This window comes from Delphinapterus leucas, chromosome 14 (assembly GCF_059928025.1).
Source record: "Delphinapterus leucas isolate spDelLeu-1000000601 "Yukka" chromosome 14, BTC_Dleu_Yukka2, whole genome shotgun sequence".
NCBI classification, from domain to species: Eukaryota; Metazoa; Chordata; class Mammalia; order Artiodactyla; family Monodontidae; genus Delphinapterus; species Delphinapterus leucas.
Genome location: NC_143142.1, coordinates 12193118 through 13346550, shown reverse-complemented (window position 1 = coordinate 13346550; position 1153433 = coordinate 12193118). Strand labels below are relative to the sequence as shown.

At 43.7% G+C, this 1153433-nt stretch overlaps 4 protein-coding genes, 1 long non-coding RNA gene, 2 other non-coding genes and 1 pseudogene across 37 annotated transcripts; 4 read left to right on the top strand and 4 right to left on the bottom strand.

The window, feature by feature from the left end:
- Nucleotides 1-352761: 352761 nt before the first annotated feature.
- LOC111162819 (PRELI domain-containing protein 2 pseudogene) lies at nucleotides 352762-353798 on the top strand (annotated as a pseudogene).
- Nucleotides 353799-406871: 53073 nt separating this feature from the next.
- Nucleotides 406872-704165, bottom strand: MED13L (mediator complex subunit 13L). 10 transcript variants are annotated; one of them, XM_089894207.1, is made up of 32 exons: nucleotides 704058-704165; nucleotides 661369-661606; nucleotides 543242-543326; nucleotides 531650-531733; nucleotides 472047-472192; nucleotides 468955-469149; nucleotides 468400-468588; nucleotides 463902-464067; nucleotides 461878-461982; nucleotides 457047-457778; nucleotides 456126-456272; nucleotides 455778-456003; nucleotides 454689-454791; nucleotides 454272-454396; nucleotides 451383-451482; nucleotides 446740-446960; nucleotides 446242-446447; nucleotides 441014-441951; nucleotides 436647-436826; nucleotides 435803-436026; nucleotides 433730-433922; nucleotides 432619-433045; nucleotides 431809-432028; nucleotides 430345-430533; nucleotides 426756-426979; nucleotides 426423-426565; nucleotides 422895-423053; nucleotides 421420-421596; nucleotides 419665-419822; nucleotides 416836-416997; nucleotides 414431-414543; nucleotides 406872-413364 (listed from the first exon to the last, which is right to left on the bottom strand). In XM_089894207.1, exons 1-32 carry the CDS (start codon nucleotides 704127-704129, stop codon nucleotides 413232-413234), a joined length of 6780 nt encoding a protein of 2259 aa, XP_089750333.1. In that variant the 5' UTR covers nucleotides 704130-704165; the 3' UTR covers nucleotides 406872-413231. The 10 variants fall into 10 exon arrangements, with proteins under 10 accessions (XP_089750333.1, XP_089750336.1, XP_089750337.1 ...); XM_089894210.1 differs by lacking the exon at nucleotides 704058-704165 and adding an exon at nucleotides 544342-544931 and having other exon boundaries at nucleotides 661369-661459; XM_089894211.1 differs by lacking the exon at nucleotides 704058-704165 and adding an exon at nucleotides 544342-544507 and having other exon boundaries at nucleotides 661369-661456.
- Nucleotides 445501-445610, top strand: LOC115804122 (U6 spliceosomal RNA). The gene has a single exon (XR_004024974.2). It is a non-coding gene; the product is annotated as a U6 spliceosomal RNA (small nuclear RNA).
- A 12090-nt stretch (nucleotides 704166-716255) lies between the features above and the next one.
- On the bottom strand, nucleotides 716256-1049715 carry SPRING1 (SREBF pathway regulator in golgi 1). 21 transcript variants are annotated; one of them, XR_016387433.1, is made up of 8 exons: nucleotides 1049457-1049700; nucleotides 1039624-1039780; nucleotides 1035569-1035720; nucleotides 1035067-1035180; nucleotides 829836-829897; nucleotides 789827-789941; nucleotides 723606-737945; nucleotides 716256-719336 (listed from the first exon to the last, which is right to left on the bottom strand). XR_016387433.1 is itself a non-coding variant. In XM_022597984.2 (7 exons), the coding sequence occupies exons 1-7, from the start codon at nucleotides 1049565-1049567 to the stop codon at nucleotides 737889-737891; spliced, it is 768 nt and encodes a 255-aa protein (XP_022453692.1). In that variant the 5' UTR covers nucleotides 1049568-1049700; the 3' UTR covers nucleotides 716256-737888. The 21 variants fall into 21 exon arrangements, 19 of the variants coding, with proteins under 19 accessions (XP_022453692.1, XP_089750342.1, XP_089750340.1 ...); XR_016387434.1 differs by having other exon boundaries at nucleotides 716256-723706; nucleotides 734233-737945; XM_022597984.2 differs by having other exon boundaries at nucleotides 716256-737945.
- On the top strand, nucleotides 786830-814681 carry LOC149747557 (uncharacterized). Of its 2 annotated transcripts, none has more exons than XR_016387435.1 (4): nucleotides 786830-788278; nucleotides 789839-794078; nucleotides 807775-807900; nucleotides 813628-814681. It is a non-coding gene; the product is annotated as an uncharacterized LOC149747557 (long non-coding RNA). The 2 variants fall into 2 exon arrangements; XR_016387436.1 differs by having other exon boundaries at nucleotides 789487-794078; nucleotides 813628-814680.
- On the bottom strand, nucleotides 902279-902384 carry LOC115804124 (U6 spliceosomal RNA). Its single transcript, XR_004024976.1, has one exon. It is a non-coding gene; the product is annotated as a U6 spliceosomal RNA (small nuclear RNA).
- A 110-nt stretch (nucleotides 1049716-1049825) lies between the features above and the next one.
- On the top strand, nucleotides 1049826-1113771 carry RNFT2 (ring finger protein, transmembrane 2). The gene is made up of 11 exons (XM_022597978.2): nucleotides 1049826-1050013; nucleotides 1051655-1051825; nucleotides 1052339-1052397; nucleotides 1057494-1057972; nucleotides 1060003-1060079; nucleotides 1063469-1063569; nucleotides 1066672-1066825; nucleotides 1101278-1101427; nucleotides 1102738-1102803; nucleotides 1102940-1103041; nucleotides 1109060-1113771. The coding sequence occupies exons 3-11, from the start codon at nucleotides 1052351-1052353 to the stop codon at nucleotides 1109192-1109194; spliced, it is 1311 nt and encodes a 436-aa protein (XP_022453686.2). The 5' UTR covers nucleotides 1049826-1050013; nucleotides 1051655-1051825; nucleotides 1052339-1052350; the 3' UTR covers nucleotides 1109195-1113771.
- Nucleotides 1113772-1133768: 19997 nt separating this feature from the next.
- HRK (harakiri, BCL2 interacting protein) lies at nucleotides 1133769-1134732 on the bottom strand. The gene has a single exon (XM_022598162.2). The coding sequence runs from the start codon at nucleotides 1134616-1134618 to the stop codon at nucleotides 1134343-1134345; it is 276 nt and encodes a 91-aa protein (XP_022453870.1). The 5' UTR covers nucleotides 1134619-1134732; the 3' UTR covers nucleotides 1133769-1134342.
- Between the last annotated feature and the right edge of the window lie 18701 nt (nucleotides 1134733-1153433).

The window sequence follows — 1153433 nt, the reverse complement described above, 5'->3', positions numbered from 1 at the left end:
GCTGCCATTTTCCGGTAGGTCCAACTGAAGAGGCTACCAGTGACTCTGGCTTAAAGAAAAGGTGGAGAGTGTGTTCACATTTTTGTCTGCTGTGAAACAAGAACCCACAGATAATAATCTCATAGTTGAGGCAGTCCCACCCTTGGTACCAAAATTACTGGACTCAGACAAGACCCATTTGTTGTTTTAAAAGTGGCTGGAGAATTTTCCTTCGGAGCAACAAAGCTCTCTCTATCCACTGTTTTCTTGTTGGGCAGCCTATACTTATTCGTTCTTTCATTCACCAAATATTTATTGAGCCTCTACTCTGTGCCAGGCACCCTGCTAGTAGCTAGGATCTTGCCACAAATAACGCAGTATGGGCTTGTCCTTATAGTTTTATATATAACGATAATACATGCACATATTATATATAATGTATAAATAAGAGAGCTTATAATCCTCTGTTTAATATATTTTTAACATATTACTAATATATATTATATTACATATATATATATGAGCTTATAATCCAGTAGGGAGACAGACATTATTAAAACAGCTTTTATTCTAGTGGAGAAATAAAGGAAACAGCCCATTTGAAACAGACCAGGCCTTCTGCAAAATATTTTTTGCTCTGTGTAGAGAATCAGATTTTTTTCACTTCAATCAAGTTTAGCAAACATTGATTGAGCATCTATTATGTTTAAGGCCCTGTGCTAGGTACTCTGAGGATACACTGACAAAAGAGAAGCTGCCCTCAGGAAGCTTGCCCTCTGGCATGATTAACGTTCATTCTCAAAGTGCTCATCTCTATTACAGGGAGTGGGATGGCTGAGGGAGTGGGGCCTGGGACCTGATCTCAGGTCCCCTGAGTCCTAGCTGCCTGCAGCGGGCACTGCCTACCTATGACCTTGGACAAGTGACCTTGTCTGAGTCTCAGTTGTGCATCAAAGTAGCTCCTACCTCATGAGTTTGCTGTGCAAATTCAATGGAGTGCTATGTCAAGGGCCAGCAAGGAGCATGGTAAACACTCTCAAAAGATAGCTATTAGTATTGCGATCATTTTAGTGCATCGCGGTGGAGTAGAAGGATATCACTTTAAAAGCCCTTTTTTGAATTAAGAAAGTGCTGGATTTAATAAAGAAGACTGTTGGATTGTTTTTCCTGCTGTTTTTAGAAGTCAGAACAGACCTTGTTACCTTCGACTGCAATTTTCTGTTACGCGGGTTGTTTTTGAGGGCCTCTTGCCTTTAGATAAGGCTTACCTGTCAATCTCTATTTAGGGTGACCAGCTGCCCTGGGTTGCCAGAGCCTGGAGGATTTCCCAGACTGTGGGACTCTCGGTGCTAAAACCAGGACAGTCTCCCACAAACCGGAATAGCTGGTCTGTGTGCTGGGCCTTCACGTACAGTAGATCACACGCTTGCACGTGTAAAGACTCTGCGTGTGCTGCCGTGCGAGCCTCAGAAAACGAAAGCGACACCTGGACAACACCCAGCTGGGTCTGGCACACAGAGGACAAGGTCTGTGTGACACAGCAGGGTCATGAGACCTGCTGCCATCCACCTTGGCGGTTCCTAAACCACATGCAGCCTCTCAGTGACTCATGAGGCTTCCAAGCAGGAAGCTGGGAAGATTTTTAAGTGATCTGGTCCTCAGCTTCCAATTACTCAGGGCAGCCCTGGCCCCTGACAGTAGGTGTGACCCCTTCTGAGTCACTCTGGAAGCCTTCGGGATGTTGATAGATATGAAGGGTTAGAGGGTCCATGCGGGGTGGCAGAGTGATTGCCTTTGCTTTTTTCTGAGAGTTGATCCTGGATTCAAATGTTGGCCCTGCTACCTTCTAGTGATGACTTTGGGCAAACTACACACCCCCTATGAGCATCAGTCTCCTCTCTGGAGGACTCGATGAAATAATATATACTTCTCACTTAGTGTAGGAAGGGCATATAGACAGGACTTCATAAACAGTAGCCATGACGGATTATCGTCGCTGTTGGATCAACATTATTACGAATAGTATTGGTATTATCAGATATTGTGAACATAGCTATTTCCTACTCTTCATCCTTCGAGTAAGCCATTTGAAATAGCTGCAGAATCTCAGATGAACACTTCCAGGGACAATAGCAATAATTTAGAAGTGGTGGTGAGCCTATTTACAAGTTTTAAAAGATGATATTCAGGTAGGATACATTTAAAACACAGATTTTAAAAAGATTTAAATCTTTTCTTTTTTTTTCCGGCCTTGGAGAAGACAATTTTCTCAAATTCTCTTGGTCTAAATCAGTCTCTCCCAGGGAAAGTATGTGTTATTTTATGAAATCACACCAAAAGAGGAGGGATTCAAGTGTTAAACAGGTTTGGACAGATGAATGGATAAAGAAGATGTGGCACACGTATACAATGGAATATTACTCAGCCATAGAAAAGAAGGAAATGATGTCATGTGCAGCAACATGGAGGGACCTAGAGATGATCATACTCAGTGAAGTAAGTCAGAGAAAGACAAATGCCATATGATATCACTTATATGTGAAATCTAAACTATGACACAGATGAACTTATCTACAAAACAGAAACAGACTCACAGACATTGGAAACATACTTATGGTTACCAAAGGGGAAAGGGGGTGTGGGAGGGGTAAATTAGGACTTAGGGATTAGCAAATACAAACTACTATATATAAAATAGATAAACGACAAGGTCCTACTGTACAGCATGAGGAACTATATTCAATATCCTGTCATAAACCATAATGGAAAAGAATATGAAAAAGTTTATATAATTATATACATGTATAACTGAATCACTTTGCTGTACACCAGAAACTATGCAACGTTGTAAATCAACTATACTTCAGTTAAAAAAAAAATAAAAATAAAGTGTTGGGGACTTCCCTGGTGGAGCAGCAGTTAAGAAGCCACCTGCCAATGCAACGGACACGGGTTTGAGCCCTGGTCCGGGAAGATCCCACACGCCATGGAGTAACAAAGCCCATGCACCACAACTACTGAGCCTGCGCTCTAGAGCCCGTGAGCCACAACTACTGAGCCCACGTGCCACAACTACTGAAGCCCACGCGACTAGAGCCCGTGCTTTGCAACAAGAGAAGCCACCGCAATGAGAAGCCCGCGCACCGCAACGAAGAGTAGCCCCCGCTTGCCGCAACTAGAGAAAGCCCGCGTGCAGCAACAAAGACCCAACGCAGCCAAAAATAAATAAATAAAACAAATTTATAAAAAATAAAAATAAATAAAGTGTTAAATAGGTTTGGAAAGTATTGAGTTAAACCAAATTCAATCCGTTTCTTTACTGAAGGACTTCTACAAACTTTGTGTCTCTCCAAGAGGGAGGTAGAGTGTGCTGCAGTCTCTCCTCTTACTTGGCCACCGTACCCTTTGTTGATGGAGTGTGAATCAGTGGACTGGTGTTGGGTAGAACAGAATGGGAAACTCCTGATCTAGATATTTCTGTGCAGGTCCTAGTTCCCACTACATCTCAGCCCACACCACAAGGCCTGGCTTCCTTGGAAATCGGTGCTTGATTCCTGGTCTCTGAGTTCTTGCATTTGGCCACACAAGAGCTCTCCTTCCTGCACTTCGCCTTTACCCTGGGGTGATTCTGGGTCCTCCCCACTGACCTCCCAGGGAGTGTGGCAGCAGAGTCTGAACAACCATAGAACTCTCTGTGTATGTCTCACGGCTCCTTTCTGGGACACTGAGTACCTTTTTGATCCACCAAGATGTTTCATTTCTCCTAGGAGAGGCTCGCCATTTGATGACAATGATGAACACATTGCTGACCATCGTGATGATAAAACAATTAATAGCGTATCTTTACAGAGCACTTACCATGTACAGTGCCGTGCTTCACCCCTGGGAAGTGAATACTATTAGTATCCCATTTTCCAGATGAGGAAACTGAAGTTCAGGGAGGTTCTATGACTTTCCCACAATCACCCAGCAAGTAAGTCTGAGGATCTGTATTTGTATGGACTACCATGAAATCGACTTAATCCAGAACCCATGTTCCTAAAGTACATGATGCGGATTCACTCAAAAATACAAGGAATTGGAGATCTTAAGTGAACTCACACTGGCCGAACTACATCCAAATGATCACACACAGGGGCCCTGAAAAACCCTCAGCTCCAAAAACCAACCTAAAATGCCTCAAAACATAACACAAGCAACCCAAGCCCCACAAAATATGGCGGCCAATGACCTGAGTCTTGGATAACGACCTCATCTTCAACTTCACTGCGGCACGCAGCCCCATGAAACATGCTAATGTGATTCACAGATGCTTTGGCTTTACTCTGTCTCTGCATCGGCCATGTTTTGCTTTTTTCTCATCTATACAGTGGGGTAACTCAACACTAAGGGAAATTGCCCCTCCTCGCCCCGTGACTAAAAGATACTTCCCTCACCTGGGTTTCTTCCGGAGTTGATCCTTCCATGAATTAACAACAGGCCGAGAATCACCTCCGCCCACCCCCACACCCCAGCCAGAGGAGATAAGGCACCACCTTACTTCCTGCATCAGACTGTCTCCTCGTCACGGCGCCACTGAGGTGACTGGTGCCTGCCGCTGCCTCCCATCCCATTGGGTAGCAGCTTATCATCTGGGGGTGAAGGGAAGTGCTGCGTGTGTCCTCACAGGGGCCGACTGTAGAGAGGCTTGTAAAAGGTGCTGTATAAATCAATTATTAATACTAATCAGAGCATAATAGCACCCTGAGCCAGAGACGGGAGGCCTGGAGACAGTACCCCCTTTGACACCGTACCAGGGGCCAGGTATCTCACGAATTATGAAGAGCTCTGAGGAGAGATGACCCGAGAGCAGTAAGAATTAACCCCTTCTCCGCAAATCCCGCCTGGTCTTTCAAAAGCCTCTGCCTGACAGCACTGCCTGAGGTAGAGAAGGTTCCAGAACTTTGGAACCGTAGCACCTTGAGAGCAACGTTTTAGGGCCACCACTTACTTCTAAGCTCTTCGTCGAATTCCGTCAGGACGGCCGTTTGCCCCGCTGGACTCTGGAGAAAACGGTGCCCACCAAGACGTACTTCTCACAAGCCAGCTTGCCACTGCTGGGCGTGGGGAGGGCGCCATCCACAGGACCAGTGAGCTGGGTTTATTTTCTCAAGCCACTTCCTGTTCCCTCCTGGGATCCACCTTGTGGGCTGGGGACAAAAGGAACAATTTGTTCAGGTAATGGATGAGATGAATTGATTCCGTATTTATTCTCTGACGTTCTAAGACCTTGGTCTAGTTTGGTGACCCTCCTGAGAGTATTCAGATGTCTCTGTGGGTGGTGTAGAAGTCACACAAACTAAATTTCCCTGAGAAAAATTCATATGGGTTCTTTCAGAAATAAATATTATGTATCCATCCCATGGCACTTTTAGAATCTACTGGTGACAAGATGGCACGTCAAAAATGGACAGTGGTTAACACTAACATCCTAAAGGATGGCTATCCCTGCCCCAAGAAAAAAATGTGACAATAAAAATGAATATCTGTGCAGTGTGAACTGCCTGAGAATCTAGGGTACCGAAAAAAGGTGGTATAGGAAGGATGATGGAATCTTGGAGGAAATGAAATGGAGGAGACTCAGAGAGAAGTGGTACAGAGAGGGAGGCCTGAGGATGGCTGAGTGATGGTGGATCCAGACGGCAGGCAACAGCTCCAAGAACACCTCAAATCATCCTTTTTTTTTTCAGCCAGTGAAGGTGGCATGGTAGGCAGAACAATGGTCCCCTGCAAAGACGTCCACATCCTAATCCCCAGAACCTACGAATATGTCACCGTGCATGGCAAAAGGGACTTTGCAGATGTGGTTAACTTTAGGATCCTGAGATGGGGAGATTATCTTGGATTATCTGGGTGGGACCAATGGAATCACCAGATCCTTAGAAGAGGGAGGCAGGAGGGTCAGAGTCAGAGAAGGGGATATGATGACAAGCAGGGTCAGAGTGATGCAATTGTTGGCTTTGAAGAATGGAAGGGAGCCACGAGCCAAGATGTGAGCAGCTTCTAGAAGCTGGAAAGGGCAGGATTCTCAGTAGAGCCTGCAGAAGGAATGCAGCCCTAGGGATACCTCGATTTCCGAAGCTCTGATCTTCGAAACTGTAAGATCGTAGACTTGCATTGTTTGAAGCCACTGTATCTGTGGTCATTTGTTACAGCAGCAATCGCAGACTCATACTCTCAGTAAGGTTGGGCCATTCTCCAATCTCAGCCCTATAAGGAATGTGTGCTCACTTCACAGAAACATGTTAAAGAAAGGTGGTCAATGTGGAGTATCATACATGATTAATTTCTAATAATCATTCAGTTGCTGAAGTTTGGGGATCATTTACTTAAAAAATTAAAAGAGCCTTGTACATTTATTCATTCATCCAACAAATATTTACTGAACAGCCTCTGTGTGCCAGGCTCTCTTCCCAGTCTTGGGGATGCAGATAGGAATGGTCCAGACGTGGAAATGACAGCCTCGTGGAGAGACACATAGTGACGAGGTAAACAACTAAATGACTTCCATCATTGCAGACAGCGATGAGGGCCATGAAGATAATGAAGAGTAGGTCCATGAAGGCTTCTGAGGAGGTGACATTCGAACTAAGATGAGCCCGTGAAGCCCTGGGGGAGACCCCATGGAAAGCCCTAAGGTAGGAACTGGCTTGGTAGGTCCGAGGAATAGCAAGGCAACCAGTAAGACTAAAATTGAGAGAGCCCAGAGAGCCTGGTGGAAAATGAGGTCAATGAGGGACTAGAGACATGCCATAAAAGGTCTTACTGACCACAGTGAAGAATAGGATTTTAGTGTAAATGAATGGGAAGCCATTGGAGGGTTTTCTACAGAGCTGAGTGATCCGTTATATAATGTTCTAAAAAGACCTTTGGTTATCATCTCATCACTCATATCACATCACCCTCAATTGCATTGCAGGATGCTTCCCTGAGGGTAAGAGAAACAAAGCAGAATTAGACCAGGAACTGATCCTAACCCTACCGACGCCCACAACAGAGTGTGTTCTGCAGGTCAGCATCTCCGGTCAGGCATGCCAAAGAAAGAAACAGGGCCCTGGCTCAGTGACTCTCAAACTGTGTAATCCATGGACCCTTGGCATCAGAATCCATGGGTGGTTATTCAATATGCAGGGTCCTAAGGCTTCCCCAGACCAGTGAAATGAACATCTGTGAGTTGGGTCCTGAATCTTCCTACTTGAGAAGCATTTCGTGACATTCTAGGCCAAGGAGGGTTTGATCCCCACTGCCCACCTTAGGGAAGACATTGCAGGTAGAGGCAGAATCCTGAGGGGTCAAAGAAACGAGGGGCCAAAACTGTGTCAGGGTTACTTCCTATAGGTATCTCACAGCTTCCTCCCAAGCCAGTTACCTCAAGGTTATACAAGGACCAAACTGGGTTAGGTTTACATGGGCTCTACCTAGTTGTTATTTTAATTATGCCATTGAAAGGATAATTTGCACATACAGACAAACATTTCTCAAATCCCAATGGGCACACAGATCCCCTGGGACTTTGTCATAATGAGACTGATTCAGCAGGTCTGGGGCAGGGCCTGAGAATCTGAATTTCTAAGCAGTTCCCAGGCGATGTCAGTGCTGTTGGTCCACGGACCATCTGCTTTGGACTAGCAAAGGTAGAGACATCCAAACCTGCCAACAGCCCTCAAATGGGTAAATCTCCAAGGGTGGATGGGTGATAATTACCCTCTTGTACACCTGAGTGGTTTCCCACACAAGAGCTCGAGTGTAAATTTCCATTCTGACACTAGTTGTGGCTTTGGGGATAAGTTACTTAATGACCACGCCCCCAGTTTCTCCATCAGAAAATGGGATAATAATGGTATCTATCTCAGAGAGCTGTTATGAGGATTCAATGAGCAAAGAAAAGAAAAGCATGGCATGTCGTAAGTGTGAACACAGTATGTGAGAGCTATCGGTCTTAACATTTCCCTCCCTCTTTAGACGTAGCCTCACAAAGCATCTAATATTTTTCTTCCATACCCTTTTGCCAAGCCTGGATTCTGGCATCTAGTAAGTACTCAATATGTCTGAGGAATGAATGAATGAATGAATGAATGAATATAAGCACACCAAATCTATTTACCTTCCGAGACACAGTCAAAGGAAAGAATAAGGAAAAGGGGAATTCACATTTGGTGGACACCAATTCTGTGTTGAGCAGGATGCCAGTTGCTTTACATACATTATTATGGTTCATTCTCCCAAGAGAACCTAAGATGTAGGACATGGAAAATCGGCAGGTTGAGGCTTAAAGAGGTAAAGACACCTGCCCAAGATCCCGTGGCCATTAAGTGACAGAGGCAGGGGTCGAAGCCGTTTCTAGCCAGGGCGACTTTCCCTCACCAGCCCCATGACTCCAAACCTTCTCTGACCCACAGAATTTCCCACTGAGAGAATTAGTCACAACTGGCTTTGATCAGCTGGGCGGCCAATGCAGTCCTAGTTCAGGGCATTTCTCTGGGGCCCTTATCTTTATTAACTGTGAATTTATCTCCCTGCAGAGATAGGGCTCTGGGTGAAGGGTCCCCCTGTCCACACCTGGGTGAGTCTTACCCGCTTCAAACAGGTCAGCAGGCAACTGGGAGCCTTGTAATTGCCTTCTTCCTCACCTCGCCCCGTCCCTCAAGTTCAAACCAGCACTGTAAACACGGCCTCCAAGACCAAAGGTATGGGAGGTGAGGCATCAGGGTATTAACATGTAAGCCCTTGATAAGACGAGCGAATTTCACAGCACCATAAATTAATTCCTGTCCTCCAGAGCCCGCGAGGAGTGCAGAAGGTGAAGAGCAAATGGAGAAACAGAGAGAGGCCAACAACTGCACAGGTAGAGCAGAGCAATGCTATCAGAGTAGCAGGAAGTCCCGTCGACCGCCCCTCCTAGCAGGTGAAGGGTTTGGTCTGGACCATCCCGCATGGTCTGTGACATTCTGTGAGTTCATGGCAGGCTTCACGGAGAAGAAAAAAGAAAACACTCTGAGAAGGGGCACGAGAGGGCTTGACCCACCTGTTCTCGATGGTATCACACCGTTCATCTTACGGCCCATGAGAAAGAAGTACGTGGCTTTCAGTTTTTCAACAAGGCGGAGATTCCCCCCCAAATCAGGCTGAAATCCCCCCTCTCCGAGTGAGCCTAGAATGAGTGGATAGTGACCTAAAAGCATGCTTGAACTCATGCCAGCCTCATCGGTCAAAAGGTTGTCATCCTGATCTCAGGAGCCACCTCAGTGAGAGCCCTTAAGATTCTAAAAGGTCCACCCATATGAAGCTTGAAAAATGGTTCAAAAACCTTCCAGTCTACAATGATCCCTAATGAACACAGTCATTTCCCAAGTACTTATTTGCAAAATTGTCTATAGCTACTTTTCTCACTTGTTTGCTTCCTTTTAACAAATTTTCGGAATGCCCACCAAATGCCAATTATTGTAAGGCCCTGGGGATACTACAGTATCCCAGATGTAAATCCATGGCTTCCCGAAATTCCTGATCTAGTGGAGGATAAAGACAAGTCTACAGGAAACTATAATATACTGTGACAAATTATGTTATGGGAGCCAAGTCCTGGTGGGGTTTTGAACAAACCCCCATATGGGCTTGTTTTTGCTACCCAGCAAATCTCTCTCTGATCCTTCACCCATTTGGAGTCAGCATACACGTGGAAAATGCAAAATCATTTCATTATTAGCTAAAACCAATTTACAAGGTAAAATTGCTGTTCTAATAACACATTCCACAGGCAATCATCAAATATATTTAGACTTTCTGCTTCTTAGGATGGTCTGCAGCTCTCTTCCAATATAGATGGTATGAGATTGCCCGCACTCCAAAGGCTTTAAAAATATCATTTGAGCTGTAGAAAATAAAATGAAAATCTATTTAGCCATAGAAAAGAAGACGAGCCTTTAAGAGTCCAGCTTCGAGGAACTGTTTCAGGATCGAGATATGGTTAAATTCAAAGACTCATCTGGACCTGGCAACTATCTTTACCTCCCTAAGACAAGAAAGAAAGAAACAGTGAGAGAGAGAAAGAAAGAGAGAGAGAGAAAGAAAGAAGAAAGGAATGGAAGAAAGGAAAAGAAGGAAGGGAAGGGAGGGAGAGAGGAAGAAAGAAAGAAAGGGACTCAAAACCACAACCTGATTTTCAAAATCAGTTCACATAAACATGTGCGGACTTCAAATGAGTTGAAATCATTTTTGAATCAGAAGTCAATAGGAGCCAATGTCTCAGACAGGTCTCCCCAGATTGGTAAAAGAAAAACATGGTAATGCAGCCATCTATCCTAGGGTCTATTTCCAGGAAGCTGGGTCTCGACTGCTGAAGCTGATGGGGACCACAGATGTGACCTGAGCGAGGTGGAGGGTAGAAAGTGGGTAGGAAGAACAGGACCCTTTAATGCCTTTGCTTCAGAAAAAAGACTGAAATGGGTTATCAAGACAACAACAATAACAATACATATTAGTAATGAGCCAAAGGAAACAGCTAGAAATAAATCTTTTCAAAATCATCTATTTAAAGAAAAATATGTAACAGATGTTAAATAGGAATGTTGGCTTAAATACATTGATGAGGGTGGAAAGAGAGAGAGAGAATTTGATCATGTGGTCTTAACTCCTATAGAAAACCTAGTCAAGGGAATCTGGGACCAAATTGCACACAGGTGCCTGGAAGAACAATGAAAACCTCTGAGAACCCAGTCAAGGAAACGATGGCAATGGTCACAGACTCTAATGTGCTGAATATTCTGGAATTGACTCTTTTACTTCAAAACTGTAACTTATCCATTCTTCTGTTTATCCATGCATTCATTCACTGCTCAGATGTCCATTATCTACACCCCAAGTACAGCAATGACACAAATACCAGTAGCAGCAGATAACATCTTATTTATCCCTCACCATGCTGCAAATATGGTTTTAAGTCCTTTACTTGTCATTAATCTATTTCATTCTCATAGCAACCCTACAGGGGGTACTGATATCCTCATTGTGCACCAGAGGAAACTGAGGTACAGGGAATTAAGTGACTTGTCCAGGATCACACAGCTGGGAAGAGGGAGAATGTCGGCTCTAAACCCCTATCCCTTAAACACTGTGTTCTCTGTCTTTAGGTCCCTGGCATATATTTGGCATCAGTAATGTTCTACCCCGACTCCATCCCTCCCACACTTACCCTAAGTAGATATTGCTAATTGAGTGCTACACTCTTTCCACAGTTCTTGCATGAATCCTCTGAATCTTTCTTAACACACCACTCCATATAGTCACTACCAATCAATTGGCATTGGCATGGGTGATAAAGCCAGTTTGACTGAACCATTTAGGACTATTTGATTGCAAGCAACAGAAGCCGACTGTGGGTATCATAAGCTTAAAAGGATATGGGGGAACTCAAGATGATTGATGGGTGTGTTCAGGAACCAGGAACTTCCTGGAGACTTGAGAACAAGTATGCATATGACAGGTTTGTCTGGACACCTCCACTAAAATTAATGTGTTATAAGCATATCTTTTTCCCTGTCCTTGAGTCCTTCTGATCAAGATATAAATTCCCAGAATGTCTACTGGTTTATTGGTGTAGCTCAATAAACTGTCTCAATAAACTGTAACTGTCCACTGAAACAACAAGAGCAAAGATGAGTGAAGTGCCCACAAAGGTAACGAAGGGGCTATATTAAGGGGGGAAAATTCTGGGAAGCCCAAAACCACATCGCCAGCACCACCACCAACTGTCCACTGCAACAGATTTGATCTACACCCAATTAACCTGGTCCAAGAATTCTAACAGGGCCATGCACTGCTGAATGGGTTATCTGGTTGGACTGCAAGTCGTCACTAAAACAGTTCTGCTGACGATTATAAATCGAGCCTGGGTGACTTCAGGTGGAGAACTAACTCATCAACCAGAGAAAGAATTGGCCACATCCAGGATGGGCCTTTGAAAGCCTCTGATGAAATCAGCCCGTTGATTAAGGCAATTAGCACCATTAGGAAAGGAAGTTGTTAACCTAAATCAGTTATCCACAGACATCTATCACACTAAAGCATTCCTCTTTGTCTTGAGCGTATTGTATTGTTGGTGTTTCAGTGGTGATGGCCACTAAAAATAAAGGATTATTGTTGATTTTCTATTGATATAGCTGTTAATGTATTGGTGCCTGTGTGTATAGGCCGCTTACATGTAGTGTACGGAAAATAGATGTACTAACAATAGGAAGTGAGTATTGACTCCCATTTGTCAATTCAGGAGGTAAATATTGACCAAAAAAAGTGCTACTAGCTTTCGACGAGCTAAAAGGCAAAACGTTCATATCAGCTCAATTTTTCTTGAATTCTTTGTATCATTTATCTTCTGCAGTGCAAAGGTTCAGATGCATGGATGTAATTCTTCATCTCTGCCTCAGTATCTAATTCAGCCTCGTTAATCGTGATTCTAATGCTCTTTGTGCCAGTGGGTTTCCATCTATATGAAAACTCCTCTGAACATTTCCACCACTTTACACTAGCAAATTTAAGTCTTCTGTACCAATCTTCCATACTAACCATGATATCATTTTCTTAAATCCAGCCTCAAATGCACAGAACAATTGTCTATGACAATGACAATTCACATTTATTGAACTTTGGCCACCCAGCCCTTTGCATAGATCTCTGGTGATTATATCCATCTTACAGAATAATAATAAGATAATAATAGTTATTGTTTATGTGCCAGGTATGAATTAATTCAAGTATGAATTAATTCAAACTCTCAACTAGCTCTGAAGGTAACATTATTATGGCCAATTTACTGATGAGGAAACACAGGTATATAGGAAAGGTAAGTCCTAATATATACCTGGTAAATAAACCCAGTTATTCTGAATATAATCCCCCCACCCCCACTCCCACTTGTCCATGCTTCTCTGTATGTACTTACTGAAAGTTTTGTAGCAGGTGTCAAGTTTCAGGAATATATTTTTGCTCTCATAGAAGCCTGTCCTGGTGTGTAGCATGCTCACGTTTGTGTGTGTATGTGTGTGTGTGTTTGCCCCGATTTCACCCCCAGATAAAAGGAACTGGAATTTATCAGTTCAGGAAATTTGCTAAGGTTATACACCCAACAAGTGAAGCAAGAGATTCAAACCAACCTCTGCCCCCAAACTTTCCTCTTTAGGGCAAGATAGAGTCTGGAAAAGTGTGATCTTTTAAGAGAAACATAGTTTTTAAGCGTTTTGTTTTTGGAATGAACCACTGAATTTCTGCATCACAGCAGTGCCTAGAATTAGCACTACAGGAATAGAGACGACGTATAATGCCTATAACGTTTTATGTTCTGATTGGGGCCTGGAATATGATTGCAACATCTAGAAATATCTGCCTGATCCATTGGAGTGACTAGATTCAACAGATCAAGTAAGCCTAGGCTGGGGAGGGAAGGAAGGTTGCTGAGGGCAACCAGGGAGCATTAATATGAAGAAAATCACATGAGGGAGAAGGGCCAATTGTTCCAAGCACCCTGGCTGACGGTGCCCGAGAAGGTCAGACTTTCACAGAGTCATCAAAAGGAAGTTTAAACACAGCAAACCAGAAAGGCAAGCTGGGCTTTCCCTTGGGAGTTGAATTGCCAAGAACTTATTTCAAAATATCTTAGACTTTCTGCCAAGACAACACTTCTTCAGCTGGTTAATTAAAACTGGGTGTCAGCAGTGCTTCAAAGTCTCGAGGATAGGTGTCAGTTTCAGGGCATGCTTGGGAAACCTCACAGGTTTTGATCTCAGGAAGGAGTTGCTTAAGGGCTCTGGGTACCTCTTGGTAAAACAAGCTGGGGAAGAGGGGTGGGAGGGAGGGAGGAGAATGGAAAGGGAGGAGGCCACTGAGACAGGGACTCAGGATCGATTTATTCCTTCAAGTCACTTAGAATCACACCCCAATTTCTCTGGAAAGATTGAGCTTCCAAAGTGAAAGTTCCATCTCACTTTTGGTTATTGTTCCTATTAAAAGTTCTTTAAAGACAATTACTACCTGAAAATCCCAGATCACCATGTATTGCTTTGCCCTCAGAAATAACTTAATTAGCTAGGTGGTTGGTTGGATGGTGAGGGAAGTAGAATTATCCCCCTCCCCCGAGAGATCTACTTCCTAATCCCCGGAATCCCAGGGACCTGTGAATATGTTAGTTTATGTGGTAGAAGATTTTGCAAGAGTGATAAATTAGAGATTTTGAGATGAGATTATTCTTGATTATCCAGATGAGCCCTAAATGTAATCATAAATGTCCTTCTAAAAAGGAGGCAGGAGAGTCAGAGAGGAGATATGATGATGGAAGCAGAGGTCGGAGTGACATGGGGCTACAAGCTGGGGTATTCAGGCATCCCCTGGGAGCTGAAAAAGGCAAGAAACAGATTCTCCCTTGAGCCTCCAGAACATGTACAACTCTGCTGACACCTTGATTTGAACCTCATAGGACCCATTTTGGACTTCTGACTTCCAGAAGTGTAAGATAGTAGATTTGTACTATTTTGATCTACTAAGTTTGTGGTGATTTGTTACAGCAGCAAAAAGAAACTAATACAGACGTTGACCTCATTTTTTTCCTTTAGGAATGACTTAAGCTCACTTCCGGTGACACATAAAATGCAACAAAAATAACCAAAGGTATAGTTGGTTTAGGAGATTTTTTCCTGAAAAACAGACAAGACTATCGAGTTTGAGGGATAAAACATCAGAGAAAGAAGTAGCTCCGCGGTGACCCATCCATCTGCTAGGTACTTGTCCGGCTCTCAGCTTCCTGGCAGCCAACATGAAAACGACGAATCAGAAAGTTGTGTGATTCTCAAGCCTGCACAAAACCAAGCCAATTGCTCAGAAGAACAGCTATTCTTCATATTAAGACCAGGAAACCACCTTTTCTTGGGGTCCCCATCAACATCTTCATTGTGTGATGAAATGGAACAGAAGTTACCTGACCACGCATTCCCTCCCCACCGACGCTTGGGACATCGCTATGGTCTGGAAGCTGAGACACAGAGCTGAAAGGTAGTCCCGGGGACAAAGTGCCTATAGCCTGAGGGGAAAAGCGAAATAATAAATATGATGCAGTTAAATGGGGATGATCGAACTGGGGAGGATGAGAGAAGCCCAGAAGAGACACCTACCCCAGCCTGGGTACAGTGAGGAGAAATTGCTTCCAATGGTATCCAGGTTGAGTCTTGAAGGCTGGAGAGGGGTAACCAAGGTAACCAAGCAGAGAATGGGGGTATGTGTGTGTGGATGGGAGGAGGTATGGGGGAGGTTGAAGACACTGTAGGAAAAAAATGGAATAAATAAAGATACATGGGAACGAGGGGTGCCCAGCAACTGTGCTGAATTATGTAGATCACCCCCGCCAAGATTCCAGGTGAAGGGGCAGAGGGTGGAGGGTGCAGGCCTTGGGAGGTAGGGAAGGGTCAGATGCTGTCTAAAGAGCTCCTACTTCTTTTTTTTTTCTTTTTTTTGCGGTACGCGGGCCTCTCACTGTTGTGGCCTCTCCCGTTGCGGAGCACAGGCTCCGGACGCGCAGGCTCGGCGGCCATGGCTCACGGGCCCAGCCGCTCCGCGGCATGTGGGATCTTCCTGGACCGGGGCACGAACCCGTGTCCCCTGCATCGGCAGGTGGACTCTCAACCACTGCGCCACCAGGGAAGCCCAAGAGCTCCTACTTCTAATACGCTTCCCTACAGAAGAGAATCACAGCATTAGCGAGCCACAGGTGCTACTTAAAACAATCCCTCATAGCATCTTCCACTAGAACATTCTAGGGAAGAACTTGAGTATAAAAACTGACTATTGCTTATTGAGCAGAGACTACGTGGCCTTCATTCAGTAGATACCATCATTTCTCTCATTTGACAGAGAAAGGAGTCCAAATGGACTTTCTCAGCAACACACAGCAACAAAGGGGCCCAGGAGAAGTTGAACTGGGTCTGTCCCCTTCCTAAGTAGGAAGACCCATCAGATATCAGGAGATTAGGGCTTAAAGAAATGTCAAGGTAGAGTTCCCCCTCACCCCCTAACCTTGAAATGACCACCATGGATAAGAGAGAATTTCTACAATGAACATTCATTCATTCATCCATTCATTTATTCAGTAAATATTTATTCAGGGCTTACTACGTACCGGGCACTCTAGATAAAATAAAGAACCAGGGCTTCCCTGGTGGTGCAGTGGTTGAGAGTCCGCCTGCCGACGCAGAGGACACGGGTTCGTGCCCCGGTCCGGGAGGATCCCACATGCCGCGGAGCGGCTGGGCCCGTGAGCCATGGCCGCTGAGCCTGCGCGTCCGGAGCCTGTGCTCCGCAACGGGAGAGGACACAGCAGTGAGAGGCCCGTGTACCGCAAAAAAAAAAAAAAAAAAGAAAGAAAGAACCAAACAGGCAACATCCTTGAGCTTTTTGGAGCTTAGATTTTTGGGGGAAAAGATAGCAAATGCACAAACAAATAGAAGTATAATAGGTTGGGCAGTGATAAATGCTATACAATACATAAATCTGGGCAAAGGGTGAAAATCCACCGTAGTGATTATGCTGTGGTAGAATGGGGGTCAGGGAGGAATATGGGATTGGGGCAGAGAGCAGAGGCAGCTCCACGAGAAGTAGCTGTGTTTTAGCTCTTCAGTGGTGGGTTCACGGGGGTTTATTTTATAATCAGGCTTTCATAATTATATAAATGCTACGTATATCGTTTTGGGCGTGTCAAATATTAAGTGACAAACATTTTAGAGGTTTAGGGGACACTATTTTACATTGGTGGTCAGGAAAGCCTCCAGGTTGAGTTGGCATCTGAGCAGAGATGTAAAGGAAATGAGAACTTGTGCCATATCTGTGGGAATAGCATCCAGGTAGTGGAAACAGCAGGTGGGAAGACCCTATGTGCTTGAAATTTTGCACAATCAATGGTAGGAACAAACCTTGGAAGCACAGAGCTTCCCAGGATATCCTCCTGATAAATAAAGATGTTCTCTGTATTTTATACTCTTCCTCATTATTCCAAGGTCTTCAAAGGAGATAAGAAAAAGCCATTAATCCGTGCATTCATTTATTCACTAGACATTCATTAAACACCTGCTGCGTGATTATCACTGGTGACAAAAACAGTGAAAACATGGACCATGCCTTTAAAGCGTTTATAGGAATCGAGGGGAGAAAATTGGGGAAGATGGAGGCGAGACTAGATGTTCATCTTGCCCCTTCCTAGGACTCTCACACATGAACTTGATTTGAGTTCTTCTAACCTCAGCTAATACGATAGGGTACCAAGCCTTGGCTGAGAAAGCTCTCCCAGGTCAGGCAATTACTCATGACTCAACCATCAGAGACTTTCACGTTCCCTGCAGGTGGCTTTCGCACCTTGTAAGGAGCCATGCACGATAACGTTTCCAGCCAGCGACGGCCCAGAAAGTGCCAGGGTGCACATAAGTTATCTGCACCCAAGATTTGCTCAAGCACCTGCTTGTATAGTGACAGAGAGCATCATGTTTAGGACATTCCACCAGAACTACAGATTCCCAGGAGAATTAGCACAAGCTTCCCAGCTCTCTACCCACTACCAACTGCTAGAGAAATCACAGGAGAACGAGGTAAAGAAAGTGGTTTGTACAAAATGGAAAATTCTGTAAACCTAGTGTAAAGATTTTCCTAGGACCTATGGCGTCAAAGAAGGTTGCATTAACAATAACCACCCCAACTTTTGGGGCTACTCTCCCCACTTGCTCAAGCGAGAGCTTAGCTGTGTGTATACTGAGCTATCCTTGCCCCCAAGTTTCTTGAAGAGTCCACAGGAGTAACTCACCCATGGATAAAAATAGGTCAACTGATGGCTCAAAAAGTTAAACATAGAATTATCATAGGACCGGCATTTCCACCTGTAAGGATATACCCCCCCCCGCAAAGAAACTGAAAACAGATACTCAGATAAATGCTTGTACATGAATGTCCATAGCAGCATTATTCACAATCGCCAAAAGGTGAAGGAAACTCACATGTCCATTAATCGATGAGTGGATAAACAAAATGTGGTATTTTCATACAATGGGACATTATTCATAAAAATTAATGAAATTCTGATACATGGTACAACATGGATGAATCTGGAAAATAGGATGGTAAGTGATACATGTCAGATACAAAAGGTCACATATAGTATAATTCCATTTATATGAAATTTCCAGAATAGATAAATCCTTAGAGACAGGAAGTGGAAATGGGGAGTGACTGCTTGACGGATACAGGCTTTTCTTTTGGGATGATGACATACCTTTGAACTAGGTAGAGGTTGTGGTAGCACAACACCGTGAATGTACTAAATGTTGCTGAATTGTATACTTTTCAATGATTAATTTTGTGGTATGTGAATTTCACCTCAGTTGAAAACAAATGGTCAGCTTATTGGCTGCTACGATGTTCTCACTGTGCTGTGGACACCCATTGGCCACTGCCAGGTAACCACTGGGTTTCACCACGTTTGTTAGCTACAACTCGCTTTTGCCAGCAACGGTTGGGTGCCACTACCTCCTGTCGGGTAACCTGCACAGCTGAAGACCTGGAGTTCTAGAAGGACCAAAGTGTCCAATCCCTTTATTCTATACACTTCACTTGGATTTGATTTTGAGCAAAATGCAGGCAGGAGTCACTTAGAAACAGAAGGATATGCAAAGCAAATGGTAGATGTTTGGGTCTCACACTAAACCTACACCAGAGTCCTTTCAACTTAGAACCTGCTAAAAGGATTAGCCCTTTGCCATCTGCAAGGCTGCATGAAAGCCAGTCTGTCTGTTGAAAGACTCTTGTAGGCACACCCCAGCTCAAGCGTCGAGCTCTCCCTGTCCTTTGATAAAGCCAGATCTGCTTATACGGATGTGCGGCAGGGGAATAACGGACACCTGCTAAGAGAATAAGAGAACTTTGCTGGGGGGAGGGGGAGCGACGCTAGATACAAGCACTTTGCACTGTACATCATCTGTACGGATGGTAGAGAATGAATTATTTCTTCCCAATTCGGCGCCATCATCCATCACAGTCAATTTGCAGCCCATCTGGAAGGTTTCAAAAACCCAAGAATGGGATCAGAGTCACAAAACAGTCACAGCAACAAGCCTTTCTAAATGGATTATAATAAATACAAACATAAAAAGAGTTCCCTGTTTAGAGGAATTTACCCTGTGCTCTGCCTTACACTCGAGTTCCCTCATTGAATCCTCTCAACAAACTTATGAGGGGGGAACTATAATCATTCCCATTTTGCAGATGAGAAAACCAGGGCTCAGAGATCAATGGAATTCCTGTGGTCACACAGGTAGAAAGTGGCGGATTTAAGATGTGGAGGTAGATGGCATTGACTTGATACTGCATCTCGGTCGTGATGCAAGTGTTATGAGCTCAATAAATCCTACACTCCTCTGTCTACACTCTTTCCACTCAAAGTTCACCTTGCTTCTTTGTAGTGAAGTAAAACTGCATCAGAAAAAGAAACCCCTCCCTTTAGACCCTTCTGTCTTTTCTCATCTTTCTTGGATATTTTCTCATAGCCAAACATAGAGGTGACTTACAAGACCCATGACATAGATTTGGAGACAAAGGAAAATGTGTTTTGTGTGTATTGAATTTGGCTTTCCCCAGTGGGGTTGGTTCATCCTGATAGCCCCAGTATTTGCAGGCAAAAGGAACCCACCAGAGAGAGAAAATATGAGTGTGGGAGGCTGACTCTTTCCCTGCATTAACGGACTGGGACCTGCTGCAGGGGCTCAGAGAAGAAATACTTGCTCATTCTATAGTCATCAGTGCCTCCTCTAGCCTAGCCATCTGCCACATGCTAGGGAGTAGCAACAAATAGGAAAGACACAGTCCCTGCTTTCATGGAGTTGCATCCTTTTGGAAGCATAGGTTAAATAATAACAATTGTAAAATAAATAATGCAATCAGACTGTGATGAGTGTTATGAAAGGGACATAGAGGAAGTCATAAGAACATATAAAAGAATCTGAATCAGAGCACATAAAGGGGAAAGAAGGCTGCAACTGACAGAAAAACCAACATGAAGTGGCTTAAACAAGGTAGAAGTTTGTATCTCTAGCATCTAACAGAAGTTGAGAGAGAGCAGTTCAAGGCTGATATGGCAGGGGAGTGGTGACATCAGGGACCCAAGACTCAACTTTTTGTACTACTTTCTAGTATGTGATCGAGTCTCATAATTACTTCATGGTTCAAAATGGCTGCTGAAGCTCCAGCCATCACAGTCAAGTTGTAGCCACAAAGAAGGAGGAAAGAAGGCAGAGAGCTAAATAGGCTTCTCCCACTTGGGTCACCTCCCTTTAAGCAGTCTTCCTATAAGTCCCACACATCAGTTCTGTTTTTATTTCATTGGTCAGAGCATTTTAGATCACTGGTTGCAAGTGATGCTGGACAATGTACAATAGTTGTCTATGATAGGCAGCCACGTGCTCAGTTAAAAAGTGGGGTTCCTGGGCTTCCCTGGTGGTGCAGTGGTTGAGAGTCCGCCTGCCGATGCAGGGGACACGGGTTCGTGCCTCAGTCCGGGAGGATCCCACATGCCACGGAGCGGCTGGGCCCGTGAGCCATGTCCGCTGAGCCTGCGCGTCTGGAGCCTGTGCTCCACAATGGGAGAGGCCACAACAGTGAGAGGCCCGCATACCACAAAAAAAATAAAAAAATAAAAAGTGGGGTTCCTGCCACATGAAGTCCAGACTATTAGAAAGTGTTTTTATTGAGATGAAGAAGATTTCTGTTCAAGCCTCATTTTCGTCACTTACCTGCTGTGTGAGCTAGGACAGTTCACTTAACCTCTCTGAGCTGCAGTTCGCACCAACAGCACTTATTTCACAGTGGTGCTAGAGTCTTAACTGAAGAATGTAACTTGAATGTAATTGCTTTGCAGAATCAAAAGCTGAGTATGCCTGAAAAGACCCATTATACTTCATAAAACATTTTCCCTTCTTCCTTTTTATTCCTCAAGATCTGGCAAAGCTGGAATACTTCCTTGGGGCAACTGTTTCCAAATTTCTCTTCCGAAGACCTTGACAATGACCTTTCTGCTTAAGGGGCTGATCTCAGAGATGGAATACAGGAACTTTCAACACAGGTTCTGAATCATGACAGTGGCACAGGGGTCATGCAAAGACACCTTACAGGAACAAGGAACAAGGCACGCTAATGAGGGCTTTCAGAGGCTGTAATCAACACCCCCAATTGCTGTCAGAAGGAAACCTCTTTAAAGTAAGAGGGGGCTGGCTGGTCTGCTTTGCAGGCTAGGAAAATGTTCATGGTGCTTGGTTGCTAGATGGAACTTCAGGGAGATGGTTGCCCCTGGAGCTGTAAGAAATCAAAATAAGCCTGGGTAGCTGGGGAAGTGGTACTTTTGACTATAGCAAGAGCAGTGACAGCTAACTGTGAGCCTACAGTGTACCAGGCACTGTGCTCTACCCTTAACACGTAATGCTTTATTGACTCCTGGATATAGCCCTCTAAGTATGTCATCTTATGATCCCTTTTTTACAGATGTAAAGTTTGATGCAAGAGGCAAAGTACCTTGCTCAAGCTTGTGCCACTAGCAAGAAGAACAGGTAGGACAAAGTTACAACAGATGGAGCAGAAGTGGGAAAGGCACTCCATGCACCAGGGACCTGATGAGCAAAGGCTGGGGGGCCGGAAGGGCATGGCATGATGGGGCAGTGAGGAAACAAGACTGGATGGAGCAGGTGGTTCACAGATGGACAGAGGATAAGACAAAGTAGGTCCAAACCACATCATGGAAAGCCTTGAATTCTGGGTAAGATACTTAGACTTTACTCCCAAGGTAGCAAGGAGCCATTGAAGGTTATTGAGCAGAATAGTGACACAATGGAGGAAGATTTAGGGAAAGCTTTGTCTGATCAAAATAGAGCCTCCAAGTTATTATTGGTCCCTGAACTCAGGCCATATGGTTGCCCTGCTACATGGTGGGCAATGGTATTTCCAAGGTAAACAGTCACGAGTTAAGTGGAAATTTCATTAAATCCTTGGCGTGGGAAACTCTGCAGGTTACAATGTCAGGCTGAAGGACCATCAAGAAGAAGCCATGGTCCCAGGAGCAGTTTTGCAGGTTAAGTTCTGAGAGCAGCTTTCCCCAACCGGCCTGCATTGGCCCCAAGAAGTACCCCTCAGTGATCCCTGAACTTCCATACCTCTCATCCCTGCAGAATGAGGGGAGCAGAGAGATAACCCCAACTGCCACCCTGGAAAAGTGGGGCTATGGAAACCCAGAGGCCAGTATTTCTAACAGATAATTGCTCTAGCATTTAAACAATAGTTACTGAAGTAGCTCATTAAAGTGACAAAGGCAGTAATTACCCAGATTTTTATCTGAGGAATCTAAGAGAAATAGCAGGGGTTACATTTCTGCGTAACCTAAGAGCCTGAGAATCACAGCAAAGCAGAATCACGAGGACCCAGACCAGTTTGGCAGAAATCTTTGCTCCCCTCTTAGGGGTTCACTGTACTTGGGAATGACCCCCGATGTGGCCAAAGTTCCTGTGCATTTCATGCTCACCAGGAATTATGCTCAGTGTACACTTGTTGTGTCTTTGAGGTTGCACAACAGCCCTAGGGTGAAGGCACAATTAAAAGCCCCATTTTACAGATGAGGAAACCGAGGCTCAGAAAGGGGATGCCACTTGTCCAAAGTCGTTAGGCTTGTAGGTAGTGGTGCTGGGACTTAAGTACAGGTGGTTTGCCCCATTCTGCTCACAATTCAAGGTCTTCAGGTATCGAGATCTCTGCCTCAAAGCCCAGCCAAGGGAACCCTTAACAAACCCTCAGAGATCGGTGATCTCAGCCTGCAGGGATCCAGGGCTAGTCTCCTGACCCCCTGGGAATGCCCAGAGGTCTTTGTGCTAGCCCAGTCGCCCCTGACACATGACTTTCTCAAGCCAGGTGGAGGCCACAGGAGGGAGGCCAGTTTGACCTGTATAGACTGAGGGTCTGGACACTATGACCCATGGCCCAAATCCAGCCCACCACCTGTTTTTGTATGGCCCATGAGCTAAGAATGGTTTTCACCTTTTTAAATGGTTGGAAACAATGAAAAGAAGACTATTCTCTCACATCTGAAAATTACATGAAATTCATATTTTAGCGTCCACAAATTCAGTTTCAGTAGAGCACACTCATATTCATTCGTTTATGTATTATATGAGGTTGCTGAAACTTTACAAAGCAGAGGTGAGGAGTTGTGACAGCGACCACACAGCTTGCAAAGCCTAAAATACTTACTGTCTGACACTTTAAGGAAAAGTTTGCCAACCTCTGACCTAGATCATGAAGGTTTCACCTGTGGGCATCATCTTGACTAGTTCAAGGATGTGCGACGGTAGAAAAACCCTAGTTTCTTGGGAGAGGAGTGCAGGGAGAAATACACACACCACTGGGGGTTTACACACAAAGGATCACACCTTTTAGGGTCATGGAGGAGAACCCAGACAACCAGGTATAAATCCATAGAGAAATGCAAACATCCAAGGGAACAGGCAGAAACACAGAGACACAGGGAAATATCCAAGTGTACACACTCAGAATCTTCAAGCCATCCAGGTGTACACAGACACTAAAGCACATAGGTGAACACACACAGGAAAGCCATACCTCCACACGTACAGACACACACAGACTCCCAGGGACCCAAAGAGAACATGCCAGCTACCAGGTGTACAAATATATATCATGCTACATAAACAAGGAGATGTACCCAGAGCCATGCAGGTAGATACACACACAAAGGGAACCCCTTACTGTCCGGGTATCATACACTCTCAGGTAAAGAAAGAAATGTCTTATTATACACAGTTACACATTCAGAGAGAGAGAGAAGGAAGGGCAGAGAGAAGGGTAATGAGAGACAGAGAGAGAGAGGGAGAGCTATTGAGAAAGAGGGAGGGGGAGGGAGAAGGAAGAGGGGGTGGGGAGAAGAGAAGAGAGGAAAGGGGAGCAGGAGACCCCAGGTTCTGTCCCTCTCACCACGTGCTCAGCCCCTCCTGGAAGGTCACTAATCTAGGAGGATAGAGATTTCTTCCCTCATTAGCAGTTGACACAGGAGAAGGAAAGCTGTGTGCCCATGGCCAGAACAGCCCCTTCCCTTTACTTGTCGGTGCCGGGGACTCCGCTGGCAGTATGGTGATGCCTCGGACTCCACTCCCAGAATAACATTTCTAAATTATGAAAGGAGACGAGGATTCCACTGAAAGAGAGGACTCAATCCCTAGAACCCGGGCACAAGGACAATCACGCCCGAAGATGCTAACCTGTCCCTTCCTTCTAAGGGCAACTTGCACCTCGTGACTCCATCCTTCTTCTTGCCACTCTTAAGAATTCCTTTCTGGGGCTTCCCCGGTGGCACAGTGGATAAGAATCCGCCTGCCAATGCAGGGGACACGGGTTTGAGCCCTGGTCCGGGAAGATCCCACATGCTGCAGAGAAACTAAGCCCGTGCACCACAACTACTGAGCCTGTGCTCTAGAGCCCATGAGCCACAACTACTGAGCCTGCGCTCCACAGCCCGTGAGCCACAACTACTGAGCCCATGTGCTGCATCTACTGAAGCCCACACTCTCTAGAGCCCATGCTCCGCAACAAGAGAAGCCACCTCAATGAGAAGCCCGTGCACTGCAATGAAGAGTAGCCCCTGCTCGCCACAGCTAGAAAAAGCCCGCGTGCCCCAACGAAGACACAACACAGCCAAAAATAATAAATAAATAAAAATAAATAAATTTATTTTTAAAAAAGGAATTCCTTTCTGGAGGCATTTATGGAGCACCTACTGGGGTCCAGGTGCTGGGGAGACAGAGGTGAATGGAACGGGGTCCCTGCTCACAAGGAGCTCGCACTTGAGTGGGGATGAAGGACGGGTACCCAACGGTGATGCGAATCATAATCTTTTTGCAATCGTCACGTCAAAGATCAATGATCACAGATCCATCGCAAATATAATAGTAATGAAAAAGTTTAAAATATTGCAAGAATTACCCAAATGTGACACAGAGACAGGAAATGAGCAAATGCTGTTAGAAAAATGGCGTTGATAGATTTTGCTTGACTCAGGGTTGCCACCAACCTTCAATTTGTAAAACACAAAATATCTGTGCAACGAAAGGAGGGATGCCTGTATTTGGTTTGAGACTTCTAGAGTCAGAAGGGAGGTTTTGTTTGTCTTTGTTGGTTTGTTTCTCTTTTACAGAAATTCTCTCCCTGGGGAGAAGGAGAGAAAGCCAACAGGATGGTATTCCTAAGAGTCAGCACTCAGCCGCCCCCCGTCCACAAGCAACAGAGGAGACCCCTCTGCCTGCCCGCTTCCCCTGTCCCTGGGGATCTCTGGGAATCTGGCTGAATGACAGTGCCAGCTGAGATGTCCTGGGGGTTCGAGGTAGCAGTTGCTTCCTGCCCAGTGGGAGCCCAAAACACAGAGGAATGTTGGAAGGAAACCTCCCAGGCGGGTGGGCGGCTCCTCAAGGAGCCAGGGAGGGCTGAGAAGGGAAGCTATTCCTCCCTCTGCAGGAATATACGTATCCCTGGCCTCAGACATCTCGGCCTCTCATCTCTGCTTCATCAATGCCCAGGATCTCTGACTTGGCTTCATTTCCTTGGTGAGCTGGGCTGCACACTGGGGATGCAGAACAGAGCAGAGGTTGGGGGTCAAGGTGGTCCAAAGCTTCCCATCAGAAGGCATCTGGCCTCAGACCCTTCCGAGGCAGGACAGGTGGCACGTGGGCTGACCAGGCATCCCAGGGCTTGTTTGTCTACCTGCTCAGGCCATGCCCCCAGAGCCGGGAGGCCTGTCAGATCTGGAAGTGACAGAAGAGTGAGCTAGAAGTAGAGATGGGCCCGGGTCCTCCCTGTACCGCCAGACAGCATGGAGGGGAAGGAAGCCGGCGTGCAAGGCCCAGGCACTGAGCACCTGTTCTGTTGCCACAGAGATGGGTCCTTGCTACCTCCCATCGTACAAAAGCAAACTGAGGCCTGGAGAGGTTCAAGCACCTGACTGAGGGCACACCGGGAATAAGAAACAGAGTTGGGCTCCCATTTGATCTAGTGAGGACTGAACGAACAAGTAGATGGATAGATGAATGCATGACTTCAGACCTAGAAACCACGCAAGGCTAGCTCTCAAACCTGCATGATCAGTGCACCCATGTTCACAGCAGCATTTTTCACAATAGCTAAAACATGGAAGCAAATGAACGGATAAGCCAACTGTGGGTTATCCATACAATGGAATACAATTCAGCCTTAAAAAGGAAGGGGATTCTGACACAGGCTACAACATGGATAAACCTTAAGGACATTATACTTAGTGAAAGAAGCCAGTCACCAAAAGACAAATACTATATGAGGCACTTAGAGAAGTCAAAGTTATAAAGACAAAAAGTAGAATGATGGTTGCCAGGGGCTTGGTGGGGGGGGAGGATGGCGAGTTATTATTTAACAGGTAAGAGTTTCAGATTTACAAGATGGAAGGCACAGTGAGTCTGGACGGTGGTGACAGGTGCACAACAATGTGAATTTATTTAATAAATATTTATTTATTTAATTGAACGATGCACTTAAAAGCGGTTAAGATGGTAAATTTTATGTTTTGTGGTTTTTTTTTTTTTTTTTTTTTTTTTTTTTGCTGTACGCGGGCCTCTCACTGTTGTGGCCTCTCCCGTTGCGGAGCAACAGGCTCCAGACGCGCAGGCTCAGCGGCCGTGGCTCACGGGCCCAGCCACTCCGCGGCATGTGGGATCTTCCCGGACCGGGGCACGAACCCGCGTCCCCTGCATCGGCAGGCGGACTCTCAACCACTGCGCCACCAGGGAAGCCCTGTTTTGTGTATTTTAACACAACCAAAAAAAAAAAAAGAAAATAAATGAATGATCAACAGCACTAGCCTTGTATTGGTTAGCTGTTGCTGTGCAACAGATTGTCACAAGGTCTGTGGACCAGCAATCCAGTCCCGGTTTCGCTGAGTCATCTGTTTCAGGCTGCAATCAAAATGCCAGGCAGAGCTGAGGTCTCATCTGAAACTCACCTGGGGAAAGACAGACTCCTGGTTGATGCGGTCGCTGGAAGAATTCAGTTTCTTGCGTCCTGTTGGAGCAAGAGCTTCAGTTTTCTGCTGGGTGTCAATCAAACGCAGCTTTCCCAGCATGGCTTCTGGCTTCCTCAAAGCAAACAAGGGAGAGCGTCTAGTCACTGAATGAAGTTACAATCCAATCGCCGGCAATGTCATCATGGAAGTGACATCCTATCCCGCTGCTTTATTCTACTTGTTTAGAAGGAAGTCACAGGTTCTGCTTATCCTCATGAAGAGAGGTTTATACAAGGGTGTGAACAATGAGAGATGGGGACCATGGGGGCCACCTTGGGGTCTGTCCTCCATAATTATCATAACCAAATTATCATCTTTGTTTCAGACACTGGGACGTTATAAAATCTCACTCCCTTACTCACAGAGATGAGCTTAGAGAGGTGGGCAGAGGTCACCTGGATCTCGCAGGCCTTGGCAAGATAAAGATAAAAATAAAGATTTGGGCTTCCCTGGTGGCGCAGTGGTTGAGAGTCCGCCTGCCGATGCAGGGGACGCGGGTTCGTGCCCCGGTCCGGGAAGATCCCACATGCCGCGGAGCGGCTGGGCCCGTGAGCCATGGCCGCTGAGCCTGCGCGTCCGGAGCCTGTGCTCCGCAACGGGAGAGGCCACAACAGTGAGAGGCCTGCGTACTGCAAAAATAACTAAATAAATAAATAATAAAGACTTTTATGCCAATCTTAAAGCAATGGGCGTCATAGATGAATTTTAAGCAGCCAGTTGACGTAGTCAGATCTGTGAGCGGCGTTTTAAATTATTATTTGTAACTGCAATAAAATACATGTAACAAAATCTACCATCTTAACCACTCTTAAGTATACAGTTCAGTGGCATTAGGTATATTTGCATTGTTGTGCAACCATCACCACTATCTATCTCTAGAACTTTTCACCTTGCAAAACTGAAACTCCATATTCCATTAAAACAACAACTCCTCGTTGCCTCCCCTCCCCAGCCCCCGGCAACCACCATGCTTCCTTCTGTCTCTGTGAATTTGACTCCTCTAGCTTCCCCATGTAAGTAGAATCATACAGTATTTATCTTTTTGTGACAGGCTTATTTCATGGAGTATAATGTCCTCAAGGTTCATCCATGTTGTAGCATGTGTCGGAATTCCCTTCCTTTTAAGGCTGAATGCTATTCCACTGTATGGATAGACCATATTTTGTTTGTCCGTTCATCTGTCCATGGATACTTGGGTTGTTTCCACCTTTTGGCTACTCTGAACACGGGGGTGTAAATATTAGCTCGACATCCTGCTTTGAATTCTTTGGGGTAGATACCCGGAAGTGGAATTGCTGGATCATATGGTTATTCTATTTTTAATTTTCTGAGGCACTCCCCAGATCTGTGTTTTTGCAAAGGACACTCTGGTGGCTCTGTGCAGAATGGACCAATAGGAGGCAATAAGAGACCCATCAAGAAGCTACTATGGGGCTTCCCTGGTGGCGCAGTGGTTGAGAGTCAGCCCGCCGACGCAGGGGATGTGGGTTCGTGCCCCGGTCCGGGAAGATCCCACATGCTGCGGAGCGGCTGGGCCCATGAGCCATGGCCGCTGAGCCTGCACGTCCGGAGCCTGTGCTCCACAACAGGAGAGGTCACAGCAGTGAGAGGCCCGCGTACGCAAAAAAACAAACAAACAAACAAAAAAAGAAGCTACTATGGTTGTCCATTAGGGGAAGAAAGATGGGGGCTCCGTCTAGATGGGGGCTGCTGACAGAGAAGGTGAACATGCCTGGAATGCAAATCACGGCTTTCCTAGGAGGTGTGGGACTCCTACTCACGGAAAAGCTTTTTAGAGAAGGGCAAGGAGATTGCTGAGATGAACCGGATGTTTTCTACCTTCAGAGAGTGGCCTTTCTCAGTGGTGAATCACACGGGCTTTGAGGCCAAACTACCTGGGTTGAAATCCTAACTCTTGCCTCTTCTCCCTGAGCCTCAGTTTCCTCATTTGTGGAAAGGATATAATAATACCCATTTCTTGGAGATTGTGAGAATTAAATGTGATCATTCGAGGGGGAAGTGCCTGATTAAAGTAAATGCTCAGTAAAATCTAGATGAATATGAAACCCCTACCAAATCTAGAATGATGTCGGATACCTAGCCTGTCTTCACACAGCCCTCAGCCAGGAAGGTTGGGGTGGTAGTGCCGCGTGTCCCAAGCTCCCTGTGGCATCAGCACTGTTACTCGGGTGGTCCAGGGAGTCAGGACTACAGGGCGCCCTTTTTGTATGTTTTCAGACACCTTCTGCATCGCCCCCATCCATCACCAGACCTCTTGCCTTGGTCCCCTCCAGTGACTGACAGGCCCCTGAATTATAAAAAAGGGTGAGAGATATTTATACCTCCTCTTGAGCCTCACACTCACCCGCCAGAGGAGTGGGAAGGTCTTTCCGTGCAGGGGAAATCTATAAAGTCCTAGAAAGAACGATTTTTCTGCCATTCTCAGCAACCTCCGTTAGCTCTGTTCCCCCTCAGAGGACAGCTGCCTCACGCTGTCTGTCCAGGTGGAGGGGGGCGGGAAGGGAAGGGGGAGGGGGGAGAGAGTGGGGGAGGGGAAGTGCCACCTGCCAGTCTCCATCAACTCTGCACCCTCCTCTTGCTGCCTCCTCAGAGCAAGCACTTTCCTCCTTTCATTTGTGTGTCAAAGAAGAGCCAACCCTTCAGATGTCCGTCATCTGCCTCTCCGTCTCCTCCTGCAATACCCTGAATCATCCTCTTCTAGTCAACTCAAAGCAAGCACACGCTACTCGGACCTGGTTCTGAGCACCCAGGTTCACCGATGCCTTCAGTGTCATGGTTCTGTATATGAGCTATGAAATACGACTGTCCGGGGTTCAAATCCTGGCTCTACCACTTACTAGCTGTGTTCATTTTGGACAAAATACCTTATGACAAGGTGCCTATTTCCTCTTGTTACGAGTTGAATGATGTCCCCCCCACCCCAAATTTCATAGGTTGAAGTCCTGACCCCTCAGTACCTCAGCCTGTGACCTTATTTGGAAATAGGGGCATTGCTGATATAATCAGTTGAGATGAGGCCATGCTGGAGCAGTAGCTGGGCCTCTAATCCAACATGACTGGCATCCTTATCAGGAGAAGTCTGGACACAGGCGTGCACGTAGGGACGACACGATGTGAAGATCAGAGTTGTGCTGCCACAAGCTAAGAAACTACTAGATGCTAAGAGAGAGGCCAGAAACACATCCTTCCCTAGTGCTTTCAGAAGGAGCACAGCCCTGCAGATGCCTTGATCTTCAGCTTCTAACCCCCTGAACTGTGAGAGAATACATTTCTGTTGTTCAAGCAAACCAGTTGGTAACATCATTATACCCATTTTACAGATGGAGAAACTGAGGCAAGGAGGAAGCTGAGCAGATGTTACCTGTCCCAAATCATACAGCTAGAAAGTGGCAGAGCTGGGATTTTTTTTTTTAAATAAATTTATTTATTTATTTTTGGCTGCGTTGGGTCTTCGTTGCGGTGTGTGGGCTTCTCGTTGTGGTGGCTTCTCTTGTTGCGGAGCATGGGCTCTAGGCGCGTGGCCTTCAGTAGTTGTGGCACGCAGGCTCAGTAGTTGTGGCTCGTGGGCTCTAGAGCGCAGGCTCAGTAGTTGTGGCACCTGGGCTTAGTTGCTCCACGGCATGTGGAATCTTCCTGGCCCGGGGCTCAAACCCATGTCCCCACCAGGGAAGCCCCAGAGCTGGGATTTTGAACCCACCCAGTAAGGCTCCCACCTACCATGATAAGAGGTCTGGCTCACTGGGGTATCCACAGGTCAGGGGGAAAAATCTTTCAACTCAACTACGCAAAGACACTCTCTGAATCCGGTCCCTCCTACGCACATCTAGTGGTTTCCACTGAAAGCATTTCCCTGAGGCCTTCAGAGCAGCTCCTTGGCTCTCCAAAAGTCCCCAGCTGGGGCCTTCCTTCCTGTTTTAAGAAGTGAAAGCACAGGGACACCAGGCCGGGCCCAATATAGTTCCAGATCTAAATTTAACAACAATAACAGGGCTCCAGCCTGACCCTGCAGAGAAGAAAGGGGAGAAGGGAAGGAGAAAAAAAATAGTAACAACTAATTCTTCACAAATTAGGACAATAATAAAAGTTCCTTTCAAGTGTCAGGGCATATTCTTAGCCATAACGTAACACCTAAATCAAATCCAGGTTGCAAAAATGGCATAATAGCAGGAAGCCAGGCTACAGGCCTAACTTCCTCCGGGGAGACAGGGGATCTAGGGGGTGTCGTAGGCTGGGCGGGCAGGGATGGAGCCAGGCAGGGCCTGACTCACTGGGAGGCGCACACCTCTGTCTGGCCTCCCACCAAGGTCCATCTGGGTCGCCCGCTCAGCCCCTCCTGCTTGGGCCTTTGGAGCCAGAGCTCTCAGCGGTCATCAGCGTGTCTCTCGCCCACCTTCCCAGCCGGTCTTCTTGGCATAGCCCAAGTGCAAGTCGAAAATGCAGGTTGGAGAGGGTAACATGAGAATGCATCTCTAGACCAACAACTGCGGGAGCACGGTGAACTGAGGGCCCCTGCTGCTGGGCTCTGAAAGCCACCCTGCATTTGCTGGGAGGCCACAGTTCCCACGGGCCGTGGCTCCTGTGGGCCACGTTTAAGCCAATGTCTAAAATTGACAAGGATGCTAAGGCAGGTCTGTTCCAGGGAGACATGGAGTTCCTCTGACAGCTCTAGGCCTCCCTACGGCTTTCCTGAATCTTCCTCAGTCTGCGTGGCAGCCAGGGGTGCTGCCATCCGGCCTCTTCTCCCTGTCTCCTCACTCAGAATCAGACCTGCACTGAAGTTCAACAGCTCTCCCTGCCTGTTCTGGCTATCTCTACTTGCTCTCAAACAGGCACTTCCCCTAGTTAAATCCCTGCACATTTAATCCCATCTCGGTATGTGCTTCTTGCAAAGGTCCAGACGAATACATAGAATCATATCCCTTCCCAGCATAACATGCTTCCAGGAGCTTATTGTCTCACTGGAAGAAAATCCAAATTCCTTACTCTGGCCTCCATGGCCCCTGCCACCTCTCTGACCTTGACTTCTAATCTCACTCCCTGTCTCAATAGTCTTCTTGGTGTTCCTTGAACATCCAAAGTTGTTTTTGCTTCAGGGCCTTTGCACCTGCTATTCCTGCTGCCTGGACCTCTATTCCTCAGGCCCGGAGGCTTCCCACTCATCCTCCAGGTCTCAGCTCAAGTGTCACCTCCTCAGAGAGGCCTTCCTTGACCCACTTGATTGAAACAGCCTTCCTGTCTCTGCTCCCTAATCAATATCTACTTCTTAGACTGAGAAAACACATCACTCTGTTCTTAGATGATTTGTCTGACAGCCCTTCTTGAAAGTAAGCATCTAGAAATATCCTAAGAGCCAGCATTTACTGAGGACTGACCAGTGGCCAGACATTCTTCTAAGAGCTTCCCATGTTTAACTCATTCAATCCTTCCCAAGCCCCTGTGAGATGTAGGTACTGCTCATATTACAGATGAGGAAACTGAGGCACAAGGCATTTAAATGAATTCCCTGGGATCATACAACTAGTAAACAGGAGAGCAGGATTTGGATCAAAGCCGTCTGGCTCCAGAATCCACACCCTCTTCCAGGACACAGTTTTGCTTCCCGTGAAGTGAGAATACTTTTGAGTGCTAACAAGGACCACCATGCCTCATCCTGTAACAAAACTGAACGGATTTGTTGCATGCCTCCTACAGAACAGGTGTTGACACGAGTCACCTTATTGCCTTTTCATGAGGACCTTGGAAGGTGGGACTTGCTTACTCTCCATTTGTCCTCTCCCCCTATCCTTCACCCTTCTCTGTCCTGCTCTGTGCCCCAGAAACTGACCTCTATCCCTATGGACTACATTTCCCAGTGTCGCATGTGCTCTGGTTTCCGGCTGGGATCATCCAATGGGAGGCAGTGCCCAAAGGTCAAGGGGTAAAAGGAAAGAGGCTGGGGTATCTCTTCCCTGTTTTCTCTCTAATTCGGGATCACATCACTGGCAGGGGTTATGCCCCTCCCCACTGCAGCTCCTGCCAGATGGCTCATCCACCACCACCCCAGCCCTCTTTGGGCTCCTGAAACCTCATTTCCTTACACCTTGCCCCTTCAACCTACAGAGGGGACAGCTCCCCACTGTTGCCAGACTCTGGGAGTCTTAGCATCCCTCGTTTGTTCACTTCTGCCCACCCCTCTCTAAGTCACCCCTTGATGAAACTCTCACAGTTTGAACTATCCAGGGTAGATTCTATTTCTTGCAGAGACTCTGACTGGTATGCAAGCATTAGGACTCCCCATTTTACAGGTGAGGAAGGAGGCTCAGCAATTAGAGGCCACCAGCCCAAGGTTGCAGGGATGGCTAAAAGCAGAACCCAAGTGTGCCTGCTCTCAATGTCCCTGCTCCGTTCTTTCTTACAAAGGCCCACTTGAACCTAGTGGTTAAGCGCACGGGCTCTGGAGACACTTAGACCTCGGTTCAAGGCCCAGCTCAGTGACCTTGGGCAAGTTATTTACTCCCCAGATTCTCCTTTGTCCTCCTCTAAAAATATGCATAATAATAATTGCTTTACCTTACAGGGTGGTTGTTAGAATTAAATGCTACTGTATACGCAATACTTAGAGTGCCTGGAACACAGTAAGTGAACGATAAATATAGCGAGCATCCTTACCATCACCATCATCACTGTTACTATTGTTGTTGTCACTGAAATCCCCTGTTCACCAATATCATTTCCAGACTCGCCACTCCCCAGAAGATAACACGAGAACAATTCACACAAGACTTGATGAGCTAATAACCCCAAAGCTATTCAGAGAGTTTATTCCCACCAACACAGGATGACAGCGGACCCCAGAGTGACTTAACTGGGTCAAAGTTACACCTGACCCCTCCTTTCCTGCTCTCCCCTCCCCAGCTCTGGTACAGGAATTATCACAGCGTTCATCGCCTCTGAAGGCCATCCCTGCTGCGAGGCTTTGATAGGGAAAGTGTGAAGAACAAAGGCCATTGTTCACAGAGGCGGCTGGTGCCTCTCAGGCCCCAGGCCAGCTTCCCAGGGGTGAGGTCTGGCTCCGAAGACACAAAGACGAAAGTCATTAGGACTAGGGACAAACAATGATGGAATCACGTCTATTTACCTGAACCGGAGGGGGCTGCCAAGTGGGGAACAAAGAAGTTAGGACATTCTCCCTCTGCCCTCCCCTTACTGCGTTTCTCTCAAAATAATGGGAGAGTGAGCGGTGTAGGAGTCTCAGACCGGCTTCAGGTTCTATTTCTGAAAAGGTGTTATAGAACAGTGCTTGAAAGAACAGGCTGTGACATCCAACTGCCTGGATGCAAACCTCGACTCCATCATAATTGGCTATGTAACTTGGGTAAAGTGACTTCATTCTGTAAGCCTCAGTTTCCTCACCTGTAAAATGGGGATAAGAATCGCTCCACCCTTTCCTAAAATGTATGTAATTGTGACCTACAGGAGGGCTCCCTACAGGATTTCAATTATCATCACCGTCCTCCTCCTCTCTGTAGACTTTGTCAAGTTCCCTGCGCCCTGATGAACTTTAGTTTCCACATCTGTCCAACGAGAATAAACAACCAGTTCAAAAAAATCAGGCGAGGACCAAAGGAGAAGAGGAAAGCCTTTTGGAATCTGCAACGCGGTGCCAATTTGGAAGCAAGATCTCATTAAGACTAGTCCCGGCTCACCTCCACAGAGCAGCCCATGTGAAATTGGCCATGCCCTTCCTGCCCAGGCTAGTTTCTGCATATATATATAAAATGGGGATAGCCATAGCATCTTCTTCATAGAGTAAGTGCCCTGAGAATTCAGGGAAGTATTTGATGTTGGCGAAGTGCTTACCACGTTTCCTAATGTATACCGAGTGCCTAACACCTTAGCTATCTTCTTACTGTTAGGAGACTGAAGGTCAGGAGCAGATATAGACAAGTAATTAGTAGAAATTAACATGCTGCTCAACCAGGATGGCTGCACTGCACAGGCATACCCATTTTGTGGAAAGAAAAACTGAGGTCTGGAGGACAATGTGGGTGTGGGGTAGGAGATACACCTTCTAATGTTTAGTGGTATCTGGTGAGTTCAGGTCATTTTTACCAGTGTCCTAACCAGGCAGTGTCAAAAAACCTAGGGCTTCCCTGGTGGCGCAGTGGTTGAGAGTCCGCCTACCGATGCAGGGGACGTGGGTTCGTGCCCCGGTCCGGGAAGATCCCACATGCCGCGGAGTGGCTGGGCCCGTGAGCCATGGCCGCCGAGCCTGCGCGTCTGGAGCCTGTGCTCCGCAACGGGAGAGGCCACAACAGTGAGAGGCCCGTGTACCACAAAAAAAAAAACCAAAACCTAGAATGAGCCCTTGTCACTCGCTTTCCCAGCATCCTCACTCTCCTGTCCTCACCCCGTGAGGTGCTGATGGGGGTGTGGGAACAGACAGATACTGCCTAGTCCAGACAGAAACCAACTCAGATTGGCTTAAACCAGTCCCTCTCCACCTCTCAGGTCTGCTTGTATTGGCTTCATTTGTAGGCAGGCCCATCTCTCATGGTGGCAAGGTGCCCACCAGAAGCTCCCAACAGATGTCTTACCAGCTCAGCAACTCCAATGAAAAAGAGAGCTCTTCTTTCCCAGTACTCAGGCCAGAATCCAAGGAGTGTTGGTTCCCATTGGACTGTCTTGAGTCACATGACCATCCCTGAACCTATCACTGGGGTCCAGGGAATGGAATGTGCTGACTGGCCAAATCTGGAACAGGAAGTAGGTCCATTCTTCTTGGATGATGAAAGTGTGGGGAGAGATAGTATCTGGAGGGAAAATCGGGGTGCTGTTACCAGAAGAAGGCAGGGTGGGTGCTGGGCGGGCATGAAGAACAGATGTCACCCCACCACCACACACCGTTGCACCGGCTGCTACCCGGGACAGGCTCCTCCCTGGCCACTGCTCAGGGTACCCCTCTGATGTCTTCCTATATGTGTTCAGGAAGGTTCAGAAGAAGGAAGGAGACCACATACTGACAGGCTGAGTTAAGTGACCTGACTGACTCCCTGAAATTCCTGGACGTCCATTCCTTCCTCTGCCATGTGAGGCAAAAATGTCTGCCCTCAGGACATCAGTGAGCAAAATGACACAAAAGCCCTTTGCAACGACTTTTTAAGGGCAAGGTCTCACTGGATTGGACTGATATCTTTTTCTTTGGAGGCAACAATCTCAACTTCAGTTTTTTGTGGGTTTTGTTTTTGTTTTTGCGGTACGCGGGCCTCTCACTGTTGTGGCTTCTCCCGTTGCGGAGCACAGGCTCCGGACGCGCAGGCTCAGCGGCCATGGCTCACGGGCCCAGCCGCTCCGCGGCATGTGGGATCTTCCCGGACCGGGGCACGAACCCGCGTCCCCTGCATCGGCAGGCGGACTCTCAACCACTGCGCCACCAGGGAAGCCCCTCAACTTCAGTTTTATTTGTAACTCACCTGATCACTCAGCTCTCACTCACCTGGTACCCAGTTAAAACAGCTTTCCCTGATTAATCCGCACACAGTGAGGCATGGGCTTAGTTATTCCCTCAACCCCCACACGAAAACCATAAGCAACAGACACCATTCTAATGCCAACTTTACAAATGAGGAACCTAAGTAAGGAGGCCTTTAATCACTTACCCAAGACAACAAAGGTGTGAAATAGCAGAGCTGAGATACAAGAGCTGCTCTGCCCGGATCGGGCCACACGCACGTGTGTGGCGGTCTGTGAGGCAACTGCATCCCACTTTCTGGAGACTGTGCCCAGACCATGCACAGACATGCTTTTTTGGTTTATATTCAGCTAACAATTATTGAGTACCTATTGCATGCCAGATACAGAGATGAATCTAACCTCGTTCAAGCCCTCAAGGAGCCCCACTCTCTCAGTCAGTACCTCTCACCTGGGGGTGATTTTGCCCCCCTCCCCAGGGACATTTGGCAATATCTGGAGACGGTTTTGTCACTACTGCGGGTGGGGGTGTGACAGGAACCTAGTGATAAGAGGCCAGGAATGCTGCTGAACACCTCCAGTCCCCACCACAAAGAATTACCAAGCGCCAAATGTGGAGAGGGATGAGGTGAAGAAACCCTGACTCAGGTGAAGGAAAAATACAAATTCCATTTGGTGATCAAACTTCTTGTGTTCATCCAGGTATTTCTAAATACAATCTAGATTGTAATAGACAAAATATTCAAACGGGAATTGAAACAAACACCAGGTGAGGAGACACAGAAACTGTTAGAATGGCACGCTTAGCCCTCCAGTTGATGATGGCTTTTGAGGTGACCCCCTAGGAAAGTCAGCCACACCCCCAAGCCTCATTTTCCCCATCTGTAAAGTGGACATGCCCTCCCCTGTACAAGTGGAGCAGGAAAAAGCCAGATCTGTCCCCCAGACACGTGTTGCTTGCCAACATAATGTTATTCTTCGTTTAAACTTTTAAACGAAAGGAAACATGCAAACAGTAAAGTGAATGCGTTTAAGCATTGAAACAGCTCAGTTTTGACAAAAATCAACATACCCCTGTCACCACCATCAAGATGGAAGCATAGAATACTGCAAGTGTCCCCACAGCCTCACTCAGTCCCACCCTCCTGGTCATTATCCCTTCCCAAAGGTGGCCCCTATTCTGACTACTTACGTTTGAACTTTAAATAAACGGAATCATAGAGCTTTATTCTTCTGTGTCTGGATAGTTCTTCTCTATATTATGTGTGTGTGATTTATCCAAGTTGATGTAGCTGCATTTCATTTTCACTGCTATCTAGTATTCCCCTGGGATGTGATACCACTATTAATCTATCCACTGTGCTGTTGGTGGGTATTTAAGTTGATTCAAGTCATTTGCAGCTAAAAGCATCCTAGGGTGTGTCCGTTGGTACACGTATGACCCCATTTCTGTTGGGCTGGGTTGTGAGCTCGTCATGGACTTACAGTTCCTTTTTAAAATTCCATATCCTTTCTACTACATTGTGGTAAATTCTGAATCAAAACTGTAGCATTAAGTCCTGCCTAAAAGTTTCCAGCCTGTAAGTCTGGGCTTGCTAGTGCCCACAACTGTGTGAGCCACTGCCTTAAAATAAATCTTTCAATACACACACACACACACACACACACACACACACACACACACAAACATATACACCCCCTATTGGTTTATTTCACTAGAGAAACTTGGCTGATACAGACTGAAAAGGCGCCGACTGAATTCAACACCTCACTCTAACAGAACATGCCCCAGCATGGTTGACAACTTGAGTGAGATTTGACAAGGAAAAAAATGATGGTGACATAAGAAAACTGAGAAGGGCAATGAAGAGAAACTCAAAGAAAAGCCAAAGTCTTGTTTCCCAAACTGCACATATCTAACCCTTGCAGGAAATACCAAATGAGCCCTTACTTTGTGCCACTTTTATGCCCGTTATACAGATGAGGGAAATTGAGGCTCAGAAAGAGGAAGAGGGTTCCCCCAAAGTTGTACAACTATTAATAAACAAGGGTTAGATCTATTTGTCATCAAGACTTATGCTCTTCACCAATAAGCTTTGCTTCCACCTCCTTTGGAAGCTGCAGTTTGTAAGACCTTCCTCAAGGTTACTTTCACCTTTGAAGTCGGTCTCTCCTCCGTGGGCCTCTAGGCGGAAATGCCCAGGCTCACACGCACATGTGCACACAAAACCATATCACTCACCAGAGAGACTGAGTAGCAGATTTATCCTCAAGCCCCCTCTAATCCCAGATGACCAGTAAACCACCCAGCAGTGGTCGCATATTTTTATGTGCAATGGCAAGAGCTGAAACTCAGTTATCCCAAGTCTCAGCCATACAACCTTTCCCCGGAGTCTGGGATGCTGTCTCGAGACTCATCTCTCTAGTCTAACCCTTCCAGGCTGTCCTCTACTCAGGGGCTAGAGCGCAATTTGCCAAAACCCATATCCGATCACATCACTTCCCTGCTCACAATCCTTCAATGGCTCCCTATCACCTTCAGAACGAACTTCACAATTTGGTCTAAAAGGCCCTTCTTGATCTGACCCTGTTTGTTGTACTGGACTCCTCTCCCATCGTTGCCTGAACTTCCTTCCCCAGCAGTCCTGAGTTATTGGTAGTTGCCACAAACGGCACTCTCTCAAGCCCCCATGCCTTTCCATTGCTGTTCCCTCTTCCTGGAATGCCCTTCTCTCATCCTGTCTACCTGGCAGCTCCTCTTCACCCTTCAAAACCCAGCTTAAGCACCATTCCCTCCTCTGTCTTTGAAACCTGACTTCCTCTCTGGGGTCAATCCTGACTTCTGCCTACTTTATTATTGCCCAACTTTCACTGCCCCCGCCCCCCGCCCCCGTGCTTCTGCTGTGAGCACCCGTGTCCTCTGTGCTTTCCCCGTCAGAGCCCTTAACACACATCATCATGTGGCTCACCTAATGTTCTGTCTTCCCAGCTACGCCTCAGCCTCTGCGAAGGCAGAACCAGCCTGCCATGTTCACCGTCATAGCCCATTGCCCAGAGCCTGGCACGTCAATAAATATTGTTGTAGAAAAGGAAGAAGGGAAAGAGAGAATAAAGGAATCAAGTGTCCTGACTACCCCATTAGATGGTGAACTTTCTCATTGATCTCTATATTGACAGACCCAGATCCAGGTCCAGAAACACACTAGGCCATCCATCGAGGCTAAATCAAACAGCAGCTATGGAGACACCACTGCGAAATCTAGCATGACTCCCCTACTTTGGTCCAGTAGCCCTATATCTTCATTCCCCATTAGTCACAGCTCAAGAGCACCCCTAAGTCTTCCTCCCCAAGGCCTTCCAACTCAAAGAGCCTTTGTTTTCCAACTCCAGGCGCCTTCAGTGGTTTTGTTTCTCATGGAAAAGCAGGGTGAGTTCATTACATTGTGTTCCTGACTTGGAGATCATTGTCATTCATCTGACTTCAAAGTCCGAACCGTGATCAGCTCACTTAACGCTCGCTTGTCCCACCCATATTTTCTTACAACCAGGAAATGGGGAATTTCCTTCATTTTTTTAAACCATTCCAGCGAGTCTCTGTCACATAGCTCCCTTTACAAACTTTTCTTGAAACACAAAGATGGAATGAGGCCTGCCCCCGACTGCAGTGGCCATTAGGGGTCCCGGCCTTCCTCTGATCTCTATCAAACACTCATCCAGCACATTGGAATGACAGTATTTTTTGTTTATACAACACCTTTCATTGGGGGCCAGGGTTGGGCTGAAATTGGGTGGGAGCCAGATTAAAGCCTTATATAGATGTTGCTTCATTTATCCTGCAGAGCTGGAAATAATAGTCTTTAATGGAAAAAGATACAAAGCTTAGAGAGTGGGGTGGTTTGCCTCCAGAACGAAGGAATGTGTCAAGACTGGGACCAGCTACCTGACCTTTTGATGGCTTTGTTCCACGTTGATTGTTACTCATTTGTCCTGATTCTTAAATCTCTAGATTTAACATTCACCTAATAGCCATCAACCCAAGCCCATTTCTGTTACCCACCTTCCTGCTGGGCTCCCAATCTTTCTTCCATCAGCATCCATGGCATCACTATCTCCTGGATGTCCTCTGACCTCCTGCCGTCCGCCTCCTTTGGAGAATCTCTCCTCCTCCTTTGGTCATATCCTAAAATTGCCTAATCCTGAGCATTCAGGGCCCTTTCTCATCTCACTATCTTGGTGATCTCAGGTTCTCTCACAGCTCTGATTGATGATAACTCCTAAGTCTGTAACTCTAGCCCAGACCTATTTGAACTCCAGGTGTGAATGGTGTATCAGGGTAGGTGAAGCTGTTGTAACAAATAACCCCCAGATCTCTGTGGCTTAACGCAGCGAAGGTTTATTTCTCATTCACGTCACAGTCCAATGAGGATCAGCAGGGTGAGCTCTGCCCCACACAGTCATTCAGGGACCCCGACAGCTTGTGCCTTATCTTCTAGGACAGTGGTTCTCACACAGGGACATTTGGCAGCATCTAGATATGGTTTTGGTTGCTGAAACTAGAGGCAGGGAAATCTGGCATCTCATTGGTAGAAGCCAGGGATGCTCGTACATACCCTACAGTATATGGGACAGTCCTCCGCATCAAAGTATTATCTGGTCCTCGATATCATTGTTCAGAAAACATGTTCTCGGGCATCAGAGTCCTCTACTGGACCTTGAGCATCTGGCTCCTAGGTGCTCAAGGGAAGCAAAGGTGAGCAAAGGGAAGGCATGGAAGATTATGTGGGAAGTTTTAGAGGCCTGGCCTGGAAGGGACCCAGGTCATTCTTGCCCGTATCCCACTGGACAAAACTCGTCACCCGATCCCACTTAACTACAAGGGAGATTGGGGAATGTAGTCTAGCTGTACGTCCAGGAGAAAAACACACTAGGGCGAGATGAACACGTAGTGTGTCTCTGTGATAGGTGGCATAAACTAGGTATGTCCAACCCTGAGTGTATCACCTTCCCTGTCTCCTAAACCTCCCCATCCCTCTCTACATATTCACCTCAGTTCCCATTACTTCCAGTCTGTCCCCCATTCGGTCCCATGTTCTTCCACACACAGTAACTTTGTCTCAAAGGAACTTCTTCCTGGAATACCCTCCCAGGCCCCAGATCACCCTAGACCAGCTAAGGACTCTCTAAATAGCCCTTAGCGCTCACTATCACATTGCCTTTTTCTTTTCCTTCATAGCACTTAGCACTATTTAGATAGATAGATAATATTATTTATTATATAATAATATATTATTACATATAATATATATAACATCATGTAATAATATAATAAATATTATATGTATTTATTTATAGAAATAAATATATATATTATATATAATTAGATTGTATATAATATTGTCTCCTACACTAGACTGAACTCCAGAAGGAGAGGGTGCTTGTTTGTCTTGTTCACTGCTATTCCTAATACCTAGCAAGAATGCCTGACATATGGTAGCACTCAGTGTATACTTTTTGAATAAATAAGTGAAGCTTTTCTATACTAAACAGCCATATTGGTCTTTGTAAATACAGATCTGGATATAGCCCTTCCCTATTCTAATCCCCTAATATAATTAGATCCAAACTCTTTAGCTCGCTGTTTAAGGCCATTCACCATCTGGCCCTATCATACCCTCTCTCCCTCTTCTCATACACTCCCAACCATGTACCCTACACTTTGAGCACCCTACACTTCAGCTCACAAGTCTCTGACTATAACACGTTTACCATGTCTTATTTACTTATTTATTTTATTCTCAGCTTTATACTTTTGCATGTGCTATTTCCATTGCTTGGAATATTTTATCTTCTTCCACCTGGCAAACTCCTACTCATCCCTCAGTACCCTGTTCCATGTCACTTCCTCTGAGAAGCCTTTTCTGATGACTTAGGCAGTCACTCACTCCCTCCTCTTCATTCCTGATGTGCTTTGAGAAATAAATCGTAATTATTTTCTCTGTGGCTGCTTCCTCCCCCATCAGGCTATGTGTTCTTCCAAAAAAGGAGGAATGTTTTACTTGATTATGTGGCTGCCTCCCACGCCAGTGCCAGGCAGAGTTCTGGGCCCTGAACAGGTGTTCAGGACACGTGTAAGGAAATAGAAGATGGAGAGATGGGTCAATCTCCCCAGATTCTCCAGGCATTTTCTTAAAAGAGCCCAAAATCAGCATGATGATGATATCCCTCTTGGAGTCACAGCCACTCTATCTGTAGAGCCAACAGGTGCTCAGAAATGTTTGCGGTTGGATCCAAATCTCCCAGATTGAGTGCAAATGGCAATCAATCGCTGGAAGTAAAATGAGCACCAGTGCCAGGAAACAGGGAGGGCAGGGGGCAGCCCAACCCTGCCCTGCCAACTGATGCTACTAAGGTAATCAGCAAAGGGGCTGGCCCCTGCCGCCCGGCTTGGGAGTACCAGAAACTTCCCAGATGCCTAACTCCTGTTTACCCTCCAGATCTCAGCCTTTCCAGACCTCCAAGACTGTATTAGAGTCCCCAGGGCTCTGTAATGCCCCTTCTTGGAGGAGTCGCCCTGTGAGTCTGTCTGCCCCATCAGAGTGTGGGTCCTCATGGGGCAGACCCATATCTGCATCATTCTTTACCGCATCCCCTGTCTTTCTATAGACCCCGGCTCAGAGTCCAGGCATCAGTCAGGGTCCAATTGTGGGAACAGAAGGTACTCTGGGTATTTGAAATCAAGAGATTTTAACGCAGAGAATCGGTTACCCAGAGAATGGAAAATCTGAGAAACCAAAGGGGATGGTGAGGAAAGCAGAGATTACTAACAGCAGGGGGTTACCGACACCCCTAGGCTAGAGGACAGAAAGAAGAGGTGATATGACTGCAACCCAGGCTTGGGGTCTCCTGGTGGAAGGTGGAGGCACGGCGAGCCTCGTAGAGGGAGCTAACGACAAAGAGAAGATGTAGTTTCTGCTGGAGTTGCTGCCTGACTGAAAAATGAAGGGAAAGAAATATCTTGGCCTCTCCCTTTCTCCCACCCTCTGATATGTCATGAGTCCCACCAGTGGAAACAAAAATGATAGGAAAACTGCAAACTACAGCTTGCAGGGCCAAGCCCCTGAGACACAGAGCAGAGCAAGGGAAGAGGAAGGAATGGCTCTGACAGCAGATGGGTCCTGGTCCAGCCTTGAAGGAGACCTGAATCACCTTCTGTCTTGGACTCTGTATTAGTCAGGGTGAGCTAGGTTATGCCACAGCAACAAAAATGCCTCTCATCTCAGTGGCCTAAAACAACAAAAAGCTGAGCACCGGTAATTAAATGCTTCCACTTGGAAGCCACATCTGTCACTTTCTCACATTTCACTGGAGGGGGGAGGGAAGGGAGTCAAGGGACGGACATCTTGTCATTTTTCTCTTTGAATAAATGTCACTTTTTGAGGCAAAAAAAAAAAAAAAGCAAGTCATAGGCTCATAATTAATTTCAGGTGGATGGCAAATTGTAACCCCCTCATATGCTCTAAAGAAGAGACCTGGAGATATAGGTGGGCAGCAATAATGTCTACCACTGCCATCTTACCTGGCCCCTACTCAATTCTGGAGTGTCTGCCAGTTCAGGTAACCACCAAAATCACCCTCCACACACTCACACACAAACACGCATTTCCAACTGCCCCCCTAGGGACCTACTAATAAGATGCTATAAAATAATATTTGTTTACAGTCAAAGATGATCATAATACACCAATTCAGAAAACAGAAAACAAGTCATAGATACCTTAGCAGCTTCACACAGTAACAGTTTATTATCTCACAGCTTCTGGGAGTCAGGAATCAGAGTGGCTCAGCTGGTCAGTTCTGGTGCAGAATGTGTCATGAAGTCACAGTCAGATATTGTGGGGATTGCAGTGGCATCGGAAGCCTTCACTGGGACTGGAGCATCTGCTCCAAGGTGACTCAGTCACGTGGCTGATAAGTTGGTATATAGACTACAATGCCATTTTTTGGTAAAAAGAAAAAGGGTGTGGATATTGTACGATGTTATATATTTTTATAATGGTAGCCAACCACCAACATGGCCCCTAATATCCTTGCCTCATCACCCTTGAGTAGTTTTCTCTCACGTTGCATCAGGGTTGGTCTGTATGACCCATAGAACATGGCAGAAGTGATAAAGTATGACTTTGGGACTACGTCAAAAATGTCATTCCCACTTCTGCTTGGCTCCTCCTTGGATCACTCACTTTGGGGAGAAGCCAGCTGCCATATTGTGAGGACATTCAAGCAGCCTATGAAAACAAATTTCACCTGGTCTCCCGCCAACAACTGGCACCAGGTTGCCACCCATGTGAGTGCACCATCTTGGTAGCAGATCATCCAGCCCCAGTCAAGCCTTCAGATGAGACTTGCAGCTCTAGCCAACAACCGGCTGCAACTTCACGAGAGATCCTGACCCACAACTTCCCACACAAGCTGTTCTCAAATTCTTGACCCACAGAAACTGTGAGATGATAGATTTGTGTTGCTTAAGCTGCAAGGATTTTGGATAATTTTGGGGATTCTTATTTAGTCATATATGGGAACACATGTGTATATCTATTTAGAGAAAATTTTTAGAAGGATAGGATTATAGGATGGGGTATTTATTTTCTCCTGCGTGCTTATCCAGTTTCTCATTTTTCTACGGTGAACACATTACTTGGAATAGAAGAGAAGACAAGAAGGAAGAAGAAGGGGAGAAGGAGAAACAGCTGCAGCTGTTGGGTGATGGGGGGACTGTTATAGCTGCTGCAAACACGGCAATAAGTCTAGACTGTGCTAGAGAGTTAGCATAGCAGCTGCCAGTGTAGATAACTCGTTAAGGAAGATGGCTGAGCCAAAGGAAGAACCGCCAGTGTCCATCCTGGGCTTTTCCATCCAGTTAGCTCTGCTCTGAGCTGCTCAGAGGATGTGTTTAGAAGGAACATGGCTGGAGACTGGCCGCCGGGAAGGGGCGGGGGTGTTGCATTTGGAAAACCTCAAGGTTTCTGAGCTGGCAAGATATGTCAGCAAAAAGCCCTCGCCTGTCTAGACAAAAGTTTGATTTTGAATCAAAAAAGGGAACGTTTGCAAGTCAGAAAGCAGTTTAAGCATTTTTTTCTCCTTTGAAAATAACCATGAATTTTTAACCATCAACCCTAAAGAGAGACAGTGAGACTCCAACTGTGACACCAGGGATTTTAGTATTGCCCACTCCCCTGGATGGATTGTGAGATGGGGCCATTTCTGAGACTGGACATTGACTCCTGGAGCTGAAGAGAGAGGTTTAACAAGGCCCCAGGGCATCGAGGAGAAGAGACAGTTTTCCACTGTGAACATCTGAGGCTCGGGAATCAGCGTTTCTCAGGCAGCCTGAGAAAATGATCAATTTGGCTGCTGACAAGAGGGAAATCAGTGTGCTAGGTTTTGCTGACCTTGGGGGAAGAAATCCACATTGGTTCACCCGGCCCAATAGTAAGGGCTCCTGTGGGCTGCTGTCTGAAACCACAGTTCAAGCTGAGTCTGAGGGTTACAGAGAAGGTCTGCTCGGAAGGGATTCCTCCTGAACATTCCTTTGCCCCATAGACTTGACTCAGCTTTGGGCAGAGAAGTTGGGCATTTGAGGCCAAGCCAGGGGGTTGTAAGTGACAGAAATCGGATGGAGGTTTTTTTTTAGGCAGCGTATATTATAAAGGACTAAGGAAGTCTTAAGGAACTTTAAGATTGGAATGCAGCTGAACTTGTGGAAGGGGTAGAACAGGAAAAGAGGCCCTCAGGGACCCAGGGGCCCCTTTTCTTTACTCCTTGTCTCCCTCTCTCTCTACAGGCTGGCTTCATTCCTCTCCCTTTAACTGGAAACACAGTCCAGATGCTTCTACTGCATCTTGGGCCACACCACAGCACTCAGGGGAGCATGTCACTGGTTCAGCTACTAGAAGAGAATGAGGCAATATGCATGTGAGTGTGTGTGTGTGTGTGTGTGTGTGTGTGTGTGTGTGTGTGCCTTTTAGTTCCTCTCTCTCAACTCCAAATTATCAGGAAAGGAGCTCTGATTGGCACATCTCGGGTAAGGTAACCACCTTGGTCTAAACAGGATGGCCAATGAGTACAGACTTACCATAAATACCCTACAGGCATAAAAAAACCCCACCAGGGCCCTTAGCTAGGAGGGTGGGAATCATGGGAAGCTGGGAATACATTCCACAAGGATTCAGCTACTCTATAAAAGGGACTCATGCCCCAGAATGGAGGGCTCTGAATGATCATTCTCACTCCAAATATTTGAGAATCTGAATCTACGTGCCTTTCTTTGATGCCTCTCCCTAGTATTTCTCATGGCACAAGCTCCAGCACTAAGATTTATTTTTATTTTCTGTATATCTTTTATTCCTAAGCCTTATTCTGAGCAATAATAGCAACGAAATCACAAGTTTAATGTGATAAGAGGCAAAATTAGGCAGCGGTCTAGAGTCAGACAGACTGGGTTTGAATCCCTGCTCTGCCACATTCTAGCTGTGTGACTTTGGGCAAGTTGTTTAACCTCTCTGTACCTATGTTTCTTTAATTGTCTAATAGTCTAACTGGCGTAATAGTAGTAGTTGTGTTATAGAGATGCTTCAAGAATTAAACTCAGATATACTTACTACAGTGCCTGGCACAAGATAACTCTTAGCTACTAAGAGCTAGCGTTGTAATCGTTATCATTGTGTGTTTACTATATACTTTATCATATAAATAAAATAAATGTAAGCACTCAGAAAATTTACAAATGACCATCTACGTGGTACACCTGGTTAGAAAATGATTCCTAACATAAATTCTCCCTAGTAGTGTTCCCCAGTGCTTAACAATAAAACTTTGTATAAAGCAAAGGATCAAGGTCTATAAATGAGGACATGATGGAACAAAAGGATAAGAACTAGATGGCGTAACAGAAGGGCATTGCGTGGTCAGATGGGAAGGCAGTAAGGGTCATATCAAGGGCACAGGCTTATGAATAAGGCCAACTTAAAATCAACAAATGCTGGAGAGGGTGTGGAGAAAAGGCCACCCTTGTGCACCGTTGGTGGGAATGTAAACTGGTGCAGCCACTGTGGACAACAGTATGGAGGTTCCTCAAAAAACTACAAATAGAGCTAACATATGACCCAGCAATCCCACTCCTGAGTATATATCCGAAAAAAACAAAAACACTAATTCAAAAACATACATGCACCCCAATGTTCATAGTAGCATTATTTACAATTGCCAAGATATAGAAGCAAACTAAGTGTCCATCAACAGATGAATGGATAAAAAAGTTGTGGTATATATGTTACCATCCAGGGTTTTTGTCCTCCTTAATCAATAGAAATTGATCAGAGGCCAGACAAGAAATTCAGGCAAGGCTTTATTGGGGCCCCTGCTGTAGCAGGGGGGAGCGAGAACAAATGACATGTTCCCTTGCTTCCCCGCTCCCTGAGGCGGGGTGAGCTTGTTTCTTTTTTTTTCTTTTAAATAAATTTATCTATTTTATTTATTTATTTTTGGCTGCGTTGGGCCTTCATTGCAGCTTTGCGGTGCGCAGGCTTCTCATTGCAGTGGCTTCACTTGTTGTGGAGCACGGGTTCTAGGCGCTTGGGCTTCAGTAGTTGTAGCTCTCAAGTTTCCAGAGTGCAGGCTCAGTAGCTGTGGCGCACGGGCTCAGTTGCTCCGCGGCGTGTGGGATCTTCCCGGGCCGGGGCTCGAACTCCTGTCCCCTGAATTGGCAGGTGGATTCTTAACCACTGCGCCACCAGAGAATTCCCGAGCTTGTTCCTTATATGGGGTGAGGGTAGAGGTGTGTCCAGGGGTCGGGACGGAGGGCTGGCTTAGGTGTTTTGCCCACCCCTTAGGTGGTGCTGTGTGCAGGGGGCATGCTCAGCACCCTGCTTTCGTTCCTGACTCCCTGCTTTTGCTCCAGACTCTTCAAAAGTGGCAGTTGGGTTTTGTGGTCTCTGTGCATCTTTTGTCCAGAATTTGCCCCAACTGCATATGCATGCAGTTATTTTTGGTCCCGTACAGTTTCTTTGTATTTTGTTGCTCAAGGAGAGGTTTGTCCAGGTGCAAGAACTGCCACAGAGGGGCCCAGGTCCCAGCCTGTCTCATATATACAGACAGTGGAATACTACTCGGCCGTAAGAAAGTAAGAAAATGGTGCCACGTGCAGCAACATGGATGGACTTGGAGGGCTTTATGCCGAGTGAAATAAGTCAGAGAAGGAAAAACACCGTACGATATCACTTATATGTGGAATCTGAAAAATACTACAAACTAGTGAATATAACAAAAAAGAAGCAGACTCACAGATATAGAGAACAACTCATGGTTCCAGTGGGGAGGGAGGGGAGAGAGAATGTAGATGGGGGAGTGGGAGGTATGAACTATTGGGTGTAAGGTAGGCTGCAAGGATGTATTGTACAATACCAGGAATATAGCCAATATTTTGTAATAACTGTGAATGAACTGTAACCTTTAAAAATTGTATAAATTTTTTTAAAAAAATACATACAATGAAGGCAAAATTAGTTAATTAATAAAATCAAATAAAGCAAAATCACACGTCCATAAAATCATTTTGAACAAGTAATTCAGCCCTTCTATATTGTAGTTTTCTCAGCTGTAAAGTGGGGATTTTTATAATACTTCTCTGTTGTCAATACCCACTCACCCTTCTGAAAAGCAGTACTCTGAATTTTGTTGGGAAACATCCCTTTCCCATTCTCACCCACGTGGTTTGGGTGGGGTGGGCCTTCTCCACACCTTGGCTACAAGAATAGGCCCTGATTAGACTAAACTGACTGTCACAGTGATCGAGTTGGTGACGACACATCGCCTCCTCTCTGAGAGACAATGACATATATTGAGACTTTTGCTGATGCTTCTGGGAAAGACTCTTGCTTTGCCTCTCTGGGGTTCAAAGCTGGGAGGAAGTAAAGATTGGAGTGGTTACAGCCATCTTGTGACCTTGAAAGAGACCCTGTATGAGAAAAGTGCCAACACGGGGGAGGTGGAATCAGCGAGGCCCGACAAGTGGGTCCTGGACCCAGTCATTCCTGAAGCTGGTTACCCCAGGACTATTCAATTCCAGAAGCCAATAATAATTATCATTTGCAACTACGCCTTTTTGGCCCAAGGCAACCACAGTTGGGTTCTCCAGCCTTGCGAGCAGAACAGTCCTAACTGCTGCTCTGATCTACAGGATTAAATGAGATGGTAAGGCTCAGAAAGTACTTAACACAGAGTAAGGCTCCTACACACAGAGTTATTATATCTTCAATGTGACTCGGGGGAAATCTTTCATGGAGTACCATACAAAATGGTACGCCAGCCAGATCGTACAGCCTCCCCTCCCTTCTAAACCCAGCATTTCTCAGCCTGCCTGAGAGTCACACAGACATCAGCACACCAGCCGGGTGACGTGCTAAGCTAATTCGCCCAGTGATACAGGCGTTACGTGGACTTGCCGGAGATGATGGTTTGCAAATTTGGGGCGAAATATTTAATTAATCAAAGCTGCTCAGCCGGTTGTCACACCGAGTCAGTGTGCGCTTGGGCGAGGGCTGGGCCTCCGTGGAAGGATGCCAGGGCGGACTTCTCCTCAGCCTTCCATGGCCTTCACCGCGGAAACCAGTTGAACGGCATCAGCCACGCTGGTGAATTTAGAGCACTTGCTCCTGGCACCTGACATTTCACAGCTCCAGGGTGTCTGTCTAGGGTGTCCAGTGGCAGGTCGCCATGTGTCCCCGGTGTTTCTACAGCACCGTGCCAGAGCAGTCGAGATTACATGGTTTGAGGAGTAGACATTCCCACTGGGGGACCAGGTCAGGGGAGAGGGGACCAGTGTTTCATGGATGTGAGTATGCATGCGTGCGTGTGTGTGTGTTTGGTAGTTTACCCATAAAATGTTTCAGGAGAGACACTCATCGCCTCCAAGGAGAAAACTAGGGGCAGAGAATCCCGAAATACCTTTTTTTCTATTTCCAACATATTAAGTGACAGAGCCAGTTACAAAAATGCATGTCAAATACTTTGATTAAAGTGTATATCAAAGATAACAATATAATATTTTACATAAAATTACACACATGCCATACATATTTTTAACCATAATAATGTATATTTTTAAATGTAGTTTATTTTTGATATTACTCATTTTTAAGTAGGTAAGATACTTGCATGTTCCAACATTTTTAAAAATAATAAAAATAATTACAACTACAGCTATACAGCTTAATGTGTTTTTACACACATACGCATTTTTTCAGTCCTCACAACAACCCTATGAGCTACATACTATTATCCCATCCATTTTACTGATGAAGGAACAGAGACACAGAGAGGTTAAGTTATGTGCCCACAGTCACGCGGCCAGTGAGCAGCAAACTAGGACTCAAACTGAAGCAATATGCCTTGGAATCTGAGCACTTAAGCTCTAGGCGGGGCTGCGTCTCACTGCCTCTGTGTCCTGTTTCAGTTTTCAGATTATAAAAGTAATATGCTCACTGGGGAGAAAAACTCAGAAAATACAAAAGAAAGGAAAAGGGATCACCTGAAATTGTACCACCTTAAGGTATTTTGTTATATATTTCTCCAGCCCCATTCTGTATGTATTTATGATTTTACATAAAAAATGGGATAGTATTTGACATACATTTTTGTAACCTGCTTTGTTACTTACTGGAAATATACTAGAAATATAAAAAAGTATTCAGGTATATACATATTGAATACTACCTAACTAACACACACACGCACTCTATATGTATTTTTTTCCGGATTTACAATCTATGCCTTGTCTTTTATTTTTCTTTTCTTTTCTTTTCTTCCTTCCTTCCTCCTTCCTTTCTTCCTTCCTTCCTTCCTTCCTTCCTTCCTTCCTTCCTTCCTTCCTTCCTTTCTTTCTTTCTTTCTTTCTTTCTTTCTTTCTTTCCTCTCTCTCTCTCTCTCTCTCTTTGTTTTACTTATTTTTTCTGCAGCTCACTCCTTATTCATATGGGCAGAGCTTCTCATTCTTTTATAAAACAGCATTGTGTTCCATTGTTTGTTTGTACTCTAATTTATTTTACTAGTCCATACTGGTAACTATTTTTTTTTTTTAAACATCTTTATTGGGGTATAATTGCTTTACAATGGTGTGTTAGTTTCTGCTTTATAACAAAGTGAATCAGTTATACATATACATATGTTCCCATATGTCTTCCCTCTTGCGTCTCCCTCCCTCCCACTCTCCCTATCCCACCCCTCCAGGCTGTCACAAAGCACCGAGCTAATATCCCTGTGCCTTGCGGCTGCTTCCCCCTAGCTATCTACCTTACTACGTTTGTTAGTGTGTATATGTCCATGACTCTCTCTCGCCCTGTCAAAGCTCACCCCTCCCCCTCCCCATATCCTCAGGTCCGTTCTCCAGTAGGTCTGCGTCTTTATTCCTGTCTTACCCCTAGGTTCTTCATGACATTTTTTTTCCCCTTAAATTCCGTATATATGTGTTAGCATACGGTATTTGTCTTTTTCTTTCTCACTTACTTCACTCTGTATGACAGACTCTAGGTCTATCCATCTCATTACAAATAGCTCAATTTCATTTCTTTTTAAGGCTGAGTAATATTCCATTGTATATATGTGCCACATTTTCTTTATCCATTCATCCGATGATGGGCGCTTAGGTTGTTTCCATCTCCGGGCTATTGTAAATAGAGCTGCAATGAACATTTTGGTACATGACTCTTTTTGAATTTTGGTTTTCTCAGGGTATATGCCCAGTAGTGGGATTGCTGGGTCATATGGTAATTCTATTTGTAGTTTTTTAAGGAACCTCCATACTGTTCTCCATAGTGGCTGAACCAATTCACATTCCCACCAGCAGTGCAAGAGTGTTCCCTTTTCTCCACACCCTCTCCAGCATTTATTGTTTCTAGATTTTTTGATGATGGCCATTCTGACTGGTGTGAGATGATATCTCATTGTAGTTTTGATTTGCATTTCTCTAGTGATTAATGATGTTGAGCATTCTTTTATGTGTTTGTTGGCATTCTGTATATCTTCTTTGGAGAAATGTCTATTTAGGTCTTCTGCCCATTTTTGGATTGGGTTGTTTGTTTTTTTGTTATTGAGCTGCATGAGCTGCTTGTAAATTTTGGAGATTAATCCTTTGTCATTTGCTTCATTTGCAAATATTTTCTCCCATTCTGAGGGTTGTCTTTTGGTCTTGATTATGGTTTCCTTTGCTGTGCAAAAGCTTTGAAGTTTCATTAGGTCCCATTTGTTTATTTTTGTTTTTATTTCCATTACTCTAGGAGGTGGGTCAGAAAGGATCTTGCTGTGATTTATGTCATAGAGTGTTCTGCCTATGTTTTCCTCTAAGAGTTTGATAGTTTCTGGCCTTACATTTAGGTCTTTAATCCATTTTGAGCTTATTTTTGTGTATGGTGTTAGGGAGTGATCTAATCTCATACTTTTACATGTACCTGTCCAGTTTTCCCAGCACCATTTATTGACGAGGCTGTCCTTTCTCCACTGTACATTCCTGCCACCTTTATCAAAGATAAGGTGTCCATATGTGCGTGGGTTTATCTCTGGGCTTTCTATCCTGTTCCATTGATCTATCTTGCTGTTTTTGTGCCAGTACCATACTGTCTTGATTACTGTAGCTTTGTAGTATAGTCTGAAGTCAGGGAGCCTGATTCCTCCAGCTCCTTTTCTTGTTCTCAAGATTGCTTTGGCTATTTGGGGTCTTTTGTGTTTCCATACAAATTGCGAAATTTTTTGTTCTAGTTCTGTGAAAAATGCCAGTGGTAGTTTGATAGGGATTGCATTGAATCTGTAGATTGCTTTGGGTAGTAGAGTCATTTTCACAATGTTGATTCTTCCCATCCAAGAACATGGTATATCTCTCCATCTATTTGTATCATCTTTAATTTCTTTCATCAGTGTCTTATAATTTTCTGCATACAGGTCTTTCGTCTCCTTAGGTAGGTTTATTCCTAGATATTTTATTCTTTTTGTTGCAATGGTAAATGGGAGTGTTTTCTTGATTTCACTTTCAGATTTTTCATCATTAGTATATAGGAATGCCAGAGATTTCTGTGCATTAACTTTGTATCCTGCTACTTTACCAAATTCATTGATTAGCTCTAGTAGTTTTCTGGTAGTATCTTTAGGATTCTCTATGTATAGTATCATGTCATCTGCAAACAGTGACAGCTCATACTGGTAACTATTAAGGTTAAATCAAATCTTCACAGAGGAGGTGACATTTGAACTGAGACCTAAAATAAGGCAGAGAGGTGAAGGTCAGGAGAGGAGGGAAAGAAAACAGAGTAAAGATGTAGGAAATAGCACATGCAAAGGTCCTGAGGCCAATGAAGTAGACAGAAGTTGTGCATGGCAGCGGCCCAGAACAAAGTAGGGACACCGGACAGTGTCTGAGGCGGGTAGCAGAGAACAGACCCCGCTGGGCATTGCTAGTTCTGGTGAAAAGTCCCATCTCCATCTTAAGAGCAATGGACATCACTGACAGGCATGCATTTCTGGGAGCTAAATAGAAAAGTCCCACTTCCCCTCCTCTAAGAAGCCCCACCCAGGCCTGAGCTCCCCCACCCCCAATGGTGTGGATTGAATCGGGCAGGAGTCTTGACCCCACGCTCTGTCCCAGGTGGCCTGTCCACTTTCTTCCAGTTAGCCAGAGTCAGAACTCAAGGAACTTCCTCCATCCTGCCCAGGCCCCCTCATTCCACCCCAGGGCAAGGGTTCTCTGCGGTGCATTGGGAAGTTTTGTCATCTCCCACCCAGGAGTGGGTATATAGAGATACAGGAGAGGAGGTGCTAAGCCTTCGGCAGTTATCACCTCTGCGGTGGGAGGAGGGAGTCCAGATGGGGTCAAGTGGAGAGTGAGTTTATTTCCCTCCAAATCGCCCTGAATTCCATGTTCTCTTTAAGTCCTAAGGCCTAGGCTCAGGGATGTGTGTATATATCCCTCCATCAGAAGCAAGGGGAATTCGTGCCATTGCTGCCTGGTTTCTCAAACAGAGGGGTCCCTGTGGAACCCACAGAAGCAAGTCCGCTTGGGCTAGAATTAGGCCGGGTATGATGGCAATCTCCTCACAGTCTAACGACAATTTTCATTTGATTGGACCAGAAAGCCTCCCACCACCACCACTTTTCTGTAAATCAAGGATGCTTTCTCCCAAGCCTCACTTCCAGAATGAGGCATGTTCGTGTGTTGATTACGATGTTCCCATTTTATGAGCCTCAGAGTCCCCCTGAAATGCCAAAAAAGGGCTGAGAGAGAGAGACAGAAGTGGATCCCAGATTTCAGAAGTGTTCTAAGGCCTCATGAATCCTATGGGGTCAGAAGGAATTGATATTCTGAACCCAAGCCACATCTCTGAAAAATCTTCTCTTCTAGTCCTTGAATCTCTTTTGCTAAGATGCCAGCAACAAACGTTTAACTGGTCTACCCACCATCCTCCTGGCATTTCCAACTGACTCCATACCTTTGCCAGGGTGATGGGGTTTTTTTCATATAGTTATAATTATCATTGTTGCTGTATGTTTTAGGTTCTTTAAGTGTATCAATTTATTCAATTCTCTCAATAGTTCTATGAAGTAAACCCTATTGTTATTTCCATTTTACAGATGAGAAAATAGACTGATGGAAGAAATTGGGCAGGTTAAACAGCTAATTAGTGGTAGTGCTGGAATTTGAACCTAGGTGGTCTCACCCTACAGCTGCTCTGTCTTATATGGCAGCCACGAGCCACATGTGGCTACTACACGTTTGAAATACAGCAAGTCCTCGTGGAGATGTGCCATGAGTAAAATACACACTGGATTTTGAAGGTTCAGTATGAAAAAGAGAATGTAAAATGTCTCATTCATTTTTTTATGTTGCTTGCATGTTAACATGAGAATACTTTGGACATACTGGGTTCCATAAAAATATATCATCAACATGAATTCATCCTGTTTCTTTTTTTTTTTTAATGTGGCTATTAGAAATTTTAAAATCACACGCACGACTCATACTTTATTTCTACTAGACTCTACTAGAGTCTAGTCTACTAGACTCTAGCGCTGGGCTAGAGTCTTAACCATCAAGCTATATTGTCTCTCAGTGCAAAACAGGGCTCAACCGTTTCTTTTCCCCTAAAACCAGATGATGACTTGGCCTTCACACCATCTCATTCTCTAGTTCCTGCCTCTCTCCATCTACACCTCCCACTGCTCTTCTCACTGGAGAGGTGTCCCCACCACAGACCCACCAACCTTGCACTCACTGCCCTGAGCCACTGACCAGGGAGGCAAATGTGCCTCGTTCTCTCTTTCTGCTCTTCTTGTCCATGCTGTTCCTTGACCCAGAACACTGTTCCCCACCTTCCTTGATTAACTCTCACTTACTCCATTTCTTCAGGGATGCTTCCTCTGACCCCCAAGTTTCCCCATAAATGCTCTCACGGCATCCTGAGCCTTTCCTTCATAGCACAACCACCGTTTATGATTACATATATGTGGGATTTTATGATTACTTGCTTTATCTGTTAGAATTCAATCAGGAGTCAAAAATCACACCAGTTATTTTAACAGAGAGAATTTAATATAAAGAATTGCCAACCGGGTAACTGGAAAGATGGACACTAACTTATCTCGGGGGCACCAACTGCAAGGAGATGCTACTACCTCCAGGATTGGCAAATAAAGGGAAAATGTTGGAATTATTAAAATTTAGAAGCTTAGAAGAGACACCCCATGGAACTGACACTTGGCTGGTGACTCTAAGCTCAGAGAAGGGTCCCTGTGGGGCTGGATCCCTGACCTCTGAGGAAGCGCACTGTCGGCTGGTGTTTTTAAGAGGGATGTGATGAAGCTGGGTCTGCATCCACTGGAAAAAGTGCAAACGGGATTCAGCTGTTGTTACAAGAAGGCATCATCCCTGCGGGGGAGGCGCAGTACTGGGTGATGTGCACTGGAGCTGCCAGTGGACAGGAGGGAGCAAGTCCCCTCGCCTCCTCCAGATTCCCTCTGTTGCTCCCCACTGGCAGAGCCCAGGAGAGGGCCAGGCAAGGCAGAAATGAGGTTTGCAGAGTCCCAGCCTCAGCATCCCAGCACAGGGTATAGAAGGGGGGTGTGGAGCTGGGAGGTAGGAATAACTGGAAGGATGGCTGACTTCCTCACCAGCTTGTAACCTCCATGAGAGCAGGGACTGGGCTGAACCATTCTTCTCCCTGCGTCTAGAACACAGCGAGTGAAACGTGGGAATCAGGAATGAAGACCTTCGCCTTGGAACTGGGGGCATACAGGAAGTCACTTCCTAGTCCCAAGGCCCATCAAGGGCTTGCTTTGGGGATAGTTTAAGGATGGCTGAAGAAGAACAAGGAGTTATAGATTTTGTCATTGGCTTGAACATCATAGCCCACGGCTTTCTCATCTATGGTGATGTACATGCCCAGCTACATTGACTTGTGTTCCCTAAACCTCGGCTAGGGTCATTGGTCTGACTGAGAAGAGGACAGACTACTTTAAATCAGGACTTGATCAGGAATGTGGAGAAGCGTGGGTGCCAGGGCTCATGGTCAATCTTGTCCAATGACATGCACATCCTAGGTGGCCAATAAATATTTGTTGAATAATAAATAGATGGAGGAATGGTTGAATCTATGTGCAGGAATGGATCCATCTAGAGACACTCCAGCCTACTCACAAAACAACAGGACTCCACGTGTAGAGAAAATCTTGGACTGGGTTGAAAGAAATAATGGAGCTCAGCTTCAATGACTCGTGGTAACAGTTTACAGATCGGGAAACTGATCCTCAAATTCCTGGTATTTGTTGGGAAATTCAGCAAGTGGGAGCTCTCATCTGTAGTATCAATATTATTATTTTTCAAATAAACTCTTCACGCCTATTAAGACTATAAAAGTGAGACTTTTAATAACGTAAATATTTAATTCACTGTTGCCCAGTTCAATAACTAATGTAAGAATCATTTATTTTTAACTTCAAATGTTAAAAATTATGCTCATTGATTTTTAACTCGCTCTTTGCTTGTTTTTAAAAATAGATTATGTGTTAGAGATGCTGATATAGATATAAGTGCACATATAGATATACTTTTGCCATAAGCTGCTCATAAGTGACAGTTAAGAGATTACGAATAAAAAAAAAAAAGAAATTACGAATAATCAAGGCTGGTCCTGGAGATGCTATTATTAATCCCAGGAATTTGGGGGTTAGTTTTACTTCTCTTCTCACTGGCTCTCTCATGTGGGTGAACCACAGTTAGATTCATCCTGGCAACTCAGAATGTTTGTTATGTGTCCCTAGCACGTTGGTGACCTTGGACAAACCATGTAACCCCTCAAAGCCTCAGTTTCCCAATTTGTAAACTATTAGCCATCTCCAATGTTTCTTCCAGCCACAAACAACCATTCGAATAATCAGTACCCTCTGCCCCTGATTTATATCAGTTAATGGAATCTCACTGTATCCCAGAGGTCTTTCTTACTCCTAATGGTGGGGACAACGTGATTTCAGGGGCTCAGAAGTAAGATGTGGGCAGACTACGTGCGCTAATAACAATAGAATTGGACTCACACACAAAGGAAATGAGATTCCCAAGAAATGCCCCCATTTATGAAAGGGCAGAAAGAAAAAAGGGAGAAAGTTTTCATACTGCTGAGGTTTAAACACTTGAGAACATTACCCAGGCATCGGATATCTCGGGAACCAAGGGAGCTGGCGTCCCACTAGGTTAAAACACATATGGAAAATGTTAAACAGGGAGGCGAGGGAAGTAAGAGTCTACATGAGTTCAGGAGACACCTCGATTTGTTTCTGGGAAAGGAGGAAATTGTCGTACACGGCAAACAAGTCGAAAGGTTGAATTAAGCTAAATCCCAATAGAGGAAATCGGCACAGAGTGGGGGTGGGTCAGAGTATAATTTTTTCTTTCTTTCTTTCCGTGTGCGTGTGTGCGTGTGTGTGTGTGTGTGTGTGTGTGTGTGTGTGGTGTTGGGGGAGGGGGAGTATTGTTCTCATTCCTTTTCCTCATATTCTTCTATTAGCAAAACTTCTCTGCTCAAGATTCTTAACCAACACACCGTAGAAATTAAAGTGTTCTGAGTTCTAATCCTAATGTCACCACCAGCTTGTTGAGTGACTTGCACCAAATTTCTTAACCCAATATGGACCTCAATTGCTCCTAATGGCATCTGGTGGTGAATTTGCTTATATAGACCTCCTTGGGTGGAGAGCAGGTAGATGGGATTCAAGACCCATGGTATTCATTGGAGGAGACCTGAGTTACGCATATTTCCATCTGCACATCCCAAAGTTCACTTAATCCCTTGAAGAGAAAGATGCAGCTGGAGCAGCCCTTCCTCCGCTGTCCACGGGTAAGGATGGCTCTGGATTTCGGATAAAGACAAAGCTGTAGGAGCCTTTCGGATGTGTACCTGAATCTTTTTTTTTCATTTAGAAGGTACAGAATAAATTTTATCACAGCATTGTCCATAATAGCCAAAGAAATGGAAACAACCTCCACTGCAAATCAAAAAGCATCATGAACGTGTATATACGAGAACATTGAACAGCTGGTAAAATTCAGGTTTTCATAGATCTGGTCGTATGGAAAAGTTCTTTTATACACAAGCATAATGAGCAGGACTCAGAACTGTACATAAACTTAGAGTCTAAATTTATAATATATATGCCCACGTATGCAGCAATTAGGCACAGATTTCGGGATTGGTAAACTACCCTGGAGGTAATATCCAGTTCAGTGTCTCCCTATTTTTTGCCTGTGAGCTAAGAATGCTTTTTAAAAAAAAAAAAAAATTTTTTTTAATGATTAAGGGGAAGAAAATCAAAAGAAGAATAATGTTTCAGAGCACATGAAAGTTGTGTGAAATTCAAATTTCAGTGTTCAAAAATCGTTTGACTGGAATATGGCCACGCTCATTCTTTTATGTGTTATCAATGGCTTTCACACTACAATGGCACAGCTGAGCAATGCAACAGAGAACGGATGGTGCTAAAGCAGAAAACACTGCTATCTGGTTCTTTACAGAAAAAGTTTGCTGACCCATGCACTAAAGGACAGCTAGGAAGAGTACATACCCAAGAGTTCATTGTGGGATGGCTGGATTGTACAGGCTTTTTGTTTTATTCTTAAAAGTTTCTGCCAATTTCTACTTTTTCCAAACAATGTCTGTTTGATGACTTTGATCCTAAACAAAACACGTCCATTTATTAAAACTCTGGCAAATAGTGAAGACCTAAATAGACATTTCTCCAAAGAAGACATACAGAAAAGATGCTCAACATCGCTAATTACTAGAGAAATGCAAATCAAAACTACAATGAGGTATCACCTCACACTGGTCAGAATGGCCATCATCAAAACAGTCTACAAATAACAAATGTTGGAGAGGATGTGGAGAAAAGGGAACCAACCCTCTTACACTGTTGCTGGGAATGTAAATTGGTACAGCCACTATGGAGAACAGTATGGAGGTTCCTCAAAAAACTAACAATAGAGCTACCATATGATCCTGCAATCCCACTCCTGGGCATATATCTGGACAAAACTATAATTCAAAAAGATACTTGCACCCCTGTGTTCATAGCAACCACTATTCACAATGGCCAAGACATGGAAGCAACCTAAAAGTCCATCGACAGATGAAGTGGATAAAGAAGATGTGAGATATCTATATCTATAGATATACAGATCTATCTATATATATAATGGAATATCACTCGGCCGTAACAAAGAATGAAATGCCATTTGCAGCAACATGGATGGTGGAAGTAGAACACGGAGGCTGCATATTTGACTCAGACCCTTCTTCCCCCAGATGGCAAGATGGACGGCACTTTGCAGAAGTGGAGGACAAGTTAAGGATCCCTCCTGGTACCCTTGCCAGGGTGTCCAAGAAGGTCATGCCTCCGTTTATCACAGCTGTGTGTGCTGTCCTCTCATTTGCCTTTTAAAACTCTATTTAACCATCAGATCACTTTTCCATGTAAGAAGGGGAAAACCCCAGCCACGAATTGCAAGCCATGAGCTGCTGACCAGATGCGCCAGTCTTAGAGTACATGAGCTGCCGGCTTATAATAGTTAACATGGGCTCCCCTAGAAAAGCCTGTAGTTAATAATATCCCCTTCTCCGCTCCCCAGGGACCCCCTGCTTCCTCCACTCCTGTCTCCAACACCCCCTAGGCATGCTAAGCACAGAGAACCCAGAAAACAAAATGGGCAAAGGCCCACAAGGATGCATGCTCTATTTGGCATCCACACTGAGGTCAAAGGTAGTCGACGTGGCTCGAGCAGCAGCAGGAGGGTTTTGGGGCAGATGAGACAGAGGATTGCCAAAAGGGGGCTCAAGGCTGTAATGAGAGTTGGAGACAAAGGAGCAACATTCTTTAGGGAGGCGGTATCCGGTGGAGTTGACGTGCTCTGGACCAAGTATCAGACACACCTGGAGCTATTCCCAGCCCTGCTGTTTACAAGTCCTGGGACCACGGGTAAGTCCCTTAATCTCTCAAAACCTCAGTTTCCTCATTTAAAATAATAATATGGATTGCCACTTCCTTGGGCTGTTATAAGAATTAAATCAGAGAATGCAAGGAAAGAGCTTAGCATGGACTTTGGAACATACTAAGCACACAACAAATAACAGCCATGTTATTATCATTCATATTTTTGTCATTATTATTATTATTATTGTGGCATTAGGCTTATTGGTTTGGAGGTGGTTTCAGTGTTTAAGGTTCCCTGTGATTCAAGCGACCAGATGAAAGAGAGAAACTCTGGAAGCTTCTGCAGTCCTAGGAGGACGTACGGGCGGTGGAGTAACTGTGGGCTTTCATATCATAAACCCTGGTGATCAGAATCCCAGCTCTACCCTGAGCTAGTCCGTCTCACCTTTCTGAATCTGAGTTTCATCACCTGCAAGATGGTGATCATGGAATTTTCCTCATTGTAGAGATCGCAAAACAAAGAATAAAATTAAAACATCTCTACAAATCAGTTACTTTCTTGTGACTCTGCATGATGTGATTTGTTAAAAAGGTGAATGAGCGAGCTGCATTGCCTGTCGCCCCACCAGTCCCCAGACCTCACTACTTCTCTCATCCGATTCCCACCCTCACCATCACCTCATGCCCACCGCTGCCAAGGTCTTTATGATCTGAAATCATCTTTCACATTCTATCCTGTCTCATCTCTGAAAGGGCTCCATTGTGCTGGAAGGGGCTTACTCTGAGTAGATTTCCTTGCAAAAGTTGCCTGGCCCTGTGAGTGCCTGCTGGCAGCAAGGGAAGGTGTCGAGGTGCAAATGGGAACCAGATTTCTCTCCTTTAGAAGCTTCCCAAGGTTGCAAACTACCGGGTTGGTCTGCCTTTATGTTCCGAATTATTGGGCCCAGCTTTGGCCAACAAAACAATATTCTTCAACATTAGAGTGAGGGCATGGAGAGAAAGGAACTTGACTGGGTGTTGGGGTTAGACAGTATGTTCTCCCCTGGAAGAGAGCATCACTGAGCATTCTTTGGGATGCAAGGAAAAGAATATTAAGGTGGCTTCAATGGGAGATTACTTTTCTCGTGTAGCAAGAAACCTGACCGAGGCAGTTCCAGGATTGTTACTGGAATTGATGATGGCAGGGATGGGGGCAAGATACATGATTCTCTTGGCCATCCCCTCATGGTCATGAAATGGCTGCAGCCACTGTTGACATCAAGCCCTCACGAGATAAAACCCAAAGTGGATAGAAAGGGGGCTGGTGAGAAAGGATTCTCTCCTGGCAAATCTCTTTTTCTTAGGCAAGAAAATATTTTCTGGAGGCCTTTGTCAGAGCACCCCCTTACATCTTATTGGCCAGATTTGAGTCACTTGTCCGCTCTAGACAATCATGGATCCACGGAAAGGGGTTGGCTGATACTGACACAGCTCAATTGTGATCATTCCCTGGGGCGTGGCTCATTGTCATCTTGAAGGAAACTGGGGTTTTGTTAGCAAAGAAAAAGAAAAAAAATGGCAAGGAGGTCAACTATCTCAGAGAGATGCTCCCTGGGGACCATGTGTGATCATCCTCTTGTCCTGCCTCATCTGGCACAAAGTCAGGGCTCCATAAATCTCTGTTAAAAGAATGAATGAATGTATCCAACCTGGCACTTACCATAACACCTAGTACTTAGTATGTGCTCAGCAAACATTTGTTGAACATACGAATATGTCTGTCCCAGTGCCTTGAAGAGCACTGAGGACGCTCGGTAATAAATTGCTGAATCAGCTATAATACCCAATTCTCAGATTCCTTATTTTGTAAAGAAACTCAAGGACAGCAAGGGCAGGGAAGATGCTATTTATCGAAACACGATTCAGAGAACCAGATAAATTGGTTTAGACCACCTACTGGCAAACTTTTCCTACAAAGGGCGAGATAGTGAATATTCTAGGCTTTGCAGGCCAGATGGTCTCTATGGAGACCATTCTACCCTGCCATTGTAGCACGGAAACAGCCAAAGACAACACATCCATGAAAGGTCCTGGCTGTGTGTGAATAAAATGTTATTTGCAAAAAGAAGCAGCAAGCCAGATCTGACCTGAGGGCAATAGTTGGCCACCTCCTGCCCTTGACCACAAAAGTAGGATCCCAACCTGGAACATAGCCATCAAGCTCTGGGGTGGCAGCAGAAGCCAAGGATGCTTTGGCTGCTCTGTTAGGAACCTCTGAAAAGTAGACCCCCAAACAGGCTTTGATGTGCAAATGATTTATATAGGGGAAATACCTGTGAAGGATTAAGGGGAAGAGACAGGAGAGGGTGGGGAGAGCCTTTATACTGGGATGCAGGTCTGACACCTTTGAAGGAGAGGGGGAAGGAAGGCGGCCTGAGCAGGAAAAGCCTTTGATCACAGTGCAGGTCTGAGGCGGATGGGGAGGCCTTAGGTCAATGTCACCTGTTAGAAGAATCCTGCAGCCTGCAAGCGTGGGCCTGAGGGACTCAGCCCATCCGGTCCAGTCACTGGCAGGAAGCAGCCTAAGAGAAACATGGTCTCATTATCAACACAGTGAAAGATCCAGAAATGTGGTCACTGAGGTTTTTCAGTCAACTATGCTCCCCAGAGCAGAGATCTCATTTCCACCACAACCTCTCCAAGGGCCACTGCTCAGAGAACTCATCAGGAATTACATCCATAGACAGCAAGACACATGGCAAATACTGGCTGGTGTCATCCTTTTCTGCTTGGGACCAGGGGATCCAATGCATAAAGTCCTAGGCATAGTTCTTGGCGCATAGAAAGTGCCCCATATTTGATTGCTGTTACTATTATTGTTGTTTTAAGAACCTTAACATAGCTTTGGGGTGTCACAGAGTGGATGAAATCCATCTTCATTCTACAAGACCCTAGAAGAGCGAGAGTCGGATGCTTTCCCTGGGGAGGCCTGATCTCCTTGACATCTAGATGGAGCCTTGTTTCCCAAACTGTTCTGTGGAACCCTGGTCCACGGGAGGGTAAGGCAGTAGATATAATGCTAGGCCAAAGGGTTCCGTGATCAACTAAGTTTGAGAAATGTTTCTTTAAATTCAAACAAGTTCCCTTCCTGCAAACCTTCTCAGAGACTTTGGTCCAAGATGCTGAGAACTGCCCAAGTCTCACTTACGATGGGGCTCTTTTTATCATTCAGCAACTCATGGATCTAACAGAATGGGCAATCCAGCACAAAAATTACAGGCCCACTGTGAGCCTGTGTGTATAATCCTGGTTGTCTCACTTTGATGAGTTTTCCACACTCTAAATGAATATTCAGATAATAAGAATGGCTGTGGATGCTTGAGAGTCTTCTAGAAAAGCAGTATTACATCATGGTTTAGAGCATGGGCTGGGGACCTGCCTTGGTTTCCTCATCTGTAGAATGGGGATAACAATCGTTCCTACCTCCTGAGGTGACTATAAGCATAAAAGGGACTGTTATTGCATAAAAACATTTGAAACAGACACTTAGAAAGTTGCATTGAAGTGTTACCTACAGCTCCATGGTAGGCATTTTATAAATGTCACCTGTATTCCCCCAAGAGCTCTTAGAAATTGGCTCAAAATGCTAAACGAAACCAGATTTAACGTGTGTGACTTTGAAAGGGTTTCGGTGAAATCTGGTACCTGAGTTGCGGCAAGATGATTTCCTGGAGGAAAGATTACATGTCACAAAACCACCAGAGTATGTGTTTGCGGCAGGGCTTGACAAATCTCTCCTCAGCCCAGATGCATCGGAAACTGCAGGGAAACGTGGAGAGGCCAGAACCCAAGCCACACTCGGTGACATTCCCCAGAATCTTTTCAAAGTGTCAAAGGATATTGGAACCATGCTAGGGAGCACCGCGTAGTTTTAAACATTGTGAAAATTGGCCACTTTGGAAACAATTTAGCTCTACTCTGCGTATTAAATCATTTCCCCATTTTATGAGTTTTATAGAAAAATAATAATAAATTATTTCTCCCCAAGGTCCTAGGAGAAATTGTGTTGCAGTATTAGGTTATGATCTCTTGTACGATTTAATAGATATTCAAGGCTGTTTTGTTTTAATACACAAATATAGAGATTTAGTGAAAGGTGTGATGGGACATACATGTTCCTGGATCATTGAGGATTAAGCATTGGGGTCCCTTCCAACTAACTCCACAAGCAAAATTATATTTCACTTACAGGAGTCCTTGGGGGACCACTGTACCAGGTGAGTAAATTACTCTGTGGGCACAAGTTGAATATTTAGGGAAGTTCACTGATTGTGGCAGGGGGTATTTTAGTGAATTACAGTCCCAGGAACCTGACGATTGGGGGAGTATCTTTTTCATAATCAACTCTTGCTTTACTCTTTTAATCGAAGAAGCAACAGCAATGGGAATCCCACAGAACGCTGTGACCCCAAAGTTGATTCTGACGGAATCAGGGAAGTATGTTTCATAAAAAGATACTGGTTTCTACACTGAATTTGCCCTGTAAAATGGAATGGGAAAATGAGACAAGACAGAGCAATGGAATGGAAGCAATGCTGGGAGTACCTACAAGGTGCCAGGTGCCAAGGATTCAAAACACAGTAGTAGACAAAACCTAATGTCTGCCTTCATAGAAGCTGGCAGGCGAGATGTGGGCGTGACCTTCAACACAACTGGCAACCCGTGGCTGGTAGACTTCTAGGACAGCCCCACGCTGAGCGCCACCTCCCCGGTATTCACGACCTTGCACAGTCCCCTCCCTTTAAGTAAAATGTTTCTAACTAACGGACTAGAGCATCATCGGATACTAAAATAGTGTGAACTTCTGACTATTTATACACATTTGGGATTCGGAGAGAAGGATGGTGATTCTGAGCTGTAAATAAACTTGTAGATAAATAATTGCAGATGAAACAGCTCTCATGAAAAAGCCACCCTTCTCCGAGGTTCTCACTTCTTAAACTCACTTCCTTTACTCACATACACACAGGATCTTGGCTCCCAGGACCCAGCAAGAGAAGGAAGTTCATAACGGTTTACCTCTCTCGGATCCTGTCTTTATAGCCCGATCAGAAAGTTACTGACCATGAGTATGTCACGTTTTAGTGAGTACAAACTCAACCATGCTTTGGCCATTGAAAAACCTTTTCCTCTCCTCAAAGGCTGCACCTCCTTCAGCCGCAAGGCAGAGAGAGGCCGGTCTGGACCTTGGCTGCCTCAAACCACCTAGCAATGCGTGAGCTGATTTCAGACACCGATACCGAGAACCTGGTACCCAGGGAGTCTGGGAGTCACCAGCCGTCCCAGCACAATGACCTCCAAAAGGTCATCTGGTGGGAAAAGAAGGATAAAGTTAGAAGGAAAAAGAGGAAGGACCTGACTGGGAGAGGGGGAGGGCAGAACCAGAATCTGGACTAAGAGAGAAAGCAGAGCTAGATGGCAAGGAACTTTCCTCGTTGGCCTCAAAACGTCATCACTGGTGTGGCTTTGGAGTGTGGATAACTAGAAGAATACTGAACACACTATTCTGGAGACTTCCCAGGAGCACAGGAGATGTTGAGACGGTAGAGTTAAGTGGTTGTGAGCATGAGGTCTGAGCTGGAAAGACTGGGATAAAATTCTGGACCACTACGTACTGGCTGTGGAATCTTGGATGCGTTCTCTGAAGTTTGCAAAGCTTAAGTTTCTTTATTTGTAAAATGAGGCTTATGAGAAAACCCACCCCAGAGAGGTTGTGTGGATGGACGGAGATGGTGTGTTTAAACAGCGCAAAGCAGGTGTGGAGTTAGCATTGTTAGTGATTGCCATGGGCGCGGGTTGGGGGGGAGGTTAATACGAAAGTGAAAGGGATCAAACAGATCCATCAGTCTCTCCCCACCAACTCTGGATTGCTTTGGAAAGTATGGTATCCATCGGTAGGGCCTCTTTGGAAATCCTGAGATGCTCTGGGCTCGACTGAAGGTGTCTGAGGCGCTTTTTTACCACATTTGGAAAGGCAGCATGGTGCAGGCAGCACGGAGAGCTGTGGAAGAGGAAGTGTTTCACTCCTTATGGCCTCTCCTGGGCTGGAGTTCAGAGACACACAGTTGGCCTCCTTGCCAACAACAGAAGGCTGTGGGATGACCTTAAGCCAAAAACTGTGCAGAAAAATCCAGGTCAAAATAGGGAAGATCCAATTGGTGTTGGAACCCAGGTACAAAGTCAGGGATTGAAACCGAGAGTTGGCCGAGGTAAGAGGAGACTGAGGAAGAAGAGGGGGAGTGGGTCGATCACGTCATCAGGGACCCAGGTTCTTTCTGTCTTTCTGCTCTGCCTTTCTCCCAGGGTGGGTTTGTCCTCTTAGGCTGCCCAGCCTGGCTCCGAAAGGTCGCTCAGATCCAGGCATCACGGAAAACAACTTCCAGATGTAGAAAACGGTACATCCGTTTCTTGTATCTCTTTTCAAGAGTGAGATAAAAAACATCTCAGAAACTGCTCAGCAGATTTCCCCCTGAATTTTTATTGGTCACAGGCACATCATATGACCTCACCTAAACCAACTGAGACAGGCTGGGACCTGGGACCTGGGCTGGGCCCCTTTGCTGCAGTGCTTGCACCTGGACAAACGCCTCCTCCAGCAACGAAATACAAAGAAACTATAAGCGGCTAAAAATAACTGTGTGCATGCACAGTTGGGGCAAATTCTGGACAAGATACAAACAGACCAAAAACTCAACTGTCACTTCTAAAGAAGCAGGAACAAAAGCAGGGGGTCAGGAGCAAAATCAGGGTATTGCACATGCCCCCTGCACACAAACCACCAAAGGGGTGGGCAAAACACCTAAGCCACGCCTCCAGCCCTACCCCTGGACCCTGCCCTACCCTCACCCCAGATAAGGAATCAGCTCGCCCCCACTCGGGGAGCAAACAAACCTGTTACCTGTTTTCACTCCCCCTGCAGAGCCCCAGGAAAGCCTTGCCTGAATTTCTTGTCTGGCCTCTAATCAATTTCTACTGACTGAGGAAGGCCAAGAGCAATGGTTGGTAACATAATCACTGGAAAGCAGGAAGGAGCAACCATGACTGGCATAGACCAGACATGATTCAGGGGACCAGCTTCTTGTGGGATAGGAGCTGGGGAGCTTTACATCTTCTTGTGAGGCGCACGGCTGACCAAGTGATTCATGAAAAACATTAGAGCTCTATTTCCAAGGCAGAATAGACAGTGGCTGTCAAGTAGACAGCCAAGAGCATCTTATAACTCCACCCTTATGGTCCCTTCCCTCCTTGCACTCTGTTCTCTAACATTTATTGAAAGCTTGGGTACCAGGCACCAATGCTAAGCATTCCAAGACGTTACCTTGCTTAATCTTCACGTCAATTTTAAGAGGTAGGTACCATTTTTAGTCTCATTTACTGATGAGGAAACGGTGGTTCAAAATGGTGAAGCAACCTTCCTAAGGTCACGCAGTAATAAAGTAGGAGACGCAGGACTCTTGAAATTGACGTACAGCCACAGCAGTCACTAGCCACGCGTGCCTCTTCAATTTTGAAGCACTCCGAATTAAAAATCCAAAAGAATGTCTGTATGCGTATAACGGAGTCACTTTGCTGTATAGCAGAGATTGGCACAGCATTGGAGGTCAACTGTACTTCAATTAAAAAAAATAAAATAAATGAAAAATCCAGTCCCTCAGTTGCACTAGCCACATTTCAAGCGCTCGTTCAGTAGTGACATGCCGGCTAGTGGCTGCCATAATATGGTAGCTATAGAACCTTGTCATCATCACAGAAACTTCTGTTGGACAGTGTTGTTCCAGAACCCAAGATCTTAACCACTTCACCAAAACGGTTCCATGAGACTCCCATCGTGGACTGGGAGTCTTTGTGGAGGTTTCCAAAACAACGACATCCAAGACAGGAAGATTCCCATCTCTTTCCACACACACCCCCTTCAAGAAAACTTCTCTGCCGCAATGTAAGACTCTTAATTCTTTTCTGAGAAATTTCTAAACGACCAACCTAATAGTGGAAGGGAGGGAAACATTGAAAGGCATTTCTCATACCCTGGGAGGGACTTGGAGGAGGAAGAACTAGAAAAACAACAATTCAGTAGTGCTCTTTGAACTTGGAGGCACTCAACGTTGCACTGTGGTTACCCTGTCCCTCCACACCCAGATCCAGCAAAACCCCTGCCAGGTCCACATTCCCGAGCTCGCCCCAGCTCTCACCCAAACTGCCAATCCATAGCAAATGTGTTTCCCAATTCGTGACAAGAAAACCCTGTGTCAATACAGGGTGACAGTGTGGTATGAGGCCCAACACCTGATGGAAACCCCAAACACTCACTTTGTTCCACCCTCGCAAAAATTCCTCAAGGGCCAGAGCTCATGAGTCAGTTTGTGGTGGTTCGTCTGATTTTGAAACACTGGTGAGTTAGAGGACTGGGCACGGTTCTTCCCCAAAGGTGTTGTAACAGCCGTGGAGATATTTATGAAAGCACACGAGCCTCTACCTTTGTCACCTCCCTGCGTGCTCAGCTGGCTGACACCTTGGTGTTGCCAGGACTAAACTGTCCTCAAGAAGATGGATAGTGTCCAGGAAGGAATATGTATTTAGGAGACCCAGACCTGGGCTGGATCTCTCCTCTGTCATTCACCTACCCTCCAGAAAAGAAAGGTCACTCATCTTTTAGATCCCATCTCTACAAAAAGGGGCCAACCGTTTAGGGTTATTGTGAGGGTCAGAGGAGGGGACGGTTTTAAAGTATCCGGCACGTAGTAAGACTTCTAATAAATGTTGCTTCCCTCTTCCCTCTTCCCTCCTCCCTCTTCCCTCTTCCCTCCAATTACTGGATATTTGCATTAAGAATTTGGATAGAGTTGGGGGTAAATGTAAACAGTACTCTGGACAGGAAACCAGAAATATTACAAATCCTGACAGTTGCCCTTTTCTAAAGGGGTTTCATCAAAGAACAACGCCAGACAAATGGAAAGCAAAACAGCATTGTGTTATTAACTGGGGCCTTGGTGCCAAATCCCCAGGCATGAGAGTCACCTGGGCTGGGTCACGCCACATGAAAGGCTTCTTTTCTAAGGCTGCTGCAGTCTCAACAGCCTCTGGCCAAAGTCAACCACGACACTAGCTCTCCTTCACCCCATACTGCCTCCCCTGCAAACTGACACCGCACATTTAGGGGCGGGGAGCAGTCTTTAAGAGAAGAGGCTGTAGGTCTGTGTTAACCAATCAGAAAGCCAGAAAAGAGAGGAGAGAAAAAGACAGACAGACACAGAGCCACTATGTTCCTGCCCTGGAAACTCCAGCCCTAGAAAATGGAACCTAATCAATATCCCCAAATATCACTGATCAGATCCCAGATTACTCCTGGTGATGTGGGTAGCGTTTCTGGCCACTGATTTCGATTAGGATCATGGAGGTAAGGAGAAGCCCTGACCTGCACTTAGAAGACCCTAACTGGATAATCCTCCTGGCAGGGAGATACCTAAAGATTCACCTTGTAATGATTCTAGGCTGGCTTTACAAAGTCTCTGGGGAGGGAGGTGGTGAAAGTACAGATTCCTGGGTCCAGGCCTGGAGACTGTGGTCTAGATTTTGCAGGTTGATGTATCATCAGGTGGGAAAGACTCTTGTGACTGTTGGTTTTTTCCTCTAGTGTTGGATCGATCTCCTGGTGACTGGTCTACTTCTCAGGCTGTTTCCATTTTCATCTCCCTCTTTCCTTAGTGAATTCTGCTTCTTCCTTGGATCCAAAGCCCCAGCCTCCTCTGAAGAAATCTTTCCCCTCCAACCCACTTGACCTTCAAAGCCACCATTGTGGTCAAAGTGGATTTTAGTTAGGAATGTGTTTTTCCGAGCGACTTTTATTGCTGCCTACATGTCTTTGAGAAGGCCTCGCAAAAGTCTGGTAAGAATTTATCATGGAAAAATCTGCATCTTCAAAGCTCAAAAGTAAGTTGAAGGATCAAAGAATCACAGGTCAAATATGTAGATTCACACACACACACACACACACACACACAGACAAAAATACAACCAAATGTGGAATATTCTGGGCACACATACAAGACCCGTAGGGACCATAGAAAAGTCAATACATACATTGACCTACATTCCTCTGGACAAGCAGTCCATCCTCCCCCCGCCCGCCCAATGCATCTAGTTCCCTTCCTCCGGGACAGGATAAAACAACAGGCAATCGACATGCAAAGGCCACCCACATAATTTGTCTTAATCCCCATACCTTACTCTCACCCAGCCGTGATCCATCAGCCAATCCTGGCCTTTCATTCTAAATTCCATCTTTAACTACTCTGTCCCTGACCACTTCCTCATTCTACTCCCCACCTCCGCAGCCACCTTGATCCTCGTCCAGAGGTGGAGGCCGATTATTAAGTGAATCTCAGGGATGGCATGAGAACATCTACACATCATTCAACTGAAGTCATCTTCAAGGATAGATCTAGGTATAGAAACAGATCATAGGAAACACACACACACCACAGGAACTTCAACCCCCAGTGGGGAACACCATTGGTTTCCCACCAACAGAGACTCACTAAAGTCTCTTTGTAATGTGAGAAGGAATCTGATTGGCCCACCTTTTTTCCTGAGCTTATGCCTGATCCAATCAGCTGCAGCCAGGGAGGGTCATGTGACATCAACATGGCTGCTAAGGATCATCCAGTGGGTGAGAGGGGTTTCCCCAGAAATAAAGATTTATGGGATGGGTGGTCACTCCTAAAGATAGCTGTTACTGCACTTGGGCTATTTTCATTTTTAAAACTCTTCTATAGCACTTTTTAGGTGCCAGGCGCTGTTCTGTTTCCTTCACTCATATCAACCCTTTGAGACAGACTCTATTATCAGCCCATTCTATTGATAAGGAAACTGGGGGACAAAAACGTTAAGCAATTTTTCCAAGGTCATACAGCTGATAAATGGCAAAGTTGGGATTGGAAGCCGCAATTGGACTCCAGGATTCATGCTTTTAACCCCTATGTCTACTATCTCTCAAGTTTAAGTAGAAGGAAACAATGGTCTCCATCCCTCAGCTCCTTAAACCCTTCAGAGATCAAAGTGAAGGAGTTCTCCAAAGCCTTAAAAAGTTGTGTGTTGAGCCCAGAGTAAACCACAGGCCTTAAATGGCAAAGGAACCTGTCCCCCCAAACCCATCCCATCTCTTCCCATTCCCCTGTCTTCTAGCAACAGGTTTGGAGAACAGAAATGAAAGTGAGAGACCAAGAAAAATAGAATTCTCAGGCTTCATCTGCAAATTATCAGTAATGGTATCATTCAGAAAACAAAGCACCGCAACAAACTACAAATGTAAGAAAATGCTCGAGAGCCATGGAGTTTAATGGTTGACTTCTAACAAGAAGCCGGTCTATAGAGCAACTTGGCATCATGTCCCACCTGCTCCTATTCCAGGGCCCCGAGCCTACACAGGGTACCTCAGGCCTGTCCTCTTCGAGGCAAACCAGCCTTCTCCTTGGGAGACCTCATCCAGTCCTGTGGGTTCAATTACTTACCAGATGTTGGTGACTCTCCAATCTACCCAGCCCAGATCTCTCTCCTGCCCTGCCCTGAAGACCAATGAGCCAACTGCCCACTGGCCATCTCCACTTGGATATGACACAGGCCCTTCAAGTACAGCATGCCCCAAACCAACTCTGACTTCTCCTTGCCCAGATCCACCCCTTCTCAATTGGTCCCCACCTCAGGGGGACTGGTACCACCATGTATCCAACAACACAAGTCAGAATCCTAGGAATCATCCTTGACCCCTTCTTCTCCCTCATTTATTCTTCTCACATCCATTCATCAAGTCCTGCTTATTTGGCTTCCTAAATATCCCTGGAATCCTTCTACTTCTCTCTATTGTCTTCACCACTTCCCCACTTCAGGCCACCATCGTGCTTGCTTGGATGACCGCTGTGTTCTTCTAGCAACAACAAATGCCTCCCTCCAATCTATATCCCAAGCTGCATTCTTCTAAAATTAAAATCAGATCGTATTTCATCTTTCCTGAAATCTCTTCAAATTTTCCCCATTACTCTTGGAAAAGAAATCTCAAATCCTTAACATGGCCAATAAAGCCTCTAAGGTGCCCACCTGCCTCTCCAGACTTATCTTACACTACCCTTCCTTCCACAAGCTATACTCCATGTGGACTGAATTCTCAATCCTTGAATATGCTCCCGGTAGGCAGCCTCTAAAATGACCCCAATGACCCTTCCTCCAGTGTTCAAGCACATGTATAATCCCTCTCCCTTGAGTATAAGCTGGACCCAGTGACTCACTTCTAATGAAAAGAATATGACAAAAGTGATAGGACATCACTTCCAAGATTAGGTTACAAAAAGATTCTGACATCCATTATATCCTTTCTCTCTCTCTCTCCCTCTCTCTCTCTCTTTCTTTCTCTCTCTCTCTTTCTCTCTCTCTCTCTCTCTCTCTCTCTCTCTCTCTCTCTCTCTCCAAGCTATTGTAAGTAGCTCTATGGAAAGCCTCAAGTGGCAAGAAATTGATACCTCCGCTCAACAGTCAGTGGGAACCTCTGGTACGGCAAAGCCATACCAGATTCCTAAGCCAGAGATACTGACATAATAAATGCTTGTTGTTTTGAGCCATTATATTTTGGAGTAATCTGTTATTCAGCAATGGGTGACTAATAAACCTCTAGAGACTCTCTTATTTCTGAACAACCGCACATGCTGTTCCCAACTGCTGGCTTGCTCCTCCCGGTGCAGACCCATTTCACCTAAATCCAATTCATTCTCAGGCCTCAGGTGAGATGACACTTCCTCCAGGAAGGCTTCTCTGACTTCCCTCATTATAGCATTGATCACACCAGACAGAAAGCTCTAGGAGGACAGGCACCATGGCTGTCACATGATTCACTTTGGATCCCCTGTATCCAAAAAAGGACTGGCCATAGAAGATGGGTTGTAAATATCTCCTGAATGAATGAAGGGCCTAGAAAGTCCTCCCCTCTCCATGCTGAGCTGAGTCTTCTCCTTGTGCCCAGCATATGACTCTATATCACATAGACATTGACTACGCCCTGGGTTTCTAGAAGCCACGCTTTTAATTTACACGGTTATAATATTGAACACAAATCTGATGTTTCCACTGAGTTTTAACATTTCCTCTTCTCATTCATTCTCTTCTTTCACCTTCACAATAACCATGAGGGGCATCACTATCCTCATTTTACACATAGGAGAAATGAGACGGAAGGACCTGAGTAAGTTTCCTGGACAACCAAGTGCAAAACTTAAGCCTCGAGGGGCTTCCCTGGTGGCGCAGTGGTTGAGAGTCCGCCTGCCGATGCAGGGGACGCGGGTTCGTGCCCCGGTCCGGGAAGATCTCACGTGCCGCGGAGCAGCTGTGCCAGTGAGCCATGTCCGCTGAGCCTGCGCGTCCGGAGCAACGGGAGAGGCCACACCAGTGAGAGGCCCGCGTACCGCAAAAAAGAAACAAACAAAAAAAACTACAATATGAAATGCTCGGTCTCGAAGGGCAAAAGACTGCAGAATCAAGGAAATAAAGCAAAATCTAACGAAATCAGATCTGGAAAAAGGGAATTTATGAAAAAAAATCCGTAACAAGCAGAACATTTGGAAAGAAATCCGTTTCGATGCCTTCAGACACATACTGGTAAGCTTATCAATTGTCAGAAAAAAAAAAATAAAGTAGGTATAAGCAAACTAGGCTAATGCAAAAAGGAACCATTCACAGCAGGCTACTTTACAGATCAACACATCAAATACGAGATTCCAGGCTGGGCTTTACGTCTCTAAGTAGTCACGAGGCACTCATTTTCTGTTTTGGGTGGTTGTTTTTTTTTTTTTTTAACTCCATAAGGATCCTATTTACCATGTGTGAGTAACATTTCTAAAACTACAAAGTTCTGCATTAAAAACAATTCAATGGAAAAAATCCCAATAAAAGCAGTTGCAGTCTGCACAGTGGAGAAAATGCTTTAGAATCTATGACTTTTTCTTCTTCAGTAATTAAACGCCTATGGGTAGCTCGGACACACCCAGCATATGCTGAACTCCACTTTACTGTAGAGAAGATTCTAGAAAAGTCTGCAAAGAGTGAGCCTGGTTGGCCCTCACCATAGCTTTTAATTAGTTATTAATTTTTAATTATTAGAGAGTTGACATAAATTACAGATATCCAGCATCCGGCCTCACATCCTCACACGGCAAATATCGGCCGGAACTCGGTAAGGGTTTGCCTCTTATCCAGGGCATGTGGTCTTCGTATCTTTAGTCTTCATCACCCCCTGTTTCTTCTACGACCAGCCCACTTCTGGCATTTACAGTATTTTCCTGGCCCCTAGAAGCATGGTGTTGAGATCCCTATGCTTAAAAAAAAATGATGGCTGGAATTTCTTAAAATTCCACTGGTTAAAACAGAGATTTAGGCAAGTGACCTCTGGGAAAAGGGAATTTTTTGAAGGAAAAAAAAAAGCATTACCAGGAGCCCATCAGGCAGCTTTTCTTCTTTCCCTCTCTTCCTAGCCTCTCAGTCATGGCACCTCTGCTTCTCTCCGTGTCTCTGCCATTTTTCTCGTGTACTGAGGTCACTTTCTTCATAACATCAGTTGTAAATGATCTAAAAGAGCCAGCCTGGTCTGGTATCTATTTCGTGGTCTTTCAACTCAGCTTTCCCAGCTCCCCTGGCCCAGTGTCTCATTTTCTCAAATCCAATTTGCCCAAACAGGAATCAAATTGGTGGAGTTATCTATTCAAGTCAGACCAATCAATTACTGGTCACAGTTGTCAGTCACTCTATGAAATCAGGGTGCCCGGGACCCTGCCCTGATAGCAAGCACTAAATATGGCTTCCCAGAGCATCAAGGATTCTAGGCGATACACCCTTCCTTAAAGGGCAGGCAGGCTGTGACCCCCCACCATCACTACAGCCACCACTTCCCCAAACACAATCCGAAGTCTGAAGCAATTTGCCTCTCCGTTCCCATGAGCTGTGGCCCGGCCAGGGCCTGGCTTCCAGAGGGCAGAGTTATGCCCAAAGGGATAACGCGCTTCCCTTGACGGCCGAGCCCTCAGCCACATGCACAAGTGGAAGCAGTTAGTTGCTGTAATGAATTTGTAACGCTCCTCCGCTTGTTTCCTCTCGGTGCCGGTTGGCCCTTCGCAGCGGTGTGAATCCACCGGAGGACAGTAATTGGGCTGCTTCTAGCCAATGTGGGCGGTCATGCTCGCTGCATGCCCCACCCAGACAAACCACTGCACCTCCTCTGAAGCGGCCGTAACAAATTCGCCCTTAGCGGCCCGACATTGGGAACTCCACGTTACTTGCCTCTGAGACAGAACAAAGAGAGTCTCTGTTTTCTCTGGCTCCTCCCCGCCCCGAGGTAGCCAAGCACAGAGCATGATTCTCAGGCTTCAGTTCAGCCTGCAGAAACAAGGAAATCCTAGCAGCATGAGAGGCAGAAGGGCAGGGTGGCTAAGTACACAGGACCTGGCTCTCATCCCAGCTCTGCCAGGAAAGTGCTATGTGATCTCCCGCAAGTTGCTTCACCTCTCTGAACCTCATGTTCTCCATTTGTTACAGATAATAACACCTCCCTGGTCTGTGGAGAAGACAAAGTGAAAAATGTTAGCAAACCCCAGGGCTTGGGTCAACAGACAGTAAATAGCATTTCGCTTCCTCTCCTCTCAAATCCCCTCTTCTGGTATTTGAAAGTGGCCGTCAGGAGTTGGGCGTCTTCTCCTGCAAATGTGTGCCATGCCATGAGAGATTCAATCCCGCCCCTCCCGCTGGCCCATTAGGCTGTGTCCAGTTTCTGCTCTAACACACGATGCTTCACGCACGTCTCACTTTTCCTCCACGTGTATTTTTGTTGGATAAATTTCTAGTAGTGCCATCGCTGGGTCCAAGGATTTTCGCTCCTACCTGCCAGACGTCACCGGGCTCATTTTAACCCTTTTGGCAGGTGGAGGCCTCCCCCTGGCTCCAGCAGTCATCCTCAGAGGGGGGCAGAGGGAAGCCCTGGCTGGCTTCAGGCAGCTGTCACACTTCCTGTCTTTCTGCAGCTGGCAGAAGGTACTTGATGCTTCCACCAGAGACTGGGCCCAAGTGGAGTTCCCATTTTCAGAAGAGAAGAAGACGTAAAGTTGGACAACCTCAGTTCAAATCCTTTTTGTGCTTCTTGCTGGCTGTGTGACCCTGGGTGAGTTGCTCAACATCTCTGAGTTTTTGTTTCCCCGTTATATAAACAGAGCATCAAAATGTGTACGTGCAGACTTGTTGAAAGGCTTGGAAATAATGAGTATAAAGGCCTGAATGCAGTGCCCGACACCCAGGCTATTATCATTTTATGTCTGGTGCCCAGTACTTACTTGAGAAGGCTATATTTCTCCCCACAGGCTTCTCTGCTGCTTTCTTTGACATTTGACCAAGAATGCTGAAACAGAGCACTGAGACATGCAAGGCCTGGTCCTGCCTTCCAGCTGCAAGCCTCAGGGTCCATTCAAAACCCTTTCAAATAAGACCTTCCACTTGAGATTCAATAGCTGAGAAGGTTAACTCACTGAGAATCAGAGACAAAGGGGACATTTGTTTGGTTTGGCCTCAGCACAGCTGTCAGGGAGTTTGAGGGCTCTTTTTCTAAAAGCAGGCCTGTTATTGTTACTGTTGTTGTTGTTGTTGTTGTTTTGATAGTTGTGATGGCACGGGGGAACCATCCCCACTCACACAGATAAGGGCACAGGGGACCCAGTCTCAACTCAGAAGACCAGTGTCCCCTCTGAGGCACTACCATCAGATTGGAACCTGCAGTAGAAATCTGCATCTGACAGTCAGTCCACACTGTCAGCCGCTATTTAGTGAGCACCTACTATGGGCCAGGTCTTATACAAGGTTCTAAGCATGCAGTGAGCAAAACAGGCAAGACCCTCCCCTGGTGGAGCTTAGAGTCTGGTGTGGGAGCCAGATACTACATCAGGGGTGGGTTTGGTTTTGATTTTAGGCACATAATGGCAAATTGTGATTCCTACTATGAAGAGAACAGACTGTAGCGCTTGAGACCAATAAGAGATGGAGATAGAAAGATCTGGGGGTGCCCAAGGGACTGAAGGAGGTCTTAGAAAGCTGTGTGGCACTGGGCTAAGCCCTCACCCCTCTGAGCCTGTTCCCAGCGATTTAAACAAGGGGATACCTTACCTGTCCCTGAGTTGCTGGGGCATGAAATGTGATCTCCCATGGAAGGGGCCCAGCACAGGTCCCGCCCCACAGTAGCCTCTAAGTGGGGCTAGTTCCTCTGCATTGGTTGATCCCAGGCATAAGCCTCCAGACTATTTAGCCCTTGGAACATTCCAGTCCATGCTGGACACCTGGGAATAGCAAAAGGAGCCCCAGTTGCCGGCAAGTTCAGGAAGAGGAATTTAGGAACTTCCCAAGTAACCTTTCCAGGGCACACCCTGATTTTGGGAAGAGATGCTATCTGCCTCTTCTTCCTAAAATGTTACATCCTAGTGACACGAACATAGCAGCCCTGTCTTCATTATTGTATTGTCATTGTCGAGTTTATTGTTGCTATTACTACTACTAATGATAATAACGATGGTAGTGTTTATATTGCAGCCTGTCTGCCCAGTCAGTCTGTTAAGGGCTTCCATGATTTTCTCTACACGCCCAATATCCACCCAATTATCTCTCAGAAAGAAAGGGGTTGTCTAAAATCTAATGCAAGAGTCAGCAAGCGCTTTATGGAAAGGGCCAGAGTGTAAATGTTTTTAGGCTTTGTGGATCTCTGTCGTGACTGTGTGAAAGCAGCCATTAGAAAATATGTAAACAAGTAGATAGGGCTGTGTTCCAATAAAACTTTATTTATAAAAATCAGCAGTGGGGGCTGGAGTGAGTTGATGTGCAGGCCATCGTTTGTACCCTCCAGGCCTTAAAAAGTTTCTCATATTACATGCAGGATGTGTAGAGGGTGACGCACTCACAATTACCTTATTTTGAACAACATATTAGTCTGAAATGGCTTAAATCAGTGTTGTTGCGGAAACTTTCATGTCGCTCGTTGGACTCATTTAACAATCTTTGTAGTTGGCGGGTTTCATTCTTTGTTACTACGTATTTTCCAAGTTACCTTAAGATGTTTATAGATTTAACTTCTTTTTTTTTTTTTTTTTTTTATTTAACTTCTTAACTAAAGATATGTCTGTCTTTCTGAAGGGGTGGTTGTAGAACCGTAGCAAACCATACGGGGACTATGGTGCAACCCATAATGAAAATGAATATTTATTCAATAGTAAACCTACATAGATTTAGTAGATATTCACAAAAATATGATCTCCCAATTACAAGTGTTAGAAATTCTTAATAAACCTTTGTAGATCAGACATAGTAAAGGCAAATCTATAGGACAAATGAAAATCGATCGTCATGGGAAGTAAATGAGTGGGTGGGTACATATGGCTTAGAATAAAATTTCCAGTGATTACATGAGGTCAGCATTTGGAAAAAGGCTGTGTCTCAAACAACATAGATGAAAATGAAGGTGATCTGCTCTGAGCCTCCCTTGTGATACCTGAAAAAGTATCTCGAGTGAATAGAAAGACACAGGTGGGATGCATGGGAAGGGTTTGAAGAAAACAGTTTTTTAAATGGGAAGGTTGGGGAGGAAAAGCATCAATTTCTAAATTAATGTATTATTTTAACATAGGAAGTGATTTAAAATGTTGTTTCTATAACTAAATTAATACAGCAAATGGTAGGAGACATTTGATTATTTCATCTCCATGTCCTTGAAAGCCAGTACATCTGAGCTGTTTAAAAAATGCTAATTTCTCCTTGGGAAAATAGGAGTATGCATTATGGGCAGGCAGAACTGGTACCATCTGCTTTGTTTCCAGAGCCCCTCTGCAGGGCTGGGCTTGGCACACAGTGGGTAGTAATGAATAAAATGAATAAATGAGAGAGTGAGTGAATGAATGAACAAATCATTTGAGCACTTCCTGTTAAGCACACCACCTCAGAAAGACTCAAACTCCAGCCATTGAGGAGGTCCACAGCCGTTCAGCCAGCTATGGGAAATTCACTTAATCCCCACCTATGATTGTTCCCCTCTCCCAGAATTTAGCATCTTCATCTCTTTCTCTGGCCAGGAGAAAGCCAGAGGGTTCCCTCAGCCTTAGAGCTCCTGGATCTCAACTCCCCCAAAGCAGGACAAACCAAGCCAGACACAACCCTGCCTCAAAACAGGGGGGCAGGGCACGGGCTAGGCAGGAGCAAAAATGGTAGAGGTGGGATTCTGGAAACACTTTCTCCCTGGGAGAAAGAAATCATTGCAACTCAAGGCTTGGACTGTCCTTTCTGCTGCCCGTGGTAACTCTGCAGGGAGGCCTGAGAATCTTGTAGGTAAAGAATGATGGGGCAAAGTGAGAGATGGGAGGGGAGGACAAAGGGAGATCTTTGATGGGAAGGCAGCTGGTCCTGGTCAAAGCTACCACTATTGATTGAAGGCCCGCCTGTGCCAGGCATAGTGCCTGGGCTTTTACCTGCCTCACCTCACCTGCATCATTAGCCCCATCTGATGGCAGAGGCAAGCTACTGGGCAACACTGCTCAAGACCACGGGGCCAGCCCCTCAGGGAGGAGCAGTAGTGCAGCTTCTCTGTCCATCTGCAAAGACTGAGCTTTTAACCACAGAGGCCAAACTGCCTCTACATTCTTGAACTGGTAACCATGACAACAATGAGAAAATCAATAAAAATAACTAACACGTAGACTCCCTATAAGCCAGGTTTTACGCACAGTACGAGTCACCATCATTATGCCCATTTTATAGATGAGGAGACTGAGGTACAGAGAGGTTAAGTAACTTGCCCAAGTTAGCTAGGGAGTGGCAGAGTCAAGAGCTGGGTGACCAGCTGTCCTGGTTTGCTCGGGACTTATTCCCATTTTAGTATTGAAAGCTGTGTGTCCTAGAAAATCCCTCTGACCAGGGCAAACCCGGTCAGTTGGTCACCCTAACCAGGGACAGGCAGCAAAGGACATGTGCTTAACCAGCTCCTGACCCTGCTCTGGGGAGCAGCATCGTATAACTGTTACAGGCATGAGCTTAGAAGTCAGGACTAAGATCCAGGTTCAAGTCCAGCCTTTGCTTAGTATAAGCCACAGGGTCTGTACAGCTTAGTTTTCCTTATCTGTGAAATGGGAATCATAGAATCTGCTTCATTTTCTGGTTTCGAAGCCCAGGGCTGCACACAGGATGAATGCCCAGCCGTGGTTCGATTGTATGGTCACCCCCATCGCTGTAAGACAGTAATAGGTTAGTCCAGAGGGAGTGAGGTGGGAACTGCTCAGGCAGGAAGGTGTGTTAAGAAAGGATTAAACCAAGCACCTGCTGAGACCGGGTGAGGGGAGCCCGCATCACCCTCGGGTCACACCAGCTGCTGTCATCTCCTGTCCCAGGCGCCCAGATATCCTGGTGGTGTGAGGAGGCATCTGTGCTGCCCACTCAATCCTGTCTCAGCTTCAGAGTCCAGGGAGAGCTCCTCTGGCTTCCTCCCTCCTCCCTTGGCTATTTGTGGCCTTTGTTCCTTGACAGGGGACGGGGAGGTGATGCTGGTCTCTTCCGTGCCACGTTCTATTCCAGAACAGTGGGAATCAGGATGTTCAGCCCATCAAGCCCCCTCTCACCACCCTCTCCGAATCGCAGACTGAAAGCCCTGCCTGGCCTCGGCGCTGCATGAATAACTAGGCCAGGGCTGAACGATGAAAGATGTGTTTCTCCGCCTCCCATGCTAATTCGGATTCCAGACCCAATGAAGGTCATCATTCAGTCATTCAACAAACACTGAGGGAGGCCCAGTACTCCAGTGAGCCTGTGCTCTGGAGCCACACTGCTCAAGGTTTGACTGCAGCTCACCAGCTGCCTGACCTGGTTGTCAAGTTCGTTAGCCTCTCTGTAACCCAGGGTCCACATCCGGAAATGGGTTCATAATAATCCTCACCACATAGTGTTTTGTCAAACCCTTAAACAACGTCTGGCAAATGGTAGGTGGTCAATAAATATGACTTACCATTATTCACAGTATTATTAATGTTAACATTAATATGTCTTACACTTTCATTATATCCTTATTTCTGGGCCATTTTGAAAGTACAGTTGACCCTTGAACAACATAGGGGTTAGGGGCACCAAACCCCGGGGCAGTCGAAAATTCATGTATAACTTTGATGCCCCCCGAACTTAACTACTAATAACCGACTACTGAACAGAAGCCTTACTGATAACATAAACAATGGACTAACACATATTTTGTATGTTATATGTATTATATACTGTATTCTTACAATAAAGTAAGCTAGAGAAAAGAAAGTATTATTAAGAAAATCATAAGGAAGAGAAAATATATTTACAGTAGTGTACTGTATTAATATTCTAAGTTTACATCATCTATTTACAAGATGACTCATTTGTCCATACCTACCTACATCAATATTGTCTTATATGATACAAAACACTGCAGGTACCGTATGTATTACTAACACTAGACATCAAAAAATGAAAAGATAATGTGAAAAATAAATTTATATTTACTTACAGGTATAACGATTCACACACTGATAACAAAGCAGCATCGGTATGATTGCTTTACGGTCACCTAGTGTAAGTCTGTGTTTGTGTGCCTAAGTTTTGATAAATTTTGACTTCATAATAGATTTGTATTTTATGGTAGTAAATGATATTAAAATAGACTGGTATCTGCATATATTTTATGTATTCATGACATACCTAATGTTTTCTGAATTTTTCGTTATTTCTAGGCTATGCAGTTCACCTGCGAGTTTTTTCAAATTGTCACAAATCTCCAAAGTTTTTTCCAATATATTTATGGAAAAAAATTTATGTATAAGCGGACGCGCACTGCTCAAACCTGTGTTGTTCGAGGGTCAACTGTACAGAGCAGAACCTGAAGAGAAAAGTCTTACAAGGGCCTGAACACTAAGAAACCCAACTTTTTCTTGTTAATGTCATGCACCGAGGGCCAGCTTCATGGGCGTGTGGGCAGTGCAGCCGTACAAGGTCCCACACTGAGAAGGACCCCATGCTTGAGTTTCACTGTTCTGTGGTCTGTGTTGAACTGAGTGGTGTACGTGAACTTCAGGAGACAGTGGTGCATGTGCTGAGTTGAATCCTGGGCTCCTGGGCCCCCCACCTGCCGCCATCTCCTGCTACAAATTATGCAGCTCGTACCGCACGCCCACCTCCGACTGAGTCACTTTGATGTGCAATTTTGCTAACAGAACCTCTGTCTCTTTTCTCTATCTTCACAAATACTCCCTTCCATGTAGGAGCAAAGTGGGGAGAGAAAAGAAAAATAAGAGAAAGCAATGAGGAAGGAAGGAAGGAAATCTCACCCTGCCACCCACCTCATCCCACAGCAGCCAAGGTTGGGAAACTGACTCCAACATGGGGGCACCTCACTTTGCCTCTCTGAGGCTCAGTTTCCTCATCTGTAAAGTGGGTATAATGGGAAAGTCTCCCTTCTGGGCTCCTCAAAGGATTAAGTGAGACAGTGCTGGACTTGATTCTGTGCCTGGCATTGAGGGAGTACTCAATAAATGGTGTTTCTATAGTAGTAGTAGTAGCAGTAACGAGGAAGAGGAGGAGAATGGTAGTTAGGTGGTAACTAGACCTATCGTGGTGAGATCATTTTGAAATGTACAGACATACGGAATCACTGTACTGTGTACGTCGATTACAAACATGCAAAAACAAACACACAAAAGAACTCATAGAAAAAGAGATGGGATCAGTGGTTACCAGAGGCAGGGGTAGTGGGGGCAGGAATTGGATGAACGCAGTCAAAACGTACGAACTTCCTAGTGTAAGATAAATAAGTACTAGGGATGTCATGGACAACGTGATTACTGTAAGTGACACTTCTGTATGGTACATGTGAAAGCTGTTAAAGGGAGTCAGTCCTAAGAGTTTTCATCACAATGAAAAAACATTTTTTTTTAATTTCTTTCCTTTCATATCTATATGAGATGATGGAGGTTTACTAAACTTTCTGCGATCATCACTTCGTGCTACGTGTAAGTCAAATCATTATGCTGCACACCTGAAACTTACACAGTGCTGTATGTCACTTACATCTCAGTAAAACCAGATAGAAAGAAGGAGGCGGGGGGGAGAAGGCGGAAGAGTGGGGAAAGGAGAAGAGTCAGCAGCAGCAAATCTGGTCTCACCAACTGCAGAGACAAGTACTAGGACCGGATCAAAATTGTCCTCTCTCCAGGCTCCACTTGCAAATTGGTTCTTCTGCCCACGAAGACAAAAGACAACCTTTTTTTGTTGTGATTCTCTAGGTCACTTCCTCTCCTGGGCAGCAGGTCCTGACCCAGAACTTCCTGCCCCAGTTAGTCTGCGCACTTCCATCCCAAGCTATGCCAATCAAATCCTGGCTTATCATAACACAGACATTCACCAAACCTACATTTGCATCAAATGCCCAGATTGGCTGGTGGCTGTGTTTCACAGTATTGTTTTAATTACTATAAGCAAAAAAGATAATGAAAATATACCTGAACATATGAATTAAGGAAGGAGATAGCCACCCAAGTCAGGCATTGATCTTTTGTTTACGTAAGAGATTCACTCAGCAAATCCTTTTTATGGCTGTAGTAAAAGAGGGAAGCTGTACCTCAGCTTCAATGACAGTAAATTCTCAACTAGGAATAAATTTTCACGATCAGTTGACATTTGTCTGGTCAGAGGACCAGAGATCTTTCTCCCCTCTCCTATTCTTCTTCTTCCCTCCACAACTCAGAATGAGCTACACTCATATAACCAATTAAAAAAAAAAATACATCACTTCTCACTGGAGTGTAAATTGGTTCAACTTTTGGGGAGAGGAATTTGGTAGAGTCATTCCTGTGAGCGCCAACAATGTCTAAACTCCTCGATCCAATAAATCTGCCTGCAAAGACCTCACCTAAACAAATAATCTGAAATGGGGGCAAAAGTGACTAATTTCACAACATTTATTGTAGTTTTGAGTGTAAAAGGAAACAATGGGATCATTACCAACAAGGTCTTGTTCAGTCAATGTTCTGATTATCTCCTGTTATGTAACCCAAAGCGTGGTGACAACCACAGTTCTTTATTTTGCTGATGGATCTGGCACGTGGGCAGGGCTGGATGGGGACGCCTCCCTTCTGTTCTATTTGCCTGTTCTAAGCGGGGTTGACTGAAAAGTGAAGGGCTGGACGGTGTCTCTTGACAAGGAATTTCCAATATGGTAAACTCATCTCAAATGATGGCTCAGGACTCCAAGGGACGGAAGGTGGAAACTGCTAGTTTCTTAAGGTTTGGGCCAGGAACTAGGCACAGCACGACTTCTCTTCTATGTTCTCTTCTATGGACCGAAGTCACAGAGCACCATGCCTCTATTCAGGGCATGGGCCACAGACCCACCTCTTCACGGGAGGTGCGTCTAAGAACCTGCAGCCATCTTTCAGCTCCCCAAATCAGTTATGCTACAGTCACACATGCTGCAATGGTACTGGCGTCACTAAAAATGATGTTAAGGAAGAAAGTTAAATGTTTGTGCTAGATTAAGGTTTAAAAAAAAACCTGGACAAAAAACTTTATAGACAACTTGATCCAAACACCAGAATGCTATATCTGGTGGCTAGAAAGCTGAGTTGTTTTCTTCTTTACATTTTTTCTGTTTTCTAAGATTTTCACAGGCCGGGCCCAGCCCATAGAGCTGCTCTGTCTGGCTCTCACAGTGATTGTAAGCTTAAGAAAATTCATGTTCAAATCTGCATTCTTCAGCTCCAATGAGGAATTCTAGCCATCTGCAGCCCCAGCTGGCTGGTGGGTTCCTGATGACCCCTTAGGCGGGGTGTAGATTTCCCGGTTTACCACCTCCCCTCACTGGCCTGCTTCCTGATCTTATGATTTCTGCCCGCCTTCTCTGGGCATTTGAGTCTGCAATCCCCCAAACCATGTTTCTAACTGAAAATCAACAATAAGAGCTTCATGAAACAAATCTAAGGCAAAGCACGTTGAGATGATTTGTCTGGAGAGAGGAGAATGGTGCCTGGGATGCAAAACACCCATGATTTCCCTACACCTTGTACAAACTGGTCCTTATTCCAGTCCTCCTGGACAGGAGCTTCCCTCACGGCTCCCACGTCACGCTTGCTCCCCAAGGGCACATCGTAGGTAAGGCGTGGTGGTCCACCGGCCACTGAGTGTCTTCAGCAATGAGGTGAAGCCTCAAGAAAGGAGTGGGTAGGAGAGTCTGGGCAGCTGAGGGGAGGGCTAGAAACGTGAGATCAAGAGCAGTGTAGACACCCGCATCGGCACTGGAGTAGGTGCCTTGGGTTTGGGAAGAAAGAGACAAAGAACGAAGTCGGTGGTAAAAGAAAAGAGCGTGAAATGGCCATTTCATGCTTCCTAGCAAACAAGATAGAGGGCAGCAAACCCTGGCCGCCCCGACTGCTCCCACAATTGCTAGCAAATTGTCCCTCGGACAGCTGGAAGGAAACTACCCCTCTTTACGAATTACAATCACGTGAGTGTCAACTTCATGACTTTTGCTATATGTGTAAATCACCTGGGCCATTATTCATTTAATATTTTTCTTTAAATTGACCTAAATGGAATCTTTTTTTAAAACAAAAGAAAACTCAGTTTTATCTTTTGCAATTCCCTCTGAGATATCATGGGAATCATGGGTGATGCGCCACACACACACAATGGTGTGCTACAGCTGGCCCGGAAGGTTCACGGAAACCAGTGTTCAATTTTCAGGGGTTTTGCGAGCCAGCCATGAAACACAGCCATGGTGAAAAATTAAATTATATAAGCTTGCAGTTCAATTCTTTTCAAGATAAGGGTTACAAGTACTCAGAACTCATCCCTTCCTAATTTTTTTTTACTACATTTTACTGTGATCTCCGTTCTTGGGGTTATTTTCACCTGTTGCATCTGTGTGATGGAAAATACTGTATTCATTGTATATTCTTGTACATCTTTTTTCCAACTCTGTGTTCAGTGACACAGTGGCAGCTTGACGGTAGGAGTATTTACACCGTGGAAACTAGCAAATACTCCAGATCAGGGCTCTCTTCCCCTGCAGAGCTGATGGCTAAAGATTCACCGACATACCGCACCTTTGTGTAATTATTCAATACATATTACGTGTCTAGTGTAATATGGGATGTAAATATTTCCCCTAATGCACACTGAATCAAACTCAGCTGTAAATTTAGAAGCATATAGATTCCTAGACTTCCTCAAAGGTCTTGGTGTCCCTCAGTGAGGACGTGAAGTATTTTGACACTCACTAGCCCAACCCAACAGTCATCCATTAGGTAAACTGAGGCCGTCATTGAGTTTGCTGAGACTACACAGTGAGTTCAAGGCCAACTCCAGCTTCTGCACCCCGCCCCCCACCAGTGCCCAGTCTCTCTGTTCCATGCGCGGCCTCCCTCCATGGATAGCACCAGGTCACATCCCCGGAGTACATTCAGAAGCAGCTAGAACAAGAGGGGGCAGCCCGAATGAAGGCGGAAGGGAGGGAGCTGGGGGGCTAAAAGTGTCATTAGAAATTCACACAATTAATTAGACAATGCTGGGGATGCAGCCATCTCTAACCCATTGATAAGGACAGCAGGGGGCCTATTCCCCACGGGCCCCTTGCGGGTTACCGCAAGCAAAGCTCAATGGTCCCCCTCCCCCTCAATCCACCCCCTCCCCAAATCCGCTTAAATATTTGATGCAAAATTAAAGCCCGTTCCAACTTCTATGAGCAGCGTAGCAGTGTCGGCTGCCGCTGGGTGCTCACCGCTCCCACCATTTCCCAAGGAGCCCCCCACCCCCCATCCTGGGCGGGCTCGTCCTCCATCAAGCCAAGTGCATTAGGACAATTAGCACCAGCCCACTGGCGCCAATTAGCAACCAATAGTGTCTATATTATGGAAAGGGAGCAGCGGGGGCGCCTGTGTCTCCAGCCGGCCTTCACACTCAATTACATTAAGTGGAGGCTCCGAGCTGCGGTCGGTGGGATGGACAGTTGCTGGAGTAATTGTGTCTCCTCTGTGCTGCAGGTGATCTTCTCCCAGCTCCCTGATCCGGAACTGACTCCTCTTCCTGTCCACTTACATCAATAGCCACTCCTTCAAAAGGCAGGAGTAGGGGCAGGCACGCAGTAGAGGCTGCAGTGTCCAGAGACGCAGGGCATGGAGCTAAATCATAATACGGCACATTCATTCATTCATTCCACAAATATTCACGGAGGGTCTGCTGTGCACCTGGCGTGCTTCTACAGCTAGGACCAGCTACAGAATTGACATTGCTCAACGCAAAATGAGAACATGAGATTCACTGTTCAAAACATTATTAGGAACTTTACAGTGATGGCACAGGGCATTAAACCAACTGCGGGGTCCTTCCGAGCAGGAGACCTGAGCGCAGGGGCTGTATGCAGTAGCACAGTTGTGCATTGTGGAGCCAGCCCGATCTGGGTTTGGGGTTATGGTAGTGAACGCACCTGAACAAAAAATGCCTGCCTGCAGGGGACCTCACATTTTGATGGAGGGAGGCAGTCCTTAAATGGTAAACGAAATGGATTAGTAAATTGGCTAGTTCGTAAGAAGGGAATGAGCGAAGTAGGAAAAAGGGAGGAAAAAAAGTAGAGCAGCGTAACAGCGGTCACGAGGGCTAAGAGGAGTGGGCAGGGTGCGGGATTAAATGAACACTGGAAGAGGTCTCGCGATGGTGAGATTCAAGCAGAGTCGAAGGAGGTGAGAGAGTGAGCCCTCCGGGTGAGGAAACAGCCAGTATAAAGGCCCTGTGGCAGAGGTGTATTTGTCATTTTCAAATAGAAGCAAAGAGGTCAGGGTGGCTAGAGTGAAGCCAAGGGGGAGAGGAGGAGATGAAAGCCCAAGAATTAAGAGGGAAGAAGGGCCGTTCGTTGGGTGAATCAGGTAGGGCCTTGTTGGCCATTATGAAGACCATGGATTTTACTCAGTGTCTCAGGGAGCCACACTAAAAGGCTATGAGCAGAGGAGAGAATGCATTAAAAGGATCACTCAGAAAGCTGTGTTGGGACTAGACAGTAGGGAGGAAAACATGGATGCAGGGAGGCCCATGAAGAGTCTACCCCTAGGCTCTGTGGGCTCTGTGGTCTCTGTCACATCTACCCAACTCTGCTGCTACAGCACAAAATCAGCCTTATTTGATGCAGAAACAAATGAGCCTGGCTGTGTTCCAATAAAACTTTATGGACACTGAAATTTGAGTCTCTTATAATCCTTACACGTCATGAAATATTTTTCTTTTGCTTTCTTCCACAACCATTGCAAAATGTAAAAACCAACCTTAGTTTACAGCGTACGAAAAAAAAAAAAAATGCAGCAGGCCAGATTTGGCCCAGGGACTGTAGTTTATCAACCCCAGATTTCTGAAGTAATCCAGGGGGGACCAGAGTGGGAAGGCAACATGAGGGCACTGGGGAGATTCTGGATATATTTCACGGTACAGCCAATAGAAATTCCTAGAGGTCAACTGCAGGGTGTAAGAAAGAGAGGAAAACCAAAGATGACTCCAAGGTTTGGGGCCTGAGCAACAAGAAGGATAAGATTCAAGATGCACCTAAATGGAGAAGACCCTGGAAGGTGATGGTCTGAGAGGGGGGCGGGAGAGGATGGTAATCCTCATAATGCTATTTATTAGTTATTTAATCGGGTGTGTAATATGTGCTCAGCTCTTTCAGAACACCACTTCACTCCATCCTTCCATTATTCAGTGAATTTGACTCCAGTTATCTCAACCCATTTCACAGATGTGGAAACTGAGTCTCGGAGGAGTGAAAAGTCTTTCTCTAAGATAACCAGCAGGTAAGTTGCAGACACAGGTCTTTCCCACTCAGGAGCCTGCATTCAGAATTATAACGTGACTCTGCCCATCCTGCTTCTGAAATCTTATTTGAAGCAAGAAACTTTAAAACAGAAAGGGTGATGATAGAGCTTCCCAGGGTTGTGGGAAGCTTCCCAACTTCCCAAGCCCACGTGTTGGTTTAAGCTTTAACTTGTTATTGGTTTAGAGGTGTATGTTTCAACAAGCATCTCCCCATCTGTGGGCCTCAATCTCCCCTATCTTTTCATGAAGCTCCAGCACCAGAGACTTTCCCAGGTTCCTTTCTAATATTTGCTGACACCCTGATTACTCAGATTCTGAGCAAAGCAACCTGGGCAGGGATGGTCCAACAGCCTAAGGAAAGAATTAATTCCCTGTGAAATTACTGGGTATTATTTACGTCTTTACATGGTGTTTTATATCTGTGTTTTCTGATCACTTAGAAGCTAATCCCAGGTGGAGGCTAGAGGGCTACGGGAAAGCCTTTGTCAAGTTGAAGCTGGAATCCAAAGGAGCTGGCGGATCTGGGGCAGGGGATGACGTCTGCTGCAAATGCAGTCCTCCCCCTGGCCCGCCTCCAGCAGGCTCCCTCTCCCAAGAACTGCCACTGGGTCACCCCCCCCACCCCCCGCCGGTGAGCACCTGATCAGGTGGAAAGATGGGTGAATATGAGCAAAACAGCCCCTGCCCTTGGGAAGCGTGCAGTCTGACTAGGACACGTGATTTACATGCAAGGCCCGAAGCAGCCTCTGGGAGCTTATCGATGGCCCAGTGCATAAGGCTGTCACTGAGTCATTCAGTGTGTGACACCCGCTCTGTGCCAGGCACTGCAGAGCCCGTGGTGGCCAGACCCAAGGTTCCTGCTGGCATGAAACTTTCCACCTAGTAAACTTTCCACCTAGTGCAGTGGGCCGGGGAAGGACACCGGCCTTTCTAACCCCGCCTCCAGCCTGGAAGACTTTGTCCTGGACATGTTTTTTTGGACTGTACCCCGTTTGCTGACAGTGAATTTTCTGTGCAATTATTGAAGACTCGAGTGGTGAAGATTTGGGCCTCTGGTCTCCTCCTGCCTGAGTTGGTACATGAGCTGTGTCACTTCATCTCTCTGTGCCTCAGTTTCTTCATCTGTCAAATGAGGATAATAATAGCATCTACCTCATAGGGCTGCGGTGAGGGTTAAATGCGATCATGGGAAGTGCAGAGAACCAATGCCTTGTAATATACAATGTAAATAACCAGGAGCTCTGAGCTTCTAAAACTGGTTGCTGTTCTACACTAAGAGATGGGACTCCTGGAAGATCACAGAGACTAAGTGAATACCGTGAAGTCAAAAAGGCAGTGAGGGAGGAAACCTGGATAGGAATTTCAGGCTGGAGCCCACGCACACTTGTGCTTCTCAGAGTGTGGCTCCAGATGGGTCCTGGGGGCATGCGTGCTACCCTGCTGATGCCCACTATACTCTCTCCTGCCCGGGTCCTCTACATTCTCCAACTATGGGATCTGGTCTCAGAGCCCTGGACCAACCAGGGACAGGGCAGGCTGAACAGGCACCTCTTCTTCCTTGGAAAACAGCCCCAGATGCCTCTGCCTTTGGCCCAACCCAGGGTGGGAACTTCTCAGCACCTGCCCCAGCCAGAGCCCCAGAGGCTGCAGGCTCATCCCGGCTCCCACCTTCCTATTAATTCTTGGTCGAATTTATCTCCTCTGCACTATATTTTAATTATTCCAAGTCCAGGCTTTTTGTCTGCCTTTCTCTCCTTCCCTTAATGCTCAGCCTGATCTCTCTCCTCCAGTCCTCTCCTCCCTCAGCTGAGCTTCCTGTCCAAATGCAGACCTTTCACTCTGTCTTCAAGTTGAACTCCCGCCTTCATTCAGCACACGACAAGCACACACAGACATCCCATGTGTGTATCTTCTCTGCACCCATGGGTTTTGCTTGGTCACATGTCTAACTCCCCACAACCCTGGGAAGCTCTATCATCACCCATTTTACACAAGAGAAAACTGTCACTATAGATTTAGCAACTGAACATATATTCAAACCCAGGTCTTTCCAACTAATTGTGTTGTAATAATTATGAGAAGAAGGAGGAAGAGAATCCCTGTTTTTATTTATGCTTATTAGGTTCCAGGCACTGTTGTACATAGATGCTTTAAAATCATGTCTCAGTTGAATTTCAGAGCAAGCCAATGTGGAGGAGAAAACTGAGGCTCAGAGAAGTTAAGTAACTTGGCCAAGGTCACATTTCCACTTCTGGACAAGTGGTCAGGCACTATCCCCAAGGGCCTCCCACAAAAGGCTATTGGGCCAAGTTGCCCCAGTTGGACAAGGTCTTGGCTAAATATCCATCCCCAAGGGCCCAGGAGAAGGAGCTGAGGGGCAGAGGTGTCCCAATTCAATCCAGTTGAACTTCCATCCTGCCTTCGCAAGGACTCAAGGCTCTAGGGCAAAACGCTGGCCAACTCCTAAAGCCCGGCAAGGACAAAAGAGAACTAATTAAGAATGAAAGCAAGACAGGGTCCCCGAGCACTGCCCAATAGCGCTACACTCCACTTGTTTCTTTGCAGACATCCCCGGTGGCATCTTCAAGAGACCTGGATGCACCAAAGTAAGACCTTCTTGTCTGCACTGAAGAGGGACCCACCCCGAGGAGGAGCTTATTCAATAGGAATGAACAAATGCACATATTAAAATCAAACATCACCCAACGCTCATCTTCTCAGTTGCTAATGCCCAGTGATCTTAGTTGCTCTGGGATTATTTTCGTGGGCATCAGGCAGACACATTACTGTGGCAAACTGCTGAGCTGAGAAGATGGACTGTGGGCTCGTTCAGTCACCAAATGGCTCATTCATTCATCCTCAAGATAACTGCCAATTCCTTCCTTCTTTCATCCATTCTCAAGACCTATCTTCAAGCCCCCATTCCATTGGGATGTCTGTACAAGTCTAATTTTGTTTTTTAAAAAAAAAGAAGACATTTTATTTCCCAGTCTTCCCTGTTCTGGCCAATGAGTGGGTGTGGCTGGTTGAGGCTTTTTTGTCCCTTCATTCTCCAGTCAGCTTAGAAAGCAGATGTAATGTCTGGAGGCACAGTAGCTATTTTGTGATCATGAGGTATTAAGCATGAAGAGAATCAAGCTAAGAATATCACAGATATTGGAGCTACTAAACTAATTCCAGCATCCATCTCTCTCTGGACTTCTTGTTATGCAAGGAAAATAAGCGATTGTTTGTTTAAGTCACAGAAGAGTTGAGTTTTCTCATAATTGTAGCCAAATATATTGCTGATATAAGTGCCAACTATGAGCAAGATGGGCACACCCCTCAGGGAGCTCCTAATCTAGTAAGATGGGATAAGAAAGAAAATAAGAAAGTAACGGTAAAAGAGGGTGCCGCGTACCTACAGTTCTGCTGTCACCATCCAGAGAAACAGAGGCAAGGACATTTCCTACCCAAATGCTGCTCCTAAGATTCTTCTCATTTCCTTATGCAAAAGCCCCTGCCTCTAATGGAGCTCCCTGCAGCTGAAGCCACACACTGTCCCTGGTCTCATGTACACAGGCACGCCTCTCCTATAGGTACAAACCCCAGAGTTTAGACCACATGCCAGGAAACAATTTCTAGATTATCACCCATCTTAGGTGGGCTCACACTTTCGATCCATAAGTGCACTTCTCCCGTCACCAGTCCCAATCTAGCCATTTTTTCCCTCCTCTAATGTAATGCCAGAGCAATTTCTCCCATCTATAGTGGCCAGCAAGGAGAAGACTTCTTTCCATCTGAACCCCAGGTCTATCCCTCAGTTCCAAGGTGCAGTGACCCTCCTTAAAGTCACAGAAAGGAAAAATAATCCCTGTTGCTGATTTGGTACCTAATAATGAGAAGGAAAATGGTGGGGACTATTTCTGTTCCTAAAAACAGTAACTACAAACATTCATTGATCATTGATCACGTGACTCAGTCCAGAAGAGCCCTCACACTCCTGATCTCCTCACATTCAGGGAGCCTGGAAGCTCCTGACACGGAGGGACGATGCTTTTTCCCTCCATACTGTGGACCCAGTGGCTGGCACATACTAAGTACTCAGTAAATATTTATCGAGGGAGTAAATCCTCACCACAACCTAATGAGGTAAGTATGATGTCAATCCCATGTGACGGTGAGGAAACCGAGGCTCAGAGAGGGAAAGGGACTTGCCTAACTAAGGTCACACAGCTGACAGTGGCAGGGCTAAGATTTAAACTGAGATGGCCTGTGCTCTAAATACCACCTCCAGGACTCAGGGCTGTGTTTTGGTCTATTTAGAGGCACTTGGACACGTCCAGTGAAATTTAGGTATGAAAAAGTACAAGGACGGTGACATTAGTTAAGGGCTTTTCTTTTCACTCTGTTGAAACAAAAAAGGCTCATTGCTGATTCTCTGCTGCTTTTCTTAAGACAACATCCCAAGCTGCATAGGGAGGGAGCGTGCCACAAAGAAACAGGGATGCTGAAAAAATCGCTTTTTCAGAGCATGCATTGAAAGCAATTATTCAGATTATCAAACCACCCTTCACAATGGATTCTAAGCAGGCTTCCTTTAAACAGCAGCCCCCCATCCCTTTGACGTATAAATGCATTCACTGATTCATTCATTCAACAAACACTTATCAAGCCTCTACGTATGCCAGGAACTCTTATATAGACACTGAAGCCATAACTTTGAACAAAACAGACAAAATTCCTGCCTTCATGGGGCTTATCTCCTTCAAGGGGGAAGACTGATAATGTGATAACCTGGGAAATAAGCCCCCGCCAAAGAGATCCACCTCTTAATCCCTGGAAACTGCAACCTTACCTGATATAGAAATGGGGGAGGGGTTTTACAGATATAATTAAGTTAAGACTCTTGAGATGGGGAGACTTTCCTGGACTGTCTAGGTGGGCTCTGAACACATCAGTTACAAGAGGAAGGCGCAGGGATACTTTACACACAGAGATGAGAAAGTGATGTGAAGACAGAGAAGAGAGCTTTGAAAGTGCTGGTCTTGAAGGTTGAGAGCGATGCCGACACAAGCCAAGGAACATCTCAGAACCTCAAGAGGCAAGGAACAAAATCTTCCCTCGATCCTCCAGAGGATGCCCTGCTGACATCTGGATTTTGACCGAGTGGTACTGATTTCACATTTCTGACCTCCAGAGCCGTGAAAGAATAAATACCTGCTGTTTTAAGCCCCCAGGTTAATGGTAATCTGTTCCAGCAGTTGTAGGAAGCTAATACAGATAATTTTTAAAAATCGGATAGATTAACAGTACAGGGGCAGTTGCTGTTCAAAGAGGATTCAAAGCACACACACATCTTTCCAGAAGAATCCGCCACATACAGCGTAGCCTCCTGTGATGGAAAGTCCAGGGGCAGCTTCTCAGCCCTAAGGAAAGCCTGGACTTCCTGACTCCACTTTCCTTTGCTCCCTGTCAGCATAATCCCAAGGCCACGGCGGAGCCTGGATGGGGCCTTCTGCCTGCATCCTGTTTAAGCCGAGCGACTTCCCTCGCCAATTAGAGGTTTCCCCTTCAGCTGGCCCTGCTTTCCCCACACCTGCCGAGGGAAGCACGTGTCGGCCATCAGACGCCATTTCTGCCACTGTCTCATGTCACCTCATTGTTCCCGAGTTGGCAGCCACTCTCCAGAAATCACCCCTTTTGGGAATGTTTGGGAGACACTGAGCGAAAGATCTACACAGCCCTCTTCTGGGGAAAAAAAATAGCGGTGATCATAGATAGCTACCGTTTATCAGGTGCCAATTTCCTACCCTCGCCGCTCCGGGCATGCTCCAGGTATCCACAGCGTCCACACCCTCTGTCCCCGCTCAGACCTGCCCATTCAAGACCTGTATTTTAACAAGATTCCCAGGTGATTCATATGCTGGGCAGAGTAAGAGCTTACCCAAACCTCTGCTGGAAATAAGGCCAGAGACGGGGGGCGCGCCGCCCTGGTTTCATTGCTCTAGGCGATCGGTAGTTCCCATTTGTCTGGCTGTGGGGAACCAAGGCCGAGGATGTCTGCGTGTAGCTCATGCTCAATGTCCTCGATCACTGGGGGTCTCTGAGGACCCTCCAGGATCCACTTCCCACTTTTTCCAGTAACGGCCCCTTATTTGAGGATCAACGCAGGTCTGCCTGTGACACTTGGGGTCTCGGGGTGAAGAGGTTACCAAAGGGGGAAGGGGGGGATAAATTAGGAGTTTGGGATTAACATACACACACTACTATATATAAAATAGCTAAACAACAAGGATCTACTGTACAGCACAGGGAACTACATTCAATACCTTGTGATAACCTGTAATGGAAAAGAATCTGAAAAAGAGTACATATATCTGAATCACTTTGCCGTACACCTGAAACATTGTAAATCAACGATACTTCAATTAAAACAGATTTTTTTAATTAAAAAAAAAAAAAAGAATGCGTCTTGAAGGCCTCTCATCACAAGGAATGGGGTCCCAGCGCTGCGCTCTGACGCCATCTCTGCGTTTGCTTGGAGGTCACATTTCCCAGGGGCTGCTCCCCACCAATGACTGGAAGTGGGTGGGACACTAAGGCAGGTTCATTCTGGAAGCCATGGGACTCCACTGATGGCTCGCTGACTTTGGCTGAGGACTTTCCCGTGGCCTTGTCAAACATCCTTAGACTGCGCAGTGGTCCAGGACTCCTCCAACCAGCCTTCCTTCCCCCCACACACACCCCCCACGGCCTCAAGTGCACACACGTGGACTTCCTAGTCTATACATCATACTCCATGCCTACCCTCCCCACCCCCTGAACAGCTGCCCCTTGGGTCTACACCAGAAGCGTCAGCATCCTCTGGGAAAACGGACGCAGGAGGAAATCTACACAGACCCTGGAAGACCTGGAACGATTACAGCATGAAATTTAGTTTCTGGAACAAAGGCTTCCCCTTGGCCTCATGGACCTTCTCCCCTATGGGAAGGGGCACAACCCAAAGAGGGACAGAGCAGAGCCCTCTAAAGCATGACGGGGCCCCCATGCCCATTGACATGGGTGTCTCCCACCTTCAGTGCACGAAGCCAGCGTGGGCCTCCATCTCCAGCCCTAGGGGTGGGCGTGGAACCTAGGTATTAGCCAATCAGTCTCCATGTCCACCCCCTGGCCACAGTGATTGGCTCTTAGTGACCAAATACCTAATCAGCTACAGAAACTCCTGGCTGGGAAAGCTGGGAGAGAAGTCAGTGTTCCTTCCCGCAGGGCTTGGGCTTCCTGGGGCAATGACGCCATCTTTCTTCAATGAGAAGAGGTCCTGGAGCTGCCAGGGGGGCCTCGTGGAGAATGAAACCAACACAGAGATGGAAAGAAACGGAAGCAACAGGAGCCAGTGCCGACCTGGACCCTTCAGTTATGCAGCTTCATCAATCTCTCAAAGCAGAGTGATTCCAAACGCACATCAATGGACATGGAGGACACAGAAGTAGGTGGCTGTTTTCACTCCTTAAAGCAAAAAAAACCAAAGCTCCCCAGAGAAGAGAGACGTTTGCCAAAGAAGCACATGAAAAGATGCTCATCATTACTATTCCTGGGGAAAGTCAAGTTAAAACCCCAGCGAAATGCCATTGCACACCTACCAGAAAGACCAAATTAGAAAAAAAAGGGAGAAGCTGATAATATCCAGCCACGGTGAGGATGTGGGACAGTTGGAATTCTCCTACACCGGTGATCAGAATGCAAAATGACACAGCCACTTGGGAAAACAACTGGGCAGTATCTTAGGCAGTTACACATACTTTTATCATGCAACCTAGTAATGTAACTCTTAGGTACTAACTGAGGAGAAATAAAACAGACGTCCACACAAAGGCCACAAACGCGTGTACGTGAATGTTCATAGCAGCATCCTTCATAATCACCCAAAACCGGAAGCAGCCCAAATGTCCCCCAACCGATGAATGAATACACAAAAAGTGGAATTTCTATATAATGGAATATTACTCAACCGTAAACAGGAAAAAATGCCTGATACACACAACAACATGGGTAAACCTCAAAAGCCTCATGGAAAGTGAAAGAAACAGGGAACAAAAGGCTACATGCTGAATAATTTCCTTTCTACGGCATTCTGGAAGAGGTGAAACTATAGAGACAGAAATCAGATCCGTGATTGTCAGGGGCTTGGAGCCTGAGGTGGAGGTAGAAGCACAAAGGAACTTTGGGGGTGATGGATGTTTTCTATATCTTGACTGCGGTGGTTACATGATCATAAATATTTGTTAGGACTCATCAAACTTATCAGTGAACTTATGGATGAAAAGGTGTATTTTACTGGATGTAAATTAAACCTCAATAAGCCTGACTTTAAAAAAAAAAAAAGATAGGGCTTCCCTGGTGGCGCAGTGGTTGAGAGTCCGCCTGCCGACGCAGGGGACACGGGTTCGTGCCCCGGTCCGGGAAGATCCCACATGCCGCGGAGCAGCTGGGCCCGTGAGCCATGGCCGCTGAGCCTGCGCATCCGGAGCCTGTGCTCCGCAACGGGAGAGGCCACAACAGTGAGAGGCCCGCATGCCGCAAAAAAAAAAAAAAAAAAAAAGAATCCACCTGCCAATGCAGGGGACGCGGGTTCGATCCCTGGTCTGGGAAGATCCCACATGCATCATGTGTTCTAAGCCCTTTTCCAGGACTAACTCTTTGAACCCTCATAAGAACCTTATAAGGCATGTAACTAGTATTATCACCATTTTACAGATGAAGAAAATGAGACACAGAGAGGTTGAGTAACCTGGCCAAAGTCCCCCAGTGAGTAACTGGCAGGCCTGGAACTCAATCCCAAGAAGTACAGACTCAAGATCATGCTCTTAACCACTGTGCCATCTTTGTAAATGGGGGACATGGATGCCAAATCATTTGCCACGTGCACAGGGAAGGCTGGGGGATGGGGGGGAAATGAGCATAAAATGGGATAAGACCTTGTTCCAGCCCCAAAGATGATTTCCCCACAGTTGCTGCTCCAATTCTTCTGGCTCATTCCTCAAGGCCAACCAACTCCCTCTGGGCCCCTAACTAGAAAGCCAGCATGATTCTGTGAGAGAAAATGACTCCTTCCTAAAAGCACTCGGTGGATTTCCCCCGACACATCTTGTCGGCACTCAGAACGCCCGTGACAGCTTCTCCTAAAATACTTCCCAGGTGAACTCGCTGGCTGCCCCAGCCAGCCGGGCCACTGATGACCCCCCTTCCCACACAGTGGAAATACCTGTTGACAAGGCTTTCACTCTTCCAAGGCTCAGAAGCAACCTTTCCCCACCTCGTGAGATCAAATGCAGAAGGTGCTTACGGAAGGTCATTGTATGGTGTTAAAAGCCCATTTCTCCTCCTCTTACCAATGTGAGTTGCAAGGTGGCGACTGGAGGGGAAACATGAAGAGCGATGTTCTCCCAGGTGCTGTCTCCATTTGGTGGGCCAGAAGCAGAGGGCGTTCCAAACAGCAAGGAAAAGTCACGGGGTGCTGCCCACCCAGGCTCTGGGCCTGATGCGTGGGAGCAGGGAATATATCATCCGGGTCTGGCTTCCAGCTCTGGAGCTTTGTGAAGGGTTGCAAATGTCTGCGCTGAAATGTTCCTCCCAGCTCAGCTGGAAAGACATGCCACACTCCTCACAAAGTCTCCCCCAGGAAGCAGCTGGGACCCAGCTTCCAGGGGCCCTAGAATGACAAGAGTGAGGATACCTGCTGAAACAGGGAAAATGCTGGACCGCTTGGCAAGGAGATTTGTCGACTCTGCCCTGGGTTTTGTCTATTGTAAGTCTGTTAAAGCAGGATTTGAGCCCAGGGGTACGGAGGATTTGGGACTCATAGTCTTAATGCCATTTTGGACTTTGTTCACAAACTTTGTTTTTATCCTTCCTTTGTTTTCACTCTTTTCTTACTATCATAGCAAACGGGTTTCATGTTGAGGGCCACATCTAAGTGGTTGGTTGTGACTGCTTTATGTTAAGAAAGATTCTGGGCTAGTCATGGACTCAGTGAAGAAAAACAGTATTGTGATCCATTAGTGATGTCTACCATGGGTGAGGCAAGGGGGAATACTGCAGGCACGCCACATATCTTCCATCCCTGTTATATACAAGAAGGACACAGCAATAGGAGGGAGACTCCAGGGGAAAAAATGTCAAAGATAAATGCAATTTGGTTCACTGGAAACCACCAGTTATCTTTTAGAAACTGCACATGAGAAGCAGAGCTGCAGCTACTGTCTTTAGCTCAAGCCCAGAGAGTTCAGGGAACACAGTTTTCTTCTGAGATGGACACAGTTTCTTCTGCAGAAAGATATCATTATTGTGCTCCGTGGTCCTGCTACCCTGGCCACCACTGATTCATCGAAGGCGCCAGGTTTTGTAAATAAAATTTTATCGAAACACAATGGGACTCATTTGTTGATGTGGTGTCTCTGAATGCTTTTGCACTCCAACAATGGAGCGGAACAGCTGTGACAGAGACTGCGTGTCCCACAAAGCTTAAAATATTTACTATCTTGTCCTTTACAGAAAGTCTGCTGGCCCCTGGATTAAAGAATTGCCATTCAAGCCAAAAGCAACTGAGAAAAGTCTGTTCCTAATAGGAGTCTGCCGTTTTTAAGTTATCTTTGAGACAGATTCTGCCCTATAAAGGTGCGCCATATTGGTTGATGACAGTTATCCCAATTGGATTCTCTCTGTATCTGTCTCTCTCTTCCCCTTTCTGTCTCTCTCTCTCTCTCTCTCTCTCTCTCTCACACACACACACACACACACACACACACACACACATGCATACATACAGTATGAATGGGAGGTGCAGAGGAAATAGAGGTTACTGGGACTACTGCTAGATCCAGAATGGAAATGAATCATTGGTTGAGTTCTCCAGGAGGCCTACTCCCTATCCTGGTCTTAGAAGTACTGAGCTACCAGTGTGCTCATGGCTACTCAATTCTCTGTGTTTTCGCACTTATCTGCATTTCTCTAAAATAAACCCTCATCACCTAAGGGGAGGAAGCTCATGAGATTTCACCTTGTACCACCTCTGGTAGCATCTGACTAATTCATTGTCTTAAGAAACTGGACTCTGAAGGAAAGAGTAGCATGATAGATTAGTGATGTCTGCCACGGCAATGGAAGGAGAGATAACAACGTGCGTTATGTACTTGACAACTAGGGCTTCAGTTTCTTCATATCAAAGAAGGATATGTTTCTTCTTTGCCACCAGTCGACCCACCTTCTCACCACCTTCTCTCATCTTCTTTGGAAGTTACAGTTCGTAACACATCGTTCCTTTTTTTTTTTTTTTTAACATCTTTATTGGAGTATAATTGCTTTACAATGGTGTGTTACTTTCTGCTTTATAACAAAGTGAATCAACTATACGTATACATATATCCCCATATCTCCTCCCTCTTGTGTCTCGCTCCCACCCTCCCTATCCCACCGCTCTAGGTGGTCACAAAGCACCGAGCTGATCTCCCTGTGCTATGTGTAACACATCATTCTGTTCTTGATTATACACTCTTGTGCAATTCTCTCCCAGTCATTTCAGGTGCCGTTTTTATTTCCTCCACCAAATGACACACAGCTCAAAAACATGCTATTCCTCTTATTTTAAAAAGACCCTTAGCAGCAGGCACCCTACTAGGCATGTAGAACTCACTTCATGGCTCCATGGAGCCTAGAATTTGGGGACTGGGGTCCCGCCCTTCCACTTAGAAGTCTAATCCTCCACATACTCATATCAACTTAGAGGAAGACTTTCCTTCTAGCTGGTCTGTTTCCTTTAACTCCTCAAGCCCCTTTTCTCGCTCAGCCTACCGTGGAGATGCAATGGAGGATCTCTGCCCCATGAGTCCAGCTGGCTTGGCTGGGGGCCACATGACTGCAGAGTCCCTGTTTTTACAGGGCCCAGTGACCATCCACGAGAAGCTGAAATTACACTTTGTTTCCAAGTTCTAATCCAGATGTGTGTCTGCTTCCTTCCTGGCCTCTCCTCACCTCTAAGCTTACCTCACTAGCCAGCCCTTCCCCCACCCGGTCAGTGACCCTTCCCTCTGAAACGCAACTTGCAGGGGACCCCGTAGAACAAAGGAGGGCCATACTGGCTGGTGAAAAGAACTCCAAGGCCCCTCATACCTCTTGCTCTCCGGATCCTAATAAGGTTACGTTAACTTAAACACCCACATGTTTCTGGCTCACAGCCCCTACCTGTGAGATTGCTGACCCTCAGAATCAGCCCCCAAGCCACTGTCTTCTCCAGTTACTGCTCCGAGACCCCAGGAGGAGGCCTCATCTGCCAAGTTGATTCACCATCTTCTCTGTCCTTGCCCTTTGTCGCCTGGGCCCCAGAGCAGAAAGTCTGAGTCCCCAGCATCACCGAAATCTTCTCCGCCTTTAGATTTTGCTTCCAAACTCCCTCTCCACAGAGCACAGGCATTAACTTCTCTGAGGAAGGAATGTTTAAGGGAAGGATTTCGAGCCACCCAGAGCTGGATTTCAATCCAGACTGTACTCTCCACCAGCTGCTTAGACATGTGAATGAAACTCTCTGAACTTCAGTTTTCACGTGTTCAAAGTGGGGTATTAATATGGGAATAACTAATAGAGTGTGTAGAGGTACTAGTTTCCTAGGGCTATTGCAACAAATTGCCACAAAGGTAGTGGCTTCAAGCAACAGGAATTTATCCTCTCACAGTTCTGGAGGCCAGACGTCAAGGTGTCGGCAGGGGTGGTTCCTTCTGAGGGCTGTGAGGGATGGATGAGTCTCTCCTACATTCTGGTGGCTGCCAGCAATCCTTGGCATTCCTTGGCCTGTATACACGTCACTCCAATCTTTACCTCCACCACCTTCTCTCCTGTGTGTGTCTCTCCTCTCTGTGTCCCTTATAAGGGCACCTGTCATTCATCGGATTTGGGACCCATCCACATAAAACAATACGGTCTCATCTCCAGATCCGCAGCCTAATTGTATCTGCAAAGACCCTTTTCCAATTAAGATCACATTTACAGGTTCCAGAGGTTAGAAAGTGGACATATCTTTTGGGGGGGCGCAATCTTACCCACTGTGGTAGGATTAAAAGAGATGATGCATGTATTATGCTTAGCACGCATGGAAAATGGTTTTACTATCATCATTCTTCAAGGGATCAGAGCTCGACCCTAGATCAGGAGACCAATAATCCTGGTCCTTCATTTCCCATGTCTCTCTGTCTTAATTTGGAACCCACCAGAAGCTGAGCCTGAGACAAGGACGTGGAAACAGGTAGTTTTATTGGCAGCGGGGGTGGGATGGGAACTAAGCGGTGGTGGAGGAGGCCAAGGTGATCCCAGGACTCAGGTGCAAAGGAGTGGGAAGAATAAGACAAGGAAGAAGAAAGAGTCAAGACAAAGTGTATCACTGAGGTCACTGCTGTAGGCAAGGGGATTTCAGAGGCAGTGGAACCTCTGAGAAGTGTATACCCTGCATCCCGGAGATGTCCCTCCAGAGGTCAAGGTAGGACATTTATCCCTAGCCCCCACTGAACCCTCCCATTGGCTGAGGGTCACCCTCAGGGTCATTCACTCTCCTTTGCTTTTGGGCTCCTCCCGGCCTAAGCAGCACCTGCAGTTTCACAGACGGCGCTCGGGAGGGATGATGGCAATTTGAGCCTGAGCTTGCGGGGAACTGTCCCTGGCCGCTCTGGCTGAATTCAGAGGCAGGCCACTGGGATGTAAAGCGGATCGGCTTAAAGCGGCTTCACTCTTTAAGCAGGAGCCAATACCTACACCCCTTCCATGATGGACTTATTCCTTCCATGCTTTTATGGGTTGAATTGTGTCCTCCCCAAAAACACAGTCCTAAGGCCCGTGAATATGGCCTGATTTAGAAACAAGGTCTTTGCAGATGTTATCAACTTAAGATGAGGTCATTAGGGTGGGCCCCTAATCTAATATGACTGGTGTCCTTTTAAGAAGAGGAGAAAAAGACACAGAGACAGACTTCCACGGAGGGAAGATAACTGAAGATACATAGGGAGAAGGCCATGTGGTAAAAGAGGCAGGGATTGGACTGAAGCTTCTACAAGCCAAGGGACGCCAAGGATTGGTGGCAACCAGCAAACACTAAGGGAAAGGCTTGGAACAGAGTTTCCCCTAAGGCTCTGCAGAGAGACCATGGCCCTGCTGACACCCTGATTTGGGACTTTGACCCTCCAGAACTGTAAGAGAATAAACTTCTGTTGCTTTAAGCCACCCAGTTTGTGGTACTTTGCTACCGCAGCCCTAGGACACTGATATACGTGCTCATTATTCCACCTCTACGATGCCTGAGTGTTTCACGAGATGGAAACTGTTCACAAGTTATTTACGTAAACCAGTCTCTGGGTCCCACTTTGGTTCAAATAGAACCGCACTGCCGTTAGGAGTGGTAAAGGGGGGGCCGGGTTGGAGACACCGGTATGCAGCTCACCCAAGCCTTCCACCGGTATTCTCCTCTCCCCGTCCCTGTTCCTGAGACAGTTCTGCTCCCAGCATCAGTCTCAGAGAGAGACACCTGGATCAACTCAGGCAAGAACGATCCGCCTTGTGGAAGAGTGAGGACTTCACCGACCAGGTGCCATGCACACCCATTTCCACTTCTTCAACTCACGTGCTAATCGGCTTCCCCTCCTGTCCTCTCAGTGGACTGGGCACCGAACCCTCCAATTCGATGTCCATCCCGTTGTAATGACGGATTGTTGAGCCCATGGACCCTTGGCATTACCGAAGCCCATCCTTCCCACCTTCCTCTTGGAGAAAGGGCATTATTACCACATCATCTACCACCCCAGACCTACTCTTCTTCCTCCCATTCTACCTCCTGCTCATCTCTCCATTCTGACCTCGGTCACATTCTCTTTTTCTGGAGGCTGAGCCCCTGGGGTCTTCATACCATCCCTTCAGCTTGCGGCTGGATTCTAGACTTAAAGATTTTATCCAACGTAAGCAAGAGGTTCCACCAATGCCGACGGCTAATGGAAGCCATCGTACTTGTGAGAAGCAGGGGATCAACACCTCGAGCTGGGGATTATAAGCCTGCTTCAGTTCTTTCCCACAGTTCCTCCTACTGTGCTGGGTGTCCCAAAGACAGCTGATGCCTTACCCCAAACTCCGCGGAGAAACGCATGGAAGCATGAGAACGTGAAATTGGAGATAAGGACAGAGCGAATGGGGGGAGGATATGGGAGTAGAGGAGGAAAGAAATCTTTAAGAACTACACTACTTTGTATAAAATAGATAACTTATGAGAACCTACTGTATAGCACAGGGAACTCTTCTCAATGCTCTGTGGTGACCTAAATGGGAAGGAAATGTAAAAAAATGAGTGGCTATATGTACACATATGATTGATTCACTTTGCTGTACAGCAAGAAACTAACACAACATTGTAAAGCGACTCCAATAATACTTAATAATAAAAAGTATTTATACCCCAATAAAAATTAATAATAAAAAGAAAAGAACGCATAGAAAACTCCATGTATCTGTCAGTTCAATTCTAGGCTTTGAAATGTAAAGAATTGCCTGTTCCTATAGTTTTTTTACAGACCCATCGTCTACAGTGTTCTAGACAAGCACAGCAGACACCTAATTTCACTGTTACATCCTGATTTGGTTATTGATGCTGGTGACATTAACGGATACCCTCAACAGTGAAATCCACAGATAATCCCCAAAGCCTCCAATTGCTTTGGCTTGGTCCTTCCTCTAAAATGTATGATCGCTCTGCGACACAACCAGAAACAGTCATTTCACCTCCTTTTAATGATTCTTCCCACTCTTCTCAAATAGCAAAGTGTTCCCAAAGCCAGAAGGGATAAATCTTAGATTATATCCCATCCCCACCCACCCCCGCATGGTGCATGCCTGGGCCATTTTTACAGGTGGTAGGTTGAGGGATACCCGGTATTTGAAGGGTTAACAGTACCGTCTTTCCCTTCCTACTAAAGTTAGGAAAGTCATAGGGTGGATGGAGAATGGACCAGGTTATGAATCAGCGGGACTGGGTTCCAGTTCCCCTCACTCTTCCAGCTGTTTCCAGTGTAACCTGGACCAAGTCTCATCCCCTCTCTATGCCTCAGTTTCCCTATCTGTAAAATGGGGGAAATAATGCCTACCTCATAGGGTTGCTGTGAGAATTCAATGACATGTCCATAAAGTGCTTAATCACAGTGACTGGTTCCCGACAAGCACTTAGATGCTGGCTAGACATCATCGACCTCATCCTTATTATTACTGATCAATATTGTCAACTTCATGAACTCTTCTCTCTGTGGAACCCCTGTTCCCCAAACGCTCCAGCCATTAGAGAAGAACCCAGAGCTGGCTCCAGGAAGGACTCCCCCCCCACTCCCCTGCTGTTTGTGGGGAGTTTGTTGAGCCTCTCTGGCGTGCAAGACAAGCCACAAGGCCAAGAGAGGAACAGCAGCCTTTAGCAGTACTGGAGACAGGCGGCCGGCGGAGGCTGCATGTTTCTCGCCCACAAACAAAAGTTGCCTTTCATCCGATCCACTGCTCCCAAAGAGGACTCACTTCCTCCTGCCTGGGCGTTGATGAAAGCTGACAGCAGAGGCGAGAAAACAGCCAGCGCTCTCCGCGCGTGATAAAACCATTACAATCAATTTAGGCAGCTCGCAGGCGCGCAGACAGACTCTGTGTCGACTGGATTCTGTTACGAGGAGTGGGGTGAGGGAGTCTGGGGATGGGGCTGGGGCAGGTGGGGGGGCGGGAGGGGGGCCCTTCTGGGAGGCTGGCGCATTTGGCCTTGCTCGGATGGGCCCCATTACGGCTGCAGGCTGGCGCCACTGCTGCGGGAGCTCGCTACCAAATGAAACTGTCACCCCACTGCTCTCGGGGAGGAAGGGAAGATGGGGAGGGGAGACCGGTGTTAGCTTAACTCCTGTGGTCTCGCAGACTAATTGCTCACTGTGGAAACACGCCTCAAAGTGCTTTGGGCTCGTCAGTAATAGGGTATTAGATGCCACCCATTCCGCAGCGCATCGATCTGTTTCCTCCCCAGGCCTGCTCGTGGCTCCGCTCCCTGACATCCTGATGACTCTTATTCTTTTTTTTTTTTTTAAGTGTTTTCTAAGCGTGTGTTTAGCAGGAGCGGTGCCTAAGTGCTAATTGTTACATCACAGATTGATTGGCGACGAGATGGCTTGCCAAGTTCCTCCATCTCCCGGGGGAGGGGGCAGGGGAGGGGGGAGGAAGGACACGGGGGTCCAGGGGGCGGGGAGTGGTTGTTGCGGGAGGAGGGAGAGGAGAGGGGGGAATCCTTGATGCTTCTGAGTTGGAAACCGTGCCCGCAGCTGCGGAGGCAGCGGGGCAAATCTCTACTGATATTTTAGCGTCACGTTCTGCCTTGGAAGAGTGGCAAAGATTTAGCCACAAGTGCTGACCCTGGACCAGGTTCCAGCTGATGGAGAGCAGCAAGGGGGGTAAGTGGGAGGAACAAACATCCCATAGCCCTGGGCGGGGAGAGCATTGCTTATCCATGAGACCCTCTCAGCAGCCCCACCCTGGGTCTAGGTTAGGGATCCCCAGTCTGTGTTCTAGAGCAGGGGTCCCCAACCCCCGGGGGCCGCAGACCGGTACCGGGCCGTGGCCTGTTAGGAACCGGCCACACAGCAGGAGGTGAGTGGCGGGCAGGTGAGCGAAGCTTCATCTGCTGCCCCCCCCATCGCTCGCATTACCGCCTGGACACCCCCCATGCCCCCCTCCATCCGTGGAAGAATTGTCTTCCACGGAGCCGGTCCCTGGTGCCAAAAGGTTGGGGACCGCTGGTCTACAGGACCTTGTACTTACTCCACTGCCTTTTATCACAGTTATTTCTTTAATTACCTGGCTCTTTTCACGGGCCACTGTGTCCCTTGATGGTCAGAACCATCACTGGGCCAACCATGGCTGGATCAACAGAACTTAACACAAAACCTGACACATTCCTCCAAAAGCACTTGGGTTTGATGTGTCTGGAAGACCTGGTTAGCTGAGAACTTCAAGATTCCCAAAAGACACACACAACGGGTGCCCCCTTGGGCCCCCAAAATTCCTTTGAAAGATAATACTGAGTGCTTCCTTACAAGAAGTAGAATCTTAGTCTTGGCAACTAATGCCCCCAGACATTCCCACCTGACAGATGAGCCTGAAGATTCTGAGTGAGCATCCGCTTAAAGTGAGACACTACGGAGACTATTACTGCAATGGTGGAACCCAACCAGTTTAAGAGAGCAGCTTCGGACCCACTTCCAAACTCCATCTTCCAGGTGAAGGGGAGGGGGGAATAGGAGACGTATGTGGTGAGGGGCATTTTGAAGTTACACAGCCTGGGTCCCACCTCTCATTAGCTCACTGCCACTGGCAAGACACTTGCCTTCCCGATGCCTCAGCTTCCTCATGTGTAAAACAGGAATGATAACAACACCTGCGCCTGTGTGAGCCTGTTTCCTCATCATGAAATGTGGGGGAATGATATCTATTTTATGGAGCATGGTGAGGATAAAGAGATGTAATGCATGTGAAAGAAGTTGGCTGGGCCATAGCAACCCCTTACAAAATGCTACCTTTTCTAATTTTATCCTCTCTCCAGCTGCTGTGATTGAGCCGTACTTGGAAGTATTTGCCTCATTTTACAGGCAAGGAAATGATGCTCGGAGAAGTTGGAGAGTTTGTCCAAGTCTCCTCTCTCTCTCATACACACACTCTTCTCAATCAGGGAAGCAAGGATAAAAACCCCACCGTTTCTGCTTCCAGATCATCCCTGCAAGGAACAGCACCAAGACTCCAACCCAGTTCCAAACTTCAGCTCTGAAATTTTGTGCATCTAACTACAGCGATGTCGGTCAGCACTAGGGGGACTCTCATAAGGCATTTTAAGACCTATGAACAGGGCTTCCCTGGTGGCGCAGTGGTTGGGAGTCCGCCTGCCGATGCAGAGAACAGGGGTTCGTGCCCCGGTCCGGGAAGATCCCACGTGCCGCGGAGCGGCTGGGCCCGTGAGCCATGGCCGCTGAGCCTCTGCGCGTCCGGAGCCTGTGCTCCGCAACGGGAGGGGCCACAACAGTGAGAGGCCCGCGTAGGAAAAAAAAAAAAAGACCTATCCACAAATTGTGGAAAAATAATCTTTGTCGGGGACTGTTGATCACCTTCTTTCTGCAACCCAAGCTAAGGATTCTTACACAGTTTTTCTTAGGTCTTTGTTTTACAAGCTCTTCCTTCAGCCTCAGTGCTGTCTGTCACGTAGACTCTCGTATGGAGCCACAGACAAGGATGATGATGACGGCGTTGATGGTGATGGTGATGACGGCAGCTAATTTGTGTGTGTGTGTGCGGTACGCGGGCCTCTCACTGCCGTGGCCTCTCCCGTTGCGGAGCACAGGCTCCGGACGCGCAGGCTCAGCGGCCATGGCTCACGGGCCCAGCCGCTCCGCGGCATGTGGGATCCTCCCGGACCGGGGCACGAACCCGTGTCCCCTGCATCGGCAGGCGGACTCCCAACCACTGCGCCACCAAGGAAGCCCGGTAGCTAATATTTTTTAGTGGTCCCTATATGCTGGCAACTCTACCTAACATTCTAGATGCACTTTCCTCTTTAACTCTCAGGATAACCTCATGCCTTAGGTGTTTCCCTCTTACAGATGAGGAAGCAGAGTCTCCAAGAAGGGAAGTCGCTTCCACAGGGCCATGCAATCAGTGTCTGGTCAGGCCTGGATGTGAAGCCAGATCTGTTTAACCTCCAAGTTGAAATGGTGACCTCTGATCATGTCCAGTGGAAGCCTCAGAAAAATCTCAGGGAATCCTTGGGCTCTGGGGGACTCCACTTGAAAAGCACTAGCCTCAGTTTCTTCTAAATCCAAGAATCTGTAACGTTAGGTTGTTGGATGTTTGAGCTCCATAATCCCCTCTGCTGCTCACTGTAAAAATCTGAAGGAGGAAATAAAGAACTGACCGAGGGAGAGACCAGAACACAAGCCTGGTTGGTATTTCTTCTCCGATAGCCCTTTGGCCACCACTTGCCAGGTAAGTAGCCTCCTACTGCAGGCAGGGTGCATTTTGGTGATAATTCCTGGGTTCAGATCTGAGCTCCACTGCTCCAATTGCTGTGTGACCTTGGGCAAGTGCCTTGATGTCTCTGAGCCTCAGCTTATGTACTTATTATGAAGATAATAATAGTACTAACCCCATAGAGCTGTTATTGGATTAAATGAAATCCTCCATTTAATTGTTAGCACACTGCCTGGCTTACGATACGAACTCCACAAAATCTGTATGTGTAGCTATACAAGGGCTTTAAAAAGCTGTGCTTAGCAGCTAAACACTGTTTTTTCTTAAACACTTTAAATTCAATCTTAAACAGAGACCAACATAAAAGGCAGATAAGATGGGGAGCTGCTCTATTTGAAGTGGCAGCGCCTCCATCAGAAACCCCATTGGCACAAGCACAGAATCTTTGGAAGCCAGTTTCAAAACCACTGAGCTACCCAGCTACATGTGTTCTGTCCTTGAGGTCAAAGTCCCTTTCCTCCTCCCCACCTGCTCCATGAGAGACTAAAAGGAAGAACCTTATGGCTCCAAAATCATGTTGTTGCTGTTGTTTTTATTTCTTCCTTCTACTTCTCGGGCTATCAAATAGAATTTTATGATAAGGCATGATTTAGGCCATTATGACTTACTATGCAACCATTCTGAATAAGTGAATGAATGGATGGGTGGGTGGATGGATGATGCATGGATACATGAGTGGAAGGGTGGATGACTGATGGATGAGTATATGGATGGATGGATGGATGAAAAATGGCTCAGGAGGAGGCTGGTACTAACAAGTAACCTGTCCCCGTGATCAGTGATGATCAGTGATGAAACTCTCTGGCTAGAGAGGGAGTAAGTGGCAGGAGAGAGACCAAGTAACAGCCACCAGGCTCTATGGCAGGCGATTATCTCTCATCATCTTGTTTAATCCTCACTACTGCCCTTGGAGGAAGAACTCTTATCCCCATTCTGCAGAGGAGGAAAGGGAATATTAGAGAACTTCAGTTGCCCAAAAGGCAACACAGCTATTAAGTGGCAGGCCCAGGTCCTTGTCATCATGTCACCATGCTTTCTGCACAGAGGTTTTCCACCTACAGTGAATCTTCCAGAAATGTAATAGAAAGGTATTAAAAGAAACTCAGCTAAGAGAAGAAAAGTAACAAAAGAGAGGAAAAGAAGAAGGCTTAAGGATGTGGTAAAACTAACATTTATTGGGCACCCACTGTATACCAGACCCTGGATTTTACGTGTATTTTCAGGTTAACTCTCAACAATAAGCTGTAAAGCTGCGATTATTAACTTTTTTTTGGTAATGAAGAAACGGAGGCTCAGAGAGGTTAAAGAATTCTCCCAGAATCACGGTCTTACTTGTCCAGGTCAAGAGCTCCTATCGTAAACTGATCGGAAGTCTAATTCCATGAGACAGAATTTTCAAAAATAAAGGAAGAATATATGCAGACACCCAAATAAGGGAGACAAGAAGGAAAAGCCAGATGAGAACTGGAAGGAGGAAGGCTGAGGAAGCACACTTGAGACCAAAAGAAAAGAAAGGGAAGATAAAGAAGGGAAGACAAAGGGCCCTATTCTGGATCTGTTCCTGTCCAGAGAAACCACAGCACAAATTGCAACGGACGGTTTCCCCTCACACAAAGGGCCTTTTAGCTCGCACGCCTCCCTTGGAGGGCCGGGCTAGAGACGGCTGGCGACGGCTACAACGCATCTGAGGGCGCTGGCAGGAAACTCCCAAGGAAAGCTCAGTGTCCGGGGTCATCTGGTTAAAGGAATCAGTGAGGCTGCAAATGGAGGGGACAGGGGGGAGGGGAGAGGAGGGAGTGGCCAGGGGCGCGGCTGACCCCCATGACCTCTTGCCTGCTCTAACCCGATATCACAAATAGTCCTGGAAAACAAAATAGTATTAACCCTTCCAGTCAGGTCAACCTCTTCTGCGTTTGCCTGGGACTGTGGGACTCTGCCTGTCAGAGGGTTTACCTCTTTCTTGGGACCCTCCGATCCCCACTTTTCAGCCCTCTTCTCAAATGCCTCTGGATTCAACAGATTAGATGCCCGTGGGAGGGGCAGAGGCTGCGGCATATAGTCAGGCAGACAGAAAGTACCTGCTGCCCATCAAAAACTGAACAAGGGCTTCTAGAGTGAAAAATGACCTCTAGATTCTTGATCAAGTCTGAGATTGTATTCTGTAGAGTCATATTTGCTATTTCCCCTCCCTAACTTGGTACACAAAGCATGGTGGTCCAGGGGCTGGCAATCTCAGCATCCCCTGGAGACTTGTTAGAAACGCAGAATCTTAGGTCCCACCCCAGACCTGCTGTACCTGAATCTGCATTTTAACAAGACCCCTCTAGATAAGTGGTGGGCACGTAAGACTTGCAGAAGCCATCACCCAGCTTAAGAAATCATTTTCCACAGGAAAAAAAAAGTTGTAACTATATATGGCGATGACCGATGTTACCTAGATAGGGTAGTGATTATTTTGCAATATATACAAATATCAGATCATTCTATGGTATCCCTGAAACTCATATAATGCTATATGTCAATTATATCTCAGTAAAAAAAGAAAGAAAAGAAAGAATTTTGCCATTTAGGACATCTGTCTTAAGCAGAGATGGAACGTATACACACTTCAAACACAACAATGACATTTTAACCCAATCAAATCATCAGGGCTTTTGATGTTTCAGAGATGGTCAAAGTAATCATGTTCCCTGGCCAAGTACTACTACTAGAGTGAGTGTTAAGCATGGTGGTTTCAGGAAGACTAGAGAGTTTTTTCAACAGTTTAGCTTCAGTCCAGCGTCCCTTCCCCGCTTACTGGGGCAAAAATGCCCCATTTCTTGGGGGCTACTCCTGTTCACTCAGTCCAAGTGGTTCTGATGGCGCTGCCACCCTGGCCAGGGATTGGAAGATGATGCAAGTCAGGCCAGTGAGGCTCCTTCCCTGGTATTCTGCATGCCCTTTGGCCAGGTAGCCTGGGACTGCCTGCAGCCATTCTCCACTCCTCTTGGCTACATGGATGGGCAGAATGCCCATCTTCTGATGGAGAGACTAGGGCAAACACAGAAAAAGCCAAGCCCGGAGACAGGGAGAGGGTGAGAATGCATGTCATCATTTAAACTTCTGAGGTCAGCCCCACCTCTGGACTCTCAGATACTTGTGTCAATAAATCCCCATTGGCACCCTGGCCAATTTGAGGGGATGTGTGTCTTTTGCATCGAAATTAGTCCAGGCACTCACTGAGCCATTAGCTCACTCTGTGACCTTGAATTTCTTGGGAACTATGGCACATCACCCACATACTTTCATATGTGCCATGATGCTCTCTTGCCCTGAATCATAAAGCACTTCCCTGGAGGAAGCTGAGCTTGGTACATAGACTTTCCTCCAAATGCCAGAGCCTGGATCTTCCACATCTCCTCCCCTAGAAGACTTTCCCTGACCCCCAACCTTCAGATCCCCTGATGGCCACTCCCATAACGTCACCATTTACGACACTCATAAGAACTCCTGTGGATTATCTCTTTAACCGGCAAAGCAACCTTATGAAGGAGTACCATGTATCCATTCACCAACAGCTATTTATTAGATGTCCACCATGTGACAGACATTGGGCTAAGAGCTAGTAACATGCTGGTGAATGAGTTATCTACGGGTGCACAACAGATAACCCCAAGTGGTTTAAAACAGTAATAGCCATTTATTATCATACAATTTCTGTGGACCAGGAACCCAGGAGTGAATTAGCTGGAGAGTTCTGGCTTAGGATCTTTCATGACGTTGCAGTTAAGATGTCAGCTGGGGCTACAATCATCAGAGGGTTTGACTGGAGCTGAAGGATTGGCTTGTAACCCATGCCCCTGGTTGGCAGCTTGGTCCTGGCTGACGGCATGAGGCCTCAGCACCTCACAGGTTGACGTCTCCATAGGCCTGCTTGAGTGTCCTCACAATGTGGCAGCCAACTCCCCCACCCCCCCCCCCGATATTGGAGCAAACGATCCAAGAGAGGGCAAGGTAGAATCCACAGTGTTTTTCATGACCCAGCCTCAGCCACCAACATCATTTCCACAATACCCCTTTGGCGATCCAGGTCAGCCCTATTCTGTATGGGAGGGAACTACACAAGGACACAAATGCCAAAGATGGGGTCAATGAAGAACATCTCGGAGGTTGGCCACCACGGTTGGTGAATACAAAGGTATGACAACTATATGTATGATGCTTACTATCTATTAGAGCATTATGCCATTTTAAAGTTAGGGAAAATGAAGGCCACAGAGAGTAAGGAATCGGTTCAAGGTCCACGTTTAGGAGTGCAAGAGTGGAGAAGTGAAACTGCTACCACCTCATACCCCAGCGGGCTTCTTCCATCTTTCCTACCGCTGGGCAGCCAGGATTCCAGGGTGGATCAAGCCACTAAGATTTCAGCTTGGCAAGAACCAGCACCCCAGCCTTGGCCAACCTCCAGCAACCTCACCCCTCCTGCCCTCTCCATGGATCATTTCTTCCAAGAGCCCAGCTATAAATATCCACTTACTGCAATGCCTTCCTCCTCAGGCACCCTCTCCCCCCGCCCTCTGGCTGCCTGTACTTGGCTCAGGCAATGCCAGCTTGCAATCGGTCTACCATCTGAGTCCACTCTGCACACCCAGCACCAACGGGCTGCCTAAGCTAGTCTGCGGGACTGCACTGGCAAGTCCCCAAGATTGCCGTTGTAAGTTAATGGCACAGCAATTTTTGTTAAAAACACTAATGAACGTTAAATAGGTAATGTTATCCCCATAATGGACAGGTTTCCCCAATTCTTTCTTTTCTTCTTCCTTTTCCTTCTTCCCTATTTTTTAATGCTTGAGAGCTTCCCCCGATGTCCAGAGTCACCTGGCCACAAGGCAACACCTTAGGGCCAGAGGACAAGCACACACAAACGGTCACTGGCTCCCATCGGCAACCCAGAGAGAGAACGGTCTGGCAAGACTGAGGCTGGACCCTGCTTTCTCCTTTGGTGCCTCCTTAAGAAAGACTTTCCAACTTGAAGAATCAGGAGATTCTGAGAGGGTCAGGGATGCGAAAGATGGGAGTTCTCTCCTCTCGATGCAGTTTGGGAAATTTGCTTTCGACACGCAAGACATCATTGGAAAGAAACCCTGGCACTTCTTTAGCACTGAGGGCAGTTTAGAGTCATTTTTTCCTTTTTATGCTCCCTCTGGTCAATGGCTAATAATAATAAAATTCATTGCCGGCTAAGAGTCATAAAAGTACTCATGTATAATTATTGAACATAAACGACGGAGACCAGACCCTGAGCTAAGCCCTTACGTTCATTATCCCAGGGAATCTTCACTACCCACTGCAACCAGGAAACTCAGGATCAGAGAGGGGATGTTAGCTGCCCAAGGACACACAGAACCAAAGGAGTCTAGAGCAGAGATTTGCATGCAGGCAGATTTGCAATGGCCTTGGACTGAGAGGCAGCCAGCTCTGACTGTTGAAGCCAAGACCTGCTCCTCAAGGAAGATGGGTCCTCTTCTCTCCAGGCCTGTCTTTTTTTTTGGTCCCAGGTTCATGGGTACGGGTGTGTGGCATCCACTGTGCCATTGCCAGAAGCTAGGCTGGTTTATGGAGGTGGCAGGCTTTAAGGGACATTAAAACAAACCCAGGTGGAGTTTGGGAGGAAAAACCCAGATATCTGTTTCCCTGCACTCAGCCCACAGAGCACCTATACATTCCAGGCTTGAGCAAAACTCACAAAGGGCAGAATTAATATGAGAGCAGAGGGTCAGAATCCTCAAAAAAGCACCAGTGGTGCCCACACCCTGGCATTATGTGCTTATGCTCTGCCAGGCAGCCTCTCCAAGGCTCCCCCAAAAATCCTGCAAGGGAGTCTATATCTTACCCATTTCTAGGTGAGAAAGTTGAACCTCAGAAATTCTTTCCTCTCTAGATCTGTGGTTTCAAATTGCCACTGAAGGCTAGGAGTGGGCATGGAAGTGGGGAAGGGGGCAGTCTCAGGCCACCAGGTCCCCTATCTGCCCTTCAGCCTGAGCGACTCTACTGACCTTTATGGCTGAAATTTAAAAATTAGAACACTCACTTAATCTGACTATAAACCAGCACCTACACCCCAGAGCAGACAGCACGTGCCTCAATCAACTTGAGTTGCTAATGCTCACCAAATAATAAATATTCATTGAGTGACGAGCCACTTACAGATGCCAGACGCTTCGTATGTATTGTTTCACCTGCCAGTGATCCGGTTAGCAGAGGAAGATGAACCTCAGAGAAATGAAGCTATTAAATTAAGGACCTTGAGATGGGGAGATTATCCTGGATTATCCTGATATAATCACAAGGGTCCTTAAGAGTCAGAGAAGCAGGTGTGAGTATGTAAGCAGAGTCAGAGAGAGATTACAGATGCTATGCTGCTGGCCTTGAGGGTGGAGCAAGGTGCCACCAGCCGAGGAACGCAGGCAGCCTCTCGAAGCAGGACAAATCAAGGAAGGGATTCTCGCCCGGAGTCTCCAAAAGGAACACAGCCCAGCCGACACCGTGATGTTAGTCCAGTGAAATCCATTTTGGACTTCTATTCCTCCAGAACTAGAATAAATATGTGTTTTTTTAAGCCACCAAGTTTGGAGTCATTGTAACAGCCGCAATAGGAAATTATTACACCAAGTCACACCCTTAACCACCAAACTGTGATGCCTCTGCTTGCTCTTAATTGTTGCTGGATCATTTTTAAGTCTTGCTAGAGTGAGGCTCTGGAAGGCATTCTGAATACCAGCCATCTCTGTTAAAGAGAAGTGGGCTTAAGTGGCCTGAGCAGCTCTGGATGTAGGAACAGCTGGGTAAGACGGGCGAGAAATCCCCATTGCAGCCTGGCCAGTAGAACTGTTCCCACCCACAGCCTCGTCATCCAAGGAGCGGACGGAAGGGAGAATTCCACAGTGTCGCAGTCAGCTCTAGGGGTCAGTCTGCGGGTATCTGGGGTCTTCACCCACCCTTTAGGGACCCCAGGATGACAGGCGCCTCACCAGCCTGTCGTCTGGGCCCCTGGCGGAGGGAGCTTGGCGTCAGGCTTTAATGGGGTGATGAGCCGTAGACGTCAGAAACACTGAGTGCAGCCGTTAGGAGGACGACTGGGCCGGCACCGCGAGGACAGAGGGGGCCACAGCTGGAGACGGGGAAATGGGTCCTCGGGGGCCTGGTGGAGCCTCTGCAGGCCCCAAAGGGGCTGGGTGACCAGGCTGCCACTGGTCCCTGTGCCTCTTAAAGCCCATTACTTGCTGCCTTTGCCTCGGGAGCTAGGAACAGAGCGTTTCATCCATGCAGATTGGGCCCAGCGGATCAATGGCTCGGCTATGGCCTCTTCCTCCCCCGCCCCTCCGCCTGCCCCCCTTCCTTAACTAGATGTGGGCGCCAGACCCACAACAGGTCCTCGGCAGCTGTCAGTTGAGGCCATGAAATATTCATCTCGTTTAATCTTCTTCAGGGACCAGCCCAGAGCCCTGGTGGGGGCAGGACAGTCTTCATCAACTTGTAAAGGCTGGATGGAGGGGAGGGGAGAGCAGGGGGCCAAGGGCAATACTGCAGGAGACAGCAGAAAAGCAGCCAGAGACCCTTGGCTGGCGCCTTCTCCAAAGACATCCATCCACTGGCATTTAGCACCCACTGTGCACCCAAAGCTGCTGGACACGTTTGCATCCGCTTTCTGGGGGCTTCCCAAACCTCAGCTGGCTGTGGACCCATCTTCCCATCTTCACAATATTTATGTACCACCCGGATTATTAATCATATCATTTTTTTTCTTAATCTCACTTTAAGCAATGGTTTCTGGGAAATCACAATGCTAGTTTTACTTTTATGTTTTTTCCAAAAAATACACTAGCATAAATACATATATATATATATCAGTATAAATATATTTGTATAAATTTTTATTACTGTATATATAGTAATAAAGCTAAACACACACACACACACACACACACACACACATATATATATATATATATATATATATGTTTTAAATCGCCTAATGTTCCATTCTTTGGAGATTCCTGGGACATACATCTTAATTACTTCTCACTCCACTTCCGGGAAGAAGGCATTATTGCCTCCAATTACAGATGAGGAAACTGAGGCTCAGAGAGGTGACGTGAGTTGTCTAAGGTCACACAGCAAGTAGGGGACAAATCCTGTTTTCAATCCCAGGCATGTGAATTACAAATGTAATACAAAAAATAGCTTCTTTTAATCACTAGTTTTCAAGATATTTTGGGAAAACTCGTTGACTAGGACTTTCACCTGCTTTGCCCTCTTTAGTAAATTGAGACTCTTTCTTAATTTCTATGTAAAACTATGTAACATTTGAAAAGAAACATCCTTTCTATCTCATCATCCCAAAGAGTCCCAGAAATAGTAGGAGTCAGTGGTTGTTTCTTGGATGAAAACACAAGCAGCTGAGAAACCCAGGCTACCCGAATTCCTTGTTTTTCCTCGCCTTCCCCATGTTGGATCTATGACCAGGTCCTGCACAGTGTAATTCCTACACAGCACTCACTCTGCTTGCTTTGCTTCATCTCACCTCACTTTCCCCAGCCAAAAGCAATGTCCTATCTCACCTGGATGCCTACAGCAGCCTCCTGACACTGACTTGCTTCCTTAACTAGACATGGGTACCAGACCCACCCATAACAGACCCTGCATTCTCTCTGTGCACGCTCCCCACAATGGCCAGAGTGACTCTGCCTCCACCTGCTCATCTGTAAAATGGGGAGAGGAGGGATGTCCGAGTCTTGAATGAGATTACCACGAGCACTTAGCATCATTCCCGGCATCAGTGTGCCACTGATAAACATGCTCCATCAGGAGGGATGGAGAACCGTGAGGACCAGCCCCAGGTGTCCAGGTGGACTGCAGATGCCCAGTTACCTTCCCCACCCAAATAACAGGCAGCTACAGGGACCCTGAATCCTCTCCTCCAACTGCACAGACTGGAGTTCCTAGCAAGTAGAGATTTCCCAACTGCTAGAGCAATTCCTTCCCCAGAACTCCAAGAAAACAAGGTCTGGCCTGGCCCACACGTGGCATGTCTGCCCCTGAGGGTGGGCCGAGAGGTCAGACTGACCCCCATGTGATTGCTCCCTGGCACTTCCTCCCTGTTGCCCGGCCCCCCACCCACTAACCCTTTGCAGATCCCTGGAATAAGTGGGGCTCTGTTAGGCCAGGACCTTCAGGTGCCACCACCCCAGCTGCTGAGCCTGCCAGCCCTCCAGGCAGGTGGGCCTGAGTGCCGGAAAGCTCCAGCACTTCCTCCAGCCCTGATGGGGTCAAGGATGGCAGCTAATTGGAGGATGCTGGGCTGATGCCTGTCTCCGGCTTCCTGCCGCCTTGCTTGGGGAGGTCACTGTGGGGAGCGATAGCCTTCCTCCACCCAACCCCAGCCTCTGCAATGCCAACAGAATTCATTCCCAATTGCAGGTGTTTTACTCACCAATTGCAAATGCAGCAATGTCCCCAGTACATCGTTCCATCATTGCCTAGTCCCTCAACACTCCCCCAAAACTCCTAGGCTAAACCCTTGAGAAAGGATGGAAGAGCTATGATAACAGGATCCAATTTTTTAGTGCCAGGTCTATGTCAATTACTATAAAAACAATATTAATCAGGGCAGGCCAGCTGCTGCAACAAGCAATCCCCAAAACTCGGTGGTTTAACTGTGGGCCAGCAGGGCTATGCTCTGCTTCATCAGGGCCCCAGGCTTTTTCCCACTTGTGTCTTTGCCATCTTCTAGGGCAGAGGTCCTCAAATGTGAGTGTGCATCAGAATCCCCCGGAGGGCTTTTAAAAACACAGATCACTGTGTTCAGCTCCAAAGTATCTGATTCAATAGGTCTGGAGGGGGACCCCAAAATATGCATTTCCAGGAGATGTTGATGCTGCTGGTCCAGGGTTCCAGGTCATCAGAATCCCTTGATTTTTGCATCTAGCTGACAGTTGAGGGAAGAAAGGGTGTGGAGGACTATGTCGTTTTTTTAAGAGGCTAAGCCCAACTTCCATTGGCCAGAACTCTATCACATGACCCCCTTCTAACTGCAAGGGAGGCTGGGAAATGTAGTCCAGATGTGTGTCCTATCATTGTGCGCACTAAAGCATTCTCTGTCACAGACACTGTCTGTGATAATCCTCATGACACCTAATAAGAGAAGTGGCATTTTACCCACATTTGAAAGAGGAGAAAACAAGTTCAGAAAGATTATATTGCTTGCCCAAAACCACAGAGCTAGTAGAAAACACAGGTGGGGTTCAAATCTAGGTCTGTTTGACGGTGCCTGCATCTGGGTACGAGTCTCTGCTCTGAGCCAGGGACGATGCTTGCTCCATGCTTTTGCATCTGTTTCCAGCTTTTACACAAACCCCCTGAGCAAAGCACTGTTATGCACACTTTGCAGATGGGCAAACAGAGCTCTGGACATGGTCACACAGCCAGCCAGTATATGGCAGAGCCAGGATCCACATCCCTAATTAGAGAGATGCTCAGTCGGTAGGGCCTGTCCATGGGGAGAGTGGAACTGCATGGTGGAGGAATTGGGGGACTCTGGGACTTGACATTCAGGAGGTGATGGGTGATAGCATAGTTACCAGGGAATATGGGAGTCTTTCCCCACCTGGGGCCTGTGAGCCAGAGGCAGATGGGCCTTAGGTAGGACACAGAGTAAGGCTGTCCATGACCCTGAGGGGCCAGGACTGGGGCTCATGAGGAAGGGAAAAGTCAGTCTTAGGAGACAGAGGACCAGAATGTGGCTTTGAGGAAGGTGGCTGGTTTTAGCAGATTGAGTCAAAGTGGAAATTTGTGAATTAGGTGTGATGATCATGTTTTGGATGGGGAATCTGAGGGTTAGCAAAGCAAGTACGTGGCCAAGGTCACACAGCTGTGAGCCGCAGCATTTGACTGTGGCCCCGGCTCTCAGCCGCTTCATCCCAGCTGGATGGGCTTCCACTTTCCACCGCTTCCAGCAGGCAGGCCAGGATGACAGTGTGGGGTGAATAGCGTATTCCAGCCAAGGAGACAGGCAACTGTCAGACAGACCTGAGTCCACATGCCGCTCTGCCACCTCCTCACTCTGCAGATTTGGACACAAGACTCTAATGTATCTGAGCCTCAGTTTCCTCAACTGTAAAATGGGAGTTAATAATAGTGCCCACCTCCGTCCTACACTGTTAGTGGGAAGGTAAACTGGTGCAGCCACTGTGGAAAACAGTATGGAGATTTTTAAAAAACTAAAAATAGAGATACCATATGATCCAGCAATCCCACTCCTGGGCATATACCCAGAAAAGATGAAAACTCTAATTCAAAAAGATACATACACCCCAATGTTCATAGTGGCACTATTTACAATAGCCAGGACATGGAAGCAATCTAAATGTCCATCAATGGATGAATGGATAAAGAAGATGTGGTACATATATACGATGGAATATTACTCAGCCATAAAAAAGAATAAAATATTGACATTTGCAGCAACATGGATGGACACTGAATTGAGCACAGGTGAGCCACAACCTTCTGACACAAAGGGGAGGGACCACGGATGGTAGATGGTGGCAACCAGAAGGAATGCAAAAGAGCCCTGTGGTGTAGGCTTCAGAGGGATGAGATTTCAGGAGGAGGCAGGGACAATGGGCATCCAGTCCGTTCCAGGCTCAGTAATAAGCAGGGAGGGGAGAGAGAAAGCCCGCATCATTTGAAAGCCCTAGGAGCGGGGGCAGCAAGACTCAAAGGAGAGAAACAGACTTCAGCTAAAGCAAGAGAGCAAAGGAGAATTTACTGATGACAGATCAGGTGTCGGGGTGAGGGGGATGGGTATTAGGAATTGGGAAGGTGTGATATTGGATCCTACCAGAGGAAGGACAGAGCCATGAGTGGCCGGGCCATCAAAGACAGGCCTGGGATTCCCACACTTCTCATGAATGGAGATGTAGCACGATGCCTGGAATGTAGTAGTTGCTTGATAAAGGGTGTCTAACTGCCAGGTGCCCCGTTTCCCAAGCAGGCAGTATAGCAAGGGTATTAGTGCAGGCGTTGGGTCTGGCTTAAAGCTTCCTCCTGCCGCTTGGGGGCGAGTCTCCCCACCTCTCTGACCTTCAGTCCTTTAGCCTGTAATGTGCAGCCAGCCCATCATCTTATGCACTCCCAGAACTGCTGGGAGATTCACGCAGCCCCTGGCTCCTAGTAGGTCCTTCACTGGCTGGTCTTCTCTTATCTCTGCCTACCAGGGACCCCTGACCTCTGAGAAGACACAGCAAGCACTTTGTGCCACCTGCCTTGCTGTGTGACCTCAGACAAGCTACTTGAGCTCTCTGGGCCTCAGTTTCTCCTTTCTGTGAAATGGGAAGATGGCCAAGCCTTACACGACAATAGACGGAAACCACGTTATCTGAGGCAGAGAGGTGCAGTATGGGGGCCACTAGCTCACGTGGCTATTAAGTGCTTGGAATGTGCTATCCAGATTGAGATGTGCTGGAATTGTAAAATACACACCAGACTTGGCAAAAAAAAAGCAAAAGGAAAATATCTCATTAATCCTTCTATATTGATTACATATTAAAACGAGTATTTTGTATATACTAGGTGAAATAAAATATACTATAAAGATAATTTCATCCGTTTTTTTTTTTTGCTTTGTTTTAAATGTGGATGCTAGAAATTTTTCAATTGCCCAGGTGGCTCACATTATATATCTAAGCAATAGTGCTGTCCCAGAACTGCTGGCAAACTGTGGCCCTCGGGCCAAACCTGGTACATTGCCTATTTTTATATGAGCTGTGAGTTAAGAATGATTTTGATGTTTTAAATGGTCGAGAAGCAAATTAAAAAAGAAAAATATTTCATGACGTGAAAATGATACAAAATTTAAAATTCAGCATCCATAAATAGTTTTATTGAAATACAGCCTGGCCCATCCAATAGCATATGGTCTGTGGCTGCTTTCTCATTGGAACAGCAGAGTGAGAAGTTGGGAGCTGGTGACCAGCAAAGCTGAAAATATTGACTCTCTGGACTTTTAGAGAAAACGTGTGCTGACTTCTCTTCAAGAGCATTCTTTTTCCACCTTTATTGTGCACCCAGTCCAGCCATAGAACCTATACATGCAGATTCCTTGGCTCTAGTCACAATTCTGCAGATATGGAACTGAGCCCAGGAATCTGCATTTTAACCATCAGCTGTTAGCATTGGTGAGGCTCTTACTCTGCCAGGCGAGAAGCTAAACCCTTTATGTGCATCATTTCATTTCATGCTGGCGGGTCAGATACTGGAAACATCCCCATTGTATGGAGGAGGAAACTGAGGCTCAGAGAGGTGAGAGGTTTGACCTGCACGCAACACAGGAGGTACTCGTGATCCCCTTTGTTGTTGAGCAGAGGAATGTGCCCACCCGTCCAGCCGCTGACGCCCAGGCCTTTGTGCTGGCCCGGAATGCCTTCCTGTCTTTCTCTGCTTGTGTTTTCCCCGGATGCGGTGGGCTGAGCTGAGTTGCATCCCAGGGGGCCACCTCACACTGGGCTGTGTGTGTGATGTCCGGGGGGAGGAGGGGGGCAGAGCCGGCTCCAGGCAGAGCTGTGATTTAATAACCAGACACTTAGAGCCCTGATGGAGGGCCCAGCCCAAGCGGGACAGCCCTCTCCGCTAATTGTCCATTGGCTGCCGCCCGCCGTCCTGCCGGCGTCTCCGGGCTGATTAGGAAAGGGAAAGGGGGAGGGTCTGGGAAGAGCCTCCTGCAGCTCCAGAGGCTTCCAAGATTTTTATCACACTGGACAGCACAATTACAGTCACTCTTCTGAAGGAGGATCAAAACAAGGCCAGCTCTGTCCTGGGCGTGGCCCTCCAGGCTTGGCTTAGAAAAGACAAAGGATCTGGGTTCAAATCCAGACTCTGGCTGTGAGATCACGAGCAAGAAATTCAAACTCTCTGGGTTTCAGCTTCCCCGTCTGCAAAATGGCAATGACGCAATGTCTCCCCTTCAGAAGCAGTATAAGGTTGTGGGGGAAAGCATGGTCTCTGGAGCTGGGTAGCCTGGGTTCAAATCCCAGCTCCACCACTGAGGAGCTGTGTGACTTGAGCAAGTGATCACACCTCTCTGTGCCTCGGTCTTCTCATCTCTATAACGCAGGTAATAATACTACCCCCTAACAGAGGCGCTGCGAGGTCTAAGTAAGTTACTAGAATGACCTTAACCAGCACCATATGCATTTATTTGCTCCTGTTACTGTCTCCAAATGTTCTAAAACTAGAATAAGGCAGAACGTGGAAAAGCGCTTCGATAACAGTTGTTTTTAGTTATTGCCATTTCTTTTGGGAGGTGGTTAAAACATGCAGCTGAGAGTGGCTGGCTGATCTCCTCCTCCCGGGATCCCCACTAGAGCACATTTCCCAGCCTCCTTTGCAGTTAGGTTGGACCACGTGATTGAATTCTGGCCCAAGAGCCGGAGCAGCTGTGTGGCACGCCACTTCTACGCCTGGCTGCCCTCATCCAAACCTCTCTGTCATGACCCTCACACTCTTCCCCCATGTCCCCTTTGCCTTCTGGGTGGACAGGAAGCTAAGGCATAGAAGGAGGTGGGGTCCAAGATGGAAGGCCCCTGGGGCCCTGAACGATGGCCTGGAGCGGGGTCCTCCCCACCCACCGCTACCTCCAGTGGCACTGAAATGAGCAAGAAACAAATTTGTTTTGAGTCAAGCCATGTTGGGGTGCTGGTTGTTGCTTTAGCAACTAGTCTACCATGACTAATACAGAGGACAAAAATGTCCCGGGCTGGGAGGAAAGACAACTGGTTAGTCTCTCTGGACAGCTGTCGTCATATTCTAAGAAGAGCATCAGGCCACACAGCACAAATGGCAGATGCTTTAGAGTCAGTTAACTTATCTCCTGTGTGACCCTGACCAAGTGGCATAAGCTCTCTGAGCTGCTATTTCTTCCCGTGGAAAGGGAAGAAAGTAGTTACAAGGATTACCCAGGGTGTGCATTTGTGACAGTGCCTAGAACACCTGAGACACAGTTAGCGCTGTGGGCTAGCTAGTCCATCCTTACCCACAGATGGAGCAGCTCTTCACTCCTCCACGGCAGCTTCCACCCTCAGAGTGCCTCATGGTCCAACCACAAACTGGCTTCTCCATCAAAGATTTCACCCTCGATTGTGGGATATGTCCCCTTGGCCCCAATGCCAGGTCGGGTGATGAGGTGTAGGAAGGACCATCTCAGGTCAGCCTCAGAGACTCCTCTGAGCTTTCAGCTTCTCCTAGGGATCCTCTGCGACCTGTTGGGCCAGATGGGAGGCTGCAGAGTCTGGATTTAAGGAAACATGTGGTTCGTTCTTCCTAGAACGCTTTTCCTGCCACTCTTCAACTATTGGTTCCTTGTTGTCCTGCAGGCATCAGAGTAATTGTCACTACCTCCAGGAAGCCCTCCCGGACCTCCTAGCTACAGTAGATCTGCTGGTTAGTTAGCCTCTCTTAAGACTTGGTCCTTTTCTTTCACAATAGCACTTGTTGCAATTTGTAATGTTATATTTATTTCTTTGATGACTTATTTATTACTTGTCCCTCCAGACTGTAAGTGGTTGAAGAGCAGAAATAATATTTATATAAAGTAGCTTATCTGCTGCAGTGTTTCACTATTGTATCTATAATACCCAGAACTGTGACTGACTGTTGGTTGAATATTTGAATAGTTTGACATTTGCTAGCTGAATGTCTTGAGTAATAAGTTATTTATCTTTGTGAGTTTGCTTTATAAAACAAAGATAAAAATATCTTATTATTGTGAAAAATAAAGGTGTTTTTTTTTTAAATGGTTTATTCAGTGCCCGGCACATAGTAAGCACTCAATAAGTAGTAGTTTCTGTTGTTACTATTGCTGTTGGTGGTTGGTGCTGTTAGCTGTCTTGGGTTAGGCTTCCCCAGAGAAAACCCTGAGATAAGGTTAGTTTATCTGGGAGGTGATTCCAGGAAGCACCAGTAGAGAAGTGTAGAAGTGACAGCAAAGGGAAAGAAATCAATTTAAGGAGCATGTAATGAAACCTAATCCTCTTCCCCTTGAGACTGGGCAGGATGTAGTGACTTGCTTCTAATGAAGAGAATTAAGTGAAAGTGACTGTGGGTCACTTCTGAGATGAGTTCATCAAAGGCTCCTCAGCTTCCATCTTGGTCTCTGTCCCTCTTGGATCACTCACTCTAGGGGACTCCAGCCACCACTTCAGGAGACACTCAAGCTGTCCTATGGGAAGGCCCAAGTGGTGAGCAACTGAGGCCCCCTGCCCATAGCCATGGCAGTAAGCTTGGAAGCAGACCCACCAGCTCCAGTCAAGCTAGAGATGACTGCAGCCCTGGCCCACATCTTGATTGCATCCTCCTAAGAGAACCTAATCCAAATCCATCCAACTAAGCACCTCTGACATCTTGCCCCACAGAAACAATGAAAGAATAGACATTTGTTTCTTTAAGCCACTAAGATTGGGGATAACTTGTTATGCAGCAATGGATAACTGATACACTGCACTATGGAGAGATCCTTATGGGGCCCAACTGGGAACTAAGTCCTATGAGGAGGTCTGGGAGACTATACAGAGAGTTCTTCAGAGTTATGCCCCCTGAGAGGTGCAGCTGGGGTATTTCTTCAACACCCACCTGTCATTGGTAGAAGCCTACTCCTGGGGCGTTAATTCCCCAAGATTTCTAAACTGATCCTCACTGGGTGCTTGAAGTTGGCACTATAGGAATGTTCTAGAATAGTGAATGTTAAGCGTATATTAGTGGGGTACTGATAGGGTCTGTTATGGTGGTATATGTCCTAGATTTTTCATAGGTTCTCAAATCCCCAAATTTCTTCTCTTTCTATGAAATGCAGCCATCGAAAGTGTTTAAAGCGGCTTCATTTGTATACCTTTGAAGATGCTTCATAAAAACAAATCCGCAAATCAGAAGAATTTGTGGCTGGGGAAACTGGAAGGTATTTTTGTCTGTGTGTTTGCTTCTTTAATAACCTTACTGATTACTGGCGTAACGGCCAAATACAACATAGCGCCTTATTCTGACATTGAATGTAATACAGCACAATTAGGCAATGGGGGTCTTAGAAAATGGCATTTTTATATTGCCTCATAAAATATCTAATACCGGACTTTGTAAATTACTCAATGCCTCTGAACAAACATCGAGTTCTTTTTAATAAATAAAATGTTCAAAACGATTTCCTGGAAGTGCATTTTAGACATTAATAACTGGCTTCAAATGAAATTCCGTTTCATAGCGATAAGCAAATGTAATTGCTGCAAACTGAAACAGTGTGCAAAGTTTACCTGCTCCAGAAAGGAGAGGAAACATTGAGCTAATGTAGCCATCAAGATATATAACCTGCTACTTCTTGAATAAACCAAATTCCATCCCTAAACACAGAGAGCTCAGAAACTCAGACCCAAGGACATAAATATAACGTATTTCCTGGAATTAGTTTCATATGTTTTATACATTGCAGTTATCAATTGATCTGACACAACATCTTAGCCAGTTTTAAAATTACATGTCGTGCATCAGAGAAATAGATAATTCCACGGCATCTGGTACTCTGCATTATCAAAAGCATTGTTATTTAAGTAAAAAAAAAAATCAAGATTTCCACATCATTAAAAATAATAGTAATTCCAAAAGTATAAATCTCCATTTTATTCCTGGGTCGACGGACTCAGCCCAACCCACCACTGACTTTCATATAGCCCACTAGCTGAGAATGGTTTTCTATTTTAAATGGTCGAAGAAACATCAGAAGAACAATTTGTGACACATGAAAACTATATGAAATTCAAATTTCAGTGTTCGTAGATAAAATCAGATTGGAACTCATTCACACCCATCATGACATGCTGTCTATGGCTGCTTTCATGCTATAACAAAGCCAAATAGTTATGACAGAGACCTTATGACCTGCAAAATCGAAAATATTTACTGTCTGGCTCTTTACAGAAAGTGTTTTCTGATCCCCGCTCTTCACCATCCTCCTGTCCACTCTAAGGAGTTAAAAAGGAGTTATTGTAGGACTCGGAATACTTGAAAGGCTTTATCCACCTACTATTCCAGAGTATCCTTGAATCCTAAACCTGCCTAGTGAACACAGGAGAGGCCGTGAGGTGAACAAGATCCATGGAAACCTCCAACCTGAGTCATTTATGGTCAGGTGTGTTTTTCTCTTCCCCACCAAGAGTGCATTTGTCTGAGTGAGTGAACTACATAAACTGTCTTCGCTCTCTACTTCATTTTAACTTCTGAGGACACATATACGAGCAAGCAGGAAGAACAAACATTGGGTTAGTAGGAGGATGGGAAGCTAGTAAAATGCAAATCCTTTGGCCTTCAGTGTCTATTATGATCACTTTTCTAAGCTTGGTAGATCTAGTTTGGCCCTCGTCCATGGGAGGTCACTTTGAAAAAGGATTCTTTGGTTTGAACTTTCTTTTTGAAAACTTTATTTTGAAAATTACAAAACCTATATGAGTTTCTTATAGAAAAAGTATAAAACAATGCAAATAGACTAAAATTACACACTTTCTAAATTGGTGCAGCCACTATGAGAACAGTATGGAGGTTCCTTGAAAAACTAAAAAATAGAGCTACTATATGATCCAGGATCCCACTCCTAGGAGTACATCCAGAAAAGACCAAAACTCTAATTTGAAAAGATACATGCACCCCAATGTTCATAGCAGCACTATTTACAATAACCAACACATGGAAGCAACCTAAAAGTCCATTGACAGATGAATGGATAAAGAAGATGTGGGGTGTGTGTATGTGTGTGTGTATATATGTAAAATGGAATATTACTCGGCCATAAAAAAGAATTAAATAATGCCATTTGCAGCAGCATGGATGGACCTAGAGATTATCATACTAAGTGAAGTAAGTCTGAAAGAGAAAGACAAATACCATATGATATCACTTATATGTGGAATCTAACAAAAGATACAAATGAACTTATTTATAAGACAGAAATAGACCCACAGACATAGAAAACAGACTTATGGTTACCAAAGGGGCAGCGGTGGCAGAGTGATAAATCAGGAGTTTGGGATTAGCAGATACAAACCATTATATATAAAACAGATAAACAACAAGGCCCTACTGTGTAGCACAGGGAACTATATTCACTATCCTGTAATAAACCATAATGGACAAGAGTATGAAAAAGAATATATATATACACACACACACACATATATATATATAACTAAATCACTTTGCTCTACACCATAAACTAACACAACACTGTAAATCAACTATACTTCAATTTTTTAAAATTACACACATTCCCCAAGACAGGTTACTGTTGATATTCGATTGCCTTGTCTTCTAGGTATCTTTCTATGCCTTTGTGTACTTTTTAATGCGCCCAGGACATTCTTTGTCAATCAGCAGACTTCTACAGCATCGCATTAATGGCTCCATATAGAATCCTTTACTGTATTTAACCATTCTCCAATTGCTGGACATTTCAGTTGTTTTCTAATTCTTTTTTGTCTATTTTTTTTTACCATTGTAAACAATGCATGAACATCTTTAGAGCTAAATTGTTAGACACTCTATGAGAATTTTCTTTGAATATATTTGAAAAACTAGTATTGTGTCCCCACGTGGATACACATTGTAAAAATTTTTATACATATTATAAAACTGCACTTGGGAAAGGTCATTTCCTCCAGTATTGTGTAATAGTGACTGTTACACACACACATGCACACACACACACACACACAGAGACACGTCCAATTCAACATTTTTTAAGGGCCAACTATATGCCAAACACTTTTGAGGTGCTGGAACTGTAAGCAAAGGAATGTGGCAAAGAACAAAAAGCATGGGGCTTCCCTGGTGGCGCAGTGGTTGAGAGTCCGCCTGCCGATGCAGGGGACACGGGTTCGTGCCCCGGTCCGGGAGGATCCCACGTGCCGCGGAGCGGCTGGGCCCGTGAGCCATGGCCGCCGGGCCTGCGCATCCAGAGCCTGTGCTCCGCAACGGGAGAGGCCACAACAGTGAGAGGCCCGCATGCAGCAAAAAAAAAAAAAAGAACAAAAATCCCATTTATATACCTTTGAAGATGTTCACCCATTGATCCATCCTCCATCCATCTATCATCCATCCATTCACCCAGTAACTCCTGCCCTCACAGAGCTTATATTCTAGTTGAGGAGAGAGACAGTAAACAAAATATGTAGTATGTTAGATGGCAATAAGTGTTAATGGGAAAATAAAGAGGATAAGGAAGGGACATGAAATATTGGGGTCAGAAAGGGGTGACAATATTAAATAGGGCAATCAGAGAAGCTCTCCCTGAGAAGGGGACTTCTGAGCAAAGACCTGAAGGGAGTGAGGAATCTCTAAGTACATCTGACAGGAGAGCATTCCAGACAAAGGAAGAGCAAGTGCGAAGTCCTTGAGGCATGAGTGTGCCTGGAAGGTTCGAGGAGCAACAAGGAGGCCAGTGTGGCTGGAACAGAGAGAGAAGAATGAGATGAGGTCTGAGGTATAAGGCATTGGGTCCTAATAAAAGCTTGACATTTACTGTGGGTGAGATGGGAACCACTGGAAGGTTTGGGGCAGAAACTGACATGATTTTATGTTTTAACAGAACAAATCTAGCCTCCATATTGAGAATAGAACTGAAGGGGAACACAGATGCAAGCACAAAGGTCTTTGTGGAGGCCACTGAAATAATCCAGGGGGAAAATGGTGGTGACTTAACGCAGGTGATAGCAGTGAAAGGGGTAAGTTGTATATTTTGGACATATATCAGCTAGATAGATATGCAGATGCATAGATAGGTGGATGGGTGGCTGGATAGATGGATGGATGATGGTTGGATGATTGATGGATGGATGGATGGATTGATGGATGATAGATGGATGATGGATGAATGGAGAATGGATGGATGGATGGATAGAGTAAAATAGGATAAGATAGGATAATATATCCATAATATATATTAACATATGAAAACCTGAGGGAGGACCAATGAGATTCTTAGCTTAACCTAGAGAAGGTAGACAGAGCACATTCCCTTTTCTCATCAAATTCAGCATTCTAGAGTGACCAGTTCTCTCACCTCAGCAATCCTGGAGGTAGATATTATTATCCCCAACTTATAGAGGAGGAAACTGAGATTCAGAGAAGTTGCTGCTGGCGTGAAGTCAAACAGCTAGCGAGTGGCAGCGCTAGCATTCCTAAGTTCTATTGTATTCCAAATCTTTAGCACAAATACTGTAACCTGAGAATAGGGAAGAATATTTGCCAATCCCAAAGAAAATATAGGGAAGAGGAAGTAAATATTAACTGTAAAGGAGGGCTGAAAAAGAAAGAGAAAGAGGGAGGGAGAGGGAAAGAAAGAAAGAAAGAAAGAGAGAGAGAGAGAGGGAAAGAAAGAAAGAAAGAGAGAGAGAGAAAGAAAGAAAGAAAAAAGAAAGGGAGGGAGGAAGGAAGGAAGGAAGGAAGAAAAAAAAACTAGCCAGTCTCTTTGTAAGTAAAAGAAATGGACATAGGGGAAAGGAGTTAATAAGTCACTTGAAAGGAGACAAATAAAGGTCTTTCCACGTAAGATGACTCGAAATGCCGCAGTGGAGGCTGTGCGTCCACAGGCGTCCTGCCCTTTCTCCAAGGCTGCCGTTATTTACCAGCCTGAGATCGTTTGTTCCCTTGCTTTAAAGTGAAGTATGCAAACACTCTCACTTCAAAGGGAAAAATTCTCATAAATGTCATTTTACTGCCGGCCCAGATGATTAGTATCAATAGACCCTGAAAGTAGGGTGGGGTGTAGGGACCCCAGGCATGTCTGGTGACTAAGGGAAAACTGTCACTGGCTGCTTCTTATAGAAAGGAGGCCAACCTCGAATGAACCCAGCTGAGCACATGCTTGTAGCAGCTAAGAGCATGGCATTGCCTACATTCAAATCCCAAATATGTCTCTTTTTATTTAGACAAAGTTCAACAACTCCAAGCCTTTGTTTCTGCATCTGTACAATGGAAGTGACTTAATAGTGACCACTGCAAGCGGTCACTGTAAGGATTTTTTAAATGAACAAATAGAAGGTGCCTAGCACTGTGCCTGGTACATGAGTCCTTAGCAGACATGAGGGTATCTCTTGTACAGATGGAGCTGGGGCTTACTGTCATGCTACTGCCTGTGATCAAAAGTGGGAAGGTGTCTTCTCACATATGTGGACATTCCAGATGTAAGTTATCAGATGAGATGCAGGGCCCCAGATAAGAAATGGGGATATGCAAGGTGGGCTGTAGAAAGTGAGCTGACACTGTTGATTGGAGACCCAAGAGTTACTGCCACTCCCTCGCTCCCTCCCACTATAGAGGTTGAAAAGCTATACATACACATTGTCAGCCTCCCTTGCAGCTACGGGACTAGTCCTGTTCAGAAGCACAAATAAAAAGTCTGCTGGGGCAGAATTTCGGAAACCGTATAGTTTAGTAAGAAGAGATGGCTGTACCTAGTGAAGCCTTTCCCCAAGCACCCTTTCTTCTTACCCTTCTGGGAATGCCGGAAGTGACCATGAGATCCACTGCAGCTCCCAAAAGAACTGGCTTATTGAATCAATGCCAACAACAACCTACTAACAGACTTCTTATGATTCAGTGGGGGTGATTCAAGCCGCTGTTGTCAGCGTTTTATGATTTGCAGTCATTTACGTTCCTACAAATACCAACTCATAGGAACATGAATGCAAGAGAGAGAAGTCCCTCCTCTCCTTGGGTCCAGCTCCCTGGAACCTCAACTTCAAACAGCCTGGAGGGATTTGAGAGGACGTCCAGCTTGTGGGGAAATGCTAGTCTCTGCTAGCAACAGCCAGAAAATAGGCAGAAAGTCATCCTAAAAATGCTTAAACCAAGATGAACAGAACAGAGATGGGGCGACTCACCTATCTGCCCCCTGCACCCTCTCAGTTTATCTCACTCCTGTCATCCCAGAGACATTAGTGAAGTGGTTTTTTGTTTTTTTGCGGTACATGGGCCTCTCACTGCTGTGGCCTCTCCCGTTGCGGAGCACAGGCTCCGGATGTGCAGGCTCAGCGGCCGTGGCTCACGGGCCCAGCCGCTCCGCGGCATGTGGGATCCTCCCAGACCGGGGCATGAACCCGTGTCCCTTGCATCGGCGGCGGACTCTTAACCACTGCACCACCAGGGAAGCCCAGTGAAGTGGTTTTTAATGGCCTGGTCTGGTCCCAGACTTGCTACAGGTGAATTAGAAGAAGAGCCGTGAATCTGCTTAGACAAGATCATTGAATGGATAGTGTGGACTGGCCAAGGGAAATTGGCATCTTGGGGAAAGGAAATCATGGCTTCAAGACCTTCTCCATTCCCTGACACCATGGTGAAGTAGAGATTGATTTTATTCAAGGGCCTGGCAAGACCCCAACAGCATCAGCAAACTTTTCTAAACTATTTCCTTCCTCAACTGGCTCGGCTGTAACAGAATGTCCACAGATCTCTGGGTACCTCAACCTCATTTACATTGCTTGTTAAACCCTGTCCAATTTTCTCGAAAGCTAAAGGGCACGTCTGTTTCAGATGAGTTTCTTTATACACATCCTATAGAGAAAAATGCGTTCTGCCATTACTGTTTTTAATTGTTCACTCATGCACGCATGGGTTGACTGATTAACTGAGTCCATTCACATTTATTGAGCATCTACTATAAGCCAGATTCTGCATGGAATGGAATTTCAAGAATGACAAATGACATGTTCCTGCCTCAGTAAGGACCCAGTATTCTGGACCCCATCCATTTTCTACACAAAACCTTCCTCAAAACTCATCTGGGGAAACTTCCTCCCAAACTTCTCATTCCACAATTTATCACTTGGTGGAGATTTTTATTGCTTTTTCTCCAAGAGAGCCTGGTTGCAGTTGCTCAGTTTTGCTAAGTCACTCTGCAAATGCATTTTTAAAAATATCTTGGCAAGTATACAAAATTCACTGGAGAATTCTACATGACTTCATTATGTTTTTTCAGAGAGCAGGAGTGTATGGAATGGGATATATCACAAAATCTTTATAGTAGCTTTGGAAGATGGGGGACAAATTGCCTTGCTTAGGACATATGACCACACTACCACCTGGTGGTAATGTTGCACCTGAAGCCATGGAAAAAAGATGGCTGAGTTACCCCAAATCTAATTTTTTGGTGAAACCTATGAATTAGAATAAGATCCTTCATGGATGAATCTTAAAGTGCCAAAGAGTCCGTGTAGACGATATCTCAGGGAGCCAATAAAGATTCAGATTAATCTGTACTCTCCAGTGATGATCTCTGACTGCCATATTTATGGTGAATAATAACTCTTCACACTTGTGAAGTGCTTTTCATATGCCTGACTCGGGATAGGCATTACTATTGCCTCCATTTTGCAGCTGAGAAAACTGAGGTTCAAAGAGGGTATGGAATGGCCCAGGTATAGAATTAGCCATGTAGGGAAACCAGGATTCAAATTCATATTTTCTAAAGCTTACACACATACTTTCTACCTTTAGGAAGGTCATCATTCTAGTTGTGGGTGCCACATAAAGTCAGAAATCAGTGGCCTGGCTCAACGTTATATCAGAGCACACTGGTCTCAAGGCAAGTAAATAGAATAAAGAAACAAATAAGTGTCATGTCACCATCACTGTGAACACATAGACTCCATGTTAGTTGAATGTAGGTAGGACAAGGTGGCCTCACCTTAGGTCAGCTCAGATTCCTCAGAAGCAGAGCCTGAGACAAGGATTCAGGAGCAAGTGATTTATCAAGTGTGCTCTCCAGAGAAATCTGTTACCAGTGTTGGAGAAGCAAGACAGGGAAGTGGAGAAAGCCAAGCAAGGATATGGTTTCAGATGAAGTCTAGCTTCAGCCTGCTCCCGCAGGGGGCTCTTAAGTGTTAACTGAATTGCAGAGTTGTTCCACCTTAAGACAAGGAGGCTTGGTTTTCATACCTCAGGACAAACCAGTCACTGGCTATGGGAACATATAACTCTGGAAGGGAACATAAACTCTTAGGTACCTTCAGACAAGATGGCTTCAGACAAGATGGCTTCAGTTGCCCAAAAGTAATTCTCTGAAGGATTGGAAGTATGAACCATTAACAGCAATGTACACAGCAGCTGGCGGATGGACATACTCAACTGGTAGAAGGGACCCCAGGGGATCTGGCAGGGTCCAACAGCATCCCTGTGTTCACCCTCCTCCTGCCACGACAGCTTCCACAAGGTTCTCCAAATACACCCACACATATCCACCCCAGGGCCTTTGCACATGTGGTTCCCTCTGTCTGGATGTTCTTTTGCTCACTTCCTTCAGTTCTTGGCCCAGATGTCATTTTATCAGTAAGTCCTTCCCCAAGCCTCTTATTTAAAACAGAAACAAAACACACACACACACACACACACACACACACACACTCCTCTTTCCAGCTTTTTTTTTCCTCTGTAGTGTTTCCTACCATCTCACATGTATACATTGCATGTATCTGTTTAGTGTAATTTCCCAGAACTAGAAGGTAAGATCTGAGGGTCCTCGTTGTCCAGTGTTATGTCCCCAGCACCTGGGACAATTATCGACACCCAGTACATGCTCCAAAAATACCTGTTCATTGAATGAATGAAAACATAAAGATTTAATGGAAGCACTGCACTCTTTTAATGGGAAAACACGCTTGTTACAAAAAGCAGAATACATAAATCTAAACTCAGTACGAGTCCAATTACACAAAATAAGTATATATCTGAGTATAAGAAAGAGGCTGGAAGGGAATCCAGCAACACGCAAGCAGTGGCTAAATTGAGTGGCAGTAGTATTCATGATTATTAGACTCTTCTCAGAACTTTTCTGCATGGTCCAGTTTTCCATTGGGACCATGTATAGTCTATTTTAGCACAGGAGAAATGTTTCGTTTTACCTTATTTTAAAAAAAATAAGAGTTGAAACATGAAAGACCTTCGGTGGATTGACCAGTTCAATGATCACTGATTGCTATAGCAGTGAAGACAGACAAAGTACTAAATGCCTACTACGTATGTCAAACTGTGGGGTGACACCAAGAAAGATGCAGTTTTATGTTATACTGTGTTCAGGCATGATGCCTGGCTTGTACCGGGTGCTCATCAAGAGTCTGAGTACAGAAAGAGGAAAGGAAGAGAGGGAGAAAGAGACAGAGGGAGGAAGAGAAGGATGGAGGGAGAAAGTCTATCAATCAAAATCCTACCATCCACGCCCTCCATGACAGGATCTGGGTTTCTGCCCCAGTACCTGAATGAGGTGGGGCTGCCGAGCGAGGCCAGTTCTTGGTCTGGGACAATAGCCACACTCATCTGGTCAACAGTGACTGTATGTCAAGACCCCAGACGAAGCAGCCTGGATCCTGACCACACACAAGTGACTTCAGCTCTGGGGTCTTTGGGCTCCTCTGCACAAAGGGATATTTCACATCAGCATTGCTCTTAACATCTCTTAATCCACACAATAAACTGACGAGACAGACATCTTTCACCCCAATTTAAACATGAAAACACTGAGGCAATAAGAGGATAGATCACCTGTCCAAAGTCACACACTTGGGGCAAAAGACAAATTTCACCCGATTCTCCATCTTTATTTTCACCTACTCTAGCTGCTCCCTCTGAAAGGGCATTTGGGTGTAAAAGCGAGCCTTGGAAAGAGGGGACACGCTAAGGCTGACACACAGGCACCCTGGACCTGAGGCTACCCTGGATCTGGTTCTCTGTGCTCTGATGGTGAGCAGACATCTTTGTATCTCCGGGCCCCCGGGAGTGAAATCTTCCATGTTCAAGAGACTGTAGTTCACCCAAGGTCAGAGTAATTGTGCATGATTAATGGTTGACCTCTTTGTGAAAACCCTACACAAAAGCTCCAAACCGACTTGTAATTTCATACTCCTCCCAGCCCGTTTAGAAGAGCAGGGTTTTATTTCCTCTCTGCACAGCTAAGAAATCAGAATCTTCAGCTCTGGGAACGAGCTTCTAAACCCAGGACTTACGGACTGTGGTTTCCCAAGGCTAGTACCAGACATCACGGATGTGTCTGGCCCCTTTGGGTGAAAATGAAAAGAGAGGTTATAATAGAAAGAGGGAGTGTTTGCTGAGCACTCATCAGGCACCAAGCATCAATCTGTGCCCATTACAGGAATGAACTCCCTCAGTCCTCAAATCCAATATGTGATGATTATCTCCATTTTACAGACAAGTAGACTGAGGCACAGAGAGGGTACATAGTTTAGGACACAGAGCTCATAAGTAGGGCAGCCAGGATTTGAACCCTGGCAGTCAGGTTCCAGAGCTTGATCTTCAGGAAGTGCCCCCATCCAGCTTCCTGTTTCAGAATAAGCTCCAAATCTTCCCTGCTCATTGGTCACAGCAACCTGCTCTTAACCTGGTTAATAACTGAGTGCAAAATGGTTCCTTCGCAAGCAATGACAACCCCCCCCATGCCACCACCATAGTTGTCACCCCTCTGATGGCTCACGTCACACCACCCAGCAACCCCCAACCTTAAGACATGCGCACACTGCTCCCTAGGTGTTGGTCTGCCCGCTTACTTCCCACTTTCCCAAGTGCATCATAATTTCCCACCACTCCCTGCCTTTGCATGGATTGGGCCGTCTGCCTGGCACCTGTCTTGCTCTGCCTTTGACCGCTTCCCAAGTCCTGCTTGCCCTTCGTGACCCAGGCTGAGTATGGCCCCCAACAAATGCCCCAAGCTCACTCATTGACATCCCATGGTCCAGAGGCAGCCCTCGAAGGGGTCCTTTTAAATCTGTGAGTTAGTTGCCTAGATTTTTAAAAGTAGATTTCACTTGTTTTAAATGTGGCATTCTGGTAACTCTTGAAAAGCCAGAATACCTGAAAACAGTGACCTGAAATCCTACACAGCAACGGTTAGAGCAGCTGGGCAGTGGCTGTCCCCTATGAAGGGGACACGGGCTCACCAGATCACCAGAGTCCCCGCCGTCCTCTGTCTCTACCCACCTTGCTCATGGATCACACCTGGCTGGCCCCTACAGATTGAGAGTTTCAAGTCGTGCACTAAAAGATATTCTGCAACATGGGGGTTTGGGAGCAGAGAAGGTGCAGCCTTTGGGGTGTGTTCTGAATTGTCCTTTCCTTTCTGATGCCTGCCTGCCTTGCCTACCACAGGATACATTATATCACCAACCGGACCATCCGTTTCAGAAATGCATTGCTATGGAAAGTCATCTTCCATTCATTCATCTATTTCACAAATATCTGTGGAGCTCCAACGAGGTACAAGGAATTTTGTCTAATCGGCATGCATTTCAGGGAAGCTGCCGGGAGGCAGTCACTTCTAATCCTTTAACTCTTTATCTCTTCTCCTGAAGCCTTTGCACTGTGACTTCTCCACACTGCATCCAAGCTCCTACTGCTGAGGCATTTCATCTCCTGTAAATGGCCATTAAAGACTCCTCTGTGCGGCTCCATGGCCGTTCCTTGTGGCTCCTTGACCCCGCCTTTCAGATGCTCTGGGTCTCAGCTAACACATCCCTCACTTTCCTGTGTATAGTTACAGCTAGGAGTCCAGCCAGACTAGGGTCTGTGGTTCTGAGTGAGGCCTCATTACAGCGTCCTCAGACTGTGCAGGAGGCGTGGGTCTCATGCCCCAAACCCAGCCTGGCACATTTGATGGGGGCTCAGGCTTTAACTGAGGATTTTAAAGAGCTGGGGGTTTTATGTGAGACAGCTGGAATGCCAATTCCCGTAGGTAGCTGCAGCCAAAGTCTCCAGAAGGAAACCAGTGGGTTCCTCAGACAGACCTGCTCAGGCTCCCAGCACCCAGGAGATGGAGGGAAGGAGAGGCTGCCACCCAGCTGGCCCCTGGTCTTTGAACCCAGGCCTCTTAGCTTCACAAGGGAGCAATAGAGAATTCATCAAGCCAAGATGACCCTGTCCACACCAACACAAATACCCACCCAGCCAAATCCCCAGAGCCCTGTGATGACCCTTTGCCCTTGCCTGCCTGTTCTCACAGGTGGATTAAGGCTGTTTGTTATCATAGAACAATAGGAATCTCTTCTCACAGGGAATAGGGCATTTCCTCCAATAGGGTCAAAATACATCTTCTTGATTCTTTTCTGGCTGCTGACTCTAGTAATTTAGACCATAGCTCTAGTGATCCAGACCAGGACCAGACCATTGTTTTTGTCTTTGTGTGTGTGTGTGTGTGTGTGTGTGTGTGTGTGTTTTTAAAATAAGATATTACCTTTATTTTTTCCTGTTGAAGTATAGTTGATTTACAATATTATATTAGTTTCAGGTGTACAACATGTGATTCAATATTTTTATAGATTATGCTCCATTTAAAGTTATTATAAGATCTTGGCTCTATTCCCTGTGCTGTACAATATATCCGTGTAGCTTATTTATTTTATACCTAGTAGTTTGTGCCTCTTAATCCCTTTCCCTATCTTGCTCTTCCCACCACCCCTCTCCCCACTGGGAACCACTTGTTTGTTCTCTACATCTGTGTCTGTTTCTGTTTTGTTATAGTCATTCGTTTGTTTGTTTCTTAGACTCCACATATAAGGGACAACATACAGTATTTGTCTTTCTCTGTCTGACTTATTTCACTAAGCATAATACCCTCCAGGTCCATCCATGTTGTTGCAAATGGCAAAATTTCACTCTTTTTTATGGCTGAGTGGTATTCCAGTGTGTTCGTTTTTTAACCGTGATCTATATCCAAAAGAATGTGGGTATATATGGGGAAGCAGCAGGGCCAGTGGAGGAAACCAGTTCAAGTCCTCATTCTTGCCTTTTGTCTCAGGCTCAGACCACAGCCTCCGTGAGAGGATGGGGGCATAATTCATGGAGGGGATATGGCGGCAAGGGAATCGGAGGGCCTTTGGCAGTTTCTGAGACTCCCCCCATTTCCTCTTCCATTGTGACATTATGAACACCGCAATAAGTTAAACATATGAGAGCTTCAAATTCTTACCTGACTTCTCCCTTCCCTCCTGCCTCTTCCAGGGTTGTGGAAAGACAGAAAGATGGTCAGGCTGGAGACCTGGGTCCCTGGCTCTGCTCCTCCATGACTGTGTTGCCCGAGAAATACAATTTCTATCTCTGGGCCTCTGTTTATCCATCTGTAAAGTGAAGTGAGTAGGCCAGAAAAAAATGACAACTCGATTTTCTCTCAGTTGCCACTGCTGGGCAACTGGTAGACTGCCTGATGCGTTCTGTTGAGAATTAAATGAGCAAATCCCCAACCCACCTGGACCCCCCCAGGCAGCACAAAGCCTGGCGTGCCATCACAATTCTACTTAGCCATCTTTTATAACACATATCCACGAGGTCTTCTCTGCAGGGTCCGGTTTTGGTTTCTTTGAGGTGTAGAGTGATAAATCAAAGTCACTGCAAAGCAGTCCAAGGGAATACTCCTTCTAGATTATCATGATTAACATTTCCTCAATCTTGCTTTTTTCATCTATGCTTAATTCAACGGCAATTGTTTTTAGCAACTCAAATCCAATCAGACTTTTCCAAAGCATACAGTTTCGTCTCTATGGATGCGTTGTTCCTCAACACACTCATTTTTCACTGGTTTCTGTGAAATGTTATTAAGTTGTACAATTAAAAGAACAAGGAGGGATAGATCCTGGTTTTACGGGGTCTGAAGCTTATACAATTTGGCAGCCCTTTTTGAAGGAAAAGAAAGCTAAATTACAAATATAGAATTAGACACAAATATCGATACCTATTTAGAATGAGAAGAGAAATCACAGGTTTCCACTCTTTGAAAAAGTGGAAAGACTTTAAAGGTCACAAAATTTCGAGAAAGAGATAATAATATTTTTATTAATTAATTACCTCTCACGTGGCTAAATTATTTTTATCCTATAACTTCTGACCACAAACTCTTCATCACTTCTTTATATGACAATCACTTTGTAATAATGTCTTCTCTGGAAAGGCTAGAATCCAGTATTTTCTTTAGCAGGGTTAATCATTCTGTTTATACTTGGAACACATAAAATTGAAATTTCTCACCATTTGTAGTACTGATACAGGTTGTGCCCTGGAACCACAGAAATTGATCAATTCTATTTTACATGATTTCCATCAAATACAGGAGAGGATATAGGGTGAGTATACCTGTTAAAGCTATACTTTCAAGCATATTCCCGATAGGAAAGAACTTCTGTTTTGACTACTTGTCATTTTAACTGAGCCCTCTGCTCACAGTTTTACTCATTTGATAATTGAATTTTCCATAGACTAATTCCTGGCTCTGTATATTTCAAACCTTGTTTCTCCTCCACATACCTCTGGTGCCAGGCACCATAGAATGTATTCATATTGAAATATGCTCTCTGATCCTGCACTTGTAGGTCAGAACATCAGTGAGTAGATATAATGAGGTGGTAGGAGCATTTCTGGAAGCCATTTCCACATCGGAATGGCTAGATAAGTCTTCACATAGAAATGACTTTGAACCACACAAATATAGTCCGTTTAATCCAGTCTAAATATATCCCTACCTCAACTTCCCATTAGCAGTCACTTCAATGACCCCTGACATTTGGGGAAGTGGAAAGAGACAGTAGTTTTAACCAACTACAATTAAAATATTTTACTTCGAAATAGATGGCTAGTGGGCAGCAGCTGCGTAGCACAGATAGAGGGGTGGGATAGGGAGGGTGGGAGGGAGACGCAAGAGGGAGGAGATATGAGGATATATGTACATGTATAGCTGATTCACTTTGTTATACAGCAGAAACTAACACACCACTGTAAAGCAATTATACGCCAATAAAGATGTTAAAAAATACTTTGAAAAATATTTTAAAACACGAAACCAATCTGATAAAGGACTGTTGTCTAAAATATACGAAGAATCTTCAAACTCAACAGCAAGAAAATGAACAACTCAGTTAAACAATGGGCCGAATAATGCCATTTGCAGCAACATGGATGGACCTAGAGACTATTATACTAAGTGAAGTAAATCAGAAAGAGAAAGACAAATACCATATGATGTTAGTTATATGTGGAATCTAAAATACAACACAAATGAACCTATCTACGAAACAAAAACAGACTCAGACATAGAGAACAGACTTGTGGTTGTCATGGGAGGGCGGGGCACAGAGGTGGAGGGAAGGATTGGGAGTTAGGGATTAGCAGATGCAAACTATTATATACAGGATGGATAAACCACAAGGTCCTACTGTAGAGCACAGGGAACTATATTCAATATCCTATAATAAACCATAATGGAAAAGACTATGAAAAAGAATATATATATACATATGTGTGTGTGTGTATATATATATATATATATATATACATATAACTGACTCACTTTGCTGTTCAGCAGAAATTAAACAGAACATTGTAAATCAACTATACTTCAATAATTTTTTTTATTTTTTGTTTGTTTTGTTTTGTTTTTGCGGTACGTGGGTCTCTCACTGTGTGGCCTCTCCCATTGCAGAGCACAGGCTCCGGACGCGCAGGCTCAGCGGCCATGGCTCACGGGCCCAGCCGCTCCGCGGCATGTGGGATCCTCCCAGACCGGGGCACGAACCTGCGTCCCCTGCATCGGCAGGCGGACTCTCAACCACTGTGCCACCAGGGAAGCCCCAATAATTTTTTTTAATGGGCCAAAGAGCTTAACAGACACTTCATCAAAGAAGATATGCAGATGGCAAATAAGTATATGAAAAGATGTTCAACGTCACATGTCCTTAGGGAATTGCAAATTAAAGCAGCAGTGAGATACCACCACACACCTATGAGAATGACTAAAATCCAAAACACTAACAACATCAGATGTTGGTGGGGATGTGTAGCAATAGGAATTCTCGTTCATTGCTGGTGGGAGTATAAAAGGGTACAGCCATTTTGGAAGAGCACTAGAGGTTCCTTACAAAACTAATCACACCCTTACTATACAGTCCTGCAGTCATGCTTCTTGATATTTACCCAACTGAGTTGAAAATTTATGTCCATACAAAAACCTGCACATGGAAGTTTATAGCAGCTTTATTGATAATTGCCCAAACTTGGAGGCAACCAAGATGTCCTTCAGTAAGTGAATGGATAAATAAACTGTGGTACATCCAGGTAACAGAATATTACTCAGAAGTAAAAAGAAATCAGCTACTGAGCCATGAAAAGACATAGAAGAAACTTAAATGCATGTCACTGGGTGAAAGAAGCCAATCTGAAAAGATTTCATGCCCTATGATTCCAACTATATAACATTCTGGAAAAGGCAAAGCTATGGAGACAGTAAAAAGATCAAGGGCTTATCAGAGGTTATGGGGGAGGGAAGGAGGAATAGGCAGAGCACAGAGGATTTTTAGGGCAATAAAACTGTTCTGTATGATAATACAGTGATATAGATACACGTCATTATACATGTTTGCATAGGGAATGGAGAAGGCCGGCTCTTTGTTGAATCAATGAACCAGAGGATGGTAAAGAGAGTGTCTACTGTCATTGCTAACATTTGTTGAACTTCTACTGCATATCAGACAGTGCTACACTCTTTACATAACAACATATTTTAAACCTTCACAGCAGCCCTATTATTATTATCAATTTAGAGAGGAAGAAACTGAGGCTCTGAGAAGTGACATGAGTTACCAGAAGCCCTACGTACAGATAGTCAGTGAAGCTGGGATTCAAACAATGGTGCACAAGGCTCCCCTGAGTCATGCTGCCTTAATCCAGGACTTTGGGTGACATATTTTCCCCTCTATCTTCTTTATCATTTGCATAATTGTGCAGTAGTACCTGCCTTGAAGTCTTCCCTGAGGTTGTGCATATAGAAGTCAAAATGAGGTCATGGAACAGAAAAGAACACTTTTAATTGGTGAGATGCTGTATGTATTTGTCAGGATCCAGCCAGAAAACAGAAACCACTAAAGGTCTTTCAGACAGAAGGAGTTTAATAAAGGGAACTGACTACCCCAATGATGGAAGAGCTGAGAAGCCAACAGGAAGTGAGAAAGCAACCCAGAGGCTGGCAAGAGCAAGAAGCAGCTACGTCCCTTGGGCTGGAGGGATAACAAGAGAAGGTAGCTTTGCCAGGGCCAGAAGCTGGGGCATCCTGTAGTCCCTAGGGCCCAATGGAGCTGAGATAAGAGAGGAAGGAGCTGTCCTATCAGAGATGGAGCCAAGGAGAAGAGGCAGCAGCTGCAGGAGATGCTTCTGGAAGCAGAGAATGACCCAGAAATACCCTGGCTTCTCTCCTTCTGTCACTCTCCAGTTTTCCAGCACTTCTCCCATCGGCCAACCCTTTCCAACAGGCTGGGAACCAGAGCTTCCTATGATACAGAGAAAAGCACAGAAGGGAAAGAATAAGAAGTGGATTTGAGAGCAAGCTTGCTGTTAACCACGCCACCCATATGCAAGATACTATTATTAGAGGAGAGAACTACAGGGTCCCAATTAACAAGAGGAGGAGGGATAGACACAGGATTCCAAGATATCACTCAATTTTTCTTCTCCCAGAACAAACGTGTGAGAATACAGTGAAAAGATTCGACCAGGAGATCCCACATTTCCGGATAAAATCTTGACTGTACAAAACCGAAGAGGTGGTGGGGCAGATAAGGAAAGTACAGGTGGATGGTTTATACATTCCATTCTGCCTGAAACCAAGCTGCAAACGGATAGCACTCAAAAATTCGGGTTTATTTTCATCTTAAAATAGAGAGAAGCCTGTCCTCCTCTGAAGGGGCCTCTGGTGAGGAGGTGTGGAGAGCTCAGCCCCGGAGGCCAGGAATGACACTGTCCTGGCTCCTTTGATCCATCAGAAACTGACAGCCTTCCTGTCCAGCCCCGGCAGAGGCGGCTCTGGATGCTCCTGCTTAAGGGTGTATATGGGAGAGAGCAAGCAGCTCCAGCCCCAAGCCACTATTCCCACTTCTCTCTTCATCGATGCTCTGCCCTGGATTCTATCTTAAGAGGCAAATGCAGTTCCAGTGAAGCATTCTGAACACCGTTGCTCCACCAGGCCTGGCGTTGGCAAACAGTTCCTGAGTCCAGGACTGTCTGTCCCCATTTGCCTTGGGAGCTGCCAACACCTTATGCTGTAGCCTTGTAGACCACATTCAGTTCCTTGAGGTACGTGCCCTCTCTTTCCTGCGGCAGGAATACACTACGACTTCTTCTTATCAAGTCAGCACCGACTCAGCTCTCCGTAAATGTCACTTCCCCATGTAAGTCCTCGCTGACCACCCTCCAAAAGTGGTCTGTGTTTCATAGCACCTGTGCTTGTCCTTGTTATTACACTCTATTTTTACTACGCATGGAAGGACCTAGACCCAGGGTCTGCAACTACAACCGGCCAATGCAATCCATTGCCAGTTTGTGTGAATAAAGTTTTATTGGAACACAGCCGTGTTCATTCATTTACGTATTGTCTACGGCAGCTTTCACACTACAAGGGCTGATCTGAGCCGTTGCGACAGAGACCTACAGCAAGGGATCTTTCTAAATGCACGTCTAAAATTAAAATCTTAAGTCCTCTCTGTGTCTGTTGGCTTCAGGGTAGCATCCAAACTCAAAGAACAATCACAAAACAGTGTTATTGGCCTGAAATCTAGGACGGATAGATAAACAGATGATTTATAGGGGACACACCAGGGTCAGTTTAAGCGTGAAGCACATAGCACAATACTCAGCACGACGCAGTCATGTGACAATGTCAGTCTCCTTCATGCCAACGTCCCGTACCTTCAGGATCTGCAGCTTTACAAAGTGAGCAGACAGCATATGTGGCAGGGTTCATTATGCAATGCTAAGGAGCTCTGCGTTACCGCAGGCCTGACTATATTTGTGCACTTTACATAAAAACAAATCAGGACCATACTTAAGTTAAAGACTGTGCAATGCACAATTGGGTTATTCTGTTTACTCATCCACCCACTTGTTCATTTATTCAACAAACGTTTATGTAGCATCTATGCTAAGCCAGGCAGTGGGCAAGGTACACAATATAAGAATTGCATAAGAATGGGGAGAAAAGATTAAACTGCTCCCAAGCTTACTCCTGAGGTTGTTTTATTTTATTTATTTATTTTTAAATTTTATTTATTTATTTATTTTTGGCTGCGCTGGGTCTTCGTTTCTGTGCGAGGGCTTTCTCTAGTTGCGGCGAGAGGGGGCCACTCTTCATCGCGGTTAGCTGGCCTCTCACTATCGTGGCCTCTCTTGTTGCGGAGCACAGGCTCCAGACGCGCAGGCTCAGTAGTTGTGGCTCACGGGGCTAGTTGCTCCGCGGCATGTGGTATCTTCCCAGACCAGGGCTCGAACCCCTGTCACCTGAATTAGCAGGCACATTCTCAACCACTGCGCCACCAGGGAAGCACCCTGAGGTTATTTTAAATGAAACAAGGGGTATCATTCAATCACAAGACGGAGCGGAGACAAAGTAACAATAGAAAACGGCATCCCCACCAAATGATGCTTAAGGCACCAAGTTCCCCAATGGAATGTGAAGTTGCAAACTCTTCAGGAGTCCCCATGCTGGACTGTGCAGAGCTCTTCTCACCAAGTGAATTCAGAGTCGTCAGCTCGGCCCCCTCCCCCAGCCACGTCCAAGAACAGAATCCAGCCAGGGGCCTCAAACAGGCAGAAATATTTATGCCACATCCAGAAGACCAAACCTATGAGACGGAGCTGATGCCACTTGAAAGGAATCGGGGTGGAATCTTCGGAGATTAAGAAAGTGACAGTGACCAAGATGCAAAGGGGGAGAGGGGTGAGAAAAAGGAGAGATTAAAGCAGCTGGGCCATCCGTTATTTTGATGTGTGCCTTTTTCTATTTCAAAGGGAATTAAGGGAGATGAATTAAGACTTCATTAGATCCCAGCAACTTCAGGAATATTAATCCGTCTTCCATTTGCAATAAGACTCACCAGTCTCTGCAGGGTCGGGGTGAAGGAAAGAGAAAGCTATTGATATGCTGCTGGGACCGCCCTGTGCCCCCTGCCTCTCGCCTCTGGTCACTTTCCCTTTCATGCCTTTGTTTGACATATAGGAAAGAATCATGAGGTGTTGAGTATCATTAGCTTCCAAACACCTATGAAATCAGTAGGAAAGTGCAAACACTGCGGACCCCAACCGTCTCTGCCAACGATCCGTCCTAAAGTCCTCCCCTTTGGAGATGAAAAGAAAGAGCTTGGCAGGCGGACAGTCTCAGGGAGAGAGGAATGAACGAACAGGAGGGGGGACATGCAGGATAAATGAAAATATGATTGACTTCTTACCTCGGTCCGGCTCACACATGGTTCTGAGCATTTAATAAACGGGTTGACACTCCAAGTTCCCCTCATTAGGAGAACGTGGAGACCTGGATTATCGTAAATCAGAAGGCCAGGTTATCAAAGCTTGTGATCTTTAACTGTGTCAGGGCGCCCTCCTGTCTGCTTATGGAGACAGTAACCCGAAAGCTGCAAAGAATTAGCGGCTGCGCCATGATTTAAGGCACACACACCCCTGAAGGAGGTGGGAGGGCAGGCCAGGCAGGGGAAGGTTTTGCCCAGGTACCCAGCCCAAGGAGAGCTGTCTCTGGGATGCATGGCACCTGGGGGGTAGGCGTGAAGGATGACCCTATAATGGACCAAGTAACAGACCTATGTGTTTGGTGAGACTGGGAGCTAGCACTGGAAAACTTTGAATCCTAGGTTTCCCAGTCTACCTTCACATCAAAATCTAATGCAAAACTGTTTGGTAATTTCTAATAAAGACACATCTATCCCCAGACTCAAAAACTGCATCCAAGAGAAATGAATGCATAGATCCACAGAAAGATTTGCAAGCAAATGTTCACAGCTGCTTTATTCATAATTACCCCCAAACGGGAACCAACTCAGATATCCTTCAACAGGAGAATGGATTAACCTACACTGGTACATCCATACAATGGAATAATATTCAGCAATAAAAAGAAACAAACTCCTGATACATTCAAAAACATGAAAGAATTGCACAGATCTAGTGTTGAGTGAAAGAAGCCAGACACAGGAAAGTACACACTGCATGAGTCCATTTATGTGAAGTTCAAAGGCAGGCAAAACTAGTCTATGGCGGGACTTCCCTGGTGGTCCAGTGGTTAAGACTTTGCCTTCCAATGCAGGGGGTGCGGGTTCAGTCCCTGATTGGGGAGCTAAGATCCCATATGCCTCTTGGCCAAAAAACCAAAACATAAAACAGAAGCAATATTGTAACAAATTCAATAAAGACTTAAAAATAATAATAAATAAATAAAATTTTTAAAAACCCTAATCTATAGTAATAAAAGTGAGAAGAGTAGCAGGTGAGAAGGACATGATTGGGAGCATTAAGGGAACTTTCTGGGAGATGGAAACGTTCTGAGTCTTAATCTGGTTGATGGTTACAGGGGCAGATACATTTATAGAAACTCACCAATCAATACGGTTAATAGTTGCATATTTTAGTATGTCTAAATTACATCCCAATAACATACCTCAAAAAAATAAATAAATGTAGATTTTAGGGCCTTTGCACATGCTTTGCCTGGAGTTCCTTTTGCCTGGGGTATCCCCCCTGCCTTCCCAATATTTTCAAGGCTGGCCCCATCGTATCATTCAAGTCTTAGCTTAACCATCACCTGTTCAACAGAGCTCAGCCGTTCTCTGTTGCATGGTCCTGTTTTTTTTTTGTTGTTGGTTGGTTGGTTTTCATTTTGCTAATTATGCTCTGAAATTATCTTGTGTTATGTATTTGTTTATTCTCTGCCTCTTCCTCCAGCCCCACATAGACTGTAAGCTCTTGAAGGAGAAGGGTCTTATCCAGCCTCAGAGCTGACTTCTTGGAGGACATCAGTGCACGTTCTCACCTCTGGTTTCTGGTTGAGTTTTGGCCAGTGGGAAATCCTAGCAGGAGGCTGAATGAAAAAGGGAGTGGGAGATTAAGGTGTCTTCTAACTTGTGAAGTCGCGACAAGCTAGCTGCGTCTCTAGATCAGTGGTTGTCAACTGGGGATAATGTTGCCTCCCAGGAGACATTTGGGATGTCTGGAGGGCACTGCTGGCATCCAGTGGGTAGAGGCCAGGGATGCCGCTAAACACCCTGCAATGCACAGGACAGAGCCCCCAACAAAGAATTGCCCAGCTCCAAATATCAACAGTGTCAATGTTAAGAAAACCTATTCTAGATGAACGTCACAGCTCACCTAAGGAGGACCTCTCTCCATAGCTCTCTCCCTCCAGATACAGGTAACAATCCCCACTTCCTTCAGGTCTAGGGGTTGTAAAAGCCCCAATGTTGCTAGCTCCTAGGTACTACACTATACTTTATGCTTCTGCTATATCCCAGCCCTGTCCCTGTATTAGCCCCTTTATGAAACTCCTCAAATTATGCAATTCTATAGCCTATGGGCTATTCTATCTCCCATTGGAACCCTGACAGATATGCCATTTCATCTCCAACAGCTAAGCGTCCAGTAAATATCAATTAGTATCTGCTAAATTAACTAAGTAATTAATAAGTGAGGCTCTCCCCAGGAAATTTTGATTTAGAAGTCAAAGATAAATCTTGGAACTTACCACTTCTAAAAGATTCCCTGGGTGATTCTAGAACAATACGCTCATGTATTAATGGGGAAACTGAGGCCCGGGGGGGGAAACTACTTTTTCAGGGTCACACCGTTTTGAGGTCTGAGGTCCAGAAAGGACGCAGTCTTGACGTTGATTGTTAATACTGTTATCTCTTGTTATTTTCCTTGAACTGTTTTTCTCATAGCATTGCCAATTTCTTTGGGCATAATGCAGATTCTGCAGTCCCGACCTCCTGGATGTCCAAGAGGAACATTTAAACTGTGAGATCCTAATTCATCTACACAAGACTCTGAATGTCCAAGGCTGGAGGGGCAGATCCGCAGAGGGGCAAAAACCCTGAGGACAGATATTTCTGGCTCAGTCCCAAATTCTGCCACATCCAAGCTCCTTGACCTACTAAGATTCAGTCCCCTTGTCTGGAAATTGGAGATGATAGAGTTTACCGTCCAGGTTTGTTCTGAGGCCTGCATGAGATTATATCTATAAAGTATGTGGCCAAGGGCCAGGGACAGAGTAGATTACAGAGGGCGGTGGTGGCAGCTGAGGGCCCTGCAGCCCAGTTCTCTGCATTTGGTGTTCCAGAATCGAATACTCAGAGTTCCCAATATGACTGGGCAAAAATAACTCGAATCTAAAAACAACAAAAAATAAGAGATTCAACCGTCTATAGTCTTGGCTAACATATGGGCTGTAGAAAAGCCAGTCCCTAGCCACTGAGGTCCAGACAGGAGCTTTAAATTGCTTACAATAGGTTTCAACTTGCCAGTGGAAAAAGTCGGCATTCCTTGGTGAATTTGAGAGGACAGGCTTCCTCTAGGTGTTCTCAAAAGAGTGGAATTGCATCTCACAATTTACTTCTCTCTTCACACCCAGATTAGTCTTTAACACTGGGGAACTTTCAGGTTTTCCACTCAGAAGAGAGAATTGGCTGGGAAAAAAGAAGACTACCTCTGTTCCTCCATAACTTGGGGGCACTTTGGAGATGTGAGCATTGATTAGTCAGAGAGAAAACCAAAGAGGTGGGCTTTCGGTATAATTTAGACCTAAGGAAGGTCCAAAGGAATGGTGAGCATAAGAGAATACTCTCTTTAATGGAGACTTAAATGCAACAGCTCCAGTACTGTCTCTTTTTCTCATATTTATTTATTTATTTATTTTGGCTGTGCCGGGTCTTAGTTGCGGCACGTGGGCTTCTTAGTTGCAGCATATGAACTCTTAGTTGCGGCATGTATGTGGGATCTAGTTCCCTGACCAGGGATCGAACCCCTGGCCCCCTGCATTGGGAGCGTGGAGTCTTACCCACTGGACCACCAGGGGAGTCCCTCCAGTACTTTCTAATTCTGAGACTCAGGCTCTTCTTCTGGAAACTGGGGAGATATCAGTACCTGCCCCATGTGGTCAAGGTAAGGACTGACTTACCTTGAATCTACACACAGTTGCAGTAATTATTTACTACCTACAATTTTGTACACTACCTTTTTCAGTGAATACTCTCTGTCATTGTGCATTGTCCCCAAGGAAAATAGCTTTAATTCTTTCTTCAAATTAGATAGTACTGTTTACTGTAGAAAATTTGAACAATATATATAGAAGACTAATGAAGAAAGCAAAAGTCCCTGAATCCCAGCATCCTAAGACAGCTACCATTAACATGTGGGGAATGCTCTTTCATGCATCTCTCTTTTTTTTTTTTGGCTGGAGACACTTCACTCAGATCCCTGCCTCCACCTTTTCATGGTCTTCATCTCTATGTCTGTTCTTCTCTTCTTGTGAAGCACACTTGTCACTAGATTTAAGGCCCTACCCAGATACTCCAAGGTGACCTGACCTCAAGATCCCAAATTTCGGACTTTCCTGGCGGTCCAGTGATTAAGAGTTTGCCTTCCAATGCAGGGGGTGTGGGTTCAATTCCTGGCTGGGGAGCTAAGATCCCACGTGCCTCAGTGGCCAAAAAACCAAAGCATAAAACAGAAGCAATATTGTAACAAACTCAATAAAGACTTTAAAAATGGTCCACATCAAAAAAAAATCTTTAAAAAAATTCCTAATGTAAGTACATCTGCCAAGATCCTTTTTCCAAAGAAACTCACATTTGCAGTTTCCAGGTGAACATATCTTTGCGGGGGGCGGGGGGTCCGGGTTGGGGGCCACCGATCAACCCACTACGAATGGGCATAATAAGAGTTGCCTCCTAGAGTTACTGTGATGAACAACTTAGATGGGATAATGTATATGCAGCTCTTGGCACATGACAAATGGTCAATAAATGCTGTGTATTAATAATCTTATCTGAAGGGCCATTGTTTCTTGAAATCCTTTCTGGATGAACAAAGTAAGATGTAAATAAACAAACCTAAATGAATAATTTTGAAGTTCAGATGCATGCCAAAATTGTGGTTTTCTTGAATTCTCTGCGAGCTCTCTCTAGTGTCTTAAAGAGGAGACTTTTGATATATTTATGCTCTGATGTTTTTCCCCTCTCCTTGCTGTAGTTTCTCTCTTCTCTCTGGTTTTCCTTCTTCCTGTCATAGCTCAGCAGTTTGGCCATTTTACTTGGGAAAAAAGAAGGTTTCAGAATGCATGGATTCATTCGAATCAATTAGGTGCATTACAGTTTATTTAGAATGAAAAAACTACCATGCATTTCAACGTGTTGCTTTTCATGATTTTGTGACATTGAGGTTAAATAGAAATTCTTTTCAGCTTCATTATTTTGAGGTACAGAGTTGCTCTGATATTTTTAAAAATCTGATAAATGAAAATCAAGATTTATAAAAGCTGAAAGAGGAAGCAACTGTTCGCCGCACAAAAAGATCTGTCCTTGACCAGAAGATGCTCCTGGCGCATTTCAGCAACTTGATTTACAAGAGGTGGGTAATAATAGAGCAAGAAAAACAATGGAGTCAGAGTCCAGAGAAGTGTTTTATTCTGGGCTATGCTACCCTCTAGCTGTGTGGCATCTGCTGGTAAAGTAACCGCTCGTGATTTTCCTGCTGTAAAATGAGAGAGGCTTGGAAGCCATGACAGCTAAGGTGACTCCCAGGTCTGACCTTCTAGAGCCCATCAGCCAAGTGCAAACATTTCTCATTCATCCTTCAAAAGAGTTAATTTCAATCCTTTCACCAGTGACCAGGGAAGAATTCGAGTTGAATTCAGCAAATTTTCTGCAGTTGAAACTCCTAATGGCATTTGTTGACTTGGAACCTTCCAGGGCTTTTGATCTAAGAACAGGACGTTCTGAAATGAATGAGCAAGACAGGAAATAAGCCAACCCACACAGGAAGATGAGTAACAGTCTCAAGACAATACATTCAGACTGGTCCCAAGGCTGTGTGTCCACTTGTCCAGTAGCAGGATCCGAGGTGAAGCCCAGGAATGAAAAAGCAAGGAGGACCTTTGCGAATAGGAGATTTGGCTTTTCTCATGGAGAAGTAGCTTAGACATGGACCACGTTTTCTAATTCCTGGTCCATCACATCACATTTTATACAGAATTGGCGTTTGGCAAGAACTCACAGACTCATTGACTGTCAGCTACTCAGAAAGAATAGGGGACCGGTTACCTCCTAGAGGACATGGACCATGGGGAGGAACTTCCATGAGCTCAGTAGTGGGAGGAACTTCCATGAGCTCACTAGTGGGAGGAAATATTGATGGAGATGAATACGTTATGGATCTGGTTGAGCACTTGCTCTAGCTCTCCATGCCCTGTTAATCCGCAATTCTCCACTTACCTCCTGGGCCTTAGTTTCATCATGGTCATCATTATCATCCTTATAATCAGCACCACCACTTCTTCTTCTTCTCCTTCTCCTTCCCCTTCTTCTTCTTCTCCTTCTTCTTCTGCTTCTCCTTCCCCTTCTTCTTCTGCTTCTCCTTCCCCTTCTTCTTCTTCTCCTTCTTCTTCCCCTTCTTCTTCTCCTTCTCCTTCCCCTTCTTCTCCTTCTTCTTCCCCTTCTTCTTCTCCTTCTCCTTCCCCTTCTTCTTCTTCTCCTTCTTCTTCCCCTTCTTCTTCTCCTTCTTCTTCCCCTTCTTCTTCTGCTTCTCCTTCCCCTTCTTCTTCTCCTTCTTCTTCCCCTTCTTCTTCTCCTTCTCCTTCCCCTTCTTCTTCTCCTCCTTCTTCTTCCCCTTCTTCTCCTTCTTCTTCCCCTTCTTCTTCTCCTTCTTCTTCCCCTTCTTCTTCTGCTTCTCCTTCCCCTTCTTCTCCTTCTTCTTCCCCTTCTTCTTCTCCTTCTCCTTCCCCTTCTTCTTCTCCTTCTTCTTCCCCCTTCTTCTTCTCCTTCTTCTTCCCCTTCTTCTTCTGCTTCTCCTTCCCCTTCCTCTTCTCCTTCTTCTTCCCCTTCTTCTTCTCCTTCTTCTTCCCCTTCTTCTTCTGCTTCTCCTTCCCCTTCTTCTCCTTCTTCTTCCCCTTCTTCTTCTCCTTCTCCTTCCCCTTCTTCTTCTCCTTCTTCTTCCCCCTTCTTCTTCTCCTTCTTCTTCCCCTTCTTCTTCTGCTTCTCCTTCCCCTTCCTCTTCTCCTTCTTCTTCCCCTTCTTCTTCTTCTCATTCTCCCTCCCCTTCTCCTCTCCCTCATCCTCCTCCTCCCTCCTTATGTTTCTCCTCATCATACTCTTCATTGCCATCATGAAGAGTATGTTTACTATATATCGGACAATATGCTAAGTACTTTCCATTCACTTCCTCACAACCATCACAATAATCTTACAGAGTCCTGGTTTCCTCCCCCAAATCGATAATGAGCGTAGGATTTGGGCGCAAATAGTTTATTGGGGAGGTGAGCCCAGGAAATACAAGGAGAGAGGGAGAGACAGGGAGTAAAGCAGAAATTAAAGGTGCATTCATGAGAGGTTAGTGCTGGGGTTAACTGGGGCACAATCCAGCTTGCGGACCTCCTAAGAACACTGAGCACACCTCAGAATTCTCCCAGTGAGGGAGTGCGATCTTTACTCACCGCATCTCATTTCTCCTTGGTTGAGGTTACTGCGGGGGGTGTCAATCTGTGGAGTTTCTGATCTGCCCCATCCTGGGCAGTCACAGAAAGCCCTTGGGCAGAGGGACTGGACATTAGCATATTGGGAACTGCCCACCTAAGCTATAGGTGGCTTGGGAGGTAGGAGGGGACAAGGAGATAGAGGTGGGCACTAACAGCATATATGATACTATTATTATTCCAGTCTCAGAGATGGGGAAACTTGAAGTTCAGAGAGGTGAAGTAACTGGCCTGGATCACAGCGCTCCTAAGTGATGGGTTTGGGATTTGAACCTGGGTCTGTAGATGCCAGGGCTTGAGCTCCCCAGCCCCAACCACTAAAGGCAGGGGTAGTACTAAACTGTCTTCACCCACAATTCACCATCTCTGGTTCTAGTTGACAAGATTCAGAGTTGGGAGAGAGGGATTTTTACATTCTCCTTTCCCACCCCTCTCTAACATCCCTGTGATGAGTCCCAGGACAAGGAAGGGAACAGTTTTGAACATGAAGCTGGGACCCCTGGCAGTCATGAAGCTTCCACCTTCCACGTCAGTTGGGTGAACATCCCTCTCACACACCCGTCAATGAGGTCTGAGGCTCTGAAACTTTGGAGAAGTCACATAAACACTGAGCCTCAGTTTCCTCATCTGGACTGTGGGAGAAACAATGACATGAGTACCACCTTCATAGGGTTGTGGCCAAAATTCAATGAGATAATGCATAATATGAATATAGCATGGCATCTGGCAAATCATAAGTGCCCAGTAACTGTGAGCTTATTATTTCTATCATACATTATGAATTATTATAATGACCTGGGTCTCTGGTCTCCCACCTAGAATATGATGTTTCCAAAGGGAAAATCAGGACGTTACCTGGGGCAGAGCCTAACAAGATAAGGTGACAGGGAAAATTAGGCAAATTCAAACTCCTGTTTCCCTTGATGGTCTACTATATCAGGCAGCTACAACTGGCCACCATGTATGTGTCTTTAATAGAAGGAGATGATGTCCGTAGGAACCTTTAGATGCCTAGCCAGGTCCAAACTGGGACACATCCCTGTTAAGTTGCCTGGAGTCCAAGTTTGACTTGCCATGGCCCTACTTCTTTCCTTGCATCCTTACCGTCTGTTCTCAACCCAGCAGCAGCCAGAGTGGTCCTTTCCTCTCGGAGAAAAGTAAAGCCTAGACCGTGGCCGTAAAGGCCCCAGGCTGCACGGCCTGAACACGCTCTCCTTTTATCTCTCTGCTTCCTCTCCGAGCACCTTCTCTTGGCTTCCTCCACGTCAGCCATACCGACCCCACTTGATGACTCTGAGACCACTGGGTATGCTCAGGCCACTTGCACTGGCTGTTCCCTCCTTCTGGAATGTTCTTCCTCCATGGCACTGGCTCACTTCTTTGCTTCCTTCAAGTCTTTGTCAAATGTCCCCTTCTCAATAAGGACATCCCCAACTACATCATCTAAATTACAGGAGTCCCTCATCCCCACCTAACTGCCAAGACTCAACCCTCCTTAGCCTACTCCATGTCTCTACTGACCTTTAACAGACTCTGTAACTTGCTATTTACCTATTTATTAGTTCATAGTTTATGGTCTGTCTCCCTCCCAACAGAAGAGCGGTTCTCAACCAAGAGTGATTTTTGCCTCCGAGATGTTTAGCAAAGTCTAGAGATATTTTTGGTTGTCACAACTGGGTAGGGGCGCTGCTGACATCATCAGGTGGACAGAGGTCAGGGATGCTGTTAAATATCCTACAACGAACAGGCCAGCCCGCGTCCACCCCTGCCACCACGACAATGAATTCTCCAGGAGCACTAAAGGTGAGGAAGCATGCTATAGGATGAAGCTTCACAAGGATAGGGCTTGTTGCCTGATTTCGTTGTTGTTATTGTCTATTGCTGTATCCCAACATCTAGAACAGTGTCTGGCACACAGCCATCACTCAATAAATACTTGGGGGGAATAATCCCTAGGAGTGGTTCCCAGAGTGCAGACTTTCCAACTCATTGATATTTTAAGGAATGCAAAATTCTTCTTCAAATCAGCAGCAGAACAAATAAACAGGCCAGAGAGTGAGAAAGATCCAGATCCTTGTTTGGAAAGGAATCATTTTCACCGGAAAGGAAGAAAGATGTCCCTCCAACAGCCCCACCCGGAACTCACACAATGTGTTCTAAGTTTAACACATCTTGTGCTCTCTCTGCTGAAACCCTTGGCTCCAGCCCATAATATCCCTGAATCCAGGAAACCATTATGACTGATCAGGGTCAAAGGTTGCTTCTATTGTAACCCACTTCCTCCATCAGAGTTTTAAATTTGGAAAAACGTTCTTATTGTTATTGTGTGGAATGTCAGCTCTCAGATAACCTCAGAATTAGTTTTATTTGTCTACCATGACCCCCCACACCACCAAAAAAAAGGACAAAAAAAAATGCAGAGCGTAATATTTAGCAGAGTGCTACTAAATATTACGTTTCCTCAGAATGTCATATTCATAGACAAGAAGTCAGATAAAAGCCAGCTGATATTTTCAGCCTTTAACTGAATAAAAGGAAGGAGAGGTTGTCAGGTTCCCAGAGGGCCCCCCAAATGAAATTCCATTCTTTTCTTAAGATGGCTAGGTTAGGAAAAAGATTAGAACCCTAAAGGAATAGCAATTTTAGGTGATGGTAAGCACTTAAAACTTTAAGGAGGTTGTTCTAGTTGCCTTGGAAATTTCTGGAATATCGTGCCCACCTCTTAGACCAAGAAGAGTCATGGTACCCATAGGTATATCAGATATATCTCTGGATTTGACCAGGAAGAGAAGAGGAGGCAAAGGGCAGGTGATGAATGCCGAATCTTGGAATTATGTACAGTAATTAAATGGCAAGAAGAAGGCTGTTTGGGCCAACAGTGTAAAACAGTTGGCACGTTGCCATCTTTGGGAAGAATGCATGCTAGAGGAAGGATTCCGTGGAAGGCCTCTGATGCACTTACAAGGTCAAAAAAGTTACTCTAGCCAATTCTGCAAATATTCGTGGAGCTCCTGCTCTGCATAAGGCTTGGTGCAGGCTGCTAGCAGTACAAAGACGAAGGCACTAGAGTGTGATGCCAAATGCATGGGCTTCGGCATGGGTTTAGATCCTTGCACCGCCGCTTACTTCCTAGATGAGACTGAGCATCTTACTTAATCCCACTAAGACTTAGTTTCCTCATCTGTAAAATGGCATTGAAAGTAATAGTTACCTACCTCCTGGGGTTCTTGTGAGGACGCTATTTGGCAAAGTACTCAGCACATGGAAAGTATTCAACAATAAATGATAGTATTATTAGAAGCAAGATGAGATCCCTCCCCTGACACTGCTCATAATGTAGTGGGGCATATATCTCCATAATTAAAAGAGCAACCAACATTTACTGTGCATTCACTCTGTACCAACTTCTACACCACACGCTTTCCAAATATTATCTCATCGAATCCCACAACCGCCCGTGACAAACGTAAGTGCTGTTCAATCATATGCCTGGTTCGCTTTCTGCCCTTAGGACAATGGTGCTTCCTTACGTCTCTTATATTTGGGTTGGGCCAAGTTACTACTTCTGGCCAACTGAGTAAGGGAGACAATTATGCCTGTCGCTGCCTGGCCGGAGCATCTAATTGCCAGTGTCTGACCCTGATACATATGACCTTCCCCTTGCCGCCATGAAAAGTGCCGCTCCAGTTGGCCATGGTCGCCATATGGATTGAGTTGCTAGTTGCCCAGAGCGCCATACTTGCCTACTAACACACCCTGTACTGGCTCCTTTCCATTCCTTTCTGGTTTTCTCACTTCCCTATCAATGCTTCCTGGAATCACTTCCCAAAAAATTCTTCTTGCATTCAAATCCTAGTTGCTTTGGGGTTTACCGTCTCAACCCATTGAGGTTAAATCTTGCAAATCCCATATAGAATTATCTAGAGATGAGCTAAACTCACTATCAGGTCAACAAAGTGGGTGTTGAGCTCACCCATTCATCCAGCTTATCTTGAAATATCTTCTGTTTTTGTAAATGTTCTTTGGTTACTCTTAGTCTGAAGGTGGGGATGATAGAAAAGAGGTCCCTGCTGGTACGCAAAGAACATACAGCATGAGTAAGAAATCAATCTGTGTGGGTTTAAGCCGCTGCGATTTAGAGGTTGGTAATTACTGCAGCAAGGCTGTGCCTCTCCTGACTCTTATACAACCCTCTAGGATAAGTAGCATTCTCATCCCCACTCTGTAGGCAGAGAACTTGAACTCAAAGGTCAGGTGACCTGCCTGGCTTCTAGATCTCACATTTAGCAAGTGTAGGAGGCAGAATTCACCCCCATTTCCAAGTCCAAAGTTCGTGCTCGAAACCACTCTACCGTATGGATTAAAAGAATGTAAGTAAAGATCAGTAGAGAAATATAAGTAAGTAAAGAATTATAAATTATAAGAGGACTTTAAACAACATGAAGGATTTGTTGACAGTGTAGGACACTACTCAAGGTAAACCATGCCTTCTCCTGAGAATTGCAAACAGGATGTAAAAACACTCGGTTGCATAAAATAGGCTGACACCTCTGCTGTCGATAAAATGACCAAGTGTAGCACCCAGAACTGAGAAGACACTCAATACCCATTAATATGTGAACAGCAGGATGAGCAAAACGAGGGAGTGCAGGAGAGATCTCTTTTCCTATTGCCATCCACCACGTTGCCGTCACACAGGGCAGATAAAGAGAATCTCTGGGCATGAGATTGGGCACGCCTTGCTTCTTCACCTCCTTCATCATCACTTCAGATTGATCTCATCTGTAGCAACTCTTCCAAGGAAAAAAGGGCACCTCCAGAGTGCTACCAGTCCCACCTCCTGGACTAGACAATCGTTACATGATTATCATAGAAGAGATGTGATACACTAGGTAACACTGGGCTGCAGAAAACTAACACGAGTTAAGAACAATGGCAGCCCTACATCATGGTTGTAACTTGCTTACTATTAATACATCCTCTTCATTTCCTGATTTCTCTACATGTGCTTCCTGGAATCGCTTCTCAATTAAACTATCTGTCTTCAAATCCTAGTTAATTCTGGAAAAATCCAACCAAAGATAGAGACTTTAAGCCACTAAGGGTAGAGGTGTGGTAGTTTCTCCATTAAATGCCCTCTGCAGTTTATCTGGGCAAGAGCTAAACTCATCACAGATCACCAAAGTGGGTGTGCCCTAACTCATCCTTTCAACCAAAGGTGAAATTCTTCTGCTCTCTGGAAAGTGAGAAAAAAAGACTCATGTCAGCTTCACCAGTGGACCTCAGAAAATGCACTCTAAATGCGGGCCAAGTTGTGTAATAAAGGGAAACACTAGACTTCCATCCCAGTCCCTGCATGGCGTTTCACGATACCCAAGAACACAGGCTCTGGGCAATGAGATTGAGTGTGAGGCTTCACGTGCCTCTTCCGGTGTGCGGTCACATATGTTACCTGAACAGGGGGCTTCACCTGGCTGAGCCTCCATTTCCCCATCTGTCAAACAAGGATAATAATACCTGCCACACAGGACAGTCGGGGACATTCAGTGACATGATATTAACAAGATCATTGTGATTATCACGCCACCCTCTTGTTGAATTTGTTCAACACAACCCTAGGTTGTCACAGCCTAATAGTTCTGCTTTCAAGGCAGAAATTGGAGCAATGCCCATAACACGTCCAAGGGTTTTAAATCACTTCTCCTGGCACGAGGCTGTGGCTCTGAACGATTTGCACAGAATGAGTCCCAAAGCCAGGAGAAAGGATGGACACCTTCTGGCAAGTCATCCCACAGTATTTACTGTGGCTGTGGATGAGCAGTGGGTATCTTTTTAGAAGGAACATGAGTTCTTTACCAGTTAGTGCCTAACCAGACTGATTCACTCGTTCTTACACCTGCCTATCCCCTGTGGGCATTTGAGTTTGTGACTTCTGATCTAATACTGTTGTGCTCTTTCCAACATCTTTTAAAATGTGTGCTTCCCTCCCAAATCCTTGAATAATGTACGTGGATGATGTTTCAGGGTTTTACGTGGCCCTGGTATCCTAGGTATACCCAATGGGGTCCACGTACTGCAGTTTGAAGGCACAGCTACAGGCAATTTCTGTGTGAATATTTGGTCCTGATAAGGGATAGCACTCTTCCTGCTGGCAAATAAAAGGGAATCCTAATTTTTGAACAACAGAAAAGAATTCAAGGATCTGTCTTTTCCCAGTTCTCTGTAAGAAAGTTTTAAAACTGTAAAGGTGATCCTCACATGAATAATCTCCAATCGGGTGTTTTTGTTTTTTTTTTAAACCCACCCTAAAAATGTATCAACTCTTTAGTATCAAGCCACCCTTGAATGATGACAAAGTAAGACTTTCAACTACTAATGGCTTTTTGTTTTCAATTTTTTTGTTTTTTTACCCAAATCACATCTTACGTGACAAAAACTTTTTTATTTTTTATTTTCTTGATTCATAGGTCCTTAATGAAAGCAAACTTCAGCCTTACACTAGCCTTGTATGAATTAGGGACCGTGTAAACAGTACTTAACAGTTCTAATTGAAGGTCAGTAAATCCCCAAGAGATTAAATGAATCCTGCAGGGAGCCGTGTAAATCTCCTTCCCTTTTATGGCAGACCAGCCAAGCCCCCAGCCTGCTTTGTGCAAGGCTTAATAAACATGGTATGCATCTAATCAAAACCATTTTGCACCCGAAGAGGTTAGGGGCGTAAATCACAATTATTCTTGGCACTAAACCCTTGGCCCAAAGAGGCCCAATGTTGCCAAAAACCGTCAGGAGCTGACTTCTAGAACTTAGCTGTCTGGCATGGGTTTCCAGGTCTGAGTGTCCAGCCTGCTTCTCAGCAGGAGAATCTAGATGGGGGTATAAAATCTGAAAAGAATAGCGATTGCAAATGACCCCCTTGCGCTCTCAGCTTTTTATACTCCTTGACAGCTACTGCCTGATACAAAACAAACAAACAAACAAACATTGTCCTCATCTTGATACTCAGATGCAGCGCAAAAGCACCCTGTAATTTCACTCTTTGCTTTGGGTTACTTTCAGTGTCAACACCTAGATCTGTCCTTGAAGCGCCACGAATTCATTTACTGTGTCCAAATATGCTCCATCTTAAAAGAAGATGGTATAAAGTCCCAAGAACTTGGCTGAAGGCCACCCAACCCAGGAACGTCCAGAGGGTGCCTTTGGACCTACGTCTGAATGTCAAGATGAGGACAGTGTCATTACCCCAGCACCGCTGTAAGTTGCAGGTGTGAAGCAATAGACGAACAAATAAAATCAGGAGAACAAAAGGTGGTCTGTGATCTTGGGGACTGGAGTAAACAGAGTGAAAAACTTTCAAGATTTCAAAACGCAAAGTGAGCAGCAGCCTGGATCTGTTGTATCTATTAAATCGGGTCCTCAGATCATTCATCTCAAAGAGACACTATTCTCTGTGTGTCACACATGAGGAACCTGAAGCAGTATCTTTGAGTCGCCTAGCTGGTTGAGTGAGAAACCCGGGGTTCAAATCCCAAATTCAGAGACCATCCTCTGTCCTTTTGACATACCACTTCTTAGAGGAACATACGAGGGAGGATTCTGCAAATCCATCAGTCTGCAAATCCATCAGGGTGTAGGCTTTCCCTGGAGAGTGGGCAAGTATCTCCCTTCAGCCAAGGGCAGGTCCTGCAGACAGACTCAGCTGCGAGCCTGAAACATCTTACATCTCTGGAGGTAGAGGAATGAGTCCATTGGTTCTGAGGGCAGGGAGATCTGGGTGTCACACCACAGCGTCCAATACGACCTTCATTTATCCCTTCAACACATACTTATTGCAGACCTTCTCTGTGCCAGAAAATGGGCATCTTTTCCTAACTCGCCCTCTGCTCTTCAACCCTCTCCCTGCTGCCATTCCTTCCTTGCTCCTTCCTTCTCCATCTCCAACGCCCACAGTTCGCCTGGAGCCAGAGCTTCAAGAATTGGCTGGCGCCTTAATTGCTCCTCTCTCCTCTGTGACATCAATTGGAGGTGACATTTCCCGGGCACGGAGCTGCATCCCTGTGGCTGCATATTCCCCCTGTCACAGGAGATCATCCAAGCTGTCACCAGTGGAAAGCTAGAAGCCATCGGGGGAGCAGGGGGGGCACAGAGATCCCGGGTAGCATTCAAAGGGTTGGTGAGACACACTTCCCAGAGCGGGTTCCAGAGGCACTTTCTGCCCCGCTGATCTCTGCCCTCAGAGAGTTGACATGATCTGACATTTCAGGGGTTACCCGACTGAGCTACACCAACCTGGTCTCTCACCCAAAGCAAGGGGAAAAGGACTGGATCCTGGGTGGCAAGCCAGTCCCTGAGGAAGGAATGGAGCAATGCAAACAAGGAGAGAAGGGAAATCATGAGCAGAGAGGATTCCAAATGGCCTCTAGAGGCAAACAGGCTTGGTTTAAGTTCCGGTTCTGACCTTTAGGGATGCCTCAGTTTCTCCAGTCATAGAATGGGGATAATAATACCCACCTCAAAGGGTAGTTATGGGGATCAAACATGAAAATCCATTGGACCAAGCAAGGCAAAGACATAGGGATGTTTCTGATTCCTCTCTTTTGATTCCTCCGTGTTCTCTCTTTACCTGTAGCCAATGCGTTAGCAGATTGTGTCAGCTTCGTTTCCAGAAGATGCCCTGAAAATGGCCCCTTGCTCCATCTCCACTGCTGCCAATCCACCATCATCTCCTGCCCAGACAACTTCAATAGGCTCCTAACTGGTCCCTCTGCTTCCACTCTTGCTGCCCTAAACAGCGGTCAAGTTTGTCTTCGCAAAATATAAATCAGATCACGTCATTCCCCTGCTTAACATCTCTCAGGAGGTTCTCACTGTGCTTGGAAAGAAAAGACCCTCTGGTGCTCTGACCCTGACGCCCGTCCCACTTCTCCCTTGCTCACCAAGTTTCAGCCCTTCACTGCCCTGCTTCCGTGAACACGCCAAGTTTGTTCCCACCTCAGTGCCTTTGCACTTGCTGTTCCCTGTGCCTAGAATGCCCTTCCCCTGATCTCACCCGACTGATGTCCTGGCGACTTCAGATCTCTGCTCAGAAGTCAGCTTCTCCACGTGGTCAACTGTGACTGCATAACCTTAAGTATAACCCTTAGTTTGCACGCTCTCTCTCTCTCTCTCTCCCTCTCTCTCTCTCTCTCTCTCTCTGTGGCTGTCTGTCTGTCTGTCCCTCTCTCCCTCTCTCATGCATACACACACACTTAGCTTCATCATCTTACTCTTTGCCAGCATTTTCTAGTTCATTGTGTTACTCGTGTGAGCTCTGTGTCAGCCTGGAATCTTCCTGCTTTATTCACCATTGTCTCCCCACTGTCTAGCACGGTGCCTGGGACTTGATAAATATGTGTTGTGCGAATGAAGGGTGCATATGCTGAGCACATGGTAAATAGACTAAAACCATTCGTGACTATCACTACTAACAAGGGGAAGCCTTCTCTCCCGGTGCCCAATCTTAAGGCACATTCAGTGGATGGTGTCAGTGCCACGCACAATAACAGAGATGAACCTGCAGCTGGAAATGTCTCGTCCCACCCTCAACAGCTTCCAGAGCTGCTCTTTCCATGATGATTCAGGCCGACAAAGGCCAAATATGTACGGCAGAATGTCCCGATCCATCTCAATTTCAGTTTGTCACCCAAGATGCATTTGCTAGCAAGAGCTCAAAGGACCCGAGAGACCGTCCAGAATAGCCCTCTCATTTTTCAGGTGGGAATACTGACGCCCCGAGAAGTTTAATCACGTCGCTGGTTCTTTGACACAGGAGCTCCCATCCTCGATCCACTGTCCTTGGCTGAGCTCTAGCTCTTGCGTACAGGCTCTTTGCCCGACTGGTTTCTGTACGTCCTTCTGCTGAGAGCTTAAGTGACATTCCCACTGGGAATAATGCTTTGACCCCTCTCATACATCTCCCACAAACCCTGTTCTATTAGCCTCTTTTTCACACTTTGAGGAATTGCTCATCTAATTATCCACACTCCCCTCCCCAAGACTCAAGTCCATGATGGCAGGAGGGCATCTGTCTGAGGCACTCCTGCATCTTCCTGTATCCTCACAGTGCTGGGCACATAGTAACTGCTCCATAAACACAGGATGGGTGAAAACGAACAGGAGCCTGCATTCCAACAGAAAATTTTGAATTCTCAAACCATTTGCTCACGGGTGCAAGACCATTCTTCATCCACTTTCCAGCCTTTCTTTCTCCCATGCCTTAGCACTTCCAGTATCAGCTGGATTTTATTATTAATAATAAAAACAGCCTATGATTTATGGAGCACCATGGGGCCCAGGCTGACTAGGGGGCTTAAGCTTCACACATAAAAATCAAGCCTGCTACCTGAAACCTAGCAGCTCAGCAAGTAGGGAAAAATGAATCATCGGGCATTTGTGGACCAAACCACTTGGGTTTCTTCTGCCTGTTGGTCCTGCCCAGTTCCAAAATGGATGAGCCCAAGTTCTCCCCACCACCTGGTCTACTCTCCTGGGCTTGTCAAGGTCAAGGCTCTGGAACCCATGGGTATTCCCGTTAAGTCAGAGAATCAGAGCATCGGGGGCTGGAAAGAGACCTCGAAGATCAACTAGATTATAGGTCAATTTTGGCTTGCAGGATTGCTTTGCTTGGCCCGTGTTGTGCCTGTAAGAAATGTGAATTAACTGCAAACATTGAAATATCAGATTTTACATAAAAAGCTTGATATCTCTCTTCTCTTGAAAAATTAAAGCTCTGGCAACATCAGGCCGGCGCATTCCTGTCCAGCAGCGATTTGCAGGAGCTGAGTGATGGCTGGGCCCTTCAGAGGGTTAAGGGCCCCTGAGTTGACCCAGTCACCCGTCCTCCCTAGTATGCTGTCACCCAGGCCCACTTCACTTACTTTCATAAATTGTCTAAGAAGAGCTTACCACCCAGGAATCAGCCTACTCCCCATTTCACAGATGGAGACACTGAGGCCCAGAAAGGAAAACTGAGTCATCCAAGATCACCCAGAAATGAAAGACAGACCCAAGCTTAGAAACCAGTCTCCCGGCCTTCAACTCAGGCTCCTTTTCCCAGTCTGCACTTACAGAGGCTGCTGTATTAATTTTCTGGGGCTGATGTAACAAGTTGCCACAAACTAGGTGGCTTAAAACAACGGGGATTTATTCTCTTAGTTCTGGAGGCCAGAAGTCCAAAATCAAGGTGGCAGGGGCACGCTCCCTCCCAAGGCTCTGGGGGAGAATCTTTGCTTGCCTCTTCCAGCTTCTGGAGCTCCCAGCATTCCTTGGCTTATGACAGCATCACTCAGGTCTCTGCTTCTGTCTTCACATGGCCTTCTCATCTGTGTCTCTGTGTGTCCTCCACTTTCATCTGTCTAATCTCCCTCTGCCTCACTTTTATAAGGACACCCGTCATTGAATTTAGGGCCCACCCAGGTAATCCAGAATGATCTCATGTAGAGATACCTTTTTGGAGGCCACCATTCAACCCACTACAGCCGCTAAGCCAGAAAAGTCCCTATAATACCCCAGCCCCATGGAAAAGTTGTCAGCCTAGGATGAGTTTTAAATGGCTGACAGTTCCAGCACAGGCTGGTCTGAGACCCTGGGATGCACAGGAAGCTGCAGGACAGATGCAGAGTTTCCAGAATAGCCCTCACAGGTGACCTCCACAAGGAGAGATCCCTAAGAGAACATAATAACAGTCAACTGCAATCATTTATAGTACCAGTAATAATTACGGTCATCATGATAATAATATCAACAACAGTAAGAAGAGCCAAACATAGACATTATTTCACGTAAGCCTCCCAAAAACATAGTGAGAAAAGTGATACTATTATACTTAGTATAATGATGAGAAAATTGGAGCCCCAGAGGGGTTAAGCCACTTGATCAAAGTCACACAGCGAGTAAGTGGTAGAACCAGGGTCTGACCCAGGTCTACCTGACTCTAAACCCATGGTTTTCACCAGCACCTGATCTAAGTATGGACATTTGCAGGGAGCAGAGGAAGGTGTCCCACTGTGTGCACATGGACTCAATTTCTCCATCTTGGAGCATCACCTAGAACTTTTCCCCTAACAGCCTCCTCTCATTCAAAATCAATTTCTGCCAAGGGAAAGGTATGTCAGACTGGTGCATTTACATCTTTCCAGAGGCAGAGTCACATGCAATGGGAGGGTTTAAACACATCAAAAACCAATTCATAAAAGAAAAACTACAAAAGCTAATAAGCATATGAAAAAATGTTCACCTGTTCTAGTGAATAAAGAAATGCAAGGAAAATAGAGATAGGATTTTTTTTCTTCTCAAGATTGGCAAAGGTTTAAAGAGGTGATAATGGCTAACAGTGGAGAGGGCCAGGAACAGGGCATTCTCAGGTACTACTTGCAGGAGTATGAGTTGGTATAACCTCACAGAGGCAATTTGCAAATTTATCTAAAATATTTATACCAATCAAGTATTGAATTCCTCTCCTGGAACTTTAACCCAAGGAAATAATCAGAGACACACAGAGGTTTACGCCTAAAACGATCTTAAACATCCAACAACAGAGAACCAATTAAATCAAGTTAGGGGTGGGCTTCCCTGGTGGCACGTGGTTGAGAGTCCACTTGCCGATGCAGGGGACTCGGGTTCGTGCCCCGGTCCGGGAAGATCCCACATGCCGCGGAGCGGCTGGGCCCGTGAGCCATGGCCGCTGAGCCTGCGCGTCCAGAGCCTGTGCTCCGCAACGGGAGAGGCCACAACAGTGAGAGGCCCGCGTAAAAAAAAAAAAAAAAAAAAGACAAAAAAAAATAATAATAAATCAAGTTAGGGGTAGTCTTACAATGGAATATTTTTCAATTGTGAAGATCATGTTTTTGAAAACATATTTCAGGATCAGAGAAATTACATGAGAACATGTTGCTAAATAAAAACTCAGTATGCACAGTATAATCATAGTTCCATAATTGTGTGTGTGTCCAAAGAAAGAGAAACTAAGAGGGTGTAAGGCAAAATGTTAACAATGTAGCAATGCTTGTCCTCTAAGAGTTGGAATTAAGTGTTGTCTTAGTCTGCTCTGGCTGCTATAACAAAATACCATGCGCTGGGTGGTTTACTTCTTACAATTCTGCAGGCTGGGAAGTCTAAGATCAGGTGCCAGTAGATTCCGTGTCTGGGGAGAGCCCACTTCCTGGTTCAGAGGCGACCTTCACTGTGTCCTCAAATGGCAGAAGGGGGCAAAGGCGCTCTCCCAGGTCCCTTTTATAAAGGCACTAGTCTCACAGACCTACTAGAGAATGGACTTGAGGATATGGGGAGGGGGAAGGGTAAGTTGTGACAAAGCAAGAGAGTGGCATGGACATATATACACTACCAAACGTAAGGTAGCTAGCTAGTGGGAAGCAGCCACATAGCACAGGGAGATCAGCTCAGTGGTTTGTGACCACCTAAAGGGGTGGGATAGGGAGTATGGGAGGGAGGGAGACGCAAGAGGGAAGAGATATGGGAACATATGTATAACTGATTCGCTTTGTTATAAAGCAGAAACTAACACACCATTGTAAAGCAATTATACTCCAATAAAGACGTAAAAAAAAAGAAAAAGGCACTAGTCTCATTCATGAGGGCTCCACCCTCATAACCTAATCAGTTTCCAAAGGCTCCACCTCCTAATACCATTACCTTTGGGGTTGGGTTTTAACATATGAATGCGGGACCACAGATATTCAGTCTACAGCAGGCAGTTAATCTTCTCTATGGTTTTCTGCATTTTCTAAATTTTCTTCAATGAACATGTAAGTTGTCACTTCTGCTATCACTACGCGTCTAGCTCTCCAGCTCTTGGCACATAGCAAGATTTTACTTTCTGCCCTCTTCTACTTGAGAAGGACTGTGCGACTAGTCCTGGCCGATGAGTTTGTGAGCACAGTGATATCACTATGCTCACACAGTGATATGTGAGCAGCTACTTCTGAGCTGTAGAATTGAAGTGTCAGTGTGAGGCCAGTTATTCTGAGATTGTGCCTTCTCTGTCCAGCCAGGGTCACTGAATGACCACGACCAGCAGAGCCCCTCTTGCTGATACAAGATAGATATGGAGCATAAAAGAGAAACAAGCGTATTTTTCTCCGTTTGCCTTTGAGCCCACTGAGATTTGGGGATTGTTTGTTACCACATCTTAACCCAGCTTACCCTAATTGAAGAAAAAAGTGTTGCTTTTACATGCCAAAAAAAAAAAAAAAAGAAAGAAAGAAAGAAAAAAGAAAATTCCAAGTAGGAAAAAATAGTCATGAGCTGATCTTAAAGATACTTTAGAACCTTGAAAAATGTGAACGCTGTCATTAAAGGAAAAACGTCCCTTATCACAGACCAACTCTTCATAAATACTCATCTGTATTAAGCCTAGTAACCCCTCCAGTGAGGCTGGTGTAGAGAGGTGGAATCGCGTAGGGTTCAGTAACCCCTCCAGTGAGGCTGGTGTAGAGACGTGGAATAGCGTAGGGTTCAGTAACCCCTCCAGTGAGGCTGGTGTAGAGAGGTGGAATCGCGTAGGGTTCAGTAACGTTCCTCCAGTGAGGCTGGTGTAGAGACGTGGAATCGTGTAGGGTTCAGCAACCCCTCCAGTGAGGCTGGTGTAGAGAGGTGGAATCGCGTAGGGTTCAGTAACCCCTCCAGTGAGGCTGGTGTAGAGAGGTGGAATAGCGTAGGGTTCAGTAACCCCTCCAGTGAGGCTGGTGTAGAGAGGTGGAATAGCGTAGGGTTCAGCAGCCCCTCCAGTGAGGCTGGTGTAGAGAGGTGGAATCGCGTAGGGTTCAGTAACCCCTCCAGTGAGGCTGGTGTAGAGAGGTGGAATCGCGTAGGGTTCAGTAACCCCTCCAGTGAGGCTGGGGTAGAGAGGTGGAATAGCGTAGGGTTCAGTAACCCCTCCAGTGAGGCTGGTGTAGAGAGGTGGAATAGCGTAGGGTTCAGTAACCCCTCCAGTGAGGCTGGTGTAGAGAGGTGGAATAGCGTAGGGTTCAGCAGCCCCTCCAGTGAGGCTGGTGTAGAGAGGTGGAATAGCGTAGGGTTCAGCAGCCCCTCCAGTGAGGCTGGTGTAGAGAGGTGGAATAGCGTAGGGTTCAGCAGCCCCCATTTACAACTTGTGCAACCTTGAGCCAACAACTTCTTCTCTCTGGGTCTCAGCTCTTCATAGGCATATCTGGGGATAATAACTGTACCTATCTGTGAGAACTGGTAAGAAGATCAAACGAGATGTAGGATGGGTGACTACATACTTTATTGTCTAAACTAGGGCATGTTGAAGAATGAATGCTATTATTGATCTGGGACAATAGATGTAAACAGTGAATGTCTTGGGCAAACCTGGACGTAAAGTCATCCTAGACCAGAGGTTCTCTAGCTCAGCTGTACTTTAGAATCACCTGGGGAGCTCTAGCAATGCTGATGCCACCCCCAGAGAGCCTGATGTAATTGACCCAGGGTATGCATGGGCATTGTGAATTTTAAAACTCTCTGGGTAATTCTGATCTGCAAACCACGTGTCCCTGATCTGTCTGATGGACCATCAGTGCTAATTATCATTACTATTATTATTACATCATTATTGTTATTACTATTACTATTACTGCCCTCCAGAAGCTATCTGGCAAAGTCCAGAGACATTTCTGTTTGCCACGACCCAGGGGCAGCCGGGGAGGACAGGATGCTACTGACATCAAAAGGGTACAGACCAGGGATGCGGCTCAACATTCTACAGTGCACAGCACAGGCCCCACAACAAAGAATTATCTGCTCCAAAGCAACAGTTGTGTCAAGGATGTCAAATACACTTAGAAGTTGGGATGGGGAAAGACTCTTGAAGTAGAAAGTCATGTCAGGAACTCAGGAACAGCCTTTGCAGTCCTTCCCTTGCACTGCCTCTGCGCCTGCCAGCTGTGGGAGGAGAGGAGAGTCCCTGGGGCTGGCCCTGGGTTGCACGGTCAGCGACTCACTTAACCCTCTCCCTGGATTCAGATCATCGCACACCAGGTATGCACTCAAGATTGCCTTTCGACTTGGGGGAGCCATTCAAAAGTCTTGGCATCTGCTGGTGCTGGAAGTGTTTATAAGAGACTTCCTCGGGAAAGAAAGGTCATTCACGGAAAACCAGAAACAGATTTCTGTTCTTTCTCTGGCTCACTTCCGCCAGGCACCTCCAAGAAGCTCACTAACGTCTAAATCGTGGAAGCGAAACTTTTAGAAGAAGAGACAGGGAGAAGCTGTTGACGGCATTGCAATTACGCCTGCACCGAGGGTCAGTCCAGGCTGTGGCCTGGAGGGGGGGGGGTAGAATTAAAGAGGGAAGGAAGGAAGGGAGAGAGGATGGAAGGAAAGGAGGGAAGATGGGGAAGGAGAGACAAAAGAACAGAGGGAGGGATGGGTGGATAGACAGATGGGTGAAAGGATAGATCAGTGGGAGGGTAGATGGACAAATGTATAGGTGGATTATATATATGGGGAAAGGGGACATACAGATGGGTTTGTAGATAAGCAGATGAATGAATGGATGACTTCAAGAATGGATAGATGAATGGGTGGGTGGATGAATGGGTGGGTGGATGGATGGATGGATGGATAGATGAATGGGTGGGTGGGTGGATGGATGGATAGATGAATGGGTGGGTGGGTGGAAAGAAGGAAGGAAGGATAGAAGAATGGGAGAATGGATGCCTGGAGGGTGAATGGTGGGGGACTGTGTGGGCAGCTAGATAGTAGGTGGGTGAGATTGGATAGATAGACTGATTTGTCTCAATCAGAGATGTTGTATCTTTATGGAAGGTTGCAAACTGGTGGCTCCCTAGCTGAAGATGGCAACTCGCACGTCTTACTTGGCTCACTCGGTGCTCTTAAACAGTGGCTCTCAACCTTAGCTGTACGTTAGCATCAACTGGGGAACTGATAAAAATGCTGCCGCTCAGGTACTATCCCCCATGACAATCATGTCCAAGTCTCTGGGGATGACACCTGACGTCACTATTTTTTTAAATCCTCACATGATTCAAATGGCAGCCAAACTTGAGAACAAATATAAATTCAAAAGACAATGTAACGAGGCTAGTGTTATGCCTGACCAAAATGCATGCAGTTCCTTATCTCTTGTCTTATGCCAGGTCCCCTTCACCCACTGGAGTCACTTGCCTGGCCTTGGTAAGTATCTGAATTTGTAGCCAGACTTTGGTGCCAAACTCTAGATCATATCTGCCCCTGTATCAGGACTTCAGTCAAGCGGCTTAACTGCTCTGTGCCTCTGTTTCTCCATCTGCAAACTGGAGTCCATGAAAGCGAAGGTAAACACCCTACAGAGTTTTGCAAGGAGCAAAGAACATGATGTCTTGCATACTGTAAGCACTTGGTCAATGACGTAGACTATGATTGCTATTATGAATATAATATGAATACAATACCTCCCGATTCATAGGTATGGATAATAATCATGGGCAACATGTATCAGTCATGTTCTTTATGCCAGGCATTGTCCTAAGAGCTTGACATTTGATATGTATTAAGTAATTGAATCCTTGTAAAATCTCAGTGAGCTGGGTACTTACGACTATTCCCATTTTCCAGATGGGGAAACTGAAGCACAGAAAGGTTGAGTCACTTGCATATTAGACACACAGCTAGTCCTGGTGAAGCTGTGATCTGAGCCCAGGAAGTCTGGCTAGTGTTCCTAACTATTGTGAAACACCCTTCAGGGCACCACCCTGCCTCACCACTTAGAACTCACACGGTCCACCCCTTATTTCTCTAAATGGGACAGAGGTTCAGAGGAGAGAAATGACTTCCCGAAGTCTCACAGCTACTGAGGAAGGTGGCCATTTGAATAGTCCCAAATCCGCAGCTCTTTCCTGCCGTGCTCTGTCAGTGTCCTCAGTGTACCCAGGCCCCTTAAGTCATTAAGGACTTTTTTTGAGTCTCAGAGCTTTCATTAAAATTCAAATGCTTCTAAGAGGTGGTCCTGGTGGAGGTCACTTATTTGCTCATTTGTTGATGCAATGAATAAGCACCTGCTCTTGTGCCAGGAACAGTGTTGGGTGCTGAGAATGCACTGGGAATGGAACCCATACATCTCTGGCCTAAAAGGAGATTGCTGGTGGTTTAGCGTTTCTCGGCAGACATCGATAGGCTGAGGTCTAGGCTGTGGGGTGGGAGGGGGGAGGGAGAAGCCCAGGAGCAAAGAAGCAGTCCTTTTAAACACCTGTCCTTCTATCCTGACCAGCCTCCCCACATGACCATTTCACCAGTCCCCACCTTGGCCTCATGTCCGACACACTCTAACAGAGAGAAAGAAAGCGTTCTCTGGCATCTCCATTTTTCTTTTGTGAAATGTAAAAAATTTCCTTGATGAAACTGTCAAAACAGCATAAAAGAAAATAGTGAGGGAAACAGCCCCCTTCACTGCACAACCAAACGTAACTGCATTTGGGGTTACTCCCTGCCAACCTTTGCAGCAGGGTTGCAATCACGCAGCTGGGGCAGAGTCAGACTCACCAGGTCTCCGATTTTGACTTGGGCTGTATTTGCTGTATTGATTTAGCAACGTTACTTTCCTCTGGTTTCTCATTTGCAGGACGGGGCCAGTATGCCCTTCCTACCTTGCAGGACTGTTTGCTAGAGGGTGTGAAATCAATACGTATATGTCCAATACCTGGGGCATAGCAGGCACACTACACATTATTCCAATTACTCCTACTTTTAGAGGTTTAGAGCACAGCAGGGCCAGCCCTGGGTGCTGGTCCTAAGTCCCCTACTTACTAACTGTGAGACATTAGGCTAGACGCTTAACTTCCCTGAGCCCCAAATTCCTGGGGATGAGAATGCTTGTCTCAAGATCACTGCAAGAATGAAATGAAAAACCTGGTAAGAAGTAGGCACTCTAAAAGTAGTAGTAGCTATTATTGTTGTCGTTATTATTATTATTTCATGCAATATCTACATCTTGACGTTTACTCCCAGCCAAAGAATCAAATCAAATCACCGCAAATGGGGGCAGATCCAGGTCCGGGCTTGGGGGAGAGCCTGCTCACTAAACTGGGGGATCTCTAAGTGAAAGCATGCAAAAGATCTGGCTTTTGCCAATTTTATAAGAATCCTTGACCCCGGGAACAATCTGCTAGGTCCCCACCCAAGGTCAGAAAAGAGGCTCTCACAGAAGGTAGGGTCCCGGTGCAGAAGCTCCAGGAGTTTCATTGAAGTCTGATTCTGACATCCTCACCACTTGGGTTGTCACTGGTATCGGGCAAGTGGTACCCGCCCTGCATCCTCTTCCTTCTCGCCTCCCTGCCTCCCCCCTCTTCCATTCCCAGAGACTTGGCTGGCTCCGAAGCTTCCAGACAGAGGGGGCTAAACATGTTAGCCGACAGACTCGCAAGACACAAAAGGCGGCAGGAATCAAATAAAAGGAAAACGCAGCAGTCACAGGTCAGTCCTGTATAAATATTTATGCTGGAGGAAAAGTTGCTGCCTGAGTAATGACCTTGTGGCTGGTATTAATAGAGATAATGTGTGTCTCTAGAACAGGCCGCCAGAAAGAGAAAGGGGGCGAGGATGGGGGAGGGGCGGGGAGGTTATAAATCTTCGTGCCAAGCCGAAGCCCCAGCTGACCTTTATACCTTTCTCTCCCGTCCCCTCCAGCGACACCCCCCTCCCCCCGTCTGCATCTTCAAATCTATTTTCTCTCCTCTTGGCCATCCTGTCTCCACATAGGCACTCATTCGTGCATTAGCCATCTCGGGGCTGAAGTCTGTCATCCCAGCCGGTGGCTTGGCACCGTGCTGGGTACCAGTTGGTGTTTAATAAAGGTTCAGGGCAGTGAGGTGATTAAGCCATGCATGGAGCCCAGCCTCTGCTGCTGATTCCAGGCCCCCAATATGGGACTAATTTTAACTTTTGATGGTTTCCCTGTCTTCATCTCCCTTCTCCAATACAGCCAGCCCTCACTCTGTTGCAGCTCAGGGGAAGTTTCCAGATGCAAATCTGACTGTATCTCTCTTCTGCCAAAATTTCCTCAGTAGCTCCCATGTCTTAAGGTCAAATCCAAACTCCTTAACCAGCTCCTACTTACCTTTCCACCTTCCTTTCTTCAATTCCCCATCCCTCGATGGCTCCCCTCCCCCGCAACACCAAACTGCTTATACAGGCATCCCTCGTTTTACTGTGCTTCGCTTTATTGCATTTCTCAGATATTGCTTTTTTTTTTTTTTTTTTTACTAATTGAAGTTTTGTGAAAACCCTGCATGGAGCAAATCTATCGGCACCATTTTTCCAACATCATTTACTCACTTTGTGTCTCCGTGACACCTTTTAGTAATTCTCGCAATACTTCAAACCCTTCACCGGCAAAAAGATTACTAGCCACCAAAGGCTCAGAGCATGGTTAGCATTTTTTAATAATAAGTATTTTTAATTAAGTACGTACATTGTTTTCTTAGACATAATGCTATCGCACACTTAATACACTACAGTATGGCGTAAACATAACTTTTATGTGCACTGGGAAACAAAAAGAATTTGCGTGACTTTTTTATTGTGATATTCGCTTTATGGCGGTGGTCTGGAACCCAACCCACAATATCTCCAAGGTTGCCTATAATTCCCAAGAAGCCATGATCCTTTTCACATCCAGGTCTTTGCATGTTCTGTTCCTTCCACCTGGCATGACTTCCCTGTACTTCTTAACTTGGCTACTTCATCCACATTCTGTACACTTCTCTCAGATCACACCCCCGCCTCCAGGAAGCCTTCCCTGCATTTGATGCCCCTTTTATCTGGTCCCATAGCACCCTGTGCCTCTAGTCACACCACTTATCCCGTCATTTAACTTGTCTCTCTCATTCCTTCAAGACCCTGAGCGCCCTGAGGGCAACAAACTGACATTGCTGCATGCACACACACAACAACATAAAGGCTGGCATGTAGTAGATGCTCAGGAAGTGTTTGTCGAGTGAACCACAGGGACAGGACCACACCCTCTTCTCTGCTTGAAAAACAAAATGGGCTCAGATTCCCCTATCTGGGACACAAGAAAAGTAGAGGCCTTAACATCTGGAAAAGCCCCCCACTTAATTGAGGGCCTGGGAACCCTCCTTATCTCCCTTATTCGCCCTTCTCCCTCCTTATCTGCCAGGGGTAACTCCTATTCAGAGTCCAGTTTCCCAGCGTTGGGTAGAAGAGACCCCCCGCTTCTGTGCACCAAATAAAGGAGGGGGGGGCGGAGAGAGAAACAGAGAAAGATCAGCTCTTCTCAAAAGGCTTCAAAGGCAGCCTTCCAACTCAACGGGGCCGACGCCAAGATCTGAATATCAAGATGGAGAAAAAGGTTATTTAAGCCACAGATTCTTGGAAGCCAACAAGATCTCCCAGGGCAGGGAGCCACAGAGCGAGCCATTCCTGGGGGAAACTGGAAGCCTGAAGCCACCACACCCTCTGCCCTGCTTGAAGCAAACCCCAATTTCAGACTTTAATACTCCTCTGCTGAAACATAACAAGGGAACCAGCCATTTGAACTCTTGGTCTTCATGGTCCTGGGCTGTTTAAGGTCTGCACTGCACAAGGAAAGAAGGAGCTAAGAAGAACCCTCCAATGCCTCTGTGTACCTGCCCCTTATCAATGCCAATCCTCCAATGCCTCTGTGTACCTGCCCCTTATCAATGCCAATCCTCCAATGCCTCTGTGTACCTGCCCCTTATCAATGCCAATCCTCCAATGCCTCTGTGTACCTGCCCCTTATCTTTAATCTCTAACACAGCCCTGCAGCATAGGAAGAGTCATCCCCATCTTCCAGATGAGGCGACTGAGGCTGGTAAGGGCCTCAATTTGACCCCAGCTTGTGTGATGGCAAGCCTAAGTTCTTTCTTCTACAGCCTCCTTCCCTGACGCTTAGAATTCACGTGTCCTGTCGGGGACCACCTCTGACTGTCACCTAGAAGGGACATTAGAAGGGACCATGTCTTTTCCTTATTCTGTCTCCTCTGTCCCACCCACCCTAGAACCAGGTACCAAGTTGATGGGCAACGCTTGCTGTACCCCTAGATATGGCTGATATGACCGAGCCAACTTTGTCATGGGCTAAAAGGACAAAGCCAGAGTGAATCCCAGAGAGAGGATGCTTGCCCATTGTGGGAGCTTTAAAATGCTTCTCTGGAGAAGACAACAAAGGCAGGAAGAGATTCTTATACACAAATGTTCACAGCAGCATTCTTTACAATAGCCAAGAAGTGGAAACAACCCAAATGTCCATCAACGGATGGGTGGATAAACAAATAATGGTGTGCTCACACAATGGAATATTATTCAACCTTCAAAAGGAATGAGATTCTGATACACGATACGGTACAGATGAACCTTGAAAACATTATGACCTGAATAGAAAAAAAAAGTGGAGCAGAAGAGAATTCGCTCTCTCTCTTCCTGACCGTTTAAGCTGGGACATTCTTCTTCTCTTGCCCTCAGACCAGAACATACATCATTGGCTTTCCTGGGTTTCCAGTTGGCCAAATGCAGTTTGTAAAACTTCTCAGCCTTCATAATTGCATGAACCAGTTCCTTATAGTAAATCTTATATATATATAATATTAACATATACTGATATATATAATACTAATATATAATATTTTATATATGTTTTTATATAGATAATGTGTTATATATATATATTCTATTGGTTCTGTATCTCTGGAGAATCCTGACTATAGAAACCAGTCACTGGCATGGACATATATACACTACCAAATGTAAGGTAGACAGCTAGTGGGAAGCAGCCGCTTGGCACAGGGAGATCACCTCGGTGCTTTGTGACCACCTGGAGGGGTGGGATAGGGAGGGTGGGAGATGCAAGAGGGAAGAGATATGGGAACATATGTATATATATAGCTGATTCACTTTGTTATAAAGCAGAAACTAACACACCATTGTAAAGCAATTATACTCCAATAAAGACGTAAAAAAAAAAAAGAAACCAGTCACTAAAAGACAAATATTGCATGATTCCATTTATAGGCGGTACCTAGAGAAGTCAAATCCATACAAACAGAAAGGAGAATAGTGGTTGCCAGGGACTGGGGGGAAGGGAGGATGGGGACTTAGCATTTACTGGGTACCGAGTTCCAGTTTGGGTGATGACAAAGTTCTAGGGATGAATGGTAGCGACGGTTGCACAGTGATGTGAATGCACTCAAGGCCACTGAAGCGCCACTTAAAAATGGTTAAAATGATCAACGTTTTGTTGTTTTATCATTTAAAAAAAAAAAAGCAAAGAGAGAAGGAGGGAAAGAAATAAAGCAGACTAGAAGAAGAGGAAAAGAGAGGAAGGGTGGGAAATGGAGTTAGGAAGATGGCAGGCCAGTCGGGAGAGGATTCGGGGAGGCAGGAAAGCAGGGTCACCTTGAGTTATTAAGTCTCTTTCTCGTCTCTAGACACGTACAGAACACAGGAAAACCCTCCCTTCCCTCACACACCTGAAGTGAGAATTACTGGCCTCACCACAAGCATTCAAGAACACCTGCTCAATTACTTCTTCAAATGCCTTTGCTCATTAAGGGCTCAAAAAAGGAAAAGATAAAAGGGGTAGTTTGGTGGTTTCAAATGTGATTTTTCTCAAAAAGAGCCTTAAAAAGAAAAACCACAGCAAATTTTTGCAAAATGAAACTTAGCAACCACTCGTGCTTCATGTAGATTTCTTTTCAGTGTTAATAAAATTCAAAGCGTCCAAGAAGGCATTCTTGATGTGTCACAGTTTAAAGTCTTGGGATGTAAGGTTTTTGTCCCCCACAGAGTTTGCAGTGGAAATCTTGAATCGTGGCCCGATCATCAGGTACGTGGAGCAGAATGAAGCTGCCCCTCTCCAATTACAGATTCACAGAGTCCACCCAAGAATCACATCTCACCTGACATCACTCGTCGTACCAGCATCCCAGCTAGGGCTTTGCTTCCTCGTGTAGATTTCTGGCACCTGGCCTGGGGAAGTGTCTGATACCGGGCATACGGTAGGTAACATACCAGCAGTGACTTTCAGCTCCCATGATACATCCTATGCACTGATGTAACAGGCAGGGGCCTTTGTAGACTCTTATCTTACAAGGACACCTGGCGCCACTTGAGCGGGGGTGGAGAGGATTCACCGTGGCGCCATCCATCCAGCTCCCCTTTGATACTAGACTGCTCCTCCGAGACAGTGGCGAAAGGCATGAGTTCATGGTCAACATCCATCGGGACCAGGAAGTCTGCCTTAGGCGCTCCCTGTCCCCTTCACACCGCCATCCAACTGATTCAGAGGACAGTAGTCTCTCAGGTTTTTTTTTTTCATAGAAATGTCCCTTTTGTCCCCATGGCATGCCAAGGATACGCAATGCAGAGCTCACGACGCCCAGTATTTTGATCTTGAAAATCACTGTCTCAAATCCCCTCATACTCGTCCCTCTTCCACCTTGACTAATGTGTGCAGCACTCATGTTCAGGGTGATAACTTGATCCTACCAGGAATTAAATACTTTACAAAGTGGCTCCCCTCTGGAGGGGAGAGCACCTAATCTTTAATTCTGGGATTTAAAAGACAAATTTTCCAAAAGGAAGAGAAGAGAAAGAATATTTTTCAAGGATCAAGTCCATGGCAGGTCCTTATATGGTGCCTCACTTACTCTTCCCAGCTTTGTGAGAGTTGTTATCGTTTCTTATTTTATGAGATCACACAGTTAACAAGTGGATACATTAAGGTTCCATCCCCAGGCAGTCTGATTTCATCCCTCTGATTTCCCTTCCTACCAGTAGGCTTAAACGTATGCATCTTCATTGCTTCCCTCCCCCACAGGATTTTGCTTCTCCCCCTCCATCCTCTCAGCCTTTCCTGGGACCATCAATACTTAATGCCTTGTGCTGTCACATTCGTAGCTGTGAAGGATCCAATTGTGCGGTTGATCTACAATGTAAGGTTAATGCCTAATTATCTCGTTTAACATTTCTTTGCTGGATAATTCATGATAGGTCATTAACAAAAGCCAGGGCAAACGGAGGGGCATGTTCATGGCCATAAATCAGAGGCCTAAAAACATCATAGAAACAGGAAAATGCATGTATTATTCAGGTCAAACAAAGAGCCAGATCTACGTAAGTCTCCTCAATGCTCTTCTGACCCTGAGGTCAAGGGACCAAGTGCAAGGCTGGAGGGATATTTGCTAAGAGCAGAAACGGGCTGCCCAGGGTCTAGCGGGGATGCACCTCTCCTGGTTGTATGGCAATACATCTCATTGTCAAACTATGACTCCCCAGACAGAAAAGGCCCCTTTGACTACCAAATAATGCATACCCACCCGTCAGTAAATAACCACCATTTATAGAGCATCTGTGATGTGCTAGGCTATGTGTGTGTGTGTGTGTGTGTGTGTGTGTGTGTGTGTGTGTGTATTCTATGTATCAGTTAGCTATTGCTGTATAACAAACTACCCCAGAACGCAGTGGCATTTCATGAGTCTGTGTCTCAGCTGGTTGGTGCTGCTGATCTAGACCAAGCTCATCTGATCTCATGCATCTATGTTCAGCTGGTCGATTGGCAGGGGGCTGTTAGCGTCGTATGAGCTCACTTACATGTCTGGCTATTAACCGGCTGTTAGTTAGGGTGACAGGGGTGTCTAGGCTATGTGTCTCTCATAGTGAAGTCAGGGTTTCAAGAGATAGATTAGAAGCATCCAAGACCTCTTGAGACCCAGACTTGGAGCTGGCACGCGGTCATGTCTGCAGCATTTTATTGGTCCTAAGTCGCAAGCCCAGCTTAGGTTGACTAGTGTGGTGATCAACTCCACCTTTTGTTGGAAGGAGCTGCAAAATCACTGCAAAAGGTACAGAAGGGGTGGAGAATTGCGGTTGTTTTGCAATTATTCTACCACAACCCCTTTCTTCGTTATCACAAACCCTTTAGCCATTCTCCCAACAAATATTTACTGACCACCGGCTATGTGCCAGACCCTGTTCTAGGTGCTGAGGACACAAGTAGTGAACAAAAGAAAGTCCTCTTCACATGAAATGTAATTTCATGGAAGATAAGATACAAATAGTACGGACTTACAAGTACTACCAAATGTAAAATAGATAGCTAGTGGGAAGCAGCCGCTTGGCACAGGGAGATCAGCTCGGTGCTTTGTGACCACCTAGAGGGGTGGGATAGGGAGGGTGGGAGGGAGACGCAAGAGGGAGGAGATATGGGGATGTATGTATATGTATAGCTGATTCACTCTGTTATAAAGCAGAAACTAACACACCATTGTAAAGCAATTACACTCCAATAAAGATGTTTAAAAAAAGATACAAATAGTAAACAAGTGAATAAATACATATATAAGATACTTGTAGATGGTGTAAAATGCTATAAGGTAAATATAACAGAGTGACTTGCCTGTTAGGTGTCCAGAGGCAATTTTTGATAAAGTAGTTAAGGAAGGCCTCTCTTGAGGAGATGACATTTGACCCAGGACTTGAATGATGAGATGGAACCATCCGTGCAGGATTGGGAGCAGAATGTTCTAGCAAAGTTCCCAAGGCAGGACTAGAGGATTAGAAAGAAGGCCAATGTGACTGAAGCATAATAAGTAAGAGGAAGAAAGATGCCAGATGAAGTCCAGGAGATAAGCCGATCCTTGGAGAGAGGTACGATTACTTTTAAGGAATATAAAACTCAACGAAGTCATGAAAACAGCTAGCGCGTGGTAGAACGAGGATTTGGACCTGCAATCATCTGAATTCAAAGCCCACACCCTCTCCACTGTCCCTTTCTGCCTCCTGAGCTAAGTGCCAAGCGGGGACTTCTTCATGTAGGTGAAGAAGACCTTATACATCAGGAAGTCTAATGAAAGAGGTGATGGCTGGACGCTCCAGCTCTGTCTGAACTAACCTTGCCTTAGCTGCATCTGCCCCATGCTATTCCTCCTGTAGCTCACACACCCCAGATCTTCAGGACAAGTTCACCTGCGGCAGCGTGCCCAGCTCTCCGCCTAAGGATGACCACTTCTCACTGGCTCCTTATTTCCAGAAGGCTCCATCCTTCCCCCCATCTTGGGTCTTTCTTGGGGAGTGCATCCCTGCCTTCTCACCCTACTCCACCAGGAATCTCTAAGACCTTTGTTGTAGAAGCATTGCCCATAGCTGGGAAAAAAAAAAGATAAGATGCACAGACATCTGCTGATAAGCCCTGTTCAAGATCAGAAAGTCCCACTTCAAGAATCTGATTGTCTTACTTGTTGGCCAAATCTAGGCAAGAGCCTGCATCGTTTAAAATAGGACATTCGTTTATGCCAAATATTTTAATGGAGCCCCTCCTATGTGTCAGGGACTGGTCCAGGAACTGGGGATAGAGCAGCAGGCTTGGCCCGCATGCTTTGCAGGGATAAGCGATGATGAACTAATAAAAGGCACGACATGTGGTGATAAAGGCTATGCAGAAAATGAAGCCAGGCAAAGGGAAACGGATAATGGGGAGGGGTGAACAGGTGATGGGGGATGACCCCTCAGATAATATGCTATTTGAGTAGGAACTTGCCAATGAGGAAGAGAGCCCTGCAGCTATTTGAGTGAATTACAGGAGTGTGGTTGGAATCTTCTAGAACCCTAGGGAGACCAGTATGGCTGAAACAGAGTGAGAGAGTGGGGAGTGGCCAGAAATGAGGCTGGAGAGGTCATGGGGGCCAGATCCTGTAGAGCCTGGCGGCTCACTGAAAAAACTTTGGCTTTCACTCGGGGTCAGATGGGAGCTCCTGGAAGGTTCTGAGCAGAGGAGGGACATAATAGGACTCATGTTGTCAAAGCGTCCCTTTGATAAAAATAGATAACTAATAAGAACCTACTGTATAGCACAGGGAACTCTACTCAATACTCTGTAATGGCCTATATGGGAAAAGAATCTAAAAAAAGAGTGGATATATTTATATGTATAACTGATTCACTTTGCTGTACACCTGAAACTAACACAACATTGTAAATCAATTATATGCCAATAAAAATTAACTTTTGAATAAAAGTGTCCCTCCGGCTGCTGCGCTAAGCAGAGACTACAGGGGCAGAGCCGGGAGAAGCAGACAGACCTTCAAGGCACCTGCTGCCTTTGCTCAGGTGAGAGGCGATGGTGGCTCCAATTTGGGGGTACAGGTGAGAAGCGATATTCGAGTGAGCAAGATAAATAATCAATACATAATTGCAGGACTTCCCTGGTGGCACAGTGGTTAAGAATCCGCCTGCCAGTGCAGGGGACACAGGCTCGATCCCTGGTCCAGGAAGATCCCACATGCCGTGGAGCAACTAAGCCCGTGTGCCACAACTACTGAAGCCCGCACACATAGAGCCCATGCTCCACAACAAGAGAAGCCACCGCAATGAGAAGCCTGTGTACCGCAACCAAGAGTAGCCCCCACTCGCCTCAACTAGAAAGCCCGCGCGCAGCAAAGAAGGCCCAACACAGCCAAAAGTAAATAAACAAATAAATAATTTTTTAAAAATACATAATTGCACAGTGAACAATTTAATTGAAATACAAAAGAGGTACAGGATGCTATAAGAATGTATAACAAGGAGATTGGTAGTTTGTTTCTTTGCGGGGAGGAGAGCAGATATCAGGCAGAGAAGGCTTCTCTGAAGAAGTGGCAGAGAAGGCTTCAACCTGAAGGATGGGCTCGAGTTAGTTCAATGAGGATGAGAAAGGGGGCTCAAGCAGAAGGAAGAGCATGAGCAAAGGTCCTGGGGCAGGAATGAGGTGGACAAGTGTGGCATTTGGATGCTCATAAGAACACATCCTCCTTCTGCGATGTCTGCCCTATTTACTTGTCTCTGAAATAATTAATGATTCAGACACTTCACAGCAAGAGGTCCACACTGGCTCCACATGGCTGTTACCACAGTTTTTTTCACTTCTCTGGAGGAAGTTAAGGGAGACCCAGACCTTCCCACCTAGGAAATGAGTAATGAGAGTGGATCAAACTGGCTAGGTTGGAGCAAGATTAATAATGATGGTGTGACTTCCCCTGTCCAGAGTTGAGTGCCCTTCATTGGGAAGGACCTGAGAAACCCTTCTTTGTCCCAAATCCTGCCCCTGGTGACAACTGTGCTGTTTTCCTGAACTAAGCAGGTGTGGGGGAGATGGCAGGATGGCCCGTCAAAGAGGGACTCAAGATTAAGCACATAAGCTGGCCTTTTAAAAGCTTAGCGAGCCTTTCCAATTGGATCTCAAATGGACCACACTTGAGAAATTAAATAAACAGCATTTGTCAAGGGCTTTTGTGGGCTCCCAGCTGTATTTATTTATAGGTTGGCCTGTTATTTATGGGCGCTCGTGCCCCGTATAAAAGCTTTGTGGGAGAGAAGTGGGGGGGGGGGGGGGAGGCAGAGTGCTTTAATGCTACTGGGTCACTTAAGTATTCACTCCCTGGAGCTCAAACAATGAGCATTTGCTGCTTTTGTCCATGGAAGCTGGCTGTTAGAACACAGCAGGACAGCATTCCTGGAAACGCTGGACCTTCAGGCACCCCCCCAAAGAGTCAGGGGGCCCCTCGGAGATCTTGGAGGGCCCAGTTCCCAGGAAAAGGTTGAAAATCTGAGATTGGCCACATCTTTGATTCATTGTGACTTCTGACTCATAACTGGGAAGGCTCAATAGTTATGCCTTGAGAAACATAACAAACTCCTTGAACAGTCTATTGAGTGAGTGCTCGATGGATGTTGTCGAATGAATAATAAATGACTATATGCTGTCCCCATAGTTATGAAACTGAAAAATTAGAGGGACCTCAACATGTCACATGGACCATCTTGGCAAAAAAAAAAAAAAAGGGCAATTCAAATCTAGAAACTTGAACTGTCCATAACTTGGGTTCCGTTTTCTTCTAAGGATTCATCCAAAGGAGAATTCCCAGCATCAAGAAGGGGAGGGGAGGGGAGGAGAGAGGGGGAGGAGGAAGGGGGAGGGGAAGGGAAAAAGGAAAGAAAAACTCCATGCAGAAAAATGATGTTCATTGCCATGTTCTTTGTAATAGTGAAGAATTTCACCATTTATATTGATATCGATACAGAAACACCGAATAGCAACATCACTACAGGAGTGATTAACTTTGGTGCATCCCTACTTTGATGGGTTACTAAAACCTTGTTCATAGAAACTTTTACAGTAATACAGAAATGTCTATGGCAAAATATGAAAGCTACAATATTACCATGACAGTATTATTAAAATCTGGTGATTCTTTAACTATTAGAGAAAAAGCCTGAAATGAAAACACTAAAGTTTAAGCATGGTTATGTTTGGATAGGAAAGCTATGAGCCATTTTAAAATTTTCTTCTAAATTTCCAAATTTAAAGAAAACATTATGAATCAATTTGAGGAATAAAAATAATAGTCAATGCATCACTGAATATGTAGGTGGTATTCTCTCACTGCAAGGAAACTTTTAAAGGCATCCAAGGAAAAATAATCCACTGGGTATTTTTTTCTGAGTATTATTATAAAAAGTATTAAAATACTGCATGCATTTATAAATGTTTTATCATCACAGGAGCAAAAGAAATGTCCACAAAAAAATTAAAATATCAGGATCACTAATTCACAATTTTGGCTTCTTTTCAGCACAATAAATAAAAATATTTGCTCTTTTTCTGTGTGTTTCTTTTCTCCTTGCTCTTGTATACCTCACCCTTCTGGCAACACAAAGTCTTCACACCCACACCCACTATTTCCCTCCTTCCAGAAATTATAGTCTTTCTTTGTGCATTTGCCCCTTTTCTTGTGACTGAGTCCCTATAGCCTTTCTTTGTGACCTTCACTTGTCCACAGCCTTAGTGTCTTCTGTGTGAACTCAGATAGGATGACAGGGAGAAGCAGGGACCACTGACTCGAGAATAACATGAACCTGGGTTCAAATCCTGCCTCTGCCACTTCCCAGCTGTGCAAACTTGGGCAAGTCCCATAATTCCTCTGTGCTGCAGTTTCCAAGCCTGATAATAGACAAAATATTTATTTGGGAACATGATAAATAATAATAACAAAGTAAGAGTAGTCAAAGTAATGATTAACATATACTGACCTCCTAGAGTGTGCCAGGCATTGTACTAAGTGCATTACACTCACAAAGTCAGTTAAACCTCAAGACAATCCACTACAGTAGGCGCTATTTTCCCCAAATCTAATGGATTTCGCAGATGAGAAGGCAGACCTGTAAGTCATAGTGACAAGGGTGGGATGCTTACTTTGTAGCTAGACCGTGGTCTCATTCCATCCAACTTCCCCAGCTGGTCCATTATGATACCCATTTTCTAGGTAAGAACACTGAGGCTCAGAAGAGTAAAGGGTTGGACCAAGGTCACCCAGCTCACAGGTAGAGGCAAGATTCTCACTTAGCCCTCTCTCCCCACCCGCAAAACTCAGAGTTATACAGGCACTTAGTAGACCCCTGATAAATGGTGCCATCCCTCCCTTACAGGGAGCACCTTCTGATATGTAACCTGGATGCTTCTTGCTGTCACACAGGTATTCTCGTCTGCTCTGGCCTCCAAGGAAGAGAAAATCCCCTCAAGTGCACAGAGGGTGACTTCCAAGAGAAGCAGGCAAAGTGTCTGCTGCCCACATCATGATGACCCAGCCCTTTCCAGACCTGGGTCTGGTTATAGGGGAAAGCTTTGAAGCAGAACAAGCTCAAGGGACTGGGACATTGCTTTTTTTTCTGCCAGATCTCTGAAATAATGGCTACTGTCTGACCTGATGCAATCAATACAATTCTGTCCTTCCCATTCCATGGACGGGGTGTCATAAAATGAAATCTCCAAGGCGGCAGGTAAAAGTTGGTACCCCGAATCGTACCTGGGATGAAAAGAGGTGCTTTTATCCAGAACAAACAAAACATCATTCTTGTCTTTTGAGGCATCAATGAAGAAGAAAGTGTGAGGTGTGGGAGATGTGATGTTTAATCCTTGAAAACAGATTCAACTGGGAGTTTGCGTACCTCATCCAAACTCTGTAACTCGTAAAGGAGAGTAGATGTTCTTATAGTCAGGGCAGAATCCTAGCAGCCCGGGCTCTGTGGGGACAAAAGGAAAGTGGGGATCCGGAGACACATCTGTGAGTCATTTGAGCTGAAATGAACACATTCTGCTGGGCATGGAGTGGGGAGGAGGGGCTGGGCAGTTGGTTCCCATTAAGCTTTGGTAGCTTGAGAATTCCCTGCATGCGGATATACGCCAGCCCCAGCTCCATCCAGGAGGCCAGAGTTCCAGAGGCCCTGATGCAGCCCGAGAGCTTCCCTCCTCCTCTGGCCACTGACGCAGGGGACCCCAGTGTCTTCTCTGGGCCTCCAGAGGGAGAGAAGCCAGGAGGCCTCAGGATGCCGGGCCCTCCCACCCTCCCCATTTTCCAAGGCCCCTAATTAGGTATTTACATGACAAACCAATTATGGTCCTGAAAGAGTGGTTACAGGCCATTGGGTAATTAGTGACATTTTTAAAATACATTTTCAACCACACAAAACCATGTTTACACAATGTTAAGGAACTGGCTGTAGACCATAGAAGTGGAAAGAACTTTGCAACTGCAGAAAAAGTGCCCCGCTAGAGTACAAAGGACAGTTGTGTGCTCTCTGATACTCAGGTCTCTCGAGTGTGGATGGATGGTCGGTTTTCCTGACTCCCGGCATCTGAGCACCTACTGCGTCCCAGCCACTGCCCTGGGAGCTGGGGATACAAGATGGAGCACAAATCAGTCTCCTGACTTAGGAGCTCACCATTTTCCATCCCACAGTGGCAGTTTTTGCATGGCTATCACATCATTCAGATGTTTAGTCATTCATTCAACAAACATGGACGGGGCCCCTCCTATGTGCCCAACAAGGGAAAATAAAGAAAAGCAAAGGCCTGGACTCCTTATGAGAAGCTTGAAGTTCTCGATTATCTGCGGGCTCTTTCTGTCGTTAGCATCTCCCTGTAGCCACGTACATTCAGTGAATGTGCTGAGTGTTACCAGAGGATGAGGGGAGATCCAGATCTTGATTTTTCCCAAGTTCACGTCTTTGGGTGGCCTTGGGGGTATTATGATCTTCAAGGCATCCATGCATTCATTCATTTCCTTATTCATAAACATGCTGAGCCCTGAGCAGGGCTAAGTCTCCAAGTGCAATTAGTAGGTGGCCAAGTGAAGGGTTATCGAGGCCCTGGGCAAAGAATGAGAAAAGGCGTAGAGGCAAGAAAGAGTGAGGTGCACGGAGCGACCTGGTGAGGGTGGCAGGAAATGAGCTGGATTTACTTCTACATCTGTGACACATTTTCTGTTTTGTAAATAAGTTCATTTGTACCATTTTTTTTAGATTCCACATATAAGTGATATCATGTATTTGTCTTTCTCTGTCTGACTTAAATTGGGAGACAGGGATTGACAAATACACACCACTGTATATAAAATAGATCACTAATAAGGACCTGCTGTATAGCACAGGGAACTCTACTCAATATATCCACAGAATACCTGTGGATGTATGTACATGTATAACTGAAACACTTCGCTGTACAGCAGAAACTAACACAACATTGTAAATCAACTACGCTCTAATAAATTTTTTTTGAAAGAAAGGAAGGAAGGAAGGAAGGAAGAAAGGGAGAAAGAAAGAAAAAGAAATGGGGCTTCCCTGGTGGCGCAGTGGTTGAGAGTCCGCCTGCCGATGCAGGGGACACGGGTTCATGCCCCGGTCCGGGAGGATCCTGCATGCCACGGAGCGGCTGGGCCCGTGAGCCATGACCACTGAGCCTGCGCGTCCGGAGCCTGTGCTCCGCAACGGGAGAGGCCACAACAGTGAGAGGCCCACGTACCACAAAAAAAAAAAAAGAAAGAAACGAGCTAGAAAGGTGAGCAGAGGCCATGCCACTGGGGGTGATCATGCAACATCTGTATCCTCTAAGGGACGGGAAGGGCTTGGGTGCTGGGTCATGAAGTGTCACCAAATGAAAGCAAAGTCAACCCCAAACCCTCTGAATGGAATGGGGATGCCATGGGGCATCACCAAGAGAGATCAAACAGTCAATGGTTGCCTCTCAAACAGGACAGCGTCTGGGCAAGACGGAGCAGTCAATTGTTGACTGGAGATAGCTGTGCAGTGATTTTAAACAGAACTCCGTGAGGGGCAAGATCTGGAGCTGGGGGTTCAAATCTCTGCTCTGTCATTTAATAAACCCCAGGGCCTTGAGGTAGCCACTGATTGCTTTAGCCCTAGATTTTCCCATCTGTAAAACAGAGGGGGGTGGGGTGTCTCACACCCTACTCCCTAGACCTGTAATTATGGTCGTGGTAGCGATACTACCCTATTCATGTAGGTACTACTGTTAATATTAACTACGATTGCTAACAATTTTCAGCCCTATTTGTCCAGGTATCATTCTGAGTTTTTATGTGTATTACTCATTTACTCTTTATATAACCTCTATGAGGTTATAAACTCCTTAGCCCCATGTTATAGATGAGAAAATTTGAGGCCCAGAGAGGGTAAGTAACTTGCCTAATGATACAGATTTTCTTTTACTATTTCATTTAATCATTTTTATTGAAGCACAGTTGATTTACAATGTTGTGTGAGCTTCAGGTGTACAGAAAAATGATTCTGTTTTTATATTTATTTTACATTTTATTTATATATTTATATGTATATCCTTTTTCAGATTATTTTCCCTTATAGTTTATTACAAGGTATTGAGTAGAATTCCTGTGCTATACAGTCGGTCCTTGCTGGTTATCTATTTTATACATAGTAGCGTGTATTTGTTAATCCCAAATTCCAAATTTATCCCTCACCCCTTTTGCCTTTGGGAACCATAAGTCTGTTTTCTAAGTCTGTGAGTCTATTTCTGTTTTGTAAATAAGTTCATTTGTGTCATTTTTTTAGATTCCTCATGTAAGCGATATCCTAGGATATCTGTCTTCCTCTGTCTGGCCTACGTCACTTGGGATCATCATCTCTAGTTTCAAGGACACAGATGTAAACCTCAGTTCCATCCACCTCTAGACCTTGCTTGCTCTTAAACACCTCATTATTCACCTTTCAAATCCTCTAGTGAAACTCAAGTTCCAAAACCTTGTCCAACATGTACATGCAGTGCCACGTGCCATCTGCTTCACTGACTCCGTCTTCTTGCGCAAAGAGCTGTACCCCCATCCAGAGCAAACCTCAGCCTTTCACCAAGTCCCCACATAATCCCTGGCCAGAAATATCCTGCCCTCTCCTTCCCATCCACCCAAACCTTTTGCATTCTTGAAGGTGTAGTTCAAATGTATCAATAGGTCCAGTTTTCCTGTAGGAAAGCTCCCAGAGCCCCCAGGTCCCACCCCTCAGAACTGTCATAGCACCTCTGTCTGTTAAGCACACCTCAAACATTCCAAACCACCACCTCCACCTGCTTTCTGGTGGTTATCTTATGTGCCCATACTTTATTTCCCTGCTTTGATTATATCTTCCCAGATCTTACAGGGAGTAAACCCTCCTCACCTATTTCATTCAGTTAACAAGTAGTTCCTGTGTGTCTAGTATTGTTTGGGTCATGATAAATCAGCTTTGTGAACAAGATACGCAAAGTCCCTGCTCTCAGTAGAGGGACCACATCATGAACAAGTAAACAAATAAGAAAATTTCACACAGTGAACGGTACTAGAAAGGAGATGAATTGATTAACACAATATAGTGGACAGTGAATGCGGTGAGGGGAAGCTTCCTTAAATAAGGTGCTCAAGGAAGCCTCTCTGAGGAGGTGGAATAGCAGTCAAAGCCTCAAGCAATCAAAGGAATCAGCCATGAAAAGGACTCGAGAAAGGGAGTCCCAGGCAGAGGGAACCGCAGATGCAAAGGTCCTGAGGTAGGAACAGATATAGCTCTTAAAGAAAAAGAAAGAAGGCAGTAGTGGCTGCAGCATGGTAAGCCCAAGGAGGTAAGGTGGGAGACAAAGTCAGAGAGCTAGGTGCAGACCAGAGCGTAAAAGCCCTGAGCTTATTCTAAGTTGTGTTGGGCCAACAGATCATTCCCCTTTGAGAAGCCCATGGATTGAACTGTAGACAGTTGCAGGAGTGAGCTGGCCCTATCTCTGTAAGCATCACCAGCCCCTTCCCATCCTGTATCAATTAGACCACTGGTTCCGTCACTCCTGACTTCAAAGGGGAAAAAATAGTGGAGAATTTACAAAGGATAATAAACCCAGTCCGTGGCAGGCTGCAAGCCCATAAAATTTTACCGGCCCCTCAACTGCTGAGAATACATGACTCCCTGCCTCGCCACCAAAGCACCGCCTTTAACCATGGCCAGCACGATAAAAAAAAAAGAATGTTAAGGAATCCCACGCCATCTGGGAGAAAAATCTGGAAAATAAGATTTACCTCAATGAATCAATCTAATTGGGAATGATCAAGGCTATTACTGGGAACGCGGGATTACAATGCAAGTTGCAAATTTATCAACACTCAGGACCAACTTGATCACTCATTCACTGTGTGACCTGGGGCAAGCCACTGTCCCTTCCAGTCTCAGTTTTCCCCACGTGAAATGTTGGGTTTGGGTCACCTATAAGGGCCTCTCTGTTCTATCAATACATATCTAGAAGTGGGTAAGTACTTCTCAAGGATTCCTTAAGGCCCAAATGGGTAACAATGGTTCTTGGCAAGCATGTAGGGAAACAGCATTGTCATGCACTGTAGGTGGTCTTATAAATTGGTACAACTTGTGTGGAAGACGGCTGGGCACCATGTATCAAGAACCTTTACGAAAAACAGTCCATTCACTTGGATCCCAGAAATGATCATATCAGACAACAAAGATGTAGATCAATTGTTCTCAACCGGGACCAGTTTTGCTCCCCGACCCAAGGGACACTTGGCAATGTCTGGAGACATGTTTGGTTGTCACAGCTGTGGGTTGGGGTGCTACTGGCATCTAGCGGGTGGAAGCCAGGGATGTTGACGGACACCCTACAGTGCATCCTACAATGGCACAGATGGTGACGTCGGCCTGATGCCAAAGCCCAGGTTCTCGGCCCGACACTGGATGGCGTTCTGGAAGGGTCTTAGATGACGCAGACTTAAATAGGCATGATTTATCAGAGTTCACCAAGTCACGTGGGCACAGGGGGCCCTACTTGTGCCAGTACTCCCGGAACTTTCCTAGTTTTTGCACTGAGAATCCCACATTCTGGAAAGCTTCTCAGTCCTAGGCAGACCGGGATGGTTATTCACCCTCTGTGGGGTCAAGGCTGTGTCTCTGCTTCCCTTCCGGCAGCCAGGCCCGGGAAGGCAGAGTTTAAGAGTGTGAAAATTCAGTCTTCTAGGGCTTAGAAAACTTCTCTAAGGCAACAGGGAGAGAGGCGGGAACTCTGGCCAACATGTTAGAAGACCTGATTCTGCCACAAATCCATTGCTTAAAACTGGACTCCTTTGGATGCTTCCTCAACCACTGAAAACAGGTGAGATTGAGTTAAATTTCCCCCAAAGGCATCCATCTATCATCCCAGTATCCTCCACCATGCCCACCCATATCGTATCCTGGTTGGCTACTGGGCCTAAACACACGCTTCATCACACTGTGTGACCTTGGATAAATCACCCACCTCTCTGAGCCTCAGTAAATTTCCTCATCTGTAAAATGTGGATAATAATGGGAATCTATTGCACAATCCATGAAAAGTATTTATAATGAGGCTTTGGCATCCCAGAAAGTGTTTTGTAAATATTATATAAGACTCGTTATGGATGCATTTATTTCATTCAGTAAATACTAACTGAACAGAGTATACTTGACACAGAATCCTCATGGCTTCTGCCTCTTTCACATGAAAAAGCCCAGATTCTAAATCCAAATGAATTAACGACCAACTCCTTCCCTTCTGAAGTCGAGATTAAAGAGAGGGAGAGAGGCAAAGAAAGAGGGAGAAGCTGTGCTCTCTCAAATACACAAGCCAAAACATACATCCCGCTCTGCACGGCCAGCCATAAATCCATCACTGGATGAGGGCTCTTCCCAGCTGGCGTGGCAAGCATTGGGGCTCTGTACAGTATTCCTGCACAACTGGCTGTAATTAGCAGCTAGATAATTATTGGGCCAACCCACTTCCCTCAAATACCTCTCAGCTCGGCAAGCAGGGAACGGCATAAGCAAAAAACCTTCCTTCCTCCATCCCCGTAAGCCTCCCAGCCTCCCAGCTTAGCCAACCTCAAGAGGTCCCTGCCAAAACGCTCCCCGGGGAGTAAACTGCCTCGCCAAGCTCAGTGTGCCAATGCCTTAAATTGTTTTATGTTTTTTGTCTCTATGAATTAGAAGCCGTTAAGAGAAGGGCCGCCCAAGGAAACCAAGCACAAAATATATTTGGTTACAGATGGATAAGAGAGGTTTCTTGTTGCTTTTTTTTTTTTTTTTTATCCCCTAAGAGAGCAAGCATGAACTTTTTTTTGTTTTTCTTTTCTGAATCGCTGGTGCATTTGAAGCCAGGTTCTTGGAGCCTAAAGCATGTAAGAAGCACATCGTCCTGGGTGTGGAGGAGATGTCCCCTCTATAAACATCCCTTCCCAGGCAGCAGGGTTTGGCCCAGAATCCCCCTTACATACACATGGTCAAGGACAACCTCTGGAAGCATGGATATTTGGGCTGTGCAGATCCTGGTGCAGAAAGCAGACGCACCGGTCTATCTCCCTTACGTGACCAGTGCTCTCTCCGCAGCCTTCCCACCATCCCAATCCCTGGTTAAGCATAAGAATTCTGAAGTTAGTAACCCAAGTACAAATCCTATATTGCCCCTCTCCACGTGGGCAAACCCTGTGTGCCTCAGTTTTCTCATCTGTAAAATGGGAGGAATATGAGTACAACCTTGTGTGGTTGTTATGATGAAATGAGATAACTTTTAGCACAGTACTTGGCACCTGTACGTGTCCAATAAGTGATACCTACTATTATAAGTTACTTAGCTCCTCTGTGCCTCAGTTTGCACAGCTATAAGATGGGGATCTTTGGGGGAATTGTGAAGATTAATTTAATTACATTTTCTTTCCAGATACCCATTGCTGAGTGTCTCTTCTATGCCTGAAAGTGTGCTGAACGGTCCACATGCATTATGCTATTAGATCCTTATAATAATTTGGAAAACTCAGGATTATTTGAAAAATTGGGAAACTGAGGCTCAGAGAAGATAAAGCATTAGTTCAAAATCTGATCCTAAACCTGTCAGATGAGAAAGCTGTCCTTTAAAGTATGCCTCCATATGGGGAGGGGGAAGGGGAAGCTGTGACAGAGCGAGAGAGTGGCATGGACATATATACACTACCAAATGTAAAATAGATAGCTAGTGGGAAGCAGCACATAGCACAGGGAGATCAGCTCAGTGCTTTGTGACCACCTGGAAGGGTGAGATAGGGAGGGTGGGAGGGAGGGAGACACAAGAGGGAAGAGATATGGGAACATATGTATATGTGTAACTGATTCACTTTGTTATAAAGCAGAAACTAACACACCATAGTAAAGCAATTATACTCCAATAAAGATGTTAAAAAATAAATAAATAAAGTCTGCCTCCCTCTAGGATGAGAACGTACAAGAACTTATTGGAGATCTGACTTGCTCTACTTCCATGTTCTCTGATCAACCCTGAGTGTAACTTGGTTTCCCTGTCTCAGGAATTAGGAAGTCCATGATAGTAGAGCCTAGGGTATGTGATAAGAAAGAATAAATACGGGGAATCTCCTGGTGGTGCAGTGGTCAGGATTCCGCGCTCTCACAGCTAAAGGCCCGGGTTTGATCTCTGGTCGGGGAACTAAGATCCCACAAGCCATGTGGTGTGGCCAAAAAATAAATAAATAAATAAATAATAAAGAAGCACCATCAGTTACCCCATTAGAGTCCAGTTTCTACCTCAGTCTCATGGAAATTTGGTGAAGATGTGTCACTTTCCCAGATTCTCACCCCTTTGGTCCCATTGATCAAATCAAGTCTCTGGGGTGAACTGACCCTGCGAAAGAACTATGCCACCATCACCATCACCCACCATCATCATCACCATCACCACCACCACCTCTGCTGCCGTCACCACCTCCACATCACCACCATCACCAGTCCCAGCACCATTAGCACCACCGTCATCCCCTTCACCCCCACCACCCCTTATCTGAGCAAAATCTAAATTTTGGAGACAAGGAAGAGTTGAATTGAGAAGTCAGTCTACTGGGTGCATTAGCAAAAGTCATGAAGATGAAACTGAAAATGTGACCCCATACATAGTCCCCTGAAGTAGTAAGCTTCCCCTCCAGTGCCCAGTTTCCTTTTCATCATCTGAGCCAGAGTTTCAGCCAAACCGGATATAAGTTAAAAACAAGAAGAGATAACAGAGAGATGCTCAGAAAAATGGTCACAGCATGATGTCTGCAGGAAGAAAATGGGTCTTAGAATCAGGTCAGCATGGATTTAGATCTGGCTCTACTATCAGCCGAGCACCTACACCTCTCTGACCCTCAGTTTCCTCATCTGTAAAATGTGGGTAATGATGCCTGTCTTACAGGTTTGTTGTGAGAGTGAACTGCAATCACGCGAGGACAATAGCCAACGCTGCCGGGCTCTCAATACATGTATTAACCACATTATTAAACCCAAGACCACTACTGAGGCTTAGTCTCTACACACTCACACCCAAAACAGTTTTGTGAGATGCAAGGTTAGCAGCTCACTATTCCTGAGCCAGTACGGGAGAAGTTAATTCTGCAGAGATTAAGACATTGAGAAAGTTTTAAATGAAGATCTCTTGTTTTCACTGTGGAAAAAAACGCTGTAAGTTCCAATATGATCAGGTGTACAATGCTGGTGCACCTTGTGAGATGCCATCTCCCAAGAGAAAGGGGTCGCGTGTATGGCACAGGACTACTGAACTCACGATGTAAATAATTCAGGTGAGTTGGCAAATCTGAGCAGGTACGAGTAAAAAGCTCTCTTCCATCTTCAGTCTTGATTCTTGCTATGTTTCTTTTCGATTTGTTTTTTCTTCTTTGGGTCCAAAGGGAAGTCCATGATCAGAGAGGTGGACTTCTCATTTTCCTAAACAGGTCCCATGCAACACGGAGTTTACTTTCCCGTCATCAAAGGGCTCAGCACAGAGCTCCAGCACGGGTGGGTGATGCGGCAAGAGGATGGAGACCGAGTCTGAAGTTTGATCGCTCATTTGCTTGGAAAGGGCTTTGCTCACTCGGGGTTCAGCGTACCTGGAAAGAAAGAGGCAAAACCACCCAGGGAATGATAAACAAGAGGGCCCCCAAGTGTCCGTCAGTCAATGGCAAACTGAAAAGGAAGGAGAATACGACGAGTTGTTCATACAGGTTAATGCATTCAATATCAAGGGCTGCCCCTTATTCTAAGATTCTGTTCTCTCCATATTTATTATGAAAAGATTCTCTCGTTTGCAATGGAACACGAGTGATGAATGCCTGCCAGCTAAAAGGATTCAGCTTATTACTGCCCAGTGTCCTCCACTGCTGCGCCTCTGCAGGACAGGTCTGCATTTGATGGACAAGCGAGAGAGGGGTAGGGAGGGGGGTTTTCTGACGCTGGATCAGAGAAAGGGAGGAAAACACTGCCAACCAGAAAGAAGAATGGAAAACGGAAAGGACCAAGAGGGTGGGAGGTAAGTCAATCTGCGTGGCACAGAGCTGGAGTGCGGTGGGGAAGGAAGGGTGAGACCAGAGATGGGGAGAAAGTAAAAACCTTGCAGAAGGGGCTGAGGGTTTGGACTTGGCTATCTTTAAAAGTAGCTTCACTTCAGAACTGAAACTTTGAGGCCGGAGTCTTAATTGACTTCCACATTTACAAACTGTTAGTAATTGCAGATAGCAATTTTTAAAAATATTACTCGGCAAAAGAAAAATATTAGCAACCCTACACCAATCTCCAACGAGTTTTAGGATCACACTGTTGGGGTGACCTTCTCGAGTTTGCGCTTCTTTGGCATACGAAGTTGACTTTTCTCCAAGGGTTGTCCCTTTTATTCTGGATATAATGGGGTCTCTTCCTAAAAAGAAACTAGGAGGATAAGCCGTCTTCGGAGTTTAATTAAAATCAACAATCTTAATACTTTTTAAAAAGCTGACTATTGACTTATGAAAGCCTATATGATCCCAGGTTTGGGAGGTAATAGAAATGGAAATTAACATTTAATGTTTGGAAGTAACTTCCACAGGGCAGGCACAGGCTAACATACATTGTGTGCCTTGCTTAGGGGGCGGGGAATGAGGTAATGAGTGCTTTCATAAAGGAGAAATTGTGATTGATGGGATAGGGTAGGAGGAGTGGAAAGGATCAAGAACGACTGCCAGGGCTTCCCTGGTGGCGCAGTGGTTGAGAGTCCGCCTGCCGATGCAGGGGACACAGGTTTGTGCCCCGGTCCGGGAAGATCCCACATGCCGCGGAGCGGCTGGGCCCGTGAGCCATGGCCGCTGAGCCTGCGCATCCGGAGCCTGTGCTCCGCAGCGGGAGAGGCCACAACAGTGAGAGGCCCGCATACCGCAAAAAAAAAAAGAAGAACGACTGCCAGACTTTTGTCCTAAACTACTGAATTGATTGTGGGGCATTTTGCAACCTAAGAAACATCGGAGAAAGAAAAAATTAGAGGATTAAGGAGAAAAATTAAAAGTTGCATTTTAGACCTGAAAAGTTCCCAGTGCCTAAGAGAGATACTGAAGTGCCAGCATGCAAGAACTTTTAGGATAGATGGGTTTGAAGTCCAGGAGAGGTAAGGAACTAGAGACTTGTGTTTCAACACCAGCCATGTAGATTGTCCCAGAGAATTTTTTTTTTTTTTTTTGTGGGATCTTAGTTCCCTGACCAGGGATTGAACCCGCACCCCCTGCAGTGGAAGCGCGGAGTCTTAACAATTGGACCGCCAGGGGAGTCCCTGTCCCAGATAATCTTTGTATGAGACCCATCCAGCATCTCACTACCCTCACAGCTTGTCCAAGTTTAGAAGACATCCATCTTCAAGAATTTCCTATAAAAATGCAATGCTCCCCTTCCTCCATCCAGGGGAGTTACTCTTGATCTCTTGTTATTTAACTCCCAGTAGACAATTATGAGAAAAATAATCATGATAACCAATATCTCTATAGGACCTATAGTTTTCAAAGCAGCTTTACATACTAGATCCGACTTCTGTAATAGGATCCTTTGGGTTGCAAATGACAGAGAGTCAATTCCAACTAGCTTCAGCAACAATGGAATGTATTGGTTCGTGTGTTGGTTCAGTCCCTACAGGAAGCAGAAGCCAAGATAGAATTAGACGGTCATGAGGCGTATTGGGGGGCGGGGGGAATGCCAGTTAAGGATAAAGGAAGAGGAGACAAGGATAGATGGGGAGAGGCTTCCTACGATGACACTGGTCGGCCACCTGGGAAAGGAAGAGGGGAAGGAAGGAGGATTGGGTAGAAAGAGCCTCAAACCATAGTGCAGCCCAATCCAGCCTCAGTGAGACCAATGGAAAGCCTCAGAGCAAAGAGAAACAGCCCTACTCTAGCACCCACACCATGCTCAGTCATTGGCTGGAGCAGCCCAGGGAGAGTGTGGGCCCAGAGTGAATGCTGGGGCAAACCCAAAGTTACAGGCGTCGGAGGCTTCCAACTATGCTACTCACAGTGGCACATCTCCCTGGTACCCCAGGCAGCCCAGAGAGAAGCTTCAGGCATAGCCAGATCCAAGGGAATATCATTAGATTTCCCTCTCCCCCCCCCACTTCTCTCTCTCTCTCTCTCTCTCTCTCACACACACACACACACACACACACACACACACACACACACATATCTCTCATCTCCCATCTCTTCTTTCCTATCCATTGGCTTCATAGCTTTCTATTTCTTCTGGGCTCAACTGACACCAAACCAAAGATGGCTCTCAACAATATCAGGCCTAGATTATTCCTAGAGAAGCTCAGAATTTCTAAAGGAGGGAAACCCACTCTATCCCAGGGTCCACCCTGATCTCAGCAACAGACTCACATGTTCACCCCGAACGAATCCACTACATCCAAGGGGTTGGAAATGCCCTAAAGAGCCAGGCTGGTGAACAGTGGGGGAGTTGAGAAAGGGACCCCTGATGGGAGGTCACAGCAGAATGACATGGGGCGGAGAAGGGCAGTCCAAAACACAGGACAATCAAGAAGAGTAACAGGTGCCCCCTATCACCGCAAAGGCAACTGGGAAACCTGGGGGGAGAGTAGATTCTTCAGCTGGGAAGAGAACACTCAGAGCAAGCTGGGCGAGCACCATTTTATTCACTTATTTTATAAATCATTAGTTGAAGGTTAGTTTGGCTAAAATTAACTATGGTTAAATTTTGTCAGGCATCGGGTTAGGTGTTAGGAGGACAATAAAATTCTCAAAATAAAATGAATTCTATTTTCTTGTTAGAAAAATAAGCACGTCAGTGAGAAATGCTAGGAATCTAAAAATTAAACTACAACAGTGGTAATTGCCATTTCTAAATGACATATTTTCCAGATTAAAGGCATGGGCTGTGGGATGCTCATCTCAGCTCTGCTACCTTCTAACTGCATGGTCTCAGGTGATAACCTCCTTGATTCTCCAGATTAAAGGCATGGGCTACGGGATGCTCATCTCAGCTCTGCTACCTTCTAACTGCATGGTCTCGGGTGATAACCTCCTTGATTCTCCAGATTAAAGGCATGGGCTGTGGGATGCTCATCTCAGCTCTGCTCCCTTCTAACTGCATGGTCTTGGGTCATAACCTCCTTGATTCTTTCTCTCAAAATGGGAGAGGGGAAAGGAGGCATCTATTTTATAATAAAGTCATTGTAAGAATTAGCTGCGACCATGAAACACCCAGCACAGAGCTTAGTAAGTGCTCAATACATGGGTGTCGAATATTATTAGACCTGCAAGATGTCATGCACTTCAGCTAGCCTTGGCTTTCTGCCCTCTAACACCAGTCAGCCACGCCAGCAAGCCTGAAAAAGCCCTTTGCTTCATAATCCAATAATCCCATGGAGCCCTAAGAGGGGAAGGAAAGTGTTCCAAGCCCAATGGGCTATTTTTGGAGATAAAACATCATCCCATTATTTGCAGGAGAAAAAGGGGACGGGGAGGGGAGCTCTTCATGTTATCCTATGCCTACAGTTAATAGCACCTTGGGGAAGGTTCCATTAGACGGAGAGATATGTTTCAACAGCCTAGAACACAAACACCTTTACAATTGTCCTTGATTTACTGCATCTCTGAGGCTGTCTTCTAACTCCAACCACGGTCCATTTGGGTACACCCAAGTTTCTGCTCACGCAGATTCAAGGGCATGACCACAAGCCCGGAGTGGAAGAAGGGTCCCTGGGGATTTCTCACACGCCATGCTGTGAGCCTGGCCCCCCTCTGGAAGCCGGGGGGACACTCCACATTTCTTCAGAGTCCTTCACATCAGGTTTTGTTTCCCTCACGTTTCAGAAGCTCATCTGGCTAATTGAGATATCATTTTAGGACAGTGAGTTCAAAAAAAAAAAAAGCAAAGATAGGAAAATGTTCTTCTTTGGAGGTTATGGTCTATGACCCTCCTGGTTGGCCGGAAGTAATGGAGCTTTGGCATTCTCTGTGGTCAGATGAAATAAAGCAAATGGCAAAGAAGTGTCCCCTGAATAAATGATGGCGGGAGGAACCCACTGTTAACTTTGGCAGGTGCGCATTGAGTACTATGCCTAAACTTTCCATGCAGAACCTGCACGCAGAGATTCCTGGTGTGCTCAACCCAAATTCACCATGACTGCAGTAGGTCCTAGAATGGTGAGCTGGCACTGCTTCTGAGGAGAGGCTAGGTTAATGCAAGACAGCATTAAAACACACAGAATAACTCTTAAAATGATTGGGTGGTTATAATGTATTAGACTATGCACCTCATTTAATCTAAGCAGATTAAGTAGGGAAACTGAGGCTCCCAAAGCAGAAGCAAAATGGCCCATCACTCCCAGCTATCTACCCAACAGAAGTGATGGCACTGGTCACAAGAAAACAAGCACAAGAATGTTCCCAGCATCTTTATTTATAACAGCCAAACACTCAGAATTGTATAAACACCTCTCAAGAGAGGAATAGATGACCACATGAGGCTGTGTTCAGACACTGGAATATAATACTATGTCAAAATAAGAAATTAACCATTGCTACACACAGCAACGTGGATGAATCTCACAGATACTATTTTGAATGAAAGAAGCCAGACACAAAAGAGTATGCTCTGTCTGATTCCACTTATGTGAGTTTCAAGGACAGGCAAAATTTATCAGTGGAAGATAGAGTGGTGATTGCCTCTTGTTGGACATATAGATTAAGAAGCAGCATAAGGGAACATTACGGGGTGCTTTATCCCGATCTGAGTGGTGGTTACACACACACACACACACACACACACACACACACACGATAGATGATAGATAGATAGACAGATAGATAGGTAGGTAGATAATAGAGTCAGAGAGAGATGATGGATAGATGGATAGATGGGTAGATAGATAGAAAGATGGATGGACGGATGGATGGATGGACGGATGGACGGGTGGATGGATGGATGGGTGGATGGATGGATGGGTGGATGGGTGGATGGGTGGATGGGTGGATGGGTGGATGGATGGATGGGTGGATGGGTGGATGTGTGGATGGGTGGATGGATGGGTGGATGGGTGGATGGGTGGATGGATGGACGTGTGGACGGGTGGACGGGTGGACGAGTGGACGGATGGGTGGATGGGTGGATGGGTGGATGGGTGGACGGGTGGACGGATGGACGGATGGACGGGTGGGCGGGTGGACGGGTGGACGGGTGGACGGGTGGACGGGTGGGCGGATGTGCGGATGGGCGGGTGGGCGGGTGGACGGGTGGACGGGTGGACGGGTGGATGGATGGATGGGTGGATGGGTGGATGGATGGATGGATAGATGGAAAGACACATAGAGTCAGAGAGAGATGATGGATAGATGGTTGGATGACAGATAGGTAGAGAGATATCAATAATCACTTAGCATTTGTGTATTTTATGCACTTTGCTTTTTTGTGTTATACCTAAATAAATGTGCAAAGAAGGGAGGGAGGAAAGGAAGGAAGCAGAAGGACTTGCACAAATTCCCACAGCAAGTTAACAGCAGAAATGGAATTTGACCCCAGATCTGCCTGGATTCAGAGTACACTTTAACTATTGGGCTATCCTGCTTCATAGCTGGGTTTATGTTGAGTATTGAATAAACATTTGTTGATGGCTGGGTGTCTGTTTATGGAAACTTAGCCACATTAGCTCACTGGCATACAAGACTTAGATCCCGGTGAATTCCCTCTGACCTTTCCTATCACCCCTTTCAATATCTCTCATGGCTCAACGAGGAAAAGTTAGCTCCAGCAAGGCTATAATGAGTTTCTACTGTAGGCTGAAGTTTCGTGGTGAATCTGGCCTCCTGTTCTTAGGCCATCATCAAGGGAATGTAGACAAGAAGAACAGAGACAGGGATTGATCCCTGTTCATTTTTTCACTGCATATGGCGGCAAGCAGCTCTGCTCAACAAAGCTCTGACAGAGACGCCTCAGGCCTGAGTGATGGCCCTGACACACCCACATGCTCCTCACGGGGCCTGAGACTCAGTTTCCCCAACTAAAAAGATGGGGGTGTTGATAGGCTCATCCAGTCAAACCAGATGGCTTGGGAAGCTGTTATGGTTACACTTACCATGTGTGATGGGTTCTCTGATATTTTTGTATTCATAGAACAGGGAGAACATTTTGTAATTTTTCTCCTGCTAAGTTTAATTTTAAAACAGAAGAAAAGTAACAGGTGCCCCCTGAGCCTGGCAGCCAGGAGAGGAGGTAGGTGGAGGGAGCTCCTGGGGTAAGTAAGGGGCATCTGTTGTCCTGGGCCCCTGCTTTCCATACTGCCCCCTAGAGGCTGAGCAGATGAAATGAGGGTTCTGGGCCCTGGTTTCCATGCAGAGTATCTAATAAAATATCGTAGGCTTATTAGAATTTCAGCCTGTTCATAGAAGTAGCATAGTGGTCAGGAGCTCCAACCCTGGAGAGACAGACTTTCCTTTTCACCCTCTTTCTGGCCAAGATGGCAAAGCTTAGACAAATCACTCACCTCTCCGGCCCTCCATTTCCACTTGTGAAATTGGAGACAGTATTCATATGTACCTCGCAGGGCTTGTAGGCTTACGATGAGTTCAAATGCTTATCACAGTGCCTAATACAAACTGACCATTCAATAAATATGCTATCATTCTAGTACCAATAATGATAATGACAATACTGATGACCTGGACAACTAGTATTATATACTCTGGAGTCACCCTTTAGCACTTCAGTGAACCGGGTAAAAGAAAGAGCAATCTCTGAGATTTATAATACATTTAAGTAAAAGTCACTTCTAAAACACCTCAGGATGACTTTTGATAAATCACCTAATCTTTCCAGTTCTCCATTCTCCCACCTAGCCTAAAGGACTAGATGACTTTTAAGGCGTCTTTTAGCTCAAAACTGGGATTCTATAGAGAGAGCGCTTGGGGAAACGTCATCTGCGTGCCCAAATCTGGAGTAATGAAATTGCAGAGCGAGCTTCTGGAGTCTTATTTCTATGAGGATTACACAGATTGGGAGAAGGGAATTAATGAAGAGAATTCCAGACTGATAAATGAGTCCTGGATCTCCGGGAAAACATTTTCACCAAAGGTCTACCCCTAACCCTTTTGGAAGTTACCCAAGTAGACAGTGTGGCTTCAGAAGTTGAGATTCAGTCCGTCGTTTGTTCCATATGTATTTGACGTGCTTTTCAAGACAGTATTGCTATACGTGTCCGTTCTTACTTATAATGGGACAAGGGAGTACGAAGAGGCCTCAGGTAATTATCTGAGTTCTACATACCTGAGTTCCCTGCCCCCATTGTGTAAACAAACCCTACATCCTCCTGCAGATCAGGGTCAATAATTCCTCTCAATATGGTAACTCCTCTTCTCACTGGCTAGTTTCTGGACGCAAGGAATCAAAAGTGGTCTGGCCTTAGCTGGAGCTTATAATTCAATGTGACATCTGCTGTGCCCCAAGATGTTCCCTTTGGGGACCAGGACCTCCAGCCTGGGAGAACCCAGAGCAGAGGGGATAGGAAACACAAAATCTCCCAATAGGTCATTGGGAGTGATAATGAGTGAGGTCACTCCTGCTTCTATCCCTTAGCTTACTGGACTAAATTTTCCTGCTGGGAACACCATTTATGGGTCTCTGATCTAGTACATACCCTGCATCTTGAAAGATGTCTCCCTATCCATCCGGAGTGTCACCTCCAAGTTGCTTTAGTTACACCTTTGGAAGACTGTTCCCGAACTTTACGAGGCCAGCTTTTCCTGTGGGGTGTGATATATTTTACAACTAATAAAGAGCTGTAAAATGAGCCCCCTAGTCACATGCTCTGTTGTATGGGGTTCCATGCCTGTGGATCAGGCATTCAGCAAGCAACCAGAGAGTGGGGCCAGCCAAAGATCTGTGGGCAGCAGAGGCAAACCCACACCTGGAATCAGCATCTATCACGATGAACAAAGCCCAATGTCATCAACCTGCCACAAAGCTGCTAGCTTGTCTTTTCAAGGAATACTGCCTTACTCTCTGTTGCTCGCCCATTGCACATTCAGAAACAACAGTAATTATTAGATCAGCCATGGAAAGGAGTCCATTTTATTGGGCTTCCATGAATGTCAACTGGCTGAGTAATTTTGTCTACTTGTCTTTTCCTTATGCCTTTTACAGGAAGCATTACCATGTGTATTAAAATCTTCACAGTGTGTATGTATGCCCTTAGTCCTATTCACACATGCCTGTATCCCAGGCCTTCTTTTCTTTGGTCAGGTCATTAGCCACTGCCCAGGAGTCTATATATATTCTCACCTCTGGGTCACTTTTCCTTCCATAGAAAATGGATGGCCAGTGCACTGGTCACAGCTATGCCAATTAGGACCATTTTCTCTCTTTACCCTTCTTTCAAAGCCACTCCTGGATGTGGCTACTGTGCAACACCATCCATTTTCAGCTTGAACTCACATATCAACCTGACTCATCCATAACCAAGCTTGGGCTTTCCTCCATTACCAGGCCTAGCATATTTGCAGCCAGGTTATGCTGGGATGTAACCCTAGGTATGAGCCTGGCAGCCAGGAGAGGAGGTAGGTGGAGGGAGCTCCTGGGGTAAGTAACGGGCATCTGTTGTCCCGGGCCTCTGAGTTCCATACCACCCCCTAGAGGCTGAGCAGATGAAATGAGGGTTCTGAGCCCCGATTTCCAGCTTCATTCCCATTTGAAGAAGTTTTGGGAAGGAGATAGTGGTTCCTAGATGGGAGGGCCAGATCTCTGCAGAACCTTCCATCGTGCAGGAATTCCAGGAACTTACTAGGAAGGGGTAAGCAGACTCCTCAAGCTCTAGGGGTTCATGAAAAACCTAGAGAGATCAAAGAACACTAGGAATGTGATCTTCTTTGCCTTCTGGGCTGTGAGTAGACCAGTCCCAAATCCTCTCCCTACACCATCTGCTTTCTTGGATTATTCTTGGTATCAGCTGTGTTAGTTAGGATCCTCCAAAAATGCAGACACAAAGACAAGACTAAACCTGCAAGAGATTCACCGAGGGAAATGCTCATGAAAGATAGAGGGGAGGAAGCAGAGTCTTCAGACCATGATGCAGACCCAATACCCATGGAAGCATAGAGAAAAGGAAGGAAGAGTCTTGAACCAAGTCTTGCAGCTTGGTTCCTAAAATGTTTTGGTTAGGTCAGTGAGAAGTCCTTGAACCCAAGTTGCATATTAGAAGAGTCGTGCATGAATAAACCAGCATCGGTTTCCCCGAAGGGCTGTTACTGGCTGGGACAGTCCAAGGGACATGTGCAAACATGGTGGTGGATTCAGAGAGAAGGTAGCTGGGGTCTTCAGTCAATCATACGTCTCATGGCAGGAGATCTGCGTGGTGTATCTTCATAGCCACCAGACTGATAAACCCCATCTAACCTGAAATATCTACTACATGTCCAAAATGTGCTAGACACTGAGGATATAATAGTGATTAAGACAGACATGGTTTCTGTTCTCAAAGTCTAATGGGCAATATTAACATGTATATGTAATGTATGAAAATGTATGTCATATATGTAATCATAAAATGAGATCTATATTAATACATTAAATAGAAATATATTATCTTATATGAGATGATATATTATATATACATACTTTAAAATATAATTGCAAGCCAAGATAGGTGTTCAAAAGGAAAGGTGCACAAAGTTATGGATACAGGGAACAAAGTCACCTGACATAGGTCATGGGTTCACAGGACACTTCCCTAGTGTGGCGACCCTTATGCTAAGGTTGGAATGACGAATAGGAGTTACCTAGGTAAATGGGAATGGAGTGGGAGGAAATTCCAGACAGATGGAAGAGAACATGCAAAGTGCCTGTTCTGGAAGGAGAAATGGCACTTACAAGGAAAGGAAACCAGAGTGACTGTAGCCCAGGATGCAAGGGCAGAATGTTGGCATGAAGCTGGAGAAGCAGACAGGGACCAGCGCATGCAGATAAACATTGTGAAGGACCTTCATTTTTATCCTAAAAGCAATGGCAAACCACTTACGTGGGAGCTGACATGGCAAGATTAGTACATTAAAAAGACAGCTATGACTACAGTGCAGAGAGAGAATGAGAATGGACGGAGTAGACGTGAGAGTCGAATTAGTAGACCATTGCAGTGGCCCAGACAATAAATGCTGGTAATTTGGACTAGCATGGCGGTGATGGAGATAGAAAAATGAAAGAGATGCTATGCTGTGACTTTCACCAGAGCAAAGACACCAGGGAACAAATATATTGGGAGGGTGGGGATTGGAGATGACGACTTCAGTCCAGAACTTGTTATGTTTTGGGTGCCTTTGAGATACCCAAGTGGAGATGTTTAGAGGGCACCTGGCTATGTGCCCTAGAGCTCAACGGAGCTGTCTGGGAGACAGATATAAATTTGAGAGCCACTAGTATACAGATGGCATTGAATCCATGGGAGTGGATGAGAATATAGGGAGGAAATACAGGGACTAAGCCTAGAAGACTTCCAATATCCAATGGCTGGGTAGAGGAAGAGGATAAGGCTAAGATAAGGAGGTAATAAGGATAAGGGAAGCAGCCAGAGAGACAGGGAACACTGGAAGATTGATGGGAGATTATGAAATTACTCAAACCAAGTGAGGATGTTCTGTCAAGAGGGGAGAGCGTTGCACTACTAGATATAACATAGACCACTAATAAGGACCTGCTGTCTAGCACAGGGAACTCTACTCAGTGCTCTGTAATGGCCTATATGGGAGAAGAATCTAGAAAAGAGTGGATATATGTACAACAGATTCACTCTGCCGTACACCTGAAACTAACACAACATTGTAAATCAATGTTACCACAATAAAAAAAAATTTAAAGGAAAAAAAGAAGGCAGAGTGCTTGATTGTGCCAAATGTTGCTGAGAAGTCACATACCGTGAGAAAAAAATACCCATTGGATGGCCAAGTAAAAACGAGCACATACACTAGATTTAACAGTAACCTGGATATCCTCAAGGTCCACCTGTATGGAATCGGGTGTGGGTGGGGAGGTGAGGGATGTAAGCCGGACTGCAGAGGGTTAAGAGGAAATGGGAATTATGGGTACAGAGAACGCTATGGCAAAGTTGTCATCAAGAGGGATACCTACACCCTTGATTGTGTGGGTCGGAGGAAGTATGCATTATGCTTCTATTATTCCACGTGTGGCTCTGAAAAAGGAAAGAAATCTAGTCTCTCAATAGATCTTTCTATCTAACTGTGAGCCCTGAACTTCATTTTCTGATGAGTTCAAACTTAATGAAATGCAGAGCTTTGAAGGGGTAAATCTCAAGTGCTAACATACATACACACATTCACTCACACACACATGCACAAGCACACACACATTTTAAGAGGCTTATATACAAGCTCATAATTCTTCCTGGACATCAAATGACTCTTTATAGGCTCCATTTTGATGACCTAAGTATACTACAAATTAAATAGAAACACAAGGATTACATTTCCCTCGAAGTACCAGGGCTTTGAGGAAAAATAAGAGGAAAGAAAGAAATGCCTGGATGAGCACACTGTGGTTTTTCCTTTCCTTCATGATTCCAAAACTTTGCAAATTCATAGTCTTAGAGAACATGCCAAACCCATTTGACATCAGCCACCACATCCCACTAACGCCCTACCCTGAAGCATCTTCTCCGTGCTGTCCTCTGTGGGCAAGAAGGATGTGGGATGACAGATTCATGTTCTCATGTATTAATGAGTGGAAGCAGAGTCTCACAGACTAGTGGGATTCTTAGCGGAAGGAATTCAGACACAACACTCTTCGTTTTCATGTGAGAGCTATGTATTCATGGTGAACAGGAAGTGACAAAGCCTGGATAAGTACAGGACCATCTTGTTCTTCTCTAGCTCATCTGCATTACGCCATGGTAATGGACAGCTGCTGTTTTAGCCTGGGTAGTACCCACTTTTCCCTTCAGTGGGGATGTACAGAGCTCTATCTCATGAGGATGTCCATGCAGTTAAGGCCCCTGGTCCCTGTAGTACAGTAAGTCCCCTACATATGAACGAGTTCCATTCCAAGAGTGCATTCATAAGTCCAATTTGTTTGTCAGTGCAACAAAGGTAGCCTAGGTATCCGACTAACACAGTCGGCTAGATAGTACCGTACTGTAATCGGTTTATAATACTTTTCACACAAATAATACATCAAACACAAAAAATAAAGAGAACACTTTTAATCTGACAGTACAGTACCTTGAAAAGTACAGTGCAACAGCTGGCATCCAGGGGCTGGCATCGAGTGAACGGGCAAGAAGAGTTACTGACTGGAGGAGGGACAGGAGGTGGGAGATGGTAGAGCTGAAGGATCGTCAGCGAGGATCGTCAGCGACAGGAGAGGAGGGCAACCTGCAATTTCACTCACGCCTGACGTTGATGTCTTTCACTCACACACGTTCACACCTTTGAAAGTTCGCAACTTGAAGGTTCATATGTAGGGGACTTATTTACATGTGTGAAGCAGACACTTGCTCTGCCAATCAGAGCAATGCCTCCCAACAGACAGCAATCAGCTCAGAGATGGGCAAGTGCCAATTGACAGGCAATCAGAGAAGTGAGAAATTCCAGGTCTTTTGCTGGGATTATTGGGAAACAAGGAGCTCTCTTTCTGGTGTACTTCAAGCTGGCGGAACAGTACGTAAACCTGGACCTGCTGGTGCCATCTTGTCTTGTTATTACGAAGGGGAAAGCTGCCTGAGATTGGAGCGCATTCAGAGGAAAGCAGGTATGAAGAGTGAACAGAATAAAACTGTCTTAAATATAACATTTGAGCCCTTGGATACAGTCACACCTAAATCCAAATCTACCTTTCACTTATCCCACCGAGTTGGGATTCCGTTGCTCTCATCTGAGAGTCCTGATTGCGCCAGCCTTTTTTGAGGTTCCCTCTATATTATGAGCTATCTATTATTTGTAGGAACTATTTCCATCTTCACTTTACCTAGGGATTAATGACAACAGGGATTCCTCACATCTGGGTAGTGCTTTCCAGAATGCCTTCACCAAGGGTGGATACTCAGAGTGGCCATCCTACTTGTTACAGCCAGCATCTGTCCAACAGCTGTTCCAACTGGTCCATCCTCATGGTATACAGATTGATAAATATTTGGGGTATCACCTTTGCTTTCACCAGTAGCATCCCATTTATATCACAAACCAAAGTGGGAGCAGACCAAAGAATGGACCATAAAGGTCATTTTGTAGATGAACAAGATAAGACTCTGAAGTGACTTCTCCAAGCTAACTGATGGCCAAACCAGGGCTGGAAATGGGGACTTCTGTTTCGAGGCTCTTTGCATCTCAGTATGACTTATACAGAATGTAAAGATACATTATATTTTCCTCTTATTATTTCTCAGAAACTGGGCTAAGGTATTTACATGCATTGAATACTTACAACAAACCTCAGGAGGTAGGTTTTATTACCCTGTTCATTTTTCATTTAAGGAACCCGACATTCAGTGAGGTTAAGTTCATTTTGCTAGGAAATGGCAAAGTCAGGATTTGAACTCAGAGCTGCCTGCTCTAAAAAAACCATGTGGCTCCTACTCTCAAGAATCTAGTCGTAAAGCCCAAATAGGCAAAAAGTTATTCACCATAGGCTTAAAAATACAGTGGATGTGATTATACTCAGATAATATATGCTTTATGAGGTCAGGACAAGGAAAGGTCAACTGAGTTTGTGTCATCAGGAAAAACTATCATATAGGATTTCAAATCAACTCAAGAAAAGAAACGCTGTTTGTGATTTTATAATACCGAGGCTGCTTGTAGAAACTTGATGAACTGCATTAAATCTTGAACAATGAATGGGGCTTATTTGGGCAGAGACAAAGGAATTCTGGGTAAAAAGGCCAGAACTTAAAACCATATCAGTATGGGGAATACCAAGAATGTTCAGGAAAAAAAGCCAGTCTGCCTAGGTCATGGGTGGTAAATCAGGTTTATTCATACGCTGTGCTTCATCAATTGACAGGGGTTGCCTGAAGTACTATGTGAGGACAACGGTGACACCAGGTAAGAAGTCAAAGTGAAAATCACTTAGTGATGTCTGCCATGGACACTAGACTAGAACCTGGTAGTACAAGTACCATATATCTGCCCTTATAAGATGCAGTGAACAGAGTATATTAAAGAATGAGCAAGCAAGAAGGTGGAATATCTATCTTAGAAAGCATCACAGAGAGTTATTTTCTGTCAGGACATGGAGTTTGGACTTGATTTAATGGACAAGAAGGAGCAATCGTGAGCTCTCGAAAAAGAGAGGCTCCAAATAAAATCAGGACTATAGTATACGGAATAACTACAAGGCAGTTACATGCTATTTGGTTCCTGACCACAAAAGCTTGTGAACCTGATCTTCTTCTCATGGAGCCAGTCATTAGGTATCAAAATGATGCTTTAAGAAGAAGAAATAAATTATTTATAAATTCACTCCTGGGTAAAAGCTCAAGCTGAAAGAGAGCAAGGTCTTGGCTTTCACTACAGCTGTGGGATTGGCTAATAAAATCCCAAATATCACTTCCACTATCCTGGCATCTCAGTGGTCACTGGGTCATCCCGACTGTGCTCTGGGATATGGTATTTCACTGAGCAAAATTAAGTTACCAAAGACCGAGGTCTGACGTGATCTCATCACAGGCCACCATCTCATGACAGTTTATCATCATCATCACTCAGATTTATTGAGCATATACTATGTGCTGGGATAAGCCTTACTTTACATTTTTGTCTCAGTTTATCCTCACTACAACCCTAAGACACACCGGTGTGCCCATTTTGCAGATGAATAAACTGAGGCTTCGAGAGAGGATACAAATTGCCTAAGGTGGAACTGAGATAGAAATTGAGGTTTATCCATTGCTAAGTCTGTGCCCTTTACCATTATTGTCATTGAGGCCACAGCTCTGAACACATGGGCTCCAGCAAATCTATTCCCACTGACATCACAGCATGCAAACCACAGACAAGCCCATGTGAGCACCTGGAGGACTGTGAATTCTGTCCCACTCCTTTCCCAGACAACATCAACAACCAAGCCACAAGAACATGGAAATTAATTTCTATGTTAACCACACACACCGAAATACCTACTGTCAAGAAACAGGATTGAGAGTGTCTCACCCTCAATAACATCATTTCCAGGGTCCACAGTAAATATGTCTGAAGTATTAAATACACTTCTGAAATTGGGAAAAATAAACTCACAGATCATGACTGAGTTTAAACCCTTAGTTTCCCAAGATCTGCAAACCCTCCTGGAAGCCTGGGTTTTATTTCAATTTTCTGAGACATCTAAAACTCCCAGTTTCTAAGTCTAGTTCTCTGTTCTTATGTGTTCAGTTTAGAATGGTGGCAAAAGACAAAAACACAACTCCACATGCACCTAATGCCATATTTTAAATACATCTCTGGAAGGTTGAATGGTGACTAGAAATCCTCCCATTCTGGTCCAAGAAGCCCTTGTTTATTTAACTGGCACATAACAAGCCCATTTCCTTTTACCTTTAACCCCTTAAAATGCTCTGTGGGTTTGTTTTTTTTTAAACTTATTTATTGGGGTATAATTGCTTTACAATGGTGTGCTAGTTTCTACTTTATGACAAAGTGAATCAGCTATACATATACATATATTCCCATATCCCCTCCCTCTTGCATCTCCCTCCCACTCTCCCTATCCCACCCCTCTAGGTGGTCACAAAGCACCGAGCTGATCTCCCTGTGCTATGCGGCTGCTTCCCACTAGCTATCTGTTTTACGTTTGGTAGTATATATGCCTGTGCCACTCTCTCATTTCGTCCCAGCTTACCCTTCCCCCTCCCCATGTCTTCAAGTTCATTCTCTGTGTCTGCGCCTTTATCCCTGTCCTGCCCCTAGGTTCTTCAGAACCTTTTTTTTTTTAAGATTCCATATATATGTATTAGCATATGGTATTTGTTTTTCTCTTTCTGACTTACTTCACTCTGTATGACAGGCTCTAGGTCCACCCACCTCACTACAAATAACTCAATTTCGTTTCTTTTTATGGCTAATATTCCATTGCATATATGTGCCACATCTTTTTTACCCATTCATCTGTCGATGGACACTTAGGTTGCTTCCATGTCCTGGCTATTGTAAATAGAGTAGAGCTGCAACGAACACTGTGGTACATGACTCTCTTTGAATTATGGTTTTCTCAGGGTATATGCCCAGTAGTGGGATGGCTGGGTCATACGGTAGTTCTATTTTTAGTTTTTGAAGGAACCTCCATACTGTTCTCCATAGTGGTTGTATCCATTTACATTCCCACCAACAGTGCAAGAGGGTTTCCTTTTCTTCACACCCTCTCCAGCATTTACTGTTTGTAGATTTTTTGATGATGGCCATTCTGACTGGTGTGAGGTGATACCTTATTGTAGTTTTGGTTTGCATTTCTCTAATGATTAGTGGTGTTGAGCACCCTTTCATGTGTTTGCTGGCAATCTGTATATCTTCTTTGGAGAAATGTCTATTTAGGTCTTCTGCCCATTTTTGGATTGGGTTGTTTGTTTTTTTGATATTGAGCTGCATGAGCTGCTTGTAAATTTTGGAGATTAATCCTTTGTCAGCTGCTTCATTTGCAAATATTTTCTCCCATTCTGAGGGTTGTCTTTTTGTCTTGTTTATGGTTTCCTTTGCTGTGCAAAAGCTTTTAACTTTCTTTAGGTCCCATTTCTTTATTTTTGTTTTTATTTCCAATTCTCTAGGAGGTGGGTCAAAAAGGATCTTGCTGTGATGTATGTCATAGAGTGTTCTGCCTACGTTTTCCTCTAAGAGTTTAATAGTGTCTGGCCTTACATTTAGGTCTTTAATCCATTTTGAGTTTATTTTTGTGTATGGTGTTAGGGAGTGTTCTAATTTCATTCTTTTACATGTAGCTGTCCAGTTTTCCCAGCACCACTTATTGAAGAGGCTGTCTTTTCTCCATTGTACATTCTTGCCTCCTTTATCAAAAATAAGGTGACCATATGTGCGTGGGTTTATCTCTGGGCTTTCTATCCTGTTCCATTGATCTATATTTCTGTTTTTGTGCCAGTACCGTACTGTCTTGATTACTGTAGCTTTGTAGTATAGTCTGAAGTCCGGGAGCCTGATTCCTCCATCTTTGTTTTTCTTTCTCAAGATTGCTTTGGCTATTCGGGGTCTTTTGTGTTCCCATACAAATTGTGAAGTTTTTTGTTCTAGTTCTGTGAAATGCTCTGTGGTTTTTATAGATTTCCTTTTCACGTGTACAGTGATACTCACTTCCATTTTCATTATATATAAAAGCTTATACTTGCCATCAAGCCTGTATTTTTTTTCAATAAACATCCATTTCAGGGTACTTCAGAGCTGAGTAGAATCTCTCTCCAAAAGCTAAAGAAGTTTTTTTCCCCTGTCTTTATTTGGATCTATACAGTGGGATTACTGCACATCGTCATGGAGGTGTGAATCTCTGAAATATTTATTTGATTAACAAAGATTCCTATGGTTCAGTTTCTAGTGCCCATCAGTGTATCAGTCAGAATAGGACAGATTTTGCTGCAGTAACAAACAACCCCCAGTTTCAGGATCTTAAAACAGCAAAGCTCTATTTCTCATTCACACTACATTGCTATTGTAGGTCAACTGGGGGCTCTGTCCCCATGTCCTCACTCTGGAACCAGGCTGACAGATCATCCAACCTCCAGAACCTTGCTGGTCACCATGGCAGAGAGAAAGACAGATGTGTTCAATTTCATACCAGCTCTTAAAACTTCCACTCAGAAGTGACATATCACTTCTACTTACATTTTGTGGCCAAAGTAAGTCATTTAGCCATGGTCATTCCTAACCCCAAGCTTTGGGGAAGTGCAAACCCTCCAAAACAAGGTCAGGAAATACTGAGTAGCAACGATGACCTCAACTATAACCACATCCCACTATCTATGAGGAGGGTGTCATTGACAATAATGACATAGCTCATCTTTATTGACTGCTTCCTATATGCAGAGGTGAGTTTAAACAGTTTGCACATATTGTGTCATTTAACCTTTAGGACAGCTCTATGAGATCAGCAAATTTACCCCACTTTAAAGACAAAAAAAAAAAAACCTGAGGAATAGGAAAGTGGAATGACTTGCCCAAGGCCACCTAGCTAGTAAAATGTTGGGCTGAGACTTGAACCCAAGTAGGTAGGCTGCCTCTAGATCTTGTCCTCTTAACAGTTCTACAATAATGCCTTCCAGTGCTACTATTGCTACCACTACTAATACCCCTCTCTTAGCCCACTTTTCCTTATCTATGCAATGATAATGATAATTCCTGACTCTTGTGATTTTTATGTGGGTGGCCTGAGAAAGTAAAGCAAAATGGCTCCCTAATGTACAGTTTTACCAGACATTATCTGGTTTGATGGACATTTAGAAACAATCAACAGAATGAAAAGACAATTTACAGAATGGAAGAAAATATTTGCAAACCACATCTCTGATAAGGGATTAATATCCAAAATGTACAAGGAACTCATACAACTTCACAGCAAAGATAAATAAATAAGTAATCCAATTAAAAAATGGGCACAAGACTTGAACAGACATATTTTCCAAAGAAGATGACCAACAGGTATATGAAAAAGTGCTCGGCACCACTAAACATCAGAAAAATGTAAATCAAAACCACAATAAGATATAGCCTCACACCTGTTAGGATGGTGATTATCAGAAAGACAAGAGATAAAAAGTGCTGGTGAGGATGTAGAGAAAAGGGAACCCTTGTACACTTTTGGTGGAAACATAAATTGGTGCACCCACTATGGAAAACAGTATGGATGTTCCTCAAAAAATTTAAAAAAGAGCTACCATATGGTCCAGCAATTTCACTTCTGGGTATATACCCAAGGGGAAGGAAACTGCTATCTCAAAGAGAAATCTGCCTTTCATGTTCGTTACAGAGTTATTCAAAATAGCCAAGACATATAAATGTCCAACAACATTTGAATGGATAAAGAAAATGCGGTATATACATACCATGAAATACTATTCAGCCTTAAAAAAGAAGGAAATCCAGGGTTTCCCTGGTGGCGCAGTGGTTAAGAATCCACCTGCCAATGCAGGGGACACAGGTTCGAGTCCTGGTCCGGGAAGATCCCACATGCCACGGAGCAACTAAGTCCGTGCACCACAACTACTGAGCCTGCGAGCCACAACTACTGAGCCCACGTGCCACAACTACTGAAGCCCACGTGCCTAGAGCCCGAGCTCCGCAACAAGAGAAGCCACTGCAATGAGAAGACTGCACATCGCAACGAAGAGTAGCCCCTGCTCGCTGCAACTAGAAAAAGCCTGCGCACAGCAACGAAGACCCGACGCAGCCAAAAATAAATAAATTAAATAATTGTTTTAAAAAAAGAAGGAAATCCTGCCATTTGCAATAACATGGATGAACCTGGAAGACACCATGCTAAGTGAAATAAGCCAGACAAAGACAAATACTGCATGATCTCACTTATATGTAGAATGTTAAAAAAAAAAAAAAAGTTGAACTCTTAGAAACAGAGAGTAGAATGGTGGTTGCCAGGGGCTGTGGGGTGGGAGAAATAGGGAGAGGTAGACAAAAGGGTACAAATTTTCATGTACAAGATGAATCTGATTTGAGGATAGAATGTTTAACATGGTGACTCTAGTTAATAATACCATGTTGCATAATTTAAAATTTGCTAAGACAGTAGAATTTAAGTGTTCTCACAAAAAAGGAAAAACCAGAAAGGATAACTACATGAGGTGATGGATGTGTTCATTAATCCGATGGTGGGAATCCTTTCACAAGGTATACATATGTCATATCATCACGTTGTACACTTAACACTTACAGTTTTGTCAATTACAGCTCAATAATGCTGGGGGAGAAAAGGACCATCATTTTTCGGTCAAAATTTGTATACCCATCTTCTTGGTTAAGGTAAGAGAAATAACCTATCTCAGCCAGCCATGCAGCCGTAAAATCCAGAAACTTAGGAATTATTCTTGACACCTCCCTCTTCCTTATGCCCCACATCCTCCATCACCGAATCTTTGCAACTTACCTCATCTCTCATTCACTTCTTCCCAGCCTCACATCTGCTTGGTCCAAGCCACCATGCTCTTCTGCCTGGACTATTGCAATGCTCCCCTCCCCAAAACTAGATTTCCAGCTCCCATGCTTGTCCCAGTCTTTTCTCCACCCTGCAGCCCAAGTGACCACATCTGACCATGCCACACCCTTAGTGTGATTATGTGATAAAAGTCTGTCTGAGCCTCTGGATCCAGCAGTGTCTGAAGCCAGCTACCCTTAGATGTTTCCTTTCCTTTTCTGTCCCTTGCAATGAATTCACCCCAGCTAATACTTACCTCTTTCCCCTACCATTCTGGACGCCCCTTAGTTATCCGTGTACCCCAGGTGGCTTCTCCAATGCCCAGCATCTATTAGATATTCACTACATGTTTGCCAAAGTGAGTTGATCTGGGTATTCAGTGTCTTGCTTTAGATAGAAATGGGGACTTGACAGGGAAACGCCTTGGCTTTGTCCTTGAAAAACCCACAGAACCTCACTGCACCAAGACGCCAGAGTCAGACCTAACAGTTGACAAGCAAGTTGTGTCACCAGTCCTCTTCTTCTCCATCCAGCGGTTTTTAAAAATAGTTTAGGGAGTTTTTCTCACTCTCTTAAATGTGGTTTTGCTTACTTGCTCCCCAGCCCCCTGGAAAGGTTCTCATCCCCTGGGCCTCTTTCGTTTTCAAGCCTGGGAAAAAAAAATGTGCGTGTAGAAAACCCTATAATTACCGGGTCTGATTTTCATTTGAACTTTTCCTCTCTGACATGACTGCAAAGTTCTTTGGTAGATGGCAGCCAACAAGGCCCCAGTGTGTGTATGCGACAGAGGATCTGCTGGCGTTAGTGTGTGTTTATGTGCAGGGCGGGAGGGGTGTGTGTATATGTGTGTGTGTGCTAATATAGACATATTAACAAAGAAAGAGTGTGTGAAAGAAAGTGGCATGTGTGTTTGTGCATATGTTTGAGTGGGTGTGTGAATGAGTATGTAAGTAAGTGAGTGTGCTTTGGATATATGTATGTATATGTTGTGTGTATAAGTGTGAGTGTATGTGTGTCAATAAGTAGAAGGCTATGAATGAATGTGGGGATGTCCTTTTGTCTCTTGTGTACATGTCAGTGAATGTGTGTGTGTGTGTGTGTGTGTGTGTGTGTGTGTATAAGTTAGCAAGAGCTTTAAACCAAGCCATGGTGGTATTTGAAAAGATGTACTAAGTGCCAAGCAAGGAGAAAGGGACACGGAGCAGGGACCAGAGATGGAGGGAGACCTCAGCTCTCCAGGCAAGAGGCACTCGTGTGGGAAAGCAGAGATGAGATGGAGGGTGGGTGGGCTTGGAGTCAACCTCAGAGAGCGAAACCACAGAGTCATGCCTATTACAGTCCCTGACAAACCTGTGAAGAGGACAATTAGATGTGAGAAGCTCGGAACCAGATGTTGATTTTGCATGGAAGATCCTAGAAATTTTGTAGGGAAAAGGGTGCCTAAAATGGCAGTGGGCAGGGTCTTGGAGGTCAGATCCACATCTTATTTAGAATGTAACGATGAAGACCATGAATTTCCAAGCTGGGCTCTGCGGGCTTGAACTTAGGCTCTGCTGCATCATCTTGGGTAAGTTAACTAACTTTTCCCTGCCTCAGTTTCCTAATCTGTAAAATGGGGAAAATCCTAGAATTTGTCTCATAGGGCTGTTAATGATGATGGCTGGGTGAGTTAGTATATATAAAGAGTCTAGAGTAACGTCTGGCTATTTAAGTGTTCATTGTTGTCATCACCTCCATCACCACCATCAGCACCTCTCCAGCGTTAAGCAAAGTGCTGGCTGTAAATGTGACAGGCATCTTATCGAAGTCAGCTGAATGAGTGAATGGATGAATGAAGTAGTTTTGCATTGATCAGCCAGATTTTCCTTCCTGAGGCCTTGACACGTATCATATCCTCTGCCCAGGGCACTAGCACTCACTTTCTGACTCCTTGCAGCCCTCCCTCAGCCTAACTACACTATACCCATCCTTCTGGTCTCCACTGAAACTTCATTTGCTCCAGGGAGCCTGCCCTGACCTCCCCCATCCTCCTGGATATATACGTCCACACAGATCCTTGCACACTTTCTTCTTCTCTAAGTACTTATTCAGTGTCTGTCTTCACTACTTGGCTGGACATCCATGAGGTCAGGAACTTTGTCTCCTCTGTTCACTGCAGTAAACCCAGGGCCTGGTACAGAGCAAATGCTAAATGCATTTTTTGATGAATGAATGGATGGATGGATGGATGAGTGGATGGATGAAAGACAGAGCCGTGCTACTCAGGCTTTACTATGCACGTGAGTCAACTAGGAATTGTATGAAACTGCAGACTCTGGGAATTACGTTAAAATGCTGGGACTCTGCATTTCTAACTAGTTCCAGGTGATTCTGATGCTGCTGGTCTACTTGCCATGCTTGGTAACAGGGTCCTAGAGCATCTACTTGTTTGAGGATTTGGAAAATAAAATTATTTTTATGCCATATAAACATGGATATAGAGGGAATAGAATGAAAAGTTCACATGAACTTTTAAAATAAATCCCAAGGTTTTGAAGACACAGAGAAACACATCCCCAGGACCATTAGAGAGTCTTATCCACACTTCTCTGATATGCATGGGGTTCCTTGAGAAGAAAAGTTTGAGAATTCCTGCCCTACGAAGATCTCAATCCTGGAACAAGCCACAAGGAGACAAGCCAGGGCCAGTCTTAGAAATAGGTAAACCAGTCCATATAGTGTTTCCTGGTTACCAGGAAGAACCTACTTTCCCCCAAACACCTCCTTCAAGCCCAAATTTCTACATGGCTAAAAGCCACCTAAAAGGACATTGGCTTTTACTGCCCAGCCTCTGACCACACTGATTTCCCTTCAGTGAATTGTCCCTGTGTATTTCCAGATACAGCCCCACTGCCTGTGGCCTCTCCTTGGCCTGGTCCCTCAGCACTCCCTTCATTCCTGTGAGCATCTCTGATGAACTGTCTCTTGGCTTGAGCAAACCAGGGTTGGTTCTGTCGCTTCCAAGCAGTAAAGTCTAACCAATACTTTATCATTGCTTTGGGCAAATGCATTAGTTCCCAATAAACAAAACAAAACTGAAAAGAAAATCAATAAGCATAAATTACAAGCAACCTAATTATTTATAACAATATAAGATCAGTTAAGTGAATTATGAGATATTCGTAAAATAGAGTATCATGTACCCATTAAAATTAGGGTAGAAATCTCATAAACATAATGTCAAGCAGAAGACACTATACGCAGAGGAGTATATACTTATGGGACTCTGTTCTGTATGCAGTAGAAAACAGGCAAAACTGATCTATGGTGTCAAAATCAAGATACACCATTTTGTTGGGGAGATTGAGACTGGGAAATGGGCTGACATCTCCTGTTTCTTGATCTGGGTATTGTTTCCAAGGACGTATTGACTTTGTGGAAATTCACCGAACTCTGCTTTTTGATATGGGCATTTCTTCTGGATGTATATTATAGTCCAATGAAAAAACTTTAATGATGAAAAAGAGTAGTTTTAAAATTTTGATTCCTAGAGAGTCATGTGGAATTCCTAATTCTCATTAGGGAGAGGGGCCCCCAGAGCAGAACAGAGGCCAGGTGGATAAGACTTCAGGCTTCCAAACACAGTGAACCCAGAGCAGTTCATTCCTATCGGTTTTTATCTAGTAAGGAAGGTGGGAGGGGAATTTTATCTAGTAAGGAAGGTGGGAGGGGACATTCAACTGTATCTGTAATGCTGTGTTAAAATAAGCATGTGAGAGAGAGAAAAAATACCAGGCTCTATGGGAATTTTCTGCTTTGATTATCACTCTCTCCCCATTCTCCTGGGAGCTGAGACCTCCATGACTGGAGCCAGATTTGACCCCTATCCAGAATCTAGCACAGTTCTGGGTCAGTAGTCAACGCCAACAAGTGTTCGCTGAGTGACTGAGAGAACTATCATGGTAAAATCGGGTTCCTTGAAACACCGAGCTCCTGGATCAGGGCTTGCCTGAAGCCATTCCCACTGCTAAAATTTCAATTACATTAAATTCCCTTTTGTGTGAAATCCAGTTTCAGCTGGGTCTACTAACACTTGAAAGATTACAAATAGCTGCAGCCCCTTCATCTCTTTGTGCCTCAGTTTCCTCATTTTCATACTTGTAGGAACACATGAAGAAGATGGGAATTGTTAAAAGCATAGATTTGGAGTCAACAGATTTAGATCCAAATTTGTGCTCCATCACTCATTAGCTGCAAGAGCTTGGGTGAGTTACTTTACTGCCCTGAGCCTCAGTTTCTTCATCTGTAAAATGGGGACGGTGCCTACTTGCTGAAGCTGTGAGAAGTATTCAATGCACGTAACGTCCAACACTCATTCGGTGTTGACCGTACATGAAGTTCATTTCCCCAGCCCATCTCATAAAGATTTCACACACGTCAGATGAGTTAAGGCTCTAGGAAAGCACTTCCCTGATATTATAGATTATTATTAGCAAGGTAAACTGATTTACAGAAGCAGAGCAGAACAAAGGCCAAAGGGAGGCGAGATTGTGCTGGAAAACAAACCAGGGAAAGGAGGCAGACACAAGTGTTGTTGTTTAGGGCAAGAAAAAGGCTGGTACAAAATGGAAGAGAAGATGAGTATTTTCAAGCTTTAAATGAACTGTTTTTTCCCAACTCCATTCAGAGAGGAAAGTGCAGTCAGATATAATCAAAGGCTGACAAAGAGTGAGATATTTGTCCTGGTAAATACACTCATCTCTCCAAGCTCACTTGAAACATTTTCTGCTTTGCTAAAGAAGCTCTTATGAACTCAGAGCCGTAAAAAATCACCTGGTGAGCAGCTGTGCCAAACCGAGAAACAGCTGCCCAGCCCTGGACACTAGGAGCCCGAGGCGCCAGGCTGGGTGTCATGGAGGGTGACCTTGGATGGGCTTTAATGTGCTACTGGAGGTGGCACCACGCAAGTCATGAGCCACAGATGGGGCTCCTCCAACCAAGGAAGGTGCAGTGAGATGGCAGGGGGTGATCTGAGGCTTTTCTCCGGAAAGAGGAGGGACAGACGTTTGCTGCTATTTTTTCAATTGTTTTATGCATAGTTGTCGGGTTGCAGTCATTGGGGCCTGGAGCGTGTGAGGGTCTCCATCAGCACCGCCCAAAAGAAAGATGACACAAGCCCCCATTTGTTTGGGTTTTTTTTAACATCTTTATTGGTGTGCTAGTTTCTGCTGTATAACAAAGTGAATCAGCTATATGTGTACATATATCCCCGTATCCCCTCCCTCTTGCGTCTCCTTCCCACCCTCCCTATCCCACCCCTCTAGGTGGTCACAAAGCACCGAGCTGATCTCCCTGTGCTATGTGGCTGCTTCCCACTAGCTATCTATTTTACATTTGGTAGTGTATATATGTCCATGCCACTCTCTCACTTCATCCCAGCTTACCCTTCCCCCTCCCCGTGTCCTCAAGTCCATTCTCTACGTCTGCGTCTTTATTCCTGTCCTGCCTCTAGGCTCTTCAGAACCTTTTTTTTTTTTCTTAGATTCCATATATATGTGTTAGCATACGGTATTTGTTTTTCTCTTTCTGACTTACTTCACTCTGTATGACAGTCTCTAGGTCCATCCACCTCACTACAAATAGCTCAATTTCGTTTCTTTTTATGGCTGAGTAATATTCCACTGTATATATGTGCCACATCTTCTTTATCCATTCATCTGTCGATGGACACTTAGGTTGCTTCCATGTCCTGGCTATTGTAAATAGAGCTGCAGTGAACCTTGTGGTACATGACACTTTTTGAATTATGGTTTTCTCAGGGTATATGCCCAGTAGTGGGATTGCTGGGTCATATGGTAGTCCTGTTTTTAGTTTTTGAAGGAACCTCCATACTGTTCTCCATAGTGGCTGTATCCATTTACATTCCTACCAACAGTGCAAGAGGGTTCCCTTTTCTCCACACCTTTTCCAGCATCTGTTGTTTGTAGATGTTTTGATGATGGCCACTGACTAGTGTGAGATGATACCTCACTGTAGTTTTGATTTGCATTTCTCTAATGATCAGTGATGTTGAGCATCCTTTCATGTGTTTGTTGGCAATCTGTAACATCTTCTTTGGAGAAATGTCTGTTTAGGTCTTCTGCCTATTTTTGGATTGGGTTGTTTGGATTTTTGATATTGAGCTGCATGAGCTGACGAGCCCCACTTGTAATTTTTAATTTTCTAGTAGCCACGTTCAAAAGGTGGGGGGGGGAAGCCCAGGAATCTTCATTTCATCAAGTACTCTCTTCCCAGATGATTAAGATGCAAGTGGAGCTGATGCTATTTTTTTGGAAACACTGGTCGAAGGCAGCACTGCCCAGTAGGAAGTCAACAGATTCCTCATTCATGCAACCTTCATTAATGCATAGGTAGCATTGGCCAGTAGGGTAAGAGGACGACCTCCCCTTTTAATTCCAGGGGCTTCTATTTTTGTTTGATTTTTTTTCCCAATGAGCATGAATTTACTTTTTAAAAATTCTTTGATGTCCTTGGCCTCAGTAATAAATATAACTCACCTGTGTCAAGCACTCGCTGTGGCTCAAACGCTAAACTGAGCACTTTCCATGTATTATCTCACCTAATACGCACTCTCACCCTATAACGTAAGTACTGTTGTAATGACCATTATTTTTAATATTATTTATTTACTTATTTGGCTGAGTTGGGTCTTAGTTGCAGCATGAAGGACCTTTCGTTGCGGCATGCAGACTCTTTGTTGGGGCGTGTGGGCTTCTCTCTAGCTGTGGCTCGTGGGCTCTAGAGTATGCGGGCTTAGTTGCCCCGTGGCACGTGGGATCTCAGTTCCCCGACCAGGGATCAAACCCGCGTCCCCCGCACTGGAAGGCGGATTCTTAACCACTGGACCACCGGGCAAGTCCCTGTAGTGACCATTGTATAGATGGGGAGGCTGAGGCTGGAAAAGGCTAAGCAATTGTTCAAGGTCACGGAGCTAATAAACAGAGGAGACTGGATCGACCGGGACTCATGTCTCAGTTTTGTCCTTTCTTTATTCATGTTTAGAGGTAAGACCATGTGACACAAAACGTTTCTTAATAAAGATCTGTCTTACACATTAGCATATAAGCTCTTATAAGGAGCCTGGTTCATTACTGAAGACCCAGCACCTACCACGGTACCTGGCACAGAGGAGCCCACCAAACTTTTGTTGAATGAGCAAGTGAATGAATGAATGAATGAATGAAATGTGATATCTGAGACTTGAGGAGGCCATGTATATAAAACACCCACTTCGGGCCAACGTCTAAAGCATTCCTTCCAGCTTCATCAGGGATGTATCTTAACAGCTCAGACATGCTTTCCAGTTGAAAACATTCATTTAATTAGCAGGCATTTTCCAAAACGGATGTGCCTTTCTCAATCACTGTGACTGCAGCAGACGTTTGCTGCAAAGGTGCCCCCTTCCCCCAGACATCAAAGCTTATGCTCGCAGACCTTTCTCCCCCAATTACTTCCATTGGAGAAGGACAGCCGGGCGGACGAGAAATCGGTCACAACATGCAAGATGTTTTCCCTTTGTAGAAAAGATGCTGGTGGGATAAGGTCCTTTTGGCGGAGGGAAAAAAATCTATGCCTTTGTTTAATGTGTCTTTTAAAATGTTTCTTTGGCCGGCATGGGCTGCTCACTGTGACTGGCCAAAAATCATTTCTCATTGAGATCTAGCTTCCCCTCCCCAAAACAGTATCAAGAACAATCTGTAAGATATGATTTCATTGGGTTTGTTTTATTTCTTCCTGATTTTTGCAGCTCCTTGGATGTGCATTCTGGCTCTTGTGTCTGCCTTGGTTTGACCATTAATTACAACTCAGCTTAAATAGAGACTCTGCACCTTCTTCTCTCTGGAGTCCCTGCATCCCAGAGCCTGGGGAAGCAGAAGCTATGGAGTGGAGACGGCATCGAAATTTTGGAAAGATGATGGTCCTTAAGAAAACATGATTCTCCAAGTCCACTGAGTTATATAGCCGGAGTTGGCTGAATCAACCCCTTGCCCTAAATTCTTCCATAGCTCCATCTGGATAATGAACGGATGCCTTAGCATGGTTCACAAGGCTCAATCCTGCCTACTCTCTAACCTCAAGTCTGCCCCTCCTGGACTCCAGCCAGGTAAGTTATTTGCAGTATCCAGCATCCTGCTTCGCCACTTCCCGACCAGCCCTTTTGCATGTGCTCTTCCCGCTGCCTGAAACGTCCTCTCTGTCCCACCTTGTTTATTCTACTCAGCATCAGGGCTCAGCTTTGATGTCACCTCCTCCAGGAAGCCTTCCCTGCTTCTTCCCTCTACCCGCCACTGGAAGAGTTGAATCAAGTGTGCTCCCCAGCACTATCACATCTCACCCCTTCCAGAACTGATGGCCATATTATAAATGCCCATTTATTTCTCCCTCACTCTCACTGGACCCTAATTCCTTAAGTGCCGAGTCTCAGAATCTGGCATATATTAAGCCCTCAATGAACAGCTGAGTGAACAGGATAAATACATAAATGTGGGCAGGACAAGGGAAGGGGCATAGCATCCAGGTAGAAAGACGTTGAATTTTCCTCATTAAAATGGTTGAGTTGCACAGTGCTGAAAGTTATCATGATGACAGTCATATTCCAACCCTTTCCCTCAACCCCAAGGGGCACAAAGACTAAATCTCCCCTACCATGGTCCCGACAAGGAAATCAACTTGGACCTACAACATAATTCCAGCCAAACAGGTCTGCTTATGGTTCTTTAAGCCAGCTAACTTTGCCCCACAGGCCGACCCAGAGGATTTGGCTTCCAAGACAAGCCACTTGGAATGAGCCCTCAAGGTCATGGAGAAGGTTGGTTGAGAAGAAAAGGCAACGATGGGAAGATAGAGATACTTGGACAGGAATGCTGTCTCTGTTTGGCTTTGCGTTCTGCGTATATTCCTGTCCAGCAACTACCACAAAGCCAGGGCTCAATAATAAAGCTACAGTGGGAAATGGGTGGCAAAGGCTCTTAAAAACTGGAAGAGACTTTTTGCCTCCAAATTTCAGAGTCCTGGGGAAAACTCCATTTTCCCCTTCGCCTGCTTTGTCCCACACAGTGCTTAATCAGGTGAGTGGGCTTTGCTATTCTGCTCTAGGAGAGTGGTGGTGCAAAGCTCACTGCTAAGCAAGAATTACTGGGCTCTCTCAGCCTCCACCTACATGGCATCTCTTTGGGACAGTAAGTTTACACTTCTCTTCCTCAGAACCTCAAATTTCTCTTGTCCCTGGGTCATCACTCTAAGGAAAGTGCAAAAGGACTCCAGGCTCAGCGAGTTTTCCTCTTGAACAGAAGAACCCTTTCTTACCTCAAAATGTATGCTTGAGAACCATGCTTTGCTATCCTAATTTGATGCACACTCTCCCAGGTGTTTGAACCCTATCTTTACATCCTTCAGGCTGTGTGACCTTAGGCAAGTGAGCTAACCCCTCAGAGATCTGTCTGTAAAGTAGGATAATAATAGAGCTCTCTCACAAATTTTTGTGAAGATGGAATGAGATGTTAGAGGGAAAGCACCAAGCGTGGCTCCTGGCTTCCACAAAGCACCTATCACCAGCAATGATTATTGCCGCATTGGAGTACACTCTTTTCTTGAATGAGGACTTGCCTTAAACCACTGTTTTTTCCAACCCCGATTCTGTAATCCTAACAAAGTACGTTGAATAAACAAAAATAGATTTTTCTGTTTTATGCGCATGTAGAGCCTCAGAAAATCCACACGAGACAAAGAGCCGGTTTGCATTGACTCCAGGATGTATCATGAAGAAGTTTTGTTATTTCTGTTGTTAATACATTCCTGATAGCCACTTGTTTCCTGGTTATTTGCCTCTGTGGCTCTGACTGGCCGAGTTCCAGTTTCTTGAGGTTTTTACTGCATTTGGGAGCTATGTTATGAAAACCTTGAAGCCTCCACGAAAATGAAAACTTCCTTTTCTTCCCCTTTCTCCCCAGAGTGTGGTGGCCAAATACCCCTCAGAGTTGGAGGACTGTCCAAGTTCAAATGCTCTGTAGCAATGATTCCATAGCTATCAGTTGTCCCAGAAAGTATAGCATTTTGGCATCTAAACTGTAATTCCCTGACTTGCCTGTCACACCGAGAAGTGGTCAAGAAAAATTCTTTGTTAGTCCTGAGCATTCCCCATTTTAATTCAGATCATTTGACTCTATATTCATGATATATCTCATTTTTTCCTTCATCCAACTATCCTTCCCTATCACCCAATCATTAATATTCACCTGTCAGTCACCTTCCCCATTTCTAACAATGTCACGCACACATACACAAATGCACATACACACGCACCCAAACACCACACACGGTCAGCTCCCTTCTCTCCCTCCACCACGGGCATCCCCATCATTATGATTTATGGTTAACAAAAATTTTGGTTAAAAGGTTTGAGGAAAAAAACAAAAATGCCTTTCATTACCACAGGGTAAGTGAAGGCGTTGTAATTACACGCCTAACCAAAGAATCCATTTTTTCCTGAATACCTAAAAGGATTTGGATAATCCCACAAAGTAATAGTCTTGTTTTCTGTTCCGTGGTGCCAGACCAAAATCCACCCACACCAAGACAAATGGTTCTTTTTTAGCTCTAGCAAGCTTCTCAAAAGCAAGACAGCCCCACAACCTGCAAATACAGCTCCTTGGCTTTATCGCGTTTCTCCTTCTCTTTGTCTTTTGATGCTATTGTTGACTGCCCAGAATCAGCCTCAAACTGCCTGTCCACACCCTTGTCCAAAAGACCAAGAATAGCACCAAAATCATGTCCAGGAGTAGTAACCTGGGGTGGAGTGCCATCTGCTGGCCACTTTTATAAGACAGCTTCCAGCTTCTCAGCCCACACTAGGAAACGTTCCCTCATCTCAAAGCTGCTGAAAGAATCTGACGGTCTGGCCTAGGAACAAACGATTTTTACTGTATTAGTATCCTATTATTGAGAATATGCATTTAGAAATAAAGCCTCGTTCTCTTTCACTAATTTTTTTGGTATTTAAAGGCAAAATCGGAAATCTGGGAGAGACTGACTCTGCTTATAATTGCTTTCTTTAATTGTTTACAGTGTTATATTGGTGAATAATAATAACAAACTCTTAGGAAACTCAGTTTTACACACTCGTCATCAGGACCCCCTAAATCAGCATATCATGGTTTGCAAAGGGATTTATGATCCTCGGCAAGTGTACGAGACTTTAACACAACAAAGGCAAGAAAATAAAGGAAAAGAAGAAAAATAAAACTGAAATGAATGGTCCCCTTTCCAAAGGAGCAAGAATACAGCTAATGAACCTAAATTTCTGTGATGAGGCTGATATGTTCCATGTGTTAATAAGCATTTCTATTCAAGGTCCTATGTGTTCATTTCTTTCTTCCAGGCTATTACATTTGTGTAGTCTCCTAAAATCCAGAGAAAACACCGGGGATTCTCCCTTTTAAATAATGAGCCTCTTCCAAGAGAGAAAACAGAAAATCTCATGTGTAAATGTGCTTCTTTAGAGCTTGCTTTGCTTCTATTCTTTCTGGTTTCAAATTAAACAATGAAGTGGCAAAACTGACAGAAGGGAAGGAGATGCCTTTCTTTGAAAGAACTTACAGAACATTTTTATTTGTAACATTCGCCGGGAAGTGTGTCAATAACATACAAAAGTCAGACATTCTCTTTCCAATTGCTCCATATGGAAGTTCTCCTAAATGATCATCTACACAAGTGTAGACAAATATATGGAGAATAGTACAAATCGCATACACACACACAGATCCGCCACACTTGGAAATGTCCACTCTGGAGAAGGCTTGTCCTCTGGTTGAATGCTTGTAAGTTTTCTACACCGAACAAGTCTTTGGGATTCTAATCATTCCTTTTGTCTGTGCTCTGCTCAGGCTTCCAGAGGCATCTACAAGCTACAGTCCTTACTTCAAGGGGAGGATTTGGTTAATAGTTCTAGTATTTTCAGCCCCTTCATTGATTTCCTTCCTTTCTAGTATTTTTAGTTCCTGAGATAAAACCTCATTTATAATAAAGTCAAAATCCCTGGAAAACATTTCGTCAATGAAACATTCAGCTTTGCTGTTCATTATTTTATTGAATGAAGGGGTTTTTTTGTTGTTGTTTTTTTCCCCCTTGAAACCTGGAAACCCAGCTCTGATTATTTAAAGGCAGACACAAAGGCAGAATTGGGTGGAGTTTTTAAATATCTTAAGATGTAAAAATCTTATTTTAAATGTTTGTTCTTTGCCGTAAAATTGCCTTTCCAAAAGCACAGGTTTGCTAAGACCAACTCATTCACTTTAGGAACTAGCGTATGTCAGCCCCAGATTCAATTCTGGCAGATCCTAATTAAATGTATGTCTCAGCCTGTTTTTTTTGTTTGCTTGGATTTGTTTTGTTTTTGTTTGTTGTTTGTTTTTTTTTTAATCATTATGTGTTATTCATGGTCCCTGGTCTAAAATATTGAAATTTTGAGACATGAGCAAATAATATTTTTAATTGAAACTAGTCCAGTAAGAAGTTCTATTTCTTTTTCTTTTTCTTTGTTTTTAAAAGTTTGATTTCTTTCCAAGGTCTTTTCATTATTTCCCCAGAAATTTGGGGAGGTTTTTGCAATCATCTTACATTTGAAATACCAGCAGCTAACTTCAACCCAATTTTCTGCCCTGTTTGAAAAGGATTTTTTGTTTGGGTTTAGTGGCGTTAGGATTGAGAGTGTGTCTGCAGGCGCATGTGTGTGCGCAGAAAGATCGAGAAAAAGAGAGAAAAGCACACAGATAGTTTTGCTTTGAAGTTGCTACATAATTACTGTTAAGATCTACCAAAATGTACTGAGAGACAGCGCTTCTTACTCAAATCTGATGAATGAACAGGCAAGCAGCGTCTAGGAAGGCTTTTTAAAAGGATGGATGAAATGAAGAATCAGGAGAAATGCAACCAAGGTAGATGAAAAGATGTGCTTTCTGTTGTTGTTTTCTCGTAGAGACGCACTCGGAAAGAGAAGGAAAGGAGAGAGGAAAATGGAAGGAAGGGGATGGAAGGGAGAATTAAAAAGAGAAAAGAAAACATTTATAGAGAAGGGGCGAGAAACAGAGAAGGAGGGAGGGAGGGAGGAAGAAAGAAAGGAGGGAGGAAGAAGAGAGAGAGAAAGGGAGAAACATTTACCGAGCTGTTTTATCTTCCTGTGTTTCCCTATTCAAAGCCCTACATCCTTGGTGCAGAAATTAAACATTACATATGGGACACAGCAAAAAGAGGGGGTTAAAATAGTCAGTTTCCCTTGTTCACTTCCTTTGTTGGAATACTGGTTTGGAACATCTGAAGAGAAAATGGTCACAAAGTTGGAGAATTGTTCTTTCAGCAGTGGTCAAACTTGCAGCCTCTTTCAGCAAAAGTTGTTGACGTCACAGTGCCCCCTGGAGTACGTCCTGGAAGGGACCCTAACTTCCCCCTTTAACCCCCCACTCTTCACTTGTTTTTCTTACCGTGGGGAGGGGAGGAGGGGAGAAGAGGATTGGAAAATTTTGAAACAATCTCAGAACCTTTTGAAGAGAGGATTTTGAGAAATAACTTCCGATTTCTTTCGGATAGGGGAAAGGGGAAGGAGGGAATGAAACCCTTCTCTTCATTTTTTTTTGCCTTCCCCCTTACCCCCTTAATCCTATTTTAGTTGAGGTCTGACCTTGGAAATTTCCAAAAGACTTTAATCTCCTGTACTCCAAATTGCTAAAAGGAGCTCAAAGAGAGAGAGAGAAAGAGAGAGAGAGAGAGAGAGAGAGAGAGAGAGTGTGTGTGTGTGTGTGTGTGTGTGTGAGAGAGAGAGAGAGAGAGAGAGAGAGAAAGGTGGTTTAAAGTTGTTTATTTATGAATGGGTTAAACTTTCCTGATAGTAAGAATGTTAACTAGTTCATTAGGTACTCTCCTTACATTTAAGTCTTTTTTTTCCTCTCCTTTTCATTCCCTTCTCTTTTTTTTTTTTTTCAGACAAATACATTTAATCACCAAAACTCAGCTGAGAAAAAATGATCTTGAGTTCTGCCTTCTGCCTCTGGGCAGACCTGACCCACTCAAACGTTAATATTCTCAGATAGCTAGGAAATGCCATTTAGCATTTTCTATAACTACATTGCTCTCCTCCACCCCTCCAACTCCCTCAGAGAAAACAAATTACCTTCCTGTCGCAAGAGGGGTTTGGGGGGGAGGGAGGTGGAAAACCCAAGAGAAAGAATCATTTCCATACATATTTCCCAGATAAAAAAGAAATCCAGGCTCTATTCTGATCTAGAATTTGGGGAGGTACGAACTCATTGAAATCATTAAACATTTCATTTTTCAGATGAAAGGCTCTCATTTTGCATTACCGGGTAGGGTTCTGATGTAATTTGAAGTGTCACGTTGGAGGGGTCTTGGTGATTAAGTCTTTTCCATTTCTTTCATTAAAGGTCCAATTTTCCTGATGTGGGTTATAACTTCGTTCTAATCTGAAATTTCACCCACCCTCACCCCGCCACCCCCCCAAAACGGTCTATATGTATGACTGATTTTGAAAGAATAACAAATCCAGTTGTATACTTATTTTTTTAACTGCTTCTGATTTTATTGAACTACGAAACGCAGAAACCACTTTGCTATCATTCTCAAAGGTCCATTTTAAATCATGAGCTACATCAAGGTATAATTACTCACATTTAAAACACTCTGTAATTATAGGAAGAAAGAATAGAAAAACGGCTTTAAAGAAAGGGATTGTTGGAAGCAATTGACTCTCAAGAAATGTCTGTCTTTTATAAAGTTCATAATTTCCCAGTAAATTCTTTTAAGTTAATAAACATCTTAAACATGAAGAACCTTAAAAGCAGCCACCACACACAGAAAATGAAAACAACAACACCTAATTCTTTTAAAATATGCATTTTTTTTAAAGACCTCAGAGACGGAAATATTTCTCAGGAAATGTCGAACACGAGCGTCTACATAATATCTACATGAAATAATAAATCAAACTCAGCTTTTTTTACCTGACAAAACACAATAAACGGGTTTGAAACATTATTTTGGTGCATGTTTTTAGCTCTCCAAAAAAACCCAGTAATAGATAATGCCTTATTGGGAAAGATAACGTGTGTTTTCTTATAACTTGGTGGGAAAAATTTTTTTTTTGCTCTTTGTAAAGGAAATTAGATATATATTTGGGGAAGAAGAATATAAGGTTTCACTGTGATACGAGCCAACAAAAACCCAGGAAATTCGAGGTTCAACTGATGCTCAGCTAAAAATTCACACCATTGTGCCCCTTTACTGACAACAGATTTAAGAGCCCAGAAGGTCTAGGGGAACCTCAAATTTCCTGACTTCCAGCGTCTCATGTCTAAACACTAAATTGTTATTTAAACATCAGTCGGTCATAGAAGGATTGCCTTTTTCTTTTTTGTTTCTTTTTTGCTTCTTGTATTTCCCCATGTATATTTTATATCTTTGCTGGTCTTTGTTTCACATCACCTGAAATGTATACATTATATTGCATTTTAACCCCAGTGACTGATATACTTTCTGGGGAAACTGAATTCTTCTTTCAATTTAACAGGAGAGGAGAAGCATCATAGAATCGGGGTTTCCAAGCTGAGAGAAACCGAGGATATGGAGCAAATAAAAAGGTAAAGATAAGTCAGATGAAAAGGTGGAGAATTGGGGGGGTAGGGGAACCCCAGATTGTGTCCATGGCACTTTTTGGGGCTGTGCCTAGAAAATCATTAACCGTCAGGGACTCACGCCTTTGTGCAGGCTTCAGTTACAAAATCAAATTATAGAACCCAACACGCTGTCAGGAGCCCTTGCTAAATATTTAAACCCTCAAGTTCCACACCATTTGTGGATTCCAGATCATTAATTTACTACTGGATTGTTAATTACAACGGAGTAATGGAAAACCGGGCTTGTCGATTTTATGGACACCGCTTCTGTACAAGTGCCTGCTAGTACTTTCAGAGGCTAAAAGCTTAAATTTTAACTACACTTTAAGTATTTGGGACTGGGGTGAAAGGGGGACCTGTGAGTAAATGCTTTGAGCAGGTAAGTAGTTAGTTATTAAAATGGGCTTTGAAGCTCTCTCTTGGCGTATGTCTGCATATTTTAACGGTCCCAGCCAAAAAACAACTTTTTTTTTTTAATGCGCCTAAATTTGGATTTCATTGAATTTTCTGCATGCACTGATGTTAGGATATTTTGGTGAATTTAATTCCCCCAACCCTTCTGTATGAAACAAAAGAAATTCTTTCTCGAAGAGATTTAGCAAGGGAAGAGAAATCCTTTTTAAAAAGCTTAGAGGACAGGGAGGGGTGGGGAAATGAGCGGTAAGGAGGCTTTAATTTCTAAAGCTCTAATTCCACAGAAGAAGGACTATCTACGTAAGAACTGAAACTAATTTACCTGAATTCCTTTGTCACCACTTGGCTCTTGACTATTAAACGATTCTTTTCACTAGCCAATAAAACCGAATCCAAAGCCTGTTTGGGATGGAGGGGTGGTACCAGGCCTTCCCCCGCCGCAACATGGAAAGCCACTTTTCTATGCTATTTGTTTTGATTTCCGCAAAAGGATTTTCTGAGAGAGAGCTGGGGTTTGGACCACCCTACTTGGGTCTCACTCCGATGGGAGAACATGGGGGGACATGTTGGCTCTAGTCGTGGGCTAAATGCCTCCTCGGTGTTACCCAGAAAGGAAAGAGAAAGTACCTGCCTCTCAGCCAGGTCGACAAACCGGTAGCCGCTTTGTCTTTGTTTCCCTCTCACGGGCTGTTTTAGGATCTCTGCCAACACACAGGGCTGTCGAAGTGATTGCTACTCTTCACAAAACAGCCCAGATTTTCTGCACCTTAATATCTTTACCTTTGTAAATCAACAGCAAGATCCACTGCCCTCCATCTGGAAGATGTCAGAGAAGATGTTTACGAAAGATTTGGGGATCCTTAAAAGCAAGTAGCCGTGTAAAAATACTGAGTTGTTTTTTTTTTTTACATTACGACAGTGACTTTCATTCTATTCCTGACATCCTGTTGGTCAGAATGACAAAGAATATATAAGAGAAGGCATTAAAAGTGCCTAATCATTATTATTAATAGGGAAAAGTACCCAGCACCGAGTAAACATTCAATAGCTATTATTTAATTTTAATAGTAGTAACAGCCTTTCAAACTCTTTCGTCCCACCTGTAAACTGGAAAGGTTTCCCCCCCCCCCCGCCCCGACCCCTTTTATTACAGGAAATCAAGCTGAGGAAGAAACGAAGATAAGATAAAACTGCTCAGTAATCACTGTCCCTGGATTTTCCAACCTCGAGTGAGGTTTCGAGGCCTTGTTTCAAAGTCTCTTTTCCAGACAATGACAAGCACCCAATTGAAAAAATGGATGAACTAAAGCTTTCCCTGTTCTATTGGATTGGTCACCCAATTTGACTGAGTGCTTACTTAGAAATTAGTCAATAAGGCAACTAATTAATAATTTGACTGGGCGGGGAGAAGTCAATTTCTCAGCTGCACACAGATGTAATAAGTCAGGGGAAATCTTGAGGCCCCTTGCTGCACAATTCTAGCAAAACCTTGTTGCTTTGAAAATCTTGTAGGCTGAGTTTAAAAAGGAATTCTGGGTTTAGTTTACATTGTATTAAGCCTTTTTGTCTCAATGAAATAATATAGTGGAGAGAAATGATATGCAGAGAAAAAAACAAAGCTGTGAGGGTTAATACAAGATATAGTAAAAATATATTCTATATAATTTATAAACTGTATTGCAAAATAACATAGTCATTATAATAAAAATGCAGAAGGTATTCACTATGTCCTAGGTATGTGCTAAGTAAGTACTTAGACTACATTGTCTTATTTAATCCTATGGTCCCACGATTAGGGAGGTACTATGATCCCCATTTTACAGGTGAGGAAACTGAGGCCCAGAGAGTTCAGCCATTTACCAACTGAGACTGTATAATAGTAAAGAGAACAGCAAGATTTTGAACACAGATCCATGGATTCCAAACCCAGCTTTCCTATTCCTCTCCTCTGTGAGCATGGGGAAAATTAACCAGTGATCTTGTTGCCAATTTTCTCCCTACCTAGGGGAAAAATGAATGACTTCCAAGACTGGCCCTAATTTGCTGTTTGCCCATGGACAAGGCGTGTTCCTCAGGACCTCAGTTTTCCCTGGACAAAGTCAGAGAGGTCCTCTAACAGCAGCTCCATCAAATAACTTCATCATTCACCAATCTTGGCTCTGTCAAGAAATATGTTTTCAAAAATTCATCAGACGTTCTGTCTGTACCCAGAGATGGCAAAACTTGAAAAGACTAGGGGGTTTTTTGTTTGTTTGTTCGTTTTTTGCATTCTTAAAATTTTTATTTTATATTGGAGTAGAGTTGATTTAAAATGTTGTGTTAGTTTCAGGTGTACAGCAAAGTGATTCAGTCATACACACACCTGTATCTATTCTTTTGAAAGTAGGGTTTCTAAGTCTGGAACGGACCTTAAGAGATTATTGAGAGAGGCTTCATCAAGTTGTTAAGCACAAAAGCAGCCTGGGTTTAACTTGTGCTCCACCACTCACTAGGAAAGTGGGCCTCTGTGGCCTCACCTATAGAACTGGAATAATAGTATTAATAACACAGACATAAATACACATCCCAGAGGGTTGTGAGGGTTAAGATAAGAAAATGCTTTATACAGTGAAGGGCAGAGTGCCAGGAGCATTGGGGATGTTCAGTAAGAGTTACCTAGAATAAGGATGATGGTGGTGGTGGGGTTGAGGAGGACGGTGGTAATAACAGTGGGTGATGGTGGTGACAATGGTGATGATGATGGTGGTGACGATTGTGATGATGGTGGTGATGACTCCGATCGTGAAGGGAATGATGGTGATCATGTTAATTCACCCAGTTAACAGCTGAGAAAATTAAGACCCCAACGTTTTACTCTAATAACCAGCCTAGCTGAAAGTAGAAATCCATCTCCCCTGGAGCTGGCCCACTGCCTCTGCCACTGTCCCATGCTAAAAATAAGTGGAGTAGGATTTGGCTGAAGGAAGCTGGGAACTGCAGGTCAGGTCATGGCTGAGAATCAGTGTGGTTTTGGCCTCCCCTCCACTCCGGGCTCATTTTACAATGCCAGAGAAATCACTCTGTCCTCACCAGACCTCATCCACTGCCTTTTATGGATGATGCCACCTCCTGATGTTTAACTGAGAGGTAAGGGAAGGTGAGGTCCAGCAAGATGGTTTTTTTGGTGTGTGTGTGTGGTACGCGGGCCTCTCACTGCTGTGGCCTCTCCTGTTGCGGAGCACAGGCTCCGGATGCGCAGGCTCAGCGGCCATGGCTCACAGGCCCAGCCGCACCGCAGCATGTGGGATCTTCCAGGACCAGGGCACGAACCCGTGTCCCCCGCATCGGCAGGTGGACTCTCCACCACTGCGCCACCAGGGAAGCCCCAGCAAGCTGCTTTTTAACCAGTAGCTCCCAGTGATCCTATTGCAGCTGGTCCCACAACTGCATTCTGAGAAATTCTCCCAAACGGAATTAATTTACTTTCTGGTTTCAGCCCAAGAGACAAAATAACCTATTGAATTTGTCCATTTAATTTTCCAGAAGGGGCTAAGTGGCCCCTCAAGGGGCTTGTGATCAAGCCTGTGAGAAACCAGATTTGAAGGGAAAGAGGAGCATGAGAAAGGAAAAGAACATATATTGCATGCCAAGGAACAGCAAAATTGATATTTTGAGTCAGCGCACATCCCCAAAGAGCACTCTGTTTTCCCAATTATGAGAGAAAAATTACTTTTAAGATTTACCATCAGGGGACAGCTACCCCAAAAGCCCAAAGCTAACAAATAGGAAGAATGGGTGATGCTGTTTCCCTTAAGGTACCCATGGCAGACATTACTAACAGATAGTGGCATCCTCCACCAAGCCCAAAGCAGCCTCCCAAGGATTCTCACAGAGCTCTAGGCAGCCATGAGCAATCGATCAGAGTGGACCGACAGATGAAAATGATTTTCCACTTAGCATGTGGGAGACCCATAAATGATTCATAAGGTCTTGTGCCTGCTGAAAAAGCCATTAAGTGACTAGGTCAGGGGAGAGGTTACAGCCAGATTTAGGCTTCCCAGTCTAGTCACATTCCAAACATTGTGGGTGACATTTCATTCATTCATTCACTAATCCATCCATCCATTTGTTCATCCACTCATTCATTCACTCACTCATCTATTCATTCACTCTCTTATTCATTTTCTTGTTCATTCATTCCTTCAATCACTCACCCCTCAATCATTCATTCACTCATTCCCTCTGTCATTCATTCTTTAATTTAACCAATATTTACTTATTCTGCATTCTGTGTGCCAAACACTGTCCCAGATTCTGGAGACATAAAAATGAACAAGACAGACTCAACCCTGTCTACAGGGAGCTTACAGTCTAACAGAAAAAATGATATTTAACAATTACACAATTCATTATTTCTTTTTAATTGTGATCATTGCAACAAAGAAAAATACTGGATGCTCTGAGAGCAGAGATCAGGCACTCAGCTTAACTTGGTAGGGAAAGGTGAGGGTAGGAATCAAAGAATGTGTCCCAGAGGAAGACACATTTGAGGTGAACACTTAAGAATGAGGAGTTAACTAGGCAAAGAGGGGGAAGGGTTTCCAGGTGGAAGGAATGGCTTCTGCAAAAGCCTGGAGGGGTAGAAGCACAGCACATTGCTGAAAATGAGAGCTCAGAGGGGCCAGAGCCCAGAGCATGCAGGAAGGAGTGATGCTAGATGGTGCTACAGAGGTGGGCAGAGGGCAGTGCCCACTCCCAAACATGAGTCCTAGTGTGACCCTCACCTGCTACGAACGCTTCAGTGACTGCCCCCTGCCCTCACAATGAACTCCAAACCCCTCACTATGTTCTGGCCCCGCTCACCTCTCCACCTTACCCCATGCCAGCCTTTCTCACTGAAGACACTCAACCCAGACTAAACATCCAGTTTCCAGAATGGGAAACACTACACTGTAAGCCCCATAGGAGCAGAAACAACGTGTGTTTTGTTTCCTGCAGCATCCCCAGTACTCAGGGTCCTGGCACAATGCCAGGCATATAGATGAACTTGAGAAATATTGTAAATGTACAAATGAGTGATTCTTTCACCCCACCCTTGGCATAGTGCCTAGCACAATGCACTGAAGGTTTAAACTTTGGACAAAAGGAGGGAGGAAAGAGAAAGGGAGGGAGGGAAGGAGGGAAGAAGCAGAAGGAAGGAAGGAAGAAAGGAAGGAAGGAAGGAAGGAAGGGAGGGAGGGAGGGAGGGAGGAAAGAAGGGAGGAGAGGGAAGGAGGAAGAAAAAACATCCTATGTGAGTACTGGAGAAAAGTCATGCCATAACCAAGTTTTTCAAAGGTCTAATTCCCATATGAAAAGACACAGTGAATCTAAATAATTTCAGAACAAATTATTGGGAAAAAAAAAAATACAGACTCACCACCCTGGCAACACAGGGTCCGGGAGTGAGAAGCAGGCCTGACTGTAAGCAAGATGGGTGGGACCCATTTGGATGCTTCCAGCCAAAAAGCATTTCTGTGGCCTCCTAATTTCTGAAAGCTTTTGGCAAGGCTAACTGACTCCAGGCTCAAGTCTCCTACAAAGATCTCATCTTTGCCGTTCCTCAGTTCACCCTCATGTACCTAACACAGGCCAGGCTACATGCTGGGCCTCATTTTCCCCACCTGTAAAATGAAGTCGTTGGGTTAGAACATATCTAATCCAACACTAACACTGTTAGTCTCTCTTAGGTTCTTTTCTTGGAACCCCTTCCTATCCATCCACCTCAACTCCAGAAATATTAATAATAATTATGACAATAATAGTAATTATTCTTATACTAGCTACCACTTATTGAAGCACTTTTATTCCATCTTTGCAACTGTCATATAAGGTAGATCTATGATCTTCATTTTTACATGGGAGGAAACTGAAGTTCAGAGAGGTTATGTACCTTACCCAAAGTAACACAGCCAGGAAAGGGAAAAGATGGAATTTGATCTCAGACGTGTCTAAACCCAAAGTCCACCCTCCCCTTCCTTTGTCCACAAATCTAACAGGTCCTGGCAGGGCCTGTGTTTACTGAACACAGACATAGATTCCCTAGTTAGCATGTGAGGCAGGGACAAAAGAGGAAAAGGACCGTTTGTGGTAGTAACATCATTATTGTTTGCCCAGCCTCCCTTTTTCCTTTTTTTTTGGCGGGGCAGGGGGGTGGTGGTGGTGGTGCGTGTAAAGGTGTGCCTCACACATATACAGATATACAAAGTTTTAGGGGCTATTCCTCTGCCATCCTTGTGGTTCTGATAGAACCACCAATCACACAACCCTCTCAACAGCAGCAGTCACGTCGGACCTAGGTCACGTGACCCACGCTTGCTCTATCATAGTGCGAGAGTAGTCACGGCCTGGTCACAATGATTGGTGATTGGTTCTTGTACTGGACATGTGACCCAAGACAGCCAATCACAGCCCTCCCCTGGTCTGAAGTTGGGAAGGAGAGGCTTTCTCTTTTCTCTAGAGCTGCTAAGCTGACATGATAGAAGCTTAGAGTTTCCGATGACGTTGCCCCACGGCCACCCTACCCATCGGTGCCATGAAAGGGAAGCCCCCTGTCAGAGAGAAGAATGTGGCCAACGGAGAAACTGAAATGGGAGAAAAGAAGAGAGGAACCCTCACCCCATGGATGGGCTGCTGAAGCCAGCTCCACACCTGTCCTTCCCAGTTACTGAGCCAATAAGGGTCTGAGCTGTGATCTGGTCATTTGGTCATTAGGCTCAATAGAATCCGAAGAGGAGTTTTTTTTTGTTTTGTTTTGTTTTGTTTTTGCGGTACGCGGGCCTCTCACCGCTGTGGCCTCTCCCGTTGCGGAGCACAGGCTCTGGACGCGCAGGCTCAGCGGCCATGGCTCACGGGCCCAGCCGCTCTGCGGCATGTGGGATCTTCCCGGACCGGGGCACGAACCCGTGTCCCCTGCATCGGCAGGCGGACTCTCAACCACTGCGCTACCAGGGAAGCCCTAAGAGGAGTTTTTGACCAGTCTTGCATACTTGTAGCCATATCCCATCTCTCTCTCTCACACACACACACACACACACACACACACACACACACTACATCTACTACTTAGAATTGTGAAACAGATCTGGAAAAGGGCATCAGGGAGAAAAAGAGGCAAGGAAGAAATATTGAGAGAAAAAGAGGCCCCAAATCGCCATTTCCTCCGCATCCAGTCTCGGCTCAGTCTCTGACCCAGGCCATAGCTCATGCATCGATGTCATCTGGGTTTGAGTTTCCCCAGAAAATCATGGCTACTCTTTACCAAACAGCTACCACTTTTTTTCTACTTTAGCTCATTTAATCCTCACAAAAACCTGCAAAATAGAAAAGTTATATCCATTTTGCAGAGGAGAAAACTGAGCCATAGAGCAATTAAAATGCCACTTAATTAACGAGTGGCAGAGCCTGGAGTTTTGAACCAAGATCGTGTAACTTTAAAATCTATCCCCCTTTTTTTTTTTTTTAAACTACATCCGACTGTCACCTCCATCAATGACACATCGGTTTGGATGCCAGCATTTTCAATGGAGTTCTCCCTCTTCTCTTTCTGCTCTGATATGTCAAGGGGTTGCCTGAGCCTGAAGGTCTGAAATTAACCAGGCACATCCTGATACAAGAGATGTTTCTTTTCAGCAGCACAACGGCTTACAGGTAGTTTGATCCCGAGAGGAAATATACCCAGGGCAGTGGCTGCCAACATCCAGCAGGTTCCCTCCGCTTCCAGGAATCAGTGCCTCTGTGTGTGGAAGGTAGCTAGGACAGCCCACTTGTTAATACAAAGGCAAAAATATGAAAATGAGGGTGTCTGACGGGTATGGAATAAAGCAGGACAGAAGCCTTTGAAAGCAGACAAGATGAGGAAAATGACATAATATTCTTGTCACTTACACTGCTTTGAACCCCCAATCCAAAAGCACTTTTAAATCTATGCTCAGTGTTAGTTTTCTTCCCGGGGGGGAAAAAGAGGTTCTGATGACCCATAGCAATCTGTACCTAGACTCTCTATTCAACCAATATTTATTGAGCACCTACTATGTGCCAGCCACTGTTCTAGGTACTGAGGACACAGCTGTGAACAAGACAGCTTTCCCCAAACCATCTTTTGAACCATAGATCTGATCATGTCATACTCCCTGCCTAAAACCTTCAATGGTTCCCCATTGCCCGCAGGATCAAGTCCAAAGCCCTCAACATGGTGTACAAAGCATTCCATTGTCCAGCCTCTTGAGTTTCATCTCTTTCACATGCTCCCCGCCCCCATTCCTTCCAATCCATGCTGTGGCTATACCAACATTTTTGCAGTGCCCCCTGGCCCCCAGGTTTTCAAGCTTTCTGCCCACCTTCCTTGGAGCAGTCTTCCAACACCGCCATCGTCCTCTCGCCCACTCACTGGCTGCCTCACTCTTACTTATCCCTCAACGTAGATGTAGCCTCTTCGGGAAGTTTTCTTGACCCCTCTTCCGGAAGAGTGTTAAGCATCTTTGAATGATAGTGTTGTTTTGTTAGTCTCACATCTCTCTCTTTCTTCTCTGGTAACAGAAAAGCCTTCCTCCTTTGGAGAATGCATTTGAAGGCATTCAGGTGGGGCTATCCTGTGCTCCTATCCCAGCCACAGGTGATTTGAGCCTGGAATGTCGCTGAGCTATCACTGAGACCCCACTAACCTCTAAATGCCACAAGAGAAGGACAGACCTGTTTGCTTCACTGTCCTGACCTCAGCACCTAACACAGGTGGATAATCCACAGGGGGGGATTATCAATAAATATATTTAAATAGATGAAGGGAGAGAACTTAAACTGCTCTCACATTTGGTCAAGCTAAAACCAGCTGACTTTTCTCCCACCAAAAATTCTTATTTTAGTTCACAGAGAACCGAATTTCAGCTTAAAGGTACCTGGGTTCATATCCTAGCTTTGCCACCTAAGAACTCAGTGGCCTTGGGCAAGTGGTTTACCCTCTTTGAGGTTCAGTTTTCTCATTCATAAAATAGGATTTTAAATGAACCTGCTTCATTGGATGAAGGTGAGGGATAAACAAGATTATGTATGCAAAATGCTTAGGGCAGGCCCTGGCACTCAGTGGAAATCGGTAAACATTAGTGGTCTCTGAGACTGTATTTAAACTAGGACATAGCATTAGAGCTTCCTATTCACAAGAGTTGCAACTGGGCATCTATTGACCATCAGAAAAAAGATCCAGCCACAATGGCCCCTGACCAAGCAGACCTGCACTGGGAACTAAACAGTCAACAAAAGGCACACTTTTCAGCCTCAACTCAACTAGCCAGGAGTTTCCCTTGATGCCTTATGGAGCATCATTTGGCCACATCCTCTACCCTTGTCTGTACCTAGGCATTGACCTGGATTGAAACTGCTACAATAAAGGACAGAGGGATGCCTGCTCATAATTTCCATTTTGTGGGCTTTGAAAGGCTTATCTTTGCCATACTCTTCTCATGGGATTTGATTTAGTGAAGTACCATAATTACCTAGAAACTCTCTCTGAAACACTGGTGGTGTTTCCTTGGGTAGGTGTGGTTGTTCCTGAAAGAGATGACTGAAAACCAGGCTATTTTTAAGAGCGAAAACTGGCTCATTTCCTCTTTGTCAAATCCAATTAGCTTCTTTCACCTACCAAAATGTAGCACTGAATGTACCAGAACGCCGTTGCCTGGTGCCCAACTGGGGTCTGAAGTCCTATTGGTAGTACTGCCTTGTGGGTAAGAGCATGAACTCTAGAATCAGAAAGACCAGCTGTGTGACCTTGGGGAAGCTACCTGAATTCTTAGTTAGTTTTCGAATAAGCAAAATGGGGACCCATGGTTGTCCTGGTTGATGGCCTAATTGTTCTAGTTGGTGTTCTCCCGAAAGCAGACCCTATGTCATGAACTTGTGTGCAGGTAATTTATTTGGAACGTGATCTCAGAAAGTAGGAGTGAGCAAGTGAGGAAGGAAAAAGACCATTTTTATAACTGTGTTATCAAGGTCTCTGCCATAGGCAACAGGGTCTTGATTTTGCATGGAGTATTTATTCAGTGGTCTATTGGTTAAGTCCCTGCGCTTCTAGAAAGAGCTTGGGTGCCACCTAGCAGGCTCTCAGAGCACCAGAGAAGGTCCTGGGACAAATGCAGAAATCCAGGGAACAAGTCCTTGAGACTGTCAACGTAAGGTGTGTCTGAGTTCCCAGGGAACCGTCCACCACTGCTGAGGCTGAAATCAGAATTGACTGGAGAAGATGTGGAACAGGGACAGCACCTGGGACATCTACCTAAAACTCTTCGACAAAAAATAAATGAGATGAGCATGGATCCTGGCAGATAATAAGTACTCAATGCACTCAATAAATAAGAGCTCCAAGTGGGAGTGTTGAGTAACTTGGTAATTCCACAAGTACTACATGGTCAACTCAAAATAACAAATGTTTCCTCTCACGTGCCATCTCTGATCATGTGGGAGTTGGCTGCCTAGAGCCCTGTCGAGGCAAGGACTCTTAGATACCATCTGAGCTCAGTGGGAAGCAGTGATGGATTATTGATGTCTGCCATGAGAATGGGGTGGGGAGTCGGGGTACATACGCTACTAATCTTGTATGGCCAATATTTAAGATATATTGTTTCCTTCTTCAAGTCTTCCATTTCACACTTAGAGGTTAAGTGTCCTCACCTGTAAAACAAGGATAATACCTATGCTTGACCTTCTTGCCTCACAGGAAGACTTTGAAATCGTAAATTTAAAAGTGCTTTGGAAAGATATACGATATACATAAATGTGAGAGCTTCCCAGCCAACTCCCTCCTCCCCATGACGTGGGGAGGAGCCCTTGGGAGTAAGGAGGTTCTCTGAGAAGATAAACCTGTTTCTCTTCTTGCTACTTAAATACATTGCATGAGACTGATTGATAGCTAGGGGACCCTTGTTTGACAATAATCCTTGTAGTCAATAAGTTGCTTTTTTCTGCCCATCAAACCTTAACTTTTCTCATGGCAAACTAGTACACTGAATTTCCTTTCAGACCCTCCACACACTCAGTCCATCTACTTTGGGTCCATCTTTCTCCAGGGATGGGGCTTTAACTGGTCTAAACCAGGAGTCAGCAAACTACAGCCCAAGGGCCAGTCACCTACTTTTGTAAATAACAAAACTTTTGTTTTATTTAAATACAGCCATGCCCATTCGTTTACATATGGTCTATGACTCTTTTCATGCTATAACAGCAGAGCTGAGTTGCAATAAAGATCATATGGCTCACAGCCTAAAATATTTACTGTCTGGCTGTCTAAGAAAATATTTTGCCAATCCCGGGTCTGAACTAATCACCCTACCCGTTCACTGGGTACCATGATTGGTCCATAGATTAAATCTGACCCAAATCAGGCCAATGAAAGTTCTCTTTTTCTCTGTACAAGAAGCTTAGAGGATGGGAGGTCTGGAGCCCCTGCACCCATTTTGCAGCAATGAGGAAAGACTCATCTCTCTGGCCTCCAAGATCATGTAGAGGAAGTAAGACACATACAGTTGAAAGCTTAGAACTGAAATATAAGGCTTCAAAGAGGACATAGATGAATAGAACGTTCAGAGTCTTCAGGAAGATGGTGTGTTTGAAGCTGGTCCTAAAGGTTCGTGGAATTTGGACTGAAGGAGAAGAAGGAAAGTGTATCTCAGGTGGAGGTGACACAGAAAAACCATGGGTAGGAGTGTCTAGAGAACATTAGTGGGGCCACAAGGAGAGCTTTGCTGGGGGGAAACTCTATTACACACCCATGGGATTTGAAGCCACATTCAACCACTACGGAGATTCTTCTTCCATGTTTCAGCTAAAAAGATATTCTCCAAAGCTTATATGATAGAAATGGATAAGATGCTTAGAGACAAAGTATTAACAACAACAACATGTGACACAGCAGCCAACCACAGCCTGGTGTTCATGGGTTTTTCTTGGAGGAGGAATTGCTTCCCCTGGTTGGGGGAGTAATTGGGTACATGCTAAGCACCAAGCATTGTGCTAAACACTTATTTTATCTCAGTTAATTTCCTAAAAGTTCTCTGGGAATGCCCCCTGTTCTTATACCCATTTTACAGAGACAGAAACTGAGGCTTAGACAAGTTCTATAACTAGTCTGGTACATGGCAAGGATTTGAACCAAGTTCACTGCCACTACTCCTCAACAATGTCCCTTCCTTTCCCACTCTGGCCCCCTGGTCGCTGGTGTGGCCTTTCCTTGGTGTGTGAAGGAAGTTGTGGAAATCCCCGCCACTCTCTACTGCTTCCCCCACCCCACGCCTCCGTGGCTCATGTGATTGGAGGGGGCTGCATGATGACACTCTGTTTACCTGGCCATATCCTGGGCCTTATGAGGGAATTCCCAGGCTTGAGATGTTTCTCCAGTAAGTCCCAGGCGGGAGAGAGGCCAAGGGCATTCCAACATTCCCAGGGGTTCAGAAGGCACCTGAGTGCCTGTTCAGCCTCCAGTGTCCTTTCCTGGACTGTCATCTCCAGAATAAAATCCAGATTCCTCACCATGGCCCACCACAGTCTTACTCCTGCCCGCCTCTCTGGCCCCATCCCACCCCACGCAACCCCTCACCCTTGGGCTCCAAACGCGCAGGCCTCCCTCCTCTTCTCCAATGTTCCATGCTCCCACCCACCCCAGGACATTTGCACAAGCTGTTCCCTCCACCTTGAAAGTTCTTCCCCCAGTTAACTCCGGTGCATCTTCCATATCTCATCTAACATCCCTCCCTCAGGGAAACCTTCACTGACACCCTCTCCAGAGTTCATCAAGGGCCACTTGCATACACTCTGGTAGTCCCTGTGCCTCTCCTTTCTGGAACTTACCACAATTGTATTTAAATAATTTCTTGGGTCCTTGTTTTAATACCAGCCTTCCCCTCTAAAATAGAATCTCCATGTGGCCAGGGCTTGTGTCCTCCCAAATTCCTGGACCCTGGTCCTCAATACGTATTTCACTAAATGAATAAATGAAGTCCATGACATTCCCTCCAGGCAGGCTGCTGAAAGATTCTTCTGGGTAGAGGAGGTACTTTCTGGATTCTCTTCAATTAATATTTACCAGACACTTACTATGACGCGGAAGTGAACGAGGGACGGGACCTGTCCTTGGAGGCGTACAGTGAGGGAGAGAGATATGCAAACCGTGCCACAATGGCAGCTCGTAATGCTTTGGTGGTTGCTTTATGGCCAGCACTGCACCCAATGCTTTACACATGGCATCTCTCTACAGAATTCATTTCATTTAATAGATAAGTGAAGTGAGGTTCACAGGAGCCAGGTAATTTGCCCAAGGTCACACAGCAAATAAGTGATAGAGCTAGCATTGGACCCCAACATGCATCTGACTCCAAAGCCAAGCTCCTAACCACTACACCCTACTCCCTCGATTTTCATACACAGCAGAATGACTTCAGTGCTATAATGCAGGTACAAGGGTTCAGATAGCGGCTGGGGGGTAGCAGAACAGTGGGTCAGTCCCATCTTGGAAATCAGAGAAAGATTCATCGAGGAGGTGGCATTTGAGCTGGACCTTAAAGGTCGGGACACATTTGGATATAAAGCAGCATATGGTATTCCAGGTGGGAGTCACAGCTTGAGCAAAGGTGCAGGGTCTTTGTTGTCTCACTTCTTCATTGGCTCCCATGGAGAATTAGTGTGAAGCTGGGGCTTGACACTCAAGGGACTGCACAAATGAAGAGGAAAGTTTTCCCATCCATATTTTCTGCCCAAGCGAGTTATCCAACTCTCACTCTGAGATTTAGGGTGGAGGAGGTAAGAAAAGGTGTCTCGACAGAGGGAAACGAGAGGAGAGACAAGAGATGAGGGAAGAAGGAAGCAGTGTGAAACAGGCAGAGCCCAGGAGGGATCACTGACCCCCGCCTGGAGCAAGTTCCCTTTACTCAAGTCTCCGCGTCCCCAGCTGACACTTTGCTGCTAACCCCACCCTCACCTTCTCCAGCTAACACTTGTCATCCTCATCTCTCAGCTTGGAAATCACTGACTCCCCTATCAGGTTAGATGCCCTTCCTCCCGCGCCCCCTGCCCCTGTGCACAGCTTGCCCTGCACAATCATTGCCTCTTGGGGCGCTTGTCTCCCCACTAGACCATGAGCTCCATGAGGCCTCCTTCTCTGCTGTGTGCTCGGCACCCAGACTGGTACCAGACAGAGAGACTTGCCACAGGGCTTTTGAAGTGGATAAATGATCCCAGAAAAATACAAAAGAGGCAGAGAAAAGGGCCAAAGCCGCAATCTTCAGCAGCATTTACTCACTCGTGAATGGATGAATACACATCCAGACCTATATAGAGAGGCTGCTTCTCTTTGTATCACTTTAATTCCTGGACATACCCTGGATGATTCTGTTGTATGTGCGCGCGCGCGCGCACATACACACACACACACACACACACACACACAGTCCTTGCAAGGCCCTAACAATTTTGCAATCATAATTTGGTGTTCAAATTATTTAAAAGGGCCTCTCGGATTACACACACTTGTTAGCCCCCAGAAAACCTGGGTCCTCCCCTGCCAATACCCATAAGGGATTTTTCTGGAAAGAAATTTAAGGAATTTTTACATTTTAAGAAGTCACTCTGGGCTTCCCTGGTGGCGCAGTGGTTGAGAGTCCGCCTGCCGATGCAGGGGACACGGGTTCGTGCCCCAGTCCGGGAAGATCCCACATGCCGCGGAGCGGCTGGGCCCGTGAGCCATGGCCACTGAGCCTGTGCATCCGGAGCCTGTGCTCCGCAATGGGAGAGGCCACAACAGTGAGAGGCCTGCGTACCGCAAAAAAAAAAAAAAAAGAAGTCACTCTACTCCAACTTGGAAGTCAGACCTGGGGCACCCCACCTAAACAGACCCAAAAACTGAAAAATTCCAACCACTTTATCAAATGATTACTGGCCATAGTATTCCTTTATGCTCACCACCGCATTTGGTATCAGAAGTGCAACATTGGCTCTCAACTCAGATAGAGCTCATAAGTGGCATGAACGTGAACATCCACATGCAAAACGGTTAAATAACCATCCAAGATAACACATACTTAAGGGCCAAAGTATTTGGTATAAACTATAAATAAGGAAGGGGTGGGTCCCAGTTGACTGGGACCATGAGAGAAGACAATGGGAAGATTCTCAATAACAAAATTTCTAATAACGGGTACCATTTGGGGAGCACTTTCTGTATGCCAGGCATCGTGCTGAGTGCGTCGTCTGCATTATTACATTTTGCATCATTACAGCCACACTCTGGGATAATATCGCATCCATTTTGTGGATGGAGAAACTGAGGCTCAGAAAGAATACATGACTTGCTCCATGATCCCACTCCTGGGCATGTATCTAGAGAAAACTCTAATTCGAAAAGATACATGCACCCCAGTGTTCATAGCAGCACTATTTACAATAGCCAAGATATTGAAGCAACCTAAATGTCCATGAACAGATGAATTGATAAAGAAGGTGTGGTTCATATGTACAATGGAATATTACTCAGCCATAAAAAATGAAATAATGCCATTTACAGCAACACAGATGAACCTAGAGATTATCATACTAAGTGAAGTCAGATAAAGACAAATGTCATATGATATTGCTTATATATGGAATCTAAAAAATGTACAAATGAACTTATCTACAAAATAGAAATAGACTCACACACATAGAAAACAAGCTTATGGTTACCAAAGGGGGAAGGGGGGAGCGGTAAATTTGGAATTTGGGATTAACAGATACAAACTACTATATATAAAATAGATAACCAACAAGGACCTACTGTATAGCACAGGGAACTATATACTCAGTATCATTTAATAGCCTACAATGGAAAAGAATCTCAAAAGAATTTATATATATATATATATATATATATATATATATATATATATATATAAAACTGAATCACTTTGCTCTACACCTGAAACTAACACAACATTGTAAATCAACTATACTTCAACAAAAAAAATTTTTTTAATTACATGACTTGCCCCAAACATCAAAGGAGGGCTAAGCTCCACAGCTATTTCTCAGTACTTTCTCTGTTGCTGTAGCTATAGGTAGGTGTTAACCCTTGCTACTGAATTTCCCCTCTGTCAATTCATCTTTCCCCCAAAGTTCCTACTCACCATCTCCCGGTGGAGAGTGAAAGTAAGGATGCTCCATACCTGGAATTTAGATTCATGAATTCTCCTGTTTCCTCCCCTGCCCTCTAAAATTCCCTTCTCCTTCCCCATTCTGGGTTTTGAGTTCCTGTGGAGGCTCTGTCGGGGGCTCCCCAGGGAGCAGTGGTTTCCTACTTTCAGGAGTCAACCCAAGCGGACCAGACCACTTCCTGCCAGGAGATTACCCAGACAGATCCATGCCTTAACCTTTGCTCTGAGTTCACAGTCAGCAGAAAGCACCTGCAATTCTGCAGCTTCTCTAACAGGCATATTCCCTCCCATCAGCTGGGCTTACAGCTCTAGCTGATGGAGGCAAATCAGGGGCCTGATACTAGGAGTCACTCATGGAAAACCCCACAGCCGGGGGAGCAAAGGGAAGGGCTGACTTCATTTATTCCTAGCAGTCCTTCATGCCTGTTTCTGAAAAAGAAAGGCATACGTTCATTTTCCCCCATAATATATCTGATGTATGTTAAAGTTCCAATATAGAGAAAATAAAAATACTTCCTTAATCTCACCTCCCATGGATATCTATAGTTACCAGTTTGATTCATCCTTCCAGACTTTAAAGACTTTTTTTAGATAAATAAGATTATACGACACATATTATCTTGTAATTTACATTTTTTCACTTAAATATAAGACATTAAGATTGTTTCCAATTTTTAATTGGCAATCTGTCCTAAAATGTAATTAACCCTGAAAATTATGAGAGAAATGTTCATTTCAAATAATGGTAATACACACTGTAATCAAGGTTTTCTTTTTTTCCCTGCATTTTTTCTCTCAATAAAAAATTGTTTTATTGCCTCAAAAAATAAAATTAAGATTAAAAAAAGATTGTTTCCAATTTTTCAATATCATAAACAACACAGCAATGAACATCTTCGTTCATACATCTTGCGCACCATTCCTGTTTTGTTTTGCTTTTTTTTTAAAGTCAATTCCTGGAAATGTGATTGCTAGAGCAAAGGGACTCATATGTTTAATAAGACTCTTGATACATATTCCTCAGTCCTCTAAATTTATTTCTCAACTTGTCAACCCACCAGCAGTATGTGAAAACTGCCAGTTTTTCCACATCCTTGGCTTACAAATACAGATGCAGCATCAGGGTTTTTTTTTAAACTTTTTATTTCTAAATAACTTCAGCCTTACAGAAAAGTTGTAAAAGTATTTTTAGTACAGTGAGTTCCCATATACCCTTCACCCAGCTTCGAATGTTAACATCTTATATAACTGAAGTACAATTATCCAGACCAGGAGATTAACGTTGGTACAATGCTATCAACTAGTCTACAGGCTTTATTTGGATTTTACCAGTTTTTCACTAATGTTTTTTCTCTGTTCCAGGATCCAATCTGGGATCCCACATTACATTTAGTTGTCATTTCTCTTTAATCCTCTCCAATATGTACCAATTCCACTGTCTTTCTTTGCCTTTCGTGACACTTTTAAAGAGGACTGGCCACTTATTGAGTAGAATGTCCCTTGATTTGGATTTGTTGATTTTTCCCATGATTGCAGGGTGGTTTTGCATTTGGGGGCAAGAATGCTACAGAAACAATGGTGCATCCTTCTCAGTGCATTGTGTCCAGAGGTTCAAGATGTTGTGATGTCTAATTTACTAGTGATATTAACCTTGATCACTTGGTTAATATGGGTGTCTGCCAGGTTTCTCTACTATAAAGTTACGATTTACCCCTTTGTAATTAATAAACGTCTTGGAGGAGATACTATAGTTGAGATTAGATAAATAGCCTGCTTCTCAAACTTTGGCCCACTTGTCTCAGTATCCATCCCTGGATCTTGTCAGATGCAGCATTTTTTAAAGTAAAATTTTAAATGTGAACAAAGCATACCTGATTAAATAGGCAGTAGCTAGTGAGATCGGTAGATTAACTTGGAGTCTACACCAGCCGAGTAGGTATAAGCATGTGCACCCACCCAAGAAGATGTTGTTTCCTTTATGGTGAGCGCTGCCACATGACCTACCGCAGTGGAACCTATTCCTGGGCCAGTAATCTGCCAGTCTCATGCACGTGGAAAAGGGCTTGCAAGGCAAAACACTCCACCATCTCTCTCTCACTCTCTCTCTCTTGCTCTCTCTCTTCCCCTTTCTTTCTTTCTGCCATTTGTTAGCAAGGTCACCCTAGGCAAATTACTTCCCCCCCCTCAGTGCCTCAGTCTCACCATCTGTAAAATGGGAATAACAACAGTACCTACCTCATAGGGTTGCTGGTAGGACTCAGGCCATCAGTGTTGTGGTGTAGCTTATCTGGTTGTTCCTGGCTGTTCTTGAGGAATTTCTCCTCTGCCTTTAGAGTGTCTCTATCACATTAGCAACCATCCAGCAAAACCCTCTTCTACCACAGAAGCAGAAACTGCTACTCCAAGAAGGTGAGTGATTGTGGGGAGATGATCGAAGCTGGAGGTTTCCTGGCTCACATGCCATTACCTTTTCCAGTGATGAATATTGAGTGGCAATACAATTCAAACAAGACACTTCATACACCCCCACTTTCCATCTGCCTTAGTCAGGACTGTTTTTGTGGAAACGACAGAGGCCCAACTCAAACTAGCTTAAGCAAAAAGGGGAAGGCCCAATTAACTGAAAAAAAAATCTACAGGCATACAAGCTTCAGGCACAGTTGGATCCAGGGGCTAAAGTGAAATCATTAGAGCTTGAGGTCTTTCTTTTTTTATAGTATCTCTAAGCTTACTTCCTCCCAGATCCTACTCCACTAGACAGCAAGAACTTCTTTGCTAACAGTCCAATGAGTCCTGGAATGGAAGCCTGGGATGATATAGCTATATCCAGACCTGCCTGCTAAAAAGTCCCAAGTGAAAATCTCCTAGGCCTACAGCAAAGATGCAGATAAGAGGACATTGCCCCAGTGCTGAGTTCAAGGCCTAGAACCTCAGAGCTTGACCATGTGGTTTCTGAGTCAGAGAATTATTACCTTATATATAATAAATATTGTGCCTGGGTGATGACATGGTGGAATATAAAAGACAACAAGTCCCTATCCTTCCCACCTTCGACACGGCAGACATCCCACTGTACTGAGACAATCAAAGGTCACAGATGCCTCAATGAGGTAATGAACCACATTCACTACCTACAGGCTTGTGTCCTTTATATCCTTCATATTGCTTATCAACTACTTTAGTAGTAAAACAAAAAAAGTAAGAGGCACCAAGTCCAAAGAACTTACCCTTGTCCATCTTCAAACTTGGACTAAACCTTGTGATCTAGTCTAACACACCTGGCTTGGGTCACATGCTCTCCTCTGAACCAATCACTGAGACTAGAGGGATGGAGTGCTCTGATTGGTCACATGCTAGTCCCTGGACTAGGGAGATAGTGTCTATCCTACCTGAACCACTAGAACTAAGAGTGGGATTTCCCAAAGAAAATAAGGATGATGGATGCTGGAACAACAAAAATGACATATTCCTTCCATCTGTGCTAAAGGAACCCTAGGATTCCTTTAGCTAAAGGATCTCAACCCTTTGAGATCATTCCTGTCTCAAATTCCACACTCAAAGAGGTTTTCTCGGGCTTCCCTGGTGGCGCAGTGGTTGAGAGTCCGCCTGCCGATGCAGGGGACACGGGTTCGTGCCCCGGTCTGGGAAGATCTCACATGCCGCAGAGCGGCCGGGGGCCCGTGAGCCATGGCTGCTGAGCCTGCGCGTCCGGAGCCTGTGCTCCGCAACGGGAGAGGCCGCAACAGTCAGAGGCCCGCACACCGCAAAAAAAAAAAAAAAAAAAAAAAGGGGGTTTCTCTCTCCAAAGGACCCTAATTATCATCCTCATTACATCCATCACCATTACCAATACTTAGCTTGTAGGGGCATTCACACGGGTTGTTCAGAAACAGACCTGCCAGACAGGTTCTCTGGCACTCAGGAGATCTGGACTGAGGCCAACTGTGCTGATGCAGACCAAACCAGTTCTCATCAATTGATGATGGTCTATAGTGCTGTATCTAGATCTGAGCTCAGAGTGGAAGAGTGCAATAATTGATTAGTGATGTCTGCCCTGGGCACAAGCAAGAAGGATAGGAGCATGTTTGCAATCTGTGTCTTATCATGGAATATCTTGATGACACCTTCCTGCTCTAACAGGCTAAAATCCAGGTCAAGGCAATAAATTTTGGAGCACACATTGTGCATCCCTCAGAGGGACCATACAAAATGAAGCTTTGAATGCAAGCTTTGTTCTATGAAGGAGCTTACTTTTAACTGGGAAGACCGGACATTTAGGAAAGCATCTGGATATCAGATGGACTCTCAGCCTCAGATGATCCCAGTGACTCCTACCCACTTCCCCCAGGTTTAATTGTCTTCAGTTCCAAGGAACATCTTTAGCCCTGATTGAGCAGCTGTCTCTGCTCTTGACTGTGGATTCAGGATCCCTTTATAATGCACCAAGCCTTATAAAGCCCCCAATAGAGGCTCCCTTCTTGATGTAATCAGAAAACTTGGAAGAGCACTGACAAAGAGAGAACACTGTGTATCCAGAACACGGTCCCCTGCGTGACTAAACGTTTAGGCCTGGCCCATTCAGTGCTTCCTTTGTTCGTGCCAATGCCCAGAACAGAAGCTACTCATGGAGAAAGCCTCCTAAGTTACCAGCACATGCACACAAATGGAGAAGAGCCTCTTGGGCAGGACTGATGACCTTACGATGCACAGGAGTCACCTGGGGATCTTGTTCAACTGACGCACCTCATTCAATAGATCGGGGGTGGGGCCAGAGATGCTGCATTTCTAACAAGCTTCCAGGTGATGGCCATGGTGCTGGCTCACTTTGAGGAGCAAGGGGCTGGCTAATGGACAGACTAGATGCTGTGGGAAGACAGAGAAGGGAACTAGGGAGAGGGGAAGCTGCACTGCACAGGACAAGGGTGGGAAGGGAAATGAGTGATGTTCTGAACATCTGCATGAAAGTACCAGTCTAAAGCCTGACACATGATTAAAAATTAAATAAAAATAAAAAGTTCCCATCTTCCTTCTTCCCTTAATCCTTCTACCTTAGAAGTAGGTGCAATTGCTGTTTCCCACCCAACCCAACATACACACACACACGCACACACACATGCACACCTTTCACATGGGGAAACTGAGGCTCGGTAACTGAGTAACTAGTCACAGGTTACACTTTGGGTAGAGTCAAGCCAGAACCCCAGCAGCCAGCCCCTGCCTATTCCCACTCCTCTGTGTTGTGACATGGAACCTAAAATGGGGCCCCGAGAGGACCTGGGGGCGTGTGCAGAAACAGCTTCAGGGTCCTTGTCAAAAGGCCTCTGGTTTCTCAAATAACGAGGCCAGTTGGAAGCTGTTAACACACATGGGACCCAGCCAGCAACAGGTGAAAGGCCGCTCAACCTATCAGCACTGCTTTAAGCTATAGCATGCTCCTGGCTTCCTCTCCCCAGTTTCCAGGGACCCAATCCCCAGATGCACCTGCCAGCAAACGAGCAGCAGCCAGAGGAGAGACGTGGGTCTCCCCCACTCTTCTCCGGCTTCCACGTCCTCCCATTTCCTGGGGCCCCCTGGGAGAACAGTTTCTCCAGATTAATATATAGTGCTAATGACGGGTAGCCGGTGGGAAAAGGCAAGGTCTACTTGATCCAGGGCTTGGAATGAAGCCAGGGTCCCTCTGGCCATAGATTCTCTGTCTCCTTCCAGGTTAGTGTGCTGTGTAAGGAGATTAAGGTGTATAGTCTGCAAATGGACTAACCCTTTCCAGGCCTCTTTAATGAGGCTTCCCATAATAGGGCCATTTCTCTTTCTAACGTATGTGTACACATTCACACACACATACACGCACACACGTTCCTTAACATAACCCATATGGAAATAAAAATCTCTCCCTTGCTCTGTTTTTTAAGTGGATGCTATAATGGGCAACACTTTTTTTCTTCAAATGAAAGTCCACGGTTCAACAACACGCCTTTCCAGTGACTCAAGAAGGTAGTTTCAGCCAACTGGCTGGGCCCCCCTCTTAAAGCTCAACTTTATGGGTAGCGAGTAATCAACTAGACCAACAGTTCTGGGGTATAGTGAGAACCCAGCACAAGGTATGGTAAAGTTCCTAAGAAACATACTCAGTCCTGGGACTCTCTCTGGATGAAGCAGCATAAGCAGCTTCGAACCCTAGGTCCCTGCAGTGAGGGAACACTATTATGTTCTGTATCATTCACACCGTCATCTACAGCAAAGGAGAAAATTCTAGCCTCCAATATTGCCAGGTACCTTTCAGCTTTAAAATATACAGTGGTGGGGCAGGGATAAAAAAAGCAGATTCTGAAGCTGCCCCTCTAACCCTTGACTTTTTAACAACCATCACTATTATCCACACCAGGCCTACAGATGAGAACTCTCTGGAGAGTTTCAACTCCATCCTGGATCAGAGGATCTTCTGACCTTCAGCTTCCCAAAGAGCAGGGGCATTCTCAGGCCTATCTCAGGTACATGAGCTTCTCTGAACTCAAAATGTCAAGCAGTGGCTCAAAGTTGAATTGTCTGACCACAGGGTAATAAAACTAGATATTACTTTATTTTTTAAAACACTGCCCATTTAGAAATTTAAAGGCCCGTCCCAAATAGCATGAGACAAAGAGGAAATCAAACCCAACAATTACAACAAGGAAAATAACAATAATGAGAATACTGTGTATTTTAAAAATCACATGGGAGGTGCCCAAAGCTGTAATCAGAAGTGCAAGTCATAGTATTAAATGCTACCGTTATTGGATTTTAAAGGATACAAATAAATGAGTTGGGCATCAACTCAGGAAGTTAGAAAAGAACAAAAAACAACTGGAGGAAAATACAAAGAACTATTAACAGAGAAAAGGAGAAATATGTGAGTTTAGATTTTAAAAATCCAAAGCAAAGAAACAAAACTCCGAGGGGTTTAATCAAGAAAAAAAATAAGCAAGATATACATAATTAGGAGGAAGGGAGTTGGTGGAATAACCACAGAGATGGCAAAGATTAAAAATGGCAAAGCCTCTTAATCCATACAAAAACATTTGCTGAAATATTTGCAGCATCCACAAGGTTCATGTTTTAATTATAAAAATAGTTATTAATATTCCTATGTAAAGCATACTTGCGAAACCTTATGATAGAAAAATGAGCAAAGGACATGAATAGGCAATTCAGATCAGAATAAATACATATAGGCAATTAACATATCAGAAAATGCACAACAACACTGTGGGTCAAAGAAGGAAACATGAAAATGACTGTGATGTCATCTTTCCCGCTATCGAATTAGCAAAGTTTTGTTTCTGTGGTTGTCCTTACTGTGAATGGCTACATCCAGTGAGAATGGAGATGAGGTGGACCAGGTGCTCTCCTACCTAGGTGAGAGGAATGTACATTACTGAAAGACCCCTTGGAAACATTTCAGGTGACCGGCAATCTCCCTCAGGCGGAAAGTTTTTGAACGTAACTCTTCTTGGCAGATGCTTACTAAAACAACACCTGATTCCTACACATTTGGGGGCTCCCACATAACAAAAGAGTCAAATTTGGGATGCCCAAGAATGAGATCAAGCCGAGAAGGAGAATGCCTGGCTCCAGGATCGTGCTCTGCCACCAACAACCTGTATGACTTTGACAATTATTTAATTTCTCACAAACTCCATTTCACCACCTGAGTAATGCAGGAGCTAAATTTGATCTATAAAAGCTTTCTCCCCAGCCCTGCCCCGATGCTGACATGTTGTTTCATTCTCTTCTCAGTGCCAGGATCTTCCTGGTGTCTTAAGATGTGCATTTCTGCACAAGAGGGAAGAGAAAGAATAATGGGATGGGAGTCAAGAAAAATGGACTAACCATCAAATACAAGAGAGAGTTTCTAACCTTTGCTTCACTTTCTGCATTTCTTAAATGGCTATAATGCTTTGTATGTTTAAGCTCTCAGTAAATATTTGCTGAATTAAAATAAAAGATGAGGGCTTTCCTGGTGGCACAGTGGTTGAGAGTCCGCCTGCCGATGCAGGGGACACGGGTTCGTGCCCCGGTCCGGGAAGATCCCACATGCCACGGAGCGGCTGGGCCTGTGAGCCATGGCCGCTGAGCCTGCGCGTCCGGAGCCTGTGCTCCGCAACGGGAGAGGCCACAACAGTGAGAGGCCCGCGTACCGCAAAAAAAAAAAAAAAAAAAAAAGATGAAATGAATGAATGAGTGATATAGAAAGCCTATTTCCACAAGATTTTTTTTTTCTTGCTGATCTCCAAATCACTGGTAGGATGTAACTAAAAAATATATATTGACAAATTGATTAGGGTCCCTCAAAATGAAATTGTGAGCCAAGGAAGGATACACATGGACTCTATTTCCTTGCCCTAAATCAGGCCTTACTTAGCAGTGGCACAAGCAGAATAAACGTCAGTCACTGTGGCCAGATGATCCAAAGCACCTGGCCATTTCAGAGGGGAGAAAATCTAGTCAAGCCCATTGCAGGTGATTCTTCAGAGCTGAGAGTTATGTGGCCAGTGGTGTCAGCCATATGGACTCAACCATGTCCATCCACTCCTCAAGCATCATTTTCACCCTGGCGGTCAGGATGGGAGGAACCGGTGTGGGCAAAGCCACATTCCAGGTGTGGCTACCACACAACATGACTCTCTGTAATGAGACAGACTAAAGCTAAGTCACAAAGCAGGCCAGCTCAAGTTGGATTCAGCCAAAAGCACAACCCACTACATGCGTATCACCACTCCCCAGGCCTTCACCTACAGCAGACATCATCTTAACCTTCCCCACTGTGCCCAGAGAGGACCTCAGAATCCTTCACAACACTGAACCTTCCAGGCTATACCAGCTGATATACCAGCTGATCAGAGTCATCACACAAGACAAAATGTATCTATGATTTCTGGTTCAGAGAATAACTGATGTCCCAAAAACGGGTATTATGAACTGGGTTGTGTCCTCTAAAAATTCATACGTTGCAGTCCTAAGCCCCAGTACCCTGGAATGTGACAGTATTTGAAAACAGGATCTTTGCAGAGGTGATTAAGGTAAAATGAGGTCATCAGGGTGGATCCTAATCTCATATGACCGATGTCATTATAAGAAGAAGAAATTAGGACACAGACACACACAGAAGGAACACCATGTGAGGACACAGGAAGAAGACAGCCAACTACAAACCAAGGAGAGAGGCTTCAGAAGAAATCAACCCCGTCGACATTTTGATCTCAGACTGCTGGCCTCCAGAACTGTGAGAAAATAAATTTCTGCTGTTTAAGCCACCTAGCATATGGTATTTTGTTTTGGTAGCCCTGACAAATTAATACAGTGGGTATGTTGATAATTTGTTAGGTGAAAAAATTAAGTTATAAAAGAGTACATAAGATATAAGTTTTGTATAATTAAATCACACATGTGAATGTGGAGGGGTGTGCATCTGTGTGCGTGCAAAAGAGAGAGTGCCCACCCACAAAGGAAAATGTCTGCAATGTTACAGACCAAAGTGTTCACAGTGGTTCTTTCCACATGGGAGTACAGGTGATTTCAGGGAGCCAGGGCGTGGTTCCTTGTTGCTACTAATCAATACTGCCTTTTCAGTGGTCATATATTAATTGTGTAATTCTAAAAGATTTATAATAGTGTACACATATCTAACCACTATGACAGCCAACCCATGTATGATACGATGCGTCAGGCGCTTGCTGTTTTATTTATTTGAATTCATTTAACCCTCACAATTATCCCACCAGGTAGGGACTGTTATTATCTCCATTTTCCAGATGAAGAAACTGAGGCACAGAGAGATTAAGTGACTGCCCAAGATGACAAAGCTGGCACATGGCAGAGTCAAGCCTCCAAACCAGGTGGTCTGGCTTCACATCCATGGCCTTAGCCCCAGAACTCCCCAGCCTCTCCATCAGTGGTCGATTCACTGTTTTCCTAAGAGTTTATCTGAACACATTTTTGTTCAGTGCATGATTTGATAAAAGCGTACCTGAATACACACACACACACACACACACACACACACACACTCGCTCACTCACTCAAGTACATTTAGCTGTGCTTCATGGCTCAGCAAATTACTTAAGTCCTTTCCATTTGAGATGCACAATTTAACTGGGTTCAAGATCCCATATCTGAGAGGGTGACACCCCTCCTGTAAACCTAGGGCGGAAGACCAGAGAAGATCCCCATTCCTAAGTTCCGGGGGGATGACCCTTATGCTCTTGAACAGGGAGCAGGGTAAGCAACTAATTCATATTTTATAAGTTTGTTTAATGGAGCCTTATTTTTTGGGTTATGTATTTTTAAAGACCACATAGCTTAGATTGATGGAGACACGATGCTGATTCTCCTCTGAAAGCCGGAGAGCTGAAGGAAGCTCAGCCCTTCTGGGGCCAAGGAGGGACAGGGAACAGTCACAAATGGACAAATTCCCGTCAGCAGGAAACTGGTTAAATAAATTATGTTCCTCCCCATAATGGAATGTATGCAGCTGTTAAAAGGAATGAGCTACGGCTATAGGTCCTGTCAAGGAAGGGTGTTCATGATATATAGCTAAGGAAAAAAGATAAGCTGCAAACCACTAGGGATAATATGATCCTATCTGGTGATAGAAAATTGTGGGGTGTTCGTGTGTCTGTGTGTGTGTAATAATCACTAAGGATATGGACCCTAGTCGAACCAACTGGAGTTCACAACCCAGTTCCATTACTTCCTAGCTGTGTGACCTTGGGTTTTCTTAACCTCTCTGAGCCCCAACTGCCTCCCCCATAAAATAAGAGGAAACCCTAGTGCCCAGCCCGTGCGCGATGTGGTGTGAGGGTGAAATGAGAGATTGATGGAAGGGATTTTCATTGGCTTGGTACATTAAGCACTCAAAAGATGCTTGTAAGATGACGATGATGATATTGAAAAGGTCCTTAAGAAAACTCGGCAAATTTTTCACAGTGTCCAGCCCCCGGAGAAGAGTGTCAATGAGAGCGAGGCTCTCACTGTTTACATCAGACATTTGTCGTATTTGAATTTCTATCATGTGTATGTTTGACTTTTCGTCATTAAAATACAATAAAGTGGAGTTTCGTTTTTTAATGAATAAAGCTGACAGCTCTCCTGAAAGAAACTGTATGACTTCTGAAGTTTCCAGTAGCCTCATTTCTGGGGAGCTGGTTGTGATGTGTCCGCACTCCTGGGACAAGGCTTCTTCTCTGTGGGGTGGAGAACAGGAGAGGGAGTCTTCCAGGTGGGAATCAGCAAGGTCATTTGCATACTCCCAAGATAAATGCCTTGACAATGAAGTCTGCCCTAACTTGATCGCTACAATCCCTCTTTTTCCAACTCAATTCAAGCATGCTAACCAGATAAAGCTGGGCCAAGTGAGCAAACCTACAAAACTTCAGGGGCTGTGAGAAGAGATATTATAGTAAACAGCAGCGATAATTCCCTGAGTCCTTAAAAGTGTCCGGCACGATGCTAGATACTTCTGTACCATCTCTCATAGATATCCTGTAAGGTAAGTACTGATTGGTCCCCTATTTTATAGAGGTAGCAATGGAGGCTCAGAGAGGTGAAGACACTTGTTCAAGGACACACAGCGCTGATGGCAGCAAAGCCAGAGTTTGATTCTACGCCTACCTGGCCACAAAATCTAAGCCTTCCACGGTACACAATTTGCGTACTCCGTCAGAGAGAAAAAGGGATGGGCTCTTACGTGGTCAATTAAATACCTAGACGCCCTCTACTATATCTCCCAAAGATAAGTGCAAAATATTTCATATTTGTGACCTCCCTTGAAATTTTTAACGCCAGCTCAAACTCATTGTTTCTGGGATACCATTCAGTTTTATTTTGTGTGATGGTAATAAGTGTTTTGTAAGAAAAGAGTTTCAAGATCTAGTGATTTTAGGGAGCTCTAAGTTAAATTAGTTTTCTTGGGTACATTCCCTTATTGCAAGACATTTCAGAGCCTTTGATGTGCCAAGTATATCCGACTCCTCAGAAAGGTGCAACTGAGTACGCTGTTGCTCAGACTTTTTGATGATAGAACCCTTTTTCTCATGAAGCATCTCCCAGGACAGAACTCACTTTGGAAAAAGCTATCCCAAGTCAAACATCCCTTCTTTTTTCCTTGCTTGTTTTTCCAAGCACATTAAAAAAAACAGTAGAAAAGTTTAAACACATTTAAATCTAAGACCGAAAGAAAAATTATCCAGGTCTCTCCCGAAATCATCCCTGTGCCTTCAGAAATACCCAAGATTCTTAGGTATATACCTGACTATGAGAGAATTCCAAATATAAGGTGACCACACCTATAAGACGAACCCATGCTTTTCCCAATGGGAACATCTAAAAATAATTTTTAATTATATATACATATATATATATATATGTACACATATATATGTATATATAACTTGACTTTACAACTTTTAGGGACCTAGATGGAGTCCAGTGTTTATACTTATCATATGTAATTTATTGAGTTTGACATATATTTTTAAATTACATATAATGTAAAATAATGTTGATGTAGAAAATCTACTTTCTCCCACTCTCACATACCATGAAACAATTTCATTCAAACTCTGCCTGCATCGTCGTCTTAAGAAAGCCCCTTTCTGTACCATCTCACATGGCGTTGCAGCTCAAGTCATGTTCACTTCTGCCCAAGTGTTTTAGAAACGCAGCCGTTTTTAACCCATGCAATATGCCATCACTAGAAATGTTATTTCAGACCACAGGTACTGATAAATACAACATGGTGACGGCTGGGACAATTGTGTTTTTCCCTCATTCATCCTGTAGGTGTCTCGATGTGACCTCTACAACACCACTGCTTACAGAGCTGTTTGTAAAGTCATCTTTAGAAGGCTTGTTTACACTGACATCAAATACTGGCAGTTCTGAGTCATAGCTCCTGGAATTACTGTTACGTCTCTTTGGTTCTGACAGGTGAATGCTGGAATCTTCCAAAGAACTAGCTTTGATGTCCACGTTACTCTCAAATAGGACCTTGCTGGTCTAAATAAAATAATTGCAGGAGTGCCCCATCGTGTGAGACACCTCACGGGGACCTAAGCGTTTGCAACTTCTTCTCTCCTGCAGGATAATTATGGGGAGGGGCCTCTCGCGTTACAATTGTGCATGTGCAGTGTATGTAAAGGAAAGACCTCCCCTCCAAAAGGATGGCTGTACTCTGTCGGCAATGAGTGGGTTAAGGACAAGCTTTGCACTCCAGCTTGGGAAAGAGTCAGACCTGATATGGCATGGGCCTCTTTCTGCCCAGCACCAGGAAGTGAGGGCAAGAAAGAAAAAATTATTGACCTAGGGAGAGCACTCGATTGCAACCTCATGAGTAAATGGGCCATTTATCCCCCAGTCCGGAGCCCCTTGAAAAGGTGACCGTCCATCAATCCCTCCTCCGAGCTGCCCCTTGATGAGCTGTTCTATCAATGGGCTAATTTAGCTGATTACAGAGGAATTTGAGAGGAATGGGCCGCCAGAGCCTGGGTCTGGGCCAGCAATGCATTAAGTCCACCAGTGTCTCCATCACCCCCCAACTTGGGACCGATAGGGGCGTCTTATTCCTGAAAACATGTCCCATCTGATGGGCTTTCTTTAAACTCAGCTCCAGCTTATCAGGTGCTAGGTGGAAACCCTCCTGCTACAGGGCATGGATTGTTCTGTCCTCCAAGTCCTTGATGGGGGAGGATGGCCTCTGGGACCAGTGCCAGGCTATTCTCGGCTGCTGGTCAGCGGCGTGTCAACGCCCAACCCCATGGGATGGGAGTGCGGGGAGTGATGCAGAGGCCCAGGCTGGACTGTCATTGCTCCTTTACCCCTCTGACTTTTTACAGCATACGAGGTTTGGAAAATGCCCCCACCATCCTCCAACACGGGGGAGGCTAAACTCACATACAGGTGCAACAGACGAACAACCATGCTGGGAATCTCCCCACTCCTTCCGAAAGGAATCACATGCTAACATTTCCTACCATTCCCATCTTTTGGATTAAAGTATTGCCCTATCCAAATACTCCACTTAAAATATTGAGTTGTTAGCCATTTACACTTTAGTATGAGTTAGTCTGTCCACTCTACTTAAGGCTCTGGGAACAGGACATACAAGGATACCTTCAGAAGACAGAAATCTATCTGGAGGAAATGAGGGCCGAGGGCTGCTACACTGAGGAGTACAAAGGCATTTAATTCTCTGCACAGTTGGGTCACAGCAAGTTTCAATGGAAGGGAAAGGAAGGTATAAAAGAGGAGGAAAAAGGACCCAGGTTTCTTGACTGAGAGGGATCCCAAATGCAGAAAAACATGAACCTTCCAGCTCAAACCCCTATTTAAAGGAATAAGAGCACAGGCTCATACAGGTAGCTATAAAGTGACTTGAGTATCATTCATTTCTATTAAGGAGGGTCTGAAACGATCCCCTCCCTTTTAGTGGACTTTCCTATTAGGACTGTGTTGGTACACAAGTAATCCCGCTTGTTTATTTCTCCAACTTAAAACCCAAACCCGTTTGGATTAAGCAGAAATCTTTTTTGATTGCCAGTGACAGAAATCAAATTGAAACCAGCCTGAGCAAAAGAAAAACTTTATTGGCTTGTGTAGCTTTGAAGTGTAGAGGGCTGATTTCAGGCATGGCTGGATCCAGGGGCTCAAATTATATGCCAGTAAAACCTTTTCCCAGCTCTCGGTTCTTCTCCTCCCTCTTTGTTAACGTCATTTCTAGACAGACTTTCCACATGTAGTCTCAAAAAAGGCCACAGGGAGCTCCAGACTCGCATTCTTCCAGCTCAGAAACTCACTCGAAGGAGAATAACTCTTTCCTGAGAGCTCCAGCAAAAGTCCCAGAGCTATTTCTCACTGAACCCATTTGAGTCTCACACCCGTCCCTCAACCAATCACTGGGGCCCAGGGATGGACTGCCCAGTTGGCCAGACTAAGTCTCATGCACAGCTCTGAATCTGATGGGTGTCAGCCCCACCCAAGCCACATGACCTGTAAGTGGAGAGAGGTGATCCTCCAAAGAGAAATGAGGAGGTTGCTTCCAGTGAAGAAGGAAGGGATTCTGGGCAGGGAAGCAGCAGGGTCCCTACAAGGCTCATAAACAGACCAGTGCAGTAAATTGTTCTGGGTTCTCACATAGAAAATTGTAGATCCCAGTGGTGGGTGAATACAGAGGCAGGACTAATTTCAGTGATCCCCATAAGACCTCCTCAAGACAGGTTAGTCCCCCTCTGGAGTTTTACCCCATTTCCTGATATTCTAAAATTTGCTGATCCTCTTGAATTTTCAACTCAGTTGGCTTAATTGTGGCTTAAATGTTACATCAAAGGCAAACTGATAATGAGAAGAGGCTTGACCCCACAGGGAACATGTGGTGTTAGGTTCCAAAAAGATGGATTTCTTTCTTCATCTCAAGGAGTAACTTTAATCAAGCCCAATGATCTCTTTAAGCCCCTCACTCGATTCTAGCCAACAAAGAGTGGCGGGTGAAAGCTTCTTTGGAATCAGAGATGTGTTCAAATTGGCAGCTCTCCTGTGTAGCCTGGGGCTAGTGAATTAACTTCTTTGAATCTCCATTTCCTCATCCATAAAATGAGGTTAAATAACCTCTACTGTATAGATTCTGAGGATTAATCATTCATTCAACATTATTTGAAAATCTACACTCGCCTGGCACAGTGCTAGGTACTGGGAAATATAAAAAGAAACAAAATCAACAAAATTCTCCACCATTATGGAGCTTATATTCTAGCAAGGGAAACAGACAATAGACATTAAGAAATAAGTAAGTTATTTTGAGTGTTAAAAGATAAGTTTTATAGGGGGAAATGTAGATCAAAGCAGCAGAAATTAAGAGTATATGAAAGAAAAGTTTCAGTATTGAATAAGATGGTCAGGGTGAGTCGCACTGAGAAGGCGATATTTGAGCAGAGGCTTGAAGAAGGTGAGTGAGGGGGTGGGGAGATGGGGAAGAGTGGTCCAGTCAGAGAAAGCAGCCAGTGCAAAGGTCCTGAGGTGGGAATGTGTCTGGTATAGTCAAACGCAGCAAGCAACCTATTGAGGCTAGAGAAGAGTAAGCAAGGAGATGGACAGAGAAGAAACAAGGGATCCGATCCCGCAGGACCTTGTGGCCACTGTAAGGACATGAGCCTATGAAATGATTACCACAACTTGGCCCATAGCAGATTCCAAGAAGCGGAAGACTGGTGATGAAGATGATGGCAAAGATGCTGATCCTGACCGATGTGATATGATGTGGCACCCAGCCCTCCAGCAATAGCATCCTGGCTTAACACAGACACACTCTCACCTTTCTGAGCTGTTCTGAGGATTTCCAAGTTTACACAGGCAATTTGCACTTTGAACCCATGCTGAGACAATTGTTCTGTAAACATAGGGTGTTTCCTGTCACCACGAGTCTTTATCATGTGCCTGACACCATTATCACCGAAAGGTCACCAGGTGGCACCCATTAGCAGGACTAACACTTGTTCTGCTTACACATCCCTGTTCTACACTTCCTTCTGGTATCAGCAGAAATTCCCTGAATCCAACCAACTGCCCCCATGGATATCATGTGTTCGTCACTCGTGGCCTTTTGCCCAAACCAAGTGGATCATTGCCTGGGTAATATGTGGTGTATGGGTCCAAATTATCTGGACAGTATTAACAGCAACTGACAGGGCTCCAGGCTATCAGCGTTGACATCATCGAACCAGTGCCTGCCTCATCCTGGCTCTTGACTCCTGGAAGCTATTCCAAAGGGCAACTAATCCTCCTCAGATGGCTAGCATCCCAGCTGAGTAGTACCATAGCACCGTTTCTTCAGCAAGGAGATCCCCCAACATCTCCAGCTCATGGACGCACACACGTGTGAGGTTGTTGAGATATCCTTTGACAATGTCTCCTCCCATTACCTCCGACCCGGCTAAGTGGGTTCCTTGCTTCACCTAAACTCATCTCCCAGATCCGCTGCAGCAGGAAGTCTCTTTTTGCAATTTACGCGCGGAACTATCTATTCAATGTGTTCCAAACACCCTCGGGAAGGTCCGGACTCCTTAGGATGCCACCATGACTTGGCCTCTACCTTCCTCTCCAGCTTCATCTCCCACCAGCCCCTCTGGCCAGGCTAAGAACCTGAGAACTACTGTACATGCAGTTCTCCATCATCCAGGCCGTTCAGTTCTCACAGGTCCTCGTCCTCCACAAATCCTCTGCAGACCTCCAAACCATGGGCGGGAGCCCCTGCCACGTGGGCTGAGTAACCAGTCCAGAACCCCACTGCAGCTCTTACCACCTGTGTCATATTGTGCCTTGGTGAGGCTCTCCCATTTGCCAGACGTGCCATCTCTTTCACCCTTGGGTCTCCGCCTCTGGGGAAGGGGTCTTCTCAGAGCAGATGCTCTATAACTGCCTGTTGCTTGAACACCAGGACCAGTCACGTGTTTAGTCAAATACCATCCTCCCCTGAAGCAGATGAAGACACACAGTCCACAGCACACTGTAGCAGGCTGGTTCGGCACACCTTGGTCCAGATCTCCACTCCACGACTTATCGGCAGTGACTCTGGGTAACTCAGTTTTTCTAGTCCTCGTTTTCCCATCTCTAAATGGGAGGTAGCCTCACCACTTCTTATAGCTACACTGAGGATTAAATGAGATATTCTAGTGAGTATTCAAGGAGCACTAATAATCACTATTATTATATTTTCCACTATCAATGAAGTGTGGTCACCACATCCGCAAAGCTACAGATTCTTTTCTATTTGTTCACTGTTGTATCCCAGGCTCCCGCCATGGTGCCTGGCACATAGTAGGTGTTCAACAAATGTTTGAATGAGTGAACAAGCTGGTCTTGTTAGACTGAGGGAGAAATTCCCTGTATCCCTAGAATCTTTGGCTTCACATGTAGGATTCTCCAGATGTTTTTCCCATTCCCAGAGGTTCCAGTTTGACAGGGCATGGGTGGGCCCGGAAACCTGCATTTGAACGGGTTCCCCATGATCACCCCATCCTCCATCAGTTCAGGAACCTCAGCATCAGATGATTTAGGTCTCCATTACCTCCCCCTCTTTTCTCAGCTCATCTCCTGTTCCTTTCCAATTGCAGTCACCTGAAAGCCCAGTCTTAGTCACCGTTGTGATCATTGCATTGGAGTTGATATTATTTGTGTCGGACACAGAGACCCAGCAGAGGCTTTTAAGTGAATACTTGGTAATGGAACAATCAAGTTAAAAGAGCAGTGTGACACAGAGCATGAAATAGGAAAGTCTCATGGCCAATTGATTTGGACCACACTTATAGGTTTGTGAAATGAATTTCATTTTCTGGACCAAATGGAAACCCATCTTATAAATCACTGCCGCTCTTAGAGATTAATAAAGGAAACAGGCTTGATTAAGAATTCAGAGCATTGGTCCCATTGCAGATTTATAGACCCAGAGGTCTTGCCACAGGGATTTCAAGATGTCCCACCTGTTAATCGTCATTTAGGAAGATTAACCCCAGGGCTTCTGACTAAGGCTTGAGGGCAGGGCCCAAGCCCTGCTTGGACAATAAAGTAGATTCTAGGAAACACACTTCTCCATGTATTTCTAACCCTCCCCAGAAATGAACTATTCATGTGGCCTTTGACATAACATCCTGTGGGGTTTTTCCTAGATTCTGGACAGGTGGGGAATTTGATTTAAAAATCTTTCTGCGTCTCTATTCAAACTTGACAGACAGTGTTGGGTCAAGATTTTAAAATAAAAATAAAGCAAAAGCAACAAGAGAAAAAGATGTTTAGTGAAATCAACCAAATGCAAGATAATCCCCATCAGCTCTGATGTATGCATACCCTGCACCCTGGAAGGTTTACAATGAGTGCTAAGGTATTTAACATTCAAGAGTATCTTTGGAATTCCTAATTCCTTATCTGTCAAAGCCTGTCTACTCAAGACCAAAAAGAGTAGAACTCATGAAGCTGATGTGAGGAGAGGGACAGGACCACACTAACAAGCTTTCTGGGACAGAATCAACTCCTGTTACTTGGTGAAATGTCTTGGTTCAGGATCCAGTACTTGCAAAAGTGTGCTCTGCAAATAGGAAGTCACGCTAGTTTAACATTCTACTCTATAACATTTGGGGCCCTGATGGTTTAAAATTCAGCAAAAATTAGAAATCAGGATGGTGTTCATAACAATGAAAAGGGACAGACTTCCCTGGTGGCGCAGTCCTAGAGATCTATTGTAAAGCATAATGATTATAGTTAACAACACTGTACAGTATAATTAAAATTTTGCTAAGAGGCTACATCTTACGTTAAGTGTTTGAAACTTTTGCAGGTGATGGATATGTTTATGTCATTGATTGTGGTGATGGTTTCACAGGTGCCTACTTATCTCCAAAGTCATCAAGTTGTACAATAAAGAGGTACAGCTTTGCGTCTGTCAAACAAACCTGAATAAAGTGGTTTAAAAAAAGAAACGAGATGGAAAGAAATGTTCCCTGCAGATGCTCGGTAAAGAGCCGTCACCTTGACGGTAGAAGCTAGAATATAAATCACAGACTAGCTTCTGAGGACCCTAGGGCCCCTTCTACCAAGAAACCCTCCTGAATTCCCCCTTATGTTCCTGTAATAAGCCCTTTTACCTCGAGTTAGCCTAAGTCAGAATCTCTACAAGCTAAGTGTTATCGACTGAATTGTGACTCCCTGCCCACCCCAATTCCTATTCAAAGCCTTAACCCCCAATGTGACTACATTTGGAGATAAGGCTTTTAAGGACATAATTAAGATTAAATGAGGTCATAAGGGTGGGGCCTTAAACCAACAGAGCTGGTGTCTTTATAAGAAAAGGAAGAGACTCCAGAGCTCTCTCTGTGTGTACACACAGAGAAAAGGCCATGTGAGAGCACAGCAAGAAAGTACCATCTGCAAACCAAGGACAGAGGTCTCACTAGGAACCAATCCTGCTGGTACACTGATCTTGGACCTCTAGCCTCCAGAACTGTTCGAAAATAAATTTCTGTTGTTTAAGCCAGCATGTCCATGGGGCTTTGTTACAGCAGTCCAAGCAGACTAACACACCAAGTGTATTTGGTTTTGTGGCTTTCAGTTACATATATTAGCTGAGACTCTGTTAATACTGACATACCACAAAGGTCTTAATGGGAGTAGCTTTATTGGCCCTTTTAGAGTAATTTGCCATTACTATATTAGTAGATGTCCTATAAATCCTGCTAGGTATGATCAGAAGGGGCTATTAGAAGCAGTATAAACATTGTCCCTGTTAACTTTCCTGGGGGTCATTCATCCATCCAACAAACACTTATTGCACACCAACCGTGTATCCAGTATTGTGCCAGGCCCCGGGAGAGAAACAGTAAACAAAGCATGGCAAATTTTGCTCTCGTGGGGCTGACGGTCCAGTGGACAGAGACAGAAAATAAACAAATGAACGAGACAATGTCAAAGAGTGATAAGGGCTCTGAAGGAAACAAAATAGTGTGGAGCACGATGGGAGGCGTAGTTTGGACTGACTGGATGGTCAGGGAAGGTCTCTAAGAGGAGGTGACATTTTAGCTGTGACCTAAAAGAACTGCGTGGGCAAGCCAAGAGGAAGACCTGGGGAAAGCATATTTCAAGAAGGGGGTACAAGTTCAAGCACACTGAGACAGAAATGAGGACATATAAAAGCCCCTCCAGCCAAAACTCAGAATTGTCACTGGGTTTGAAAAAAGGAGTAGGTGTTCAGTACCTACTTGTTGCTTGAACAGAAGAAACTCTCACCTGTTTAGTCCTGAGCCATCCTCACTTTGCCCAGTCAAGCTGCTGCAGGTGTACCAGAAGTCCCTAGAGCACTGTAGCAGGCTTGTCCAGCAGACCTGGGTTTGGATCCCTACCCCATTTCTTAGGGTCTAGTGTACTTGTAAGGGAAAGCCAACCTTTATCCAATGGGATGCCTTTCATTCAAACCTTGTTACGTTACCCAACCTGTTAATGAAAGTCTTCAGACCAGCAACGTCAGCATCACCTGGGAGCTTATTAGAAATGCAGCATCCCTGGTCCAACCCAGATCTACAGAGTCAGAATCTGCATTTTTTAACAGATTTGTATGAGCATCATAGGTTGAGACTCATTGTTCTACAAAACACTCTGGACCCATCATTTAATTTCATCCTTGGAAGAAAGACATTAAAAGATATGGACCCACCAGCAAAATATGACTACATCATCCTTTCCCTCATCTTTGACTTACTGTAACTTCTGTTAATAGCCCTGGAGAAATACAGTGACCATGTGGGCTGCAGAGGCACGACTCAGGAGAAACACGTGGATCTGGAAAGGGCTCGGAAGGGAGGAAACTCAGAAATGTTTGGTCTTCGTTTTCTGTTCAGCTTACCCCAGAATCAGAGTCAAATGGGGACAGATTCTCCTGAGAAAAACCAGGACCAAACAGCCGCACTGAGTCATGACTAGTGTGCTTTCCCAGGAGGTGAGAGAGCCCTTTGTAATAAGTTCTTGCAAGGTCCCAGAAAGGGGAGCAATTACCAGCATTGGTTACACACAACTTCAGCATCTCCAAGCCTTTGGGACCAGAGGTCTGTCTGCCCCGAAGAATCATACTTGTGAATCAGTGTTATCATTGGTGGGAAGAAGGCCCTGGAATTTGATTAGATACAGCTGGTGCAGCAAGGGGTTATTTGCCCAGAAAATTAAGTCTATCTTGCCTACGAAGCCCTAAGCGGGGAAAGTGCAGGGTCGGTTGAAATGGTTTCAGCATCCATGGGACAAATTAAAAGGCAAAGAGAAGAATATAATCTATAATGCATGAGCCCAAGCAGGGCAGGAGAAGTACATCAGAGGGAAAAGCACATGCAGGCGCAGGATGGGTTCCGTCGCCTGACCATCTAGGGAAAATTTGCACAGGAAGGAAAAATGTTTCCAATAATCAATGAAGATTCGTATTCAGAAATGTCCATAAGCTGGCGTAAGAGACAGGACAGGAAGGATCTGAGTATCTATTTTACAGAGCGTTTAAAGGTGCTGACGGCGTGATCAATTACTCAGGCAATTTTCTAATTTGAGGAGCATCGTGCAAAAGGCAGATTTTTCCCACCCCTCAAATCCCTCCTCCCAGACCAGCTGATCCCACTCACCCTCCAACAGCAGATCAGGAGACTAAGGGGGTGAACCCTGCACGAAAGTGACTCACAGAAGTTCAAACGCAACTCTTGCCCACCCTCCCTCCCTATCACTGGGCTGAGATGGGAGGGAGGAAAATACAAACCCAAGGTCACAGGAGTGGGAAACCAAACCCTAAGCAGTACAGATTCCTATATGGATTCAACTGAGAGTCCTCTAGACTAGGGGCCAGCAAACTTTTTCTGTAAAGGGCCAGATAGTAAATATTTAAGACTTTGCATATCCTAAGGTCTCTGTAGCAACCACCCAACTCTGCTAGTGTATCATGAAAGCAGCCATAACCATATGTAAAGAAAGGATTGTGAGTTGTTCCAATTAACACTTTATTGACAAAAGCAAGTAGTGGGCCAGCTTTGACCCAAGGGCCAGAGTTCATCAACCCCTGATCCAGGACAATTTAGTCCTATCTTCTCATTTTACAGATGGAAAAACCAAGGCTCAAGGGAGGAAATGACTTGCCCAAGGCCACACACCTAGGTCAAGTCAGAGCTCAAGCTGAAAGCCTAAAACGTTGACGGCACTTTTTAAAACTCTCTCCACTGTACTAGATGGCCCCTTCCTTCCTGTCTTCCTCTTTTCATTATGTGCTAAACAACTAGGGATACGGTACACAAACACACAGTCCCTGCATTCATGCCTCCAGCCTGGTGCTATACTCAGAAACCATTTTTTAAATAAGCTCACTTACAGAATCAGCATTATGTTTGTGTTGGTTTGTAAATATTAATATTCTAAAACCACTGCAATTAAATTATTAGAATAGTGATCACTGGCCTGGAGCACGCAATACCTTTGGAAATATATTTTCTCTTTTCATAGTTTTGTAGTTTTGGGTTAATTATATATTTTCTCTTTTCATAGTTATGTAGTTGTTGGTTGATTAATGAGACAACTAATCGTGCTCATTGAAAGGAAAAAAATTTTAATGTAAATAAGAGATGGAAAGAGAAATTGCCCAGTATCTTGTTATTCAAAGATATCTGCAACAGCAATCTGGTGTGTAGCCTACATTTTCATATATCTTTATATAGACACGGATATGTGTGTGTGTGTGTGTGTGTGTGTGCATGTGTGTGTGAGCGTGACGGGGTTTTTTTGAGGACGGTTAACAAAAATGAGATCTTTCTAAGCATATCACTCTGCACATGTGTAACACTGCTTCTATGGTAAAATACCTATTTACTCCCACCCACTGACTTACTGTAAATTTTTGGAACACATCCCACTCATGAGGCGGCATTTGTCTGAATCCCTCAAAAGCTTGTGAGGCCTAAGATGGAGTGGTGGTGATGGTGATGATTGGAACGAGACAGGAAGACTCGCAGAGATGCTCCCGATCTTAGGAAAGGTGAAAGGTGAAGGTAGTAGCCTAATCCTTGAGTGTTAAATTGTTTAACGAGTTTGCCTAAAGATCTCACTGTTTAGGATGAATTTGATGGTCCAGAAATAAGGGCACCATCATTAGTAGAGGGCAGCTTTTACAAAGATCCAGACCAAGGAGCATCTAAAGATAAATAATCCATGGCAGGGAAATATTTGGCATGGGTCTCCAGGAAGTGGACTGAGGGGTTTTTTTTTACCTTCTCCATCTCAGATTTATGAATCTGACAAGCATGTAAAACATGAGACTCTCTTAGACTGGGGGACAGGGGGTTGTGACATCTAAAACCCCATGAGCTCAAACATTCCCTCCTCTTTGAATGGTGCCTCAAGTCACATAAATCATCTATGTCCTGACCCAACTCAAACACAGCCGTTTTCTGAAGCTGGCAAGGGGAGAGTTTTGTGATCCATGTTGATTAGTTCCATCTATCCGTTTTTTGAGCCCTGACTCTATACAAGAGTATTCATCTAGGGCGTTCTCGGTTGTAAACAACAGATGCCAACTCTGGATGCCATAAGCAAAGCAGGACTCTTTTGGAAGATTACTGGGTAGCTCACAAAGCCTAAAGAATAGACTCAGAAAACAAGAAGCAGAACACTACGTCCAAAAGCAAGAACTAATGGTGACACTCTTCAAGGCATCACACTCTGGATGAATCAGCTCCAACCCTTTTTAGTCCTTGCATCACTCCACTCAAGACAATTTTCAGGAGAGCCCAACTGATCCTCCGGGGTTTCACGCTCACCCCATGACTCGGGGAGGATGGAACTTTGATTGACATGCCCACCCTTGGGAGAGGGGTGGCTTCCCCAGAGCAAAAGCAGACAGATGTTACTGGAAAGAAGGGGGAACGGATGCCAAGCAGGTGGAAATCACAGATGTCTGCCGCTGCAGAGGATGTGCTAGGGCTCACAGCTGAAGTAGGAGCACACGGTCAGAGGAGCTCACAGTGCACAGAATACATGGTTGGTTCTCCCTCCATATCCTAGTCTACCCTACTTCCTCAGGTACATGAAGCCTGCGGGTGGGTGGGGAGGGGATGACTTGATGAATATGGCCTTTTAAGAGGAGCAGTTAAGTCGAAACCGCTGGGCATGACACAGTACTTCCAAATGGCACTTCTACACCCTTTCTTGCTCCCCACCACCCAAGTTCAATCTCCCTCCAGCAGTCAGTGCACTGCTTCTAAATTTCACCTCTGGGGCTTCCCTGGTGGTCCGGTGGGTAAGATTCCATGCTCCCAATGCAGGGGGCCCAGGTTCAATCCCTGGTCAGGGAACTAGGTCCCGCGTGCTGCAACTAAGAAGTCCACGTGGCACAACTAAAGCCTCCACATGCCGCAACGAAGATCCCGCATACTGCAACTAAGATCCGGCACAGCCAAATAAATAAAGAAAGTTCACCTCCAATCATGTCCGTCCCCCAGTTAAAGCCCTGCACTGGTTCCACACTCTCCCTTATACAGATGCCACATGATGTATTTCAGATGCCAGGGTCTGGTTTCAATCTGCCTCATCTTCTACCTGTTATCTCCCTCGCTCCCTGGTTCCGAGTCCCCAGACGCTACAAGTTCCCTCCTCCCTCAGGGAGTTGGCAAAGCCCATTCTTCTTCCTGGATTTCTCTTCCTCCCGCCTCCTTCCTACGCCCCACCCCCCTGGCACGTGGCTAACACCTTCCCACTTGTATGAGTTTACTAGGGCTGCCATGGTAAAGCACCACAAACTGAACAGCTGAAACCCAGTTCTGGAGTCGCGCCACAATTCTAGACGCTAGACGTCCGAGATCAAGGTGTGGGCAGGGTCAGGCCCCTTCTGAAGGTGCTAGGGAACGATGGTTCCACGCCCCTCTCCTGGCTTCTGGGGGTTTGCCGTCAATCTCCGGCGTTCCTTGGCTTGTAGGGGCCTCACGCTGATCTCTGCCTTCATGTTCTCAAGGGCGTTCTTCCTGTGTGCATGTCTGTCTCCAAATTTCCCCTTTCCATAAGGACACCAGTCATACTGCATTAGGCGCCTACCCTGCTCCAGGATGACTTTATCTTAACTAATTGCATCTATAATGACCCTACTTCCAAATACGGTCCCCTTCTGAAGTACTGGGGGTTAAAACTTCAACATGTAAACTGGGGGAGTAAGCGAGGGACACAGTTCAACCCACAACACCATCCTTCAAGTCTGAAATTAAAATGTCACACAAGACAGTCTCCCCGGACTCCTAGTAGTGCCCCTCCCCCATCCCCATACGCATTATAAGTAGTGCCCCTCCCCCATCCCCATACGCATTATACCTGTGCTTTCCCTTTGTGGCACTTCTCAGAGCTCAAATAAATTATTTGTTTTATGTTTCTCCCCCACCACCAGATTAAGTCCCATGACCTAGGGACTGTACTGCCTCCTCTATGTATTATTTCTGGTGACCAGCACATAGTAGGACCTCCACCCATATTTGTTCAATGAATTAACCAGTCACAAACTAGCCACAGACAGGGTAGTGTGAGGTTTACAGGCTCAGGTTTCAGAGGCAGACCACCTGGATTTGAATCCCACCCACCACTCCTTCCTGGAGGAATGATCTTGGTCCACGACTCAGTTTTCCCTTCTGTAAAATGGGAATAATAACGGTATCTCCTTCCTCAGGATGTTCAGTGAATTAATACACATGGAAAATATGGACACCGGTGCCTAGAGCAGGGCAAGAACACAACGATAGCCCTTCAGGCAGGGAACGCCCAAATAAGCATATGAGTGGGACTTCCCTGGTGGCGCAGTGGTTAAGAATCCTGCTGTCAATGCAGGGGACGCAGGTTCGAGCCCTAGTCCGGGAAGATCCCACATGCTGCAGAGCAACTAAGCCCGTGCCCCACAACTACTGAGCCCACACACCTAGAGCCCGTGCTCCGCAACAAGAGAAGCCACTGCAATGAGGAGCCCGCGCACCACAACGAAGAGTAGCCGCCGCTCACCACAACTAGAGAAAGCCCACGCACAGCAGTGAAGACCCAACACCGCTAAAAATAAATAAATTTATTTAAAAAAAAAAAAAAAGCGTATGAGTGGCTTTGCTGTGACAAAAACCATGCGGCTTTTACTAACTTTCAAGGCAATGCTTTCTCATTTCACAGGGTCACCGGCCCCGGTCTCCTTCCATGCCTGCATTTTGTATTTCTGGTTGGTTTGGCCATACTTCTCCCTGGAATGCAATTTCACGCGGTTTGGGAAGAGATGATGTTCCTTGAAACTTCCGCCCCGTGGCTCTCCCGAGATTGCTCAGAGATAGAAAAGTAGGTTTGGCTCCATTCAGAACCTGTTTGAACATTCGTTGCACATACTTCAAAACCCTATCCCTTGGACTTCTCACCCATTTACTCTTGGCAAAAAGCAGCTTCCTGCTTCTGCAACGTTAAAGCTTTCAAGCTTAGGGGAAAAGGCTTTTTGGACAACAAACAGCCCTTTAAAAACAATATTTTGATGAGTTAAGTGTAAATGAATCAGAAACACATGGATTAAGCTTCTCTTGATGTACACATGGGTTTAATAATTATAGAAGGTGGGGGAGAAGGGAAATGGGGATGGAAAAGCCGTGTCTTGGGTTTTATCAAATCTAAAATGTTTGAGAAGTAATTCAAGACATTCCACACATCCCCAAATGTAGCCAGATTTTCCGATTCCACTTCCAAGGAGCCACACTGGATCTTTCTAGTAACGATTTGAGTGTTCCAAAGTGCCAGGTTTTCGTGGCTTCTGATTGGCTGGGCATGAAGCTATGATTTATGAGACCATTCAAAGATTTATATATTGCCATTATAACAAATTCCTTCCAAACTGAACGGTACCCAAATGCAGCTTTATAAATATCTTTCCTGTTAGAAGCCTCTTTCTATTCACAAAACTCTCCTTCTTTGCTTTTTTTTTCCCCCTCAACCCCCCTTAAGCCACAGATTCCCCCATGAGGTCTCAGACCAATGAAGAGTGAGGGAATTAATTTTACCACGGCTGAAACGTGTTTCACTTTGGATTGAGTTTTAAATGACTCGGGTCCATATAAGCGGCAGGTCATAAGAAGGTTATAGCTAAAGGGCTCATGAGTTAGGTGAAGGGTGGAAGGGGTAGAATTTTATAAATGCTGACTGCTTTCATAAAAAGAAAAGCTAAGTTGTGTTCGTGCTGAACACAGCCAAACACTCAATACATCAGGGCACGCTGTTTCCTAGAGGAAATGTCTCACCCTGGTTTGGTGGGTTTCTGCCTTCCTACATTTAAATGACGTCTTCAGTGTTGGGTAAGTAACTTCTTCCATGTGTCCTTCCCCCAAATAAATTTTGAGTCACTCAAAGCTCAGAGGTATCCTAAACTGCATGGCTTAAGGGGCAGCAGGAAGGTGGGTGAAAGGTGGTTGGGGAAAGGACTTTCTGATTTTCTAATTCATTATCCCATAGGTCTTATTTCCAATGATATGTTCATAAGCCCCATCCACCACGGAGTACAGAGGTTATCAGGAAAAGAAATAACAGAGCTAATCTGCATGGGGTTCAGAGGCAGGCACATGATTGCAAAATTGAAATGGGAGGTTGGCTGATTTATCAAATACAATATACGGGGGTCATTGACCCAACATTGCTGCATAGGAGAACCATTGCCCAAGTGACCCAAGCCATCTGTGTCAGTCAGCCATGCCACAACAATGCTGCATAACAAAATATCCCCAAATTCAGTGGATTGTAAGGACAATCAGGTACTCTTTTTTTTTTTTAACATCTTTATTGGAGTATAATTGCTTTACAATGGTGTGTTAGTTTCTGCTGTATAACAAAGTGAATCAGCTATACATACACATATATCCCCATATCCCCTCCCTCTTGCGTCTCCCTCCCACCCTTCTTATGTTTGCAGATCAGTGAGTTGAGTGCAACCAGCAGAGGTAAGATAGGTTTCAGCCTCCAGATTCTGACTGTGGGCTCCAGGCTGTGAATTGAGCTCAAATCTGTTTCAAGTGTCTTTCATCCTCCTTGTACCAGGGGTCACCCAGATCATGTGACCTTCCCCACATGTCACATTCTGGAGCTCAGATCTGCAATTCCTTCTCAGATATAAAGACCTTGTACTATGCTGCTTCTTGTTGTCTACAATTCATGGCTTTCCTCTACTGCAAGACAGGGTGATCTGATTCCCCCTGCACATCTCAGATGGTCACCTGAAGTCCAAATGAGCAAAGAGGTGGGAAAGCATATACACTTCATGAAGGCAGATTTTGGTTCTCTGTGCTATATCTCCAACCCCTAGAACAGAGCCTAACACATAGTAAATGCTAATACATATTTGTATAAGAAATAATGAAATTGAAACCCAAGCAACGTCTTCTACAATCCCACTGGAGTGGATTGACAGCCCCATCTGCCCAATAATGGGATGGATTTTACAAACTGAAACCTCCTTGAGGTTACAGCCATTCGATCTGCCTCACAAACAGGCTGTGCATTCAGGGTTGGTCATTTCATAAACTGAGTCATGATAGTTGTGGGGAGTGCCAGTGATAGTAAGAATCATACCATCGGCTAGAAAGAATAGAAGCCCAATTCTAATTAGCTTAACAAAAAAGAGGCGGCGAGTGGGGTGGGGCATGCCTTGGTCCACCTAACCAAAACTTCCATGTCAGGTCAGGCAACTTAAAACAACGACCCAGGAGTTAAAACAAGCACCCAGCTTCTCTCCATCTTTCCGTTCTGTCTTGGAAACTGAGAGCTTTAGGTAGCGTTAGTTTGCTGCTGGAGTTCTATACAAGACCACCCTGTGATGTTCAAGGAGCGTGGTTGCCAATGGCTCATCCCCCATTCTGAGGAAGTTAGAGGGTCTCAACTGGTAGCCCCCTCAGAAGGGGAAGGCACCCTGTCTCTCAGAAACCCAATCAAACGTCTTCCTGCATTTCACAGGCTCTGATGGGTTAGATATTCATCCCTGAGCCAATGACTGCAGTCTGGATAGAGATCTGCTCATTGCTTGCACCAGTTGGACCTGGGAGCTGGGTGTCGGGCCCATCCCACCCAAACCTTGTGGCTAAGAGGGAAAAATCCCTGCAGAGAGAAACTGTAGGTAGTGCTAGTGGGGAAAGAGTGGACTGAATGATGGGATGCCCACTACACGCCACCACCTCACGTTTAGGTTACCTTCTTACAATTTCCAAAGCTCTTTCCCACAGATGATACCTATGGAACCTTACAGAGGCTCTGTAAGGAACATAATAAAGTTTTTTGGCTCTGATGTTTCCCACCACGTTCACCAAGAGGGCGCACATCTCTTCCCACTCCGCATTTGTCGACATAACGTTGGGAGCTGGAATCAGGCATGGTGGGATATTTACCTGGAAACTGGCAAAAGCTACAAATCATGACCTTTTTTATTCTTCATATCCACCAAGAGGATCAGAGAAGGATCTGTGTACCATCCCCAATCCATCCTCAGAAAACACAAATCTGACTCAGGCATTCCGTATCAATGCCTCCATAGCTAATTTGCCTTCAAATTCTCTTTCCAAATTCATTCCTTTATTCATCCTTTGAGCTCTGGCCATAACAAGTCATTTGTTATTCCTTAAAATACCAGGTGCTTTCTCACCTCTATGACCTGGTACATGTTGTCCCCTCTGTCCGAACACCTTTGTCACCATTCTTCACCTGGTGAACTCCTACTCCTCTGTCAAGACCCAACTCAAATACTCCTATTTTGCAACTCCTCCACGTAGGGCTGACCAATTGTTCTCTGGGGTCCCAGCTCACCTCTACTCCAAGACTTGTCATCGTGAATTTAATTACTCATTTACACATCTGTCACCCCCCTAGAAGACTGCCTATTTTGTTTCACTGTTGTCTTCCAAAGTCTCGGGACAGAGGCTCACGTACAGTAGATAGTACAAAAATAATTCTCAAATTAACAGTGGATAAAAGCTCAGATCAGGCAGATAAGTAAACAAGATAGAGACCTATCCTAATCGTCTTTACATCCCTCCCACCTAGCATTTATTACGTGTTAAACATCTGTTTGTGGTAAGAATGATGATTCAAACCCTCCCTTGACCAATTCGAGCCAGTGGGAGAGCATTCTTGACTCAGCTGTCATCTGTAATACACCAGCGTCACCAAACACCATTAAGCATTCTTTCAGTATAAATACAAAACAAGTTACAGAGACGCAGACCTTGATGTCTGGGAGCCTGCATTAAACTAATGACATCAACCCTCAGCAAATAGGAAAGAAAAAAAACAAGCAGAGAAAAAGCTGCATGCTTCACGGTGAGATGGGAATGGGTGGCACCGACTCAAGATGGGATCAGAGCACAGGGACACAGAGTACCAGGAACTCCGGCCAGCTGCCCTACTTGGGTGGGAGAGAGAGCATGAATCACCACCTCACTCATGCTCGAAGCTCTAAGGACTGTTGGATGAGAGGTGGGTAAGGCACAGAGATGATAATTAGTCATAGCCAACATTTTCGGAGTGCTGTTGTATGCACCAGGCACTGCTCTGAGCATTCTAGCTCTCCCAGGTCATCAAACACCCACAATAAGCCTGACGTTAATTCGCTTTCTACAGATTAAAAAACTGAGCCTCAGGAGCGTTAAGTCACGTGCCTAAGATTGCACAGCCGGTAAGCCAGAGGGCTGGGTTTCCAGCTCAGATCTGTTCGATTCCTGAGCCTGATTTTTACCATAGCACCATACTAACTCAGAGGAGTTAGCCAAGAATACAAGTTTTGACCCTCTTTTTCCAAGAGGGAACAAGTCTGGGTCAAGCGTGTAAGAGTTTGCAAATCAGCCAACCTTTGATTTACTCTCGACTCTGGAGACCCTCTGGCCTTTCACATGCTCCTGCTCCTTCTTTTCTGTCTTCTTTCTGGGCTATTAGGAGGGTAGATAGAAGAAAAGATTCTAAGATCCTAAAGGGAAAAAAATCTACAATATAAATTCATCACCTAACCAGACTGCCAGGGTGAAATACCTCACCTGCCTCTTTGGCCAGGATCCTTCAGGGAGTGACCCTAGTATATGTCAGAGTCCTGGAAAGAAAGAGATGACCCACTCCATCTGTGCTGCTGAGAGGATTATTTACAAAGGTTTAGCAGGATCGAGGAGATTCAGCAAGGGATGGTGTAGTACCCAGGGGCTGACAACAGATGGGAGCCATTACTACCCTGGTTCTCAAGAGTCAAGGGGGAAAGTGAGAAAGTCAAGTAGATGAGGCAGCCTTGATAAGAACAGAGCTTTGGTGGAGGGCCATGATCAACCTGGCAGGAGGAGCCTGGGTTATAAACACTCAGCTCCACCTCTCCCAAACCAACCCCACATCTCGTGCTGGTTCCTCCCAATAGCTGAATCCAACCAAAGCCAGAATGCAGATAACCCCGTTGATGCATTCCAGTTGGGACAGCTTCCCAGGATGAGAAAGTGGATCTGGAAGCGCTAATGGAAAAAAACAAAACAAACAAACAAAGAAAAAGGGCACACCCACTTTATGAAGTCAGTCTCCTAGAGGTAGAGCCTGAAACTCACTCTCCCAGCTTCCCTTGCAGCTAGAACCCAATCATGTGACCCAGGATCAGCCAATCAGATGTGTTCAGGTGTAACTTCCATTGCACTGAAAGGTGGATGGCCTGGAATGCACTCTGACATTCTGGTGGGGAGACATCCAGCCTGCAGAGGGACCAGGGACAGGTGTCTTAGTGGTGCTGTTTTCGGTAGTGTTAGTGGGTCACGTTGCAGTGCCCAGGCCTGGTGGAGCAACCCAGGGGTACAATTCAAACTGTGCAGATTTTAAGCCTTATTTTCTGTCCTGGAAACTCAGTAAGCTTTCTGGTACCCTCAACGCAATCCTCTTCTGCCTAAACTAGCTAAAGCAACGGCCCCCAACCTTTTTGGCACCAAGCACCGGTTTCGCGGAAGACAATTTTTCCACGGACCAGGGTTGGGGGGGATGGTTCAGGCGGTAACGTGAGAGATGGGGAGCGGCAGATGACGCTTCGCTCGCTCACCCGCCGCTCACCTCCCGCTGTGTGCCCGGTTCCTAACAGGCCGTGTACCAGTACCGGTCCACAGCCTGCGGGTTGGGGCCCCCTGGGCTAAAGCAGATGCTGTTGCTGGCAACTATGAACTCTTACTGATGCACTCCTCTACTCAAGAACCTTCTATGGCTCCCTCTTGCCATTGAAATGCTAAACCCCTTCACAAGATTCTTCAGAACCTGGATCAAATCCAACTTACGTTCCAAGACTGAATAAAATTCTTTCCTCGGGGCTTCCCTGGTGGCGCAGTGGTTGAGAGTCCGCCTGCCAACGTAGGGGACGTGGGTTCGTGCCCCGGTCCAGGAAGATCCCACATGCTGCGGAGCCACTAGGCCCATGAGCCATGGCCGCTGAGCCTGTGCGTCCAGAGCCTGTACTCCGCAATGGGAGAGGCCACAACAGTGAGAGGCCAGCGTACCGGAAAAAAAAAAAAAAATCCTCTCCTCACTCCCACCTTCCTCCCAACTGCCTTGTTCTCCAGTCACAAAGAAGTCACCATGCTCTTTATCACCTCCATGCCTTCACCACCCTCCATGTATAGGGTCACTCCCTGCCTGCCTGTATCACCATTTTCCCTCCCCTTTATCTAAAAAATTCAGTTTTTGAGAATGCAGTGTAGTCACCTCCTCCATGAAGCCTTCCTGTCCTGCCTCTAAGAAGATGTTGTGATCCTTTCCCTGTGCTCCCTTAGTTCTGGGCTAATTTATCTACTGATGTTCTTATTATACTTTCCTGTGTTTATGTGTCAATCTGCTCCCGACCAGGATGGGAGCAGGGTCTGTGTCTTAGACTCTGTCATAATTTACTAGGGTGCCATAACAAATTACCACAAACTGGGTGACTTAAAACAACAGAAATCTATTCTCTCACAGTTCTGGAAGCCAGAAGTCGGAAATCAAGGTGTCTGCAGAGTTGGTTCCTTCCGGAGGCTCAATAAATGCTTGGACCAGGTGAATGAGTGAATGGAGTATACGGAAATCTTTCTGGTAGATCAAAAGTCAGTGTTTCCTACCAACAGCCCCTTTCCTTCAGGGACCAGGGTCAAGTGTATAGAGCATCTGTCAGGAGAAAATGCAGCTGCTCCTCCATTTCTCCTGACCCACCTCCAAGCCCCCACCAACTCTTTAGTCAATTTTTTTTATAACACAGCCAGGAAAACAGGTTTGGCTCTAATCTCCCTTTCATTCTTAGACTATCTAATTTCATTTTTTATTTTTTCCCGGCTTTACTGAGGTGTAATTTTTTTTCTTTTTTTTTTTTTTGGCTGTGTTGGGTCTTCATTGCTGCGTGCGGGCTTTCTCTAGCTGCGGCGAGCGGGGGCTACTCTTCGTAGTGGTGCACGGGCTTCTCATTGCGGTGGCTTCTCTTGTTGCGGAGCACAGGCTCTAAGCGCATGGGCTTCAGTAGTTGCGGCACACAGTCTCAGTAGTTGCAGCATGCGGGCTCTAGAGCGCAGGCTCAGTAGTTGTGGCGCACGGGCTTAGTTGCTCCGCGGCATGTGGGATCTTCCTGGGCCAGGGCTTGACCCCGTGTCCCCTGCATTGGCAGGTGGATTCTTAACCACTGAGCCACCAAGGAAGTCCCTTCAGGTATAATTGACAAATAAAAATTGTATATATGTATACAAATAAAAACTGTATATAGGTGTACAACATGATGTTTTGATACACATATATGCTGTGAAATAATCAACACGATCAAGTTAACTAAGATATCCATCACTTCACTCACCTAGTTACCATTTTCTTTTGTTTTCTTGTGTGACGAGAACACTTAAAATCTATTCTCTTAGCAAATTTCAAGTATACAATACACTACTGTTGACTATAACCGTCAGACTGTACATTAGATCTTCAGAACGTATTCATCTTACATAACTGAAAACTTGGAATGGGAGAAAATATTTGCAAACCATGTATCTGATAAGAGGTTAGTAACCAAAATATGTAAGGAATGCATACAACCCCAAAACATACACACACCAAAAATAAAAGCAAATAATTTGATTAAAAGACAGGCAAAGGACCTGAATAGACATTTCTCTAAAGATGTACAAATGGCCAACATCACTAATCATCAGGGAAATGCAAATCAAAACCACAATGAGGGGACTTCCCTGGTGGTCCAGCGGTAGAGAATCCACCTTCCAATGCAGGGGACGCGGGTTCAATCCCTGGTTGGGGAACTAATATCCTACATGCCATGGGGCAAATGAGCCTGCGCGCCACAACTACTGAGCTCGCGTGCCTCAACCAGAGAGAAGCCCGAGCACCACAACGAAGACCCGACACAGACAAAAATATTGAGAAAATAAATAAATATTTAAAAAAAACGCAATGAGACATCATCTCACAGCTGTTAGGATGGCTATTATCAAAGAAACAGGAGATAAGTGCTGGTGAGAGTGTGGAGAAAGGGAACTCGTGTGCACTGTTGGTCAGAATGTAACATGGTGCGGCCACTATGGAAAACAGTACGGCGGTTCCTCTGATTTCTTTTGCGCTTCCGGCAAGTGACTGCCTTATTGTCAATGGAACATTCTCACGAGAGGTAATCTCAGCACTTCCCTTTTCCTCCCCTCTGTTCCAGCCGAAAATGCCACCATAATGGCTTCCATCTGGGACAGGAGGTAAGAAATGAGGAGGCACCTGGGGATGTGAAGGAAGTTAGGGTGTGGAGGCAGGAAGAGCTCAGACACGCATCTAATGAGTGGCTGGACCAGGGGCTCATGGTGGGGACCAGGGAAAGAGTGCATCTAAATGCAAAGTCAAGTTTCTTCTCTTTCGTTTGAAAATTACAGACAACTTCACACAAAAAGAGAAGCCGGAAGCGAGCCACAGGTCCCAGGTCCCTAGTAAAGGAAGCTCCCTACCATTGTGAGTTTTCTAAGGAACAATCCTAGTATCATGTGTCAGTTAAATGCATGGGCTTTGGAGTTAGTCCCATCTGGTGGTAATTCTCTGTTCTAGCACTTGGCAGAGAGGTTGTAGTGGGTTAAATACCAGTCCCCGCAAAGCTGTGTCTACTTGCAACCTCAGAATGTGACCTTGTTTGCAATAAGGGTCTTTGCAAAGGTAATTAAGGTAAGAATCTCAAGATAAAACCACCCTGAATTTCGGGTGAACCCTCTATCCAATGATGGGTGTCATTATAAAAGAAAGAAAAGGGAAATCACACAGAGAAACCCCAAGGAGAAGCCAGTTGAAGACAGAGGCAGAGACTGGCGTGATGAGTCTGCAACCCAAGGAATGCCAGGCACCTCCAGAAACCGAAGAGGCAAGGAAGGATCATCCCCTAGAGCCTCCAGAGACAGCCATGACCCTGCTGACACCTTGATTTTAAACTTCTCGCCTCCAGAACTTAGAGAATAAATTTCTGTTGTGTTAAGCCACCAAGTTTAGCAGTCCTAGAAACCAATAACAGATGTGATACCAGGCAAGCCGTTTCATTTCTCCTCTCTAAACCTCTGTTTTCTTGACTTTAAAATGGGCACAATAGTAACATCTACCCCTCAGGGGTGGCAGAAAGATTCGATTCAAGGCTGTCTTCAGGGCTGCTATCATTATAATTCTTACAAGCCTGTCAATTACAGACGGGAAAGTCATGAACAGACTATCCCCACGACTTGAGACAAGTGTCTAGCACACACAAAGGGAAGAAGAGGGAGCAATGTGTCATTCTTGTAGACCAGCCCCAGACATCAGAGGTGAGAGCTGGGAAGGGCAGGATAAAAGTAGAGAAGACCTCAAATGACGTACGTGGGGAGGAAAGGGACCCCAGAGACAGGCTGGAGGAATGCAGAGAGAAAACCTAAAAAAGAAAAGATCCTGCTCCTTCCGATGCTTCTGAGAGGGCCTGACACACAACTCTGCATCTCTCTGAGCCTCAGTTTGTTTTTCCACAAAATGGGGATCATAATAGAATCTCTCTCGTAAGATTTTCTGAGAGTAAAATGACACTTGGTGTAGAAAGTGCTTAAGAAAAATGGAATTCATTCATTCATTCATTCCATTCATAATTGTTGGACCCACGTATGGGCCAGGCACCACACTAGGCATGTAAGAAGTACTCAGTAAATGTTCTCCATCATTTTTATTTGTGTTATTATTATTGGGTGAGCTGGAAACATCTGTGTGGCCATGGCCCTGACTGTGGAAGAAAGATGCAAAGGGACCATCCTTTTCCCCTCCCTCAATCTCAGCCCACAGACATTCTCCTTGGCATCCTTCTTAGAGGCATCCATCCATCAGCAAAGATTTTTCAGGACCACAAAGGACTGGGGGTAAAATCATCCCTCTCCTGCACTGTGGGAATCTGCCCTGAGGACGTGGCCCCGGCTTCCCAGAAATGCAACAGGAGTGATGGGACAGCCATAAATCTTACAAATGACTTCAAGCTAATCAATCATGGCACTCAACAGAGAAACAGGACACAGGGACTTCGCAAGCTCCCTTGTGCCCTCACACCCAAGAAGAAAGATCACTTCATTTGTTCATTCATTCATTCTTTCTTTCAATAAGTAGTTGTTGAGCATCTCTATGTGTTAGGAACTGTTCCAGGCTCCAGGAAGATAAAGGGGAAAAATAAACAGACAATGTCCCTTCCAACATGGAGCTAATAGCTCTGTTTATTGTACAGATAAGTATATTATTTCAGACCATAGACAGGGACACCAAGGAGAAGTTATCCAAGGTGATGAGAGTGTTTATAGAGGGATCTGACCATGGGGTCAGGAGAGGGGACTGATCGGGGAAAGCTAAGAGCTGAAGAATAGTACATAGGAGTTAAGCAGGCAAGAAGGGGAGCGGAAAAGTGTTCCAGGCAATGGGAACAGCTGGTGCAAAGGCCCTGTGGTTACAGGGAGTACTGCTGGAGGGTAGAAAGGGAGGAGGGCTATGGAGAGCAAGGAATGAGATAGGGCTGGAAGGTAGCAGCAGGCTCATGAGATTGATGCTACATCTCAGCTCCATTTCACAGGTAAGAACCCAGATCAAGGAGGTTTAGTCACTTGCCCAAGCGGCAAAGGATGTCCTTGAGTGTCTTAACTTAGGACTTTTGGGTTTTGCTTTGTTTGTTTGCTTGCATAAGCAAAAGGAAGATAAGGAGAGATTTTGGAAAGGAGGTTGGAATAAGGTAGGGGCAAGGAATAGACATGCATGGCTTAAGCACAGTTCCCCGGACGAGCGGATGGGCCAGAGTATTATTATCGCTTTGCCTTTACACAGCACTTTTGCTTTTCTTTTTTGTTTGTTTGTTTGTTTTGTTTTATTTTTTGGCTGCTCTGCCCAGGATGTGGGATCTTAGTTCCCTCACCAGGGATTGAACCTGTGCCCCTGGAATGGAAGCACGGAACCTTAACCACTGCACTACCAGGGAAGTCCTCCACTTTTGCTTTTCTATTTATGATTCCCTTCAACTTTCCAGGTAAGTATTATTATCCCCATTTTCCAAGAAGGGAAACTGAGGCCATGAAAAGTGAAATGTCTTGCTCTGAAGCAGAGAGCTCATAGTGCTAAAGCCGGGATGTGAACTTCACTTTTCTGGCTCCTAAACCAGTGCGCCTATGGACCACCTCCAACTGCCACTCTGGGGCAACCATCTGTCTTTGCCCCAACTGTCTCATCCCACGTGCCATTCCGTGCTAACACCATTCTCACAAACACACAGGGTGACCCTGGAAGAGGACATTTTCAGTAGGAGCCTCAATTAACTCTAATCTGGTTTCCACACTCTCAAGTGGAAAAGGTTAAAAAAATAAATGAGGATATGGGGAGGGGGAAGGGTAAGCTGTGACAAAGCGAGAGAGTGGCATGGACTTATATACACTACCAAACATAAAATAGATAGATAGTGGGAAGCAGCCACATAGCACAGGGAGATCAGCTCGGTGCTTTGTGACCACCTAGAGGGGTGGGATAGGGAGGATGGGAGGGAGACGCAAGAGGGTGGGAATATGGGGATATATGTATACGTATAGCTCATTCACTTTGTTATAAAACAGAAACTAACACACCACTGTAACGCAATTATACTCCAATAAAGATGTAAAAAATAAATAAATAAATAAATGGTTGTCAGGAATTTCATTTTTTAAGTAACGTTTTATGGATCAGGACCCATATTTTCATCCTCATTCCCATACTTTTTTTTTTTGGCGGTATGCGGGCCTCTCACTGTTGCGGCCTCTCCCGTTGCGGAGCACAGGCTCCGGACGCGCAGGCTCAGCGGCCATGGCTCACGGGCCCAGCTGCTCCGTGGCATGTGGGATCTTCCCGGACCGGGGCACGAACCCGTGTCCCCTGCATCGGCAGGCGGACTCTCAACCACTGCGCCACCAGGGAAGCCCTCCCATACTTTTCACATCTGTAATGTTAGCCAAGTTTACCTTTACCTCTCTGAGCCTGTTTTTGTAAAAAGACTGGCTAGCCTGAGAATTACATGAAAAACACAAGACCTTGAATGTAGTCCCTGATGTGTAGACTGTGCTCTGCCGAGTTAGCCTTTACCGTTGCTCTAACTATGATTAGAGCCATGAAAGAGTTTTCCTCAAGAATTTCCTTCATAAAAAGTCAAATGCAGTCACCAGACAAGGCATCGAGCCATTTTGGAAAGACCCTCAACAAACAAGCTTTGGAAAAACCACTACAGAAAATAAATTATCTGATGAACCTTTGGTTAATCAGGGGAAAAAATGTATATGAACTTAAATCTGGGAGCAGTCTGCTCACACAGGTTCTAAGCTAGCAGACAGACTCCTGCTGGGATATTCTGTGTGGCCCCCTCTTCCCTGCGATAATACTGCAAGGATGCTCTATCCGCATTGGATACCTCATCTCTCCTGGCTATGAAAAGAAAAACTGGGTTAACAACTCCCTTTTATTGAGCATTTATCCTTTTCAGATACTACACTAGTGGTTACATACATTGATATGCATTACATCTCACATAAGCATCGTATCAACCCTCTGTAGCATATATTCTTGTTACCCCCATTTTACAGATGAGAACACTGAGGCTGGTTAAGCCAAGTGGCAGAGGCAGGTTTTGAACCCTGGGCTGTTTGATGCTATACATTTAGAACATTTTGCTCAGCAGCCTCACTGGTTGATATTCAAGCCCTTTCCAGATCTTAAAATTGCAGTTCTTAGGTGTAGACTCACCCTTAGTCCTGCTTCCTGGAAATCCTCTTATGCACATTATTCTTCCATAGGTCAGTCTTGGCAGCCCCAGGCAGGATCAGGGGACAGCCAGGCCAGGGAAGTTAAGTTTCTCAGCCATAAATTCCCTGTCTCTCACACGCCCTTTAACAGCTTATCTTTGGAATACATGACCCGGGATAAAGCTGGGTGGGGGCAGGCCAAGTCATAACGCAGATGGCCAGGGGACACAGAGTATCTGGGTGACGCTCCTGACATTCCAGCTGGGCGATGGCAGCAGAGCAGCCAACTCTCCCCTCCCCCTGCAAAATGGCCTGACCCAGAGAGACGCCACAGGGAAGTCACCAGAGGTCTTCTCTCATCCGTCCCCAATCTTGCCAGATCCATTACCCCCTGTCTGTCCTTCACCCTCTGATGCTTTTCAGATGTGTGAATATGATATGAAAGCTCTGATTTCAAAGCCCCTGTGGACTGAGGCTCCAGCCTCTTGGTCCCCAGGCTCTTCAGTAAGGTCCTTTCCCATAGACGGACGGACGGACGGATGGATGGATGGATGGAGCCATCACACATGACTGCAGTGGCGCCATCTTCCCAAAGGTCTTTGTCTTTCTGACAGAAAGGGCACCAGAACTCCCTCAACCCAGAGTGAGGCCGGAAGAAGAAAGCTGGGGGGAAGATTAAACTCCTGCTAACCCAGGGTTGAGCAATCAGAAAGCTCAAGTGACCACACATTGGGGTGAGGGTGTGGGGGGAGAGTGCCCAGGGAACCTATAATCGGTGGAGACGGTTCTCCAGCAGCAGTATCTTGGGCAGGACCCCTCGGCCCCAGGTGCGCATCAGATCAGCATCTCGGGGGAAGAGTCTCTTCAATACCGTTGCTTGGACCAACCCTGGTGATTCTGGTTTATTTGGCCAGAAGTTGGACTCGGCTGTTTTGTGTTTTGCTCTCTGAGTTTCTTACGTGATTGTGTTAGTTGCCTTTTGCTGCATCACAAATTACCACAAACACAGGGGCTCAAAACAACACACGTGTTGTCTCATGGTTTCTGTGGGCCAGGAATCTGAGCATGACTCAGCTGGAGCCTCTGCTTCAGTATCTCTTATGAGGCAACAGTCAAGGAGTCGACCAGGGCTGGGGTCCCATCTGAAGGCTCTACCGGGGAAGGATCCACTCCCAAGCTCCTGTGTCATTAACAGGATCCAGTATCTTGCAGGTTGTACAACTGATGGTCTCAGTTCCTTACTGGAGATTGGTACCAAACCAAACTTGTACTTCTCATGCTTTAAAAAGCATATAAATCTCCTAGGGACCTTGTTACAATGTAGATTCTAACTGGTGCCTGACACTCTGCATTTCTTACAAAGTCCCAGGTGATATGCAGGCTGCTGGTCCTCAAATATTTGGAGGGAGCAGCAAGGATCCAGGGAACGTCGTAAGGCCAAGCAGATGTTTTGTTTTGTTTTGTTTTTGTTTTTGTTTTTTGTTTGTTTGTTTTTGGGGAGTTTTTTTGCGGTACACGGGCCTCTCACTGTCGTGGCCTCTCCCGTTGCGGAGCACAGGCTCCGGACGCGCAGGCTCAGCGGCCGTGGCTCACGGGCCCAGCCGCTCCGCGGCATGTGGGATCTTCCCGGACCGGGGCACGAACCCGTATCCCCTGCATCGGCAGGCGGACTCTCAACCACTGCGCCACCAGGGAAGCCCCAAGCAGATGTTTTTAAGGTCATAGTTAGCATCATTAGAGTTAAGGTGCCACACCCCAAAACCGCAAAGCATAAAGCTCAGTCCACCATGACACTGGATTAACCAGAATCCCATATTCAGTATCACATCACTGAGCACGTCTCCTATTTCCAGTCAATTGGGGTGGTCCCCAAACCCTAATGTTTTGGTTTTTGAGATTTCTTTTTACAAATCAAAAGAGTCCATACAGGTAAATACATACATATAATGTATTACATAAAGCAACTCCAGTGATGCTACAGAAACATAATGTTTACTGTCGACCTACTAGAAGCTCCAAAGGTGACCAAACTTGGAAATAAAGAGAACAAACTTTGAGTTCCCAATACATACTCTTTCAATTAAAAACGTTCAGCACCCTATTGCCTTCTCAAAAAAAAAAATTCTAAAATCCAAATATGTATTAAAACTGACGTGCACAGTTGATATAGTGATGCTTTTGTTTCCCTAAAACATTGCCAATAATTTGATGTATATTACTATTGCAATAATGTCTTAAGTCTCCCCATCTCCACCTTTGCACCCTACTGTCCACTCAGCACAGCCACAAGAGTTAACCGCGTAAAGGTTAAGTCAGATCAGGTCCCTGTCTCACTGAGAGTATAATCCAAAATCCTTACCACGATCTACCTATGTGATCAGGCCCCCTGGACCTCTCTGATTTCATCTTCTACCCGCCTTCCCATCACTCACTCTGCTCCAGCCACATGGGTCTCCTGGCTGTTCTCTGAATATGCCAAGCACAGCCCACCCCAGGGCCTTTGCACTTGCAAATCCTTCTGCCTGGAACACCTTAGTCCAATACTTGCATGTCTCACTCCCTCATTTCCTACATCTCTCCACCCAAACGTCACCTTATCAGAGAGGTCTTCCATGACTACCCTATTTATAAAAGCCCTATATCCTACTTTAACTGACTTTATAATACTTATCATTTGTTTCTTGTCTGGCTCCCCAAACCAGAAGGTATGTCCTACTGAGATGAGGGGCTTTGCCTGCATTATTTACTGCTGTGTCCTCTGCACCTAAACAGTGCCTGGGCCACAGTTGGCAATCAAATATTTTTTCAAGGAATTACATGATAAATATGACCTTTTTAAAAATGTTCTTCATAACATAGTTAAGCAAAAATTACTATTAATGCAATTTACAGATGAGCGACCTGAGGGTCAGAGGGATCGGCTAATTTATGGGGGTACCAAGCTGGTAAGTGTCAGAGCTGGTATGTCGCCCCAGTCCCTGCGGTTTGAAAGCCTGAGACCTTTCCATGTGAGCTCAGAAGGGACAGATGAACCCAGAGGGTTTGGAGCCCCCTGGGGTCCAGGATTTCTCTTCAAGAACCTTAACCACATCTGAGCCCAAAGGTAGGATATCAAATACCCAAACTAGATCCCTAGGTGGAGACCAGCACTGTTGCCATGTAAAATCCACAGCCCAGAAAAAAGAGAGAGAAAGCTGCTAACCCAACTTTCATAACCTTAGAGAACTTTCTTCTAGGTTTGTCACCCACCACCATCACAGATCCAGAGTGCGGATGCGTAGTTCCTAAATTCTTTTCATAAAGGTTTACTAACTGATCTGGATTATAGCACCTGCCACTTTAAAACCAGATAAAGACCAAAATAAGAAAAACTATACATTGCCTTTTAATACTTCTTAACTCAGTTCTTCCCAGGACATACGCTGGCATCAGCAAGGATTTATAGGAAGGCTGTACGGAACTGGGTTCAAATCCTGACTCCACCAGTTACCAGCTGTGTGACCTTAGGCAACTTACTTAACATCTCTGTACCTCATCCATAAAATAGGGATAGTTCTAGTCTCCCGGGAATATTGGGAGACTTAAGTGAGATGTGCAAAGTGCTTGGCACATACTAAGTACTCCATAAATATTAAGGTTTAATTCTTTTTAATTCATGGGCTGTATTGTCCTTTAATTTGAATCAACAAGTTTCTGAGAGCCTACCAGTTTTTGAGTGAGTCTTTTCCCAATATTATCTCATTCCAGGCTCGCTCCATGAATAGCTCTCTCCCAAAGCTATTTATGTCTACCTAGAGGAGGAATGGTATCATTTTAACATACAATCAAGTGAAAAATGTTAGGAATTTTACATGTTGTGTCATTTGTGAGTCTTCGAAAGCCGCCGCATGTGTGGCACTTACAGCCCATCTCAGTTTGGATCACCCACATCTCATGTGCTCGATGGCCACACGTGGCTGGTGGCCGCTGCGCTGGACAGCACAAGTTGTCCTGGATGCAAATTCCCCTGCATGACTGTCGTCTGAGATCAAGATGCTTCTCACCCCTGCAATCCCTGCCCTCCACACGGAAAGTTCCCACCTGTCCATAATCAGCTTCCCACAACTCTGTAGAACCACAGAGGAGCAGTGCCCCTCCTGGAGCTCTACCTGGGATGGGTGCAGCTGAGGCCAGCCCAAGCATGCAGAGGGAGACACTGAGAGCAGGGGTGCTGTGAGGTCAGCCCCCTCTGCCTGCTCTGCTCCCAGGAAGCCTGCCCTGCCCTGCCGTCTGTGCCCTTTTATTTACTTACTTATTTACTTATTTATTTATTTATGGCTGTGTTGGGTCTTCACTGCTGCGTGTGGGCTTTCTCTAGTTGTGGTGAGCGGGGGCTACTCTTCGTTGCGGTGCACAGGCTTCTCATTGCGGTGGCTTCTCTTGTTGCGGAGCACGGACTCTAGGCGCACGGGCTTCAGTAGTTGTGGCTCGCGGGCTTAGTTGCTCCACGGCATGTGGGATCTTCCCCGACCAGGGCTCGAACCCGTGTCCCCTGCATTGGCAAGCGGATTCTTAACCACTGTGCCACCAGGGAAGTCCCTGTGCCCTTTCTTAGGTCTGTCTTCTCCCTCTGGGTCAACACCAAGTGAGGAACACAAACCAACACCGCAGGCATCTGAGCAGAAATACATAAGCAGACATAGCGGAGCAGTGGGGACTCCGGCAAACTCGGAGCCACGTGCCCCATCCGAAAGGGCCACCCCTGCTCACCTTCTGCGGATTGCTGGCAATCAGGACATGAGCCCGGTGTGGCTAGATCTCCCATCTTTTCAAGCTGAGAGGTTGAGATTATCATATGAAATCTGGTATTTAGTGTCGGCTCAACAGATTTTGTAACAGACTTTATTTTTTAGAGCAGTTTTAAGTTCACAGCAAAATTGAACAGGAGGTACAGAGATTTCCTATACACCCCTTACGTCCCGCACAAAGACGGCCTCACCCATTACCAGCAGCTCCCAGCAGAGTGGGACATTTGTTAAAATCGATGAACCTACACTGATTCACCATCATCACCAAAGACCATAGTTGACATTAGGGTGCACTCTTGGTATTTATTATACACTCCATGAATTTGGATAAATGTATAATGACATGTATCCACCATTATATATCATACAGAATAGTTTCACTGCCCTAAAGATCCTCTGTGTTCCACCTATTCATCCCTGGTCAAAAGACTTAACACACCAAATGCAATTATGTCATCACTAAAAACTGTCAACTGCACCCTTGGCTGTGGCTGGCCTCTTTTGATTCATTCACGTAATAAAGATTTACTGAGTGTCTACTCTGAGCTTAGTTCTGTAAACAGGAGATCTGGGCAACAACTCAACTCCTGCCCTCCGGCAGCTTACAGTTTGCTGGATGAGCCAGGCTAGAAAAATCACGGTGACAATTGCGAGGCAACCTTATGGATCATGATGATGGGCTGAACAAAACTTGGGGGTTAGGAAGACTGCCTGGAGGAGGTGGCTTCCAAGGCACGACCTGAGGACGCATGGAAGGAAGAGCATTGCAGTGGGTAGGAAACAGATGCACAAAGTCCTGGAGCAGAAGGGGAGAGTGGCTAAGTAAAGTAAGGGCTGAACAAGATGGAGAAACTGATGGCATTTAGCAAAAGGGACTTTCCTCTCCTTTTACATGTAGCCTGTTGGAAAGCCCTGACTTCTGGCTGCTGTGATGGGGAAAGCCGTAGACATTTTGCTGGTGTCAAAATTGTCCCTTACACTTCCAGATGCTGGGGGCTCTTTCTGCTTTAATCCACGGAATTAGCTTCTGGCCCCACCAGCGCCATTCCCTGAATTGCTGGAGGGCAGTGGTCAATGCATTAAGCAGGGCCGATTAATACCCAGCTGTAAATCCCAGAAGCAGCATTTAAGCAGCAGTAATATTTCACATGGGATTGCTCCAGACATCGATGGGCCCATCTTTGGAAGGGTACGTGCCGTGCCCCGGGCCGGCTGTGTTTACGAGCCTCGCCAAGCCCTCCTGGGCAGCACTCTCCACACACTGCCCTTTGATCAGGGAAATCCAATACCTGAAGTCTGGGCTTTATGGGCAAGCAAGTCTAGATTAAGGGAATTAACGGCAGTAGTCACAACTAATAAAACGGTGACTGAGCCCCACCGCAGCGCGGCCCTGCAGGACAGGTCGGGGGCGGAAGAGCCATCCGGGTCCCACCAAAAGGCCACCACTCCCAGTGCTGCCGTGGAGGGAGGCTGAGAGCGTGTATGTGTGTGTATTTTCACCCAAATCCTCTCGTACAATTTATTTTCCTAGTCTCCACTCTCCACAGAACCTTTCACGTACCAACTTAGATTTGACATTTCCTAGAGAAACAGGGACCCCCAGTCAATGCGTGTATTCATTTATTTCTCCATGCAATCATTCACTCATCAAATATTTAGAATGAATAGATATGGTAGGCACTGTTGCGAGTTGAATTGTGCCCCTCAGAGGATATGTTTCAAACCATAACCCCTCATACCTGTGAATGTGACCTAATTTAGAAACAGGGGGACTTCCCTGGTGGTCCAGTGGTTAAGACTCCGCGCTCCCAACGCAGGGGGCACGGGTTTGATCCCTGGTTGGAGAACTAAGATCCTACAAGCCACGAGGAGGCCAAAAAAAAAAAAAAAAAAACAGAAATAGAGTCTTTGCAGATGTAATCTGATTAAGATGAAGTTGTACTGGATTAGGAGAGCCCTAAAGCCAATGACTGCTGTCCTTAGAGGAAGACAGACACACAGGGATGAGGCCGTGTGACAATGAAGGCAGAGACTGGAGTGATGCAGCCACAAGCCAAGAAAGGCCAAGCCTCACCAGCAACACCAGAAGCTGGGGGAGAGGCATGGAACATATTCTCCCTCGGAGGTCACCAGAGGAATCAACCTCGCTGACACCCTGGTTTTGGACTTCTGACCTCCTAAATCATGAGAGAATACATTTCTGTTGTTTCAGGTCACCCAGTTTGTGGTAACTTGTTACATCAGCCCCAGGACACTAGAACAGGCACCATGGTCTCAGCGGTGAGTAAAACAGAGCCAGCTGCTACCTACAGGAGCCTCCAGTGTCCCTGGGAGAAAGACAAGGATGAGGCAGTTATAATGCAATGTGGTGAGTTCTGGGAAAGAGAGAGCCCAGGGCTATCTGGAGGGCAGATGAGGGGCACCTAGCATGGAGGTATCATGGAAGGCTTCCAGGAAGAGGTGAGTTTTCTGCTGAAGTGTAAAGATGATTGGAGTGGGCTAGACATAGACTGGGAGGGAACGGTGCTAAAGGCAGAGGGACCAGCCGAAGAGAGGGTCCAGAGGTGAGACAAAAAGGGTGCATTTGAGGACAGAGGACACAGGGTGGGATCCAGGTGGGGAAGGACTCTATAAGTCAGGGTTAACAAGCATGGGTTTGCCCTGTGGGCGGAGGGGAACCACCAAGGGCATGAGTGACATAACCCAGGTTGTGCTTAGAGGTTAATCCAGTAGCTGGGTATTGTGTTAACTGGACTGAAGCTAAGTGCCTGGAGGTGCCTTAGAATAAAGTAAATACCTCTCTCTGTAGGATTCTCCCTATTACGTGTGCAGGGGTCCAAAGCCCCCTTCCTGTCATCCCTCTCTCCTAAAAGGTGGAAAATATGGGAAAGGGGCTTCTGGGGAGCAGGGCTCACAAGCCACACACACTGGCCGTCATTTCCCTCCAGGAGTTTGCCAAACACCTACCCGGTACAAGTCCTAGACCTACATCAGCAGGCGCGGTCCCTGCTCTCTGGGAACATGTCAGAGCCTGGCACACTCTTTAATGTGCACTAAGATGAATGAAGCATATCATCCAGTCTGCCATAACGGAGCACAGACCTCTCTGGAATAACACAGAGTACGGTTGTTTTCAGAATAGGGCAGGGACACCTGGAAAGAATTCCTGACTGAGGGGAGGTAAATTTTGAACTGGGACATGAAGCAGGTAATTTCAATAACACAAGAACAATGATAACAAGAGTGAGCATTTACTGAGCACCTACTGTGTGCAGCACTCCCCGTGCAGAGGGATTTCCAAATGGCTACCTCTTTTAATCCACCCAACGGGCATAGGCTGTGGGTGGTCCTACCACACCCAGGCTCCAGATGAGGAATCTGGGCTGCAGGTAGGTGACCTGCCAAGGTCATGCAGCTCTTGAGTGGCGCAGCTGGGCTAAAAGCTCAGACGTGTCTTAACCTGGAGCCCGTGTACTTAATCACCCACTGCATGCCCTGCATCGTCTTCTTCCTCCTTTCTTAGTTTTGAACCAGAGGGTGAGTGAGGGAGAATCAAGGAAAAGAGATGCAAATCAGGCGGAGGTTGAGCCTCCGTTTAATTAAGGAAGGTAGTGGGGGGGAAGGGAGCCCTCACCCCACACACCACCGTGACATGACAGTATCGCAGTGTGTTCTATGGAAGAGGTACCAAGCTCATCCGTCAGCAGCCAATGGACCAGATGGGAAAATAAACCCCAGCTATCAATTCATATGTGTCCAGTCCTCTTTAGGGGAGATCCATTCCAGGATCTGAGAAGCAGATCAACGCTTCAAGAAAAGTCTGATATTTTAGGCAACAACCCTACATTCTACAATAGTATGATCTACAGAGGAAGGTCCTCCCTACCCACAATGGGCCCTTGCCCCTCCCTTCCTTCTCTCTTCCCACTGCACACACCATGACTGCCGGTTTATCTGAACCATAAGGAAATTAAAAGGGTGTAGTAGGCATCTCTAAAGGTGGCCACATCCTAAACCTCAGGACCTGTGAATCTGCTATGTTCCATGATGGCAAGGGGGAATTGGGGTAGCAGGTGGAATTACGGTTGCTACTCAGTTGACTGTAACATACACTGGCTTATCTGGGTGGACCCAATGTAACTGGGGGGTGGGAAGGGAGGTGGGCAGAAGGAGCGAGGAGAGCCAGTGTTACAGTGATATGATGTAAAAGGCTTGATCAGCCAGCGCTGCTTTGAAAATGGAAGGGGCCATGAGCCAAGGAGTGGGGGCAGCCTTGAGAAACTGGAAAAGGCAAGCCAACGATTCTTCCCTAGAGCCTCTGGAAGGAACGCAGCCCAACCTTGATTTTAGCCCAGTGAGACCACATCTGACCCCCAGAGCTGCACATCCCAAGAACCCAGCACAGTGCCAGGGACAAAGCAGCTGCTCAGTAATGACCTGTGAATTATCTAGAATCCTCTTTCTTCTCATCGGGCTAAATATTGCCACCATCTACCCCAGCACTCATGCTGGTAACCGGGTCTACACGTGTATCTCCCGCTCGGTGCTGTCAATTCTACTACCTCAACAACACTCACATCTATCCCCTCATCTACATTTTCCCTGCCTGTGTCTTGGATAAGACTCTCAGTTCATCTTGTCTGGAGCACTGCAATGGCCTCTGTCATGGTTAGTTTTATGTGCCAATGTGGCTAGACCATGGTAGCCAGATATTTGGTCAAACGTCAGTCCACGTGTCACTGTAAAGGCATTTTTTTTAAAAAAAATGAGATTAACATTTAAATCAGGAGATTCTGAATAAAGCAGATTACTCTCCACGATGTGGGTGGGCCTCACCCAATCAGTTGACGGCCTTGTGACAAAAAGGCTGAGATTCCTCCAGGGACAGGAAATTCTGTTCCAGAGTGTCTTCAGACTCAAACTGCAATAGCAACTCTTCCCTGGGTCCCCAGGCAGCCTGCTGGCCTGCCCTGAAAATTCTGAACTTACCAGCATCCACAATCACATGAGTCAATTCTTTAAAGTCTCTCTCTCTCTCTGTGTCTCATTCTCTCTATGTATACTTTTTATATTTTATAAACATATTTATATTTTATATATTTACATAAACATGATATTTATATAATTATAAATTGTATATAAATGTATACATATTCATAAATTATAGTTTATGAATAGTAATTATAATTCATAAGTTATAATAAAAGATTACATACTATATAATAAATAATATATGGGTTATTTATATTTATAAATTATATATATGCATGCTATCTGTTCTGTTTCTCTGGAGAAGCCTGGACCAGCCTCAAAACTGGCCTCCCTGCCTCAAGCCTCGTTACTCCTGTCCATTGTCACTCCTGTGTCTTTACTCACAAAACTTCCTTTGTCTGGGATTAACTCCTTCCAAATTAGTCTCCCACATGTTCCTAGTCCCAGCCCCCCAGCTGGTCCCAGCCCCACACAGAATTGTCCATCTGAGATCAGTCAGGGTCAGACTCCAACCCAGGTTGCTCTGACCCCAAAGTTCATGCTCTTTAAGGTGGCTCAGTGTTACACTCATAACCTAATTCAATTGGGCATTTTGTTGTTGTTGTTGTTGTTGTTGTTTTTTGCTGTACTCGGGCCTCTCACTGTTGTGGCCTCTCCCATTGCGGAGCACAGGCTCCGGACGTGCAGGCTCAGCGGCCATGTTTCACAGGCCCAGCCGCTCCGCGGCATGTGGGATCTTCCCAGACCGGGGCACGAACTCGTGTCCCCTGCATCGGCAGGCGGACTCTCAACCACTGCGCCACCAGGGAAGCCCTGGGCATTTTTTAATTCTGGAAAATTTCAACATATAATAAATCAGGTAAGGTAGAGGAAATATATAATAAATCCCTCCTACCCATCTCCTAGCTTCAACAATTATCAGCTCATGGCTATTCTATTTCATCTACACCTTCCATCTCCCTCCCTCATCTCTTGCATTATCTTGAAGCAAATCCCAAACATCATACCCATCATCAAGCCGTTCACAAATATTTCAGAATGTATCTCTGAAAGATAAGGGCTTTCTGTTTTAACGTAACCACAATACCACGGTCACGTCCCCAAATTTAACAATTTAACAATAATCTTTAATATTATCAAATGTCCAGTCCAGTATTCAGATTTCTAGTAATCTCATGTCATTAATTATTTTTTCAGTTTTTAAAATTTTTTTCATATTTATTTATTTTTCTTTTTTCTTCCAATTTTATTGAGATATAACTGACATACAGCACTGTAGAAGTTTAAGGTGTCCAGCATAACGACTTGACTTAAATACATCACGAAATGATGACCACAGTAGGTTTAGTGAACCTCCATCGCCTCATATAGATACAAAATTAAAGGAACAGAAAAACTATATTTTTTCCTTGTGATGAGAACTCTTAGGATTTACTCTCCTAGCAACTTTCATCTGTAACATCCAGCAGTGTTAATTATATTTATCATGTTGTACGTTATATCCCTAGTACTTATTTATCTTATAACTGGAAGTTTGTACCTTTTGACCACCTTCATCCAATTCCCCCACCTCCCACCCCCCACCTCTGCTAGCCACAAATTTGATCTCTTCTTCTATGAGGCTGTTTGTTTGTTTTTAAAGTATAATTGATCTACAACACTATGTTAGTCCCTGTTACACAACACAGTAATTCAATATTTCTAGACATTTCAAAATCATCTCCATGATAAGTCTAATCACCATTTTTTCAGGTTTTTTTTTTTGATTTGTTAAGAATCAGGATCCAGATAAGGTCCAGGTAATTCCAGACACAGATTGTGATAAGCTGATATCATGAAAAAAAAGCACTTCCCAGGTTCCCGGTAAGACACCTAAAACCACACTCACGGGAAGAAAGGTCCCCAGACTGCATTCAAAACAGATATCATGCAAACCAAAACCACAATGAGATATCACTTCACACCCATCATGATGGCTACTATGAAAACAAACAAACAAACAAAAACAGAAAACAACAAATGTTGGCAAGGACATGGAAAAATTGGAACCCTCCTGCATTACCACTGGTAAGAATGCAAAATGGTGCAGCCACTGTGGAAAACAGTATGGTGGTTCCTCAAGAAATTAAACATGGAATTACCATATGATCCAGCAAGTCCACCTCTAGCTATATACCCAAAAGAACTGAAAGCAGGGACTCGAACAGATATTTGTACATCCATGTTTCTACCAGCATTATTCATAATAGCCACAAGGTGGAAACAACCCAAGTGTTCATCAAATGATGAAAAAAATGAACAAAATTGTGGTATCTACATACCATGCAATATTATTCAGCCTTTAAAAGGACGGAAATCCCACCACATACTACCACATGGATGTACCTTGAAGACATTATGCTAAGTGAAACAAGCCAGACACAAAAGGACGAATATTGCACAGTCCCACTCATATGACCCAAAATAGTCAAATTCATAGAGACAGAAAGTAGTGGTAGTTGCCAGGGGCTGGGGGGAGAGGGGAATGGAGAGTTAGTATTTTTGGAGTATGGAGCGTCAGCTTGAGATGACGAAAGAGTTCTGTGGGTGGATGGTGATGATGCTTGTACAACGTTGTGAATGCACTCCACGCTACTGAACTGTATATTTAAAATCGTTAAGATGTTCAGTTTTATGGTATGTATATTTTAGTAGAATAATAAAAAAAAAAAAGAAATATAGTTGTATCTAATTTCCTTACCATTTCAGCCACTGGAAAAGTCCTAGACTCCATGTCAAGGCAGAAGAATAACAGTGTGCCAGGGGACACGTGAAGGAGAGATCATTCCAGGCAGAGCGAGGCAAGGAAGAATAACCACTCTGTCCAAGACATGGAGTAATTTTCATTTTCTTCTGTTGTTGCCACTCATGTTTTCAATTTTCTAAAATTGCTACAGCTCTGGGTTTTCAAATGTCAGGGGCAGAAGTTTTCTCTCCATACAGAATCTCCCAGAACACTGTCATCAAATTATACACTGGACAACAATGCCGTTAACATTCATCTATGTCACAGATGAACATCATATTTTATAGCAACTAGTCTTTTTTAAAAAATGCAACTTTAGACCAAAGGACATAGACTTGGCTAAGAGAGTGGAAAAAGAAGCAAGCAGGGAGGGAAATGTTTTTCAAAGAGGTTTCAAGATGGGGAGGAAAAGTCATTGGTGATAAAATGTGGATTCTGTAGGTCAAAAGCAACATAATTTAAAGGACAGTGTGGATTTACCCACTTTCATAGGCAAGGAGAGAATGGTTGAGGACACACTCTGAAGAATTTAACACAGTTATACAAGTAAAAGAACTGATTACCATTACACATAAGTAATATATAATTTTTTGACTCTTCATCTTATGGCTTCCAGATCGAGGAACTGGTATGGTCCAGGTTCGGGTGAGAATCTCATCAGTGAGTGTTCCACCCTCTTGACCTCATCACCTCCCAAAGGCCCTGCCTCCTCATACCATCACCTGCTGGGTGGAGGGGATAAGTTTCAATATCCGGAATTTGGAGAGAGACACAAACATTCAGACCATCACAGAGAGGAAGACAGCCAGTAAATGCACATTACATGGGGTGCAACAGCTTCATAGATATGAATTTCCTTTAGAGATAATGAGAATGTTTTGGAACTAGAAAAGGCGGTGGTTGGTCCACATTGTGAATACAGTAAATGCCACTGAATCTTTCACTTCAAAATGGTTAACTTATGTTATACGAATTTTGTCTCATTTTTTAAGTGTTTTATCAATTTTACCACACTGTGGATGATTTAATCTCTTAATTTCTTAAACTCACTGTGGAGCTTAATCTTTCTGGGGAAACTCAGGGTGTGTCATCCACGCACATCAGAGTTATCTCCCCCAAGTGGTGAGGGATCTGGGGTGTCAAATGTCAGTCCAGGGTTGAGAACTCTCCCTAAGGGATGCGATTTCGCAGGCACTTCCAGCCTGCAATGGAAATGGCAAAGTAAGTGGGCTCCAGCTGGTGGCGCTGAAGATACAAGCACAGAGTCACAGGTAGAGCAGGTGTCAACAGTGTCGCCTGCACCGAAGTTCACACACTGTTGCCATCAGAATTCTTCATTGTTTTGCCTGCTGTGCTATGTTTCAGTGTTTGAAAACACCTCACTTTTTTCATCCACTTTATCACCAATGTGCACTCAGTTTGTCTCTAGCCACTATTGTAAACAGTAGCTGGGATCATTCTTATTTCTCTTGGATAGACATGTAGGAGAAAAATTACTAGATCAGAGGATTATGAATTTTCAACATGAGACTATAACATGAAGCTGTTTTGCCAAAGCACTTGTGCCAAGTTGCATTCCCGCTGCACCCCACATCCTTTTTCATCCTGGTTTGTCAGACTTTTTTTTTTAATTTTTGCCAAACAAATGAGTGTAAAATACTATCTCATTCTGGTTGTGATGTGCCTGACGATTAATGATGTTTAACATCTCTTCATGTATTTATTAGCCATATATGTCCCTCATTTGAAATGTCTGTTCATGTATTTTGCCCATTTTTCTATTGGGTCGTTGAGCTATACTTATTGATTTCTAAAAATTCTTTACATATGCCTGATAATACTCTCCTTTGTGAGTTCTGTGTATTGTATTTTCTCCCAGTTGGTAATGTGTCTTTCACCTTTTAAGGTTTCTGTTGATGAGCAAAATTCTTGATTTTAACAGTTTTACTTTTTTTAAAAAAAAACCAGAAAACACTAAATATTTGACAAGAGGGAACTGATCAAATAAACTATAGTATGCCCATGCAGTGTAATGCTCTATAGCTATTAAAAATTACTTTGCTGAAAAATATCTTTTGAAACGGAAAGATGTAATTTAATATTGAGTCAAAAATAAGCATATCAAAAAAGTAGTATGTATAACAAGTTCTCATAGTATGTTTTTTTAAAGTTTGATAATATACTGTGTTAGCAAGCTTGTGGACCAGGAAGCTCTCTCATTCATTACTGGTGGGTGGTGTGCATTGATACAATCTCTAGGAAATGGAATTTGGCAACGTCTATGCAAAATTTTAATGTACATATAATTTAACCCAGCACGTCCTCTTCTGGATATTTACCCAACCAATATCCTCACCTGTGTGCCAAGAGACACAGAATAATAGTCACTGCAGCTCTGGTTAATAGCAAAAGGTTAAATTATGAGATAGCCATAGGATAAGATACTAGGTAACTCTTTAAAAACACAAAGTAGTCTATTGTATTATAATGAAATCATCTCAAGGCCTATTGTTAAATGAAATGAGTAAGAGGTTTTTGTATGATACCATTCGCAATACAAATATTTAGAGCTTTGTAACTTCTTTGCGTGCATTCTTTGTGTAGACTATCTCTGGAAAAAAGCAAAAGAAACGGGTAACTCCTTGCTTCCTAGGAAGGGACCTGAGTGGCTGCAGGGCAGCCTCACAATCTTTTTAGGTAAAAAATATTATTATAATCATTGGAGATGAAGACACTATGAACAGAGAATTCTTGAAGACCCACTGGGGTAAAAAGAAAAGAATCCAAGGAAATCACCTCTATTAATTCACTCCAAGTGTCGTGATCATTTTCTCTACTCCAGGCTCTGTGGCATAATAATAGCACCTGTGCCTTGGGGTGGTTTGGTGATTAAATGGCACCCAATAAGCAGGAATTTGCACCCCATGAGAGCTCAATAAATAGGAGCTAGTTATTAAAACAATATTTTTTCGTAGTATAATTTATTTTACAGGTTACCTCACTTGGTTTTGCCAATAGCTCTTTGCATTAAATAAGACAAGGATGGCTTCTATCATACCCATTTTAGAGAAAACTGAGGCTCAGAAAGGTTAAGTCCATAAGGGTTCCTCACCCAGCTTTGGAGAACACAGAGGGGGCTTCCTGGAGGTGGCGGTGCCCGACTACAGACTCTGCCACCAGATGCATGGGATCGTATCCGGGCTCTGCTGTTCACGCACTGTGGGACCCTGAGCAAGTTCCTTAAGCTCTCTGTGCCTCCATTTTTGCATCCGTAAAATGGGAACAATAAAGGTACTGCTTCCTAGAATTGTGAAGATGAGATGAGCTCATTCGTGTTAATTGCTGCAGCCAGTGAGCCCTTTAAAAATCAGATCACATCACTCTTCCACTAAACCCTTTCATTGGCTCCTATCTCACTTGGAATAAAACCCTAATTCCTTCCAGGGAGGGGCCCACGAGGTCTGACAAGGGCTTGGTTGTCCAGCTACCTCCCTCTCTGGTCTCATCCTTTAACTCACTCCTCATAGGTCAACCCGCTTCCTGGCGGTGCCTTAAACACACCCAACTCCGCCCTGCCTGCAGGCCTTTGGACCTTTTGTTCCCTCTGCCAGGAAGGCCCTTCTCACAGGTACGCCAGTGGCTCCCTTGGCCACTTCAAATCTCGCACAAGTGTCCCTTATCAAGCCAATCGTCCCTGACCACCTACCTCCTTATGCTGATGGGTTATTTCTCCCTGACACTTATCACCATATATCTGTTTATTTGTGGATTCACATCTCGTCCTTAAACATAAGCTTGATGGGGGCAGGTAAGTCCTCTGTTTTGTTCATCACTGCATCCCCGACACTTAGAACAGGACCTCTCACCCTTCGGGCCCCTGGTAAATAATAGCTCCCCCAAGAGGCAGGAGGGAAGGGTGTTTCGGGCAAAGGCGGCACAGCCCGAGCAAAGGCATGGCAGTGGGGAACAGAGCATGACCCCAGCAGGAGCCGCCGATGGCTCCTTTGACCTGGCTTTGCCTCTTCCATTACGGAAGTGGCCTCTGCATACCACCAAAAACTCAGATGCGTTGATTCCTTAGAATCCCAGCTAAAACACTTTGGACTGACACGTCATCCAAACCCTTCTTTATCTCCCTCGTCCTTTCCCAGGGCCGCTGCCGCCTTAGTCTCCAGCCCCCAAGGCTAGACGTACAGCCAGCCAGTCCCAACCAGCAGCTTGGGGGGCCTTGGGAGGGCCTGTATCTAGCAGAATGAGGGAAAGACTTTGGGGGAGAGGGATGCATCCCTAGAGCAAAGCCGCCTAGTGGAGCATTGTCAGCTCACAGCAAATAAACAGGAAAAAAAAAAAAATACTAGAAAGGGCCTGCATCTCCTCTACCCCTTTAAGAAAGACACCTCTGGACTCTGGCTGGAGGTCGCAGCAGGAAACCAAACACACACAGAAGGGCTGCCCAGCCAAATAAATAGTCATTTATTAAGGTACTTGTCTCCACAGCAGGAAATCAGCATGGGGGTCAGGAGCCTCCCGAAGTCGGCAGGCATCTTTAAGAGAGAGGGGGGAAGAAAACTTGATTTGAAACACTTGTCTCCAGATGGGACCAGTAAAAACGCAGGCCCTCAGACTGGTTTCAAACCTTGCAGGAAAAGGAAGAGCAATGAACAGCTTTCTAGAAACTTCCAGGCCCGAAAGAATGGCCCTCTCCAGGCCACCATGCAGGCTACATTGCCTGAGCTCCCACCAGACCTGTCCCCACATGGCTTCCTCTGGGTTTCTGGCTGGAGCTAAGATGGTAGCCCAGTGGCGTGTTTCGTTTCTGCAAAAGGAGGTTGTCTTTGAAATGGAACCAAGACAAGGTCTGAACAGGTAATTCCTGGGCAGGGAAGCTCTGGGCAGTGCATCCGGGATGGGGCCTCTCCAAGAGCCAGGCTGCCTTGAGCACTGTTGGTCTCCTTTCCCAAAAGCTGCATGCTCTCTTCTTCCATGGAGCCATGCAGTCTTCTCACTTTGTCTGGAACACTCTCTCCACACCACCCCGACCATCCCCACCATCACCACCTTCTCATCCTTTAGACCCCGGTCCTCCAGAGAAGCCTCCTCTGATCACTCTGACAAGCTCAGACGCCATGCAACGGACTCTCCTGTACCTACCCTCTCTCCAAAATGTACCTTGCCAATGCTTATCACAGCTAGCATCTCACATCTGATACAGGTGCAACTGTCTATTGCCATTCTTCTCCAGTCCTTCTGCCATGCTCACCATGAGGGCCACAGTGCATGACACATAGTAGGCCCTCAGTTGATATGGGTTCAATGAATGAATAAATGGACCCTCAGAAAAAAATGCGCTCAGGCTCCGAGGCAAGCGTCCAAACTCTTGAATGTATGCACGAATGAGTGAATGAGCGAATGAATGAATGAGTGAGCGAAAGAATGAATGAATGAATCAGAGTGAGAGATGAATGAGTGAGAGAATGAATGAACGGGTGATTAAATGAGTGAATAAGTAAGCAAAAGACTGAGAATGAATAGTGATGGCTCCCTCAGGGGTGGCCCTGGGGTTCATACCTTTTTTCTGTCTCTCCTTTTCTCTATATGCCATTAGCGAGGGAGGTAGGAGAGTTTGGCATGAATATGGCTCTAACCAAAACACGTAGGAAGAGGAGGACATTTCCCAAAGGGGCACCTGGTTGGGAGGCTTCCAGGCAGAAGCTGACCCGCAAGGGGCAGCTCTGTCCCTGACCCCTTTCACCTTCCCTTGTTCTGATCTTTATGGGGCCGTCTGCCTTTTAGCATCAAAGGAGACAGCAGGGCCCTGATTTGTCCCACAACCGCTCTATAAAAATGTAATTAACCAATAACCCGCTGTCTGAAAAACAAACCATCTTCCTGTTTCTTCTCCCATAAAAAGCATTTGACAGCTCTGTTCTATCAGCTTATAAAACCTGGAGAGAGTCGACTTAGCCCTCTTTGGAATGAAAACCCTCAAGGGGGGAGCACCCAAAGTGGGGAGAAACACACCTCTGATCTCCCAGGCAGTCGGCGGCAAAGTCTCTGGAGGTTTCTAGGGAAGGAAAGGGAAGCAAGTCGTTTTGGTCCGATCTGGGACTGGACAATGCAAGTCTCACCTAGAAAGGGCAGGGGGAGCTTGGAGATGTGGAGAGCCCAGGCCTGCCGCAGCCATAGGCAGCATTCTCACCGCTGCTGGAAAGGTCATTCCTTCATTTAGTCACTCAACAAACACAGATCAGGCACCTACTATGCACTGGGCATTATACTAGGCCCTGAGAGTTCAAGTTCAGTACAACATGTCATTCAAGAAACCCACATCTATAAATATGCATTTAGTTTACATGATAATGGAGCACTTTGAATTGATGGACATGCAAAAGGTGTGTAGAGTCCAGCATTACATGGATGAGGCAGATTATAAAACAGTAAGGACACTACGGTTCCATGTTGATTTTTTTTTAAATGAAAGAAAAAAATAATGGAATTTGAGGGAGGGGTGACAGAATTGTTCTCTATCTTGATTGTGGGAGCTATGTCATGGGTTGAATTGCATCCCCCAAAAAGATACGTCCAAGTCCTAACCCACGGTACCTGTGACTATGACCTTATTTGGAAACAGGGTCTTTGCTGATGTAATTAGGCAAGGATCAAGATGAGATCATCCTGGATTAGGGAAGGTCCTAAATCCAATGAGAGTGTCCTCATAAGAGGACGGGAAGGGAGATTTGATACACATGGGGAAGAGGACATGGGAAGACAGAGGCAGAGATCGGAGTGATGCAGTCACAAACCAGGGAATGCCTGGAGCTGGAAGAGGCAAAGAAGGGTCCTTCCCTAGGGCCTTCAGAGGGAGCGTGACCCTGCTGCCACCTTGGTTTCAGACTGCTGGCTTCCAGAACTGTGAGAGAATAAATTTCTGTCGTGTAAGCCACCAAGCTTGTGTTAATTTGTTACAGCAGTCACAGGAAACATACAGGGTGGCCACCAGACTAGATGCATTGAACTGTTCACTACAATTCTACTGTATTTAAATTATGCTTTGATTTTTAAAGTATTTTGAAAACAGGGAGCTTAAGGACTCGAACACACACTTCTCCAAAGAAGATACACATATGCAGGAAAAGACTTTCATCGTCTTCATCAGTCAGGCGGAAATGCAAATCAAAATCACCATGATATACCACTTCACACCTAGTAGGACGGCTATTATCAAAAACAAAACAAAATAACAAGTGCTGGTGAAAATGCAGAGACATTGGAGCCCTCATACATTAGTCGTGAGACTGTTAAATGGTGCAACCATTGTGGAAAATAGTTTGGTGGCTCCTCAGAGCTAAACACAGAATTACTGTATAATCAAGCAGCTCCACTCCTAGGAATATACACAATAGAACTGAAAGCAGGGACCCAAACAGATACTCGTACACCAACGTTCACAGCAGCATTATTCACGATAGCCAAAATGTGGAAGCAACTCAAGTGTCCATCAACAGACGCATGGATAAACAAGATGTGGTACGTACCTACAATGGAAAATTATCCAGCCTTAAAAAGAAATGAAGTTCTGACACAGGCTACAACATGGATGAACCTTGAAAACATGATGCTTAGTGAAAGAAGTGAGGCACAAAAGGACAAATATTATATGATTCCTCTTACATGAGGTACCTAGAACAGAAAAATTCATAGAGAAAGAAAGTAGAATAGAGGTTACCAGGGGCTGGAGGAAATGGGTGTTAGTCTTGAAGAGGGGTACAGAGTTTCTGTTTGAGATGATGAAAAAGTTCCAAAAACAGATAGCGGTGATGGTTGTACCATATTGTAAATGTACTTAACGTCACTGAACTGTACACTTAAAATGGTCAAAAAGGTTAAAATGGTAAATTTTATGTTGTCTGTTTTACAAATATATAAAATATGTGTACATATATATATATATATATTTTTTTTTTTAATAGGAGAGATGCCTAGATGCTACCAAGGACTTGTTTTTGTTTTCTTCTTCATAATTTGTGGTGTTTTTAATACTTGTTTTACTATGAATATATGTTGTATAAAGAATTCACAGTCTGGGGCTTCCCTGGTGGCGCAGTGGTTGAGAGTCCGCCTGCCGATGCAGGGGACACGGGTTCGTGCCCCGGTCCGGGAAGATCCCACATGCCGCGGAGCGGCTGGGCCCGTGAGCCACGGCCGCTGAGCCTGCGCGTCCGGAGCCTGTGCTCCGCAACGGGAGAGGCCACGACAGTGAGAGGCCTGCGTACCGCAAAGAAAAACAAAAAAAAACAAAGAAAAGAATTCACAGTCTGGTGGGGGGACAGATAAGGAAATCAGCTACTACAGTATATGGTAATGTACACACAGAGCCAGGGCATCTAAATCAGACTGTGGGGATACCACGCAAGAGTCTCCAGAGAGAGGGCAATAAGCAGGAATGAGCCAAGCAAAGAGGTGGGGCGGAGGGGAGAGGACATTCCAGTGGAGAACTGACATAGGAAATGCAAAACACTGCCCAGTTTGATTCTTGGCTTGGCTACCTATTTGCTGTGTGTCATTGGGTGAGTTAGTTAACCTCTCTGTGCTTCAGTTTTCTCTTCTGTAAAATGAGGATCAATAATTGTACTTACCTCATAGGGTGCTGTGAGAATTAAGTGAGTTATTACCTATAAAGCAATTATAACAGTGCCCAGCATATAGTAAAGACTATGTAAGAGTTAGCTTTTTTTTAATGACTATAAAGGACAGGAAATTTCTGGAAATAGTACAAAAGAGAAATGGAATGGCTAAAGGAGCCTGGGGAAAGTGCAATGTACGAACCATCTTCAGTGAAATGTAAAGCAAATAAAGCCTTGGAAAAAAAATAAAGGGAAATCACAAATCTGAAAATAAAGTGTTTTATGATGATGGGATTACGTTTTGGACCAAGATATTTATAGCTAACAAAATTGAGTTAAAATGGGTTTTGACTAAGTGAAAAGATGCTGAAAATGCATAAAGGAGTCAGGCTTGAAAGACGGAATATAAGTCAGCCTCTTTGTTAGAGAAAGCTCCACCGTATTCAACATTTGGAATTGATGACTTGGTGGTTTCCTTTGGGGAAGAAAATATCTTGACATTTCCTGGTAAGTCTTCCTTCCTACCCACTTGCTCTCAATGACATTCTCTGTCAGCATAATGTCCCTGCTTGAGCACTGATGGGTGTGCGTGTGTTGATACGCAGGATGTTAGCAGTTTGTAGGCTCAGGTCAGTATCTGCCATCTTCATGAAGATGCAAGCAATTCTACCGCCTAAGCACCCCCTTCCAGTCACAAATCACCGTTCAATGGATTCCAGGATCTCAAAGCTGCGGCATAAATTTCCAAGCCAGAAGAAAAGCATGGAAGCCTTAAGTGCTGGGTTTCAACCCTCTAGACTCCCTGGAACCACTGTCTGGGGTTCTGGCAGCATCAATATGGCCCTTTCATCCTTCCAAGGGATATGGATAGTGTGTTAAGCCAATGAGAGATCGCATGTGGTCTCTGAATGGAAGCCACAGCATGTACTTCAAGGCTCTTGGACACACTTTGAAATTCTGAATGACGAAACTCTGCCCCTCATTCCTCTGCATTATCATCTTTTAGATGGGTACAGCAGTGTTTTATTCTGGCACAGAATAAAAGGTCTTAAAGTCTTTGAGGGAAGGGAGGCGGGGTCAGTGTAAGCCTATAAATATTAGGACTTTATTTCACATTTGAGGGAAAGGTTTGGAAATATTCTTTTATCCATTAGTAATACATTCAGCTTCAAGTAATAGAATACCTCATTACAGTGCCTTAAATTAATAGGCATTCATTTTTCTTACATAAGAATTCTGGAGGTGGTCAGCTATATATCTTGATTCAGCAGCTCAACAACGTCCTGACCAAAGTTTTGACAAAAGAGCTCCCACAGCTCCAGCCATCACATCTAAATTCAAGACAGTAAAAACACGGAAGGGGAAAGTGCCACATCTGTCCCCTTTTTCTAGGAGAATAAATTTTTTCCCAGAATCTCTTGCAACACACCTTTTGGACAGAACTGGGTCACGTTCCCTCCAGGTGCAAAGAAAACTGGGAAATTAGGGATCAGAACTTAGACCAATTATGACCCATAGCCTGGGAGTCACTGTACCACCTTCACAGGCTGGTAGAGAGAATTAAATGAAATGATCCATAAGGAACTATTGGCACTGTGCCTGGCACACAGTGTGTTCAACAACTGATAACTATTACTCAAATTCTGAGTCTCTGTGGTTCATTTGGTCTCTTCTTTAAGTCATCTTGGCCTGGGTAGTCTTTGGCCCCAGCCATGCCAACCGATCAATCTTTATAGGCACTTTGAGATGTCCAAGATCAAAGTATGCCAGAGCATTTGTTCCTTCTTCTTTTTCCTTTCTACACAAATCAGGAAGTACCTAGATTAACATCTAACAACCTGTACATGAAGAAATACATCAAAGAGTGATGAGAGGTTTAATTCAAAATAGAGAAAGACAAAGCACCTCCCAGATCTCTCGAAACCCATAGCTGTCAGGGAAGGCCTCAAAATTAGACTCAAAGACTTTCTGCCTGGCTTGAACCATGAAGAAATTTCTCAAGTGATGGAATTGGGAACAGATGTCTTGATTCATTTGGGGCTCTGCAGCCTTTTTAAGCCAAGTCAATAAGAGGAATTATTTAAGTGACATTGTATTCCATACCTAGCAGAGAGAGAGAGAGAGAGAGAGAGAGATGGAGAAGGGGGGGAGGGGGAGAGGGAGGAAGAGGAAGAAGGGAAGGAGGAGAAGAGGAAGCGGGGGGAGGAAGGGGAAAAGAGGGAATGAAGCACACATGTGGGGAGGGATGAGCGAGCAGGCATGGACCTTTGCCTAGAACCCCATGGTAGGCGTGGGAGTGTGTCTGGTATCTAATTTCTGCTGGCATGTGTGGCCGGGAGAAGCACATGTGTGACCTGACCTGGGAGGAGGTCAAAATGACCCACAAACAGCTGAACATTCCTGATCATTCCATTTTCCAATCCAGGGGTTGTTTCCAGGAGCTCAGCAATTTCTGCCCCCCTCCACAGTCTCCCCGCAGCCATGATCTCCCATGCACTCCCCTTCACCTCTCCCTGCCCATGGGAGAGCTCACCCAGATGCCAAAATGCGGAGGCCGGAGCGGCCAGTGGGGCGGGGGCGGGGGTGAGAACACTGCAGGACTCAGAAGATGATACAAGACAGCTTACTCAGAAGACAGAAACGTGATCTGTCCTCCCATAGGCAGGCACCACTCGCTTGGGGGGCCAGGAGCCGCCAGGTGTAATTAGACTAAGCCCCGGCAGCAGGCGCTGTGCCCCATTCATGTCAGGACCCTGTTCCTGGTATCTGTTTCTAGTGCCTACGCAGCACGGCCTTATCCAACCACTGACCTAGGGGAGCCTCCCAGCAGAGAAGGGGCCTGCAGCTTGCTTCTTGGATGGCCGTGGCCATGGCCATTATTCTAGGAAAACTAATAATAATAATAACAAATAGTTCGTAATAATGATTGGTGATAATAATAGAAATAATAATATTACAATCATAATGACCACCTTTTGAGGAGAGACTTTGTGGCAGGTACTTGGCAAGGTGGTTAGTGCACCTTGCGTTAAGGATATCACCGTCCTCGGGCGGTTGACGGGTGGGTACTCATTAAACCTATCCAACGACCCCACAAGGAAGGTAACATCCTCATTTTCCAGATGGTGATAGTGAGAAAAGCAGGAACTGAACTCAGGGTTTCTGGACTTCCGGGCACAGATGCTTAACTGCTATGTTCTATCAACCAATGATGGCTTTCAAAATATGCTGCTACTCTTCCAGCTTGTGAGTGAGCTCCAAACTCCAACCTAGGATTCTGAGAACTGGATTCGCTGGATTCTAACCCAAAATTACTAGCCCTTTATCCTCTGGTTTGAGGAAGCCTTGCATACATGGTGGTAAGTATACAGCAGGACAGAGCTGCAAAGGAAAATTGAGCCCCGATCTTGGAAGGCGCTACATAAGGTGCGTGATGAAAACACTGGAACAAGCTGAACCGGCCTCTCTTTCGATGGATGTATTTCTGAACATCCTTCTCTGAGCCCAACTTTTGTAACAGGCCCCGTACATAAGTACTGGGACCCCACAAAGCATTTATTAAGCCCCTGCTGGGCACGATAGGCTGCTATAGGCACTCTATAAAATGCAGGGAGGGTCCAAGTAATGACTCCCTAAGAGGGTCTAATCATTGATTGAGGCAGGAAACACCTAATGCAAAGATGTTCGTCAGTGCCTGCACTGTTTTAGCTGATAGCTACAAAGCGCTGTTTTGTAGCACCTGGAGCAGGCAGGTGAGTTGGAGAAAGCAAGTATTCTCCTCTCCCGGCCATCAGTGTCCACAACTTCCCCACCTGCTCACAAAACAAACATTCTCTGCATCTTCTTCCTGCTCCCACTACATATCCTTGAGGTAAGAATGAACTGTCCCCCCCACCTCCATAACTTCAGAACCATCAGTGTCATTGGGGGCAAAGGTGCACACGGAGGCTGAGAGTTTTCTCAGATGGGATCCAGCCCAATCCCTCTTATATCAGAATGCCTTGTTTACCCATTAGTGGAGCTTTGGACACTAGCAGCAGACAGGCTGGCTCCAGGGCATTTAAAAGGTCACAAACTGAGAGCCCAGGAAGACAATCAGCTGGGATTCTGATCAACTGAGCTTCCAGGGATGAACATAGTTTTCTAAATGCACCAACAATGTGCTTTGTCCTAGAGGACACTGGGACCCATCGGTCAGAGGTGAGCCTCTCTAGGAAATGATCTTTCTCTCCAGCCCACGATGGCTAATAAATAACCCTCGGGCACCTGCCCTCAATCGGAAGCATTGCCTGAATCACTCTGACCTTGGGGAAACTGAGATGACCTTGGGGGAACTTGGTAAAATCACTGCCTTGGAGAAACTGAGGCAGTAAAACTAAATGGGACCCATGATCCTCAGGAGTATGCTCTAATCCCAAACTGTTGGAATAATAAGGACTTAAACATAACAAGCAGAGCCTTTTTAAATCACTTGTATGCACCAAACATTCCTGCTGAGCACTCTAGATGCATTCTCTCATTTAATACAAAAGCCCTAAGAGGTACCTACTTTTATCCCTATTTTACGGGTGAGGCTCAGAGAAGTTAAGTCACTCACCCAAAGTTATCCAGCTAGTTAAGTGGTGGAGCTGGGATTTGAACCCAGGTCTCTAAATCGAGGTTGGCCTCATCCAACCTAGAAGGGAGGAAATGGATGGAATCTAGCAGAGGGGAATTATAAAGGTGTCAGGGCAGAGAGCTTGGTGAGGCCCAAATCGGAAAGAAAGGGTATTTTTGTTCATTGTTTGTTTTTCCCAGCACAGTTCAGGGCAGAAGGTGCTCTGACAGGCTGAACTGGTCAGACTTGGGGGTAATATTGTGATGGACTTAGAAGATAAATGCTGACTCACCATTTGAATGTTTTATAGCAGGTAGAAAGCACAGGGAGGGAAACTTGTTGGCTAGTATCTTAGAAGAAGAAACTCTCCTTATTTTGTAGATGTGGAAACTGAGACACAGATGGAAAGTGTCCTGCCTAAACACGGACTGGGATTATTGGTTTCCTGGTTCCTAGAACACCTCTTCTTTAAATAACAACAGTAACAACCACAGTAATAATAAAAGCGGCCCACATTTTACTGTGTGCTTTGTATGTGTCAGGCTCTGCGCTAAGCATTTTATATATCTATAAATACAACATTATTCAATCTTCACCAAAACCTCACAGATAATTTCAAAGGCTCAGAGAGGCTGAGTCAATCACCTAAGTCACACAGCTAGTAAATGGCAGAAGTAAGATTTTAAAATTTAGGCAGCCTGACTCCAGAATCTGAGCTTTTTTTTTTTTTTTTAATTTTTTGGCCACACCATGAAGCATGTAGGATCTTAGTTCCCTGACCAGGGACCGAACCCACGCCCCCTGCATTGGAAGCGCAGAGTCTTAACCACTGGACCACCAGGGAAGTTCCCAGAATGTGAGCTTTTTTTTGGGGGGGGGTACACTGGCCTCTCACTGTTGTGGCCTCTCCCGTTGCGGAGCACAGGCTCCTGACGCACAGGCTCAGCAGCCATGGCTCACGGGCCCAGCCGCTCCGCGGCATGTGGGATCTTCCTGGACCGGGACACAAACCCGTGTCCCCTGCATCGGCAGGCGGACTCTCAACCACTGCGCCACCAGGGAAGCCCCAGGATGTGAGCTTTTAACTCTTCAGCTCTGCTTCCTTTATAGAATAGCATTCATCAACAAACACTGATTAAGACCCCACAGGGTTCTGGGTGAGTGAGAGGTTCTGCCTATCCTCCATGAACTCACCAGTGCATCAAAGAAACAAACACATACATAGGGAATTTAACACAGTGTAAAAATGCTTTGAGTGAAGGAGGGAGCAAATAACAACCTGAGGTGGACAAAGACTATCAAGAGATGTTGTCTGAAGGGCTTCCCTGGTGGCGCAGTGGTTAAGAATCCGCCTGCCAATGCAGGGGACACGGGTTCGAGCCCTGCTCCGGGAAGATCCCACATGCCGTGGAGCAACTAAGCCCGTGCGCCACAACTACTGAGCCTGCACTCTAGAACCCGCGAGCCACAACTGCTGAAGACCACTCGCCTGGAGACCGTGCTCCACAACAAGAGATGTCACCGCAATGAGAAGCCCGCGCACCGCAACAAAGAATAGCCCCCGCTTGCGGCAACTAGAGGAAGCCCGCACACAGCAACAAAGACCCAGTGCAGCCAAAAATGAATAAGTAAAATAAATACATTTAAAAAAAAAAAAAAGAGATGTTGTCTGAGCTGAGTTTTGAGGGATAAGCAGGAATTTACGAAATGAAAATAGGGAAAGGCATTTCAACAGGGGGAACAGCAAAGCGTGAGGGGAGAGCTATGAAGCATGTTGTGTCTCTAAAGAACAGCAAGAATGTCTAGCTGGCTAGATTATGAAGTGGGGAAAAAGCCCAAATGCCTACCGACAGGTAAATCAATTTTTTAAAAATATGGCAGAACTCTACAATGGAATATTACTCTGCGATAAAAAGAAACAACTAGTATATGCAATAATATGGATGAATCTCAAAGCCATTATGTTGAGTGAAAGAAACCAGACCAGACACAAAAGAGTATATACTATATGATCTCATTTAAATAAGATTCTCGCACAAAAAAACTAAATGAGAGAAATCAAAAACAATGGTTACTTCTGCAGGGGAAGTGTCACTAGAAAGACAATGAAGGAAGCTTCATGGTGATGGAAATGTTCCATATCTTGATTGTTGTAGTGGTTAGATGGGTGTGCGAATTTGTCAAAACGTGCCAAATAAAACTTGTAAGATATGTGCATTTTATTATGTGTAAATTATATTATGATTTGAAAAGAGAGAGAGAAGAATGAAGTGGAGACGGAAAGAGAGAGAGAGAGATCTTAGTCTGAAGGATTGTGTATGCCTTGTACGGAAATTGGACTCCAGAGGGTAGGAGGGAAGTTATTGGGATGTTTACACAGAGGGGTAACGATGTGGCTTGATTTGAGAAGAATCATTCCAGACTCAAAAGGAGGACAGAGAACTGGGGGAGGCAAGGAAGAAAATTAGGAAGCTGGTACCTAAGAAATGGCTACAGATTCAATTAACGCAGTTGCCATAGAGATTAGAGAAGGGATGGAAACATTCAGAGGCAGAAGTGGGAATGCCTGGATACCGACTGGATGTGGGAGGTAAGGGGCAGGAAAGAGCTTTGGATAATTCTGAGGTTTCCAGGGGAGCAGGTAAGTGTCAGCATCCTTAACAGAGATGGACACTTTTTTTTAAGGCAGGTTTGGGGACACAAGAGGGAGTTAGAGTAATGAGTTTAGGTTAGGTTTACACGTGGTGAGCTTGAGGGGCTGGTGGGACATCTAGGGGGTGGATATTCATGGAGCAGATGGATAGCGGGGACAGGAGAGAGACTGGAGAAAGGCAAAGAGAGATTCAAGAAACAGAAGTGGTGGATGGTTATAGAAGTTACCACTGAGAACATGCTTCCTGCATTCATGACATCTCTTGGTCCTCACGACACACACTGAGGAAGCTATCTCCATAGAAGGACATATGATTTGCTCAAAGTCACCCAACTGGTAATGGGAGAAGCCAAGATTCAAACTTGAGCTAAATGACCCCAGTGCTGAGGAAGGTTCCTGACCACCATGCCACACGAGTGCATAGGACCCCTCCAGGAAAGCATTCACCGAGCTGAAGCAGACCTTCCTTCCATTGGCCCATAGCTTTTTGCCCCAAAGTCATCGTCACCTGCCTCTTCCCATCATGCAGTTAAAATCAACCAAACCTGACTGAGTACCCTAGGCTTCAGGGAACACTCAGTTTTAAAGGACAGGGTTCTTCCCCTCTAGGAGTTTACAAATTCAAGGCCATCTTCAGACTCACACATTTGAGGAAGCGTATATTCCATGCAGGGGTTCCTCAAGGCCAAATTTAGATCTGGTTCCCAAAATAGATTCACCTCTCCCTATAAACCAATTCTGGGCTCAATGTGCATACCCTAGTCTTATATAGGTAGCAGGAACCTGCATCAGTCCTGAAGACAGTTCTTGCAAACGTTCACTCAATAAATGTTTATTAACTGCTGGCAATGTGCTAGGCATTGTGATAGGCACTGGTGAATACAAATGTTTTAAAAAGATAGAACTTAAAGTATCAGCAAAGCAAGGGCATCAAAAAATTAAGAAGGAAAGTCTTCTTTAAGAATTTCATATTTTATATCCACCCTTAAAAAACATACAAGTAATCATAATAGCAAAAATTGAATTTAGGGACTTCCCTGGTGGTGCAGTGGTTAAGAATCCACATGCCAATGCAGGGGACACAGGTTTGATACCTGGTCCAGGAAGATCCCACATGCCGCGGAGCAACTTAAGCCCATGAGCCACAACTACTGAGCCTGAGCTCTAGAGCCCGCAAGCCACAACTACTGAGCCCACGTGCCACAATTACTGAGCCCACGCGCCGCAACTACTGAAGCCTGTGTTCCGCATCAAGAGAAGCCACTACAATGAGAAGCCTGCATGCCACAACAAAGAGTAGCCCCCACTTGCCCAACTAGAGAAAGCCCACGCGCATCAACGAAGGCCCAACACAGCCAAAAAAAAACCCGTAAAATAAAATTTAAAAATTGAATTTAGGGCTTCCCTGGTGGCGTAGTGGTTAAGAATCCACCTGCCAACGCAGGGGACGCAGGTTCGAGCCCTGGTCCGGGAAGATCCCACATGCCGCGGAGCAACTAGGCCCGTGCGCCACAACTACTGAGCCTGTGTTCTAGAGCCCGCGAGCCACAACTACTGAAGCCCGCGCATCTAGAGCCCATGCTCCGCAACAAGAGAATCCAACACAATGAGAATCCAACAAGAGGATCCAACGCAATGAGAAGCCAATGCCATCCACATGGCAACGAAGAGTAGCCCCCGCTCGCTGCAACTAGAGAAAGCCCGCATGCAGCAACAAAGACCCAACACAGCCAAAAATAAATATAAGTAAAATAAATTTATATTTAAAAAATTGAATTTAAAGGGTATATTTTCAGTACTCTGGGTCTCTAGTCCAAGAAAAAGACATTAGTCCCCAGTCTTTATGGAACTGGATGAAATGTTTGAGCATGGTAGTTTTTGAGTCAGACAGGACTTGGTTCAAATCCCATTTCTGCTATTTTGTAGGTGTATGATTGTGGACTAGTCCCTTAAATTTTGAGTCTTGGTTTTTTCATCTATATAAATGTGAATAGAAACAACACGCTCTTAGATTTGTTATATGGATTTCATAGAGTAATGTCAATAAAGTATATGGTCTAAATCAATATATTTAGGTTATATATTTATATCTCTGTCAATAAAGTATATGGTCTAAATCAATATATTTAGGTTATATATTTATATCTCTTTTTATGAGATCTTCCTTCTCCATGGTTGTATTAGTTATCTATTTCTGCATAAAAAATCACCATGAATTTAGCATCTTAAAACAATGCACACTTATTATCTCACAGTTTCTGCACATCAGAAATTCAGGCATAATTTACCTAGGCTCCCTCTTTTTGAGTCTCTCACAAGCTTGAAATCTAAGTATTGGCCAGGGTTGGGGTCCCATCTGAAAGCTCAACTGGGGAAGGTTTTTCTTCCAAGCTCACTTATGTTGTTGTCAGGATTCAGTTCCTTCTGGGCTATTGGGCTGAGAGCATCAGTTCCCAGATGGCTGTTAACCAGAAGCCACCCTCAGTTCCTTGTCACATGGGTCTCCCCAACATGGCAAGTTGCTTTATCAAAGCCAGCAAGGGAGAGAGTCTGAACAAGATAGAGTTTACAATTCCCCCCCGCCCCAAGAGGGGCAGGAATTCAGATGAGATGGCTTTCTCCACCTCTGGCTAAGACCAGGTTGCATTCCAATATCAGACCAGAGCATTGGAACCACCAGCCTTAGGAATCATGGTACATGGAAAAGCAGGAGATGGAAGTAAGCTGAGAACACAGGGCCTGGAGCAGGGGGTGCCAAACTTCTTCTGTAAAGAACCAAACGGTACATATTTCAGCTCCACAGGCCAGACAGTCACTGTGGCACACAGTGGCCATAGGCAGCACAGAAACAAATGGGTATAGCTGTTTTTCTAATAAAACTTTATTTACAAAAATAGGCAGTGGGCCAGATTTGGCCCCTGGGCCATAAGTTTACCAGCCCAGGATCTAGATCCAAATGAACAGCTGTGAAATCCCAGCTGCATTGTGCTGTGTGTCCTTGTATGTCACCTAAGTCTCTTGAGCCTTAGTCTCCCTCACGTGAAAATTCAGAAAAATAAGAGTACCAGCTTCACCATGTTGCTGTGAGAATCCTCACATTTTAAATACAAAGTATTTCACATCATTCTGGGAACTCAGTGCACCAGGATAAAAGTCAGCTGTTACCACTGTCTGGTCTAGATTGCCAAGGTTCTGAACATAGCTCCACCCCTTCCCAGCTGGGTGACCTTGGGCACGTGATGAAACCTCTCTGCCTGAGTTTCCCGTATGTGAAGTAGGAATAATAACAGTCATGAGAATTCAATAAAACAATGAATGCAAAATGTTTAGAATAACACCTGTAAAAGCACTCAAAAGTTAGCTTGAGTTATTGTTTTGTTATAATAGGATAAATTATAAATTATTGTTTTATAATGTTTCTCACAGAGAAGAGATTGAATCAACAGAGTAAGGGGGAAAATTCCTTCACAAGCAAAGAAAACAGCACCAAGAACCTTGCCTTTTCCAAAAACTCTTTAAGACGTGAGCCTTTCACCAAAGACACTGAGTGTAAAAATGTCTTTCTCTGCACCCACAGGCCAGCCAGGAGACAGCCACACTGAAACCAGCAGGGTCAAAGCTGAATAGTATTTATCACACTTTGCTTTGCCTCTAAATTCCTACTAAAGATGAAACACAACATTTTAGAACCTTCGTGGGAGCTTTGAGACAAAGTTATGGGATTGGGGGGGGGTGACTATTTTACTAAATGGATTATTTTCATCTGGTTTTAATCTTAGTTTCACATTTGTTTCAGCTTTTATTTAGTCTCCAGAATTTGCCATCAGCTTGTCAAAGACAAGTGATTCTTCAGCAACTATGTTCTCTTTTGTTATTCATATAATATATATGAATGTCTCTTTGGATGGGGGTTTTCCTACCACACACAGAAGCCAACACAATTAACTTTCCTTAAGGAAATTCCATCACCTTTGAGAAAAATGGTTCTTGATCCTCTCCTGTGAGTTGCTGCTACAACACACACACACACACACACAAGTCCAAACAGCACTAAAGTAATTAAAGCAGCTGGGATTGATTGGGGTTTTGAGTGACCTTTTGGTAACTTACCTACGCCTGCCATTTAGAGAAAGAATAATTTATGATGCAAGTTAAAGTGCAGAAAACCAAGGCAGACAGAAAGAGAATTCTGATTAGCCAAGAGGGGTGAACTGTCAGGAAGAGCCCCCGGAGCCCCTTGTCAAAACAGGGAACAAAAGCATTAAATGTCCAGGTTTGCCCAGACACAGACGCCTGCGGTTCCCAGGGTGCGTCTGCTCCTCTGGTTTGTAGAATCCAAGAATTTCAAGGCTAGGAAGGTCTTAAAGGTCTGACCAAGCCCGCTCATTTGACAAATGAGGAAACTGAGGCTCAGAGGAGGGGCTGACTGGCTCCAGATTTGACTGTAGGTCACCTGCCTGTCGGCTGCTAAGTTTCCCACTTTATCTGTTGCACTCAAACCAGAGGGATCTTCAAACTCCAAGATGCCCTTTAATTGTAAATTATAAATAAGTTTGTGATTAAAGTTACAAGCTAAAATCGCAGAATGAAAACTTGACAACACCATGGATTATTTTCTGCCTTCTTCAATACCGTAACCTCAGCACCTAGACCAGCAGCTGCTATGTGGTAGATAATACGTTTCTCTGGAATAAGCTTTCAGGAGCAACTGTCCCTGGATTCAAGAGATGCCTGTAGTGCTGAGTAGGCTCTGTATCCAAAGTGGTACCCATTTGGGGTACCAAGTCAGGAAAACAAGAGATCTAGAGGCCCAATGTCTTTCATTTGCATTAAGATTATTACATGGCTTCCCAATTAACAGTCCCAGAGGTGGGGATGACCCCTGATGAATCTCTGCAGCTAGGAGAATAGACTAAATGGTTGGGACTTCCCTTAACGCGTTCCCACCAGTGCTCTACCTCTGTTTCCGCTGTTACTCGCACCTGGGAAATACTTCACCCACCTCTGAATCTTCACATCCCACCCACATTTTAAAACCCAGCTTGCGTGCAACCTCCTCCATGAAGCTCTCTTTTCTTTTTCCTACACAGAAGCAACCCCTCCTTCTTTTGAGCTAACTTCCACACAGCTTTTGGGAACTTAGTTTAAATGCTACTTTGTCAGGGGAACCTTCTCTGACTTTCTGGATGAGGTCAGATTTTCCTACTTCTTATACTTTTACTCTCATATCACTAATTATGCTTTCTTTATTATCTGTCTTCCCCTTTTGGACAGTAAGTTTCATGGGAACAGAGACTATATCTGCTCTGTTTCACTGCTGTATCCCTAGAACCTAGCACAGTGCCTTGACCACAGGAGGCATGAATGGAAGGATGAATGGATGGATGGATGGATGGTTGGATGGATAAATGGATTAATCAATGAATGGTTGAGTGAATTAACCAGTGAATGAAACAATGAATGAATGATGAATCAATGAATTAATCAAATGAATCAATGAATGAATCATTTATATGCTATTTATCCAATCTCTACCATGCTGTTGAATTTATGTTTCAAAGACAGAATAATGCAGTGGTTGAAAGTATGGTTTCTAACAGACTCACAGACATAGAGAACAGACTTCTGGCTGCCAAGGGGGAGGGGAGTGGAGGGGGGATGGATGGGGAGTTTGGGATTAGCAGATGCAGACTGGCATATATAGGATGAATAAACAAGGTCCTACTGTAGAGCACAGGGAACTATATTCAATATCCTGTGATAAACCATCGTGGAAAAGAACATGAAAAAAAGTATATTTGTACAACTGAATCACTTTGCTGTATAGTAGAAATTAACACAACATTGCAAATCAACTCTGCTCAATAACATAAACTGAAAAAAATAAAAGTGTGGTTTCTAGAGTCAGGCTGCCTGAGATGAAATTTTAACTCTTTTTACCACCTGCATGGTGCTGGGCAAGCTCGTTAACATTTCTGAGCCTCCCTTTCCCCACCTATAAAGGAAAACAATCATACTGCCCACACCTCATGGGACGACTGCAGGTTTAAATGAGATAATGCACGTAACGTGCTGGGCACATCACAAGTACTCAGTAAACGTTAGCTTTATTGTTCTGATTATTACCTCACTTCAGCACGCACTGTCAAATTCATCTTTGTAAGGCCCAACGCCTAGCAGAGTGCACACATTTGGTTCTCAAAAATATTGAACACTTAGGGCTTCCCTGGTGGCGCAGTGGTTGAGAGTCCGCCTGCCGATGCAGGGGACGCGGGTTCGTGCCCCGGTTTGGGAGGATCCCACATGCCGCGGAGCGGCTGGACCCGTGAGCCATGGCCGCTGAGCCTGCGCTTCCGGAACCTGTGCTCCGCAACGGGAGAGGCCACAGCAATGAGAGGCCCGCGTACCGCAAAAAAAACAAAACATATTGAACACTTAGACGACCTAGAGGGATGGGATAGGGAGGATGGGAGGGAGGCTGAAGAGGGAGGGGATACAGGGATATATGTACACGTATAGCTGATTCACTTTGTTATACAGCAAAAACACAACATTGTAAAGCAATTACACTCCAATAAAGATTAAAAAAGGAGAAGACTGACTTTCCTTTGCTGTTTTAAACTTCGAAAAAAAAAATATTGAACACTTTAATGGATATTTTAAACCTCTCTGCCAGGACACTTCAAAATTCTGAGAAGGTCAAACATGTCAGCATCGTGGCAGGAAGCTAGAGACGTGACAGCTAAATGTAATAGCTGATGCTAAGAAGGACATCCTTGGGTCCATTGACAAAGCTGGGTTACAGATGAAGATGACAGATTAACTAGTGTGGTTACAGGAGGCTATCCATATTCTTCGGAAATATACACTGAAATGTTCAGGGGTAAAAGACCATGATATACGCAATTTACTCTCAAATGTTTCAGAAAAATCATACACATATGAGAGAAAAGGAAAAAGCAGAGTAAAATATTGACAAGTGACTCCAGGTAAAGGACTATAGGTATTATTCATGCTATTCTTATTCTTGAAACTTTTCAATAAGTTTGAAATTATTTCCAGATAGATTTTTTGCAAATTATGGAATGAATCTGGAACCACCAAATTACAGTTCTGGGTTTTCAGATAATTGTTACACCTGAAGAACTAGCTACTGAGCTAATCTCCAGTAGGGCATCAGCAGATAAGCCTGCAGAGGAGGCAAACACATGATTCCCGATCCCTCTTTCGGGGTAAACATTACCAATCAAGATGGCATCTTTAATAGTAAATCCAGACACAAACTCAGAATCCTTCTCAACACAGCTACTACCAAGCAAACGAGCTGACTCTGGATGAAATAGCCGTGGACTTGACCCCTTTCTGAGAGTATTCGGTCCCAATGGGGACTCGTCAAAATTCAAAGCCTTTCTACACTTTTTTTTTTTTTGGTCACACTTGTGGGATCTTAGTTCCCCAACCAGGGATTGAACCCAGGCCCTCCGCATTGAAAGTGCAGAGTCCTAACCACTGGACCGCCAGGGAATTCCCCAAAGCCTTTCTAATGAAAGCGCATTAGCCCCTGGAACACCTAGGTAGAGGGTCTACAAACTACCATTCAAAACCTTACTTCCACCAAAACTTAGAATTGATTTTACTTTGGTGAAAGGAGGTTCTATGTGGTTGGAAGATGCTAGCAGTCAGATTTCTTCGTGTTTGATACCATCTCTTCCAACACACCTTCCAACCTGACAAGTTGCTTTAACCTTCCTGTGCCTCAGTTTCCCCATCTCCAATAAGGAACACACAACCCCCAGGCTGTTAGAAGGACCAGCTAAGGTAATGAATGTGAGCATCTTGTACCCTTTATGGCTAAATTATTTGATTATAGTGGTCGTGATTATCCACATTATCGTAATCATCTTTCCCCCTTTCTCTGCTCTCCAATTACCACAGCTAACGGAGTCCCGTTTCTCTTTAAAGTGTAGAAAGCAGCCTCTGCCCAGAACATTTCCAGCTTGGGTTCTTCAACAGCCCACAGAGCTCTCCTGCCTTGAACCTGAATCATGCCCGAGTTTGGAGAGAGCAGTTACATGTCCATTTTCTTCGATTATCAGTGAAAGGTTAAGTGCTCCAGCCGTCAGCCTCAGATGCCCATCTGGGTTTTCCATTATGAGCGGAGGTAGACCAACCAGGTCTGCGAGTTCATTCTCTGGCCCTGGCTCTCCAGCTAATAGAACCTCAGCCACTCTCTTGAACGTAAAGCTTTATCTCCAGGCAAAGCCAACCAATTTAAATGGCACTCACAGCTCATGCCCGCAGGTCATGGGCTCTGAGTACTCCAAGGGGCTGGAGCAATAAAATCTATTAGGTCTCCTTTGTCCCATCTTGTTGTGAACTTATAAGAAAAAGGCACTAAGAGGATCGGTACCCAGAAAAACCTTCATAATTGTGGCTTCTACACAGCGAATGAGGACAATTACCAAGGCAACCAGCCAATCATTCTGGTTAAGGGCAGAGGGAGTTTAGTCCAGAAGAGGCTGTTTCGAACCTCTATGGCGCTCTAATCAGAGAGGAACCAACATTTTAAAAGGCCCTTGTGTAAAAACAGGAGGGACAGCAGGGGAGGAAAAGAGGAGAGGGGGGAAAATTAATTTCCTCTCATTTCCTGCCTGCTCCATTGATTGCAGTCCAAAGGCAAGGTGATGTACTCTACCCCGCGCACCTGGGGCCACAGGGGCTGGCAGCCGAGGCGGCGATGTTGTCTGATTTTCTGCGTGTGTTTATTTACTTATTTTCCCCTCTGGATCTGCCATCCGCAGTGTAGATCTCATGACAGGCGCAGCAAAGGTGTCAGTAAGAATCTTTAAGGACAGTATAGAGTCTCTTCCAGGATCGTCTAGTCCCCTGAGAATAAAAATAATAGCGCATCCTTCCTTACTCAGCCTTCACCCCCTCAGTTGCTGGTTTGGGCAGATCATTTTGTGACAGAAGTTGTTTTGCTCATCACAGTGGCTCCTATGAAGTTATGTAGGAAATCAGGGGAAATGGGGGCATTGGGAAATCTCCGGATGCTTTTCCACCTTGGGGGCTCTGGAGAGTCTAGCTGATACTGAATTGGGGACTGACTTTTTTCTCCTGGGCCATGCGAGGCGCCTGGGAGGGTTGAGGATTGGGGTGAGAATTTGTCTTTGGTCTACAGTGTCTGTGTTCTCAGCTCTGTGTCCCCATGATTCCTGTGTCCCCACCCCCAGCCACCCAGCCAACGGCAGCAAAACACTAGATAACCTGCCCCGTGTTTGCTCATCTTCCTGGTAAAATTAACAAAGCCATCCAATGAAATAAGGAACTACCTTTTCCACTGGTGAGCTCCCCATGACAGGACGTGTGAAAGGAGAGGTATTCCCCAGGTGAAAAAATTCATTGATTCACTCAACAAACGGGCCAGGTACTATTCTCCTGGCACTGCATAGGAAATTATTTCTATGGTTCTTTCCAACTAGCAGAGTCTATAATTCTAATTACACCGAGATGACAGTAATGAAAACAACAGGATAATATGACAATAACAACAAGTGGATTGAGCATTTGCTAGGTGCCAGCCCACGTGTCATGATCTCTCTGGGATATTATGGCATCTGTCAGGGTCCCAGTGGGAAATAGGTGGTACGTTCAAAGGGTTTAATTGAGGAGACTTTAATAAAGGGTCTCTCTTTTTTTGTAGATGTATTGCCATGGTTTTCTTTTTCCCCAGCTTTACTGAGATGTAATTGACATGTAACATTGAATACGTTTAAGGTGTACAAAGTGTTGATTTGAGACATTTATATGTTGCAATAAGATTACCACCACAATGGCCTTGCCTAACACCTCCATCATGTCACACAATAACCATTTCTTTTTTGCGGTGAGAACATGTAATATCTACTCTCTTAGCAAATTTCAGGTACATAATACAATGCTGATAAGTCCTGGGGATCTAATAAAGGGGTCTATTTTCACAGGTGCTAACAGGGTTAAAGGGACCAGCAAGGGATGTTTAAATTCCTGGGGCCAGCAATGGGTGGGGAGCTGGTACCAGCCAAATGAAGGGGTGTAGGGCTCGCTGGTGAGGGACCATGGGAGAGGGGCCACCCAACAGGAGCTGGGGAAATAGAATATGCCGGTTGTTCCCTCCTACTACCCTCCAGTCTCTCACCAGCGATTTCCACTGGCCAATTGACTGAGGTTGAATCAATCACCAATAGCCAATGAGTTAATCAACCGTGCCTATGTTATAAAGCCTCCATAAAAATCCAAAAAGGAGGGGGTTCAGAGAGCTTCCAGGTTGGGGAACGAGAACACCTCCATGTGCTACCGTGCTGGGCTCCCATCCCAGGAAACAGAAGGCAAGGGAATCTAGTCCATGCAGGTCGGCCCCCAGGAGGGAGCACAGAGCAGGGAGAGAAGGGTGAGGGGAAGATATGGGGATAGGGGAGGGGCAGATGGATAACAACCACCATATCAGTGTCCCCAACTTACAGACAGGGATACTGAGTCCCCAAGAGAGGAAAAAACTAAGAGACAGAAATCCATATTCTCATGTGGAATCTTGCCCTTTTTTAAGTGAAGGCAAAACAAAACCCCATTATGGGGGCCAGAAAACCTATGTGAGGGCCATGTGTTTGCAAACCCCACTGCAAGCAAAGCCATCCAGGATCCTCAGGTTCTGGGGCAAGTGCCCAGGACTTTAGTCTCCGCACTGAAGTGAACGCCTTGTGTGTCCTTGGGCAGGTTCTGTCCCCTCTCAGGAACCCCGCTCCCTCATTTGTTTCCCCGAGGAAGGTAGAAGATGACAATCCCAAAGACTCTTTTCTAGAACTTCAAGTCTCCTGATTTGACATGCTTTTTCCTCGGAAGGGAAGCTATTCGATCACACAATCATTTCTGAGAAACTTCCACTGTTACCTTTAAGAGCTGCTCTTCCCAGTTGCCTCCTACAGATGTTCGCATCCTCTCCAACTTTGATCACTTTTCACCCCTTTCCTTGAGAAGCAAGAAAGTTCACCAAGGGTTATGGAATAGTTATCAGGGAAAGCTTTTTAAGGGCAATCTAGAGCCTCTTCTAGTCCTATGAGCAGAGAAATAATAGGGCACATTACATTGCTGCTTTGGCCAGGACGTTTCGTTACTGAGGTTTTGCTCATCACTGAATTTATAGAAAGTATGTTGGAAATCGGGGTAATGTTGTTGCAATGTTGTGATCTATAAAAATATATTTCTCATATATATCACTATTGGGTCTTCATCCACAGTTCTGGCTCACAGTTCCCAAAATCTTTAGAATTTCCTGAGATAAAAGCAATAGGAGCATCTTTTGTTATAATATTTGGTCTCACGCTCAGTTCCTTTAAAAAATGCTTCAGAGCCTTAAAGGTGCAATGGGTGTCTTGTTTTTCGTAAGTAGCCCCTTTCTACCTCAACTGGGCCTATGATAATGAAGGTGATTTTTGGAAGCACCTAAGGGTGGGGACTAACTGCCAAGTAACCATGTAATTAGAGGGTTGGAATTTTCCTTTTTTTTTTTGAATTTTATTTTATTTTTTATACAGCAGGTTCTTATTAGTTATCTATTTTATACATATTAGTGTATACATGTCAATCCCAATCTCCCAGTTCATCCCACCACCACCCCCCCAACTTGGTGTCCATACCTTTGTTCTCTGCATCTGTGTCTATTTCTGCCTTGCAAATCGGTTCATCTGTACCATTTCTCTAGATCCCACATATATGTGTTAATATACGATATTTGTTTTTCTCTTTCTGACTTACTTCACTCTGTATGACAGTCTCTAGGTCCATCCATGTCTCTACAAATGACCCAATTTCATTCCTTTATATGGCTGAGTAATATTCCATTGTATATATAAACCACATCTTCTTTATCCATTCATCTGTTGATGGGCATTTAAGTTGCTTCTATGACCTGGCTGTTGTAAATAGTGCTGCAGTGAACATTGGGGTGCATGTGTCTTTTTGAATTATGGTTTTCTCTGGGTATATGCCCAGTAGTGGGATTGCTGGGTCGTATGGTAGTTCTGTTTTTAGTTTTTTAAGAAACCTCCATACTGTTCTCCATAGTGGCTGTATCAATTTACATTCCCACCAACAGTGCAAGAGGGTTCCCTTTTCTCCACACCAAGAGGGTTGGAATTTTCAATCCCACCTCCTGATTTTTGGGGAGGCGAGAGGGGCTGGAGGTTGAATCAATCCCCAATGGCCAATGAGTTAATCAATCATGCCTATATAATGAAGCCCCCATAAAAACCCAAAAAGGAGGGGGTTCAGAGAGCTTCCAGGTTGGGGAACCAAAACACTTCCACGTGCCGTCATGCTGGGCTCCAAGTCCTAGGAGGACAGAAGCTTCTTTGTTCAGGACCTTGCCCTATGTATCTCTTCCATCTGGCCGTTCCTGAGTTACATATTCTTTTATAATAAACTGGTAATCTAATGAGTTAATGGGTTTCCTGAGCTCTGCGAGCTGTTCTAGCAAATTAATTGAACCCAAGAAGGGGGTCATTGAAACCTCCAATTTGTAGTCGGTTGGTCAGAAGGGCTTCTGAGCTGGGCTTACGATTGGATTGGCATTTGAATTCTTGAGGGACTGAGCTCCTGTGGAATCTGATTCTATCTCAGCATAGGTAGTGTCAGGACTGAGTTGAAACCCTGCTGGTGTCTGAGAATTGCTTGTTGGTGTGGGAAAGTTGGAATTGGGTCCAGGAACCTAATTTAGTTGGAATGCTACTAGATGATATGGCCAGAGGATTCAGGAATATTGGAACCCTGCCCCAGACCACATGAGGTCCTGAGGGAATTCCATGCATGGGACGGACACATGGAAGGTGAACCTGCAGACTGACCATAAACTCTCACGCCTAATTCAAATGATCACGCCTGGACCGTGGAAAGAAACTTCAGTTACAGTAGTCCTAGAACAGAAGCAGACCAGAGCCCTTTCCATTTATTTCATCCCCTACATTCAAGCCTACGTTTCAGCATCACTACTTTTGATGCAAGGATTCACTCACTGGTCCCCTCCAAGTCTGCCCTATTTCCCATCTGGATGATCACAACAGACTTCTAACTGGGCTTTCTCCGTGTTTTTCCTGAACCTTCTCTAATGTCTACTAATGCTTTCTTGACATCTTTATTGAGGTATTGACAAATAAAGACGGTATAAGGTATACAATTTGATGTTGTGGTATATGAATACATCGTGAAAATAATCCCCACAATCAAGCTAATTAACATAGTCCCCACCTCACATAGTTACCTTTGTGTGTGTGTGTGGGTGTGTGTGTGTGGGAGGGTGTGTGTCGAGAACACTTAAAGATCTACCCACTTAGCAAAATTCAAGTTTACAATATGGTATTATTAACTACAGTCACCATGCTGTATGTCAGATCTCCAGAACTTAACTGCATAATTGAAACTTTGTACCACCAGACCCTCAACTCCACATTTTCTCCTCCCCTGCCCCTGGAAACCACCATTCTACTGTTTATATGTTTCTATTTAATGGTGTTTAAATAGTTAAACACCATTCTACTGTTTAACTATTTTAGAGTCCACATGTAAGTGAGATCATGCAGTATTTGTATTTCTGTGTCTGGCTTATTTCCCTGAGCATAATGTCCTTGTGACTTGCTTTGACTAATAGAAAATGGTAGGAGTGACATCTGGGGATTCCAGAGCACGATACTTTCAGCTTCCACATTTATCCCCTGGGAACCCAGCACCATGCTGTGAAGAAGCTGGTCCAGAACACTGGAGGCAGAGAGACCACATGGAGAACCGAGGTCCCCCACCGAGAGCCAGACCAATGGCCAGTTGTGAAAATGAAGCCCTCTCAGACATTCCAGCCCCCGCCATGCTCTCAACAGATTGCAGCCACATGAATGACCCCAGCCAACACACCGCAGAGCAGAAGTGTGTGGTCCCAGCAGAGCCCTGAGCCAATAAATGGTTGCTATTTAAGGCACTATCTCTTGTTTATAGCAAGAGATAACTGAAATAAACATCCCTCCCCAAGAAAGAGTCTCCAATCAGTGTATCAGAATCTCAGTTATGCAAATCAGTGATTCCTATCCCTGGGGTGGAGTAAAAGGGATTGGGGGATGGGAGGACCCCTCTTCTCCTAGAAGAGGACAGAAGGACCAAACCTTTTATCTTTCAAGCTCATACATGCCGGTAAAAGCAGCTCTCATGAGTTGTTGAGTTTTTTAATTGTGGTAAAATTAAATTAAGTGTGGGAAAATTTAAGAATAAAAGCAAGTGTTCCACATAACATAAAATTTACCATTTTCACCATTTTAAAGTGTACATTTCAGCAACACTGGGTACATTCACCGTATTATGCAACCTCCACCACTGTCTAATGCCATAACTTTTTCATCACCCCAAACAGAAAACCCCTTACCCATTAAGCAATCATTCCTCATTCGCTCCCTCCCTCAACCCCAGGAAACCACTTATCTACTTTCTGTCTCTATGGATCGGCCTATTTGGGACATTTCATATAAATGGAAACACATGAAATATGATATTTCGTGTCTGGCTTCTTTCACTTAGCATGATTTTTTCAAGGTTCATCCATGTTGTAGCATGTATCACTACATCATTCTGTATAATATTCCATTGTATGGACAGACCACCCTTTGTTTATCCATTCATCCGCTGATGGACATTTGGATTGTTTCCATCTGTTAGCCCCTGTTAAATAGTGATGTTATTATGCACGCTTAACATACAAGTTTTGATCTAATTCGGTGGTTGTCAACACAGGGCCCTTGTGCCCTCCCCCCACACAGGGGGACATTTCACCGTGTCTGGAGACATTCTTTTTTTTTTTTTTTTTTTTTTTGGGAGACATTCTTGATTGTCACGAATGAGGCAAGGTGCTATTAGCATCTACTAAATAGAGGCCAGGGATGCTGTTCAACATCCTACAGTGCACAGGACGCCCTCACCACAGGCATGATCCAGCCACAAATGTCACTAGTGCTGCGGCGGAGAGACCCTGCTCTAATCCAACCTCTCCCAGCCTCCGTGGGTGTATAGGGACTATACCACACTTGCCCTTTAGTGGGGATTCTTTCAGAGCCCCCCAATAAATGATAAACTTTATCTCCTTCCCATCTCAGAATTCACAGCCTTGTGGCCAGTTTAGAAACGTGTGATTCTTTTCTAACACCCACCATTTCCAAGAGGGAAATCAAAACAAAACCCTCCAAATCAATTTGCAGGAAAAAAATAAAAGGATATTTCTGATGTTTTTCTAAGCTTTTCATCCTTTTTAAAACATGGGGGGGTCAAGTGGCAACTGAAGAATAAAAGCAAGTGTTCAAAAGCATCAGCGACCAAAAGTCCACGGAAAATCAAAACAAACCTGGCTCTCAGTGTGCGTAATTACGGGTACAACCCAGTAATGAGAGCTTTATTAGTTTACTGTGATGCCATCAAGTACCAAAAAGCGGGAAGGAGTGGGAGAAAGAAAGAAAATGGATATGAAAGAGGAGAGGGAGGGGGGAGACATGAAAGAGGAATACGAGAGGGCAGAGCGGGGGAAACTAAGATGCATCTGTAATTAAACTGCACATTCTGGGTGTTGGACCAGCATTTATCCAAAGGAGCAGCGGGAACAGACCTGAACACCTTCTCCAAAATGTGCACCTCTGCATTCAACCAACAGATCACTTGCTGATGCTCTAAGTTTGACCCTGTTTTCAGTAGTGGGGGTGCAGCGATGAACAAAATAGACAACAATCCTTCCCCTTTTCCCTGGAGCTGACACACTCAAGCAGGGAAAACAGACATTAAATGAAATAGTGAGCACAATGCATGGTACCTTATGCAGAGAAAAAAGAAAGAAGGGAAGGGGGATAGGAAGCGTCAGGGATGGGGCAAGTGTTGGAATTTTAGAGCAGGTGGCCAAGAAGGGGGTGACAGATGGGCGAAGATCTGAAAGGAGTGAAGGCATGAGCCAAGGGTAGATCTAGGGAAAGAGCATTCCAGGCAGAGAGCAAAGGATGTGCAAATGTCCTGGGGTGGGACGTGCTTGTGGAGGAACAATGAAGGGGCCAGTGTGGTTGGGGCAAAATAGGGGGGCCAGTGGGAGAAGGGGCAGATCCCATAAGGCCTCATAGGGCACAGGAAGGCCTTTGTTTTTATCCTGAGTGAGAAGGGGGTCCTGGGTGGGTTTTGGACAGAGGAGGGACAACAGAATCACTCTGATAGGGACTAGGGTGAGGCGGGTGAGGCGGGTGAGACCCTGGAACAAAGGGTCACCTACACCTTGATGCGAGGAATTTGCGATGGACACCAACAACCCCCTCCAAGGAAGGTCTCGTAGCCCCACCCACCGGGGGTGCTGCTGGCAGATGGTCTCCAGTTGTTGATCCCCAAAGGGATGGCCCTAGATGCAAGGACCTGCCTCCTCCAGGGACCCACCCCTTCCCCGGGTGTGCAGTTTTTTTCCTTTTTGGCCGCACTGTGTAGCATGTGGGATCTTAGTTCCCCAAGCAGGGATCGAACCCATGCCCCCTGCAGTGGAAGCACGGAGCCCTAACCACTGGACCACCAGGGAAGTCCCACCCAGGGTGTGCTTTTAAGTCAGGATGCTGTTATCTTTCAGGTATGGTAAGGCCAACAGATCAGGAGATGACTGTCATTGAAAAGATAGCCTGCTATACTCACAGATTCGAAGAGGAGGGGCTCACCACACCACACAGGGCCACCTGGGGAAGCACCAGGGCTGGGCAGAGCAGGAGGGAACAGGGGCAAGAGCCTTTATTGTGGTTTCCACAGAAAGGAACATGGGCGACATGAGGCAGGGTAAGCAGGCTTAGGGTTGGCTGGTCTGAATCGTTTGGGCAGGCTCTGGGGTATAAGGGGCTGGCCCCAGTTGTGTGGTAACTGGCCCTGGGGTGATTCGGGCAGGTGGATAGTAGCCCAGAATGGGAGAGCCCCATAAAGGAGGTCCTTGGGGTGTGAACTCTGAACTGGTTGGTTTGCATAGGAAAGGTGAGCTCACAGGTGGATCACTTACTCTCTCTAGGGACTGGCTAGCCCTGGGAGGGATAGTCCCTGCAGGGGCAGCAAGGGCCCAGATGTCAAAACATCAGGATACAAAGACATGCTTAATACAGGGTGACCCACATCCAAAGACTGATCCACACAGGGGTACAAAGGCCTGGGCCTCCCGTTTTTATTGCTGTATAATATTCCTCAGCACAAAGACACCCCATTTTCCATTCTACTGTAATGGACTTTCGAGTCAACAGGAAGGTAGTAAAAGAATTTCTCCAAATGGCTAATAGACACATGAAAGATGCTCAACATCATTGGTTACCAGGGAAATGCTAATTAAAACCAAAAGGGGACACTACTACATACCCACCAGAATGGCTAATATTAAAAGCTGGAAAATACCAAGTGTCGGTAAGGATGCGGTACCACAGCATTCCTCTTTCATCAAGCCAAGCTGGGCGGTAACCAGGTTCCTGGATGAGAAATTGACTGTGTTCACCAAAACCAAAGGAAACCAAGAACCACAGCAACTCATTACAGACTTCAAATCAACCAAGTAGCTCTTCAATATAAACACAGACACCAGGCAAATTCTCCAGCCCTCCCTCACCTCAAATTTACCATTCTCCCTCCTAAGCCCCTCATCCAGCTTGGTTTTCCCCATTAAGGCTATAAAGCCAAGCACAGTTGAATAGGGGCATATATTTGCACCTCAGCACCAAACCAAAGGGGGCAGAGATGGATGCGCCATCTCTGACACAGCTGCATGCTTGAACCTTGTGTCGTGGAGAGCCAGTGGGTACGTGGACAGTCATCTCTCTCTGACATATTGCCCGAATGCAGGTCTGGTTGTTTTGACAGGCATCCAAGTGCCTTTCAAAAATAAAAATATTCTAAGAGGTACAGTGATGGATATTGAAATCCAAATCCTAAAAGCCTTCTGACTATGGTGCTCCAGGTGGCTCAGAGATATTTTTTTTTCCTCTTTTTAATCTAAATCATGTTCCCAGACAGCACAGAGCCTGGTATAAATTCTCTTCTGCACTAATCTTTTATATACTTTTATGCTTGTCTGAGATGATTGAACATGACTCATTCATGGTTCCGTTTTCCACCACCACTGGTCGCTTCCAGTCGGCAACATCTGGTTTTTTGCAGTAAAAGTTTCCCTCTGTCTGTCACATAACTCTGCGGTGTTCTTAGAAGAGGAGTCTACACCAGGGGCTGGTCAAATGCCAGGAACTGCCATGTACGATAGCAGAGCCTGGATCATCTACACTATTTATTGATGGTGATATGAAATTGAAAGTCAGCTGAATGAAAACTACCAGCTCCACAGTGTAGACTGGTGGGTTTCCACCTTTTTTTTTATTGTCTTTGCTGCAAATCCTTTTTTTCAAACAAAATTTCAATAAAATGGTGAAAAACGTTCCTGTTCTGGGGGAGACATACCCTCCCCTTTACTCTCAAGACAATTCCTGGGGTGCCTTCTCTGAAACACAAGTGCTCCCAAGAGCTGCTCGAAAACCACTACGTAGACCAAGCTCATGGCGTAGTTCTGGTCAATGTAGGTTATCTCCAGGCGATTTTGATTTTTCTTCTGCTTTTTCTGTATTTTAAATTCTCTACGATGAACATTTATAACTCCATAATCATAAAATAAATTGGAACGTCTTAAAGAAAACTGGCATTGTTTGATATTCCTTAAACATACCCCATAAAGCATCAAGTCAGTTTCTGGCAATCGGTCTGTAAGTATAATAACCAAGTGCTAAATACATGCCAGGTACTGTTCTTGGCATTGAAGATACAGCGGTGAATAGACAGAGAGCAGCTGACTTCAAAGGTCTGACAGTTTAATGGCAGGAAGACGAGGGCAGAAGCAGCTCTGCCCACCACGTTCTCCAGCAGCTTGCTTGAGGAATTCTCTGTGACTTGGAACTCTGTGGGTCTAGAAATACTAGTACCCAGAGGGAGGATGCTTCCCCCTCAGGACTCAATAATAACCCCATTCAACGCAAAGCTATGGCTGCCTCCTGGTCACTTTGAGTAACACATGCCAGCCATTCAGAAGGCGAAGCAGCCACCATGCTGGCATAGGGCATTGACCTTGATCATTATCAGAAGGAGGGGCTGCAGACACACAGCGGAGACAGGGAGGTAACTGCTTGGTGCTCGGGCAGTTTGCTAGGACATCTCTTGGTGCCTGCGTGCCTAGGAGTAACTGTACGTGGGCAATACAGCCACCCCAGCCTGATAAGGACATGGTCACCAGGGGCTCAGACCCCTCCAGGATGAGGGTCTGGGTCACCTCAGCAGGCCAGCCACTCAGACAACCAGAGGGAGAGGGGAACCTGGAATGAATGGTGGTGGAGGAAGATGACGAGTATTCGTGATGACATGGACACAACCTGCAATGGTGGGGGCTCTCGTTCAGCCCACTACCCCTCCTCTTAGAAATGTCTTCAGAAATTGTGGCCAACCAGAGTCCTGGAGAAACCACACTTGGATGAAACGAACGTATGTGAGAAGCAAATGGCTCCAGCCTGTGCTGGGGGTGGGGTGTGGGAGAAGATGTTGGTGCCCCATCCAGATCCTCTTAACTGGACTGTGCACCCATCCCCCAGCTGCACTGTTGTTGGCTCAATACAACTCATAGCTCATTCCCTCTCCAGATAATTACCCTAAGCCAACATGGAACAACCTCTTCCAGGAAGCTAAGCTACCCCCCCCCCCGCCATGGGGGAGACTGACTAAATGACACGGAGGTACAAAATCCCAGCCCCCTTGCCATAAAGAGAGACCAACTCCATGGTGCAATTTATGTTCCAGAGTTCCCCCCGGGATCAGACTGAAGTTGTCTCCAGCTGTTATATTCTTTTGTTTCTTTTTTTGATGTTTTGTATTTTGTCGATTGAGATAAAATTTATATACAGTAAAAAGCACAGATATTAAAAGTACAATTCAACGAGTTTGACAAATGTCTTCCAATGTAACCAACAACCCAATCAACAATTAAACGTTCCCCTCATCAGCTCCTGCCCGCTTCCTTCCAGTCAATCCCGACCACTGAGCAACCACTTTTCTGATTTTTATCACCACAGATTAATTTTGTCTATTCTTGAGCTTTATATATATGGAATCACACAGTATGGATTCTTTTGTATATATAGATTTCCATCAACATAATATTTCTGAGTTTAATCTGTGTTGTATATATCAGAGGTTCATTTTTTATTGCTGAGTACTGTTCAGCTGTATGAATAAACAATGATTTATTTTTCCATTCTTCTGTGGATGGAAATTTGGGTTTCTAATTTTTACCTATTATAGGTTAAAGCTGCTATAAACATTCCTGCACAAGATTTTCTGTGAGCACACGTTTTTATCTCTCCTGGGCAACTACCTAGGAGTGGAATGACTGGGTAATAGGTGGATGTATAACTTAACATTATAAGAACCCTCCAGTTTTCCAAAGTGATTGTACCATTTTACACCAACAATGTATGAGAGTTCTAATTGTTCCACATTCTTGTCAACATTTAGTGTTGTCAGATTTTTTACTTTAGCCACTCTAGTGGGTGTGAAATGATATCTCATTGTGGTTTCAATTTGCATTTCCCTGATGGATAATGATGTTGAGCATCTTTCCATGTGCTTACAAGCCATTCATGTATCTTTCCTTCCAAAATGTCTCTTCAAGTATTTGCCCGTTTTATTGAGTTGTCTTTTTATCATTGATTTGTCAGTATTTTAAATATATTCTGGATACAAGCCCACAACTGATATATGTGTTATATTTTCTCATATCTGTGGCTTGCCTTTTCATTTTCTTAATGGGGTCTTTTGGTAAGCAGGAGTTTTTAATTTTGATGAAGTACAATTTATCTATTTTTTTATGGTTAATGCACTTTGTGTTTTTTCTAATAAGTCTTTCGCTACCCCAAAATTGCTAAGCTATTCCCCACTGTTTTCTTCTAGAAATTTTATAGTTTAGCTCTCACATTTAGGCCTATGATCCTTCCCAAATTAGTTTTTGTATATAACGTGAAGCAGGGATTGTGGTTCATTTTTTCAAACATTTATCCAGTTGCTGAAAAGATTTTCCTAATAAAATTGGGGCATTTGCTGAAAATTATGCATGTGTGAATCTATTTCTGGATTCTGCTGCATTGATCTATTTGTTTATCCCTGAGGTCATATTCTTGCTTAGATTTTTTTTTCCCTGCTTTACCATCTTTCCCTCACCCCTCATCTCCTAAGAGAACTCTCTTAATGAATCACTTGTGTAACATTCCCATCACAGGCTCTGTTTTCAGAGAACTAGACCTAAGACCACAGACAACAGACATGCAAGTTAACTGCGAAATGAGATACTTTCAGGTGCTAATCAGTGCTGGGAATAAGGTAAATATGGAAAGGACTGGCTTGCGGGTGGAAGCTAGCTTAGAAAAGGCCTCTCTGAGAAAGTGACATTTAAGTCAAGTCCAGAGTAATGACAACATAAGTGGATGGTTGAAGGGCAAGGAAAATAATCCCTGGAGCCAAGAAGGTCCAGGAACTGAGAGGGAAGAGTGTTGAGTGTTGATCTGCAATGTCATGGCTGAAGCCAGAAGCATGATGGTAAGAGAAGTGATGGAAAGTGGGACAGAGAACCAGCTGCCAAGACAGGCAGGAGTTTATTGAAAAGCCCTTCACGTTAGCTGGGAGTTTTTATGGAGGAAGGACTAGAGATCATTTCAAAGCGTCAATGGGAAGCAAAGAGGACACCCACCCCATCTCCAGGTGCGGAGTTCCTTGGGAGCTAGGAGGAAACCACAGCCTCCCTGAAGGGTGCTGTAGGGGGAAAGTATCCTCAGGCAGCAGCCAAGATTCACATGGAGCAAGAATTTGATCAGTGGTTCTCGAAATTGAGCATGTAGCAGAATCAAGTGGAGGGCTTGTTAAACACAGACTGCTGGGTCCCACCCTAACATTTCTGACTCAGAAAGTCTGGGGTGGTGACCCAAGAATTTGTATTTCTAACAAGTTCCCAGGTGATGTTGATGATGGGGTACCAGGGACCACTCTTTGAGAACCACTGGCTTAGACAGTACTATGTCAGGAGACAATCAGTGGTTCACCACTGGCAAGACCACTGATGGTTTCTGTTAATAAAGTTTTATTGGCACACAGCCACGCCCATTTGCTCACATGTCATCTACAGCTGCTTTCCCGCTACAATGGCAGAGATGAGTAGTTGCAACAGAGATTGTGTGGCCTGCAGAGACTAAAACGTTTACAATCTGGCCCTTTATAGAAAAAGTTTGCTGATCTCCATTCTATTTTATCACTAGACTTCTGAAATTTCTTGATGGTGTATCTAGAGCAGGAGGTAAGCAACGAAGTACCCAAGACAAGAGTCATGATCTTTTGCAACCTAAACTCTTCTCTCCTGCTCTCTTTGAACTTGTAGGTTAAAGGTTATTTAGGGCTCCCCTGGTGGCCCAGTGGTTAAGAATCCGCCTGCCAATGCAGGGGACACGGGTTCGGGCCCTGGTTCGGGAAGATCCCACATGCCGCAGAGCAGCTAAGCCCGTGCGCCACAACTACCGAGCCTGCACTCTAGAGCCCGTGAGTGCAACAACTGAGCCTGCGTGCCACAACTACTGAAGCCCACATGCCTAGAGCCCATGCTCCGCAACAAGAGAAGTCACCGCAATGAGAAGCCCGCGCAACGCAACGAAGAGTAGCCCCCGCTCACTGCAACTAGAGAAAGCCCGTGTGCAGCAACGAAGACCCAACACAGCCAAAAATAAATAAACACATAAATTAATTTTAAAAATATAAAAGAAGGGATTGCAAATTTACACTGAATAAGAAACAAAACGTACAGTCATAGTTTCATGTTCTGTTTAAAGGCAAAAATAGAAACTTATATTGCAATATACATTGCATGTGGTTGTCTTCTTAACAGGAGGTTGTTCTCTGGGAGGAACTCTTACGTGGTGTAATTTGAAACTCGTCTCATTTATTCCAGCCAATTATTTTCGTATCATTGACTGAAAATCCGTTTTCCCCTATGAATGTGGGAAACACCCACAGCACCTTCACTGACCTTTCAGAGTTTTAACTCTTCTGGGCAAAGCTAGAAAAATGCAGGAACCAGGCCTGTAGGTCTCTGGCTATTTCTCCTGCCTTCTCACTTCAGGGCCTTAACAAAACAAAAGTAGTGACTACAGGTGTGAGTTCCAACCAGCAAGGGTTACAGTGAATACATATTTCTTCAACTGACTTTTTTGTTTTTTCAATCTAACCTACTACCAGGCACTTTAAGAGCCTATTAAGGTCTCAAAACCACCATGTGAAGTACATACTACAGCACCCACCTCACAAAGGAGAAAATTAAAGCTCAGAGCAGTTAAGTGACTTGCCCAGGATCACACAGCATGAAAGGTGTGAAGACAGATTCAAACGCAGCTCAGCCAGATGGCCAGGCTTACTTACTCAGAATGCATGCACATGGTGCTCACTCAGGGCTGGCTCCCTTCTCGAATTTCTGCTCCCGATGGGTCCTGCCAGGAGTATTCCAGCTGAGGGAGAAGGAAGACAGTGAAGAGACACAGGCCTGAAATCGTTTGGGCTGGAAGCAGGGTCAGACACTGGCCCATCCTTGGACTTGGTGCTGCTTCCAGCACACAACCCGAGTCCAGCTGGGCTTCTCCATAAATACAACGCCCTGTCAGGCCCCCTGGTCCAGGTACCAGTGAAATCCAACCTAAAGAAATGACTCAGGGGACACCAGGCCCCACAGGCTTGATGAGCAGAAAGGGCCTCTAACGATACATGCATTCAAAACCCACTAGGCCAGGTCCCATGTACCGCTCCCTCCACCGGGCCCTGAGCCTGGAAACCTTTTCTTAAATATTAAAACGTGGCCTCTAAGCTGGGAGATTAACCGAGACGCAGCCTTCTTATCTCAGGTAGGAGTTTCAGAGGCCCTCCTGGTGGAACCGAAACAAGATCCCTCCATGAGGGGAACTAATCACTGTGAAAGCTTTGGAGGGTGGAGGGGAAGCCAGGAGCAGAGAGACAGCCCCACCCAGCCCAGCCTCATTCCCCACAGTGACCCAAATGAGGGGAAGAAATCTACCTGCTGCAAACCTGGGCCTCAGCCTCCCCGCAGATGCAGAGCCCAGAGCTGTAGACACGGAAGGCAAGCCATGGCCAGACCCATTTCACAGGTGGGGCTCATCAAGTAACGCTCAGTAAGCCATCCAGGGCCCAGGACGTGCAGGGTCCTCTTGCTGTTGTAATACCCAGCGTGGTTGGCCTACGGCCCAATCTGAAAGGTGATCCAGGAGCGTGCTGGACTCGGATAGTTAAAGGGTCAGGGGTTTTGTGAGTCGGTAGTCGAACTGTCGGTAGCTTGAAATCAGCCACCACAATCCTTCTCCCAGCAATTGTTTTATGGCCCAGATTGCGGGCGTCCTTTGAAAGCCCACGTGCCTGGGTTATCACGATATGAAGGCAGAAGGAGGTAACTGAAAGAATCTGAACTTTAGAACCCCACAGACCCGTGCAGCGTCCCAGCGCCTCATCAACTAACTGTCCGCAGGTGCTTGATTGAGTCACGTGACTGCTCTGACCCATGCTGTCCTCCTGAGTTAAAGCGAGAGAGGATATCTACCAGCAAGGCTGCTTCCACAATTAAATGAAATAAATGTTTGTAAAGCATACACAGGGGCTTGCTGCAGGGCATGGCGGCCGATGAAATTGACACGGGGGTCATTTTCAGGCCCATCCTCCCCACCGAATTGTGAGTCTTGCAAAGGCAGGTTCTGTTCCTGGCGCCCGGTAGGTGCTCAGTGAATTCTAATTGAAGGAAATCAACACCAAGACATTAACAAATGCCTTTCTCACCTCCACTCTCCCGGAGGGGCGGGGGACATCAGCTCTGTTGCCAGCAGCAGAATAAATGTTTCTTGAGAGGAGCCAGTAGAATGGGCACTCATCTGGGTGGTGCCCTTCAGAAGCCAGAGGCATCACGGGACCTAAGCCACCATTCTAATCAATACCTCTTATCATAAGAGGTACATAGGGGCCAGCTGGTCTGTTTTTTTTAAATTATAATCCCCATTTCCCAACGAAACATACACTGTGCCATCTGCACCAATTTGCCCAAGCCCTTCCCTCTACTCGGAATGCGTGCCCTCCCCTGCTCTGGGAGTCCTGCGCACCCTTCAAGGCTCAGCTCAGGTATCTCCTGCCCAGTGAAGCTTCCCTACAGAGGAGGGAACCTGCCTCTGGTTAGGGACACGCCGACCTTCTCTGCTCGAGGCTGAGACACAGGCTCCAGACACACAGACCTGGGTCCCCATCCACTTGGGTGACTTTGAGCAAATCATGTGATTTCCCAGAGGCTTGAGTTTTTGAAAAACTCCCCAGAACTACTGCAGGCCTTGAACAAAAGTATGTAAAGCCCAGGACCTGGGACTTAGTGAGCCCTTGATAAATGGGACTTGTTATTTTTACTGAGGACAAGGCCCATATTCTCCAACTCTACCTCCCACTCCCCAACACACACTCAGACACACACGCACACGCACGCACGTGCACACGCACGTACACGTATGTTCACACACGCAGGCCTCTCTAAACACACGGGATGCTCAGCGGGCCCTGGTTGGTGAGTGGCTGGTGGTGCAGGACAGCAGAGGGCAAGCAGCACACCTTGTCTCCATCACGCACCTACTGTGTGCCAGAATCACACACAGAAAAATGGGGATAAAGGGATGAGCTGGGGCATCTGGACATGAGGGAGGCTGATTTGCAAGGGGAACAGGATCTGTCTGCTTCGGGAAACGGGACCAAGCTGTCGACCACCAAGCTACAGAACTGCCCTGAGTCCCAAACTTCCTCGTCTGTAAAAATGTTCTAGGATTCACGTCATGGGATTATGTGAGCATTAAACAGCCCACATAAAGTACTAACACAGAGGAAGTGTTAAAAAAGGTTAGCCTTTATCAATGTGCTTGTTACTAGTGGTAATAAACCCTGGGAGGTATTAGCATTGGGCACCTTGAAGTCAAGGGAGAAAAAAGTGATGAAAGAAAGCCTGGGCCTCCGGCTTTCCTTCTGTCTTCAAATGGGGAACGGACCCACGCTGGGAAGAGTTGTATTAGTTAGGATGTGCTCAGCTGCAGGTAACAGACTAGCTCGCCTCAAACAACAGAGTTTAACTTCCCAACTAAGGAGGCAGAGCCGGCTGCCGGGGCTGTTTGGGAGCCCAGGGAGGCCAAGGTTCTGGATTGATGTCACTGAACTCTCTAGACCTCAGTTCCTGGACTCAGCTCCGCGATGGCCCTCACCTGCCAGCCTCCAGAAGCAGTGGGGAGGGGAGGGGAGGGGAGGGGAGGGGAGGGGAGGGGAGGGGAGGGACATTTCCTCGAGCCCCACCCCCCAGGGCTGCGTCACGCGGCTTCCCAGAAGCCGAGGAAGCCCAGGCAAAGGGAATGGGTTTACCATGACTACTTAGGGCCTCAAGGTGAAGGCGGTTCATCCCCTGGGGCTGCGCCCACCTCCCCTGCAGACTACACACACCCCCTTGTTTGCCACAAGTGATGAGATTCCATTAGCAGGAGCACCAGGGGGAGGCTGGCGCTGCCCACCATGGTCTTCCCTGGATGCCCATGTGGGAAGAGCAAACGGCGGGGGCAGAGGATTCCATCCCCAATGCCCCCAGGAGCTGAAGGTCAATTAAGGTCTCAAGTGGGACTTATTAGATGCCTACTGTGTTCCCGGTCCTGGGCCTGATACAGTGAAGGGGGGGGTACAGGAGACCCGGCTCCTGACCCTAAAAGGACAATAAAGTCAAGTCCTAGGGACTTCCCTGGTGGTCCAGTGGTTAAGACTCCAAGTTCTCAATGCACAGGTCCTGGGTTCAATCCCTCGTCAGGGAAGTAGATCCCACAAGCCCCACCTAAGACCCAATGCAACCAAATAAACTTTTTTTTTTAAAAAAAAGGCAAGTTCTAGAAACAAAATGCACACACAGCTCTCTAAAGGTGGACCCCTTGATTGCTCCAGGTTGGCCAGATTTTGTGGGTCTCAATGCCCAGGTATAATCTTATTTGGTCCGCACGACCACCCTACCCATAGGTACCATTAAGGCCAGCATATTACAAATGAGGAAATTGAGGCACGAAGACATTAAGTATCTAGAAAAGCAGTAGGATGGGAGGGGTGTGTCAGTGGGAGGAAAGAATTCTATGTTCCAATCTTGGCTCAGCCAGAGACGCTCTTCTCTGCGTGATCGAGCAAGGCCCTCTCAGGGCCTCAGCTTTCCTGCCTATAAAAGGGATGCTCCATGGGCCAGAAGGTTCTGAGCGGGGGCTCTCAAACTTTGCTGCATATTAGAAACACCTGAGGACCTTTCAAAACTCCTGATACCCTCGTCAGATCACAGGCCAGTTAAATCAGAAAGTCTGGGCATGGGAGCCAGGCATCTGCGGGTTTTTGTTTTGTTTTGGTTTTTAAGCCTCCAGGTGATTCCTACCTGTAGACAAGTTTGGGGATAAGGATGGAAATTTCCTGGCCTCCTGTGATAGCACAAGGATGGCCTGGTATAGAAAGAAGATGATTGAGCCAAATTTAAATATCCCGAATAGCCAAACCCATAGACACAGAAAGCAGGTGAGTGGTTGCTGGGAGGGTGGGAGAGGAGGTAATGGGAGAGACTGTTCAATGGGTCTCAGTTTCCAAAAGGACATGAAAATATCCAGGCGCTACATCGGGGTGATGGTTGCACAACCCTGTGAAGGTGCTAAATGCCCCTGAATTGTACACTTTAAAATGGTCAATTTTGTTACGTATCTTTTACCACACAAAAAAAGAAAATGAATACAAATTAAGTAATTCAATTAAAAATAGGCTGTGTCTCTAGGAAGGTCAAAACTTTGAGGGCAAGCAAGGGGAGGAACCTGGTCAGAGCTCGGCCTCTGGAGGCAGACCAGGGTTCAGATCTCTAGTCTGCAACTTGCTGAGTGGGTGCTGTGTGACCCTGAGCAACTGACCTCACCTCTCTGGTCCTCTCTCCTGCCTCTGTGAAACGGAGGTAAGCAAACTACCGACTTCAGAGAACTATCCTGAGGCTCCACGAAATACACTGATTGATGAGTGAAAGTTATTTCTCAGAACCACAGGAAAGCACCTCAGGGGTTTGACGGAGACCAAGAACGCTGGGGCAGGACTTGAGCAGAGTCGCCCAGCGGGGTAGAGAGCCAAGGAGCACAAGCTTCCAGGTTCCGAGCCTGGCCACCTCCCTTCACCCGCGGGGCCAGGGATCCTGATTCACCTGGTCCCCAGGCGTGGGGTAGGGCTCCCGGCTCTCACCTGGCGCTGCAGGCGGCCCACACCCGCCACCCGCCTTTCAGCTCCCTTCCCCGTGGCTCCGGGCGCTGCTTTCCCAATTGCCCAGGTGACGCCAGGGCCCGGGCTCTCGGCTTCCGCGGGGTGCGGGGCGGGCAAGTGCGGCCGCCGCCAGGTGAGGCCGCTGCCAGGTGAGGCCACCCCGCGGGAGGCCCGCCCACCGCCTCGCTTCGCCTCCTCCCGGTCTGTGGCGCCATCTGCTGGCCTTCTCCGGAAGGACACAACCTCTGCTCTGACTTCTGCCTCAGTTCAGCAAACTAATGGGTATGGTGTTAGGTGTCCGCGATTCGCACCATCCCATGCTCTCCAGGAATCTGCAGACTACCAGAAAGCTCGGATGTAGAGAAGACAAGCAAAGAAAAGATGCAAGTTGCAAGCATTCCTTGTTCAGATACAGAATAACTTTAGTTGGGGAGGTACCAGCCCATCCTCTCTGAGGAGATGACAGGGGAAGACTTCAAAGAAACCAAGAAAATCTCCACGGAAAGAGGGTGAAAGTAATCCACGCAGTGGAAACAGAATGTGCAAAGGCCCTGAGGTAGGAAGATACCTGGCTTTTTAAAGAAAGTGAAAAGCCCAGAGGCTGGAACATAATGGCTGTGGTATGAATGAAATAGGTAGAGATCAGATAAGACCCTCTATCTATACCCTCACTGTTCCCACAAGAGAACCAAGATCCAGGGAAAGGACTTGCCCTACTTGCAGAGTGAGGCAGTGACAGCCAAGCCTAGAGGACTCCTAGCCCAGAGCTCTTTTCACCACTCCACCACCCTCTCCAGCCTTGACTGCCGTTGGTGTCCGAAAATCCATTCATTCATTCATTCAACGAACATTTCTGGAGCAGCTATTATGTGCCAAAGACTGTGCTAAGCATTAAGGACAAAATGGTAAATGAGATATATTCCTTGAGATCCTCCTAATATAGTGAGGGCATCAAACCAGTCTAGGAAGATTAGAGAACGTTCCCCATCACTCACAAGAGACAAACCCAAAGGAATGAAACTCTAATGGTGGAAATCTGGGACAAGCAGAGGCCAATAGAGGAGACATCTCAGCATTCTTCAAAGCATACCATAGGAACAAATTATTTTAATCAAACCCTATCCCCACCTTTTTGTAGAAGTGAAACATTAGGTCCTAGAGGGATTGAGTCAGGATACACAGATGGACCTCTACTGAGATGCCAGAATCCTGGGGGCAGATTCAGCTCGGGGATATGTTAGTAATAGGAGTTCACCCCAGTTCCCAGAGGAGACAGCTTGTCCTCAGCCTTCTGCAAGAGGGTCCTCAACACATAGTGGGCCAGTCAGGCCAATGGGGCCAGTGTGACCCACGCCCGTCCTCCTCCTCTTCATCATCATCGTCATTTGGATTCATCATCATTGGCGTTATTCAGAAATTACTCTCAGCCGCCTTCCAATTCTTGATTTATTAAACCAAAAAGACTTATTGATCACCGCCCCTGTCCCAGCATTGCATCTGGGGTTGGGACACACTTAGAAAGGTAAAAGCCGCCCTTGAACAGCTCACGGAAGAGGCAGGTTGATATTCAAACAAATCATTTCAACCTGGTGTGAAAAAAGTGCTGCAATGGTGCTACTTTCCACTTGGGAAGAAGCACAGTAAGACCATGGATTCATCCTGCCTGGGGAGGTCTTGAGAGAGAAGTCCTGTGTGAACCACAAAAACCTTCATCTGGGGCTTCCCTGGTGGCGCAGTGGTTGAGAGTCCGCCTGCCAATGCAGGGGACGCAGGTTCATGCCCTGGTCCGGGAAGATCCCACATGCTGCAGAGCGGCTGGGCCCGTGAGCCATGGCCGCTGAGCCTGCGCGTCCGGAGCCTGTGCTCCGCAATGGGAGAGGCCACAGCAGTGAGAGGCCCGCGTACTGAAAAAAAAAAAACTTTCATCTGAACCTCCAGTCCCGTAGTTCTCAAAGTACTACGTACTTTGAGTAGTTCTCAAATGCTGTCCTGAAGCAGCAGCATTTTCACCACTTGGGGACTTGTTAAAAATGCAAATTCTGAATCTGAAACTCTGGGGTGGGTCCCAGCAATCTGTGTTTTAACATCCCTCTAGGTAATTCTGATGCTCCCTGAAGACTGAGAACCTCTGGGTGAGGCAGGAAAATGCAGACGAGCCTGTAAACTGGTGTTTTCAACAAGCATCCAGGTAATTTCCCATGATCCCAGCGTCTGGGAACAGTACTGAGGTTGAAACTGATTTTTCTTTTCACCCAACTTTTACATTCCCTTTTACTTCTCAGAATTATTGTCTCATCTTACTCCTGTGAGTGTTGTCATAGACTGTCAGGACCACAGCAAAAAGAACAAATGTGGTCAAATAAGGGATAGAGTGACCAGTCGTTCATTTGCCTGGGACACTCCTGTTTTAGCACTGAAAGTCCCACGTCCTAGAAAACCTTTAAATCATGGACAAACCAGAACAGCTGGTCATCCTAAGTGGGCATTTATATACGTGCTTTACTGTGACTAAATAACCAACAACCCAAAATGCTGAGAGAGCGTTTTGAATTATAATGTCCTCAACCTTTTCACACCAGTCCTAATCCCAGCCCCAATTTTGTAATCATCATGGTCATCATCATGGTTTCTGATCCACTCTAATTAATTAATCCACTCTAATTAACAATGTTCATAGGCAAAATGTTACACATTTCATTTTTATGTGAATGTCATTAAAACTTGACTGTAAGGTTGAAAAGTTTCACTTAGGAGAAACTTCTAGAGAAATTAGGTGGAAGAAAGTTAATTGCTATATTAGTTGTCAGTGTCTTGAGATATGGAAACAACATGAGTTATAAACAGGAGAATGGGCCCTCACATGGTACCAAAAATCAAATGAACCAAAGCTATACGTGTTTTAACTCAGCAGGACGCTATTGGGGCCTTCCCGGGACAGACACCTCCCGCATATCCTTTGCTTTATCTCCTCTCTGAAGTACCCAGATAACAGTATCTGATGCATATTTCCTGAGTTGTTTTTTGGCTCCTAAAACCACCACCAAATGGAAGAAATTAACTACTTGATGATCATGAGCAAGTAGCCCTCGACCTTCTGGTGTGTAAGGATTGATCACCATCAACCAATCAGAGAATTGTGAATGAGCTGATCACATACTGTGGGAAGACCCTCCCTCATCTGTCCTTTTAAAATGTTTTGCTGAAATCCCTATCAAACTACCAATGGCATTTTTCACAGAACTAGAACAAAAAATTTCACAATTTGTGTGGAAACACAAAAGACCCCAAATAGCCAAAGCAATCTTGAGAAAGAAAAATGGAGCTGGAAGAATCAGGTTTCCTGACTTCAGACTACACTACAAAGCTACAGTAATCAAGACAGTATGGTACTGGCACAAAAACAGAAATATAGATCAGTGGAACAGGATAGAAAGCCCAGAGATAAACCCATGCACATATGGTCACCTTATCTTTGATAAAGGAGGCAAGAATATACAATGGAGAAACGACAGCCTCTTCAGTAAGTGGTGCTGGGAAAACTGGACAGCTACATGTAAAAGCATGAAATTAGAACACTCCCTAACACCATACACAAAAATAAACTCAAAATGGATTAAAGACCTAAATGTAAGGCCAGACAGTATTAAACTCTTAGAGGAAAACATAGGCAGAACACTCTATGACATACATCACAGCAAGATCCTTTCTGACCCATCTCCTAGAGAAATGGAAATAAAAACAAAAATAAACAAATGGGACCTAATGAAACCTAAAAGCTTCTGCACAGCAAAGGAAACCATAAACAAGACGAAAAGACAACCCTCAGAATGGGAGAAAATATTTGCAAATAAAGCAACTGACAAAGGATTAATCTCCAAAATATACAGGCAGCTCATGCAGCTCAATATCAAAAAAACAAACAACCCAATCCAAAAACTGGGCAGAAGATCTAAATAGACATTTCCCCACAGAAGATATACAGATTGCCAACAAACACATGAAAGGAAGCTCAACATCATTAATCATTAGAGAAATGCAAATCAAAACTGCAATGAGGTATGATCTCACACTATTCAGAATGGCCATCATCAAAAAATCTACAAACAGTAAATGCTGGAGAGGGTGTGGAGAAAAGGGAACCCTCTTGCACTGTTGGTGGGAATGTAAATGGATACAGCCACTATGGAGAACAGTATGGAGGTTCCTTCAAAAACTAAACCTAGAACTACCATACAACCCAGCAATCCCACTACTGGACATATACCCTGAGAAAACCATAATTCAAAGAGAGTTATGTACCACAATGTTCACTGCAGCTCTATTTACAATAGCCAGGACATGGAAGCAGCCTAAGTGTACATTGACAGATGAATGGATAAAGAAGATGTGGCACATGTATACAATGGAATATTACTCAGCCATAAAAAGTAACGAAATTGAGTTATTTGTAGTGAGGTGGATGGACCTAGAGACTGTCACACAGAGTGAAGTAAATCAGAAAGAGAAAAACAAATACCGTATGCTAACACATATATATGGAATCTGAAAAAAAAAAAGTTCTGAAGAACCTAGGGGCAGGACAGGAATAAAGACGCAGATGTAGAGAATGGACTTGAGGACACGGGGAGGGGAAGGGTAAGCTGGGACAAGTGAGAGAGTAGCATTGACATATATACACTACCAAATGTAAAACAGATAGCTAGTGGGAAGCAGCTGCAAAGCACAGGGAGATCAGCTCGGTGCTTTGTGACCACCTAGAGGGGTGGGATAGGGAGGGTGGGAGGGAGACACAAGAGGGAGGCATTATGGGGATATACATATATGTATAGCTGATTCAGTTTGCTATACAGCGGAAACTAACACACCATTGTAAAGCAATTATACTCCAGTAAAGATTTATTTAAAAAATAAAATAAAATGCTTTGCTGTAAGCCTTCAGGGAGCTGGGGGAGGAGGGGCGGGGGCGGGTTTGAGCGAAAGCACCTGTCCTCCTTGTGTTTACCATTAAGCTGCACTTTCCTTCACCACAGCCAGGCGTCAGTAGATTGGCTCTTACTGCGCATGAGCAAGCGGGCCTGCGTTTGGTTTGGTAGCAATTTGGCAACCAACTTGGGGCTCAGTTGCGCGTGGACACCTCACCCTGGCGCATGGGCCCTGGCTGGCAGCTGCTCCTGGGGGGCCTGTCCAGCAGCTGCCTGAGCACCTTTGTCTCAGAGACGCCCCCAGAACTGGCCAGCGGGCGTCCCTGGCCCTCGGCGCTTTGGATTTTGGTGGTGATAGAAACAAGGCACTCGCACTGGCCATTGGAGCCATCTTTGGTGAGTAATGGGGCTTGCGGTGTGATAACACCCGTCTACCCTTCCCTATCGCGTTGGTTTTGCCTGCGGCAGAGCATTGGTTGGGATTTTCCCTTTTGGACCAGCCTTGGTATTTCATTCAGCCTCATCTCTGATGGGCCGTTAGTTGGGGTTCTCCTTTTCTGGGGCTCGGGAACTTTGACCCTGAGAGGCAGTTTTGCATTGGATATATTTCGTAACACCTGCCGTAAATAGTTAATTACGGGTTATCAGAGCTCTGTTCATCTTAAAATCCCCCTAGGGTGAATGTAGCAAAACTGGGAGATCTTCAGCTATGCTCTTGTAAATGAAAGAAAATGATGTTTTGATTGTAACATTGTGTGGCCTCAGTACTCCCTGAGATCTGGAGAACAGGGGCGTCTAGTGAGCTTTTCCATTGCTTTGGCTTTTACCTTGGGGGTGTGTGTGTGTCTCGGCACCTGAGTCCTCGGTACTCTTCCTGGTTTTGCTGAAAGTGGCATGCGAATGTGAGCAAATTATGGATATATTGTTTGCTATTACTGTTATTTGTTTAAACTGAATTGGGTATTTGGAAATTGGCGGGGGCGGGGGGCGGGAAATCCTGAAAATGGCCAAGATGGCTGGGCAGTTTTCAAGGAGGAATCTACATTTCTCTTCCTGCGCCTTTGAGATGTAAATGATCTACTTGGGATCTCAGGATCCACCTGGGATCTCAGGAACATATCTAATAATCTTTGTCCCTGAGGCTGAGGGGGGGAAAAAAAAAGGCTCTTTTTTTCTCAAGCAGAAAAACTAAGATTTCTGGTTCTGTGTTTATGTAAAACTTAACTTGTAAATAAGCTGTATTTAATTGACTTAAAAGTAAGCGCTTGTAAATTAAATACTTCTAAGTATAAAAGATGCTAGCCAGAACAAATTTCAGGTTCACATGATCTAGGAATTATTCGCTATTAAATTAATATCTGGTATTAAACCTAGTCTAAGCTTGTTGGTATACTCAATACAGGTGTCTCTTATTGGGCCTAGCTTTACTGAAGGTCAATAAATTTGTTACTTGTGTTGCAGTTTGTTAGCAGAAAGAAAAAAATTAACTTGGTATGATGAAATTCTTATAAATAAATGCAAATGAGATAAGAGCTTTTGGGTGAACTCTTTAGAAATAATTGTGTTTTAGGAATGTCTACTTTAAAATGATCTCTCCAGGTATTTGGTAAGTTGAAATTTTAGAGTTGTGCTACATTAAGTTAAATGATGGAAGTTTATTGAATAAGTCATTCCCAAACATAAGATACTGAAAATTAATTACTAAACATTGGCTTCCCTTTACAGAGAAACTGAACATCTTTAGGAGTATTACTAAATGTTTGGTGCCACACTGAGATATTTTCTATAAAAAGCACGTTTTTAGAAATTATTGGTATTTGTTTACCAATTTACAGAATGCTAATGTAAAAGACAGGTTATAATTGCTTCTTGGTTTTCACTAGAAATAAAGGTTTTTAAGAGTTGAGGATTCTAATTTACGTGTGTAATTAAAGCTACTAAAAACAATAAAGGAAACATTTCACTCTACAGGAGGAAAGTAGGATATATGTTTTGAGTAAAAGAAGGTATGAGGAATGGAATTGCATTTTATTAAAGCAGATGAAGTGATTTGGTCCTAGCGCTGGTTGTTTCTAGATGGGAAAAAAATATGGGACAAACTAATACGGATGCAGAAGGCTGTGGAAGGTTTGTGGAAAGGGAGCCCTGGAAAAGTTCTGTGCGTGGTCGGGCTGAGATTAGAGTAAACGCGATTAGGTAAATGGATTTTGTTATTAAAAGGCTGGTGGAGAGCTCCAGCAGGGTACTGTGCTTGTGGAGGTGTGGTTGGCGGTCACCGTGGGGGTCACCGTGGACGTGCACGAGGTGTTCAAGTACCCCTTCGAGCAGGTGGTCACCAGCTTCCTCCGGAAGTATCTGAACCCCATGGATAAAAATGTCATCTCTGTAAAAAACTGTGTAGGAAAAACAGGATGTGTCAACAGGGATCATCTATAGAAAGAGGATTGCAGTCTGTCAGAGTGTGGTTCCAGAAATTTTAAGGAAGGTGAACATTTTAAAGGTGCCTCATATCCAGTTAGAAGAGGAACCGTGGTTCAGTCCTCAGGAAAGGAACGTGGCGATAAGGAGCCACTGTCTTACGTGGACACAATATGCATCCATGAAGGAAGAGTCTGTCTTCTGGGAAAGTATGAAAAATCCGAATTGGACAGAGTTCATTCAAAAAGACGGGATTTCAATCACAGGGGCTGGTTTTCTCAACTGCGTTTTGGAAACTTTTGCCAGCACATTTTTAAGACAGGGCGCCCAGAAGGGAATTAGATTAACGGAGATGCTGTTAAAGGAACAGTGTGGTGCCCCCTTAGCTGAATAAAGAATCCCCAGGAAGTTGTGTTGTGTCTACTTTTCCTCGAGAATCTTTTCTCAGACACAACACAATTTTCGAAACACAGGTTTAAGGATGTGGTGTTGGCAGCTTACGGAAGAGGAGACCTTCCTGCCAGGACATGACAAGATACACTGCCCTGGGAGCTGGCCTCAAATAGCGGCTCTATTGGAGCTGAGACCTTCTGGCTGATTCTTGTGGCATAATCTCTATGATTTTACAAATAAAGGAAAAATCCCATAGAAGGTGGTGTCTGCCCTTCTTCAGGATTCATGAGAGGATTCTGGGACAAATAAAGGAGTTAAACCTGATACCTGATTCTTAGGTGGCCTGGAACAGAAAGGAATATACCAGACCTGTGTTGAAGTTAAGCCATATTCATAGTAATGTTGAAGATTCTCAGAAATCAGGAGCATTTGATTTCTACCCATCAGTACTACATAACTGCCATCAGCTGACTTGTATAATGTAACACGTGAACTGTGATTGGTCCTTAAAAGAAGCTGGGGAGTGGGGAGGCGGGCTATCATCTTGACTCCTTCTAACTCACTCTGGGATCTGGAGCAGATCATGTGACCACTCTGTCTTTCACTGGGCGAAGGGGGATAATTGGGCACAGATCTTTCTATTTGTGATGATTAAACAAGGTGGTTTGGTATGAAAAGCACAGGTTTGGGAGTCAGAGACTCGGGTTTGAATTTGAGCATGGCCACGCAATAACTCGGTGATCACGTACGTAATTTAAAATCTTTCTGGAATTCATTTTTTAGGTTTGTAAAATGAGATTATAGAGTTAACCTTATGATATTGTTGGAACAATTGGAGATCGTGTGATAAAGTGCCTACCATGTCACCTGGTGCACAGAAGTAAATAGAAGCTATTATTAGTACAGGAAACCAGTTTGGAAATGTACTTTTCTGACATAATGTAACGTAGGATTACTGTTTGAAAGTTAGATGACGGTAGTTTGCATTTCCCGCGATCGGAAGCCAAGACGTAAATGCACACTACCTAAAAGAAAGCTTGAAGAGGGGCAATAATTTGGAATTCATCTTCTTAAAATAAAAAAATTGGGCCATTACTGGAAAGTCTTGGGAAATCATTTTTTTAATATTTGAAAATGTTTCCATTTAGCGAATTGATGAATTTCAAAGCAATTGTTTTTTTGTTTTGTTTTTTATACAAGCCTGCCACTGTGAGCTCCTCTTACTGTATTTGAGCTGTTTGTGCTGCCTGAGTTTTGTGTCTTAGGATAATTTCCCTTCATTTCCTTAGTGTTTCATTCCTCAGCTGTGTTGGAGGGAAAATGAATGGTAGAAACCGGAACACACTTTGACCTCCTTTTCCAGTTTGTAAATGGCAGTTGGCAGGCTTTTGGAATAATGGCGCATTTCCAAAAATAAAAGGTGATGTGAATTATCACAGAGGTGAGAGGCAAGAAATCTGTACTTGGAGGCTGACGTTAGAATGAATGTAACCCTGGGAGTTCCCTGATGGCCTGGTAGTTGAGACTCCGAACTTTCACTGCCAGGGCCCGGGTTCAATCCCTGGTCGGGAAATTGAGATCCCGCAAGGCTCGTGGTGCAGCCAAAAAAAAAAAAAAAAAGAATAAACGTAACCCTTCATACTCAACAACTTGCATTCTGTGAAGGCAGGAGTTCTCAACCTTGGCTGTCCATTGGAACCACCTGGGAGCTTTCTGCACTCCTGCTGCCTAGGTTACATCCCAGACCAATAAGTCAGAATCTCTGGGGATGGAACCCAGGCATCAGTATTTTTTAAAGCTCCCTAGGTGATTCCAATGGGCAGCGAACACTACAGTGAATTCTAGGTGATTTGCAGATATTATCTGATTCCTTTCTTAACACCTCCAGGGTAAGAAAGTATCTTTGTAGCAAGAATTATTGTTAGAAAGAGTGAAGTACAGAGAGGCTGACTTTTTGCCTTAATTCCTTGAAGCTGGGGTGGCCAATGGAAATGCCTACAGGGGTCTGGCAGGTGACCTGATGCGTGAAGCAGGCTGGCAGCCACTGGGGAGACTCCAGGAGTATGTGGCTGGCAAAAGGTGGGCAGCGCCTGGCTGGTTTCCCTAGTTCTTCCAATTTCCAATTTTCCAGGAAAAGATAGAATAAAAAAAAGAAAGAAATCGCCCAATTTTTATGTGTTGGCAACGAATTCAGGATTGTTTAAAGCATGGTGCCGGCCAAACAAAACATGATTGCCAGTAGTTCCCAGCCTTTGCTTCAAGAGTGTTACGGACCAGCTTAAACATCTCAGCCAACTTTTAAGAGATTTTCACTTCCCTATTCTGGATGTAAGCTGCTTTCTGCCTCTCCTCCAAGACTGCTTTTACCATGTATTTTCCTCCCCATTCCCAAGCAATCCTCTGAACTTGCATTAGACACTTTTCCTCGTTTTTTTCACCCCTGCAGGCATCCCTTATTTCAAGCTTCACATATGTGGCGTAGAAATCACATGCTCCTTTTAAAATTAATTAGGGCTTGTTAAACTTTATTTTTATTATGTGTCAGAATCTTCTTCCTGTGATAAAATATTTAGAAGTCCACATTTAATTTGATTATCTAGAAAATGTCAATACCGGGAGTAGAGCCTTACTGGGTACATTAGGAACAAGGGTGAGAAGGGTTCATTCACAGACCTGGCCAGGCTCCTGCCGGCTGAGTTGCTGATCCTACACAGGAAGGTGCGGATGTATTACAATGATTCCCAGGCTTCTACTTGTACCAGAAATCCTTGGGTAGGTGGGCTCACCTGCTGGTTCCCAGGGCCTCCCCCAGAGATTCTGATTCATGGAACTTCAAATGGGACTCGGGGACCTGCATTTTAAAACAAGTTCACCAGGAGACTTGGTTGTGCTGTTTCACAGACCAAATTTTGAGAAACAGTGATTTAGGGGAGGTGTCTGTGTCTCCTATCATTTAAGAAGGGTTTATAGCCGTTTGGGCCCACTCATCAATACAGCTGATCACTCAGGACACAATATAAAGTTCTCATGCACAGAGAAGCTGACTTAGGCTATCCCTACGTGATTAGGGTGCTTTTACCATGAACGGGCTTTTATGGTTTCAATCATGGGGTTAAAAAAGGTGCTATATTCTTTTGATATAAATTGCTTTGTGTATTTTATAAACAGTACCTGTGTAGTAATATCCCGTTTATCGACGTCGTGGTGCGTGGTACAGCTGACTCAAGTTTATTCTTTTAAGTTGCACATCTTTTTTTGCTCTATTTCAGCCATTTACACGGAACTCTTTTTTTTCACATCTTTATTGGAGTGTGGATGCTTTGCAGTGTTGTGTTGGTTCCTGCTGTGCAGCAGGGGGTATCGGCTATACGTATATGTGTATCCCCATATCCCCTCCATCTTGAGCCTTCTCTTAATTTAGTATACCTTTCCCTGCTTTTGCAAACAGAATGTACTGAAGATAATGAAATCATTTCAGGGTCATCATTTATGTTTTGAATTCTTTCAGGTCCTATTTAGGTTTGTTAAAGCCCCTCCACTGAATGGCTCTGCTCTTTTGAGTTTTGCCACGTTTTTCATAGTTTCTTCTTTTCCGTCCCTGTTCCCTGTTGTTTCTCTCCTCCTTAACTCTGCCTGTCTCTAGGAACTTTGCCCTCCCTTACTGTATGGAGTTGGGAAATGCTGTAATTGCATACTGTATGTCAAGTAACAGTAAACAGGAGCTGAGTGAGTCTTTGGGAGGCTTTCTTTAGCAGTGAAATGGATGAACGTTGCTGTACTGACTTGGTGACGTTATTTTAGTGGCTCTGCTACTTCCTCTAACTTATCCTGATCCTTGACTGCAGTTGTCAGATCTGTGACCTCAAGATAACTGAGATATTGCTACCAATGATTTACTTAAATCTGTAAGCTGTTGTCTCCCCAATTGTGTTAGTGTTTTTATATGTACTGTCCTATAATGCGAAACGTAAGTAGATTACAAATGAACATTTCTGTGCCAAGTTTCTTTGCAGGATAAAGTGTTTTTGATTCAGTGTTATTGTGATTTAGAGCTATAAATTAGTTGTATACCTGTGGAATTCAATCCTACCATCATTCTGAAATAAAGTTGTCACAACTAATTAAAAGAAAAAGTAGGCTGGTGCAGGACTAGATTTGTTCCTCTAAAGAGAATAAGTATACTTAGAATCCTGATTTTTTTATTAAATTATATCTTTTTAAATTGATTTATTTATATTTTGGCTGTGTTGGGTCTTCGTTGCTGCGTGCGGGCTTTCTCTAGTTGCGGTGAGCGGGGGCTACGCTTCTTGCGGTACGCGGGCTTCTCATTGCGGTGGCTTCTCACGTTGCAGAGCACGGGCTCTAGGCGCACGGGCTTCAGTAGGTGCGGCATGTGGGCTCAGTAGTTGTGGCTTGTGGGCTGTAGAGCGCAGCCTCAGTAGTTGTGGTGCACAGGCTTAGTTGCTCCGCAGCATGTGGGATCTTCCCGGACCAGGGATCGAAGCCTTGTCCCCTGCATTGACAGGCGGATTCTTAACCACTGCGCCACGAGGGGAGCCCTAGAATGCTGATTTTGATAACACATGGTATGAATTTACTTGCCTTTAAGTGATCTGTATTTGCTTTTTTTTAAAATTGAAGTATAGTTGATTTACAATGTTGTGTTAGTTTCTGGTGTACAACAAAGTAATTCAGTTATATATAGACATACATGTATGCACATATACATATATATCTTTTCATATTCTTTTCCAATGGTTTATTACAGCATATTGAATATAGTTCCCTGTGCTATACAGTAGGACCTTGTTATCTGTTTTATATACAGTAGTTTGTATCTGCTAATCCCAAACTCCTAATTTATCCCTCCCCCATCCCCTTTCCCCTTCAGTGACCATAAATTTGTTTTCTATGTCTGAGTCTGTTTTTGATTGTAAATAAGTTCATTTGTATCATATTTTAGATTCCACATGTAAGTGATATTATATGCTATTTGTCTTTCTCTTTCTGACTTCACTTAACTATGATAATCTCTAGGTCCATCCATGTTGCTGCAAATGGCATTTTCATTCTTTTTTGTGGCTGAGTAGCATTCCACTGTGTATATATACCACACCTTCTTTATCCATTCCTCTGTTGACGGACATTTAGGTTGCTTTCATATCTTGGCTATTGTAAATAGTGCTGCTATGAACATTGGGATGCATGTATCTTTTCAAATTAGAGTTTTCTGCAGATACATGCCCAGGCGTGGGATCGCAAGATCATATGGTAACTCTATTTAGTTTTTTAAGGAACCTCCATACTGTTTTCCATAGTGGATGCACCAATTTACATTCCCACCAACAGTGCAGGAGGGTTCCCTTTTCTCCACACCCTCGCCAGCATTTGTTATTTGTAGACTTTTTAATGATGGCCAATCTGACTGGTGTGAGGTGATACCTCACTGTGGTTTTGATTTGCATTTCTCTAATGATTAGCGACATTGAGCATCTTTTCATGTGCCTGTTGTCCATCTGTATGTCTTCTTTGGAGAAATGTCTATTTAGGTCTTCTGCCCATTTTTTTATTGGGTTGTTTGCTTTTTATTGAGATATATAAGCTGTTTGTATATTTTGGGAATTAAGCTCTCGTTGGTTGCATCGTTTGCAAATATTTTCTCCCATTCCATAGGTTGTCTTTTCATTTTGTTTATGGTTTCCTTTGCTGTGCAAAAGCTTAAAGGTTTGATTAGGTCCCATTTAGTTTTGGTTTTGTTTGTTTGACAGTTTGCTTTTATTTCTTTTGCCTTGGAGACTGACCTAAGAAAACATTGCTACAATTTATGTCAGAAAATGTTCTGCCTATGTTCTCTTCTAGGAGTTCTATGGTGTCACGTCTTATATTTAAGTCTTTAAGCCATTTTGAGTTTTATTTTTGTGTATGGTGTGTTCTAACTTCACTGATTTACATGTGACTGTCCAGCTTTCCCAGCACCACTTGCTGAAGAGACTGTCTTTTCTCCATTGTATTTTCTTGCCCACTTTGTTGAAGGTTAATTGGCCGTAGGTGTGTGGGTTTATTTCTGGGCTCTCTATTCTGTTCCATTGAGCCACATGTCTGTTTTTGTGCCAATCTCACACTGTTTTGATTACTGTCGTTTTGTAGTATTGTCTGAAGTCTGGGAGGGTTATGCCTCCACCTTTGTTCTTTTTCCTGAGGATTGCTTTGGCAATTCTTTTATGGTTCCATATAAATTTTAGGATTATTTGTTACAGTTCTGTGAAAAATGTCATGGGTAATTTGATAGGGATCACATTAAGTCTATAGATTGCTTTGGGTTGTATGGCCATTTTAATAATATTCTTCCAATCCAAGAGCATGGGATATCTTTCCATTCCTTTGAATCATCTTCAGTTTCCTTTATCAGTCTTTTTCTTTGGCTCAGCATATGAGTCTTTCACCTCCTTGGTCAGGTTAATTCTTAAGTATTTTTTTATGCAATTTTAAAGGAGAATTTTTTTAACTTTCCCTTTCTGATATTTTATTGTTAGTGTAAAGAAATGCAACAGATTTCTGTAGGTTAATCTTGTATACTGCTACCTTGCTGAATTCGTTTATTAGTTCTAGTAGTTTTGGGGTGGAGTCTTTAGGGTTTTCTATATATATGGTATCATGTCATCTGCATAAAATCACAATTTTACCTCTTCCCTTCCAATTTGGATACCTTTTTATTTCTTCTTCTTGTCTGATTGCTGTGGCTAGGACTTTCAATACTATGTTGAGTAGAAGTAGTGAGAGTAGGCATCCTTGTCTCATTCCAGATGTTAACAGGAAGGCTTTTGGCTTTTCACCACTGAGTATTATGTTGGCTGTGGGTTTGTCATAAACAGCTTTTATTATGTTGAGATATGTTCCCTCTATACCCACTTTTGGTAAGAGGTGTTTTTTTTTTATCATGAATGGATGTTGAATTTTATCAAATGCTTTTTCTGCATCTATTGAGATGATCATGTGTTTTTTTTATTTCTTTTGTTGATGTGGTGTAGGTTGAACCATCCCTGTGACCCTAGAATGAATCCAACTTGATTGTGGTATATGATCTTTTTTATGTGTTGTTGGATTTGGTTCGCTAATATTTTGTTGAAAATTATTGCATCTGTACTCATCAAAGATATTGACCTGTAATTTTCTATTTTGGTAGCATCTTTGTCTGGTTTTGGAATCAGGGTGGTGGTGCCTTCATAGAATAAGTTTGGGAGTGTTCCCTCCTCTTCAATCTTTTGGAAGAGTTTGAGAAGGATGGGTATAAGTTCTTCTTTTATGTTTGGTAGAATTCACCAGTGAAGCCATCTGGTCCTGAACTTTTGTTTGCAGGGAGTTTGTTGTTTTGTTTTTTACAGATTCTATTTCACTTCTAGTAATTGGTCTGTTCAAACTGTTTCTTCTTGACTCAGTTTGGGTTTCTAAAAACGTGTCTATTTTTTCTAAGTTGTCCAGTTTGATAGCATATAATTGTTCACAGTACTCTGATGGGTTTTTTTCCCTGGAGTATTAGTTATTATTTCTCCTCTTTCATTTTGTATTTTGTTTCTTTGAGTCCTCTCTCTTTTCTTCATGGTGAGCCTGGCCAGGGGTTGTCAATTTTGTCTACCCTTTCAAAGAACCAGCTCTTGGTTTTATCATTTTTTTACTATTATTTTTTTAATATTTATATCCTCTCTGATCTTTATTATTTCCTTCCTTCTGCTGACATTAGATTTTGTTTGTTTTTCTTTTTCCAATTCTTTTAAGTGGTAGTTTAGGCTCTTTGAGATTTTTCTTGTTTTTTGAGGAAGGCCTGAATCGCTATGAATGTTTCCAAGGACTGCCCTTGCAGCATCCCATAGACTTTGTATAGTAGTGTTTTGTCATTTATATCAAGGTTTTTTTTGTTTTGTTTTGTTTTGTTTTGCGGTGCGAGGGCCTCTCACTGTTGTGGCCTCTCCCGTTGCGGAGCACAGGCTCCGGACTCGCAGGCTCAGCGGCCATGGCTGACGGGCCCAGCCACTCCGTGGCATGTGGGATCTTCCCGGACCGGGGCACGGATCTGTGTCCCCTGCATCGGCAGGCGGACTCTCAACCACTGTGCCACAAGGGAAGCCCTATCAAGGTATTTTTAAATTTCCTCTTTGATTTGCTTATTGACCCATAAAATTCTTCATCTTATAGATGAGAAAGCTGGGGCTCACAGTGAAATGCTTTAGCTCAAACCAGCTGCTGATGTAGAGGGAGAACACAGGCCCAGCACCTGAGACCCTCAAATTCTCCACATGGTTCCTGCACTGGCGCTTCTCAAAATGTGTTCCCTCTCTGTTTTGGGGAGGCAGGGCTAGCAGTAAACCTGCACAGCCTTGTCCCAATTCTCCTTGTTCTCTGCCCTAATATAGCCCACAGAGGCCTCCATTTCCCTGGTTCACTACATTGAGAGCATCATGCTGATGGGATCTGCAGAGCAGGAAGTAGCAAGGTCTTCAGAGGCTTTCAAAACACATGAAAATGACAGAGAACCGCCACAAGCACTCACGGCCCTGACCTCAGTGAAGGGTCTGGGACACGGTGGTCTGGAGTAGTTGGAGATCTCTCCCCCAGGGTGAAAGACAAGTTACTGGTGGAAGGGGTGGAAGGAGGAATTTGTACATATCTATGAGGGCCTCACAACCAGGATTACAGAAACGAGGATGTAATGACTTGGCATATCTTCTATTGCTGTGTTTTAGGGATGTATTTGTTTTTATGTGTTAACCATCCTCTTTTCTTCCCATCATTACTTTATACATGATTGTCGGACGTTTAGTTTACGATTTAGCCTTTAGGGACTAGAATGTTCAGCGGTGCTGTGACTGAATTTCAGGAGTGACGTATATACAAATCAGTTATGCATTCAGTGACCCTTGAAACTGTGCATCCCTTCATTTTGGGGAAAAGAGTGAGAATTTATTTGGAAGAAGCATGGCTGTATCTTGTCAGATAGGAACATAAAGTTGTTTGTTGTGTATAAAATTACAATGTGTGTAGCAGGTACGTATAGAAGCTGAGTTGTGGAAGGAGGACACTGTGCAGTTTTCAATTTGTTGCCTCTAGCTCCAAGTTCACCCATTGTTACCTGCTCCTTGGAGAGGAATCTGGACCTCTTAAGCATTTTCCCTTTCCCACATGGCACGATGTTAAGTGTTGCCAGGAGAGGGCGCTGGAGAGACACTGCGGGAGGAAAGGGCTCTTCCTAGACGTGATGGGTTGCTCACCAGGCTTCTCCAGCACGCCCCCCAGTGGCCGGCTGCTGCAGTGCATGGCAGTCAGCCGCATCCAGAGGCTTCCCTGACCTCCGCCCCACACCACAGGGCAGTTTTGTAACAGCGTGCCTCCTGTGAGACCCCTCCCAGTGCCAGCTTTCCCTGGCACCCTGGGAGGGGCAGGTGTCCAGGGAGTCCTCCAGCATGGCACCGCAGCGCTTCTCTGCCATCTGCTGAACCATGGCCATGCCCTCCCAACAAAGTCTGGATCTCAGCCCTGTTGGGGTCCAGGGTGTGAGGGTCTCTTGGGTGCTCTACCTCAACCCCAGGGGGAGGAGCTAGTCCTTACAGCTGCTCTTCCTGGATTCTTTAGACGTCTCTGAACTTCTAACTTACTTCTCACTAACAACATAAGGCAAATCCAAAGTGCCTTCAAGGAGGGGGGCACCTGGCAGTCATCTCAGGACTGCCCTCCCTCCACAGCCCCTCTTCTATCTTTCTGCCCCTCCTCCCATGCCCCCCATTTCTCCTTTCCTCTCTGTACCCCTGTTCTCCCTCCCCCTCTTCCTTGCCTTATCACCAATTTTCCTACACTTGAGATGAAGGTTGCATGAAATCCCTTAGTGCCTGGCAGAGGGCTCCCTTCTTTCCCTGTGATGTCACACTGGGAAGGGGTGGGCAGAGGGCACCAGGCGGCCACCAAGGGCCCTCATGGTCACCTCCCCAGCCCGGAGGCCCACACAGCACTGGCTTCCCTTCAGGCACTTCCTGCCGCCTTGCTCTCCAAAACTCCTTCAGGGACTGTGGATTGAAAAAGGTACACAGAAGAGTCTAAGGAAAAACTGAGACACACGAAGACGCCCCAAGGCACGGAGGGGCTGGAAACTTCCTTCTGGAACCAGAGTTCATTGTTCCCCCCACCCCGCCCCCGTGGGAGTGAGGAAATTGGCAGAGCGCGGGACGGTCAGTGTGCCCCCTACTGGCCAGTTGTATGTATGGACATAGAGAAGCACGCACATTGTATGTTACATGATAGCGTGAGTTATATGTTATTGGGTGGCTCTTGATAACAGATTGCAGGATACGCTGTGCCTGTCCATCAACCAGGGGCTGTTGGGTGGATTACAGGAGACCCACACGTTGGACTGCAAGGCAGCCATTTAAAAAAAGGGCTAGATCTGTGTATTAGCATGGAAGCGTGTCTGTGATGCATTGATGAGGAAACAGAAACGGTCTGTAAAAGTAGATGTAAACGTGACATTTTCTATTAAACCTGGAAGGGTTAAGCCCCACCTCGTTAAAAATCATAATCTCAAGGACGAAGGTGCTGAGGAGCAGACACCATCACTTTCAACCTAGGCTCTGGTGATATTTGACTACAATGTGCACACGAGCATTCTGTAATAGAACTGAGGTATTTCCAGTCTGGAAAATGAATATATGAAAGACACAAACAGACTTAAGGCTGGTCAAGTCCCCTCCCCAGGCCTCAGTTTTCTCATCTGTAAAATGGGGATGACCTTCTCTTCCTCTCGTAGTTTTATCTATGTAACAAAGATTTGTAGAAACAGTTTCTCTGTGCCAGGTACCATTCTAAGCGCTTTCTACATATTAACTAAATCAATCTTTATAACAAGCTAATGAGGGAGGGACTATTATTATCCCCATTTTATAGATGGAGGAATTGAGGCACAGAGAGGTTGAGGGAATTAGCCAAGCTCACCCAGCTAATAAATGGCAGAGCTGGGATTTGAACTCAAGAAGTCAGGCTCCTGGGCCTGGCTTCTGAGGTACCATACAATGTAGCAAAGAGTCAGTGAGAATGTATGTGAAGTGCATTCCGCATAATATGTGTCAGTGATATTTGTGGAAGGTGACAATGCTTCTCAGATCTACCTAAAGTGTGTGCTCCCCACAAACTCCTAGAACGGCCCCTGGCTCAGAAAAGCACACAGGACCCAACTGCTGAATTAATGAATGTGTGAATGAATGAATCCACAGATATCTGGATTAAAACCTTGCATTTCTAAGCAGTTTTTTGCATGGCAGCATCTAGCCCACGAGTTGCCACATAGTAGGGCTAAGAGATGCAGAGATGAATAGTGAGATGAACAGCATCTGGCACACAGTAGGCTGCCAGGAAATGAGGGATGAATTACAGCAGGATGGTTTTCCTTCTGTTTTTTACAGCCCCATCCTGACTCCCACTCGCCTGGGAGCTTCAAGCGGGCAGGCACCCCAGCACCCAGCCCAGGGCCTGGCACACAGTAGGCACTCAGGAAAGACTGAAGAACACGTGTCTGATGAGAGAGGGGCCTGCAGGACCAGAGGGGGTCAGAGCTGGGCAAGCCTCAGTCCTGAGAGCTCAGGCAGGATGACCGCAAGGGGCCAGCCCACCGCCTCCGTGGACAGCTCAGGATGGCGCCTGGCTGCGCCCTGGGTGAGAGACAGGAGGGTCTGCCTCTGGAGGGGAGGAAAGTGGAGAGGAAGGCAGCTGCGGGGCGGCCGGAGCCCCAGGCAGGCGGGGCCCAGGAGGAAGCCCGCCGGCCTCAACTGCGGGTCTGAAGCCAGGAAGAGCTTTCCCACACCACGTCTTCTGGGGGGACCTCCTCCTGGTTCCCTCCAGCAAAAAGCATCCTGACCTCAAGGAAAAGGCTCTTGAAAGGAAATACATGCCGGCTCCCCGCAAAGTCCTCCTTCCACCGCGCAAAGCTCCCACGTCCACCCTATAAGTAATCCCACGCCGGGAAGAGTGTCCCTGCCTTGAAGCCCCCAGAGGCAGAATTAACAATCCAGCTTCCTTCTCCCTGTCTGCCCAGGCCCCACCCACCCCTCCTGAAACCTGGTCCCTTGCAGCCGCCTTCCACCTCTTGCCCTCCCGGGGAGGAGCCTCCCATCACTCATCCTCGCAAAGATCCCTGTGCTTGCTGAGAACGTGGGTCTCTAACTGTGCGGTTCTAGGCGTGTCCATCAGAGCTGGGCCGTTAGTTGTGTGGTTCCACTCGTCTGCGATCTCACCTCCTTGTTACACAGCTGTCAACTGCTGAGAGAGGCCTGTCAAAGTCTTCTGCTGTCATTGTGAATTGGGGATATGATAAGTGCGCCCAAGTTTGAAATTCTTATACCTGCAGTGAATTAAGTCTTTGGACATTATATCGTGAGCCTCTTCATTTCTGACAGCGCTCTTTGCCGGAAAGTCCTTTTGGTCAGATATTAATGCAGTCTTACATGCTCGTTCTTAGTATTTTATCTTTGCACTTGTAGTCTTTCTGTGCCCTTATGGTTTTAGCTGCATCTTTTACAGACGGTGTATTGCTGACTATTATTTTTATTTCTGTTGTTAATCCAACATGACACGGCTTCTTCTCGCTCTTACTGATAGATTTACTGTGATTGCTGATATATTTGAATCTAGATCTACCATCTTCTTTTCGCACGATTTTTCATGTTTTTTCTATGCATTTCTTTTTTTCTTCCCTTTTCGGCCTTCCGCTGGACTGACTGAGTTTTCTCTATTTCCCCTTTTATTTCTCATGTTGGAAGCTGTACATTCTGGCCCTATTATTTTAATGTCGACAATGACATTTAAATTTTTCCCCTTGGCTTCAAGCTAATTGTGGGTAATTGAGTTAATCAATATCTATACCTTCCTCTCCAGCAATACAAGGAATTAGATCACTTTTATTCAGATTATCCTGTGAGAGGATTTATTTCCACATGGTTTTATAACCTCAAGAACACTCATTGTTATTGTCGTTTGCTATAAATTGTGCACTTTGTTTTACCCACATACTTACCGGTTTCCCTTCCCCGCTTCTTCCCGTGGTCCATGCCTCCTCCTGCTTTTGGCTTCTTCTCCCTAAAGCATGTGTCTCAGCAGTTATTTCAGCATGGCAGGTGATGATTAAAGCTCCTTTTGGAAACAAAATATTTATTTATTTATTTGGCTGTGCCAGGTCTTAATTGCAACGCGGGATCTTCGATCTTTGTTGCAACATGTGGGATCTTTTTCGCTGCAGCACAAGGGATCCAGTTCCCTGACCAGGGATCGAACCCCGGCCCCTTGCCCTGGGAGTGCGGTGTCTTAGCCACCGGACCACCAGGGCAGCCCCAAAGCTGTTCTTTTGTCTAGCTGAAACTGTCTACTTCAGCTCTCATTGTTGCCTGATAGTTTCACTGGGTATAGAATTCCAGGTTGTCAGTCACTGTGTTCTTGGCACTTTGAGGACGGTGACGTTTATCTTCTGTTGTTGCCGTGGAGATGTGTGATGTCAGGCCTTCCCTGGCAGTCTTTCCTTTCAATTGATTGTGATATTTTCTTTGCCTCTGTGTTCTGCAGTCATATTATGTCATGGATTTCTTTTTACTTATCCTGCTTGCTTTTTATATATGATCCAAAATTTTTAGGTATTTTGTAAATGCAGGGGTTTCTGGTTTGGTAGTTCACAGTATAGCGGCGGGGGCAGGGGGTGGGGGGGAAAGCCGAAATCACTCTTGGAGGTGCAAGTGTGTCCCCAGCACTGCCTGGTCCCTGGCCATGTGCAGGTCTGGGAGGAGAGGGACGGAGTCGGAAAATTCCAGGCCTCAGCTCTCAAATGAGCCTGGCCTTCAGCTAGCCCTCTGGGTGCAGGACATCGGGGTGGGAATAATTGGCACAAGTAAGTAAGATAACTTGATAGATACTCAGCAATGCTCCTTTGGAAGGGGATCTCCATGACTGAGAGCAGAGAGAGGGATGAACTCCTGCCACGTGTCAGGGCTGGTCCAGGCGCTGAGAGAACAGGGACAGATGAGGGGAGAACCCCCTTTGGGGAGCTCACAGTGCAACAAAGGCCAGGGCCGCTCTAATGTAACATCGGGGGCGGGGGAAGCTGAGACTCCCCAGTGCTCCCCCAGTTGTTAGCAAACATGTACCCACGTGGCAGGCGCCTGGTGCAGAGGCTGCCTCTCGGCAGCAATGATGCACCCGTGCGACACTCTTCAGAGCTTGCAAATTGCTTTCATCCTCACAGCAGTCTGTTGAGCCCCTCCACTTAAAGACGGGGAAGCTGAGGCTCAGAGGGCAAATAGGCTAACTTCTCTGTGCCTCAGTTTCTTCATCTGTCAGATGGGATAATACTGGTACCAATCTCTTCTGGCTGGTATGAGAATGCAGTGAGTTGATATCTATGAAGCGCTTTCAGTAGAGCAGGAGTTAATAGTAAAGGAAGGTACCACACAAGTGTTAGTGATGAATATTCCCCACGTCAGCCCAGAATCCACCCCTCCCCACTGCCCTTCACCCCCTCTACCGCAGTGCCCTGTCATCGTTTTCTTCGTAGCCCTCGCCCCTGTGTGAAATCACACGTTCACTTACCTGTGCACCTGTTTACTGCGTCTCCCACACGCATCACACGTGCCACGAGGGCGGGACCTCACGTGTTTACTCACTGAGTGTCCCTGACCAGGTGGCTCTCCGTAGATGTCTCTGAGTCTGAGAGTAACTAAGCAACTGATGGAGGCTACCTTTCAAGGAATCCCAATAGACCTTGATCCACGGGCCAACCACTCACTCTGAGCCATGGAAAATAGCCTCTGAAATGCACATTCCCGGTCAGGCACAGCCACACTTAGAGTCAGTGTCACCCCATCCAGCCCCGCCTCCTCCAAGGGCATCCGCGTCCCTGGGCTACATTTATTTTGTGCTCATAATACTCTCTCCTTGGGCCTCTGTTTGTTACACCCATTGGCAATTACTGATCCCCTCCCTGCACAGCCGGGGAAGGTTCTCACGGCAGGAACTAAACCAGTCATCTGAGTCTCCAGCAGGTGCCAGGTATCTGGAAGGTATTCCTTCACCCGGATTCAGCAGTTCTCTAAGTTTTGCCAACCTCATTGTATTTATGCCCTCCCCCCGCCCCCCGCCAGCACGCACTTATTTCCCCCATGAGTATTTTTAAAGCAAATCTCAGGCGTTGCATCATTTTATCCAACTTTACAATTCTAAGGGGCTTACACACCCAGCAGCTTCTCTCTGAGAGGTGGGTGCCGTAACCCCATTTTACACATGTGGAAACTGAGGCCCAGAGAGCTGAAGTTCCTGTCCAGAGTGACAGAGGTGAACGGTGGGGCCGGCACCAGGCTGGCTGGACCCCCGGTCCTAAGATGCCCCTCCCTCCACGAGGCCCCTGGCCAGCCCTCCTCCCCTTCCCCGGGGCAGGGCTCCCAGGGCCAGACTTTGATCTCTTCCAGGGCCAAATTCCAGATGCAGGCCTCACCAGCCGGCTCGGGCAAGACGATTGATGGGGTGTTGATGACGTCAGGGTTTACAGACAAGCTCCGGGCTGGGCCGGGGTGCTGTGGGCTGATTGTCAGCCGTGATGGGAACCAGACACCTCGGCCCCTGGGCTCCCGGAGGAGAAGGCGAGGGGCCAGGAGAGGGGCCTGGGGGCTTCTCACCCTGGAGCAGCCACAGAATCAGGAGTACCTGTCAGGTGAGAGCAGGTTTCCTGGTTCCTCGAGGTGTCGGGGGTGCCCTGAATCCCCTCCGCGTAGGATCTAGCAGGAAGGGCTCTCAATTCAGAGTCCAGTGTCGGCCGCTGAAAATGACCTCACTCTGTCTTTCCCTCTCTGGCCCTCAGTCTGTTCATCAACAACAAAAGAAGGTGAGGCTAGACTGGGGGGTCAACACACTTTTCCTGTAAATGGCCAAATACTTCAGCTTTGGGAACCACACAGCCCCTATTGCCACTACCAGACTCTTCCACTGTAGCCTGAAAGCCACCAGATGCAAGATCTAATCAAGTGGGAGAGGCTGTGTTCCAATAAAACTTTATTTACAAAAGCAGGTGGTGGGCCAGATTTGGCCCTCCAACTGTAGTTGGCTCACCCCTGGAGTCGCCAGTCACTAAAGGCCCTTTGAACTCTGGAAAATGTGCAAGTCAGAGAATAGGGGGCCTTGTGGGGGCCGGTAGATAATGTGAATGAACCAAGCAAAAGCCAGCAGAGGCATTAGGGAGTGGTGAGGACTGCAGCAAACTACAGAGCTGTGCCGTGACTCAAAGGGGATGTGGTGGGTTATTCCTTGCTCTCGCCAATCATGGCCAGGTGGAAAACAACTTACTCCCAGATATAAACGAGTATTCAAAAAAAGTGGAAATCTGCTTGTTAAAAAAATGTGAGTTACCCGATTTTGAAATATTACTTATAAACTCAAACTTGTAAAAACCATTGTGTGGTCCAAATCCCGTCACACAGGCTCACGGGCCATATTAGGCCCAAGGGCCACTCTTTGCAAACTCTGCTCTCCATTCAGATCTTTCCCCCCAGCTGCAGATACCGGGTTAGTGTTTGCAGAAGTTCAGAGATTTGGGGGCTCACCTCGGTGGGCTGGCTATTTTCTTCCACCCTTGCATGTCCACAGGGTGATGGGAAACGTACAAACGCTGATGAGGGAAGAACCCGGCCTCAGCTCGTGGACCTTCATAGGCTTCGGGGACCTGGACCACAGAATCCCCTTGGGGAAGCGGCTTTGCTGCCAGGCTGGGAGGAGTGATGTCCCAGGGTTCCCTGCCTGGGGCTGCAGGCAGCACGGGGGCTTCTCTGCTTGGGAGGGAAGCAAGCAAGCCTGTCACTCCAGCCACCTGCCCTGATGTCCCCAGATGGCCAACCAGCTCAAGCCCCTGGAGGCTTGTCCCTCTGAGCTGGCTCCCCTCGGAGGCCCACACTGCTCTTGTCAATCGCCGTTCTCCTGCTGGCATGGAAGGGGCCCGGGTCTCCAGCCTGTTGCGGTTTCAGTGCCAAGTGTCTCTAAGGCAACATCCAACCAAGATGTGCGATTCTGGAAATGGCTGTGAGAGGCGGGAGGCCGTGGGCGGAGGCAGAGGCGTGGGGCTGGCCCGGGACCGGGATGTTTATTCTTCCTTCGGGGCCTGTGGGCCTGGGAGCCATTAAAAATGCCCATTAATCTTCCTGCTGGTCTCAGAGGGTAAAATTAGAGCCAGAAATGAGTCTGGAGCTACAAGGACATGGGAAGGATATGCAGAGGCTCTGCCCCTGTGAACTGGTGAGGAAAACAAGATGCCTTCCACTGCCACTCCAGAGTGATCCAGTGGGTCTGTCTTTTCATCTGCCTTTGAAAATCAGGTTTATTGAGGTATAAGTTACCTTCCAAAAAATACACCCATTTTGGTGCAGCTCCTGTGGAAAACAGGAGAGGGGACTTCCGTGGCGGTCCAGTGGTTAGGATTCTGTGCTTCCACTGCAGGGGCATGCGTTGGTTCCCTGGTCAGAGGAGTGAGATGATTCCACCTGCCACACTGCGTGGCCAAACAGACAGAAACACTAAAAAGAGAATGACTGTATGATCCAGCAATCCCACTTCTGGGGATCGACCCCCAGAGAACTGAAAGCAGGATCTCAAAGAGATGTGCGTAGGGCGGCAGCAGCCCTCACAGTAGCCGAAGGTGGAAGCAACCCACATGCCCATGGATGGACAAACAGAACGCCATCTATTCTAACAGTGGACTATTATCCAACCTTAAAAAGGGAGGAGATTCTGACACACGCCACAACTTGGACACACCTTGAGGACATGATGCTCAGTGAACTAAGCCAGTCCCAGAAAGAAGACACATGCTGTGTGATTCCACGCGTGTGAGGTTCCTGGAAGTGTCAGATTCATAGAGACAGAAATAGATGGTGGTTACCAGGCTGAGGAGGGGGAGGGAGGGTGGGGAGTTGTTGTTTAACGGGGACAGAGTTTCAGTTTTGCAAGATGGAAAAGTTCTGGAGAGCAGTTGTAGCAAACTGTGAATATACTGCACACTGCTTAAAAGTGGTTAAGATGGTAAATTTTATGTTGTATGCTTTTCCCCACAATTAAACATTAAAAATTTTTAAATGCGCCCGTTTTACGTGTACAGTTCCTTGGACTCTACCAAATAGAACATCACCCCAGTCAAAATAGAAAGCGTTCCCTCACCCGGAGAGTCCTTTGTGCCTCACTGCAGTCTATGCTGGTTTTAAACATCCTGCTGAATTCAAGTTTAATTAAAAGGGAAGGATACCCCCAACTGCCCTGGGGTCTGGGTCAAGCCTAAACCTCTGTGACTGCTGCGAGCTGTTTCCCACTCAGGCTCCGTCCTACCTGGTCCTCGAACCTGTCTGTGGGAGGGGACGGCGGGGAGCAAGGGAGACACATTTGCTTTGGCTTCTTAATTTCTGATCAACTGTCCAGGTATTGAAAGTAGCAGCATGAAACACCGGCTCGACAGAGGCAGACAGACACACACACGGACACGGACACGGACACACACGCACGGACACGCACACGTGAACACGGACACACACACACGCACTCCCCCGGGCGGCTCCCCAGCCGTTGCTCACTGCCCGCTGTGCTATAATTGGCCACGTAGGAGCCAGGCTGCTCTTGAAAACCACCTCCACCCATGGCCCTGGTGTGCAGCCGGCAGTGTGTCCCCTGGGGCTGTTCACCCAGGCGAGGGCTCCCCTGGGAGAGTGAACGCAGACCAGCCTCCTTGAATGCCCGCTCCTCACTGCCCGCCCCCCCACCCCCAGCCTCGACCTCTGGCTTTCAAACTCCCTGACTTCTGCCTGTAAAGAGTGGTCAGTGAAGGTCGCCCCCTGGTGGAATATCTGGGACATAACAAGAACTGGTCTCCGCTTTCGTGGTGTTTCGTTGAATTCATTCAATTCCAAATATTTGACGGGGGGAAATATGACAGTGGAGAAAGCTGGAAGACACCTTAACCAAGCGATCAGGTTCATGTCACCTGGAAGGGGACAGAGGGACATCGTGTACCCCTGGCGTGATGCACTGAGAAGGGCACCTCCTTTCTCAGGTATTCTTACCCCCCAAGTCTGTAGTACTTTTCCAACTTTTCCATGAGCCTAAAATTCTTTCAAAGAATTTTCCAAAATTTCAAAATAAAAAGTTAAGAGTATTTGTGGGCCTTCTTGCATATGTGGAAGGCACTGATCTTTAAACTGGGGATACACGCCTTCATGGAACTAATGTTCTCATGGGAGAGAAGACACAAACCAACCCAATGCTTGCATCTATGTCAAGTAATAAGGGCTGGGAAGCAAAAGAAGGAAGGACAAAGGGTCAGGGGTGAAGGGCGAGGGTGGCTGGTGGCTGGTGGTCAGGGCAAGCTCTCTGTGGAGGTGACTAATGGCAGGGCCGTGAGTGGCGGAGGGGGGCACACAAACTCATTCATTAAACCAGCAGATATTATCCCAGAGCCCGCTATGTGCCGGGCGCTTGGGGACACAGCAGTGAGCAGATTCTGTGTCCCTCGCAGTGCTTACCTTCCAGGAAGGCAGAGAAAAAAATTCAGTCAATAAGTAACACTGTGTGTCACATTGTGCTCAGTGCTGTGAGCGAGAAGCCCACCTCCAGACCTTTGCACGTCCTGCTCCCTCCACCAGAAATTCACACTCCTTCTCCTCCTCTGGCCTCTGCTCGCCCATCACTCGCCCAGCAAGACCTGTGTCACACACATGTTCTGTTTGAAAAGCACACGCACCCCCGTTCCATGCTGCCAGCCCCCTCCCCTGCTTCCTGCCCACAGCACTGAGCACGATCCATCACACGATGTTACTTATTAATGAATGAGTTGGAAAAGTACTACAGACTTGGGGGGTAAGAATACCTGAGAAAGGAGGTGCCCTTCTCAGTGCATCACGCCAGGGGTACACGATGTCCCTCTGTCCCCTTCCAGGTGACATGAACCTGATCGCTTGGTTAAGGTGTCTTCCAGCTTTCTCCACTGTCATATTTCCCCCCGTCAAATATTTGGAATTGAATGAATTCAACGAAACACCACGAAAGCGGAGACCAGTTCTTGTTATGTCCCAGATATTCCACCAGGGGGCGACCTTCACTGACCACTCTTTACAGGCAGAAGTCAGGGAGTTTGAAAGCCAGAGGTCGAGGCTGGGGGTGGGGGGGCGGGCAGTGAGGAGCGGGCATTCAAGGAGGCTGGTCTGCGTTCACTCTCCCAGGGGAGCCCTCGCCTGGGTGAACAGCCCCAGGGGACACACTGCCGGCTGCACACCAGGGCCATGGGTGGAGGTGGTTTTCAAGAGCAGCCTGGCTCCTACGTGGCCAATTATAGCACAGCGGGCAGTGAGCAACGGCTGGGGAGCCGCCCGGGGGAGTGCGTGTGTGTGTGTCCGTGTTCATGTGTGCGTGTCCGTGCGTGTGTGTCCGTGTCCGTGTCCGTGTGTGTGTCTGTCTGCCTCTGTCGAGCCGGTGTTTCATGCTGCTACTTTCAATACCTGGACAGTTGATCAGAAATTAAGAAGCCAAAGCAAATGTGTCTCCCTTGCTCCCCGCCGTCCCCTCCCACAGACAGGTTCGAGGACCAGGTAGGACGGAGCCTGAGTGGGAAACAGCTCGCAGCAGTCACAGAGGTTTAGGCTTGACCCAGACCCCAGGGCAGTTGGGGGTATCCTTCCCTTTTAATTAAACTTGAATTCAGCAGGATGTTTAAAACCAGCATAGACTGCAGTGAGGCACAAAGGACTCTCCGGGTGAGGGAACGCTTTCTATTTTGACTGGGGTGATGTTCTATTTGGTAGAGTCCAAGGAACTGTACACGTAAAACGGGCGCATTTAAAAATTTTTAATGTTTAATTGTGGGGAAAAGCATACAACATAAAATTTACCATCTTAACCACTTTTAAGCAGTGTGCAGTATATTCACAGTTTGCTACAACTGCTCTCCAGAACTTTTCCATCTTGCAAAACTGAAACTCTGTCCCCGTTAAACAACAACTCCCCACCCTCCCTCCCCCTCCTCAGCCTGGTAACCACCATCTATTTCTGTCTCTATGAATCTGACACTTCCAGGAACCTCACACGCGTGGAATCACACAGCATGTGTCTTTCTGGGACTGGCTTAGTTCACTGAGCATCATGTCCTCAAGGTGTGTCCAAGTTGTGGCGTGTGTCAGAATCTCCTCCCTTTTTAAGGTTGGATAATAGTCCACTGTTAGAATAGATGGCGTTCTGTTTGTCCATCCATGGGCATGTGGGTTGCTTCCACCTTCGGCTACTGTGAGGGCTGCTGCCGCCCTACGCACATCTCTTTGAGATCCTGCTTTCAGTTCTCTGGGGGTCGATCCCCAGAAGTGGGATTGCTGGATCATACAGTCATTCTCTTTTTAGTGTTTCTGTCTGTTTGGCCACGCAGTGTGGCAGGTGGAATCATCTCACTCCTCTGACCAGGGAACCAACGCATGCCCCTGCAGTGGAAGCACAGAATCCTAACCACTGGACCGCCACGGAAGTCCCCTCTCCTGTTTTCCACAGGAGCTGCACCAAAATGGGTGTATTTTTTGGAAGGTAACTTATACCTCAATAAACCTGATTTTCAAAGGCAGATGAAAAGACAGACCCACTGGATCACTCTGGAGTGGCAGTGGAAGGCATCTTGTTTTCCTCACCAGTTCACAGGGGCAGAGCCTCTGCATATCCTTCCCATGTCCTTGTAGCTCCAGACTCATTTCTGGCTCTAATTTTACCCTCTGAGACCAGCAGGAAGATTAATGGGCATTTTTAATGGCTCCCAGGCCCACAGGCCCCGAAGGAAGAATAAACATCCCGGTCCCGGGCCAGCCCCACGCCTCTGCCTCCGCCCACGGCCTCCCGCCTCTCACAGCCATTTCCAGAATCGCACATCTTGGTTGGATGTTGCCTTAGAGACACTTGGCACTGAAACCGCAACAGGCTGGAGACCCGGGCCCCTTCCATGCCAGCAGGAGAACGGCGATTGACAAGAGCAGTGTGGGCCTCCGAGGGGAGCCAGCTCAGAGGGACAAGCCTCCAGGGGCTTGAGCTGGTTGGCCATCTGGGGACATCAGGGCAGGTGGCTGGAGTGACAGGCTTGCTTGCTTCCCTCCCAAGCAGAGAAGCCCCCGTGCTGCCTGCAGCCCCAGGCAGGGAACCCTGGGACATCACTCCTCCCAGCCTGGCAGCAAAGCCGCTTCCCCAAGGGGATTCTGTGGTCCAGGTCCCCGAAGCCTATGAAGGTCCACGAGCTGAGGCCGGGTTCTTCCCTCATCAGCGTTTGTACGTTTCCCATCACCCTGTGGACATGCAAGGGTGGAAGAAAATAGCCAGCCCACCGAGGTGAGCCCCCAAATCTCTGAACTTCTGCAAACACTAACCCGGTATCTGCAGCTGGGGGGAAAGATCTGAATGGAGAGCAGAGTTTGCAAAGAGTGGCCCTTGGGCCTAATATGGCCCGTGAGCCTGTGTGACGGGATTTGGACCACACAATGGTTTTTACAAGTTTGAGTTTATAAGTAATATTTCAAAATCGGGTAACTCACATTTTTTTAACAAGCAGATTTCCACTTTTTTTGAATACTCGTTTATATCTGGGAGTAAGTTGTTTTCCACCTGGCCATGATTGGCGAGAGCAAGGAATAACCCACCACATCCCCTTTGAGTCACGGCACAGCTCTGTAGTTTGCTGCAGTCCTCACCACTCCCTAATGCCTCTGCTGGCTTTTGCTTGGTTCATTCACATTATCTACCGGCCCCCACAAGGCCCCCTATTCTCTGACTTGCACATTTTCCAGAGTTCAAAGGGCCTTTAGTGACTGGCGACTCCAGGGGTGAGCCAACTACAGTTGGAGGGCCAAATCTGGCCCACCACCTGCTTTTGTAAATAAAGTTTTATTGGAACACAGCCTCTCCCACTTGATTAGATCTTGCATCTGGTGGCTTTCAGGCTACAGTGGAAGAGTCTGGTAGTGGCAATAGGGGCTGTGTGGTTCCCAAAGCTGAAGTATTTGGCCATTTACAGGAAAAGTGTGTTGACCCCCCAGTCTAGCCTCACCTTCTTTTGTTGTTGATGAACAGACTGAGGGCCAGAGAGGGAAAGACAGAGTGAGGTCATTTTCAGCGGCCGACACTGGACTCTGAATTGAGAGCCCTTCCTGCTAGATCCTACGCGGAGGGGATTCAGGGCACCCCCGACACCTCGAGGAACCAGGAAACCTGCTCTCACCTGACAGGTACTCCTGATTCTGTGGCTGCTCCAGGGTGAGAAGCCCCCAGGCCCCTCTCCTGGCCCCTCGCCTTCTCCTCCGGGAGCCCAGGGGCCGAGGTGTCTGGTTCCCATCACGGCTGACAATCAGCCCACAGCACCCCGGCCCAGCCCGGAGCTTGTCTGTAAACCCTGACGTCATCAACACCCCATCAATCGTCTTGCCCGAGCCGGCTGGTGAGGCCTGCATCTGGAATTTGGCCCTGGAAGAGATCAAAGTCTGGCCCTGGGAGCCCTGCCCCGGGGAAGGGGAGGAGGGCTGGCCAGGGGCCTCGTGGAGGGAGGGGCATCTTAGGACCGGGGGTCCAGCCAGCCTGGTGCCGGCCCCACCGTTCACCTCTGTCACTCTGGACAGGAACTTCAGCTCTCTGGGCCTCAGTTTCCACATGTGTAAAATGGGGTTACGGCACCCACCTCTCAGAGAGAAGCTGCTGGGTGTGTAAGCCCCTTAGAATTGTAAAGTTGGATAAAATGATGCAACGTCTGAGATTTGCTTTAAAAATACTCATGGGGGAAATAAGTGCGTGCTGGCGGGGGGCGGGGGGAGGGCATAAATACAATGAGGTTGGCAAAACTTAGAGAACTGCTGAATCCGGGTGAAGGAATACCTTCCAGATACCTGGCACCTGCTGGAGACTCAGATGACTGATTTAGTTCCTGCCGTGAGAACCTTCCCCGGCTGTGCAGGGAGGGGATCAGTAATTGCCAATGGGTGTAACAAACAGAGGCCCAAGGAGAGAGTATTATGAGCACAAAATAAATGTAGCCCAGGGACGCGGATGCCCTTGGAGGAGGCGGGGCTGGATGGGGTGACACTGACTCTAAGTGTGGCTGTGCCTGACCGGGAATGTGCATTTCAGAGGCTATTTTCCATGGCTCAGAGTGAGTGGTTGGCCCGTGGATCAAGGTCTATTGGGATTCCTTGAAAGGTAGCCTCCATCAGTTGCTTAGTTACTCTCAGACTCAGAGACATCTACGGAGAGCCACCTGGTCAGGGACACTCAGTGAGTAAACACGTGAGGTCCCGCCCTCGTGGCACGTGTGATGCGTGTGGGAGACGCAGTAAACAGGTGCACAGGTAAGTGAACGTGTGATTTCACACAGGGGCGAGGGCTACGAAGAAAACGATGACAGGGCACTGCGGTAGAGGGGGTGAAGGGCAGTGGGGAGGGGTGGATTCTGGGCTGACGTGGGGAATATTCATCACTAACACTTGTGTGGTACCTTCCTTTACTATTAACTCCTGCTCTACTGAAAGCGCTTCATAGATATCAACTCACTGCATTCTCATACCAGCCAGAAGAGATTGGTACCAGTATTATCCCATCTGACAGATGAAGAAACTGAGGCACAGAGAAGTTAGCCTATTTGCCCTCTGAGCCTCAGCTTCCCCGTCTTTAAGTGGAGGGGCTCAACAGACTGCTGTGAGGATGAAAGCAATTTGCAAGCTCTGAAGAGTGTCGCACGGGTGCATCATTGCTGCCGAGAGGCAGCCTCTGCACCAGGCGCCTGCCACGTGGGTACATGTTTGCTAACAACTGGGGGAGCACTGGGGAGTCTCAGCTTCCCCCGCCCCCGATGTTACATTAGAGCGGCCCTGGCCTTTGTTGCACTGTGAGCTCCCCAAAGGGGGTTCTCCCCTCATCTGTCCCTGTTCTCTCAGCGCCTGGACCAGCCCTGACACGTGGCAGGAGTTCATCCCTCTCTCTGCTCTCAGTCATGGAGATCCCCTTCCAAAGGAGCATTGCTGAGTATCTATCAAGTTATCTTACTTACTTGTGCCAATTATTCCCACCCCGATGTCCTGCACCCAGAGGGCTAGCTGAAGGCCAGGCTCATTTGAGAGCTGAGGCCTGGAATTTTCCGACTCCGTCCCTCTCCTCCCAGACCTGCACATGGCCAGGGACCAGGCAGTGCTGGGGACACACTTGCACCTCCAAGAGTGATTTCGGCTTTCCCCCCCACCCCCTGCCCCCGCCGCTATACTGTGAACTACCAAACCAGAAACCCCTGCATTTACAAAATACCTAAAAATTTTGGATCATATATAAAAAGCAAGCAGGATAAGTAAAAAGAAATCCATGACATAATATGACTGCAGAACACAGAGGCAAAGAAAATATCACAATCAATTGAAAGGAAAGACTGCCAGGGAAGGCCTGACATCACACATCTCCACGGCAACAACAGAAGATAAACGTCACCGTCCTCAAAGTGCCAAGAACACAGTGACTGACAACCTGGAATTCTATACCCAGTGAAACTATCAGGCAACAATGAGAGCTGAAGTAGACAGTTTCAGCTAGACAAAAGAACAGCTTTGGGGCTGCCCTGGTGGTCCGGTGGCTAAGACACCGCACTCCCAGGGCAAGGGGCCGGGGTTCGATCCCTGGTCAGGGAACTGGATCCCTTGTGCTGCAGCGAAAAAGATCCCACATGTTGCAACAAAGATCGAAGATCCCGCGTTGCAATTAAGACCTGGCACAGCCAAATAAATAAATAAATATTTTGTTTCCAAAAGGAGCTTTAATCATCACCTGCCATGCTGAAATAACTGCTGAGACACATGCTTTAGGGAGAAGAAGCCAAAAGCAGGAGGAGGCATGGACCACGGGAAGAAGCGGGGAAGGGAAACCGGTAAGTATGTGGGTAAAACAAAGTGCACAATTTATAGCAAACGACAATAACAATGAGTGTTCTTGAGGTTATAAAACCATGTGGAAATAAATCCTCTCACAGGATAATCTGAATAAAAGTGATCTAATTCCTTGTATTGCTGGAGAGGAAGGTATAGATATTGATTAACTCAATTACCCACAATTAGCTTGAAGCCAAGGGGAAAAATTTAAATGTCATTGTCGACATTAAAATAATAGGGCCAGAATGTACAGCTTCCAACATGAGAAATAAAAGGGGAAATAGAGAAAACTCAGTCAGTCCAGCGGAAGGCCGAAAAGGGAAGAAAAAAAGAAATGCATAGAAAAAACATGAAAAATCGTGCGAAAAGAAGATGGTAGATCTAGATTCAAATATATCAGCAATCACAGTAAATCTATCAGTAAGAGCGAGAAGAAGCCGTGTCATGTTGGATTAACAACAGAAATAAAAATAATAGTCAGCAATACACCGTCTGTAAAAGATGCAGCTAAAACCATAAGGGCACAGAAAGACTACAAGTGCAAAGATAAAATACTAAGAACGAGCATGTAAGACTGCATTAATATCTGACCAAAAGGACTTTCCGGCAAAGAGCGCTGTCAGAAATGAAGAGGCTCACGATATAATGTCCAAAGACTTAATTCACTGCAGGTATAAGAATTTCAAACTTGGGCGCACTTATCATATCCCCAATTCACAATGACAGCAGAAGACTTTGACAGGCCTCTCTCAGCAGTTGACAGCTGTGTAACAAGGAGGTGAGATCGCAGACGAGTGGAACCACACAACTAACGGCCCAGCTCTGATGGACACGCCTAGAACCGCACAGTTAGAGACCCACGTTCTCAGCAAGCACAGGGATCTTTGCGAGGATGAGTGATGGGAGGCTCCTCCCCGGGAGGGCAAGAGGTGGAAGGCGGCTGCAAGGGACCAGGTTTCAGGAGGGGTGGGTGGGGCCTGGGCAGACAGGGAGAAGGAAGCTGGATTGTTAATTCTGCCTCTGGGGGCTTCAAGGCAGGGACACTCTTCCCGGCGTGGGATTACTTATAGGGTGGACGTGGGAGCTTTGCGCGGTGGAAGGAGGACTTTGCGGGGAGCCGGCATGTATTTCCTTTCAAGAGCCTTTTCCTTGAGGTCAGGATGCTTTTTGCTGGAGGGAACCAGGAGGAGGTCCCCCCAGAAGACGTGGTGTGGGAAAGCTCTTCCTGGCTTCAGACCCGCAGTTGAGGCCGGCGGGCTTCCTCCTGGGCCCCGCCTGCCTGGGGCTCCGGCCGCCCCGCAGCTGCCTTCCTCTCCACTTTCCTCCCCTCCAGAGGCAGACCCTCCTGTCTCTCACCCAGGGCGCAGCCAGGCGCCATCCTGAGCTGTCCACGGAGGCGGTGGGCTGGCCCCTTGCGGTCATCCTGCCTGAGCTCTCAGGACTGAGGCTTGCCCAGCTCTGACCCCCTCTGGTCCTGCAGGCCCCTCTCTCATCAGACACGTGTTCTTCAGTCTTTCCTGAGTGCCTACTGTGTGCCAGGCCCTGGGCTGGGTGCTGGGGTGCCTGCCCGCTTGAAGCTCCCAGGCGAGTGGGAGTCAGGATGGGGCTGTAAAAAACAGAAGGAAAACCATCCTGCTGTAATTCATCCCTCATTTCCTGGCAGCCTACTGTGTGCCAGATGCTGTTCATCTCACTATTCATCTCTGCATCTCTTAGCCCTACTATGTGGCAACTCGTGGGCTAGATGCTGCCATGCAAAAAACTGCTTAGAAATGCAAGGTTTTAATCCAGATATCTGTGGATTCATTCATTCACACATTCATTAATTCAGCAGTTGGGTCCTGTGTGCTTTTCTGAGCCAGGGGCCGTTCTAGGAGTTTGTGGGGAGCACACACTTTAGGTAGATCTGAGAAGCATTGTCACCTTCCACAAATATCACTGACACATATTATGCGGAATGCACTTCACATACATTCTCACTGACTCTTTGCTACATTGTATGGTACCTCAGAAGCCAGGCCCAGGAGCCTGACTTCTTGAGTTCAAATCCCAGCTCTGCCATTTATTAGCTGGGTGAGCTTGGCTAATTCCCTCAACCTCTCTGTGCCTCAATTCCTCCATCTATAAAATGGGGATAATAATAGTCCCTCCCTCATTAGCTTGTTATAAAGATTGATTTAGTTAATATGTAGAAAGCGCTTAGAATGGTACCTGGCACAGAGAAACTGTTTCTACAAATCTTTGTTACATAGATAAAACTACGAGAGGAAGAGAAGGTCATCCCCATTTTACAGATGAGAAAACTGAGGCCTGGGGAGGGGACTTGACCAGCCTTAAGTCTGTTTGTGTCTTTCATATATTCATTTTCCAGACTGGAAATACCTCAGTTCTATTACAGAATGCTCGTGTGCACATTGTAGTCAAATATCACCAGAGCCTAGGTTGAAAGTGATGGTGTCTGCTCCTCAGCACCTTCGTCCTTGAGATTATGATTTTTAACGAGGTGGGGCTTAACCCTTCCAGGTTTAATAGAAAATGTCACGTTTACATCTACTTTTACAGACCGTTTCTGTTTCCTCATCAATGCATCACAGACACGCTTCCATGCTAATACACAGATCTAGCCCTTTTTTTAAATGGCTGCCTTGCAGTCCAACGTGTGGGTCTCCTGTAATCCACCCAACAGCCCCTGGTTGATGGACAGGCACAGCGTATCCTGCAATCTGTTATCAAGAGCCACCCAATAACATATAACTCACGCTATCATGTAACATACAATGTGCGTGCTTCTCTATGTCCATACATACAACTGGCCAGTAGGGGGCACACTGACCGTCCCGCGCTCTGCCAATTTCCTCACTCCCACGGGGGCGGGGTGGGGGGAACAATGAACTCTGGTTCCAGAAGGAAGTTTCCAGCCCCTCCGTGCCTTGGGGCGTCTTCGTGTGTCTCAGTTTTTCCTTAGACTCTTCTGTGTACCTTTTTCAATCCACAGTCCCTGAAGGAGTTTTGGAGAGCAAGGCGGCAGGAAGTGCCTGAAGGGAAGCCAGTGCTGTGTGGGCCTCCGGGCTGGGGAGGTGACCATGAGGGCCCTTGGTGGCCGTCTGGTGCCCTCTGCCCACCCCTTCCCAGTGTGACATCACAGGGAAAGAAGGGAGCCCTCTGCCAGGCACTAAGGGATTTCATGGAACCTTCGTCTCAAGTGCAGGAAAGTTGGACTTTATTTTTCAAAGGTTGTGGGAGGACAGTGATAAGGCAAGGAAGAGGAGAAGGGAGAACAGGGGGACAGAGAGGAAAGGACGGAAATGGGGGGCATGGGAGGAGGGGCAGAAAGGTAGAAGAGGGGCTGTGGAGGGAGGGCAGTCCTGAGATGACTGCCAGGTGCCCCCCTCCTTGAAGGCACTTTGAATTTGCCTTAAGTTGTTAGTGAGAAATAAGTTAGAAGTACAGAGACGTCTAAAGAATCCAGGAAGAGCAGCTGTAAGGACTAGCTCCTCCCCCTGGGGCTGAGGTAGAGCACCCAAGAGACCCTCACACCCTGGACCCCAACAGGGCTGAGATCCAGACTTTGTTGGGAGGGCATGGCCATGGTTCAGCAGATGGCAGAGAAGCGCTGCGGTGCCATGCTGGAGGACTCCCTGGATACCTGCCCCTCCCAGGGTGCCAGGGAAAGCTGGCACTGGGAGGGGTCTCACAGGAGGCACGCTGTTACAAAACTGCCCTGTGGTGTGGGGCAGAGGTCGGGGAAAGCCTCTGGATGCCGCTGACTGCCATGCACTGCAGCAGCCGGCCACTGGGGGGCGTGCTGGAGAAGCCTGGTGAGCAACCCATCACGTCTAGGAAGAGCCCTTTCCTCCCGCAGTGTCTCTCCAGCGCCCTCTCCTGGCAACACTTAACATCGTGCCATGTGGGAAAGGGAAAATGCTTAAGAGGTCCAGATTCCTCTCCTCCGAGCAGGCAAAAATGGGTGAATTTGGAACTGGAGGCAATAAACTGGAAAGAGCACAGTCTCCTCCTTCCACGACTCAGCTTCCATATGTACCTGCTCCACACATTGTAATTTTATACACAACAAACAACTTTATGTTCCTATCTGACAAGATACAGCCATGCTTCTTCCAAATAAATTCTCACTCTTTTCCTAAAAATGAGGGGATGCACAGTTTTAAGGGTCACTGAATGTATAACTGATTTGTATATACATCACTCCTGAAATTCAGTCACAGCACCGCTGAACATTCTAGTCCCTAAAGGCTAAATCGTAAACTAAATGTCTGACAATCATGTATAAAGTAATGATGAGAATTAAAGAGGATGGTTAACACATAAAAACAAATACATCCCTAAAACACAGCAATAGAAGATATGCCAAGTCATTACGTCCTCGTTTCTGTAATCCTGGTTGTGAGGCCCTCATAGATATGTACAAATTCCTCCTCCCACCCCCTCGTTCTGCACCTTCCCCCACTCTCAGCCAGAATGCCAGCTGGTGCGAATATTTTCCCTGGTGGTGTGACCCAAGGCTTCATCTCTGAGGGGTCTGAGTCCTCAACCATCCTGACATGATTGGCTGCTGTAGTTTTCCATCCACCTTTACTATCTGGCTTGGAAGTGCTGGGGCACCCAGAGACCCCCCTGGTTCCAGACAGCATCCTCCTGACCCCCACTGAGTCGAGGCAACTCAGCTTCCACTTGGTAGTAGGGATCAACCACTCCGGCCAGTAAGTTAACTCCTTCTTGTTTCCCCTGCTGTTTCAGTGGTACAACGAGTGCACAGTATCCAGTGGGTGGTCTCCTTCTTGTGCAGCCGTTGTTGCATTGGGGTCTCCACCAGATCACGGGCCCAGGCTGTAGGCAACTTGTGCTGTAGCCTGGACTTTCTGCAGAGCTGCCCCCTGTTCTGGTCCCCACTCGAAGCTGGCAGCCTTCTGGGTGACTGTGTAGATGGGTAAGGAGCTCACTCACACATGTCCTCTGTTGCCTCCAGAATCTAAGAGGGCACGCCAAGCGTGGCATCTGGCTTTGGGTTGCAAGTGGCAGGAGGTGCAGTAACTTGTCTTTCACCCTGGGGGAGAGATCTCCACCTACTCCAGACTACTGTGTCCCAGACCCTTCACTGAGGACGGGGCCCTAAGTGCTTGTGGCGGTTCTCTTCTCTCTCTTGTTTGCAAGTGTTTTGAAAGCCTCTGAAGACCTTGCTACTTGCTGCTCAGCAGATCCCATCAGCATGATGTTCTCAATGTAGTGAACCAGGGAAATGGAGGTCTCTGTGGGCTATATTAGGGCAGAGAACAGGAGAATTGGGGCAAGGCTGTGCAGGTTTACTGCTGGCCCTGCCTCCCCAAAACAGAGAGGGAACACATTTTGAGAAGCACCAGTGCAGGAACCATGTGGAGAATTTGAGGGTCTCAGGTGCTGGGCCTCTGTTCTCCCTCTACATCAGCAGCTGGTTTGAGCTAAGCCATTTCACTGTGAGCCCCAGCTTTCTCATCTATACGATGAAGAGTTTCATTCAATACTTATTCATTTGCAAATGTTAATTGAGGATCTACAAGGTGTGAGGCTCTTTGCTAGGCAGGGGGAACTCAGTGATGAACATGGAATGCACAGATCTTTTCTTTAAGAAAGCATACAGGGCTTCCCTGGTGGTGCAGTGGTTGAGAGTCCGCCTGCCGATGCAGGGGACACGGGTTCGTGCCCCGGTCCGGGAAGATCCCACATGCTGTGGAGCGGCTGGGCCCGTGAGCCATGGCCGCTGAGCCTGCGCGTCTGGAGCCTGTGCTCCGCAACGGGACAGGCCACAACAGTGAGAGGCCCGCGTACTGCAAAAAAAAAAAAAAAAAAGAAAGAAAGAAAGCATACAGGGCCTTCCCTGGCGGTCCAGTGGTTAGGTTTACACGCTTCCACTGAAGGGGGCCGGGGTTCGATCCCTGGACAGGGTAATAAGATCCCGCATGCATGCCATGGCCAAAAAAAGAGAAAAGAAAACATACAAACTCCATACAGCACAGAAGCTCCTGTGTGCCTTCATCAGCCTAGATGTTTTCAAATTGTATGCAAGTCATGGAGACTTTGTGTTTAAAGCAGCATGGTGCAAACCATAGAGTATGCACACACTTACGAAAGATTTCAGACGTGCCAAAAAGTATGGAGAATAAAATGATTTATTTCATGTGTCTCAGCTTTAAGAAATAAAACATGCAGTTAAAAAAAAAGAGTCAGGGCTTCCCTGGTGGCGCAGTGGTTGAGAATCTGCCTGCCAATGCAGGGGACACGGGTTCATGCCCCGGTCTGGGAAGATCCCACATGCCGCGGAGCAGCTGGGCCTGTGAGCCATGGCCGCTGAGCCTGCGCATCCGGAGCCTGTGCTCCGCAACGGGAGAGGCCACAACAGTGAGAGGCCCGTGTACCGCAAAAAAAAAAAAGAAATAATAATAATTTGTTCCTATGGTATCCTTTGAAGAATGCTGAGATGTCTCCTCTATTGGCCTCTGCTTGTCCCAGATTTCCACCATTAGAGTTTCATTCCTTTGGGTTTGTCTCTTGTGAGTGATGGGGAACGTTCTCTAATCTTCCTAGACTGGTTTGATGCCCTCACTATATTAGGAGGATCTCAAGGAATATATCTCATTTACCATTTTGTCCTTAATGCTTAGCACAGTCTTTGGCACATAATAGCTGCTCCAGAAATGTTCGTTGAATAAATGAATGAATGGATTCTTGGACACCAACGGCAGTCAAGGCTGGAGAGGGTGGTGGAGTGGTGAAAAGAGCTCTGGGCTAGGAGTCCTCTAGGCTTGGCTGTCACTGCCTCACTCTGCAAGTAGGGCAAGTCCTTTCCCTGGATCTTGGTTCTCTTGTGGGAACAGTGAGAGTATAGATAGAGGGTCTTATCTGATCTCTACCTATTTCATTCATACCACAGCCATTATGTTCCAGTCTCTGGGCTTTTCACTTTCTTTAAAAAGCCAGGTATCTTCCTACCTCAGGGCCTTTGCACATTCTGTTTCCACTGCGTGGATTACTTTCACCCTCTTTCCGTGGAGATTTTCTTGGTTTCTTTGAAGTCTTCCCCTGTCATCACCTCAGAGAGGATGGGCTGGTACCTCCCCAACTAAAGTTATTCTGTATCTGAACAAGGGATGCTTGCAACTTGCATCTTTTCTTTGCTTGTCTTCTCTACATCCGAGCTTTCTGGTAGTCTGCAGATTCCTGGAGAGCATGGGATGGTGCGAATCCCGGACACCTAACACCATATCCATTAATTTGTTGAACTGAGGCAGAAATCAGAGCAGAGGTTGTGTCCTTCCAGGGAAGACCAGCAGATGGCGCCACAGACCGGGAGGAGGCGAAGCGGCGCGGTGGGCGGGCCTCCCGCGGGGTGGCCTCACCTGGCAGCGGCCTCACCTGGCGGCGGCCGCACCTGCCCGCCCCGCACCCCGCGGAAGCCGAGAGCCCGGGCCCTGGCGTCACCTGGGCAATTGGGAAAGCAGCGCCCGGAGCCACGGGGAGGGGAGATGAAAGGCGGGTGGCGGGTGTGGGTCGCCTGCAGCGCCAGGTGAGAGCCGGGAGCCCCACCCCGCGCCTGGGGACCAGGTGAGTCAGGCTCCCTGGCCCCGCGGGTGGAGGGAGGTGGCCAGGCTCGGAACCTGGAAGCTTGTGCTCCTTGGCTCTCTACCCCGCTGGGCGACTCTGCTCAAGTTCCGCCCCAGCGTTCTTGGTCTTCGTCAAACCCCTGAGGTGCTTTCCTGTGGTTCTGAGAAATAACTTTCACTCATCAATCAGTGTATTTCGTGGAGCCTCAGGATAGTTCTCTGCAGTCGGTAGTTTGCTTACCTCCGTTTTACAGAGGCAGGAGAGAGGACCAGAGAGGTGAGGTCAGTTGCTCAGGGTCACACAGCACCCACTCAGCAAGTTGCAGGCTACAGATCTGAACCCTGGTCTGCCTCCAGAGGCCGAGCTCTGATCAGGTTACTTGCCCACAAGGTTCTGACCTTCTGAGAGACACAGCCTAATTTTTTTCCCCACTGTTCTAAACCAATGTACTGATATTTCAAATCTCTTTTTAAAAAACATATGTCCACTCTTTTTTAATATTCTTTTGCCATATAGGTCATTACAGAGTATTGAGAAGAGCTCCCTGTACTAGACAGTAGGTCCTTATTAGTTATCTGTTTTATATACAGTAGTATATATATGTCAATCCCAATCTCCCAGTTTATCCCTCCCCTCTTCCCCCTGGTAACCATAAGTTTGTTATCTACATCTGTGGCTCTATTTCTGTTTCATAAATACGTTCATTTGTACCATTTTTTTAGAACCCAAATAACACCCTATTTTTAATTGAATTACTTTTTATTTACTTTCAGTGCTCTCGCCTCTTCCACACCCACTGGCCCGGCTCGTTCTGCTGGCCCAGGGCATTGAGACCCACAGGATCTGGCCAGCCTGGAGCAATCGAGGGGTCCGCTCTTTAGACAGCTGTGTCTATGACTTGACTTTATTGTCCTTTTAGGGGCAGGAGCCGGGTCTCCTGTACCCCCCACTGTATCAGGCTCAGGACCAGGAACACAGTAGGCATCTAATAAGTCCCACCTGAGACCTTAATTGACCTTCAGCTCCTGGGGGCATTGGGGATGGAATCCTCTGCCCCCGCTGTTTGCTCTCCCCACATGGGCATCCAGGGAAGACCATGGTGGGCAGCGCCAGCCTCCCCCTGGTGCTCCTGCTAATGGAATCTCATCACTTGTGGCAAACAAGGCGGGGTGTCTAGTCTGCAGGGGAGGTGGGCGCAGCCCCAGGGGATGAACCGCCTTCACCTTGAGGCCCTAAGTAGTCATGGTAAACCCATTCCCTTTGCCTGGGCTTTCCTCGGCTTCTGGAAAGCCACGTGACGCAGCAGCTCTGGCCCGTGGGACTCCCGCTGGCAGCTCTGGGGGGTGGGGCTCCAGGAAATGTCCCTCCCCTCCCCTCCCCTCCCCTCCCCTCCCCTCCCCTCCCCTCCTCTCCCCACTGCTTCTGGAGGCTGGCAGGTGAGGGCCATCGCGGAGCTGAGTCCAGGAACTGAGGTCTAGAGAGTTCAGTGACATCGAACCAGAACCTTGGCCTCCCTGGGCTCCCAAACAGCCCCGGCAGCCGGCTCTGCCTCCTTAGTTGGGAAGTTAAACTGTTGTTTAAGGCGAGCTAGTCTGTTACCTGCAGCTGAGCACATCCTAACTAATATAACTCTTCCCAGCGCGGGTCCGTTCCCCGTTTGAAGACAGAAGGAAAGCCCGAGGCCCAGGCTTTCTTTCATCACTTTTTTCTCCCTTGACTTCTAGGTGCCCAATGCTAATACCTTCCAGGGTTTATTACCACTAGTAACAAGCACATTGATAAAGGCTAACCTTTTTTAACACTTCTCTGTGTTAGTACTTTATGTGGGTTGTTTAATGCTCACATAATCCCATGACGTGAATCCTAGAACATTTTTACAGATGAGGAAGTTTGGGACTCAGGGCAGTTCTGTAGCTTGGTGGTCGACAGCTTGGTCCTGTTTCCCGAAGCAGACAGATCCTGTTCCCCTTGTAAATCAGCTTCCCTCACGTCCAGACGCCCCAGCTCATCCCTTTATCCCCATTTTTCTCAGTGTGTGATTCTGGCACACAGTAGGTGTGTGATGGAGACAAGGTGTGCTGCTTGCCCTCTGCTGTCCTGCACCACCAGCCACTCACCAACCAGGGCCCGCTGAGCATCCCGTGTGTTTAGAGAGGCCTGCATGTGTGAGCATACGTGTACGTGCGTGTGCGTGTGTGTGTATGTGTGTGTGTTGGGGAGTGGGAGGTAGAGTTGGAGAATATGGGCCTTGTCCTCAGTAAAAATAACAAGTCCCATTTATCAAGGGCTCACCAAGTCCCAGGTCCTGTGCTTTACATACTTTTGTTCAAGGCCTGCAGTAGTTCTGGGGAGTTTTTCAAAAACTCAAGCCTCTGGGAAATCACATGATTTGCTCAAAGTCACCCAAGTGGATGGGGACCCAGGTCTGTGTGTCTGGAGCCTGTGTCTCAGCCTCGAGCAGAGAAGGTCGGCGTGTCCCTAACCAGAGGCAGGTTCCCTCCTCTGTAGGGAAGCTTCACTGGGCAGGAGATACCTGAGCTGAGCCTTGAAGGGTGCGCAGGACTCCCAGAGCAGGGGAGGGAACGCATTCCGAGTAGAGGGAAGGGCTTGGGCAAACTGGTGCAGATGGCACAGTGTATGTTTCGTTGGGAAATGGGGATTATAATTTAAAAGAAACAGACCAGCTGGCCCCTATGTACCTCTTATGATAAGAGGTATTGATTAGAATGTTGACTTAGGTCCCGTGATGCCTCTGGCTTCTGAAGGGCACCACCCAACATTTATTCTGCTGCTGCCAACAGAGCTGACGGCCCCCCCGGGAGAATGGAGGTGAGAAAGGCATTTGTTAATGTCTTGGTGTTGATTTCCTTCAATTAGAATTCACTGAAAACCTACCGCGCGCCAGGAACAGAACCTGCCGTTTGCAAGACTCACAATTCGGTGGGGAGGATGGGCCTGAAAATGACCCCCGTGTCAATTTCATCGGCCGCCATGCCCTGCAGCAAGCCCCTGTGTATGCTTTACAAACATTTATTTCATTTAATTGTGGAAGCAGCCTTGCTGGTAGATATCCTCTCTCGCTTTAACTCAGGAGGACAGCATGGGTCAGAGCAGTCACGTGACTCAATCAAGCACCTGCGGACAGTTAGTTGATGAGGCGCTGGGACGCTGCACGGGTCTTTGGGGTTCTAAAGTTCAGATTCTTTCAGTTACCTCCTTCTGCCTTCATATCGTGATAACCCAGGCACGTGGGCTTTCAAAGGACGCCCGCAATCTGGGCCATAAAACAATTGCTGGGAGAAGGATTGTGGTGGCTGATTTCAAGCTACCGACAGTTCGACTACCGACTCACAAAACCCCTGACTCTTTAACTATCCGAGTCCAGCACGCTCCTGGATCACCTTTCAGATTGGGCCGTAGGCCAACCACGCTGGGTATTACAACTGCAAGAGGACCCTGCACGTCCTGGGCCCTGGAAGGCTTACTGAGCGTTACTTGATGAGCCCCACCTGTGAAATGGGTCTGGCCATGGCTTGCTTCCGTGTCTACAGCTCTGGGCTCTGCATCTGCGGGAGGCTGAGGCCCAGGTTTGCAGCAGGTAGATTTCTTCCCCTCATTTGGGTCACTGTGGGGAATGAGGCTGGGCTGGGTGGGGCTGTCTCTCTGCTCCTGGCTTCCCCTCCACCCTCCAAAGCTTTCACAGTGATTAGTTCCCCTCATGGAGGGATCTTGTTACGGTTCCACCAAGAGGGCCTCTGAAACTCCTACCTGAGATAAGAAGGCTGCGTCTCGGTTAATCTCCCAGCTTAGAGGCCACGTTTTAATATTTAAGAAAAGGTTTCCAGGCTCAGGGCCGGGTGGAGGGAGTGGTACACGGGACCTGACCTAGTGGGTTTTGAATGAATGTATCGTTAGAGGCCCTTTCTGCTCTTCAAGCCTGTGGAGCCTGGTGTCCCCTGAGCCATTTCTTTTTTTTTTTAATATTTATTTATTTATTTTTGGCTGCACTTGGTCTTCGTTGCTGTGCACAGGCTTTCTCTAGTTGTGGGAATAGGGGGTTACTCACTGTGGTGCGTGGGCTTCTCATTGCGATGGCTTCTCTTGTTGCGGAGCACAGGCTCTAGGCGCGCGGGCTTGAGTAGTTATAGCACTCAGACTCGGTATTTGTGGCTCACAGGCTCTAGAGCGCAGGATCAGTAATTGTGGCACATGGGCTTAGTTGCTCCACGGCATGTGGGATCTTCCCGGACCAGGGCTCGAACCCGTGCCCCCTGCATTGGCAGGCAGGTTCTTAACCACTGCGTCACCAGGGAAGCCCCTGAGTCATTTCTTTAGGTTGGATTTCACTGGTACCTGGACCAGGGGGCCTGACGGTGTTGTATTTATGGAGAAGCCCAGCTGGACTCGGATTGTGTTCTGGAAGCAGCACCAAGTCCAAGGATGGGCCAGTGTCTGACCCTGCTTCCAGCCCAAACGATTCCAGGCCTGTGTCTCTTGACTGTCCCTTCTCCCTCAGCTGGAATACTCCTGGCAGGACCCATCGGGAGTAGAAATTAGAAAGGGAGCCAGCCCTGAGTGAGCACCACGAGCATGCATCCTGAGTAAGCCTGGCCATCTGGCTGAGCTGGGTTTGAATTTGTCTTTATTTCTTTCATGCTGTGTGATCCTGGACAAGTCACTTAACTGCTCTGAGCTTTAATTGTCTCCTTTGTGAAATGGGTGATGTACTGTCTACTTCACATGGCCATTTTGAGACCTTAACAAGCTCTTAAAGTACCTGGACCTGGAGGACATTAGTTTTTTTGTCTTTTAAAAATAAATTAGTTGAAGAAATATGTATTCACTGTAACCCTTGCTGGTTGGAACTCAGACCTGTAGTCACTACTTTTGTTTTGTTAAGGCCCTGAAGTGAGAAGGCAGGAGAAATAGCCAGAGACCTACAGGCCTGGTTCCTGCATTTTTCTAGCTTTGCCCAGAATAGTTAAAACTCTGAAAGGTCAGTGAAGGTGCTGTGGGTGTTTCCCACATTCATAGAGGAAAACGGATTTTCTGTCAATGATATGAAAATAATTGGCTGGAATAAATTACACGAGTTTTACCAAACTCAGGTCTGCTCACCCGTAAGAAGTAAAGCCCATCTCCTGACACCCGGCTGTGGTGAAGGAAAGTACAGCTTTATTGTAAAGGTGCCAGTAGAAGGAGGACAGGTAGTCGTGCCCCAAAACCCTGAGCTCCCTCAAGGCTTTCAGCAAAGCATTTTTTTTTAATGATTGCTTATTTATTTATTTTATTTTTGGCTGTGTTGGGTCTTCGATGCTGTGCACGGGCTTTCTCTAGTTGCGGCGAGCGGGGGCTACTCTTCGTTGCGGTGCACAGGCTTCTCATTGCAGTGGCTTCTCTTGTTGTGGAGCATGGGCTCTAGGTGCACGGGCTTCAGTAGTTGTGGCTCGCGGGCTCTAGAGTGCGGGCTCAGTAGTTGTGGCGCGTGGGCTTAGTTGCTTCCTGGTCCGGGAAGATCCGCGGCATGTGGGATCTTTCCGGAGCAGGGCTCGAATCTGTGTTCCCTGCATTGGCAGGCAGATTCTTATCCACTGCGCCACCAGGGAAGCCCCTCAGCAAAGCATTTTAAAAGCCAGGTGAAGGAGGTTCTTCCCAGGGTATGTGATCAGCTCGTGCACAATTCTCTGACTGGTTGATGGTGATCAATCCTTAGGTGCCAGAAGGTTGGGGCTACGTGCCCGTGATCATCACGTAGTTAATTTCTTCCATTTGGTGGTGGTTTTAGGAGCTGAAAAACAACTCAGGGAATGTGCATCAGATACTGTTATCCAGGCACTTCAGGGAGGAGCTAAAGCAGAGGAGATGGGGGAAGGGTCTGTCCCAGGAAGGCCCCATAGCGTCCTGCTTGGTTACACTCAAGTTATACCACCTAAGAGTTCCCCCCAAATAACAACCTTTGATTAAGAAGACTATTACATGCAATGTAATATTGCAAAATAAGTTTTATTTTTGCATTAGAAAAAGTACACAAAAATATGACTGTACATTTTGTTTCTTATTCAGTGTAAAGTTGCCACCTCTTCTTTATGGGGAAAGATGGTCTTATACTGTGTGACGGTGTCCTTTTTATTTTTCCCGTGGTTATTAGAAAATGCCCTTTCTCTTTGAAATGATAGCGGTGATGGTTTTAAGTTTTTGGAACTTATTGGTGAATAGGCAATATACGTACAGAGTTCAAAGGACTCCAAAGGTAAACAGGTCAAGTGAATCTCCCTTCCTCCCTCCCTGACTCTCAGTGATCAGTATCTCTCCCTGAAGGAGGCAGCTTCTTATAAATTACTCCCTACCTAGTCTAGTCCATGCATTCTCATGGCAAAAGGGCTGCATCATCTCTAAGGGGGCAAAAATTGGTTCTTTGGCAGAGCTGTGAGGGTGGGAGTTAAAAAGATCTTAGATGCTATTTACATTTTATAATTGTGTACATAGTGCCACTTTGTGTCTTGTTTTGGTTTGCTTGGGGCCCAGTCATTGGCTGTGCACCAAGTGTAACATTGTTCCTCTGGGAAAGCGGGATCTGCTTTATGATAACATGATTGCATCCGTCTTTGAGGCCATCTCTGAGGTCCTTACAATGAGCTGTGTTCTGCAGTGGGTGTGGCTGCACCTGATTTCCCTCTCTTGTTGCCTTCAGGCATGTTTGTGAGCAGGCTGTGGGCTCCGTGGTCAACGAACTGCCTGGATCTCAAAATCAGACCTAAAAATATGTATTTACTGATAATAATGCTCATTAAAGATAGCAGGTGAAGGCAGCCCAGCCTACACTGACATTCTGCACCTATGCAGACATCACTAATCAATCATTGCACACTTTCCTGTGAGCTCAGACAGGACTTCAGAATCCTCCTTAATGTAGTGTTCTCAGGTTAGGGTCGGGGGGTGAAATGCACTGACAGCACTACTGTAATACCACAGTACATTGGTTGCCAGGCTTTGTTTATGGTGCGTGTTTTGTTGTTTTTATTTTATTGAAGTGTAGTTAATTGACAATGTTGTGTTAGTTTCAGGTGGACAACAAAGTGATTCAGATACACACACACACATACACACACATATGTGTGTATATATGCCTTTTCAGATTGCTTTCCATTACAGGTTATTACAAGATATTGAGTATAGTTCCCTGTGCTGTACAGTAGGTCCTTGTCGTTTACCCATTTTATATATGGTAGTGTGTATATGTTAATTCCAAACTCCTAATTTAGCTCCCCGCCCCCACTGTTTCCTTTGGTAACCATCAGTTTGTTTTCTATGTCTGTGAGTCTGTTTCTGTATCATTTTTTTAGATTCCACATATAAGTGATATCATATGATATTTGTCTTTCTCTTTGTGACTTACTTCATTTAATATGATAATCTCTAGGTCCATCCATGTTGCTGCAAATGGCATTATTTCATTCTTTTTTATGCCTGAGTAATATTCCATTGTGTATATATACCACACCTTCTTGATGCATTCATCTGTCGATGGACATTTAGGTTGCTTGCATGTCTTGGCTATTGTAAATAGTACTGCTATGAACATCAGGGTGCAGTGCATTGCATGTATCTTTTCAAATTACAGTTTTCTCCAGATTTATACCCAGTAGTGGGATTGCTGGATCATATGGTAGTTCTATTTTTAGTATTCTAAGGAACCTCCATACTGTTTTCCATTGTGGCTGCACCAATTTATATTACCACCAACAGTAAAGGAAGGTTCCCTTTTCTCCACACCCTCTCCAGCATTTATTATTTATAGACTTTTTAAGGATGGCCATTCTGACTGGTCTGAGGTAATACCTCATTGTAGTTTTGATTTGCATTTCTCTAGTAATTAGCAATGAGCATCTTTTCATGTGCCTGTTGTCCATCTGTATGTCTTCTCTGGAGAAATGTGTACTTAGGTCATCTGCCCATTTTTGATATTAGGTTGTATGAGCTGTTTGTATATTTTGGAAATAAATCCCTTGTCAGTCACATCATTTGCAAATATTTTCTCCCAGTCTGTAGGATGTTGTTTCATTTTGTTTATGGTTTTCTTTTGCTGTGCAAAAGCTTTTACGTTTAATTAGGTTCCCTTTGTTTATTTTTGTCTTTATTTCCATTACTCTAGGAGATGAATCCAAAAAAATTATTGCTGTGATTTATGTCAAACAGTGTTCTGCTTATGTTTTCCTCTAGGAGTTTGATAGTATCCGGTCTTACATTTGGGTCTTTAATCCATTTTGAGTTTATTTTTATATATGGTGTTAGAGAATGTTCTAATTTTATTCTTTTACATGTAGCTGTCCAGTTTTCCCAGCACCCTTATTGAAGAGACTGTCTTTTCTCCATTGTATATTCTTGCCTCCTTTGTTGTGGATTAATTGACCACAGTGTGTAGGTTTATTTCTGGGCTTTCTATCCTGTTCCATTGATCTATTTGGCTGTTTTTGTGCCAGTACCATACTGTTTTGATTACTGTAGCTTTGTAGTGTAGCATGAAGTCAGGGAGCATGATTCCTCCAGCTCAGTTCTTCTTTCTCAAGATTGTTTTGGCTATTCAGGGTCTTTTGTGTTTCCATACAAATTAAACATTTTTTGTTCTAATTCTGTGAAAAATGCTATTGGTAATTTGATAGGGACTGCATTGAATCTGTAGATTGCCTTGGGTAGTATAGTCATTTTCACAATATTGATTCTTCCAATCCAAGAACATGGTATATCTCTCCATCTGTTTGTGTCATCTTCAATTTCTTTCATCAGCATCTTATAGTTTTTGGAGTACAGGTCTTTTGCCTCCTTAGGAAGGTTTATTCCTAGGTATTTTATTCTTTTTGATTAAATGGTAAATGGAATCGTTCCCTTAATTTCTCTTTCTGATATTTTGTTGATAGTGTATAGAAATGCAACAGATTTCTCTATATTAAGTTTGTATCCAGCAACTTTACTGAATTCATTGATGTGCTCTCGTAGTTTTCTAGTTGTGTCTTCAGGATTTTCTATGTATAGCATTGTGTCACTTGCAAACAGTGACAGTTTTATTTCTTCTTTTCCAATTTGGATGCCTTTTGTTTCTTTTTTGTCTCTGATTGCTGTGGCTAGGACATCCAAAACTATGTTGAATAAAAGTGGCGAGAGTGGGCATTCTTGACTTGTTTGTGATCTTAGAGGCAATGCTTTCAGCTTTTCACCATTGAGAATGATGTTAGCTGTGGGTTTGTCATATATGGCCTTTATTATGTTGAGGTAGGTTCCCTCTATGACTACTTTCTGAAGAAATTTTTATCATAAATGGATGTTGAATTTTGCCTTTTCTGCATTTATTGAGATGATCATATGGTTTTTATTCTTCAGTTTGTTGATGTGCTGTATCACATTGATTGATTTGAGGATACTGAAAAATCCTTGCATCCCTGGGATAAATCCCACTTGATCATGATGTATGATCCTTATAATGTATTGTTGGAGTCAGTTTGCTAGTATCTTTTTTTTTTTTTATGGCTGCGCTGGGTCTTTGTGGCTGCGCATGGGCTTTCTCTAGTTGTGATGAGCAAGGACTACTCTTCGTTGCAGTGCACAGGCTTCTCATTGCAGAGCACGGGCTCTAGGTGCGCAGGCTTCATTAGCTGTGGCATGCAGGCTCAGTAGTTATAGCTTGCAGGCTCTAGAGCGCAGGCTTAGGAGTTGTAGTGCACCGGCTTAGTTGCTCTGCAGCATGTGGGATCTTCCCAGACCAGGGCTCAAACCTGTGTCCCCTGCACTGGCAGGCAGATTCTTAACCACTGCACCACCAGGGAAGTCCTAGTTTTCTAGTATCTTGTTGAGAATTTTTGCATCTATGTTCATCACTGATACTGGCCTCTAATTTTTTTTTGTGATATCTTGTCTAGTTTTGGTATCAGGGTGATGGTGGCCTCATAGAATGAGTCTGGAACTGTTCCTTTCTCTGTGATTTTTTGGAATAGTTTCAGAAGGATAGGTGTTAACTATAAATGTTTGGTAGAATTCAACTGTGAAGGCACCTGGTCCTGGACTTTTGCTTGTTGGGAGTTTTTAAATTACTGATTCAATTTCGGTACTGGTAATTGGTCTTTTCATATTTTCTATTTCTTCCTGGTTCAGTCTTGGTAGATTAAACTTTTTTGTGAGTTGGTCCATTTCTTCTAGGTTGTCCATTTTATTGGCATATAGTTGCTTATAGTAGTCTCTTATGATCCTTTGTATTTCTGTAGTGTTGTTTGTAAATTCTCCTTTGTCATTCCAATTTTATTGATTTGGGCCCTCTCCCTTTTTTTCCTGATGAGTCTGGCTAAAGATTTATCAATTTTGTTTATCTTTTCAAAGAACCAGCTTTTAGTTTCACTGATCTTTTCTTTTCTTTTTTTGTTTTTTTAGTCTCTATTTCATTTATTTCTGCTCTGATCTTTATGATGCTTTTTCCTTCCACTAACTTTGGGTTTTGTTTGTTCTTCTTTCTCTAGTTGCTTTAAGAATAAGTTTAGGTTGTTTATTTGAGATTTTTCTTCTTTCCTGAGATAAGCTTGTATCACTATTAACTTCCCTTTTAAAACTGCTTTTGGTGCATCCCAGAGGTTTTGGATCATCGTGTTTTCATTTTTCTCTAGGTATTTTTTGATTTCCTCTTTGATTTCTTCAGTGATCCATTGGTTGATTAGTAGCATATTGTTTAACCTTCATGTGTTTGTGTTTTTTTGCAGTTTTTTTTTTCTTGTAGTTGATCTCTAGCCTCATAGTGTTGTGGTTGGAAAAGATGCTTGATACGATTTCAGTTTTCTTAAATTTACTGAGGCTTGCTTTGTCACTCAGGATGTGATCTGTCATGGAGAATGTTCCATGTGCACTTGAAAAGAATGCGTATTCTGCTGCTTTCAGATGGAATGCCCTATAAATATCGATTAAGTCTATCTGGTCTAATGTATCATTTAAGGCCTGTGTTTCCTTACTGGTTTTCTGTCTGGATGATCTGTCCATTGATAGAAGTGGGGTATAAAGTCCCCACTATTATTGTGTTACTGTCAATTTCTCCTTTTATGTCTGTTAACATTTGCCTTATATATTGAGGTGACTCGCGGGTGCACCTTTGTTGGGTGTATATATATTTATAATTGTTATATTTTCTTCTTGGATTGATTCTTTGATCATTATGTAGAGTTCTTCTTTGTCTCTTGAAACAGTCTTTAAAGTCTATTTTGTCTGATATAAGTATTGCACCTCTAGCTTTCTTTTGATTTCCATTTGTGTGGAATACCTTTTTCCATCCTCTCACTTTCAGTCTGTATGTGTCTGTAGATCTGAAGTGAGTCTCTTGTAGGCAGCAAACATATGGGTCTTGTTTTTGTATCCATTCAGCCAGTCTGTGTCTTTTGGTTGGAGCATTAAGGCTGTTTACATTTAAGGTAATTATCATTATGTATGTTCCTACTGCCATTTTGTTAATTGTTTTGGATTTGCTTTTGTAGGTCTTTTTTCCCCCTTCTTTTGTTCTCTTCTCTTCTGACTTGATGATGATCTTTAGTGTTACGTTTGGATTCCTTTTGCTTTTTTGTGTGTATATCTATTATAGATTTTTGTTTTGCGGTTACCACGAGGTTTTTGTATAGGAGTCTATATTTATACATGCTTGTTTTAAGTTGCTGATCTCTTAATTTCAAACACATTTTAGATACACTGCATTTGTACTCTCCTCCTCAATTACTGTTTTTGTTTTTATATTTTACATCTAATTGTTTTTTGTATCCCTTAATTGCTTATTGTGGATACAAATGATTTTACCCCTTTTGTCTTTTAACCTCCCCACTAGCTTTGTGTGTGGATGATTTCCTACCTTTATTTTATGTTTGCCTTCACCAGTGAGATTTTCCATTTCATAATTTTCTTGTTTCCAGTTGTGGCCTTTTCTTTTCTGCCTAGAGAATTTCCTTTGGCATTTGCTGTAAAGCTGGTTTGGTGGTACCGAATTCTTTTGGCTTTGCTCATCTGTAAAGTTGTGATTTCTCCATCAAATCTGAATGGGAGCTTTGCGGGGTATTCTTGGTTGTTTGTAGGTTTTTCTCTTTTATCATTTTAAATATATTTTGCCACTCCCTTCTGGCCTGCAGAGTTTTTGATGAAAAAAAGTCATCTGATAACCTTATGGGTGTTCCCTTGTATGTTATTTGTTGCTTTTCCCTTGTTGCTTTTAATATTCTCTGTTTAATTTTTGTCAGTTTGATCACAATGTGTTGTGATGGATTCCTCTGTGGGTTAATCCTGTATGGGCCTCTGCACTTTCTGGACTTGGGTGACTGTTGCCTTCCCCCAGGTTAGGGAAGTTTTCAGCTATTATCTCTTCAAATATTTTCTCAGGCCCTTTCTCTCTCTCTTCTCCTTCTGGAACCCCTATAATGTGAATATTAGCATGCTTGATGTTGTCCCAGAGGTCTCTTAAACTGTCCTCATTTCTTTTCATTCTTTTCTCTGTTTGGTGACAGTGATTTCTGCTACTCTGTCTTCCATCTCACTGATCCATTCTTCCACCTCATTTATTCTACTACTGATTCCTTCTAGTGTATTTTTCATTCCACTTATTGTTTCCTTTAATTCTGTTTGGTTGTTCTTTATATTTTCTAATTATTTGTTTAAAACTTCTAGGAATTCCCTGGCAGTCCAGTGGTTAGAACTCGGTGCTTTCACTGCTGTGGCTCAGGTTCAATCCCTGGTTGTGGAGCTAAGATCCTGCAAGCTGCGTGGCATGGCCAAAAAATAAAACTTTAATTTCTCGCTCTGTGCATCCATTCTCCTCCCGAGTTCTTTGATCATCTTTACGATTGTTACTCTGAACTCTTTCTCGGGTAGATTGCCTATCTTCACGTCACTTAGTTATTCTTCTGGGGTTTTATCTTGTTACTTTGTCTGAAACATATTCCTCTGTCACCTCATTTTGTCTAAATTGATATTTGTATTTTTATGTATGTGGCAGGTTGGTTACATTTCTCAACCTTGGAGAAGTGGTTCTCTGTAGGAGATGTCCTGTGTGTCCCAGCAGTGCACTCCCCTCCTGTCCTGCAAGGGCCAGGGGCCAGCTGGTCCCAGAGCAGTGTCTGGCCTGCATTTGTGGGCTTACTCTGCAGACTGCAGAACTGTAGTTTTCTTGCTTCTGGTGTCTGCCCCCGGCTGGGTGAGGCTGGTCTAGAGGCTTGTAACAGGCTTGATGAGGAGGAGGAGAAAGAACAGAGTTTGAAGGAAGGATGGACTCAATCCAGAGTGACTGTGGATTTCCTGGTGGAACTATCTGGTAGGTAGATAAAAGTACGGAATCCATAGCTACAGATTTGGGAGTTGTGGGGAAGGATGAGCTCATCTAACAAAAGTGTATAGGAGAAAAAATATCCGAAGTTTTAACAGAGTAAAGGCAGTCTGATGTACTAAGGTGTCCTTTGCTAACTCCTGCCTGCCCATATTGCCCTAGTACAAAAAAGTTAAGTTGAATTGGACAAGTATTTCTCAAACTGCAGTCTACTGACCCCTGTATCAGAGTTACCTGGGGTGTAGAGAGCATTTAATGCAGACTCCTGGGGCCTACCCCCCACTGACTGGACCAGAAACTGTGGATGGCCTGGGAATCTGCATGTTAATCAGCTCCCAGCAGATCAAGGGCTGAGACTATACCAAGAGGCATGAAGAATCCTCAGTGGGAGAGGAGGTCAAGATGGTGGAATAGAAGAGCTTGAAACTCACCTCCTCCCACAAATACATCAAAAATACAGCGACACGTGGAACAATTCTCTCAGAATACCTACTGAACGCTGGCAGAAGATCTCATACAACCAAAGTTGCAAGAAAGATCATCAGGCAACTGGGTAGGACACAAGAAAAATAAAAAGTAATCAGGACAGGACCTGCACCCCTGGGAGGGAGCTGTGAAAGAGGAGAGGTTCCCTCACCCTGGAAACCTCCTTCACTGGCTAGGAGATCAGCCAGGACAGAAAGGGAGCTTCAGAGGCTCAGAGGAGAACGCAGCAGCTGGGTTGCAGCACGCAGAACAGAGAGAGACCAGCACAGATGGTCCTGGCCACTTCCTTGCACTCCCAGCCCCAGACGCACGTCTGCTGGTGCACATGGGGCTGGGCGCTGCAACTTGGGCTTCAGCGGACAGACCTGGAAAGGGGACTGGGGTTGGCTGTGTGGAGACAGCCTGAAGGGGCTGGAGTGTGGGCTGGGCTGCAACTGGGGGTATGCACAGGATGGAGCCTGTGTCCACCATAGGAGCACCATTGTTAACACGCGCATGAAGGGAGGGGCGCCGCCATAGCAGCCTCATTCTCACAGGGGGCACAGCTCTGCCTCTACAAGTGCTGGGAGCACACCACACCAGTGGGTTGCCCGCACGCGGACGCAGGGCTGAAACCTGAGCAGTGTCCCAGCGGTTGTGCCAGCTGCAGATTTACGCTGCCATCTGTGGCTCTGTAAGCTCAGTGCCTGTGGGACATCCCAGTGGATTGCCGGTGCTCCGGGGATTGGGCGCGTCTGGAATTAGCAGCTGTGGGCTTTGCCTGCACCCGCACACGGAGGTGGGACTGAGGTCTGGGCCCATTCCATAGCCCCCGTGGAGGGTCCAGGTGCATGACTGCAGTTGTCCCAGTGCCTGACTTCAGTGGATCTGGGCCAACAGATCTCTGTTGGTGGCTTTGTGAGCACAGTGCCCAAGGGACACTCAGGCCAGTTGCCTGCACTCCCATCGTTAAGGAGGGGCCGAGGGCAGTGCCAACAACAGGGCTCACCTGTAAGTCTGCACATTAGGTAACAGGTGACACTACAGAGTGCAGTCCCTGGTGGACAGCTCCTGTAGAGGAATCCTCAGTGGCTTCTCCCCCAGCAGAAGTGCTCCAGTGCACCTACCTCATAGTGCAGAGCAGAAACAGATCCGGGGGCTCCAACAACTAAAGGACAGTCCCTGCCCCCGACAGGGCTGTGATAACCACAGAGCAAAGAGGAGGCCCTGCTCAACATCCAGCACAGGCTCTGGTCACCACAACACCAATCACGCCCCCTTTCAAGGGGATAACGGCTAGCACACACCGAGGAAGACACGGCAGGCATCCACGCTAAAAACAGCCCTCGCACTGAAAATATTAGACTCACACAGGCTACACAGGGACGCTCCCACAAAAAAACAGCCCTGGGGCTTCCCTGGTGGTGCAGTGGTTAAGAATCCGCCTGCCAATGCAGGGAACACAGGTTCAAGCCCTGGTCCGGGAATATCCCACATGCTGCAGGTCAACTAAGCCTGTGCGCCACAACTACTGAGCCTGTGCTCTAGAGCCCGCGAGCCACAACTGCTGAGCCCATGTGCCTCAACTACTGAATCCCGTGCGCCACAACTACTGAAGCCCACATGCCTAGAGCTCGTGCTCCTCAACAAGAGAAGCCACTGCAATGAGAAGCCTGCGCACCACAACGAAGAGTAGCCTCCGCTCGCTGCAACTAGAGAAAGTCTGCAAGCAGCAACAAAGACCCAACAGAGCCAAAAATAAACAACTAAGTTTATAAAAATAACCAAAACAAAACAGCCCTTCAAGACGACAGAAGATAACTTTCTCCTAAACTGAGAGTCAGAGAAATATAAGTAAAATGAAGAAATAAACCCACACATCTACGGTCAATAAATCTTTGACAAAGAAGGCAAGTATATTCAATGGAGAAAAGACAGTCTCTTCAGCAAGTGGTGTTGGGAAAGCTTAATCTATGTTGATTCCTCTAGTTTAGCCATTTTACCTGCAGTGCAGCATCGCTCCAAATGTAACGAGTACTTTGAACAGGCACAACATTGGGGAGGTCACTTTAAAGCAGCTTTATTTTTGTTTTCCGCTGACCCCTTAAATTTATTCGAGTTATTTCTCCCCTTGCTCCTAGATAAAATTTAGGGTAGGCCTCATAACTTTTCTGATCACTATTACTTTAAGTTACAAAACGCAGTCTCAGCAGGCACGTGAGTCTGACTCTGTGTCATGGGTGCTTTGGTGAGTTCTTTGGAAATTTGCCCATAATGGAGCCCCTAATGGAGATCCCTCACTGGCACCTCTCTGATATGGGCAAAAACATCTTTCCCACAGATGGATAGCTGCATGTAAATCAATGAAGTTAGAACACTCCCTCACACCATACACACAAATGAACTTAAAATAGCTTAAAGACTTACCTATAAGACACGCCACCATAAAACTCCTAGAAGAGAACACAGGCAAAACATTCTCTGACATAAATCATACCAATGTTTTCTTAGGTCAGTCTCCCAAGGCAATAGAAATAAAAGCAAAAACAAACAAATGGGACCTAATCAAACTGTTAAGCTTTTGCACAGCAAAGGAAGCCATAAACAAAAAGAAAAAACCTATAGAATGGAAGAAAATATTTTCAAACGATGCAACCGACAAGGGCTTAATTTACAAAATATATTGATATATACAGCTCATATAACTCAATAACAAAAAACCAAATAACTCAATCAAAAAAGAAGACAGCAGACCTAAATAGACAGTTCTCTAAAGAAGACATACAGATGGCCAAAAGGCACATAAAAAGATGCTCAACACCGCTAGCTATTAGAGAAATGTATATCAAAAGTACAATGAGGTATCACTTCACACTGGTGAGAATGGCCATCATTAAAAAGTCTACAAATAACAGGTGCTGGGGAGGGTGTGGAGAAAAGGGAACCCTGCTACACTGTCGGTGGAAATATAAATTGGTGCAACCACTATGGAAAACAGTACGGAGGTTCCTTAAAAAACTAAAACTAGAACTACCATATGACCCAGCAATCCCACTACTGGGCATATATCTGGAGAAAACTCTTAATTTGAAAAGACACATGCATCCCAATGTTCATAGCAGCACTATTTACAATAACCAAGACATGGAAGCAACCTAAATGTCCATCAACAGATGCATGGATAAAGAAGATGATGTGACATACACACACACACACACACAATATGGAATACTACTCAGCTGTAAAAAAAAAAAAAAATAATGCCATTTGTAGCAACATGGATGGACCTAGAGATTATCATACTAAGTGAAGTCAGACAGAGAAAGACAAATGCCACATGATATCACTTATATGTGGAATCTAAAATATACAAATGAACTTATTTACAAAATAGAAATAGACTCACAGACAGAAAACAAACTTACAGTTATCAAAGGGGTTAAGGGGGGGTCGGGGAGGGATATATTAGGAGTTTGGGATTAACATATATACACTACAATATATAAAACAGATAAACAACAAGGACTTACTGTGTGGAACACGGAACTATATTCAGTATCCTGTAATAAACCATAATGGAAAGAATATATATATTAAAAAATATATATATATGTATACACATAAACGGAATCATTTTGTTGTACACCAGAAACTAGCACAACATTGTAAATCAACTATAGTTCAATTAAAAAAAAATCATCGGGGTAGGGAATTGAGGGTGTCAGCAAGAGAGGAGCTCAGAGTGCTGTACGGCTCAACTGTGGTGACAGAACTGGACGAGGAATACTTCCGCCCTATGACAGAGGCACTCTGACGGAAACTGGTTGGGGACAGAGCCGAGAAAACTCGAAATTGAAGACAGGCATGGGGGTTACTCATTGCCCAGGCTGGGCTGAGAAGCACGCTTTTTGGGGCTCCTTTAGAGGCGAGACCACTGTGTCACGGACACTGGCCTCCTTGACCCTCAGGATACGGGTGGGGTATCTCTTCATTCGCTAGCACAGGGCTGGCACCTTAGAGGCACAGGGTATCTGTTGACAGAATCAACGGATTCATTCTGCAGATATGTTATGGTTCTGTGTATGGTTCTGTATGACAGGGACTGAGGGAACCTGATGGTAAAAAATGTTCCGGTGTGAAGTGGCTTCTGCATTTCTTAGGGAGAGAAGCCTGAAACTAAGGGAGCTACTCAAGACTGAAGGGCAGCGTCCAAGGAAAAGGAGGACAGAGATGAACAAAAATTCTGCTCTGATTCACAGATTTCCCCGGGGCCTAGGAAATGAACACAGCCGAGTGAGTCTTGAGAGAATAGGATGGAGGTGGAGGTGGGACTGATGGATGAGAGGATTTTTTTTTTTTAATTAGAATGGGTACTTGTAGAGCAATAAGTGCATTGTGAATGTTTGTGGACTGTTGTAAGGTAATCACTAATTGAAAATGAAGGTTTCTTTCCAAAATGTTTGAAAGATAAAAGGAGACTTCATACACAAAAAGGCAAAATTGAAAAGTAAAAGGAAGCAAATAAATATATACGTGCATTTGTAAGAACTGGCTGATAAGTCAAAGGGTAACACAGAACAGGAAATGCAAATGGTAAAAATTACCCTATTGAAAGGAGATTATAATTCTATGGGACAATGAAACGCAATGATTTGTATGAAGAACAACTAACACAAAATGACAGTTTGGAAATAAATAGTTGGTCCAAGATATAACACCAGAATTCTAATTAAAGGAAATGGGGGGGGACTTCCCTGGTGGCGCAATGGTTAAGAATCTGCCTGCCAATGCAGGGGACACAGGTTTGATCCCTGATTGGGGAATATCCCACATGCAGCAGAGCAACTAAGCCCATGTGCCACAACTACTGAGCCTGCACGCTGCAACAACTGAAGCCCACACGCCTACAGCCCGTGCTCTGCAACAAGAGAAGCCACTGCAATGAGAAGCCCTCGTGCTGCAATGAAGAGTAGCTCCGCTCACCGCAACTAGAGAGAAAAGCCTGTGCGCAGTAATGAAGATGCAACACAGTCAAAAAAAATAAAAAGAAATAGGGGTGGTAATATTCATATCAAAGGATAATTTAAAGCAAAAAATATATGCAGAATAGTCATTATACAGAGATACATCATAAACCTTTATGCAGCAATAATGTAGGGCAAAAGGAAAAAGGACAGCCAAAATCACAGTGGGAAATTTTGACTCCTGTCTGCCTGAGACAGAGTTGAGATCCAGACAGAAGATATGGAAAATATACTTGAGGCAGAATTAATTCATCTCAAATCTTACAGGCTGGCACTGCCCTGTCCAGCAGGTTAGTGTGTGGCTGGCTGTTGAACACTTGGAAACGTGGTGAGCATGGCTGAGGGAACTAATTTTTAAAAATGTTCATTAAAATTTAAATTTAAGGGACTTCCCTGGTGGTACAGTGGTTAAGAATCCGCCTGCCAATGCAGGGGACATGGGTTCAAGCCCTGTCTGGGAAGATCCCACATGCTGCGGAGCAACTAAGTCCATGAGCCACAACTACTGAGCCCATGCGCCTAGAGCCCGTGCTCCGCAACAGGAGAAGCCACCGCAATGAGAAGCCTGCGCACCGCAAGGAAGAGTAGCCCCCGCTCACCGCAACTAAAGAAAGCCCGTGCGCAGCAACAAAGACCCAACACAGCCAAAAATAAGTAAATAAAAGATAAATAAATTTATAAAAAAAATTATCAGGGACAAGTTAATTTAAAAAAATTTTAAATTTAAAACCAGAAGCAGTATACAGTATGTTTTTCTGTTAAATCCAACTTGTTTTGGTACAACTACATTTTGCCTTAACCACTGAAAATTTAGCATCCAAATTTAGATAACACTGTAAACAGGAAATAAATACTGGATGTTGAAGACATTGCAAAAATGCTAAATATCTCACCGATAACTTCTATATTTCATGTTAAAACATGAAAATTTATATATATGGGATTAATACAAATATTAATTTCACCTGTTGTCTTCACATTTTTAATGTGGCTACTAGAAAATATAAAATTACATTTATATGGCTCACATTATATTTCTGTTGGACAGCACTAGGAAATAGGATACACCTTGCTTTGAAGGCTTCGGAGACTGTAAAACCCAATCATTACTAGATTATGTGTAGTAAGAGAAAATTACAGTCCAAGAGACTTGAAATCCAAAGAGAACTTTCCTTTATTAAAAAAAGGGCAGATCAAAAAAGAAATAAAACACTGAGTCTAAAAATAAAAATGAAAACATTAAACATCAAAACTTGTAGGATGCAATCAGCTTTAACATAGTCCCAGAGCAGTAATTTTTATCTCTTTTAGGATCAGATACCTCTGAGAATCTGATACAATAGATCCCCTCCCTAGAAAAAATGCAAATACAAAGAATTTTGCATATAATTTGAGGAGGGCCACACACATCCAAAAGCCCCCAGGCTATAAATGCCTGTATCATAAAAACGGAAAATAAATTAACCAAGCAGGCAATTAAGATTCAAGGAAACTAAAACAAAACCCTCAAGGAAACTAGGAAAGGGAACAAGATTAAAAGCCAGGATAAAAACAGCAGAATTGTTAAATGCATGAGCTGTTTCTTTGGAAAAATCAAACAAAACTAAAAAACAGCAACTGTTAGAATAATCCATGGAGAAGGGAAAAAAATGCATAAACAATTAGAAATGAGGAGGAGCATATGTTACCAAAAACAATAGGTTCGGAATTAAGGGAATACTCTACACAATTGCATAGTAATATGTTGACAAACTCAATTTTTTTTCCCCTGTAAAAATCCAAATTACCAAAATTGACATAAGAAATAGAAAACCTAAATCAGCAACAGAAAAATAAAAGAAATTCTTATATTTTCTAGTATATAAAATATATATTTTCTGCTCCTCCAAAAAGCAGCAGAATGGGATGAATTTGCTGGTAAATTTCAGATTATTGATGTGCACTCCACTCTTTCAACAAACATTTCCTGGGTGCCTACTCTCAGTGCGGTATATATAGTCAGCCCAATCTAAAGTCAGGTAAGGTAAACTCTGCCATGTCACAGAAATGACTGGAAGGTCATTAGTTCATCCTGTGAAACAAAAATGACCTTGATCTCTAGACCTGATAAGGAGATAAATTCCTAAGCTTTGTGGTGATATAAGAGAGATCAACAGGGAAAAAAAATATTGGTGTGTGCATGTATAACTGTATAAACATTCTCTTCTACAATTAAAAATCACATACTTAAAGGAAGCAGATAGGAAATTATTTACGTATTAAATAATGCATATACGTTAATAAGAGCTACATGAAGCCAAGCCTCTAAGTGAACAGAGTAAGATTTAAGTAAGAGGGGCTACTTGTAAATGCTTACTGAAAAATGTTCAAGCTCAAATGAAATAAGACAATTACTATCTTACACGTTAAATTAAATTGATTACTCCCACAGCAAACATCTCCTTGTGTCAGCCCTCTCATCTTAGCTCTTGCGGGGCCAATTTTCCTGAATATCATGTGGTTTTATGAAACTGGTAGATTGAAACCTGCCTAATTTGCTAGTAAGGCAATGAAGGCATAAAATAGCAATAACCAGAGAAATGCTGAAAGGGGTTGCTGATTTCAACGTGTTTGCCTGTTCTGAGATTTGTGTGATTTTAAGCACTCTGCAACAGACCTGCTTTGATTCCTACATCGAACAGAGCACTGAGTCACAGCCCGTACACACACTGTTTTTAGATTATTAAGATAAAACAGGCTTTTCTCACTTCCCTGCTTTTCTTAAAGGAAAAAGTGAGGCTGACCCCAGTGTCTGTCTGCATCTTCCCTGGTAACTAATGCTCATTGAGGAAATAACCTTTGCAGAGAAAAATCAATACTTTTAGTCTTGTCCAAGTCTTCTTCCTCATCAGCTATTTCTTACCTGCTTCATTACTTTGGAGTTCTAACCAGAAGCAGTTAAGTGCCAAAAAAATCTTTAATAAAGTTGACCTGAGAATTTCAAGTTAAGTGGTGGGAGACTGGTAAATCTGGTTCCCAGCAGAGTAAGATGCCCAGGGCAACTGCTGCAACCACGTATTACCTGGCACCACAGAATTTTCTAATGGCGTCTCATTAGGTATTAATGACATGAAATAATTACTGTTTAAGTGACATTTTTGTCAAGGGGATATAAACAAGCGAATCATTTAACACCAAGATAAAAATTTTACTGGTAATACATTCAAATTGCCTCTTGATAGGATTTTAGCAAGTGGCGAATTCAGAAGAGAAAGAAATGACAAGCGGCAAAGGCTGTTTTCATTTGTGGCTCTCACGCTTAGGCACTAAGTCTTATGAAAAGTCTGTCTTTAAAAACTCCTGTGGACAAACTGCACTTTTAATAAGATTTTTATTAGCTCTTTGACACCAGTTGGGGACAAATTCCTGGCCCTGTGACTTCTCGAATAGCAGGAACATAAAACTATTTGATGGCATCTTGGAGGGGATGAACTGGTGTTAAGCAGAATCTGAGCAGCGCAAAGGGCTAGCGGCAGATGGTTCTTGAGTGACAGGTCAGATTTACCTACATCTAATTTGCAAAATGTTTCAATGCATCTGACAAATAATTTTTCCTACCTCAAGGAGATTCAGCTAGTATTGCTGAATTGGTACAGCAAATAGTGGCTATGAAAACAAAGTTCCTAGCATAAATAAAATCAATATTCATTGATTGTTGGATAAAGTGCCATCCGCTGTATGAGCACAGAACCCAAGTAGATCAATTGGTTGGGAAAATACCACCTAATTCTGATTTTTACGGGGCACAGGAATCATCGGACTGACCTGATCACATAGGATCTAGGAAATGTGTGGCTCTTTAATGCTTTGGGCAGGCAGCGTTACCAAGAGTGCTGTGAACTATGCATAAGGCAGTGCAACTGGATGAGATAGAGACCGATATTATCTGTTAACAGAAAAGTGGCCTCACTTTTCTCAGGCCTCTTCAATAGTACAACTATAATAACATGGACACAGCTTTTTAGTTTGCAAAGCATTTCTCATGGAATTGCCCTCACCCCTCATTTGCAGATGAAATCACTGAGGCTGAGTAGTCTCAACTCTATCGCTGGATTCAGAACAATGTATACTGCCAAAGAGTTGGAGGAAGACTAAAGGCAACGTCTTTCAATTTATTCAAATTTCGACAGTAGGTTCTGCCAGGTCCTGTTGTTTACTATTTTAGCGAGAGCTTCTGCCCCCACAGGTGTTTTTCCTACGGAATGGACCCAAGGAGAAGAGAACAACGTAGTGGGTGCCATGCAGTCAATGAGCGCCTTGCTTGTATGTGTGTTAGATGGCATACTACTGTCACCAGGCTGTGAACTGGGAAAACAGCAAAGCGATGGAACTGTTCTTTTTAAGGAACATCAGAAAGAAACTGGCTGAGACCGTGAAGAGAAAGCAAGTAGAAAACAGACTTGTAAACTGTTCTAGTATTGACCGCAATCTTAAGAGCTAGGAGACAAGTAGCTCACTGTTACACGTGTGATCACTGTTAGATGTGACCTACTCAGAACAGTTAAGGAACTAAACACCAGAGCTCCAAATCCAATGCTCTCTGTGTGTGTGTGTGTGTACGCTAAAACTGATCCAGGAATGCCCTTGTATCCTGGAATATGTGAAAACGGTCTGAGAACAGCTACGAGATGTGCTGATCAGGGGAGTAAAACTTTACGCTGGAAGGTAGAGCCTGGCTGCTGGTCAAGGACTGTTCATAATACTTAACACCTTTTGAATAGGCGTAGATCACTCCCATGACAAAAGCAGGATGGAAGGGGAAAAAAGCCACTCAACGTTTCAGTAATTCAATAATTTATTCCTCTAAAAAAGTGTGTAAAAGTATATAGCTCTCATTCACAAGGTATATATGAATGACATTTAAAATGGAGGCCTTTTAGTATTGTTTCTTTTTATCAAAGTCTTTTAGTGTACTGTACCAGCGCTATACTGTAGTTTTTTTAAATGAACTTCACATATTTTTGTATTCTTTCAAATTGTTTGCTATATATAAAAGAAGCTCACTGCAAAATGCTTGAAGGAAAAAAAGGAAACAAAAGAAATTCAGAACTTCCCAGAAATGTACAGCTTTTACATTTAAAAAAGGTTCTGAAATATACATACAAGCATGCTGGACAATCCCACCCCTCTCCCCTCCCCCATTTCCCCTCTTTAGTTCAAACCATGGTAAGAGTTCTGATTTCTGCAGAATTTCCAAAATTAAAAATAAAAAAAAAATAAAATAAGTTCTCACTCTGTAGCAAATCCAGGGCTTGTACATTTCAGATTAATTCAGTAAAAAACTCACAAGTAAAATAATGCATATTTAAGGGAAATATTATACAGACTTTTTCACACAGAAGTACATAATAAGATTTTTTTAAAATCTATTGCCATTCATTTATTTTTGCACAAAAACGTATAAATATGTCACCAGCTTTTCTTAACTTAAAAAACTTAAATAAAAGACACCAGATGAAAACTACCCTTTGCTGCTTTTTTTTTTTTAATTTTTTGTAGGGGTTTTTTTGTTTTTTGTATTTTTTTTCTTTTTTTTTTTGCTGAGAATTGGGTTTCTAGGGAAGAAAAGCCCCTGCATTAAAAACAGCCCATTAAAAAAAAAAAAAATTCAAAGTTCTGATGAATTCTGGGAAAAAAAGCAACCCCAAAGTGGTAAAAGATTACAAATATCTACTTTACAATTTGTCTTCTCACCAAGATAGTTTTATACAAGTTTACAATCTTCATCATCTTATGCTCTTCAAAAGGCCTTGAGAATTTTTCCCTTCTGATTAAGAAAAAATAGCACTGCAATATTTTTAAAGTCAATTTTACACTGTACACATTAGATACAAATGGTTTGATATATCAGATTTTTTTAACCTATACACTGCGAAAGTCGACCCCTCCCCCCCAATTGGTGGTACAGAGAACAAAATTATCCATTTACAAGTTACTTCTCTGCTTTCACATTCCCACCACACAACTTTTTTTTTAATATGTTTTAAACGTTAGATTATTTCAAGAAAAATACTTTTACAAAATCATATCAGTTATTACATTTTTCCTTTTTTTGTTAATAACCAGAATATGGAAGTCTCTTGGAAGAACTTTTAAAATTTGCATGATTCTCTCCACAGGTGACTAGAGCTCAACAGCCTGACCAGAGCGGCTCATGGGAGGCAAGCCCACACCCACTGCCCTCAGACAGAAACGCACAGCAAGGTAGGGGTAGAAATGGAGTCCTAAAGACAACCCTCTCGGGCCTGGATAAAATACTTCAATTAGCCTTAATGATTTAAAAAGGCATGTTTTTTTTAAAAAAGTCCCACCACGAAGGCTCAACTTCAAGTACTAATTTAATGGTTAAGTTGAATATTTCTTTGAAATAATATTCCTATGGTCCAGAAAAAATTTACCATATTTATAACTGATTTTATGAGCAAACACTTTTGACTGTGATATATACATGAGTCCCTTTTGATCTAATGAGAGGAGAGACCTGGCTTTCAGTAAGAATTCACTAGAAAATATATTTCCATTGTGACTATATAAAACTAGTGAAGGTACTTGCCTCCATGGCTCTGGGTTGAGCGTGACTGCCTTCTGTATAAAAATGTTGTCCTTCAGGAAACGCTGGCCACTTTTAATAAGGAATATGGCAGAATGTTTACCCAGTTTATTCTCAACAAAACCTACTGCTGGGTGGTTTTGAATATATTACTTGTAAGCAGGATCTCCCCAATTTGTTTTCACTCCTTTTCTGGCTTCTAGGACAGAGGTATGTAGTCAAAGAATCCTATGGAGGATCTGAGTTGGGTTTCAGCTACTGTACCTGGTCCTTGCGAATTAAAAAAATTAAAAGAAAGTCACAAAAACCATATGACAAAACAACCTAAAATAAATAAACAAAATGAAGATGTCTCCAGACCTTTTGTATCTACACACAGGTATAAAGTCAACCAAAGCACTCATGCCGATCTAGATGGGAGCACTAGGGAGACAGAAACCCCATTATGAAATCATGTACTTGAGCTGGTTCTTGTTTCTCAAAAGTCCCAGATTATGGAGTTCAGGTAACCCACAGGCCATACACCAATAACTAGAGGATTTCATCCAGAGGGCTGAACTGCCCTTATCAAACAGAGGCTGAAAACACAGACTCTTGTGCAAAAGGATACTGTCTCTTCTGGTTCCCTCTTGAAAACCAACAACAAAAAACTTCCTGTGGCCCAGTGGTTTGGGGCCGCACACACCATAACACTGGCTGAAAGTCACTGCTTATGGAAGTTTCCAGGTCCATGAGAGAAGTGTCTGTGAGTCACTCTGGTAATGAACACTGCAGAAATGACATGTGCCTGCTGAGAAGTAATCACAGTGCAGGACTGCAGAGTGGTCTCAAGAGGAGGGAGTAAGGTATTTGAAGAGTGTAGCAGGTTCCTTGGACTGAGGTTGCAGGGAGAAGGAACTGAGCCAGAGAGAACAAGTGCTTTTCCAATTAGAGTATATTCATGATGGCGTTGTACAACTGAGTGAGCACCACAAAGTGGACGGGAAGGCAGGAGGTACGGTCCTGGGTGGCCGGATTGCACGTGAGCCAGGACAGAGCGTTGTACTGCTCCAAAACAAACCTGCCGGAGAGAACACACGGGTCAGGGCATCAGGCACGACAGAAGTAAGGCTGAAAGTTCTAACGTGCCAGTGCCAGATGTCAGCAGGAAGAAGGCCTAATATCACTTCATAAGTTGCCCCAGGCTCTTTCCCAGAGTTCGTTTCCTCATGTCCCCCCTTCCTTCTAGACCTGCACTGTCCAATATGGCAGCCACCGGCCCCCAACTCCGTGAACTCAGATATGCTGTACATAGAGAACAGGCACCGGGATTTCAAAGACTTAGTATTTAAAACATGGAAAACAGCTCGTGAATATTTTTATATTGATTACTGTTCAAATGATACTATTTTTTATATTTTGACATCGTTATCACATGCTTTTATATAACTGATAAAGTTATTACTAAAATTAACTTCACTAATTTCTTTTTAAAACTTTTCTAGTAGCCACATTAAACTAGTAATTATATGTGACTCACATTATACTTCTATTGGGCAGTGTTGCTCTAGAGGCCCTGGAAGCCAAAATCATGTAGATTAGGTAGGTTCTTGCTTTAACTATAATTTCCAAATCATTTAAGAGTTAGAAAACATTAGGAAGAGCTTGCATATTTTCTCAAGGTACATGAGGAATGTTTACAGCCTGCTAAAGTACAAGACAAATCTGGGAGGTATTTCCCAGCTATGGAATTTATGTTTTACTTAACTTTATTTACATAATCTATGTCAGGGAGGGCAGAAAATGTTTCCAAAGTCAAGTGCTTTAAGTTCCAGACTTTGTCTTCTAACTATCCACCCCCTTATTCTGATCTATTTTCATCACCATGAAATGCCTCCTCTGAATGGGAAGCAAGGGCAGTTGTACTTGCACATAACTACCGGATTTAACAAAGTATGCTACACTGTCTGTCCTATGCAGGTATTGGGGGGGATGTGGCTCTCACTGGCTAATCAGACAGTGCTCCACTGCACAAAAGGTAGCACCTCTTCCACAAATACCACACTTTAATTAAAACACCTTGGAAAAACAAGAGTAAAGTATATAATTTCAAACTGTACTGCTATGTTGCCTAGGTCTGAATCTACCTTAAAACATCAGACGTGGTTTTGGAGTCAAGAGGATGTGGAACCCGCTGAGAATTCCTGGCAGGGAGAAGTTCGTCCGTCTGTGCTACAGAAATGTGGTGATGTAGCGAAGCCTGGTGAAAGAACAAAGACAGTTACCTTCCTGGTCTAGTCAACCATGGGGCAGAAATAAGGCCACGTCTACCAGAAGGAGATGCTCTCTAAAGTCCATTGTAGTCAGGGCTTCTATTCTAAGTCCATGAATTTAAGCTGCTCAGTAACCCCAATGTGACCCCAAATAACTCCATATCCTAGAGTAGAGGAGAAAAAAAAAGCTAGCTTTGCAAATGGACTGAAAATAATTAGTGTCCCTCTTCAGGTTTTTTTTTTTTTTGCGGTACGCGGGCCTCTCACTGTTGTGGCCTCTCCCGTTGCGGAGCACAGGCTCCAGACGCGCAGGCTCAGCGGCCACGGCTCACGGGCCCAGCCGCTCCACGGCATGCGGGATCTTCCCGGACCGGGGCACGAACCCGCGTCCCCTGCATCGGCAGATGGACTCTCAACCACTGCGCACCAGGGAAGCCCCCTCTTCAGGTTTTAATCTGTAGAAGGCTCCACAGTCGGGATGTGGCTGACTGTGTTGTTGTGGTGGTCTTCTATCCTGATCCCTGTACTTCATAACTGGTGCTGTGCCCTTCTTACAGCATCACATCCAAAGGCACCTGATGTCTGCTGTCATCAGAATATGACAGATCCCTGGATCCAGCAGGTACCAGCACAGTCCATCTACTATAAAGTTCCCCATCAATTTTTAACGTAATAGTTTTAGTATAGTTTTACTTTATTAATTGTAAAATATAAGAGGACGCAATATATGGGCTTCACTGGTGGCGCAGTGGTTGAGAGTCCGCCTGCCGATGCAGGGGACACGGGTTCGTGCCCTGGTCCGGGAAGATCCCACATGCCGCGGAGCGGCTGGGCCCGTGAGCCATGGCCTCTGAGCCTGTGCTCCGCAACGGGAGAGGCCACAACAGTGAGAGGCCCCCGTACCGCAAAAAAAAAAAAAAAAAAAAAAAGAAGAGGCGATATAAATGCTCGATTCTCCTTACTTTTCGATTTTCTGATTAATGAGCTGCTGCTCTGGCAGCTTCAAAAGGTGACTTATAAATGTTTTGTTTTTCAGCACAACTATGAACCCATAGATTGGTATCAATCTACTGCCACCATTGTTCATTTTAATGACTAAATGATCCCATCCCTGGGCAATGGGAACCCCTCCAAGTTGGCTACTGGGTCCTTTGATAAGACTCTAATAATCTTTGGTAGCTTCCTTGCTTTTTAGGCATGACAGGATGTCTCAGGTACACTTCGAATATTTCTTACTTTAGCCCTGGAATCAGTCATTTCCTCAAAGAACTCTGGTTCTTTTGAATGATAAACAAACAGTATTGCGAAACCATAATTGTGTCAATAAAGCTGTTTATTGCTGCTAGGCTATCATGGCTCCTGAGCCTTTTCAGTAAACAGAGCTAAAGAATGTGTATACTTTTCAGAGAGGAAAAGATAAATCTAGGTTCAGACTAGTAATTCTAATTGAGAGATTGCAGGATTTTTATATAAATTCTTTGATTTCATAATACTATGTTAAAGTCATCAGGAAAAGAAAATTACTTCAATTGTTTTTGGTTTTAACCTTCCAGATTTGTGTGTGTGTGTGTGTGTGTGTATGTATGTGTACGTGTGTGTATCTTAGTGATTACTCTGTAGTGGGACTTCTGCATCCAAAGGGAAATGTGCAGGGTTGTAATATTTGGCCTTCCCACCGTACCAGGGCCATCTCCCCACAGCTCTGCCAATACAGTGTGTTGTCAAACCGTTGGCTTTTTGGCAATCCATGGATTTCATTCTAGGTTCTCTCATCCAAACTGGAAGTGAGAGATCTTTTGTTTTTAACTCTTAATTTGGATTAAAAATTTCCAAGAAATATACAGGAAGGCGCAAGCAGAAACATGGAATTTTTTAGCTGACTCCTGCCCTACTCTAAAAAGGAACGCTGACTGCCTGTGGCAGTGGAGGAAGAGGACAACTAGTCATCATCATCCCCCCGGGCCCGCCCCCCGGCGTAACTTCCCTGACCGCAGTGCCTTATACAGAAACACGTGGCCACCCTAGATGTGTCCTTTGGGCCGCGGGAAGTCTCCTCCTTGGGTGAATGTCATTCATTTCTTTGGGACATGGTTTTGGGCTCCTCTCCTAAATTCTGCTCTTCACCTCTACCTGTAATTAACATACCCTCAGACTCTTAAGTAGACGTGAGAGAGTCGGGGAGCAGAATAAGACGATGGTGCCCAAGGCAAATTCTAACCAAGACTGATTTTGAGCATAAGTCACTCACGCCCCAACTTCAGATACAACACCAAACCAACCTTGAGGAAGAGGGGACACTGGTTCTGAGCCTGGGGACACGATGACCAAAACCACTGGGGGAGATTCTCAGCTTTGGCAGTCGATACAAAATACCCAAGGGCCAGAGGCTGCTGTTTCAGCTCCTCAGGCGCTTCCCTAGAAAGAAGACGCTCACCCTGGCTCTGAAAAACAAAGTCCCAGAAGCATGATCAGCATTTATTACCAAATAGAGCTTTTTTAAAAACCAACTTTTTAAAAGAAATTGATATGACATATTAGTTTCACGTGTACAACATAATGATTCTAACTGTGGGAAATAATCACCACAATAAGTCTAGTTAACATCCACCACCATACAGAGTTACAACTGTTTTCCTTCTGATGAGAACTTTTAAGATCTACTCTCAGTAACTTTCAAATATACAATATGGTATTATTAACTAAAGTCACCATACATTACATCCCCAGGACACTTATTTTATAACTCGAAGTTTGTGCTTTTTGACCACCTTCACCCAACTTTTTATCAATTCTCCCTGCACACTGTAGTGACTAATCCCCTTCCTGGCAGCATCTCACACCAAAATGTCAACTGACCAAGAAAGGTCAACAGGGGAGGCAGTGTCTCTGCTGCACACACAGATATCTGATGAAAACTATGGCTCAGGAAGAAGGTACCAGTAAAACTAACAACATGAGCCAAGTAAATACAGGTTTCTTTTCTCTGTTTCCTTTTCTTCAGAATGTAAAATCTGCTCCGTGGCATTATTAGGTAATAAACTAAAAATGGAAAGAGTGGAATCTGACAGCTGAAGGTACCACCACACCCACATGCTCTTTCACCAGCAACCAACCAAAAATACACACGCACACCTGACTGTCCACTGTCAATAACGTTCTATAACACTTCACCGGTATCTGACCTGCCTGCAGCGTGAGATCTGCTCCTGAAGAAGCCCTGTTTCAATTTACAGCAGTCCCGGTAATAAGGGACTCCTGTGAGAGCCACTGGGCGTTTCTGCAGTTGACATTTTCCTTCTTTGACTCTTTTAGCTAGCTTCGAGAGTTGAAAATGTACCTTTTATGCAAAAGCAATAATAAGTCATCCATTTGTTCTCAAAAGCCTTCTGTTTCAAGGAAGAAAAAAAAAAAATCCTCAACTACTACACCAAGCTGTATCATTTCTGAGTTGGTTAAAAAATAAAAACTTACTGCAACCTTGAACAAATTTTTTCTCCTGTGGTAATTTCTTAACTGGATATCAAAGAATGTTTAATGGTTCGGAAAGAGGAAATGCCGAAAGCCTCTCAGGGGTCACCTGGCTGCAGGTGCTCAGGATTAGAAAAGGCCACCTGACCAGCTTCAGCATAGTACTGTTTGAAGTGTGACATTCAGTGGCTTGAGGTGCCAACAAAGGGAGAAAATAAAGCACGCCTCTGTTTCTCACAAAACTAACACTACACTTCAGTTACCAATTCTTTGTTAACGGAGGAGCTAAATTATAACAACCAGTACTGGGAGGTAGCTGCTATTATTTCCATTTCACAGATAAGGTAACCAAGGCTGAGAAAGGTAAAGTAAGCTTGCCCAAAGTCACAAAGCTAGGAAGATGTTCGGCTATAATTCAGAGCGATATTTATCAAGCTCCAGGGCATGCATTCTTAGCTGCAATGCTATTTGCCTCTAGAATTCACGTTAATCCTAAATTAAAACTATCCCATGTAAAATTTGTGTTTTTGGTCCCCATCACAACAATCTCCAATGAACCAATAAACTGTCATTAACTGGCAAATGACTGGAGGAAACAGACATTTACAATCCCTTCCTTGCAGAAGGGAGAATTAGGGGGCAGGCAGTAACATGAGGGCAGTCTACTGAGGTGGCCTTCCCTGGTTTCATCTTCTCTGAAACTAAAGTTTTCAATCTTCTTTTCTCTAGACTGTCCTTCAGTGAACTCACGGCTGGCAATAAAAGCCCCACCTGACAGAAACCTAAGTCCTCGAAGAACATCTTTGTGCCTAATGAGTGTAAGCAGGTTGCTTATACTTGTCCAGTTTAAGATATTAGACATAGCTATTTTTCTGTGTCTTAACCCCTCAATCTCTTAACATTTTAAGTAAAAAGTGTAATACAGTGATAAGGCATGAATCACCTAGCTTTTAAAGAAACTTAACGTGAGCTGATGGCAGAACCTTTAACGCCTCAATCGTCTGCTACTTCACCTCTAATATCCTGGGATATTTAAAGGTGAAAGCAGCTGTAAGCCCTGTTTTTCCCTTGATACGCTGGTACTAACCTGCGCACTTCTCCAAACTCAGCCTCCTGTGGGCTCCTCCCACTCCCGCAGGCTGGCCACAGAGAACACCTAACATGCCTAAATAAAGGCGCCATGACCTAAACCAAGACCAGTTAAGCTCCTTTCCGAGTTAATTAACCATCAACAATGTGTTATTCAATTAACACAGTTACTATGAATGTTAAATAAGCAGGGTTATTGAACTAGCCTCTGAAAAGCCACTGTTCTGGCAAAAAATTAAAAAATAACTGGGAAGCAGCAAGCAACCAAAATTAATTTTTGCTCAGAACACAGTAACTGCATAAAACCCTTGCAGCTGTAATGGGACTATTCTGATTAAACACATTGATCAGGAATAATAATAACATTTCTTTAGAATTCCTGCTTTGTTCGAAATGGAACTACAGGGTTGCTGTCCCACACTTACTCCTCTTACACCAGGGACCAAGACCATCAGGGAGAAAGGTGTGTGTAGTAAAAGACGACAGCACTTCTGGAGGATTTTCCTGAAGGCTGAGGTGGTTTTAAACAACCTATTTCAAGTCGTCCTTACCCGACTATGCTGGAAGTGAGAGCCCACACCAATTCCAGAAGGAGAGCCTGGGGAGGGAACTGGGGAGGAGTTGGGAGAGGAATGGAGGTTCCCAGTCATTAATATGCCAATATCATTGTCCATATCATCTGGGAATGGAAGGTCAACAAACATGTCATCTAGAGGGAGAGAAAAAAAGGACAAAAATTAAAAAGCTAATCCATAGCCCCAATTTAAACCAATGCAGTTTATTGGCCTATGACTATTACAGGCATGTGTTGTTAACAACTTAGTAAGACTTAATGCGTGCCCACTGGGTTCAAGGTGATGCAAATTATTCTTGCATTTTGTACTCTCTCCAATGATCTCCTAATGTGAAGTATTAACAGAACGGAGAAATAAAGAACGTAAAACTCTGCACTCTGCATAGCCTCCAAAGGCACATAAAAAGAAGGCAAAACAGCTAAAGAAGCAATTTAATTATTAAAGTTAAAACTGACACCATCCAAGAAAACAGCAGACACCATCTATGCATCCAATTAGCATCTAAAATACTTAAGGCTGAATTAATGCATGTTAATAAGTGTGAACTTGCCCTCAAACTGGAGGCCTATTATACGAGCAGATCAAAGCATGATGTTTTTGTTAAGAAATCCTCTCTCCCATATCATAAAAGTAAGGTACACGCACAGCAGAAAATTTGGAAAGAAAAGTATAAAAGGGGAAACCCAATCACCATGAACATTTTTGCTGATCCTTTTTCTGTATTTATTATTACACTGTGATATTATGTGTGTTTTCTATATACACACACGCAGGACAGTATCCTTTTACTCTTTAACCACTTAACAGGAGTAAATGTTGGTAGCTGCTAAAAATTCTTCAAAAAACAATGCAAACGGCTGCATAATATTGAACATTTTACAGTTTATAAATAATCATTGCTTAACAAATGCCTTAAGATATTCAAACCATAAAAATCTATTAAGAATAATCAAATAAGGGGACTTCACTGGTGGCGCAGTGGTTAAAAATCCACCTGCCAATGCAGGGGACACGGGTTGGAGCCCTGGTCCAGGAAGATCCCACATGCCGCGGAGCAACTAAGCCCGGGTGCCACAACTACTGAGCCTGCACTCTAGAGCCCACGAGCCACAACTACTGAGCCCGCATGCCACAACTACTGAAGCCCACGCGCCTAGAGCCCGTGCTCCACAACAAGAGAAGCCACCGCAAGGAGAAGCCCGCGCACCGCAACGAAGAGCCACCCCCACTCGCTGCAGCTAGAGAAAGCCCGCACAGCAGCGAAGACCCAACACAGCCAAAAATAAATTACTTAAAAAAAAATTTCAAGACTAATCAAATAAGGAGTTGTTTTAGAGCAAGTTGGATTCCCAATGATCAGCTAAAGACAGGTGCTATCTTCATACTGCCTAGCAGTCTTCATACATTTCAAATCAGATCAAGAAATCTTTATTGAAAGAGTGACACCCACGTACAGGACACTATCAAGCAGATACTATTTTTTTGCCGTTAATGAAAAACAGGAGAAGGTTAATTACCCAAGAGAGGAAAGTGTTTATTTGGTCTTGGCAACAGTGCAAATTAAATCTTCAAAACCAAAAAGATTCTCAAACCTTCAACTCCCTCTTCACATTTCATATGCTGTTTACTACGACACAGAAGAGCCTGCAGCGGCCAGGCGACTCTTTACTCTAGCACTGTGTCTTGTTGAAGGAGCGGAGCCGCTCTATGCATACAGGGTCTTCCACTCACCATTGTTGGGGCTAAACCCATCTTCATTGGGATAGTTGGCTGGAGCCACTTGGATGGTTGACGATGTTGGGAACACCAAGATGTGTGTACAAGAAGCATCTTGAGGGGTGTTAAGTTGAGATGACTGCATGTTCAGTGCAGTACTTCGGCCAAAAACAGAGCCCATTGTGACAGCATCTTAAAAAGGGGGGGAAAATGTATCAATGCCTTTTGTGCAGCAGTGAACAACTCCAGAAATGACCCGAGCTGGATTGATGTGAGTCTGACACAACTGCCATGATGGATACACATTTACAGTTGAGCCCACTTGTCTAAATATTTTCAAGAAACTGACTCAGAGCAGATAGCTATGATAACTCAAGCCACATTTCACACTGGCAAGGTTAAGAAAAAATTGGATTGAGTCGACCAAATATGTTTTAATTACTTAAATAAGAAGTATTTCTAAAAATAAAACTTTCTTTCCTCCTGTGACTGCTAATAATTTATAACGGACTGTTCCCCCAAACAGTGCAATTCTGTAGAAATGGTATCATTCAACTAATAATTGTTACAACTAATATTTATTGAATGCATACTACATGCCAGATTCTGTACTGAATTCTTTATTCATATCATATCATTCAATCATCAAAGCTACACCTCAGAGGTAGGAACTACTACCCCCATTTCATGAGGAGGACAGAACACAAAGAAGTGATGTAACTTGCCCAACTGGTGCAGGTGACAATTAACCCAAGGTCTGACCAGCAGGCCAGTACAGACATCTGTCTCTCCCTAGACTGGCCACAAGCAACCACATTCTCATACCACAACACTTCTCTGTTGGTTTTTGCAGGGAGGGGACAAGGGTCTGCTGTTTGATCAAAGAAATACCTGGATGGTAAAAACAGGTTTAAAAAGTATAAAACTTCTTAGCTATTAAATTATAAAACAGCTTAGTTGCTGTTTTTAAAAAAATTCTGTGGCCATGATGTTTCGTCTGCCCACATCTTGGCACTTACTGAGTTACTGTGGCTACCAGACACTGTGATAAATGCTCTACCCCTGTCTACTTCACATTCATCCTCAACCACAGAGAGACTCTAAACGTCCTCTTGAGGCTGCTTGAAGAGTCTATCAAATACCTTTCTTCAAAAGGGTATTAAAATACGTATCATGTTGGTGTCCACTTAAGTCATTTTTGGAGGGTGAACTTCATAAACTAACAACAGGTTGGGGTCAAATAATTCGCCAGGACTCTAAGAGCTCTCAATCACACCCAGGACTTGGGCTCTCTCCCAAGTGATGGGCAACAAAGATAATAAAATCACAAACCACTCCCCTTGGAAGAGACCAGATGGTTTCCATTTTGAGCCCTAAGTACAATTTTTTCTCATAAAGATAATAAAGATCATTCTATACTTGTGTGTGGACTTAAGATTGAATGGACTGAACTGTTCTGATACCTAATTAACAAAACTGACGAGATTTACCTGGCATCACTACAAAGGACCCCTGGGGCTCCATGGCAACCAGGCAGGCACTAAGGATAGAAGGAGAGTCTGCGGCAGAGATTCCACACATCCGGCACACGTCCTTGAGCCGTTTACTGATTGTCTGTAGTGAACATTCTCCAAGGAGGATACTCCAATCTGGAATCAAATATCACAATCGCACACAGTCTTCAGAAATTCATATTGATGTGAGGTTTGAGCATTTTACCAGTTTTGCCTGATAATTGAATTTCCAGGATTGGGCCCTGAAGGGAATATGGCTTTATAGAGGTTCCCCTCCTTGCTACAAAGAAAATGTTACTTGACCTCGATTACACTTCATTAACAAAGAAACAAAGGCCAACGACTATAGAGACTGAAATCATGTCTGAAATGACCTGTGAGTCCGGCACAGACCCGGGCAGACTTAGGCACTTAAAATAGTTTTCAATGGTGATGCCAGTATGTTCTGTCCTTTCTCCTTCTCCAGGTCTGGTTCTTTCACTACCCCTATGAACACTTTTCTTTAGAAGAGAGCACAGTTTGGGGTGGACCTCAGTTTTGTTTACTGCTAGCGTAGACTGGTTGTTTCATGAAATGCAAGCAGCAGAAGAAACGAAGGGGACCCTTTCCTGGCATGCCCAAAGCAAGGGGTGCAAGTAAAGTGCTCCAAATGATGCCACATTAATTGTTCAGATTAAAAAGATGTCATCAATTTTCTATCGTCTGTTTATTGCCTCCAAACAAAAGCACTACGTCTCCTCACAGAACTGTTGAGGGTAATGTTACTCCAGGAATTGAAAAGCACTTGGTACTCCCTTTATTTTGACCCCCGACACACATGAAGCACGTCACATTACTGCAGCCGTACACTGCTGTCATGTCACATCCCACTGATGTAACACCACTCCACCTCTCTACCTCCATATACTTTTTTCAAACAACCTGCTCTCCCCTTAAAAAGCAAGTGAAAAAAAAAAAACTTTCACATTTCATATTCCTAATGAACACTGAACTGAAGTGGCTGAAATAAAAGGGTCAAGGAACATAGAGGAGGGAGTATTTTTAAAAACCACAGAAATACCAAAGAGAAGTGAGTTTGGTATACAAAAACCAAGTAAGAAGGAAAAGACAGTATGATTATTTTTATCACAAACACTCTGGTGATAAAGAACAGAGATTCACAAAACTGACTCTGAAATCTGTGGACTCGTGTCTGATACTGCCCCACAGAGATGCAACGTGGTGCAGACCTCAGCTCCCCAAAGGAAGAGACTGTAGATTGCGAAGCTGATGTCCTGGACACTAGGCTTTTCTCTGTGTTTTTACTCCTTGAGAGTACATTTGCTCTCAGTCTTTTGACGGAGCCCTCAGCCACACTTACATTCTTCTCCCCCAAGAGATAAGAAAGAAGAGTGTGTCCCTTCTAAAAAATCATAAAAGGGAAGGCGATGGCTTTAATAATTTTCCAAAATACCAAGTAACTAGACTACTAGGCTACATTTTTATCCCCTCTACTTCTTTTCTATTATATTCTAACTTTTCCCAAGGGTTAAGAGTAGCTCAAAGCCTTTAAGAAATAAGATTGACTAAAAGGCATACTAAGAGAGAAGATAGGAATTCTGACAGAAATGAAATGATGAATCCCCTAATGTATTAGACCTCCAGGCTACTGATACAGACTCATTATAATATTCTTTTAAAAATGAAAAGGATAATATTTTCTATTGGTCTACAGTATAATTTAATACAAAAAAATTCTGTGTATAATAGATTCCTAAGAAAACACTTACTACATATTATATAATATTTGTATAAACTGCTGTTAAACCCTAATAATTAACTCACTTAGGCACTTACTACAAGGCAAGTTATATCTGTATCAGGGGTTTTATTTCAGGGTTTCCACAAATACCAGATATAAATTTCATGTAAAGAAATAAGATGCACGCTCTAACGCAAGGGTCAGCAAACTACGGTCCACAGCTCACATCCTGCCCACCACCTGTTAGTAAACAAGGTTTTATTGGAACACAGCCACACCAATTCACTGGGGTATTGTCTATGGCTGCTTTGGCATTACAGTAGCAGAGTTGAGTAGTTCAACAGTGACCAGCTAGCCTGCAAGGTCAAAAATATTTACTACCTTGCCCTTTACAAAGAAAGTTTGCCAACTCTGTTCTGATATATACTTGGCACGTGCAAAACCACCAAGCTAATTTGTGACATGTGCTTGCTTTTGTGCAGACGTTAGAAAAAAACCTCTCCCGGGACTTCCCTGGTGGCGCAGTGGTTAAGACTCCACGCTCCCAATGCAGGGGGCCCGGGTTCGATCCCTGGTCAGGGAACTAGATCCCACATGCATGCTGCAACTGAGAGTTCGCATGCCATGACTAAGGAGCCCGTGAGCTGCAACTAAGGAGCCGATGTGCCGCAACTAAGGCCTGGCAAAACCAAATAAATAAATACTAAAGGGCTTCCCTGGTGGCGCAGTAGTTGAGAGTCCGCCTGCTGATGCAAGGGACACGGGTTTGTGCCCCGGTCCGGGAAGATCCCACATGCCGCGGAGAGGCTGGGCCCGTGAGCCAGGGCTGCTGAGCCTGCGCGTCCGGAGCCTGTGCTCCACAACGGGAGAGGCCACAACAGTGAGAGGCCCGCGTACCGCAAAAATAAATAAATATTAAAAACAAAAACAAAAACTTCTCCCATCTATATTCATATACTGAACTTTTTATAAATGTGTCATTAATCGATAGGGCTTTAGATTAATAATCTAGGCCTGTTCATATTGCTCATATAAAACTGTACAAGTAGCTACGCAAGGATAATAAATGAGCTGGGCTCAACGCCAGGCAAGGCAGCTGCCTGTGGTGGTCAGTTGTGTTATGTTGCAGTTACTTTTAGAGCTTTCTTATATTTATGGTAAGAAATATAAGCAGTCGGTAGATATATTGGGGGATTCAGCTTAAAAAAATCTGCTCTCTTAAATTTCCAGACTGAAGAATATCAGACAGTGGCAATGTGAATAAAGACTCTTCCAATTTGCAACTACTTGTCCTTGTCAATCAGGATTATCTTGCAATCAAGCCACCGAAACAAAAATAAATACAAAGCTCATCACCAGCAACCACCAAAAACAAACCAGCAAATGAAAGTAAAGGCTGTATATGACTTCTACTCTCATCCATAATCTCTGATATAAAATTTTCCAGTTAAAACTGACTTGTTCTTCTCACAATATATAAATAAATGTTAGAAATTCTAATTTACCAAGTATCATTTTTATATTAAAAAATATTTTTCTGTTTTATATACTGGGGTTCAATATTATATTTAAGATTTTCTTTGTGTAAATGATTTCGTTGCTAATGAAAAGTCTAAAAGCCACTGGTTTATCCTGTACATTTAAAAGAATCAGAAAATATAAACTGCTTTATTCTTACTACAAACTTTATAATTTTCTCCCTCAGCTTAGTTAATGACATTAGCTCAGCCCTTTTCCTTTCCTTTGTTTCAGGAATTTCTCACCTTTAAGTTCCCCATGGCCAAGACGCCCAAGTCGCCCAATTACAACTCTCCAGGGCAGAGATGTCATTTGGACAATACCTATGCACCATTCCCATAACTTCTGTAGTCCAATTTTACGTGCAGATACTTTACTCCTCCGTGATCTAAAACAGACATGGAAAAGGGTCCCCAAATGAATCAAAGCTATCATTTAGTACGACAAAACCAAGAAAATTCCAAAGAACCCACCCACATGTTACCCACTGCATTTAGATAGGAAAGTTAGAAAGATCCATTATCTGAGAAAAGGCACAGCATCAATTTACACACACCATAAACACCAAGGCTCCTCACCTGTTTGGTAAAGCAATATTTACAATACATGTTTCTAATAATTCTCCATGGAGGTCAGTGCAGGAAGCCAAAAGCCAGCGCTGGTCGTGAGACAGACAATAGCCCACAAAGAGCACATTGTATTTCTGGCTCGCTTCACCAAATGTCTCTCCCAGCTCTGTCTGCTTGTCTTTGATTGGGGCCAATATAAAAGGAGGGGAGTAAAGCTGGATTGGGCTGGGCCGCTGAAATCAAAATCAAAATCAGTATCAGCACAAAGCCACTCCATGTTTACAACAAAACCCATACAGCACTGAGGGAAACCAACAGGGAGAAATGACAATAGATTGCTTCCCGACTAGTCCTATATATACAAATAATAATGATACCAAAAAAAAAATTGTTTAAGGTAGGGAACCCAATCAAGCCAATTATTTCCTTATTAAAAGAAGTTATTATTGGCCCAACTTCATTAGTCATTAGGAAAGCGGATTAAAACCACTACACACCCACCAGAATGTCTGAAATATAAAGGACAGAAAACATCAAGTATTGGTGAGAATACAGGGCAATTAGAACTTTCATACATTGCTGGAGTATGATGTGCTTCGGAAAAGTATTTGACAACACCTGTAAAAGCTGAACAAACGCATACCCTCTGACCCCCCAAAATGCACATATATGTTTACAAAGGACAGGTATAAGCCTGTTTACAACACTATCAATCTTAATAGCTCCAAAGAGAAAATAACCTAAATAACCATCAACAGTAAAATGGATAATAAATTGTGATAAAGTTACACAAGCAGAATATTAAACAGCAGCAAAGAGAATGAAAAAAACTACTGCTACAAGCAACAAAATGGATGATTCTCAACACTGAGTAAAAGAAGCCAGGCACAAAACACTGTAAATTATGATTCCATTTATATAAAGCCAAAAACAGGCAAAATTATGCTGTTGTAAGTCAGAATAGTGATTACCATTGGAGTGACTGGAAGGGACATTAGAGAGGTTTCTGGATGCTTGTTATGTTTTGTTTCTAGTGCTAGTTACGTAATATTTTTACTTAGTGGAAATTCATCAAGCAGTATGCTTAAGACTGGGTACTTTTCAGTATGTATATTATACTTTATGATGTGTGTGTGTAAGTAGTTAAAGAGATCAAAGTGTTAGCTGTTACCTAAGACAAATATTTTAGATAAACTGTGATGAAATTTAATTGTCATCTTTGTTTCTAGCTTTATATACATTTCAATATTTAGTAAACTACAGCAGGGGTCAGCAAACTTCTGTAAAGGATCAGACAGTAAATACTTTGGGCTTTATGAGTCTCTGTCACATAATCTTCTCTTTGTAAAAATGTAATAATCATTCTTACCTAGCTGGTCATACAAATGCAGGCTGCAGGCTGGATTTAGCCCACAGAATTGCCAACCCCTGAACTATATAAGCATAAGAAACAGTAATAATGGAATTACAGAATTTTAAACTTAAAAGAGACCTTGGAGATAAGTTAATCCAATTCCTTCATTTTAGGGATACTTATTCAACAACTTGCTCAAGTTTCAAAGCTAACCTTATCACTGATCCATTCACTCTCCACAGACCCGGAAATTCTACTCCTAGGTACTTACCAAGAAAACTGAAAACATATAGCCACACAAAAACTCATACACAAATGTTTAGAACAGGGTTAGTCACAATAGCCAAAAAGTGGAAAAATCCATACGCCCATCCACTAATAAATGGATAAACAAAATGTCGTCTATCCATATAATGGAACAGTACTTAGCCATAAAAAGAAATGAAGTACTGATACATGCTATGACATGGATGAACCTCGAAAACATTATGTTAAGTGAAAGAAGGCAGACATAAAACATTCTATATTGGAAGATTCCATTTACAAAAAACGTCCAGAACAGGCAACCCCACAGAGGCACCAAGTAGAACAGTGGTTGCCAGGAGCTTGCATGAGACTGTGCCGCTGCAGAAAATGAGAATTCCTGGAAGCAGGGGACTGGTGTCTTGTTCACCACTGCACAGTCGACACCTAATACAGTGTCTGGCACACGGCAGACACTCAGCTATAGTTGCTGAATGAAAGTACAAAATTCTAGCTGCAGACTGGGGGAGAGGCAGCATTTAGCAATTAGCCATTGCACCTTAATGCAAGTAAAAATTTATAAACCTCAGTAAATGTTCACAACATTTGGTTCTTACATTTTTAATGAAGTCAAATGATTGATTTCTCTCTTCCTGTTCCAAAGCAAAGGGAAAGAAAGAATATTTTTTTGTGATTTATTTTAATCTAAGCCTCACTATATTATCTCATGAACTCTCATGGTGTTCTGCCAGTATGTTATATAATCTTTTAAAACATTACATAATGCCTCGGATCTTAATATAGGTAGTCAGCCTTTACTCTCTTCTCTGAAAATGCAGACTACTATTAGTTGTCATTTGAAATTGTGGTAACTTCTTACCAAAGCATAAGGAATGATTGCATCTGAATTGCAGAATAACCACAAGAGGTAAAAAACTAAAAGATTCAAAGTTTATAAAGAAAGGCACAAACTCAATTCCTGGACACAAATTTGAAACAAGTAGAAAAATATTTATTTTTATTCCACAAAAAGCTAGTAGTAGAGAAAACATATGACATGCTCACAAAAGTAAAAAATACAGACTCAAGAGAATAAACTAATCTAAAACTGCCAAAGATAGAAATTTTCTATAACCCCAGAGCGAATATAAGTTGTCAGCTAAGCAGTTTCCTCTCTTGGGACCAAGCTGACCTGAACCAAGTTACAACAAATGCAGTATTAAGTAGTGCGTCATTTTTTTAGTTTTCCACAAAAACTTACATTACCAACTAAAATTAGCAATTTTTGGTGTTTTTAAGTTCTCTAATGGTGAAGAGGTGTTTGCTGGCCTTTATTAATGGGTAATTTTTCATGCAAAAGTTGTGGGAACTGATTTTTGAAGGCTTTGAGAGTTCTAAACACTGCCCTGTATATCTACCTTCAGGATAAGGTGATTAGTAAAACAAAAGAAGTGTACAACTTCTGTTTAAAACATGTTTTGCTTTGGTGTTTTAGAATTCCCCCTGAGGTACTTATCTGTGGGAAACAGGTTTACAAAGATGGAGAGCAAAAGCGTTCATTTACATACAGAAGCACTGAGACAAGGGGAGGAGAAAGCATCAGAAAATGAGGGGCCTGTGCAGAGTAAACACATACACAGTGGCTGTTCCAAGGGAACAAAATGAGCTGGGGAAGGTGGAGAGTGACTTAAGACACAAATTAGCTTCAAACAATGATGAACAAAATAAATATAGGAAAACTGAACTTTCGTAAGTAAAAGGGATAAGTGTATTGTTGCCTTAGGTCTTACATCAAAAAATGGCAAGAGTCTGCTTGCCTCTTTTCTCAAAAAATTATACAAGTTCAGAGAAGTATCTCCTCTATTTCAACTTAAGGATTAAAGAAACCTACCACTCTTATAATAAAGGTAGAAGACCAACCAAGCAAGCAACTCTCCTGGTTTGCATCTTTAGCATAAAAGTAGTCTTTTTGCAAATTTCTGCCCTGTTGCTGCTACCTACCTCTGGGTTCTTGAGAGTCATCTCAATGCTGGCGGCAGGCCCAAATCCTGTGAGGGATTTAATGTGGATCTGTGTAGGCAGAGGTCGCCTGCACTGGCAGTACACTGAAAATGCCATGGACTTCAAGTATTGAATGTAGAAAACTTGTTCATCCTTCATTGTCTGCAGCATGTACTGGCAAGGCACAATCTACAAATACAAATAAAACTAGAAATAGAGATCTAATATGCTAACAAGGCAGTTCGAAAATGAAATGGTATGAATTCTTTACTTGAATGGGGGAGGCAGCTTTAGTTTTAAAATACAGAAATGCCAAACATAGTATAATTCAATCTTAATTCCTTTCAGTGACATAAAGTCCTATATTCCAAATATACCAGCAATTTAAGAAGAGGTGTCACTCTGCTGGTCAAGTTACACTGTCACTTAGAAATTACCCTGTTCCCATTTTAGAGATAAATTATCAATTTATTGTTGCCATGCCCCTAAATTTAAAAACTTGCTTTTAAATATACTTCTCACTTTTGTAAGGTTATACGCATAGTATGCATGGCATCTTTGGAATTATTGTCTAGTCATCTGAGGCACAAACTTCAAATCAATGAAAAACTATCAACAAACTATACTGGTAGCTTTAATTTCAATCTTTTAATTCTATAATATGGCTTGAGTTAAAGTGACAGAAAAACAAGAATCCAAACACCCAAGACATCATTTTTCACCTATTAAATTATAAATTTTTAAAAATTATTACACTATAAAGCTGGCAAGGGTGCACTGAAAATGGGCATGCTCCTTCACTCCTGAAAGAAATGTAAATAACTATAACATTTTGGGAGAGGAATCTGGCATTATTTATCAGTATCTTTATCAAAGAATCCACTTTAAGAAATGACTTGAAATGTGACAGATTATACCTTAAGATGTTTATTATGGCTTTATTTATTTATTTATTCATTCATTCATCCATTTACCTATTTATTTATTGGTCATGCTGTGCAGCTTGTGGGACCTTAGTTCTCCGACCAGGGATTGAACCCAGGCCCCGGAATTGGAGGCACAGAGTCCCAACCACTGGACCGCCTTATAGTTGTATTTGTAACAGTGAAAAGGTAAAAAAAAAAAAAGTAATTATATCTAACTGTAGAGAAACAGTTGCACATGGAAAATATGCAGTCTATAAAAAATATGCTGCTTGGTGAGAATTTTAAATAAGGTGGAAAAATATTCATGAATAACTTTAAGTACAAAAAGACTAAAAATTATGTGAAAAGTATGATCTCAATTGTGTAAACAAACACAGAAAAAAGGCTAGAAAAACACCAAAATGCTAATAATGGCTGAATCTAAAAGGCAGAATTAAGAATACTTTTTTCTAATACATACAATTTTTTTAAAAATCATGAACCTGTTTACTTTCATAAAAACAATAACAATGTAAAAAATAAACTTGCAAATAGTTACCTGGAGAATGAAAGAATTTCTCATATGCTCAGGTAAATTATCCAGCATTTCTGTGTAGCAGCGCATCAAACTCAACAGCCAAAAATTTCCAGAAGTGGAGTCTTCCTCTGCGGTATAAGTGAAGGGGTCCACCATGTAAATGACAACAGCTGGAGGGTAGGCTTGGCTGTCTGCAGAGTCAGGCTCCGTGGGAATTCCTATCCTCTCCCTTTCTGTAACACTGCAGAGAGAGTCACTTATGAGATGCACAACATAAATATAAATTATACAAAATAAATCAATTCCAGAGCACACTGACTCCTGGACAATGATTACAGATTAAATGCAACATTAATATGTACCAAAATGAAGGCAAACGAAATCAGTTAGCATCCAGATGGATGGGAAACAACAACATGCTCCTCTAAAATGAGATCTCTTTTTTTAACTCCCCCCCCCACCACACCGTGGCTTCATTCTACAAAGATGTTTTATAATGCTGTTACGTTAATAGTAAGAGATTACTATTATCCATATATTATGTTCATATAATAAGAGTATTAACAGTAATATTAATTACATTAAGTATATTAATTAGTAAGTATATATTACCATTATACTAGTAATATAATAATAAGAAGTTTATAAGAAGTTCTCAAATTTCTTAACACTGAACTACAGACTGACAGTTGTTACTCTCTGGAGGGAAGAAGAGAAATACCACCCTTTACAAGGTTTAGAGACTCATGAAGTCGAGGGGGCTGGGGGTGCAGAGGAAGAGTAGACAAGGGGTCCGAGCTGAAGCCACTCGTCTTGGTCAGAGTACCGTACCTTTCCTGTCCATCCTGTGAGGGCTGAGAGGAGCTCTGCCCAGGCTCAGTGTCTCCACCACAGCCTATGTTCCCTTGCGTTCTCTCTGCAGAGCTGGCCCCAGCGCTGGGGTTCTGCGCTCCGACACTACCACTGAATCCTGAAGAAGAGGTAGTGCTTATCTGGTTAATAATGGGAGCAGAGGCAGATGTCGAGGCTGGTGGCACAGAGGAACCAGATGCGGAGCTACTTGCTGCCAGGTTCACAGAACTGCCATTGGAGGTGGGATTAAATGCACTGCCAGCTGAGGGGGCTGCCGATCCTGGATTTGAAGCTAAAGGCCCCGCATTCCCAGGTGTAGCTTGTCCCTGTGCTGCTGCTGGTGGGGTCTGGTACTTAGGTGGTATCAACAGGCTGCTGTCGAGCTGCAGAGTGGCTAGATAAGGTGCTGAAAGTGTACACGCAGAGAGGTGACTTTAGGAACGTTCTGCAGTGTCTGGCTGAAGCAGATATTCAGAACAGTCACTTTAAAAAAATTATGCTTCCAGGTTGCATTACTCTATGACACCCAAAATGCTATCTCTACCACTGAACATAAGCTTGTAGGTTCTGTAAACATGGAAATAAATGTGGAGTTACTTAGTATAAATTCTGGGGAAGAGCCTTATTTGGGGGGGGCGGGGGAGAGGAGAAAATCAATCATTTGTAACATTTGCCTTTCAGACTGATTCCATACGCATTCACTGAAAACGGAGAGGCCGTATACTCTACAGCCATCATGGTATATTATGCTCCTATGTGCGTAAGGCTTTGTAAGCATCTAAGATTCTCTTGGGAATCTGGGTTAAAATAAAGCAGTTAATACCAAGTCATGCTGCTACATTTTCGAAATGTGGAGTAAATTAGATATGACTTCCTTAGGCTACTGTAAATAGCTTTTAAAGAATATACATGCACATAAAAATTAGCATTTAACTACTTAGAATGCAAAAATTAGACCTAAATAAATACAGTAATGGAACACTAACATTTCCCGAGACAAAAGAAGTATAATGTGGCATGTCTAATAGGGAGCAGGGGGAATGATTTGCTATTTCTCAAATTCTACTTTGCCAAATACATCCCCATTTACCTAGGTGATGGCGGCAAACTTGCGCATAAAGTTTGAGTCTGGAATGATTGTCACTCTCCTCGCTGCCCCACGGCTGGTTAAACCACTCGCTCACAAGCTCTTCCGCCAGCTTCTGCGCCACGGTCTTCCCCACACGCATGATCCCGTCGCGCAGCACTTTGCAGATAGGCTTGTGCTGCCCAAGTCTACACATCTGACGGCACAAACCAGATCACCGTTTACAACAGGAACCACTCCTTCGTTCAGTACACATCGTTACCACGGAGATCCTTGACCATACACATGGAAGCATTTTCCTTTGTCTTTTAGCATTACCACACGCAACCAAACCAACATTATATGCTGGTCCCTTCTGGTAATTATAATGTACCTGAAACTGTTCTCTGTCTCTCCAAAACCTGGACTAGGCTCTCTAAGGAAAAATGTTTCTTTTAAAGAAAAATGAATGTTTCTTCACCCCAACCACTTCCTCCAGCACAAGGGAAGATTGCTGAGCACTACCTGATTGCTAATGGTCAAATAAAGAATTAACCAGATTCCTGCCTACTTAGGCTGACTGAGACATATGTCCACTAAAACCTCTTAAGTAATCCCGACTTATGATGTTCTCCCATAAGATAACATTAAAATTTTATGGGCCATCTGTTACATTGTTACAGACATTTGGAGATCACCAATAGCAAAGGCCACGGAAACAGTGGATATGCTGATCACTTTTTAAAAGTAAATAGTTGTTTTAGCACAATGAGATTCTGTTACTGACGTGCAGGACATTAAATGGGTGCTTATGGCAGAGAATATACCTGCACAAAGTAAGCTACCTAGCTACCTGTTCACCAGCAGAAGAGCCCATATTATTAGCCCTTACTAGAGTTGATGAGCAGGAGGCTTACCAAGCCCCTAAAAATTCTCTAGTGTACACTCTTCTGAAGCAGGTGCGCATTACTGCCAAAAGAGCAATCCTAAAATGATCTGGCAGTCCCTTTATGTTTTGGAACTTATGTTGAAAGCTTCACTCAAAAGAAAGGCTGGGCTTTAAGATTGCTTAGAGAAGTTTTCTGTGTTAGGGTAATTATGATTTAATATTATTAGGCATCATGAATCAGGCACTGTTTAGAAATTACTGTATCCAAGGATTTCCTTCAGTGGCTTAATTGATGCCATTATCTCATACTTTAGCATCTTCTCACTTCTTGGTAGCAACACGTAAGTTTACTATTTCGTGTGTACTCATACACTTATAGATAGTGAATGTTCCGTTATGGAGTATTTTTGAAATTCAACTTGGCATCTTATTTAGCAAACACTTTTGTAATGCTTATAATATGCCTGTCGCAGCTCTAAATACTTTATAAATACTAATTTCATTTATTCTTGTCAAATATAAAGATAACAGAAGTATAAGGTACAAAAACCTTATGTCTATGTACTTTAGCAGAAGAAATGTGGCACTAACTCTTCAAAGACAGACATGATTCTAATTTTTCAAAAGTAACAAGAATTTATGTACTAAATATATAAAATTATCTAAGTGGCTTTTATATTACTATGGTTATCACATTATTAATCTGTACCAAAATTTTAGTATTAAGATGAATGGAGTGTTAAATAAAACAGGGACATGAGTCATTAAACTTATTATGATTCAGAAATTTTCAAGCTAAACATTTTTATACTGTTTTCAGGAACTCCCCCCCCACCGCCCGCCCCAAGAGTAGATGTGCTTTCTTTTCATAAAGCTCATCTTCTGAACAACCACTATCCCCTGGTGAGTAATACTTTTAAACTTGAGCACATAAATGGGGAAAAAACAGCTGACGGGACTTTAAGATGGGTGGTAAGGCTGGTAGAGGAAAATCTTTAAATCTAATAAAATATAAAAGCTAACATGGGAAAGCAATGTACTCCTTGAAAAACTTGCCAATGTAATCCTTTTCTTCATCCTCCAACTATGTGAAAATTTTCTTTGAGTCCTACTTTGAAAATATTTTTTCTTTAAAATTTAGTCGTAACTAGAAACAACCTGAGTACTCGTATCATACAAACAATTTTCATCTTTCATATCCTTCTCACCTCATATACAGCGCTCAAGTCCCTGAAAAAAGTTTTGGCTCCTTCGAGCAAGGCCTCATTTTCTGGACACACCACAATATAGGCAACATCACGGTGGCCCCCGTATGGGTCCAACAACAGCCTCTCCCAAAATGGCAAGGAGAATGGCGAGATGGTGAGGAAGTCCTTGTCATAGCCTACCAGCAGAGTGGGGATGGGCAACGGCTCAGGAGATTCTTCAGAACCTAAGACAAGATTGCAGTTTAGGAAAGTGCTTCAGGGTCTGTTTCCCACAACCTCGACAACTGAGAATTCTCTGGGCAATTAGTCTTATTTCTGGCATCAGAAATTTTATTGTAGATTGACATGATACTCTTAAAAGTACTCTTCAAATCCTCTAATTAAATGGCCCCTGATGAAGAACCTTAATTAAATGAGTCAGAACGTGCTTATAAAGTTTCAGTAAGATCAGAGAGCAGACTAGAGCAGGTTAAAGTTAGTTTTCCAAACAGCACTATGTCATTTCCTTTAAGATAAGCACTATTAATCCTGACTATGAAGAAGCTGACAGAACTAGTTCAGAAGTTCATCCAGATGAAAATGCAGTGAGGACCAGGAAGATAAGGAGACCCTAACAAATGGTCTATTTAGGGATTATTTGCCCCACTGACCTTGATTATGCCAAAGACATTTAGAAAGATTATCTCCAAAACTGACTACTGGAAAACAGGCAGATTATAAAACTTTATAATAGTCAGGAGGAAAAAGGTTCTATTTTGTCAGTGAGGGAAGGACTTGACAGTAACTAAAGCTGCTTTTCATAGAACAAAAATCTGAAGGAATTTAAACAGGGGAAGGATTCTACCGTAGGTTCCCCGTCCTGCCATTTTGTGGAACTGCTGCCAGGTGAGTGGTCCCTGCACGTGCTGGATATTCTCCCAGGTCCTGCCCGTGCGCTTCTTCTGGATGGCGTCTTGGAGAAAGGGCTGCAGGGACAACAGCATACGGACCACATCTTGGGAGGAGAGCATGCTGATGTCCAGCACTGGAAGAGAAATGAAATGAAAAGGAAGGGGAATCATAAAGGGGGGCTGGCACACTCCTCTTCTTGCCATCATTGTGGACCTCAGTTATACTCCACGACAGAGACATCACTGGCAGCAGGGTCTACTTACAGTAGATTCTAAAATACCCGACTTAGGAGTCAAGAGGAAAGACAATCTTCTAAAGTAGAAGATAGTTTATTATTTATTATTGGAAATAATAAAAGGGAAAATAGTTTACTCTATATAAAAGAGGTTAACTACAGGACTGCCTAAAAGTGGAAAGGTAGATAGGCCTGACTTTTAAAAATCATACAGACTTGTTTCCAAGGTTGTTCTTAAGAAAAGAGAGCGGCAAAAATTTCTTAATTATTGTTTCTTACTTTTAGTTTCTTAATTACTTTTATTTACAAAAATCCATGTTTTGATTATATGATGAGTGGGAAAAAGGAACTTGAAGCTTTTAAAAACTTTAAAAACTGCTCTTAATGAAAATATTTTCACAAGATACAAAATGCATAAAGAGAAAGATGACCTTCTACACAGGCAGAGGCACATGAAAACAGGGCAGAGGCAATGACAGGCCTGAAATTCATCTGTACAGAGAGGAAGGTAGGAGATTCATGGTTTCAGAACATGTTCTTCCTGCAAGAGGGTTTCTTAACCTAGAATTTGAAAAACCTCTGAAACTCCACCCCAAACTGCATATGCATGCATGAGCATAGGTGTGTTTTACCCCAAGGGAGAAGGTCCATAATGCTCGTCAAATTCTCAAAAAGATCTGAAGAAAGAACTACTTAAGCTGGAGATGGTCAGCTATGAATCTGCACAGCTGGGTTCCTAAAGACCTTTCATTCCTCTTGCTTTTCTAGCTGATTAGGAAAGTGGCATGGATGGAAATCTGTGGTTTATTTACCAACTAAATCTGAAACACAGGGTGCTTAAGGGGTCTTAAGACATTTTTAGATGTGTCCCCACATCAAACACAGGCTGCAACTTGATGGCACAGAGTTTTTGTTTTTCAATCTGGAACGAATTTCTCAGGACATTTCATATGCAAATCTGGATTTCCAGCTTCTCTTGAAAAACTGGAAAACTGCCTGACAGCCCTGGGGCTGAGGCCATCATATTCCTGGATGACCACCACTTGGAGCCAAGGAGTAGCTGTCCCCTTCAGACAGTTCTTGACGCTCCCCCCGTGCCTCCCCCCACCCCAGCTGGCCTGAGACTGAAGCAGCATTTATCACCTTGATCTTCAAGCCTGTGCTTCTTTTCTTCTTATAGGAAAGGAAAAAGTAAAGTATCTCTTGTACCCATGGCTCTATCAGAAGTAGGAAAATGACACACCAAGAGAACCACAGGTTAGAGAAAAATAAAAGTAGAAGTAATTCTTTGTGAACTCTATTCCTGTGCATACAAAACAGAAAGTATGTTGCGAAACGACACAATTTACGTCATTGACTTTTGCAAACCTGGATCTCCACATCATTCATTTACATTATCTGTCTGGTAGTTTTAAGCATCTGAATTTGGAACCCACATCTCGCCTACAAAAAAAAGTGCTATTCTTCATATCCAAAGATGCCACTACTGATCCACCCACACAGACTGTTTTTCTACCTGAAGGCCACTGTCTAGTAAAAGAAACCACCTAAGATAATCACCCACAATTCTTTAGGGGAAAGAGTTTAATTCATAAATTCATGCAGCAGACATTAATTAAAGGCCTGCTAAGTATAAGGTACTCTACTTAAACCTAAGCAGTTATAAAAATGAGTATAACCCTTGAAATATTTCCTCAGGAGTCTCCACCTCCAAGAAGTCTCCTTGCTTATATAACCTTCTCCCCTGCAAGACTGACGACTAGTCTGAAGCAGGGTCCATGTTTCTTTCACACATAGACTCCTCCAGCTTGGCCTCTGCTCCCCCCTGTCTACAGAAACAGCTCTTACCATGGTCAAAAGACTGGTTTAATCCTTATCTTAAAAGCCTGGCTGAATCTGAATGCCTGCTGACCACGCTCTCGTTCATGAAACTTGGTTACATGGCAGAACTCAGTAAAGCTCTGTCCCAGGCCCTCCTCTCTTTCCATACAGTCCTCCTCCCCAGTGAGCTCTCCTCCTCCTCCGAGCCCCTGACTTGGGTTATCATCTACGTGCCATATACTCCCTTCCCCCTGAGCTCCAGGTCATGAAGTCCCAAGTGTCTACTTGACACCTCTACCTGGATATCTCAAGAGAAATCTTTAAAACTTCCAAAACTCAATTTATGACCTTTCTCCCCAGACCTGATATTCCTCCAGTACACTCATCTTTTTAAAATAATTTTATTTATTTTTGGCTGTGTTGGGTCTTTGTTGCTGTGTGCGGGCTTTCTCTAGCTGTGGCAAGCAGGGTCTACCCTTCGGTGCGGTGCGCGGGCTTCTCATTGTGGTGGCTTCTCTTGTTGCGGGGCACAGGCTCTAGGCTCGCGTGCTCTAGAGCACAGGCTCAGCAGTTGTGGCGCATGGGCCTAGTTGCTCCACGGCATGTGGGATCTTCCCGGACCAGGGATCGAACCAGTGTCCCCTGCATTGGCAGGCAGATTCTTAACCAATGTGTCACCAGGGAAGCTCCCAGTACACTTGTCTTTGAACGACACCACTGTCCGTCCAAGTATACATGTCACAAACCTGGGTGTCTTCCTTAATATCTCACTCTCCCTGATCCCCCAAATCCAACCCATTTCCAAGTCCTGCAATAATACTTCCCAAACATCTCTTGAATGTTTCCACTTCTTTTCCATCTCCTTTGCTAGGACACTAAGCCAAGCTACTGTTTCTTATTTGATCTACTGCAGGAACTTCTCAGTCTCCTCAAATCCATTCTCGCCATTTTCTAATCCACAGCCCACCTTATAGAGTACATTTTTTCCTAACTATACAAATCTGATGTCAATGTCTCTTCGTAAAACCCATCATTGACTTAAGACTCTTCGGATGAAGACCCAGTGCCCAGCATGTCTCAAAAGGCTCTTGACAAGCTAGCGCTGCTGGTCTCTAGGCTTCTCTGAGTTCTCTGAAGGCCCCACGCTCTACATAACGCTGGGCCATTGCACTCGCCCCTCCTCTGGCTGGGACAGGGCTCCCCGCCCCCTCCCTCGTCACCCAGTTAACCTGTACTCATCGTTGGGATCTCAAATGTTACTGCTTCTTCAAGGAAGTGTCCCCTGACATACCGTGCTTTCATCACTTATAATGGTTTGTAATAATATGCTTATTTATTTGATTCGAATAATTAAATAAATAAGCATATTATTTAATTGGAGGATGGAGGAGAAGGCTTATCCATTTTCCAAAATAGATTAGAAAGTCCCTGAGGGCAGGTACCTTGTCCCTTTCATTCACCATTCTATCCCTTCAGGACACATTATAGCATAGATAGTGAATCAATAAGGAAAGGGAACAGCAAGGCTGCTCAGCACTCTTAGAGCTCAACTCCAAAGACGTTTATCAACTGGAGTTTTTTGTTTTTTTTTTTTCCTGGTAAGCGGGCCTCTCACTGTTGTGGCCTCTCCCGTTGCGGAGCACAGGCTCCGGACGCGCAGGCTCAGCGGCCATGGCTCACGGGCCCAGCCGCTCCGCGGCACGTGGGATCTTCCCGGATCGGGACACGAACCCGTGTCCCCTGCATCGGCAGGCGGACTCTCAACCACCGCGCCACCAGGGAAGCCCTATCAACTGGAGTTTTTAAGACAGTGACGTGCCCCAGTAACCACAATGCAAAGTAAAATGTGATCATTGTTACCAGAGACACAAAATGCTGGGAAATCAGAGGAAAGAGAAAATACTCTGGTAAATGGATAGAAGGCTTCCTGGAAGAAGTATCATGGAAACTTGACCCAGAAGAATGCATAAACTTAAACTAAAAAGAAGACTTAAACATGAAAGGGTATGCAAATTATCAGTTTGTATAATCTAGACAACTTTTTTCCCACAAAATAATTACTCTTCTCCAAATGTGTTTCAATATAAAACATCTCCCCGTTCTTAACTTTAGGGTGATATCAAGATAGCTCTCACTTTAGTTATGTCTATTTTTTAATAAATGAAATTTAAAATTCTGTCATATATAACAAAGTAAAGAATGTTTGCAAGTTATCATCACACCAAGACAATTTTCAAAGCAAATTTGTATTCTGGGAAACCTACCATTGCTATGAGGCCAAGAGTGCACAGTGGCACTTCTCACCAGAGCTTCATCCACTTTGCCACCTGTGGGATTATCCACATACTGCCGACCCTGCTCCAAGGCATTAAAGCATTCCGTCCAGTAATCATTATTATCTGCTTGCACCCGGTCGTAACTCCAGCTCACACAGGGAAGAGTTTGGCGATTGTTACAGGAAATGTAGTCCAGGAAACTCAGTGAAGCAAAAGGTTGTGTATGTTGATTCTGCAGGAGGAGGAGAAGGCTTATCGGTGGCTCCTGGGATTTTCTGGCTCCTTCCATCTGCGGAAGGAAGGTGGTCTGACACATCATTAAGCGCCTTTCGGCAGCCTGACCAATATCAGAATTCTTCCCAAAAATATCCAACTCATCTTCCAGGAAGAGTCCCGAATTGTAACCAAGTTTGCGATTCATGATCGCACTAAACCCACAGGTACAGCGGTACTGGTCCTCATTGGAAGAATCGGGGATGTAAAGCCCAACATCCGCCCCTTTGATGTTCATGTTGCAGGCACAGATGCAACAGCTGTCAAAGTTTCTGTCTTTAAAGATATTCATCACGGAATCAGAAAGAATCAGAGTCACATAGAGACTGTGAGCTTCAGGAATTGGCTGCATGGTGGCGGGCTCCACAGAATTAAGAGGCCGTGTGGTAGAGGGGGTAGAGGCTGGTGACCCCTGATCGGTGCTGTCATATTTAACAGACCCTTGACCACTGGCAGTGCCCCCTCCTCTGGGAGTTCTTGGGGTCCTGGGGGTTCGTGGTGTGGGGACAGAGAAGCGAGGTGTTGCTGGAGATGGCAAAACTCCTGCTCCACTGTTGCTGGCTGGGGCAGCGCTGTTCAGCGTCACCGGGGTGTTCATCTGTGGTGTGTTCAGATAATCTGGATCTGCTAGGCTCCCGACACTAGGCACATTACTGCAACAAAGAGACAGCACCAAGTGAGAACGGGAGGCCGGTCACAGGTGCTGGAATACACACATAATCACCCCAACCTGGCCTGTGCATTTCCTATTTATGCACGTTATCACTTGGTTTATTCAGTTTTCTATTAAGCCTCATCTTAATCTTTTGAGGGAACTGTAACTACTTTTACAAGAAAACATGATGCTGGATTTGGGCAATGTAGTTTTGAAAACGTATAACTACTAAATAGAACTTTAACACTTGAGCTCAGATGCCAAAGTAGCTAGAAGACCATAGGATGAAATTTCCATCTAATTTGCAATTACATTTTTGTCATTTTTTGAAATTGAAATTCTGCCAGTGTACTTGTTCTCTGAGGCTATAATCTACATATGATTCTAAAGTAGTTATAATCAAATGCACATGAAAATTTAACATTTTTCTAATTTCCAAAATGTAGTCCTATCTAGGCTAGCATTTTTATAGTAATGAGTGACCATGAGGGAATTCTATTTTAGGAAACCCACTGGCCAGTACTATATTACAATTAATACAAATGCTACACATGCTGCTAAAAGGACTTAGTATTAGTTAAGTAGCTGCCCAGAAGTATAGATATTGCATCACAGTTTCCAAACCTCTAACAGATTTCTGTAGGGTGGTAGGCAATTCGTTCATTTTTTTATTTTTCAATATGTCATGCATTATATAGCACAACTATTTTTAGCTCCCAGAGACTGATCACACTGTGCTACCTATTTTCTCATAAGCAGCGACTTCTTTTTGGAATAGCCACATGGAAAACAAAACAGTGTCTGCAATGTTCTGCTATTTTATTATTGTAATAAAATTTTCTTGATATATATTCTTAGATGTACATGTAAAACAGCGCAGGATTATTCTTTCCAGTTAGAAGGTATCAAAAGAAACAGATTTTTTAAATACTTAAAATTCTTCTGAAATCTGTTAATACTGTGCTTAAACTAATGTTCCTCCAATAAAGTACGTATTCACTTATAATTTGAAAGAAGAATGTCATAAAGTAATGGCTCTTCAAATCATTTTCTTATGACTTTTAATCAGCTATGCCTAACTTATCAACCCGAAAATCCAAATCAGTCACTGCAACGAAATGTTAAATCTGAGGCACAGTGGTGTCTTTTAGTACAGATAACAAATGACCCAGAAACCTTGATCAGCAATCATTGCTATCTCAGAGACCAAAATAATAAGTGTGTAATATGAGTCTAATTGGACTCCTTTCAAATTTTTCTGTTCAACAAAACCCCCAAATTATTATGCAGTTCAGATCACAAAAGGAACTATGACGATTAACTGAAAACCTAAATAATTAAATTCCTCCCGAGGCAGTAAAAATGGTTTATCTTGTACAGTAACCTGACTTTTCCCATTCAATAAAAATGAATTGAGTACCAAACCCACGCTAGATGCTGCATACGCAACAGTGAAAAAGAGGAAGAAAAGTTAGCTCATAGCAAGTATGACAGCCATCAAGTGAGTGCTGGTGTGCTCTGTGATAAAGCGGGGGTCCAGGGCGATGGAGACCACAGCAGGAGGATTTCCCATAGCCTAGAACTGTCCTGTCCAGTAAGTAAGATAGTCACTACCCCCATGTGATGAATTTAAATCAACTTAAATAAAAATTCAGTCTTGATCTCAACTAGCCACATTTCAAATGGTGCACAGCTACAACGTAAGGGTAGTGGATGCCGCACTGGAAGGTGCAGATACAAACACTTATTTCATCAGAGACAGTCCTATTAACAGCACCAGTTTAGAATACCAAGAATCTTTGGGGTGGCAAATGATAGATTTGATAGATCTAAACAATGATCTAAATTGTTTGTTATTGAAACCATCAAACAGCAATGGGTTGCATGTCACTGTTTGAGAAGCTTGTGTGTGTAAGAGATTAAGCTGTGGAATGGGTTCGGAAGCTGCTGCACTACTTGCAAATGGCCTGCTAACTCCTGGTGTGCTAGTCGCTCTAGCTGTGCTGGACCAGTCTCAGATTAAATAAGCTAGGGCACAACTGGAGAACAGCAGCAGAGAACTAGCCAGGCCCTCCCATCCAGGGTGCTTTTGAACACATGCTTTCACACTGCTGGTGGTTGTGGAAATACTCAGAGTTCTCAGAAAAAATCTTATGTGGGAAGTAGGGCAAGATAACCCCATTTTAAAGAAGGGAAGACCCAGTAAAATGGTCATTTAAGGCCATACAGAGACTAAACAAAAAAGGCAGGAATCTGAGCCCTATGACTGTACAGCCCTATAGCTGTACTTCCCCAAGTCTAAGGTTCTTTTAAACCACTTCTCTGCCACACTTTTTCATTCCCATATAGACTTTATATACACAAGCATAAAGCCTGTTTATAAAATTAAACTTGATTTCATCAAGATGATATTTATATGAGGTCACAAAGAAGTAGCCCACAGACTGGACCTAGATCATAAATTTTTCTTAGCTCCTAGAATGTAACTCTGGATTAACTGTCAACACTTTTTCTTTTTTTTTGGCCGGGGGTGGGGGGGTGTGCCTTGCCGCATGGCTTGCAGGATCTTAGTTTCCCGACCAGGGATTGAACCTGTGCTCTAGGCAGTGAAAGCACCGAATCTTAACCACTGGACCACCAGGGAATTCGCAACTGTCAACATTTTTAAAACGGAAATACATTGACACATTTAATTCCAGGTCTCCAATTCCCTGTATTTGAATAGCAAAAAAAAAAAAAAAAAAAAAAAAAAGTCCCTTTAAAAGGGGTGTACTCTCAACAGTTCATCATTGACCCTGCTCGCTCCCACTGCCTCTCTCAATGATGCCGAGCATCAGTAGTGCCAAGTCTTCTGCTTTGCCCAGTCCATTTCATCCACATATTGCTTACCTGGTCCTGATAGAAATTTGAGTTTGTGGCCTTTTATTTTATGGAATTTAAATTATTTTATTAAGAAATTATCACTCAAAGGGGAAACTGATTCTACACTGTTGCAGTAAGAACTTTTTTGGCGACAGTATGAAACATGTCCAAGCTACAATAAACACTTCCTTTTCCTTCCCCCGTATCATAGCACCATTCTGTTGCTGCTTTCTTACATGACATGGTGTCAGTAACAGAGAAATTATCATGTGAATACTTCATTTTAAAGTGCCTTAAGTAAACACATTTGAAATCATCAAATTATATAAAACAAAGTACTTACCACCATCACCCTAAAAATATTACCCACTCTAACTAATGCTTGGTTCTGTGATAGACACTGATTTCACACTGAATGACCATGAACATCATGGCTCTCTATACAAATAACCTTAATTTTTCCAGGTATATTAAATTTAGTTTAGAAAATTTTCAACGTATATTTTCAACAGAAAATAATATGCACAAAAACAGCCAATAAAGGAAAGTTTCAAATGAAATGCTGTCATCATTTAAAGTAAATATTTAGTTAAGATAAAAATCAGGAAAAAAAAAAAAAAAAAAAAAATCAGGAAACAACCTAAGTGTCCATCGACAGCTGAATGGATAAAGAAGATGTGGCACAGTGCTCGCTTCGGCAGCACATATACTAAAGTTGGAACGATACAGAGAAGATTAGCATGGCCCCTGTGCAAGGATAAGATGTTAAAAATAAATAAATAAATAAATACTTTTAAAAAGAAGATCACTATAGAACTATTAAAACAAAACAAAAAAAACAAACAAAAAAGAAGATGTGGCACATATATACAATGGAATATTACTCAGGCATAAAAAGAAACGAAATTGAGTTATTTGCAGTGAGGTGGATGGACCTAGAGTCTGTCATAGAGTGAAGGAAGTCAGAAAGCGAAAAACAAATGCTGTATGCTAACACATATATATGGAATCTAAAAAAAAAAAAAAAGGTTGTGAAGAACCTAGGGGCAGGACAGGAATAAAGACACAGACATAGAGAATGGACTTGAGGCCACGGGGAGGGGGAAGGGTAAGCTGGGACGAAGTGACAGAGAGGCATGGACATATATACACTACCAAATGTAAAACAGATAGCTAGTGGGAAGCAGCCGCATAGCACAGGGAGATCAGCTAGGTGCTTTGAGACCACCTAGAGGGGTGGGATAGGGAGGGTGGGAGGGAGACGCAACAGGGTGGAGATATGGGGATATATGTATATGTATAGCTGATTCACTTTGTTATAAAGCAGAAACTAACACACCATTGTAAAGCAATTATACTTCAGTAAAGATGTTAAAAAAAATCATATTAAATACAGCAGATAACTCGACACAATCCCAGCACATACTTGTAGCCATCTCTAATGAAAGTGGCTGCAGGTGGCATGGGCAGTTGTTCAATTTTAGGAGGGATTGCCCACGAAGGCCGAAACAGACAGGCATCAGGAATCTTCAGAGGTAGCAGGCATTGGCTCGGCAACATTTTCAGTGGAGCAAACATGGAGGATCCCACAAAAGGTTGTAAAGTTGGAACTTTGTGCACATATGAAAAGTCCTGTGACAACAAAGTGGGGCTGGTGATAATGCTGGTAAACAACTTTAGGGTACACCATAATAGCAAAAAAATCACTATAATTTAATACTTCTCTTTTATCTGATCAACAGAAAAATGCTAAAGCCAAAATTTTAACTTAATCAAAACACTATAATTACCTCATGACCTAATTCAGAGAACTCTTAGGAACTTATATATACATGGCATACAGACAATACTATTTTAAAGAAGTTGTATAAAAATCTGCTTTCAAACCACCCTGTCTTTGTATAACTAATATATTGGCAATTACCTTTATTTCCTCTGGCTTGGGACTTCCTAACCCGTCTTCCACTTCCACTTTGAATTCAGTAAGCTGTGTTGAAACCATACTGACCATAGGGCTCTCCATCATGCCTAACGCTGTCACTGTCTCTGAACTGATTCCATCTTTATAATTCATCACAGGAGAAAATGCAGGGTGCTGTTCCAAAGAAGGAGGGGTGGGGAACATCCTTTGCAGGTCTGCAACTGCTAAAAAAATAAAGATAAAAAATAAGAAAAAAAAATTTGTAACAGGCCTGACTTCTAAAAAAAAGAAAACAACCTAGTTCATAGCCAGGCCCTCTAGTTGGCATCAGAAATAATGCTGACTGAATGGTCATATCAGTTACATAATAGACTATTAATAATGGAAGTATCTAAGAAGAAGGCCATCAGCAGGAAATTATCCTTTGCTGCAACTTTATCACTATCCTCTTGATGCTTTATGATTTGGCTTCACATTAATTATGTGAACAAAGTCTACATAACATACATTTTTTCTTCCAACAACTGATTCCCTGAAAAATCTAAGGAGATGAAACTTCATAGTCAGGGTTAATAATCCTATCTAGAACCAAAAGACAATTTACTGAAAATCAGCTGGGGAAAAAAGTACCTTTTAAGAAATACTTAGATCAGTGATTCTCAACCTTTAAAAAAAATCATTGTTATATACATTAGGTTAACCATCATCACTAATAGTGTCTCATTAAGGGACTGATTCTTAAGTAGGAGTGTATGCAATGAAATGCAAGTTGCGGTTGTGAAATTTGGCCACTAGGGGGTGTCCTGTACAGCAAATTTATTTACACATTTGGAGCCACAAGTACAAATCAGTGATTTGGAATCATATCTGGTGTCCCAATTTCCAATTACATTGCTCTTTCTAGCAACTTCAATATTTAAACAGGTAAATAGTAACCACTGAACAGATCTTAATATGACTTACAGCTCTGAATCAGAAATTAATAAAGAATAGCTGTACCATGCTCTGACCTGAGCTAGAGTCTAAGGTAGAGCTGTATAGAGAAGCTGCAGCGGGCTGGGTTCCCCAACCCACGTGCTCCCAGCACAGCGCTGCTGTGGTCTGGTCACTTCCTCCCTCAGGGCCTCAGTTCCATCATCTAAAAGGGAAGGCTTGACTAGATGTGTGATTCTCATTAGGCTTGCTTTCTTTCCTTTGTTTATGGGGGGAAGGGAAAGCCTCCATGATATGGAGCAGAGGAAAGGTGAGAACCTCTGCATTAGACGATTTTTACCATGTTTCCTAGTTAAACAATTATATAATCCTGAATAATTTACCCGCTCTTGGCCTCAGGGGCCAACAAGGGGAGAACAAGGCCAACAGGCAGGGTTTCAGATCTAAACTTTCACTTCCATTAAGAGAAGCTGCACTTCTATTTATTTTCTACAATACAATTCTGTATGACATTTCATTAGACAAAATGGTACCTGCTGCTGCTAAGGAAAAAAATTTTTAAAAGACAGAAGAAAAGAAGAAAACCTACAACCCCCAAGTTGATCTTCAAGTCACCTTGCTGTGACAGTATTTTACCCTTAATAAAATACAACAATTCACAGAATTAGGGATACAAGCCAAGCCAGAAACTATCATAGAACCATTGGACAGACTATATAATTGATAAGTTCTGTGGCTGAAAAACAGCTCTTCAGATGTAGCACCAACCAGATCAACACATTTTTTTTAAAACAAGGCTGAAGACTTTAATATAAAGTTGAAGTACATTCAAAATATAAAGTTGAAATACATTCATCATCTTTAACTTTTAGTCCCTATACCTTTTCCCAAGCCAAAGAGCAGCTACTGGTCAATTTTAATATAAAATTAATTTGTAAGTGGACTATTTTAAAACACAAGTCTGCTTCATAAAATCTTCAAACTCATATTACATGACAAATCTTAATTAACAAAGTATTTGGAAAATATGAAACTATATAAATTCACTTTGAGTTAAAATGACAGTGAACTTAAACACAGCCTTTCCTTAATTTATTAAGTATTTGGGCTGTGGTACAAAATTTTGTCCTCAAATTATTTTATTAAATTTTTAAAATCTTCCCTAAGAAATGTAATAAAGGCATTTTCCATTCAGGGCTACTCAACTTCTTTGATGTTACCTAACACAGTTATGTATCTCAGTTTTCAAAGCCTCAGCCACCTTGATAATTTTTGTCAAAGGTAAAAGAGAACATACACAAAAAGCATGGATGAAATGAGATTCCACCTGCCAGAGATTCACGTTAAAAAGTGGTCTTCACCATTCTTATTATCAGATATTCTTCAGGAAGACTCTTAACCTCTCTAGCTTCAATTTCCTCATCTACAAAATGAGAATAATATTTCCCTCATTTTTTTTTTGCACATTAAATGAGATAAAGTATGCACTGAAGTAAACACTTTGCTATAGGTACCTCTAAACACTCATAAAGTGATGAGAGTCAGCAATAATTAGTCCTTCCTCCCAATTTTGGTTTGATTAGAAAAAGATGGAAATGCTGTTCAGTCACAGGGAATGAATTTCTGAAAAGAAATCACCCTAAGTTTTGACATGAAAAACAGGGAACTGGACTCAAAGTGGGTAAGGCAGAAAGAAAATAGAAACCCAGAGAAACATTCTGGTCCTCCAAAGTAGAAATACATGGCTTGCCTGTTCAATTTCCTTCCCATAAAATGACTAAAGTGAGTGTGGGGAACAGCTACCAGGATGGACTGGAGTTGACATGTCTTTCCCACAATGCTCCACTTACTTATACCCACCTATTCTCAAGAATCACTGCCCTTCAGCAGGAGCTCACCATTAAGGACACCAACCATCTCCTATTCTGAACATCAAGTATTTATGCACAAGACAGAAGCCCTCCAACAAAAGCATCATCACTAATTTCTCAGTATTCTTCCCAGCCCAGAGCACCTAGCAGAGTCCCTCACAAATAGTGTTTTTGTTTGTTTTTTGTGGTACACGGGCCTCTCACTGTTGGGGCCTCTCCCATTGTGGAGCACAGGCTCCGGACGCGCAGGCTCAGCGGCCATGGCTCACAGGCCCAGCCGCTCCGCGGCATGTGGGATCTTCCCAGACCAGGGCACGAACCCGTGTCCCCTGCATCGGCAGGCGGACTCTCAACCACTGCGCCACCTGCACTTCTGTTGGATGGTGTTATTCTAGACATTACATATTATATGTCTCTCCATTTCCATGTACAGTAAGCTACTGCAGAGATGATAGTTTCTTGCCATGCTGTTTTCATTGCCATGTCTTGGGAGGAAATACTATGTATGTGTCCCCCCCACACACTTATACACACATACTTTGAGACATTAATAAGATCCTCTTCACCTTGGCTTATCTGTATTTTCCTAATGCCAATATTTTAAATTCATTAATTTTTATAACCTGTACTTTATCATAAAATTCTGAGTAGCTTCTTTTTGAAACAATTTCTTTTGGAATAAAAATGAGAGAAAGAAGAGAGAGTACACCATATACTTTACTGGGTAATGACACTCACTAGCAGGATGGTTTGTGAGTAAATAATCTTGGACAAATTAGCAGACATTTTAACATTTAACATCGCTACATATCACTTAATGTCAAAAAAAAAGCAGGAGTAACTGGTTTAATAAATACAAGGGAAAAATTCATTCATCTGCCCTATTCCAGATGAATCTACTTTAATCATGTTTCTTTTAATCTGTGAGTTTCATGTTTGTAAAATTCTGCAGTGCAGAGTAATAAAAAAAGAAAAATGTTTAATTAAAAAAAACTACAGCAACTGGCTGGCTATCATCATTCATTTTCATACATGTCATGCTTGAGAAAGCTTTGCATATTTTAAAAAGCTATGGATCCACTAAAGCTGTCAAAATCCAATCTCTGTATACTTCACACTTCTACATTTGAGTAAATCAGCACTACATTTATAGGTTCATAAAACTTTTTGACTCATCCCTATGACATGGTGGTTTTTCCCCTCAATTTGTCCTCATTACCAGCTGAATTAATGAGAAGATATTAAAGAATGGTTTGCAATGGAATTGTTTCAGCTTCAGAGTATCCATATAAGCTATCCTGACTTTCTTTTCTCTTGTAGAATGTTTCTTAGGGTAAAGAATAAGTACAGAAAAGCAAGTTTCTCTTTTTGTCCACATACATAATAAAACTAGTTGATCTCTTAAGGAAACACAAAAACTTCAGTATCTGTTGGAAAAAGGACCATAGAAAACATTCATTATCCTTGTGTGAATTAAATTTATGAAAACTGAAACATTTTACACAAGCTCTTGCAGTGGAATATTGCTCTGAAAACCACTATGCAGCATTTATCCTACTAGGAAAGGGCTATTGCAAAAATAAACCTAAAACATGTTTTTTCACATTTTAAACCACAGAAGTTAATTTGAAAACAAAAGGAAAAGGAATTCAAATTTAAATGGGTCTCTCAGCTGCCTGCCACCTTAGGAACACCAATTTATACAAGTTTTAATTCACTGCCAGTATTCTGTTAAAATGGGGGGAGGGGAAGGAGGGGAATCTCAGACAAGGCACCACTGAGTATGAAAACATAATATGTAAATTATAAGCAGTGAGCTGAAGCTCAGTCTCCTTTTCTTACTTGGTGGGTAAGGAACAGCAGCTCTTCCATCCTTCCCAAGAGGTCGGTCTTCTGTCCCAACTGTAGGCATTTTTGATGAGCGTAGTGCAGGTGACACAGCCTAAGAACAGATTATTATTAAAGCGGAGCAACACATTTGTATGTAAGTAGGGTGAGAGTCCACTGTTCCTTAGAGTGTACGCCTATTGATATTTTAAAATAAAGGAAAGATGCTTCCTTACATAGCATTCATCAGGTGAACTTCTAGAAATACCAGCTGACAGTGACACAGAAGAGATGGTTACAAGCTTGTCAAGTATGAGAAACAGACTGACTGAGTCTTCTTGTCATGGATCTGGTGAGAGCAGACTGTGCCATCAAAGCAGAGCTTGCAGACCTTCAGCAAATCTTCCCACCCAGGTCAGTAGAGACGCAGTTTCAGGGACACAATAATCACATTAGGGTGGTGCCTCCAAGTAGTGATTGGTTATCAGTCTGGTTTTCCTTCTGTTTGGAAGCAGGCAGCTAAAAGGGAGGACCTCAAGCCCTCCCAAACTATTATTCTTTTATTTTTCACCACAAAAAAATACATATCTCCTATTCCTATTTCTACAGTTACTGTTCATCTTCATGAAAAATAACCTTATCTCACAAAATTATTGAAATGCACAGAGAAGGTTTTTCTCTGATTTGTTATTCAAAACAAATTAAGTCCTTTAGTAAGCAAGATTATCTTTAAGAACTCAAATGAACTGATGGCAAGATAAAATAAAGCAAAAAGATTCTCACAAATAGAAGGTCTTTTATTTATGTACACTTATTCAATATCATAGAGTTGAAACATATAAAACTAACTTTAAAACCTATGAGATGAAAACTTGGACAACAGTCTCTCAATTCCAGTTACTAATAAGTTGAATTAGTAAAATGACTCTAAGGTAAACTGTTCCCTTGATTAAATGTCAGGCTAGAACTCAAAGTAGAAGCAATCATTTCAGAGAAATGAAAATTAGATAAACAATGTCCAATCTCCTTTGCATATTAACATTACTAACAATACATTCAAACAACAGAGTAAACATTTATTCATTTAGTCCAATAGTAATTCATAATTTATACAGAGAGTAAGGACAATGGCTCAGAGCACAGCAATCACTAGGGATGGTGGCTGTGAACAGAAACCAGGCTACTCTACGGTTTGTTTCTTTTCTTTTCTTACATCTCCCTTCCTACTTCCCTTTGATTCCTTTAACTTTTCATACTTTCTTCCCACCGTCCCCACACCAAAGCATCTGAACTAGCCCTCGTTAAAACCAATCCTAGATAATGCATGGCTTAATGGAGACAGTCAAGTTCAAAAAGGATCTCCAATGCCTGGGTCACAGAATAAGGAAACATGTCATTTCTTCTACTGAAGTTTTTCACATTGCCATGTCCTTTCCCTTCCTGCAGCCACTGCCCGATTTTCGGTCCTCATGTTTCAATCCAACAAGTTACCAAATAGTACTCCTGCTTTCTGTGTATCGGACTGATGGAAAACGACACTCACTTCTAACCAGGTCAGTTCCACACTCAGCAGCCTCCAGAAGGGCACATTACCAGCACAGTTTGAAGTCTAAAGCCTTAGGAGTGGCCACAAACCTTCCCAGCCCCACCAATCTTTACCCTCCATTCAGAAAACAGATCCATGTGCACACTGTCCCCCAAAGCCCAGCTAGTTCATTCTTGTAGCTTAACCAAGGCTCCTTCCAGGCTCAAAGTAACATTCCTCCCCTGCCTCCCCCTAACCTAGTCGTTCCACATTTCAAGTCAATTTTGTTCTTTGAGGTCATTATTATCTCCTCATCTTCTAAGTACTTAGAATAGTAATGGTGTACAATATCTGTTAATCGGATACATTTTATTTTAAAGTGAGAAGGGGCTATAGAAATCTGATTCCTACTTAACCTTCAAGCCTTTACTTAGACACTGCTTGCCTGTCATGTTGCACTTGAACATGTAGCATCTTTAGATTTAGGTCAGTTACTGCCCTCACAGGACTCAGTATATTTTTAACTTTATTTATATGCTATTTCTCCTGAAGTCTGTGAGTATCTCAAGTATAAGAGTGGTAATTTAATTGTATCTGTAAACCTAGAGTACCTGCCACAAAGGAACTGATCAATAAATGATTAACGAATACATGTAAACTGGATGGATAGGAAAGTAAACATATAAATGAAAGAAAAATAAACTAATAAACTGACCTCCTTGAAGAGGGGCCTATCTTACTCATCTCTAGGTCCCCCAGAGATAACAGGCACTTTTATTTGCACAAAGGTACAGGGTTGGTTAGCAGGACGAGGACACAAATTTCCTGACTTAGCTGAGTTACTCTCCAGAGAATTATAAATTCTTATCTGTCACTTGCATCATATGACGCCTTGTATTATTTAACGTCTATGTGTATAAATTCTATTTCCCAACTTACGATGCTATAATCCTAAAAAGTATATAGATCATACTTGTAATCTCTCTCAAAATGTTGACTAACCTATGACTTATTAGATGAATAAAAAGTTATATGGGCATTATTTTTAAAATCTGAGCTAAAGGGACTACATAATACATTCCTGTTAGTCTCATGATATTGAGAAGAATTTTTTTTTAAATGTGTAAGATTTTAATATTTACAACAGGAATAACACTAATGGAAAAAAAGCCATCAACAAACAAAACCCAAGGGGTATTACAGACTACACTAATAACTTTTAGAATCCTTTCAAGGTATACAAACGTTTTTGAAGAACATTCAGAACCTGAAATACGAGCCCCCAATCCAGGAGACCAAACTATAAAGAAATACTGAAACACTGATATAAGTCCATGCACTTAAGTGAATTTTTGTTTGTGTAGCCACAGCAGACTCACCCCAAGTTCGTCGTCATCAGAATTGTCAAAGATGTTGTCTAAGTCATGAAGGGAAGGCGCCAGATCTGTCACCTGTGTGAGGCTACTGGAGCCAGCCCTGCCAGCAGCACTATCCTGCCGAACATCTGTGGGAAAGGAGGCAAAAGGCACAGAATGAGCAACTTCATCAAGGGAGAAGGAGCGAGGAGAGGACAATGAGCAAGCCCTGCCTGCCGACTGTTTCCCTATGTTTTCGGTTAAATTTAGCGACAATTACTGCCAAATACGTTTATCAGTTTTGAAAGGAACTGAAAAATAGATTAAAGATGAGATCAAATTATTGCTATTACAATAAGGATATAATTTTAAATAGAGAAGCATCTCCCTCGCATTTATTTTAGCAACAATCCAAGTGAGGCAAATAATCATTGTACACACCTGTTTTAGTAGAACTGAAAAGGGACATGGCATTTTTCCCTTCAGGCACCGGCGTGGAATGACCTGGTGTAGTGACATCCTTGGTACCAAATCCATCCTCTGACTGTATAATAAATTCAGCCAAACAAAACACATGAACACCAACCCAAAGTGTGGAATATGAGGGAGAACACAAAGAATTAGAGGGTAGAATGGAACTTGTTATGAGCACAAGTATGATAAACCATGGTCTATGCAACCAAAGGAAATAAAAGATATGTCCTTTGCCCTGAATTTAAACCGAACCAAAAACTCCCACGCTTTCCCCTCAATCTGGGTCAGTCAGGGTTTTATGCCTCATGGTACTGGTGGCATGTGCTTACAGGCCTGCCATGGTGGTAAAAGCTGCCTTTGATATAGTAGTTTGGTTGCTGAATTATGCTTCAAGCTTTTTGGATCTAGATGGATCTCTGTAAAGGACTCTAAGAAGTATTCTCCTGAACTATACTGGTCCCTTTTGTCTTACTTCCTCTATTCTTAAGAATACCTCTTTAAATGGCCCAGTATTTCAGAATGTTTTAAAACTTAAGGCTAAAGACAGCAGACACCCACAGTACTCGTTTTTATGACAATGAAACCAGTACAATTATACTGACACAGTCTTGGAGTGGTGCTGGTATTAATTCAGAGAGACATAGAGGTAAAGCGCTTAGCACAGTAAACACAGTGAGCGCTCAATAAACAGGAGATGTTGTTACCAAGATTTTTTCTTACATTTCGGGTATTTTGGAATAATAATTAAAAAGAAATAAGCAGGGAGCATAGGCCAACAAGAATTAGCATATGAGAGGAAACATGCACTGTACAAGCTATAGCCTGGAAAATGTGAGGCTTCATTTATGTTCGGCTGACTTTTGAACAAAGGTGAGCCATGACATAAAAAGGAACAATACGCTGTTCGATACAATAGTACCAAGAGCATGAATATGGGGACAGAGCAATCAGGCAAGACTATCTCAAACATTCTGCCTCCAAAGTCTTCCCACATGTGCTGTACTGACATAGACTGAAACCCACACCAGGCGGGACTCTCTCTCTGTTAAATGGTACCTTATTCTTTTTCAGGGAATCTTTCTCTGTCCCTTGTTTGCATTTTTTGTTCGCTGTGAAGATGTATTTTATGTCACCATCCTCAAAGGTGTACGGGTCATTGACTTCTCCCAAACTGTCTCCAGGTTGTTGTGATAGAGGCAATGGGTCAAGGAAGTGGAGTGGCTGCATCTGGGGCTGCTTGTCTTGCCAGATTTTAAACCGTTTGTTAGGTTGTGCTAAGAGTCTGAAAGAGAAAACAAATGACAATTTAAGCAAGAAACGTAAAGGGATTAGATTTTTTTTTTAAGCAACATTTAATGATTTAAAGCATTTGTAAAGCTTAAACTAAACTTAAAAAAAAAACACCTAAAGGGCTTCTCTGGTGGTGCAGTGGTTGAGAGTCTGCCTGCCGATGCAGGGGACACAGGTTCGTGCCCCGGTCCGGGAAGATCCCACATGCTGCGGAGAGGATGGGCCCATGAGCCATGGCCGCTGAGCCTGTGCATCCAGAGCCTGTGCTCCGCAACGGGAGAGGCCACAACAATGAGAGGCCCGCGTACCGCAAAAAAAACAAAAACAAAAAACACCTAAATATTCACCTACAAGTGTATTTTAGAGATTGTATTCACAATTCAGTAAATCTCAGTAGCTTTTATCAAGAACATATACTTTTGTCTCTGATTCTACGGATTCCACTTAAGAGCGTAGGTGGGCTCTGACAAGACTGTCCAGGTTCAAACTCCACCTGTGTCATTTACTAACTGCATGACCCTAGTTTCTTTCTCAGCTATGAAATTAAGGTAGCAATACAGCTGTGGTGAAAATTAAATGAGATAATCTCATTTAATAAAATTAAATGTAAACTGTTTAGAATAATGGGTAGCTCAAAAGCACTCTGAAGTGTTATTACTAGATGCGTGATACATACCTGAATGCATGCAAAGCCTCCCTTAAAAGTGTGAACATACAAAGAGGGCACTGACCACAATATGGAAGGTCCCATAAAGCTATATTCTTTGATTAACAAACAGCAGGCCAAAAATAAAGCGATACTAGTATAGCTAATCCTATGATGAAACCTTTTTATGCCAGCACTGAAATAATGACATGTGTGGTAAACCTCACGATGGATAAAGCATTTGACTTTTAAACATTTTCCAAATGCAGAGTCTAGAATGGTGAAGAAAGGCCTCTTCAATTTTGGATCTGAAGGCCCTGATTCTTGGGAACCTACGGCCTTGGGCTTCTGATGGGTGATCATGTGGATGGGGTGGAGAGTCACCTTACCTTTGCAATGCAGTGCTCTCTGAGTTTACCTCCATTTTGGCATCACATCTCTCACCCTGGAGCTCTGGAGGCCGGAACTCAGCATCATCAATGGATGGGAGATGATAACTATGCCACCACTTATCTGATGACTCTGGGTTCGAGGGCCTAATCCCACAATATAAGGCGGTCTCACTGACCTCTGCCATCAGAGGCAGTCTTTGGCCTACGAGGACAGTTCTGTCATCCAGAGTAGACAACTGCTGGAGTTCTAGCCCATTTCCATAGAGGGCCGGATTCACAGGGACAGATGGTGGGTCCAAATTCTCCGTTTCCTGACCTCGTGGCTGAGGGCTGAGTGTTGGCGGCAGAGGGGAAATAGGGGAATGAGGTGAATCCATAGGATTCAGATTCATTTGCTTGCTTGTATTTCTGGAAGGCACGGCCATTTGCTTATCATACTTCCTACTGCTAGCCACCTCTAAGGAGGAGTCTATCCCTGCCAAGCCTAGCTTCTGTCCTGGTGGATCTTGTTCCATGCATAACTCTTCGGCCACAGAGGGCCTATGGTGAAATGGTATCAAGGGTCTCTTTTGCAACTTGTCTCCCTTTTCCTGTCTTTCTGTTGTTTTGTGCTTAGAAGAAGCAGGAGGTGGTAAAGATGAAGATGATGATGGTCCTGCACTGAACCCTGGTTGTGATATTGTGGGAGGTCGACTGGGTCCTACTGCACAACGTTTTAAAAGTTTATGCCTGAAATGAGAATTAAAATGAAGTCAGTAAATACACAGATGAAAATAACTGCATCATTCTAATTACAAAAGAGATGCCTCTAACAAGGTTATGTCTTTTTAAGCACACGTTATATGCAATAATACATCTAAATGGACGCTGGGTGTTAAATATATTGATAATGACTAAAAACTGGAACACACCCTGACAGAAAACAATGAACCAGTTACATACAAGTTAAGTAGATAAGAGATGAACTTAAGAAACATTAATTAATGTGTTGCTAACCTCCACAAAAATACTAATTTGAAAATCCCCAAATCTTTCAAATTTGGTGAGGGCCTCAGACAATCTATTCATATTGCATTTTAAAACTAACAGTAATGAGATCATCTGTCAAGAAAAGAACAAAAAAAAAGCTTCCAATTTCTATTTTACAACACTCTACCAACTCCAATATAGAATGGCTAATCAAAAAAAAAAAAGAATGGTTTATAAAAGCTTATAGTGTTGTAAATCAGGAATAAGATAACTATGCAACTCTCCCCCAAAGTGTGAAACTAAGGGTCAGTTTTAAGAATATTTAATAGGGGGACTTCCCTCGTGGTGCAGTGGTTGAGAATCCGCCTGCTAGTGCAGGAGACACCGGTTCGATCTCCGGTCCGGGAAGATCCCACATGCCAAGGAGCAACTAAGCCTGTGCACCACAACTACTGAAGCCCACGCGCCCTAGAGCCTGTGCTCCGCAACAAGAGAAGCCACCGCAATGGGAAGCCCGCGCACCACAAGGAAGAGTAGCCCCCACTCACCACAACTAGAGAAAGCTTGCGTGCAGCAACGAAGACCCAAAGTAGGCAAAAATAAATAAATAAATAAATAAGAATATTTAATAGGATAAATATACTAGGAACCTTATATGCTACTCTTATCCAAGAAAGAAGGGATAAAAGACAACTTTGGATCTTACAGAAACATGTTAAAATGAGACAGAAGCAGAAGGTTGTGAGTGAATATTAAAACAACACACACATACAAATGCATCTGTACTATCTAAGCAGGAAGAGCAAGTCTGCTCACATCCTAACACACTTCTTGGCAAGCACGGGTGTGAGAAATGCTCAGTAAGGGCCCACTAGATGATCCTAAGGTTTAATCTGTGCAAAAAAGTTATATAGCAGGTCAGCCAGTTCCTCCCAATATATAAATCACTCCCAGAAAAAATGTAAGCTCTCCTGCCAGTGTATCAGTAACCCTCTGAGGCCACTAGGGTGGCATTAAATTACTGTTGCATTGCACTAAACAATGCCCTAGTGGGAAGTAAAACGGATTTGTGTGGCATAATGGGATGGTTTAGTGGGACAGCAGGATGGCCACCCTGCCCCATAAGGCCGTTAAATAGTGTGAGGAGAGGACCATTCCATAACGGGTTCGGTAATCTTGCAGTAGATAATCTGAAAACACTCTTGCCAAAGTCTTTGCTACACTTTAAAAAAAAAAAAAATCCTGACTTTGAAGAAGGTTGTCTATGCATAAGGCTATTGTCAATAAGGCAAAAATTGGACTTTAAATCTCCAGGGCAAAGTACCACAGTAAGAGACGAAATGTCTCATCTGAAAATATCTCAATTATCTCAATATCTTCTAAGGGTGCTTACTTTAAGACCTAAGCTCTAAAAGTCTTTCACATAAAACTTTTTGATTTGGATTTTCTCAGAGAGCATTTAACCACACCAGTCCTTTGACAGATATTTTATAGTAGCCTCTTCAAAGTAAGGACTTTTTGCAAAGTGGATAATCTTATAAAGTCATTTTTTTCAACTGCATTTAACAACTCAACTACATTGTGGAATGGTTAGAATAAGGGATACACCAGTAAGTAACAGACCATCATTGCAAATCTGTGAACAGGTAAGGGACCTCACTGAGGCAGGCAGCAGGAAGATCGGGCTCAGAAGGCTAACTATATGAGTGGTTTGGCCTTAACGGGAGGGAAATCAGAGGCAGGGCCAAAGAGTGCAGAAACACATGGTGACTAAAAGAATAAGGAAAGTAGAATGACTATAACAGACATTTCAAAGGAAATCATTGTGAAATGCAATGATAAAATTGATCTAGAAAATTAAGAAAAATAAATAAATGATAAAGTTTCTAGTCTGAGAAGGGGAAAACTGTGACAAAAATGACTGCAATCGGGTACCTGGTTTGTGAGGAAACAGGTATATCGATAGTAAGGGTTTATCTTAAAAGCACTCCCCAAAATACAAGACTAGAGTACATGTAAGAAGTCAGGTCTAGAGACAAACATTTAGAAGTCAATGGAATAGAATGCAAATGCATGTCTACAAATAAGACCTGAAGGGTATAAGAATTTGGTGAGGAAATAGAGCAATAACTCCGGAGGACAAAAGAAAAAGTGTTATTTGTTTATTTACACTTCAGGTAAAAATAATGCAAGGTAGTAAATAAAAATGTGATAGAAATCAGTAAAAAAGTTATTTTTAAAAAGTGAAAAAAATATAGATTAAGGAAAAGAGCAGGAAAGATAAGATGCAGGCACAAGTGAAGTTAAATACACTAAACTTTTTATCCTATGTACTTTCTAAAGGTGGACCATAACTTGGCTGTAAGCTGTTTAGAAGCCACTGTTAATAGGAAAATACTTTTTGTCACACAATTTACAATGGCCTAGAGATGAAAGTAAACCAGGTATTCAGCTGGTATACCACACCTATCCTGAGACTAGAGAGATTCTCACATGCTCAGAAAGAGGACCCTTAATGAGCAAATAATATCATTGAAAACATCCTCCTTGAAAAATCAATCAAAGAGTTTCATTAGGTACTTACAGCATCTCAACAAAAAGCTGACTACCAAGGCAGAGCTTGATAAAAGAGAATCAATTTATAGGGAAGGGGGAACAGGAAGAAGCTGTCAAAACTGCTGCCTAAGTGTACAAACACACATGTGCACACGTGTGTATGTGTGTTTGCAGAGATTCTCGGGCATTATACCACCTCCCTAGCCCAAAGCCTATTCATATATGCCACATTAAGAACCCCGTGATCTAAACTAGAGAAATGAATGGCCATCTTCCAAGTACACTTATCTCAACTGACCTAAGTACTGAGCCGTATCAAATGGAAGCAAAGATACTCTAAGTTGCTCACTAAGTGAATAATCATCACCACATGCTCCTACAGTGAGCTGAGCTGGTGGGGGAGGGAGGTAAGGCTGATATACACTTAAGAAATTTAAGGACCCCCATGAAAATCTGTGACAATAAGATTCTCTATTACCACAAGGAGTGATAAGTCAAGGGAACATACATGAGTGCAAAAATTTTCTACAGAAAATAATTTGGGTTTCTATTCAAATATCTAAATGAATGAGCAACAATTTTAGCTTTCAGCAGGTGTTATCACCACATACCTACTTCAGTCACCAAAAAACACGAGCACCAACAACAAAAATTTTCTATGAAAGGTCTATTTCATCCAAATTCTATTAATTCAAGCCAACCTGCTTGATATTTATCTCAACTTTATAATTAAGAGTAATTAAATAAACTCAGTTAAATGGCAAGAGATTGTCTTGTCAAACTGATGCTTTCAGTTCTGAAGAAGTTATCCTGAAGAAATCTGTGGGAGCAATTTGGTAACAGGGCCAGTAGTCTAAAAAGGCTCATTCTGAGTCCCGACAATAAAACTGTAGCACCTGCATAGAAGAAAAACACCAAGCTTTTTTCCACCACTGGAAGCAGAAGATTTAAAAACAAACCAAAGCGGGGACCTCCTTGGTGGTCCAGTGGTTAGGATTCCTCGCTCCCAATGCAGGGGGCCCAGGTTCGATCCCTGGCCAGGGAACTAATCTCACATTCCGCAACTAAGAGTTCACATGCCTCAACTAAAGACCCTGCAAGGCACAACGAAGATCTCACATGCCGCAACTAAGACCTAGCGTAGCCAAATAAATAAATAAATATTTTAAAAATAATAAAAAATTAAACATACATAAATAATAAAACAAAATAAAGCAAAATGGTGTGGAAGAAGTGGTCTGAGAGGCCAGGAGACAACCAACGAAATGTTCTATCATACTGTTCTGCCTTGGCCCCTACCTACCTAGAGCAAGAACAGCTGACTCTTTGGGTTGGATCCACAAAATCCCAAGTAGCAGGATTGTTAGCAGGCTCTTCTTCAAGAGTTGGAGTTGACATCTGGCTCCTCCTAAACAAGGTTAAAAAATGTGGCTTGTGTAAACATGAGATAATATCCATACCTCTGGGGGGAAAATGTTAGAAAGACATGAATACATTTTACACAGTAATGGTATCTTGCTGATAGATGATTGAAAGCAACTCAAGGTGGGAGGTTGCTGGGGTGGGAAAGGCAACTACTACTGCCATGCACCAGAAGAGTCAGGATTCCAAATATTTTTATTTAAGTTTAATATACATTTTAACATGGGTGGTACACATAGCAATTAAAACACTACCTGGCAATATTATCTGTTGGTTTTTAAAAAGTCACCAAAATTCTGCAGAAATTTTAGATTTTAAAAAATTATCTTTTCACAGCATCCATGAATTATATACCCTCAGATAGACTCTTTAAATCACTCTTAAAACACCTATATTTACTAGCATTTAAGGGCAGCACTCCACACAAGTGATGTGAACTAAAACACAAAAATCAAATATATCTCCTGCATGTTACTAATAATTGGTAGCAAAAAGGAGATGTCTACTACTGCATAAATAAGAACACTCGGCAGTATTTCTGTATTGTTGATTTTGCTACAGCTGATACTGCAAAGTGTTTCACTGATGGCTCTGCAAGGACTTCGCTTGCTCTCCACGCTCCCCGCCCTGCCTTTCTGGGTGTCTCACTTCCCTGTTCGGTGCTGCTGATAGAAGGCCTCTGATTTGTTAGACTTGGTGGAAAGGTTAGTAGTGATAAAAATCAAAGATGGTAAATAAAAGGAAAAGAAAAAGAAAATGTTAACGTGGAAATTGTCTAGGCATTGCAGACATAAGTGAAAATATCTGTACCAATAATTCTAAAGGAAAAGATCATTTTAAAGTGAATAGAGATACCTTTTAAATTCTAGAACTTGACATATGATTTCCCACTGCAATTATTTTAGATTTTTTTCTACTAAATCTTCTTTAGTAGCCTATTCTAGAGCCAACTATTTGGGAAACAAATACATAGTAGGAATTTCCTAAAAGCTAGGTCCAAAGGACAGGTTTTAATTGTGTATATAAAGCTTTGAGCAGCAGTCACTGAAGAAACACTTAATTGGCTTCTAAATGAATTCTTAGGAATTACTGACAAGAATGTCCATATTTATTCTGCTCCAGAGAATGAGGACTCTTTTGTTTATCTGTATCAATCAAAAAGTTGGACACCTCAGTCATATCAAAACAGATGTGAAAATATGCTGAATATGTTTATGTAAATCTTGATAAGTGAAATAGTATTTACTGACAACTGTTTGACATTATCATTCATGCAATTAAAATAATCACCAGCCATCTCTTCTTAGAATCAATTCCTCTTCTTTTCCAAAACTATGTTAAGGAAGGAGGGAGGTCAGAGGGAATGGACGGGAGGGAGGTGGGGCAAGGAAGGGAAGTTGAGTAGGGGAAGAAAAGAATTTCCCCAAGTCAACAAACAGAAGCACAGCAGCTACTAAACACCCCTCTAATTGTCATCAGTTCAGTTCAGAAATGCATTGTCAATTAAAGCACGAGGCTAATGTATAACAGAAAACATGGCAAAGAAGGTCATTTCCCTTTGTAAACAGGAAACATTCATTAGTAGGTATACAGGGAAAAACCAAACCCACAATTACTGTCCTGACACTCAGAGTGAATCTCTGAGCCAGCTGTGCTAAAAAATGTCAGATGAACACCATGACAATCTTGAGATGATCAGGAACTTCAAATTTTTCCTGGATAGTCAAATTATTTTAACATCTTTGTTTTGAATTTTACCCTATTATGTTCAAAAAGATGAACTAACAATCCAGTGACCCCCTCAGGGTGTGGTCACACAACAGCACAATGTGACTGATCCTCTTCATGTAGTAATAAAAGACATGGTTACTAAACCACGATCCAGACAGAATGCAAAAAACATACTTGGACTGCGTTCTGTTGAGGATGCATTCCTTCCAGACTCGATGGACCATATGATTGTGGAGTTTTGGAGGAATCTTCCCCGATCTCTTTGGACTGTGCATAGTTATCATCCCCCCATCTTGGGAACCTAGGTGACTGACAGCACTCTGTGTCCCTCCACTCTCACCTAGGAAAGAAAGACAATTTGGAATGTCAGAATTTTCTGAAAAGGTCTCCTAGTGCACAGACTGCTGGCTTATTTAACATATTTAATTGTTGAAACTGATCATGTAACTTTGTTGCTGCCCCTGACAATAACAGTATCTGTAGCTATGAGTAAATTTGCATCAGTATAGCTTTCAATCACATCAATACTCACACTCACATACCCTCAATGGCATATCCATCCAGAGGCATTCCTGCTCCACAGGTATTGGAGACAACTTACATGGGAGGATTCAAACATGACAATATTAAAGATATAAACATGCATGGGTTGTTTGAATTTTTAAAGCCCAATGCAGTAAATAAGTCTCAAGGCAGAACAAAACAGTAGAGGGAGCTTTATGCTCATGTAGCTAAATGGCTGTGTAACATCTGCACGCAGTGCCCTGGGTAAGAGAAAGAAATTCTTAAGAAGGTCAAATTTCAAATCTGTGTGTGGAACTGTTCATCCTTATGCCTAACACTACTTATGAAAGCCTAACACTAAAACACTGAAAGAGGTTGACTCAACATTTTATATCAGAGGATTAAAAATTCACTGGTTTCTCTCTAACAACTCCACTTAGTTTTTCCAACTGTGCTTGGTATTACAATCCATTTTCTACTATGTCTACTATAATTGCTGATAATACTAGTTATTGGTTATAAGTATTTTACTACTTCCATCTCATACAAGACAAATACTGAAGTCAATTTCCAGTATTAAATTCTGATTCAACTACTTTTATCTATTTGAGTTCATAAACATATTGTGGGTTTTACTCTTGATAGTACTACGATGCAAAACATCTTGATTGAAATAATCAATTTTAAGCGCTCTGAAAGGCCTCCACTGTCGTGTGAAAAAGAAAGAAACAACCTTATATCACAAACTAATATTCTTGGTATCACTGCAAAACAATCATTATATGAGTTGAATGGTTAGTCTCAGCTCTATTTTTTTGCGGTACCCGGGCCTCTCACTGTTGTGGCCTCTCCCATTGCGGAGCACAGGCTCCAGACGCACAGACTCAGCAGCCATGGCTCACGGGCCCAGCCGCTCCGCGGCATGTGGGATCTTCCCACTGCACCACCAGGGAAGCCCCTCAGCTCTATTTTTTAAAAAAAGAAAGAAAAAAACAAACCCCAATGCTTACATTCTTAGGAACAGAAACTTTCTTGTTCTCCAGAAAAGTACTGTTATAATACAAATGAGATAAATTAATGGAGACAAGAAATTTGGTCTTTCATTGCTACCTTTTATCTTAAAAGTTCTCTGACTTGGTTCATGGTACAAAATAAATCATTTTGGTTTTACAGTGGATTTTCAAATGCCTATTATAAAACTAGGCAAAGTGAAGAAACAAAGAGAAGTAGATAACATAGCCCTTTGCCCCCAAACACCCTACAATACAGCCAAACAGATCGTAAATCCACGGTATCATAAGGGAATTATTTATGGCGAAAACAGGAGAGGGCACGGGGAAAGCAAGCCACAAAATCTTTTCTGATTAAAGTTGGGTAAATGCTTTTCAGTAGCTTTTAATGATTTAACTAAAATGTGAGTCAGACCTTATATGGAATTAAATGAGAACTGTACTCCATGCTGTTAAATGCATATTGAATGTTTCTTCTCACAATTATCTCCATAAACAGAAAACACAAGCTGATGTACCTATCCACACGAGGCAGAACTGTTTGGCCCTCCGAGAATCCATGCTAATCTAGGAGACTCTTGGCCATTTTAAGGGGCAAAGTAACCCACTTTGTCCTATGTCTAGGAAAACACGGCAATGCTCAACATCAGTCAAGTGCAGAATGACAAGGCTGAGCAGGACTCTCGCTGATGGAATATTAGGAGTCCTAAGCTGTAATTCAACATTATTATGATGTATAAACTTGGACAAATTAATTTTATTACAAATATATCAGTCACTTTTAGTTTTGTTTGTTTTTGGGAATGAGGAGGCATCAAGAGATTTATTTACCCAGGGCCTAGCACAATGACATACACAGAGTTAGAAGGGAAGAAATCTGAATATCTATAGTTACAATGTACACACTTGAAACCCACCATAACAAAACAACTTTTTTTTTTAGATTTACTCTCTCTCTCTTTTTTTTTTGCCCCACACGGCATGTGGGATCTTAGTTCCCAGACCAGGGATCGAACCCGTGCCCCCTGAAGTGGAAGCACAGAGTCCTAACCACTGGACCACCACGGAAGTCCCCAAACTTCTTTTTTTTGAATTATGGATTTAGAGTTCTGAACTGATCAAAGGTCAAGGCATCATGCATACAGCAGGCCTTCAGTTTTAAGGTGAACACAAATTTCACTAAGTACCAGGCAAAACAAAAACAAACATAAACAAAAACTGATGCCAACTTATGTAGTATAACTGTTAAAAATCCAAATCCAAGCTTTGATATGAAATATGATTAACATTTTTCAAAATACTGATAATTCTAGACTCTTTAAAAGATATCTTCTCTATGATATTATTATAAAAAACTATACAAGTATTTTTATGCTTTTTCAGTTTAAAGTAGTTTTTTTTTTTTGCGGTACGTGGGCCTCTCACTGTTGTGGCCTCTCCCGTTGAGGAGCACAGGCTCTGGATGCACAGGCTCAGGGGCCATGGCTCACGGGCCCAGCCGCTCCGCGGCATGTGGGATCTTCCCGGACCGGGGCACAAACTCGTGTCCCCTGCATCGGCAGGCGGACTCTCAACCACTGAGCCACCGGGGAAGCCCCAGTTTAAAGTAGTTTTAATAAAAACTGATCAACAGCAAATCCTTTCATAAGAGATCATCCAAATTCTCTGCTCTACCATATTAGAGACGGACATAGTACATTTTTTCACCATCTTAGTAACTACAAGGCTCTTAAAAACAAAGGCTAGGGACGTCCCTGGTGGTCCAGTGGCTAGGACTCCCGCTTCCACTCCAAGGGGCAGGGGTTCGATCCCTGTTAGAGGAACTAAGATTCCGCAAGCCATGTGGCATGGCCAAACCCTCCCCCCTCCCCACCCCCCAAAAAAGCCCCCAAAGGCTACGTGTTGTCCATTTCTGTCTCCCACACAGTATCTGAGTAATTCCTTCCAGATAACTTAATACTGTGTGCTGAAACTGGAGTTTTGAGCACTGCTTTAAATTTCTTACACTGCTGTTTGTATATTGCTTTATTGTTTACCAAGCACTGTCAAGTACGTGATCTAATATGTATAATAACCCTGGAAACTTTATAGTATTTAACAGAGAAGGAAACTGGTGTTCAGAGCAAGTATGAGAATTAAATAAGGTCACTCACCTAGTAGGAACTACAGCTAGGTTTTAAAATTAGATTCAATCACAAAGTCTATACTTTTCCCCAATATATTATTTAACCATGAACATTTACTGAATGCCACTACATGCCAAGCACTATGCTAGAAACTCTGAAAAACTGTCTTATCTGACCCTCACGAAACTCACCACATGATGAGCATGTATCATGCCTGACAGTCTGTTTTCAAAGTTTAGCGGCCAAGGCTTTACTTACTCTGATGCTCCTGCCAACACGGCCCACATTAAATACCTAAAATTAATCTCATTTCAGCTCAAGTATGATGAGTATCCTTTTCTTATTGACTAGATTTTCAATTAAAATGAAGTCAACTACAACAACAAAAAAGTTAATACAGGATATATACTACTCAACAAAGAAGGCAGCATTCTCCCGAATTAAACAATTTCTGTATTTTTCCAAGAAGGAAGAATGTTGAAATTGACAAATTTTTCAAATGTAATTAATATTTGTCATTACTGTAGACAAATACATTATTGAAAGGACAAGGCATTTATTCAGAGATCCTGGATGTTAGGCTAACTTTATAATATAATAAGGAAAGAGAATTCATGCAAGACTTGTCCCTGGCTGGCAACAGCCAATTGGGCAAAGGCATCAACTATTCTCTGATTTAGTGTTTTCCTTTTTTTAAAAAAAAAAAAAAAAAAGAAAGAAAGAAAGAAAAGAAACTCACATCTTGTCTCCTAAATGCACCCACATCAGTATAAAAGAGCAGATGCACGTGGAGAACTTACGAGAAACAATTAAACTGTGTAATTTGAGTAAAGACTAATACAGGCAGAATTAAAATTCTGAGCTCATAAATTCTGTTTGTTTACAATTTTCTTTCTCCATTTTGTAAAATCCCCACATTACTCTATCTCCATCTCTTCCACCAGGAATTTCTCAATGTGTTTTCTCACCTGTTCCACAGCAAGGGAACTACACGATTTTCTGGGATCTCTTCCACACCCGGACCGCACTCACCTATGACAGCCTGTTCTGGAGAGGTGGGCGGGGTGAGCGGCATCCCACAGTTACTTGGGTCCTTCACACTACCAAGTCCCTGCTGCCCAACTGTAATATGGCCTCCGGTACCAGCAACACTCTGAGGAACTGGGAGGTCATTCTGAGAGATCAAAACAAAAGCTGAAGGATAAACCATCCGAACACCACCTGTGAGGCAAGAGAGAGAGAGCACAAGGCCTGAGAAAAAGTTCACACTCGACCGCCAAATTCATTATTCCAGTGGTCAGAGTCAAAGCTTGCTAGGTACTGCCAAAAGTGATAGGTTTCGTCCTTTCATAAGTTAATAGCTATTTAAACATGTGTTCCAACATTATCATAATAGCATTTGGAATATGGGGACCATTGGTGCTTCAGGCAAGATAACTACTCAGCAAATACCACTGTGTCAAGAGAATTCAAAAAGATGGGAAAATTATGGAGATTATTTTTGATGAATCTGAATGATTATCTCTTTAAATTAAGGAAGATGAAGAAGATAGAATTAAGTTCTTCAGGCAAAATATTTTCTCTTACCAACAATTACTTCTACTGCCACGGGGAAATCATCATCATACCCCAACTCCTCCTCTTCTTTCAATTCTTCTTTCTTTTTCAGCACCATTGGGTAGAAATACTGCCATTCCTCAATCAACTTACGGGTGGCTGGGTCTGACATCTTGTATGCTTGGCCTGTTAGCGTGCCATTTAAGCCATAAGGACTTACCAGTACTAAAGCAGAGAGGAGAAACATACGTTACAGATCACAGTAATAATTCTTGCGTAAGTGTAATGCTACATGTATGGTACTTTTTAGGGTGAAGCACAGTATCACTTAATGTATATTGCTCTTTATTTCCTAACTCCTTTTAAAGTGTAATTTTTAAAGCTTTCTCATTTTAGTACTTCTTATTTATATGCCTCTCAACGCAAATCAATTTTTGAAGGAAATCAGATGGGGGAGGTGTAACACTGTCTGACAGCTATATCAACACACAATATATAAACTATCTATACATTAAAGCATATAAACATCTGTTTGGTAATAGCTTATACAATGTGAATACTGAATCTTCCATGACAGAAGAAGACCATTCAATACATATACCCCAAAACCAGTCTAGGACTTGAACATTCTTCCTATGGTTTCCTGAGACTTCCTAAATATTTGAGGTAATTTTAAAATAATATATACATAAAACATCTAATAGCAGGAAAGCCTTAATGTACCAAGTCTGAAACATACTGTTACGTATAATTTCAATTATGACTGTTTTGGAGGTCTGCTGATTAAACAACTCTAAATAAAATTTATTTTACGCAAAATAAAGGATTCAAAGTCCCTCTCTCTCTCATTCTTTCACTGTTTGACCTTGATGTCATTTTCACTGAGCTAGACACAAAAATGTAGCTAATGTAATACTGTATAACTCAGCCAGTTCTTAGTCTCATGATGAGTATTTTGACCTTCCGAATAACACTTTTCTGGGGATAAAGGTTACTTCTCCTTAATCCTGATTTATAAAAAAATCTCAGCATAGGCATTAACTGGGAAGTCCATTTTGGGGGATGGCTTTATTTTTTTAACAGCTGGATGATATATCACATCAATCAAGACAGAGATGGCTGTAGACATCATATATTTCGTGTTGCCTTTCTGCTGTTCCGTACTGATCCAAATGGGATAAAAATACTGATCTAACCAACACACATAATCAAGGGCAATTTTCCTGTTTTAACACTTCTAGGAAATCTCCACATCAATATGGTTACGTTCACTATAATTATCTATATGCCAACACCTGCCCTAAGAATGTACCTTCTCCTCACCAATCATGGGAAATAGGCAGGATAATGCCCCACAAAGTCGTCCATGATTCAAGGTATTAGTAAGAAACCAGTAAGATTTAAAATAAGTAGTCTACAGGGACCTGGTATTGCCAATACTATCTTTCCTCATGACTAGTAATGCCCTCTGCTATTATCATAAGTAAATGTTTTTATTTTGCTCGACAAAATCTAAAGTCAGGGACTTCCCTGGTGGCACAGTGGTTAAGAATCCTCCTGCCAATGCAGGGGACACGGGTTCGAGCCCTGGTCCAGGAAGATCTCATATGCCGCGGAGCAACTAAGCCCGTGAGCCACAACTACTGCAGCCCGTGTGCCTAGAGCCTGTGTTCCACAACAAAGAGAAGCCACTGCAATGAGAAGGCCACGCACCGCAACAAAGAGTAGCCCCCGCTCGCCACAACTAGAAAAAGCCCGCGCACAGCAACGAAGACCCAATGCCAAAAAATAAATAAATAAATGAATGAATAAATAAATAAAATCTAAAGTCAGATGATCCTCAACACTTTCAGAGTCAAGGAAACACAATATTTAAATAATCTCATGTATTACTATCTGAAGTGCCTTTTAAATGACTCTAGAACAAGGAAACACGGTATTTAAATAATCCTGACACAGTATTTAAATAACACAGTTTTTAAATATGCACATACTGTACAACTCTTAAGTGTACAGTTTGAGAATTGGGTCATTTCGAATTACATAGCAGTTCATACACAAAACATCCAAAATTACAGAATAATAAAGTAAATAGCTTAAAATGTGTTGCAAGATGGAGGAAAATGTAGGCAATAATCAGGACACAATTACATGAGGTTCAATGTTCTTTTTTACCTTAAAAAAAAACCTTAATAATCCTTAAGGTAAGAAAAAGATGCTTTCATCAAATTAAATCAGAATCATTTGTAGGAAACCAAAAAGCCATCATAAATAATATGGAGGCTAAATACTCATTTGACAGACTATTATATCAATAAAAATACTTTAGTTAATTTTATTAAAAAACATTTTTAAATTACATTTTGTGATATACTAAGACTGTTTCAACCAGACATCGCTAGAACTGATAAATTAGATTGAACTAAAAAAGATATTTCTATATGGTTCGATTTAATATTATAACATTTAAAAAGAGTTATTCATCGAAAATTATGAATTCCAAACACAAAATCAAAGCTTTAGAATGCACAGCTAGAGAAAAAGGGACATAGCATTATTTTGGTAATATCTAGGTGATTAGTTGAGAACTAATGAAAATATGAATGTAAGTTAAATTACAACCAAATACCTACAAACAATGTAGTCTGTAATTAAAAGAAAATAAGATATTAATATCAATGAAGAAACTACATACTATACAACTCTAGAAATTTGATTTTGGTTGAAACTTCAAATAGTACAAAGTTTAACAGTAATTTTCTGTAAGTCATTACATTCCTAAAACCATGGGACAATGAAAACCTTTAATTTATAATATCTGTCAATTACTCATTGGATTATATTTTTCAAATACTTATTAATCCTCTTTTGATATAAAGGAAATTCTCCACATTTTATTCCTCAATACACATAAGACCATGTTGTATGTGAGAAGCTTTCAGTAAAAAACTAGCAAGCTATTATCACTTGCTTGTGGTCTTCTCTTTCTTCTTCAGAAATCGATCCTTATTGCTTAGCTTAACTATTCAAGATAGTATCTCATTCTGTAAAACCTTACTGGGAAAGGTGGCTATCCACTTGGTGGGGAAGGGTGGAGAGCAGGGACATCATCTTTTACTTACCTTGAAATGGTGCAGGTGAAGACTGAGCCATGTGTATATGCTCCTCATTGATCAAATAAATTGGCTGGTGTTGCGCAATCTCCACACTTGTGCATACATTACTTTCCCCATGAAGAAAGAATGTGAAAGCACAGGACAAATGCTCACTAAAATAGAAAAAATGAGAAACTCAGCTCTACATTTTCGTAGGAAACAGGTGCTAGAGACAGGAACTACAGATGTGACACAGCTTTACTTTATTACCATCCAGCAAAGCCTGCCCCTGATGATATTAATAAGCACAAACTTTTAGTTGACTGTGGACAAATAACAATAACTTGACAAACTAAATTTAAAATGCCAGATAAATAGAAAAATTAGTTATGTTCCACTCTGAAACTGAAAGCTATTGTGCAGAATGCTTTCTGTTTCCTTTGCATAAAGTCTCCTATGCCAACTATAAACTCCTAAGGACAGAAGAAGAATCATAACATTTTTCTACCTTCTCATGTATTACTATCTGAACTGAATGGCTCTAGAACAATGACAAAAGAGTTCTGCATATGTTTGGTATGACATAACAATAAGATAACAATAAGATCAAATTTACAAGCTTACAATGTTACAGTAAGGTTAAAATTATTGATCTAAAAACAGCAATCTACAACCCTGCTGTATGTAAATTCCCCATATACAACTGCTAAGGTAATATGAGCCTCTAAATGGGCTGGTAATCTATTATATTTAATTTTTACAATTTACCTCTGATCACAAGATTTTATTAAAGCATTCCACTTCTCCATTTTCCACACAGTTAGCTAAAAATTGATAAAAATGATGTGTCTTGGAAAAAAATAATTTCAAAATTAATATAGTGGCACATTCTTTCAAAGTTGTTAACTTTGGTCCTAAGCCACCCATAACATCTCCATTTCTCAAGACAGCTTATAAGAACATTTGCCTGATGAACCAAAATCACTGTATTCCAGGCAACCATCATTTAAAAACTCATCTCCAACATTTCCTTCTTTTCAAAAGTTCTCTAAAACATTATAAAGTGTACTTTGAGTACTAATCAAAAAATTAAAATTTAAGTATAAAATTATAATGCTTTACAGAAAAATTGAAATAAAAATGATAAAATTTCCACTCTATCCCACAGTGAAGCATATATATTCTTCCTTGACAAGTATGTTGAGATGATCTGAGAAAATTTTGTATTTTACTAGAATGTGAAGCTTCGTCAATAGGAAACACCTAGTCTTGATATTTGGGTATTTAGCACAACAGAGTATCTTTTTTTTTTTTAATTTATTTATTTATTTATTTATTTTTGGCTGTGTTGGGTCTTCGTTTCTGTGCAAGGGCTTTCTCTAGTTGCGGTGAGCAGGGGCCACTCTTCATTGCGGTGCGTGGGCCTCTCACTGTCGTGGCCTCTCTTGTTGCGGAGCACAGGCTCCAGGTGCGCAGGCTCAGTAGTTGTGGCTCACGGGCCCAGCTGCTCCGCGGCGTGTGGGATCTTCCCAGACCAGGGCTCGAACCCGTGTCCCCTTCATTGGCAGGCAGACTCTCAACCACTGCGCCACCAGGGAAGCCCCACAACAGAGTATCTTAATCTTAAGATACCAACTAAAATTTTGTTAAGAATTTTGAAAAATTTAAACATCTCCTTAACACCATACACCTAAGTTTCAAGTTCACAAAGAGGAACAATGCATGTAATTTAAATGTATATAAGTATAAAGCAGTATCAATAGTAAAAATGTGCTGTCCTTTATTTACGGAAATGACACTGAAAACATATCATCCTCCATGCACAACATTACGCCAGGAACATAAGAACACCAAAATATAGATTAACTGATTGTGGATTTGTAATTTTCCATTCGTAAAATTCAGTGGCGGAGTTGGAGCTGACTTATCCCTACCGTGCCTACTATCCCATGCAGCCATCAGGACATTTATAAGACAACTGGTTAGAGTTACAGATACTGAGTACAGCCCAGAGTACGTTCTCATTCCACTGAACACAAATGCAACCAACGTTCGTCTATCAACCGGTAAGTGAGGAGAATGGTGCAAGAAGCCTGAAGTGACAACAAATAAAACACGATCCTTGTCCTCAAGGAGCATATAAACTAACAAAAGATTGATATAAATGCATATTAACAAAATAAAGCCAAGCACAAATACAGAAATAGAAAAACCAAAATGCCACGGGAAGGCTAAAGGATACTAATTTTTTCAATTTGGAAGATCCAAATGCTTTAAGAAGATGAAATCAAATGAAAGGCTGATTTCAGTGCAGAGAGAAAAGAAAGAGAGGAAATATGAGGCAAGGAGTAGATGCAGTGAGAACAGGATATAGCTTCGAAATTCTAAGAGGAGGAGAGACATGACATGATGGGAAAGGAGTCTGGAAAAGAAGTCAGAGGTCACCCTTGAGACAACCAAAAAGTCTTGCATGTAAAAAATAGCAGGGAGCCGATTTAAGGTTTGGTTTTTAAAAGTCAGCTAAGTCTAAAGAATCGTGATAAAAACCTCAAAATAGCATTCATCTGAATTTGCTATGTCCCAAAAGACACAGAGAAGCACAAATGAAAAAGGTAGGAAGTGAATCAATGGCCTATTTTTTATATTGATAACTTTAAAAACAAAACATGTTTTTTTAAAAGAGACAAAACTACACAAGAAAAAGAGCAGGTTATGGGTGAAATATAACAGAAGCCACCAGTAACTATATAATGTTTGGTATGTTACTTCACTGTTCTGATCATAGTTTCCTCATATGTAAAATCAGCTGCTGGCACAAATTGCTGGGCCCCCCAGAAGTAATAATTCAGAAGGTCCAGGATGGGCCCCAAGAAGCTACATTTCTACCAAGTTCTCAGTGATGCTGCTGCTGCTACTCCTAGCCCAAAGACCACACTTTGAGAATCACTGAACTTTATGGTACATAAATCTTTTTCCAGCTATAAAATTTCTTTTTCTCTAATATTACATGAAACAAGAGGGCAGGGAGGACAACTCTGACACTAGAGAGTAAAATTCTCCTGAAGAATACACTTAAAAACCTAATAATTTTGGTTGCCTTTGGGGAATGAAGTGGCATGACCCCAGGATAAAGAAAGAATTCACAATATTCTTTTATGCTTTTTGCATGTAGGGCCATGTGTCACACAGAAGTAACGGAGGCAAGATCTGAAGGAAGCCCCTGCCTCTCATCTTATGCAGTGTGCTTGCTGGCCCAACCAGAGGAATCCACAGGGTTTCATCTCGCCATTCGGCTCTTAGTTGAAGTCTGCTGAGATCATCTTTGACTTTGATTCTGTTATCCAGCATATAGGATATTTAATCAGCAAGCCATCAATATCTTTATTCATGTCATTGCTAAAAACGGTGAATAAGACTATACTGAGGGAAGAATCCTGTGTCATTTTATGAGGTAATTCCCAAGTTGCAAATTCTCCCAAGTGCTGCCACACATTTACTATTTCTTGTCTACAAAGGACAATCTAAAAGATTAATATGTCAAATGTCTTTATAAAATGCAGACACATAACAACTACCACATTACCCTGACCTAGAAACCTGCCTAAAAGTAAAATTCAGGTAGTATGATACAGAAGTCAACCCCCCTAATCTACAGATGAGAAAATAAGGATAAAACCTGTGGCTTGCAAATGCCATTCTTAGAAACACAGCTGGAATTAGACTTGAAATTTAGTGATCTTTCCTCTAGCTAGACTGTCTATAAATGAGAATACTAATTTCTATCTCTACCAACTTATATTTTTAAATAGGTAAATGAGATCAGAATTGTGAATGAACACTGAAAACAAGTTCATTGATTACAATGAACTTTGTAACATTTATTACAAAGTTAGGAGGTAAAACTTATTACAAGCTTCATACATGTTCTTGCTTCTTCTCACCCATTACCCACTCTTACCTGAACCTTTAATCACTCAACTCCATCTATTTCATATAGTCTCATCATCTGAAAATTGAAAAGGGCTTTCGAGATGATCAGGCTCAACCCCTTTCTAATTCGGGGGAAGGCAAATCTGTGCTCAAAGTTACACAATAGTTTAGAGCACAGCTGGAGTAAGAATTCAGGTCCCCCTCTTAACATGGTGTTCACAGTGCATTCATGATGTTTCTACCTTCGATGTTTCTACCTTAGGTCAATGCTACCTTCGCCCTGTATAATACATTCCATCATCAGCATGACCACATACTTCGTAACTTAAGTCACTCCCTGCATCATTTCTATTAACCCCCTACTGCCATAGACCAGAAGGTACTATTCAAATGAATACACATTGTAATTTCACCCTAACTAAAGTTGGAGCCTAACCTCTGTTCTTTTAGGGTGCTCCACTTAACAAATATTCCAACGTTCTCAGCTCCGTTTATTCTCCCCTCTTTACTCAGTAAATAAGGTCTGATGTAGGCAATTCTTCATTTAACCTCCTTTTCGCCTTAAACATGTATGTAGTTACACTTACCTCACTCTTCCCAAGAATCCTAGAGGATTACAGATTTCCTTTTCTCTGTAAAAGTACTCCCATTCTCATTCTCTGCCACTCCTGAGTAGTCTTTATTTCTACCTCTTTACTTGCTCTTCACTTGAGCATGTTACTCCTTTAGGGCTCCTTTATCTTTCTCCCTCTATTGACTAAGATCAAATAATCAACATGTAAATAAAATGATTAGTATAATAGTAGTATTAATACTAATATCACTAAATAACCTGTCTATAAATAACTTTTGTGTTATAAAAGAAATTTAAAAAAAGAAATAAATATACTAAGATATAAAATAATGGGAGTGCTATTTTAAAAAGGAATAGGTCAGAGAAAAACTTTTCTGAAAGAAGGGGGAGCATTTAAACTGAGGTGTGAATCTTAAGAAAATTATATGTGCAAAGATATTGAATTAGAGATATTTCCTTTTTAAAAGGAAAGGAAATTTTAAAAAGGAAATTTTTAAAGCATTTATTCTTTAAAAAAATTATTATAGTTGATTAAAAAAGGAAATTTAAAAAAATTTTAAAACATTTTAACGGCTGCATCATTGTGAAAATGAAGACAACTGTAAGATGAATCTGGAAATACGGATATAATTTGTTCCCTCTCTATCAAAAAGATAAAGATCATCAGAATGGCTGAAAAATAATAAATCCATCTAGATAATGCTTACACAAGACATACAAAATCAACCACACCAAAAAAAAAAAAGAGTAGAAAATGATATTCCAGGTAAATCCAAATAAAAATAAAGCTGGTACAGAAACAGCAATAAACAAAATATTTTTAAAACTTAGGTTCATCATTACAGAATAATAAACAGAGAATCCAATAAGAAATTTAAACAATCCTGAGTGTGTAAGTACACAGCCATATGGTATGCAACGTAACTTAGAAATATATAAAGAAAAAAATGGTAGAATTACAAGGAGAAACTTATAAATCTTTGATAAATATTTTAACACACTTTTCTCAGTATTTAATAAGCAAATTATTCAGAATACCAAAAAAAAGATAAAAATATACAAACTTAAATATATATGTTGGCTTTCAAGAAATAATCTATTCTCTTTCCAAGGACACATGGAAGATGCACAAGAAAGGACTAGGAACTAGGATACAAGTCCTAAATTTCAAAGAATTGATACCACACAGACTATACACTCCTTAATCCCAGTGCAATTTAGTTAGAAATCAACAGTTTAAAAAATAAAGGTTAAAGTAAAATCCCTTTGTTTGGAAACTTGAATATGCACTCCCTAAATAAATCATGGGTTACAGAGGAAATCACAATGGAAATCAAAAAATGTTTAAAACTGAATGACAACAAAAGTGATACATGTCAAAATCTGAGAGATACAGTGCTTTGAGAGTAATTTATATCCTTATATACCTAAAAGGAAGTCTTAAAATAAGTGAGATAAGCTTTCAAATCAAGAAGTTGGACAGGGAGACAACAAAAAAGTCAACTCAATGGAAATAGAGGGATGAAAATAATGACAAAAACACAAAAACTTAGGGTGCGGGGGGAGAAGAGAGGCAATAGAAATGATTAACAAAATCAAAACTTGGACTTCCCTGGTGGTGCAGTGGTTAAGAATCCGCCTGCCAGTGCAGGGGACATGGGTTTGAGCCCTGGTCCAGGAAGATCTCACATGCTGTGGAGCAACTAAGCCCACGCGCCACAACTACTGAGCCTGTGCTCTAGAGCCCACGAGCCACAACTACTGAGCCTGCGCTCTAGAGCCCGCGAGCCACAACTACTGGGCCCGTGTGCCACAACTACTGAAGCCTGCGTGCCTAGAGCCTGTGCTCCACAACAAGAGAAGCCACCGCAATGAGAAGCCCACGCACTGCAACGGAGAGTAGCCCTCGCTCGCTGCAACTAGAGAAAGGCCACGTGCAGCAACGAAGACCCAGCACAGCCAGAGATAAAATAAATTAAAAAAAGATGTATCCTTTATTAAAAAAAACAAAATCAAAACTTGTTCTTTGAGCACACTAAAAGAAAACAAACCACTAAGCCAACCGATTCGAGGAAGGGAAGGAGGGAAGATGCCTATGCAAGGAGGGAGGGTCACCATCAAACAATCCTGAAAACCAAAAAGAGGAAGTAACCTGAGGCACTGACCACTGGGCACCAAGACTGGACACTTACTGCAAATGCCTTTTTTTGTTGTTGTTCATGCTGTTCTTTTGTCTAGAATAAACTTCCCCTCTCTTTCATCTAATTCCTACTCATTTCTTTCAAGAAATCATCTTTAAAGCCCCAGAACAGGCAAAATGCTCCCAAACTGCTCTGTATATATCTCAGTCAAAGCACCTCAGTGTTCTTAAGTTTTATGTCTAGTCCATCTGACTAAGTTTTGTGAGGACAAAAATCATGTTTTATCTATCATTTTTGGACACCCATACTTAGCATGGTGCTTGGACTGGGTAGATGCTGCATTAATCACTTACTTGAGTTTGTGATACGTTGTAACTTTCTACTAAAATTTTCTGGCATTTTATTTGGAGACTGTGAAATAACCATGGAATTCTCAGTCATGAGACAGTGAAGAATATGAGGGGGGAAAAAAGCTGTGATACTCCAGCCAAGAATTTATTAGGGGAAACCTACCCCTAGTCTTGAGAATTTCTGACGATCCCTCTATCTGTTCTTCTAGAGGGAACCTGCTTGGGGGATATCACTGACAGCTATGGAGTATACTATGGTATGACTCTCTTTGGGACCCAAGATAGTTTATATTCTCTGAGCTAGAAAGGAGACTAGCACAGAATAAATAAGGACTAACCATACAGATCAACAGGGTATTCTCTTCTGTAAATGCCATTGAGGAATTCTGTTCCTTTACTGTGTCTATTATCTACTCTAAGTAGTATGGCCAAATCAGTCCTCCTAAAACATTTATTATCAAAATCTACACTACTAAATCAATCCCATGTCATAGTCCCCACTGCCCAGAGGGAAAAAACTACACCCCCTTCATATCAGGCAAGGCCTTCTAGACTCTGGTACAACCCACTTTTTTTTTTTAATGTAGTATGTAAAACCTTACTTCCATGTATAAACTCTCAATGACAGACAGTTTGGAACGGTTAATACTCTGTGCATATCCCACCTACATTCCTATAACTCCACACAATTTCCTACTCCTTCCTTCTCCTTAAATCCCATCTTTCAAAGTCCAATATCACTTCTACTTTCTCCATAGAGCCGTCTCATATAAGCTCTTTTCACACAGACCTCTTCATTCTGTGCTACGAAGAGTATTTACCCTTGTTTGGCACCCATACTTTCAAAAGAACTCATTTAATTAACAAGTATTTACCAAGCACACCTACCAATCTTGTACCAAACACTCTGCTGGAGTTAGACATGTGGAAATAAACAAGACCAGAATCAGCCCTTGGGTATTTTATAGTTTCTTAAGCAAAGTACCTAAAAACTTTAAAATGTAGCAAGACCTCAGAGACTTTCAAAGGGGTAGAAATACGAAGATTAAGACATTCTGGTTACCCTCAGTTAAAACTGTGTGCTTTAATATTAAATCTCAAAAAAGGGGCCCTCATCATATAATGACAATATCTTATATTGGTTTGTACCCTATGCAATCTTAAAGAATTAAAAGTTTATAGAAGGAATGAAATGAACCCATGGGAATGAGGAGAGGTTTAGCAAAAAAATCAAAACAAACTTTCCTATTATTTATAAAATATCATATATTCCATCTTAGTGTTATAATTGACTCAAATTCTATCTTCTCAGGGGTCCAGTAAGTAAAATTAAACTATATTTCAAGAAAGCTGGTTTCAATCTATCTTCCAGTGTCATCTCTTGCTACATTAATTCATACATCCAGTGGTTCCATCACCCAATTTGTTTCCTTCATAAGCCTTTGTCACAATTTGCAAGTATTTATTTTGATGGTCTCCCCCACCATAATGTAAGCCCCCTGAAAGGAGGAACCATGTCTGTCCCACTGCCCTCTGTATCCTCAGCACCTAGACATATAACACTTAATAGTCACTGAATGCAGTTTTAGTCATAACCAAAGACTAAATGACTTTTCTTTAGCGAGTTCCATCATGAAGAGAACAAGAACAGTTGATGTGCACAATGAATATTTTTAAAGTGAGTAGATTAATTATTATTAAGAGAAGGAGGTAAATGTAATTTCCAGTGAGAGAAAAAAGGGAACTTTAAAAACTGTTTACTTAGGAAACACAAGGGGGGCTGGTGTGGGTTGCATCTGTGTAGTTGGGAAAGGATTTGCAAAAATGCAAAAAAGGAGGTACTGTCTTCCAAATCATTTTATTCTCTTACAATATTCTAAATCTTAAGAACAATTTTTTTTTTTTACTTCTTACACTGAGTTTTCAGAATGCAAGTATTACATGTGCTTTCAAAATGCATTAATGAATATTAATAAACTCCTGTTCTTCTCACAGTGTAAAAGTGTTTTGGTAACAGATTCACAATGCAGAATGCATTTAGATAATTTCATCTAAATGCTTTCTGTGTTATGAAATTATTATCTTAAAATTTTCCAAGCTGTCATTAACCCAATCTCTTGCAAGAAGTAATTTGCCTCACTCTATACATCCTCATTTGGGAATATTTTGCTAATGTTACTTTATCATTTCCTTTCCTTAAAAATATACCATTTACTTTGTCAGCCTTCACAAAGACTACGTTGAGATCCTTTGCTCACTGGCATACTGACCTTTCTCTTACTGGACAGGCCTTAACCTTCATCTCCTTTTTAAAAGATGGTGACATTATATAATATTCAAATAAGAGTTGATTAAATTATTTTATAAAATCCTGAGATGCTCTCACTATTTCAGATATCTTCCCTTTAAATTAGAAGTTAAACCTGATTACAAAGGCAATGAAAATGTCCAGGAAAGTTAATGGCACATACTTTTTTTTTTTAAATGAGAGAGTACTTGCATTATAACTGTTAAATTATCATTACAACTCTATGAATAATCACCCTTCTAAGAAAGTTACCAGTTACATTGTTTCAATACAAAATTGCCTCAGTGAACAATTTTTCTTCATGTATATAGGTATACACATATGTGATACAACACATATGTATATTTATAAATACACACACACATGCAATATAATATATATAAGAGAAATTAAATCAGCAAGCTCTATGACTGTTCCTTTCTACCCTTCCAACCTCAAAGCTAAGTCGGTCCTCCTCAGCAGTAAATTCGGCACTGTGGTGGTGCATTAATTCTTCCCTATCACAAGGGTACTGTTCCTGGCACTGTAGTGGTAACAGAGCAGCAACGCCTCTTGCATTAATGCAAAAACAATGCTCTAGTGGCCTAAAGGACTTAATGTTTCTCCCTGGGTATCTCATGTACTAGAAGCAAATGACAGTGTGGAGGCTCTGACTCAGTATATCTTTGATCAAAAGGCAGGAAGAGTGTGAGGGTTCCCATCCTGATGGTACAAACTATTAATTTTCAAGATGCCAAAATAGACATAGGAGCTGCTCTAGTCAGTGATGTGTGCTTGGAAATCAGAAGCTGATATACACAATATTTGAGGAGACTTACAAAAGTCATCTTATTAAAATCTCTCTTGAGGTTTACTAAACTAGGCCAGGTTATCTAGTCTCAGCCTCTGGATAACCCTTTGAAAATTCAATGGGAGACTGCCTGGCAGAGAATACAGATTAAAGTGACATTTATATTAGGTAACTCATAACCATTAAAGTACTTTTACTGCTCACTTTAAGACGTGCTTGGATTCTTTTTTTTTTTTTTTTTTTAAAGTATGAAACAAAACCTTTAATCTATTTTTTGGTTACTTTAAAAGACAGTAACAACGTTGGGGGGTAGAGTAGTGGAAGGGTATAGGGAACCACATACATTTTTCTACCATTTTCTCATGAAGTACTAATTAGGCATTATATATTGCTAAAAACAAAAAAGGATCAACTGACACTAAAATAGCTAAGATTTTATATATATGCCTGAGAGCATAAACTAGCCTTTCTCTGTCACTCCTTACTGCTAAACTGAAATGCTTTACCTTCCCAAACTACAAAATACATTTGTATAGTACATCTTAAAATCAGTGACTGTTTACTTGGTATTTTACACAAACGTCCAACCACCATGACAGATTCTGCTGCTGGAGGAGGAGCCTGAGTGACAGACATGGTGGAGTTCTTGCCAGCTTGAAAGAAACATAGGGACAGACCTCTGACATCTGTCTAGATTCCCACAAGCAGCTCACAGTGGGAGAAATAACTTGCCAAAGAGCATAAAGCAGATGGGAATTCCACTATGCTGCCATTCATCAGGTGAACAACAGCAAGTAGGACTTTACCTATGTGGTCAAACAAAAAAACAGAGACAAAAATAGAAAGAAAATTTGTTAACAAATAAGTGCTAGGTATATAGCCTTTTTGCTTTCATAGACTGTTATTTTTCCATACTCCATTACTATAGTTTCCATCACGTATGAGTATCAACCCTTATTATTTTTTCCTGCCTCATTATATTTATTATACGTAAACTACCTTAACACTTCTAGAACAAGATGAGGCAGGTTAAAGAGGGAAGGATCCATGTTGAGATTTTCTTTCTGTCTCATACCCTAATTCTACTCCATAACATGTTACCAAAAAGCCCGAACGAACTTTTTGGCCAAACCAATATGTAAGGAACTGATAGTGTTACAGAGTTATGTTATAGTATGTATTTAATGAGAGCTAATACATAAAGAAACAGTACAACAACAAAATTATTTTATGTCTCTATTTACAGTGATGGTTCTAGCTATATTTTTAAGACACTGTCTACAATAAAGCAGGAAGAACATCTAACTTTTTATATTGCTCTATTTCAGATCTAGCAGCTGACACTCAATGTAGCTTGGCAAGTTCTTTAAAGGCTTTCCAACATTTGGCATTAGCCTACCAGAGAGCAGGGCCTTTTATATTCAGCTTTGCTGCAAAATGTCTCACTCACCAGTACTCAAAGGAGGTCACAGTTTTCCCAGCAAAAGGAAAATAAAATTGGAGCTGACACTTATTTGGTAGAACGCTGTTATCAGCAAGTATTTATCTTCCATACTCTTCCCATGCCACAGGCCTACACCAGAAGCTAGTTTTTTCTCTTCTTTATTCAAAACACAGCGTAGCCTTTCATCATCAGCACTGCTTGCAATCCCAACTCCCCTGCCCCATTATAAGAAAATAAACCTGTTGGCTAAAATGAACAAAAATAAACATAAGATGCTTCTGTACTTTTCTTACAGTGCACTTAAAACTATGAAGTCGAAGATAGCTACAGGTTTAGCAATATGTTAAACAAATTCTGAACAGAATTAACTTTGATTCTTAACAGTTAAAAGCAATTTCTCCTAATGAGGTAAAATTCAGCTGAGAGGATATAAAAGAAAAAGTAGATACTGGAACTAACGGAGTCATTAGTTGCTATAAATAAGGATGGCATTAGCATCTCATTTAAGAGATCAACAGAATACACAAGATCCTTCAGGTAATGGATGCAGCACCTAAAGAGTTGGTGTATACCCCAGAGACACCCAATAAAAACTCACTCTTCAAACTATTCTAATATATACAGTTGTTACATCAACACTTATTTAATGATAATGACATACAATCAGCATCTGGTCATTACCAACAGTATGAATGCTTTAAATTATGGATGTTTGATTTTTTTTTTTTTTTGAGAGCACCAATTTGCAAAAGGTTTCGAGGAAAAAAAAATTCTGACAGAGAATCTCCTTTCATCATCAAGAATCAGTAGCTTAGCCACCTTTCAGACAGTTTAGAAGTTTTTTAAAAGATAATTTCAGGGGGAAAAGAAAGCTCTGAAGAAAACAAAACAGATGCTGTGTTTAAGAGTGGCAGTGGAGGGAAGCAGGGGAGAAGAGATGACACATAAGACGGGAGGCAGTGGTGGGTACAGAAGGCGTCTTCTCTGAGGAAGGGCAAACGAGAAGTCAGCCCTGGTGAGACCTCAGAGAGAGGAGTTTAGGTAGAGGGCACATACGAAAGCCAGAAGTACAGAAAGAAGCTTAATATGTTTGGGGAACAGAATGGTCACTGTGTTTGAAAGCTCATAAATAGGAAGGAGACAGGTACAAAATGAGATCAAAGAGGTGAGCAGGGGTCGCATCATGTAAACCTTTCAACAATGAGATGGGGCTTGAATTTTATTCTAAATACACTGATAAACCCTGCAGGATTTTAAAGCAAAGGAATCACCATGGTCTCATTTATATTCTGAAAGGATCACCTTTAGTTACTCTCTTGGATAATTCATTATGAAGGAGTTAAGAGTAGAAGCAGGAAGACCAGCTAGAAGGCTAGCTTGGAAGCCCAAGTGAGAGAAAAACATGGCTTAGAGTAGGGTGGTAGCAGTGAAGACTAAGGGACATGGATTCGAAATGTATTTCAAAAAGAGAGCTGACAGGACATGCAGGCAGACACACTATGAAGGGAGTTGGACACATTAGTAAGGAAAGAGGTAAGGGTGACATATCATACTTGGAAGATGTTAACTTAGAGATGGTAGTTAAATCAAGGGGATAAGTCAGAGCACACAGGTCTGAGTCTGAAAGACTCCAGATATAGAAAAATGATACAACTCAACCTCTGTTGGTTCTTTAAAGAGGTGGAGGGGTGGGGGAATGCAACCATGTTTTCAGTAAGCCAGTATGTGAAGCCTATCTTTTAATGATCTTTCTCCAAACAATAGGTAAAGAGAGAAAAGAAAGTTACGGTGTATTTTTCTTAATTTTTATTCTTTTCTGTGACAGAAACTCCCCCACCCTCTACCCCCACGTGCTGACTTCCATCTGATATTTAACGAATTTAACTGAATCAAACGAACCCATTCAGATTTTCTCCTTTCAAAATCATCTTTTTAAAAAGAATTCGCTAAGTTTAGTAATAAAATTAACTGAAAACAAATAATGAAGTTATAAAATACTATTTGATTCAAATTATCATCTGAATAGCAGTTTTTCTAATTAGTAATCACACCTACAACTCTGATTAACATCACAATCTTAACAATAAATGAATCAATCATACAATTTATTTTACATTAAATTCAGAGATTTCCAATTAAAATAATTTTCCCCTTTCATAATGCTAATAAAGGTGATGGAGAAATGTGTTAGTCATTGCTTTTCTATGAATCAGGCTGGGACATCCACTCAAAACACCAGACTCCAACAGATCTACCACTTTCTCATTGAATGACTCTGACAAAGTCATTTACTAATTTTAAACATATATCAGGGCTGGAAACTACCCAAACTCCTATCAATAGTAGAAGAGATAAACAAACTGGGGTATATTCACACAATGGAAAACTATACAGCAAACAGAATAAGTGAACTAGAACTACACACAACAACCTGAATAACTAGCACAACCAATGTTGAACAAGAGAAGACAGAAATAAAAAAAATACATACGTAGGATTCTATTTATATGAAATATAAAAACAAATTAAACTCAACTAAACTGTTAGAATAGTGCTCATGCTTGGGAGGGGAGAGGCAGTGATGTAAGGAGAATGAGGGAGGTTTTCGGGGTGCTGGTAATATTCTATTTCTTGATATGAGTGCAGATTATATAAATGTGCTCAATTTGGAAAAACTCACTGAGCTTTATACATTGTACTATATATTATAATTCAATAAAAAGTTATACACATGAAATGTGAAAGAAATATAGCAAAATGTAAACATTCTGGACCTCATTAGGTTAAACGAGTTGTAAAAGCATGAGTATTTATCTCACTCCTGTGATAAACAGAAAAATGGTTTCCCAAATATGCCTGTGTCCTAATCTCCTGAACCTGTGAATATGTTATGCTACACAGCAATGGGGAATTAAGGCGCTAATCAAATAACCTTAAAACAGGGAGATTATCTTGGATTATGAAGTGAGCCCAATGTAATTACAAGAGTCATTAATTTAATTTATCGTTTAATAAGTTTATTTATTTTATTAAAAAATATTTTTAAATAATTTATTTAAATAAATTTATTTAATTGTGCAAGAAGGAGGCAGAAGAGTCAATGTCAGAGCTGCAGAATGTCAGAAAGACCCAACTAGCCACTGCTGGCTTTGACAACAGAAGGGAGCCACAAGCCAAGGAATGTGGGCAGCCTTTAGAAGCTGGAAAATGCAAAGAAATAGATTTGCCCCTAGAGTGTCCAAGAAGGAATGCAACCCTGCCAACATCTTGATTTTAGCCTGGTGAGGCTCATTTCAGACTTCTGATTTCCAGAACTGAAAAGATGATAAATTTGTAAAGGGAGCTAATGATCTACTCTGCTCCAGCTCTATGCTAGTCAGAGAATGCTCAGAGTGTTTGGTTTAATTCTGGATGCCACATTTAAAAGGATATTATGCAAACTGGAACACACTCAAAAGAAAATGACCAAAAGAACTTAAAGCCACCCAACATGACAACAATTGAAGGAAGTGGAGATATTTAACCAAGAGACAAGACAACTTAGGGAAGAGACATAATCATACACAAGCCACACTCAAGTATACCATGTCATGAAACCTACTTTGCTCAGTATGGTATTTTACAATCATTGTTGCAACAGTATGTGCTGCCCTCAATTGTGGCAAATATCAATTTTACACACTGATTAAAATGTGGCAACACACTGGTCAAAACTTCATGGTATACTAGAGAACACAGGCACACTGGCCAAGCACCACTGATGTAGACACTACAGAAAAATAGATTTCAATTCAGTATAAAGAGTTTCTAACTGGGTTGTTTAAATAAAAAATGGGCTTACAAGAAGGGTAATATATTTGCTGTACCTGAAGGTGTGACGGAGGAAACTCAAGAGTATTGAAAAGGGAAAGGGACAGGATGACCTTTAATGGTGCCGTTGATCCTGAGATTCTAATGATTCCACATTTCGATTCTCAGATAAGTTGTGCCTATTTTAAAATATCCCATATGGACTGATTATTCAGAAGCAAATAGAATACTAAAATGCAAAGCACATCAAATTATAAAGGGAAGATGTACTGAGACAGGGTAAAGAGAAGTATCTTGAAGACACTATTCTTGAAACTTGAAATGTATATTGCTAGTAAAGCCACAAATACATGAATTTGTTTTTAATTTAAAAAAAATTTTTTTTAAATTTATTTTTGGCTGTGTTGGGTCTTCGTTGCTGCACGTGGGCTTTCTCTAGTGGCAGCGAGCGGAGGCTACTCATCAGTGCGGTGCGTGGGCTTCTCATTGCGATGGCTTCTTTTGTTGCACACAGCATGGGCTCTAGGCCCATGGACTTCAGTAGTTGCGGCACATGGGCTCAGTAGCTGTGGCTCATGGGCTCTAGAGCACAGACTCAGTAGTTGTGGCACACGGGCTTAGTTGGGGCGCAGCATGTGGGATCTTCCTGGACCAGAGATCGAACCTGTGTCCCCTGCATTGGCAGGCGGATTCTTAACCACTGTGCCACCAGGGGAATCCTTTCATTAATTTTTTAATTGAAGTACAGTTGATTTACAATGCTGTGTTAGTTTCAGGTGTACAGCAAAGTGGTTCAGTTATATATATTTCTTTTTCAGATTCTTCTCCATTATAGGTTATTATAAGATATTGAATATAGTATAGTCCCCTGTGCTGTACATTAGGTCCTTCTTGTTTATCTATTTCATATATAGTAGTATGTATACGTTAACCCCAAACTCCTAATTTATCCCTATAAATTCTTAAATCAAGTCTACCAAACCAAACTTTTCTGCTCTCCTTTTGTTACCAGGATTACTTTTTGAAAGCAGAGCTTACATGAATGCCTATTTGTAAAAGCAGCAATATAACAGAGGTGAATAAACACAAATTTACTCTCCCTGGAAAGGAGACATGAGACTGATCTGATAGCCTTCAAGAGCAGCATCCTGTCAGACTGAAGTATCAGCCTGTGAGTTAGAATGAGAAAAATCAGTATCGTTGAATAGAAAAAGTTATAAAAAGAAGAAAACATTCACTGGGTATGGTGCCATTACACTGTTTACCATCAAAAGCTTAAGTCTCAATTCAATTCTCTGGATAAAGGGTTGTATTTACCCAGTGTTAGCCCATGTTAATCTTGAACAATGTACTCACAGAACATAAACTTTTAAATTTCTTATTCAGTAACATTTAACTTCTGTGCTCGGGGTCATCATTGGTAAGAGTTCTTAGAAATATTCTTTCTCTGGAGATATTTTCAGCTACCCTGGAAGAACTACCATCTTAAAACCAATGGATGGGGCTTCCCTGGTGGCACAGTGGTTAAGAATCCGCCTGCCAATGCAGGGGACACGGGTTCAAGCCCTGGTCCAGGAAGATCCCACATACCGCGGAGCAACTAAGCCCGTGTGCCACAACTACTGAGCCTGCGCTCTAGAGCCCACGAGCCACAGCTACTGAGCCTGCACTCTAGAGCCCGCCAGCCACAACTACTGAAGCCCACGTGCCCAGAGCCCATGCTCCACAATGAGCAGCCCCCGCTCACTGCAACTAGAGAAAGCCCATGCACAGCAGCGAGGACCCAAGGCAGCCAAAAATAAATAAATTAAATAAATTTTAAAAAAAAAGACTCAATGGATGGTTCCATCCCTCTATCCCATTTAATCATTATACACTGAATCCCCTCTGCATCAGTTAAGCATACAATAGAGTGCAGTACATAAAACCACAATAAGCAATAGAGAAAAAAGGATTAAAGCCACGAAAATGTATTAATTTATTCTACGCAATGCACTTGTAATTCTTTCACTTTCAGTCAAGATCACAGTACAGTTTAATAGTCTAGTTCAGGGACCAATTAATCCTTTTATATTTAAATCAATCACTGACTCCTCTCCGAATAATTTAGCTTCTACATGCTGCCTCCCATTTGATGTCTTTGGGGAAAAAGCACAGTTAACACTTATGTGGCACATTAATCATGTTTAGTAATAGAAAAAGAAATGCATTATCAGAGAAATCTCTTACAGAAAGTAAAACATGCTCTAAAACATGTTATCATAATCAGTATGTGTTGTCATTTTCTTAAGTAAAACAGGGAAGTTAAACCTGGAGCTAAGAATGTACCCTTCATCTGCCTTTTTGCAGTATGCCAAATGCATGTATCTATTTATTTTTATTTTTTTGTATCTATGTATTTTGATTATGTATAAAATATATATCCAGGAATAAAGCCACTCTATACAACCCCTCCCCCCCACTGCTGTCAGATTCCTCTCCCCCATCCCAACCCAAAGCAGAATGACTTGATGATGCTCAAACAATGGGAAACGGGAAAAGTAACAGAAAAGCATGTATTTTATTCAAACTGGCCTGTGTTTGGCACCTTGCCACAAAGCTGTGTCCTTTTCCTTGAATAACTCTGAAGCCTAATTAATAGCATTAATTCAATGCAATAGTTATGTGTTGTCTGAAGATCCTTACCACTGCATGTAAAGCAGTTGTTCATGTTTAAGAACATTTTCCCTAAATAAATGTGTCAAGAAAGCATTAAGAGTTCATGTGATTTAGAATGCTACTTCTTACTCTCACCAACAGCATGAGAAGGAGGTGCTCCTTTTTGTTCCTGGATCTTATTCACCACAAGAATAAGTCAATTTTGTATTCTAGTGGCCACACCATGGATTATAAATGCGGGGTTTAGTTTCAGAAATTTCAAAGCAAATGTAAGCACTTTTCAAACAGTCCATAAGTGAGTATTTTCAAAAATTTTTAACTGATTAACTTTGGATGTAAATCCAGCACTGAAAAAAGTGGTGTCTGTATCCTGGCATAACCCAAATGCACTGCTGACTCAGGAGCTCTGCCAGTTCAAACAGTTCCAAAGGGAGGGAAGCACACAGTGAATGTTAGCTCTGTGTTCACTTCACACCAACACAGAGAAATCAAATGGCAACAGTTTAAGATCAGGTCTATAATACTAGTAGGAAGAATAATTTAAAAAGAGGCCATGATATAGGCGGTAATCTGAACTCATAAGAGCACACAGCATCTAAAGAAAGAAATTCAAAAGCCTAACTACATTGTCACATTGAAGAAATATTTCTCTGGTGTGTGAATTGTGACAGCTTCTGAGAATCTGTTTGACAATTATGACCTACAAATAATCATCAGGTGGAAAAACAGTGAGTGTCATTTCTCTCTAATCCCTAGAATAGTCATATCAAAGAAACATTTAGAAAGAACAAAAGCCTTTTGTCTTTTTTTCTTCTCAGAATAGAACACTACTAACCGAGATTAAACAAGTGAACCAAAGCTTATCATCAAAAATCATCTTGTCCCTAGAATATGAAGTCACACCAGCTAACAAGCTACCATCAGCAGGATGTGTCTGCCTTGTGTTGAGTTCATGGTGGTTGCGATTCATTCACACTCCTCAGTCTAGTTTCCCCTTGCTAAGCGAGAATTAAAAGTGCCACAGATAGACAAGATGGTAAGAGACCATACAGATCACTAAAAAAACAAATCCCAGGAGTTAAATGCAAGGGGGAAAAAAGCCTCCTGTATGTGTTTGGGTAAAATGCACTGTTACTGTATTTCAGGGACTGTACCTCTCAGATGGTGAATCCCAAGGGGTAAAACGCTACATGCTTTCTGGATTCAGTTTAGGATAGTGTTCAAAAGAAGATCATAAAATGCTAGACAGTCTTTTTGAACACTGGTGTATCTTTCCTTTCTCTTCTCAATCTCTAATCTAGCTATCTTAAATCTGGGCCCAGATGGCACTGACGTCCCCTGGCTGAGACAGCAGATGAAAACCTTACCACGTCCCCAGAGTGCTCCTCTCTCAGGGTCAGCCCCAATCTGAGCTGCTCTGCACAATCCTCTCCCATCATCCTGGCAGCAGAGGCTGCACAGCCTCTAGATGGGGATCTCAGGTACCTCTTCTTTTCTTTAAAAAAATTTTTATACTAATTATTATTTAGTATTTATTTATTTTTGGCTGCATTGGGTCTTTGTTGCTTCGTGCAGCCTTTCTCTAGTTGCAGCGAGCGGGGTCTGCTCTTCGTTGCGGTGCGCGAGCTCCTCATTGCGGCAGCTTCTCTTGTTGTGGAGCACAGGCTCTAGGTGCGCAGGCTTCAGTAGTTGTGGCACATGGGTTCAGTAGTTGTGGCGCACGGGCTTAGTCGCTCTGCGGCACGTGGGATCTTCCCGGACCAGGGCTCGAACCCATGTCCCCGGCACTGACAGGCGGATTCTTAACCACTGCGCCACCAGGGAAGTCCCTCAGGTACTCCTTAAGAGCCCCCGACGTGGTAGGTTCTCTCTTCTTTTACTAGGCTGTTTGTACTTGCGACTAACATATCTATGGACAGTCAGTATTGAAAACTATAGTGTGACACAAAGTATGAGGCACAGCATATCCGGTGTTCTACTATAAATCTTACATTGAACATAATTTGATCAACATCAAGACACCAGACTGTCAAATAAATAACCCAGTAAGCATTATGATTACCAAAGACAATCCAATTTAGAGTTACTATTATATTAGCAGTCATCTTCAGACAAGTTACAAGTAAAAAGGGAAAAGAAGCATATTAATGCAACAAAAATTATTAATTCACAAAGTTTTTAAGCAGCCTTTCAAAATCATCAATAACAAGATGTAGTAGGTAATAAATAAAAATTAGGTGAATAAATGGTGGTATTTCTAAGTCAACATATAAAAGTTACTCTGGAAGAGACTAATGCTTAAAAAAGGAAAAACAGGTTTATAAAAACATCTTAGTTGTAAAGCTAATATTAAAATTCAATCATTATTCTCTACATATTCTTTAATATACCATGTCTAAATCAAAATATGATAGGCTGGCTTATAGTTACTCACACAAGGGAAAGAATTCTTCTGTTATTTTAAAAAGTTGGATCAGTTAATTTTAAATAGTCATTGTTTTTTAAAAAACCGAACACAAACACATTGAGTATCTATTTGAAAGGCACTGGAATGCCCCTCCACTGACTCATTTAAAAAAAAAAAAAATCACAAAAGAAATAATACTGTGATATAAAATCCAGAGCCAAATGGAGGTAAATAATTCCACCTCCCAAAATAATAGCTGGAGTGGCCATTTCAAAGAAATTCTGTATATGTAACGCATTTATCTTACATTCCGTTATCTTCTTTGTTAAATGGAATTAATTCAACATTCAAACATAACTTCAACAGTACTTTATATATATTAGAATATTTTAACAATTAATATATATGTAGTAACATGTGAAAATATAATTAAATATACCTGTTCAATTCATAAGGAAATTTTTTAGGAATCTATACTACTTATTTTTTTTATTTTTACAACTTTATTGAAGTGTAATTGATCTACAATGTGTTAATTTCTGCTCTACAGCAAAGTGACTCAGTTATATATATATTCTTTTTCATATTCTTTTCCATTATGGTTTATCATAGATATTGAATATAGCTCCCTGTGCTGTACAGCAGGACCTTGTTATTTATCCATCCTATATATACTAGTTTGCATATGCTAATCCCAAGCTCCCAAACCTTCCCTCCCCACCCTACCCTACCCTGGTCCCATGGCAACCACAAGTCTGTTCTCAATGTCTGTGAGTCTGTTTGTTTCACAGATATGTTCATTTGTGTTATATTTTAGATTCCACATATAAGTGATATCTCATATGGTATCTGTCTTTCTCTTCATAAGGAAATTTTTCATAGCAGGGAAAACCAGCATAGTATTTCTTTTTCATTTCCACCTGCATACAGTGAATTAAATTTTCTTTTTTTTTTTTTTTGCGGTACGCGGGCCTCTCACTGCCGTGGCCTCTCCCGCCGCGGAGCACAGGCTCCGGACGCGCAGGCTCAGCGGCCATGGCTCACGGGCCCAGCTGCTCCGTGGCATGTGGGATCTTCCCAGTCCGGGGCACGAACCCATGTTCCCTGCATCGGCAGGCGGACTCTCAACCACTGTGCCACCAGGGAAGCCCTACATTTTCTTTTTAAAAAGATAAAAGAAAATGCTTTCCTTTCCTCAGCACACAAGTAGGACATCGACCCTTACTGACAAGGACATAAAAAAAATAAAGACAAAAATATTGAGCTAGCTGTTTTACAGGTTTACAGAAAAATGTTGATAGTGGGGAAAAACTACTGCTTTCATTTTATTTGATAAGTGGGTTCCCTTTATCCAACAAATCTGCCTAGGTTAGCTACTTGGTACAAGTGACATGTTCTTGATAGTCAATATAACTTAAGGTAAAATAATGTCAGTGATTAAAAACACAGAATTAAAGAAACTAGATTAAGATAATGAGGAAACAGAAGCTGAGAGTAACATTATCCAGAGACAGCTCAAGGATATTCTCCAGGGTCTCCTAGTGAGACCTAGGGATCTTTACTAGTAGTTCCTGCCCCACTCCACCCTCTAGCAAAGTCCTCGTGATAAAATCCCAGTCCTCAATACTGGAACTCTTCCCCTTGCCCTTCTATCTGAATAACCTGTACATTGTATCTGAGACACTAAAAGGTTAAATAAAGGTAGGGTTCCAGTCTTCCCTCTTGCTTTTTCTTTCAATAGTATGGAAAGACTAGATGGTGTTAAGAAAAAGAGAAGTTTAACTACAACATTTATGGAATGTGTTTTTATTCAGGTGAGTTTTTATTTGGTTTTATGAAAAACCTACAGTAACAGCTGTGCTTACAAAGATATGTTACTTTTAATTGTTCCACTTAAAAACCCATTTACTACTACCTGAAAAATCTGGGGACAAAAATTTGGAATAGAATAAATAAATCTCTGACTATCACTAGTCACAAAGGGGAACAGGCGCTGATACCTACTCAGGGAACCAAGAGTAGAAATAGTCGTGGGGGCAGTTCCTCAGAAACCACTGGGCTGAATGAGGGGTGGGAACCCAACCCACCCTGCCAATTCCTTCCCAGCACTTGAAACTGGGATAGAAAGAGTGAGTTCTCGTCTCTCCAGTAGATCGCACCTATTAGAACCCATAACCCTGATATCTGTATGTGATCATTTCAGGAAAGGGGCATGGGGTGGGGTGTGTGATGAGATATAGTGAAAGGAGTAGGGAGTAAAGCATTAAAAGGCTAGTGCAGTACCCCAGAGGGCAGTGATGAAAATTTAAGATTAGAACATGACAGTGAAAATGAAAAGGAAATACATTTTATAGGTAGACAAACCAAGAAGTATAACCTTTTGATACCGTAATGGGTACATTCTTCAACTGGTAATGTTAAAGGCATAAACTAATTTATAAATCAGAATGAAGCTTCGTCTTTTTAAATATCCAGAAAAATTATTTTTCTGCAGAAAAATGAGCTAAGTTATCCACATCTTACTTGCAGTCTTTTCTTATGCCTTTTAACTGGGAGGTGGGGCAGTGCATCAAGTTACAGACAGCCATTACTATTATTGATTTCTATTTTTTAAATCTCTGTGTTTTTAAATAATTTTTTAAAGGAGGAGACAATGATACTTACATTGCCTCTACTTAACCTTGTTCCCAAGGAAACAGCTTAAGTCTCAAAATCAGACCCTGCATAATTGTTGACTACAAAGGAAGTATGCTACAATGAGACACTGCACTTTAGCAGAATGAAAATGGCCAGCTTGGTTTTTGCCTTAATATCAAACAAAAGTCTCTGATTTTCATATAGATACCAATACTTTCTACTAAGCATATGCTGACAGGAATAGGTTACATCACTTAACATGTTCTCAAGTGCGGAATGTTACTATTTTCAGTGGCATTCTATTCTAGATTAAAACAAAGATGTAACTGAAACCATCTTTATTTTTAGATACTAGGGACGGCCTCTTGGAAGAAACTCAGCTTTGAAGTCATTCTGTTAAAAGTGGAGATAACTGCTCATAAACCATCATAGATGAACATATTTCCCATAACCAAATAGCTTGAGATTAAAATGATTTAAATTTTATACATTTTATATTAGTAAAAGAACCCAACAACAATTAAACATAAATCTTCTTGAATATACTACATAATTTCTAATAATATAACTGTGAATCTCCTACCTTTTATAACCAGCCCTTTTCTAGAGAAAGCATTTAACCATTTGGCATAGCCAAAGAAAGAGTGATACATGAATCATTTGCAGACTTAGGAAAAAGTAAATGAAATACAGAGGATTCCATAATTACAGTCAAAACCTCTATACTTCTAAATAAATGTTTTCTTGTTAAAGATTTAGAAATATTTAAACCAGGCAGTTCTAACATAACTGGTATTGAGTCTAAAAATGTAACATTGCATGGACATTTTATTTTGCCCAAAATATACAAATGGTAAAGGAAGCCTGGTTAACTCAAAACTTAGCCTCATTTACCACTATACTTCAACAAACTAAAATAAACATTAAGAAAACACCTGGGAGACAGAACCTTACAGAAAGTGCACCCATCCAGGGCCCTTCCACATGGGGAGAAATGGTTCTGGGAGCATAAGAATGATATGATTTCAGATGTGACAACCGAGATTCATGATGATGGTCCCACATCCTCTGGGAACTATTAAATATATTCCAAATATTCTGATTACAAAGACAGAGAATTAGGGAACATATTTGAGAGATTTACATTAAAAAGAGGAAAATGAAAAAGGAATTTTGACAGGGAGAGAGAGATAAAGAGAAAGAGAGAGGGAAAGAAAAAGAAAAAGGGAAAAGGAAGAAAGGAGAGAACAGAAAAAAGAAAGAAAAAAGGAAATCCCTAGAGAATAAAATTCTAGGACAGGATTTTTCAAACAGTTGGGGTCATAAAACCAGCTTAGTGAATTTCAACCAATATCTTTTAACTAAATAGAACAGAATAAAATAGAATAGAAAACATAACAGAATCTCAGACTTGTTTTCAAGAAAGCGAGAGAGAGACACAAACACATGTACGCTAGTTGCAATGTAAGATTCATTTCTTTGAATGCAGTTAAGAATAATTTAAAAGTTCTTTCAAAGATCAAATATTGTGGTAAACCTCAATTTAATATCCCAATAACATGAAGATTTTTCATTAATATTGGCCTTTAAAAATGCTGTTAAAGCCCCAAACCATAATTCACAGCTAGATTCTTCTAGGTATAACTCCGTAACTCAAAAGTTAAAATTTTGACTCTGAGAGTTCAATTAACTCCTTCATGATACAAGACATAGCACTGCTTTTCTAATACTGGTACCCTAGCAGGCCAGGACAGTATATGCACTCAGAAAATAATCGAGAAGATGCACGAAGTCTGAAAACAGAAATAACAATTTCACTAAAATTTATTAGACCAGTCTGTGCGTGCTATAAAATTTCTCTGTGCGGGACTTCCCTGGTGGCACAGTGGTTAAGAATCTGCCTGCCAATGCAGGGGACACGGGTTCGAGCCCTGGCCCAGGAAGATCCCACATGTCACAGAGCAACTAAGCCCGTGCACCACAACTACTGAGCCTGCGCTCTAGAGCCCGTGATCCACAACTACTGAGCCCACGTGCCGCAACCACTGAAGCCCACACGCCTAGAGCCCGTGCTCCGCAACAAGAGAAGCCACCACAATGAGAAGCCCGCGTGCAGCAACGAAGACCCAATGCAGCCAAAAATAAATAAATAAATTTAAAAAAACAAACAAACAAAAAATTTCTCTGTGTACACATGGAATAGGGACCATCAATACTAAAACTCTCTATAAACTAAATGTATCTACTGAATGGGAAATTAAGAGCCAACACCACTGAGACATTCTAATAACCAGTGGCAGGAAGCCAAGCCTGGTTCATACAAAAGCAGTAAATTTAAAGACTTCCCCCTCTGAATTAAAAGCACATCGTACATAGAAGATGGTAATTCTTTTTTTCATTAAATCGTTATGCAAGCTCCATTTATAGATATCCAAATTCACTTGTTTTAAGTTTATAGTTCAAGAAATGTACATTCTTCAAACTTAATAAAAATGCTCATTTTTCAAATATTTAACAATATACTTTGAAAACATATACTGTACAAAACTGTATTCATAAAACGAACATATAAAAATACCTAAATTAGGAAGCCAATGTTTTATAAAGTCTAATCCTAAAATGGGTTATTTGTAGATTCTTCTATATCATAAGCAATTCCCACAGAATGAAAATATGAAAGAATATTATATAACATCAAGAAACAGAAGATATATTTTGCTAAGACAAAACAGTAGAATCCAGTTAGTATTTCATTTAAATAATTTTTTTAAACTAGAAATACAGTTTTACTCTCCCTATAAAGGGAGTAAATCTTCTGTATAATCTCTATGATTTCAAAATCATAAATGAAAAATTAATTCTAATTAACCTAGATATTAACTCTGTCATTAGGAGTAAAAGTTGGCTAATAGGGTCATATGCGAAGAGTAACGATAAATGGCAACAAATTTTATCAAGAGATAGTCCCTAAGGAGGCACGCTAATTGATAAGAAGACAAGAAACAAGGTGAACCACAGCCATACTTCTAGCATTTAAAGAGATGCATACGCTGAGAAACCACATGCCAAAAAGCCACAATCAAATGATAGCTTGCCACTCAATTTAACAGCAGCAGCCAACCAGTTTTCTGTTATTGAAGTCTAAAGTATATTACGTGCTTAACTAACTTTCAAAAGCACATTTCATTTGGCTGAGAAGCAGAAAGACAGTTTCTTGGGGTAAATGTCTTTCACAGAGCAAAGGAGTCATTAGGGGGCAAGGATTAGAATTCAAAGCCATGAGTGACTTGTCTTTTGTGAGCTCAAAGAGATGACCTGATACACAGGACAGAGACACAAAAAGGTCAGACTGAAAGGATGATGAAAGTCTTTAGGAAATACAAAGGTTGAGAGAGAGGGAGTGTTGTTAGGTCCAATATTACTGGAAGTGGGTCTTACCGGGCCCAAAACTCAATTTTGGATGCCTAAAGGCATCTGTTAAATTCTGCAAGAGACAGAACCTAAAGGCATTTAACTAATGGGAAAACTGCTCCAAGATTTTACTGAGTTTTGCTGTAGAAATTAATTCTTTATCATCCATTGAGAAAAATGTTCTGGTGTCATTCTAAAATGGTGGTAAATCAATTGTGATCTTTGTGGGGGCAAAAGCTGGAAAGCATCATTCACTCTTAAAGACAGCCAGTTAAGAACAAAAATCACTAGTCATGTGTTGGACTCTGGTTTGCATTACAGACCAGTCTCAAAGAGACTACATTTCATAATCTCCCTGAAACGGCCAAGGCCCATTCCACACGAAAGATACAATATACTCTTAAATGATGACAAAGACAGTAGCAGTAAACCTCAGAAGAGAAGCCAAATCTTCAGCATCCAAACTCCGAAGCTCTATCTACCCGTATTTTGTGCAGCAGAGCTAATTAGCTGCATTAAATGAGTAGTTCAGTATTCACATGCTATCCAGAGTTGCATGCCATCTCTGCCATCAGCCCTGTCATCAGCACTTAAATTCCAGTGAGAGCTTTCTAGGTAATGATCTAATAAATGAAGATGTAGCATTCTGTTTATGAAATATTGGTGACTGCTCTTTTGCTGCTGGATAAGCCTAGTCTGTCCCATATTCAGACTAATGGTCTTTATTGCAATCTCTGAAACAGTTTACACATGGAGACAGTCCAAAAGTCAATTTCAGTACCTTTACATTCACCTGGCAATCTAGCACATTTATAAACAGGATTCAGTTCATTAAAATGTATTATTGCATATGTTTTTTTGATACAATGTCTTATGAATTCTGAAATAACTTTATCATTTAGTCAAGGACTCAACCAAAACTTCACATATTTTTCTTACTTATTTCTGGTAAGATGTATAACAGAAAAGTTTTTAAGCCCTTTAAATTACTAAAAGAGGGTTTCCCTGGTGGTGCAGTGGTTGAAAGTCTGCCTGCCGATGCAGGGGACACAGGTTCGTGCCCCGGTCTGGGAAGGTCCCACATGCCGCGGAGCAGCTGGGCCTGTGAGCCATGGCCGCTGAGCCTGCGTGTCTGGAGCCTGTGCTCCGCAACGGGAGAGGCCACAACAGTGAGAGGCCCACGTACCGCAAAAAAAAAAAAAAAATTACTAGAAGAATTCAACTGTAGCCAACCAAAAGACATAAATTGTATCTTCTTCCTGACCAAGAAAAGGAATCAGCTAGCACTCTTAAATTGAAAAGCGGCGATTATTTCCCACTTAAGTTCTAAAGGAACGGCATCAGCTTCTGATTTGAGGCACCCACCCTTCTCAGTTGATCTGATTTCTCATTTTAAGACGTGAACAAGGACACAAAGAAAATACACCTTCATTTGTTTATTTTCAACCTAAGCAATGTTAAACTTCTAAAATTCAAAAGTACTATTTCATATATATTCTGGAGATAAGTATATATAATTATTATACTCATACATCTATATAAGTATTAAAATTAAAACAAATGTTGAAATTATTAGAAGTCCAAAGAAGTTTATACTATAGCATAAGTCAGCAATAAGACCTTTCACTTTTTCATCTCTATAATGGAAAAGAAACAGACCACAGGCTAATCTGGTATCTTGTTAACCATTTATACAGCCATTTTTAAGTCCCCAAATGTTTTTTAAGGTCATCAAAAGATGAAATGGGAAGGCTTTCTTTCAGACATAAGTTGCTAATAACTGTTTTTAATCAGTGTTGCTGGAAAGAGAATACTGTCCAATTGGGAAAGTTGAATTAAAAGCAATTTAACCAACTGTAAAACAAGGACAGCATAACAGAGTACATAGTGGTTTATGGACTTCCAAATTTAGCATTTATGTATTCTCAAATATTATCATATTCCTCCATTCCCCCTCAGTTAACATTCTAAAACATCAGTAGTTTTTCATCCCTTTTAGTTGAATGTCTTATAAACACAAGTGTAAAATACAAGTACGTTAATTAAAGATCTTAGTATGGTACAAGTATATGTAGATGGTACTTAATAAAGTAGTAAGTTGTTATGCTAATAAAGACACATGAAATAATCATTTCCATTTATAGGTTTATATGAAATAGATGTAATAGAACAAAAATTTTAAATTTGTATGTCAAGTGTCCTTAAATAAGCTTGATTTCACAGGCAATGCCCCCCCAAAAATCATACTGTGCAGAAAAATGTTTTCTCGTATAAAATATATAAAATGTAATTGTTTAAATATTGAGGGAAAATATTACAGTAATGAAACAGAAGAAAAAACACTGAGGAACTAAAGACATAAATGAGGCACCAAGAAAAGGGCTTGAAATTATACTTTAAATCTGATTTATGTGATATTATTTTTAACATAATAAAAAAGTTACAGAAGTAACAAAAATAAATCAGTGTCATAAAATCCAACATTATCACCTTAAACGAAATACTTGGAAAAAGTCTTTTTCTCGACTGTGAGGCAAAAAAACCCTTCAAATACTATACAATTCCACGTATGAAATTCATATATTGTGTGAGAAAAGTAAAATAAGTTCAAGACTATTCCTGCACACTCCACAGGAAACAGTCCAGGATCACCTTCTCTGAACTTGGAGAACATCTCTGTGTATCCCTAAAGGTATCCAGAGTTGTGCCAACTAGGCAAATTTCTAATAAGCCAGGAGGTGTCACTTTGTATTAATATACTCAGTATTAAAAATCTGAGAAATATTTTAAGACCTAAGGTGTTAAAAAGCAACCACATGTATGCCAATAATTTGATAATTTAACTATAGATTACAATTATTAGACTGCATTGGGAGGAAAGATTCTAGATTCAACCATATCTTAAGTATACACACACCAACACAAATGACGCTTGTTTTATAGAGCTTTTTCTGCAGAATTATTAATTCACTGAAGATAAATGGAAGTGAAAGGACAGAGATAAGAAAAAAGTTAAAGACATAAAAGCATGGTGTCATCTTTAAGAAGAGGAAGTGGAAACTGAAGACAGTGGTATAAGAGTATCTGTGTCTCCTGTTATTCTCTACAGTCTGCTTTCCTTCCCCTTCCATCTCTGAGGCTCAGCTCACATCTATAAACATGCTAACCACTAACCCAAAGCCTTCTTATCACTAACTTGATAAGAATATAAATTACTTTTTTTCATCTTTAACTTTAAAAATTCTAAGTAATTTTAAAGCAATTTGGGGATAGGGGAAAGGTTTCTTTCAAGTCATGAGACTCACTTATTTCCAAAACTAAACCTTCACTGTTTGTCCTGCCTAACTTTTAAATTCCACCTTCTAAAGTTGTCCACATAAACATTTTTTACCCAGATGCATTTTTTGTTCATTTGAAAATAAATTGTAGTTAGGGACTTCCCTGGTGGTCCAGTGGTTAAGAGTCCATGCTCCCAATGCAGGACGCCCGGGTTCGATCCTTGGTCAAGGAACTAGATCCTGCAAGCTGCTCAACCAAGAGTTCACATGCTGCAATTAAAAGAGCCCGCATGCTGCAACTAAAGATCCCACGTGCCGCAACTAAGACCCAGCGCAGCCAAAACCAAACCAAACAAACAAAAACCCAGGTATTCAAATAAAAACTTACTTTAAAAAACTGTAGTTACACATAACATGGCTATTTTAATGCAAGGCTATAAAATCAATTCTCAATTGTTCAGCACTAAGAAAGGCAATGTCAGAGGGTCTTACAATTAGGCAGACCTGAGTTCAAGTGTGATCCATCATTAACTGCCTTAAGTTAATTAACCTTTCTGTATTTTAGTTTTCAAGGCTCTAAAATAGAGATAATAATGCCTAACTCACAGAGATATAAACATTAAATAAGATGTGATCATGCTCTGTATATAATAGTTACTGAAATTAATTAAAGTTCTCACTACAAATCAGAATGAAATCATCTACTCATCAGTACTCATCTCAAATTACCTAATGTGAGTTTGGGAATGTAAGTTCAAATTTTACAATTCAAATAAACATATTAGAAAACATACTAGGGCTTCCCTGGTGGCGCAGTGGTTAAGAATCCGCCTGCCAATGCAGGGGACATGGTTTCCCGCCCTGATCCGGGAAAATCCCATGTGCTGCGGAGCAACTAAGCCCGTGCGCCACAACTACTGAGCCTGCTCTCTAGAGCCCGTGAGCCACAACTACTGAGCCCACATGGCGCAACTACTGAAGCCCACGTGCCTAGAGCCCGTGCTCTGCAACAAGAGAAGCCACCGAACGAGAAGCCTGCGCACTGCAACGAAGAGTAGCCCCCGCTCGCCACAACTAGAAAAAAGCCCACGCATAGCAACAAAGACCCAATGCAGCCAAATAAATAAATAAATAACTTTTTTAAAAAGAGAGAGAAAACATACTAGAAAGGAAAATCCACTCCAAAAATCCAAATAACAAAGTATTACAAAAGTCACATCCAAACAAATCAATTGTGCCACTGGTTTTTAAACTCTTCTGAGCAATACTGTCTTCCTTTCACACAAAATTTTACACAGCATCCGAATCTATTTTAAAAAGGAAAGACCAGAGGGGCCCAGACTGGAGTGAAGGCTATTTTCACTCAGATGGCCTCACAGTCCTGCACACCACACAAAGTCCCAGAGCTCTTCATACCCCTTACCTGAGAACTGCTTACTCTATGCCAATCTAATCTGTCTACATGATGTTCCACACAGAAAGTGGACACACTTTGTGCCTTTCCTGCCTTCTTGCAAGGTACCGGCTCCTCCACCTTTCTGTCTACTTTATTCCTCAAAAGAAGATGAAGATTGTTCCCATAGGCTCTACAGGATAGCCCGAAACAATACCCTTCTTTGAACTTGAAGTATTCTTTCTGTATCACTCATCTGGACCCTCAGGACAGCACCTTGCTTGATATTATTCAAGTTGGGGCATTTCTGTCTTCTCTGCATACCTAGTCCCACCTGTGAGAACAAGGTATGTGTTGGCCTCTGAACAGTCCTGAAGAAAACCCAGCAGATCACTTTTTTGTATTAGTTGTAGGCACTGAGTGTGCTTTGAGAAATGGGGCGGGGGGGGGAGAGTCATTTTATTATAATTAGGCACTGTTTTGGATTATCTAAGCTACTGCTAGTTTCACATACCTCCAAAACAGAATCTCATGGACCTAAGTAAGGCAAAAGCCTTTTTTAACCTCCAACATAAAAAATTTTTTTAATTGCAATATTGCAAAATTGTGCTACAAACACTTAGTTCCATTAAGTAGTACTGCTATGCTATTACTAACACAAAAATACAAACAACAGTTAGTATTTACTTCTTACGGAAAGAGGTTAATTTGATTAAACTTCTCTGCTCCTAAAATCTTTGGAATTTGGTGCCCCGGATGTCTGGAGCATGACTGCCTGGGGAAGAAAGCATGATTGAGAAAGCAAGAGGCTTTGACAACAGCTTAGTTAAGTCTTAGACTAAGAAGGGCGTTCCCAGGGTCTCATTAATACTCAGCTAGTCTAACAGAGGGCTGCTTTGGCGAAGGCACACAAGGAAGACTGCTTAAACACACAACAAAGCAACTGAGCCTTCTACAGTACTAAGCTGCCGAAAGGGCAGATTCCTCTCCTTATAGCTCTTCCATCTGACACTCCTTCAGCATTAAGACTCATCACAGCAGCACACAGTCGATCTCTGCTTTATAGTGAACTATTCAATTATAAACAGCGTGAGGACAGGGGCCACATCACTTCTGTCCATTGTTAAACCCCTTGCATCTAGCACAATGTTTGGCATACAGCAGGCTCTTTTAAAAGGGGTGTGGGGGTGGGGGAATCTATGTATATGTATACATATATGCTGAGTATAATAAATGGATGGCAAGAACAAAGAAAAGCATTTTCACGCTCACCATCACAATGTCATATTGATTTTTTACAATATGACCTGAAGATAGTTTTTAAATTACGTTAAATATAAGCTATCACATTAATAAATTTCCCTGCAAGGCAGGATTATACGTAGAATATTTAATATTATTTCTGACCAGATCTGAGCTTAATGTATAAACAGTTTTTAAGAATCGGAAGAAAATACGACTGCAATACAGTAGAATCTCCTTCTGCATTCTGGCAGCACATCAAAAAACCTGTCCCAACAGGCCTAATATTGCATGGTCAGCGAAGAGGAAAAGTGAAAGGAGTCTTCTACTTTGCTGCTTCTCTGAAAAGGGAATCACATTAGGCCATTAAGTAGTCAGATACATTATTTTATTGCTTGCAAAACCCTTGGGTAATAAAGAATGAGTACAAATTGCCACAGGCAGTTTTGGAGGAAAAAGAGAACTGTGCAAAACAATGACAGCTGCTCTATGCAGCACTGGACAACTGCAGTAAAGAAAACAGTGCATCAGTTGTAGTTTTTCTGCTCAAGTAGAGCACTCAGCCACGTGTGAGAAGGAGCTATATAAGCACGTAATTCTGCAGAATCTGGGTGTAAATGCATAAGGAAGAGAAAGGTGAGAGAAGAGGGAAATTTATTTTGTAAAAGCGATCACAAGTCAGATTCAGTCACACACATACATTTCCATTCTCTTCTAAATAAGACTACCATGGGCAGCCACCATGAAAAAAAGCACATGCCCCTGGGAAACACATACATAAAAAGGTCAATACTCTTTATTGGGGGGAACATTAATATTTTCCCATGAAAATAATAAGACATAAAAATAAAGAAGGATATTTCTTTAACGTGGCCTATGATCTAAGAAACCAACTTAATTTCTAGACAAAGAAAACCAATTTGTGTCACATCTTGTACAGGAAAATAGCAAGAATGAGTGCTTTATTTTCATGGGATTCAGAGAATAAAACTGGACTCTTACCTTTAACCTTAGAAGATATTATAAAATATCAGATTTACTTCTAAAGACCACTGCTTTACTTTAACCTCTTTATTGTGCTATTTTAAAGTACTGTGTGAGATCTTTATTTTATACACTACTATACTGTTAAAGTTTTAGAAAAAATTATAAGAACCCTTCAATACCTATGGTTATAAAAATGTAAGAGCTTTACTTTTAAGTTCATATAGAATCTCATTACAAAATCATGTAAGAGTTTTATCTGTAACAAAAAACAGAAAACCCTTATTTATGAATTTTCAACTTTCAAATTTTCATTGTAAAGAAGAAAAACCTCTTGAGCAAAAGAATCAACTCTACCAGCTACCAACAGATGGCACAGGTGGTCACAAGCAGCCACTCCAATATCTGCTATCTCATCCTCTATAATTGGCAGGTTCATGTTTAGTTTTACGGAGTTTTAATAAGATGACTGACCCTATCGTGTTTAACAAACAAAAAAGCAGGACAAAGAAAAAATGTATAGTCTAGGTAAATAAAATCCGAGATCATTTTTAAAACTAAAAGTGATGAGAAAATGATGAACATCAGTGGAAATAACTGTGGAGGATACAAAGTGAGCCCTGCACTACTGGAAAGGACAATAATCAACATGAGATAAGGTGAGGAATTCCCTGGCAGTCCAGTGGCTAGGACTCAGTGCTTTCACTGCCAGGGGGAGGAAGCTGGGGTTTGATCCCTGGTTGGGGAACTAAGATCTTGCAAGCCGCATGGCGTGGCCAAAACAAAACAAACAAACAAAACAAAACGAGAGCTAAGGAGAAGGTGCAAGATGGGAAAACACAGTATGAAGAATAGCATCAGTGTTTGAAAGCTTTCTGGCCCAATAATACTAATTCAGGAGAATTTAGAGGATAAACAGAATTAAAATATTCAGAGGAAGAATTCAGTGAATGGGCTCAAGGCCAGATGAAATCTACACAACACTGAAATGGGTGCTACAACAATGTAGCTCTCTATGACACCTATGACGGAAGTTTACCTGCCTCAACAATTCTAAAATGGTCCCCTTCAGTATGCCTTGGGAAAAGACACTTGGGTAGCGCTTATATTGGCAAGAGCATTCCTGTAACACAGATGATGGGAAATCAGAAAATTCTAAGCAGGCGAGATAGAAGTAAAAACAAAACATTTTGACTACATACTCCTATCAGCTAAATAATAAATGAGCACACATCCCCCAATATGTGTCTATTTGTTTACATTCTAATTTTCTACACATAACTCTGTATTTCATTGACTCTTAAGAAACAATAAATTGTAGATACTGTCATTTTATTAACCACTAAGGAATAAAAAACACTAATTAATTCTTACGTAAGAAATACCACAATTTGAGATGTTAAAATGCGGGGGGCAGGGCGGGGGATACATCTTAGAGCCAATGAAATGTAGTATGTGGTTAACACTAATCTATTTGTAAGCTCTAAAACATCCACAAAGTTGGAATTTTAAATAGAAAGGAAAAAAGAAACAAAGTAACATTTTTATTTGTGCACTTTAACAGATTGTCTTTTGCGCACAAGGTTGGAGATCCTTATCAGAATATAGGATGAAAGAAGGAAACTGGTAGAAGATGATGTTAGATCTCAATAAATAAATGGTTACTGAATGAAGAAGTAGATGCTTTATCTCCTCTATTACGTTTATTACACATCACATGAACATGATCTGTGATGAACTCAACAAGAAAAAAGGAGGAAAAGCAGACAATAAATATTTCTCATAAATTATCACCCCTCTTAACTTCTTCATTAGAGTAAATGTAGGAGTAAAGAGCACAGATTTTAGAGCAGAACAACTCTGAATTTGTAGCATGACTATGCCACTCACTATGAAAAGCACCATGGATACTTCAGTGTTCTCACCTATAAAATGAAGGTAACAGTTCTTACATCACAGGATTAAAATGGGGGATCAAATGAGTAAATGCACATAAAGCTTTTAGCAGATTCTCAGAACATAACAAGACTCAATAAATGGCAACACAGGGATCATATATGGGAATTAATTTCACATTTTAAATTACTTTAGATTACCTGAGGTGACAGGTGCAAAAATGATATTTGAAAGTATTTGACTTAAAATCAGTCTTATTTACCAAGACCATGTTTAGATGTCACTCTATGGGAAGAATCCTTAAATCAAAATCCATTTTTATCTATAACCTTGAGGAAAGATCAAATAAGGGAACAGCACCAAAAATTACATACTGCCTTCTTTATTTGACATCAGGATCTGGGTGGTGGGGTGCTTTGTTAATCTAGCCCTGGGGAGGCCTCAGATGTGTCTGACAGCTGACAATACTAATGGGACAGCAAAGTACACAGTCAACAACACAAAGCCAGAAGGATCTCCAAAAACAGCAGGGTTCATTTTAACAAGACACGGTCTTCTTAACAAGTGTCTTTAAAAGAAATACCAGTTTAAGTAAGAATTTACTGATAATCTGTTCTGTAAGAATGTATTCTATTGATTACCACTTTTCAAACACTAACATTTTCCGAATATAAACACTCCTGATATATGGTTTAGAATTTCCAAAATGGTCAACTAAAGAATTCTACCTGGGCATAAACCCAAATGTGGATGATGAAATATTGACAACGTTTGTGGTAAACCGGAATCACTGGCCTATAAGTTTGTTTCCTGACCCCTGCTGCCTCTGTTTATTTTATTGCCTTAGGATTGGCAATAGCTTTTCTCAAAATAAGAAATCTTAATTCTATGTACTACCTTGAACTGACTTGCCGCATATGCTTTTCAGAATGTCAGTGTTTTGGATTTGAACTCTTAAATTACATTTTAAGGACACTCAGTCTGTGCTCTCTCTAGAACTGTTAGGATTCTAACCTGAAATAATACCGGTCTGTTACTGTTGTGCACAACCGTATGCTAGCACTGGCATCACCTTTTATGTACTCATGGTGGCCCACATTAAAAAAGCATATGTTTCCAAGATATAAAAATTGAAAGAAAAATAAAATTAAAAAAACATAGGGCTTCCCTGGTGGCGCGGTGGTTGGGAGTCCGCCTGCCGATGCAGGGGACGTGGGTTCGTGCCCCAGTCTGGGAAGGTCCCACGTGCCACGGAGCGGCTGGGCCCGTGAGCCATGGCCGCTGAGCCTGCGCGTCCGGAGCCTGTGCTCTGCAACGGGAGAGGCCACAGCAGTGAGAGGCCCGCGTACCGGAAAAAAAAAAAAAAAATCGAACGGGGGAAAAAAGGCAGGGCCCCAATTTGAGGTCCACCACAAGAGAGCTCTGGTTGTAACATGGGAAATAACCTGGGCACAAGGCCAAGGTACTCAAAAGAATGCAGCACTGATATCATAACCTAGTCCATGAGAATGATAAAGGTGCTGCTTCCAGAAGTGACTGAGAAAAACTCAAGGGCCAAGGAATACCGAGGTTCTAGCTCATTTGAAGATTTAACATCTTCTCCCTGCAACAGCTCATAAGGTAGATGCTTCTTATCAGCCAGAAACTTAGTGGTACAAATGGATAATAATAACAAAGGAATCCTAAACAGCCCTGTTAAAGCCAATACTTGGAACTAAGACTTGTTAGCCAAACTCATTCCTCATTTAAAACAATCCTAGCTTTAGTCTTTTTCCCTAAAAGATGATGCCTACCCTACCTTCCTTCACTCTTCAAGTCCTGATGAGTTTTTTCAACTGGCCTGGGTTCCCCATCTCCAACCAGCAGGTGCACTGCCTGGTCTAGTGGTAAAACCCTGCCTGACCCACATTCTTGCCCAGGCTACCCAGTCTCAACACATGCCTATCAGAACCCACCAAAGTCAAGGGCACTGAGGTATGAGCAGAGTTACGGGAGCAGAAGGTATGAAGACAGGCTCAAAGCCCAGCCCCCTTTAACTTGCTGGCTGTCCAACTTTGAGTAGGTTACTTAACCTTACTGCACCTTACGTTTTACATCCATAAACTGAGGATAATTATTACCTAATAGGATTAATATCAGGATTAAATCTTTGAAAAAATGCTTAGAAGAGTAGTACACAGTACTACTTTAATCAATGTTAATATATTATTTCATTTATATTTTATATGAACAAAAGGCTTACTGCAAAAAAATACTGCAAGAGTATTATTTGTTCCTTATTTAACCAGCTTTACAAAAGAAATAAAAACTAGTTAATGTCAATTATATCTCAATAAAACTGGAAAAAATTTAAAGAAATAAAAACTATAACAGGGTTAGTCATTAATTCATATATCCACATATCATCCACTGACTTACTGAAATCCTACACAAAAGACTGGGCCCTACGCTTAACACATTAGTCATCAGTCAAGTATCAAGTATCAGTCAAGTATCAGTCAAGCAGGGGTGGGCAGAGAGAAGAGGGGGACTTCATGGCCACAAAAAATAATTGTAAGAATCCATCCCCTCTTGCCATTTTTGGTTCACAGCCTTCACAGAATCAGTGTCAGGTATTATTTTGTCCCACACCTTCATTTTACAGACAAAGAAACTGGTATTTAGAAAGAAGATTTGTACAGAACCTTTATCATTATTAATAAGTTATTTTATATGTATGTAAGCATCATGTACATTTGGTATTCTTGATTACTTAGAAGCACATGTTAGATTTTATTAAGAAACCTCAATAGTGAAAATATAAATCCATATTTGAACAAATATTTTTGCATAGCTATTGAAAATTAAGGGAGGTCCCAGTTTTTGGCTAAATATAAATAATATAACTAGAAACATCAATGAAAAAAAGAGTTTTTTCCATAATACCATTTGTCAGAAATGGTATTACTAGGTGAAAGAATAACATGAATTTTACAGTTCTCATTTTGTGGTACCATATCACTATTTAGAAAGACTGGATTTATTGACATTTTTTTGAAGAGCAGCAATAAATGAGTAGGCTACCCTTCAATATCACCAGCCTTGGTTTTTTCCATTTTATTTATTTTTGCTTCTTTAATACATGTGAATGGGTACCTCCCATTTGTTTCCATCTTCATTTGTTTTAAGAAATAGGATGGATGAACAAAATACTTTTCTTGTAAAGTTTGTTAAAAAGATTATTGTAAAGACTGACTGAGGGACTCCCTAGTGATGCAGTGGTTAAGAATCCACCTGCCAATGCAGGGGACATGGGTTCAAGACCTGGTCTGCGAAGATCCCACATGCCGCAGGGCAACTAAGCCCATGCACCACAACTACTGAAGCCTGCGCGCCACAACTACTGAAGCCTGTGTGCCTAGAGCCCATGCTCCACAAAAGAAGCCCCCGCAATAAGCCCATGCACCGCAACAAAGAGTAGCCCCCACTAGCCACAGCTAGAGAAAGCCCACACGCAGCAACAAAGACCCAACACAGCCAAAAAAAAAAAAAAAAAGGCTAAAACTGAGTCTTTGCTTCATAAATAATGGCTGTTTTTATTTATCAACCATTTGCACAGAGGAGAATGGTCTAATTAATGTTTTCAGTTTTAGTATTTTCTGGGTATTATACTTTATATATTTCTCATGATCAGACCGTTGCTTTTCTTTTTTTAGTACTGCTGGTTTTGAAGTACTTTTTGAAAAAATTTTAATGAAACCACCAAAATACAGATAAATTACTATTGCTTCAATAGGGTTTTCTTAAAGCTTTATTTTGAAGTACAGCCAAGATAAATAAACTTTTCTGGTGTATTTTTTTGTTTTGTTTTGTTTTGTTTTGCGGTACGCGGGCCTCTCACTGTTGTGGCCTCTCCCGTTGCGGAGCACAGGCTCCGGACGCGCAGGCTCAGCGGCCATGGCTCACGGGCCCAGCCGCTCCGCGGCATGTGGGATCCTCCCAGACCGGGGCACGAACGTGTCCCCTGCATCGGCAGGCGGACTCTCAACCACTGCACCACCAGGGAAGCCCTGGTGTATGTATTTTTCAATGAGGATGTTTCATTCCACGTTTGACTTCAACGTATATATCCTGAATTATCATTTTCAGGTTTTTTCCATATTAACACATACTTTTCTCAGTTTATTACAATGTTCCTTTTCCCAATAATTTTATTTCACCCAAACAGGTATTTGTTATATTCATATACAGTTGATTCTATTCTAAACTATGTATCCTGCGTAACTTTTTTTTGGGGGGGGGTTTGCTGGGTTTTAATATCATGAAATTTAAACAACTTGTACTTTTTTAATGTCTTAGAAACGGGTGATACAATCCCACATATGTCCTTTTTACCCATTAGAATCATGCCTGATTTTTTTCATGCATACTTGACTATAATTATGCCAAGTTTTATATAGCATAAGCATCAATCACTTTTGACATGATGCATTAAGGGATAGACTAGATAAAATAACTGCCAGGGGACATGTCCAAATGCAAGGGCTATTATAAGATAGGCACTTATAATCCCAACACACATTTTTGGACAGCCCAGAATTAAATCGCAGATCCACATCACTAGCTGTGTGACCTTAAACAAATCACATAATCTCTCGTCTGTAAAATAATCATCTCTCTCAAAGTTATTATGAGGATTACATGAATGTTCATTTGACTAATAAACATTAAATATGTCAGGCACTCTTCTAAGTACTTTGTAAATATTAACTCATTTAATTCTCATAACAATCTGATAACATAGGGAGAACAATTACTGTTCTTTTACAGATAAACTGAAAAAAGAGGTTAAGTAACTTTTACTTGCCTAAGGTCACACCATTAGTAACTGGGAAAGCTAGGGTTTGAATCCAGGCAGTCTGACCTCAAAGTCCACGCTCTTAAGCACCACACTTAAGTGTCTCTCAAAATACTGAAAAGCACTTGCCTGGCACCCAGCATAATGATAACAATGATGATAAAGCACACAGTGCCCAGCCTAGCATAGAAACATACAGTCCTCCAGAGACCCAAAGATGGCTGGGGGCCCCAATGTTGATCAAGATGACATATAAAATATACAAGTACTTCTAGATTAAAATTACACAGTACAGAAATCTCTAAAAATACAAATTAATAATACTGCTTTAAGAATTTAAAAAGAAATCATTAATGAACTATACTATAAAACACTCTCCCACTGAGAGCCTGGTTTTTCTCTTAACACTGTTAAATGAATCTTAAAAATAACTAGCAGTTGATACTTTGGTACTATCGACACTTAGCACTCAATTTCAATTATAAACTAGAGGCACTAATTTTTAAAAGGAAGTGCTCAAGTGTATTTATTACTATAAAGATTCAGAAGAAAATTAAATGTATTATTTTATGTTTACTTTTTAAAAATACCAGCATTATTTGTTCTGATTAATAATGTAATATATGTTCATGATAGAAAACTAAGAAATACAGGGGGTTTGGGAGAAGAAAACAAGAACCACCAGTAATTCAATATCGTCGTGTACAGTTTGAGATATTGAATTTTCAGATGATGACAGCTGCTTTCTTTCAATTCTGAAAACAGATGAAATTTCATGAACTAAAGTAATTATTGTCAAGGTGCTTCAAAAAGAAATGTTCTTCAATTAAGTGAGAAACATTAACTCCACTTACTATCGTTTTAAATAATGAATGTTTTCTCCACTCTTTATGCTTAATATAAACTAAGTTCAGTCAACAGGCATGATTGACTGAATCCGACTAAAATGTTTTTTAAAACAATTTAAACAAATTTTGATAAAATCAGTCACGTGTTTAGAAACTGATTACTAATTAATGACAAACACTGGAATTAAAATTAACTCTCTTCCACAGTACAGATAAGGCCAAATCACTCAGCTGGTATCGCTTAAGCATAACATGATTTAGCTTGGTTCCAGATACGCTAACAAATTGGAAGAGAAAAGTAACTTTTCTTCTTCTAAATGGAGTACCCTATGAGAAAGAACTTTCAGGCAAAATCAATCTATTTAGATGAATACCTATTCAAAAGGCATTTACACTTTCAGTATATTAACATCAATAGTCCTCAGAGGCCAACCTTCAAATTCCAAAAAAGGGCAAGGAAAATAGTGTTAAAAAGTATTCAAGTAAATTGCCCTTCTCCTCCTACACCTGTACCCTGATAGTCTTATGGAACCTTTCTGGGTTTTCTACCATAATAAAGGCTTATTTGATATGATTTTATCTTACTCTTAATTTACAGGACAGATAAGACTCTTTATGTACCTTCCAATTTTCCAAACTAGTAACAATTAAGACTTAATGCTTAAAATAATTCTTTTTAATATCTTTTTTTGTCATTTTAAATCCATTAATTTAATTTTAACTTAAATAAATTAATTTAATTTTAAATCCATTAATTTGAGTCACCTCAAATAAATGAGGTTAGTAAAGGCACTCCAATACTGTGGTAATTCAGTATTCACATCAGTTTTGGGAAGCGACTCCTTACACTACAGGAAATTAAACTTGTAAAAGCTTTCAGCTTCTATACCTTATTTGATTTAATGTTAATCAAGCTAGCACTGATTTTTAATATATGTTCAAACAGGTTTTTAAGCAAGTTGTTGATCTGCTATTTGAAGAATAAGCAGGCTTGCCATTCTGCCAGATACTCTTGTTAATGACCCTTTATGCCCTGTCTTTAACCACACTGTTTAAACACAAGGAATATTTTTGTTATATTTCATATACAGTGACAAAACAAAGCAAGAATTCTTTCGATGAATGAATTTTATAAAACCATAGAGTTCCCTTAAACTTCACAGATGTTTATGTACCCATGGCTGACTGCACACTATAGTATGTCAAGGTAACTGGTAGATGCATTCCTGCCAAATCTTGGCCAATAAACATTATTTTCGCAGGCCCTTAAAACTACTATCCCGCTTAACACTACACTACCACCAGGACCACCACTTAAATTCCAACCAACTTGCTGCCCCAAACTTCATACTCCAATTTCCAGCCATACTCCCGCCCACCCCCGTATGAGGGGGACTATTGGGTAATAAATCAGCTCACTAAAGTATGCAGGACAGAGTTGTAATCTGATCTGAAATGTATGGGAACCTGGCTCCATTTTGCAACTTTACATAATTTTTAACTTTCCCTTTAACTGAAGGAAAAGGATTAACAGGAAACCTGGCACTTGAGTGTACCAAACACTGCACAGGGCACAGGTAGATTCTTGTCTTGCTGGGAAAGGTAGTCAGGACTAGCCACCCAACACAACAGCTTCTGAGTCTGGAGAAAAACAGCTTGATATTCTGAGGACAGAATGAAACTAAAATTAAAACCATAGACATTTATTGTGGAAAAGTCCTTAAAATGATCTGGTCCAACCCCCTCATTTTCTTAACAAACTGTAGTGAAAAATTAGTTTAAATTATTTCAATCCAAATATTCAAGTATCTGCTGTGTGCTGGGTATTAGTTTATGGATTAGATTTTTAAAAGAGACTTCTTGAGTACACACATGAAACACGCCTGTTTATGATATACAGTTCACTTTTAAGCCTATAAGATGAGTTGAGAGGCAGTATTGGATTAGTGGGAAGAACAGAAATCTGGAATCACTTACCAGAATTAAATACTGTGGAGCTCTACGCAAATCACTTAACCTCTTATTTTAAAAGCTAAGGCGACTTTCTCACCTCACAGGTCCTTCCAACTCCAGTAACATAACAAATCGGATTCTTTTATTAAAAGAATCCAGATTCTTTTATTAAAAAGTAGCACTGAGTAGTTTGAAAGTCCACACTTGGAAGCTAGGAAATTGGATTAAGATGGAAAATGTTTAATTTTCCTTAATTTTATGGTAGATTAAAGAAAAATTACTATTACAGAGATACAATATTAGAGTCTTCCCAATAAAATTCTGAAAGAATACAGAAAAGACCATTCATAGGGACTAACTCGTGCAAGTCTGGGAGCAAAAGAGGTGAAGAGGGAGGTTTTTGTTGCCTTCGAAACTACCTAACTTTTTCAAGGGCATGTATTACTTTTATAATTTTTTTAAACCTCCAATTTTTAAAAAACTTATGAGCACTTAAATTATAGAAGGCAATGTAACGTAGCAGAAAGTACAATGAACTACAGAAGGGGAGAAAAGATTACTAGTCTGCCTCTCTAGCTCTGTGACCTTGGGAAGTATATTTGAGTTACAACATTCTAGCTTTCTTATGAAAACAAGAATGAGACTACTCAGTGTGGTAACTATCCCGCTGGACTCAATTTTATATTAACTGGTCTTAGGTTACTTTTCTCTCATTTAGTCATTAAGTGCATCCATCAAACACTGAAAGAGCAGCAGGAACTAGAAAAAAGTAAGATAGAGTGAAAATTAATTTCCCTATAATAAAAATAATTAACAGCCAAAAACAATCTAACAGAGTTCTGGAAATGTTTAATTTGCTGAAGAAAAATAAGGGATAAAAGATAAACTTGGTGAAAATCCAAAATCTATTACTGAGAAAAGTAAATAAATATATACTCAGACCTTGACCTGAATGTTTTATTAGAATGCTTTCCAAACATATGTCAGTAAATTAATTAAATTAAAAAATTATTATCAATCACATAAATTACAACTCTGCTGGGGTTAGGATACTGTCTTCTGTTTCTTAATTGACTGATGGTTGAACTTTCTGTCTCTAAATACTAACCCCATTATTGATCTTCCTAATGATGGATATGAATGCCTGAAATTATTCTTTGTAGCTTAACATCCATCCTATTATCAGAGAAAAATAAGGTTTGTTATTGTATTGTCCTTCCCAGCTTTATGTGACCAATAAAAGGGTCATGTGGTTATCAAAGCAGTTTTCTCAAAACTTAACATGCATCTCTCTATTGTATTTTTCTCCCATTTCACATCCCGTGGAAAAAAACATACTGTTAAATATTAAAACTTAAAGTTTTCTTAAGGATTAAAGTTTTCTTAAGGATTTAAGCTATGTTCAATTTTTGAGGTTTGAAAGGATGCTGCTCTTTTTCTTATACCTCACCTAATAGATAAGTGAATAAAAGAGGGGAAAGTAACATTTTTCTCCTCCGTAATTCTAAATTTGGCTAAATGCCACAAATAAATTGTATTCTTAAATTTACTATTAAGTACCAATCACTGATGGGCTTCCCTGGTGGCGCAGTGGTTGAGAGTCCGCCTGCCGATGCAGGGGACACGGGTTCGTGCCCCGGTCCGGGAAGATCCCACATGCCGCAGAGCGGCTGGGCCCGTGAGCCATGGCCGCTGAGCCTGCGCGTCCGGAGCCTGTGCTCCGCAAGGGGAGAGGCCACAACAGTGAGAGGCCCGCGTACGGGGGGGGGGTGGGGGGAAGTACCAGTCACTGAATATTTAGGCAAAGCTTCAAAAGACAGACAGAAATTCACCTCTCCATACCCCTGATCTCTATTCCTTTGACCCAAGGATTCAAACTGATACCTAGAAAGACTTCCAGTTTGACAGCTCTAGGGGAATATGCAAACCATGTAACTACCACAAGGGAGCCGTCAACTGAGCAGCTTCCAGCTTAGCCCCTTAGGGCAAGTGCCCTGACCAATGCCCAAGGCCCGGAACCTCTTTCTTCCTTCTAAATATGCATTGAAATTTCCTATTTGGGACTTTATTGTGCAAACAAGGTCCAGAAGAAGCATGATTAGGAATCTCCTTCAGAACCTTGAGCACTGCCATCTCTGCAGTCTTCTCTTTGTGTCCCTTCTCCACAAATAGTTTTTCCATTGTTTGCAGTTAGCCCGGGAACTAAAAAGTGAATCGTTTGTTTTTTATTTGTTTTGGAAGAAGACAGTACTTATTATTTGTTTGCTAAGATTAAGGGCAAGAGCCTTGGTAGCACAGAGATCTAGCTCTGCCCCATAGCAGTCTCATCTCCCCATCTCTCACGACCGCTCCTATCACTGACCTCACAGGGTTGCTGTGAGGAGTAACAAGACACAAGTACCTAGCAAGCAGTATGCAGAAAGGTCCTGTCCCTCTCCCAGAAAATGTGCTCTTAGCTCTGGCACTTTCTTAGTCTTTTACTGAAATTCTCTAGGTCTCCACGTTCTCACCTGTAAAACCAAAGTAAATAACACAAAGCTGCAGGTATATAGTGAAGACTGGAAATAATTTATGTTGAGCATTTAGCACAGTATCTCAATAAATAATAGTCTTAAACAAATATTAGCTAGCTCCCTTTCCTTCCAACTTGAAGTTGTTTTACTGAGTATCTCTATCTTGGTTGCTTTTTATTCTACCATTTCAATTTGTCTTTCAGAGCACATCCAAACCTGTACTGTGGACTCTGGGAAGCATGATTACCTTTCTACTGGTGCCTTCTCTTCAAGTTTCAAGTAGAGACCAACTGATTAAACCCATACAGAGAGGCTATAGTGGCACCAGGGAGCACTATAAGGAAATTCACTTTAATGCTATAATAAGGCTTAGGTGCTTCTCAACTGCAATAATGTGAGGCATACCGTAGGTTCAAAAAAAATTTATCATGAGCAATAAGAGCCTGCAGGTTGTAAATGCTAAAATCCTTGGCAAGAGACAAAATATGACAATACAAAAGGCACTAACTAAAAACAGTCCCAGGATACGTTAATAAAATCTGAAGAAGCAAGGAGGCAAGAGCAATAGGGAAAAGTTATACATGAACTGCCATAATTTAGTGGCAAGTTTGGGCTGGGCCATCAAATGAAGGCTTGGTATTCCTGTTTGTTTGTTTGTTTAAGATCTTTAACTCTCAGGACAACGCTTATTGGTGGCTCTTCTGCAATTCTTAAATTCTAACAAGGAACTATTCTAATTATTTAGTCATTACTAAAACAACGTTTAAGTCTCTATTCTCATGAACCATCACAATTAATCTAAGCTTCATTAATTTAGAACTTTGTCACAGAACTTCTATCTAACTGTCTAGATCACTCAAGGAGTTCTCTTATTAGAAGTTATCTCTTCCTATCTTCATTGCTGTTAAGCTGAACTTTCCTCTCTAGAAGCCAAGTCTTTCCTTGAGACACCACTGTGTACATGTCTTTGTTACTGCTATTTTCCTTTCCACGATTCTACCCCAAGTCATCCAAACCTCAGATTTAACAAAACACATTTAACTTCAAGAATCTTTTCTCTTCACTAGAACCCACATCAGTATCTTCCAACTTTCACCTTTAGCACTTAATATTCCACAAACCAAGACACTAATTATATATAGTGTCTTATCTCTAATTGCTTTAAGTGTTTATATCTTACCTTCCTGATAATACTAAGTTCTTTAGCAGGACTTTGTCAAGTTATCTTACTTATGTCAACCAAATACCAAAACAAAACGATTTTTTTTAAAAAAACCAAAAAGAACAAAAAAGAAAACTGTTAGAAAAGCTACTCACAGAACACAGATAACAAAGCAAACAAATTCTGAAATTAGAAAATTTCCTATATAGTCCTATATGCATGTCTTGGATTGATCTTCAACACATCATCACTATCTATTAAGTAAAATAAAGCGATGGAACAATGGGTAGGGTATGGGTACCATTTGCTATACTATGTGTATAGAAAAGGGAAATATATACAACACACTGTATATCTGCATAAACCAATCGCTGGAAAGACAAAAAGAAACAGGTAGTATGATTTAACACTAGGAGAGAAATTGGCTGGCTGGGCAGTGACTGGGGAAGAGACTTTTTTGCCTATATAATTTTGTGCTGTTTAAATTTTATACTACATACATGTATTGCCCATTCCACATAATAATTTAAATAAGATAAAAATAATTACTCAGAGAGCTCATCAGTTGAAAAGAAAACACTTTCAGGTATGTATATTTTAGTGAATTATCACAAGAATTAAAATGCTGTGCTGTGCATAAGATTTATTATGACAAAGACACATATTCATCCAATCATTTCTCGGGTATCTATGAAGATTCTAAATTCTAGCCCTTATATAACTTTGTAATCAGATAAATTTTTACCTTAAAAATTTATTTCTAATCAATAATCACTCCTCCTACATTAAAGGTATAATCATTAACCTTATTAGTGAAGACAGCATGAAGAACTGAGAAAAATAGTTGTGAAACTAGAAATGCCTAGATCTGAATCCTCAGCTTTCTAGCTGTGTGGCTTCTCAGCTAACCACTTCAGCGTATCTGGACAGCAAATTTCCTCTTAAGGGCAGAGGTCAGCAAAGTTAGGTACCAGGGCCAATTCCATCCCGTTGTAACCGAAAGTGGGGGTCTGGCTGCTCATCACTCTAAAGCCAATAAAGAGGCAAGTTGGTGGAAAGGAAAGTTTGCTTTATTTCGGATGCTGGCTACCAGGGGCAGGGCAGACTCCTGTCCAAAGGCCGACTCCCTGCCACTGACAATCAGTGGGCAAGAGCTTTTATAGACAGAGGGAAGGGAGTACAGGTAGAAACAGCACAGTCAGCTCTGACAGTCATCTTGAAATTGGTCATCGGTGGTCTGACCAGCGTCGTCATCTTGATTGTTTTAAGTACAGTTAATCTTCAGTTCCAGGATCGGTTTGTTCCCATTTCTTTGAGGTCATTTCTCGGAACTGTAGCTTATGTCATGGCTACAGTCTGGTCATCATGTAGTTAACGTCTTTCACCTGCTGGGGTTTTAGTATCTATAAGACAGCTCACAGGGTATGGCTCAGAATATTATCTATAGCCCTTGAGGAGAAGCTAAAGGTCCTTGACTTTGCTTAATGAGTAAACTATTATTATTATTTGGTCTCCTTTGACTGTTTTCCTTTGTTTCTGCATTTTCTCACTTCTCTGATAAACTTATTCTTTGGCTAAAGTTTTTCCACAGAAAAAAGGCAGGCTGAGGACATGGGTGGGAGCGGGGGGAGGACCACAGGGTCCTGCTCCATTTCACGGTCACCTATTTTTTGTAAAATAAAATTTTACTGGAACAATCTATTGCCCATTTGCTTACATACTGTCTATGGCTGCTTTCACAGTGCAATGTCGACCTGACTAGTTTTGACAGCAACCATATGCCCTGCGAAGCTGAAAATATTTACCATCTGCAGGAAAAGTTTACCTGCTCCAGCCTAAGAATAAAATGCAGACAAACCACATCTTTGTTGAAATTTTTTAAAGTACTGGAATGCCGAGCAGGCAGCAGGTCAAAACTATTTTCAAAATAACATGAAGACATTATTTATCCTTTTCACTCTAATTTTCTCCAAGCGCACAATGGAGTTTTCCAGAGGCTACATCGTGTGTGATGTCACAACAGACTACAAGCAGAAGCAGACACAAGAATACAGCTGTTTTCCCTTAAGCCAGAGTTTAAAGAGATTTGCAAAAACAGTGCCACTCTTCTGACTAAATATTTTTTTCTTTTAGAAAAGTGTTATTTTAGTTAAAAAGGTTGTGTTAACATATAATGGGTTTGTTACTGTTACTTTAAAAACTCATAAATATTTTAACTTTTCTCAGTTTTAATTCTTTGGAGTAAATATTGATAAGTATAACCCAATAAACAAAAGCTCTTTTGGGTGCTCAGTAACGTTTACAGGTGTTTTGACAACAAAAAGTTCAAGAATCTGCTATGCTACAGCTCTAGTGCATCACAGCAGCATGATTAACTGGCCTACTAGAACAGTCAATACACTGGGCAGGGATTGTGGATAAACACAGTGTCGTTTATTAATCATGGACATTACCAGGACAATCAATGACAACACCCCATCCCTCAAGCTGTTTTCGAAGGAAAATTTGACAATTCTCATTAGAAGCTCCTCAGGGGACTTTTTAAGACATTTACTCAAGGGACTTCCCTGGTGGTCCAGTGGTAAAGGATCCACCTTCCAATGTAGGGGACGTGGGTTCCATCCCTGGTCAGGGAACTAAGATCCCACATGCTGCAGGGCAACTAAGCCAGCGTGCTGCAAACTACAGAGCCCATGCGCTCTGGAACCCGTGCGCCACAACGAGAGAACCACGCGCCACAGAGAAGCCCACGCGCCACAACGCAAGATCCCGCATGCCTCAAAGACGATCCCGTGTGCTGTAATGAAGACCTGACGCGGCTAGCTAAATAAATAAGAGAGATTTATTCAAAACTTTGAAGTAAGGTCAATGGAAGACAGCTTGTCCTTTCAATGCCATATAGGGGAAATGCCCATCCAAGGATTATCTAGTGCCTCAGTTCCTCAGCTGTGCACCAAATCCCCCAAAACACTGCAGCAAATTCACATGGATGTGGTGGGATATTTTAAATTTGGTGGCGGCGGGGGGGGCCCTCAGCTGTGACTATGACATAAAGTAAAATCAATATGCACAGGAAATGAGAGTAGTAGCATCCAATCTGATTCCAAGGTTTGAGAAGTTGTACAGTGCTCAACAGGCATACATGTCCTATTTATCAGCAATTCTGGGTAAGAAGAAAATACATTTTATCCTTTCAATTTATGTTCATTTTTTGTTCAAACAGCTACTAAGTTGTAGATACATATATATCTATTAATTTTCTAGAAAAACCTAGCTACTCAAATACTCTTTGAACTGGTTTTCACATCTTACCTGTTCTTTCACTAACTAATGAGTTGATTAAAATGTATGCCATTTGTTCATTTTGTATTTGCATTAGAGTCTGAATTTTACCTTTCTGTAAATTATACTTTAGTGTGCTGAAGTGACCCTTTTCCAGTGTATCTAGAAATAACTCTATTTTTAAAAGCTAAATTTTCAAGAATTCACTAAGTAATCATCAAGCACTATGGAGGGATGTAAATATAGGACTATATAAAGTATCAAGAAAGACTCCATATACATTACTATGTTCAAATAAAGGACATATCTATGTGTTAGAATTCAATTAAACTCTCATAATTCTATGTGGTTTTCTGAATTTTACTATTTTTAATAAATACATTCAATCTTTTTGTTATAGGAAAATACATGACAGATTTTTTTAAGACGTTTGGAATGACTTATGAACACATTCTTCAAACAAAGCAGTATAAAGGAAAGCTTTAAAAAGTGAGTAATATGGAATTAAATTCCCTCCAGGGAAACATTTTAATATTATTCATTAAACACAGGGCTAAGAACAAATGGCCACATTTGTATAATTAGTACTTTTAATGCCAGATATGCCAGTAAACTAAAAATATAGATAACAATTTATTTTATCCTCAACCTCCCACTATTTTTTTCTATTATTCTTCACTCCATATCAAATATTCTTATCTAGACCATTCTTCTCATTTCAAGCTACATAAGTGATAAATGTGTTTAAGAAGGAAAAAGCATAGGAAAAACGTTCCCCTTTTTGGTACCCTTATGAGGAATGGTAGGGGAAAAAGCAAAGTAAAAAGCAAGCGCATAAATATGTTTCTAGAAGGTCTGAATGATACCTATCCAAGTGAGAAGAAAATCCTGGAAGTGGTGGTGGTTTGTAAGGAGCTTCCTTCTTTCCTCATCTGGTAATTGTGACTGCTGGATCCATTTCTGTCTGGGTCACTTTTCACCTATGCTGCCTCCTTTTATTATCCAGGGTAGCTATCTCACCTTACTACTAAAGACACTTGGCTTAACATTACCTAGAAGTGTATTTTCTATGTGAAATATGGAAAATAGACTCTCACGCTTTATAGTGAACCTTAATAGTCAACAGGCTTCTTTATAACTACATATGTATATGAGACCAAAATCAAACCTATGAAAATACTTGGTGTAAAGGAGGTGAATTTTATGGAAGTTCTATCATCTGCTTTTAATGCATGGTTTATATAAATTATACAACTTTCATATATATAAATAATATTAAATGATCTGAAAATGGAAAAATAAAATGATACATAATGCTATTCCTGAATTATGACCATTTAATTTTGAAAAGTTGAATGGTTTCATTCATAATATAGTGAATAGTATATAAAGTGCTTTATAAGAATCTAGGAAGAAATTTATGAAACAGGCTTTAAATAATTTGTCTAATTATTTAGACTTTCACATTATCTCATTTAATCCTCAAAACAACCTATATAAGGTAGACATCATTATACCTTTATTATTATTCCTACTCAGAGTTTAAAAAACACAGGAACAGAAACACAGGATATAGTAAGTGGATCAGTTTGACTGTGTTCACTGAGAACATAACTAGGAGTTATAACGAAGTTCCAAACTTCTGTCATTTACTCCCATCAATAATATTTGTAATAATGTATATGTATGTGCATCAGATTCCTAAAAAAGTCGCATGCACAAAAAGTTCTAATTCCTGAAGTCAATATTTATGATTCTGAATACTTACACTGCGGGTCAGGATGATTGGCCCCTACTCATCTGCCTCACCCCAGGTTCAGCTCCAACTTGGTTGCTCGGTAACTTCAGCTGTTTCTGAAAATAACTGACTTGTTCAAAGGAGTTGCAGGAGTACTGCATGCATCCTTAAAAGAGATCAGATACACAAGGTGCCAATGGCCCAACTGAAGGCTTCTCCATGATATACTCAGAAGAATTAAAAGAGCTCTGAAACTTGGGAAGCTTAGTTTACAGAAAATCAAAGCACAAATACAGAATGCTTTGTTCTATAGCAGCTACAGAACATACCCTGTATTGTACTTCAAACACACAGTCACGTTCGAACGTATCCATAATATACTTCAACTAAAGCATCCTCTGGTTTGAAATGTACTTAGCAAGTATTTTATTGAGTCTTCACTGGGTATTTTTAACAGCATGTGTTTCTAAGGGTTGGGGGACAGGGAGGCCTTGCCATTATTAAAGTAGTGTCCCTTAGTATTGTAATTTACCTTTTTGAACCTACAAAACACGCTTAAAATGATCAAGGGTAATACAAGACAGTACATGTTTAATTTAATACTTGAACATAATCATGTGTCCCAAACCAGTACTATAAGTTTTTAGAGACTGGGAAAAGGAAGGGCTACTGGGATAAAGTTGAAAAGTAAAAGCATATAATCCCAATTTTTCTGTTTTCACAAACTGGGTGTTTATGGGCTATCACAATGTCTTATTCTTTCCCTAAGAAACTGTAGTTGAAATCAAGGCCTAGAAATACTTAAGGACACAGCAAATCATTAGCAGAAGAAAGCTGTTATTTATTTCAGGAATGTGAACCATACTGTGATAGAAAGCTTCAGTTCTAGATCTTGAAATGTTAAGTAAGAAACAAAGGAGAGGAGGTGGCATGCTACAATGAAATTGATAGAATACTTTAAAGACCATTGAGACAAACTCAAAATTCTCCAGCTAATAGTACAATTTTCTCATTCAGTGAAACTTACCTTCTACAGTCTTTTATTTTTTAAAAATTCATCTAACATAGAAATACTTTAGTCAACTGTCTTCAGTTATACATACTAAGACGTTCCTTTGTTTTCTTAGATTCTCAGTACCAGATAAACTCTGTAAACAACACTGGTCAATTTCAGTGATACATAATAATCCTTCAAATGTTCCCCAACAATGCTCCCTCTTCTGTGTGCAACCAATTAGAGAGCCCTCCTTTCTATGAGGCCTGTTAAGATCTCAAAATGTGTTGAGTCTGCTTCCACTAGCAGAATTGCAATTCATGGGCTAGCAATGGGGGACAAAGTCCAACAGGGTATATAACGTATGCTTTCTACTAGGGAATACTTGAATTAAAGTAACCATCATAAAGAGCCCAACTGCTCAAACTTGAAACTTGAACAAACCATTCAATAAGAAATAATACTGAGGAAAAACTCATGCAAAACTGACAATTATAAGAAACAAGGATTTTAACCCATTTATAAAAGATAATATTTTAAAGGATCATCTTTTAAAATAAGAATGATAAAGAGAATGTTGTCTTAATGACATCACTCAATATTTTGTTTTACATTAAATGAGTTTTAAGACCTCATTTTTTACTTTGATCCTAGAAAACTAAATAGATTTACAACAGAAAGAAGTTCCATTCAGTTCCTCCAAACCTGTAATATCCTTTGTACTAGGGATTGTAATAGATGCTGAATAGAATAAAAGGAGAAATAATGATGTATAGTAAACACCAAAATAAGTATGATTCTGTTTTAAAGATTCAATTTAGGAATAATGAAGGAATGGGAAAAGGAGGAAGGAGAGTAAATTCTCATCTTCCTTAGTACAAATTCAAGAGAAAAATAAAATTTTTAAAATAATAAAATAAAATTCAAAAGAACAGTAAAAACATACTATTGATAAATATAGAGGTAAAATGTCAGAAACAAACAGCTAGAAAAGATGCCTCAGGGGAGCAGCTCAAAGAGGAGAGATCAAAGTTAACTTGCCAGGGAAGACAGAAAGAGTGGGGGAAAAAAAAACACGAACAAAAGAGAAAAGGAGTTTAGACTATGCTAGGAATTGTGAAGGGCAACTATGGCTAGACAAAAGGCTTCGACTGGGGAACAGGAATGCCCGATAAAGTTCGGGTAACATCCTAAACACTGACGCCACATTATGTTCTTATGTGGGAGAGTGCTTCACCAAAAGTAGACTAACAGAAGGATACACAGAGCAGAGGGATTAGAAACATAAGCAGTTTGAAGTCAGAAGACCCAGACAGGCAGAAGACTGTAACAACAGACCAGATATGAACATTATAACAAAGAGGAAGCTTCACAGTTACATAATTTAGTATTTCATCTTAGCACTCACAGCGTTCTATATTCTTTAGCCATAAATATTAAGTTATAACAATACTTCGAACTTACACAACTATTAATAAAACTCTACATGAAGTACACTGTCACTCTCTCCTGTCAGGTTCTCAGATAGGAATTTAATACTTTCTAAGAACCACTCTTAATAAATCTTTATTTTTATAATATCCTCTAACACTCCAAAAACATCAAAGAAGTAAACCAAATACTTATAAAGTACATTATGTACTTTCTGGAGACATGCCTAGATTCTACAATTTCCCTAGAATCAGAGAATCGAAAAACTGAAAATTATTTTAGAAATGATAAATGCTAAAACTAAAGTCCAGAGGGATTCAGTAAGTCCCACAAAGTCAGACAGTTAATGGAAGATCATCCATATTTCTAGATGGACCGGTGATCAAGGAGAGCTCTGTTTCCAGCTTAGTTTCAGTCCTCTAGGAGGAATTACAACAATGATATTCACAAAACCTCTCTAGTATATATATACATTTTTAAAATAAATGTATTTATTTTTGGCTGCGTTGAGTCTTCGTTGCTGCGCGCGGGCCTTCTCTAGTTGTGGCAAGCGGGGGCCACTCTTCGTTGTGGTGCACGGGCTTCCCACTGTGGTGGCCTCTCCTGCTGTGGAGCACGGGCTCCAGGCACGCGGGCTCAGTAGTTGTGGCTCGTGGGCTCCAGAGCGCAGGCTCAGCAGTTTTGGCGCATGGGCTTAGCTGCTTCGTGGCATGTGGGATCTTCTCGGAACAGGGCTCGAATCCGTGTCCCCTGCATTGGCAGGCGGATTCTTAACCACTGTGCCATCAGGGAAGCCCGATATATACATTTTTTAAAGGTGTACCTCTTACTGTAAGGTGTTTAAAATCCTTTTTGAAACTGACAGTATATATTTAAACTGTGAAAATAAATTATTGATATTCAGGATATAAGTTTTTATTGTGTACTTTTTAGACTGCTAATAGGACAAAAAACAAAAACTAACAGTGATAATTGCCTTTCAGTTATTAAGAAAAAAAGTAATTTTTAAAAAGTAAACAAGCTACCTCTGGTTGAGCTGGTCTTTCAATTTGACACTCTATGCATAATGTGTGAAAGTACAAAGCAGAGTGCCTGGTACATGAAAGATACTTCTAAAAACAAAAGACAGTACCACTTAGTTTTATCATAGGCTCTTATTAAAAGTTTGTCTCCTCCCTTCCTAGATCCAACAGTTTTCTACTTTGCAGCTACTTATAACAAAATATAATAAGAAGTCTACGTTCCTATCTTCATTTCAACTGCCATTTGTAACTCAGGCTACTGCAACCTGAAATTCACTACTGCAACCTGGAATTGACTACTGCACTGAAACGGCTCATGTTATGTCCATCATGGCTGCATAACTGCCCTTTAGAGTGTATTTTATATGGTCTCTCTGGTAGACACAGCTGATTAATCTTGAAACTTTAAAAATTCATGGTTTTGGTGACACCGATCCTCCTGGTTCTCATTTCTCACTGACCTTTCCTAGTCTCCTTTATGTACTCCTTTTTCTCTACCCATCCTGTAAATGTAGATGCTCCCCAGGACTCTAACCTCACTGTCTTCTCACTTTTCACACAATTCTCAAATTCAAGTGACGAAATACACAGAACCTTTTGGTATATCTTCCATCAAATAAACCAGCAGAAAATGACTACATTATTTTATAGATCCACCAAAAACAGACAAAAAATATGGTAAAACTATTATGTTGATTAATAAATCCAAGTTGTCCCATTACTTTTATTTATGAATTTCCCATTGGCTAGTCCCTGTTAAAGGTACCACATCACTAATGACCTTAATTTTTCTGGACAGTAATAAGAGATTCCCTTTATCTTTCACACTGTAAGTAATTGTTTACATGTCTGTCTACCCTCTAATGAGAGACCCCTTTCCCTGACTTTTCATCTTTGCACCTCAAGAAGGAAACACAGATGACTGGGCTATAATATAAGGGAAGTACAGGAAAGAGGAGGATGGGAAAGAAAACAAGAAGAGGTGAAGCGATAGGGGAGGGTGAGGAAAAAGAGGGAATGAAAGTTTTAAAGTGCTAAAAAATATTCTCCTACATCAAAATATTTCATCTTGTTACACAAAAACTGATTTTTGCTACTAAAACCAAAAGACAAGGGCATCTCTTGCACATTAGGCAGTGTGAGAACATAAAAAAAGAAGTTAAAGAAATAATCTCAGGCTTAAGAGTCAAGAAAATATCCAGATGAAATGACACAAAAGCACCCAAAGTAATATACTTCCCATCGTGTATGTGCGTGTGCATCTGTTAACAGCACACACAAAAATAATGAGAATAGTTGAAAACATGTGAGGCTATTTGGAGTATCACCCCAGAGTGGCGCAGGTTTGCTCACAAGGAAGAAATGGTGAATTAATTCAGAAAATGCACTGGCAAGTTGGTATTTGTGTTAACTCAGCTACTGTACACCTGATACTAGGAAAGATCAAAGGTCCAAACTGTTATTGGGGGCAATCAATTATTTTGCTAAAATTGGCACTCAAAGACTAAGGAATTATAAACTTCAAATTCTGTGGTAGTCAAATGTGGGTTGAAACTAGACTAAATTAGAAAATAAACACCTTTCCAATAGAAAGAAACTCCATCATTGGAACAATTTCTAAATTATTTTAAAAGAACGTATTTTTTTACTGGTTTGTTTTTAAGAATATTCTGAAAGCAAAGGCTTTTTCAAGTTCAACATACCTTAGAAATCAGAAATTTTGTATGCTTGATGTTAGTTGCCACAACTCTTTAGGACAAAGCCAAGTTCTCTTTCCTACTTATTATATTCCCAAGGATGAGTAACAAAAGATATGCTACTATAGCAAAAAACCGATATAAATTTCTTTTATCTTTTTGAAACTGCCTGGTCAAATTTCTATAAATATCCCAAACTTCATCTCATATCTAACACTGAGAACTCTTTTAGTCCACCAGCAAATGATTTAGTTTTGCTATCAATATGGAGAGAAACGATAGCTCAAAAAATAATATGCTATTAATCGAACAGGTGAAACCTAATCATCAATATATTCATTTGTCGCCACTATTAGAATTACTTTAGCTTACATAAAATAGTGTGTTAGATCGTCTTTTTAATCTATTGAAAAGAAGTATCTATAGGCTAATATCATTACTTTAAAAGTGTATTCCTTTTATCTAGGTCTAATGGTATCAAATAAGAGAATTCCTAAAAATATTAATGTGTATATACAATGTGTTTAACACTGGGCAGCAAATTTTCCTCTCCCCTGGTTACTAAATTGGTATGTACTAAAAAAAAAAAAAAAAAAAGCTTCAAGAAGATTAATTTGTTCTTGCTTTTTCTCAACTAAATTATAAACTAGCCACATAAATTAACTCATTTAATCTTCACAATAACCCTCTAAGATACTAATTATTATCAATTCAATAACAGCAAAAATAAAAGTTCACCCCAGAAAAATTAAACAACTTTTCTAAAAGCAAATAACTTGTAAAGAGAGGTACGGGATGTGATCCCAACTCTTCTTATTCTAAATGCCCTCCTCTACAGGGCCACTCTGTCCATCCAAAATGACTTAAGCACTGAGATCCTGTTTCAACATCCAACAAGATGCTCTATTTTCCACTCAGAGAATGAGTGGAAAAGTCATTACACCTAATAAAGTTTTATTATAGCAAATGCCGAATTTTTAAATTGAATCTTTGCTTTAAAATGTTTTCTAATTGTTAAAGTCTTCTAAAATAGTTTTTTTAATCAATATTTCTACACTACAAGAAAACGAAGTTCCACGAGGTTCAACCACAAATATAAAGTCTTAAAAATAATAAAATAACTTAATTACATTCCTCAGAAATCAACAGCCTCCCAGTTTTACACAAAATCAAATATCCAAATATATTACATGTATTATTTACATCTGGCTTGCTTAAGTTAGGAAGACTCTGAGTATCTAAATAAAGTATAAAGATATACAAGCTATACAAAGATCATTAAGCACATCTGACTTTTAAACATTATTTTTTACATTAAAATACTAATTGCTACTCCTTCAATCCCTTTTTTATTTCTACGTTTCTTCTTCATCCCCAAATTCCTCTCAAATCATCACACAAACATCTATACCTATTGATCAAAAGTTTTAGGACTGGCTCAGTCAATTCATCAGTGACCAGCTGTGAGAATGCACACCACGCATGGAGAGGCACACTAGGAATGGCAAAGAAGAACAATGTACTAAAGCAAATCCATATATAACCATTCAGACTCCTCGACAATGAAAGCCCAAACTTTAACCAGTAGGAAAATCTAAGTCCTCTGTAAATTTTAGGAAAATGCTAAGATGAATTATGTCCATGAAACATTCATTAGTTAGACCAAATCGATAAAAATAAAAGGAAAAAAAAAGTTCCTCTCCATCAATCAAAGCATCTGTAAACAGAATCACACCCATGCACACTAGTACCTTTTTCTAAAATCTGTATTATCCTTTTCAGGCAAACTTTGATACACATAATACCTACTGTCTACTTAAATATAATTTTTAATAAATCCTAAATGTACTAAAAAGGGGGAAATATTTCAAGGAAGTTCATGGTGATTTGGGGGGGAAAAAAAAAAAAGCCAGGCCCTAATTTATCTGATTTGAAAAAAGAAATCCCAATTTTCATAAATTAGATTTAGTTAATGAGGAAGTGGTTACATTGCTCAGAAATCACTTCATCAAAGCTTTAACACAACCACTTCATCAAAGCTTTGAGACACACAGGCTGGAGAGAAGGCTGCTATTAAATCTCTTACAGGAAGAAGTCGCAGAAGTAGCCAGCTGAAATTCTGGCCAGCTCTCCAAAAGATCTAATCTACCACATAAGGTTTCAAGAGCACCTGTCTGCAGCCAGAAGCTGGGACCCTTAGCTTAGGGCAAGTTCATGGATAGTAAAATAGAATCAAGATTGTGTACCCAGCTCTACAAAAAAAGAAATAGTCACCAACTTCCAATTAAATCTACACTGTGTTCAAAGGAAAGTGAGATAAATATTAGATTTTGATGGTTTTCATTTTTGATTTTGGCTTGATTGATCTAAAACTCCGTATTTGTTTAGTATCAAAGGCTGCCTTTAAAGCCATGCATATAATAAATGATGGTTAAAAGCTTAGGATTATTTAGAGAAGTAATTCCCAGTTCTGGTTTGACAACTGCCAAGGATGTGTTGACTGACTTTTAAGGGGCATCAAACAATTCTACAAAAACTGTCACCATTTGAATTCACTCGACTGTTGATTTAAAGTTATGCCACATAACACTATAAGGAAGAAAGATAAATTAGAATAATGAAAATAACAAAATAGAGTAATTCAATTCCAAATAGTGTGGTTATAAGGGACTTAGACATGGGTTACTGATAATCATTTTTCTAGTCAAGATTTAATATTCCACAAAAATTTAATAATAGAGTATTTAATAAAATGTGATCCAGGAATCTATTTCAAACATCTAAACTACTAACATTATTGGAAAATAAATAAAAGCTACTTCCTCCATTCACCTCTTCCCCAAAGATAGCTGTGGTCAAGCAAAAGAAACCAAAAACCCAAAAGAATTCTAAAGACTCACCTTTTGTTGACCGGCTTTTCATCTTTTTCATAGGGCCGGACAAACCACTTCCCAATCCTAACGAAGTTCTTATCCATTAGGCACCTACAATAATTACATCAAGAATACAGTTTCAATAACAAATTAGCAAGTCGCTGAATTAATAATCACAGATAAGATCCACCACTGAAAATAAAAACATCACCAATTAAACTGTCAAAATGTTTTCCTAGTACTTAAAATTCTTACACTATACTTACTGAAAGAATTTTCTGACTTTGGGTATAGATTTTTATTATGTATTATTCTTATACATGTAAAAAAAAATCAGAATTAATTGGTTGATATATTCCTGAAACATCTTACACTTTTGAATTGCTTCAAATCCAATCACACTTCTATATTAACTTTTGTGTGATCAAGAATGTTGGGAATATAGGCAGCATTTCTTAAGAGTACTTCAGAGATATTCTTCCAAGCCACTGACACCCTTTTTGCAAGTTTTAATACTGGATCTTTCTTGCTTGGTGTGTGGTAGTCAATTCTTTAGCAGGGATTTCGGTAATAAAAGCATAGCACAGCCTCTTCTAATTAGGTATTTTCCTTTTGTAGACATGGTAAAGCACTTGATTATGGCTTTGCAAAAAAATGAGGAACTGCAGTCATTTCTTCAGTAATGAATATTTTGCTTTCTTCATATCTAAATTGTGCCCCGCTTCTGTTTTCATGCCGTTTTGTGTACATTGTTTTCCCGTGTCAAATCACAGGGTGCTCTTTCTGAAGACATGTTAATGGCAACTGAACTCAACTCATATAATACCCAAGGTGCACACAATTCAGCTGAAGTGACAACAATATAAGTAGCTATGCTCAAGTTCACTAGAGTACAGGCAGATGACAACTATATCATAACTCCAGTCAATTGTGAGATGCCATCATTTGTAAAGAGCATCCCTAATTTTAACAATATAAAAATGTGGGAGAAAATGTGCATTTTGAAACTGATGAAATACAGTAATCTCTAATACTATTCAATGAAATGATACATATTTTGTAAGAAAACCTGTCAGAAAGGTGGATATAATTCTTCCATACAAGGTTCTACCTACCAGCAAAAGAGCAGCACAGCAATTCTTTGTTGAATATTCAGGTAATTCTGCACGTGGCTTTTGGCTCTGTAATTTCCACTCCATCAAGGAGGATGGAAACAATTCAAGCCTTCGCCCAAATCATTACAGATTTGCATTAGTAAATGGCAATAGTTTCTGCTGGCCACAATGTAACTCCCTATGGGCAGAGCCAATCTAAAGCAGTGTCTCATCAAAAAGTCACTTGCTTCAACTAGTTTTATTTTGAAAATGAACTTCTACAACAATCTTCCTTGCTCACAATGAAAAAAAAAAATCATATTCAAAGTAACCAGTCTGTTTTCCTAGGATGATAAGTGAACTTGCTTTTTAGGGTTAAAGACTATATGACTCCATTAAAGTTAGAATAGAAAATATGGAATACACAATAAGGTGAAAGTGCTCAAGAAGCAAAACTGAAAAATAAAATCGCCACAGTTTATTCCCTAGTTAAGGGACTTAACTGTGTTTTTTAGGTAGACTACATATATACTGTCACATTTCCTCAGTTCTTTACTCATTTTTAAAGCCCAGATCTATCTTGTAATTGATTAATGTTTCTTTATTCTCCAAAAGCTGTTATTAAATTGAAGGTGTATCTTAAAATCAAAAATGCTTAGAATGAAAGCAATAGGACATGTACAGAATCACATCAAACATTAAACAATGTCTTCTACTGACCCACATCTTCACTTAAATAAATACCACTTCATTATCTCATAAGTCTTGAAGGTCAGAATTCAAAAGAATCATTTATTCAACAACAGAGAAAACATGAATTTACAGGTTATGAATAGAAAAAACTTCAAGGCTTTAGACAGTATAATATGAAAGAAAAACATAAAATATTTCTGATCAAAGAGGACAATGTACAAAGTTTGGTTCAAAACCCTTGCCCTTCTATGAAGTAAAACCCACAAATTCTATTTACTGTTTTCATTCCAGAACAAATGAGGGATTGGAGTGGAAGAGCAGCAGTGCACAGCCAAGACCACTCAAGGACAATGGCAAAAGGCAAAAAGCTAATGAAAATGCTGGGAGCCTAACTCTCTGTGCTAATGTATCTCCTGGAGTTTCCACTACAGATCATATTTCTTTGTCAGGCAAAGTCAACAAAAGGTTATTATCACTAATACACAAAACAGCCATGGAAACTACTGATTCTTCAATCCAAAATCATCTGGTTCCAAATGAGAGTCATGAATGATTTACGTGATTTTCAACCACTAATCAGCTTCTATGTGATCAGTGATTTCCCTCTCACTGAAAGGAAAACATGAAAACACACAATTGCACTGAATGAGCAGTGTTTTTAACACAGTTTGGATTTGCAACTGACTTATTTCTGCATAAGGGAGTCGTCAAAAGTCATACTGTCACCAGTGATGTGGCAGAAAGTTAGCAAAGTCACCAAGTACCTCAGAGAAGGTTGGGACCAAATTAATGAAGACGCTGAATGTGCCCCCTTTCTCTGCCCTGACCTGCAACTCAATAGAGAATTAAAGAATTGCTGAGTTAGATGTAGATATGGTTAAGTATGAAGGCAAAGTTTCTTTTTACTCAAAAACAGGTAAAAAGAACTCAGCAACTATCACCATCAATTTTTACACTCCTCAGTCTCTTAAATCTCAACTGTGGCTGGTCCAAAAGAGAAACTCTCTGCCTCTCCCTCTCTCTCTCTCTCTTTCTCTCTCCCTCTCTCTCTCTCTCTCTCTCTCTTTCTCCCTCTCTCTCTCTCTCTCTCTCACACACACACACACACACACACACAGATACACACACACACGTATACAGATACACATGGAGCCTCCAAGACTAAGCAATACAGAAAGTATTTCCATCTGGTGTTTTGTCCTTTAAGTTACGAGAAGAAATGTGATGAGACGTGGCTTTGCTAAGAAAGACAGTTCTACCACCTGATTGATACCTGGGACTGTGCTGGCTCAGGAGCAGATAATATATTGTGGTACTAATAAGCTCTTGGTTCTCAATCATTCTGGGGTCATGATTCTATGTTTAAAAAAAATCTAATGAAAGTTATTATAGACTCTTTCTCAAAAAACTCAAGGAAAAGCAAAATACTACATACAATTCCATAGTGTTGATGAACTCTGAAGCAGATCCTAGAGTGAGAACTTCTGTACTAAACACTACCATTAATCACTACTAACCCTGCTCTGGCCTAGAATCCCTGCCTATCCCATTATATCCCTTCCTCCTCTATTTAATTCTATTCATCCTTTCTGTCCCAGATCAGCAAAGCATTCTAACATCTACAACTCTGTACTTTCTCCACTGAGTTGTAATGAATCATTTCTGTGGCTCTTTTCTCCCAAGAGGCTATGAGCAATTTGGGGGCAGACACAGTTATCTACCTTATTTACTGGCAATATTCAACAAATATTTAAGTGCCTATTATGTAATATGCTTTATGTTCTGCTCTAAAGTAATAGGTCTTCAATAAATATCTGAGAAATGAATGCTATTATACACCAATGAGTATTTTCCTATTTGCAGTATAATACTGTTACCCTTCTTGTTTGTAACCACTAATCATGGCCAGACTCACACTGCTATTTGAATTTTCTTGTGTGCATGTGTTTGAGGTAGAAAAAAATTATGTATTTCATTTCTTTATAGTCCATCACCACTCACTCCAGACTAAAATCATAGTAGATATACTCAACGTGTGGAAATTCACATAGGTGTTAAAAAACTTTAGGAAGGGAGACTTCCCTGGTGGCGCAGTGGTTAATAATCCGGCTACCAATGCAGGGGACACTGGTTGGAGCCCTGGTCCAGGAAGATCCCACATGCCGCAGAGCAACAAAGCCCGTGTGCCACAACTACTGAGCCTGCGCTCTAGAGCCCCCGAGTCACAACTACTAAGTGCGCGTGACACAACTACTGAAGCCCGGGCGCCTAGAGCCCATGCTCCACAACAAGAGAACCCACCGCAAGGAGAAGCCCATGCGCCGCAGTGAAGACTAGTCTCCGCTCACCGCAACTAGAGAAAGCCGTGTGCAGCAACAAAGACCCAACGCAGCCAAAAATAAACAGAATAGAAGAGAAGAGAAGAGAACACAATAGAATAGAATAAATGTTTAGGAAGACTGGCACTACTGCCCATGTTTTAATTATACTTGAAGAACAAAGTTAAGCAAATCTTTTTAAGAGAGAGGATGCTAAGGTATAAAAACTACAGAATATCAGAAATATAATTTCCCTATTTTATAACTCTATCAACCTTTATTTTACTGTTTTTGAGGGACAAAATTTATATTTAAGTTGATAAATATATAAACCTAGCAGACAAACTTCATCTGCCAAAAAGTGCTTTAAATCAACATCACAAATAGTGCTAAGACTATGTACCAGTTAACCCTGGCTGTCCACTCAGTAATGCCAAGCATTGTTATTGAGATTTTCAAAATTACCTTACTATTAAGATACGACAAAATTCTGTAAAGTAGTTCAATATTATCTTTAAAGATCACAATGTGATTTCAGATTTATAAAATGTTTTGTAAGCAACAGTTCTAGGTAAATATTCCTCTTATAGAAATAATTCCAAGCCCCCTACTACCTCCCTAAAAAATCACTGTTTCAAGAAGAAAGGAAACAAACACGTGCTGAAAAATAAAAAAGAAATCAGGTTGTGTGTGTGTACATGTTTCTGTGTCATGCCCAACAGCTCTAAATAATTAACTACAAGAACAACTTGACTCTGAAGCTGGCAAGCCCCAATCTCTAACCCCAAAGCCATGGGCTGACCTGACCTAAGTTTACAAGAGCCACAGCTGCAGCCGCAGCATAAATCAGCAAGCCATTTCGCAGACGGGATAGTTGGGAGGTTTAGAAGGGAGCCACCACTGGCTTGGCTCTTCTGCGCCCCTCATATTACACAGGTGTGACAGTTTTCATAGATTTAAAAAGTCCAAGGATAGTGTTCCTCTACCGCATCCTCAACTAAACCGCCCCTCAGTGTTATCTACTTACAGAGCTACTTAGATAGACTAAATTTTATATAACTTCGTACCAGAACATCCTCACCAGCATCAAAATCTTCCAATTTACAACAAACGTGTATGAAGTCTCCTCCCAAGAAACTGCAGTGCTCTCAATTCCCAACTAAAAACAAAAAAAACGCAAAAAAAACCCAACCCGTATAATTTAAGGCTGAAGAAACCTTTTTCAACTAATCCCTTCTATCTTCATTACTTCGGATTCCTACTGTGCCCTAGTGGATGCTGTCTCCTCTGGCCAAGTAATTCCTATTATTTCCACCCTCTCCAAAATCTCTGCAAGGCTAAGGTCTTTTGTAGGACTAGCCTCACCTGAAACATCCATTTGACTTTCAAACATTTAGTGTCTAATCCCACTCTCTAACCACACTAATAATAATAATAAATTTAAAGTCTTAATCCTTTCCCAGTCCTAAAAATATTAATAGATGAAATAATTAGTCTTAGGGTGAACATGTTTTTCTCTAGACATTTACAATTAGATATATGCTTTCATTCACTTGTGTCTACAATGTCTGTAGTGTCCCTTCCTTTAATGCACATGCCCCTTAGGTCTAAAGGCTCATTTTTCTACTTCTTTTAAAGAACTGCACACTGTAGCAATTTAACAAAACGGGAATTTATTAATTACTCATTTCCAGCTCCTCTAATCACCTTATTTACCAAAGGATCCTCAATGTTGCAGTATCACATAACCATTTCTTCAACTAGGGCTATACTCTATCACCGTTCTCTAATGAATATATTCGTCGCCTTGAAATCCTTGAACCACCACATCCAAGGACCTTGCTCCTTTGCCCTCTGATAATCACCTCTGTTGGATCACAATACCACAGGGCATTGAAAGCTACTAATTTACAAATATAATATTACTGTTATCATATAATTCCAATTTTCTCCATGCTATTTTTACTGTACTTTTCCAAATTATCTTCACTCTGAACACCAACTCTTGGCAAATAAGAAGCTCTGAGCCAAGGCAATTTTACAGCTGTGTTATAAACTACCATGGGTGAATAGGCTGACAATCCATTAGGAAAGCAGCACCAATGGACTACTCCAAAGAGCCATTATGTTTTACAAATATCAAATACCCATAGATTAAAGTCTCCCTAAGTAAGCATGGACCGGACAGAGCATAACAGCTTCAAGAGACCCATGTAATCTTCCATTGTGTGCAAAGCAATGATTTGCATTTTAGAGGGGGGAAAAAAAAACACAACAAAACCTTTCCATCAAAATCAGCTGTGTTTAATTTTAAAAACTTAAGAAAATTATAATTAAAGTATACTACCACACATAATAACAATTTGACAGCATTATGGCAGACATTTTAAGTATTTCTTCAAAGCTACAAAAGCAAGATTTTCATAAGTCCCATATGTGGTGCAAATCACTGAAGCATTAATAAAAACTCTGGGTGATATGAACTGCACACATTTCCTGGATTTGTTTTAAAGCTTTTCAACCAAATGTTTTACTTTATTTAAATAGTTACATGAGAAGGATATGGTATATTATGAAAACTATACAAATTATAATAACATAAGAGTAATAGCCATTAAATCTGCAATGTTAAAAATGCCAAATGAAATTTCTGAAAAAACCTGCAGGTTTTTGTTTTCCAAATTCTATTCACAGCAAAGTGCTTTTCCATTACTGAGTGTGAGACAACCTAAACTTAAAATACAAAGTGTAGCCTTTGACAAGTTCATTAGAAAAACATACAAAATCCCATGAAATTGCAAAGACTGATGAAGAACAGTCTGAAATAGAGCATTATTTTTAAAAAGAGAAAGAGAGAGAAAGCAGGCACAAAAGGGTGAAGCGGGGGAGTCAAGTCAAATTAGCAGATTCTATAGAAGTAAAAAACCAAAATGGTATTTTATTATTCTGGTCATTTTGCCAAAAAGGGATAATTGATCATTAAGAAAACAGGAAGCACACTACCTTCTAAGAGAGGAAAAATAACCATGATTGTATGATCTAAAACCATAAGACTTAGAAGGCCTACACACTTTCAGATACTGAAATTGTGACTCAGAAATCACAGGTGAAGAAAATACCGTAAGGAGCCAATATGGCTCAAAGGTTTCAAAAACATGTATAAATACACCGATAATTGTGTCTTAGAAACATATCTGTGTTTTTAGTAATATAAACAGCACCTGTTTGGAGTATAGGTTATTAGAAGAGAGAAGACCTCAATTAAGAGGTATGGTAGATTGTATCCTTTTCCCAAATATGTGCTATCGCTCCCTGTCCCACTGACATCAAGCTTGGCCATGTGACTTTGGTACCTCCCACTGATGGATAATACCTTCTCATCCACTTGACTTTAAGCTTGGTGGTAAATGTCCTGGTCAATGAAATATGAGCAGAGATGGCATGTACCACTTCTGAACAGAGGCTTCAATGAATGCGCTATTATGTATTTTGCCATTGCTCTTTGCTCTTTATCAGGAATCTTTGACAGGGGGTGCCCCAACAGCATAATTCCTGCCTGGAGGTAAGAGGACATAGAGCAGTGCTGCAGTAAATGACTCACAATGGTCAGCAGCATGAGCAAGAAATGAACCTCAACTGTCAAAAGACAGTAAGAGCTTTCAGGGTCTTTTGTTACTGCAGCATAACTGAGTCTAACCTGATTGATTAAAGAGGCCAGTGCAATACTTCGTGAAACACTTATGAAGTTTTAAAGTAGGTCAGTGGCAATCAAAATGAAGAGAACTGAACTGACTAGAGGAATATCTGGTAGGCTGGAGGAAAGCGGTGAGGATATATAATAAGAATATATAAGGATATATAGTAATATATAGTAAGAACCACAAACAAGGAAAAATAAATAACTTAGGGGACCAAGATAGTAAACAGGCCACCCCATGGAAGTAGGATTAGATGAATTATATATGACCCCCAAAGAACAGAATCAAGGTAAAGAAAAGAAAACTACAGGGAGACAGACTTCTGCTCAGCATAAGAAAGACTTTCTAACAGTGAGTATTCTCAGAAGATGAAAAGAACTTTGGAAAGTTCGGCTCACATAATCAGAAGTATTCAAGGAAAGGATGGAGGACCACATAAAAAGGATATTATATTTAGAATGGTATTCCAGAATTAGCTGGGTAAACAGACTGACTTTTAATGTTGTATCCAACCTTGGAAATAGTAATATCAATACTTCTGTTAGCGAAACTAAGTCAATCTTATCTAAATAGAAATGCAAAGACATAACAGAAAATTGCTGAGAGTAAGATAGTAAACTGTATTTCAATAAATTTAGGTTGTAAACAGATAAGTAAGTTACAGCAAGTGCTCTAAGCTATGAGAAGAACAAAAGGGCAAGCATGTATTAGCCAACCCAGTTTCTGTTGACAATGAATAAAGAGAGCTAAAAACAATCATGTAAAATGCTTCCCTGGCTCATGAGTAGGGTAATTTTCATTCATATAACACAGTTACTTAAAGTTTGATGAAAAGACAATATTATTTTAAAGGACAAAAGAACTAATAAAAATTTTCAAAAGAATCTCAACTCATCCATTCTAATAGTAGAAAGGCAGCCGAACAGCTTAATTATTCATTATTTTCTAAAAGAAACACTGTTTTGTTTCAAAATAAACTCCTATAGGAGAATTCAAATTAAAATATGCAAAATAATAATTTATGGGGAAAAGGAATTAATAATTATTGAAAATAGGTCAAGTATTATGTGGCAGGCATCATATACAACATCTAACAAAAGCTCAAGATGCATAGTATCCTACATTTAATTTAAAGGGCATTAACTAAGACTTTGTGAGGTTAGGGCAACTGTCCAAATAACAGACCCTGAAATCAAACCAAGGCCCAACCCAAAGTTCTTCTGAACTATCTCAAGCTTTATTGCATGACATACTGCATATGACACAATTAACTTTCTTATAAAATAATAATTCAATCTGACCTAGACTACAGTTTCTATCATAAATTCTGAATACATGAGCACAGAATGAATTAATTTTCTGCATTTCTCTTTTCTCCCAGTTTTTCTGCTCTTCTAATTTTCTTCCAACAAAGAAACATGCTACCATTTAAAACACAAAATACTAAAAAGAATACAATTCAATCACCAATTCATTAATATTTTTCTGAAAAGAATTATGATATAAAAAACAACACAGTGAGCTACAATTTTTAAAAATATGTACTTTGTTCCATATACATTAAAAAATTATTGGGGCTTCCCTGGTGGCGCAGTGGTTGAGAATCCGCCTGCCAATGCAGGGGACATGGGTTCGAGCCCTGGTCCAGGGAGATCCCACATGCTGCAGAGCAACCAAGCCCATGTGCCACAACAACTGAGCCTGCGCTGTAGAGCCCGCGAGCCACAACTACTGAAGCCCATGCGCCTAGAGCCTGTGCTCCGCAACAAGAGAAGCCACCGCAATGAGAAGCCCGCGCATCACGAGTAGCCCCTGCTCGCCGCAACTAGAGAAAGCCTGCACGCAGAAATCAAGACCCAACGCAGCCAAAAATATAATTAATTAATTTAAAAAATTATGTTAAAAGGACTGTGTTTAAAGGTACATTAATTACTATACAGATATAAGAGCTTTATTCTGGCACAGAACTATGGAAATAGTAAATTTTCCACATTTTCCTGAAGGGACTTTGTGTATACGTGTGTTTTGCTTTGTTTTGCAATGGGAGAAAGAACTGCCAAATATCTGGAATATTTAAGAGTACTCAACTCTTAAAATCAATGCTTCTAAAATATACTGCCTTAGTAACAGATAGCCTCTAGGTCTACTCCAAATCACAGAAGCAGGAACAAAAGTTCAGAATGAAAAATAGATAAATTTGGTGGGAAAGGTCTTTCTTAGTGACTTAAATTATGACAACTTATTAACTGTAACTTAAGAATCCTAAGCAGTGATATTACCCTAGATAATAGCTTGGATAAGAAACTTAAAGGTACTAGAATGTCCTTCCAGTTTTGATCACCTAAAAGAACTATATATAAACTCAGGGAAGGAAGTACAAAGTTTTTCCCATAGACATTCTTAAATAATCCATTCTTTCTCATCTATGCCTCCGCTTAAAACACCATCCAGAGCCTGGGACATATTGTTATGCCAGCAAGGAAGGAGGTGCTCAAACAATGATGAGGACAGGTCAAAAAACCACAGGAGCCCTCATGAAGGGGCTTCCCTCCGGCCGAATCTGCAAGTACTTAGGCATCAAATTAAATGATAGTGATAAATTATAATTCACTGAGTAGAACAGGAATCCCTCTTTTCCAAATTTATATAGATAGAAAGATTAAGGGAGAAAGAGAAATACATAATCAATCCATGGCAGAAACTGAAAATCTTTTCCTTACAAAAGAATGCCAACAAATAGAAGGAATGGTGACATTACAGTCATACAAGTAATAACTGATATAGACAAGGACCACCAATAGAAGCTTAACCAAGTGACTCAGAATTTCATAACAAATGGGATAATTACACAATCTCATTGGATCTGGCCACAAATTACTTATTAATTTCAAAGACAGAAATAACAAAGATCATAGTTACTTATTAATCTACAGTGGAGAACCTTGGCAGAACATGACTCACAAGAGGGATCAATGTTAATAATCGTCAATAATGAGAGGCTCAACAAATGGGCCTCCTCTTTCGATACACTGAGAAGGACACAACATGATTTCTATGGTACTCCTATTGAAGAAGCATAAACTAAATCTAATCATGAGGAAACTATCTCAAATTGAGGTACATTATATAAAACATATGGCCTTAACTCATCCAAAATGTCAATGTTGAGAAAGAAAAAGAAAGGTTAAGGAACCCTTCTAGATTTAAAATGACATGAGAACTAAATAATAATGCATGATTACAGACTAATCTTGGGGGAGGGAAGTTAAGCTAAAAAAAACGTAACTGGGACAAATGGGAACATCTGAGTTGAACTACGGATTAGATAATGGCATTTTATCAAGGTTTTATTTCCCAATTTTCATAATTGTACTGGGCTTATAGGAGAGGATGTCCTTGTCCTCAGGAAACGTACACCTAAATACTTCGGAGTTACAGAAAAAGAATCTCAAGTGTGTAAATGACTCTCAGGCGTTTAAGGGAATAAATCTGAATGCGCACACATGCACACACGATTCACACTGGGTGCAAAAGCAGGGTGGGTGAGAGGGTGAGGAATCACACAAATTATAAAGCAAACTGGGCAAAAGAAAAACTGTTAGTGAAGCTGTGTGAAAGGATATATGGAGTACTTTGTGCCACTCCTAGAAATTCTCTAAGTTTGAAATTGTATCAATATAAAAAGACAGAAGAGATTTATATACATTTTTATAAAGTTGTATGTGAAAGTGTTTTCAGAATTACAGGAAACCCTCTGAGTATCTAGCATTATACTTGGGTGTGTCAAAACCACCGTGATGATATTCCTTCTCTTACCTTTCTAACAGATTGTGGATCGCTTTGAAGAGCAGCGTCCGACATTCGTAGGAAAGGCCATTTTCCCAGAGTCCTTCTTCCACAACTGAAAATAAAACAAAACAAAGCAAAACAAAAAAATGAACCAGTAAGCAGGGCATCCAAATAAAAATAAAAGAAACTTTAAAAATATTTTTCTAAAGCAAAGTTAATGAGCTAATTTAAGTAGATTAAATCGCACTGAAACACAGAAAAGAAGTTAAATAATTGCCCAAAGTCATAAGATACTTATGTACAGAAGGGAATAATGTGTTTTGATTTTAAAGTTATTGAAATATAGGCATGTTACAATCCCCCCCACATAAAGGTCTTACCAACCTGCCTCTTCAAAGTTTGAAATCATCCAAAATTCTCAAATTAATCTTTCTACCTAATAATGTCACAAAGACTAATTTTGTTAAAGTTCTATTTAAAGTAACAAAATGTCACAAATTAATACAAAGGTTACCATATGTATTCTAAGAGAGAAAACCAGGAAAATATATCCAAAAATGACATTACACAAATTTCTTTAAATGTTTTGAAAGCAGTATGTGAATATGATTTTAAGGACATGATTTTAGGGAGAATGTCAGAAAATTAAATCTTAATATAACATCAAATTTATTTCCTGAACTCATGATTTCATTAATGTTTAACATTTGGGGAAGCATCATATTTGCCTTTGAAATATGTTGTAGCATTACTTAAGAGCCACAAGTAACTCTAACACAAGAGAATCCAACAGACTAACAATGCCTCATGTATTCCTAATGTTCTTTTCATATGTAAAAATTATAAAATGCCCTAGAGAAGATAGCTAATTTTCTTCTAAACTATATTAGTTCATTTCAACATAGCAAAAAATTGAAAGGATGCAAACAACATCTGCAGAAGAAAATTTCCTCTGCCTTTTACTTGGTGTCTTGACAGAAGTACTCACCAGAGAAAAATTTGACAGAGAACTGAAACACATGTTAAATCCACAACGCATTTTTAATGCATTTACCACACCAACTGACATCTCAAAATGCATCTCCCCTTATTTTCCAATCAGAAAGAATTCAAAAAAGTATACTTACATTTAAGGGTTTTCTCTACAGGACTTTTTTTAAATGATAAAACTGGATAAATATTTTTTTTCTTGGGATGTCAGATAACTCTTTATCTTCCTGACTATGTGGCTAATCATGACCTACCAAATTTTTCCAAATTAACCTCTTCAGAGACATTTTGTATTATTTATAACTAGAGAAATGGAAATAAAGTACAGCAAATAAACAAACATTCCTGTTATTAATACATTATCTCTGTTCAAGACAAAACATCCAAAAATTTTCTACAGTCCTCTAGAGGCATCATGAATCTCTATTTTCACACATTTATCTTTGGGGTAGAGCTTTCCTGAGTGAGAGAGCAAGCTAACATTTCAATAAAAGGAACATCCCATATTAATTTGCTTTTATTTCCTAATGTACGCTAAAAATTCCTAAAACATCATCAACATTCAAAGTCCAACTCTTCTGAATTACTCTTCAAATCAGTCACCAGTAACAGTTTTTTCTACATATTAGTCTTTTGTGCCATAAAGAGTACTGGTGATGCAGTATTTATGAAAAAAAGTGTCCCATTCGTCTTTCCAAGATTTTCTTCCAAGTTGGTGACACCCATTCTGCATATTAAAAAAAAAAACTTTTATAATTAAAACCTTCAAACATATTTTAATATAGAATAACAGGCCTCAAATAAATTCCTAAACCAAATTATCAACATTGTGTCTGTCATCTGCTTAACCACCCTTTTTTCTTTCTTTCTTTTTGTTTTTCTTTATATATTCTGAGGCAAATCCCACTCCCAAGTACTTCATTATATATCAAATCAGAATCTAAACAAGGTCTATCAATTACCTCTCAATTTATATCTCTTAAGTCTCCATAATTTGCAACAACTCATCTCCTCTTTTCAAACATGGCATTTATTTACTGAAGAAACCAGGTTAGCTGTTTTATAGAATACCTCACATTGTCATCTGATTGTTTCCTCATGATATTATTTTTTAATGTTGGCGCTACTTTGACCTTAACAGAAGATGTCAAAGGAAAGTTCTCAAACAACAGAGCTCTATTTCTTCCTCAAATGATCCTCAAATAATTTGTTAACTGAAATGCTGAAGGATTATAGCTGTCTAGACATGCAATGTGGAATACTAAACAAATGTGAGCATGCACAGGCAATGCCAATTACATCACTGTCTTAAGATACCATTATGATTTTATCCTGATTTTAACAATTTTTAAAATAGGTCTTAGAAATTTTTTCTTGAAAAATAATCTTACAAGAGCAATTACAAAAAACCTACACCTAACATCGTACTTACAGTTAAAACCCTGAATATTTTCCCCTAATATCAAAAACAAAGCAAGGATGTCTGCTCTTACCACTCTTATTCCACATTACAGTGGAGGTCTCAGCCAGTACAAGAAAAAGAAGTACCAGGCATGCTAACCGGAATGGAAGAAATGAAATGATCTTTTTTTTTGCCGATGACATGACTATTAGAAAGTCCTAAAGAATCAACAAAAAAAAAAGCTACTAGAACTAAAACTGAGTTTAAGTCAGTTAAGGTCAACAGATACAAAACAATCATATTTCTATAAACTGTAATGAATAATTAGAAAATTTTAAAAATTTGAGTACCATTTATAATAGCACCAAAACCCATGAAATCCTTGGATCTAAATCTTACAGTTGGGAGACTTACACCAACTGATTTCCAGATTTACTATAAAGCTAGAATAAACAAAACAATATGGTACACTACAGAAAGGACAGATATACAGATCAATAGAACAGAATAGAGAGTCCAGATATAGACCCACAAATATATGGTCAACTGATTTTCAACACAGCTTGCAACGGCAATACAGTGGAGAAAGAACAGTCTTTTCAACAAATGGTGCTGGATTTAATGAATATCCCAATGTAAAAAAATCAGCCTCAAACCCTACCTCTCACACCATACAGAAAACCTCAAAATGGATCATAAAACAAAATGCAAAACCTGAAACTATAAAACTGTGAAAATATAGGAGAAAGCTTTTATAAGCTTAGGTTAACCAAAGACTTCAAAGATATGACACCAAAAGCATGATCCATAAATAAACTGTTAAAAAGAGCTTCATCAGTATGAAGAACTCAGTTCCTTTAAAAAGCACACAAAAGTTACATTAAGCTATGGAGAAGATAAGCCACAGATGGGGGAAAAGCAGTTACAAATCACATATCTGACAAGGACTTGTATTCAGAAGATGCTATTCTTGAAAAAAAAATCCCTAAACAAATTAAAAAAAAAACTTTTAGAGAATGGACAAAAGATTTGAACAGATACTTCACCAAAGAAGATACATGAATGGTAAATAAAAACATGAAAATATGCTCAAAACATCACTAGTCATTAAGGAAATGCAAATTAAAATCACAGTAAGATAACACCCATTATAATGGCTTAAAAGAAAAACTGAAAATACTAAGTGCTAGTGAGCATACAGAGTAACTAGAATTGTCCTATACTGCTAACAGAAATGCAAAATTAGTACAGTCACTGTGGAAAAGTTGACTTTGGCAATTTTTCTAAAGTTAAACATACACTTTACATACAGCCCAGCGATATCCTTCCTAAGTATATATTCAAGTAGAGTAAGAACTTAGGTTCACATGAAAAACTTCAGCAAATGTTTTTACTTGTTTTTTTTTACCCCCCCCATAATTGACAAAAAGTGGAAACAGTTGTCTCTCAACTGGGGAAAGGACAAACAGTGGAAAATCCATATAACGGGATACTATTCAGAAATAAAAGGAACTACTGATACACTCAAACCATGAATGAGTGTCATTATGCTAAGTGAAAAAAGCCACACTCAAAAGACCACATGCTATATGATTTCATGCACATAACATTCCTGCAAAGGTAAATGAGGTAATGTAAACTGCTCAATGGTCTCTAGGGATGGGGGTGGTTGGAGGAGGGCTGATAACAAAGGGACATGAGAAATTGGGGCAAGGGGTGGATGGGGGTTGGGGGGGGGTAGGTTCTAGATTATGCTTACATTGATTTTTTGAAATACATTTTTAGTGCTAAAAATGAGAACAGGGTGTGAATTAAAAGGACTCCTATTCTAAATATGTATTCTAAACATAATTGTTTTTACCCAAAGGATTGGTGTCTATTTGGTTAACCTTCACTCATAAATTATTAAAAGCAAAAAACAAAAAAACAGTTTAAGCAAAAAGAGACCGCAGACCTGACCACAGTGTTCCTCCCCAGCAACACAATATACTGTTATTTACATTATGTACTTTATGTTAATTCCTATAATACAAATAGAACAAAGTAATTCAGGAAAATATTTTTGGTTTTAAATATTAAAAATTAATTTGAAAACGAACCTTTATTAATATAATTAAATAATTAATTAAATTCTTATATCTCCCTCATATAGTATTCAAAAGTTTAGGAAACAATGTAAATGAAAACAAGGAAGAAAGTAATTACATGAAGTAAAACAGATCCCACTACATTAAGCTCTTGTTTAAGAAAAGTAAACTAAAGGTGAAAAAAATAGAAAATTATGAATTATCCTATAAGTTAACCAGTAAAATTTTAAATAAGTCAGTAGAGGTAATTAAAAAGGATACAGTGTTTGGACTTCATATAAACATTAAAATTTCATAAGTTACATATTTTATTAAAGATTTGAAAGCAGTCAGTAATTTACTAGAAGTCAACAACTGTGATCCAAGATTAACCACTCTAATAAATACTATTATTTAAGCTATGGATTTAAGGATAATGCATTAACATGCTAACCCTTTTAATTTACTATCTGTATATAGCAAATAAACTTGTGGAAAGGAATATAAGTCAGACCATGCTTTATTTCTTATCTATTTCACATAAAAAATTTCCAGAAATACAAGAGTGATGTATATTTCAATGAATCTCTAAAATTCCAAAATAAGTTAAATCTAGAATGACATTTTTGGAGTCTAATAATAGATATTTGGCCGATAATCACTGTCCAACAGTTCTTGGCTGTGTTATACTTCAAGCACCAGGACAGAAATTAGGAATGCTCTCAAAAATCAAATAGAGACTTTGAAAACCACTGTGAGGCAAAATTACTTTAAATACTTGGCAGAACTGCTATCAAATGTTTAAAGTCTTTTATTTTAAAACAATAAGAAGAGGGCTTCCCTGGTGGCGCAGTGGTTGAGGGTCTGCCTGCCGATGCAGGGGACACGGGTTCGTGCCCTGGTCCGGGAAGATCCCACACGCTGCGGAGCGGCTGGGCCCGTGAGCCATGGCCCCTGAGCCTGCGCGCCCGGAGCAACGGGAGAGGCCACAACAGTGAGAGGCCCCAACAGTGAGAGGCCCGCGTACCGCAAAAAATAAAAAATAAAAAAAAAATAAATAAAATAATAAGAAGTAAAATAACTTAAACGGTCAAGGTTAGTTTTCTACCCAGAAAACAATCTTTCTCATTTTATAAGGCTTTATGTACCAAGTTTGAACAAAGCACTACATATAAATGGAGGGGAGGGGGAGTGCTACTTTCCACCACAATGCTATGAGACAGAGTAAAGGACACAAAACATTCACTTTTGCCACTTTTGCCACTCAGTACCTGACTTCTTCCCATAGGCAAATTGCCTATTTCATGAGTTCTGGTTGGGGACGAAGATGGTCAGTCACCCTTAACAGGAGATGAAAATGCTGACTCACCTACAATATGGACAAGGATATATCCTAACTACTAGATGCTCCGGCACCATACTTTGACCACGGATCTAGGGACTCAAAAGGGAGTGGATGGAGAGATCTTTCTGTCAGCACTAAAAAGAGAGGCTACAAGATCAAGTTTCCTGAGGTTAAAGTAGCAGAGGTACTGTAGCATCCAGTGCTTGGTGTTGATAGCACCAGTTTCTCATCAGACCAACCTGGAGCACTGACCCTAAAAGTGAATACTCAGTATTCTTTTAACCACCTCCTTTTCTTAGTTTACAACTAAGAACAATGATCAATAGTTTATTCTTATCTCTATTTTATAAATGAAAAAACTAAGGCTTAAAAATCTTAAACTTGCCCAAGGTCACATAATATATTCAAAAATCTAGTTTAAATGTATCTATACTCAACAGCTAACGGGATCAAATGCATTTTATATCTACTTTTATAAGTAGTAAATATACAAATTATTCCATTAATTAAACTCCTCAGGGGAAGCAATTTATTTTCATAACTGCACCGACTAGGACATTTCAGATATTCATAAACCTGTTTTGAACTGACTTGTTATTATGTGTGCACATACTTTTCAAATTTCATTGGAATTAGCTTCAATCTAAAATCTCCTTATATTCAGTAAAGAGGATTAGTAGCAAAGATGGGATTCAAATCCAACTTTTCTGCCTATCGCCCATGCTCTTTCCATTACACCACTTCTCCATAAGGCTTGTGTTGTTAAACTACCCCACCCCCTTTTATTCTTAGGACTGACTAGAAAGGCAACCTTCAACACTTAAATTTCCCCTTGGTTTCACAATTTGCACCTTAAATTTTTGTCTTCTAAATAGCTGCAAAGTAACCTTTTCAAAGGTTAAACAAAACTGAAATCACAGAAACAGGTTTTTTAACTAATTTATCTGATACATCCTCCTCCCAAGGTAAAATGTAAACCAACACTTCATTTGCTTCATACTGAGATTTTTCAGAAAGTATCCTCTTTTGAGGGGGGCGGGGGGAGGGGAGTCAGGGCATAGTTGCTCTAGGTTAAGTTTCTATAAATGACATGAGGCGCATTTACTACTTAATTCTCTATCTCCCTTCCAATGTGGACAGAGAAGAATAACAACTGCCAAGCAAGTTTTACAAGAAGGCCAGCAGGTGCAGGGCCCTATCCTTATGAAACCTACAATCTCCCCAGGGCATAACTGTCTTCATCTTTAAAAGAAAAGAAAAAAGCCTTTCTAATTCTTTTGATCTTTCAAGTTTCAACTTAAATGTTTATCAACTCCTTAAGATTATAAATTAGCAAGAAGACTATCTCTATAGTGTATACTTAGGTATAATGGAAAATTGTTTCTAAAACTTTGTTAATAGTCTCAGGAAATAAAAGCACCAAGAGAAGTAAAATGAATGTACAATAAATGACTGGCAAAACTCAACCAAAATAAATTCCTAAATTAAAACTTTCTCTTGATGTTATGTGGTCAATTATAGCCAGACTGAAACTGAAAAATAAAACTAAGTACTACCACAGCTGCCTACTTAAAAAGAAAAACTATTTTGGCACTAAAGTTACTTCACTTAAATTGCAAAAGCTATAATCAGAATTTGTTTAAATGGCTCTTATTTAACCTTTTTTAATATAGTAATTCTCATAATCAAATATTTAAGCTGCAAAAGTATTATATAAATGTTTTCTTTTAGCAGAGAGACAGTGTTTTAGAAAGGAAAATTTAAATAGCAGTCTAATTACTGCTTAGTTCCCAAATAATTTTTCAAAATCATCACAAATTGTAATACAACTTCTTTCAACTTTGCGAAACATGGCTCCTTGCAGAACTAATAAGCTTCTCTGAAAGAAAAATCAAATAAAAGGTTCAGGAAAAAAAAGTCAATATGGCAAAATATCAAAGCAGCATATACTTCAATGATTTTGTGTTTCCCAGCAGAGATCGTGGAAAGATATCTTTTCCAATTCGAGAAATGAAACTGACATACTTTACTTGAAGGGGAAAAAAATGGGAAGAGGGAGAATGGAATAGGCTAGGGAGGAGCATAAAGATTGTGAAACCTTCAAGAAATTCAAGCTCATGCTTTTAGAATTCAGGTCACCATGCCTTACACAGTTTAAAAGTAGAATTACTTTCAAAGAATACATATTTCCTCTGAGCTATGATACATATTTCCTTTTAATGTATCATATTGCAGCAACAGCTGAAATGAACGTCTAGACATCAAAAACACTTCTTGCTCCCACCTACTGCTTTTTTACCTCAGGCATCAAAACTAATGAAACCTATTATCCAGAACATTGAGTTCAGTAACCACATTGGCCACTGCAAATGCTGGAGGGGGGAGGGACACTTTCAGGGATGGCACTCCTTATTCAGCCATTAAAATTACTGAAAATCAAATTGTACTCCAAACTCCAGAAACACAAATAGATTAAAGCAAGGCATATGAAACGAGGAGATTATTTGCCAGTTAGATTTCAGTGACAAAATGCTAAAGATAATGCAGCTCTGAATCCAGGATTTATAATTTTCCCACTGCCTTTATGTTCAACCTTTATCTGCAATATATAAAGCCCACTAGTTTTGTTATTTTTAACTATTAAATCTACTACCTAGGAATTGTACTAAGCAAATATTATAATAACGTTTATCAATTTATCATTTATCCATTTAATTTTAAGGGTTGCAACAAATTAAATATATAGAGATTTTTGAAGTGTCTGCTTTCTTTTCTTTTTTTTAATTGGGCTATAGTTGATTTACAGTGTCTTCTTAAAACTGACTCACAAAAAAACTGAGTAACAAAGTAGCATAATGCTATGTTAATTCTGAAATACAGCATTATACCCATAAAAAATCCAATTACATAACAACACTATTGATTGATCACAGTTATGTTGCCATTGACTGCCTTGTAAAATCTATATTTGAAGTCATTAATAACTAAATGGACTGACTTATTACTTAATTCAAATTCAACCCACTTAGAGTTCTGATTTCCTTGATTTGCTTGTGGGTGTAGAATATTTGGTATCAGTTAACAAATCTATGTTGAAATGGATTTTAACTATCCCAATGTCAATTCATCAATCAAATAAGAATTAGAGATAGAAGATATATATATCAAAATGCTCCATTTGTTTTGACCTATTTGCCACTTTAAATGATTATGAACGTTGACAATATTCATCACACAGAAGCACCGTTGTAATTCAAAATTTTAACAGTATTATGTCTAACTAAGGAATCTCTAACAGCATGAGTTCTCTGCCAGTTGCAGGATAACCAGAATTTTAATGACGGTTTCTACACAGCACTGTAGCAGTTGAGACATGACCCAAGTTAGCATTTCAATGGATCACAGGACTCCACGTAAAGCCACTAAACTTTAAATTGATGGAGACCATAAAACTAAATTTCTAGATAAATTGAACAAGACCTTCAAAAGACAACTGCTACAGAAAACAGTCAGGCAGCAGTGTTACTTTAATAGTCACACAGTGAAAAAGAAATCTTGCACAATGGCTGTTACTGACTTCTAAGAACTAAACTTGCCCTCATTTGCAACTCTTTTCAAAGATTTTTAAGTAATTATTACTTTTTCCCCTTTCAAGCTATTAATATGCTCTTAATTTTGTTAATAATACACGTAAACAAATAAAGGCCTAGAGGGACAGCCATCAAAATTAACAGTTATTTTTGGTTGCTGGAATAATTATTTTCTTCTTCACCTCTTTGTGCACGTTAGAGATTTTCTTCAATGAACATGTTCCTTTAAAAAGATACATCATATTTGAAATAGATTTTTAAAAATAAGGCTACTATTATTTATTAAACAGCCACATGCTTTTTAAAAAAAAATGCTGTGTGTTCATAAATTACAAGAAAGATCAACATTCTTAGGACAGGAATCACCACAGGAGAAAATTAAATTTTGAAAGAGGAGGAAAACCAGATATGTGATTCAGGTAGAACGTTTATATTTAAACCCGTCAACACTGCAAAACAAACATTTTATAAACTTCCTCTAAGACAATGACTTTAATCAAGATGACTCAACTACTGATTTCAAGATTGGCACAACTGAGCAGTAAAAATTAAAAATACTTCCTTCCACTCTTCAGACACAACCTGATTTGAAACACAACACACACACACACTCACACACCAGACTGCTACTAAAATTCTGAGAGAGCAAGTCCCCAGATTGCCTTTTACACTAAAGCTCAAACAGTTGTCTGTCACTGCTCTTACAGTGAGTAATCCATGCAGCTGTAACTGTTTGAAATGCAGCTGTCTCGCTGGCATTCTCTCCCCACCCCCACTCATCCAGCATTTCTGTTCTTGCTACAATAATCTTACAGAGCATTTTACAGGAGGCTTAGCCCTGGCTGAGGGCACTCTATGGCATGACCGAGAGAACACGGAAACACGATTCATTAGACACGCCTGGAGTGATAACAATGGTGCTGCTTCTTGCTGCCTTTCATTTCGTACATCAGGCTGAGACTAATGCATTCTCGTTACACAACAAGCACATTTATAGACAGGAAAAAACTGTAATCACCTTTGATTAAGAGACAGCATATTTTTCCTATATGAGCCGCCAGCCATACTGACAGAATAATTATTTTTTTAACTGACAGGTTAAAATAGCAAATGTAGCAAAAATAACATCTGCCTGAGGGGGAGGGGACGGGGAGGGGCTGGGGGGAGGGGAGGGGGGAGGGGTTGGGGAGGGGAGATGACTACTATTGAAGACTTCGTACACAGAGGTTTCTTAGACCAGGCTAGGTGTCATATCCTTGAGACCTGGTGGGTACCTTGGCTTATATTTAAGCTACACAGTCTATGACAAATAGAACAGGCCCTTATCAAGCAATCTCATTCTATACATCTAATTCTTTACATGTAAAAATTACAGAATTTCTTTGGTCACTTCATGTGTAATTCTTACTGACCTCCCTTCTTTCCACTTCTTTCACCATAGGACTACAGAATTCAACAGTAGTATTAATCCTCTTCTCTTTTTCCATTATCCTACTTTTACTACAAAATAATTTATCCTCTTTTACATAAAATGCTAGGCCAAAACAGAAAACCTGCTTCCTATTTAAAGAAAAACAGCAAAAAATGTAATTTTGATTAAAAACAGGAATATAGAATAATTATTTTATATCACCCAGCTTCCTCAATCACTCAAAGCACCCAACAAAGGTTTGAATTATAAATTTAAAAGACCTAATTTAAACTGAAAGAAGTCGTAAGCCACATTATACTGACAACATGTAAAGTCAATTTTCTTAACAGGAATTTTGTTACTTCTCCATATACCCATACAATTGCAGTCTTTTGTGGGTTCATGTATGTATGTTGCTGGATTATTGTTTATGGGGAGTTTGATAGTTGACATAAAAAATATATTTATTAGCCAGGAATTGAAAGTTTATACGTTAAACCAAAATATTGGAAAGTATTTTTTCAAGGTTAGCAGACTATATAATTAAACATTTTTTAAAAGATGGTCAGTCTCTCTTTTAAGCTTTCTATAACACTACTCTATTTTACACTAAGAATGTGCTACAAAACTACCAAAACAATCTGTACATGTGAACATTTGTTAAAACAGTAAAGAACCAAAAGTGAGCAAATAATTGAAAAAGTCTGGTTCACAAAACTTTGAGTCCTAAAAATAGCCTTTTTAAAAAATGGTTATGTAGAGCAAATGAATTTTTGTAAAACAGCAAAATGCTTAAGCAATTTTTAGCTGTTGGATTTTACAGGTTGCTGACCTGAGCTACCACACCAGGCTAGAAACTAGGAAATCTGCTGCCTATCTTTAATGTTTCTGTAAGAGGACCACTGACCCCTAATACGCATTTAAACACAGTGTGTTTTGAAGAGAAGTCTGATGTGCACCACACTATGTTAGAATTACACATTTAAAAATTTTATCATCTGGCATAAAATAACATCTACTATAGAAGATAACATCTATACAATTTCTACTCTCTAAGTGCCCATCTTGCCTCCCTTATTTTGGTCTTTTTTACTGTAACAAAGCATGACTCCCCCCAAACTAATCAAATTACTTCCACAAGCTTTCCCGGCCTGTTTTATGCTTGGAAAATACAAAATTAATCACCAATATCAAATATGTCACCACAAACATTATTTTTAAAACTTCAGTATAAATGAATTCTTACTTTAATAAATAACTTGTTGGTTTACATATGAATTTCCATTATATTAACCCAGCTCTTAGAAGAATCTCATATCATTATTTTTGACTTTTATAAGGTGGAATGTATAATTCTCCCCTGAAGTCTTCAAAGTTAATTTATGCTTAAAAAAATTTTTTAAACAACCTATTAGAAAGCAATAAAAGCTTCTCAAAACTTTAAATTGAAACATATCCAGAAAGACGTTGTCTTTATTCCAAAACTTCTGACATACTTTTAAACAGTTTCCAACTCACAAGCGATAAAATTTAAAAATGACCTAAATATTCCAAAACTGCCAACATTTTTACTTCACGTAGGTGTTTCAACACTAAAAGATTCCTTTGCAATAACATGCTTCAATTATGAAATTTACAAGTGCTTTGGGAAATGAAGATCAGTTATTTACACAGTGGTGTGAATGAGTTCAATCCTATTTTCTTTCTAAACTTGGCCAGAATGGCATTTTGATTGGAGGGTGAGGCGACCCAGTAATTTTGGATAGGGCACAATCTGGAGCTGGGAAGGGATGAGTAGGTTCAATAACACAGGAGGCAGTGGTTTAGTCCCTGTGATCCTGGGAGCACGATATCCTGTGAAAGAGCCCCAGCAAGTTTCTGGTCTTTTCCATCTCCACATTTAAAGTAGTATGGCTACAGTTTTATCCAGTTATAAATAATGGAGTTCTTCTGAGGGTCCGTTTGAAAACATAAATAAGTACAAAGAGTTTGTAAAGAGGACAGAACTTGCAAACCACTGGAAAAGGAAAAGGAGTAAATAGGACCAGAAACCCACAAAGCCTGGGTCACTCCCTAGCACTAACACTCGCCGGCACCGCTGCTTCCTTCACAGTTATCTCCACTTTCCTTGAGATTCTTTCCAGCTTGGCAATTGCATGATTCTAACTATGTGCTCTAGAAGGTGGGAAAGCCTTCCAAGACAGATGGTGAGGACTTCAAATACAGAGTCAATTCCTACCCAATCCACTGGTTCTCATCACAAAACCCAGTACACAACTCAACACTAAAGTTAAGCATTACTGGTTAAATCAGTTTACATAGGCTAGCCTTAGAATCTATCCACCGGTTAGAACAGGTTTTTCATGGGGAAAAAAAATATGCATTTTCCAAATAATTAACTTATAAACGACCTTTTGGAAAACACGGTATTAATACTTACTTTGTCAACTGGTATTTGCCCATGTTGAGTCTCCTTTCTAGTTTTTAAAACCAGCTATTAAAAATACAACAATTAAGTTACCTTAATGAGCATTTATTACTGAAAGGAAAAGGAGAGAGTTTTGATAGTGAAGAAGAAACTCAGGAAGCTTCTGGGGTGCCTGTAAAATTTCTCAGGAGCTATATATTAGATGTTTGTTGCACAATAATTCGTTTATTTTGAATGTAATTCTCTATCATAGCTCACAATTTTAAAGCTTGCTTTCAACTATGCTCCAGAAACAAAAAATATATATGGAATAATACAAGGTTAAAATTCAATTGTATACATACTATAATCACAACTTTTAAGATGCATGTTCAAGTATCTTGTAATGGAATAAACAAAAATTATAATAATTGCTATAAATTTTAAACTTAAGTCCATGCATATAGTCCTTAAAATAACAGTGAAAACCCTCACTAAAATATGCATATATTCAAGGCAATATTATTCCTAGGATGGGCTTAGCGAATCAAATGTTTATCAGATAATAAAGAAAATAGCCTAAAGACAAAATGCAGTAAACATGAAATAGATGTCGTTTGGACAAAACATATACTAACACTATGTAAAGATACTGTTTTACAATCCAGCTTCATGAAGAAGCAAAAGCTTCTAAACTGCTCTCACTGCTTTCACTCTTAGCATCCTAAAGTCCATTCTCCATGAGAGAGCCAAGGTGATCTTTTCAAAACTTAAATCACACCATAGCATTCCTCTGCTTAAAACCCTACTCCAATGGCTTCACATGGCATTAAAAATCTATTTAAGCACCTTACCATAGCCTACAAAGTTCCATATGATCTCATCTCTAGCTACCTCTTCCATCTCCCACTAGTTTACCAGTTTCAACAGCACTGACCTTCTATCTGTTTCTCCAACAAAGTGAGCTTGGAGGCTTTTGCCCTTACTTTTTCCCTGTGTCTGCATGCCTGGATGGCTTCAAGTCTCAACCCAAATGTTGTTTCCTCCCAGAAGCTTTTGCTAACTAACCCCCTTAGCTAAATAAAGTACCCCTGCCCTTTCCTAGTCACTCACTTTCTCATCATTTGCATTGTAGCCCATGACCATATGAAATTATTTATTTATCATCTTTTATCCACAGAAAAATGCCACTTCCATATGCACAAGGGGAATGTCAATACTTGTGTGCTTAGTATACCACACAGAATCTTCCACAAGGAAAAACACTGTGATCTCAAAAAAAATTAAAAACATTCAAAGTGGAACAAAAGGCAACCTACCACCCAAAGACACAAAGACAATTTAATGAAAAAAAAAAAAAAAAAAAAAAAAGACAATTTAATGTTACTCAATTTTTCAGACAAGGGAATTATATATGATATGGTAGCATGGTATAGTATGAGTCTAAAGGTTTGGAAACTATGAAAACAGACACTTCCACAGAATGCTTAGCTTTTTTCCTACTGATGATTTAAGGAAAGTTGCATTCTCAGACTTGTGATTTTATACGGTTTTCATGGAAACCAAATAGGGTCATAATTAAAGCATAAAAACATTTCTAGAGAAACAGTATAAATGAAAGATGTGATGAAAATAAGATCTTATTTGAACCTATGATCATTAGCAAGATTAGACTAATGCGAAGGATTCTTGACAGGAAAAAAATCAATTGAATTAGATTAAATTAAAGTGCTTTAAAATAATGACAATAAAGTATCACAATTTAAAGCAGTTAATGTAAGGATGTGAGCCTATGAGTTTTGTGTGTTAAAATCAGCCAACTCTAAATTATAAAACTTCTATCCCAATAAGCAACATTTAGAAATGGAATTATTAACTTTTTGCCTTTCCTAGGCATAATTCATTCTAGTAATCAATTATAGATAGTTGTTATTAGTATTATTATTAGTAAGGGCTCTTCACCACTATAAATTCACAACGTTCTCAAATTTCTAATGACTATCAGTCACATTCATCAAATTTAGAACAACAAAATAAAGTTACACAATTATGGAGCAATATTAAATTGTTAAATTCATATTATATATTGATATAGCTGTATATAAATGTGTTACTTTTCCATTCTATAAGGTACAGGGAGCCAAAAGGCTCACTATAGTTATCTGAAGCCACATCTACAAAGGCCACGGGAACTTTTTATTTTCCCGGGGCGGGGGGGGGAGGGCAAAAAAAATTTTGTAAAAAAATATTGCAGGGCTTCCCTGCTGGCGCAGTGGTTGAGAGTCTGCCTGCCGATGCAGGGGACATGCGTTCATGCCCCGGTCCGGGAAGATCCCACATGCCGTGGAGCAGCTGGGCCTGTGAGCCATGGCTGCTGAGCCTGCGCGTCCGGAGCTTGTGCTCCGTAATGGGAGAGGCCACAACACAACAGTGAGAGGCCCGCGTATGGCAAAAAAAAAAAAATTGCAGAATCATTTCTGTGTAAGTTTTAGCAATTTCATATGATTTTCTTCCTGGAACATCAGCTTCAATACCATTATTCTCAACTTATCTCTGGCTTATTCATGGACACCAAATTTTGTGATTCTCAAAAAAAAAGTTAACTGAATTTATTGTTTTTAATCAAAGTATAACTTGATCAATTTACCAACAGTAAATTCTCAATTTGAGAGACAATATTTAAAAGACATATTTTATCTATCTGAGGATAACCCAAATATTATACTTTGAGCTAGTTATTAAAAACCCCATTTTCAGCAGAGATGTTTAAAAATGAAGGTGAATAGAGAAGAAACTGTAACACAATGGCTCTTTTAAATTGACTAGACAACTATTCACTGTTCACATTCATTTTGTATCCTTCAGTCTGGAAAAAGTAAGGCCCCTTCTAACTTTCAATTTGTCATATGCTGTCCCATTTAATTTTTTCTCTAACGATTTTGCCCTCTTCAAGGTGAACTCAAATTAAGTCAAAAACATATAATACACAGACAGTAATTTGGGAGTGGATTTTTGCCTCCCCAAACCAGACATTATGCCTTGCCAAGGCAGAAACTGTATAAATAAGGCTATTCACAAGATAGGAAGCATCAGCACATGCCCATTTACCTTCAGGGTAGTCACTGAAACTTCAAAGCGCCATTACGCACAGTATCAATGCTTTTGTCTAAAAGATCTCAGAAACTGTAAGTGATCTTGGTTTCATAAATATCTAAGACTTCCCAGGAAACAAACAGGTTTCTTAAGTTCACAAGAAACTGCCTAAACATTTCTTATTAGCAATGAAAGTCACAACCTCTTTCTTTGAAGGTGATTGATCATACTTGTATAAATTTAAGAAAAAAAATTTCTTGGCCACAATGAAATAACATAAAGATGTTTTATACTTGCTTTGCTTTAGTTCAGGTTAAAAACAACTATTTTTAAAATAAAACTCCAGATTGTGCGGTTTCAATTTTCCACTGCTCATTTTCTATGACAATCTGACCAAGAATTTCTCTGGTGAGGAGAGGAGATGATATTCTGAAACCTTTTTCTCAGAAAAATAAATATATTTGATAACATATCCAGTTTTTCTGTAAATACTAATGAAAAGGTAATGATAGCATAAAATGAAAGTTGGTTTTTAGAAATGAGTGAGTCAAGCTCATCTAAAGACCAGAAAGGACTTTCTGGAAAGACTGATAAGCATCTTGGAATCTCACTACATCTCTCACACACTGAGCCAATCTGCAGCCATTTCCCTCTGAGCCAATGCACTTGATGGGTGTGATAACAGATGGATCATTGTATCTGCCAACTTCCTGTGATGTACTGTATGGAGACTGATAATTTAGTGACTACAGAAGTCCTACAACAGACAATGCAAGCAATCCTGGCATTCAGTAAGTAACTGCATGCAGTCCTTTGACAGTCTGTAGGTTGAATATATGTGGATCATCATACAGTGTAAGCTCTCTGCAAGTATCTATGCCACCTTGAAAACAGAAAGAAATTAAACACTGGGCAAGCTAAGAACTAAATAGAAAAACAGGAAAGAACTTAAAGTACATTTTTCACTTAAAAACATATGAAAAATATACATTGCTCAAAAAGTTATTAGAGTCTCATAACCAGGTTAGCTAGAAATACAGGTGTACATAGAAAAAACATCCATTGTGGGCCTGATTTTCACGTTTCACAACCTGGGTGATATTGACATTTTGTGTGAAATAATTCTTTGTTGTAGGGGGCTGTCTTGTGCATTACAGGATGGTTAGCATCATCCCTGGCCTCTACCCATTAGATGGCAATGGCACCCTACCCCCAGTGGTAACAACCAAAAAACGTATCTAAACACTGCTAAATGTCCCCTGGGGGACAACACTACCACCCTTGTTAAGAACCACTGGAGAAGACAGTCTAGAATTGCACTCCTCTAATTCTAATGTGCATTTTGGAGGGGAGGGAGAGAGTATAAGGGGAGTGTTTATTCATGGAAATTATACGCAAAATACTCAAACATAATCTATACAGAGTGGATCAGCTAAGCACATATTACTATGAAGAGGAAAGGCCATCTAAAGATTCAGTGGCAAAATTGTTCAACAGGTTGCAGAGGGAACTGGAAAGGCAACTTCCATCAACAAACATGAGAAGTGTGCTTGATTCGCTCTGCAAAACAGGAAAAAATTCATAGCTTTGCTATAACGCTGTATACAAATGATATTGATGATACTTCCGTCACAAATTCTCATCAAATAAATTCTCCATTATGCTGGGCACTGATTTACATAATTGTCAACTTTAACAGATGCTTAGAGATGAAACTCTCTAGGTTTTATGTTCTGGTTTTTTTTTTAAAAAGTCATATTTATGCATATACATACAAATGTGTGTGTACGTAATATACTCAAAATCCCAGTGTAGTCACATTTGAGAAATATGGGTACCAAATTAAGTATGACCATGTTATTTTACTTGCACATCTCTGGAACCTGACAAATGTACTCAAGTTATTCGGGAGAGGATTAGTTTGTCATTTTTGCAGCACCTCTAATGTAATGCTCTTAAGTATAAAGCACAAAATCTCTTTTAAAATATTGTTTTAGGATACTACAAAATATTAGCACTTGGAGTAAATGTCCCATAATCAGATTAAGTATGCTATTTGCACCTGGAAATGTACTTCTCTTTCTCCTCATTCTCTTTCTGCCTGTTCTTTTTGCAATTTTACTACTGGGCAAAAAAGGTGGATAAAGAGCGGAGGTGGGAAGAATAGACTAACTGGGGGAAATGAACTCAACATTACTTACTGCACAGTTGCAATTCTTTGATTAGGAAAAATTAAAACTAGAAATTTTTTAAAACTATGAGTAAATGGATTTACTAATGATAATATAGGCATAAAGAGAAGAATCCTTGGTAATCTGATAGAAGGACATGAGTGAAGGGGGAAATTTTCCCCCAACTAGTAGAGGCCATTAGCAATACTGAACAAAACCAGAATCAATTTCCGGCAGGCCCCACAGATTTTCTTCTTTTTCCGAACTTCTCTGTGTTCTTCACTACACAAGCAGCCTTTATTTTCAAATTCTCAAAGTGCATCCATAAAACATAGCACTTTACCCCACAACACTCACCCTGCCAGTCAGCACTGCCTAAAAGTCCAATACTGGGCTTCCCTCTCCAAATGCAAAGGCTCAATTTAAGAGGAGAAACAGGAACTCCTAACAACCTGGGAACTCTGTAAGCATGGAGGAGAGCTAGATCCAGGATGACTATAGAGCTGGTACTACAACTCACGGTCTGCTCAAAAACTGGCCTCAACAGGCTTCAAGACCATGGTGACTAATTTGTGGCCTCTGGATATAGACAGGCCCTCAAGGCCATAGCTCACCCAGTTTGACAGTCTATTTTCCAAAGATGGCTGGCAGAACATATTCCATCCTACATGTTCTTTTTACACTGTGATATTGTCACTCTTCCCAATCAAGTAATAGGGAATATGTCGCCTCTCCTGAATCTAGATGACTGTGAGTGCCTCAAAGTGACAGTATGTCAGTCTCCAGGTTCAAACCTTCAGAAACTGGCAGTCTCCACGTCCTGCCTCTTGGAATGCTCATTTTTAGAAACCAACCACCTTGCTGTGAGGAAACCCAGTTCACATGGTGAGGCCACATGTGGTTGTTCTGGCTGTCTGAGCTCTGGTTCTAGCCAACAGCCAGCATCACTAGGCCAGCATCACTAGGTGAGCAAAGACATCTCCAGAGAATATCAGGCCCCAGCCATAGAGTCACTCCAAGTCTTGGAGTCTTGCTAGGGGTCCTCAGACATCCTGGAGCACAAACTAGTAGTCCCTGTTGTATCTGAAGTTCTGACCCACAGAGTCCATGGGCATAATAAAATAGCTGTTTTTTGTCACTAAGTAACTCATCCAGTGCAACCATCATCCTAGGCAGAGTAGATTCAAGATTCAGTGCCTCATTCACAAAAACAAAGTCATTACGGTATTTCACACCAGTTTTGCAATAACATAATCTGGATGATTTATTGCTGGGTCACAAATCATTAAGGTCTAGGTGGTATACTGACAGTGAAAATGTTACATTTTAAAGGCACATGATTTCATTACCAAGCACAATATAAACAAAGATATAGAGATTCAGTGAAATGAAATAGTGAATTTGTAATTTACAGCATTATATTAATATAGGAAATTTCTATGAGAAATATTATGATGGAAACAGAATACTAGGATGGTATTCAGACAGATGAGTAAGGAAGCCGCCAGATAATTCTAGCACCCAGCCATTCAGGTGTCCTAGTTTTCCCAGCTGAGCCCTCAGACACCTTGATGCAAAGGCAAAACAGATCTACTATGCCCTGTCCAAATTATTAACCTAAAGAATCTGTGAGCATAAAAAATGGTTGCCATTTACCAAGTTTAGGGTGGTTTGTTACACAGCAATAGATAATTGGAGAAAATGATAAGGGGAAGATCACTACAAGGAGGTAGCAATTGTTCCAAGAACTAATGCTATCAAGCCATGAGGATGTGAAGAAAAAGCTGTCCAAAAAGGGAGAACAGCAACTACAAGTCCTAAAGCAGGAAGGAACTTGGAGGTACGAGATAAGTCAATCAGATGGCAAAGCCTAGATGATACAGTTTTGTACGCCTTGATGAGTTATTCAGAAATTATCTTTGGTGTACAAGGAAGCCACTGTAATGTTTTAAAAGTAGGACAGTCTTTCAAAGATTCTTTTGGCAGCTGTGTTTCTTGATGTTAAATGAGGAAACTGAACTAAATGCCATGATTCCTTTAGGTCTACCATCCATACACTCAGTGTTTTTCAAATCTAGAACATCCTTAAGCTCTCCACAATACATTTACCTTGTATTTTCACTTATTTGGGTCATCAGAATGACCTCCTCATAACTGAATGCCACCACACAATTTCTGGGTGCATGCATTTACATGTGTGTTTCCCCCATGGAGGTGTAATGAGCAAAGAACACAGAGGAGAGAGAGTGTGTGTGTGTGTATGTTGCATTCACACCACATGAGGGCAGAATGAAGCTCCAGTAAGCTGCATAAAGGAAAGTTTTACAGCAGTTCCAACAGGAGGAAATGGCAGAAGAACTGAGTCATCACACCATCCACAGAATAGGCAAGTCAAAATAACAGATCTCTTTCAAAGCAGACAGTACCAAACTCTTGCAGAAAGTTATATTCAAGTAAACATCAGGTAGCATAAAATACTGTTGTTACTCTGTTTTTATTGGTTAGTTTTGATAGTTACATTTAACCTGTAAAATTGCTTTAAAGTTTTAAGTTTTATAATTATACATGCTATAATATAAGCATAAGGCATTTATTTCAAATTAGTGGTGTTTGTCTTTAATATCACAATATAATAAAATGCTGTCATATATATGAATATATTATAAATCGGTGACTTTCACATCATATAGTATGACACGTTATATGCACATTTTCATCAACATTTTATTTTCCTGAGTAAACTTAAGATCCCTATGTAATTATTTTAAGTTAGCATAAACACAAGGTAACTGAGGTGAATCAACAGTAAATAAACAATAGTTATTTTGAAATAATTCTGTGTTTTAAAGAATAGTCTTCTCCTTCCAACTTGTCTTTACTTGACTAAATCTTTTTCATTCTTCAGTCTAATTTAAGTACCATCTCTCTACATGAACATCCCAGGCTACTCCAGCACAAGTTCTTTTCAGTACCTCTGAGCTCCGAGATAATGTCTACGCCATTCCTAGGCATGCTTCCTGACATCGTGCATTCTTGTCACTAAGATGGCTGATGATGAGATGACAATGGTGATGTAGGTGCTGTGATAACAATGGCAGCAGCTATCCTCTACTAAGTGATAATTTACACTCCAAGCAGAAAATTCACTCTCCATGATAATCTCGATCTTTTTTTTTTTAACTCTTTATTGAATTTGTTATAACATTGCTTCTGTTCTATGTTTTTGGTTTTTTTTGTTTTGGGGGGGGTTTTTTTTGGCTGCAAGGCACGTGGGATCTCAGCTGCCCGACCAAGGATCAAACCCACACCCCGTGCATTGGAAGGCGAAGTTTTAACCACTGGACCACCAGGGAAGTTCCTCCATCTTACAGATAATTATGAAATTTTCTCAAGGCCACAAAAACTACTGGATGAGCTGGAATTCAAAAACTCTGATCTGTTTTGTAACACCAGTGTTAATCAAAGAATGGGCCTTTGAAATAACAGAATCACCGGGGTAGGTTAGACAGAAATTCTCAGGTACCCTAAATTACACTAAAATCTAGGGAAAATGATTTTGAGAATCTATTAACAAGCTTCCCAGGTACATTCATATATACAATGAAGATTAAGAAACACATTGCACCTGAATAGCACTGGGTGCACTGGGTGCCTCCATCTAGATTATATTTTTTCAGAATATAAACAATCTTATATAGCTCTCCCTTGTCTAAAGAATATAGACAAAAATAAGCCATTATTTAAATTTTATAGTTTAAAAATATATAATCTAAATTATATAAAATATAATCTATTATTAGATCTAATTACTCTACAAGATAAATTTTATAAAACGTAGTCTCCATTCTATAGGTATATACAGTCTACACTTAGAAAACAACGATAATGTCCATGTTTTCAAGGATTTTTTTTTTTAAACATATAGGAGTCTGTTGGTGTTAAGTATAAAGACTGGAGGGGTTGAGTACAGGAAAGGGAATGGATGGTAATGACATAGAAGGCTGATAGGGGAAAGACTATAAAGAAAGGGAAAGAACCAAAAACCTCTTGGGTGGTCCCTGTTGTCTGTCAACCCTCTATTCTGCAGGAGTAGCAAAGGCCAAGCTGGAATGCTCCTACAGCTACAGTGTCTTTTTACTTTTTCTATCTGGCTCTAGAGTTTTATGATTCAGTGAGGTGGGTGGTGAGTTAAACTGCTGTTTTCTATACCAAACATTTGTCTGTGGCCATCAGGATAAATCTGGGAAAGCTCAACTTAACACATGTCTGACCCTGGTCAAGTCATAATTCCTCAAAATACATCTGTAATATTGTGACCTACCAGAAAGGTGTGAAAGGTGTGAAATTTTTATTCTGTAGTATTTTCTTTGTTCTGTTTTGTTTAACCAATGAATCTAAGGCACTATGTCCAAGGTGTTTTAAGACAATTAAATCTCGGCCTTAGGACATTTTATTATATAAGAAAAAAGGAAAGAACCAGTATTTTCAAATCAAACCACCCTTAAATGCCTATTTTATTAGTAACTGCTGAAAATCAGAGCAATTAACACATTTAGTTAATAGAAGACGTCACAAAACCATAATATAGTTGAGAAACATTTCCGGATTCTCTGAATCTACAATGATTACCACCTTAGAGGTAACCAAGGGGTCAAGAAATAAGTGTGCTACATGCAATCCCTATCAAACTACCAATGGCATTCTTCACAGAATTAGAACAAAAAAAAATTTTTACAATTTGTATGGAAACACAAAAGACCCAAAATAGCCAAAGCAATTTTGAGAAAGAAAAATGGAGCTGGAGGAATCAGGCTCCCTGACTTCAAACTATACTACAAAGCTACAGTACTCAAGACAGCATGGTACTGGCACAAAAACAGAAATATAGATCAATGGTACAGGATAGAAAGCCCAGAGATAAACCCACGCATGTATGATCACCTAATTTATGACAAAGGAGGCAAGAACATAAAATGGAGATAAGACAGCCTCTTCAATAAGTGGTGCTTGGGGCTTCCCTGGTGGCACAGTGGTTGAGAGTCCGCCTGCCGATGCAGGGGACACGGGTTCGTGCCCCGGTCCGGGAAGATCCCACATGCCGCGGAGCAGCTGGGCCCGTGAGCCATGGCCGCTGAGCCTGCGCGTCCGGAGCCTGTGCTCCGCAACAGGAGAGGCCACAACAGTGAGAGGCCCGTTTACCACAAAAAAAAAAAGTGGTGCTGGGAAAACTGGATAGCTACCTGTAAAAGAATGAAATTAGAACACTATCTAACACCATACACAAAAATAAACTCCAAATGGATTAAAGACCTAAATGTAAGACCAGACACTATAAAAGTCTTAGAGGAAAACACAGGAAAGACACTCTTTGACATAAACCACAGCAAGATCTTTTTTGGCCCACCTCCTGCAGTAATGAAAATAAAAACAAAAATAAACAAATGGGACCTAACTAAACTTAAAAGCTTTTGCACAGAAAGGAAACCATAAACAAGAGGAAAAGATAACCTTCAGAATAGGAGAAAATATTTGCAAATGAAGCAACAGACAAAGGATTAATCTCAAAAATATACAAACAGCTCAGGGAGCTCAACACCAAAACAAACAAACAACCCAATTAAAAAATGGGGGGGGGCGCCCCGCTTCCCTGGTGGCGCAGTGGTTGAGGGTCTGCCTGCTAATGCAGGGGACGCGGGTTTGGGCCCTGGTCTGGGAGGATCCCATATGCCGCGGAGCAGCTGGGCCCGTGGCCACAGCTGCTGAGCCTGCATGTCTGGAGCCTGTGCTCCGCGGCGGGAGAGGCCGCGATAGTGGGAGGCCCACGCACCGCGATGAGGAGTGGCCCCCACCTGCCACAACTGGGGAAGGCCCTCACACAGAAACGAAGACCCAACACAGCAAAAATAAATAAATTAATAAACTCCTACCCCCAACATCTAAGAAAAAAGGGGGGGGGGTGGGCGGAAGACCTAAACAGACATTTCTCCGAAAAAGACATAGAGATGACCAAGAGGCACATGAAAAGATGCTCAACATCACTAATTATTAGAGAAATGCAAATCAAAACTACAGTGAGGTATCACCTCACCCCAGTCAGAATGGCCATCATCAAAAAATCTACAAACAATAAATGCTGGAGAGGGTGTGGAGAAAAGGGAACAATTTTGCATTGTTGGTGGGAAGTGATACAGCCACTATGGAGAAAATATGGAGGCTCCTTAAAAAACTAAAAATAGAACTACCATATGACCCAGCAATCCCATTACTGGGCATACACCCTAAGAAAACCATAATTCAAAAGGACACATGTTCCCCAATGTTCACTGAAGCACTATTTACAATAGCCAAGACATGGAAACAACCTAAATGTCCAATGATAGATGAATGGATAAAGAAGATGTGGTATATATAGACAATGGAATATTACTCAGCCATAAAAAGGAACGAAATTGGGTCATTTGTAGAGATGTGGAAGGACCTAGGGTCTGTAATACAGAGTGAAGTAAGCCAGAAAGAGAAAAACAAATATCGTCTATTAACACATATATGTGAAATCTAGAAAAATGGTACAGATGAACCTATTTGTAGGGCAGGAATAGAGATGAAGATGTAGAGAACTGACATATGGACACGGGGTTGGGGGAAGGAGAGAGTGGGACAAATTGGCAGGTTATGTTTGACATAAATACACTACCATGTGTAAAACAGATAGCTAGTGGGAACCTGCTGTATAGCACAGGGAGCTCAGCTTGGTGCTCTGTGACAACCTAGATGGGTGGGATGGGGGTGGGTGAGTGAGAGGGAGGTCCAAGAAGGAGGGGATATAGGTATACATATAGCTGATTCACTTCATTGTACAGCAGAAACTAACACAACATTGTAAAGCAATTTTACTCCAATAAAAAAAAAAAGGAAGAAGTGTGCTATAGATGACACACTGAGCTTTCATGAGAAAAACAGAAATGCAATGATATGCCAACCCTTAACACTGCTTAACCAGAGGCCCTTTGAACCAAGAACATCATTGAGCATGTTTCTCAAATTTTAACTATGCCAACATTTCAAAGTTTGAAAAAAGGGAACTTTATATAGTGTCCTGATCACATAAACTAAAAGATAAATCACAAGGTGATTCATTGATGAACTGATGAAAACTTGGTAGGTGTTCCAAATATACTCAGCAGGAAATAATGAATCATAATGCAGATTCTCCTTTTTTCAGAGAGCGGTATCACAGCCTCTAGAGAAAATACTGATTTTCAGCAGTCGGTATTATAATCCCACCATGGGGGTCCCAGCTCATAACAGAAATAGTTTGTCATATAAAGTCAAAGCTAAAATGTTTTGTTATACCTACCCCTTTTTTTTTTTTAAAGAAAAAAGATAAATGATTCTCCTACAAGTTACCATAACATGTTATTTTTTAAAATATCTTTCCCATCTGATTTTGAACTCCTTAAGGGTAGAGAATGTGTCTTTTATCTCCTTTGTTTCATGGAGTACACAGGACAAGGTAATATGCTTGCTGAGTATTCACTAGATGAATAGATGGATGTGAACTGTTCCAGTTTCCAAGGCAGATAGGACATTTAAAACAATTTTAAGTATACTTTATAACTCACCTAGGAACAAAATTATCTGGAAAGGAAATTTTGCATAAAATGAACAAAAAGCATATCCCCCTCCCTTTTTCCAGCATGCGCTATCCTCCTTATCTTGCTATATACTTGTGTGTTTATTGTCTGTCTCCTCACCCCATCCCCTACTAGAATGTAAGCTTAATGAAGGCAAAGATTTGCATGCTTTATTTCAAGGCTATATTCCCAGTGCTCAGAAGATTCCCTGGGACACAGTAAACATTCAGTAAGTATCTGTCAAGTCCATCTTCAGGGTTCATTAATGGTGTTTTTATTTCTTCTAGCAACATCTTTAGAGCTCTGGCTTTATACCAACAAATAGTAAGTCTTACAGACGTATATGCATGTAATCAAAAATTATTTCACCCCTTATGAAATACTGCTATCTTTGAGTTGTAATATAGCAAGTACCTGGAGAAAGGCATGTTAAAGATAGCAAGCCATCACATCCTCATCTAATCACAAAAAAGGACCCAGAGAAGCAGACGACTACTAAAACTAGTGTAAAACCATAACCTTTAATAACAATTGGTCATCCCTCACGTTAAATATCTCTCATGCAACAGCAAAAACCCGATTCAGCACTGACTTGGAAAATATCACATTACTAACACTATTCCTGTAACTTCTTAAGTTATTTCAGGGAGGTGTCTAACTAGCATTATTCCTACGCAGCAAGAAAAATGGCTAAAATGACAGTCATTACATTTTAATCTAATTACATTTTAAATGTCTACCTGCTTTGTTCAACTATAAGTTCCTGGTCTACAGGGTCTGTACCTGTTGCCCTGTTTGTCTCCATCAGTTGCTAATTACTTCATTATTTGTTTACTCAAAAAACAAAACAAAACAGAACAAAACCAAAAACCTGTCTCCTGTCAATTAGAACACAATAATCATGAGGGCAGAGAGATGACAGGGCTGAGCACAACAAATAAATATTTGTTGAACTGAATTCAATACAGAGATCAAGATGCCAATAAAATTAATCTTCAATCTGCAACCTTATTTCTAGACAATTCAACTATCATATTAAAGATCCATACCAGGATCTAATAGGAAGGCAATTAAGTAAGCCTCAATCTGTTAACGTTCTGTTTCAAACCAATATTAAAGCTATGCATAACCAGTTATTGTAATTATATAAATGAAGGGCTATAAACATTAGGTGGCAGCAGCGGTACACTGTACTATAAACCTGAAATTGATTTTTTTATATCCTCATATATAGAAATCTGATCCATAAATGGGGCTACATTTAAATAATCTCACATATAAAATGTGCAAAAGGAACTGAAATACAATAATAAAACATAAAAATAACATCTCTTTGTATCCAGATTTTTCAAATTATTTCTTTAATAACTGAGCAATATCAAAAAGCACTGGCAATTTCCTATAAATGTATTAAAATTTTTGCTTTATACTGGCTCTCTCACAATCTACATCCAAGCAGCCAATTCCTATCTTCAAAATTATATCTACAATATGACCACTTCTCACCATACCAACTGTAGTCCAAGACACCATCAGCATTCACCTGGATCATTACAACAGCTTCCCCTGCTTCTGTGCTGTGCCCTCCCCATTCCAGCCCCACCCAATCTACTCTCCGCAGGGTAGGGAGAGGGATCCTTTAAACAAGTTAAGTTAGGTCACCTCATTTACTCTGCTCAGAACCCTTCAATGACTTCCCATCTCAGAGGAAGGTCCTACTTTGTCTTCGATACCCTTTGTGAACTGCCCCCCACCACATGCACACCCTACCCCAACTTCACCCCCACTACTCTTCTCCAAGCTTACTCCACTCCAACCATATTCATCCTTCATCAAGTCAACAAGCACTCTCCACCTCAAAGGCCTTTGCATTTGCTGGCCTCTCTTCCTGGTATGCTCTTCTGACAGCCATCCAGTTTTTCCCACACATCTCCTTCAGGTCTCTGCTCAAATGCCACCTTAATCAGTGAGACTTTGTATGACCACTCTATTTAAAACAGCAACTGTATATCCTAACTACTTCTGTTTTTCTCCATGATACTAATCGGGATCTGACACACTTTATATTTTGTGTTTACTTCTTTACCACCTCCTCTGGAACTTAAAAGCCACAATAACCAACATTTTAGTATGTTTTGGTCACTATTTGGTCCAGTGCCTTAAACAGTACCAGGAGGTAAGTAGTGGCAGTCAAATATTTGTCAGTAAATGACTCCTACTATCAAACAAGCATATAGCAATAATTTTACACCTGTTTCTTACTTAAGACATAAGACTGCCTTAAAAGTTCAAGACTACTACTGGTTTATTCACTACTTTTAAGTTCAAGTATGCACAATTCGAGTGTATGTATAAAAATGAAGTGACTTTTTAAAATACATTTTAAAGCAATATGAACTTAAGTCAAATGTGTTACTGTGACTTAATATCTTAGAATTATATTTTTGTTAGAATATTTTTAAAATATATTGATAAGTTAGAATTATATTTTTTAAAAATAAGAACTATTGTTAGTGTCTTTAAATATTAGAATTGCATGTAGCCAAGTTCTTCCACTCAAATCAAACAGGTGAATTCAAAATTGCCTGCTATATTTTCTCGTGTCTACTGACAAGCTTTGTGGGTTCAGGCTCTGCTGGCTTCAGAGAGAGAAAGAATTACAGGTTTGCGCTCCACCAAATGACTCTATAATCGGTGCTGATTGCTTAATTCTGAACTACATCAGTAGCCAACCACTGATTATAAAATGCTTACATTTAGTCTATTTTCTTTACTGTTTACATTCTGTAGAATAAACATTTGAGCAAGAGATAAAAAAGAACCTTAAGGGGCTTCCCTGGTGGCGCAGTGGTTGAGAGTCCGCCTGCCGATGCAGGGGACATAGGTTCGTGCCCCGGTCCAGGAAGATCCCACATGCCGCGGAGCGGCTGGGCCCGTGAGCCACAGCCACTGAGCCTGCGAGTCCGGAGCCTGTGCTCCACAACGGGAGAGGCCACAACAGTGAGAGGCCCGCGTACCACAAAAAAAAAAAAAAAAAAAAAAAAAAAGAACCTTAAGGAATCTTCAAAATATAGTACACCTTTAAAACTCTCACATGTCCTTTGTCAGGATGATCAATATTATAGCTAACCTCCTAAAAAAGTGACTTTGAAAGCATCTAAACTAAACACATATGTGAAAGAGCCATCACTGTCACTTAACTGTAATATGTGGCAACTGCTTTTTTTTCCACATAAGCACACTTGTACATGTTCCAAAGAAAAGGTTATAAAATTGCTTGGGAAAGGTTCTTGTCTTCGTTTTGCTTTGTATTGTTTGGTTGTTGTTCAGAGTAGGGAGGGGGGAGAGGAAGGGTAACAGAGTATGAAGAGAAATTTTAGAATTTAACGAATGTGGAATATTTTTCTTGTTCCTTCGGTGTCAAACTAAACAAGGCCATGTGCTACTTTGCCACAGCAATGTACACAGGAAATTATCATGCCACATCTTATGCACATAACAAATAAATACAACACAAAATTATTTCTTGGGCACAAATTAACTACAAGGAAACTATGATGACCAGAGCCATGTAAACTTAGTATAGCCTTGTTTCCTGAAAGTTGGATTAGAAAGATCTCAATTACAAATGGGTTGTGCTCCGAACTTTCATTTGTAAATCACTAACTTGGAATTCAAAACTTTGTTCTCTCATGGGAGCAATGTTAAAAAAATACGGCCGTTAGGCTTCCAGCTTGTCCATAACAGCTGATACTACCTTAATTTACACTTCCTCTTAAGAGTTAACTCACCTCCATTACTCTTCTCTGGGATCCCTTTCTTCTAAAAGGTTTTAATTAAATTGTGTATTAATTGACTTTCGTGGTCTAAGCTAGGTATCACCACCATGCTTCCTATATATTGCTATGAAAACAAGCAAACTGAAGGGCAAGGCAAAAAAAGAAGAGTAACTGAGAATACTTTCTGTTCTTCATGTCTCTGGAGAGGCCTAGACCCAGATGAGTTGTTCATGTTCGTCAATGGGATAGATTAAAGTTACAAATCCTAAACTATGTAAATTGAATATACAAAACGTACTTTCAAGCAAAAAGAAAATCACAGTAATTTGTACCTTTATAAAATTAGGTTATAGATTGGCTAAAAGAGACCACATACATACCCCTCCTTAAAATTCCCAATTATTTAGCCAATGCACAGAACTTAATAAAAGCCAGGTGGCTAGACAGAGCCACAGAAGAGGTACATATGCAGCTTATCTTTGTTTGGCTTTTCCTTTGCCCCTGGGTTCCACATGCCACACACTAGCAAGGGTCCTGACTGAACTGAGAAATTCTTGCTATTCCACTGTCCCAAAGGCTTAACTCACCATTTGGAAGTACTCACACCATGATTCCATTTAAAGCAATGTTTGAAAATAAGCTTGCCTGATTCCTAAATCAAACTTAGCAGCAACAAGGCCACATCCTCATCTAGGGTGAGAAAGCAAAGTTGGTGCCCAAGTATTCCCGAAAATTCCCCTATCTCCTGCCCTCCACTGTTCCAAACAGCTTGGCTCCCCTACTGTCCAACCCTAAGTAAGACTGATTTCAGATAGCTTTTCTAAAATTCTGGGTGATTTTGACACTGACGTATCTGAGGATCTTTGTCCCAAATCTATTTTCCCACCAAAAAACTTTTTTTTCCTTTAATGAGAGAGCCTACCCCAAAACATGGAACTTTTGCTCAAAGCATTCTTAATATAAATTCTGCATGCTAATGGTTAATCAATTTGGCTAATATAACTAAAGGCTCACGTACTGTACTTTTCACTATGAATTCATAGCCACTATGAATGTACATTCTCTAAAACTCCAACAACTTCATGGAGAGACTTTTAAAGGATTAACTGAGATAATACCTAAAGGTACCTAAAACAGCGCCTCCAGCAGAGAGTAAATGTTTCTTAAAAGATTATGGTAGTCTGTGCACATAAGCAGTCTGACTGCTGTATGCTAACACATCTAACGGATTTAATTATTTGCTATCTAATAATCAACATCTATGCTACACTGCTTTCAAGTTGCACTTCACAGCATCGCTACAGTGTTTCTGCCGTATGGCTGCTCCACTTAATTCACCCCATACCACTTACAAAGGTAATTACACGTGTCTGTGTATCCAACAAAATCACATTGCAGGGCAAATGACTCTGCTGTCAGGACACTAACTTCATATTATGACCCCATTACCTTCACATAGCCATTTAAATAAAACTGGCTTATCAAAATCATCTCCTTCTGATCAACAAATTATTATCCATCTGATACCAAATAGGGCAGCCAAACTTCTAGAAGACAAAGTGCTCTTTGGAGGAGATGGAGGGAAGTTTACTTCTTCTATAGCTCCTGGTATATTGTTTGACAAGGCAATGCTAATGTCAACCAAATCAATGACAGGTCTAAATGGCAGATAAAAATTTTCAATTTTTTTCTGACACTTAACCTCTATGCACATCAGTATGTTTCCTTTAAGAGTTACTTATCATAGGCTGAAAAACAACTTGGGATGGATTTCCTAGAGCTGAGTCCCAGGGTAGTTGGATGCTTGGCCTAGCTCATCTTTAAAGGTCCCTTCCAGTCCTGAGATTTTATATTCTCTCCTACTCCTTTACGGTTTTCAAAGTAAATAGCATATAGTAGTTCCTGAGGAACTGTTTCAGGTACTTTATCAATTAGTCTCAGCCTAATGAGGGAAAATTTTAAAAATCCCCCGCACAATAATAACATGTTTGAATAGCATGTTCCAGGTTCTCTGCAATATCTAAACAAATCAACAAATAAGAAAAATTGAATCCTTTCCTTTTTGTGACAAGAAATGTTCAAAAATTGTGCTAGCAATACAATTACAACTGACCCTTGAATAACGCAGGTTAGCAGCAATGACCCTTGGTGCAGTGGAAAATCTGCTTCTATCTGCATCCAGAGTTCCACATTCCTGCATTTCACCAACAGTGCATTGCGTAGTACTGTAGTATACACTATTGGACCTGTGGAGTTCAAACCCATGTTGTTCAAGGATCAAATGTACTTTAAATTTCGATAAAATCCTCTAAGTGGCCCCAACTCAAGAAGAGTGGCAATGGTACAGACCAAAATATCAAATATATGTCTATTACAACAAAGACAAATACCTCTCAAATATTTGTGGTGTGCCTTTTATGTGCAAGAAGGTATTACTGGAGCTACAACAATAATTATACCCCTGGGCCCATGCCCTCAGAGACGACGAGACATATATCCATTTAACTAATATTCAACAAATATATATATATATATATGAGTGTGGTTTTTTTTTGGCTGCGCAGCATGAGGGACCTTAGTTCCCTGACCAGGGATTGAACCCATGTCCCTTGCAGTGGAAGCACGGAGTCCTAACCATCGGACCACCAGGGAATTCCTCCAACAAATATTTACTTTGCAAAATTTAGGCTTATTTAGACAGCTTGCACTGGTGGGGGGCGGGGGGGAAGGAGAGTGCTAATCCATGTATCCACTGTCAGGTTCTGGCAAAAATGAAAAAAATGTAGTCAATCAAAAACTTACGAGAAATAGCTTTTTTGCTTTTCCTATTACAAATGTAAGGAACAGCCATGTTTCTGAAGCCCTGATATCACTTATTCCACATACTAAAATACAGCACCTTACTTCCATATACTTGTCTAGTTTAACAATATTATATTGGATCTATGCATCTAGTTTTCTTCATGGCCTGGGTATACTGCTGACCTTGAAACTTAAGAGAAATACCAGATAGTTATATCTTATCGGACTATTCACATCATGAATAATTTTTATCAGTAGCAATAAAATATAAAACAGAATTGTTTTACTGTTACTGCTAGCCTTGCTGGATACAACCACTGTAAAAGGTATGGGAAAATATGTCCACACCTATAAACATTCCTGTAGACAACAGAGCAATTTCTGGCTTAACAGCAACCTGAAGAAGGCAATCTGGCACTGACAAATCTGCCACAGAAATCTTGATAGCAAGTTATTATTAATACCCTAATGATGGTAACAAAATTTCTCCCTCACTGTATATGAGGATCACCCTTGTTACTCTGGCACTGAAATAACAGCAACAAAATCAGAGAATGCCCGTGGGGGATGGGGGTGGGATTGGAGGCTAAGATGAGCATAGAAACGCATAAAGATTTAGTCTTGCCCTACAAATTGGGAGAACAGGTTATAGGACAGCCTTTATAGGATGAAAAAGAATGAAATTTTCTTTTCCGATTTTTTTTTAAGTCTAATCAGATAAAGACTCAGGTGACAGATGCAAAATCCAAACCTTATTATAAGAATAAAATTCGAAACATAAACGCTAAAGATTTCTTTCTAGGCTTTAAAATAACTCATCCTTAGTATACCAAACTATAATTTTGTTACCTTACAGGTAGAATGATGTGGACTTACACTTTATACAAAGTTTTCAAGTGCTTTTATACAGGGAGCATGTTTTTTTTTTTTTTTGGTTTGGTTTTTGGGGTTTTTTTGGCTGCATTGGGTCTTCGTTGCTGCGCGCGGGCTTTCTCTAGTTGTGGCGAGCGGGGGCTACTTTTCGTTGTGGTGCGCGGGCTTCTCATCCCGGTGGCTTCTGTTGTTGCGGAGCACGGGCTCTAGGCACGTGGGCTCAGTGGTTGTGGCTCGCGGGCTTAGTTGCTCCGCGACATGTGGGATCTTCCCCAACCAGGGATCGAACCCATCCTGCACTGGCAGGCGGATTCTTTTTTTTTTTTTTTTTTTTTTTGTGGTGACTGGGGCATGAACCAGTGTCCCCTGCATCGGAAAGCGGACTCTCAACCACTGCGCCACCAGGGAAGCCCTGGCAGGCGGATTCTTAACCACTGTGCCACCAGGGAAGTCTGAGAGCATGTGTTAAAAATTTTGTGATCATGAAAAGTAAATTATAAATAAAAATGACTCCTTAATCTAAGAAACTAACCTATTAATATTATTGGTGTTGGATAACAGGAAATTGTTAAATATACTGCTAAAAGATGAATTTTTTTCAAGCTGCTAGGAGTGATTTAGTGTTAAAGTCACTTGTTTACAATCATTCATGCATACGTATACACACATGTTCATTTATTTAATTACATGAAAGTTCAGGTGGGGAAGAAAAAAGTATTAAAGAAATTCAACTATTTCCTGAATTTCTCACTCTACCAGTACTCAAGTGTCCTCTCTACAATTATATTTTGTTTTTTAAAAAGAACAAATATTAAATGTACTTTTATGGAGCTATGCAATATCTTACATTAAAATTATTTGTGTAATTGTTGTTGGTGAAACTTTATAAATGTGGATTGTATTTCTCTCCTGCCTGCAAAGTGAAGAGAGCTAGTGCAGGTAGCTCAAAAAACGAAAAAGAGGGAATAAAGTCTAAAATAAATTTTATGTCAATAGCAAAAAAGTACTTTATATAGTAACCGCCTAGAGATAAAATCAGCAAAGTGATGTGTTCAGTTTTCAGTCTATACCAGAAATTTGTTTGCTTGTTTTATGTATACCCACTAACCCGCTTTGCATTTTTAAGCTAAAACCACCCTGCTTTCAAAAATAAATAAATAAAAGTAGCTTCTTTTGATTCTGTTATCTTGGGGAGAGGAGAGTAAAAGGAAGGGGAAGTACTGGAATTTAGGGTACTTTCTGGAGAATGCCAGCCTTGCATTGAGGGCGGGGGGGAACTGGATACAGTGTCCATCTATTCAATCAATACTGACCCTTTCAAATTTTTCACTTGTCTTCAGTTTCCCAACTAAATTTGTTCCTCATTACTGCCTTTGATTCACTCTTCTCACCACTTCTCAGGCTGTCTTATACACAGCTCTGATCATGCGACTTCCTTGTTCAAAAAATTTCACTGCCTAAATAAAGTCCAATGATCTCAGAATTGCACTTTTCTTGCCCCACCTATTTGTCTTTTCTTCCTTCTGTCTATACATTCCCAACCACTAACCGTTCTCTATTTTACTTTGATCATACCCTATATTCATGCCTTCGCTCATATACTGTAGTATAGTGACTATACCATGTACCTGTAATAGGTTACCCAGGTTCTGTCTCTGCCTACTACTATGACATGTTTTTCATACAATTTTCCTCATATAACTCCAAATGGAATTAATTTCTCTCTTTCATGACTTCTCAAGGCATTCTTACATTACAGACCTGCTCACATCTTGTCATACACTATAATGAGCTATGTAAAATAAGTCTTACACCCCAATAGATTATAAGCTTATCAAAAGGAACTGCCTAGAATTCAGCAATCACTTCCTATTTTTAAATATACCCCCCAACAACCCTAAAAAAGAATTCCACATCTTAGTCAATAAATATGTTAGATTCACCTGTGATTCTGTGAAACATGCTTCCATGTTTTCTCTTTTTATTCTCATCTGACAAACAGAGCTAGCTTCATAAAGAAGACGCCAGGCTCTGTCCAACAACTCAAATGGCTTGTGACTGAACAAGAAAGCAACTTGAAGACTGATATCTGGTATTTTTGACAGAAGTTTCTCACAGTTTATCTAAATGCCAATCCTCCACCAATACTTAATCAGACCTTGAAGAACAGGTAATAATTGGAATAAGGCAACAGGGAGATGAAGGAGAGATGGGAGAACAGAGATGACCCAAGCAGAGGAAACAACATGAATAAAGGCACAGAGAAAATTGGCATTGAGAATGGTCCGGCTAGAGAAGAAATGAGTGGAAAATGTTAGGTTCCTTTCAGATGCCCCCACAGAGCCTGGAACTAGTTGGCAATGAAATATATTTGGTAAATGAATGATAAAATGACGTTCAAGGAAAAGGGGCTGGGGGTGGGGGGAGGGAGAAGAAAGGGAAAGACAGACAGAAGGAGAGGGACAGAGAGGTATGACATTTCTTTCATTTTGGCCTCGATAATTCCATAGTGACATAAATGGATACACTCATTTCCCTCATACTGTATCATGTACAAAAAAAAAAATCCTTAACTATATACATTTAATAAATGCACACATGGAGAGATTTGGCTGTCAAAAGAATGGCTCTAACTGTAAAAATCTTTCGAAGACCTAACTGGAATCACAGCTGACGTAGAGATCGCTGCTATACCAGTATGGCCCTAAGCCAAACCTCCTGTTCTGGCTGACCATGCACACTGTGTCATTGGACATTAACTTCACACAACATGCAACAAGCCACCAAGTATCTAGTCCTCTTGTGTCTGCCTAAGGCCAGATTCTACCTTCACTTACAGTAGAGTAGATTACCAACATACTCAAAATATTACAACAAAGTCTTGGAAAGAAATCCAAGAAGACAAAAAAATGTCATTTCTGCTCTTCTTATTAACATCTAGATATTGTCATCATTTAGTAAACCAAATTTCTATAATGAATAAGATGAGAAAGCCTTAATTCACCAGGCTGGCATTCCAAATCTCCCAAGTATCCATCCTGGTCGCATCTTCTATTGCTCCCTTGAATGCACCTCTATTCTCCAGCTAAATTCCACTGGCTGCTCCCTGGACACTCAGGAGCTCCACTGACACTCAGAATCATCTGTTATTTCTCTGACCCTCCCACAGAACTCAAGCACACTGCCCTTACATCTGGCATTTCCTAACTTTTACGGTTATCTGTATAGGATTCTAAAGCTGGGAAGATAGTGAAAACTTACCTTATTAATGGGTACTCTAGAATAATGCAAAAAATATAAGCTTTGGAATTAGATAGATCTTGATTTGAAACCCAGATCCGCTGATTCTTGGTTGTATAGTCTTAGGCAGGCCATTTATTTCTCTCAATCTAAGTTTCTTTTTCTGTAAATGCAATCTATACTATATCAGTACCAGTTATTCAAAGAATTAGAGCTAGTGTATGTAAAGCATCTGGCACTATACTAGGCACATAGTAAGACCTAATACATGGTAGTTATTATTGTCATTCAGCATTGTATACCCCTCCACTCAACTCCCCACAGGTCCATCACATCACCTTACTATTAAAAAAAAAGGAAGAAAGAGAGAGAGAGAAAACTAAAATGACAGAGAAGAAACTGGGCCCACAATTTAAATTTCATCTTAACCAGGCTTGCTGCCACCAGAATCACTTGTGTGTGGGGGGGTGCTGTTTAGTTATAACATTGTTATTCAAAAGAAATATATATAAGAGGTCTTCATGAAGAAGCCAGTTTTTACACATAATTGGTTAAGAGATCAGAGATGTCTTAAGTTACTACAGAAATGTCAGAACTGTTAAATGCTTTAAGCGAAAATGTTTCTTCACATTCTATCTTTAAATTGCTTCTTCGATGAAAAAGAAAATTATTTTAAAAGGTATCATGAAGAGACTCCATTAGCAAGGGGTTAGGACAGAGATTTAACAATAAATATATACAGTGGAATTCCTTTCTTGCACTGATTTTGGAATAAAACAGTGAAACTATATTATACACTGCCTGTAGGAAAATGTGGGTGTGATGCATCCCATGGAGTAGCTGAACCTGAGCAACAGGAAGCCAATTACAACAGACCTAACTGCAGGAACAAATCTACAGCAAGTTTCGGAAAATCAGAATTAACCATAATGTCAGAAAGTAAAATGCCTTCTGCCTACAACGGCTATGGAAACGGTGCAAACCAATGTATGTTGATTGTTAACATTCCCAAAGGTGATGGTAAGTACAAAAACACAGGGAAGCAAAAGGTAATGTAGGTCTTTTAGAAAGACATTTCCTAAGTCTAAAAATTAGGTATTTCCTAAATTTGAAAGACAGTAAAATACATTAACACTCAACTTCTATTCCCTATGCTTTCTCACCTCTATACTTCTGTTTATCTTCTTCAGTTTGTCCAAGATGCCTGAATGCCAAACTCTGCTTGTCTGGACCACTCAAATACCATCTCTTCCTGCTCCCCTCCCTCCCTTCACAATCTCTTCAGCATTTTCACTTACCCTGACTTGTGTACTTTCATGCTCCATATTATATGGAAACGTCTTTTGTTTCATTCCCCCAATGGATTACAAACTCACTGTCGACAGAATGTTCTTATAAAGCCCCAAAAGAGTTGTGAAAGAGTAAATATTCAGTAAATGTTTGCTGAATGAAAGGGAAGTAACAAGTAATTTTTGCAAACTCTGAAATTATTTTTAGCATTAATTATGTTCTAGCATAATTGTATTACTGTTCCATACCTAAACAAACTTTAATAGCAACAATGGTCCATGTCCTGCTAACTTACAGGAGGTAATAAAAAGATAGTATTTTGTGGATTTTTTTGGGGGGGGGGTGGAAATAGGTGATTAAAGTATCAAATTTTGCCTGCAGTTAAAGTTGCTTCAACTTCCAGCACATGTCTACTACTCAAAGAATGCAAGCCACGATTTAGTAACATTTTATACAACACCTTGGGGGCTTCCTACACACTTGCCCTCCGCTCCCCACTTCCTTTGCACCTGGGCCTCAGAAAGCAAAAGGAGATCGTGGGTAAGAATCTGGAGTCACAAGACCCAGTCTTTGCAAAAACCCAATGGTATGGGGAAACAGGAGCAGGATGGGGGGAGAGCTGTTCAACAATCAAAAACAAATCTAAGAGAAATAACTAAATGAAATGTGTGAACAGTGCAGTATGGTTATAAGAATACAACCTTTTTTAAAAAAGAATTATAATGAAATAATTTATAGAACTTGTTTTAAAACTTTCAAGAAAAAAATGATGAAGCAAATATGGCAAAACAGTATTAACTTTTAAATAGAGATGAAATGTATGTGAGGTATTCAGTATAATATTCTATCTAGCTTTTCATATATTTCAAATTTTTCATAATAAAATTTAAAAAGAATAAAAAACTTAAAAAAAATATTGAGCTGTGAGACGTGAATTCCAGTCCCAGCTAGGGCAGGTACTGATGGACACAGACAAGTAAACTAAACCTCTGTGAGTCTTAGTTCTTCATTTGTTAAAAAATGACAATCATACAATGCTCAGATTAAATACAAATTAATACAAAGCTTCCAGGATTAAATCAGTATGTAACATAATGAGGGTGGTGACATCACACAGTAATTACACCATATGTGTTAGCTATTATTACTACTATTCCTGCTGGAAGGTGGAATAACCTGGTTAAACAGTTGTATTTTCCCACTGTATAAAGAACTTACTGCTGATGGCAGAGGGGGTACCTAGAGGAAAAGATCAAGCCCCTTTCTCTGGTCCGGTATTTGTAAAGAAACTACGGTGGCAGCTAAAAGCCACAAAATAAAACAAAGAAAGGAAGAAGCTAAAGTGCCACCTCCATCAGCAAGAGAATGCAGAGCTTACTTTTGTGACTGACAGCTGCCACAAATCCCCACTGCCACGACCTCCACCTCCACAAACAAGTAACAGAGAACTGGAAGCAATCAAGTTTTTTTTAACAGCAAGAATGTGATCTGTCAACAACAAAAATCAGTTGTTACTCGTACAATAAAGAATTAAAGGTAAGAGTTGTGTACACCTAAAGGCTGAGAGCAAGTTAAATTCACTCTCTTACAAGAAATGATCATCAGTATTCCAATGGCACCTGCACACGGGAAGCAAATGATTTATCTTCTCTCAAAAGAAACAGACCAGACACATATGCTTCTACTTCAACCCATTCCCCTTACTGCAGAAAATTTTTGTAACCGAACAGAAAAACCTTCTAACTTAAATATGCAAAGACTATACTTAGCTTAATTCTTCCTTTTGTGCTTAGAATATATTTGCCCACGAGCAGGCTGAAGACTTACACAATAGCCTCACAGGTTCTTCCCTTCCCCAAACTGACAACATTCAGATAAAAAGGAAACAACCCCTTCATTAAAAATAGAAAATAGAAAACACCCTAATACATATCAATGTCAGTGAAAGGAAAACTAATGAATAGTAGACATAACAGCAACAAGAAGAAAAGTCATTACTGCCTGGAGCACTGTTCTTGTGGCAGTAGCAGAAATAGTGATGATATTCACATTAACAGCTTATGCTTAGTTTTCTATGAACTAAGTGCTGTGCTAAGTGATTTCCACGTGTTAACTCATATAATCCTTGAATTCAATGAACTATTATGACTCTAATTCCCCACTTTGCAAATGAAGAAAATTAAATTTAGTAGTTTGCCAAAGGTCATACAGCTAGCATCCAGGAGAGATGGGACTTGAACCTGAGTCTAAAGCCAAAGCCCATGCTGTTAATTACTGAACTTCACAGCCTCTCAAGAATGGATCCCTACAGCTTCCATGAGCCTGGAGCTACAACTCTGTTATTGCCAAGGCCAATTAGGGGCACTGACAATGATAAACCACAATCATCTTGCCACCTCCCAATTAAAAAAAAAAAAAATGTTAAAAGCTAATTCTAGTAAGTATACTTTTTAAAAGTTCTACTGTTTTATTAGAATTAGTTCCATGCAAGACACTTATTTTTCCCACGTTGTGAGTTCAAACTCATCTTATTCAGAAACTTCTGTTTACAATGATTCGTTCTCTCAGGGTTTCAGACAATTAAAGCGTTAATGTACTTAAGAATGGAAATTTTGTGCCAATGATTCAGAGAGGCACTAGTAATTCAATAAAATAACATGTAAAGTACATGTTAGCATAACATAACACACTCAACTTTTACTTTTTAAAACCTATTAAAAGAGACAGATATTTAATCCCATCCATAGAAAATACTTAAATTTTAAAAGTAATATTAAAAAAATACTCTTTATAATATAAAAATTTAAAAATACTTTTTCAGGCTCTGAATACTTCCAAATCCCATATTTATTTTAAATTAATAAAATTTAATGAAGGAAAGCCAATGAGGTAGATAAAGCAAATATGCCACAGTTCAGTCACAATATGTGCATTTCATATTTGCTCATGAAAAATGTTCACAGCCTGAAGTAGGACAGGCCTTTTGATCTGAGCCTATAAGGGCAGTGCTGGGGTTCACTTAACTGTTGGGAGTAGCATTTTGCCAAACACTGTCTTAAATAAGTGTCTGGTTCATACTTATCTATAACCAAGATTTAAAAAACAAACTTGAAACTGTTGACATATTAGGTATTCTTTACTGATTCTATTCATAGAATTTTTTTGTCCTCCAAAACACAAAAACATAAATATATTGATTCTTGTTTCCAAGTATTCATTCTTTCATTTTAATAATCAAAGATATGTAAGCATACCCATCAATTTTTGACTATATACTATATATTTTAATGATTAAAAAGCAAGGTAGTAAGTAGAATTTAAAATACTATTTCCATTATTGTATATATAAATTTATACTCCAATTAATTTTTTACTCAACTCAGTAGAGGAAAAATGTCTGCACATCAATTATTTCCATGTTTCTAAAAACAATTCATTCTAGAACTTTTTTTGTTTCTTTTTTTGTTTTTTGGGTTTTTTTTGGCGGTACGCGGGCCTCTCACTGCTGTGGCTTCTCCCGTTGCAGAGCACAGGCTCCGGACGCGCAGGCTCAGCAGCCATGGCTCACGGGCCCAGACGCTCCGCGGCATGTGAGATCCTCCCGGACCGGGGCACGAACCCGTGTGCCCTGCATCGGCAGGCGGACTCTCAACCAATGCGCCACCAGGGAAGCTCTTTAGAATGTTTTTTTCTTAAACCTTTTATTCAGCCTAAGAATTTTTCTTAATTCTTTTATTGTAAACAATTGTCATGATTTTATTTCTCAAAAAAAAAAAAAAAGTGAAATCTCTTAAGTCTGTATTACTATTAGCAATATGTTAAGGTTCGAGTACATTGACTTCAGTTTTAGTTTTGCAATGGTCCTAAATATCTGTCCAACTGTATGATCAACATTCTCCAGCAAAAATAAGTTATAACTCATAACTTTTCACTGAAGTATATACTATACATAACACGAGTACATCCATTAAGATGCCATTTTTTACTCCAAATTAACTAATGAAAGAATACTGAATTAAAGGTGGCAAACTATAAATGTGAAGCATATCCAATGCCTAAGAAAAAGCTTTAATAGTCCAAAATTAAGTTCAGTACATCTGAGGGGAGAAAAGTGATGTTCATTCCAAATCAAACATCAGTGGTAAGTTAAGGAATAGATGCTGCACCCTGCAAGTCAGGTTTCCAAGTACCAACCTCCCCCTTATCCCACCAATATCAAAGCGTCAAAAGTATAAACAACAATTATAGGTGTATGTATGCAGAAGCAATAGGTAAAGTTAAGTCAGATTTGGTGTTATTTAAACCAATGCATGATATTAACTCTGAGAATCTGAAAGAAAGAGAAATAGAGAATATATGACTCACCTAACAGAGTATGCTCATAAAAGATTCAGCACTTGCAAATACAAGGAAACACAACACCAACAAAACGGCAGACATAAATTAGAGATGAAATGGAGTAAGGAGAAGAGATAAGGAACCAAAATTACTGCTCATGTGACTAGCATTTTGATAATGTTGATAATGGTTAAAAGATATTGGATATTATCTCATTTATTAATTTCTATAACCCTATGAGGTAAATACCATTAATATCCCCATATTACAGATGAGGACACATAAAGCTAAAGTAACATTTCCAAAATCACATGGCTAGTGAGTGGTTCATTTGGCTTTAAATGTTTTTCTATTCTGTAACAAACCCAGAAATTTAGAACAAATGGTTTCTGTCAACCATCAAACAACAGTCCTTAACATCTTATTTCTCTCTGGAAACCAAAAAACACATTCAATTTCACCTTCCTTCAACAACAACAACAAAACCCACAACCACAACTTTCTAGAAAAGGATTTTCTTTATTGAGTTTTCTTTAAGTTTTAAAAGAAGGGCAACATTAAGAGTTGAAGATCTACAGTATTCAGTTTCTTAAAAAATAATATAAATAAATGAATTCTCTTTCCTGCATCATTGAATACAATAGGGTCATAGTAGGGGCTCTGAGATTTTATGTCCAACAAATGAAGGTCCCAATCTAAAGCTTATGTAGACATTACAAAAACCGTTTCAATGGTAAGCGTTTATTTTAGTACTGGCTGTCTGCCCAGAGAATACCCGAATACGTTTTAACGAAGTGGACAGAAAACAAAGTGGGATAGATTTGAACTCCACTTTAAATCTACTAAGGTCTACATAACACCACAATTTCCTCTCATTACTTTTACATATAATTAGACTTGGGAAGTGAATAGGTAATTTTTTTACATCCAGTAATTCACATCTGATCACTTTAACTTACAGTTCACATTCTTATATATTTTAAAGTTATATTTCAATTGAATTTTGGAGATTTAAGGAAAAAAGCACTAAACCACCAAAACTGATATCTTGTTTTGTAAGGTAACATCTGTGAAAAGGATATAATATTAAAAGAACATACATGGGTTTATTTAACTGTCTGGAAAGAATTAGAAAGGTTGCACTGTGTTTGTGAATACATATAAATATATAAAGTTATCTATAGATCATATGTGCAGCATCTATACATTCAATTCCATAATAACAGCTTCTCTTGCTTTTTAAATTAAATCTTGAACTTCATGCTAACCAATTCTCAAGAGGAAAGAATTATAAATGTGCAACATCCTGTTCTTTATTTCAAAGTGTCAGTGTGAAATAATAAAGAGCTAATGTGGTCCTAACGATTACTGTACGTTTCATTAAAATTTCATCTTTGTCCCATTTAAGGACTCACTACATGCTTCTGGCCATATGGAGTCAGTTATGCAGACCCTGTGATTTCTTCTCCATAAACATTACTTCACTACTTGCACAGCAACAAAAATAACATAAACTAAGAAATAATTTATACCATTTTTATAGCTGAGTTTTCCAATGATTCCCTTACAATTCAAATCATCAACATATCATCAGGTCAAATTTCATTACAATGAAATCAAGAGAAATTTCAAATTTTTCACAAAGGAATATAGAAGTCCCAAATAAGTATTCATTAACTTACAGTTTTAAAAAAAATGATTTTAAGCAATAGGGTTTAACTGTTATGATGTATATGAACATACATTTCAATGTTACTGAATGAAACAACCTAGTCAACATGAAACAGTTAATATGAACCATGAAAGCATCACAGTAGTGACCAACTCTTATTCTTCCAAAGGTCTGTAAGCACTGCAATAGCCACCCCAGAAGCACTATGGTATAGCAGGAAACAGCAAGAGCAAAGCGATGGGAACCAAGATTCTCCTCTCCTACTACTTGCTATGGAACTGGACAAGTCACTTAGCCCCCTGGGCCTTGGCTCTCATCTGTAGGAGGAAACTGAACTAGAAATTTAGTTTGCAGGCTTTTAAAGGAGAATCCTGGCTACAATTATGCCCCCAGAATAAAACAGATAAAAGTAGACCTGCACTGAACTCTCTCCAGCAGCAACTCCTGAAGGGGTACCGAGCAAGCACCTAGGGCCTCAGTAGAGTGCAACCAGAAATCTGGGGGTTTGAAAATACTTATTACTACTCAAACAGCTTCCAGCACTTAACTCCCAGATGCTATGTACTGAGATTAAATTAACACAATCACAATGCATTGCCACTCCCAAAAATATCAATCAGAAACTGGATAAAGCAATTACATGCAATAAATATTTACTGAATTATCTACCAGGCACTAGATCTTGAGGATTAATGGCAAATAAGACATAGTCCCTCCCTTAAAATGAGCCTCCCTTAAAAAGCTACAGGAGACACAGGTACAACCAATTACAACGCAAACAAGCAAAAGCTATTGTGGGAGTAGCAGAAAATGCTACTAAGACACATAGGAGGGGCAGCTTATTCAAATTGGAGGTGTCAGGAAAGGCTTGCCAGAAAAAATTACATCTAAGCTAACAAATGAAATACATACTGAAGCTATATATGCCATATATGTCATAAATTACAGTGTTCTAACTTGGGTGAATTCACTCACTTTTCTAACCACTCCTCGCAAGTCTCCCCCTTACTCCCCACACGTTCTAACCTACTCATTTTTTTTTTTTTAATAAAGTTGTTTTATTTATTTATTTTTGGCTGCGTTGGGTCTTCGTTGCTGTGTACAGGCTTTCTCTAGCTGCAGCAAGCGGGGGCTACTCTTCATTGCGGTGCACGGGCTTCTCATTGCAGTGGCTTCTCGTTGCAGAGCAAGGGCTGCAGGCACGCGGGTTTCAGTAGTTGTGGCACGTGGGCTCAGCAGTTGTGGCTTGCAGCTCTAGAGCACAGCCTCAGTAGTTGTGGCACACAGGCTTAGCTGCTGCGCGGCATGTGGGATCTTCCTGGACCAGGGCTCGAACCCGTGTCCCCTGCATTGGCAGGCAGATTCTTAACCACCGTGCCACCAGGGAAGCCCCTAACCTACTCACTTTTATTCTACTGTTCTCAGTAAAACTGACAATGGGTACGTCCATGTGAGTATCTCATTTAAGAAAAATAATACGCTTTCAAGAGTGAGCGCTATATGGAAATATCCACATGGCTGTGAGTTAATACCAGAGGGCTACAGAGGAGTAAGGCTGCATGGTTATTGATATAAAATTTATCCATGCATTTCTACTGAGGGTAAGGGCTACTTTATGCTCAGTATATTCTTAAGGTCCAAAGATATTTTAAATGTTTCAATGTTGTCACATGTCTCAATCCAACAGAGAAATTAATTGTTTTGAGAAGATCTGAGGAGATATATATATTAACTATATTAACTATATATATATAAACTATATACATTACATATTAATTATATATATATAATATATATTAACTATGAGATTTTTTCAGAACCAATAAAATTTTATGTCTCCAAATAACCCTATGATGGAAGTAGTATACTTTGATTAATTTGCTATCTTTTTTTTTTGGCGGTACGCAGGCCTCTCACTGTTGTGGCCTCTCCCGTTGCGGAGCACAGGCTCCGGACGCGCAGGCTCAGCGGCCATGGCTCACGGGTCCAGACGCTCCTCGGCATGTGGGATCTTCCCGGACCGGGGCACGAACCCGTGTCCCCTGCATCGGCAGGCGGACTCTCAACCACTGCGCCACAAGGGAAGCCCTAATTTGCTATCGCGACCTTCAATTTTTATATTTAATTCCTTATAAATTATAGTTTGGGGGCAAGTGATTTTTACCCATTTTTCTCTTTTACTACGTCTTAACATTTTAGTTGATGAAACAATTCAAGTTCAACTGGCCATTAAAGTCCTACTAAATCAAGACATTTTCAATGCAAAATACAGCATTTTACAACTCTCAAATAGTAACAAATATGAACAAAGCTGCTTAATATACTTGGGGAAAAACAAAAACCCACAAAGCTTTAGGTATAATAGAAGACAACCAAAGCAGGTATTTACTTAAAATCAATAAGCTTATTACCATATCACCCTTAATAATGAAAAATATATATCAAGTCCAAGATACTCATTAACTACACCTCTCTTTATATAATAAAAACTTATAAATAACTGCATTGTACATAAGATGAATAATTTTTAAATGTACATGGAAAGGGTTTTTAAAAGATTCATAGTAAAGGTCTTCTAAATAGAAAAGTACACACATATCACACATAATATCTGTTTAGAGATAAATTAACCTGAAATTGAGTTTTTAAAAATTTTATAAAACAGACTAATATAAACTGACTTTCCAGTAATATTTTCAAATTGCTAAGCCTTTTATAGTAATCAAACTCACAATAATGTATTTTCAATGCTCTAATATCAAAAGAACAAAATAATGATTTTTTTAAATCACTGAATGCATCACATGACAAAAGAAGTAAAATTGAAAATCTTGGGGAAAGGGGGAAAACACATTAAGTTGCAAAGGCAAGATGGCCTATGTAATATTTATCATAAAATTTTACATCTTTAAAAAACTACAGGTCCACTCACAGATTCATAAGTTATACTGGATTCAAATGCTGTGGGTTTGCTTACCCCACAGGTACTAACTTGCTGCTCTTCAAGCATAATCTCTGATCCTATCCATGTCATTCTTTTCCCATCAGTAATGTGTGCCAAGGCAGTGTGAACATGCGCATCAAGAAAAAAAAATTAAATCGTTCCTCCCCACAGTTTTACCTTTATTACTTCAGATTGCCATAAAAAAGTATTCAACACTCTCAGATCATTCACTCATGAGCTGAACCCACCTGTCTATAAACAAGTCAATTTACTCAACCAAAATCCTATGTATACAAAAGGAAAAAATCCAACAACAAAAAGGAGACTTAGGGCTTCCCTGGTGGCGCAACGGTTGGGAGTCCGCCTGACGATGCAGGGGACGTGGGTTCGTGCCCCAGTCCGGGAGGATGCCACATGCCGCAAAGCGGCTGGGCCCGTGAGCCATGGCCACTGGGCCAGCGCGTATGGAGCCTGTGCTCCGCAACGGGACAGGCCACAGCAGTGAGAGGCCCGCGTACAGGAAACAAAAAAAAAAAGGAGACTTAAGGGACTTCCCGAGTGGCACCGTGGTTAAGAATCTGCCTGCCAATGCAAGGGACAAGGGTTCGATCCCTGGTCTGGGAAGTGCCCACATGCCAAGCAACTAAGCCCGTGCACCACTACTACTGACCCGGTGCTCTAGAGCCCGCAAGCCACAACTACTGAGCCTGCGCGCCACAGCTACCGAAGGCCACACACCTAGAGCCCATGCTCCGCAACAAGAGAAGCCACCGCAATGATAAGTGTGCGCACCGCAACTAAGATAGCCCCGCTCACTACAACTAGAGAAAGCCCATGCACAGCAACGAAGACCCAAGCAGCCAAAAATAAATTAAATAAATAAATTTATTAAGAAAACAAAAAGGAGACTTAGGAACAGAGCAATAAAATATGAAGGAGAAACACTTATTGTTTATTTAAAACAGAAGCTGTGGGCTTCCCTGGTGGCGCAGTGGTTGAGAGTCCACCTACCGATGCAGGGGACACAGATTCATGCCCCGGTCCTGGAAGATCCCACATGCCGCGGAGCGGCTGGGCCCGTGAGCCATGGCCGCTGAGCCTGCGCGTCCGGAGCCTGTGCTCCGCAACGGGAGAGGCCACAACAGTGAGAGGCCCGCGTACCGAAAAAAAAAAAAATAATAATAATAAAATAAATAAAAATAAAATAAAGTAAAACAGAAGCTGCTGCAGCTGCAAGGAACCTCTTCTGTAATGAGTCCCTACATCTTTTTTTTAACAGCTTTATTGGAGTATAATTGCTTTACAATGGTATGTTAGTTTCTGCTTTATAACAAAGTGAATCAGTTATACATATACATATGTTCCCATATCTCTTCCCTCTTGCATCTCCCTCCCTCCCACCCTCCCTATCCCACCCCTCTAGGTGGTCACAAATCACCGAGGTGATCTCCCTGTGCTATGCGGCTACTTCCCACTAGCTATCTATTTTACATTTGGTAGTGTATATATGTCCATGCCACTCTCTCACTTTGTCACAGCTTACCCTTCCCCCTCCCCATATCCTCAAGTCCATTCTCTAGTACGTCTGTTTTTTTATTCCCGTCTTGCCCCTAGGTTCTTCATGACCTTTTTTTTTTTCTTAGATTCCATATATATGTGTTAGCATACGGTATTTGTTTTTCTCTTTCTAACTTACTTCATTCTGTATGACAGACTCTAGGTCCATCCACCTCACTACAAATACCTCAATTTTGTTTCTTTTTATGGCTGAGTAATATGTATGTGCCACATCTTCTTTATCCATTCATCCGATGATGGACACTTAGGTTTCTTCCATGTCCTGGCTATTGTAAATAGAGCTGCAATGAACATTTTGGTACATGATTCTTTTTGAATTATGGTTTTCTCAGGGTATATGCCCAGTAGTGGGATTGCTGGGTCGTATGGTAGTTCTATTTTTAGTTTTTTAAGAAACCTCCATACTGTTCTCCATAGTGGCTGTATCAATTTACATTCCCACCAACAGTGCAAGAGGGTTCCCTTTTCTCCACACCCTCTCCAGCATTTATTGTTTGTATTGTATTGTTTGTACTTTTTGATGATGGCCGTCCTCCGGTGTGAGATGATATCTCATTGTAGTTTTGATTTGCATTTCTCTAATGATTAATGATGCTGAGCATTCTTTCATGTGTTTGTTGGCAATCTGTATATCTTCTTTGGAGAAATGTCTATTTAGGTCTTCTGCCCATCTTTGTATTGGGTTGTTTGTTTTTTTTGTTAGTGTTTGTTTTTTGTTATTTTTTTTTGCATGAGCTGCTTGTAAATGTTGGAGATTAATCCTTTGTCAGCTGCTTCATTTGCCAATATTTTCTCCCATTCTGAGGGTTGTCTTTTGGTCTTGTTTATGGTTTTCTTTGCTGTGCAAAAGCTTTTAAGTTTCATTAGGTCCCATTTGTTTATTTTTGTTTTTATTTCCATTTCTCTAGGAGGTGAGTCCCTAAATTTTAAAACAAACACTTTGAACAGACGGCTATTTGGCTAAAAAGGCTTCAGGCATTATCTCCCACTCTCACTCACATCTGCCAAAGAAGAGGACACTAGTTTTCTGCTACAGCTTCAGTATAGATATCACTGACAATATTACACTCAGGACCACAGATTAATGATAAATAACTGCTACCTACCATAATTTACATCTGTAAGAGTGTTGCTAGTTTCAAAGACAAAGCAAGAAGCAAAATTTAAAGCCTAGGTAAAGAATTAATGCCTTAAATGTAGGCTATAGCTAACACACAATTCAAAGACGACTCTGTACTAATAAATATTTCAAGTTATGGTCACTTTTAGTCATTTGTTTATATCAGAAGTTTACACTGCCAAAGTAATAACTAGCAGAAAGTATAGCTGGGGTCTTCCCTGGTGGCACAGTGGTTAAGAATCTGCCTGCCAATGCAGGGGACACGGGTTCGAGCCCTGGTCCGGGAAGATCCCACATGCCGCAGAGCAACTAGGCCTGTGCACCACAACTACTGAGCCAGCGCTCTAGAGCCCGTGAGCCACAACTACTGAAGCACGTGCACCTAGATCCCGTGCTCTGCAACATGAGAAGCCATCGCAATGAGAAGCCCGCGCACCGCAACAAAGAGTAGCCCCCCTCGCCACAACTAGAGAAAGCCCGTGCGCAGCAACGAAGACGCAACACAGCCAAAAATAAATAAATAAAATTTTTTTTTTTTTAAAAAATGGATCCCCTAAATGAAGGCAGATTAAACAACTGATTTTTTTTAAGTTGGGAAGATGCAGATTAGATGCAAGCCTGTTAAGGATGTAATACTTTATTATAAAAGTGTCATAATCAACAGCCCAGCATATATTACGTGTAACATTCATTTTTCCTTGTTAGAGTTATATTGACTTAACGTGGAGGTTTAATTTTTCCGCATAATATTTACACTTCTAAAAATCTCATTCTCTAAGTAAAGGCCATCACAAGTACTTCTTTTATGTAGAGGTCACTATGAAGTGTCAAGAGATCAATTCATCATATTACGTGTATTCCCTTATGACACAATTTACTAGAGAGACCCGAACACACAATGTCAAATAGTAACCATTTAAACTTAGCTACCTTAAAAAAGACTGCGCTACTGTCATGTAGATATCCCATTGTGTTCTTTCCTCACCTAGATTTTTATTTTCTTGACTTCCTTATTCATTATTGCTTCATTGTTAACATTTCCTTTTGATGTGTATTGATCATGCTAATAGCTATAATACTGCTTTTTGTGCCTGAAACGGACTGTATTTTGTAAAAATTCATATGAACTGACAAACAAGTTTGTTTAATGATGTTTATTCAAAGGAAGAACATTTTCTAAGACATTTTCACATTTAAAACATTCAAGATAAAATATATGTTAGATTTTTTTTAAAGCGTAACTCAGAGAATCTTTTAACACTTTATAACAAATTTACCACATGTAATTTTCATAGACCACCTAAGGCGTACCAAGTCTATCACCAACACCTGTTAAGCCAACCTAATCTTGTGCTACCCACCTGTCAGGAGTACAAAATAAAGAGCCTTATGTGACTGTAGTTCTCGAAGTTCAAAATGAAGAAATTGTTATTCCTATATATAAAATCCTAAATGTGACAAAGATTTAACTAAATTAGTCATGAGAACAAATAAGAGTACTAAACAGAAGGAACACACTTCTTTAACTGCTAGAATAGTACCTGGTGCTTAATAAACATTTTCTAAGTGAATCAACAAATAAATGGCACAAATCTTTGTGAAGAGAAGCTATTAGGCTCCTTCCCCACTTCTTCCCTGGACTCTAACCAGAAGGAAGGTGAGAAAACTAAACCTGTCTTACATAGCCTACAGAATCCAACTAATTCTACATGTACAACTATTTAATCCTGCCAGATACTTCTTGGAAGTCTCCCTGTTTTATAAACTACCATGATCCGAGATGCAAACTAAAATTAGAATCTTCTTCTTCAACATTCCTGAAAAGACAGTCTTCTGTTTAAACAATTCCAACAATGACTGTATGAGGGAGGAAAAAACAAGTGCCAGGCATATAATATAGACACTGAAATACTTCTTGAAAGAACATGATCCAAAATGGAAACCCTCCAGATGCTACAGACAAGGTCAGGGTGGGGAAAAAAACACCCTATGAAATGAAAGCCAATAAGAAGCATAAGCTGCCTAAAGGAGTCTTCAAAATGTGACAGAACTAAGTTGTCTGGTGAGTCAAATCAAAATGATCAGACTCTGGCCTTAGAAAAACATTACTAAAGTGTTAATATTATATACAATTGTTACAACTGTTACACTGAATCAGTTATGAGACAATGGGGCTTTGGGGAATATACATTTTTTAACGAATTTAAGGGCTTCCCTGGTGGCGCAGTGGTCAAGAATCCGCCTGCCAATGCAGGGGACACGGGTTCGAGCCCTGGTCCGGGAAGATCCCACATGCAACGACGCAACTAAGCCCGTGTGCCACGGCTACTGAGCCTGTGCTCTAGAGCCCGTAAGCCACAACTACTGAGCCTGCGTGCCACAACTAATGAAGCCTGCGCGCCTAGAGCCCGTGCTCCGCAACAAGAGAAGCCACCGCAATGAGAAGCCTGCACACTGCAACAAAGAGTAGCCCCTGCTCGCCGCAGGTAGAGAAAGCCCGCACACAGCAACAAAGACCCAATGCAGCCATAAATTAATTAATTAAAATATTAAAAAAAGAATAATTTAAAAGGAGTTTGTCCAGGGGCTTCCCTGGTGGCACAGTGGTTGAGAGTCTGCCTGCCAATGCAGGGGACACGGGTTCGAGCCCTGGTCTGGGAGGATCCCACATGCCGCGGAGCAACTGGGTCCGTGAGCCACAATTACTGAGCCTGCGCGTCTGGAGCTCGTGCTCCGCAACAAGAGAGGCCACGACATTGAGAGGCCCGCGCACCGCGATTAAAGGTGGCCCCCGCTCGCTGCAACTAGAGAAAGCCCTCGCACAGAAACGAAGACCCAACACAGCCAAAAATAAATTAATTAATTAAAGAAAACGAAAAAACAAAACACTCACTCACTTAAAAAAAAAAAAAAAAAAGGAGTTTGTCCGAAGCAGAAGCAATGGTAAACATACAGACACTGGACAGCAGAGAGGAGCTCACTACCATGGAGCACGAACACAGTATCAGGTTTCTCATAATCCAAGTAAAATGTCCCAGAAACATATCTAATTCCTTTGATCCCATGTTTGCCAAGCAACCCTTTAACACTGCTAGTTTAGTTTCCCAGCTACCAAGACACCATGAAAAAGAGATGTTGGAGAGCAACGAGGTTTCCTAATAAGTCCACTGTCAATTAACTAACAAGTATTGTGGATTATAAACCAACTTCTTTCTGAAAGTGTCTCAGGTACGCTTTTATGTATGCCTTAATAGAATATAACTAGATTGTCAATCTGCTTCTAAATGCAATACGTTTTAATATGTTGTCTTGGTTAAAGTTTACAAAGAAAATCTACCTCTACACAAATAGGTACCTGGAAAAGACAGGAGCATTTTTATAACACTTTCAGTTAACTGTGGTTACTATACCAAAGCTGATAAATGGTAGTTTCCAAAACATTAGTAGAATCTAAACACCTGTATCAATGAACTTTCCATAGTCTGTCACATTAAAATCCAACAGTTTGTCTTGCCCTCTGAATGGACCTTTTACCCATGCAAGATTTTGTAATATCATGCATTGATTGTTTGGAAGATACTCGTTCTGAGTTATGCAGATCTTCTATATGCTGACACATTTTACCTTACAATATAAAAATAAATCACATTTATTGTTATCACCAATGATCTCATCAGAAAAATCTTTAAGTATTGGGAACTTAACAACACACAGTAGCTGATACAAGTTTTTATTTTGGCCGCACTGGGTCTTCATTGCTGCGCTTGGGTTTTCTCCAGTTGTGTCGAGCGGGCGCTACTCTTCGTTGTGGTGCGCAGGCTTCTCACTGCGGTGGCCTCCCTCGTTGCGGAGCACAGGCTCTAGGTGCATGGGCCTCAAGAGTTGCGGCACGCGGGATCAGTAGTTGTGGCTCGCGGGCTCTAGAGCGCAGGCTCAGTAGTTGTGGCACACGGACTTACTTGCTCCGTGGCATGTGGGATCTTCCCAGACCAGGGATCGAACCTGTGTCCCCTGCACTGACAGGCGGACTCTCAACCACTGCGCCACCAGGGAAGTCCCTGATACAAGTTTTTAAAACCATAATTTTCACATTAAATCATGAATTTTATCATAAGCAACAAATACTGTCAGTCTTCCTTGACAAGCTCACTTCAAGTTCATTTTAGAGAAAATACCTGCACCTAAATCTGAGAAACTATAGTTTGTCAGTTGTTCTTTGAAAACCAAAAAAGTGGCTGGTTTAACACAACACTCAGATAATTGCACAAATGCTTTCCCTTGAGATAACCACCATATGCAGCAGAAGTGCTTTATGTATGTTTATACTTGCTAGTTTCTCTCACAGAATATTAAAAAGACATGTACTCAAGGGCAAGATTTAATAAAATTAATAATTTTTACATCTTGATCAATGACACTCTTAAATATAAGGTATTGTCTTCTGTGAATGTGTGACAGTGAAGAATAATACAATCACTACTACAGTTTGATACCTCTGCCTTGATTCATACTGAGGTACCAGCAGTTTTACCCACCATTGCTTTTGCACCATCAGCGCAAATGTCAACACAGTGAAAAAGGCAAATACTATAAAAACTGTTTTCAGTCCCTGAAAAGAGTCTAAAGGACTCCCTCTCACCCCTGTGACTGCAGACCATACTTGAAACTGATGGATTATATATCAACTTCTAAGGTTTCTTGAGCAAGCATCTAAAAAACATCCACTGGAAAGCCTTGTTAGAAATAGCCAAATGGCTTCTCTCCCAGAAATTTCTTTTAGCTGCAAAGATGGAAGCTCCCTACCTAGTGAGACAATGGATTCATATAGACCTCTAATAATTCTTATACCGAGCTAATCTGTAGTCCTGTAATTTACATCCACTTCTTATAGAATAACACAAAATAAGTTTCTGCCTACAGTGGAGACTATTTTATAGGTCTCCAAAAGACCAATATTTTTATTTTCCTCTCTAGGCTAAATATATCATTGTTATAACCATTCCCCATACGTCATGGTCCCCAGATTTAGCACCATCCCAACCACCCTTTCTGTCCTGTCATGGCTCCAGTTTTCAAAGTCCTTCTGTAAAATGAAGCTTTCTAAAATGAGCATCTAATTCCAGACATCTCTGATGAAGATAGAGAGCAGTGAAACTATTAAAGTACCCTGATCTGGACACAATGCTTATACCAAGACTGCCTATTAACTTCATTAGTCACATACCAAAACAGCAACAAGCTTTTTTTCACTCACAATACTGTTAAGCCCCATCTCCTCCTACTATACCTGTCAATCTGTGTTTTTAAAACGTCAATGCAGGGCTTCACCTTTATCCTTATTACATTTTACCCTGTCGATCAGATACACAGACCAAAGGTAATCTTTTGAAAATTCTCAACTTTATTATTATTTTTTAAATCGGCTTTAAGCAGATTTTACAAATATGACTTCTTTCTCATTATCCAAGACTTTTCCTGTTTTTGTTTCTAAATCAACAAGTGGTGAATAAGACAAAACCACAGGCAAAGCCCAGTGACATCAAACTGTGGAGTCTCCTTCTGGGCCACAAAAAACTCAATCAAGACCCACTTGGGTTTAAGTCCCCCTAACACATACCCCTAAATTTCATAGAAGTTAAAAGTCTATACAACTGCTTACCTCTAAGTCAATGACTCTAGAAAAGGACCGAAGAGCTCCTTTCTAAAATGAAAGACTCACATGTTTTCAGATGTAAAAAATTCAGTCAGATACCAGCATGTGATTTCCTCCCTTCAGCTTCAAAGAGAAAGGTTATAGCAAAGTGCTATTGTATTATTTCAGGTAGCCAGTTATGTCACTACCAAAGAGATCCTTTTTGCCATATATCCTAGACTAATAAACATTATCTGAAAGAACATCTTCCAGTTTCTATGCTCTAGAAATGAGAAACCTCCTGTTTTCTGTAAATGGCCACAGAAAATGAAAATACATTTTATAGAATTTAAGCCATTTTCTACTCCCTACTAGCTACTTTATCTGGAATGCTAAGCATCTACCCCCAAAGCTACAAAGCATACTAAAAAGGTTTGAAGTCAAAAAGTCCTAGAGCCCTAGCTTCACCACCTTAAAACTGGGTGACCGTGAGCCTTCACTTTGCATCTGTGTAACCCTGAATCTGTCCATTTATTGGAACCTCAGCAGACTCAGAAAATTTCATACATCATAGCATAACTGTAAAGAATAATAACTGAGATAACAAACATGAAGATGCCTCATAAACTGTCTAGCATTAAAGGCAAGTTCTCAACATACATGAGTTTCCATCCTTCTTGCCACAGTATCTTCCAAGGAGTAAGCATTCCCGCATTACAACATTGTGTTTCCTTCCAACCCACTTAAGGTAAAAACCAAGTATTATTCTGAGTTCCCGCAGAAGACAAAAGCTGTCACTCCCAGTCCAAGAGATAACAGGTTTCATACAGAGCATTACAGATTGAGATAAAATTGATCAGAAAATAGGCCCTGCTCATCTTTGGATATAGGTGCATGGCATACTAGAAGAGGAAGGAAGGAAGGAAGGAAGGGAGGGAGGGAGGGAGGGAGGGAGGGACAAGAAAAGAAAAGAAAAAAGAAAAGAAAAGAAAAGAAAAGGAAAGAAAAGAAAAGAAAAGGAAAGAAAAGAAAAAAGTTTGCCAAACTAGTGATCCTCAACCTAAAAAACTATCACCCATGGAAAAAAGTACAGATTTAAGAGTGAATTTTTTTCAATCAAAAGCACCCATCGCATGTTTTTGAAAACACAACGGTAAGACCCCAAAATAAAAATTTCAATGGCTAAATATAACTTGGCTAGGTATGGCACTGTAGGTGTTCTTCAAATATAATTATCACATACAACAATAAAACCACTATAAGCAAAGAGAACAACAAGATCAAGAAACTATGTCACCATGATCCAGAGACAAAGACATAGGACTGACTGTCTTATTTTAATACGGCAGGATATAGGGTAGTAAAGGAGATATTTTAAATATAGTATAATAAAACACATATATGCTATAATAAAAAGCACACATTCTTGTTTCTTTCTTCCCTTGCAAGCATGGCAAGACAATTCAATCAGAGATGTTTAACATACTACATTTCCTTTCCTCAACTGCCTGATAGTGTGTACATTTGTTAGATATCAAGATAAAGAAATATGAGATGCAGTGAAATCGGTAACTATTCCTAAATATTGGCCCAATGACTGACAAACAAAATGCCACATATTATTTCCATCTCACCAAATTAATAAAACTAAACATTTCAGTATCACACAATTTGCATCACAGGAATCAAAAGGAAAAAGGACTATCCATATAAAGGGTCAATTGAGAAAATAATCCCACACTATACTACATATGAGAAAGAGGAAAAATGGCAAAGCCAGGATAACCCAGTGCAAACACTGATATTAAATTTGAGAACATAACTCCATATTTGCAGGCAAAGGTTAACCAAAGTACTACACAATATAAACAGACAAGATAATAACCTAAAGAGATGAAGGTTTCTTACTGGCTAAGCAGAAAAAATTCCAGCTACAAGTATACAAACTAGAAAAAGTCACCACATAATAAAAAATGTAAGGCTTCTTACATAATTTATATACATTTTTATAGTTATTCATCTGTCTCCCCAATGTAATTCTTGTTCTCCCTGTGCCTAAGTACTTAGAAATATCACTCTGCCTTAAATCTCAGACACTTCACATGAAAATTTTTCAAGTATAATTAGTATAATCTTAAAATTTCATTTTACACTGATATTATTAATTTGGTACCCAACCACACTGTTCTTACTATATTTAATAGGCCTCTTTCATTATTGATTATCTCCCTGCATAGTTAATTTTGTGTTATTAAAAACACACCAAAAGATAAATCTGTCATGTGAAAAAAATTATTACATTAAAAGAGTACATTATAACATTTAGAAGAAAGCCAGTGTCAGAAAAAATATTTACTAACAGCAACTTAAATTTTATAAGATCAATTCTTTCACTGGAATTCCCAAGACAGAATTCTTAATATAGATCACAGAATTTTCAGAATTAATTCCACAGATCTGTGTTATATTTATGATGGCCAGATATTATAGTACTCTATGGTACTCAGACAAAAACTCTGATAACAGAATATTTTGTATTGAAATATTTGCAGAAATTTAACTTTATACAATTTGACAAAAGATCCTAATTTCTGCATAGTTAGGAAGACCTAGAGTCCTAAGGACTTGCAGAGCTAATTGTTCTTTGAGACTAACCTGCAAAGCTATATGTAATAAATAATCCTGAAAATTAAAGTCAAATTTAGAGCTAAACTCAACTATGTAACTATGGAAAGCTATGCAGTCATTTGAAAGAAAAAATATTAATTTCCCTACTCACGTTACACAAACAGAAGATGAATATACTTTTATTGATAGCAAAATAACCCTGTGATACATTTATACCATTCTTAATAACCCACTTACCTTGTCTTCACCTCTTAGTAAAGAATAACATCCTTCCTGACTGACCACCTATTAGCCTCTTGACAAAGGAGTGTCTTAATCAACCTTGTAGCACCCAGGACGTATTAGGAATTCCAAATTTTTTCTTGATGACTTTTCACTCCTAAAATATTCTGATTACTTAGCAGTTTGAAATGAGAAAGAGATCTAACTCATCTTTTTATTAAGTGGGTTCTGAATTAATATAAAGAACTTACTAGAGACTACACAGTTTTGCTGTTAGCAAAGCAATCTGTATTGGAATGAATTTTTGTGAAGTGAATTAATATTCTGCACTGCCCATTTTAAAGTATACTTATTTTCTCCACAGAATTTTCACTTTAAAAATACATACATATATGTTTGTATAAAACAAAAGTAAAAGGGGAATACTGAAAGCAGAACACAGTTGTCCAAACTGGAAAGGTAATGAGTAATTATGGTTATGCTTCTTAAGACTAGACAGAGTTGTTTAAGAAGTCCTTCCAATAAAGACTTAAAATCTCCAATTTACTTATGTGTGTATATGTACACAATTTTTAAAAAAGAGAATATTTGGGGGACTTCCCTGGTGGTCCAGTGGTTAAGAGTCCACCTTCTGGTGCAGGGGGCGTGGGTTCAATCCCTGGTCAGGGAACTAAGATCCCACATGCTGCGGGCCAACTAAGCCCGCACGCCACAACTACAGAGCCCACGCACTCTGGAGCTCGTGTGCTGCAACTAAGACCCAACACAAGCCAAAAATAAATAAATAAATATTAAAAGAGAGAGAGAGAGAGAATATTTTTGTGTCAAGAAGTAGTACAGATTATCTCCTTTTTTAAAACTCATACTGCAATATAGAATATAAAACTCGTTTTGCCTGTATTTAAACTCAGAGAAACTGTGGACACAGATAAAAAATAACGTTGTCTATATGGGTTAAAGATAACTGAGAAGGCTTCTCAAGGTCAAACACTGGTGTCAAGTAATGGGGACAATCATGTACCTGAGCAGGAAACAAACTGTTTTTAAAATGCTACAGGAAGGACTTCCCTGGTGGCGCAGTGGTTAAGAATCCGCCTGCCAATGCAGGGGACACGGGTTTGAGCCCTGGTCCAGGAAGATACCACATGCCGTGGAGCAACTAAGCCCGTGCACCACAACTACCTAGCCTGTGCTCTAGAGCCTGCAAGCCACAATTACTGAGCCCACATGCCACAACTACTGAAACCCATGCGCCTAGAGCCCACATGGGCTGACCCATGTCAGCTGACCATGGCAGGCTGAAGTGCTACTGGGACCGTATCTTGACCAACCAACATAAATTTCTAAAATGCCAGTGTTTTCAGTGTCAACTATCATAGAACAAAGACAAAGCTAAAGAAATATTCACCTGCCTGCCACTTCCTCTCATGACCTCACTTCCAACTTCAATAAGGAACAACAAGAGAAGCTGCCACAATGAGAAGCCTGCGCACCACAACGAAAAGTAACTCACCCTGGTCACAACTAGAGAAAGCCCGCGTGCAGCAATGAAGACCCAACGCAGCCAAAAATTAAATAAATAAATTGATTTAAAAACAAATGCTACAGGAGAGTAGACTGGAAGAAGGAAAAGGGAGAAGGGAAGAGAAACTAAAGAGATTCAGGGCAAAATCTTGAAGTACAACTATAGATGATATGGCCATTCTCCATGGAACAGTCCCTCATTACAGAATTAGTAGCTGTTTACCCAGCTACCACCATCTATATTCTGAATCTAGAAGCATATCTATTAAAAGGAATTTAAGTAACTACTTGAAAGGGTTATTGTAAAAGATTCCAATGACATACCAGTAAGCACCAGTTAAGATGCTGGTCACATCTCATAACTGTCAACATTCTTTATTTGAGTGTCTCTATAATCTAAGTGACTTACTTCATGGCTTTTTCCATTCCAAACTGCTAACAGGAGCAACTGTAAGGATTTCACCTCAGTCTCTGTGGCTTGGCCATACTGCCTTGGTCATAAATCCCCAACCTAGTGCTGTTTACAACAGAAGACTCTTTATTACTATTATTGCCTATCTGTGCAATGGAGCTCAAGAAAGTGGAGAAGAAAGAAAGCCAAGAAAGTGAGGCTCAACAGAAGGCAAGAATTGAAATATTTTCTGGATAGAACAAATGGTTAGATGTGCCCGAAGTCAAGTCAAAAAGAATGAGAACTTTATTTTTTAATAAGTCCACCGGATATACACAGAAAAATATGACTTGTTGAATAAGTCTATAAAGATTACAGCTGACCATGGCAGGCTGAAGTGCTACTGGGACCGTATCTTGACCAACCAACATAAATTTCTAAAATGCCAGTGTTTCAGTGTCAACTATCATAGAACAAAGACGAAGCTAAAGAAATATTCACCTGCCTGCCACTTCCTCTCATGACCTCACTTCCAACTTCAATAAGGAAAGTAATTGGAAAATAATCTCCTCAGACTCAGAACTCCACATCTACCCAAACACCAGAACCTTGGTCTCTCTTCTATTACCATAAATCACTGGTACTCAACATGGGGCAATTTGGACCTCTAAGGTCAAAGTTTTTGATTGTCAAGACAGTGCACAGGACAACCCCCCAAAGAAAGAATTATCTAGCCCAAAATGTCAACAGTGTCAAGGCTGAGAAACCCTGGTACAAATGAATTATCCATGCTGCTAGCTAAAGCAAGTCCCTAAGAGGATGCACTAGATCCCATTCCCCTCAACTACCACAAGACACTGGTCCAACGATTCTAACCATCACTATTATATCAAGTTGTGTGCAATAAAAGGCAGAATCTTAATTCAGGGGATCCAATTGAATTTTATTTAAAGTAATATATATTTTAAGCTATCTACAGTACTAATCAAACCTAAGGGGCTAATCAAAACTATAACTGTAATTATATAGCAGTTCCTCCTTACTATATAATTACATTGTTTGTATGTGGAAGAAACTTCTAAAGAACTTGGAAAGAAGCTCTTTGTTAAATAGAAACAAGTCTTGAAATTTTTATCTAAATACATCATTTATGAACTTTTTTTTTTTAAAAAGTACAATCTAACTTTTAAAAAAATTCTCATTCAAGCATTTGGTCTTCTGTTTGAGATTATACATGACATCAGCTAAACCTAAATTTCCTTTGCACATCATCCAACTGGAATCTGGCACCAGCAATTTAGACAACAAGAATACAAAACACTCTCTCATGTCATCACAAATTACACTGTAAAACAATCATTTCTTTTAAGTAAATCAAAGTTTTAACTAAAATAATGTTTGTGAGATGGAAAAAAAGGGGGAAAAGAGTGTATTTCTACAGATTACGCCTTTAAAAAAATTGGAACACTAGAAGAATCTCAAAACAAACTTTTTTTTGGGGGGGGGAAATTAACACACTCTTACTACCAATGCTAAGACCTAAAGTCATATTTCAAATTGGTATTACTACAGTGAACTTCAGGCAACTGGAAAACTCTGTGGAGTTCATAACCCACAGGTCCCACCACCTTTCACGTCCCTCACTCTCATGCTTTCTCCTAGTTTAAATTCCATAGTTGCTCATTATAGTCACTCCTGTGCATAAACCTTCATCTACCTTGGCCCTCTCTCATTTCCTTGTATACTCTGACAAAAACTCTATTTAAATCCAACTCCCCAACTAATCAGTGCCTCAACCTGTACAGTTGAATGTGACTACAAAACCACAAAGTGGTCATAGTGTAAATTCAAAACCACAACTAAAGTGGGCTCTTGCCATCATGCAGGGAATTAAATCACCTTTCCCTAGGCCCTTCACTTTACTGCTCTCCTAGAAGACTAACCCTTTTCTTCTTTACCCTCCACAAACCTCTGACACCTCTTCCTCTGTCTTTGCTCTCAAGTGATGACCTTGCTTCCTTTTTCAATGACACTTAAAAACCACTGAAAGAGAAATTCCACATTCCACATCTACCACCTACCTGCATCCGCACTCATCAACTCTGTCTTCTCTCTTATTACTACACATATGTCCTTGCTCTTATCTAAAGCCAACCTCTCAGTTCTGCACTTTCCCCCATTTCCTATGGCTTACTGAGGAACACTGCTCCAGCAAATTCTACCTATCACCCTCTGGCACTGTCAATTTCTCATTCTCTACTGTATCATTCCCAACATATAAAACAAGTAAAGAAAAGAAGGGAGAAGTAGAGACACAGATACCTTCTCATAAACGCAGAGATCCACAAAACACAACGTGGGAAGCAATGGACTCCAAACAACAAACATCACATGATTACTCTCCCCACTGGGAAATCTTGGTCACTATTCAAGGACCGCCCCCTTTATAAAGTGCCCTCCCCCTTAAAGTTCCTGCAGGGCACTATCAGAGCACTTTGATCACCCTGCTAACACACTGCTCTTCAAGTACTGCACAAAGATACATATGTTTACCCCCCTCTTGAGATTTTAAGTTCCCTGATGTGTGTGAATGTTCATCAAAGGAAGAAATGAATGAATTTTTGCATATATTTCCTGTAGTTTACAAATTTGAAAAAACATGACCAAAAATCTCTTGAGAGAAAAGCTGATTTAAATAAATGTATTGTAAGTACCTTTTAAAAGGATCAGAGAACACTGTGAACTTAATGCGAATCCACAAGTGACAAGAGTTTATAACAGATACTTGCTTGGGTGTAAATACTGGCAAATAAATTCGCAGTGGTTAAAGAAGCTGTGCAGATTTTGACAGTGCTAAAACTTCTGAGATTTTCACAAACCCTGCTGTGGGCAATTAAATATTTTAACACAGTTCTTAAATGAAACATCACCTATGAGCAACTTTTCACTGATACTTAAAGATCAGTGGGCTAAATTTTCAAATGCACATTTTAAAATCTCAATCTCTAAAACTGAGTTAATGCATAAACTAGTATTATAAAGCATACTAAATAAAATGACTAAGTACCACCAAGAAACACATTTGACTTTAAAATACCAAATTTCAAATTTCTGAACACCACCTTATAAATTCCTTAACTGCCAATTCCTAGCATTTATTAACAAATAGGTACTTTGGTACTAAGACCTTTAAGTCAATTCTGTAATACAAGCAAAACCACCGTTAAGGTGAAATGTCAACTTTCAACTATAAGATAAATATGTTCACAATCTCTGAAAGTTTATTTCTGTTTTAAAATTCATAGGAGTCATTAAACAAGATGGACTTAATTGATATTTATAGGACATTCCATCCAAAAACAACAGAATACACTTTCTTCTCAAGTGCTCATGGAACATTCTCCAGGATAGATCATACCTTGGGTCACAAATCAAGCCTTGGTAAATTTAAGAAAATTGAAATCGTATCAAGTATCTTTTCTGACCACAATGCTATGAGACTACATATCAATTGCAGGAAAAAATCTGTAAAAAATACAAACACATGGAGGCTAAACAATACACTACTTAATAACTAAGAGATCACTGAAGAAACCAAAGGGGAAATAAAAAAATGCCTATAAACAAATGACAATGAAAACACGACAACCCAAAACCTATGGATGCACCAAAAGCTGTCCTAAGAGGGAAGTTTATAGCAATACAATCAATCCTACCTTAAGAAACAAGAAACATCTCAAATAAACAACCTAACCTTACACCTAAAGCAACTAGAGAAAGAAGAACAAAAAAAAACCCCAAAGTTAGCAGAAGGAAAGAAATCATAAAGATCAGTTCAGAAATAAATGAAAGAAACTATAGCAAAGATCAATAAAACTAAAAGCTGGTTCTTTGAGAAGATTTAAAAAATTGATGAACCATTAGCCAGACTCATCAAGAAAAAAAGGGAGAAGACTCAAATCAACAGAATTAGAAATGAAAAAGGAGAACAACTGACACTGCAGAAATACAAAGGATGAGAGATTACTACAAGCAACTATATGCCAATAAAATGGACAACATGCAAGAAGTGGACAAATTCTTAGACATGCACAACCTCCCGAAACTGAACCAGGAAGAATCAGAAAATATGAACAGACCAATCACAAGCACTGAAATTGGAACTGTGGTTAAAAATCTTCCAACAAACAAAAGCTCAGTACCAGATGGCGTCACAGGCGAATTCTATCAAACATTCAGAGAAGAGCTAACACCTATCCTTCTCAAACTCTTCCAAAATATAGCAGAGGGAGGAACACTCCCAAACTCATTCCATGACGCCACCATCACCCTGATACCAAAACCAGACAAAGATGACACAAAGAAAGAAAACTACAGGCCAATATCACTGATGAGCATAGATGCAAAAATCCTCAACAAAATATTGGCAAACAGAATCCAACAGCACATTAAAAGGATCATACACCATGATCAAGTGGGGTTTATCCCAGGAATGCAAGGATTCTTCAATATACACAAATCAATCAATGTGATACACCACATTAATAAATTGAAGGAGAAAAACCATATGATCATCTCAATAGATGCAGAGAAAGCTTTTGACAAAATTCAACACCCATTTATGATAAAAAACCCTCCAGAAAGTAGGCATAGAGGGAACTTACCTCAACATAATAAAGGCCATATATGACAAACCCACAGCCAACATCGTCCTCAATGGTGAAATACTGAAACCATTTCCACTAAGATCAGGAACAAGACAAGGTTACCCACTCTCACCACTATTATTCAACATAGTTTTGGAAGTTTTAGCCACAGCAATCAGAGAAGAAAAAGAAATAAAAGGAATCCAAATCAGAAAAGAAGGAGGAAAGCTGTCACTGTATGCAGATGACATGATACTATACATAGAGAATCCTAAAGATGCTACCAGAAAACTACTAGAGCTAATCAATGAACTTGGTAAATTAGCAGGACACAAAATTAATGCACAGAAATCTCTTGTATTCCTATACACTAATGATGAAATATCTGAAAGTGAAATTAAGAAAACACTCCCGGGCTTCCCTGGCGGCGCAGTGGTTGAGAGTCTGCCTGCCGATGCAGGGGACACAGTTTCGTGCCCCGGTCCGGGAAGATCCCACATGCCGCGGAGAGGCTGGGCCCGTGAGCCATGGCCACTGAGCCTGAGTGTCCGGAGCCTGTGCTCCGCAACTGGAGAGGCCACAACAGTGAGAGGCCCGCGTAACGCAAAAAAAAAAAAAAAAAAACAGAAAACACTCCCACTTACCAACGAAAAGAATAAAATATCTAGGGATAAACCTACCTAAGGAGACAAAAGACCTGTATGCAGAAAATTATAAGATACTGATGAAAGAAATTAAAGATGATACAAATAGATGGAGAGATATGCCATGTTCTTGTATTGGAAGAATCAACATTGTGAAAATGACTATAATACCCAAAGCAATCTACAGATTCAATGCAATCCCTATCAAACTACCACTGGCATTTTTCACAGAACTAGAACAAAAAAATCTCACAGTTTGTATGGAAACACAAAAGACCCTGAATAGCCAAAGCAATCTTGAGAACGAAAAACGCAACTGGAGGAATCAGGCCCCCTTACTTCAGACTGTACTACAAAGCTACAGTAATCAAGACAGTATGGTACTGGCACAAAAACGGAAATATAAATCAATGGAACAGGATAGAAAGCCCAGAGATAAACCCATGCACATATGGTCAACTTATCTTTGATAAAGGAGGCAAGAATATACAGTGGAGAAAAGACAGCCTCTTCAATAAGTGGTGCTGGGAAAGCTGGACAGCTACATGTAAAAGAATGAAATTAGAACACTCCCTAATACCATACACAAAAATAAACTCAAAATGGATTAAAGACCTAAATGTAAGGCCAGACAGTATTAAACTCTTAGAGGAAAACATAGGCAGAACACTCCATGACATAAATCACAGCAAGATCCTTTCTGACCCACCTCCTAGAGAAATGGAAATAAAAACAAAAATAAACAAATGGGACCTAATGAAACTGCAAAGCTTTTGCACAGTAAAGAAAACCATAAACAAGACCAACAGACAACCCTCAGAATGGGAGAAAATATTTGCAAATGAAAAAGGATTAATCTCCAAAATTTACAAGCAGCTCATGCAGCTCAATATCATAAAAACAAACAACCCAATCCAAAAACGGGCAGAAGACCTAAATAGACATTTCTCCAAAGAAGATATACAGATTGCCAACAAACACACGAAAGAATGCTCAACATCATTAATCATTAGAGAAATGCAAATCAAAACTACAATGAGATATCATCTCACACCAGTCAGAATGGCCATCATCAAAAAGTCTACAAACAATAAATGCTGGAGAGGGTGTGGAGAAAAGGGAACTCTCTTGCACTGTTGGTGAGAATATAAATTGATACAGCCACTATGGAGAACAGTATGGAGGTTCCTTAAAAAACTAAAAATAGAACTACCATACGACCCAGCAATCCCACTACTGGGCATATACCCTAAGAAAACTGTAATTCAAAGAGTCATGTACCAAAATGTTCATTGCAGCTCTATGTACAATAGCCAGGACATGGAAGCAACCTAAGTGGCCAGCAACAGATTAACGGATAAAGAAGATGTGGCACATATATACAATGGAATATTTACTCAGCCATAAAAAGAAACGAAATTGAGTTATTTGTAGTGAGGTGGGTGGACCTAGAGTCTGTCATACAGAGTGAAGTAAGTTAGAAAGAGAAAAACAAATACCGTATGCTAACTCATATATATGAAATCTAAGAAGAAAAAAAAAAGGTCATGAAGAACCTAGGGGCAAGATGGGAATAAAGATGCGGACCTACTAAAGAATGGACTTGAGGATAATGGGGAGGGGGAAGGGTAAGGTGGGAGAAAGTGAGAGAGTGGCATGGACATATATACACTACCAAATGTAAAATAGATAGCTAGTGGAAAGCAGCCACATAGCACAGGGAGATCAGGCATAGCATAGGGAGATCAGCTCGGTGCTTTGTGACCACCTAGAGGGGTGGGATAGGCAGGGTGGGAGGGAGGGAGACGCAAGAGGGAAGAGATATGGGGATATATGTATAACTGATTCACTCTGTTATAAAGCAGAAACCAACACACCATTGTAAAGCAATTATACTCTAATAAAGATGTTAAAATATATAACATAAAAAAATAAAATAAAATAAAATTCATAGGAGTCAATGAAATTAAACAGCACTACTTTTTTAGTGTGATGGGAGGGGAATATCAACATTAGATTCTTTCCTAAATGGGTTATACATTCTCCCTGTGTAGAAAAAAGGAAGGGTGTGTGTGTGTGTGTGTATGTGTGTCTGTGTAAGTGTAAAGAAGATGAACAACAAAATAAAACAATAGATTCTTTGGAAAATAACTGAGAGAACTCTCAGAGGTTTGAACATTACACTGGGGGGAAACCAGAAAAGCTCCAAATAGTTTACAAACCACCATTCCAATTCCCCTTAAGTCTCATTTCAGGATTACTGCCTACAATCTAACCTCACTGTTGCCACTGCTTCAGTGTAAGTCCAAAGAACTGACTGAACAAACATGGGGTTTCAGCAAATGTACTCTTCATAAGTTACAGAGAACACAATGGAGAAGGCTATTCAATGTTCAGAAAGTCAGACCCCCTCTGGTAAGGCTGCCACAAACTTTAGTTAAATATTAAACTTTTATAGTAATTACAATCAATCTGAAGTAAATGTGGTGAACAATATTCTACTGCAATATTAAATAACAAAAACTAACAGAAGTAAATTAGCAATTAAAGAACATGGATGGTATGCAAAACAGAGTTTTTAAAAGTGCACAAATGGAAACTGAATACTTTCAGGAAATGTGGAGTTTGTATAACAAAGAGAGGGATGTTTTCAGCTAAGTGGCAACTAGCCAACGTCTCACTTTGAATCAAATCTGTGACTGAAATGAGGTTTTCCAGGAAGCAATAAGAATAATAAAACTGTAGGCTTCAAAGAAACCGAGCTTAAGAAAAAATTCTGTGGCAAATACTCAAAATATCAGTAAAGTAACAAAATCATTTTATCCAACCTCAAATATGAACAATTTCCGGAGACGTCGATTAAACCAGACCTCTGTTTAAGCTGCAGGTTTGAACTATCAATACTTTACTAATGTCAAATATTTTTTCTCTCCCTCTCTCTCTCTCTCTCTCTCTCTCACACACACACACACACACAATCAAAAGAAGTCACTATTTTGATTTAAATCACATATCTAAAAAACATTAACTATTCTTCACTTGAACTGGCGTTCTTGGTTTTACAAGAGAAATAAAAGTCATTCCTATTAAAGTTTCAGTACTACATAAGGCTTACTTGACAATCACTACCAAACATCTATGACCCATGCCTATTAGAAATAGTATTGTGTGTGGTAGTGGGATTTGAAACATTCAGGAATATCATCATAGTGTCTCCAGCGTTAGGGAATCACAAAAGGCCTAAGAGAAGCCAGCACACCCAAAAGATTTGTTTCAAATTATCAGCAGGAAGTTTTATCACCAAGAAATTTTAACATACAAATACCTTTATTCTTTTTTTTTTTAATATTTAGTTGGCTGCGCCAGGTCTTAGTTGCAGCATGCATGTGGGATCTAGTTCCCTCACCAGGGATTGAACCCGGATCCCCTGCATTAGGAGCACAGAGTCTTTAACTACTGGACCATCAGGGAAGTCCCCAAACATCTTTATTCCTGAAGTGTCTCATCTGGTAAAAATTCGTAACTGTTGAAAACTAGGATACAACTCAACCAAACTTTGAAAAACTACAGAATCTGTAGTCTCTTAAAAAGTAGTCAGTGGAAAGCAATGAATTGCTCTCACGTAATAACTTATGATAATCAACAGGATTGCTGATCATGACATTTAACATGTAGAGTTCAAAGTTCCTGAGCATACCAATCAAGCCCCTTGGTAATCTGGTCCCATCCTACCTTTTTGATCTACTTCCTATTACTCTGGCCCAGCCCACTTATTATAAAACTACCAAATTTTGTGACCACACACTTTTCTTTCTCTGTGCCTTTATTCACTGTATTCTCTTCTCCTGAAATAAATAAAACCTCTTCATTTCGGCATCTCATCATACCCCTCTTTCAGTACTTCCTCCTGCTCCTCCACAAAGCCTTCCAACTTCTCCCAAGCAGCAATAATCTCTTTTGAATTAGCATAGCATAGCCATAATTATTTCATAAACATCATTTTGTATACAACGTTATATTGAATATGTTTCTCTCTACTTGACTGAGTGTCCTGTGACCGAATCATACCTGCTGAATAAACAACATCAGTGAGCCATAAACCGCAAAGCCAGAAGAGATTAGATATCAGGTGTATAGAAAGAAGCAACGTCTTCCCACTCACTTGTATTTTAACTCCTGTTTAGCAGCTTTATTGCTTAGCAAATTGTGTTTTGAGGAATAATTTACATGGATGCAATAAGTTAAAAGCCGTAGAATATCTCACTTAATTGTCACAGAAATCTTAAATTAGGTATGTGAAATTGGCCCATTATACAGCTGAGGAAATTAAATCTTGTGATTAAGTAACCCATTTCAAGGTCACTATACCAAGAAAGTGGAAAAGCTGGTACTAGAGTCCAAGCTTTGTGATACTTGGTTTATTGCTTTGTTTCACCACACTACCCCACCTGTGGATAACCAATACAAAACTTAGCCTAGGGGCAGAGAGACTAAAGAGCAACCTTTATAGTCAGCTCTAGCTGTAAGAGTCCGCATACAATGTATCTATGATAGATTTTGTTGCTGTTGTTCCTCTAAACAGCAACCTAGAAAATGTGTTCCCAAGTCCACACTTCCAATTCAAAATTCTTACCCTAACTAACCTACCCATGTTTTCTGCTGCTCTCCCAAACAAACTTTCAGCTCCCAACAGCTGCTTACTGCTATGCCACATGCAGCATGTTTAGTAATACTCAATGCTTTGTGCTCAGGCTGCTAACACATTCCTATGTACACGTCCTAATTTTTTGTTTTCTCCAGGCAAACTTCCTTAATGCCTATTACCTACGAAATCACATTTCACATTTTATTATATGTGCTCTTAGTTCTCTGCAGAAGTCAGTATATAGTAATGGTTAAAACCAAAGACCAGAGCCAGATGCCCCTTCTCTTCCACTTATGTGTCCTCTAGGAGTTCTTAACTTATGCATGCCTCAATTTCCCCATTTATAAACAGGAAATCATAGTATAGTCCCTACCTCACAGTAATGATATCATGATAAAATGAGTTAATACCAAAAAAAAAAATGCTTTGGACTTCCCCGGTGGCACAGTGGTTAAGAATCCGCCTGCTAACGCAGGGGACACGAGTTCAATCCCTGGTCCAGGAAGATCCCACATGCCACCAAGCAACTCAGCCTGTGTGACACAACTACCGAAGCCCACATGCCACAACTACTGAAGCCCACGTGCCCAGAGCCCGTGCTCTGCAATGAGAAGCCACTGCAATGAGAAACCCGCGCACCACTGAAGAGTAGCCCCTGCTAGCCGCAACTAGAGAAATCCCGCACACAGCAACGAAGACCCAACGCAGCCAAAAATAAATTAATTTTTTAAAAATGCTTTGAACAATGCCCAACATGTAAATAATGCTCCAAAGTTAGCGCTATCATTGTCATTTCTTCCAGTACCATGGTTAGTTTTATCTCCTCAGAACTATTAAGTACCCCACAATGCTACACACATATTGTTTCATTTATAAGTTATATTTTAATAATATGCTTTTAAGTCTTTCCAAAAAAGTTCAATTTATCATGTTTTCTCTGAGATCTCTTTTGTTTAATAAGGCAAACCAGTACATGCTAAATGTTTATTTTTAATAATACAGAAAATATAACTATGCTAGTCATAGGGGATGAATAGAGGTGAATATCTGCTCCATTAAGTCTGGAATCTGTACTGATCCAACTGTTCCCTTCATTTAATCAAACACCATGCAGACTTTTAAGAGTTCCTTCCCACTTTAACAGCCAATTTCTCAGAGAAAGAGCAAATGCCTGCTAAAAGAATAATTCACAGGGCCTGGAGAGTACTGCCTTTTTTCTTTTTCTTTTTTAAGTTAAAAAAGGCTTTTCCTCTCAACAGAAATTAATGAAAAGCCTCTTGAACAAAGCAAGAAGATAAGGTTGATTTTTAGATACAATGTAAGTCCCTACAGAATTTCAGAGTGCCAACAATAGTGTCACTTTTCTCATTCATTGGATTTATTCCTGTTTTTTCAGGACTACAATAATCTGTGCAATGCTATTAACTCCTCACCAGTATTACATTTTACATAACATAATTAACAAATCATAAAAATCACTGTCGTATCACAGCTGCTATTAGTCCTGAAATGAAATTCTAAACATGAAGGAAAAAACTGTATTATGACTAATGAGACCAATTTTACATTTCTAAAACCGTATTTTTTTGAGTAGTTTGAGGATAGCTAAGTATTCATGTTTTTAAAAAGGCGGGGGAGGGGGGAATCTGTGCCCAGATTAAAGGATATATTATTCAAAGATCCTCAATTTTCAACAACTCTAAAAGGATAAGAATAGTCATGGAAATAGATAATGATTTGAGTTTAAATTTTATACAGCCAGCAAATGATACAGATGCCAAGAAGCAAAGTAAAACAGAAAGTAAGTCCCTATCTAGTAAAAAGGGAAACAATTCACTTACATTAATTTTTAATTAAGCATTTTATTTTGAGATAACTGTGTATTTACATGCAGTTGTAAGAAAAAAAACACTGAAAGATCTCATGTACCTTTTATCCAGTGTCCTCAATGCTAAGTACTTACAAAACCATAGTACAATATCACAACCAGGATACTGACATTGATACATCAAAATAGAGAACATTTCCATCACCACCAGGATCCTTCATGTTCCCTTTTCATAGCCATGCTAGCTTTACACCTCTCCCACCAGGACCTAAACTCCTGGAAACTACTTATCTGTTCTCTACGTGTATAATTAAGTCATTTCAAGAATGCTATATAAATGGAATCATAGAGTATGTAACCTGGGGTTTGCTTTTTCACTCAGCATAATTTTCTGGAGATTCATCCAGGTTGTTGTGTGTATCAGTTTACTCCTCATTATTAACCAGTAGTATTCCACTGTATGGCTGTATCTGAGTTTGTTTAACCTTTCACGTGTTGAAAGACATCTGCATTGTTTCCAATGTGGAACTTTTATGAATAAAGCAGCTATTTTGTTTATAGCTATACACATTAAAACTTGTTGTTTTTTTTTTGCGGTACATGGGCCTCTCACTGTTGTGGCCTCTCCCGTTGCGGAGCACAGGCTCCGGGCGCGCAGGCCCAGCGGCCATGGCTCACGTGCCCAGCCACTCCGCGGCATGTGGCGTCCTCCCGGACCGGGGCACAAACCCGTGTCCCCTGCGTCGGCAGGCGGACCCCCAACCACTGCGCCACCAGGGAAGCCCTAAGACTTGTTTTTATGTGAACATACATTTTCACATATCTGGGATAAATGCCCAGGAGTATAGTTACTGGGTTGTATGGTAGTTGTATGTTTAGTTTTTTAAGAAACCGCCCAACTGTTCTTCATAGTGGCTGTACCATTTTACAATCCCACCAGAAACGTATGTGATCATTTCTCCACATCCTCCCCAGGATTTGGTGTTGTCACTATTTTTCATTTTCGCCATTGTGATAGGTATGTAGTGATAACTGATTATAGTTTTAATTTAGATTTCCTGAATGGCTAATGATATTGAAAAGCTTTTAATATATATATTTGCCTGTGTATTTGTCTCTTCATGTCTTTTGGCCATTTTCTAAGTGAACTATTTGGCTTTTTACAACTGAGCTTTGAAGAAATATTTACATATTTTAGACACTAGATCTTTGTCAGATACAGGGTCTGCAAATACTTTCCCCCACTCTAGCTTTTAATCCTCTCAAAGGGGTTTTTTGCAGAGCACCAGTTTTTTAAATTAATAATCAATTTGTTACTTTTTCCTTTTATAAATTGTGCTTTTGCTATCAGGTCTAAAATCTCCTAGATCATAAAGATTTTCATATACATTATTTTTTCCAAAAGTTCTATAGTTTTACATTTTACATTCAACACCTGTGATTCACTTTTTTTTTTTTTTTTTTTTTTTTTTGGCTGTGTTCGGTCTTCGTTGCTGCACGCAGGCTTTCTCTAGTTACAGCAAGCGGGGGGGTTACTCTTCATTGCAGTGTGCGGGCTTCTTATTGTGGTGGCTTCTCTTGTTGTGGAGCACGGGCTCTAGGCGCACAGGCTTCAGTAGTTGTGGCACGTGGGCTCTAGAGCGCAGGCTCAGTAGTTGTGGTACACGGGCTTAGTTTCTCCGTGGCATGTGGGATCTTCCCGGACCAGGGCTCGAAGCCGTGTCCCCTTCACTGGCAGGCAGATTCTTAACCACTGCGCCACCAGGGAAGCCCAAGCCTGTGGTTCACTTTGAGTTAATTTTTGGATAAGGTATGAGACCTGGGTCAAGGTACATTGTTTTTTGGTTTTTGGATGTTCAATTACTCCACTACCAATGGTCGAAAAGGTGTATGAACTGTCAGCATATGAGACCTATACATTTTTTGTTAGCTTTTGGGGACAATTATAAATGGTAATGTATTCTCAATTTTGTTATCCACATGTTCATTGCTAATATAGAAATAGAAATACAAATGATTTTTGTATGTTTATCTTGTATCCTGTGACCTTGAACTCACTTATTAGTTCTAGACTTGTCTCTTTTTTTTCTTTTTTTTTTGGTAGCTTCCTTGGAATTTTCTACAAAAAACATTTTATCTGCAAATAGGGACAGCTTTATTTCCTTCTTTCTGATCTGCCTCTTCTTTCTTTTTCTTGCCTTACTGCACTGGCTAGAACTTCCACATTAAATTGACTAAAAGAATGGTTAAAGCAGACATCCTTGCCTTGTTCCCGATCTTAGGGGGGAAAGTATTCAGTCTTTCATTATTAAATATAATGTTAGCTGTTGATTTTTGTAGATATTCTTTACCAATTGAGAGAATTCCCCCATTACTATTTTTCTGAGAGTGTTTACAATGAATGGATATTAATTTTTGGACTTGAGTTTGTCACTATTTGCAAAGGGAATTCATGAAGTATTGCTCTGAAGTAGTTTTCAATTGTTTGTTCTTTAAGTATGAAGCTTGTGAATAGAGAAAGGTGCTCACTATATCAAGTCTGAATTAAAGTGCATTCTTCTTTATTATACAACTATGCCTTATATCAATAGCTTCCAGGGGTTTTTTTTTGTTTTTTTTTCCAGGAAGCAATCCAAAACACGATCATTTGGGCAACATGTCAACAACCTGATACTCATCAAAACTAAGTACTGCTTTGCATTCTAGACTCTTAAAAGTTAACTTGTTTTAATTTCAGCATAAAATGTGATGTACTATACCATTTTAAACATAAAAACAACACAATTTGACCTTGTCAATGGAAAGATGAGTGATTTTCTTATCCTGGGATGTTTCTGTTGCTACCTTGAAAATCACAGCTTAGTTCAGTCAAGAAACAGTCATTTCCTGTCAAATACCTCAAACAAAATTCTATCCTCCAGTCACTATTTATCTAGTATTAAACTGCAGTAGTAATCTCAAGGAGTACCACTCAAGGATTAGTGGTAAAACACTAATCAAACTCTGAATTTAAACATGCATCTGTTTAACTCAATTTTAAAACTGAGAATTTTAAGGGCATAGAAATTTAATTTAAACTATAGCATCAAAATTTAAAAGTCCAATTATTTCAAACAACCAAGGGACTATCAAATAGAAGACAAAGGAGAGGCAAATACACCCAAAGTATCAATAATCTGTATCCTACCTAAAATGGTAGTAATTTCCTTAGTCAATAAGGGCAATAAATAGAAAAAAAGTAGTTAAAACAGGTATGCTAAACTAGTTAACATTCAAATGCTAGAAAAGCAGATTAAAATTATTAAAGTAAGATTTCTTTAAAGTTTAACATCCACTAAAACAATTAATGAAAGAGAACCAAAAGCAACAGGGCTATGGAAGGGTTGTGGCTGCTGCCCTTGGAGAATCAGCCCCCTCCACATATTCCTCTCAGTGAAGATACCCCACCCCTGATCTACTGCAGCTAGGCGCTTCTGCACCCCAAATGACAAAGCATAATAAAATACTTTTTAAGTCAAGTGTAGCAAAATTTGAAAATTGCTAGCTAGCATAGTTGGAGAAAATTTAGCTCTCTAATATCTGTTAGTTATGTTTGCCTTAAAGATAAAGGAAATAAATGGGATTTCTACCTGCTTAATCTAAAAGAGTAAACAAAGGAAGAGTAAGAAAACAGAAATACAAATGCAAAAACAAAACTGAGAAAAGCAGAAATGAAAATTAGAAGTTAATCTCAATTAACAGAATATATCACTAATAAAAGGTTTTATTGTCTATGATTTCATAGGACTTATTCTGCAAATGCAGAACTGTACTTCCTTAAGTTACATAAATATATTGGGGACCAGAATACACAAGTGTTAAACTTCTGTTACAAACGTACTCAGGAACTGGACAGTTCTATACTCATCAACTTCCAGGACAGTGACAAGAACAAGGGAAGGAAATAAGAAAAACTGACTCTTGTTTTTATACTTCACCACTAAATTAAATCATTTAAAAACTAATTTCTTTTTAAAATAATTAGAAGTATTTTTCAATGTAATAGAAGTATGATATTGCCAGTGTTTTGTCTTAGAACCTAAAACCCTGAACTTTAAATTTAAGTAAGCACAAATATCAATCGAAAATGTCTACATATTTATTATTTTAGAAATAACTTGAAATCTGAGCCATCTACTTCTACAAAAAAAAATCTCAAGTAGCATATTTAAGTACATTATCAAATCTCGTCAAGATGAAGATTTAGCATTAAATAGAAATCTCAGGAAAACCCAGCTCCTCACAGGTAAACCCAGCTCCTGACAATCGCCAATGCCCCCCCCCAAAAAAAGATAAGTAAGAATTCCTAATTCCTCGTAGAGTCCCAAAATTAAAGGAAAAGGCACAAAGAAATGAAAACCACATGTGTATGCCTCAGAAGGATATCATCCTGGGAATAGTGATAATCAGAAACTGCCTCTAGTCCAAAGAAGAAATTCAATTCACCAGGAAACTGATTACTTGACAAGTATCTCAAAAATAAGAATATTAAAGCAGAGTCTCTTCTATATTCCATTTTTTAACAAAGAGAGACAAAAATGACAAAGAAGGGAGAGAGAAGGAAAAAAGGAAGGGGAAGAAAATCCTATCTGTAGCCACACCCCTATTTTTTTTAAGTACAGGGGGATTTCTAATCATTAGAGGGATAGCAAAAATCATATATTTTAAGACTACTTCATCCATAAATTTTTAATCAATCTGATTAAATTCACTTTCACCGCACTGATAAGTACTTCAAAAATATAAAGCCCACAAAGCAAAATAAACTTTGGCTGAACTACATAAGGACAAAAATTTATATGTCTTACAGAATATAAAGAGATTCAGAAGATTGTTTTTTAAAAAAAATCAAAGGAGTTAAATATAAACTATGACTGGGAATATAATAAGCTAGAATCCATTCTAATTTTTTGATTAATTCAGTCATTCTTAAAGTAATAAACCTCAGGACTTCAGTCAAGATGACATCATAAATTGCTTTGGAAACCCATCCTGCTCCAAATATATAGCAATGACAGATAAAATACAGAAAGACAAACTTACAAGGCATGACTACACTTAAAAAAAAGACAAACATCACGACAAAGAAACACACAAGAGTAAGCTGTGAGCCTATGGGGCTCTGGTTTTAGAAGAATACCGCAGAGGCGTAGATTTCAGATCCTGTGAGAAAAGAAATAAAAATGGTCCACCCAAGATGAGATACTAGAGCCAAAATTGGGCCGAAAAAGAATTGCTGTTAATAGCTGCCCACGGGTAAGTAAGCTGTGTGCATGGAAGTGTGGCTTCTAAACTGTCTAGGAAAGTGAGAATATCCAACTTAACAACTAGGACTTGAGCCACACCATCTAGTTGCCTGGCCAATGGAACAAAGATATATCTAGCATCACAAGAGGACCAGTCAGTCTAAGACCTGGTTTTGGATTGGGGGTTGGGGGGAAGAGGACAGTAGGGAGGGCCAGTTAAGAACACCTGGAAAACCACTAGCTAAGAAGGGACTGGGGGGTTGGGGGGCGTGCCTTGTTAGTAAGGTTGTACCGTGACATATGAGGAAAACTAGTAAGAAAGACAGCCTACAAATACGGCAACTGCAATATGAAATCCCTCCAAACAAAAGAGAATCAGAAAATTACCTGAGATTACAAGGTTAGGTGGAAATGAGAAAATCAATCAGAAAGATTGAAAATTAAGTTTTTAAAATTTTAAATGAGTAATGAAAGTTAAAATTCAATAGAAGAGATAAAGTTTAAACTGGAAAAGCTGAAAAGGAATTAATGAACTAGAAGATAATAATGAAGAATTTAACTAAGGGTGTAACAGAGACAGAGTTTTAAAAAATACATACTATGAAGGACAGATACCGAGGTTTCAAAATGTATTTAACAGCAGTTTCAGAACAAGCAAAGAGGCACTGGTAAGAGATTTAACCTTACATTAGAAAAGAGAAAAACTGCAATGAATCACGTATTATCCAGATGGATGAATAATATAAAAATATCTTACACAAAAGGAACATTCTAAACTAATGTAAAATATTTCAAGTGGCAAGGAAAAAAATACTAACAACTCATCTAATTCTAAAACTACATGTTGAAAGGTTTTGTGTGTGTGTAAATTATCTATCTATCTATCTATCCATTTGGCTGCGCCAGGTCTTAGTGCGGCATGCAGGATCTTTGTTTCCGCCAGCAGGTCTTTTACTCGACGCATGTGGGCTGTTAGTTGCAGCACACAGGATCTTTAATTGTCGCATGTGGGATCTAGTTCCCAGACCAGGGATCGAACCCCGGCCCCCTGCATTGGGAGCATGGAGTCTTAGCCACTGGACCACCAGGGAAGTCCCTGAAAGTTTTTTTAAAGGTGACCTTGTCTTGGAAAGCCAAAATCTGTATTGCCTACATGCTACCCAAGAACACCACAGGGGTTTCTGGGTGTTTTTATAGAGTAAAACTGAAATGGAGGGCCAATAAATAAGATGTAATTAACGAAAAAGTTCAGCTGGCCCAGTCTTCAGCTGCATCCCAATAGTCATTGAAATTCAGTTTTAACACTCAGAGAAATGAGGCACCAGATGAGAGTACTTTTCTTGTCAAAAGTGTAGTAATAAAATTCGTGAATGGGGTAGAAAAATAACAGAATAGATTACAGAACTGAGTAACAGGAATTCCAACAAAGAATAAAATTCTTGTTTACTAAAATCACATAAATAAACAAAAAGTAAAACTAGAGCTGTCAACAATAAATTATTCAACCAAAAGTATCTGTTAACTTTCCCCTCTAGGGACTTCCCTGATGGCACAGTGGTTAAGAATCCGCCTGCCAATGCAGGGGACACGGGTTCGATCCCTGGTCCGGGAAGATCCCACATGCCGCAGAGCAATTAAGCCCGCGTGCCACAACTACTGAAGCCCGTGCGCCTAGAGCCCGTGCTCCACAACAAGAGAAGCCACCGCAATGAGAAGCCCACGCACCGCAACCAAGGGTAGCAGCCCCCGCTCGCCGCAACTAGAGAAAGCCCACAACCAGCAACAAAGACCCAACGCAGCCAAAAAAACAAATTTATATTAAAAAAAAAAAAAACACTTTCCCCTCTATATTTAAAACAAGTAGTCAGAAAAACTGTAAAGCTGACAATGGAGCCTGCATTTACAGTAAAGTTTTTGGTAGTTCAGCTATCTGTAAGGCTGAAGAATCTGCTGATTTTACCTGAACTGGTTAAGATACACAACTGGGTAAAGTTTTGTGTATTTTAGCAGGACTACTGCATTTATCATTATGCAGACATGGCTTCAAATAATCATCTACACTAACCATTTATTTTGACGGGAATACATATTTAGGCATTTTTCAGAGATATAGTTTGAAAATTACACAAGAATGAAATGCGAACTATAGATAGAACGTCTGTTCGGCGTCAGTCTGAAACTCCACCCAGGTGATCCATAAAATTACACTGAGCTCCAATTGATGAAAATACAGCAGAAGACATGCAGCCTAACTGCAAAAACGAAACTGTGTATGCAGCGGAGGGGTTGGCCTTGCTAACAAGCCAGGTTCAGGCATCATCTAGCTGACAGTAGAGAAACACTCCAAGTGCTTTTTTCAGTTATCTGTAAATGTCAGTAGCCCTCTGGCTCGCTGCCGTAAGGAGCTCCTATCTCTCTTCTCTGCTTTATCTCTCTGTCCATTCTTCAGTCATTTAGCACAACCACTACTCTATTTTCATCAGTAAGATGTTCTTCTGGGACAAAAATGGGAGCTCCAACTGCTTCAAAAGCAGTTACTCACCAGCTGGCAGCTAAAATCATGAAAATTAGAAAGCAACACTTTGTGATTTTTTTAATCAAAGGAGCATAACATTTCAAATTGGCATTTACCACCCAGCAATCCATCCTCTTTTATAGAAAGCCAAATATATATATATACACACACATACACACACACATATATGTATCAATATATACATATTATCATGTTCACATAAAAACAACCACTAATAAAAATTTTATATAAGTGAACACTTACTTAGAAAATGTCTATGAAATCACAAACTCATTAACAATCAGAAATAACTTCAACAGTGTTTATTTAAGTATAACAGATAACCAAAACATCAGCTGTTGTTACTTTCCTTCCACACATCAAGAATCCAATAATTGGGACTTCCCTGGAGGTCCAGTGGTTATGACTTCGCCTTCCAATGCAGGGGGTGCAGGTTCGATCCCTGGTGGGGGAGCTAAGATCCCACATGCCTTGGGGCCAAAAAACCAAAACATAAAACAGAAGCAATATTGTAACAAATTCAATAAAGACTTTAAAGTTGGTCCACATCAAAAAAAAAATCTTAAAAAAAAAAAACCCAATAATTCTTCACTGAATGTAAAAAAAAAAAAAAAAGCACTTCATCCTTTTTCCTGCTTAGGTCTGAACTGTACCATCAATCTAACATCACACGTCCTAGCCTCAATCTGCCCTCTTCTCCCCCACTGACATAATATTCTACATTTAAATGACCTAAGAGTATTCAATGTACCCTGTGTGTGTTGTATACTCAAATAAATAAACAAATAACAAAAAACATGTCTTTCTTATATTGTACTGTCTGCTTTGAGTGACTTTTCCTTCCTTTCCTAGTGAAATCCTACTCTTTTTAAAGATGGTAGCTCCACCCGCTTTTGCTAAGTTTTCATCAATAACCAAATAGAATAAATTGCTTTCTTCCTATGACTCCATACAGAATTTTAGGCCTGCCTCCTTACATTGAGACTTGCCTGACAACTTCACTCATGGGGTTGAGGGCAAGCAGAGTGTTTCAACTGGAAAACATCCTGAATAGTAGTTACTGTTGCCACAATGTACAGCATGATGGCTACCTTTCTCAGTGTCAGTCATCCTGCCTCTAACACCTCCTCTAGACTAAAAGCTCCTTCAAAGCAGGGCCTCAAGAAATGCCTCTTACCACATAGAACTTACAGCTCTCCACATGATGACCATGCAAAAACTGTTTGATGAATAATGAAAACTGAAAGCATGAACACACTTCGAGAAAATTAGTCCAATGAATTACAGCTATATCTTTGGATAAAGACATAGATGCTAAGGAACGTAAGGCTTTAAGAGTACAATTACACAAAGTTAATGTCTCCTACTATGTCTCTCTAAGCCCTAATACCCACCCTCTCTACCCCTAGGAACCACTAAAATGTATACATCTACAGCTTGACACACTGACCTGGGACTGTTAAGTATATATGGGTTACTGTCTGATACACTCAGAGAAAAAGTTAGAATCTTCTTATCTGCTGTTTTTCCTGTCTGCTGTAAGCATCTGATACCGGCCACCTCCCTGATTCCCTTCCCTCTCCAGTCCCACTCGTCTCTCCCATCTCTTCTATCTTCTTTCATATATCAGCTTTTACATGAGAGGGCTGGCCCATTTTATACAATGCTAGTCAACCAGGGAAACACATTTTATTCTATGCAGTAAAGCAAGCTTTGATTTTAATAGACTTCGTAAACATAATCTCAGCCGTTTCTGCCTAAGAAAATCGAGAAAAGAGTTTACACAAAAGTGATACAGGCGTCATGCACACTTTATTTTTATGTCAAGTAGCTTCCTATAGCAATATGCTCATCTGTAGTAAACACTAAGTCCTTATTTAGGAGTGCTAAATTGTGTCACCCTTGAGGCTTACAGAACCTTATCATCTGACTTCTAAACATTCTCTATTAGAAAATACTTTCATCAAATGCCTAAATTTCTACTTTCAGTAAGTGTAAAAACATTACCACTGATTGCCCTAAAGCACTTTCAGGAAAACAGTTCCTATTTGGTTAAACTGTCATCAAATTTTAAGACTGGGACTCCATACTTACACACTTTGGTGGGGGGTTGGGGGGGGGAGAGGATGTCAAACCTGTACCAAAAGAAATAATATTTTGATACAGTATCAAATTCTACTCTTCCCCACATTCCCCCAAATAAAGAAATGTATCAATATCTTCCCTAACACCATACTTCCCACATTTAAGAAGCTAATCAACTAAAACTATTAACTTTATACAGTAAAGGACATCAATTAAAAGGGCAAATTATTTTCTCAGGAAAATAATTTCACGTTCAAGGTTATACCAGCATTCTCTCTCTCTCTTTTCTTTTTCTTTTTTTTTTTGTGGCCACGCAACATGGCTTGCGGGATCTTACATCCCCAACCAGGGATTGAACCTGGGCCCCGGCACTGAGAGAGCCAAGTCCAAACCACTGGACTGCCAGGGAATTCCCTATATGAGCATTTTCTATCCTACATTGTGTTGTCTAGGTAATATAATTTAAATCAGCAAAGAGCCAAAATACTTTTTTCTGTCTGAAATAAAGGAGGAAAAACAAACATTTTAAGCAGCCTATTGAAAACATCATATGTAATTAAATTCACTTACCAATATAAAGTTTTGTTTGATAAAGTGACACCAATCCTCTGCCTTTTTTTTTTTTTTTTTTTTTTTTTTTTGGCGGTACGCGGGCCTCTCACTGCTGTGGCCTCTCCCGTTGCGGAGCATAGGCTCCGGACGCGCAGGCTCAGCGGCCATGGCTCACGGGCCCAGCCGCTCCGCGGCATGTGGGATCCTCCCGGACCGGGGCACGAACCCGTGTCCCCTGCATTGGCAGGCAGACCCCCAACCACTGCACCACCAGGGAAGCCCCCCCTCTGCCTTTTTTAAGTGTCTCATTTCCTTCTTAGACCAGGAAAAAAAGCAATAATGGCCACGTGGCAGTCATTCAACATTTCCAAAGCACTTTTTATAACTTTTAAAAATATATATTTATTTATTATTTGGTTGCACTGGGTCTTAGTTGTGGCAGGCAGGCTCCTTAGTTGCGGCTCACTGGCTCCTTAACTTGTGGCATGAGAACTCTCAGTTGCAGCATGCATGTGGGATCTAGTTCCCAGACCAGGGATCGAACCCGGGCCCCCTGCATTGGGAATGCGGAGTCTTAACCACTGCCCCACCAGGGAAGCCCCAAAAGCACTTTTATGCCTTTTGTAATGTTAACAGTTCAATATAATTTAGCCACCGTTCTCATCACAGGCTGCATAAATGATACTAAACCAAGACATCAATTATATTCACAATAAATTATCACAGTTATTAGAACACCACCATTTGTAGTTCAAAATAATTTGAACCATCAACAGAAACAAGTAAAGAAAGTAATCTTTCTTACCAGGTCTAAATGGTAAAACTCTTGGGAATTCATTCAACTAGCAACTGTTCAACTACTGTTGAATTATTTAGTAAACACTATGTTAACAGTGCTAACAGTATGTATGGAGACCATCCTCAATGAGCCTACAGCCCATTGGGAGGGTGAGTAAGCTAACAGTTCTGGTGCATGAAACCTATGATAACACAACTGATACATACATATGAAGCACGCTTCAAAGACAGTACCCTCACAGAACCTCAATTTCTATCAATAAATTCTAATTGTTTTAATGAATAAAGATAAATGATAAAATTAGAGAACATTAGTCAGCAAGTTAAAATTCTAAAATAAAGGGCTGGAGATAGAGAATATCATAAAAGTTCCTGTCACACAGTAGATATGATAGCTATTGTTGTTGTTATAACTTAAAAGGGGGAGAGGGGAGTAGCATACAAATGGGCCCATCCTCTGAGTTTAAAATAGAGATCCAATTTGGAGAGGAGGTTACAAAAGAAGAACAGCCATCCTCAAGATAAATTAATAAATATACATGCCAGCATTGAAGCCACTGGCAAGATTCCAAACTGTAACAGAAAACTGACTACACAAAGACTACTGAATCAACGAAATATAATAATACACATCCACTGGTTTGATAAATGGGCCCCCATGGCTTGTCATATGAGAGTATCTATCCCCACCTAAGTCTTAATTTTCTCTAAAGTATACTATCCCAATTTGAAAATACCATTTGGAAATGTTATTATACACAGAAAGCATAAAGGAAAGAACCTCTACAAGATGAAACAGATAAGCCTATTCTTATTTTAATACCATATAATCTATCTTATAAACTTTGGTGATCAAATGCATCCAAATAAGGGCTGTAGAAACCAAGAAACCCTGAGATGGATATGTTTCCTTCACTGAAAAAACTGTAAGAACGAGGAAAAAGAATAAAAATAGACAGTAAGACAGGGAAATAAAAATGATACATATGTAGATCAATATAATACATTTTATTTAAAATAGTGACTCAAATATTCAATGAATCTAAAATCCACATACAAAGAAGGTAACTTTGGTCCATAGTCAACAACATTATTAATGTACTTAATAATAACACATGTGAAACAAAGGACATCAACCAGGAAGCAATGTACTTCACGGGATCTGCCCTAGTGAGCTCGACCTCCCTGCAACTGTACAGTTTTAGAAGCATGTGCATAGGTGCTTTTTCTAGACCATCCAAAGCTTTCTGCAGATCTCAAATGGATAAGTGACCTAAAAAAGTTAAGAGTCACTCACCTAAGACTGTAAGTTTCCAACATTCCTGATATTAATTTTCCCTGACAATCAACAATAAGAAAACAAATTATAAGAAGAATTAGCTTAAGAATAAGGTTAAAACAAGCTATCATAAAACTCAGTGGAAATTTTTTACAGCATAAAAGAAAAATACTTTATTCACTTTATAAGCAGTAAATTTGAAAATTTAAAGTTTTATGAAACTAAACTAGCTTTACAAAACAGATGTTTTTGCCTATGCTACTTAATCAATTCAAGTCACATTCCTAGAAGACAATATAGCCATCTGATGATTTCAGCGTCAATGGAATGAGCCGAATCCACACAACAGCATTTTACAAAAATAATCAGTGGTTTAAAGCAGGGCATGTGCAAAATTCCTGAAATAACACATACATAATTCACTGCCAAACTCAGATCAATTCAAAATCTGCAGAGGCAAGAAGCATTATTACGGCTCTGAAATCCATATTCAGTAAGGCTGTGTTCAGAAAAGTTTCATTTCAATTTCAAGAAAGTAAATGACTAGAGAAGTTCAATAATGATTCTGGCAGATATCAGTACCTCTCGTTCAAAGCAGAATCATTTTACACAGCTTAAGATTCTTTAAAAGAGAAAGAGGGCTTCCCTGGGGGCGCAGTGGTTGAGAGGCCCTGCCGATGCAGGGGACACGGGTTCGTGCCCCGGTCCGGGAAGATCCCACATGCTGCGGAGTGGCTGGGCCTGTGAGCCATGGCCGCTGAGCCTGCGCGTCTGGAGCCTGTGCTCTGCAACGGGAGAGGCCACAACAGTGAGAGGCCCGCGTATCGCAAAAAAAAAGAGAAAGAAAAACACCAATTTATAGGATGTAAGTCTTGAATTTAAGGATGAAATGTCATCTACTTGAGAAATATAACACTGCCTCCTCTCAAATATTATAGCCAACAGTTAGAGGCAAAAGAGCACAGTGGAAAAGGAAAAAGCACAGCCTTATTATAGATCAGGCTGTAATTCTGGCTCTGCCACTAGCAAACTATATGGCTTTGAGCAAGTTACTTCACCTCGTTATGCCTTGGTTTACTCAACAAAATATTAGCAAACTGAATCCAACAACACATAAAAAAGATCATACACCACGATCAAGTAGGATTCATCCCAAGTTCACAAGGATGGTTCAACACACACCAATCAGTCAATGTGATACATCACACCAACAAAAGACAAAAAACCACATGATCATCTCAACAAATACAGAAAAAGCATTTGACAAAGTTCAACATCCATGCATGATGAAAACTCTTACCAAAGTGGGTACAGAAGGACCATATCTCAAAATAGTAAAAGCTATTTATGACAAACCAACAGCCAATATAATAATACTCAATGGTGAAAAGTTGAAAGCCTTCCTGCTAAAATGTGGAATGAGACAAGGATGCTGACTCTCACCACTTCTCTTCAACACAGTACTGGAAGTCCTAGCCACAGCAATCAGACAAGAAAAAAAAAAGGTATCCAAATTGGAAGGTAAGAGGTAAAATTGTCATTATATGCAGATGATATGATACTATATATAGAAAACCCTAAAGACTCCACACAAGAACTGCTAGAACTAATAAACAAATTCAGCAAGGTAGCAGGATACAAGATTCACATACAGAAATCAGTTGCATTTCTTTACACCAACAATGAAAATATCAGAATGGGAATGTAAAAAAACAATACCTTTTAAAATCACACCCCCCCCCGAAAATAAAATACTTAGGAATAAATCTCACCAAGGAGGTGAAAGACTTATACACTGAGAACTATGAAACATTAATAAAGGAAGTTGAAGATGATTCAAAGAAATGGAAAGATATCCCATGCTCTTGGACTGGAAGAATTAATATTGTTAAAATGGCCATACTACCCAAAGCAATCTACAGATTTAACGCAATCCCTATCAAATTACCCATGACCTTTTTCACAGAACTAGAACAAATAATCCTAAAATGCATATGGAACCATAAAGACCCAGAATTGCCAAGACAATCCTGAAGAAAAAGAACAAAGCAGGAGGCATAACCATCCCAGACTTCAGACAATACTATAAAGCTACAGTAATCGAAACAGCATGGTACTGGCACAAAAACAGGCATATGGATCAATGGAACAGAATAGAGAACCCGGAAATAAACCCACACACCTACAGTCAATTAATCTTTAAAGAGGGAGAATATATAATGGGAAAGAGACATTCTCTTTGTCAAGCGGCATTGGGCAAGTTGGACAGCCATTTGTAAATCAATGAAGTTATTAGAACACACCCTCTCGCCATACACAAAAATAAACTCAAAATGGCTTAAAGACCCAAACATAAGACATGACATCATAAAACTCCTAGAAGAGAACATAGGCAAAACACTCTCTGACATAAATCATATTAATGTTTTCTTAAGTCAGTCTCCCAAGGCAATAGAAATAAAAATAAACAAATGGGAAAATAAACAATGGCATATATCCAGACAAAACTAATCAAACTTACAAGCTTTTGCACAGCAAAGGAAACCATAAACAAAACGAAAAGACAACCTACTGAATGGGACAAAATATTTGCAAACAATGCAATGGACAAGGGCTTAATTTCCAAAATATACAAACAGCTCATACAACTCAACAAGGAAAAAACAAACAACCTAATCAAAAAATGGGCAGAAGAGCTAAATAGACACTTCTCCAAAGAATACAGGTGGCCAACAGGCACATGAAAAAATGCTCAACGTCACTAATTATCAGAGAAATGCGAATCAAAACTACAATGAGGTACCACCTCACATCGGTCAGAATGACCATCATTAAAAAGTCTACAAATAACAAATGCTGGAGAGGGTGTGAGAAAAGGGAACCCTCCTACACTGTTGGTGGGAATGTAAGTTGGTGTACCCACTGTGGAAAACAGTATGGAGGTTCCTCAGAAAACTAAAAATAGAACTACCATATGATCCAGCAATCCCACTCCTGGGCATATATCCAGAAAAAACTATAATTCAAAAAGATACATGCACCCCTACGTTCATAGCAGCACTATTCACAATAGCCAAGACATGGAGACAACCTAAATGTCCATCGACAGATGAATGGATAAAGAAAATGTGGTATATATACACAAGGGAATACTACTCAGCCATAAAAAAGAACGAAATAATGCCATTTGCAGCAACATGAATGCAACTAGAGATTATCATACAAACTGAAGTAAGGCAGAAAGAGAGCGACAAATACTATATGATATCACTTACATGTGGAATCTAAAACATGACACAAATGAACCTATCTATGAGACAGAAACAGAATCGGGGATATAGAAAATAGACTAGTGATTGCCAAGGGGGAGAGGGGTGGGAGAGGGATGGATTGGGAGTTTGGGATTAGCAGATGCAAACTGGCATATATAGAGTGGATACATAACAAGGTTCTACTGTATAGCACAGGGAACTATATTCAATATCCTGTGATAAACCATAATGGAAAAGAATATGAAAAAGAATATGTGTGTGTGTGTATGTGTGTATACATATATATATATATATATATGTATAACTGAGGCACTTTGCTGTACAGCAGTAAGTACCACCACACTGTAATTCAACTACACTTCAATAAAAAATAAATTTTAAATAAATAAATAAATAAGCTGCCTGGAGCCGTGATGCACAAGGAACTCCTAATCTCCCCTATTAACCACCAACCCCTATCCACCCCATAGCTCAAGTCTTCCTTAATAAGACAATTTTAGTGCTTTAGGAAAATTTAAATTCCTTCTCACAAAAGGCTTGGGAGTAAATGCAAAGCTAGAAGATTCTCAAAAATGTAAAAACATCTTGCAAAAGAAGGACAAAAGAAAGAAATTACAAAGTTTTACAAAAGCACTGCTGTTTTTGCCAGGACCCAAGCTAAATACCTGGAAATCAGAGGAATGAGCTTTGCTAAAACTTCAGATTTGATTCATGATTGCTTTCCACAGAAATCTATGTGGGACCTTTAGTATGAGTTTCCTCACCGGCCAAGGTATGTGTGTGTGGTAGGGGGAGGTGAGGGGCGGAGTATGCACTAAAATCAGTGCCTTTCAAACCACATTCCTCTGAACTCTCAGGTCCTGTGAAAGTACCTCATAGGTCTCAGGACCAATGTCTTCACACCATCTTCAAGCAGGAAAAGTAACAGTTGTATTGTTTTACGTATGATGTGGTTTTACATTAAGGTAAAATCATGTTAAGTATTCCATGTAAGATTTTGTCTTACAAGTAGGTTCTGGTTATAAATGCTGGCAAATGATGCACAAAATAAATAGTTCTTAAAGTTCTGACATTCTCTAAGTTCATGACTATCATTTTGAAATGGAATTTAACAGTAAAATGAGATTTGCTTTAGAGAAATTTGCTTTTGCAGTAGATACAATGATAGGCTACTTCTATTTAATAATACTGCAAGAGATACCTAGCATTACTTTTCAAGTAATATCATGGTGTGGTGCCACCTATAAAAGTTAATTGAAAGCCTCAACATAATTCAAAAGAATGGGTAAAATAAAGATGACTTTCTTTATTAAATGTTAAAACTCTTACTGAAACTCATTAATTCTTTCAGTCAGAACTAAGAAAAGTTTGAAATGCTATAAACTTGAAAGTCTGGCATTACAACTAAAGGGACCCCCCCAACTGTAAATTCTTATAGCATAGGGATCCCCCAAAAGCAACACAATGAGGGATAAATGATTAAATAAGAAGTCCCAATAACTACAGCATCAAGATATATTTAACATTATGGTACATAACATTTAAAACCAAACTTTGAAAGAAACTATAACTTGAAAATTAGACATATTAAAGTATTTGATAGCAAAAATTTAAAGGAGGGGAGGAGAGAGGTAAAGTCCTTGCACTCAATTAATTATTTTATGGACACAATTTTATTCCACCGAAAGAATTTCTAAATGAAATTCATTGAACAAACTATGCAATAAACATTTTATAAACTTCAAAATTTAAAATTCTTCTATACCAAGAAGAATTCTCAATCACACAGCTGAAGTATTAAATATATTTAACCATGGTTTTCAAAGGTAGTACCAAAATTGATCTATATATCTTCAAAGACAATGCAAGAGATTCACTTTTAAAGACGTGTAAGAAAAACCAATAAATATTTAGCCTTTCCTTAATGATAGGTCCAAACAATCATGCTTACTTTCTTACTTCTATGGGCAGGAAATGTTACTTGCGGTATTCCAAGGACAATGGTGATTCAAGGACAAAAGACGACCCTGCCTGGAAAAGTTTCAGCATTGCAGCCCCTACCGGACCCTTAATTGCCCTCCAACCATATTGAGATGGTTATGAAATTCCTGAGCCCCCCTGGGTGACGCCCACCTAGGCAACGGGACCTGTCCCAAATAAGGAAAGGCATATGCCCTGTCCCACTCCCACCCTACAGAAGGAAGGTATATGTGCCTCGACCAATTAGTAAACGAAATTTTCACCTCGGACCATTCCTTTGTTTTCTGGCTATAAAAACTGATCAATAGCACATGTTCGGGCTCGACTCTCCCAGACTACTAGGAAGTCGGCCGGCTGTTCTGTCGGCCGGCGATGCTTCCCTCTAATAAATTCTCTCTTCTTTACATTCTGTCTTATGTCTGGAAATTCTTTTCCAACCCGCGTTCAGACCATGACATTACTAATTGATAGAGTTTATGAAAAATGGTGGTGGTGGGATGAGAGGAGAAAACAATGATAACAGAAGGTAACGCACCAAAATATGACAACAGCTACAGTAACTTATAAACTGATGAGATTTCCAAATAAAAAAAAAAGCAAGCAGTAACCCGAAGAAATCACAAACATATGTTTCCAGATAAGCAGGATGTCAGAAAATTATACCATTACATTTATCCCCACCTTGGGACAAAGGTAACATCTAAAATGCTATCTTCATGAAGTTTTAGAGGGAAACACGAGAAAACTAACAAAGTCAGATACAGAAATACACAGTTTAATTCTTCTACGTCTCCTGTAAGAACTTTAATATGGTTAGAATCATAAAATCCCTGCAACCCAATTATTGCTAAAGTTAGTGTTAATTTACAAATGAATTGCTTTGAATTTTTTCCAAAGAAAACCCACATATGAAAGTAAGAATATACAGAAATTCCTTGGCACTGACAGATTTAAAGTTTTTACTTTCAACTACTCAAGACGCAAAAGAAGGGCCACTGAAATGCAGTAACCTGCAATTTTGCAAAGGCTAGAACGTGAACTGCTGGCACAGTGAGGTTGGTGAAAGGGAGCAGTCATTTCACTTGCAAATAAGCCCCACAAGTGGATTGTTTACGGTTTTTTGCTGTTTATTTCTCTCTACTTGTTGCCAGAAATACAGTAACTTTCCTGAAGTTATTGTTTTAAACGTTTTTTTTAAATCAGAAATGGACATAAAAATAAAAAAACAGCCAATTGCTAAAGCTGGTGGTAGATGTGAAGAGGTCTAAGGAATGACTAGTGTTAGCCAAAAATACAAGGGAGGAAAGTCATTGGGGACCACTCAGACTTAAGAACTGAACCAGTGAACCATATGCTTAGTCAGAAACAAGAAAAAGTAATCTGCAAAAGTATTTTTGGTAAGTGGACCAGCCAGGGCAAAAATTATATTTTACGGAGGAAAATTCTATGTCATAATGCTATCTGCAAAAAAATGGGACTTTCAGAAGGCTTCAAGATGCATCTCTTCCAAATGTCAATGATGTACTATATCACAATAAACTAGTGATCTGCTTCCAAAAGTCAACATAACTTGACGTGTCTGCATACAGATGAAGATTTTATGGACCACAATCTTGAAATCTGTCTACTTTGAGAGAGAAGTGAACTTAACAGAATCTAACTTAGCATAAAACCCTAGTGTATTCCAATAATGCATGAAAAATAAGATGGCACTTCAAAAACCATGTACTGCAAAAAAATTGTTTTCCAAGTCATTTTTTTTTACCTCTTTTCCCCTAGCTTCTTTTCACCTAGTTGACACTCAATTAGGACCAGACCTCTTCTCATCAGTTACTTGAGAACAAAGACAGGGGTTATTACTAGACTGTATCAATGACTGCTAGAGTTATATCAAAAAGGACCCAGAAGCCAACTTGCATAGGCTTCTACTGACCAAAGACAAGACAATTTAAACATCAAGAAGGATGACAACGGCAACTGACTGAAACAATGTGCTTAAATCCACGAGTTCAAAACATTCAAAAGTAAAAATTCACAGGTCAGTTTTTGAAGAACAGCTGACTCTCACTCCATAAATTAAAGAGTTTTCTTCAAATACTAGTCACATCACACCTGCCATTTCAATAATAACTCTAATAAGATTCAAATGTTCTATTCATAGGGGAATGGAATCAAAAGTAATTCATATATTCTGTATGAAGAGTAAAGCATCAGGAATAAAAAAGAAAAGAAAAAACGGTGTTACCTGGTCAAAAGTGTGATATAAAAGATGGAAATGTTAACGCCCCCCTCCCCAAAAAGGTTCGTCGTGTATATTTTATGCATTCCAATCAAAGTGTCTACATATACATGTCCTAGTTTTTTTTAAAAATCTATGCAAGAATTATCAATGATTAAGGGGACTGCTGAGAGTCTAATGGTTTTTTAAATTGCCAACATTTTAGGTACCCGTTACCAGTGGACTTTAAGTATTGCAAGTATATTACAGAGAGGGGAAGGACTTGAAGTTTCTGATTCCTGAGTAAAAATTACAAACCAAGGACAAACACCTCAACGTTCAACATCCTTTAATAACTTCTATTTTGGATTAAATGAGAACCCTAAGGCCACACTGAGGAAATATTTTTAAATCGTCCCGCGAAAAATCACACAAGCTAGAGGTTTATTCCTCTTGAATTTCATGGCTTTGTTTAAAAAAAAAGATTACTACTACAACTGTGCAGCATGATCGATCTCAGGACTTTTCTGATGCCTTGTCCAGCTAACCAAGAGCATCCCACACTTTTTCTGAACTCTGACTCAAAAAAAATCACTGCTCTTTTCCCAGTTTACATACTATATAAATCCAACTATCCTCTACCATGCTTTCCTTCCCAAGCAATTTTCTTACTACTCCTCATTGCTTTCTATCAACTGCTAAGGGAGTGGTCAGATAATTATTAGGGCCAACCTCCTACCACAGTGAGATCTGTTCCAGACCTACTTACACGGTCCCAAAGCCAAAATAAAACCAAGATGACACTTCCTCAAATGATACAGAGTCCTCAAACTGTGTAAGCCCTGAAGATTTTCAAGTGGTTCTACTCTAATCTAGGCTCTTAATGCTAATAACACTTAACCATGGCATAACCAAAATTAGCCTTCCTCCTGAAATACTCTTCTAAAAACTCTAAGAAAGTTAACTATCTTTCCCCTAAATTTCTCTAATGTTATGGGCAGTCAATTGCCACAAACTACACTAAGCGAATTTAAGTGAAGACAAATTCAACTGCTTTCCCTTCCCATTTCAACTTACACACTACATGAGATATAGCATCACAGGAGGGAGGGCAGGCAGGTTTACTCTAAAGAATAAGCCTCATGGGCTTCCCTGGTGGCGCAGTGGTTGAGAGTCTGCCTGCCGATGCAGGGGACACGGGTTCGTGCCCCGGTCCGGGAGGATGCCACATGCCGCGGAGCAGCTGGGCCCGTGAGCCATGGCTGCTGAGCCTGCACATCCGGAGCCTGTGCTCCGCAACGGGAGAGGCCACAACAGTGAGAGGCCCGCGTACCGCAAAAAAAAAAAAAAAAAAAAAAAAAAGAATAAGTCTCGTTAGTTAGCAGAGGCACCTGAAAATGAATTCCAATCACCACAACAGCACACAGACATTCTCTCTACTACATTCAAAGGATCAGAATCTTCAGTGAAATCATTTCAGGATAGAGTGAAAGTTAAATTGCACATCTGGAACTTCAGCTACACTTAAGGAAAGTAGACTGCTTTGAAATGCTGCCACATTTACATTCTAAAGAAAATCACAAAAACCACTAAACAAATGGTATGAATAACATTCTCACTTTTCCCAAACCTGAGGGCATATAGTAAATGTTTATTGAATGAATTGCCTTATTTCATGAAATACATATTATAGTTCCTAATTATCTTTCTACCATTTCCCCAAAATAGAACAAATGGACCAAAATCAATCTTAGAAGGTAACGAACATATATGACATTTCCATAATGATATCACAGGCCCCTAAAATCCAACCCCATGTCCTTCAGGGAAAACGAGTATGTTCTGTATAGCACCTAACGTTCATTGCACAAACAGACTACAAAAAAGCCACAAAGGATTCTAAAATCCAAAACTGGCACAATTAATCTATCATATTTATATTTGCACACAAGCAGAATTGTACCAAAATAAGCCTTCATAAATCCTGCCTGGGTTTAGGAAAAATGTAAGTAGTAAACTGGCAAGATCATAAATAAAGAAACCTCTACCTAAAGCTAATGGAAGTGGAGAGGTATTTACAAATGAAAGCTCATCAGGAGATCAAGATAAATCATGTGAAATGGAGACGTTGAAAAGCACTCTTAAGTTTACCACTTGAAGCTGTAAACTTGAAAAGCCTAGGAAAATCATCAAGAAGACTAATTCCCTGCATAATAAGTTCACCACCATCTCAAAAAGGAAGAAAAGGAGGAAACACACAAATAGAAGAAAAGAGGGAGGGGCCAAGGGAGGACTTAGGGAAAACTTCAGGGTACCCTTATTAAGCCCCCAGCCAGATGAAGAAAACTTTCTATCACATTCCCCTGATCAATGGCCTTCTGTTAGAACCCTTTAGTGCCTCTCTGCCTTAAAAAGATGGTGTCAAAAATGGCCTTCCTGCCATTTCCAACCATTGTTGGTTTTGCCCCCTTGACCAGCCAGCCCCGCCAACCAAACTTTCTGTGGTGATGGAAAGGTCTGCACTATCCAACAGGGTGGCCACGTATGGCAACTGAACACCTGAAATATGTTGTGTGATAAAGGTTCTACGTTTTTCATTTTATTTAATTTTAATTAATTTAAATTTAAATAGCCACACCACACACCGTAAGTAGCTACCATGCTGAATAATGCAACCCTAGAGTCAAAATGAGTAATCTGATATTTTATTGTTGAAGGAAGTTTTACTAAGGTACCTTTAATATGGCTGACTGAGGCATAAACTCAGAAAAAAATTTTTTTCTTGAATACATCTCTCTATACATCAGCCATGCAGGGTCCTTTGCACTGAAAGGCATACCCTGAAACTGCTTTATTTATACTTTAAGACAGCTGAATTTTGGAGTCTGAAATAATTTTTATGATATGCAAGAAAGATAAGTGACAGTAGAATAAAAAATAAATCAGAAAGCTCCAAGATTTTTCTTAGTTTAACCTGTTTAAAAATAAAAACAGGAATTCCCTGGCAGTCCAGTGGTTAGGACTTGGCAGTTTTACTGCCGGGGCTCGGGTTCAATCCCTAGTTGGGGAACTAAGATCCTATAAGCCCCGTGGCACGGCCAAAAGAATAAAATAGAAGTAGCTACTCATCACAGGTCCCAAGGTGCCAATCACTACATCTCTATTAAAAAGTTTCCTTCTCGGGCTTCCCTGGTGGCGCAGTGGTTGAGAGTCCGCCTGCTGATGCAGGGGACGCGGGTTCGTGCCCCGGTCCGGGAAGATCCCACATGCCGTGGAGCGGCTGCACCTGTGGGCCATGGACACTGGGCCTGAGCATCCGGAGCCTGTGCTCCACAGCAGGAGAGGCCACAGCAGTGAGAGGCCCGCGTATCGCAAAAAAAAAAAAAAAAGTTTCCTTCTCAATTATACTACTGTCTGTATCATATTTTAATCTTCCATTACATTCAGTTTTAAAACTTTGTTATACATGGCTCTGTTAGGTAACATTTTCTAAGAATATTGTAACATATTCTTAAGAACACTGTAAGGCAATATGTAAACAGGACTATAGTAGTTCAATAAATAACCACTGAAATAATGAAAAACAGCTTTTTTTAATGTTTATTAAATTAAGTGTATATATAACATTTTCCCTGAGGAAGCCAAATCTACCACATAATATTATACTTCTGTAATTAAATTTTAAAGTTTGCAAATAACATCCTCTTAGAAACCCACGAGATTAAGTTGCTAATTGTTTAATAATGATATTAAGGGCTTCCCTGGTGGTGCAGTGGTTAAGAATCCGCCTGCCAATGCAGGGGACACAGGTTCAAGTCCTAGTCCGTGAAGATCCCACATGCCGCGGAGCAACTAAGCCCGTGCACCACAACTACTGAGCCTGCACTCTAGAGCCCACGAGCCACAACTACTGAAGCCCGTGTGCCTAGAGCCTGTGCTCCACACCAAGAGAAGCCACCACAATGAGAAGCCTGCGCACCGCAACGAAGAGTAGCCCCCACTCACCACAACTAGTGAAAGCTCGCACGCAGCAACAAAGACCCAACGCAGCCAAAAATAAGTAAATGAATTTATAAAAAATGAAAATGATATTAAGTTAATTTTTATAAATGATTAAAATTGATATTATTACTTCCCTATTTGAAAAATATAACTCAAGAATAACACCTTCTCTCATCTGAAATCATCAAACTTCTGAGAACCACAGAATTTGACCCCACAATTTTCTCTGGTCTTTTCAACTATGATGATATTTCTTATAACCTGGCCTTTCTACTAGAATGATTTTTTTTTAAGCCAAACAATTACAGATAGTTAAAAACTATTCCATAAATATAGTACATATGGAGCATGTTAAAATAAAAGCTACTTCTCCAACCTAATACAGTATTCACACTTCATCTCCTGCAACTCATATAGCCAAAACAAAAACAACACACACACACAAAATTTTAACCTACAGCCTGAGCAAAACGCACGTACAGGAAACAAAATCGAATATGTTCTGCCCTAATAATCAAATTATGCAAAAAAAAAAACAGGCTTTATATAATATCAGGAAACTCAAGTGATTCATAAAAATATATAGTTCTCACAGACAACAGAACTACAGCAGAAAGGACACTGAGAGAACTGTAACATACATCATCGCCTTTCTTCTGAAACTAAAAATCCCAATACAATCTCGGAAGTCGAGAGTAACGCTCAAGGCAACTCCTTGACATGCTGCCATTAGATCAAGTAGACTGTCTTCTGGGATGCTGCTATGGCAATCAGAGATGGCTACCCTAAAAAGAAAAAAGCAGCTACCATTATCAATTATAGTCTCAATACCAGTATCTCAAAACAAATCCAATACTGGAAGAAAAACCATTTCTTAAATGAAGTATAAAACCTACTGCTCCCCTAATTTGCATGGCCTGATGAACTTCTACAGTTTAAACTTCAGTTTTCATTCTCCTTCAATAAACCAAGCAGGTTTTCTTCCCACCAATTCCCCTTCACAAGGATACAGGGACCAATGGACTGAGAGATAGGCAGGAAAGGAAGGGGAACAGAGAGGGAGGTGAGACCTCCCAGCTGTATAAAAACAAACCATGAGTTTTTACCTTTGCTTCCAAATCAAAGGCAAAAGCAAGTACGGAAGGCAAAATATTTTAGAACTAAAAAATAAATAAATACTAAAATTACTTGCAAGTTTCTCCTGCAGTACAGGTTACTTTTTTCCCGAAAAAATAATTTTTTTTTTTTTTTTTGGCTGTGTTGGGTCTTCGTTGCTACACGCATACTTTCTCTAGTTGTGGTGAGCGGGGCTCCTCTTCGTTGTGGTGCGCGAGCTCCGCATTGCAGTGGCTTCTCTTGTTGCAGAGCACGGGCTCTAGGCACACAGGCTTCAGTACTTGTGGCGCGCGGGCTCAGCAGTTGTGGCTCGTGGGCTCTAGAGTGCAGGCTCAGTAGTTGTGGCCCACGGGCTGAGCTGCTCCACGGCATGTGGGATTTTCCTGGACCAGGGATCAAACCCGTGTCCCTTGCATTGGCAGGCAGATTCTTATCCACTGCGCCACCAGGGAAGCCCCTTGCCTACCATTTTGCAACCTATTCTTCCAAATTCCTAAATTTGATGCTTCTGATTTACTTGGACATAATGATCACTACCAAATAAGAGATCCTTTTATTTCAAAGGGCTATTTCTGGTGAAGACTAAATTTAGTTACAAGGTAGAAAAGCCAAGAAATGCTCATAAGCCCAGAATTTAAAGTTTATATCTAGGCAAAAAAGAATTACATCCATCTTGTATAGATTCCCTCTGTCACCCCCTCCCCCACACACACATACCCCCTTAAGGAAAAAACAAAAAACCTGAGGTATCTCTAAAAGCACAGTTAAGTCACAGAGTAAAGTGTAAGTAGGATTCCTTAGTGATGTAAACAACTCTACTGGATACAAAGTTCTGAAACTTTTTTTTTCTAATCAACAGGTCAGGTTAAATAACAGCTACAAAATATAATATTCTCCTGCCAATATGCTGTAGTCATGGTAACAACAACAAAATACTAAACTATTTCTTTCCCATCTGACTCATCTTGTTATGTAATAACTCAGTTCTGAGAGTCAAGAGCCACTTAATGAAACTGGAATTACTTACAAAGAAACCATCTATCTTCCCTTAGACTGTAAAAAGATTTTTTAAAAAACAAAAAGGAAAGGAAAAGGAAAAAAAGCTTTGCAACACCTATTTCAAAGGTGCGAAGCTGGATCAAATATTTTCAAAATATTAACTAAAAACCCAATTAACCCCAAATCAAAACTTCAATACTATATTTATATTCACCCCCAATTTGGATGAAATAGAAGTAACACTAAAATTTCCCCCCACTCATGCACCAGCAATATCTAAGGAAAACATGGTTTTCAGAAACAGCTTCTTTCTCTTGGTTTCCTATCAAACATCTTAGATATAGGAAATGAGTAAAAATGTTAGCTCAAAATCACTTTATTCAACATATGCAAAAGTAAATAAAATAACCCAGTCCATATTACAACTAAAAACTTTTTATCTAATTCATTGTAATTGCTTTAAAGTGGCCCCAAAGTGTATTTGGTAAGCTCTGCGCTACTTTATCACTAAAAAATATCCTCATACATAATAATCTTTGCTGCCCCACAGATATATGCATTTATTGGACTGACAAACTAAATTCAGGCTGCCTTATTTGAAAATGTATGCCCACCAATCTGGCTTCATACAACTACTATCAAATAGTGTATCCTAATGTTTTGGGGGCACTCTTAATCTTACAAATTATCAAAATCTACATAAAAATTTCAAAGGATATCATTATATATGTACAAACTGAACTAATAATAGGTTAATTCTTTAAATGTTCCAATAAAAACACTTTTGGGGAAGGGGGTGGTTTAAAAGATTTTATTTTTGCTTTTGTTATGCTCAATAATCTAGCTATTATAATACGATCTTTGTTCTTTCTCACCCGCAAATGAAGTTGTCTAAATGATAATCAATACTTCCTTTAAGTGAACATTCCCTAATATCTTTCTTTCAGAAATGACAAAAGCATATTTACAGGCTATTGTTCTCAGCAGTCATAGAAATCGGTCACCATGCATTCCATATAACTTTCAATGGCTCTGTCTACCGTCTCAGGGGTAAACCCAAGGAAGCCTTGCACAACCTGATTCCTATCTATCTCTTTCCAGCCTCAACCACCCTCCCCTATCCAGTCACCTCTTCTACCACATATCCTGTAAGCCCTGAACAAATGGAGTTAATCAGCCTCAATTCAATTCAACTTCTCCTATTCTGTTAAAATACAAAAACCTAAAGCGCTGGGATCATATCTTTCTTACTTTTAGATCCACAGTGCCTAACACAGTATTTAGGACAGAGTAATTATTCAAAGTATGTTTAACAGACAAAATGTGGATCCAGCCTCTTTCCCTACAGTTCAGGTTGATTAATTTTAATATCAATAAATTAAAACACACATAAATTCAATACTAAAGAATCAAAAAAATAGATGTGATTAAAAATATACAAAACAGCTATTTAATGGCTCTTGTATTTCACCAAGAATGATAGAACAGACTCCTAATATTCTCCTTGCCACCAACTTCCTTGTTCCAATTTATTTAACATACTGCAGCCCAGATTAATCCTAACTGCTCAAGACTCTGAAGAGATCCTACTAATGGTCTACCGAATGGTGCTAATGCCTTGACCCACTACTCAAGGTCCCCCGTTATCTGATTTGAACTACCTTTCCAATCTTATTTCTTCCTCTTCTCTTTATCACACCCTTCTCAACAGCCAAGCTGAAATTCTAGCTATGACCAATACTTCGCTACTTTCCTTTGCCCTTGGTTAGTCACTTTTATTAGATTATCTTTTCTTCCTCCTGTCCCTTAAAGTCACATGTCCCAAAAGCATCATTTTTCTTTACTGTTCAATGTAAGAAGCACAAGCCACGCTGAGTATTGAATCCATCCTCCTGCATTCCATACTCAACAAACATCGTCTTCAACGTAAGAGAACTACCGCTGGTCAAGAAAAATTCGGTGGCTTGAGAGACAGTAACTGTAGCAAAGACAAACATGCTGCTACCATGTCTGATTTGACACTGAAAATCCCCAACAAAGATGTATCTAACTACAAGGAGATCTGGTATGTGTAATACATAAAAACATGTCATATTAATATATGATAGCAAAGTTGATATTAAGGACAGGAAACTTTGGGCAAAATCCATTCGTCTTGCACTCGAAGAAAGCTTTAATATTCTGACATTTTTGACAAACCTGATAACTTGGGAAGTCTTAACCTTTAGCTTTATAGAATATTAATTGAAGACCCTCACTCAATTGGGTTGAAATGTTACTCTCACCCTCTGAAGGTTATCACTACCCAGCAAAGACAGAGCAACACATGAGCATGACTAAGAAGTTGCTTGAGCACCTATCTATCTAGATGAAAGTAACAACCTATGTGGGAAAGAAGCAGGAGCCCAGAGAGAAAAGTTGAGTTTTTATAACCATCTGTCTTTTGCTACTAAGTACTCAACATGGAAAGACAATTTGGGGATGCAGGAAAAGATAAATACACAATTTTTTTTTAACTTTATATTTTGGACCTGCAAATTTAGCTGTCTTGAACCATAACTACATACCCCTTGAGTTTCAAACATAGATTAGTACTAAAGTTCTATCATCTTCTTCCCACAGGAAAAAAAAAAGTTCATGTCTAGCTCATCTTTCTATCATCTCAAGAAGGCATCTTACAAAAGACAAAAACTCGAAAAATTTAGCTGGCTAAACATTTTAAACTAAAGAAACAAATCCCTGATGTCACAGAAGGAACTTGGAGGAGAAACAAAACATGAACAGAAGTACTACCCATATCAGAGCATTTATCACACTGTATTGTGTACTTATCTAATTGTCCCACTAAAGAATAAATCTGAGAGATCAAGAACTGAGTTGTCCAATTTACCAGTGAATGCCAAATGCCTAGCATGGTATCTGGCCCATGTTCAAAGTACCATAATACCTGAAGATTGAATAAACAAAAAGCAAGAGTAAAGAAAACTCACTAAAACCTCACAAGCTCCTGAGAATTACATCAAAATAAGATGATCTAAATTCAAATTTTAATTAAATTTCTGGGAAAATGAACAAGTAATTACATGTCAAGATCCTAGAAGGCAATAATCATTGTCATTCCCAGCACAGAGGACTGCCTAGCACTTGACAAATGCGTGTTGAACTGAATTCTACACTTCCCTCCTCCTCCAAGTATGAGAGATATAATACAAAGAGATTCAGTAAAATAACTATCTAATTAGTCTTTTTCTAATTAAACCTTTGCCAGGTCATTTTAGGAGGTACAGAATTTTATTTTAACCCAGAGGCATTCGGTGATCAAATTTACCTCAAATAATACTTTTTTTTTTTTTTAAGCTAAAACACAGAATAAAAGACGGGATTTTAATTCTTCTAACTTTCCTTAATAGTGCCCTTAATCTTAACCTTAATCTAGCTCTATAAGCAAAAAACTCTCTTTAAATCTATTATTCAATACATTAGGCAATTATTACCCACTGCCCCTAAATATAACTCTGTTCAAAACAACAGGCACGGGCTTCCCTGGTGGCACAGTGGTTAAGGATCCGCCTGCCAATGCAGGGGACACAGGTTCGAGCCCTGGTCCGGGAAGATCCCACATGCTGTGGAGCAACTAAGCCCGTGCACCACAACTACTGAGCCTGCGCTCTAGAGCCCACGAGCCACAACTACTGAGTGCGCGTGCACAACTACTGAAGCCCGCGCGCCTAGAGCCTGTGCTCTGCAACAAGAGAAGCCACCAAGATGAGAAGCCCACGCACTGCAAAGAAGAGCAGCCCCCGCTCGCTGCAACCAGAGAAAGCCCGCACAGCAACAAAGACCCAATGCAATCAAAAATAAATTAATTAAAACAACAACAACAACAGGCGCTTGAAGACAACTCCTGCAATGCCAACAATTATAATTATGTCAACTAGCCAACATCAGCAATAAAAACAAGCTTTTTATAGCCAACATGCCTTTATCCTAACTCTACAATTCACAGTTTGGTACTCTGTACTTCTTGGCATTTTCCAGAAATTCAGTCTCCAGAAAACAGTTTCATTCTTGACACACCAGGATTTTTTTATGACACTGAGATCACACTTCTGAGAAAACAATAATGAAGTTGTTAAAGACTCTAGGGCTTCCTTAGTGGCGCAGTGGTTAAGAATCCACCTGCCAATGAAGGGGACATGGGTTTGAGCCCTGGTCCAGGAAGATCCCACATGCTGTGGAGCAACTAAGCCTGCGCTCTAGAGCCCGTGAGCCACAGCTACTGAGCCCACGTGCCGCAACCACTGAAGCCCACGCGACTAGAGCCCGTGCTCTGCAACAAAGAAGCCACTAAGATGAGAAACCCACACACTGCAACGAAGAGTAGCCCCCACTCACCGCAACTAGGAAGACCCAATGCAGCCAAAGATAAATTAAATAAATAAAATTTTTTAAAAGACTCTCTAATATCTAATTTCTTCTTCAAATAGCCCAAGACAAATTCTGTAATTTAATACAATACTTATCAGCATTTTGCAAAGCACTTAAGACTAGCAGTAAAATATTCTAATGCTGGTTTTACCAAAGAACTGACTACATTTAGAATTCCATGGTAATTTATATTTTCCTCACTATTTTCAGAAATCCAGAAGCCCACAAAGGATAACTTTAAAGACTCTGCCAATTATAAAAGGAACACAAATGAATTGGATACATATATAATTTTTAAATGATCTAAACAAATGTATACCTTAAGAATTTATATCATAGTTCTTATAAGTTAGAATGAAAGTATCAATGGATATTTAAGGTATAATAGTCAATTCCATACACCATTTTAGTCAGCTCAAAATATTCTGGAAGCAGACAGAATACTAATAATAAAGAGATGGGATTTAAAATTTTCTTTTCCTAAATGGACTTATTTGTAATTTATACTTAATTTTTAAAATATATAATCAATGAAAATGAAATTAAAACAAACATGAATAATTAAATTTATGTTATTAGTGTAGTTCATATTTCTGCCACATTAAAAAAAATCTAACAAACTGTCAAGGGTAAAGGCAGATGTCTATTTTTACCAGTGTTCCAGTATTATAACAAACTATTTAGGGGATAAACTTTAGATCAGCATTATAAATATAAAAAGGATGAAATAAATTTATTTCAGAAGAAAATAAAGATTTCTACACCCAACTCATTCATTTTATGAATCTTTAGGACTTCTTAAAGAGAAATATATAAATATGGAGATTGATTCTTTTTTTCTGTTCATAATGTGACCCCAAATAAAATCCCTGGATAGCTGACAAACCAAACCAACAAATCAAAAGCATTCATCTATTGTACATCAATTGTAATTTAAATTTTGTAATTTCAAATTTAAATCATTTCCAAGGCAAAATAATTTTGAGAGTAAAATGTTAATAGAAAAACTGAACCACAGTTCTTCTTCAAGAAGTATTCAACCTTTTAATGCCTAAAGACTGAATTCCAGAACGCTCTTCTCAAATTAAGTTCAACTGCCAAACATCTTTTCATGTGAAATAGCAAAAATATCTGTAAAGCCACCTATAGAGACTAAAACTATAATGTATGGATTACCTAAGCTCTGTCAGTGCTATTATAAACTGATGAATCTTTTCACAAAATACATATTCAATAATCACAGAATCATTTTAAATCTCCATACGATAATAATCTGAATTATTGTTCCAATGAATATTTTTCCAAACATTTATTTTCTTCTACTCAGAGATTTCCAACAGAAAACTATTTATATAATTTCCCACTTCTTTCAGCAGGACAAATATAGAGGCTGAGTTTTAAAGAAGGCTACAACCAATCAAAGGTTTTTTGCTTTGATAGACCTAGACTGGCAGAGCTTAAATTTTATAGTCCATACACTTGAGAATGAGTCAACCAAATAAGATGCCAGGTAAACTTTTGCACACAAAATTTAACCTTAGGAAAACTAACAGCTGGAAAAAGCTGTGTGGCTCTGCTATTTAAATAAAGCATCTCAATTAATATACTACTGAACTAAAAAGTCAGTGGTTAGTTTGCAGTCCCTCTAGTGTTCAACTAGTTACATTAACAGTCTCGAAATGGTAAAGACTGCTGTTTATTTCTTAACTACTAAATCTATTCCACATATTAAATAAAAATGAATTTAATAAACACAAAACAAGGTACAAAAAATATCAGCAGAATCTTACATTTTCCCCTGTAAATCATTCAAATTAAGATTTAAAAAGAAAGAGAACTATTTTCCAATGCAGGATTGATCATCAAGTACCCAGCATGATGCCTAGCACATAACAAGTGAACTATAAATATTTGATTTTTGTCTGGTTCCCAGTTTCAACATATAATTATTTCAAGCTATCATTTACTCTTAGTCTATTACTACTATAAAATTAGAAACAATAAGCATAAACAAAAACTATTCTGCAAATAAAAAACCAAATGTGGAAAGAGAAATAGGCTGATTATGGCATGTAACACAAATCTGTAGTAATCCTTGTTAATCAAATATTCTTGCTAATTATCTATATGCAACAGTCAATAAAAGTCCCAAACACTCTGGTCAATTAATAATTCACATACACCATACACTTACCATAATTATCAAGGATCAGGTCACAATCCCTATTTAAAACAATATGGGACACAATTTTAATTTTTTATTCTAAAATCCCTTCAGCACAGGCATAGATATTATCATCATCCTTGTACTGCCAAAGCCAGAAAACAGTCAGTTATAAGAGACAACTTTTTAAAAAATCAAATGGCTACATATAATTTAACTAAGATGACACTAACAATGCCAGGTGAAAACGAATTCAAATTTTATCTACAGGCAGAAATTATGACCAAAACTATGAAATATAAAATAAGTTCATAAAGATTTAAATATTCCGACAGCGGAGTTCATTAAAGGAAATGTATGACTATGAAAAGCGTTTATACAGCATTTAAAATCTATGAACTTCTTGTATTCACTTCATGTTATATCATAAAGTAAAGCTGTAATTCCCATATTACAGCCAAGAATAAAAGACGAAGCAAATCTAAATGACTTGTCTGTCATGACAAGTATCACAGGAAGAGACATGCTGTGAACACTCAATCTTTTTTTTAGTTTACTTATCATACTTATGGTCTCTACCTCTACAAAGGTAAAAGATAACAAAAGAATGGTAAATTTCCTCCTGGCCTCTGTTTCATTTTGGATATGTGAGACTGAACAGGAGGGAGTAATCCACAATCTGGGACCTATACTTCTGCTGAATGCCAGCTGAGCTAAGGTCACAAATAGAAAAAGAGAATGAGAAATGGTTTCTAGCCAAGAAGGTGTGACTTGCTGAAGGTGGAAGGACTCCTCAAGCATTCTCTGTGAGACGCTGCCAAATGGAAATTTCAACTAGCACAGGAAATTCGAGTAATTGCGGGTATATATGTGACTATGTTTCAAGCATCTTTGGAGAGGACAGATCAACTTTGTCTTTGAAAAATGCCATTTTAAAATTATATAACTAACAAAGCAATAACTTGCTATCTTAAATATTTACAAAGTAGATTGAACCAAAAGGCTATTTTTAAAACAAAAGAAAAAGAGATGTATACTGACACTAAAAAAGGTCTATCAAAGATTTCCTTGAAAATATTTGCCTAAATTGTATACTAACTCATTTTATCATGTAGTCTATAGACATGATATTTAAAGAGGTTAGTAATTAATTAAGGATTTTAGGGTGAGAAAGCTCAATGAAAGCTTTTGGTCAATTTAATTTTACAGTAAAACATGCGGTTACCAGTGAGAGCCTCGGCCAAGCAATCTTAGCTAATCATTTCTATGCAGCAATAATGAACTTCAGTATCGGGCTGGCAATTTATAACACATGTAGGATAGCCAACGTCATCCAATCCATGACATATTCGTAAGTTAACAAGGTTCTGACACACAAATATCATTAAGCATTTTAATCCAATAAATAGTACTCTTCCAAAGCCCCTGTTCTATCAATACATGACACAAGCTTTTTTCCAACTGTCCAAACTACTTGCTATCTACAAACTAATAAAAATAATTTACGGAAAATTTATGGAAAATAATTGAATAAACTTATTCAATTAATTTTAATAAAACCTTTAAAATTAAACTATAAAAAATGAGCAACTACCCCCAAAAAAGTGAAGAAAATTATATCACTGTCTTTTTAATATGCAGTTAAAAGGAAATCAATGCACCAAGAAAATCTTTCAAATGTGGTCATATATTTTCTTTAAAACAGTATTCTATAACAGCATGTTTTCTTTCCTATGTGATCCAGAATACTAGAAGGAGTTCATAGTATGCAATGGTGCTAGACTGATAATCTTTATACAAACTTCTCTTGCACTCACATTCATTTACTAATTAATTTATCCCATAAATGTGTCAGGAATTATGCTGGTCCTGCAATCACAATAATGGGCAAAGCCAGATGCAGGTCTTGCCCCCAGTGCAGTTTACAGCCTATAGGAAGCTTCCCATCTAATCCTATCCAAAAACTCTCAAAACCACCAAACTACCTGTAAGTCCAAACTCCTCAGCCTAGTATTTAAGCTCCATCACCAGCAGGCACAAATATGCAGTTTCAATCAACTGTAACTCTTCCCCAACAGATATTCCAAACCTTCCTACTCTGTGTCTTTGCACATGCAATTTCATATAAATGAAATGTTCTTGCCCTGACATAGCCATATATCCAAATACCCAAATTCTACCCATTCTTTAAGGCTCAGCTTAAGAATTAACTGTTCCTCAAAGCTCTGCCTCCTTCCAAATAACTCCAATAATACTGTGTGCCCCTCTTAGGACATTTGTAATAACGCTCTAGGTACGTATGCTATCCCCCCTATTAGACTGTCAGCTTCTGAAAAACAGAGCATGTTTCTGATTCATTTCTGTATTCTGTACAGCACCTAAAACAATATAGGCTCAATAAATATCTTTTGGATAAATACACGATGGTAATTCTAAATATTAAAGATTAAAGAGTGATAACAATTTATAAGGCTCAAAGAATGTTTATAAGGGCTTCCCTGGTGGTACAGTGGTTGAGAGTCCACCTGCCGATGCAGGGGACACGGGTTCGTGCTCCAGTCTGGGAAGATCCCACATGCCGCGGAGCGGCTGGGCCCATGAGCCATGGCCGCTGGGCCTGCACATCCGGAGCCAGTGCTCCACAGCGGGAGGGGCCACGGCAGTGAGAGGCCCACGTACCGCAAAAAAAGAATGTTTTTAAAACATCCTTTCACACATTATTTTATTGCTGTTACAGAATATTATAAATTTAAATGTGTGGGCAACTGAGCTGAATCAGCACTCCAGGACATCCTAGGAAAATGTTTTTGCCCCCTGAGTATAGTCTACCTTATTGTCCCAATCATACTGTGAATCAAACATAGTGACGGCTCTGGCAAACTGAGTTGTGGTTAACGAAACCTTTAGGGTAACAGTGGGGATAACTGCCCCAGCCCCAGATTTGCTACTGGAATCAAGGGCCCCTCCTTGTTACACTCTTTATGAAACCAATAAATGGCATGATAAATTTTTCCATAACAGTCATTGCCAACAAATGTTATTTCCTCCCTAAACAGAGTTGTATGCAATTTGTCCAAGGATGCCAAGGCAGGCGTCCTTTCCATTATTAATATCTACTAGGCTACTTTTAAAGTAAGTTAAAAATATACTGCCTGAAACTGAAATGAATCTAAATTTTTCCTTTAGACTAAATATATTTCAATGTGAATAACATGCCCTCTTATAAAGAGCAAACATCAAAACTGCTAAGCATTTAAACAAGCCCAAGATTACCAGTGAAAAAATAAAATAATCTTAATGAAGAGACCTCATCTTGATGATGTTCATACTTTCCTTCTTCAGACAGTCACTCCACAAATACTTATTTCCTACTGATGGCAGAGTATAATAAACCTTCAAGAAGATGAGCAAAAAGTCTACCTCCCCCCCCAAGGCTAGTAAAGCCATAAATAAAAGTTTTTTTAATGAAATATATTTTGCATATGACATTGTATTAAATGAGAAAGATTTTTTTTTTTTTTTTTTTTTTTTAGGGCCTCTCACTGCTGCAGCCTCTCCCATTGCAGAGCACAGGCTCCGGACACGCAGGCTCAGCGGCCATGGCTCACGGGCCCAGCCGCTCCGCGGCATGTGGGATCTTCCCGGACCGGGACACGAACCCCCGTCCCCTGCACTGGCAGGCGGACTCTCAACCACTGCGCCACCAGGGAAGCCCCTGAGAAAGATTTTTGATGGCAAAAAGATTTGTGAATGCTCTACTTCACTTTACCACTGTATTCACACAATCCTTTTCAACACAAAGACACTTCATCTTTATCCAATTTTTAATTTTATTCTTAAATATATTTTTAAGTCAAGCCAGTTTTGCTGCACGATTAACTGCAAACTGCAGGGTATTATTCTACCACAACACCCTGGTAACCAGCTCATGTTCAGTTACACCGTCAGAGCACCCATAAAAAAAAAATAAAACCTAATTGTATGATCATGTGGATACTGCAGAAGTCCTTTAGCTCAATCCTAGATGGGCCTCAAGAGGATAATGCTTATTCTGTTGAACTCACAAATCACAATATGAAAGAGCCAGGATCAAAACAAGACCCAGGAACTTCCCTGGTGGCGCAGTGGTTAAGAATCCGCTTGCCAACGCAGGGGACATGGGTTCGAGCCCTCATCTGGGAAGATCCCACATGCCACGGAGCAACTAAGGCCCATGCACCACAACTACTGAGCCTGCGCTCTAGAGCCCATGTGCCACAAGTACTGAAGCCCGCACACCTAGAGCCACTGCTCCGCAACAAGAGAAGCCACCACAATGAGAAGTCGGCGCTCAGCAACAAAGAGCAGCCCCTGCTCGCCACAACTAGAGAAAGCCCACGCGCAGCAATGAAGACCCAACGCAGTCAAAAATAAATAAATAGATAAATAATAAATAAATTTATTTTTTAAAAAAAGACCCAATTATACAAAGAGTGCATTTTAGCAATGTTGGGTTTATAAGAAATAGGTATGTGGCCCAGTACTTGTGGAAAATTGTACAAGAATATTTATGTAGATGGAGCAGTAAAGAAAATTATCAAACACTTGCCATAATGATACTCAATGAGAAACTCTTCAGGTAGCATCAGGCCACCTTAGGTATGAAATATTTAAAACAACAGAATCCAATTTCATAATTCTCTAGTGCTTGAAACACTTCTAAACCTTTGGGATCTTTTGGGAGGAGGGAGGAAAGAAGCATATTTATGTGTTATTTCTGCCATTAAAACAATTTTTATACAGAACAAAAAATTTTAGCTCCTAATGATGCTCATGGCTGAGTATATTGGTATCAAGTCCCTGCGCCACCAGCGAAGCCCCCAAAGTGTAATTTTTTTTTACCAACTCTTTAACTTTCAGATCATTAGAACATAAGCCCTTTACATGCTATTTCACTACAATCTCTATATAAATGGTTCATTTTTCATAGAAAAAAACTAATTACATGGTTCAGCAAGTTGCCTGTGGTAACACATCGATTTTATTTACATTCAAAAGTTAGACTTTAGGGCTTCCCTGGTGGCGCAGTGGTTGCGAGTCCGCCTCCGATGCAGGGGACACGGGTCCGTGCCCCGGTCCGGGAAGATCCCACATGCCGCGGAGCGGCTGGGCCCGTGAGCCATGGCCACTGAGCCTGCGCGTCCGGAGCCTGTGCTCCGCAACGGGAGAGGCCACAACGGTGAGAGGCCCGCGTACCGCAAAAAAAAAAAAAAAAAAAGTTAAGACTTTAGCTTATTCTCTCAATTTCAAGCACATTTAGCTTAATAATTCTCTCTAATCCATTAGATCTTTTCCTATTCTTCATATGAAAGAATTCTGCAGTGATTATGATCTTAACCATAATTTTATAATATAAATTTACTGCTTACCAAAGTTTTAATAAGTATTTTACTTTCTCATTTAAGGATAAAATGTATAATTTTCTATTAAATCTAATGTTTTAGTAATTATACAGTAGAATCATTTGGATAATCATACAATGAAAGCTATTACCATTTTATAGTTCTTTAGCAAACTAATTCTTTCAAAACTGAACAGTGAAAACAAGGAATAACTTACTTTATAACTACTTAGAACTAGCTACCATTTACCACTGGGTCCATGTTTTCCCTCAAAGTGCTTGTTTCTCTTGAAACACAAATGTATTTTTCTATTGAATATTATTCTCCACAAAGTAACAGCAAATATGAAAATTAAAATAGGATTTACTTTTCAGGTACATGGTGTTAACAATCTCAAGAATTATTAATGCCATGTGATGAAATCTTCATATAAATGTTGATACATAAAATACTACAAATATAGAATGCTGTAGAATGATATAATTCACCTGTTTTCAAAATCATCAGATTTGTATACTGAAGAATAAATAAATGCAAACAATGTAAAAAAGTCTTTTTCAAGCTAGTCAGAGATTAATTTTCATGAATCATAAATGGACCATCAATAATGAAAAAAACATAAAAACAGAGTAGAAAGTCAGGGATCAGATTTTCTCTTTAGAAGAAATTTTCAAGCTGAATGACATTTTACCTAAAGATAATTTCATTCCTGTTAATTTTATATGTAAAGGGGCCATTATTTTCACAGAAAGCAATTGTTTTTCATTTCAAATGAGAATAAACCCATTCACAGTGCTGACTAAAATTCATTTCATTTAGTCAAAGATAACCAGAAATCACCAAAAATCAACTGAAAATTCACAGACTATAACATACACATACATGGTAATACATTCGTGCATACTTTATTGTCTACGATTTTAGAAAATTCAATGTCAATACTTCTCTTTTTAGTATGCTAAGCAATAAGTGGCTATTAATTTTCAAAGTCTGGCTTTACCATCATAGTTTGCCTTTGCTACATCCTGAATGTTTTTCTTCGTATCTCCTCTCCTCTGCCCACCACCCTTCTTTATTATGACTTAAGAATAGTGTTCATCTGAACTTTTAACTGCTTTTGTAAAAGCATATGATTCAAGAGTTTTCTGGGGGCTTCCCTGGTGGCGCAGTGGTTAAGAATCCGCCTGCCAATGCAGGAGACATGGGTTCGAGTCCTGGTCCGGGAAGATCCCACATGCCACGGAACAACTAAGCCTGTGCGCCACACCTACTGAGCCTGCACTCTAGAGCCCGCAAGCCACAACTACTGAGCCCGTGTGCCACAACTACTGAAGCCTGCACGCCTAGAGCCCATGCTCCGCAACAAGAGAAGCCACCACAATGAGAAGCCCATGCACCACAACGAAGAGTAGCCCCCGCTCCCCGCAACCAGAGAAAAAGCCCACGTGCAGCAACGAAGACCCAACATAGCCAAAAATAAAATAAAATAAAATAAATTAATTAAAAAAAAAGTTTTCTGTTATTTTTAAACAGGCTCAAAGTTAGGTTTTTCCTCAAGCCAGAGTGAAAAGTTATTGGGGAAATAATAATCAGAGTCTCAAAGTTTTGCCCCAAATTTATTTAACAGTTACAAAAGTAAAAAGGTATGTTTACACTGGAGAAATCTGACAGACACTACCATAACCAAGCAATCGAACTTAGCAGGATCAATACTGGGACAAACTGACATGATGTGCCTACAGTGTGATGCCACAAGAAGTACACATCACCTACTCAATATTCTTACCAAAAATGTTTAACCTGAATCTCACCATGAGGAAACAATTAGACAAATTTAGAATATGGAACATTTGACAGGACAACTTCTCCCTTCAAATAACATCCGTATCATTGAAGGATCATCCCCCGCAGAAAACGACAACTTAGGGAATGTTCTAAATTAGGGGAGGCTAAAGAGAGGAAACATCTAAATGCAACATGTGATTTCTGATTGGATACCAGATTGGGGAGAGGAGGCTATAAAAGGCATTATTGGGAAAAGACTGAGGATGTAGACTGAAAAGTTGAGAATTTAATTATATCAATGTTAAATTTCTTGAGTATGATTACATTATGGTTATGTTTAAAAAAAAAAAAGTCCCATATTCTTAAAGGAGTTACAAGCAAAAGTATTCAGGGGTAAAGATTCATGAACTCTGTAAATTACCCTCAGATGGTTTAGCCAGAATAAAAGGTATATATATATGTATGTGTGTAAATATTTTTCAAAATAAAAAGTTGAGGGGAGGGAGTTAGATCCTTCCTTGGAGATATCTAAACAAAGGTTACATCAATCCCATCATTTGAGATTACAGACTATAATCTATATATGCAGATTATAATAATAGCAAACTGGCTCTCCACTCTCTTCTTTCAGCCCTTCTCCATCCCTACAAAATGTCCACTTCTTCCAGAGGCTTGCAATCAGTTCAGTGGTATAAAAAATAGTATGAGAGTGTGTTAAATTATCTTACACTGGTAAATGTCAGAAAGCCAGATCCATTTTTCCTAGCTCTCTAATGTCTAATGCTGTTTTTGCAATGGCCCACAGCTCCTGGCATAGGTGACAGTACACTGAAAAATCGAAAAAGGCAATACTTATGACTAATACAACAACAAAGTGCTAATAACTGCCAATCTGCCTCTACAATGATAATAAAGCCAATTCTTAAGATTTCTAACACTCATAATGGGACAATCATCTAATACTCATAGTGGGACAATCATAGAGGTGGACAGATGTATTCCCATTACAATTTACATGTCTATTTGTGATCATCAAAAGGAAAAGGCAGAGCACAGATAAGTTAAATTTTAAAATTACAGACAGTAGGTATTTACAGCTAAATTTCTTTATAGAACATATACCAAAAAATGGATGTTTATATCTCACTGGGAGTTAAAAACAGAAGTAATAATGCCTTATTTTAACTAGGTTTCAATCTCCTCACATTACCAAATCATTAAAAATTTTAAGTGTATTCATTATAAGTCAACCTTCTGAGAGTACAAACTGTGCTATGTCATAATCATTTAAGATGGGTTTCATTCACTTATTCAACAAATGTTATTAAGCACACATACTACTAATCTGTATACAATACTTCTTCTGGGCCAGGGACTCTTAATGCTTTGGGTCAAGCCATCTCCAACCCCTAGACGTCTGTGCTTGCTGTCTGTACCATTCTGGGGTTTCAAGATTGCACGTCTTTCACATTACTGACTAACAGGCAATGAAATGGCCAAAAGATTGTGTCTGTCAAATTATTTTGTTTGGTAGATTAGGAGAAGTCAATTTAGCATACTGTATTATTCTCTAAAATTCAAATTAAAAACGTGGGGAAGAATTTAATCAAGCAAAAAGAGCAAAGTTAGGGCTTCCCTGGTAGCGCAGTGGTTGAGAGTCCGCCTGCCGATGCAGGGGACACAGGTTCGTGCCCCAGTCCGGGAAGATCCCACATGCCACGGAGCGGCTGGGCCCGTGAGCCATGGCCACTGAACCTGTGCGTCCGGAGCCTGTGCTCCGCAACGGGAGAGGCCACAACAGTGAGAGGCCCACGTACCGCAAAAAAAAAAAAAAAAAAAAAAAGAGCAAAGTTATAATAAAATAAAATTGACAAAGACTATCAATATAAAGTTCAGTATATAGTCACAGGTATTTTTTAACTAAATCTATATCCTAAACAGAATGCTTAAGTTCATAGATCAACTTAGAATAAAATAATTTATTAAAATAGTATGGTCTTCCTGTCCATATTCATCTTATGTATAATCTAATTGTATCTCTTTCCTGATCAGAAACCTCTAACAATTCCTCAAAATCTATCAGATTAAGTCATTGCTTCAGTGTACTCCACACTATGGCCCACCTCCCCAGTCTTTCAGTTTCCCCCAACTATCTCACTCACACACTATGTTCTGGGCAAACCTGCCCTTCCCACAATTCATTCACGGCCATCAGGCCCTTTTATAAAAGCTACTTCCTCTGACTAGGACAAGTTCCGTCCCAACCTAGGTAACATATGTATCCTGTAAGGCTCACCTCAAGCCTCACCAACTCTGAGCTTCACCACTATCTCCCTATCCTTTTCCCTTGAGGTTGAATCTGATACTTCTGCAAGATCCCTAACTTAATCAGTTGCTGCTTACTCCACTGTATCATAATTACGGAGTCATTCAGCTACCTCCCCAGTTAAGACTATGAGCTCCTTAAGGATGAGGACTCATTTTACATATCCAGGACTGCATCACAGCTCTTGCCTAATAGAGGCTGAGTAAACAGACCAGAAACCAAGAAGGCTTCTCACTAGGGCTCACAGTGTTCTTGCTGTAAGTTTACAGAACACTTATTTATGCATTAGTCCTGGAATTGAATGTCCGTTCATGTGGAAAGTAGTCAATCTACTATATTTCTCTTATATACTTACAGTGTTCTCTGCATTATACATATTTGTGTGCTTGTCTTATACCCTTTCTAGACTATAACTTATCAAAGGCAGAGATTCCATCAAACCCCTATAATTGGACCTGCTGATACAGGTACTTATGGATGGACACAAGGAAGGAAATATGCGTATATTCAGTGCTCAGCCAGTGCCCTTCAATACCACTATGCAGAGAAGGCAGTTAAGTTACTAATCTACTTTACAGGGATCCAACAGAGTCAAATCTTAAAGTTCTGACCTCTTTATAACATAATTTAAGGTTTGTTGTGAAACTCCGTTTACAGCCTAAATCTAGACAAATTTCCTATGAGCAGGGGTATCTTCCCTCCTCTCTAATATTTTATTACTCCCAGTTATTCCACCAGACATTAACAAACTCAAAAATGATTACTTCAACCTAAAAGTATACATTGAAAACTAATATTTGACAAACATTAGCAAATACTGAATGTTATACAGAATGGACCAATTGCCAAAATGTTTTAATTTTGACGTTTGAGTAATTGCTGGCATTGTAGTAGCAGCAGCAAGAGTTACAATTATAGATTACCGTTCTCTGTGCTGTTCTAAGTACTTTAACTTTTCTTTTATCCTTATAACCCAATTTAGAGTGAGGAAACTGAAGCACAGATAAGTTAAATAACTTGACCAAGGATACAGAGCTAGCAAGTCAACGAGCAGGGATTCAAATCCAAGCCTCTGAACCACTATGCCATACACTATAAATAGCAATTCCCCAAACAAGAGCCCAAAAGTGTTTATCCAAGTGACAGGAACAGGTTATAAATGTGTCTTGGTCTTCTCACAGGCTATTTCACAGGTATTCAAAGCATTTAAACAAAAAGTCTAGTATAAAACTGCGTGTATGCCATAGGCTTATTCTCTTTCTGTAGGGGTTACTTTACACGTTTAAATCCAAGATGGTGCTTTGTGAGGTTTCTTAATAGTATGCTATTTGGGCTACACAGTAAAAACAAAGGGAAATGCCTAATAACATAACTAAAAAGCATTTTAAAGAACAGTAAAATGTCCCTAAAAAAGAGAATGCTACAAATAATAGTACCATCATCTTAATATTAAAGGATTCTGATAAAATTTATTTTAGCCAAAATGAAATGACTCATATATACTAGAGAATGAAATAGATTGCAAAGTATCCTCAATGTGTAAGACTACCAATTAAAATATTCCCCTGGTATCCTTTTTTCATGATTGCTCTGCCTGTCATATTCTCCCTCACTTGAAACAAAGTTGTCTTATGCCACTCATTTTTCTAATTAGGTTTCAAGTATTTTCTAATATTAGGTTGAAACACAAAACTATCCTTTACAACCACTTTTACCTACAGAAAAGATCATTTGCTTCAATCTAATAACTTTCACAAATTCAACAAATTAAAAAGGGTAGATGTACTTAACAAAGTTATGATTGTTCCATCACTGTAATACTTCCCTGGTGGCACGCAAAAAAATAAACAGTTTACACCGTTTTCAGACTCAAAAGGAAAGAAAATTAAAAAGTAATCATTATGAGGCAAAAACATTCACAAGATACTGTTAAGTGAAAAGGCCTGAGTTACAAAACAGTACAATACCACTTTCATTTACACACAGAAACACCAAATATTAAAACTCTGCTTTGGACTTTAGGATTTTTGTTTCTTTGTTCTCTTCCTTTAGTGGTTCTACTTTCCTAATTTTCTAATTAAAATGCAGTATTTCTGTAATTTATAAAAACAATTTAAAAGAAGTTAATCTTTGCTTAATTCTTTACCACGAAAACAATACACTGACGAATCTACATATGCAATCTAAAGCAGCTATAAAATATTTAAACTGCCTACATCTTTTTGTTAACTCAGTAACAAAATCTATGAGAAATAACACAATAACTTAATAAGTTATTTCTAAAAACACTGATCCTGTGCTTTGTTGGTATGGAAAAATAACTTTATACATCAATTAAATAAGCGTAAATAACCGTTGGGTTTGGTTTCATCATCACTGTAAAATGATGATTTGTGTTGCCAACAAATAAAGACCAGACCAAGAAGTTAAAACATAAGGGATCAATAGGGAATAGAAAAATGGAAGGAGATTAAGAGTCGGAAACAATCACACAAAATGAAACTATTAATAAAACAAACAAAAATGCTATATTCCTCTACCACATGTATAAAAATTTTTTTAAAGAACAAAAAGATATGTTTTGATACTTAATGGACAAATATAAATGTTATAAGTATCTTTCAGGAGGTATTTTATTTTTAAAATTCTGATAACCAGAAACCAGATGTTTAAAACTAATTTTACCTGAGTTCACTGCTAACTACATGAAATAAGCTTTGAGATGCATATAATTCCGAGATATTGTTGACTAACCAGCTAAGTAAGCAATCTTACCCAGAACAGATTCTTATATTTATAAACCAAATACGCTAAAAACTATAGGAGAAAGGTTTGAGTTGAACAAATGGGCCATAAAGTAAACAGCTCAGTTAGTCCACTGTGGTTTACTGCCCTCTGGCTGTTGTGGCAGGAGACATCACAGATCAAAAATGGCTGTAAAGAAAAGCTAGGAAGGTGTCAGGCAGAAGTTGGCAGGAAATCCTTTAGGCAAATTTCAACGCTTTGGAATAGATCCTCAAATACATTAAAGTTAGTTTCAATCCTTCTTTTAAAAACAATATGAAGTAACACAACATTTCAAACACTATCTGAAATTTTTCAACCACAAATTAATAAAATATAGAGTAATTTAGACACAATAAAAGCTGGCTCAAGGAGACTAAGTCAAAAACAGTTAATGCCCTACCCTAACTAAAGATCAGAATTAGTCCTGATTTAGAAAAATTCTTTAGCATACTAGATAGAAAGATTTAGGTGAAGAGGTGGAAAGTTTTACTAGAAATTCAAAGAATATTGATAAAATTTCCTCTGGTTATAAATCTGTGGTAAATACAAAAAGTAGCTCAGAATAATGAAACTTACATTAGTTCAAAACTTCCAGATATCAGATGTAATCTGAAGCTAAAAATTAGGCTGCATTGGAGCAAATATTTCTTGGAATCACCTAACTACATAAAAAGCAGGAACAAAACACAGGAAAACTTGCTATGCCAAAATCGGAGTAGGTTCTTTACATAAATCTTTCTTCAAAATATTATCCAATGTCATCTCATAATTTTGTCCAACAAGGCTTGCACTAAATTTCTATTATCACTTTACAATTTTCCACCAGAGTTCATCTGGCAATAAACCATAACAGCAACAGTCCAAAAAAACACAATTCTGTTCATTTCACTGACTTGTTAATTACTCACATTTCACTATCACTGTAAAACAATGGATTTTAGCACATTTCACTATCATTTTAAAACAATGGATTTTAGCCTCAATCCCAACCCAAACACCCAGGGGACACTATACTTTCCTTTAATAGGAGTGGCTCACAAGGTTCTGATTCCCAGCATGACTGAGAAGGAACAAGAAAATTTTCAAAAACCGGGGATGGAAAAAAGAGGGGTGAGAGTAAGGATGTTCCTTTGACACACAGCCCATTAAACACTCGAATTTTTCTTCTCAGCAAGTCTTAATAACCTTTTCAGAATTTACCACTGTTCAAAAATATACAATGCAAATTAATTTTTAAGAAAAAACAAAAAACTTACCCTGTAGTTCATGATGTATTACACCCACTAAATTGGGTTCATCTCCCCACCAGAATATCCATAACTCTTTGCAATCTGGTTTGACATCACGACGCCATACACACAGCAAGTTGGCTTGCAGACAGCGGATGAAACTTAACAGGATTGGATCATCTTGGGCTGGGGCTGAAATTATGGGTCCGCAGTCCCCATGCCCTCCAAAATTGTACCTACGCCATTTGATTCCTGTGAGTTCAGCCTGGAAAAAGTAAAGAAAATTACAACAGTTTTGACTGTTCTTTTTACTGAATACTAAAAACAGGCTTCCATACAGATAAATAAATTTGCTAAAATAAATATTTACAGTATACCTCATATAGTAAGATTTCTTCCACTGAAAAATTTATGTCAACCCTTGATTTTTTTAAGGGGAAAACAACTCATTTCCTCCTATCAAGATTTTTACATAGCTCTTTATATTAAATACCAAAATACAGCAAACAGAGTCATTATTTCCTGTTGAACCATTTTTTTAACTAAAATTTACTTGAAAGTCCCTATAAATAAAATTTTCTATATTATTATGACTTATTTAATTCATAAATTATATTTAGAGATGAAGTAAGAGTTTAAAAAATAAGTTTGTAGAACTGAAATAATTTCTTTCGAAGAATTTCCTCAATTTCGTCCCATCCAGAAGCTACAGTTTAAATATGTTTTAATCAGGGAAACAGTATGCAGTACCACAGTGCTTCACTATGAAAGCCAAAATAGCCTGCTAATAAAACTGATGGAAAGTTATCAGCAATTTATTCATGTTATTTAACGTGTAGCACACAGAAAAGCTTTGCTTCTGTAACAATTCCCTAACATAGCTTCGTCTTTTGTTTTTTAAACACATTTTAAAACATGGTAACTTTAAACCAGCTGACAGCTGATCCTCTGTCTTTATTCTGTTACATGGATTTGTATTCTAAAATTTTTAAATCTTAGGTTTAAAAGGAACTAAATTTCAAGGATGTTTCAACACAAAGTTAAATTCCTTACTTAAATAACTATAAACTACAACTATGTATTCAAAACTGATAGTAAAACTGATTCCATAATATAATTCTGTACCAAACAGTCCATGTGTCCCTTGCATTTAATCCTTACTCACTCACAGTCCCCCCTCCTCACCCTCCCACCACAACCAAGTTAGTAATTTTTGTCAAGAAGTTGTTTTTCAAAAAACAAGTACCACAGGGGAGAAAAATAACTGCATCTTCTACTACCATAACTGAAACAAATTTAAAGTGCTAAAACAATCACTATAATGAACATCTCTAAGAAAAAAATATCAGTTTTCTTCAATCCCCCAAAAAAGCTTCACTTAAAAAATGACTCCAAAAATAATAATATCCAAACTAAAACTGTCTGAAAGTCACTAACTTTTCCTTTCACATTATGAGATATGGAAATCTAATCTTTAATGAATATTCTTCGTAAAAACTGGTATTGGCATCATTTAGGCTTTCCCTTTGTACCACTTGGTTTCCTCCAGCTATAAAAGAACTACCTGGCAGATGAAAAAGTTCAAACAAAGAGTAAACTAATCACACAAGAAATAATTATTCTCCATAACCACATCAGAAATAATTATTAGCATTGTATTTCCTCCAGCTATAAAATAACTACCTGGCCGATGAAAAAGTTCAAACAAAGAGTAAACTAATCACACAAGAAATAATTATTCTCCATAATCACATCAGAAATAATTATTAGCATCCTACTTTATGTTCTTCCTGTTTTTCTGTACTTAAACTTTTTGAAGTTAGAATCATACTGCATGGTTTTATATCCTTTTCACATACTATAAATATTTCTATATATTACTAATTATTATTGAAAAACAATTCTTAATGTTTTCATACTATTCACTGTTTGAAGAAAACAATTTACTCAGAGGACTTCCGGGAAGATGGCGGAAGAGCAAGACGCGGAGATCACCTTCCTCCCCACAGATACACCAGAAATACATCTACACATGGAACAACTCCTACAGAACACCTACTGAATGCTGGCAGAAGACCTCAGACCTCCCAAAAGGCAAGAAACCCCCCACGTACCTGGGTAGGGAAAAAGAAAAAAGAATAAACAGAGACAAAAGGATAGGAATGGGACCGGCACCAGTGGGAGGGAGCTGTGAAGGAGGAAAGGTTTCCACACACTAGGAAGCCCCTTCGCGGGCGGAGACTGCAGGTGGCGGAGGTGGGGAAGCTTCAGGGCCGTGGAGGAGAACACAGCAACAGGGGTGCGGAGGGCAAAGCAGAGAGATTCCCGCACAGAGGATCGGTGCCGACCGGCACTCACCAGCCCGAGAGGCTTGTCTGCTTCCCCGCCAGGGCGGGCGGGGCTGGGAGCTGAGGCTCTGGCTTCGGTCGAAGCGCAGGGAGAGGACTGGGGTTGGCAGCGTGAACACATCCTGCAGGGTTTAGTGCGCCACGGCTAGCCGGGAGGGAGTCCGGGAAAAGTTTGGACCTGCCGAAGAGGCAAGAGACATTTTCTTCCCTCTTTGTTTCCTGGTGCGCGAGGAGAGGGGATTAAGAGCGCTGCTTAAAGGAGCTCCAGAGACGGGCGCGAGCCGCTGCTAAAAGCACAGACCCCAGAGACAGGCATGAGACGCTAAGGCTGCTGCTGCCGCCACCAAGAAGCCTGTGTGCGAGCACAGGTCACTATCCACACACCCCTTCCGGGGAGCCTGTGCGGCCCGCCACTGCCAGGGTCCCGGGATCCAGGGACAACACCCCGGGAGAACGCACGGCGCGCCTCAGGCTGGTGCAACGTCACGCCGGCCTCTGCCGCCGCAGGCTCGCCCCACACTCCGTGCCCCTCCCTGCCCCCGGCCTGAGTAAGCCAGAGCCCCCGAATCAGCGGCTCCTTTAACCCCGTCCTGTCTGAGCGAAGAACAGACGCCCTCCGGCGACCTACACACAGAGGCGGGGCCAAATCCAAAACTGAGCCCCTGGGAGCTGTGAGAACAAAGAAGAGAAAGGGAAAATCTCTCCCAGCAGCCTCAGAAGCAGCGGATTAAAGCTCCACAATCAACTTGATGTACCCTGCATCTGTGGAATACCTGAATAGACAACCAATCATCCCAAATTGAGGAGGTGGACTTTGAGAGCAAGATTTATGATTTTTTCCCCTTTGCCTCTTTTTGTGAGTGTGTATGCATATGCTTCTGTGTGAGATTTTGTTTGTATAGCTTTGCTTCCACCATTTGTCCCAGGGTTCTATCCGTCCATTTTTTTTTCTCTTAGTAATTTTTTTTATTTTAATAACTTTATTATATTTTATCTTACTTTATTTCATTTTACTTTATCTTCTTTCTTTATTTTTTTCCTTCCTTCCCTCCTTCCTTCCTTCCTCCCTCCCTCCATTCTTTTCTTTCTTTCTTTCTTTCTACTTCTACTAATTCTTTTTTTCTACATTTTCTCCCTCCTCTTCTGAGCCGTGTGGAAGAAAGGCTCTTGGTGCTGCAGCGAGGAGTCAGTGCTGTGCCTCTGAGGTGGGAGAGCCAACTTCAGGACACTGGTCCACAAGAGACCTCCCAGCTCCACGTAATATCAAACGGCGAAAATCTCCCAGAGATCTCCATCTCAACACCAGCACCCAGCTTCACTCGACGACCAGCAAGCTACAGTGCTGGACATCCTATGCCAAACAACTAGCAAGACAGGAATACAACCCCACCCATTATCAGAGAGGCTGCCCAAAATCATAATAAGTCCACAGACACCCCAAAACACACCACCAGACATGGACCTGCCCACCAGAAAGACAAGATCCAGCCTCATCCACCAGAACACAGGCACTAATCCCCTCCACCAGGAAGCCTACACAACCCACTGAACCAACCTTAGCCACTGGGGACAGACACCAAAAACAACGGAAACTACGAACCTGCAGCCTGCAAAAAGGAGACCCCAAACACAGTATGATAAGCAAAATGAGAAGACAGAAAAACACACAGCAGATGAAGGAGCAAGATAAAAACCCACCAGACCTAACAAATGAAGAGGAAATAGGCAGTCTACCTGAAAAAGAATTCAGAATAATGATAGTAAAGATGATCCAAAATCTTGGAAATAGAATAGACAAAATGCAAGAAACATTTAACAAGGACCTAGAAGAGCTAAAGATGAAACAATGATGAACAGCACGATAAATGAAATGAAAAATACTCTAGAAGGGATCAATAGCAGAATAACTGAGGCAGAAGAACGGATAAGTGACCTGGAAGATAAAATAGTGGAAATAACTACTGCAGAGCAGAATAAAGAAAAAAGAATGAAAAGGACTGAAGACAGTCTCAGAGACCTCTAGGACAACATTAAACACACCAACATTCGAATTATAGGGGTTCCAGAAGAAGAAGAGAAAAAGAAAGGGACTGAGAAAATATTTGAAGAGATTATAGTTGAAAACTTCCCTAATATGGGAAAGGAAATAGTTAATCAAGGCCAGGAAGCACAGAGAGTCCCATACAGGATAAATCCAAGGAGAAATATGCCAAGACACATATTAATCAAACTGTCAAAAATTAAATACAAAGAAAACGTATTAAAAGCAGCAAGGGAAAAACAACAAATAACACACAAGGGAATCCCCATAAGGTTAACAGCTGATCTTTCAGCAGAAACTCTGCAAGCCAGAACGGACTGGCAGGACATATTTAAAGTGATGAAGGAGAAAAACCTGCAACCAAGATTACTCTACCCAGCAAGGATCTCATTCAGATTTGATGGAGAAATTAAAACTTTTACAGACAAGCAAAAGCTGAGAGAGTTCAGCACCACCAAACCAGCTCTACAACAACGGCTAAAGGAACTTCTATAGGCAAGAAACACAAGAGAAGCAAAAGACCTACAATAACGAACCCAGAACAATTAAGAAAATGGGAATAGGAACATACATATCGATAATTACCTTAAATGTAAATGGACTAAATGCTCCCACCAGAAGACACAGATTGGCTGAATGGATACAAAAACAAGAACTATATATTTGCTGTCTACAAGAGACCCACTTCAGACCTAGAGACACATACAGACTGAAAGCAAGGGGATGGAAAAAGATATTTCATGCAAATGGAAACCAAAAGAAAGCTGGAGTAGCAATTCTCATATCAGACAAAATAGACTTTAAAATAAAGACCATTAGAAGAGACAAAGAAGGACACTACATAATGATCAAGGGATCGATCCAAGAAGAAGATATAACAATTGTAAATATTTATGCACCCAACATAGGAGCACCTCAATACATAAGGCAAATACTACCAGCCATAAAAAGGGAAATCGACAGTAACACATTCATAGTAGGGGACTTTAACACCCCACTTTCACCAATGGACAGATCATCCAAAATGAAAATAAATAAGGAAACACAAGCTTTAAATGATACATTAAACAAGATGGACTTAATTGATATTTATAGGACATTCCAACCAAAAACAACAGAATACACATTTTTGTCTAGCGCTCATGGAACATTCTCCAGGATAGATCATATCTTGGGTCACAAATCAAGCCTTGGTAAATTTAAGAAAACTGAAATTGTACCAAGTATCTTTTCCAACCACAACACTATGAGACTAGGTATCAATTACAGGAAAAGATCTGTAAAAAATACAAACACATGGAGGCTAAACAATACACTACTTAATAACGAAGTGATCACTGAAGAAATCAAAGAGGAAATCAAAAAATACCTAGAAACAAATGACAATGGAGACACGATGACCCAAAATCTATGGGATGCAGCAAAAGCAGTTCTAAGAGGGAAGTTTATAGCAATACAATCCTACCTTAAGAAACAGGAAACATCTCAAATAAACAATCTAACCTTGCACCTAAAGCAATCAGAGAAAGAAGAACAAAAAAACCCCAAACTTAGCAGAAGGAAAGAAATCATAAAAATCAGATCAGAAATAAATGAAAAATAAATGAAGGAAACGATAGCAAAGATCAATAGAACTAAAAGCTGGTTCTTTGAGAAGATAAACAAAATTGATAAACCATTAGCCAGACTCATCAAGAAAAAAAGGGAGAAGACTCAAATCAATAGAATTAGAAATGAAAAAGGAGAAGTAACAACTGACACTGCAGAAATACAAAAGATCGTGAGAGATTACTACAAGCAACTCTATGCCAATAAAATGGACAACCTGGAAGAAATGGACAAATTCTTAGAAAGGCACAACCTGCCAAGACTGAATTAGGAAGAAATAGAAAATATGAACAGGCCAATCACAAGCACTGAAGTTGAAACTGTGATTAAAAATCTTCCAACAAACAAAAGCCCAGGACCAGATGGCTTCACAGGCGAATTCTATCAAACATTTAGAGAAGAGCTAACAGCTATCCTTCTCAAACTCTTCCAAAATATAGCAGAGGGAGGAACACTCCCAAACTCATTCTACGAGGCCACCATCACCCTGATACCAAAACCAGACAAGGATGTCACAAAGAAAGAAAACTACAGGCCAATATCACTGATGAACATAGATGCAAAAATCCTCAACAAAATACTAGCAAACAGAATCCAACAGCACATTAAAGAGATCATACACCATGATCAAGTGGGGTTTATTCCAGGAATGCAAGGATTCTTCAATATACGCAAATCAATCAACATGATACACCATATTAACAAACTGAAGGAGGAAAAACCATATGATCATCTCAATAGATGCAGAGAAAGCTTTTGACAAAATTCAACACCCATTTATGATAAAAACTCTCCAGAAAGTAGGCATAGAGGGAACTTTCCCCAACATAATAAAGGCCATATATGACAAACCCACAGCCAACATCGTCCTCAGTGGTGAAAAACTGAAACCATTTCCACTAAGATAGGAACAAGACCACGTTGCCCACTCTCACCATTCTTATTCAACATAGTTTTGGAAGTTTTAGCCACAGCAATCAAAGAAGAAAAGGAAATAAAAGGAATCCAAATTGGAAAAGAAGAAGTAAAGCTGTCGCTATTTGCAGATGACATGATACTATACACAGAGAATCCTAAAGATGCTACTAGAAAACTACTAGAGCTAATCAATGAATTTCGTAAATTAGCAGGATACAAAATTAATGCACAAAACTCTCTGGCATTCCTATACACTAATGACGAAAAATCTGAAAGTGAAATCAAGAAAACACTCCCATTTACCATTGCAACAAAAAGAATAAAATATCTAGGAATAAACCTACCTAAGGAGACAAAAGACCTGTATGCAGAAAATTATAAGACACTGATGAAAGAAATTAAAGATGCTACAAATAGATGGAGAGATATACCATGTTCTTGGATTGGAAGAATCAACATTGTGAAAATGACTCTACTACCCAAAGCAATCTATAGATTCAATGCAATCCGTATCAAACTACCACTGGCATTTTTCACAGAACTAGAACAAAAAATTTCACAATTTGTATGGAAACACAAAAGACCCCGAATAGCCAAAGCAATCTTGAGAACGAAAAACGGAGCTGGAGGAGTCAGGCTCCCTGACTTCAGACTATACTGCAAAGCTACAGTAATCAAGACAGTATGGTACTGGCACAAAAACGGAAATATAAATCAATGGAACAGGATAGAAAGCCCAGAGATAAACCCATGCACATATGGTCAACTTATCTTTGATAAAGGAGGCAAGAATATACGGTGGAGAAAAGACAGCCTCTTCAATAAGTGGTGCTGGAAAAACTGGACAGGTACATGTAAAAGCATGAAATTAGATCACTCCCTAACACCATACACAAAAATAAGCTCAAAATGGATTAAAGACCTAAACGTAAGGCCAGAAACTATCAAACACTTAGAGGAAAACACAGGCAGGACACTCTATGACATAAATCAGAGGAAGATCCTTTTTGATCCACCTTCTAGAGAAATGGAAATAAAAACAAAAATAAACAAATGGGACCTAATGAAACTGCAAAGCTTTTGCACAGCAAAGGAAACCATAAACAAGACCAACAGACAACCCTCAGAATGGGAGAAAATATTTGCAAATGAAGCAACTGACAAAGGATTAATCTCCAAAATTTATAAGCAGCTCATGCAGCTTAATAACAAAAAAAACAAACAACCCAATCCAAAAATGGGCAGAAGACCTAAACAGACATTTCTCCAAAGAAGATATACAGACTGCCAACAAACACATGAAAGAATGCTCAACATCACTAATCATTAGAGAAATGCAAATCAAAACTACAATGAGATATCATCTCACACCAGTTAGAATGGCCATCATCAAAAAATCTAGAAACAATAAATGCTGGAGAGGGTGTGGAGAAAAGGGAACCCTCTTGCACTGTTGGTGGGAATGTAAATTGATACAGCCACTGTGGAGAACAGTATGGAGGTTCCTTAAAAAACTACAAATAGAACTACCATATGACCCAGCAATCCCACTACTGGGCATATACCCTGAGAAAACCATAATTCAAAAAGAGTCATGTACCAAAATGTTCACTGCAGCTCTATTTACAATAGCCCGGAGATGGAAACAACCTAAGTGTCCATCATCGGATGAATGAATAAAGAAGATGTGGCACATATATACAATGGAATATTACTCAGCCATAAAAAGAAACGAAATTGAGCTATTTGTAATGAGGTGGATAGACCTAGAGTCTGTCATACAGAGTGAAGTAAGTCAGAAAGAGAGAGACAAATTCCGTATGCTAACACATATATATGGAATTTAGGAAAAAAAGATGTCATGAAGAACCTAGGGGTAAAACAGGAATAAAGACACAGACCTACTAGAGAATGGACTTGAGGGTATGGGGAGGGGGAAGGGTAAGCTGTGACAAAGCGAGAGAGAGGCATGGACATATATACACTACCAAACGTAAGGTAGATAGCTAGTGGGAAGCAGCCGCATAGCACAGAGAGATCAGCTTGGTGCTTTGTGACCGCCTGGAGGGGTGGGATAGGGAGGGTGGGAAGGAGGGAGACGCAAGAGGGAAGAGATATGGGAACATATGTATGTATATAACTGATTCATTTTGTTGTAAAGCAGAAACTAACACACCATTGTAAAGCAATTATACTCCAATAAAGATGTAAAAAAAAAAGCAAATTGCTAAAACAAATAGTTGAATTTAATTGGTAATCTCTATTAAAACACATTGATATCATGCAGTGTCTAATATAATAATCTGATTAAAAATTGATGGTTTGGTTTGCTTTCTCAAAAAAAAATTTATTCCATAACAACTGGACAATCTTCCTATTTCACTATTATAATTATTATAATTGGTGAACATCCTTGAACATCATTTTCCTGATTACTTTCCTTAGGAGAGATTGCTTGCTGTAGAATTACCAAAGAATACAAATATTTTAGGACTCATGAAAGAATGCTACCACACTGCTTTTTAGTAGTCTCACCCATACAAATAACCTCCTGTCAAACTGCATATCTTTTAAAATACCTGTTGATTTAATAAAATGATATGCCCTTGTACCAATTGGTAGTGTTCATTCTACTAAGAGGAAATTATTATCATATATTTGATCAGAAGTGTAACCTGGGGCCAGTCTTCTTGGGTTTGATTCCCAGCTGTGTACTTACTAGCTGAAAGTAGCAAGTACCTAGCAAATTATTTAATCTTTGTCTCTCAGTTGCCTTACCGGTAAAATGAGAATAATGGTATTGAGAGTTGATTAAATGAGTTAGTATATACAGAAAGCGCTTAGGACAGTGCCTGGCACATGGCAAAAAATATAAATGATACTGGTTCATTACTAGTAGTACTAGTGTAGTAGTACTACTTCCCTTTAGTTGTCTGTTCACATCGTTTCTGTTTTTCTATCATAGAAGTTCGTTTCCTCAAATAAAAGCAGTGTGTGTGTATGTTATGTTTTAATCAGAAAGCCTAAGATCAATTTTTAAATAAATATCAAAGAAGGAAACTAAATAAGACTAAGTGGGGGCAGCTGAAATCAGAAAAGTCAAGTAGAAGACTAACTTTTCTTATATCACCTAAGCTAGTGTTCTGTGCCTAAGGATCCTGAGGAAGTGGAGGGCAGAAGAGAAGAGGAGGAAAACATACCAATAAATATGAATCACTAATGCTTACGTTAACCATATTTAAAAGGTTAGAAAATTAAAATACATCAGAGATTTAAATATCAGGTGAGTCAGTCCCCAGGAAAATCTACACAGCAACTTAATCACAAGAATACTTTCACCTGTAACACCCAGCATGGTTCAGCAGACAAAATACTTGGCTTTGGGCTTCCCTGGTGGCGCAGTGGTTGAGAGTCCACCTGCCGATGTGGGGGACGCGGGTTCGTGCCCCGGTCTGGGAGGATCCCACGTGCCGCGGAGCGGCTGGGCCTGTGGGCCATGGCCGCTGAGCCTGCACGTCCGGAGCCTGTGCTCCGCAACGGGAGAGGCCACAGCAGTGAGAGGCCCGAGTACCGAAAAAAAAAAGAAAAAAAAAACTTGGCTTTGATTCAGGAGAATGGTTTCCTAATCCTAGCACTTGCACTAACTTCCTATCAGTGTTTCTATGGTCTCAGTGGTAAAAGAAAGCCGCTGCCACCTGCTCTATATCTTTATGGAGTTGTCCTAGCAAGTGATGTAATACAAATGCAAGTGACATAACATCAAGGCTACAAACTTAATCTCTTCATAACTAATTCAGCCAGAAGTACTAAAAATGTCCAATCATTTAAAAACAATTTATACCTTTACCTTAAAACTAAAATTAAGTATCACTATACCAGTCTTCACTGGAAAATGTAACAATGAAACACCATTCAAGCCTAACAGACACCTAGGTATAAAATGAATGTTCAAAGACTTAGCTTTAAATTTTGAGTTAATATTTGATTAAGAGGAAAAATGACTGAAACACTTTGTCCAAGAAAAAAAATCCTATAATGGATGTATATTTAATTACACTATTAAAATATATCTTCACATACCATGACCATGTTTATAATTAAAAATCAATTCCACACAAAGTTCTGTTGACCCAATTTCTGACAAATGTGTATTTCCAAGACTCAAAATTCTTGAAGCAACCCTTTAAAATATTTCTAGGTGCAAATTATCCCAAAAATGCAATTATTTCTCACTGTCAAAGATGAACAATTTATATTTAAGATTACATGGTTTTTAAAATATAGAATCGGAAAAAAAATATGCAAGGAAAAAAATCAGTATTGCGCATAGATAGAACGATAACCACAACCATCATCATTTATTCATCACCTACTTAATACCAGGCAGCATACTAGGGTCTTCACATAGAATTTCTAATATGAGGCACCATACTAGTGTCTTCATATATAATTTCTAATCTTCTCAAACAGTTAAAATAATTCTCAGAAACACAAAGCTTAAATAATTCTCCAATAACCACACAGGTAGCAACTGGCAGATCCCAAACATAACTGGATTTAAAGCATAACTGAATTTAAAGCATAAACTCTTTCTGCTCTGCCATGCTGTTTCACAGGGCTAATGGTAAAAATTAGCCCTAGAGGATTATAAAATAGTACAAAGAAACAGTCATCAACTCAATTTAGCAATGACAAGAGCTCACGGCCAAACTTTCTAATTTAAGAAAGTTCCTGAATCTTTCTTTACTCATCCTGAGTTATTAAGAAAACTAGTATAAGGGCTTCCCTGGTGGCGCAGTGGTTGAGAGTCCGCCTGCCGATGCAGGGGACACGGGTTCGTGCCCCGGTCCGGGAAGATCCCACATGCCGCGGAGCAGCTGGGCCCGTGAGCCGTGGCCGCTGAGCCTGCACGTCCGGAGCCTGTGCTCCGCAATGGGAGAAGCCACAACAGTGAGAGGCGCGCGTACCGAAAAAAAGAGGAAACTAGTATAAGACTGCCCACTACACCATTCTATAAATAGGAGAGACCTGTTTTATTTCACTCAGATAATTACATGCCTTCTTTACATGTTACCACTATGAGACCATACCCACACAAGCTAATTTTTAGAGGATATGTATAACAAACCAAGAAAATAACTATTCTAATAGCAAGAGAGACTGGAGGAAAATTTTCTCAGCCGTGGCTGGTATCAGCTGTACAGGTAGTCGGCATCCTCCGGGAACTGAACTGAACTGGCAGAGACTACCCTGGCCTAAACAGAAGTTCAATACAGAATGGTTCAAATTAAAAAGATTACAACAGAAGCAGGATAAATGCACTTTCTTATGACATGAATGTATTTAAAGAAAATTTATATTGATTCTTAGTATCCTATTCTTTAGGTACTTTACATAGGAAATGAGCTGATAAATTTTCCCAATGGAGGTCATTTATTTGCACTAACCCTTGGTAATCAGATCCCTCATGACCAACATATACTTGCAATGTGGCTCTCCAAAGTTAAACCTGTATTCAGAGGTCATGGAATAGAATAAAACTAACGTAACTTGGTAAGAATGAACCCAGAGTGTAGTATCATGGAAAGAACACTGGTTGCAGGTCAGGAGATCTAGGTTCAAGTCCTAGTTTTTCAACTCTTTACCTAAACAATATCAGGAAATCTCCATCTCTGGGCACCTTGGCTTCCTGGCCTGTAAGGTGATATGCTTGACCTAGATACTATAAATGAGTTCAAGTCTCCTGACCCAGGCTAATTACATCCCACTCACAAAGGCAACCTGTAAATGAGACTGACCCTTATTAGATGCCTTACAATGATCAGCGGGAATAGGAGAGCGACCAGAAGATACTTTATGAATTTTCAAGAATAGTCGAAAGAAAGATTTCTCCAACTACAGAACAATTAACTTAATATCAATCCTTGACAGGATTCTAGGATGGTATGTTGAAAAGGCAGCTGTGATCACTTGAGACTAACATGAGTACATTAGGAAATTCCAAGTCTGCCTCACCTCACTTCCTCCTGTGATAGGGTTACTACACTAGTAGACCAAAGAAATACAGCTAACAAACATATTAAGTCACCTCTCAACTGTAGTCATAGGAAGGAAAAAAGTCAGGATCATAGAAAACGTCTGTTAAAACATAACTAATCAGCTCCAGGTAAAGACAGCAGAGTAAACACACACATCTGCTTTTGCTCTCTCTTAAATCCCTCAAAAAAAAAACAGTAAAGAAGTTTGTTTCTTTGTTTTGTTTTTTTCCCTTAAACCATAAAATCACAATGGTAGGTAGTAGTGATGAGCGCATCCAGGTTTTGAAAGGTAAGAAGCAGATGCTCGAGGTCAAGAGTCTTATAACACCAAAGAAAACTGTGGAGAAAGCGGAGCTACAACCCAATTTACACAGAATTATAAATACAGGTACAGTCGTCCCTCAGTATCCATGGAGGATTGGTTCCAGAATGCCCCACAAATACCAAAATCTGCGGATGCTCAAGTACCTTATATAAATGGTGTAGTATTTGCATATAACCTATGCATATCCTTTAAGTAATCTTTGGGTTACCTATGATACCTAAAACAATGTAAATGCTATGTAAATAGTTGCAGGTGCAAAGCAAATTCAAGTTTTTCTTTTTGGAACTTTCTGGAATTTTTTTTCTGAATATTTTTGGTCCGCAGTTGATTGAATCCACAAATGCGGAACCTACAGTTACGGACGTATCTTGTGGAAGTAGAAAGGCAGAGAAAAGAGCAAATAAGGAAAACTAGTTGAAAGCCTGCTTAGAAGACACTCAGAACCCAGGTACTCTCCCCACTGCCTGTCTTTACAGTAGCAAATCACTGGAAGGGTATTCTCTGGGGCCAGTAAAACACAGGGTATCTGAACTCATGGACACAGGCACAGATGAAGGCAGGAAACCAGGAAACAGTACATCAGGTGACCACATACAGAATGAAGGTCAAAAATCACCCTCTCCAACCCTCTCCCTCTAAGCACCTAGAAAGCTGGTAGCCAGTCTTTCATCCCCCAGAAAGGAGTCTGGAAAAGTCTTCTCTGGGAAAACTGACAGCTCAACAGAAAAGACCTCAAGATAATGACATCAAAGCTTCCCCAACTAAAGAGTCCACCCCAATCAGTGAACTGCACAGTAAACAAATGTCACTCCCATACTACTTCGAAGCAGTTTTTTAGTCCATCTTTCCTAAACATGAACAGATGACCAGGAATTACTAAAAAGTTGAGGAAAACCACTGAGGAATTATAGAGACAAAAATACAGAAAAGTGACTTGGAGTTAACAGACTACATCGGGAGAAGAAAACTTTAAAAAAATCTATCATTAATATTCTCAAAGAGATAAAATAATGCAACCATTAAAAAAGAACAGGATGGGGCTTCCCTGGTGGCGCAGTGGTTGAGAGTCCGCCTGCCGATGCAGGGGACACGGGTTCGTGCCCCGGTCCGGGAAGATTCCACATGTCGCGGAGCGGCTGGGCCCGTGAGCCATGGCCGCTGGGCCTGCGCGTCCAGAGCCTGTGCTCCGCAATGGGAGAGGCCACAACAGTGAGAGGCCCGCGTACTGCAAAAAAAAAAAACAAAAAACAAAACAAAACAACAGGATGCTATTTCAGAAAAGCAGCACAGAGACCTAAAACATGGCTCTTGGAAATTTTAAAACAATGATGCCAGAAATGATAAAACTCCACAGAAGGGCTGGAAGATAAAGTTTCCCCCAGAAAGTAAAGCAAATAAACAAACAAAAAATAGGAGGGTGGGGGGAGATAAAACTATAGGAGCAGCCCAGGAAGTTCAAAACTAAATACAAGAGCTTTCAGAAAGAGAAAACACAGAAAATGAGAAAGAGGAAATGACCAATAAAATAATTCACAAAAATTCCGGGGGGGGGGGCGGTGATGAGAGAAGAATACAAATTTCTAGATTGAAAGGGCTCACTGAGTATCCAGAACAACAGATTAAAAGAGACTCACAGAAAGCATATTACTGTAAACTTTCAACACATTGCAGACAAAGAGAAGGGCCTCAAAGCTTCCATATAGTAAAAAGGGGACACATACAGAGAATCAGGAATCAGAAGGATTTCTGACTTCTCAACAGTAATACTAGAAGCAAGAAGGCAATGGTGCAATAACTCCAAAATTCTAAAGAAAAAGTACTCCAAACTAGATGTCTATGGCGATCTAAATTATCTATCAAGTGTAAAAGCAGAACAAATACATTTCAAAATATGCAAGGCGTTTAAAAAAAAAGGCACCCTTTCTCAGGAAGCTACTGTAGGTATACCCCACCAAAAGGAGGGAATAAACCAAGTAAGAAGCCATGAGGTTTAGGAAATAGATCCAACAAGGGAGGGAGCAAAACAAATCCCTAAGATTACAGTCAATAATCAGATGATTCCAGGTTGTGAACTGTGCACCAGTGTAGAGGGCAATCAATCCAGATCATGACAGGTCAGATGGCTCCACGAAAGACTTCTGTTAAAGAATTTGAAACTGAAAGAACACCCGATATTTGAAAGACTTAAAAGGAGATTCAAATAATAGGCAAAAAGTTTGGGGATGAATTAGTTTAAAATACATAGTAAACAGTCCAAAAACAAGCAAACAAACAAAACCCAGATAATTACCATCTTCGAGTTACACAGAGAAGGAAAAGTAATCAGAGTTTACTGCATGACTTTGCCATACATTAACATAATCAAGTGAATGTTAACACTGAATATTAAGCTAACCAAAATTACTATACAACTATTTTGGTAAAATGGAAGGATGGAAAAAGGCATGTTTGCTTAATAAGAGGGAGAGAGAATAAGCTAAATCCTCATCTTCAATAGTGAAAGATCCACATTTTTAAAACCTAAAATAACTATAAACTTAGTATTTAGTAACATTTAAGAATCAGGATAGGGGCTTCCCTGGTGGCGCAGTGGTTGAGAGTCCGCCTGCCGATGCAGGGGACACGGGTTCATGCCCCGGTCTGGGAAGATCCCACATGCCGCGGAGCGGCTGGGCCCGTGAGCCATGGCCGCTGAGCCTGCGCGTCCGGAGCCTGTGCTCCGCAACGGGAGAGGCCGCAACAGTGAGAGGCCCACATACCACAAAAGAAAAGAAGAAAAAAAAAAAAGAATCAGGATAATCAACAAAAGTAGGTGAACGTGTGTGTCTCGAGACGGTAAAACAGGGGCCAGGAGTAGGGGAACACTATTCACTAAACCTAGGTTCCCTGTGCTCCAGTGGTTAGGACTTGGTGCTGTCACTGCCGTGGCCTGGGTTCAGTCCCTGGTGGGGGAACTAAGATCCCACAAGCTGCATGGCACAGCCAAAAAAAAAAAAAAAACCATGTAGAACTATTTGATTCTTTAACTATGTCAGACTACCACTCTGCTTTAAAAATTTTTTAAACTAATCAAAATGTGGTAACAAAATATATTTAATATATACAAAAAGTTACGATTAATATTGAGAACTCACACATTTTTATAGACTGATTCTAGACAAATTCCAAACCTTAAGAACAACTTAGCATCCCATAAATTGTGTTGCAAAAGCCAAAGAGTTATTTACCAGGTGTTAAAATGGGTTGTCTCTCTCTTCTCTCCATTTTTAGACTATTAAAACTCTAGCTGGGCAGAGACACACTTCCAGCTGCATGCTCCCCACACACACACACACACACACCTAGCTCTGCTCAAACTCTTCCTACTCTGAGCTAAGTGGCTTACCAGGGATCCCCTCCATAGAGGGGATGAGGACAGCAGGGCATTGGGCCTCTCATCTGACTCTCATCTAACATGGTATTTTCATGTTGTGAGAAATGCAATGTGATAACTCTCCATACAATAAAGTTGTAGATTAAAGATGCTTTCTAACACATACATACTTTTGCTGATTCATAATAACTTTTTTCCTCAACTATAATTTTCTTTCCAGTCCTCAGTTTACCAATATTAATTCAAAAATATAAGGATAAAAAATGGAATTTAGCATAAGCATGAGTGAAAAGGGCCATGGTTTTATTGACAATGACTTTAACACAATTAAACAATGTCAAGTAACTATTTTAAAAGTTACTGCCATCTTAATAAGCTACTTTGGTAGAAGTATAGTATCTAGATCCTACATAACAGATCGTAAGAGTCACTAGTCAATATTGCTTTTAACTCCTAGCTCCAGAGTTTGAGAGGAATCTACATACGGTGGAACAAATTAACAAATGAAGGACTGGGTTAGTGAGGAAATCTAAACATGTCAAATGACTACAGGCTATATGGCCTCGTGTTCAATCCTTTCAAGCGAATAAACATAACAGCAAAAATAAAATAAAATAATAAAGCCATAGTTGAATGAATTTAATATGAAGTTAAGATTCTGAAGAAATTTGAAAAGTCTTCAGTTACACAGAAGACAGATAAATGAAAGATGGATTCAATTTGCTCAGAACTAACCCAAGTGGTAGCAGAGAATCAAATGGAAAAAACTAAAACAACAACAACAGTGAGAGCTCACTCAAGAAAAAAACCCTGACTGACATCCCTGAGAATCATAGATATGGGGGTTTAGGGAAAAGTTGGTCAATAGTAGATGTGGCTTCAAACACCAAAGAGCTGGTTAAACAATATGATTTATAAGGTTCCTTTCAAACCTGAAATATGAATCTCAAAGATTCGTTCCTTTCAAGCATAAGATTTCATAACTCTAATATCATCTGTATCTCAGTCAACTAGCTCAGGGGTTAGCAAACTAGGGCCCACAGGCAGGCAACTTGTTCTTGTAAATGAAGTTTTATTAGTACAGAACTACACCACATATTGTCTGTGGCAGCTTCCCCACTACAACCACAATGTTGAGCCTTAAGTAATTAACTCTCTGGTTCTCTAAGAGAAAGTCTGCTCATCCCTAAGCTAGGATAATATACATAGGCAAATATGAGATTTAAAATATAAATAAGAAGCACCAGAATTATCCTCCCACCATAAACAATTAGAAAACCAGACAAAAAAATATGAAACTACTGTTTTCAGACATTGGACAGCAAACAACACAGAGGTAGAATATCTGAGAGAAAGAAAACAAATGAAGTAGGTTCTATAAAGCCTAAGGCAGCTAGAATATGTGAAAGCAGATCACCAGAAAGGAGAAAGTTATGCAAAAAAAGAGCTCCAGGGACCTGATGGGGGTTCTTTTGAGACTGTTCCTGAATACCAAGTTGCACATTCAAATAACAAAATTCAATGGAGCCAGGCAAAGAACTACTAGAGAGCTATCATCATTCCAACAGCTCACACAAAGCTGGGGCGGTTGACAGGGAGGGAGGGAGGGGAGAGGAAGCTGGGGAATAATCTAGTTCTGAACAGCCAGTTTAAAAACAAAACAAAAAACCACAACATTGTTAAAAACCTTGGGCATAAGATAGAGACCACAGAAAAGTCAAGCCTCATAAGTGAGAAACCTAGGCCTGTTAACATAAAGACTGCTTTAACCCATCCTAATAATCAGGCCTCAACCACCACCACCACCACCAGCACCACCACCTTATCTAGTAGTATGATCATCATCTTACCTGTTAGTAACCTAACTGCCAGCCAAAACAAAATTCAACTCTTTAAAAGAAAAAATAAAATCCAGACTTTCAATGACATAATACTCACAATGTCTAGTATCCAATAAAAGAATACTAGACATTCAAAGAAACAGCAAAAGGAGACCCATGACCAGGAGAAAAATCACTGAAGAGAAACAAACCCGGAAATGAGTGTGATGATGGAATTAAAAATCAGTTTAAAAACAGCTATTATAAGTATGGTCAAGGATTTAAAGAAAAACACAAGCTTAAAGAGAGAAATTAAAGATATAAAAAAGAGACCAAAAAATTTCTAGTCCTCAAATATTCAAAATATGAAATGACAAATTCACTGAATGGATTTAACAGATTAGGCACTGCCAAAACAAAGATCAGGGGACTTGAAAACATACAATATAATTATCCAAGCTTAAGAACAGAGAATTTTTTTAAACTCAAAGAATAATGAGTAAAGCCGAAGCAGTCAGAATAATATCAAGTAGCCTCTACCATACATGTAATTAGGGTCCTGGCACACAAAGGGGGAAAGGGAGGACCAGAAAAAAAACAAAGACAAAACCAAAAACAATATTATTTAATAATGGCCAAACTGTCTCAAAGTTTCATGAGAACAATAAATCTCAGAACCAAGGAGTTCAGTGAACCCAAAACAATATAAACCAAAAGAAAAAAATCAAAATATACAATTAACTTTCTGAAAACCAGTGATAAAAAGGAAAATCTTAAAAGCTGCTGAGGGAAAAAAAAAGACTCATTACATAAGCAGAAGCAAACACAATATTTACAACAGACTGCTCATCAGAAAATATGCAACCAGAAAACAATGGAACAAGCTGAAAGAATAAAAAAACCTCCAAATCTAGAACTCTAAATCAAGCAAATATCTTTCAAAAATGAAGGTAAAATACAGATTTTCTTAGCTCAGCAGAAGCCAATGGAACTTCACTTTAATAAATGTTAACTAGAATAAATGTTATTTTAAAAAGTTCTTCCAGTACAAGGAAAATAGATGGAAACCTGGATCTACACAAAAGAATAACAAGCACCAGAAAGTTAATATATAAATAAATACAAAACATGTTTTCTAATTTAAAAATTTCCTTAAAAGCTAATTAACTGTTTACAGCAAAAATAATGGATCATGGACTGCATACTAGATATAGGAGAAAAATTTATGACAACAGAACAAAGACCAGAAAGAGAAAATGGATCGTATACTGTTCTAAGGTTTTAACATTATAAATGAAAAAATTTATTACTTAAAGGCACAATGAAATAAGTTAAAGATGCATATTATAAACTCTTGACAAGTCCTTAAAAAGTAAAACAAAGAGGTATATCTAACAAACCAATGCTGAAGACAAAATGGACTCATTAAAAAAATAACAAACTCAAAATAATCCAAAGTAAGTAGAAAAAGACAAAAATAAAAGGGGGGGGGAGCAAAAAATGGATGGGACCAGGCAGGAAAAAAAAAGCCAAGGTAGTAGACTTAAACTCAATCATATCAATATAATTATATTAAATATAGTCTAAGTACTATAATTAAAAGATATCAATTCTCAGAATGGATAAAATTTTTAAAGGCCCAACCACATACTGCTCACAAGAAATGCACTTAAAGATAAGTTAGATTAAGAGTGAAATGGTAGAAAAGGATACATCATGCAAACATAACTTATAAGAGAGCTGCCGTGACTGGATTAATACCAATACCTCTTGACTCCAAGAATACTATTACTAGGAATAGAGAGAGAAATTTTATAATGATAAAAATGTCAAATCTTCAAGAAGACATAAATCTCAAATGTGTAGGTACCTAATAACAAAATTTCAAAATATATGAAGCACAAACAGATATATCTAAAAGGAGAAACTGACAAATCCAGAATTATAATTGGAGATTTCAACAGGTCTCCTCTCAACAACTGATAAAACAAGTAGACAGAAAATCAATAAGAATATAGAAAAACGTGAACACTATCAACCAACATAACCAAACTGACATTTATAAAACATTATAACTCAACAAAAAAATACACTTTTTTTTTTCAAATGCACATGGAACATTCACCAAGAGAAACCATATGCTGGGCCATAAAATAAATATCAAAATATTTTTTATTTTTTTCTTCATTTTTCATTTATTTTTAGCTGTGTTGGGTTTTTGTTGCTGCACGTGGGCTTTCTCTAGTTGCGGTGAGTGGGGGCTACTGTTCATTGCAGTGTGCGGGCTTCTCATTGTGGTGGCTTCTCTTGCTGCAGAGCACGGGCTCTAGGTGCACGGGCTTCAGCAGTTGCAGCACTCGGGCTCAGCAGCTGCAGCACTCGGGCCCTAGAGCATGCGGGCTTCAGCAGTTGTGGCACACAGGCTCAGTAGTTGTGGCGCACGCGCTTAGTTGCTCCACAGCATGTGGGATCTTCCCGGACCAGGGATTGAACCCATGTCCCCTGCATTGGCAGGTGGATTCCAAGGAAGTCCTCTATCAATATATTTTTAAAAGTTGAAACTTCTGAATAGAATTAAGTTAGAAATTAACAAAATAACTCTAATGCTCCCCTCCCCCACAAAATCTGTAAATAAATATTATTTATAAATAATGCATAGAACCACCCCCAAAAAAATCACAAGAGAAACTAGAAGATATTTTGAACTGAATATGAAAAAAATATATACCAAAATACGAGGGATACAAGTCAAACAGTGCTCAAAGAGAGATCTGTAGCTTTAAATATTTACATTAGAAAGGAAGAAAGATATAAAATTGCTCTAAGCTTCTTCCTTTGGAAGCTAGAAAAGGTGTATATTAAGCCAAATGTAAATTAATAGAAATGATGAAGAAAAGAAATAAATGAAATATAAAAGACTAACAATAGAGAAAACCAATAAAATGAAAAGCTGGTTATTTTAAAAGATAAATATAATTGACAAACTTCTCACTAGGTTAATCAAGAGAGGGGAAGAAAAGACAAATTACCAACATCAGGAATGAAAGATGAGAAATTACTTCACATCATAATAACACTGTAAAGATAATGAAATTACTATAAACAATGCTATGTCGATAATTAAAACTATTTAGATTAAATGGACTAGTCCTTTGCAACAATTACCAAAGTAACACACAAAGATCTGAACAGCCCTGTATCAAAGAAACGGAATTCATAAATTAAAATCTTCCCTCAAAGAATTCTCCAAGGCAAGATGGTTTCACTAGTAAATTCTATGAAACATCTAAGGAAGAAATACCACCAGTTCTACACAAACTTTCAAAAAACAGAGGGACTACTTCCCAAATCATTTTTAAGAGACCAACATTACTAAGACCAAAAACATTACAAGAAAAGAAGTCTACATGCCAATATCCTTCATGAACACAGATTTAAAAATCAGTAACAAAATATTAGCAAATCAAATCCAACAATATATAAAAATAACATACCCTCCACATAGAGTTTATCTTGGGAATTTAAGCTCAGTTGCATTAGTCTGAAAGCCCATCGATGTAATTTGAATCAAGCTTGGTTCAAAAACCCATCAATAAAATTCCCCATATTAACAAAACGAAACCTGTGATCATATCAACAGAGAAAACATTTAACAAAATTCAACACCTAGGGCTTCCCTGGTGGCGCAGTGCTTAAGAATCCGCCTGCCAATGCAGGGGACATGGGTTCGAGCCCTGGACCAGGAAGATACCACATGCCGCGAGCAACTAAACCCGTGCACCACAACTACTGAGCCTGCACTCTAGAGCCTGTGAGCCACAACTACCGAAACCCGCACGCCTAGAGCCCGTACTCCACAACGAGAAGCCACCGCAATGAGAAGCCCACCGCAATGAAGAGTAGCCCCCGCTCGCCGCAAGTAGAGAAAGCCCCCGCGCAGCAACGAAGGCCCAACACAGCCAAAAATAAATAAATAAATTAATTAATTAAATAAAATTCAACACCTAGTCATGGTAAAAAGACTTAGCAAACTAGGAATTAAAGGCAACTTACTCAGCCTGATTAAGGGTATATTCAAAAACCTACAGCTAATATCACAATTAATCATGAAAAATTGACCACTTTCCACCTAAGATCAGGAACAAAGCAAGGATGCACATTCTTAACACACTTCTATTCAGCTTTGTACTGTAGGTCCTAATCAATGCAATAAAGCAAGAAATAAAAGGCATACAGATTGGAAAGGAAGATAACATCATCTTTATTCACAGACATCATCGTCATGTACATTTACAAAAATTAAAGGACTTCAGAAAATCTACTAAAACTAATACAGTTGACCTTCCACAACACAGGTTTGAACTGTGCAGGTCTACTTATATGCACATTTTTAAAAATACTACAGTACTACATGATCCGTGGTTAGTTCAATCTGTGGAGGCGGAACTGTGGGTATGTAGGGCTGACTATAAGTTATACTCCGATTTTCAACTGTGGGGAGGGTTGGTTCCCATAACCTCCATATTGTTCAAGGGTCAACTGTAATTGAGTTTAGGGAATTTACATAGTATGTAAGATAAATATACAAAAGTTAATTATATTCTACATACTAGCAGTGAACAATTTAAAAATAATATTTAAAAGCAATGCCAATTATAAGAGCACTGAAAAACATGAACTACTCAGGGATAAATCTGATAACACATGTTTCAGACCTGTACACCAAAAACTATAAACAATGTTCAGAGAAATTAAAGACTTAAAGAAACGGAAAGCCAGAACATGTTTACGGCTTAGAATACCTAAAATTGTTAACCTATCAATCCTCCGCAAACTGATCTATGGATTCAACAAGATCACAATCAAATCCCTGCAGGTTGTTTTCTTGTTTGTCTTTTATTTTTTTTAACAAATTGACAGGTTGACTCTAAAACTTATATTGGAATGCAAAGTACCCAGGAGAGCAAAAACAATTTTGAAAAAGAACAAAGTTGGAAATTTACCCTGACTTTAAGACAGATGTACTGAAAGATTTCAGTAATCATGACAGTGTGGTAGCGGCAGAAGAGGCATGTAGATCAAAGGAACAGAATACAGGGAATTTCCTGGCAGAATTCCCTGGCGGAGTGGTCAGGACTCTGCACTTTCATTACGGAGGGCCCAGGTTTGATCCCTGGTAGAGGAACTAAGATCCCGCAAGCCGCACTACACACATATATTCAATACATTCAATTGATTTTTGACAGTGATAGGAAAAACACAGTCTTTTCAACAAATGATGCAGGAATAACTAGATATCCCACATGCAAAAAGAACTTCAATCCTTACCTCACACCACACAAAAAAAACTCAAAATGGATCACTTAATCACAGACCTAAACCTAATAATGAACACTGTGATACTTCTGGAAGAAATCGTAAGAGGAAATCTTTGCTACTCTGGAATAGCAATTAGAACTCATATATAGCTGGCTGGATGTAAGACGGTACAATCATCTTTTTAAAGTTGAGCAGTACTTTACAAAGTGAAATCTGTATTTCCCACATGATTCAGCAAGGGCACTCCTGGTTGTTTACAGAAATAAAAACATATGCCCCACACAAAAACCAGTACATGAAAGTTCATAATCATTAATAAATGAATGGATAAGCAAACTGTGGTTTACCAATACAAGGGACTACAACTTAGCGCTAAAAAGGAATTACCTACTTAAGAAACAATATGAAGCCAGACAGAAGACTATATACTATATGATCCCATTTATAAAATATTCTAGAAAAGGCAAAATGAGTCTACAGTAACAGCAGATCAGTGGTTGCCTGGAGGTGGGAGGTGGTTTCACAGACTACACGTTAGTCAAAACTCATAAAACTGTACTTGCTTAAACTGGGTAACATTTTATTGTATGTAAACTATACCTCAATAAAGATCATCAAAAATTTATGTATTAATGGAAGAATCCATGTAAAAAAAAAATCTCTCAAAGAAAAAAATCTATTTTTAATATAGCCAAAGTAACCATCTTCTGTATCTCCAAGGTAACTGTGAATCTCTCTTAGAAAGATATTTTCGAAAACATTATTTTCATGCCTAACTACATCAGAACACTGGTTAATGATTTACATTTATTAACCTTAACTAAAAGAGAACTTGTGAAATTTCTGGGAACTGAACTATTTAATGTAGTTCATTAGCGAACTGGGATGATTTCTTACGCAACTGCAATAACAGACTATAAACACAAATTTATATTACTTTCTCAGTATAGCAGACATTGTTGGCTGCCGACCCAAACATGAACAGCTCCTTCCTCCACAGTAACATACACTCTATACTGCTGGGGATAATAATGTGCTCACTTGAAGAACTACATTTCCCAGCCTCCCTGAGGTTAAGCATGGCCAGATGTGTTGTAAGGAACTTCCTAGAAGTTTCCTTTAAAAGGAGGGGTGTGGCCTTCCTACATTTCCTCCGCCTTCTATCTAGAATGCCACCATGATGATTATAGAGCTTGAGCAGCCATCTTGGACAATATGCTACTTGTGATAAACTAGAGATGATGGAATAATAAGAACGAACGAACCTGGGTCCCTTGGTGACTGAGAAGTAACCAAACCAGTTCTGAAATGCTGCCTCCAGCGTGCGTGTATGCAAAAAAGAAATTTCTATCTTGTTTAAACTATTTGTCTACTTTTTAATAAGCACATGATTATGTTACCATAATAAATCATTTCTGATGAGCATTTCAGCAACTGGCTTTTTATTTTTAAAAAACTAAAAGACTTTTAGTGAGGTGATGAATTTTTTTGAGACTATTACCGAGGTTTTTATCCTGCCCCATTCATTGATCAAAATAAACTATCTTAATTTTTCATTTTCCATCTGGTTTCTCTATTTGGAATAAAGTAGTCTAGGAGAGAAAAATCTGCCTATCTGTGGGAAGAAATTTTAAGCTGCCTTATTACTCCATGAATCTGATGAAACTTTTTAAAAATGTAAACTGTATTATCACTCCATTAATCTCAGGCAAACCTACATGCTCCAGTGATTTCTACCTTCATGCTTATGCTAAATTATATGGTCTACACTGTTAATTTTTAAAAGGCTCAGAAAAGAAAGAGACCAATAATGTTTGGAATAGTTAGGAGAAGCTCCACAGAAGCTCTAAAGGATTTAGACAAGAAAAGAAAGAAGAGTACACAATACAATGCACTGGTTAAGCGTTCGGGCTCTGAAGTCAGTGACTGGGCTCCATCATTTGCTGGCTGTGTGACCTAGGGCAAGTTACTTTAAACTCTTGCTTCAGTTTTCTTATCTGAAAAATGGGAACAGTAGTATCTACCTCATCAGGATCTTGATGAGAAAATTTATGTAGCTGGCAAACAGTTAAGCAATTACAGGCATTCAGTAAGCACTTTTAGAAAGGGCAAAATCTCGGAGATGAGAATGTGTATAACATGTAAAGATGTGACTTGAAATAAAGATTCTTGTTAGTGAATGGTTGGAAATTTTAAATAGAAAAAGAAAACAAAAGGCTTTTTAGAGATTAAATGCTTTTGAAAAATAAAACTCACAAAATATGTATGCCCGTTTGTATGAAAAGATGCTGATAACCTCATTAGGAATAAAAAACCTGAAAATTTTAATACTGAGATTATTTTTGCTCAGAGTATAAAAAATTAAAATGAGTAAGTTTCACAATAGGCGAGGATAGAAGAATTGGGCATTTATGTATTGCCCAAAGAAATGTAAACTGACACATCTTTTTAAGGAATTTATGGTTATAACTATCAAAATGCTTAACTGTACTGTTACAGAAAAAAACTGAATCTTAATGTTTCTCACAGTTGATGGTTAAATAAACAATAGTACATCCCATCCTGTGAAACAGGATACAACTGTTTAAAAATAATAACAATAAAAGAGTGAAGTATATCTAAATTTACTGACTTGAAAATATTGAGACTGATTTTATGACTAATATTTTTAAATGCTAAGCAGAAAAAGCATGTTGCAGGAAACGCTGGAGAATTAGCCCCTACCCGTAATTTTTTTAACTACAAATATGTCCATCATCAATATGCATATGCAATATGCATAAACTGTGGTGTAAGAGTGAATTATAATTGCACATTGTTGGAACATAATATTAAACTAAAATAGCAAGCTGCAGAGGAATATAGTTCAGTTATAAAAAGTTCCAAAAACCAAAATTATATATATATGTATATATATACATACACACACTAAATACTCATGATTAAAACCTTTTTTAAAAAATAGAAGATGATAAACATAAAATCCAGAATAGTTACCTCTGAAAGGAGAGGAAAGAGAATGGAAAGGAAACATATCATGAGGACTTCACAAATGCTAAAATGTTCTTTTTCTTACTCTGAGTATTAAGTACATGGGTGTTCACTGTATCATGATCGTTTCTACCTTATGTATGATTTATACACACTATTATCTAATGAAAACAATTTTGAAACTGCATTGTATAGGCACACAAACATATTAAAAAAAACAAATTTGGAATGATAAAAATTAAACTACCAGTAGTTACCTCTATATGGGGGAGGGGAACCTTCATGTTTTATGCCAGATCCTCCAATATTAACAATACTGGATTATTACATTATAAATTATAAAATTAATTAAATTTATAAAGTACTTTTCTCTTAAAAATTATAATTATGAAAATGGTAACCACATGGAAAATACATTAGGCATACAGCTGAATAAAGAACTATATTTACCCTGTGATTACATCTACTTACCAAAAAATGTGCACATTAACAGGAAGAGCTGGAATTTATATGATCTAATGGAGTGCCTGGATTATGTGTAATTTTTTTATATGTAGTTTTAATTTCTTGGAAGTTTTATTTCTTGGAAATATTTTGTTTTTCATTAGTATGACCTCACTTGGAGAGAAATTAAAGAAAAATGACAACTGCAAGAAAGCCAACTCTCCACCTTCAGGGTAGCCAAGTGAAATATCTACCCACATGGGAAGGCTGAATGAATTACAGCCAATTGACAATGGATAGCACATGCTGTGCCAGTAAGTGCACTCAAAACAACTGGAGAGGATCCCCACCACAGCAAGGAGATTACATCAAAAGGTTCTGAAGTGCATATGTACATTTTAGCGCTTAACTGAGAACTGGTGCTGCCAAGTAAAAGTGCAGCGGGGTAGGGAAAGCTCCAGAGCACAGGGAGTCCAGGAATGTGCTTAAAAAGGAAAGGGGTATGGAAGGATGGGCAGAGAGGGAGAGAGGAAGGGAAAAGTTTTCCCAATATGCGAGGCAGAAATCTGATACGGCATAACAATTACACTCCCAGTATCTATAAAAATATTGTCCAATCAGAAAGCTAAGTGCTGAGGGTACAGAGAACAGAATGACAGGAATGAAAATTTAAAGGAACCCAAAATGAGAATGAAGAATAGCACCAAAGATACACACTGTTTTGTGGTCTTTACAAATGTCCTCTCTATTCTATCCACTATGCCAATTCCTAAAAACTGGTAATTTCCACAAAGGCAAGAAGAAAAATAGGGGTAAAAGTCTATTTCATCCTACCAAAAATATCACTAATATGAAACTGATAGAAAGAAAACCTTTAAATAAAAAACTAAGTGAAAATAATTCAAAGATTTACAGAGGGAGAATGTAATCTGCTTTCTGAGCTTACCACTTTTTTTTTTTTTGGTTTAATTCAACATCTTTATTATTACAAGGGAATATACAGTGGAGAGTTGTTCTAACCTCTACTGCATTCCTTATGAGCCGGTAGTCAACTGTTGGTCTCTACATTGTGTTTCTGAGGCTCATCCATGATGTTGTGAGCTTACCACTATTAAAAGCAGAGGCTCTATGGAACAAACGCTGATAGAGCCAATTGCTGTTAGGGCACTCCCCCCTCTATTTTCTTTCTTTCTATCAGAGTTTCTCCATGCCCATTTCTGATAATCAAAAATTCAAGAGCTCTTCCCCTACCAAAATATTCTTGATTCCCACCTACAACCACCACCACCCACAACCCACACCTCTCCACCTACCCCACCAGTCTTGCCTTCTCCTTTCTTCCCCAACTTTTTTTTTTTAATTTTTTTTTTGGGGGGGGGCTGTGTTGGGTCTTCATTTCTGTGCGAGGGCTTTCTCTAGTTGCGGCAAGCGGGGGCCACTCTTCATTGCGGTGCGCGGGCCTCTCACTACGGTGGCCTCTCTTGTTGTAGAGCAGAGGCTCCGGACACGCAGGCTCAGTAGTTGTGGCTCACGGGCCTAGTTGCTCTGCGGCATGTGGGATCTTCCCATACCAGGGTTCGAACCCGTGTCCCCTGCATTGGCAGGCAGATTCTTAACCACTGCGCCACCAGGGAAGCCCCATCTATACATTTTTGGTATGTATATTTAAAATATAGGACTTTTATTCCTTAATATCATTTTTTTTACATCTTTATTGGAGTATAATTGCTTTACAATGGTGTGTTAGTTTCTGCTTTATAACATCTTCCCCAACTTTTTAATCCATCCATCTTTTCTCATAAATCTTATTCTCAATTTAGGAAAAAAATCTTGTTCCCACTGCCTCAAACCTTTTCTGAAAATAGGCAGATTACATAGGCTAATGTTTGTTTTTACTTTCTTTTCACTATCTCTTGTCTTTCTGCCCCCAGCTCTTGTCTGTAGTTAATTTTAAAACTTTTGAGTTCCACAAGGCTTAATTTAACAGCAAGAACCCAGGCTCAGTGAATACTTTCATATATGCCTGTGATCAAAGCGTAGGTCTTCTGCTAACAACTACAGCTCATGGATGTTGCCAACAGTTCTTCTTTGTTTTGTATAAACGAGAATGCAAATGCTATAAAACCAAGAATATCTGTTTGCCATTTGATTCCTCTCCTATGACATACAATATTGGTCACCAAGTCCTGTCAAATTCTACCTCCAAAATACTACTTGAACCCATTTCTTTCTCTCTATTCCTACTGGCCCTGCATAATTTCTCAGATCTAGACTATTCTAAGAGTCTTCTGTCTGCCTTTGGTTTCTCCACTATTACAATCAACACTACACAAAGCCCACGTCGGTTTTCTCTCTGAAACATAAATCTGATCAGGTCATTATCCTCCTCAAAAGCCTTCAGGCATTCCCCTGTGCATACAGAATAAACTTCCAGCTTCTTCATGTCATCCAATCTGGCGTCAAACATCACCTTTCAGGTTTGTCTCCTATCTATTAAAGACTAAGCATTAAATAAAAATAAGTTAATTTAATAAAAGAATAATTTCCAAAGATATCTAGAAATACTGTATGACTCATTAATGTATTATTTATGTAATTATTTAGGTAACTGATAGATTTATTCATCTCAACCATATACTATTACCTCCAAACTCAAACTTTTACAAAACAGCTAAATAAAGTTCTATCTACCTAATGTATTAAAACTGGATTGAGCTGTTTCTATTTTCAATTCTAATATTAAAATGTAAGGTAGATCACAAGGATTTTAAATCAATAGCTATTTTCTAAAATGAATGTTAACATATATTGCCAAATTTCTCACAGTTTTCTGGAAATTGTTAAAGTCAGCTCTTAGAGTTCTTAACAGTGTATCACATCTACCATATGAGAAAGTTTGACAACAAAATCAAAGTTACTGTAGGAGATAAGCACCCACCTTAGTGAATCCCATTTGTTTTCCTTCTAGACTATTCCTTGAGTTTACCATATAAACTACCAAACCAGACTACTTATCCTAACACAGTCATTAGAAAAGTTTCCTAAGAACAAGTAAATACTTCTTTTTCAAATCAAATTTATAAAATTTACTAAAGAAGACAGTTTATTAGCTTACACATATCTAAGTATGGGTTCTCATGAGAATAATTCTGTTTAATTAAATGTTACAGGACCTTGCAGACAGACTCAAGAATAGCACCATCTGTCTGGGTTACAAAGCTCAGTTTCACCATGGTATCACCAAACAGCAACAAAATATTATTTTCATACATATCTCAAGTAATTAATAGACAACGAAAGAATTTCGTCATCTGGGATCACGACAGTTGATCCAATCCATGCAGATGATTACGCTCTGTACACGCTGTATGTAAACCAATATACTTTGAAAAACGTTTTCAGTAACTTAGACTTTAGGATTTATATTTCAGAAGGTAAATATTTATGGTCTTTAGTAGCTATGATGTAGATTTATGCTCTGGTATAAATTCTAAATGTTAGACTGTTCAGGTGTTAAATAAATCTGTACAATTTAAAAGTGCCTATTATTTATTTAGCATAATTATCATTTAAGTAAATTTTCCTAAAATATCTATAGCTCTAGGATTATATTGCCACACTTTCTGACAGGATTTCAATTCCCATTTTTTAATGTGAAAAGTATTTTAAGAAGGGAAGGAATTATAAATAAAATCATCTATGTAACATGAAAACCATTATTGAGAAAAATCTCATTGAATTCAAAAGTAGAAAATAATACTTGCCACTGCAACTCAATCTAAATAATATAGGCATGCCTGCTATAGGTAAGACATCCTCTGCACCTCCCCTAACACTGAATATTAAGGCAGACCATGAGAAATTAAAATCCTAAATACGTATGAGTGCTAATCTTCACCTGTGGAAGAAGCTGCTGAAAGAACATGTATGGGACACTGGATGACTTCCTAGGCAGTCTCAAATGAGTAAAGCAACGCTAAGTGGAAAAGGTAAGTACTTTGGTCTCACAGACCAAACTTTCTGTTAAAACCTTAAGAAATTATCTCAATTTATTTATCCCAAGGCTCTTCTTTTTAATTACTTCAGTCTAGCCAAAAATGAACCTCAGGATGATATCTAACATTTGCTAGACAGACATAGACAGGGCACAACTTACAATTCTATTCCTCCTCTTACGATAATTTGCTTTGATCCCCAGAAAGCAAAAATGCCACCTCCGCTTAATCTGTCCCAATATCTAGTCTTACCAATCAGTGGGCCACTAAATCTACCTCCACTGAAACCGTACTGAAACAAAGGACACTGAAGCACTAGACAAAGAACCTGGGAGGCAACCGTACAAGCAAGGCTGGAACTCTTGGCACACATGCATAATGTATACATGCCAACAGAGTTGGCGCTTGAACTGCCCACCCCGCAGAGTTGAAAATCCACGTGTAACTTTACAGTCAGCCCTCCTTATCCACGAACTCAGTCAACTGCAGATCGCATAGTACTGTAGTATTTATTTATTGAAATAAACCCGAGTATAAATGGACCCATGCAGTTCAAACCCATGTTGTTCAAGAGTCAACTGTATATCCAAAAGTAGAGTTCTTCCCAGGATTTTTGCTCATCACCTGTAAGACTCCCATCAGAAGGCACTAAATACTGACTTCAGCAACAAAATTGAGAGCACAAAGCAGAACTAAAGAGAAGAAAGAAAAGACACTGACCAAAGAAGTATACTTTAAAATTTATAAGATTTTCTGGGGTGGCTGACTAAACTGTCTCTAAAAGAAATTCCATAGGAAAAGGACCAAAAACATATTACGGACAATGGCATCAATATTTGATTCATTTCAAGGGGGCGTATTTTGAAAAAGCCTTCTCATTTGGGCAGATATGTACCTGTTCTGGTGTGACTAGCTCAAAATCAGTTTCGTAACTGTTAAGTGTACAACCCAAGGAGGTGACATTTGACCTACTTAAAACAACCATTAAAGGAAAATAAAAACAAAAATGGTTAACAGTAACAAGCACATCAAGTAAAATGCACATTTTTTAGCTAAAAAAATTTTTTAAGTGTTTATTCAGGCTCAAGCTCAGTATCTTTAATCTGTGAATTTAAAAAGCACTCAAGTTACAACTGAGATTGTCCACACTTACTCATTTCTCATATGCTCACATCTTTTATTTCTCACAGGTGTCTTGCTCTTTTCCAGTGCTAACCCCATCACCTGGGTTCCTAATACCATTTCCAGCCAGATTGTTTCATCAATTATCAACTTTTCTTATGTCTTTCATCTTTCTTTCCATCTCTCCACTACTGTTGCTACTAATGTATAAACACAAATGAGGCTCTTGCCTTCTGAAAAATTTCCTTCGTCTACCTTTCAATCTCTTACCTTCCCCACTCCCACATCACTGCTTGCCTCACATCAACCTCCTTCAACTGAGAAGTGTACCATTCATTCATTCTGCAAGCCACTGTAATCCAGATTCTACCCTCAACAGTCATATGTAATGATTTCAACTAAGTACCAAGCTGCCCAAACAGCAAAATTCCTCATCTTTCACTCCTAACCTCTCCCCTTCAAGGTCCACCACAGTTGTCTTTGAAAATTATGATTATTCTTTTTTTTTTATTTTTAAGTCAGATAAAGCAAATTATATTGCCTACTGAAAGCACATTAACATATATATTCATGACTTAAATGTCTAGGCTTCATGAGAAGTAATTCTGGATCAAAATCCAATTTGTTTTAAATGAACGAAATTTTTTAAATGATAGGTTACACAGTTCAACAATTCCAATTTGTCTATGTAAGACAGCAATCCTAGAAAAGCTTTTAAACTTATTAGTAAATGTAATACCATTTAACACACTTGTTTTTCCTCAATTCATTTCTCATAATAGTTTCTATATTGTCTTGGATTATCTCCCGCTTTTAGTTCCATATCCCATCTGCTCATTTAAGATTCACGTCTGTCCAGTTTCTGAAATATTTGTCACTTTAGTCATTAGCATTTTGTGTAATATAGCACTGTTTTTTTTAAAGTTCAGAACCGAATTATTTTAGAAAACTGATTATTTTAACATCACCATTTCTTAACCTAAATCAGCCTGCCCACACTTCAAATTTTCCACCTAACAAAAACCAGATTTCAACAAGTTTTTGTACTGTTTTTTAAAAGGAAACCAAGAAGCAAGACCATAAATTAGAAGTGCTCTCCTATATACCACTTCAGGAAATATTCTCAAGGACAGACCCAGAGCTGTCAACTGAGCTTCCAAAGAATATCCTTTGCATTCCCCTCTAGCAATCCATATCCATCCATTCCTTCAAGATCCAGTTTAAAACCCCCCTTCTGAGTTTTTCTGGCTGAGTTACTATGCTGTCTGTCCATGCTGCTTTCCCTCTGCATTTACCATCTACAATCTTAGAAACTAAATAGTATATGTAGGTCTTTATTCTACATATCAGACGCTTAGCCCTTTTGTAAGCCCAAGCCTGATTTCAATCATTTCTGATGTATATACATGACTGGAAAATGAATATATATTGTCCTAAATTTCTCAAGCATAACATACAAAAAAATTAATATCTAAATACTAATTTAATCCAGTGTGGTCACCCCCAATTCCCTTTTCACTTCACTGAGGCTCGTTAAGTCCTCATTTACCACACAAAATAGCAAGTAGAAAGTTTTTCTCTTGCGGTAAGTGAAAGAGGAAAGAAGGGAAGAGCTAAAGGGCAAAGAAATACAAAATCTTTTCCTGATGACACCACAGAACCTATCACTATTCCCTACGTTTTAATAAAAGTATATCAGTAAAGAGGAAGCAGCAGAGCAGTGGATACCTTCAGGTAGGGATGGGAAAATCAGCTTCAATCCTTGCTCCAAAACTGCTGTTCTTCCCATTGGGAAGGAACCACCCTCACCTCTCAACACCCTCTTCAAGGCTCTCTTTCAGATAGCAATCCTCTCCTAGGCCTTGAAGTGGGCCTAGAGTCTGGGTCATCCTCACCTCACTCCCACTGCCCGCAGCATCTAAGATGGGTTTTAGGGAGTGCCTGCACTGATTGCCAGCAAGCTACTCAGAGGAAAGGTACTCCTAATATTCTAAACTTTCCCATAAAAATGCTCCCATAAATAGCATTCGAGTTCTATAACACAAGTAATTAAGTACAATACAATAGGCAAACCATCATTTATAGCAACAGAATTAAGGGTATGTTTTTATGTGAAAGCAAACTTACATACAAATTAACTTTTTCTGATATTTAGAATGCTGAAAACCACCTACATGTAAAATTCTACACTTTGGATAAAAACTTAGAACACTATTCATATTCGACATGACTAAGACAAAAACTACAGATGGGGGAGGGGCTTTCCTTCCTTCAACAAAGTCTAAACAATATTTTTAGATGTTGCCACATTATTAAATGGAAAATAGAAACTGGCTGGTAGCTGAGGATATATACTTTGTTCAAAACAAAGTAAGGGTTGTGACGTGTGTGAAACTAAAACATGATTTAGTCTTTAAAAAGAAAAAGGTATTTATTGAGTACTATTTCTTACATTCCCTGAGACAACTCTCAAAATGTTAATAGAACTGCTATTTAAAGTTCAAAGAGCACTCCAGAGCTGCCAAGGAATTAATAGCTTAAACTACTAAATAAGAGCCACGGTTCAATCTCCAGTCTCAGCCAGTCAGAGCTCAGGGCTGGTACAGCAGAATCACCTAGCTTATGAAAGACACCACACAACTGAGAATCACATAAACAAGTGAAAAGTTGTTAACATCTAAAGATGGATTATTTACGAAGAAAACACAAGAACAATTTAATCTTCTGCTCCCGCCAAAAAAGCACAAATACAATATAGCTGCCATACTTAAAACAAGTAATTTTGCCATTCCAACTTCCTGGTTAACTGCCTAGGGCTACTCTATAACTTCAGTTGTAATTTGCCAGAAGTCTCTTCCTATTAAAAAACATTATCTAGTCATCCAAAATACTTTTCTTAAAAGATTCTCAAAAGGATTTTTCACACCTCCTGACCCCCATATTTCCTTCAAGTTTATAGGAGGAACTGAGGCACAAAACCATTATGCAAGCAACCAGATGTAGTCACTAGTAGAAAAAAAAAAAAGTTTGAATACCACTCAACTTTCCCTATTACCGACCAGTTTACTACCCATTTTACTGAGCTCATGCAAAGTAATCTTATAACTGAAGGTTGAGCAAAAGCCCTCTTATATGGCTTAGAGAATGGAAATGAAGGAATTCTGGATCAAGCCCCGAACAAAATCTCCAACAGGTTCCGAAATCTATAGGTTGCCTACCACATTAGACAAAACCTAAATACTAACTGAATTCCTATTCCTTTGAGGTATAAGCATGTCTCCCTTGATCAGCTGGAATTCTCTTTAATAAAGATTTTCTAGAACTCATCTAAAATATTACCAAGCCACAGTACATACAGCCTAGATAATGTATATTCAGAACACAGAGCTAAACAGCTAAATAAATTTTTTAAATAATAATAAATAACATATTGTGATCAGGACCTAAATGGGCAATGAGAACTCCCTTAGGGAACAAGGTGGCGAAGAGAATAGTTTTCCAGTCATTCGTTCATTTAACAAAGAGTTAATTAGCACTTAACTGTGAAGAGAATGGAAAGATGACTTAGGGTCACAGCCCTACAGAAGCTCATATGATTATCAGAGGTAGAGAGAAGGAGGTACACGGAAGGAGCAAGAGTGACAAGTTCTACCTGTGGGAGTCTAGGAAATCTTCACAGAGGAGGTGACATTTGACCTCCTTAAAAGATGAGTAGGATTGTGCCAGACATATACACGTGCAAAAAAACTAGGAGCTGGTTCCTGAGTTGGATAGACGTACGTGCTTCCTCATTTCTCTTTAGGATATTAACATTCAATCATGAGAATTACCAACACAAAATGTTTTGTAACACCAATTATACTTTTGAATACCTTATTACCTCTCAAATTAAGCGCAGATGGACTGTGGAACTATATGAGGAAGCTTTATGTGTCTTATGCAAAAATACCTCCTCAGAAATGTATCAATGATCTTGGGGGGTAGGGGGATCACAGTTTTCATGCAATTTAATACCTTTTAGAGGATCAATCTTTAACATTTCCACTCAATATTATAAAGAATTCTATGCACAATTACATATTTTATTTGAAACAAATCATTCCTCAAATTTCATTTTAATATCAACTGTCTTAAATATATCCAATTAAAGTAGTGACTTAATACAAATTAAGAATTATTCCAGTAAAGAAATCTAGTGAAGACTGAGAAAAAAAAATTTACCTGCAAATCTACCTAATTCTCTTTATCTTCCCCTTTTCATTTTTTTAAGTTACAAATCTAAACAATGTAAAATAAAGGTACAAATGAAATTTTCAAATAATCAACTCAGGAGGTTCCTTTAACAGTAATGGAATTTCACTGTACTGGAAAAAGTACAAAATGCAGAAAGCTGTCAACCAGGGCTCTGTGCTATTTCACAGTAGTAGAAATACAGTTTTAATAAGTTTCTACCACAATTCATCTGGAATGAGAAAATAAACACTCAGAAATATACATAATAAACTACAGAGTATGAAAATGCCAGTGACATAAACGTTCTCCCTTGGACACCATTGATTCTTCTAATTCTCACCTAGAAATTAATGGAAAAAACTTAATCTTTCTTGACTAGAATCCAAATGCACTCTAAAAGACATTTTATCAGCTTAAAAAAGGAAAACAACTGTACTCCAACAAACATAACTAAAACATGCTAATATAAATGCAAGTAAAACAGGAGTTCCTAAAAGAAGACTATGATAGCCAATTTATGAGGACAGAATCCAACGATTTCAAAACTTAAGTAACAAAACACTATAGTAGGATGGGGAGCTACCATAACATTTTAAAAGCATTTAAAACTATTTTTGTATCAGCTAAAGCAAAGATAGAAAACTATACTGATGTACATAAGTGACTTTATACTAAACAAAAATTGGGCAAACATATACATTTCATTCATGCAAATGAACGTGAATTTACAATTCCTCATTTATGTTAATATTTACCAAGATTAATGGAAAATCATCTCCCCTATGTAATGAAGTGAATTCCCCCAACAGAACAAAGCTAACACCTTCAAATCTTTCGAATAAACAATGAAAGCTTATACTATGAAAGGAAATTATCTAAACAGGATCAGAAAGTTGTTAAATGATTCAAGTGGGAAGAAAAGTCCGAAATTCCAACACACACTACAAATATTGATTCATTAACTCCAAATCTCTAAGCAAGTCCTATGAAACAAATGTGGGTGCAAATTTTTTTTTTAACTATTCCCACAGCACATTTTTAGGCTATCTACCTAATTACCTCACTTTGCAATGCATTAAATGTAATTTCTCGAATTTGCAATGTTTATACAATGACAAAAATAGGAATTCTGGTGGCTACAACACACATGGTTTGTAAAGCAGATTAGCACACAATACATTTTAAGTAAGTGACACTAAAAGAAATGTCACAGAAATCCTTTTTCTCCATTTCTAATAAATGGCTGCAATGCACAGCTCAGTAATAATACCTAATATTCAACCATATTACTAATTCTTATAAACTTTGTCTAATCTCTCTCACTAGCTAACTTTTCTGTGAAATTAACGTATCACCCACTTTCAGAAAAAACAACAAATCAGTACCTTCTACTACTATTTCAGAGGAGGAGATTATTATTTTCTTCTACTGAAAATAAGTCAAACCATTCAGAAAAATATCTAGTCTGCGAATTCCCTGGCAGTCCAGTGGTGAGGACTCTCTGCCAGGGCACGGGTCCGACCCCTGTTCAGGGAACTAAGATCCCGCAAGCCAGGCGGCATGGCCAAAAACAAGAAAAATATCTAGTCTACCTTTGAATCAAACTTTGAGGAACAGTTGAATTAACTGTTCATTAAAAAAAAAATCCACATAAACAATCTTATTACTATTTACACTGAATTTCACTTCAATTTTAAATAATTTAACAACTATAGAATACGCTTATCTTTTGCAAATATATGATACAGAGAATACAGTATAAACTGGTGACAGTATCTTTCTTATTACTCTCAAGAGCAGAGGAGACCTTTGAAAGTGTTTGATGAATACAATTAACTCACAATTAACTAGGCTAAATTAGCCAGTGAACAAAAAAGATGAATCAATCTTTCCAAACCTAATTAATATAATCCACTACTATAACTTAATGTTAATTAAAAGAGTGCCTTAAGAGATTTTTTTCTCCAAATACCTAACACAATCATGAAAAAAAATTCCAAAATATTCCAAAGAAAGTGCTAAACTACATAAGCACCTGGCATAAACTCAACACTCATTGTCCTCAGGCACCCCCCCCCCCCCCGCCTTTATTCTCACAAAGAAACAGCCCCAACCTAACTTCCTCTCAATGAGCACTTCAAGCAATAACACAGACATATTTTGCAGCATGTAAGTCTTAGGTACATTATTTTCTCTTTAAAATTATGAACACGTACAAATGGCTCTTTAAAATGGTCCAATAAACTGCTACACTATGCCTTAAATTGCTGTCTATTATGTACTTAAAAATATTTACTAGCAATTGGAGGTTAATATGGCAATTATTACTGGGTAGCTATTATTGCTATTAAAAATATATAAATACTGCAACACCATGTGCTACTAACAACAAAACACTGAACAGAAAACATACATTAGCAAATTATAAACATTTTCATTCAACAAAATGAACCATCATGAAAAAAAGATGCTTTATGTGTAAATACTAAAATTGGAAATTGAGATGAAAAAATACCCTGTATATTTACTGGCACTTGAGAAGATTAATCATTCCTTCTTCCTCATTTTCAATTGATAGTCCTCCCCATCTGGTTCTAACTCAAAAGAATAGATCTCAAAGTTTCTACATTTACAACTATCTTCCTTCTCTGCAAAAACTATAACAAATCTCTTCAGAAAAAAGAAAGCAGGTCAACAACAGATTACCTTAAAATCTTCAAATATAGAGTGAATGGTCCTTAATAGGAATTATGTACTAATGTGTGTTTCAATTGAGGAAGGAAGAATGATACCATCCCCCAACCACCCCATAGTCAGGAAGATGCTGCATAATTAAGAATTAGACTGCTGTTGTGTCAAACAGTATATACTTAAATCTAGTTAAAGGACACAAAACCGCTTTTCTCCACATCACCTCGACTGAGAAACAAAAGTAAAGAAACAAAACTAAAGATATACTTACATCTGGAAATTATATCTTTCCACAAGGGTGAGTTGACATACCATAGGGTGCCCTCGAACACTTTCCAAAAGGGCAGATTTAACACACTTAACTGAATTATAACTGAGTGAATATATAACAAGAGTCTCCCGGAAATGTGATGGACAGCATGAGAAAAGAGTTTTGAGTCACAAAGGCACAGCCAGGCATGCATTTAGTGCAGTAGCTACAAATTTCACAACTGTAAGAATAAGAAACACATACAATGACCCATATCATATATACACAATGGCATCTTTCACATGTTAGGAAAAGGGGGCAGGGGGTGACAAAGAATTTAGGAAATGTGATGCCATGCAGCAGAAATATCAGAAAGCAAAATAAGTAAAGGACTGACAAAAACCTTAAGGCATCTGACTGCACAAATCAACTTTTGCTAAGCCATATGAACACCCCAAGGTAACACAAAGTGGGTGGATCATTACTGTGTTACAGAACTTTATAATCTCTAGCTTACATTTCAATCTACATTAATATGAGTATCTAGGTAAATTCTCTATAAGCAATAGTTTTCTCTGCTCAAAACAACTGCAGGCCAAAAAGAAAAATACATGCCATTATAAAGCACCAAGAGTTCTTATAATACATGCTTTATTTTGAACAGGTAATGATTTTATCTCCTTTGGAATTATTCTATACAATGTACTTCAGGCAACATATTTTTGTTATCCCAGGTTGCTGCTATATCTAATTTACAAGAAAATGCTCAATTTGGAATGAGAAAAATTTACAATATCAGCAGTTCTTTAACCGATACGTAATTTTTTTAATTAGCACCAATCCACCCTCCACCTAAAAGAGAATGTAGACATTCTATAGTCCTTTAAAAAAAAAAAAAATCAACCCATGCATTTCTGCATTTCAAAGTTGCTACCTAAAGAGCAATTCTGATTAAAAAAAGAAAAAGAGTATATTCAAAAATCAATTCCTGGTTTAAAGAGGTTTAGGAGAGAAATACCCAAAGCACAAACCTTTAGTCAGTCATAAACCACAGAATCCGCTCCCACAAATTGTTTCTACAAAAGAATCTTAAACATCTTATCCCTATCAACATTATCATCCTTACTTAAGCTTTAAAAGAAAAGAAAAAAGGTAGAAGAAATGATATATACTAAAGACTGGCTACACATGGATTTTTATTTGTCTACAAAATGTACTGTATATAAATTAGCCACATATAAACAAGCCATTACCAGTCAGCATGATATATGGTAATTTGGGGGCTCTCTCCTCACTAATATTGGTCTACTTGGTTATTTTAATTCCCTGATAAAGTGTCAACGTGGTCACCAGCCGCCAAACAAAAACCTTTTAAATACCCCTTAATCAATGTTTGCTAATCTATGGAAGTCCCTGAATCTGACTAATACTAAATGACAGACTGAGAGAAGAAAACAGAAGGCAAAATGAGTTTTATTCCCATATATCAAATGATCAAGGGAAAATTATCACAGTACAGAGAGTAAGAATCGCAACTTATAACTGAATTTTAAGATTAAATATCCGAATAAAAATGCTGGAAAAAAAAAAAGACCTAATCCTAGTACAAAGCACAGATACTATGTCACTCGGTCTTTGTAGGTTAAAAATTACGTTTTGACTTTTTTTATCTGCATAATGAAATATATTTAATAAAATAAAGCTTCCATTTGAAAAGTTGGCAAGAATTTGTACTTCTCCACTAGTCTCAAAGAAAAAAAAATCTATGCTATCCATAATTAAATGTAACTAATTACAATTTGAACACTAAATTATTTATCCAGTGTAAACAAGGATTAAGAGGAAATAAAGCTCTATCTACAGCAGAGGTTACAGAAAACAATTTCCAAAATGCATGTTCCCCAAAGGCAGTCCCCCCAAAAGGGTACACAACTTAAACTAAGTTGAGTTTTTTCAAGCCTAAATTAAACCGTTCAGCCAGTTTTCCAATTATATTCTACGCTTGAAACATAATTGCCCTACATCTGTTTACAAATCTTTGCTCAAATCTTTGCTCAATATTTAAACAAATTCGTAGTCTCCCGGGCACATAGTTCTACGTACGGTAACTCATGCACAAAGCACATATTTAAAGACCACGCACTGCAATTATTAGCCTAAACGCCAGGTTTAACAACGTGAATGTTTTCAGAGCTAGGTAATACGACCCAATAAAAAGCAAAGATGGCATTTACCACCAAATGTCACTGCCACCGCCAGGAAAGAGTTGCTGGAGCCCTATACATTTTTAATTTCGATGAACCTAGACGGCGTCGTCGGGTGCCAGGCTTCCAGGAGAACAATTGACACCCTAACTGCTTCAAGATTAAGGCAGGCGATTCAAATCCGAAGGAAAAGTTGTCAATTATCAGAGAGACAGCGCGAGAGAGGCGAAGGCAGATAAAAGCGATGTTATCAAACCGCCCAGCTTGTTGCTTTTGTGTGTGTGTGTGGATTCGTTGTTAGGAGAGAGAAAACAGTTTTTAAAAGACACAGGAGGAGAGAAAGAAGAAAAAGCTTTCTCCACCTTCCGTCGGCTCGGTGCAATGGCTTTACGGCTCTCCAGCGTAGTAAGCCCCGAGAGGCAGACGGCTGTCGATGTTTACAATCCCGGGAGCTTCGGGTGCAAGAGTCCTTTACTGACACAATCGCATTCAATCAACTGTTTTCGGGCGAAATTGCAGGTGTCATTATGGAATTTTTTTAAAATTCAAAAGGCGGGCGGGCGGGCAGCCGATCCGACACAAGGGGGGAAAAGCTGCTTATCGCAGGCGCGGGCATCACAAGGCAAAGCCTTCCACATTTAGGGAAGAAAAGGGGGGGAAATGGGAGGGGAAGGGGAGTGCGATTGCAACAGAGGGTGGGCGTTCGAAGTGCGACCCAGAATCCGCAGCTTTGAGACTTCCACATGCAAATTCCACGCCGAGCGCCGCGCTCACAAATGATTTTTAAAGAGCCAAATAAACACTGGAAGGGATCCAAGGCGAGGGAGAGACGATCCAAAAGGGGGAGAATCGGCGAGAGGCGAACGGCGGGGAGAGGCGAGGGAGGGGCGAAGTCCCGGCGGCGGGAGGAGAAAGTTGGTCGGCGGCGGAGGTCGGCGGCAGAGGTCGGGGACCCCCCCCCCGACACAACCCCCTCCCCGCAGCCCGACTACTCACCAGCGAGAAGAGGTTGGAGTGACAATCCTCCAGGCTCGCCCCGTTCGCCACCCAGTTCGCTGCCGCAGTCATGATCCTCCGCGAGCCCGGCCGCCAGAGCGGGGCATGTCGGAGCGAGGCGTCCGAGGCGAGGCCGGGCCGGGCGGCGGCGCCTCGCCGGGGAGCGCGGGGCGGCCGGGCCGCCGCCGCCGCCGGTGGAGGGCGCGAGGGCCGGCGGGCGGGCGGGAGGCGCCGCGGCGACGCCGCGCTGGGGGCGGCGGGCCCGGGCCGGCGGGGGGGTCCGCGGCGACCGCGCGGCTCCTTCCTGCCCGGGCGGCGGCGGCGGCTCCCGCGGCTCCGGCGGCGGCGGGGGGCGCTGTCCGCGCGGCCCGGCGCCCTCCCCGCCTCTCAGGGCCGCCGCTGCCTCCCGGGCCGGCGCTGCGGGCCGGCCGCCGCCTCCGCCTTCCCTGTTCCTCAGCCGCCGCCGCCGCCGCCGCCGCCGCCTTGTTTATCTCCAGCCACCGACTCCCCCTCGGCCCCCGCCGGCGCGTGAGGGGAGGCGAGCCCGAGTCGCCGCCGCCGCCTCGGAGCCGCCGCCGCCGCGGAGCGCGAACTCGCGAAGGGGGGGGTGCGGACGAAGCCAGCGGGCGACCCCGGCAGCCGAGCGACGTCCCCTCCTTCCTCTTCCTCCCCCACCCCCCCCTCCTCCCCAGTCAGCCTCGCTTCTCCTCCCTCCCGGGGCTCGCTCGCTCTGACAGCAATGGCGGCCGCCGACCGCGGCTCGGCCCGCCATTGGCTGGCGCTGCGTCACGTGACGGGCGCCGGCCGCGCGGGGGGGTGGCGGAGGGGGCGGGGGAGGGGTCGGAGCGGCGGCCGCGGCGGCTCGCGGGCGGCGCTGCTGAGCCGAGTGGGGCCGGATTCTCCGGCCGAGAGAGGGAGGGAGACGGAGACCGAGACGGAGAGGGAGAGAAAGAAGTGCAGGCGGCGCGGCTCTGGGGCGGGCGCGCGGGCAGCGGCCGGGCCGGCGGCCTCGCGCCCCGCCCCCTCGGGTGCTTAGAGCTCCGCTGGGCGCGACTGCGAGCCCCGGGAATGCCCGTGGAGGTGGCTGCGGAGGACTCGGGGCCCCTTGCCTGTGCCCCGGACCGCCCCGGCCGGCTGCGTGGCAAGGGCTCGCCGTGGGCCAAGCAGAAGATCCAAGTGTTTCGGGGGTGTCTCTTCGAGGTCTCACTCCGTCCTCCGCGTTTTGCAGATGAGAAAACTGAAGCACAAAGAGATTAAGTCACTTGCCCGAGGTTGCACAGCTGGGAAGAGGAGGGGGTAGGATTCGAACCCCTGCACCCAGGCACAGCGCAGCTAAGGTCTTGCGTTAAGGTTTATAAGCCTCACCCAGGGAGCGCTAACTGTGAATACAGAAATGCCTTTCGAGCCCTTACTCCTAGGCACTGTGTGTATGCATTCATTCTTTGCATAAATGCTTCCTGATCTCTTGCTTTGTGCCAGAATATGTATATATTTTTTAAACTACCAGACACTGTACTAGGTCTGGTTGGGAGCAGACCTTCCCTCTTGGCTCCATTCAGTCAATAACCAACATTTCTTGAGCATACAGCATGGGAGTCCGGAGGAATGCCAGTATAAGGAGGCTCTTCCCCAGCCCTCAAGGCCTGTGCTCCCTGCAAAGGTGGGGAGGAGATAACTTCATTAATAAGCCCCCAAACGTGGAAAAGCCATGTAGATTGGATTAAAAAAAAGGAAGAATGGGAAAACAGCAGAAAGATGGAGTGTAATAAAAGGAAAGAAGTCTTAGACATGCGAATTGAGCTTTGGAACTACCACAAATAACTGCTAAAGCAAAACCCAGGAGCAGCATGTAGTATTACCATGGCTGACACTATGTTATAACCCACCGACACTGTTAAAACGAATGTACCTTCATTATTTCACATAGTCCTCAGAACAGTCACATAAAGAAGATACTGTTATTATCCTTAGACTACAAGTCAAGGCTAAGAAGTGCAGTGACACCTCCAAGCTCTCCAGTTAGTGAGTGGCTCCAGAGCCCAAACCTGAATCCAGAAGGCTCTGTGAGCAGAGGCCTGCAGGTGACTTTGGCACCCCCCGTTGTGTTACCTTGACCACCATGGTTCAACTCTCTGACCCTCATTTCTCAATCTGTCAAAAAGGGGTCCCAGTTGCTGACCCACTGACCTCAGGCCAATTTTGTGCATTTCTATTAAGATTTGTTGATGAAAATGTTTAGGAAAAAAAAGTCAAACCACTTTATCAACATGCATGGTGTTACTTCGGCCTGAGCAATCAGACAGTGTGATGGTCCATCATATCCAGGTGTGTTTATATCCCAGGATATCATCTTACACACCTGGTCACCAAATTCTCATTCTTCAGTAAGTTTTTTGAAAGTCTCCCAAAGCAACCTAATATTAGAAAAATGAGAACAGTACATGGACAGTTTACAGAGTAGGAAAGACATATGGCTTTCAAATATATAAAAAGATGTTCAACCTCACTTGTTGCAATGGACAGAATGTTGGTGTCCCCCTAAAATTAATATGCTGTAACTTTCCCACTGTGATGGTATTTGGAGATAGAGCCTTTGGCAGGTAATTAGGTCACAAGGGTATAGCCCTCATGATTGGATTAGTGCCCTTGTATGAAGAGACAGGAAAGATTTCCAGCCTTCAAACACTCTCCCTCCCTCCCTCCTAACCTCCCTCCATCTCTCTCTCCCCACCTTGCCCCACCCACCAACCCCCCTGCCCTGTGAAGACAGAACCAGGAAAAGGGCTCTTACCAGGAACCATATTGGCTGGCACCTTGATCTTAGACTTCCCAACCTCCAGAACTGTGAGGCATAGATTTCTCCTGTTTAAGCCACCCAGTCTATGGTAACTTGTTACAGCAGCCCAACAAGCAGACTAAGACACTCATCATAAGAAAAACAGCGATTAAAACCATAATAAGGGACTTCCTTGATGGTCCAGTCATTAAGACTCTGAGCTTCCACTGCAGGGGGCGTGGGTTCCATCCCTGGTCGGGGAACTAAGATCCCGCATGCCGTGTGGTGCAGCCAAAAAACAAAAAAAAAGCATAATAAGTATTGACAGTATTTTAAAAGCTTAGGCAACTGTGAAGAGGAGCAGAACTCTCACTGTCAGTGGGAATATAAATTAGCACCACAGCTTTGGGTGTCAGTTTGGCAAAGATCAAAATTTATAATGGACATTCCCTTTGACCGAGCAATTCTACTTCTAGGAGGTTATCCTACAGAGATACTTGCACAGATGTATAAAGACCTGTAGTGCAAGGATGTGAACTATAGTACTGCTTGTAGAAATCAACTTACATGCCCATTATTTGGGGAGTAGTTAACAGTATAATTTAATCCCATGCAGCCATTAAAAATAATGCATTAGCACTATGTGTACTGACAGTGCTATCATTAGCACAAAAAGGGATCATTAATTGAGATATCCATGGACGGTTGCACCAGAGACAGTGGTAATATCAGTTGCCTCTGGGGATAGAGAGTCGCAGTGGGAAGAGAAATTACTTTTCACTGTACTGTTTACATTTTTTTAGCCAAATATATATATTACCTATTCAATACAATAAGTTATAAACAACACAAATCAATCAATAAAATTGAAAACAGAATCATCAATCAAATAAAAAAGCAAATAAACAATGCAAAAGGGGATAAAAACTTCATCTGGGGAGATTTCCTTGACTGTCAAAGCCAAGGCCCCAGAGTGGAAGAGAAAAGGTCAGAAGTGCAGTGTGCAATTGCCCTGGCAACAGAAGTACAGAATGAGGACCCAAGGGAACCAGGTTCTAGTCTCAGATGTGCCACTGAGCGGCCCTGTTATCTTAGACAAGCCTCCCGACTGCTCTGGGCCTCAGTTTCCTCCTGTGTGAAAAGGCAACATGGGTGATCCTCCATGCTAGGTCATTTCTAGCAAAGAAACCCTTGACTCTGCACTGTGGAGATGACTGATAAATATGTGCAGAGTCTTTAATAGAGAAAGCAATGGGAGGTGATGGAGAGCCTCAGGAGATAAGATCAAAACCAAACCAAACCCATACCGGTGACTAGGAAGCAGCAAGACATCAGGTACTTCTGAGTCCAGTTCCCCATGTGGGGGGCTCATCCGAAGCATCCTTGTTCATGACCAAGTTTCCCCATTAGTGAAAACGCCTAACTGCCCAGGCAGGAAATAGACGTGCCCCTCGGCACAAGTCTCAGGTCATATTCTGAGAATGACAGTTTAGTTCCCTTTCATGGTTACCAAATGTAATGGCAGAGAGAAAATGGAAGCAAAAATATAACCAGAGGAGGAACCACCCTACTAGAAAGACCACAGGAAGTCGCCACAGCTGCAGGGTGGGAGTATTTTGTAGGAGTTAAGAATACAGCTTCAGAGTAAGACAGACCTGGGTTCCAATCTCTGCTCTGTGGTGCACTAGCTGTGCAGCCTTGAGCAGGTCACTTAAGCCCTGTGACCCCCATTTCTTCCGGTGGGTTGACCTCCCAGAGTGACAGCACAGGGCGAGGTCTTAGGACAGTGCACATCCCCATCGGCAGTGATCAATAAATTATAACAAGCACAGTCACTTGTCCATCCTCGTACAATGGAAAGTGGCACCCAGTCACATCACTTGGGGTTTTTTTCCCTTTAACCTCAGCTTTATGGGATTTATCTTGTTGTAAATAACAAAAGTTACAAAATGCTAGCTGTAACAAGTTAAACAACACAGGAGTATGCTAAGGAAAAAGGGACACTCTTTTCTCTACCACCGAATTATCCAAACTCAACCAAATTGTTATGAATCCTTACTCTGCTTCCTACAAGCTCATACCAAATCATGCAATGTAAACACACATTCCTAAGGGAATTTTTTTTTTTACTTTTTATGAAAAAGGGATCATGTCACATATATTACTTTGCAAGCTGTTTTTTTTTTTCACTTAATTTATCACAAATATACCTCTAGGCCTACATATCTAGATCCAACTCCATCTTTCATTCGTTGTATAGTGTTTCATAGAACACCTGTGCCATAATTTATCCAATTATTCCCCTATTTCTGAACCTTTGGGTGGTTTCCAGTTTTTTCCTACTATAAATAAGGGTGCAGTAACATCCTTATCCATATATCCTTATGTACTGACACTTTTATTTCTGTAGAATAAAGTCCCCAAAATAGGATTGCTTTTTTATTGTTAATAAATGTGTATTTTTACTGTTAATAAATACAACCAGAAGTCTTTCCCCAAACATTGTAGCAATTCACACTCCCTCAAGCAATACCGGAAGAGAGTATACTTCCTCACCACCTTGCCGGCACTTGGAAGTTGCCAATCTTTTTAAAATTTTTGCCAACCTGATGGTGAAAAATGGCGTCATTCCTGTTTGAATTTGCTTTCCCAAACTCCAGTGAGGTAGATCTTCCCTTAGGTCTCTTGACCATTTGCATTTCCTCTTGAGGTTTTTTTTTTTGTTTTTTTTTTTTTGCTATTCAAGTCAGCAGCTGAGAACAAAAAGAGAAACAAAGGCAGTCCCAGTGAGATCAGTCAGGGGTTTGGCACAATGACAAACACCGGTCTTGGGTCCCTCTCACATGGTGTGGACAGGCCATTCATTCCATAATTCCATAAAGACACTTACAGACGCTTCCACGAAGCAGGCCTATCCTTTTCATTCCTTCACTTTCATAATTCAATTTTTAAGTTGAGGTTTTAAGTTCCCTCTGAGAGAATGGTCTTATGCCAGTCAAGCTGTGGTGCCTTGGGCAATAACAGCTCTGCTCCTAACCATCAAGGATTTCCTAACTGTTCTAACCCCTCCCCTAAGGCGGTGCAGAGGATGAAGTAAAAACAATAGCAGTTGTTGCTGGCTCGGAGCACGGCTTGAGGTCTGGCGAAGGGCGAGAACTTTAGGGCTGGACGACACCTGGTCCAGATCCCAGCCTTGCCACTGACCTTTTTGACCTCTTGCATGGTGATTTAACCTTTCTGTGCCTCAGTTTCCTCATCCCTAAAGCAGGGTCATCCTTGTATCTGCCTCTTACAGCCAATGTGAGTATTCAATGAGTTATTGCACACAAAGCACTCAGCACCCGCCCAACACATAATAGGTGTTCAATAAATGTCAGTGACTCTTCAGACCCAGAGCTTTTTATAAAATGTAGGCGGAGATGGAACTCCAAGAAACACCACCAAAGAGATAATTTAAGCCATGATTTGAGTTTTTTAAAATCCCAATGAGCTTAAATTAACTGTACGCAGTGGCATTTTACCTACACTTACATACAAAGGACTCTTGCTTCTGGTAGTGCTGAGTTTTGAATGAATTTAGCAGCCCACGATAAATTGCTTTCTAATAGCCAATAATAAAGAAGTGTGTGAATGTCCCCCGAAATGTTTCTTTGACTATGCTGCCACTTGACCAAAAACAAGTGACCACATTCATAAATTTTCGGCCTCCACTAAGTTTACATATTGCACACTCTGGCCATGGCAGGTGGTGAAATACATCATATGAAACTAAATTCTGTTGCCTCTGGATGGACCCACATATACACATACACTCTCCTGGAATCTGAACGGCCTCACTTACGACAGCCAACTCTGCTTTTAGGGTGAACAAAATCACCTCTAAGAGAAGAGGGTGTTCACAAGGTGGATTCCATAACTTTTCCTCTCCAGGGTTGTGCAAGTGCGAAGTCAGTGCTCACGAAAGAAACGGCCTGCCCGGGTGGCCCAGAGCCAGACTGTGCACTGGGAGGGGAGATGCCAACTTCTCTGGCAACTGTGCCAGCCTATCTCACCCTTTCTGCTTTCTGTGCTCCAGGCCAGACCCAAGTGTCCAGGGGTTTTGTAAGGAAGAAAAGGTCTTTTCACTGGTGGCCTAAATCAGGGACTTCAGCTGAGGTCTGGATAGGTGAGAAGGCAACTGATGGAGCCGCCCTACCCGTGTGATACTGCTCTTTGAGAAGTGACATCCAGGTCCTGGCATGTTAGACAAAGGCCACCATCCTCCAGGGACCAGACCAGTTCCCTCCAAACTATCTGGCACTTTAAGTTCCCAGCCTGAGAGGACACTTTTCCTGCTCCCTGGCACAGGGGTGCCAGCTCCTTGCTGGCTGGGTCCCTGCCTGGGGGCCAGATCTTGCTTTTCTGCAACAGATCATTTTATTTAAAAGCAAACCTTAGAAGGAGCACGCTCCTTTGCTCACGCAGCACTTTGGAGGCAGGAAAAATACCACATGTGAAACTTGAGTCATCATTTTGTCTTCACGTGGCTTCAGTGACAGGTTCACTGGGCTCCTCCGGTCACCTGGGTTATAGGTTCTCAGCAAGGATGAGTCAAGCAACTCATCTCTCCCGCTTGAGTCTCAGTTTTTCCTTTTTAAAATGGGCTGCCAACCTCTCAGGACGCCGGTGAGTTATAATCCATTGTTGTTGTTTTTTAATTGCGTACACAATTTCTCCATTTTCAAATGTGCTGACTGCAATGGTCGGTTGAGGATGGAAATGGAGTATATCTACAGAGTCACTCTGTTGCTATTGTCGGTACAGATCGCTTCCCCAAGGAAATAAATTACATTTCATTCTCTATCTATTGTTTACTTTATAGTCTCTTGATCTTACTTTGCTGACTTCTTGTAGATTTTCCGGTAGCTTGGTTCCCACTTAATCACAACAGCTTCTGTAAATGTTAGCGAGTTGTGTTATGGGGATTTGCTACCGGCATTTCACAACGGTTACTGAACGTAGAAGCCCCTTCTTTATTCTACCAAAAATACCTCGGTAAATATTCCCCTCGCTTAAAAAAAATAATAGACCCTTAAAACGATTTTCCAATGAGCAGACTTTATTTCATGTTAACCATGCCATAACTCAAACCACATTTTGCGTTGTTCTATATTTGTGGTTTTATGAAGAGGTCACTGTTTACACAGCACGTGCACCCCGATGAGCCTGTTCATTATAATCTCATCAGCCACATCTCAAAATCCCAACAGAAGACCGGCTTTCTTCTCCCAGGCAGAGCTGTGTGGAGCAACCAGAAGGAGGCCAGTAAAGACATGCCACCAACCATATACCCAGTTACACTCCTCCTTACTGTACCATCTTTTCAGGAGGGGGCTGTCTTCTGAATGTGTTTACGGAGCTCATTTTATGCCAGGTATCTACTTGTCAGAACTATCTTATGAGGTAGATCCTATCCCTATCCTAGCATCCTATCCTACCTGAAGCTTGGTCACTGCTGCCACCTGTACTAAGATGAGGTTAGAGGGCTCCCCCATGCTTCGACACCCTCTGCCCCTTATTTGGGCTTCCTGTCTTCTTCATAGGCCCACTGTGCCTCCCCACAAATGTTCCACAGGGGCCTGGAGCAATGCAGCTCTGCCACTTACCAGCCATCTGCTCTTGGAGAAGCAGCCTCACCACTCCGAGCCTCAGTCTTCTCATCCATAATGTGGGCATAATTATCCTGGCTTCATGGGAACTTTGGTAATAATAATAACAAGCACGGGCATATTTATTGAGCACTTCCCATGTGCCAGGCCCAGGCCCAGGTACTTCAATACCATGAGCTTGTTTAATCCTCCTGTGAGGGAGATACTATTATCATCCCATTTTGCAGATTGGGAAAGTGAAGGCTGAGATGGAAATATCCAGAATGTGCCCCCTCCAAGCCTAAGCCACTGGCCCCTCTGTTGCTCCCACCCCCACTATGTTCTCTTTTCCACACAGCAGTCAGAGGGAGTCTAATCAAACCTAGGTCAGATCACGTCACTCCTCTCTGCTCTAAACTCTTCCATGACTCCCACCTCATTCAAGGTAAAAGCCAAACACTCCATCAGCGCCTCCAGGGCCCTGTGTGAGGCCCTTGGCCTCTTGCTCTCTTGCCAGTGTCCCCCATGCATAGTCTGCTGCAGGCCCGTGACCTCCCTGGAGCTCTTCTCACATACTCAGCCTCGGGGCCCTGGCCCTTGCAGGCCTCTCCTCCCCTTGGCTTAGATGGCCCCCACAGTGGAAAGACCCTCTCGGACCACTGCACCTAAGACAGTGTGCCCCATCCCTCCTTCTTACACCCCTCACTCTGTTTAGTTTTCTCTTAGCATTTAAAATCCCCTGACATATATTTGCTTTTATATATTTTTGCTGTCTCCCCCTCCTCCTATTAGAATATCAGGGTGATAGAATATAAGGTTGGTTTTTTTTCTCCTCCTTGTTCACTACTCTATCCTCAGTGCCTAGAACATTGTTGGTGTTTAACAAATGTTTGTTAAATGAAGGAATTACAAACTGATACTAAGTAGTAAGTCCTTGGCCAGTGCCTGGCGCAGAGCAAGTGTCAATAAACATTGTCCGTCATTATCAGAGGTGTTAAACCACCTTGGGCCACAGACTGCTCTTCTCCATGGCAGGAGGACGGGGGCAGCGCCAGCCCTGAGCCTTACTCCACCTCTGTCCAGAAAAATGAGTCCCACGAGAGCTACCAAAGGGCTGGCTCCTTAGAGGAGCAGCTTAGAGAGGACAGCTTAGAGAGGACAGCAGCTTAGAGAGGACAGCAGTCCTTCCTTGCCTGGAGGCGGGGCAGGGGTCCCAAGCCAAAGAGGAGGGCGTCTCCCAAGGCTTCTCAGGGGTCTGCAAAGTCACAGTGTATCTTTAATAGCCTGAGCAGACAGTTGCCCTCCAGAGCCAGAATCAGATTCACGTGATGTAGCCTGAGCATCTCAGTTGAGTTCTGTGCCTCACCACAACAGACTGGCCTGCACGGAGGATTAACTTCTGTATCATAATTCGATTTTCCCTGTAATTCTGAAAGTAACACATGCCCTATAAAATATTCAAGCATCAAAGGAATGTGTAATTTAGAAAATGAAACACCCCAACCCAGGTAACTTACTGTTAACAATTCAGCGTACTGGATATTCATCTAGATTTTTTTTTTCCCTAAGCATATTCTAACATTTACTATTATTCTTATTACTTACAAAAATGGGATCATACTGTATACAGCTTCTGCACTTTGCTTTTTTCCCTTAATCGGGTTTATTGAGGTATGATCTACGTATAGTAAAATCCACTGGCCTTAGTGTAGAGTTCTACAAGTTTTGACAAAACATCTAGGGGTGTGTAAGCATCACCACAATAGAGATTTAGTACAGTTCCAATATCCTCCCAGTCGTCCCTTTGTAATCAACCCCTTCCTTCACCCCAGGCTCCTGGCAATGACTAAGCTGTTCTCTGTCCTTATGTTTTACCTTTGCCAGAATGTCTTATAAATGAAATTACAGAGTACATGACCTTCCACTCAACATAATGTATTTGAGGTTCCTCCATTTTGTTGCATGAATTAGTGGCTCCTTCCTTTTTGTTGGTGTATAATATTCCATTGTATGGATGTACCATGTTTTGTTTACCCATTCATCAGTTGAAGGACATTAGGGTTGTTTCCATTTTGAGGGTGATTACAAATAAAGTCACTATAAACATTCACACACAAGTTTTGGGGGTGAATATAAGTTTTCATTTCTCTTGGGTAAATACTCACGAGTGGGATGGTTGGACCATATGGTAGATATATATATTTAACTTTATATGAAACAGCCAAACTGTGTTCCAAAGGGGCTTTTCCACACTCCTTGCTTTTACTTTTGACTTAGCAGATATGTTATTACCTGATAATATGTATTTATTTGTTTGTGAAAAACTTTCCCATCAGAACGTAAGCTCCACGAGGGCAAGGACATTGTCTCCTTTCTTCACTCCTGCATCCTCTGCCTAGAACAGTGCCTGGAACATAGTCTGTGCTCAAGAAACGTGAGTAGGATGAATGAGTCCTGAGCCCACAGACCTCCTTCCGTGTGAGGAAACATAGAACCATGTAATTAACCCGCCAGTGGCAGCGCTGTGGATGTTGCTTTCTGGCTGTGTCTCACTTGTCTCCACTAGTCCCCTTGCTGTGAGTCCTCCGTACCCTTCAGTTTTTCACTTTAAGACGAGACTAAATTGATGGGCTTGCATATTTCTTTGCAAACTTGTGTGAGTTTTTCATTAAAACAAATTCCTGGAAGTAGAATTGCTGAGTCAAAGGATACAACAGATTGCAACTTGCATAGATTCTGCAAAAAGGTTACACCAATTTACATTTCTGCCAAGAGTGGAGGACATAGCCTGCTGCGAGAGATTATCTGCTTTGCCACAGCCTTACCTACAGCGAGGATGGCCAGTTGGGATAAGTGTTAAATCTCTGCTGCTGAAGGTGTCAGAGTCATCCAGACCAGGGCTTCCTGGATTTTTGGATTTCATACTCTCCAGAAAGAATGGTGGAGACTGACACAAGACAGCTAGCTTCTTGTTTTGCTAAGAAAGGACCCCAAAAAAAAAAAAGCATCAAGACTAAAATAAATCTATCTATAAAACATAGTACCTCCTATGGTCTTATAAATAAAAGGATATCTCGCTCCATTGAAAAATTGGAAAGGCAAACTCTGAGAATAAAATCGGTCTAATTGTCATCCAGTTGGACTTGGTTTTTCCATTTCACCGTGAATTGGGGAAAAGAATGGAAAAGAATGCAGCCGGGTCTTGCAGATGAGTTTGGATGGGAGCCTGGTTAATACCAGCAGGCCTGCATAGGTGACCCTGCAAGGGCTTTACCTGAGAACCACAAAAGGTAGTTGGAAAAAAAATGAAACTGAATGAGGGAAGAAATGAAAGTGTTACAATTAGCTAATTGGACTCAGTTCTTCTGGATGTAGCTTTATCTCCCCCACTGTGCCTGGAGTTCTCCTCCACATCAAAGACCATTGAAGGCCTGGAGAATTGGAACCAATGTTTATGGAGTGCTTTGAAGATGTAAAGTACTGTTTAAATGCTAAGTATTATTATTATTATTACTTTAAATTTTAAATACCTTTTTCTGGGTGCTGGTGGGAATTTTTCATGTTTGCCATTTTTATTTTATGCTGAAAGGGAGCCTGTCTGTTAAATCACACCTCTATTCACGCTGGGGTGGGGTAAGCAATCCAACATACCTTTGGAATACCGAACCAAATTCACTACTCTGTCCTTGTAAATTGTGTTCTCTGGGAAGATGAACGCTGTCAATCCGATGCTGTCAGTTTATATAAGAACATGTCTCAAGATCTAATTGAAATACAGTATCTTTCCAGGCAGGGTTGATAGAGTTATCACATTACAGATTTTATTTGACTCTGCATCTCAATTCATTCCTTTGTATAGTTTCCAGATTTCTTCATAAAACAGAAATTAGACACAGTCTTGACATTAGAATTTCAAGAAGAAGCAATCAAATCCAAATTACTTCGAAGGAGGAAAGGACTATAAAAGTGATTAAACAAAATGAAAGGAAAAAACCTTCTGGAGGGCCCTAGCTCATGAATTAATTTTCTGATTTGGTCCTTGGGACAAGTCCAACTTAATTTAGGAGGTTGCCCGACTTAAAACACAAGTAAAGACTTTTGCATCTGTGGCTACTAAGAGCTTAAAGGTAAATATTGTAAAGTTTGAAAGTTTTGTTTACTTTTCATCCTTGTTTTTGTTTTTGGCATAGAACTCAGACAATGAACTCGACTGGTCAGTATCCTTCTCATGTGTTCACCGTATGCTAATAGATTTTTTTTCTTTTTTTGAGCATTAATGGGGAATTTTTTAAATTAAAAAATCATCAACGCTCAAATGAATCACCCGACATGAAACTTGGATCCAGAATGAAACAGTCATTGGGCCTTCGCAATTTCCTATGGTAACCGAAGACCAAACTGTGTTTTAAAAACTCTTCTAGTAATGAGATTCACAAGAGGTCTCAAGTTACTAAGTGGCTTTGAGCCTCTTTTGAAACCAAGTAAAGGAAAATCTCATTAATTTGAACTGTGCTAATAATGGAATTTGTTATAAGTCAGCCTGGCCTAAGTCGCAGTTTACCTTTGCTCTGCCTGTGAAGAAAACTTTACCGGCGCGTAAAGATTGTGTAAGGAGCGTTTCATGTCTTTAAAAGAATAAACTGTTTTAAGGCTTTTAGCACCTCATCTTACCCGAAGAAATTCCTGCCAAATCCAGATGAGTTTTAAATGTTGATTAGAGCAGCCAGGAAGTAATACTACTTGGGAACTCTTTCTTTGTCAAATTCTGCTCTGTACCAAAAGAAAGAAAGGTTCATTTTGTTTAAGGATTCTAAACAGGTCTTTTAATGCAGACGGATCTCTTAACCTGCCCTTCATACATACTGTCATGAATGAATGAGGTTTTATTGAAGCAGTAGCAAAGATCTGTAATTACAACCACCAACAAAGGAAGGAACTCAATATAATGTTCTTTTCCATGACACTTATGTGTGTCAGCCCACGTGCTAAGCACTTTCTGATTTCTTCATGCTGTGCCTGGTAACTAATAGGTTCTTACTAGATGGTCATATTTACTATTAAAGTAATCTGTGTCTTCTTCCAGCTACAGGAGGACATTGACGTCTACTGACCTTATGGGTATCAGTGGACAGATAAAGGATGGTCAAAGGAAAAGGAAGAAAATATATATAAATAAAGAAATAGATGGTAGATAGGGATGGATGGATGGATGGATAGATTGATGGATGTGTGGGTGGATAGATGATAGATGGATGAATGGATGGACAGATAGATAGATAGATAGATATTCACAAAGCAAAGAAACAAGGAGAGGTGGCACTTTGGACATGCTAGCCAGGTGTCAGTGAATGGTTTTATCTCCCTCCAATCAAGAACTGTGGCAGGGCACAGTAGAAAGTTAGCCATGAACCAAGAATTACACAGCCCTCCTAGCAACTGCAGCAAGCTGGCTTAGGATTCTGTATTTGCCTCTCCTCTGACGAGGTTCCAAGGCCTCATTAAACTTTATTTAATCATTTCCCTAAGCGCAGACATGTAGGTTGTTATAAGTGCTTTTGCTATTAAATATAAATGCTGTGATGAACATCCTTACAAGTAGGCTCAATTCTAAAGGAAGTGAATAGATAGGTAGATGAAGGATAGATGATAGGTAGGTAGATAAACAGATAGATAGGAGGGAAGAAGGAAGGAAGGAAGGAAATAAACAGAGAAACAAATAAGTAAATTGTGGTACGTCTGTACAATAGAATACCACTCAGCAATAAAAAGGAATGAAGTACTGTTATACACAACAACATGGATGAATCTAAAATTAATTATGCTGAGTGAAAGAAGCCAGACTTCTGTATATATATATTCTTCCATTTATATAAGATCTGAGATAGAAAGCAGATCAACAGTTGCCTGGGTGTTGGGATGTGAGGCTGACAGGAGGGATGACAAAGGCGGACGAGGAAGCTTTCTGAGTGGTAATATATCCATCATCTTGATTGTGGTGATATTTTCACAGGTATATACATATGTCAAAACGTATCAAATTACAAAGTTTAAATACAAGCAGATTATTGCATGTCAGTTATAATTGAATAAAGCTATAAAATAGATGGTGATAGACAGACATTTGGGGGGTGGTACATTTTAAGGTCAACAAGAGAAAAGAGATCCGGCAGAGACCGGTTTAGTTTGTTGGGCTGGGGACTGGGGAAAAAGGCCGAGTCAAGTATAATATGGGTTGCAGCGGGACACCACAGTGTGGAGAGGTGTTTTGGGGGTAGCCTTGAATAGTAGGGCTTCTAGGGATGAGGAGATGGGCGAGGCAAATGGCCTCACATCTGAGCCCAAATCACAGTAGCTTCCGTCCATGGGATGGGCCTCTTCTTGGCCCCTCAGCCCCAATACAGGTGGCCCCAGAGCCAAGCACTGTGCCTGGCACACAGTGGGCACTCAGTAAATGTTCGTCAACACGAACATTCCCCATCGAAGCCCCATGCAGTCAGCACTATCACACAGATGTCCCAAGGGACCCAGCCCTCCTCCTGGCAAAGGCCTGGACCACCTTCCCACTCCTGGCCTGGCCCTGCCTCTGTTCCCACAGTCCCCCAGCCTCTGGCTCTGCCTTCCAGCTTCTACTCAAGCTTGTCTCTTGGACATGACGAATGAACCCACTTCTCCAGCCCTACCCTGGGAGGTCCTCTTGGAACATGGATTCATCCTCTCTTCTGGCTTCCACTGATCCCCACGGTTTCTGTGGAAAGCAGGCTACCTAAGGTGGAGAGAAGGCTGGGGTAGCCCTGAGTTCATGCCTCAGCTCTGCCTCTTTTCAACTTTGTGTCCATGGGCAGATGAATTCCCCTTTCTGAGCCTCAGTTTTCTCATCTGTGAAATGGGGATAATAAGCATTAATAGTATTGTCCATAGAGTGCCTGCGAAACGAAGTCATGAGGGGCTTAGCACACTGTATGGCACACAATAGGCACCGACTAAAAGCTTATTTCGTTTTATTTTTTATAAAGTAGCTAGGAGGTTAAGAGTATGGGCTCTGGAGTCAGGCTGCTCCAAATTCAAATCCCAGATAATTGCCCCTGGGCAAGTGACTTAATTTCTCCAAGCTTCAGTCTCCTCCTCTATAAACCAGAGACGATGCAACTGCAATGCTCAGCAGCCTGGCAGGAAACAGAGGGCGCATTGAAATCGGGTAATCTGACGGGAGTTTAATAGAGAGATTATTTGCGCAGGTGTGGGCAGTGCTGGGAGAGATCAAGGCAGAATGCCGTACCTGGGGCTAGCAGAGGGAGGTGCTGTTCCTGCCCTGGGTCAGCAGCAGCAAGGAGAAGGGTTAATTCCAGAACCTGGAAAGGGGAGCCCGTATGGAGAGAATCACCCAACAGGAGCTGTGGCTTTTGGAAGAGGCACAGCCAGCCCATAGCCACACAGCAAGGAGGAATCTGGGGGATTAACGGCCCCAACTCATTGGCTTCCTTCCTCTGATCTCCTGCCAGTGCCTCTTCTCTTCTTGGGTAAACCCAACCAGAGGCCAGAGTGCATGGGAGCCCACTGGTGCCATTCACACAGGTCAGCCTCCTGGGCTCAGAGCAAGAGGTGAAAGGGGTCAGAAGACCTAGAGGAGCAAAGGGATGAAATCTAATATACAAAGGTCCCACCTCAGAGGATCAATGGGGTTAAGTGAGTTCATATCCATACGGCATTTAGCACATAATAAGGCTTCGCTAAGTGGCAGCCCGTGGGTACCTCGGAACCCACCCTAGCCTGGGTTCTTGAGGTTGGTATCAGGCCAGGCTTGACCCAACCTACAGTGCTGGGAATGGAACTGAGCTGATCTCCTGCTACATTCTGTGTTTACTTAGAGAAAAGTTGGCAGCTGAGAGCAAAAAGAGGTTGACTGTGGTTTTCTGCAACAGCTGGGGGGTGGAGGGGAGGCGGAGAGAGGGGAGCTGGAATCTATTAGGACTCCTGAAAGCCAAGAGACCCCAGAGCCCAGGAATCTGAGAAGAGTCCACGTCAAGGGCCGAGTTTGCCTGCGTTCTCTTTGCCAAGGGGGCTGTGGATTTGGGGGCTGAGTGGTGAGTCCTGGGACCTCGTCCCCAGGAGGCCAGGCTACGGGGCAGCCCCCAGTGCTGGCCATGTGGAATGTGCCACTCTTGGAACCGAGGCTTTTGCTTTTTAAAATTGGCTTGTAAATCTCTGTATAGTTTTCAGGGTTTGGGAATTTTATTTTATCTGGATTAAAGTCATGTTCTGCTTTGGCATCGGAAGGCGTTTATGACTGTTAAAACAAGAAATGAAAAATATAGGCCTGGAATCAGCAAGGCTGCCTCCTGCCAGACTCCTAGGGATTTGTCTTGGGGGCCAGGCTGAAGGTTTTCTGCCCCTTCTTCCCTGACTGCTCTGGTTTCTCTCAGTCAAGCTGGAGCTGACTGAATCCAAGCAGCAAATACAATGGCTTAGGAGGGAGGGTCGTTAGGAAGAAAACCTCTTATCGTTCCCTAGATGAACTTTACCACTTTCCCCTCATTCTGCTTCTCCACTCACAGCACACCCTTTAGGTCATTGTTTAAAGGACTTTCTCACTGTCACTGTCACTTGGCTTCACTTGGTCTAGGGGGCAGATGGCTTAAGACTTTTGCTTCATCATTTTGAGATAACTTTGAACTCCCCAAATTGCAATTGTGGGCAAGATTTAAATAACTGCAATTCCAGCTTCTTTGGCCTACTTTGCCATCTTCTCTGTTCCCTCTGGCTTTTAAAGCGCGCGCGCACACACACACACACACACACACACACACAAACACTCACACACTTCTTTCCTAATGGCAAAAGTTATACATGCTTCACGAAGAACATTGGAAAGCAAAGAAAAGCACCAAGGGGGAGAAAAAAGCAAAAAATCACGAGAGAAAATCACTCAACTTTTGGCAAAGATTGTTCTAGTATTTTTCCTCCTATCCATCTATCTATCATTTACCTATGTTTAATAGTACCACAGACTATGTGCAATCTTGTTGCCTGTATTTTCACTTATATGTTGGGAGCATCTTTGTATTGCTGCAGATAAAGTGTTGTATTTTATGACAATAATGATTGCCATTTATTAAGCACGTGGTTAAGAATTCAGCCTTTGTAGACAGATTTGGGTGCCAATCTCAGCTCTGTCAATTTCTAGCTATATCTTTGGACAAGTTCCTTAATCTTGCTGGGACTGAGTTTCCTCACCTGTAAAATGGGGATAAAGGGTTATCTACCTCAGAGGGAAGGTGGCTGGGAGGATCAAATAAAATTCTGACAAAGAAATAAAAGCCTGGAGAATGAGTAGGTATATAGTAACTGTTCAATAACTTCCAGTTCATATCCCTACTGCTACGTTCAGCAGTGATCCATGTAAGACATTTGTCTGTATTTTTCTCTTCATGAGAATGTTACATGCAGCATTCTAAATCAGAACTTTGTGTTCCACAGCATTTGTTTCATGGTAAGCAGCTAGATGATTTTAAACTTCTATCTTCCCCCAAGAACACGCGACAAAATTGGCAGTCTGTACTATGCAAAAATTCACCCAGAAATGGGAGAGAGGGACATTTGCACAAGCTGGGTTGTGTCTACAGAATTAGAAGGCACAGTTGGACTAATTTTAGTGCCTAAAAATTGGAAACATTGGAATCACGCTTCATAGGAAAGGCAAGTTCTCGAAAGTGGCAAAAGGAACCATCAGGATGGGTTGAATTGGGAACCATTCCCTCAAGGTTTGGGTACCATCCCAATCTGTACACAGACTCAATGTGGCTGGAAGTTAAAAGGTTCAGGTGGGAAAGGGTTAAACGTCCTTTCAGTCTTCAGGTTAGAAGTGACTGGGGAGGTGCCCCTTCATTGTCTTGGTTTTCCCAGCTATCTGCTGTCCATTGTCTGGCCAGAGATAATTTTGATCCTGTGACTGGGCAGTTGCTGTGTTGAGGGCTTGCTGGTATTTTGTCCTCTGGGATTTCTGAGAGGCACAGGCCCCTGTGATTGGCCTCATGTGGGCAAAAGCTGCACACAACTCACTTTGTATCTGAGGAGCAGAGCGGGGGCCTGGCTCCTTTTTGTCGCAGCCAATCAGGCCGGGGCTGAGAATTTATGAGATGAAGGGGAACCACTTTGAAGAAAGGCGCCCTTGTCTGCGGCCTGGCCATTGCTCGGTGGTACACGTGGGGCGGTGGGGAGGGGTGGGCACGGCCAGAGGGCCAGCAACCCTGGGGATGGATAGGGAAAGAAAAGAATCCGAGAAACCGGGGTCAAAAGTCTTTCTGGGAAGGGGAAAGAAAACTGAGCAGGCCGCCTTGCTCCTTGCAGGTGTGTTCTCACCGTGCGGAGCCATGGCCCTGCCCAAGGGTCAGGGAGGAACGGGAGCATCAAGGCCCCTGCCTGCATCTGCCCGCAGCCCCCATCCCTCCAAGAGAGCAGAAGCAGAGAGGGCGAGATTCAATCACTTCTAGAAGCAATCACGGCAGCCAGTACTCTAGAAGCAGTAATATGTCCACCAAGGCAGAGAGGTGCAGCTTCCCATCTTGCTAGCGTTATACCCTTTGGCTTCCGATCTCTGAGCCTGTGCCCTCATCACTAAAAAGAGGTGGTTAATAATAGTCCCTTGCTCACGGGGCTGTTGGGAGAAATGTGTGCAACGCATTTAGCACAGCGCCTGGTATGTAGTAAGTGCTGAATAAGTAGAAGCTATTATTAATGGCAGTATATTTGGTTTCAGAAGAGGTAGTCTGTTTTCATTAAAGCCAAAACTAAAGTCCATTCATTCACTTGTTCTTTCATTCATTTGTTCAGGCAATCAGTAAGCAGTGATCAGGGCCTACTATGTGCTGGTTATTTTACTGGAGGCGATGATAATAGCAGCTATCGCTTGCTTGGGGCGTACTCTGAATTAAGCGCTGTTGCAAGCCCTTCACATATATTAACTTATACAAGCTTCACAAGCACGCTGTGGGGTGGGTACATTTCCCCCCCCCCCCCGCTGTCTGAAAGTACAGCGTTCCTATGACACCTTTGCAAGCCAAAACGGCTTAAAGCAAAGAAGCAATTACCTTAGGACACATCTTGCTAACGGTTGCACAAAATAAATCGAGATAAAGCACAGGCACTCACACAGTCCGACGCTATGGTGACTTGATGCCGAGATGCCGAGCGTAGCTCCCGGGGAAGGAGATTGGCGGCACGACTCTTGCTGCTTGGGACACCTGTTGCCTCTATAAACAAGCAAACAGCAAAACAAACACTGAACCCTATTTTGGCTTTTAGCCTTTTTTTCCGTAAAAGTGAAAATCCTCTTCAGATTTCTTTCAGTTAGCAAAACAGGTACTGATGTAGGTCTCTGGTAAAAGTGAAGTGGTGTAAAGCAAACTTCTGATAAGCAGGGGACACCTGTATTGAGAAGATGAACTTGGCCAAGATCACACAGCTAGTAAGATTAGGAGCTGAGATTTGAACTAGGGTCTGCCCACCTCTCAAGTCTGTCTTCAACACTCTGCTAGCTCTAAACTAATAAATAACACATGATTCCTGCCCCACCTCCTCAGGCCAGTTCTGTCCACTAGAACTTTCTGCAATGACAGAAATATTTGCTCTCTGTGCTGTCCAATACAGTGGCTACTGAGGCTTTGAAATGTGGCTAATGCCACCGAGGAACTGGATCTTAAAGTTTATTTAATTTGTATTAATTTCAATGTAGATTTAAATAGCCACAGTTGGCTGGTGGCTCTTGCATTAACTAGTACAGTTCTAGGAACTCAGAGTCTAGATGAAGAAATTCACGTTAATCAAGGCAATAGGTGTTATGCTATGGCTCTGCCCAAGTTCCAAGGGCATAGAGAAGAGAAGACAGCCTTGGCGTGGGGTGTGGCCTGGGACAAGGTCACAGGAGGCTTCCCAGAGAGAGTCATCTCTGAGCCAAGTCTGGAGGAAGGAGAAGTTGGCAGGAGGGGAGGTATTCTTAAATATACCCAAATATGCTGGATTTCACAACAGGGATGGTGCTTCGTCAGTACTTTGGTGGAGATTAAAACCTGTAATCAAGACCCAGGGTCTTCTTTGAGCTACGCGATAACCAGAGCTCACCCTCGAAGGATGAAAGAATACTGGATTCAGGCATGCGTTCACTGTTTTTGTTTGTTTGGTGTTTTCTTTTCCGTTTACAGGTATCAGCTTGTGTTTGACTTCTAACTATCACCTCTCTGAGGATGTGAAAACACCTGGAAAACAAACTTGAAAAATTCACCGGCTCATCAGAATGCTCTGTCGATATCTCGTGAAGCTAAATGTCCAAGAATCATGAGCTAGCTCTAGGCAGACAAAAGAGTAGTAATAATAATGAGGATAATGATGATAATAATGAAAAACAGTTACCACTTATTAAGACACTTACTTTGTGCCAGACCCAATGTTAAGTGCTTTTGTGTATTGATTGTCCCACACAATCTTACAATCCATTCTCTACATGGCAGCAAAGTGGCCTTTTTAAGACAAACTCTAAATCAGATCATGCTAGTCTGTGGCTAAAAACCTTTAAGTGGCTTCCCATTATATTTAGAATGAAATCAAAGTTTCTTGCCCTGGCCTGCCAGGCTCGTCCCCTGTCTACTTCTCCCTAACTGCTCCACTCCCCACTTACGCACTAAGCTCCAGACACATAAGACCCCTCTCTGGTATAAAGTGCCAAGCTATTGTCTGTCCCAGGACATTTGCTTTTGTTGCTCCCCCAATATTCAACTCATCTCCCCACCCTAACCCTCCACTAGAATGAATGTGCTGGAGAACAGGGACCTTATTTCTTTGATCGCTGTTGCATCTTTAGCTCCTACGACAGTAAGAACTCAATAAATATATGTTCTGTAATTGAAAGAAGTTCAACCCAATGTACCAGGTGTTATTATTCTCATGTAACAGATGAAGAAACTGAAGGTCAGAGTGGTTAATTTGCTCAAAGCCACACTCCATAGCTGGAGGATTCTGTCCATTTTCTCCTTGTCAGCCAGCTGTGCTGAGGCTGCTCAGCTACTTCTGGAGGACGAGCATCCTTCGAGGTGCAGTTTTCATCCTTTCACTCTGCAAACAGCCCTGGTTTGCCTCACTTAGTCCTTTATTGCCAGGATCTGTCTATATAATAAGAAATCCTAGCCTGCGAAACTACCCAGTCTTCCTCTGGCTTTTACTTTATGTTTTTCTTTCATCATAAAAATGAGTACTGTAGACAGACTGGAAAGAATAGAAAAAATATATAAAGAAGCTGGGGGGAAGAAACCACTCATGACTTCACGACCCAGAGGCAAATGGGTTAATGCTTTGGTTTCTTGACTGCCAATCTTTTCCATGGTCTTTATAACAAAGTTGATCTCATCTCTGCATGTAATTTTGTGCCCTGCTTCTATCCCTTAATGCTCTATCTTCAGAGTGTTCTCAAGGCATTAAGAAGTTTTCATAAGCATTAAAGCTAATGGTTGCATAATATTCCTTCACTTGGGTACACCCAGTTTACTCAACGAGGTTTCTTTTATTTGAGGGGGAATTCCCTTTTCTCATCTTGCAAGTCCGTAAGCCCCAAACAGGGCTTACATGTAAGGAGGCACACATTACAATTACGACTTAAATATAAAGAGATGCTTGGACAATTATGTTTCCCTTTTGAGATCAGAAAAAGGCACGTTTGTATTCCATCAGAATAATTATTGCTATTATTATAATAATATAATATTATTGCTATTATTATTATTATATTAATTATTTTACTATTTCCTGAGATTTCATAGTATACAAAACCTGTGGATACTCCAGAGAAAATCCTTAATTATACCTAAACGTCTTCACCCAAAACAAATGTTTTGGGCTGTGTTGACTCCCAGCAAATCCCCTATTTGTCACCAGTACCTTCTCAGCCACCAACTCTTCCTGCCATACAGCAGCTGGCACTGCAACCAGGAGGTAGCGTAAAAAAGGGCCAGGAATCCGGAGGCTGGAGACCAAGGTTCAAGGTCCAGCTTCAGGGCCTAACCACGTGCCCTTGGTCATGTCACTTCTCCTCTTTCCTGCAGAATGAGGATCACAGTCCTTGCTTCAGAGAACTGTGAAGGTCAAATGAGGGATCGGATGGGGAGGGTGTGTAGTAAACTCAAAAGAGCCATGAAGTTGTTTGGAATGCTTATGATCCAGTGAGTTATGACCACAGTGTCTATTTAAAAAGACTTAAAGGTCAGCAGAGCCAATGTTCTCCAGCCCAAATCTTTTAAAGGCTGGCTCTTGTTAAAGACTATATATCAATATATAAACCGGATTAGCGGGTCCTCTGCTTGTGATAGATTCATGGGGATTTGAAAGAGTGGCTGTAGCAGGCTTTGCTGGTTGTCTACCCAGTATCCACGTCCTACTTTGCTCTGTCCTAACAAAAGCTCTGTTTGGGTCAGGCATTTGCCGATTCCCCATTCAGCACGTGACTCAGGGCAAACTGACTCCACCCCCAGCTGCAGGGGTGGGCCTGATTGGTCAAAGAATAATCCCTCCTCTTACCAGTGATTGGTTCTGCAGAGGCCATGTGACCCCACTCTGGTGACTGAGACAGTGGGCACGTGTGAGACATGTGAGGGAAGATCTCCTTGCTCCTAACAAAGTGTCACAGGAAAGGAGAGTCTTTCCTTTCCCTCTGGATGCCCCACCTTGAACTCTGGCCACCATCTTGCTATCAGGCTGGGGGATGAAGGCAACATGGAAAGGTGGAAGAGTGGCCAGAGGATGATGGTGGATGTGGTAATAATAACAACAGTAATAGCAGCAAACACTTATTGAGCATTTAGGGCTTGCCAGGTACTATTCTAAATGTATTATGTGCTTCAGCTTAGAGGGGTGACCATACCTATTTTGGTGGCCCGTGAACTAAGAATGGTTTTTACATTTTGTAATGGTTAAAGAAAAATCAAAACAACAGTATTTCACAACACATGAAAATTATATAAAATTCAACTTTTAGTGTCCATAAATAAAATTTCATTGGAACACAGCCATGCCCACTCATTTATCTGGTGTCTACAGCTGTTTTCATGCTACAAGAGCAGAGTTGAGTGGTTGGACAGAAACTACCAACCACCTTGCCAAGAGCAAAGCCTAAAATATTTACTACCTGGTCCTTTATGAAGTTTGCCTTCCCTTGCTTTAGCAGAGACAACAGCCCTATGAGTTGGTGTACTATTACTATCCTGTTTTTAACAGATGAGAAAACTGAGGCTCAGAGAGGTTAAGTAATTTGCCCAAGGTCACACAGCTATTACGAGGTAGACTTGAGATTCACTACCAAAATGTCTGGCTCCAGAGTCAGTGTTCTTAAGCACTTTGGGAAGAACCTGAATTCCCAGTGAGATTGTTGAGATGCTGAGTCAACCAACCCCAAACCTGCCTGTTTGTGTTCTCTGCAGGTGAAAACCTCCTAGCTAATGCCATGAGAAAGCACCTTCAAGAGGTAAGAGCAGAAAGGGAAGGTAGGCTATCAGCTTCTTGGACCAACTGCTTTCTTTCCTCAGTCAAGAGAATAAAAGCTTTCTTTCTCCAGACAGTTCAAGTCTCCTCAAGTTCTTCCCTTTAAAAGGGATTATGAAGGAAATCCTATTTTAGAATCGCTGCTGCTTTTGGCAATCTGCAATATTAGCCTGATGAGGAATTACACTCACTAATAAAGCATCTCAAGTTGGGTTGAGTCTAATTGTTGCAAGTGTTGGTTGTAATAGCTTGTCGCAGGGACTTCTGTGCCGGCGCATCCCTCGCTTGGCTACAGCCCATGTGGAAAATCAATTTCCTCTAAATGTTTGAAGAATGGCACAGAAGGACCTGATTTCTTTTCCCTCTGCTGGAATCAATCTGAAGACAGTGAGCCTATAAAATGAATGAAAATAGCTACAGTTGCAAAATGCAGGGTAGAACGCTGAGCTGAGCAAAGCCTGATCACAAGCTCTAAGTTCTAGACTTTTTGTCCTAAGGCCACAGACAGTATACATTTGTGTCCCAAACTGACGTGATCTTGAAAAGTCACAGAGCAGAAAGGATCTGACTTCAACCCAGCAATTTCACTTCTAGGAATCTCTCCCACTGAAAAACTCCCATGAGTAAGCAAGAATATATGAACAGGGTATTCCTCACAACCTGGTTTGTGAGGGTGAAAGATAATTTGTCCGACAAGAGGAGAGTGGTTAAATAAATGGTGATATTTCCAGGCTATGTAGCCATTAAGAAGAAACAGATAGATCTGTATGTATTCATGTGGAAAGATTTTTGTGATATGATATTGAGTGAAAAAAAGCAAACTGCAGACCAATATATATAGTATAAGTTTGTTTTTGTTAAAAAAAAAAAAAAAAGCCTATTCAGGGCTTCCCTGGTGGCGCAGTGGTTGGGAGTCCGCCTGCTGATGCAGGGGACGCGGGTTCGTGCCCCGGTCCGGGAGGATCCCACATGCCGCGGAGCAGCTGGGCCCGTGAGCCATGGCCGGCCGGCGTGTCCGGAGCCTGTGCTCCGCAACGGGAGAGGCTGCAGTGGTGAGAGGCCCGCGTACCGCAAAAAAAAAAAAAAGCCTATTCAACGATGCACACATTTATATGTAGATGATTCTACCTGAGTAGAGAAAGGCCTGAAAGGATATACACGTGGTTGTAGATGGTGGTGGCTAAACCTAGAAGTGGGAATAGTGAAGATGAGAGGGGAAGCATCCCTTCCATAGGTTTAGATCTTTTACAACAAGGGTATATGACTTTGGCAATGGTAAAGGAAATAAAGGATTGGCTTTCCTGCGTGTCTGTATAGTGCTGTGCTCACCACCGTTTCTGAGAGTGCAGAGAATCAGGCCTCTATTCCACAGTGCTTACCATCCAATCAAGCCACAGATGCAAGTCTGTTACACAGCCTAACCTGACAGGTTGCAGCTCTTCTTAGCCTAGAGTTGCCACAAAGAGACGTCAACCTTAGCTATCTGTGTACCAGATCAGAACCAAACCAAAATGTCCTGCTACCAAGGCCAGGATTTAAAGATTTACTTTAAAAATTTGTGGCAAAAAATATATATAACATAAAATGTACCATTTTCACCATTTTCAAGTGTACAATTCAGTGGCGTTGTGTACTTTCACAGTGTTAGGCAACCACCAGCACTGTGTGGTTCTAGAATTTTCTCATCACTCCAAAAGAAATCCTCATACACATTAACAGCCACTCTTCATTCCCCTCTCTGCAGCCCCTCTTAAACCACTAACCTGCTTTCTGTCACTATGGATTTGCCTATTCCAGACATTTCATACACGTGGAATCATACCACACGTGGCCTTTTTGACTGGCCCCTTTGGCATAACATAACGTTTTCAAGGTTCATCCATGCTGTAGCAGGTATCAGTACTTCATTCTCTTTTATGGCTAATGATCCGTTGTATGGACAGACCACAATTCATGTATTCACCAGTTGATCGACATTTTGGATGTTTTTATCTTTCAGGTATTACGAATAACGCTGCTATGAACATTCCCATGCATATTTTGCTTGAGCACCTGTTTTCTACTCCTTTGGGTATATACGTAGGAATGGAATTGTGGGGTGATATGTTTAACCTTATCAAGATTTGCTTTTAAAATCTCAGAAGGCTGGTCTCCTGACCATAGAGGACATAGCTTGAGTGGGAAAAACTTCCCCTAAGTTTCTCTATCATGTCCCCCGAGTCTAGGAGGGTAAGTGCATAGATGAAGATAATTACTATGTAATTACCTTACCTATGCTTTAAACTCCATCTGCTAAGATCTCACTTTTAGAATATCCCAACTGTCGCTATCACATGAGCAACTGGGGAACTGTTATTCAAAGTACGCTAATCAAACCGTTAACCCAGGATTTGTCATGTAAGTTTCACTTTCCGTTACACTTGTGGAAATTTAACAATTCTGACTGTGACTAAGCACAATCGCACTAACTTTGAATTGTCCAAATACCAGACCAGGTGAGCAGGGTCTTGAAATGGGCTTTTGCTGAATGGTAGCTTGCAATAATCAGCGTATCTTAAGGTGGGCTTAACTTGGGATCAGTAAAACCATAGTAGTTAAATTGCTTTGGGACAGTAGGACCTGGATTCAAGTCCCAACTCTGCCGTCAACTGACTTACCTTGGGGAAGTCACTTAACCCCTCTGAGTCCCCCAGTTCCATCCTCTGTAATATGGTTATAGGACATACTTCATGGCTCATTCGACAAACATTTATTATATCAATACACCCACTGTGCAACACATACTGTTAACCAGCACTGACTAAAACAGAAAGAGGTCCCTGGCCTTGTGGGGAGAGACAAAAAATAAACATAACAATAAGTAATTATGAAGTAGTTCGATGGTGATACATTTTATGAGGAAAAAAGTAGACCAGGGGAGCTGAGGGAAGGTCTGCATTTTAAATGGTGTGATCAGCATAAGCCCCACTAAGAAGGTGACTTTTGAACAAAGACTTGAAGAAAGAAGGAGGATAAGTCATGTGGCTATCTGGGAGGAAGAGGAACAGGTCGTGCAAAGGCCCTGAGGCACGAGCGTTCTGCCATGCTCACAGAAAGCAGAGGAAACTGGTGTGCCGGGCCTAGCGTGCATTTGGGGGAGAAGAGAAGGAGCTGATTTTGTGGGCCATGCTGAGGACTTTGGATTTTACTCTGAGAGAGATAACGAGCCCTGGTAGGTTTTTGACCTGAGCTGACTTCTATCTCAAAGGCATCATTTAATCTGCTATGTTGAAAGTAGACCACAGACAGACAGGAGCAGCAGTGGGCAGACCAGTTAGGCACATACTGCAGTCATGCAGGTGAGAGAAGATGGGGGCTTGGACCAGGGTGCTGGCACGGAGGTGGCGAGAAATGCCAGGTTCTGAATACATTCTGAAGGCAGAGCCAACACAATTGCCTACTGGGAGGATTAAATAAGATGATGCAGGCAAAATTCTCAACACAGAGCCTGCATGTAGTTAATACAAAATAATGGTAGTCACCATTGTCATCAAGGTGGGCAAGAGAGAATGTATTCAGTTTCCTGTGTGATTTGCAGTGAGTCATAAGGCCACCAAAGGTAACAAGACTTTAACATAATGAAGACAAGGGCTTCTGCACCTTCCAGAGAACTGGGAAGCCCAAAGCAGCAAAACCACATCATTTAGGCCAAAATAGAGATTTTAGGGGCAAGCTTTTCAGATAATTGCAAAAGCTTCCTTCTCATAGTGTGTGGAAGGCAACATCCGTTGGGAGAAATGTTTGTTTCGAGATTCCCTGGCTTTGGAAATATTTACTTGCAATATCATTGCAGCCCAGGTATTTATTTTGGGGTTTTTGATTGAATGCCTAACTCCAGAATTCCTTATAAGAAGAAGAACCAATCGCCAAGAGTCAACTGGATTCCTTGCCACTTACCTTCTCTTCATTCCAAATCCCAGAGATGAGACAAGAGCTCGTTTCTGAGGCTGATACAGATGGATTTTTCCAAGGGGGATGCCAGCATCACTCCTTGAGCCTCTGGTAATTATGCCCCCTGGAAGCCCTCTGCCAACCTCTTCCCATCAGACGTCTGGCCCCAGCAGGGAGAAACAGGGACCAAGGCACTTACTCTGGTTTTGACATCAGCAAAGGAAGGCTGATTAAATTCATCATGAGAGCAAATAAAACCTACCAAACCGTATCTCTCTTCGTTGTATCACCTGCATTTCTAGAGCTGGCAAAGGTCTCACTTCCCTTTCTTTTTTCATTTTGCTCTGGATTAAGGTGTGATTTCTTTTTTTTACAGTTGATTAGAAGATAATAATGCCAGTGAGCTTATTGTTAATTGTTTGTATTGTACTTAATACTTATAAGTGTGCTCAGTTCTTGTGAGCTAATATTTGGATTGTCAGATGTGTTAGTCATTGTAATTAATTGAGTCCATGTACATTTACTGGTGCCGTGGGGAGAGTTATAGGAACAGCAGCAGATATGAAAGGTCTCCACCACCTGCGCTTATCCCTAGAAAGAGAACTTTGGGGGATTGGATCCTTCGGGTGACATTCATTCTTCACCCGACCCCTTTCCTTACTCCTCCCGAGACGGTCTTCTCTGTAAGACCCTCTACATCCTCTCTCTCGTGGCTCCCTGTTAATTTCTATTGTACCACCAGGCCCACCTGCATTGTCTGTGGGGTCTGGTGCAAAATAAAAACATGGATCCCCTTGGTCAAAAATTATGTGGGATTTCAAGATGGTGACAGCAGAGTATTAAATCCAACGTGGGGCCCTGTGACTGCTTAGGTCATCTGCCGGTGAAGCCAGTTCTGCATACCACGATCGCCTTTTGCCTTTTCCCCAAAGGCATCTCCCCACCAGAAAGCACCCCATCCCTCTTCTCTACAGCTGGAACAGTGTGCGGCATCCAAGAGGGGCTCAAGAAATGAGCAAAAGAATTTTCCAAATGCAAGCCTGAAAAATGCAGAGCGTCATCATGGAGCTCCCCTGTCCTCCTGCAGACGGGACAGAGGGAAACTTCTGGAGGAACAGAAATGCTCTATATCGATGTAGGGGTGGTGGTCACGGGGCGTAAACACTTGTCAAAACTCATCAAACTAGACTTCAGAGGACTGCGTTACACTGAGTATCACTGCACATCAAATAAGAAATAGCCTACACAGCCCCAATAGCTCCACATTAACCTCAGGATAAAGTCTGTTTTTGTTATATGTCACACAAGGTTCTTCCCCAGGGGGCCAGTCATAGTTTTCCAGTCTCACCTCCAGCACTTCTGTGGCTCCCTATTTTTCAGCTGTGCTGGCTGCAGCGTGCCCCACCTCTATGCCTTCTTACTCACCTGCTTCCCGGCCGCCCAGGAGTAAAAAATCAAATATTAATAACCGGCGGGGCATCAGCACTACCTGGAAAGGACTAAGGAGCTGGACTGGCGTCCTGGAGCTTCCTGCTGTACCGGGTGTTAACCCTTCCATTTCCACATTACGGGGAAGCGGATGGAGTCCCAGGGGCGAGAGGGTGGGGAGGGAGGCACGCGGTGGGCTGCAGGCACTAACTATTTACCAATCAATACGGAGGTAATCAAACACGTGACCTGGCATCGCCAGATTCATATGTGCCTCCCGATATTCAACCCACCACCTAAAATGCGGGCCAGTCCTTCCTTCTCTGGCTGACACTTTCCTCCTCCTCCTTCAAATCTCAGCTTAAGGGTCTTCTCCTCCAGGAAGCCTTCCCTGACCCCATCTTCTCTCTTGATCTCTCCTTGCATATCTCCATAATAGCATCTACCACACTGTCCTAGATGAACTGACATCTGTCTTCTCCAGTTCTTTAAGGCTGAGCAGGTGTCTTCCTATTCCCATAGGCCAGCGAGGTGCCAGACCCACAGAGACCGGGGTGCACACATGAGTGAAAGGGTTTTCTTTTGGCTTTCCTGGCACGTGTTGCAGACACAGATACACACGTGTGAAGGGATGTGTGAACGAATGAATGATTGAATGTCCTCTTTACCTTATCTATAGTCCCTTTAATTGAGGCAGTGGGGAGACTTGGTATATGGGTCTGGTGAGGGGGTATTGCAGCAGCTAAGATCTCAGACTCTGGACTCGGGCAACCTGGAGAGATCCTAGCACTTGCCGGTTGGCATGCTCAGGCAAGAGACTTGACCTCCCTGAGCATCAGACCAGGTCAGTATTGAACTGGCTTCACAGGGCTGTTGAGAAGCTCAAAGGAGACAATACCTGCGAAACACTTAGCCATCAGCAGCTCTGACTGAAAGAGAAGTTGGATCTTGTTCACCAGGGAGCCTGAATCGGTAGATGTGGTCACCGGATGACAGGAAAAGAAGCCCTCTGCCATTCGCAGCCATCCTCAAATAGGCAGCTCTGACTTCTGTCTTCCACGGTCTACCTCATCTCCTGCGTCAGGTGATTGCACAACAAAGGTGAAAATTTCTCTGCAATAAGAATATAACTATTGGCAGATGTCACTGAACAGAAATCTGGAAGACAATAAAAATGGGCATTTTCTCGTTGGCCTCCACCTTCTTGCTTCTCTGTAGGAAGACTCCAATTTCAGCCCAGAGAGAGAAGACAGTGGTCCTCAATCACAAAAATCAAGAGAGAAACCAACGCACTGATTGCCTTCCCAATCAAACGCCTTGTTTTCTGCCTTTATGGACATTCCGCCCAAGAATAATTCTTGGCTAAACATGGCATAAATTGTCCCATTGCCCCCATACTTCCACCTCCTTCCAAACCACGGTCTCCCAACCAAGTCCTGAATTTCCAAGAAAAGGCAGTTTTGTATCCCGCCTGAGAACTCAGACTACAGAATCAGATTGGAGTTCCAATCCTACCCTTACCAGTTCCTGGCTGTGAGATACTGGACAAGGCTCTTAACCTGTCATAGTTTTATTTTCCTATGCTGTCCAGCAAGGAAAGAACGATGTCTATATGGCAGAGTTTCTGTGAGGACTAAGTGACACTAAGTGGCAGAACTTGGTGAGATTCCATGAAGCGTTGGTTGTTATTATACTCATTGTTTTAAAAAAAAGAGGATATTTCAATCTTCCCTGGTGGTCCAGTGCTAAAGAATCTGCCTTACAATGCAGGGGATGCGGGTTCGATCCCTGGTCAGGGAACTAAGATCCCACATGCTGCCGGGCAACTAAGCCCACGTGCCACAACTACTAAGCTCGTGCGCCTCAACTAGAGCCCACGTGCCGCACACTACAGAGCCCACACGCTCTAGAACCTGCAGGCCGCAACTAGAGAGCCCATGTGCCCTGGAGCCTATGCACAACTAGAGAGAGAAAACCTGCACGCCACAACTAGAGAGGAGTCCACGCGCCCCAAGTAAGAACCCACACACCACAAAGAAAGATCCCACGTGCCACACCTAAGACCCAATGCAGCCAAAAATAAAGTAAATAAATAATAAATAAATCTTTTTTTTAAAAAGGATACGGAATGGCAAAAATACTTAAAAATTTTATAATATATCCTGCAGACCTGCAAAATCGGGAAGACCCTCACTGCATAAATCATCTCATCATCTCCCGACGTGGTAGACTGAAAAATGCCCCCTCATTCCCCCGCCAAGATTTAGAGTCAAATCCCTGGAACCTGGGAATGTGATCTTATTGGAAAAAGGATCTTTGCAGATGTAATTAAGTTAAGCGTCTTGGGATAAGAAGGGACCCTAAGTCCAATTCAAGTGTCCTTAGAAGAGAAGAGAAAGGGAGGAGACATATGAAGGCCATGTGAAGACAGAGGCAGAGATTGGAGTGATGGAGCCACAAGCCAAAGAATGCCGGCAACCACTCAAAAACAAGGAAGGATCCTCCCCTAGAGCCTTCAGAGGGAGCATGGCCCTGCCAACACCTTCATTTCTGGCCTCCCCCCAGAATTGCGAGCAAATATACCTCTATTGTTTTAAGCACGCAGTTTGTGATCATCTGTTACAGCCGCCCAGAAAACTAACACGTCCTATGGCATCCTTAATGGGGAATGCAATACCTTGCCTCACAGGGCGGTTCTGAGGATGAAGAAGAGTGATTCTGCCGGTTTCCTGCCTTGAGCTGTTTGGGTAGAAGCCAGCATGGGGCCCTTACAGCCTGATATTGAGAACAGACAGACTTGGGTTCAAATTCCAGCTTCCCTTTTAACCACTGTGCGATCTTGGACAGGTGACTCAACCTCTCTGAACTTTAGTTTCTTCATATATAAAATAGGAGTAGCCATATCCGTATCTCATGAGGTAATGGGATGATTCAGAAGACATCTGATGCGCCCAGTATGCAGAAAATGCGATGATGACTCCTGGGGAGAAATCCACCTAGCTTCCATCTAGGCAAGATGCTAATGTGGTTATGGGGTGCGCACAAAGCTAAACGGCATGAGCGGGGTGACCCTGTGGCCGTTCCTGGTTGGCATGGCCAGAAGGAAGGGCCTGGCTGTCTCGAGGTGCCTCGTGAGGTGCCCACACTCAGGCCTCCTGCTTTGTTGTTCCTGCTGAAATCAAAGGGGACAGAAAGCCTTGAAAGTCAGCCCTGTGCTCCCAAAGTGTCGCCCTGTGTCTGCCAGGAACCTTCTAAAGGCAGCGACTTCTAAACAAGCAATATTGACTCCACGGCCATTCCTGCTCCTGCTTCCTGAGTAGGTCTGTGTTCAGAAGGCCCCGCCATCCATGACCCTCCTACTTACTGCCTAGAAGGGGCACATCCTTTCCACTCAGTTAAAAGGCCATTTTTCCAGTGAGAGCAGGTCATATTTCAAACTGCATTGCCAAGGTATCGGGAGCCAGTAAAAGGGGGCATTTAACACCGTATTTATTTTGACTGGCAAAACAGGTCATGGCTGTAAAAGAAACAGCTCTTGAGAACGAGGCAGCCTCGCCGACTCTGGGCTCACTCTTTCTACCCACACACACACTGTTTAAAGCATTCCAGCGCTGCTGCCAACTTTCCTGGCAGAGCTCTTATTTCTTTACATGTATGTTGCATTCCATCTGTTTAATGTGCTCTCTGTGCCATTCGTGGATTTTGGCAAAGGGCTGGCGAGGTGGCATGGCATGCTGAGGCTTGTTCTAAGCAAAACAGGGCATGAGGCAGAGGGAGGTTGGAGGCCGATGAAAGGGTCCCATTTCCCCTTTGGTTCAGGGGGGCCCGGAGTTGCAAAGACAGAAGGGGAATCGCGAGCAGTTTTTCTCCAGATGTGGCTGAATCCTGTGTGTGCCACTCCTGCAGCTCACGCTTCGGGGGATTTGGGGCTGTACTTTTACAGTTTCTGATACATGGTCAGGAACATTAAAGTGATAGAGAAAGGTAACGGGGGGAAATCGACTCATACTCGTGAATCTGGGGTTTCCCTAGAAACCTTCTAAGGCGAAGGCCAGAAAATGCCAACACCTGGATCTGATAGGCCCAAGGCCTAAAGAAAACTGGACTCAATCTTTACATTATTCTCAAGAACCATTAAGTACTTGGTTGGAGAAGCTGAGGCGACATGCTGTGATTTGGATCCTATTTCATCTACTTGGAAGACAGGAAAGCCAGGTTTCTGCACCGCCAAAACATCTGGTGAATTCAGTTAAAAAGAAAACGCGCCACTCCAGTTGGGGGCTGGGGGGTGGAGGTGGGGACAAAACCCTTTAGGAACAGTTGTTGGGTATTGTGTGACCAAGACCATTCTGCCAATTGACTCAAATATTCACTTTTCCATCGGTTCCTGTTGAAGGGTTGAGCTCTTCAGAATGGGGAAACAAAGGCTCTGTCACAAAGATTCTAGGGTTAAAAGACACAGAAAGGTTCTCACCTTATGAAAAAGTTCGAGTGCACATTTTTTTTTGAGTCCAGCCAAGAGTGTGAACAGAATCCCCCTGTTAAGAAATGGAATTACTCACCTGAATCCGGAGAGATGACATGGTACAGGAAAAAATAAGATACAGCCTCCTAATAAGAAACAGCCACATGTGGAATAAAATTAGTGCGAGTTGTGTAATCCCAGTTGGCCAGTTGTAAGAACAGGGAGGGGAAAAGAGGATGGGGAACATGTTTCAGATGTGATTCAACAGGTCCTGGAGCCCGTCCTGACCCTCTGGGTTGGAATTTCTGACTCCCTTCTCTGCCTTGACTCAGAATAGAAAACCGTATCCTGACCGCGCGTTTCTTTTTATAGAATTAAACTTTCTTGCCAACTTCCTCCAGAGCACAAGATCATCCCTCGTCGGCTCTAAACAATACGCCAATCATCAGATGGAAGTGAGGGGGAGCCACTGACCTGTTTGCACCAAACATAACCCAGGCCCCGAGCAGAAGACAAACAACGGGAACAGAGCTTGGCTTTTGTAGCCGGCCTGGTAAATACAACATGTCCTTACAGGTTGGAAAACAGTCTGGCTCATCTTTGTACTTTCTCTTCTTTCTCCCACTTCTTCTAACTTGGATCTCATCATTCGGCTTTGACGGGGGCCAAGTTCACATTTGCCAGATACCGAGTGGATAATGGATGGTTTGTAAGATTAGTAATAGGCTAGGGATGAGGAGTAAAGCAGCCAAGGGTTTACTGTCTGTGCGCATTGAAATAACTTCTCTTGATCTCGATTTCCCACCCAGCCCTGGGAGGCTGGCCACGTGCTGATGGGAATCAGGGGGGATGGGAACAGAATGCTTTAGTTCCCATCCATTTGTCGCCATATTTGCACTGGCAGCAAGAGCTCCAGGATACCCGCTTGCCCTGGCAAATCGGTTAGCAGGGGTGATTTCATTTCTTGGGTGTAAGATATACTGGGGCTCGGAAGTCCAAAGGGGACGTTAATAGAATGCAAAGTGTTTAGTAGTCCCTCATTAAAAATTGATTTTGTTTTCAACGCTCTGAGGACGGAACAGTGAAGTTGGAAACTGTGCTTGTAATTGGGAGCAGGTCTCCTGCCAGATTCTAACAGCTTCAAGGGATATCCAGTTTTAGGTTTACAATACTACATTCTGGCTCATTGAAATTGCATCTAAACGTTGCCAGAATGTGTCATAAACTACAAAATCTGTACTGAGATATATCGACATAATGGCTCTGTAGCCTTAAGTCAGAGGGCTTGGGGAGCAGCATTTGTTCTCAGCAGGATCATTCTTGCTTTGTCTCCCAGAAGACTTGGGGCACCTGGGACAATTATCATTCATGGGATTCCAACCCTGGTCTGACCAGTTCGCTCAGCTACTTAGGACACCATGCTAAAGGACTCTAGACACAAAGCATCTTCTTTCAGATCCTCCATTGACCAAGCTCTCTCTTGCCTCTGAGCCTTTGCGCGTGATATTCCCCCGGCCAGGAACCCTATTCTCCTGGCTGATTCCTAATCTATCCCTCAATTTACAGGCTGATTTTTCATGGACGGCTTCCCTGACCCCTCAGACTGGGCTCCTTGGTAGCTGTTTTAGTCCATTTGGGCAGCTGTAACAAAAATGCCATAGACCGGGTGTCTTAAACAATAGACATTTATTTCACACAGTTCTGGAGGCTGGGAAACCCAAAATCAAGGCAGAGTCAGTGTCTGGTGAGGGCTCACTTCCTGGTTCACAGATGGCTGTCTTCTTGCCATGTCCTCACGTGATGGAAGGCACGAGGGAGCTTTCTGAGGTCTCTCTTGCAAGGGCACTGATCCCATTCGTAAGGACTCTGCCTTCATGACCTAACTGCCTCCTAAAGACCCCACCTCCTGATACCTTCACATTGGGGGTTAGGATTTCAGCATATGAACTTGAGGAGGACACAAACATTCAGTCCATGGCACTAGCACTTATCAAAATTGTAACTTAAAACTTCTGTTTCGTGCTTGATTGGAGCTGTAACTTCTCAAACTATAATGTGCACACGAATCATCTGAGATTGTGTTAACGCGCAGATTCTGCTCCAGCTGACCTGGGGTGGGGTCTGAGAGTGTGCATTTCTAACAAGCTCCCGGGTGACACTGATGCTGCTGGCCCATGGACCACACCCTGAGAGCAATGGCACCCACCTCTCTCAATCACAGTTCAGTGACAGAAGAAAGCCTGCCAGAAAATGAGTTGAGCTACTATCTTCTCAGTTCTCCTAAGGATGGTGCTTAACTAGAAGCACTGACTAGAAGTTAGTTCCTTAAACATCTTGTATGCCTTAAGGCAAGGTTTTTCAACCTCCATACTGTTGACATTTAGGGTTGGATAATTCTTTGTGGTGAGGGGCTGTGTATTGTGGGATGTTTAGCAGCATCCCTGGCCTCTGCCCTCTAGATGCCAGTAGCACCATCCCCCAATTGTGACATCCAAAAAGATCTCTAGAAATTGCCCAAGGTCCCCTGGGAGGCAACATTGCCCCTACAGGCACTACTGCCTTAGGACATTAGGGCATCATCCTCTGGCATGCCCATCTGAGAAGAGTGGGAAGTCAAGGAAAGTGTTTTGCCCATGGCTATGGTCCCGTTGTCTAGCACAGCGCTCTGTACATGGCGGACCCTAAATATGCATTTGATGATTGACTGACTGAATGAATGAAAGAAAATAAATAAATGAAAATGAACTCCCAAATCCTGCTTGGCTGGTGGGTGAACAGAACTGCCTTCAAACAGTCTCCAACCTCCGCCCCTCTCTACCCCTCAAAAAACAGTAAAACTTAGTGGGCCAGTTGTCATCCAAGGCACAATTTTTCTAAACGTAGCATTTTCCAAAGTAAATATCCTTTTGAAAAAAAAAAAAAAATGAAGCTTCTTGCTTGAGATCTTTTTTTAAAAGTCTCCAGTGACTAAAATCCTCTTACAGTAAGTACCCAGAGAGTTGCATTTGCTTAAAGAAAAAAAAAAAAAATGCCATTTTTAGTCTCAAGTGTAGAAAGTACTTGAAAATCATATACTTTTTTTCTTTTTGCATCTGACTGGGCAAATTATAAAATGGTAGAATTAATTTTTGTTCTAGATTGATTCTAAAACTCCATCTCAGACTGAGGCCTCATGGATAAAGTAACATCAGGAACTTATTTGGAAAAAAAAAAAAAATCCCTGTAGTTAAAAACACCATGAATTCGAGGAAAAAACAGTAGTTGTAGGGTTTGGGAGGGGGGAGGGTTAATCTTATATGATTTCAAGAGGAAAATTGCAAATAAATAAAGACAAATCTGCACCTTGCTCAAAAGCTATGGACTGGGGTTCTATTAAGAAAAAAAGTGAATTCATTCAATTTGCTTGTTTCTACACACTCAGAGACTTGGAGACAAGTTTTCAAACCAAATTGCTACGTAGAAAGCAAAGCTGACCTCTCCCCCTTCTCTTTCAAACTTTGGGCAACTGGGATTTGGAGCACTGAAGAGGTTTCTGGAAAAGGATACGGTGGTGGTGACATTCCAGTGCTCTTCTAAGTATTATCCTTCTTTACTTAGTAGAGGCAGAAAATCTTCTTTATCTTGTGTGCTTACTCTGCAATTAACTGGTAGTGGCTGTATGTGTGTTTTTCGGAAAACAGTGCTATGATCGGTTGGTGATGTCTGCCATAGGCAGAGGAGTGGAGAGTTGTGGTGAAATAGCTGAGTATTTGCCATTTCTGGATACTCATATGGTCTTCTCTATCGTAGGTGTTTTAGGAAAAGGAGAACATCAAGGAGAAGGCGCTGCACATCTGAGCATGATGTGTCTCACTCCATGTCGCAGAGACACACCAAGACAATCTTTCAATTCAAGAAAGCTCCCAAGACAGACGTGACATAGAAATGCACTTCTGGGGGACATTTCCCTTCCTCCTCTGGACATGTTGGAAGAGGATACCATATGTGTGATCCCCCGTCTCAGGGTCAGTATGGCCAGGACATGCCGCTTCCCCCCATCCGGTTACCCTACATTCGACTCTGTCGCCGAATGCTGCCGAAACAACACATCCTCCTTCCTTGGAATAAAAAGGTCTTTTCATAAGACTTATTAAGTCTGAATATTAATCATATTCATCATTATTCAGTCTGCTTGTTGTCCACAATATTTAAATGAAGGGAAATGGAAAAAGACAAGTTTAGGATTTTCAAGACAATGATGAGTAAGTAATGATGGGGAAGAGAGCAACAGTGACCATAAAAAAAGAGTGAAAAAAAAGAATCCACAAATAGACTCAACTTTCAATATTAGTCTTTATTTCAAAAATAAGGGGAAGGGTGATTAAAGAGATGAATTCACATTTGAATAGAGTCCAAATGACTTAAGAATTATTCGGATTCAAGTATTTCAGTTGGACAAGGAATGATATTAGAGTTATGTGATACATTAGGGGCTAAAATGAAATGGAAATATCTCTTTCATTTAAAAGCAATTTTCTGGCCTTTGTGGTCCTTGAGAATTTCCTAGGTTGTGAATGCCAACCACCATCCTCCAGCTTTGTTTTGGACACAGGGACTCCTATTTCAGACCCATTCTGTTTGGGGGGAAAATGGAGTTGGTATTCGTGAGAGCTCCTTTTTAAAATCATGTGGCTGTGAGGGAAGGCTTTCCACGGAGCGCTGAGAGATCAGTAATTTTGAATCCAAATTAGAAAGTTTAGGTAATAACAATATAGCAGAATCACATCTGAGTTTGGCGCTGGCTTCAGAACCTCCCCCTCATGGAAGATACCCACATGAGGTCCATCACTGATTAGTGGGGCAAACGTGCAAGTGCTAGCTTGGGAAGACAGGAAGCAGGTGGCCCAGCATTTCTCCACCACATCTCAAAAGCTGAACGTATGTGACGGGACCCATCAAGCAAGATTTAACTATAAACCCAGCAAATATTTATTCAGCACCCACTTTGCGCCAGGCCCCGTACTAAGGACCCTTACATATGGCACCTCATTAATCTCCCCACCCCACCTCAACCTCCAGCCTCGACAAGCAGAACCATCCATGCAGACTCCTTCATCTCTCATTCCTGAATGTGGATTTGATAGTTACCTTACAGCAGGGTTTCTCAACCTCAGCACTGTTGGCATTTTAGGCTGGATGATTCTTTGTTTTGGGAGATTGGCCTGTGCATTGTAGGATATTTAGCAGCATCCCTGGCCACTGCCCACTAGATGCCAACAGCATACCCCATCCTAGTGATGACAACCAAAAATGCCTTCTAAACATTGCCAAACGTTCTCTGGGAGAGCAAAATTGCCCCCAGTTGAGACCCTCTTCCTTAGAGACAGAATGATTTGAATCCTCGGGCAGCTGTAGATAAACATTCCTTTTATTCCCTCCTATGGTCTGACTCAGTGGTTTTCAAACCTTAGTGGTTTATACACAACACCATATATACCCAACTTTATGGGCAGGGCATTTTCAAGGCTAACTTGACTGCATCCTTTTTTGCCTTATGTGCTGACATGAGAACCTAAAGCCTCCTTTAAATTTAACACCACTGGTCTCCTGAAGAGCCCTGCAGTGATCACAAAGATCTTTCCAGCACAGAATCTCCCTCATGCCCAGGCCTTTCCCATGAAGCCAAAGGTGACAACTGCCATTATTGAACACTTCCCCTGGTGTCCCACCATCTCACTAAATCCTCACGTCGACACCATCAGGTAGGTACTTTTTCTGCCCCATTTCAAGAGGAGACACTGAGGCTCACACAGGTTAAATAACTTGTCACAAATTACACAGCTAGTAGATGGTGGAACCCACTTGATGCCAAGCTGTATGGCTTTTCAAAAGAAAATATGCACAGCATACACTCAATAACTATTAGTGACTGTTTACTAGTGGGAAACAAATCTAATTTGATCACGAGCAGTTATTCAAAATTCTTTCGCTGAATGGAAGAAGCCTGATTGGATTGCCCAATCCTCCTAACCTCATGGCTAGCAAGGACAGGGATATTCAGGATATATACGTATATATACCCCAAACTGTGTTTCTCTTCTAAAACACAAAACAGAAGCTACCGAAACATGTATTAACTAACTGTCAAAATAAAATAGATCATTTCCTTTGGAACTATGGAAAGACTGGAGTCTTGGCAGGTACTATAAAATAATCACCATCATACTTGTCACATCGTAGTATCATTACACGTTTGCTACTACGTTTTCCCACATGGCTGAGTGCTTCTTGAGGTCAGGGACCAACTTACTCATATCACTAGACCCTGGTCCCATACTACAATTGTTGAGTTAGTGAATAATACATGAATACACTTTTTAACCTAACACGCATACTTTATCTCCATTCTCTCAGTAATCGTGGGCGGCATATATTTTCAAGAGCCTCTTTTTCACAGGAAGAGACTGAAGTTGAGAAAGATAAAGTGACCAGTAACAAGGTCACCCTGTGGAAAACTGTGGACTCAAGCCTCAGGCTTTGAACCCCAGATCTCATGCTTTTTTACAATAAGGGCTTCCAAGGTAAAGGTGGGTTGGGAACCCCAGGTGCTAGCATTGCCCCTGACATCTAACGTTTCTGAACTGTCTTACTATGAAGCAAATTAAACATAGGGAAATTGCTTCCTACAAGCCTTTAATGTTCATGGATTCAGCCTCACATTGCTTGTGGAGAGAAAGAGAGAACAATGTAACAAGTACAGGTAGTTCTCATAGCAAGCTATGGGATGTGGGCATGTCCGTGGTGACTTTTGGGTGGGACAGGCGGATGGCTGATCCCTTGATTCCCAGTCTCAGGAATTATCAGCCTCTTCTCATATGTGGCCTTTGGCTGCCCTGAGTGGGAGTCCAGTGTTTATAAATGCTTTAAAGTATTTAAGGGTCATCATTTCTCATCCAATCTGACCCGTAGATACAAGGATATTGCTTCTTCTGGTACTAAACCAAAGAATAATGTGGGATAAACTGGCTGGGCAGAACTTACTGTATTGAGAGATGGTCTGTGGATGACCAACGTGGCTGCTTCCTAAGGGATTTTTGAGGGATGCATGTGACTATCACCAAATATGCCGATTTCTGATCCCAAGATATACCTGAGAATTATTGGGAAAACATCAAAACCAGACCTTACGCAAGAGATCTATGAAGACATAAAACAAGAAAGAAAGACAACTTTGATATTTTTTTGAGTGCTAGGCATTGTTCTATGAAGTTTATATATACTAACTCATTTAATCATCAAACATGCCTATTTGGTAGGTACTATCATTATTATTCTCATTTCACAGATGAAAAAACTGAGGTATAGAGAGATTCCATAATTTGCCCAAGAACTTAGCTAGGAAGTGACAGAACCAGTATTTGAACCCCAAGAGACTGGGCCATCTACACTAAACCACATTCCTTTCTCCCCAGCTAGGCAGTGATCCCCAGGAGACTTAGATTAGAGTTCTTCATCTTTCTGTTTCCCCCAAACCTGACCCTAAGAATTCAATAAAGCTTGTTTTGACGTAAATCAACCTCTTAGATTGTTGACTGTCCTTTAAAACATTTTGACAAGGCAAAAAGAACAATTACGCAGGAGCTCAACATTTCAAGCAATCTATAGCTTGGTAAACACACCACAATGAGTGGAAACAGGGTGGTGAAATGAAATATAAATAGCCTTACCATTATCTGCAGAGCACATTATAATGCATAACAGTGGCTGGTCTGCTCTCTATAGAAAACACAACCTCTTTGCAATGTTTTGTTTGTGTTACTGTTTCTGTTAGTGTGAAAGGATTACAAATAAAGAGTTAAATATTTTAGTGAGAATTCTATTAATTGAGCCAGGAGTTGAATGTGGGCCTATATTTGTCCTAACTCTGAAAAATGCATTGCAAAGCCCAATCGTGTATGCAAGGTAGCAGGGGAAAGGCTTAGCCTACTCAAGACAGCTGTTTTCAAGCAAGTTGACAACCACTTTGCCAGGGTTCCTTTAATGAGCTAATTGCAAAGGGCTCTTAGGTGTTCACTGCAGCCAGTCCTGGAGGAGCTCTACTTAAGAAACACTGAATGAGTCATTAGCACCTGAAATACTATAAACACTATAGACTCTTAGAACTTAAAATGAAATGAATGTATCTGCCACTTCAGACTGATCTTCTGGAGCGGTCAGGACTTTTTCAATTGCAAGCAGCAGAAAACCAACTCAAATTGGCTTAAACAGAAAGGAATGTTTGTTAGCATTAGGCAGGGCTGAATCCCTGTGCTTAAAGGATGTCAGCAGGAATCTGACTTTGTCGTTTCCTGGCTTTTCTTCCTTTGTGTTTGCTCCATTCTCAAGCAGGCTTCCCCTAAATGATGTTAAAGCCATTCCTGGCAGTTCCAGCTTTACATTCTACCAGCTTAGCATCCCAGTGGAAAGACAGCACTCTTGTTATCAATACTTCCACCAAAAAAAATCACAGGGCTAAGATTCTTTGGCTCTTATTGGCCCAGCTTGGGTCACATGTCCATCCCTGAGCCAATCCCAGTGGCCAGAACAACACTGTACTCTTATTAGTCAGGACTGGATCATGCCTACCTCTAAAGCCAAGACATGGGCAGGCCCACTTGGAGCCACAAGGATCAAGGGAGACAGGAGCATTTTCCCAGAGAAGTATCCAAATTCTGATTCCAGACAATGGGGGCAGGGGTACAGAGAGGGTGGATGGTGGGCAGGCAAAACCAATGAATGTCCTTGGAACCTTCTCCCTAAATTATCTCCAACAAGCAAGGTGTTATCAAGCAGAGAAACTTTACAAGCATAATTTAGATATTTGCTTAGATATCTGAGGTTTAAAATGTGACCTGTATTGGCTGCAACATTTTGGAAATGGTTTTCTGCAAATTGCACTCACCCACATGACTTGAAGTTTGGGGGGGTTTCTTTCTATCTTTCTTTCTTTTCTTTTTTTTCTAATTCTTGGATCTAGTCTTTAAAAAAAGAGGAACAGAAATGCCACAGAATGATTCAAAACAGACAACTCTGAGAGCAGACAGAGATGGCAAATTAACACACTGTTGACACTCCTCTGGTCCTGATGACACTTCTTATGTTGAATAATATTCTCAGGGTTCCTTTCTGCCTCTCCATTTTTATGTTATCCACTTTGCTCCTAATTACAAAAGCAATATCGACCTAATTCAGAAAGAATTGAACACATCCAGAAAGCACCACAGTGAGCATACTCACACATATACACCATTTTAGTTAGAAATACCATCATCCACCATTTTAGTTAGAAATATCTACTTAATGAGTACCTTGCCCTAGGTATAGTCCAGGAACCATCCTAGCCCCATTTCACAGATGAGGAAACTGAGGCTTACAGCATTCCAGCTGATAAGTAGAACTGGAAACTGAATCTGATCTCCAAGCCTTCATCCTTATCCCCTCTATTACTCCTCCACTCTATCCTATTACCCAAAGAGTTCCAAAATTAACCTTACAAAAAGGACATATTGTTCATAATGTTTTATGGCCTGCTTTTTCATATACCACTTTTGCCCATGTTATTTAATATGCTTCTATGCAATTTTTTTGGACTGATTGAATCTGTCATATGGATGTGCCATAATTTACTCAACTAATTGCTGATTATTGGACATTTAGGTTACTTCTAATTTTTCAGGATTATATTAAATGTTAGAGTGAGCCACCTTGGAGGAACATTTTCAAATACATCTCTGATTACGTCCTTAGGATAAATTCCTATAATTGCTGGATCAAAGGGATTGGGTATTTTTAGTGTTTTAGTGTATTGCCAAGTTGCTCTTTAGGAAGGCAGGCCCAGTGTACAATCCCACAGCAACATTTGAGTTTCTGTTTTTCCACTCTGTCCCATTATGCCTCTTCGTCAGAGATTACTAGTCCTTAGCTAATTGTGCCTCCCACCCCCTGTAATGGGGAATGGGGGGCTTTTCAAAGTATAAATTGTTTAATAGTATTCAAATGGTTTAATGAAAATGCAGCAGTAAAAATCTGTCAGTAACAGTTTGCATCCCTATCATCATTACTGCTTGCGCTGGGAGAGTTCATAACCCGTTTTCCCCCAGCCTGTGGGACTGGATCCACAGTCTTGGCACAGGGCTCTGGCCAATACCATTAAGGTAACTCTGGTTATGAGTCAGGAGTTACGCACTGGCTTCAGTAAAGGAGGATATGAGGCTGACCTGCTACAATGATCCTAGCTTATGACCGTGAGTGTTATGCTGACATGGCGCCCGTCCACCCAACTTCCCTTTGTATGGAAACAGCCATGCTTTGAGGAGCCACTGTCGTCTATTTTGTGTCCCATGGTGGGTCCTGTAATGTAGCTGGACTCAAAACACAAGAGAATCAGACATCTTTGGGGGATTTGAACTTGAAGAAGTGAAACAACTGAAGGCAAGTGGAGAGAGCTGAGTCCATTGGTGGGAAGGCAAGACTCTGTAGCCCAAGATTCCATGGCTCTATGTCAAGCCCAGGCTTGGAACATCAGAGTAGGTGCTCAGTATGTGTTTGTTGTTGAATGAATGAATGGATTTGCTTACAACGGATCTCTTTTTATACTGTGTTCAGTACTCCTTCCTCCTTTTTCTGGTAGCAGCACCCCCAATGGGTAATTCTAAAATGTAGTTTTAGCAGGAAGAAGGTAGATTCCACTTTGTATGAGTTGGTGCTGTCCCCTAGACCCACCTGAACTGGGAGGTAAAGTATAAACACTTCAGCCCTTTGGGCCTCTCCATGGTGTGAGGCCAACATTCTTTTTCTTCTTCTACACACTCCTCCTTGGCTTATTCCCATTTCCAGGTTGTGCCCTGTACTTTCCATCCTTTGTGTGTTTACTCTGTTTCTCAAGTCCAGCATGTTCCTCCCTCTGTCTCTCCCTATGGAAATCCTACAAGCCCGTCACGAAGGCCACCTTTTCCAGGAACCTTTTCCTGATCTGCCTTATTTTATTTTCTTCAAACCTAAGGCTCCCTTACTTGTTTATGTGATTATGGTCTGTCTTCCCTACCATGAGACTCCTGGGGTGAGATCTTGTCTGTCTTGTTCACAGCTGCATCCCCAGCTCCTAGAACAGAGACTCAGATATTGTAGGGACTCAAAAAACCTGTCTCAACTGACTCAGTCTTGGGGATGTCACGTAAGCAAGGCCAGTGAAAGATTTCACCCAGGAGTTGGGTGCCTGCCCAGTCATCTGGTGGTCATTGGTCATGGCTGAGGGCTGCAGGTCTGCTTTGGTCCACCCTCTTCCTGGGACCCAGGGGCTCATCTCTTCTTTAATTCCAGAACTACCCTACAACCTTCTAATCAATTATTTCTTTGTCCATGTGACTGTTTCTGCTCCTCCATCACAGAACCCTAACCATATACTGATCTTAACTGAGGCTCATTTGCTCATTTGCAGAGGAGGAAGCTGAGGCATGGGCTTGCCCCACATCCCAGAGCCAGTATCACTTGTGGGCTTTGAGGAGCTTTTCCTGAGTTCCTGTTGAGCTTGGCTGGTCAATAGCCAACTCAGAACAAGACGCAGCTCTTTTACTCTGTTTTCCAAGTGCCCACCCTTTTGTTGGCAGCCTGACCTCCACCTGGTAGTACGGAAGTGAGTGTAATCCTCGGGAAGCAAAGGACCAGGTAGGAGGTGCTGCATGCCATCTGGAAAGGTGAGGACTGAATTTGTTCCTTGGTGGCTTCCATAACTGAAGGAGACACAAAACCAAGCCCCTCTCTTCTTCGGCTTGGGTTCCTCCTGGCTCCTACACCTATCAATCAAGGTCCATCTGATGTTCTGGGTCCACATGCCCTTAGCCCCCTTCCATGCTCCTGTCAACTCTGATTGGACGCTACAGAATTTATGACATAATGTTGTGATGATTTGTTGACCTGCCATCTGTCAAGACTCATGTCTTAGCATCATTCATTTATCAAATATTTATTGAGCACCTACTATGCATGGCCTTGTTCTGGAAAGTTGGGATATATCAGATCCCTGCCCTTGTCAAGCTTACAGCAGGAGGAATAAATAATAAGTAACAGATCATAATAAATGAGCAAATAATCTAGTATATTAAAAGGTTATAAATCCTCTAGGAGAAAAAGTCGGACAAGGTAAGGAGATTAGGAAGAAGTAGAGGGGCAGGTTACAGTTTTAAACAGATTATAGGCATTCCTTGAGATGTTGTGGGTTCAGTTCCAGTCCACCACAATAAAGCAAATATTGCAATAAAGCGAGTCACATGAATTTTTTGGTTTCCCAGTGCATATAAAAGTTATGTTTACACTATACTGTAGTCTATTAAGTATTCAATAGCATGATGTCAAAAAACAATGCACATTCCTTAATTTAAGAATACTTTAGGGCTTCCCTGGTGGCGCGGTGGTTGAGAGTCCGCCTGCTGATGCAGGAGACATGGGTTCGTGCCCCGGTCCGGGAAGATCCCACATGCCGCGGAGCGCCTGGGCCTGTGAGCCATGGCCACTGAGCCTGCGCGTCCGGAGCCTGTGCTCCGCAACGGGAGAGGCCACAACAGTGAGAGGCCCGCGTACCGCAAAAAAAAAAAAAAAAGAATATTTTACTGCTAAAAAATGATAACAATTGTTTGAACCTTCTGTGAGTCGTGATCTTTTTGCCAGAGTCACATAAAAGATCACTGGTCACAGATCACCATCACACACACAGTGATGAAAATGTCTGAAATATTGTGAGAATTATCCAAATGTGACACAGAGACACGAAGTGAGCCAATGCTATTGGGAAAAATGGCGACTACAGACTTGCTTGATGCAGAGTTGCCATAAACCTTGAATTTGTTAAAAAAAAAAAAAATTGCAGTATCTGTGCAGCACAATAAAGCAAAGCACAGTAAATGAGGTCTACCTGTACTCAGCCAGCAGTGGCCTCACTAAGGAGAAACTGGAGGAAAGAACAGCTGCTGCGTCACACGGGTGCCTGGAGTAAGGGTGTTGCGGGCCCATAAGTGCAATGTCCCTAAGTGAAGAGCTTTAGAATCCAGCAGATCGGGGTTCCAATTGCTAATGCTCTACTTTCTGTCTGTGTGAGCTTGGGAAAGTTAATTAACCTCTCTGAACCTCAGTTTCCTTATATGGGAAACGGATAAAAATTAGATAATACCCACAAAGCAGGTGGAACAGAGCTAATACTCAGTAAGTGTTAAAAACAGGCCCTGCCCAATCCCAGAGATATGGGAAATAACCACAGGAAAGTCCGAGGTAGCAGCGGGCAGTAAAGCGAGATGATTAAGAGCATCAGCTGTCATTTAGTAGCCCTGTGACCTTGGGCTAGTTTATGTAACCTCAGTCTCCTGGCTTTTAAGTGGGATAATAATAGCAACGACATCAGACAGTCATTGTGAGGAATCAGTGAGCGAATCCTGGAACGTGCTCAGGAGGTGGGCTTGGCTCTGAAGAAGCACTTAATGAATGGCAGCTATTTTTTGGCCAAAACCATGGGGAGAGAGGCTTTCTTTTCTCCGTAGGATTGCTAAACTGGTAGGATGTGAGCCGGGAGCTGCTGGGGGCCAGCTGTGGGAGGTCCCGCCTGCAAAGGAAGCCAACCCAGAGAAGGCAGAGCTGAGAGATGGACAGAAAGTGACGACTTTTTAAAAAATGTAACTTTAAAAACTACCCCCCACCCCCAAATTAACCCAAAAAACTTACTACCAGGGGCTTGCACCATACACGCATTTAACTTATGCAAATCCAATTCTACGCGCTTGCCTTGGTGGTGTGGAAGTGAGTGCAGTCCTCAGGAAGCGAAGGGCCAGGTACGAGGTGCTGGGTGCCCGCTGGAAAGGTGAGGACTGAATTTGTCCCTCAGTGGCTTCCGTAGCCGAGGGAGGCGCCAAGCCAAACCCCTCCCTTCTCCCCTCCGGTTCCCAACCATCCCAATGTTCAACACCTTCGGATGCCCTTTTTAAAACCTCTCAAAATCTCACCGATCTGCTCATGAAACAATTGCTTGAAAGAAGGGATAACAACAGAAAGCCACTATGAAAAGGAATTTTTTTTTTCATTTCACTAGCACTGAAAATCTAGTCATATGTCTTTGTGTGGGAGGTATTGTGTATTCATTCTATGGACAACTCCAGCTGCACTTCGGACGTGCAGGCCCTCGCTGTGACTCTGGAGCCCACCCCCCCAGACGTCTGTCGCCTGGAGGTCACAATGGAGCCGTTCTCAGTTTGTGGCCTGCAGCCCACTGAGAGGGTCTGCTGCTGCCTCCTGAAGGCCATGACCTGGTCCCGAAAGGCCATCTCTTCTTCTGGTTCTTCCGAGAAAGTAACAAGTACATCCATGGATTGTCAGCTTTATGCATGACTAAGTGCCACTTTCTAGGAAACTACTAACTGAGTTACTACAATTTACTACTCCTAACTAAAATTAGTCTGTTACTAGGCTTTACTAAGAATTCAGCTGCAGCGTTCTTCTTGGAAGCCTGGCCCCTGCTCCATGTTTGCCAACATTGTAAAACTCCTACTGCACAAATCAGAAAGTGGGAACTGGTGATGGAGATGGGATGAAGGGTCTTTGGCCATGCCTAAGTGAGCCAAAGGTCAGAAGAACTTGAGAGCCACTCTTCCAGGATCTGGAAATTCAGAAAGCCCCTCTCTGGGGTGCTTTAGTGCTCCCACAACACATTTCAGTAACCCTGACATTTCCAGCTGCTCCTACATCATACTGACTCCACACATTTAAACCATGAGTTACCCATACAACACGTTTTAGACAACAAGTATCCATAAATAACATTAAAATTCCAGTTCTGACCTCCAGATACCTAAGCCCTCCTTCATACATTTAATAAATACTCATTAAGACTTTAAAATGTATAAGGCATGTGTTAGTTCTGGGGCATTACAGGGATAATTGTCTGTCACATTCCCTGTCTGCATTAAGCTTACAGTCTGGTGTCAGAAAAAGACATGACACAAGTGAACGGCAAAGCAGTTATACAATTCTAGGGGCTTAAAATACTAAACAAGGCATTGAAGTAGAGAATAGCAGGGGAGGCTCTATTTAAACACCGCGTGTCAAGGACGCTGTTATCACCCAGGCTTCTGTGGTTGCAGGCAACAGAAAATGATGCTGGAATTTGGTTGGAAGGATGTGAGGTGGCTCACAGAAGCAATGGAAAAACTAGACAAGGTGTAGGAAGAACAGGAACCAGGGAAATGCTGGGGATCTAGGGTGCAAGATTGTCTCATAGACAGGATTTATGAGGGTTGACCATTTCCCATTCCTGGTTCATTTGAGTCAAGGGCCCCTCCCTTGCTGAAGAAGTAGGAAAAGGGCAGGACACCTTGACTGACAGTTGTTCCAAGACCACATGGAACGGGGGGGGAGGGAAATAGGGGTTCTATGGCAGATCCCATTGGCTGGCCAGACCAATATACATCTCCACCTCCTTCCCTTCTGCGTGTTTCCATTGTCAAAGGTAATGCAAGCTACTTCCTTGCCTTCCCAGCCTCCCTTGCAGGAAGGGGTGGCCATATGACACAGGTCTGGCCAATGAAACAAGCTGCTGGGGGTCAGGTAGAGGGTTCTGGAAAAACTTTTGTTTCTGAATAAAAAGGGACAGAAGTTGCCAGTACCACCACTTCCCACTTCTTCCTGGTTGGAATGTGGAAAAAAAGCCTGGAATGGCAGCCATTAGCCTTCTTAACAACCATGAGAGAAAGCCCAAGAGGATTACAGACATACTGGTCTGGATATTGCTGTGTCGCCAAACAAACTCTGGAATCACCTGAGACCTTGTTTTGTGAGAAAAATAAACCACTTTTTTTTTTTTTGCGGTACGCGGGCCTCTCACTGTTGTGGCCTCTCCCGTTGAGGAGCACAGGCTCCGGACACGCAGGCTCAGTGGCCATGGCTCACGGGCCCAGCGGCTCCGTGGCATGTGGGATCTTCCCGGACCGGGGCACGAACCCATGTCCCCTGCATCGGCAGGCTGACTCTCAACCACTGCACCACCAGGGAAGCCCCTAAACCACTTTTTTTAAGCTATTGTTTGCCAGGCATTCTCCTGTTACTTGCAGCCAACTATATTTTCAGAAAATTGTGGTAGATTGTATCACTGTTCCCAACCATTTGCTCCCTTCCCTATAGCAAGATTATACATCCCTGTCCACTGCCACGTGAATTGCAGTCCCTCCCAGAGGTGTTCTATCCTTCCCCATCCTGACAGACTTGGACATGTGACTTATTTTGGCCAATGGAATGTCAGCAGATATGACCGTCTTTCACATGCCAAATCCAAACTAAAAGCTTTAAGAGAGATTGTGCATTTCAGTTGTTACCTGCTGTTTCTGTCAACCGCAAGGCAACTTGTCCCAAATGCAGGCTGCTCCTTCAGCCTGTGTCCCAGAATGAGAGATGCATGGAGCTGAGCTGCAGCAGCTGAAATGGGCCAAACCTGAAATAAATCTTTGTTGTTGTAAGCCACAAAATTTGGGGCTGTTTGTTACTGCAACAAAACTGACCAATACACTGAAAATGATGCTGGTACCCCAAAATTGGTATGGATGTTGGGCAGGCAAAATTAATGGGTATCAACTATTGAAAACCTTGCTGAGAAAGTGACCAAAAATGCTGAGGCCTAAAGCTTGCAAAGTAATCAGCCAGTCAAAGAATCAGGTGAAGTGTTCTAGGTCCGAGAATCACATGCTCAAAGATCTGAAGTAGGAAAGCACCTGGCATTTTTTTTTTTTTTTTTTTAGCACCTGGCATTTTTTAGGAATTGAAAGAAGGTCAGCATGGCTGGAACATCCTCATTCTTATTACTTACTCTGTTTCCATTTTATCTATTTTCAAGCTTTTAGCTTGGACTCATGTTTCTGGTACCACTCTCATGTCCTTGGACTTGCTGACCCAACTCAGATTCACTCTCCTTGACCATCCACTTCTCTGAGGACTCAGCTTTCAGTTGTCTCTGGCTCATCCCACTCTTAGTTACTTGGAATATCATACTTGCCCATTCCAGTTCTGACCCCATGAACAAAACCCCAGCCTGAATCCAGTGGAGACCCTCTGAAAACACAAGGCCAGGCATCAGACAAGGTGGACTTTCTCCCCATCTCACTACCCAGGCTCATTTTGTGGAGCTCCAATTCAGCACCAGGGAAGGAGAAATCCTTCCACATATCTCTTAATTAGTGGCCACACACAGCTCGTTAAGCTTAATTAATGAGCCTTTATCAACTTATTTCTGATGCCTTGGTGTAAAGTTGAATTCTATGTGCAGGCTGGGAAAACAGATGGGTGGGTGTGTCTGCATGGTTCTCAGACGTAAGTTGAATTCCTGGTGGGCACTCATTGGATCTTCAGTTTAAAACAGTCAAAATCCCAAGCTTATTAAACTGAATAAAAAATCTGCTCCTAAATCCTATGAAACTGATTCATTTTAAGATACCTTCCTGCCCAGAGGTCCCATTGCTGAGGTCCTGCCTCCACCCTGCCGTGGAATGCTTCCCAGTGGCTTTCTGTTTCTCAGGAGGCTTCTCAGTTCTTTATTGATTCCCGAGAGAATTGTGTCTTTACAATAAATCTTGTATTGCTCGGGGGAGACTGAGTGAGTCTCTGTTTCTTACCTTCAGACTAGACCACCTGCTTTCAATTTTGCCCTCAGTTGTGTTATCCAGTAGAGCCCAGAGTGTCATTATCTGGAGAAGTACTGTCTGCCCACCCTAAGCTGATCCTTTGGGAGAGTGTTCAGCTTGAAGGTTTGGCTTTTTATCATAGTGGAGTCAAGGTAAGCCTAGTAGAGAAGAGCTGAGGAAGGATAGGGAAGTGGAGACATGAAATGGAAACATGACAATGGAGGCTGCTGGATGGATGGAAGAGGCTGGCAGTGCTTCTAGAATTCAGAAACTGGGGTGACTGAGGGCCCAACTTCAGCCTTGCAAACATGTTTGTTTGGGCTGGAACTATGATTTTCAAACATTTGAGTGTAAATGCTTTGGGGTAGGAAAGCACTTTTGTTCACCATAGTCCTCACCACTCCCTATAATCTTCCATCCAATGCTTCCTTCCCTTGTCTGGCTTCTGCAGCCAGCTGAGATTACCATCTGTGCTTTATGTAAAAAAAAAAACCTGGTAAGAAAGGGTTAGAAGGACTCTATCATTAAGTCCAACCCTGACTTCACACTTGAAATCTTTCTACCAGAGTCCCTCCCACCTTATCAGCCTCTGTTCATCATTTTCATGCATCTAACGTGCTAAAGAGTTAGGTGCAAACCTGCGTTGAAAGCAAAAGGAGCATCTCACATTGTTTTGGACTCAATCACAGATGGAGAACTAATACTTCTCACCAGTTGCTGAAGCTTGAGGAGGAAAATAACCTCAGGTGTTCCCTTTGGAAGGGAGTAGGTTCTCAGTGGGAATCATTTCTGCCTCTGGGACCACCTGACTTCTCATGGGAGGAAAAGCCAAAAAATGCTTCTCTAAAGAGCAGGCAAAAGAAAATACACTTTGGGACGGCCATGATGGGGAAGCCTGGTCCAGGGACAGTGCAGAGGGCCGGGGGGGCAATGCGTCCAAGGCTGGTAAGAGACTCTTCAGCTGCATTCCCCAGCTCAGCCTGAACTTTCGACCCCATTGTCTACTCTAATTACTGGAACCAGCAGGATTAATTCCTCGACCTACTTTCCAGTCCTTTTTGCTGCCACAGAGGGATAAGGCCTCACTGGGTTTCTCTCTGTCATTTTAATGCGGCAGAGCTCACTGAGAAGTTACATGCAAACTCAAATTTGAACCAAAGGAGCATCTCATCTCTTGAACTGAAGAAAGTGCTCGGGATAGCTCCTTTTTAGCTGATTCTAACGTTCGGCTTCTCTAAAGTTACTCAACAAAGAGCAATCAAACACATGCAAAAAATCCCCTACTTTGAGAACAATGGGATATGGAGATAAAAACAAGGTATCATTTTATATCTACTAAATTAGCATAAGATTTAACCTGATAATAACAAGTTTTGGTGAGGTTGTAAGAAACCTATATGTTCACAAGTTGCTGGTTGGCACAGTTTTACAATACGGCAATATATACCAGGGGCCTTTAAAAACAGTGCTGTCCATTGATCCAGTAATCTCATTCCTGGGAAGTTATCCAAAGGAAGTGGTTCAAAAGAAGGAAAAAGCTGTATACATAGAGACCTTCCCGGCAGCACAGAGACAGGGGTGGCAAAATAACCTGTAGGCTAGCAAATCTATGGACAAAGTTCAGCCAGAGACCTGTTTTTATATGGCCAACAAGCTAAAAAAAAATTTTTTTTAAAGCATTCTGAAAAGATTGTTAAAACAAGCAAGCAAACAAAGGATATGTGAAGTGCAGACCCTGGAGGAAGAGAAAACTGGATGAAGACTGTAAAACAACACGGGGAAATGTTTATAATAAGCTTTGCAAAATATAAATGGAGTGCTTGCTATGATATCAACCATGTAAAAATATGTCATGCCATACAGAGGGGAAGATAAGGCAAAAAATGAAACCTGTTGTTCGGGAGTAATTTTAAATGATTTATTTTTCTTAAAAGAATTCCTTCTTATTGGAAACAGCCCAGATGCTCAAGGGTAGGGGGTTTATCATGTAAATGCTGTGTCCTTACGATGGAGTACTATGCAGCCATCAAGAATGGATGCTGTGGGTATGTACTTACTGAGATGGAAAGACACTCATGACATATGTCAAGTGAAAAGGCACGTTATACAGCAGTATGTGCAGTGTGATCTCATTTATATACAGGCACACCTCGTTTTATTGCACTTTGGTTTATTGTGCTTTGCAGATATTACATTTTTTACAAATTCGAGGTTTGTAGCAACAGTGCCCTTTTTCCAATAGCATTTGCTCACTTTGTGTCTCTGTGTCACAGGTTGGTAGTTCTAGCAATATTTTCAGCTTTTTTGTTATTATATTTGTTGTGGTGATCAATGAACTCTGATGTCACTGTTGCAAGAAGATTGACTTGCTGAAGCCTCAGATGGTGGTTAGCATTTTTTAGAAACAAAGTATTCTGCCACACACTCCACCCCCTCCTCACCACACCACAGGGCACCGCATGCGGGATCTTAGTTCCCTGACCAGGGATGGAACCTGTGCCCCCTGCAGTGGAAGCACGGAGTCTTAACTGCTGGACTGCCAGGGAAGTCCCGATAAAGTATTCTTAAATTAAGGTTTGTACATTATTTTTTTAGACATCATGCTACTGCACACTTAATAGACTACAGTATAGTATAAACATAACTTTTATATGCACCGGGAAACCAAAAGTTGTGTGTGACTTGCTTTATGGCGATCGATACTCGCTTTAGCACAGTGATCTTAGAACTGAACCCAAAGTATCTCGCCTTTACATTGAATACGGATCCATCTCTATGTATAAGGATGGAGAACAATCTGGAAGGAGAGACATCGAATATGTTTACAGCAGGTACCTCTGGGTGATGGGATTTGGGGTGAATTTTTTTCTTTTTGCTATTTGAAGATTTAGGGGTTTTTTTTGCAAGGACCATTTATTATTTTTAGAATCAGAAAGTATTCTCATAAAAACTTTTTTTTAATGTTAAAATGTTTTTACAGTAAAAAAGAAAAATGTGCCATTTACAACGCAGCCAAAGTCACAGGAATCTGAGTAAAAATGTCCCCTCCCAGCTGCTGGCCGCCTTGTAACACTGCCTCCACCTTAAATGCTACATCCTCCAGCCTAAGGCTCTCTGACACAGGCTTGAGGTCACGAGGGGACTGAGGCTCTTGCTTTGGGTTCAAAATTTAAGGTGACACCAAAAAACTCAGTGGTCACGATAAATATTTTAATACTGTATTTTTCAAAAATTAAAATTAATGGGAAAAATTCATAATGAACAAAATATTAACATTTTAAATAAAGACAGGATCAGTATGACTGATTTTTCCTTTTGCCTCAGGGCACAATATGGCTTGGCACTGCACTGTGACTATCCTTATTTAAAATGCTGATATGAGCTTCCCTGGTGGCGCAGTGGTTGAGAGTCCGCCTGCCAATGCAGGGGACACGGGTTCGTGCCCCGGTCCGGGAAGATCCCACATGCCGCGGAGCGGCTGGGCCCGTGAGCCATGGTCGCTGAGCCTGTGCGTCCGCAACGGGAGAGGCCACAACAGTGAGAGGCCCGCGTACCGCAAAAAGAAAACAAAAAACAACAACAAAAAATAAAATAAAATGCTGATATTGGGGAGGGGGAAGGGTAAGCTGGGACGAAGTGAGAGAGTGGCATGGACTTATATACACTACCAAATGTAAAACAGATAGCTAGTGGGAAGCAGCCGGATAGCACAGGGAGATCAGCTCGGTGCTTTGTGACCGCCTGGAGGGGTGGGATAGGGAGGGTGGGAGGGAGACGCAAGAGGGAGGAGATATGGGGATGTACGTATATGTACAGCTGATTCACTTTGTTGTACAGCAGAAATTAACACACCATTGTAAAGCAGTTATACTCCAATAAAGATGTTTAAAAATAAATAAATAAATGAAATGCTGATATTTTATTCATTATAGATTTGGGAGCATCGATTTTTATTTTTTAAAAATATCATATTAAAATATTACTTACCTTGATCCCAATTTTTTTGGCGCCCCCTTAATTGTATTGAAAAGCATTGAAATGTGCACTTTCAAAAGACCTTTAAAATATAAAAATTGTATCTCAGTGGAGCTGTTTAAAAACTGTGGCTGAAATTTGAATTTTATGTGATTTTCACATATCACAAAAGTATTCTTCTTTTGATTTCACTCCTCCAATTTATAGGTGTATAAACATCCTTAGCTCATGGGTGATACAAAATGGATGATAGTCCCAATTTGGTCCACGGGCCATAATTTGCTGACTCCTGAGCTAAAACGTGGGAAACACTTGACACAAAACCTGACGAGCAATGGTTTAAGCTTAAAGGAGTCCACTGGCCTCTCTGAGGCTGTTTCCTTGAACAGATGATGGGCTACCTGCCCATACCTATTGTATTAATACCTATAATACTTGGGGATAAGTTGGGGGAATACGGGCTATGCACCTAGAACAGAATTTCACTTTGGGGTGTCAAGATTGAGTTTCCCCACATAATCAGGAGCAGGGGTGCTGAGCCAGGCCCCAGGCAGCTCGCTCTGGAGGCCCAGGGGCTGCTGGACCAGCTCCGATCACTACTTCTGTTCTCATCACCCCTTTGTCTCATCTGCCATCCATAGTCCCCACTTCTCACTCATATTTCTCAGCAGGATTTGTAATGACTGTCCGAGCAGCCGCCACCTAGCAGCTTATCTGCTTCATTACTGTGTGACAGGGCCATAAAACTGCAGATAACTCTGGCTCTCTGGGTGGGAGGGAGGCTTCCTGATCAGACACTGGCTACAATAATTAACCACGTGGGGAAATAAAAACAAATATTAGACAGCGGATGCCTCATATGTGACCGAAAGCCCCTGACTCAACAGAGCCTGTGGGCTCTGCTGTTTCCTTATCGCTCTGCCTCCGCTCTCACTGCAGTTTTCCTGAAATTCTCACCACCCAACCTCCGGGATCGCCCCCCTGTGCCCTTTGAGTAGAAAACCCCATGTCTTAACGTTCCAGTTTTATTCAGCTTCACCTAGTTCTTCATGCCCCCAATTCTTCCACTTCAATCTGTCACAGCAGATCACCAAAAAGTAAAATGGATTAATGATGCCTCCATCATAGGCTTTTTGGGTGGATTAAACGAGGCAAAGTACATGAAGGGCCTGGCTTGGTGCCTGGTCCGTGGTGGGCCTTGGTGGACAGCTGTTAGTATCATTTCAGTAGATGTGTTAAATAGCAGTGCCTACGAGTCGCAAGCTTGTCCTTATTCCCAGGGGGTATGGACTGTCTATTGGTCAAACTTCCTCACCCCAAATGCAATCAATATCTTGCTGTACCAAAATGGTTCATAATCGATTTCTTTCATTCATTCATTCATTCATTCATTCAACAGTGAGGGGCTTCCGTACCATGTTAAGTAATTTGGACTCTTCTATAGGCACTGGAGGCATTGACATTTTTTTAAAGTAAAAAAACAACAAAAAGAGGGCTTCCCTGGTGGCGCAGTGGTTGAGAGTCCGCCTGCTGATGCAGGGGACGCGGGTTCGTGCCCTGGTCTGGGAAGATCCCACATGCCGCGGAGCGGCTGGGCCCGTGAGCCATGGCCGCTGAGCCTGCGCGTCCGGAGCCTGTGCTCCGCAACAGGAGAGGCCACAACAGTGAGAGGCCCACGCAAAAAAAAAAAAGAACAGACTTAGCAAAACCGTGTAACTGAACATCTAAGCAACAAAGCACTGTTCTATACAAGAGTGACATGGTTCCTGTCCTCAAGGAGCTTAAAGTTGAGAGGGGCAGCCAGGCACACATTTCAGGGAGCTCGCCGGAAAGAGGAATCAGTTCACCCTAAAGGTTCAGCCCTAGGGGCTTCTTAGAGGGGAAAGAGTGTGAGTTGCCCTTGAAGGATAAATGGCGGGGTGGCCCAGATGTGAAGGGGGCTCAGGCATCCAAATCCCAGCACAAGGGAAAAGTAGAGACGGTCCTTGTGATCTTGGCATATTGTTACACCGGTAGCTCCTCCTTCAATGTAGTTTGAAAGGCTTGCTAGGTCCCCGCCTTGTTTTGGTTAGACCCACAATGTCTAATTGGCTGCTGTGGGAGGCCGGGAGAGATGCTGAAGCTTTTCTGTCTTCAGTTTCCACATTTAAATGGTGGAGGTGATGAGAGAGCTCCACAGGGCTGTCATCGGGCTAAAATGTAACGACGCAGCAAAACATTTAGGGGCTAGTAAAAGCTAGATATTGTTATGTATATTTATCTTTACCAACTGCTCCCTCCTGCCTACTCCCCACCCACAGGCAAGAGAAGGGGAGATGGATGCTAGACAGTTACTAAATGATACTGACAGTTATCATTTCTTAATGAATATCTCTTGGGGAGGAGTCTGACTCCGGCCTTTTAGCAGCTTTGACAGCTGTGTAGAGCCTGTTAGTTGTTTACCCAATATCCATTCCCTCATTCTCCCTTGCTAACAGAATACAATTTTGTTTGGGTTAGCAACGAGCCAGCCTCTGAAGTTGGGTGGTGATGGGTCTAAGCCAGTTTGACCATGTGACCCAGTTTTGGTCAATGAGACCTAAGCAGAAGGCTTTTGCTTTCTTGACAAATGAGGTCTGAGCTGGCATTGCCTCTGCCATCGTCTTCCTGCATTGAATTGGGAAAGTGACGGCTGGAGCTGTGGCAGCCTCAATGTGGTCATGAGCAAGTGGTCAAGAGACTCTCAGAGATTAGTCCTGACATGACTGAGCCACTCAACCAACACCGCAATTTTTTGGTGAAAAGATAGACCCTCATGTGTTTAGCCATTATAATGGTTTTGGTTACAGTCAGTGCCAAAGGTGATCCTGACTGGTTGAGCAGGGTTGCTCATGGACAGGCTTTCTGTTCAGAGCCAAGAACACCAAACCAAAGAACCAAGTCATGGGAGTCTGGGGCCTAGAGCCAGGTTACCAGGCAAGCTCAGCAACTTAGAACTCCGGTCCTGGCAGTAAGGAACACAAAGAAGCTGACTGCCCCTTTCCTAAGCCAGAAACTCGGCAGCAGATTAATTGGAGGAGGAAGAAGTGCCTCCATCCAACCTGGCAGGTTGGGGCATGTCGAGGCCAGAAGAATGGGTCTCCAGCTGGGACAAGAGGGGCTCAAACACCCTGATACCTGACTGGATCTGAGGTTCCCACTCTACCACATGCCCTGTTTTCTCAATAGACCTGGCATTTTGTTTCTCTGATTGCCTCTCATGAGGTCTTATTTTTACAGCCTCTCCCTTTATTCACTTGCTGCTCAGAATAAGGTAGAAAGATGATAGGGCAGCAGGCTTAAAACGCCAAGGGGCTGTAGTTCCTTCTCCCCACTGCACCGCCCCCCCATGCATAAACATTTGCTGAGTGAGTGACTGAATGCATGAATGAGCAGGTCCTGCAGATTCCATCCTGCTACTGTCTGTGCTAATCCATAGTAATTTCTATTTGACTTTGGAATGCATTATATAATTTGAATTCTGCAAATTTACCTTCCTAATTAGGTTCTTCTTTGGCTAACACAGAACTTACTTTGCACAGATTGAGTGATGGTGGAGGGAAGTTTGCTAGGTGTTGGGATCATTAGGTAGATAATCCATATATTGGCAGTCAAGAGCTGTCTATATCAAGAAGGTCAACTAGACTGATATTTGAAGCATGAGGAGTGTGTGTGCATATGTGTGTGTCTGTGTGTGCCTGGTGTCCTCTTTCTGCATTAGCCAATCCATGGAAACTGGGTCTACTTAGAACCCTACCTTCCAGCTCAGTCTTGGTCTAGACGTTCTGACCTATCCTGTCACTGTTCTGAGAGTCACAAGAGAGTCTACAGCTTCAAAGATCCAGAAAGGAGTGCGATTACACCTGGTCCTGCTCAGGCTTCAGGACCTCAATGCCAGGGACTAGGTTCCCAGGTTAGTATACCAGATACAGGGATACTGCATTATCCTCCTGCTTGCCCAATACATACAAGAATGAGTGAATGAATGAATGAATGAATGGTTGGATGGAGGGACGGGTGGGTGGATGAACTCTATACAATATGTCCCGACAGGGAGATCAGCTCGGTGCTTTGTGACCACCTAGAGGGGTGGGATAGGGAGGGTGGGAGGGAGGGAGACGCAAGAGGGAGGAGATATGGAGATATATGTATATGTATAACTGATTCACTTTGTTATAAAGCAGAAACTAACACACCATCGTAAAGCAATTATACTCCAATAAAGATGTTAAAAAAAAAAATGTCCCGAGTCTCAAATCTTGGTTCTTCAGAGATAACTGCTGATGTATTGACTCCATTCACCTGGATCTCCACTGACTGACCCTTCTGTTTGGGCTGGGACCGGGTGGATCTTGATTAATAGGCTCTACTTTCCCCTGGAGAGAATCCCAAGTGCCCAACTCGGCTGGGGATACTTGGCCCTGTGTGCCTGAGCCTAGGATGCCTGGTTCCTGGGCTTGTTTCAATGTTTAGACATTTGATGGGGCCTGGCCTGGCCATGTGCCTTTGAACTGGCAGGTCTCACCCTAGCCACATGGCTAGCGTTCAATCCAGATGAACCACTGACACTGTCAACTCATTCACAGTCTTTGTCATGGATCATTCACCTTGACCTGGTTAGCTTGGCTTTTGTTCCTAATATCCTCTAGGTATCTTGGCTCCAGCCCCTATATTAACCCCCAGATTGACTTATGTTTCCATATTGGCAGTGATCTCATAGTTCCCTCCGGGACAATGGGTCACACTTGACTTCCTACACCAAAACTGTGTCACTGAGCTCTGCCTTCTCTCCTCAATGAAGGTGCATGCCAATCCCTTTGATTACATCACCCTTGGCAGCTTTGGGTTAACATTCAGCCAAATCCAGGACCCTACACCCATAGCATCTTGTAGCCTTCTCTCTCCTGGGTCCATCTGGCCTTAGGAATGAGAGGAGGATGTCTACACCTGGTGGATCTGCTTAGGCCCCCAACACCAGCCTTTCCTGATCTCTCTTGGCAGCGTTCCTTCATCAAACATTTATCGAATACCTACTATGTGTCAGGCACCGTACCAGGCCTGAGGGATTTAATTGCAGCCTGGACATATACAGTCATTACATGAAAACCTCTTGGAGAGACAGATATGTAAACAGGCAACTGCATTGCAGCTTGTTAAGAGCCAAAACAGAAGGATGAGAGCTCTGCAAGCCATCACAGCACCTCCCAACAAGGAGAAGTCAGAACTAGAATAAAGGAGATGAAAATGGTGCCAGACGCCAAATGGGTTCCAAATGGAAACCCCAGGGAATTACTGCCCCAGAGTTCCCTGCCCTGGAAACCAGAGCCACTTCCTCCTCTGGGGGGGAAGTACTGATGGTCCAAGAATGGCAACCACCAAGGCCACGTGAGCTGGTCTGATAAACAGGCTCTGGAGGGCCAGCCAGGCACTGTCCACACGGAGGGAGACTTTATCGAGCCCCCCCTCTCCAAAGAAATATTGCTCTAAAGCAAACGTGGTGTTTCTGCCTAAAAGGAAAGAGTTGGAGAAATTACTGAAAACACAATGATGTTAAATTCTGCCCTGAGATAATGGGGACAGGGCTTTGAAAGAGCTCCTTGATTCTAAGAAAAAAATTAGAAGGAAGCTGAGCTCTTGTCTCCATGAGATGAGAAACCAAGAAACAATGCAGTATGGAAGTCCTGAGGTCAGACCAAGTCAAAGAAAAGAGCAAAATAAATGCCATAAAAGTAAGGTTTGTTCCCCTCTCCCACATGCCTATTCTTAGCTAATACTCACAGCATGGCACCTGGAAATCTGAACTCACTAATATGACCTGTGTGAGGAGAGAAAGTCTAAACGAGTAAGTAGTTCAAATGCTAGAATTTATTTGGAAAGAAACGATTTAATTACCTGGAAGAAAATGTAGTTGCAAAAGAAGGAATGTTAGGAAGTGGGGGAGAGATCTCCTCAAATGAATGTAGGAAGCTTATTTGGTAATAGAACATAATTGTGTTCATGAAATGATGCCTGAAGTCCTCAAGAAAGTGCTTGCCCTTCCTATTCCTGTCTGGATGGGCTTCCCCTACATCATATGGTCTGCTTTCTTGAGATGACATTCACTCTGCTCTTCCTCTTAGAACATAAGGTAGACAAGGTGCAGGGGGAGAAGCTTCTCAATAAAGGAAGGTCCAAAAATGCCATCCCTGTTATACTTGTTACACTATTAATTTCTGTCAAAACCTTGCCGGATTTAAAGCAGAAGGATTTTATTAGGGGGAAGGTCCGTGTGAGACAAAACAGGGAGGGAGCCAGGGAAGTTAGGAGGACCATCAGACCCCCAGTGAAGAGGAACGGGAAGAAAGGTCTTGTGGGAAGCATCCTAGACCACCATGCAGTCTGAGGAAGGTGCAGCAAGGCCCATGGAGCACAGCTGCTGTGCTCCATCGTTAGAACGTCAGAGCCAGCCCTGGGGCCCTTGATCAGTTACAAGCCCTGCAGTAAGAGGTCCTCAAGGCACATTGTCATGGTTGCTCCACCTCTCTTCATAGTTAGGGTGGCTCTAGTTTCACGTTCAGATCTGTGAATGTCTGGATTAGGGGTTTCTGCATAGCTTTTGGGTATGAGAGGCAACTGAAGAGATAAAGACTGCATGCAAAAATATTACAGTTGCTGAGATATTTCAACAGTTTCTGAAGACCATTGGGGTAAATATTAAAAAAATCAAGGCAGAGCCTCTCAAGGGTAGTCCTCTTCTGGCAGAAAACACTTGGGACATCTGTTTAAATGTCTTTATTTCTGCCCAGACCTGTTGAATCAAAACCTTGGGGGGGGTTGAGAACCAGAGCTCTAGTAGATGCCATATTTATTGATTGTACAAAGTAAAGAAAAGCTTGTTTGAGTTTATTTACACCAGACCCAAATTAAATGATACCTAAGTGAAATCTGACTGTATTTTAATATCACAGTCTTCCTGCTTTTTTTCCTTGCCACTAGTAGCTACATACACCCTTCTGTTTCAAATTCCTTGTTTTCCAAGCTCTCCTTTCAGACAGCTGGAAAAAAAAAAAAGTTACAACATTCTCAGAAAACTGGGCTTCTGCGAAAGCAGTAAGATTACAATTGCTTCCCTCCTGTTAATTTGAGGATCTTAAATTATGCATGTTGTTGTGCTCACATTTGCATACGTTCAATTCACATGCCTGAGCCACCAGTCAGCAAGATAAAATCAAGCATAATAATCTAAGTAACCTGTGTCTGACTTCTCCTCACCCAAATTTCAGGGCTGACCGCCCTTGAGCCAAAGAATAGATAATTAAATCACTTGGGAAATGCAGGGGGAGTGCTGGTAGGGTCAAGAAAATAAAGACGGGTTCACCGAGCCAACTCCTGCCTCCAACCCTTCTGGATTGCCAACACTTTCTCCTTCCACGCCCCGCTGGATTTCATAACCACGAGGCCCCTTTCCCAGAAGCGACTGACTGCCTTGATTCCAATCCTTAAATCTAACGAGGCAGGAAGGCCAGAAGCGGAGTTTCTCTTCTGCCTGACGTGGGTAACCTTGAACATAAAGAAACCACCACAATACAGATGGTCCTGAAATTTGAACCAATGCGAGGCAATATGCAGATTAGGAAGTCGGAGCCTCCCGTCCATTGGCTGATTGCTAGTGTGACGTCACAAAGGCCCAGCCCAAACGTGGTCAGAATTGCCCTGGGCAAGTTTCTGGATAAGTTGAAAAGCTTTTATTATTATTAATTATTATTATTATTATCATTATTATATGTGTGAGCCCCGTTAAAAAAATCAGCTGGTGCTGGGTTCCTGAATTTCCTGTTAGGGGAAAAGAAAAGTGCTCTTGTACAGCCAGAGCTGAAAGACGCAGGGCCGAAGAGCATTTTGTTCTCTGTGTGGCGGCTCTATCCCTTTACTTAGGGTTGACTGGTGTTTTGAACAAAAACGACATGAGGGAAAGCGGTGAATTCCAAATGAGCCATGGGGACTTCACGAACCTCTGCAGCTTAGTGGTTTCTGAGAAGCCCCAGCCTGACCCAAACTCTGTGAGCCAGCTAGCTAGTAGAAGTCTTTGGCTGTGATCTTGACTCCAAAGCGAAAGAAATGCAAGCATAGGAGGTTGGGGCCTCCCTGACTTTTCCCTACCTCTCTTTGCCAGGTTCAAGGCAAAGAGAGAATCAAGTTCCCTGACTTGTGAGCTTCTGGCAATTGGCCCCTCAGTGTGAAGTTCCCAATTTCAATACCTCTGAAGAGTTGAAATCTATTAGAGACGAGAGAGAGAGAGAGAGAGAGAGAGAGAGAGAGAGAGAGAGAGAGAGAGAGAGAGAGAGAGAGAGAGAGAGAGAGAGAGAGAGCTTATGTAGAGGTAACAATATAGATAACTTCAGGGCTTCCCTGGTGGCGCAGTGGTTGAGAGTCCGCCTGCCGATGCAGGGGACACAGGTTCGTGCCCCGGTCCGGGAAGATCCCACATGCCGCGGAAAGGCTGGGCCCGTGAGCCATGGCCGCTGGGCCTGCGCGTCCGGAGCCTGTGCTCCGCAACGGCAGAGGCCACAACGGTGAGAGGCCTGCGTATCGCAAAAAAAAAAAAAAAAAAAAAAAGATAACTTCAAGCTTCACACACCCTAAAACCTTGTCCTTCTCAAACAATTGCCCTTGAAATGTCTGGCAGTTCCTATGATACTGCCTATTTGGTCTCCTAAAGCCACTAGGAATTTTTCCAACATCTCTCACCACAGGGAACACCCTCCTCCCCAAACTGGCACAGGCAGAGATGTGACACAGTTGAAATGTTTCATGGGAAATTGGGGGCAGGGGGACACTCTACGTTGTTTGTTTGGTTTGGCCAGATACCATTTTATCTCCTGAGAATAGCATCCACTTTTTTCCTTTGGGGAATCATCCCATCATCACTGTCAGTCTTTGTTTGAATGGAGGGGGAGCCCCCCACCAACTCAAGAGATGGGCATGTGTCCCACGCCTGGCGATCGGCATGTCCCATTCTCCTGGCTACACAGTGACTGATCAGGACTGGACATGTCATGCATGTGTGGTCCAGTGATGGTCAATCCTGAGACACTGATGGGAACTCTGAGAATAGGTGCTCTCTTTCTCATTGAGATTGCTAAACTGATAGAAAGCAGCCATGGAGCTGATGGTGACCATCTTTGCCCCTACAAAGAGGCTACAGCAATCCCACTACTGGGCACATACCCTGAGAAAACCATAATTCAAGAAGACTCATGTACCACAATGTTCATTGCAGCTTTACTTACAATAGCCAGGACATGGAAGCAACCTAAGTGTCCATCAACAGATGAATGGATAAAGAAGATGTGGCACATATATACAATGGAATATTACTCAGCAATAAAAAGAAACGAAATTGAGTTATTTGTAGTGAGGTGGATGGACCTAGAGTCTGTCATACAGAGTGAAGTAGGTCAGAAAGAGAAAAACAAATACTGTATGCTAACACATATATATGGAATCTAAAAAAAAAAAAAAGTTCTGAGGAACCTAGGGGCAGGACAGCAATAAAGACGCAGACGTAGAGAATGGACTTGAGGACATGGGGAGGGGGAAGGGTAAGCTGAGACGAAGTAAGAGAGTGGCATGGACTTATATACACTACCAAATGTAAAATAGATAGCTAGTGGGAAGCAGCTGCATAGCACAAGGAGATCAGCTCAGTGCTTTGTGACCACCTAGAGGGGTGGGATAGGGAGGGTGGGAGGGAGACGCAAGAGGGAGGAGATATGGGGATATATGTATATGTATAGCTGATTCACTTTGTTATAAAGCAGAAACTAACACAGCATTGTAAAGCAATTATACTCCAGTAAAGATGTTAAAAAAAAAAAAAGCATCCTCAAAATGTTAAACAGAATTACCATATAACCCAACCGTTCTGAAAACAAGAATAGATGAATAGATAAAATGTGAGATGATAGATAGGTAGACAGACAGGCAGGAACATATAGATATGTCTGTATGTATTATTCAGCTATAAAAAGTAATGAAGTTCTGATATGTGCTATAACATGAATGTACCTTGAATCATGCTAAGTGAAATACACCAGACACAAAAAGACAAAAAGAAAGAAAGAAAGAAGCTCTTCAACAATGAAGTCAATATTAAAAAAAAAAAGAGAGAGAGAGAGAGAGACAGATTTCTGATAATGTTGTTGGAGCACCTGGATCCATCTGTGCCCTGCACATTTTAGTCAATGGAGCCAATATATTTTCATTTTGGTATAAGTCAGATCAGGTTGAGTATCTGTTAACTTGGTAAAAAGAGTCCTCACTTATATATCCAACCACCAGGCAAGGCTTACTCTTACTCTCAAGGATGGATTTAAGGGTACATTAGACCCTTCCTGTGTGGTTTCTTTTATTTATTTATTTATATATTTTTTGCAGTATGCGGGCCTCTCACTGTTGTAGCCTCTCCGGCTGCGGCGCACAGGCTCCGGACGTGCAGGCTCAGCGGCCATGGCTCACGGGCCCAGCCGCTCCGCGGCATGCGGGATCTTCCCGGACCGGGGCACGAACCCATGTCCCCTGCATCGGCAGGCAGACTCTCTACCACTGTGCCACCAGGGAAGCCCCTGTGTGGTTTCTTACTGGTTCCTTATGCTTAGTTGGTGGAGGGAGGGAAGTGTTGGTGTGATGGCATATAGGTGACAGAGGAGACTGGTTATTCTGGAGTGGTATAGCAAAAGGATCAAATGAAGGGTACTGGGGTTAGATAGGACTGGGCAACTAACATCACTTCTCTGAGCCTCACTTCTCTCATCTGTAACATGGGAAGAATGAAAGTCTCTCCCCGTTGTATGGATGTTTTATGCTCAGTGTCTGGTGCATAGTAAATGCTCAAGAAAGAGCAGCCATTAGCTAATTCTAGATAACCCACGGTAGAAGAGATGGATTCTCTTCCCCGGCCTCCGGTGCGATGTGGGGACAATGGAGGGGAGGGCTCTGAAAGCCTTCACTGTGGTTCTAACCAACAATTCTGAGCCTCTGTTGACACTGCCAGCCACAAGCACCTGCTAAGCGGGCAGCGTGCACCTGCCACCTGCCACTCCAAGAAGGGATTCCAATCCAGCCAGAGCAGGCGGCCTCCATCCTAGGCTAGATCCTGGCTGTGTGCTGAGTACGTGAGCCCACCCACCTGTTCTGAAACCCCAGCTGGGCTCCGTTCTTTGCCTGTCCCACCTCCCACCCCCAGCTTCCTTCCTTGATCCCACACCTTCCACGCCATAGGCACTATGCTAGTGCCTATGCTAGATCCACAGGGGTGCAAGGAAAGAAATCTGCATTAATAAAGCACCTACCACCTGCCACACAATTGCCTTTGCTTATATGCTGACCTCAGGAACCCTGAGAGTTGTGTTAAACACACCCATTTTACAGAGGCACAAACTGAGCACTGCCCACCGTGGGTGATGGAGTCAAGATCTGAATCCCGGTGTGTTTCTTCAAAGCCTGTATTCTTCCCTCTCCTCTCACATGCTGTTTACCACAATAGAGAGTATATAGTGGAATGATGTCACATGAAAAAACGTAGTGCACAGTTGCACTTGTGGGCCTTTATCCCAGAGGAATAAAAACCAATGTTCACACAAAAAACTGTACATGTGGCTTTATTTATAATTATCCAAAACTAGAAACAAGCTAAATGTCCCTCAATTAGAGGATGGATAAAAAATCTGTGGTACATCCATACAATGGAATATTATTCAGTAATGGAAACGAATGAGGTATTGATACACACAATGACTCAGATATATCTCAAGTGAGTGAAGAAAGCCAATCTCAAAAGTTTGCATACTGTATGATTTCATTTATGTAACATTTTCAAAATAAAAAAATGGAGAATAGATTAATGGTTGTCAGGGACTGGGGGAGGGGAATAGCAGCTATAAAAGGTAGTATGAGGGAGATTTGTGGTGATGGAATGGTCCGTATCTTGATTGTGCTGATGTTTAGACAGATCTGCATGTGCTAAAACTGCATAGAAATGTCCACATACACACAAACGAGTACACCTGAAGCCGGCAAAATCTGAATAATTGGTCAATTGTATCAATGCCAATTCCTGGTTTGGATATTATACTACAGTTATGCAAGATGTTCTCACGGGGGGAACTGGGTGAAGGGTACATGGGACCGCCCTGTCCTTTTTTTTGAAAGCTTTCCTGTGAATCTACAATTATTTAAAATTTTTTTAAGTTTAAAAAAAAAAAAAAAGCATAGTTTCTAGCACAGAACGAGTGCTCAGTAAGTAGCTGCTATAAATCCTACTAGGATTCCAGCTCTTATGTAGCCATGTACATGGAGGAGGGAGACAGCTATATTAATAACTGACAGAAAATAGAAAGAAATACAGAAAATAGAAAGCAGAGATGTGAAGTAGAAATATACTCAGAGCCACATATATAATTAAAATTTTTCTAGTAGCCACATCCAAAAGGTAAAATGGAACAGATGCAATTATATTTTTTCAGATGAAATATTTTAATGGGATATTTTATCTAACCTGATATACTCCAAACAGTATCATTTCAACATGTAATCAATATGAAAATTAATGAGATACTTTACGTTCTTTTTTTTTTTGGTACTACGTCTTTGAAATCTGTGTGTAAATATAACACATCTCAATTCAGATGTTAAAGTTTCCTTGAAAATACTTGATCTGTATTTAGATTATATAATTTATGGTTGAAAAGCTAGATTTGCATACCCAAGTTGTTCCAAACATACTTAAAGTTTTCCAATAACTGAATGCAATATTAGTTTTTTTTAACTTAAAATTAAGTCATTTAAATTAAAATTCCAGGGCTTCCCTGGTGGCGCAGTGGTTGAGAGTCCGCCTGCCGATGCAGGGGACACGGGTTTGTGCCCCGGTCCGGGAAGATCCCACATGCTGCGGAGCGGCTGGGCCTGTGAGCCATGGCCGCTGAGCCTGTGCGTCCGGAGCCTGTGCTCCACAACGGGAGAGGCCACAACAGTGAGAGGCCCACGTACCGCAAAAAAAAAAAAAAATTCCATTATTCAGTTGCACTAGCCACATTTCATTGCTCGGTGGCTGCTACTGTGTTGAGCAATGCAGGTAGAAAGGGGTGTGTGCTAGATAGAGGATTCTAGGTAAGACTTTAAGGAAGTGATGCATTTGAGCCAAGCCTCAAAGGATCAGTATGATTTTAACAGGGAGGGAATATGTCAAGTACACAAACCACCATGGACAAAAAGAGGCAAAGTCTGCTGGTTGCCCACGCAATATCTATATCCCCCTTCCTTAGCAACCTAACTTTGATTTTTGTTAAGTGGCAACAGACCAACTAAAATAACTACATTTCCCAGCTTCCTCTGCAGATACACAAGCTATTTCCAGTCAATAGTATGTGGAAAGTAATTGGGTAGAGCTTTCAGGAAAGCTCCTTAAAGATGGGTTGACTCAGCCACTGCACCCTTTTGCTTTTCTCTCTTCCTCTTTCTGCATGCCTGGAATGAAGACATGATGGCTGGAGTTGCAGCAGTGATTTTGTGACCTTGATCATGGAAACCATGCACCAAGGATAATGGAAAAAAAAATGAACATGGGACATTGATGATTTTGAGGACATAGTATGCCAGCCCTGGACTTCTTTCTAAGTGAGAAGAAATTAAACCCCTACCTTGTTCAAACCACTGTTATTTTAGGTCTCTGTTACCAGCAGCCAGGCACAATTCCTAACCAATACAAGGTGTGAAAGTGACAGGAGAAAAGCAAATAGTTTGGTATGATTGGTGTTTCATAAAAGCATCCTGGGAAAATTATTTATTTATTGAGTACTACTCATAGGGCTTAAAAAGTACAATTTATGTCATCGTTGCTGCAATAAAATTTTGTAGATGAAGAATGTGAAACACAGAGAGATTAAGCAACTTAGTCAAGGTTGCAGAGCTTACAAGTAATGAATCTGGGCTTTAAGTCCAGACAGTTTGACCAAAGGGCTGCCGTCTTGGATGGAAGTAAAGGAATTATGGCTGAATAATGTGAAGGAACTCAGACTGGGTTAAGAGACATGGACCTTGGCCTAGATGTTCAGGCCTCACTTGCTTTGGTGGCTTCAGGCCCCTGTGGGTCTCTGAACATCAACCTCAGCTCCTCTACTTGGATTTGCCAGGCCATGTCCCTCCACTTGACTGCACCCAGACTCTGGGCCATGCTTCTGGGATTTGCCTCCTACTTCAAACTGTGCTAAGTGGTCTCAGGGAGATGACTTCTTGTCTGGATATTATATTCTCTACACCCTGGTGCTGGGGCCAGCTCTCTAGTCCTCTCCCAAACTGTCTGACCCAGCAGGGAGCTTCCTCATTTTTACCCCAAGTGCACTGGCTTCCCCAGGGGGCCCCACGGCATCATGGGTTGCAGTCGGCCTCATGGGAGCTGATGTTCATAGGTATGCCAGGCCAGGTTTGCAAAGCTGATGTCTCTTCTGATTAGCCAGTGGTCATGCTGTGCCAGTTATTAAAGACTTGTAACATTACCCCTGCTTGGGTTATGAACTCTGTGTCTTCACAGTTATGGGATCTTGTACAAGTCACTTCACCTCTGAGTTTTAATGTGCTCATTTATAAAGTGGGACTATAATAGCTCCTGTGATTACTGAGACTGCAAAATCAGATTATGTCTGTAAAGAACTTAGAAGCACACCTAGCTCCTTGACAGTGCTTGGTAACTGGTAGTTACTAGTATCCTGCTGGCGATGTCTCAGCTCAAGAGTGGGCAGGTCAGCATTATTACTCCCTGGGTCTTGAACCTGACGGAGGGAGCATCCTTGATAGTGAACAACTACAACCCCCCGGCTCTGAACCTCAGTCTGGTACAATGGAAGGAACGCTGGTCTTGGATTTAGATGATCTGGGGTCTGATCCCAGCTCAGCTCTGATGTGGGACAAGCTGTCACTGCCATCTCTGAGCAGCCTTCAGTGAGGGGATTGTAGACGAAGCCCCGTGGGGGGCCAAGCGGGCTATACAGATGGAAGAAGCGGGGGTGGAGGTGGGGGGAGGCTTGGGATTCAATACAAGGAGGGGGCAAAGGTAGCAGGCATGAGGCATGGGGGTGGAGAGGGTCCTGTCTTAAAGGAGGCCTAATCCTAGGAGCCTGGGGTGTCTCCTAGCAACCTTGTGAAGGGCAGGGAGGTAGAAATGAACATCTATTAAGCTCCAACTGTGTACCAAACTCTCTCTATATATTATCTTATGTTATTTTAGTAACAGTTCAAGGAAGGCATTTTTTTTTTTTTTTTTCCGGTGCGCGGGCCTCTCACTGCTGTGGCCTCTCCCATTGTGAAGCACAGGCTCCGGACATGCAGGTTCAGCAGCCATGGCTCACGGGCCCAGCCACTCCGCAGCATGTGGGATCTTCCCAGACCGGGGCACGAACCCGTGCCCCCTGCATCGGCAGGCGGACTCTCAACCACTGAGCCACCAGGGAAGCCCCCAAGGAAGGCATTTTAATCCCCATTTTATAAAGATAGAGATTAATGCCAAGAGAGGGAGGTGACTTGCCCAAGGGTCATACAGCTGGAGGTAGCCGAGCTGAAATTCAAACCCAGGCCTGACTGTCCAGAGAGGTGTCTTTTTCGGTTCCTTGAAAAATGTCAACTAAAAAATGCCATCTTCGGGTTTTCTCCTGCAGGCGCCGCTCCTCAGCTGAACCCGCCCCAGCCCCCATCTGCTTTCCACTTTAGCTGCTTCTTGTACTGCAGGCTTCAGTTTAAACAGCGCCTTTTGGGGAGGCCTTTCCTGACCACCCCCATCCCCCAAGCCCTGAACAGGCCACACCTGTCCACGTTATCCTCTCTCACTGAGGTGCTCGCTGCGTCACAAGCACAATCACTTATTAACTTTTTGTTTGCTTCCTTTATCTAGACAAAGGCTTTACTTCCAAGGAGCTCACATTTACATGGAGAAGAAAGACACGGAACCCAGAAACCAATAGTTATCCAGGATGGTGATAAGTGTTGAGGAGAAAATAAAACTAGGCAACGGACTGGAAAGTGACATAGAGAGAAAGGGAAATTTAGATGTGTGTGGTTAGGGAAGGCTTCTTGGGGAGGTGATGTTTTTGATGAGATCTGAGAAGTGAGAAGGAGAAAGTCATATGAAAATCCAGGGAAGCATGCTCCAAGCAGAAGGAAAAGCACGTACCAAGGCCCTGGGGTGGGAAAGAGTTTGGTGTGTTCAAGAAGTAAAAGAAAGCCAAATGGCTAGAGTTTGGCAGTCCAGAGGAGGGTGACAGGAGATGAGACAAGGCTGGGGCCAGATCATAAAAGGCCTTAGAGGCTGAGATAAGGAGTTGGTTCATTGTGGTTTGTCTCCCAGCTAGACTGTGAGCTCCATGAGAGCAGGGCCCTTGTCCGTCTTGTTCACCACTGTAACCCTAGCCTCTAGCCCAGTGCTCGGCACATGGCAGGTACTCAGTAAATATTGGCTGAATCCATGGACGAATGTGTTCCCACACTGCCTCCTACACTCTCGACACGTTTCCTGTATGTATTTTAGCATCTCTTTCCCCCCCACAGGCTTCCTGTCTTCCCTTTGGTGTCCCATGCATCCCAAACCCTAGCTTTGAGAATGTCCCCCAACCAAGTGAGATTATTTACCCACAAAGGCTCAGGGGCCCCCCTTTCAAAGAGACCTGCATTTGCCTAGTGCATTGCAGAAAGCTCCCCACAAGCTTAATGACATCAAATGGTGGGATTTCAGGCCCGTATGTTCCTGTGCTCACATGCACATGTGTATACCTCGAGGTCCTCAGTTCCCCCCTCAGATCAGTGCAAGAAGGTGACCCCAACCCACCAGCTACTAGGAAACTTGGTCACATCAATAATTCCTATGCCTTGCTCTACACCGGTGACCGGGGGAGTGGGAAGTTAATTAGCTTTGCTAGAAAGGGCCTGTGAAATGTTTGGAACTCTGCAGCTGGAGAACCCTGCACACTCAAGGCACAATTCTGCATTCCAGCCCCAGCCTGGGCTCACTCAGCCGGATCTTACACCTGTTCACAGCGCTGGGTGGTATTTACAGACAGTAGACACTCGTGGGTCAGCGGGAGGACAGGAATGGGGACACCCCTGTGCTGCATCTGAGTTGTCGCAGAGTTAACTTAATGATGAAACAATCACCATTCATTCTCCCTTCTCCTGCGAGTGCAAATGGCTTTATAAACACCAGGCCTAGGGCGAGCGAGGAAGGCGGGGTAAACGGTTTACCTTGGGTCAGGAGTGAGCCTTCAGTCCATTAAGGGGAGTCTGAGAGCAGACGTTAATGGTCCCTCCAGGCCTGGAAGTTAATTCGGCCTTGAAACTAGTTCTCAAAATCCACTTGCTGACCACTTCGGCCCACACTGATCTCCACACCCTGCCCATGCCTCCCTGGAACATCTCCATTCACTGTTCCTTGGTCTGATTTACTCCAAGGCACCGGCCCAGGAAGTCACTGACCTTGGACTGGGTTTCTCAAAGTGGGGAGCACGTTCCTTCTGTATGCAACACAGATGACATAACACAAGTGAGGCACTCACCTCTGGTCCAAAATTTAAGGGGTTGACAAAAAACTCAGTCATTAAGATAAAATAAATACAGGCAATATATAAAAAAAATAAGATTAATGAAAAACATCCCTGATGAACAAAATAACAAAATTTATAATAGACAGGGATCTTATCCTTACTCATTCTACTTGGACCCTCACTCAAATGACCTTGACCCTCATTGACATGACCTTGACACTCATTCACATGGCCTTGACCCTCACTTGCATGATCTTGACCCTCACTTGCATGATCTTGACCCTCACTCATCTCTCTATATTTCCAACCCTAATGCAAGATGATTTTAAGTGGTCTACATGTGAACATTTAAAATTTTAATACTTATGTATTTTTTTTAAATTATGGCAAGCGATCCCAGCTTTCTATTCGTGGTAGAGATATACCATTTTTCTTTTAAAAATACATTAATTTCAATAAATAATTTAAAGAAATTTATTTAGTGAATAGTAGAGCCAGTGGTATGTGCATGGCGCCAAGATCCTGGTGGGGGGATACTTGGGCAAAGGCTCCACCTGTGACCCTTCCGAAGGCAGGGCCAAGCTAACCTTCTCTTCTATTCCTTGTTGTATGAAGGTGACTTCTGATTTAAAGCAGGAACTTAAGAAGAAGAGAACGGGGCTTATCAGAAGTGTGGCCTTGACAGTCACCAAACCTCTCTGAGTCCCACACTCTTTACCTCTAGAATGCGGCTCACAATATTTGCCATGGGCTGTGAGGTTTACAGGAGATGATTATAATGTGCTCCGTGGGGCTCAACAGGGCTACATCTTGATTTTTGTGGGCTCCTTTCCCCGTTAAAAATTATTTTTTATCCCTGCATAGTTATAAAGATGAATGCAATCCGCTTCAATTATATTCACCTTTATTCCAACGCACTCAAGGTATGAATCTTGCTTATTTCAAGAAGCAAAGTATTTGGTTGGGGGGGGGGCTCCTGAAAGTACCATGGCCGCGGCACTGTGCTTGCTGTGCCCGTTGGAGAGGTCAGAGCTGGGCACTACAGGCAAGCACTTAATCTTTTAATCTTCACAACGTCACAAGGCAGACATTATTAGCTCCATCTTATAGATGATGAAAAGAAGGCCCAGAGAGGCTGAGCAACTTGCTCAAGGTCACACAGCCACTGAGTAGCAGGGCAGATTTGAATACAGATCCCCTGATTCTGGAGTCTGCCCTGCTGTCATGCCCCAGGAAGTGAGATAATCTGGAGGGCTGCCAACCCTGAGTGATCGTGTCCCTCAGTTATGGAAACTATGATTATATTCAGAGCCAGCTCCTGCGAGGCCCATACTGTGGAAGCAACCTGCAGGAGGACCCCAGTGTCCTGGCCTCTTGGTTGCCTGCTAATTTGGGTGGGAGCTGGGTGACATGCTCAAGTTGGTTATTTGAGAGTCTCTGGGCATTTAAGCTGCCACCCCCAAGCAGCAAGATGTCCTCAGGGCCTCTGAGACACCGAGTACCAAACTCCAGCAGACCGGGCTGCTATTTGCTTCATGCTTCTGTGTTCTTCTAAAGGACAAAGAAGAAGAGAGAAAAAGAACTTTGGATGCAGACCAAAGCCACTCAGGTTTTCCGCTGTGTGTCCTCTTGTAGCCTCCTCAATGAGGAGGTCCTGACAAGTGTCACCTGAACAAGGGGTCAGAGCCATTCCCTTCCATGCACGCGACACTGCAATTTTAAACAATTGTGGCTTGAGACAAAGATCCGCCCGGGGAAGGAAAATCTAACCGAGTTTGCAGTTTCCAGCTTTGGCGCTTCTTGAATTATACATGGGCAAAACCCCCTTGAAGGCTGCTTTTTAAGCCGTGAGGGGAAGGCATATAATTTTGGTCTCTGGCATTCTGCTAAAACACTTGCTGAAAATGGGGCCCCTCCCCAGCCAAGTGGCGTTTGCCTCGAAACCAAATGGGGGACGTTTGACGCCTCAAATAGCTTCAAGCTGCCAGCAGAAAGGATGCTGAGAGGATTGGTTCTTTTTCTCTTTGCCATAGTCTTGTCTCTGTAGGGCTTCTGTCCCTCGGAGGCCCTTCCCTTGCGGTAGCAGCTGTGACACAGACCACAGACATTCTCTTCCTTCCTGGCTGGGAAGAGGGAAAAGTGCTATATCCTTCCAGAAGGGGAGGCAGGGGACTGGGTCGGGGCTCAGTAGGGTCCAGCCAGGCCCATCTCAGCCTCCTCTGAGAGATGGCAGCTCCGGGTCCAGACTGCCCCAACCCCATGCTGGGTCCAGAAAGGTCGGCGCCATTCCTGGCCCCTGTAATCGGGCAAACTGTCTCGAGTGGTCTGGAGCTGCAAAATGCTACCCAGAAGCAGGGGCTCCCGGCACTCTTCTCCCACTAGGATTTGCCCCAGGACAGTGGTCAAGGGCACTTGAAGGATCTGAGTCGGCTGGGGTCATTTGGGTCATTGGTGGCTTAAGAGTGTGGGCCCTGGTGACAGTCACGGGGGTTGGGATGGTGCTTTGTAACTTATTAGCTGTGTGAACCTGAGAAGGTTACTGCACCTCTGGGACCCTCAGTTTCCCTGTCTGTAGAATGGGCTGATTATCTACTTCAAAGTGTTGCTATAAAAATGAAACGCATGCTGAGTGCCTTTAGCACAGTAACTGGGCCGAAGCGCTCCAGAAATGGTGGCTATCATGATTATTTGCATGTTGAAGATAAGGAAATGACAAGTGGTATTAGTTCCCGTTGGTAACTCAGAGGGTGTGTGTGTGTTTGTATGTGCGTGCGCATGTGTGTTCCAGTGCACGTACGCATGTGTGCCTGTGCCCGTGAGTGTGAATATGTGTGTCTGTGCACTCGCGCACAGGCTCCAGCCAAAGGTCAGGGGAAGAGCGTTCTTGTTCCTAGACATGGAAACTTGAGAAGGGCAAATACTTCATTATTTAGATTCAAAAGCTACTCATTAGGCGAGACTCGGGCACTTAGAAAGAAAAGCTGACCTACAAGTGTAAAATGTTATTATAAGTAATGACAATGATTATAGGATGAGGGTTGAGCCGGAGAGGTTAATGTCCATTAACTACCACGAATTAGGAGATGGTGCTTCTGCAGACACTTCTGAGCGAAACCTAACGGTCTGTTTATTTACCTCACGGGGAGCTCTTAGCACATCAAAAAGGTATTTAAAACACAACCCCCCAACAATTAGCTTTAGGAAGAAGAGTAAATATGGACGCAATTTATCACTCCAAGAGAGCCCTGCTATCAGAGACAGATGCCGTCAGTTAAATAAAACAGACACTAAGACCCACCGGAAAGATCAACCCAGAAGCAATTCGCTAATTTGCTGATCAGCAGTAGGATTTTGGTGGCACACCAAAAATTCATGTCTTTCTGCTAGTTTTTATAACCTGAGTTACAGGTTCCTTTTTGCATCCAGCGGGGGAAAGATGACTCAGGAATGGGCTGAGGTGATTTCACTGGCTTTGTCCATCTTTGATTTAAAAAGGTAATAGAAGGAAGTTGAACACTGAAAGAGCCAATGACATTGGGACTTGACTGTAGGGGGACCAGTCATCCCAGTTTGCCTGGGACTGAAGGGTTTCAGTGCTAGAGCTGGGACAGTCCCGGGCAAACAGGGATGGTTGGTCACCCTGCTTATGTCCCCTCCCCGAGGCCTCAAGTATGAGTATCAGTCAATCCTGGTCGGGGTAATAGTGGGCAGAAGCTGGCTTGTGGCTTCCCCGTTAGAAATTCTACCTCCCCCCATATGGCAAAACAGACTGTGAACCCATTAGCAGCAGGAATGCGGGGTCACGTGGGACTAGCGCAGGAGAGCTGCACACACCGAGGTAAACGTCCAGGGAGACCTCTGATAGGCAAAGGTGCGGGGGTCCGAAAGCTGATCTTGTACAGACTGCTTTTAACTTCCCAGAGAACTCTTGATGGAAAATTGCAGAGCCCGGTGACACTCTGCAGAGTCCAGAATCTCTGCACCCCGCCTCCCCAATATGTACCTGATCGTGTTATATAAACCGGGGCAAGAACGCACACTATGTACTCGAAATGCACATCGTTCTACCATTTCAGCTGTTTCCACTGCTTCTGAGATTTCTTATATAAATATCTCTGTGTGTGCGTTTGTGCGTACATTTCTTGACATATTTATGAAGTCCCAGTTTGCCAACCTTTGGGGCATAATGCAAGGACTATTTCTCATCCTAACCTGCTGTAATGACAGGTTTTATTATACTATCTCAGCTGTTTCCATTGCTTTCGCTGTTTCATGTATTTTAACTAATGCTTTAATTTTAGGATGTTGTGCCCTTTGGTGATTTCACAAAAATTCACTTTGGAAAATCGACAGGGATTCACAGTGGCAGCCATTGGAGGCTCTACCCACACACAGCACAGCACAGAGGAAAGAGGGTCCGAATACAGGGCAGGAAGCAGACACACTTGAAGGCAGGCTGGGGAGGCCAATGGCTTATGGGCCTGGTGTCCATAGCACCAAGATGTAGGGGGAAGCTGTGTTCACCTAAAGCTTCTGCTCCGTTTAGCCCTGAAAGTCTGGCACCCGGGAACCCCCTCAGTTCTGGACAAAGCAGGATGGTTGGTCACCCTACCAAGATGGCAAGTTTGATGCTTGAATAGGCTGGTTCTTAGCAGGTGGAGGAGCTCTTGGTGTGACATAGAAAGAGCCCAGAGTTTGGAATGCCCTCTTCTTTTTTTTTTTTTTTTTTTTTTTTTTTGCGGTACGCAGGCCTCTCACTGTTGTGGTCTCTCCCGTTGCGGAGCACAGGCTCCGGACGTGCAGGCTCAGCGGCCATGGCTCACAGGCCCAGCCGCTCCGCGGCATGTGGGATCTTCCCAGACCGGGGCACGAACCCGTGTCCCCTGCATCGGCAGGTGGACTCTCAACCACTGCGCCACCAGAGAAGCCCTGGAATGCCCTCTTCTTAGTTTCAAACCCCAGCTCTGCCAATGCTATAACAGTCATTTGAATCTGAGGAAGTCACTTAAGCCCTCACTAAACCTCAGTTTCCTCATCTGGAAAATGGAGCTGAGAAAGTATATTGTGCAGAAGTGCTGTAATTGATGGAGGAAGCGATGTGTGTTCTACACCTACTACATAGTCTCCTGGTTCCCTGAACTAATAATGAGGGAGTCCCACCGGATGCTTTTGAAGTGCTCAAAATCCATGTCCTGTGGCAGAGTGAAGGGCTAAGGCCACCACCCAGACCTCCCAGTCTTGGGCACCAATGTGTCCCCATGCTCATTTAGACCCTTTGGCAGTGGGGGCTGAGGAGCACAAGAGGTATAATAATAATAATGGTAATATATGATAATTATAAAGCAGTATATTTGCATTATAAAATATTGTATAATTATAAAATATTATAGTAATCATGGTAATACTAATAATGGCTTCTGTTTATTAAGTGCTTACTATGTGCCAGGAAACACTGTCCTTCCTCATCCCATGTAATCCTCCAGCAGGACACCTGCTGGGTAAGTGAGGTCATAGCCCCTATTTTGCAGATGAGGAAATGGAGATCTGGAGAGGTGAAGACATTTACCAAAGACCACACAGCAAGCAAATGTTCAATGGGACATTTGAAAACACATCAGTGTTACTCCAATGTCCATGCTTTTTAGCACAATGCCCTGTAGCTTCCTTTGGATGGAAGGAGTGGAGCGTCACTTGGGGCTGTAAGGCATTACAGAAGAAATGGAGAGGGAAGGTCAGTGGGCAGAGCTGAGAAGCCCTTTTGTTGTCGGGCCTTGAACACTGGCTCCAGCCTGGAACAATCCCAAGGTAGGGCATGGGGAGGGGCCTGATATTTGACACCTGCCTTTCTCCCTCCCCTTTCTCTCCCACACCCACTGCCCATCCTGGACCCTCCTGCCTCTGTGTCTATGTATGCACGTATTTTCCCTACTCAAGGGAACATAGTGACTTTCCCTTAACACCCTACATCCTCTCTCTCTGAAAACTCCTATTCACCCTGCAAAGCCCAGCTCCTTAATGTCCAGGCCCTTGTCCCTTTAGACTCCCATTAGTGGCTTCTTTACTGACTTAATCATAGCATCTGCCCGTGCCTGCCATGAAATGATGGAAAGTTGGCGGAAAGTCTGTTGGTCAGAGAAGTCTCAGCTGTCTTGCTCACCCCATCTGGATGACAATCAGCCATCGTGTTTCAGACCCTGACAATGTGCTAACACACTGTGTTTAATTAATGGATCCCCAGAAGCATCATCATTTCTATTTTCTAGATTACGGGAAAGCAAACTACAGCCTGTGGGCCAGCTGCCTGTTTTTGTAAATAAAGTTGTATTGGACACAGCTATGCTTGTTCATTTGTGTATGTCCACAGCTGCTTTCATGCTACAGAGACAGAGTTGAATAGTTGCCACAGAAACTGCATGGCCTGCAAAGATATTTACTATCCAATCCTTTGTAGAAAAAGTATGGTGGCCTCTGTAAATCAAAGTAAAGACCTGATGTTCAGAGAGGCTTAGCAACTTGCCCCGGTTAACTCAGCCAGCCAAGGACAGCCTTGGGGTTCAAACCTGGAACCCCAGGCTTCAAAGTGGTGCCCTTTCTATGCTCCAAATGCCATTCTGGCTTTCTTCCAAGTCCCCTTCCACAGATGTACCCCAGTGCTCCGCATCAAGCCACACAGAGGAGGCTCCCTCCCACCTGGTTTGGGGGCCAAGTGCAGTAGCTGACAACAGGGCCACCTGGGCTGAGGTGTGAGCATTTAAGGCACACTGGGGCCCAGAAAAAAAGGGAGTGGGCTGGAGAAGATTTTTGTTCTTTTACAGAATGAAAATACATTTGATAAAGAATCTCACCTAGCCTGCCGATCTCATCTTCCAAGCACTTTACAGATAAACCCGTGGTGTAAAGTGAATCAATCCTTGCTTAGCTGCTCTGCTGTTTCCAGTTTCAGAGGGGCCAGACCCAGCACGGCTTGCCAGGGGCAGGGCCTTCCTTGGGTCTGGAGACCGCCCCTCAATGCAGGAGACAAAACTCCTTCCCACATCCCACAGCCAGGCTCCTCTGGTGTCCCCCGCCCCTGCCCCCAACCAGCACCCACCTTCCCCATTTCAGCCCTTCAGCCTCCCCCACCCCAGCGTCTCCAGGGGTCTGCTTCCCCACCCAGCCCTGGGAGCTCTATTTCAATCTGAGATAAAATTACAGATCATGTTCCTTTTCTTCCCCCCTTTTGCTTTTTAATAAAGCCGTTTTGTGTCTCCACCGCTCCCCCTTTCCTGCATTCCTCCCATCTTAGTCTTCCCTCTCCCCCTCCTGTAGGAAATGTCTTGGATTCTCTCACTGGGGTGTAATGGTTAAATTGCTACCAGCTGATTAAACAGCAGAAGTTGAAGCTGTAATCCTCGGCGTTCAGGAACCCGGGGAGGCAGAGACGAGGGCCCTGACCCCTGACGAGGGCTTAGCCCCCGTTGACCCCCCTGCGGTGTGCCTGCCCTAGCTTCGCTCTCTGCATTTGTCCCAGGCTGCCCGACAGAATCCTCGGGGAATGGGCCAGGGGAGGAAAAGGAGAGGAGAGGCGGAGAGAGGGGAGGGAGGGGGGAGGTGGGTACCTCCCCAGCCCTGGCCCAACCTCCCAGGAATGTCTGTTCCCACCCTTGTCCCTTCCCTGCCCCCCACCCAAGCCACACACACACACACACACACACACACACACACTCACACACGGAGACATTCTCACATACACACTCAGGCTCACACACACACAGACCCCCAGTCACACACATTCACACACTCACACACCCAGGCGCTTTCTCGCTCTGTGCAGAAAGCGGACCAGATGAAGGAGCAGGCCCGCCCCCTCCTCAGGGAGCCCCTCCTCCCTCACCTGCCCCACCTGGGGAAGGATCAGGAAGGTAGAGAAGTGTGAACTGGGAAGGGGTGGGGAGAGGGAGGAGGAGGGCTTCGGGGATGCACGGACTCAGGCTGGACCCTGGCGCTGACAGCTGCGGAGCCCGGAGTCAGGAGAGCCCTTCTTCGAGCCTCTCTGAGCCCTGTTCGCAGGCGGAGGGTGACAGCCACCTCGCAAGGCGGCTATGAGGATGAAGCAGGTGGACGCAAATCATCGTGTCCAGCCCGGCGCAAAGCGTGTCTCATCTCGAACGGCCTGGGCTCAGGGCTGGGGTGGAGCGCAGTCGTCGTAACTTTCAAGCCACACCCCGCACCCCGGAAATAAAAGCTGTGTGCCCCTGGGCTCCTTACTGGACTCCTCTGACCCGCAGCTCTCCCCCTGCAAACTGCCATCGTCATGCTTCCCCGACGGGCCTGTGACAACTGGATGTGACACTCCACAAGCCGGGACCTCGCGAGGGTGTTCCTGTTCTGACTCACATGGTTGTCAACTCAGCCTCTGGGCGAAGAATAGCAGGGGGCAGTGAGCCTCCTTGGGAAAGTTCATTTCCATGGAAAGTACAGTTCAGATGAGGGGAGGATCTGGCCTGGATTCACCCTCCTCCACACTTACTCAGAAACCAGAGAGGAAAGCTGGGATGAGGAGGGAACTGGCTGCCCGCACAGGGAACGTCTGCCACCCGTCCAAGTACAGGGCTCTTGGAAGCATCCTTTCTCTTTCCATGGGGGAAAGAAAAGCCTCTGTCTTAGGGTTCTCCAGAGAAACAAACAGAACTATCCATATGGAGACATGCGTTTCTCTATAATTGTATCTATATAGATAGTTCTATATGTAGAGATATAGATATGAGATAGATATCCTATATGTAGGATAGATATGATATAGATAAATCCATATATATATTTAGATGTACAGTCGGCCCTCCTTATCTGTGGACGTCTCATCTGCGGATACAGGGGGCTGGCTGTATTCTCTGTGCTGTGCCATTTTATGTAAGGGACTTGAGCATCTTTTTTTCGTTGTTTCATTTGTTTGTTTGTTTTTGGCCACACCACAGCTTCTGGGATCTCAGTTCCCCAAACAGGGATTGAACCAGGGCCACGGCAGTGAAAGCGCAGAGTCCTAACCACTAGGCCCCCAGGAAACTCACATCTTTGAATTTTGGTATCTGCTGGGGCTCTGCAACCAATCCCCCACGAATACCAAGGGACAACTGTAAATATATATATGATACAGATGTCACATATACCTATACATCTATCTATATCTATATCTACCTGTCTATCTACCTATCTATTGAGAGGGAGAGGGAGAGAAAGAGATTTATTATAAGAAATTGGCTTGCACAATTATAGGGGCTGAGCAGTCCCACAGTCTGCTGTCTGTAAGCTGGAAACCCGGGAGAGCCAGCGGTGTAAGTTCCAGTCTGAGGGCAGGAAAAGACTGCCTCCCAGCTCAAAAATCATCAGGCAGAGACTGAATTCTCTTTTTCTCCACCTTTTTGTTCTATTCAGGCCCTCAAGGGATTGAATGTGGGAGGGCCATCTGCTTTACTCAGTCTACCCATCCAGATGCTAATCTCATCCTTAAACACCCTCATAGACGTACCCAGAAAATATTTAACCAAATAACTGGGCACCCTGTGGCTTCATCAAGTTGACACAGGAAATTGAACATCACAGCCTCCAACTGGGGTAGGAGAGAGCAGAGGGGAAGGCTGCTTGAGGGCTGAGGGTCAGGCCCATTTCTGTACAGTGGGGTTGACTAGTGTCCCCCCCAAATCCATTTCTACCCAGAACCTCAGAATGTGACCTTCATTGGAAATAGGGTCTTTGCAGACACAGTTAAGCTAGAATTGAGATGAGACCATAGTGGATTAGGTTGGGCCCTATATCCAATGAGAAGATCCTTATAAGAGACAGAAGAGGACAGACACAAGGAAGAAGGCCCTATGAAGACAGAGGTGGAGACTGGAGTGATGCTCCACAAGCCAAAGAACACCTGGGGCCACAAGAAGGTGGAAGAAGCAAGGAAGGATCCTCCCCTAGAGCCTTGAGAGGGAGTGCGGCCCTGCTCAGACCTTGATTTTCAGCTTCTGGCCTCCGGAACTGTGAGACAGTAAAAATTGCTGTTTTCACCCACCCAGTTGGTGGTAATTTGTTACAGCAGCCACAGGAAACTAATACACCCTGCCAAGCATGCATCATTGGTCCTATTTTACGGATGGGGAAATCGAGGCACAGAGAGGGGAAAGTCCTTTGTCCAAAATCACACAGCTGGTTGGAAGTGAAGGCAGGATTCAAACCCAGGTCTAACTCTGGTGCCTGAGCCTGTACTGCTGAGCTCACCCAGGAGGGACATTTCTGCAGGGGACAGATGTTGTGAAAGATGGAAGGGAAGGCAAGCGCTGGCTTCCTTTGCCCCCAGCTAACAGGCTGTCAAGGTAGCTGTGCTGAGGGGTCTGAGAGATGGGATCTCAGGGATCCTTTCCTAGGCTGAGAGTCCCTAGGTGGGGGCGGGGGCGGGAGCAGGGGTGGGGTCTGAAAATTCCACCAGTGTAATTGTGAGAGAAAGAAATTCTGGTCACACCTGGTCTTCCGGTCCAGGAGCTGCCCTGACCTTGCTACTAAACCTGGGTATTTACCTAGAGGCAGGGCTGGGGCAGGTGCCCAGGACCTAGAATTCAAGGAGGCACTTGCTCTCGGGGTCGTGCCAGGGCCCAGTCCCGGCTGGCATGAACCTGAGAGTGAGTGCCTCCTTATATTTTGCTTGCCTCACCCCAGTCCTGGCCTGCCCTGGGTGTAACTTATCAGAGGAACAGAGGGCATTCTGGGCTACTGGCAGCAAGTGGGCTGTCGAGCCACACAGATCTGGGTGTAAATCCTGGCTTTAGCCGCTTACTAGCTGGATGACCGTGGATGGGTCTGCTCTCTTATTTGAACTCAGTTTTCTCATCTATAAAATGGGGATAATAGATTAAAACCTACCTCATTGGTTGTGGTGGGGATTAAATGAGTTGACACAAGAAATGCCTGGTACTTGGTTAAAGCTATTGTTACCATATTTGCAGCTCGGAAAGAGGAAGTTGGGGGGTAGCAACGTGAGTAATGGCTGCATCTGTTGGCAGATCAGAGGTGGCCAGCCAAGTGGACGAGCCGGTTGGGTGTAGCTTCAGAGTGAACGATAACTGGTAATTTCTTGTTTAAGAAAAACCCAGGCTCAGACTGGAAGGGCGAGGCAGCTGGTGCACACAGCTCTTTAGGAATCTTCACAGCCCTTTGCAGGGAGTCACACTTGCCAGTCAATTCCTCCTGTCTGGACGGGAGCCACGAAGTTCCTGTGGGCACCGCCCGGACCATCTCCAGGTAGGGGAGCTCTGGAGAGAGGGTCCCAGGTACCCCAGTTTTAGCTCTGAGGATGTGAGCTGGTCACCTCCCAGTGTCCTGGCATTTCTGAGCCAGAGGGGACATTGGGCTGGGTCACTGGTGACAAGGACAGGTTGGGTTGAGCAACCCAATCTGTTCCTTATCCGAGCGACAGATCTTTTCTCAAGTTCAGCTCTGGCTGATGCCCTGCCGGTGGTGGAGGCTCCTGTCCTCACCACCATGAGTTCACAATTTTCCAGGCTGACGGCGGTGGGCTGCCAGGCCCCACAACTGCCGCCCACCCGGTGAGCAAGGCAGACAGGGCCTCACATCGTTTGCCTGCTCTTACTTTTTAAGCTCATTGATTTGCCCTCCTGACCCTTGTTCCCAGACAGAGAACATCCAAAGCAAGGGGCAGGCTCCAAGTTCCTATCTGGGTATTTTTTTCTTTCAAGGGTGTGGCTGCCCATTAGCCCAAGGCAACCCCCTCCCAATCTTCCAGCTCAAACTACAGCCCTTGCCGGCTTGCTCACGCCTGGCTTGAACCCAGCTCCTTGATCTGTCCCTCTGTCAGGCTCCCGATGTGAAGTTCACACTTTTCCATTAGCACAATTATCGCATTCTTAATGAGCGCATCTATCGTTTATTGAGCTGTTACTATGTGCCAGGCACTGTGCTAAAAGCTTTCCTACGTTACCTCATTTAGACCTGGCAGTAACCCCAAGAGAAGAGGATTATTTTACAGATGAGCGTAAAATAATTATTTTATGCGACAGGATTATTTTAGAGAGAATGAGCTACTTGCCCAAGCTCACCCACCCAGGGAGGCAGGGTTTGAAAATAATTCTGTTCGACTTCACATTCTGGGTCCTAAATTTCCCAATAAGCCATCCTGTACTTCGGTTACCTGCAGACTTCTCCCCCTCTCTCAGCCTTGGGTCCCCATGTCCCCTAGGGTATAGACTCTGAGAGAGCAGAGAAGCACAGCTATCATTTTTTAAAAGAAATTATATAAATTTACAATTAAATAAATTCTATTAAAAACAAAGGAAATAAGTATTCAAAACTCCTCACTTAATCAATTGACTGCATTATTCTATTATCTATGCTCTTGAGATTTTTTTATGTCTATTATGTCTGTATGGTGAAAATACTATATGGTATTTGCTATTGTACGTCTGCACATCTTTTCCCAACTCTGTATTCAGTGACTTCATTTTGGGAGCTTGAAACTGGCCATGGCGGAATTATTTACACCATTGTAATTGGCAAATGCTGCAAATCAGGGGTTTCCTCTGGGAAGTCAGTTATCGAAATTTTACCTGCATACCACCGGTCACAACCTTTGTGGTAGGTATTAATCATCCCCTTTGAACAGATGAAGCAGTTGAGGCTCAGAGATGCTAAGTGATTTGCCCAAGGTCAACTTCTAGAAAGTGATGGAGCTGGGATAAGATCCCAGTTCATGCCATTTCCACTGCACTGATACACCTTCATGTCTACTGAAGATAGGAAAAAAATCCAGAAGCTCACTCCTTTCCAACCTACCCCAACCTCCAGGTGCTGCCTTGTGTTTGGTGAGTAAAATCTGAAGGTGGATGGAGACGCCAGCCATGCAGAAGGTCTCTGATTCAGAGAGAAGAGTGGTAGGTAAATCCTTGGCCTGGAAAGGAGGGAGAGAAAGAGACAAAAAATGACAAGGTCAAGTTTTCAACAGACTGAAATCGCATTCCACTCACCTGAGCCTTCAAGAACTAGTGCTAAGTTGGCCAATTAAAGGTAATTTCATCTCTAGCGTCTCTTTGAGGGTTACTTAAAGAAGCCTTAAAAATTAATCTTTCCTTTATCCCAAGAACAAAACAAAATTCCCACCCACTATTTTCAAGTGATGAGGTGTGATGTTAAATTAATGTTATTTATTTATTTTTTGCGGTACGCGGGCCCCTCACTGTTGTGGCCTCTCCCGTCGCGGAGCACAGGCTCCAGACGTGCAGGCCCAGCGGCCATGGCTCATGGGCCCAGCCGCTCCGTGGCACGTGGGATCTTCCCAGACCGGGGCACGAACCCGCGTCCCCTTCATTGGCAGGCGGACTCTCAACCACTGCGCCACCAGGGAAGCCCTAAATTAATGTTATTAATCGCAGACTGCAACTGCAGTTCTTCTGAACTCTGTGGACCCCGCACGGTTTGTTGCTTCTTTCAGTTACACATGTATTTTTATGTAGATTCAAGGTCCCTCTTGTGAAAGAATCATGAGCTCAGCAAATATCAGAAAAGCCTGAAACTCATCGGTTGGTAAATATCGTTTGTTCTGTGTCTAGGGGGGCAGAGACCTTGGCTTGGGTGCCCTTGGAGAGACCAGATGCTTGCTGCTGGGAACTTTATAATCTTGTTGGGGCTCCGAAGGCAACCCTGTACTAAATGGTTGAAGAAAAGTGAGAGAGGAAATGCTGCTATTTAACAAATCTGGAGGGCGATTCGACCACTATTATTCAAGAGAGGCAACCTCAAACAACACTTGGAAATCATTTGTATAGACTATTTTTTTTGTTGTTTTTAAGATTTTTTCTTTTGATGCAGACCTTTTTTTTTTTTTTTTTTTTTTGGTGGGGGTATGCAGGCCTCTCACTGTTGTGGCCTCTCCCGTTGCGGAGCACAGGCTCTGGACGCGCAGGCCCAGCGGCCATGGCTCACGGGCCCAGCCGCTCCGCGGCACGTGGGATCTTCCCGGACCGGGGCACGAACCCGTGTCCCCTGCAGCGGCAGGCGGACTCTCAACCACTGCGCCGCCAGGGAAACCCGATGCGGACCATTTTTAAAGTCTTTATTGAATTTGTTACAATATTGCTTCCGTTTTATGTTCTGGTCTTTTTGGCCGCAAGGCATGTGGGATCTTAGCTCCCCAACCAGGGATCGAACCCACACCCCTTGCATTGGAAGGTGAAGTCTTAACCACTGGACCACCAGGGAAGTCCCTAGACTTTCAAGCTAGCAAAGTTAAGGGGGAAAAAAAACCCCAGTAGTGGTCAATGCTGATGAGGATTTGGTGAGCCAGACATTTTTCATTCAGGGTAAACGGTACAACCTTTCAGAAACAAGCCCGGTAGATAACGCTTATCCTGATCTTGGTGTTCACCACAAATGTCCTCAGTTGCTTTGCAGAGGCCTTTGCTGTTTTGTCCATGTTGGACCCCTTCTCCCTTCTTCTGGTAAAAGCATCCCAATATTCCTTGGGGGATTACTCCCTCCACTCTCCATCCCCATAGTTCAGGAGGAACTGATTTCACCTCTGGCTTGTACAGGTGTGTGGTAGACAGACTTCCAAGATCCCCCCTTGCCCCCCACCCCATGATCCCTGTCTCTTGGTGTTCACACCTTTGTATGATCCCCTCCTCCTGAGTGTGGGCTGAACCTAATGATTGGCTTCTAATCAATAGAATACAGCGAAAGTAATGGATGTCATGTCTGTGATTAAGTTACAAACGGTTGTGATTTCTGTGATGCTAGCAGTCGATCTCTAGTTCCCTCTCAGATTGCATGCTTTGATGAATAAGCCACCGTGTGGTGAGGAACTAAGGGCAACCTCCAGCCAAGGCAACAGTCAGTGAAAGTCTGAGGCCCTCAGTCCAACATCCTATAAAAGACTGAGCCCTGACAACAACCACTGAGTAAGTTTGGAAGTGGATCCTTTCCCAGTTGAGCCTTCAGATGAGACTGTGGACCCAGGGCTGACACCTTCATAGCAGCCTTGTGAGATAATGTGAAGCAGAGGACCCAGCTGAGCTGTGCCCAGGTTCCTGACCCATGGAAACTATGAGATAATAAATGTGGGCTGTTTTAAATTGCTAAGTTTGGGGGTAATTTGTTATGTAGTGATAGATAACTAAGACAGGGTAGACATGCTCTAATCAACCAGAGCATTGCATTCCCCCAGCTACAATGATTAGTTCAGGGCTGTCCATGTGATTTAGTGTTACGGTTAGGGTTAGGATTAATCCTGGCACTATTATAAGATCAGAGGGGGAAGAGATGCTCTGTCCATTGGTCTCAGAGTTGGGAGCTGCCAAAGACTACCTTGTGAAGAGGATCTACTTGAGAATGAAATAATATAGCACCATGAGATAGATAGTCCAGGCCTGATGACACTGTGTGAGCCCCTAGATCCAGCCTTGCCTGAAACTTTCCCTGTGGAATTTTTAGTTGTATAATCTAATAAATACTGTTTACTACTTAACTCATTTTGTATTGGGTTTCTGTTATTTATTAAAGCCTCTTTTAGTCACTCATTTGATAGGTATTCACTGAGTTTTTACATGTGCTATTCTTAGGCAATTCTTTTTCCTTTGGGAAAGAAAATCTTTCCAAGACCACTCCCATAGAAGACTTCTTGTTATATCTATTTGGGCAGAACTAGGTCACCTGCCTACCTCTAAACAAATTACTGGCAAAGAGAAACAACACTGCCTTTTTTTTTTTTTTTTTTCCTAATTTAGACATGACCCATTACTGGGCCTGGACTGACTGCTATCTGAACAACATCAGGGGAATTTATCAAGAAAGAAAAAAGAAGGGGTCATTGGGCAAGTGACCAAGAGTGTCCACGACCATAATGATGATTATCTTAGGTCCCATTTTTGGGGGACACTTACAACCCACCAGGCTCTGGGCTAAGCACTTCACATGCATTATCTCATTCACGCTTTGCACCACCCTATGAGATAGGTTCTACCTACTACCCATATTTTATGGGTTGAATTATGTCCTTCCCAAATTCATATGTTGAAGTCCTACTCCCCCGCCCGCCCCCCTGCCAAGTACCTCAGAATGTGATCTTATTTGGGTCATTGCAGATGTAATTAGGACTTCCCTGGTGGCACAGTGGTTAAGAATCCACCTGCCAATTCAGGGGGACATGGATTTGAGCCCTGGTCCAGGAAGATCCCACATGCCGTGGAGCAACTAAGCCCGTGCACGACAACTACTGAAGCCTGTGCACCTGGAGCCTGTGCTCCACGACAAGAGAAGCCACCACAGTGAGAAGTCCGCGCACTGCAATGAAGAATAGCCCCACTGGCTGCAACTAGAGAAAAGCCTGCGTGCAACAACGAAGACCCAACGCAGCCAAAAACAAATAAGTTAATTAATTTTTTAAAAAGATGTAATTAGATAAGATGATGTAATTAGGGTGGGACCTTATCCAATGTGACTGGTGTCCTTATAAAAAGGGGAAATTTGGACACACATAGAAGGAAGGCAGTAGAAAGAGATACAAGGAGGAGATGGCCAACTACACACTAGGGAGAGAGGCCTGGGACAGATCCTTCCTTCCACAGCCCGCAGAAGGAAGCAAACCTGCCATCACTTTGATTTCCAACTTCTAGCTTCCAGAACTGTGAGACAATGCATTTCTGTTGTTTAAGCCACGCAGTTTGTGGTACTTTGTTACGGCAGCCCTAGCAAAAGAAGACACCATTTTACAGAGTAATGGCTGGGAAAGTTAAGTGAATTTCCCAAGCACTGATTCCAACCAAGGTCTCTCTGACCCCAAAGCCCATGGTCTTAACCACAAGTCTAAAATGGATTGTGTACTGCAGGCAGCTGGGAGCTGGAGAAAGTCTGAGTGGCCCGTTCGAGCCACGTTTCAGGTAGAATGTCATCACTGCAGAGATCAAAAAGTTCATTTTTGTGTCTGTCGTCAATCTCTTTTATCCTAGGCTTGCTGCCTCTGGCCTGGTTTCTAGGAGACAGGCAGAACCCCTCCTAGAGGCCTCCTCATAACCCCGCCTTGGACGAGAAGCAGGTAATTAAGTCCCTTCTTTTCTAGGACCTGTGGTCTCAGTCTTTGATCTTTCCTCCCTCTGCCCTAAAGCTTCCCCAGCCACTGAAGGAGGCGTGAGCAGGGTGTGAGAATAGCAGGGTGTGAGAATGGCTGGGCAAGGGCAAGTGTCCGAGGAGACCCGGGACTCACCCAGAGCCACTGGGATAAGGAAGGAACACTGGCTGGAGGCCTGTCCTGGCCACACACGATGTAGCCATGGTGATCCCTGGACCCTCAACCACTCAGCAAGGGGTTGACGATGCTGTATCTAAGCCCCCTTCTTTGCTCCTGAGATCCAAAGCCACTCGATAGCTTGGAGCCTCTATGTCCCCCACTTCAAAAGTTTAAACGTACACATTTATATATTGATAATATGTTTTTGGTTAAAAAGGAAGAGAGAGGGAGAGCGAGAGAACGAAAAGCTGCTTCTTCTATCTTGAGTCATCACAGAGCTCCTATTCCCATCCCACCCTCGGCCCTGTGGTCTCCCCCCTCTCCATTCTCTATTCGGTTTGCAAGGCTGTTATTCCTGCCAAATGAGTCATTGATGTGGGAAAGTTAATTTATTTTGGCAGACTTCACCATTGCTCTGAGAAATGGAGACTGTGCACCTACTGCCGCAGAAGACAGGTTATTGTGGTGATTCATTCATTCCTCCTTGCATTCATTCATTTATTCCCAGAGCACATAATCATCTCTCACAGACACACATGGGCAGACTCACTGATTGTTTTCTGTCTCACGGAGATGTGAGGCTTAAATGAGGTAATATATGTAAAAAGGCTTAAATAATAATAATAATGACAATAATAATGATAATAGCTAATCCTCATTGAGCACCTATTATGTGTCAAGCTGATGCTAAGCTTTTTTAAAAATAAATAAGGCAATAAATTAAGCAGGCTTTATTTAATGCCTTTAATCCTGACGCTGTTTTCTGGGGCAGGGATGATTATTATCTTTGTTTTGGAGATTCAGAGACTGAAGCTCAAAGGGGTCAAGGTGGCCTGGCCACAGTCATTACACACCTCATAAGTGGCAGAGGGAAGTCAAGCCCAGCTTCCTCTTATCATGACCCATATTTATAAGGTGTTGACCACATGGCAGACACTGGACTTACAACCTGCTTCTCCACTCCCAGCCCACTTGGTTCTTCACAGGAACCTGTGACGTCGGGACTGCAATTAGCATCTGTTTTCCAGCTGAGCAAACTACATTTTGGAGAAGCAGGGCAACTTGCCCAAGGAGGCATGGCTATTACCCAGAAGAGCTGGGTGGAGAGCAGGCAGTCTGGGCTCGGAAGACACTCTGTCCTCATTGTGAGCAGAGAGCCTGGCACTTAGCATGTGTGTCCCGTTCTTGTTGGCCACACTCACCATCAGCACCATGGACACTCCTTCTGGGACCCTTACTTTGTCGTGGGCACATAGATCCTGTGACAGAGACAGTGCCGTGTGCTCACCAAACCCCATGTCCTCATTCTCTGAGACACCCAGATGAACTCTGGCAGTTAGGCAGGTTCATGCCACTGAATTCTGACCAATGGAATGTGGGGTAAGTGATGAGGGTCACTTCCAAGCCTGGCCCTGAAAAAAGCCCATGAGCCTCTATCTGCTGCTTAGATGCAGAGGATCCCATGGAAGATTCTGAGACCCTAGGGGAGGGGGTGGAACCACTGAACTGGAAGATGTCTGAGTGACTGTCTGGAAACAAGCTCTCCCACTGAGCCATACTGAACTTTAATGTGCACCTCAACCGTTATTGGGGTACCCACTGAGATGGGGGTTTGTTACAGCAGCTAGACTATCCTCACTCATACAAATAGTACTGGAAGGGATTTTGATATAATGAGATTCTGGTCTAGGGTTTCCTTGGGAAAGGACTCACCTACGCCAGAACTCAAGCTTCATAAAAGTAGAGTCCCCTGTGTCAAGTGCAGGGCTTGGCACACGGTAGGTCTTCAGGAAATATTTGTGGAAGTGACCAAATGAATCTCCCATCTCTGAGGTCCTTGGACCACTGGGAAGCTTCCTGGATGGTGATGCAGGAAGGAGGTCTTAATCATGCCACCTAATCCTCCATCCTTTCCCAATACTCATGCTAACTAACCCTCATCTACCTCCCTGCATGTCCCCAGTACGGTGCTGGGGAGACAACCCCAATAGTAACATCTAGAACCTGCTTGTCAAGGCTGATGTCATTCTACAAATATCAAGCTGACTTCATTCCATCCTAACTGGCCGTCAAATCTGGGAAAAGCCAAGCAGACTGGGCTCCAAGATGCACACACTACATTCAGATGTTTACAGAAAACCAGTGTACGAGGATTTGCTCGAAAGCTAAATTTCCTCTTAGCCAAAGCCCAGAAATACCTTTTAAACCCTGAGCAAATAAGCCAGAGAAGAAGGCATTCTCCCTCTGACAGAGTCCTTAGAGCCTGGGAGATCTTCAACTTTGCAAGGAAGCAAGCTTGCTGCAAAAGGTGTGCTGCACAGCAGAGCCCCTCACCACTCACAGCCAGCCCCTTTGAGAACCTTCCCTTTAGTCCCAGAGCACAGGGGCACAGACAGCCACAAGCACCAACCCTGACTTCAGGCTGTGAACAGAAAACCTGAAATGCACATCTAGGTCCACTCGGAGAGATAACGTTGGCTCGGAATAAAATTAAAAGGAGCCATTGTTTTTTAAAAATTAACCAACCAAACAAAACCATTTCCCCACGGAGTGTTGAACTGAGTAAAATGTATGCTGACCAAACGTTTGCTAAAGCCATCACTGACATTGAGAATACTGTCTGACATTTATTAAGTACTTCTTAGGTGCCAAGTGATGGCTTTCTACAGAAACCTCATTTCATCCTCACAACAAACTTCTGAGACAGAAATGACCACTATTACCTCTTTTACACATGCAGAGATGGAGCAGCAGAGACGTTCAGTAACAGGTTTGATTTCACAGAGCCAGCAAGCAGCTGTGCCAGGATGCTCACCCAGCATGTCTGCAATTAGCCAGGTCCCAGTTCAAAGCCCAGCTCAGCTTGGCTATATGATCTTGGGCAACTTATTTAACTTCTCTGAGCATCTGAAGACAAGAAGAGTAATAGTACCTAGTTTATAAATTTAAGTGAGATGATATATGTGAACACAGCTAAATGATCATTTGCTCTTATTGCATTTAATCTTGCATGTTGTTTTAATTGTAAGGCATTATTCGGGCTGCTGGCAGCTGGAAGCAGAGGTCTGCTCCCGTGTCTGGGTGTGTCAGAGACTCTGGGGTGCTGAGGCCAGGAAGCAGCTGAGCAGAAGGGGCCCGAGAGCGTTGGCAGGGGTTGGAGGAAGTAGGAAGCAGCCATAGAAGGGTGAAGAGAGCTTGGCGGGATGAGCGATGATACCTCCAAATCCACCAGCAAAACCAGTGAAAGTGGTCCCCTAGATCACGTGTGATGTGGCCCCACTGGGTATAGCCACAAAGGCACCCCTCCTTTCTACTTGCAGAGGGGAAGATGATTTGGCTGAGCAAGAGGGAAACTGAGGAGAGAGGAAAGGCTGTGGACTTCCAGGACGGTGGGGGCAGTGCCTGGGAGGAGGGGCCAGCTGAGCAGAAAGAAACGGGCAGTGTATGAGTTTCCAGTGGCTGCTGTAACAAATGACCACAAACTTGTCTCTGTCTTCACATGGTCTTCTCCTCTATGTGTGTCTCCCCGCCTTCTCTTTTCTTCTCTTATAAGGACACTTGTCTTCAGATTTAGGCACCTCCCCCCCAATCCAGGATAATCTCATCTTGAGATCCTTACATTTATTACATCTACAAAGACCTGTTTTTCAAATAAGGTCACATCCACAAGTGGAAATATCTTTTGGGGGCCACCATTCAACCTGCTACAGGCTTAGGAAATAGAAGGGTTCATTTGCCCCCTAAAACTTACAATCATTAATGCTTCTAAACATTAAAAAGTACAGAACATAAAATAACCGACATCCATCTACCCAGAACCCCAATTTAAAAGATGTTAACATTTTCCTGTAATTGCTCAGATGTGTCTCAGAAAAAAAAAAAAAGATATAAAACATAACAAACACATCCCTTCCCTTCCTTCTCTCCTTAGAGAGAACCACAGTCCTGAATATGGTCTTTCACTCTCGTGCATGTTGTTATACTTTCACTGCATTTGTATGTAACTTTAAACAACTGATAGTTCCTGTATGTTTTTTAAATTTTACATAAATGCTATTACATGGTATTTATCCCTTTTAAAATCTGCAGCTTTATAAAGATATAATTCACACATCATAAAACTCATCCTTTTAAAGTGTACAACTCAGTGGCTTTTAGTATACTGACAGAATTGTAAAACCATCAACAGTATCTAATTCCAGACCATTTTCATTACCCCGGAAAGAAGCCCATACCTATTAACAATCACACCCCTGCTCCCGCCTTTCCTTTCCCTCCTACCTCTGGCAAGCACTAGTCTACTTCCTGTCTCTATGGATTTGTCTATTCGGGACACTCCATACAAATGAAATATATGTGGTCATTGGGGATCTTTAGTTTAGCATAATGTTTTCAAGTTTCACCTATGTTGTAGCATGCATGTATCAATACTTCATTCCTTTTTATGGCTGAATTATATTCCACTGTATGGAGAGACCACATTCTGTTTGTCCCATCATCAGTTGATGGACATTTGGGTTGTTTCCACTTTTTGGTTATTATGAGTAATGCTGCTGTGAACATCCGTGTACATGTTTTTGTGTGAACATGTGTTTCAATTCTCTTCAGTATATACTTAGGAGTGGAATTACTAGGTCACATGGTAACTCTACGTTTAACTTTTTGAGGAACTGCTTAACTGTTTTCCAAAGTGTCTGCATCATTTTACTTTTCTACCAGCAATGATAAGGGTTCTAATTTCTCCCCATCCTTGCCAATACTTGTTACTGGCTATCTTTTTTTGTTTGTTTGTTTGCGATACGCGGGCCTCTCACCGCTGTGGCCCCTCCCACCGCGGAGCACAGGCCCCGGACGCGCAGGCTCAGCGGCCATGGCCCACAGGCCCAGCCGCTCCACGACAAGTGGGATCCTCCCGGACCAGGGCACGAACCCGTGTCCCCTGCATCAGCAGGCGGACTCTCAACCACTGCACCACCAGGGAAGCCCTTGGCTATCTTTTTGATTTTAGCCATCCTAATGCATGTGAAGTGGTATCTCATTGACGTTTAGATTTTCATTTTTCTGTTGGTTAATGATATTGAGCACCTTTTCATGTGTTTATTGGTCATTTGTGTGTATTTTCATTGGAGAAATATTTATTCAAATCATTTTGCCTATTTAAAAAACTGGGTTATTTTTCTTTTTATTATTGAGTGGTAAGAATTTTTAAAAATATATTCTGTAAAGATGCAGACGTAGAGAATGGACTTGAGGACATGGGGTAGAAGGGGAAGCTGGGACAAAGTGAGAGAGTGGCACTGACATATATACACTACCAAATGTAAAATGGATGGCTAGTGGGAAGCTGCTACATAGCACAGGGAGATCTGCTCGATGCTTTGTGATGACCTAGAGGGGTGGGATAGGGAGGGTGGGAGGGGTGCTCAAGAGGGAGGCATATGGAGATATATGTATACATATAGCAGATTCACTTTGCTGTACAGCAGAAACTAACACAACACTGTAAAGCAATTATACTCCAATAAAGACATAAAAAATTATTTTAATTAAAAAAATAAAATATATTTCCTAGTTAAAAATAAATAAATAAAATACATTCTGGATACAGGTCCTTTGTCAGATATATGAATTGCAAATATTTTCTCCCTTTCTGGGGAAGAATGCACAAAAGTTTTAAATATTGATAATGTCCAATTTATTCTTTCCATTTGTCACTTTAGCTTTTTTTTCTTTTTTCTTTTTTTTTTTTGGTGGTATGCAGGCCTCTCACTGTTGTGGCCTCTCCCGTTGCGGAGCACAGGCTCCGGATGCGCAGGCTCAGTGGCCATGGCTCACGGGCCCAGCCGCTCCACAGTATGTGGGATCCTCCCGGACCGGGGCACGAACCCGTGTCCCCTGCATCGGCAGGCGGACTCTCAACCACTGCGCCACCAGGGAAGCCCTGTCACTTTAGCTTTTACTTTCATGTCATTTCTAAGAAACCACTGCCTAGTCCAGGGTCATGAAGATTTATGCTTATGTTTTCTTCTAAGAATTTTACAGTTTTAGCTCTTATGTTGAGACCTTTGATCCATTTTGAGTTAATTTTTGTAGATGGTATAAAGTAGGGTTCCAGCTTCATTCTTACATGTGTCCCGGCACAATTTGTGGAAAAGATTGTTCTTTGTCCACTGAATTGTCTTGGGACCCTTGTTGAAAATCAGTTGAACAAAATGTAAAGGTTAATTTCTGGACTCTTAATTCTATTTCATTGATCTGTATGTCTCTTCTTATACTAGTGCCACACTGTCCTGATTATTTTAGCTTTGCAGTAAGTTTTGAAATCGGGAAATGTCAGTCCTCCAACTTTGTTCTTCTTTTTCTTTTTTCTTTTGGCCGCGCTGCACAGCATGTGGGATCTTAGTTCCCCGACCAGGGATCAAATCTGAGCCCTCTGCACTGGAAGTGCGGAGCCTCAACCACTGGACAGCCAGGGAAGTCCTCTGTTCTTCTTTTTCAAGAGTTTTGGCTCTTCTAGATCTCTTGCATTTCCATCTAAATAGTAACATCAGCTCGTCAATTTCTATGGAAAAGGCAGCCGGAATTTTGGTAGAGATTGCATTGAATATGTAGATTAATTTGGGTGGTATCGCCATTGTAATAATATTATGGCTTTCAACTTATAATCATGGGATTTCTTTCAATTTACTTAGGTCTTTAATTTTTCAATGGCATTTTATAGTTTTTAATATTCAAGTCTTGTACTTCTTTTGTTAAATGTATCCTTAAGTATTTTATCCTTTTTTTGCCATTGTAAGTGGAATTGTTTTCTTAATTTTATTTTCAGACTATTTATTGCTAATGTATAGAAATACAGTTGATTATTGTATATTGATCTTGTATCCTACAACCTTGCTTAACTCGTTTTAAAGTTCTAATAGTTTTTTGCCTTTGCTTTTTGCATTTGTGGATTCCTTAGGATTTTCTATGTACAAGATCATGCCATCTGCAAACAGAGATAGTTTTACATCTTCCTTTCTAATCTGGTTTCCTTTTATTTCTTCCTCTTGCTTAATTGCCCTAGCTAAAACCTCCAGTACAATGTTGAATAGAAGTGGTGACAGTGGATATCCTTGTCTTGCTTCTGATCTTAGAGAGAAATTATTCAGTCTTTCATCATTAAGTATGAGGTTAGCTGTGGGGTTTTTCATAGATGCCCTTTATCAGATTGAAGAAGTTCCCTTCTATTCCTAGTTTCTGAGTGTTTTTTTTTAAATCATGAAAGGATGTTGGGTTTTGTCAAATACTCTTTCTGCACCTATTGAAATGATTGTATGGCTTTTCCCCTTTTTTCTATTAATATGGCACATTACATTGATTAGTTTTTTAATATGTTAAACCGATCTTGCATTCCTGGAATAAATCCCACTTGGTCATGGTGCATAATCCACTTTATATGTTGCTGGATTTAGTTTGCTTTGTTGAGAAGTTCTGCATCCATATTCACAAGAGATATTGGTCTATACTTTTCTTTTGATGTCTTTGGTTTGGGTATCTTGGTAATACTGGCCACATAGAATGATTTGGGAAGTATTCTCTCTTCTTCTATTTTTTGGGAGAGTGTATGAAGGATCAGTGTTAATTATTCTTTAAATGTTAGGTAGAATTCACCAGTGAAGCCACCTGTGCGTGGGCTTTTCTTCATAGGAAGTTTATTTAGTTACATATCAAATCCTTTAAAATTTAATGAGAACTTTTCAAAGGCCTAGCTTATGGTCTAGCCTAGAGAAGGTTCCATGTGCACTTGAGAAGAATGGTTTCTGATGTTTTGGGGTGAAGTGTTCTACGGACATCTAAGAGGTCTGGTTGGTTTATAGTACTGTTCAAGTCTTCTATTTCTTTGTTGACCTTCTCCCTTTTGGATAGTACAGTACTGACGGCTCCAGCTTGTATTGCTGAGTAGTCGAGTTCTCCTCACACTTCTGTCAATTTTTGCTTCATGCATTTCAGGGTTCTGTTGCCTCCGTGATTGATTATCATTATGTTTTTGTTTTTTTTGCGGTACGCGGGCCTCTCACTGTTGTGGCCTCTCCCGTTGCGGAGCACAGGCTCCGGACGCGCAGGCTCAGCGGCCATGGCTCACGGGCCCAGCCGCTCCGCAGTATGTGGGATCCTCCCGGACCGGGGCACGAACCCGTGTCCCCTGCATCGGCAGGCGGACTCTCAACCACTGCACCACCAGGGAAGCCCTGATTATCATTATGAAATGTCCTTCTTTGTCTCAAGTACAGTTTTTTTCCTTAATGTCCATTTTGCCTGATATTTGTATAGCCATTCCAGTTCCCTTTTGGCTACTGTTTGCATGGTATATCTTTTTCTATCCTTTTACTTTCAATCTGCTTGTATCTTTGCATCTAAACTGTGTCTACATAGATAGCATATAGTTGGATTTTTAAAATTCACCCTGCTCATTTCTGCCTTTTGAGTGGCATGTTTAGTTCACTTACATTTAATAGAATTACCGACAAGGTAGATTTTAATGTAATTACAGATGAGGTGTCTGTAATTTGTTTGTTTGTTTTCTATGAGTCTATGTCCTTTTTTTTTTTTTACCTCTTTTTCTCTATTACTGCCTCCTTTTGTGTTAAACAGATATTTTCTAGTATACCATTTTAATTCCCTTGTTATTTCTTTTACTATATTTTTTGAGTTATTTTCTTAGTGGTTGCCCTGGGGATTACATATAACACCTTCATTTAAAACAATCTAGTTCAGGGCTTCCCTGGTGGTGCAGTGGTTAAGAATCTGCCTGCCAATGCAGGGGCCATGGGTTCGAGCCCTGGTCCACAAAGATCCCACATGCCACAGAGCAACTAAGCCCATGCTAAACTAAGCCTGTTCTCTAAATTTATTTAAAAAAACCTTTATTTCAATATAGCTTGTTCTTTACTCCCTCCTTTGTGCATTGCTGTCTCAGAACACAATACAGAGAAAAATTACATCTTTCACGTTATAAGCCCATCAACACAAGTTAGTACTTATGATTTTATGCAGTTGTCTTTTATTAATAATAATAAATAAATTTATTTATTTTATTTATTTATTTTTGGCTGCATTGGGTCTTCGTTGCTGCACATGGGCTCTCTCTAGTTGCGGCAAGCGGGGGATGCTCTTCCTTGTGGTGCACGGGCTTCTTATTGCAGTGGCTTCTCTTGTTGCAGAGCACAGGCTCTAGGCACGTGGGTTTCAGTAGGTGTGGCATGTGGGCTCAGTAGTTGTGGCTCGTGGGCTCTAGAGCGCAGGCTCAGTAGTTGTGGCTCACAGGCTCTAGAGTGCAGGCTCAGTGGTTGTGGCGCACGGGCTTAGTTGCCCTGCGGCATGTGAGATCTTCCTGCACCAGGGCACGAACCCATGTCCCCTGCATTGGCAGGTGGATACTTAACTGCTGAGCCACCAGGGAAGTCCTGCAGTTGTCTTTTAAATAAGAAAGGAAAAGAAAAATACATTTATGCATTATTTTATATTTACCTATGTAATTACCTGTACATGTGTTCTTAATTTCTTTCTGTGGATTCAAGCTAATGCCTAGGTTCCTTTCATTTTAACCTGAATGATTAATACTAAAGTATTTCTTGTTGGGCAGGTCTCCTAGCAATAAATATTCTTTGTTTTTATGTCAATGTCTTAATTTCATATTCATTTTTTTTGTTTGTTTGTTTGTTTGTTTGTTTTTGCGGTACGTGGGCCTCTCACTGCTGTGGCCTCTCCCCGTTGCGGAGCACAGGCTCCGGACGTGCAGGCTCAGCGGCCATGGCTCACGGGCCCAGCCGCTCCGTGGCACGCGGGATCCTCCCGGACCGGGGCATGAACCCGTGTCCCCTGCACCGGCAGGCGGACTCCCAACCACTGCGCCACCAGGGAAGCCCTCATCTTCATTTTTGAAGGATAGATATACTGTGTATGGAATCCTTTGTTGGCAGTCTTCCTTTTGGTATCCTGAATATGTCATCCCACTGCTTCCCAAACTTCATGATTTCTGATGAGAAATCCACTGTTAATCTTATTGAGGTGATGGGCCACTTTTCTCTGCTTTCGAGACTTTCTCTTGGTCTTCCCTTTTGACAGTTTGGCTATCTGTAACATATCTATGCCTAGATATGGATTCTTTGAGTTTACCCTACTTGGAGTTTGTTAAGCTTCTTGGATGTGAGATTAGTTTGTTTTAAATCAAATTTGCGATATTATTATTCAGATATTCCTTCTGCCCGTTTCTCACTTTTCCTTTTGGGACTCCCATTATGCATAGTTAGTATGTTTGATGGTATACCACAGGTCTCTGAGGCTCTGTTCATTTATCTTCATTTTTCTTTCTGTTGCTCAAACTGGATACTCTCAACTCACCTGTCTTCAAGTTTGCTAATTCTTTCTTCTGCCAACTCAGACCTGCTCTTGAGTCCCTCCACTGAATTTTTCATTCTGATTATGGCACTGCAATTTTCAACACCAGAATATCTATGTGGATCTTTAAAAAATAATTTCTATCCCTTTATTGATATCTCTATTTGGCAATACCTCATCTCATACTTTCCTTTTATGATTTAGACATGGTTTATTTTAGTTCTTTGAACAAATTTAAAACATCTGATTTAAAATCTTTGTCTAGTAAGTCAAATGTCTTGGTTTTCCGAGGGACTAATTCCTGTGTATGAACCATATATTCCTGGTTTTTTTGTTTTTGTTTTTGTTGTTGTTTTTGTCTTGCGGTATGCGGGCCTCTCACTGTTGTGGCCTCTCATTGTGGAGCACAGGCTCTGGACGCGCAGGCTCAGCGGCCATGGCTCACGGGCCCAGCTGCTCCGCGGCATGTGGGATCTTCCCGGACCGGGGCACAAACCTGTGTCCCCTGCATCGGCAGGCAGACTCTCAACCACTGCGCCACCAAGGAAGCCCTATTCCTGGTTTTTTGAATGTCTAATATTTTTTATAGAAAGTGGACATTTTTAGTAACATAATATGGCAACTCTAGAAATCAGATTTCCTCCCCCAGGGCTTTTGCTTTTGCTGCTCGTTGTTGTTACTGTTTGTTTAGTGACTTTCCTGTACTTACTCTGTGAAGTCTTTAATTTTTGTTGTGCATGGTCACTGAAATCTCTACTTGGCTAGCTTAGTGGTCAACTTTTTTTAAAAATAAATTTATTTATTTAATTTATTTTTGGCTGCATTGGTCTTTGTTGCTGTGCGTGGGCTTTCTCTAGTTGCAGCAAGTGGGGGCTACTCTTCATTGCAATGCACGGGTTTCTCATTGCGGTGGCTTCTCTTGCTGTGGAGCACGGGCTCTAGGGGCGCAGGCTTCAGTAGTTGTGGCACGTAGGCTCAGTAGTTGTGGCTCACGGGCTCTAGAGCACAGGCTCAGTAGTTGTGGTGCACGGGCTTAGTTGCTCCGTGGCACGTGGGATCTTCCCGGACCAGAGCTCAAACCCGTGTCCCCTGCATTGGCAGGCGGATTGTTAACAGCTGTGCCACCAGGGAAGCCCCAGTGGTCAGCTTTTTATTGAACAGAGATTTTCTTAAATGCCTTGAACCAGTTAGTCTCCCAATCTTTGCTGAAGGCTTATGTGTGTTGGGGTATAGGTTCCATGCTGTGGCAGGCAGTTTTTATAAATACCTTAACCTTCACTTCTGCTTGTAAAGCTCCTCAAGGTCAGCTAGAGTTGAGACATAAGGGCCTTCTAACGTATTTCTTGAGCATACACATAGTCTTGCATATGTGCATGGCCTTCTAGATTCCCAGGTTTATGTCAGAGCTTTTCAAAGCCCCCTACAGATAGCTGATAGCTCTGGGTTTTTTTTTTTGTTTTTCTTTTTCAGTTGTTTGGTCAGCCTCTTTTTTTTTAAAATGCCATTTAAAATATATATATACATATATATATTTTTTTGCCGTACGTGGGCCTCTCACTGTTGTGGCCTCTCCCGTTGCGGAGCACAGGCTCCGGACGCGCAGGCTCAGCGGCCATGGCTCACGGGCCCAGCTGCTCCGCGGCATGTGGGATCTTCCCGGATCGGGGCACGAACCCGTGTCCCCTGCATCGGCAGGCGGACTCTCAACCACTGCGCCAACAGGGAAGCCCTATATGTGTATTTTTAATATTTCTTTATTTGGCTACATCAGGTTTTTTTAGTTGCGGCACACGGGATCTTCATTGTAGCATGTGGGATCTTCGTTGCGGCATGCAGGATCTTTCGTTGTGGCATGTGGGATCCTTCATTGCAGTGCATGGGCTCTCTAGTTGTGGCACATGGGCTTAGTTGCCCCATGGCATATGGGATCTTAGTTCCCCGACCAGGGATTGAACCCACGTCCCCTGCATTGGAAGGTGGATTCTTAACCGTTGGACCACCAGGGAAGTCCCTGATCAGCCTCTTTTAACCCTAAATGGTAAAACTGCCTTGGGTGACTGTGATGTTAAAAAATTGCCACTGACTGTTTTCGACAAATGCCATGGCTATAGAACTGGGTGAGTTCTGAGTCAGGTCAGATAAAGACAAGTCCTAAGAATGGAGCTTTCCAGCAAGCCACCAGACTGGTTAAATGATGACAGTTCTCTGGGGATGGGACTTTTGGGGAGCTCTAAACCCATCTGATCCCTCCAGCAGCTGCTAGGGGGAGGAGGATGGAATTAGGGTAAGTTAAAACATTGCGAAGCTCACTGTTGTCGCTGAAATTCAGCCATTAAAAAAATAATCTTTAGGTTGTTGTAAGCCTTTAGTTAATTTCCAGAGTCCTCAAAAAGTTGATTTTGACAAATTTTTTTATAGTGTTCTCATTGCTTTTATGGAGAGGCAGGATTTCAGAGGTCCTTTCCCATTCTGGAAGTGCTCCCATACGTGTATAAAATTTAACAATCCGCTTCTTCTCTTATGGTTTCCTTTTTATATATATGTTGAGACCAAATTTATTCAAGTTAACTGCTGAATAGTATTTAACTTGTAAATAAACCACCATTTATTAATCTACCCTCTTAGTAAGAGACAGTTATTGTTTTCTAATTTTTTGTTCTTATCAATAATACTATAATAAACATCTTTGTGCATGTCTGTGTATACATGTGAGAGCTTCTCTAGGACATACATGTAGAAAATGTATTTGCTGAGGCATAGGGTATATGTATCTTTAGTTTTGCTTGATATTTCCAAATTTCTAATCCACTAGCAACTGCCAACCCACCAGCAACAAATAAGAATTCTAATTTCATCACATCCTTGCCAACACTTTAAATCATCAGATTTTGTTCATTTTTGATAATCTAATGGGTGTAAAATGGTATCTCATTGTTCCTTAATTTGCATTTGGTGGAGGATATTTTGTAATGTTAAGTCAAGGCTACGAGGCAGATAGATACTCTTCCAGCTTGGTAAATTGTAGAAAAGCCAATGGGGGTTAGTATTCCCAGCGATAAAGGTACCTTTTAGCTATTCCCGCTGAGGCAAGACCCTAATGGGTACCTTTGTCCCTCTCCTTCCACAGCTGCAGATCTTTTCCTGGTTGAGCTTCAGATGAGATCACAGCCCCAGCTGACCTCTTGACTGCAGTAAGGGATGTTAAGCAGAGGGCCAAGATAAACCTTGCCTGGACTCCAGATCCACAAAAACTGTGAGTTAATAGATATGTGTTGTTTGAAGCCTCTAAGCCGTGGGAATATTTTTAGGCAGCTATAGATAACTAAAACAGGAGAAAAGGACAGATTGCCAAGCTCTGAGATTCTATGAGTCTCCTTTAATGGGTTTGGACTCCACCCTATGAGAGAGCAGGAGGGCCTTCGTCCGAAAGACCATCATCTGTTTCCTTTCTGTCCCCTGCAGGCAGGCACCATATCTATAATCTCAGTGCCCTGCACAGTGTATGGCATAGCATGACTGATCCATCATTATGTGTCAAATTTTAAATTGTTGAGTGAGCTCCAAGGCCCCCAGAGGATCAGGGAAAGCCAGCTGCAAAACACAAAGAGTCAGATCTGACGACCCTCAGGCACAAGGTCAGAGTCTGGGGCTGAAATAGCCTGTTTTTCTCCTTTTATGAGGACCAACAAGGGAGCCCCATTGCAAGTGTGAACATTACCCAGACCATGACAGTGTGACCATGGGTCCTGAGGGAGACGTAGGCATTAGGAACAGTGCAGGGCAGTGGTTAGTGCAAGTGCTCTGGAGCCCATCAGATTTGGCCCAAAATCCTGACTCAGCACCTTCTTGGTTCCCTTTCATTGCTAAGCCTCAGTTTCTCATCTGTAAAATGGGGTTAACAATGGTGCTCATCTTGCAGGTTTGTTGTGAGGATTCATGAACACACATAAAATTCTTAGCACATAGTAAATGCTCAGCTAATGTATCTCTCGAGAAACGTATTGGAATAGATCACCTAGTTGCAAGCTGGCAAACTCCAGGCACCTAAATTCGTGTAGACTGGAGCCCAGCTTTCCTTTCCTGGGGCCACAGGAAGCTGGCTCCACCCAACATATGCCAAGGGGAGAAGGAAGCTTGGAGGGGTGCCCTGGGAAGTGGGGTGGGATGATGCTATCTATGAAGTCACTAGTTCCTCTTTCTCCCTCTTAGGGAAGAACTGCTCCCCAGACCCAGAGAGGTATTAGAGACAGGACTAGTCTGACGTGTAAACAGAGTATTAGTTTTGCCATGTAGATGACTGAAGGGGCAGAGAGGAATCCCTCCTCCCACCCCCCGCCCCCGAATCACCCACAGGCCAGTCACTGCACCTGAGATTTCCACCATTCAGTCTGCTCCTAAAGGTCTCAGGAATTGTGATCTGTCAACTTACACTCATCCAATATCTCTTTAGTGCCTATTGCGAACAGACCATTGTGGGAGAAAGATCCACTCACGTTTGGTAATTTACGTGGTATTTGAGTAGCTAATTTGATCATGGCGACAATGCTATAAAGCAGGTATTTATGATTCTCCCCATTTTGCAGAGGAGAAAACTGAGGCCCCATGAGGTTAAGGGTTAAGGGGCTTATTGCAATTCAAGCATGTAGTAAGTAGCAGAGTGAGCAGGCAAATCGGGTCTGGCTCCAAGTTCTTGCTGTTTTTTTGTTTTGTTATTTCATCCCTGCTGCTCTCAGGAAGTTTACAGAAAACAGACAAGTCAGCCAATTGAGAAAATGGTCGAGGGCTTTTCAAACTTGGTGCCCTAGGGGTCCCCTGGGTACTGGGAGGTGGGAGAGGGTTGACAGGTGGGTGGCACTAGTCCCCGGGCTCCCCAGACATGGTGACAAGACCTACTCCCCTTTCTTCTATCTCTGGAGGTACAAGCTGTTAGGATTTTCCAGGAGAGATAATACAACAGGAAAACCAAACAAGAATTTCTTGAATACCTATTGTGCATTGCGCCTGGAGTGGCAGGGAGAGCCACTTCAGGGAGTGTAAGGGAAGCTTACAAAACAGCCCACTTGTGAAAACTTGAAGAACAATAAAAAAGTTAAATAATGGCTCAATTTAACAACAGATGAGCTGTCCCACGGCTGCACCTGGTTCCCTAATTAATTGCTTCAGCGGTGACTTGGGTGGTCAAGGGAGACTGAGGATGTGTTTAGCTGAGTAACCCCGCACCACCCATGATCAGTACAGAAGCCGGAGCCTGGAGCCATGAAACCTGGGCCGGGCAGGTTTGGACGGGAGGAGACACAAGGGAAGGGACCCAGTGGGAGTTGGTAAGGACTGGCAAGGTGCAGCGTTACAGCAAGAAGCCTCTCTGAGCAAAAAGGGCAGAACCAAAGGCTGGTATAGCTCCACAATCACTGCAGGTCTGCACCCTGTTGATGAGGACTCACCCTTTAGAAAGCACTCCCCCCTTGCCTCCCCCTGCCACTTGCTGGCATGCCAGACCCTGCTGGGCAGGGATCATACACTGGTAGGTCCTGCAGGCTGGATGGAAACCCCAGCCCTGCCTCTCTGGAACTTAAATACATAGATGATAACAACACCCACCTTACGGGGCTGCCTGGATGGTGAACTGGATAATATGCACATAAAGGACCTGGCATCACGAGTTGCTGGCACATGGCAAGTTCTCAGTAAATGATATTGGCTACTCTCTGCAGCTACATTTAACATGGGCAGCTGGGGAACAAGCTCGCCTTGGTTTTTATTCACTCCTTTAACAAGCATTTAATGGGCACCTACGCTGTGCCAGGCACTGCTCTGGAAGCAGAGGCCAGAGCTTGAAAAGTTCATTTTCCTAAAGTAGCTCCCAGTCCACTGGGGAGATGGAGAGCAGACAATTCCAGTTCGGTATAAGTGCTGGAATGTCTGCTTGGTAACAAGGAGGCGAGTTCACATTTACTGAGTACTTGCCGTGTGCCAGTTATGATGCACTTTACATGTATTATTATCTCATTTGATCTTTATGAGGTAGGACTTGATCCTTCCTTTTACAGATGGGGAAGCTGAGGCTCTGAAAGGCTCTGAAAGGCCATGTCTTTGGCCCAGGGGCTCGTGACTCACAGGTGGCATAAAGTCTTGGCTATTATTTATTATTACAGCAGTCCTTGCTTTTGCATGGTTGTGATATGCACGAACTTCAGTTACCAAGTTTAAAAAAATAGCACTGGCCGCCCCCCCACCATATGGTTCAAATTTCACTGACCACAGCATATTAAGTGTGAGTGATTGCACGAAGTACAAACTTTGCTGCTAGCTCTTCAGTTCCCAGATCACTATGTAAATCATTGATGGGCGTCACGGTCAGTGACCCGTCACGTCACTTCTTTCCAAGTCTGTTGGTGACTGGTCACTGAGCATCTGCCATTCAGTCAACATACGGACAGCTGAGCGTGTAGCTGTGTTCCCTCCCTGTCTCTCAGACATTTTACACAAATAGATAATAAAAAGAAAGAATTGGCCAACAAAGATGAAAGTGCAGTGCAGCAAAGAAATTGAAGAAGTGAAGCTGGAAATGAGATTTGAATCAAGCTTCAGTGGGGTTTGTCACTGGGGAACATCAGGGGTTGGGCTTCTCCAGAGAAACAGAAATAATAGATGATATATGAGGTATATATGTATATATATGAGACATATGTATATATACCCATATATATCAGTTATGCACAGATATGATATACTCTCCATAGATAGATAGATAGATAGACAGATAAAGGAGGTAAGTACAAAATCTCCAGGGTAGGGCTTCCCTGGTGGCGCAGTGGTTAAGAACCCGTCTACCAATGCAGGGGACACGGGTTCAAGCCCTGGTCCGGGAAGATCCCACATACTGCGGAGCAACTAAGCCGGTGTGCCACAACTACTGAGCCTGTGCTCTAGAGCATGCAAGCCACAACTACTGAGCCCATGCGCCTAGAGCCCGTGCTCCACAACAAGAGAAGCCACCGCAATGAGAAGCCCATGCGCCGCAACGAAGAGTAGCCCCCGCTCGCCACAACTAGAGAAAGCCCGCGCGCAGTGACCAGAGACACAACACAGCCAAAATAAACAAAAACCAAACAAACAAACAAAAAGTCTCCAGGGTAGGCTGGCAGATTAGAGAGACAGTTCATGCTGCAGCTTGAGCCTAAAAGCCATCTGCTGGCAGAATTCTCTCTTCCTTGGGGGAGGTCAGTCTTCTTCTATTAAGACCTTCAACTGATTGGATAAGGCCCACCTATATTAAGGAGGGTAATCTGCTTTACTCAAAGTCTGCCAATTTAAATGTTAATTGCATCTGGAAAATACCTTCACAGAAGTAGCCAGAATAATGTTTGACCAAATATCTGGGTACTGGGACCCAGCCAAATTGATATAAAACTAACCATGAGAGGATTACAGGCTTATAGAAGAAATAGATCGTCATGGGAATGTTGACACTGTCTCCATTTAAGAGCCTCTAGACCTGCTGCCAGAGGAAGACAGATTTACTGACATGAATGAGGGAAGTGGCTGTGACAGAAAGGATGAAGATATCCCAGAGGAAGTGAGGCCGGCAGGAACTCTGGGATATTTCACAACATTAAAGTACAAAGGATAAAATGTTGGAAACGGAGCCAGTCTTAGAAAGGAAGATGACAATTTGCCAAGGCATATAAAAGATGCTCCCTCTGTATTATTAAACAACCAGAAGAAGAAGGCAACTGCTGTTCAAACTATTCTTGATAATTTGTATACAAGGAAATACCACACTTTAGTTCTAAATGTTTGCAATGGTCTAAATTGAAGTATACTAAATACATGTTAGTTTTACATTTCCTTAAACATTTATAACTGACAGTAAGAGAGTATTCAATGTTTTGACAAAAAATGTTCAAGGTCACAGAATAATCTTATCGCATTGATTTTTAAGATTGTTTTGCACAGTCTCAGCTGCGTGTTCTTACGGTCTGCATGACTGCGTAAAGCAAGCACAGTCTCAGCTGCGTGTTCTTACGGTCTGCATGACTGCGTAAAGCAAGCACAGTCTATCTGCTTTATTTGTAACATCACCACGATCACCATCATCATCTCCTCCACCAGAGAGGTCTGGCAGACACCCAGGATGCCAGGCCAGGCGTCAAGTTCCTTTTGACACCTTTTTCTGACTCTGGACAGGGGGCCTCCTGCAAAATCCCAGACCAGCTCTGGCCAACCCCATCCTCCCTCGGCAGGGGTTTCGGGATTCTCTACAGCCTCAGGAAGTTCCCAAGGAGGAGAGCTCGGTTTACACACCAATAAAAATAACTCAGGGGTGATAAACAGCTCTGTGTCTCCAGGGCAAGCCACCCTTATGCAACCTGCCTTGATTTCAAAAGCCCCACATGGCACCAGGAGGCAACTTGGACTGCGATGTACACCCTGGCTGACAGTGCAGGGAGGGAACCCCCGTGGCCACAAGGTCTGGGGACAAGTGACTCTGGCTGTGACATGGGGTGCTTCATTCACAACAGAAGGCGCACGGAAATAGCACACCAATTGATTGGCTTCAATACTGATATTTCTTTTTTACTTTCTATTTTCGGTAAGGTATGTAAGTAGTGGATGGTCTTAGTAGAAAACTCAAAACACACATAGGCCAAAAGGAAAAAAATCAAAACCACCTATGGTCCAATCACCAGAGAGCACTGCTCTTGCCTTTACCCTTTCAGAGTTTTCTAGAAGCTATGTACCAAGTGCGTATGGTGCAGAGCTTCAGACCACAGGCTCTGGAGCCACTTTGTAAGTCTGTTGCACGGATAGAGGGTTTCTGTTTTCTCTCCACTGAGAAAGACGGCAAGAGGAAGCCGCTTATGGTTAAGTCTTTGGGTACATCTTTAATTGTTTCTTCAGGATAAATTCTTGGGAGTGCAACTTCAGTGTCAAAGAGGATGCACATTTTGATGGATTTGTTCATTCCTTCCCCACTCAGGAACTGTTTAAAATGGGCTACGTGGGATTTCTGCTGAAGTAGGAGTTGGCAGCCTAACCAACCATCAGAGAGGAGAGGCCCAGAAGGGCTGAGCCTCCCATCGAGGGCACACAAAAATCGTCACCATTGGAATGTCAGCTCCACGAGGGCAGGGATTGTGTCTGCCCTGCTCACTGCTGTGTCCCTGCTCCCCCAATGACTGAATCAACTCAGAAGAAGAACCAGAATTTTCTGGAACCAAGTGGAGCCCTGAGGTCTTCACATCGTACTGCTAACCACTGTCTTAGAGGTACCACACTGGATTCTTTCACCATGCAGCCTTTGTTAAATTCTATAATGAATAAAATATTAGCCAACGCACTTCAAAGAGAAAAGGAGGGCGCGAGAAACCCCCCAGAAGGAGAACGTGGGAACAAAGCAAGTCTGCTGCGAGAGGCGAAAATAAATAAATGCATCATTTGTATTGTCATTTGATTGACACGTCTTGAATCATTTATGGCGAGCTCCACCTCTTTCTAATAATATGGAAATCGGGAACATGTTGCTTTCAGTCATGATTATGAGTGAGTTTCAGAGAATGTTCACAGGCGAGGGAGACAGATGTAGGTGGCGGCACAGCCGTTAAGGTATGCGGTGATTTATGGGTTTCAGTGGGCGGCCACCGTGGGCTTCCTGCACTGTGGTGTCCTCTGACAGTGATCAGAGAGGGAAATGTCACCTGTCCTTGTAAAAATGATCACCCAGTCATCAAATATTTATCAAGCACCCACTATGCACCAGGCACTGTGCTGAATGTCAGGACTTTGCAGAACCCATCTTTCGCTTCCCTGGGACAAAATGCTGCACGAACACCTACTGTGTGCTGGGTCCCATGTTGGACGCTGTGCCAACAGAAAGGCAACAGAAGAGTCTGGAGAGCAAGAGAGATGCACAAAAAAGTAGCCACCTCTCCCACCTGAGCGGGGCTTATTCTTTTAAAATCATGTTTCCTGTGCATCAAGTACTTTGATCCTCCCAGAAGTCTTAGTGGCCGCAGGCTTGAGGGGTCTTCTAGACTCAGACTGACCCAGCTTGGGCTCCTGGATCTGCCACTTACTGGGGAAAGTGACTCACCCTTCCCAGGCTCCTTTTCCTCCTCTGTAAAAGGGGTGCTGCCAGATAAAACACAAGCTGCCTTGTTAGTATAAGTATATCCCAACTACTGCATGGGATACGCTTATACTAAAAATACTATTCACCGTTCCTCTGGAACGCCAAACGAACTGGGTGCCAGGTGTTTTTGCTTTTCACTAAATCTGGCAGTCCTAGAAGGGGAGACGGTGATGGTGTCTGACAGATGCCTCTCAAGGACAGTCAACACTCCCAGTTCCTCCCAGAGTCGGGGTGGGGGCCGGTGCACATCACCCCTCTAAAGGGATTCTAAGCAAGGCACCAAGAGTATCCTTGAACAACTTCTCACTCTCCATCCCCAAACCTTCACATCAGGCAGACTCCCAGGTCCAGCAGAGTCAGAGGTAGACAATCAAGTTTGCAGCTAAGAATCACAGACTGTCAGCTGAAAAGACCCTTAACGATCCCCTAATCCACCTTCTGATTTTGTTGAGGAGGCCTGGAGAGGTTCGGTCATTTGCCTAAGGCTGGGGTCACAAAATCCAATGCCACAAGGGTCAGCCAGGAGCAACCAACACTGTCCAAGGTGATGAGGAGTGGTGGGAACTGTGGCAAACTGGAGAGAAGGGCCCCTCTTAACGGGGCAGCAGCAGCGGCCTGTTTCCCACAGCCGTGAGGGAAGGGGGCCCAGAGTGGTGAGCGCCTCTAAAATTCTCCTGAGAAGCTGGAAATATGCGGGTGTGTTTCATGTGAAATCTCTCGGTTTTGAAATGTTGGCACCTAACGAAATTCTTAAGAACGCTGTACAGGCCAAGGAAAATATATCAGCAGGCCAGATTGGGCCCTGGGGTCACCACGTGCAATCTCTGGCCTGTACCCCACAGGACATCGGAAGCAGAGCCAGGATTCCTCGGCCAAGGTAATTTCTATCACTCCAGGAAAAGGCCACAACATGGGAGGAGGGAGGTGGGAGTGGAAGTATGGGGGGAACGGCCAGCAGCTCCTACCCAGAGCCTCCAGTGTGAGTTAGACAGGGAAATCGCAGGCACCAGTGTTATTTTGTCTTAATTGAGATGGAATTCACAGAACATAACATTAACATTCACAAGGTCGTACAACCATCCTGATCTAGTTCCAAAACACTTTCATCACCCCCAAAAGGAAACTCCGTACCTGTTAAGTGGTCACTCCCTGTCCCCCCACCCAGCCCCTGTCAACCACTACTCTGCTTTCTATCTCTATGGATTTACCTATTCTGGGCCTTTCAGATAGATGGACTCCTAGAGTACGTGGCCTTTTGTGACTGGCTCCTTTCACTTAGCATCATGTCTTCAAAGATCTTCCATGCTGTAGCATCCGTCATTATTTCATTTCTTTTTATGGCTGAATAATATTCCATTGTCTGGATGGACCACATTTTGTTTATCCATCCGTTGATGGATATCTGGGTATTTTCACCTTTCAGCTATGGTGAATAGTCCCAAGGCTCACTTTTTAAGGGGAGGTAACCCCACCTGGGTGTTTAGGGACACAGGGCCCTGATGGACCTGTTATGTACAGCAGCACAGTGCCTACGGCCCAGGAAAATGTCTTCATTTCTTTGAAAATCAGAAGTAAAAAAACCTGACTTCCAGAGTCAAAGAAAATGTTTTAATTTTTAATTTGGCCTAGATTATATTTGTCTTTATACGAAAGAAGCCATAAAATATAATTATGGAGGAAGGGATCCACAAAGGCAAAAGTGACTAAGGCACCAAAGTGGCCCTGCAGGGACATAGAAAAATTAAGGATCTGGAGTTACAGAAACCAGAGGGCGGCTCCGTGTTCTCCGACTCACTGGTCTTGGAGCGTGTGCCCAGGGGCCAGGTTCTTTGTCCTGTTCAACGTGGCATCCTCCACTGCCAGAACAGGGCCTGGCACATAGTAGGTACTCAAGAAATACGTTTTGAAAGAATTAATTAACCTAACACGAATCACCAAGCTTCTCTGTGCCTTGACTTCCTCATCCAAGACATGGGAAAAATCATCTCGATCTCTGAGGGTGGATGGGAGGGAGAGAAGGCTGTGCCCGGTGCCAGGAAGGGAGAAGGCCTTCAAGAATCCACTTCCTTCCCTTTGTTTTTTTCGGCAGGGTGGGGGCAGGGTGAAGTTGATAGCAGACTTACGAGAAGCAAATTTCCATCAAACCCGAGTTGCATTTGCTCTTGTCTTTCTGAGCAAATACATCAGGTATTTCGACAGACTGGCTGAAGATCCCAGGGTCTGGGGAGAGGGGGTGATTAGCAGGCAAAACCACAAAGAAAACGGCAAGGAAAATGATGCCACAGAGAAACAAGTACCAACAGGGAAGGGCCAGGGAGTGAGTGAGTGTGTGTGTGTGTGTGTGTGTGTGTGTGTGTGTGAGAATGTCTGTAAATGTGTTGTATGTGTCCATGTGAGAACTATGTGAGTGCACACATGTGCGTGTATATGTGAGGACGTGTGTGTGCACACATGGTGGGTAGGGTAGTGGGAGGGAAGGAGGGGAGGGAGAGAAAAGCAGCTCTGTGATCACAGACATGGGAATTCTGCTTTGACTTAAGTCAAGTCGAGGCTGCACATTCCTAGGGGCAGGCAGCGGGTGGGGTCTGAAAGCAGGAAAGGACCATATCTGGGTTTTGTCTTGACAAGAGGAAATTCTTTGCCCGAGGCAACAGTCCCCCCTGGGGTGTGCCCTCCTCTGTGGGTGACTGGGAACTCCAGAGAGCCTGGGATCCTCTTCAAACCCAATTTGCATTAGAAATCAATGTGTTGTTTTTTTTTTTCTTTTTCTTTTTCTTCAGGCCCTGAGATGCCAAGACCCTCAAGGGAGTAATAATGATGCTTTTCAGACCAGGACTTCAAACTGCTTAGCTGTGATTAGTCTCCTTTTAAACACAGGAAAACTGGGCTGATTTGAAGGAATCCACTGACAGGTCAAAAGGAGGCTCAAGGAAACCTTGGCCCCATGCTGGGTCCCACTTACCTGGGGGCCATGGCACAAGGAGGCCCTGCTGGTTTCTGGACAGAAGTAAATTGAGTCTCTTATTGATGTCTCCAGGGCAAAACTCTGCAGGCCAAGGAGGCAGGCTACTGTTAGATCATTCCGGAAGACCCTTCTGTGGTCAGCTCTGTCCAGTGGCATCCGTGCGTCATCGAATAAGAGGCAGCTTATTGGTTGGAATAAGGTTTGAATCCTGTGAGAGTGACCTCAGTGTTCTCGTCTGTGAAATGGGGACAGTGTCCTTTGGCACAGGATTCATTGAGGACTAAGTAGATGTGGAAGAGTTTAGCACAGTGTATGGCCCAGACCTAAGAAGTGGTCATCGTTAGTGTCATAATATCATCATCGTCATCTCCCCATGAAAAGGCTGCTTCCCTAGCAATGGAGATCCTGAGAAACTCAAAGCTCAATGACCTGAGGGGGCTAAGAAAACTCACCCCACACTCCTGGACCCTCCAGGTCACTTTTGCTGCGGGACAAGATCAATTCCACAAAAATAGCGACAAGATTTCCTGGTAAGAGGTCGCCATCCCCCAGCTTCCTGGGGAAATTTGTGGGCTGAAGAGTTTCTGAGAAGCCCCGTATCAAGAATGTTTGACTTCAAGATGGAACTTTAAAAAATTTACTCTCTGAAAGATCTGGACTAAGGCTGTGTGTCCACAGACCCCAAATAGGTGATTGGCTTGAGGGGAGTAGGTGTCTTGGAAAGGGATTGGGTTTGGAGGGAACCCCAGAGTTCTACAGACCTGGGTTCAAATCCTGCCTCTGTTGCATCTCACCTGTGTGGGCCTGAGCAAACAATGCCATAGTAATACACTCTCTTGGGATGACAAATATCAGACTGCAGGCCCATAGTAGGAGGTCCAAAATGGCAGCTCTGTTGGTTGGATCAATTCAATCAATGAATGGACTGGTTTGAGACAATCAAAATGATTATGGTGAGTTGGGGGTTTGTTCAGTCCACACATTTACAAAGAAACTGTTATGTGTCAGATCTGGGGAACTCAATGGGAAATGAGACTGGACCACTGTCTAGGAGAGAAGGATGCCACTGAATGGTGGTAACATATGTAGTCTGCTCGCCGTGCCTCTCCTGAGAGACATTTGCTCAAGCAGAGGGTGACACGCTCCTTTCCAGTGCTTCCCTGGCAGACGGGCCCACCGGCAGGGTGGACCCAATCACAGAGTCTTGGAACTGCTGTGGTGGTCCCCAGAGACACAGGGTGACAGCAGAGGGCTTTCCAATCCCAGACAAACAAACAAGAACATAAGAAGAAAAACATTGCCGAGCTGTCACTTGGAGGGTGTCCCTGCCTGTAGGACCTGTTTTGGGAAGGCTGAGGTGCAGCCCGGTTCCTCAGGAGCCTCTCTGAGGTAAAATGACTCGCCCAGCATCACACCAAATTGACACGAGGCCCTTCAGGCCACCAGCTACCAGTCAAGAAGCCCCCAGAGGGCTGTTTACTGACAGAAATGGGTCTCCCTCCCCCACAACGCCCCTGCCTTACATCAAACCTGCAGCTGCAGAGGCCCACAGGGCTGGTTAAGGAAGGCTCCTGAGGAAAAGGAAAGGGAAGGGGTAGGGGCTAGTCATTTGGCCTTGGGTCTTCGGGCCCAGTGAGAGTTCTCTTGGGTTTCTCTCTGGTCAGGGGCCGGGAAGCAGCCTGGTCCTACAGCTTCCCAGGTGTGGTCCTGGCAGAGAGGAGATGAGCACAGATGAAGTTAGGACAGAAGAGGACAGGGCGTGTGAGCAGTCTCCCCTGCCTCTCCCAGGCCCCCTGGCATGAAAGCCCATCTTCCCAAAGTAGCTGTTTTAGTCTCCTAGGGCTGCCGTAACAAAGTACCACAAACTGAATGGTTGAAGACACTAGAAATTTGTTCTCACACTTGTGGAAGCCAGAATTCTATAATCAAGGCATCAGCAGGGCCACGCTCCCACCGAAGTCTCTAGGGGAGGATACTTCCTTGATCTTTCTAGCTTTTGTGGTTGCTTGCCATCCTTAGTGCTCCTTGGAGACACATCGCCCCAGTCTCAACCCCTCCATCTTCCCATCATTGCCTTCCCTGTGGTCTCTGTGTCCAAATCTCCCTCTTCTCACAAGGACACCACCCTACTCCAGCCTGAACTCATCTTAACTAATCACAAACTATTTCCAACTAAGGTCACATTCACAGGTTCAGGGTGGACATGAACTGGGGGGACACTGTTCAACCCTGTTCAATACCTAAGCACTGGAATCATATAGTCCTGGGTTCTGATCCTGCCTTTGCACTTACAGATTGTGGACTTGGTTATACTTCTTAATCTCGCCATGCCTCTGTTTCAACATCAGAAAAATGGGGGTATAGTGCATGCCCAGCAGGGCTGTTGTAAAGATTTGAACTCATGTATGTAGAACACATAGTACGTCTCACAAAACAGAAGAGGCCTTTATCTTTATTACTGCAGGACTCTGTCTTGGAGGTGCCCACCCCCTGCAGCTGGTGTAAAGCTCTGGCTCCAGGTGTTTCCAGCCTGACCCACAGCAGCGCCCCCAGGCACCTGCTGGGAGCAGCGGAATGCAGGCATGGGGTCATGCGCAGTCTCCTGTCGTCACCCCCAGCATCCCTGTGCACCTGTCCGTCTTCTGGGCAGAGGTCAGGATGTGGCATTCTTCACAATAGGCAAGCACGTGTCCAGGGGAAGCCAAAGGGACAAGGTGGTGTGATTCCATCAGGGAAACATCCACAGGATTCCTTCTGTTGTTCCCAAGTTCCAGACTCCAGGCTGAGCCGGCAGGAGCGAATTTGTGTCTTCAGACCGGAAGCTGCCCAGCACATGGTGTCTGGCTAGAGCTGCGCTCCAACAGCTGTGTGGGCATTATAAATCTCTCCCCTGGAAATGAGCACCGAGGCTCTCTATGTCTCCTGCTAATGGTAAATCTGTCTGTGCCCACAGCGCAAGACCTGGACTCTGAGAGCATCAAGGTGAGACTGTCTGCCTCCCTCTAGCCTGTTTATTGCACCTGCAATCTACTCCTCTCCAAATGTGGAAGGCTGTCTCCTTCATTGAGAGCATCAAGGGAGTTTTAACTGCAAAGCAGACTGTACTTCAGATCCAATCGAAATGCCTCTGAACCCAGGCTCTCACCTGAAAACTTTCTGCCAGGAGGGACCCCTCTTCTGCAAGACCCTTGGTGATTTGGATGAGTTTAGGCCAGACAGTGTCCCTTGGGTATTGTGGAGGTTTGTGTGGTTTTTGTTGTTTGATTTTTGGTGCAGTCTATCTTTAAATCTTCACTTTCAAAAAAGAAGTGGTCATTAGCCTTATTTTGATTTAGAGGATGGGAAATCAGAAGTTCAGGTCCCTCATTTGTCACCTCATAGACATATGACATTGAACAATCCCTTCATCTCTCTTGGATTGCTCATTGTAGAAAGATGATCGTAAAATCTCATTGGCAGGGGACTTCCCTGGTGGCACAGTGGTTAAGACTCCATGCTCCCAATGCAGGGGGCCCGGGTTCGATCCCTGGTCAGGGAACTAGATACCACATGCAAGCCGTAACTAAGACTTCACATCCCACAACTAAGGAGCCCATGTGCCGCAACTAAGAAGCTGGCAAGTCGCAACTAAGGACCCCGCCTGCTGCAGCTAAGGAGCCGGCGAGCCACAACTAAGACCCAGCACAACCAAATAAACAAATAAATAAATATATATATTTTTTAAAAACCTTATTGGAGGGATACAAGGATGAAATGAGATGCTCCATGGCTATCAATCAGAGCTTTAGTTGGAAAGATCCTGTGGTACTGCTGATAAATCAACTCCTTGAAAAATAAAAAGCTCTGATTTGTAGCACTTGCCAATTTCTATGGTGTAAATACTCCCATCGCTGCCAGTTTTAAGCTACCAACATGACATTGCTGAATGAGGAGTTGGGAAGAGGAGTGAACCACTGGGTCTTCTGAGCTGAGATAAGCCCGCTTGAGTACAGCCTTGAAGACAACAGACACAAACTCTGGCTAATTTTATTACAAAAGAAAATGCACTCAGAGGATATGGGGTAGCTTGCAGAATTTCCAGCTGGTAAATTAAACTTGGAGTTTGTGCAGCCAGGAGCTATACCCTAAATCCCTGGAGAAGCAGTCTAATAGTGAAGATGCTGCTACTGTCCCCTCTGGCACAGTTACAGTAACATGCCTGTCATCACCAACAGTTCTGGACACTGGTCAATGCCACTAAAACTGCAGCCACTGATATCTCTGAAAACACCATAGAGCTGCTCCTTATGCCATTCTCGCCAGCATAGAGAAGGCACGGGACAGGTGTGGTCCCTGCTTCCTCTCATCATTAGCTAGCTTCCATTTAACCTAGGAAGGTGCATCTGATTGGTAGATTTGAGTCACATGTCTGTGCCTCACTGCAAGGGAAGCTGGGAAAGTGAGCGTATTAGTTTTCTGTGGCTGCTGTAACAAATAACCACCAACGAGGTGGTTTGAAACCACAGAAGTTTATTCTCTCACAGTTCTGCAGGCCTCAAGTCCAAATTCCAGGTGTTGGCAGGGCTGCCCTTCCTCTGGAGGTTCTAGGGAAGAATCCTTCCCTGCCTCTTCTGCCTCTGGTGGCTGTCACTATTCCTTGTGGCTATGTCACTCCATTCTATGCTTCTGTCTTCACATGGCCTTCTCCTCTTCTCTCTCTGTGTCTCTCCTCTGTGTGTCTCTTATAAGGACATCTGCCATTGGATTTAGGGCCCACTTGGATAATCCAGGAAGATATCATCTCCAGACCCTTAACTTAATTGCTTCTGCAAAGACCCTTTTACCAAATAAGGTCACATTCACAGGTTCTGGGGTTTAGGATGTGGACATATCTTTTGGGGCCACTATTCAACCCACTGCAGTGAGTATCTGTGTTTTCAGGTTCTAAGGTAGGCAGTGAGCCCCACCTCATTAGATGGGAGATTCCTTAATTATAAGAAGGGGGTTCAGAGGCTGGGAAGTCAGAAAAACATCCAATGTCTTCTAGAACTGAGGTCACAATATTTTTTTAAAGACTTCTTTTTAAAAAGTATTTATTTATTTATTTATTTTGGCTGCACTGGGTCTTGGCTGTGGCACTCGGGATATTCGTGCAGCATGCAGGATCCTTTGTTGTACCATGCAGGATCCTTTGTTGCGGCATGTGGGATCTTTAGTTGCAGCATGCATGTGGGATCTAGTTCCCCCACCAGGGATCGAACCTGGGCCCCCTGCATTGGGAGCTCGGAGCCTTACCCACTGGACCACCATAGAAGTCCCAGTCACAATATTTTTTCAGTAAAAGAGTCAGAGGGTAAATATTTTCAGCCTTGAGGGTCATACAGTTAACTATTCAACTCTGCCCTTGTAGCATGGAAACAGCCATAGACATTCTGTAAACAAATGGGGGGTGCCTGCGTTCGGATGAAACTTTATTTACAAAAACAGGTGTCTGTCTAGATTTGGCCCAAGGGCTATAGATCAATGACACTTGTTCTAGAACATGGTGAAGTGCTTAGTAAGTGTTGATTGAGTCTTCAATCCTCAGTGTGTTTGAAATGTATTGAACACAGAGGATGGACTCAGGACGGAAATTAATAAACAACTAAGACTCATCACTAATGCTCTGTGACCCACACTCTTGAATATGCAAGGGTGAAGAATTGTGGTATCTAACCGCAAAAAAAAAAAATCCAGTTTGTGAGATTTACCTGTTTTAGAGCCTAGTGCTAAATGTGGCCCATATTTTGAGCCTGGTTTCATATCTAGTGACAGCACCCCTGACCCAGCCGGAGATCTGGGTGCCCGTGATCACAAGGAGGACGAGGGAAGAGTGTGGAGGGATTTACACAAATGAACCGCATCGGAGGAGGCCCGGGGGCAGGAGCCCAGCACGTCCTGCTGGCAACGGAGAGGAGCCAGCAATGCCTCACGAGTGGCGAATCACATGAAATCCAGATTTCTACCTCCCAGATGGTAAAACAGCACAGGAAACAGTGTCTGAAGGGTAAAAGGGCAATGCTGGTGCTTATAGTAAAACAAAACAACAACAAAAAAAAACATTGGTTTGCAAGGCAGACAGATCCGGGTCCAAGTCTCAGCTCCGCAGTGACCCAGTACAGCACCTGGGAAGGTCTCTTTACCTCTCCAAGCCTCAATTTCCTCATCTGTAAAATGGGGAGAGTTAGATCCATCCCACCCAATGGTTACAAAGATTAAAGGAGACAATTTTCATAAAAATTGTAGCACCCAGTGAATGCTCAGTAACTAACACTCGGTTAGTTCCTGACAAGGCTGTGAGATTAAAAGTGAATTTTTGAAGTCTGCACACCAGAACATACATGGCGAAGTAAGCATGCTCCTTCAAAGGAGGTCCCTGGGAAGCCCGACCCCTGGCCAGACAGGCTGCCCAGACACAGCAGCCCTGGCACAGTATTTCGGGAGCTGGCTGCTCACTAGTCTTCAGCACCTCGGCAGTTTGTCCTGACGTTTCCTCAGAGACAGGCGGGTCCTTGCTCTTGGAGAGTGGACTTGCTTTCTGGATGGAGCCCAAAGTTAAATGGAGCCCGGTCTGATGAACAAGGTAGGAGATGAAGCTGGCTGGGATCGCTCTGGGTGAGAAAAGATCCGTGATTGCAAAATAACGAGCAGGGATGACTTGCATGGCTTGGAGCCTGGCTCTGAAGGAAATCCCTAGAGAGGAGTTCCAAAAGGGCTTTAAGCATTGAGAGCTTTCCTGGAATAAGAGAGTAAGTCCCTGGAGAGATGACTATGGCAGGGGAAACACTTGTTTGGAAAGGCAAGTACTGGGATGTTTGTGGTCTCCGTACATTAGAGTTGTATCTTGTAAGATTCATTCATTCATCTATTCAACATTTGTTAAGCAGTAGGCCCTGTACTAGGCACTGGGTGTGGTGCCTATCACGACTTCATCCTTACCCTTAGATTTAGAGCCACAAACAGACATTATTACAACTCATATAAAGGAGCATCTAGACAATACCACTGTGATCTTTGCAAATGGTGCCTCTAGAGTTGTGCAGTGCACAACCTGTACAAAGGTACATGGAAGCCTTGCTTGAATGGGAGAAAAAATAAGGGTGTGAGTTATATGTGTAGGGTCAGGGAGACACTTGATCTGGATCACTAAGGAGGTAAAGGAGTTTTCAAGGCAAAAGGGGTGGGGAAAGGGAAAACCAGACTCAGGAACACTGTGTACCAAAGCACCACGAGGAGTACAAGGTGGGTTCTGAGAATGCTGAGACATCTGGTGGATTTGGGGAGGAGGCAGGCTGGGGCTGAGGGGACTGACTTCCTGCACATGAGTCAAGATCCCCCAGGAGCTTCTGGGGGAGTCAGAGAGGCCCATGAATGTCAGACATTCCATTCCTCTGAGTTGGCCTCATGGCCTCTGCCTGAGGGAAAGATGCAAGAAAGCACACTGGCCTTGGTGTGGCACAGATCAGGTCTGGATCCCAGCTTTGCAGCCTGTAGGCTGTGTGTTCTCCAACCAGTCACTTAACCTCTCTGAGCAGGAGTTTCCGAATCTGCAAAGTGGAGGTCATACTGCTGGGAGTTGGGGGATTCGGCAAGATTCGAAGTCAGAGATGAAATAGGTGTCGTAAAAGTTATTTTCTTTCCTCTCCAAGTTCTGGTCTCTGTCAACTTTTGTTTAGGGGACAGAAACCAATACTTACGGTGCTGACAGCACCAGCCCTCTGTAGGTTGAGCAGGTAGGAGATTATTCTCTTTAGGAAAGTCTCCCTCGATAGTTGGCCCATTAGCATTAGTGAGCATTTTCTCTGTGTTTAGCACTGCCCTTGCTCCTCAGTGGTTGTTTAAAATGCAAATCTGCCCCTTTGAGTCCCCAGTGCTTGGGGGTAAAAGACGTTTACCAGCGTGTTCCATCTACCCCTGAGTGGAAGGGTGGGGCACAGAGAAACGTGGGTTCCACATCTCACCAGAAAGGGAGGAGGTGGGGATTGCTTCCCCTCCTGCCCCCAGAGATAGCAAGGAAGCTCCTGGGATTGCAGTTTGAAGGAAGAAGGAAAAGATCCCCAAGGGCATATGGAACCCACCCCACAGCTCCCTGCACCATATCGTGTGGGGTGCATTGTGTGGAGTCCTGCAGACATCCCGCATTCCCTGGGTCAGCTCTGTGCGCTGGGCTGGGACTGTAAACACCAGTGAGCCCTCAGGGAGTCACAGTCTGGCTGGGAAACCAAAGTAAACAGATAAGCAAGGCACAGGCCAAGGTGATGTTGTAACGGTAAGCGGTAAGCGTGACGGCTACCTGGTACTGAGCATTTACTGAGTCTGGCCCTGTGCGAAGAACCATGTTACCTATTATCTCCACCTTCAGGTGGCTATTAGGAACCACATTTTGTAGATGAGGAAACTGAGGCTCAGAGGGGTGAAAAATGCCTTGCCCAAGGTCAGAAAGGTAGCAGGTGGCAGAGACTACAAAACCCAAGTTCTCCACTGCTATGTTATTTGGCCGGAACAGGAAAATCGGCCCACATGTCTGAGTTCAAGTGAGGGATTTTCCTCTGTTACCTTTCATTGCCTTTCACTGTAGCATCTTGGAAACAAAACCTGCCAAACCTCTATTGTCTCATTCATGATGAGGGAGGCACCAGAAACCCTCAGAGGTCCCCTCTTAACCACAGGATTCTTCCCAAGACACCCACCCTACTGCAATGTCTTCCCTTCTATGTGAGTGAGGGTCTAACATGGGAGAGAGAGAATATGAAATAAGAAATACTGCAACATAAAAATATGTATGAAATAAAGCCTCCCTTTAGGTGCAAAATGTGGAATCATGCAAATCTTCCCAGTTTAAAAAAAAGGCATCAGTAATTGCATCATTTCAAAACCGAATGGCTTGAGTGAAATTTAACCGGTGGCGCATAGCGGCCATGTGTTAGAGACATTTTAATGGATATAAACAGACAGGCTCGCCACCCCTTTCAGGGCTATGCTTGAATCCGTTGAGGTTTTAATTATGTAAAGATTTTCAAGAATACATTCCTTTTAAAGCTGTGACCTCCCTCATGACTGTTGGTACATGTATATAAAAATATGTAACCCATATAAATTATGGCTTCCCATATGGCTCCTTCTATGACTTAGTTGCATGCAAAGAACTGCCGTCTAGCTATCAAATAGTAATCAAATCCTTACTGTATGGAGTCCAAACCCCACAGCAGCACCAAATGCAAGTTGTCCCCTCCTTTCCCCCATTCTCTCATCCCCCATTCCAAACTCCTAAACTCCAAGACTGCATTTGCTCTCTCATTTTCCCAGCTCTTAGTTATGTAGATGAAAGAAGTTTCTCTACAAGGTCTTTTCCCCCTTCCTCACTTGTCCCATCCTGTGTCTGTATTGAATGGAGATTCTCCTGAGTCTACAGGGTTAAGGACTTAGACCTGGGCTGGCAAACACTCTGATGGAAGAAAGGGAAGGAGGTAGAAACACCAGCATTGGAGGTTGTAGACTTCAGTCCGTGATCACCCCTTAGTCTTATCTCTTTGCACTCTCCCCTGGGCCCCACTATACTTTGCTGACAGCCATTCCTGGGTAGGGGTAATTCCCCAACACGCCCACCGCCCACCCTAGGCTGCCCCCTCTGCCTGGCCTGCCCATCTGCTCCTTCTTCATGAGTCAGCTCTTGCATGGTCTCTTCTATGTCCCTTCCCCAGTGCCCCCAGCCACACTTAGCCCCTCCTTTCTCTGGAGTCCACCCACATTCTTGACAACCACCTGCAAAGGTTTGTTTATAGTTCAGTTTTATGTCTAGGTGATGAGCTCCCAGAGATCAAGGACTAACTCAGTTTCATGCCTCGATCCTCAGCACTGAGCCCTGCATACATAGTAGGTGCTCCATATATATCACTACATAACAGATGCCCAAGAAAGGCTTTTGGAATCATGCAGAGTTGAAAAGGAGAGTGAAAACGAAACATTCCAAGCGTAGGGACTGATATTCCCCTGGCAAAGGCGTAGCCAAGGCTGACTGCCCAGTTCCTCATTTGTAGCTCTCTTGTACATTCTGGGTGAGTAAGCAGGCACCCTTGGTGTGCTCTATCTCCAAAGATGGCTGAGCAAACAAATCCCATCTCACATGCCCTTTTGCAGTCAGCATTGCCCCTGCTCCCATCCAAAGGCAGGGTTATCTCCCCTCTGATTGAATCAGGGCTGGCCTCAGAATAGAACACAGCAGAAGTCAGGCTGGTCAGCTTCCAGCCCTCAGCCCTCAGAGGCCTCGCAGCTTCTATTTTCACCATGTCAAGAAGCCCAAGCTATCCTGCTGGAAAGGCCACACGGAGGAAAACCAAGCACCCCAGCTGACAGCCAACACCAACTACCAAACAGATGAGGGAGGACATCTTGGATCTTTTAGCCCCAGCCAAGATCCCAGCAGAGTGCAGCCACATAAGATGAAGAACTGGGCCCCATCTGAATTCCTGATCCACAGAATCATAAGCAATAAAATAGCTGTTATTTTAAGCCACTGTGTCATGGGCTGGTTTCTTATGCAGCAATAGATAACTGATACATTAAGTTTTTTCTGAGTAAGCAAACAAATTGGTGGTGGGGGGTTTTGTGGCTTCTGAGCTGGGAGTTAGAGAGGGTATGACTAGAATTCAAGCTTTTCTATTTGTTTTTAGCTTTAAAATATAGAGGCACCCCTTAACCCAGTGATCACAGTTAACCCCATCACCAGAATGGGGCAAATTGTTAAGGAGGCATTGAGAAGAATGCAGGACATTTCTGTGATCGTCCAGTTGAAAGTGTATAACCTGAAAGTAATCATGAAGAAATATCTGACAAACCAAAACTGAGGGGCATTCTACAACTAACCGACCACTTCTCTTAAAAATCGTCAATGTCTTCAAAGACAGAAAAACTAAGGAACTCTTCTAGATTGAAAGAGGCTGAGAGATATGACAACCGAATGCCATATGGGGTTCAGAGCTTCCTTTTGTTATAAAGGACATTCTAGGGACAAATGGCAAGATCTGAATAAAGTGTGTAGATTAGATTATAATGCTGTCTCAGTGTTAATTACCTGATTTTGGTAATTACATTGTAAGATATCATATTGTAAGAGAATGTCATTTGTTTTTAGGAAATACGCACTGAAGTATTTAGAGGTAAAAGAGGTGTTCTGTCTGCAGCTTACTGTGAAACGGTTCTGAAAAAAAATACATCTTTTCTCCTATATATCTATCTAGAGAGAAACAGAAAAGAATAAAGCAAATGTGATAAAGCATTTACATTTGGAGAATCCAGGTGAAGGGTATATGGGAATTCTTTGTACTGCTCTTGCAACTTTTTTGTAAGCCCAAAATTATATTCAAATAAAAAGTAATAAAGAAAAAGAAAGAAGCAAATTGTGGTGGGCGCATGGTTGCCCCCAAAGAGGAAAAAGTGATCCCCTCTGGGGGCAGAACTGTCCCTGGAAATGCCTGACTCCGAGCTGACTTCTGCTCCTTTTCCATCTCCCTCTCACGGCACGCAGGGGACAGGGAGCCACCGGCCAGCCTGGGCTACCGCTAAACTCACCCCCCCACCCTCACTCACGCCCAGGGTTCTCTGAAGGCAAGGCTGGGTTTTGGACTGTTCACAGCGAGAATCCACAGGATCTGAGGGGACTGCTAGGGAAAGCTTTCCCTGGGAGCTCCCGGGAGCCCACGGCCATGGAGTCACAGCTCCGCCTTCCTTGCCCATCTGGATTTGGAAGATTCCAATCAGAGCCACAAAGTAGAGGATAATGGAGATGAGGGGCTAGAGCAGCCGCCCTCTGTCAGGAAGCGTTACTGAGAGCACTACCTGGGGTGGTCTCGCTGTTTTACCTGCCAGGGCCAGGCAGGGGTGAGAGGATCTTTATGGCCCAGAAGAAGGGCAGCGTGGATGGCATTGGGATCCGGGCCAACCGAGGCTCCCAGGCTAAGCAATGCCAACCGGGCATGTTTCTGGGCAGAGCTTCCTTCCGGAGGGGAGCTGGCTGAGCAGGAAAGAGCCAGGAGTTTGGAATCTGAGAGAGCCGGGAGGGCAGCCTCTGACTCACCCCTTCCTGGTTGGGTGACACTGGCGGGGAGACATCTCATAGTGCTGGGTGAAGGCCCCCATCTGCAAGGGAAATGATCAAACACACATTGAGATGTGAATGAAGTGTTAAGACAGTGCCTGGCACAAAGGAGCATCAGAGCTTCAATTCCACCCACGCTTACAGAGCACAGACTCAGAGCCAGGCACAGTGGGGTGCTTGAGGGGCTGTGCTCTGCACCTCTGACCCCGAGAATGGACACAAGGCCCTCCCCTCTTGCCCCTTCACACTGATCTTCCCCCTCTTCCATGCCAGCATCACCACCAAAGCCCAGGTGCTAGAGGGTTTCTGGGTTCAAATATGAGCCTCTCCTCTGAGTGACTAAGTTATCTAACCTGTATGTGCCTTGGTTTCCCCACTTGGAACTGGGCACAGTAACAGCATCCACCTTTTAGATTCTTCTGGCTATCAGCTGAATCCATCCTTGCAAACTAAATAATAGCAGTGAATGCTCGTATAGCAGTTATTACGTGCCAGACACAGAACCACACTTTTTATTAGTATCTCCCCCATTTCAGAGATGAGGAAGGTGAGGCACTGAGATACTGCATAATTTGTCCACAATCACAGAGAGAAGAGGCAGAGCTGGGATCTGTGTTCCTAAGCCCTGCTGTCTCCTGCCATGGGCATACAGTAAGTGCTCAATTCACGCCTGCTGTTACTAATGCTCTGAGACGGGGCCAGCTTCACCGATGCACCACCCGCACAGTTCCACAGGGCCTGGCACTTAGAAGGGTGACGCTTGTTAATGCTCTGTCGCTGTCTTGAAATTCTCAATAACTGTAACAAGGGGCCCCACATCTTCATTTTGCACTGGACCCCGAAAACTCCGTAGCTGGCCTTGCTCAGAATCTTATAGGAGGTGACCACCTCCTCCTCTTTCTTCCTCCCCCACCTAGACTGTGAGGTACCTTATCTCTCCATCCACCCTACTCCATGTCTGGCAGGTAGCAGGTGCTCCCCTTCTGGCCGAGAGGGACAGAGGTGGCCAGAGTCACAGCTGTTGTCCCCACCCCTACTTCCTCTCAACACCCCAAAAAGAGCTTCCAGCCCAGGGAACCTCAGGAACTGTCAGGGAAGAAACTTTTCTTGAAGCGTGCAGGGACTCTGGCCAGCGGCCGCCAGAACCAGGTCTTTCCTGAATGGCAGGGGGAGGGAGGTGCAGCCAGAAGACACTGTAGCTCACTGCAGCTGGGGAATCCCAGCCGGCCCGAAAGACCCTAATAAACAGTTAATTATGACGCTGGCTCTGTAAACAGTGGCAGTGAGACCCAGCATAATGTGTAATTATGCCGGTTGGAGCTGGAGCTGGGCAGCGTTTTCTCCAGCAGTGCTGGAGGGAATGCAGATCTCAGGGCAGGCTTGTGGTCAGGGCACAAAGGTAAACAAGACCTTCCCTAAAGGCAGACGGGACTCAGTCCAAATGTTCAAGTACGGCAATGACGGTGGTTAAAAGAATTATTTTCCTTTTTATAAAGGGAGCAGGCAGTGGGGAGGGAGAGGGGAGGAACAGACATTTGTTCAGCACCTACTATGTGTGAGACTTGGTTTGGGGCCAGGCAGGAGGGGGCTTGGGCATTTCTGGGACTGGATGTCATGCCCCTCCCCTCCCTGCCTGCCTGCCCTCACCTCCTCCACACACATTTCTAACAACTGATATTTTAAAAATTGAGGTGAAATTCACATAACATAAAATTAACCATGTTAAAAGTGTACACTTTGGCGGCCTTTAGTACATGCACAACTTCTTCTTCATTAAATTGAAACTAACACGGTTTAGTTAGTTTCAGATGTACAGCTAAGTGATTCAGTTATACATATATATAGTTTTTCCTATTCTTTTCCATTACAGGTTATTTCGAGACATTGAAAATAGTTCCCTGTGCTGCACAGTAGGCCCTCATTGTTTATCTTATATACAGTAGTGTAGTACATTCACAGTCTTCTGCAACCATTATCTCTATCAAGTTCCAAAGCATTTTCATCACCCCAAGAGGAAACCCTGTACCTGTTACTCACTTACCCCCCTGGCCACCACTAATTTCCTTTCTGTCCCTATGGATTTGCCTATTCTGGACATTTTATATAAACGGAATCATATCACACGTGACCTTTTGGGACTGGCTTCTTTCATATTGCCTCATGCTTTGAAGGTTCATCCACGTGGCAGCATGCATCAACACTTTATTACTTTTTATGGTCAAATAATATTCCATTGTCTGGATATGCCACATTTTGTTTATCCATTGGTAGATATTGGGTTGTTTCTACTTTTTGGCTTTTATAAATAATGCTATGAACATTTGTGGACAAGTTTTTGTATGGTCATGTTTTCAGTTCCCTTGGGTGTGTGTGTATATATATATATATATATATATATATATATCTCATTACCTAGGAGTGGGATTGCTGGGTCATAGGGTCACTCTATATTGAGCTTTTTGCTGCTTTCTATGGCACCTGTACCATTTTTCATTCCCATAAGTAATGCACAAATGTTCTGATACCTCCCCACCATTGCCAACACTCTTCTTTCTTTCATTTTTAAAATAATCACTGATTTCTCATGGGGGCTGAGGTAAGCTCCTGTCTGCCACTGGGGCTGAAACACAGAGCCATGTCTTCTGGAATTACAGGAAAGCCCTATAAAGGCCAGAGTGCAGGACGAACAATTTGGGTCCCCCCAGAAATAATTCATCACACAGAAAGAGACAGATAAAAACAGCAGTTCCAAGCTACACCAGTCCTACGGGGCCTGGTGATGATTTCAACATGGCAAGCTGCCCCCAGGTGCCATGTGGGTGCCATGGGGGGAAACGGCTGTGTGTGACTTGAGAGATAGCCGAGACCCTTGGAGCCCAGCCAGCTTTGCCACGGACACCTCTGCCTGACTGTCACTGAGGGAGGCGATGTTTTGCCAGCTCTGCCAGAGCACTGATGGCCTGAGGGACCTGGCACAGGGCAACGCTGACAAAATGAGGGGCCACTCGGGTACTGGCAGGTGGTGGGAACAGGGCCAGCTTGTGTGAACAGTCACATGACTTCTCCCACCCGCGAAGGAACCAAGAACAGCCATGCCTTGCTTCATTGTGCGTCGCAGATACTGCATTTTTTAACAAATGGAAGGTTTGTGGCAACCCTGTGTCAAGCAAGTCTATCGGCGCCATTTTTCCAACAGCATTTACTCACTTCCTGTCTCTGTCACATTTTGGTAATTCTCGTCATATTTCAAACTTCGTTATTATTATATATCTATTATGGTGATCTATGATCAGTGATCAGTGATCTTTGATGTGACTAAAGGGAAAAGATTACAACTCACTGAAGGCTCAGATGATGGTTAGCATTTTTTAACAGTAAAGTATTTTTTAGTTAAGGTATGCACATTGCACACTTAATAGACTACAGTATAGTGTAAATGTAATTTTTATATGCACTGGGAAACCAAAAGATTTATGTGCCTCGCTTTATTTCAATATTCACCTTATTGTGGTGCTCTGGAACGAAACCCACAATATCTCAGAGGTCTGTACTACTGCATCATGCTTGCAAGGGAAGAGAACCAGAAACATTTGGCAAACAGCACTGGTGACTCCCATGTGTAACTGACTGCAAATAATGTATTGTTTATAACGTATTGATATGTAAGTAATAATTACAGTGGTGTTTATGAATGCTTTCTATGTACCATAGACTGAGCTAAATGCATCATTTCATGAATTCTCACGGCAATCCTGGGGTGTAGGCATTATGACCTCTAATGATTCTCGTCTGTTATTTAGGATGCTTTAGGCTGCAAGTTACAGACAACACAACTTAGGCTCAAATGGCCTTAAACACTACAAGTCATTATTTCACATAATAAGAAATCCGAGGAAGGGCACACTCTGGGCGTGATGCTCGTGGCTGCATGATATCCTCAAGGTCACCATTTCTTCCCATCTCAGACTTGACATCCTCAGGGTTGACTTCGTCTCAGGCTGCAGGATTTGCAATGTCACCGTGATTGTCCAGCATCACCTTCTTATGAGGGAGGAGGAGTTTTCCCAGAAGCCCCAGCAGACTTTCCCGCGTGTCTCCTTGGCTGTCATTGGATCACATAACCACTGGGGAACCAATCACAGCAAGAGAAATGGGAGCCCCATGCCTGACATCCTCACTTGGGTAGAACAGACTTTGGGGAGGTGGGAGGGGTGGGGTTAAGCACGGTGAACAGATCCAGGGTTTGAACCCGGAGCTGCCTTCCTCTTGACCTCCTGGATATTCAGGAAAGCAGCCCTGGCAAGGGTGGTCCTGAAACCTCCAGCCCAGTCACTCTCCACTCCTGATTTCCTTTTTAGCCATGGTTTCCAGCACCTGGGCAACATCCTCCTTCAGTCCCCCCTGCCCCCCACGTCCCAGTGTCCAGCCAACCAGTGACCCCACACGTCCATTCCAATCAGCCAGCCCAGCTCAGAGCCAGCCAGAGAACTTTCCGTCCTGCTCCTGATCATGTGTCCACCCGCATCAGCCTTTCCTGACTGCCCGCAGGGCTGAGGCCTCTCAGAACTGCTCCTGTGCAGTCAGACATATCTGGCTGATCAGCAGTTCTGGGCGGAGGCCAGCAGGGGCAAGGGCCTTTTGGATCCTGTCTGTCCACATGCATCAGCTGTTCCCAGCCAGCGGCTCCAGCACTGTTGGGCAACACGGCTGGGCCTGGCCCCATCAGTGGAGGGGGCCATGAGATTAGCACCCTGCCTCTCTCGTTTGGGAGGCTGAAGCCTGAGATTGGGCGAAGGTGATGGACAATGGCGGTAAGGGTTTGGGAGGAGTGAGAGGAAGGAAGTCAGAGGAAGAAAAAAAAGAAGAGAGAGAGAAACACCAGGAGATTCTGAGACAGCAGAGACCTCATCTTGGTCCGGTTTGCATCCACAACACCTAGCAGGGCGCCTGGTACAAAGCAGGGAAGAGTTGGTTCAACCGGCCTGCGAAACAGAAGAGAGAGACAAGATGCTGAGCGAGGAGGGGAGGGACGTGGAGAGAGACACAGAGAACAACAGAGCAGGGCAGGAAGGGGTGAGTACAACCCGTCTTGTTTGTCTTTCCATCCTGTCACTCTCACAGCCCCCGGTTTACTGTAGCTGCTCCACAAATGTTTATGTTGCTGAACCAAGCGAAGAGGAGGAGAGGGGACCCAGAGTCGGAGAGGAAAGGAGACAGAAGGAAGAAAAGCCTGGGGTAGGGGGCTCCGGGGGGAGAGACATTGAGAGAGAGAGGGAAAGGGGAGGGGAGGTTAGTAATCAGGAAAGAGAACAGGCAGGACCAACCCAGCAAAGGAATTGGAAGCAAAGAGGTGAGGCAGGCAATGGGAGCTGGGGCAGGCTCAGCCCTTTGATGAAAATGCGCATTAGCAAACGTGCTGGGATCGACAAGTGCCAACAGGTCCATCGCAGAGTTAAAAAGTGCTACATCTGTCAGGGTTTCAATCTTTAAGTCAGCACTTTCTTTCTCCTTCTCCCAGAATGCTGGGATTCTGCAACTGTGGTCTTTCCCGCGCGTCTCCTGCAAGCACGTGGGGCTTGTCGTGGAGCCCTCAGACTTCCAGGGAGGCTGGGAGGGTGGGGTGAGCATGTCAGGAGGCTCCATGGGTCTGCGGGGAGGGGGTGTGTGGCTGCCCCGATGGCAGCTGTTGCAGGGGTGTCCTGCGGAGGGAGGGCACGGGAATGCAGGTAAGGTTTTCAGCAGACACTGGGAGGACCCGAGGCAATGAAGCTCTGTATGTACTGGGTTGAATAGGGTCCCCCCAAATTCATGTCCATTGGTAACCTCAGAGTGTGACCTTAGTTGGAAATATGGTCAAAGACCTGGAGATGAAATCATCCTGGGTTTATGCTGGGCCCTAAATCTGATGACTGGCGTCTTATAAGAAGAGGAGAGGGTGCAGAGACAAAAAGAGAGGAAGGTGATGGGAAGACAGAGCAGAGACTGGAGTGATGCAAACACAAGCCAAGAAATGCCAAGGATTGCCTGGAGCCACCAGGAGCTAAGAGAGAGGCAGGGAACCGACTCTCCCCTAAAGCCTCCAAAAGGAACCAAAGCCTGCTGACACCCTGATTTTGCACTTCTGGTCTCCAGAACCGTGAGAGAATCCTTTCTGTTGTTTTACGCCGCTGAGTTCCTGGTAACTTGTTACAGCAGCCCCAGGAGACTAATACAACCTCCTGTCCTTGGGGGACCCATTTTGCCTGCTCTTGGGTCTGACGGGATGACGGCACAACTGTTACAGATAAGGAAGGGTTCCCGGCCCTCAAACCTGGTCCTGTACAATCTCCAGAGCTGGAGAGTGACTTGTTTTCTCACCACCTGGGAATCATGTTTATTCTCTCCTCTCCAAAACAGGTCCCTGCTCTGGCAGCTGAAGGATCTGTCTCCGTTGGCTGGGATGGGGTGGGGGGCACTTTCATCCAGCTGTGCATGCAGGGGCTAAGGGAGGCGAAGGAAACCACCAGACCTCAGAGGACCCGGGTGCCCGAGAGGGGCTACCTCTGGGTGCTCTTTAAGCAAAAGCTACGATCTCTGACAGTCCTGGGTTCCTATCCTGCGACTTCCTAGGTATGTGAGCTTACCTTGGTCTTGCCTTCAACTCTGGCCTTTGAAAACAGCCTCAGCTGTAAAACGAGAAAGAAAATCCCTACTTCGTGCAGTCATTGGGAGAATCAAAGAAGAAAATGTACAAGAACAACTCAGACGAGGCCTTCGGAAATGGTGATGAGAAAGATGAAGACCTTTCCAAGCCTTTTTGTGTCTGGCCCTGAATGGTTATAGTGGGCCATAAAGAAAGATGGCCCCTGTCCTTTAGTAATATTGGAAGACTGCCACAAATGTGTGAAATTATTAGAAAGCCATTAAAATACACAACAGTAGCAAGTGACTGGGATTTAGTGCAGCCTGACTGGGATCAGGTCTTACAGGGGGTCACAGGGGCGGTAGGTAGAGTAGGATGACTAACTCATCCAAGTTTGCCTGGGACTTGCCCGGGTTAAGCACTGGAAGTTCCACATCCTGGGCCAATGGGGACGGCTGGTCACTCTGTGTGGAGGAGGTAACTTCATACAGGCCTTGAATGAATCATTCATTCATTCATTCATTCATTCTCTGAACATTTGTTGAGGCTCACCATAGGCCAGGCTCTTTGAGGCACTGGGCACACTGGACACAGCCCCTGCCTCCAGAGCGCTCGCATATGCATACTTGCACGCACACACCTGTCATTCAAGAAAGCATCTCCTGAGCACCTACTGGGTGCCAGGCACTCAGGTGCAGTAACAGCAAAGATAAGTGATGTCGTTTCTGATCTCAAGATGCTCACATCTACTTGGGGACAGGATGGCAGGTAATTCCCTCCAGTGCGGGAAGGACTGCTGCAGAATTTGGTGGCTGGATAGGCCTCAGGAGAGAAAAGGGACTCCCAACCCTATTAGGGCAGGGTGGGGGGGGGGTTTCAAGGAGTCTTCTGGAAAGAGGTGGCGCTGAGAGGTGGCAGGAGCTGGTCAGAGGAATAGGGAAGGGTGTTGAGGCAAAAGGATCGGCTGGAACACAGGTAGCCAGGCAGGGGCCCACAGGAAACACAAGTATGGTGCTTTGGTGCCAAGAGGAGGCTCGGGCCCGCGGCGGGGGGCGTCAGGATGAAGATGGGCAAGGAAAGCGCAGGGGAAGGAGGGCGTCTGTTTTGCAAAGGCACAGAGCATGGAGCTGGCAGGACCCGTGGATGGGTCTTGACTGAAGGGAGGTGTTTAGGGCCTGTACCCACTCTGGCTGGGGACGGGGCAGCTGCCCTGGCTGCTGGCGCAGAGCACTGTGGGAAGGTGCAGGGGAGGGAGGACATGCATCCTTGGCTTCAGGACCAACAACTGCTGGGAGAAACAAGCAGAAGAAAGAAAAGTCGGGACACGCTGGACGCCATCCTATGCTTGGGCCCCGGTTTGGGGGATTGGACGGTGGCACTGCGTCTTCCCTGGAGTTTGGGTCAGAGATGCACATTGTCCCTACTTGTCCTATAATTGTTTCTATCCAATGAATAAACCCGTGTTGAGCATCTTGGAGCTGGGCCCCATTACTGAGGAGACAAAACTGGATATTGTGAGGGAGAGAGACCTGAGGGTCTCACCTTGGGGCTCGAGGGGGCGTGGGTGGCCAGGGAAGGTCTCCCTGAGCTGACCCCCCAGTGATCCAGAAGTAATAGTCTTGGGAAGATGCAGGGAGAGGAGGAGTCTTCCAGGCAGAGTGAACAACAAGTGCAAATGCTCAGAGGTGGGAACAAGCAGCAATATGCAAGGAACAGAGAAGCCAGGACGGATGGAGTGGGAGATTGGGGGACGTGGGAGGTGATGCAGGTACAGAAGTGGGCCGGGGTCAGATCAAGGCTGGCAGAAGTGAAAGGTGAGTGAAAAGGCTCTCATTCTCATTGGACACTGAGGCCCAGACAAACAAGCTACCTCTTGTGACACAGCATGTTAGCATCAGAGCTGAGGTTAGGACCCAGGACCCCGACTTTCTGATTTCCTCTTGATCTGATCCTGTTTCCTCCTCTGGAGAGGTGAAGACAGTGACTCAGCTGGCAGTGTTGGAGGAGACCTTTCAAGGCTCTGCTACCACCCGCAAAAAGGCTTGGCTTGTCCGGGCAGTGGGGCACTGCCCCCAGAGCCCAAGAGCCAGCCTGTATGCTCCGCTGCACAGCCTTTACGTCTGCCCCTTAATTTCCAGGCCCTTCAATCTACCAATCTCAGGTAATTTTACAGACATGGTGTGTGTGGCTGGCTGTAATAACCGTCTGTTGAATAAATGGCCCCTTCTGTCTTGACTCACAGGTAGTTAAACCTCATGCTGAGAGCAAAGGTGAAGTAGCTGGGGCTGGGGGCTGGGGGCGGTTTGCTTTGCCAGTGACCTGCAGGCTGTCTTCACTCTTGGGGGCGTCAATTTGTCATTGATAGAACATGACTAACAATGTTTATTTAACTCCTTTGGTGTTTTGGAACTACTCAAGCAAAAATATTTGGCGTAAGAAACACTTCCTGAATTCTGTTGTTGGGTCCTCCTGGTCTAGCTCCCCAGTTTTCCTCTAGGGAGCCACCTCTCCCCTGCCACCCCTATGCACAGTCCCTGGGCTTCAGGGATCATGTGACTCTGGACTGGCCAATCAGAACCCTGCATTTCCCGGACAAAGGGAGCGAATCAGAAATGGGCATGTGGCCCAATCAGAACCAACAGGACACAATGATTTTTGTTACAGCCTTTGGAAAGGGCTACTCACTCTCTTCTGCTGGACTCGAACCTGGGAAAATTGACAGGAGCTGCGGGCAGCCATTTCATGGAAATTGAGAGTGGAAGCAATATGGAGTTCTGGTGACACTTGTACTCCTAGATCCAACAGTGCCTGAAGCGCACCTCTCCTCTAGGCTTTTCGGTTGTGTGCATCAAGAAATTCCTCATTTTGCTTAAATCAGCTTGAGTTGGGTTATAGCCTACTTGAAACCTGAAGAGTCCTGATATGATCATCATGTAGACTGGGGTCAGCAAAACACGGCTCATGGGCCAATTCCAATTTGCTGCCTACTTTCCCCCCTCCATTAAGGACTTTAGTGAGATATAATTTACATAAATTTATTCACCCATTTTAAATGTAAAGTTTGATATATTTTTGTGAATATATACAGTCATGCAACTGGCACCAAAACCAATTTTGTGAACATTTCTATCCACTCCCAAGATTTCCCTCTTGCCCCCTCTTTTTTTGGCTTTATCAGTAAATGAAATTTTTTTTTTTTTTTTTTCTGGGCTACGCCGGGCGGGTCTTAGTTGCAGCACGCAGAATCTTTAGTTGCGGCATGCTAACTCTTAGGCGCAGCATGAATGTGGGATCTAGTTCCCTGACCAGGGATCGAACCTGGCCCCCTGCATTCGGAGCACAGAGGCTTACCCACTGGACCACCAGGGAAGTCCCAGTAAATGAAATTTTTAATAGCAGCTTTACTGAGATATGATTCACATACCATAAACGTCGCTCATTTAAAGCGTACAATTCAAAGGCTTTTAGTACAGTCACAGATAGGTGCAACCATCCCCACAGTCAATTTTAGAATATTTTCATCACTTCAAAAAGAAACCCCATATCTTTTAGCCATCCGTATCCCCCCTCCCCCGCCCCCAGTCCCTTGATTCTCCCCACTCCAGTCCTAAGCAATTACTAATCTACTTTCTGTCTCTATGGATTTACCCATTCCTGACACTTCGAATAAATGGAATCATACAATAGGAGCGTTTTGTGTCTGGCTTCTTTCACTCAGCATAATTCAAGCTTCATCTGTGTTGTAGCATGTATCAGATGTACTACATTGCTTTTTTTTTTTTTTTTCTACATTGCTTTTTATAACCAAATAACATTCCACTGTATGGACAGACCACATTTTGTTTATCGAGTCATCAGTTGATGGACATTTGGGTTGTTTCCACTTTTTTTTTGACTATTATTTCATGACTATTTTGCTGCTGTGAACATTAGTGTACAAGTTTTTGTGTAAACATATGTTTTCAATTTTCTTGGGTATATACCTAGGAGTTGGATTGCTGAGTCATGTGATAACTCTATGTTTGACCTTTGAGGTACCATGTTTCCCAAAGTGCTATACCAATTTGACATTCCCACCAGCAGTGTATGAGGATTCTGACTTCTCCACATCCTCACCAACTTTTCAATTATCGTCATCCTAGTGGGTGTAAAGTGTTGTCACCTGTTTTGGTAAATAGTGTTTTATTGGAACACAGCCATGCTCATCTGTCATTTCCATATTGTCTATGGCTGATTTTATGCCACAAGGGCAGAACTGAACAGTTGAAAAAAGATGATGTGTCCTGCAAAGCCTAAAATATTTACTATTTCACCTTTTACAGAAAAAGTTCACCAACCCCTGATTAAGACCCATCCTTCCACTTTTTTGTAACAGGAAACTTAGGCCCAGAGAAATTATATCTCTACCCTGGGGCACACAGCCAGGACTGGAATCTTTCTGGGCCTCAGTTCCTACATTTATAAATCGGGAAACAATATCACAAGATGTGGTGAGAATTAAATAAAGCAAGGTCAGTAAAGTGCTTAGCCCAGGGGTAGACATTCATTAAATGCGACACTTCTCTAGAAGCTGAGGCGCCTGACACCTAGTCTAATGGTCCACCCACCCCCTAATTTCCCAAATAGATGCTTTTTCAACTGGTTAGCTGGACTCAGCTGAGTTACTAGTGTGTGAACTGACACTTCGTTACCCTGATCTGGAGAAGCCTAAATGTGCATCGGACATAAAAATTAGATTCATGCTTCTGGTAACATCACTCAGCATGAAGAATGGAGTCCTCTTTCCTCTCCCACGTCCTTTCTTCTCTGCTGTCCCGTGGGCCTCTGGCACGCCATTGCTCTTGCTGGCCTGCAAGCCGGCTCTCACAGCTCTGCAGCCTTCACTCCTTCCTAGTTCTGTGTCAAAGGGTCCCCTCTCTGGTCCCCATCACCACCTCCTGCCTGCACGCAGCTATGTACCACGAAACAGGCCACCCTTCCGTGGTCGAGAACATGGGCTCCATCCGAAGTCAGTCAGGTCAGGGGTGGGATCTGGCCCCGGGACCTCGGATGCTACTCAGCCTCTCTTGTCCTCAGTTTCCTTAACTGCATAATGGGGACAGCCGTGTCTACCTCTTAGGGCTTCCCTGAATATTAAAGGAGCTGAATGTATGAGAAGTCCAAAGCACAGGGCCTGGCAGGGTTTAATAAATGTGTTCTTGGAAAAGTAGGGGTAGAAAACAGCAACCATGTTGCAGCTGTGCAAAGCCCTTTCTGTACATTCTTCCCATTTTACAATGGGGATGGGGCCTCAGAGGCATGAAGTGAGCTCCCCAAGGTTACAAAACAAGTGAGGGGCAGAGTTCTGTCCCTAACTTCCTGCGCCACCTCAGGCCAGGCCTTTCCCCTTTCTGGGCCTCATGTCCCCATCTGTCCCCATCACTGGACTGATGATCTAGAAGTCCTCATCCCGTTCTAGATCTAGGGTCCTAGCTCCCTCAGAGTCCATCTCCTGGGAGGGGGGAATGGCTTACCCCTCATCTGGCCTCCTGACCAGCAGGCAGTGCCCACATCTCTCCCACTTGCTGCCCTCCCTTCCCCTGCCCTTCCTTCTCTCTTTTCTGCGGCTTAAGAGCATCACCTGACTCAGCCAGGGAGGGCGGGTTTGGGGTCCTACAGGTGTTTCTACTCCTGGCTAACTTGTTTTCACCAAGTGCCAGTCTGACAGTTCTGCAAACCTCTCTTCGAGCTGGAAATGGGGGTTTACTGGCACTGCTGCAGCCAGGGTCCAGAGAGAATCTTTTCTCAACTCGGATTCACGAAATGACTCCTCTTTACCAGCCCTCTCATCTGAGTCAGCTGTCCAGGATGCTGTAAAATATGTAGGAAGAGACCCCTGATGGGAACTTCAATCTTGACAGTCACTCTCCCTGGAGCTGCTGTCTCTGCTCACTTCCTGCCACCTGTTCCCACTCTTCATGGCTGACTCTTTCTCCTCCTTCAGGTCTTGTCTAAAATGTCACCTCCTCAGAGAGGCCCTCCCAGATTGCTGGTCTAAGTAGCCTCCTCCCTCCATTCTTCTCATCCTCATTTCCTGTTTGCTTCCTTCGGCACACTTTACCCAAGACAATTTTACACATTCTTGTTGATTTATCTGCATACTTGTTGAGTATTCCAGGTTCCGGGAGGGGGGTGGAGGGGGCAGCAGGGCCCGTATCTGGGTTTTTCATCCATCTATAAATAACCCAGCTCTGTCAGTGCCTAGCACATAGTAGGCGCTCAGTGCCTTTTGGGTGAATGAATGAAAACCTTGTTTGGAGCAGTGAGGGAAGTCCGGGGAAGCTGCTCTTTGGCAGTGAGAACACGCTGAGCCAGAGGGTCCTCCTGCAGGGAGCTGACTTCATCGCCAAACTTGTCCAGAGGCTACAGGGCTGCACGGAGGGTACTGTGTGTGTACAACTATTTTCACAGCTTTTCAGACTTCCGAACAAGCTGCCTTCCCAAGAAAACACATTACACAGAGCCTCCCCACCCCCTCCCGCTCAGCCAGCCAGTGTCCCAAGGATCAGCCCTTTGTTTATGATAATAAAGCAGGGCCATGGCAACGCACTGTGATGTCATGGGAGTGTGAGGTCATAAATCCTTCCAGAGGAAGAACAGGATGGAGTGGACACAATGGATTCCGAGCCTCCCCTGGCCTGGCTGGGGCTGTTGCTAGATACGTTTTTCTTATACCGAGTGGCTCATTTCTTTTTCTTTTTTCTGTTTTTTTTCATTCTCCCTCTTTTTTTTTAATCCCCCCAAAATTAAAATAAATAAATAAAAGTTTTAAAAGACTCTGAGTAGAAAGATTTGTCCCAGGAATTTCCTGTTGGCTAATGTCCAGTTAGCAGGGAACACCAGCAGTAATGTGAACAATGCTTGCTCGTCCCAGACCTGCCACGGGAAAACTTCCCCAGTTCCCCAGTTTCATGGCTCAAATAGGGCAGAGCCTTGGAGAGTTACTGGGCTCAGGACCATGGGGTTTGCAAGGAAATCTTTCTCTTGCTCACTCTCTCCGTCTTCCCTTCCACTCAATCCTTCTCTCTCTGGCTCTTTCTCGGTCTGCTTCTCTTTTCGCTAACCTCAATCTGTCCTACCTTCTCTTAGTCTGGTTTCCTCTCTCTCTCTTTCCCCCACAACTCTCAGTATGTCTCCTTCCATCTCGGTCTCCATCTCTCAGTCTTGGTCTGTGTTTTTCTTTCTTGGGGGTTCTTTCTCCTGCTGAGTCTGTCTCTCCCAGTCTCTCTTGGTCAGCCTCACTGTTTTTTTTTGTGTTTTTTTTGACCGCACCATGCAGCACGTGGGGTCTTAGTTCCCCGACCAGGGATCGAACCTGCACCCCTGCATTGGACGTGTGGAGTCTTAGCCACTGGACCGCCAGGGAAGTCCCCCAGCCTCACTGTTTTTGACTCGCTGTCGATGTCTCTCTCTCTCTTGCTCACTTTCCTCTTGTCCTTCCCTTGCGCTCATGTTACTATAACAAATCAACATTTCTGACTCAGAGGACTGAAGGGGAGGCCCGCTGCCCAGGTTTTGTGATCTGCAAGCTGAGCGGTGAGGGGTCCAGGTTTCTGGCAGGGGGCTCCAAGTGGCAAGAGGCGCATGGATGTAGGACATCTGCACCCACTCAAGGAACTTGTTAGGCCTGTGACTTGGGAACTGCACGCGCAACTGGAGAGAGCGTAGCCTGCAGTCTGCCAGGGCCTACAGACCTTTTGGCGACATACACCTCCCCCAGCCAGCCCCTTCTCTGATGCTCATTTGGTGAGGGAAGGAGAGGATGGGAGGCAGCAGGGAGACTCTTCCAGTCGCTGGCCACCCCAGGGCCCTTGTCCTGCCCAGAGCCTCCTTCTGACTATCCATACTGTGTCCTGCAACAGCCCCCATCATATCTCACCTAAACTCAGGTTTTTCCACCTCAAACCTATTGACATGTGGGCTGGATAATTCTTTGGTGAGGGCTGTCCTATGCACTGTAGGATACTTAATGGCATCCCTGGCCTCTACCCACTAGATGCCAGTAGCACCCCTCCTCCCAAATTGTGACAACCAAAAATGTCACCAGACATGGCCAAATGTCCCCTGGGGTGGGGGTAAATAAATCACCCTGGTTGAGACTCACAGTTCTAAACCATCTCTGTGCCTTTCCTTCTATCCGAATTCCTCACTCATCTTTTCCCTTGCTAAAATCATCCACGGCCCCTATTATAAGTATTATTACTATTACTATTTACTATTACTACCATGCAAACATCTATCTGGGACTGTCTATGTGGCCAGGAACTGGGCTAAGTGCTTTGTATATGTATGAACTAACTTCCCAGCACCTATCTCATAGGGCTGGTGAGGTTGGTCATGATAAAGCAACGCTTCTTAGCCCAGGGCTAAGCCAGTAGTTATCATTATTATTGCTACTGCATGTGGGTCTTAGTTTCCCTAAGCCCTTTCATGCCTCTGTGCTTTTGCACCTGCCCTTCTCTCTACTTGCATGGACCTCACCCCCTTTCTCCACCTGGCATCCTCCCCCTCTTCCCCCAGGACCTGGTTCTGATCTGATTGGTTCTCTAAAGACTTTCCTCAGGGCCTGGAGCACCCTTGGGCTCCTCCATTGGAGGCTCTTGTCTCTTTTTCAGCAGTTCCCATAGCGGACCCCTGCCCACCCCCACCTCCGCAAGCTGGGAGCTGGGGGTGGGGGCAGAGGCGATGGCTCACTCATCTCTGTGTCCTGGCGGCAGACACACTTGGGGCTTGGCGATCACTGAAAATTCTGATGAGAGTAGGTCAAGTGCCTTGGGTGGGAAGCCTATGATAGGGGCAGAAAAAAGAGGAGCCGGCCCAGCTCTAATTCTTCTCTCTCCATCTTGCTCCTCACTGCCCAGCCGCCCTCTCTTACTGACGCCAGAGGTGGCTACGTGAACCAGGCCTGCCCAATCAGGGGAAGTCCCACCCCCCAGCCACAACAATTGGCTCATGGATGGGCACATGACTCAACTTGGTCCAATGACATTTTTTGGAACAAAGAAGACTTAAAGGCAATCCTGAGGGTCCCTGCAGCTTTCATGGCACCTGGAGGGGAATCCGAATTGAGAGAGACAGGACTGAAAAATGGAGCGAGAGCCCGGATGTCACTATTTGAAGCCCTGGGGCAGGTGATGCCTGAAGTCTCCACCTTGAACTCCCCACTTCTGGGGCTAAAAATTTGCCTATTTCCTTGAAGCTGTTTGGAGTGAACTGTCTGTCCCTTTATGTCACACCCCCTGACTTCCAAACCAGTGCCCTCTGAGCTTCAGTGCCTCCTACAGTGCTCTTCCAAGTCCTCCTTGCTAGAGGGCCCTTCATGCTTATGATCTCAGACCCAAGAGCTCCAAAATTGATGAGGGACACCTGGGGGTCCCCTTAGCTCTGCACGCTGTTTGCTGCCTGCCCTCCCTCAGCAAACTCAAGGGGGTACTTAGATCAGGAACTGAAAACACATCCTTAGGTCCCCAGGGAGGAAGAGGGGACTGCCGAGTGGCTCTCACCTTGGCGTCTGTCTGATCAGTGTCAGATCAAGACACGAGGCCTCCCCACAGAACAACGGCAGGCCGGGCGTAGGGGCGAGCTCACCTGGCCCACAGCTGCACGCCTCCCCGCCAGAGATGCACAGAGCGCTCCGACTTCCGCCACAGCCCCACCATCTCCGTGCACAGCCCTGACCCCCCCACCCCCACGAGCTTGGGCAAAGGCAACTCACTGAGAAGTGAGCCGTGGAGGACGGGGGGGCAGGGCCCCAAAGTCACTGATGTGGATGCAACTGCACCTTCCAAAATGAACCACAGATGGGCAAGTGTGCTCATGTGTGTGCGAGCCCAGTGCGTGAACCACCGTGCATAGCATGCCGCAGATCGCACGTTCATACTAACAGCATGGTTTAGGCGCACTAGAGACATGCCCGCGTGTGTACATGCACACATGCCTCTTGTGTTAAGCACTTTCAAGCGCCTCTCCACGCAGGATTCTGAAATCCTAAACCGGGAACAAACATGGGGCATGGCGCTTTTGGGCAGTGAGTGTAGGTAAAAACCAACAGACAGCCCTTCACGGTACCCAAGGTGTCCTCCAGGCTGTCCAAATGTAACCATCCCCCAGTATCTGGGGTTCTGGAAGGCACCCCAAACTCAGCTGCTTTCCTACCACTTCCCACCCTCCGGCCCAGATGGTGCCTGCAATATAATCGAGGTATAACCCCCTCAAGGCTGCGAGCCATGGAATAAATTTCGAGCCATGCTATAAACTGTGCTTTTGGATGTCATTGAGCGCTCCCGTGCCAATGACATCACTGTTTCCATGGCAACTAATGTAATTAACATGAGAGAAAGTGCAAGGAGAAAGAGAAAGGAAAGAGGGAAAACACCAAGTCTAACCCCAAACAGAGCAAATTACACGGTGCGGGAGAGGGAGGGGGAGCGAGGGGCCTATAAAATGTTTTACTGCCACTTGTTAGAAAGGCCCGACATAACTCTGTTCATGGCTGCAGGGGTAATGAGATCATGTGCAAACTGTATCTCTCGCAAAATACAGAAAGGGCTTTGTCGCCTTCACAGTTTATGGAGTTGAAACAGACGAGCCTGCTCCAGGTGAAGCAGGAACACCTCCACCTCCCTCCCTGTTCAAGGTTCTTATTAAGCCAGAGTCTACTCCACCCAGGGCCCATAGGGACTTAAACAGACGGCGGGTTTGGCCCTCTGGGCATTCACGTCCTCAAACAGGCAGCAGGGACACATTGAAATATATCCAAGTGTGAAGCAGAAATGGGCAAAATGATGCAGCAAACACTTATACTTGGCTGTATACGGTGACGACACCTCACATCCAAGTCACGCTTTCCAGCACCTAAGAGACTCGCATGCATTATCTTGATCAAGCTTAGTCCTAGGCACCTCGTGTTTTACACCCATTCTACAGATGAGCACATCAAGGCTCAGAGGGGAAAGCACACTTGCCTGAGTTGGCTAAGCTGAGTCTAGAACCCAGCTCTGTCCAACTCCTGGCACAGCAATCTCTCTACCACCTCAGGGTCTTCCCAACGGTTCCACAGCTGTCAGCCAACTCTGGGTGGGGCTGGAAGAAACCCCTAGTCCAACCCTGGCTTTCATGCTGTGTGCAGAATAAGTTAAGTCATTCTTCCTCACTGCGCCTCAGTTCCTCCAGTTATCCATTACTTGGTGACATAGGGCCTTGCATGGCCCAGAAGGGCTGTGCCCTCTGGGTCCGTGGCCGGCCTCAGGTCAGAGTCAGCTGGGCCCACAAAAATGCCACCTGCAGGGCTCCATCCCATGGAGAGGTGGGGCTCCTCAGAAAGATTTGGGGTACAGTGTGGGGTGGGGACACTAAGGACAGTGAGGGCAGGACTGGCTATGTGTGGAGCCCAGTGCAAACTGAAAATGTGGGGCTCTTGTTCAAAACAGAGGAACAGGGCGGTTAAAAGTACTAAAATATAAAAAGCTTTCTCTTTCTCTCTTGACCTGAGTGTTTTTATTAGATATTCAATGTTGTGCTCTCACGGGCATGGAGATACTTGGGCATGGAGATACTTGGGGGCAAGTGCAGACCCGGGTGCCCAGGGCCCTGCCATGACTTGGCATGCACTCATGCGTGGCCCACTGGCTGCTGGATCCCCTCCCACCAGCCACCGGCCTAACTTGCTCTCCCCTGGATAGGGTGGGGAAACTGACCAGGACTTCTTCCCTTCCCACAGACCTGTCACCCTGGTCCTGGTGGGCAGGTGACCCCACGGGTATTGCAGTCTCCGTGCCAGATCCCGCTTAGCACCTGGACTGGGGTGTGTAATAGGCTTGCCCCCTCTGAGCTGCCTGCTGAATGCACCATGGCGCTGCCAGTCTAGGGTACAGATGGTTGCCACTCTGTCCCCACTCTGAGATGCCACAGGACACACACGCCCAACCCCAACTCTGCCTATACTGCCCATAGTCCTGCCAGGGACAGGGTGGCAGCAGTCACTGGGTGGGGCTGGGGAGCAGGCAGAGAGAATCCATTCTGGGGAGATGGGAAGGCAGCAGGAGCAAGACCCCAAGGTCAGGCTCTACGCCCTCTGTGCACGTTGCATTGTCCCATCAACTTCCACTTACAAAAGAAATCCAAAGATAAAAGTATTAAGAATTTCAAGATGGTGACAGCACAGCCTCAATCACCAAGTAAGTGCCCTGTGGGATGGCACCTGTCGCCTGCCCATGCAGCCGGCCCCAACCATGAGTCTTGTCAGCTGTGATTATAAGTAAGATTTCATACGGTGGAAACAAAGAAAGATTCCCTAGCTAGAAAGAATGTGAACTGTAAATGATAAAAAGATAAGCCCCAGGAGGAAAAAAAGTAACTTTACAGGAGAGAAACCTGACAAACACTACCTCAGCCAGGTGATCAAGGTCAACCTCAAGTGTAAATCAAGTTGATAGTGTGTACTCTTCATGTGATGTGAGAAGCATGGCACTTTACCTCTGTAGTCTTCCTCCCTAATACCTATGACCCCAGTCTAATCAAGAGAAAAACATCAGACAAATTTTAATGGGGGGGGCATCCAGCAAAATCCCTGACCACTGCTCCTCAAAACTGCCAAGGTCATCAAAAACAAGGAAAGTCTGAGAAACTGCCACAGACCAGAGGAGGCTAAGGAAACACAATGACTAAATGTAATGTAGTAACCCGGATGGGATCCTGGGACAGAGAGTGGACCTTAGGGAAAAGCTAAGGAAATCTGAATAATGAAGTATGGGTTTTAGTTAATAATAATGTATTAATATTGGTTCACTCATTGTCACAAATGTACCAGACTAATGTAAGATATTAATTATAGGGGAAACTGGGTATACGGTATACAGGAACTCTTGGTATTATCTTCATAATTTTTCTGTAAATCTAAAGCTGTTCTAAAAAATGAAGTCTATTAAAAAAAGATACTCCCCCACATCCCCTCCCCAAATCCCCCTGACCTAGTCCAAGGCCTTCCTGGTATAGATGAAGGCAGTACAGTGAAGTGGTCACAATCATGGGCTCTGGAGGCAGGAAATCTGGGTTCAAATTCTGGCCCTGCCACTCTGCTGTGTGACCTGGGCAACTGACTTTACCTCTCTGAGCCTTAGTTTCCTCGTGTGTCAAAAGACAGTGAGAGTGACAGGGATCAAAGTGGTAACTTCAGGTGAAGCTCAAAGTACAAAATCTGGCCAGGCTAGTGATGCTGCACCAAGGGTTGGGGACCCATCTATGGATACAAAGTAGCCAAGTCTTTTCCATCTACATCGGAGCAACCCTGGGACAGAACATGTCTTTTGAACATATCCACATACAGAAACGGCTTGATTTACATGATGGCCCTATTGAGTCAAGGTGACTCTTAATTGGAAATGCCAGTTTACACCTGGTCACTGGGTTGTATCACTGGACTTCAGAAAAGATGGTATGATTGCAATCTCTCTCTATGATGAAGCCACATTCAAAGAGGAAGGTGGGTAAATCCAGCCGGAGGGACTGTAGTATTGAGAGAAGTGGATTTCTTAAGAGTTTCACAAAAAGGGGAGTTCCTCTCCTCCCCTCCCCACCTATGAACTCTTGATGATAATGCTGCTCACACGCAAGGTTGTCGTGAGGACTAAATGAGACAGGGCATATAGACAGCAGAGACCAGAGGCCTGGCAGAGGGCAAGCATTCAGCTGATATGAACTATTATTTACTGACTTCCAACTAGGAGCTATGCCAGACTTCATGTTATTATCCCCATTTCACAGATGAGGAGGCTGAGGCTCAGGGAGAATAAATGACTTAGTCAAGGTCAACTAGGGGGTGGGTGGGGGACTCAGTGGTGTCCTTTTAAGGATGGGCATCCTTTCCTAATTCCCACAGTGGTGATGGATGGACCAGCAGCAGCTCTGTGAGCAGAGAGGGGATTCAAACTCACACTTATGTTTCTCCAGAGACTGCACTCTTAGCTGGATTATTCTGTAGTAAGGGAGCAGCTCTACCTTCTGTATTTTCTATGTCCTCGGAACAATTTACTAAATCATATCCTTGGAGCTGCCCAGGGAAGAGGAGCTATTCAAATCCAAGGTGATAATTTTCCTTCGCATGCAGAGTACAAGGTCTGCTGTTTGGGGCATTTGTACAAGGTGTGCAAACACTGCCAGCTGTAAATATAAATGTTGAGAGTCATAGCTGGGCCATTATCAGCGAGTTGACTCACAAGTGGCCATATGAAGGATGCAAAAGGCACCACTTGGCCCCAGCCGTCCCTGCCGCTGCCTTCCCGCTGGCTGGCCTGCCGTGGCCTGAACTTCCTATATTTGACCTTCGTGGGCTCCTAGGCAGCCTGTTTCTGACTCCTGCAGGCTTCTGTGAAAATACGTTTCCTAGGAAGGACTCCGGTGCCAACCTTGCAGGCAGCTGGGATTGTTTTAAAAAGTTGCCCCGCCCACATTCCAAATTCGGAACCCAAAGGCTGGCAAGCTCCAGGCTTGGCCAGAGTGTTGTACTTCCCTTGCCCTCCACCGGAAAGTACTTTGTGCAATTATAGAACCCCAGAGGAAGAGAAGGAATTGTTACTCCGTTTGTGTTGGTTGGTGCGGCCTCCTTGATCACGTGTCTCAACTTCCCTGCCCCCCCACCCCATAGCATGTGCCTCATAAACATTTTCACGTCACCATGGGAATAGCGCCCATCCATTTCTCAGCGGCTCTTCCTGCACCCCCCTTTCCCGTACATTTCCTCCAGCGCCCTGGGTCAGATCTCTGGCCCCTGGAAGACCTCGGTGACAAGCGCACTTTGCTAGGGCACACTGGGGATGGGGACAGGGAGGGAACTTTGGTGGTTGTGGGGCCGCCAGATAACTTTGAAGGAGGGAGGGGAGCATAAAGTTAGGGGCACATCCCCATTGAATCTTGGCCAGGATGATTTTTCCCAGGGCTGCCTTTATTGACTTCTATAACATAGCAGGATCTCTACTGGGCACTGTATGTGCCATACGTTTCTTGGTAAGATGGGAGGATTAAATAATGATGCATGTTGCTGTTGTTGTTTTGGTTAAAAACTTATGCCCTAATTTGTGCCAGAATGTGTCCTTTCCTCTCAATGCTCACCATCACCCACAAACATTTACAAAACCCCCATCTGGTACAAACCCATTATGTACCAGATGCAGGGGGTAACACGCATATGTGGATGGGAACTTACTGACTGCTTACATAGGTACCAGGCACTTTACCTGCGTTACTTTGCTTAACTCCCCAAGAACCCTAACAGGGAGACAGAATGACCCCTATTTTATAGATTCGGAAACTGAGGTGCAGAGATGTTAATGTTTCTTGCCTAAAGGGCAGAACTGTGAGACCAGAGCCCAAGGGCTTTCCTCTGTGGCACAGTCCTCGTGCAGAAACACAGTCTCTGCCTTCATGAAGCCATGGTCTGCGGTGGAGCAGAGAAATGAACATGTGGAAAAAGAACCACAGGTCAGAGTCAGTGACCCAAGTGAGCACCTGTACGGGCCATGTGAGGCCAGCAGAGGCAGACTTCACTGGGAACAGAAGGCTTTCAGGAGGCACTGCCTAGCAGACGCGGGAGGATTTTGGTAGAAGCGAGTAGACAGGACACAAAGAAAAAACTGGGAGAATTCAGGTTATCAGCTGGGCTTGGGGGTAAGAGGTGAGAGAGAGAGAGGTAATTCTGATGGAGGACCAATTGCAAAGCCCTTACTAACTAAACGAACAAGCTCAGACTTTGTTCTGCAGGCAATGGGAAACCTCGTTTGTTTTTAAGGAAGACAGTGATTAAACAAACAAACAAAAAAACAGTGCCTTGGGAAAATCTATCCAGTTGTACACCATCACAGTATATGTACAAATACTTCTACTGCTACCTTTCATCAGTGCATTTCTTTATTAGTCACGCACTGTGCTAAGCCTGTTAATGACTTATTTTACTGTCCAAATGGCACTTTGTGAGAGGTTTTATAATCACCCCCATTTTCCAGTGTCCATCCCTCCATTTCCAGATGTTGGGATAGGGTGAAAGTATTCTGCATTGTGGGATAGATGTGAATTGTGCGGGTCCAGAGTGCGTAGTGGGTTTAATAGTGTCCCCCCAAAATTCATGTCTATCTGGCATCTCAGAATGTGACCTTATTTGGAAATAGAATCTTTGCAGATGTAATTAGTTAAGGATCTCAAGATTAAATCATCCTAGGTTTACGGTGGGCCCTAAATCCAATGACTGGCGTCTTATAAAAGAGAGGACACAGAGACAAAAGGAGAGGAAGGTGATGTGACTATGGAGGCAGTCTGGAGTGATTTGGTGACAAGACAGGGAGTGCCAAGGATTGCTCGCAGCCACCAGAAGCTACGAGAGAGATGTGGAACAGATTCTCCCTCAGAGCCTCCAGAAGGAACGCATCTTACTGACACCTTGATTTCAGATCTCCGGCCTCCAGAACTATGAGAGAATACATTTCTATTGCTTTAAGCCACCCAACTTGTGGCAGTTTGTTATGGGAGCTCTAGGAAAGTAATATGTATTTTGTTATGAGTGAGTGGATTTCTCTGCTTTGGTCTGACAGAGCAGAAGAGGGGACGGTAGACTGGACCCCAGTTAGAAAGCCTGCTGTGGCTGAGAGTGGCAAACAGGGCTTCGTCCACAGGAATCTGTGCTCAGGGCTGTGCACAGTGCCCGGCACACAGAAGGGGCTGCAGGTATGCCTGCAAGAATGGGAACTGTCCGCCCTACTAGGTGCTGATCTATGAATGGGCACGTGACCACCTTGGAGATGGATTGAGTGAAAGGAGGGAAGTGAGAGAAGATAAAGAGTCTGGGTCAAGGTTTGGGGGCCAGAAGAAAAGCAGAGACTTCCCCTCTTCTCTTTCCTTCGGCCATCAGACAGGGCTTGGCTAATTTGGAGGCTACAACTTCCATCACACATTTCAGAGGAATTTAAACCCGCCTCTTTCTCCAGCCCAGAGAACTAAGATGATCAGATTCCCAAACCCTCATCATTCACCGAAAGCATCCACACAAGTCTCACAGCAAAGAGTCCTAAACGGTCCCTGTGACTCTGAAAGGTCAGGAGGCATATTTGACTTGTGTGTTTATAATTCTCATCTCTCAGCATAAGGGGAGAGAGCAGATAGCTTTCAGATAGGCTGATTTTGTTTTAATCAAAAGGAAATTAGAGAATAGGGAATGATGTATATTTCTTATGGGGATAGTGGGAGCCTTACTCCTTGCTTGCCTTAAAATAGCCTTACAGAACGCAGTATTGCATTATGCTCAGGGTCAGCTGCTCTGGGGACCACGGCCCAGCCTTGCCTGGAGTAGGGAGCAAGGGGCTGAGTTTCGAGATTTACTGCATTAATGCTTCTCCAGTTTCTGTGGAGTAGCCACTGGAGAGAGGCTTGGCTGCGCATGTAGTGAAAGAAACACATGCAGAAACACAGTATCAGTAACTAAATATAACTCACATCTGAAATGCCTTTCACTGTACCCAGAGTGCTTTCCAGATATATTATCTCATTAAATCCATACAAAAGTGGAGGGAGGCGCGGTCCTCTCTCCCTCCTCTTATGGAAGGATGGAGATTCAAAGCCCAGGCCCTGTGACTGCATGTGGTGTTTCCTTTCATCTATACCTGTGGTTTTCCACATGGCTTCACAGAGGACCAAGAGTCCGTGGAGGTGCCCTGGGGGCAAACAGCAGGGACGGGCTAAGGCAATGCCAGCTGCTGAAACAAACTGACACCCACCCCCCCAAAAAAAACTATGACTTAACACAACAGACATTTATTTTTTACTATGTGAAATCCCAGGTGGATATTTTTGATTGGCAGGCAGCCTTCCACACGATCCTTTGGGGACCCCAGTTCCTTCCAGCTTTTGACTCTGCCCATCTCTCAGCCTCAGAATCCCCTGCATTTAGCCTACAGATGGGGCAGCATTTTACGGGCCAGGCCTGGATATGCCCCATCACTTCCACTCCCATTCATTGGCTAGAGCTCACCTACTCACAAAGGAGGCTGGGAAATGTAGTCAGTTCTGTCACATGGCTACACCTACCTGCAAAGGGGGCTGGGAAATGCAGTCTGGCTCTGTTACAGGAGGAAGAGGAATGAGTGTGGTGAAGAGCCAGCCAGTCTCTTTCATGGGACCCTCCATTCCCACTTCCTGCTCCAAGCAGGGCAATTCCGATTTTATCTATTTTATATACAGCATTCTGCATAAGATTTAGTTTGGAAAAGGACCCCAGGACGTAAAAAAATATGTCAAGGCTCTAGATAACAGTGTCACTAGATTAGGGCCACTCGATTATCTGGACCAATAGGGAAGGTTATGAAAAACACAGATTCCTGGGCTGCTCCCTTGGCGATTCTGAGTCAGTAAATACAGGGTCCAGTGCAGGTACAGCCAGTGTATATGCTGGGCTCCTCCACTTGCCTTTGAAAATTTATGAACAGATTGGTGCAGGATAGAGATGGCAGACGATCATGGTGAAGAAAAGATAGGAGAGAGTAAAAAAAAAAAATGCTGGTGAGGACTTGGAGGAACAGGAGCTCTTGCACAACCACTTTCTAGTAAAGTTGAAATGCACACAGCCTACGACCCAGCAATTCCACTCCAAGTTTATGTTCTAGAAAAACTCTTAACTGTATGCACTCATAGACACATGTAACAATGCATCATTGTCATGATTGCCAAAAACTGGAAATGACCCAAATGTCCATCAGTGGTCTACTGCACATTCGTACAATGGAGTACAACAAAGCAATGAAAACGAATGAACAACCGCTATGGACAAGAGTATGTCTGAATCTCCCATTTTGTTGAGCACGAAGAAGCAAGGGAAAAAAAGAATTTATGAGAATGATTCTATTTATATAAAGTTCTAAATCAGGAAAACAAAACAAAATAGTTTAGGGATGTAAACGTATGTGGCAAAACAATTAAAAATAAATATCTAAAGAGTTTAGATGGTGGATACCTCTGGGAGAGACACACAGGGGCCCTTGAGACACTGGCTGTGTTCTATTTCTTTGCTTAGGTGGTTGATATATGAGTATTTATAATTGTATTTATAATTGATAAGTATTTTTATACTGACATATATGTTTCACGCAGGGAGGGAAGGGGGGCATCTGTTGGTCCATATGGCTCAGGCAGTGCAGCACAGGATCAACAGAACAGAAAGTCTCAAGATTCAGAAAGTTCCAAGTTCAAACCCTAGCTCTGTCCCCACTACCCGATTGCTTAGCCTTTGAGTCTCTTGGCTTCCTCATCTCTGTAATGGAGATGAAAAGCCTTCCTCATGGGAGAAAATGTACAATGTGTTTAGTCTTCTCCTTGGAAAAAAATATAGAACGTGTTTAGCACAGGAATCAATACAGAGTAGGTGCTCAATAAATTGCAGCCCGCCTAGGCAAACAAACACCTAACGTGTTTGAGCCGACAGGTGGCTGGCTGCGAGACAGCAAATGCCAAGGACGCTGTGGTCATCATCATTGTACCAGCCTCATTCCTGTCTCATTTTCTGTCTCCATCTCTGTCTGTCCCGCCTTCCCCCATTCATCTCCTTCCGTTAACGTCACTTGGCTGAATTTTTCAGCTGCCTTAGATGGTTGTGGAAGGAGGCGTGCAGACATACAGACACTAGACATCCCTGCTGCCATATTGCCTTGGTGTAGGTGACATTTGGTTCCTTTCATGCCATCAATGCCCATCTGGCATGATCTCAAGGAGCATTTCAGAGGCTCCTCACCTGAGTCCTAAGCTTGTGCACCGCTCCTGGGGGGCAACACCACTTTTTGTTTTCTTGGCTCCGTCTTCATTCCCTGCTTGGGATCCTCCTCAGTTCAACCCAACACTATCCCCAAGGTCATACTCCCATCAATTTCAGCACCAGGCAACAATTCTGCCCCAGTTTAAAAATGGTTGGAAAATACTGACATTTGCCAATGGTGAAACTGTATCTGACCTGACATGGGCAAGGGCATTCTTAAGGTCTGGGGGCCTTCAGGTTCATTTGTGAAACATGGGGAAGATTCCCCAGAAGCTGTCTTGCTATCCTGATCACCAAGCCCATCCTCCAATGATGGCCTCTGCTTCCTTTATCCCTGACTACAGGTCCTCTCTGCAAAAGTTTTTGGGACAACAGACACCATTTAAGTATCTCAAACACATAATTACCAGAAGGGCATCCAGGGTGTGTTAAGGGATATGTGCAATATTCTGCGGTCAAATAAGTTTTGGAACTATCTGGTTAATAACAATTAAACAGATGCCTTTACTACAGGGCTTCTCAGAGTCTTTAATATGCCAATGTACATAAGAAAATCCAATGAAAGACTAGAAATGAGCATTTTCCAAGCTCCCCACAGAATTTCTTCTGAGACTAGTGTTCCCCAAAACACTACTTTTCCCCAAAAAAACTTTTGGGAAATTCTGCTGTAGCTGGCATTTCAGATTGACGGCATAGAAATATGATTCCTGCTTTCACTGAGCCCACTGGACAAGTCTCCCTGCTGGGGCAAGGTGAGCCAGGCCCCTGGTGTTTCTTTGCCTCACTCTAACCAGCAGCCAAATGGGTACAGGGCCATTAACACCAAGGCTTTCAGAAGAGTTTATTACATTTTGTTACATGACCCTGGAAGGAGACATTATTATTATCATCAAGGGTACATAATAGTGGGCAGCTTTACAGCATCATATAATTTCTGGATGACAAAAATGTTTCCCATTAGATCATCTAATTGGTTCCTTTGGTCAGAACAGGAAGATCCCGCCTGATCTAATCACACCCTTGGCTTTGCAGGCACCCCTTCCTCCAAGGAGCTCAAAGGGCTTAGCTTTTATTAGGGTCAAGAGTCCTTCTGGAGGTGAAGGAGGAAGGTAAGGGGTGGTTTCCTCAACTGCAAAAAAAAAAAAAAAATTCTTTTAAGTTACAAAAGAAGAATCATTCCCAGACGCCAAATGGCAACCCTACTGGTGTAAACAACTGGCACAACCCTACAGCGGAAATTATTCCAACAACACTCCGAATCTTGGGTTTGGATGCCCATAGCTCAGGATATCCCAACCCCTGCCCCCTTGAAGACAAAAGCAAGGAGCCATGGAGGCTGCATTTTTTACTTTTCACCTACTTGATTTGGAATCATGAAGGCAGAAATGTCAATCAGTAAACAAGAGCTGGTTACAGACATTTTCTTTACCCACTGGTGCATGCTTTTGATTGAAAAGCACTACAACTCAGGGTCAAATGCCCTCGCCATTCACTAACTGTGTAATGTGGGGCAAGTTATTTAAGCTTTGTGAGCCTCAGTGTCTCCTCTGTGAAATGGGACAGTAATAGTGCCTTCCTCACAGAGTCAACGTGAGGATGCAGTGGGATGGACCGACGCCATGGGAAATGTTCAATAATGGCAGTTGACCTCACAGAAGAAGCCTGGGTGTGAGAGAGATTCTCTGCTGGAAAGATCTTTGTGATCACTGCAGGGCTCTTCAGGAGACCGGTGGTGTTAAATTTAAGGGAGGTTTTAGGTTCTCACATCAGCACATAAGACATAAAGGATGGAGTCAATTTATCCTTGAAAATTCCCCGCCCATAAAGTAGGGTATATATAGTATTGTATATAAACCACTCAGGTTTGAGAACCACTGAGTCAGACCATAGGAGGGAATAAAAGGAATATTTGTCTAGAGCTGCCTGGGCATTGAAATCATTCTGTCTCTAAATAAGTGGGTCTATACTGGGGGTGACTTTTCCCCACCAGGGGACATTTGGCCATGTCTGGTTAAGGACGCTCGCATGAACTTTTGGTGGGAAAGCAGACCTGCCAGCCAGCTGTTCTGGGGAGCACTTTGGCAATAAGTAGCAGTAGCCTTAAAATATGTGTGTCCCTTGACCAGCAATTCCACTCCTAGGGATTCATCCCAAGGAAATCAGAGAGTGTTCAATGTGTCACTTAGCTGTAATGATATTCACCACAGTTTTGGCAAAAACAGCAAAAGATGGGGACCTACTTGAACGCCCAACAATAAGGAACTGATTGAAAAGGGTGGTACTGACGCATGATATAGGCACTACGAATGATGCAAAAGTGTGTGTGCTGACACAGAAAGACGTCCTTCCTGTACCGTGGAGAAAAAAGGCAGATTACAAGGAAGCAATGCAATACATCTAAAATGTGTATATGGCTGCATATGTATAGAAAGAAGGCTGATGGCCAACAAACATATGAAAAGATGCCTAGCTTCATAGTAATCAGGCAAATGCACATGAAGGTGAGGTGTCTACCCAGGAAATTGACCAAAAAAGACTGATAGTTTCCAGTGTTGCCAAGGGCATGGGGGATCCTATTTTCTCACGCACTGTGAGGAGAGGTATAATTTGGGACAGTCATTTTGGAGAGGCACTTGATAATGTCTACCAAAATTTAAATCAAGTGATCTATAATTTCATTTCTATGACTCTTTCCCACAAAAAAAATGCTTGCACAGGTGGACAAAGACATACACTTTGCATTAGTGACAAATTGGAAGCAACCTAAGTGCCCATCGGAGGGGAGTGGGGCTATAAATCACAGTTTGTGAATGCAATGGCATGTTATCCAGTTGTCAGAGAGAATAAGGAAGATCTGAATGAGTGGGTACGGAAAGCTCTCCAAGACACATTGTCAGGTGACAAAAAAAGCAAATCAGAGAAACATACACATTGCATGATCCTGTGTATGTTTTAAAAAATATTACGTATCTATCTATACATACATGCATGTCTACAAAAAACAAGACAGTGGACAAGTTCACACCAAACAGTTAATAGCAGTGACCTCTGTGGGGAGGAACGGGGGAAGAAGGAAAAGGGGCACTTTTTTATATCCTAACTCGTCTTCAATAGTTTGCATGCATTCATGCAATTGGCTGAACCCGAAAAACAAACAAAGAAGAACCATGGAAAGATGTTAACGCTGGGTCTTTCTGGGTAGAGGGATTATGGGTGATTTGTTTTTGTCTCTTGTGGCTTGTCAGGATTTTTCTACAATGAATATGGGTTATCTGTGCAATTTTAAAACTTTTCTTAATTGTAAGAGGAATGATATTGTTTGAATACCTTCCAAAGGCATTTTAGTAAAGAAAGCTACTGCAAGGTAGGATCTAGTTGGGACTCTTTCTCCTTCTGCACACACACACACACACACACACACACACACACACACCTCTCCACACACACACGACAAGACAGAACAGAGGCAGTTAGTTCTTCTAGAGGTCAAAGGATACCAAGAATGGTCTGCAGTGATGTGGCAGGGAGGGTGTCCTGGGGGCTCTGGTAGTTAAACACTGCCTTGTAGAAACAGGAGGGCTTTAATAGACAAGAAACCCTCCAGTAATTGAAATTCTATTATCTGTGCTGGTGGCATCCTGCTCTGGGGATTAATGACCCTTGTTATCAATTAATTCTTCCTGGATTCCAAGCTAGATATCGGCTGCTACGACTTAAGCGGCTTTCTTTTACTTCTGTCCTTTGTGGACACAGAGACCTTTCTGTACATCTCAACAGGAAAAATAAACTGTGTGTCCCATACATCTCCTAGATTAAGACCACAAACAAAGGAGAGGAAACTCTCCCTGATGTGGAAACACACCATCCACCACTGCCACCCCTGGCTGGTCTTCTCTAGTAAAGAAATGTGCTCTATGAATCCTTTTCCTCTGCTAGGTTTGCTCGCCTGCTGTCTAATGCATGTCTTTATCATGAGCAAACTGCTCAGGGTATATCACCTCTGTCCTCAAAGTAACCCTGGGAGGTAGCTGTGATGATTGCCATTATACAGATGGGAAAACTGAGATTCTCAGAGTCAACTGACTTTGTGAGCCACAGAGATCGGGTTTGAGACCTGGAGACAGGGTACCTTATCTGCATCATCCCTGCCTTAAACTGACGAGGTCAAGGATGTGGGTGACATGCTCTGAGTAAATGAGCTTCCAGCCTTCTTTGTGGTGACTACAGCCCACTGTACCTAACCTGGGCCAGACACACAGGCTTTCAATCTCTGCGGAACAGATTGACAGAGACATGCACCAACATGCACTTTTCCATCCCAACAAAAGCTAAGCATGAACGCAGGGGCTGGGGTTAAAGACCTCTGCTCCTAAGGGCTCACAGGCAGGTGCAAGAGACAGACTCTTAAACACACAACTTCAGTACAAGGTGGGACACGCTGTGGGGGAGGAGAAATGTCCAGGATTTGGGAGAGGTTGAGAGGGGCTTCTTGGAGGAGCTGATGGGTGAGCTGAATCTTGAAGAACAAACACAGTTTGCTGGCCAACAGAAGGGGGAGAAAGGTGATGCCAGGAATACGGAACTAAACAAAGCAGGGCATACTAGCACCAGCCAGCGTTTATTACGTGCTGGCTGTGCAGCTGTTTTTCATGGATCACCTCATTTGACAGTCACCCAATACTACAAGAGAGGAACCATTTTGTCTTCATTTAAGGTGACTTGCCCAGTGCTGTGTAGCTCAGAGGGCAAAGGGGTAGATCCAGGCCTGTCTGGCTTGAGAGCACGTGGTCCTGGCCTTCTGTATATGCCTACAGAGCAGTGATTCTCGGGGGGGGGGGTGATCGGGCCCCCTGGGAAATCTGGCAATATCTGGAGACATCTCTGGTTGCCACAACTGGGGTGGAGGGTGCTACTGGCATTTAGTAGGTGGAGGCCAGGGATGCTGCTCAGCACCTGATAATGCACAGGATGGCTCCCACCACAAAGCACAGAGGAGGCAGGGTGTCTGCTGCATGCTGCGCACTTGGTGCGTAGCTGGGGAAGATAACGCAGGCAGTGACGCCATGGCGGTGGGCTGGGCAGTGAGGCCTGGAGACAGGAAGGGTTTGAAGTAGGGGCAGATTTGCACCTTAGGACCATCCCCCTAGCACTGCAAGGGAGGACATCTCAGAGGAGAGGGGGACAGCCGTGTGGCAGGTTGGGGCAACAGACCAGGGTCCAGTTGAGATTTGTGGGCAGAGGTGGAGTGAAAGGGGTGGAGGAGACAGAAAAGCAGCTCCTTTGAGCGGCTGATGGGCTGACACTGCGTGTCCCACTATGAACGATGGTGCATTAAACCCTCTAAACGAGAGTAGCGACCTGATTACAGATGGAGTCTAGGGGCTCCCCCATCGGGACGCACACAGATTAACACGGTTATTCAAGCAGCCAGGCGCTCCGAGCCGAGGGAGAAAGTGCTCAGCCCCGCAGTCACATCCGGCCTGTGGGCGCTAACGCTCCCCTCATCTGCCCTTAGTCTCCCTGCGCACCCCCCACGCCCCAGTTCACCTGTCCTGTTCGTTCCCATCCCTTGCACCTGCCGATCTCCTCCCGCCTGCCCCAGGAGTGAGGCAGGGGCTGGCGGAAGTGCACAGACCCACGCCTCCTCCAGGTGAGGACTCATTGTCTGGTCCCGCCCCAGGGTGGACCAGATTGGGGGCCCAATTCCTGGGGTTGGGGTGGAATTTATTGGTGCTGCGGGTCCAGATGGAGCTGTTTGGTCTGAGCTTAATCTTTTTGCCTGATTCTGAAGACAGGAGGTCCTGGAAGTGGATCCCTGAGGACTCCCCACCCTGGGTTAGGCTATTGGTTGCTTCCTTCAAAAAGGCTTGAGTATCTGAGCCCTGGGACTTGAGCTGCTGTTGCTGCTGGGGTGTGTGTGTGTGTGTGTGTGTGTGTGTAAAGACTTCTGGGCATAAGCACAGCCTCACTGCCTCTTAAATCAGTTAGCCCCCGGCTCAAAAGCCATGGCCACCCAAGGGCCCCCATGATCCTATCCTTCCAGCACTCTGACCCCACCTACTATTTTTCTCCTGTAATGACCCTGCTGCTCCAGCCATAACAGGTTCTTCAGCATCCCCCAAATGTACCCTGGTAACTCTCAGCCCCAAACCCTTCCTGGGATGGGCTCCCTGTGCTCCTCCCCCAAGGCCCCACCCCCCACCCTCTCCCTCTCAGGGGACTATGTTACCTTTCCTTCATTCCCACCTCCTCTCCAAGGCTTCCTCCATACTCTCAGCCCACACTCCACCAGTACCTCCTATGACACTCACAAGTTTGGGGATGTGCATTTCTACTCAATGGTTGTTTCTGGGGGCAAGTGTCTTGGTAAATGGGAGAGGGTGATGGACATGCAAAGTCAATATTTATCATTATTATTGCTGCTGCTGTTGTTATTTTAATTCTCCAACCCCGCTTCCCTGCCTTCATCTCTAAGTAACCACTGATCTACTTTCTGTCTCTATAGATTTCCCTATTCTGGACTTTTGTGTGAACAAAATCATACAATCCAGGATATTTTGGGACTGGTTTCTTTCACTTAGCATAATGTTTTCAAGGTTAATATTTGTGGTGGTGTGAATCGGTCCTTCCTTCCTTTTTATGATTGAGTAATATTCCATTGTTTGGATAGACCACATCTGGTTTATCCATTCGTTCACTGATGGCCATTTGGGTTGTTTCCACCTTTTGGCTATCGTGAATAGTGCTGCTATGAACATTCGGGTACAAATTCTAATTGTGGACATTTATTTTCATCTCTTAGAGTGTGTATTGTTTTAATTGTTTTCTTTTTTCCTGGCCATGTTTCATTTATTTTGAAATTCCAAGTAACATTAAAACATGGAACGGTTGAGTGTGTGAAGAGAGAAGGCATGGGTTTAAATAAAGTGTCTTCCCGATGCCACTCGAATAGTAACCCTCTCGAAGGGCAGCGATCCCATCTTATCTTTCTTTTGGATCCAAGAAATTGCTCAACAAACTCTTGTTAAGTGATGTGAATGACAACAACCCCTTGCTGAGTGATGTGAATGACTAAATCCAGTTCTACAAACACTCACGGCACCAAGTCCCTTTACGCGCCTGCTGGGTGTAGGATACTGTAGAATGCAAATATCATGCCCATTTTACAGATAAGGAAACTGAGTGAGGGGCGACTGCCACAGCCCTGTGATCTGTGAGGAGCTCTAAAGACAGCTGGAGGTGTGGCCAGTCGCCTTTTATTCTGCTGGCCTTCCCTGTGGGAATGAGATGCTGGGGGCTCTGCTTTAAACTGGAAAATCTGGATTTTCCCCACAAACACACGAGCTGGTATTACTTGTTTTAGAAAAGGATCCTTTACTGTAACAAAGAACTGAGGATCCCATTCTTGGCCGGGTCCCTGGGGGCCTGTGCTCTTTGCGGTGCCACAGAATGCATCATTTTACACACCAGCTGGGCTTCTAAAGGAGTTGTAAGTCAAAGTTTTATAAATTGGATCATATTTTAGAGAATAGATAAAAGAATAAGACTGAGAATCCTTGGGAAGAACCTTTGCATGAGGTGATAATCAGAACCAGATTTATGATTTCTGGGAAGACAAGAATCTGAGATAATTGTCAACAATGCCTGGAATTCTGTGATGATTAATTAAGAGCCTCCTCGGGTAATAGACACTGTCCTAGCTTTAAAGATGTTTTCTCATTTAAATCTCGCAAAAAAAGAGAAAGAAAACAAAAAACTTTTGAGTTAGGTGTTATTTATCTCCAGTTTAAGAGGTGGGGAAACAGAGGCTTGGTGATATTATGTAAATTGCCCGATGTCACAGGGCTCACAGGTAGAGCTGCGATTCCAACCAGGTCCACCCTTCTGGGGAAGCTCTGCTTCTTTCCAGGAGGCAGTGCAGCAGTTGCTTGTGGACTCTGAGGTCATCCTGCCCTGCTTGTACAGCCCGATGCCCCCTAAGCATCAGTGCTGTGATTGGATCATCTGTGTTCCATACCCACCCTGCCACTCACTCACGTGGGACTCAGCAAACTGCTTAACCTCTCTGGGCTTCAGACTTGGGGCCACAGATAGCACCACCCCAGAGGGTAACTGTGAGGAATAAATGAGCCACATAAAGTGCCTTAAACCAGGAATCACTCAACTGGTAGCTGTCGTTATTATCATATGCTAGGAGATTTACAGATGCTATTACAAGTTGTCCACGATCCTGAGGAGCCGGCTGAGACCAGAGAGGTTAGTAATGCTCCAGGTCCTACACGAGCAGTCCAAGTGGGGCCGGGGTCTGTGCTCATCTGATACTGTGCACACCTGGCAGGCTACCTACCCGACAGCCATTCCTCTTTCCTGACTTTGTTTGTGTGTACACCATTTCATGTGTAGGGAATGAAGCCTATTTCTAGACCCAGGGGGCTATGTGGCAATTTGAGTCCCCTGGGAAGCAGACGTCAAGACAACAGACTGGCTCGAGAGACGTACTAGGGAGCCGCCTGTGAAGGACAGAGGGAGGGAGCACGAGGAAGCAGGGAGCTTTCAGATCACAACACTGGTCTGACGCATGGGAAAGGATAGGGGGAAGGAAGGAAGGAGGATTGGTGAAGAGGAGCCTCAGATTGCAGCGCAGCTCCGAGGAAGTCTCAGCCGGGCTGATGTGGAGTTAGAGTCCCACATGGGACAGAAACGTCCCAGCTCTAGGACCCCCACCGAATATAGTTACTATTCTGGAACAGCCTGGGGAGAGCAGGGTATCTGCATGAATGCTGCAGCAGGTCTGAAGGTGCAGCACCTGCAGGCTGTCAGGTAACTACCCTCATTGCATCAGGGAGATCTGAGTAGCATGCCTCCATGGCCACCACTGGTGCTTGGCTTTAGCCCAAGCCATTCGAAGTGATTCCATTGCCCTTGGCAGTGCCTGGTTTGGGCAGGAGTATGTGATGTGCCTGGACCAATAAGACATATGGAGAAGGTTATTGGTGCACTTGTGGGAAAAGTGTTTTTACCTCTTTCACTCAGTGCAGTTCTATAGGGATGTGGTGTCTGGAGCTGTGGCAGCCACTTTGAAATCATGAAGAGACAAACTTGAAGACAAAACCCAGCACATTCAAGATGGTAGAGTGAGGAGATTTAAAAAATGTGGGTCATTGATGGTATCAATGTATCACTGAATTAACCACTCTAGAATATTCTCCCTCAAGAGGCTTGCTATGTGAGATAATAAATCCCTTATCACTTGTCTATTGCTATTGAACAAATTACCACTAAATGTAGCAGCTTAAAACAACACACATTTATTATCTCACACAGTGTGGAGAGTCAGGAATCTAGGAGCAGCTTAGCTGGGAGGTTCTGGCTCAGGGTCTTTCATGAGTGCAGTTAAGAGGCTGCCCTGGGCTGCAGCCATCTGAAGGTTCACCTGGGGCTGGAGGATCCTTTCCCAAGATGCTTCACTCACTTGGCTATTGGCAGGAGGTCTCAGCTCCTCACCACATGGGCGTTTCCATAGGACAGCTTGAGTGTCCTCGTAATATGGTGGCTGGCTTTCCCCAAGATTGGTGATCAAAAGAGAGAGAAAGGAAAAAGCCACAATGCTTTTTATGACCAAGTCTCTAAAATAACCCACTGTCACTTCTACCTTTTTCTATTCACTAGCTGCAAGTCATGTACACCAGCTTACACTCAACAGGAGAGAAATTAAGCTCCAGTTCTTAAAGGGAGGGGTAGCAAAGAATTTTTGGATTTAAAGCCACTACAGTTACTTGTAGTTGGGTCTTCTTTACTTATAAAGATCCCAGAGACAATATTCTTTATGCCCCTACGACATTAATGGTGGCGGAAACTGTGTGCCGGGATGGAGACCCAAACCCTCAGAAGATTTTCCAACCTGGAAACTCTGCAGTTCCGTAAGATTCCCACAGAGTGGGCCTCCCAAGTGCCACAACTAAGACCTGGCACAGCCTAAAGAAAGAAATTTTTAAAAAAAAGATAGGCATACCTCTAAAATATGTCCTACCTAAAAATAAATGTAAACACAATACATTATGAGGAAATATGAAAAATATATTATGAAGTATAAAGAATAATTCAAAATTCCCATGAACAGCACCTAGCTTAAGAAATAAAACAACACCCATGTAATGGAAGTCCCACATGTTCATACACCTGATCGAATTGGTCTCCTCACCCGCAGTGGGAAGCATTATCCACATTTCAGTGTTTTCCATGCCCATCACTTTCTTTGTATTTTAACTGCACAGAGTGTAGCTCTGCGTAATCTATGGTATTATTTTGCATGTTTCTAAACTTTGTAGAAATGGGGTCATACTGAACAGATTCTTCGGCAACTTGTTTTTTTGTCTACATTATGTCTGTCAGATTCAACCATATGAGGGTGTGAAGAAACTGGAACCCTCAGACATTGCTGGTAGGAACGTAAAATAGTGCGGTCACTTTGGAAAACAATCTGGCAGTCAAAAAGTTAAACGAGGAGTTGCCTTATAATCTAGCAATTCCACTCCAAGGTATATATTCAAGATTATTAAAATAGGGACTTCCCTGGTGGTCCAGTGGGTAAGATTCCGCACTCCCAATGCAGGGGGCCTGGGTTTGATCCCTGTTCAGGGAGCCAGATCCCTCTTGCATGCCGCAACTATGAGTCCGCAGGCCGCAAATAAGAAGTCCACATGCTGCAACTAAGACCCAAAGCGGCCAAAATAATAAATAAATATTTTTTTAAAAGATTATTAAAACAAATGTCTATACAAAAACTTGTATGTGAATGTTCATAGCAGCCTTACTCATAAGAGTGAAAATGTAGAAACAACCCAAATGTCCATCAACTGATGGATAAACAAAAGTGGTCTATCCGTACAATGGAATGTTATTCAGCCATAAAAAGGAATGAAGTACTGTTATGTGCTACAAAGTGGACAAGCCTTGAAAACATTATGCTAAATGAAAAAAGCCAGTCCCCAAAGACCATATGTTGTATGATTTCATTTATATGAGAGGTCCAGAATAGGCAAATCCATAGAGGCAGGAAGCAGATTAGGGGTGGCCTGGGGTTGCAGGTGGGGAGGAATGGGGAGTGGCTGCTAATGGGTATGGGGTTTCTTTGGAGGTAATGAAAATATTCTGGACTTAGTGGTGATGGTTGCCCAATGTTGTGAATATCCTAAACACCACTGCATTGATGTGTGAATTACATCTCCATAAAAAAGACTCAACCGTAATACACAGCCCAATACACAGGTCATTCATTTTCACTCCTGGATCGTAGTAATCCATTAGTAGGAATATTCTAAATCCATCCATCCTCCCGTTAGGGACATTTGTGTGGTTTCTCTCTTTGTTGCTGTCGCAAGCGGTGCTGCCAGGAGCATTCCCTGCATATTTCTTTGTGCACGTGTGAGGGTTTCTTGGAGGTACATACCAAGGAGTGTGGTCGCTGCGGGGTAGGGTATAGTCATCTTTGACTCCACACCACCCCTTTCTTAAAATCCCTGTGAATCTGGGGAGAGGAGGCAAGGAAGCCAGCTCTGCCTCCACCCTTGGCCCCTGCAAACCACCTGAGGTCTCAGAAAATAGGGCAAATGAAATGGAAAACAAGTAACAGAAATCAAGTGGTGGGCGGCTTCCCTGCCACCATTCCAAGACCCGCCGGACGGGCAGCAGGGCCTCCCCCACCAGAAAATATTAACAGCATTTAATGAATATTCACAAGGATTCATTAAACATTTCCCCATGTGGCTGAACAAAACAGTGTTCAAATCCCCAAGCCATTAACAAAAAAGGAAGAAGAAATATTACAGGGATGATGTGCACAAGCTAGAAACGCCACAGGCAAGAAACAGCTGCTGCTTTTTTTTTTTTTAACTCAACCTCATCTTCTTAATCTCACTGGTGTTTAAAATGTGCCCAGTGTCCTAAGCCTCTGTGACTTCTTTGAATAGGACAGTCCTGATTAATCGGACGATGGTTACATTTTTCTATTTCACGTACACAGCAAGCTGCCTTTGTCACAGCAATAGTATTTAAATGAGACATTCCTGTTGGAAAGCGCTTTTCTTTCAAACACCTCCTTAGACCCTCATAGCTAACTGATGTGTGGTCTAAGTTCTACTATCATCCGTCATTTGACAGACAAGGAAACAGGTCCATGTTCATTAGTGGACTCACCCAAGGGCACTACTTAGACAAGACCATTATGTCCTTGGTTCTTTCGGCATCTTCTGAGAAAAGTTGGCCTTGTGACCTCATGGCCTCGCTACCCTGACCACAGCCTCCTGGACCAGGTGTGGGCTTGATCCAAAGACTGAGGCTCAGACGTGGTCTTGGGTGAGAGCACTGCCCAACGGAGGTGTCTTCCACTGCACAGCAGCGAGAGAGCCGGGGAGAACTTCTCTCTGGGGGGATCTGAGGTCAAGACATAGAACAGGCGGACAGACCCACAGCACACAGCATGACCTAGTCTTGGAAGTCACACACTGTCACTTAGCCACATTCCATTCCCTCCAAGTGAGTCATTAAGTCTGGCTCACACTCAAGGGGAGAGGAATCAGGCTCTACCCTTGGACAGGGGGAGTATCAAAGAATTGGTGGGTATTTAAAACCACCCCAAGGCCCAAGTCATATTAAAAGGAAATGGTGAAAGTGGGATTTATCAATCCATTCACTCTGCAAATATGGGGATTTTGATATCTTTGCTTTCCAATATGGTAGCCGTTAGCCACATGGGCGATGGGGCACTTGAAATATGGCTAGTGTGCCTGAGGCACTGTATTTTTAATTTTACTTTATTTAAATTTAAAGTTAAAAGCTGTTCATTCCACTACTGGAAAACTTTTATGTATGTTCGGCACAACTTGGGTAAGTGAATGGACTCTCCCCATAAATTTGATATAATCCAAATAAGATTATTTCCCATGAAAATTTAGCATCTTAATTGAGATGTGCTGTAACATAAAATATACACTGGAATTTGACTGCTTAGTCTGGGAAAAAAGAATATAAAATATCTCATTAACAGTCTTTGTATTGACCACATGTTGAAATAATATTTTGGATTGTTGGGTTAAAGAAAATATATTATTAAAATTTGTTTTGCCTTTATCTTTTTTTTTTTTTTTTTTTTTTTTTGGCCTCTCCCGTTGCGGAGCACAGGCTCTGGACGCGGCGCAGGCTCAGCGGCCATGGCTCACGGGCCCAGCTGCTCTGCGGCATGTGAGATCTTCCCGGACCGGGGCACGAACCCGCATCCCCTGCATCGGCAGGTCGACTCTCAACCACTGCGCCACCAGGGAAGCCCCTATCTTTTTTTGCTTATTGAATGTGGCTCTTAGGAAATTTTAAATTACATATGTGGCCCACATTATATTTCTATCGACAGCACTGTAAGATGTACTAAACATTATGGATTCATTGTTCCTGCCTTCCTGGAGCTTACAGTCAAAAGCGAAAGCCAGATAGATATTAAGTGATTAATGAAAAGGAAAATGAGCGTTACCAGGCAGAAATCAGGGAGCCATGCGAGTTTCACAGGGGACCTGATCCAGATTGGTCTGTCTCCAAAGCAAGCCTGTGATTTGAGGGAAGGAGAGAGTTACAAAGCCCAGGGCTGGGAGCCGTGGGTGCGAGGTGAGGGGTAGAGGCTCTGTGCTGGGGGGCGCAGTGCCAGCCCTGTGGGTTTGGGGCCAGAGGAAGCGGATGTGCCAGGAGCGTTGCCACTTTGATGTGCAGGTGGTGAGGCGGCAGGGAGGGGCTGGGCTGCCATCAGCTGTCAGGTTGGCACTTGCTGGCTCTGCCCACACACTAGCCGGGCTCCGGAGGCCCCCAGGGCTCTCTGGGTGTGGCTTCATGTGGCTGTGCTGGAAAGCACCTGGGAAAGCCAGAGCACTGAGCAGGGGCCTGGTGCCGGCTCTGATTCAGAGTGTACCCTAAGCTCTGGCTCTCGGGCTCCTTCCCAAGCACAGGCCGGGAGGTAACTTTGACAACTATGCTAGGACTGGACTTGAACAACTAGGACTCGTTGGTCTTTGCTTCTGGCCAAAGTGATGTTCACGGCAGTCTCAGATGATTCAAATTCCATTGCCCCCTACCTGGTCCCTTGCCACATCTTTCCTTCCCCAAACCTGCCCTTTGCATTGTCACCCAAATTCTTACTGTTCCTAAAGCATGTAAGCATGTTGCTGCCTCGGGGCCTTTGCACTTGCTGTATCCTTGTCCTAGAATACTTCATCTCAGAATTTACATAGCTGGTGTCTTCTCATCACTTAAGTCTTAGCTCAAAGGTCACTTCTGTCCCTGACCACCCTTTCTAATATTACCTCCATGCCATGCCTCTCTGTCTCATTTCCCTATTGGGTTTCTGTTCATATCATACTCCTCACAATCAGAAATTATCTTCTTCATTTATCAGTTTGTTGTTGTCTGTCCTCTCAACCAGAAAATAAGCTCCAAGAGAACAGGGGCCTTGTCCAGTGCCTAGAACAGTTCCTGGCATGTGCTCAAAAAATACTTGTGGAATGAATTCATTCATCTTCCTAAAACTTGGATCTGAAAACAATTATGGAGACCTCAAAGGAATGTGAACAAATGTTTGTGATGAAATGCTAAGTTAAAAAAGGAATAGAAAATGATACTCTCTGATAGTGTACATGTAAAATATATAAGTGCAGGGACAAGAAGGAAATGTACAAGTGGTACATAGCTGTATGTTGGGGGTGTAGGACTAGAGGGGATTTCTATTTTTCAAACTTTTAATATGGTTATACTGTTTTTTAATAACAGCTTTACTAAAATATAATTCATACACCATAAAGTTCACCCTCTAAAATCAGACAATTCAGCGATTTTATTGCTTTCAGTACATTCTCAAAGTTGTGCATAGATCTAATTTCAGAGTATTTTCATCATCCCAAAAAGAGACCCCACACTCATTAGACCCCACACTCATTAGACCCCACACTCATTAGACCCCACACTCATTGGTCTCATTCCCTCTGCCTACCCAGCCCCAGGCAATTGGTAATCTATTTTCTGTCTCTATGAATTTACCTATTCTGGACATTTCATGTAAGTGAAATGATATAGTACATGGCCTTTCATGCCTGACTTCTTTCACCTAGCATCATGTTTTCAAGGTCCATCCATGTGTTAGTACTCCATTACTTTTAATGGCTGAATACTATTCCATTGTAGAATCTCCAGTGTGTATATACCACATTTTGTTTATCTATGCAGCAGTTGATAGACATTTGGGGTGTTTGCATTATATTGTTTTTACCGCGCCACCCCTGACCCCACGCCAAAAACAAAAAGTGAAGTGGGATGTTCTCTCTGTAGCTCTATGAGCATGACCTTGTCATTCTCCTTCAAAATTTTTGCAGGATAACCATGCAGCCTCCTTTGCTTACGCCTGGCTATCTTCCCAGCATCTTCTTAAACTCCTTTCCCTGGATCCCTCTGCACTTCTTGACACAGTAGTCATGCCCCCTCTGCCACTAATGCCTTGGCCAATGCCGTCCCCTCTTCCACTTCCTGGGAAAAAAATCATCCCCCTCTGCTCAGCCGTTACTTCCTTTGCAAAGACACCCCTCCTCGTGGTCCTCTGTCTGCAACTCGTTCCACTCCTAAAGGACACGGTATTTTGTTTCTGCCTGCCGTGGCCTGTGCTAGAAGTGCTCTCAGACTCCCATTCATCTTTGCCTCCCTGGTATCTGACTTGGTCCCTGGCACCCATCGGGTACTCACCGAAGTCTGACTGAATGTATGAATGGGGCTGTGAGCTGCTGTGGTATACTGAATAGACATCCGATGATATGGACCTCGGGCAAACAAGACATCAAAACGTCGAGGTTGGGACTTCCCTGGTAGCGAAGTGGTTAAGAATCCGCCTGCTAATGCAGGGGACACGGGTTCGAAACCTGGTCCGGGACAATCTCACATGCTGCAGAGCAACTAAGCCCGCGTGCCACAACTACTGAGCCTGCGTGCTGCAACTACTGAACCCCATGTGCCTAGAGCCCGTGCTCTGCAACAAGAGAAGCCACCGCAATGAGAAGCCTGCGCACTGCAACGAAGAGTAGCCCCCGCTCGCCACAACTACAGAAAGCACCCACACAGCAACGAAGACCCAACGCAGTTAAAAATAGATTTTTAAAAAATTAAAATATATATATTAAAAAAACAACAACAAAACGTCGAGGTTAAGAGAACAGGCTTTGGGGTCGGACAGACTCAGTTTGAATCATGACTCAGCTACTTGCTAGCTGGGTGGCCGCTCAGAGATCACTTCCTCTTCTATAAAATGGGGATAATTTCTCCCACCTAAAGAGTTGTACAGATTAAGTGCAGGTGCAACATTTAGCATAAAGCAGTTGCTCAGTACGTTTTGTTTTAAGTTTAGATAGACATGACATAAAAGGTATCGCTTTAACTGTTTTTAAGGGCACAGTTAGGTGGCATTAAGTGCCTTCACATTATTGTGTCAATAAGTGTTTTGATGATGATGACGTCAGAAGACTTAATGGTATTTGTTTTGCTCGAGACGAGACATGCTTTTCTGAATTAGTCAAGTACTCTAAGTCTCTGCTTTAACTAAATCATTTCACCTTCCCAAGAAGGTGGGAGATTTTATCATGCCCATTTATAGTGGAGGCTCTGAGTGCTCTAATGACACGTCCAAGGGCACTCAGCAGGCAGGTAGCAGAGCTGGGACAGCCCCCCAGATCCACTACCTCCCGACTACCTATCTACAGCCACCTGCTGGGTTATGATGACCTCCTTTTTGACAAGCCACTTAAATTGCTTCTCAGAGGTTTTGACTTTGGCAGTGAGAGGGCTGTAGCTGAATGGGAAAAGAGGTGATGCCATTCCAGGACCGGGTAAGTGAAGCCAGGGGCGTGTGGCATCCTCAGCTGGGACCATGCATTCCATATGTGGCGACAGGGCAGGGACTCAGCCCCGACGAGCTGCTGATGTCTTCACGCCGCTGGGATGGACTCTGCCGTGGCAGGCCCAGTGTGCATCGCCCCAGTGACAGATGATAAAGATCTCATTCAGCCTATGAGATCCACTCGAGGAACTGAATGGAGACAATTGAAAAGCCCTGCACACCAGCCACCGAAGCTGAAAGCTCACAGATTCTGCTGATTTAAGGTCTTCTGTGTGGATTTGCTGATCCTGGAGAATCTCAGCTATGTGGGATTTTTAATAGAGTCTCCGGGCCTCCTTGCAGGGAACCGGAGTGCCAGAACGCAAGGAGGACCTGTCTGGTTGAGTCTGCGGCATGGAGAAAGGATGAGCGTCTGACATTTGGCCCAACGTGTTTCATTTTCAAGACTAATTATGATTGCTTTTTAATTCCTCACTGCCTCCCGGGGAAACTCTTAAAGGGGCCCCTCTCCCCTATTCCCTTTGCCACAGGGACAGATATTTGCCCTTGCAATTGCAATGCTTCCTCCTGCCATCATTGCTATATTTCAGCAACTCCTGAGAGCCCAACAAATGCTAGTTTACCAGCTAATTGCAGCTACAACTGACCCCTTGAGTGTGTGAATGAACGTGACAAGTGGCTGGTGACATGCTCAAGTCACTCATTTGTGTCGCGGCGTTTATCATTTGACTGTGCTCTTTAAGTAAAAGGGTCTCACACCAGGTGATTCCAATTCATAGCGCCTTTGGAAACAATCATGAAATTGGCTAAAAGATTTAATAGTCACGGCATTTACAGGGAGAGGATGCTGGATAAAACCCTATAGAGATCTGATCCACTGCCTTCTAGGTGCTTACGCTCCGGCCACACCTGATCAGCAATATTCTAACCTTTCTTATAAAAAGCATTTTAAAATGAATGGGACTGGGCAAGTAAATCATGGTTCGTGCATAGAATGGGATGGCCTTTGGGCATTGAAAAGGGAGAGGCACATCTCCCACACCCGGCACCACTCACCCGACTTCCCACCTGCACACCTTTGCATATGGTTGTCCCTCCATTTAAATACTTTTCCACCTTTCCCAATCCCCTAGCACACATGTGTATGGCATTCAGTAGATGTCCAACAAATGAGTGGACTTCTATGGCTTTTCCCTCCTCAGGGGTTCACAAAGTGAGGCACACAAGGGGTGTCCTGGGTCTTGGGAGTGGCTGGGACTGGAGGGAGGTTGATCTTGTTGTGTTAGAAAGGTCTACAATGTATAGCGAAGTGGGAAAAAGTAGGTTACAAGCAGTGTCTTATGACCCCCTTTTTTTGTAAAAAGAAAACTCCATATTTACATGTTTGTTTCATGCACAGAAAAGTCTGGGATGGTATACAGTGCATTTACAGTGATTACTTCTGGGGAGTTAGGGGTGGCGGAGTAGAGAGCATGAACAGGAACCTTTTGCTTTTCATTTTCTTCTTTCTAAAGTGTTTATTTTTTTCCAAAAGGCATTGTATTAATTTTATAACTAAAAATCTAATAAAGATTTTTTAATGTGCTTGGGGAATAGAATAGCTATGCTTCCAAAATAGTTGCAATTGGCCTTTGTCACAGATGTGCCAAGCTGTTTTATCATGTTGAGTGCATGTGTTTTAATTATCCACCCAGTCTCTGAGCTCTACAAGGGCACGGACCAGGTCTAACAGCAGTGCAGATAACAGAAATTCCGATACTAACTCCACCATTCCTCAGGCTAAACGTGCTACATACATCACCTAGTTAATTTCATTTACTTTTAAGTCTTCAGAGCCCCTTACTGCCCTGGGCAGGCATAAGGGCCCAATAAATATTTTTGACTGGGGAGTGTGATTGGCAACACTTTGGGGAAATATACAGTTGGGGCTCCTTGTTCAACTGTGAACACTTTTCTGAGTGAGACTTTAAAACATCTCTCCTAACAAAAGGAGACAGTAGGTAGCAACTAAGAGGGCAAGCTCTACCCCCAATCAGGGACAGAATTCTAAAGGCGTGAGTTCCAGAACACACTAGGTCATGTTTCCCAGAGTAGGTTCTGTGGAGCCCCTGTCCTGCACAATACTCTGTGAAAAAGAGTGTCCACGATTTGGAAAATGCTTCTTACAATGGACCCTCTTGGAGATCGCGTGCCTGAGTGTGTTAAAGGCTCTGAAAAGTCCTGCAGTAAAGAAGCAGGTTGAACTTTGCTCAACCCCAAATTTCCCCAAATCATTTGATCACAGAGCCTGTTGTTTCATGAACAATTCTGGACATGTTTCATATAATATACTTTGGAAAATGCTGTGCTAGAATGTTCTCAATCAGCTGCCACCAAGAAATGTTTGATCCCCCTTGGAGGCAGATCAAGGCTCCAGCCCAGGCTTGAAAAAAGGTCAGTACTGGGTGCTCTAAGTTTCCTCCAATCTGGTCCAAAAAAAAAAAAAAAAATTTTAAAAACAATCTGGCAAAGGCTTCATGGTGTGGAGGGAAGCAAATCATCCACCTCCCAACTGCTAGAAGGGCACAGCACACCAATTCTTGGTGCTTTTGGAACAGATGATCTAAAGACCATGAGATCTGGGGTCAGACAGTTCTGGGACAGTTCTACCACGGACTCACTGCGTGTCCTTGGGTAAGTCACTGTACTTCTCTGAACCTGTTTCCGCATTTAAAAATGAGGATTAAAGTGCCTCCCTTCAAGAATTTTTTGAGGAATGGACATACTATACAGAGGATGCTTGAGGAGGGAGAGTTGCTATTGGTATTTCCCTAAAGTTATTCATTCCACCGTTGCTCTGCTCACCTGTGGAACTGCTGGATCTCTCTTTGCTTCTCTCGGTTTCTATCCCCCAAACACTAGGAGTGCTCTTTGGCACAGACCTACAGGGCCTGAAGAGAGTTAAGACTTCCAAGGACACTACAGGGAAATATGGCAGATATAAAATAAAATTCCTCAGATATAGTGAAAACCCAAATTGAAAAACCTTAAAAAGAAATGTCATCTTACAAAACCAACACATCATCAGTCTAAGGAGAATCTTGTGTTTTAAAGATAGATAAAAAAAAATTTTAACTACATGTACTGTTCGTGGCAGAAACAGATACAATCATAGCCTCCGTAGTCGCCCTGTCTTGGGATGGAGGGTCAGTTACAAGGTGTCCTCATTGGATAACCCGGGGTAAGCAACTAAACCCCTCTGTGCTTCCGATTCCTCGTGGGTATAATGGAGAGAAAGAGGATTACCAAACCTCACATAAGTCACGATGTAAAACAGCAAAACGTGCCGGCAGAGGACCTGGCCCAGGGTCAGCGCCCAATATCACTCATATTACGACTACTATTAATAATTACGCGCTGGGTTCTCGGTTTCTTTTGCTGATAAATATTTTCCCTCTCCTGTCCTTTCCCCACGGCCATCCCCCCACACCCTTTTATTTTTTCCATCAACACAAACAAAAAGGCCAACCGTGGACGGTGCTCAGCCGCTCAGGCATTTTCTAGGAGCCGGGTCAACGTCAGGGGTGGGTGCTGAGTGTGGCTGCCCCAGCGCCAGGTCCCCTGCCCCGCAGCCGGCCGGTATTTGCGCATTCCCAGGCCATGCCCGGGTCCTCCGGGGGCGGGGCGGGCGCGCGGGCTGCACGGGCGGGAGAAGGGGCGCCGCCGGCAGAGGGGTCCCCGCGAGCCTGGGGCCTCCCGCCGGCGGGACGCCGCGTCCCCAGGGCTGCTGCGCTGCTCAGCCCCAGCGGGACCGCCGCGCCGCCGCCGCTCTCACTGCCGCGTGCGTGCCAATTAGGCCCTAATTTGATTTCTGTTCTATCTCTGCGAACCCCATTAAAACCCAATTCTGCTTATTACCAAGAGCTTTCTTGCATCGCAATGCCTCGCCCTCCCAGGGTTGCTCCGACGCGGTAAGGATCGGGGCTCCGCACGCCCGGCGGGCTGTGACCCCCTTCCCCGGGGCCGCGCCCGACCCTCCGCCCGCTGATGCGCCGGGGACTCTGCGTCCCCCATCCCGGTTATCCAGGCCGAGGCAGGGGCCCAAGCCCCAGCGCCGCCACCGAGCCACGGGACCGTTTCTTCGGAAACAATGGGATCGTAGAAAGCTGGAACTGGGCGTTGTTGGGAACTCGGAGGTCATCAAGTCCCGCCTCCCACGCCCAGCAGGAATTCCCTAAACGCCGGGCGATCCTCAGTTCTCCGCCTGTGCCTGGGCTGTTCCCAGTACCGGGAGCTCACTCCCACTCTCGAGGAAACCTGGCTGGGTTCAAGTTTCCGCCCCTCCGCTGTGTGGCATTAATCAGAGCTCTGGACCTCTCTGGTCGGAGTAGCCTCATCTGTAAAACAGGCGCGATGATGCTTGCCTACCCAAGACGGTTGAGAGGATAAAATGAGACACAGGCAAAGCACGATTATAGCGCCAGAGTGAGCGCTCAATAAAAGGCAACTGTGAGAAGCAGGACTCCAGGTCCCCGTCTAGGTACACAATTTAAGTGCCGGCCAAAACTCAGTAATCAAGATTAATATTTTAAAACAATATTTTTAAGAAAAGTAATGCTAGAAAATCAATGATGAACAAATTATGAAAATTTTAAATAAAGACAGGACTGGGGTTAGGGTGTTGTCGAACGAGGTCCTGCGAGTTCAGGGTGGAATCTTTCTTTAAAATTCTGATGTTTTGTTCATTGTGGAGTTTTTGGCACTCATTTTGAGTTTTAAAAAAATTCCATTAAAATAATATCATCTTGATCAGTGACTTTTTTGGTGCCCTTTTAACTTTTTCAGCCAATAGCCCCAGCCCCCAGCAGCAGACACAATAAAAACCTCTCAGAGCCTCAGGTTTATCTGCAAAATGGGGCTAAGAATGACTATCTATAGGGGTGTTTTGAGAGTTAAAAGGCAGGCAGCATAATTAAGAGCATCTGTTCTAGAATCTGGCAAGTTCAAACCCCTCTGCCACTTACTAGCTGGAAGAAGTCACAGCCTCTCTGTGCCTCTGTATACTCATCTGGATGATGGGGGTACTGGTAGTGTTCAGCCTGGAGATGTTGCTGGAGGTTTAACCCCAATAATGCTCACAAAGCACGCAGCACGTACGTGCCAAGTGACAAGAGATAATTCGTGTTCCTGCAATTATTAGTGGAAGTATATACTTGAACTTGATTGTCCCTGGCAGCATAAGCCCTCAATGAGTGTGGGTAGTGGGGATTATTTCACATTATTTTTGTAAGGGGCCTGGCACATAGTAGGTGCTCAACTGACTGAAAGTGCCAGAAGGGCAGAGATGACTTCTGACTTGTTCCCTACCTCAGCCCCTAAAGGCTCTGCACATAATGGGTTTGCAAAAATATTTGCAGAATGAATTAATGGTTAAGTGATATAAGTCCATTCCACCTTTGGTTTCTGCAACTCCTGGAAAACTCTGTCCTTTCATGGACCAAACATCCTCATCCCTGTATAACAGCAACAATGCTGATGACCAGGGGGAAGGGGCTTGTCCAACTTCAATTCTCAAAAAGCACATGGAAGGACCCTGGAAACTTTCATGTTTGGCCCCTTGGCCTCATGGAGAAAAATAAAAAAGGATAGAAATGCACTCCTTCTATGGCACCTGCAGCCAATCTCCTGACATAACCCTGGGCCAGTAGCCCTCCCACCACAAAAATACTCTTTTTTGATGCTATAAGAATTATAGAAATGGCTTTTGGAAGTGTGTTAAGGCTGTTCCAGTATTAGGCTGGGGGCAGCTGCTTTAGCTGCCCGGCTCCTGTGAGTATTTGAGTTGATAACCTCTGGTCCATCTGGAACCTCTAAACCCTGGATCTGGCTTTGTCTTCTTGCCTGCTGGCTCCAGACCCTTGACTTTCAGCAGGGTCCACAGACAGTGGGCTTCACAGCCTGGACTTGGCTTCTGATCTTTCTTTGACCTTGGTAACTTGCAGGCATGGGTCTGACCAATCTGTTCACTGGTCTGCGTTCCAGAGCTCTCCCCAGAATCTTTTCAGTGCTTTTGTGGGAACAGGTGATATCTCTGAGGCTACTTTCCAGGCATGGAAGAATGATGTACACAGACCGGTTCACCCTCGCTTGTCTTCCGTGCACCTAAGGCATGCAATTTCAAGATGACTAACTGGGATTAAATAGCTGAGATACACAGGTTCAAAGCCAGCCTTTTATTCTCTTGGCACTGAGGTCTAGTCAGCGAAGATAGTCAAAATATGTGACACTCAGGACAGCAGGGACCACTCAGAACAGATCCTGGTTGTAGCACAGAAGCAGGATCCTGGAGGGGTCCACTGTACCGAGGTACCATTCTCCCCCTATTGCTGGATGGTGAAGAGGTCCATGGGGACCTGCAAGGAGAGGGGCTGGCACAGCCGAGGTGGCAGGTGGCACTTAGGGGTTCAGATCAACAACTCATTACCAACTGCTCCAGACAGAAGTGTTCCACCATTTCAACAAACAGCGTTGCTGTATCAGTACATCCCAGTGAATGTCAGCACTGCCTCTAAGCACGGGGGCTGACATCACTGCTTTCCCACCAGATTCCGAGCCCCATGGGGATGGGGATGGGGCTGTGTGGTACCCTCTTCAGAGCCTGGCACAGGGCCTCCCACAGAGCGTGTGCACGCGCGCACACACACGTTCCGTGTTTGTGGGAGAGGGAGGGATGGAGGCATTCTTGGACATTAATGAATAAACCTGGGGCTGATGACACCCTTCCCGTGAAGGTGCCTGGAGCAACTTGACTTCCTGTCTCTGTCTAATTACCCTGCTGACTTGTCAGCTGCCCTCTTTTACCAGCTGGAAGTTCGGGGGTGGAGGATTCCACTGCATTTGTTTTAGCGACTTTCCACAAAGAACTTGCCTGGTTGTTCTGACAGGGCATGAGAGGCTCTGGTCCAGTGAATTTTAATATGTGCTACCTGGGTCATCTTGCAACCAACACTTCTTTTTTTCCCTTCATTCTCAAAATTATCCCCTTTCAGGTTATATTCTTTTCCTGGGGCAGCCATAAAAAGTGACCACAATCTGGTAATCACTGACTTAAAACAACAGAAATTGATTCTCTCACAGTTCTGGAGGCCAGAGCTCCCAAATCAAGGTGTTGGCGGGGCCACGCTCCCTCCAAAAGCTCCTGGGGAGGATGTTTCATGGTCTCTTCCAACGTCTCACGCTCCAGGCGTTCCTTGGCTTGTGGCTGCATCTCTCCAATGTCTGCCTCTGTCCTCACGTGGATGTCTCAAATCTCTCTTTGCCTTTCTCTTATGAGGACACTTGTCATTGGATTGAGGGATCCAGGATGATCTTATCTTGAGATCCTTAACTTAATTACATCTGCAAAGACCTTATTTCTAAAAAAGGTCACATTCACAGGTATGGGGATTCAGAGGTGGACGTACCTCTTGTGTGTGGGGGGTTGGGTCACCATTCACCCCGCTGCTTATCTACTCATTCACCTCTGTGCCCCACACTAGCACAACACCAGGCACATAGTAGGCCCTCAAGGACTACTATGTGTTGAATGAGCGAACAATCCAGACAGAACTCCCATAGCAAGGAGACTGGTCATCTTTAGGATGCAGGCCTGTCCCTGAGCGCTCCACGTTTCCGCTCTAGCACTCTGTGCTCAAAACCTGACAAGCCTGAAGGCCTGGGCACCAGAGGAGGCAGCAGATGAAGGCAAGCCAGGGGCCCAGCATGCTACCTTGGCTCTACCGCCTACTGGCTGTGTGATCCTGACTGAGTCCCTGAAACTCTCCAATCCTCAGTCTTCTAACCAGCAAAACATGAGTGATAATAACCACCCCCACAGGACTGCCATTCCAGTAAAACAACACAACACCTACATAGGCTGTTCAGCGAGACACTGGATACGTGGGGAGTGGATTGTGGTAGGGGCGGATACCAACAAGGGTGGTTTTTCTGTCCAGGAAGCAACTGCAGTTGACCAGCTATGGCCACTGTCACCTCCCAGCAGTGCCCAGCAGTGCCCAGCAGCCCTTGAAAGGAGCAGCTGTCTCCAGGGTCTGGGTGGTGCAAGACAAATTCACCTGCTATACCTCATGTTAAATGTGCAGAATGCACACAGGCACCCAACTACCCATGTGCGGTATTCATCTGCGGTTCCAGGATTGCTATGAAAAAGCAGAGCTTCCTGTTTTCAATTCCCTGGCTTGACAGTTAACCGCCAGAATACCTGAAGGAATGTTTACACCTTTAGCCCCTCTCACTAAAGTTCCTATTCAAATGCAGCCTGGCATAGAAGGAAAAGCTTGAATTCTATGACAGGAAACCAGGATTCAGGTCCTTGGACTGTGTTTGAAACACCACGTGCCTTGGACAAGCCTCAGTTTCCTCATCTGAAAAATGGGGATGATGATAATATCATATTGCTACCTGCCATGCCATCTTGCATCCAACTGTATAAATGACAACTTACAAAGTTAAAAATTCGAAAGCACATCCCAAACATTTCGTATGACTGAAGTTGTAGTATAGAATGGTGCTTAAGAGCTCAGCTGCCTGAGTTTGAATCCTGGCTCAGTTCCTTAAAAGCTGTGTGACCTTGACCAAGTTCACTGACTTTCTCTGCCTTGGTCTCCTCATCTTGTAATACATTATTCCTGGTTACTCATAACATTTTACAATGGAATAATTTTATAGAGTTGCTAACAAGGATTTAAATGAGGTGACTGATTTAAAATCAGCATACAATAAATTGTTGTTACGATTATTTTTACTTCCCATCCAATAGAGGGGAAACAAGCAGTGGTGTAACAGGACAATGAACTTTGAGATATCATGGGGGTGACGCTGCACAGAGGAAGCTTCTATCACCAGGAGAAAGGGAAACCAGGTGTGCACAGACCAGTGGGTCTCAAAGGGGGGTGATTTTGCCCTTCAGGGATATGTGGGCAATGTCTGGAGTCATTTCTGGTTGTCACGACAGGGTGGAGGGTGCCGCTGGCCAAGGACACTGCTAAATGCCCTACAATACACAGAACGGGGTCCCAAAGAATGCCCCACAGAATGGGGTCCCAAAGAATGCCCGGTCCCAGAGGTGCCTTGGTTCAGAGCCCCTGGGGTAGACAGACCCCTCATGCTTCAGTGTGGACCCCAGAATGGCACACAGCTGGCACACCCTGCAGAAAGCTGGGGACTGATGGGTGTCAGTCCCCATCAGCGAGGGGAAGCCCCTAGTGCAGCCCCGACAATGTGAGGTGTCATCAGCGCTCAGCCAAGACTCCAAAAAGGAAAGAGTCCTTCCATCCAAAGAGTCCTTCCATCCAAAGAGTCCTTCCATCCAAAGAGTCCTTCCATCCAAAGAGTCCTTCCATCCAAAGCCTGCTCTGCTCCCCGATCCCACTGTGGCCACTCCTCTGTGAAACCCTGGGAACTAGAACCAGAAAACGCCATAACTTAAGCAGGAATTTCCCTCATCAGTGATTGGCTAACTGGGAAACTAGAAGTCAAGGCGCTGGTTTCTGTCAGTGCTGTGAAAATCTGCTCCGGGTCAGAAATTAATCTTTGGAGTTCTCTGAACATGAGAATATTCTCATGGGGAGAAGACCCACTCAGCACTGAGGGCCTTCCTTGCCAGATGGCAGGCAAGAACTGAACACAAACCACTGTCCCTCTGACACACCAAAAATCAGATCCAAGTACCCATCCTCCAAAAACACGTGGAGCTGAGCGCTGCGCTGGGAGGCCCAGGAGCATGGGATCCAGGTCAGGGCATGGAGGACACAGAGTTCTGCATCTCCAGGCATCTAGTTTGTAGCTAAGACCTATTCCTTTTCTTGCAGAGGACACTGCTAGTCAGCCGGCTTGGTCTCGGGGGTATTTTGTGGGTTCCAGCATCAGCTGGTTCATGAGATGCATTTTCTGCATGTGCAGTGGCCTCCGTCTGCCCTCTTTCTGTGCTACCAAAAGGAGCTGGGCTCGGCGGCTGTTGCTCTCTTCCCTTGACCCTGAGCTTTGGAGATGGCCCTCTGGGTAACATATGGCTTCATTCCTCACCTCTCAAAGAGGCCAGGAGGGATGTGACATGACACATGCTGGATGCAGAGCCAGGACACCCGGTTCTACCATCAATAAAAGGTGGGAGTTTGCCCACCTCATGTATTAGTTTCCCAGGGCTGCTGTCAAAAACTTCCACAAACTTGGGTGGCTTAAAACAACAGAAATTTATTCTCTCACACTTCTGGAGGCTGTAAGTCCAAAATCAACGTGTCAGCAGGGCCATGTCCTCCCTCCCTCCCAAGGCTCTAGAGGAGGATCCTTCCTGATTCTTCCAGCTTCTGGTGGCTCCAGGTATTTCTTGGCTTGTGGCCGCATCACTCTTATCTCTGCCTCCATGGTCACAAGGCCTTCTCTTCTCTCTGCATGTCTAATTTATAAAGGTACATGTGATAACATTTAGGGCCTACCTGGATGATCCAGGATTATCTCATCTGAAGATCATTAACTTAATCACATCTGCAAAGACTTTTTTCCAAATAAGATCACATTCAGAGGTTCCAAGGATCTGATGGGACTATCTTTGTGGCAGGGGGGCATTTTTCACGTTACTACACTCACTTCCCATCTTTGCTCTCTTCTGGAAAAAGGACAGGCTGGTGAGCCTCAAGTTCCCCTCTGGCTCCAAAAATCTGTAGGTGATCCTCAGAGAACAGACTGCATCTGTCCTGATGTCCACGGCAGCAGCATCTCAACAGAATGTCTAGTTTTCTCAAAGCACTTTCACATCTGCCTGGCTTTGCGCTGCCAACCTCCTGGTGAGACACACAGGATGGCTAATATTAGACCCATTTAACTGATGAAGCAACCGAGGTCTGGAAACTTCCGACTCGTTCTCTCCTTGGGTGATTCAGATAATTAGAGCCAGGAGCAGGCCTCTCAGTTTCCCTGAGCCATGCTGCTTCCCATGGTATAGCCTCTCAGCACTGTGGGCTTTGTTCTGGAAGTGGAGGGAGGTGCTTACCGTGGAGATCCAAGCCCACTGAGGATCTCTAACTCACACTCTCTGGGGTGTGTTGGAGGGACTTCATCTGAATTCGAGGTAGTCCACACGGCAGCAGCGACCTGGTTCAGTGTCTGGCTGCATCACCCTGTGCGGGACCTTTTCTTCCCTGTGGGGATCTTCCTAAGCAAGGGGTTTTCTCAAACTTCAGGAACTGAGAGAACATTAGGGACATTAGCAGAATTAGAAAGATCTTCTTTGCTTCCAGGCAGAAAAGATTTTGGGAGTCTTAGATCAAATTCGGGGATGGGGACCTGGGGGGCAGGTTCCCCCTAGTTCCCCCTGCCTGTGACTTTCAGATCTGGGCAAAGTTCCTGTCCTAGGCCTCAGTTCCTTGAAATAACATCGATTTGGTGGGAGGGCATAGGGGTGGGTAGAATATCCCACCCCTGCCTTTTATTTTATTTATTTATTTATTTATTTATTTTTGGCGGTACGCAGGCCTCTCACTGTTTTGGCCTCTCCCGTTGCGGAGCACAGGCTCCGGACGCGCAGGCTCAGCGGCCACGGCTCACGGGACCAGCCGCTCCGTGGCATGTGGGATCCTCCCGGACTGGGGCACGAACCCGTGTCCCCTGCATCGGCAGGCGGACTCTCAACCACTGCGCCACCAGGGAAGCCCCACCCCTGCCTTTTAAACCTAACTCAGAAATGAGGATGAAGAGCTAATAACAGTCAAGTGTTTGGAGTTCTTGAGAAGAAAGATGCATCATCTACACAAAGTATCATTAACTTTATTACTTCTCAGGAAGAGGTGGGGGAACCAGTTAGGAATCGGCTAGATGAGAAGTGAGGGTACTGCATTAAGATCCCCAGAGGGTGTGGTGGGTAGATGGGCTGGAAATGACCATTATTTATTTATTGCTTTTGTTAAGTGCCTGTAATGTGCTGGGCACTATGTGGGATGTGTGTGGAACACAGACATATACAAACCACCCAGGGTCAACCTTCTGTGGGGGATGGAAGCTCTCACATCTCCTCTTCTCACAAACGGGAGCATCTTCCTCCTGGGCGGAACCTGGTGCCAGAAATCCCTGCCATTAGCTACCGCTCCTTGGGGGTAGCCTGCAGAGAATGTGTATCTGGGTTAAGGCATCTTACTACCTGGGAGGAGTAAGGCAATGCCTGGCTCAGGAACAGCACACTGATTTAGCTCATTTCACCCACTCTTGGCCACTGATGCAGCTAGGACCTGAGCCTCCTGTGTGCACAGTGGGGAGGGATTGGCCCTGGGCTGATGGATCGCTGCTGGGTGGGTCCGTGGGAAGTCAGGGGTTAGCATGACTGGAAGGTGGGGAGGGAAGGGTCAGTGCAGGCAGCCGCTTGCCACCAATTGGCTTACAGACTCGAGGAAACAAGACATCAACAAGCAAATGTTTAACTAGATCTCAGAGCAAGAGAACAACTTCAAGGGCCAGTAGCAGTCCCAACTGCCAGGTGTATAATACCATTTACCCTGTGGTGGATCACGGGTCTCTGAGAAACCGAGAGTTTTGGAACCTCTCCTTTGAAAAATGCACTGACCTTTGTATGCAGATGTACACACATGATGCACACTTTGTATGCAATTTCAGGGGGCCCACCGATCCCTGAAGCTCATTCCAGGACCCCAGTTAGTTACCCTTCTTTACCAAGTTCAAATGCTGTGCTTTCACTGCCTTAGCTTGGAAACTCTCAACAACCCCAGGAGGTAGGTGTGGCGTCATCCTTTCATGAAACCGAGGCCCAGAGGGAGCACGAAACTCGCCAGGGTCATGCAGCTAGTGAGCGTCCCAGCTGGGACCAGGACCTTGTGCTGCCCAGATCTAGGAGTCACTACTTCATCCGAGTCGACGCTGTGCTCCAGGAATGCATTTACAGAGAACACAATGAGAATGGTACCTTCTTGGAGTCAGCCGGTGCAGCTGCCCTGGTAAACCCATGCCTGGGTCTTCCCATAACCATGTCTTTAGAGATCATTTATAGGCATATATGCAAATGGACCAACTGAATGATACAAAAATGAGTCCTGGGGGAAATTCTGATAGGGATGCAATTGCTGAAGACTTTTGATGCCTAAGCCTCCAAATGGAAGGATATTTCTAAATCATCCATTTATCCAACAAATTCATATGTGGAGCATCTCCCATGTGAATTTCAGTCCCCAACCAACTTGAATAAAATCCAAACTCTTCACAATGGTCTCCACGGCCCCTTGCCTTTCTCTCTCCTCACCTCTTGCAACTCTCTTCCTTATACTCCAGCAACCCTGACCTGTCAATTCCTAGCTCTTTCCAAGCTTTTCCCACCCCAGGGCCTTTGCACTTGCTGTTCCTGCTGCCTTGGAATATTCTTGCCCTGGCTGTTCCCATGCCTGGCTCAGTCTCATCCCTCAGGTCTCAGCTTGAATGTCACTTCCTCCGAGAGATCTTCTTTGACTTTATCTAAGAATATCTCTCCACTATACTCCAGCCATCTGTTTCTGTCTTCTTAGCACTTTTAACAATCTGTAACTGTTTTATGTCTTTATTTGCTTATGTCCTCATTATCTCTCCCTCTCCCTTGACCATATAAATATAGCTCCATGGAAGTGGGAGCTGTGCTATCTTGTTCACCGTTATATCCCCGGCCCCTAGCACATAATAAGGGCCCAACGGTTAAAGAATGAACAGCTGAAAAGTATGTTTGGAAGCAGGAGCACTCTTCAGCCACCACTTTATCCTACTTCGTGTAGCAATACAACCAAATTTGGCTCCAGGGTGTGACGGTGCCCTCATCTTGAGCTAGCGGGCGTATGACTCTCCAAGATGGTGGCCTCTGGGGCCAAGCGAGAAGCCGAGTTGAAAAGATAAAGGTCCTATGACTTCAGCTTGGAGAAGCAAGAACAAATGCAGTGTAAGGGGAGGGTCGGGATGCTCCTAACTTAAGAAAGATGAGACAGTGATGCTGGCTTAAAAAAAAAAATGTCTTGCTAACCGGATCCATCATCAAAGGAAACCACCCTATGGACAGTTTTATGACACAGTCTGAAGCACAGGAAATGGGCTGCACGGGAGTGTTAGGGGACTTTTAGAAGTTGTATTGCTTTCTTAGGAAAATGCTGTTGGCTTCTGGAACTGCAGTTTAATTAAGTTCAGTTGGCTGGATACCTTCAAAGCCTGTTCCAGGTTCTTACCAGCCCTTGCAGACACAGACATCTTCCAAGCAAATGTGTGAGCATAAGAGTGGCAAGATAAGGTAGGCGTTCTCCAATCACGGATCATGCCACCCGGGCGTGTGGTGGGGCAGGAGGCCAAGGGACTTGACTGTCCAGTCCTGCCTCACCTCCCCCACCCTGCCTCCTCGTGCGACAATGGAGGCGAAACAGTGCTTTCTTCATGGAGGTGTGTGGGGCGTCCAGGCTATCAGAGAGGCACCAAAATGGACAGACAGACCCACATCAACTGATTTATCTGTCTTGAGCTCTGATGCAGACCCTCCAGGGTGACTCACCTCCACCCCAGGGGTGGAGCCTGTTGGGCAGGTTTCTCAAAGTTGATCTCCAACAGAAGAGAGCTTTGGGGGCCACAGGGGCTGCTGTCATTCTGAACTGACCCTTATGATAAGCCCAGAACCAGGCTAGGTACATGCACACCCTTCATCTTATTGGACTGTGTCAACAACGTTGAGAAAAAGGTTTTGCTAAGCCCCTCTTCCAAATGAGGAAATCAAGACAGAAAGGTCATCATCACTGGCCCGAGATCACTCAGCTTGTAAGCGGCGTAGGTTGAGAGTCTGAGCTTGTGCATTTGGCACTCTTTGCTAATGACCTATCACAACTGATTATCAGGCACTGTTTTGGGTGCTATGGATATAAGAATATATAGAGGGGCTTCCCTGGTGGTGCAGTGGTTGGGAATCTGCCTGCCAATGCAGGGCACACGGGTTCGAGCCCTGGTCTGGGAAGATCCCACATACCGCGGAGCAACTAGGCCCGTGCACCACAACTACTGAGCCTGCGCTCCACAACGGGAGAGGCCGTGACAGTGAGAGACCCGCGCACCACAATGAAGAGTGGCCCCCGCTCACTGCAACTGGAGAAAGCCCTCGCACAGAAACGAAGACCCAACACAGACAAAAATAAATAAATAAATTTATAAAACAAAAAAAGAATATATAGATATTTTACCCCACCCCTCAAGAGCATGTTTTTTAAAAAATGCAGTGCTTGCCCTCAAAGAGTTTACTCTTTTCTTTTACACTTAAGGTTGCATCTTAAATATTGGTATGTGTATCTGTCTCATTCTCCAATTAGACTGCATACTTTTTAAGAACAGGAGCCTCACCTCAGCTTCCCAGGCATAGGCCAGGGATGCATCCCTTGGGCAATTTGGTGAAGGCCAGGGACCCCTTTTCAGAATCAGGCTACATAAAATAAAGCACATAGGATTGCAAAGGAAACCAATTATACTATAATACAGGTATCAGAATATGAAAACGCGAGTTTGTGAAACGGTACTACACGAGCTTCTTTATTATGCCTTACGTATCAAGATCTAGATGCTGGCCTGTCTACTACTGCAATTTTTAAGTTGTGAGGAGCACAGACAATATTTTGATATCTTTGCAACAACTGTTAGTGACAGGAAAGTCTCTGTGATTTGCACGTGTGCTGAAGTCACAGGAACTGCTGATGCTACAGGGGTTTGTCACCTTCATTCCTCATAGGAGAAAATGCTGCCTTTCTACTAGAGGTTAGTGAAAGTAGAGATGTCATTTTTTTCCCCAGCTAAACTCATGGACCCCTGAATTGCACCCATGCACCTGCAAAGGGTCTGAGGATGCCAGGTTTCGAACCCGTGTTAATCCAGTGGCATTTCCACACACTGTGCTACTTTCCATAAGCGGCCAGGGCTACTGAGAACCTCAGTAACCAAGCTGGGAAGACGCCGCCTGGGGTCACTGTCCTATCTTGTCCTGTGATTGAGTGCACGCCTGTTCAGTTTTTCCATGTCATCCGAGAAGGTACGGTGATGACACGTGGCGATGAAGCAACAAATAAAGGCAGGAGGGCAGTGTGGTCAAGAGCATGACTGGGGGTGGGGCTGTCATAGGGGATCAGATTCACAATTGGATGTCCCCCACTCATTAGCTGTGTGTCCTTGGGTGGGTCAGTGACGGATCAGGACTCAGCTCTCTCACCTGTGCAGTGGGACTGAAACATACGCCCTGGTGGAGTGGCTGTGAGGACCCAATGAGACAAGGGATGGGGAGTTCTGGTACAATGCTAGTGCATGGAAAGCACTCAGTAAAAGACAACTGTTTGAGAGCCACCTTGCACTTTCATTGTTTATCAAGTGCCTCTCTCCAAAGTCCATAGAGTTCAATGGATAGCATTTGAATCACAATGTTCCAGATTGCTGCTTCGCTCTGTCTCACCCAGGATCCCACTCTGGGAAGTGGAGGTTCACAGTTGGGAGAGGCTCCCCGTGGGAGGCTCAGAAAGTTTCTCTCTTCCTCCCAGCCCGGTCCATGCTGATGAGTTTGGGGAGTGCATATCTAACCATTGGTTGCATGGCTTTTCTTTTCTTTCTTCTTTCTTTCTTTTTGTTAAAAAATTGTCCACCAAAGCTGAGCTGCCGAGTGAATCGTTAAGGGAGCAAATTCCAAGAGCATGAGCTTCTCTTGTTTCCCAGGACAGGTTTGGGCCAAGACAAACCTCAGTGATGCCAACAGCAGTTGCTTAAACAGTGGAGCTCAGAGCTGGCTTCCCGGCCTGGCTTGCGGGGCTCTGTTTGAACTTTCTCCTCTCTCCTTCCACCCAGTGATTAAAGGAACCACATGGAACTTTCTCCTTATGCCTCTTTCCCCTTCCTTCCCCATGCACCCCCTTGGAAAGGCTCCGCAAAGTCCCCATTTCTCAAAGATCCGGGAGCTGTGGCCTCTTGATTTATGTTCACTTGGCAATGTGAGGTTGCAATGGCCTGAGAAGCCTGAATAACTGGAAAAGGGAAATGGAGGAGGGTGGGGCTGATGGGAGGGTCTGATTGTGGCATGAGCTTGGCCCTCCCTCCAGCAGACCAGAGCCAAGGACCCCAGGACCAGTAACCAAAGGAAAATCAGACCAAGTGGCTGGAGTGTGAAAAAGAAGTCAAAGCTGTTCAAAGAAACAAACAACATCTGTCCTTTCTGGACGCTTGGTGATCCCTTGGTTTTTCACTTTCCACAGATCCTTCCTCCTGGCCATTTTGGGTTTCATGTGTAAACAGGGACAATCTTAATCCCTGTCCCATTATAGGTGCTCCATAAATGCTATTTGAATTAAGTCCTCTTATAAAAGAAGAGGAAGTCGACCCTTTTTGGTGTGGTTCTGTTATGTATCTTGCCTGGGGCTGCAGTACATGAGTTCACATCTCCGTGAAAGCATGGCTTTCACCCGGCACATAAGGTTCTGTTTCCTGAATTAGATCTTGTGTGACTTGAGGGCAGGAACTATTCTTTCCTTCTCTCCTTCCCTCCTTCCCTTCCGCAAATATTTATTGAGCACCTACTATGTGCCATCATCATCTCCTCTCTACCCCCACTCTAACAATTAGCATGTCTGTCTCCTAATAGGTGCTTAATAAGTGTTGGATGGATGGATGGACAGATGAATGAATGAACAGATGGAGGTTTAGGTGGGACTCCAGAAAGTACGCCAGGGTCTTTGGTTCTCCTAGAAAGTTGTACACATGGTTAACATCTCAGAATTGGGATCCCAGGCAGCAAAGAGGTGGGCTGGGACTGGAGCTGGGAATAAGGACCCCTAGTTGCCAGTCCCAACTTGGCCACCATCTTGCTGTGGATCTGGGAACAATTTATTTAACTCTTTGGGCTCAAGTTGTCATATCTGTAAAATGAAAACAATCTCAAGACTACTTTAGAGTTTCACTATTCTCCAAAACGCTTTACCTCCAAACCAATGAAATCAGATCCTTCCATAAAAGATTTATGAGACCACCAGATTCACTCCTAGCTCATTCATTTCTTTGACTATCTCTCCTTGGTCTGACTTGGAATTGCCCATGTCTTTTCTTGTTCAAGAATCTCCACGTGGCTCCCAAGTGCCTGTCACATCCAGTATACTTTCCTTTCCTTGGCTTTCAAAAGATTCACAGTCTGTCCACAACCCACAAACCCACCGCATTTCTCAGCATTCAGCATTTGGAATCTCCCACTGCAGTTCGGCTGCTTCCTCCCTGACACTGATTTACCTCTGGGCCTTTACTTATGTCCCTTCCTGTTCCATTTATGACTTCTAAATCTTAGTGATTTCATAAAGCTTCCAGTAGAGTCAACCAAATTTGAATAGATCACCCCAAAATAAGAGCTTACTACAGGAAAGGGAAAAATGACCCATATCTCCACACCCAAAGACAAGCTCTGTGGACATCTGGGTTTATTTCCTTCTAGTCTTTTTTTCTTTTTAAATCTGAGCAGGGTTTTAGGGGATGAACCACATGATTTACTTATCAATCACCTATAGTTGGTTGGCTATGGAGGCTGTTTGTAATCTTTTGCCATAGTCTATGTGTTGTGAGAAACATCCTGTCACTAAGTCTTTTTACACGTCTTTAATTATTTCCTTGGGCTACATTCCTAACAGTAGAATCACTGGGATTAAAGGCTTTTTGATGATGGTGGTGGGCCTGGGGGGGGGGAGGTGCATGGCAGGGGAAGAGGAACCACGTTGAGATCCAAATCCCTCTGTGAGTCCAGGGAGCACACTGAATGAGAAATGGCCATCCCCATCTTTTCTTTGGGAACTGGCCAGTTTGACAGGCACCCTGGCACCCTTGCTTCCCTGCCTACTCATGTTCTGGCCCAACATCAAGCTTCTGAGACCTCGAGGAGGTTTTTTAAAGGCAATACGCTAAAGAGAAAACCGCCAGTGTACCTTTAGCTGGGACTGAGGATTCAGAGCTAAGTCTCTCCTGGGTCTCCCCCCACCCCCATCCTCGGTTGATGGAACTGTGCACTTGGACATGTGTGATTGACTGTGGTATTAAGGAAATATGTATGACACAATGTTTTTAAGCTTTTTCCAGCGATATTTATATCACACAAATGGCATGTTGGGTTTTTTTTCCCCTCTCAACCACCGAGAATGAATAAATCAGTTGTCTTAATCAAGCTAATGGAGAGGGCATGGGCTAGAAAGATGGGTGAGAGGCGGCTCTTTGCCTGAGCCTGTGGCTCCCGTATCAGGGGGGGCCCTGGCAAAGTCGCTTCACATCTCTGGGTCTCTGTTTCCCTGTCTTCAAGACGGGCATGGTGACATCCGAAGGCTGATGACTTCGCGGGATAAAGATCGTCTTCTAAGCATTTGGAATTCCTTGGAAGAGAGTAGCTGCATGAATTTTTAATCCTCTATTTTCAGCTCTTTGGACCTGCGTGTAGGAGCAGAGCTGTAAACACAGAGAACTCACCACTACAGTCTAGTTTATAAGGTTTTTGTCTCATACCATCCCATAGTTCTGACCTTAAGAATGACTCAGAATGTGGGGGAAATGCAGTGTGTTGTGGTGGCTGTTATTACTTAAAAATTAATGGCTTGGCAAACACAGGGATCACCCTGTCATGCCAAGGTCATGTTTACACCAAGCATATATATTTCAAGCTCCTAAACCTTCAGCAGCACTGAAGGGCAAAATCAGCACAATTCCCACGCAAGACTCAGAATCCCGGGCCAGAATCACCATGGCTCTAAAGGGAGTTGTTAGTGAGTATGCATTCTGCAACCAGAACGTCATCAGCCTCCACATACCTTATGGATGGAGCAGGCTTTTCAGGTTCTAATTCATGGAGACCTACCAACTCCACGGAGAAGTGAAAAAAAGAAAAGAGAAATTCATAAGGATGCAGGACCCAAACTTGGATCTCATTCATTGTTCATCCATCCATCCAACAAGTATTTATTGAGCACCAAGAATCTACCTGGGACTGTGCTAAGTGCTGGGGATACAGAGGATGGCAAAAGCAGAATTGTCCGTGCCTGGGGGGAGGTTGTAGTCAAGTCAAGAAGACAGATGTTAATCAGTAATCACACAGGAAATGTAAATTCATAACCAAGTTGGGACCAATGAAAGGAAGGCTATGGCACTTAGATGCATCATCACTGGGGAATCTGATCTAGCTTTGGAGACAAGGGAAGGCAGAAGTCACTGTATATACAAGTTCCCTTTTAAGAAAAAGTGGTATATTTGAGGATGTGAAAGGCCAGAGAAGTAAAAGTGAGGGGAAGAGAACTAAAAGATGGAGCTAGGCACACCCATTGGGATGGCCATTAAAAAAAAAAAAGGAAAATAACAAATATTGGCAAGGATGTGGAAAAATTGGAAGACTTGTACTCTGCTAGTGAGAATGTAAAATGGTGCAGTCACTGTGGAAAAGAGTTTTGGTGGTTACTCAACAAGTTAAACATAGAATTACCATATGACCCAGCAATTCCACTCTTAAGTATATACCCAAAAGAACTGAAAACAGATGTTCAAACAAAACCTTGTACACAAGTATTCACAGAAGCACTATTCACAATAGCCAGAAGTTGGAAGCAACCCAAATGTTCATCAATGAATAAACAAAAGGTGGTCTATCCATACAGTGAAATATTATTCAACCATCAAAAGGAATGAAGTTGCTACAACATGGATGGACATTGAAAACGTTATGCTAAGTGAAAGAAGTTTTAGAAGACCACATACTGTAGGATTTCATTTATATGAAATTTCCAGAGTAGGGAAACCCGTAGAGATAGAAAGAAGATTGGTGGTTGTCAGAGGCTGAGGGAGGGCAGAATACGAGTGACCTCTAATGGGTAAGGGGTTTCTGTTTGGGTGATGAAAAAGTTCTGGACTAGATAGTAGTGATGGCTGCCTAACAGTGTGAATCTACTTAATGTCACTGAGTGGCACACTTTAAAATCATTAAAACAGCAAATTTTATGTTATGTGTATTTTATAATAATAATGATAATAATAATAATAAAAGATGGAGCTAGGGAGGTAGGCTGAGCCAGCTGGTGAAAGACCTGGATGGTGTTTTAATGCTCAGACCAATGAACAGATCATCCTGACTGCAGGTGGAAAATGGATGGGAGTGGGCAACAGTGTTAGGATGGGGACCCCTGAGGAGGTGGGAGCATGGTCCAGGAGCAAGATGGCTTGGACCAGAGGGCACAGTGGTGGTGGAGAGAAGGGGGCAAATTTGAGTGATACGTAGCAGGAGGGCTTGGCCATTCCAAACAGACCCAACTCTTCTCCCTCACATACATGTGTGCACTTATCATTCATGGGGCTTGAAGGGAGAAAGTCTGTGTCCTCACAGGGAGTCTGGAAAGCATGCAGGAAGAAGACCCTTGGATTCAATTTTTTATTCTTTTTGCTGCCAGATCTTAAGCAAGTAACTTCATTTCTTTGTGTCTCCATTTCTTCCCCTGTGAAAATCGGGACCCTAAGATCCATTTCATAAATTGTTATGTGGAGATGGGAAGAAATAAGCGTATTGAGAAAACGGCACCTGCCCTAGCTTTCTTCCGGGATTCTTGGGAGACCCAAAGGAGCTGTTAATCTTTCAAAGACCACATAGATCACCCAGGGAAGGCAGCCCACACCGCTGGGGCTGATGTCACAGCTTTCAGAAGGCAGGTCTCTTGAACAGATTTTCCAAAAGTGGCGACTTTATAATAATCTCCAAAGTAACAGATTACAGTTGTTAAAGCTAGGGTAAAAAGACAGAGGACTGTAGGAAGCAGTGGGAGATGAGAAGCAAAGTCGCCGATCACGTTACTGTCTTTCTTCTGTACTCACCCCGCCCACTCCAGCGCGGGCTCCGCCCCTGGCTAAGCCCCACCCAGTCTCCGCCCCCTGTTTTAGCGCTGGCCACGCCCCCTCAACTCCCCGCTCCCAGGGTTGGAGGCTCCCACCTGCGCTAAGCATTTGGTACCCGAGAGGGGATGAGAGGGCATTTGATGGGTGAGGATGGGAGGGCTAGAAATTGACAGGGTGAGAATTGGGGAGACGAATCCCTCCCTGTCCCCTGTCTTCACTCACTCCCTTGTTGAGGGCCTTGGCTTTTGCATAATGTAAGTACTTATATAATGCGTGCGCTGCCTCGAGAGCTCTGCATTTGTCTTTCTGTCCTTCATATGCCAATGTGCTTCCGCCTCGGGTCTAGGTTGAAACTCCTGGAAAGGAGGGTGCTACCTAACAGGTCCTGTTCGACCCCAGCCCCGGGCCAAGGGCCGAGAGAGGCTGGGGCTGGGGCGGGGTTGGGGGACGAGGCGGGAGGAGTGAGAGCCCCACATGACAGGCTTCTGGAACCAGATCCGGTGCCAACTTGGATTCTGTTTTTTCCTTCAATAAAAGGAACTTTTCACTTCTTTTTTCAAAAACGCTTTAAATTTTTTTATTAAAAAAAAAAACGGGTTCCCATCTGATTGGAGGCATCACAGAGCAAAAGGCGAAGCTGAGTCCCGCACACACTCGCGCCACACACACACACACACACACACACCCTCCCAAGGTTTTCCCGAACACACACACACACACGCGCGCACCCTCCCGAGGTTTTCCCGCACACACACACACACACACACCCTCCCGAGGTTTTCCCGAACACACACACACACACACGCACCCTCCCGAGGTTTTCCCGAACACACACACACACGCACGCACCCTCCCGAGGTTTTCCCGATATCTACTCCGTTACAACTAGACGCGGCCCCTCCCCCCACCTCGCCTTTCCCCTTCCTCTCCTCAATCTTGGGAGGAGCATTTTCTGTGTCTTCCCAAGTTCCCGAGGGGAACCTCCTGTGTTGGAGTGGGATGGGGGGGGGAGGGTCACGTAACGAAGACCAGAAAGAACAAATTAGATAATCAAAAGAATTATAGTAATTGCTTTCACTTTCCCCGAGCCCGCTCTGCGGATTCTCTCCCCCGCCCCTTCCCTGGCTTTCTGTCTGTCGGGAATACTCCGTCTTTCCGACCCTCTCCCCTCCCCCAGGCTCCTCCTCTCCTCTGCCTTCGCTCGCGCGTTCCCTCTCTTCCTCCGTTTTCTGGTGTGCTGGAACGTTCAGCGGAATATGATGAATGATCACCTGTCACGGCTTGTTTATTATAATGCAGGCAATCAATTACACATCCCCAACGCTGGCCGGCCCGCAGGAAATTTATATGCTCAGCACAAACCAATGTGAAAATGGAATCTCATTTGCCAAATGTCTTTCTCCCCGTACAGCACGATGATTACAGTCTGTGTTTGTTTCAACAGTCGTGTACAACTGACAGTGCCATCATTTACTGCCTGGCTCAGGTCACGTTTCTCTCAGGGTTTATTTATTGTGTTACGAAGGCCAGCGCAGGAAAAGGACAAGGGTGTCTGTCAGGGATGCCACTGTGTTAAAAAGTGGGCCGGCTAGGCTGCATTCCTGGGCAGCACTGCAGCCTCAACCCCTGGGCCCTGCCTCCGCAGGCCACCTCCTCCAGCATCCTGTTGCCAGGACTCCTAGGCCCCCAGAGGGAGGCAGCTCTGGGTATCAGAAGCTCTACAGGTCCCAGTATCAGAGGGACCACAGTTTACATTCTGGTTCTGCTACTGTCTAGCTGTGTGTGGTCAGGGTGTCAACCTCCTCATCTGGGCAATGGGAGTTTTAATGTGCTCCTCGCAGGAATCCTGTGACGTCTGGGATATCAGAGGGGTCGCTAAGTGTTAGTTCCGGTGACTTCAGATCACGCTCTGGCCACACGAAAACCCACTCATCGGGAGGCCGAGAGGAGAGGTCCCGTACGAAGAGATGTGAGTTGGAATTCACGTCCTGTGTTATTATCTTCCTCAGTCTCTACTTTCTGAGACTCACCTGTCTCAGGATCTGTTCTCTTTCCAGGTAGAATTTTGCACTTATGTTCCCTCTGCTCTGACACATAGTGTGTCTTAGTGTGACTTTGGGAAAATAAAATGGCCACCTTGCTCTGCTTCCGCTTCTGTCATTGTAAAAATAGGCATAGCATTCCTGGCCTTTCTAGCCGTGTGACCTCAGGCAGGCCAGTCCCTTTATCTCTCCAGGCCTCAGATTCCTCCCATGGGAATTGGAGGGAATAACTCCTTAACAAGCCAGCCCAGTCTTGCTGGCAGGATCCAGAGTGCCCATGGTGTAAAAAGTGCCATGTAAACTGTAAAGTGCCACTGTCACCGCGGTCCATCCTCTTTCTGTCAGGAGTTCTGGTTGGTCTTTGGGGTTTGCTGCACAGGCATTGATTCAAATTTGTGGCCCTCACAGCATGTGGCGTAGAGTGGGAGATCAGTAAATGAGGAGCACGAAGATTCTCATGGGTATTTGATTGTTCTTTATTGTACTGTATATTTCTTTATTATTCTACGTAGGTATTTGTTTAATGGCTGTCTGCCCCACTGGGATGGAAACTTTAAGAGGAAAGGCACCAGGTTGACTGTGGGTCATCCCTGTGTCCCCAGCATATAGCCTCAAATTGGCACATCCTAAAGAAATCAGTAAATATCTGTGGCTTTAATGGACGAGTGAATGAATGGCTACATGAGTAAATTCATTACTAGGGTAATCTGTGCGGTGCAGAGGGGGGGCCCTGGTAAATGGATGTTTACAGGTATCTTCACTATCCCTGACCCTCACCAAATCAGCTTTGTGGGTGCCCAGGGTTATGCATACTATGTGTACTCAGTGCCAACTGGTGAGAGATCACAGACGTGTCTGCCTGGCTTGCTACCCACCCCTCAGACCAACATCCCCTGGATAAACTTCCCATTTATCACTTTCCACCCAATGTTGCCTTGAAATCTCTACACCTCCTTATGGTATTTGGGTCCCCCAAATGTCCAGCACGCTGCCTGTCTAAAACAGATGTTTTCAATCAATAAAGATGGCCTTTTCTAAGCACTGATGTATGGAATACAACTTAGAATTCCATTAACACATGCTGGGTCAGGGAAAAAAATGATTCAAGTTCATATTTTAAAAGCAAAAAATTAACAGCTGCATTGTATATTTTGGTCAAGTGCTTTGGATTTGTGGAAGGGATTTCTTCCCATAAATATAATTATTAGTTGCCATGATTATACTAATAACCAGGGGGATGGCACAGAGCTGTGCCTCCCCAGCAGGCTGGGCTGGGTAGGGCCGGGTATTCCCTCTGCTGACTTGCTTCACTAGTTGACTAACAGACCTTATTCCCTGGCCGAGCCCATCACATCCTGCCAACGCCAGCTTCCCGACGTGGAGGGGGAGCAAGAGCAAGCGCCGTGCGTGGGGTCCTGAGGGAAAAGCAGCCTGTGTTTGCTGCTGCTTTGACAGTTGAGGCTCGGAGAGGGGCTGGCAAACAATGGGAAATGAAACATTTGAGTGGTTGCAAAAAATTCCGTGGGAAATCCCCCCTGGTTGTATTTATGTGCGCCAGCAGTGACAAGGGGAGCTGGGGGCTTTCGATTTCAAAGGTTCCTGAGCAGACCACAATAGCGTTCTGAGCTGGCAGTCCCCAGAAACAGCTCTTATGGGCCACAAAAGGCTAGCCTGAGTCTGTCAGGGAAGGTTTGGCCACGTGCATGGCGTTGGCCACGAGCTGCAGTGGCTTGTTGGGAGCTCATCCACAGTTGTAGAGCTCAGGCCTCTGAACCTTCTGCTCTAAGACAAATCCCTCTCAACTCTTCCTCTAGATTTTCCCTGGCCTCAAGAGCCTGGGCGGGGTGGGGCGGGGCTGGGGGAGGTCTCCCTGGGGCTCAGCCCTACCTGCTTATACTGGTGGGGTCTCCCTGGGGCTCAGCCCTACCTGCATAATTGTAGGAGCCTTAGTCCCCTGCAGACCTCTTCCCCACCATCTAATTGAAAAAATCCGAAATTGAGGACTCACATGCATTCCCCTGGCATTTTCCTGTTAATATGGGGTCTGCTCCTGCTTTCTCTGTTCCCGTTTATAATGGACATTTATTTGTCTTTTGCTCCCCCCACTCTCTTTAGAGAACAAAGTGAACTGATATTAACCAACTCTTGTTTTGCTTTCCTTAGAACTAATAAATATTCAAAATACTTAACCACTCTTGCTAATGTCTTGCTACTGCTGCTGTGATAAAATACATGTGTTTATAGATCCCATTAAAGGTGAGGTTTATGGATTTTTAGAGACACTTAGTAGATGAGAAAACTGAAAACGGAGGTGAAAAGCTTGCCCATTGTAGTAGTCGGGAGGTTTCAGTTGCAAAATGACAAACTCCTAACTTGAATGGACTTAAGACAAATCAAAAATGTATTGAAGTTTTTAACCGAGAAGCAAGGGCTTCTTGCTTCTTATTAACTTCAGGCATTGCAGGATCTAGGCTTTCCTTTAAGTTTTCAGGAATCTGCCTCTCCCCATCTCTTCAGCTCTGCTTTTCCCTGTTTTGGTTTCATTTTGAGATTGGCTCTCTCCACCTGTTGTACATCGTCGCAGAGTCAAGTCAAGGCTTTCTCTTGCTTGCCTCTGTAAAAGTCCGAGGGTCACGTCTGGTGGGTTCTGATAGGTTCAGCTGCCCACTGCTAAACCAACGACCAGGACAAGGGGGCTGGAATGATCTGATCACCCAGAGCCCAGTCAAGTGCTCACTGCCGAAGCCTAGCTAACCCACAGGGGCGGAGTGGGAGTGAGTGATTCCCCCAAAGAATATCAGGGCTCCTACCAGGAGGAATGGATGATGGGCGGGCAGAAAGCCATGGTGTCCTATACTCCCATGTCATGCTGCCAAGTGTGACATGGGCAGGCAAGCCTGCACATAGATCTGCCCTCCACCTCCTCCACGCTGCTGGAGACTACCTCGGGGACCCCCTCACGCTCTATCCAGCCCTGGGACTCCAGCCCTGCCCCTACCCCATGAATTCATTCCAGTTGGCAGTTTTCAAAACATGCATCTTGGGCACTGCTGGAGGGAGGAAGACAGCAGGGGGAAGCAAGGAGGATGGGTGACAGAAGCTCAGCGTCTGGGACTATATAGGACCCCCGCCCCTATTCCAACCATGTGGCAACTCTTGTGTCCATTTGTATATTCAGTTCCCTTGAACAATTTTATTTTATCAGACAGCTCCTCATATTTTTACAGCTTGAAAATCAGTGATTTTTCTACAACCCTTGCCCTCTCCCTCATTCATAAATGAGGAGCAATAGCCAGAAAGAGGCAGGAGCCTGACCAAGGCCAGGCGGGCAGCAGCAACGAAATGCATAGTCTGGGAAATCACACCTTGGGATTCCCATGTCCTGCCCTTCCCATGTGCAGCCTTGCGGGTGGGACAGAGATTCGGGAAAGAGATTACCACATGTACCTCTGCGGTACTTCACTGACGGCTTAGCCAAAAATGCAGAATGGAGCAGCTTCCCAGAGGACAGCAGAAAGAGGGAAACTTTGTGTGGCTTTCTCTCTGCTCTCCAGGTACAGGCAGCCGCTGGGGACTCTCTGTAGGTAAAATCCTACCAGAATGGAGAAAAACAGCCAGATTCTGCTACTCCTGCCTCATACTGGGAGCTTACGTCACATCCCAGAAGAACTTACATGAGGAAGCCATGTGCTTCTGTTTAAGATATTTACAAACAACTTCTCTTCTTGTCCTCCCGCGTCTCCAGGCACCAGCCCTGCCACATACTTCAAACCCACCTCTCTACAACGCTGGTCGCTGCTAATCATCATAGCTAACCTTCCTGAGTGCTTACAATGTTCCCAAAAGTGTATGCTAAGCGCTTGACAGATATTGTTTCATCGAATCCTCCCAAGAACCGCATACAGTAGGTACTATCATTAGCCTCGTTTTACAGGTGAGGAGACAAAGGTGCAGAGAGATGAATTAACTTCTCCAAGGTGCTCAGCCAGCTTCCAACTCAGGCAGTCAGAGTCAAGCACGAGCTGACAGTTAGGTAGTACGTAAGGTGCGTGATGAGTGTGGGGGTAGCCGTACCTGTACACAGACAGAAAGTTCTCCACGTCCCCTTACCTCCTCTCCTACACTCTCTTGCCTGGTGTCTCCAGCAAACACACACAGGAGATTTCAGGAAGAGAAGGCTCCTAAGGTGCCGGCACAACACGGGTAAGTTGGGTAAGGAAAGGCGCGTGGGCTCATTACTTAGACTACCTTGCAGCCGCTTATTGAATTAGTGTGATTCTTAACATCTTCAACTTGGATCTCCTCCAGGCCAGCCAGCTGGTGCATTCAGTACGACTCAGCTCGCCTTAACTCAATTAGCTAAGCCAGGCTGCGCTGAACTCAACAAGTATTTCTTAAGCACTGAGCTGGCTGCAGGGGGAAAAAAAAACAAAGGAGGGCAAGACTCAGACTCTGCCAGACTTGGCCCTTAAGGAGAGATGCCTTGCGCTTTTAACGCATAACACGGTGCCGTATTTTCTAAGTACCACCTTCGCTCTCCCCTTGTGCTATGATTTACTTCATATTTTTCTTTAAATAAATTAATTTTTAAGGAAATTAATTTCCTTCTCTAAACTTAAATAAGTTAATTGTTTAATTATTGAGGTGAAATTGACATAACATAAAAGCAACCATTTTAAAGTGAACAATTCAATAGCATTTAGTACATTCGCAGCGTTGTGTAACCACTACCTCCGTCCAGTTCCAAAACACTTCCATCACTCCAACATAAAACCCCATACCCACCTCCCCTAACCCCTCACAACCACTAATCTGCTTCCTGTTCCCATGGATTTGCCAATTCTGGACGTTTCACATAAATTGAATCATATAATATGTGATCTTTTGTGTCTGGCTCCTTTCACTTAGCATCATGTCTTTGAGGTTCATCCACGTTGCAGCATGTGTCAGTGCTTCATTCCTTTTTATGGCCAAATAATATTCCGTTGTCTACATCCACCACAGTTTGTCTATTGTTTCATCTGTTGATAGATATTTGAGCTCTTTCTACCTTTAGGCTATTGCGAGTAGTGCTGCTAAATAAGTTTACTTCATTTGTTCATTCATTTCGATATAATTGACATATAATACTGTAAAAACATGAAACACTTCACATATCTGCATGTCATCCTTTCACAGGGGCTGTTTAATCTTTTCTGTATGTTCCGATTTTTTGGATATGTGGTGCCGCAGTGAGCACTGAATGTTTATTTTAAAAGGAAAATTTAATCACTACTATAAATAGGAAAACTGTATTTTTCTAATAGGAAATAGAATAGATATATAACTATTATAAGTAAAAATTTCACCGGTGTAGCACATAAAATCACCCGGTGTACTCTCAGATTCAGTAGTAAAAAGCCTGGACTCTGCATGTGGTCGGCCTTGACTTTGAATCCTGGTTTTGCCATCTGAACCTGGCCAATGTCCTGTCCTCCCCCAGCCCCCCTGAATATTGCACAGGTTAGCAGCACGGACCCCTGCGCAGTCAAAAAATCTGAATATAACTTTACAGGTGGCCCTCATACCCATGGTTCCTCACGGAGGATTCAACCAACTACAGGTTGTGTAGTACCGTAGTATTTACTGAAAAAAACTGGTTGTGTAAGTGGACCCGCACTGTTCAAGGGTCAACAGTACTTGTAATTGCTTCCTCCTGAAGTTGTTGTGAGAATTAAAAACATGTAAGGTGCTCAGCGCTGTCAGGCACATAGTAAGCGCTCAGTGTGTGAAAGCTGGTAGGTAGGATCACAGGTCATAAACAGGAACAGTAACCGTACTAGTAGCTAACAAAGCAAGTATTTGCCATGTGCCACGAACCTGTGGAGCGTCTTGCATGTGCATTATCTCACATAATCCCCACAAAGTTCAAATTATTATTACCCCCATTTTGTAGGTCAGAAAACAGGCTAAGAGAGGTGGAGCCAGTAGTTGAAGGTCATACAGCAGAGACTTGAGCTCTGGGAAGGTTAAATGACAGTATGAGAAGTAACTCCAAGTCCACTGGAATGTCAGGCTGACCCTGGGCACAAATGATTAATTGCAAAAGGGCTGCCTGGGCCTTTGAAGTCCCAGACCTGGCAACTCACTGCGGACCCAGCCTGGAGGCACCTCCCAGCTGTGTCTTCTCATTGAGTCACTCTTTCTCAGGTCTGCCAACAAGAGGCTCCTCACATCTTTTCTAGTTGACTTACCTCTCATAGTTCATGGGATTCACCTGCCTTCCCTGTACCCCATCATCCCTCAGTGTCCCTAAAATTGCCCCTTTCCTCTGCAATCTCTCCTCTTCCACGTTGCATGGAGCCCTCAAGACTGTCACGCAGCCTCTAACTAATCATCCAGCATTGGTGCAGAAGTTAGCAGGTCTCGAGTTCACATGTATCCATTACGCCTTCATCAACAGGGATGTATCTGATTCACAGTTTCAGGCTGTGTGGAAATCCTGTCGCACCCAAGGGTGAGACTAGCATCGGCTTGTATTAATTTCCTGGGGCTGCCATCATGAATCAATACAAACTTGGTGGCTCAAAACAACAGGAATTTATTCTCCCACAGATCTGGAAGCCAGAAGTCTGAAGTCAAGGTGGCAGCAGGGCCATGCCACACTCCCTCCAAAGGCTCTAGGGGAGGATCCTTCCTCACCTCTTCCATTTTCTGGTGGTTCCTGGCGTTCCTTGGCTTGTGGCCACATCATTCCAATTTCTGCCTCTGTCTTCACATGGCCTTCTCCCTGTGTGCTTCTTTTCCATCTCTTATAAGGACACTCGTTGTTGGATTTAGGGCCCACCCTGATCTAGTATGATCATCCCCTTAATTACCTCTGCAAAGACCTTATTTCCTAATAGGTTAACATTTCAAGACTCCAAGTAGACATGAATTTTGGTGGGATGCTACTCAACCCTATTCTTTATAACAGGTTATTGAACCCAATGGGTACAAACAGAAAAGGGTTGCATTTTCCTCCAAAGACAGTTATCAGCCATATTCTTACAAATCCCCCTTTCCCAGCCCTTAGTGGCAGCCTGGGCATATCCTATAGCTTTCTGGCCAGTTTCCAACATTAACAAGTCCCGCCCAGGTCTGGCCAGTATAAAACATCCAGCTTAGTCTCCCACCCTCCAACTCAGTTTTGCCCCAGGGCCTGAGAAACCCAGGGTGGGCCTGGCCACCTCTTGCCCTGCCCCTCCCCTGTGCTTCTGGCTGCCAGAGTGCACCAAATAGGGTGATTCCATGGGCAACCAAATTTGGCCAGTGCTGCATTAAACCAAGTTACCCAGATGTCTTTACTTTAGACTCAGTTGACGTGTGAATACACATCCAAAAGCAGGTAGTTTCCAACCGTATTCCGCCCAGGAAACTCTTGTTCCACAGAACACTCCGCCACCCTGGTGTTCCCCAGACCACGCTTTGGGAAATGCCACACTATATAAAATACTGCAAAATGCAAAGTACATTCACAACTATTATGTGTGCATAGCAAGAGAAGATGAGCTTTTGGGTAAATATACCAACTCTGGAGCATTTTTGTGATTTATTCAGAAAATTGGCTTCTGGATCACTGTGGACAAGACCCAACTTGGCTGGAAGACTGTAATCCCTCAGCAGAGCCACACGGACAGCTAAGCCGGCCAAATTTATTCTGAGAAAGGATAACTCTCATAGTGAAAGGCAAGAACTTTTAAGAAAAATGTATACTGTAGTCTAGTCCTACAACGTATGCAATTGTGTTCTGTACATTCATTCAACAACAGGGACTCAGCAGAATAGTAATAATAACAATAATATGATAACGAGAGAAAAGATAGAATAAATACGTGTAAGTGCCAGGCAAGGGTTCACCTGCCTCCTTCTCTGGGGCCCATGCAGCAGTCTCAGCTCCAAGCACCTCTCAGCCCTTAGCATGAGTCCAGTGCTTAAATACCTGCTGTTTTCATATAATACAGCCTGTAAATTTTGGCCAGCTTCATCTGGTGCTCAGCTGAGCAATCAACAACCTTCTCCAATTCGGTAGAAACCGAGCTATGCTGGACTGACTGCAAGAAACCACGACAGCCTCCAATGTAATGTCTCTCCAAGGGCTTTCAAAGTTAATTTCTGATCATGGTCTGAATTCTATTAACCGTAGAGCTGTACTATCACCTCCCATGTGACTCCCATGTAATCACAAAGATGAATAGAAACTGGTTTTGTCCGTATTGTCAAGGCAAATATTTTCTGAAAGCCAGGACCAACCTTACAACTGGGTTCAGTGGGGGCCATCAAGGCAATAGGATTTGAAGAAAGTCAGTCACCATCACTCCATGCCCCATTTCCCATTCCCTCCCCACCCCATACTAAAAAAGCCTAGAGAAAAAAAAAAAAAACTTTTAAAATCTGATGATGTTGGGAATTCCCTGGTGGTCCGGTGGCTAGGACTCCCCACTTCCACTGCCGAGGGCCTGGGTTCAATCACTGATCAGGGAACTAAGATCCCGCAAGCTGCGCAGCTCAGCCAAAAAAAAAAAAAAGTTAAAATCCGATGGTGTCACCTTAATGGGAAACTCTTTAATCCTCAGTAGTCTAGCAAGTTCATCAGTCTATCCACTTAGCCACCAGCTGCTAAAGGTCAGAGGGGGCAAGGATTCACAGTGGCCTGGGGAACACAGAGCCAGTTCTCACTCTCTCTCAATTTCGTCCCCTGCGTAAAATTTCCTACTGCCCACAGAATGATGTCCAAACTCAAGGACCTTCGTCTGCTGGACCTTGCCCACCTCATGAGCTGAGCACCCCAGGGCAGGGTCTGGTTCTCATTTACCTGCAGGTCTGCCCAGCACCTAGCACAGGTTTTGGCAGATAAGCCAGAGCACAGGGAATAAAGAAATGTCAAACGAGTGAAAAAGTATCCTGTATAAAACACAGGTAACACATAAGCAAGTCTCGTCATGATGTCATGTAAAATTTTTTTCTTAAAAAAAAAAAACTTAACTGGAGAGCAATTTAAATCTTTACCAAATTTTTCAGGGAACACCCAAAAAATCCTATTTATAATGTAAAGCAAAACTTCGGAACTTTTGTACTTCTCTTCCACAGCACCTGGCCCCCACATCTCTCTCAAATTCTCCCCAACTCTCTTTCAGATCTAACTTTTCTCATTTCTCCTCCCATCTCCCTTTCCAAATACAGCTCCCACACTTTTCCAGAAGTATAGGGTAGCTGGCTAAAAGCATGAGCTCTGGGGCTCACCTTGCCAGGTACAAACTCAGTTCTGTCACTCTAATTTGAGCAGGAACCTGGCATGTTAAGTGCCCCATAAATGCAACTTGTTATTTAAATCCTATTGGCTTCTCCATTATTCTTTTTTTTTTTTTTTTAACTTGGCCCGCTTTTCCATTAATGCAGTAAGAAATGTGTATGAGTTTCCTAGGGCTGCCAAAACAAATCACCATAAACTTCATGGCTTAAAACAATAAGAATTTATTCTCTCACAGTTCTGGAGGCCAGAAGTCCAGAATCAAGGTGGCAGTAAGGCTGTGCTCCCTCCAGAGGCTCCGGGGAAGATTTTTGCTCCTTGCCTCTTCCAGTTCCTGGTGGCTGTTAGCATTCCTGCACTTGTGGCCACACAACTCCACTTCCTACCTCTGTCTTCACATGGCCTTTGCCTGTGGGTCTGTCCTCTGTGTGTCTCGTGAGAACATTTGTCATAGGATTTAGGGCCAACCCAGATAAATCTGGGATTATCTCATTTCAAGATCCTTAATTTAATTACATATGCAAAGACACTTTTTCTAAATAAAGTCACATTCACAGGTTCTGGGGGGTCAGGATATGGACATACCTTTTGTGGGGGGCCAGCATTCACCCACTACAAAATGACACTGGGTCCTTCCTTTTGTGGGTGGTGGACGGGGACAAGGCTGCACACTCCTGTAATTTTTTTTTTTTTCTTAACTTTTAAATTCTTGTAACGATGAATATATCAAGTCAGCAGCCAGCATCAGGTACTTGGCAATGTGGAAGGAAAGAGGCAGATGGCAGAAAGGCACCGTCAACTTTTCCTTTTCACTGACGTTCATCAACTCTTTCATCGATGCAAGTTTGCAGCCATTGCACACCTAATTGCAAGAGCTGCTGCATCTTGCAATTAGGTGTGCAATGCAGGAGGTGAATTGGGCACAAGAAACAGTGAGTTTCAGCCACATGGTCAGACCCTCAAGCAGACACATCCTGCCGAAGGCCTAGGGACAGAGCATCTCAGCTTTCCCACAGGGGGTGGTGAGCTGCATGTGTTGCTGGCCGCAGTGGGTGGGAGGAGGTGCGGTTCAGGTTAGTTATTTATTGGTATTCTGTGTTAAGATTCCTTCCTCGGCTGCACTGAAGGGATCTAGGAGGCAGTGACTTCACGCGACTCAAACTGCAATCAGACAGCCTCTTGGTTCAATGTGTTTATCTACCCAGAACTATTTTTGGTGTGTGTTCATAGACAGCACACACTAAAGTATTTGGGATTTGAGATGCAAGCGTTAAAGAAGATTAAAGTTAGCTGCTAATGAGCATGCCCAGAATAGATATACTCTGTGTGTGTTTGTGTGTGTGCGTGCTCCATGTGTGTGCTCTGTTGTGTGTCTGCAAAGCAGATGTCTACAAGCCTGCCCTTAAGTGGCCTCACCAATGTCCCAGATAAGCTAAGATGTCCATGGATGGAAGATGGAAATGGATGAAAACTGGACTGTCTCAAAATACTGCCTTGCCAGACAGCCCAACCCCCTCAACTCTATTCTGCCTGCCCTTCGAAGCCCAGCCCATTCCGCCTTAGCAAAGAGCCTCGCTTGACCACTCTCTGAACTCCCAGACCACAGACAACAAACAGGTTTCATCTCCAGTACCAACGTGGATCAAACGGGCAGGGAACACCCAGAGCAGCATGCCGAGTGGGGTGCTGAGAACATTCAGACCACACCATAGCTTAAAGCTTCTAAATGTCCCTGCTGTCTAGCCCAGGATCTAGATGGAGCAGGCACTTAATCCATACTTGTTCAGTAATTAATTTTCATTGTTTGGACTCTGAAGTTAGGTCAGAAGAAAGGTCTCTCTCTGAAGCACAATTCCCTAAGGACTTCTGAGAGTAAACTTGGATGCCCACTAAAGGGTTGAGTGCCCGGGCTTGCTGGCCTGCCCTCTGTCTTCCCAGCCCTTCCCTCCATTCTGCACATCTCGTCGACCAAATCCTACATGTGTACTGGGGAGTCCCCCTCTAAGAGGTTGGCCCTGTAATTGTTCAGCGAGATAATAACGTCAGGCTCATCCATCAAGCCTGCCTCTAATAGTTTGGTTTTCCTAATGGAATGTAGTGTCCTTAAGAAGAAGAGAAGCACCATAATGTGAGGTTTTATGCAGGCTGGTTTCTAGCTGTGAGCTATGGACCTGAAATGATAGTTAAATCGATGAAGAGGCACTAAGCTATTGCCTCTGAATCTGGGTGTCCGTAAAACCCAAGTATTGACAGCCCTGAGTGGATGTGTTGCAGGCTGGCTCTTCCAGCCTTGATTGGGGCTCCCTTTCTCTCTCTCTCTCTCTCTCTCTCTCTCTCTGGACAGGAGCAGCCCAAGAGAAATGGAAATATGACGGCTCCCTGATAGTTTTCACAGTCTGCACGACAGACCACCCCCAGAACAAGACTCCAGGTCAAGTGCTCTTCTCCATTCTGTGGATCTAGTGGGGAGAAATTAGCTCTCAGTGGTATTCCCACTTATGGAGAGAAGCAATTCCTCCCTGGTCTGGCTGTAAGGGGTCTGGCAATGGACCGAGAGGCAGGAAGCCTGTCTTCTTCCCCAACGTCTTTCCCTGTCTCGTGATGTGACCTTAGCAGGTAACTTAACCTCTCAACTCCTTCGCTGCCTCATCTGTAATGATCCACCTTTATCACTTCATAGTCCTGCTCTAGGATAAATGAGACAAGCCTCTAAAAGCCATATTTTAGTCCCCAAGAAAGACCAGAACCAGGTAAATGCTAAGGGTAGCCATTTCCTTTGTTTTTGCTGTGTGCGTTACTAACCTGTGGGATTTTTAAAATAATGGCAAAAATGAATGGATTTATGCAATTGTTGTTTATGCAATTTATGCAATTGTTTATGCAAGGTGCCTTGAGGCATTTCTGGAGTACTGTTTCATTGCTCACCTCTTTTATGGAGTGGATATTGTTAAGCCCATTTCTTAGTCAGCAAACTAATAAGGGAGCTGGCTTTGAAGTGAGCCATGTGGACGGAAGTAATTCTTACTCCTAATCTACTGTGGGGCTCTTCCCTGCCGATGCACAAGTCCCTAGGGGACACTCAGGGATACTGGCTCAGCCAATTGTTGAGCCACATCTCAGGCATTTTCCCACCCTCCCTCCACTCCAGCTATGCTGACCTTCTTTTACTTCTTTACAAGCACCAAATGCTTTCCAATCTCAAACTATGCACACCTGTTCTCTGTGTGGGAGGCCCTTCCTGCCCATGTTTCCTCTGGCCAATCCCTACCCATCCTTCAGGCATCAGCTTCAATGTCACCTTTGCAGTGAAGTCTTCCATGACCCCCAGGCTTTGCCAAGTCCCCCCATTCTCTGCTCTCACAGGCACTACATTTGTCCTTTACAGAGCTTATCACACCTGTATCTAAGTAATTGTTAGTTTAATGTCTGTCTTCCCCACTAATGATGAGTTCCATGAGGGCAAAGAACTGTTTGTCTTGTTCGTTACTGTGAATCCAGAACTGAGCAGGCACCCAGTAAAAATCTGTGGTATGAGAGGATGGATGGATGATGGATAGACGGATGGATGAAGGGAGGGAGGGAGGGAGGGATGGATGAATAATAGATAAATAGGTGGATGAATGGATGACAGACAGATGTATAGAGAATGGATGGATGGATAGATGGATGGAGAAATAAATGGATGGATGGAGAAATAAATGGATGGATGGACAGATGGATGGAGAAATAAATGGATGGATGGATAGATGGATGGAGAAATAAATGGATGGATGGATAGATGGAGAAATAAATGGATGGATGGACAGATGGATGGAGAAATAAATGGATGGACGGATGGATGGAGAAATAAATGGATGGATGGACAGATGGATGGAGAAATAAATGGATGGATGGACAGATGGAGAAATAAATGGATGGATGGACGGATGGAGAAATAAATGGATGGATGGACGGATGGATGGATTAACAGACAGATGATGGATGGATGTACAGATAGTGGATGGATGGGTGGATGGATGGATATAGTCTGTTTGTAAATGAGAGTGATCCAAATTACCAGTATTCATCATCAAGAGAAAGTTCTGAGTTCCAAATGTTCAGAGAAGCTTATGAATGCAGACCTAGGCTGTATGTCAGCAGGGTCACGCTCCCACTGACACTCTGGGTAGAATCCTTCTTTGCCTCGTCCTAGTTTCTGACGATGGCTGCCAATCCTTGGTGCTCCCTGGCTTGCAGCTACATTACTTGAACTCCTGCCTTTGTCTTCTCACATTGTTTTCCCTCTTCTTATAAGGACACCAGTCATACTGGATTAAGGGTCCAGCCTACTGCAATGGCTTCATCTTAGCTAATTACACCTGCAGCAACCTTGTTTCCAAACAAGGTCACATCCTGAGGTACTCTTGGTTAGGATTTCAAACGTACCTTTGTGGGGGGTACTCAGTTCAACCCATAACAATATATGAAGCAGCAGTGCCTCTCCCAGGTGTGTATCCTAGAGACACCCCTGCCTAGGATGACAAGGAGACACGCATGAGGATGTTGGTGGAGGCCAGGTTTGTCAAAGCAAGGAGCCAGAGGTGACCTACCTGTCCATGACAGGCTAAATAGATAAACCACATCCGATAAATGCAGATCATGGAATAATATGCATCAGGCAGAAATAATACACTGGATTTGCATATATCACCATGGATAGATCTTAAAAACATAGCGAGATGAAAAAAGTAGGAACTAGACTGAGATTTATGATACAACCCCAGTGACATAAATTTAAAACATACATGCCCAAAGAACAACATTATGCATGTTTCATAAGCACTGGAAAGTGGGTTGGAAAGTTTATGTTGTGCACACTGGAGTCGCTGCCCGCGGGAAGCAGGGACAGTGGAGGCCCTAGATGAAGGCAGGCACGAGACGGGTCTGGGACGGACAAGCGCTGGGCCTGTGGCCTAAACCGGGACGTGTGAATCTATGCATGTGTGCATTGGGGTCCACACTTTACAAAGGGAAGAACTCCTGTAAGGGATAGATGAGTGATAATTGTGCTGAGGACCTGGGGGGAGTCCAGGGTCTTGCAAGGACACACAGCAGGGATACTTGATGTGCTCTGGAGCAGCAGGGAAGACTCTGGAGAAAACAGCGCTGACGCTAAGACCTGGAGAAGGACCAGAGTTGGGCTGGGTGGGGAAGAGCAGGACAGAAAGTGCTAGGCAGAAGGACCACATGTGTATGAGCCCAGGAAGGCCCAGGCTGGCCTGGGTGCGTCAGCCTGGGAGAAGGGCACAGTCCTGGCACCATCGCTCTGCCCTCCCCACCACCCCTAAGGAAGGACAGCAGACAGAGCTAGCTGTGGGTGTGTCACCCGCTCAGATGCCCACGGGGACCAGGTGGCAGAAATGAGTAAATGACGCAGGCGCATATGAAACACTTCCACAGAGAACTGCGGGTCTTCCTCTACTTCAAAACAACACGGCTCTCCAAGTCTCTTTTTCCTCACTTTTGATGGAGACATGGGTGCCGGTTTCTTCTTTAAGAAAAAGAGCGGTGGAGTGTGATGAGAAGCAGCAGCTGACTCAGAGTTGGGGGAACGCTAAGGCGGGCTGGGGCCTGTGGAGGACCCGGAAGGGACACCCCCGCTGAAGGGGCAGCTGCCACTGAGCTTCAGACAATGCCTGCCTTCTCCCGAATGCAGTCCCAGTGTTGACAGCTCTTTCCTTTCTCAAGAGAAGCTGTTGCTCTGGATTTTCATGTGAAATCTTTTCCTTTTACCTGCTACTATCTAATCTGACCATAATGAAGTACCACATCACACCAACTAGGATGCTATCATAAAAGAAATAAAATGGGAAGTAACAAGTGTTGGGGAGGATGTGGAGAAATTGGAACACTCATACTTTGGTGGTGGGAATAAAAAGTGGCCCAGACACTGTGGAAAACAAAGTGGTGGTTTCTCAAAAAGTTAAACATAGAATTACCATGTGACCCGGCAATTCCACTCCTCATTATGTGCCCAAAACAACTGGAAGCAGGTGCTCAAACTAGCTCATCTACAAGCATGTTCATAGCAGTATTATTCACAAATAGCCAAAAGGTAGAAACAACCCAAAGTCCATGAAGGGCTAAGTGCATAAACAAAATGTGGTCTATCCGTACAATGGAATATTATTTGGCCATAAAAAGGAATGAAGTACTGACAGAGGCTACAACATGGATGAACCTCAAGAACATGATGCTAAATGAAAGAAGCCAGATACAAATGGTCACATAGTATATGATTCCATTTATATATAGTGTCCAACATAGGCAAAACTACAGAGACAGAAAGCAGATTACTGGTTGCCAGGGGCTGGGGGGAGAGGGGAATGGGGACGAATGAATAATGGGTATGGGACTTCCTTTTGGGTGATGAAAGTTTTTTAGAACGAAATCAAGGTGGCAGCTGCACAAGACTGTGACTGTACTGAATACCACCGAATTGTTCACTTTAAAATGGATAATTTCATATTATGTAAATTGCCCCTCAATTAAAAATACTAGAAAATATGTATTTCAAATATTTAAGAGAAAATATATAGGCCAAAAAATAAACAAGCCCACAGACTGAATCTCAGGTCTGTGGTGCCCAGGTGTAAGTCCGGTGCACTTAAGTAAGTCCCGACAGACGATCTTGTGAAGAGCTGGGAGTTAGGATCCCTGTTTTAACTGGGAGGAAACTGAGGCTCCAAGAGATAAAGGGACTGGATGAGGGTCAAGGGCAGGAGCTGGAGCTGGGGGCCAGAGTGTGGTCTCCAAGCAAACTGGTCCCATGTTCTGTGTGCTGGGGCTGAGGTCTGGGAAAAGCACAAGAGGGGTGACAGCTACTGAAGAAGGTGGTGGTGAGAGGCCCTGTCAGAGCTGCAAGTTCAGACAAGAACCATGCGTGTCGAGACTCCCTTGGAACTGTCACCTCCTCCCCACAAGGCTGCGTGCTCTCGTTCTGAATTTAAGGCAGTTCAGAAGACCCATGCTGAACACTTACTGTGCACAAGGTTTGCGCTACGTGTGAAAATCATACAAGTACCAAGTCTGACGCCTAAGGGTTCGCTCTGTGCAAAGCCCATTCTACACAAGGGCCTCTCAGATGCTCGCAGCAACTCTATGAGGCAGAAGCAGGACTGGCACACCCTGCAAGCGTTGACTTACACCAATTCAGCCATGCACCGCTGGCCAAAAAAAAGAGGGAGAAATGCTCATTGAAAGGGTGTGGACAATGCCCCCTGTCTTGTTCGCATGTGGACTTGCCGCACAGGAAGCATGGAAATGGAATATATGGACCTGCTCATCTGCAGTCTCCAATCCTGGGAGCCTTTCCTGTGATGAACAGCTGTCTGCGCTAAGTGTGATTCTAGAACAAGGTTTCTCAACCCTTCAGGGGGAGGGCAGTCTATCAGATTTTCAGGTTTTTTTTTTTTTTCTGGTACGCGGGCCTCTCACTGTTGTAGCCTCTCCCACTGCGGAGCACAGGCTCCGGACGTGCAGGCTCAGCGGCCATGGCTCACGGGCCCAGCCGCTCCGTGGCATGTGGGATCTTCCTGGACCACGGCACAAACCCATGTCCCCGGCATCGGCAGGCGGACTCTCAACCACTGCGCCACCAGGGAAGCCCTCAGGTATGTTTTTGCCTTCACCCTGGCTTTAGAATCTAGTACCCATACACACTACAACTCACAAGTAATAGTATTATCCCATTCCACAGGTGAGAAGACAGAGGATCACAGGGAATAAGTTACTTGCCCAAGGTCTCTGAGCTAGTAAATGATGAAGAAGAGATTTGAGCTCAATCTGTTTTACCCTAAAACTCCTTCCTTTTTTCTACACTATACTGCCTCCCTATCTGCAAGAGAGGCCCAAAGGAAATCAGCATGCCAGCACATAGAGACTCTTCAGAGACTCTCACTCCTGGAGGTGGCAGTGGGCAGTCATCTGCATACCTCTTGGTTCTGGATGAGGCCACAAGTAAATTCAAATACAAAAAGATATGTACTGAGCTGTGTAATACTTAGGATTCATCAGATTGCAAGAGACAGAACCTAACTCAGACTGGCTTAAATCAAAAAAGGAAGGTATTGACTCATATAACCGGAAAGATCATGGGATGACGGCTTCAGGCATGGCTGAATCAAGGGCCTCAAATGGTCAGAACACAGTCTGTTTGTCGGTTTGTTTGCTTTCTTCTGTGTTGGCTTTATTCTCAGGGAGATTCTTCCTTCCTTTACATAAAGAGATCAACCACCATCACCATGTTTAAAATTTGACCCCTTAGAAATCCAGCAGAAAGATTTTCTCCATCCCAATAATTCCACCAATATCCCTGAAGTTGGCTCTGATGATCTCAGCTTGGGTCCCGTGAACATCCAGGAACTAATCACTATGGCCAGGGGTGTGTGAGATTCTCCATGATCAGTCCTGGGCCACGAACTCACCTGCAGAGTTTGAGGGTAAGGTGAGCCCGAAATCTTTACGGAAAAGAGTCAGATGCTGTGGCCAGAAGGCAAGGGATCAGGCTTAGGCAGGTGAAGCGGACGGACTTGGTGCCATCCTGGAACACCAAGAACTGGGCTGGGCATGTTCAATACACGATGTCATGTCACGACAACCCTGTATCATTACTGCTGTTTCACGAGGCTCAGAGAAGCTCAACATCGTGGCCAACGCCTCACTTCCAGGTGAGGAGACAGCGCTCCCTGCCCAGAAGCATTCTGCTCTTAGGTAGTGGAGCTAGGACTTGAACCCAGATCTGTCTGACTCGAAGTCCACAGTTTGCTCCTGTCCCAGAGGATCCCCTCCAAGCTGAAGCCCCATGAAACCTCTTCAGCGCTTCGTTCCAGTCTCTTAACTTGCAAATCCAGTCAGCGAGTTCTTTATTTCCACAAATGGTGCTATTAAACTAATGGCTCTGGGAACTACAGGCTGGCCTCTGAGCGGTCAAGCCTTCCCCACGTTCTGCCTTGCAAAGAAATACATTAGGAAGTCCAGTAGCCGAGGCCCAGGTGGAAACATTTACCGGCCGCCATTTTGTTTCAGGATGGCAAAAGGCACCTCAAACCCTGAACTTGAGCTCCTTGTACAGCCTCTAGTCGAGAGCTAAAGGCAGCGGGGGTCAGTCACCTCCTTGTAAAGGGCGGTGGCAGACCTCATCAGGCAAAAAAGCTGAGAAGCCAGGGTTGAAATAGAGGCCTCTTTCTGTTTGGTCAATAAGCAGCTGTGAAGGATGCGTAGGACGGAGCTAAATTTATTTGTTCCTTTCTTTCTCGGAACAGCAGCAACGAGGCTCAGAATGCAGCTGTCTCGCTCTCCCGTGAGCCTTCTGCAGGCACCAGCATGCACAGACGTTGGCTCTCCAGGACGCAAATTTTTTTTTTTCCTGTTGGTTCCCTTCCTGCTGCAGGCAGGACTTCCAGGGCCTCTCTCCAGGGGGTAAAACTTTGGAGCTGCCTCCCAGGCCCAGGGTGAAATCATTACCTTTTAAACAGAGAAGGGCTGCTGAATGTAGATACCCTGGCCCTTGTGGCCACACCCTGGAAAACCACAGAAGTCCCGCCAGCCTCTGCTTTCACTGCTCAGACCTGTGGGAAACTTGTAAGACACAGCCGTGTGGGGAGGGGGTGTGGGCATCTTGGGAGGGGCCTCCCACATACAAAGCCAGGCTGCTTTGCCAGAGTCCTTTCTGGAATCCATCTGCCTTCGGAAAGCCTAGCTGAGGGCCACCTTTAGCCAGGCCTTGAGCATACTGGTGGAAGCGGGAGTTTTTTAAGAAGTGCTTTGTTGAGACTTTCGAAAGGTCCCCGCGGGTGGGGAAGTGAAAGGAGGAGGGGACGTGAGGGAAGAAACTGCTCCTTTATTTCTAGCCTTGCCTGAACGGCTTCTTGACGGTTACTGCTACGGTTCTGCTGAGTCAGAAGCATCCCCAGCTGCTCGCCGGAAACACAGCTGTTAGGTGAAAATAACCACAGAGCCCAGCACTGAGCATCGTGCACCTTCCAGAAAAGAGGGCAGAAAGCCTCAAAACAGAAAAGTACAAAACAATAAAAGAGGCACTGTCAAAAACCCACCACGGCTCACTCACTCAGCCAAGCCTGTGGCTCCTCTCCACATCGGTCACAGCTCAGAGATGGAACAAAGTTTGGCAGCTTTTCCATAGTAGTAGGTTAAGTAGTGCCCCCTTCCCCCCAAAAGGGAGATGTCTGTATCCTAACCACTGGAACCTGTGTATGTGACCTTACTTGGAAAAGTAACAAACTTAAGGATCTCAAGGTGAGGTCATCCTGGATTGCCTGGGTGGGCCCTACATTCAATGACAGGTATCCTTAGAAGAGTGAGGCAAAGGGAGATTAGACACTCAGAAGAGAACATACACACAGACACACAGAGGGGAAGGCCAGGGGAAGACAGGGGAAGATTGGACTTTATGCAGCTCCAAGCCAAGAAACACCAAGGATTTGGTATGGCAGCCACAGGAAACTAACAAAGCCACCATGGCTTCCATTTGCCAGGTCTTCTCCCTACCACCCCTTTCCCCTTGTCCAGACAGAAAACATTCAGAGTATCTTGGTTGCAAGGTGTCTTACATAAACATTGAGGTTCCCTTTCCTGTGGGCTTAGTAATTATCAGGAAGTAGGATGGTGCCTCAAGGACTCCAGGGTCTAGGGAGGAGCTGGGATCCCTAGGTCTAGGTAAGACTCTGCCACAGACAGAGACGCAGGTGTGTGACCTCATTAACCAGCCACCATTCGCTGATGTAGCAGAGCATGGTGCGTTAAAAAACGGGCTCTGGGGCTTCCCTGGTGGCGCAGTGGTTGGGGGTCCACCTGCCGATGCAGGGGACACGGGTTCGTGCCCCGGTCCGGGAGGATCCTGCATGCCGCGGAGCGGCTAGGCCCGTGAGCCATGGCCGCTGGGCCTGTGCGTCCGGAGCCTGTGCTCCACAACGGGAGAGGCCACAACAGTGAGAGGCCCATGTACCGCAAAAAACAAAAAAACCCCAAAAAAACAGGCTCTGGGTTTGAATACTGGTTCTGCTACTTACTAGCTGTGTTGCCTGGGGTAAGCTACTTAACTTCTCTGGGCCTCAGTTTCCTCACTGATACAATGGGGAGATGACCCATTATACATTGGGGATCCATCTGTACAATGGAGAGATGAGCTGAAAACCATCCTGCTATTAAACATATAGAGAGATGTTGAAAAGAATAATTACTGTTAATGCATAACAAAGTTTCTAAGGAAATTGGGGTAATTCCCAGGGGCCAAAAATAAAGAAGGAAAGAAGCCCGAAGTTGATAGTGCAGTACCTGAAGTGACTGGGGACAGGAGGCACCACCTTGGGTCACACAAGGCTGGGAGCTGGAACCAGAAAACCATCATAAAGCTGGGTCCTTCATGAGCTTCCATCCTGATACAGTTGTAAGGATTAAGTGAGTTGGTACATGCAAAGTTGTACTTGGATGAGGCTGTACTCGACAGCTCTTATTGTTTAGTGCTTTATACAAGTGTAGTAACTGACTATTTTTTTTGGCAGTTCAACATCTATGGCACCATATTTTGGTAACAGCATCCCAATTTATCTTTGGGAGAGCATCTCTCTTCCACCCCCCGGAAGGAGGATATACAACTCAGACCTGGCCGATCAGAGTCAGGAATTACTCAGGGTGGCTGTGTGATCCTAAGTGGGTTAATCAGGCTGAATAATGGTTGAAATATGGGGAAAGAGAAATTCACTTTCTCTTGGATCTGCATCTGTGTGGGATATAAGCCTGGAGCTGCTGGATGCTATCTCTGTCACTATCTGGGTACAGCCTGCCTGAGGATGAGGCCAAAACCAAGGAAAGCAAAGATGAGAGATAGAGAGATTCCCAATGACATTGTCTGAGTTCCTGGATCCAGCAGAGCCTGAAACCATCAGTACCTCCAAACTTCTGCCCTCCTTCCATACTGAGACTCCAATTACATGTAGGGTCAGCCATCTAATATTGTTTCAGAGTCTCTGATGCTGTGGTCATTTTTTTCCTAGTCTTTTTTCTCCCTGTGCTACAGTTTGAATAACTTCTATTATTGTGTCAACATGTGTACTAATTTTTTCTTATGCAACTTTTAATGTGCTGTTGTTTAATATGCTAAGAATATGTTGAATATGCTGTTTAATATGTAAACCTATCCAGTGAATTTTACATTTTAGATATTGTATATTTCCTTTCTAGAAGTTTCATTTGGTTCTTTAAAATTTTTTTCTTTCACTTCTCATTATGTTCATGTTTTCCTTTAAATCTTTGAACATATTTCTAATAGCTGTTTTAAAGTCCTTGTCTGTTAATTACACCATCTTTATCCCTTTGAATCTGTTTATAGTGACTGATATTTCTCTTGGTAATGGTTCACATTTCTATGCTTCTTCTTTAGATGTCTAGTAATTTTTTATTAGATGCTAGATATTATTAATGTTATGAATTGAATGTCTAGATTTTGTTGTTGATTTTGGAGGGAAGTTAAGTTATTTACTGGTCAGCTTGATTTTTTGAGGCTTTTTGAAAAGCTTTGTTGGGGTGGATCTAGAGAAGCCTTTCTTCTAAGGCTAGTTTAGCCCTACTACTAAGGTCTGACCTCACTGTGGTCTCTAATGAATGCACTGGATGTTCAATAGGTTATTCCCATCCTGGCTTGCTGAAATTTGAATGTCCCCCAATCCCATAAGAGCTCTGGGAATTATTCAGTGTATACTTCCACAGTAGTTGTTCTTTGCCAACTTTGTAGCATTTTATCCAAAGCCTGAGCAACTTAGTATTCAGCCAATGACTCAAAGGGCTCCTTATACAGATTTCTGGCACTGTTTATCTATGTAGTACCATCTTCTCTGGAACTTTGCCTCACAAATTCCAGCCTCATCAACCTCTGCATATGATCATCTATGTCTCCTCAACTCAAAGAGGCCACTATGCTCTGCTTAGAATCATCCTTCCTGTGCTGCAATCTAAAAAGTACTTCCAGGCAGAAAGGTGATCACAGGCCCACTCATTTGCGTCCTTTCTTTCAGGCTCACAGTTCTGCACAGCCTGTTGCCCAATGTCTGAAACCAGTTGTTTCATATATTTTGTCCAGTTTTCTAGTTGTGTACAGCTGGAAAACAAGTCTGGTGCCAGTTACTTCATTATGGCCAGAGGCAGAAGCTTACTCTAACTAGCTTGAGAGAAAAAAAAGTATGCATTGGAAGGGCCTAGGGAGATTCACAGAATAGATGTAATAGCCAAAGAACAGTCCTTAGAAGGCCACAGAAGCTCTGGAGACCCAGTGGAACTAAGAGTCAGTCTCTTCTGGGCACAGATGCCTGGATGAATGAGCTCCGACCCTGTGGAGTCCTTCTAGACTCAAATTTCTGGGAGAATATATCTGGACAAGCCACAGTCATGGGCTTCTATCTTGGCCAGAGGAGAGTAAGCCACTCTGATTAATGACACTACCAAGACGACATCCAGGACTTCGCTGGTGGCGTAGTGGTTGAGAATCAGCCTGCCAGTGCAGGGGACACAGGTTCAACCCCTGGTCCAGGAATATCCCACATGCTGTGGAGCAACTAAGCCCGTGCGCCACAACTACTGAGTCTGCACTCTAGAGCCCGTGAGCCACAACTACTGAGTCCATGTGGCACAACTACTGAAGCCCGTGCACCTAGAGCCCGTGCTCCACAACAGAAGCCACCGCAATGAGAAGCCCACACGCCACAACAAAGAGTAGCCCCTGCTCACTGCAACTAGAGAAAGCCCGCGTGCAGCAACGAAGACCCAACGCAGCCATAAATAAATAAATAAATAATCTGTACAATTGATTGTATTTAAACAAACAAACAAACAAAAAGACGACATCCAATGGGGGAATATGGATCACCAAAACAAAACTGGGTTGCTCTTTCCAGAAGAAAGGAGAATGGCTGATAGGCAAGCAAAAACAATAGACACAGTACCCAACGTCCACTAGAGAACATCTTTAAGAACGGTTGACTTTTAAACTCAGAGCCTTGGTGTTTATTTTTGCTGTTTCCACACTAGACTGCATAGCTGTCCTTCCCCTGATATCCCTACCTTCCCCTGCAACACAGAAAGACTTTGCCAGCGACAACTGCTCTTTATGGGCAACATATAGACAATATGAACTTCACATGAGGTGAGAAACACCAGTTTAGGGCTCATTGGTAACAGATTCTCTGAGTCTGCCAAGGTTCAGGGAAGACTTCCAGAGAATAAAACTCATGGGATGGGGGTGGGGGAAGCAAGCTTGAACCTGTGTCCTGGGAACAGAGCAAGGAACAGAACGTGTCCATTCTCCTTCCCCTACTCACAAGCAGCCAGAGCTGGAAGCTCTGTACCTGAAAGAGAATGTGTTGTGTTTCAAGATCAAGTATGAGGTGGCTGCAGGCTGGTTTATCCAGCGACATAATTCAACCAAACATATAGACAAATGCATCAACAGGTAAGGGAACCACATGCTGTCTGCTGAGGTTGTCCTGAGGAAATTCTGCCACCCCCACTCTGCCTACAGGTTAATCAGATACTCTGTGTGTATTTGTGAAAGTTCTACAGAACTCATCACCTGAGGTTCTTAAAATTTCCACAGACATTATTTTCTTGTATAATCATACCCATTTCGGAGATGGAAAATCAGAGGTACAGTATGTGGGAACGGTGAGTCAGTGATAAAACCAAGAATCAAGTTCACAACTGCAGTATAAATTTCTCCTGATGCCTTGAAAACAATTTTGAAAGCATGGGCAGGGGGGAGCAGGGAGGTAAGAGAGAGGGGAGAGAGAAAGATAAAAAGGAAAACAAGTCTTCACAGGTGCGGGTTTTCAGTGTTGAGAGATGCTGTTTGTATACAATCAAGATTTAAATTGAAATCATAGTCAAGTAAAAGCACATCGAATCACGTGGCTACGTTTTTTTTCTCCAGCTTTCTTTATTAACTGCATCCATTGTCTGGTTCGACTTAGAAAGAAGTCTTTTCATTCCTTGTTGGGGCTTTTTCTTTCCCAAGAAAGAAATCGTGGTTCGTTCCGGTGACTAAGCTCGCCTCCCAGGTCATTGGGAAAAAGATATGGGGATTAGGATAGCCTTCTGGGGAGGTTTCTGGAGCCTGTGAGGTCTGTAGAGGGACAAAAGATCACGTTCACTGTTGTATTTCTGAGCCAAGCACAATGCCCGATCCATGGTAGGTGTTCAGGAAATTATTTGTCAAACGAGAGAAGATGGAGTGAACGTGAGTCTTCAGTCACTCCTACCCTACATATTCGCCAGAACAGACCCCAGGGCCTCCAGGGCTTCGCACATTTTTTCCATTCTTTGTTGTCCTGGCGATTGTCTCCTCACCCTTTTAAGGCAATGGATCTTAACCTTTTGTGGGTCATGAACTCTTCTGAGAATCTGATGAGAGCAGTGGAGCCTCTTCTCAAAAAATGCACAGACTCAGACACACGAATTTGCAGATCCTGTCCAGCTGTGAGCAAGTACCCTGAACCTCACCCACAGTCTCAGCCAAACAATCCCAACCCTCCTCTCCTTCTTCCCCACAAAGTTATTTGCTCCTTCTCTGGGTTCCCACAGCACTTTCTTTTTAGTTCGAAACAACAATAGTTTATTTTGGGACTTCCCTGATGGCACAGTGGTTAAGAATCCGCCTGCCAATGCAGGGGACACAGCTTCGAGCCCTGGTCTGGGAAGATCCCACATGCTGCGGAGCAACTAAGCCCGTGGGCCACAACTACTGAGCCTGCATTCTAGAGCCCGCGAGCCACAACTACTGAAGCCTGTGCACCCTAGAGCCTGCACGCCGCAACTACTGAGCCCATGCACCACAACTACTGAAGCCCACGTGCCTAGAGTCTGTGCTCTGCAACAAGAGAAGCCACTGCATGAGAAGCCCGCTCACCGCCAACAAAGATTAGCCCCTGCTGGCCGCAACTAGAGAAAGCCCACGTGCAGCAACGAAGACCCAGTGCAGCCAAAAAACCCCCACAACAGTTTATTTTGCTCATACATCTGTCATTTGGGCAGGGCTCAGAGGTACCCTCCACTCTGTTGGCTGGGGTGGCTTGAGACTGCAGCTGGAATCATCCAAAGACTCTCTCACCTACCTGTACCTGGAGGTTGATGCTGGAAAGGCCTAGACAGCCAGGAGCAGTAGCCAGGGGCCTGGGGCAGCTCTGCCTGTCTCTCTCTCTCTACTCAGTCTCTCTGGAACGTCCAGAGCACTTTACACCTACTTCTTTCACAATTTAACACACAATACTGTAGTGATTATTTATGCCTGTTGATGGTGGTAATTTACTTAGTCTGTTTCACCAACAACAGCACTGTAGGTCCACCGGGGAGGACAACCACAACATGTTCATCCCTATTTCCCCAGGGCCCTAATGGGTACCTTGCATATGGTAAGCATTTAATATACACTAGTTGGATTACATATGTAGGTATGTGCTTATCTTATTATTATGCTCCACTGCATTTCAGAAATAGGATTAGAAGGTAGCCTATTTACATACATCAATACAACATAATAAAAAATTTTAAACAAGGAAATGGGTACTCATTGAAAAGGTAGGAAAATATGTTGAAATAAAGGATAAGATCGGTACCCAAAATATATACCACAGATTTCTATACCATTATTGGCAGTGACCCAGAAATCTGGTTTGAGCATCCTGGCAGTATGGGCAAAGAGGGAAACAAAACTGATGGTGTTGGATATAAGCAAACTGATTGCTTAGGAAGGCACAGCTTCTACTAGTAAACTTGCAACCACCTGGCATTAAAAATGATAGCAAGTTTATGCTCAGTGCAGGTTAAGGGAAGTTCAATACAAGCCAACCTATAAGTGGCCAAAACAAAGGAATAAAAGGCTGCAGTCCTCTGAGAGTCTGGTTTTATCCACGGAAAGATGTAAGGCTATCTAGTCCAGCTTTTCCTAAAGGACATATGATGGAATACCAGTCCTGGAGAAGCTCTGCCCACAAAGGGTTCTGCAGTCAAGGAAAGGTGGGAAACCCCCCATGGCTTCCTCTTGGAACCTCACAGCGAACACTAGCATTTTAAAGGCTCTGAGAAGTCCTGCAGTAAAGAAATCCAGCACTTCCCAAGCTCCTTTGCCCCCTGTTGTGCAAGAACCTAGGGACAGTCTCCAAACGGGACTTAGGTCCATTGATCCTACTTGTAAAGAGTTTTTCTTTCTCATAAGAACAGGTAAGATGAACAGACTGCCATTCTTAAGCAAGGTATGCCAATATGTCTTTCCTCTGTCCCTTCTTAAAAGGACCTAGGAAGGAAACAAAGTAGTATGTTCAAATCTCTTCCTTAAAGCACCTTTATTTAAACTCCTCTTTGCTCTTTTTTTCTAGGCATGACTTCAAATAAATAAATGATTTTTGGAAAAGAAATTGGTCACTCAAATTCCAAGTAAGGCAGAAGAAAGGTGTGATGGACCGTCACTAAGAGTCCACAATTTCTGCCCCTGAGAAACTAAAAAGGGGTCAGCATACCCCTTTTCCTTGCTGGTCACCTCTGTAGATGTCAGATAAGACCCCTCAGTTACCCATAACCATAGCCATGTCCTTGGCTACCCATAACTGAGCGCTAAATGAGCAGTACTTACTCAGACCAGTCAGAAAACAAGAGTCGCACCTTTGGCTGATGGAGGGGAGCAGCAAGGGCAATAACTGTCTGTTTGTTTTGGCATCGCCTATGAAAAGAAATTAAGGGTGTGTGTTACCCTTTGTCCAGTTTCTGTCTCTTGGTACACTAGCATTTCCATCTCAAAAGAATCCAAGTGTGAGCTAGTTCGAAAAGGGAAAGCGTGCCCGATTTTGGCAGGCCATGGAACAATCTCAGAGTCCTTTCTTCACAAAGCGCTTGTTAATATCCTACTTAATATGCTACGGAACACACGGTAGAAAACTAATGAAATGAATGGAGGGACTGCAGAGCCTTTAAGATCGATTCTCAAACTCGGTTCCATGGAGCACCAGTGGTTCCCCCAGTGTCTCAGGGGCTGCTGGAAGAGAGGGGAAGAGGCCTCTCTCAGGCAGAGATCTGAGCCCCCAGACCCAATTCAACCACATCAGTTTCTCTTTTTTCGACCCAAGGACGTATTTGGAAAAAAAAAGGGGCGGGGGTCGGTTACTTAAATTAGAAAATGTTTGAGAAGCACTACTTAAATAAAGCTCCACATATATTATTTCTCAGAGCTGAGATTCTGATAAGAATTGAAAAGTTAACGGTTTTAGTTATATTCTTAGCAAGAACCTAGTGGGCAGAAATTTAATTTTTTTTTAATCAAAAGCAGAGCCATGGCAAAACATATGATAAACAAAGAAAATATGTGCAGCCGTATAATTAATAGAGAGCTAATATGCTTAGGTTATAAAATGATCCTACAAATTAATAAGGAAAAGACCAATAACCCGGTAGAAACACGGGCCAAGGCTACAGAAATTCACAGAAGCAGAAATGCAAATATTCAATAAACATATGAAAAGATGCTCAGGCTCACTTGTCAGGGAAATGCAAATGAGAACAATGAGCTACTATTTTTTACCCATCAGATTGGCAAAAATGGAAAATATGTGTAACATCCAGAGCTGGCGAGGGTGTAAGGAATCTAGTTCTCTCAAACACCATTGGGGGAGGACTGCAAATTATTATAAAGTGGTGGAAAATCAACTGTTGGTATTTTTGAAAATCTAAACTGTAGCCCGGCGCTCCCACTTCTGGGAATATATCCACCAGAAATGAAAATGCCATTGTATAAAGACATAAATATATGAAGAAGTATATTACAGCATAATTTGTAATAGTTTAAAAAAAAAACCAAAAAACCTGGAAGCAATCTGAATGTACATTAAGAGGAAAATGGTTGAAAAAAATCAGGATGTATTTACATTAAGGAACGCAGTACAGATATCAAAAATTATAAAATAAAATTGTACACACTGACTGGGAAATATGCCTGTGACACCTTGTTAAATAGAATAAAAGCGAATGTGATCCTATTTTTATTCAAAAAAAAAGAAGACCAAAAAAAGTCACACCCAGTAAGTGGGTTTCTATATGTTTTTATAAATAAAGAAAACAGTAGGGAAACATTTATACCTAATTGCTAACACTGATTGCACCGGGAGCTGGATTGGAGAGGAGTGGTGAGACTATTAATTTTATTTTAGATACTTTATTATTTGAAATGTTACAAAAGATATGTATTACTTTTGTAATTCAAATGACCAGAATTTTTAAAAACAGAATTAGGACAGGAAATTCAAAGCAAATCAAATTACTTTGACAATCACTGGAAGGCAGAGTGGGGCTGGCCATCTGGTATGGGGTCTTAAAGCACTAAACCCAAGGAGATATACAGCTAATTGAAGGCACCCCAACTATGCAAGGGAGTAGACTGAAGGAGAGCCTTTTAATAGGGCTGACATTTTCCTTGAAAAACAGTCCTGACTCTTCTCTAATATAAGCAGAAGGACTGAATGAGACCCCAAAATGATAGGCTATAGAAAAGGAGTCAGCAAATTTTTTTCTGTAAAAGACCAAATAGTACGTATGTTAGGGTTTGTGGCCCATTTGGTCTCTGTCACAACTACTCAACTCTGTCATTGTAGCACATCAACAGCCATAGACAGTATGTAAATGAAATGGGCATGGCTGTGTCTCAATAAAACTTTATTTATAGGGACTTCCCTGGTGGTCCGGTGGGTAAGACTCCACGCTCCCAATGCAGGGGGCCTGGGTTCGATCCCTGGTCATGGAACTAGATCCCGCACGCATGCCACAGCTAAGAGTCTGCATGCCAAAACTAAGAGTCCGCATGCCACAATTAAGCAGTCTGCACGCTGCAACTAAAGATCCCGCATGCCACAACTAAGACCCAGCACAACCACAATAAATAAATATATTTTTAAAAACCTTTATTTATAAAACAGGTAATGGGTGGATTTAACCCAGGGGCTAGAGTTTGCTGACCTCTGCTACAGAACAAGGACATTATTTTTATTTTTTTTCGTTACGCGGGCCTCTCACTGTTGTGGCCTCTCCCGCTGCGGAGCACAGGCTCCGGACGCGCAGGCTCAGCGGCCATGGCTCACGGGCCCAGCCGCTCCGCAGCATGTGGGATCCTCCCGGACCAGGGCACGAACCCGTGTCCCCTGCATCGGCAGGTGGCCTCTCAACCACTGCGCCACCAGGGAAGCCCCTATATAATTATTTTTTAAAAGCAAACTATTTCATTTAAGTATACTTCAAGATATACTTAAAGTGATGAAAGAGAAAAACCTACAACCCAGATTACTCTACCCAGCAAGGATCTCATTCAGATTTGACAGAGAAATCAAAAGCTTTTCAAACAAGCAAAAGCTAAGAGAATTCAGCACCACCAAACCAGCTTTACAACAAATGCTAAAGAAACTTCTCTAGGCGGGAAGCACAAGAGAAGAAAACTACCCACAAAAACAAACCCCAAACAATTAAGAAAATGGTAATAGGAACATACATATTGATAATAACCTTGAATGTAAATGGACTAAATGCCCCAACCAAAAGACACAGACTGGCTGAATGGCTACAAAAACAAGACCCATATATATGCTGTCTACAAGAGACCCACTTCAGACCCAGGGACACATACAGACTGAAAGTGAAGGAATGGAAAAAGATATTCCATGCAAGTGGAAATCAAAAGAAATCTGGAGTAGCAACACCCGTATCAGATAAAATGGACTTTAAAATAAAGACTGTTACAAGAGGTAAGGAAGGACACTACATAACAGTCAAGAGATCAATCCAAGAAGAAGATATAACAATTATGAATCTTTATGCACCCAACATAGGAGCACCTCAATACATAAGGCAAATGCTAACAACCATGAAAAGGGAAATCGACAGTAACACAATAATAGTAGGGGATTTTAACACTCCACTTACACCAATGGACAGATCATCGAAACAGAAAATAAATAAGGAAACACAAGCTTTTTTTAAAGAAGATGTTGGGGGTAGGAGTTTATTAATTAATTAATTTATTTTTGCTGTGTTGGGTCTTCGTTTCTGTGCGAGGGCTTTCTCTAGTTGTGGCAAGCGGGGGCCACTCTTCATTGCGGTGCGTAGGCCTCTCACTATCGTGGCCTCTCTTGTTGCGGAGCACAGGCTCCAGACGCGCAGGCTCAGTAGTTGTGGCTCATGGGCCTAGTTGCTCTGCGGCATGTGGGATCCTCCCAGACCAGGGCTCGAACCTGTGTCCCCTGCATTAGCAGGCAGATTCTCAACCACTGCGCCACCAGGGAAGCCCAGGAAACACAAGCTTTAAATGACACAATAGACCAGATAGATTTAAATGATATTTATAGAACATTCCACCCAAAAGTGGCAGAATACACTTTCCTCTCAAGTGCACATGGAACATCCTCCAGGATAGATCACATCTTGCTTGGGTCACAAATCAAGCCTGGGAAAATTTAAGAAAATTGAAATCATATCAAGCATCTTTTCTGACCAAAATACTATGAGATTGGAAATCAATTATAGGAAAAAAACTGTAAAAACCACAAATACATAGAGGCTAAACAGTGCACTACTAAATAACCAAGAGATCACTGAAGAAATCAAAGAAGAAATAAAAAAATACATAGAGACAAATGACAACAAAAACACAATGACCCAAAACCTATGGGACGGAGCAAAAGCAGTTCTAAGAGGGAAGCTTATGGCAATTCAATCTCACCTCAAGTAACAAGAAAAATCTCAAATAAATAATTTAACCCTACACCTAAAGCTACTAGAGAAAGAAGAACAAAGAAAACCCAAAGTCAGCAGAAGGAAAGAAATCATAAAGATCAGAGCAGAAATAAATGAAATAGAAACAAAGAAAACAATAGCAAAGATCAATAAAACTAAAAGCTGGTTCTTTGAGAAGATAAAAAAAATTGATAAACCCTTAACCAGACTCATCAAGAAAAAAAGGGAGAGGACACAAATCGATAAAATTAGAAATGAAAAAGGAGAAATCACAACTGATACTGCAGAAATACAAAGGATTATAAGAGACTACTACAAACAACTATATGCCAATAAAATGGACAACCACGAAGAAATGGACAAATTCTTGGAAAGGTACTATTTTCCAAAACTGAATCAGGAAGAATTAGAAAATATAAACAGACCTATCACAAATAATGAAATTGAAACTGTAATCAAAAATCTTCCAACAAACAAAAGTCCAGGACCAGATGGCTTCACAGGCGAATTCTATCAAACATTTAGAGAAGAGCTAACACTGATCCTTCTCAAACTCTTCCAAAAGATTGCCGAGGGAGGAACACTCCCAAATTCATTCTAGAAAGCCACCATCACCCTGATACCAAAACCAGAAAAAGATATCACAAAAAAAGAAAATTATAGACCAGTATCACTGATGAACATAGATGCAAAAATCCTGAACAAAATACTAGCAAACAGAATCCAACAACATATTAAAAGGATCATACACCATGATCAAGTGGGATTTATCCCAGGGATGCAAAGATTCTTCAGTATACGCAAATCAACCAGTGTGATACACCACATTAACAAATTAAGGAATAAAAATCATATGATCGTCTCAATAGATGCAGAAAAAGCTTCTGACAAAATTCAACACCCATTTATGATAAAAACTCTCCAGAAAATGGGCATAGGGGGAATCTACCTCAACATAATAAAGGCCATATATGACAAACCCACAGCAAACATCATACTCAATGGTGAAAATCTGAAACCATTTGCCCTAAAATCAGGAACAAGACAAGGATGCCCACTCTCGCTACTCTTATTTGACATAGTTTTGGAAGTCCTAGCCATGGCAATCAGAGAAGAAAAAGAAATACAAATTGGAAAAGAAGAAGTAAAACTGTCACTGTCTGCAGGTGACATGATACTATACACAGAAAATCCTAAAGATGCCACCAAAAAACTACTAGAACTAATCAATGAATTTGGTAATGTTGCAGGATACAAAAGTAACGCACAGAAATCTCTGGCACTCCTATATACTAACAACGAAAAATCAGAAAGAGAAAATAAGGAAACAATCCCATTTACCACTGCAACAAAAGTAATAAGTAGGAATAAACCTACCTAAGGAGGTGAAAGACTTGTACTCAGAAAACTATAAAACAGTGATGAAAGAAATCAAAGATGATATAAACAGATGGAGAAATATACCATGCTCTTGGATTGGAAGAATCAATATTGTGAAAATGACTAAACTACCCAAAGCAATTTACAGATTCTATACAATCCCTATCAAACTACCAATGGCATTTTCCACAGAATTAGAACAAAAAATTTTACAATTCATATGGAAACACAAAAGACCCCGAATAGCCAAAGCAATGTTGAGAAAGAAAAACGGAGCTGGAGGAATCAGCTTCCCTGACTTCAAACTATACTACAAAGCTACAGTAATCAAGGGGCTTTCCTGGTGGCGCAGTAGTTAAGAATCTGCCTGCCAATGCAGGGGACACGGGTTCAAACCCTGGTCTCAGAAGATCCCACATGTTGTGGAACAATTAAGCCCGTGCACCACAACTACTGAGCCTGCGCTCTAGAGCCTGCGATCCACAACTACTGAGCCCTCGTGCCACAACTACTGAAGCCCGCATGCCTAGAGCCTGTGCTCTGCAACAAGAGAAGCCACAACAATGAGAAGCCAGCACACCGCAACGAAGAGTAGCCCCCACTCACCGCAACTAGATAAAGCCCACGCACAGCAACGAGGACCCAACACAGCCATAAATAAATAAATAAATAAATAAATACATTTATTTTAAAAAAGCTTTTGCACAGCAAAGGAAACCATAAACAAGACAACACTCAGAACGGGAGAAAATATTTGCAAATGAAACAACAGACAAAGGATTAATCTCCAAAATATACAAACAGCTCATGGAGCTCAATATCAAAAAAACAAACAATTCAATTAAAAAATGGTGGAAGACCTAAATAGACATTTCACCAAAGAAGACATACAGATGTCCAAGAAGCACGTGAAAAGATGCTCAACACCACTAATTATTAGAGAAATGCAAATCAAAACTACAATGAGGTATCACCTCACACTGGTCAGAATGGCCATTATCAAAAAATCCAGAAACAATAAATGCTGGAAAGGGTGTGGTGAAAAGGGAACCCTCTTGCACTGTTGGTGGGAATGTAAATTGATACAGCCACTATGGAGAACAGTATGGAGGTTCCTTAAAAAACTAAAAATAGAACTACTAACATGACCCAGCCATCCCACTACTGGGCATATACCCTGAGAAAACCATAATTCAAAAAGAGACATGTACCCCAGTGTTCACTGCAGCTCTATTTACAACAGCCAGGAGATGGAACCAACCTAAATGTCAATCAACAGATGAATGGATAAAGAAGATGTGGCACATATATACAATGGAATATTACTCAGCCATAAAAAGAAATGAAACTGAGTTATTTGTAGTGAGGTGGATGGACCTAGAGTGTCATACAGAGTGAAGTAAGTCAGAAAGAGAAAAACAAATACCGTATACTAACACATATATATGGAATTAAAAAAATATATAGTACTGATGAACCTAGTGGCAAGGCAGGAATAACGATGTAGACATAGAGAATGGACTTGAGGACACAGTGGGGTGAGGGGGAAGCTGGGGCGAAGTGAGAGTAGCACTGACATATATACACTACCAAATGTAAAATAGATAGCTAGTGGGAAGCAGCCGCATAGCACAGGGAGATCAGCTCAGTGCTTTGCAATGACCTAGAGAGGTGGGTTAGGGAGGATGGGAGGGAGGCTCAAGAGCGAGGGGATATGGGGATATACGTATGCATATGGCTGATTCACTTTGTTGTAAAACAGAAACTAACACAGTATTGTGAAGCAATTATACTCCAATAAAGATCTATTAAAAAAAAAAGCAAACTATTTCATTGAAGTGTACGTAATATACATATGATAAAAGTACACCAATCTGATGAATTTTTACAAAGTGAACACATCTTTCTAACTACCACCCAGGTTAAGATGTAGAACATTACCAACACCCCAAAAGTGTTCCTTGTGCTCCTCCCAGTTATCCCCACCCCCCACCACCAAAGATAGCCACTAATTTTACTTCTGTCCTTATCATTTGTTTTGCTTGGTTGTAAACTTTAGGTAAATTGAATCATACAGCACATTCTTTCACTCAGTGATATGTGAGAGAGATCCCTCCATGCTATTGTGTGGGTTTGTCCAATTTCATTGCTATACAGTATTCTATACACAGTGTTGCAATTATCATATTGTAAGAATATGTCACACTTTATATATCTGTTCTGCTATTGATGATACTTGGGTTGTTTGGGGCTTGGGTCCAGTTTGGGATTTGGGTCCAGTTTGGGGCTTGCTATAGACTGAATGTTTGTGTCCCTCAAAAATTCTTATGTTGAAACCTAATCCCCATTGTGATGGTATTAAGGGGTGGGGTTTGGGGGAGGTAATTAGGTCATAAGGGTAGAGCCCTCATGAATGGAATTAGTGCCCTTATAAAACAGACCTAGAGTGATCTCTGTCCCTTCCACCATGTGAGGACACAGTGAGAAGATGGCCATCTATGAACCAGGAAGTGGACCCTCACTGGACACTAACTTGGCTGAAACTTTGACCTTGGACTTCCCAGCCTCCAGAACTGTGAGAAATAAATGTCTGTTTTTTATAAGACACTCAGTCTATGATATTCTGTTATAGCCGCCTGAATGGACTAAGAGAGGGCTAATACAAATAATGCCACTATGAATATTCTTAGCCATGTCTTTTGGTGCACACATTTACTTATTGCTATTGAGCATATTCCTAGAGTACATGTGCTACAACTGGTTTTTGTAAATACTGAATAAGTAACTTCCCAAAGTGGGTGTCCTAATCTGCCCTCCTATCTTAAGTATATGAGTGTTCCAGCAGCTCCCAGCATTGCCAACACTTGGTATTGACAGATTTCTTTCTTTGTAATTTTAGCCATTCTTGTATGTGTATGTGTAAAATTTATATACAGTAAAGTTTAAAAATGTTAGGTGTCCAGCTAAATGCTTTTACTCATATAAAAATTCTTTGCGGTTTGAATCATATTCCCTTAATTACTAATGATGTTGACTCTTTGACAGGTTTATTGGCCCTTTGGATTCCTCTTTTATGAAAATCATATTCATATGTTTTGCTCATTTTAAAAAAATGGATTGTTTTTCTTTTCCTTATTGATTTACGGGAGTTCTCGAAATACTCTGAATATAAGTCCTCCATTGATATCTTTATTCCAACTATCTTCTCCCACTCTGTGGTTTGCATTTTCATTGTCTTAATGGAGTCCTTTGATGAACAGAAGTTCTTAATTTTTTTTTTTTTGGGGGGGTGGGTACGCGGGCCTCTCACTGCTGTGGCCTCTCCCGTTGCGGAGCACAGGCTCCGGACGTGCAGGCTCAGCGGCCATGGCTCACGGGCCCAGCCGCTCCGTGGCATGTGGGATCTTCCCGGACCGGGGCACGAACCCGTGTCCCCTGCATCAGCAGGTGGACTCTCAACCACTGCACCACCAGGGAAGCCCCAGAAGTTCTTAATTTTAATGAAGAACTGGTCAATTGTTTTTTCTGGTTAGTTGTGTGTGTGCCCTGTTTCAGAAATATTTGTTAAAGGAAAACTGTTTCTATACTCACAACACTTCTGAACCAAATGTGTTGGATTTTTTTTCCCCAAAACCAACCAATTTTCCAATTTTGGGACACAAACTGGGTGTCCTATAATTTAATTCAATTCTGACACCAACTACACGCATTTAGCATCAAACTCCACAGGTTCAGGGCTGAGTCCCACAAGACTATCCCCAGTCAGACGCCTGTCACAAGTAATGGTTGCCCCAGGTACCCATAATTCTGTCTGACTTGGCTAAAAAGTCAGGAGTTCCCACTCCCCACATTTGATAATTTGCTGGAACAGCTCACAAAATTCAGGGAAACATTTACTTATAAGGGATATAGATGAACAACCAGATGAAGAGGTACATAGGGTGAGATCTAGAAGGGTCACAATCACAGAAGCTTCTATCCCCATGGAGTAGGGATGCTCCACTCCCTGAAATATGATGTGTTCATCCACTCAGAAGCTCTCCAGAACCCACAGTTTAGGGATTTTTATGGAGGCTTCATCATATAGGCATGATTGGCTTAAACTCAGTCTCCAGCTCCTCCCCTCTCCCCAGAGGATGTACAATGGGTTTGAAAGTTCCAAGCCTCTAATCATGGCTTGATTTTTTTGATGACCAGGCCCCATCCTGAAGCTATCCAGGAGACCATGAAGAGTTGCTTCATTAGAACGAAAGAACCTACTATCACTCAGGAAATTCCAAGGGATTTAGGAGCTGTGTGTCAGGAAACAGACACAGAGTGCAATACATGTGTCTTATTATGTCACATTTGCCTATCCTGAAGTCATGAAGACATTCTCCTATGTTATCTCCTAGAAATGTTCTTGTTGTCTTGTCCTTGCACATCTGAGTCTACAACCATCCTAATAATCTCAACCAGGAATGTTTAGGAGTAAACATTACCCACTGCAATATTTTCAGTCCCTTGTGTTCTTCCAGAATCTTGCCATTTGCCATCAAGAGGTAGAGTCTCTTTTTCCTTCTTTTCAACCTGGGCTGGCCCCTCTGACCGCCTCAACCAACAGAAGGCAGCAGAAGTGACAGCATGACTTCCAAGGATAGGTCACAGAAAGTGATATGGTTTTCACCTGGTTCTCTCTGTCTCAGGACATCTGCTTTGGGTGCCTTGGCCACCATGTAAGATATCCAGCTGCCCTAAAGCCACCATGCTGGAGAGACCACATTGAGATGTAATATACACCCAAGGAGCCCAGCTGTTCCAGCCCCCAGCTGTACAAGTCTTCCCAATCCAGATGCCAGACATGAGCATGAAAACTTCAAGGTGACCCCCGCCCTAGCCATAGGAGATATCCTGAGCTAGAACTGCCCAGCCAAGGGACCCATCTTTCCAGGCTCTAGCTTAGCACTAGTTTTACTGGGAGAACTAACCTGTGGACCGGAGTAGGCTGGTTTTCACCCCTGCTGTTTATTTCAGGGGTGTGTTTTCAAACCCTAAAGACAAAGGAAGCTTTGACTTTCCTTTTTCAAACCTCATTTCAATCTACTTAGTGTCTATGCAAATGGAAGAGCCCATTCATGAAAGGAGAAAGACTCCTGGAGATCAAACAGATGGGAAAGATGAGATAAGACATCCCCCTTGGATACTCTTGAAGGGTAGTGAAGTCTTGGTGTTCATCCAGAGAGATTAGCTGGGGATCACTTCACGAGCTTTGTTCAGAGAGATAAGACCTAAAGCAGGGCTGGGGGAACCCCTACCCCATCCAAAACTGGAATATGGCTGATTTCACAAAGAGATCTCCTTGCTCCAGAGTCCCTGTCACTCAGCTTCTGTTTCCAGCCATCTAGCAGCTCACGTTAAAGAAAAAGCTCCTTCCAACTAGTACCCAGGGATTAACCAGGCCTCTGGGATCCAGCCCAAAGGAAACGGCCGGTTCTACTTCCTGGAGGTTTAAGTGTAGCAGGCAAATCACCGTGATTGATTAATTAGCAGAACTGCATTTTTCACTTTTTAAACACATGTCTGACTTGCTAATAATGGCAATAACACCTACCTTTATGCACAATCATATTACTTACTTGTTTATTCCCCACCCCCACCCCACCATACAAGTTACAGGAGATCAGAGATCTGGGTCATCTGCTTCTCGCCACAGCCCCTGCACCCAGCCCAGTGGGCTCCAAGACTACTTCCTGAATGAATGGGAGAATGAACGAGTGAATGATAAATGATAATAGCAACCCTTCAGGGGCACCTGCTCCAGGCAGGCACTGTCCATTATTTCACGTCCTCCTTCAGCTTCCCTTGAGGGAGGGGTGGTTGTTTTGGTTTTATAGAGGTTAGGAAATTTGCCCAAAATCTCAGACTCACTGAGGGGTGGAATCCAATTTTGAACCCAGCCCCTCTGACTCACACGCCATCCTCTTTAATACTAAGCACAATCTTGGCCACAGAGGGGCCTGGGAAAGACCGCCCACCCTTTTTCTCTTTCTCGGGATAAGAGTGTTTTCACAAGGGCCTTGGAGACCAGAGTCTAAAACTCTAACCTGCTCTGCTGAGCCCAGACCCAGCCCCACAGCCCCGCCCGGAGCCTGTGGCTTAGGCCAGGGTTCCTGTCCCACTTCTGTGGCCTGGGAACTCAGGGGAAAGGGCAATTAAATTAACGGGGTCACGGAAAGAGGAGGAGGGTGAGAAGCTGGTGGCCAAATCCAGAAAGGGCAGATTTCAATTTGCATAATAATTTTGTTAGCAACAATAGGCATCCAGGACATCTATTTAAAGGCTGTAATGTTAATTTAATGGGAAAAAAACTAATACAATTCCCCCAGAATTTTTCAATTAAATTAATGTGATGAGCTTTAATGGAGAGCTTAAGTAGAGAGTGCGAATAGGAGAAATATTGCATAAATTATACATACATTTATATATATGCTACCCATATATATAATCTCTCTGCTCTGAGGTTTTGACATATGAGAGGCCCTGTGTTTAAATCTAGTAACCAGTTATAACTCTATTGCAAGTACAGTGACCCTTTTTTCATCCAAAGAAGGGGAGGGCTCCTCCCTGTGGGGTTTCTGCAAACCCCTTCCCTTCAACAACACACCAGGAGACTTGGGTCTTAAAGAAACAGAGGACTCAACAAACGATAGGCCATGGTAACACGTACGTGCACAATAAGTCAACGATATGAGAAATCTAGCAACGCAAAATCCTCTTCCTCGATCCCTGCTCCCTAAAGACATCTAATGGGACAGTAAATAAAATGGACTAGGTTTCAAGGACCACTTTACTTTCCCAAGCATGAGTTCATTCACACATCTCATTCAGTGAGTGTTTATTGAATAGCCACTAAATGCTGGACACTGTTGTAGGTGCTTCCAGGAATGTTACAGTGAACAATCAGATGTGATCCCTGACTCACAAAAAAATCCAGGATGTGTTCAGGTAAGCTCTTCATGCTTCCATTTTGTCACTTGTAAAATAAAGAGGATGACTGCAGAAGCCACGGGTCGGTGTCCAAGATGGTCCCCAATAATCTCACCACCTGGTTTTCACACCTTTGTGTGGGACTCTCCTGCAATGAATAGTGGAACCTGTAGGATATTGCAGAAATGGAGTGAGACTGCTAAGCCAAGGTCAAAGACATCGCAGCCTCCTCTTTCTTCTCTCTCTCTCTCCCTCTCTCAGCTCATTTGCTCTGAGGGAAGCCAGCCACCATGTTGTGAGGATGCTCAAGCAGCCCTAGGGGGACGTCAATGTGGAGAGGAACTGAGGCCTCCTGCCATTGGCCAGCATCATCTTGCCAACAGCCATGTGAGTGAGTCACCTGGAGCAGATCCTCCAGCCTCAGCCAAGCCTTCAGATGAGACTGCAGCCCCAGCTCCCACCCACTCTCTCTTGAGAAAGCAGGAGTCAGAACCACCTCGCTAACCATCTTCAGATTTCTGACCCACAGAAACTGTATGCGATTATAAATGTTTATTGTTGCTTTAAGCTTCTAAGTGTCAGAATAATCTGTAATGCACCAATAAACAGCCAAGACAATATTCTCCCTTTTCAGCTGGCCTTGGGTGAAATCATGATGGAGGCAAAGTCGGTCCTCTTTTCAGGGTCTGCACCTGCTTCCCATTCACGTTTGTGCATCGTGTGCCCTTTCCTAAGGCCACACTCTCTGCTCCTTTGCTTAAGCTCTAAGCTGATGCACAGGCTCAAACCCTGACTGACCATTCTCAGAGGTATTGTCATTTTAATTAAAGTCTTTCAAAAATCAAAAAGGGGGCTTCCCTGGTGGCGCAGTGGTTGAGAGTCTGCCTGCCGATGCAGGGGACACAGGTTCGAGCCCCAGTCTGGGAGGATCCCACATGCCGCGGAGCGGCTGGGCCCATGAGCCATGGCCGCTGAGCCTGCACATCCAGAGCCTGTGCTCCGCAACGGGAGAGGCCACAGCAGAGAGAGGCCCGCGTACCGCAAAAAAAAAAAAAAAAAATCCAAAAGGATTTCAGACCCTAAGAAACGAAGGTCTCCAGGTGAAATCTCAGGAAACCAAGGAGCTGTTAGGTGATGGGAGCTCTTAGGGATCCTCACATCACTTTTCCCAGGGTCCCATGCTTTTTACTCAATTTCAGCAGCCAAAACAGAAAGGGCACACAAGTGCTTAACACTGACTCATTTCCAGTTTTTAGCATCAATCTTTGTTTCCGTGGGCAACTTGTCTCCCTCACAGGCTATGATGCTTCATGAATTGCTGATACAAAAGATAAATAGCTAAGTGAGGTTTCCATTGATTCAACTCCAGAATGGACCAGCAGTGAGCATCACTGAAGTCCTGGCCACACCAGTCCACAGAGGTGGCTGTGAACTTGCAGGGGGCCCCAGATTGAGTCTTGGCTCGTGCATGAACACGAGTTAGTCCACGCATCTCTCTGAGCCCATTTTCTCTTTCGTAAAGTGGGGATATTAATAGCTGTCTCACGCGGGTAGGAGGGAGCCTGGCACGTAGGAGGAGCTGAACGCACACTGCTCCTGTACAGCGCCCCATGGACAGCGTGGCAGAGGCAGCGGGAAAGAGCCTTTCTGCTCAGCATCCAGCCAACTATTTCACTGAACCTCACAAGAGCTGACACCGAAGTGAGACGGGGGGTCTGCTGTGCTTGATGGTGAGCACTCTCTGACTGGCAAGCTGGACTCCAGAGGGCTGCCCAGCTACCAATAGCTCTGCTGCCCGCCAGTGCAGGTGGTCCCTCTGGGCTGCTTCCCAAGAGGGTTTCCCTCTGAGACTGACTGCTGAGTTGGCCCCTTTCCCGGGAGGCATGAGGGCAAGAGCAAGGGGAGTAGGGAAGCCAGAGTTCCACAGGGCAGAGTGCTATGCTCTCCCTGTTGGGATCGACTCCATTTGAAGCGGAGGCAGGCTGAGTCTCCATCGGGCAGCACATTTAGGAAAGTCACGGCAGGGCTGTCTCCAGAGCATCAGATCCAGGATGCCTGGGTCCTTCTCCTGGCTTGTACAAGCCAGGGTAAGAGAGCTGCCACTCTACAGAGCTGGAAGGATGTGATTTGAGGATTACCCCAGCCATCTCCACTACCGTATGGATAAAGTCTGTCTACAGGAAGAGAGAGGGGGGCACACAGCTCCTACTTAACCGTTTCCTTCTCTTTTTGAGCAGGCAGCTGGGTCCTTGTCCTCTGCAGCATGGTTCATTACTGTCCGTGATGATCAACAGTAGAATCAGGATGAAATTCACTAGGCAAATGAGCACTAACACCTTGTCTTGTAAATGAAAGTGACCAGGTTGTGTTACAGAAATCAGACAGGTAGCCAGACAATGAAAGAATCAGTGAGTTTTCTGCCCTTGATAGGAGTTGCTCTTTGCAGTGGAGGCTGTGACACAGTGATGATCATGATAGCACCTGTCAACTCACCTCTCCAGACATGCATCCATACATCGACTTGTTCACCTATCCATTCATCCATTCATGCATCCACCCATGCATCAATGCATCAGTCAATTGATCCAGCCAGCCAGCCAGCCAGCCATCCACCCATCTATTCATCTATCCACCACCTATTCATGTGTCTATCCATCCATTTATCCATGTGTCCATCCACCTATGCATCCATCCATCCATCCTCACATCCATCCATCCATCCATCCATCCATCCACAGAACCATACAATCATTCACTAATTCATTCAGCAAAATTTTATGGAGTACCTAGGACATCCGTAGACCTATGAGAGATTCCCAATTCAATGCGCATTTACTGAGAGCCTACTCTGTGCCTGCTGTACTACATACTGATTTGCAAAGGGGAATAAACCAGGGCCCTTCAAGGAGTTTACAGTCTGGTTATGGGTGGGGGATAGAAAAGTAAACATCCATTAGAGTGAAAAGAGTCAAGAGAAACACAGAGGAGACCAAAGAGCCCATGGTTCAAATTGGCCTGCAGCAGTGGGAATGGGGCTGCCCAGAGCCTTTTAGTCTCCACCCAGTCACCACTGTAAGTAACTGTGTATTTGCTGAAGAGTCAGCAAAGGGGCGGCAGAGATAGCCCACCACTGTGTTTCGCCTGACTAACACCTTTGAGGAGATGAGTACGGTCCCATTCTCAGACATCGTGGTTCAGGTGGAGCTGGCCCCACTCACCTGCTCCAGGTCTGGCCAAGCAGAGAACCAAATACTCTTGGCTATAGGAATAGGTTCTGGGGTGTGGGCAGCAAGCCCTCCTAGGGACCTTGGTGGGAGCCTGGGGAAAGGAAAGACTCTCCTTTCAGCGCTGGTGAGTCTGGAGCTGCCAGAACCATGCTTCCCACCACAGAGCAAGTGTGTCTGAAAATGATGCCAACACAAGAGAAGAAGGACCGAGAGGAGGAGAGAGGGAGGATGAGGACAGCGTTGTTTGGCCTCCTGGATCCAGCTGTGTCTCCTCTGATACATGAGCCAATAAATTCTTCTTATGGCTTCAACGGTCTACGGTGGTTTCTATCACATACAACCTAGAGTCCCAGAGAACACACTTGGGAACATTCAGAAGTAAGACCTGTGTCCATAGGAGTAGGAACTGCTCCATCAGGTAGCTTTGCTTGCATGTTGGGAGATAAAACAGTGGAATGGTAGGTGGGTGGATGAGTTGATGAATTGATGAATGCTGTCTTGATCACCAGTCAGTCTCAGCCTCATATATAAAGAGCAGCTCCTATCGAGGACAGACAGGGTTCACTGACTCTCTTCTCCAGGAGAGTGGTGACCTAGATTTTCGTTTTAGCCCTGCCCCTAATCTGCTGTGTGATCTTGAGCTAGTGACTGTCCCTCTCTGGGCCTCAGATGCCTCAACTGCAAAGTGAAGGAACTATATGAGATCCACATTACTTGAAACATAATCAGAAGAACAGTAGTCTTTTGAAATGAAATGGAAAAACTATTTACATATGTGTATGCTTAGGAACTGTGATGAGTTAAATTGTGTCCCCCACCCACCCCCCAGCCAAAGAAACACTGAAGTCTTAACCGCAGACTTTCAGAGTGTTCCCTTATTTGGAAATAGAGTAATTGTAATTAGCTAAAATAAAGTCACAGTGGAGTAGGGGAGGCCCCTAGTCCAGTATGACTGGTGTCCTTATAAGATGACAGCCATGTGAAGACAGACACACAGAAAGAAGGTCTTATGCTGATGAAGGCAGAGATCACAGGGACGTAGCTGCAGGCCAAGGAATGCCAAAGACTGCCAGAGACTGCCAGAAGCTACAAAGAAGCAGGGAAGGGTCCATCCCTAGAGACTCCATGGCTCTTCTGCCATCCTGATTTCAAACTCCTAGCCTCCAGAACTGTAAGACAACAAACTTCTGTTGTTTTAAGCCCCCCAGTTCATGGTGCTTTGTTATGGCTGCCCTAGGGCCCTGCTAAAGGAGTCAGGACATCTGCTAATTCTGTACGGCGCACCCCCTCAGAGACCACCAGTCATACTCTTGCATTAAAAGCTCTAAGAAGGGGCTTCCCTAGTGGCACAGTGGTTGGGAATCCACCTGCCAGTGCAGGGGACACAGGTTCAAGCCCTCGTCCGGGAAGATCCCACATGCTGCTGAGCAACTAAGCCCGTGCGCCACAACTAGTGAGCCTGCGCTCTAGAGCCCGCAAGCCACAGCTGAGCCCATGCGCCACAACTACTGAAGCCCACGTGCCTGGAGCCCGTGCTCCACAACATGAGAAGTCACCGCAATGAGAAGCCCGCTCACCACAACGAAGAGTAGCCCCCACTCACCGCAACTAGAGAAAGCCGGCGCGCAGCAACGAAGACCCAACGCAGCCAAAAATAAATAAATAAAAATTTAAAAAGAAAAAAAATAGCTCTAAGAAGTCCTCCAGAAAAGACTCACTTAAACGTATCAAATCCAGCATTTCCACGACCTCTTTGATTACTGCTAAGATTTGATGATCTCTAAGATCAGTTCCAACTGTGACTTTGAGGGATTGCTCTTAAAGTTAATCATCTCTAAAGGAGAAGACATGGGTAGGAAGGGGTCAGACAGGGAATGTGGATAGGTCGAGTCAAACTTTCATCCTTTTTATATTTTAATTTTTTAAAGAATCCACGTATGTGGTTTAAAAATATTCAAACAGTAAAAAAAAAAAAAAAAAAAAAAGCTGTACAATGAAAATAAATCTCTCTTCCACACCTCTACCCCAGGCCGTCACAAGACACGGCTCCCCACTCTCTTATTTACTCATCCGGAGATAATTCTGTGCATATATAAGCACATATATAAATATGCTCCTTGTTTTGCACAAGTGGTAGTCTACTATATTGACTGTTTTCCACAGTGCTTTTTTTTTTTAACTTAACATATCCTACAGATTTCTGCATCAGCAGATACCGAGCAGGGTTTCTCAGTCATGGCACCACTGGTACTGTGGGCTGCGTAACTCTTCACTGTGGGGTCTGTGCCATGCATTGTAGGACGTGTAGCAGCATCCCTGGCCTCCACCCCCTACATACCAGTAGTGCTGCCCCTCCCCCTTCAGTTGTGACAACCAAAAATGTCTCCAGACTTGGACAAATGTCCTTCAGGGGGTAAAGCTGACCAGAGTGAGAACTACTGATATAAATCTACCTCATTCTTCCAATTGCCATCCAGTCTTCTGCTGCATAATTTACCCACCCAATCCCTTTCTGGAGGCCACTTAGGTTGTTTCTGGTCTTTGGTTAGTATAAACAACGTCATAATGAATATTCTTGCACATGTGTCTTTGGCCCAAAAACACAAGTTTAACTGTTGGCTAAATCTGTAAGACGTTGTCTTGTTCACCACTCAGTAAATATTGGTTAAGTAAACATATGAATAGAAGGAGAAGAATGGGAACTGGGAGCTTCCAATTCCCATCTTTTCCGCTAAGTGGAGTAAATGCTGCCTATGGTTGGAGGAAATGAGGCCAAGGCAGAGAGAGAAACAAGCACCAAGAGATGGAGTTCTCATCTAAGCCCCTTGATCCAGTCATGCCTGAAGCCAGAGCCTCCTGGATTTGCCCATTCTGTGAGTTAATGTATTTTCTTTATGGCTTAAGCCTGTTTGAGTTGGGGTTTTGTAACCTATAACTAAAAGACTCCTGGGTGTCAACAGAAGCAACAGGAGTACCTCCAAGAAGCCTGTCCTGACCCAACCCTCTTCTCTGGGCTCCTACAGACCCTGTGCTGTGTGCACTCAGTCAAGTAATTCCTCTGTGAGAGTCACTGTCCCCTCACGGGTCTCCTCACCCCTCTGTCCACAGCCCTTGCCCAGACGGGATGCTCAGAAGGCTCTGTTGGATGAATGAGTGTGAGTACCATATGACTTGCAGCCTCAACACCTCCGCTAAGTGAGGGCTCAATAAATCCATGCAAGGAGCCTTCTGGCAGCAGAAGAATCCTCTTAACTCGATTCTGGAAGCTCTGCCAATGGAGCAAAACAATACCCACTCCAGGGCACGAGGCTGTGCAGGGAGGAAGGGGTACCTAGGGGTGAGGGGCTGACTTCCGGGAATCTTTGCTGTCCCGAGCCACTCACTGGACGTCACTGGGCAAATGGCCCCCGAGGTCTCTGACTGCGCTTAAACTTTCCACTCACTTCCAGAACAGGTTTGGCTTCACTAGGAACCATCCTGCTTCGGCAAATCATGCCCCACCTGCTGCAAACAAAGTACACCATTTATGTCATCAACGTTTATAAAGTGCTCTGAGTGTCTTGGACAAGAGCCTCCACACAAGCACAAAGCTTTACAGGCCAGCAGAAAGGACTAGAATCTCCTTCAACAGCTTCCAATCTGTAAAGTGGCCCAAACCCATGCCAGTTCACGCAAGAGGATCCCGAAAGATCGAAAGACTAAGGAGGGAGGAAAGCAACAAGCATGCGTGCTAAGTGCTAGATGCGTTCACACACATTCCATATTGTAAAATGAGCATCTACTGTGTGCAAGGCACTGGTCTAAGCATTGGTCTAGGTGTTCAGCAGTGAAAAGCATTCATTCTAGTGAGGGTGGGGCAGGCAAAGAAAGAAAGGAGTCATTTCAACTACAAATAAATGTTATAAAGAAAAGAGAGGGCTTCCCTGGTGGCGCAGTGGTTGAGAGTCTGCCTGCCGATGCAGGGGACACGGGTTCATGTCCCGGTCCGGGAAGACCCCACATGCTGCGGAGCGGCTGGGTCCGTGAGCCATGGCCGCTGAGCCAGCGCGTCCGGAGCCTGTGCTCCGCAACGGGAGAGGCCACAGCGGTGAGAGGACCGCATACCACAAAAAAAAAAAAGAAAAAAAAGAAAAGAGAACAGGGACTTTCCTGGAGGTCCAGTGGTTAAGACACCTTGCTTCCACTGCAGGGGTCATGGGTTCGATCCCTGGTCAGGGAACTAAGATTGCACAAGCCGTGTGGCATGGCCAAAAAAAAAAAAAAGAGAGAGAGAGAACAGTGAGGATGGTATAAAGAAGGTCTCTGGAGAGGTGTTCCTTGAGGCTGGGAAATCACTTCCGTCACCTGCTCGATCCCCACAAGCACTGGACATCACTGTCCCCATTTTATGAAAGAGGAGGCTGCAGGTAAGACAGCACAGTGACCTGCCACAGTCTCACAGACAGTCAGAGCACGCTGTATTAAGGGTACCTGGGATTCGTTTTCAGCAGGTTTGATAAGACACTCAAGACACAGAAATGACTGTCATGAAGTAAGAAGTGTACTGTACTCATAGATCCCTAGAAACAGGAGGCAGGGCCCAACATGCAGGGTCACATGGGGAAGCACCAAGGTCAGTCAGGAGGCAGAGGCAGTAAGGGAAGAATACAGGCAAGAACTTTTATTGTGGTTTCTCCTGGAAGGAACGGGTGAGGCAGGGTAAACAGGCTCAAGAGGAGCTAGTTTGAATAATCTCAGCGAGATCCGGGGCATGGGGGCTGTGCCCAAGTTATGTGTCCTGTGGTGATTAGGGCAGGTAGACAGTGGCTCAGAGGGTGAGAGCCCCATAAAGAAGAGGGTTGGAGATGTGAGCTTTGGATTGGTTGGTCTGCATTTGAAAGGCATGCTTCCTGGCTAGTTGTTCACTATCTCTAGGAACTGGCTAAGCCCAGGAGGAGCAGTCCCTCCCTGGGTAGCAAGGTTCCAAGATGTTCAAGGCATCAGAATATAGAAAATAAGACACAGTTAATACACAGACTCAGCCTGGGGCTCAAGCTGCCCCCTTGGCTGCCCACAGTCACTGCAGGGACCAAGACCCTACTAAAAGGGACTCTCCACCTGTGGGAAGGATGCAACAGGTTGGGTTCAGCTACGTATGGAAAGAGCAGTGTTGCTCTTGTGTCACTTAGACACTATCTTGGCATGGGCTCATTAATCCTCATAATCCTGCAGGCAGAAGGGTAAAATGAGATAGAGAGAGGCCCTTAAACTGTGAAGCTAATGAAAAGGAAAATGAGTTTGTGCTGGGATGCCCAAGAATTGTTTTATTTTCTTATAAATTCTGCCCCATTTCAATTCAGAGCTTTTTGTCAAGAGCAAAGGACAGAGGAGGTGGTGTCCTTGATTAAAACAACACAAATACTGTTTTCAAAAATGTAGCTGGCTGGTGCCCATGTTGTTTTAATTTGCTGAGACCAGATTGTCCAGCCCTCGTGGATTTGATCCCAGACAGGCTCGTTTGACTTCTTCAGAGAAAAACTCTGTTTTCAGCCACAAACTGTACGCCTCACCCTGGCCAAATATGTTGCAATCCTTCCTAACAGTTCTTGTCCAGGAATCCCAAGCCCACCTTCTGGATCCCATTTCCAGATGTTACTCGTATGTCCTCCACATGCCACTGACCCCAGGAGGAGACCACAGAGCTGGTCTCGGTTTACCCTCAGAGTAAAAACAGGAAAAGGTACAAGCATATGGTAGGTACTCCATAATTGTTTGCTGAGTGAATGAGTGAGCAATTGGATGGATGGATGGATGGATGAACAGATGGATGGATGAGTGGTAGATGGATGGATTCATGAATGGATGGATACATGGATGGGTAGATAGATGGATGGATGCATGAGTGGATGGATGTGTGGAAGCATGCATGCATTTTCTTTAGCCATTCATTCATTGATGGCTTTGGGCTTTAGGCTTGGTTCAAGTTCTACCAGGCTGGTAAAAAGAATTTTCTCTCTCTTTTCCAGTGAAATGTTTCTCTCCATATTGACTAGAACAGCTCTCTCTCTTTTTTAAAGGGGCTACCTTCTTCCTCAAGAAAATAAAAATAGAGCTACCATATGACCCAGCAATCTCACTGCTGGTTATAAATCCAAAGGAAATGAACTCAGAATCTTGAAGAGATATCTGAACTTCCATGATCACTGAAGCATTATTCACAACAGCCATGATATGGAAACAACCTAAGTGTCCACTGACAGATGAATGTCTAACGAAAACGTGGCATATTTACACAAAGGAATATTATTAGGCCATAAAAAAGGAGATCCTGCCATTTGCAACAACAAGAAGACATTGTGCTAAGTGAAGTAAGACAGACACAGAAGCACAAATATTGCATGGTATCACTTATGTGTGGAATCTAAAAACGTCGCTCTTGCAGAAGCAGAGAGTAGGATGGTGGCTGCCGGGGCTGGCTGGGGAGTACAGGAAATGGGGAGGAGTTGGTCAAAGGGTACTAACCTACAGTTTGAAGATGAGTAAGTTCTGGGGAGCTATTTAATAATACTGCTGGTTAATAGTACTGAATTTCATACTTGAAATGTGCTAAGAATGTAGATCTTAAGTGTTCTCACCACACACACAAAATGGTAACTATGGAAGATAGAAGAATCCACCTCTGTCTCTTTCGTTTTATTCTTTTCCCTTACTTTATGCCTTCAAACAAGCCTGGCAGCACGGAGAACACGGGGAGCTCGTGAGGACAGTCTCTCCTTTAAAAATGACCATGATCTCACTCCTCCTCCCACCCCCGTGGAAACTGGAGCACGGCTCAAGGAGACCTGCTGTCACAGGATCCTGCTTATGGGCACAAAAGCCGGGAAATTTCAGAGCCAGTCTGGGCCAGGGGAGGCCAGAGCTCGTGAGCTGGGCTTAAATGATTCTTCCAGACTGCAGAGAAGAGAGTGGCCTGCCCGCCGGCCAGCCTGCCCAGCGGCAAACAGGAAATCTCAGAATTTATAGATGACCCCGTCACAAGGCAAATGTTTTGGAACAAATTGTTCTTCTTTCTAAATCCTTGTTTTCCACAAGTTTTTCTTTCTGGATTCCCCCCTCCTTTCCACCTTCCCGCCGTCCTTGTTAAACCGGGGCCACAGCGCCACCTGCTGCCTGACATGGGCAGCAGGACTCCACTGGGCCCGGCCCTGGGTCCTGTCCCCAGCTCCCCTGCCCTACAATGAATGGGTGGGAGAGTGGCTTTCTGGCTCCTGTCCCGAGAGTTTGTGCTTAAGATCACGTACCAAGCGCAAAAGAAGTGTTCTGTGGTTCCTATGTGACCTGAAAACTTGCAGCAAACTCTCCCCACCGCACGTCCTTTGGGAGAGCCAAGACTGGCAGAAAAAGCAAGTCATGTGGCATCACTGTCCAAGGCCAGGTCTCCACTCCCCGCACACCAGCTGTGCCAGCTTTGGCCAATCACGTCAACCCAAGGAGCCTTGATTTCTTCTGGACTCAACTGCAGCTACTTCGCCAGGTGGTGTGGAAAACATAGGTGCACATGCCTGGCCCACAGAAGATGCTTCATTAACATTGGTCTCCTTTCTCTCCTATTTGGAGTGTTGCTCACTGGGAGGGAACAGCCTGGAGAGTCTGAGAGGAAAAGGCTGGACCTCAGAAAACTGTCATGTCTCTCTCCTTACAAGAGTGAGAGCTCCACACAAGCACACCACACCAGGGAACACGATGAGCCTCAGCAGAGCCCCCACTTGTGAGCTGAGTGACCCTGATGGGTTGCTTTTCCCTCTTCAGTCTGTTTCCTCCCCTGTATCTGGGACAGTAGTTGTACCCATACCACAAAGCTTGCTCCGAGCACTGAAATGAAGGCACATCCAAAATTTAGCAGAGGAACTTGCAGGTAGTAAAATCCCCCACGACCCTAGCTACAATCATTATTATGAGACGAACACGGTGCCTGACACATACTAAGCATTCAGTTAATGAATGAATGAAAACATCAGAGGATAGAAGGCAGAAGACTTTGGTTAGTTATAGACCAGGCACCAACGTGCCATGAGACACTAAACGTCACTGTGCCTGATCCTCCTAATCCAGAAACATTTCTTTATTGAGTATAGGACCCTCTGCCCGGGACCTCAGTTTTTCCACCTGTCAGATGGGCATGACATCCATCCTCTCTTTTTCTCAGAGATACAAAGGGGATCTGTCCAGGGCTGTGTGTGAAACTGCTTTGAAAAGTTTAAAGAGTGTAGGAAGGAAGGAAGGCTTTATTTTCATTTAGAGTGGTTCCATGTGCCTGGTGGCTTCACCCTCATCCTCCAAGGATTCCTGGGGTTCTCTGGGGTATGTGGGATTTCTCTTGACACAGAGTGGTAGCCATATCCCTGAGCCCTGACTCACTGTGGGGGCGGGGGGTTCAGGTGAGTTTTATACTATTTACAAAGGCTGGGCTAAGTAACTCTTTTGCTACTGACACAAGTTGAATACACTCCAAGAAGTGAGTTCCCTCTCTAGGAAAGCTCCTCCTCTAACCCAGAGAGAGAGAGAATAATACACAGCGCGTCTCCAATATGGCAACTAGTTGGAGGGATTCATGGCAGGTGGATCAGGTGACATCAGGAAGCAAGGCTGGGGACACCTTGGGCACCATGATGGAGAGTCCCAAGCTAGTTTGGAGGGCCCTAGGGAGCCACAGAGGATTCATAGGCAAGGGAGGAACATGTCCAGAAAGAGAATTCAGGCAGCTGCATGAGGGATAAATTACAGCAAGGACTACACAGTTCCTTCCATGCCATGTGGCCTAGAGGTAGGATAATCAACCATCCTGGATCACCCAGGACAGAGGGAATTCCTGGGACATGGGATCTTCAGTTTTAAAACTAGGAAAGTCCCTGGGACTTCCCCGTGGTCCAGTGATTAAGACTCTGCACTTCCAATGCAGGGGGCATGGGTTTGATCCCTGGTCCGGGAACTAAGATCCCACATGCCATGCAGCACAGCCAAAAAAATAATAAATAAATAAAATTAGTAAGTAAACATTAAAAAAAAAAAAAAAACTAGGGAAGTCCCGGGACAAGTTGGTCACCCTAATTCAGTGCAAAAAGCACCTCCTGGAGTTGTGCAATACTGATTCCAACCCCTGCCCTGTAAGGCGTGCTTTCCCCCACCTCCTCACCTGCTCTCACAGATACCCCGTCTCCTGTCCCTCAGTTCTATTCTGCCGAGCAACGACTAGTTTATTGAATTAATACATAGGGATGGATTGCATGCTTATCCCTTCTAGGTAATCTCTGTGCATTTAAACAAAGGCCTCCTGGAAACAGTGTTTGATCCAGTGGAGTGACTCTAACCATAAACATTTTTAACCCAGGCGAGGTGGGGAAGACTTAGGGGCAGTAAGAGGGGGGTTGCCTGCATCACATCCCCCACATCCTGTCAGCGGCTATCTAGTTTACCTTGCACAGAGCCAGCTCTGTCGTCCTGGCTTTCCATTCACCCTCCTCCCCTGCCAAGCAAGCCTGCAGCAGCCTGGCCTGCTTAAATATTCTGTAAATAATGCTGACTACAGAACTTTATAGATAGACTCACAGAATCATAGCAATAGGATCACAGAATGTCAGAGTAGAAACAGATGCTAGACATCATAGAGTCCAGGGTCAGAAAATACACTGCACTCATGCTGCCACTTCCCCCTGCCAAGCCCATGGCAGACATCGCTAATCAATCATGACACTGTCTAGCTGAGCTTGTTTGTAGCCTTAGAATCCTTCAAGGCGTTCCAGGAAGCAACTACCAATTAACTCAGATCTACTAATAATAGGTAAGGTTTATTGAATACACTTACTGTATTCCTTTTCCCACACCCTTTCTCACAAGTACCACCTGAATCACTAATTGTTTGGCGGGCCCTTTATATCAGGGTTTCTCAATCACAGCACCACTGATATTTGGGCTGGATAATTCTTGGTTGTGCGGGGCTGCCCCGTGCATCCCTGGCCTCTATGCACTAGATACCAGTAGCACTGCCCCCCGCATCAGTCATGACAACCAAGACTGTCTCCAGGCATTGCCAAACGTCCCGGGGTGGGGGGGATGGGGGACAAAGTTGCTTCTGGTTGATAACTATTTGTTTATAGATTTTCTCTGATCTTCATAACTCCTCTGGATTTTTATTTTACAGATGAAGAAACCAAGGCCAAGAAAGGGCCCAAGACTAGTTGGTGACAAAAGCAGGATGCAGGGCCCAAATTCTCCTCCAAGGGCTCTCCCTCCTCCAGCCATTCGGGAAATTCTGTTCAGCTCATTGTCTTTGGCTGCAAATTCCCGGGGGAAGGAATGGAACCTGCAAGGCTGAGAAAAACCAGATGCCTAATCGATGCTCCTGCATTTGACAAGGGGCTGGAGGTGGACGAGGCCTGATGCCGCATGGCAAACGTCTCAGGCTCTTCTCCCCTGAAAATGGCTCTGGGTGCAGAGGCAGCCCGGGGGAGAGGCTATCTGGGAGCCTGTGATGCTTGAAGCGGCACGGAGGCTGTTAGAGAAGAGGCAGCACTATTACTAATAATACCCTCCTTCCCGTGAACGTTGACAGGGCTCTCCCCACTTCATGGGAAGCACAAGAAATGTGGCTTTGCCCCCAGAGGTTTGGGATTGAAATCCTGACAGTTTGGACATACAGCCCGTGGGCAATGTTTCCCTTCTCCGGGGCCTGTGTCTGTGCCAAGAATTCTTAACAAAGGGGGGGAAATTAATTAATTTTAAAAACCCTTAAAAAAAAGGCTCATGCAACTGACTGGTAAGAAACTGTCCATTTTTCTCCTTGGTAGCGATCAAAATGTCGTGAGTTTCTACACACGTATTTTACAGACGTTCCATAAATCCTCTCGTTGTGCTTCTTCCCTATAAGTGAGGTCCCCTGGGAGGTCATTGAGTTTCTTCACTACATGTATTCAAGAGAAAATTGGATGTAACACTTAGAGAAGGCAGCAGTCGGGGGAGCAGGGGTGGGGTGGGGTGGGGTGGTGGAGGGTGTCTGAGGAGAGAGTACAGACTGAAAGTTCAGGGCCAAGGACAGCGACACCCCTTGTCTTGGAAATTCCTGACATTTCCAAACCGTCTTTGGCTTCTAGTGCACAAATAATCTCTTTGTGCTATCTTTTTATCCCTTTTACGTATTTATTTCCAACTACAAAAGTAATACTTCTTTTGCACAAAATCTGAACAGGGAGAGGAAAGTAGAAAGAAACAAAACAGGTCTCCCCCCGCCACTCCCCAAAAAAAACCCCACCTCCGATCCCAAGGTTTCTTGCTTTGTTCTGTTTTGTTTTGAAGATTTTCCTGGGCAGTTTGATAGCATCATTTCAGCCACGGGGGTCCCACTTTCAGTGTGTGTGACAGTCACCCAGGGAGCTTGTTAAAACTGCAGAATCCCCAGGCCTGTACTCCCAAGCGTGGGGGGTTGTAGGTCAGGGGTGGGTCCCACAGATCTGTGTTTTAATAAAACCCTTGCTTGACTCTGATGTGGGCGGACATTGGACCACACTTTGAGAAATAATGAGTTTCAGGTTTTTCAGACCCTCGGCAAATCAGAGATGCGAAAATCCAGATTTAAAACAAAAATCGGGGTGGGGGGGGCTGAGGATTTGTTTTCTGGAAGGGCTTGGCTTAAATAGGCATTTCCCTTAGTGCCGTTAACATATGATTCCGTTCACACTCGGTGATTCAGCGACGCAGCCAGGACTTCATCTGCAGCACTCTGGGCCAATACGGCAAAACGCCACCTTTTTACAGAGCAGCGGTGACACCCATCTGCTCAAATAAATTAACGTTTCCATCTCAAATAACTCATTTGGCTGGATCATCAAGGTTACACGCCAACTCAGAGACAGGGGAGGAGGTGATGCAGGGGATGGGTGGGGGGCAGGAGAGGCATTTTGCAATGTATAAATTGCAACACCGCTGCATTTTTATAGCCAAAGGGTGCAGGGGGTGAACACAGTTATAGTGTAAATCACAGGCACCCGGTTACTGTCTCCTTCCATAATTCCCACTGATGCCTTGGGGTAGGTCATAGCCAGGGCTGCATCAGCTGGTGGGTGCAGAGAGCTGGGGCTGATGTTCCTGTGCAAGACACTGTGTGGAGTATGCACGAGCATGTGTGTGTGCACACGTGCATGTGTGTGCATGTGTGTGTGTTTTGGGGGGACAGTATCGCGAAGTGGGGATTGTTCTAGACAATAAGATCAAGAAGTTCAGTGAAGGGCACAGAGTACGTAGTGGAAAGGTATTTCTTTTCTTTTTTTTTTAACTTTGTACTTTGAAATAAATTTAGAGTTGAAGAAAAGTTTCAAAAATAGTACAGAGATTTCCCGTATATGCTTCACCCAGCTTTCTCTACTGATAACATCTTACACAACTATTGCACAGTGAGCCAAACCAGGAAACTGACATCGGCGCATCACTGTTATTAGCCTTCAGGTCCTATTCCCATTTCACTAGTTTTTCCACTCATGTCTTTTTTCTGGTGAGCAGGTACTTTCAAGTCAGAGAGATTTGGGTATGAATCCCAGCTCTGTCACGGTGAAATTGCCCAAGCCCTACCATCTCTCGGAGCCCTGGTTTCTTCCCCATAAAATGGGAGATGACCGTCTCCACCTAATAGCATCCTGGTTACGACTGCATGCAAAACTGTGTGTCCAAAGCTCAGCACAGAAGTAGGAACCCATGTTCGTTTTACTTTCCCAACCTCTTTCAATGGAGCACACTCCATCCTCAAGGACAAACCTGGACATTTGCATAAATTCCTGTTGGACCAGCTTGACTTAATCTCAGCTGCTGGATCAAGTGGCTCTGTTTTGGAAAGGAAAAAAAGAAAAGACAGGAGGCGAGGAAATTAATTAGGAAGCCATTGCAATAACTCGTGTAAGCTAAGTCTGCACAGTGGCAGCAGAGAGGGAGGGAGAGGAAAAGTTTAATAAACATTTCAAATGCAGAATAAAGAGGAGCTGATGACGGTTTGGATGTGGAGAGGGGAAGTGGGAGGAGCCTACGATGAACAGATTACACTTCTGAATGACTGCTAATCTCTTTCACTGAGATGAGCAAGAGGGAACCAGCTCAAGGGAGGAGAGAGGCCAGAAGCAATAGTAACCCTGACCAGCACTTGCTGAGTGCCTGCTGTATGCCTGCCAGGCACTGCACTTAGCGCTTTCCGAGAGCGATGTCACTGAATTCTCTTAATAACCCAAGAAAATTGTCACACAGAGAAATTAAGTCACTTGCCCACATACTTTTTTGGGGAAGTATTAAAACAAAGTACCTGTAGGCAGCACTGGCTACGTAATTTGCAGGGCTCACTGCAAAATATAAATGAGATCACCTTGTTCAAAACGTATTAAGAACTTCAGGACGGTGAGAGGCAAACATTAAACCAAGCACGGAGTCCTTCTGAGAGTGGGGCCCGGTGTGACCGCACAGGTCGCAGGCCCTGCTGCAGGAAATCTATGTGAAGGCAGCCACGAAGAAAGACTTTGAGACAAGAAGAAAGCTAAGAGAAAAAAAAAAGATAGAGGAAAGCTAAGGAAGAACACGGACCGCCACACTCACTGCAAGCCGCAAGAGAAACTCACAAGGAGTAGCCGGCAAGTAGAAGCAGGAAGAGGAAGACGCAGTCAGAGCCACCGGGGTTGAAGGAGCCCCTCTGTTTGCCAACTGGGACACTGCTGTTGGCTTCGGAAGCCCAGCTTCTCGGGAGGCGGGGAGGCAGAAGCCGACTGCATTACACAGTGGGCTGAATGGAAGTGCGGGAGCCGCAGGGCAGCCCTGGCATTCTTATCTCAAGAAGTTCTCCCCTTGCCAAGATCAGAGGGCAAGTTTGTGGCACCACAAAAGTGATTTAAAAAAAAAAAAATCAAACTGCTGAAAGACTGCTTCTCATTTGGGTCCCCTGGGCCCTAGGAAATGCCTTTTTCCTCCTTCTGCTCTTTCTCCTCCCACTTAGCCTCACAAATGTTTGGCTGACTCCATCCTTAAATTGTGGCCGGGGACTGGAGCTGAAACGCCTTTGAGGATTCTTGCACAGCAACCACTAAAATCTCTTTCTGGGGACTCAAGTGCTGCCAAGGCTTCAGTGTGGCCAAGGGGGCTTAGATCCGGGAATGGGCTACTTTCCTTTGTTTGGACAAATGCAACCAGGAGGGACAAATCATCATGGGCTGTTTATTTATAGATATTGGCTGGGCTGTTGGTCTCATTCCGAATAAAGATACTAAAAGGAAAAGAGGCATCTCGTAGCTCCTAGACTCAGCCTCACAAAAAGAAATTTGCCTTCCATTTCAAAGCCTCCTGTTTTCAGCGTTATCCTCCTGAATGTCTTCACTCCCCTTTTCCTTCCTAAGCCGTAGAGTCCCCAAACTATTGGAAGCTCCCCCAAATGACTGGCCTTCCACCCAAGGATGTAGATCAACACTGACATTGGCACTGAACCCCTAGACTTCCCATGACGGGTTAATTCCTGAGCCTAATAATAATCGGTGTTTTCAGGAATTTGTATGTTTCTAAAGTCACAGGACTTGTCCGTACCACAGCGAAAGTTTAACTTTTTAAAAAACAGACTTCATTTTTGGAGCAGTTTTAGGTTCACAGCACAACTGAGTGGACAGTATAGAGAGTTCCCATGTGCCCCGCCCCACCAACACACACAGCCTCCCCACTATCCATGCCTCCCGTCACGGTGGGGTATTTCTTACAGTCGATGAACCTACACTGACTCACCATCATTGCCCAAGTCCATAGTTGACACGAGGGTCCTCGCCTGGTGTCGTACACTCTATGGGTCTGGACAAATGAAAATGACATGTATCCACCGTTACAGGATCATACAGACTATTTTCATTGCCCTGAAAAGTGCTTTGCGCTCCACCTATTCATCCCTCTCAATCCAACTGCTGGCAACCACTCATCTTTTTACTTTCTCCATAGTTCTGCCTTTTCCAGAATGTCATATAGTTGGAATCGTATAGTATGTAGCCTTTTCAGAGAAAAGTTTAATTTTAACTTTTAAAATGCATGCTTAATGTGGAAAAACCCAACTGCACAGAAGTAGATGCCGTTTCTGGTGTGAACCGGTCTGTGCTATGCTATGTTGCAGCCCCCAAATCTCAGTCACTCCTAACGAGTCCATTTCTCAATTATACAAAGTCTGATGCAGGACAATGGGGATTCCCCCAGTCTCAGCCCATGGAATCAGAGTCACTGCAACAAAGGGGAGAGTAAAGTAAAAACACTCCCACCTGCTTCTAAATACCTCCACCCAGAAGGGACACACAGACACACTCACTCCAATGGCCAGATGAGTCACTCAGCCCCTATCAGACCACATGGAGATGAGGAAACGGATGTGAACACAGGGCTATGCAGTGAGCATGACTATCTCTGCCACAGACTGAAAGTTATCTCCAAGCCCCGATCCCGCTCTGCAGAGGTAACTAGTTCCTGTTAACAGCTGGGTCGGTATCCTTCCAGATCGTCCTCTAATACATGCGTATTTATGTACGTTGCTCATAACCTACTCTACTACACAGTCACGTGTGATACGTAAAACTTCTTCTTTTACATAAATGGGACGGTACTTTGCCTGCATTCTTGCAATATACTTTTTTTTCACTTGAGAGTGTATCTTGCGCACCCACTGCAGTAGAGATGAGTTTAAATGTGATTTAACAATAAAACAGTGACAGTAAACTGTTCCCTCTGGTGCTCTCTGCTCTGGTTGTGAGTTCCCGGGCCACAGGGATAGCATCTCATCACTGGTGCCATTAACTGGGGCTTTCCTGTTTACTAGGTGTGGTGCTAAGTGACTTACCCACTCCCAAAAATGCCAGAAGGTCGATGACATTATCAACTCCCTCCAGTGTTCAGACGATGTACCTGTAGCTCAGAGAGGTAAAGAAATGTCCTATCCAAGGTCACACAGCTGGTGAGTGGCAGGAGGCAACCTACTGGACTCCAGAACTTGGGTTTTCTCCTCCTTCTTGCCTGTGGTGCATCTTCAAAGCCTCAGTGCCTACCCTGGTCTTAGTACTTGATAGGTGCTAAGTAGTATTTATTGAACAAATGGCTAAGAGGTGCGCAAAGACTGAATGGAATCCCCAAAACTATTTGGAAATGGCTGTAGGCACCTATAGGCTTACTGCCACTACCAGTCTCCAGACTCTTAAACATAATGTGTACTTGTATTCGTATTCTGATACCACAAATTCCATGTGTTTCCTGCTAAGTACCTCCAGCTCCCACCAGCACAGGGTGAGAGCATCTCACCGTCCTGCTGGGAACCCCCAGGCTCCCTCGCACTTACACTGAAACCCCCAGTCCCACCAGGCAGTGTGCCCCCACTCTGCTCACAGATTTCCTTCACTCCTCTGTGTCTCTGCTCAAATGTCCCTCTCCAGAGGCCTTCCCTGACCCCTACCTTGAAGAACACACTCTGTCTTCTCCAAGCTAGGGGTCCTCAGCCTCAGCACTAAAGACATTTGGGGCCAGACGATTCTTTGTGGTGAGGGCTGTCCTGCGCATTGTAGCATGTTGAGCAGCATACCCGGGCCCTCCCCACCAGATGACAGTGGCACCCCTACACAAACACCCAGTTGTGACAACCAAAAATGTCTCCAGACATTGCCAACTGTCCCCTGGGGGCAAAGCCTCCCCCACTGAGAACTCCTGTTCTAAGTGATTAGCATGTACACAGCAAGCTCTCAAAAAAGGTCAAAAAGATGAAGCTCTTCTAAGAGGCTAGCATAGCCCCTCTAAAGAGGCATTTCTCTGTGTCCTTCTGGAAACGACCCAGACCACTAAACATGGCAGCCCTAGAAGGAACCTAGGACTGGTCTTCTGTTAAACAGAATTAGATCTTCTAAGCAAAGATCTTCTGTGAAAAGACTTTCTGGGATGTACAGGGGGGAAATGCTCAGGTTTTCTCTTTGCTTCCTAACTAGCCACAGAAGGGGAAATGAATAAGGGAAGCATGCTCATTCTTCATTACAGCCTCCAAGAATTCCTGCCTGGACTTCTCACTCAGAAACCAGGTAGGGGCTGCTGACAGGAGCAGCTGGGCTAAAAGGCAGGGAGCCAAGGGCTGGCTTAAAACTCTTTCCAGGTCTACTCCAGAATAAAGTTGTCTCTCTCTATATAACTAACCCAATTCCATGGTTAAGAACACAAGTTCGGAGTGAGCCTGAGAAATTCATGCTGTGAATGAATAGCTGAGGCAAAAGCAATAAAATGCATTCCTTTGGGACACCCTCCCCCTGGGGTTTCTGGCTTCGAAGGGACAATCCAAACCTGTGCTTCAGACCTTGCCATTTTCCTGCGGGTCTGACCTCCAAGGCAGGGCATGCCGTAAACCAACCAGGAACCTCCTACATGTGCCCCCAGGAAGCTTGGCTGGAGGCTAGCTGCTCTAAGAAGTACCTTCAGCCCCAAGCAGGGAAATGTGATAACTGTTTTGCTTCTTGGAATGATTTTCAGGTTCATTTATTCAAACATTCTGCAAATGCTGATGGGGCCCTAACCATGTTCCTCGTAGTCTATGAACAAGTGGTTAAGAGTGCTGCTGGCTCTGAAAACAGACAGCTCACTTAAATGCCAGCTCTGCCACTTACTAACTGTGTGACCACAGGAAAAGTACTTAATTTCTCTGAGCCTAATTTTACTCATACATAAAAGAGGGAAAAAAACATCTACCCTTGGGGCAGTGATGATTAAATGAGATAATGCATATAAAGTGCTTAGCAGAGTAGCAACAAATGGGAAGCAGATATTGGTATTATTATTACTAATATTATTACTCTATATTCAGAAAAATGTAAATAGCTTTGTAATCCCTGGACACAGAGTGCAAAGGGACAGTGATGGACAACAAGGCTGGCTGGTAGGTAGAAAAGCATTGTTTCTGACTGGCAGAGGATATAGAAGCATACAATCTTAGAACAGAAAGGCGTATTCTTGATTATTCAGTTCAACACACTTTACAAGTAAGGAAGTAAAGTTGAAATACTCAGATTTGGGGTGAAGTGACTTGTCCAAGGTCACAGAGAAAGTTAAGGGTAGGCCTGGGCTGGACAGAGCTCAGGCTTCCTGACGCCCAGAGGCTTTTCCATTGCTTTATCTATCACTGATGCGAGGGCGAAAGGGAAGTACCTCCTCCCTCAATGTAAACCAAGCCCATGGTCAGACAGATGTTCCAAAGACGTTGCTGGTGGAAAATTCAAGTTGACATATAGTATTTTTAAGGAATGTTTCCATAGAGATGCACAAATAATTAGAACAATAATCCCTTATACAGATAGAAAAGAACCATTCATTCGAACAGGACGGGTAGAGGGGGTGGGGGTGATGTGCTTGTTCTCCCGGAACGGTGGACAGAAAGGCCAGGCTGAACTCCAGAGATCTGGGTTTAAAAGCCAACATTCCAGATGGGGGTAGGGGGTGGGGAGGTGGACTGAAATCTTTTGACAGTCCTGCTCATGGATAACACCCAGCCGGCACATCTTCATTGAACAAGCATGTTTTTCTGTAAGCAGGGCCCTGGCTGAGGTGCTGACCACAGAATGTCAGCTCCTCTCTTGAAAAGCATTTCTGCCTTATGAGTTTCCTCTTGCTACTATAACATATGGCCACAAACCTAGTGGCTTATAGCAACACAAGTTTAAGTTCTGGATGCCTGAAGCCTGAAATCAAGGTGTCAGCAGGGCTGGTTCCTTCTGGAGGCTTCAGGGGAGATGGGTTTCCTTGCCTTTTTCCACTTCTGGAGGCTGCCCATGTTCCTTGGCTTGTGGCGCATTCCTTGCATCCTTCCAGTCTCGTTTCCATCATCACATCTCCTACTGCTGACGACAGCACAGGTGCAGGAGTGTACTAGTTGAGGGGTCTTTGGAAAGGTACTTAACTCCTTTGAGCCCCAGTTTCCTCTTCAGAAAGACAGAGGTGATGGGAACACGTTGAATGAGGTATGTGTGAATGTTGAGCACCCGGCCTGGCACACAGTAAGGACTCAAGAAAGGCTGCAGTTTTTACAACAACAATGATTATTATTACAGCCACCGTCATCATCCAATACTCTCATTTCCATGACAGAGCTCAGGGGACACAGATGGAGAGGTGTGCCATCTGCCAGGGGTCTCAGGAAAGACTTCAGAAGAGTTAAGCCCAGAGCTGGCTTGATCAGAAAACTGTCAAGGAATCTGGCCAACAGACAAAAGGGAGAAGGGGCGTTCTGGACAGAGGAACCTGCACAGTGAAAGGCACAGGTGTTGGAAAGTATATGGGGCGTTTATAGAATCTGGAGGGCTCGGGTGGACAGAGTAGAGGGTCAAGGGTCAGTGTCAGGAGGCAGGATGGATGGCAAAGAGCTCAAGAGTTCGGTCTTTGGAATCAGGGGGGCCTGGGCTCAAGCCCCAAGGCTCCACATAAGAGCTCTGTAACCTGGGGCATCTTCTTTCTCTCTCCCCATCCTCCTTTGTAAAAAGTGGGTGGTGACAGCACCTACCTCCCACGGTTGTTGCAATCAATGATTTGGGAGCGCTCAGGGGTCCCTTGGAAAGGGCTTTGCAGACCTGGCTGAGGAGCCACTTTCTCTCCTCTCATTTACCCTTCACTCTATGCCCTCTGTCCCTTCTCCTCCACCAACAGGAAGTCTGAGCACTGACCTTCCTAAACTCATGTTTCTGTCATCGGCCTCCTGAACTTAAAAATAATAGTTTTTTCACAGGTGGAAAAGATGTTACGAGACCTTTGCTCGCCTATAAAACATGGGTAATGATAGCATCAGCCTCTTATGGTTGCTTTGAGGATTCGCAGAGACCGTGCGGAAGGTGTTTGAAATCGTATCGTGGGAGGTTAATGGCGTAGGCTCTGGAGTCGGATGGATTGAGCCCAGATTCTGGCTGTGTCAGTTACCAGCTCTGTGACTGTGGGCAAACCTCTTTCAGTCACAATCCCTAGTCTGCAAAATAAGGACGATAATGTCAATCACAGAGGACCTCTGGGAGGGGAGTACTAAGAGAGTGCCTAGGATATACTCATTAACTATTATTATGATGATGCTCTTTTCTTTTACATATGAGGAAAATTATTCTCAGAGAGGGGAAGTGCCTTGCCCAAGGTCACACAGCAACTTGGTGGCGATCCATCACACAGGAGGCAGCTTCCTGTAGGATCAAAGGTCCAGGAGAGCTCTTGGCACAAGTTCCAGTGCCTGGAACCTGAGACTATGCAGAGCGCTCCCTCTTCGTAGGCTGTTTTCCTGTGTGAAGGGCGAGGTGGTATCCTCCAACCCACAGCCGACAAATCCGCTTCGGTGGCCACTGCATCCCAGGGCTGTGCAGCTCCGCCTGCTGAGGAATCAGATGGCACCAGCAGACGGTCTCTCCATGCTACTGGAGCCTGAATCGCTCCCATCATTTATTTTGGACAGGACACAAGATGGGATATCAAAGGAATCAGCTGCTGGTCAGCGGAAACGGCTAAGGGGCCAGACCTCCTCCTGAGGCTTCCAGGAGCAGAGTAAACACCCTGTGCGAGTGGGAATCTGGCTCCCCCATTTTAATCTGACTTTATAAATTGAAACTTAATCCATTCAAAGATATAAGAGGCAAACTGTCCTGGTATAAAGTTTTTTACTAAAAAAAAAAAAAAAAGTTAGTTTTATATACTTTTTTAAAAACTGGAGTATTTATAGAGTTCAAGTTAAGATTGAAGAGTTTCAAGCAACAGTTGGGGCCAATGAAAGGAAAGGGTTAGGACTCCTGGTTCCCCACATTCAAACAAGCCAAAGGATGACCTTTGGCTCGGGGTTGCATTTTTCCGTCGTGCTCTGCTGAATAAGTGAGCTTCTCAGACTTCTTGGGAGCAGATGCTGGTGTGAGTAATGCCTTCCTTTGCTCAAGGCACAACATAAACACCCCCTAATGCCCAGTCAGTGTGCACACAAGATTTCAACTACCATCCAGGCCAACAGGCACCACTGCCATTGAGAGGCGATTGCCACAGTCTGGCTTCAAGAGCAAGAATGCTTGAGGAAGAGGTTCTGGGGAGGGTGGCTCATGGGGGCCACAGACGCTAGTGTTTGCGGCTTCCATTCTGAGTGTGGGCAACCAGGTCACGGATGGGGTGATGCTGACATTTTCCTTGGCAGATAGAGCATGGTGGAAAGGACAACGACCTCAAGGTCAGCAGATCTGGGATCAGATGCCTACTGCATGCCCAAGTCTACCCTCAGCTTTCCCATGTATAAACTGGAAATCTCCAGGAGACATACTCTAAGTTTTTTGTGTGTGTTGTTTTTAATAGACTTTAATTTTTGAAGCAGTTTTAGGTTCACAGCAATGTTAAACAGAAAGTACAGAGAGTTCCCATATACCTCCTACATACCCACACATGTGCAGCTTCCCTCATTCTCAACATCCCCCAGCAGAGTGGTACATCTGTTACAGTACAATCGATGAACCTACACTGACACATCACAATCACCCAAAGTCATAGTTTACATTCAGGTTCCGTCTTGGTGTTGTACATTCTATGGGTTCTGACTAATGTATAACGACATGCATCAGCCATACATGTATCAAACAGAACAGTGTCACTGCCCTAAAAATCCTCTGCACTCTGCCTATTCTTCCCTGCTCCCACCCAACCGCTGGCAACCACTATCTTTTCACCATCTCCTCAGCTCTGCCTTTTCCAGAATGTCATATAGTCGGAATCATACAGTATGTAGCCTTTTCAGATTGCCTTCTTTCACTTACTAATACGCATTTAATTTTCCTCCATGCCTTTTCATGGTTTGATAGCTCATTTCTTTTTAGTGCTATTAATAGACCACTGTCTGGATGGACCACAGCTTATTTATCCATTCACCTAGTGAAGGGCATCTTGGTTGCTTCCAACTTTTGGCAATTATGAATAAAGCTGCTATAAACATCTGTGTGCAGGGTTTTGTGTGGACATAAGTTTTTAACTCCCGAAGTCTGAAAAAGCAAACCAGCTGTGTCTCGGATATACAGCATCCTTCTGATAGTTTGCAGTCTAGAAGTAAGCCCAAAGGAATTTACTCTGCTGTGTCAGTCACATCGGCCACTAGAATCTGAAAAACTATAGCTAAGAATACCAGGGAAATGGCTGAAGTGGAGATCAGAAGCTATGAATTATCTTTATACCCATGGGAATAACAACCTTTTGTTCAACCAGTTTTTCATAGCAGAATCAAAAGGTTATCAAGGAAATACTCCCTCCACCCCCACCCGGGCCCCGCCAATCAATTAAAGGCATACCTCATTTTATTATGCTTTGCAGATACTGCATTTTTTACAAATGGAAGGTTTGTGGCAACCCTGCGTCAAGCAAGTCTATCGGCACCATTTTTTCAACAGCATTTGCTCACCTCCTGTCTCTGTGTCACATTTTGGTAATTCTCGAAATATTTCAAACTTTTTTATTATTATTATATTTGTTACAGTGATCTGTGATCAGTGACCTTTGATGAAGGCTCAGATGATGGTTAGCACTTTTGAGTAACAAAGGATTTTTAACTTAAGGTATGTACATTGTTTTAAGACATAATGCTAGTATACACTTAACAGACCACAGTATAGTGTAAACATAACTTTTATATGCACTGGGAAACAAAAAAAATTCATGTGATTTGCTTTATTGCGGTGGTCTGGAACCAAACCCGCAATATCTCTGGGGCCTGCCTGTACTATTGTTAGGATGAACAACAACAGAATTGCCCTCTACTTCAGCCTGTCTAGGATTCAAAAGTGCTTTGGGAATGCTAATTCATTCATCTTCACAGTAACCCTGGGAGTGTTCCACTAAATAAAATCTGTATTACTTTTACCACTACAAAATACATAGTGCCGTTCTCTTGATGGAAAACATACGCTAGCTATGATCTGAAAGGAATAACGGTGAGAAAATGCTCTGGGTGGTCTGAGCTCACATGGACAGTCTGAATAACTCCCAGACGTAAGCACTGCACCCTGACCTCTGCACTGGTGAGGAAGCGTTGCTTCTGAAGGGTCAGGGCCGGGAAACACCTTCTGATGACCTGAGTAGCACGGGGCCCTGGGAAGCTCTTAGGTTCACTGAGTTTGAGTCTCCTGAAATAATATTATTTATTATTCTTGGCTCTGCAGCTCACTTACTGGGTGACTTTAGGGAATCATGTAACCTCTCCAACTTTACTCACTTGTAAATGGGTTCATTGTTTTTGCCCACCTCGTGGAGGTGTTATGCCCATAAAACAATTGAGGGCATACCAGTAAGGCCCTTTAATCATTTGGTGGGCTGCCTCAGAAATCCTAACTGTGCACAGTGAAAGAGCTTACAGAGATGACTGAGGTCCTGGCCAGCGATCATCAACTGGGGACAGACTTTGCAATCAGCAAACTAGAGCCCAGGCTGTGGGAACCTGGGGCAGTGCAGGTCTGGGGTAAATGCATGGACTTCTGAGTTGGAAAGACCTGGGCTCAAATCCCAGCTCTGCCACTTGCTGGTTGTGTGACCTTGGGTAAGTCAACTAACCTCTCTGAGCCTCTACTTCCTGTTCCATGAACTGAGAAAACCCAGTCTCTTAGGGTTGCTATAGGGATTAAATGAAGCATCTGACATTTAGTAGGTGCTTAATAAAGGGCAATGGTTGCAAGGGTCTATCATCTTCCATGAGGTCTTATGAATGTAATGCAGTGTTTCCAAAATGTGCAGTATTTTCACCACTTATGGGAAACAAGGAGAGGGTTTTAGGTGGGACACGGAAATTCTTAGATATGTGGAATTAGGAACAAATAGGGCACATCAGACTGTTACTGATTAGAATGGGGATACATTTTTAGAAAACGAGTCAATTTTAAAATGACAGTAAAGAAGTGATTATATAGTTGGACTTGGGGTAACAAAATTTGAAGGTGGTATACGAAAGCCTTAAACCACAAATGGCTGATGGCATAGCACAAAGGTGCTGGGCTAAGAGCAGGTTCTGAACTTAGATTTATACCCATCAGTCATATGGCTGAGGCCAGGCTCCTAAGTCTCTATGAGCCTCAGTTTCCTCACCTATAAAATGTGATGATAATATCTAGGAAGGTAAAAATGAGGTAATAAAAATAAAAGCTCTTGGAAAACTGCAATAGCACCATCCAGCAAAAGGGAAACCTCTTTTTTGTTTTTTGTTTGTTTTTTGTTTGTTATCCCTAATGTGCGCTTTGACAGAGAAATAATCTACACTTAGCTGCCAGCGGAGAAGACTGCAACATAGATAAAGTTCAAAGTCAAGGATGGTTTCAATGCTCACCCTGCCATTTACCATCCTGCAGACTTGAGTAAGCTGTTTTAAGGTTTCTGTGCTTCAACCTCCTCACCTGTAAAATGGGGTTAATAATAACAATACCATTTGCAATTCAACTCAAAGGCCAAAAAGGCCAACAACCCAAAGGAAGATGGGCAAAAGATGTGACAAGACAGAGGACCAAAGGTGAAATACAATGGCTCTTCAACATATAAATGTATTCTCTATCTCACTCATAAGATACATGCTAATTAAAACCACAATGGGTATGACTTTTTATCATCACATTTGCAAAGATCAGTTTGAGAAAGCTGTGCTGGTAAGGTATAAGAAATAGTTTTGCCTTTATAGTGATGGTGAGGAGGTAAATTGTTACCACATTTATGGAGAGCAATTTACATTTTGTCAAGAGTATAAAAGTACAGACCCTTTGAGGCTGAATGCTAGGGTCCACATCGTAATCCCCAGAATGTGTGTTACCTTATGTGGCAAAAAGGATTTAAGATTAAGTTAGGAATTCCGAGGTGGGGAAATTATTCTAGGTTATCCAGGTGGGTCTGATGTAATCATAGGGGTCCTTATAAGAGGGAGGGAGGAGATCAGAGAGGAGGAGGTGATGTGCTGACAGAGCAGAGATTAGTGTCCTTTGGAAATGGAGGAAGGGGCCACAAGCCAAGGAAGACAGGTGGCCACCAGAAGCTGAAAAAGGCAAGGAAATGATTTTTCTGGAGCCTGCAGAAGGAATCTGACCTGCCAACACCTTAATTTTAGCCTGATGAAATTGATTTTGGACTTCTGACCCCCAGAACTGTGAGAGAATACATTCTGTGCTGTCCTGAGCCACTCGTTTGTGGCTAAGCAGCCAAAGGAAACTAACACACATTCTGCCACTCAGCAACCCCACTTCTAGGACTTCATCCTGTAGACACACCTGAGTAGGTACAAAATGATGATGCATGAGGTTATGCGTTGATCTCTGCAGGTCAGCCGTTCTGTCCACGAACAGGCTCAGGCTGTGATTTCATGCTGTCTGTGGGGCTCAGTCACACCCAGGTACGCTTCATCTTTCCCATTACACTGAAACTGGCAAAGCGACACCTCTCTGCCAACCCCGCGTCCAGTGTTGAAATTGCAGGAAGATCACCATTGCTGCAAGTTTCCAGCTCACACCCCCGGGGTCAAGTGCTAAGGAAGCCCCTCATTACCTAGTCCGGAGAAGCCTGCGGGTGAGCCCAAACGGAGCTCTCCTCTCTCTACAAACACAATACACCACTCTTTGTCTTCACTGCAGAGCGAGTCTTTTTCCTGACATTCGAGAAATACTCCTGCGTGAGTATTTCTCAAAGAGGGAGAAAGAGGAAAGCAAAATAAATGTATTTCCATGACTTCGAGTACAAATCCCTGTGTGGGGCCTCGTGCCATCCTCAGAGCTGGGCTAGAGCTATTTTAAAACTAATGTTGTGCATGAGACGAACCTACTCGATTGAAAAGTCTTCTGTTACAGGATAGAGATGGGCAAGAAATCAGCGCTGGGGCTCTCTGAGTGCTTGATTGTGGCTGCATCAGCAAACCTGCTCCGAGTTGACCGTAAACCTTTCGTGGGGGACTCAGGAAGCAGGGCTGACAAGGTAAGTTGAAAACCTGAGCCCCTCTGACTAGCAGTCCTCCCAGGCTGCTAAAAATACCCAGCGATCTGCTCCAAGCAGGGGCAGGCCAGGGAAGCCTTTCTCCCCCACTCCTCCCCCACCTCCCTGTGTCGGGGAAGAAAAGGGGCCAGTTAAGGAGGTGGAGATGGTGGGGCAGAAGAATTCACCAAATACAAGGTAAGGCAACTCTTTTTTTTGTTTTTTCAAAATATAGTTATTTTTCAAAAAAGGTAAAGCAACTCTTGCCAGGCCTGGTGCTGTGTGCCAGAGACGCAGAGGTGTCTCCCTAGACTAAAAGAGCTTAGATGGAGGTGAGGGCAAAGCACAGACTTCAGAGCCAGAGAGATCTGGGTTTGGATCACAGCTCTGCCATTTATACTTGTTTGTACAGTCCTGTGCCCAAAGCATGTGGCTTTATAAGCCTCAGTTTTCCCATCTGCAAAGTGCAGCTAATAATCCGAACTTGTGGACTGCAAGCTTTAGGGATAATGTATGGCAAGTGCCTGGCACAGAGTGGGTTCTTTACAAATGGTAGCTGCTATTATTGCTCTGACAGTCTAGTGAAGAAAGATCTTTAAAAGCAAGGGGAAATCAAACAAGGAGGAAAATTGCATACAATTCCAGGGTTGTATGGTTTGGGTAGCAAGTATCAGAAAAATTCTCAGGAAGGAAAGGTTCTTGCTAAGACCTCAACCAATCTCTAGTCATAGAAATCTCTCCCAAGCTTCTGAAGCCGATAAATGCTGCATTTCTTCCAGCCTGCCCCGATCTGCCAAGGCTTTGTCCTTTTTTTGGAGCACCATTGCAATATTCACCCATTTAGTGTTTGTAGCACTGATTGGCATCATTCCTTCTCTGACACCCAGGGAACTGGAAAATGACAAGTGTGTGATAAAAGAGTAGAGCAGAGGGTCTGGGTGGATAGCAAAGAATACCCTGGGTAGAGGAGGCAGGGAGCACTAGCAGACGAGGCACGTGTATCACCCAGAGGCCAATCAGAAAGCCTGGGCCACTAGACACACCTGCCCCCACTTCAGACACCAGCCCCAAGTGGGGTCCCCAGGCCACCTGCACGTCTGGCCACAAAACCAAGGGGTTCCCATGACCCACTTTGGTTTGATTATTCCCTAGAACAACTCACAGAACTCAGGAAAGTGCTATACTTATGATTACGGTTTTGTTGTAAAGGACACAGATCAGGACCAGCCAAAGGAAGAGACACGTAGGGTGAGGTTTGGGAGGGTCCCGAACATGGAGCCTCCCTGCCCTCTCCCCGGGAATCAGGGCATCATCTATGTGTTCCATCATCAACGTGAATTCTGGCAGAGCTATGTTTTCACCAACGAGGAAGCTCTACCAGGCTTTTCTGTGCAGAGATTTGGGATTTCATCACATAGGCATGATTGACTGAATCATCGGGAACATACAGGGATGGGGATTCTGGGAAACGTGGGTGAGCCCAGTCAAGGTGACGTGGTAAAGCCACCATGTACATGAGATTGGTGAGAAGCCAACCCCAAAGCAAGCCCAACCCTCATGGTGGGGGGCAGGGGAGGAGACACCCATCTCCACAGTGTGAATTAATGGGTAGTAACAAAGATGTTTCTAGAACAACCCTGGAGCCCCAGGACTCTGGGACAACACTGACTGTTCCTTTGGTCTTTTTAAGACTGCAGACACCCTGAGAGGAGAAGTCATCAAGACACAAGCCCAGACTCACTAGAGTCTAGGGGATTTCTGGTCCTTTCTCTGCGTCTAACTTGTTTTCTCATCCTTGACTGACTCAAACCTCCAATGCAGCAAAGCAGACTTTGTTTACCCATGGTGTGTAGGATTGAGTTACTCTTTGGACTGTGTTTCTATATGAGCCAAAGGCAGACCCAGGAGCCCTCAAGCTGATGGCTTTGCATGTCCCTCACCAAATCCATGCACCGTCGTCCCCATTAAGGGCTATGTACAAAGGACCTGACACGGACCACAGGCTGGGTGAGTCCCACTTCCTGCAGGAAGGACGGGGTCTCTCCTGCCACCTCCTTCAGCCTGCCTCTCAGCCGTTTCACAGCCTGTTAGCACTTCTGTCACAGAGGAGCTGAAACTCAAATCAGTCCATTTCACCACCTGGAAGCCCACTTAGAGGAGACAATGGAGGGGAGGGGGGAGTTCAAGAGCTAACATGATGACCCAGGTTATCAGTTCCTTCCAGATACTCATTCACAAGGTATCTGGAGAAAATTGAAACATACAAAGAAAGTAGATGCAGAAGAATATTCTGGATAACAGATCCACTTCTGAGGAACAGGCCGATAGATCTGATAATGTCCTCAGTTTCCCAGGAATTGTTTAATTTCAAAACCCCATCTTGTTGCTGGGTGAGGTATCTTTATTTTTACTTAGAAAAATATGGTCAAAATATCTATAGACTAGAGACCAGCACCTCAACATTCATCCTTGATTTTTCCCTCCCTCTTCCCCCACATCCAAGCCATTAATAAGTCCTACAGCCGTGACCTCCAAATCACTTCTCAAGACCACCTGCTGCTCCTTGCCTAGCTCCAGGCACCGAGCTAGTCCCAACTCCATTGGCTCTTGCCCTTGTGACTGCAACTGCTTCCCAACCAGGTCCAAGTATCCTGCCCTGCCAACATGGGCTGCTGTCGTGTTCTGGCAATATGACGTGTTCTTGGCTGCCCTCTTGGACTAAAGAATTGCCCTCACATGAGTCCCACCCGCTCAATGTTTTAGAATATAGAATGCAGATTCCCAGGCCCCCTTGTGGGTGTGTGACCCAGAACCCACGTATCAGCCGCTCCTCACGATGAGGAGTGAGTCCCAAAGGTCTGGGTTTGCTGGTGTACCTGGCAGAGACCCCCGACTGCCTGTGGCCAGAACAGCAGCAGCAGTGGCCCAGAGGCTGCCAGTCGAGCTGGGACCCTGGTGGAAAGCTGTGCTCGGAGCATGTGGTGCTCAGCATCAGCTGCACAGGGCTAAGCATCAGGCCCCTTTGCAGGCATCACTTTGGGGGCTGCTCTTGGAAGCTTAGCTTCAAGTCTGGTCCTCTCCAATAACTCTGAGAGTGACCTCACATCGTTTTAAAAAATCTCTTTTCTGCTTAAACCAGAGTGGATTCTGCTGTTTACCCTAAGAACCGCCTGATAGACCCCTCTGCAGTCTGTTCTCCAGGCGACAGCCAAAATGAGCTTTTTTAAAGCTGAAATCAAATCGCACCCCTTGCCTCCTCAAGAACCCCTGTGTGACGGGATCTCGCTCAGCTCTCCAACCTCATCCGACCCCACGTTCATCCTCTTGCCCGCTCTGCTCCAGCCACACTGGCTCTGACACAAGTACCTTCCCAGCTCTGACTCTGCACCAGTGATTCCCTCTGCCAGGCAAGTTTTCCCTTTGGCCCCGCCCATGCTTGACCCATGGATCGCAGGTCAATGTCACCTCTTCAAAAAGGCTTGCCTGAACCACGCGGTAGCTGAAGAGCACACCCCCCTCATTATCCTCCATCTGACCACACTGTTGATTCCTTCAGAGGATCTACCCCAATTTGTAATTATTTCACCTGTTTACTTGTTTATTGTCATGTTATTGTTTATTGTATTACTTGTATTGTTTATGGGCTACCTCTAGATGGTAGACTCTATGAGGGCAGAGATCAGTTTTCTCATTAATGCAAGGCCCCCAGACCTAGCACACTCCCTGCTCCATTGTAATAACTCAGTAGGTCTTAGGTGAACGAATGAATTAGCATTGACTGAGCTAGAATTGTTATAGAACCTGTGCTATACATACATATTAACCCACTGAATCCTCAAACTAACCCTATGATGTAGGTACTATTATTCTCCCTATTTTACAGATGAGAAAATTGAGTATAGAAAGGTTAGGTCATTTGCCCAAGGGCACACAGCTAGTAAATGGAGAGTGGAGTTTATACCTAGATAGACTAGCTTGGGAATCCACAGTGTCAACTAGAGCTGCCTTGAAGGAAGGAAGGAAGGAAGAGAGGGAGGGAGGAAGGGAAAGTAATGAGTGAAAAAATGAGTGAAAATTATATAAATCCAGTATTTCCAGAAGCAGGGCAATCTTTAAGGATCCCTTCGAGTCCTAGGACTCTATTATTGAATAGAAGCTGACTAGGGCTGCTGTACGTAATGAGCATTTGCACTCACAGAGCATGTGGGTATTTTACCAACCCCCCCTGCCAGACACCAGGAAACATTACATCCACATCTCACAAGGGAATTGGGGTTTCAAACTCAGAATCACAGATCTTTTACTGTGTGCTGATTCATAGACCCTTCTGTGAAACTCAGAGATCTCCAGGAAGAGAAGAGTTTGAGCTTCCCAATTTAAACCCTGCAGGAATAACTGGGCTGGTCAATAGGTTTAGATATTAGCCAAGGTGAGCCCTCCAAGACATCTCATTTCACACCCTGAGCACAGTCAAATTCACACATTCAGGTAATGATTCTCTTAGCTGCCCCACCCCCACCCCAAACACTTTTTGGACTAAATTCTGAACAAGCCAAAGTGCATTTTCCATTAGCAATGGTAGAAAATACCATTTTGTCATGATTATGATGATATTTACCATTAACTGTTCTGTTATGATGTTATAATATACCATTACAGATGATGTTATGAACAACAGAATCTCCATATCTGGGTCTCTTCTGAGTATCTAGAATAATCACGAAGGAGATACAGTGGAAACCACAGTCATATTTTCCCCAGGCCATTAAAAAGTGAATGAATTAAATAGGATACGACCAAAAGATTTGAGACTTCCTTGTTTTAAAGATTAATAAACAGGTCTGGGCTTCCCTGGTGGCGCAGTGGTTGAGAGTCCGCCTGCCAATGCAGGGGACGCGGGTTTGTGCCCCGGTCCGGGAGGATCCCACGTGCCGAGGAGCGGCTGCGCCCGTGAGCCGTGGCCACTGAGCCTGCGCGTCCGGAGCCTGTTGCTCCGCAACGGGAGAGGCCACAGCAGTGAGAGGCCCGCGTACCGAAAAAACAAAAAACAAAACAAAACAAAGAATAATTTTAAAAAAAGTAAAGAAAAATAAACAGGTCTGCACAAAGATACTGATGGTATTTCCCCCAAGAGCTGAGATTCAAGTGATCTCTGTTTTGCTCTATTTATAGTCTCTGTATATTTATACTCTCTTTATTTTTTCTGCATTTTCTGAGTTTGTTGGTATTCTTTTTTTAATTAATTAATTTTAAATCGAAGGGTAGTTGATTTACAATGTTATGTCAGTTTCAGGTGTACAACAAAGTGATTCAGTTATATATATACATATATAATATATATATATTTTTTTCAGATTCTTTTCCAGTATAGGTTATTACAAGGTATTGAATATAGTTCCCTGTGCTATACAGTCGGTCTTAGTTGTTTATCTCTTTTATATATACTGATGTGTATCTGCTAATCCCAAACTCCTAATTTATCCCTTCCCCACCCCAGGTATTCTTTGTTGGTAAGGATGTTTTAGTTGTTTTTATAATCAAATAAAAATAATAATAAACCTATTTTTGAACAAGTAGCCAAAGGAATGCATTTGATAAGTCACTGTGGACATCCATCAATGCGGCAACCTTGACATTCTGTAAGTTCTACAGGGCAATGAGGCTAAAGGATGGGGTGTGGGGGGATGGAGAGCATTGCCAAAGAGGTTGGAGGGGAGACTGGCAAATGCCTGGAGCCCAAAGGAGGCAGGAAATGGAAAGAATCGATCTAGAGGGTTTAGGGCTCAGATAGGGCATGAGGCTGTCCCATCTTTAATACTGAAAATCCTGTGTCCCGGGAAACCCTCAGTCCCGGGCACAAGGGGACAGTTGGTCAGCCTACTGGGGAGTGAGGCAGTTCTGTAAAGAGACAGCAAACTTAGAAGGCAGCTGTTACCACCTTATGACTTTATCTGTCACCTCCATGAACATTCAGAATCCTTTAATTGAATGGCTTGTCCGAGAGGTCTGCTCTTTCTCAGTCCCCAAGAGGCCCCCTTCATTTCCTGAGAGATGACTTTATTCTCTATTTGTTTTCACAGTGGTCTCTTTAAAGTCTCAGCTGTTCCAGGGAGAGTAAATAGGTTTTAAAATTAATTGTCAATTAAAGGGAGGTTAATCGGCACTGGGCTGGCCATCTATTTTGCCTATAACTGAGTCAGCCCCCCTCCCCCGCCCCAGAATCCAAAGACCTACACGAAGGCCAATAAACCCTGGCAGCAGAGGCTGTTCACATGTGATCTGTGGACTAATGAAAACAATCCTCAGTATTTACCTTTCCCCTGTTGGAAGGTGAATTCTGTGGTCATTTTGATTTTCCAGCTCATCAGTATGTATTCCAGCGTTCCAGGTGGGCTTACCAAATTAACAAAAAACAACAGTAGCTTACAAATATTTTATTGGCATAAAGATTTTTCACCAGCCCCCGCTGCACTTAGGGAAATTGCCACGATAGAGGAAATGAGGGCAGCAAGGCCTAGAAGAACAGTGCATTTGTCACCGGGAGTGTATTTCCCCCTGTAATTAACATCTGGCGCATCTTCTCATGTCCTGATTTCATTTAAACTCAGTCTGATTTCTTCTAAGCTCTTGACATGTGATCCTGTGCCTTCCTTGCTCCTACTGGAAGGCCCAGGGTCCCTTCAGATGGGGAGAAGGCTGTGATTTGTGTCAATAATGATCCTTTGTTGAATTCCACAGCTTCATCTGACCTTATCATTAATGAATATTTATAGGGAGCATTTGCAAATTCGGCTCAGGCCAGACAGGTGAGCACTTGCAACCAAGACGATTACGTCACCTGGTGTTATGATGGGCACACATATGGAAATACACCAAATTACAAACAGGACCCGAGAGGACGGGGCAGGCTCTCCTCTGCATTCTGTCACTAACCTAGAATGCCTTAAAATGAAGAAAACAGTATTTTCAAAAGACATGCATCATCTGGTTATTCTGGGAATGTCAATTGATGATCTGAAACCCAGGGAGTCTCTTGGGAGTCAGTCAGTGGAGTGTGAGAGTCCGTAGGTAGCATTAGGCGAAGACGCATGTGGGAACTGCCCTGTGACCACAGTGATGCTTTCTCCCTACTCTCTTAGCTCCTGCCCCTCCGTTAGGCTCAGAACGGTCAAACCTACGAATCTACGCTGGTGGGTGACACGGGTGCCATCAAAGGCCCCGGAGGTCAAGCATGTTCAACCCCTGGCAGTACCTTGCAAAGTCACTCTCAGTCACTATGTCAGGCACAGGGGGCTGGCGTTAGCCCCACTAAGCAGAGGAAGATACTGAGGTAGAGAAAAAAAGGGACTCAGTGATTAGGGAAGGGGACCAGGCTTACTGGAAAGGCGGGAAGAAAAGCCCAATTCGTTTTCCGACTCCCAGGCTGCAGTTCTGGCTCTGGCTCCCTGCGGTAAATGTGTCCACTCCTGTTTCTTTCTCTCCATCCTCCCTTCTCCGGGTCAACGTCCATTTCTTTTCCTTCCTCTTCCTTCTTCCTTGTATCTCTTAAACTGGGGTTTCTCAATCTTGGCACTATTGACAGGGCCAGGTAATTCTTGGTCTTTGGGGGCTGTGCTGTGCCCTGCAGGATGTTTAATAGCATCCCTGGCCTCTACCTACCAGGTGCCCGTAGCACCCCAACCAAGTTGTGACAACAAAACATGTCAAATTCACAGAGACAGAAAGTGGAATGGTGGTTACCAGGGCTGGAGGGTGTAAGGAAAGGAGAGTTAGTATTTAACGGGTATGGGGCTTCAGTTTTGCAAAATGAAAAGCGGTCTGTGAATGGTTGGTGGTGATGGTTGCACAATAATGTGAATGTACTTAATGCCATTGAACTGTACACTTAAAAGTGTAGGTTAGGATGGTAAATTTTATGTATGTATATCTACTACAGCTAAAAATAATAGTAAAATAAATGATTTAAAGAAAAAAGGAACTAGAGCTGAGTTCAATAGGGAAATGCCAGGGATGTGGCAAAAGCACTGGAGTTGGATATTTGACTTCTTGCCTCTGTCATGAGTTTTGTTCTCCCCCAGCAGCGAGGAAGGAGAGGATATGGACACAGCTGCACTTGTCCTAAGAGAGAAGCTATGCTGCCTGAGGCTTGAGAGACCCCGTTAGCAGAGAGAATCTTGGAGAGCATTCTCTGTTTCTCAAATCCTACTGCTCTCCCCTTGCCCCCCGCCCCACATTAAAGAAAAAAAAAACCACTCATCATCTTAACCCAAGCAGCTAACAGAAATAGCAACAACCTCCTTGTGTATCTCTGTGTAACATCCCTGCAATCTCTTGTTTGCAACGATTTTCTTGAGACACTATTTTAAAAGCCCCTATTGGCAAAAAGGGAGACTGCATCTTCTCCACTGGCAGATTGCCCACTCCACCCTGCTCAACCCATTGACTCCCCCAAATGTAAAAAACTGAGGACAATTTGTTCCGATCTGCCACCGTGAGTGACGAGGGGGGAGGCTCCGCTGTCACCATCTCAGTGGGCTTTCTGCAAAGCGCTCCCTCTGGGACTGTGCAGTTCACTGGTCAGACCGGCTCCCACCTGGTCTCTGAGTGGAATTTGCTGTGAATGGGGTTAATCTATACGATCCAAAAGGTGACCACCAGAGGACTCAAAAGCAAAAGGGTACAAGGTTGGAAAACCTTGCCGCTCCAGTCGGCGAGAGGCGAAGCTGGCCCAGGTCAGTGATTAGGAGCTGCTTTGAAGCAGCTTGAGGGGCAGCATGGAATGGTTTATGCGGTGTGTACACAGTGGGTACAGGATCATTTAACAGGGTGGAAAGGTGGCGAGTTTTCCAGATTGCTTTAGCACTCTTTATTTACCCTACAAAAGGAGGTATGAGTGAACTGGACAGCTGACGATTCTAAACAGGAAGACTATGGTGTGCGTGTGCGTGTGCGTGTGTGTGCGTGTGCATGTGTGCGTGTGTGTGTATGGTGGGGTCTAGAGTCAACCTAAGATTTCAGGCAGAAGTGAGACGCCCTGCTGCTCTCTCTGCTGAGCCATGAAAGTCTGTCTCAAACAGCCGAAAGGCAGAGCTGGTGAGTCTGGGGGACAAATATTGGCATAGCTTTTATTTTGAGCAGTCAGGCTATTTCATCTTCCACTGGGCTCCTTGGGAAAATATTTTCCAGGAGCCGAACTGCGTCCAGACACAAAACAAAACCTTTTCATGCCGTTGGGAGTTAAATATGCAGGGAAATAGAGTTTAGCATGTTTCTGTAAATATTCATTGATTCAGCAAAATGATCTTAGCATGGGCAAGGCGCTGTGCTCTCTAGGTCTGTGGATATCAAGATAAGAGCATTTTTAAATGACATATGTTTAAGTAAAAATACCTTAATACAGTGCTTAAACACCACTGTATCTTCCTCAATTTAGGACAGAGATCAGGTAGAGGCCCAGTGTGGCAAACAGGGGACATCCCTTTCCCTGGATGATGGGAACAGCCTTCTTGTTTCACGTTACTTCTGCTAACTACACTTCTCAGAGTGAAGGTAAACATGAAGGAGCTTCACAAATATTTGCTCTTTGGTTAATATTAATGTATGTTCATGTTTGCTCGAATTTTCAAGTATACCCTGAATTGGTACCAACTGGCCGTAAATGAACTAGTAGCAAAACCGGTAAGAGCAACAGGGGGAACAGGTGCTAGTTTCTTTGTAACTACTTTCAGAGCCCTTAAATGGTGTCCTGGCATTTTTTTTTCCTGTTTTTCATCTTTATCACCAAAATTAAGCCCTGATATTGAGGAAGAAGAGAAGTTAACATTTTTCTCAGCACCCCTGTGAAAGCGCTTTAAATTGTCCCGTTTCACGAACTTAGTCCTCATCTAGCCTCTGAGAGTGAGTTACCGTCCCCATTTTACAGACTGAGGAAACAGGCAGAGAAACAGTCATTTGCCAAAGGTCAAATGATTTGAGCCTGAGTCTGTCTGGCTGTAGGCTTTCTATAACTATGCAAATAAATGAAAAATACGTTCCCCTCGTAGCACAGAAGTATGGAAAATAAATGAAATCGGAATTTGTTTTCCCTAGTACATTATAAAAGCTTGTTTTTCAGATCATTAATCACTTGATAGAGAATAGGGAAGGGATGGGGAAACTGAGAACTCAAATATATACCCCAAACCACTGGTGGTTGCAGATGAAGCATCACTGAAATCATAATGCTGATCAGTGGGAAAATACAACTCGATTTGAAATGTCTGATCTACACCCAGCTTTTAGCAAGCTCATTTATAGCATAAATTAAAATAGATCAGCAACAAGGGCAGAGAAGCAGGGGGGTGTATTGAGAAGAGGAGGGGCTTTGGAGTCAGACCATCCTAGACCCCAAATCTGAATGCCCTCTGCTACTTCTAAGCTGTGTGACCTTAGGCAAACTGCTTAAGCTCTCTGAGTTTCAGTGTCCTCATTTATGCACTGAAGGTAATAACACTCACTTCAGCAGAGTTATGGTGAAGTTTAAGTAGGACAAAGTATACAAAGCACCCAACCCACTGGGGATAATCAATAAATATTCATTTCCTTCTCTTCTCCATTCACTAGATATAAAATTGTAACAAGTGTCTGAGGCGACTTCTAAGGCTAGATTGAGAATAGTATTAATAGACTATTAAGGAATTAGGAAATAATTATACTGGGAAATTTATTTGAGGCAGAAAAAATTGCTATCTTTATGATCCAGATGTATGCATCTATGGCCCACATACATGTACTTGTGACATAAATGTGGAGACGTGTCCATTTCTGGGTTGGTGCCACAAAGATGCTAACACACATAGTCCTGCTTTCCAAGTCAGAGAATTTGTTCAACACAATCCTTCCCAAAGCATGCTCTTTAAAGCTCCAGTCTCATAAATATTTCCTAAATGGAAAACCAAAATGAGCATTCAACCTCTAAGTTTGGAAATCGCAACATACTGTATCTCTCCCTCAGAAATTTTAATACACTTTAATGGCAAACCTATTTGACCACAGAACCCTTTTTCACTTAACATCTATTATTCATCTTATGAAACTCGTGTCCCAATAACACATGCTGGAAAATGCTGTTTTTAGACTAGTTGAAACCTACTTCATTTCAACAGTATTAAAAGAATTTCTAGTCACTTCTGACTTGACCTCTGTTCCCACTGGCTTTCTCTTTCAAAGTCATTTCTGCTTTCACATGTGCCCACTGTGGTTTATTTACTTAATATAATAAGAGGCAATTTCTTCCCGTTTCAGAATGTGAGAGGTAGACTCTCATACAGGGGAGGGAAGTGACATTGCTGAGGATGAGGAGTTTCCTAAATCTCATGTCCACCATAAGGAATAAACATAAAGTGGTACTTGCATCAATGTGGGCCAATACTAATTTTTTGTGCTTAAAATTCCTTAAAAGTTCAACTGTCCATATTTGGCACATCAAAGAGGATTTTATTGGGCACGTCAGAAGGGTATTCCTTTCAAAAGAGCCACAGAATCAAACAAGGACGTAAAAGTGCGATTTATCACTTTGTCAAGGTACAGCAAGGTCCCAGTCCACATGTTAAGAGTCCCTGAAGCCAACAGGAGCCATCAATTCAACAACAAGCCAACAGTAATCAACAACAAGAGTCAGTAGAGACAATATCAACGAATTTGCAGAATACTGTCATACTTTAAACGGTTGTTGGCCAATATCCACTGTAAAGCTGGAACTTCTTGCATGGCTGGCGCATTAAAACATTTTGAAGCCGTGGTCAACAAAAGACCTATTTTAATGTTTGTGTCAAAAGCCTTGTGGGAAACAGAATTCTAAAGTGGTCCCCAAGATGCCCAGCTCTTGCTGTGTATACACCTTTCCCAGTTCTTCAAACACTAATCTAGGTACTGCTAAGAAGGAATTCTGCAGAAGTAATTAAGGTTGCAAATCAGTTGACCTTAAGAGACAGAGATTTTCCAGGTGGGCCTCACCTACTCACATGAGCCCTATAAAGCTGAATCTAAATGTCAGAGACAGAAAAGTCAGAGATTTGAAGAATGAGGATGCTATACGCCATTGTTGGCTTAATGATGGAGGCGGCCACGTGCCAAGGAATGTGGAGAGCCTCTAGGAGCTGAGAGTGGCTCCCAGCTGACAGTCAGCAAATTCTAGAGTCATGTGAAACTGAATTCCACCACCAACCAGAACAACCTTGGAAACTGAATTTTCCCCAGAGCCTCCAGTTGAGAACTCAGCCCAGATGACACCTGATTACAGCCTGGTGATACCCTGAGCAGAGACCCCAGCTCCCCCATGCTGGACCTCCTCCCTTATAGAACTGTGAGATGGTAACACTTTGGGTGTTATTTTAAGCCACTGAGCTTGTGGTAACTTGTTAGACAGCAACAGAAAAACCAATACAAGATTCAATCAACTCAGGGGTAGTCTGCAGAGCACGAGGAGATGATTCTAAGTAAGGGCAGAATGCAATTGCTGTTAGGATCCCCTATTGCTTTTCTCAGTCCGGTTTCTCAGCTAAAAGTCAGCTATCAGAATTAAAATAAAAAACAGAAGTGGTGGAAATCAAAACCACCAAGTCAAAACCACAATGAGATATCACTTCACACTCAATAGGATGGCTATTAAAAAAAGAAAAAGGACAATAACAAGTGTTGGTGACGATGTGGGGAAACTGGAGCCCTCATACACTGCTGGTGGGAATGTCAAATGGTGCAGTGCTTTGGAAGACAATCTGGCAGGTCCTCAAAAGGTAAAATATAGAGTTATCATATGACCCAGCAATTATGCTCCTAGGTATATATCCAAGAGAATTAAAGACGTACGTCCACACAAAAACTTGAACATGAACACTCACAGTAGCATCATTCATAATGGCCAAAAAGTAGAATCGACCCCAATTTCCATCAATGGATGAATGGGTAAATAAAATGTTATATATCCATACAATGGAATATTATCCAGACACCAAAAGGTGGATGAACCTTGGAAACATTATGCTAAGTGAAAGAAGCCAGACACAAAGGGCCATATACTGTATCAATCCATTTATATGAAATGTCCAGAATAGGCAAATCAGTCGAGACAGAAAGTAGTATATTAGTGGTTGCCAGGGGATAGGGGAGGGGAAAATAGAGACTAATTGCTTGTAAGTACGGGGTTCCTCTTTGGAGTGATGGAAACGTTCTGGAATTAGATCGTGGTAATTATTGTATAATATAGCAAATACACAGAAAAAACCCACTGAAATATATACTTTAAAGGGGTGAATTTATGTTATGTGTTAACTATATTTCAATAAAAATTAAAAAAATAAAAACAGAAGTGACAAAAAGCTCATAAATGAAGAGTGGTTTTTTTCCAAATACATCTTTCTCTGTATTTTATTCCATCCCCAACTTTTTATTGTGAAAAGTTCCAAACATAAAGTTGAAAGAATGAATTCCTGAATATCTTCCACCCACATTCAACAACTGGCAACATCTTGTCATATTTGCTTCAATGCCCTCTCACTTTCTTTCCACACATGCACACGCAATTTGGTTTTTGATTTTCTTTAACTGGATCACACTATAAGTTTTTTGAGGGTAAACAACACCTTCTGCATTCCCAAAGCCATCTAACAATAAACACTGGAGAATAAATGCAGAGCAATGTCTCACTCATCTCCAGAAACACTACTCTCTAGAGCAGTAATCTTCAAATACTGCGTGAGCAACAGAACCCTTCCTTTGATTGACATCATATTCAGATGCGCTTTGGTTGCCTAGAAAACACTTGTGAGGATTAAATGTAGCATGCTTGGTACACAGTGAGTGATGAGTAGCTGGTATTATTGGGTCGCAAGGAAAACAGGTTTTACTAAAATAGGAAGCGAGCTGCTTAAGCTTGGGTATAAACAACAGGTTAAAGACTTCTGGATTAGGGAAGTTAATGCAGTAAAATTTGTGTCCTAGGCTCATCATCTAGTACAGAGGCAAAAACTAGGGTTCATTGACTGGTAGGGGCCTCCTGGAACGCTGGTTTGCTGTGATTGATTAGCATGGTCTGCCATGGCACTGGACATGCTCTATTCTAAGGGGACATGTTTTCCACGTCTGATCTAGATTTATAAATATAGCATGAATGCAGAGTAGAGGTCTGACCAGTCAAAGGTCAATTTTGATAAAGACGTCTAGGTTCTTACTAAATGTTCTTCACCGTGCCTGACTTTTTCTTGCGGGTGTCATTTTACTGCTTACCTATGCAACCTCCCACCCACACTTTTCTCCCACCATCCTTTCTCTATTACCCAGATGACAGCACCACAGAGAGTTAACAGACAAAAACAGCATGTGGTACGATTGCAACCAAATTCTAACACACTGGTTTATGAATGCCTGGAAGCATGAAGAGACAAATAAGCGTCAGACGGGGTAAAACTTCCCTTCCCTTCCCCCCTCAACTTGAAATAATTCAGCATTTCTTCCTGTCCTTCTCCAGGTATAATTCCTCAAACAGGGAAGATTTGTAAATGTATCTACATCAGAACATTATTCACTATCTTAAGTGAAGACTCAGCACTCCAGGGTGATGATAACTATGAATGTTTTGGCATTTCATTCATGGTACTCAGTTAAGTCATCTCTTTTCTCTTATATGAAGACTTTCTTTTGACCCACTCTAGATAATAATAACCCCTTGAATCTATATAACATAATATTTTTCAAAGAATTTCCCCCCCAAAATTATCTAATTGATTCTCATTTTACAGATGAAAATTCAGATACTGAAGTATCTGAGAAACTAAGTGAACTCCCTGAAGTCACATAGGATGGTACAGCATGATCCAGTATCTCTCCCATGAACATTCTCTGGCGGTAGCAGGAAGAGGCTGGCCCACTTACCAGCTGCATGACAAATACTGGCAAGATAGTAAACCTCACTGAGCCTCGATTTCCTCATCTGTAAAACTTCAGAAGTTATAGCTACCTTTTAGGCTTGATATGAGAGATAAAGATGTATAAAGTGCCTATCCCCTTGTGCTACGCTGAAAAATGGCCCTCGAAAGATACATATTTACTTCCTAATTCCCAGAACCTGTGAATATTAAGTCATATGGCAAAAGATGTGATTAAGTTGAGGATATTGAGATGGGAAGATCATCCTGGATTAACCTGGACAAGCCCTAAATACAATCACATGTATCTAGAAGAGACAGGCAGGGGGAGTTTTGACACTGAAACAGAGGAGAGAACGCGAAGTGAAGGCAGAGGCAGAGATTGGAGTGATGTGGACACAAGCCAAGGAAAGCCAGCAGCCACCAGAAGCTGGAAGAGGCTTAGTGGATTCCCCTTAGAACCTCTGGAGGGAATGTGGTCCTGCCGACACCTTGATTCTGGGCCCACACTTATGCACACATACATACTGTATAAATATGCATGCACACGTGCGTGCACACACACACACAATCACACACACACACACACACACACAATAAGGTAATGATGGTGCCTGTCTAGTAGTGTCACTGGGAGGATGAAATGGGATGACATCTGTTCCAGGTCTGGCACAGTTCCTGGCACATCACTCACACAGCAGTTGTGAGATATTATCTCAATAAGGAAAAGCCGTCATCTCAAAGTAAAACTCAAACCGAAGGTGGAAATCTAGATGAGTTTCCTATTGCTGCTGTAGCAAATTACCACAGACTGAGTCGCTTAAAACCCCAATTATCATCTCACCATCCTGAAGGTCAGAAGTCTGAAATGCGTCGCGAGGGCGGCCTTCCTTCTGGAGAATCTGCTTCCTTGCCTTTTCCGGCTTCTAGAGACCACTTGTGTTCCATGACTCTTGGCCTGCCTCGCTCCCACCTCCACTGCCATGGTCACATCATCTGTCACCCTGGCCCTCCTGCCTCCCTCTGGTAAGAACCCTTACGATTACACTGAGCCCACCTGGATAATCCACGCTAATCCCCCCATCTCCAGATTCTTAACCACATCTGCCAAGTTCCCTTTGCCACACAAGGCAGCATATTCACAGGGTCCTGGGATTAGGCTGTAGACATTTTTGGGGGGCCATTATTCTGCCTCCCAAGGAAACCCTCAGTGCTCTGCTTCACCCATTAGAGGGGGAAGAAGTCCTCTAAATGGACCTGTTATTTTTTCTTTTTTACTGAACATAGTGGAAAAAAATGGAAATCTGCATTTCAATACAATATTTATACTCAGACATGTTTACATGTTCAGGAGCCTATTAAATTAGGAGATTTAGAATCCAAAAGGCAGATCACTTACCTCATACACATAACAATGGGGGATGGAAAGAGGATCTTGGATAATGTTCGTCACTTTCTTTTAAAATGTTGCACACGGATCACACAGCAGCATTTCTGCTGCAGCTCCTCAGCAGCTCATGTAACCAGTGGGAACATTCATCCCAACAATATTCCCAGCCACCTAATTTCCATGACATCACTGTTTCTTTCGATAGAAAAGAACTCTGCACTTTCCCAAAGGAATACGTTTTGGCTCTCTCTCTATTTATTTCTCTGCATCTTCTATTGGGTTGGCCAAAAAGTTCGCTCGGTTCTAAGTTAAAATAAATGACATTTTTCATTTTCACTAAGAACTTTATTGAACAACGTGTTCACTAACCGAACGAACTTTTTGGCCAAACCAATACTTTCTTTCCTACGAATCTTCTAAGCCAGACGGTCTCAGTTTCATATATATATGCTGCCTCTGTGCCCCAGAGTGCCTGTCCCCTCCTTCCTTCTTCTCTCTGATAACCCTTCCTCTCTCTCATCTGACTAGAAAAATCTTCTCACTAACTTGGATGTTCAAACCTGACATGCAAAGGGGAGGGAGGGTGTCTAATGCTCAGAGTATTTAAGACTCAGTCTGAGAAAGGAGAGAAACGTCTGCCTAGGGTGGGGTGGGGCAGCGAGGAGCACGGGAAGTGGCTGCCAACGGATATGCAATTCTTATCGTGAGAGTTGTGCAACTTTGTGAATATATTAAAAACCACGGATCTGCATGCTTTACATGGTTAAATTATATCTCAATAAAGCTATTTTTTTAAAAAAAAAGATTCAATCTAACTGGCTCAATAAATAAGAGTAGGTCTTCTTTCCTCAGGAAGTGTGCCTATTTTCAGTACAGGTAGTAGGCTATGTGTCCACTAGAGGAGACCGTCAGATGAACAGACTGTGACACAATGACAAGATGAGAGCTGTGACAGAGAGCCGCAGAGAGAGCTTCAGGAACACAACAGGAACCAGCAGACCTGGGATGCATTTAGCCCATCCGTCCCATCGAAGCCAGAAAACCACCCCTAGTAAAACTGTCCCTGACCCCCCAACACCTTTCACAATGCCCCCTTACCTCACGGCACCATACCCTCCACCGCCCTACTAGTTCACCAGTGCCTGGGTTCCTGGGTCCATTCCTGGTCTCTGCCTGGCTACTCTGCCTAAGCCGGCAAGGTATGCTGGGCTAGGGAACTCTACCCAGCAAAGGCGACACTTCATCCCAGCCTTGAAGGACGCTTAAGAGAGAGGTACCCAGGTGGAGAAGGTACAGAAGATGCGTTCCAAGCCAAGGATGTGCCTGTACAAAGACACAGGAGTTGGAAGCATATTTAGTCAAACTCCAGGAATCCTAAGTAGTTCGTGTGGCCAGGCCATAAGGAGGGTGCACGCCAGGAAAGGGGAATAAAAGGGGCCTCACGATGGGTGTCATGCTGAGGAGTTAGGAGGACATTATGCTAAGGGTTATGGGCACTCTTTAAATGCCTGTGAGAGACATGACTATTCACAGCAGCACTATGCACAACAGCCAAAAGGGAAAGCAACCCAAATGTCCATCAACAGCTGAAAGGATAAACAAAATGTGGTGTGTCCTTGCAATGGGGTATTTATCCAGCCACAAAAAGGAATAAAGTACTAACGCATGCTATAATGTGGATGAACTTTGAAGACATTATGCTAAGTGAAAGAAGCCAGAAGCAACAAACAAATATTGTACTATTCCATTTGTATGAATTATCTTGACTAGGCAAATTCACAGAGATGGAAAGTACATTCGTGATTACCAGAGGCTAGGGTTGAGGTGCGGGGTTAGGGAGTTACTGCTTCCTGGGTAAGGGGTCTCCTTTAGGGGTGATGGAAAAGATTGGGAAGCAGACTATGGTGATGGTTGCACAACATTATGAACATAATTAGTACCACTGGACTGTACACTTTAAAATGGTTAAAACGGCATATTTTACCACAATTTCAAAAAAAAATTGGGACTTCCCTGGTGGCGCAGTGGTTAAGAATCTGCCTGCCAATGCAAGGGACACAGGTTGGAGCCCTGGTTGGGGAAGATCCCACATGCCACGGAGCAACTAAGCCCATGAGCCACAACTACTGAGCCCGCGTGCCACAAATACTGAAGGCTGCGCACCTAGAGCCCATGATCCGCAACAAGAGAAGCCACCGTGATGAGAAGCCCTAGCACCACAACGAAGAGTAGCCCCCGCTCACCACAACTAGAGAAAGCCTGGGTGCAGCAAAGAAGACCCAACACAGTCAAAAATAAATAAAAATTTTAAAAAATAATAATAAAAGAATTTTTAAATTTAAGTATGAAAACCACAAATGTTCATATAGCATTATTCACAATAGCCAAAATGTGGAAGCAACCCAAATGTCCATCAGTAGATGGGTAGATAAACAAAATGTGGCATATGTATACAATGGAATATTATTCAGCCATTAAAAGGAATGAAGGGCTGACACCTGCTACAACATGGATGAACCTCCAAAACATACGTTAGGTATAAGAAGCCACATACAAAAAGTCACATACTGTATAATTTCATTTATATGAAATGTCCAGAATAGGCAAATCCATAGAGACAGAAAGTAGATTCATAGCTGTAAGGCTGGGGAAGGAGGAATGGGTATTCATACCTAATGGGTATGAAGTGTCCTTTGGGGGCGATGAAAATATTTTGGAACTAGATAGAGATGATGGTTGTACAACACTGTGAATGTACTAAATATAAGTGAAATATATACTCTAAAAAATGGTTAATTTTATGTAACGTGAATTTTACCTCATTTTTTTTTTTTAAAGCATGAGTGGAACAGCTTTCTCGTTCAGTAAAAATCTGTCCCACAGTTTGAAGGGTTTATATTACTGAGCAGAGCCCCACACCCAAGGCGGGGTCTCCACTCTGATGAAACATTCTCCTAATTCCTCGGGAACACCTGCCAGCCAGTCAAAAGAGGGGGGCCTTCGCACCCCACCCTGCAATGCAGCAGCTTCCAAACTGAAACCAAAGTGTTGAGAAAAGTGGGCAGATTCAAGGTCATTTCCTAACAGTAAGCCCTGCCCTCTCCCTCTGAACCACAAAACAGAAATTACACTTAAAAGGGTCGCGATCTGGCCTGCCTGGGAATGAGGGCGGCCAGGTCTGTGTTTGGAAACCGCTGCAGGAAATACCTCTAGTTCTGGACAGCTCGGGGCCACTGACAGAATTCTTTTCCCAGTCCTCCTGTCCACGTATACACTATTTAAAAAAATTTCCTCCAGATGATTTCCACCCCTGGTTTTTGGTCTTTCTTCTAAAACCACAATCTTACTCCTTCTAGTTCAATAAGTTGAGGAGGAACTCAGCGAGTGCTTTAGAAGATTCTGAGGTGAGAGTGAAGTTAACAGGGTTCGGCACGCCGGGGCACTGACTTGGTTCCTTATGTTCCTTGAGTCCTTGAGTCTTTATGATAAGCAGGGGCATTAATTTTTCCCTCTGTGTGAATGAGGCCACCCACGGGACCCAGATGTACAGAGGCAGCAGCAAGGGAAAGCTGAGCCATGCAATTTACTCACAACGCCAGTGGCCTCAGTGCAGAGCAGCTTTACAGGCCGAGGAGAGTATTAACAAGAAAGCAGAATGATGAGAAATTTGCCTTATGATTCTCTACAGTGGCTCTCAACTGGGGGATTCTTGGCTATGTGACATTTGTGGTTGTCACAACTGGGAAAGAAGGTGCTACTGGCATCTATTAGATAGAGGTTGGGATGCTGCTCAACCTCCTACAATGCACAGGACGGCCCCCTACAGTAAATAATCCAACCCAGAATATCGATAGTGCCAAGGTTGAGAAACTCAGTTATATTGTATTTACATTACAAGACTATTTTTATTTTCTATTTTGAACATACAGTAGTCAATAAGAAAAGCGAATTTTACATATGAAGACATATAAATAGGACCTCAGATGTTTATCCAGAGTATTTCCCAATGATAAAATTCCTAAAATAAAAAATTAAATAACACAGAATCTTGAAAGCTTCCTCATTTTTCTTCCTTAATCTACAGACTAGGGATTGTTTGAATATGCACCTGAAATGCCCACATAAGGAAGAGCTATGCCATTGAGGAAGTCTAAATGGGATTCTGGGACTTCGAGCTCTATTTCCAGATGAATAAGGCGGCTTCTGTTCCCAGGTGGCACACAATGTGAGAAATTTTCTAACAGTCATTCAAAAATGCTTATAAAGATAGGCAAAGAGGCGATTCACTTCTGGGGTATTCAGGAAAAATAACCAAGAAGGTGGATTTTGAACTAGGTCCTCTAGTAATTCTTCAAGAGAATAAAATGAGGAAGAAATTTGAGACAAAAAGAGCTAAGACATTGTTATATATTGAACTGTATTCCCCCAAAGGAGATGTTAAAGTCCTAATCTCCATATCTGCAAATGTAACCTTATTTGGAAATAGGGTCATTACAGATGTAATGATTAGGTCGTACTGGAGTATGCCGACCCTTAATCCAATATGACTGGTGTCTTTATAAGAAGAGAAGAAGAAACACAGTCACACACAGGGAGAATGCCATGTGAAGATGGAAGTGGAAATTGAGGTATGCAGTTGCAAGCCAGGTAATGCCAAGGACTGCTGAGAACCACCAGAAGCTGGAAGAGGCAAGGAAGGATTCTCCCCTACAGATGTCAGAGGGAGTATAGCCCTGCCAACTCCTTGATTTTAGACTGCAGCCTCCAGAACAGTGAGAAAATAAATTTCTATTGGTTTAAGCCACTCAGTTTGTGGTACCTTGTTACAGCACCCCAAAGAAACTAACACAGGCATACAACAGTTAAATAACATAAAATTCCTTCATTTTGAACAACTGGATAATTGTTTCAATCAATGTGGTGGTGAACAACGGAAGATTCAATGTTGAAAGGATACCAGAGAACCTGTCACATTTTTCTTGAAGGCTATATGGAGGAGGTGTGACTGTGGGAGCTGTGAAAAAGAATGAAAGTGATAAAAGGGAGATGGTTTGATAAGCTGAGAATTATGCTAAGAAAAGCTGTAAATTCTAAGATGTAGGGTAGCATCAATGCCAATTTTTAACTAAACCAACAACTGGGAAATTTTCGAACCCTGGATATCAGTAGTGTCAATGATAAGAAGATATATTTAAGGCTTTAATGTCAGGTTAGAATCAAAAAGGAAGAGATAACTGAAAAAGAAGGAAGGAAGGAGAGGAGGAGGAGGTAATGAACAAATGGAAACAAAGAAATACAATTCCATATTTGTAACACAAAAAAAATGTAAAAAAATATGTACACTGTACAATGAAAACTACAAAACATTGCTGAAAGAAATTTTAAAAGACTAAAATAAATGGAATGATATACCATGTTCATGGATGGGTAGAGTCATATTGTTAAGATGCTGATTCTCCCCAAATAGATTCAACATGACTCCGACCAAAATTCCAGCAGTCTTTAATAGAAACAAGCTGATCCTAAAATTTATGTGGAAATGCAAATGACCTAGAATAGACAAAGCAACTTTTTAAAAAGCGAAAGAGCGTTGGAGTACTAACCTGACTATGTGGTATTGGTTGAAAAGATAGACATATAGATCAACGGAACAGAACAGAAAGTTCAGAAATATACCCACAGGTATACGGCCAATTGATTTTTGATACAGACATCAAGGTAATTCAGTGAGAAAAAAAAGTTTTACAACAAATGGTGAAGGGACAACTGAATATCTGCATGGAAGAAGTAAAATTCAAATCCTACTACATATGGATCATAAATGTAAGTATTAAAGCTAAAACTATAAAACTTCTAGAAGAAAACACAGGAGAAAAACTATGTGAACTTGGGATGGGTAAAGGTTTCTAAGATAAGACACAAAAAACAAAGACCATAAAAAAATGATGAGTTAAACTTTGTCAAAATTTAAAACTTGGCTCTGCGAAAGACAATTAAGAAAATGAAAGAAAAAAAATGCCAAGCAACAGACTGGGAGAAAATATATATATTTGACAAAGAACTTGTAGAGAGAATCTAAAAAGAATGCTTACAATTTATTCATAATTCAAACAATCTCATTTTTTTATGTTTATTTAATTAATTTATTTATTATTTTTGGCTGCATCGGGTCTAGTTGCGGCACGTGGGCTCTTCACTGCAGCGCACAGGCTTCTCTCTAGTTGCAGCGAACAGGCTCCAGAGCACATGGCCTCTGTAGTTCGCGGCACGCGGGCTCTCTATTTGAGGCGCTTGGGCTCAGTAGTTGTGGCATGCAGGCTTAGTTGCCCTGCGGCATGTAGGATCTTAGTTCCCCGACCAGGGATCAAACCTGCGTCCCCTGCATTGGAAGGCAGATTCTTTACCACTGGACCAGCAGGGAAGTCCCGATCTCATTTTTTTTAATGAACAAAAGATTTAAAAAGAGAGTCCTAAAAGAAGGTATATAATGTCCAAAAAACACATAAAAAAGTGCCTGACACTTGTCATCAAGGAAATGCAAATAATAACCACAATGAGACACCACCACACCCATTAGAATGGATAACATTAAAAAGACTGACAATATCAATTGTTGCTGAGGATGTGGAGCACCTGGAACTCAGATATTGTTGGTGGGAATGTGAAAATGGCACATCTACTTTGGATAATAGGTCTGGAAGTTTCTTAAGAAGTAAATATACACCTACTATACAACTCAGCTACTCTTAGGTATTTATCTTATCCAAGAGAAATGAAAACATATGTCCACACAATCTTATACACAAATGTTTATAAGACCTTTATTCATAATATCCCAAACCTGGAAACAACCCAAATGCTCATCAACCAGGTAAATCTATAAACAAACTGTGAAATGCTACTCAACAGTAAAAGGAAATGAACTACTGATATATGTAACAATGTGGCTGAATCTCATAAACCAGTAAAAGAAGCCAGACACAAGAGTACATACTGTCTGATTCCATTACATGAAATTATACAAATTGTAAAAGTGGAGTGACAGAAAGCAGATAAGTAGTTGCCTGAGGGCAGAGGTGGAAGGGGGACTGACTTCTTCTAAGAGGCTGGAAGGAATTTGCAGGGATGGGGGGTGTTGGAAATATTCTATACTTCGATTGAAGTGATGGTTATCCGGGTGTAGACATTTGTCAAAACATCAACCCATACACTTAAAATGGGTTTATTGTGTGTAAATTATACCTCAATAAAGTTGATTAAAAGAATAATGAAGGCAGCACGAAGATCTCTTTGATACTTTGGGAACCTAAGGAGGCTTGGCTGGGTCGTGGTTTGATTCTGCTTTGTGTTGCAGCAGGCGATGTTATTCAGACGTTCTGTTGACATGCAGCTAGAGACCACGACTCTTGAGTTTTTCTCTGCTGACTTACGTGTGTGTCTTTCCAGTACTCAGTAAATGATGACAGTAAAAGTTTTGAGTCAATTCTCATCTTGTGTGCTCTGTGGCAGGGAACTCTCATTGTGATTCGCAACGTTCCCTCTCTGTCAGCTTCTCTTTGAAAACGCAGAGAGAGTGAAAACTGTGTCCTTTACTTGAAAGACAGCGGCCAGTTTGAGTAAGCACCAGCCTAAATCAAAAGCCACTTAGCACAGGCTCTGATTGGGAAGAGTTGTGACCCTTGGCTCCTCCTTGCCCATTTGCAAACCAGGAGCCCTGGTGGGGTCTCCTGGACCCCTATGAGGAGCCTGACCTATTGGAGGTGGCAGTCTCATTGATTCCCTACCACCTAAGCTCATGTCACAGACTTGTAGGGCCCATCAGCACAGACAGAATGCCTGAAAGGTTCACCCCATTCTCAGGCCTGATGTTACCTAAGCCATCCTGGACAGGTGAGAGGGTACTTTGCCCTACACCTTGGATAACCAACTGCTGTGTTGACAGCGAGAGACTGTGTGAGATGTTAAAGGAGAAAGGGACGCTCTGAGGCCCAAGATGTGGACAATCCAAGGCTCAGCGTCAATCCACCTATCATTCTGGGGTCCAGGAGGCCACCACATGAGGGCCTAGATGACCAGGGAGAATCCAGGAGGTGCCACAGGACCGGTTAATAAGGTAAGGAGTTAGTCTACCCGGTGCTGCTGGCAGGGAAGCAAAGGACGAGGAAGCAGTGTGGACTTCTGCCTCGGCTGCCCAGGTGTTCTGTCCACCTCCCCCCACCCCCGCAATCCCACTGCACTCAATACCTACCCAAGAGGCAGAACAACATCTTTAAGATGAACTGCATCATTTTTCTTTTCCAAACCCTTTAGTGGCCTCCCTTTTCATTTGGGATAAAATCCAGAAAGCCTTCCTGTGGACCATGAACCCCTGTGCATAGAACAATGTCCCAGTGCACTTGCTTATAAAGCAGATTCCAGATTCCTTGTCCAGAGATGCTGATTCCAGAAGTCTGAGATGGGTCCAAGCATCTCAACTGGCAGCAAGTCCCTGAGGAAATCCTGATGTGGGTGACCCATGGATTCCCCTTCAGAAATTCTGTTCTCCAGATCTGGCCTCCTCAACCTCTCCTCTCATTCCATGTTGCTCACTCTCCCCGGCTAATGATCCCCAAGTGCACGAGTCCCCTTCCTTTCCTCTGAAGGCAGAGAGTCCTTTCCCAATGGCGGGGTCCAGGAGGGCCCTTGTCTAGGCTTTAGCCATGGGCACCGGTCTCCATCAGCTCCTCCCACATGCATTCTTTGATTCAGACAATTCTCATTGCCTCAAAGGCATGTAAAGTGCTATTTCTTTGAGTTAAAGGTCTAGCTCCCTACAAGTCTGAAAGCCCTCTGAAGGCAAGAGCTTTATCTCTCTTCTTTGCTGTACACCAGAGCTGAGCACACTGCCTGGTATATAATCAACACTCAGAGGCCTGCCCTCCACCATATTCCCTGCTGGGGGGCAGTGCCAAGCCCTCCCCATGCTATTTGGGGAAGCAAGCACCTTGGGTACCAGCAGCAGAGAAGGGCTCAGTCCTTAATACCAATTAACACTTGCAAATGGCCCCAGGACCCTTCCCAACCTTTTAAATCCTATGCCAGCTGTCATAGCTCAGTTCTGACTCAGGAACCACCTGCATCTGTGGGACCCTGGGCACCCTTGCTCACTCCACTCCCCAGGGACAGCAGTGACACAACCTCAGAGTCCCATAACCTTCACCAGCCTCACTCCACCTCCGAGCCCTCGGAGACCAGATTCAACTCACCTGAAATCAAAGTTTCCTTACGTGTCTTTGCAGGGGTGGGGCAGAATCCTAAAGGAGATGCTCTAATGAAATTATTTTCCTTCATTTAAGGGTAGGGAGGCTTTAGGTCATTTTAAAGATTACTTCTTTTACTAAAGCTTTGTTTATTTGTTTGTTTGTCTGTTTTCCCAGCAGGTCTACTATGATATTAACCAAGATCCCTAGACTCCTCATGGGAGGGGCATGGTTTTAGTAGGTCATGTACCCCTTGTGGATATTCACGGCTTTTGATCCTTTTTTAAAAGATTGAAAATCATTGATACAGAAGAAGCATCAGCATCTTTGTAAGCAAAATGATTGTGTTCAAATCCCAGCTCCACACCTTCAAAATGAAGTAACTCTAGGCAGACCATTGTCATGGTATAAGTTCTGCAGAGGGCTGTCAAGGGGTCTTTCTACATGGAAGCCCTCCTGGGCTACCAGGTCAGAGTGCACGTGTGTTCTCTGAAAACCCTAGCCAGACACCCCTAGGCAATTGATATCCGCTTTCTTCACCCACACCGTGCAGGTGATTCCCATCCTACAGACGAGGAAACAGGCCAAGGGAGGTTACTAAAGGTCCCTGATAATGACTGAAAGGAGCTGAATCTTGCAAGCAGAAGGGAAGAGAAAAAGAAAAAAACCCAAACCCAAAACCAAAATCATGCTTCTTTGTTCGCCTTCTGGAACTCAGACTCCCGACTTGCCAGAACGAGCATTACGTTGAGTCCTGGAATGTTTTTTAAGACGAAGATAGCTTTCCCATCCTGTCGTGTTTTTCGCTCTCCCCTGATTCCCACCTGCTTGTTGCTGTCTGCTGGTGTCACACCTTCTGCACACTCGGAGCTCAGAGCAGAGTCGGGCTGGGTGAAACCGGGGCTCCATCTGCCCGCGTGCCTGCTGGGGGGTGTCTGAAGGTAACTTTGTGCCGGCACCCTTTGCCAGGAGGCTGAGAAGCCTTCTGCAGTGCCACCCGGCTCCCATCCACTCTCGGCAGAAGAAGCCGGTACCAAATCCAGCCGCTGGTGCCACTCAGCCAGATGGCAGGGGAAGCAAAACAAAAGTGACCTTGTTAGCAGACTGTGTCTTCCCCGGGAGAAGCTATTTTTGTTGTGGTTGTGAACTGAAGTTGTCTCGGCTGAGTTCTCCTTCCCTGCAAGGGCTGTGGAATGTTAATTTGTTCCAAAGTTCAGTATTTTGATTAGAACCAGGAGTGCCAGATTTTGTCAGAAACATTTTGGGATGGGGTAGGCTCATGCGCACTTACTCTTGCTGGCTCGCCTGCTCTCGCTCTCTCTCTCTCTCTCTCACTCTCTCTTGGCCGCTGTACAAAGTAAATGTTGCTGCAGCAGCTGCTCTGGGGGAACAGCCCATCACAAATCGAAGCTGAGGGGTAAACCGGTTTCTCCCTGTATATGGCCATGACCTCATCGCCACAGAGGCACCCAGACTGGGGACAGACATGAGACAGTACCACCAGGACACACCCTGGGTTTGCGTGGAAAGAGCTGAGAGCCCAACCCAGAGCCTGGAATATAGGGGTCCTCAGTAAATAAAGGTGTGCTGAGAAAAGCATGAGCTCCCCCAAGGCTCAAAGCCATCAGAGTTTCTGCAGCCAAGAGGTCACATTCAAAGGCAGTTCTAGATTCTGAAAACCCTCCATCTATCTTTGGCTCTCGTCTCCTGACCATCTTCACTTCTTTCTCTCTCTCTCTCTCTCTCTCTCTAATGAGTCATGAACCCAAGCCATGTGCAACTATATTCTGCATTGCAAAATAAACACAGATAAGATGAAAGTGCCCACCAACCTCAAGCCCCGATCCTAGCCCTCCAGGCCTTCCTGGATGTAATTAGGTGCAGGCCCTTCACCACTGCCTCATCGCGACTGATTGTATCAAACCTATTATTTGTCGTCAGTCTGGTGGGTGAAAAATAGCTTTTGGTCTTTGGTTTGTTTTTGTTTGTTTGTTTTGTAGCATAGAACAGTGGTTAAAAACATGGACTTTACACCCAGCTTCCCTGAAATCTGATGCTGGCCCAGTAGTAGTTGTAGTAGCAGCAGCTGTGTGGATGGGTTAATCCTGGCTGAGAGTCTGTTTCCTCATGTGTGGAATAGGAAAGGTTTCGGGGGTTAGTTCCACGGTGATTGGGGGCACTGAATGAACTTACACGTGCGGAGTGTTCAGATCAGGCTGGCCCGTGCAGGCGCGCTGAGTAGGGCTTTTATCATCTCTCTGGTCGCTCATAATGTTGGACACACATACCCCTGCCTCATCCCTTCCCTTTCAATTTGGTGTAGATGATTTCCCACACTTCCCAGGTTCCACACCACACAGAACTCGGGAGCAAGGATTTCTGGGCTTCTGTTCCAGCTGCCGTGCAAAGAGAACAAATACTTGGGGTGGAGTAACTTTCCTGTTTCTTCCAGCTGGGACAATGAAGGTCTCCAGGGTGTAGGGACTCCTCCAGAGGCAAAGAGGCCACTGAGGCAGAACCAGGATCAGTACCCTACAAGACAGGTCTCCCTCCCCCTCTCCAGGGCCAATGCCAACTGGCCAGTGGTAGCTTCCTGAAGAGCTGTGTTGAGGAGGATTCTGAAGTACAGTAGAGATGCTGATGGGGAAGCTATGCTTTGCTGTGAACACAGAGTGGTGGTGCCTGCTTTTCCCTGCTGCCCCCACTCATCTCCTGCCCATTCCACCTCCCACCCACCACTGGGTTGCCTGCCAGAGAATAATGCCTTCACTGAGAGTAACGGATATAAGCTTTGCTGCACCCAGGCTGCTCAGGCTTTGTTTCTGGACTTCTTTCTTCCTCCGCCTGATCTAAAGTTACAGGGTTCTGAAGGGCTGAGCAGCCTGTGAATGGCCTTCTCCAGCAGGAAAAGCTGGATGCCCTGGGCCACTCCCTCATCCACTTAGCGGCCAAAGTGGAGGTGTTCAGAAATGCAGCAGCACAGCTTCTGGGCTACAATTGCTTAGAAGCACTAGTAAACCTGCAGCTAAGACCTGGCTCTCTGAGACGCCTGTGTACTCCTGGCCTTGGATCGATACTCGGAGGGGAGGAGCACATGTGCATGCTATATCCACTGAGGTGGGCATTGCCGCTCCAGGCTGCAGCCCCAGAGGAGCCTGGCTGGCCTCCCCTCCCTCTCATTTCCCCTTGCGGGGACAGGGGGTCCAAGGAGGGCTCTGCTGCAGGCTGCCATCTGCTGCTGCAAACACCTGTGCTCGCTGCCTTCCATGCAGATAAACTGTCTGTCCTTCTTCCCCTCTTCCCTCCAGCTGCTCCTCCTTCCCCTTCTCCCAAGGAGACCTTTCAAATGCACTGCAGATGCTCGGGATGCTTCCCGGACTGGCCAGGTACAGGGCAGCCAGCACTCCTCCCTCAGTACCTGGGCAGCCAGATCCACGATCCTCTACAGAGCTCACAGGTGCACCCTGCTTTGAGAAAACCCAGCAGGAACAAAGTCCACATTTGCGAAGCAGACTCCTATGGGGCAAAGTGTCTCTACCCTGCACAGAGACCCTTCTAGCCAATTTAATGATTTCTTTCCTCTGTTGGTTCTAGGCTCTTAACCAGAAGAAGAGGGGCATATGTACTGGATCACCTGGAGCTTCTTCAACATTCACCTGGCCAGTCCCCATGCTTCCCACTCCCAGGGGACGGGAGTTAGTTGAAAGATGTCCCTAGGGCCCAGGTAATGCTAATAGACCATCCTCTACCACTACCACTGCTATCCTGGTCCATTTAAGGTCTGATTTAAAAATCAGCAGTTACTGACACAGTGGGCGAAAGGACAGTCTCTTCAACAAATGGTGTTGGGAAAACGGGATATTCACACGCAAAAGAACGAAGCTGTACCCTTAGCTTACACCAGACACAAAAACTAACTCAAAATGGATTAAAGACCTAAATGTAGGACCTTAAACTATAGAACTTCTAGAAGAAAACATAGGGGAAGAGCTCCAGGACACTGCAGTTGGTGATGATTTCATGGATATGACACCAAAAGCATAGACGACAAATGCAAATATAGACAAATTAGACTATATCAAATGTAAAAACTTCTGTGCTTCAAAGGAAACAATCAACAGAGTGAAAAGGAAATCTACAGAATGAAAGAAAATATTTACAAACCATATATCCGATAAGGGTTTAATATCCAGTGTATGTAAGGAACTTCTACAACTCAACAACAAAAAGACACATGACCTAATTAAAAAACGGGCAAAGGACTTGAATAGACAATTCCTCAAAGAAGATATACAAATGGGCAACAAGCATATGAAAAGATGCTCAACATCACGAGAAATGCAAATAAAAACCACAATGAAATATCACCTCACACCTGTCAGGATGCTACTGTCAAAAGAACAGAAAGTAACAAGTGCTGGTGAGGATGGAGGAGCTGGACTCCTTGTGTGCTGTCGGTGGGAACGTAAAATGGTGCAGCCATTACGGCAAACGGTATGGAAGTTCCTCAAAAATTTAAAAATAGAACTACCATATGATCTGGCAATCCCACTTCTGGGCATATATCCAAAAGAATTCAAAGCAGGATCTTGAAGAGATATTTGCACATCCACGTTCATTGCAGCATTATTCGTCATAGCCAAGAGGTAGAAGCAACCCAAGTATCCATCGACACATGAATGGATAAAGGAAATGTGCTATATCCATACAATGGAATATTATGCAGCCTTAAAAAAGGAAATCCTGTCACATGCTTAGACATGGATGAGCCTGGATGACATTATGCTTAGTGAAATAAGCCAGACACAAAAGGGCAAATAATGTATGACTTCACTCATATGAAGCACCTATCTAAAACAGTCAAAATCAAAGAAAGAGAAAGGAGAAAGGTGGTTATCAAGGGCTGGGGGGAAGGGGGCAAGAGGAATAAGTGTTCAGTGAGCACAGAGTTTCCGTTTGGCAGGGTCAAAAATTCTAGAGATTTGTTGCACACAATGTAAATATAGTTAACACTACGTACATTTAAAAATGGTTAAGATGGTAAATTTAATGTTATGTGTTTTTGTTTTACCACAATAAAAAAAAATTAGCAATTACCTATGATGGAGGAGGGTAGACTTCAATACTGAACTGTTCCCGTATCACTGTGATCATTAGCTCAATTAGAAATGAGGTTTAAACATCTCAGAAAGAAAATGTACATTTATTAGATAATGGGATTATACTTTTTTTTTTTTTTTTTTTTTTGCAGTACGCGGGCCTCTCACTGTTGTGGCCTCTCCCGCTGCGGAGCACAGGCTCCAGACGTGCAGGCCCAGCGGCCATGGCTCACGGGCCCAGCCGCTCTGCAGCATGTGGGATCCTCCCGGACCAGGGCACGAACCCACGTCCCCTGCATCGGCAGGCGGACTCCCAACCACTGCGCCACCAGGGAAGACCCCGGGATTATACTTTTAACAAATTTTTATTTATACAAATTAAATCCAGAACACATTGTTTATATAAAATGAGCATCTGAGGCACACTCTTGCCTTCACAGAAATCATTGTATTCCATAGAACAATCTATTTGTGAGCAGGAAGGGATCTTTAAAGATTCCAACAGTCTCCTTTAATTGAAGGATAAGGACTCTGGGGGGGAAGGCCTGCTTCTCCCAATACCTGTTGGGAGGCACAGTTTCATCAGTTTATTTCTTTATATCCACATCCGCTGCTCAGGGACTGTGTCTGCTTTGCTCGCTGTTACATCCCCAGCGGCCAGAGTAGAGCCTGTCCCAAAATGGGCTTTCATTAAGTGTCTGTTGAATGAATAAACGAGCATGGGAACGGATATACCAGTGAATGTTGCGTCATGGGGATCCATAAGAATGCATCACTACGTACATCTGTGTCATTTCAATATGTTCACTTCTGTGCATGTCTGCATTGCTAATGCGTGCTTCTGTGGACTGACCATTTATTCTTAGAAATGACCTAACAGACAATCAGGGGCTGCCAGTGAAGATAATTCTATTGAGGCATCAGGCATTGTATTCTTGTATTCTATAAATAAGAATACCAGGTGTACAAATTAACCTCTTAAGTTATGGAAGACTAGTTGTGGGAGATTCTCTGAGAACAAGAGATCCAGGGTCAAATGAGTTTGGGAAATTTGGGATTAAACGGAGCTAAGGAGGTGTCTAAATGTGGGATGTCTCTGAGGCTTTAAATGCCAAAGTGCAGGGTCAGTATTGAAATATGGAAAGAGGAGGCAGCAGTGCTCAAACTCATTTGATGTTGGGCCCCTTCTGGATCCCTCCTTTGAGGAGGATTTTGCAATATATGCTGGTAGACTCTGAATCAGAAGATTTTGCTTGGAGTCAGAAGAATTCATCCTGGCTGGGATTAGAGCGAGCTGGAGGCAGGCAGAGGCATGCAGAGTTAAAGAGGTTCCTCCTTTTCATTCATTCATTCATTCATTCATTCACTCACTCACTCAGCACACACTGTTAAATGTGCACTAAGAGCTGGGCTTTGTGATAGACAATGAAGATTTGAAGATGGATGAGAAATGGGCCCCCTTCACCCTCACACAGTCCAGGAAAATCTGAATATCAGGGCTCCCTGCTGCCCCACCAAACAGACTTAGGCCAAAAAGTGGAAGTTATAGGCTCAAATATTTGAACCATCCAGAGAATGGGGCAGGGCAGGGAGGTGAAATAAGAAATTATTATAAAAGCCCAAGAAACAGAGGTGGCAGAGGGAGGGTGGGATCCAGGAAAGAGTCCACCTGTGGAATACCAGAATTGTCCCACCAACCAATAGGTGGCCCTAGAAGACTATTTTATTCCAGGCACTGCAGAGATACAGGAAAATAAACACAAGACATGATCCTGAGCCTGCAGGAGTTTATATCTAATTGATCCACTAGTAACTATCCATTAACTATTCTCAACAAGGCTAATAGACTTTGTCAGAAGAAAACACATCCCAGGACTAAAGGGACAGAAATGAAAACGGCACTTGGACTCAGGCATACAGAACGCAGAAAGGGAACAGAAAGACTGGCCAGCTCCTTCAGCGCCAGTTGTCACAGATGTGCTACCTTTGAGGACCCAGACAACCACTGGGTGACAGATGGAAACGCTGTACCTTTTTCCTTCCCCGAGAACCAGAATAATTCCAGAGGAAGAGAGGAAGGAAATCGAACAGAACAAGAACAAGGGTGGGGTGCAAGTGAACAAGCTAAATGGGACAACAAATGACAAGGCGCAGTAGCAGCAGCCAAGTCGCGCTGTGCTGGAAGCAGAGAACTGGCCCCAGGGTCAGGTGTGACTGCAGACACTCAGAAGGGCCGATGACTTCTGCAACACGTTTTGGGAGCTGTGGCTCCCTAAAATGGCCTTCTGCTCCCTCCCAATCACTTCCTGACCCCTAAATCAAACAGCAGCCGACAATGATGTGAACTACGAGTACAGGTTGAGGGGCACACGCACCTGTAAAGGAAAGAGGTCGAGACAGGGGTGAAATTCAAGGTTGATGTTCTATTAGTTTCTTCTTGCAATCTGTGGGTCTTAGGGTCACTAACCCAGACCAAATGCTCCCTCGGAGCCTTCTGGGCTGTGTACTAGTTATCTGCGCTCGCTTGTGTGGGGCTGGGGAGAGGAGGCTGCCAGAGAGACTGTGTCCTTTCATCCGTAAGCAGAGGCCTCCTGCAGGCAGCTTTGGAAAGCCAGTCCCACGGACTGCAGCCTATGTTAGGACACTCACAAGGGCTGCTAACGCACAGGACTGTGAAAGGGTGAGAAGTGAAGGCAGGGGAGGGAGGGGGGTGGGGAGAGTGGATTGCTGATCCCTCCAGAAAGAGAAACAGGAAAGGAAGTCGTCTGGTTTGGGTTTGGGCCCCAAGTGACTTTCATGCTGGGGAAAACTCCCCCAAATCCTCAACCAGCCATGGCTCTGTTTCCCTCTTGTACACTTTTAGGATGTCACCAGCTTCCTTATCAGACACACCCACCTTCTTTAGACTCACGCATGGCTCAGGCCTGAGGGGCGGTACTGATGGCAAAATGCACCCACGGCACTCAATATTCTGAATGTGATTCACGACTGCTTTAACAGAGTCTGCCCCCGCCCCCAGCCCCACTCGACCACAATCTCGGGAGCTTGGGTTTCAGAGTTGCTCCTATTTTACTGACAAGAAAGCTGAAGGTAGAAGGGAAAAGTCCCCTGTCAACCAGCCTACAGCTGACAACTCAAACATCAAAGATTCCAACTCCTTTATCTCCTAAATCCCTCTAGGCCAGGGGTTGTCAAACTACAGCCCGCAGGCCAAACCTGGTCCAAGGCCTGCAAGCTAAGAACGGTTTTTACACTTTTTAAATGACTGGGGAAAAAAGCAAAAGAAGAATATTTTGTGAGACATGAAAATCGTATGAAATTTAAAATTTCTGTCCATAAAAAGTTTTATTGGCCAACAGCCATGCCAACTCATGACGTAGCGTCTACGGCTGCTTTTGTGCCTTAACCACAGAGCTGAGTAGTTGCAACAGAGATTGTATGGCCCAAAAAGCTGAAAATATTTACTATCAGGCCCTTTATAGGAAAAGTGCATTCCCCAGGGGCCAGTGGTGTTGGCTGCTGGACATTGAGACCCTCCACGGGAACTGCCCTCAGAGCTGCTCGCCCGAGATTCTCCACCACCCCTGTGGCAGCCCTCATCTGGCAGTTGCAAAGGCCCTGCTCCCTGGCCTCCACTGGTGATGTTTCTCCAGGGAGCCCCGTGGGAATGCCTGACACATCTGCTCGGTCCTGCCCTCACTTCCTTACAGATGCTTTTCCCCAGAGCACACCCCCATAAATCTACACGCAATCTCTGTCTCAGAATCTGTTTCCTGAGGACCCAATCCAGGATGGGGGAGCCTAACAAAATTTGGGGGCAAATACTGTCTTTTCTTCTCCACTAACCACAGACCAGCAGCCATGTCTCAATTTCTTCTTAATATGAGTATCACTGATGCCTGACCAATTCCAGACCGGTTCTCATTCTGTTGATTAGATTTAATAGAGAGAATTTGGGGGTGGGGAGCATTATGGTTTTCTAGTCAGCTTTCCCTATTGATATCTTCAGAAGTCATTCAAAGCCCCCTGCTTGAAACTTTTTTTTTTTTAATATTTATTTATTTATTTGGCTGCACCGGGTCTTAGTTGCAGCATGTGGGATCTTCCTTGAGGCATGCAAGATCTTTGTTGTGGTATACGGGATCTTTAGTTGTGGCATGTGAGATCTTTTTTTAGTTGTGGCATGAGGGATCTTTTTTCAGTTGTGGCATGCCAGGGATCGAACCCGGGGCCCCTACATTGGGAGTTCGGAGTCTTAACCACTGAGTCACCAGGAAAGTTCTCCCCTGCTTGAAACTTATCGATGATTTCCCACTCTCCTGGGGTAAAGATCACAATGACATTCATGGCCCACATGGTCTTGCCTTCTCTCTAGCTTCACTTTATCCCTGCGTCCCCTTGTTCTCTGCACTACACGTCACTGACACTCTCCAAAGGTTAGCTCCTCAGCCACAGGGCCTTTGCATATGCTGTCTCCATTGCCTGGTTCACTGAATTAACTCCTGTTTATTCCTCGGGTCTCAATTCAGTTGTCTCTTCCTCAGGGCAGCTTTTCCTGGGCTAATTTCTCCATCAAACACAGCTGAGGACCCACAATACCGTTAGGGGCCCATGAGAAAAATGCTTAATTTCTTTTAAAATCACAAGAACAAACTGATTATAATAACAACTATATATTGATGAATCTAGCCTGGGTTTATACTAACTCCATTGTAAAATGTAATTTTTAAAATGAGTACGGGGTCCACCAAGGCCTGAATAATGCAGTGTGGGCCTTTTCTGACCTCCTCAACCTCCCAGTACCACTAGGTCAGGTCTCCCCATTAAATGCTTGCAAGGTGCCCTGAACTCTTCCATCAGAGCACTTACTGCAGTTCTCATCTTGCATCTGTCCCCTAAACTGCAGGCTTGACGAGGGCAGGAACCACATCAGACATGCTCCGACAGCATCGTGTCTGACATGGCACCTGGCTCATATTATAAGTCCAAGAGATACACGCTGCAGGTCTGAGGGAAGGCAATCCACCTGCACAACTCAAGCCTACTTTTTAAGCAAGAACACTCACTCGATCTGCTTTTAACTGCCCGCCTTGCTGGCGGGTCCGAGGGGAGGGGACAGGACGGAAACCAAGAGGAAAGGCTCACAATGGACTTGGGGGAATGGACCTTGCCAAACTTCTCCCCTTGCGGGGGTTGTGCCTGTGGGGAGGGATGACAGAGATGGAGTGTAAACAAACATTTCCTTGTCTGGTAGGTCATTTTGTAATTATGTGCAGGTCAAGCACTTTAGACTCCCGGAAGTCAGACAATATCTGCTTCCAGAGGCCATTAATGCTTAAGGGCTCCCCGGAGTGAAGGGGGACTTTCATTAGCAGGTCTTGGCCTATTCGGGCAGGAAGCGTGCTAAGTGACAGTCCGGAGTGAAACACCGGAGCAAGCAAAAAAGCAATAGGAAGGGGCACTGACCTCAGAGTTCAGAGAAGAGGAGAGGGAACAACACAAATATATTATGAACTCGGGGAACTGGCCAAGCCAGCGTGAATCACTGGGCAAGGTGCTCTGGGGGAAAGTGGTGAGACTTGGCAAGAGGACTGGAGCGTGGTGCCTGGACCCCCGGGACAGTCTGCATGGCCACTCGTGCTCTCTGCGGATGGGAAATGTGTGGAGCCGGCTGGAGGACAACAGGAGACCGTTAAGAGAAAGCAGATGAGGCTGTTGCCAGATGTGGCACTTGGTTCTCGCCACCTGGTTGCCCTCATTCATTTCCACTCAGCAGAGGTGGAGGGGACTGTCCAGTTCACCTTCACTGGTGGGGTTACATGGATGGGGTTGGAGGGTGAAGAGGATAAAGGGGAGGCCTGACTGGCAGCCAAAAGGAAAACATAACCACACCCCCCCACACACACACACACAACCCCCAAGTGGTAGCAAACAGGATGGACCGGTGGCCACAAGCCAAGACCTCTGGGTTCACACTTGACTCTGGGTTGGTGGCAAAGCAGTCAGGCTTCCCTTTGCCGGAACGAGGCAGATTATGGGAAGAGGCACCAGCATTCTTAAAATTCCCCTGTCCTCACAGACCTAAAATTAGCAAGACTGTTTACACTGCTGGATATGGATTCTGAACTTCATATTAGTAAATAATATAATAATGATCCAGGGCTCCAATGTCTGAACTGCAGTTACCTTTGCCTATGGCAACTAACTGCCAATGCATTTAATAGGCTGTAATTATCACTAATTAGGTCACTGTCCTTTGTATTCAGGGATGGCTGATATCGTACCTGTACCTGGCAAAAAGCACCAAAGAATGAATCATATAATCTTTTTCTTTAAACAACTTTTTGAGATATCATTCGCATACCATACAACTCAGTGGATTTTGGTACATTCACAGGGTTGTGCAACTATCACCACAATCTAATTTTAGAACATTTTTGCCTCCCCTAAAAGAAACCCTGTACCAAGAGCAGTTAGTCCTGAGTTCCCCTTCCCTCCACCCCCTGGAAACCACGAATCTCCTTTCTGTTTCTACAGCTTGCTTATTCTATACCTTTCATATAAATAGAATCATACAATGTTATCTTTCGGGATTGGCTTTCACTTGGCATATTTTCAAGGTGCATCCACGTTGGAGCATCTACCTGTGCCACGTCATTCATTTTCATTGCCAAATATTATTCCATTGTATGGATATGTTGCATTTTGTTTATTGATTCATCAGCTGATGGACATTTGAGCTGTTCCCACCTCTGAGCTATTATGAATAATGCTGCTGTGAATGTTGGCACGCTCAACCAAGTAACGTCTAAAATTGCAATTGCACTGATTATCCCACAACTTCAAACCCTGCATATCTTTCTTCTAACCTAACAGTGTATGAAAACACACTATGCTTTCCATCTTATCTTTTCCTAAAAGGCAGTTTTGTGTGAAGGGATCATGGCAGCCTATGAGTTGGAATAGTGGAATCTGTGAAGAGACAACACCTGAATGATTTGGAAAAACAAAATTGCTTAGCTAGGCAATGCTTCCTATGTGACAACTTTGCAATGTGCGTGAATTTGCACATCTGTACGCTTATGAGACAGGCCATATGCAAAAGGTGCAAACCTGGGGCCCCGAGGCCAAATTCATCCCCACAGGCATGCTGTGTTGGATAAAATTATTATATCCAACATTTTAAAAATATGATAAAAATCTTGATTTCTGCTTTCTCTTGAAAATGTAGGACCTCTAGCCTCACAAGTACTTGCCCTTTCAGATGGGGTCACCCTATTGCAGTTGCCAAGACCCCACGGTTCCCTTTCGTCTCCCTGGCTCTGAGGCCAGGCTCAGCTGTCATGGATCATTTACATGCACTGTTGTTTTTATGATGCTAGAGAACCATCTCTCTGCAGCCAGGCCTCCACCAAACATGAGAAAATCTAGCTGAGCAAACTTCAAGACAAATGGAGAAAGCATATTTCTTTATGGAGAAAAAGATTATTCCTTTGTGATTTAATATGCACAATCATATATGTATGATTTATATAGATAGTATGTATCACTCCTGTCTGATGCCTGTCTGTCCTCTATAGGCGCTAGAGTCTGCAACCCTAAGCCTGCAGTCTTTTTTTTTTTTTTTTTTAATTTATTTTTCGCTGTGCTGGGTCTTCGTTGCTGCACGCGGGCTTTCTCTAGTTGCGGTGAGCAGGGGCTACTCTTCGTTGCAGCGTGCAGGCTTCTCATTGTGGTGGCTTCTCTTGTTGCAGAGCATGGGCTCTAGGCACGCGGGCTTCAGTAGTTGTGGCACATGGGCTCAGCAGTTGTGGCTCACGGGCTCTAGAGCGCAGGCTCAGTAGTTGTGGCGCACGGGCTTAGCTGCTCCGTGGCATGTGGGATCTTCCCGGACCAGGGCTTGAACCCTTGTCCCCTGCATTGGCCAGCGGATTCTTAACCACTGCGCCACCAGGGAAGTCCCAAGCCTACAGTCTTTTCATATGTGTTTGTGGCATCTCTCCTATCTGGGCGTATCTTCTAGGGTCTCTGAGGACCATCCCTCTAATTTCTTTTTGTATCCACCACCCCTGAGACTATCAACCTCATATGGGACTATTAACCAAAGATGACCTGATATATAACAGGCTGCCAATTCCAATGATATCTTTGAAGATGATAACAGGTGCATTCATTAAGCACTTGCTGTATGCCTGGCTCTGCTCTAAGCTCCTTAGGTACTCAGGTACTCAGGTTTTCACCTACCCCATGACAAACAAGGTAAGTGAGTTGTCCAAAGTCAACCAGTAAATGGTGGAGCTGGGATTTGAAGTTAGGCAGTCAGATTCTGGAACCTACCCTCTTGACTACTAGTCTAGATGGCTATTCTAGATTGATTTTTCTTGGGTGTGAGGTCTCTTTTTTAACCAAGTGAGAGAAACTGAAGCACGGAAGTGGCCCAAGTCTCACCCAGGATCAGATCAAGCCTGAGTGCCCAGAACTTTCTTCCACGTGAACCATAAGTGAATTCCCTGGTCAGTTCCTTGTAGGTACCTGATTCTGCTTTATAGAGACCTTCCCATTCTGAGCTCATCTTTACTTTCTCAAATGTCAGAGGTTTGGGGATAGTGGTAGATAACTTTTTGGCAGGTATAAGAACGCATTCAGAAAAAAAAAGTTTAGAAGCTGCCTTTTCTCATTAAGAGTTAAAAAATAAAAAAGCCATGTCCCACAAGGAGATGAATTGTAGTTCTACAACTTCAACTGATTACAGGCTAAGGCATATGAACAGCAGCAGAGAGTGGCTGAGAGTTTCAACTTTCCATCCACAGAGCTCGTTGGGGTTCATCAAGTGCAATCACACCCATTTCTCCCTTTACTCTAGAAACCTCTTGAAATAGCTCCTGGGTTAAGTATTGTGATCACCCATCTTCTCTTCACAGATGGGGACAGTGTGGCTCAGAGACATGGAGGGATGCACTCAACAACCCAAGGTCACAATGCACCAAATGAGCAGCAGCTTGGGGGTCAGAATTAGTTCATTCCATACAACGTGACAATTATCAAGCTTGTGCCAGGGCCTCAGAGCAGCACTGAGAATACACGGAGACAGATAAGATGCACTTCTCTCCCTATGACGATAAGGCTTCTGTGTTTGGTTCAGATATGCACCCCAGAGGAGTCCCTGTTCCTCCAGGTGCCCATAGGGCTGGGCACTCTGGGTTTCCGGCAGCCCCTGGGGGCTGAGGCCCCAGCGTGCTGTGGCGCTGGCCCGCCCTTTGGAAATTCTCCCACCCGATCCAGCCTTCTGCTAGTGGTCCCCCCGCAATCCGGTGAAGCCTGGTCACCAAGGAGTCCAAACAGGTTCCCCTCAAAGCCAAAAATTGAGCCAGACCCCTATATCACTCCTTACACCAAAATAAATTCCAAACACACTAGCGTTCAATTTAAAAATTAAAGCCATAAAAAGGCTAAGGAGAAAAAATTGGTCATTAAAAAAATATATAATTGTGGAGAGGAAAAGGCAAACACAAAACCCAATAGCCATAAAGAAAAGATTAATATATCTAACTACATAAAAATTAAAATCTCCTCCATGGTGGAAAAAAAATACAAACGCAAACAATAAACTAGAAAAATATTCGTAACACATTTATTTAGTATTCAAAGAGCTCTTATATATCTCTATTAAAAAAGACAAAGTCAAAACACAAAATGTGCAAAGGACACGGAAAACCAGTTCATAAAAGAAATATAAATGGCCAAATAAACACATGAAAAAATGTGCTCATAATGCACACACGTTACAATGAGCCAATTTTTCAGCAGGAATATTGTCAAAGATGAAACAGGTTGCTAATGCCCAGGGAGGGTGAGGATATGCGGCTGGTACTTTCACACATCCTTGGGGAGAGTAAACCGGTACAGATATTTGGAGCACAATTTAACAATATCTCTGAAGTGTAAAGTGTGCCTGCCTGGTGACCAGCAAGCCCACTTTAGTAATTTATTCTACAGTACATTAGTTCTAGCACTGCAAGGTGTACATACAAGGAAGTTCCAGCAGCAGCACTATCTGTAGGTGAACATTAGACAAAACCCAAACATCTATCAACAGGCAAATGATGAAGTAACTGAAGTTAAGCATCCAGCCTTGTAAAATAACTAAGTCTATATGTGTTGATCTGGAAAGGTATGCTGATATCCCCAAAAAAGCAAGACTCGAACACCTTCAGACTGGCCCTGACTAACAGTGGTATCGCCTCTCTTGCATTATTTCAATTCCAGCCCAATGGTCAGGGCTAACTTACTAACTGAATGACCCTGGGTGAGTCACTCAATCTCTCTGTGCCCCAGTTTCCTCCAAGTGAATGGGGACTGTAAGCACTTGCCCCTGTCAAGGGATTCAGTGGGATCATACATGAAGCACTTAGATGAATATGGGGCAGTTGGTAAGCACTATCTAAATACTGGAATTTTTAAAATTACCATGAAGCGAAAGAGCAAGAGATAGAACGGTGCAGATAGCACTCTTCGTAGCTTTTGTACTTACGGGAAAAGTAGACATCACATGTGCGAAGTATGAGCTTGCACATGCGTAAACACAAGAAGATGGTGACATTGGAAGAAAACAGAGAAACGAGGGACAGCAGTGGGAGAGGGACTTTTCACAGTAAAACCCTTTTTAATGTTGAACCATGTACATGTATTAGCTGTTCAGAAATAGACAAAATTAAAAATTAAAAAAGATTACATGTAAATACATATCCTTATACCTGAATAGAAAATTTCAGGAAAGCTATACAAGAAATTGTTAACAGTGCTTACATCTGGGGAATGAGATGAGCTGGAAGACGACTTTTACTTTCATTTCTCTTTTTATACCACATTATTATATTTTTTAATCTCAGATGCCTATGTGAGCTTTATAGCAAAGAACAAAAAGACATACCCAAGCCAAAAAAGATAAAGAACAGAAAAAGGCTCTCTTTTCACATCACTTAAGACACTCGTCCTCCCCAATGGTCTAGTTCTTTCAGCTGAACAGCCAGCCATCCCGGAGGCTGGGCAAGAAGCTGGATGGGCAGGACTTGAATCTGATGGCCGGTCAAGGTTCTGGGCACAGTCTGGCATAGGGTATTTCACCCATCCCATCTCCCATTGGTAACGGAATCAATATCCACTTAAAAACCCGTGGTGGCTTCCCACTGCCTACAGGAAAAAGTCCAAACTCTATAACACAGCATGAAAAGTCCTTTGCAATCCGTCCCCCTAACCTCTCCAGCTTCATCCTTCACGTTCGAGTCATACCACGCAGTGCGGCACTGGGAAAGCATGGCGGGCACGAGGGACAGGCAGGGCTGGGGAGAAATCTTGGTTCTCCACACATTAGCCTTAACCTCTGCTGAGCAACACAGTCTCCCCCCAGCATCATCTGAAAAACAGGGATAATACCACCTACTCCATGCAGGATGTTGGAGGATTTAACAAGAAAGCAATTAGCATACTGTTCGGTATATAATCGAATGATGCTATTTGATGGCTTTAGCACTTTTTTTGTTACCGCTTCTGGTTTTGGTAGAAGCTCTGCCTTCTATCCCCTGATCTCCTTCCTCCTCTTCTGCCTGGCAAACTTCTCATGAAGCCTTTCCTGACTCCCTCTCTGACTTCCCTTAGTATTAATTCACTTGCCCATGGTGATACTCACCACTTTGTATTATAATTATGTTACCTAGGGCATGAGCGGTATCTTATGTATCACTTAGTACAGATCTGGGCAGAGTAGGTGCTCAGTAAATATCTTCTGAACGAATACATTTCATCACCTACCCTCAGTGAACCTCTGGACACCACCTTTACCACGTTCATCTTAAGGAGGGGATTAACTGAGAAAAGGAAAATAGGCTTCCAATTCAAGAAAGCAGACAAGGGCTGCAGTCATCTCCCCATGGCCGGTCTTTTGTCTCAAAGAAAGTTGCACAGACCTTTACCATGGGTTTCTTAATGCTTTGCCATTTCTCACTTCTCAGGCTTCCCTTTAATGTTTACCTGTTTGCATACAATGTGACCCCTGGGCACCATAACACTGCCTTCTCTTTCAAATGAAATGTTTATGACAAATGGAGAAGCAACCCAACCATTTTGCTTTCCAATTACAGATGCACTAGCGCACCAGCACCTGAGAAATATCAACCTTGTTCTCTTCCTGTCTTCGACCCCGGAAAATGTCAGAACAGATGTTTCTAAACTGTGTATAAAAATAAACAAAGCCACAATGAAGGGTCCCTGGCTGGCTCCCACATGCCCAGCGTCAGCCTGGAGTGCGGTTCAATGGCTGTGGTAGAAATGCAAGAAAGGAAAAGAGAGCTGGGTGGAGAGAGGGGGGTCTCAGCGCCCTGAGCTGAGGGGTGGACACTCTCTGATGCCTGCCTGGGGGGGCAGGGGCGCGGGGGGAGGCTTGGCAGGATTTGGATCTTTGCGTGACTCTGGGATCTGAGTCCCCTCTGTCAAATCGAGTACTTTGTAGCATAGATTCTAGGGCTGGTGAAAGGAATGAGAGAATGGGGGAGTGGAGGAAGGAGGGTGCAGGTGAGGACAAAGAAGCTGCATTTATCCAGCAGTTCCTATGTGCCTAGTGCCATGCTGGGGACGTTTGTATATACGATCTCATTTCATCCTGATGTCCCTTCTGGGAGATGGGCATTCCCATTCTTCAGATAAGGAAACTGAGTCCAGAGAGGGGCACTCAGTCAGAATTCCACCCAGCTCCATGGGGCTCCAATCCCAGCCCTTGCACTACCCCCAGCAACAGACTGGGGCAGGCCCTCGCCCTCTACAAGGAGGGAGCACTTGCCCTTTGGGTGCCCATGAGCTTTAGCTGGTGGAAGCCAGCGACTCCCTTTCCTCTGCCCAGGCAGCCCTGGCCTTCCTTCAGGCAAGAGGAAAGCCGCCTAGAGAAGCCACATCCTAGGGTAGGGGAGAAGGCTGTACTGCCCTCTAGCATTCGACGGACCACACACACCTCTGCATCTCTTATGGCAGCACTTTCCCTTTAAAGCTGTCCCAGATATCCATTTTAATCAGATTTTGACTTAATAATAATGGAGAAGCACCCTTGTCATCCACCCTGTCACCCATCCAGAATTGTAGGGGTGGCCCTGGCCCAGCAGTGATAATGCACATAAAGAGGTCACGTGTGCAGATACCCAGGGAAGTCCTTAACGGCCCTGGGCACTCAGAGTCACTGGAATTAGATTCCAGGGCTCTCTTTCTTTTAAATGGCACATCCATCAACTTTAGTACAGCAGAGGCTCTGATCCCAAGCACATCTTTGCTGAAACACAGTGTTCTGAGCAGGTAAACACTGCCCCTAACCTTTAAGGACACAATGACTCACCCACAAAACACGGACAGGAATTCCACGTTTGCTTGGGGCGGGGAGTGGGGGGGGGATGGAGGAAGGGGAGTCCTCTGACGGGGAAAAACCAAGGTTTATGCATAATTGATGCAAGATGTCAGTTTTTGGATCAGATGAAAGATTTTCTGGTCTTTATCCTGCTTAAGAGAATTTATAAATTTCTTTTTATCGAGTAAGTGCTCAGCAATCAGAAAAGAATCCAATTCCAGATAAGCCCATGCTTTAAAACAGAATCTTAGGCACCTCCTCTCCCCCCACCCCAACAAGGGATGGATCCCAGTTTCAGAACACTCATATTGGCTATGCAACTTTCTGGAAATTTCCCTGACCCTTGTTTGCCTCGGTTTCTCCTACTGTAAAATGGAGCCATGCGAGCTCCCGTTAGTGATGAGGTTTGAGATACAAGGCTCTTACAGGTTTCAAGAATCCTGGGCTTAGAATTCTCATTACAAAAGCTCGTTTCACCTTCAAAGCACTAGAGCATTAACTAGATCTGCCTAATTACGTTGCAGAGGAATGCCTTGCATTTATTTCGCCTGAATGTGACAGAAATTGGGGTGGTCACCTGTCAAAAATGTTCCTGTGACCGAGAGATAGATACATAAACTTTCAATCTTATCTGATTATCAATGAAGGTTTTGTGTGGGTTTTTTTTTTTTTAAGGTCTAAATATTGGGTGCATGATAAAAGAACAGTTCCTTTTTGCAATATGCCAGCTGTCAAGGGTTTCCAGGCAAGATATTATTTCTTATAAATAGATATGGACAATAGATAATGTCTCTATTAATATCACTGAAATGTGGTCCTCTCCTGCAGCTCACCCGAGACGGGACAACAGTGTATTAAGAGGCAGATGCCAGACGAGAGACTTTTTTCTTGTGACAGTTTGAGCTCCCGTGCCGCAATTAACTTTTTCTCCCCCTCCCTCTCTTCCTTCATCTCATGCAATGCGGTTCAGTAAAAGAGGGCCTGTATTTTCCTCTTGCTGATGGAAGTTGATTAGCAGTCAGGTGGAGTGATGCTCAGGGGACAACACAGCGGATTAATTAAATCACTTCTACTGGCTAAGTGGTGACACTTTGATTTATAGCAGAGCTCACTCAACCAGACAGCAGCTTTTCTTGCATGCCGAAGGAGAGAAGGGCCACACTGGCCACTGGTTGGAGGCCAAGGGCTTTGCAAACTTTAAAGACAAGCATCCTAGTCATTAAAGCAGAGGCCCCCCGCTGGGCTCTTTTCTCCAGGGCAGGGGGACCTGCAGGCTCAGGAGAGGAGCTGGAAAGAATGGAGCTGCCGAGGCAGGCCAGCAATCTAACAAAAAGCCAGGGGATCCGTTTTAGAACACGAAGAACTCTATCACACCCCTGCAGAAAGCAGGTTTGAAATGGCTCAGTGCAGTCTTCTCTAGGTCTGTCTCTACCAGAAGGGTTCGTTAGCATCGCACCTCAGTTTGCCCTAAAGACACAGCCCTACGACAGTTCTGTCAAACTGATTCAGGGGGGCTTGTGACTATTTTCCATCACAGCACGGGGTCTTCTCAGTGAGGAGCCCTCAGACCAAATGCACACAATAGCTGTGCTCTGGTGGTATGTTTTATGTTGTGAGCTGGATACATCTTGTGGCTAATCTTGTTTCACTCCTTGCTTGGGCTGCTAGGAAGCTCAGAGGTGACAATGCAGCCCAAACCGCAGCCCCTCACACATGCCCCTGTGTATGAATGCCTTATGGACTGCATGCAGAAGTCTCTCCCAACTCTCCCTTTACGCAGAACACTTCTGTTTATCTTAAAATGTTTGGGGGAAAGCTGCCTCCAATTCCCTTAGGAACAAGGTCATATAGGATAGTTGTCAAAACCCTAGACTTCACACATATTAAGCAGACTCTAGTTCTCTGATAACCTGTATTGGAGAAGGCTGCCTGTTAAGACACAAAGTCCTGGGTCCTACTGCAGACTTTCTGAACCGGAATAGGTCAAGACAGGGCCCAGGAACCTCCTAAGCAATCCTGGAATGTTTGAGAACTATAGTTTTAGAGTGAGACATTCCCCAAACCAAATCTCAGCCCACCAATTAACAGCAAGTCACCTCAAGCAAGCCCCTTCATCTCTCCAGGCTCCCTTTCCTCAACTATAAAATGGCATTGGTGAGAATTAAATTCGATGTCTGTAGGTAGGCAAACACCTCACGTGGCCGGCTGGAAACTGTAAGATTCAATACGTGGGAGGCGACCCAAGTGGCCGTCAACTGATGAATGGATAAGCAAATGTAGTATATAAAGAAATGAAATATTATTCAGTTATGAAAAGAAAGTTCTGAAACCTGCCACAACAGGGATGAATCTTGACAACAATATGCTCAGTGAAAGAAATCAGACACTAAGGAATAAATATTGCATGATTCCACTTACATGAGGTACCTAGAGAAGTCAAAGCCATAGAGACAGAAAGTAGAAAGGTGGTTGCCAAGGGCTGGCGGGGAAGGGAGTGAGTGTTTAATGGGTACAGTTTCAGTTTGGGAAAATGCAAAGAGTTCAGGAGCTGGATGGTGGTGAAAACTGCACAACGATATGAATGTACTTCATGACACTGAACTGTGCATTGAGAAATGGTTAAAATGGTAAATTCTATATTAGGTATATTTTATCACAATAAAAAAATAAAATAAATGATAGATATTGTTACCACTCCCACCACCAACAAACCAAATGTATTTTGGACCCCTCCCCCATTTCCTGCCTTGCTCCCTCGGATCCTCTACAATCAATTTAGAAACAAAGCATCTGGTTGAGGGGTGGGAGGAAGGAGAGCCAATGAGGAATGGGAAAGAAATGACAGTATCCAGCCTCTCATTGCTTTTTCTTTAACCCAGGAGTCCCAAAAGTCTCCAAGATGCCAGAGAACGCTTATCCCAACTGTGAAGGAAGCTGATGCAACATCAAATATTAAAAGGGTAGAGGAACTGGCATAGCTTTCCATATAAATGAATCTACTAACATATATGAAGATTGCTTTTAAAATTCAAATATAATTATTTTTTAAAAGGCATCCTGTGAGCTCTGTCTCTCTCCCAACTCTGACACTTCTGGGCCCCTGTCATGCTCCAGTGAGGCGCCTGTTGGCAGCCATCCCAAAGCACTTTGTAACATGCCCTCCAGATCCTAAGTGAAAACTGATCAAAGAATTGGCACCGGCAAAGACAAGACTGAAATCAGCTCTCAAAGGGGTGGGGCTGAGCTATTGTCCCTCTTTGTGGGAACAGCTGCTTAACGGGGAATTGGAGCGGCGTGATTATAATATGCAGACGGGCCCCTCTGTTAACAGAAGCCGGCTTAAAGTACTCCGGGGGCCTCCACCTTGCGTTTTGGCAAAGGGCTCTGCGAGGATGCTGTGTCAAACCTTTTTGAAAATGTCTCCTTGACACGGAGGGTGAGTGAGGGCGCCGGTGAATCTCATTACAGCCCCACGCCTCCCTCTGCTGTTCCCCTGCTCCCTTTTCTTGGCTGCTGCCGAGGGGGAGCTGCACGGCGGGGGCGGGGGGAGTCATCCTGGCCCCAGTTTTAATCAGGACAGAGGAAATGCGGGAAAGGAGAGGACCTAGGAGCCCAGCTCCTGAGCCCCATGAGGGAGGGTATTTGTCAGTCTGTGGATTTGCAGATTCCCCGGGGCAGGGGGCAGGAAGATGGAGTGACTTTCACCCAAGTTCTTATAAATAATACGTCACTGAGAAATTCATCTTCATCGTGCTCAGCACCATCCCAACACTGGGGACCTCAAGGAGCCCCGTGGACACCCCTGACCTCTGGTTTCGCAGGCCAGGGGAGGGGAGGAAAGCGATCCTTGAGGCATTAGGCTCTTCCACATTCCTCATCTGACATAATCCTCCCCTTCACCAGAGGAGGAAACTGCACTTCAGGAAGGTTAAACCAATTTTACAGAGGTCTCCTAGGAGAAAGTGGCAAGACTAGGACACACCCCCAGTCTGTTTCACTCTAAGGCCTTTTGTTTGTGGGTTGGTTTTGTTTTTAATTGCACCCACCCTAAAAAAAACCAATGCGTTTCTTTTCTAGGGGGAAAAGTTGGCTGCTCCCAAAATCCTGCCTGCCCCAGTTCGGAGGGATTTCACTGCCTCCTCCACCCATTGGCAGCTAAAAGGCCCCCTGGCCTCCGTCTCTGCAGTGACTGAGGAGGAGATGTGGGGGGGGGGGGAGCCGGGGAACAGTTTTAAAATGAATATATGCATGTGTCTCTCCTGCTAATCACTGGAATGCATTTTCAGGAGAGGTGAGCAGAGGGATTAGCTGCAGGACTCCCATTAATGTTAACTTTATTTCAGTAATGAGGTGCCAAGGCATGGAACAATCACAGTGGCTAATACGGTGTAATCACAGTGATGAGATACGCATGCTGGGAAGGGAGGGAGAGGGGGTGAGAGTCAGGAGGGGGAAGCTGCTTGCTAGTGGGGACGATGACACCAAAGAGGCAACAGGAGCCAAAATCGAGAGGAAAAGGGAAGAGGCAGGTGAACCCTGCTGAGGGCTGAGCTGGCTGAAGGAAGGCGCCGCTGGTAGGCAGGAAATAACAACAGCAACTCCTCAGTGAGGACTTACATTGGCCAGGCCAGGTGAGGAACCCTGCTCATTTCATGGCATCCTCAGGAGGAAACAGAGAGCTGGGTATTATCCCCACTGTAGAGATGGGCAAACCGAGTTTTTAAAAAGTTAAGTCATTTGCCAAAGTCACGTGGCCAGTGGAAGGGTCTCAGTTTGAAGTCAGATTTCTCATAATTGCTACACTTTACAGTATGTCCCCTCCGCTATGAACAGAGGGTGGGAGAAATAACATGCAAACACCAGAAGCTAGAAGAGTAGCACCAGGAGGAGGAAGAAGTGGCTTTGCACATGGCCAACCCCCCCATGACGCTGGTGCATGGCTGTGTTCGTAGGGCTCACCACACCCAACCAGAGCCATCCATCTGGATGTCTTGGTGATGCTGAGAGAGGGGGATGAAGGAAAGGAGGAGAATCGCTCTCATCAGCCAAGTTCCAGGTACCACCTGTAGCCAGGAAAGAAATCCTCAACGCACCCACAAACAGAAGCTAGAATGTTCGCTGGCTCTCCAGACCACACAAACCCTTCAGTTCGAGAAATGTCTGCTGGCCAGAAACCATTTACTCTCAACAGAGCCTAGTGTCTCTTCAAGTGTGGTCTGCAGGCTCATCCGGGTGCCCCTGGAAAACGCACCTTATCCCCGGAATGAGCGCTTCCAGGGAGGGGCTCTGTAGCTGCCCTTCCACCAGAGCCCTGGCTTAGGGTTCCCAAAGATTTCTCCGTGCTTTAAAGAGCTTGCAGATGTCCAAGGCACAGCATTTCGATGTCTATAACCAGTAAGACACACTCTGCCGGTCAGTCCTGCCCCAATCCATGACCCCATCACCTCACAGGTTGCTTTAGAAGCATGCAGTTCATAACATTCAACACAATTACGGAGCACCTACTATGTCCCAAGCTCTATTCTATGCCCTGAGAATATAGAAGGGGAAAAATCTAAGTCCTGTCTTCCTAAAGCTTGCATTCCAGTGAAGAAGACAAACAGGATGCCCTGTCAGAGAGCGCCGTGAAGAAAAACACTTTCAGGACAGCAGTGATTCTCAACCAGGGCGATGCTGCCTCTAGGGGACAGTGGGCAATGTCTGGAGACATTGTTGGTTGTCACAATTGGGTGGGGGGGTCCACTGTCATCTGGTGGGGAAGGGAGATGGATGCTGTTCAACATCTTATAATGCCCATGACAGCCCCCACTGCAAAGAATCGTCTGGCCCCAAATGTCACTAGTGCTGAGGCTGAGGACCCCTAGCGCAGAGAAGACAAGAGATGTGCTCTTCAGGATAGGGGTGCGGGAAGGCCCCTGGAGAGGGACATTTGAGCAGAGACCCAGGGGAGTGAAGGACGTCTACGGGCAGAGGGGAGGCGCACACAGGGCACAGCACCTGGTTGGACTAGGGATTTCAGTGTAAGTGCGAGGGAACCTGGGGGTTCCTGGCAAGATGCTGAGACGCTCTCGCTTACCTTTCCGGAGAGTCCCTCTGCCTATGGGGAGCAAAGGGGCACAGGAGGACCAGCTGGGAGGCGGCTAGCATCATGTAGGCCAGAAACGCAGGGGCTTGAACAAGAGCAGGAGAGGCGGGGTGGCAAGAAGTGGTCTGGTGCAGAACACGTCGTCAAGGTAGAGCCTTTGGGACTTGCTCATGGATTGGATGAAGGTGTGACAGAGGAGTCAAGAGTGATGCTTGGAGCCCACTTTCCACTAGGTCCCTGGTCCAAGTGCATCCCTGGAAAACATGACTCCATGCCCCCCTCCTCCCCTTAACCCAGTGTTTCTCAACTAGGATGACTGTCCCCTCCAGGGAACATTAGGCCGTGTCTGGAGACATTGTGGGCTGTCACCACTGGGAATGAGGGCTGCTACTGGCACCTAGTGGGTAGAGACCACGGATGCTACTCAACGTCCTACAGTGCACAGCAGAGCCTCCCCATCTCCCACCTCAAAGAATCATCTGGCCCCAAATGTCAACAGTGGTGAGGCTGAGGAATCCTTCCCCATCCCCGCCCCCTGCCACATCCTCTCACACAGGGCCCGGCCCCACCAATTTAGCAGGACTTCATCAGAGCCTGGAGATTCCGAATCAATGCATGTCAGTGGCTAAGGTCCATATTAACTACATCTCACTTGCTTCTGATGGTGACACAGATCAGATGCTGCTGCTGTCGCCGCTGCCACCACATGAAACAAGAGTGCTGGAGAGCAAATTCATGATCCAGCTGTTAAGAGCGACAGCATATACATGTCTCTCTCAGACTGGGGGACCTGGGAGCCAGCCCTGCTGTATGACTAAGTAGCTGCCAGCCTCCTCCTCCCTGTAACCTTGACACACCAGGGCAGGGCCTCCAACGCACAAGCTAAAAATCCAAAAGGCAACATCGGCGGCAACAAATGGATGGGTTAATTTGTTTCATGCCCCTGTCGCTAGCAGACTTTCATGGTTTAATATCCCAGCTGCTAGGAATCAGATTCGGCAGAAGGAAGAAAATGTGACGTCAATGTAGAGATCCGATTGTATTCAGTTGTGTTTGCTTAAAAACCGGTTTTGGGTCCACAGGTTATTCTTGCTGGCTTGGACCTCTAGCAACAAGCTATCACACTTCCAGGTGGTATCTTTAAGGAAAGCTAATTAGGATTCTTGGCACTTGTAGCACGATCATTTTACAATCTTCTTCAAAGCAATTTGCCAACATTAGCTAATTAAAACACCCAGCCTTCCGTTGAGGGACAATGGGAAGAAAGTAGAATCTTCATTTCTGAGCATCTGCTGGAGGGTAAAAGCTCTGAATTCCTGTTGCTTTCACTTGGTGGAGGTCTTTCTCTGAAGGTGGCCTTTCATGGTTGTTAGCAACCTTCTAGGGATCACTGAAAAGACTCCATCTTTTCTAGCACTTTGTCTCAAAAATAAAGGACAATACTAAGAAGGGAGTTTGACCAATTAAGATTGGTTCGCTAAGCCAGAGGTCAGTACACTATAGCCTGCAGGCTGAATCTGGCCCCCGACCTGTGTAAATAAAGTTTTATTGTAACACAGCCAAGCCCATTTGTGTACATAGTGTCTTTGGTCGCACTCAAGCTACAACAGCAAAGTTAAACATTTAAAACAGAGCCCGTATAACTTCAAGACTGGAAATACTTACCTTCAGGCCCCTTACAGAGAAAGTTTGTTGACTCCTGCACTTCACATCTGCCTTGACCGTGATCTTCCACCTGGGAGGGTCAAACTGCCCCTGGCCCTGACCAGGCTTATCTCATGCATCCATCTCCAAGTGTCTATGTCATCAATAGGGCTTCTGAGATTCTGCACTCTAGGCCGAAACAAGAACCAGCGCACCCATGTGGGGAGAAAACCTTCGTATAGGATAAGGGGCTCAGCCTAGACATGGGCATGCTGTTGGCAGAAGGGCAGAGAGGGCCCGGGAAAGAGCACAGACGGCCTTCATTTTAAGTCACTTCTTGCCTAAGGCCACTGCATCGCATCAAAATGCAGGGCTGGGTCTGAGCCCTACTTCCTGGCTCCTCGGGCCTGGTAAACTGCATCCCCTCTCACAGATCGTTTCCTCCTGTGTAAAGTGGGAAACATTACCTGCTTTGCAGGGATGCTGTGCTGTGTTTCACTACGTCTTTCAAGACTCCGTTGTCAATGCTGCCACACAACGCTCCCTCTACTGAGGGCCAGAAGGGAGGACCGACCCCCGTTAACCAGTGTTCCCCCTATTCAAACCCCCCAATTCTGGTCCTGGCCCCACAGCTCTCCTCTCAGAGTCTCATTACGGTTATTAGCACAAGACCCCAAATGAAGGCCTCTGAATAAGTGTCCTTGGACAGGAGAAAGGTTATGTAATTTTAAAAAGAGGGCAATTTGAATTTACTCCCCCAGTGTAAAAGTGACAATTAGGAAATGTCAAAACCCAATAGACTCTTTCTCCCTTTTATTTCATTTTCATAAGAATCGCAGGACCTGCCTTCCCCTGCAATTCATCCCCAACATCCCTCCCTCCCCAGGCCCCACCACCCAATCTGAAAATTCCGTGTTCAGAATTCGCTCCCCTGTGTTGCGCACCGCCCACTGGGTGAGACCTCTAGTTCAAGGAAGAGCACAAGGATGGAGCTCGCCAGGTCCCGGGGTTGCCTAGGATTGTTGGGAGGGGTCAGGGGCCACCAATGGAGTCAATTCCTCTGGTCCCGAGGTGTCCGACAGCAGGACTGATGTGACTTGTCGGCTTGGGGGTGGCAGAGACATTCTGGACACCCCCTTCCACTTTTCCCCCAGCCTCACTGGTACATGCTTATCTGCCTTTGTGTGGAGTAGCTTGAAAGGTCCTTATTCATCCAGAACAAAACTGCTTTACGAAGGTAAAGAAAAACTCTGCTGTTGGAAACACTCCCAGCATCCCCCTTACAACAAGGCCCCTCTGCCAATCGGCCCCTTGAAGAAGGAACTGGGGAGGCAGAGCTGGGGGTGACCAGCAGACAGGAGAAGGGCCCTGCCTACACATGCTGCACAGGCCTTTCAGAATCAGAGGACAATGCGTGTGTGTCCCACAGACTCACAAACCGCCATGGGCAGGACTGGGGTCCTGCAGTGTAGACCACAGAGGGCTCAAGCAGACCGCTAACTTAGGGCATCTAAACAAGGAAACCACAGACTCCTGCAAGTGGCCAGGCTTTTAGCTTAGTCCAAACCCCTCATTTCACATTTTGGATCCACTCAGCTGCACTGCCCACTAGAAGCTTCTGAAGATAAAGGGGCTTAACAGCCCGTTCACAGCCTGAAAGTCACAGAATCATAGCAACTCAGGGTTGGAAGACAGAAATGAATATTTGCTGAACGTGGCATGTGCAAGAAACTTTACATACATAATCTATTTAAGCCAAAAAGAGCCTGTGAGGAGGGTACTGTCATGCCTGTCTTACAAATAAGAAAACCAAACTCCAGAGCAACTAAGTATTAGGGTAAAATGACGCTACTTGTCAGGGGCAGAACTGGAGTTTAAGCTCAGGTCCTTCTGGCTGAGCCTGGCTCTCCACTCTGGGTTCCACTTCTTCCGTGGGGGTCCCAAGCACAACACCTCTCCCCAACACCCACACCAGCCCTTTGCAAAGCTTCTTCTACACATTTTAGAAACAGCTTTATTGGGACATAATATAAATATAAAATGCACACCTATTTCAAGTGTATTCTTAGTATATTCAGAGTTCTGCAGCCACCCCAACATGTGTTGCAATGGAATTATACAACATGTGGTCTTTGGGGACTGGCTTCTTTCACTCAGCATCATGTTTTCAAGGGTCGTCCATGCTGTAGCTTGTGTCAGTACCTCACATTCCTTTCTGGCTGAATCATATTCCATCGTATGGATAGTCCACATTTTTGTTTACCCATTCATCTTCTGACAGGCATTTGGATTATTTCCACTTTTTGGCTGTTGTGAACAACACTGGTATGAATATCTGTGTGTTTTTCTGCACGTTTTTTTAAAAATCACATTTTTACTCCTTTTATTAAAGGTTGAAAGTTATAAACACCTGTTCTCTCATTGAACAACACTGCAAATATTTGTTGAAATGACGAGGCATTTACGACAGGAGAAGCAGCTGGATGCGGTGAAAAGAAAGTAGGTCAGGAGTCAGGGCACAGAATTTACTTTTTTCATTCATTCAATAAAGATCTATTAAAATACAGTATAAGGCATTATACTGGATACTAATGATTTCACCTCCTGACCATTCTGTCATTCATTAAAAAAAAGCTTTTGCCCATTCTGTCCTAGAAAACAAAGGTCAGTCATTTATCTTTCCAAGGCCTCACTCTCATCAGCAAAGTAGGGACAATACATACACCTGGGTATACCTGGGAGGGCTGGGGGAAGAAGGTATAATGATACACCTGAGAGCCCTAGACTATCAGGGACTCAACAAATATGATCATGTGACCCATATGACAAGAGAAATGACTTGCATTCATTTTCCTTTCCTCACCTAAGGTAAAGTAGTGCTTTCTACTCAATGATGAAATGTTTCACACACCAGGAACTGCCTGTAGAATGAGAAACACACAAGCTTCCCTGCCTTATAGAAAACAGATTTGGTTTTCATAAGTGGTTGAATCTTTAAACGCTACCTCCAAAGGTGGAAAAACCTTTTAAAGCAACAGAAGTAGGTCAGAATGAAAACAATTAGTTGGTACCTGACAATCTACCACGGAGAAGGGAAAAAAGGAAAAGACCTTCCACAGAACGTTCAAGTTCCTGGCATTGCACTTTCCCATCTTTGCCAGAAGATGGCGACGTGGTCCCACAAGGTTGCATTAGTGCAACGTTGGCGATGGAATCACAGGGACAAAGGGCACCTGAAGTTGTGCTGCTTGGAGACTTGTGTACCTTGTCAATTGCACTGCAGAGGTCTGGGCATTGCTAAGCACATTCCAGGGGAGAAAAAGAGACATGAGGAACAATGATGTGTTTACAAAGGCTACAGGGATCTGACAAAATTTGCAAATGGCTTGAGGTCTAACTCCAGATATCACCAGAATAAAGTTATTGAGGGTGGAGGTGGGGATAAGGGCATTAAAACATTATGCAAGTTAGTATCAAATAATTATCCCTTTATGTTACATCTATTCCAAGGAATATTATCATTCATTAAAAATCAAGTGGTATTAGACATGACACCAAAAGCACAAGCAACCAAAGAAAAACTAGTTAAATTGAACTCCATCAAAATTACAACTTTTATGCTTTAAAGAACACCATCAAGAAAGTGAAATGTCAACCCACAGAATGGGAGAAATGTTTGCAAATCATGAACCCGATAAGGGGCTCATATCCAAAATACATAAAGAACTCGAACAATTCAAGAATAAAAAGACAGCCCAATTTTAAAATGGGCAAAGAATTAGGATAGACATCTCTCTAAAGAAGATGTCCACGTGGCCACTAAGTACATGAAGAGATGTTCAACATCATTAGGCATCAGGGATATGCTAAGTCAAAAGCCACAATGAGATACCACTTCATCATCACTAGGATGGCTGCAATCAAAAGGACAGACAATGACAAGTCTTCGCAAGGACGTGGAGTAACTGGAATCCTCATACACTGCTGGTGGGAATGTGAAATGGTACAATTGTTTTGGAAAACAGTCTGGCAGTTCCTCAAAAGATGAAACATAGAGTTACCATATAACCCAGTAATTCCACTTCTAGGTATATGCCTAGAACAGAAAGTGTATGTCCGCACAAAACTTATACACAAATGTTCACAGCAACGTTATCCACAATAACCAAAAAGCGGAAACAACCAAAATGCCCATCAACTGATGAATGGATAAGCAAATATGGTCTATTCATATGATGGTATACTCTTTAGCCATAAAAAGGAATGAAGTACTGAGACATGCTACAACATGAGTGAACTTTGAAAACATGCTAAGTGAAAGAAGTTAGTAACAAGAGACTACATACTGTATGATTCTATTTATATGAAATATCCATAATAGGTCTATCCGTAGAGACAGAAGGTAAATTAATTGTTGCCACAGGCTGGCAGGGAGGAAGAATGAGGAGTGGACTGCCAACAGGTATGGGGTTTCTTTTGGGGAGATGAAAATGTTCTGGAATTAGTGGTAGTGTCTGCATAACTTTGTGAATAGGAAAAATTACTGAACTGTATACTTAAAAAGGGTGAACTGTATGGTGTATGAATATTTCAACTAAAAAATAAATTTTTAAAAAAGAACAAAGTACTGATACATGCTATAATTGGACAAACCATGAAAACATGGTGCTTTCGTGTTTGTGAAAGGAGCCAGTCACAAAAGATCACGTATTGTATGATTACATTTATATGAAATGTCCAGAATAGGCAAATCTACAGACAGAAAGTAGATTAGTGGTCATCTAGGGCTGGAAGGACTGGGGGGAAATGGGAAGGCAATAGCTAACGGGTATGGGACTTCCTTCTGGGGTGATGAAAATGTTCTAAAATTGATTGTGGTGATGGCTGCACAATTCCGTGAATACACTAAAATCACTGAATTGTACACTTTAGATGGGTGAACTGCATGGTAAGTGAATTGTATTCTCAACAAAGCTGCTACCAAAAATAGAGTTCCAGGGCTGCTGGGTCACACAACAGGGGAGGGGCAAGGGGTGGCGTGGAACACACCATTCTCTTTGTTACCAAATGAATGATGCCCCCTGGAATTGTGAAATGAAATGTGGGCCTTCACCCACCTCCCTGAATCAATGCATTCTTGGTGGGCAGTGACCTTGGTTCTGTAACTCCACAGCCAGCCTGGCATGCAGGCCACTTTCTCTGCCTTGTGATCACCAAATCAGATGTCAAAGCCCCATTCGAGGGTCATTCATTTGGTTGCAAAATGGTAAAATAGGATCACAATTTTCTTTTTTGTTAAATATATTAATATATGTGCATGTATATGAAAAGAGATACACACCAAATAGTGGTTATCTACAAATGGAAGGATTATGAAAGATTTTATTCTCTTCTCTAATTTTCTATAATGCAACATGTCACTTTATAATTCGGAAAAATTAGAAAAATGCATATAGTGTATATGCATCAACTGTGTTGCTGTCTCACAACTGCATGTCGGCATTCTATTTTAAACGGGTTCTAATTTAATTTGCTTTACTAATCAGTACTACATACAAATACATAGAGTTTCCTCAAATCCTTTTTGAAAAGAAACAAGCTATACTAGTGTAGGTCTATGAATGAGGTGGGACTAAATAAATGGTTCCTGGATGTCCAAGCATAAAAGACTTTCTCTGGAAACCCAAAGTGACAGTTTATCCTAAGGCAGACAGTAGCATCGACACCTAAGAATGTTTAGGTACTATGTTCCCAAAACCAGAGGCTCAGGATCAACTCGATTTTAAATTCCAGAAGACTGTCTTCCAGTTCTCTGTACTCCCTAGCACAGAGCTAAGCACACAGTAAATGCCAAGTAAATATGTGCTGAATGAATGACTGGGGCTGGCAATTCCACGTCATCACCATTCAAGGGGCAACGAAGTTTAACCCAGGGTTTCTCCACCTCAACACACAGTGGGGGCTGTGCCTCAATTAGAGGCCCACAGTACTTCTATACACACACTTCGTGACAATCAAAACTGTCTTCACACATTGGCTTATGTCCCCTGGGGGGCAAAATCTCCCTGCAGTTAAACACCACAGGTTTAAAGCAGCACTTTCCACGTCTTGAAGCTACCAACTAGAATCCTGGAATGCCAGGGCTGGAAGGACCCTCATACATGCTCCCCTGTACACTTTCACAGATGGGCAAACAGGCCCAGAAAAGAAGAGACACACTGGAGCCAAGATGGCTTCAGCAACGCAGCTCAGTGTTGCTCCCTACCCCGTGCTGTCCTTCAGGTTTGCGTAGAACTCAGCATCATTTCCTTCAAGGATTTTATCAGTCAGTGAGGCTGTCATAACAAAACACCACAGACTGGGGAGCTTAAATGGCAGGAACTTATTCTCTCGCAGTTCTGGAGGCTGGAAGTCCGAGATGAAGGTGTCAGTAGGTTTGTTTCTCCGGAGGCCCTCCTTGGCTTGCAGACGGCTGCCTTCCTGAAGCCCTGGTGTCTCTCCCTCTTCTTAGAAGGGCACAGTACTATTAGATTAGAAGCCACCCTCACAGCTTCACTTTAACTTAATCACCTCTTCAAAGGCCTTTTCTCTAAATAGGTTACATTCTGATGGACTGGGGTTGGGAATTCAGCATACAGATTTTGGAAGGAGACAATTCAGCCCATTATAAGGACTCTGCTCAGTGGGAAAAAGAATGTTAAGATAGAGCCCTCTCACCTGGGTTGTGCTGAAAGGCTAAGATCCCCTTTCAATGCATTACTCAAAAACCCTTCCTGGCAGGACTAGCAGCAAGGTGAAACGTTCTGCTTAAATCAAGGATGATCCAAACACAAGGTCAAACAGCAAGCTTCAGAGCAAATAACCCCTCCTCCATCTAGGACCTCCTTCTCACCGCTCAAGAGCCCAGTATGGCACTTACTACATCACAGGGGCTAAAAGTCCAGGTCCAAGAGCAAAAAAAGATCTGGGTTCCGTCACTATCCTGGTTTAAACCACTAAGACAGTGTTCCCCTACGTGAAGAAATTAATCTGAGTTCGTTTCTTTAGAATGAGGATAAAAAGACCTACTATCACATAAGCGTGGTTGTTAGGATTAAATAAGAGGCCTTTAGCGCCAGAAATGATAGGAAGGCAGTCGCTGCTATCACAGTGTTCCTAGGCTGGGCCCGCATGCACCTTCCAGGGCTCTGAAGTTGGCATCTAACAGTATAACCTGGAGCAAAATTTAACCTGAGCATCAGAGCCTTGTTCTTAAAATGAAGATGAAAAAGAATACCAGCCTCAGAAGACAGTGCCGTGTGAAAGTGATGGTGCAAATGTTTTTTGTCTGGGTAGGAATGGTCAAGAGACTATTGTACATTTTGCCTCGGTGAACGGGAGAGGAGGAAGAAGGGGGCAGTCACGGGCACTGAGTTAAGCCTGGTGTCTTCGAGGGCACCAGCAACAGATCTATTTCCTTCTCCTTGCAATGGATACTCCCCTGAGTCCCTGTGCACAAAATCGACGGGCCCTGGAAAGAGTCTTGGTTTGTCACTACCAGATGGTCCTTCATTGTCTCAAGGAGAGGGAATCCACTCAGGCACAGGTCCCAGTCTCCCGACAAGGACTATGCTGAGGACAGAAAACCTAAGGAATTGGTGCCACCAAGTGGCACAGACAGCAACTGCTCTTTGTGCCCCTGGCACCTCCGTCTTCTCTCCTCTCCCCTTCCTCTTCCTCCCATCTAACTCTCTTCCTCCTTCTTTCCTTGAAAGAGTGCCCACGACCATGGTTTAATTCAGTGGCCATCCTTGAAGGTCTGAAAAGGCTGCAGTGAAAAGACAGGGCTTTAAGATCATACTGGACTTGACTCCATAGTTCCTCCCTGCGCTAAATCAGGTCAATGAGCTTATTTGTGTCAAATAAATGAGCCCGGCTGATGGCTAAGCAGCTGCAAGACTATTTATCTCAGGCCTCCAAGCTGGCACTCAGCAGGCTGCAGGCAAAGCTCAGGAGGGGCACGGGTGTCAGGGCCTGAGCTCTCGGAGCACGCCCTGGATTGCTGCCCAGACAAAAACCTCCCGAGAGAGTCCAGCATGTGCGGGGGGGGGGGGGGGGACGGGACTCTAGGCCTCTGAGACTATGGAGGTGAGCAGAGAAGATTCCAGCTCCAAATAGCAGCCCACAGAGCATCTGGGAACATGTTTAGAAAATGACATCCCTCCTGCCCTCAAAAACCATCATATGCGCCACAAACTTGACAAAGCAGAGTTGGCTTTTGGGGAAACTTGGCTGCTTTGAGCTCAGCTCATCCTTTCCCCAAACTAGACATCCAGAAAGACGGTCCCCATGTGTCCTTCCCAGCCATTTTATATATTTTTTTATTAATTCTGTAGTGATTCACTGAAATGAATGACACACTTCAGAGATTTGGAGTGGGGCTCCCCCCCATCTTTTTCTCTTAGCTCTCTCAGGAAAGTGCGATTCTGCCATGACAGGCTTTGACCTCAGCACATCTCCTGCAGGTCAACTCTGGCTGAAATAGAAGTCTGTAACTTGTTTGTGAAGAACACAAAGACTTGTCTCCCCACTGTGTAAAAATCAGATAGAAAAGGGATGCAGAAATGCAATGACAAACTTGTACGCATTTCTAAAAGGGCTTTCAATCCTACCCTGGCTTTATTTTAGAGGCCAGATGACACAATTAAAATGTGTACTTTTAAAAAAATAAATAAAAATTTTAAAATAAATAAAAATTAAAAAAATAAAATGTGTACTTTTCCCACTCTGTAAATTAATTAGCTATAGTTGGGTTAAGCCAACACAACAAGAACTTTTAAAATATTATGTACAGCAGGATTCTACCTTTATTTATGTACTAACACAAAATACACATTCATGTACGAAAAAAGATAACTTTACATAAAACCTTTAATTAGTGGTTATCTTTGGGGGCTGGGGATCTGACTATTGTGGCACAATTTAGTATCTTTGTAATTTTCTATATTTTAAAATGTAATTCCCTACATTTTCAGGTTTCTGCCTAGTAATCACGAAAGAAATGAAAGGGAAACCTTTTACTGAGCGATGACTACAGAAGCCCTTAATAGGAATTCCAAGATGCTCTGAGCATCTCAGGTTAAGCATGCCTAAATAATTTAGCACTGTATTAAGGTATAGCTACATAGCACATTCTGGGCTTCCCTGCCAAAAGGCAGCTGTTTTTATGATGGAAAACACAGCAGCTGTCTTCACAGGTGCAGAGCAGCAATACATAATAAGTTGGTCCCAGCAGAGACGAATATGGTCTCTATTGAAAATCTGAGAAAAAGGCAAAAAGTGGTGAGCCCCAGTTGAAATCTTCAAGAGAGAAGGGGAAGCCCTGATTTGAAGAAAACAGGCTCCAGATGACTGGTCTCCACTTACCCAGTGAAAATCAAAGCCAAGGACCAAGTCGCTGGGCTCTGGTCTTGCTTTAACACGCGGCAGGATCTTTGGCACAAAAATCAGAATTTTGGATCTGCAAGATACCTTAGCAATCACCCTCCTCTGACAAATGAGGAAACCAAAGCCAGAAGAGGTTAATTTACTCAAGGTCATTAATGCCTGTGCTCTCATCAGTAAAATTAGGATGCTACTCAGACTTCATTCTGCTGTTACACTTATAAACACACACACTCCTCCCTCAGTAATAGTGACATGTGACCAACATAGTCTGAAATCTTGAATTTAACTGATAGCCAACACCACTTTTTCTCATTTAGCAAACACTTCTGATTTTCATAACCGGATGTAAGCTGACGAGAGCTTGCCTACTCTATGCTGCATAAAAAAATGTATGAATTTAGAAAGTCCAAAGACCTGAGGAACTACTGACCCTACCAAAAACTTGGAAAGTACCCACTTAGAAATAAAATGCATTTCTAACAGTGATATGTTTTGGTTCCTCCGAGTCCACAGACTGTACAGTCCTGAGAAACAATACAGCTGGACCCCTATCCAAACATTTGACTGACTGCAGGGCCCGCTGGTTGTAACTGGCCAGTTGTTTTGTTATAATATTAAAGGCTGTACTTCTATTTTTAAAAAGTCCAGCAGTTCAGCTCTAACAGCAGACATGAATCAAGTTGTACAATTGAAGGTACGCGGCGAGGGGCTGCCGGGACACGGAGTCGGCCGCACAAACACAACCGCTGTTGTTCCCCACTCAGGCCCTCAGGGGCCACCTGTTCCTCTTCATGTCTGTGTAAGCTGACTGGATGCTGAATGTTGCAGACATGTGACTGAGCGAAAACAGGGATCCTGGTACCCAAAACTGTCCTCACACCATGATAACACACTATGCAACAAGAGTCCACACAGGCAAAGGGCCCGGAAGGCAATGCACTGATGCCACAGAGTCAGGAAAAGTGCTGTGTAGGAAAGAACTCTCACAATCCCACTGGATTATTTTTTCTTTTAATTATTACTACTTACTTATGTGGTGCCTTTTTAGAGTAGAATGACCAGTTTTCTGAATGGAATCTGCAGTGACTCATTTCCCCTCGCCCCACCCCCAAAGGCCCTCCTTGCAAAGAGCCACTGTAGGGGGATGGGGAGGGCAGATCTGCGGGGTGGGGGAGGGGGCTCTCTGTAAACCTGGTCATTCTGCCCACGGGAGGTGTCTGCACTTGGATTGTGACAGCGCGCGAGGGATGCCGCCGCAGAGTAACAATGCCATTCCTGGAGGCAGCACTGGGCTGGTAGAGACCAAGGAGGAAGCAGCACGTCCTATGGGATTCCAGGGTAATTTAATCAGCAGCACTTGCGTGCGGCAGAAGGCAAGGGCAGCGAAATAATCAAGTCCGCTCTCAGCTCCTGGTAGTTTTTCTGTTTAACCGAAGGGGGTAAAATGTGACCCGAGAGAAGGGCCTCTCTGCCTCGCCCGGAACTGCTGATGCGTGGAGCTGGATGACTCTGTGTCATGGGGGCAGTGGTGGGCTCCACCCACTACACATACCGCCTGCCCTCAGTTGTGATAAGAATGTCTCAGACGTTGCCAACTGTTCCCTGGGGGCAAAACTGCCCCCATTTGCTGCCCTAGATCAACTGGAAAAGCTAGTCAACAAGTGAGCCACTTGATTCTGAGTAATGCAGGGTTGAAAAAAACAAGAAAAGGGGTTTAAGGCCTCCTTCAGTGAGGAACGCTCTGTAAGAAAAAGACCAACAAAAGTAAAACTGGCCAAGGTCAAGAAGAGCAGTTTACCACATGTGAAAGATAAACACCCAATCAAAATATGGGAAGAAATTAAATATCAATTAGAACATAGAGACCCATTAGCAAAAAGAGTTAAAAAATGATACCAAGGGGTTCGTAGGTATATGACAAAAGACACTCCTCACATACTTTATTTATTTTATTTATTTTTGGCTGTGTCAGGTCTTAGTTGTGGCACATGGGATCTTTTGTTGTGGTGCGCGGGCTTCTCTCTAGTAGTGGCGTGCGGGTTTTCACTTCCCTAGTTGTGGCACATGGGATCTTTCATTGTGGTGGGCGGGCTTCTCTCTAGTAGTGGCGTGCAGGTTTTCTCTTCTCTAGTTGTGGCGCGCAGGCTCCAGGGCGTGTGGGCTCTGTAGTTTGCGGCACGCAGGCTCTTTAGTTGAGGCTTGCGAGCTCAGTAGTTGTGGCGCGTGGGCTTAGTTGCCCCACGGCATGTGGGATCTTAGTTCCCTGACCAGGGATCAAGCCTGCATCCCCTGCATTGTAAGGCGGATCCTTTACCACTGGACCACCGGGGAAGTCCCACTCCCCACATAGTTTAGGTGGGAGTATAAATTGGTGAAAATCATTCTCAAACACACAAACGTGTATGTGAAAGCATATCATCAGTGCATTATTTGTAGCAGTCAAAAAAGAAAAAAAAAACAGTAATAAGCTAAATGACCTCAGCAGGGATTAATAACATTACAGTATATCCATGAAACTGACACCAGGTGGTCACTAAAAATTATTAGATAGGCCTATATGTCACATAGAAGGATGTCCATCAGAGGATTGCTTTCAAGAAGAAAAAGTATTATCATATCTGCCTAGAAAGTCATGAGGGAAAGAGAAAAAAACGGGCTGATCTCTAGGTTGCATGATTTTAGGTCATTATTACTTTCATCTTTGACACATTTCTGAATAACCTGCATTTTAAAAATTATCTTTAGCATGAGTTCTTCTAAAAACAGTAGTAAAAATAATACCTAGAACTCTGTAGTTGCCACCCTTCCACCCAAGGGGCCCACCCATCCTCACCTTGCCAACTATGTGATGTCAGACCCCCACTGGACTGCAGATGTGGACTTCATGCCCAGCACTGGGCCTTTACTCACTCCAACACCTCACAACAGCCCCACAAGGAGCAGATGCAATCCCATATCACAGAGCAGGGCCTGGGACTCAGAAGAGGAAAGACTACCCAAGGCCATGCCTTAATACGTAGGAGTTACTGACTGCGAGGCCGAATTCTCTCCAGCCTGTGAAGAGTAGACTAAATAACAGTAGAAACTAACACAACAGAGTAAAGCAACTATACTCCAATAAACATTAAAAAAGAAAAAAGAGCAGACTAAATAAGCAACATCTCTGTTCATTTACAATCTACCTGCAAATCCCAACGATGGGAACAGCTTGCTCGGAACCTTGCACACAGCTCCCACAGCGCCTTTGCAGCCTCACCAACTGAGGCACCCCCTGGACAGCCTCCAAGTCAGCTCCGGGAGCAGGCCAAAAACTGCAAACCCTGCTCTAAAATCCTATCGCCCGCTTTTCCAAGAGCTGCTGAGCTTGCCCTTGGATGCCAGCCCCAGCGTCACCAGGTCCAGGGCCACCCCAAGTCCCAGGCCCTGCGGAGACAGTGCCTTTTTCTACAGAATGCTTCTTTCCCTGTTAGAACATACCTTATCTTTATTGCTCCAGCAATGAGCATGGCAATTAAGATTCAGAATTGAGGGAAATGCTTTGCATTACCCAATTACCTTTCACCCCAAACATAACAATTTAAAATTTTTTCTTCTAAACTAAAGGTGTTTTCATTCCTTCTCTGATCTTCTCTTAAAATCCAATGTGTATCACGCACTTTGCTAAGTTCTGGGCATACAAAACTACAACAAGGTCCCTAATTCTGAAAACCTTCAGTCGAAGGAACCAGAAACAAACCAGAGAGGGGAGCAGCGAGGGGTCCAGGCTAGAAGCCTGGAGAGGCCCATGATGTTCCACGTCCTTCGTTACAGAGTCTGCAGTACCGTGACATTCCAAAACAGCGAACATGCCTCTTAGGAGTAGAGAAAAACATATTCCAGGGCTGAATGAAAATGACCTTTGGATTATTGACCCAATTTGGCTACTTATACCATCTCTCCCCTCTGCTGGCCTGGACAACCGAGATCTGTATGCTCTCAGAGGAGTGTTTACAGATGAGTCAGCGTTGGAGCTGGCGAGGGGTGGTGGGAAGGACAGTGGACCCAGCGCCGGAGATGAAGGTCGTGTTTTGGTTCCGTCACGGGACCCAGGGAAGTCACTTCACTCCATTTCCTCATCTACGAGGTGGGAACAAACGAGCTTAATTCTCTACCTAAGTTGCAAAGGCTGTGAAAGCAGTGAAAATGCAAAACGTGCTCGCCGATATTCAAATACAGAATAAACAGGTATGGCTGACCTCTGATATAAACTGTTTTCACAGTAAATCTACGTTATTGCCCAAGGGTTCAAATAAGCTCAAAGGAGAGGCTGGTCAGTGACAACTACCAGGAGACTGAGTTACCACAAGCAATGAGCTGGTGAAACATGCAGACGTGTCCATTACTTTCACACACAGTCTGATTTAGCACCAGTGAACACACACAGAATCTGAAAAACCTGATGCAAACTGAACAGATTTCCTGGGATCTAACATTAAAAACAACTGCCAGACAGTTCACCCTCTAAGAAAGTTGACTTAGGGGGACAAACTACTTTGGGAAGATAAGTGTAAGTAACAGGAGGGAGTTAAGGGAAATTATTCCATTGACTAGACTGCAGAAACATACAGGAAGGCAAACATGGCCCAAGGAAAAAGCTCCACTGAAATAAAAATGCTGAAAGCGGGCTGTAAAGCTCGTGCTCTGCTCTGAGGGCAACCGCTGAACAACCGAAAAAGAACAAGGAAGACCCTGCGCAATACCAGGGTTAGTGAGGGGCTCTGGGAAAGAACAGTGTGCGGTAATGTGACTCTGGAGAGGAAAAAGGGGCATGACGTCTTGATCTGAGGACCAAATACTCTCAGCCTTGACCAGAGAGGGTTAGTGTCATATTAGAAACACAGGACGCCTCCATCATGTGGACCAGCAGCCTGCACATCCAATGTCCACGGAGGGCAGATGTGAGTCTCTTAGGGCACCCTGACAGAAGCTTGAGTTTTGTTCTTCTTTGTAAATCACAGGGAAACCAAATGTCTGTACCTATTACATCTCCCGAAGCTGAAAGCGATAAAGGACGACCACTTACAGTCAGTTCAGTTGCGAGATGTATCTCCACTGAGGAATCGCCTTAAGGTGGGGTTTCCATGACAGAAGAGGAGGAGGCCGCCCAGCAGATGACTTTCCTGAGGCTCCCACTGTCCCACGGCTGAGAAGACCAGTCATTTCAACAGGGGCAGTGGAAACAAGAACAGAACCCTCCAGGACAACAAGGCAGAATTTCTGGTTAAAACGGTGCATGCACATAGGTAAACAAGCATATCCAAATACCACTAGGAAAAAACCTGAGAGCACATGGTGCCAGCTGCTAGAAAGTTGGCACAGGATGAGAAGGGAACAGCATCTGAGTTTCTAGACAATTTTAGATGTCAGGACACGGTGTTCAGGTCCCACTCTTGAAGATGCTGTTAAAACAAAACCAAGAACAAACCACCGCGAGAGAACATGCATGTTCTAAGAGACCAAACATTTTATCTGGGTGAAGGGTCGATCTCATTCTTGAAACTCAAGAACACAAGAAAACAACAAGAACAATCTCCTTGAATATACTCAACTATCAAGGAATTTTCCTATAGGAAACATGAGAATTTTCCCACTACTCTAAAGAAGTCCAATAAATAACTTTACAGTGAAGGGCCCAGGGAGAACACACACAGATGCCCACAGGTCCCCGAGCAGCCGCAGAGGAGAGGCGCTCAGAGTGCTGATGCCTTCACCAGGTCGCCCACAGTCTTGTCTTTCTTGAATGTAACCCGCTGGCTGGCATTTCCAACTGCTTTACGGAACAAGTCCATCTGGTAAGCCCGGGGGCGAGTGAGGCCAAAGAGCACAACACAAGAAGTGGTCAAGGTCAAGTCTTCTCCTGAAGACCAGAGAAGGGCTTCAGGCTACAAGTTCTTCAGCAGCGCATCCTCCCAGTGGGTTGAGTCTCCCTCACCGTCACGCGGGGAAGAGCTCGGGAGGGCTCTCTCCGTAGCAGTACTTTGCTATGGGATCCCTATAGGTGTTCTCATGCTGCACGCTCTGTTGGCAAAAGGGAAGAGAAGAGCGCCGTGAGAGAGAGCAGGACGGCGTCCGGCAGACGCTCCCTGCAGGAGCCCAGGTGAGTCCATCTCCAAATGTCACCAAAAGGGTCCAGGGCACTTTCTGGAGCAAACGCAGATGCTCAGCACAGAATGCCAATGAAGGGCGTGAAAATGGACATAGTGTCACCACAGGACTGTTTCTTTTATGCACGCTAGTGAGTTTTTTTTTTAACAACCTAGCTGTGACTAGGATAACTTGAGACAAAAAATCTTCCTCAAAGTATTTTAAGTCAGATTAAGATCCAATGGGTGCTTTGCACCTGACCCCGTGCTTCAAAGGAATTCAGTCCCCGGCACTGAACCCTGCAGAGATGAAGGAGATGCACTTCAAATTGCTTTCGTCAAGTTTTATGTACCTAAGGGCTGGTACACAAGCCGAATCCCACAGTACCACACAAGCTTCATCTGGCCAAGCAAAGTGTGATTTAACACAGACAATCATCCGTGGTGGCTAATTTTTCAGCAATTTGTTTTCATACAAGCAACTTGAGTTTTTGGCTAGTCTAGAATTCATTAATTAGCCTAAAACCAAGGCTAAACATCTAAATTGTAAGTATTAATCCAATTTACAGACATGCAGCCAAATCTTCTCTTTCTTGGGACACTTATAAAGGCAAATTGCCAACTGGTAAATTTCTCTTTACAATGAAAATGCAAAGTCTGAAATTTTAGCATCTTCACTCAAGTTTGGAAATAACTCCTGGGTTTTATCAGTTAAAGAAAGAAAATACTTGGCCTTTTCTAACATTTCTCGGAATGACAGTATGAATCAAAGTAAGTCATGGGTTCAGCCATCCTCCACATTTCCTTTAAAGCCCATTCAAATGGAAAGCTCTTCCAGCAAAACAAGGACATCAGGAATTTCTTCATGTTTCAAATGCTCATTATAATCCCTGAAACATTTACCCAGTGATGCTGAACGCTCTAAGAGCAGACCAGAGACATAAAGAGTGGCATAAAACCCAAAGGCAGACTACAGAAATCTGGCAAAGGGTACAAGAGCTCCAGAGAATGACAAATGAGTCATTCATCTCAGACGGAGCCAGGACAGTCTTGCAGACACCATGAATGGAAGCCAGAGGAAGAGCACCCGTATGACAAACACGTCTGGTGATTTTACAAAGAGAGCTCCAACAACCGCCCGATCACAAAGGTTGAGAGCAGAGGATGCGGAATGATGGAAAGGCAAAGACGTTCAGACGCTTTCAGCAGCTGGTGCCGTGTTCAGTGCCCAAGAGCAAAGCATTTAATGACAACGTGCTGAAAAGTACTGAGAGCTTGGCAACCTACAGATTTACCTGTGTATTTTTCAACACCCACCTGCCCCATCCCCTTGAATCCTAAAATAAACCACAACTTTGTCCCAGAATAAATGAGTACCCACTCTAAATGAGTGGTTGCTGGAAAGCCTTAAATTTCAAAGACAGAGGAGAGAACTTCTCTCAGGAATTGGACTATTAGGACTCCACCCAGACTTTAAAATAATTTTAAGCTTCCAGTTAAAATACAGACAAGCTAATCAGATAGGGAAGATGCAAGTTAGTCAGACCTTGATTTGATATAAATATTTTACATCCCTAACTTGTATAAATCTCATGTTCACATTCTAAATACAGTCAGTCCTCCATACCACGGGTTCCACATCCATGGATTCAACCAACCACGGGTCAAAAGTATTTGAAAAAACTCCAAGAAATTCCAAAAAGCAAAACATGGTATTTACATTGTATTAGTTATTGTAATAATCTAGAGATGATTTAAAGCATACGGGAGGATTTAAGTAGGTAATAGGCAAATATTATGCCATTTTATATGAACATTTAGGGATTCGGGGTCCTGGAACCAATCACCCTCGGATACCAAGGGATGATGTACTATCAATCCACCAAAGCTCCACACAACGTCGTTTAAATCTGTTCTCCATTATCACCCCACCAAAAGCCCCCAGTGCATATTTTCGCGTTTTCCTGCAGACCCTGACTCCCACCAGCAAATACCCCAGCTAGAGGCATCACAGCTTCTGACCTGGGATGAGGTCCTGCATTTAGCCAAACACAATTCAAAGTGATCTTCGACTGCCATGAAGAGGTTCTGGAATGCCACAGCTGCCCGGTTGAGGAAGCGCTCCAGGAGAAGTTGCTATGGAAACAAAAGTCAGTACCTGTAATAAATTCCAAACTCAGAAGCACAAGGTAACCTTGGAAATTTCTCCTAAACTAACAGACTGCTGATACGGGGAAGAAGAGGGGAAGGAGAGAGAGAGGGGAGCTCAAGCAGGAGGGCTGATGTTTTACTCTTTAGATATCTGATTAGGAATACAATGGCCCATTCTGTCAAAGAACCACTGGAGGAACTGGGAACCACCTCCTTTCCTTGTAGACAAAGGCTACCTCACAGCAGCCATTTCTGACACCGACAAGGTTCCCTTCTATTTCCAGAAGAATCTCACAAGAAGATTCTAATGCTCCTCGTGAAATGCAGGCAGAAAGAATAAAGGAGATGCAGCACAAGGAGCAACTCTCCATACCTTGTTGGGCTGCAGGCAGCAGGAGACACAGTACTCATAGGCGCTGCAGCAGCCATTGGACAAGCAGCCATCGCAGCAGTACTGCTTTGTGCCAGGGACGTTGACGTTACAGCAGCCATTTACCAGCAAATCTTTCCTCTCACAAACGTAACCTGAAAGTCAGAGACTAACCTGAGTATAAACCCAGCAGTCCCCCCACCTGCCCACCAGGGGCGATCACGAGGCAGCAATGAAAGTCCTGCACGCAAAGAACATAAAGATAAGAGTCTGGAGTCAGGGGCACCCTAAGGACCACAGAACCTGGAATCAGAGAGTGTCTAATCAGAGCTTGCTTCCTGCATGCAGCAGTTTACAGGAAACATGGACTCCCATCTTGTAAGTAGGCTATATATATCCTAATCTACCTAAAATTACCTTTTAGTCTGCTGTCACATATTTGATGCAATCATCACATCGCCTATGTTTTCCTGTGCTAACCTATGCAAGCCAATTTTTCATCTATGCCTGGGAAAAAATGTCATTATTTTTCAAAGAAAAATCTGAAAAGAGGAAAAAACCAAGGTTTTCACTCCTGAAAGTGAGATCCTTCTAGATTTAAAACAAACAAAAAACCTCCACATATACTTTTTACATTTAAATACCTTTTAAATACTTACCATTTATTTAGTAGTTTGAAGGATTTTTTAAAATAGTAGTCACACCTAACCTTTATAAACTGATTTAGGCTCCTTTTAAGTATACATTGCAGGGATTCAACTACCCCTCAGAATTAGGGAATGAGAGTACTCTAATAACCAAGGAAGAAAAATCCTCCCAATTCCCTCCATTCATCATCTAAACACACCCCCTCCAACCTAGTTCATTCATTCATACTCAACTTTAAGAACCTCCTCACAAAAGCTAATTTATTGTTCATAGCTGCTAAATACACATTTCTCTATATCCTTCTGGGAGTGGGACAGAAAAACGTAAGAACAAGTCCTTTAGGGACACCACGTGGCCCATGGGAAACTCCCAGGTGCAGGCCCAGGCCCACAGGTACACACACGGGCCCACGGGTGCACACAGGTGCAGAGCAGCTGTTCCTCACATCATTCCATTCTAAATGCCCCAGCTTCTTAATCCTCAGAGAATGAGACATCGTGAAGCATGAGGTTGTTTTCAGAAACTACTCTGGAAAAACAAAGCATGAGGTTGTTTTCAGAAACTACACTGGAAAACGAAGTCTGTGCAAAAGCAGGAGGCACCATTAAAATAAGAGTGGAAGGGACCAGAAGGGCCCTCACGTCACACGAGGGAAACTGAGGCCTACGAGAACCAGATCGCTGCTGTTGTGGTTTTAACTATGCCTTTTGTCTTCTAAATTAAGACAGGATGATTCTAATGCCACATTAAATGTTTCTGGGATTCTTCCTAACTATTCTTACTCACTTCCTTCAGAAGGGTTATAAATTAAAAATCTGAATAAGCCAGCATGTTCCTCAAAATTCTACCCCAAATGATACAGAGCATCTTATCACATGATCTGTGTCAGAAAGATGTAAAACATTACACTTGTTGAAATGATCTTTCTGCCCTTTTCTCTTTTCCATGTTATAAGTGTTAGCATCTCAGGCCTTCTGTTTTTCCCCAGTACAAACTGCAAGTATTTAGCTTTGAAACCAGGCGGGTCTTTCTAACTCCTGGTGAAAGTCCATCAAGATTTTTCCTTTTGCATCAGAAATGTACTCCTGCAAACATTATTTCCAATGAGGAGTCCTGTGAGATCACAACCTCAGGGTGTGCTGCTACTGACTGGGAAACCAACTTCTAACCTTTGAAAAGTTTGTAACTCTGCTGGTTGTCTTACTGAATAAGGTGTCACCCTGGCAACACTCGTGGGGGTGGCATCTGCTTGCTAAAAGGCAAAAATTCCTGCAAGTTTTCTTTATTACACTGCTTATCTCCTCTCCCGCATTCATGGAGGTAAAATAAAACCTATGGTTCTTGGATTTTTTTTGATTGGTTCTTGGAACTTAAGAAATCTGAGAGTATTTGTCTCACCTGAATTAAGCAGAGGGAAATCATTCTTTTGCTAGCTATGACAAAAGAAAAGGACAAACTGTCATTCATAACTAATATTAAATATTAAAGTCAAGTCATAAGATTTCACACTTTCTCACTGAGTACCATACAAACAAAAGCCTATAAGAAAAAAGCACTGAACTCCAAGTTCAGTCCTGGTCTTAGTCCTAGGTCTGCCCCTGACTGACTAGCTGGGTCATCTTATGGAAGTAACTTTCCTTCGCTAAACTTTACTGTTAAAACAAAGCAAAACAAATGTTACTTGCAATTTAATCTGCTTTTGCAATGTGATCTTAAAAACAGAGCTGGGCACTGTTGAGTCAGCAGTGCATTTTTGTGCAAAATTTTCCAGCTCTTCTAATCTAGGTGGGAGGTTTTCCTGATTCCTTCCTTCAATCCCAAATAATCTCATCTGCTCTGATTCCTTTGAGATCTTTTTGGAAAAGTTTTTTTTTAAAATTATTTTGCTGGGGTTGCAAACTTTAAATATAGATATATAAAAAGCACTATAGTTTCATTTTGAAGATAGCACATGTCTTCATTTTGTTAGGCTCCATCAGGTATCGATGAAGATTCTAATTCAAGGTTACCTGTATCAATTTCAGTATTGTGACATTCATAACCCATTTGTTCTGAGACTCTCTAAGAGAGAGCCAATTTTACTCTTGCAAACTAACCAAATTATTGCAAACCACCAGGTGAAAAGGGAATAAACAATCTGTAAACCAATCGGGGAACTCTGACCACTGTTTGGATAGCTGACATTAAGGAAAAGTGGTACTCTCGGCATGATAATGGTATCCCGTTTATGGTTTGTAAAAGAGCCCCTGCCACCTTGGGCAGGTTCCTGAACCGCTTGGTGCCTGTATCTTCAACTACAAAGTGAAGACAGAAACACCTACACCTCACAGGACTGCTACAACAATCAAATGAGATGTTATTCAAGGAGAGCTTTTAGCCCAGTGCCCAGCATGTAGTAAGGGCTAAATTAATGCAGGCAGAACATTACCAGGAGGCTCTCCTTGGGGGACTGGGCCAGTCTTAGAGTGGTTAGAGCTCAAGCGGCTGTCTAATCCAAACGCCTCGCCAGCACAGGAATCGCCTTTCTTACACACTAAAACTCTGGGAGAAGGCACCAAAACAGATTGTTTTTTTAATTGAGGTATCACTGATTTACAATATTACATAAGTTTCAGGTGACAACTTAGTGATTCATAATTTTTAAGAGTTAGACTCCATTTATAGTTATTATAAAATATTGGCTATATTCCCTGTGCTGTTTGATATACCTCGGTAGCTTATATTCTATACACAGTAGTTTGTACCTCTTAATCCCCTAGCCCTATCTTGCCGCTATAAGAAGAAATTCTGCCATTCGCAACAACGTGGATGGGTTTGGAGGGTATTACACTTAGTGCAGTAAGCCAGACAGAGGAAGACAAATACTTTGATGTTGTATGATATCACTTATACGTGGAACCTGAAAATAAAACTAGTGAATATAACAAAAAAGAAACAGACTGATGTTTTAATAGTAACAGTAAAACATTTTGGAAGTGTTTACAATTCACTTGAGATTATGCAGTCAACAAGTGCATTCATTCTCTTCCTAAATGCCAACACTATGTGGATACGATTCACGTCACCAAGAAGGAAAACTGTTTATCTTGTAGAGTTCACCATCAAAATGAGAAAAAAAAGACTGTTAAGATCTGAAAGTACTGGGGCTGGGAAGAGACTGGCAGGAAGTAGTCAAGGGGCTGACGCATGATAAAATGCTAAAACCGTAATTCTAACTCTGGAGAGTGTCTCTTATCAAACCAAGCTTCTCTGATGTTGAGGGGAACCTTGAATGATGAGTCAGATATAAAAGACAAAGACGTGAGAAGTGTTGGAAATGGGCAAGAGGGGGAAAGACAGCATATAAAATCCCTATTTAAAAACCTACGAATGGCCCAGGGACTGCAGGAGAGGAAGGGAGCCAGACTAACCAAGTTCATCCGTGATGAGGTGCTTCCCTTGAATGGAGTTCCGGCACTGGTTGCTGGGCCGACTGCTGTTGCCCAAGTTAAACTGCACTTTCCATGGGATGGGCTGATCGTGGTCGTGAACCTGGAGGAGATTCCGATCTCTCACTGCCCTCTCCTCCTACAAAGACACCATAAATGACAAGGTTAAAGTATCACTTCTTGCATTTTCACCAATTTTTTCATAGAAACTACAGTAATAGGAAAGAAACACTATAAAACAGCTTGCACAACAGGAATCTGCACTCCCCTGGTATGAGCAAAGTCTGAGCCAAAGTCATGAAAAAAAATGCAGGGCTTCCCTGGTGGCACAGTGGTTAAGAATCCACCCACCGAGACTTCCCTGGTGGCACAGTGGTTGAGAATCTGCCTGCCAATGCAGGGGACATGGGTTCGAGCCCTGGTCCGGGAAGATCCCATATGCTGCGGAGCAACTAAGCCCATGTGCCACAACTACTGAGCCTGCACTCTAGAGCCTGTGAGCCACAACTACTGAGCCTGCGTGCCACAACTACTGAAGCCCATGTGCCTAGAGCCCGTGCTCAGCAACAAGAGAAGCCACTGCAATGAGAAGCCCGCGCACCACAAGGAAGAGTAGCCCCCGCTCGCCGCAACTAGAGAAAGACCGCGCGCAGCAATGAAGACCCAATGCAGCCAAGAATAAATAAATGTATTTCTTTTAAAAAATGCAAAATAAACCTGCAGGAAGAAGTAATAAATTAGGGCTATGCTTCAAAACTGGCAGACTTACATAAATGCCCTTGGACTACGTGCATGTTATGAATGTGTACAAAAGCATTAATTTTGTCAAAAAAATTTGGAGGGAAAAGTTTTGAAAGTTTTCTGATGGCAAATCATTTAAAATATTTTTTATATTAAAACAAATACATTGTGGAATAGAATGTAAAATCTGAATACACGTTTAAAATAGAAGAGGAAACTTCAAAGAAACTTTCCAACTGTCATTTCAGACAATACCTGGACAGGTCTAGGGCACAAGGTTACTTTCATTTGCAGTGAGGAGTTTAGTGGTAAACTAAGGGGAACGCTGAATTGGGAGGTTGATTTCAGGGGCAAGAAGACGCATGTCAACTTGCAAATTTCTTCTATGAAAAAATACTAAGTATGTGACCCTCAGAACATACCTTTCTTTATAAAAGACACCCATGCCAGTCAGCCCTTTACCGAGACATGCAAAGTGAGGAGTTGCTCTAGAGGCAAGAGTTTAGATCTTTTCTCCTAGCCCCCAAGGCACAGTCGGGCTTTCCAAATTGCCTTTGTTATACTCTTAAAGAAACTAAGTAAGGCGCCTGAGTGCCAAAAAAACAAGCCATGCAAGAAAGAGCCATCTTCTCAGAGGATTCTTCAACCTATCTATCACTGGAAAACAAAACAATGATAAGACTCCCTCCAAGAGGATTTTTATACATAATAGTTTAACCATTCTACCATTTTAATAGAGCTCTGTGGCTTTTGCCATTAAAAATGATCTGTCATGTGTCACTGTTTGAGAAAAAGGGACTAACCTTGAAAGTTGATGGCAAAGGTTATACTTTAAGAAAATGGGAAAGAGCTATACAGTTACTAAGATATCTCTAGGAAAGCTATGTGGGAAGACATATTTAAGACATGCAAATCCACATCTACTTTGGCACAGCAAACACATGTTTGAGGCCTAGCCTCTGGAAAGTACAGACGTGTAAGGGTGCACTAAGATGTCTACTACAGCACCGTTTATGTGGTGGAAAAAACCTGGAACCCCAACCACAGAGAAATGAGTGAATAAACACTGGATAGCCATAGCTATTACCTAAAAATTATGTATGACTGATGTGTATTTATCTAGAGCAGGAGTCCTTAAACCTGACTTGCATATCAGATTATGTAAGGACTTCAAATTCTAATTCCTGAGCCCAACTCCAGACTGAGTAAAAAGCTCTATGGATGGGACCTGGGAATCAATATTTTTAAAGCACTCAGATAATTTTAATACAGAGGGCTGCAGATCCCTGGTGGATGTCCATAGTATATTAAGGAAAAAAACAAGTTACAAAATAATGTGCATATTATCACACATTGTATTATGGTAACTGTATTAATACATACATATGGGTTTATAAGAGCTGAGATAAATGCATGCAAAGATACTACAAACCATTAACATGGAAAGGACATAGGTGATTATTAACATTTTTCATCATCGTTGGAATAGTTTCATTTTTAATTTAAAATAAAATGATAAAAAATTATTAAAAACATGATGACCATTAACAACAGGAGACACTAAATGAGGAATCTACAGGAACTCTGTACTATCCTTGAAACTTCTCTGTAAATCCATAATTACTCCAAAATTAAAAGTTTATTTAAAAAAAAATGACTGCCAACATGAAAGACATAAATTGCCCACAATCCCATCAGTTGAATAAAGCTGTATCTATTTCTGCATATTAACTTCTAGCCTTTGACCCCAGCATTTATACTACAAATTAGTATGCTTCGCATTCAGCTCCTCTTGACACTAATTGGATGGTAAACCATTCAAGTACCTACATTATCTTGATAATCACATTTTCAAGGCTATATAATAATCCATCACCTTGATGTGCTGTAATTTAGTAAAAACATCCTCTACAGACCAACGTTTAAGCCCACCCCAGGTGTCTGTTATCATAAATAGCACTGCAATAAAAATGTAGACCTTTTGCTTATTCTCGAGTAATTTGTGGTAGGAATTATTATTAGTAGAGTCAATGCTAAATAGTGGCAAATATTGATAATTTCCCAAAAGTTATATATGCCATTTGTAACATAACCAGAATTTAAATAACAGTGTGCCACTCCACTATTGAATTTTTTTCCTTTATTTACTAAAGGTAAAACAGTCCTTCAAGGTGGCTTTCATTTCTATTCTGCCCCCTCTCTTTTGTTTCTTTTATAGGAAAGAACTGGCACGAGCAGGAACAGGATGGGTTATATCAATACAAAAACAACATCTGTATTCCTTGGTTGGGGCAAGAAAAGGACTTAAATGCAGAAGTCTTGAGAATATGGGAAAAATCACTTAGGTGCACAATGCTTAACCACCTGTAAATTCATGAGTTCTGCTGGGACCATGTCAATTAACGGCATAATCAAGCTATGTGCAAACTAAAGTGCACTTGAAATGCTACCCTAGATAAATTAACAGCCATAAAGACTTAAGAAGCTGGTCAAAGTACAGTAAACTGGATCTCACAACAAGGTTGAAAGTGCTCTTGACATCACTCTCAAACTTTCCTGTTATTCCTTCTGAAAGAAAATGAAGAGTTCACGGACAAGGGCATCCCAGAAGGACCTCTTTCACATTACTGTGTTCCTGGTAAATAGGATGGCAATTCTCCCAGCACTTGTACTTGTTTTCAAACATGAATATTTAAGACCTTTCCAAAAGAACTGGTAAGAGTTGTACAACCAGAAAAGACCCTACAAGACATTGTGTAAGACATAATGGCAAATGTAATGAATTAGCACATGATCGCTTTCCTGAAGGTCCAGTCTTGCAAGGGTGTGGTGAAGGGGCACTGAGGAGATTCCTTCATTGGACAGGTGGCTTTAAACCTTTCCGAAACTACCCTACTAGGCTGTCTCAATTTTAAGCACCCCCTCCCGTGTGTATGATGTGTGTGTGTATTTTTTAATTCAAGATTCATTCAAAGGTATCAAGTTCTTACAATGTGTGAAAGATACAGAGACAAAGATAGGCAGGTTCTCTATTCTCAAAGAGCCTCCAGGGTCTTCCCTGGTGGCGCATTGGTTAAGAATCCACCTGCCAATGCAGGAGACACGGGTTCGAGCCCTGGTCGGGGAAGATCCCACATGCTGGTGGAGCAACTAAGCCCATGTGCCACAACTACTGAGCCTGCACTCTAGAGTCCGCAAGCCACAACTACTAAGCCCGCATGCCACAACTACTGAAGTCCATGCGCCTAGAGCCCGTGCTCTGCAGCAAAAGAAGTCACTGCACTGAGAAGCCGGCGCACCACAACAAAGAGTAGCCCCCGCTCACAGCAACTAGAGGAAGCCCGCACGCAGCAACGAAGACCCAATGCAGCCATAAATAAATAAATAAATTTATTCAAAAAAAAAAAAAGGAGCATCCAGAATTTTCTTCATAAACTACAAGGCGCTAGAGAAATGTTTTTATTACTAATGTATATTACTTAACCTCTGATTCAAAAAGGGGTATTTTAATAACTGTCCTGTCTCTTTTTCGGAGGTTATCATTAGGGTCAAATGAGATGTGTCCCATGTAAGCAGTAAAGCACTTAAACATAAGGCACTGTCATTAAAAGAATCGCTTATGATTCTCAAAAGTAAAAGAAAAAAGGGGATAAAGGCCAGAGGGAATCCCAATGTCTAATATTTGGGGAATAGCTAATAAATAGCCTGATCATGGAAATTTTTAGTTATAAAAACTTACACCCAGAAAGAGCTTTTAAAGATGAGGAAAATGCATATATGTTAAGTGAAGAAACAGTAGGCCCTAATTATATTTTGAAAATATGAAGAAAGAAAATATGCCCAAATATCATCAGTAAATCCCTCTGTTTGGTGAGATTAAAGATAATTGCTTTCCTCCTCTACCCTGTGCAGCACTTTACAGACTCTGAAAGGTATATGTACCTTGGTGATACGGTGAAAAACAGAGCAGAAAAACAGATTAGCAACTCTCTCTTATGATTTATTACACTTTATATAGTGTCTAACTTGAAACCAATTTACCTATTTAATCACGTTAAAGCTAAAGATGTTCATATATTTTCAAGGAGTTATGCAAACAGCCCTGACACTGTCTGGAACTGCACCACTTGAACAACTATGAGAACAGTTATTTACATGAGAGGACCTCTAAGGACCCTTCTGACTCCAAGACGGATCTCTAATCTCAGCTCAAATGCCCCACAGAGTTAGGCCCACCTTGCCGCTCTATCACAGTACCTTGTTTTGTATTCTTTGTATCACAAATTATTATCTGAAATAATTCTGCTCATTTGCCATTTCTACCCCTCACCCCCTACAGAATATAGGCTCTGGGAGAGTAAGACTGTATCTGCTTTGCCCCCCACTGTATCTCCATCATCTAGCAGACAGTGCCTGGTACAGCTGGTGTTCACTAAACATCTGTTAAATCAATGTGCCCAAGTCACCTAGCACCCAGTCCTCACCCCAATGGCATCCCCACCAAGGTCACTAATTTCTCCTGTGCTCCCATCCCTACAATTTAAACTATCCCCCAAAGCATTAATTAACATGAAAATCAAAGCTGAAGAGAATAATCAACTATTTTCTAGGCAAAAAGTGGCCACATCTGCTCCACAAGTTCACAGTCTCACTGAAGCAGAGCTAAGGATCATATGAAAAACTCCAAAGCTTTCGAGTTTTTCACAGCCTCTTCTCAATTAATTCTAACCACACCCACCCCACCTTCCCGTCCAATAGACAGACAGCTGTGCTACAGCACAGCTCCTTACAGATGGAGCCTGAGGCTAGGCAAAATGGAGCAGACTCCCTCAAGCCACACAGCTCAGGAGTACCGAAACTGCAGCAGAGGATAGAGCAGAGGAGCAAACTCACAGGCACGCAGGAGGGGCATCAGTCAGAATAGGCTCCAAGGATCCTTTACAGTTTTAAAAATTATTGAGGACTTCAGTATGTGAGTTAATGAGGGTTATGGCTATTGATATTTATCATACTGGAAATTAAAACCAATTCTTAAAACATTTAAATAAGTTATTTATTCGTTTAAAAATAACAATAATGAGGTCTTCCCTGGTGGCCCAGTGGTTGAGAGTCTGCCTGCCAATGCAAGGGACACGGGTTCCTGCCCCGGTCCGGGAAGATCCCACATGCCGCGGAGCGGCTGGGCCCGTGAGCCATGGCCGCTGAGCCTGCGCGTCCGGAGCCTGTGCTCCGCAACGGGAGAGGCCGCAACAGTGAGAGGCCCGCGTACCGCAAAAAATAATAATAATAAATAACAATAATGAGCCCATTACATGTCAACAGTTTTTCATGTGTGTGTGGGGGAAAATGTTTTTCAAAACAAAAAAATATACTTGGTGAGATGAGAAAATGTCTTTACATTTCTGCAAATGTTTTTAATGTCTGGCTTGACGGAAAACAGCTGGATTCTCACAACTGCCTCTAAATCCAATTTATTGCAATACATTGTTCAGGTTGAAGCTTATGAAGAAAACCTACCTCACACAAATGTGCAGTTGGAAATAGGAGTATTTTAGTGGCTCTTCCAGATAATTATGGATAATCTTCTTTGATACTACTTCAAAACTTGACAAGTATACTTTCTTAAAAGTTCACTGCAAATGGTGCAGCCACTTTGGAAAACAGCCTGGCAGTTCTTCAAAAAGTTAAACACAGAGTTACCAAGTGACCCATCAATTCCACTCCTAGGACAATACTCAAGAGAACTGAAAACATATTTCCAAACAAAACCTTGTACACCAATGTCCATGGCAGCCCTAGTCATAATAGCCAAAAGGCAGATACAAACCAAGTCTCCATCAAATGATGATGGCTAAACAAAATATGTTAGATGCCTACAACGGCATATTATTCAGACATAAAAATGAAGTACTAATACATGCTACAACATGGATGAGACTTGAAGACTGGCTTTTAACTGAAAGAAGACAGACAAAGAAGACCACATAGTGTATGTTTCCATTTATATGAAATGTCCAGAATACGTAAATCCATGGAGACAGAAAGTTGACTAGTGGTTGCCAGGGGCTTGATGGGCAGGGATAGAGAGGTTATAGCTAACGCGTTTCTTAGGCAGTGGGGGAATCAGATCCAGAAATATCTGCAAAACAAAACTGTTGCTGAAAGTTTCAGGGGATTCACGATCACCCCCCCACACACACACACACACATACACACACCCCTAGGACTGTAGTCACAGATCACAAGTTTAAAAAAAAAAAAAAAGACACACGGGGAAAAATAAAAAAAGAACAAGGTACACCAGAGTACCTAAAAGGCATTTGTAGGAGGAATTCCCTGGTGGTCCAGTGGTTAGGACTCTGCACTTTCACTGCTGAGGGTCCGGGTTCGATCACTGGTCAGGGAACTAAGACCCCACAAGCCCCGCGGTGCAGCCAAAAAAAAAAAGTGGTTGTAGGGAAAGTCACAGTGTAGACAGCATCCGAGTCAGACAGGAAAAATTAGTAGGAGTGCGCCAAGCTGGGAAGAAAGGAAGAGTCACCCCAATTAAAAAGATATGATTGTTTGTTCAACCAATATTTGAACACCCATGAAGTGCCTGGTAGTATTCTAGGGACTGAGATTCTATGAACAACACAGACAAGGTCCCTGGTGTCCAAAAAATTACGTTCTAGAAGGGAGAGTGAGGGGAGACAGATAAACAAGTAAATGATCCAGAAATGCTCAGTAAGTGATGCTTACTGCAGAGAAAATAAAGCAGGACTATGGGCAAGGAACTGAAATCACTGAGACTGTGTCACCTGGTGTGACCTGGAGCAGTAATAGTTAGCCTCACCTGAACTGACAAAAAAAAAAAAAAAAAAAAACACTCACAATGCAGAGATCCTGGAACGGGCGTCTGGAGTTTTAGCTGAGTGCAACAGGAACCCAAAGAAGAACTATACACAAGGGAGTGCTGGGATTTTTTTTTTTTTCTTTTTTTTTCAGATTATCACTCCTCCTGCTGGTTAGAGAATAGACTGTAGGATAAGAAAGGAAGCAGGGCTTCCCTGGTGGCGCAGTGGTTGAGAGTCCGCCTGCCGATGCAGGGGACGGGGGTTCGTGCCCCGGTCCAGGAAAATCCCACATGCCGCGGAGCGGCTGGGCCCGTGAGCCATGGCCGCTGAGCCTGCACGTCCGGAGCCTGTGCTCCGCAGCGGGAGAGGCCACAACGGGGAGAGGCCCGCGTACCGCAAAAAAAAAAAAAAAAGGAAGCAGAGACCTGTTGGTGGGCTACTACAGCAGTCCAGACAGGGAAAAGCAGAAGGTATCTGTGGCTGGGGAATGGTAGTGCCACTCAGTGAGGCTGGGAAGACTGGAGAGGAAGTGGTGGTGGAGAATCAGGAGTTCTGTTTTGGCCAAGTATGAGAAGCCGACAACGCACGCAAAAAGGGACGTCAAGCAAGCAACGGGATATAAGAACCTTGGGGTTTCTGGATAGGTCAAGGCTGGAGTTAGAAACAGCAACAGCATACAGCTGGTATTTAAACCAATGGTGCTAGAGATGAGCTGGGTCAGCTGGGAGCAAGGTAGAGGGCTGAGTCCGGGGTCACTACAGCACCCACCTGACAGGGAAGGAACAACACGTGGCCATGAGCAGGTGTCTGCGAAGTTGTGAAAACACAAGTGCAAGCACTTAGCCTGCATGAATGTCACCGACGCACCCCAGTCACCAGAAGAGGCTTACAACACTCAGCCTCTCTGTTAGCCTGAGGTGAGAGGTGGGCTACAGTCCCCTAACTTTCCGTTTTACAATCTCCTAAAACTAAGGTGACCATATCACTTAGTATTTCTTTTCTATTCATTGACAATTTTTTTTTTTTTTGCGGTACGCGGGCCTCTCACTGTTGTGTCCTCTCCCGTTGCGGAGCACAGGCTCCGGACGCGCAGGCTCAGCGGCCATGGCTCACGGGCCCAGCCGCTCCGCGGCATGTGGGATCTTCCCGGACCGGGGCACGAACCCGTGTCCCCTGCATCGGCAGGCGGACTCTCAACCACTGCGCCACCAGGGAAGCCCTCCCATACTTTTCACATGTAATGGGCTCATTATTGTTATTTATTATTATTATTTTTTGCGGTACACGGGCCTCTCACTGTTGTGGCCTCTCCCGTTGCGGAGCACAGGCTCCGGACGCGCAGGCTCAGCGGCCATGGCTCACGGGCCCAGCCGCTCCGCGGCATGTGGGATCTTCCCGGACCGGGGCACGAACCCGTGTCCCCTGCATCGGTAGGCGGACTCGCAACCACTGCACCACCAGGGAAGCCCTCATTGACAAATTTTATACGAATATGACCCTTGAGAATGAAAAGGGGAGCTTTTCTAACTGCATCAGCGCAAGAGTATAAACCAGCGTTGTCCCGGGTACACCCTGGCATATGCTCACGCTTTCTAAAAACCTAAACGCCTGAACTGGACTTCTAAACGAAGGGACAATGCTCTAGGTAACATTTCCCACCAAAGCATCCTGCCTTTTCTCCCACAAATTCGCACAGAAAAGAAAAACTAAGCGGATGGGGAGGTGAAAAGAAAATTCCACTCAATCACGTTATGCACAGAAAGAGCACCTCGTGGGTCCTGAGGCGTCTCCCTGCCGGACAACCGAGCCCCTAAATTAAATGAAAACCAGGCACACCAGCGCTGGCTTCGTAGCTCAGCTGGGCATCTTACTGGCCCAGGCATCTCCACCTTTCCCAGTCTCGAGTTACCCTGCTGGAACCCGGGGACACCGCCCCCCAGAACGGCCGCGAGGAGAAGGAAGAAATGCTCGCCCCTGCTCAGCACTCAGCCTGGCAGGTAGGAGGTAAGGAGACGGCCCTCAGGGTGATAACAAGCACAGCGTAAGGGCCCACAGCACCGGGTTCGAGTCCCAGCTCTGCCCCTGGCCTACCAACGAAATGGGCGGGTCCCTTCGCCCGTCCTCAGCCCCGGGACACGAACGCCCACCTCTCCGGAAGCGGCCCGGCGCACCGGACACTCAGGCAGCGCGGCTGCAGAGGCAGCTTCCCTCACCCGGGGAGGGAGGGCGGCCACTGACCTGCTTGAAGGTGCTGGTGAGGAAGTAGACGAGCGAGAGCCCGAAGACCAGGGCGAGCACCCACCTCTTCCGCAGGAGCCGCCGCCACACCATGGCCGCCAGGTTCACCATCCCGGCGCGGAGCGGGACAGGCCCGGGGCCCGGGCGGCATGGCCCCTACGCGGCCGGCAGCCCCATGGCTCGCGGCGGGCGCCGGCCCCGCGGCCCTCAGCCCAGCCAGCTCCCGTCAGCCACCCCGCGCCTCCCCCACGTGACCTCGCCCCACACACCGCCTGCACACCTCGCGCGTCACCCGCCGGCCTCGCTCGGCCTCCTCCTCATTGGTCCCTGCATAGCGGCGGCTTCCTATTGGCTGAATTCCGGGAAGGGGGCGGGCAATCGTGTGCGTGCGGCCGGTGGAGTTGTTGCCCGGGTCTCAGCGCCGGGCGCCGCGACCTGAGAAAGAACCTGGGGAGAGGCCGGAAGCACTCGGAAGTCAGGTGCTCCCCGGGCCGAGCGAGTGATTGGCTTGGAAGCACGAGAATGATGCCACTGAGATTGCCGAATCGTCTGGGCAGGTAAAAAGATAACGTTATTTTTTTCCCCCCGGTATGGTCAGCGTAATCTCCTGCCCTTTCAGTCCTGGGGCGTTTCGCGGTAAACTTTGGTTGCAGGAATGAAAAACGCTTGCAGCATTGTATACGGAGCGCACCTGCCTGCTTCCAGTGCATGTGATGCAGGAGATGCTCTCTTGCGTGCATTTCGGTGCAGTCATATAACGGCTCGGGGGTGCAACTTAAAACCTCTCATACATTGAAAACTCTGGTGAAATCCTCCTTAGGGATGGAGCGCGATGTATGGAGCAGAGGGTAAAAAGGCATTTCATTCAGTCATTCAGCTGCATCCCACGTGCAAACGTTTTATTACAGAATTCGATATTGGAATAATTATGTACGGCCTGCTGCCAACACAGGACCTGAAGCCCCTTCGAAAGCAAGCACCTGAAAGTGAAATCTTGGGTATTTTATTTAGGGGGCTGTGTCAAATTTATGGATGGAAACTTGAGATTCTGTATTTTATTTTCCCCAAGGATTTGCTGGCGATGAGGAATCATTGCGGGGGGAGGGGGCATTAAGGCGAGATTGCAAGTTCTTGAAACAGATTTAGGGGATGAGCTTTCCTTCATATATGAAGATGGTGCTACTGACCCATCTTTTGGCTGATTTTCCAAATGAGAAAGGAGGCTTAGCTGGTGGGTTGTCTCGCTAATCAGTGGCCCTGGTAACACCAGTGCTGTCCCCTGAAGAAGGCTGGTCAGGATCAGGAAGTCACTCAACAACCCGTATGGCACCCTGAACTAAGAGCGCCATCTTTGGTCCTGGTACAAAAACAAATATTCAAGGAAACTAAACCAACTCATGAAAAGTCTCTGGCCTTTATTTCTTCTCTAGAGTGAGAGGTCAGGGAGGGAACAAGGGACGTAGAAAAAGGTAAGTGAGAGACCCATTGATGTTTTGCTCATTGAGTAAATACTTGTTGAGTGCTACTCTGTGCCAGGCAGCGTTCTAGATGTGGAAGCAGAAGGGCAAACCAGGCAGGCCGATCGTGTCTTTTGTGGCATTCACATTCTAATGGAAGACAGGCCATAAATGAATATGCAAACATGTAAATAAATGATAAGTGCTATGAAGAAGGTAAAACGGGGCAATGTATGTTGGGTCAGGAGGGTGAGAGGAGAAGGCCTCTGGAAGGAGGTGACATTTGTCCTGAGGGAGCTAGCCAGAAGGAAAAGCATTCTAGGGAGAGGGAACAGCAAGTATAAAGGCCCGGAGGCAGGGACAAGCTGGCACGTTTGAAAAACGAAAAGGCCAGTGTGGTTGGAGGAGAGTGGAGGCAAATGAGGTTGGGAACAGGTGAGGCCTGCAGGCCAGGAACAGAGCTTGAATTTTATTCTGATTGCAGTGGGTAGCCTGCGGAGGGCCTTAAACATATTTCCTGTGTTCCCCAATCACGACTCAGAGTCTGACAATAGGACAAGATATTAATACATTCAGATCATAACGGTCCTCAGGAGTCCCAACAAGGGATCAATGGAAGGCTAACAAGGGACAAGGAGGCAACAGAACCATCTGCTTATAACTACCCATGAAGCCCTAAGACTTATTCTCAGGTTCAAGGCATCCCATGGACTATTCACTTAAGTGTTCTATTCCATCCAGGGTTTGGAGCCTCTGATAAGCTCCTGTGACCCGTGCATCCCTTTGGAGAGGAAGAAGAGGGAGAGGCCTGCTTTCTCTGGAATCCAGTGGTCACATCCCCACCTGAATGCCCACCTCAGGTGTCGTCAACATGGAGTTCTGAAGTCCCTGTGGTTCCTCACAGTGGACCAGGTGACGTGTCTCCATGAGAATTCAGATCTTCGTTACCACTGTATTAAATGTGAGGGCTGGAAGGAAGCTTTGGGTTCAGACACTTCACCCCTCTCCCATTTAACCTATGGGAAGCCTGAGGCCACAGAGAGGTTACCAATTTGTCCAGGGTCACACAGCAAATTAGGGGTGGCATCGGTCCAGGATCCATGTTTCCTAACTGTCTGCAGCTCACTTGACCTCCTCCAGCACCTCTTTGCTTTACAGTTCACTTCTTTCTCCTCTGACATGAGAACTTCCTCCACCTCCGGTCTCATCCTTCTCATCCATGAAATGGGCTGATGACACTTTCTTCATGGGACAGGGTGTTGATTTGAGGGTTGAATGGCATAACAGACTGAAACACAGTTTGCAAAATGTCAGAGAGCTCTAGGGAAGTAAGATACAAGTAGTACTTGTTTATGGTTACCATGGTGATCTGACAGGCACTGAGAATATTGGGAGACTCTGGCTCATGCATGTGTTGACTTTTAGGTCTTAAGGAAAATGCAGAGACGCCACAGCAGCAACACGGATAACGTTCCACCTGAAAGGTAGGCATCCCCTCATTCCATCTGAGGCTCTGAGCTTCAGGTGGTCAAGGGCAACCCAAAACTGGCTGGAGTAATACCTGCCCCTCAGGGCTACTCGTTAGAAGAGCAGAGGAGATCTGACTGGACACTGCTTTGCACGGCAATGGCCTCATATCCTCAACACGTGACAGCTTGCTGTTGCTCTTATGGTAATTCTCAAAGCCTGTGCAAACAGTGATCCACTTGACTCATTGTATCAATGATTGTACCCAGGGGATTTTAATTTATAGAGGTGTCTGAGTGGCAACATGGAGAGGAGGATGACATTGAAAGAAGATTTTTATTACTTGCATTTTCCAAGATAAGGGGGCATGTCACCCTATGCAGGGCCACATGGGGGAAGCACCGGGGTCAGCCAGGAGGCAGAAAGGAGCAAAGGGAAAGCATAGGTCACAGCTTTTATTGTGTTTTCCACACAGAGTAAGGCAGGGGAGGGGAAACAACTTAGGATTGACTAGTTTGAATAATGTTGGTGGACTCTAGGCTGTAGGAGTGGTCTCTAGTTGTCTGTACCTGGCCCTGAGTGATTTGGGGCAGAGGAAATATTGGCTGAGAATGGGAATTAGATAAAGGAGGTGGTTAGGGATGTGAGCTCTGGATCACAGGGGAGTTGTAAACAACTTTGGCCATTAGTTTGACCCTATAATGTGCAGATGCCAAATAGACAAGTACAGAATCTAAGAAAACGCAGTTAAAACACTAATAAGCTAGAACTTCCATCTACTTAAGCCAAAGAGAGTACAGACCATGGGGACCTGTTCTCAGGTTGTGACAGTCTCCCAGCCACAACCCCCTCACCATGCTGGACCATACATCCAAGGAACAGGCAGCCAAGCTTTTCCTCCCTTGCAGCCCATTTCAAGTCCCCTGCAATTCTTGAGATTGGCCACACAATCACGAAGTACCCACCAGTCCAGTATTGAGTTTTCCATCAAGCCTGCCTGTTCTGCAGGGAAGGGCACTGGCCTTAAGTCAGACAACGCTTGGCCAAAATCCCAGCTCAGCCACTTCCCCCTTTGCTGCCTTTGGCAAGCACTTTCACCTCTAGGCCTCAGTTTCCCCATCTATAAATGGCAGATAGCAAAACTCAGGTTTGCTTATGAATGAGTGAATGAGTGAAGATGCACAAACACGGAACCCAGCATCTAATAAGCATGGCTGTTGGAGCTTTTCCAGCCTCTGAAGACAGAATTACTCTTTGCTCTCAAATGAACGGTGAGGGCTTTGAGGACAGAGACCATGCTGGAGAAATAATGGCCACTGTGTATTGTGTGCTTATTTGTGTCACCCTCACATTAGCCTGTGGACGTGGGGACTGTTTTTATCACCATTTTATCGATGAGGAAACTGGGGCTCAGAGAGGGTAAGTTACCTGAAGTGACAAAGCCAGGAAGTGGCAGGACTGAGATTCAGGCCCTGGTCCATTTGACCCCTGCAAAGTCTGTGCTTTGAGATACCACATTTCATCTGCCTCCTATCTGGGTGGATTCACTCTTCTCCCGGGCTACCTCACGTTCTAGCCTTCAAGTGGTTAAGTTGGAAGCTCAGCCTCTGCCCCTCAAGGAATATTCTTTCCCATTTAGGCCCAGAGAAGGGAGGCCAGCTATACAAAGGTCCTTGGTGGGTTGAGTCTTCCCTGGTTGTTGTACTGGAGACCCCCTGAGGCCAGTGGACTCAGAGTGCTGGCAAGCTCAAGGCAGACAGGAGGCTTTCCAGGTCCCTGTGGGATGGTGGGGGAGAGAGGGCGGCCACTGTGGGCACCTTCCAGGACTCCTGCTTTCTGAGCTCAGCTTCTTGAAGTGCAGAAAAAGCTCAAGCCCCCTTGACGATCATAGCCATGGTGTTAGTTGTTGTTGTCATTATTAATACTATCTTTATCATTATCCCAAACCCAAGAGAATAGGACCACTCATTTCCTGGGCTTTTGGAGCCAGGAGGGATGGGCCATGGGTGGTAGGGGGGTGGGTAACCATCTTCAAGTTCCCTCCCTTGCTGGGGTGGTTTATGATAACTTACCCCCAGCTCAAGTTTGTAAGGCCAGCGAAGCCAACCCCAAGATTTCTCCAGACCGGCATCTCCCCTGCTGGGTTTCACAGGTATTCTACAAGATTGAATAGGTTTTCCATGGAGGAAAATAATCCCATGGTCAAATAAGTTTGGGAAACACTAGGTTTAACAAAGTTAATTTTTTCAGTTGCAGGCCTTCTCAGAGCCTTTAGTATGCTTATTCATTCACTCTTTCAAATAACATTGAGCATGTTCTGTGCGCAAGGTGCATTGTGCTGGGTAGTGGTAATCCAGTGGGGAGCAAACAGTCATGGTCTTTGACCTTATGGAGCAGGGCCCAGTCTCAAGTGCCGTTCTCAGTGCTAACTGCATGTTAGAATCACCCGGAAGGCTCTGAAGAAATAGGGGTGCTGAGACCCAACCCCAAAGATTTTGATTCAGTTGGTCAACATTGGGTCCAGGGCACCTGTATTTTTCAAAAGCTCCCTCGAGTTATTATAATGTACACCCAGGGTTGAGAGTCACAGGTAAGGAGTAAAACAATAAATATGATCAGTCATGTGCAGGGGAGGGTAGAGTGCAGTGAGGACAAAGAGCAAGGAGACTGTCGTTGTCCAGGAGGTAGGCAAGGCTCCACCAAGCACGAGAGATTTTTAGCCAGAATCTGAGGGATGAGCGTAAGTTACCTAGGTGGGACAGGGTGGGGCAGGGGGACAGCCCATGAAGGGGATGGCCTGGGCAAAGGCCCTGGAAGCCCTTGGGCAGTAAGAAAAGGGCACATGGTGAGATTGGAGTTCAGGGCAAGATAATCCAAGATATCTGGCAAGTTCATCTCTCTAAGCCTCAGTTTCTTTATCTGTAAAATGGAAATGATATTAGTCCCTGTCTTTAGGGTTTATCTGAGACTGCAGGAAGGAGTTTAGAATGGGAAGCCCTTTTAGTGGGTTAGTGAAATAATCAAATACATGTTTTTTTTGTTTTTTTTTTTAATGCACCCTTGTCTCTGAGTGGAGAATAGATTACATAAGATCAAGTGTGAAAGCAGTGTAAAACCTCCCCTGCAGCCTCCCTCTGGGGCCATTTTGTGCCTGGATGGTAACTAGCATACTTTTTTAATTATTATTATCAATTTATTTATTTATGGCTGCGTTGCATCTTCGTTGCTGCGTGCAGGGTTTCCTTAGGTGTGGAGAGCAGGGGCTACTGTTCGTTGCGGTGCGGGGGCTACTCTTTGTTGCGGTGTGCGGGCTTCTCATTGCGGTGGCTTCTAGTTGCGGAGCACAGGCTCTAGGCGCACAGGCTTCAGTAGTTGTGGCACGCAGGCTTCAGTAGTTGTGGCTCGCGGGCTCTAGAGCGCAGGCTCAGTAGTTGTGGCACGTGGGCTTAGTTGCTCTGTGGCATGTGGGATCTTCCCGGACCAGGGCTCAAACCCGTGTCCCCTGCATTGGCAGGCAGATTCTAAACCACTGCGCCACCAGAGAAGCCCGATAACTAGCATACTTTTATTAAGCACCTGGGTTGTATGCCCTGGGTTGTGGGGTCCACAGGATGCGTGGAACTCAGCACTCACTTTCAGTAAACTCAGGATGTATTTAGAGTACCATAGGGATCTGTGGAGGTTCCTTGGGAACCCTACTCTGGGGTGAGATAAGGAGGGGAGGGTGGCTCTTTGCCCCTCCCACTGACACAGCGCATTGAGCTAATCAGCTCCACCTGTTGTGTAGACTGATTGCATTCGAAAAGGACAAGCCCAAGAGAAGACACATGACATCCAGAACTCTGGGGCATGGTGTTCATGGGAAAGTGCACCCAGTTTGGGGCTCACCATTCTCAGAAGGGTAACTCTAGGCTCTCTGCTCCTCCAGCAATGGATCTGAAAGAGCATCAGCATCCTTTACCTGATTCCAGTACAACAGGCCTGTGCTTGGAACTAGAAATGGCAGTTAGCCCTGGAGGTTTTCCATAGGGATTAGAGATAATAGTTCCCACTTACTAAGTGCCAGGTACACTGAAAGGGGTATTCTAAATTTGATCCCCAGGAATTCTATGCATGAATGGTGTTTATACCCATTTTCCAGGTGAGAAAACTGAGTGTAGGATTGTTAAGACCCCTGGGAAGGGTGGAGCTAGGGTTCACATGTGGGCTTCTCCAATTAAATCTTCTTCCCATTACTTTCTGCTGCCCTCCAAATACCAGTTGTGACCAAGGTGGATCCTCTTGGGAACTGGGAATCATTGAACTTGGAGATTACAGAACCAGGGGTACCTGAGCTTCTGAGGTTATTCTAGAATCAGAGGACTCTGTGCTCCCTTTTCAGTAAAGTATAGTGGTTAAGAAAGCAGGCTCCAGAGGTAGCCTTGCTGGGTTTGACTCTTCCCTGTTCCATACCTTACCAGCTGTGTGATCCTGGACAAGTTGCTTTGTTCTGTGCCTCAGTTTCTTGATCTGTAAGATGGTATTATTAGTACCTAGTTCACAGGGTTGATAGGAAGATTTAATGAGTTAATTAATGGAAAGCACTTAGAAAAGTATCTGACACATAGTAAAATTTCAGTAAAGATTATGACCCTATTGCTATTATTATTTATATTAGTTTGCTAGGGCTGCAGGGTGACAAGGTATCACAGTCTAGGTGGCTTAAACTACAGAAATTTATTTTCTACAATTCGGGAGGCTGGAGATCCAAGATCAAGGCATCGGCAGGGTTGGTTTCTTCTGAGGCCTCTCTTCTTGGCTCACAGATGGGCACCTTCTCTCTGTGTCTTCACATCGTCTTCCCTCCCATGTGTCTGTGTCCAAATTTCCTCCTCTTATAAGGACACCAGTCATATTGGATTAAGGCTGGCCCTAATCTCATTTTCACTTACCTCTGCAAAAGCCCTGTCTTCAAAAACTGTCACAGGCTGAGGTACTGGGGGTTAGGGTCTCAACATATGATTTTCCTGGGGCAGGGGCCCCAATTCGGCCCCTAACATCACTGATAGGGTCCCTTGCCCCCCATCCTCCACTGCCTGACTTGGTGGCGGCTTTCTCCTCCCTTCTGGCCCAGAAATCGCAGTCAAGCGCTCAGCTCTGAGGCGAGTGTGGACGAAGGCGGAGTCTTTGAGAGTCTGAAGGCAGAAGCAGCCTCCCCGCCAGCACTCTTCTCCGGCTTATCGGGCCTCCCGACAGGCAGCCTCCCCGCCACCCCTTTCCCATCCAGCCTGGTGCTGGGGGCCGCGGCGGGCGGCGGGGACGTGTTCCTCCAGATGCCCACATCCAGGGAGGAAGGTGGGGGCCGCGGTGAGGGGGGCGCCTACCACCACCGCCAGCCCCACCACCACTTCCACCACGGCGGCCACCGCGGGGGCTCCCTGCTGCAGCACGTGGGCGGGGACCACCGCGCGCACTCCGACGAGGCGGGCGACGAGCAGCCGGGGACGCCCGCCCCGGCCCTGTCCGAGCTGAAGGCCATGATCTGCTGGCTCCAGAAAGGGCTGCCCTTCATCCTCATCCTGCTGGCCAAAGTGTGCTTCCAACATAAGCTTGGTGAGTGTGGAGGGATGCAGGGCGCAAAGACTGCCGCCTCACCCGTTGGGTAGGGGGATGGCGTCTCCATCCCAAGTGCCAAGGGAAGGCAGTAGAGGTCCTTATGGTGCAAAGTCCTTAAGAGTCCAGGATTCTGAGTCAGACCTGGGTTCAAATCCTGGCCGACTAGCTGTGTGACTTGGGGCAAGCCACTCATATTCTTTGAGTCTCAGATTCGTCATCTCTCCAGCGGGGTTGTGGTAGAAACTCCCACAGCTGGTTGGGTGATGTGAAGGAATAGAGTGTACTACCCAGGAGTTCAGACTGCTTGGGTCTGAACCTGGGCTCCGCCCCCTTCCTAGCTGTGTGACACTGGGTACATTATTTAACCTCTCTGTGCCTCAGTCCAATCATCCATAAAATGGGGGTTAAAATAGTATATGTACTATTACAAATACTATTACATATGTATTATAGCTATACATAGACTCTAATAGTATGTTACAGATACTATTATAGTATATGAACAGCATCTACCTTCGTGAGATTGAGTGAGGTTAAATGAGTAAACATATGTAAAGCACTTAGGACAGTGCCTGGCAGAAAGTAAGTGCTATGCAAGTGTAGATTATTATTTTTATTATATTCATTATTAATACATGTAAGATACTTAACATAGAACCCTGCACATAGCAAGTGCTCAGTAAATACTACCTAATATTATTATTAGGAAGTAAGATAATGATTCATAAAGTGCTTAGCCTAGTACCTGACACACGCTTAACAGTCAATAAATGTGGTTTCTGGTCCACTGTTGTTATTATCTGTTACGTACTGTTATTAGATCACGATGTTGCTGTGTCCTGGAGAGCTTAGGCTATTGTTTTTATCTTATGGTAGAAATTACGGTACTAATTACTGTCTCATGGCTTATTACATCCCACAAGAAATATCTAGAGGAGTTTAGGCCATCGTTTGTGTCTCATTTGCCCCTTTCTGGTGGGTTCCAGCTGACTCAGATCACTCCTTCCTTTTTGGGGTGCTACCATGTCAGTCCCTCCCTTTTTATTCCTAGAAATGGAACCTGGCGTGTTCTCCCTTACCCTGAATTCCAGCAAACTCACCACTAATTTTTATTCTCAAGTTTGGTCATTTTGTTTCTCAGTTGGCAGGTTTTTTTGTTTGATCAAAGAGAATAGTACAAGAAGAGATTGTGGGGTTACTGGTTTTGATTTTATATGTTTTTAATGAAGAAACACATCTTTTACAAAGAAGATCTGGAGGAATGCCTGGAATACACGTACTATTTAAAAAGTAAAAGTGAACTCCAAGCTTGGGAACTGTGCATGTCATGTGAAAGCAGAATCCTTTCCACAGGGAACAAAAAGTAGGATTCGAAAATCCCTATTTAGGGAGAATTCCAAGATAGTAGCTTGCTAAATTGTGGAATAAAATTCAGTTCTTTTTCCCTACTCTGCAAGGGTCATGTTTTCCTGTCAGCTAGGAATTCTTTCCCCTTTAACATGAAACTTCAATTTCTTATGGTGTTGTGGTCTTTTTCTACATATGCTTTTATTACAAATAACACGCCTCAGATTCTTTTTGGAAGTAGAAAGAATAATAGGCACCACTTCCTAACTTCTAGAGATTGTACACTGTGAGCAGTATCCCTCCTTGAGTTAAGTACTGTTATTATTCTGTCTGTTTTACAGAGGAGGAAACTGGGGCTCAGAGAGGTGCAGTGATTAGTCCAAGCCGAGATTTGAACACAGGTCTTACCGGACTGCACAGCCCATGCTTCTAACTGGTTCTATAAAATACGCCCACAGTGGCGGGCCTCAATCCCATCCCTAAGTCAGAGGCCTCTTCTCAGAGTGGCTTGGGGTTCCCAGTGATATACATGGCAGCCCAAATGCCCCAGAAATGGGATTTTTCTCTCTCCTCTGTGGTTAGCGTGTCAACCCCGAGGGGACCAGGGATTGTCCGTAGTAAGCCCAGGCCAGGTCTGACGAGTCTAAGTGGGTGGTCTCGGCCCCTCCTCTGTCCTGCAGGCATTGCTGTGTGCATCGGGATGGCCAGCACCTTCGCCTATGCCAACTCCACGCTCCGGGAACAGGTCTCTCTAAAGGTGAGTCACCTGGTAAATTACTCTCCTGGGGCTGCTGTAACAAATGACCACAAACTTGGTGGCTTAAAACAACACAAAGGGATTACTCACAGTTCTGTAGATCAAAGCCTGAAGTGGGTCCCTCTAGCCTAAGGTCAGAGTGTCAACAGGACTATGTTCCTCCTGAAGGGTTCAGAGGACAGTCTCTTTCCTCGCCTTTTCCAGGTTCTAGAAGTCACCCACATTCGTTGGCTCATGGCCCCTTCCTCCTTCTTCGAGCCAGCAACGTTGTATCTCTGTGACCATCCCTCCATAGACACATCTCCCTCTGACTCTGCTCTTCTGTCTCCCTCTTCCACTTTTACGGACCCTTGTGATTACATTGGACCCTCCTGGATAATCCAGGAGACTGTCCCTCACACAGGGTCAGCTGATTAGCAAACTTAATTCCACCTGCAACCTTTATTGCCCTTTGCCATGTAACCTAACATATTCACAGGTTGCAGGGATTAGGACAGGAACACCTTTGGGAGGCCATTCTTCTGCCCCCCACCCTGGGCAGATCCCCGGATGTGCCACCCTTCTCCCTTCCAACAGCAGCCTCTCCCCATGTGCCCCTGGCCCATTCCCCTTATCCTCCCGGCATTCAATCAGTTAGCTCACTTCCAACCCACACCCATGGTTAAGGCCGCCCCACAGGCACTGCTGGGTGGCCGTACGGCTTCACCACCGTCATCCCGAATGCCCTCTGGTATCAGCCAAGCACTAACCATGTCCAGCACAGTGCTGGACCCATTACACAGCTCCTCTTGCAGTTTCATCCCAGCAACCTGGGAGGGAGGCAAAATCATTCTGAACTCATTTTCCCAGTGAGGAAATAGTGGCCCAGAATTTCTTGGCTAAGACATAAGTTTCTTGCCTAAGGCCACACAGCCAGCGTGAAGGGTGGCATCAGGATATGAACTCAGGCATTGAGCCCAGAGCCTGTACTACCCCCCAGATTCAAATTCCAGCTCCTCCACCCTCCTGCAAGCCCTTGGATGGGTTACCTCACTGATCACAGCCTCAGGTGCCACCTCTGGAAAAGGAACTGCCACACCAACTTCATACACCCATCGAGAGGATTAAATGAGATGGTGCATGGAAGGTGTTTAGTGCAGTGCCTGGCTCATAGGAACAACTTAATTGAGCTATTTTTAACAAGCCTGTTTTCTGCTGCACATGTGATCCTATAATAGCCACCATCCTCTCTGACCTTGCTCTGGGGTCATCTGCTTTCTCAGAAGCACCTAGGCATCCATGAGGCACAGATGCCAGCTCAGTTTTTATTTGATACATGAGCACATTGAAGTCTGGAGTTGGGCATGGAGCCAGAGGTTCTTCTTGACCCTTAGTCTCATCTTCTTCATGCAGACCCCTTTCTGCTGCTATTAGAACAGCAGGTTGCTCAATGTCATAGTGGAGGCTATTGGGACTGTGGCTCTTTCTCAGATGCAGTAACATCCGCGTGGTGCCTTGACTTGAATTTTAGGGGCAAGGGGATGCCTGTATCCATGGACAGGCTTCTAGGGGTCTTTGAACCCTATGAAGGCACAGGTGATGATTTGCCTGTCTGTGTATATTTCAGTGGAAGAGAGTCTGCATGACTCTTAGTAAGTTTAGGAATCTCAACTTACTACTGGAGAAGTACCCCATTTGTCCTTCAGAGTCTGGCTTCTCGGAGCATTGCTAATTCCCTTTCTCTTCCACTTTTGGTTTGGATTTACGGGGGATTAAACCGGAATCTATTATTTATTGGCATAAAAAGGGCTGCCGAGTGGATTAATCACATTGATAAGAGCAGTTGGTTGGTTGGAGGTGGTTTCTCAGGCCGTTAACCTTGACCCCTCCTGGAATAATGGGTGGATGGAGATGCATTTATTTTGTCTACACTATGGAAATGTGTGTTGTAACAGTGTGTCGAGCACTGAGCTGTGTCTGGAGACAGTGGAGCGTTTACCGAAACCACAGGCAAGGTTACACTGGGAAAGTTATGACCTCATCTTATTCCAGCAATGCAGCCGCCCTGGTCCAGGAAAAGACAAGCTTTTCAGCTTGTCAGCAGCACAGGGGTCTGATTATGTATCCCAGGGCACACAGGCAGGAATGCCCTGCTCTACGCCTCGTCTAGAAATTTCCTTAGGTTGCTGTCAGGCTGAGAGACTACTGAGAAACAGCCAACTGAGAAGGTTTCCCAGCTTGTCTTCCTGGGGACTAATCAGAAACAAGGCTGGAGAAAGAGAAACAGGGCTAGATTGCAAAGGGCTTTGACATCCATGTGTACGAGTTTGAATTTAATCCTATAAATGTGGCCCTATGTTGAATGGTCAGTCCAGGGCAGTAGCCCAAAGGTCCATGCCGGAAAAAGTTAGAACAGAAGTTTCCAACCTGTCGATCTGAATCTACTGCTGGGTTGTAAAGTCAGAACAACAAGTCCTACCATTTAGTGAGCCTGAAATGTGAGCCTGTACCAGACTGAATGTTTACATTTATCAAGTTTACTTAATCCTTAACAAAACCTCATTTTAAAAAAAAAAAATTATTTATTTATTTTTGGCTGCGTTGGGTCTTCGTTGCTGCACGCGGGCTTTCTCTAGTTGTGGCGAGCGGGGGCTACTCTTCGTTGCGGTGCGCGGGCTTCTCATTGCAGTGGCTTCTCGTTGTGGAGCACGGGCTCTGGCACATGGGCTTCAGTAGTTGTGGCACACAGGCTTAGCTGCTCCACAGCATGTGGGGTCTTCCCGGACCAGGGCTCAAACCCATGTCCCCTGCATTGGCAGGCGGATTCTTAACCACTGTACCACCAGGAAGTCCCAAAACCTCATTTTTTAATGAGGGCACTGGAGCTTAAAACATGTGCCCTTGAGCCAGAGTTACTTAGTTTCTCTGTGCCTCAGCTCCTAACAGTAAATGTAAACTAACATTTCTTACATGCCAGGTACCGTTCTAAGCAGTTCATGTACATTAATTCTCAGACTCTAGAAGAGAGATACAATGTATACCCATTTTACAGAGAAATGTAGAGAGTTTAAGTAATTGCCCAGGGTTGGACAGCCTCCAGATAATAGACCAAGGATTTGCACCCAGGCCACCCAGCTCCAGAGTCTGATTTGCTAACCGTGGTGCCCTCCTGACTCTCTGGATTGTTCTCCAAGCAGGTTCACACATTTCTGTTACCTTCTCTGTAACCATCCCTTAGGTTCCAGTGGGATGGAAAGATGCCAACGCCCTTCCTTTCACCATTAGCCCCGCTTCCTCCAAACCTTTGAGAAAGGGAAAAGTTGCCCTTTGTCGGGGAACATTCTGGAATATCCTGCCAGGTGCACCTTTGGCATTTCAGCATCTCCACAGATCTCTTGCTTTGTCTCTAGGAGAAGAGGTCGGTGCTGGTCATTTTGTGGATCTTAGCCTTTCTGGCGGGGAACACCCTGTATGTGCTCTACACGTTCAGTTCCCAGCAGCTGTATAACAGGTGAGCAGGGAAGTCTGACCCCCAGTGAGAAAGTGGGGGGCTTTGTTGGACTCAGGACCCACAGCCCCTTCATTTGAGAACAATGCAGTAGCTCTAGGTCATGTTGTAACTTTCACATCCCACCCTGTTGTCATATACACGTGCCTAGAGCATAATTCTTTATAGAAATATAATGCAAGCCGCATGTGTAATTTTGCATTTTCTAGTAGCCACATAGTGCGTGGTGGGGGAGGACTGGCCAGTAATGGTCTCTGGCACAGGGTTGAAACTCAAGCCAAGCTTTCAGATCATGTCCATCTGTTTTAAAAATGGACTTTGAGGAGTGACCCGTTTCACCACTTTCTGGAGCCACCCGAAGTTGCATGAAAGCAACTTGGGAAGTTAGTTCCAAGGCATCAACCTGCCTCCCGCACACTGCATTAGTTGCCTGGCCCAAAAGATCAAGGTCCTGGGGGAGGGTAAAGGAGATGGAGTCTCCCAGAACCTTGGAGGAATTTCCAGCTCATGCCATTCTCTGGGCATGATCACATTCACAGGCTCAGACCTCTGTGCCCTCATCAAACCAGTGCTGAGGCAAACTGGCAGCACACAAAGAGAAAGAGAGTGACCTCGGAGAAAAGCAACAGAGCTGAGCCTCCTTCCTTATTGATGTCAGTGGTCTAGAGTGTGTTTGTAAATGCTACCAATAGCCATTATCTTATTTTGCCCTCCCACTCAGCAGGGTATTGCTGTCCCTGTTTTACAGGTGAGGAAACTTTGGCTTAATGAAACCCTTTCTAATAAGCCTTAGTCCCAGTCGGTAACAGAGACTTTGAATCATCCCAGGATTTGAAGTCTGATGACCAGTGTCAGAGGTTCTTAGTCTTGCCACGTACCAGCTTTGTGCCCTTCGTGCATTTGTGAAACCGAGAGCAAGTTAATTTCTGCCTTACCCACCTGAAGGTCATTACCCACCCACAGGCTAATTATTAGAGAGGCCAAATGTTAATAATATGTGAAAAGTACTGGGCAAACTGTGAAACATTTGATATGTCATAATCATATCATAATATTATTCTTTTATGATAAATTACTTTGTCTATTGGGGGTGATGGCTAATGGGGCAGAAAACTGACAATAAAATGTATCCATCCATTAAAGTTCATAGTGTACGTTAGAAATAAGTGGACTTAGTGATCAATCTGCAGAAAAACACTTGGGCATCTTTCTGGCTCCAAAAGCCAAAACAGAAAAAACTCTAAGACAATGAACTAAAACCTACGTGGGTGAATTTAACAGATCGGTGTCTCTGAGATCAAATGGAAAGTGGAGGGCAGATCTTCATTTCTTTTGCGATCAGAGATGCATAATAGAGAAGCAGGGCATGGAAGTCAACCAGCCAGCCTGGGTTGTGCCCAGGGAGGGACAAGAGCAAAAACAAAAAGGGGAGCTCAGGGCTGCCAGCCTCTCCCCATATCGTAAGTTGGATGCCACTCAGACTTGCAGACAAGGCATCCCACAGAGACAGGGCTCAGATGTGGAAGGACACCAAAGGTATCATGAGAGATTGCAAAAATAGATTATTTTCATTGATTTAACCCTACTCTTGCTCTTCAAAATAGAAATTGACTTTTAAAAATAAAAGTACAAAAACAGACCAGTTCATTCCTAGGATGCTCTCCTCAGGGGGCCTCAGTTTGCACCGTTTTCCACCAGCCCAGCAGAGTATGTGGGAAGCGTTTAGAAAGCATTCACTCTGGGCTGTGTGCACTGTCCCCTGCTTTTTGGTGGACAGGCAGGACTCGGAGTGGCCTTTGCTTGGAGCCTCTAATCTGGCGGGAGGAAAAGCGAGGGGACCAGCACAGTTTGGGTGCTGGTTCCAATCCTAGCTCCACATTCTAGCTGAGATGCCGTGGGCGGTGACTCCACGTCGAAGCGCTCCAGATTCCCCAGCTCAAGATGCGATAATCATAGTGCCTACCACATAGAGCCTTTGGGAAGATGAAATGACTTGAGACATGTAGAGCATGTAGACTAGGGCCAGCATGATGTAGAAAGCCAAGATATTATCAATTCGATTAACATCATCGTCCACAGAGGTGATGGAGAGCAGTGCTACTCAGCATGTGGTCTATGGCTCAGTGCCAATTCGAGAATGACTTGTTGTCTGTCCCCAGTGAGGGAAGTACAGAAATTGAGTGTGAGGTTGACTTACCTGGTCACGGATGGGTAAAATGGGTTTACACACTCCGAGTAGTACTGCTGTGGAATAAGGACTGAGAGCAGTAACTGTAGCCGGGACACCTGGGTTCGAATCCACCACCGTTCCATCATATTTGTAGGACCTTGTGCATGTTCATTTACCTTTCTGTGCCTCTTTTTTCTCATCTGAAAAATGGGTAGATAACAGTGCCTGCCCCGTAGAGATGTTGTTATCACTGTCACTACCTATTATCTCATTGAATCCCACCAGTAACACTGAGGGAGGGAACGATTCCCATTTTATTGATGAGAACACTGAGGCTTACAGAGAGAACATTATCTGCCTAGGGTCCAGTGATGGAGAGGCCTGGATTCAAATTCAAGTCTGTCTGATACTGATGCCCATATGCTTATCATGCAGTGTGACCTTGGGCAACTTAACTTCACATCTCCAAACTTCAGTGCCTCATTTATAAAGTGGGGATGAGCAGTGCTCACTCTGCAGGACAATGAGATACAGTGAGTAAATTGCTTAGCACAGCATCTGCATATCAAATCCCTCCTCTCTCCTTCTCTCTCTCTCCCTCCTTCATGTTATTGGTCGGCCTGCCTTCCTTCCTTTTGTTTCCTCTTGTGAAGCCTTTTGTGGCCCATAAAACTGGAGGGGACCTTAACTAATGATGCTCTAGGCCAGTCTCATCATTTAACTCTCAGGGGAACTGAGGCTCAGAGAGGTTAAGATACCCACCTGAGGTCACACAGCAAGTTAATAGCAGATTCAGGAACAGGGCACAGATATCTGACTCCCAGCTTAGTGCTCTTTCTACAGGTAATATTTACAAGGCTCCTAGAATGAGTAGAAGGGCCCCTAAGGGCCAGTGACCCTAAGTGAGCATCCTGACTCTCTGACTCCTCCCCCAGCCTCATATTCCTGAAGCCCAACCTGGAGACGCTGGACTTCTTTGACCTGCTGTGGATCGTGGGCATCGCAGACTTTGTGCTCAAGTACATCACCATCGCCCTCAAGTGCCTTGTCGTGGCCCTGCCCAAGATCATCCTGGCTGTCAAGTCCAAGGTAGGCCCATCACGCCGATCATGCAGGGGTTTCAGGATGCCTTCTGGAGAAGGAAAGGTTGGACTTGGGCAGAGCTAATGTCAGTGCATCAAATGAACAGAGCCTGAGCTAGTATATCCTGTCTCCCACCTCTTGTCATCCCTTGAAGCTGAGCATCATTCTTTATTGTCACCACCTTTTTGTCACGCCTCTGCTCTCCAAGTGCATTTACTAAGTTTTGTTGTTCAGAGCTGGCCTTGATGCAATTTTCATCTAAATTTCACCCAAGGAAGGAAAAAAAGCACATTGACATGCCCTGGGTCCTGCTTCTCCCAGGGAAGGATGGCTCTCAAAGGTTTTTGACTCTTTGTGGCTTCTGGGGCATGTTATATAGAGGGTACCGAGGCTCAGAAGAAAAGGACTCTGTGATCCATGAGTGACGCCTGCCATGGACACAGGAAGCAGACTGGTGACAATGATTCTTTGGAGTGTACCTTAGGGAGAGGCCTGCAGGAGGTGTTGGGATGAAGAGGTCTTGGGGGATAATCATTGTAATTCAGAGGACTGAGCAGTGTGAGGAAAAGACATCACGGTTAGGTCAGAAAGCTCAGAATTTGTGCCAGGCATTGGTTGGCAGAAGAGCAGGTTGGAATTGACCATCTGTCTTGAGTGACAACTGATCAAATCACTGGCCAGGTGTGTAGGAAAAACACACTCCTGTGTTTCTTCTGTACACACACATACTCAATACCTCCGACACCAGATGTGTGGGTTTTCCACACATCATGTAATTCTCTGACACTGGCTGGGTATCCTTCAGTTTAACACAGTTCTGACACTGTCCACCTCGAGATAGTGTCAGATCCCACAGGATAAGGTCTCAGTCCCGCAAGACTGCCCCTGTCACTTCAGATGCCAGTCACCAGCCCCAAGTTGGCACCTGTACTTCTGACCAACCAGCTACAAATCAGGGTTCCCATGACCCCCTCCTTGGGTTCAGTGCCCCTTGGGTTCTAGATGCCCCGAACCTTTTCCTTCATAGCAGTTGTGGCACTTGGTTGAAGGCAGGAGACGTGAATCCAGGCATGTGAGGAAGCTGGCTCCGCACTGACTGCCTGGAATAATAATGGCTCGCAGTTATTGAGCACCGACTGTGTACCTGAGACTGTACTAAGAGCACTTCATGTATGAATTACCTTACGTAGCCTCTTGCTATTCCTCTCAGGGAGGTACAGTTCCTGTCATTCATGAGGAGGAGACGGAAGGTTGAGCAGGCAGAGGCAGACAGCTGTTAAGTGGTAGAGTTGGGACTCCAGCCCAGGGCTTCAGCTTCGGGGCCCAAGCTGTACCTCACAGTGGGTATGGGAGAAAGATAAGGAAAACAGAGAATGGTTACTCATTGCCTAGTGCATTCTGGTTCTTGCTAGATTCTTTCCCATGTCTTGACTCATATAAGGCTCTGAACACCCCTCTGAGTGAGAGATTATTATCACCACTTTCTAGATGAAAAGCTGAGTACCGTCATCCCTCGGTATCTGCGAGGGATTGGTTCCAAGATCTTCCTCGGATACCAAAATCCGTGGACGCTCAAGTCCCTTACATTTGGTCCTCCACATCTGCGGTTCCGCATCCTCGGATTTTCTATGTGAGATTGGTTGAATCCACAGACGAGGAACCTACGGATACAGAGGGCCCAATGTATTCATTTCCTGTGGCTGCTATAATAAATAACCACATGCCTGGGGCTGAAAACAATAGAAATTTGTTCTCTCACAGTCCTGGAGGTCAGCAGTCCAAAATCGGTGTCACTGAAATGAAATCTAGGTGTCAGAGGTGTGGGGGGGGGTGCTGGATGTTAGGGGAGGATCCTTCCTTGCGTCTTCCAGCTTCTGGTAGCTGGCAGCATTCCTTAGCTCATGGCAGCATCACTCCAGTCTGCCTCTGCGGTCACCTGGCCTCTGCTGTGTATGACGTCTCCTTCTATCTGTCTCATACAGATACATGTGACTGCATTTGGGCCCCACCCAGACAATCCAGGATACTCTCCCCGTGCCAAGAGCCTTAACTTAATTGTGTCTTCAAATACCCTTTTTCCAGATGAGGTCACATTCACAGCTTCCAGGGCTTGGGACCTGGTATCTTTGGGTGGCCATTTTTTCACTTACTCTGTACTGTGGCTGAAAGAGGGGTGAGATATTTTGTCCAAAAAACACCCAGCTGGTCAGTTATAGAATCAGAATTCACATCTTCCAACTCCCAAGGCCATGGCCACGTCAGGAGATCATCTGCCCAGCACTGAATGGATGTCGGAATTCCTGGGCCATTCCTGACCCTGCCACTTTCCAGCCACAGGGCCTTGGGTGAGTCACTACATGTGCCTGAACATGTTTCTTCCCTTAGAAAATTGAGATGTTTACAAAACCCCGTTTGAGATGCTGCAAACATAAAAAGACTTTATGTATGTGGGTGAAATGAGGGGTGGGTTGTCATTGCCTGGAGAGGACGCAGGTGAGGCTTTGCAGCCCACCTGCCTATCCAGCATCCTTAGTCTTCCTCTCACTCTCTCCTGCCCCTCTTCCCTCTGTTCCCTGTGCTTCAGCCAGACCCTTCTTCTTTCATTTCCTTCCATACACCAACTAGTGCCAATCTGACATGTGGTAGATGTTCTAACCCCATTTTCCAGATGAGAAAACTGAGACTGAGTAACTAACCCTTACAGCTTCCAGAGTCAGCTGTGTGCTGCCCTTCTACCTCAAAGACCCTTTTCCTTTCTTGTGTCTTAACCACCTCCTGCTCCTCCTGCAGATCACAGCCTCTTAGAAACCTCCCCTGCCCCTTCAGGTGAGGTATGGTGCCCCTACTGGGGACTCTCACAGCATCCTGTACTTCCCCTGTTCTAGCACTCACCACCCTGAGTGTAATTGCTTGTTTAATTGTCTGCCTGCTCTGCTCGACTGTAACCTCTGTGACAGCAGGAAATGAATGCATCTGGTTTCTTTGTTGATGGATCACCAGCATCTGATATGCACTCGGAAGCATTCATTGTATGTATGTATATATGTTTGGGTGGGTAGATGGATGGGTGAATGGATATATAGGTAGATGGATGCGTTGGATGGCTAGATGGGAAAGTTGGTGGATATGTGGACAGGTGGATAGTCCAGTGATTGTGTGGGTAGATGGATGGGTAGATGGATGGGTGGGTATTTAGATAGATGATGGATGGGTACTTGGATGGATGGATGGATGAATGGATGGATAGATAGATGGGTGGATGGATATTTAGAAGGATGGACAGACAGGCTGGTAGATGGACGGGTAAGTGGATGAGTTGATAGTCTAGACAGCTACACTAACTCTTATCACCTCCTCTTGTAACCTCAGTGAGAGCTTAGACTCCATTGTCAGCTCAGCTCAAACCTCTCATATATGGTAGGTGTCCAGATACCTCTGTCATGAAGACACCAAAATCTACAAGGCAAAGTAGTACTCACTTCCCTGTGCTAGAAAGGAACATGCAGCAAACCTTCAAAGAAATGCAGCAACCAGACCAATAGTAATAAATGCAAGTAAACCTTGCTGAACAATTACCAGGAGTCAGGCAGTGTGTTAAGCACTGCCATTTGTTCAAGAGATAGTTACTAAATGCCAGAGGTGTGCTAGGCCCTGTTCTAGGCACAGGGATACGTCAGTATCAAAGTACAAAGTAGACAAAAATCTACATACTCATGGAGTTTATAGTCTACTGAAGACATCGTCTTGTTTAATCTTAGCAATCCTGGGAGGTAGATACTGTTGATATCTCTCTGCAGAGTTAAATAACCTGCCAGAGATTGCAAACCTCAGAGTGACAACGCTGATGGCAATAGGAACAGCTGATGTGGAGTCAGCCCTTCACGTGGGCCAGGCCCTGCTCTAACCCTTTTCCCTCTGACATCTGTCTCACAAGGCAAGTGCTGTTGTTTTGTGGGGTTTTTTTTTTTTTTTTTTTTTTTGTTTTGTGGGTTTTTTAAAAATTGAGGTAAAATTCACATAACATAAAATTAACCAGCAATCATTTTATTTTATTTTATTTTATTTTTATGAATTAGAACTGACATTTATTTGTTTATTTTGGCTTCGGTGGGTCTTCAGGAACTGACATTTATTTATTTATTTGTCTGTTTGTTTATTTATTGAGGCTGTGCTGGGTCTTCATTGTGGCCTGTGGGCTTCTCTAGTTGTGGTGCACGGGCTTAGTTGTGGTATGTGGGATCTTAGCTCCCTGACCAGGGGTCGAACCCGGGCCTCCAGCATTGGGAGCGTGGAGTCTTCCACTGGACCACCAGGGAAGTCCCAGCAATCATTTTAAAGTATACAATTCAGTGCCATTCAGTACATTTACGGTGCTGTGCAACCATCACCTCTATCTAGTCCTAAGAGATTTTCATCACCCCAAAAGGAAACCCCGTACCCATTCAGTCACTCCCCCTTCCCTCTGGCCACCACCAATCTGCTTTCTACCTCTATGGATTTACCTATTCTGGGCATTTCATATAAATGGAATCATACATTATGTGACCTTTTGTGTCTGGCTTATTTCACTTAGCATCATATTTTCAAGATTTATCCACACTGTAGCAGAAATCAGCACTTCATTCCATTTTAATGGCTGAATAATATTCCATTGTGTGGATAGACCACCCTCTGTTTATCCATTCATCCATTGATGGACATTTGGATTGCTTCCACTTTTTAGCTATTGGGAATAGCAGTGCTTTGAACATTTGTGTAGAAGTATCTGTTTGAACACAGTTTTTCTGGGTAAATACTTAGGAGTGGAATGGCTGGGTCATATGGTAATTCTATTTTTAACTTTTTGAGGAACCACCAAACTGTTTCCCACAGCAGCTACACCATTTTACACTCCCAGCAGTTGCTGGTTTTATCCCTGTTTTCCAGAGGAAAACACAAACGCAGTGAGGCGTTAAGAAGTAGCCCAAGGTCACACAGTGTATGAGTGGCTGAGTGGGGATTTGAACTCAGGCAGTCTGATTCCAGAACCCCTGCTCTGGGAGGGAGTTACTAGACCACACTCCCTCCCACGGAAGTTCTCTGGATGTGCTTGGAAAATTCCTCAGAGTTGACTGAGGAGCGATGTCCCCGTACACCATCTCTATAAAATTCCCCCAAGTTCAGGCAATGGCTACCTCACTTCCTTCCCTTTCGACGGGCACCGCTGGGGGCCAGGGGCCGGGGATGGGAGGTGGCACCCCTTCCCTGCACCTCCGAGGTGTGAGCGACAGTTATTAATGCCTCCCTGGCAACTGTCCAGCTCCCTTTTTCTGATTATTATTATTTTATTCGGCGAGATTAATGTGCCAGGTCAGAGCATAATCCAGCCTGTAAAAAGTGATGTGAATAGTCTCCTCAAGATAAATTGCAGGCTTGGAAAAGGTTCACAGCCTTTCCTTGCCTGTCTGAGTGCTCTCCCGAATCCTCATCAATCCTTGTCTGGGCAGAAGAAAAGGACGGGTCTTCATTTGCAGCTGGTGGGGGGAGGGGGGAGAGGAGCACATCTGTCAGGGACCCCTAATGGCTCACAGCACAGATGCTCTTTCCTGCGCATCCATGCCATCCACTGAGAGGGTGGGTTGGTTTTTAATTTTATAATTATATTGGAAGGGCTTCTGGTATTTGGGTTTGCTTGATGGCCCCACGGTCCCTGATGTGTGAGGCTGGGTGAGCCGCTGATTCCCACGTGCCCCTGGACACCAGAGGGTCTGTCCGGGATCTTCTCATACCTGGGCCTCCCAGGACAGCCATGCTCATTGGCCGGCCAAGAAGGGGGTGGGTTAACAATGACGGCCACCGATCTATAACCTCAGTCCCAAACCATCACACTGGCCGGGTGTCTAGAGCAGCCACTTGTCATCATAAATCCAGATAACTTATACAGTTCATACATCTTGGCCCTGCCTGATCAGGCTCCTACCCACTTCTCCAACCTCATCACCCAGGACTTGTCCTCTCCCTTGGCTCACCCTGGACCAGCCAGCACCTTCCTTCTCAGGCCCTTCGCACTTACCGCTCCCTCCGCCTGGGGAGGTTTTTCTCTATGTTCCCACGGCTGTCCCCTTCCCATCATTCAAGTGTCACTTCCTCTGAGACTCTGTCGCCTCCCTGACCACCCTGTTCAGAGTGGTGGTCCCCAGTTTGCATTACCCCATCACCATTGTATTTCCCTCCTCGCGTGTGCCAGTATCTGAAATGATTGGATTGTCTTGTGTTTATTTTCTGTCCCCACTATTCAAGTATAGACTCATGAGAACAAGGACTGTTAGGTCTGTCTTGACACATGGATATTACGGGCTGAATGAAGAGCCTCGTGTTAATTTCCTGTTAGGGGGTTAAAACTAGGCCTGCTGCTACCCCACCACGTAGAGTTCTTCTCAGACACATCCCCTTTCTCTCCTCAATCCAGTGGACATTATTTGGGACTTATTTGCTTACAAAGGCAATGCTAGGCCCTGAGAATATAAAAACGAGTAAGACGCCCTCCTCACCTTTGTGTACTCCCTGATTCTCTGCGAGTGAAACTTTTGTTTTAACCTAACCCGAACCTAGTTAAGAAAGCAAATTTTCTTGTCCTGGAAAATTTTCTTGACACTCCCAACTCCTAGCATTAATAGTAGTAATAATTTAAAACTTGACTTGTCCACTTTGCTCCTTCCTTTTGTTAAAATGAAATCCTCTTGCTTTAAGATTCTAGAAATGCACTGTCCAGTATGATAGCCACAAGCCACAGGTGACTATTTACATTTAAATTAATTAAATTTAAAATTCAGTCTCTCCGTTGCACTGCTCTATAGCCACAGTGTTGAGCAAATCAGATGTAGAACATTCCAGTGGACAGCATTGTTCTAGAACATTCTTAGGGCAGGGTTCGTTCAACCTCTCACTAGCATAGGTAGCAGGCAGCTGCCATTCTGCCCATTTTTCAGATGGAGAAATATAAAAGCAGGTACTTCTCTAAAAACTCTCAGTAGCGGGTCATGAGTAAACACTGCACAGCAGGAAGAAAACTGGCCTTGAGTCAGCAAAACTGGGCTCAAATCCTGGTTCTTGGACTTACTACCTATGTGACCTTGGACAGGTGACCTCACTCTTTGGAGCCCTTGGCTTCCTCATCTCTTAAATGGTTGTTTTTATCCCATTAAGGTTATCAGAAGGTAGAATGCTGGGTATCCAGTTGCTGAGTGGATACTAGGACCAGCTGTATCAGAAACAAGGAAACGTTTAGCTGACCTGTTTCTCCAAAAAACACAGCATGTGACCAACTTCCTGTCTTTTCCCATAAGAACGGGAAGGAGGAAGCCCTTCCCATGTCTGAAATCATCTTAGCTGACCCCTAGTGCAGCCTGCACAGCCAGCCCCTGAATGAGAGGTTTCCACAGGACGCAATTCCACGAGCTTTCAGCCCCAATGGTTCGTCTCTTAAGTACAGGGGGAAGCAGACAAGAGCAAGAAAGGTGGTTTTCTTGGTTGTGAGAGCCAAGAGGATTCATGAGGCTTTTTGTGCCATTAAAATCCCTCTCTTTCCTGGGCCCTGAACCCAGCACTTTTGCTCTCAAAGTGGTTTCCCATTGATTGAGTCATGTTCTCTCCTGGGGGTAAGTCATTCCTCTCTCTCTCCCCTCCCCTCCTGAGCAGAGGCAGGTCTCCACCAGGGCAGGTCTGAGTTTGCTAGGTCTCAGCTGTGGTTCTCACAGTACATCATTCTGTGTATAAAAGTGCAGAACTTCTGGAGGAGCCAGTTGTACTTGCTGCAGCTTCCCACACAGCAGGGCTAGAAGGGGTTAAAGCAGTGGTTCTCAACTAGGGGGATGTTTGGCCATTTCTGGAGACATTTTTGATTGTCATAATGGGATGGGGGGTGGTGCTGGTATTTAGTGGGTAGAGACCAATGATGCTGCTAAACATCCTACAGTGCACAGGACAGTCCCCTGAGGCCAAGAATTACCCAGTCCCAAATGTCAGTAGTGCCAAGGTTGAGAAACCCTGGATTAAATGTTCGTTTTATGGGCTGAATTGTGTCCCCCGCAAAAATTCATATGTTGAAGGCCTAACCCCGTAGTGCATCAGAATGTGGCTATATTTGGAGAAAGAGTCTTTAAACAGGTAATTAAGTCAAAGTGAAGTCATTAGGGTGGGACCTAATCTAATATGACTGGTGTCCTTATAAAAAGAAAATTAGGACACAGTCACACCACACAGGGAAGACCACGTAAAGACACAGGGAGATAACAGTCATCTGTAAGCCAAGGAGTGAGGCGTGGAGCAGGTATTTCCCTTACGGCTCCCAGAAGGGACTTACACCCTGTTCTCAGACTGCTAGTCTCCAGAACTGTAAGAAAATTAATTTCTGTTGTATAAGCCCCCCAGTCTGTGGTACTTTGTTATGACAGCCCTAGCAAATTAATATACCCACAAACCAGTTTACCTACAGTACTGGGCCCTTTTGAGAGTGTTTTTCCACCTATTCATATGTCTCCCAAGTATTCCCCATTCCTCTCATTATTGAGGATACTTCATTTTTTTAATGCGTTATACAATCACAGGGTTCAGAAGTCAAAACACCAAAAACAATATATGGTGAAAAGTCTCCTTCCCTGTCCTGCCCCCAGACACCCATTTCCCCCTCCCCGGGAAATAATCATATCATCCTTGACTCTTTTCATAGCTACCATGCACATATACAAGCAGACCCATGTATATGTTCTCCCTATTCATCTTCATGTAATCAAACAGTAATATTCTATACACAGCTCCCACCTTGCTTTTTTTTTAACTTGACCATCTATGTTGGAGATTGTTGCAGACAAATACATATGTAAAACACAGCATAACAGTAAAAAGCCAGACTGCCTGGGTTCAACTCCTGTTTGAGAAACCCTTTGCCATTTACCAGCTGTGTCACCCTGCGGGTTCCTTCACCTCTGCGGGCTTTCACTTCCTCGCCTATAAAATGAGATCACAATAGTATGGACCCGTGTTAGTTTTCAATTGCTGCCTATCAAATTACCACCAACTCAGTGGCTGAAAGACACACCCGTTTATTAGTTCACAGTTCTGTAGGTCAAAAGCCAGGTGGGCTTGCCCGTGTTGTCTGTGTAGGGTCACATAAGGTCAAAATTAAAGTGTCAGCTAGGCTGGGCTCCTATTGAAGGTTCTTGAGGAGAACTGACTTTCAGGCTTATTCAGGTTGGCAGAGTTCAGTTCTGTGTGGTTGTAGGACTGAGATCCCCGCTTTCTTGCTGGCTGTTGGCCAGGGGTCACTGTCACCTCCCAGAAACCACATTCTGGTCTGTTCACGTGGCCTCCTCTATCTTCAAGCCAGAATGTGCTTCACATCTCCCTGACTTCCCCTTCTGCTTTTAAAGGGCTCATGTGATTAGATTAGGCCCATAAGATATTCACCCTCTGGGACCCTGATTAACCTCACTGAGCCTGTTTCCCCATCTTTAAAATGGGAATATTAGGACTCACAACATTGTTGTGAGGATTAAGATAACACAAGTCAAATGATGGCTGGTTAGTTATGCTTTTTTTTTTTTTAGTATAATTGATTTACAGTATTGTGTTAGTTTCAGGTGTACAGCAAAGTGATTTGGTTATACATATATATGTATATATCCATTTTTCATTCTTTCCATTATAGTTTATTACAAGATATTGAATATAGTTCCCTGTGCTATACAGTAAATCCTTGTTGTTTATTAGGTACTGTTATTCTAAAGAAAGTAGAGAGCATTTGCATTTACCCATTTATAGTTCAAGGAGAGCAAGAAAGTCAGAATCTAACCAAAAGCAGATGGAAGAAAATACCATTTACTAAACTATGATTCTGGGGCCTTGGGGAGATGTTGATAGGCATTTTGTTAAAAGGTGTTCCATGGTCAGAGGACTTTGGGAAATGCTTTAAACTTCATCCTCCACTTGCCACAGTAAAGGCTCTGAGAAGTCCTGCAGCCAAGAAAATTGTTTCACTTTGTTTTCCCTGACATTTTCTCAACTTATTAACCATGGAACCTTGTATTAAGGAGCACAATATGCTGCAAAACCTACTTCAGAGATAGACTACAACTTATGGACCCAGTGCTTATTTTTATAAATAAAGATTTATTGGAACATAGTCATGCTCATTCATGTATTGTCTGTGGCTGCTTTCATGCTACAATGGCAGGGTTGAGTAGTGGCGACAATCTCTGTGGCCCACAAAGCCTAATCTATTTACCATCTGGCCCTTTAAGAAAAATGTTGCTAACCCTGGTCAGGAGTTTGAATTCATTTGCATTCCTAATTCCTTCTAGTTTGGCCTTTGCAGGAAAGTTTTGTCTGAGTGGGGGACTCAGTATTCTGCAGCACACAGATACTTTGGGAAATAGAAGACCCCAAGGAGTGAAATGTGGCCAGGAGTCTGTGCTGGAAGCCATCAGATGTGAATTTGGCCAACTTAACTCTTTGAAATCAGGAGGCTAATTTTAGTTTTACCCCAAGGCATCAGATGTTCACACACAACCCTAGGATTTGTCCTTTCTTTGCTCTGCTTGACGTTTGTAGCGCAGGTGCCCACTAATCCCTAGAGCAGCGCTGAATCCAGAGATGGCAAACACCCTAGGAGCTACCATTTGCCAACCTGTGCTTGTGTCAGGAATCACTAAACAATCATGACCCTGCTTTACCCAGATACAGCTTTCTCAGTGCAGCAATCCAGACAGCCTCTACCAATCAATGTCAGCACAAAAGATGAAGCCTAAGCCTTTACCTTCAGTTCTTGTTAAAGAAAGTGGAACATTCTGACCTCTGCAGAGCTCTGTGGCTTCTCACCTGTTTGGATGAGGCCCAAGGGCTACATTCTGCCTCCAAGGGACACAGCAGGGACAGTCTCCTCAAGACTATTGAGGAGAATCTTCTTAAAGTCAGCTGATTGTAGATGTTTCTCAGACTTACAAAATACCTTCACAGCAACATCTAGATCGGTGTTTGACTGCATAACTAGATACCATAGCCTAAATTGAAACATTAAACTAACCATCACAATCCCCCATAAAACAAGATATAGACTTTGGGACTGAGGCCAATGCTTAATTGTGTCAAGGAATTATCCATAAAGTCCAGTTTATTAAAATTTTGAAAGTAAAAACTGATTGTTGAATTTGATCAAAAATCATTTGATTTTTCTCCTTAGATCTGTTAATATGAAGAATGGCATTAGTAGGTTTCCTATTAAGCCCTGTATTCTTAGAACAAACCCCACGTGGTCATAATAGATTATCTTTTTTATATGCTTCTGGATTCTGCATGCTACCATTTTACATGGGGTTTTTGCATCAGCTGTCATTAGTGTTCCTCTCCCTTCATTGGTGAGCATTTCCAATTCCTGGAAATTGCTCCTGTCACTTTCACTTACATCTCATTGGCCACCACTCAGGCACAATCACTGCATGGGAGCTGGGGAGCATCTTCTTGCAGCTGGGTGCCAGTAGACTTAAGCAAAAATCAGGATTCTTATTTTGAAGGAGGAAGGGAAGAACGGACCTTGGGAGGCACCAGCACCCTCTGTCCCAGGATGATTATTCCTGGTTTGTAGATGAGGAACCCGAGACTCAGCAAGGTGTGTTCACTTACCCAGGGTCATACAGCAAGTCTGTGGGGCAGAGCTATGGCTTATGGCTAGGTCTTCAGATGCCAAGGGAGATGCCCCCAGGGACCAACAGTAATAACATAATCAATATTCTATGATAATAAGATATAGCAGTAACAAGTAGCCAGTGTGCTTAGTGCTGTTCTAAATGCTTCATAGGCATGAACTAATTTAATCATCGCAACAACCCTATGAGATAGATATTTATTACTCCCAATTTGCAGATGTGGAAACGGAGGCACAGAGAGCATAAGTGACTTGCCAAGGGCACATAGCTGGTAAGTGGCAGGGCTAGGATTTGAACTCAGGCAGTCTAGTTCCAGGACCCCCACTCTTAACTGCTCCCCAGTCCTCTCTGCCCATCTTTCCCCACCCCTGCCCTCCTGACTCACTTACCCCAGCACGGATGGCCGCAGCAGCCTTGCTTCGTGCAGCTGAGGGACAGCCAGAATCGCTCCCTACATCCAGGTGCCAGAGTCCCCCCTCTCCCAGCCCCTCTGGTCCATAATCTCCTCCCTCAGCCAGCCTGACCCCCCTTCTGTCTCAGAGGCCTGTGTATCATTTTTTGTTCTTGTCTTGTTTGTTTCCCTTCCCTCCGTTCCCTGGGAGACTCTCAAGGGCTACATTCTGCCTCCAAGGGACACAGCAGGGACAGGGCCCAAGCGGGCACCCAGGGCTTCCCGCACCCCAGCCTCTGCCCCTGGGAGGGAGGGGGGTCTTTTGCGTTATTTGTTTATCTATCTAGCCCTGCTCAGCTCCACACCCCCCAAGCTGGTGCTCCCCACTGGGGAAGATGAAAAATGGCTTCAGACAGTGGGGGACAGGGCTTGTCACATGGCCCCCGCCGTTTAATTCCCTTTAATTCATTTTCTATTGAACCAAATGATACTGTCTGTTTTTAATGGCAAACACCCAACATAGAGGAGGGGCGGCCAGGCCTCCTCCTGGGGAAATTAGGAGCACAGCTGGTATTTAAACTCTCCTCCACCTGCCCCCCCAGCACTGGGCCCTTGGAAATCACTTTCCAGGTTGAAAGATGATACCTTTCACCAGCTCAGATGGTCACTGGGTACGCAGGGAGCTGGTGCGGCTCCCGCAGCGGTAGTCAACCTGTCTTAGGGTGGCCGGCCCATCCCTAGGCCCACGCCTCTCTGGGAATAACTGGATACTTGGGAACAGGGCTGGGGCCGTGGCTGTTGTTGGCGCCTCTACTGCCCGGCCCACCACTGGAAATTTGGGGCAGGCACCTGGCCAGAGCAGGACCCATCCAGTGCCCTCTTCCAGGGAAAGAGGAACACAGAGGCTGGTTACATTCATTCACTCAACACTTGGGAGCAGTGTCATGCATCAGTCTGTGTTTTAACCAGATCCCCAGGTAGTTCGTGTGCATGGGAAAGTTGGAAAAACACCGGTCAAGAGGAGAGGTTTTTCCCCTTTGGCTGTGAGGTGGCCTGGTGATCCCGCACTCCCTTGAAGCCTGAGAGAACCCAGAATCCTTCCAGAGTCCCTTTTGGCTTTGGTGGGTCAGAGTCAGTTTCAGTTCCTTGCAGGCAGAGAGAACTTTAACATATACACCACTTCCCTTGGCAGAGGCTGGAGGGATTCAGAGGCTTTGGCGTGCTTGTGGCTTTGGCAGGGGGCAAACCACCATGATTAATGCCCAGTTTGGACATTCCAGAGGCCCCCCCAATCCCTCAGAGGCTGGGCTATACTCCTGCCCTCCTGTTCACAGACTGTTAGACCCAGAAAGACCTTCTTATTCTACACGTGAGGAAACCAAGGCCCAAAAGTTACTGCTTCCAGATCACACGATTTATCCTCTCATATATTCATTCTACAAGTATTTATTAGCCATCAACAGAGTGCCAGGCACCCTGCTAGGCACGGGAGCTACCCAGACCTAGCACTTTCAACCTCAGAGCTCACAGTCTGATGGGGTGATAGGCAGGGGAGCAGAGCCCTCTTGGAAAATAGAGATGGTACCTAAACCAGCCCCCAGCAGAGTCTTTTTTGATAAGGTGACCTTGGAACTGAGTTTTAAAGGATGGGTAGTAGTTAGCCAGGCAAAAGCAAACCAAAAGGGCAGGCCAGGGAGAGGGGACAGCCAGAGCCACGGTACCAAAATGGAAAGCAGTTTGGCGAATGCATTTTCCCAGGTAACTGTTGAATATCTCCTCCCTACCGGACTCTAAGCTCCAGGAGGGCAGGGGTGACATCTGCCGTGCTCGTGATGAGGCGACGTGTGGTAGGTGTGTAGTGACTCTCAAATGAACAGATGAGTGATGCAAATGGCTGGTGTGAATTTGCATTCAGGGCGAGCAGGGAGGCCCACCCTGTACCTTTCTACACCACATTATGGCTGTGCAGGAGCAACCCCTGCTCTGGGGTGCTGCGGGGATTAATTAGCCAGCTAAGTGGTGATTATTTTGCTCTTCTGCAGCTAAATGATGAGGGAGGCAGCCAGACTCCCTGAGGTGGCCTTGGAGGCATCCCCTTTACCTCCCCCCTCGCTCCGGGTGGGGGCCTGGAGTCGCGCTGGGGGGGCCGCCGCTCTGCTGGTTTTCTGGGGTTGGCTTCCACTGCTGTGGGTAGGGCTGCCCTGCTCTCACATCTCCTCCAGGTACCCCCAGGGGCAAGAAAGGGGGTTAGAGCTGAGATTTGGTCCGAGGAGCCCACCACTTCCACTTCTCAGCTTCCAGCTTGTCCAAAAACATTCCAGAGTCATTTGGAAAGACCTTGGGCTCTTGAGGGAGGTGGATCCCAGTTTGAACCCTAGTTCTGCCATTTCCATCAGTATCACCTCTGGCCAGTCACCTCCCCGCTCCGTGCCTGAGTTTCCCCATCTGTAAAAGAGATAATGCTGTTTTCCTCAGGTTTTAGGGGAGATTTGAGATAAGCTAAAAAATAAATTGAGACAACGCAGGTGGAGGTGATTTCAGCAACTCCTGACACGTAGTAGGTTCTCAATACGTGTGTATATGTTTCTCTTTTTGTGCGTTCTCCCCTGTGGCACCCACGGGTCAGGACTCTGCTGGAGCTTAGAGATTGGAGGTAAACACCAGGCCTACTGCTCAGCGGCTGAGAGCCCACTAAGGCTTGACGGACCCCTGCCTGTTCTCCTCAGGGCTTAGGAGTGCCAAGGTCAGACCTTGAATGGGCCAAAGAAGGAAAGAAATGTTACACTTCCTACCCTGGCTGGGTCTTGGAACAGCCTGGCTTTGAATCTGGCTTTGCCACTAGCTGTGTACCTGAGGGCTTTGAGCTTCCACTGCCTCCTCTGTGTATGGGGCTAATAGACGATATTACCCATGTCAGAGAGGAGCCCAGTGAGGAGAGAATGAGCTCATGGATTTAGAAGGCTTAGCACAGAGTTTTCAGTGCCTGCAAAATCTTTGCTGTGAGGATAAGAGCTGGTCCTGCCTTCAAGGGGCCGACAGAGACAGGGAGGGAGATACACACAAAAGAACAAGGACAGGGCAGAGGGAGAGGCATCCGGATCACAGAGACTTATTCTCTGCCGTGTCCTTGTTCAAGGTCCCTGGCACACTTCATCCCTGCATAAATACGTGCTGAGTGATGGCAGCAGGGGCAGCAGGATGGCTGAGGAGGGGAGGGGAGAGTGGTCTGTTCCTTGATGAACTTGACCGGGTTGCTGCAGGCCTCTGGGGCTTGGTATTACCCAGAGCAGACTTGTCCCCACGCTAGGTGAGGCGGAGGCTTCCCTGCAGCCACCCTCTGTGTCCAGGGCTGCTCTTATTTTAAGAGGGGGAACCATCATCATCCCCATGGTTTCAGTGCACTGGAGTCCTTTTCAGCGCACCTGCCTGTTCCTTGCCTCTCTCTCCAACCTAACATCCCATCCGTCACTTGCCAGATGTTTTGAACTTCTCTTGGTCCCTCCCCCCACCCCCATCATTGCTCCTGTTCTCTCACCTCCAGGCCTTTGCAGTGGCTGTTCCCTCTGCTGGGAAGACTGTCTCCCTGGCCCCAGGTGGGCCTGGACCACTCACCTTTGTGCTCCCACGTATTCATTGTGTGTCGTTGTGATTGCTGGCTTGTCTCCCCAGCTAGACTGCAAGCTTCGTGAGACCAGGGACCAGGTCTCCCGTACGTTTCATTTTTTCCCTAGTATGGTGTCTGGCATGTAGTAGGCACTCAAAAACACAGACATTGACTAAGTAATTAGTTAATGAGAATGTTGCAAAGGCAAACTGAGTGCACAGTGAGTTGAGTGGGTCTCCTGGACTTGGAATCAAACAAGCAGGCTCCATCTCAGTTGCTCCACTTATTAGCCATGGGACCTTGGGTGAGTCAGTAGACATCTCTAAGCCTCAGTTTCCTCATCTGTAAAATGAGGATGGTAATCATACTGGTGTGAAGAGTAAACAAGATTATGCTTACGAATGAAGCCGTCTAATCAATGCAGCTCAGTAATTTACTATTTATTATCACTGTAGCCACAATATACTATTTACTGAAAATACAAGGTAAGCAGAGGAAAGGGGGCCCTGGAAGGCATGACACCACCCCTACCCCTGTTATTACCTAGGAACAAATGAGGACGAGAATTGTCATTGCAAAAGCCAATCACAGCACACGTACTACGTGCCAAGCACCATCCTAGTCTCTTTACACCCATCCATCCATCCACCCATTCATTCGTTGAACCAGTATTTTTTTGAGCACCTACTCTGTGCCAGGCCCTATACCAGGTCCTAGGTATATAGCAGTGAATAAACACAGTATCTGCTTTCAAGGGACTTACGTAAACAAACGGCTGAAATAAATAAGCCATATATCGGGTAGAGAAAAGTAAAACCAGGAGTGTCGTGGTGGCGGATGCTCTTTTAGATAGGGTAGCTAGGGAGGCCTCACTGGGAAGGTGACATTCGTGTCAAGACTTGAAAGAAGCAAGAGAATATGCCATGCCGATATCTGGGGAAGGGTGTTCTGGGCAAGGGAAATAGCATGTGCAAAAGCCCTGAGGTGGAAGAATGCTTAGCAAGTTCAAGGAGCAGCAAGTCAGTACGGGTGGAGCAGAATGCAGAGCAGGACCAGACTCATGGGTGTGCGACCTGTGCAGAAGGGCCCCACACTTGTTTTAATGATCTGCTGTCACCGTCTTGAAATTCTGAACTTTTTTTTAAACAAGAGGCCCAGCATTTTCATTTTCCACCGAGCATTGCAAATTAGGTAGCCAGTCCTAATCATAGGAGATACAGTCAGAGAGGCGGTAGGGGACCACAGCACCAGACGCCACTCCCAGCCCCAAGCGTGATTTCTGGCCTCCTCCCATCCTGCCCTAGATCCAACCCTTCAGGGAGAGGCCTTAAACTAAGATTCTCTGACCATTTGGTCCTGACACTATCCTCATGACAGTGGGAACTAATACAGGGTGTATTAGTTTCCTCTTGCTACTGTAACAATTACCAAAAACTTAGTGGCTTAAAACAACATAATTTATTCTCTTACAGTTCTGGACGATAGAAGTCCAAACTCAGTCTCATGGGGCTAAAGTCAAAGTGTTCGTAGGGCTGGTTACGTTTGGAGGCTCTAGGGGAGAATCTGTTCCTTTGCCTCTTCCAGCTTCTGGAAGCTGCCTGTGATCCTTGGCTTGTGGCCCCTTCCTCTGTCTTCAAAGCACATCTCTCCAACCTCTGCTTCCTTCACTCCGACCCTCCATCCTCCCAGATAAGGACCTTTGTAATGGCATTGCCCCCACCCCACCCCTGATAATCCAGGATAACCTCCCCTTTTCAAAATCCTTAAAACTAAATCACATCTGCACATGCACAAAATTTCTTTTGCCATGCAAGGTAACATTCACAGGTTCTAGGGATTAGGATGTGGGCATATCGGGGAAGCCATTACTCAGCCTGTACCACCTCCCGCACTTTATAGAAAACTGAGGCCTAGAGAGGTGCTGTAACTTGGGCAAAATCACCCTCCCAGAAAAGGGACAGACCTGCAGTTGGGTCCCATGTCTGTCTAGTTCCTGTCATGATCTCTAGACCACCAGGAAGGAGGCACCTTCTGCCCATCGTGGCCTCCCTCTCCCCATGCACCCAACCCCCAGTGCTTTAGGAGGTAGACAGGCTTGGGAAGTTGTGGCCCAGAGCATTTGTGCCTAAGATTATAGCTGACGTGGGGACAGATAAGCACATCCATCCACCTGGGACTGGGACAGGGGGAAGAGGCCGCCTTTCTGCAGCTAACAGGGTCCCAGGCCACTTCGGGCTTAATCATCAACACCTTATAATTAGGCCTCTCCTGGGTCCCAAGGAGCAGGGCCCTGTTTGTAAGGAAGCTCCTGATATGCGTGTTGCTGGGACACGTGGCCTGGGCCCTTCCTGTTCATGGGACGGAGGCTTTTAAATCAGGCGAACCAGAGCCAATGAAGTTGGGCGCCTGACTGCTGCTGTTGGGGGGCAGATTTCTCCTCACAGCCTAGAGACTCCTATGTGGCCTCAGCCCAGCCCCAAGGGCTCTCTGTCAGTTGGCCCCTGGGGCCACAGCACAGAGGCCAATCCCAGCCATTGGCATGGAAGCAAGAAGAGCAGAGAGAGGATCAATGTAGGAAATTGGAGGTCGGAGGGAGATGGTAGCAGGTGTTTTCACTGGCTCTGGTCTTTAATAACAAGTCTCTAGTTATCAGAAGGTAGGATGTAGTGGTGGGTAAGAGCATCCATGCTGACATCAGACAGACCTGGATTCAAATCCCACCTCTGCCACTTATTAGCGCTGTGACCTTAGGCAAAATGACAACCTTCTCTGACACCGAGCCTCAGTTTCTCCCAAGATTTGGTGGTTCAGGCTAGTGGGCAAACCCAGGTTCATTTGAGCATAAAGCTGGGGTTTATTTTGTACCTTCTAGGAAATTGGGGGTACTAATTTGCCCCCTGCCTTACGGGGTTGTTATAGTCAGTTTAAAAAGCAAGCAAGCAAATGTTCTGCTTGTGGTTTTTTTTAAGATAACATGTGTAAGGTGTATACACACACACACACACACACACACACACACACACAAACTTCTTTCGTCTAGCTTATGAGAGACACATACATTTACTAAATGGGAAACAAGCCTTTCCATGCAGTCTGAAAGGCTTTCACTCTTTTTTGGGCTTTGAACACAGTTTCATACAGCTTTCAGTTAAACTTTGGAAAAAGTAGGTTTGCAGGTTTTTCAAACATTTCACTGGCTACTCCAAATCCTGTGTACAAGTTCCATACATTGAAAGAACAATCTGTATAAAACTTCGTTCACCTAGCTTGTAAGAAACATATACATTTTCTGTATGGGAAACAAGCTTCCTTCCTACTCTGTGAACGGCCTTCATCTTACTCACCTTTAGAACACAGAGATTCATGCAGCTTAAAGTACCTTAGATTCTAAGGCTTAGAAGAGCAGTATTACAGATCTCTTAAACAATATACTACATGCATCACACTTCAAATATATCTTCCATTCTATGAAAGAACATGGTGCATAGTATTTCTTTCTTATAACAAGAAACAATGTGTTCTGTGTCTGTAAACAATAAGTACTCATGTATCCAGCTTAAAAAGCAGAAAATTAATTGTGGCTTAGAAACTCCCTGTGCCTACCCCCTGGGTTCCATCCATCTCCTTTCCTCCCTTCGCACATAAGAAACCACAGTTTTGTGATTACCACTCCCTCATTTTCCTTGTGTCTGCTTTTCTGTAGTTTTTATGTCTCCTTCCTTGCTGAGCTATTAGTAAAGATCCGAGCAGGCATAAGCATGTATAACTTCCTCCCTTCCACACCTAATTTCCTACCAACTTCCTCCTGCTGCCCTCTCCTCTCTGTTACCAAGCAAGGACACTGCTGGCTGGGAAACCAGAACATCAAGCTTGTCAGTACCGTGAGTAAACTTACAAATAGGCTGTGAGTGAGCACTAAAGGGACTTTGCTGTGAATAAAGCATATGTACAAAGAGGCTTGGACTTCCTAGAAAGTACAAAATAAGCCCACGCCTTGTGCTCAAATGAGCCTTGGTTTGAATATCAGCACTACCCACCGGTCTGAGCTAACAGTTCTTTGCACCCACTCTAAAAGCATTTCTTGAGTGTCTGTTGTATGACAGGCACTACATAGGTGTGGGGATGCAGTGGTGGATGAAACAGACAGGGTCCCTGCTTTCATTGAGTTGGGGAGATCACCATTAAACAAACACACAAACATAAAGCTACAAAGTGTAATAAGCACTAAGAATAAAATAAACACAGAATTCATGGAGGACTCATTTGGGAAGATGGGAAGGCCTTTCTCTGTGGAAATGATATTGGAGCTGAGACTTGTACTTCCTTGCCATCTATCTGCCTTTAGTTAAAATAAATTCAGGGGAATTCCATGGCAGTCCAGTGGTTAGGACTTTGCACTTCCACTGCAGGGGCCACAGGTTCGATCCCTGGCTGGGGAACTAAGATCCTGCAAGCAGTGCGGCACGGCCAAAAAATAATGGTAAAATAAAACTTCATTCAAAAAAACAAATTCAGTTTTCTCATCTGCAGACTGAAGCTGGAAATGACCCTCTCACAGCTCTGCTCTTGGTAATGGCTGTGACTCAGTGCCTAGCTCAGCCACTCAGTAAATGTCATCCCCCTCCCTCCCTGTTGACCTGGGCAGTGAATATTGCTGGAGATTGAATGAGGAGCTGTGTTAGTGAGCAGTAGGTGATGGAAAACCTGCTGCTGGCAAAGGAGTTGGGACGCCCTCTAAGAGGGTCTCACTGGCCCCTCTTTGACTTCCTTTGATGGCTGACCCCAGGAGAGGGTATATTGTCCACTGTCAACAGGAAAGCTCCATCTTTTGCTGGGGAATGTGGTATACAGTAATACAAAGACTGTGCTGTAGAATCAAACCCTAGCTCTGCCACAAGTCATTTCACCCCTCTGACTAAGCTTTCTGGTTCTCATCCACAAACTAGTCCATAATATACCTCTCCTGTGGGTTTGGCATGTGGAACAGTGACTTTTAATATAAAGTGCCCAGCACATCATGGACACCCAGCAAGCATGGCCATGATCACTGTTCCCACCAGAGCAAGGAGGAACTGGGACAAAGGAGCAGAGGTTTGGGGTGCAGCAAGGGAGAAGAAAGGGAGAGCCACCCTTTCCTAGCAGGGTAACCTGGGGCAGGGCCTTTACCCCTCTGAGCCTTCAGTTCCCTAGACTGTCAGACAGCTAAGAATAGAACTTCTTTCACTGGGCGGCTGTGAAATCATGCGTGCAAGTCGCCTCGCACTGCGCCTGACCTCAAGTCCTGGAGAGCTGGTGCGGTCACTCCCTGATAGACACGTGGCCTGAGGGGTGAAATGTTCAAATAAAGTGGGCGGGGAAAGATGCAGCAAAAGAGTGGAGAGGGCAGCTTTGCCCTTCGCAAACAGCCACCTCCTTTGTCCCTGAAGGCTGAAGAGCCGGGGGCTGGGGGCTTGCTTGGTACTGATGCTGGGCGCCCAGAGGTCCCGGCCCGGAGCCGGTGCGCAGACCCGGGCGGGCCCGGGTCGCGGGGCTGTGACCTCATCGCCCGGCGCCGTCCCGCGGGACCATGAGATCATGAGATGCTGGCTCTCGCCGAGGAGTCGATTTGTTGGTAGCGCGGGGACAGCCTGCCGCCCGTTGCGGTGATCTCATCGGGGCCAGGGGGAGGAGGAGGCAGGAGGCCCGGCCCGCCCGCCCAACCCGGAGGGGGACTGACGGGCCGCTGGCCGGTGACGTCACCTGCAATGCCCGTTGCCAGGTAACGTGCGGCCGCCTGCCTCTGGCCCCGCCCCCTCCGACCCCGCCCCCCACCTGCCGCGCTCTCAGCCTGTACCCAACCTGGCTCACTCTTCTTTCCTTTTTTATTTATTGAGGCATAAATTGCATATTGTAAAGTGATCTAATTATAAGTATACAAGCTCGATGAGTTTTTACATATGTATGTATCCATATGTAAAATATGTACATGTATATCCATATGTGTCAAGATATCACCAGCGCTCCCCAATAGAAATATAATACGAGCCACATAAGCAATTTAGTTTTCAAGTAGTCACATTAAGCAAGCAAAAAGGAACAAGTAACATTAATTCTAATAATATATGTTATTTATCCCAGAATGTCCAAACTATTATCACTTAAACATGTCATCAATATAAAAAATTTTAATGAGCTATTTTACCTTGTTTTTCTAAGACTTTGAAATTTCCTGTGTATTCCATACTTTCAGTACATCTCAGTGCAGATTTAACCACATTTGAAGTGCTCAAGAGACACATGTGACTACTACAGTACTATCTGTACTGTATCGGGCAGCACAGATATAAAACATTTCCAGCACCCGAAAGGCTCCTTCGTTTCCCCTCTGGTCAGTACCCCTGCCAAGGTGCCCATTATCCTGAATCTTATCCTCCCTCTTCAGTTCTCCACCCTCCCACACACCTTGTATCTTTTCTTTCTCTCTCCCCACATCTCACTTTAACTCCTACTAGAGTCTCCCTTTCTTCACTCCTCATAGCACTCAAAGCACGAAATGGCACAAGACAGGAAGTCAGACTGGATTTAAACCTGGCTCTACCCCTGTCTAGCACTTGGACAACCTCTTAGAGCCTCTGTTTTCTCACCTGTTAACTGGCCCTAGTTCTTCTCTTTTGCTGCTAGTTTCTTGTCTCTTTCCCCTTGTACTTATCTCATTAGCTCAGTCTCCCACGATTTTTTCCTGCCTCCCGTGCCTATGTTGAGCTTTCTCATCTGAGAAATGGGACTGGGTCATAACTACCCCACCAGGGGAGCATTTGATGCACAATTCCTGGCCCATGGTAGGTGCTTAATAATGAGATTACTTTCTCCTCCTTGGCCCCCTCTTTGCCTGGTCTCTCACTCCTGGGTGCCCTTTTCCTTCTGTCCTCTAGCTCTGTCATTTCTCCCCTCTCTTCTTTTGCCCACATCCCCTAGTTCCTCTCCGGTGTCCCTCTCCTCCCCCACCCCCTGCATTTCTCTCTAGCCTTTCTTCTAGTCCCAGTGCCCTCAACACCTGTTGCCCCCAGCACTCCTGGCCGTTGTTCTGAGGTCAGTTACCAAGCTCTTCCCCACCCGCCAAGCCTTCTCAAGTCTGAGAGGTCCTAGACGGGCCCGCCTGCTCCTCAGCGGGTCGATGTTGCGGCTGTTCTGTTCTGAAGGGCTCTTTCAGCCGCGGTCCCCCGTGCAGCCTGCAGTCATAACAGACCTGCAGGCAGCCTTCCCAAGAAAAGAAGTCTTTGTTTTCAGCTCTTTGCGCGGGCCCAGCCCGCCCATTTCGGAAGCGTGGCCCTGTCTCCTGTGGCGGCCGGGAGCTAACCAGCGGTCCAGGGCAAGAAAAGCAAATGAGGGAAAGCACCCGGGAGGCTGGACGCAGTTCCTGCTTATTTTCCCCACATTAGGGGAGGGCTCTGCAATGAGGAGTCCCTTTGGCCCAGTGCTAGCCTTAACTCGGAGAAGCTTTCCGGCCTCTTTTCCTGACACCCCCTCTCTGTGGGGAACCGCCTCTCCCTCTCCCTGTGGTCCTGATGCGGCTGTCAGTCACGGCGCCCCGCCCACCCCCTGCCCCATCTGACCAATCCATCCAAGGCTCGCTGTCCTGGTTGGCAAATGCCCCCCCCCCCCGCCGGAGAAACAAGGCCCCTCTCTCTCTCTGTTGGAGTTAAGCTGTGAGAGTGTTGGCCTGGGGCTACTAGTGGCCATCTTTCCTACCAGGTAGAGGTGTCCAGAACTTTCTATTAGCTGTGTCCCCTGGGGCTATCCTCTCCTTCTCACTTTCCTTATCTGTGAAATGGGGCTATCCTCTCCTTCTCACTTTCCTTATCTGTGAAATGGGAGCATTAATAGCACCTACCTCTCAGTGTTGTGCAGAGAGTAGGTGCCTAGCACATAGTAAGAGCCAAGTCATCGTCCTTTCTTCTACACTGCATACCTTTCTCATGGTGCTCTGTGCTGAACCCAGCAGTCACTAGACAGCCCCTTTTCCTCTCTCCTAGCCTCATCTTTTTTATAAACCCTTCCTTATACACCGACCCTTGCTTGCTAGCACCTTTGGCATCAGGGTTCTCTATGAGCCACACCTGTGGAAAACCTAGCTATTTGAACTACAAGGTCATTTAGCCCACCTGTTCATTTGTTCATTCATTCACTCAAAAAACATTTTTTGATCACCTACTCAGTGCCAAATCCTTTGTATTAGTTAGAATTGGGGTAAGCCAGTAACAGCAAAAATAATAATTGCTTAAATTTAAGAAGGGTTTATTTCTTCCCATGTAAAGTCCAAAGGTAAGCAGTCCAAACCTGGTAGTGTGACACCTTCCAGGTTACTACTTCACCAATCCTAGGGTGTGGGACTCCTCCTCATAGTCCAAGATGGCAGCTAGAGCACTAGCCATCACATCTAAGTTCCAGATAGCAGGAAGGAGGACAGGGGAAAGAATAAGGTGAAAGTTTCTCTGAAGTTGTCACATGACACTTCTACTATAGCTTAGTGCCACTGAAGTGCCACTAAAATGGCACCTGGTTGCAAGAGAAGCTGGGAGATGTAGTCTTTGTTTAAGATATCATCCAGCTAAAATATTGAGGACTCTAGTGCTAAGGAAGAAGGAGAGAAAGAATGTAAGCTGACAGCAACTAGGGACACACCCTGACTAAGCATAGGGGAAAGATGGTGAACAGGATATGGTTCTCTGCATTCATGAAGCTCACAGCCTATCAAAGAAATAGATAATAATAATAATATAAAATAGATAACCAACAAGGACCTACTGAGTAGCACAGGAACACTGCTTGATATTCTTAATAACCTAAATGGGAAAAGAATTTGAAAAAAATAGATACATATATATGTATAACTGAATCACTTTACTATATACACCTGAAACTATACGCCTGAAACTAACACAACATTGTTAATCAACTATGCTTCAACACAAAGTAAAAATTTTTTTAAATAAAAATAAATTTTTAAAATGCTTTCGGGCTTCCCTGGTGGCGCAGTGGTTGAGAGTCCGCCTGCCGATGCAGGGGACACGGGTTCGTGCCCCGGTCCGGGAATGATCCCACATGCCGTGGAGCAGCTAGGCTCGTGAGCCGTGGCTGCTGAGCCTGCGTGTCCGGAGCCTGTGCTCCGCAACGGGATAGGCCACAACAGTGAGAGGCCCGCGTACCGCAAAAAAAGAAAAAAAAAAAGCTTTCTTAAAAAAAATAATAATAGTCAAAATTATTGAATACTTACTCTATTCCACATGCTTCTCAGGGATTCGCAAACATTTTAGAGTTAGGGCCTCTTTACACTTTTAGAAAGTATTGAAGACCCTAAAGAACTTGCTTACATGGGTTATTGCTATGACCCATGTAACCATAACAGAAATTAAAATCAATTCACCACAATTGAAATTAAAACCAAGAACTTTTTACAGTACTCACTAATTAACTTAAAATAATAATCAACCCATTATGTGTTAAAATAAATAACATCTTAAAGAGACATAACTATTTTTTAATTAATGAGAAAAGGGACTTGTTTTTACATTTTTATAAATTAATATCTGGCTTGATAGAAGATACTTGCATTCTCATTTGTTGCAAATCATGTCATATAGCCTCAGGAAAAACTCAACTGTATACTTGTTAGAGAATAAAAATGTCAGTTAATGTCTGAGAATTATGATGAAAATAGTTTTGACTTCACAGACCTTCTGGAAGGGTTTTGGGGACCCTCAGGGTCCTGGACCACACTTGGAGAAATGCTGATTTAGTTGGATGCTTACAGTATCCCTATGTAGTAGTCACGATCAAGGTGACAAATTTTCCCCAGAATGTGGCACATGCATGGAGCCTCCATAGTGCCCTATGGCTCCACTGTAGACAGCCAGGTCGAGAGGGCTTGGTAAGTAGTTTAGCCTTTGTCCTGGGGGTAGTGGGGAGCCAGGGAGGGTTATAAGCAGGGGTCCGCAATGATCAGATTTGTATTCTTCAAAGAACATTCTAGAAAGAAGCACAGGTATCGCTCTCCTCGTGGCAGTGTGGCTGGCTTTTTGGCACAGGGTCTTGGAGTGCTAACCCAACAAGCCAGCCTTAAGAAGCACTGGCAAACATCACCAGCCATCCACACGTCAGACCCACCCAAGAGACTTGCCTTATGGGACAGTCAGCACCCAGGATGGCTATGACTTCTCTCTCCTTAGCCCTTAGTCTAAAATGAGCTTCCTTTAACAGGCAGCAAGTAGTAGTGATAATAATAATAGCCAACATTTAATAGTATGGTATGTCACACCTTGTTTTTTTTTCCTCCTTTTATTTATTTTTTATTTATTTATTTTTTAACATCTTTATTGGAGTATAATTGCTTTACATTGTTGTGTTAGTTTCTGCTGTATAACAAAGTGAATCAGCTATATGTATACATATATCCCCATATCCCCCCCTATTGCGTCTCCCTCCCACCCTCCTTATCCCACCCCTCTAGGTGGTCACAAAGCACTGATCTGGTCTCCCTGTGCTGTGCGTCCCCTTCCCACTAGCTATCTGTTTTACATTTGGTAGCGTATATATGTCAATGCCACTCTCTCATTTCATCCCGGCTTACCCTTCCCCCTCCCCCATCCTCAAGTCCATTCTCTACGCCTGCGTCTTTATTCCTGTCCTGCCCCTAGGTTCTTCAGAACCATTTTTTTTTGTTTTGTTTTGTTTTTTTAGATTCCATATATATGTGTTAGCATACAGTATTTGTTTTTCTCTTTCTGACTTATTTCACTCTGTATGACAGACTCTAGATCCATCCACCTCACTACAAATAACTCAATTTCATTTCTTTTTATGGCTGAGTAATATTCCATTGTATATATGTGCCACATCTTCTTTATCCATTCATCTGTCAACAGACACTTAGGTTGCTTCCATGTCCTGGCTATTGTAAATAGTGCTGCAATAAAAAAAAAAAAATAGTGCTGCAATGAACATTGTCACACCTTGTTTTAAGATCTTTACACATTATTTCTCTGATGAGAGAGGATTTATAAAGTGGCTTCTGGAACCAGCCTGCCTGGATTCAAATTCTATCTCTGCCACGTACCAGCTGTGTGACTTTGAGCAAGTGACTTAACCTCCCTGTGCCTCAGTTTACTCTTCTGTAAAATGGGGATGATGATAGCTCCTATCTCATAGGTTGTTGTGAGGGTTAAATTAACACAAAGTGCTTAGAACAGCACTTGGCAAGTAATAAGCCTTCAGTGTATGTATTTGCTGTTATTAACATCAAAACTCTTTGAGGGACATACTATTATTACCTGAAGTCTATAGATGAAGAGACTGAGGCCCACTTATTCATTCGGCTGAGCACCCTGTTTGGTGCCAAGCACTCCTCTAGATTCTGCAAACAGAAATGGTAATGCCAAAAAGACACAGAGCCCCTGTATTTCAGGAGCATAACAAAGAAATATAGTCCATGTTAGGGGTGAGTGCAAAAAAGAAAAATGAAAGCTGAATACAGAGGCTGGGGAGGATGGGGGGAAGTAGGAAGTGCAGGGGTGCTATTTTATGTACATTGTTCAGTGATCCTTCCTGATGAGATGACATGCGTGCCAAGACCCAAGGGAAGTGAGGGAGCCAGCTGGCAGACATCAGGAGGAAGAGTGCTCCAGGAAGAGGGAGGAGGAAGTGCAAAGACCCTGAGGTAGAACTGTGCTTGTTTTTTTTTGTTTGTTTGTTTTTTTGAGAATCAGGCACATCAGATATGTGGGCAGGGGACAGATCTTATAGGATCTGGAAGATAGGGTGAGAGTTTCAGATGTCACTCTGAGGGAGATAGAAGACATTGGCAGGTTTGAGCCCTGGGATGATTTATTCTGCCTTGTATTTTGAGAAGCTCATTTTGGATACCGTGTCAGGAATAAATCATAGGGGGACGACAACAGAAGTTGTTAGGGAGCTGTTTCCAGCAGAATTTGTAGATGCATTGGATGTTGGTTCTGAGAGAAAGGAGAGTCAAGAATGATTGCAGGGGTTTGGGAGAGACAGACAGACAGACAGACAGACAGACATGGAAGGAGGGAGGATGCTCTCATGTCTCTTCTTATAAGGGCACTAATCCCATTCATGAGGGCTCCACCCTCATAACCTGATTACCTCCCAAAGGCCCCCTGGCCTAGGGTAATAAGCAGGGGTCCGCAATGATCAGATTTGTGTTCTTCAAAGAACATTCTAGAAAGAAGCACAGATATCGCTCTCCTCATGGCAGTGTGGCTGGCTTTTTGGCACAGGATCTTGGAGTGCTGACCCAACAAGCCAGCCTTAAGAAGCACTGGCAAACATCACCATCACCTCCTTAGATGAGTACTTTAGTTCGTTTTTCTCTTTTTTTCTTTCTTTTGGCTTAAAACAGCCACCATTTTATTATTTCCCATGATTCTGTGGGTCAGGAGTTCAGCCAGGGTACACTGGGGACAGCTGGTCTCCATGTGATGTCCACTGAGGCTGGACCATCCACAATGGCTTTTTTACTCACAGGTCTAATGCCTCAGCTGACATGGGTGGGAAGACTTGCTCAGGTCCTATATCTGGGGCCTCGGTTCTCCCTGTTGGCTGGGTTCCTTGCTTCTCCCCTGTGTAGTGTTGCTCAGAACCTCTCCCTCTGCACCTGGCCTCTGCATGTGGTCTCCCCTTGTCCCTTGGGTTTCTCACAACGTGAGAAAGGAGGAAGGAAGGGGAGGAAGGGCAAGCAAGAGGGAGGCAGTGACAGCTGCCAGGTCTCGTGCAGCCTGGGCCTGGGAGTCCCAGATAGCACCTCTGCCTCATTCTCGTTCATTCCTTAGTTCTTTTGAACCTGAGGTGTCCTATCTCTAAAAGAACGTGAGTGACAGTAATAATGCCCGCATCCCCAGATCATCATGAGGTTCTTTACTAGCTCTTATCATGCACTGGGCCCTTCCTGGGTACCTATGTTTTAGGTGCATTTGCTCACTCAATCCTCACAATCACCTTGGCCTGTTGGAGCAAGTTTGCGTGGGCTTGTGAAAGCCAATGGTTACATTTTCAGGAAATTTGCAAGCAGTCGTTAAACCCTAGGAAGCTTGAAATTGGCCCTGTGGGAGTACTTAGACCACAGAAATTGGAAGCACACATATCAGGGCCTTTTTTTTTTTTTTGGTTGTTTTCTGGAGAACTGATTTGCCAGCACACCACTGTGTGTGTGTGTGTGTGTCTCTGTGTGTGTGTCTGTGTGTATGTGTTTTCAACCCCATTTACAGATGAGGAAACTGAGGCTCAGAGAAGTTAAATTGTTGTCCAAAATCAACCAATTTAGTAGGTAGCGGATTTGACTTTGGAGGCCCAATTCCCATGCCCTTAACTGCTGCGCTGTCCTACTTCTGTAGGTGAGAAAATGTGTATGAAAGAGATTTATAAACAGGTAAAGCCGTATAAATATTCATTATTAATTTTGATGCAGAAAAAAACTTTTATCCCTGTTTATCCATTCTTTATATCTTTGTACATTTACGCTGCTAACAGCTCTGATTATGTCTCCCTCCCCTTCCTCTTCATCCCCATGATCCTTCACATCACCTTTCCCAGGTAGGTGCGTTCTTTGAAAGTCTCCTAACCTGTTCCTTTCTTCGGCTTTCAGCATCCTGCTCGCCATCATTTCCTACTCCCTTCCAGTCAGCCCTCTGTCGTTTCCTTGCTTCCCACTTCACTTTTGGTCCCTCCCCCATCCTCACAGTAAAAGTCAGAACAGAACCTGCCTTCCCCTCCTTGACTGCTCCCAACCCCCTTTATCAGAATCCCAGCAGCGAGCTCTCTGTGCCTAAGTTCTGCACCAATTGCTACTGTTCCCCTTTTACGGGTGGCAGGGAGGGCAGACGGGTCATAATCTGATCGCTTTCCTTGTTGTCTGACACCCCGGAGAAACCACATGTTCCATTCGGTGGTCGTCAGAAATAACATGCTTAAGCAACCTGGAATTATAAAACTGCTTAATTAGAGAGAGATGGTTTCACTGGGATATGCCCGGTTTCCCCCGGTGGTTTTACCTCCTCTCCAAGTGGCCGGCCCCCCTGCAGCTGATTGCTGCCTTTAGCACTCTCTCCCTTTATTTTATTTTCTGTGGCATCAGGGCTTGCCTATGAAGAGAAGTACTCTCTTCCATGTTCCAACTCTCCTTCTCCATCAGCAAACTCTAGATGTTGACCTGAGTAATAAGGGTGGAAAATCTTACGCTTCAGAGGTCTCTAGCTCTTAAAAAAGCACCTGCTGTGTGCTGCGTGCTGGGAATATGACCAGGAACCAAATTATCTTCATGCTAATGGGGCTTACGGTCCAGTGGGAGAGAGAGATACTGAAGTACTTTTTTTAATATTGTGAGAAGTGCTCTAAGGTGATTTAAAGGGTGTAACAGGAGCCCTTAATTTAATTAAGGAGTTGGGGAAGGCTTCTTATAGGAGGTGACAGTTAGCTGAGACCCAGAAGATGAACAGGTGTTAGCTCGGCAGAGAGTAGGGGACTACTAGTCCATCTACAGAGGAAGAGCTTGGTCTACATAGCAGGGCACCTGAAAGAAGGGCCAAGAAGCTGGTCCCCGAGCCTTCTCTGAAATTCTGGGGATGTATTGGAGTCCCCATCATGACTTGACTTATCTAGGTTCTGATGTTATAGACCAGGGGTTGTTAAACCACAAGCTGCAGATCAAATATGCCTCGCAGCATCTGTGTTTGTAAGTAAAGTTTTATTGGAACACAGCCATGCCCATTTGTTTACCTATTGTCGATAGCTGAGGGGAATGGTGGTGACAGAGGCTGTATGACCTCAAAGCCAAAGTATTCACTATCCGGCCCTTTGCAGAAAAAGACTGCTGACCTCTGTTCCAGACCCACGCGTTAGGTGAGTGGGAAGCTTGGGGTCTGGACCAGGAGACCAGCCTGCAGCTAGTGGAGCCTGAGAACTGGGGGATCCAAAGACAGTGACCAAGGATCAATAATAGCAAGGTGGTTGGCAACAGGATCTGACACCAGGCTGTCTGGTTCCCGAGCTACACTCTTAACCACCAAGCCAGGCTGGTTGTGCAAGATTAGCCTGAGAGGGGACAGCAGGGTCTGTCTCCAGAGTCAACCAGATGCCAGCATGCAGGGGTTTCAAGAGACACAGGGACATAGGACCTTTCATGAGGTGGTCATGGCCTCAACCACCATGAGGCCAGGAGGACAAAGCAGGAGGCTGCCCAGCAAGATGGCCAAAGATTGACCATCCTTTCCATCACCTCTGGGCTGCTGGAATACCTTTCTTTCCTCATCCTGCCCATATTACTTCACTGCCCTTGTTCCACTTATCCACTGAAATAGTGTTCCTCAAACTTGAACGTGCACACACGTCACCTGGGAACCTTGTTAAATTGCAGATTCTGATTCAGCAGGTCTCGGGTGACGTTCCAGTTCTGCAAGGTCAGATACTGGGGTGAGTGGATGACTGGATGCCTTTCCTTGGTCCTTAGCAGATGTGGATACATCTGCCTCAATGAGTCCTCTTCCAAGCGACCTGTGCTCAGCCCATCAAGACAGAATATAATGGGGTAGATATAAAGTCTCTGTCCACATTCTGTACATCATCCATTTGATGGATACACAACACTTTTTTTTGTTTTATAAATTTATTTATTTGGGTTTTTTTTTTTTGGCTGCGTTCGGTCTTTGTTGCTGCGCGTGGGCTACTCTTCACTGCGGTGCGCAGGCTGCTCATTGCGGCGGCCTCTCCTGCTGCGGAGCACGGGCTCCAGGCACGCAGGCCTCAGTAGCTGTGGCACGCGGGCTCAGTAGTTGCGGCTTGCGGGCGCTTGAGCGCAAGCTCAGTAGTTGTGGCGCACGGGCCCAGTTGCTCCATGGCATGTGGGACCTTCCCAGGCCAGGGCTCGAACCCGCGTCCCCTGCATTGGCAGGCAGACTCCCAACCACTGCGCCACCAGGGAAGCCCCACAATGCATTTTTATAACTTTTTTCTCCCTCTAGTTTAAGCACTATGCTCAGCACAAAAAAAAAAAAAAAAAAAAGGAAAAGGCAGAAACCCACAACAAGATGAGTAGTCTCTGCATTCTGTATCTTTTCCACTTGGAACTATAATATGAGCACTTCCCTGAATCAATAGATATTCTTAACCATTTCTTTTCTAACTTTTATTTCTTTTCTAACTTTTTCTTTTGAAATAATTTTAGACTTAGAGAAAAGTTGCAAAAATAATACAGAGAGTTCCCATATATCCATCACCCAGCTTCCCCTAATATTAACATCTAATATAACCATAGTGCAATTAGCAAAGCCAGGAAATTCACATTCACAGACCTTATCACATTCTGCCAGTTGTTCCACAAACGTCTTTTTCCTGGTCTAGGATCGAATCTAAGATCCCACGTTGCATTTATTTGTCATGTCTCCTTAGTCCTCTCTAATCTAAAAATTCCTTGGTCTTTTCTTTGTCTTTCATGACCTTCACACTTTTGAAGAATGCTGGACCGTTATTTTGTAGAATGTTCCTTAGCTTGGCTGTCTCGTTTTCTTATGATTCAATTGAGCTTGTAAGTTTTTGACCAGAATACACAGGATGATGCTATATTTTTCTCAGGGCATCTTATCCGGGGTTTAGGCTTCAATATGACTTATTACTGGGGATGTTAACCTTGATCACTTGGTTAAGGCAGTATGTAGTGGATTTCTTCACTGCAAAGTCACTCCTTTTCAGGATGATATTTGATTGGCTGTATGGCTTTGCATTATCGATCCCTACCATAACCAGACCCTCTTTTTGCACATTTAGTTGTTACGTGTTTTTGTTTGTACTGTTTCAGAGAATGCTGCAGTGGCCATTCCTACTGGCATATCTATTAGCACATATCCCTGATTGTTAGGATAAATTCCTAGAAGTAGAATTGCTGGAGCCAAGATTATTCACATCTTTAAGGCTATGTATGCTTGGGGCGGTACTATTTGTTTCTATGTTTGTTTATTTGTTTCAATCAACTTTACTGAGGTGTATAACATTGTATATCTGTACAAGAAAATGCATAGATTTGAAGCACACGTTTCAGTGAGTTTTGGCAAATGTATACCTACGTGTAACCACCACCCCCATCACTATATAAAATATAAAATTTACATATACAATCTACAGTTTCTTTCATCCCCCAAAATTCCTTGACGCCCCCTTGCAGTCATTCCTCCCCCTGCTCACCCCAGGCAACCACTGATCTTATTTCCATCAGTGCAGTTTATTTTTTTTAACTTTATTTTTTATTTTTGGCTACGTTGGATCTTGGTTGCTGCGCGCGGGCTTTCTCTAGTTGGGGCGAGCGGGGGCTACTCTTCGTTGCGGTGCACAGGTTTCTCATTGCCGTGGCTTCTCTTGTTGCGGAGCACGGGCTCTAGGCGCACGGGCTTCAGTAGTTGTGGCACACAGGCCCAGTAGTTGTAGCTCATGGGCTCTAGAGCGCAGGCTCAGTAGTTGTGGCACACGGCTTAGTTGCTCCGTGGCACGTGGGACCGTCCCGGGCCAGGGCTCGAACCTGTGTCCCCTGCATTGGCAGGCAGATTCTTAACCACTGCACCACCAGGGAGGTCTTCAGTGCAGTTTTATGATACCTATTCTAGGACTTCATATTAATCGGAATTACCCACTATGTACTCTTTTGTATCTATCTCCTTTGACAGGAGAGAATGTTTGAGATTCATTCATGTTGCTGTGTATTGCAAACATTTGTTCCCTTTTTATTGCTGAGTAATGTCCTATTATATAAATATACCACAATTTGTTTATCCATTCTTCCATTGATGGACATTTGGGCTGTTTCCAGTTTGAAGATATTATGAATAAAGCTGCTGTGAACATTCGCCTACAGATGGACATATGTTTTCATTTCTCTCAGGTGCACATCTGGGAGTGGAATTACTGAGTCCTAAGCAGGTGTCTCTTTAACTTTATTAGACACGACAGGGTGGGTTATTTTCTTGTCCATTTTATAGCACAGGCCCCAGAAAGCTTGAGGGACTTGAATAAAAGCCAAAACAGGAAGAGAAGGAGAACGCTAGATGCTTTTCCTGTTTATTTCCTTTAATCTTCAGAGCCACCCTAGAAGGTAGCAGTTGTGATTCCCATTCTGTAGATGAGCACAGTGAGGCTCACGAACATGCAGCAAGATAAGGTTCTGAGTCCCCCGGGTCTGAGAATGCAAGTCCGTGTTCTTTCACCAGATATGATCCTGCCTCCTTGGAGACAGTAGGTGGGGCAGCTGGGAAGGAGAACACGTCTTCCCCCCTCTCCTCTTCTCTGCCTGTCCTTCCTGCATCCTGTGGTCCGCCCTGCCCACGCCGCTGAGGGCAGTCGCCCTCGATGCCTGGGTCAGCCCCCTAGAGATGAGAGTGATCCGAGTGTAGGGCCAGGGACTGTGCCCCCATGATTGGCTTTGAGCCCCCAAAGCCACAGCAGGCACCAGGGAGTGACCCACACTCCAACCGTCGGCCAAAGGTGTCCAGTTTCTCCCTCCCTGAGACGCGATCCCCAGAGTGTTGATCTACTGGGCTGGTGGGCAGCGGGTGAGGGCAGCGGGCAGGGGCCGTGTCTCCCCGGCCACATTGCAGGCCCATTAGAAGCAGGCCTGAGTGCTTTACAAAGCTGATTAATGGGCTGCCTGTGACCTGGAATGTCATTACTCCCTGGGCTGGGGGGCCCCCCAGCTGGGTCCTTTGGGTCTTTACTGCTAATCATAATTGATGCTTTCTGTGTGGTTGCAGGGAAAGTTCTATCTGGTCATCGAGGAGTTGAGCCAGCTGTTCCGATCACTCGTTCCCATCCAGCTGTGGTATAAATACATCATGGGTGACGATGCCTCCAACAGCTACTTCCTCGGAGGTGTGCTGATCGTTCTCTACAGCCTCTGCAAGGTGAGGTGGCCTGTGGGAGGCTGGAGGGCTGGCCTGAGGAAGACCCATTCACTAGCTGGGCCTGGCAGCGAGGGCAAGTGGGGAGCCTGGAATAACACCCTCATCTCTTTGTTTAATTGAAAAATTAAATTCACACAACACAAAATTAACCACTAACCATTTTATAGTGAACAATTCAGTGGCATTTAGCAGATTCTCAGTGTTGTGCCACTGCCACTTCTGTCTAGTTCCAAGACACGTTCATCACCCCAAAAAGAAACCCTGTACCCAAGAAGCAATCACTCTTCATTCCTCCACCAGTGCCTGGCCACCACTAGTCTTCTTTCTGAAGACTCTATGGATTTACCTTTTCTGGACATTTCATATAAATAGAATCATTCACTATGTAACCTTTGGTGTCTGGCTTCTTTCACTTAGCGTCATTTCCGAGGTTCCTCCATGTTACGGCATACATCAGTACTTCACTCCTTTTTATGGTTACAGCCATCCTAATTTCTTGCCCATAAACCTCACCATATGCCATCATTTCATGTCGTCCTCTTCACAGCAACCCTTCAAAATACATACCATTATCACTCCTAGATTATGGGCGAGGGTACTGAGGCTCAGAGAGAAGTAACTTGCCCAGCATCACTCAGCTAGTGATCACAGAACAAGCGTCCAAATCTGGAGCTCTCAACCCACCGACAACACTGCTACAGAATTTGTTTTCTGTTCCTCTTAAATTGCATACCCTCAGCTCTGCAAATCAGTATGCAGTGCTTCTCTTTTCATCATTAGTACAAATCAGGTTTTCCTCCCTAACAACACACACATCCTCCTCTTTCTTTTCCCTTATCTATTTAAGGCTTTAGAGAATTCTGGAGGAATGCATGTGTTCCCTTTCCTTCCTCCAAGCAGGACTAGCCAGGCAACCCATGCACTGTCAACCACTGGGGCTTATTTTGCCTCTACTGATTCTGATCTGCTGGCAGTGGCTGACTGGAGTGCTGGACAGAGAAGAACGATTATGCCCTGACTCAGAAGAAGAGTGCTGTGATCAATTAGCAATGCCTGCCTGGGGCTTGGGAGGGGGAAGAGACAGTAGGCATGCCATATATTCGCTATCCTGGCCCCACTGGCAGGGGAGACTGCTGATGGCAAAAGCCAAGCAAAACTGATGGGAATGAGGAGTTTCAAATGGGAGGATGTGCCCTGAAAATGTCTGGAGTCACAGATGAGGAGGGCCCATGGTGGTTGTTCAGGAATGGTGAGAGAGATCCCGAACAATCCTTGGATACTTTTCAGCCATCACCTCGCTCTCCTTTCAGTCTTTCGACATTTGTGGCCGCGTGGGTGGAGTTAGGAAAGCCCTGAAGCTTCTCTGCACCTCTCAGGTGAGTTGGCTTCCAATGGTCCTGACCAAGGCCACAGGAGCCAGGAGCCGGAAACAGACCTTGCTGTGCTTCTGAGGGTGTCTCTCCAGCGAGGGACCACAGCTGTGTCTGTGTCTCTCTCCCTTCCATCAAACAGAATTATGGAGTCCGGGCCACTGGGCAGCAGTGCACAGAAGCTGGTGATATCTGTGCTATCTGCCAGGCTGAGTTCCGAGAGCCTCTGATCCTTATGTGCCAGGTGAGCAGGGCTGGGCGGGGCCGTTGGAGACGGAGGTTGGGGGACCGCAGGGCCCTGCCCCATGCAGAAGTCCCAAGTGCCTGCATGGGACGCTTGACCAAAACCAAATGACCAAACCTTGGGGCTCTGGGATGGGTCTTTGGGAACAGTGTAGTCAAGCCTGGAGTCCCTCAGACCCAAGGTCAAATCTCAGTTCTGCCTTTTACTAGCTGGCTGCCCTTGGGCAGGTTTACTTCACCTCTCTGAGCTTTGATTTCAGTGGTAAAACGTAGAAAATGAAAATTTCAGTAGGGTAGAGCGTCAGAATATCCTGAGTTTGAATCTCAGCAGCAGTGTGGATCCCGAGTGGCTCAGTCCATCTCCCTGAGCCTTGGTCGTTTTCATTTATAAAATGGGCATCATAATAATGCCTACTTTATAGTTATTATTATGATTAAATGAGATCATCTCTGGAAAGAGCTAAATTTTAATTATTCAGCCCTAAAACTTACGATTATTACAGTTATTAGTATCATTATAATTATTATTACCGTTTGTTTTCGTTATTAGTTGTGGGTCACCAACCCATAGTAGTCAGCACTGGTCAGTTACCTTTAACTGCCTAAATGTATCCCTTTGCCTCCTCCCTGCTCTCCCCCTCCCCCCCCTCCCCACATAAAGGGCTAAGATGTCAATTCAGCAAATGTGTATGAGTCAAAGCATCCTATCAGATACCGGGGAGGGGAGGCAGGCAGAGGGCACATAGACCCTGTCCCCTTCTCTAGAACACACGGTCTCCTTGGGGAAACAGACACATACATAAATAACTATGAAACAAGGCAGGCAGTGATAAGTGCTGTGTAAGAGAGAGTCATGCAGTGTCCCAGGGGACCAGGCCAGAGAGCGATGAGTTGGAGGCTGAGAAGACTTTGGGGGAGGCGTAGCCTGCAGACTAGAAGGAATGGGAGAGCATAGGGCTTCCCCGCACCTTCCAGGGGTAGGAGGACAGGAGGTCGGGTCCTCTTTTGGCAAAATTTTTTTGGTTTTGCTGTTTGGGGGTGTTTTAGGAGGTTCGTTTTTAATCTTTAACTGTACTTATTTTTAAATTGAGAGTAAATTTGCTTGACTCAAAAATTCAAAACGGAGATGAAGAAGTCATGATGACTAAATGCAGTGTGGGACCTGTAACAGAGAGAACAGGAGAGAAAAACTAGCCTTATGAAATCTGAAGAAAGTCTGGAGTTTAGTCCATGGTCATGCATCTATGTGGATTTCTTAGCTTTGACAAATGTACCACGGTGATGCAAGAGGATAATACTAGGGGATACTGACACTGGGTGAGGGATAATACAAGAATTGTCTGTACTACCTTTGCAACTTTTCTGTAAGTCTAAAATTATTCCAAAATAAAAAGTTCATTAAAAAAATATTTTAAAGATACAAAAAGGGAAGTGGTGACAGGGTTCCTACCCTTATCCCCAGCTCCCTAGGCCCCTAAATACCCACATGGGCAACTGGGGAAGTTTCCTTTATATCTTCCCAGAGATGCTTTGCAGAATTTAAATATATATACACACACATATACATATCTTTGGAAAACATATCTTTTCCAAAAAGACATAAGTTGTGGCACATTCTACCCAAACTGCATTCTGCATCTTTTCTTTTTGACTTGAAACTCTGCCTGAAGAGATTGTTCCTCATTTGTGTAACATCCTATTTTATGGATAGACCATAATTTGTTTAACCATTCTCCTATTGATGGGCATTTAGCAGTTCAGAATCTTTTGTTATGACAAATATGGCTGTTATGAGAGATCAGGAATAGGGAGATCTATAGCACCTACCTGGACTCATCGTGTTGATTAAATGAGTTAATTCAGGTGAAGCATTTAGAACCATGCCTGGTGCGTGGTCAGGGTTCCATAAATATTAGATCTCATTGGCACGTATACCATTTCACATGTGTGCAAGCTCTTAGTAGGATAGATTCCTAGTGGTGGAATTACTGGGTCAGAGGGTATGCAGTTCTGACAGATGTTGCTTAATCGCCCTCCATAAAGAGTGTATCCGTTTGCAACCCCAGTGCGGAGCATGACGCACCCTCTTGGCTCTCCTCCCTCACCAACATACCGTGTTAGGAAGACTGTTTTGAGCGTCGCCAATCTGACAGGTGACAAACACTATCTTGGTGCAGTTTTCATTTGCATTTGCCTAATTATGAGAGCAGACGAGCATCTTCTCATATGCTTCAGAGCATCTGTATTTCCTTTTTGGTAGCAGCAATCCTTTGAACAGGATGTCAAGGTGAAAGCTTTTCTTCTTCCTTGCTGGCAGTCTCTCCAAGCCTTAGTCTGTTTGCCTCTCTCCTGTTCTTCTCCCGGTACCACTACGTCTTCCCGCAGCTGGATTAGAATTAGTGGGTGGGGGTGGACAAGACACCGTCACCCCAGATCCAGAAGCAGGGGCCACATCCAGTGGTGGTTGAAGCCCACATACGTGGCCAGGCATAGCACACGTCTCAGTCTGCCTCTGCTGCTGTGAGCCGGGCTTAGAAGGGCACTTCCACAGGTGAAAGGGCCTTGTTAATTCCTAAATGCCCTGAACGAATGAACAAATGAATGAATGAGTCAGTAATGAGCCTTTACATCCTCAATAAAGGCTTCTCTGATTCTGTTTCCCCAGTCTCGTCAGTGCCCCCAGCTACATGTCCTTGCAGATCCTGTGTTTTTCCTTCATAGCACTTATCTCAGTTGTCAGCTAGATGATTAATTGGGCAACTGGTTGCGTAAGGTCTGTCTCCTCTTTGCCAAATTATAAGCCACTTGAGAGTGGTGACCATGTCTGTCTTTTCTTAGTAGTGGAATCACAGTACTGACTCAGTAAACATTGGATGGATGGATGGATGGATGGATGGATGGATGGATGGATGGATGAATGAATGGGTGGATGGATGGTTGGATGGATGGGATAGAGGAGATGGATGGATGGTTGGGATGGAGATGGATGGTAGCCAAGTGGAGGGGTGTGTGGGTGAGTGCAAAGGTGGGTGGATAAAGATAAATGTGGTGGATGACTGGGTGGATGGGCAAATGGATTGACAGATGGGTGGGTGAATAGATGGGTAGATGGGGGAATGGATGGGTGGATGAATGGATAGTTGGATTGATGAATAGAAGGGCAGATGCATGCATGGATAGATGAAGAGCCCACTGGGCTAAAGGAACATCCTATCTCGCCTTCAAAGGGCCATCAAATTAAGCTCAGTGGGTCACTCACACCCACCACCTACCACCGCCTCCCAGAGCTGGGGCCTGAGAAGCAGATTGTCAGTTGGAGCTAGTCAGGCAGACACTGAGCATGTCCAGAGGTTAGAACTCTCCGCTCAGACGGAGCACACTCGCCTGATCGGTCACTCCACAGTATTTATGGCATGCCTCCTGCCAGCCTACAGGGGGTCAGGGAAAGGGCATTTTGAACACGAAGTCAGAAATCTGCCGTATTTAAAGCCCTCCTTGCCAAAGAGAAGGGTCAGAGTATGTTCCAGAACAAACTGCCCTCTGGTTCTTGGTCACTACCAGGAGTTTGGTTTCAGAGGGCTGGTGATGCAAAGGAAAGAGGGCAAGACTATAACGACCCCCGTTGATTTGTTCCTTACACGTGCCTCACACTTGATGCTTTATGATGGGCTTTACCTGTTTGCGTCCTTACAGATACCGTGTGGGGGAAATAGTAGCCCTCTTTTACAGAGAAGGAGACAGGCTCCGAGAGCCTGCTCTTAATCTTTGAGCAAGACATGGGGAGTCTGGATAGAACTTGGGATCAGGGTGGGGTAGCCTGTCCCACCCTAGGGACACCTCTCCCAACTCCGTGCTCCAGGAGACACAGCCAGGGAACTGTTAACAATCCAGCACCACCTGCATTCCCCACTGACCACAAACCCACCCAGCTTGGAAGGACCCCTCCTCCCCTTCCCTCTGTAGGGTCTTATTCCTTTCTCCAAATGCTAGAGGCAGTCCTGGGTCATGAACTCCTCCAGCCCAGCCCCTGGGTGGTCCTGTGTTCTTTGAATCTCTTAATTTGGCACCAGATTTGGTCCTGCCTGATTATCTGAGAAGGAAACTGTGAGCTCCTGGAGGCCAGGGACCAGGTCTTCCTCATCCTAGTATCTCAAGAATCTCCCACCTAACCTGCCTGGAAAGGCATTGTTTGTCAGAACCCCTCCTCTCTGCAGGCTCAGGGCTGGGCAGTGGGAAGACAACAGCAGCAGTCACTGCCCTCATGGGGACCACTGGGTCTGCTGACCCCTGGGTCCTGCCCTTCAGCCCATGGTGAGAATTTGGGCATGGGCATCCAGACTCTGTGTGGCCTGCTCACCTCCTCTCCCACACTCCCCTACACCCACCTCACTGTAGCCACATTGGCCATCCTTGGGAGCTTTGCACATCTGTTCCCTTCAGCCTGGAATGCTCTAGCCCCCACCCCCGCTTGTCACCTAGTTAACTCCCGAACATCCTTCAGGCTTCAACACAAGTGTCACCACCTCCAAGAAGCCTTCCTCGACTACCCCCTAGATCAGACTAGTCCCCCTGTAACATACTTCTGTAGCATCATGGAGCGCTTCTTTAGAACACTTTCTACAATTAGGCACCTACTGCATACTGTACCAGAATGGGTTTATAAGAAGCTTACAGTCTGCCATGGAGAGACAGATAATAAACAATAAACAGATATAATGTAATAATAACTATTACTGTATAATAGCCAAGCCAACACTTATAGAAAACTTATTATTTGCCAGGCATTCATTGGCCTGAGTGCCTTTTTTTAAAAAACATTTTTTTGGATTTTTATATTATCAATTTTATTTTTAAAAATCTCAAACCTACAGAAAAGTTGAAGGATAGTAGAATGAACACCCTTTTATCCTTTATCTAGATTCACTAATCGTGAACATTTTACCACATTGCCTTTTCTTAGTATAGATTTTTCCCTCTAAACCTGTTGAGAATAAGTGGCTGACATTTTGATTCTATCATCCCTAAATATTTCAGCAGACATTTCCCAAGAACAAGGACATTCTCTCCCATAGCTACAATTCTACTATCACAGTATCAAATTTTTAATTGATATAAAATACTAATATTCAAATATATATTCAAATTTCTCTAATCGTCTTCAACATCCTTCATAGCTAGGGTTTTTCCCCACATCCAGGATCCAGTCAAGAATCATATAGTGCATTTGATTGTCGTGTGAAAGTACTTTAATGTTAGTTAATCTTCCTATGAGGGCAGTAGTAGTATCCCCATTTTACAGGTGAGGAAAAAGAGGCACAGGGAGGTTAAATCACTTGTCCAAGTTATGTAGCCAGAGGGTAGTGGAACCCGTTAATGTTTCCAGTCTCCCCATGTTTCTCTTGACCCCTGTGGTCTGTTCTCAACCCAGCTGCCAAAGGGATCTTTTTAAAATACAAATCATATCAAGTCAGCCCTCTACTCAAAACCCTGCCATGGCTCCCTGCTTCTCTCAAAATAAAAGCCAAAGCCCTCCCAAGGCCCTACACAATTCTCTGACCTCATCCCGCCCTCTACCCCCAGGCTCAGCCCCACTCTCCTTGCTGTTCCTCCAGCACACCAGGCACACTCCTGCCTCGGGGCCTTTGCACGTGCTATTCCCTCTGCCTGGAGCACTCTTTTCCCAGATATCACCAGGGCTCACTCCTCACCCCTCCTTCAAGTTTTACCTAAATGTCAGTATCTCAGGAACATCCTTCCAGGCCACCCCATTCACCATCACAGGCCTCCCAAGCCCTCTTATCCCCCCTTCCCTGCTTTTCCATCTTAGCACTTACCACTGGCAAACTCTGCCTCTTAGAGATTCCTCTTGCTATTTGTCTCCCCAGCTAGAATACAAGTTCCGTGAGGGCAGGAATTGTCTGTTTTGCTCACTACTGGCTTCCAGCTCCTAGGACCGAGGCGGGCACAGGGTGGATGCTTGGGAAAGTGACCCCAGTGGTCCTGATTGCTGTCCCCGCAGCACGTGTTCTGTGAGGAGTGCCTCTGCCTCTGGCTGGACCGTGAGCGCACCTGCCCACTCTGCCGCTCGGTTGCCGTGGATACCCTGCGCTGCTGGAAGGACGGGGCCACTTCGGCACACTTCCAGGTGTACTAGGGCTGAAGACTGCAGCATCGGTGCTCCCAGGCACACCAGGGAGATGACGGAGGGTCAGCGGTGTTGGGTCCAACTCCGGGGGCTTCCTGGGAAAAAGTCCTCAAGCACTGACTGTCCTCCTTCCTGCCTCTCTCCATCTCTTCCTCTAAAGCCAGGCCCCTGTCCCCTTCCCCACCTTCACCTTCTTCTCTTGCTCTGATCATGGTGTGTGCATCCTACCCCTACACATGGGGACGCCTTCTCACTCAGACTCGGTCTCCACCTATGTAGGTCTCCCACTTCCCTCCAAGTCAAGGAACTGGTAATGGACCAAGTCCCACCTATTGATTATTTTAACTCGTGGTGACCTAATACCTGATGCTGCAAACTAGAGAGAGGCCTGGAGATACTGTCTCCCCCTAAATGGCCCAAGTCCGCAGGTGAGAATCACTGTGAAGTATTTTCCAAATACAAATGCTGAGCCCCACCTTATACCTACAGTAACTTTGTGTACCAGACACTTAGTGTGAGCCGGGCACAGCATTGAGCCTCCTGCCCGGACGACCCCCTGTAATCCTCACGAGCCCTATGGCGGAGGTACTGCTGTGTCCTTTGTTTCACAGATGAGGAAACTGAGGCATAGAGCTCCATGTGGAAACTTTCCCAGGGTCACCCAGTGAGCAATGATGGACCAAGTTTCCAGCCCGGACCTGTCTGGCTTCAGAGCCTGACTCTTAACCACATGCTGACCCACTGCTCAGACACTTCAGGTGTGGGGCCTCCCAGACATGTTTCTTTAAAAGCACAAGAGGTGATTCTGATGCCCATCAGTGGCTCAGGTGCATAGCACGTTCGATTTGGACTGCACTGAGAACGCTAATAGTGAACACTGGCTCCTGAAATCTAGTCGTGGTTGGGTCCATGGAAAGACTTGGTCCTTAAAATTGCTGTTTAGCTGGACTCTGGCGGGGATGCTCAATCGTGATTGGCTATCAAGAAAGAGCAGCTCTGGTGCAGGTGCAGATGTCATGGGGTGTCCACTCCCATCTTTATTTCTCTCCTCCTCCTTTTGTCCTGTCCCTCACTTAAGACTCAGGCTTGTCAACAGCTCCTGTGGCCATTGCCTTCTCCCCTGGTAGCCTTCAGAGCAAAAGGCATGATCCATGTTATGGATTTTTCCACACGCCAGGGTGGTGGTATAGAGCACAGCAGTGATCAGTGTTTCTGGAATCTCTATACCAGAGCTACTAATCTCTGTAACACAAGTTCTCCACCCATGAGACCCTCCCTGCCCTGAAATCTGGGAGGAGAAGGCATAGGTGATCCCTTAGAAGCCACTGGAATCTTGTCTGCCCTACCCGCCTCCCAACTCTATTCTCTCATTGTCAACCTCAGCACAACAGGCTAGCGCCAACGGCATTACAGAGAAAGCAATCAGTGTGGCTACTAAGCAGGTTAGCGAGAAAGCCCCAGGAGAAATGGTGGGAGCCTTGCTGCCACCTCACTCAGCCAGTATTCACATGCCCATCCTGTCCTCAAGAGATTCAGAGCATTCACCCCTGTGTGCTGTCAAGCCAGGACCTTTTCCTTTGCCTGACATCCCTGGCTATTTCCTGATACCCAGCAAGACATCCCTTCCAGGACAGCGTGGCATCTTTCAAGCTCTGTTACTATGGCAATGGCCACGATGTTACAATCCCACTTGCCTGGATAATCAGCTCGGAAGGGGAAGTGGAGGGAAATGGGGCCAGGCAGATTCGGCTGCTCTGTACCCCCTGCCTTGAGGAAGAACTGAAGGGAAGCAACAGGAGCTTCTGCAACTGGTTTTTATCAGAAAGATCGCCCTGCCTGCAGATGCCATCAAAGAAGCATGAGAAATTGCAGCTGGAGAAGACTTACTTATTAAAGTGGCAGCATGTGACACAGCAGATAGATCCGTCTGTGGGGAGTCAGGCCTGGAATTCTGATTCCAGACTCTGCACGACTTTGAGAAGTCACTTCACCTCCCTGGAGCCATCTCCAGGGTGACAAAGCCTAGTGTATTGTCTACTGGAACCAGGGAAACTAACAATGTAGATTACTGGTGAATACCCCAACGGTTTTGTCAATTACACTCATGCCACCAAAAAAAAACCTCTTAACATTCCACAAATAATGAGTCATGTCTCTGACACTCTAAAGAGGGAGTGGGGAACACTTGGGGGCAGGTGGGATGATTTAGTTTAGGATTTTTTTTATTCATTCCCTACCTTCTGGGGGGAAAGTCATGTCTGGAGGTTTTCTTTTGGGTGGGAGGATTTAACTTCTGCTTTAGGGAGGAACAGTGGCCAGGGCAGAGGTTTCCAAACATAAAGCAGCATGTTTTCCCTAGCACGAGTTTTTAGTAGAAGCAGCCAAGAGCCACCGTTGGAAAGGAAGAACAATGCGACCCTCTTTTACCTGTCTCGGCTCTGCAACTCATTTGTTAGAAGCAGGATTAATCAAGTGTCAGGTCGCAGAATCCTGTTCTTAATATTTTATGACTCACTGACTCAAGTTCCACGAAGTCTTTGTAAATGACCCTCCTAACGTAAAAGGTCTTGACCATAATAAATATGAGATGAAAAAAAGCAAGCTCTGGACCTGGATGTAATAGGTTCCTTACCTTCCTTAGGGGAGCGTGTGAGAGGCGTTGGGAGACTTCCAGGCTGCCAAGACTTGGGGTTGGAAAGAGAAAATGTAAAAAGGGAGTCCTGGAATCTTTTAGTACTTTTGCTCTGGGCCAAACAGAGCTGCCTTCGGTGTTTTTAATGTCCCCTTAAGTTCCATTCTGCCAATAAATATGATCTGTCATTGAAAGTTACATCCACGGTCTTGAGTCTCCGTTTGCCCCTTAAAGCCAGGTGGACCTGTTTTAGGACAAATTCGAAGACACACTTCATGCAGGGGGTGGTCATCTGATGGCAGTTTTTCCCCAAAGTAGATCCCGTTGAGTTGGCGCTTGATTTATTAAGGAAGTGCTCCCAGGGGAAGCCAGTAAGGGAATGAGTGAAACAGAAGAGGGAGGGGATGAAGCCCATCAAGAGAGCGACTCAGAGAAGTCCCAGCTCAGCTTGGTCCTGCCGGGAGTTCCGGAGCGTCAGCTGCATCTCAGAGTTTGTCCCACCCTGAGGTTTCTGTGCTCCCAGCTGTGGGCCAATGTGGGGGGTGGGAGACCTCTCAGGCACTCCATTGAGGAGGCCCAGGCCTCTGAAGGTGTCGGGTGCCACAAAGCACACAAAGGTGCAGGATGGCACCCAGAACTGGTAGAAGGGATCTTGGGGTGGCAGCTACAGAGCCCACTGTGGCCATTAACTATAGGTTGATTGGACCCCAGATGCATGGGCTGATTCAAGAAGGGTTTTCTCAGATGACGATGGATATTTAAAACGTAAACAGCATTAGGTGACAATTGGTGCCTCTCAGGGCAACGTTATGAAGCCAGCCACAAAAGCATCATCAAGCAGAACTTTCTGGTTGAAATTATTTGTGAACCAAGCCAAATACAGCTTAAGTAAAAGAAGGACTTTATTTGGTTCATGTAACAGTATGGGCTTTAGGTACAGCTGGATTCAAGGGCTCCAGGGATGATAGTAGAATCATGTCTTTCCATCCCTCAAGTGTTTTCCTTTGAGATGGTTTAGTCTTCAGGCAGTCGGATCCCACGTGGTGGGAAGACAGCCTCCAGAAGCTCTTTGCTTATGTTCTACCAGCTTCACAACCCCAGCAAAGAGAGCCCCTGCTTCCCCAAAGCTCCAGCAGGAGTCTTGAGGTTGATTCTCATTAGTTTGCCCCCAAACCAATCACTTTAGCCTTGGGGACTCAGAGCGCTGGACAAGCTTCGGTCGGCTGTTGAGCTCTGGACGTGGGAACAGAGGTGGGTGGGAAATGAAGTCCATCCCTCCAAGTCGCATGGACCGAGAGTGGGAAAGGGGTGGGTCCCCAAAAAAGAAAAAAGGATCTATTATCTAGAAAAACCACCTGTCCTCAACCTACCATTCTTAGGAATAAACTAGAACTTGGTCTCTTGGTACAACTCAGACCAGGTAAATGCAGGTGAAAGTATCCCACCCTGAGCGGTCCATTCACCCATAGTTGGAGACATCAGTCTGCAGGCTCACTTGCTTATCTGCGTCATGTCATGCATAAACGATGCTTTTGTGCACTGACCTTGAACTGTTGGACCAGTTCCCCCAACGTGTTGCTCAACCCAAGGGTACTGCTTAGGCCAACCCTCCCCTTGGGGTGTTCCCAGGAACACAACAGGGACAGGAGATGAGTGTGTCGCCTTCTGTCCCAGGGAAGGTTGGCGTGTGTAGCCAGATCCTCCCGTAGTCTTTGGAGACCAACCTTCCAAAAGGAAATGAAAACGCAGAGGCCTTTGGCTGGAAGCACACACCAGTTTTGTTGTTTGTTTTTTTTAATAAAGTCATTACAAATATGTACAAAGCGTCTCCAAGGTATGAAATTCCTCTTACAAAAGAGCACAGCGAACCAGCAAGGGTAGAAACCAGAACGGAATGTCCCCAAGCGTATCGCCTCTTCAGCTGAGTCAGAGGGCTCACTGAGGTTCCAGACAGCCCCACAGCCATCTCCACCGCGCACAGGCGTTCCTGGGTGCTTAGAGTGCAGAAGACCTTGAGGGGAGGAAACGGGGGTTCGGGTGGGGGAGGGGACAGGAAAGAGATGAGAAAGACTTCCCGTGTCCTAGGAAGTAGGTCAAACAGGCCTTGTTTGCAAATGAGATGCTTGTCCCAGGGACCTTACAGAAGTCAGAAACACAAAGGGCAGGGAACAAATACATAAAATCTCCAACTGAACCATCCAGGCTGTGCTAGAGTGTCCCCGAATGCAACCTAAGTTAGGCTCCCCTGCTCCTTGCTGGGCCCCAGGCACGTGCTTGCCCTTGAACTAGCAATGCCAGTGGGACCAGCTCAGGAAGGAACCCAGTGGAGCAGGAAGCTTAGCTGGGGGGCTTGGAGGGAAGTGGGGCCAGGGTGGGGGTGGGGTCCACGCACACCCGAGTCCACATCTCGGCTCAGCCACTTCACTCTTCGCGTGCAACTTTGGCCAAGTTGCATAACCTCGCTGAGCCTCAGCTTCCTCAACTGTAAAATGGGAATAATCACAGCACTGTCTTCCAGAGTGGGCGTGAGGAATAGCTAAGGGGCAAACATGTAAAGCTCTTAGCACAGTGCTGCTTTACTGCGTGAAGCAGCAAGAACCAGCCTTTTCGTGCTGGGGACGAGTTGAGGTCGTCGGCTTCTGAATTGCCTTCATGATAGTGTAGATCTCAGTACATATAAATTCTATAGAACGATCTGCCAGCAAGGCTTGGGGTCACAGTGATGACCCGACAAATCTGTGAACCATAATGGAAAGGGACATTTGAGCATCATCTGGTGCCAAGCAGGTCTACCCCTCCATGATCAATACGTAAGTCTCTTCCCAGAGGAGATTCTACAACCTGGAACACTGTAGGTGCTCGATAAGTAGGTGCTGAATGAATTAATTAAACTTTTAAAAATAAGGTTATGATTTATACTTCAAAATGACACTTTTGATATCAGCTTCCTCCATCAGCTCCCATGGGACTAGGCCTGCCCCCTCACCCCCCCCAAACCAGCTTCTGACCCTGTGATGGGCCCAGGTGGACTTAAGGGGACATTCAGAAAAGGAAATGGTATCCACACGGAAGAACAAAACCTGTATTCTGGTCACTGCAACTTCTAATACCAGGTGGACACTCAACAAGTCCACAATGGCAAGCCAGTGTCCCCAAAAGACACTTGGGTAGCATCAGAGGAGGACTCCCTCAATTTCCCAAGCAAGGGGAAGTGGTATTTTGTCACTGTCAGAAACATGATAATAAAGCTAGGAGTACATGAGATCAGACATATAAATTGTGAAACCAAAGTCACAGCTCCATTGTACTGTGACCGTATTGTTTAAATCACCCTTTTCCCCTCATCAAAATAGAAAAGAATTTAAAAATGAGATCACTGGAAGAAGTGGAAAAAACGTCTCCAGGATCCCAATGAAAGAGGAACAAAATGGGAATTGGGTTCTAGGAGACGTACAGCCTAGGACCATGGACAGCAGCCAGAGAGGTGCAGGGCTCCTCCAAAGAAACCGTTAATCGAGCTATGCTCAAGGGACTATGAAATGGAACCCAAAATTGAAAAGGGGAAAAGAGATCTTACTTGCTCGTGGGCATTGGGGTAAGGGAGAGAACCTTCCAGAAGGGAATGGATCTAATTTGGAATGTTGAGGTCCCAAGAGCTTCCAATCCCTGTGGCTCCTGTACCCTCACCCTCTGAGAGCAACCAGAAAGGAGGCCCTTCTGTTTGCTTCTCACCTCATTATGCAGCAAGCTACCTAAACGATGATCTCAGAAGCCTCCCTCTGCTTTGCACACACACACACACACACACACACATACACACACACACACTGCTGTCTGCTGAAACCTGATATGAGGTCTTTTTTAAAATTTATTTCAAAGCCTCCCTCCCTCTCTCTCTCTCTCTCTTCACAGACGCTCTGCAGTGAAGCTAATCAAAATCAATGACTCCTTGGCAGCCAGAGAAAAGCCGGGGAGGGGGGGGGAATGGTGCCAGCACTTTGCACACTGTGGAAATATTTTTTTTTTTAAAAAAACCACCACCCCACTATCTCATGCAATCCAAGTAATGCAACAGGAGAGACGGTGGAGACAATATATACATATATATCATGCTTCAATTTCCTAATACAAATGTCCATCAAGAAGTCAAATCTCATATAAAAACAAGCATTAAAAACAACCCCTTGTCAAAAATCGGGGCATTTGAGAAATGCACTCAAATTAATGATGTGCAAGAAAAAGCCAGGGTTAGATAAATACACAGTTTCTAATAATATAAGAGAATATGTACAAGGGACTTGGCTGTAAAGCTCCATGAGGAGGGTCCTGGGTGCCCAGTTCTCTCAAGCGATGTGGCTTCATTGAAATCAAAATTGCCTGAAACCCCAGCATTTGGAGTTTGGATCCTCCAGCGGGAATGTCATAAGCTAGTCAGGGTCGAAAAAAAGGATCCTCTGACCTTTAACCTGTGTCTAGGTAGTCAGCACGTCCCCACTGTGGTCTTGAAGGTTCAGCCTTAAAGCAGCAGAGAGCTACGATCGCGTACAACTACAGTAATGAAAACCCCCTCCCCAGAAAATGGGGTCAGCTGGAAAGTCTAGCGTCTGGCTAGGAAAGTGACTAAATAAAAGCAGAGACTGTATTTCATATCATTCTAATGAATTTGCCTTCTCTGAGTTCACGGCTTGGCGGGGATGTCACCTGCTGCTCCCTGACGACCTTGCCTACACATTCATCCCCTGTAAACATAACTGCAGGAAGGGCTCCAGCCATGAAGGGAAACAAATTCTCTATAAACAAGCTTTCCTTTTGGCTTTGCCGAGTTCAAGCTGTCGCGGGGGCGGCCGGGGGGAGGGGGTGGGTGGGAAGCTACCCTCATATTCAGCAGTTCTGGGTTGCATTTTTCTTTAAAGGGCTACTTAGGAAAACATAAGGCATGGATTTATTTTTCTTTTTAAACAAAGACAGCTCTCAGCTTGCAGCAGCCCTGAAAGCCCCTGCATTCTAAAGGACCTGGTAATTTTCAGCAACGCCCATGAGAAAGAATTGCCGTTTCAGACCCATATCAACCTGAAAACGGCTGGTCCCTCTGCTGGTTTCTTAGAACTGGAAGAGTGTCTGCAGACCAGACCAGCAGACCCCCTCTCCACAGGTACCACGTGGTGACCTGCAAATCCAGCCTTGTAGAATGACTGAACCTGCAGCCTCGTGCCTCACCATCTCAGCTTTGAAAAGGGCAGTGTGAGCCCTGCACAGAGGAATAATACCTGTTGTTGGATATTTTTTTTAATGAAAGCAAAACATAATCATCACTCCCTGAAGAGTCTTTGCAGCCAAGTCTCAGTCCAGCACACATCTTTTTTTAGCCCTTCTGGAAACTTCTGAAAATAGTAGCTTATCCTGGGGAAAAAGAAAAAAAATCAGACCCTCAGAAAGTGAGATGCTGGTGCATTTCATTGAAATGACCCTCTCCCTCCCCCAACGTCCCTGGCTTATAAATCACCCTTGACCAGAAGGTAGCCATTTCTTGGCTCTTCAATCCATAAAACCTAAGCCCTGAAATCCCCTTGGGGAGTCGGGGAGGCTGTGGTCTGAACTCGCAGGGTACTTGCGGGCGGAGGAGGCAGCAAACAAGTCACAAGTGAGGTCAGTTTTCCACCCCCGTAACCAGCAAGCCACTCAGTGCCATCACCCACCCTTCCTCCCTCCCAGAGCCCAAGGTTTGCTCCAAAACACCTCCGTATATTCATCCCCACACAGAGAAAGAGAAAAGACTCTCAAGTGGCACTTTTGTGACTGATTCCTTTAAAATAAGAATCTGAAACAGCAAAATAGAAACCTCTCTCGTCCCCTGGCCTTGCAGGTCTGGCAACAGCATACCATGACAGCACCAGCAAGAACACACTTAGCACCAGCAAAATTTAAGCGAAGCACCAGAGACACCACATTGGTGGGGGGGGGGGGGGATGCCATTTGTCTTGATGACAGTGGGACTAGCCATCTATCTAGGTAGGTAGAGACAGAGAGGCTAGGACTTGTCAAGACTTAGAAATGGAGGTATCCCAGACTGCCCCTACAAAATTAGCCTTGAGTCCTCACTTTTTGTTTTCTATTTTGCTTTTTGCACTTTCACCTCCTCCTCCACCGGCATCCCTTCCCAGGCAGTTGGTCGCCTCGGAGGCTAATTCCCACCAGTCTTTGCAAAATTTCTAGGTACACAGTAAGCATCTCTCTTCCAGTGCCCCAGACATGAAAGAGCATCAAAGTTCACATCGGAAGGTGCAGAAAAGGGAGGGGACCACGTCCTCGACAAGGCATGCACTGAAGAATAATATTCATATTTTCTTTTTCTATATATAGAGAGCTGTATGTAAATAGCGTTGGGGTGTCTGTTTCTGCAGCTGGATATCAAAGAGGGCTTCCCCAGTCCCATTCCGCGTTGCTACTATTGCTCCAGGCGCCGTCTTTATTCTCCACTTCCTTCTCGAAGTGCCAACTGCGGCCTTTCAAGCTCTGGGCTCCCCTCTCAGGAAAATGGGAACCGGCTTTCTCCAAGGACACAGGGTTTTCACCAACCTGCAGAAATAAAGATTTTTATTTCAGTCAGTAGGCACGTGCAGACAGCCACTGGGGATGACGTCAGCGCCTTGGGCCGCTGCACAGCCAGCTCCGCTTGTCGGGAGGGGGAGGGGGATAGGCGAGAGCTGCTAGATACCAAAAAGCTTTGATTTGGAAGGAAAGGTTCCCCCAAAGCTAGTCTTGGTGCTGCCCCTCCCCCCAAAGCTCTGTCCATATAGCAGCCTTCCTTAAACATATATGTGCACGTGCACACACACACACACACACACACCCCTCTTGTTTTCAGACCTACATGTTTACATAGGCATCTTCTGTGATTTAAAAAGACGATGTAGAGACACATTACATTTTTTGCTCCTCCGTGTCAGGAACGGGACCATCATCTATTCATTTCATAGATCCATATTCAAGGCAGACTTGTAGGACAGTCTCTGCTGTCATCCATCCACCCACCCATCCATCCATTCACTCATTCATTGACGAACATGCCAAGCACCATACTAGGTGTTACAGATCCAATGACACAGTTCTTACCCTTAAGGGGCTCAAAAGCCAACAAAGGGAGATGAGATGAAATCAATAATGACAGTGTCATGGGAAGAGCCTGCAATCTGGGTAGACACGGGCTATGGGAGCCCACAGGAGAGGCCGCTCATGAGGGAGGAGGGGAAGTCAGAGAAAGAGGAAGACCCCTGCTGAGTACTGAACGATGCCAGTGAATTAGCCAGGATAAGGGGAGGTATTCCGGCACGGCAGAGAAAAAGTGCATACCCAAGAGAATGGTAACTATATATCCATGCAAAAGCTTTTACACAAATGTTCAGAGCAGCATTATCTATAATGGCCCCAAAGTGGAAACAACCCAAATGCGCATCACCTGATGAATGCATAAATAAATAGGGTATTTCCATACAATGGAATATTATTTGACCATAAGATGGAATGAATCACTGACACATGCTACAACACGGATGAACCTTGAAGACATGCTGCTAAATGAAAGAAGCCAGACACGAAAGGGACAAATGTTGTATGATTCCATTTACAGGAAATGTCTAGAATAAACAAATCTATAAAGCAAGCAAGCAGATCTGTGGTTGCCCAGGGCTGGGGAGGAATGTAAGCAATTGGGGACTAAATGCTAATGGGTACGAGGCTTCTGTTGGGGAACTGAAAATGCTCTAAAATTGATTGCGGGGATGGCTGCACAACTCTGGAAATATAATAAACACCACTGACTTGTGCTTGGGCTTCTCCACAACATGGCAGCCTCACGGTAGATGGATTCTGACCTGGTATCTTAGAGCTCCAAAGGCAAGTGTCTCGGAGGGTCAGATGGAAGCTGCTTTGCCTCTTTTGACCCAGCTTCAGAAATCACTTTGGTTCAAAGCAGATCACAAGCCAGCCCAGATTTAAGGGGAGTGGAATTAGACGCTACCCCATGGGGGAGTGGCAAGGTTCTAGAATAGCAAATGGGAGAGAAGATATTGTTGTGGCCATCTTTGGATTATGCAGTCTAACACAGAATTTCAGAAAGTGTTCAGGGCTCTAAAGGTAACACGAAGATAATGTAAAAGGATGTGAAGTATATCAGGAGGAGGAGAGGAAGAGGGAGGGAGTACCGGAAGGGGATGAAGAGAGGAGGGGAGGAAGGGAGAAGAAACAGGACACAGAGGAAGGACATACCATGACTAGGTCAGGGAGCTAGATGAGCCTCAAGCAAAGACTGGGCCCTGGGGCCAGGGGGGAGATGAGGTTGGAGAGTCAGCAGAGGAGATAAACACAATTCGTACATTACTCTAAAGCAGGTGGTGGGAAAACTGCCATGTGCACAAACCACATGGTGTAGGAGAGAGATGACTTTATGACCTTCAAGTGGACAAAAGTCCGGGATATTGACTTGTATGAACTGCACCAACAGCCTCCCTTGGCCTCTGGCCTCCTCCGGGGTCTGGTTCACAGAAGGCGGCAATGGCATGGCGAGACAGGGCCACAGGTCGGCCGGAGTACCTGCCAGGAAGCTCTCTGGTGCAGCTCCAAGCCCCTCTCCAGGCTCTGGGTCCTGTCCCCTCGCCTCGCCTTTAGGCCCGGGGCGGGGGGCTGCCAACCTGGGAGTGGGGCTGCAGGATCCCTCACTGATTTCCTAAACCCTGCACACACTTTGCCATCGAACCTTTACTAAATTCTCCTCTGATTACTAAGTTTGGAGGTGCTCTCTGCCTCTTACTTGGACCCTGACCGATAGATACATACAACTGCATCCATAATCACATGGACCCCACAATCGACCTTAGCTGCTGGTCACAAGGATCTGAATCAGCAACTTCAAACCTTTTGCTTTTGACCTGCTCAGGTGGAGGGAGAAGACCCCTGCAGCCCGCCAACCACCAACACCCACCCCGTTCCCCTCCTGTCCCATCAGGGCACAAGCGAAGAAGGCATTCTGCTTTACTGTGTAGCTGCTAGATGTTTTCATGGAGTACTGACTCAGAGTCACCGTCAACTCAACTGAGAAGCACACTCAATTTAGTTCATGGAAACCAGCTTCTGTAACCCCTAAAAATCTCACTTTGTTGGTGTCTAGTCATACTGACCTATAGAGTCAAAGTCAGTGGAACCCTGCAGCATTAGCCTGAGGTGATTATGCTGCCTTAAGCATGGGTACAAAAAAGGAACGATGGAGGGCGAGAAAGAAACCACGTTTATTAAGCACCTACTGTGTGCTATGGAGTGTGCTGACTTCGTGCTAAGCATTGTTCTCTGCACAAGATAAAGCTCAGTGCCTGCCCTCAATTGGCCTCCAGTCTTACTGGGGAAGGCATGAAATGCCAGAGGCCAGGCCTGTAAAAGACCACTGTCTGCAGACAATGAGTGTGCAGACACATTGGTCTGGGTGTGTTTAGAGCCCAGAAGTTGATATGCGGTTACACTCACCAGGAAAGCTTCAGAGAGGAAGCAGGATTTGAACTGGGCCTTGAAGATACACAGACAATTTTTTTTTAATTAAATGGTTTGTTTATTTAATTTTATTTATTTATTTTTGGCTGTGTTGGGTCTTCATTTCTGTGTGTGGGCTTTCTCTAGTTGCGGCGAGCGGGGGCCACTCTTCATCGCAGTTCGTGGGCCTCTCACTGTCGTGGCCTCTCTTGTTGTGAAGCACAAGCTCCAGACGCGCAGGCTCAGTAGTTGTGGCTCACGGGCCTAGTTGCTCCGCGGCATGTGGGATCTTCCCAGACCAGGGCTCGAACCCGTGTCCCCTGCATTGGCAGGCAGATTCTCAACCACTGCGCCACCAGGGAAGCCCCAGACAATGTTTTTGCCATATTTGGAAGAAGGCAGGATCGTTTAGGTGGGGAAAGGGCCTAAGCAAGGCACAAGGGCAGTGACAAGTATGGCTCAAACAGGGGACCCTGACGAGCAGGGAACTGCATCTGACAGTTGTGACAATTGAGGCTGTGTCAATACCTGAGTTGAATGGAGATGATGAAGGGAAAATAACAGTGGCATCAGGCGAGAAACTGTATTGTTTCCTTGCAAAACTAGGACCAGCAACTGATTTTCACTTTTCCTACCTGTAAATCATTGAGCCTATAATGAGTCTTTCTAAGGGTTTCCCAGGGCTGCTAAATGGACAAATTCCTGTGCCCGTTTGTGTACTGATTACCGGTTGGCGTCCACAGTGAAGGATGAACATTAGAAGCACACCTCTGCACGGCATCAACCAGCCAGTGGACACCATGACAGCACGCTCCACAATCAGAGGGTGGGCCTATGTATACACTTCTGGAGGATTTGTTTGCTTGTTTTTTAGTTAGCATTTTTTTCACTTCAGGATATGTTATGTCAGTAAGTATAACTCTTTTTTTTGTTTGTTTCTTCTGGGGGACTTTAAATTGGACACCCTCCACTAGCCCACAGAAGCAGTCAGATAAATGTGCTCAAGGATGTTCCCTCCAGCTTTATTTGTAATAAATTTGGAATTTATTACAAATCTGTAGTTTGGAAACAACCCATGTGTTTATTGACAGGAGACTGGATTAACAAATTAAGCCACCTGCCTATTAGAAAGAGGTAAATCTAAATGTACTGAGACAGAAAGACGGCTATGATTTTTAATTGAAAAGAGCAAATGCCCCAGATTTTTTTCCTTTAATGAATATGTGTGTGTGCGTACACAGATAGCTATATCTATCTATATATCCATATAAAAAGTATGGCAGAGAGGCAAAATAGTATAATGGTTAAGAGCCCAGACTCTGGAGCTCGACACCTGAGTTGGAATCCTGATTCAGACACTTAAAAGCTGTGTGACCTTGGGCCAGTTATTAACCTCGCTGGGTCTCAGTTTCCTTATACGGAAAAGGCGGGGGAGTATATCGAATCTTACTGTGTTGATGTAAGGACTGAAAGTATTAACATATGTGAGGACTTAGAAGTCCAGCACATAGTAAGGTCTGCATTTGTTGTTATTATTATTGTTATTGTTGTTATATACTCCAGACTGAAAGTTACCCCAGGGGAGTGGCTTTGGGGGTGGAGTTAAAGAACAATTACAGCGCTCTACTTTTATATACTTTACTTCTGTATTGTTTATGTTATTTTTTTCTTTTCTTTTTTTGAAAGGAGTAAGGAGTCATTGTACAATTTTAAACTAGTTTAAAAACATAAAGTCCACAGCTCCCTATGAACCACTTGAACTGCCCCTGGGATGTTTTTCCTCAAACTTGGCTCATAAAGCACTTTCTCAAATGCTGACTCACAACCAAAGCTCACAACTGAAGAGATTCATGAAATGCCTGTTCTTAAATGTCCCTATTTCCACTTTGCGCCCACAGAGTGGAGGGGCGGGGGACAGAGGGGGAGAAGCCTCGAGAGACCGGCTGCCTGGGCTGGGGCGCTGCAGGTGGAGAGCTGTGAGCTGTGAATCCCGCTGCAGCGTTACAGCAGGAGCCTCACCCCCTTTTCCCTACCTCTGAGAAGAGTTAGGATTCTTGGGTTCCCTCCTAAGAGGTCCCAATTTTTAATTGAAAAAAATATCTTTTTTGCTCTTGCCGTTTGCATATGTGATAAGTTAGAAGTTCAGATAGCAGAGAAGGATATAGAAATAAAAGGAAAGCCACCTTCACTCCACTCCTAAGCCTCCCAGAATACTTTCTGTGCATTTACACACACCTTGTCTCTCCCCTTGACCCACCATTTCATCCTCAGGGCTCAGCACCATGCCCTGCACAGAGCAGGTGTTCAATTCAACCTGTTGAGTGACAATGGCTAAGTGAGCACGTGAATAATGGTGGTAACTTCCCCACTCTTCCTTCTTTGTCTTTTTTAAATTAATTTTTATTGGAGTATAGTTGATTTACAATGTTGTGTTAGTTTCTGCTGTACAGCAAAGTGAATCAGTTACACATGTACATATATCCACTCTTTTTTATTCTATTCCCATATAGGTCATTACAGAGTATTGAGTAGAGTTTCCTGTGCTAGACAGTAGGTTCTTATTACCCACTCTTCCATCTTTGGTTTCAGCAGGTTGATTTTGACCATGGAGTTCAAATGGTACCAGTGGTCGGTCCTGATGTCTAAGAATCATGGGTACAAAGCTCTCCATGTGGAATCCTCCTAGAGGGAAGATGCTCTGGTCCATGTTAGCATTTAAATCTCTGTCCATGTAGCTCATGCTGGCCAGTTAGGACACTGGGCTCTGAGGAGACGGTGGCTGAGGGGACTAAAAGAGCAGAAGGCTAGGTGTGGGGTGTATGAGAAAGGAAGAGGCCATTGGCAGCTCCTGGAAGATGTGCTTCCTTCTCTCTGCCTATCTATCTATTGCCCCTGTTATCTGTGAATAGTTATCAATACTATCAGTGAAGAGTTATTGATTATATGAAGTCTGTGGAGACAGCCCAGAGACCTCAGAACTCTGCCCACTATGAAGTTCTGGCAGGTGGGCCTTGAATGCCAAACTAACTTGATGTCCAAAAGAATAAGCACTGAGAAGTTGGGGGTAGCACAGCACACAATCGACACCAAACCAAATGGACAGACCCTTCTTAAAGCAATCCCGCCTTATGTATCACATGTTACAACACACATATTCTTTCACCCAACAAGTTCACCTCTAGGAACTTCAGGGGTTTTTTTTGTTTGTTTGTTTTGTTTTTTTTGCGGTACGCGGGCCTCTCACTGATGTGGCCTCTCCCGCCACGGAGCACAGGCTCCGGACACGCAGGCCCAGCGGCCATGGCTCACGGGCCCAGCCACTCCGCGGCATGTGGGATCTTCCCGGACCGGGGCATGAACACGCGTCCCCTGCATTGGCAGGCGGACTCTCAACCACTGTGCCACCAGGGAAGCCCGGAACTTCAGTTTTTTGTGTGTTTTTTTTGCAAAGTTGTCCAAACAAGAATGTTCACTAAACCTCACTTACGAACTATCAGAAAATGGGGAACAGCGTAAATATCCCTGGGGATGTGACCAAATAAGGAAATTGTGGTCCATCCAAGCAATGGAACACCATGCAGCCATAAAAAAAGATGATGAAAACCTCTGTTGACATGGGAATATCTCAGCAACCTATTTTTATTGGGGAAGAAAGAGATTACAAAACAGCATGAACAGTATGATCTCATTTATTTAAAATAGCATACAAGTGTGGGTGTGTCTACGCATCAAGGGAAGTCTGGCAGGGTGGTCTCCAAAACCAGAGGTCATAAACTTAAATACATTGGTCCCAGTAACATGTGCCCAGGAGAGGCCAGGGTCACTGAAGAGTTTGTGTCCCATCTAAAGAGGTTTCTGACACTCATCTCCAGCTTTTTGCTGCCACATGGGACTTGGTATTGTTAGATCTTTCTTTTTCTTTCCAGTTTTTTCAATAAAAACTGGAAACCTGGACTTCAACATGAAAGTGCCTTATTTTTTTTTTATTTATTTATTTTTTTGCGGTACACGGGCCTCTCACTGTTGTGGCCTCTCGGTTGCGGAGCACAGGCTCCGGACGCGCAGGCCCAGCGGCCATGGCTCACGGGCCCAGCCGCTCCGCGGCATGTGGGATCCTCCCGGACCGGGGCACGAACCCGCGTCCCCTGCATCGGCAGGCGGACACTCAACCACTGCGCCACCAGGGAAGCCCAAAGTGCCTGATTTTTAAGCGTGTGGCGGAAGACATGCAAGTCAAATAAAGCTAAATGGCAGGCCAATTACAGCCAGGAAACTACCAGGTTTCAACTTCTGCCTAGACGCTAAGACATTCTTCAACAGAGACAGCTGGCATGTAAGCCCACCTCATTTTCACCTTCAGAAGCCGTCTCTGTGCCTTGGTTTCCCCATCTATAAGGTGAGGGAGTTGCGTTAGGTGGTTTCTAAACTCCTGTCTATTTCTGGCTGTGTTTTTAGAACAGTGATCTCTTTGGGTCATAGATCTTTTGAGATCAAAGCAATGATTTCTCTCGGAAGTCAAGGGGCGGGGGCGGCAAATAGAGTATGAAGTCAGCCAATTTTATGTCTCATTTCTGGGGGGGGTCCCCAATTCCCTGAGGCTCTCCCAAATTCATTCATTCATTTACTCATCCATCCATCCATTCATTCAGTAGTTAGTGAATGCCCATTCTGCACTGGTCACCATGCCAGGTGCTGGGATACAGTGATGGACAAAAAGCCAGGACTGGGGCCCTCACGGGACCTGGAGGCTAGTGTCCCCCAGGTTGGGGAGTCCTGTCCTGGAGGTTCCCCCAGCCCCGGCGCAGTGGCTTAAGAAGGCTGTTGGTGATCCACAGAGTTGGGGGCGGGGGCAGGATTAGCAACTGCTTTGCGCAGAAAGCTCAGAAAAGTCCCCTAAGAGTTCCCACCATACTCTGAATATGGGCCCGTGGACTGAAATTTACACCAAATAAGAACAACACATATCCTGCACTATCATTTACCCTTTTCTGAACAGCAGTGATATGCCTTATACTGCTCAGAAGGTAGAGGGACATGCCTAAGGTCACATAACTGGGAAATGGCCGATCAGGACCGGATCTGAAAGTCAGCCTGACTCCAAAGTTCATGTCACCGTCCATCAAGCTGTCCTACCTCGGCATAAAATCCGGGTGAATTAGATAAACAGTTACCAGCAGTTAAATTTTCTGAGTCAAGAATGAGGCCCCATGGTGTGCCAACAGGCTGAAACATTATAAATCTGGGCTGTCTTTGAAAACGCTACCTCTTCTTAAATCTATCCCGTGGCCCTTGACACATTCCCACCCCCTGAAGACCCCTCCAAACTCACTTTGTCTAAGTTTCCCCCCCATCAATATGTTAGCATCCTACAGTATGTATTAAGTACCATGCACCAGATCCAAGTACAGCCAGGCAGGCAGAGAAGCTCTTCAAACTCTTAGTGATACTGCTATGACCTGCAGCCTTTCCCTGGAGTTGGAATGGACATGTCAGCAGTCATCTCACTCATGCACTCCAACAACGGCTAGAGATGCGGTCCGTGAAGGATATTCCATAAAAAGATAACACAGATTTAGCTGGGGATGGTAACAGCCTGCTCCACAGCCAAGCCAATGACCACATTATGGATAGTGGCCAGGGACGTAAATGAGAAAAGGGAACTAGCGGCGGAGTTTATCTAGAAACTACAAGATTTTGTACTCTTTTAGACGACCTTTAGAATAAAAGAATGTTTACCTACACTTTTGATATCAAAGTTCCACTTGTGGGCATTCTTCAGAAAATCATCTGTGGTGTACCCAAAGAGTTACACCCAAACTCTTTGGGTGTGATGATGTTCTGCATCACACTGGAAAACTGTCTAAATGTCCAATAATAGCTGCATGAGAAGGTAAATGGTGGAGGGGTCAAACAGAAATACTAAGCAACCTCTAAGAAGCGTGTTGTAGGGCTTCCCTGGTGGCGCAGTGGTTGAGAGTCCGCCTGCCAATGCAGGGGACACGGGTTTGTGCCCCGGTCTGGGAAGATCCCACATGCCCGGAGCAGCTGGGCCCGTGAGCCTGTGCTCTGCAACGGGAGAGGCCACAACAGTGAGAGGCCCGCATACCGCCAAAAAAAAAAAAAGAAGCGTGTCGTAGAAAATACTATAAAGCATGGAGAAATGTCCATGATATAATGACAAAGTCAAATTACAGAGAATGCATTTAGAGGGATTCTATTTGTTAAAGTACCTCTCAGTGCATTTTTTTTTAATGGAAAGAAACCTCTCAAAATGTTAACAATGGGTAGTGAGATAAAAACAATCCATTAAATCTTTCTTTTTTTCAGTATTTTCCAAGTATTTGGTAACGTGCTTGTAATATTTTTTGTAATCGAGAAAAATCTATTTTTTCTTAAAAAAAGGAATATTACATTATTATATTATTATTATTAAGTTTCCCAAAACAATTTAATTCCATCTTGCCCAAGTCCATGGCCTGTGGGGCAAAAGTTCAAAGATGGCAACACCCTGTGGGGCAGCCAATTTTCTCTCCACAGGGCAGGGAAAGGAGCTTTCTCTTTTCCTGGGTATCCAGCAGTACTAAAAGGACACATCTCACTGATGTGGCCTAAAACAGACATCCCTCACCCAACTGCAGGGGCACCAGTTTAAAGCAGGAAGGAGGGAGGGGAGACAATACGGAATTGAATGGAAATCCAGCCAGTATCCACAACCTTCTGAGGGCACTGAGGGCTGGGCAGAGCTGGCACAGGGGCCAGAATCTCTCAGACCTTGGTGGGAGGTCTCCTCCAGTGACAGTAGGCTGGAGTGGGGGTCAGAGCTGGGGTCTCCCGCCCCTGAGGTCTAGGAGCATCTGAGGCCAGGTTCTGGGACTTACTCATCTCTGCATCCCTGCATCCTGGTGCCTAGCCCTGAGCTGGTGCTCAGTTCATATTTGCAAATGCATGGGGATGAGTAGTTCATTGCATCACATCTAATTCTCCTCTTATAAAGCACCTCTTCATGTACTGTCAGCACTTGTGAATCCCTTGATAACAAAACTCAACCTCCCTACCATGGCCTGATCTGGCCCCTGCCTGCCCTCTGTCTTCCTCTCCCCCAAGTTCACGTGGTCTTAGCCCACTGCTCATTTTCCTCTTCCTCAAGCACACGGTGCAAAGTCTCACCTCCCCAGAACACCTTTCTTCCAGGTACTCACGTGGTTGGCTCCTTTTCGTCACTCACAGCATTGGTTCCTTGGTTCCTCCTCAAAGTGGCCATCTCTAGCCACTGCAGGTAAGGAGCGCCCCAGGCTCTCGCTATGAAAGGCAGACCTCGGAGATGTTTGCATTTTTTACAAATCGAAGGTTTGTGGCAACCCTGTGTCTAGCAAGTCTATTGATGCCATCTTTCTTTCCAACAGCATTTGCTCACTTCGTGTCTCTGTGTCACATTTGGATAATTCTCGTAGTATTTCAAATCTTTCATCATTATTATATTTGTTACGGTGATCTGTGATCTTTGATGTGATTGTTGCAAAAAGATTATGACTTATGGAAGGTTTAGATGATGGTTAGCAATTTTTAGCAATAAAGTATTTTTTAATGGAGGTGTGTACATTGTTTTTAAAGACGTAATACTACTGCACACTTAACAGACTACAGTATCATGTAGACATAACTTTTATATGCACTGGGAAACCAAAACATTTGTGACTCGCCGCACTGCAGTGGTCTGAACCAAACCCACAATGTCTCCGAGGTATGCCTGTACATTATCTTCGTGTGTTACCTTCAGAGCTCTGAACACTTTCTGAAATTCTGTGTTAGACTGCATAATCCAAAGATGGCCACAACAATATCTTCTCTCCCATTTGCTATTCTAGAACCTTGCCACTCCCCCATGGGGTAGCGTCTAATTCCACTCCCCTTAAATCTGGGCTGGCTTGTGATCTGCTTTGAACCAAAGTGATTTCTGAAGCTGAGTCAAAAAAGGCAAAGCAGCTTCCATCTGACCCTCCGAGACACCTGCCTTCGGAGCTCTAAGATACCAGGTCAGAATCCATCTACCGTGAGGCTGTCATGCTGTGGGGAAGCCCAAGCCACAAGAGGAGACTGAGTGTAGATGCTCTGACTGGCAGTCCCAGCTGGCACCCAGCATCAACAGCCAGGCCTATAAATGAAGATCCCATCACCGTGACTCCAGCCCCCAGTCAGCCTGGAACTGAGACAAGTCACCCCTGCTATGCTTTGTCTGAATTTCTAACCCACAGAATGTATGAGCCTAATTGAATAGTTGTTTGAAGCCACTAAGTTTTGGAGTAATTGGTTGCACAGCAGCTGTAACCAGAACAGTCTTTACTGATTTACCATCTGTCTCTTCCCACTAAAATGTAGGCTCCATGAGAGCAGGGGCTTCTATGTCTCGGTCCTTCCTGTGTCCACCATGCCCTGCACACAGTAGGAACTCAATAATTAATAGGTGAAAAAGTGAAAGAAGCCGAATTTAGGAAACACTAATGCTCATCGTGCACAGTTTCTGAGTGATTCATGTATTCATCATAGTTATTTTGTATCTACTATGTGACAAGCAAGCTGCCATGGGCTAGGGACAGTGTGGGGGCAGCTCACTGTTACCATGAAATCCTGTCACACACAGTGATGACCAGAAGGGCAACAGAAGCCCCCACTCCACTCCTCCCACCCCCAATGTAGGTCTGAAAAGCTGACTTTTCAAAACCCAGAGGTGCGGTTGCCAAATCCACCCAGCCCGTATCTGTGGGTGTGTTTAATTATTCCCGGGTGGGGCTGTTTTTACATCCACAGCTCAGTCACTTGAGTCCTGGTCTCTCAGTAGACAAGAGAGTGACTCCAGACAGCGACCATGTGGCAGGAAGGGTGCCACCGTCCTGCACATCTGGCCGCTTCCCGGGGGGGGGGGGCGGCGGGGGTTTCCTCCCCAACAGCTGTCTCCTCCTCCGCTCACTCCTTTCCTTCCTTGCCTAGGCTTTCAAGCTCTAAAAGTAATCCTGGCAGGGGTGCAGCAGTCTGGGAGGGAGGCCTGAGGGATGCGCCTCCAGGTTTAACCACTTAATCCCCAAAATACCTGCCAAGAACCAGTTAGCATGTCTGGCGGGCAGGCCAGACCGTCATTAATTCATTAAAGCAGGCTCCTGCGGGCCCATTATCTTCCTTGCTGCTGACTACGTCGCCTCTTGGGTGCGCAGAGTACCCCTTTCTCCCCTCTCCTTAGTCCTAAGGCAAGGTTCTGCCCACCCCAGCCCGAATCCTCCTCCTTCTCTTTCCCTCCCCCCCCACCCAAGGCAAGTGACACTTCTCCCTCCCACGCTTCCACCAGCCAGCGCTCACCATAAAGCATCTTTCGTTCCCTCTCCTGTATCTTGGAGCAGTGACTGCTTAAATCACACTCATTCTCCACCAGGCCTCCCCAGCCTCCAAGAAGCTTCCCCCGAGGCTCCCTCAGAAAGCGAATCTCTCTAGTGCAGGAATTCGAGGCTCACCACCCCTTCTGCTTGCCGCCCTGGTATCATCTCCTCCCCTGCATCCCTCAAGTCATCTGACAGGCTGTGTGCTGCAGGCCTTCAAAGACAGAAACTCCAATGCCAGTTCTGACTTTGCCATTGATCGATCCTTTGGGACGACTCAGGTGGACTCTCTCTGCCTCAGTTTCCCCTCTGAATGGCATTAACCGTTTCATAGCGTCCTCTGACAACTGAACTAAGTGCCAGGCACTGCACTGGGCACGTGAAATAGACGCTCTCCTATCAACCTCCCAACAATCCTGATAGAGATACAGCTCCGGTTTACAGATAAAGGCTCAGAGAGGTTACGGTTCTTACCCAAAGTCACACTGCCAGAAAGTTCTTGGGCTGGGACTTAAATCCAGTTTCATCTGATCCCTAAACCCATGCTCTTAACCCCTATAGCATCCTGGCCCATGTGGCCTTGATTCCCCAAAATGGCAAGTGAGAATAGTGCGGAATCACCAGCAATGACAATGGCAAAGTGTTGTGTGCTTTCGGAAAGAAAGATATTAAACGCACAATCAGAGTCATGACAGCTCACATTTATATTCACTTCTTATGTGCCAGGCACTGTCCTAGAGCTCTCTGTAAATGACTTCATTTTACCCTCTTGACAACAGCTGTGCATTTAAGTACTATTATTGTCCCCATTTTACATATGGGAAAACTGAGTCTCAGAGGGGAGGTTGGATTTTTGTTGGTTTAATGATGACTTCTAAGAAAACTATTGCTGGCTCACAGTAGAGGCTCAAAACAAGCTTGTTGAAACTGCTGTCATGCATATAGCTAAGCTCACCTTTAACCTAAGAGAATGGTCTGCCCTAGATGGCTGATTCAGGCCTCCCTGAAACCAATAAGGCACCCTGTGAGCATTCCCATTTCTCTTCTGGCGTAGGAAATGTGGAGAGGACCACACACAACTCAACAAACTGTCTTTCTCCAGGGGATTTCCTTTCACGTCTTGCTAACTTACCGAAGGCTGGGGAAAGATGGGTTTCCCCCGGTTAAGCCAAAAGCACAAGAAAGCCCCGAGGTGGAGGTAGCAGCGAGAGAAGCCAAGTCCTTGTGATAGGGGCCGAGCCTGGGAGACCCAGCAAGGCGAACCCTGGGATGGTAGTGGTATACATTCTGTTCAATACCATTCTACCGGCGATCCGAGAGAGTGAGGTGCGGCGCGGCAGGAAAGCCGTGCCGGGCATCCTGGGGTCAGGGCACCCGAGGCGGGAGGACCCTAGAGGGTGTGCCTGCTGGGGACGCCCGGACGGAACACAGCAGGATGGAGGAGAACCCAGGGGTATGCTGAGGAGGTGGCCTGGAGTCGGGACGTAGCACGGGGCTCTGGGGCAGAAGCAGAGTCAGGAAGGGGAAATAAACTCTGCGACGACAATTATCCGCTGACGCCGCACCGGCGAAAACTCCTTCCCGTCCCCCTTCCTTGTCGCGTGGGTCCTTCCCCGCGCCCGAGCTCAGAGAGACGCGCTGCGTTCGCCCCGCGCGCCCTCGCGGAGGTTTCGGGCCACCTCCGGGGCGGCAGCCTCCTCCTGAGGGCCCCGGGAGCACCCCCGGCCCCGACGCGCGCCAGTCGGGCTCTGGTGGGCGCTCTCCGCCCCCTAGGTGGGACGCCCAGCATCCTGCACCGTCTAGTCCCGAGAAGGCAGCGCCTCCCCAGCCTCGCCTGGTCTCCCAAGACTGGAAGAAGCGGTGTCCTAGCCCTCCTCCCCATTTCTACTGGATTCCCCTCGCTTCCCATCTTTCTAATCCACGTTCCCACTATCTTGTTCTCCAGGAACTCTCTCTTTCTCCAGCTCCCCCACCTTTCTTTCCTCGTCTCGCCGCCCGTTTTTTCTTTGCCTCCTTTCCCACCTTCATTCCGCCTTTCCCTAAATTACACACTTTGGGTTTCCCGTCTCTTGCTTGGCTCCCTTTTTCTGCCCCACCTCCCCGTGCCCCATCCAAAATTCTGTTCCTGCCTCTAGGATTCGGCGGCCCCAGCCTGGGCTTCTGCGGTCGAGGGCAGCCCCGGGCCTCTCCTCCGGGAGGAGGAGAATCGGATGTGACCTCCGAGCCGGGCAGAGAGCATCCCCAAGCGCGCACCTCTCTTCGCCAGCGCCCGGGCTGCGCCGGCCCACGAGACATCTGTCGCCCGCGCTCCCGGCTCACACCCCGCGCACCCCCGCATCTCCCCGGGCGCTGCCACCCCCCACGCTCCGGCTGCCGCCTCTCCCTGCGGGCGCCGCGCCAGCTTCCCAGGGTGTTGGCGCACCGCGGGGCTCAGCCGCGACCCGAGAGCTCGGTTTCTGTGGGCCATGGCATCCCGAGGCTGGCTTTCTCACCTTCGACCTTCACCTTCCGGCCCTAGACCCACCTTTGGTGGGCTCGGCCTGATTCTCTCCACTCGCACTCACTGCAGCTCTCCTCTCTATTCCAGAATCTGAAAAGACGCTTCTTACACGTTTGCTCCCCTAAAGCGCCTAGCACAGTGCCAGGCGCACAGCTGGTGCTCAGTAATTCCCCAATCCCAAGGGCCTAGCGCACAGTAGGTGCTCAGTACCTTTCTCCTACTGGTACCAGACACACTAGCTCCATACTCACTCCCCACCCCCGCCGCGCAGTGCCTAGCATACTGCAGGCTCTCAAACACCTCCTCCCTCAACAAGGCCTAGCACCCAGATAGAGCTCAGCTGATGCTCTTTCATTAAGGCTTCCCCTTGGAGTTTCCCTGAGAGCCTCCGATCCCAGCTCACTTGGGGGCATCTCCTTCATCTCAGTTCCTCCGTTTGGTGAAGAGGAGGCCAAGCTCCTCAAACGGGACACCTCGCTGGAGGGGAGAAGAAGTTGCCAGAGCGGAGGAAAACTGCAAAGTTTTAGGTAGGGAGAAAGACGGAGCCGGCCAGAAACCAGGAAGGGGAGGAAGTCGCGAGAAGTGCTCGGGGCGCCGGGAGACGGGCAACAGAAACTGGAGAAGTGACACTTAAGCAGAAGGGGGTTTGGAGCGGCGGTGATGGAAACGGTGGCGACTCTGGAGTGGCAGGCGTCTGAAAGAGGACTGAGGGCTCGTCTTGAAACCGCGATAGATTATAATTCTTTGGCTTGGCCTTTAACTGTCCTCAGAGCAAGCCCAGTTTTTACTTGCACTGTGTGTTTGCTTGAGCCGCTGGTGGGGCTTACGGAGGCTAAAGTCCTCCCAAAGCCACCCCGATGGAGAGAGTGGCAAGATGCGCTTAAGGACTCGGAGAGAAGGGGCAGAAACGGTGGAGCCGGTACTTGGAAGGAGAGATGGGGACTGCCTAGGAGGGGGACCGAGATCCTTGCGGCGGAAGAAGGAGATGGGAAGAGAAGAACGCCAAACTTGAGGCTCTCCCGCTCCCAAGCCAGCCGCAAGTCTCCAGTCCCCAGACACCGCGCGCTGGCGCTCGCTCGCTAGCGTACCTGTTGCTCGCTCCGGCTGGGTCTCGGCTTCGGCCCCACCAAGAAGCCCCGCGTTCCTACAAGTTCCGCCTGCCGAGCAGCCAGGCCGCCAGCGCCGCCACCTGCGCGGCCGCGCACAGCCAGGGCCAGTAGGTGGGGAGCGCGCTGGGCGCCGGCGCCCTCCGGCTCCGCGCGCGGCGCCGCCACATGGTGCGCTGGTGCAGCTCGTCGCCGAGCGCCTTGAGCCGGGCGGCCGTGAGCTGCGCGGCGGACGAGCGCAGACCCAGGCGGCCCGCGCTGCAGGCGCACACCGCCGGCGGGCCGCGGCCGCGGTGCAGGGGGCACGGGCACATGACCGCTCGCCTCGCTCCCTCCCCGCGTCGGGCCGCCCCTCGCCTCCTCTGCCTCGGCCTCTGCGCCTGCCTCCGCCGCGCTCCAGTCGCCGGGGGCCTCCCCTGGACACCAAGTTTCTCCTTGTGTTGTGCGTTTGTTGTGCTGACGGCGCTATTATTAATTAAAGTGTCACATGGTGGAGGGGGCGGGGAGGGCGTGGGGAGGGGGGTTACATCATCCGGCCCCGGGGGGGGGTGCAGGCAGAAGAAACCGAGAGGTAACTTTTAACCCTAGCGGCGCCGGCAGTGAGGGGGCGCGCGGGTTGGGAGAAGGGGAGCGCGGGGCGCTGGGACGCCTGAAGGCGACCGGCCGCTTGGGTCTCTGGCTTCAGGGGTCGCGGGAGACCCTCGCGGAGGCGTGGAGCGCCGGGGGAGGTTTTCTCCGTCTCTTTTTCCTGAATTCAGCTCCAATTCCGATTTGGCGAGGGGGGCAGGCTTATTTGCCGTTTTGGATGAAGCCGATATCGAATTCGGCTGCATTATTCAAAAAATGTTCCGAAGCTATTGTTTGGTTTGGGGGAGGTGGGTCGATTCAAAATCTCATGAGAGGGCCGGATTCAACCCAACTTGCCTACTTTCAGGTCCGACTCCGCACCTGTAGGCTGCGGATATGAGCACACCCGACGCACAACCCCACCCCCATCTGAGATAGGCCTCCAGACCCTTAAACGCCCACAGCGCCGCTAGAAACCTTGATGGAGGCGGGGAGAGGATTAGGGGGTCGGCCCTTAGTCTCGGCTGTTCTCTGCACACCGCGCATCCGCCCGAAAGACCCTCACAAGGGGTTTTCCAGAAGGAAACTTATTTTTGTCTGCTTCCTTTGTCAAGATTACTTTCCTACAGGGGTTAGTTTCTAGCAGTGATCCCGATTTAACGCGCAATGGCGACGCTAAGGGGTCGGCGGGGTCGGGGATGGGGGCCGCCGGCAGGGAATTTTAGCTCCTTTTTTTTTTTCCAATCCGAGAACTGCCCCTATGACCCTCCAGACTAGAAGATCTGGAACTGTCCATGCTGGTGAAGGTGCAGATGAGTGAAGGACTCTCAGGATTCTTTGGAGGAGAATGAGACCTTCACCCATCTTGAATCCATGGGGATTCAGAAAACTGGGGGAGCCTGGAGGTGGCTCCAAGCCAGCCTTCTAGGTCCCGATGAGGCAGCTCGGATCCTCTTCTTCCCACCGGCAGGGTGTTGCCAAGGCCTGAGGAGTCCTTTGGTCACTTGGAAAAGATTCTTCAAGACTATGAACTTAGCTTGGGTCTGGATTTATCATGGAGAGATTTCCCCTTGACCTGCAGCACGGTCAGGGCTCAGACCCCAGCTGTGCTCTGTGATCTTGGTGGTTCTTTAGATCCACCCAACCCCAATTCTCCTATTTAATAATGGTCAACACTTACTGAGTGCCTTCTGTGTAGGTTACTGGGCTAAGGCCCCTGTCTACACTGCCTAAAGTGAGTTTCCACGTTCTAGGGTGGTGAGAGTGTGCTGTTACTGTCCTGTTTTACAGATGAGGAAACTGAGGCACAGGGAGGTAAGGTCTCTTGCTGGGAGATCACAGAGTTAATGAGGAATAAACCTGGATCTAAATTAGGGCAGTCTGCCGCAGACTTTAAACTCTTAACCATGGTTTTATACTGCCCCCTGTAATCTGGGAACAATAATACCTCCCTCCTAGGATCGGGGCAGAGATTAAATGAGAGAAATGTATGCCAAGCACCTGGCATGCAGCAGGCCCTGGATAAACCTTGGTTCCCTTTGCTTCTGGCCAGAAACCACTTCCCCATTCTCCTGGGACTCACCTCCTTAATCCCGCCTAGTCTTTGCAGAGGGGACCTGATCCATTGCCCAGGGTAGTGTTCCAAGAATGAAGATACAGTGTCTATTTAAACAGCCCTTTGGATTTAAATTGAACAGTTCCCTCCCCCCACTCCCGTTTTAATCTGCACGCTTTTAACGGCTCACTTCATGGACATTAATTTTAATGGGACGATTATTACCCTGTTTGGAAGCCTGCCCCTCAAAATGCTGGGCTCGTGAGGTGCCGCTGGGTCGGGTCCCGGCAGCTTGGATGTTTTCTGTAGCAGAGAGAGTGCAGCCTTGGCCGTGGGCACTGGGGACGTGTCCTTCAGCAGAGGGAGAAGAGGGGGTGATGGAAAAGTGGGGGAGAAGAGAAGACCTCCTTCTCTCCCCCCAATACTCTGCAGGTGACAGTCAGTCCCTAAATTGGCTCACCTTAGAATGGGCCCACCAAGTTCCTCATTCACTAACTGGGGAACTTGGCCTTGAGATGAGGCTTTTTGGAGCCTCCATTTCCTCAACTGTTAAGTTGGGAATAACAGTACCTACTTCAATAGTACCTACCTCATAAATAAGATCATACCAGGAAGCCCTGAGCACGGTGCCCAGCACACCCGTGAGCATTTAATAAATGTTGGCTACTGTTACTATTTTATAGTAGATCATGTGCTCGCTAAGCAGTGCGTTTTGAAGAATGTTGGAAGGCCCGCACCCTCAAATATATATGGTTCCCCTATTGTGAACCAGCGATTCTCTCACTGATGTTGAGTATTGTCTAGAAAAAGCAAATTCTTTGGGAGAGTGACATGTAACACTCTCCTAACGCTTTAGTAAAAATGCATTTTTGATTTTCACGTTTAATAAACACTTACACGGTGCTTACTCTGTGCCAGGCACTGTTCTAAGTTCCTTAGATGTATCAACTCATTTAACGACCCTATGTAATAGGACAGGTGTGATTATTAGTCCTTTATTTTGGATGAGCAAACTGAGGCAGAGCATTTAAATAATTTTTTTAACATCTTTATTGGAGTATAATTGCTTTACAATGGTGTGTTAGTTTCTGCTTTATAACAAAGTGAATCAGTTATACATATACCTATGTTCTCATATCTCTTCCCTCTTGCGTCTCCCTCCCTCCCACCCTCCCTATCCCAGCATTTAAATAATTTGACCAAAGGTCATACAGCTGTCGGGCCCCAGAGTTAATGCTCTTTGGCATTATGTCACCACTGGGGACTTAGGAAGAGGGAGGGAGGGCGGCTGTTATGGGCTGAACTGCGTCCCCCTAAAATTCCTGTGCAGAAGTCCTAAGCCCCAGGACCTCAGAACGTGACTGTATTTGGAGACAAGGCCTTTAAAGAGGTAATTAAGTTAAAATGAGGTCATTAGAGCTGGGCCCCAATCCAATATGACTGGTCTTCTTACAAGAAGAGGGAGAGACACCACGGGTACATGGCGGTGTGCAAGCCAAGAAGAGAGGCCTCAGATAAAACCCACCCTGCTGACACCTTGATCTTGGACTTCTGGCCTTCAGAGCTGTGAGAAAATAACTTTTGATGTTTAGGCCCCCCAGTCTGTAGTGCTTTGATATGGCAGCCCTAATCCAGAGGGAGTGAGAGGGAAAAAATGCCCTAAAAGGGAAGCTAGAAGTAGATATTCACCAGACTATGGCCACTTTTTTTTTCTTTTCTTTTTCCTCGCCATCCCCCATTATTTTTTCTCTTTTAGGTTGCTTTATTTGCTTTTAGGCCTTACTGATTCTGAAACTGTGCACCTCAGATTGGGACCTGAACCCACGTGCCAGGACTCAAACCCGGCCAAAACCCATGGTTTTCCAACTGAGATCACACACCCGGTTTCAGGACTTAATGAAGCTCATGTTCTTGATGTCTCACCGCAGAAAGAATTCAGTAAGAAACAAAGTGATAGGTAAGAAGTGGATTTATTTAGAGAGAAACACACTCCCCAGACAGAGTGTGGGCCATCTCAGAAGGTGAGAAAGGCCTATGGCCACCTTTACTGCCGAGCACGTGCCTGGCTATTTTTCTAGAACTGTTCATCCATTTCCCTTCCTCCTCCTTCATGTCCTGTTGGAGATCTTTAAGGGAGGAGGAGTTTAAGGGGATTATTTTGAGAAATAGTTCATGAAATCCAGTTGATACATTTATTCAGAGAAAACTTTCCATACCAATTGCAAGGATGTGCAGCCTCTCTCTTATAAAGAAATAAGATAGATTTTTCTAGTCCATGAAGACTTCCTATGGTACCCCAGTGCTTAAAACTGGGCTTAGCCCATGGCAAGTGTTCGGTAAATGTTTGTCAAAAGGAAGAAAGAAAGAAAGCAAGGAAGAAAGGAAGGGAAGAAGAAAGAAAGAGGGAGGGAAGAAAAGAAGGAAAGAATGAGTGAATGGTAAGCATCCTGATTTGTCTTTCCCACTTTCAGACATGCATGGTGACGTACATAGAATTGTTATTATCAATAACATAAAAAAAAATTTTGCCGCAAATCATTCCTTTACCTCTACAGAAATCAAAACTCAAGTGTTTCTAGCAGGAAGTGTATGTGTATTGGGGGGGTGGGTAGTATTTCTTTTCTTTAATTAAATCAATAATAACCTATCCTGGTGTTGGAGACCAACTGAGCTTTACCTTACGGTGTTTTAATTCATGTGGCTTCGTGAAGTGATAAATGAATGAACAGCTGTTGCCTCCTCCAAACAGCTGTGTTTCCTGAAGCCATGTATTAATGCCAGGGCCAGATTTGATGCCAGGTGTTAGCCTGGCGAACAACAGAGTTCTTGAATCTAAATCAGAGTTATAGCACAGTGGTTTGACACTCTGTGCCAGAGAAACCTGGGTTTGAACTCTAGCCCCATCATGCAATGTTGGGCCCTGCCTTGGGCATAATTTTCATCTCTCTGAGCCCCCAGTTTCCCATCTGTAAAATGGGAATAATAATCAAAACACCTACCTCATTGGGTTGTTGTGAGGATTAAAAGAAAGAATGTTATCAAGCGTTCAGCATAGTGCTTGGCACTCAATAAATATGTGTTATGGCCCTTGTTGATGTATCAGGATTATTAAGCATCCACTTAAGAAACAGAACAGGGACCATGACCCAAACCCACTGGGAAAACAAGAGGATTAATATTTCAGTGAGTCCAATATTCAATTACATCACAGTTATTCCTAGGAAACTCCCTTGCATTCAATAGAGCCAGAGCAGCGCGGTGCTCATCTCTCACATTTATCCTATTTAACCCTCTGATACCTGGAAAGATGGGGTAATTCCTCTAGGGCTCTCCTAATTATTCATTTGCTACTTCTCCCTTAAGGATATTTTTGTTGTAAGTAAAGAGAAAACAGCAGACGAATGTCCACAGCAGGAGAGAAAAGATTAACCAGCCCATAATTATAGTCTCATCAATACTTTAAGTGTAAAGGGTGAAGCTCACTTAAATAAAACCTAATTCCTTGATTACTGGAGTCACAGGAGATAAGGCTGATTAAACTTATACTCCCATGGGGCTTCCCTAGTGGTGCAGTAGTTAAGAATCTGCCTGCCAATGCAGGGGACGTGGGCTCGAGCCCTGGTCCAGGAAGATCCCACATGCGGCAGAGCAACTAAGTCCGTGTGCCACAACTGCTGAGCCTGCGCTCTAGAGCCCATGAGCCACAACTATTGAGCCCGCAGGCCACAGCTACTGAAGCCCACATGCCTAGAACCTGTGCTCCGCAACAAAGAGAAGCCACCGCAATGAGAAGCCCGTGCACCGCAACAAAGAGTAGCCCCCGCTCGCCTCAACTAGAGAAAGCCCACACGCAGCAACGAAGACCCAATGCAGGCAAAAAACAAATAAAATATAAATTTAAACTTGTACTCGTGCTGTGAAAATTCAGACATATTGTCCTTTGCTCAGGCAATAATCACTTTATTGTAGGCAACTGAGTTTACTTTAAACAAGTGAATCACTAGACTTGAAATTATACTGATGAGAAGATAAATACTAGAGAACAATTTGGCAGACCTGGAAAAATTGGAAATTCACATGCCCTATGACATGCCCTATGACTACATTTCTAGCTATTTACTCCAGATCAGTGGTTCTCAACTAAGGACAGTTTTGCTCCCCAGGAGATATTTGGCAAAGTCTGGAGATGTTTTCTGGTTGTCAAAACTGAAGGGTGCCACTAGCATCTAATGGGTAGAAACTTGGGATGCTACTTAACAGCCTACAATGCACAGACAGCAAAGAATTATTTAGCCCAAAACGTCAATAGTGCCAAGTGTGGGAAACACTGTCCTAGATATAGCAGGTGGTATACATTTGGTAGAGGCTTAAATCATAAGAGTTTTTACTATTTACTTGACAATGAGTCCAGAGCAGAAATTGGCAAACTATGGTATGTGGGCCAATCGGTCTGCTGCCTGTTTTTGTAATAATTTTATTGGAATACAGTCATGCTCACTCATTTACATATTATTTCTGGCTGCATTTCTGCTGCAACAGCAGAGTTGAATAGTTGCAACAGAAATCATATGGCCTGCAAATGGTAAAATATTCTTATCTTGCCCTTTACAGAAAATGTATGTCAACCCCTGGTGTGGAGGAAGACAAGCTCAGGGTTGGGTTTGTGGTACAATTATTTCATTAAGAATCAGGCTATGTCTTTGCTTCTGCTCCACGGTCCTCAGTATTTTGGTTTTGGTCCTCAGGCTTATTGCCTCATGGCTGCAAGATGGCTGCCACAGCTCCAGATATCACATGTGTACTGGGTTGAATAGTGTCCTCCAAAGTTTGTCTCCATCTGGAAGCTGTGAATGTGACCTTATTTGAAGATAGAGTCTTTGCACATGTAAACAAGTTAAGACAAGGTCATACAGGGTTAGGGTGTGTCCAAATCCAATGACTGATGTCCTCGTAAGAGGAGGAAAATTTGGACATAGACATAAACAGAGGGAAAATGACTAAGGTACAGAGCTGTCTGTCATGGGGACCACATCATAGTTCAACTTCTCCCTGTGCCCAGTCCTGCTTCTTTCTCCTCCCTTCCCTAGGTGGCAATCCCAAGGGTGTCCCTAACAAACCCCTGTATGCTAATCTCCATCTCAGATTGGCTTCCTGGGAAACCCTACAATAACCATGTTAAATCTTCCACCTTTGTTGAAATGAAAGTCCTGACACATAGTAAAGACAGCTATACTATGGATGGATGGCTGAATGGGTAAACAAAATGTGGTCTATCCATACAAAGAAATATTATTCAGCCTTGAAGAGGAAGGAAATTCTGATACATGCTGCAAAGTGAATGAGTCTTGAAAACATGCTAAGTGAAATAAGCCAGACCCAAAAGGACAAGTACTGTATGATTCCACTTATATGAGGTTTCTAGAGTAGTCAAACCCACAGAGGCAGACAGTAGAATGGTGGTTGCCAGGGGCTGGGGGGAGGGGAGATGGGTATTTAGTGTTTCATGGATACAGAGTTTCATTTGGGGATGATGAAAAAGTTCTGAAGATGCATGGTGGTCATGGTTACAACGGTGTGAATGTACTTAATGCCACTAAATTGTACACTTAAAAATGGTTAAGATGGGGGAATTCCCTGGCGGTCCAGTGGTTAGGACTCGGCACTCTCACTGCTGGGGCCTGAGGTCCCCAGTCAGGGAATTAAGATCCTGCAAGCCATGTGGCTCAGCCAAAAAAAAATGATTAAGATGGTAAATTTTATGTTATTTTTATATATATATATATATATATATATATATATTTTTTTTTTTTGCCTGTTTTGGGTCTTCGTTGCTGCGCGCAGGCTTTATCTACTTGCTGCGAGCTGGGGCTACTCTTCGTTGCAGTGCATGGGCTCCTCGTTGCGGTGGCTTCTCTTGTTGTGGAGCATGGGCTCTAGGCGCACGGACTTCAGTAGTTGCAGCATGCAGGCTCAGTAGTTGTGGCGCCCAGGCTTAGATGTTCCTCGGCGTGTGGGATCTTCCCGGACCAGGGATCGAACCTGTGTCCCCTACAATGGCAGGCGGATTCTTAAGCACTGCGCTACCAGGGAAGTCCCAATGTTATATATATTTTAGCACAGTAAAAAAAAAATCAAATCAACAGCAACAGAACACCCTCATACAATCATGATTCCAAATCTAAAAACCTTTTATCGTTCTTAATCTTTTCCTTTGCTTATCCCCACGGCTTTTAGATCCATAGAATCTCAGATTTGGAAAGTCCCCAGAAAATCATCTCAAAGTGTGTGTCCCTGGACCAGCAGCAATAGGATCATCTGAAAATGTATTGGCAGTGCAAATTCTCCAGCTTTAACCAGACCAGCCAGTCAGGCACTGTGGCGTAGGGTCCCACCCCCTGTGTTTCTGATGCTCGTTAAAGTGTGAAAACTGATGGCCTAGGTTACTTTTTATATTTCGCTGATGAGGAAAGTGGGAATGACAGCGGTCAGGTGACTTGCCCAAGATCACAGAGCTAGCTCCTGGATGTGTTAGAACAGCAGCCAACGTCTCTGGGCTTCTTCTTTCCTCAACACTCTGCCTACCAGTTGTCCCCAGATTCCGTACTAGATGGAGTCAGGGATTGTAGTACATGTGTTAAGTTAATTCTCTTTCCTTTATGCCACCTGATGTTCCAGGAATGCTTATCCCCAACTGCAGTAGAAGAAAGTGAGCCCAACAGAGAAAAAGAGGGAGAGAGAAGGAGGAAGAAAGAGAGAGAGAAGGAGGAAGGTGGGGGAGGATGGCGGGGGAGTAAGAGAGATCTGAAGCCTGAGTTTACTTTACCCTTGAACTTCCCAGAGCAAAAATAGATTCTCTTTTTAGCTAAAGTCATTTTAAGTTGGGTTTCTGTTTCTGTCAACCTAAGAATCTTCCAGTATGATGAAAAGGAGTGGTAAGAGGGGATATCTTTGCCTTGTTCCTAATCTTAGTTGGAAAGCTTCTAGGTTCTCACCATTAAGTATGAAGTTAGCTATAGGTTTTTTGGGTAGATATTCTTTATCAACTTGAGGAAGTTCCCCTCTTTTCTCTTTTCTTATTTTACTGAGAGGTTTTGTCATGAATGGGTGCTGGATTTTGTCAAATGCTTTTTCTGCATCTATTGACATAATCATTAGATTTTTCTTTTTGAGCCTGCTGATGTGATGAATTGCCTTAATTGATTTTTGAGTATTGAACCAGCCTTGCATAGCTGGGATAAATCCTACTTGGTCATTCTTTTGGGTTCCTGGATCCAGTTCTAACATTGGTGGGGAGGGTTCCCCCCACCAACAAGCAATTATCCAGACACCAGCAGCGTGTCCTGCGATTCAAGTCAACTCTCATGCTCTCTACCTGGAGAGAGCATCAGAGTCTACAGGTTAAGGGTTCAGTCCTACAAAACTGCCCCCCACCTTAGTTTAGATGCCAGTCGAAAGCCTGGGTTGTTACCTGTACTTCTGACTCGCTGGGCTTTAAATCAGAGGTTCCCACGACCTCCTCCTCAGGTTTGATTAATTTGCTAGAGTGGCTCACAGAACTCAGAAACATGTTACTGGTTTATTACGAAAGGATATATAACTCAGGACCAGCCAGGTGGAAGAGATGCATAGGGCAAGGTATGAGCGGAGAGAGTGTGCCCTCTCCAGGCTCATCACTCCCCCTACATCTCCACATGTTCACCAATCCAGAAGCTCTCCAAACCCCATCCTGTTGGATTTTCATGGAGGCTTGATTGCATAGTCATGATTGGTGAGATCATTGGCCATTGGTGATCGAATCAAATCTCCAGACCATCTCCCTAACCTAGAGGTCGGGGGGTAGGACTGAAAGTTCCAACCCTGTAATCGCATGGTTGGTTCTGCGGGCAACCAGCCCATCCTTAGGTGCCTTCCAAAAGTCACCTCATTAGCATAACAAAAGGTAACTTGGCCATTCTCAAAACTTAGGAAATTCCAAAGGTTTCAGGAGCTGTGAGCCAGGAACCAAAGAGGAAAACCAAATACGTGTGAGAAATATATTTGGTCATCCGAATGACCAATTATATTGATATGTCTTTCTTAAAAGTCACAATATCACAGTCATGGTATGTAATTCTTTTTATTCATTGGTGGATTTGATTTGCTAATATTTTGCTGAGACTATTTGCATCTATGTTCATCTATCTTCATGAGAGATATTAGTCTGTAGTTTTCTGATAATGTCTTTGTTAGGGTACTAGGGTAATGCAGGCCTCATAGAATGAGTTAGGAAGTATTCCCTCTGCTTCTATCCTCTGAAATTGATTGTGGAGAATTTGTATAATTTATTCCTTAAATGCTTGATAGAAGTCACTAGTGAACCCATCTGGGCCTGGTGCTTTCTGTTTAGAAGGTTATTAACTACTGATTCAATTTCTTCAGTAGATGTAAGCCTATTCAGATCATCTACTTCTTCTTGTGTGGGTTCTCATCCAAGTTATCAAATTTGTGGGCATACAGTTGTTTATAATATTCTTTTATTATCCTTTTAATGTCCATGGGATCTGTAGTGCTATCCCCTCTTTCATTTCTGATATTAGTAATTTACATCCGTTTTCCTTTTTTCCCTTCTCCCATGTGGAGGCTGGAGCTGCTGGATTTGGACATTTCCCTTCCTCCAAGTCAGTTAGCTTCTGATAATACCCTAGCAGGTTACCCTGTGGTTAACTAGTTTCTCCTAAGGGCAGGCCTGGTTAAGAAGAACAGACTACTCTGGTGTATTTCAAAATGGTTCATTTCCTGTCTCCCTGCTGGGACTGTGAGGGGACTTTTCTCTGATATTTACTGTGAGACCTTGGTGGAGCTTCTGGAGGAAAACCTCAGAAAAGTGTGGAGCCCCACTGTGACTGGATCCCCTGGAGCTTTTAACTCTCAGACTTGTGCACACTGAACCTTGGGCAATTCATCAACTACAGCTCCGATTTTCCTTCCCCAGCACTGTTCTGCTTGTGAGCCTCTGCTTCAGTAAGATGGACTCCCTGTATTCACCTGTTTCACCAATCTTGGGGGCAGTGGTTTGCTCTATCTTCACCTGTCTTATGGATCCGAGAAGAGTTGATGATTTTTCAGTCTGTTCAGCTTTTCACTTGTTGTTAGGACAGAGTGGAGACTTCAAAGCTTTTTACATGCAGAATCAGAAGTCAACCTAAGAATCTTAACTAATACAGAATCTAACCCAGCCTGGAGAAGGAAAAAGGAAAGGAAGGCTTCTTGGAGGAGGTGACCTCTAAAGTGAAACCTGGTAGGAGTTAGGCAGATGCAGGTGAGAGGGGATAGGAGCATGATGGGGCGGAAAGCTCTAAGAGATTGAGATGATTAGAGCTTAGAGACTGAGGGACAGTGTTGAGAAATCAGACTACAGAGGTGAGCTAGAGACAGACTTCAGAAAGTCTTACGTGGCATTGACCTTGGAGAAATATTGTGAAAATGGACATTAAGATTCACAGCACTGACATGTCACCAAGGAACTCAGGCACATTTTAGACATTCTCGACTTCATTCTCACGACAGCTCCTGTGATGTCCATCTGCAAAGTGCTTTGAGGAAATTCTGAGTGGCTTAGGGCATTTTTCTGCTATTAAGTGCCCATATAAATTGCAACTTATTGGCTCAGTTGTTTGATTTCCTATTTTTCTTTCCATTTGTGTGTCACATGTAATTAGAGTTCCAAAGTGCTCAGTGCACCAAAGTGCTCAGAGTGATTTTTCTATAAAACAGAGAGGAGAGGAGATGCATGTCTTCAGCAGATTGCAAAGTGGAATAGACCAAGCAACCCTTTCTATCTCCTATATGAGCACTCATGTTGAGATTTATGACTTTCAATGACATCCCTCACTTCTTTCTTAAAGGAGTGAATTCATCTTTCTCTTACGTTTTGTGTGTGTGTGTGTGTAGTTGTGCATATCTTTATTACTTGCAGCCTCATCAGTGACACAAATATTTATTGAGCATCTACTATGTGTGGTCACAAACCTCAGAAACACCTTCTTCCTTCTCTTAGCTTCATCACCCATGGATTCATTCATTTCGTCGTTCATTCATTCATCCAACCAACCAACCAACCAACTAACTAACAATTGTCTAGCACATCCTAGGAACCAAGCTGAGAACGCAAGGGTGAACAAGACAGAGATGGTCCCACCCTCAGGGAGGCTACATTCTAATGGGGGAGACACACAGACAAGTAAATAATAATGAAAACAAGTTAACTGTTAAGGTAAGGGTCAGTTTCAGTGATGGAGAAAATTGTGTGTGGGTGCATTACTTAGATGAGGCACTTAGGGATGGCTTGTCTGAGGAGGTCCCACGTAAGCCGAGAACTAAAGGGTGGATGGGGTCAGCTGCACTGAGGAATGACATGGGAAGAGTATTTTAGCACAACAGAAGTGTGTGCAAAGGCCCCCAAAGGTAGAAATCGGCTTGCTTCTTCAGACCACAGATAGGTTTGAATGGGAAGGTGTAAAATATACATTGGACCCTCACACACTGCTGGTGGGGATGTAAAATGACACAGCCAATTTGAAAAAATCGTGTGGCAGTTCCTCAAATGATTCAGCATGATTAAAAATGATGTAATCCAGCAATTCCACTCTTCAGTATATACACCAGAGAAATAAAAGCACAACTACATAAAAACCTGTACATGAATGTCCATAACAGTGTTATTCATAAGAGCCAAAAGGTGGAAACAACCCAAATGCCCATCAGTGGATGAATGGATAATCAAAATGTGTTCCATTCATACAATGGAATGTTATTCAGCCATAAAAACGAATGAGTACTGACACATGCTACAACATGAATGAACCTTTAAAACACTATGCTAAGTGAAAGAAGCCAGTCACATATGAGCATATATCATATTCCATTTCTATGAACTGTGCAGAATAGAGAAATCTATACAGAAAACAGAATTGTGGTTGCCCAGGAGAGGATTAGGGGTGATGGTTAAAGGGAGTGGGGTATTTTTTTTTGGGTGGTGATGTTCTAAAATGTGGTGATGGTTACGTGTATCTGTGAATATTCTAAAAGCCATCAAATTGTGCACTTACTTTATTTTATTATTATTTTTTGGCCACGCCGCTCAGCTTGTGGGATCTTAGTTCCCTGATCAGGGACTGAACCTGGGCCCCATCAGTGAAAGCACCGAGTCCTAACCATTGGACCACCAGGGAATTCCCGAATTGTGCATTTTAAATGCGTGAATTGTACAGTATGTGAATTTTATCTCAATAAAGCTGTTTTTAAAAATGGATTTGTTATTTCAAGAACAGGTGAGGCACCTTGAGGTGTTTTCAACAGGGGAGTGTGCTGATCTGATTCACTTTTTCTTTTTATTTTTTTTGGCCTCACTGCAGGGCATGGGGGATCTTAGTTCTCCAACCAGGTATCAAACCCACGCCCCCTGCATTGGAAGTATGGAGTCTTAAGCACTGGACCGCCAGGGAAGTCCATGATTCACTTTTTCAAAAGCTCTCTGTCAGTTTTTATTCATTGCCAGGAGCCAGAGTGGAGGTAGGGAGACCAGTGAGGAGATACTCCAGGTGGGATGATGATGCCTTGGACCTTGGGCTGTCAGATTTAACAAATAAAAACAAAGGGCGCCTAGTTAAATTGGAATTTCAGATAAGCAAATAATTTTTTTAAAAATATAAGTATGTCCCACAGATTGCATAGGACATATTTATACTAAAAATTTATTCTTTGCTTATCTGAAATTCAAATTTTGCTTAGGCATACTTACACTAAAAAAAAAATAAATCATTGTCTATCTGAAATTCCAATTTAACTGGGCATCAGTATTTTATCTGGCAACCCTACTTGGACGAGGATGGTGGCAGGGGAGGTGGAGAGAAGCACACAGATTCAAGATATATTGTGAAGATAGAATTGTCAGGACTTGCTGATGTGAGAGGAAGGGGAGAGGGACAACTAGCTTCTTGGCTGCAGCGTCAGGGCAGTGGCGTCATTTGCTGAGATAGGAAACACTTGGTCGGGGTTGCAGAGAAACAAGTTGGGAGGGAGGATTTGGAATTGAAGAAACGATGTCAGCGTTCCTGTCTTAACGGAGTCAGGGTCAAAGTCATGCTAACAAGGATCTGTTCCTGTGAACCCAGACGGGGACGGCTCCAGGAAAAACCCAAGCTTGCCTTGGTGTGTTGCTTCTTGAGTAGGCAGGCAAGGAAATCAGCTCTTGGAGTCTCAGAGTCTAAGCAGGAGTGAGAGCCCCCAAACCATGGCCACCTCCATTAACAGAGCGTCTCTGATGAGCCTCAGGTGGCGCTGAATTTTCAAGACAAATAAAAGGGACCCAGGGATAGAACCCTGGGGAGAGTAACACCTACGGAGGGGGTGGTTTCGGAACCGGGCTGGGGAGATGAAAGGGGTGAGGGCTTCAATAAAAACGAGACTGAGGAGAGTGAAACAGATATGGGGACTGGTGTCCATATGGGACAACCTCCTTTTAAGTGATTAAGTCTGTAACTGGCAGCTGACACTGAATTCCGTCTGTGCAACATTTTTAAAAATGGAATTATTGATGGGAGAATTCTCAAGAACAAGCAAATTGTTTCTTGCTATAGATAGTTTTTCTTTAAGACCAGAGTTGTTCCCCCAGGAATTTTATATTTTGCTATTTATGAAGGCATAAAACAGCAACAAAGGGCAATAATGCCTATAGCAACGAATACATCAGGGTCATGTTGATATGCGAAATGGCTGCTTGTAAAATTCTGATGTTTTTGTTAATGTTTCTAAACACTATACTTTGAAGTCACAATTATTTCTTTCTATTAGTTTCATGTTAGTCTCCTGGTGTCCTTCACTCATTAGTGGCCCCAAATGAGGTGTCGTTCCTCAATCCTGCTCACAAGAGCTAAAGAGGTATCTTAATGGTAAGTGGAAGGGAGCTTTGTCCTAATTGATGGGTTGCTCAAGAATGAACTACCGTTGGGGTTTGGAGGCTACTGAATGCAATTTACACTTTTAATAAAAATCTTTATTCTTTAAAAATCAAAATTTGTTGCTAGTCATTAAAAATCAAGATACTGGGATTTGGAAGATTCCGATTAAGATCCAACGGCGGCTGGAGCAGAGTTTCGGTTTCCCCTCTAGATGGGCGTCCACACTCCATTTGCCGCTGTCCACACCTGCTCTACTTGCCTCATTTTGATTTCGTGGAGTCACCTGAAGGCATTTGACTCTGTGGTCACTGAAGGCCTTCTGTGGTAAGCCCAACAATGGCCCCCAAAGATAGCCAGGTCCTAATCTCTGGCACCTTGGAATGCCACCTTAGATGGCAAAAAGGGTTTTGCTGATGTGACTAAATTAAGGGTCTTGAGGGACTTCCCTGGCAGGCCAGTGGTTAAGACTCTTCGCTTCCACTGCAGGGGGCACAGGTTCCATCCCTGGTTGGGGAATTAAGATCCTGCATGCTGCGCAGTGGCCAAAAAAAAAAAAAAAAAAGTAAATTAAGGATCTTGAGATGGGGAGGAGCCTGGATTCCCCAGGTGGGCCTTATGTAATCACAGGAATCCTTACAAGAGGGAGGCAGAGGGAGATCTGAACACAGAGACGGAAGGCAGTGTGACGGCAGAAGGAAGATGCTACCCTGCTGGCTTTGAAGATGGAGCCACGAGCCAAGGAACGCAAGGAGTGCACGTTCTAGAAGCTGGAAAAGGTAAGAAAACAGATTCTCCTCTCAAGGGGCTGAGGAAGCAGGGCCCTGCCAGCACCTTGATTTCAGCCCCGTGCAATGGATCTTAGACGTCTGGCTTCTAGAACTGTAAAAGAATAATTGCGTGTTGTTTTTAAGTCACTTTGTTTGTGTGTTATGAATTTTTTACAGCAGCCATGGAAACTGATAAACCCTCTTACCTTGTACATGAGAACATCTTTGCTCCTGTCTCCCACTGTAACTACTTTTTTGAGACCTCCCTGACTCTGCAGTGAAGAAGTTCTTGAACCCTTGTAGTCCAGCATATGAGTGGTCTGAGGAGGAGGTGTGAGGCAGGAGGTACTTGGGGAAGGGTGACGGCCATTTTTCAGCCATCTTTCTGGGGCTCTGGCAGAGCTGGGGTTTGGAGGGGAGCGTACAACATCTTGACCATGGGCAGAGGAGGTGTGCAGGCATGGGAAGCACTAAGATTGACTTCCCAGAGCCTCCTTCCTATGACAGCCTTGCAGATGTTTTAGCCTGGTCCAGTATCCTTTCCCCCTTCTGCTGTTTTGGGGAACTCTGCTGCCTCACTTCATACGGTCCTGGAAATCCACCCCACCGTAGTCTCCGCTCCTTAGTCAGGGCCTGGAATGTGACCCAAACTAGGCCATTCCAGTGATCCTCTGGGATGGTGGTTCTCAAACTGGATTGTGCATCAGAGTCACCTGGAGGGACTGTTAAAGCGCGGGTTGCTAGGGTTGCATCAGAGTATCTTATTCAGTAGTCTGGGCTGAGGGTTTGCATTCCTAAGGAGTCCCCAGGTGATGCTGGTCCAAGGGCCACACTCTGAGAGCCCCTGCTCTGGGATTTTGAGTCCCAGAATGTGAGACAGGTGGTGAGTGTAACCAAAATGGATGGTTCAGGATTTCCTATAATGACATCTCTGAATCTGATCTGGTTCTGGGCATTCCAAGGGCCTAGGCATTCCTCTTTCCCTTTATTTCTCCGAGTTCGATTACTTTATGCTTGAGGTATCGAGATTTGATATCTGTTGCTTGCAACCAAAGATCTCTAATGGATTAGACTTGCAAGGAACACTCTTGATAGGGGAAAAGGTGGGGCTCATGGAACACTAGACGTACAGAGGATAGGTTAGATATAATCTAACTGCCAAGACCATATTAATGTGGATCATAACGATTATTCACAGAGCGCCTGCTATGTGCCTTATGGATGCTAGCATATGGCAAATCTTATGGCATCTTACCAGCCTTACTCTGAAGGGAAGATATCTTTACCTTTATTGTTTTTTTAATAAATTTATTTATTTTACTTATTTACTTTTGGCTGCGTTGGGTCTTCGTTGCTGCGTGTGGTCTTTCTCCAGTTGCGGTGAGCAGGGGCTACTCTTCGTCGCGGTGCGCGCGGGCTTCTCATTGCGGTGGCTTCTCTTGTTGCAGAGCGCGGGCTCTAGGCGCGCGGGCTTCAGTAGTTGTGGCATGCGTGCTCAGTAGTTGTGGGTCGCGGGCTCTAGAGCGCAGGCTCAGTAGTTGTGGCGCATGGGCTTAGTGGCTCCGCAGCATGTGGGATCTCCCCGGACCAGGGCTCGAACCCATGTCCCCTGCATTGGCAGGAGGATTCTTAACCACTGCACCACCAGGGAAGCCCTTTACCTTTATTTTTCATTTGAGGATATGGAGGCCCAGGAATTTGCCATTTTATTGGCAAGATATAAAATCAACATGATATTCTTAGTGAATGGTAGGTAATACTGAGAAAAGGACAGTATTTCCCTTCCTCTTAGCATTTTTCTCCCCTCTTTCTTCATTTTCCCTGGGTGACTAATTGCCCCATTAGCCTGCCTCCTCTGCCCCTTAAAATTCTTTTAAAGGGGCAAGAGGAAACTGACTTTTTGACCATCAAAATTAGGCATTTAAAACTTTTTCTAGTTTGCTTTTCAAGTATTAGATGCTCCATAAGTCCTAGAGATATAAAAAGAGCCTTATTTGCCTTCTGACCCACAAGCAGATAAATAAAAACAAGTTTGATCTTTGGAATTCATATGCAAAGCATCTAGAATGAAGTGGGATGTTAGCTGAGTGTTTTGGGGGAAAATAGCGCATTTTATCTTTATAACTAAAAATACTTATTGGGCACTTCTAATGCCCTACACTACATCCTCTTGATTTGCCATTTACTTTAGCCCTGGCTGTAGCAACTGACTTGTGCCTGACAGTCCCTCCTGTTAGCTGTGTAGAGTATCTCTTGCTTTTTGCCCCAGCGTCTCTTCACTGCCTTGGTGTGGGACATCCATGGGAATCTGTTTACTTATATTCAACCTGGAAGTGAAAGATTATGTAAAACCCATGGTTTAACCTTTCTCTAACAGAGGATGAGCCAGTGGATAAATGTTCCCTTCCAGCTCTTACTTCTTGGGAGGACAATCTTCAAGGCTCCTTGGAAGGTCCCAGTGAGATTGAGTGTAAGTTGCCCAGAACAGGACCAACTCAAGAATGCTCTTTGGATTAGCTGTCCCTCCTTCCCTGTTTCAGTCTTCTCAGTCCCCCACGCTTCTTCTCTGGAATCACTCCTACAAATAACTAGCTGGCTGCAAGCCTAGGTCTCGGGCTCTGCTTTCTGGAGGAACTCAGGCTGGGACAACATTTATTGTAGCAAATTATAATAGACAGATAAAGAAAAAGAACACTAAAACACCCATAATTCTGTTCTCTCTAGAGATCTCTTTCGGTAAGATTTGGGTGTATATTCTTCTTAATGCATACATTCTCTTTAAGAGACACCACTGGGATCATGTCATACCTACAGTTATGTACCCTGACTTTGCTATATTGTGAATAACTTTCACATAGTTAAGTTTTCTTCTCCAGTGTAACTTAATAGTTGCACAGTTCTACAATAGCTGCACAGTTTTTCATTTACTCATTGATTATTTGTAGTACTATGTGCCAGACACTGTTTTGAGCGCTGAAGACATAGCAAAGAACAAATAGATCAGGTCTCTGCTCTCATGAAGCTGACAAGCCAGTTAGGATCTTTCTCACATTCTAATGGAGCATAACTTAATTAACCAACACCCTACTGTCAACTACTTAGATTGCTTCTGATATTTAGCACTATAAACAACGCTTCAGTGAACCTCCTTGAAGGTATTCTTTGAACTCCTCAATTTTCTTCTCTTGGATAAATTCCTAGAAGTGGAATTGCTGGAAGAAAGAGGATGTGAGTAAATGAAGGTGCTGGGATTCCCACCTAGACCCAACTCTGGCACCCAGGCTGTCAACAACCATGCTGGT

Bases quoted from the DNA above. Each gene is read 5' to 3' on its own strand.
- MED13L (XM_089894207.1), bottom strand. From the start codon at position 704,129: ATGACTGCGGCAGCGAACTGGGTGGCGAACGGGGCGAGCCTGGAGGAT. The intron at 457,779-461,877 runs GTAGGTAGGGGC...TTCTCATTTCAG, and splicing joins GTCAGCTGTTCTTGCTCTAG to GCATAAACTTTTAAAACGTT. The intron at 423,054-426,422 runs GTGAGAAATTCC...ATTTGATTCCAG, and splicing joins TGGCCATGGGGAACTTAAAG to ATTGGAGTATCCTCCTTGGA.
- SPRING1 (XM_022597979.3), bottom strand. From the start codon at position 1,049,567: ATGGTGAACCTGGCGGCCATGGTGTGGCGGCGGCTCCTGCGGAAGAGG. The intron at 1,035,721-1,039,623 runs GTTAGTCTGGCT...TCTGACTTTCAG, and splicing joins CCTCATCACGGATGAACTTG to GTTACGTTTGTGAGAGGAAA. The intron at 824,374-829,835 runs GTGAGTCAGAGG...TTTCTCACCCAG, and splicing joins TGTCACCCAACCAGGAAGGG to AGCGATCCCAGCCAGCTTCA.
- RNFT2 (XM_022597978.2), top strand. From the start codon at position 1,052,351: ATGCAGAGACGCCACAGCAGCAACACGGATAACGTTCCACCTGAAAG. The intron at 1,063,570-1,066,671 runs GTGAGCAGGGAA...CTCCTCCCCCAG, and splicing joins TCCCAGCAGCTGTATAACAG to CCTCATATTCCTGAAGCCCA. The intron at 1,102,804-1,102,939 runs GTGAGTTGGCTT...TCCATCAAACAG, and splicing joins AGCTTCTCTGCACCTCTCAG to AATTATGGAGTCCGGGCCAC.
- HRK (XM_022598162.2), bottom strand. From the start codon at position 1,134,618: ATGTGCCCGTGCCCCCTGCACCGCGGCCGCGGCCCGCCGGCGGTGTGC.